The sequence below is a fragment of the Osmia lignaria genome, chromosome 11, assembly GCF_051020975.1.
Source record: "Osmia lignaria lignaria isolate PbOS001 chromosome 11, iyOsmLign1, whole genome shotgun sequence".
Classification (NCBI taxonomy): domain Eukaryota; kingdom Metazoa; phylum Arthropoda; class Insecta; order Hymenoptera; family Megachilidae; genus Osmia; species Osmia lignaria.
In genome coordinates, this window is record NC_135042.1 from 3,163,310 (window position 1) to 4,293,827 (window position 1,130,518).

General features: G+C 36.8%; 109 protein-coding genes, 7 long non-coding RNA genes and 3 other non-coding genes across 299 annotated transcripts in view; 58 read left to right on the top strand and 61 right to left on the bottom strand.

Moving 5' to 3' along the window:
• Positions 1-1,905: 1,905 nt before the first annotated feature.
• Positions 1,906-11,703, bottom strand: LOC117604074 (uncharacterized). 3 transcript variants are annotated; one of them, XM_076690978.1, is made up of 6 exons: positions 10,419-11,703; positions 10,204-10,322; positions 6,963-7,097; positions 6,577-6,860; positions 5,392-5,625; positions 1,906-5,317 (listed from the first exon to the last, which is right to left on the bottom strand). In XM_076690978.1, the coding sequence occupies exons 2-6, from the start codon at positions 10,274-10,276 to the stop codon at positions 4,847-4,849; spliced, it is 1,197 nt and encodes a 398-aa protein (XP_076547093.1). In that variant the 5' UTR covers positions 10,277-10,322; positions 10,419-11,703; the 3' UTR covers positions 1,906-4,846. The 3 variants fall into 3 exon arrangements, with proteins under 3 accessions (XP_076547093.1, XP_076547094.1, XP_034179660.1); XM_076690979.1 differs by having other exon boundaries at positions 10,409-11,703; XM_034323769.2 differs by lacking the exons at positions 10,204-10,322; positions 10,419-11,703 and having other exon boundaries at positions 6,928-10,175.
• LOC117604076 (adipose-secreted signaling protein) lies at positions 1,995-4,034 on the top strand. The gene is made up of 5 exons (XM_034323772.2): positions 1,995-2,137; positions 3,113-3,230; positions 3,373-3,510; positions 3,651-3,837; positions 3,895-4,034. The coding sequence occupies exons 1-5, from the start codon at positions 2,125-2,127 to the stop codon at positions 3,937-3,939; spliced, it is 501 nt and encodes a 166-aa protein (XP_034179663.1). The 5' UTR covers positions 1,995-2,124; the 3' UTR covers positions 3,940-4,034.
• Positions 11,704-12,161: 458 nt separating the features above from the next.
• LOC117604077 (uncharacterized) lies at positions 12,162-13,347 on the bottom strand. 2 transcript variants are annotated; one of them, XM_034323776.2, is made up of 3 exons: positions 12,938-13,347; positions 12,705-12,867; positions 12,162-12,581 (listed from the first exon to the last, which is right to left on the bottom strand). In XM_034323776.2, exons 1-3 carry the CDS (start codon positions 13,135-13,137, stop codon positions 12,570-12,572), a joined length of 375 nt encoding a protein of 124 aa, XP_034179667.1. In that variant the 5' UTR covers positions 13,138-13,347; the 3' UTR covers positions 12,162-12,569. The 2 variants fall into 2 exon arrangements, with proteins under 2 accessions (XP_034179667.1, XP_034179666.1); XM_034323775.2 differs by having other exon boundaries at positions 12,166-12,601; positions 12,938-13,344.
• LOC117604078 (uncharacterized) lies at positions 13,216-16,422 on the bottom strand. 2 transcript variants are annotated; one of them, XM_076690980.1, is made up of 5 exons: positions 16,314-16,422; positions 14,952-15,191; positions 14,496-14,677; positions 13,642-14,366; positions 13,216-13,500 (listed from the first exon to the last, which is right to left on the bottom strand). In XM_076690980.1, the coding sequence occupies exons 1-4, from the start codon at positions 16,420-16,422 to the stop codon at positions 14,157-14,159; spliced, it is 741 nt and encodes a 246-aa protein (XP_076547095.1). In that variant the 3' UTR covers positions 13,216-13,500; positions 13,642-14,156. The 2 variants fall into 2 exon arrangements, 1 of the variants encoding a protein (XP_076547095.1); XR_013063039.1 differs by lacking the exons at positions 13,216-13,500; positions 14,952-15,191; positions 16,314-16,422 and having other exon boundaries at positions 14,227-14,376; positions 14,496-14,628.
• Positions 14,777-14,849, bottom strand: TRNAM-CAU (transfer RNA methionine (anticodon CAU)). The gene has a single exon. It is a non-coding gene; the product is annotated as a tRNA-Met (tRNA).
• TRNAR-CCU (transfer RNA arginine (anticodon CCU)) lies at positions 15,414-15,486 on the top strand. Its single transcript has one exon. It is a non-coding gene; the product is annotated as a tRNA-Arg (tRNA).
• TRNAH-GUG (transfer RNA histidin (anticodon GUG)) lies at positions 16,033-16,104 on the bottom strand. The gene has a single exon. It is a non-coding gene; the product is annotated as a tRNA-His (tRNA).
• A 4,155-nt stretch (positions 16,423-20,577) lies between the features above and the next one.
• LOC117603836 (uncharacterized) lies at positions 20,578-24,177 on the top strand. Of its 6 annotated transcripts, none has more exons than XM_076690931.1 (4): positions 20,578-21,954; positions 22,038-22,214; positions 22,640-22,727; positions 23,247-24,177. In XM_076690931.1, the coding sequence occupies exons 1-3, from the start codon at positions 21,799-21,801 to the stop codon at positions 22,682-22,684; spliced, it is 378 nt and encodes a 125-aa protein (XP_076547046.1). In that variant the 5' UTR covers positions 20,578-21,798; the 3' UTR covers positions 22,685-22,727; positions 23,247-24,177. The 6 variants fall into 6 exon arrangements, with proteins under 6 accessions (XP_076547046.1, XP_076547045.1, XP_076547048.1 ...); XM_076690930.1 differs by having other exon boundaries at positions 20,580-21,954; positions 22,038-22,235; XM_076690928.1 differs by having other exon boundaries at positions 20,699-21,954; positions 22,038-22,235.
• A 1-nt stretch (position 24,178) lies between these two features.
• LOC117603837 (uncharacterized) lies at positions 24,179-25,011 on the bottom strand. Its single transcript, XM_034323347.2, has 3 exons — positions 24,749-25,011; positions 24,469-24,686; positions 24,179-24,315 (listed from the first exon to the last, which is right to left on the bottom strand). The coding sequence occupies exons 1-3, from the start codon at positions 24,814-24,816 to the stop codon at positions 24,185-24,187; spliced, it is 417 nt and encodes a 138-aa protein (XP_034179238.1). The 5' UTR covers positions 24,817-25,011; the 3' UTR covers positions 24,179-24,184.
• An 858-nt stretch (positions 25,012-25,869) lies between these two features.
• On the top strand, positions 25,870-30,231 carry LOC117603921 (cytoplasmic dynein 2 intermediate chain 1). Its single transcript, XM_034323525.2, has 15 exons — positions 25,870-26,027; positions 26,313-27,032; positions 27,092-27,211; positions 27,288-27,457; positions 27,602-27,752; positions 27,818-27,958; positions 28,015-28,461; positions 28,527-28,699; positions 28,776-28,992; positions 29,064-29,215; positions 29,290-29,435; positions 29,524-29,582; positions 29,655-29,809; positions 29,891-30,023; positions 30,090-30,231. The coding sequence occupies exons 1-15, from the start codon at positions 26,016-26,018 to the stop codon at positions 30,210-30,212; spliced, it is 2,919 nt and encodes a 972-aa protein (XP_034179416.1). The 5' UTR covers positions 25,870-26,015; the 3' UTR covers positions 30,213-30,231.
• Positions 29,655-38,662, bottom strand: Tsf3 (Transferrin 3). 2 transcript variants are annotated; one of them, XM_034323526.2, is made up of 16 exons: positions 38,108-38,662; positions 37,722-37,815; positions 37,085-37,193; positions 36,835-36,968; positions 36,622-36,749; positions 36,400-36,544; positions 36,162-36,319; positions 34,652-34,773; positions 34,429-34,574; positions 34,003-34,249; positions 33,785-33,933; positions 33,490-33,657; positions 33,314-33,412; positions 33,127-33,242; positions 32,528-32,683; positions 29,655-30,898 (listed from the first exon to the last, which is right to left on the bottom strand). In XM_034323526.2, exons 1-16 carry the CDS (start codon positions 38,123-38,125, stop codon positions 30,716-30,718), a joined length of 2,172 nt encoding a protein of 723 aa, XP_034179417.2. In that variant the 5' UTR covers positions 38,126-38,662; the 3' UTR covers positions 29,655-30,715. The 2 variants fall into 2 exon arrangements, with proteins under 2 accessions (XP_034179417.2, XP_034179418.2); XM_034323527.2 differs by having other exon boundaries at positions 38,235-38,660.
• Positions 30,954-32,446, top strand: LOC117603927 (isoaspartyl peptidase/L-asparaginase). The gene is made up of 4 exons (XM_076690982.1): positions 30,954-31,159; positions 31,240-31,468; positions 31,528-31,892; positions 31,964-32,446. The coding sequence occupies exons 1-4, from the start codon at positions 30,998-31,000 to the stop codon at positions 32,444-32,446; spliced, it is 1,239 nt and encodes a 412-aa protein (XP_076547097.1). The 5' UTR covers positions 30,954-30,997.
• A 2,350-nt stretch (positions 38,663-41,012) lies between the features above and the next one.
• On the bottom strand, positions 41,013-44,846 carry LOC143305856 (trophoblast glycoprotein-like). Of its 6 annotated transcripts, none has more exons than XM_076691083.1 (9): positions 44,677-44,846; positions 44,358-44,540; positions 43,928-44,275; positions 43,641-43,857; positions 42,739-42,886; positions 42,406-42,664; positions 41,982-42,295; positions 41,543-41,913; positions 41,013-41,474 (listed from the first exon to the last, which is right to left on the bottom strand). In XM_076691083.1, the coding sequence occupies exons 6-9, from the start codon at positions 42,655-42,657 to the stop codon at positions 41,233-41,235; spliced, it is 1,179 nt and encodes a 392-aa protein (XP_076547198.1). In that variant the 5' UTR covers positions 42,658-42,664; positions 42,739-42,886; positions 43,641-43,857; positions 43,928-44,275; positions 44,358-44,540; positions 44,677-44,846; the 3' UTR covers positions 41,013-41,232. The 6 variants fall into 6 exon arrangements, with proteins under 6 accessions (XP_076547198.1, XP_076547201.1, XP_076547200.1 ...); XM_076691086.1 differs by having other exon boundaries at positions 43,928-44,184; positions 44,358-44,583; XM_076691085.1 differs by having other exon boundaries at positions 43,928-44,268; positions 44,358-44,583.
• Positions 44,847-45,861: 1,015 nt separating this feature from the next.
• LOC117610473 (uncharacterized) lies at positions 45,862-53,577 on the top strand. 8 transcript variants are annotated; one of them, XR_013063075.1, is made up of 10 exons: positions 45,862-46,597; positions 48,747-49,045; positions 49,238-49,434; positions 49,488-50,312; positions 50,574-50,699; positions 50,933-51,225; positions 51,994-52,230; positions 52,545-52,744; positions 52,830-53,073; positions 53,200-53,577. It is a non-coding gene; the product is annotated as an uncharacterized LOC117610473 (long non-coding RNA). The 8 variants fall into 8 exon arrangements; XR_013063073.1 differs by having other exon boundaries at positions 45,864-46,597; positions 49,488-50,075; positions 50,205-50,312; positions 52,830-53,577; XR_013063074.1 differs by having other exon boundaries at positions 48,747-49,130; positions 52,830-53,577.
• On the bottom strand, positions 47,681-53,707 carry LOC117610468 (CD9 antigen). The gene is made up of 4 exons (XM_034337916.2): positions 53,572-53,707; positions 49,693-50,004; positions 49,153-49,425; positions 47,681-49,024 (listed from the first exon to the last, which is right to left on the bottom strand). Exons 1-4 carry the CDS (start codon positions 53,635-53,637, stop codon positions 48,872-48,874), a joined length of 804 nt encoding a protein of 267 aa, XP_034193807.2. The 5' UTR covers positions 53,638-53,707; the 3' UTR covers positions 47,681-48,871.
• An 868-nt stretch (positions 53,708-54,575) lies between these two features.
• Positions 54,576-55,997, bottom strand: mRpL21 (mitochondrial ribosomal protein L21). Its single transcript, XM_034337844.2, has 5 exons — positions 55,850-55,997; positions 55,655-55,771; positions 55,346-55,474; positions 54,890-55,210; positions 54,576-54,820 (listed from the first exon to the last, which is right to left on the bottom strand). Exons 2-5 carry the CDS (start codon positions 55,752-55,754, stop codon positions 54,720-54,722), a joined length of 651 nt encoding a protein of 216 aa, XP_034193735.2. The 5' UTR covers positions 55,755-55,771; positions 55,850-55,997; the 3' UTR covers positions 54,576-54,719.
• A 1,675-nt stretch (positions 55,998-57,672) lies between these two features.
• LOC117610366 (uncharacterized) lies at positions 57,673-62,121 on the bottom strand. 2 transcript variants are annotated; one of them, XM_034337646.2, is made up of 5 exons: positions 59,886-62,121; positions 59,202-59,404; positions 58,765-59,112; positions 58,054-58,134; positions 57,673-57,986 (listed from the first exon to the last, which is right to left on the bottom strand). In XM_034337646.2, the coding sequence occupies exons 1-5, from the start codon at positions 61,486-61,488 to the stop codon at positions 57,786-57,788; spliced, it is 2,436 nt and encodes an 811-aa protein (XP_034193537.2). In that variant the 5' UTR covers positions 61,489-62,121; the 3' UTR covers positions 57,673-57,785. The 2 variants fall into 2 exon arrangements, with proteins under 2 accessions (XP_034193537.2, XP_034193538.2); XM_034337647.2 differs by lacking the exon at positions 58,054-58,134.
• A 2,194-nt stretch (positions 62,122-64,315) lies between these two features.
• On the bottom strand, positions 64,316-70,819 carry LOC143305795 (uncharacterized). Of its 3 annotated transcripts, XM_076690795.1 has the most exons (9): positions 70,495-70,819; positions 70,177-70,398; positions 69,271-69,963; positions 68,950-69,204; positions 66,513-68,867; positions 66,274-66,416; positions 65,059-65,315; positions 64,887-64,976; positions 64,449-64,759 (listed from the first exon to the last, which is right to left on the bottom strand). In XM_076690795.1, exons 5-7 carry the CDS (start codon positions 66,786-66,788, stop codon positions 65,297-65,299), a joined length of 438 nt encoding a protein of 145 aa, XP_076546910.1. In that variant the 5' UTR covers positions 66,789-68,867; positions 68,950-69,204; positions 69,271-69,963; positions 70,177-70,398; positions 70,495-70,819; the 3' UTR covers positions 64,449-64,759; positions 64,887-64,976; positions 65,059-65,296. The 3 variants fall into 3 exon arrangements, with proteins under 3 accessions (XP_076546909.1, XP_076546910.1, XP_076546908.1); XM_076690794.1 differs by lacking the exons at positions 64,449-64,759; positions 64,887-64,976; positions 65,059-65,315 and adding an exon at positions 64,316-64,437 and having other exon boundaries at positions 66,218-66,416; XM_076690793.1 differs by lacking the exons at positions 64,449-64,759; positions 64,887-64,976; positions 65,059-65,315 and adding an exon at positions 65,332-66,148 and having other exon boundaries at positions 66,218-66,416.
• Positions 70,820-71,309: 490 nt separating this feature from the next.
• LOC117610478 (uncharacterized) lies at positions 71,310-77,569 on the top strand. 9 transcript variants are annotated; one of them, XM_076690942.1, is made up of 9 exons: positions 71,311-71,971; positions 72,197-72,284; positions 72,485-72,595; positions 72,889-73,086; positions 73,177-73,519; positions 73,601-73,693; positions 74,887-75,045; positions 75,133-75,436; positions 75,534-77,569. In XM_076690942.1, coding segments are annotated over exons 1-9 (1,611 nt in total). In that variant the 5' UTR covers positions 71,311-71,969; the 3' UTR covers positions 75,847-77,569. The 9 variants fall into 9 exon arrangements, with proteins under 9 accessions (XP_076547058.1, XP_076547059.1, XP_076547061.1 ...); XM_076690941.1 differs by having other exon boundaries at positions 72,116-72,284; positions 72,889-73,519; XM_034337939.2 differs by having other exon boundaries at positions 72,889-73,519.
• Positions 77,570-81,115: 3,546 nt separating this feature from the next.
• LOC117610490 (pickpocket protein 28) lies at positions 81,116-87,248 on the bottom strand. The gene is made up of 15 exons (XM_034337965.2): positions 87,132-87,248; positions 86,816-87,074; positions 86,632-86,747; positions 86,431-86,556; positions 86,154-86,357; positions 85,970-86,087; positions 85,449-85,597; positions 85,184-85,385; positions 84,811-85,081; positions 84,601-84,724; positions 84,414-84,539; positions 84,213-84,304; positions 83,149-83,770; positions 82,855-83,073; positions 81,116-82,756 (listed from the first exon to the last, which is right to left on the bottom strand). The coding sequence occupies exons 1-13, from the start codon at positions 87,149-87,151 to the stop codon at positions 83,589-83,591; spliced, it is 1,989 nt and encodes a 662-aa protein (XP_034193856.2). The 5' UTR covers positions 87,152-87,248; the 3' UTR covers positions 81,116-82,756; positions 82,855-83,073; positions 83,149-83,588.
• Positions 82,175-95,594, top strand: LOC117610476 (uncharacterized). 10 transcript variants are annotated; one of them, XM_034337923.2, is made up of 13 exons: positions 83,755-83,896; positions 83,995-84,174; positions 88,115-88,233; positions 88,305-88,444; positions 88,530-88,659; positions 88,792-88,929; positions 89,001-89,192; positions 89,260-90,549; positions 90,618-90,766; positions 91,061-91,650; positions 91,726-93,989; positions 94,133-94,216; positions 94,300-95,594. In XM_034337923.2, the coding sequence occupies exons 3-11, from the start codon at positions 88,117-88,119 to the stop codon at positions 93,120-93,122; spliced, it is 4,143 nt and encodes a 1,380-aa protein (XP_034193814.2). In that variant the 5' UTR covers positions 83,755-83,896; positions 83,995-84,174; positions 88,115-88,116; the 3' UTR covers positions 93,123-93,989; positions 94,133-94,216; positions 94,300-95,594. The 10 variants fall into 10 exon arrangements, with proteins under 10 accessions (XP_034193819.2, XP_034193814.2, XP_034193818.2 ...); XM_034337927.2 differs by having other exon boundaries at positions 83,995-84,064; XM_076690936.1 differs by lacking the exon at positions 83,755-83,896 and adding an exon at positions 84,444-84,537 and having other exon boundaries at positions 84,127-84,174.
• On the bottom strand, positions 94,549-98,663 carry LOC117610488 (uncharacterized). 4 transcript variants are annotated; one of them, XM_034337960.2, is made up of 5 exons: positions 98,534-98,639; positions 98,369-98,390; positions 97,124-97,161; positions 96,243-96,488; positions 94,549-94,805 (listed from the first exon to the last, which is right to left on the bottom strand). In XM_034337960.2, the coding sequence occupies exons 2-5, from the start codon at positions 98,379-98,381 to the stop codon at positions 94,689-94,691; spliced, it is 414 nt and encodes a 137-aa protein (XP_034193851.2). In that variant the 5' UTR covers positions 98,382-98,390; positions 98,534-98,639; the 3' UTR covers positions 94,549-94,688. The 4 variants fall into 4 exon arrangements, with proteins under 4 accessions (XP_034193851.2, XP_034193852.2, XP_034193853.2 ...); XM_034337963.2 differs by lacking the exon at positions 94,549-94,805 and adding an exon at positions 95,565-95,760; XM_034337961.2 differs by lacking the exon at positions 98,369-98,390 and having other exon boundaries at positions 98,534-98,663.
• Positions 96,485-98,629, top strand: LOC143305831 (uncharacterized). Its single transcript, XR_013063029.1, has 3 exons — positions 96,485-98,242; positions 98,302-98,418; positions 98,491-98,629. It is a non-coding gene; the product is annotated as an uncharacterized LOC143305831 (long non-coding RNA).
• A 371-nt stretch (positions 98,664-99,034) lies between the features above and the next one.
• Positions 99,035-102,345, bottom strand: LOC117610480 (X-ray repair cross-complementing protein 5). 3 transcript variants are annotated; one of them, XM_034337946.2, is made up of 15 exons: positions 102,226-102,314; positions 101,881-101,931; positions 101,717-101,796; positions 101,521-101,631; positions 101,248-101,462; positions 101,048-101,170; positions 100,899-100,974; positions 100,680-100,817; positions 100,455-100,608; positions 100,241-100,380; positions 100,021-100,164; positions 99,788-99,933; positions 99,487-99,726; positions 99,266-99,419; positions 99,035-99,189 (listed from the first exon to the last, which is right to left on the bottom strand). In XM_034337946.2, exons 3-15 carry the CDS (start codon positions 101,735-101,737, stop codon positions 99,175-99,177), a joined length of 1,677 nt encoding a protein of 558 aa, XP_034193837.2. In that variant the 5' UTR covers positions 101,738-101,796; positions 101,881-101,931; positions 102,226-102,314; the 3' UTR covers positions 99,035-99,174. The 3 variants fall into 3 exon arrangements, with proteins under 3 accessions (XP_034193837.2, XP_076547064.1, XP_034193838.2); XM_076690949.1 differs by lacking the exon at positions 102,226-102,314 and having other exon boundaries at positions 101,881-102,015; XM_034337947.2 differs by lacking the exons at positions 101,717-101,796; positions 101,881-101,931 and having other exon boundaries at positions 99,036-99,189; positions 102,226-102,345.
• Positions 102,269-104,433, top strand: Slbp (Stem-loop binding protein). The gene is made up of 4 exons (XM_076690955.1): positions 102,269-102,810; positions 102,879-103,057; positions 103,658-103,704; positions 104,295-104,433. Exons 1-2 carry the CDS (start codon positions 102,269-102,271, stop codon positions 103,015-103,017), a joined length of 681 nt encoding a protein of 226 aa, XP_076547070.1. The 3' UTR covers positions 103,018-103,057; positions 103,658-103,704; positions 104,295-104,433.
• On the bottom strand, positions 103,268-104,433 carry LOC117610483 (uncharacterized). Of its 2 annotated transcripts, XM_034337953.2 has the most exons (4): positions 104,288-104,433; positions 103,917-104,193; positions 103,652-103,847; positions 103,268-103,555 (listed from the first exon to the last, which is right to left on the bottom strand). In XM_034337953.2, the coding sequence occupies exons 1-4, from the start codon at positions 104,431-104,433 to the stop codon at positions 103,416-103,418; spliced, it is 759 nt and encodes a 252-aa protein (XP_034193844.1). In that variant the 3' UTR covers positions 103,268-103,415. The 2 variants fall into 2 exon arrangements, with proteins under 2 accessions (XP_034193844.1, XP_034193843.1); XM_034337952.2 differs by having other exon boundaries at positions 103,279-103,847.
• A 457-nt stretch (positions 104,434-104,890) lies between these two features.
• Positions 104,891-106,369, top strand: Pglym78 (phosphoglyceromutase 78). Its single transcript, XM_034337956.2, has 3 exons — positions 104,891-105,083; positions 105,362-105,859; positions 105,941-106,369. Exons 1-3 carry the CDS (start codon positions 104,984-104,986, stop codon positions 106,105-106,107), a joined length of 765 nt encoding a protein of 254 aa, XP_034193847.1. The 5' UTR covers positions 104,891-104,983; the 3' UTR covers positions 106,108-106,369.
• Positions 106,370-106,426: 57 nt separating this feature from the next.
• On the top strand, positions 106,427-107,867 carry LOC117610487 (ras-related protein Rab-24). The gene is made up of 4 exons (XM_034337959.2): positions 106,427-106,886; positions 107,186-107,274; positions 107,382-107,656; positions 107,729-107,867. The coding sequence occupies exons 1-4, from the start codon at positions 106,773-106,775 to the stop codon at positions 107,848-107,850; spliced, it is 600 nt and encodes a 199-aa protein (XP_034193850.1). The 5' UTR covers positions 106,427-106,772; the 3' UTR covers positions 107,851-107,867.
• Positions 107,868-108,083: 216 nt separating this feature from the next.
• LOC117610484 (mitochondrial S-adenosylmethionine carrier protein) lies at positions 108,084-109,717 on the bottom strand. Of its 2 annotated transcripts, none has more exons than XM_076690953.1 (6): positions 109,594-109,717; positions 109,357-109,513; positions 109,182-109,291; positions 108,827-109,067; positions 108,619-108,757; positions 108,084-108,219 (listed from the first exon to the last, which is right to left on the bottom strand). In XM_076690953.1, the coding sequence occupies exons 1-6, from the start codon at positions 109,660-109,662 to the stop codon at positions 108,084-108,086; spliced, it is 852 nt and encodes a 283-aa protein (XP_076547068.1). In that variant the 5' UTR covers positions 109,663-109,717. The 2 variants fall into 2 exon arrangements, with proteins under 2 accessions (XP_076547068.1, XP_076547069.1); XM_076690954.1 differs by lacking the exon at positions 108,084-108,219 and adding an exon at positions 108,405-108,542.
• A 556-nt stretch (positions 109,718-110,273) lies between these two features.
• On the top strand, positions 110,274-112,668 carry LOC117610481 (man(5)GlcNAc(2)-PP-dolichol translocation protein RFT1). Of its 2 annotated transcripts, XM_034337948.2 has the most exons (8): positions 110,274-110,415; positions 110,596-110,798; positions 110,873-111,059; positions 111,127-111,411; positions 111,469-111,600; positions 111,676-111,807; positions 111,879-112,379; positions 112,456-112,668. In XM_034337948.2, the coding sequence occupies exons 1-8, from the start codon at positions 110,356-110,358 to the stop codon at positions 112,612-112,614; spliced, it is 1,659 nt and encodes a 552-aa protein (XP_034193839.1). In that variant the 5' UTR covers positions 110,274-110,355; the 3' UTR covers positions 112,615-112,668. The 2 variants fall into 2 exon arrangements, with proteins under 2 accessions (XP_034193839.1, XP_076547065.1); XM_076690950.1 differs by lacking the exon at positions 111,469-111,600.
• A 144-nt stretch (positions 112,669-112,812) lies between these two features.
• On the bottom strand, positions 112,813-113,742 carry Lamtor5 (Late endosomal/lysosomal adaptor, MAPK and MTOR activator 5). The gene is made up of 4 exons (XM_034337964.2): positions 113,568-113,742; positions 113,293-113,354; positions 113,107-113,221; positions 112,813-112,952 (listed from the first exon to the last, which is right to left on the bottom strand). The coding sequence occupies exons 1-4, from the start codon at positions 113,600-113,602 to the stop codon at positions 112,889-112,891; spliced, it is 276 nt and encodes a 91-aa protein (XP_034193855.1). The 5' UTR covers positions 113,603-113,742; the 3' UTR covers positions 112,813-112,888.
• Positions 113,743-113,766: 24 nt separating this feature from the next.
• LOC117610477 (cytoplasmic aconitate hydratase) lies at positions 113,767-121,309 on the top strand. Of its 2 annotated transcripts, XM_034337933.2 has the most exons (15): positions 113,767-113,894; positions 113,980-114,081; positions 114,732-114,824; positions 114,894-115,060; positions 115,135-115,280; positions 115,352-115,745; positions 115,813-115,984; positions 116,050-116,267; positions 119,060-119,219; positions 119,288-119,508; positions 119,597-119,753; positions 119,833-120,068; positions 120,151-120,287; positions 120,354-120,668; positions 120,789-121,309. In XM_034337933.2, exons 2-15 carry the CDS (start codon positions 114,075-114,077, stop codon positions 121,039-121,041), a joined length of 2,676 nt encoding a protein of 891 aa, XP_034193824.1. In that variant the 5' UTR covers positions 113,767-113,894; positions 113,980-114,074; the 3' UTR covers positions 121,042-121,309. The 2 variants fall into 2 exon arrangements, with proteins under 2 accessions (XP_034193824.1, XP_034193823.1); XM_034337932.2 differs by lacking the exons at positions 113,767-113,894; positions 113,980-114,081 and adding an exon at positions 114,572-114,632.
• On the bottom strand, positions 121,216-124,779 carry LOC117610482 (major facilitator superfamily domain-containing protein 6). Of its 3 annotated transcripts, none has more exons than XM_076690952.1 (10): positions 124,312-124,779; positions 123,901-124,082; positions 123,792-123,827; positions 123,529-123,692; positions 123,131-123,461; positions 122,854-123,044; positions 122,657-122,793; positions 122,468-122,583; positions 122,132-122,377; positions 121,216-122,058 (listed from the first exon to the last, which is right to left on the bottom strand). In XM_076690952.1, the coding sequence occupies exons 2-10, from the start codon at positions 123,956-123,958 to the stop codon at positions 121,808-121,810; spliced, it is 1,530 nt and encodes a 509-aa protein (XP_076547067.1). In that variant the 5' UTR covers positions 123,959-124,082; positions 124,312-124,779; the 3' UTR covers positions 121,216-121,807. The 3 variants fall into 3 exon arrangements, with proteins under 3 accessions (XP_076547067.1, XP_076547066.1, XP_034193840.2); XM_076690951.1 differs by having other exon boundaries at positions 121,216-121,841; positions 121,912-122,058; positions 123,529-123,827; positions 124,312-124,775; XM_034337949.2 differs by having other exon boundaries at positions 123,529-123,827.
• Positions 124,780-127,879: 3,100 nt separating this feature from the next.
• Positions 127,880-132,298, top strand: Lop1 (long wavelength sensitive opsin 1). Of its 6 annotated transcripts, none has more exons than XM_034337730.2 (9): positions 127,880-128,421; positions 128,554-128,890; positions 128,975-129,222; positions 129,286-129,544; positions 129,621-129,787; positions 129,854-129,992; positions 130,187-131,844; positions 131,924-132,156; positions 132,253-132,298. In XM_034337730.2, the coding sequence occupies exons 2-6, from the start codon at positions 128,555-128,557 to the stop codon at positions 129,978-129,980; spliced, it is 1,137 nt and encodes a 378-aa protein (XP_034193621.1). In that variant the 5' UTR covers positions 127,880-128,421; position 128,554; the 3' UTR covers positions 129,981-129,992; positions 130,187-131,844; positions 131,924-132,156; positions 132,253-132,298. The 6 variants fall into 6 exon arrangements, with proteins under 6 accessions (XP_034193621.1, XP_034193622.1, XP_034193620.1 ...); XM_034337731.2 differs by having other exon boundaries at positions 129,854-129,988; XM_076690783.1 differs by having other exon boundaries at positions 127,881-128,421; positions 129,854-131,546; positions 131,601-131,844.
• Positions 130,494-132,909, bottom strand: Lop2 (long wavelength sensitive opsin 2). Of its 4 annotated transcripts, none has more exons than XM_034337724.2 (9): positions 132,769-132,909; positions 132,219-132,411; positions 131,904-132,142; positions 131,713-131,819; positions 131,528-131,634; positions 131,300-131,447; positions 131,119-131,229; positions 130,877-131,043; positions 130,494-130,805 (listed from the first exon to the last, which is right to left on the bottom strand). In XM_034337724.2, exons 2-9 carry the CDS (start codon positions 132,407-132,409, stop codon positions 130,688-130,690), a joined length of 1,188 nt encoding a protein of 395 aa, XP_034193615.1. In that variant the 5' UTR covers positions 132,410-132,411; positions 132,769-132,909; the 3' UTR covers positions 130,494-130,687. The 4 variants fall into 4 exon arrangements, with proteins under 4 accessions (XP_034193615.1, XP_076546897.1, XP_034193614.1 ...); XM_076690782.1 differs by having other exon boundaries at positions 132,219-132,467; positions 132,769-132,787; XM_034337723.2 differs by lacking the exon at positions 132,769-132,909 and adding an exon at positions 132,538-132,672 and having other exon boundaries at positions 132,219-132,467.
• On the bottom strand, positions 132,883-133,936 carry LOC117610403 (COMM domain-containing protein 2-like). Its single transcript, XM_034337740.2, has 5 exons — positions 133,706-133,936; positions 133,562-133,639; positions 133,419-133,501; positions 133,161-133,334; positions 132,883-133,089 (listed from the first exon to the last, which is right to left on the bottom strand). Exons 1-5 carry the CDS (start codon positions 133,770-133,772, stop codon positions 132,883-132,885), a joined length of 609 nt encoding a protein of 202 aa, XP_034193631.1. The 5' UTR covers positions 133,773-133,936.
• A 245-nt stretch (positions 133,937-134,181) lies between these two features.
• Pfdn6 (prefoldin 6) lies at positions 134,182-134,728 on the bottom strand. The gene is made up of 3 exons (XM_076690996.1): positions 134,665-134,728; positions 134,389-134,491; positions 134,182-134,311 (listed from the first exon to the last, which is right to left on the bottom strand). Exons 1-3 carry the CDS (start codon positions 134,726-134,728, stop codon positions 134,182-134,184), a joined length of 297 nt encoding a protein of 98 aa, XP_076547111.1.
• A 144-nt stretch (positions 134,729-134,872) lies between these two features.
• noi (splicing factor 3a subunit 3 noi) lies at positions 134,873-137,527 on the top strand. 3 transcript variants are annotated; one of them, XR_013062936.1, is made up of 5 exons: positions 134,873-135,195; positions 135,284-135,608; positions 135,679-135,902; positions 135,969-137,313; positions 137,393-137,527. XR_013062936.1 is itself a non-coding variant. In XM_076690771.1 (2 exons), exons 1-2 carry the CDS (start codon positions 135,690-135,692, stop codon positions 137,259-137,261), a joined length of 1,506 nt encoding a protein of 501 aa, XP_076546886.1. In that variant the 5' UTR covers positions 135,616-135,689; the 3' UTR covers positions 137,262-137,386. The 3 variants fall into 3 exon arrangements, 1 of the variants encoding a protein (XP_076546886.1); XR_013062937.1 differs by lacking the exon at positions 135,284-135,608; XM_076690771.1 differs by lacking the exons at positions 134,873-135,195; positions 135,284-135,608; positions 137,393-137,527 and having other exon boundaries at positions 135,616-135,902; positions 135,969-137,386.
• Positions 137,528-137,643: 116 nt separating this feature from the next.
• On the top strand, positions 137,644-139,348 carry LOC117610388 (uncharacterized). The gene is made up of 2 exons (XM_034337705.2): positions 137,644-139,256; positions 139,333-139,348. The coding sequence occupies exon 1, from the start codon at positions 137,653-137,655 to the stop codon at positions 139,201-139,203; it is 1,551 nt and encodes a 516-aa protein (XP_034193596.2). The 5' UTR covers positions 137,644-137,652; the 3' UTR covers positions 139,204-139,256; positions 139,333-139,348.
• Positions 139,250-142,184, bottom strand: LOC117610391 (free fatty acid receptor 4-like). Of its 6 annotated transcripts, none has more exons than XM_076690779.1 (7): positions 141,975-142,184; positions 141,684-141,753; positions 141,101-141,373; positions 140,815-141,054; positions 140,490-140,672; positions 140,227-140,424; positions 139,250-140,122 (listed from the first exon to the last, which is right to left on the bottom strand). In XM_076690779.1, exons 3-7 carry the CDS (start codon positions 141,203-141,205, stop codon positions 139,517-139,519), a joined length of 1,332 nt encoding a protein of 443 aa, XP_076546894.1. In that variant the 5' UTR covers positions 141,206-141,373; positions 141,684-141,753; positions 141,975-142,184; the 3' UTR covers positions 139,250-139,516. The 6 variants fall into 6 exon arrangements, with proteins under 6 accessions (XP_076546894.1, XP_076546891.1, XP_076546892.1 ...); XM_076690776.1 differs by having other exon boundaries at positions 141,587-141,753; XM_076690777.1 differs by having other exon boundaries at positions 141,899-142,184.
• A 469-nt stretch (positions 142,185-142,653) lies between these two features.
• Positions 142,654-150,612, bottom strand: uex (metal transporter uex). Of its 2 annotated transcripts, none has more exons than XM_034337684.2 (14): positions 150,131-150,612; positions 149,200-149,491; positions 148,958-149,107; positions 148,738-148,893; positions 148,469-148,657; positions 148,212-148,385; positions 147,546-147,717; positions 147,277-147,468; positions 147,065-147,211; positions 146,842-146,979; positions 146,470-146,742; positions 146,153-146,391; positions 145,908-146,063; positions 142,654-145,719 (listed from the first exon to the last, which is right to left on the bottom strand). In XM_034337684.2, the coding sequence occupies exons 1-14, from the start codon at positions 150,610-150,612 to the stop codon at positions 145,567-145,569; spliced, it is 2,913 nt and encodes a 970-aa protein (XP_034193575.1). In that variant the 3' UTR covers positions 142,654-145,566. The 2 variants fall into 2 exon arrangements, with proteins under 2 accessions (XP_034193575.1, XP_034193574.1); XM_034337683.2 differs by having other exon boundaries at positions 142,655-145,719; positions 145,824-146,063.
• An 8-nt stretch (positions 150,613-150,620) lies between these two features.
• On the top strand, positions 150,621-152,849 carry LOC117610397 (uncharacterized). Its single transcript, XM_034337732.2, has 7 exons — positions 150,621-150,738; positions 151,048-151,189; positions 151,310-151,497; positions 151,571-151,628; positions 151,699-152,161; positions 152,244-152,411; positions 152,498-152,849. Exons 2-7 carry the CDS (start codon positions 151,180-151,182, stop codon positions 152,637-152,639), a joined length of 1,029 nt encoding a protein of 342 aa, XP_034193623.2. The 5' UTR covers positions 150,621-150,738; positions 151,048-151,179; the 3' UTR covers positions 152,640-152,849.
• A 43-nt stretch (positions 152,850-152,892) lies between these two features.
• Positions 152,893-154,784, bottom strand: Smyd5 (SET and MYND domain containing, class 5). The gene is made up of 5 exons (XM_034337727.2): positions 154,624-154,784; positions 154,153-154,445; positions 153,772-154,087; positions 153,529-153,706; positions 152,893-153,450 (listed from the first exon to the last, which is right to left on the bottom strand). The coding sequence occupies exons 1-5, from the start codon at positions 154,666-154,668 to the stop codon at positions 153,125-153,127; spliced, it is 1,158 nt and encodes a 385-aa protein (XP_034193618.1). The 5' UTR covers positions 154,669-154,784; the 3' UTR covers positions 152,893-153,124.
• A 146-nt stretch (positions 154,785-154,930) lies between these two features.
• On the top strand, positions 154,931-161,988 carry hfp (Poly(U)-binding-splicing factor hfp). 7 transcript variants are annotated; one of them, XM_034337689.2, is made up of 12 exons: positions 154,941-155,093; positions 155,624-155,678; positions 155,993-156,172; positions 156,692-156,755; positions 157,649-157,714; positions 157,957-158,117; positions 159,351-159,409; positions 159,975-160,188; positions 160,517-161,003; positions 161,090-161,301; positions 161,382-161,775; positions 161,847-161,988. In XM_034337689.2, exons 6-12 carry the CDS (start codon positions 158,061-158,063, stop codon positions 161,954-161,956), a joined length of 1,533 nt encoding a protein of 510 aa, XP_034193580.1. In that variant the 5' UTR covers positions 154,941-155,093; positions 155,624-155,678; positions 155,993-156,172; positions 156,692-156,755; positions 157,649-157,714; positions 157,957-158,060; the 3' UTR covers positions 161,957-161,988. The 7 variants fall into 7 exon arrangements, with proteins under 7 accessions (XP_034193577.1, XP_034193576.1, XP_034193580.1 ...); XM_034337688.2 differs by having other exon boundaries at positions 156,692-157,714; XM_034337690.2 differs by lacking the exon at positions 156,692-156,755.
• Positions 161,989-162,570: 582 nt separating this feature from the next.
• LOC117610404 (NADH dehydrogenase [ubiquinone] 1 alpha subcomplex assembly factor 2) lies at positions 162,571-163,460 on the bottom strand. Of its 2 annotated transcripts, none has more exons than XM_034337742.2 (2): positions 163,345-163,460; positions 162,571-163,032 (listed from the first exon to the last, which is right to left on the bottom strand). In XM_034337742.2, exon 2 carries the CDS (start codon positions 163,023-163,025, stop codon positions 162,576-162,578), a length of 450 nt encoding a protein of 149 aa, XP_034193633.2. In that variant the 5' UTR covers positions 163,026-163,032; positions 163,345-163,460; the 3' UTR covers positions 162,571-162,575. The 2 variants fall into 2 exon arrangements, with proteins under 2 accessions (XP_034193633.2, XP_034193632.2); XM_034337741.2 differs by lacking the exon at positions 163,345-163,460 and adding an exon at positions 163,154-163,338.
• Positions 163,461-170,883: 7,423 nt separating this feature from the next.
• On the top strand, positions 170,884-179,945 carry Slik (Sterile20-like kinase). Of its 4 annotated transcripts, none has more exons than XM_034337676.2 (12): positions 170,884-171,147; positions 171,947-172,555; positions 172,629-172,793; positions 172,870-173,068; positions 173,150-173,280; positions 173,368-173,691; positions 174,902-174,986; positions 175,054-175,214; positions 175,285-175,799; positions 175,869-176,404; positions 176,473-178,694; positions 179,132-179,945. In XM_034337676.2, exons 2-12 carry the CDS (start codon positions 172,397-172,399, stop codon positions 179,420-179,422), a joined length of 4,788 nt encoding a protein of 1,595 aa, XP_034193567.2. In that variant the 5' UTR covers positions 170,884-171,147; positions 171,947-172,396; the 3' UTR covers positions 179,423-179,945. The 4 variants fall into 4 exon arrangements, with proteins under 4 accessions (XP_034193567.2, XP_034193569.2, XP_034193573.2 ...); XM_034337678.2 differs by lacking the exon at positions 179,132-179,945 and adding an exon at positions 178,963-179,064; XM_034337682.2 differs by having other exon boundaries at positions 170,885-171,147; positions 179,111-179,225.
• Positions 179,946-180,099: 154 nt separating this feature from the next.
• On the top strand, positions 180,100-184,295 carry LOC143305792 (uncharacterized). The gene is made up of 2 exons (XR_013062941.1): positions 180,100-180,705; positions 180,895-184,295. It is a non-coding gene; the product is annotated as an uncharacterized LOC143305792 (long non-coding RNA).
• Positions 184,296-184,438: 143 nt separating this feature from the next.
• Positions 184,439-187,499, top strand: LOC117610392 (uncharacterized). Its single transcript, XM_034337716.2, has 6 exons — positions 184,439-186,036; positions 186,151-186,292; positions 186,350-186,483; positions 186,567-186,770; positions 186,832-187,117; positions 187,200-187,499. Exons 1-6 carry the CDS (start codon positions 185,825-185,827, stop codon positions 187,497-187,499), a joined length of 1,278 nt encoding a protein of 425 aa, XP_034193607.2. The 5' UTR covers positions 184,439-185,824.
• A 100-nt stretch (positions 187,500-187,599) lies between these two features.
• Positions 187,600-188,774, bottom strand: LOC117610398 (trypsin-5). Its single transcript, XM_034337734.2, has 5 exons — positions 188,570-188,774; positions 188,380-188,468; positions 188,041-188,299; positions 187,813-187,965; positions 187,600-187,749 (listed from the first exon to the last, which is right to left on the bottom strand). The coding sequence occupies exons 1-5, from the start codon at positions 188,756-188,758 to the stop codon at positions 187,600-187,602; spliced, it is 840 nt and encodes a 279-aa protein (XP_034193625.1). The 5' UTR covers positions 188,759-188,774.
• A 728-nt stretch (positions 188,775-189,502) lies between these two features.
• On the top strand, positions 189,503-234,646 carry pHCl-1 (pH-sensitive chloride channel 1). Of its 15 annotated transcripts, none has more exons than XM_076690762.1 (15): positions 189,503-189,613; positions 205,090-205,268; positions 209,774-209,944; positions 210,897-210,985; positions 214,393-214,545; positions 216,393-216,457; positions 216,542-216,762; positions 217,353-217,435; positions 217,505-217,645; positions 220,900-220,992; positions 223,063-223,215; positions 224,103-224,317; positions 226,821-226,871; positions 230,250-230,366; positions 230,507-230,785. In XM_076690762.1, the coding sequence occupies exons 3-15, from the start codon at positions 209,784-209,786 to the stop codon at positions 230,636-230,638; spliced, it is 1,674 nt and encodes a 557-aa protein (XP_076546877.1). In that variant the 5' UTR covers positions 189,503-189,613; positions 205,090-205,268; positions 209,774-209,783; the 3' UTR covers positions 230,639-230,785. The 15 variants fall into 15 exon arrangements, with proteins under 15 accessions (XP_076546877.1, XP_076546879.1, XP_076546880.1 ...); XM_076690763.1 differs by lacking the exon at positions 189,503-189,613 and adding an exon at positions 196,621-197,226; XM_076690764.1 differs by lacking the exon at positions 226,821-226,871 and having other exon boundaries at positions 230,229-230,366.
• Positions 192,777-194,216, bottom strand: LOC117610400 (mite allergen Der f 3). Its single transcript, XM_034337736.2, has 2 exons — positions 194,062-194,216; positions 192,777-193,702 (listed from the first exon to the last, which is right to left on the bottom strand). Exons 1-2 carry the CDS (start codon positions 194,105-194,107, stop codon positions 192,951-192,953), a joined length of 798 nt encoding a protein of 265 aa, XP_034193627.2. The 5' UTR covers positions 194,108-194,216; the 3' UTR covers positions 192,777-192,950.
• On the bottom strand, positions 194,754-196,207 carry LOC117610401 (trypsin beta). The gene is made up of 2 exons (XM_034337737.2): positions 196,049-196,207; positions 194,754-195,728 (listed from the first exon to the last, which is right to left on the bottom strand). The coding sequence occupies exons 1-2, from the start codon at positions 196,092-196,094 to the stop codon at positions 194,992-194,994; spliced, it is 783 nt and encodes a 260-aa protein (XP_034193628.2). The 5' UTR covers positions 196,095-196,207; the 3' UTR covers positions 194,754-194,991.
• Positions 234,647-237,337: 2,691 nt separating the features above from the next.
• Positions 237,338-238,126, bottom strand: strat (RAB interacting factor STRAT). Its single transcript, XM_034337657.2, has 2 exons — positions 237,845-238,126; positions 237,338-237,600 (listed from the first exon to the last, which is right to left on the bottom strand). The coding sequence occupies exons 1-2, from the start codon at positions 237,968-237,970 to the stop codon at positions 237,367-237,369; spliced, it is 360 nt and encodes a 119-aa protein (XP_034193548.1). The 5' UTR covers positions 237,971-238,126; the 3' UTR covers positions 237,338-237,366.
• A 47-nt stretch (positions 238,127-238,173) lies between these two features.
• LOC117610373 (uncharacterized) lies at positions 238,174-239,022 on the top strand. Its single transcript, XR_004582891.2, has 2 exons — positions 238,174-238,329; positions 238,435-239,022. It is a non-coding gene; the product is annotated as an uncharacterized LOC117610373 (long non-coding RNA).
• Positions 238,737-239,468, bottom strand: LOC117610371 (uncharacterized). Its single transcript, XM_034337656.2, has 2 exons — positions 239,192-239,468; positions 238,737-239,083 (listed from the first exon to the last, which is right to left on the bottom strand). The coding sequence occupies exons 1-2, from the start codon at positions 239,466-239,468 to the stop codon at positions 238,737-238,739; spliced, it is 624 nt and encodes a 207-aa protein (XP_034193547.1).
• A 268-nt stretch (positions 239,469-239,736) lies between these two features.
• Orc1 (origin recognition complex subunit 1) lies at positions 239,737-242,693 on the bottom strand. The gene is made up of 5 exons (XM_034337655.2): positions 241,053-242,693; positions 240,705-240,978; positions 240,369-240,634; positions 239,996-240,279; positions 239,737-239,915 (listed from the first exon to the last, which is right to left on the bottom strand). The coding sequence occupies exons 1-5, from the start codon at positions 242,525-242,527 to the stop codon at positions 239,737-239,739; spliced, it is 2,478 nt and encodes an 825-aa protein (XP_034193546.2). The 5' UTR covers positions 242,528-242,693.
• Positions 242,694-243,489: 796 nt separating this feature from the next.
• LOC117610377 (splicing regulator RBM11) lies at positions 243,490-245,416 on the top strand. The gene is made up of 2 exons (XM_034337668.2): positions 243,490-243,672; positions 243,866-245,416. Exons 1-2 carry the CDS (start codon positions 243,589-243,591, stop codon positions 244,364-244,366), a joined length of 585 nt encoding a protein of 194 aa, XP_034193559.2. The 5' UTR covers positions 243,490-243,588; the 3' UTR covers positions 244,367-245,416.
• On the bottom strand, positions 243,860-247,265 carry LOC117610374 (glucose dehydrogenase [FAD, quinone]). Its single transcript, XM_034337659.2, has 11 exons — positions 246,978-247,265; positions 246,677-246,876; positions 246,507-246,618; positions 246,310-246,444; positions 246,138-246,253; positions 245,913-246,080; positions 245,677-245,830; positions 245,444-245,604; positions 245,177-245,354; positions 244,892-245,096; positions 243,860-244,824 (listed from the first exon to the last, which is right to left on the bottom strand). The coding sequence occupies exons 1-11, from the start codon at positions 247,126-247,128 to the stop codon at positions 244,632-244,634; spliced, it is 1,773 nt and encodes a 590-aa protein (XP_034193550.2). The 5' UTR covers positions 247,129-247,265; the 3' UTR covers positions 243,860-244,631.
• A 72-nt stretch (positions 247,266-247,337) lies between these two features.
• On the bottom strand, positions 247,338-250,500 carry grp (serine/threonine-protein kinase grp). 8 transcript variants are annotated; one of them, XM_034337665.2, is made up of 8 exons: positions 250,250-250,500; positions 250,022-250,151; positions 249,716-249,910; positions 249,312-249,632; positions 248,705-248,908; positions 247,987-248,222; positions 247,762-247,896; positions 247,338-247,687 (listed from the first exon to the last, which is right to left on the bottom strand). In XM_034337665.2, exons 2-8 carry the CDS (start codon positions 250,065-250,067, stop codon positions 247,469-247,471), a joined length of 1,356 nt encoding a protein of 451 aa, XP_034193556.1. In that variant the 5' UTR covers positions 250,068-250,151; positions 250,250-250,500; the 3' UTR covers positions 247,338-247,468. The 8 variants fall into 8 exon arrangements, with proteins under 8 accessions (XP_034193556.1, XP_034193557.1, XP_034193558.1 ...); XM_034337666.2 differs by having other exon boundaries at positions 250,022-250,177; XM_034337667.2 differs by having other exon boundaries at positions 250,410-250,499.
• A 1,772-nt stretch (positions 250,501-252,272) lies between these two features.
• On the top strand, positions 252,273-254,587 carry Fntb (Farnesyl transferase beta subunit). 2 transcript variants are annotated; one of them, XM_034337671.2, is made up of 7 exons: positions 252,273-252,425; positions 252,662-252,778; positions 252,867-252,986; positions 253,067-253,305; positions 253,383-253,683; positions 253,762-254,003; positions 254,067-254,587. In XM_034337671.2, the coding sequence occupies exons 1-7, from the start codon at positions 252,363-252,365 to the stop codon at positions 254,254-254,256; spliced, it is 1,272 nt and encodes a 423-aa protein (XP_034193562.1). In that variant the 5' UTR covers positions 252,273-252,362; the 3' UTR covers positions 254,257-254,587. The 2 variants fall into 2 exon arrangements, with proteins under 2 accessions (XP_034193562.1, XP_034193563.1); XM_034337672.2 differs by having other exon boundaries at positions 252,404-252,533.
• Positions 254,588-254,725: 138 nt separating this feature from the next.
• Positions 254,726-255,644, top strand: blp (mitochondrial import inner membrane translocase subunit Tim16). Of its 2 annotated transcripts, none has more exons than XM_034337673.2 (2): positions 254,726-254,847; positions 254,998-255,644. In XM_034337673.2, exon 2 carries the CDS (start codon positions 255,102-255,104, stop codon positions 255,492-255,494), a length of 393 nt encoding a protein of 130 aa, XP_034193564.1. In that variant the 5' UTR covers positions 254,726-254,847; positions 254,998-255,101; the 3' UTR covers positions 255,495-255,644. The 2 variants fall into 2 exon arrangements, with proteins under 2 accessions (XP_034193564.1, XP_034193565.1); XM_034337674.2 differs by lacking the exon at positions 254,726-254,847 and adding an exon at positions 254,893-254,936.
• A 44-nt stretch (positions 255,645-255,688) lies between these two features.
• Exd2 (Exonuclease 3'-5' domain-containing 2) lies at positions 255,689-258,923 on the bottom strand. Its single transcript, XM_034337669.2, has 7 exons — positions 258,114-258,923; positions 257,711-257,852; positions 257,340-257,639; positions 257,151-257,275; positions 256,657-257,066; positions 256,202-256,578; positions 255,689-256,122 (listed from the first exon to the last, which is right to left on the bottom strand). Exons 1-7 carry the CDS (start codon positions 258,344-258,346, stop codon positions 255,922-255,924), a joined length of 1,788 nt encoding a protein of 595 aa, XP_034193560.1. The 5' UTR covers positions 258,347-258,923; the 3' UTR covers positions 255,689-255,921.
• Positions 258,924-259,239: 316 nt separating this feature from the next.
• On the top strand, positions 259,240-262,131 carry Pi4KIIalpha (phosphatidylinositol 4-kinase II alpha). The gene is made up of 6 exons (XM_076690773.1): positions 259,240-260,031; positions 260,113-260,231; positions 260,351-260,843; positions 260,920-261,185; positions 261,271-261,410; positions 261,492-262,131. The coding sequence occupies exons 1-6, from the start codon at positions 259,740-259,742 to the stop codon at positions 261,583-261,585; spliced, it is 1,404 nt and encodes a 467-aa protein (XP_076546888.1). The 5' UTR covers positions 259,240-259,739; the 3' UTR covers positions 261,586-262,131.
• Positions 262,132-262,278: 147 nt separating this feature from the next.
• On the top strand, positions 262,279-267,790 carry LOC143305791 (uncharacterized). The gene is made up of 6 exons (XM_076690772.1): positions 262,279-262,647; positions 262,718-262,995; positions 263,072-263,392; positions 263,458-263,713; positions 263,780-264,051; positions 264,108-267,790. The coding sequence occupies exons 1-6, from the start codon at positions 262,570-262,572 to the stop codon at positions 264,388-264,390; spliced, it is 1,488 nt and encodes a 495-aa protein (XP_076546887.1). The 5' UTR covers positions 262,279-262,569; the 3' UTR covers positions 264,391-267,790.
• Positions 264,555-271,305, bottom strand: Stat92E (Signal transducer and transcription activator Stat92E). 3 transcript variants are annotated; one of them, XM_034337808.2, is made up of 8 exons: positions 271,170-271,305; positions 270,938-271,094; positions 270,511-270,854; positions 269,825-270,437; positions 269,062-269,734; positions 268,834-268,989; positions 268,512-268,746; positions 264,555-266,380 (listed from the first exon to the last, which is right to left on the bottom strand). In XM_034337808.2, the coding sequence occupies exons 1-8, from the start codon at positions 271,295-271,297 to the stop codon at positions 266,206-266,208; spliced, it is 2,481 nt and encodes an 826-aa protein (XP_034193699.1). In that variant the 5' UTR covers positions 271,298-271,305; the 3' UTR covers positions 264,555-266,205. The 3 variants fall into 3 exon arrangements, with proteins under 3 accessions (XP_034193699.1, XP_034193696.1, XP_034193700.1); XM_034337805.2 differs by having other exon boundaries at positions 270,511-270,857; XM_034337809.2 differs by lacking the exon at positions 264,555-266,380 and adding an exon at positions 267,080-267,252 and having other exon boundaries at positions 270,511-270,857.
• On the bottom strand, positions 271,187-275,368 carry rtet (major facilitator superfamily domain-containing protein rtet). Of its 2 annotated transcripts, XM_034337824.2 has the most exons (10): positions 275,121-275,368; positions 274,189-274,761; positions 273,843-274,105; positions 273,452-273,743; positions 273,158-273,378; positions 272,981-273,071; positions 272,742-272,879; positions 272,598-272,677; positions 272,134-272,242; positions 271,187-271,315 (listed from the first exon to the last, which is right to left on the bottom strand). In XM_034337824.2, exons 2-9 carry the CDS (start codon positions 274,409-274,411, stop codon positions 272,198-272,200), a joined length of 1,353 nt encoding a protein of 450 aa, XP_034193715.1. In that variant the 5' UTR covers positions 274,412-274,761; positions 275,121-275,368; the 3' UTR covers positions 271,187-271,315; positions 272,134-272,197. The 2 variants fall into 2 exon arrangements, with proteins under 2 accessions (XP_034193715.1, XP_076546889.1); XM_076690774.1 differs by lacking the exon at positions 275,121-275,368 and having other exon boundaries at positions 274,189-274,904.
• A 5,776-nt stretch (positions 275,369-281,144) lies between these two features.
• LOC117610431 (uncharacterized) lies at positions 281,145-285,865 on the bottom strand. Of its 8 annotated transcripts, XR_004582906.2 has the most exons (11): positions 285,751-285,865; positions 285,564-285,644; positions 285,297-285,480; positions 283,693-284,532; positions 283,289-283,624; positions 282,983-283,213; positions 282,657-282,907; positions 282,176-282,569; positions 281,773-281,954; positions 281,400-281,667; positions 281,145-281,327 (listed from the first exon to the last, which is right to left on the bottom strand). XR_004582906.2 is itself a non-coding variant. In XM_034337813.2 (10 exons), exons 5-10 carry the CDS (start codon positions 284,500-284,502, stop codon positions 281,682-281,684), a joined length of 2,295 nt encoding a protein of 764 aa, XP_034193704.2. In that variant the 5' UTR covers positions 284,503-284,532; positions 284,915-285,226; positions 285,297-285,480; positions 285,564-285,644; positions 285,751-285,865; the 3' UTR covers positions 281,669-281,681. The 8 variants fall into 8 exon arrangements, 7 of the variants coding, with proteins under 7 accessions (XP_034193704.2, XP_034193707.2, XP_034193702.2 ...); XM_034337813.2 differs by lacking the exons at positions 281,145-281,327; positions 281,400-281,667 and adding an exon at positions 284,915-285,226 and having other exon boundaries at positions 281,669-281,954; XM_034337816.2 differs by lacking the exons at positions 281,145-281,327; positions 281,400-281,667 and having other exon boundaries at positions 281,669-281,954; positions 282,323-282,569.
• A 94-nt stretch (positions 285,866-285,959) lies between these two features.
• Positions 285,960-289,447, top strand: LOC117610440 (uncharacterized). The gene is made up of 2 exons (XR_004582908.2): positions 285,960-286,463; positions 286,772-289,447. It is a non-coding gene; the product is annotated as an uncharacterized LOC117610440 (long non-coding RNA).
• A 421-nt stretch (positions 289,448-289,868) lies between these two features.
• Positions 289,869-304,564, bottom strand: Wnk (Wnk kinase). Of its 10 annotated transcripts, none has more exons than XM_034337794.2 (22): positions 304,472-304,535; positions 303,873-304,007; positions 302,557-303,099; positions 302,293-302,432; positions 300,933-301,194; positions 300,565-300,838; positions 299,369-300,480; positions 299,105-299,277; positions 298,650-299,028; positions 296,698-298,568; positions 296,403-296,631; positions 296,135-296,332; positions 295,762-295,836; positions 293,048-295,239; positions 292,512-292,953; positions 292,300-292,425; positions 291,864-292,235; positions 291,588-291,753; positions 291,404-291,489; positions 291,270-291,337; positions 291,030-291,202; positions 289,869-290,953 (listed from the first exon to the last, which is right to left on the bottom strand). In XM_034337794.2, the coding sequence occupies exons 3-22, from the start codon at positions 302,788-302,790 to the stop codon at positions 290,241-290,243; spliced, it is 9,285 nt and encodes a 3,094-aa protein (XP_034193685.2). In that variant the 5' UTR covers positions 302,791-303,099; positions 303,873-304,007; positions 304,472-304,535; the 3' UTR covers positions 289,869-290,240. The 10 variants fall into 10 exon arrangements, with proteins under 10 accessions (XP_034193685.2, XP_034193684.2, XP_034193686.2 ...); XM_034337793.2 differs by having other exon boundaries at positions 304,391-304,533; XM_034337795.2 differs by lacking the exon at positions 303,873-304,007 and having other exon boundaries at positions 304,472-304,564.
• Positions 304,565-304,791: 227 nt separating this feature from the next.
• On the top strand, positions 304,792-311,863 carry LOC117610432 (hippocampus abundant transcript 1 protein). Of its 3 annotated transcripts, none has more exons than XM_034337817.2 (7): positions 304,792-305,170; positions 308,308-308,709; positions 308,789-309,010; positions 309,201-309,484; positions 309,561-309,864; positions 309,945-310,101; positions 310,368-311,863. In XM_034337817.2, exons 1-7 carry the CDS (start codon positions 305,045-305,047, stop codon positions 310,472-310,474), a joined length of 1,602 nt encoding a protein of 533 aa, XP_034193708.1. In that variant the 5' UTR covers positions 304,792-305,044; the 3' UTR covers positions 310,475-311,863. The 3 variants fall into 3 exon arrangements, with proteins under 3 accessions (XP_034193708.1, XP_034193712.1, XP_034193714.1); XM_034337821.2 differs by lacking the exon at positions 304,792-305,170 and adding an exon at positions 307,985-308,120; XM_034337823.2 differs by lacking the exon at positions 304,792-305,170 and adding an exon at positions 307,985-308,120 and having other exon boundaries at positions 309,945-310,080.
• Positions 310,038-314,048, bottom strand: TBC1d7 (TBC1 domain family member 7). The gene is made up of 6 exons (XM_034337832.2): positions 313,906-314,048; positions 313,461-313,810; positions 313,099-313,383; positions 312,903-313,032; positions 312,548-312,821; positions 310,038-310,174 (listed from the first exon to the last, which is right to left on the bottom strand). The coding sequence occupies exons 1-5, from the start codon at positions 313,945-313,947 to the stop codon at positions 312,735-312,737; spliced, it is 894 nt and encodes a 297-aa protein (XP_034193723.1). The 5' UTR covers positions 313,948-314,048; the 3' UTR covers positions 310,038-310,174; positions 312,548-312,734.
• Positions 314,049-314,248: 200 nt separating this feature from the next.
• On the bottom strand, positions 314,249-315,242 carry Csl4 (exosome component 1 Csl4). Its single transcript, XM_034337837.2, has 5 exons — positions 315,104-315,242; positions 314,917-315,032; positions 314,587-314,835; positions 314,423-314,504; positions 314,249-314,368 (listed from the first exon to the last, which is right to left on the bottom strand). Exons 1-5 carry the CDS (start codon positions 315,132-315,134, stop codon positions 314,256-314,258), a joined length of 591 nt encoding a protein of 196 aa, XP_034193728.1. The 5' UTR covers positions 315,135-315,242; the 3' UTR covers positions 314,249-314,255.
• A 148-nt stretch (positions 315,243-315,390) lies between these two features.
• Positions 315,391-316,047, top strand: Sld5 (DNA replication complex GINS protein SLD5). Its single transcript, XM_034337834.2, has one exon. The coding sequence runs from the start codon at positions 315,391-315,393 to the stop codon at positions 316,045-316,047; it is 657 nt and encodes a 218-aa protein (XP_034193725.2).
• A 315-nt stretch (positions 316,048-316,362) lies between these two features.
• Positions 316,363-323,002, bottom strand: LOC117610429 (ATP-binding cassette sub-family C member 4). Of its 3 annotated transcripts, none has more exons than XM_034337804.2 (19): positions 322,861-323,002; positions 322,051-322,159; positions 321,873-321,983; positions 321,665-321,799; positions 321,401-321,605; positions 321,113-321,338; positions 320,884-321,040; positions 320,562-320,811; positions 320,297-320,488; positions 319,930-320,216; positions 319,675-319,858; positions 319,267-319,607; positions 318,988-319,192; positions 318,696-318,915; positions 318,398-318,628; positions 318,095-318,325; positions 317,713-318,014; positions 316,976-317,623; positions 316,363-316,893 (listed from the first exon to the last, which is right to left on the bottom strand). In XM_034337804.2, exons 2-19 carry the CDS (start codon positions 322,122-322,124, stop codon positions 316,810-316,812), a joined length of 4,083 nt encoding a protein of 1,360 aa, XP_034193695.2. In that variant the 5' UTR covers positions 322,125-322,159; positions 322,861-323,002; the 3' UTR covers positions 316,363-316,809. The 3 variants fall into 3 exon arrangements, with proteins under 3 accessions (XP_034193695.2, XP_076546869.1, XP_034193694.2); XM_076690754.1 differs by having other exon boundaries at positions 322,856-322,997; XM_034337803.2 differs by lacking the exon at positions 322,861-323,002 and having other exon boundaries at positions 322,051-322,561.
• On the top strand, positions 322,980-325,592 carry LOC117610434 (tubulin alpha chain). The gene is made up of 5 exons (XM_034337826.2): positions 322,980-323,121; positions 323,344-323,563; positions 324,014-324,315; positions 324,378-324,959; positions 325,353-325,592. The coding sequence occupies exons 1-5, from the start codon at positions 323,119-323,121 to the stop codon at positions 325,590-325,592; spliced, it is 1,347 nt and encodes a 448-aa protein (XP_034193717.1). The 5' UTR covers positions 322,980-323,118.
• Positions 325,593-325,778: 186 nt separating this feature from the next.
• NiPp1 (nuclear inhibitor of protein phosphatase 1) lies at positions 325,779-328,741 on the bottom strand. 3 transcript variants are annotated; one of them, XM_034337829.2, is made up of 7 exons: positions 328,645-328,741; positions 328,469-328,558; positions 327,711-327,771; positions 327,477-327,630; positions 327,181-327,401; positions 326,894-327,097; positions 325,779-326,813 (listed from the first exon to the last, which is right to left on the bottom strand). In XM_034337829.2, the coding sequence occupies exons 2-7, from the start codon at positions 328,495-328,497 to the stop codon at positions 326,451-326,453; spliced, it is 1,032 nt and encodes a 343-aa protein (XP_034193720.1). In that variant the 5' UTR covers positions 328,498-328,558; positions 328,645-328,741; the 3' UTR covers positions 325,779-326,450. The 3 variants fall into 3 exon arrangements, with proteins under 3 accessions (XP_034193720.1, XP_034193722.1, XP_034193719.1); XM_034337831.2 differs by lacking the exon at positions 328,645-328,741 and having other exon boundaries at positions 327,938-328,504; XM_034337828.2 differs by lacking the exon at positions 328,645-328,741 and having other exon boundaries at positions 325,894-326,813; positions 327,879-328,506.
• Positions 328,742-328,833: 92 nt separating this feature from the next.
• Positions 328,834-337,399, top strand: DCTN1-p150 (dynactin subunit 1). Of its 5 annotated transcripts, XM_034337750.2 has the most exons (13): positions 328,834-328,956; positions 329,054-329,320; positions 329,413-329,570; positions 329,682-329,714; positions 329,875-329,934; positions 330,325-330,469; positions 330,819-330,881; positions 331,767-331,904; positions 331,960-332,097; positions 332,184-332,423; positions 332,480-334,903; positions 334,976-335,116; positions 335,199-337,399. In XM_034337750.2, the coding sequence occupies exons 2-13, from the start codon at positions 329,153-329,155 to the stop codon at positions 335,412-335,414; spliced, it is 3,924 nt and encodes a 1,307-aa protein (XP_034193641.1). In that variant the 5' UTR covers positions 328,834-328,956; positions 329,054-329,152; the 3' UTR covers positions 335,415-337,399. The 5 variants fall into 5 exon arrangements, with proteins under 5 accessions (XP_034193641.1, XP_034193644.1, XP_034193642.1 ...); XM_034337753.2 differs by lacking the exons at positions 328,834-328,956; positions 330,819-330,881 and having other exon boundaries at positions 328,966-329,320; XM_034337751.2 differs by lacking the exons at positions 328,834-328,956; positions 329,875-329,934 and having other exon boundaries at positions 328,966-329,320.
• On the bottom strand, positions 337,218-342,158 carry LOC117610421 (Casein kinase Ialpha). 4 transcript variants are annotated; one of them, XR_013062940.1, is made up of 9 exons: positions 341,985-342,158; positions 341,747-341,866; positions 340,187-340,296; positions 339,855-340,077; positions 339,464-339,757; positions 339,085-339,373; positions 338,928-338,999; positions 337,972-338,057; positions 337,218-337,908 (listed from the first exon to the last, which is right to left on the bottom strand). XR_013062940.1 is itself a non-coding variant. In XM_034337784.2 (7 exons), the coding sequence occupies exons 1-7, from the start codon at positions 342,003-342,005 to the stop codon at positions 338,989-338,991; spliced, it is 1,068 nt and encodes a 355-aa protein (XP_034193675.1). In that variant the 5' UTR covers positions 342,006-342,158; the 3' UTR covers positions 338,162-338,988. The 4 variants fall into 4 exon arrangements, 1 of the variants encoding a protein (XP_034193675.1); XR_013062939.1 differs by having other exon boundaries at positions 337,218-338,057; XR_013062938.1 differs by lacking the exons at positions 337,218-337,908; positions 337,972-338,057 and adding an exon at positions 338,162-338,629.
• Positions 342,159-342,855: 697 nt separating this feature from the next.
• On the top strand, positions 342,856-346,545 carry MetRS-m (Methionyl-tRNA synthetase, mitochondrial). 5 transcript variants are annotated; one of them, XM_034337763.2, is made up of 8 exons: positions 342,856-342,953; positions 343,223-343,411; positions 344,429-344,590; positions 344,686-344,960; positions 345,045-345,276; positions 345,351-345,577; positions 345,665-345,899; positions 345,982-346,545. In XM_034337763.2, the coding sequence occupies exons 2-8, from the start codon at positions 343,252-343,254 to the stop codon at positions 346,536-346,538; spliced, it is 1,848 nt and encodes a 615-aa protein (XP_034193654.2). In that variant the 5' UTR covers positions 342,856-342,953; positions 343,223-343,251; the 3' UTR covers positions 346,539-346,545. The 5 variants fall into 5 exon arrangements, with proteins under 5 accessions (XP_034193654.2, XP_034193653.2, XP_034193655.2 ...); XM_034337762.2 differs by lacking the exon at positions 342,856-342,953 and adding an exon at positions 342,980-343,046; XM_034337764.2 differs by lacking the exon at positions 342,856-342,953 and adding an exon at positions 343,008-343,122.
• A 740-nt stretch (positions 346,546-347,285) lies between these two features.
• Positions 347,286-376,046, bottom strand: Dop1 (dopamine receptor, D1). Of its 2 annotated transcripts, none has more exons than XM_076690780.1 (7): positions 375,989-376,046; positions 349,398-349,467; positions 348,788-349,092; positions 348,565-348,711; positions 348,379-348,482; positions 348,000-348,282; positions 347,286-347,904 (listed from the first exon to the last, which is right to left on the bottom strand). In XM_076690780.1, the coding sequence occupies exons 1-7, from the start codon at positions 376,001-376,003 to the stop codon at positions 347,620-347,622; spliced, it is 1,209 nt and encodes a 402-aa protein (XP_076546895.1). In that variant the 5' UTR covers positions 376,004-376,046; the 3' UTR covers positions 347,286-347,619. The 2 variants fall into 2 exon arrangements, with proteins under 2 accessions (XP_076546895.1, XP_076546896.1); XM_076690781.1 differs by lacking the exon at positions 375,989-376,046 and adding an exon at positions 356,343-356,386.
• On the top strand, positions 347,756-404,733 carry LOC117610413 (uncharacterized). 3 transcript variants are annotated; one of them, XM_076690761.1, is made up of 6 exons: positions 347,756-347,896; positions 377,281-377,339; positions 396,955-397,499; positions 397,890-398,206; positions 399,505-399,819; positions 403,002-404,733. In XM_076690761.1, the coding sequence occupies exons 3-6, from the start codon at positions 397,007-397,009 to the stop codon at positions 403,464-403,466; spliced, it is 1,590 nt and encodes a 529-aa protein (XP_076546876.1). In that variant the 5' UTR covers positions 347,756-347,896; positions 377,281-377,339; positions 396,955-397,006; the 3' UTR covers positions 403,467-404,733. The 3 variants fall into 3 exon arrangements, with proteins under 3 accessions (XP_076546876.1, XP_076546874.1, XP_034193658.2); XM_076690759.1 differs by lacking the exon at positions 347,756-347,896 and adding an exon at positions 377,149-377,220; XM_034337767.2 differs by lacking the exons at positions 347,756-347,896; positions 377,281-377,339 and adding an exon at positions 395,452-396,756.
• A 712-nt stretch (positions 404,734-405,445) lies between these two features.
• LOC117610415 (uncharacterized) lies at positions 405,446-409,298 on the bottom strand. Its single transcript, XM_034337769.2, has 3 exons — positions 408,636-409,298; positions 408,029-408,086; positions 405,446-407,948 (listed from the first exon to the last, which is right to left on the bottom strand). Exons 1-3 carry the CDS (start codon positions 408,767-408,769, stop codon positions 406,665-406,667), a joined length of 1,476 nt encoding a protein of 491 aa, XP_034193660.2. The 5' UTR covers positions 408,770-409,298; the 3' UTR covers positions 405,446-406,664.
• Positions 409,299-409,402: 104 nt separating this feature from the next.
• Positions 409,403-413,616, top strand: LOC117610424 (vesicular integral-membrane protein VIP36). Its single transcript, XM_034337788.2, has 7 exons — positions 409,403-409,869; positions 410,121-410,236; positions 410,303-410,500; positions 410,586-410,748; positions 411,318-411,484; positions 411,563-411,626; positions 411,694-413,616. The coding sequence occupies exons 1-7, from the start codon at positions 409,755-409,757 to the stop codon at positions 411,843-411,845; spliced, it is 975 nt and encodes a 324-aa protein (XP_034193679.1). The 5' UTR covers positions 409,403-409,754; the 3' UTR covers positions 411,846-413,616.
• On the bottom strand, positions 413,581-417,286 carry wfs1 (wolframin ER transmembrane glycoprotein wfs1). Of its 4 annotated transcripts, none has more exons than XM_034337759.2 (7): positions 416,996-417,286; positions 416,774-416,904; positions 416,618-416,719; positions 416,333-416,549; positions 416,032-416,255; positions 414,755-415,959; positions 413,581-414,688 (listed from the first exon to the last, which is right to left on the bottom strand). In XM_034337759.2, exons 2-7 carry the CDS (start codon positions 416,778-416,780, stop codon positions 413,903-413,905), a joined length of 2,541 nt encoding a protein of 846 aa, XP_034193650.2. In that variant the 5' UTR covers positions 416,781-416,904; positions 416,996-417,286; the 3' UTR covers positions 413,581-413,902. The 4 variants fall into 4 exon arrangements, with proteins under 4 accessions (XP_034193650.2, XP_034193649.2, XP_034193648.2 ...); XM_034337758.2 differs by having other exon boundaries at positions 416,615-416,719; positions 416,996-417,285; XM_034337757.2 differs by lacking the exon at positions 416,774-416,904.
• A 210-nt stretch (positions 417,287-417,496) lies between these two features.
• On the bottom strand, positions 417,497-420,474 carry Mpcp1 (Mitochondrial phosphate carrier protein 1). The gene is made up of 5 exons (XM_034337786.2): positions 420,330-420,474; positions 419,086-419,246; positions 418,777-419,013; positions 418,167-418,463; positions 417,497-418,075 (listed from the first exon to the last, which is right to left on the bottom strand). Exons 1-5 carry the CDS (start codon positions 420,472-420,474, stop codon positions 417,848-417,850), a joined length of 1,068 nt encoding a protein of 355 aa, XP_034193677.1. The 3' UTR covers positions 417,497-417,847.
• Positions 420,475-420,852: 378 nt separating this feature from the next.
• On the top strand, positions 420,853-422,083 carry mRpS18C (mitochondrial ribosomal protein S18C). 2 transcript variants are annotated; one of them, XM_034337791.2, is made up of 4 exons: positions 420,853-420,989; positions 421,079-421,286; positions 421,361-421,448; positions 421,948-422,083. In XM_034337791.2, the coding sequence occupies exons 1-4, from the start codon at positions 420,855-420,857 to the stop codon at positions 421,949-421,951; spliced, it is 435 nt and encodes a 144-aa protein (XP_034193682.1). In that variant the 5' UTR covers positions 420,853-420,854; the 3' UTR covers positions 421,952-422,083. The 2 variants fall into 2 exon arrangements, with proteins under 2 accessions (XP_034193682.1, XP_034193681.1); XM_034337790.2 differs by lacking the exon at positions 421,948-422,083 and having other exon boundaries at positions 421,361-421,502.
• Positions 421,540-422,190, bottom strand: LOC117610425 (uncharacterized). Its single transcript, XM_034337789.2, has 3 exons — positions 422,056-422,190; positions 421,796-421,994; positions 421,540-421,728 (listed from the first exon to the last, which is right to left on the bottom strand). The coding sequence occupies exons 1-3, from the start codon at positions 422,187-422,189 to the stop codon at positions 421,540-421,542; spliced, it is 522 nt and encodes a 173-aa protein (XP_034193680.2). The 5' UTR covers position 422,190.
• On the top strand, positions 421,962-424,514 carry LOC117610419 (palmitoyltransferase ZDHHC16). 3 transcript variants are annotated; one of them, XM_034337780.2, is made up of 7 exons: positions 421,962-422,083; positions 422,935-423,010; positions 423,083-423,230; positions 423,334-423,643; positions 423,719-423,909; positions 423,985-424,295; positions 424,375-424,514. In XM_034337780.2, exons 2-7 carry the CDS (start codon positions 422,964-422,966, stop codon positions 424,463-424,465), a joined length of 1,098 nt encoding a protein of 365 aa, XP_034193671.1. In that variant the 5' UTR covers positions 421,962-422,083; positions 422,935-422,963; the 3' UTR covers positions 424,466-424,514. The 3 variants fall into 3 exon arrangements, with proteins under 3 accessions (XP_034193671.1, XP_034193670.1, XP_034193672.1); XM_034337779.2 differs by lacking the exon at positions 421,962-422,083 and adding an exon at positions 422,234-422,337; XM_034337781.2 differs by lacking the exons at positions 421,962-422,083; positions 422,935-423,010 and having other exon boundaries at positions 423,088-423,230; positions 423,327-423,643.
• A 356-nt stretch (positions 424,515-424,870) lies between these two features.
• On the bottom strand, positions 424,871-426,662 carry LOC117610417 (trypsin). Of its 2 annotated transcripts, XM_034337771.2 has the most exons (6): positions 426,523-426,662; positions 426,144-426,356; positions 425,952-426,047; positions 425,610-425,880; positions 425,275-425,522; positions 424,871-425,205 (listed from the first exon to the last, which is right to left on the bottom strand). In XM_034337771.2, the coding sequence occupies exons 1-6, from the start codon at positions 426,596-426,598 to the stop codon at positions 424,871-424,873; spliced, it is 1,239 nt and encodes a 412-aa protein (XP_034193662.2). In that variant the 5' UTR covers positions 426,599-426,662. The 2 variants fall into 2 exon arrangements, with proteins under 2 accessions (XP_034193662.2, XP_034193661.2); XM_034337770.2 differs by having other exon boundaries at positions 425,952-426,356.
• Positions 426,663-427,446: 784 nt separating this feature from the next.
• On the top strand, positions 427,447-429,711 carry LOC117610414 (spermine oxidase). The gene is made up of 8 exons (XM_034337768.2): positions 427,447-427,804; positions 427,896-428,148; positions 428,318-428,531; positions 428,608-428,844; positions 428,902-429,033; positions 429,088-429,290; positions 429,363-429,480; positions 429,553-429,711. The coding sequence occupies exons 1-8, from the start codon at positions 427,558-427,560 to the stop codon at positions 429,697-429,699; spliced, it is 1,551 nt and encodes a 516-aa protein (XP_034193659.2). The 5' UTR covers positions 427,447-427,557; the 3' UTR covers positions 429,700-429,711.
• An 83-nt stretch (positions 429,712-429,794) lies between these two features.
• On the bottom strand, positions 429,795-436,628 carry LOC117610410 (uncharacterized). Its single transcript, XM_034337755.2, has 12 exons — positions 436,200-436,628; positions 435,819-436,080; positions 433,650-433,863; positions 433,338-433,571; positions 433,106-433,237; positions 432,832-433,031; positions 432,639-432,762; positions 432,456-432,562; positions 431,488-431,666; positions 430,958-431,418; positions 430,135-430,884; positions 429,795-430,059 (listed from the first exon to the last, which is right to left on the bottom strand). Exons 1-12 carry the CDS (start codon positions 436,345-436,347, stop codon positions 429,931-429,933), a joined length of 2,940 nt encoding a protein of 979 aa, XP_034193646.2. The 5' UTR covers positions 436,348-436,628; the 3' UTR covers positions 429,795-429,930.
• Positions 434,000-435,824, top strand: LOC117610420 (uncharacterized). The gene is made up of 7 exons (XM_034337782.2): positions 434,000-434,254; positions 434,311-434,554; positions 434,632-434,827; positions 434,911-435,041; positions 435,122-435,304; positions 435,371-435,540; positions 435,619-435,824. Exons 1-7 carry the CDS (start codon positions 434,232-434,234, stop codon positions 435,749-435,751), a joined length of 1,080 nt encoding a protein of 359 aa, XP_034193673.1. The 5' UTR covers positions 434,000-434,231; the 3' UTR covers positions 435,752-435,824.
• Positions 436,629-438,626: 1,998 nt separating the features above from the next.
• On the bottom strand, positions 438,627-440,760 carry MagR (Iron-sulfur cluster assembly 1 homolog MagR). 2 transcript variants are annotated; one of them, XM_034337842.2, is made up of 4 exons: positions 440,632-440,760; positions 440,418-440,520; positions 439,852-439,905; positions 438,627-439,369 (listed from the first exon to the last, which is right to left on the bottom strand). In XM_034337842.2, exons 2-4 carry the CDS (start codon positions 440,499-440,501, stop codon positions 439,115-439,117), a joined length of 393 nt encoding a protein of 130 aa, XP_034193733.1. In that variant the 5' UTR covers positions 440,502-440,520; positions 440,632-440,760; the 3' UTR covers positions 438,627-439,114. The 2 variants fall into 2 exon arrangements, with proteins under 2 accessions (XP_034193733.1, XP_034193732.1); XM_034337841.2 differs by lacking the exon at positions 440,632-440,760 and having other exon boundaries at positions 438,628-439,369; positions 440,418-440,592.
• Positions 440,761-441,388: 628 nt separating this feature from the next.
• On the bottom strand, positions 441,389-443,995 carry eIF3d1 (eukaryotic translation initiation factor 3 subunit d1). Its single transcript, XM_034337591.2, has 4 exons — positions 443,905-443,995; positions 443,447-443,815; positions 443,323-443,368; positions 441,389-442,886 (listed from the first exon to the last, which is right to left on the bottom strand). Exons 2-4 carry the CDS (start codon positions 443,618-443,620, stop codon positions 441,418-441,420), a joined length of 1,689 nt encoding a protein of 562 aa, XP_034193482.1. The 5' UTR covers positions 443,621-443,815; positions 443,905-443,995; the 3' UTR covers positions 441,389-441,417.
• Positions 443,996-444,182: 187 nt separating this feature from the next.
• Positions 444,183-446,402, top strand: LOC117610340 (trans-1,2-dihydrobenzene-1,2-diol dehydrogenase). The gene is made up of 5 exons (XM_034337597.2): positions 444,183-444,339; positions 444,952-445,153; positions 445,239-445,530; positions 445,703-446,100; positions 446,212-446,402. The coding sequence occupies exons 2-5, from the start codon at positions 444,952-444,954 to the stop codon at positions 446,313-446,315; spliced, it is 996 nt and encodes a 331-aa protein (XP_034193488.2). The 5' UTR covers positions 444,183-444,339; the 3' UTR covers positions 446,316-446,402.
• Positions 446,403-446,681: 279 nt separating this feature from the next.
• ZnT63C (solute carrier family 30 member 1) lies at positions 446,682-454,529 on the bottom strand. 2 transcript variants are annotated; one of them, XM_034337596.2, is made up of 9 exons: positions 453,797-454,529; positions 453,071-453,261; positions 451,084-451,306; positions 450,755-451,016; positions 448,864-448,981; positions 448,554-448,769; positions 448,215-448,325; positions 448,047-448,149; positions 447,426-447,569 (listed from the first exon to the last, which is right to left on the bottom strand). In XM_034337596.2, the coding sequence occupies exons 2-9, from the start codon at positions 453,245-453,247 to the stop codon at positions 447,562-447,564; spliced, it is 1,218 nt and encodes a 405-aa protein (XP_034193487.1). In that variant the 5' UTR covers positions 453,248-453,261; positions 453,797-454,529; the 3' UTR covers positions 447,426-447,561. The 2 variants fall into 2 exon arrangements, with proteins under 2 accessions (XP_034193486.1, XP_034193487.1); XM_034337595.2 differs by lacking the exon at positions 448,047-448,149 and having other exon boundaries at positions 446,682-447,569; positions 453,797-454,527.
• A 1,354-nt stretch (positions 454,530-455,883) lies between these two features.
• On the top strand, positions 455,884-458,387 carry Vps45 (vacuolar protein sorting 45). Of its 2 annotated transcripts, XM_034337592.2 has the most exons (8): positions 455,885-456,120; positions 456,288-456,486; positions 456,556-456,705; positions 456,814-457,193; positions 457,264-457,536; positions 457,612-457,776; positions 457,855-458,084; positions 458,189-458,387. In XM_034337592.2, exons 1-8 carry the CDS (start codon positions 456,028-456,030, stop codon positions 458,385-458,387), a joined length of 1,689 nt encoding a protein of 562 aa, XP_034193483.1. In that variant the 5' UTR covers positions 455,885-456,027. The 2 variants fall into 2 exon arrangements, with proteins under 2 accessions (XP_034193484.1, XP_034193483.1); XM_034337593.2 differs by lacking the exon at positions 458,189-458,387 and having other exon boundaries at positions 455,884-456,120; positions 457,874-458,078.
• A 15-nt stretch (positions 458,388-458,402) lies between these two features.
• LOC117610341 (metaxin-1) lies at positions 458,403-464,013 on the bottom strand. 4 transcript variants are annotated; one of them, XR_013062950.1, is made up of 6 exons: positions 460,696-461,359; positions 460,248-460,498; positions 459,991-460,156; positions 459,354-459,731; positions 458,815-458,919; positions 458,403-458,658 (listed from the first exon to the last, which is right to left on the bottom strand). XR_013062950.1 is itself a non-coding variant. In XM_034337598.2 (5 exons), the coding sequence occupies exons 1-5, from the start codon at positions 460,771-460,773 to the stop codon at positions 458,596-458,598; spliced, it is 936 nt and encodes a 311-aa protein (XP_034193489.2). In that variant the 5' UTR covers positions 460,774-461,385; the 3' UTR covers positions 458,403-458,595. The 4 variants fall into 4 exon arrangements, 1 of the variants encoding a protein (XP_034193489.2); XR_013062949.1 differs by lacking the exons at positions 458,403-458,658; positions 458,815-458,919; positions 459,354-459,731; positions 459,991-460,156 and adding exons at positions 462,664-462,768; positions 462,857-463,091; positions 463,295-463,411; positions 463,497-464,013 and having other exon boundaries at positions 460,283-460,424; positions 460,696-462,587; XR_013062948.1 differs by lacking the exons at positions 458,403-458,658; positions 458,815-458,919; positions 459,354-459,731; positions 459,991-460,156 and adding exons at positions 462,664-462,768; positions 462,857-463,091; positions 463,295-463,411; positions 463,476-464,004 and having other exon boundaries at positions 460,283-460,424; positions 460,696-462,587.
• Positions 464,014-464,444: 431 nt separating this feature from the next.
• On the top strand, positions 464,445-468,778 carry LOC117610407 (vacuole membrane protein 1). Of its 5 annotated transcripts, none has more exons than XM_034337744.2 (6): positions 464,445-464,931; positions 465,527-465,809; positions 466,609-466,953; positions 467,054-467,563; positions 467,655-467,924; positions 467,995-468,778. In XM_034337744.2, exons 2-6 carry the CDS (start codon positions 465,588-465,590, stop codon positions 468,121-468,123), a joined length of 1,476 nt encoding a protein of 491 aa, XP_034193635.1. In that variant the 5' UTR covers positions 464,445-464,931; positions 465,527-465,587; the 3' UTR covers positions 468,124-468,778. The 5 variants fall into 5 exon arrangements, with proteins under 5 accessions (XP_034193635.1, XP_034193637.1, XP_034193636.1 ...); XM_034337746.2 differs by having other exon boundaries at positions 465,555-465,809; XM_034337745.2 differs by having other exon boundaries at positions 465,567-465,809.
• A 1,220-nt stretch (positions 468,779-469,998) lies between these two features.
• ND-23 (NADH dehydrogenase (ubiquinone) 23 kDa subunit) lies at positions 469,999-471,548 on the bottom strand. Its single transcript, XM_034337643.2, has 5 exons — positions 471,408-471,548; positions 471,268-471,332; positions 470,785-471,046; positions 470,395-470,587; positions 469,999-470,262 (listed from the first exon to the last, which is right to left on the bottom strand). The coding sequence occupies exons 2-5, from the start codon at positions 471,293-471,295 to the stop codon at positions 470,131-470,133; spliced, it is 615 nt and encodes a 204-aa protein (XP_034193534.1). The 5' UTR covers positions 471,296-471,332; positions 471,408-471,548; the 3' UTR covers positions 469,999-470,130.
• Positions 471,549-471,943: 395 nt separating this feature from the next.
• Bet5 (blocked early in transport 5) lies at positions 471,944-472,961 on the top strand. Its single transcript, XM_034337644.2, has 3 exons — positions 471,944-472,132; positions 472,320-472,529; positions 472,730-472,961. The coding sequence occupies exons 1-3, from the start codon at positions 472,034-472,036 to the stop codon at positions 472,856-472,858; spliced, it is 438 nt and encodes a 145-aa protein (XP_034193535.1). The 5' UTR covers positions 471,944-472,033; the 3' UTR covers positions 472,859-472,961.
• Positions 472,962-473,109: 148 nt separating this feature from the next.
• Positions 473,110-483,409, bottom strand: LOC117610362 (E3 ubiquitin-protein ligase RNF19A). Its single transcript, XM_034337636.2, has 13 exons — positions 483,236-483,409; positions 481,627-481,853; positions 481,414-481,556; positions 481,102-481,291; positions 480,718-481,029; positions 480,497-480,641; positions 480,277-480,413; positions 480,097-480,194; positions 476,087-476,285; positions 475,792-475,978; positions 475,567-475,732; positions 475,106-475,479; positions 473,110-474,960 (listed from the first exon to the last, which is right to left on the bottom strand). Exons 2-13 carry the CDS (start codon positions 481,787-481,789, stop codon positions 474,714-474,716), a joined length of 2,361 nt encoding a protein of 786 aa, XP_034193527.1. The 5' UTR covers positions 481,790-481,853; positions 483,236-483,409; the 3' UTR covers positions 473,110-474,713.
• On the top strand, positions 477,128-480,002 carry LOC117610363 (putative oxidoreductase dhs-27). Of its 2 annotated transcripts, none has more exons than XM_034337641.2 (3): positions 477,128-477,836; positions 477,979-478,194; positions 478,272-479,975. In XM_034337641.2, exons 1-3 carry the CDS (start codon positions 477,687-477,689, stop codon positions 479,220-479,222), a joined length of 1,317 nt encoding a protein of 438 aa, XP_034193532.2. In that variant the 5' UTR covers positions 477,128-477,686; the 3' UTR covers positions 479,223-479,975. The 2 variants fall into 2 exon arrangements, with proteins under 2 accessions (XP_034193532.2, XP_034193533.2); XM_034337642.2 differs by having other exon boundaries at positions 477,708-477,845; positions 478,272-480,002.
• A 2,415-nt stretch (positions 483,410-485,824) lies between the features above and the next one.
• On the bottom strand, positions 485,825-495,604 carry Fmr1 (synaptic functional regulator FMR1). 5 transcript variants are annotated; one of them, XM_034338116.2, is made up of 14 exons: positions 495,446-495,604; positions 494,998-495,050; positions 494,154-494,247; positions 493,753-493,916; positions 493,497-493,662; positions 493,271-493,341; positions 491,602-491,673; positions 489,692-489,839; positions 489,484-489,621; positions 489,250-489,393; positions 488,952-489,159; positions 486,863-487,075; positions 486,484-486,582; positions 485,825-486,349 (listed from the first exon to the last, which is right to left on the bottom strand). In XM_034338116.2, exons 1-14 carry the CDS (start codon positions 495,494-495,496, stop codon positions 486,162-486,164), a joined length of 1,809 nt encoding a protein of 602 aa, XP_034194007.2. In that variant the 5' UTR covers positions 495,497-495,604; the 3' UTR covers positions 485,825-486,161. The 5 variants fall into 5 exon arrangements, with proteins under 5 accessions (XP_034194007.2, XP_034194006.2, XP_034194008.2 ...); XM_034338115.2 differs by having other exon boundaries at positions 494,097-494,247; positions 495,446-495,592; XM_034338117.2 differs by lacking the exon at positions 491,602-491,673 and having other exon boundaries at positions 494,097-494,247; positions 495,446-495,601.
• A 97-nt stretch (positions 495,605-495,701) lies between these two features.
• LOC117610551 (WD repeat-containing protein 44) lies at positions 495,702-500,905 on the top strand. 3 transcript variants are annotated; one of them, XM_076690750.1, is made up of 7 exons: positions 495,702-495,978; positions 496,639-496,807; positions 496,886-497,270; positions 497,397-497,524; positions 497,625-497,771; positions 497,848-498,138; positions 498,218-500,905. In XM_076690750.1, exons 1-7 carry the CDS (start codon positions 495,911-495,913, stop codon positions 499,949-499,951), a joined length of 2,922 nt encoding a protein of 973 aa, XP_076546865.1. In that variant the 5' UTR covers positions 495,702-495,910; the 3' UTR covers positions 499,952-500,905. The 3 variants fall into 3 exon arrangements, with proteins under 3 accessions (XP_076546865.1, XP_076546864.1, XP_034194004.2); XM_076690749.1 differs by having other exon boundaries at positions 495,703-495,978; positions 496,886-497,524; XM_034338113.2 differs by having other exon boundaries at positions 495,703-495,978; positions 496,886-497,524; positions 497,625-497,762.
• A 1,751-nt stretch (positions 500,906-502,656) lies between these two features.
• Positions 502,657-512,606, top strand: dy (transmembrane protein dusky). Its single transcript, XM_034338122.2, has 3 exons — positions 502,657-503,529; positions 506,606-506,690; positions 509,543-512,606. Exons 2-3 carry the CDS (start codon positions 506,646-506,648, stop codon positions 511,244-511,246), a joined length of 1,749 nt encoding a protein of 582 aa, XP_034194013.2. The 5' UTR covers positions 502,657-503,529; positions 506,606-506,645; the 3' UTR covers positions 511,247-512,606.
• A 139-nt stretch (positions 512,607-512,745) lies between these two features.
• Positions 512,746-875,179, top strand: Sol1. 2 transcript variants are annotated; one of them, XM_076691075.1, is made up of 16 exons: positions 512,746-513,793; positions 513,865-514,216; positions 514,471-514,583; positions 561,733-561,938; positions 604,502-604,568; positions 625,863-626,043; positions 658,763-658,977; positions 691,554-691,710; positions 694,049-694,108; positions 700,166-700,377; positions 702,056-702,133; positions 836,404-836,590; positions 845,304-845,494; positions 861,717-861,924; positions 866,445-866,692; positions 871,546-875,179. In XM_076691075.1, exons 4-16 carry the CDS (start codon positions 561,936-561,938, stop codon positions 871,608-871,610), a joined length of 1,872 nt encoding a protein of 623 aa, XP_076547190.1. In that variant the 5' UTR covers positions 512,746-513,793; positions 513,865-514,216; positions 514,471-514,583; positions 561,733-561,935; the 3' UTR covers positions 871,611-875,179. The 2 variants fall into 2 exon arrangements, with proteins under 2 accessions (XP_076547190.1, XP_076547191.1); XM_076691076.1 differs by lacking the exon at positions 871,546-875,179 and adding an exon at positions 866,790-867,426 and having other exon boundaries at positions 512,746-514,216.
• m (zona pellucida domain-containing protein miniature) lies at positions 513,864-538,113 on the bottom strand. Of its 2 annotated transcripts, none has more exons than XM_076691077.1 (8): positions 538,095-538,113; positions 525,976-526,055; positions 519,412-519,656; positions 518,684-518,877; positions 518,088-518,210; positions 517,733-517,947; positions 517,060-517,443; positions 513,864-516,934 (listed from the first exon to the last, which is right to left on the bottom strand). In XM_076691077.1, the coding sequence occupies exons 2-8, from the start codon at positions 526,015-526,017 to the stop codon at positions 516,368-516,370; spliced, it is 1,770 nt and encodes a 589-aa protein (XP_076547192.1). In that variant the 5' UTR covers positions 526,018-526,055; positions 538,095-538,113; the 3' UTR covers positions 513,864-516,367. The 2 variants fall into 2 exon arrangements, with proteins under 2 accessions (XP_076547192.1, XP_034194012.1); XM_034338121.2 differs by lacking the exon at positions 538,095-538,113 and adding an exon at positions 537,318-538,059.
• LOC117610557 (uncharacterized) lies at positions 550,161-551,392 on the top strand. The gene is made up of 2 exons (XM_034338126.2): positions 550,161-550,378; positions 550,739-551,392. Exons 1-2 carry the CDS (start codon positions 550,289-550,291, stop codon positions 551,072-551,074), a joined length of 426 nt encoding a protein of 141 aa, XP_034194017.2. The 5' UTR covers positions 550,161-550,288; the 3' UTR covers positions 551,075-551,392.
• Positions 555,740-557,580, top strand: LOC117610556 (uncharacterized). Its single transcript, XM_034338125.2, has one exon. The coding sequence runs from the start codon at positions 555,770-555,772 to the stop codon at positions 557,105-557,107; it is 1,338 nt and encodes a 445-aa protein (XP_034194016.2). The 5' UTR covers positions 555,740-555,769; the 3' UTR covers positions 557,108-557,580.
• On the top strand, positions 764,065-817,904 carry LOC117604164 (uncharacterized). Of its 6 annotated transcripts, none has more exons than XR_013063070.1 (6): positions 805,273-809,261; positions 810,042-810,541; positions 815,884-816,163; positions 816,297-816,445; positions 816,609-816,731; positions 816,806-817,904. It is a non-coding gene; the product is annotated as an uncharacterized LOC117604164 (long non-coding RNA). The 6 variants fall into 6 exon arrangements; XR_013063069.1 differs by adding an exon at positions 814,838-814,923 and having other exon boundaries at positions 805,278-810,541; positions 816,806-817,897; XR_004581393.2 differs by lacking the exons at positions 805,273-809,261; positions 810,042-810,541 and adding an exon at positions 764,065-766,164 and having other exon boundaries at positions 816,806-817,894.
• Positions 823,321-825,152, bottom strand: LOC117604166 (uncharacterized). 2 transcript variants are annotated; one of them, XR_004581397.2, is made up of 3 exons: positions 824,792-825,152; positions 824,176-824,664; positions 823,321-824,109 (listed from the first exon to the last, which is right to left on the bottom strand). It is a non-coding gene; the product is annotated as an uncharacterized LOC117604166 (long non-coding RNA). The 2 variants fall into 2 exon arrangements; XR_013063040.1 differs by having other exon boundaries at positions 824,738-825,152.
• Positions 875,180-876,713: 1,534 nt separating the features above from the next.
• LOC117604191 (NADP-dependent malic enzyme) lies at positions 876,714-890,661 on the top strand. Of its 5 annotated transcripts, none has more exons than XR_013063082.1 (12): positions 876,714-877,183; positions 883,443-883,611; positions 883,773-883,931; positions 884,150-884,331; positions 884,959-885,268; positions 885,473-885,655; positions 885,786-886,011; positions 886,076-886,218; positions 886,308-886,602; positions 886,723-886,867; positions 887,685-887,779; positions 888,493-890,661. XR_013063082.1 is itself a non-coding variant. In XM_034324037.2 (11 exons), the coding sequence occupies exons 1-11, from the start codon at positions 877,158-877,160 to the stop codon at positions 888,524-888,526; spliced, it is 1,872 nt and encodes a 623-aa protein (XP_034179928.2). In that variant the 5' UTR covers positions 876,714-877,157; the 3' UTR covers positions 888,527-890,661. The 5 variants fall into 5 exon arrangements, 3 of the variants coding, with proteins under 3 accessions (XP_034179928.2, XP_034179929.2, XP_034179927.2); XR_004581398.2 differs by having other exon boundaries at positions 889,863-890,661; XM_034324037.2 differs by lacking the exon at positions 887,685-887,779.
• A 151-nt stretch (positions 890,662-890,812) lies between these two features.
• Positions 890,813-892,283, bottom strand: LOC117604192 (RWD domain-containing protein 1). 2 transcript variants are annotated; one of them, XM_034324040.2, is made up of 5 exons: positions 892,082-892,283; positions 891,910-891,984; positions 891,635-891,840; positions 891,382-891,568; positions 890,813-891,298 (listed from the first exon to the last, which is right to left on the bottom strand). In XM_034324040.2, the coding sequence occupies exons 1-5, from the start codon at positions 892,149-892,151 to the stop codon at positions 891,183-891,185; spliced, it is 654 nt and encodes a 217-aa protein (XP_034179931.1). In that variant the 5' UTR covers positions 892,152-892,283; the 3' UTR covers positions 890,813-891,182. The 2 variants fall into 2 exon arrangements, with proteins under 2 accessions (XP_034179931.1, XP_034179930.1); XM_034324039.2 differs by having other exon boundaries at positions 891,635-891,984; positions 892,082-892,282.
• A 343-nt stretch (positions 892,284-892,626) lies between these two features.
• Positions 892,627-925,311, top strand: Tusp (WD40 superfamily protein Tusp). Of its 2 annotated transcripts, none has more exons than XM_034324034.2 (16): positions 892,627-894,136; positions 904,972-905,139; positions 916,249-916,431; positions 917,564-917,671; positions 919,272-919,437; positions 920,514-920,782; positions 920,870-920,958; positions 921,018-921,182; positions 921,295-921,694; positions 921,878-922,055; positions 922,119-923,700; positions 923,763-923,876; positions 923,941-924,163; positions 924,256-924,435; positions 924,512-924,641; positions 924,728-925,311. In XM_034324034.2, the coding sequence occupies exons 1-15, from the start codon at positions 894,041-894,043 to the stop codon at positions 924,626-924,628; spliced, it is 4,038 nt and encodes a 1,345-aa protein (XP_034179925.2). In that variant the 5' UTR covers positions 892,627-894,040; the 3' UTR covers positions 924,629-924,641; positions 924,728-925,311. The 2 variants fall into 2 exon arrangements, with proteins under 2 accessions (XP_034179925.2, XP_034179926.2); XM_034324035.2 differs by having other exon boundaries at positions 892,628-894,136; positions 921,048-921,182.
• A 36,280-nt stretch (positions 925,312-961,591) lies between these two features.
• Positions 961,592-984,669, top strand: LOC117603719 (uncharacterized). The gene is made up of 5 exons (XM_034323132.2): positions 961,592-968,718; positions 972,649-972,887; positions 979,343-979,483; positions 979,593-979,730; positions 980,494-984,669. Exons 1-5 carry the CDS (start codon positions 968,376-968,378, stop codon positions 980,704-980,706), a joined length of 1,074 nt encoding a protein of 357 aa, XP_034179023.1. The 5' UTR covers positions 961,592-968,375; the 3' UTR covers positions 980,707-984,669.
• A 53,431-nt stretch (positions 984,670-1,038,100) lies between these two features.
• Positions 1,038,101-1,060,443, top strand: LOC117603779 (uncharacterized). Its single transcript, XM_034323252.2, has 4 exons — positions 1,038,101-1,038,564; positions 1,055,459-1,055,745; positions 1,056,214-1,056,474; positions 1,056,748-1,060,443. The coding sequence occupies exons 1-4, from the start codon at positions 1,038,513-1,038,515 to the stop codon at positions 1,057,177-1,057,179; spliced, it is 1,032 nt and encodes a 343-aa protein (XP_034179143.1). The 5' UTR covers positions 1,038,101-1,038,512; the 3' UTR covers positions 1,057,180-1,060,443.
• A 3,006-nt stretch (positions 1,060,444-1,063,449) lies between these two features.
• On the top strand, positions 1,063,450-1,065,667 carry LOC117603702 (uncharacterized). The gene is made up of 2 exons (XM_034323096.2): positions 1,063,450-1,063,850; positions 1,064,486-1,065,667. Exons 1-2 carry the CDS (start codon positions 1,063,503-1,063,505, stop codon positions 1,064,807-1,064,809), a joined length of 672 nt encoding a protein of 223 aa, XP_034178987.2. The 5' UTR covers positions 1,063,450-1,063,502; the 3' UTR covers positions 1,064,810-1,065,667.
• A 29,594-nt stretch (positions 1,065,668-1,095,261) lies between these two features.
• Positions 1,095,262-1,130,518, top strand: part of LOC117603717 (uncharacterized) — a 44,290-nt gene continuing 9,033 nt past the window's right edge. The window contains exons 1-2 of one of the 2 annotated variants that reach the window (XM_034323129.2): positions 1,095,262-1,095,573; positions 1,116,940-1,117,009. Coding sequence is in view for 1 of the 2 variants with exons in the window: in XM_034323128.2 (XP_034179019.1) it covers positions 1,095,483-1,095,573 (91 nt within the window). In the remaining variant the exon portion in view is untranslated. The remainder of the gene's footprint in view (positions 1,095,574-1,116,939; positions 1,117,010-1,130,518) is intronic. The other variant, XM_034323128.2, reaches the window with a different exon arrangement.

Sequence of the window (1,130,518 nt, forward strand, 5' to 3'; positions counted from 1 at the left end):
CAATAATTTGTTAAATAATTTACTCTTGATATATAATATTTTAAAAGCACAAAGTTATTGAAAAGAGAATTTTCTGGTAATTTTATTTTTGTTAGTTACACAAAGAATATCTCGTTACAAGCTGAAAATTTTAACGGTAACAAAAGGATTAAGTAATTTTTAATGCTTTAGTTTAATTTGTTTTAACACCGTGTATTAACAAAATATTATATAATAAATTGTCTGCTTTTATTTGAACGTTTCAGAGGTCACTGGATATCAAAGATGATTGAGAGCAGAATCGTACGGGACTTTTCGTTTTTATTCCCGGAACGGTTCGCCCAAATCAATCGATCAAATTTTTTTCTTCTCATCAATCATAAAAAAAGCAAAGCTCTAAGCGATTGAAGAAACAATATATCATTCGAAAGGTTAGTTTTTTCTCTTGATACTATTATACCAGAAATGATTTGTATTATTCTTTGTCGAATGATCCGAACTGGTATTAAATAATTCATGAGTAACTAACGTATCCAGTATTATTTTCTTGCGGCGAGCAAGTTATCGAATTTCAATATTGGATCGAGCCGATCGCGCGTGATTATTTGTGATCCTTTATTGTTCTCGAAGGTCATGGTGAAGTTTGTAACCGTATAGCTTTAGTCTGAACCTGACTGTGAAGAATCACCGCGACGATCTTGCGATGATCAGATGCGCGCTTTAATTAGCCTAACGTAAGGTGCACAAGTGTAAAACGCGGTTACGCAAGTAATTATTCGGTATAAACTTGCCTGTTGATTAAAGTTTATTATTTTGAGTCGACAATAATTCTAAATATTATATTATAAAATTAATTCTTAGAATTTTTAATCCTTTGATAACCATGCGGGTCAGCAGTGATCAGCGTTATGGATTTATCACATTTAATTTCAGAAAGTTACAAAGTAAATGACGAGACATTGGAATGTTAGATTAAAAAATTAATTCTTAATATTTTTATCACGGTAACGACTGAAGAATGTCACTAATAGCCCGATGATACAAATATATCTATTTGTACGGTGCGTTAAACTTGAATTAGAAACATTACGCTTATTGTTTTCTTCTTATTACCTAATACATAAGGAGAAAGTCTTATAATAAAATGTTTCTTCTATAAAAGAGACTTTGGCGTGAAAAATGAGGTGATAAGAAGTTCGAGAGATTTCTTGGGGGTCAGTTGCTGCTTAAATGATAACATAATAAACACGTATGCAAGTATCTCTGTTGGATTGAAAAAAAAAAGAGTGACAACTATTTACCTCGCACGTTTCCATTGCAGACGAGTGATAAATTATAAAATTGAATCTATATATACATCTGAAATGTGGCATTTAAAACGCTAATTAATTTACACTCCACCGATATAGCGTTAACAGTTTGTCGTGTTGAAAATTGATTCAAGAAAATCATCATTTGAAAATTCTAAGAAAACATTACGAATTAGCAAGTAATGATTGCAATTATTTCATTTCAAATACCGTTCGTGTTATTTCCGACGCTCCATTACTCGTTCGAAACTATGAAAACACTGAATAATCAATAATCAAGTGTGATTATGTCATGTGGTTAATTAAAATTGCAACTAGCGCTGCATTTTAAACACAATCTATACAAGAATATTTATCTGGAAAAGATTTATATGAAAATCGTTTCTTGAAACATTTCAATATTTCTTTTCATTGAATGCAATGTTTGTTCGTCATACAAATTTTGAAATTTCTGTAATTTATAGGAAACTGAAGCACTTCTATTTTGTTTATAAAAAAGATATTGATAATGTGCATCAAATAGTTCATTTATAAATCAGTATATCATGTGTGTTATCGTTAATATAATTTTGATTTTGCAATGTCGTGAGAAACATTTTTAATTATTTTTTATAGAATTTTCAACAATGAAATTTAAAAAAAAAGGATGTTACCATCGGTGGAAAATAGTGCTGCCACCTGTAGGGACACATGAAATTATTTGATGCGTTAACCAGATGTACCAAGTGACATGCATACACCTACACATGGAAGAGGACTTTAGTCGTTGAATTACAGAATATTAAATTAGTTGTGTGTAGTATGAGAGTACAACTGTCACACTGTCTTAGAAAACATGGGAGATAAAGGTAAAAGAATATAATTTGACGATAGAATCATTTCCATCTCAGCCTGTCACTTTTAACGTGATTAAAATTCATCGCTCTGTACTTTTTGAATTAGCAACTTATTATCGATGATTTATGAATGAGCATCGATAAATCCATCTGTACGATTAAAAGATCATTCTCGATTGTTCTTGTAATCGAAAATCATTCGCTTGAACACTTGATCCGATGCCGGTTCATGGTTAACGTATTAGGTTAGAATGCGCTCATAATTGGGTCATTTGAAAGCGCGCCATTTCGAATATGTCAACTATCGAATGACCTCTCATTGTTTATTCACTTCGAAGAATTCGATTTTTTAAAGTTTTCCCGCGTAAGCTTTGTGTACTATCAAGGTCGATACATGAAAGGTGTATCATAACCTTTTCGAAATTTACGACCTTGTTTAGTTATTAGCCGATATCTAATCAATGTTTAGAAACTCGTAATATTGTATAGATTGATACAATTATTCTAATGTTGAACATACATCAGTAAACATTAGAGATTATGTAACGAATAGAATACTAATTCGATGCAACCTTGTCTTTGAACATGTTTCCGTCCAGGTATAAACAGAAAACTTACGTGGTTACACTTGATCGATTTCTAAAACTCCCTGTAATCTTATCATGCTTAATCCATTAGTATCTAAAGTTACGTGTACATATTATCTGTCGATGCATTTTTTGGTCACTCATCTAATTAAATATAATACAATGTTGCATTAACATGTTACAACATCAAAACATTCAGCATTAATGTGTGTTATTGTAAATAAGTATGTTTACATCGCGTTACATTTAGATAAAAAGAGATCTCGGAAACGTCTGGGTATTTCGCGATATCAGTACTCCTAATCGTGAATTTACATAATATATACGAGATGCCCGATATAAATGTTTGTGTACTTCTTATTCTTTTCTTTTTTTTATTAATAATAAAAACTATGTTTAGAGCATCACGTACACTTTAGTGGGGGAAGCGGTCTCGGGAAAGACAACAATATTATGATACAACCACAACGACATGGACAAATAGATGCTCATCTTGGATTTTTACAACTTAATCACAGGTTCTTTGTTTTTCTTTTTATGTAACAAAATGTGTGTACAACCTCTTTGGAACACCTTGTAAATTAATTGCTAAGGAATTCAGTTAGTTCCATAAATAAAATGAATACATTATCATACCGATTTTGTTGTTTTTCTTTTCAGATACCACGTAGAATTCTCGATTCCTTGGAACCCATGTACACACAAAGGTGGACAGAATAATCCCCCAGCAATAACGACTGGACGTCATAATCCTAATAGTCATATCATTGATTTGAAACAGGAAAAAGATGGCCTAAAGTAAAACACATTGTTTTGCAAAAGCAGTTACATTTTTTTTTTTTTTTTTTATAAATCTATTAAAAATATTAAACACTATTTTCATAGTTTGTACAGTTGGTAAAATAAGAATCTCAAAAAGCTCTTTTTTTCTGTAACAGGTTAAAAATAGAGCTGCTAGCATATAAGGAAAAAATTTTAAAGCAGGAAGTGCAGGTAATGTGTTGCAAGGAAGGAACCCCGTTGCAGATTCAGTTGAACGCCCGCGTTTTAGGAAAAGACAAGGGTACACCGCTGCTGAGGAATGGAATACACAACGTTGGAGTGGACAAAGCAAACATGGATGAGGTCTCGGAGTAGATCTCGTTGATAACAATATTGTTACTGGAATGTTTCTTTTCACAGGTGAGGAGTGGAAAATCAAGAACGATTTCGGATAAAACACAATAGCAGGGAATAAACGCAAATCACGAGAACGTTCCTTATTTCGAACTTAAATCGTGCGATTAGCCGGATTTTTGCAATGATTCGTGATCGTTGCAGTCAATTAGCAATGATTCGTGATCGTTGTTTTTAGTTATAAGAGATCGTATGTGCACCTGTTAATAGAAATAATCTTAACTTAAATGCACGATGTAACTTTCGAAATATGCAATGTTCAGTAAAATGCTGCTTTCGGCCTGATTTCACAGGCCTACAAGACAACTGCAAGACTCCGTATCTTCTCTCGCGTCGACGATCTTACAACGACGAACTCGACGTGAGAATTTAAGTGTTCTTTTAATCAGCCTTCTTAAAGGATCACATCGAGATATGTAATTAACAAGTAATCGCTAAATACCGCATTTGCCTACTGTTTCTTCTTAAACGAGAACGTATCACGCAATGCCTATATCAAAGTCTATTACATCTTTGAGCGTCTATCATTAATCTATCTGTAATAACGAAATTGTATTTTATGATCGTTTTACATCGAGTATAAACTTCTCACGAGAAAGATATCATTAATCAAAAGTGAACTTTACGATTGACGACGCTGTTTTCTAATCCTTTGCTGAACTGACACAACCTATTAAAATAAATAACTTCAACAATGTAAAATGTCCTGCGTTTCTTCCATTATTAACAATAATCTCTCATTAAACCTTATCACGTGTATTTTTGTTCAAAATTAATTGATGATTGAGTTTGGTCAACTAATTTTGAACAAGCTTAAAATTTCATTACACGTTGTACTAATGATGCAAAGTCACAAACGTTGTACTTACATGTCTCTTAGCTATTAACATTATTCAATTTTTGCGTTCACAGTCAATACATTTGAAAACATCACACAAATACATAGAAGAAATGAGCGTCAGCAACGAAAACTCGACCGTTTCATGGGTATACCTGTCGGTCCGTCAACGAATTCGCAGATGTTGAAACCAAGTCTGGCCAAAGGATGACAATTGCTTTTAGGATTACCCCATTTACCCTTGAAAGTCATCCAGCTAGGTAAGATGCTGTTATCCTCTTTCAGCAGCAATTCCATCTTCTTCCATGTTGGCCATGCGGTTCCAAAACCACTCTCATCGTAAAGACGCGGTAATCTGACGAACTTATGCTTCCCTGGCGCTGTCCAAAGCCCGTGAGATCCTCTCGCACTGAACAGTATCGGATGAGAACCACCAGCAGTGAATACTCTTTCAGGGAATATAGGCTTCTGGAAGATGCCTTTTCTCGTTTCTTGACTCTCATATACGAAAGTACCGCTTCGTAGGTCGTATCGGTAGAACGCTCCCGCATCGTGAGCGGACACGTACATCGCTGAAGGGTAACTAGCATCCTAGATTTAAAAAATGATTCCATGTCAAATCAGTACAGAGGCAAAAACATAATAACGATTGACTGGGAATTTACCTTAAAGTAAAGGCTCATGTGTTCCCAATCGCCCACGTGGTTCCCGTACTCCTTCAGCATTCCAAAGCACATACCGCCCACAGTTGGTATCGGCCAACTACCAAAAAATCCGAGATCCAGAACGCAAACTGCCTTTCCCTCGCTAAACGGATAGAACATCCAATAGGTCACGTGAAAGTGTAGCTTCCGGGACCTGTTCCCTTTTTTCTTATTCATCTCAAAATCCCCAGCTTTCTGCAAACAGTTCCACCTTTCAAATACACCTGTTATCGGATCCAATGTATACAGGGTGTCCCGTAACTCCTGTAACTCCCTGAAATGGGGGGGGATTGCTGGGATGATTCTAAACATTTTCCTTTAACAAAATGTCGTTTGAAGCTTCGTTTTTGAATTATTAACAAAAAAACACTGGCCAATCAGAGCGCGCCTTTAGCGCGGGCCGAACCACGAGAGCGTTGGCTTTCAGCCGCGCTCGGTCGTGATCGTGAACAAACGCATTCATTATTCATGAATAACGAATGGCCCCACCAAAATTGAGAACTCAGGTTTGGTATATGACCTAAATTGACTACAAGAAACCGATTAAAGTTGGTTTCAGAGCTGGAGGTTAGGTTCCGTGTATGCGCAGTATGCGAATAGCATATGTTCAGTATCGAATAGCGCATGCTCAGTATCGAATAGAGCATGCTCAGTATCGAATAGCGAATACGTAGTCCCAAAATTGTACAAAAATTTCTTATCGATATCTCGAAAATTGTAAGACATCCAGCTCTGAAACGAATTTTAATCGGTTTCTGGTAAACAATTTAGGTTATATACCGAACCTGAGTTCTCAATTTTGGTGGGGACATTCGGAAACTTATCCTAACGAATAATTCCACATTGTTCTTAATTTAAGACGATATAACATTTATCGCACGCTTCGCTTGATACCGACGCTGTGCCAATGCGTTTGTTCACGACCACGACCAAGCGCGGCTGAAAGCCAACGCTCTCGTGGTTCGGTCCGCGCTAAAGGCGCGCTATGATTGGCCAGTGTTTTTCGTTAATAACTCAAAAACGAAGCTTCAAACGACATTTAAGTAACGGAAAATGTTGTTCAGAATCACCCGAAGCATCCCCCCCTTTTCGGGAGTTACAGGAGTTACCGGACACCCTGTATGAATTATAAAAGGTTGAACTTACCTCTGCACCAGCTTTAGTAGCACCGTTCCAAATTGTACCTGGTACATCATTGGTAAGGATCATTGACGATCCAAAATCTGGATCAGTCTGAAGCGCATTTCTTGATACTATCGATGTTTCATCTTTTTTTTTACGCAACTTTCTTTCATCTCTGATGGTTTTTAGATTGATCACATTTATGGTAGTGTCCGAAGCGGCGCAATTCTTGATCACAGCATAAACTGGCACCGTGCCCGCTGGCTTTTTGCCGTACAAGAACGAGGATCGGTTCCTCAGCAGTATCTCTGCCAACGTAAATTAACGGATGAATTTGGATCGATTGAAGAAACAACTTTGATCATTTTTTCCTACCCGTCTTTTCAAAGGGTATTCCGTTCATCATTTACCTACGTCGATTCTGGTGCGAAGGTAATCGTCGTCCGACTGCATGTTGTCGAGAAACTCGGGTACCCCAAGGGGTAGAAACAGCTCACCAGGTGCAAGCCATACCAGAGGTGCCCAGTCTCGTACCAACTCCTTTACTGCAATTAAATAAATTAAAATTACATTTGTATTACACCTACAGTAACTAGAAGGAGGGGTAACATAACGTAACAGTTAATCAGAAAAACTCTACGAGGAAGTAATTTGTAGACATCATTTTCTTCGCTAGTAACGACACGAAAAAGTTTCCAACTACGCCTAAAAGTAATTACAGACAGACTAATTACCAGGAATACATAAAGGGTAAAAACAAGCTAAAGTGAACTAGAGCGAGATTCGCTCTAGAGCCAACTCTTTTTCGGTCATTTCCGGTCAGACCGGAAAAAATTTTTCTTTCGGCCATTAACCCCTTAACGCACAGTTTCTTTGAAAAAAACCAATTTTTTTTTCATGTAAATACAATGCCGCTCGAATTATGTCGAATGTGCACAGTTTGGCCTGTTTAGCGCGCTCGAATTTACTCGAGCATACAAGTTAAGGGGTTAAACACAATGGCGTAAAAATTTTTTCGATAACTCTTACCGTTTGACCTGTACAAAGTGACAGAAAGTCTAAATGCTAAAGTCCCCTTATCAAGATTTTCAATCTATGTTACGGATTGGCTAATAAACGATCAGGCGAGAGTCGCAGGTGTTCAATATCCTCCCAATTCGAGTAATAGTAATTTCGCTGTGATAAGAGAAAACACGTTTATGGTGTCATTATAGGTGAATTAAACCTGATTCGACGAAGCTAGAAAGTTCAACGCGTACGAAGTCGAAAGGATTGATTCGCATGGAACTATTTAAGTAGCGAGATCTTGCGGAGGAGAAACGCGGACAACTATACTGCCCCTTGTGAACCATAGTCAATGATGCAAATAATGTTATCGAGAATAACATAATATGTTTATTAGAAAGCCAGCTAGATCCTCGTTTCTGCGTGTCTCGCGTGTTATTCAGGTAGAAAAAACGAAAACCCTAGGGGGTTTCTGCTTTCATTGCATCGTCGAGTAGGAAGGATTATCAGGTGTACAAGTGTGTGCGACATCCCACATACTCCCACACGCGGCTGCAACTCGAACCTGGTTTAAACAGTTACACCATGTGTACCAGGCGACCTATAAGTCAGCAAAGGACTCAAAACCTCGTTATGTACTCAATGATCCTCGCTACAATCTGTAAATTCGCTTGAAACTCCGTCTCAGAGAGATAAGGATAATATCACATTTACGTACACCGCAAAAGTATTCGTCCACCGTTCAAAACAAAATACCTCGTTTAAAATTGGACCAAATGACTTCAGGTTTCCCGAGAAGCTACACAAATTAATTTACTAAGATATGTGCCTTTGTCGTTTTAAAAAATTACAATTTGTTGCAATCGTGGAAAAAAATAGTGAAGGGTAATTTTTCAACTTTTTTATGCGAGCCTATAACGAAAATTTAAAATATCTCTTTGGTAGATTCAAAAAAGTTCTGTTTATGGTGAAAATTTCATCGATATCGGTCGATGCACTTAGAAGTTATAAGTAATTAAAAGTCGCGATTTTTGGAAATTTTCAACATACACATAATATACTTAAATTTACAAATGTCATATTTAAAATTTTCGTTACAGGTTCAGATAAAAAAGTTAAAAAATTGTCTTTTACTATTTACTCCCCGATTTCGGCAAACTTTAATTTTTTAAAACGACAAAGGCACATATCTTAGTAAATTAATTTGTATAGCTTCTCGAGAAACCTGAAGTCATTTGGTCCAATTTTAAACGAGGTATTCTGTTTTAAACGGTGGACGGTAGGGTGTGTTATACAATGATGATTAAATACCTTCTAAGATCTTGAACATGATAAAGCAATGATAGATAATTACAGAGGAAATTTTTCGACACAAAATTACAAGTTCCTGCATTAAATGTTTTAAACGTTGCAACCAGGAAAAGCTTTCACCGTTCTCCTCCGCGTGTATAATACATGGTCCAATATTGAAACCATAATTATTATGTACAACCGATACAACGTTACCGTGTTTGGTGTTACGGCACGTTTCCCATCATACTTCCGCAATTAAAGAACAGGCGCCCACAAACGGGAACGGGTTTCTGGTTAATGCTTTAACAGAGAAACGTTATTTTGTCGTCGAGTTAATTATCTCACCGTTTAGCTTTAGTCTGCTACGGAAATAATTAATTGCTAGCAATCATTCAGAGGTGAGAATAAATGTCTACTCTTAAAAGAAATTTTTTTTTTATCCAACGTAACTAGATGAAAAGATAAAGACACGCCAACGAGGTTCGTGCGAATTCATTCTGTAAGGAAGAAAGAAAAACGTCTGTAGATTAACTTGAAAGAAAATGTAGAAAAGCTAAAGGCAAAGAAGAAGAGCGACCAGGGGTGCTACTTGGTTAAACTAGAATTCGTTTAATTATCCTCTACACATGCGTGAAATACGAGCGAAATCGAAGATTAATGAAAACTTGTTTTGGCCTGCTTGACAATCGTGAAACCGGTCCAGAGAAATGGGACAATCGATTTTCAGCTTCGCAGCGATTCACGGTCGCGCGTGTCGTGTCTTTGCAAAATAGATCGGCTAATTTCAAAAGGAATACAAACGTTGTCTTACATTAAGACATTTGTGTTAACTATGCCGCAATGATTCATTGATGGCCATCGAATGAAATAATTTCACCGTTAATCCAATAGTTCTCGGCTTCGAGCGGTTACCATGACGATCGTGTCCCGATTCGAGACGCTATGGTGCTACTTTTACGATCTTGTCGTTGCCTTATAACGAATACCCCTCCGAATACAATTCATGATCGAAACAACCGTGGAATCCTTTATGCGCGCTAAAATTACAGCGATTCACTTGGAAGTACTGTAACCATGTAATTACGATTATCTGAATTACAGCATCAATGTGTACTCAAGGATATAGCAGCAGAACATGATTATTAAAGACTTATTTATTAATTTTATTAATTTTAATAAAATAGTACCAAGTTTAATCGTTTTTGCTTCAAGTTGTCGCATATTAATTGTTAGAAAGGAAGCAAAGAAGAAAATAGAATATTTCAAATGAATTTGAAATATTTATTGTTAGTAGTAAAAAAAAAATACCTATGCGGGAACCGTTATTAAGTTATCTGTGTTTCAGTCTCTTACCTCGTTCTTCCTCGATAGTTTCTGAAGTTGCGGTCATACAAATAATACACAAAATCATCAGCAAACACTGCATCGTATTCGGGTTGTTCGCACATTTTGACAATCGAGTGGCAGAAAGTCTGTGAAACTCAAAAATTTTTAAATGTCTGTCATTGTTGACACGTTTTATCCCACCACTTTTATATCCCTTATAAGTTGTCGCTACCGTTACTGACCGCTGGAGAACGCTGGAGAACACCAGAGAACTTTGAGGTTAACGATCAACAACACTGATCGTCCTGCTACCAGTTTGAGTGTTTCTCAGGTAACTGACCGATTCTTCGCATTTCCTCGTGCCGCTCACTGGACAAACATTACCTTCGCTTACAGCCATCGCGTATGGTGTTACGAGGATGCCAAAGAAAATTACGGACGTAACATATTAACCCTCGTATCAAATTGAAAGTTTCGACATGGTTGCGCGCTTTTTATTTGAAAATTATTATCTACGCGCGCATGCTCATTTCCTGCATACGTACTTCAAATGTTTGCGCGCTATTATTGTCAACAGAGTTTTTCAATCTTGCTGGTTTAAATTTAAGTATTTTAATTTACTTTAAAAACTTTTTAACCTTTATTGCACATCTGTTGATTAAAGAAAAAGTTTGTAATGCTTAGGTATTACACTTGACTTGATATTGAACAATACGAGAAGTAGAAAGCAATCACGATTTATGGTCACGGTTACGAAAGGGAGACAAAACAAGTGAACCGGAAACCACGCAAGCCATTTGCGATTAGTGAAATGGAAAGTGTACTACACGGGCAGATATATGGATTACATTGGTAAATACGTATATGTATATATATTGTATTTCTTATATTTTTATTTATGTATACAATCATTTTCTTTCCCTGCAATCATTAATTCGTTTCACACATTCTCTAACTGTTTTTCGTTTTTTAAACGTTAAACCTAAAACTTTACACTGTCAAGGTTAGAAGCACAAAGTGATAGAAATATTAATATTATTGAATTTCTAATAATACAGTAAAAGTGATTAATGGTCTTTAACTATTGTGTAATATATGGATGAGCTATGTCTATTAAAATACTTTAAATATAATTTCAATCACACGGTTTATTACTTAAAAGCATATTCTAATTTACACTTTTAAGAATGCGCTTTTTAATCTAGTGTTTATAAGCTATATCTCAGTATGTAACAATTTATTCATTTAAACATCATACTTTTCTCATTTTAATGGTGTTTATAATGACATTTGTTAACTTATACAGTAGGATAATTAACTAAACTTTTAGTTAAGATTTAAACAACATAATTTTTAGAAATTTCACTTTTTGTTAATAATTATAACAATAGGAATTGGAACCTTATTAAATAAAACAATTTATGAAGTATTTGAATGAGTCCTATAAATAATCTAAAGTACATATGAGTGGTATGAAATGTATCAATAGCTAAACTTATTTACAGAATGAAGTTACTACCAAACAATTAAATTGATGAATCAATACAAAACAACAAAAAAGAATGAAAGAACACTAAACTGAGAAATGTGTTTTAACTTTCATTTTTTCATGATTATTTTCAATTTAGTATATAAAAGAGAATGAAGTATTATTACTAATGAAATTTATATGTATATATCAACATTTTTTTTCACAGGGCTATAAATGTTATATTTCAATAGAAATGCTTCATATGATTTATATCAAAACCTTATGTGTATAAGAATATAACATTATTTAATGGATAATCTCCTAAGTAAAGTGCTTGTAGAATTACTTATATAATATTATTTGTAATATGCATTTCATAAAATGTTTATACTTTAAGTATACTTTTAAAGTAACTAACTCGCATGTTTTTGCTTTTGTACATACTTGTTATTTAAAATATTAAATAGTAATTTTAAACTATAGCATACAACATATTTGAAATTTCATAATTAAAAATATATCGCAGTAAATTTGCTAAATCACAGCATCTGGCATAACATGTATAACCCTGTAATATATACTATATTGAAAAGATAAGGCATGTAGTTTTATACAAATATGGTAGCTGTATAATAACTTTAGCGTTAATATAAGGGAGCACAAAATTCTTATGTTAAATATAGTACCCCTTTATAAGATAACACTTTCTTGCTTTGATTTGTCAGGTGTAAAAAATTATTTCGAAGTAGAATTCTTTGTCATAACAAATGGTTAAATAGTCCCTTTTGATTAGCAATATTGATAACAAAAAAATTTTGATGTGATGTTATCTTAGTTTCTAATGTACATTCTAAAACATTCAACGAATACAAAAATCTTGTACTAATCATTATTTATTCATTATTGAATTTGGCAGTCCTATTCAAATGGACATCTGCAATTGGGACATGATTTCTGTAACATTTAGATGAAATTTGATGCAATGCAAAATTATTAAATAGAATAATCGCAAAGAAAATCTGCCATTTTAAGAAACGACTTTGTTCATAGAATTTACCTGATTAGATCTAGACTTCCATTCTTCGATACACTTTTTATGAAAAGCATGACTACATGTTTTTAGTACAATTTTTCTGCCATTTGTTAATGGATTTAAACATATTGTACAATCGTCAAAATCCCTTAAGCCACTAGAAGCCCGTCTCCTCTCATGATAATCACTGAGAACAGAGGTACAGTATTTTTTATTTAATTATAAGACTTAATCACATTCATATTTGTAACACCTACTCTGAGTAAGAACTGTAGTTATTTTCGTAATGATCGTTTGATCCTCTGTACCTAGATCCAGTATTATATGGAGGGTGTGTTTGTTCTTGTTCATTATTTCCAAACATATAATATAAAAGTGTAGCTAAGGTAACTCCGATTAATACACATGCTATACCCGGATATGCCATTTTTTTATTATCGTTACTTGAAATATTCATAAAAAACTGCACAAATCTAATGAACGCAATTCAAGTATCCTCATTCGCACAATCTACAAGACTAGTCCATTGATATAGCTTCAGTTTTTGATAGCAGTATGAAAAGAATTCAAGAACATTCGTAAAATCCCCGTACTATAAACAACGAGAAAAATAAAAAACGTCAAGCACAGCTAAACGATAATCCTCCCTTCTTCCACTTCTAAATACATAAAACAAAATACGATATATGGATTCGAGCACAATAGTGCATGCTTTGAAACAGGTTAGCCAACACAAAATTCTTAGTTCGGTAGAGAAATTGAAATTATAGTGAATTGTAAATTTCTTCTAAACTCCAGCTCTGATTCCAGTAATTTAGAACTGTGAATATAAACATTTATGTCTGAATAAATATTTTTTAATTTATCTTAAATGATATTAAAATTTTATGAATTATGTAATCAAAAGCTAAGTTACTGACAAGATTTTTCCCTAATAATCTCAAAGTAAATAAAAACTTACCCTGTTATTTATTTACATATATAGTTGCATTAAACTCATTAGAGTATTACTTTGTTATGTAACTCGTAATCTAACTTATAGGTGCGATGTGGGTATTAATAAAGATTTAATAATCTAACGTCGTAGTTGAAATTTTTATTTTTACACCAACTCGTATATATAAGTATTCGCTTACCAAAAATATCTCTGTGACACCATCAAAGTGATCTACATATTAAATAATTGTTACATAACAATAAGGTCACATACTTATAATACATTAATTTTTTTATTCTTTAACAGTTATAAAATGATACGTTTATTGCTATTTACATTATAATCCTTGTTTACTTTATAAAATGAAAACGTAACACGTAATTTCTGATAAATTTATGAGAAAAGTAGAATAGAAAATCCTCAACATAACGAGATATAACACAAAATAAATGAATATTATGTTATAACATATTTTCTAACTTAATGTTTTTAGAATATCAAAAATATTGTTTACGACGATTGCTTGTTAATGCTTTGTTTTATATCTGGCAATCCAAAGTCGTTGCGGAATGTGGGGGTGATAATGTAACAGGTGTCATCGAGGAAATCGAACGGTCGATGGATTGTAACGGAGGCGCCTGTTGTTTAATCAACATGTGTCGAAGACATTGGGCTTCCTCCCGAAGAGTTATTACTTGTGCTCTCAAGATAGCGTTCTCATGTTCCAGCATAGTTGCTCGTAATGCAATCTGCAATATACTTTGATTCAAGTTAATATGAAGCACGTACATTGGTTTTCATTTATAACATAATCATTAATTTAAAATTACTACGTAGTATGAAATTCAATGAGCAATTATGGAGACAGTTTTACTCACGTGGTCTTCTCGAATTTTACGAGCGTCGCGGGATTTCTTCGCAGCTTGATTATTTCGTTTACGTCTTTCATAATATTTCTCGTCTTTCTGATCATCGGGAATTGGTTTCTTTTCACTTCTGGGTCGTTTATGAACACTGGCAATAGCGTTCGCGCCCAAAAAGTGATGTGCTACCGCGTTACCTGCTTTATCGACAAGCATTTAATTAATCTAAAACTTATATTAATGTAACGTAGAATGCAAAGTACTTTTGACTGGAGAGAAAAAATGCAAAAACAATTTGCCCCGGGTGAGGATCGAACTCACGACCTTAAGATTATGAGACTTACGCGCTGCCTACTGCGCTACCGGGACCGTTGGCAACTCGTTTTTTAAATAAATTCTTCATAGTAAATTGCAAAAATTGATATGTATTTTAATATTATAAATTAAAAAATGAATAAAAAATTAACTTACTTGTATTGGCATTCGTAAATGGTTGCGGTACGCTTATAGATTGCATTAAAGGTGGTACTGTTGTTAAGAATGGGGGTTGAATCAGAGAACCCGAAAGTGAGAATGTAGCTGATAAGGACGAGGGTGTCAATGGCGATAATGTTCGGCCGATTCCTGTATCCGATGTATTAGAATTTGCTAAAATTTCCGGATTTCCAAAACCATAATCCTTGGAATTATATGGTTCGTATCTGCATAAATCTATAAATTGAGTACAATTATTAGGACTTGCATAATTAAAATCAGTCAATTTTAACAAATATTGCATGATTTTTCAAATTTATAGTGTATTGTGAATATTATTATCTGCAGGTAATGATTCATTTGTATGTTATAGTTGATAATAATAAATAAATTAACAGTATATAATTGTATTATACGGTAGTAGAATCGAATCGATGTTAAACATCCTGTTTACCAACCGCCCCTGTGGCCTAATGGATAAGGCATCGGTCTCCTAAACCGGGGATTGTGGGTTCGAGTCCCACCAGGGGTAAAACAAAAATTCTTTTTTTATAGTTTTTTCTATCTAATGAAACTCCAAATAAAATAAAAAACGTTACATAAAATTATTGAAGATATCAAATCAAGTGAAAAAGAGAAAAGTGTCTAAATTCATTTTTAAGCAATATTTCATAATCTGCCTAAGGATAATAGTTTCAGTAATATTACCTGAATTCATGCATTCGATCAATCGTAAAGATATTAAACAAGCAACATTGCGTGCTTCATTAAATCCTTGTCTCGCTCAGTCTGTTTTACAACAGCTAATCCTTATATGCATACGATTATTATAATGAATGCTACGATCTTATAAATATCTTTGCATCACTGCTAATGATAGTGTAACAAGAAAAATATATGGTAAAAAAAAACTATATGATCTGTATATTCTTCACACCTACCAAAAAAAAGGAAAATAATCATAATATAAGAATAAACTAAAGAAGAAAAGGATATATAATAAATGTGATTAGAAATAAAATTAAAAATGAAAAGAAAAAAAGAAAACCTCCGCCGTGACAATGTGTCATGGGCACATTGCCGTGACCAGGATTCGAACCTGGGTTACTACGGCCACAACGTAGGGTCCTAACCACTAGACGATCACGGCTATCGAAGGAGTTGAGAATAAAGCGGAAAGTGACCAAAGTCGAACTTCACATCGACCAACTTGTTCATTTATCCATAACAATAAGTAATCCCACGAGTTTTTTCACCGAATCGCGCACAAAATTCATAGTTAAGAACCGACTAGAATGTTTAATAGCATTGAATAGTCTTAATGCTATCATAATTATCAAGTAAATTTATCCAAAGTACCCGAAGTAGGCGTGAAAAGGCTGTAGCTTCTTAAAAGATGCAATGCAGAAAACGCGCTGGACACTGTACTTCCGCTGCAAATAGCTCTTGCATGCGTGTGAGAGCTCATTCCTCCTAAACAAATTGCTCAAAACTTCAAAACACCGACGGAGTAATTCTTAAAGTACAGTCAAACCATCCTTCTTCCTTTCCAACGAAACAGCAGAGCCTGTCAAAGTTTTTGTTTAAATATCATCAGTCACCGAAATCCTCGTTTTCGTTATTTCTAAAAATGAATACAGACAAGTTTTACGATGCTTGTCTGTTCACCACAAATATTTTTACAGTTGCGACGACTCGTTTGATAATTCGACTATTCGATGCTGAACTTGTATGACGCGACTTCTTCTCGACCCTATTAACGTCTTGGGTCACGTGTTCTATTACCACATACCTTTCCACGGACAAATCCTCCAATTCGCCGTCGCAAGGGGTGGTTCCCGCCCTTCTGTACATGCGCACCGTTCAACGGAACGATTGTTCCGCCCCTGAATCGCAAAGGGTGAACAGGCGGCAAGGACTTTCAGTGGTCATGCAAGTCAAAAGCCAGGCTAACTGGCCAATCCCAGGTTGTCAAACTCTTACACACAACAATAAAATGAAGAAGAATAACATTAACGTCGAAAATCGTTAAAGTGGTATTCTTCATGAAATATATTGAAATTCATTGTTCCTCCTCTTCAAGAGTCTTAGAGCAAGCTAAAGAGCTTTTGTTCCCTATAAAAAGAAAAAACCAGTATAAGTTGATGGAGTATTTAATATTATAAATAATATCAAATTAATGAATAAAGTTCAATTTTGAAGCTTTAACTAATTAAATATGAAAGTTTTTACTTTGGTTTTTCTTTGATATCCTCATATCCATTCGCCATTTTCAAAAAGTACAATCTACCCTCAACTTTCAACAAAGTTTCCTTACACTTTGTGACTATCTGTACTTGTATATTACTTACACAAGAACATTTCCACACGGTACCAGGCCACTGGACGGCTACGTGTTTCTAATGTTTCTGGGACAATCAGCAGCTGACACTTTCATGTTACTTACGAATGTTTAATGCGTCAGTAATTATTATGAAGTAAATTAGACGACGACGGCCAACATCGAGGGGGTTGCAACATTGATGAGGTCGAAACGGGGCTTCAAATTGTTTCTACTCTTCCTCATCAATGTTACAACCCCCTTTATACGATCGCGTGGAAATTATTGGTCATAAGATCGATTGCTTTCTGTGCGAGTTAAGTGTTTCTTCAACTAAGTATGAAAAACATTACTCGAATATCATTCGAGCAAATAAAATATTCCAAATCTTTTATAATATATTGTTTACAAGTTCTAGTAAAGTTGTAACAGAGATCCTTGTCGTAGAATTGTAACTCCTCGGAAGAAGATTGCAGGTGTTACGACGATTTATGGGATAGCGTGTCCTTTTCGTAGACGAAAAAAGGGGACGAGCAATTTGAGTTATATTACCTGTTCAAATTTAACTCAGGGGCGCATTCTGGGTTAAATAACGCCATTTGTTATCGTAATATCTAATTTAGCGTTGAAGGGTGATGCGCTTGTACCATGTGGCCGTGATCTCACGAGGTCGTAGTACAGGTGTCTTAGGAACAACAGTCTGTTTCCGTAAGTTCGCCAGGTGTAAGTGCGATTAAGAAACAGAATGAATCATTTTTTCCTTCGATGTTAATTCTTCATTTTAGAACTTTAATTCATCTATCAACCAAAATCCTCTACTTTTCATTTTATACAGCTATGAAAGAGACCTATAATATTAAGTTTATTTGTATTCTGCATATGTCGTCTGTTAAATCAAAATGTTCTTCCAAAGAAGCAGAAATGATGAACGAGCCCCTTCTGGCATTACGAATGTTATCCTCGTCGCTTTGTCGGCCGCTCGTTATCATTATGTGGCTGGATTTGCGATAGCGAACGCCCTCCGCAATGGTTCTTCCTTGCTTGGTCTCTCTGCTCGTGCGAACCCAAACACCTGTCCGCGACCAACGAGTAACGTGACATCACGTCATGTGACCTCCTGAGCCCCGGACTCACCCCGAAACCCCTTCAACCCCATAACGATGCGCGACCTCAGGCTAATCTGCCTAATCGCTGTCCTGGAAACGACGGATTACACACTCGGCCGATATCTTCGTGCCGCCATCAATTTTCGCCTACTGTGTTCTTCATTTTTAAAGCCCATTAGAAATCTCGATGATCCACGACGCACAGTGGTCCAGATCGAAGAATTAACTGTTCGTTTGCTAAAAGATCAATTTCCTCATATCGATGTTTATCGAATGCATTTAGCTTTTCAAATGTCCGCCACTTTCGAAAATGACGACAATAATGAAATTTATTCGCATTAACTGGCACAGTAGAAAAGGCCACGTCTAATCAGACATATGATCAGTTCATTTTCAAATGAAAATTTTTAGAACGGTACCTTACATTATTAGTATAATACTGAAACTGTTTAAAGTTTGCCTTCTCTTTTCTTTTACTACTTATTCAGTTGTAAAAAATGTAAGGTGTCGGTCACCGGTGACCACCATGGCAGTCAACGTATTGATTGTGATTAGAACAAGTGTTTAAAGATCATCGTTCCATAAACATCATTTTTTACCGAAAAAATTTATCTTTGCTCTTATTGAAGCAAAGTGTATTTAATATTTCTGTTCATTTTTTTTTTATAAAGGAAGGATATTTGTTTATAATGAGAATGCACCTTGAATTAGGACTTTTTATTTATAATTTACCAAAAAAAAAAATAATACTCAATGAACTAAAGAGAATCGTCAATTTTCCATAATTGACGCTATCTTTTGAGCTCCAAATAGTATCGCATACTTTTCCCTATATAATCATGCCAAAATCACATCCCACTTCGTCTCATAACGAAAATTATTGTTGTTTAAAGCGTAGCCGTCGCCGGAATTGCCTGATGTGTTAAAATGGCTACTATAAAGTTCTACATTAGATAATTAATATTAAATAATAGACTTTTGCAATAATACATTATAACTGTTTATAACAATTATTTTTGCTTTTGTTTATAAATAATATTTTTCATCTAGCTACAATGTAAAATGATTAATTCTATTATTTAAAAGATTACAGATTATTCTGTTCATTTCAAGGTTTAAACAGTTTTCCAGTTCTGGACCACTGTGCGACACGTTTCTTCCTGCAAGAAAGTATAGAAGAAGAAGCAATGTAAAGGAATATTTGCTAATCGTTACATACCTGATACGGAACGAAAGAAGAGATGAGGTGATATACTAAGAAACTTTAATCGCATCTTCTCCAATGAGCACAGTCGGCGGAATCGCGTCCTCGTGACGACTTGATGAGATAACTTCGCTCGAGTTGTGAAACAACGGGCGTCACGAATCGTGACTTCGTGCGAGGGCAAAAGGAAACCGTGCCTCCTACGCGAAGAAGGTGAACGGGCACGGAGGATGAAATTAAGGGTCAGACACGCGACCCCCTCGCCATGATGTCGCTTACAGGTGTACAAGACGGTGCAGTGCGTGATCTTCCTTCGTGTTCATCACCTTCGTACACGGAGAACAGACGTTCCGTTTGCGAGCTACTGAAACAAATACTTGTTGAAACCTTGTCGGTTCACTTTACTTTCTTACACCTTTTTTATTATTAAAAAGGGTAATAACAAATTATTATTATTTTATTAAAGCACATGATCGAGAAAACGCACAGAACTCTGTTAAATTTAATATACCTACTTCCATTTTGAAAATGATGCGTGTCGCACGAAGTTCGGTACAAGAATGCCGAATTGTTGGTCAAAGATCTTTCTTTCTCAGCGACGCAACTTCTGAGAAAGGGCTGTCCGAGTGGCACCCCCAACGGGGGTAACAGGCGATATTTTCCAGACGCCCTAAGCAACGTATCTTCTTACCCTACATACCGTAAATAAGAGTAGTAGAATTCTAAGATCTATAACTTGACAAAATTCGAAACATTACAAACCCATTTCTGATCTTTCTGATCCTCTATTTGAAAATAAATTAATCAAGACGTTGCAAGTTCTAATGGGATGCATCGAAACGCTATTCTTCGGTAACCAGAACTTAATCATTTAGACTGTTTAGTCTTGTGTAGGGCATGAAAGTCATAAGCAGCCCTTCGGTTCCCAGGCTGTTGGCAAATTGTGGCTTACCGTGCCAGCACGGTTCTTATCCGCACTCGTCTAGGTAATTCTTGGCAGGCCAACTCGTTGTTGTTATCAGGCTCGAAACAACAACCCACACTTCCCGCGAAATTTCAAGGGAAAAGAACAGAAAACTAGGAACTCATCCGAGCTTGTTACCATTCTTCGTCCTCTATTTTTCTTCGCGTCGGTTCCGGAAAGTTTGAGAATCTATTGAATATATTTCCCTGAAAACTACGGTCTAAAGTGATTCAGAGATTGTGTAAATAATATAATGATTCTCCTCATGGAAGTACTATTTTATAAATTCATTATTTCAGTCTAATTAGCTACCTAATAATGGACTGTTTTCATTTGGAAACGATGTCCTCTATTCTTAGTTGATCAAAAATAATTCTCCCATTAATTCAATTTTATATGTTCTACTTCCTGTGAAATTATTCTTCAAACGAAATAAATGAAAAAGAATGCTGTAGAAAGTTATATTCCATCTGCAATGACGCAGAGAACATTTATTATCGCTTGAGAAGAGAAACTACGTGTAATTTTATTATATGGCATTATTGAAGCGACATTACAAACATCAAAGGCTGAATAATTCATAGCAATTTATAGAGAATGTTGCTGAATAGAAAAGAGCGTGTCGTTTCCGTGTAAGGACAGGCATCATCCAGTGATTGTTTCTTATTAATATTTTACACAGTACTCCCTCCAGCGATCAAACGCTCCTCCTATTTTTTCCTCTCCAAGTCCAACACACCGCCCCTTTACTGTACTGTTATTTAAATTGCAAATCGATACCGCCGCGTGGAAAACACAATTACAAAGGAAACTCATGTAACGCGAAAGCAAGATGGATCTGATAGGGACAATCCAGCCTTCCTGGTGGATTGATCAGCGAGCTTCTGTTTGATGCCAGCAAAACGATTAGAAATTAGACGATTCTGTTGAAACAGAAGCCATAGACCTAATCAGAGAAAATGTCATTTTTTTTCACAGAAAAAAACCACCTCTTTCTTCACTAATATTTATCAAAATTTTTCTTTTCCATTTCTTCAGTGAATCTATGTATAATAGTAGAATTAGTACTTGTATAAATAGGTCTATTGATTATATCAACTGAGCTGTGCAAATTACTGCAAATATATTATTATCATGTGTAGCTTTCTTCAGGTTGATTCCACATAATCTCCAAATTCACGCATTCAACAAAACTACAGGCTACTTCTCCTAAATTTCATTGTTTTCCTTATTCATCGTTGAAAGCAATTATGCAGAATTCGACGCATAGAAGATTATCAACGAAAGAGGCATACAAGATATTCGATGAAATTCTTGAGGAAGACAGGGAAGAAGACGAAGATGAAGACAGGTCAGAGGATTGTCCGGCAGATTGTGCGGAGGATGTTCTTCCTGTTGTCGAAAAAGTTGAGAACAGAAAATTCTGAGTCGCTGAGAATATTGAATAAAATTTATATTATTCATCTTAAAAAGATTCTGGTTCTTGCAGAAATTTTGCGAGTGTATTCGCATCGCTGAAAACTCGTCAAGATTTTCCTTGCGTGTCATGGAGGCGATGAGGTCGTTGCAGAACGACGAGGATGATTTCCTGCCGACCTCCTCGATCGACGATATCGTCGACTATATCCAGAAGAATTACCGCGACGACGGTGACCTTTACGCTCAGGTGCGAACCGCGCTGAAACAGGTCTGTTCCCAAGGGTTAGTTCTGCGTCAGGCGCAAATTGTGTCTCGCGTGAGACACGATCGCGTTTCAAGGCAAATGCAAACCGTTTATCTCGTTCGCAGACCGTGCATCTATCGACCAATTTCGTTTGCTGTTCAGACTGTTAATTGTAACGCTTCCTTTAGTCGAACTAGCTTGATGAAACATAAATTATAGTTTTAAGATTTACTCCAGAAAGAACTTAAGGGGCTATACCAGTGTGACCGCTCTAAAATTTGGTGATTTTCGAGAATTTTTTTTTTTAAGAAATATTACATCAAATGTTTTTAAACTTTAGGGATGTATTTAGTTACAAGTCGTATATCTATAATAATTTTTTGGTACAAAAATAATAAATAACAAGCGACTTATACGCTATCTTCCAGGGCTCCAAAAAAAAAAGTTGTTCCACTGCTGCAGTGATTGTCTGAGTGCTTAAAATGAAAAATGACAAAGACGCTGTTAAACTAGAAGGTATTCTCCGTACCATGAACTAGGATTTTTGAAAAATATTAAAATCTGACGAAATGGCGAAGTTTTGAAGAAAAGTTTGGAATTTAGCCTAAAAAAATCGTAGTTTTTTTAATGCCAAATTGACATTTTTCATCCAATCAAAAAAATCCTAGTTCATGGCATGGCAAAACATGTACTGAACACGCTGAAAAAGTTTCGAGTCGATGCAATAATTTGTATTCGAGTTAGAGCTACAGCAAATTTGAGAAATACCGTTTTGAGAAAAACGCGATCCATCGGCGGTAAGCGTGTTTGAGATTATAAAACTATTTGAGATTCGACCTTAAAATTTTAATATGATATTTTAGGGAGTATAGACTTTCAAAAGATGCAAGAAAAAAAAATCGATTTTTCAAAAGTGTTACACTGACATAGCCCCTTAAGGAAGTACACCCCATCTTGAATTTTCTTTTGTCCTTCTTGCGAGTCAATCAATTTGTCATATCAATTCATAATTATTTTCCTGGAATTTTATTACAGATTCGCTATGGAATTACTTGAAAATGAATATCATTTAATCGGACCAGACGCCGCTTCCATGAATCGAATTACATGTTCCAATAGTCCAAAAGATTGTTCCTTATCCTATACAAAATCCAAAATTCCAAAACCCCATAAGAAAGATAGGTCAAAGAATATTTGTATCTGTGAAACATCGCATGATGAAGAAACAGGACGAACTACGAGCAAGCGCCGAAGAGCCTCCAAAAGTGCAGCAGCTAGAGATTTGGAAAGAACAAGTTCAAAAAGAGAACGGAATAATCGTGAAGAAGATAAGTTAACCGAAGAATCAGCAGAGTGCACTTGCAGCTCAACTTTAACGGATGAAGATAACGTTTCCAAAATACAAGAAAATATGCAGCATGCGTTAGAAAAGAAAGATGAAAGACGACGAAAGTCGGTTCACAGGTCTCTGATGGGTACGCCGAGCATGAGACGAATTAATAATCAAACAATGGGAACTGGTGATACAAGAAAAGATAGAGCAGCAGAAATTGTGAAAGAAATGGATGAAGAGGATTTTGAAATAAATAATGCAAATGAGTCGCAAAATCAAATACGGTCCAAAAAGGCCATACAAACTGAAAAAGAGCTTGAAAGATGGATCGAGCGTTGTCGAAGAGAATGCGAGCGACGAAAAGATCGACGCCCTCAGAATAATTAAATTCCTCTATTAATTCCGTACTTTTCTTACAAGATATTTTAATTTAAATTACAGCTTTCTTCAATTTTGTAAATGCATGTATGCAACCTCCTTTCTCATTACGATATGAAAATTTTGATGTGCATAAATTCTTATAAATTTGTATAAAAATATATGTAATTTTATTATACATCGTTATTTTACACGTATCTCTTACTAAAATTACTGTACGATATTTTTCTGGTTTTATACTGTTTTTCCTTTAATTGTACTTTTACTCTTCGTGATTCAACATATTTGGAGAAATGCGCAAAAATTTTCCGGTTCGATCGGTTGGAATTAAATAACCAGAATCTATCGCGAATGACAGTGCCTTTCGTAGATACGACTTTACCTCGCTGTTTTCTAAAACATTAAACGTACGTAATATATAAAAATAATATTAATATTAATTGTAACATTAATATGCCTCGTAAGAATATCGTTAATGTAAATACATGGATTAAATTTGAAACGCAATGAACTCGTAATATAATTGATTCCATGTGAAAACTATACCTGCGCTTGTATATCTGCGAGGTGGATGAATGGTTTTCCTCCTCGCATTTCCTTTACGAAATTTACTGCATGCATTGTTACGCTGTTTTCGAACGCAATCTGTGTATGCAACTTTTCTTAAGTACTTGTATACCAAATCAGTAACCGTCGATTTTTGATCTTGTCTTCGGAGTAGATTTTGTTCAGGATTTGTATTATTTTTACCTCGAGCTGCTAAGCTATTTATCATGTACAATTAATAATGAGAATAAAAATGATTAATAGTCGCAATTCCATTTACCTTTCCTGTTTCTTCCTTTGGTCTACCTCTATGGGCTCAGGCCAATAACCTCTGTTTTTTGGTCTCATTCTGATTTTATTTTATTATATTTGAATAACCATTAAGAAGAATGGAAGAAGAAGGATTTGAAATACGGACACTCTCGTGTAATTAATAGCACTTATTAATTTTGTATTATTTCTATAAATTGAAATTTTTTTAAAGAAATAATATAAATGTACCAAATTATAAATTTGTGTTTAAAGTTTTTACCGGTAGACGATATTAAAAAAGCAGGCAATACATAGTTCTTTCAATAGCTACGAATAGCGCTGTTAGAGGAATGACCATAGACATATGTATATTAAGCGTCACGAGAGTCCATAACTAAGACGCGCAGGTTGGAAGATGGTGGGGGAACGCAGCGAGCTCTCCGCCAATCGTTTTCCACTTCGTCTGGGAGTATAGCCAATCAGAGCGACAATGCGCAGAAAAGAACGAAAATTGGTCTTTTCGCAGTTATGGACTCTCATGATATCAAGTATAGTAAGTATGGACCGAGCATCCATTGTATAAGCGGTGATGCATACGATGAGAGAGAGAAAATATGTAAGAGAAGTTTCTCTCTCTTTTCAATACCGGAGAAGTGGGGAGAGCCTGTGCAAGAGTTGCGCGAAATGGTTTAAATGCGCAGACGACGCTAATGTAGTATACAGGGTGTCTAATGACTACATCAACAATCGAAGAGGGATGATTGACAAGGTGATTCTAAACAACTTTTTCCTTTGCCAAAATGTTGATTAAGGCTTCGTTTTCGAGTTATTAACAAAAAATACTGGTCAATCAGAGCGCGCCTTTAGCGCGGGCCGAATCACGGGTATTGGGTTTGCTCTGCGTTCAAGCCGTGGTCGTGCTCTGATTGGCCAGTATTTTTTGTTAATAACTCGAAAACGAAGCCTTAATCAACGTTTTGGCAAAGGAAAATGTTGTTTAGAATCACCTTGTTAATCATCCCTCTTTGGTTGTTGACGTAGTCATTGGACACCCTGTATAATAGGGAAAATGACGAACCGGCGTGAGGAGATGAGGGGAAGTGCTCCCTACTTCTCCGAGATTGAAAAGAGAGAGAAACTCCTCTTACATCTTTTCTCTCTCTCATCGTATGTATCACCGCTTATACATACAATGGATGCTCAGTCTATACTGACCAATACTGACTATGTCTATCGGAATCAGAGTAGTTTACATCATGGCGGTCGTGTAGCTGTCAACACCTATTAGAAGAATAATGTTTCATAAGGTGATATTTTCTTATATTTGGAAACGAAATAAATTTAATGTTTTATTTTCTTGCACAGCGCATTTGAATACATACGATTACACTCATGTCATTCACACTTTCATGCGTAGTCATTATAGTTTCATGAACTTGACATTTCAACCTAAGGGTTTACATCAACAATCAACCTCGAATTTATTGACTTTCTTTAAACAGTACTAGCGAGACATGTACATGTAATAGTGTGTGTTATAATGATATAGATTTTTCAATTTTTAAGCATTAACTTGTTAATATTTCTTTCAGGGAGCAATTAAAAAGGTTTCAAGCACCAAAGATGTATCTCAATCTAATATCAAGTCTAAATCAAAAAATTCATCCTCTAATAAAGAACCAGAGGATTCTGAAAAGTTGGAATCAAGACGGATTAGAACATCTAAGAGCACTGAACAAAAGAGAGAGGATGACAGTCGCCCAAAATTATCACAATCGTCTAAAATCTCTTCAAAACAATCAGTTAGATCACCTCAAAGCAAATCTATCAGAGAAACTTCATCCTCTACACCTGTATTAAATATTAAGAGTTCTAAAACCTCTACGAGAAACATTTCATCTTCTAAAACATCAGATAACTCTATAAGGAGATCAAGTAGTAATAATGCACCAAAAAGCCACAAATCTAATGAAAAAATTCAAAATAGTTATTCAGAAAAAAGAGGAACGAGTACAATACATGTACCACAATCGGTGACAAGCAAACTTAATGCTAGACTGACTAACAAAAATACTAATCCAGTTCAAAAGAATGAAGTAAAAGTTAAATCAAAGTCAACTGCAGAAATACCTGAGACAAAAACAGAGCCTAGACAACGTAGACTATCCAGAACATTGAGCCCTAGTGAAATAAGAATGTTACATTCTGCTACAAAGAGATCAGACTCTACACAAAAAGTAGATCAAAGTAAAAATAATCAGTCAGAAACAAATCAAATAGATAGTGAATATGATTATGAAGATGATTTTGAGGTAAAATACCAAATTAAAAGATAAAATACAGTTGATAAATTTTTAAAATTTATTTGCAGGATTATGAATCTGATTTCCAAGAGTGTACCGATAGTGAAACATCTGAAGTAAGCGAGGAAACCAGCAACAGCCAGAATAATTTACCTGTAAATCCAATTGAACTACAAACAACAAAACAAGTATTAATATTTATTTAGCTCTAAAATAATGTTAAATGTAATAAGCCTTTTGTTTCGAATCATCATTTCATTACAGCGAAAAGTTGTGAATAGTGCTGAACATAAGGAGGAAGAACACATGCATGATTCTGGTCATTATGAACTTACAGAAGCTAGAAAAAGAGCAGCGAGAATAGAATCAATTGCAAATGATCCAAAGATATCTTCTCTCCTTGAGATAAGACATCCAATTAATAAAACATATAGGTTTGTTCTGAATAAAATCAGCTTCCAAAATAACTAAATTTTACTGTATAATTTGTATCTCTCCATTAAATGATTTAATAATTATTGTACTAGTAATTTATTTGAATTATAATTTAACGTATACATGTTTTTTTTTTAATACAGTGAAGATAGATTGTCGGAAAATAAATCGTTACCATCATCTACTGACGAAGGCTTTGAAGATAGTCGTTCTGGCGACTTTACAAAATCACCCGCGCTCTCACAAACTTCATTTATCGAGTTTCGTAAACCCAAAGAAAATCATAAAATGAAGGTAATAAATATAGATTAAAATAAATTCAATTTTGTATTATTACCATTAACTACTATTAATTTCAGAAATCGAAAAAAAGTTTAAGCAGAGGAGAAGAGCTATTAGAAATGATCAAATTAGATGTCATGGAGTGGTCTCTTTTAGAGTGTTCGCCTATACCGTATGAGGAATTCATTCGAAATTATGGAAAATTAAATACACAACAAGTATGTTGACTACATAATAGTATTCTTACTAAACAATTAATGTACCTGATTTATAGATATCTACACAAACCGGTGAAGATAATATCGATGTAGAAACACAAACGGAGAAGATTGTACTCGAAAATAAATGGACTCAATTTCCAATAACTTGTAGAAGTAATTTAAAAACCAAAGAAGATTTAGACTTGTTTAGAATGGATCAAATTGGAGTTGGAGATGACAGTGATGTTGAAACTGTGAACTCTATATCATCACCATCGTTTGATGTATTACGATTATGTGATTTTCTCAGTCGTGCAAGAAGAGTTGTATTATCTTTATTAGAAGAAAGACGATCCGGGGGTAATGTTTTTAAAAACGAAAAGCAAGTGCCTTTCAGCGACGGAGTTGTTAAACTTTCTATAGGTTCAATTACATTTTTGGCCGGCAGACCAGTAACAATAATTCATTATTCTGAGGTTTTAAATAAAATATTAATGACTATTCATTCAGCTGTTGAAGAGGTAAGAATTTATACGTTAAGAAATGAAATCTAAGCAACGAAAAATACATTATTTATTTTTAATAGGAAATTGAAACATCTAATATACAGGATTACATAACTGATTGTTGTATTGGATGTGTTTGGAATATTTCTGAACCATCCATGCCGATAAAATTATTTTATTCTACCTGTCCTATTACTGCGTGTTGTTTCCATTTGACCAATTACAATGTTGTATTTGCTGGACTCCAAGATGGGTATGTTATTTTATCATTTATTTTTAATTAATGCAAGTTATGTTTTAGTAAAACTATTGAATATTTTAAATAATAGATCAATAAGTCTTTGGGATTTGAAGGAAGATGAAATGTGGCATCACAAAGTGATAGATAAAGCAAATGAACGAAATTGGACGATACGAATGTCCACTTATACAACAACAAATACAGAAACAAATATTCATACGTCACAAATAGTTGCAATACGTATATTATCTAAGATCGAAGAAAAATCATTAGAACAGCGTAGTAATAAATTTGTACCAATACAGGTTTGTTAAAATTACTGTATGCGTAATTTAAAAATGTTTGATTAACATCCTTGTATTTTCTAAAATAACAGATATGTAGCTTAAATGAAAAAGGTTCTCTTATAATATGGAGCGTTTTGCATAGCATGGGAATAAATGTTGACGATTTAGGATTATCGTTTTGGGGTAGCGTAAGACTGGTTAAAAGTCAGGAAGTTCTTTTACAATTTGATAATCGAAAAAAGTAAATATCTTATAACAATCTATGTACCATGTGTAAAATATAGATTTCATTAAAAGTTTTGAACTATTTAAAAGGATCGATGCAGCTGCATTTATTGATATGCATGTGGATTGTGTTGATAGCAACAATCTTTATATTGCCACTAACAATAGCAATATTTTGCATGCTACTTGTGTTGGTAACAAAGCTAATCCTGCTGTATATGGAAACTTTGATAGTAGTAAGTTATAAACAATGAAAATCAAATTTAAGTAACGTATTATTAATTTATTATTATAATTTAATTTATATTAAATATAATATTTCAGATCCCTGTGGAAATGTAACTTGTATAGAGACATGTCCATTTGGACATTCTTTCTTTCTGGTAAAATTTTTTGCATTTTCTGTATTTTAAATTTCGTCTTACCTAAAATGATTTTTATTTTTTTCATTGTAGGTTGGTTGTGATGATGGGACAATTCGATTACATTCTTTAAATATTGAGAAACCAATTTTACAATTAAAGGACGAGGAGAATAAATATGAAATAAAGTCGATACAGTGGTCAAAATCGAAGCCATTCACAATTTTTGTATTGGACAATAATTCATGGTAAGGAAGACGAACAAAACAATGATTACCTTAAATAGTTTAAATACTTTTGTGATACAAATTTTTATATCAATGTTACAGTGTACATATGTGGGACTTGAGTAATAGCGATATACATCCAACGTACACAGTAAACATGCAAAACAGTGGATATATAAGCAGTATGCAATTATCATCCTGTAAAACAAAGCAAGACATGTCTCATCAGTATTTAGTACGTCGAATTTTTGTGTGTATCATAATTTATAAAAAGATAATGCATATAAACCAATGTTTTTAGGCCTTTGGAACGGAGTCCGGAAATGTAGAAATACATAAACTAAAAGCAAATGTTCATTATACTAAAAAAGAAGATTATTTAGAGGAATTAAATACTTTTCTACGATACGTTACGATTTTATAATAGAAAGAACATTGCTACTGAAATTTGCTCGAGGGATTTGAAGCTTTTTATACTTCCAGTGAACATAAACATGGATTTTTTGTGCCTTAAATTATATATTTAATTTAAAGGACAATCTTGTACAGCAGTGATGAACATGTGATATTGGTATTAATTTTGCATTTTTATTCACAGAGAGCTGAAGAAGAAATTTTAAACAGTGTGTGTATAAATTTAAAATAATTTTTAATTATTGCATTTGTTTGCAATTAGTAACAATCACCATTTGTACAAAAGTAGTGTTATTTACTATGCACATTCTTCACGATCATTCACAAAAATGAAGCCGTCCATAAATTATATACAAACGATCATTTTATAATATAACGAGACATTTAAACAATATACTATTAATAAAAATATTACTCTGAAACAAATTTTTATTAATCTAAGTATCACTTTATCCAAATATAGATATGTTAAGATCTCTATACATTTAGAAAATGAAAGAAGAATATTTATTCTTATTTATTCAGCACTATATTTAAAAATACAACAAAAACGAGGCTGTAAATCATATTGCAATAGAAATCTAAACTTTTCGCGCCATTGCAATGAGTTTGATTTGCAAGATCGTCAACAATATTGGTGTAACTTGGTACCCGTTGTATCTGATGAACCTCGATTTGTAAATGTTGCGTTTCTTCCTGTAAAAAAAAAAGAAACATTTGAATTTGTTTTTGATATTTCATGCTAATTCATACATGCAATAATTTTCTATAAAAATTTCTTGTTACACATATACAATGTGCGATTACTGCTCTTGGATCGATCAGATTTTAGCGCGGATCAATGCCGAGGCAAAGCCGGAGGAAAAGAAGCATCAAATTCATGTAGATCCTATTATAATAGTTCATGGAGGTGCAGGAAGAATACCACGAAAGAAACGGGAACGTATGCTTTTCGAGGTTACAGAAAACATTTTATTATTAACTGCTATTCTCTTTTGCGAAGATACTTGTAAACTCAATTTGATTTACGCTAATAGGTCAAAAATGCAGCGATAGAAGCGTACAGCGCCCTTATCAATGGTAAATCAGCAGTAGTGGCAGTAGAAAAAGCAATTTCGTACATGGAAAGTCGGTCATTGTTTAATTGTGCTAAAGGAGGTTCTTTAGATATTAATGATGAAGTTGTTACTGATGCTGCAATCATGACTGTAAATGATGCCGGTTGTGTGGGTGCTGTTCGTGACATAGAACATCCTATCTCCCTAGGTTCGTTTTAATTACTCGGCTGCTTAATAAAATTTCGTAAAATTAGATCTATTATATAGCAAGAAAAGTGTTAGAAAATACAGACCACGTGCTAATCGTTGAAAATGGAGCTCAGAAGTTTGCCTTGGATAACGGAATTCCAATTTTACCGCCGGGAACACTGAGCATGCGCGAATCCGTAACGTCATACAATTCGGGTGAATACAAGTCGTATGGGTCTTGCACAATATCCGACTGTCCAAATTATTTGAACCAAAAGGATTACGATAATAACGAATGGGAAGATAATGCCGAAGGAAAGAAAGAATGCGATTCAGACTGTATTTTGAAGCGATCCATGGAAGGAGAATCGTATCCTTATCACGTGTCTTCGTTTGATTCGGACGGCTTGTTCGACGAGCCAATACTTTTGGAGGTATGCTTTGTTTCTTTACTTTTTTAGCTATGAAAATAATGCGGTATGTTGCAAATGATGAATAAGAAAATTATTGATAGACTAGCGCAGTTGGGGTAGTTGCATTTGATCGAAAAAGACGACTCGCAAGCGGTACATCAACGGCGGGAGAACCTAGAAAGCCGATTGGTTCTATAAGTGCAACTGGCACGGTGATTGGCTGCGGCATTTACACGGATGAACATGGCTCCGTTTCCATTTCTGGCAACGATACAAATATCTATTGTTATGCTCCTGCACGAAAAATAATTCGATATTTATCTGAAGATGCTGAAATAAGTAACGCGGTGAACGTAGTGCTAGACAATTTTGAACAAGAAACGGGAGAGTCTAATATAGGTTGCATTGCGTTAAACGCAAAAGGCGATCCTTGCGTTTCTTTTAAATGCTTGCATTTTCCTTGGGCTTTTTGTCAGAAGGGTTTCGTTTATTACGGTTTAGCAGAAAATGAAAAGTTTTGGGAGAAAGTAGATGTGCTCGAACGACCTTTAGACTGCATGTGCAATTCCTCAGACGAAGATTAAATAGTTGTTAATATAATATATCTATAAATATTCTTATTTATTTATTGGTTTACGGATAGATAGAAATATACTTTCACATACCGGAAATATGATGCTATGATTCGTATCGTATATTCCATACATTGAAAACACAGGCGTTTGACCCTTGAAGCTGTTCCCGAAAAGTTTATCCATTTCCAACAGCATCGTGTAAATCTCTTCCCGTCGTAAGTCTGTTATATTTTCATGAGCTATCACCTGAAAACAATATATTATACAGGGTGTCCAAAACCACCCGTCCAGGGGTGTTAACTTCTCAGATAAGCATATTCGGCAAAAATGTTTGGGATAAAAGTTGCAGGGATTAATGGAGGACGTAAGTCCATGACCTTGTATTTGACCTTCGGATCCATTTTTAAGGTTATTTGGAGGTCAGTACGTGTTTCTTAAATGGGAACTCCTATTTTTGACTACGGATTCTGTAAATAACCTTAAAAATGGATCCGAAGATCAAATACAAGGTCATGGACTTACGTCTTCCATTGATCTCTGCAACTTTTATCCCAAACATTTTTGTCGAATATGCTTATCTGACAATGAGAAGTTAACATCCCTGGACAGGTGATTTCGGACACCCTGTATATTAAATTGAACGTCGTTTCTAGAATATTTTAATCGTGTCTTTGTTCCAGAGAAATTACCGCGCTCAATGGGGCCCATGCAAGTAAACACACTTCATCGGTATCCATTTCATTGAAGCATAGCGTTCGATAATCTTTTTTTCTCGCTTGATTGTTGCTATTTTGCGTTGAACTTCCTACGATTGTTACAATATCTCCAGTAAGTTAAAAATATTTCAAATGTCCTTGATATTTAAAATATATTTACCAGTCTTCCCTTCGATATTCTTCAGGTCGACAAAAGCCACATCTCCAAGACCGGACATCATACAGTAAAGAGCACTCAAATCGATTCCAGCTTTATTTGCTACAAATTAATTTGTTTATTTCGATCAATGTTTAAGTCACGTCTTCTCTCTTGCTAATCCAGACACGTGTACCTACTTTGTATAGGTTTAGGTAAAGAGTGAAAATTATCTGGCATTTGCTCGTTATTGTCGCTCAAACCAAGGATAGAGCTCTTTTCGAAAAATTTTCCAACCATGCTCGCATCCGAACAACCGGACTTCGAATCTGAGATATTCTTCAGAGCAGTCACGAAGGCGTTCCATCCTGTAAGGGAATCGTTCCAAAAAAAAACCCAGCTGTTTGTAAATTAATTCTGTATAAATATTTCTCATAAAATGTTCTAGCAGGATTTATACGTTTGCAGTTGGAGAAATTGTTTCTTTATCCTCACCGACATCTCTGTATCCCGTGAAGCATGCCTTAGCTCCCTTCAGGTCTTTCAAACTCTTGAACCATGAATCCTGTTTGACCACTGCCGCGATTCTGACAAACTGGTTATTCTTCTTGGGTGTTGCTTGTACGATCGTTTTAAGACCCATTCTGAAACAGCACTCTACACACTATAGAGAACGTCTATCTTCTATGAACTTACGAGTGATATTTGCTCACTTTCTGGCCTCGAATAGCTCTTCCGGCCTGGCGACAAATATATCCGCTCGCTGAGTCTTCAAAGCCTTCATGCACGATGCTCTCGTCGGCTCTTGGATGCAGGAAATTGCTGGTTCCACGCCGTAAACGATAGCAGCTTCTCTAAGCCATCGGCATTTTTTCTCTTCTAGGTTAGACGCTACGCACCATCGTACTCTTCTCGATGGATGGCACGTTGCATGGTTGTTGGCGCTCATGAATCGAGGAACTACGATTACACATCGTTGTTATGATTATTATAAAGTGCACTGAAAGCTTCATTATCGTCTGAATGATCAAACATTTTTAGATTAACGAAAAGAACTACTGTATGTAGGTTTGAAAAATTTTGTAAAATTACGAATGTTTTCTTTTGCTTCATTAACGTTGTAATTAATTGTTAATTACATCTGATTAGGAAGTCCTCCGGCGTTTCCAGAGTATCTGTGCTCACCGGCGTCGGATGATAGTCCTCTAATAAGTCGCGAAGTATCCAACCGTACTTCTCCGTCTCCAGGGAGCCCATCAACTTCTCAACCTTTTCCGCTATCTCTCTGGTAAAACGCAACAATCGCTTAAAAACCATACTGTTGATGGTACGAATTGTCCAGCTTATAACGTTTCTACTAACGATCTAGCAACAATCACTGGCCATGGTTTCGTTATCCACACACAGGGTTTGTCGAACTTTACCGGCCTCGTGGTACCATCGGGACAAAGGTAATTGTAATTTTCCTTGTTAATTCGTTCATCCTGTTTTCACATGTTGATTCGTTAGCTGATGGAAACCTCAGGATACTGTGTTGTTCAAAACAATTAGAGGCTCGTGTTTTTATGGATGTACTGGGTGAATCAGATAAAATATTACAAACTATTGCAGCTATCGACCTAATTCTTTTTTTTTAATTAAATGATACGAGATACATGATTGTGTGGCGTATAAAACTGTTTCTAAAATAGATTCGTCGTCTTCTTTAAATTGGAAGCTATACTAATTTCTTTTTATTTAAATAGCTTTTGGATAACATTTATATGAACCATTTTTTGATATTCCTAATGGTTAATGATTTATGGCAAAGGAAAATTAAAACAGACGTATTTTGCCTGAAAATTCATTTTATTAAATATTGAAGGTGACGACCATTTTCTTGTAAACGTGTATTTATTTCTTTCATAATGTTATGACGTACATCAGACAGTACTGTTGCATTTACCAATTGACAAGCATCGTGTATTCGAGTTTTCGAATACAAAATCAAACGCAAAATGCTTGTAAGTTAGTACCTGCAATAATGTTGTCCGATACACAATATTGTAAGAGTCATAGTATTGAAAAAAGAAGAAATAAATGTTAACAAGTAAATGATCGTCATTTGCAATCATCATCATATTATAACGCAGAAACATGTCCGTGAGTTACGCTGAGACGTTGTACGCATGCTCGAAAACAAGGCAGAAAAATATTATATGTGTATGTACTCTTACAATGATAGTACAGTAAAACCCTTATTAAGGGACACTTTTTAAGGGATACATAAAAACTAATTACGTCATCATTGTGGGTGCTTCGACTACTTTTACTTTGATTACTCTGTAAAAATTTACTGCGCATGTCTATCTCTTACGGTTTAGGACTGCGCAGGGGTTCAAGGTTTTCATGAGATTGTGGCACCCTCGTATTTAATAAAATGAATTTTAACACAAAATACGTCTGCTTCATTTTCCTTGGACGCCTCTGCGTATTCGTTACTCCATTATTCCCTTTGCCATAAATCGTTAACTGTTAGAAATATTAAAAAATGGTTCAATTTGATAAAAGCTATTTAAACAAAAAAAATAGTATAGCATTCCATTTAAGAAAGACGATGTCAGTTTGTTTTGACCTTATGGTAGCCACTTTAGAAAAATTTTTTATACACCACACGATCAAACACTTCGTACCATTTAATTTAAAAAAAAGAATTAGGTCGATAAGGTTTCGGTTTCGGAGATAATACTTTGTAACATTTTATCTGACTCATCCTGTAGAATAAATCAAATTCCAAGACAATTCAGGTGAACACGATGAATCTCTAATAAGAGTAAAATTATTTAAACAATCCTCTAATTATCTTGAACGGATCAGGATCTGATCTGCCTACCTTGAAATGTTCTAGAGTATCGTTTAATCTGACCCATGCTATGTCACCTGCGTTGTCGGTGAGACATAACAAGGCCCCCTCTCGACCGTGATATTTATCACTCGAATAACAGCCAACAGATTTGTCGCATGCGGCACAAAGATTCCTGTACTTTGATTCTACGAGTAAGAAGATCGTAGTAATTCTTCATAAACGAATGTAAGTTCACTTGGCTAGTTTTAACCATCGGTACACCTACTTAATTTGCTATCGAATACAGAGTCCGCGGACCAGGGACCAGCGATACACGCCGCGTCAAAGAAATCAGACAAGCCGGTCATTCTGTTCTCCATCAATGTCTTCTCTGGATCGCATTGTTTCAGTATTACCCACTTTTCGAAGTACTGTAATTAAGACAGGTATTCTTAATTTGTATGATATCTCTTTGAAAGAATAAAACGATTGATGTGAAGACATTAACCGTAGAGAAAGCATTGGTCCAATCGTCGGTGTTATCGAGTCCAGGATGGCAAAAGATTTTACTCTTAACGTCCCATATGTTATTCACGTCCTTGTGAACCAAAACTACCATCTCGTAACGCTGCTTTTCTACGACTGTAACAATAACGATGGAACATCAGATTCCCCAAATGTACGAACAATTTTGATGGTATTCGATTTACTTTGTAATTACCATCTGGGAATAATCTTAGCTCGTTCGTGACTAGAATATTGTATTCGTTGTACGCGGATGCCGCGACGAGATCTTCTGGTTCCAACACGGCAAAATCGGCATTGGCCATAGTCAATCGTCGCAGGCAATTGAATCTACGCAATTCGACATCGCGTTCAAACGATATGCATGGTGAACGAATGATGTTGATTAATGATTTTTTAAACGGATACGAGATTTTTCAATCTTCTTATGAATTTGTTATACTCGCCTATCGTTTCCTATAACACACTCTACCTGACTCCCTGAGGTTACCAATTGCGGGCATAGTCTACTGATCCTTTTTGACGTGTGAACGCTTTCAACCACGCACAGTTTCACTGAAATGTCATCTTTTTATTTACTTGAATAATTGCATTCAAATTACATACTCTTCACGATAAACATTTCTTCGCGTTTACAACGTTAACAAACTATTTTTTTTATTGTACAATATCAATCATAGTATCCGTTTGTCTAGTGAAAAACTGACTTTGGAGTCAAAGTTTAACCGCAGCAAATATCATAAATCTGATTATTTAATAAAGGCGTTAAAATAATTAACAATCATCTGATAAAAGCTTAATTTCAATAATTTATTTGAAATTATAAAATGATTGATATTGTACGGTTTTATTTGTGCATAATTATAAACCGGTTATTTTGAACAGTATGCAATACTAATTTCATACCACGGTTCCAATTTCAAGGTTACTGTCTATTCGGCAAACTCGTTATGAAAGTGAATGTACATATTTAACTTGTTACATTCGTATTTAATTTGCAAACGCACTGTTATTGGAAATCTTATGCCTCTTCAATTCTTTCTTTTTTAATAAATGGTAGATAATAATATCTCGTATACTTACAGTGTTCAGCGTTTACATGTTCATGGAAGAACGCATGAAGAAGTAATAGAACGAACAACCGAATATCCATTTTCGGTGTCTGACCAGCCAACATCTTAAGAGGAAAAATTGGTATGTCCTTAATCACTTTACTTTACTAGAGAACATACATGTACGATTGTTTTCTATCTTATACGAAATTATACAGAAAAATTACACTGTTCCAGTAATAACACTGTTCAATATGTGTTTCTCAAGAATTAAGGATGATGGAAAAAAACAGCTTACGGATTCGTATTCATTGCAGAAATTTATAAAAAACGTCTACTAAATATTACATCAATCTCTCACGCAAAATACATTCAAGAAATATTATCGGTTTAACAGTTTCAGTGATCAAGCGATACCTTGTTGACTAGAAGCATGACGATGTTAATGAAACACAAAACTTTTGCCTATACTTTATTAATTAGACGAACCGCAAGATGACATCACTGAAATAGTACATAGTTATCCGACGCTCGTCGGACGTACCTCTACGAAATGAAACACCGGGTTCTCTTCATACGTGACCAGTTCTTTGTTTCTCTGGATGTATAAACCTGACCACGTTTCACGCTCGAAATAAATAAAACGATGGCACAGAAGTAACGTAAGAGCGGAACCGAGATAACTAACAGTGTATTATGAAGAAAAGAAAAAATCGGGTGGTTCGGTTACATTGAACAAAAGCTTAACTCGATGACCACTGGAAACTCAACAGGCGATGATCAGAGAGAGTTTACCACATGATGCTCGAACACATGGAGAATTTCTTTGCATTCAACACGTATGCACACATGTAGTCGCACGAAGACTGGATTAAATCGTCGCTGGCTGTTGATGCGGCCAAAAGTCCAGTAGGGAACTGGAATTATTGAAGCTGGTGGGGGTTCTGCGTAATACACGCAACGGTACAGTAGATAATGTTAATGTTCCTCGATAGCTTCAGATTAATCCAAATGCTGAAGAACAACGATGATCATTAATTGTCAGACTTTCTTAGATAATTGAAAAAAGATTTTTAAAAAAGATATTTATTAAGCAAAGATTGCATTCGTAGCAATACATTTGATAAATTATGAAACTTGAAATGGTTTGTACAAAAAATTTACCTTCTATACACAAGTGAAGATTTTATTCAATCTTTCCGCGGATTTTCCCGATGAGTCTGCCACAGCACGGTAATACCCAGAATGTAAAATATAGGAATTCAAATATCGTCACGGATTTTAATATTACCATAGTCGTAGCTACAAGAAAGAGATTTTTATTTTAAAGCTTCTAATTTCATATAGAGTTCTATTTTAGGAACTCAATTGAGACATAATATGGGAATTGATATTGCACCGCATCTCCTATTAAAATTTCAAACTTTTCTTGCAATGACAATTTCTCTTGATATTGGCCTGCTCATAAAGGAACCTGAGTCACCCGACAATTGCTACTGAATTACTTTGTTAATGCTACAATTGTCAGAAACGACGATTGCGAGTGAATTATTGTCATCCATATGCAGCATAGTTTCAACCAGACACGTGTCCGTTCTATCATTTTCTATTATCGGTATTACTTTCTTGCATTGTATAAAAATTTTTTGAGAAATTCAAATCTTCCAATCTAATTCAGCTAAATACGTCTTACGAGGGGAACTACCCAAGTGTTACGCTCACTTATTAATGAAACTTTGCCACCTTGTAGAGCTCGTCGCCCTGAACACGCCTATACCCCCTTTTGGGGGCAGACGGCTAATTGTTTAAAAGATATTAACAATTAAAGTTAGTTACTACTTACATTGAGAAGCATGACAAACTAACACATATAAATGCTTAGCTCCGCGGTAAAACGCTTGACTCACAATCTAACTGACCACGGTTCAAGTCCATGGTTCCGAACTTTTTTTTTCTTTTTCTTTTTAATGATAATCTGTCTCTTTTTGAATAACTATTACAACTGTGCTATAATCATTGCATTTATTAATAGGTAATTAATTACATGTGCTGAAATTTTTATAGAATTTAAGTTATCTTTTCTATCCAATACGTACATTAACACCCTTACCGGATTGGGAATTTACACGCGTTTATTTGTTATTATTTGTTTTTACAAGTTCAATTTATTTAATTATATTTATTTAGTTACATTCATTTATACTACTGTGCAAATTTATAATTTATATTTACAACATTAGAAGAAGACGCAGAAGACATTAGTGAAGAATCCAAAACAATAGGACAGAAATTATATTCGTATTTTATGGAAATTAATTGTGTGTGTATAATAACAAATAAACGCTAGTAAATTTTGAATGCGGTAAGGGTGTTAATGTACGCATTGGATAGAAAAGATAACTTAAGGGGGTAGACACGGGTAATGCAGCGAGGTGACATTACCGGCAAAAACGGGCCTATTAATGGGTTTACGGGAATCGGTTATTTGTCCTTATATGAGAACACATAGGGCTGGGTAAGGGCTCATTCGAAAGAGGAAGGTCCAATGCAGGGCGGTCAACTCATGGTTTAACGAGATTATGTCCATATTTAATAATATCAGTGTCGAAAGTAGAAGAAAAAATCGACAAAATGCAGTTGCGAAATCGAAGCATTTTTAGGTCACTAAAAGAGTTTTGTGACTCAAACGGTGAGTTGACCGCCCTGCATTGAACCTTCCTCTTTCGAATGAGCCCTTATTCAGCTCAAGATCTTCTCGTATAAGGACAAATAACCGATTCCCGTAAACCCATTAATAGGCCCGTTTTTGCCGGTAATGTCACCTCGCTGCATTACCCGTGTCTACCCCCTTAAATTCTATAAAAATTTCAGCACATGTAATTAATTACCTATTAATAAATGCAATGATTATAGCACAGTTGTAATAGTTATTCAAAAAGAGACAAATTATCATTAAAAAGAAAAAGAAAAAAAAAGTTCGGAACCATGGACTTGAACCGTGGACAGTTAGATTGTGAGTCAAGCGTTTTACCGCGGAGCTAAGCATTTATATGTGTTAGTTTGTCATGCTTCTCAATGTAAGTAGTAACTAACTTTAATTGTTAATATCTTTTAAACAATTAGCCGTCAGCCCCCAAAAGGGGGTATAGGCGTGTTCAGGGCGACGAGCTCTACAAGGTGGCAAAGTTTCATTAATAAGTGAGCGTAACACTTGGGTAGTTCCCCTCGTTAATAAAACGATAAAAAGATATTTTAGTAATCAAATAATTAGATTGACGAATGAAGATTTATATTTCAGACAGTTATGTATTATCAAAATTACATATGCTCTATTTTTAATCACTAATTTAACAAATTTAACTTGTTAATGTTACAGCTAAACACTATGAAAACTATTACTTATTTTTTAATTTTCAAGTAATTATTAATTTTTTTGATTTCAGACTATAAATAATATTAAAAACAAACAAAATTATTTAAATACTAAAAGAATGGAACTTTTTTAACAGTTTAAGAACAGTCGACTATTTAAATGAAACTGATTATAACTCTTCGCGATTATCACCAGTCGCTATTGAAGTGTACCGCACCCTTTTGTTCACAGAATCCAATATAGGCTCGATTTTTTTCTGTAGTTTTGAACGTTGAAGGTATATCAAAGCGCATACAAGGCCTATCAACACTAATGAAAGAAAGAATAGTAAGGCGGTTGCGCTGCGTGAAGCTGATGAGAACAATTTTGGCGTGCAATTTTTTGTCTCGTGAAGTTCATGAGGTGTATCACCTGCAATAATAACGAAGATACTTATATAATTAATATTTCACAGAATAAGTAAAATAGAAGATTAATACCTTTATAACACTTCAAATTGTTTTTATTGCGAACAAATACTTTAGTCTTCTTCATCCATTTAATAAATGGATTGAGTTTACAGGAACAGTCTAACGGATTTCCGGTGAAGTCCACTACTATCTGTTGATTGTGCTTAACGATCGTGTCCATCGCGTGCAAATCACGTTCAAGAATTCTCTTAAATTTATTTCGTTGGAGATCCAAGAATCGAAGATTGCGGAGACATGAAATGTTAAAGTGCAGAGCTGTCAGTGCATTGTCACCTAAATAGAGATCCAAAAGATTTGGTAGATCACAGAAAACGTTGGAATCATGAAACTCTGATATTTCATTTTGCTCCAAATGTAATTTTATTAGTTGTGTTAAATTACTGCAACGAAAAGGTATGTTTAATATCATTTAAAGAATATAAGTTTTGTTGAATTATTAATGTAATACCTATTCACAAAAATATTATGTAACATAGCTGCAAGATTTGGTGGGTCATCCTCAAAAGCATCAGTTAAGTGGAGTTCCAAAAGGGATACAAAATTGGAGAACACTCTGGGATGGTTTTTTGCAGGATCTAAGGATAATTCATTAAAATCTAGAATCAGTCGTTCCACCCGTTGAACGTGGTGATACGCTTTTCCTCGAATTTCACGAATTTTGTTCCTGGACATATCGATTACTCTTAGATCAGGTAAACTATCCAGGGTGCCAAATACGTTCCATGGAAGTTCTTCAAGATAGTTTCCGGTAAAAATTAGCACCTGAAAGTAACGCGAGTCTGTTAAATTCTTTGTAAAACTTAATATTAAATTTATTGATACGTGGCATTTCATTTAGGAAGAGAATGAATTCTTTTAAACAATGAGTTTACTTGTGTTTCATTCGGTAAGTGTGCCAGTGGTTCAGTGTTAAGAAAATTCGAATTAGTGCAGTTAACAACATATTGATGATGGTGCTCGTAACATGTTCTCATACAGTAACAACGATTTTTAAAAAACGGTCCACATTCCAATCTGGCGCTCTCCAACGTTTCCAACGTGTGCCAGTTAGGATCGTCGCAATCATTAGACACGTCGGCGGTAGACGCACATATTAAAAGAAATATTACATAAAATTTCGTCATTGTCAATCTAAAATGGGAAATGATTTTTTTAGTATTAACAATATTGTGTTTTAATCAATTTTTGTGAAACATGAAACTTACATGTATGATCATCTGCCAAGGCAAGACGAGTCTGAAAATATCAGGCTGTAGACATTATATTCTCCTTAATCCTCATTGGAAAATTGTCCTTTCAAGATTCGAAATTATTCGTAGCCTTTTATCAGTTATATTCAATGTTCTTCCATATCTACAAAAAGGATTTAAATATTTTGAATTCAGTGCGAAACGTATTTTAAATTTAGATCAAGGCTTCCGATTGGTTGGAACATTTAAATAGTATTAATATGGCGTTTTGTTCGACCAGTGAAATGAACCTTTCACGAGCAAGCGTATAAAGATGAAGTTTTGAACAAACTTAAACAAATTTGTTACAAAAACTTTCAAAATATCATTCAAAAAGATACTATTTAATTCAAATTTCATGTAATAATAAAAAAGTTGTATGTGAACTATGCTTCTTGATTTTGGTTAGACTTCTTTGTTTTCAATTACCAACTATTTTATAAATCAGAATTATTATTATTATTACTTTTGAAATTACATTATTCAGGAATTTTTTTTAACAGATTGATTTATGTCGCATCGATGTTATAGAACCAAAGTAGGTCGACGAGTCATACTCGTAAAACGTCAAACTTGCTCACCCACGCAACAGGTGATATCAAGTACAAAATCTCTTCAATTTCGACAGAAACCTTCTGTTTCTGAACAGTAGATTATTATCAAACAATATTAATTGTAACAAAGAAAATACATATTTATTACAGATAATGGCATACTAATTACACATCCATGCTCAAGTATGATGTCATTCTTGACGATAAATTCTACCATTACATTGCGTTACGTTTCTGTGCAAATAGAAGAATTAATGATATTACTCAGGGACAGCGGTGACGTTCGAAGTATAAACAATTATTTACACAATCGCGAGTACTCACCACCCGAAGCAACGATTCTGATTCATTCAGATTTACTGACAAACTCGTGTAAGAATCTCTCTTATTTTCATTTCTTATTCGTTTCACTTTAATACGTGTAAGTATTTTAGCGATTCCCGTTAAATAACATTGAAAATATCAGTATTTTAGTAGCAAGTCCACTTGAATTTCACTAACGCAGCAGTCACAAAGTTTGCTGATCTAAATTAGAGACAACCTGTTGAAGAAAGACGGTAATGAATCACGAAATATTTGAAATATCAGGGCAAGTTGGAAAAGAGGACTACTCTCAGCAACACGACGGACAGTATTACACTTGGAGGCGCTCTGGACGTAGCAGCCGCACCTGTACTCCCTCCTTCCAACCCTTCCTACACTCTACACCTTTTCTCACTTTCTCCTTGTTACCCGTTGTCCCTCCTTTTTCCTCGGTCCGCCAGTGCTTTTCTCAGGTTCTTTTTTACTTTCTTTTTTTCTCTTCAGCGTGCATTCTTTTTTTAGAGCTACGAGAGAAGAATCCATCGGGGACACACGAGGTTTCGCCCTAATATAGGACATCAGAAATGCATCTTCAAGTTATTTTGATGAAATATTCAGTTACAGGAACGTGTGTGTATTAACCGAATACCTAAAACCTTGAACCTTGTCTTTATTTTGTACATCAATGCAAGTATATGTCATTTCCTATCTTTTTGTTATCTCCTTTTTTACACCTACTTGTGTTCTTGTCGTTCCAATTAAACGGTGTTTTTTCCTTCTTGTATCTACACAGCTTCGATGAATCTGCTAGCTGACTAGTATCGTTTACCTTGCATGTGTGCACGTGTTTCTCGAGACGTTCCAGTTCAAGGCGATTAAAATTTGAACGTGTGATGCAAGCCACGACGCTCAAAGTAACTACTTTAAAATACTTCGTATTATTAACCCTTCGTAGCATGATTTACTTAAATTTGATATAAAAAAAAAAAAATTAAATTTTATTACTGAAGTCTTACAATCAGTAACGATAAAAGAATCATATTAATCAAATGTTTACCTGCTTTGGAATGTAGACATGGTATAAATATTACTAAACAGTTTGTAGAAGTTTCTACGAGGAAATTGTCCTATTTACAATTTGTTTTTTCTTTCTTTCCTTTTTACAGAACCTTCGACACGGCCGACTAACTAAACTGTGCGATGTATACTGAACAGAAAGTATGTAAATGTTTGCCTACAATTTCAACGTGGAAGTAGGTAATTCTTAAAGATACGAGAACCCAAAGTGAAACGATTATGGCATAGTAATATCATTGAAAAAAAATTCATTTTAAATGAACAGAAGTGGTAAAGATGAAAGAATACCTCTAACAAGTATTAATAATCACGAAGCTATAATTTCCGAGACTTCGCGAAGTGTCCTTTGATTATGTATTTCCTTTTTCTAATGCTTCATCAAGGATGCAACATATTTCCATTAACAATATCGCTACAATATTGGTATTGGTTTAAAACATAGGTATCACTACAAAAAAAAAGGAGTTTTTAATCACGGTGATTAAAATAAAATTTGGAAATAAATTCTGAGACGCACAGCGCTTGTACATATATACCGTTCAAAACGTCCGTTTATCTTTGAATACATTACTCACTGGCGTTAGATTATGTTTGCGTTTAACAGAATGATAAGCAACAGAGAATTACTTTGTACTCGTATATAATCCACCGCCTTAATTTAAACAATTGATCAAAAGACTTTGTTAATCATAATCATTCATTCAGTAATTGTTTTGGACGGTACTTCGTACTTTTCTTTGTGTATTACAAGTACAAACGTTCTGAAAATAATACGTATATACATTAAAAAATATAATATTCAAGTTGTGGTGAACGCATAAGCAAATACCATGAATTCAAATGAATCCTACTGCTGTATTACAGCTACGCGGTATGAAATATTAAATCGCGTATTTATATGCGTTAATCCATTTCCTTCTTCGTTACCATTTCAATCTTGCATGACAACACTCGAATTAATTCTATCGTGCCATCTGTTGTTCAATTTTTTAATTATACCTTCAAATTCGTCTGCGATGACGTCAAGTAACAATGTGACTTTTAGCGCCATCTGGACAATATTTGAAATCTATGAAGAAACTTTCATTTTGTAATTTTTACTGTGTTCTTTGAGGTATGTTTAAAATTTTACAAATTAGATACTAAATACTTAATAAAATACTTTTAAAAAGGATGAAAGCAACTCAACAACAGTTCCATTAAGTGTATATTGAATTCTTTGAACATCTTTCATAACATTTACTTGCATATCATACATAAGTTTGCAAATGAACGCACACCTGAAAGTTGTGTATACATAGATTAAGATGTATCGTGTCTAGTTCCGTTTATTTATTCATAAAATATGGCAAAAAGTAATACCATTTATCCTTGCATAAATATTTGGAAGTACGCGGGGCAAAGTTACCATCTTGCAGACGAATTATTTTCAAATACGACATTAAAGTGAAATGCGTTTTTTGCATTTGAAAGAAACTGTATAGCGTGTAGAAGCATTTAAAAAAAGAATATACAATGAAATTATTAAGAATAAAAATATCTCGCTCAAAAATTAGTAAGAAAATATGTATATATTTTATGTAAGTGTATATAAATATATTAATATCAAAATTAAGAACATTGTACGACTGATGATATTTCATTCTTTTTGTAACATTAATATGCTTCATTGTAAATTTTGCAATATACTATCCATCTCTTCTTGCATATCTAACGCCTGTTTTTTTTTCCAGAGCGGAGTACACAAGTGTAATTTAAGATAATCAACGTACATACACAAAAAAGGAAAATGACGTTAGATGTGCAATGGTAACCACAATCATTAACTCTTCAAGATTGTCCTCAAATCCATTCTCGCTAAATAAGGTGCAATTAAATCTCACATTGCAGTATGTAAAACGGTAAGAGTAACAAAGTTTGTAAAATATATTTTTATACTTGGACAACATAGTAATCTCCTTCGACCCTTTGGGAACGTGTTCGACTTTACAATATACGTTTTATTATTCTTTGAAGTTTTACGTTAATTATTTTTATAAAGATCACGTTCACACGAGGTTCAATACAGAAGATAGTTTTAAAAATGTAGCTTACATAAACGTGTAATAATTGATAAAATAATTTTGCGCTTTACAAAACTACTTAACAATCGGAAATGATAGAACCTGTAATTTTATAGCAATCGGATTACTTACGTCGTTTCAATATCTTTCTGTTTATATCCGAATAAATGCTTCTATTTTTTATTAATTTTTTACACACATAACATCGGATATATATTAAATGTATAAAATAAGAAACAGTGAATTAATATTACAGCAAAGCAACACATTAATTAACACATTGTTTTTCATTGATGATTTATGTTAATAAGCTTTTCCTGTGATACCAAGTTTGTTAATCTATTTATATAATGTTAAGCAACGTGTTAATTCTAATAGAATATAAATTTGATAAATTAGGAATTCAATCTTTACAGACTAGACACTATGATGTTGATTTGAAACATATACATAAGAAACAAAAGAATTTAAATACTTTCGCGATTATTTTTGTACCATATTCATCAGCAGAATAATTATACGAAAAAATTGTTGTTTTTTTTTTAAATTTTAATCTATACTAAATCATTTGACGATGAACATTAGTTGAACAGTTAATAAATGTCTGATCTATTCACTATTATTATATATTGTAATCTATATTAAACATTCATCGTCAAATATATCGATCACTTTTTCAAGACATAACTATTCCAAAAGCAGCTTTTAATAGTAAAATACTTTTTTTAACATTTGAATTGTTGAACAATTGTTCATTTCTTCAAGGTACCATTTGTTCGATATATACACGCAGAAATTAATTGAACTCGAATGTTATTTTTTTATGAGAGGTACCTTGTTAGAAAAAATATTGAAAACAAGGGAATTTCTACAATAAGAAGTTTGTCTTATCAAATTAGTTGCTTCTGTTTAGCTATGTCCAAATTTTTTTTTTTTTTTTTTAAAGATAGCCACTTTCTTTTACTTTAAAGATAACATGGATAGACTATAATGCTACACGAAACAAAATCGCTTGGTAGCATTCTTAACATAATCTCATTTAGACGTCAATATTAATTATCAGATCAATCTTTTCAGATCATCTTCTATATTATAATATATATTATATATATTTATCTATATATACGTATGTTAAAACTGGTATATTGGCAACGACAGAACAGTTTTGGATATTATTTATCCAAAGGTTTGTACTCGTTAAAGCGACGCAAGAAAAAGAAGTCAAAAATTGTTATACGTTGGAAACACTTTGTGCATAAAATAGAATAGAAAAATGATCGTGTGGCAGTTTAGAGAGCAAAAAAGAAGATCAAATTGTATACAGTTCCTTGCATATACCAGTTGCAACAGAGAATTATCCACTCGATTCAAAATTTAATTAAATTCATTCCTCTTTTTCTCTCGCTTTCTCTCTCTCTCCCTCTCTCTCTCTCGCTTCTTCTTTAACACATTAACATTAGTTTGGTCTACTACTTTGGCCTAACAAAGAAAAAAAAAAAAAAATGTAAATCATATAGGTACTCTGTAAAACGTTAAATGCTCGTTCGTGTAAGTCTTTAGCATAGAAAAAGATGAAAAGAGCATTTGGCAGTAAGAAACTGGAACCGAATCTTTTTTACAATGTACCTTCCTCGATATGAAATTTTACAGATACTTAAAAAAGTATGAATATATGGGACAACGAATATTAAATCAGCATTAGTACTCTTTAAGATACTAATTCATAATGGATTTCCCTTATCCGTGTAAATTAATTGTCATGAACATATAAAATATACATATGGGTAAAAAAAATTCTGTCATTTGTGTCCCTGAGCAGAATAATAATACAATATCTAGAAATCTTGGACAACGTTACAGTATGCAATACTGAAAAACTGTATATCAGAACCTTATCAATGAAAGAGATTCAATTTGAACACTTGAATAGAGCTATCTTTGTTGCAATCTCTTAAATAAGTTTTCTTTTTTTTCATGCGAACTTTAGAGACAGACACAAGAAAAAACCTATATTCGGATTGGCACAGAGATCAAATACCAGTTAAAAAATTGTGACACAACGATATGTGGCATAAGGAAGGATTATACACCGATAGATAGAATTTATTCTATTCAAGCTTTGTATCTATCGGAGGAGCCAATCGCACAGCACAATACCAGGGAAAATATTAATCCAAGAAGTTCCAGGATACCTACGCCAGCTGCTACACCGATGACGATGTGTTTTTGGCTCTTCAGTGCATCCATCAGTTTGTCTATACAACCCTGAAGAAAAAGAAAAAAAATGTTGGTTCAATCTAGATCATACTTTCATGATACATAATTGGTAGATTAACACGATGATTCCATAGGTGAATCTTTTCTATAGGATGTATGTAGATTCAAAGATTTACCTCGCTATAAATTGCTGGATTAATGATACTGGCGACTTTAATATTGCGAGCTATTTTACAAACAGTGCTATCTTTCTCCTTGCAGCAAGATTCGGGCACCTTGTACATGGTATTCACATCGCCAGAAACAGTTAAGCTGACGGGAATCGATGGATCTTTGGTTGCATATTTACTACCCGTCCAATCAGCTGGACCAGTAGCTCCGCAACATCCGAGATCCGATTGAAATGCATCGACGGCCTCTGTTTGAGAGTCGTCCTCGCCATATTTATTCTGAAAAAGGTAGTAGTACACAGGTGTAACTTCTTGAAGATTACTACATACTAAATTTCAAGGTTACTACGATGCGACGCGAGTAAAAAGAATAGAGAAGGTGTTAACGAGTAACTAATTCAGGATGATGAATGAAGTAATTATAGGCGTCCGGTTCAGAGACGAATAGACTAATTATAGATGGTTGACATAGAATAGACGACGTCTCCGGTTAATTAGAAATTCCCTTTAACGTCGAGAGTGTTTAACTAGATTAATTGTCGATACCTTAACGGTATTTATCACGGAAGACTTGACCAGCTCCTCGAGGCTATCGCTATTCCTGTAAAGCCAAGCTCCAGCTGCGATTTGTGCAACGATAACCACCAGCAGGCAACTGAAGAAAACGACCAGCATACACTGGGATTCACGGAAGGCACCACAGCAGCCGAGAAATGCTACTATCAGCATCAGGATCCCAGCTGAGAGGAGGATATAGAGACCAGCGTTAAAGTTATGCTGTTCCTGAGTCAGGGACATCAGGAACGTTTGGTCTGTTAACATCCATACTGCTAGTACCACTCCTGCTAGACCCACAGCCTGAAAATTTAACGTTACTTTAACTTACAATTATACACTCAACATAGAGAGAATAAAGGAACGATTAGAAGGTATACACAAGTATTAGTATACAGCTTGCTATTGGTTTTTTCAGTGATACGTTAAGTATACAGTAGTTTTCTAAGAAACGATAGAGAGGTAGTACAGATAACGATAAGACTTTTTCCTCTGTATTTTAGGGTCAACCAGGGTCCTTTTTAGATAGGATACCGTTACTTGTATTGAAATGCTAGTCGCGTTCCAGCCAGAACGTACATAGTTTCTACATTCCTAGGTAAAAAATATTTGTAAGTAATGTTTATGGAATTTTATTTATTTATTTAGATTAAAATGTAGTTATGAATGGATGATTGTTGGTGTCAAGGAAATGTTGCCGATATAAACGATGCATTGTGCGGCGTGAATCGTCCTTTTCCTACTTTGTCGTAAAAATATACCTGACCTTTTTGGCCCTATTGAAACAGACAAAGCGTGGAACGAGTATGTTGGTTTATGGCTTATGCACCATTCACAATATGGATAAATAATGATGTATTCTTGTGAAACAGACGAACCAGGACAGGACGCGCCCCTTTTTCAACGGCCTGTCCACCAGATGTGTGCACATTCATGCAAACTGCACTTGGATTTTCCCATTCTCCTCTTTTCTATAGAAGCATTTCTTTTAAGAATAGGTACTCGCTCAAAAATAAATTCTTTTTAATTAAAAAAATAGATAGTAAATGAAATGTTACTATAAAATAAAGCTTCAATTTTTCTTTGTTTTTATACAACTTTTCTATAGAGAAGTTAATGATGGACTTTGAAAAATGTGTTAACGGAACTAGGCTAACTCCATTCCGGCCAAGTGCAGTATCTTTTTGTAAACCTGAAAACAACCCATTACTTATATGTTTCACCGTTGCAGTTGGACTGGTGTTTACACGAAGAACGATGGCTTCCAGGATTGAAGGTTCAGTGGGTTAAGCTAGCAGAACCACTCAATGTCTGAATCCCGATGGAGGCGTGCCTTTAAACAGAGGACTTCCTGTATTCTCAACGCGTCTCTCGTATAGTTCGACTTGTGAATGCTAATGTAAGAAGCAGATGCAACAACTCGGGAAGATCGGTTGAGTCAACCAGATTCTTCTCTAATGCAAGTCAGACGTGGACTGTATTTAATGGCATGATTACTTTCGCATTTCTCTATGATTTAATAAGGTAAAAGTACCGTTTACATTGCAAACTGATCGGTGAATTCGAATATGACTTCAGTACTAGTATATTAGCATATTACGCAAATCATAACTAGTTTAAACTCTTTCGTGTTAATACCATATTTTATATTTTAATTTAATTTTTATTTTTTGAATTATTCAACATAGTTATGATGAAATAAAATCAGCTTATGATTTGATAAATTTTAATATAGCTTTTAAACACGGTGATATTTACTTGAATAAAGCAATACCCACGTTTATTAAAGATTAACAGTTTAAACGACTAAGATTAAAGTTATGAAACGAGAAATTAGACGCTTGTTAACATCTGTACATTTCGTATCGTGCAAGTGTGCACAGGCATGTTACTGTTACCGGTGGTAATAGTCAGTATAAATACGTTCATCGTCAGTTTGATGTCAGATTCTGTTTCTGAACTATGATTTCACGTCTGAACGACGAAAATAAGCAGTTAGTTGAATCGATTCATCATTGATTTCATTGGAAATACAATGACGAATTTTATATTTTTGTTATTTAAATGAATAGCTACAAAATTATAATAATTATAAAATTTAAATTCTTAAATATTTTATTATATGTATATTTTTAACCCTTTAGCCGAAGAATGCGGGCTTATAGCTTTTCTCTGAAAGTATCCGACACTCTTGTATGTACCGTGCCAAATATGCCAAGTTCAACTCTATTGGTATTTATTTTTAAAAATAACGCTACAATCTGTTGGAACGACCGTATTTATTATTTTCAGATAATGATCAACATCCATCGATTTTCCAGCAAGTTTGTTAACGATGCAATACGTAACATGGATACAGTCGCAAGGGATAGAAAACTGGGCCGCAGTGTAGGATGCAAAAGCTCGTAGGAAGAACATATTCGTTCTCTGACTGGAAATCTATAATTAAACGCACTTATTCGCTGTTGAATATTTTCAAATTAAACGCGCAGCTGACATAAGCACTATTGTTAATCCGTTAGTAAAATGGTAATGTATTTAAAATAATCTAGTTGCCGTAGTTCCAACGCAAAGACAGAGCCGGCCCTGAGATTTCGGGGATCCGAGGCGAGCTCCGAAAAAGGGCCCCAATAAAATTTATAAAATTAACATTAAAGCTTGTATAACTAATTTAGATTAATATTCAAGTAAACATTATTATTCTTGCAATCTTACAATTAGACGCAAAATCGTGTTACGGGGCCCTAGTCTACCTAGGCCCAGGGTCGGCCCTGCGCAAAGAACAATTCTCAATTCATCCCTTCAATTGCTAATTTTTACAAATGTGAATTATTGAAATTTAGGGCAGATAGCAATTAATGCGTGATATACGCACTACCCAGATGCAATCGATTCAGCCGCCCTCTCGGATTACTACGCTTCGTACCGGAAGGCCATGGTGTTAATTAAGGAAAACATATTAACTATCGATATTTTTCCTGATCAAGCATTTGGATGAACGTTCATAGGAAAATATTTTAACTGATCATTAAGCCTGAACAAAGTTGGTAAACTTTATTTATTAAAATTGTAAGCGCTATTATTACATACTTATAAATTAAAAGTCTGGTGTAAATTTGAATTTCTAGATAATCTCGCGTAGAGACAAAGATTTTTGTAAGGAAAATGAATTTGAAAAAAAAAAAGATGCATACACCCAGATACAATCGATTCAGCTACGCTAGAATTACATGGACGCTGGATACTAAACAAAGTATCGAATTTAAAAAGAAAATCCCGAAACTTCGGGTCTTTGATCCTTATCACTTGATGTTTTATAAATCTGTTGAAAAATAAGTTTTGGACAAAAATGAAATGCATGAAGCGTGAAAGGTAATATAATAGTATAATTTATAGCATTTTTAAGTAAATTGGGTGTCGCTAGGGAAATGCAATTACAGAGTATATCGAGCGAGATTGATGCTGATACTAAAATTGTTTATTTCCTTTTGTTATCAGCCCCCTGTTCCTGAAGTGTCTTTTCGTTTTAGTATTATCATTTATTTTTATAATGCTATGTACTTTTACGTGCAGCATTAGTCAAATATTTGTATAATACTCAAATACATTATACGTATTTCTACTGATGTACGCTATACATGTATTGTATAAATAGTGCTCGAGTTTATTGAACCAAATTATGCTTATTTATTGCACGATTCGTATACATACTTAATATCGCATTTCCATTGTGAATAAAAATATCCTTTAATAATTAAACGAAGAGTAATAATATTATTGATTAATGGAACTTGGATAAATATAACGTCGATTGTATTTCGTTATTTGTTCATTTAATTATCTAGAATACTAAGAGAAGTATAAACTTACCCAAAATAGTAGGTTCACGCAAATTAATGCATATTTAGCGAATCCATAACATTCTGAAAGCACCATCTTTCGAATTTGTATATGACACAAAACACTTAGGGTACTACTTAGTAGTTTTATCGAAAGCACACGATTTGTTGAATGGGAATCGTTTACATTCGTTTGAACGCTAATACATGGACTAGCAGGATTTCTTTGATTGTTATATTATTAATTAATTGCGTAGTCGCATATTATCACGACAAAAACACCGACCCACTCCATGCAACGGTTTAGAAGCAACTGCCATGGGCTACGAACTATCGGCGTTACTTTTATCGCAAGTGCAAGGTATAAAGAACAAACTGGTACTCTCACTCTTAAACCAGTGACTAGAGATCCTACAAGACTGGACATGCTGTTGTTTTCAAGGGGTCCTTCAATTTCTGCCTCGAGTACGACTGCCATCTGCTCTATCCTAACGTAAAAATGTGAAACACTTCGTACAGCAACAGTCTAACGCACGTTGACGGTAACAGCAAATTGGTATATCACCGATGCCAAAAATAATTATAAAAATACATGGTATTTGAAAAGACACAATTTAACTCCCTCTGACTCTATTCTTTAATAATCAATCAACATTAGCACAAAATTAAAAGATTATTAAAATAATTGTTTGACATACATGCATTTTAAAAAGACCGCCATAAATTTTTTAGTTCGACCATGGCGCCACCTATACGAAAATGGCGGAAACTATTCATCGAATAGTATAGATGGCGCTACGGTCGAACTTGAAAATTTATGGCGGACCTTTTAAAATCCATGTATGTCAAACAATTATTTTAATAATCTTTTAATCTTGTGCTAATGTTGATTGATTTTTAAAAACTATAATCTCTATTTCTTTTACTTTTCTCACCGTTTTACTTCCAAATCTGTTTATGTTTTTTATTGTTATTGTATTTGAATGGTATAAAGTAACAGCTGATCAGTTTCAAGTTTCATTTAATTACAGTAACGAGTGTGTCTGTACAATTAGTAACAAAGTATATTTATACATACTTAATATTCACAAAGTACAACAAATAAAATTGTTTAAATTAACTGTTAATTTATTGAAAAGATATTGAATAAGTAGTACTTTACATTACTCTATTTATCATTTAATATATTCTGTCTAAGCCTTCAATTTCTTTCTTTTTATCAATATCTCCATTTATAGTTATCGAATTTATTCTTAACATTGTTCTGTGTATTCTGTAAACTGTAAAAAAAAAAAAAGTTAAACAAAAACATTTTAGTTATGTTATCTCGTAATATAATCGGTACCTACAGTTTATTCTACGATATTGTTTTCGTTTTTTAAATCTGAAACGGGTAATTGTGTGAGATAAAGTTTTCTGAATTACGGTCGCATCGACCGATACTAATTCTCTATTAAGAATAGGCCTTCCGATGAGTGTGAAGTCTTTGCCGCCGACAAGCATTACTTTTTCTAATGTTAATTTATCTCCTGGTTGTGGTGCCCACTGACCACTAATAGCTATAATATCGCTTTCTGTGATTTTAAATTGTAATCCACGTAAATATACAACCGCGAATAAGCGGCCAGTTGCTTTAGTACTTATCTGTTTGTTAATTTCATTTATTACAGCTAGAAATAAATAAAAAATGTTTATGTATAACAAAACATGAGTACATAGATTATATTAAATTAAAATAAAATAAAATTCAAACGAAAGTTAATTGATAATATGTTTAAAAATATATATCTGTTTTAGGTAATGACCAGATGCTTCTTCTTCTTTTTTCTCATCATGTTCAGGAATTTCTTCTTGATAGCTAGGTGGTTTTGGAAACCAAGGTAACCTGTATCTAGTACGGTAATCTGCTACTCTGATTTCCCATAACTTTGGTGCTGCAAAATATAATTTCTTTCTTAGGCACTTTATATGAAAATAAACGGTATAATATTTTGAAATCTTAATCTTTTTCCAGTTTATCTAATACGCTAATAAAATAAGGTGATATAACCTAAAACTGTATTTAAATGAAAGGACACAATTTCATTATTTTATAAAGTAAAAGTTGAATATACCTGGATAGTATTGTTTACACGTTGGAGCTGGAAGAATCCTTCGAATACAGGTATTTGTAGCAAAATTAAATAGTCTTGTAAAACCAGTCAGTGTCGCCATGATTTACAAAGTGAGGACTTTAAAAATGATGGCGATTTCAAAACATGAAAAATTAGTATAAGCTAATGATTAAGAAATACTGACTAGATACTTACAGAACCTATACGTGAAAGTTGTTGGGAGTATGTAGATTAAGAATTAATCATAAAAGTTCATAAATTGTTTGTCAAAAAGAAGTTATTAATGATTTTTTCGTATTTCGTTAGTTCCACCTTTTCGCTGCTAGATGATGTTACTAGTTATAGTCATTATCCCTTGTTATAAACTTATAAACAAAACGATGATCATTATGTTAACAATCAATAATGTTAAACGCGATTCATTATAATAACGTAATTATTTGATATAATTTTCAATAATAATGATTTTATGAGTGAAAAAATATTTATGTATCAACTGAAAGGTATTCATAAAAGTAATATTTATTAAAACATGCCATAGAAATGTTTCTTTGTATACAATTGTTTATTACGTGTAAGGGAGATATGGTTGGAACATAAATAGAAAGATCCTAATATCTTAAACATTTATTTGTAAATAAAGTTAATTAACAGTAAACTGTTACTATGTGATGTTGTAACGTGTAATAAAATTGCAAAGACAGTGTATAGGATACTAAGCGATCTGCCATACCTTGTTTTATCTCTTTTAATTCTTTTTAACGTAAGAAAGAAGAAGTATATTTCTGCCGCTTAAATAGCAACGATTATACGCCATAATATGTATCCTTTGCTCTGTTTCTATAATTGTAATTTAATCGCATTACAGGAATTTCTTATCGTACCTGATAAAATATAAGTAGCTAACACAGTTGATTCTTAAAAAGGCACAAGTTTCCTTCCTCTTCGTGTTACGAAAATTTATTTTAATCCTCCGGTTTTTCATGAACAACTGTTTTATCGATTGAGCTATCAAAGGTATTTGAAAAATTGTTTCTTTCTAAACGTAATACTTATAGTAAAAACAATTTTGCAAAGCCAAAAAAATTCGTAAACGAAAAACAATAATTATAAGAACGTTTGTTAATGCAGAATTTTTGATTCGTTTTCCTTGAATATAACCGGAGGATTGTTTAAACGATAAGATCACACATTTTTAGATAACATTCATATGTATAATATTAAGAAAAAAAAAAAAAAGAGGAAAAAAAGAAAATAACGACACGATAATCTATAAAATATATAAAGTACGAAGTTCAACGTGTTTATTGTCGATAGACATTATACTACGAAAAATAAATCGCAAGATTTTTATCTGGCCCAATAGTTTGGCGAGAGCAGCTGTAATATCGTGATACTTTCTTTCTTATTCCTCAGATATAAAGAAGTTTCTTTCAATTCTCGTAATTCGTTGAAAGATTTCATTTAAACAGCCTCTATGTCAGTGTTAGTTGATTGTACATATGTGATTTACAAAATAATAAACTTTTATCTTAAAACTTTTTGAATGATTAAATGAAATCATTGATCGTCAAGAAATTTAAAGCTTTCATCGTTTTAATATTCTAGCATTCGAAGCAAAACTAACGATCGAGCATTCATATTATAAATCCTTAGACTTTTCATGAAACGCAAATGATAACAATTAATTAAAGAAACGCAGCGAGCAGTCTCACTTATATGGTTTAACAATAAATTGACTTAAACATCGCTTTGCACTGACAAAAGATAATTTCTGTTTCAGGTGATGCTCCAAAGGTGGTTTCATACCAGACACGGGGGAATTCATCGGGTGCGATATCTGTGGCGACTACGGTGCAGCCAGCAGTGAAGAGGACCATAAAAATTCATAGCAGATGATTCCCACGTGTCCCCATGAGGAGCTTAGAAACTCGACGAACCGTTTACACACCAATTGGATATCTCAATTGAACGCGTTACATCCAATTGATCGGATGGAGCAGACGGTTGCAAAAAAAAAAAAAAAAGAAAAGGTTTGTCGAAATTCAAACGTAGATTCGCGATCTTCCACATTGATGCACGCTTTTGTTTTTTTCATAAATTTTCATAAATTTTCATAATCGAGGATCATCTACAAATCGACGTCCTCTTGTTTAGCCTTGGGTGCAATTTTCTCGTCGCTGTTGGATTCCTTCACGCTGGCGTGAATATCGGCGATCTCGACCGGTGGAGGCACTGTTGGATTCACCGATCCATCCTCCTCGGCGACGGCGAAACCGATCGTTGCACCGATCTTCTGACTAGCCTGCCTGAACGAGTCTGATAGCATCACCTGATAGGGAAGAGAAATATTTTCTATTAATTTCATTTTCTTTAAAAGATTTATTTATTATACATACCTGTACCACGTTGATGCACATGGACGTGAGAGCCAGGCCGAACACCAGGTATATTATCGAACACATCATGTATATGGGATGCTAAATCAATCAACCAATTAATCTGTTAATTTCTGCTCGTCATTCTGTCATCGGGCGGTTTTTGTAATGTCAGTAAGAAAACACGTGCAATTGTGCTGAAGTGAGACTTATGCAAAAAGCACGAATGAAAGAGTGTGTACACGGTGATTTTTTTTTTTTTTTTTAGTTTGTTGATGAACTTTTTGGATTTCAAAGCTTACCATCTGAACGCCACCGTGAAAAAAAGAAGCAAGAAAATAAGTTAATTACAGGTCGACAATGCTTGGGTGATTTTTTCAGAGAACATTCCATTTGGTTACAAAGCAAATCGCTAATTGCAAAGGAAAATCGAATATACTTCTGATTAATGAAGCTTTCTCTCATTCACTGATCTCTTTCGTGGAATTAACTTCACCCATACAATCATACAGTATGAGTTACTATAATTTTGCATTCTTAATGATTACTTGAAAGATGCTTAATTATAGTATCTCAAAATTATTTTTGCAACGAATCAATTTTTCGTTTTAACCCATTCGCATTAATCCGATCCACTTTCTGAAACGTCGAAACAATGCAAATGAGTTAGGAATGCCATGATGATTATGAAAGGATGATGCAAGTGCAAAGCAGGTTGCTAAGGATGGTCACCTTTGGCACGTAATCGCCGAAACCGATAGTGCTCATTGAGATGAAGACGAAGTAGAAGCTCTCGAAGAATCCCCATCCCTCCGACAGACAGAACACGGCGGCGCCTACGAATATGTAACCTAGGAGGATGAAGATGGCCACCGAGATCGGTAGATTGAATTCGTCGTCAATTGCGAACGCGGACATTGCTGGCGTTCCTGGTGTGTCAGGAACGTTTCCATCTAAATTCAGCACTGTCTGAGATTGCTGAGCTTGTTTCTGTATCTCCTCGATATCCTCTGGATTGATTTGAGAGGGTCTCTTGAACGTTGCTAGGTCGTATACTAATTGAACCCCTTTCATTACCTCCTGCCAGTCAGAACGTTCATTAACGAGAAGTAATGGAAGGAGAATATTAATTAAAAATAAAGGAGCAAAATTTGATGAGATTATCTTACTTGTACAGGTACAGTTCCACGAACTTTTCTGCAACTTCCGGTGTAATACAGCCTTCGAACGAACGCCCAGAGGAACTTGATACCGCGTGTGAAGAGTTTACCAAAATCGGCCAATATTATCAGAAACATCGGGATCCCGAAGATGGCGTAAACTATCGTAATTGCCCTTCCTGTGTTGGTACTTGGTGAAATGTGACCGTATCCTAAAATAACACAAGCGCAATTTCATTTATATTAAATCATTCTAATTATCATCATCGTTCGGTAGTAGCAAAGATTTTAGAAGGTTCATAGAATTCATTGTGTACGTCTATACATATTTCTATAGGACAAAAATAGCTGTAGGTCTAAGTTTATTCGACGGTTGTTTGCTAGTAAAATAGTCGCATTCGGTTCATGCAACTGTCACGTTTCGTTCCTACTTAAATTCATTTCCCTGAACGATTACAAATCATCGAGGATTAAAAGGGATTATGCAAATTCAAGATCCGTTTAGAAAATGAAGTTCCATGAAGTTAGGATGAAATTCAGCGTACAAAGCTTTCAGAATTTTCCTTGTCATGCGCAACCAATTTTGACACCGGTGCCACAGCATCGGTACTACATCCGCCAGTTAGAAAATCAATACGGAACTCGTGAAACGCTTTACGACAATCTTGTTTTATTCAACCCTGGACTCCTCACCGATAGTGGTGATCACGGTTAAACAATACACGACAGCGTTCAGGAAGCTCCAGCTCCTTTGACCGCTGTAGCTGTGCAAACCAGCTTCGTGGGCGGTGTGCAATTGTTCCTCGAACTCCATCAACTTCCGGCGAGCCATGCTCTTCCAATCGTCCTCCCTCATATTGTGACTGTAGTTCCACAAGCTGTCGAGGAAATCGCGTTTCACCCTCTTCACGCCGCACTTGTAGAAACTCTCGAAGGCCCCCTCGGTGAACCGGAAGACGAACGCGCCGAGGCCACAATAGATCATCACCAACAAAAGCTCCGCCATGCAACGATTGCGAAGTCCCTTCACCACCCGAACCTCTTTCGGATTTTGGGCTACGAAAGCCTTGAACTCGGAAACCACGTCCTTCATGGCTCTCAGAAAGTCCAGGAGAGTAACTTTTTCCGGTTCACCGAATTGCTTCGCCACGAATTTCATCTCCGATGAAATTTTCGGTTTTTCTTCAACTTTCTGCTCTTCAGCTTCTTTGTCTTCTTTCTTCTTCCGGAAGAAGGGTAGCCAGGAGAGCCAGGATTTCTTTTCAGATACTTTCGGCTTCTCTACGGGCACCTCCTCTTCCTCCTCGCTTTTACTGGGAATGCTGAATTTTCTTCGTCTGAGCGTCGTTTCCTCTCGAGCATCCTCGAAAATTTCATAGTTATCGGGATCGAGAATGCTGTGTTCTCTTTTCATGTATTCCCTTTGAGCTTTGGCGAAATCCTCAATGAGAGTGTCGTCGCTCAATGGAATTATCTGCTTCTTTATATCCGACGCGGATCTTCTGATGACCGGTTCGTCGGGCTTAGGAAAAGACTCGCTCTTTTTCATCTTCGGGTCTTCGTCGGTGTCGTCGGTTTGACTGTGCCGCGTAGAAGGTCTTCTTTCTCGGGGCTGATCCTCCGTCTCTTCGGCCTTCCGTTTACTCTTTTCCTTCTTTTCCCGCGGAGGTCGCTCGACGGTGTCTTTCTTCGCGTGTTCTTCACCAGTGATCCTTTTCGCAGATTTCTTTGCACGGTGTTTGCCGCCTTCCGGTGATTTCGTTCGCCTTGATTTCTCCATCTTCTCGTCCAGCTCGCTGGAGTCAGTCGACTGTCCTTGCCTTTCTATTCGTTCCCTTGACTTCTTCTTCAATCTCCTCTCCTTCCTCGGTTCCAAGGATGGTTCGTCGTCAGCATCGACTTCCTTCGATCTAGGTATGGCGTCCTGATACTTTTCATCTTTCTTAGACGTCTCTTCGTCTAATTTCGTCGCCGCTTCCTTCTTTGCCGACCTCGCAGCCTCGTCTTCAGCGTCGTTCTCGCGTGCCTCTTTCGAAGGAGAAACTTTTTCTTCCACGTTTATCCTCTTGTTAGACTTCTTCTCCTCCGCTTCAACTTCTGGTTTCAACTTCTTCTCTTTCTCCTGCTGCTCCATTTGTTCAGCCTCGTCGGCCATCTTCTCCATTCTGGCGCGTCTCGAGCCCTCCTCGTCGTCCGAGGTCTCTACCAGCTGGTTCCTCGACGATGGGTCTGGAGTCTTCTCCCGCCTACGGGCCGCGGCTTTCCGGCGCCTGTGCACCGCGTAGCTGTCCTCCATGACGGGGGTGGATCAGGATCGTGGAAGATGAAAAGAGTTAACGAGGGCGGATGGCGAACGAGAGGAACGCGGTGGAGAACGCCACGTTCGCGCGACTCTGAGATCGCGACTTTCCTGGCCCCGGTGCAGACAGACACCGGTACAGAAATAAAACGGAGGTTGCTCCCACCACAACCGCGGGCTTCCTCGACGCTACGAAACGGAAACCATCTGGTTTTGCCGCAGCGAATATCGAGCGAAGACGCCAGACACCGAATCGCGCGCGCAACCGACTAACAACGACGCCCGGCGCCGCGGTGACGGCCCTGCAGCTACTGCAGCCCGTTCAACGGCTCCGTTTGTACCTGCAATCGGTCCTTCTTTCTCTTTTTCGCTAGGGAGTAGCCCCTGTAGACGAGCAATCCGTACATTAGTTGAACAATTTTTTCATATTCTCAAATTAGTCGTCCTAGCAATTTCAACTATTTTTAATTGTCCGAATTTCAAGGATTCAATTTATACGAACCTTTGAATTTTTACCCGCTCTTGTTTCATACGTTTCTGGTGTACGTCAGGTAATTTATTTGCTTTTATTTCCACGCTACGATCCAGATATTATTTTTCACCTCTTCGTTTTTCCAACATCCGTCTGTTTTTATCTCGACGATTGAATTGCTATCGTTACATCCGTGTACTTCTTTCGTGAAAAGATCCAGGCCACGAGCTAACGAAAGAAGTTTCGTTTAATTGCATCTGGTGATCGATCTTGTCAAAGAAATTTCATACCGCGCGATTGCGAAGTTTGCAGGTTCACAATTGTACCGCAGCTGCATTAAACGACACCAGGATCGGCCATGTGCTCGCAATCACCTTCCGTGAGTTGAGATGCTTTCAGGCGTTCTTCAACATTTCTATTGTTCTTCTTATTATCGTTCAATTGTATCGAGTTCTATCGAACAATGACGATTCTGTTCTCAGTTGATTCGTTCAGTCGGTGTTTACATAATCCTGAAGCAACGTCTACAGCTTTATCGTAGGAGTTTTCTCGTTTCCGGAAGGGGGATTAAAGAAATATGCAGATCTCCGGGCGAGGGTAGTCGCCTCGACTCGCGGGGATTGTTAAGATATTTTCGTTTCGGTGGACAGAGAAGAGCTGGCAAATGGAAATGCGAGGGGTAACATTTTCTAAATCAACGAGTTTCAATTCAACGACCTAGCAATTTCCTTTTGTCTTTCCGCTGGATGTGACTGAATGCTGGCATGTTTCAATTGTCGATGTCTCTGCGTCAACAGATTCGGAGAATCAGCGTGGAAATGAAAATACAAAACAGAGTGAGAAAGAAAATTTATGAAAAATTTTATGAAAATGTAGAAGCTAACTTTAATCAGGAAAAATATATCTGTAATTTTATTCGTTAAATATTGTCAGAGAAGATAAAAGAAAGGGTGAATAATTTCATAGAAGACTCGCTACAAAAGAGAAGGAACTGTTCCACGAAACAACTCGATAATAAATGGTGACATTGGTATAAATACGAGCTGTTAAGTGGATTCCAAGATACGCGAAAATAAAGACGACACCGTGAAACATATTTTTCTGGACAACTACCAGACTGATCATCGTGAAACACCAACCAAAAATAAAATGTCCATTTGACTCGTCAGTCTTTGTGATCGAAACTAAACGAGCCATGACTAATTACATTTCGTTTTAGTTTTCTTACAGTGATTCATCGGGATATTCGATAATTCGAGCTTAATTTTTTCTCGAAAACGTGGAACCACCAATTTCTCTGTTATACTTCGAAGTACTATAAAAATTGAATAGCCTTGTACTCTTAATAAACAGCGGTTTCTTATTTCTTTCTCCAACAAATAAAAAACACTTTTAACTCCAGCAATTTTGTTGGATCCGGTAAGAGTATAGAATTTACGATCTCTCCGAAAGCATAGAATGATTTTCTCTTGGTTATCGATGATTTCGAAAACTAATTCTCCCCAGGAACATCACCCACGTCTACTTTTTCTATTACGTAACCCGAAGAAACTCGAAATAGTATGCGTGGGTATGTTTCGTCGCCATTGACGTTGCACGAGGATGTTCATGGGTCACCAAGGGTGTCTATCCCGGTTCCTCGTGGATTTAGATCTTCCGTTCGCACGTTCAGACGTGTACGCAACAATATTTTTCTCGGCAATTTTTAAGATAGAATCGATTAACTGGTCGGCGGAGAACAAACAAACCTCATCCCTCGAGAATGTGGATAAATAAATTGAAGGATCTTCCATCTGTTTGATTTGTACCTACCGTAAATCATGATCCAAGGCACCTTTCTTGTTATTTTGTTCAGAGAGAGAAAAAAAAGACTACTACTTGTGCTGTTTTTCGTGATTTAAAAACTACAGAGGGTGGTCACGATGTTCGATGACGTTAGTTGTTGTAAAAATAAAACGTACCTCGTTTTGATTCCTTGTTTCGATTAAACAAGGAATTGTATCGAAAAACACATTTTGTTAGAGAATGATAAACAATTGGACGAATTGGATCGGTACATTTTATACCTTGAATCTAGGCAAATATTGATCTACACTTGAATTGAATTTGCTTCATTTAACCAGTGAACATAGAGGGGTTGAATTTCATTCCGTCAAATTGATTAGATTTATATTTGAAAGAATCTATCAAAGTAATCACGTTTTATCACGTTTAGTACATTGAAACAATTATAACGTGCAATATTTTATGGCATGGACTTACCTATGGTGGTGTAAATGGTGCCACAGTAGAAAACAGCATTCCAAAAGGTCCACACTTTTTGACCACGATCCGATAGTCCACGTTTGTAGAACTCGTACAGGTGTTCCTCGTATTTCATCAATTCGTTTCTCGCCCGTCCATTCCAAAGCTCTGAATTCGATGCAAGTGTCTCGTCGTTCCATAGCTCCCTAATTATTGTCAGTGTCTCGTTTCTGTAAAAGATAATACAAATTATCATTAATATTACCCATCATGATTTCATATTATTTTCTTTTATTGCAACACTTTGAAAGGAAATGTTTCTTGATTTGAAAAGAAGATACGTGACAATTTTCTCAAATCCATGATTATCCGATAGATACCATTCCCTTGTCATTCTACCCCCTTTTCGCTCGTTAACGAGGAAAGACTAGATAGGAAAGCACTTTCTTTTGCGTGTCGGCTTCGTCCCTGATTCGCTGAATTGCCTTGAATGCCTTGAATTATTGGAAGGGACGGCGAAATCCTCTGATAAAGCCAACCAAGACCTTGATCCTTTGTAACCCCAGGATCAACATACGAGCGGTCAAATGTAGTTACCAGCTCTCTTTTGTTAATGAAAGAGGCTTCCTCGTTCATACATCTCTTAACAAATACTTGTTAATAATTAACAAAATCTCACTCTATAGAATTCCTTTTTATTCTTCATTTTTAATCCTTCGAATTCACTTGCCCTCCTTGCACTTTCAGCTCATTTCTTAGCGAATCGTTTCTATCAATTAACACTTGCATGATAATAGTAAGTAAAAGCTTAAAGGAAATTACGATTACTGTTGCTGGCTTGAAACACGCACTCTTTATCGGTTAGGTCAGGCAATTGGTAATTTTCATGCGAACAAAAGAAGCCAAATCGTGAATCCTAATGCGAAGCTGGCCTTCGTCTTAAGGTCAATCGATCTTGTTGAGAAGATTGCAGAAAAATCGATTCGCTCTCCTAAACCGCGAGGGATTGTTATGACCATGTGCGACTCGTACAGTAGTACGAGTCAAGGAAATCGTCGACATTTATCGTTCCCGATACAATTTCTCTACTTAATCCTCGATTCTGGATCTGAGGAGAAAAGAAAAGAAATACATAAAGTTAAATTTTCCAACTGAAACTTTCCACTTGTTATAAAATATCTATTTTATATTCGTATCCTTCGTGTTTGAAGGGTGAATATTGTGTCAATGTAAAAGATTATCGCGATGCTTTTAAATCTGCTCGCGTGTCAGAAAGCTTTGATATCAGATCAGAATTGAAACTATTTAAAAATTGAGACATGGAAACCGCAAGAAATAAACCAGACGTCATCAGTCTGCGTCTAAAATAATCGAAACGAAACTTTGTTCTCAGCAAATTGTTTTTTCTGTCATTCTTTAAAATTCCGAATAATTATTCGCAATTACAAGGATATTTTCCAACGTTTCGTATCCGTGTTAACGATGGTTCGATTGTCCCATATTTTCCTGCCATTTTCACCATTCGTATCGTCGCATATCTGCTTACGTTTCCAAGCTCGTTTTTCCTTGCAACGAAGGTTAAAGCATCAATGTATGAATTATTATGCTTGTCCTAGTAGAGAGGATAAACTAATAATTTGGCATCCAGCGAATGGTGATGGACTATTTCGAATACTTTCAGACAAGGAATAACAAATAGTGGCTGTAACTGCCGCTTTATGCTCGATATACGTCAAGCTAGTATCTAGTAGAGGAAAATAATGGGAAAACACATTCTGTCCGATATGCCTGCGATGGAAGGAACGATTTATCACTTTCGTTCCTGTGATTATTTCTCCAGAAACACTGGAAACTCGATGCTTGTTAAGTTCACTACTAAATAGCAAATGTTTCCCAAACTGATGATCTCACACAAGAAAAAGGGAGGCCAGAAAATTTCCTCTAAAATAAACACAACAATAAAAAGCATATCGATCATCGATCATTCATAATAATAGAATTTTAAATTACCAAATGTCTGATCTGAAAAACAATCTCCCGAGGTCTAATTCACTGAAGGCACCCACCTCTCTTTACGAATGTTGAAATGCATCAGGTCCTCGTGTGTGCCCTCGATCGTTACGAATATCATCGCACCCCCGATACTGTACAAAAGCACGACAACAAATAAGAAAATGTGCGTGAACCATCGTTTGCTCCAGGAACTGACCTGTGCAGAAATTCGTATACCGATCAGTGTTCGTTGTTCGCGACGAGGAATAAAAAAGAAAAGAAAAAAAAGTGATCACTCGAGATTTCAGCGGACCTTCTCGTAAAGCCAGAACGCGCTTTTCTCCCCGACGCTCAGTCCAGACTTGGTCCAATCCTTGATACCTTTGAATTGACTGAAAACGAACTCGCTGGCCCTGTTGGAGTATATCATTTGCGGCTGGCCGGAAACCGGCGTCATGGGGATAGGAGTCTGTCCGTAGGGTGTGGGTACGTAAGCCATACCCGTTTGCGGGTAATATTGTCCCGGTAGAGGAAGTTGAATCTTCGGCCTGGGTGGTGGCACTTTACGGGCACCCGGTGAGCTCGACATTTTTACAAAATTATCTTCTTCTTCTGCAACAGTCTATTTCACAGGATGTTCTGATACTTGAGATTCGTTAAAATTTAACGCACAAGTTATCACACTCTTTTTGGTTTTTTTGTGCCTCGTTTCGATTATGTTTCTTGATGTATCTTGATAGGATCGAATCTCGGTTCGAACAGGATAGCTTTGTCCCTTGAATGTGTTCCATTCGAGAACACATTTATATATAAATAGATGGATAGAAGACGAAGAGAGCCTCGGCGGGTGTTCAGGAAAATTTCACGAGGAATTTATCGCGGGAATCGGGACGCCAGGCAATCAGTCACGCTTCCACGGTGCCATAGAATCCAAGATGCTTTTGAATACCTCTTAATTTATCAAACCGCCATCCTGTGTCACATGACTCGAGAAACTCTGGTTACTAGATGATAATAAATGAAACCGCAAATTTCAATTGGTGTCGTAGAAAAATTTCGTCTGTATGAAACTCCTCCGGAATTGTAAATTGGAACGCATTCCTTATAAACATCTGTCTGCACCGATCACTTTAACATCCTACAGAATGAAAATGAATATTTTAACAAGTTTATGAATGAAAGAGAAAATAGAAGAGGTAAAAAGGCAAGGGATATTATCGTTCGTGGGTAGAAATAAAGTCACGAACACGTGCACCAGCGAATGGACCACCGGCAACAGCATTCATTGATCTTGACCGTGTCCGGTTTCTCGGTTTCGATCAGGATCTCGATGACTTCCGGCTTTTCGGACGTCTAAAATTAATATGGTGACACCTTGCCGGTCAGCAACCCCGGGTGCATCTTCAGCAATAAATAGATTGACTGTAGACGAATTTAGTCGGCAGCTAGTACAGTATTCTACCTCGTGTCTGAAGAATAATATCTTGTAAATATTTAAGAGGATAACGTTGAAGGATCCAAGAGAATTGTGCGTTTTAGAATCATCTTGACGATGAAAACAACCGACGATCTCCTCAAAAAATTGTGTATCTTCGACTTGCCGGCTTGTTACCCGTCGGTGAATAAATAAGCTTCTTTTTTTCACTTAACGATGCAAATCGACTCTCTGCACTCTGTCTCTCTCAAAGGAGAGTTTTTTTTTTTTTTTTTAAATCGATGCTGAATTTAAGTACTTGAAACACGGACTTTCGAGGGACCAATCGAGGATGAAATCTCGGATTCCTCTTCCCTTGGACTTCTTGCCAATTAAAGGCTCCAATCAAGCAGATGAATCGTTACTGTAGCAATCAGTCGCTAAATGAATTTTCATTTCACTCGAGTTGTTAGAATCTTCCAGCATCCAGGTTTCAAATATTCACAGGAATTTTACCCAGTATAATTAATTTCACACAGATTTGTATAGATTAATCGTGTGCCACGTTGGCTACCGATGAATCCTGCAATGTCCTCAAAAACTTTTCACCCTTTTTTTCCCTTAGTTTCTCGACTATCGAAGGAACCACGAGGCTCGTTCGTCATTTCATTCTAATCGTGAACACGATCGCGTCACTCGTCGCCTTTAATATCCTGGTGCGCGTCATTTGGATCAAGGATAACGTATCTTTAAAGTCAGCTGATCACCACTCGAAAGGATTGAGATAACGTTTGGAAACTTACGGGTCATCGGTACTTTCCTTTACAACGGAACAATTTATATTGTAATTTTTATTACTTCAACGTGATCGGCAACGTTTTACGCTTAGGTGAATCCTTTGTGTCCCATTGGATATTGATTTCTTCCTTTCTGTTTTATTTATCAGTCAGATATTGTTAAAAGTATATCGTTTGTGATTCAGTTGCTCCTTGTTTCCTTTTAATCAACTGCTTGTTAAGAGTCAGTGAGCTTTGAGGATCCCCTGGAAACTCGAATTTCAGTATTCACTGTTCACGTGCACTATTCGAATTATTATCTTAGCTTGAGAGGCAAGCCGGGAATATAGTGTCGTACGTACTTGTAGGATACCTCTGGCGGCGGCGTCGCGACGCCAACTGACTGAGCGAGACTACTGGTGCCGGGCGTCGTGGCGTTTTGAAACAGGCGCTACGATTTCCAGGGCCGTACTGGCCACTCCAAAATTCAACAAACTTTAATTATTCAATTATATGGTAAAAAAAAAAAATAAAATATCAGGAATACAACAAGTATTTACCTTAAAATTTGTTTATTTTGAGTTTTAAACGTATAGAATGGTTGGATCACTATAATGACCATTATAAATTAATCTTCTGTTCCTCTGTTTTTAAGTACGGTTCAGAGTGTTATGTTTTCCAGTGCTCTTGAAATATTTAATAACTGTTAATAACTTAAATTGTCCAGTTTCTCTTCTCTAATTACTTCTGAATCGTTTATTTTCCACAAGCATTACAAGTATTGCTGATTCAATAGCTGTAATAGATTCGATCTCCTGCTTTCAAAAACACATATCACTGTCTATTCCATTCCGAGTTCTCGGTGAAAAGGCTCTATTCACCTTTTCTTGTTCCAGAAACAAGGACTCCACTTTATCCGGAGGCAAAGTGTTTCACGCAGAGCGATCCCCCGAAGTGGGTCACCTACATCGATTATACGTATCCCGTAGAACATTTTAAAAACGCATAAAATGGGCCAGAATAAAAATAAAGATGATCTTTGAAGTTAAAGTGAAAACCATTTAGTGCGCTAGGAAAAAATTATGAAATGTATGTAAAGCCGTGTTCGTTTGGAAATTTGAGTGTCTAATTTTTATGAATGCACCATCGTGCATTTGTTGAATTAACTGTGTTCTACAGTTAACAAAGACACCAGGGTGATGATGGCAGTTTTACTGACACCATTCAGAAAGACGGCCCAGAAATTTCGCAATAGTATCCTGTGACATCGTCTGCAGACGCTTAGAACGCCTCCCACGCAGACTAACTTATTTAGAAAAGCGAAAAGATCATAGTCGTATCCGTTTGCCAACAAATACAGATTCACAGCCTCGTGCCGTGATCGATTCATGAGAAGAGACATTTTTCTTGAATTTTAAATGACACGCTTCGTTTTAGAACTTCGCCGCAGACTTGACCGGTACATTGTCCGCGGCAAAATGAAAGGGTTGTTCGTTGGGTCACACCGAGCCGTTTCAAAGGGACCAGCAAACCACAGCTACCATACAAAACGGTGACGCCGGTTATTTTTGGAACTGGAAAAAAATACATCGGAATAAAAATGCTGTTTCGTGAAAGCTTTTGAGAAGGGAAAAGAAAAATTTGTAGAATTCGAATAGGTTGTAACTGCAGATTTTGATAATTACTCCAGAAAAGCTGCGTATATTTTTACTGAAAAAATTAAGTTATTTTATTTGGTTCTTCAACGTTTATATTTTATATACTAAAAATTAAAAGTTATAGCATACCGCGATAATTCGAAAGGATTGTTAGAGGATTTGCTTTTTAAAATGGTGCCAAGTTTTACTCCATCTTTAGATACTTTCGAATTAAATCCAAAAAGTAATTATGTTTCAGCGTGCACGCACTGATACGAATATAATTACATAATTCATAGTTTTGCATGAAACTTTGTAATTCCTTATCCTTTTATCAAAGCTTGTCCTACTCGGTGTATTATCCTTAAAGAACTTTTTTTTAAGTTAATGCACAATAACGCACATTTTAATATTCAAATTTGTACTTCAAAGGTTATAGAATCTTCATTCTTTTTAATGCATACTTACATTTGCTTGTTCTAAAATTCATTTAAACTTTAAAATGAGATACGAATTGCTTATTTCTCACCATAAGGGTTTGCCAGGAAAAAATTGTGGTATCTAGATCGATGAGTAATGGAGTGTTGCCAGGATGAGTTATAATGATATTTTGAAAACGCTTGTTGATATAAATGTGTAATTTACGTTTCCGCGAATTGCTGAAAACTGGAAACCATTAACAGAAGTGATGAAGCTTATTTTAATTAAACCACAAGCATTTTACTTGCTAATACGGTAGTATTTTATGTACGATAAATAAGAACTTTGAATATCTCTAACAGTTTCAGAAATTCACTAGCACCATCTTACGGTAAATCGTTGAACTACTGAGTGCAAAGCTAGATTTCCACGTCAACCGCAACTTTTATAAATATGAATAAATTTTATACATTCTTATCAACAATATATACTCATTAAAATATATTATATTAAACGATACATTAATCCTTTTACTATACTCTTTGTTCTAACACGTAATATCGCCGCGAGGTATTTGATTTATTCTTTTTAACAAAGCCAAGAACCAACGATAACTTTGAATTGAAAAACTTGATTAAAAGGGCTGTAAATATTTTTATAAATTTTGTATAAAGAAATAATTTTTTTTTTTCTAAAGAAGGATTAATTATTGTTTCCAAGTTTCGACTGGAAAGAATGTATGAACCAATGAGAAACGTGGACGATAAGTCGTGGACCAATGAAAACGCGCAGTGTAACGGGTATTAGCGTCTGTGGAGCGCCACCAGGAGCTGACCTTGGCGGTACTTGCTGCATTCACGGAAGGCGCCCGAAAACGCTTCGGAAAAAGGCATCGGGGGCAGCGCGCGTTCGTGTCGCCCATTGTTATCCTCGTCGCGTGTAATGGCTACCGTAGAGTTTGTTGACGGTGCTCGGTCTGTTTCTTCGCGCATCGGCCTATCCTGAGCCACGATACACGACGACGTGGACGAACACGAGGGAAATAAAAGGGAGAAGTGCTGAACGCCGAGGTACCGCCAATTTTATGCAACCGAGAAACCCGCGCTTCGTATACCAGTCGCCGCAGCCGCCACCGCGCTTGGACGACATGATCTGCGCGGGTCAACGCTGCTCGTTGACAAGCGTGTAACTGAAAACTGATTTCGCGGCATCGACGAAAAGTAAGATCGCAGCGGCTTTGTGATTAGTGTTAATTTTAGCGGGATCTAAGATATTAAGAAGGTGCAACAAAGCACTAAATCGATCGCCATTGATTTTCTACCGCGACCACGGCCCAACCGACACGAGGAACTTGTTCTCGGATGTTGTATAGGACGAAATACTTAAATCAGTTATTAAGGTATCACGATCGTCAGGAATAGTGTGACCAGTTGCGCGGTATTCCGCGCCGGAATCATGGCAACTAAAAGATCATCCGTTTGGCACCCAGACATGTAACCCGCGGCGCCCGTGTAGACTATCACATGTGAGTATTTTAATGTCGTGGTTATACTTTGAATCTTAATTTCCTTTTCTTTTTTTTTCTTCTTTTTCATTTCTTCAGTAAGCTTACCCACTGTGTACAATACATTGAAATTATTCCTTTCTACTTTGGTGTGGTTTTGATCAGGGAGGGAGAATGCTTCACGCTTATCTAGATGTATCGGACTCGGTCGTATTTCTGTGTAACGAATGCCTACTGATTGTGCAGGGTCAAAGGCAACACATCAATGGCCCTAGAATCAAATGGCAACAACGTGGTGTGGTTGAACACAACCCGTCCTGATCAAATACAACAGGTACGCAACTTGTGCACCACAGCGATGTAAAGAAGGAACAAGTTATTTTTTCTTTTGGTATTCACTGGCTTTTTTTTTATGTTCAATGCGTACGGAGTGCTCAAAGCACGTTGCTTCTAACAAGGCATTACGGAATGTTGTTGTTTTCAAGCTCGAAAAGTACAATCTTGTAATATCTAACAGAATCTATTATTTAACAGAGCCAACCAATTGAGCAGCCAGTGAAGTGTTCCATGTTTACTCAAACCGAGCAAACCAATAGTTTTACTCAAACGGAGCAGAGCAATTCAAGCTACGGCGATCAGAGACAGGTTGTTATTTATAAAAATGCTGACAGAGATAGGTTCCTACATATGATGACAACTATACAAGAAATTATCCTAATGTAAATTTGAAATGTATTAAATCTCACAAATGAATGTTCATTAAATTACTTTTTACATTTTTTCTTTTTTTTTTTTTTTTTTTATATTGCTCTGCTATATTAAGCTGTAATTAAGAAATCATATGTCTTCATTTTTTTAATAATAATGTATTTACCTGTCTCTGTATAATGTATTTTAAATATAATAATATAATAAACGATCGTATAATAATTTTTTAGCAGCAAGCAGCCATGTTTGACCCGCAACAAATACAGCAGCAACAAGCTGCTCAGGGTCAACAATCACAGCAGCAGCAGTCTCAGCAAATGTATGTCACAACAGACAAGAAAGAGGACAAATCTCAGCAGCAATCAGCAACTGCAGAGTTCCCTTTCTATTACAATGTCAACATGCTCCAGAAGGTTCAAACAAACGCGGTGAGCACGATCGGTGCGATCACAACCGACGACAAGGGTTGTTATCGCTTTGATGTGCAACCTGTCGGTTATAACACATTATTGAATCAGATGAGTATTGCGGCTGCCACCAATGCGACCTTCAAATGTGACATTTGTGGTTTGGTCTTTGGGCACATGAGCTTGCTGAATCATCATAAACGGATTCATAATACAACACCTAGTAATCTTCAGCAACAACCGCAACAAGTTGTTGTACAAGCACCTACAACAGTTACTGTTGCAACAACTCCAGAAAGACCGTATACCTGTGATGTGTGTGGAGCATGCTTTGCATTACCAGGAGAATTGAAGAGCCATAAGACAAATATGCATCAGAAACCAAAGGTGCAAATTTGTGAAGATTGTGGTAGCGAGGACCCCTGTGAACATCATCCTACTAAAATTAAAAAGAGTATGTCCTATGAATTGATAATTAAAATGTTTTATAAATGATTGTTAATTTATCGTAACATTCGTAACTCTATTTTTAAAGCTATCAAACCCGGTCATCATCCTGTGAAACGAAGGGGTGTTACCAGTGTTACTAAATGTCATAAGTGTAATGGCACAGGAATCATTTTTATTGGTAAGTAGAGATTGTCATTGTCTTGCTGTCGGATTGAAGAAAAATGTTTACTTAAAAAGAAGTACAGCATTTTAAGCGTTGTTCGAAAGTAGAAAGAAAAACATTTTTCTTCTCAAATCATGATCATCTCTCCTCTACTTCTATCATTTCATTACTATCATGATCGTACATCGGGTGGTGTATGGTAGGTAAACACGACGAAAAACTAGATTCTGGAATCAGTTCCCTCGCAAAGTGTGGCGGCTGCAAGGCAACAGGCCGCATCATCATAGGAAGTAAGTCGGAAAAATTACAGCGAAAAGAGAATAAGGGATTTATATTTCATAATTCTCCATTGATCATTGGATCAAGTCAGTTTATTATTTCAGTGAATCTTTATATCTTCTTTAAGAATAAATTAAAAATCACTATACTATCACCATTCTCATAAAGAAGAATACTTATAATCGCCACCTTCTTTAAGTTTATTTCATCAGTTCCTATTAGGAAAATAAAATAAATATTTATTATAAATTCAATCAACTTCTTTAGTTATCGATCATATTTTTATTTGCATGCATTTATCGTAGGTAGACAGTAAAAAGAGAACATTTTTAATTAAGCATTTGTTTCATTTTTATTATTATTACAAACATTTTAAATTTTTTGCATCGATCCTATTTTCTTTTTGGTAGCATTGTTGATATCTAAATTTAAGAATCATTGCACGGAATGAAATCTCCCCTAAGGGACAGTTTTATAAATTTGATTCACTAACCTTTTAGCACTTTTGATACTCAAAAGTTATTTTAGATTTCATTTTATGTACTTAAGTCCTTCCTTATTTGGTGATATAGGTTTACAAGCTCGTGTAATAGTTTCAACATGACTATGTTATTCATATATATATATAATAACACAAATCATCAGATTCAAAATATTTTACATCTTATCTCATTTTTTACTTTCTACACTAACTTCCATAACCCGCATGTTCGAATTTCAACATGATATTGTATTTAAATTGGGAGCACAAGTTTCATAAACTATGTAGACTTCCTCTTTTGGTTATATCAGGAAAGGGAATACTTTCCAAACAACCATACATAATCCAGTGTCTCGTACTCTTCAAAATCACCTAAGAATATACATATATTTTTGTAGAACTGGCCCTTCGAGGAATACTAAGAATTCGGGTGTTTCTTTAATTCCAGGCGGTAAACAGAACAGTCAAAACCAGGCAGAAAAACCGTTTCATTGCAACGTCTGTGATGGAACATTCTCCAGATATTCGTCGCTTTGGTCCCACAAAAGACTTCATTCTGGAGACAAACCTTTCAAATGTGAAGTTTGTGGTTTAGCTTTTGCAAAAGGTAAATTATAAAAGAGAACAATATAAATCAAAAATATGATACATACTATGTACATGTACTTACAATGTTTACTTCCAATTTCTGTAGCTGCTTATCTAAAAAATCATGGACGGGTGCACACTGGTGAGAAGCCGTTTAAATGCGGTGTATGTGGTATGCAATTTTCGCAAAGTCCTCATTTAAAAAATCACGAGAGAATTCATTCTGGTGAACGTCCGTATCAGTGTGAAGTGTGTGAAAAAACATTTGCTAGACATTCAACCCTTTGGAATCATAGAAGAATTCACACCGGTGAAAAACCTTATAGATGTAATATATGTGGTTCGGCCTTTAATCAAGCTACACATCTGAAAAATCATGCGAAAGTCCATACTGGTGAAAAGCCGCACAGGTAGTGTAATTGATAGGATAAAATTTCAACGAAAACTTGTCGTTCGTTTAATCGAAATTTTTTCATTGATGTCATTATATTTTCTTGTTACTTTCAGATGTGATATATGCGAAATCGGATTTTCCGATCGTTTTGCATTAAAGCGTCATCGTGCAATCCACGAAAAGTACGGGCAAACGGCCCGGAATCAGAATGCAAATAATCCGAGTAACGCACAGCAAGCGAACGCGAGTAATCAACAACAGCAGCAACAGCAACAGCAGCAGCAGCAGCCCCAACAAGCACAGCAAGGCCAACAGGTTGTCGTGGTGAACACCACGACTCCTGTTACCGTCAGCCAAGGGCAAGGGCAAGCGGTAATGCTCGAAGAAGTCTACAAGTGTCAGGTGACCTTCCCAGAGCCTAAATGATTCAGCTAGAGAATACCTTTCAGGAGCTGGTAAAGGGGTTAATTTTTTAACCCTTTTAAGAGGAAAAAAGATACGCTAATTAACAATTGAGAATGCGATACACGTGCGTGGAAACGTTATAAATGTTGTTAAGAGAGACGTGGACAACATTTCAGCAAGAGACAAGATTCCAGAGTGATTGGGAGCACGCTTCCCGTGCAGATTCGGATTCTGTGGGAGGATATTTGGTGACAGTCGGATATAAACGCATTGAAATAATAATGAAATGAATATATCAAAATGGGGGAAAAAGATAACAGAGACTCGGCGATATTTTACGCGAGTGAGTAATTTTCATATTAAAAAGAAAAACGTGACTCGGAAGAGTACGGCTCGTAAAAAAATCGAAACGCTCTCCCGACCACGGTTAAGTAGTCATGAAAGGTCTTTTGTGAATGAATACGAAAACGATATGAAAGGATGGAAAAAGGAACTAATAATAACAAATCTACTTTATATTTTCTCACTCGAGATAAGCGCATTAACTAGAAATGTTTGACATCAGGTTGAATAACAATTTCGTTCGTTCCGACGGTATTGTAGTTACTTTCCAATTCATTTACAAAAATCGAATTGCAGATATTAGATTTTTTTTTTTTTTTTTTTTTTTGTTTCTTTTATCTTTTATTTACGTGGCTCGTCCGCCCCTCGCTCTACACGGAATTTAATAAAAAAAATTTATTGTAGTAAACGTATTATATCGAGGTTTCATGACTCATTGAACGATAATATGTGATAGCTTTGACTAAATCTTGGCTAGGCAGGAAGCGCGGTAACCTGATCGCTTTGCCTGATACTGGCAATTTGTGCGTGCTGTGCATATTTACCAGCTGCATGGAAAATGTTTTCAAGCGAAATCGATACGCGAACGGCAAATAATAATGTGCCTGAAGGAATATGAAAAGCATTCGTTTGAAAACGCCTGAACCTCGGCCCTTTCTAATAATTTAAGTAGAGAAAAAGTAAAGAAAAGAACACAATGACGAGACAGTAATGGAATGGAATATTGTTTTGATCTAGCGAATAATTAATTTGCCCGTCTCCTGTGTCCTTTTTATATTCATTGAAATTAATCATCGAATTTAATCAATGGGAGAGAAGAAAAACGAGAAAAATAAAAATACAGATCATTATAAATAAAAGAAACTATCATCTTTATACGCGCGTCTCTACGTTGAAACGGAAGTCGTGGTGCGGATATCGCAGATTTGAGCGAGCCCTCTTCCGTCCAGTCATTCGGGATCACAATAAAAAGAATTGCGTTTATTGCAATGACAACGACCACGATTAAAAGAAAAAAAAAAAAAAAAAAGAAAAAGAAAAAATGACGGCAGGAGTATATCGCCACGCGAGGAAGAATTTCTATCTCACTTGGAGCTGCAATAATAGTAGTGAATATCGACCGGCAGACTAATCTGTTTTATAATTTTAAGGCCGTGAACTATAATGGATATCAGTTACTAAAAAAAAAAAAAAAAATAGTTGCTAGTTTGTAAACGGCAAATAGCTGGCTAGATTATCTTATACGATATATACATATTAATTTTTATATCCCCACTTGTTAAGAGCGATGGCACCAACAACTTGTGTCGCTGTGGAACTCTTGAATTATAACAGTGAATCAAGAAACGATTCGATTTGTAATTAAATCAAGTAAAGAAAAAAAAAATAATAATAATAAAATCGACGATGCCACTGTATCCGACTGGTCGGTTAATTCGTGGTATCGACGATGATCAAGGATGCATTCGCGCCATTTGAAGAATGATATATATATAAAATAAAAATAAAAAAAGAAGCGCTGTTCCTCGGACATCTTCGTCGACTGTATCGTTTTCCGCGATTAAACTTTTTTTAATCTAAAATTATCCAGCAATTTCTGATTGCTTTTTCAATGAAACTTCATACACACACACACACACACACACACTTCATATACATACCCTCTCTCCCTGTTTTATTTTTCTATCTCGGATGAAATTTAATAATCTAAATCGCGAATTTATAGGATTGTTTTAATATTTTGTACAGCTTATTGTCTGCAAACTGTTTTTGTACCAGAGAAGGAGAAAAAGAAATAAACAACCGTGAAACAAGGGAGACAGGCAGAATGGCTCGATGATGTCCCGGATCATTATTTTATACAGTGTATAATTGCTGATCGATCGCGAAGTATTAAAGAAAAATAATAATAATGATTATTATTATTATTATTAATAATAATGCCATCGAAAAACGCGTGATCACAAAGTGATCGACCCTTTGCAGATTATTATTTGATCAGTTCTTCAAAGTCTCACTTTCTTTCTCTTCTTTTTTCATTGCAAGAAATCTGGGATTGGGGATTACTTTGTTTTTATCGCTACAACATGTAAAATAAAGATAATACTGTTACGTTTAATTTACTTTTAATATGGTCATAATACCTGCTACAGTATTTTTGATTAGATTAGAGACTTTTTCTTCGGTGTTATCCCCGATAATAATTAATCTTTCTTGTATTCATCGTTTCGAAATCAAAGGTTCAAAGTGTTTTGTAGTGAAAGAAAAATTGTTTTTTCTTTTTTTCCAAGACTGAGGTGCGGCGTAGATATATTATATTTGTTCTTAGAGCATCATCTCGTCTCAGCTTGCCAGTGCAATCATTCGAAACACTTGAATAATTACGTTGTTTTCATCAGCCCTTTATTTTTTATTTTTTATTTTTTAAATAGAGGAGAATTTTGTAAATATTAATTATACGACGTGTCCCCGAGATCGAAGAGGAGGGCTCTAATCGTAAGGTGTCTTTTTTTTTACGAAACGACTCACTTTTGTTCGATCAATGTGAACGAAAGCACGAAAACAGTTTTCCGAATCACGTATTGTTCAAATTTATACATAATGCACGCTGCTCAAAACAATAATGGTATCGTTAAGTTCAAACGACCTCGATAAAATATGCTGTACAATTTAAATACTCAGGAAAATTATTGTTAAGTAAAGATACAATTGGCTGGCTAAAGTATTCGAACGATATTACGTTTTATGCTTTAATTGTACACACGAATTATACATATAGAATAGGGTATGTATTTTACAAGGAATATGTGCTTATGTAAAATATGATAGACGCGAGTTAAATATTATTTAGATATTAAACAGCTTAGGAAATGAAATTTAAATTCTCAGGTAAGTGTAAACCTGTGTAAAATTTCCTTTCCAACGTTACAACGATGTTTAATTTAATTAATGTACCAAGCATGCTATTACTATGTAATTTACATACAGTTTTAATTTCTATGCTAATACCGTTCGAATACTTTGGCGAACCTGTGTATGGTACGCCGTTCGTTCGATATCTGAATTTTAATTCATTTTCCAGAATTGTTCAGACCTCGTTTAAAGAGCCCGTTAATTGTTTTGAGCGAAATTTTTCAATTAGATTGTGTGTATGAAAATCCCAATGAGCCCTTTCTTTTCGAGAGTGTAACTCGCTTTTATATAATTGTACCTACGTTAAGAGACCTACCGATCGTAGGTCGACGGGGATTGTAAGTACGAAGTCCTAGATAAATAAGTAATTTTAGGAATTTCGCGACGTTGAAATTGTCGAAGGAGATACGGGGCCGTTTCGCGATACAATTTTCTGAATTTTGTTATACCTGCAGTGCCATTTTTCTTTATTTCATTCTCTTTCAACACTTTGGCCTTTACATAAGTAGAATACGATTTGAAAAAAATTGCTCGTTCACCCTCTGGTAATTTTTTGAAAATAACAAAAAGCGTGTTGAGTTTTGTTACACGGTTACGTGGCTCCTTGCAATTTTCCCGCGTTCTTAGATGATATTCAGCGAACAAAAAACAAAAATTCGGAGCTTCCATTTTAATCAAAACGCCCGGAAGCGTCTTCTTCCTGAGGAGAATACCATCGAAATTGTATATATAACAAAGCTCTCGCAAATTCGCAAATCACATTTAAAAGAAAAAACGTATGAAATTTTTCTTTCGTCCACGAATGTTAAGGGTCGAGGTTTCAGGGTCAATTAACTCGACGCTCTTGTGTCGCCAATTAATAAGGATATCACTCGTCCTTAAAACGTTCGACCCTTTTTTTTCTTTTTCGAATAATTGACGGCTTAATGAATTTTGCCCGCGTCATTCGCCGGATGATTAATCCTTATCAGGATACGTCGATAAAACCCCTATTATTTCGAACGATTTATCCTCGCAACAGTATTTTATAACATTAAACGGCAAAACCGACCGATGCGACATTCAGATAAGGATTAATACGTTGACTGTGTCGAGCTAGAAACAGGATGGGTTAACATTAATTCAAATGATATTTAAAAGTTTTCATCGATTTTCTATCCTGATTACAGGAAACTCCCAATTTTTAGGTTTCGTTTATTCTTAAAAAATCAGCCAGACGACAGTCAACGTGTTTATCGATATACGTAAGACTTTGTATAAGCGTATTGTATAAGTCAAAACGTGTACAGACGAAGGATGATGAGGTTTTTTTTGTACAAAAGCTTTCTTCGTTAGACAGAAGGGAAAACGAATTTTCGTATCGTCTTGTTTGTCTATTATTTTAATTTCTTTTTGACAAACGATGCTCGTCGTCTAGCCAACAGAAAGGGAACTAAAGAAGACAGGAAGGAAACGTACGATTACGTGGATCATGTGTAAAAGTTTCTTCATTGAAAAGAGGAGGATGGATAAATAGAACAGAAATATGCAGTCCTATCGCGATATAGATTAATTTTTACATAACACCAAGTTGTATGGGCAATAAATGCTGATCATACGAATTTTTGATAATGATAATAAAAGAAACACGTTCCTATTAAATTATCTGTTCATTGTCGTATTGTTAAGTCTTTGATGCGGAGCGAGCGATTAGAAGAAAAAGAAAAAAAAAAAGGAGAGGATACATCTTTGAGATAGATCGGAATAGAGGAAGTGTCGATTTCTTATTTATCAAAGAGATGGTACATGAGATGAATCGAATGGCCTCTTTGTAAAATATAAGGAACATACATTCTACTTGAAGAAGAAAAAATTAGTAGAAATCAAGAAGATAGAAGAATTTAAAAAGAAAAATCTTGTAATTTTCTATCGCAACGACTGGAGAAGAAAATAAGGAAAGGAACATTGATAAAAACGCGTATAACGATGTGAGACTGTATATTTAATCTAATAATTTATTTTCAGGGTATCTATTGAAATATTTTTTCATTTGCCATTGTAAAGAGAGAGAGAGAGAGAGAGAAAAAAGAAGAAGAAAGGAAAAAGTTTTTGGAAATCTATGCACTTTCTAATATTCTACTAGTACGAATGTAAAGTTATACATACAAATGTGTACGATGAAGAAGAAGAAGAAGAAGAAGAAGAAGAAGAAGATAATCATTATTTTCGTTCTTTCACGGGAGAATTTTAACGATTTTTCGTCGGTATTCTCATCGTCGTTGTATCTGTGAGAATACCGAAATTGTTGTTCCAAGAATGTTGTAAATTTTAAACGATCTTGGTATTTTCATCGTTTGCCGTATGAGAATGCTGAAGATCGTTCTTCGGAAGATGTAGTTAAAAATGAAAATGAATTACTTTTATCATGTAACACGTGTTATATAGAAAAAAAAGCGAATTGTATTACGGGATGCGCTCTTTTAAAATTTAAGTTTCAATCTTCCGTTTTCCTTTGGCTTCGACTTTCGCGTGTTTTTTACTTGACCCGAGAATGTGGCAAATCGATGTTTTTTCTTTTTCTTTTTTCTTTGTGTTTGCAAAAGAAAGAAAAAAAGAAAAACGATGCAAATAGCGTTGGTGAAGCCACTGTGAAAGAACTTATGAAATGCGTGTATACAAAGACACCGTTTTGTATGAAGGGAAAAAAGATTGTCACTTTAGATTAGTCTGCTGTCAATATAACTAGAATTATAATTTTGAATGTAACATGTATCATATTAATTATTGCCTAGATAAGGAAATCGTACCGATTAAAAGTTAGCGCACGATTATATCAGACATTAGGTATAATAATAAATGATGTCCATGGGACATTTTCATTTTTGAAGATTCACGTGAATTTTATTTAGCGGGCATGCGTATCTAACAATATTAGTATGTCTAAACATCAATTATAACAATCAGTTCTTCCTCATTTTTCATTTTGTATATTTTATATTTTTATTCACTTTGATTTTCAAGAAATTTCCTATTTGTTGGACAACAAACAACAAACTTTAATTTGATAATCATAATTGTTTGATAAAATGAATAGAAAGTTTTAAATTTTATAAAAATTAAAGCTTGAAATTCGCGTGGAAGAAAATATTTTGAAAAATGGCGGATTCGTGGTGCGCATGCGCAACCGGTTCGATGAACGACGTGACCATAGTCGACAGTCTCGTGCTGCGCGTGAATTTAGTCACACGCGCACCGTCAAGGAATAAACATGGCGTTGTGGAAAATGTTGAAGTGTGTTTAGTGTTGAGTGCTTATAATTCCTTTATGTGACAATATTTTTCATTGCAACCGCCTCATAATATTCCCAAGAATGATACTGGGTTACGATTGAAATTTCATCAAAAATCTCACGCTGAAGGTAGGTCATTGAAAAAGATACATTTCTTTGTAATAAGTACCGTCGGTCATATTGTCATAAAATTGCTTTTTATGCTTTGAAAAGTGATAGCTAGTTTAAAAATAATAGTTTAATAAAGATTCCATACTCTCCTTTGATTAGGTTATTTAATTATCATACTATGATGACAGGTTGTAATTGTTTATAAGAGTGTCAATATTTTTTCGTGCGGCATGTAATTCTACGTTGCAACTCCATAAAAACTTTAAAAGCCATAAAGTTTAAATTATCTTTTAGATTCTAGAAACAGAAGAAAAACGAAAATAACTATTATGAAGATCAGAATTGTTGAATACTTTTTTACAACGGATAAATACAAATAATATATAGATATTTACGTTTGTTTTTGCTTAGTTCCCCTATACGTATAAATTATCTTCTTACCGACAGAAATAAGTTATTTTCTTAATAAGTATACTATGACAGATAATTAATTTTAACATATACAATAGGATCTCTGTTAATCGAGGTCGACCAATTAGGTAATCAAGACGCCAGAACAAATTAAATCCGTACATAATTATGATCTATGTGCGCTATTCTGTCATTGTATTAATCTTGAAATAAGAAAGCAACTTTCAATGCTTCAATAAAAAAAATAATCTTAAATATGTATTACATCTTTTACTCACATAACAAAGTATCATGTAACATAGTCGTTGTCATCTTTGTACAGTGTCTGACAAAAGTCAGTCAACTGCGCTTACATTAAAGCGTGCTCTATTAAATTTATCCTGTACTTACATCATAGAAGAAAATAATTGTCGTCAATATCATTTAGTATAATTAATCTATAAATTTAGCAATTACGTTTATTGAAATAAAATACTGTCAAATTATTCAGATAATTTCGATCAACTATTGTTACGTCCTGTACATGTTCGATACATCGAATAATCGAAAATCTTCGATAATCGAAACCCTCGAATTCCAGTAGCGATAAATTCAAATTTCTGCTGCGTCTTTATAAAATGTATTTTACATAGTTTACACTCGTAAAAAACAATGTATATTTTTAGTGTATTGTTTTATAGATCTAGTAAGCTGTATTTACCGTGTGGTTTATGATAAATCACTGTACAAAGGGGTACACAATATTTTGACCTGAATCCAAAGGATGTACCTGAAGGACATTATGAGTCTGTTTGTTCTTTTGTACACGGCACCATAGACGTAGTGTTGCGAAGTAAATGATCTCCACCAAGGATAGGAAGCTAAAGCCCATGAAGAGTCCCAACAAACCACCTGTGCTGGCTGTACACATTGAATTTTATAATTGAGACCGTTGCAATTTTTCAAATCGAGCTTTTAAGAATTTATTGTCATTTCGAAAAATTAAGTATTTCGCTCAAATTTCAATTAACTACCTTTGTTCTATAGGTAAAATATTTTTTGTTTTTTATTTCCTACTTTATTCTTGATTTATATGGCATTGTAGAGCACAATTAAAAATTAGTGTGCCTTTAATTTAATTCCAGGCATAGGAGAGATACTCCATAGCATAGACGCAAGATAATCAATATTAGGACACAGGATCTGTACGTACACGTATGTAGTGGAAGGATTAGAAGGAGGAACTTAGGAAAATTGCAAACAATGGAAAACCGTTTACTAAGCGCAAGAATTACCGTGGACAGTTAATTACCACTGGCACTTAAGTAATTAAATTAGAAGCAGAAATGTTGTATTTACGTACAGAGAAACTCCGTGAATCCAAACAGCTCGTTCTTCACGTATTTCGTAAACTGAGAGTCGACGAAGAACAAATGGACCACTGCCATGTTCTCCCTGTTAACAAAAAGATTTAATCGTCCAATTTAATTTAATTCCCGAAAGTTTTACTCTCAAGTAGTATTTCAAGATAATTATTTCTAATTTTTATATTCATTATATTTACGTAAAATATTCCCTGCCCTTCGTCACATAGTTATCCGAGATAGAGAACGAGGGCACCAATTTACTCTGCGAAATTTGGACGCTGTAGTTGATCTCAAAGCATCCTGGATAGCAATTACAACTAGGTCTGTAAAATGATATACACATCATCTACGTTCCTTACGAAACACATAATATAAACGACTCACGTTTCAGAAACGTTCAGAGAAGATATACCAATGTCATCGTCGTAAAGCTTCACTTCCATTGCTCGGCGGGCAATCGTCGCACAAGTCTCGTCCTTCTTTTCACAGATCGGTGTGTTCGAGGATTCTGAGAACGCACGAATTATAATCGTTAATTAGAGTCAGGAATTTATATTAATTATGGTTTCGAATTCTTTATGTGAAATTGTTTACTGGGCATGTAATATTGAACGCAGTGACAAATCTTCTGCGTGAAATTTGCCTCGCACTCGAGGACACAATTCCTCTGCGTGTACGTTCTATAATAGCGCAACTTTCTCTCGGATGTGAAGAAGCACTTCCTCTTCCTCTGAGGAACGGATATTATCGACTTGCTGGCGGTCGATATCCGAGGCGCCACGATTACCCTGGTCTCATCTCCCGGGGTCACTGAGAACGCAAATTCTGCAATCTTCGGTGTTTCGACTGGATTGTGCAACAGCAACTTGTACGAGAAATATTTTCATTTGATCATTGCACTATTAAGATTATTCGAATGATCTAGAGGCCAATTAGAGGAGATTTGGTTTGAAAAATATTAAGATACCTTGAAGCCAACACTGGCGGTAGACGAGCAATAATACTCCCCAACATCCGCATCAAGGACTAAAGTGAGACCGTAGAATTGTCCAGCACCGTAAGGTCTCCATGGTATGGAATCCGGGGCCACGTTCTCGTCGTAACCAGTTTCCGGACTCCAGTCGATGCTGTTAAACGGAAACGTGATGTTCAGATCGGACCAGTCTCGTCTGAAAGATGCATTGAAATTTATTAGACAATCCTAATTAATATCGTAAACTATATCTACTTACGGATTGTAAAACAAGTATTTCCTGTGTACCGAATTAAAATTGCAACATATTCCTTCGTCGGTCATCGTGGGATTAAAAATCTTTTCACAATCAGTTAGATTTCCATGCCATTTACATAGATGTAGCATCTCTGTACAGGATTGAGATACCTGTTGAAAATTACTCAATGAGAGCTTAAAAACACTCCTCGGTATTAATGTAGTAGAACGTCTGAAGAAATTCCACTACGTTCATTTAAACTTCGCTAGAACTTCCCAAGAGTTTCTAAAGTTAGTCCCTCAAAACCGCGACTTCTATGTAGTACCTAAACTACCAAAGTATCGGATTAAAATTATTTATCAAACAAATTATTAAAATAATATATGATTGAGAAAGCTTCTTTTTCTATTTTCAGATTCAACGGAGATACGTATAATACTTAGATGTTCTGTACACATATTCAGGATGGAAGATACATTTTCTTTAGAAGAGCATCGATACTCATCTAGCGAATTAGCTGAATTATCTTGCGACTTACTTACGTTAATCATAAAATGTAGCATATTGTTCCAATTGATTGCAGTCTCGTCAAGATTTAGACTCGTATTATGATCAAAATTGCATCTATCATCCAGCAAAATTTTCTTGCGTGCGTCGTTACTGCAATAAAAAAATTCATTATCGTTTTAGATTAGTTTTACGTCCAGGAGATTTTTATTCGTATACCCAGCGTTTATTCGAGCAGCCTCGCTCTTCTTTGCGTTGTTCATATTGCAAACAGTAACCGAAGGAAACGGAAACTCGCTTAGAGACACTGATTCAGGGCTTAGAGAGATGATAATGGGCGTTGAAACCCATTTTCTGTACAGAAACCAAATGTAATAAGCTGCGGTTAGGAATGCGAGAGAAAACGAAATTATCCAGAAGACTCTGTAAAGATATCAAAGGATGCAACGTGATAAGTTTTCTAGATATTATTTCAGAAAAATTACAATTCACTTACCTTTCGAGTATTGTTAAATTTGAGTCACCAATATAACGTAAACCATGAAGACTACTGTTTGTACAGTATTGCTTTATAGTGTTTTTAACATCCAAATGTTTCAAACGCAATTGATTTTCACCTTTACTAAATTAAGAAAACGACATTTAATTAATTGTCTAAGTATTTCTCAACAGAAAGTTAACTAATACTATATTTTACCTTGAATTTTTATCATCATCCTGGTCCAAATTTTGCGCTAGAGTACTTTCTTTTTTGAGCATCGACTTCTTATTGTATCTAGATCTCAACGTTGTATCTTTTGATCGGTACATAATCTTGTAAAAATTTATATTTACATTAGTATAACTCGTAGTTTAATGCAATAGCAGCGTTATTCGATTACCTTGAAGGGCGTTGGTCGTACTTTGAAATTTTCTCGTGACGCGTATCCTTCCAAAATTTGAGGCGGTTGATACGGATTTTGCAGATGCAAAGTGTTAATCGAATACGGCAGATTAGGATCGTGGCTTCTTAAATAATTCAACGTTGTCCTGTCGACGGTTTTGTAAGAGTTCTCGAGTTCGTTGTCGTCCTGCGTACTCGGATATTCTCGGTAATAAAGCTTAATCGGCATCGCATTCACTTCTTGAGTTGCCTGATTGCTATACGATCAATTTATTTCTTAAGCAACTTCGTTGTTGATTATAGAATAGCGTTACCTTCTTTTGAAAAGTTGCATCGGTGTCTCAAACGGCGCTCTCTTAATTTATAAGGTCTCCCCTTTTTTTCTCTACAAATTTCTCAAACTCAGAGCAGCCTCTTGAAGGCAACCGTTTAGTTTAATCAGGAAATATTTTCCTACAATTAAGAGTAATGAAAATTGTGTCAACTTATTATAATCGTATGACGATCCTTGCGAAGGATGTCAATCGACTTGAGGTCAACGATGGCGTAGGCGTCCTTTTAACTTCCTTACATGGCAACAGTTCTGTTTTCCTCGCCGAGTGTGCGTACGATGACGCAGAGAATTGTAAATTACTGTTTTATCGTTCCTTTCCGAAGGATATCTTTTGCACACTTTGACTGAGCACAGGGCGAGGAAAGCAAGCTTCCATTTGCTATATCGCGTCGACGTTTCTCCTTTTCATTCTTCTTCGAATGAATGAATTTGATGCAGAAATGTTTATATAAGTCGTTAATCAATTGTAACGCATTGGCTGGTATAGAAGGGTCAGCTGTATTCTTAATATTGAAATCATAATGTAGAGTGAGTTGTTAAAAATGAAATTGAAAGATTGCGTCTTTCTGACGGTTAAAAAGTGTTTGCTGAAATTACCTACATAATAGAGACTCTGTTGTCGAGAAACGTGTAAATGTTTGCACAAGGAACAAACTCATTATTAAGTACCATTTATTCATGTTATCGAGCAAACATTACCTCCGACATTTCGAGCTCGTGAAAGTTTCATAAGGCGCGTTAAAAACGCAGAATTAATCCTGATAAGATGCACTTGAAATTGCATCGACACTTGTCGTTAGATTGTAGGTCAGCATTGTTTATCTTCCATTAATAACGTTGTAAAAGATGACACTAGATTAACGAGCAGAATTTTTTGTTCAACATCGTGCAAATCTATCGTTGAACAGTTACAGCAATGCAATTCTTGATATTATAAAATTAATTCTTCTATTTTTATTATAGTCATGTCGAAGAAGAACAGAAAGAGAAAATCTGAGGATGAGAATCAATCGCCGATTGACTGGGAGGAGGAGAATATTTTTTCTGAGGAAATAAAAAATGAAATGAAATCTATGTGGGAGGTACATATTTTTATTGATATCAATTTTAATCCTTTCGATGCATATTTGTAATTATTTGTACAATTTCTCAGATTCCACAGATATTTCAGTTCCTTCATTTGGCTAAGGAAGCTCTGAATATACCTCATTTATCCATGTACGAAATGGAGCGTATGCTTTTAATTCCAAGAGCTTCGAAACAGCTGGCAAATATCATGACGTCCTTACTAAGGTATACTTAATTTAAAAAATAATTAAGCGATCAACCGGTTGAGCCGAAATCATATTTTATACTTTCCCAAAATCCTTGCTTTCAGTTCTCCAGTGACAAAAGCAAAATTAAGAAAAATACCACCCATGCCATACGAATTTTGGACAAATATTTTAGCTTACAAAATGAAAAGCTGGTTCAAAGTATACGAAGCGAAACACCAGGATGCAGTCAAAGTAAGCATCTAATTATATTGTTTTTTTAGACGTCGTTTAAAATGGTGCATCAAATTATGCAACGATTTTTTCACAAACTAAGTACATTATCAGTACTAAGCAGTGATAAAGAAAGTGATAAAAGATTTTTAGATTCTAGAAACCATCGGGGTTGAACCAGAATTCTGGAATGTTTTTCCGGATGCTCCTTTGCTGAATGGCAAGGATTTCGAGGAGTTGACTTTTAAACAGAAGGTGTGGCTTCTGAAAACAGTCTGTGATACAGTTATGGTACGACAGAATTTATTTGAGAACTTGCAACATATAAAGATATATGCTTACGTATAATATACACCTTTTAGCACTCTAGGAAAACTGTACAAGATGAAATAGCCAAACAACCATGGGAGAACCAGTTTGAAACAGTCCTAGGAACTGATCGTTACGGGGCAAGATATATTTATTTTCCAGAATTTCTAAAAAGCGATCTACGGATATACAGACATTCTCTTGATAATAAAATTTATTCGACAGTAAAGGTACCGGCGTCAGAAGTAAATCACTCACTCTACTCTCTTTGAATTTATATTTTCTTTCTAATTAATAATATTGTTATTTTAGCCTATCAAGTCAAAGCTGCATACAAATGGAGAAAACAAAGTATCGGATCAAAATGATTTAAAGAAACAAGGTAAACGGAGAAAAAGAAGGTCAAGATGGAGCAACGGTTTACCTCCAAAATTAAGAAAAAAAGGAAACAGGTGTGATGATAAACATATGAATGATTGCAAATGCAACAGTGACAGTGCAACGAGCTCTTTAATGAATGAAGATATAGATATGATTAGTATAAGCACATGTAGCAGTAGTAATAATAATAATAATGATATTAATCCAAACACTATAAATGTAAAAAGATCAAGAAGTTCATCGAAATGTTCGGAAATGAGTACGGAATCGGATAAAAGTTGTTGCACGAAATCGAGCGGCTACGATACGAATCGTTCGGTCGACAATCTTCATGAAAACAAATCGCCTGAAAGACCGTTTAAAGGTTTCCCGAATAGCAGTGATATTACTGATAAAAATTCTAATGTAGAAATAATTGATGGGATTATGAATAGTTTAAAGTCCGAACTGAGCGAGAAGAAAAATACTGAAGAATCTGATATTAGTTTAACGCATACCTCTGAAGACAAACTAGAATTAACATCGACGAAAGAGCAGTACTTAGATACATTGAATTTACACGTAAGCAAAAGTGCAGCTAACGATGAAACCATTGATAATTTATCCAGTATCTCGAAAACAGACGACGAAAAGTTGAACGAAATTATCAGTGCTGAAAGTTTGAAGTTAAACGAGAGTAGTGACATTAATGTTGTTAATAAAACGTGTCAGGTGTCGACGTCGAAATCTGACGATGAAAAATTAAATGAAACCAGAATTAATTACGATACAATTAAAGAGGATGCTAATCTTCCTGAAGAAAAGGAGGAAAATGAGATACCGAGGAGAGCAAATGGGCAATTTTCAAAAAGGCAGAAATTAAATAATTTAATAATTAACGATAAGGAAATGAGAAATTCTAAACGAACGAATAAAAGTAATAACGAAGTAGAATGTAACGATGATAAAGATCTTTCTTTAAGCGAATTAAGATGCCTGTTGCAAAAGGAAGCAATGGACGACGGGTATTATCTTGATGCAGAATGCAGGGTGGATTATAATAGTAGAAAGAACGGAAAGCCAGATGTGTGGAAACAAGAAGCGGAAGATTTTAACCACATGCTTTTAGAACTTGGCTCTTCGAAATTTGAGCTCGTAGCTGACAGTGTCAGTTCATTAAGAGATCTCCTTTCAACCTTTTCTCAGAAGTGTGATAATCCAATTACCGACGCCTCTACTGAAGTACGTACTATTCTTTCTTTTTGTTTTATTTCATTTCAAGCTACTATAACGTTCTGATATTCTTTTAGCAAGAATCTATTCCTCCCTGTGAAATACAGTTAATCAAAGAATTGACAGAGTTACTAACCACCGTAGAAAAAATGGAATCATCTTTACGCGAGTCAACGAGAAGAGCCAGAGGAAAACTTCAAAAGGAATTGACCAATTTTAAAGAAGGGTATATTCAGTTTTATTTACATTAAATGCATCGTTCATCCTATCGCCTCGAATTTAATTTGGGAATGATTGAAAATATTTGAAATAATTTGAAAAGAACGCAAACTCAGCTTACTTTTGAAACATTATTCAAACTGTTGTTCCCAGATTAAAAATCACTTTTACCTGAAACCTCTTGTAATTGCTACAATTAATATATATATATATATATAATTAATTAAGTGGAATTCAGCCACATTAATGTTGTTTTTTTGTCGTCGAGCGTATATAGCAGACAAATTGTTGTATGTTGTAGCAGTGCGGAGGATCAGGACTCATCTGGGGAGGGTGTCAACTCTAATTGGTGGGTTCTTGGATCACAGAGCTGTCCAATTTCCGGAGAGTCAACGTTACAAACGTTACCGCAGTTTACTGTATCCACAACTGGCTCTCAAAACCGAAACGAAGATCGTCAAGAGGATCGGCGCGTCAACGCCGTCGAGTGCGATACAAATATCGGTGAAAAATGTAAGAAACCTGAGGGTAAGACCGTGCAAGATGAAACGCAAGGAAGTCAGTCGGAAGGAAGCGAAGGCAACGCCCAGGAGAACTCAACAGAAATCAAGAAAGATCCAAAGGAAGACACAAGCCACGAAAGTGGAAGAGTGTTGCGTGCACGCGGCGTCTCCTCGTACACCTTTTATTCAGATGACGAGACTGAGGAGAACGAGTTGGAAGAATGGGCCGACCTTGAGGCCGTGTACGCGGCTCCCACTGCACAGACCGATTCATCCGCTTCTCACCTTGCTCCGAAAATCGGAAACACTGATGGTAGAACGAACGAGGAGGACTCAGACCAAGATTGGATTCTACCGAGCTCTCGCAAAAGGAGAAATAAACGTCCATGTAAGTACATCCAATAAATAATATCAGTAATATATATATATATTTAATACAAATGTATTTATTATTATTTTGCAGCTGCGAGTAAAAGATTAAAATCGTTCCAACACAAGTTACAAAGCATCAAAGTTGATGCACTCCAAAATGCAGCCGAATCAACGATAACTGCTTTAAATGGAAAAAACCAAAAACCTAAGCCGAAAATCAAAGAAATCCAAATACGTAAAACAAACGAGCCAGTCAGTTCAGAGAACGGTGATGCTACGGTAGAAAATGCCCCAGAGAATCATGATAACGCGATACAAAATGACAAACAAACAGTGCCTTCCATGGAAATCAACTGCAAAATTGAAAACGTTGAAAGTGTACACTCAGAGTTGGACATTAAGGATGAAGGTCCTATTTATGATTCTACGGGTCAGTACGAAAATAGCTACGCCACGAATTTCAATCCAAATTATGTCAACTATTATGTGATGCAACCGAATCCTGTGAACGTTGCTCCGCAGAATGCATACGGGCAACCGGGTCCGGTAGTTTCGAATATTATTTCACCGGTTCAGCAAAGTTATTATGTGCCAGGAGGACAAAATTATATCATTCATAATCCACAACCAAATTTCATACCTTCTCCACCGTTTCAGCCACAAGGGCCGCAAATGATGGCGCCTCAACAATTTATCAGCCAGCCTAGTTACGTACCTTACATGATAACACCTCAGTCTCACCCTGAATGTGTGCCTACAGAATCCCAAACCGTTGCTGCTCAGCAGACCCCTCAGAATCTTTCAATGTACATTCAATCTCCAATGCCAGCAGCTAAACCACCTCAAAACAGGTACCCCACGCCACGACAGCAAATTCCTCATCCCCATGGCGCGGTTATAAGAAGTAGTATGCCAATTAGAGGAAACTTCCCTCATAGAGCTAATAATGGGAGGCCAACGAAGAACGTCCAACAAGCACGTGGTGGTGCTCCTACAAGACTCCAGAGGCCAAGAAGACAGGCTGTGCCTTCGGAAAACACCGGCCAAAAGACTACTTCTTTGATCGTTCTCAGTGACAGCGACGATGAGATCGAGATGATTATTACTGAAAAGACTGGTGCTAGCGCTGAATCGGAGAGAACAAAAACGGCACCTCGTAAAAATTATTTACAATCCAAACAAAATATAACAGCTAAGTCAGAGGACACGGCGGTAACGACGACAACGGCGACAACGGCGACGACCACAACGACGACAAAAAGTACAATTTCTCCTCAAATTATTCAACGTATGAGCCAAGGAGGTATTTCTATAACACCAATTAAGTCTGCACCACCTGTTCAGAATTCGAATACACAGTTAGTAGTGGTCGTGAACGAAACTGGAAGCCATTATGCCTTAGCATTACCCAATGGAAGCAAGTTGATCCTTACTCCTGAGCAGGTGGCACAGATACGAGCTTCAAATGGTGGTAAACTAATCTTATAAAATTGCTAACTTATTTCTAACTTGTGGGAAACAATGAACTTTGATCTCTTCTTTGTCTATAGTGTATCTTCGTAGACAACGTATTCTGATGTTCCTACAATACAGCAGCAGAAGTACGATTCTTTTCCTTGCAAAAAATGTATTAATTTACACAGAAATTTTTAACGGAAGATGTTATTAATTTTATTTTAAATGTTTCTTTTTTCCCATGTTGCAGTGTTAGAAAATAATTAGAGTGATACTTGGGACCTGTGATGTCTATATCCATTTTTATATATTTTGTTATAGCAGAGCAATATTGGTGTCTTAAATTGTATGAAAATATCAAATATTATAATGAAATATTCATTTTTCTGAAGCATTAAGATGATTTTTATGGTGATAATCAGAAGTTCTAGGATTAATTCTCATTTACCAAAACATATTACCATATATTGCCAAATTATGTTATTTGTATTGTTTGCAGAATTGAGTGGAACATTTTTTCTTGTATAGTAACCAGCTTTGAACGAAGTCATAAATGCATATTATTATTAATTACATACAATTTTTAAGTTCAATAGAATAAGGTATGTAAATAATCCTTACAAATAAGATAATTTATAAAATGATCAATCATGAGCAGCAAGTTTTTGAAAAGCAATGGAAAAAAGTAAAAATATGACCCAAAATGAATTTATTTTTATTATATTAAAAATTGCAGTGATTTTGTTACAACGACAATTGTTCAGAAAATAAAGTTTTGTATCTTTGGTACATGGTAGAAAAATTGAGCAGCAAATTCATTGTGAAAAGACCTCGTTTTTATTCAAAACGTTAAGTTTTTATAATACATAAAAATACGTTCATCAAACAACCCCGAGAAAGGTAATTAATTGTATAAATTAAAACTTTAAGTAAGTTTATTAACTTTACTAAAAGTTTGTATTAATAAAACTGATCCCATACAATGCATATTAATATATTGCATAAATTTTACTGTAAATTGCATGAACTGTATTTTATTCTAGAAATTACATTTCCAAAAATTTTTTAACAGATGTCTGTAAACAGTATATTTAATAAATCCAGATGAAGGATAATACAATTTTCAGGTAAAAATGTTTATTTTATAATCAATAATTTACAAGCTTAAAGGATGTATTAACTTCCATATATTATTTTCTTCTCTTTACAGTACGTTACACATATGTTACAAATATATTACAAAAGTACACTAAAACAAAAAGCTTTGTACACTTCACAGTGAATAGGAACGTTAAATATTTTAATAACAATGAATGCGCGTTTCTTTCAATTATGAAAAAGAAATGAGACGTAGCAAAGTCTAAATTAGACTTAGATTTCAAAACATTGGAAAGTTACAGGAACTTGAATTATTTACCATCAACGTTGACAATAAATTACATAAATATGTTATTATGACAAAGCCAAATTATTATGGGAAATCAAACAGTTCAATCTTGGAATATCTTCGCTTACAGAAATGGATCAAGCAATTGCGGAAAATAATTTTAATAATGCTAAAGAAAATTAAAGAGAGCCACGAGTGAAAAATTCTTCTTATCAGTCAGTATCTTCGATCTGATTCCTGTTCTTGTACTTCTCCTTGTCAAAAGTTAAGAATTTTGACAGACGTGAACCATTATATGGTACTTCGCTTCCAGGTGGATGTAGTCGCATCTAAAACAGAAATATACATATAAATTCATATGAAAACAAAGAATAGAAATTGAACAAATCAGTAGTTAAATATACTTCACTTTTCTTGTTGGACAAACTTGAATAAAATATTACCTACTGCACGACACACATCTGATGATCTTCAGGTTCACCTCATGAACAAATTCTATTCTTAGAGGTAATTTTCTCCATAATTTGCAAGAATCACAATCAAAAGTAAAGAAGATACTTTTCAAATGAATACAGAGAGAATAAAGAAATTTTTTTCATAATTACTATTTATTTGTTCAGCTTGTAGCAATCTTTTAATCTTGCGCAAATAATAACTGATTCATCTGCTAAACGTGCATCGACGAAATCAAATAAATGCAAAGTTAGTGTGCAAACTGTTGTCAAAATATCAGCCATGGATATTAATGATCTTGCCCATAATCCGTTGTCTGTTAGTTTTATTAATATTGTTACAAAAAAAAAAGAATCTAATCTATAAATTTCGGCACCAAACCTGGAAACTACATAGCACCGGTAAATTTTGAATTACAAACTTGACGCTCAATCTCAAGTTAGAAAAAGTATAAACTCTATAAATATTCTAACACTGTTACAATCGTAGAGTCACTTATCTTTAAAACTATACAGTAGAATTCCATTTATTTAAACATTATTGAAGAGACTTCTACTGTGGCAGTTAACTTGTCAATAAATGGGATTTTACTGCTAAACGTATGTATGAATTGTCCAGTTAATTATCTAAACGTGTACAAAAAAAAAAAAAAAAACATTTGGTTTGTAATTATAGGACTGGTGGTTGCAAGCTTGAGCATTAGTGGAGGAGCCGGCATGATCATTGCAAAATTGCACGCGTGGCTCGGCCGTGCAGCAACAATTTTCTCATCTATTTCTTGGCGAAGTCATCCGTAGCTTTCACGTCCCCTTCCATATTTCTGAATCGCTTCTGTAAGAAAACAAAACCGACACCGCTCCGTTACACGTGATGAATAATGCTGTGTTACGATGATCGAATGATGCGTGCATAATCAATGGTAAAACTTTGGCTTAGCTTTATTTTTTGTCCTGTGCTCTGCGAGGTTCAATTAGACAACAGTAATACTCTATCCTGGAAATGGATTTGCATATCAATTATTTCAATTTAATTAAATTTAAATTCCTAAATATTTTAAATTTTAATAAAAAATTAAAAGATCCAATTAAACCTCGCATTATGTGTGAAAGTTTAATCGCGTTAACCGTGTAATGCATGTAACGCAGCTTAAGCGCATAAGCTCCCTTTCGATCGTTTGATTAAAATTCTTTTCTGATTCATTACGTATTGATGCCTGGCCACGCGTTTCACGTTATAAATCTTTTCCAAACGTAGATCGTTTTTCGCCATGAAATTTCGTTTATTCAGGCCTCGTGAGCTCACCGATGACTCACCATAATTCTATATTTCTCTTTACAGGCGTATTCGGTCTCGTCCACGTCGTTGTAGCAATCGCTTTTGTAATCGGGTGGTATCGGTTTGCCCTCGAATTGGCAAAGCCTGGACAACGATTTCGCATTAACGATCATTTTCTCGAAACCAGTCGGCTTCTGTTGAGGACAGTAGAATACATCCGGGGTGTTCTTGTCGAAGACAATGCTCTTTCGCATCAAGTCGCCAGCTTCCACCATCAGAAGTACCTGATGAAAGAAATTTCTTTGATTATTCAACGTTAATCATTTTATATTGAAAGAAATGCAAGTGTTTACTATATTTCTTCTCTTTTCTAGTAATCTATATGATGATTGTTAAGTTTCTTCAATAAGGTATTGAAGTATTTTCATCTGTTTCATTGAATAAGGAAAACGATTATGGCTGAGTATAATTCATATCAATCGTGCTTATTTAACGTAATTCATTCGTCGTTAAGTTTACTTTCCACTCGTGAAAGGATCAATATTCTTTGACCACCTGTTTTACGCAAGAAAGCGTACGCCGTTTGCGTGCGATTTCTTTCCTGGCCTCGCGTAAACAGACAAAAAAAATGCTAGTACATTTCTACAGAAGAGATTATTTTTTATTATTGATAGGTAGCTCTGTTGTTCATTCCAGTATCTAAAATTATGGATGCAAAATAAGCGAGAGTTCTATTATTGTCAAATTTCTCTCATTCAAACTCCATTATGTCTCCCAATTAATTCTACTTCAAGATTAAAGAATGAATCCACAGTTCATTATGCCAGCCAACGTTCCATTGCTAGAGGATCTCTTCCGGGTTCGTGAAACTTGGCAGGAAGTAGACAGAGGAAAGTGTGATCAAGTTTATTATGCTTACGGATAACATGGCCACCAGAGAACAAGCGTACACGGCTCCTGGAAAAATAAAATCCTATCAGTTTTACGTGAAAAACAGAGGTATCAATCTAAGCTTGCGTAAGATCGCTCGTGGACATGCTCCATTATTAAGTAAACGTAAACTGTGAAAAGTGGGCCGCTTGGAAAGGGAGTCAATGCCGTGCGAGAAACGGTAGACTTTTTTTTCTTTACAATATTCTCATCTTTTATTAAACTGAAGATGGAATTTAAATATCAAGCTTTCTGTAATATAAGGACATTTGATAACGTAGATTACCCATTCCATTTTTTATCTATAAACAATGGGTAACGCGTTAATTATGAAAGTAGTAATCTTAAACACCATTCAAGCGCGTCTTTTGCAAGGACGACGAGACCGGCTGCGGTTCCGCGTGGTGCATTTGATCAGTCTGATGCCCTTCTGACATTTCGTTGACAAGATACGACACTCGCGTGTCACGATACCGTTCTACCTATTATACTATTATTTTTTAATATAAATTGTCCTAGTATATCATTGAACTATAACGCTTGGTATCTAAAGATCTATCTAACAAGGAAATCAATGATCTAACATTGAATTGTATGTAAATAGAAAATAATTGCATTGTAATAGTTATACGTATAGTAGTTATGAATTAGCAACAGGTTTCTGCTATTTTTAAATTCTAAATTTATGCGAGACACGCTAATAAGGAAAACGGCTCGCTTAAAAACAGATGAATGAATGGAAAAAAAATAAAAACAATATTGTTATTTTAATTTGTAAAAGAGCTTCTGTTTCGCTCATCAAGATGTTCTTATTTCTTTTTCTAGGTCAATGTTTAACGAGGTATAAAAGCGCAAACGTTACGAAAGTGATCGCTGATTCACCAAAAATTTGAGGCATATTAATTCTAAACGAGAACTTGTGGTCGCAAACGACGCAAGCAGATACATTTCAACCTGACATTTTCGTGTCGACATTTGTCTGTGACATTTAAGGCTTCTGGGAATTCGTTCACCATAAATTTGTTGCTAACTCATTGCCACATCTATAATTTCTATTACCATTACATCCATTTTCTGATCAAGATTAAATTGTGGTCCTTACTAAAAAGTTAGTATCAAACAGAAGAATTATTTGACGTTAAATTTGTTAATTGCAATTTATTGCAGATATTCACTGCTGTTATTATGTCAGCAAAATAGCATCAGCGTAACGCCTAACGTTGCATGTATGTACTCGCGTGTCTCATCCCGCATACCTAAACGAAGACGCAAGGAATTACATGTGTGAGTTTCACCATTTTTTATAGCTAAAATAAGTCTCAATACGGTCATGTATCCCGGTGTTAAATAAAACAGCCAGATCCGAATGAATTATAACGTAAAACGAACTTGAACTTACCCATGCTGGTGAATGCGTTTTGCACGGGTAACAACGCCTGTTGATCCACGCGAGACGGCGTCTCTTGGTTGACTGAGATTGCAGGCGGCTTCTCGTACTCTCCTGAAAGAGTAAGTGCCGTTATGTTATACAGGATGTATCAAAAACGTTGGCCATAACAGTATCAACGTATTACAAAAAGAACAAAGAATCTGAAGAAAAAAAGAAGCATGCACATTTAACTTTCTCCTTTTGTAAAGTGAATTCAAGTCGCAATACTTGGTGGGAAGAAAAACCAGGTATTAGAAACATTTATGCCCTGTAGATCCTACAATTGTATTTTATAACACAACATATTTTTTTTGAAATATTCATTTGATCATCATTTGTAATTGTACAGCTAGAATTTTGGATAGTATGAAGATAAATTGGAGTGGGTGTTAGGTGGGCAGACGACCTCGTCCTTCCATATTCAGATTGGATAGTGTCATCAATTTATAGTGGGCTCCGAAGGACTTTCTTCTAATTAAAGTACAGAAGAAGTTTGTCGCTTTCTAACATTTTATTTTAAATGTTTTTCTGTACAAAAAGATATAACGCGTTTGGCGTATAACTTATATAAAATAATTTTCTTTTAACAGTAGAACAAAAACAGCAACAAACTATATATTGGCAGCCTATAAAAAATATGAGGTACGTTAAATAAATGCAATAAATATATACATATTTATTAATGCATGTGTACTACTATACCAATTCATCGAGATCAACGTCTGAGGTATCCATAAAGTTTTGCTTATATGAATCATCTTCGTCGTCAACTTTATCTTTCATTTTATCGGATAGTTTAAAATTAATGTCGTCGTTGTTTTCAGCATTATCTTCTTCATTTTCTTTTTTTTCGTCGCTGTAAAAAATATTGTTAGTACTTATTTTAATAGTTGCCATGTTTGAATTCTGTAAATAGTTCTTACTCTTTCTTTGGATCAACATCCTCCAACTGAAACAGTTCTGTAATTCTTTTTAAGTATTGTTTACTTTTTTCTTTTATTAATGGAACTTCCAAAATTTCTTTCAAATAATCCTCCACTGATGGCAATGGTTTATCTGGATTTAAGGCACGATGCGACAACGCGTGCCACCTATGCTGTATTGCAGGATTTGGTACACAGCCAGGCAAAAAATATTGGCTTCCATCTACTTCGTAACTGTCTCTGTTTAAAAAGTATATATAAATAAACCATTACAAGCCCAGTGAAGTACAAATGTACATACCCCATATCAGATAATGTAAGGGAATCTATTAAATTATCTACCGCTTCGTTCTGATCATCCGTCAATTGTTTAACTACGGACTTAATCGGTCGGGTCTCCATAACTCTGCGGTCTTCCGAATATGTTAATGCTATTTCTACCAAGCACTGCGCGTTAATAAATATAATCAATTTTACGTAATAGTACAAATTTATTAAAATAATTTAATTTAAAAATAAAAGATTTTAAAATACCCAGGGTTCATCCGGAACATCGGTACAGGGAAATAAGGCTACCATTTTAGGTGCCAAGTTATCTCTGTACACTTTTCTTGCGATAGCAACCGCGTTTGTTTTACGCATTGCTTGTACCAAAGAATAAAAGAGTTTTGTTACATCCTAAAAATAGAAATAAATTGAATACTTGTAAAAATAATTTATGATTTTTAAGTAAAAAGAAAATGAGAAACCATACTTTTCCTTTAGTGGAAGGTAAAATAACATGGGTACCCTTACTGTACAAATATTCTAAGTTAATATTATTTCTACTTGTAAAACTATGAATTTTATAACCTTTTGTTCCACTTTTGTAACGCATGGCCTCTTCTTGTTCCTCTATATTTATGAAGACATTTATACGTATAACCACTTCTATATAAGATTAATGATAATGATAAAATGCTACATACTTTCAACTGGAACAAAAATTTCGCCATATTTATATCCTGCTACAATTTCATCCTTTGTATATGTGGTTCTTTGTCTATCCACATATTCTGTTTTGGATACAACTTTTTCATCATTTTTAGCTCTCTTCCATGGTGGAAATTTACTTTCATCCACCTAACAAAAATTATAATTCTTAATAGAAATAATTATACGTGTAAACGTATTTCTGAAAAATTTTCCCTTACTTTGACAAAACTAACAATCGGTATTTTTATATCAATTAATTCTAAATCAAAATAACTCGGACTCGGTTTTTTCGATTCTTCTGTATAAAATCTCAAGGCAGATATAGCCATATCATATGTTAAATGTTGGCCGTTTATCTAAAATATATTTAACAATATTTAGTAAAATGTATTATAACTATTTATACATATAATGTGATATAATGATATGTATATTACCTTTTTATGAAGAAACTTAAGAAGTACTTCGCTAATTTTAAGAGATCTTTCATCTGTTTCCAATAAATCCTCTCCTCTAAAAAGATAAGACAAGATAGAACAAAAGATTAAAAAAGGATAAATTTACATGTAAAATTCATTTGTATTACATTGTAATTAATTCAATTGTAAAAAGTTGTTCTGCTATTTTATTTGCTTGAAACTGTGAAATAATATCTGATTCTTCATTAAAGTCAGACATTAATATTATTTTCTTTTTGGAAACATCATAGCTGAAACAAATTCCAGTTAACATTAATGTCCTAATATTTACTCATAGAGAATACATCCATCAAAGTTTAAAACCTACATATTTGCTTTCATGAATTCCACTGCAGCATAAAGTGCTTCCACCCAATTGGAACAATAATTTGTACATTCCAAATTTTCAAGTTTTTTTATCAAATCCCAATTTGGAACTTGAAAATCTGCAAATTCTTCTACATGTTCTATATCCAAAGAGTTTTTTGTATTGGAAGAACCCATTACTATTACTGCAACCTCGTCCTTTGGTCTCAAAAAAATCTAGAAAACAGTATATAATAAGAATCAGAAGTAATTAATATAACAATTAAATTTGTACCATTTTTTCAATCTTCTTTCTGGCAATACATTTTGCCTTGACCAATAGAGAAGGATCATTTGATTTTTTAATACTTGTCACTCCAATATTTATTAATAACAGTAATGATTCCTGAAAAAATTACATTAACAGTTTATTTGTGCTTCATTATCAAACAAAATATATACTTTGTTTAATATATAAAAAATAATATAACCTTTGCTACTCTTGGAGGCATTCTGAGTAATTATCATTAACGTATAAATATATATGTATATAGATATTTTAATAATGCTTCTATTAAAAAAATAAACCAAGAAAGTTAACAATAATACTAACTGTAAAATAAAAATAAATTAAATATAATAATTTGAATAATACTTGTAAACAGTATCACGCATTAGTCGGGTTACAATTTGAACATTCGTCTCTCTGTAATTTGAAATTATGAAGAGAGGGAACTTATTAAATAAGAGGCGCTAGATGAGCGTGAACATTTTGTAATATTCAATTTCATTAAAAGCGTTAAAAGAACTTTAAATAATAAAAGGTGAAAGAATTAATAGTGTGATATATGGGACAACATATATACAAGGCTTGCAGTTAAGTGTAATCTATTATACTTTAATATAAAGGTTGCTGCACTCATTTAGGTTATTTTTTTTTAGGTAAGACATTGCTTATTTATTGTTTTTTTTCTTCAGTTAAAATAAAGTTTATATATACCTATGTTAATTATTATCCATAGATTGTGTTCAATTAACATACAATGGAATTAGATATGAAAAGTTCATGGATAGAATTGACAGATGAAGATGATGCTCTTCTAAATGAAGCCATTTGTATGAGTTCAAATGAATTGAGTAAAATAGTAAACTCCGATAAGGAGACCAAAAATACTCAGGAGTCTTTAGATATAATAATACCTGAACCTAAAACCTATGTTAATAAAGATGAAAAGGATAAAGAAGATGTTACTTCAAATGTATGTGTAAATAACAGGTCTTACTGTAAAGAAATTGAAACAAAAAGTATAAATGGCATACAGTATGAAGATAATGTAAAGAATAAGTTAGAAGACTTAAATAATCTTCGTAAAAGACCTAGAGAAGGTGCTACAAATTATGAGGATGTAAAAGTTTTTCGTACCAGATACTATAGTGATTCAAGTTCTACCACTAATTCCTCAGATTGTGGTAAAAAACAAGTAGAATATGAAACTGATCCTAAAGTCTTAGCTCGTAGACAGAAAGAAATAGATTATGGGAAAAATACCATTGGATATGATAAATACATTCAGGCTGTGCCTAAGTAAGAATTTCATATATACTAAAATATCACTGGAAATATTGTATTGAAAACGATTATATTTATTTTAGAGAAAAACGTACTAAAGAGCATCCAAAAACACCACCAAAGTACATTAAATATAGTAGAAGAGGATGGGATGGCATGATGAGGTTGTGGAGGAAACAACTTCATCAGTGGGATCCTCCACAAGACAACAGTCCCAATTAGATGAAAGTTGTATGAATGTTATATTACAATGCACATGATGGTATTATGTTTTTTTATATTTATATAAAATTTCATTAGTATAACATAATGAAATGAACTGTAATACAAATTTTGGTACAATCTGATACATGGATAATTATGTGTATTTAAAAGGTTGAATTGCAATATGAGTTAAATGAAAATAAAACAAGTATAATTAATATATAAATACATTTAATCATAAGTACATATAATTGTGTATTATTAGATGTAATGTGTACAATTTAGATACTGAAAAATCAGAAAAACAGTATTATTTCCAAAATCTGTTTTTCTTTTTCTTTGTACTTTACATATTAAATTACATACATTAAATACATTGTTAGTTATTTACAAGAATGTATTATATAGAATGAAGGTCATTTGGCACAAAATTGAGTTTCTAACTGTTTTAAAATCATATCAAGTTTCTGATTTGTTCTTTGCTCCACTTCTTCAATCCTTTTCATTATTCTATTTTCCATATCACCAAATTTCTGATCAATATAAGTTGTAATGTCTGTAATATTTGATATAGTATTTTCAGTGATAGACTGTACTATTTCTTTTTCATTACTTTGTTCAATATTGTTGTTTGTTGATGAATCTGATATACTTTTAGTGGATGACTGAACAGCATTAGTGATATTGTTCCCTTCATTATTTAAGGTAAACTTAGTAAGAAAATTTTTTATTATTTCAGGATTAAATATTTCTGTAGAGAAGCTTTCAGGTTCATTAATAGGTTCTGTTAAGTATAATTTTATCCCATATATCCACAGAACTGAATTTTTGCTTTTTGTTTTTGTGAACTAAAATAGAAACCTTGAATGAATATCATTCTTACCATTTCAAAAATATATTATGTACAGTTAACATACCTTAATACTAGCTTCTGTAGAATAAGGGTTAATTGTTGCTTGTGCAAAATAAATAAAATTTTCTTCAAAGTCATCTATAAGTTCTGCAAATATTGTTTTTTCGTATTCTCCAAATTGTTTGAAAAATTCTAATACATAAGCCTCTGAAACTACAGCAATACGAGATATCCTCTGATTATTAATCAGTTTTATATCTAACATGCATGGTTCGTTATCCGACTGAATTGGTTGTAAAGATATACATGTATTTAAAGAAACTATATCTTCACAGTTGATCCTGTAAAAATGTAGACAATTTTTCACTGACTTAATATCGTTATTTTAATATATATATTTATGTTACATCATTAATATGTAAATGTTTTTATTACTTTATAGGTTCTTCACATAAAGGAGCCACAGTGAAGGCATCATGAAATTGTTTATTATTACTGATATGCCAGTTACACGAAATTTGTAGAAAATCCTTATTTAACAACAAAGAATTGTCATTTTGCCCATTGTTTGTAACTTCCATTGCATATAACAGATTCTTGTAATGAATCAATAAATACTATTTCATTCTTATCATTTTTACAAGGGTTATGTTCAGGTTAGTATACTTCAATGAAGCAAAAAACTTTTAAATCTAACAATTAATAGTCAATCTATAAAAATTGTATATATACAATCAGTAATAATTATTTACATCATTAAATACTAAATATTAACATTCGTTACATACATCTAACACGATGTATTGAAAACTAACCATTTACTACAATGGCGGGAAAAATTTGATTCAAGAATTGAACAAAATAATTTGAATATTGTTATCTATAAACGCATATCAATTGATTAATAGCATTCTTCAGAAAACAAATTTTCTTATTCTACAAAGCAAAAACATATTTAATTGATAATATAGTAAATTGATATCAAAATTTTGAACAAAAATGCTGATACGATTGAGTGATGTGACAGGGGGTGGGGGCTTTCAACTGAAACAGTTGTGCAAATATATTGAGCAGGGACTGCTTGCGAATCGCGTTTCCTGTTTACGTGCTGTTAATTTTTCTAATAGAAAAATGTCGAAATATTCGATTGTTATGGTTCGCCATGGAGAAAGTGAATGGAATAAATTAAACTTATTCTGTGGATGGTATGATGCCAATTTATCTGACAAAGGTAAGTCATTTTCAGAAAGTAAATCTCTAAATTAAAGCTTCAAGGACAAAAGGTCAAACAGTTTGAAATATTATTGTAAATAGTAATGTTTTTCCTTTTGAAAATTGTTTTGTGCACTTAAAATAATAAACATCGTTATGATGATATAATAATTTTTAAAATTATATATTAATTGAACTTGTTTTAACATTGATAGAAAATCCTAAGTGAATATATGATATATAATTTTAAATAATCTAGCAGTAATTGTATATTAATACATATATTTTTAATTGTAGGTAAAGCTGAAGCAGTTTCAGCAGGAAAATCAGTTAAAGAGGCAGGTTATACTTTTGATATAGCTCATACTTCAGTATTAACAAGAGCTCAAGAAACTTTAAAGGCAATTCTGAAAGAAATAGGCCAAGAAAACATTCCTATTTGTAAAACATGGCGTCTGAATGAACGTCATTATGGTGGTTTAACTGGAATGAACAAAGCTGAAACTGCTGCCAAATATGGTGAAGAACAAGTACAAATTTGGAGAAGATCATTCGATGTACCTCCTCCACCCATGGAACCAGACCACAAATATTATGATACAATAGTAAAAGATGCAAGATATGCCAATGAACCAAAACCAGAAGAATTCCCCAAATTTGAATCATTGAAATTGACTATTGAAAGGACATTACCTTACTGGAATAATACTATTATTCCACAATTAAAAGAAGGAAAGAAAATTATCATTGCTGCTCATGGAAACAGTTTACGTGGCATAGTAAAGCATATAGATCGTATGTTTTTATTTCCATACATAAATAACTTTTTTAAAACAGTTATGGTATTCATGATATCTCTTTTTTTTTTCTTTTTAGAACTGAGCAATGATCAAATCATGGGTTTAAATTTACCAACTGGTATTCCATTTGTCTATGAATTAGATGAAAACTTTAAACCTGTTGTGTCTATGAAATTTTTAGGTGATGAAGAAACTGTTAAAGCTGCAATGGCTGCAGTTGCTGCACAAGGAAAAGCTAAGTAATGTTAAAAAGAAAATTTATTATCAAATTTTTAACATTACATATGTATGAAAAATTGATTAGTTTCTTGTTTTATCATTAAAAGTTCAGTTTATTTATAAGAAAAAATTAACTAAAATGTAGTAATTATTCTTCAGTAATGTTTCAAGAAGTTTCAAACTTATATATATATATGTTGTAATTTATTCAAAGATATTTATTCGAGATTATGATAAGAGATATAAAATACAGGAATCCTGAAGCGAATAAAATAAAATTACTCTTCCTTGTGTATTATTAATATATAATTATCATTATTTATTTTGAATTGAAATTTAAAATTTTTAAATCTTTTACGTTTTATAATATAAAACTGAAAATGCGTCCTAACCATAATGAAACGATGAAATACGCCATCTATAATAAATCTTGGATGTCGCTTTCGTTACAAATAAGGAATGTTTGTTCTGGGAAAATTATGTTTTTTAAACAGATAATAATACTGAATCATTATTGATAAAAAGTCTATCCATATCCAGTTTGAAGTTTATATCATAAGAATATCAGTTACTGATTAGTTTCGAACATAAAACACGTAAATGATTATGTTAACCTAAATGTTGCAAGAGTAGTGTTTATTTTATAGCAATACTTCTAATACTTTAGAAGATTTAATAATAACTGAAGCATGAATCGCGTTGATTTGAAAGTAGTTTTACTGGGTAATGCGGCTGTAGGAAAAACAAGCCTCGTGGAACGTTACATAAACGAAAGATTTAATGAAAGTCTATCATATCAAAATGTAAGTATAATTGCTATAATAAAAAGAAATGTTCCGCGCACCAGTTTATTATATATATAGGTAGATTGATATCAAATTTCTAGAGTAACGTGAGAATCCAGACAACAATCTAATACCTTTTTTAAATTTTCCACAAATCAGATGAAGTTAACTTAGGGAATATACTAATTTAGGCCGTCTTGTTTCTCTTAGTCCGCGACATGGAAGGAATATTCTAAAATAGAGTTACTAAGATTTGCACTGAGAATCGTCTAAGAGGTGCATCGCAAAACAAATTAACTCAGTTCCACTTTCCTTAGACTATAGGAGCTGCATTTGCAGCGAAGCAAATGCAAGTCAATGGGAAAAGGCTTATCATGGGAATATGGGATACAGCTGGCAGTGAAAAGTGAGTAATTATCATGATTTTTATATTCCTATTAATGTCAATTTAAGCAATATCAAATAAGCTTAGAAAGATAAAGAATTCTTATTTAAATAATGTATTTTTTGTAGATATAATGCTATGATTAAATTATATTATCGTGGTGCAAAGGCAGCTGTTATATGTTATGATATTACAAAATCAAATACATTTCAAAAGGCAAAATTTTGGGTGAGAGAGCTTAGAGCTATGGAAGAAGGCTGTAAAGTGTACATTTGTGCTACAAAGAAGGATATCTTAGAGCATGGTGCAGTTCCATCTCCTGAGATAGATGTTGTTGAAACATACGCTGCAGGCATTCAATCCAAGTTTTTTATAACATCTAGTAAAACTGGAGAAAATGTTGGTAAGTGGGTGTATACATAATTAAACTTGTACCAGTATTATATTTGGAATATTTATGAATTTATTTTTTTAGCTGAATTGTTTAATGAAATTGCCCAAGACTTTGCATCTGACCCAGATAATTTACAAGAATTAGAAGAAACAATTGAGATAAGTAACAAGTCCAAAGGTACATATTGTTGTCAATCTTTCTAAAGTCAGTATTAAGAATTATCATAATTCTTTCACCTTTAATATATATCACATTACTTTGTGTAAGTAAATATTATGCGTGTAAATCAATGCACGGTATATCGCATCTTGACACATTAATATACATAACTTTAAGGGAATCGTTATTCCCTGCTGAAAGGATTATTTTTAAATACATTCATATTTTACATTCCTTTAATTTGTGCATGTCTCATCCATTTAAAAATTAATAAATATTAGCCTTTAAAAAGTGTAGTACGTATAATATTATTATTAATAATCAAAGTGTAAAATACAATTATTAAATGCTTCGTATGTATCTTGTGCCTTTCTTGAACGTGAGCAGTTTTATTGCAACATAAATAGTGAGATCTGTAATAAAAGATATCATAATGAATAGACTATTGTTTCAGTTGAAAAGTATTGAAAAGCTTATTGTATTAATAACATTAATGATTGATATGCAATGTGTCAAACAAAGTACTGATATTATTACCAAGGATGAAAATAATTACCTCTTGTAGTAAATTACAATTTACTAATGAACTTTGTATAATAATATTATATTAATCCTTTCTTAACACTATAAAGATAAATTTGAAATGCAACTTTCTCTAACTTTCTCGTAAACGCCGAAGAATATGAATCCGCTAAGAGTAAAACCACCCACTCTTGGTGTAAAACCAGCAAAAAGTCTAAAGGTATTTGTCAACAATTACTATTTATGTTTATAAAAATTGGTTACTGTGAAAAATATGATTCGTTTCATACCCTTTAATACCACATTCTCGATAAATCCTTCTTAACATTGTAAATATCTTTACTTCGTCTTTTCCTGCCGATGCGTTCGATAACATTATTCTAGTTTTCGCAACATCCAAAGGCGTTGTCACAATCGCGGATACAGCGACTATAAAAATCAGTGTTAGTGTAAGTAATTATATTAAATCATTTGTAACTTAACTAATAGTTTTTTTACCTGATAACGCTCCACACATGGCACCTTCCATAGGAGTGCATTCTCGTCCTACATGTTTTGTCCAACATAGTTTAAAATATTCCCAAAGTGGTAACTGAATCAGACCAACCGGTAAATCCCGAATTACTGTACTTCCATAGCCACGATACAAAGTTCTTAATGGTAATTTGTGCGGGTCTTCTAAAAGTGCTTGTTTCCTTTGTTTCACTACCTCAACCGGTACTCGGATAACACATGCAATCTGTTAGCAATATCTTAAAATTTTTAAGTGATAAAAAATTCTCCACCATATCTCTAAAAATAAAACTTTTCTTTAATAACATAAAGAGAAGAATGATAGTGAAAAGATTTTTACCGCTTCTCCTATTGCCGCAGCCGACATATGCATAATCGGGTAATATTGTTCGGGTATACGAGGTTGAAAGACTTCTTTTATCCCGTTGTATGTTATAAAAAACAAGGCAGCTGTAAATAATACATTTATTAGATAATGTTAATTTTTTTAAAAAAGAAGTATATTTAAAATTCACCGGAGGGAGCTGATCCTATCAGTACTGGGGCTAAACCTTGATATAGCCGTTTGAAACCACCGGATTGCACAAAACCATGCTGACTTTGTAATCGTGTTTTAAGAGTATCCAAAGGGAAAGATATGAGATCGCAAACAATTCCCGCGACGGAACCTGACTGTCATGGATTTAAAATTATTTTTTTATATATATAAAAATAGCATTCAAAGCTAATTATACATAAATTTTATTACTTACGACAAGCGACGTAATGATAATATTTTTCGCGCTTTCGCTCCGTTTAGAATTATTTGTTTCATTTAACATTTTTAATTAATACTGTGCTTCTTTACCGGATTAACATTGTTACAATTTGAAACACCTACAATAAATTAAATATATTATTTAATTAATAAATTGGAATGTTATTTTTAATCAAATTGTACATGCATACTTTGACAGATCGATGAAAATTCTTATCAGAGACAGAATTTATTTTAGAATTTGAATATTTTTGTACGAGTTAATGAAATAGTAACGAAAAATAAAAGGACACGTGTTCCTATTATGTAATGACATCACTTCACAAGAAAATCATTGTTTACTTTCTTTATAATTCCTAAATCTACTGTGGTTGTCTGCTACCGAAACCTAACCTAATCTTGTATATTTCGGACTTCTATTGTCATTTAAGGTTAGGAGAAGCTTTTGTTTTGAAAATAGTTTTCCACTAGTAAAAATAGATGAAAATCCATGACAGAAAATTACTAGATATGATATATATAGAGGGAATTGACGCAATTACGTCATGAAATCTCTGTTTCATGTAGTACAGAAGAATTCGTGGCTTTTTGCAATTGATATGTTTCGACAAGTTACGGACGTGAACGAAATTTCCAAAAAATGATTCATTCAATGTTTTAGGTACCGTTTAAGTGTATACATAACCTCGAATTTCATTGACATCTCTTTGGGCGGGAATCTCGAAAGATTTATGCTTTCGTTTAATTATCTAGAAAAATGTCACAGAATATTTTGAAAAGCAGCTTGGAAAATGCTTCCTTCAATATTGTATTTCAGGTATTTCATTAACGTAACAACTGTTTAAATTAACGCATCTTGTGGTAAAACATTTCAGTTTAAACATACTAAGAGACTTGTATTTGAAAATACAAATTAACTTATTTCTTTAAAATGTCAACATCTGTGAGGAGTTCAAACACATGACAAAGCTTTCAATTTCAATAACTTTTCTTTCAGATAATATGTAGAGCTGTTACTTTTGTTTTAAATGCTTTTGTTGTACGACATGTGGGTCAAGCAGTTTTAGGAGTTATAAATGTGAGACTGTTACTGTTGGAATCAATGATTTTGTTTCTATCTAGAGAACCATTCATGAAAGCATGTTTAACTAATACAGCAGAACATAATTGGGCTCAAGTTGTAAATTTATTATGGGTGACGTAAGTTTCTAAAATTAATTCATTACAAAATATATAAATATCTGCCATGTGTATTAATTTGAAATGTTTTTCAGGGTTCCTATTTGTGTTGCAATGTCTATGATGTTTGGATATATTTGGCTTTATCTTTTATCAACATCTGAAGCATTACCATCGTATTATACATTTGCTGTTTGGGCAGTTGCTTTATCTTGTATTATTGAACTATCATCTTTGATTGTTCAATTAGTTGCTAGTGCATTCTTATTTGTTAGATTGAAAGTAAGACTCTGATTGAAAAGTATTTAAACCAAGTTGAAAACATTCTCCTGACTGTTTCACTTTTTAGATTATACTTGACACCATTATGATTGCTATCCGCACATTGACATTTGTTCCACTGGTACTTTATAACCCAGAGAATGCATTACTTGCATTTGGTGTAGCTCAATTAGTTGCAGCAATATTTTGTACTACTAGTCACTATATGTACTTTCATTATTATATTAGAAAACTGAACAGTTGTAAATTAAAAAGGAGAATGTCATTGAAAGACTATGGCGACGAATATGTTGTGAAAGAATTTCCATTTGAAACAGTAATGGACTTCCTGCCAGGACAAATGGCAAATAAAGTATGTATAAAGATGCGTGTGTTATATATTGAAATATACATATAATTATGTTTTTAGGAATCCTATCTAGATAAAAAATTAACTATCCTTACATGGAGTTTCTTTAGACAAGGAATTCTAAAGCAAATATTAACTGAAGGAGAAAGGCTAATTATGACAGTAATGCCAGTATTAACATTTACTGAACAGGTGTTTAATTAATAACAAATATTTCATTCGGTATAAATTATATTTTTAATAAATCATGTTTTTATGTTTCTAAAGGGAACATATGAAATTGTGAATAATTTAGGTTCTCTAGCAGCAAGATTTATTTTCCGTCCAATAGAAGAAAGTGGGTACTTCTATTTTACCCAGATGATTAAACGAGATAAACCAATTAATGATCAAAATCCTGTAAGTGGTATATTAACAAATATTTTATGTATTAATTAACTACTAAAATTAACGAGAAATATATGTTTCAGATGAAAATTCAGGAAAGTGTAAATGTACTTACACATTTGTGTTCAGCTGTTATGTCCATTGGTTTAGTTGTTTTAGTATTTGGACAATCGTATTCAAGTACTCTGTTATGGTTATACGGTGGTGCAAAATTAACTTCGCATCTACCGGTACTTCTAATGCGAGCGCACTGCTTAGCTATTCTACTTTTGGGAATAAACGGAGTAACAGAATGTTATACCAATGCAACAGCTGATAGCGCAACTATAAACAAAAGCAATTTAATTATGATTTATCAATCGATTGCCTTTTTGGGCGCATCATATTTGTTCGCCATTTGGTTCGGGCCAGTTGGTTTTATTCTTGGAAATTGTGTAAACATGAGCTTGAGAATTTTACATTCTACTAGTTTTATCAATAAGAGATATAAAGATTCGATATACCACCCATTACGAGGATTAGTACCAAAGCCTATGTTTTCTGCTTCCCTTCTTATAGCAGCTCTAGTCACCAATATATCTCATGTAAACAAATATCTTTTCTATTTTTTAAATATATTATTAGAAAGTATGTTATAGCTTTACATATTTTATGTTTCAGAGTTACTTTTTCCCAGATGAAAAAATATTACACTTAGTTATTGGAGTAATAATGTTTATGATGGTGTTTATATCTTGGATATATGAACATCATGATCTAATCAGACTTGGTACAAATAAGTGGTATGAAAGGAGGAACAGAAATAAAAAGAGTGACTGACCTTAACTCTACTTATAATTGTTTATTTATATTTACATACAAATTATTTACAAAGGTGCTGCAATGCAGAATTCCTATAAATTATATCATATTTAATAATTATGTATTTTCTATACTGTTATAATTCAAATCAAGTACAAGTTTTCTCAATTTAATGTTATGTTAAAATTATTCAAAGTTTATATATATATATATAATTAACAAAATAACAGAAACTTAATTGAATTTAATTTAAATATAATCAATATTATTAATTTGAGCAACAGAAACTGTTTTATATAGAAACATCCTTGTAAATAGCACCTACTACTGGACCTTGACGTTGGATAAGGCATTTCCTATAAAATGATTAATACTACTTTTTGGTATTTATATTTTAATACAATCATTCGTTTGAAACTATGTTCAAATTCAATTAGTTAATAAACATCTTGGTTTATTAATAATAATTTCATATATTAGCAAGTACATAATATCAAATATAAAAATTACCTGCTCTCATTTTGAAGAGATATAATTGGAGCTGGTGATTTAGGTTCTAATTTTGCAACTTGATCTGCGATAGCTGCAATTATGCCTGCACTATCAGTGGATGCATTTCCCTTAGCTAAAAGTATTTTTTTATTATTTTATCATATTAATACTGTAAAATATGAAATCTAATTAAGAAAAGAATACCTCCTAAGCATAATCCTGCATGATCAGCCAAGATGCAACCAATAATACCTTCTGTACTATTTCTATTCAAAAAATATGAAATTTAAATAATATAAATAAGAATCGTTTGGTTGGTTGATTTTACAAGGTTAAATGCATATCCATTTTTTATTTTTTCATCATCAATATGCAAAATAAGTTAAACAGTAATTAAATATTCGCATTGTAAGTAATATAAACATTGATTTTTATACATACTCCTTTTATAAGAATAATTTTTCATATACTTAACTTACATATCATCTAATGTTTTTTCTAGATTTCTCTCCATCTTAGTGACAATGCACTTTTTAAAAACTGGATATTTAATGAAAATAATTTAATCCGACGTGATCTGACGTATCTGTCACCACATTAACACAACTTTGTTATATGTATATTCACAAGAAATGCATATAGTTTAGTCGCAACAGGTTTAATCGAATTCATTCGATGCATCGCATTCCTGGTCGATTATCGAATGCATAGAGTGGTTGCAGAAGAAATATTCACTGCTTTATTTATTTTAAAAAATTAAAGTTTATCAAACAAAACGATAAAAAGTATATTTATAAAATCAACAAGTAAGTTATATTTTTAGCAAATAGCATACAGTACACAGTGTACAAGTTTACATTATATAACTAAGTTGATAAATTTTCTTTACAGGTAAATTCGTTAATGTTTATTGATAAGATGACACCCTGTATAAATAATATCGCTTTGTAAGCGAATTGGACGACGTGACTGGTACAGTGACAATCATGGCTGGTAAGTGCGAAGATCTGATCCGCTTGTTCTTAATATTGTTAAGAAAAAAACTCAACTATAAAGAGATATAAATAATGTTTACGCTAATTTACTTATTTATCTTAGTCTCGTTACTCTGAAACAATCAAAAAATTATTTTGTTCATCAGAATTTCAATGTTTCATAACATTATCAATTTGAGAAATCACCGGAAAAAAGGACATCTTATAATCATATGTATATAATTACGTATTATTTCTGTATAATAGCATGTAGTATTATCAATAAAATGTCATTTCAATTTTTATATAAAAGTAAAATTAAAAATATTACAGGATATGGGGGTCATAACGTAATTATGACACCTGTTACATTTGACAAGTCAATTTAAATTTTGCTAATTTCACATAGAACAATATTATTACAATTAAATGTAGTATTATAAATATTTAAATAACATTATGATTTCAGTGTAACTGTTATTTGTATTCATTGAAAACAAAATTCTATATAAAGTTGATAAATAATGTTAAATAAATATATATTAAAAAGAATTTTCTCTGTGTTTCAAGGTATTACCCATAAAAATGTTAAATTCGTTTTCTAATATGGTAGTAGCCTAAAAAAGAGTAAGATACATGATGTAATATTTTATATTAAATCTGTTTTAGGAAATAACCCATACAATAATATATTGAAGCCCCTGAAAATTGGATCAAAAGAATACAAGTATTATGATATTTCCAGCTTTGAAAAAAAGTATGGTGAGTATCTATAAATTATATGTATGATTATGAAAAACAAATTATTACTAAAATTTATGATTTCTGTAGATAGGTTACCTTTCTCTGTTAGAGTGCTGCTAGAAAGCGCTGTCAGAAACTGTGACAACTTTCAAGTGAAACAAAGAGATGTAGAAAAAATTTTAGATTGGGAAGTTAACCAGGCTCTTGGAGATGGACCAGAAGTGGCTTTCAAACCAGCAAGAGTAATATTACAAGTATGTATTTCTAAAGAAACTGCCTATATAGATTCATCTTATTTTCAATTAATTTTTCTTTTTTTTTAAAATAGGATTTCACTGGAGTTCCAGCTGTGGTAGATTTTGCGGCGATGAGAGACGCCGTTAAAAGATTAGCGGCTGATCCAGATAAAATAAATCCTATATGTCCGTCGGATCTTGTTATCGATCATTCGATACAAGTTGACTTTATTAGAAGGTAAATCATTTCCCCTACCGTGATGCGAAGCAATCTTAAATGGTATCTAAATATCAAACGATTTGTTTTAGTACCGATGCACTGAAAAAAAATGAAGACCTTGAATTTGAGAGAAACAAGGAACGTTTTATGTTTCTTAAATGGGGAGCAAAGGCATTCGAAAATATGTTGATCGTACCCCCAGGGAGTGGGATAGTACATCAAGTGAATTTAGAATATCTCGCTAGAGTCGTGTTCGATAGAAATAGTTTACTTTATCCTGATAGCGTAGTTGGAACGGATTCTCACACGACCATGATTAATGGACTAGGTGTTCTTGGTTGGGGTGTCGGAGGAATCGAAGCTGAAGCTGTTATGTTAGGACAAGCGATATCGATGCTTGTACCAAAAGTAGTGGGATATAGATTAGAAGGAGTCTTGAATCAGTATGCTACTTCGACAGATCTTGTTCTTACTATCACAAAGGTGAAACATTTAATAATAAAATTGAATTTGTATAAAATTGTTACGCTATATTTTTCTATACTTGCAGAATCTTCGTCAAGTCGGAGTGGTCGGGAAGTTTGTAGAATTCTTTGGTCCCGGTGTATCTCAGTTGAGCATAGCTGATCGCGCCACGATATCTAATATGTGTCCAGAGTATGGTGCTACAGTTGGATTCTTTCCAGTTGATCAACAAAGTTTGACATACCTTAGACAAACAGGTAGATAATATTGACAAATTTTTAAACTTCCAATTGAATTCGCTTTATACAAAAATTTCTTATAGGAAGATCCGAAGAACATATTGAGAGAATTGAAAAATATCTGAGCGCTGTGCGTATGTTAAGAAACTACGACGATCAAAGTCAAGATCCAATCTTCTCCGAGATAGTAACCCTAGATTTAGCAACGGTGGTGTCCAGTGTCAGTGGTCCGAAAAGGCCTCACGATCGTGTTTCTGTGACGGATATGAAAACGGACTTCAAGAATTGCCTTACCAACAAGGTTACAGTTCATTTAAATTATCGTATTATTAACATAGAAAACTTCGTTTATGTGCTAATACATGTAGTATGGGAAATTTAGGATTAGTATGAAAATTAATATGAAAAGACGATGATTGGTCAGTATTCGTATGGGACAAACATAACCCAGTGACGATCAATCATTACCGTCAACCAGGATCACGTTCATCCCATGCCGTACTTCAAATTTCATCCGCTGGTGCTGTTCTTTGCGCGTTTTCAAGCGTGATTCTTCGGTAACGGTGAAGAAAGAAGAAAGAATCCCAGGTAACTACTGCTGTGATATGAATTTTTCACCAATGACACATCACAGCAACAGTTCCTCCGGACTCTTTCATCTAAAAATGATTTGCAAAATTTCTTTTACCTTATTTTTACCATTGAAGCATCCACGTGGCTATGTCTCGTACATTTTGCCTTGCTGATCTAGCTTTATGGTCTTTCGATTCACCATACAGTTAGATCACCAAAGAAAAATAAACGGGACTGTTTGATGATGTATTATAGTTAAGCGAGCACGTTTCTTCGTGTCGATAATCTCGTTATCGGGGACGAGTATTTCGATCTAGTCACGACTTTGTTGCAACGTTACACTAGACGAATACTTCGTCCCTAATAACAAGAATTGCACGAATAAAATTCACGCTGGATATTGTAGAGTAGAAACAAATGTTGGATGAATCCTACCCGGTGAGGTTTTTATTCCAACCACACCGGACGAGATTTCATCCAACAGCAGCTTCTGTTAATTACACTGGTTTGTAGACTGTTTCTGGAACCAACTTCTATTGACTGAACATATTTAATATTATAACTCTCAATATTAAAATATGGTAGAGGAAGCACTAGTTGATGTAGTTCGAGAAGACTAATTCACTGTTCGCACGCTAATTGTATACTGGTGACCTTCCGCGCTGGTCAAGCCACACTTATATATGTTTAGGATGTCCCCACCCCCTGAAAGAACAGTGCAGGCCATCTTCGACCCCGGTGAATGTTCCACGAATTTCCTATACCTTTCTCAACGTGTCAGGTAGATGAGGATTTTCTGCTATCCATTAATTATTTAGATCAGTTTTGTTAAAATTAATATTGATTAGATTTCTTTATAATTCATATGGATATTTACAGATATTCGTTTTGCAAGCTATTCGAATGATTAATTTTGAATCTTGCAATTTATTCTGAGCTCGAATATAAAATTCCAATTCAAAATAATTAGATTGTACAAATTAATTATTCTCTTCAGATCAAATAATGTATGAACAATGAATTAATGCATACTGTGTATTTTAGATAATTTAATTTTAATGGCGAATCGGCGTTTATGGCACAAATATTGGTTGAAATAGGTAACGATAAACGTGCGAACGTGATGATGAACCAACAATGAGCGGCCGTAATTTAAAAAACAAGGGACCGATCGATTTCTATTGAAAGATGTTCAACACTGGAATCGCGTTACTATGCTATCACAGCGAGGACATTTGCTGAAAACTCATCCACGTGAATCATAGAAAGCTGACTGTTCTTTTATGCCGTGAAATTCAACGCTCTTTTGTCATCGATTTTTCGGATCTACGATAATGGATCCAGCTTAAGAAACGCGTTTCATTTCTTTTTTTGAATTCTCTATTAAAAACGAAGAAATGAAGAAGATGTTCATTTAACAAGCGTGCAAAATGAATGTTTATAAATATTATAGTATCTATAGAAGTTTGAAGAAATATTTAACAAATGTAGTTTCTTCTAATGAGACTAATAACTATTAAAAGTTACTGTTAGAGAGTGGAATAATGAAAAATAACTTACCGATGATCGATCGATCTTGAATTTCCCGGAGAACACGAGCGACTGCCTTCGATGAGGCCACGAACGTCGTGCAACCTCGCTGAAATTGCTGATACAACATCCATTCATTTTGCAAAGCTCGCGCGTTTTATTGCATACCACTGCCTTACGTCGCTGTGCCTCGTATTGCAAACGATTGGTTTTGTACTCGCGTTCGCACGAATTGTTTCTGTAAAATTATTTTTACCATTACAATGTAACCGAATATTTGCAATGTTGCCGAATATTTCTCCTAATGTACCTTACGGTAAAGGTCATTTAGTCGAGAGGTATTGGCCCCCTTCATAATTCTACCAATTTCCTTTCGGATCAGAAGAATGGGGAAAATAACTGTTCGGCTGGCATAGAATTTGTGAAACGCGAGAAAAGCTCAAACAATGACGTCAACAACGTAATTGTTCTAAACTGATTCATATTCCTTGGCAGGGTTAAGGGTCCCCTAGGTAGCGATTTCGATACGTTTCCATTCCAGGAACTAATTACAGTGGCTACAATATGAGTTTATGGAATTTCCTTAGAATCTATTGTCCCATGCGACTAAAATGAGGAAAAGAAATTCTAAAGGATTGTAATAGATATTTGTATAAGAAAATGAGATATTAGTAAATTAAAGTAACTGTATTAACTGAATATTTCATTTTCAAATAAGCAGAGAATTGCTGGTTTATGCTTCTTCAGCAATATAAGTCGTCGGACAATGAATTCTAGAATTTGAAAGGTCATTTACATTCTTCAGGTCATCAAACTTTTATAACACTCTGAGTAAATGAATCCAAGTGTGGTTGTGTTGCATGAAAAAGAAATTCGTTTTAATTATTATCAAAATGCATCGTGTGTAAAAATATTTTACCAAATAATTACCATTGAATCTATTTTTAAATATTTTGGAAATATTACATATAGGCGGTGTTTTGTTTCCAGGTAGGATTTAAGGGATACGGCCTAAGCCCTGAAAAGGTGGACACTGTAGGTATGTTTGAATATGAAGGCAAGGATTATAAACTGAGGCACGGTTCGGTGGTCATCGCTGCAATTACTAGTTGTACTAACACTAGTAACCCTAGTGTCATGCTAGGAGCAGGTAAAGAATATAGCACCCGCTTTATTAAGAATCGTTTTCCTTGAAAACTTATGAAACATTTATTTTAGGTCTCCTTGCGAAAAAGGCAGTCGAAGCTGGCTTGAGTGTCGCGCCATATATCAAAACATCATTGTCACCCGGATCTGGTGTGGTAACTTATTATTTAAAAGAAAGCGGAGTGGTACCGTATCTAACAAAATTAGGCTTTGATATCGTTGGATATGGATGTATGACCTGTATCGGTAACAGCGGTCCTTTACCAGATAATATTGTTGAAACTATTGAAAAAGTAAATCTAACAGTTTGAATTTTTTTTTTTTTACTTATTCAAACATTAATTGAATTCATAATTTTTTATTATTATTATTTTTAATTAGAATGAGTTGATATGTTGCGGTGTACTATCTGGTAACCGAAATTTTGAAGGCAGAATTCATCCCAATACACGAGCTAATTACTTGGCCTCGCCGCTTTTGGTAATTGCTTATGCCATTGCCGGAACAGTGGATATAGATTTCGAAAAGGAACCACTTGGTAAATAGATACTCCACCCTTGAAAAGATTGACTTTAATGGGTCTACCTGGTACGATAAGCAATATTAAAATTACTCAGGTCGTCGAGCTGATGGCAGTCCGGTGTTTCTACAAGACATTTGGCCTACCAGAGCGGACATTCAAGCTGTAGAACAAAAGCACGTCATTCCAGCTATGTTCAAAGAAGTTTATAGTAAAATAGAGAAAGGTAGCAGTAGTTGGGCAAGTTTGGCAGCACCTGAAGGTAAATTATATCCATGGGACCCAAATTCTACGTACGTTAAAAGTCCACCGTACTTTGATAATTTGACTAAGGTAAATTGAATATTCTGTTAACAATATATTTTCTATAGAGATCATTTATTTTATTGATCCATAATTTTATTGATACACTTAGGAACTACCAACAATAAAACCGGTTAGTAAAGCACGCGTTCTCCTTTATCTTGGAGATTCTGTTACCACGGATCATATTAGTCCAGCTGGAAGCATTGCACGCAATTCTCCAGCAGCGCGTTATCTTGCGAGCCGAGGGTACGTTTAAAACCGCCTGGATTAATCGTATAAGCATTTCTTCTAATTATTTTCTTTTTCTTTTAGATTGACACCAAAACATTTTAACTCTTACGGATCACGCCGAGGTAACGATGCTGTAATGGCACGGGGTACATTCGCTAACATTCGTTTGCTTAACAAATTCATTGGAAAACCTGGACCACGTACTATTCACATTCCTACTAAAGAAGAGATGGATGTTTACGATGCGGCTGAAAAATATGGTAAAGATCAAACACCTTTAATTCTTCTTGTTGGTAAAGAATATGGATCAGGATCTTCGAGAGATTGGGCTGCGAAAGGACCGTATCTTCTTGGAATTCGAGCCGTTATAGCTGAATCTTACGAAAGAATACACAGGTGAATTTTACTTGTTAAAGAAATGATTATTATTAAAAATATTGTAAACGGTATTCAAGGAATTTGTACCATAAACGGTGTTCACCTTTCACAATATTTTATTGCTCGTCCTTTTTCCAGGTCAAATTTAGTAGGTATGGGTATAATTCCACTACAATATCTACCTGGACAAAATGCAGAGTCTTTAGGATTGACCGGTTATGAGTTATATGATATAGCAGTCCCCGAGAATTATCAGCCTGGTCAAAAAATTACCGTTACCACGGACGATGGAAAAAAGTTTGAAGTAATTTCACGATTCGACACCGAAGTAGATTTAACATACTTCAAAAATGGTGGCATTCTGAATTATATGATTAGAAGAATGCTTTGATAAGTTGCTATTATGTTAATGTCAAATGTTACTTAACGGAATACTTAATGTTGGAGTTTGGATTTCAAGCATATAATGTCTGATTACATCCATATCCTTTATAAATAAGTTAAAAGAAAGTTTACTGCAAGCCGCGAAGAAAAAGTAACAAAGATATTAAGTTGGACAAATATATTTATTTTTGTGTATTGCAAATGTTTGTCTTTAAAATGTTCGGAAAGGTGTCTTACACAGTTAAATAAAACTTCGGTTTTTTTTTTTTACTAAATAGTACGATTTAGTACGAAATAAATCGGGTTATAATTCTTAAATTTTATAATAATCGTTAAAAACATTTGTTAATATAATAAAGTGTTAACAATTATTACATTAGTGATGTCTTAAACTATAACTAATATTCCTAGTTATAAAATATCACAATCTATATGAATATACGGTACTACGAATGTTTTGTATAATCAATATAATAAGATTTAAAAAAAAACATTAACTTTACATTACACGTTTGTTTCATATTTTTCATCTTATTCGTGTTAGAAAAAATCTCGTATTTTATTTCATCAGTAGATCATTATAAAAATATAGATAGAGTGTTATGCATAACACTGTCCATTTAATATTACAATTATTTATATAACAATATATTTTGATTAATAATTTGTACCAATAGTAATCACTACAGTACTGGTAACAATATTTCCAATGGAAATAAATTGATTTGAATTATAATCAGCTATCCGCGGTAGCGCATTGTATTTGAGCTTCTTCAGGCGTCTTCCATTCTACGTTCTTTTTCGTATCTACACGTAATAAGCAAAACTTTTAATAACAGACATATTGAAGATAAAATGAAGACTGAGATGGTTATACCTGGTGTGGTATGCTTTAAATAAAGCAAGTACAAAATGAGGTATAAGAATGCAGTTATAACGGCAATCAATGAATATATCCGTAACGTTATTACTCCACCAAATTGCTTATATAAAATACCACTTATTAGACTACCAATTGCAAAACCTGAAACAGAATAAAACTTGAATATGAAAATTTATTATCCTTACGGCGCTTGATTAAAAATAAATTTTATTACCAAAACCATCATCCATCCCAGCTACTATTCCTTGAACGGTAGCTGATGTTCCAGGTGGTGCAACTTTACTTGCATACGCAACTATCGTTGTATAACAAAGTGCATAGGTAGGTCCTTGCATAAATAATTCAATTGGAATGACCCACCATGGAGTTGATACCAAAGAAATTAAACCAAATCGCAGAGCATAGCATACGAAACAAAATGTAAAAGTGTATCCAAATCCTAGTTTCTTTAAAATTTTACCTGTTTACAAACAAAAAAACGATTACATTGTTATTACAATTATATGAAAGTTTGTAAGTATGTAAAAAAAGGAGAAGATAAATGATATACCAGACATGGAAAAGAATATTACTTCGCCGCCTAATGTTTCTGCAGCAACTATTAAACCTTCTATTAATTTAATTTCCCCCATGTAACCAGTCGCCCTTGCAAGATCTTCTAAGTACCTAAGTACAAATAATATTACTTCTAAAATACAAATGTAATTATATTCTATTTTTTGAATGGTAATTACTTTACCAAAATAAAAAATATATTATGAAGCTGTCAAGAATTCCAGCAACAGTTGCAAAGATAAGAAATATAATGATAGGTTTTAATTTTAATAATTGAAAGACATCTTTCAATATATCTGCTGATCCTCCCATCATTGGTAACTGAAAATAATTAGATTATATAAATTTCTTGCTTTTTTCAAATGTCTATGAAATACTTACATCCAGTTTCTTGCAACAAAATATATCAATGAATGAAAATACAAACACAAGTAAAAACGCAGGTGTGTAAGTTTTTATAATTTCTCCGTTAGACCAATAGTCAACCGCATAACCAGCTAAGAAAGCGGAAATTCCAAAACCTATAGTTCCCCAAACACGTTGTCTACCGTATCCCATTTGGTTATCGTCACCTGTAATTTTATTATATTAATAAAGTATAAAGTTATTTTAAAAACTGTATCGAAAAAGAAAAAGAATTAGGAAAGGTATGAAATACCTAATATATCAAAACAAATTGCGTCGCTTATACAATTGCTTACATTGAAACCAATATTACCAAGAGACATTAAAAGGATAAACCCCCAAAAAGTTATGGACCCGTATAAACAATTATGTTCTTCAAAAGTACCACAGGTAATATCACAGTTAGAGTTTTCAGAACAATACGATGTCATATTGGCATCGATTATACACGTCGTATTTGAAGAAAAATCAATTTCTTTGTTGACTCCTTGAAATTGTACTGGCACAAAAAAATTTCTATCCATGCAAGTCCATTGGCACATGGCATTTTTTATTCCAGTACACAAACGTGGTCTTGAGATATCCTTAAATGAGTTTGCAATTACAGATTTTTATATTTCAAGCAGATATATATCTAAACTAAAAACTTACCTCTGGAGAACATTGAGGTATCGAAGTACAAGATATATTATTAAAATTGTGGTCTGGTAAAATTGGACTTGGAAGTACTGGTAAGAAACACATACAAATATAGCAACTACTTGTTGTTGCTAGTAATGCTATAAAAATTGTTTTCCTCCAAGCATGAAAACAATCTACAAGAAAGCCGAAAGCTGGTTTAGCAATTAGGAATACAATTGGTAAAATAGCTGTGATGCTACCCATGACCACTACAGAAATACCAAGTTGTTTACCATAAACTGGTAAAAATGGAAGAATTGGTCCCATTGCTGCAAGAAGAAATAATACAATGTATTAAGAGAAACTATATTAATAAATAAAACAATATTAAGTTTTACTTGCCTGCCATGAAGAAAAAATAATGTGCCTTTATAGGCAACTGTGTGTAATTTATTTTCATTTTTTGTTTACTCCGTAAAAGTTAATATTTTGGAAGAAAAATTTTAGTTCATTTTAAACAGTGATATTCAAGTTTAATTAAATGTTGTTTTCTTAAATCGCAATAGATAGTTACACATAATTAACTGTAATAAATTGACGCATATAAAGAGATACAAGATAGCATATTAAGTATTGTATACAAGGTAAGATAAGAAATACAAATATCCCAAGAGCAGAGATATCATATCAGTTTTATTAAATCCCAAAATGCTATTTCAAATTATAGGTAGAAAACATAATAGCAATTAACACTTACACTATCAAATAGTTAACATTTAAATGAATGAATTAAGTTTAAATAGAATTAATTACTTTAATGGGAGAAATTAAACTAATAGAGAAAGAATAGTGTAGCTGTTTAGTATCAGCTGTTCTTCCAGATTATTTTCCCTTCTTTGACAACTTTCATATTGTCACATCATAGTATGTATTTATAAGTAGATTATTATACATTTATACATGTATAGTTCTCCATGACGTAGTGGGACATTATTACGAAGCATTCATCTGGCGACACTTCTAATGCATATAAATTGCAAAATAGAATATTTTTTAGAACTAATAGACATGCCTTTGTTCTCTAGGGGTTATAATTCTAGAGGTGTACTTATATACATATTTATTACTTGGTACAGCAGAGTTATCCATTTTTGCGAATTTTTCGGTCAACACTAAAAAAAAATTAGCATAAATTCTGTGTTGTTTACAGCTTTATTAACTTATTAGGCAGTATTATATTTAATTTATAACTTTGTTATGACTAAAAACCGATGTATGTAATCATTTTTTAGGTATAGGCATATGTTATTATGGTAGTTTCTGAAACAGCTGCGCAATAAATATATATTTTAAAATACATACATCAATCATCTTTAGGTTTTTAAAGGGTTTATAAATGTTTGAAAATTATTAACATTCATTAATAATTTTGGCTTATTTTAAAAAGACCGCGATAAAGGGGTACCCTAGCGCCATCTCGCCGGAAACTGCTGAACCCATTCACCGACTAGTACATTCCTTACATCGCTTCATCCCTTACAACCCTACATTGTTTTCACCCCTACATTCCTCACATCGCTTCTTCCCTTACATCCCTACATTCGTTACATCCCTACGTTGTTTACATCCCTACATTCCTTACATCGGTTTATCCCTTATATCCCTACAGTCCTTACATATCTTCATCCCTGCATTCCTAACATCGCTTCATCCCTTATATCCTTACATTATTTGCATCCCTACATTCCTTTCATCCCTACATTCCTTACATCTCTGCATCCCTTATAATAAATATATTATAAAGACTGTTTCGAGTAAAGGTAAGTGAAGGTAAGTTAGTTCCCTTTTTCGCCGCCAGAGGGCGCTGATCCGGCGTCGAGATTTTAGTTCACATTTTTGCCGCCAGAGGGCCAAAAATGGTGCATGATTTAGTTCCTTTTTCCGAAACCAGATGGCGCTGATCGAACGTCGAGATTTTAGTTCACATTTTTGCCGCCAGAGGGCCAAAAATGGTGCCTGGTTTAGTCCCTATTTCCGAAACCAGATGGCGCTGATTCAACATCGAATTTTAGTTCGCATTTTTGCCGTTAGGGGGCGCTGTATTTTCGAAATTCTCGCGAAATTATAAGGAATGTAGGGATGAATAGAGTGACAGGATGAAAAGAGTGTAGGGATGATAAGATTGGAGGGATTTAAGGGATGACGGGATGTAAGGGATGGAGCACTGTAATGGAACGCGGGATGTAAAGGAATCTCCTAGGGGTCCGGGGCTGGAGCCCCGGTCTCCATAGCACGCGGCTCGAGGAGTGCCGGCATCGGGTGTGGCCCCCGATGTCGGCGGAGTTTGTCACCTGGCGGGGGGTCAAAGGGCCCTCACTACCGCCCTACTGCAGGCCACCGTGGTGGTTTTAGTGGGTAAAAATCCCACACTACCTCCGGCCCCTCCCCAGGGGGGCTGAAGGTGTCTTTCTGAAGATTTCCACCACGTTAAAATAAAAAAAAAAAAAAAAAAAATGGGCATTTCAGGGTTACAGGAATGTAAGGAATGCTGTGATGGAAGGAATGCTGCGATGGAAGGAATGATGCGATGGTAGGAATGCTGCGAAGGAAGGAATGCAGGGATGCAATAGCTACTGAGATGGCCTTGGCCTATAATGAGGGATAGAAGTATATAAATAACTGGAAAAGTAAAGGGACAGAAGAGGGATATAATCATAAATGTTATCCGCTTTGATGAGCTTATTTAATAAGCAAAAAAAAAATGAATGAAGTCAATTAAATAAACTCCGGAAAAAACTTATACTGGTTGTGCCCTCTTCATACGGTCCTGATATTATCCGGGGTGTCAGGGACCCCGAAGCACCAATGACGCTCTTTGCATACCGACATTATGGTATCTGGGGTTTCGGAGACCCCAGAGCACCGATGACTCTCTTTACATACCGACATTATGGTATCAGGGGTTTCAGAGACCCCAGAACCCAAGTGATACTCTACATACCGAGATTATAGCATCCGGGGTGTCGGAGACCCCAAAGTACCAATGACTCTGTTTGCATATCGACATTATGGTACCTGGGGTATCGGAGACCCCAAAGCACCAATGACTCTCTTTACATACCGAGATTAAGGTATCTGGGGTTTCGGAGACCCCAAAGCACCAATGACTCTCTTTGCATACCGACATTATGGTATCAGGGGTTTCAGTGACCCCAAAACACAAATAATACTCTACCTACCGAGATTATAGCATCGGGGGTTTCGGAGACCCCAAAGTACCAATGACTATGCATACCGACATTATGGTATCTGGGGTTTCAGGGACCCCGAGGTAAGTAGCGAAATATAAGAACGAAAAACGAACAAATCGTGAAACTCACTTGTTCGGGATAGTGATGGGTTTGAGCCAATCTAGCGAAATATAAGACCTAAAAACGAGCAAATCGTGAAACTCACTTGTTCACGATAGTGATGGGTACGACCGGATCTGTAGCGCATGCGCAGTACAGCTACTTTATATAAAACGAACTTGTAAATAATTAAGAAATAATTCACTCACAAACAATGAAAATGATATATTTGTAAATCACTAACGATTTCCAATCAATTACAGTTATCAATTATCACAAAATCTGTTTATTATAAAAAATTACAAAAAAGTTTCGGCTCACATGATGACTAAAATAAAATTGCTAATTACAAAAGAAATAATTTGCCATAAACGTTAAAAATAGACTCATAATCAATCACAAACGATTTACAAACGAAATACACTAAGAAAAATTAAAAATAATCATATTTTATTATTCCTTCTCACTAGCTTCATGTAGGTTAGTGATCCTCGGTTTCGGTAACTTACCGACTTACCGACTTCTGAAACTGGGATACCCTATCGCCATCTATCCGAAAACTGTGGAACTCATTTATCGACTAGTTTCCGCGGTTTGTTGATAGATGGCGCAAGGGTTTAAAATGAAACAAACCACCGCGCTTCAGCGCCAAGCGGTTAATTTAAATTCCATCTATTAATAAGTCAGTCAATAATAAATAAAAGGGATGGTGAGCCAAGGGCCACCAGAGAAATAAAATCATAAATTTCATCTTCCTTATGAGTTTATATAATAAACTAAGAAAATCAATAATGTAAATTAAATAAACTTAGAAAATAAATTAAGGGTATGTGTATGTTTGAAAGGTAGGATCTGCACCCCCTTTTCTTATAAGAAGAAAACACAAAACTCTATTCTGGAGTCTACCAAAGCTGAACAACAACATTACACACTATTATAATAAGCTCGTTACATCATGAAACCATATTAAAGTTTAAATCTAAATAAATATATCTATATCTATAAAAATCACGAATGCGTAAATATGGTCGTTTTAATATTTCTCCCTTTCGCGTGAACAAAGACATCGATGCGGGAAGAAAATTGATTAAAACGCATTGACAGTTTTTAAAAGGTATTCAAACGACTAACGTAAGAAAGATTGCAAAGATTCTATTACAAGTTTAAGATTGCTGTAGGAGAAGGGTATCAAAGGATAGGGTGATTCTTCGTGTTTTATTCTTATTTTAACTTTATAAGGTTTCTGTGTGCGGCACTAAAGAATACACCAAGGTATTCTTAAATCCTCGTTAACTTAATAAAGACCTTCTTAAGACTGTTTGTCGTCTTAGATCGCGATGACATATAGGAAGAAAAGCAGACGTAAGGGTACATATGGGAGAGCCGAGCGAAGTGGTCGATTCATATTTAAACGGAAGTCGGAGGAGTTTGGAACGAGCCGCATCCAACAGTGGACCTAACCAGCCTATTCCTAAATCCTATTCAATTTAAAGAATTCATCGTGGCCAATCGTAACTGAAACGCGCGCTTGGATTAGTTCGTTTTACCACGATTTTCTCCAAGTAGTCCGCAGGTGAGTCGCGAAGATAGTGTGTTGGTGTTTCGTTCGGTCCAAGTTAGAAAATGTGAAAGTTTGTTTGATCGATCATCCGATCGAATGACAGTGTCAACAGGGGTGTGCCGTTTTAACGTTTACAGATTTCAGAATGCCTCACGTTTCGGGGCCGATCTTCGAGGCCCATTCATGGGCGGGTGGCCAAGGTGGTAATCAGTTTGGTAACGTGACGGTGGTCGACAAGGTTCCACCGGATATGCTCCATCTGATCGACGCTCACTGGTACCAGTACCCACCCCTGAACCCGTTATGGCACGCGATTCTCGGCTTGGTGATCGGTATACTTGGTTTCATCTCCGTATCGGGAAACGGCATGGTCGTTTACATATTCCTTTCGACAAAAAGTCTTCGCACGCCGAGCAATCTATTCGTAATCAACCTTGCCATCAGCGACTTCCTAATGATGTTCTGCATGTCTCCGCCTATGGTGCGTCGAACTGTTAAACATTAGAAATTCTTCGATCTCCTAATTAACTAACAACGACGATCGGCATTCTCCTTTCCTCGATAGATAATCAATTGTTATTTCGAGACATGGGTATTCGGACCTCTTTTCTGTCAAATCTACGCGATGTTGGGCTCCTTGTTCGGATGTAGCTCCATATGGACAATGACAGCGATCGCGTTCGATAGGTACAACGTGATCGTCAAAGGGTTATCTGGTAGACCACTGACCATTAACGGAGCTCTCCTCCGTTTACTGGGCATATGGCTCTTCTCGTTAATATGGACCGTTGCTCCTGTGCTAGGCTGGAATCGGTAAATCATTTCATTTAAATAACTATTCGCGGATAAATATCAATAATCAATACGTTTTATTAGATACGTACCGGAAGGTAATATGACCGCCTGTGGCACCGATTACTTCACCAAGGATTTTAGCTCCATCTCTTACATAGTCATGTACAGCATATGGGTGTACCTCTTGCCCCTGTTTCTTATCATTTGGAGTTATTGGTTCATCATTCAGGCGGTCGCTACTCACGAGAAGAACATGCGTGAGCAAGCGAAAAAGATGAACGTCGCTTCTCTACGATCGTCGGAGAATCAAAACACCAGTGCCGAGTGTAAACTGGCAAAGGTACAAAGATATATGTATATCTCGATCTTCTGTTCTAACAAGCAATTCAACGACAAAACGTTTTAATGATTTTTAGGTCGCTCTTATGACCATCTCTTTATGGTTCATGGCATGGACACCATACTTGGTCATCAATTTCTCCGGATGTTTCGAACTCGTTAAGATCAGTCCGCTTTTCACCATCTGGGGGTCTCTGTTCGCCAAAGCCAATGCGGTTTACAATCCAATCGTATACGGAATCAGGTACGCGGATCGATTAACAGATTCTTAGAAAGTTTTTTCTTACGTTTAATTTTCATCCTTTTCCAGTCATCCGAAGTATCGAGCTGCATTGTTTGAGAAATTCCCTTCGTTGGCGTGCGCCAACCCGGCACCACCCGCAGACGCAACGTCGACAACCACCACCGTCGCGGACAGCGAAAAAGCAAACGCGTAAAACAGCTTGTCGGTACCTTTCGCTTTCAAAATTATTATCACGCATGGTCACATAATCGATTAAATACTTGATTAAATAAGAATAATGCAGACACGATTTGTATATATATACTAACATCGATTGTCGTGTTCAGAGATCTTCTTTTTATCGTTAACCCAGATAAGATCGATGAAAAATTGAAATAATAAAAATGAAAATGTGTTCAGAAATTAGAGACAACGCCGCCGCCTGACAAGCAGATCTAATTCAATGAAGAAGAAAATAAAATGCCTAAATACATATACGGAATTGCTGGATTACGCGGTATTAAATCAGCAAATATTCGAATCGCCTATGATTTAATGTATGATTCTCATTTCACCACAATGCGAGTCATTTAACATCAATTCATAGGTAAGATGATTTTGATTTTGTACATTTTATTGCGTAGCAATATACATGGTCACTTTGGTATAGCAGGTACATATGTACCAACAGCTCTGTGTTTACTAAGCATATTCTATTATTGTAAAATGTGATGGGAGCGTCGTATCTGTACCTTAATTTTATAAAAGCAAATAAATCATGCAAGTAACAGTGTGCTTGCTTTAATTATTATCGCCAGGCGAGCACATTTCCTTAAATAAAAATTCATACTTAAACGGAGGTTGATTTACCAAAGACCTTTGTATATATACAATTACACGTCCTTGAAGCATTTTACTGTTTTAAGATTTTCCATCTGTTTCCGCTTTTTCTCCTCCAGATGCAGCAGCCTGATCCTCGGTCGAACCACACACTAAAAACGGTAGCTTTTCCTTCAGCGCTGCTCTATATTTTGGGTGACTGTATACAATATCAATAAAAAATTAATTATTTCATTGATAATAATGTTCATTTACTTGTAGAATACGTACCTGATTCCATACACAATCGGATTATATATTGCATTCGCTTTTGCGAACAGAGAACCCCATATAGTAAATAAGGGTGTGATCAGAGAACGATTGAATATTCCGATATAATTGATTACAAGATATGGTGTCCAGGCCATAAACCACAATGATATTGTTGTTAATGCTACCTGATATAAACGAAATTTATTTTTATGATAATCAAAGTTTACGATGCATCATATTCTTTACTTATAATTGAATACCTTCGCTAATTTTGCTTCCGCACTACCGCCTTGATTTTCTCCGGATCGTAAAGAGGCGACATTCATTTTTTTAGCTTGTTCTCTCATTGCTTTCTCATGTGCAGCGACCGTCTATTTAACAGGTGTTTACTATGGTAAACAAGGTGTCAACATAATTAAATTCTTTCAATTAAATACTTACAGAAACAATGAAGTAATAACTATAAATAATAGTAAATAATGGAGTGTAATAAACGAACATAGAATAGATTAATATATAAGATTTAGATCCCCAATCCTCGGTAAGATAATCCGTACCACATGCTGTCATGTTACCTTCGGGAACATACCTAATTGATATGCGATGTGTTATTCATTAGCATAGCCAGCCACTTAAGAAACAATGTATCCTGATATTAAAAAACCTTACCTGTTCCATCCTACTAAAGGTAAAATAGTCCACAATAAACCAAATAACCAGATACCTAAAATTTGAAATATAGCTCTGTTAATAGTAAGCGGTGTTCCAGACATACCCTGAAAAGATTTTACGACATTATTTTCATTGGAAATATCAGTGATTATATCTATCTATAGATATACGCATAGACATACCTTCACTATAACATTATATCTATCTAAAGCAATAGCTGTCATTGTCCATATAGAAGCACACCCACATAATGAACCAATCATTGCATAAATATCACACATTAATGTTCCTGCATAAAAATGTTTATTTTACACGTGAGAATACTGTATATTATTTCACAATTATGAACAAATACACATTTATTGTTACTTACCAAGGACCCATGTTTCGTAGAAACAACAAATTACCATGGGAGGACACATGAAGCCCATCATTATAAAGTCTGAGAAAGCAAGATTTACTACAAGAAGGTTGCTCGGTGTTCTTAGCGAGGGTGTTATTAAAAAAATATAAACTACCACGCCATTTCCACACCATCCCATAATTCCTAATATGATCATAACTAGGCCTAAGACTTTATGCCATAATGGATTCAATGGAGGAAACCTGTACCTATATTTTAAAATGTAATAAAATAGGATTAATAAACCTATATATATGAAATAAAACATAAGATAATTATAATTACCAATATGTATCAATTAAATGTAACATTTCTTCAGGTACTTTGCTAACAACTGTTTGATTATTAAAACGCATCCATTGTCTTGCAAATTTTGGTCCTACAGTAGTTGTGATGATCGACAATTCTGAAGGATTAGCTTCATCGTAAAGAGAAATCGTCGCATTGAAAGTGTTCGTTGAAATTAATGTTTCCATATCTTTTAAAAAGTAAGAAAACACACTAATGCACGTATAATAAATTCATACACTTGACCTGGATGTTATCACAAGAAATTAGTTGAACAAAATTTTACAAAAAGAATTGAAATTTATATAACACTGACATAAGTTTGCATAGCACATTTCGTTTTTCTATTCAGCCGTTTGTATTTTATAACTGCAACTACAAATGCAGCATTCTCCTTTTATACGTCTTGTAAAGCCAGATCCAATAAAGTCATCCAATAAGATATTCAAATGAATGCATTTATATTACTTTTATCAGCATTAGTATATGACATGTGAAAAGTGCTGTCAGCTGGAATTTAGACTAATCTAATCAAAATGAAACTTACATACGCTTTTATATTCAAGTTTAGATAATTAATCTAATTTCAAATAATACACAATACATTCTTGAAATTGTGTATAATTTATTCCATTGAACATAAGTGTGTACATTGATGCTATCATTTTACTACTCTTGAAAGTCTACGAATGTGTTGACTACGACCCTCTTGAAGAGCCTCCTCCAACTCCTGTGTTATATGTAATAAATTAACAGGGTCAGTTTGAAGTAGTACATGGTCAATACTTTCATCTTTGTCTGGGTTTTTTATTGAAAAATCTAAAGTTATGAGAGGAGCAATCTGTTTTAACAGTGATCTTGATGCAATCTATAAAAAACATTTAAATGATAAAACAATAGAAACATAACAAATGATGGAATGATAAAATGATATAAAACCTGAACTTCAAATCTCCATTCCATATCATGGTACTCTGGTAACTTAAATCCGATATTTGTAAGTGTATCCAATATTTCATCTTTTTTAACATTATATAATTTGCTTAATATTATTTCTTGTTCTTCTGAAAAACCTAAAGATATTATGGAATCCCTAAAGTCCTCAGAACTTAGCTGCAAAAACAAATAAAATCATACATGTTATTTTATATATTGAACAACATAAATAAAAATCAATATAATTTATGTATGTACTACCTTATATTTACAGCTCTCTAGTAATAAATTAACAAGTCCTTCAACTGAATTCTTAATCATATTTATATCAACTTGAAGTTTTTCTGAGAAAAAATGAAATGTCAAACAATCTTTATGTTTCTATAAAACAAACATCTACTTACGAGCAGCTGCATTATACAATTTAAAATTTGGTCCTTTCTGCAGGTAATCTATGACCAATTTACAAAAGTCCTGCAAAACTAAAGAAAATAGATCAGTATTACTTTACAAGGAAATCAACGATAAAGGACGTAAAATATACCCACCTTGTGGTGTATGTTCTACAAGAAGCAATACATGTTTTTTATGATCCGGTTTTAACGGTAACAACATTATTTTTTATTAATAAAAAGAACGTTATAATTAATTGCTTTATATTTCATATGAAAATAAAAATTTCTCGATTCTGAAAGGCGGCATATGGACCACCATATTTATTTATAATCACGTAAACGCATTTATCGATGGAGTCTTGTTTTATCATAGTTTAGCATTACGTTGTTAGATAGCGCTGAGAATGTAAACGAATATAGCCTTATAATTAAAATTAGTATTTATTATCATTTAATATCAGTTTATAATTTACAATCGCTAAATTAAATAAAATCATAAAAACTTTGATCAGACTTTATTAATAAATATAATAAAACATGAGATTTAAAGATGTTCAAGGTTACATGATCTTTATTACAAAAGATTATAAAACCTTGTTATGTAGACCCTTTATATTTCATATGTGAAATTATGCCTTTGGTTCAGAAAGGGATGCTTTTAATTGAGCCTGTTGAAACATGTGTTGATATTTTTCTAATGTTTCACGATGCGTATCTTGTTTCTTATCTAAGGTAGTTATTAATTCTTTCACTTGTTTCCTAAATTTGCATAAACGAAAAGAATTATTAAATTATTGGATTTCTTATACTTTTGCTCTCCTTATTTAATAGCTTACAATTCAGAGGAAATATATTCCATCCGCTTTGCAACATTTTGCTTTGTTTCTTTTAAATCCTGTTTAACCAGAGCAGTTCCTACTAGTTTAAAAACATCATCTTCTGCTCTCATACAATCCAATTCTTTTTTAACTGCAATATTCTAATTTAACTGTGCATTCAACTGGTATCTTTGAATCCTTGCTTCGGAATAATCTGATACAAACAGAAAATTAATTATAATCACATAATATACTTTAAGGAACACATTGTATATGTAGAAATAAATAAAATACCTTCTTCAACTTGTTTATATTTGTCTACTTCCATTTTTAGATTCTTCTGAATTTCCTCTGTCATGTTTGTCTAAAAATGGAAATTATCAATGAAAAGTAAGTTACCTGATAGCAAAGTTGTACAATGTATAATATAATTTTTGGCTGGACTTCGTCTTGGGGGACCAAAAATTTCTGGATGAAAAGTATCAAATCTTATAGTTTTTGACCTGAAACATTCGAAAATGCAAGTTAAAAGTCCAGGAAACCAATAGTTTAAAAGATATGAGTACATGAAAATGTGTGTACTTGGCGTACTTTGACAGGTCAGTACGACGCCATTTGGTCCAATGAGTGGAGTCGCCGTCGGTAAAACAGAATTATATAAGTGGTGGCCTAAACCCGGTATACCTAAGGTTAAGTTTTTTTTTTTATAAACAATATCCCCTCGGATTTGATAGGAACTGAAGGTACTCACACCCAACAAATAGAGTCCAAACAAAGGATTGGATGCGGGGAAGAGTCAATGTGACATCGTACTGTCCTGTCAAAGTACGCCAAGTACACACATTTTTATATACTCGTATCTTTTAAACTATTGGTTTCCTGGACTTTTAACTTACATTTTCGGACTTTTCAGGTCAAAAACTACAAGAACACATATTTTGGACTCGTTAATTTTTGGTCCCCTAAGACGAAATTTAACCCCTTCTTTTATAAATTTCACTGTAACTAAACACCTATTACAGAGAAACAAAAAAGAACAGGAAATTTTAAGCTCACGTACTCCCCTTAATTAAATTTATACGTATTTCGTTAACCATATATATTCCAAACACTTCCAAACATTGACTAACATGATACAGTGACTGCAGAATAGAAATGTCTAAATATTCTTTTCTGCAACTACTACCAGGTGGCAATAGAGTCGATGCATAATATTTTTTGTTTGGAATTACATCTATGTATGTTAAATTATATCAATAACCTCTATATACATAGTTGACAAACAATTTGTGAATATTGTCTTTACAGAAATTAAATAAATGGAAACGATATTAGAACAGCAACGACGTTACCATGAAGAAAGGGAAAGGTTGATGGATGCAATGGTTAAGGAAATGCTTTATAAAAAGCCAGGGCACAGGGAAAATATAAATTCGGAACACAGGTTAAAAATGTTACTCGATCAGTATATGGACAGTACTTTACATTTACAGGATCTGTATGAAGATAAAGATGGACAAAGGAAAGAAGAGGTATACCAATAACTTTGTAATCTATTTATTATTTTGTAGTATACTTATAAAAACTATTTTGTCTAGGTACAAGCACTCTCCGGGCCAAATGAATTTTCAGAATTTTATTCTCGATTGAAATCCATAAAAGAATTTTATCGACGACATCCTAATGAGATAAGTATTCCAATGTCTGTGGAGTTTGAAGAATTAGCTAAAATGAGGGAAAATCCTACAGAAGAACTTTCAAATCTTGTTGAATTTACAGATGAAGAAGGTTATGGAAAATACCTTGATCTACACGAATGTTATGAGAAATATATTAATCTCAAGGGGATAGAGAAAATAGATTACATCACATATTTGTCAACTTTTGACCATTTATTTGATATCCCAAGGGAAAGAAAAAATGCTGAATATCAAAAATATGTTGAATCTCTATTAGAATACTTGACTGATTATTTGAGTAGAGTTAGACCTTTGCTTGATATAAATGGAGAATTAGAGGAAGCAAATAAAGAATTTGAAACACAGTGGGAAAATAGTACATTTCCAGGATGGCCAAAAGAAACTGGTAGTGCTTTAACACATGTTGGAGCTCATTTAGAACTTTCTGCTTTTTCTTCATGGGAAGAACTTGCATCCCTTGGTTTGGATAGATTAAAGTCAGCTTTAATGGCTTTAGGTTTAAAGTGTGGCGGTACACTCGAGGAAAGAGCACAAAGACTTTTTAGTACAAAAGGAGAAGCATCACTGGATCCAAATTTGTTGGCAAAAAATAATAGAAATAGGAAATCTGGAAAAGGAAGAAATTCTGAAAAGCAAAAAGAAATAGCTCGTTTCGAAGCTCAAGTGTACAGACTTGCAGAGTTGGTATCTTCCCAAAGGGTGGCTACAAAAGAAAATGTTCAAAGAAAGCAAGCCAGAACAGAAGGTGAGAGAGGAGATTCTGATGCAGAAGCTAGTGCTAGTGAATCAGAAGAAGAAGATGATAATGAAGTTCCTTACAACCCTAAAAATCTTCCTCTTGGTTGGGATGGTAAACCTATCCCATATTGGTTATATAAATTGCATGGTCTGAATATTAGTTATAATTGTGAAATTTGTGGAAATTTCACATACAAAGGACCCAAAGCTTTCCAAAGACATTTTGCTGAGTGGAGACACGCACATGGTATGCGTTGCCTTGGTATTCCGAATACTGCACACTTTGCTAATGTGACACAAATAGAAGATGCTTTAGCTTTGTGGGAAAAGTTAAAAGCTCAGAAACAAGCAGAACGTTGGCAACCAGAACAAGAAGAAGAATTTGAAGATTCTCTTGGAAATGTTGTTAATCGTAAAACATACGAGGACTTGAAGCGACAGGGCCTTTTATAAAATGCTCTAAAATTGGATAATTCTGTTAACATTACAGTTAATTAATTGATAGGTATCTTTTGTAATCTACAAAATGTTACTGATACTGTCATCTGTACTGAAATACAAATAATAATTAAAAATATTTGCAGAAACAATAAATATGGGTACAAATTTATATTTTAATAATAAACGTGGATCTTGGAAGGGTAGACTTTGCCCTGTAACCAACCCTTCACTGAAGTACCGACTGCCGTATAGTAAGTTATCTAGACTCACCTCGGGGTGCCTGAAACCCCTGCAATCATGTTTTCTGGAGAACAAAGGAATGTCCAGTTCTTCTGTATCTATAGTCAGTAGGTTGTGTTAATTTTTCTTAAACATTTGTATCATTTATGATTGTTTTTGAGACATGTATATTACAACGAATAATCACTTTATAGCAAAAAGCTTTAGGATTTTAACGTTTTATGGTGAAGAAACTTGTTTTTGTTGGAACAAAAATAAACTCGTAATATTTCCATATAAAACTAATGGTTCTGCTAGAATTTTGACGGCTCCAGCTTCAATAAAAACTATACAATGTTTTACTGGTCGAATCTTTCTGATTTGCGTTCCACAAGGTATTTACAAGCTTTCAAGAGATCTAGAATTTGCTGTTTTAAGTAAAAGTGCAATTGGAATGGGCACTGTATTTTATGAAGTACTGACACCAAGGAATAAATATCTTTACTTGGATGATAAACGAGAAATGAGAAATAAAATATTGTTTCAACTTTCTTCAGAGGAAAGTGATTCACGTAATTTATGTGTATATCTGTTAAATGTGGAAAATGCTGCAGAATCTTTTATAAAGACTTTAACGAATAACGATTTAAATGCACAGAGTTTATGCATCATTGCAGAGGAAAAGAAACTTTTTACATTAATGAATGAAACTGTCCAATTAATATACAACAGTGTTTATTCCATTAGAGACATAGTACCTATACAAAAAAATTCAAAAGTTGCAGGATTATTTCTTCTTACTAACACAGATGTTATTACTGTAATACATTCAGAAAATAACATGCTCATTTTTGAAAATGTTTGTTTAGGAACAAAGATAGAAGCTATTTGCATTGGTTTTAATCTATCATTCAAAGACACCTTATGGATAGTCTACTCAGATGAATCTAAACTATATTATGCAAACAAAGAATTGTCAACTGACAACATCAAACATATAAAAGTTCAAGATAAAAGTTTTAATTGTCTCCAATTCTATGATTCTAAGATAATTTTAGGTTTAACTACAAATAAACAGTTAATAGAGCTTTCAGTAGATTCTATAGAGAGAACACTATCATCAGAGAATAACAAGTTTATTAATCTTCATCCTGATATGTTAAAGGGTACAGAACTTATAATGGATAAAATTTATAAAGGAACTCAAGAATTGTGTAATTTGAATAAAACATTAATGATCGAAGAAGATAAATTAAAAAGAATAAACTTATATGCTCATAAACAAAGAATTCGAATTTATCCAAAAATGTTGGTACAAAGAATAGCTAATCGATTATTTTTATCCATAAATTTTCACGATACGCTACCACAAAATAGTTGGATCGTTCTTAATCTAAAATTAAATTGTCAGAATATGTTTTACACGAAAAAAGTAATAGATCAGGAAACCATAATCGATATTCACATACCCGAAGATGAAACACGAAATTTCTCGCAGATCACAGTAGATTTAATTGCCTTGAAGGATAAAAACTATCCTTGGTGTCTTGTAAGAGATTATCTGATCGACCACCGTTCCGAGAAGAACAAGAAAAAAAGAACGAGGTCGGATAAAATTGATTTTATAAATTCCCAAATTGCTGTGCTTCAAAATTTTATAAAACAAGGAAACGTTGATGTACAAAAATTATCCGAAATTAAAAAACGTCTAAGAAAAGAATTTAATGATATATAAAGTTTAATAGCAAGAGAATCGTGTAATTTAACTTTATAACTTGACCAATAAATGTAAGTATGCATAAGAATGAGAGTGTTGCTAAAATAATTTATATAAATGTTTGTTTTTTTATAAATTATTTTATAGTTGGCCAAATCGTATTAGAAACAAATTTTACTCCTATGAGATACATACATATGTATATACATATATAAAACTTTTGTACTTATTTCTTAATGTATTTTGTACTACTTAATTAGATAAATATCGATAAACTAATTCGGTAATTCTAAACAGTTTTGTCTACTTGTGTTTACCTAACAATTTTATATTACAGTTTTTCTGAATTAGGTACTTCAACGATGCTACCTATGCTACAACTAGAATTCTTTTGCAAACGTTTATTTGAACTTTTTAATTTATGAGGAGTCCTAATTTCCCCTGTTCGAGTCTGAAATATTTCTAACGATTTCGAACTCTTTTTGGGTGCCAGCTGTTCTACGCTTTTAGAATTGTTATCGATCTTGCGTTTCCACAGTTTCGCAAAATAGACTCGAAAATTTTCAGAGAAAACCCCGTAAAGAAGTGGGTTGACTATGGTATTCAATTGAGCAGCGGTGAGGGTCCAAACGAAATGATGAGATCTCAAGAAAAAATTGGTGTCTCCGTTGGGTCTCTTGCCGTCCATATAAATCAATAGCATTACGATAGTGATTGGAAGCCACATTATGAGTACGGCCACCACGTTCAGTAATAATATCCGCACCACTCGAAGATGTTTGTGCAATCGTATTTCTTCGTGCTGAGAAAGGCTACCAGTACGCCCTTTTCGACCCGTTATCGATGTACACGACTGTTTCCTTCCCGTCCAAGGTAATAAAGTTCCTACCACCGACAATTCGGAATCTCTTCTACCTGTTGCGCCGCTCTCCAACCCCTGAATATATATTTATCGCCTTTGTTTAAAAATAGGTGACCGTGATATCGAGACGTTTAATTATTACAGATAATGCGTAGAAATATTATAATAAAGTATCTTACTTGCGCAACACATGGAACAGCCCATCTGCTTCGCGAATCAAATATTTTTTTAAAGATACGTTGATAGTGATAAACCAGAAGAATCATAGGTAGAAAACAGGCCAAGATGATGATCGGTATAGTGTAGCATAATGAAACGTTCGCGATTTCGCTTCGTGGGAAAATTAAAGTGCATATCGTTGAACCATTCTTAAGATCCTACAAATTGGAACGTTTATTAAAGATAAGTTGTACGATCAATATCGCTGTACGATCGATGATACCTTTTGTTGAAACCAAAATACGATTGGTAAAAAAGCGACAACCGCGATTATCCAAGTGATAAGACTGGCGGTTAGAACCTTGACTTTTGTTAAGGCACTTCTGTATGGTGCTACTGCCAAGCATCGATGCCTGTCCATCGAGATGAACGTCAATGTCCATAGGAGGACGAAACCGCAGACAAACTATAAGAATATTGCGAAACAAATATTAGTATACATATCATACTATAACGTATTGATAGGAAGATTTTATTTATAAGTCCATCCTTTGTCGGTGATTACGGCTCTGATCCGTGAAGGAGCAAGGTTTATCGATACTATCTACCTGAGTATAAGGTAATAATCTGCATATCGTTTCTCCAAGACGCCAGGATTGTGTAAACCTAGTGTAAGCAATCGCTGGCACACCAAGACTGAACAAAAGATCTGCCGTGGCTAAGTTTACTAGGCACATGTTCGTGGGTGTTCGCAATTCCTTATAACCGATTATACATCCAGCCATTCCTAAGTTGCCGCCAACAGCCAAGACGAAGCTAATAGCCAATATCACCACCTGTGGATTGTCCTTCTAATTTACTGATATCCCTTAAAAGATTACAAATGAAATTTACCTCGACGGTGCTGATTCCTTTACGATTACCAAACTGGCTGTAATACGCGAAGTAATATCGTCCTCCCCATTCTTCGTCCTCTCCCCAAAGATACGATGAATTCATTTTTAAGTCTCTCGGCTATCGATTGAGTGGTAAATAAACTAGATTCATGTTTCAATCCGATTAATTACGGAATTTGCACCAAGTACTTAGTCTTCTGCCATTGCTATTACCACGCTCTGTACAATTCCTCTTCGTCTTGTTGTTGTCTCGAGGACGTAAAGAATGTCCCTGGAACAACGTTTCGCATTTTAAGTGGGTTTTATTGATGCTATCTGTATATGGTGTGTATCCGGTTGATAGAACTTATCGGATCCGTAACAAACGAATCACTTAATGCAATTTAACTGCCGAGCAGTTAGCTAGCGATCTATTAGAATTAACTACGATCAAAGTGTTGTGACGATCTATCGATATCGATTTAAGAGAAATTAATATACTTACGCGAAGAAAAAAAGTAATGGATACGTCTTCTTTATACAATCGTGTATTTTTACACGAGCTAGGAAAGAAGTTAATTACCAAAGGGAGTGGCTTTTACCTTTTAAACGAAGGACATTCTTGCTCGCTTCTTACGAGTACCTCGTCGTTTTAGAAGTAAAATTGTTTACCTAGAAAAAGAGTAACCACGTTAGTAACATCATTCATACCATTTTCCCGCGCAATGAACGTTGGAATAAGTAACGGTTTTTAACGGTTTCAAATTCAACCTATTGTCAGAGATCGATTCTAATCGTTTCAATAAAAAACACATACCTGTGAAATGATTCGTTAATTTCAATCGTCTTATTGAAACTTCAAAACACTTGTTAATTAAAAATATAAAGGATACCTGGTAAACTTTCAAACGTTTGAAATTTCTCTATTTGAAAAAAGATAATTAAGAGAAATGTCGAAGTGGAAAATACCCAATTTTGTTCATCAATATCCAGAGAAATTCTTATAACAGAAGTTTGGAAATAATAAATGCGACGCCTGCGAATGCTATCCACTAACTGCGCTGTGCACGTTACTGAACAAGTGTCATCCATCGGGAGTTGTGTATGTACCAGTACTTGTTTTCGTTATTGCGCATACCGTTCTGCGCAGCCAGTTCAAATACAAGTTATTAACCACTTGTTTTTACAAACTTCTGCAATATTTATATATATATATATACGCTGTAATTGTTAAAGGAGCTAATTTTGTATAAGCATTGTACCGGAATCAATTGTCAAAGAATTTTTTAATTGTATTAGTTGTGCAACGACCGCGAATTAATCGAACCATCGTGTTTACACGTTCACTACTTCGGTCTTTAAAATTTTGATTTCCTTCAGAAATCCTTTATGAATATGAATGGTAGATTCACGATATAAAATTATGCGAACCCTCTAAGGGGAAAGCTTTAACGATTGTAACGTATTATTTGCACGGAAGGGTGCATTTGGATGCAGCTTGTTCAACGTAAATTCGATTGTGCGAAAGCGCCAAAAGCAGATGAATTTAAACGTAAATAAATGAAAACTCTTACACGATGAAAACGAAGCTGTATTTTTATTTTGTGAATAGATTAATATAATATTGATAAATATTTGGCTTTGTTTTTCTCGAATATACATTTTTATCAACATACCTCGACTCTATTGTAGTACAATGTAGAATTAATATACAGTATTACTAAAGGTACGTGCAATAATTCCGTTGCCATATTGTACCAATACGGAATGAGTATCAACTTTCTATTATTTTGCGCTTTATTTGAAAAAATCTTTGATTTCGAATCACAATTTCGATTGGATTTACTATAAACGACATACTGATATAAGCAGTATACACTTATATTTAATTATAGGCACACTATTATATGACTGTAGTCATCTAAAAGATATAATGGCAATGCAAAAAAGAGTATCTCTTCACAGGTTCTGTCGGAGTTTCAGTATTGAATAAAAAATATAGTAATTTTCACCGTAAGGATAACATAAAATTGTTATAAATGTAAACACATTGTTAATATTATCTGTGACTCATACAAAAACTATAAATATAAATAAGTAGCAACAAGTATTTTACATTGTCGTTAACACAATGTAATAAGTACAGAGTAATGATGTTACGCGTAACGTTAGTTAAAAATTGTTATTAAAAAGATAAACAACAGAAATGATAAACCGTATATATATAAGAGTAATAAAATAAATGCTATAAATATACGATATACATCTATTATATGCGTCTACTTATTTTACTTTAAGGATAAACGTCATTTAAATATGTTAACATTAACTGCAACATAATATGTTAATATGAATATAATTTTTAAAGCTATATTAATATATTTCATATTTACGAAAACGCTTCACAAAACTGTCCAAAAACACGCAAACATGTACGTTTACATAAAATCGTTCAAACAATAAATATATATTTATATAAAAAATAAAATTTGAATGACTCTGTATAAGTTACGTTACTCTAAAGCTGATAATTCTTTGAAGAAGACAAACACGCGTACATGTTATTCTTATTAAATTTTCAAATAAGCAACATTCAACTTTTAACGTTATACCTCGAAGAAATTAACTAAAACAAGCACTGAAACAACACTTAGCAAGTACAAACAAATATGGCAGTTATTGTTTTCTTATTAAATTTTAATAGCAACAAACGGTAAGCCGTAGTGATTCAAAAGTACTATATGTCGATTTTACTAATCTTATACAATAAACTTGTTCTACTATTTTTTTTTTATTGTTCATTTTCTATGAAACACGGTAATTGATTGTTTTTCTCATTAAAAAATCCGACAATAGGTGTTTGTATATTATTTCGTTACATTAAGATTTAACAGCTTATTACATAATTATTATCTCCTCTTTGTTAAGGATACTTCGAAATTCAGGAAGATTTTTATCGATAGAACTATTTCGAACTTAGGATATGTACCGGCATTGATCGTCAGGTTGTATTGATAACTTATGGTTTTCTACAATGATGAACAAAATAACAACAACCATTAGAGATGTGAAAACACGCGTTAGGCTGGTATTAAAATATCGAACTTCTTGAAATTCACTATTCCGTCACAGGGATGATGGTACCGCCGTTGTATATTATCACTTGACATTCTTGTTCAAAATACTATTTTTTATGATACATACGCAATGAATATCACGCATCGCATGAAAATTGATGAGAAAGTGAATCCTTACGTTAGATTGAAAATACTTAAGTGGGTTGCAAGTTATTATAATAATATAAATGAATTCAAATCAAGTTATGTAATGAATCTAATATGAAAATAATAAATTGCATGCAGTATTAAAATACGTCTTGTTCGTAGATGATTAAACACAGTTTTATAATTTTTTTTTTTCTTTCTTTCTTTTAAGGCACTGAATAAAAACATAAACAATTATTGTAACTATGTACCGAAAATTTTCTTACCATTCATTATAAATGTGAACTATTTGTAACTTCTATTTACACTATTCACAATTAGGTAAGAAATACGATGCAACGAATACGGTATAACTGATGGAAAAAAGAGAATTATTTTTTAAAGACCCCTGCATTATTTTGAGAATATATTTAAATAATGTACTCGAACGTTTCCTTAGCAACACTTCCCTCAATTTGTACTCTCTTCTATTACACGTTAATATTTTCACGAGCAAGTACATTTTTAAATGAACCTTTCTAATTTTACAAAATCTAAATAAGGTACGTGTTATGTATTGTTTTGCATATAATATTTAAACTGCAACAAGTTTTACTCGATAATTTACCCTTCGAACCTTTTCAAAATTTACTTTGTTCTTTGTAATGTAAACTGAACGATATGAAAAATGTTAATATACGCTCGTCAAGAAATGTCATGTAAACGTGTATTTCATTGTGAAGAATGAAATACACATCACAAATGTTTCGTTCTAAATGAAAATGTACAGTAAAACGATATTTACAAGTGTTCAAGAAAAATTATTGAACAAACGTGTGCATTTTGTGGTAGATAGTAGAAAATGAATTTTTTTTTCTATTACGATGAGAATAGACTTTTCTTAGTTAAGCGTTCCGCTCTTTCGAGAAATAAAACATTTGTCACTTAAAAATAGGTTTGAACATCAGTTACGTATTGGACTATTTACGTAGACTGTAAGAATCGAATATATGAATGTCTGAAATTTTGGCAAACTTCCCTGAGCGTACTAACTTCACAGAACTAGGATATAGTGGATAGTCTTTGAGCCAACCATTTAGAACTTAAAATATTTAACATCAGCTATGGATTTGTTTTGCGATAAATATTTATGTAATTTGTTAAGTACCTAATGCCATCATAGCATTCTATGTCATAGAGGTTTTTCCTGCTCTTCGTTGTTTAATACCTGCATTGTCAACAACGTCGACGCGTTTAAACATCGTCGACCGATCTTCGAGCGTTAAGAGTCTTCTTGCTTAGGCAGGAGATTCGTTCTTTCTTCCTCTTCGATTAATTTCTTTGCTGATATGATTTTATTTGCTTCTTGGAGAGCAAGAATATCTGAATTTAACTCCAAGTTGGTTTGTCCTTGACTCGGACTCGTGATCATTGTCTAAAATACAAATATAAAATTATTTTTTCTTTTCTATTGCTACACACGTAGCATAGAAATGAAATATTAACAAAAACAAGAAGAAGAAGAATGGAAAAAACAACCTTCATTGGTGAATTTTTTAATTTGCCATTATGATCACTGAACGATGAAATAAATTTTGAATGTGTAACTGGACTAGCACTAACTGGAGCAGGTGAAGTTGGAGCAGTAGCACTATGAATGGGAGATTGTACGCCGTCTTTTTCCTTTTCTTTATCTTTTTTACTTTCCTTGTCCTTATCGATCGGTAATACTGGAGATTCTGGTACGCTGCGATCATCCTCGTCCAAAGAATGCAATAACTAAAAATTGAAGAATTATGAAAATAATGTTTTTACAGAAATTAAATAACATTTTCATAGACATATGCATTTCTTCCTCCGCAATTAACCTTTTCTATTTCGTCGTCAAATTGTTCTTGACTTCCAGGTATGGGATCTTTTTGGCTTCGTTCCAGAAGAGTTGCTCGTTTCGCAGCCAAATACAAAGATCTTTTAATTTTAACATAAAACACTTCGGTTACAGCTCGCACTGTATAATCAGGAACAAACGTGTATCTCAATATCGAATCCAAATTAACCGATTGTATGCTGCCTACTGTTTGAGGATTTGTATTGGTCGGTGATTCAGCTATAAAAATTGAATATATACATAAATCTGTAAACCTTGGTGGATAAACACGTAGATAAAAATAAATGGATCACCTACCGATTCCAACATTAACTGTGAGCGCCTGAGAACCAAAATACGTAAATGGTCCACTTTCGAACATCATATTTTCTTTGCCAACCGTAACTTCAACTCGACCTTCTAAGATCAAGACAAAATAATCGACTGCTTTTCCTTGTTGATAAATTACTGCTGACGGATCATTTCTTGCCTTTTCGCGCGACTTCACTTTGATATGATAAATAATGTCTTGTTTAAGTAAACGGCGTAAAATAGTTTCTGATATTGTATCGGGTTTAAATGCATCTACAGCTGTGGATCATACATTACACTCAGATACATTTTAAGAGCGTTAGAATAGGATTTTTATATAAATCTTATAGTTTCTTAAATCAAAACACTTCTTCCTACTTGTTGATAAGTACTGAAACATGGCCAATGTCAACTGCGGCGATATATGAATACGCTGATTTTCTTTCTTCTCTGCAAATACAGTAAAATCTTGTATTTTATGTCTAGCTTGTCTTCTACGTTTACTTTTATTATCCGCTGTAACAAAATTACATATTAATTGATTTTAAATTTGTTCGAAATATATACATAGTATGTTATATGGTATATTAAAGAGTCTTACTAAATACATCGGTTTCATCCATGATCTCAGCTTGAATCAATTCTTCTATAACATCCTCCAATGTGACTAATCCTATTACTTCATAAAATGGATCTCCTTCACCTTCATTATTTACTCTTTGCACAAATGCCATGTGACCTTTATGACCTGAAATGAACACATATAAATAAATAAAACTATTTGATTACTAATGTTAAATTTCAAATACTAACCTTCTTTAAATTGTTTAAACATAATATCTAATGTAACATCTTCGAAAATAAAGTTGCACGGATTTTGATAAAATTGGCACAAAGTTTTAAGTGGCATATTATCATCTGGATCAACGAAAGCAAGATCTTTAATATAAAGCATTGTTACGATGTTTGTCCTTGTACCTTCGTATACTGGTATACGCGAGAAACCTAACAATTAATAATGAGTATTACAGATTATAATAACGATTATTATAATAAAATAAAAAAATTATCATTTTAGCAACCTGATTTCATGATTTCCGACACTGTTTCAAAATCTAAAATGGCATCATAATTCAACATGTATACATCTTCAATTTTTGTCATTACATCTTTAACAGTTTTCTTCCGCAGTTCTAATGCTCCAGCAATAATATTCACTTCATCCTTTTCTAAATCATTATACCCTGTCGTCACCTATAAGTAATGACATTGACATAGTTACGATTTTACGATTTTATCAAATCTTTAATGATGTTATTAGATTACATAAGTAGAGCACGCAATAAAAGAATCGGAATATTAATTACATAAGTTACCCTTCCTTGCCTAACATGTATATATGTGAACACATGTGTCTTAAACACATTTTGATGATAAATTCCGCTTAAATTAGCTCAATATAAGCGTGTAAAGTTATCTTATTTAAGTTTCACAATGATAAGTAATCTAACATATATACTCTGTAGAATGTAAAAACTTCAAGCAAACGTCAGTAGATCTATATCTTACCTACACATAATTGAATTTGGATGTCAGTTTAATTATCTGCCCTATCCATGCTCATTCTGATAAGATCCATAACATTAAAAAGTTTAAAAAGGCGTTTGATAATGTATACTTCAAATTACAATTAAAGAAAACCATATTAAATATATAATATTATAATAATACCTATTTTTCTTTCTCACCTTTACAAGTTCTTTCAATCGTTCACGATTATATACATTGCCGATTTCTTCACCGAGAAGAACATCTAGAAGTTTGCTAATAGGATAACTCATCGGAAATGTTATTATCATGGTTAATTTTGTGATATAAATAGTCTTTGCTCCAATACACAATCCATGTCTGCTACAAATAGCCTAAAACATGTAGTATATTATGACTCATGCCTTTATTAGATTAACTTTTGTTAAATAAAATGCAGCCTTATAAATTTACATACTTGCGGTGAAATTTCGCCAAAAATTACAATAGACAAGGTGGAACATATAACAGCAACTAATCCAGAAGTTAGATCATCTAGCAAAATGGTAAAGATTGAATTTACCAAAACATTCGAAAATAAAATCGAACACAACAAATAATTCCCATGATTTCTCACTGGCTGTATTGTTCTTGCATACTGTTTTTCCTATGACACATTAATGATTATATAGTCTTGTTTCATTAAATGATAAAAAAATTAAACTAATTGAGTATAAATAGAAACACCTTTTCCGTTCCAGTATTACAAAGTATTTTTAATTCAGTTCTATCCATTGCCATTAATCCCAAATTCAAACCAGAAAACAAAGCAGAAAAGCTAAGACACAAGAGAATAATTACAATACTGAGCCAAAGTGGTAAGAATTTTTCATATGTATATATCTGTAAATAAATATGATTAAATAATTTTTTATTATACTTTATCTCTATAAAAATATCAACTTACAGTAGTCCATGATGCAGTACCCTGATGTTTAAAAAGCAAACGGTCAGAACTTTCTTTTCCATATATTGGTTGTTTTACACACACATAGAATGGTGAACCAAGCGGTAAAACAACATCAATAGTTGCAGTATGATTTTTTACATTTTTTACCTACAACAATCACACATTTAGCACAAAATATTTATGCATGTATAGAAATATTTATTCAAGCTGTAAAATAAAACATACAATTCAACACTTACTGGAAATTGACTGCTTCTAATTTTATCACAAATATCAGTTCTGTTTGCCGGTTCATCTGTGAATGCAACCAATGTATCTTCGGTAAAACCAAAGCCAAATAGTCGTATAACAGCCCTACTTCCAGCTAATATCTCAGGAATACCATCCTCTCTGTAGCTAGGATCCTTCTCTGAAGTCTCTATTCTTAATCCCTCAACAAATACATTTGTATGCATTTCATCAATTGATGGATCTTTGTATTCATCATCAAAATTATCTAATGCATTGGAACGACGTGTACGAAAATATTTTCTAAGAATAAAACATATAATTGGTATAAAATATAAATTAAATTGATATAGAAAACAATAAAATTAACAAACAACTCATAATTTCGGAATCATATTTAATGAAGTTATTTCCATAAGTTAATATTAACAAACTTGAAATAAAATTCAATTAAAAGGTCCTGTGTATTATGCATTTTATTCTCTAAAAATACATCATTTCATAAAATAATAAATGAACCTAAAAATTAATTATTCATTAAAATTCTTTTACAATTAAGTTCTCAAATATGAAAATAAAGTTTCTAAATACTTTAAACATATGTATTGACAACAAAAACATCAATATACAAATATTATCATATTGTTTATTTGAATTTAGTACATATTCTTGTATATGTGTATTTATATATATATATACATATATAAAAATTATCTCCACTTCAATATTTTGATACAACAATACAGATAATCAAACAAAGAAAGTTCTTCTGTAATATTACATTGTAGCAGAGAAATTATAAATGCACAACACGCATAATTGCAAAATCTTAAAATAAGTTCCTTGTCGTCGATAATATCGGTGTTTTAATACCATTTATAAAGAAAAAGAATCTTCTATTACGACGCTCAAAAAAAGCAAATTATCAGGTATCGAACTTACTCTGGTTGAACTGGGCGCTTAATAGTTAAATTGCTTCCAAGATTGGTCCATGTTTCGCCGAATCTGCTGATGGTTCTCAGACAGAAATAGATCGTGGTAACCTTAAAATTAGGAATTCGAATAAACTTATATATTGCACGACTGCCATTATGTGCGATCAAGATTGCGTCTAATCTGTTGTTTGGATCGCAATCGTCAGGTGTAGATGACCAGCGTAACGAAACGTTGCTCTCGAGGCCGGTACCAAGAATCTCTACAAGGAAACCTGGACCAGCGGACAGATACTCTCGTGCATGAGATTGCTTTGTAATTAAAGCATTCACTGATTTCACTTTCAGGCTATCAGATACTTTCACTTCTGTAAATGCATTACCGTTTACTAAGTTGGATATCGTAAAAACAAGTAACAAAAGGGCTGCCGGTGTGCTTGAATAAATAACATGTTGCGCCATCATGGAACAAATGCACTGTGACAACTTCATGCAGTGGTCAAGTAGTGCTGTATTTATAATCTCGCCTTCTTTAACTGCGTCTGCGTATTAAAATGGATACTGCATCCTTTCCGACATTCGTTTGACATGTTATCATTCCTTCAATAATGAGTATATGTATGACTCAAATTAAGATAAGCATTCATATATCATTAATTAATATCAGCAATTATCAGTATTACTAAAAACGTGAATTTTTCTTTATAATGTATTTTAATATTTTTATCAATATTAAGCATTTTACACTATATGTATATAAGTAAAAAAACATTTTGCTAATTATGATATGATTAATGAAAGAAAAATATATATTCAGATGATACTTTTCCTTTTTTTAAACATGCCCAATAGAAAGCAAGGATAACTTTTGTTATCTGAGTATCATTGATATACATAAATAATATTTAAAACGAACCGTTCTTTTAGGCGGGAATTTGTAAGCAGTTTATGCGCGTGTGCAATATACAGAAGTAACTTCAGTGGATATGTGAGAAACTTTTCAAAATTGTAGAGATGTTTTAAAATTATTCTATATTTTAATTTTGTTTGTTTTCCACAATGTCAACGTGTTAGTATTGTTTAATATGTTCAAATTTTTGACTATCATTTTTAATTTAAAGAGGTTATATTGAAATATTATGTATAAATATTCCAATTGTATTAAAGATATGTTTTTTAAATGTTTTAGCAACTTCTACATATATAGAACAACAAGTGACTAATGTCATTAAAAGATTTAAATTTGAAGAAATGGAATCATCTGTAATGCCAATTTTTCCAGAAATATCATGGACTAATGTAAAATCTCAGTTGGTCAAATGTCACAAAACATTTACATCAATTAATGTAGCACAAATTATTAAAAAGATTGTAACTGTAAGTTCTTTATAAAAATATATTTCAAGCATTTAAATTATATATGTGTTTATGGTTTATCTTCTTCTGATAGGAAATAAATCTACCGGAGAAAGCTTTGAAAGACCGTCTACTAACATTAAAATTAATTGGTAATATAAAGTATATTATTTCTTTAAATTTATTTATGTAAAGATTAATAATATAATTCATATGTTTTAGACATAAGTTGGCATAATAAACGATTAATGTGGTATGGTTACACATTCATTAATTCTAATAAATCTACAAATTATTTTATAAACAAAGATATTGCAGACAACATGCAAAATTATTTTGACTCTCTAAATTTAAAAATTGATGTAAGAGTGCATACGCACAGTGGTATCACATATGTAGCTTTGTTTACAAGTGGAAAGAATACAAGGAAACAAAAGTATGTTAGTGCTACATATCTTGCCTTGTTTATTGGTCAAAAGTATTTCTTTTCTACTAGAAGATACGTTTCATCAGATCTTTTAAATGCAGTAATAAGGTGTATGGGTTATATGGATTCTAAGAGACTTAAATTAACAGGAAGAGATCTTAGATCTTTGAGTAAATTATGTTGGAGGAAAATGGAAGGAGCCTTAAATTCTAATATTGATAACACTTTGGAATATAAAGATGCTGTTCCCAATATTAAGTAATACTTGTTTTTGCATTTTCAAATATTTCATGATTCAAGGATAATGTTTATCACACTATATGTTTTACATGTTCCTCAGAAAAACGGGTATAGATTTTACTCAACAAAAACAACGGAAAAAATACTCGGAAACGTGTTTTGGTGATAATCCTGCTACCCTAGAATTGCTTGTTATAAATGCACCAAGTACACCTGTGATTCACAAAGACATAATAAAAGAATTACCAAATGAAAATATACATGCAACGTGAGTGTTTTTTCTTTTTTTCGTAAGATTATAATATATTCTAATATTATATTATATAATAAAAGTTTTAATTTTATGTATTTCAGGTGGGAGTTCCGTAGTCATAATATTCCAGAGTGTTTAACAAAGTTAATAGAACGGCGTGTACTTGTTACACCTCTACCTTATTATATATCAAATCTTATGGTATTAGGAAAGAATGAAATAACGCTAGATTATAATAATTGACGATATTCGAATAACGCGTAATCTTAATATTTAGTAAAATACAAAGGTTGCTTATTATTTTAAGAACTTAGAATTTGTACATATCGTTAGGGCTTGCAAATGGTTTTCAACAATTACATGACGTGAAATATTACTGTATTTCTACTACTGTAGATTTAGTATAAAATAAAAATATAAAATTTAATTATTTCTTTTATCAAAATAGCAACCTTTATATTAAAAATGATTGTATGAAATAATAAATTGAACCGTGTTCATTTTAATCTAGTCTATATTGTATAAAATAGAATGTGGTGTTGTATTAATAATTTAATTAACAAGAAATGTTTTTATTACCATAGAATGGAAATTTTTTTATCTCTGCTAAGGAAGCATGTAAAAGATAAAGCTGTAAAAAAAATTGTAAAAAAAAGAATAAAACCACAAATTTTATATTTACGCATACAATTCATCTCTATATATGAACATTATGAAAATTTATATTTTCAACTGGACATATCATCGTCTATTTCATCTTCCGATGTCAAATCTGGATCATTCGCTTGCGATAAACACTTACTGCAAAGGCAAACAAATAAATATAAAGAACTTAAAGCTGCTTGTCTCGAATGTCTGCTTCTTTTTAAATCATATTCATCAAGGTAACTTATACATATTTCCTCTTCAGGATGAATATTACGTATTGCTTTTAAAACTAATACATTGTTTGAGTAAGGAAATTCTACAATTGCATTTGGTACACAACTGTGATTTACTGCAGACTGAAGAGTATAAAGACCAGAACCTTCATTATCTAAGAAAGAACCTACCACTGAAAAAGATAAATGAATTGTTAAACTGATAACATTTACATGATTTATTTTTTGTATCATAGTTCAGAAAAATGTACCTTCTTCCATATCATCGTAAATCCGATCTATTAATTTATCAACATAAATTCTTTCTTCTGTTGGTAACTCTAAAGCAGATACATTTTTAACCCAACGACTAAATGAACTAGTTCCAATTCCTTGACCATTTGTACCTACAAGAGCTAACAGACTTCTAAAGCCATCTGGTGTAAACCACTGTAAATTAAAATTTAAATAATCTATTTTATTATACATTTTTGAATTATATTTATGTCACATACATGCTCTGTCAATTCTGTATTTAAAGCTTTTTGCATCATCTGTCTGAGTACATCAATTTGACCAATAAACTTTTCCTCTAACAGTTTATGTGCAATTTCATGTGCATCATTAAATGTACGATGACAAAATTGTGAAAAAGTTGAAAGAATATCCTCTTTATTGTTGGCTTGATTAACAAGGGCTACCATTCTAGCTAATAACATTATTGTTGCAGATTCAGGTGGATAATGCATTTGTTTCCATGTTTCATTTAACTGTACAAGTGGATGAGACTCATCTTTTTCTTTTGAATGTAAGCATAATGTACTATGATACCTAAAAAATTTATTCCAGTAAGGTTTTAATTATTCTATTAATATTACAGCTTAATAATGAATTACCTTAAATAAGCTTCATTCTGACATTCGGTACTACAATATTTTGTACCACATTCAGAACATTCTGTAATCAAATCTTTTTTTGTTTCACAGCATTCAATATGGGGTAAAATAATTGTTGAATTCCCAGTCAATCTGCGTACATTTTCTTCAGCAGTTTCTAATGGTTTCAAACAATTGTCACAAGCTAAATATTTATACTCTAAATTCCATGAAAATTGACAGCAAACTAGAGGTTTCTCTTCCAAAATTATATCACCATCTTTAAATGAACGGAGGGCAAAAAGACCTTTACCCTGTAATAAATATACGTTTTATTGTCAGCAATAACTAATAGTAGATTAAATTTTCACAATACAGAATGTTATAAAGAATAGTTATATCTGTATTGATAATTAAGTGTAATTAAAACTGAGTTTATTTATTTATTTATTTTGATATAAAATAACCTTAAATCATACAGTTACAGTTTACCTTTTCATCGTTAATTAATCTAATCTGAAAGTCATTGGAATTCATTGTAATTTGAATCTTTAACAAAGATATCACATTAACAATATATCCTAACCTTCAAACATACGTTCCATAGTTATCATAATTAATACTAACATAGTCAAATCCGGATTGATGTTCAGGATTTCATACAAGGAAATGTTAGTATTATTTCAAAAAATATGTGATAAAATAATCAATATTTTTCCTTATATTTAAGAATAATGTATATATTTATTCTTTATTTAACTGGTGTATATTTTAATGTAAAGTTATTATTGACTTACAGAGTATACATATAATACTTCCGCAAAGGCAAGCTTCGTATTGCTTTGGATGTGGATTACTTTGTATGTACGAGTTAGTTGAAACTCGTTGAATAGGATACGTTTAAAAGAAATTGATCTTATTTTATTTGACTATAAAGAACAATGAACGGAGCGATGGCCATGGTAAGTTAACTTTTTCATTGCGCTTACATAAAATATTGAACCAGTATAACTAACAAATGATTTGGACCATGATGGCGGTTGCAGATGCTTTAACGTACTTACACGTTTAATATTCTTTAGAAATTCAATAAAGTTCATAATATTTATTTTCTATAATGTTTAATAAATTATTGATAGTAGGTTTAGTAGATACATTATAGTGTTACCATTGATTCAATCAATAGTTATGAAATTTTTTTTTCTGTTCAATTTTTAATGATATGCTTTGCTATTGTAAACTTGATAGATGAAATTATGATTATTTTGTTTATATATTTACTTTTAATTGTTTTCATGACTGTATTATTCCCCATGGTATGATAAGTGCAATAAAAACTCTATTAGAATTTATATTATCAATATTTTCATAACTATCTTTTATTGTAATAATTATGAAAAAATATTTGTAGATTTAAAACACCATAGAACTTTTTATTAATAACAGCTTACTATTATTATATAAAATTAAAAACTTTTTATTGTATTTTTAGGCACCAGCGACCCAAAATAACGTGGAACCTCCGAACAAGAAACCTAGAGTTGAAGGTACATTGCTAATATTGCCAAATAAGTGTATGCTCCTAATCACTAATAAACCGTACAATTAAGCGTACAACTGGAAAAGACGGTGAACACAGAAGCAACAGCAAGCATAATATATTTCTAAGCAAAGGAAATGATGAAGAAAAACATATATTATTTATTTAGGACAATCAGGTGCTAGCTTTCTATTAAAGTGCTGGCAAGCTATAAGTGTTGAGTGGTCTATTGCAGTTTCAGAATATATTTTGGTAGGCTAGGGTAATAGGTGATCGTTGGCCCTCGATAAAACTAATTTATGGTTGTCCTTCTGTTCTGAGATGTTACAGCGGAGAGACAGTACAGAATCTGTGGCCTACGACTGAGCTGTGATCATGAGCGTGCGCCAAACAAAGAAAGAGAACGCTACATTCGTTGAACAGAACAAATCAGAGTTTTGCAAACTCCTACTGACACAGCATCTATTGTCGAGTACCAAATACGATGCGTATTTTAGATAGGTCAGCATTTTAGGGTAGCCTTCTTTCTTCCTAATTGTAAGCCTCGTTCTGCATACAAAATACTTAATGAAAACAAACAATTTTTTACTTTTTCTCTTTACAAACTAATGTTCAATTTACAGAGTACTAATTTAAATATTTATTTTCCTTTAAATAACGTTTTTGATCTTGAATTAAATTCCAAAATGTAGTAGTGTACGATAGAAGAGGCTTATAAAGTAGGAGAAGCAATGGCGATGTATGTTATCACATTTATATGTATATTATAAATAGGTAAGATATTTTATTATTAAAGAAGAAGTACGCGTTGTAAGAAAGTTATTACAACAAGGTGTACAACTTGAGAAAAAAAGTAAATTCTTTCGACGATCAATTACGTTAGATTTCTTGTTAATTAGGATCGCCATTGCTATATAGTACACGCTAGGGTTAATTGCGTGGTAGGTTGGAGAAGGCAAACTGTAAGAAAGTGGCGCAGAAAATGCACTGAGAGTATTCTCCTTTGCTTTGTGCTTACAGATTTGTGCGTCGCCTCAATCTCGGATAGTTTGCGCACAACCGTCATTGCTCAGCCCAGAACACGGTTAGCCGTTAATCAAATGATTGAACAAAGCTAATATTGATTCGTGAAATTGCAAAAGTCATAAAAAAAGAAAAAGAAGCGTTTCAACGTGTTCTGATTTCTGTTTCAGAGACTAGCAGACCAAATTGGTTAAGATCATACGAAACCTAATCTAGTTATTGGTAGTCTGATTTTTTTGGGGGGCTGATAGTGTAAACAGTAACGAAATTTAAATGAAACGTATAGATGCAGTGGTTGCTTCTAAACATTGATATTATTTCTAAAAAAGGAAAAAGATTTGTCGTTATTTCTATATGAAAAAGGAAAAAGCGTGGAAAAAAAAAAGAAATTCATCTCTTACTGTACATATTTCATGTATTTATGTACAAATGTACACGTATAAATACGTGTATATATTACATTATGCTATAAAAATGTAATGTTACTGTTCTTGATTGTTTTAATTTCTTTGAACTTACAGTTTTGAGGATGGTTCTACCGTGGGAACTGCTGCACGACACCGTTCCTTTTTTTCATCTCTTTAAATCACTTTTTTTTTCACTTGTTCATACTAAGAATTCTGTAAAGACCCATGAAAGTTACTTTTACAAGAATTTTACAGTATATTTATATAGCAAATATTAAATAATTTGGTTAAAAATTAATCATGCGTACATTTCAAATGTTGTTTAATTTTAATAAACAGTAAGCATACAAATTAAGAAATCAAATCTGTATATCGTGTAAATTTAAAAGTTAACATTAGTATTTCCATCATCATAGAGAGTAAAAATCAAGTGTTGTCAAAGTAAATAATTCTTATACAAGCCCTGGGGAGTATATGTGATGGTGGAAATATTAAATACAATTATTTATTATGTCACACATTTATCTAATGCCGATTTTCTTCGTAGGAAGTGCATCAGAGTTCTTGCCAGGCCCTATATATGACCTTAATCAAATTGGACAAGTTGTTGCGGGTAAATCATGATATTTTATTTCATAGTTTAAACAATTAAGTACGTTAAATAATTCAATATTCATCTATGATGTATCAAATAATTGTGACAATTACAATTGTCACTTCAATTAAAGTTAGATTGAGAGTTGATAACAATTTAGTGGACAAATAGCTGATAAGATCTGATAAAGTATCATATTTTAAAATACGTTTGGATCTGTGAAAGGTATATTCCTACACACGTTATTCATCTTTTTACAGGACCTGGAGCCAAGTACCTTACACTACCTGGCATTCTAGGTGCAGGTCTTCCGAAAATTACATCTGAACAGCAAGATACAGTAAACAGAGCAAAGAAGTATGCAATGGAACAGAGCATCAAAATGGTTCTGATGAAGCAAACCCTTGCTCATCAACAACAGGTAACTTTTAAACATGATGCTAACAAACTTTACTCGCCTAACATATCTTCCATTGTACATTCGTAGATTACTGCACTGAACAGAAAGAAAATGAATATTAAATAATACTAAAGTATATTATGAATATTATATCAAATTATTTCTGCACTTTATTCATGGGCGAAAAAGTATGTAGATAGAATAAAACTTGAATGCAATTCAAGTTGTTCGAGTAATCATTAATCATTCCGTACGAATGCACAATGGATTTGATGTTTTATACACTCATAAAAATAGATGTTACAATTGTGGGGTTCTTTTTTTGTCTCAAAAGATATTATTTACTGAAAGATGAATTTGCGTATTGTTTCCTCTATTTAGCTCTTTGCCAGTAATATAAAAAAAAAGTGTACATATAGTGCTTTAAATTAATATTTGTCCTTATAATTTAGCTCGCCCCGCCGAGTAACGTTAAATTGTTTATATAAAACTGTTAACCTGTGTTCGTTGTAACGAGCGAGTAAAGTAAAGAAAGAAAAAAAAAAAATATATAACAGAAATCAGAAACGAACACTGGAACCTAACTCTGATCGGTTGATTTTTTCTCCCCGCAGAAGAATAAGTTGGTCCTGCGGCAGCAAGTTTTATTGCTAATGTGCAGGTTAGTGTCAACCAAGTCAAGACAGAAACGATACGAAACCGCCTTACGATCAAACACTCCTAAACGTTTCCCTGAGTTACTACTGTAAGAGAAGGTTAGATATCTTGAAATAGTAGTCGGCGGGAGCAGAGCTGTACCAGCGCGAAGGAGGACAAGTTTTTGTGCATGAATCTCTGGACGATTTGAGAAAAATAATCAGTATTATACTTCCGAGCTCGACTATTCTTTCTTTTCTTGTCGTAGAAAAATTTTTCTGAAAAATAATCATAAAGAGCACTGATGATTTGTACTTGGAATGCACTGTTAAAAATTTAAACCATTCAAATATTAATTTAATGTTGAAGCTTTTCATATCATTTTGAATAATATAATTAACTCGAATTTATTATATGTACATGCTGTTAGCTAATTTTAAATCCTAGTAGAATGTTATTCCTTAAACTATCAGATTGTTTAGAATAAAGTTTTTTAGAATAGTTGAGCAAAGAAGGTGGTATGGTAAAAGAGCTTGGGGGACTTTTGAAATGAACGAGACGTGGTTTATGTAAGGGGGAGGGATATCAATAGAAGGCCTATGGTCCTTTGTGTTACAGCAAATGGCTAGTCAACGGAATCAGGTGCAGAGACAGCAGGCTCTCGCCCTCATGTGCAGGTTTGTTTGTTCTTTGTCTTAGCCCTCCGAATTTTGTCTTCGGGATTCGCTCCATTTTAAGTAGAAAATGATTTTCAACTATCGTATCTTCTATTCATATACTTAAGTATTTTATTCGCAAATTTCAATTGGGTTTCATTAAATTTTAATTCTTTCAATTATGCAGTTAGTTGAAATTTAACATTTATTCTTTTCAAATGAATATTGTTAAGTAACATTTAAATTGCAAATATAGCAGCGTCTATTTTATATTGAATTCTTCCAGTTACCATTAAGTTAAAAGAAGGTTCTTACATGAAATTCAACACTATACAATCGTGTTAAGTGAGTAATTGAATTATTACTGTTTTTCTTCATTCTCGGCTATACGTCTGAATTGGAAGAAATCATTAAAATAATGAGAAAATTTTGTTTCTTTTTACAAGAGATATTATTAATTTTGTTTCTATTTAATGTTGATAGGATATAGTTACGAATATGTTATTGATAGATACGAATAATAAAGAAAGTCAGTTAAATATAATCAAGAGCGATTGTCAACTAAAATAATATTCCTATACGACAGGGTATATGTGGGCAGCATCAGTTTCGAATTAAAAGAGGATACAATCAGGCAAGCTTTCTTGCCGTTTGGTCCTATCAAGTCGATCAACATGTCCTGGGATCCTGTTACTCAGAAGCACAAAGGATTTGCATTCGTCGAATACGAGATACCTGAAGCAGCACAACTTGCTTTGGAACAAATGAATGGTGTCATGATTGGTGGACGTAACATCAAGGTAGCGGGACGTACCTATATAACGAATTTCCTGTCCCCCAGCAATCCTATCATCCCGCCGGAGGTCGGCAAATTTTTATTTTAGCCTTATCCAATACCAAAATCCCTTTTGATTGAATTGCATTGGATATCTATAATGCACTTCGATCAAAAAGTTCTAAAATTCTTTCCTATAATTCAATTAGTTTCTATTGCATACATTCTATTATCTATTATTTACAAACAAGAGAGATTTTGATTTGCTTTGTTGCTTTCTAACGATAACATTAATTTTTACTAGATTTGAAAATATTGTTTCTGAATTCTTGCGTCTTTTTCTTCTTCTTCAGGTTGTGGGGCGTCCGTCGAATATGCCCCAAGCTCAATCCGTAATAGACGAAATTACCGAAGAGAGCAAACACTATAATCGTATTTACATTGCGTCCATTCATCAGGATTTGACCGAAGACGATATTAAGTCTGTATTCGAAGCATTCGGTCCTATTACCTATTGCAAATTAGCACAAGGTAGCTCGCCTCATCGACATAAAGGTTACGGTTTTATCGAATATGAAACAATGCAAGCAGCTTTAGAGGCTATTGCATCAATGAATTTATTCGATTTGGGTGGTCAGTATTTACGTGTAGGCAGAGCTATTACTCCACCGAATGCTCTTATGGGTCCTCCAAGTGGAACCAGTATGATGCCTACAGCGGCAGCTGTTGCAGCTGCTGCTGCAACCGCAAAGATTCAAGCGATGGATGCGGTAGCTAGTAATGCAGTTGCTCTTGGTTTGACCAAACTTGGAGCAGCAGCTCCACCGATTTTGAATCAAGGTATAGAGGAGAAGTAATGCATACAATTCGCTTTTGTACATGGAGCTTCTAAAAGGTTTTTAATTGTGCTCATTTAATGTATGCAGCTTTGCCTGGCATAGTAAGACCTACAATCGCTCCTGCGACAATGATGGCACCGCCTACTATAGCAACGGTAGCACCGGTAATACCACCCCCTGGTATAGCTATACCACAGACTTTAACTCGACCGCCGGCAATAATTCAACCAATACCTGGACAACCAGTTGTTATACCGCCTCCAGCTGTTGTTGCACCCACCATTGTAGGAACTCCTGTTGTAAGTTTTTTTCTACCCTTCTGTAGTCTAGAAACTAAACTACGTTATCACTGTCTAAATGATTCGGGACATACTGATAGATACCAGTCACAACTACGACAAATTCCGATATAATGAGGCGAGCACAAGAGCAAGCAGCTCATCAGAAACAGCAAGAAGAATTGCAAAAGAAGTTGTTAGAAGAAACAGAACCACAAACGTTACAGCAACAAGAGAATATGTCGATTAAAGGACAAAGTGCACGTCATCTCGTGATGCAAAAACTAATGCGTAAAGTTGAATCCCGAGTTGTTATTTTACGAAATATGGTAGCTCCAGAAGATGTAGATGAAAGTTTACAGGAAGAAATTCAAGATGAATGTTCCAAATTTGGAGTTGTAGAAAGAGTTATTATTTATAACGAACGTCAATCTGAAGATGACGAAGATGCAGAAGTAATCGTAAAAATTTTTGTTGAATTCTCCCAAATGAGTGGTAAGTTTACAGTGGTTATTTTTTTCATTTAACATACTTGTTCATCTAACATTATTAAATAATCATTGCAGAGGCTGAACGTGCAAGGGATTCTTTAAATGGTCGTTACTTTGGTGGACGATTGGTGAAGGGAGAGTTATACGATCAAGCTTTATTTGACAATAGTGACTTTTCTGGTTGATCAAGAAATATTTGTAAGCTATTGAATTCCGCGATTTCTTTCATCCGAAAGAATTTATATTTACTATTGACTGATGTTTCATATGTCAGCACTTGAAATACTTCTTACGATAAACTTCAACAATTGTAATCTGTCTCCTCTTCAAAAACTAGTAGATGTTATAGATTTTAATTTTTGCTTATCTACACCTGCGTACCTTAAAAATCAGTAGACGGATCGAAGTTACTAAACCAGTACCTAGTAGAACGATATTTTTAAAAGCTATGATTTTATTAAAATAAAAATTTAAAAGAGATAGCATTATTAATAAATTATTAATAGTAATTCAAATATTAATTTTCTGAAGGAAGAGGATTTCCTGTTAAATATCGATACCTTATCAATGCTAAAAAGATTGATAGCATACAAAAGGACACACCCAAGTGTATATGCATAAAAGTGTAGGACATTAATAACTTGTTTTACATACAGGCTATACTTAATACAAACAATAAATACGTAAATTATATATCAACACAAGTATATGTTACAATAAAATTTGTACATATTTACTAAATATTTTATTAATTTTCAATGTTCTAAGATATAGTTAAGTGAAACTAAGTTGAACATATTTATATTATTTTGGATATTTTATTTTATAGTCTTGTCCTTCATTTTTATATTCTTCATACTGTGGGAACGATTCATATCCTTTCTTTTCTTTAGCAAGCAGACTTGGTACTTGTGATTTGGTACTGGAATATTTTGCTTCTATTTGTGCAGCATTTTGTTTCTTAGTCATTGCCAATTGATAATTCTGTATTACTTCTTCTTCGGTTGGGGGTTCTTTTCGACGATTCCTTAGCCATGCTTCCCATTCTGCAGGTATTTCCTGTTCATGATCTTCCTTATTAACAGGTACAAAATATCGAGATGGTCTTTTAGAGGAATCAGCTCTAGGTACTACTTCATAATACTTAGTACCATAAAAATCTTCACCCATTAAAGCAGGTTTTTTATTAGGTCTCAAAGATGCGTAAAAATTTTTCCAAATTAATTGAAACACACCCCGTTCCTTTCCAGACATTTTATAACTATTTAACAAATCGGATCGAAGTAATTAAACGATAGTCAAACTTGCATACGAAATGTGATTAATATTTGAATTTAACTTTGGTTAAGTGATAAAAAATAAAAAATGTTTGTGGTACTTACTTATTACGTTAAAATATGAATTATAAGCTAAGAAACGTGATTTATTTCGCTATGTTAGGGAGGACGAGTAACTTGTCTTAACCTCTAATGACATTTTAGTTGAATATATATGTATTAAGATCACGAGTATAACAGTTTCGTAAATACCATACGTATATATAATAGTATAAATATTTTATTGTTATACTAACAGCGAAGTGCGTGTTTTCACGAAGTTGTTCTAATTGAAGATTTATTCATTCAACGAGAGATCATACTTGATTGTGCATCTCTGCCAGGGTTGGGCTGGGTTGGGCACGTATTATACTATGTATGTATTATACATGGTATTCTACAGTATATTACGCTACTTAGTTTTATATGTATTATACTCCAAGTGGCGCCATCTCTTCTGTTATGTACTATAGATACCAAACAGACATAGTTATCCATAGATCTTTATTTACGATATTTATTATTAAAATCAGGGAGTTTCGCAGTTATATCTCACCCACTAGTTAAAATAAAGCCATGAAACGAAGTTTTAGCGGCAGGCCTCGCCATAAATGTTGGAAAAATGATAATTTTCTACCAATATAAGAGGAAGGGAAAACAATTGCGTATTGTTGTTTTTGCGAACATGGCTTCCAAGAACCAAGAAGGAGGTAATTAGTCATTTGTAATTAGTCAAAAATCATACAAGTTCCTTTTTCAAGAACTATAAAATTACTATAGTTATACGTTCTATATGGTAATATTGCAATCCCGAAAATACTTTTCTGAATTTAAACTATCGTTTCCCAATTAAAAAATATATAAATCTTTTTATTGTAGCTCTTAGCTTGATATCGCTTTCTAAAAGTTATCTTTAGAAAACGATATCAATTTCCAGGTCACACCACGTGGAGGTGGCTACGTTAGTGACCCGCCCTAAAATCATAAGAACGTGAAACCATTCAAAACAGATAACATAAAATAAAAATTTAAACAATACAATCTTGAAATAGAAAATAAAATTAACATCCTAATATCAGAAACAATTGAGAAAATAATAATAATTTAACAATAAAATGCTGTAACGGAAAACATAATTATTAGGATTAGATATACAATAACGTGAAACCATTCAAAACAGACAACATAAAATAAAAATTTAAACAATACAATCCTGAAATAGAAAATAGAATTAACATCCTAATATCAGAAATAATTGAGAAAATAACAATTCAACAATAAAATGCTGAAATAGAAAATATAATTACCATCCTAATATCAGAAACAATTGAGAAATTAACAATTCAACAATTAAATGCTGAAATGAAAAATATAATTAACATCCTAATATCAGAAACAATTGAGAAAATAACAATTCAATAATAAAATGCTGAAATAGAAAATATAATTAACATCATAATTTCAGTAAAAATTAAAAAATAATTCAACAATAAAATGCTGAAATAGAAAATATAATTAACATCATAATTTCGATTACAACTGAAATGAAAAATGCCGACAACAGAATAAATAGTTTTAAATAAATAGAAAATCAATAAGAAAAGAATAATTTATTTCAATAAAGCAATAAACGAAAAAGAAATAGGGGAAATAAAATCGCGAGTTGACCATTCAACGAGCTGGGTATTGAACTCGTAAAATGTCGAGTTCAATACGTCCTGGACGGTATTATTCATACCGTTCAAGGAAAAACATAAAAAATGAAAAAACAAATTAGCGAGCATAGTGACAGAATGACTGTCCATCCGAAGATGGAGAGCCATTAGTAGTTCCCCTCTTCTGGGCAAATTTTGCCGGGGCTCTTCAGCATATAGCCTCTTCTTTCTTCGGCAATAGCCTCACAAAAATCACTCGCGAAAATTTTACGTTTGCTCAGACATTTGTAAGAACGTAACACGTAAACGAGCAACGATCCCTTGAATCGCTACTCGCATACCTGCACAATTTTTGCAAATGTCCAAGCACAAAACACTTTTTAATTTCACTTCACTTCACTTCACTGCACTTTCACTTTAATACTTCATTTTTGTAATCGGGTCTAGTACCACGACTACGACTTACAAACTAATAAGGCTTGGCCTTGAAAAAATCAAGAGAGAATGCTAAATTAATTAATTAATCAACTAATTAATTTGCATTTTCATTTTTCCTCTCGATTTTTTAATTTCCAACCCCAGATACAAGCTTCTCACGTATTAAAGGAGAATACGAAGAGAAACATGAAAGCTTGCTCTGGCCCTGCCTACTTATAAACTAAACTCAATCACACCAGAAGTAAACTACCTGCCTGCCTATCGCTATATTTAAAAAAGGGCAAAAATCATTCTCACAAAAATTCACTCCACGGTTCTCATACAACCATCCGGGTGCAAAAATGCCTACACCTAGAGAGAACGTCCCGGGACGCCTCCGACACCCGAGTTCAATTCAACTTTCACACTCTAATAAAATCATACCTGTTTGCTGAAATCGACTGACAAATAATATTGAACATTATGCTAAAGTAATACATTTCATTTTCGTATTCTATTGAATTATCTAATGTAAAAATTTTTCAATTTATTCTTGATAAGTATTTTGTAATGTTATAGTAAGTTAAGATTGTTAATAAACGATACAAATCCCACATCCTAACCACACACACACATGTGGAACTTATATCGTGGTTCACTATTGGTTCACTACTTTTGTCAGTCGCCAAAATGTATTACACTTAAAACTAAACCTTGTCCACCGCCCTCCACCCACGCGAGTACATCTAAGTACCCGAATGAGCTTTGGGCATAAAAATGAACAAGGCCAAAGGTATTTTCACCTACCATTTTTCTTCATGTGTGCTGAAATGCCTAAGCTAAAACGTATGATTAGCAAAAACTAAAGATGATATTCTCACTTTATTAAAAGTAAGAATTTAGTTCCGATTTAGTATATGGGCTGGCCTCCCCCAGGGGGTTTTATTTTTAATAAAAGTGACTCGACTTTGCAAATATAAAGCTTGAAGAGGAAATACAGAAAAGCAAAATTGAGCAACTATGACACAAACATGGTGCACTGCTAATATCAGCTGGCAACGAAGGGTCTCACGCTCCCTAGACTTACACCGGACGCTACATACCACCCACCCCGCCTGGACGTCGTAACGCCAGGACAGGATGCACCCCTTCGCTAAGAGCGCTACCCGCCCGTCCAACACGTTGCATCCAACGGTGTCAGATTGACGGACGCCCATAGTATAGACAAAAGGATTACAGTTTAGAATATGGTAACATATTTTCATATGTTCCGTATTCTAAAGATGCGCCTGCAAAGGCCTAGTAATGCATGGGTTTATCTCCCATGAGATGGTGTTCACTGTCTTATGCCGCGGAATCCTTGTAACTAATTTGATTAAATAAATAAAATATTGGATTGAGTTTAAAAACCAAAAGGATTCCCACCAAATACTAGTCAGTGCATTGTCATATTTACTCTCGCGTTGGAAATTTTTCGCAACACTAATTAAAATAGAAAATCCTGATCTAAAAACATGACTAGTACATAAACATCTAACGGGCTAATATTTCACTATACTGATGAATGATGAGTGTGAATGATGAGTGTTTAGGGTGGAGAACCGTGAACATGACAGAATGAATTTGAAGTACGAAAGAAGAGCTTTCTACAATGCTTAAAGAGCAAATACTGAAAAGCAAAATAGAGCAACTATGACACAAAAATGGTGCACTTCTAATATCAGCTGGCAACGGAGGTTTTCGGGCCCCCTGGACTTACGCCCGACGCTACATACCACCCACCCCGCCTAGAACAGGGTGCACCCCTTCGCTAAGAGCGCTACCCGCCCGTCCAACACGTTGCATCCAACGTGTCAGATTGACGGACGTCCATAGTATAGACAAAAGGACTGCAGTTTATTAAATGGAACATATGGATGTGCGCCACATTCTAAACTGCGCCTTGAAAGGCCTAGTAATGCATGGGTATATCTCCCAGAGATGGTGTTCACGGTCTTATGCCGCGGAATCCTTGTAACTAATTTAATTAATTAAATAAGACATTGAGTTTAAAAACCAAAAGGATTCCCACCGAATACTAGTAAGTGCATTGTCATAGTTACTCTCGCGGTGGAATTTTTCGCAACACTAATTAAAATAGAAAATCCTGATCTAGCAACACGACTAAAGGGGAGCTTTAAATTATGCTTGAAGAGCAAATACTGAAAAGCAAAACTGAGAAAATATGACTCAAACATTCGTCCACTGCTAATATCAGCTGGCAACGGAGGTTCTTAGGCCCCCTGGACTTGCGCCCGACGCTACATACCACCCACCCCGCCTGTTTAAGGCTCTAGGCCCAGGCAGGGTGCACCCCTTCGCTAAGAGCGCTACCCACCCATCAAACACGTTGCATCCAACGTGTTCGAGTGGTGGACGCCAATAGTATAGGCAAAAGGACTTTAAGACAGTATAGCGTATGGGTTGCAACATACTTAAATGTTCCGTACTCTATTGCTGTGCCTGCAAAGGCCTAGTAATGCATGGTTTTATCTCCCATGAGGTGGTGTTCACGGTCTTATGCCGCGGAATCCTTGTAACTAATTTTATCAAATAAAAACCAAAAGGATTCCCACCGAATACTAGTCAGTGTATAGTCATATTTACTCTCGCGCCGGAAATTTTTCGCAACACTACTTAAACTTGAAAATTCTAACAGGGTAATATTTACCCTCGCGTTGAAAATTTTTCGCAACACTACTTTAACTTGAAAATCCTAATGGGGTAATATTTCACTACACAAGAGTATGCGGGTGGATAAATGATAATGTGATAGAGTTCGTGAGGCTGAAGTGTGAATGATGAATGTTTAGGGTCGAGAATTGTGAACGTGACAGAATGAATTTCAAATACGAAAGGGGAACTTTATACAATACTGACCCCCCTGGGGGCCAGCCCATATATTAAACTGATGCCAATTTCATGAGTAAAATCGGAAAAACGTTTCAATTTCAAGAGCGATTTCGTTATCAAAGTAAGTAGTTATAATAATTAATAGTATTCATGCTTATTACTTTGATATTGAAATCCGCTCATCGCGAAATAAATTCTTGTACATATAAAAAAGAATGTGTATTGTGAAGTCGGAGGGTCATCCGACTTCTCTACATTTTTAAACTCGAAATCTATATATGTAAATATGTACAAGAAAACCCTATCCTGAGCTAAGACATGAAATGCACAAAAAAGCAATTTGCACGATTATCATTGTATAAAATGATACAGTGATATTCGTGTGTCACTATGCTCGCTCAAAAAATAAAAATTACAACCAATTCCCGTGTCGCTACGGACCATTCGTCCTACGACGTGATGGGAATCGGAGGAACTTTAAAGCATGCGACTCACCGATCGTTGACTTGCACCACTGCACTTGCCACGCATCTTATTGTTAGATTGATCCATAGCTCGTCTGTTGGCTCGTCAAAGAAACGGTATCCCCACTGGCCAAAGCACTCATCTGAAAGCATAAAAATCACGATTCTTGAACGATATATATTTTCTCTCAATTTGTTGTAGTTAATATGCTAATACATAGGATAATTCAAAAATATGCATGCAAAACTATATGGGAATAACTACACCATAAAACACGGTAAAACACATGCAAATACATCCCAAAACATTCGAAGATCAAAACCATAGAACACTATAAAATATTTGCAAAATTATAGTAAAACACATAGGGTACCAATCCATAAAACCTACTAATAAATCCGTATAAATATGCTAAAACACAAAGGCTACTACTCCATAAAACCCGCTATTAAATCCGTATAAATATGCCCAAACACATAGGGTACCACTCCATAAAACCCACTAATAAATCCGTAAATATATGCCAAAGCACGAAGGAAACCACACCATAAAACACAATAAAGCACATGCAGGTACATGGGGTACCACACCACACAGCACACTAATGCACTTGTATAAAAATGTCAGAACACATGGGTGACCACACCATAAGTGGCATTAATATATCCGTATAAATATTCCAAAACATGGGAAACACTATAGGAAACACCATAGGCACACACAGTAACACTTGTGGTAACACTGATAAATCCATGCACGAATATCCATAGTGTCAACCCTTACCGGTATATGTTTGACAGCTCGACCCACATCCTTCGGCGGTCGCGATAAGACTGATTAGATTTGAACTCTCTACAGGTCGCGCGCGTACCGGCGCGCGGCGCGCGCAATCAAGCATGACGTTCCGCTTCACCGGTTCCGCAGATTTAACTATTTCTATCTGATATTTGTTAATATTTGTTTAATTATTATTTTATATTTTACAATTGTTTATTAATCAAATTATTGTTATATATATTTAAATTGTTTATTTCTTTACATTTCCGCGTGGGTATATTGCAAAATTTTGTTTAATTATTCTATTAAAAATTATTTAATTATTATTTTTAATTTTACAATTGTTTATTAATCAAACGAACGAACTGCGCCTTACAGAATGAACGAGAAATTAAATTTCTGGTCTGTTTTACCTTGTTGACGTCTTTCGCGAGTGAACAATCAACGAAATTACGTTTTCAAATTACTTTTACCTGGAGACTTGTACATCATCCCTTGGGTGCTCGTTTTATTCTATCCGACCCAAAGAATATCAGTCTGGTCCCTATTTGGACATACGATTCACAGAAATGTTTATATTACAAATAAATCAATGTAGGTGAGTCCGATCCGCCATTTTCTTGACCGTTGACAGACAGCAATTTCAATATTTTATAAGTTTTTTACGATTTGGATAATATAAGGACCAGACAAATATTCTTTAGAACCTCCTGAACACGTCCCTCAAATTTTTTTACATTAATGTTTAGAAATGAGGACGTAATTTGAAAACTCACGTCTAGGGATTTCTCTAGGGACTGTCGGTAAAGTTTTCGACGCTCGCCTGTAAAATGTGAAAAACCCTAGAAAACGCTCGGATGACCCAACCCTGATCTCGGCTTACTTCAGCAGGCCGAAGATCACTATGGTCTCTTTTAGTAATTTTTTGTATGTTATATTGGTGGTCTTGTACCAATAAGTTTAATAACTATATTTAAGTTTTCAATTATTGCTCTAATTTTGGTTTAAAAAAATCTTTTCCTTCGTTTAAAGTCGTTAACTAAAGCATTTACATTTAAAATACAAATTTTTATATAAAATCTAAAAAAGTACGCCATTACTATAACCTAATAATTAAAAATATTGTATTACATTTAAGAAACTTATGCTGTTACAAAACAGGTCTTTATTTTACGACAATGGTTAATAAGATTATATATTTAAAAGGTTTCTGCAGCAGCAACTGTATATATATATGTCATAAAATCAATTCTATAACTTAATTTAATAGATAGTTGACTTCTAATGAGCAATTTTTGATTTGACATTTCAAACTATGATATTGCATTTAGTTTCTACAATCTGATGATATACAATTTAAATCAGAAATTTAATTATTATGAAAATAAATTGTAAGGATGAATTACGATTAATTTTAATGCGTACTACGTAGAAATAGTTGATCTTTATATTACTGTCAATAATTTATAATATATTCTTTCTCATTACAGATATGGTATTTCAGAAAGTATTTTTTTTTATGCATTTATGATGCATTTATGAGTTAGATAGCTTCTTGTGTATAGAATATAGGCACACTTGCCGATTGATTACGTCACTTCCAGGCGTGGTACGGTACAATGTGTGATATACGTGTGTTACTGAAAATGGCCGTATACGTAGGAGTCCGTCTAGTTTACTAATTTCACAAAACTTTCTATGTTTCATCTAATACTCCAGAGTGATTGTTAAATTTTTGAAAAATACATACAGTTTGTGAAATTGTGTAAAAGAAACAGTTTAATGGATTGTCGGTGGTTATAAACCGAGACGAAGTGTGCCCATTTCGTTAACGGTGGATCATTAAAAGAGAAGGTAAGCAGAGAATGTGTCTACAGATTTTTTTTTGAAAATCATGTTTTTTAAAGAAAGAAGCTATACAAAGTTTTTATTTGAATGTTGATTTAATGACGCATTGGTATGATTACGTCGTATCGTTAAAAATAAAACACTGTTTTATGATTTATCGTATCTCGTCTCAAAAGAAACACATCGGCTTTGGCAGGCCACAGACTACATTGATGACTTCACGAAATGACTTTTATCGGTGGATTTGAAATATTTATCTACTTATCGTGTTCTTTATTATGATTTTTACGTTTAAATACATAGATAATTCTGGTTTGATTTTACTGTAATTAATTCTATCTTTGGTACAATTCCAATTCATAGAGGACGGGGAAAGTGTATTTACAAAACGATGGCGGACAGATACGGCTGTAGATTACTTGTCAAAATTATGTCAACCTCGTGATTCCCAAGTTTTGACATTTTCAACAAATTTTCTGTATTACAGTTTATCATACGAGAAATTCGTCCATATCATTTTGTTTAAAAAATTGCAGATTTTATTTGTTAGTGATATTTATTATTGAACTTATCTTTTTGTCATCTAATACTTTTATCCCAAGTCTTTTATCTCGAACTGATGTATTTTATTAAATGATAATGCTTAAACTGCCAGTATCATGCTGATGTAATATGTGTATATATGTATAATAATTACATTTCATTGTATTTAGTTTAATGTATATAGTACTACGTGTTATTTCCATGTTTTAAAATGTTCTAGATGATTTATTTCAATTTTTATTTATACTTTCTTTTATTTCAGCTTTGTTACAATAAGTGAAAATAGAAGACTATTAATAATGGGCTTTCTTATTTATGTGTACAGTACTATTTATTTAAACAATGTACCTATCAATTAGTGAGTATCAATTATAAATTATCAAGATGCGGGAGAGATTTGGTATAATCCCCTGGTGTCAAACGGGGATTTAAAGAAAATATTTTACTTGGAATATTTTCTATTGTATTAAAAAATACATTGAAATAATGGAAAATATACAAGATCATAGTTAAGAGAAAAGATGAATTTATGCATCTTATGATTGTTTTATATAACAATGAATTATTTGATTACTGCATGAGATTTATGTTTAAGTGCAGTATTAAAATAGATTTTTGTAGTTAATAATAAGTACTATAGAGTCTTATAACATAATGTAATAAAAGCATAGCTTTTATACACGCGAACGTATATCAAATAAGTATTACAAAAATGTCATTCTTATCAAATCTGAAGAAAGCGTTCCACTTTGGTGGTAACGATGCAAAGAAAAAGAAGTTGTATAATAATATTAAAATGGATTGTGACCCAGAGGAATTCTGGGAAATGATCGGTGAATTAGGAGATGGTGCATTTGGCAAAGTTTACAAGGTAAATGTTCAGTTCAGAAAATTCTTAACTGGTTAAAAGTAATTGCTTACTAAAAGAGCATTGTATTTTTCAGGCACAGCATAGGCAAACTCATCAACTTGCTGCTGCAAAAATGTGTGCATTAGAGGGAGAAGATGATCTTAGTGATTTTATGATTGAAATAGATATTTTATCAGAATGTAAACATCCAAATGTTGTTGAATTACATGAAGCATATTTTATTGAGGGCAAACTATGGGTATGTTTATCAACTGTACAATACTTATAAATTTAATAGGAAATGATATTAATTTAAAATTTTGATAAATTTGCAGATGTTAATAGAATATTGTGACGGCGGTGCTGTTGATTCCATAATGGTTGAATTACAAAAAGCTTTAACTGAACCACAAATAGCCTATATATGTCATCACATGACCAAAGGTCTTGCATTTTTACATAAATCTAAAGTTATTCACAGGGATTTAAAGGCAGGAAATGTTTTATTAACAATGGCTGGAGGAGTAAAATTAGGTAGTTTTCAATTTTAGAGTTTTAAAATATACTGTACTGTATGTGAAATGGAACGAAATTAATATGTTTTAAAATTTATAGCTGATTTTGGAGTGTCTGCAAAAAATAAACATACCTTACAAAAACATGATACATTTATTGGTACACCATATTGGATGGCCCCGGAAGTGGTATTGTGTGAAACATTTAGAGATAATCCATATGATTTTAAAGTGAGTAATATGTCTTTAAACAGTAAGCTTTACCCGTCGTTTCGTACAATTCACAAGCATAAAAATGTATGTTCCTTTTTTACATAGGTAGACATTTGGTCACTTGGTATAACCTTAATAGAATTTGCACAAATGGAACCACCAAATCATGAAATGTCACCGATGCGTGTACTCCTTAAAATACAGAAAAGTGATCCACCGAAACTTGATCAACCTGGTAGATGGAGCAAAGATTTTAATGACTTTATTGCCAAGGCTCTTATAAAGGATCCAACATCGCGACCTACGGCTGATGAATTGTTAAAACATCCATTCATAAATCGGAATTTGGATTCAAAACCGATTAGGGATTTGCTACTAGAGTACAAAGCCGATGTTGTCGAAGAGGAATTGGTTGATGAAGAAGCAGAGGTAGACTACTTGTTTCGATTAACTATAATAATTATTATAGTATTTGCCATACTATTTTCTTGGTTTTTTAATTTTCACCAATAAATAAGAAAGTACACTAACGAAGTGTATAAACATAAAATGTTGTATAAACGAATCATTTCAATTATGTACTTACTTGAAAGTTATTATAAGAATGTCAAAATGTTACGAGGGTTGCGCGCTTCGTTATAAATGTTTTTAATTCATAGCAATGTATAAAGCTTTAAAAACAGAGTTAACATGTATATACATTGTTACACGCTTTCGTTTTGATAGAAGGCTAAAAAGGCGAAAAAACACAGAGAACTGTATCAGCGGATTGGTAAGCTGCTTTTGAATGAAATATGTAAATTGAATTGTATAATTTATCGATCGTTTTTAAACAACTGATCATTGAAGAATATTTATTTGTATTCAGAAAATTGGTAATGCTTATGATAAAATACTTGTACAAATTCCATGAATTATTAACGTATTTCATCCCATTATCATGAAACACACAATTAGATATGTATTTATGCATGATAAATATGTATACAATCTTAAGAAGATCCGCATGTGACACTTTAAAACTATGCTTTCTTTTTTCATTTGCAAAATTAATACATTAAAATTGTTTCAACTTAAGAAAAATATATACTTCAATTATCTTATTTATTATTATAAGAAGAAAAAACAATATTCCTTGTTCTTCGATTATAATATTTAATCTAACGATATCCTAATAAATATGTTGTAATTTAAATAATTTGGCTGTGCATGCGGCTCTCCTGGGCCTCGCCAGCCCCATCATCCCTGCGTTTGTCAGGTCAGTAGCTTATGCAATAAGTGTTGTCTAATTTGATGGTATTTTTATTACTATAATTCTTTGCTATGTCTTTTTTTTATTTCTACACCTGCAATGCATAAGCTATTTTCAGCACATTGATACAATTATATTAACTTGTATCGATTCATGTAAATGTATTTTAGTTATTAATTTTATTCTCATCTTATTACTTTACGTCCACATCGAGTAATGTTATTCTTATTTCATACTATCCTAAGATTCGATAAACTACGTACATGTATCATATAAGTCATTAGGAAATTTCTTTTTTTTTTGTCTAAATCTGAATGTTGTAAATTACGGAATGAAACACGTATAAATTGTGTAGTTATACGAATAAAATATAAATAAACTTTTCAGGAGCAACGCACGTCTCAGCTTCCACTGGAGCTAGATCAACTCGGAGATGACTCTGCGTCTATGCGCAGTGACGCTGATGTTAAGAGTAGGTATTATAAATACCAGGATAATAATATTTGTACGTTTCCTTTATCGTTCTTTTTCTGTTTTAGTTTCTGAAAAAGAAAATCTTGTTGCATCATCTGTGTCTGGCAAAAAAGAAGAAAGCCATAAACGAGAAATTAATAGAGATGGTGAAAAAGATGACAGGAACAAGAAATTACGTAAAGCAGAATCTAAAGACAACATACCTATTTCTGTTGAAAAGAAACAAGTACTTAATCTGACTCGGTTACTCTTAATCAATGTAATGGATAGCTATAACATTGGTATTTCATTTTCAGGCACCGAAACCACCTAGTACAAATGAAACGAATGAACGTAGGGTATCTCGAGAAAAAGGTCCTGCGCCTCCTCCCCCGCTTCTGCGTCAGAACAGCAAAAGCGAAGACAAGGAAAATCATTTGAAAATTGTCGATAAGCAAAGCGATACGGATGCGTTAGACGAGTGCAAAATTATTGATAAACAACAGCGAGACAAAATTGAATTGTCGCCGAGCGACGAAACGATAGACAGGAGGGAAGAAACAAACGTAGAAACGTCTTCCGAAAAGCCAAACGTATTGGGTAGTTTAGAAAAGATAGCAACGGAGAATAATCAACGAGAAAAGAATAATTTAGATAACGCGAAGAAGATCGATGTTAGACAAAAGTCGGTCGATGACAAGGTAAATTCATCTTTGAAACCACATTTAATGATAGAAGAGAAGAGGAAATCCGCGCCAGTTAAATCCGAAGGGTCAGAAGATTGGATGAAACCGGTATTCAACAAACAATCCTCTTTAGAAGAGAACAACAGGTATTTATTTATCTATATTGATCTTACTATGAATATATTATACTAATTCAATTTACTAATTAATTTCAGAGCTGACAAGAAAACAGGAATCGACGAACGAGTCGATAAACAGGGTTCACCGGATGAGAATTACAAGAGTTTACAAGAGAAACGAAAATCCGTCGAGGATAAGTTGAATGCTGTTTTAGAGAAGCGATTTTCTATGGATGCTGAAATGCGGTTGGGTGTATCATCCATGGAAATGTTACCACATCGAGAAATTCCAAAGGCGACCTCATCTGAGAAGAATATTATTAAGGCTTGTTCCACGGAGAACGTTAAAATCGATTATGGAACGAGTAAAACGGAATCAGTCGTTAAAAGTCATAGCGAAGGGTCTTCTAGGTACGACTCGTTGGAAAATTTCTCGGATGAATCCGAGGGAAAACAAGAGAAGAAGAAATGGTTAAACAAAGAGCGCAATTACGAGAATACCTCGAACAACGAGAGTCCGAACAGCGAGAAGAAAGGTTCGTCGGTGAATGTATCGGTAATTACATCGACACCCATCAGAAGCAGAAGTACTTCGAGAAGAGGAAGCGGTGATAACGTAGTTGTCATAACCGGTAAGAGATCAATGCTACTTAGCCATTTTAAACCTTCGTGGTAATAAATAAAATAATAAAATTTTTAGGTAAATCCGACCAGGAGATACGTCCGAACACGTCAACCGTTCGGATCACAGCGGACAGTCCAGATTTATCAAACAGTTTGGCGAGTAACGTGAGTCAAGTGACGGTGGTAACGACCCATCCTCCGGTACTCGTCGACGCTGTATCCCCGGTGCCCCTTTCGTGCCGTCCATCTCCAACGTCGGAGGTGGTGATCGTTGCGAATGAATTGAACAAGACGCAGGTGAACGAAAGCTCAACCGACGACGACGGATTTCCTAGTCTGGATAGTTTAGAGTACACGCCTCAAGAGCAACCGATAATTCTAACCGACGTTTCTAAAAGAGTCGGCAAGAAATTGGACGAGTCCGAGGTTCTGATTGTGAGTCCGATCGTAGACGAATTACAGGATACTAGTCATGTTTCAGTCGTAACCGTTGGCGACGACAAGGAACAAGTGAAAGATTCGTCGGTACTTAATCCTGATCCTTTGCGAACGTCTTCCAGCCAGGTCGACGCGAACACGGTCGAAAGGACGAGCACGAAGAGCGACAGCGGTGATGAAATAACTAAAATGATAGTCGCTGGAACGACTGTCGAATCGGCGGACGGCGAGGAAATGGAGAGAAGTTCGAAGAAGATGAACGGTATGATAAAGAACGACAAGTCCTCTGTTGGTCGCGTCGACGAGAAGGGAATTAAAACGACTAAGCAGCAGAAACAGGAGATCGGTAAAGGATACAAGGAGAAACGAGTATCCCCGGATAGTTTCGAGGGATCAAGGTCTCAGAGCGAGTCTGGTTCTACGAGGTCGCACACGCCGAGCAAAAGTATAGATCGTTCGGACGCGGAGTCGATTTCCACGACGATCAGCCAGGACAGCAGAGAATCAAGCAAGGAAAATCACTTGAGTCAGAGTCAGTCGACGGAAGTGGAAGAGGAAGTGGTATTGCGACGAAAACCGGACTATAATCGGGACATACCGCGACAGACGAGAACGAGAGAGGAAACGGCTATGATGAATCTGAAGAAAAAGACAAGGAAACGAACGAGGAAGTTCGAGATCGACGGTGTGGTAGTTACCACGACCACGTCGAAGGTAATTTATGGCGACGACGAGAACGGCAAGGTGTACGACGATCAAATCTTCAGGAAGCAAGAGTTGAGAGAATTAAAGATGTTACAAAAGATGGAACAGAAACAATTCCAGGACCTGTCGCAGAAGGCACAGTTTAACAAGGATCAACAGGAGAAACGTTTCGAGCAAGAAAGGCAGCTTCTCGAACGAAACGCCGAAACGGACTTGGAAAGTCTTGCCCGGCAACAGAGACAGCAAATCGAACGAGCCGAGGCGCAACAAGAAGCTGACCTAAGGCTGGCCTCGAAAAAGATTCGTAGCGAGCAAGAGAGAGAATTGAAACAGTTTCGGGAAGGTTTGAAGCAGGAGTTGAGATTGCTGAAACAAGAGGTGGATTTGATGCCAAAAGACAAGAGGAAAAGCGCGTTTAAGATACGTAAAGAGAAACTCGAGGCGGAACACGAGGAAAGGGAGAAGCACTTTTTGGATAAGCTGAACGAGAGTCACGAATTATCGTTGCGAAGGCTGTCCGACAGTCATCGCGAAAAGATAGCTCTGATGGAAAGGCAATTCTTGCAGCAAAAGCAACAGCTGATGAGAGCCCGAGAGGCGGCGATTTGGGAGCAAGAGGAACGACATATCCACGAGAAGCAACAACTGTTGAAGAAGCAGCTGAAGGATATTTTCTTCTTGCAAAGACACCAAATGTTGATCCGTCACGAGAAGGAGTTAGAACAGATGAAGAGGATGAATCAACGGAAAGAGGAGGAGCTGATAAAACGACAGACGGTGGAGCGTAGAAATCTACCGAAAAGGATTCGTAACGAGATGAAGGCTCGCGAGATGATGTTCCGCGAGTCGATGAGGATCTCGATGTCGTCGGTGATAGCCCCGGATCCGGATGCCGAGAGGGAGAAATTGAAAAAATTCCAAGAGAACGAGAAAAAGCGATACAGGGCGGAACAACAGAGATTCGAATTGAAGCATTCGCGACAACTGGAGGAGGTAAGGGCTCAAAGCGATGCAACTATTAAAGAATTGGAACAATTGCAGAACGAGAAGCGAAAGATGCTGATGGAGCATGAAACGTCGAAGCTGAAGGAACTGGAAGAGGCGTACGGCAAAGAGCTTCGCGAATGGAAAGCACAACTGAAGCCCAGAAAGCAGGTGAATAGAATCTATTTTTACACCTTTTCTTTGCTTCTCTGCATTGCATCGGACGCAGTTTTTTTATTCCCCTTTTTCTTTGTTTCTTTTTTCTTACATATTCTCATTCTGTTTTAATCAATTTTTGGTTTTTTATTTTGTTTCTACACGATACACAGGGTATTAAGAAAATGATTTTTTTTTTTGTTAACACCCTGTACTCGAAGCAATGGAACGATTACTTTCTAATAGTTTCTAATATCTGGAGAACTTATCCTTTGCGTTATAGTTGACGATTATGTGTGCAGGTAACTGTTTCCTTAAAAATACCAATGACCAATGACCAGAGCGGATAGCGATACGAATCAATCGCGATTGTTAAGTTAAAAAAAAAAAAATGATAAGGGAAAAGACAGACAGAGTCATACTGAAATAAGATCTTAATGTACTTGTTATAGAAGTTAGAAGCTGAGCTGACGGGTGAAATGGAAGCATTGGAAGCTCGCTACCGCGACTATTTGCCTTCGCCTCTTAGTGGTCTCTCTCCTCCTATAGACTATTCTCACTTTAATTTCGATGGCTGGAAGAAGTCGCCGCGTTTGCCACGCTCCACTCCCACGTCCCCGTCTCCGTTCACCATTCCAAGGGTGTCATTGAGAGTCGCCAGTTCGGACACCAGTTCCGTAAATGGCGTCTTTCCACGAAGTCACTCAAAACCGGACCTAGTGCCATCTCCTTCTCGTAGATAGTCTATCCATTTTCAAACGTCTTAGATGTGTCTCCTATCATTCGAGTTTTTCCTCCCCTCCCCCTATTTTGTTTGTTTGTTCAGGCAAGCTTTGAAATGAAAAAAAAAAAGAGATAGAGCTCTTCTTCGTTAAGTAAGATTTATGATTATTTTTCTGTCACTTTCTTTTCTATTATTTTTTATTTCAAAGCTCTTCATGTTGAATTGTGTTTGATGGCATTCAAGCGTAACAAACCCGCTTTACTCACTGTTGCTTCTTCCTTATTTAGTCATATTGTATTCTTTAAATGCTCTGTATACATTGCATTACCATACATGTGTATACATACATAAATGTACACGTATATGCAAGTCTAATATATATATATATATATATTTTTTTTTTTTATGTAACCAAGGAGTATATAATATATTGTTTTGGGCTTACACGGAATAACATTTAAGACAGTAACAATATATTATAGGTAATTTGTTAATTTGTAACATTCTACTAAGGATAGTCGTAATTGTTTTTTTTTTTTTTTTTGGGAAAGAAGAATCTGGCAAGTATATGTATATGTGTATATAAAATATACGATCCGTAAAGGATATAGGAGCTTGTTGTTAGCTGTTGAATCGAGTGGTAGAGTTTCTGTAAACGTTTGAATACAGCATCGAAAATCGTCTGCAATGTTACAGTTACGATGTTGCAGGTTTATCCACGTCCACGTACATGTACGGAAGAGCGAACGTAAAGTTTCCATCGAGGATGGAAATAAAGAAGCCAAAGCAACATAGGATCCCGTCTAATTGACAATCGATTTGAGAAGTTTTTTCGTTGCTGTATAAATAACGCTATAACAAGACGGTTGGTACGCAAAGTATTATCGAATGATTGTACGTAATCCTAAGTTGCTTTCTGCCATCGTTGATGGCACTTTACGGTAGACTCTTTTTCTTTAATTAGTCACTTTTTGTTCGTTGTAATTTGTCGATAACAACACGTGTAATCGTCGCGTCCCGACAGCAACAGCTTCTACTTAAACGGTCAGATGAAACGATAACAGGGTGAATAGGAGGTGGTAATTGTTATGGGTATAGCGAAAACGTAATGGTAAATGCTTTGAACATATCAGGGGTTATTCTTGTATAAATGTTTCCAATTGTGTACGTTAGATCTCGTGTCGTTGATACCCTATACGTGTTCTTACATATATATCCCTATAAGATACCTAAGAAACACAGTTTGTCGGGAAAGAGATTCCACGACTGGATATCAGAACGATCTACTAGGTAATGAACCAGGTCAGTTGAACAAAAGGTCTGTTGATGCGAATAACGATAAATAAAAAAATAGAGCAGAAACGTTGAAAATTTTTCATTCTTTTGATTTGAGAATTCTTCAGCAAGAAACAACCATACGATATTGTCAGTATTGATCTCTACATAGGATGATGGATCATTTTCTGAAATGTTTTTCATTTTCCTTTGCAGAAGCTGGAAGAGCAGTTCGCTTTGCAATTAGAGGAACAAGAGGCGATATACGGGCCAAGCGCTATACCGTTGTGCTTGCCCGCAGATCTTCCTGATTTGACACACCACACGGCTGGCTCGACTCGCAGTTCACTTTCCTCGGTGAGCGAAGGATAATTTGTCTGTTGTTTCATTCGAAACTACAGACGTGTCAAGAGATGTCGAGGTAACTGAAAAACCGAGCTTCCATGGATGCGTACTACGAGTGTCGGAAAAGATTAAACTAGCAAATGGGACGTAATTGTTCGAAGATTGATAGAGCGTGTTTTCTTTAAAAGAGATTACAATGGAACGATCATCGAATAGAATTTCCGTCTACGATACAGTATAGTATACACTGTAGAATAATATAGATTGGAAAGTTAGAAAGTTGGTCTCGTTCATTTCGATGTACGGTATAAATAATACCAATAGGTGATTGTTCGACTCGCTTTCTCAAGAGATACATGTTTCGTACGATAAGTACGAATCGTTATATACAAATGTAATTAATTTCTGACGATATTTGTCGAAAATATACCTGGTACAATCTATAGAATCCGCCCGATGATCAGAATTCGAAATGATAAGTAGACCTCTTTTGTACATCTCTTCTACACGGATGTATCAAACTAGGAATCGAATCATCGTTAATTCGAGGATAATTCAACGTTCTATCGAGGATGATATGCACGCGGTGGTTTTATTTAGCATGTTCGTAGAACGCCATACAAGGATATTACAAAATCAGGAGTTTAAAGCTTACAAGTTAGGTAGTATTTGCTTGATCGAGCGAAAAATGTAACGAAGGTGTGATGGACCACCGATCCGTTCGTAGTCGTAGTTTGGTTCTGCTAATTAATGACTTGCTTGCTTTCATGCGACATGAAAACGAATAATTATTTTATCGTATTGCTAATTTTATATACACAAAGGCTATTTTACAATAGCATTTTATAACTCTTATTTTGCGACATACGTTCACTAAACACTTTTGCTCGGTAATCGCGAATAATACGTGGCTTGTAAGTTTAATAATTAGGCTGTTCAACGGGTCATGCTAAATTTTCACCGATAGATTGTTTTCTTTATCGAGATACGAATATATATATATATATATATTTTAGTAAATAAATGTTCAATACTATGAATCAAAGGTTTACGCCAAATATACATATATACAATGTATGGTTGTTTACCGCGTGTTCAGATACATGTAGAAATCGACGGCAATGTTACGTGCATTCGAAACGAACACGTGTGGCTAACGTAGATGTAAAGAACCAACCATATTTGTATAAAATTATAATCTTGTTCTCATTTTTCTTTTTTCTCACTGTTGTACATTAAAACTTTTGTATTCTTCTCTACTCTCGTCGATTTATCCGCCAGCGTGCTTATACGATACGATACGAACGAGGAGTTTTGTACATACATAGTACAGACATAGAGGAAATCAGAGCGAAGCGTTTCATATATTTTGAATATTCTACTGAATCGTACGAAAACAGAGCGTTAACCACGAGTCTTTGAAAGTAGCTTGTCCGGTTTCTTTTGAAACGAAGCTTCCAAACTCGAGGGAAATTTGACGTACCTTTTTATATTCAATTTTCGCTCGAGTTTTTTTTTTGCGATTGGGATACACTAGAGGAATATCGTAAATTGTATTCGATGAGAGAGAAAAGTGGACGTTTGCCAAAGCGTATGTAAATACATATGTGTATGTATACATACTTATACAGGGTTTTTCATAACATGTCTTTTCTTATTTAACATTCATTCTAATCCATGGCATATTAATGCCTTATCGAGGAGATGATTTGAACCGTTTCATTTATTAAAATAAACCCGAGAGATAGGGGTCTGTTAAAATATGTTCAACATGTTATGAAACATCTCGTATACACATATATTCTTGAAACGTTAGGATTTTGAGTATACATATAAGAGAAACGTAGGAGGCACGATGAAATGAAGAGTCTTAATACTGCCGTTTAATCGAAATCGCGTCAGACGCAACAATTGTTCAAAAGTATTCGTCGATTGTGCCCCCTTAGATCTGTTAGTAAAACGACGAAGAGAAGTATAGTTGACAGCCGAGTCGTGGGTGGTAGTAACGAAAAAAAAAGAAAAAAAAAAAAAAAATTCGAGCGTATAAATTTCGATGAAATTTTACATAGATTTAATGAATCGTAAAATTTTAGTATGCGCGAAATGTCGCCGAAGACAATTCTTCGCAATAGCCTTACTACTACAGTTTTAGCAAGTTGATCGCGTGCGTTACATATATTCGATCAAAGATATTTATACTACGACGAATAGAGCGTGAAGTGATGTAATATATAGTCGAAAGAAAGATACTTGTCGACGAGTCGAATCGATCGCATTACGATTGATTCGAGTAGTCAACGTGTTAGCATTATGTATTATTTCTTTCTTTCGTTGTCTATTGTTTTGCCCTCGAGTATACCCTCGAGCATTCTTAATCATTGTTCGTACAGTATTTAAACGCGAAACTGTTTCCCCTTTTCTTTTTTTCTTCTTTTCTTCTTTTTTTTTGTTATGATAGTATTCCATTTGTATCGATTGCAAGAATTTCGATTTTCGTCTGTACGTTTAACACTGAATCGTATCTCGACGCGTAGGCGCATACTTATATATATATATGTATATGAAAGATCAATAGACTGAGCGCGTATAAAAGTGGAGAATCGAGAAATGAGATTATATTGTTGATCTATTCGTTGGGATGAAATGTTTAAAGTTGATGATATTTGGATAAGAGGTTTTTATGATTTTGCTAAACTGGCATTCGTCAAATGAAATCTGATGATTTATCGAGATAGTCCTTTCGTTCGCTGTCGTTATCAGCAATTGTAGAAATACTTTGTCAGGTGTTTGTTAATATCTGTTTGAATTTCTCTTGATCAGAAATAATTCTGTTCTTTAACGTTGGTCGCTAGAAAAGGAAAGAAACCATAGAATCGACGTGTATCATAAAGCTATTCTTTTTCCTGTGGAAACAGGAAGCAAAGAAATTCTCGTTTATGATTTGTAGAAAGCGTTTTCCCCTTTTCGTACCTTAATATGCGTGTCCGATCGATGTTGCGCGACAATGTATTTGTTCGTCTTAGATCGAGTTTATTTTACATAGGTATATTTATATTACGAGTTAAGCGTTAAGTTGTTTATCGATAATCGCCTCCGTTAATGATCTTTAGAAAGAGAGAAGGACCGTTGTTTTTTACGATTGGAAGAAAAACTTGTGAAATCGAATGGGTGGGAAACGCGCGGTTGTTCGAAGCGGAATCCTGATCGCTTCCAATTTGTTAGGGAAACTTAATTAGAAAAGCGAACGTAAAAAAAAAAAAAAATAAATTAAATGATATAGTTGTTAATGATAATCCACGCGTTTCCAGAGTCGAGGATTCGAGCACATCAATTTTGTACATAATTCTATTGATAAACGAAAGGAATGAACCTGCGAACGTAGGTTCTGTATTATGAATTCTATTTTTTTTCGTCTTTTTAACGCTTCGAAAACGATGACAGACGCGAAACGAGGATACTCTTTGGAAGAATGGTCGATGATTTGTATTATTTTTGTTTGTTTGGAGAAGATACCGTTTTGTAAGAAAAGTGAAATTGATCGATTTTATAGAATACAGTCTTCTACCTAGAATTAACATTCGTGGAAATAGATGAAACATTAGCCGCAAGTATCGAGTTGTTTGCAATGAATTCCGTGCATTTTGTGTGGTGTGCAGTGCTCGCGGATGGCATTTACATACACTGTAATACCGAATGTTATCAAGAAAAAAGAAGAGAGATAATTTTTTATACCGTAACTCTCGCTTGGTTGGTACGATGTCGACTGAGTAACTATACATAGATATAGATACATGCCGCTGTAACATAGACTCTTTATAATTAATTGCTCAGTACTAGCTATAAAATAAATTCAATACCAATTTATTAATATAGTCCGTAAGGCTAATGTCACGATTATTTACATGGTAATGTTATCAAGAAATAATACAATAAATATTTTACTTCTACCATTGGAACAATTTATTTGCAAGGTTCCGATCGTTTGCGTTTGTGAATCGTAAAAATCTTATCAGTGATATGTAACACTTATCAAAACGTGTATATGTACAATAGCAAAGTTGCGACGCTATTGGGTGCGATAAGCTTGTGGTTCCTTATTTTTTCCGTTTTCAAACGAAATACATTTCTCCTTTGTCCTTTTTCATCTTCTTCAAATTCATTCATCTATTCTTGTCAAAGCATATAAAATGATAGGGAAGCAAAGGAAAGGTGTAGTTTTGTTAGAGTTATATCATCTGATAGTACTAAGAACATCGTTGTTTAAACTTGTTGTACAGTAAGTGACGAATAACTAACGAATAACGATTCGAGGAAAATTACCTCGTATTTTGATTCTAAAGTTAATACTCAAAGTTTTATTAATAATGTATAAACAAATTTCTCTTCTTTATTCATCAATGTAAATATAGTTTTTAAAAAATATTTCTATATTGCGCAGGTTAAAATCGAATCGTAACATATATGTAGAACGTAACAGTTTATATAATTGTATGTAATTTACTGTGCATAGAAACGTTTATTATTCGATGTCACAAGACTGACCTTTTATCATAACGTTTGTTATAATGTCAAAAGGTTTTTGTGTCAACTTATGAACACTTTGTAAATTGTATTTCCATCTTTGAACTTCGAAGTACGAGGTGCGTCATATGCGTCGAATGGATCGACCGATTGTTTATCGCTCGCTAATTTATTTTGACGCTTCATCGTTAAGCTTTTGATTGTAATCTTTTTACAGATACGTTTGCTTAGGAAGTCAATTTGTACGATTTTTTATGTATGTATAGGTTAAAACATACAAATGACAGAATCAAGGAGGAAAAGAAAAGTGTGCGTAGTGGGGGCCGGTGCAGCGGGTCTTTGCGCAGCTAAACACTTGGCGGAAAATTCAAATTTCGAGATAAAAGTTTACGAACAAACAAACGACGTTGGTGGTACATGGGTGTACAAAGAAGTAACCGGAGTCGATGAGAATGGTTTGCCTGTTCACTCGAGCATGTACCGGGATCTCAGGTTTTACTTTACACCACAATTCAATATTAAAAGATCGAAACAATGACAAATAAAATTGTTTCAAATTGCAGTACTTAAAATAATTACATGTTAGAATTTTTACTTTCATCGTAGAACTAATTTACCGGGGAAGATAATGAATTTTCCTGACTACGTAAAAATGAAGGCCGAGGAACCTTGTTGCGTGACACACCAAGAAGTTCGAAATTATTTACAAAATTACGCTGAACATTTTGGCTTGCTTAAACATATTCAGGTAAATTATTATGCCACGTTAAAATCTTTCGCTATTTGATCGAAAACAATTTTTTAGTTTGGTACAAAGGTAGAACATGTTCGTCTAAAAGTCTCATCCGAAGGTGAAGAAACGTGGGTTGTACGAGTGAGAACTATAAAAACGAACGAGAAGAAAGAGCTCGTATTTAACGCCATAATGATTTGTAACGGGTAGGTTTCAGTTCTCCTCTACTCCTGGTACATATAATCGACGAGGAATAAAAATCTTCTGTTTACCTTTGTACATAAACCAGACACTACTTCGATCCTTACATACCACCGATACCAGGCATCGACACTTTCCCAGGAACGATAATACACAGTCATTCGTACAGGAAACCAGAAGATTTTTCCGGGAAGACTGTCTTAATTTTAGGTGCAGGTGCCTCTGGGACCGATATTGGAATCGACTTGGCTAAACACATAGTCCGGGTCTATCTCAGTCACAATAACGAAAGGTATCATAGAAGTGGTGTCTAAATAAGAAATAAAAATATTTTCATTTTTAATATTACGTAGGTTGACAAGCGTTTTGCCATCGAACGTAATTCAAGTGATGGGTGTGGAAAGAATAGAAGGAGAAAAAATTTACTTAAAGGATCAAAGTTTCGTCACAGCGGATGCGTTTATGTTTTGTACCGGATATCGATACAATTTTCCATTCTTGGATGAAAGTTGTGGCATAAAAGTGGAGGACAATTACGTGACTCCTCTGTATAAACATTTAATTAATATCGATCATACGACGATGTGTATAGTTGGAATACCGACTATTGTTATTCCATTTCCCATGTTTCACGCGCAAGTAACGATTACTATATTTACTATGAGTATATTTGTACAAGTAGAGGACCATAACATTGTTTAATGGAATATCGATCCCTCAGGTGCAATACTTCCTCGCGGTGTTAGAAAACAGGGCAAGTTTACCGGCAAGATCGATCATGTTGGAAGACTCGAAGTTAAAAGAGCAGAAAAAAAGTCACGCGCATAGGTTGATGGATAAACAATGGGAATACAACGATTCGTTGGCCGATTCCGGTGGATTCGATCGTTTGCCAAAGTTTTATAAAATCGGATATAAAATGTGGTCAGTTCAGAGGAAAGTTAATTTGTTGAACTACAAGAAGGCTAGATTCGTGATATCCGAAGATGGAGAAACTGTTGAATTTGAAGTAGCAAATTAAAGCGTAAAGGTAGTTTTAAAACTGAATTTTTAAAAATGAAATAAAATTGCCAATTTTATTGGGTACATTGAAGATATTAAAACGACGCGTTGCAGATCAATTAAGAGTTGGTAATTTTATTTTTAATCCAATCTACCAGATGCCTGACGTCTGTATAGACACCAGGTGAGTGTGATAGACCGCATTCAGCACCCCATGATGTTATACCGATCACGGTAAAATTGTTAACTAACGGGCCACCCGAGTCACCCTATAGGAATAAATAGCAAATAATATGTAATAACAAGAAATTAGAATTTGCTCGTGGACTTACCTTACAGGCATCTTTCCCTCCTTGCTTAAATCCGTAACACACTTGATACGACGTTACCTCGAATCTGTTCTCGTACTCTTTTACACAGTCATCCCAACTTACTTTTGGTACCATAACGTATTGAAGATGTTCGGACAGTAGCGGATTCTCGTTCTAAAATTTTATAATTTTCAAAAATTCTAGATTTTATATTTGATCGTTTAAAAGGATAACTTTTTGCGATCTTACTATAAAGTAGCCCCAACCAGAAATTAAACCCCATTTGGTGTCGAAAAGTTCAGGATTCTCTGGTAGTCTTATCGGTTGTGTATTATTGTTAAATTCAAATGGTGGATTTACTTTGAACACCGCAATGTCGTACTTGTTAGTGCTCTCGTCGTATTTTTCGTGATAAGAAAGTAACGTTACGTTGTGGACCACCCCCTCAATGTCGTAATAGTTGGATCCAGAACGAGTGCTTACCGATAGGCTAGGGTCGTTGATGATTCTGTAACAATGAAATAAAGATTAAAAAAAAAAATGAAATTCGCGCTGATAAAAAAAAAAAAAAAAAATATTGTTGCTTACGGAATAACGCAATGAGCAGCCGTTAGTCCCCATTCTTTATCGATAATAGCAGCGCCGCATGCGTGATTATCGTTAATCATTAACGACAACTGTTGCGAATAATTTTTTTTATTACATGCTATTAAACTTGTCTTGTATTATCTTGTTACAGCGAGTTTTGAAAATTCAAATAACAAAGATCGATACTTGCCATGTACGGTACTTCTGTAATATCGATAGGTGCTCCATCGACGATTCGATCTACCGAAGACTGTCCTAGTCCACCCGTTCCCACTGAACATAGTCGGAAGCAACGTTTAAAAAAAAGTCGTTTGAAGAAGAAGATATACTCACGTCGTAGCAACAAAAGAAGAATGCCACAGTAGGGTAAGTTATCCATAGTGAAAGTGCCTCTACTCGCGAATGTTAGTTTTCGTAAAGTGAAGTTTAAGTACCGATTGCGTAATTTATGCTTGCTGTTATCGATGAATCGAATGGTTCGAAAGTAATTATTCGAAAGTAACTATACAATAATTATACCATTTGCGCACGTTTCGTATCGTTATCGTCACTGTGCGCGATGGAACTACATTATTGTCGGTTTGACAAACTCGAAACGTAATTGTTCGTAAACTTGACATTTCGATAAAGATTTACGTACGATCACGTGAGCATGTCGAAACGTGTACTTATGTGAATTTGCGAGCAACAGAGGGAAGGATAATTCGAAAGTTAGCTATAATTCGTGCGATAAAGTTGAACGACCTCTCGAGAGGCAAAGGAACCGGGCATGGGTAACTGCAGAGCTTTAAAAAGCATGATTTTAGCCAATCACTTTACGAAACAATAGCTGGCATCAGTTCAGACCGAAGTGATCCGTTGGTTCGTTGGTCCGTCAGTTCGGCGGTCCAGCGGACCGCGATCCGGTGGTCCGCCGTCTAGCGAGCTGATTGGTCGAGGGGTGACGGAGCAGTAGCGTCGCGCCGAAACAACCCTCAGTCTGAAACTTACCGCGTTCGGGTGTGTGTCTTCTCTCTGTTCTCGTGTCCTTGCGTGATTACATATTTACCGCATACGTCTTTTCTCGTGGTGTTTCGTCTTCTCGTTCTCATCAGTTATCTCTGTCGTGTACCTCGCAGTGCAGATTCCACTTGGACTGAAGGCTAAAGGCCGGAGAAATTTGTGGACCAGCCAACGGAACCAGAAGCGAGCTAGAATCTAAAGCGGTAACACGTTACCAGAGTGCATCGTTTCGGTGAGTCTTTTGATCATTTGCCAAAAACATTCGCAAATGACATAACGCGAGTATACGAAACACTTGTGCTCGACAACGGTCGCTTTTGTCTCAATGGCTGCTGCAAAATTTTGCATCTTGACGTTTGCAAGAAACTACGTTGCGATTTTTACGAAATTTCGGGCTCGTTTTGACAGTGGAACGTTTCTCGTTTCACGCTTTTCGAATAAACACGCGATCTTCGAGCACAAATGTTTTTTTACGAAGTAGCAAGTTGATTCGACGGTATAGAAAATCGATCGTCGAACGAAAAATCGTCACTTTTTATGTCATCTAGTTACCTAGCGTCATTGACTTCGAGCTCGATCGATCAATTATCGACGTGAAAGATTTTCAAGGAGCTTTTGTCGGTGCTAGGGAAATTTCTAATTCAAACCTATTGGTAACCATTCGTATACCCGAATTACCTTAGAACCTTAAACAACGCGATAAGCAAAAGGCATTATCGACTCGTTGCTCGAATTAAATAGGTGCAATTATAATACGATTTTTTCTCTATTTAGAATATCCTCTTACCTACTCTCACGCGAAAACATTTGTCACGAATTAACCGGTTCACCAGCTGGTGAATCGAGCGATGGTAGCGACGGTGGTGGTGTTGGGATATATAATAACGAGAACGTTTCTTCCGCTCGGATAAGCGAAACGATGAAGCGATCGTACCGTACTCGAATCTACTCGAATCGCTTCGAAAATATTCCGAGTATTCCTGGCTACGCTTCACTATTTTTCCACGCGATTTATTGTCACAGCGCAAATTGACTAACCCCTGTGTCTTTTAATTAATCAACTAAATTAACTTTTATCCGCGGCCTTTGAATATAGAGAGTCGAACAAATGGGAAGGAAGAGTAAATAAAATCGGAACGAAGGACGGACAACACACTGTTTATTTGCATATTTTTCATAAGTTATTCGTTCCAGGAGACGCTCGATCCGGCACGCTTCGCTTTCTTCATATTATTATTAAGCACGTACGCGGTTAATTACATTTTCAAAGACGAGCCTTTCAGCGAATCGTTGATGTTTCTGCCTGCATGCATATTCATTTATGCAACGCGACGTGTATTATAACGTGCTTGTCATCAGCATAATTCAGAAGCGATCCGCTTTCAGGCTACTGAAATTATTGATTAATCGCATTGATCGATGCAAATCGGGATGATCGTTTCTAGTACCCATTTGTACGAAACTATTATTTTACTTAAACGTGGTCGAGTCGAGATGACATAGAATAAAAAGATGAGATTGTCGCGAGGGGGATGAAGGCAGGAGGGTAATAGAAATAATATTTCGAGTAGACAAGTCCGGATAGGGGTGGGAGGTACGGGTTGCCAGCAGTCGAGGTCAAAAGTTCACGCGTTCTCCTAGTGACCATAACGTTTGCGATTCTCGCATTGCCGAAAGAAAGGTAGGTTAAACAAGACCCGTGTTTCGTTTCTTGCACTTTCGAAACGGCAAAAACCTTGCCACTTTCCGGTTAATACCAGGTTTACCCTTAATTAAACCACGAAAGAAGAAAAACGAATTCAATCAAACCAAGGTATGAAACTTTTACACTGGTACGGAAGAAAGGCAATTTACGAGATTGCACCCTGTACAGGACGCCATAGAGTCTCCGTATCAGAAATATCCCTTAGCGAGCTCCTTTTTATCTTTTTTTTTTTTTTAAATGTCACGCTGTCGTATCGACTTTATAAATATCAGGTCGACCGGTCTATAAATATTGAGAGTCTTCTATAAATATCGATTGAAACCGTGTACGCGAGAATTTATTATGTTCAACGACCGATAGGGTTACTGAAATTTCTCTTAAGAAAGTACTTTCTTTTCACGAATTTTGTTGAAAAAGAGGGGGAAGAGATAGAGGGTCATTTTTACGCTCTCGTTCTTGACGATTTAAGACCGCCGAGGAATTCGTCGATCGAGGTAAACAAATCGCTTCCTCGCAGGATAATCGCACGAGTGACCTCGATCGGATCGTCCTCGTTTACTCGATTCGATCGTTAGTTCCTCGCTGGCCAAATAGACAATCTAAGAATAATTTATCGACTGGTCCTTGTTCGGACGTGCGGCTGTTTGCCTTCCTTTCTTTTCTATCGTTCGTCGAACTTTGAGCGATCGATCATTGGAATAGAAAATAGGAGGAGAACGCTTCGGTGATTTTATAATTTATCGATGAAATAGAAAATGTTAAGAGAGCCTGGGTATAAACGGGTTAACGTACGTGTCGCTCTTGGGAATTTTCTCAATGTCTGATTGCTAGTTTCTTCAGGGGGGTTGCTACTTGCTGGCCAGAGTCCAACGGGTGGGGGTGTGCATATAAAACGGTACGACAGCGAACGATGCACTTGGGTACACGGAGGATCGGAAGAATATCGCAAATTCGATGACTCTTGATGCTTTTGGCAAACTGTTCCGATCTCCGGAAGTTTTATTTCTCGAAGGTGCAAGCTTTTCTTTTCTATCCATTTACGATCAACGTTAATCAGGCTGGTTAGGTGTATCGAGCACAGTCGCATTTAAATTGCCGCGATACGCGAGCGCTTACGACAAATAGGGTGTGGGAAAATGGTTTTTGGCAAGCGTTCCGTTTTGTCCGCGCGAATCAGTGCCATAAAGCCGAACCGTGTCTCGAGCTTTTAACCCACATAAAAGTAGAACTCGTTTCTCTCGCTACGAACAATGTGGCTTTCTTAACGCTTAAACGACCGCCAGTCGCGGCTCTATTGATACTCGTTTCTACTTCAACCGAAAGTGCAAAACACGCGTCACCTGCATTCGAGAGAACAAAGACGAGAAGGAAAAAAGAAAAAATGTAAATTGGTAACGGTTCGTTTGTTTGGCAGAGCGAAGTCGAATTTTGGCAGAGTCGTTTGATGCGGTAGTGTAAATCAACAGTTAATTGCGCGGCCTCGTAACGTCTACCCTTGTCCGTCCAGTCGAACGACATTTATAAATTGTATTCGCAAGTTTTCCCCTACGATTCTATAGGATCCCGTATAAGATATGCGACACACATTATCGCGACGATACACCGAGTGTAATTCGTTAATGAAAGCTGCACTTTACGACTCGGAGCGGGTAGAATAGGGTTAGCCGAGATTGAATCCAGGAGAAGAGAGTTACTTTCAATTTTAGATTCTGCGAAAATTATTATTACAGAATGCTGCATTTATTACAATTATTTCGATTAAGCTGTATTGAAAATTATATTAAAAATAAAGAAAGGATTAAAGTTAGAGAAACAGGGTCGTGATAAATGGTAATAGAGTCAGTAGAATAGGAGGGAGCAGGGTTTACAGTTTAACTCCGGTCTTGGCTGTGATCCAATCGCTGTAAGCGGCAACCTCGGTGTGAACACCGGGATATCCTCGTCTGGCACAACCGTAGCCCCAGGACACGAGTCCAGCGAGACGTCCACCGATGGTCAATGGACCGCCAGAGTCACCTTGGCAAGCGTCTTTGCCACCTTCGGGAACGGCAGCGCAAATCTGTCCGGTGGGAAGACCACCGTACGATTTGTAGGCGGTGTCGCAGGAACTCTTGGAGACGATCGGCACGGTGACGGTTTGAAGGACGTCGGTGGTGCTGGAACCCTCTCTGATCGCGCCCCATCCGGTGATGATCGCTTGCACTCCCGCCATTGCTTCCTCTCCTTGTTTGAATAGCTTGACGGGCTGGCGAGTCTTGTCAAGTTTGAAGGGAGTGCTCACTCGCAACACGGCCACGTCGTTCTCCGGTACTCCGTGCCAGTTGGTCACGTGATTCTCGTGAATGATCACTTCCGCGACTTTGTGAACACTGCCACCGGACGATTTGGTGGTGGTACCGGCCCTCACGGTCACCCAATCGGCCGGATAAGCGGCCATGCAATGGGCGGCGGTGACGACCCACTGCTCGGAGATGATGCTACCACCGCAGAAGCCGAAACCGGAACTTTGAAGGGACACCTGATGAGGCACCTGTTCGATTTTCACGTCCGTACCACCGATTATCTGTCCGCTCGGTGTCAACGGATTCAGGGGGATGATTTCGTGCAACGGGTTCGCTGTTGGAAATAATAATTTATTTATTTGAGAGGCTGAAGACGCACCTTAAGTGCATACTCGAAGCTTTTTAATCTGGAATAATAATTCTCGCGAGGAATCGCGACTCTAGGGATAAATTATGATCGATGGGGGTAGCGTAAAACGAAGCGAGAAATACTCTCGACGCGGTGGGAAACGGTAAATATCTCCCTGTGGAGCATCAACTATATTGGCTGTGAAACGCAAACTTTTATCCGATATTTCTGAATGGTATTCCCGATGAAATAATGTTTCACGTTTTAGTCACGATTCTCTGGTACGTTCGAATTAAACGATCGGCAGGAAAATATTGGAAAATTTTAAGAGGAAATTTTGTTACCTGACGCGATCGCCACCAAGGCGAGTAGACACAGTTGTTGAAACATGTTGGTTGGTTCGACTTCTTACGGTTTGTGTCTTTTCCAAAATTTCGTCCCGTATTTATACGGATATTTTATGCGGAACGTATTTCGGCGCGTAGATAAGAGCAAAGCTCCTCGAATTAAAGTAAGATTAATAAAAATTTTTAAGACGTTAATGCGCGTTTCACCGAAATCAATCAAAATCAATCAAAATTCAATCTCGATTAGTAATAATCTCTTTGTATCATCTGCCACAATGAAGACAGGCTTTGTGAAATAAATCAGCCAATTTAAGGATTTGCATTTTCTTTCGTGACATCTACGTCCTGCAGTCAAGATTGTACGTTTCATTTTTCAAAATTCGTCGCATTCGAAATTTGATGAAATATTTTCGGTAGTGTTCAAGTAACGTTGGACGCGTTACAATTGTCATTTTCAAGGGCTTGATTGTGTACTGACGATAGGTAAACACTTTTCAGAAACCGTTTCTAAACGTATAGCGATAATAAAGAAACGAAGGCCGTGATATCTTGATAACATTGATTATATCGCGTTACGCGTACCTACTCTTGGTTGATCTTGTGCAATTATTATACAGATAGACAATAGGGCTTTCAAACGATTTCCTAGAGGATCTGGTTTACGATTGCATTATTATAAACAGACGAAATTGATGAAAACAAGGAGCGACGATCATTTATTCGTACAACAATTATTTATATACAATCCACGTTGCATTTTTTATCATATAAAAATTTATGTCAAAGTTTTATCGCAAATTCGTTTTAACCTTCGGCAAAGTAACTCGACGAATCGATACGGTGGTGAAGAATAGAATTGAACTTAAAATCGCTAATGATTTTCGTGTATCGATTAGACGAGCATTCCAAGTATCTTTGATCAATTAATTAAACTCCAGCGTTTTTACGGACCCATTGACGATAGTAAGAGACGTCGGTGTAGACACCTGGGAATTTGGGGGTGCCGCATCCCATACCCCATGAAACGATTCCCACGAGATTTCCACCGAGGAAGAGTGGGCCACCGGAATCACCCTGGCAGGAGTCTTTGCCTCCAGCCGCGAGTCCCGCGCAGATTTGTCCTTCAGGTACTCCACCGTAGCTTCTGTAATTATTCTCGCATTCCCTTTTCTCGACCATAGGAACGGTCACTTTGTGCAGTACCGTCGGTGTTCCCGAATTTGTATTTCCCCATCCGGTGATCAACGCGTTTTTACCGTTCAGACTCGCGGAATTTCCTTGGAATAGCGCGGCTGCCTTACGATTGTTGTCGAAACTGAAGGAACCTTGTATACGGAGAAGAGCGATGTCGTTGATTGGGATACCGTTTCTGCTAGTTCTGTAGCTTTCGTGCTTGATCACTTGCTGTACTTTGTGCACAGATCCACCGGAATTGACGTTAGTCGAGCCGGAACGGATGGTTAACGAGTTAACTGGATAAGCGGTACAATGGGCAGCTGTTATTACCCAGGAACTCGCGATTATGGAACCTCCGCAAAAATGGCGACCGTTCATTTGTAAGCTGACTTGATAGGGAGCTTCGGAGATGGATGCTGTTTGTCCACCAACGATACGACCGTCCATCCTCAGATCGACCTTCTGCAAGGTCTGATCCACGGGAATTCCTAGGGAAAAGTATATTCTTATTGAAGTTCATGTTGTTAGTTACATAGCAGGAAGAGAACAGTAGAAGTAAAATAGAGGGAAAATTAGAGATCTCTTCCTGGTGACTTGGATAATGTCGGGAGTATTACCGACGAACTACCCTTCGAGTAATTCGACTTGGAAACTTTGCCCATTCGGAAGCTCCTTTCTATTTTATCCGTGTTTGTTAATTGGAGCAAGAATTATTTAACACCTTATCGACCGGAAGTTCGTTAACAGAAATTATACGAAGAAATAAAAAAAAAAAAAGAGGGAAGGGTTATTATATTTAATAACTTACCGGCCACTACGGCAACGAGAGCCAGGATCGCTACGTACTTCTCCATATTGTGCGAAAGTTTATTTCACTTGTGATACGAGAAGTACTTGTCGAACGGTATTTATAGTGAAAACGGGTAGCGCTAGTGAGACCGTGTATCACGTAATCTTGTAATTAATCTGAAATCTTTTCCTTGAATCGTTCGAGCAGTTTATCATCAGATTTTTTTTTTTTTCGACCGATATTAAGCACGCTGCAAGAGGAGGTCAAGAGACGCGTAGCTAAACTATTATCGAGGGCTTTTAATCTAGTTTTCAAGAGGGTTATCGATCAATCGACCGATCGGCCCGTTCAATTATTACGCACGTGTCACGGAACCTCTTCGAACGCGTCACCCCGGTTCTTCCCCTCGCTTCATTTTTCGAATCTCGATTTGGGTTTTTTGTTTTTTTTTTTTTCAATTAACTTTTCAACTAGCAAAATCTGTCGATCGATCTGAAGATTCGTCCATTTATCGTGCGAATCAAATTAATTGCTTCTCGTTTATTATTTTGCTTAAGATAATGATTACAAACATTTATGATGGACGTTTCCTCTTTTCAAATGGAGATTAAGATCCGTTTAAGGTCGCGACGATTTTGATTCGACGTTGAAACGTTAAACCTCGTTCCTGCATGCCAACTTTTTTTATCGTCGTTACTGACCCACATTGATAAAAATAAAACAATATACAGTTTAGCCGAAACGAACGGGCGAAACGCGACGGGAGTCAATAGTCGCGGTTTAACGACGCGTTACATTCCGCGCTGTTTCAACGAACAAAGGACTCTGTTTTTTAATAACTTTACCGACAGATCGGTGCGCTCGATGTTGCTTAATTAACAATTAATGGAAGGGCGAAGGAAATATCGTTGTCCAGAACTAGGGGTGGATCCCAGAGGAAGCGATCCTCGGGATAATAAGAAACAAAGACTAGATTTCTTATTCCGTTTTTCTCTGCAAGATTCATAGAATACGAATGATATATTGTGCCAAAATTGAGGAAAATAAGTCGAAACTGGAGGATTCTTTTCGAAAAGTGTGCTTGGATTCGCAATGTTCTTTCTACGAAAATACTTTGACGAATAAAGAAGATTCATCGTAAGAAATGGTAGACGCGATAAAGTGACGTTGGGGTGAGGTATCGGGGCGGAATAAAGGTAAGAAGCGTTGTTCAGGGGGGTTTTAGAGTAATCCCGCGAAGTGGTAAGACACGAAGCGGAGAAATGGTCGATGGAATAAATGCGGTGACGCGTTAAACAGAGGATTCAAAGATTCTATGAGCTGGAAAATATCGAGATTTAGCGAATCGTGAGCATCGTTGAGGATCGCGTGTCGTCGAGCGAACGACACGCGGAATCACCGGGGCTTCCTAAGCTGAGAATTAAAGTAGCACCCTTATAGGAAGGTTTGTCGGTTGCAGCTTTCGTTATTATTTCCGGTATTAGCGCCTCGTATCATTTTCTCTTTCCTTTACATCTTATTTTCTAGGAATATTCTGTTTCTCGTTGACGTTTCGAAATTTTTCACGAAAGAAATTACGTTAGGCAGATGAGCCGAGAGACTGCTCCAGAATATTAAACCAAAGCATCGCACCTTTTCTCTGTACTTTGTTCCATCGTTTCATCTTCCGTTCTTTATTCCACCTGCAGCCGTTCCCTTCGGGTTAATTATTCGAAATGTTTGCGAAAACAAAGGATAAAGATAGGATCGGGGAGAGTTTTGAATTTACAGGACGGGTGTTTGACACATTAGCTGAAAGTTAGGCGAGCGGCACCGTTGCTGGTCAATTATTCGTACCGGTAATTTTGGAATTGTCGTATCTGACGGTCCCTCGAAATTAGTTGAACGATCTCGGAAACTACACCGGCGATTTCCCGAAGGGCTTGCGACATCCACCGGCTTGCTGTCGGAAAATTGCATCCTCCTGTTACTTTCAAAGGTCCTCTGTAAGTTTCGTTAAATTTAATCCTGGTTCGAGATTAGAGAGCGTTTTTTCTATCGACTTTGAAACAGTTACTGTGTGAAAAGCGAAGGCACGAGAGCAAATATTTGAATTAATCTCGAGCGATACTGTTGTCTCTTGCTCGTCGTAAAACCGTGAGTCGGTTCGTCGACTGTTCAGGATTATGTGTACACGGGATGCTTTGAAGCAGGCAATTCAGTTAAAGATAAACCGGCTGTCTTTCGTTGGAAAAATATTTTCTTTCGCTCGAGCCGACCTCTTCGACGTATTCGCGTTTCATGAATGACGAGCAGCGTACAATTAGAGAAAAACTAAATCTTTCGTTTCTCGAATGATATGATAAAAGGAACGGAGGTTTTACCGGGATTAACGGGAAAGTTTGTATCGGTTTCGAAGCTTGCTCGTTTAAAAGTTGTACAAGCAACAATCAGCCGGAGGGATGCGAAGCGCGGATTTTCACCGCGGGGAAAGTTTTATCGAAAGCTGTCAACCCGACTGGCGGAGACGAGGCTGGCTACCTAAAACAGAGCAGTCGCATTCCGTTTCCGTTTCCGCCCGTCAAACAGCGAAAATTCCTTAACGAAACATGGAAAACGGAATCTTCGAGGTTTTTCATATCGAATTTACAACCCGATACTCTTGTAAACGACGATAAGGCGACTGCGGGAATGAAAAAGTGAGAAAAGGAAGGGAAGTAGGCGAAAGTCGAACAGGGTGTTACGGTCCGACCTCGGTTGACCCGAAACGGAAGCTATGGGGTGAAATGGAGGGGGTTGATCCTCTGTCTGCGGTGTGACGTCAGAGGAAAAGCAGAGGGTGGGAGAGGGTGGCTTCCTTGCCGTATAACGGCATCGACGACTGACCGACCCCATTTACCATCGCTTTTAGTTGCCGCTTTGACCCGTCGGTATTAGCGTAATTCGCGAAAGGGATGCAGACGCGAGCACCTACTCGAAACTTGCTACAATCGGAATCCAAAGTTTCAAAATCTACCCCGTTTCAAGCTGGTAATTTGAAATCGGCGAAGAAGCGTAAAAATTCAGACGCAAAGTCTTCCGTTTAATTACCGATGTCGTTAGGCGTAACTGTGCCAAGTCTTATTGGGATCGACTGGGCTCTCTGTGTTGTCGAGTTATTTCGGGAATGTACGAAGGACAGTCTGGTAGACAACGAAAATACTGTTGTCGGGGTGAAGGCCGACAAAGGTGATTTAATACGCGCTCGGATCATTAGTAATAATCGCAAGGTGCACACCTATGCGAGTGAAAAAATGTCCGGAGAGGAAGTAGGTTGGTCGGAGGCGGGACGGTTGGTTATCGACGCTAATTATCGTCTCGCTAGAGAAATTGATATCGTTGGCGAGCGAAGATTTATCAAGATTTGCAATTTTTATTTCTCGCTCGAGGAGAAACCCGCGTCACGACGGACGGATAATATTGCTCGCCGATTCGAGAATATTCGGGAACGGATATTTTAATCGTGGGATGCAGTTCGAATTATAGTCGCGTTAATCGATAACCGATGCAAATGCGGAGCAACGCCTTTGGGATTACCTTCTGTTCGCATAACGCAATATCGATGACACTGTCACCGTTAACGGACAAAGCCGGTTGAACGACAAATAAAAGTTTGCTTATCAAATATCCTTTTGACATTTTGATCCGCTAACAATGGAAACTGTTAATCGCCTGTTAACTTAATTACACCTTGTGTAATTATCTTCTAAAAATGTCTAAAAACAAAAATGTACATACTGATTACTTTGTAGATCGTGGAAATTTGATGAACGGTTTATCGATATCGAGATGAGTGCTCTCGAGTATTCAATCGGGAAGTCGATCAAAAATGTTTAGCGATAAGTCGGTATCGTCGTGATTAACCTCATCGTATCACACCTTAGACTAGTATAAGAATTCATTTTTTCCTTTCCTTCGTTTCTTATAGGATAGTACAAGTGGAAAAGTTAGAAAAGGAGAACTTTTTTTACATCCTTGCTAATTTACTCGTAAATATTCCGAATTAAAGCGAGAATATAATTGGCACTTGAACGTGAAAGACGTTAGTCGTTGTCGAGAAGATGAAACTTCCGTGCTTCGTTCGCACAATGTTTCCACCCTTAAAACCAGACTGCACAATACACATATATACAATATATAGCTGTATATGTAATTGTCCTACTTTACAGAAACATGGTTTACGGGAGGAGATAAAAACGGGCCACAGAAGCACCACGTACGACAATTATGAGCATAATGGAACCGTCCTGTCTTTCCAGTCCCGTTTCGCCTGGTCTGCTTTTATCGAATCGGTCGTATTTTAAAGGATCCCGGATAAAATGGGAAACTAAGCCTTTTCACGATTCGGTCGTTAACCCTTTTTCTTTCCGTTCAACCCTCCACACGAATTACACCAAATTTCTGTGCTAGCTGCGCAATTTATTATTATTACACTGAAAGTCGCACCGATTTTTTTCTCTTCCTACAAATTAAACGATTAAATCGCAAGGCGTTGAAACTTCTTTTACCAGTTAGTCTGACTGGTACCGGATGATACTACCGTGTCACGGTCGCGCTTTATATCCGAACCTTTGTTCCATAAAATGGCTGAAAGAGGGAAGCATTCTCCTTCGCGTAAGTTTATTCATTAACGCGTTCATTATCGGAGCGAAAATTGTTCGGCTTATCGTTTTAACGCGATTGTCAGATCGAATATTTATAAAGGGTAATGAAAGTCGTGGAGCAGAGGTTACACGAAGGGAAAGCAGGTGATGCTCGAGGCAGAAGAATATCTTAGAATCTCGACGTCTCTCCGTTGTAATGTCGATTCAGAGGATCGAGTGGCCACTTGGCTAAAGATCGAACTTCCTCTCCATCGAATATATCCGGAAGAACGAGCTTCAAACGCGACACCGATATCCAACCAACTATAAATTATGATAAATTCTGTCGCGTAGCTCTTTGACGGCTGACGCTGTGAAATTTATAAAAAGGAAAATAATATTCCAGCAAGTAATCATTGTTATATCGTATCGTGTGATTTATCAACTTAATCGTTTCCTTTGCGATTTCCAGTAAATTGGATTCGTGGTATCTTTTTAAACGATAAACGAATCTCTTCTAGCGATATCAGAAGAGCGGATGTAACTGGTGTATTTATATGTCCTCTTGAGTCGTGTTCGATAGTCCAACGGATAATTATTGGGACAGGTGATTAGGCTGAAATATTGGCTCGTCACGAACGTCGCAGTCGTAGAAATTATCGATCAATCACGCGAATCGTTTTAATGCGACGCAATTAATCGGATTCCAAAAAGACTGGATCAGTATCGAACGTAAGATGATATCAGGGAAATACGGTAGATGTTCAATCTGATAACAGGTGCAAATGTACACAAGCAGAGAGTGCTTGATTCGAGGTAAAATAAATATTACCCGCGAATTATGCTTTGCGTGAATAGTTGAACGCTTGAATATTTTATTCGCCAATTTATCGCAAAGTATCTGAACGGTGGACTTGTTGAAGAAACAAAAGTTACAGAGTAGGTCTGCGAAGACCTAATTTAAAAAAGCTAGAATAGAAAATGGATAAATGGTCAAGGTATTACTTTCAATTAGCCGATATTACCTTTATTTATCCTATTTATCCACGAATAGGAGGAAAGATAAACGCGTGGTATGTTTTTCACCCAGATGATCCACTTTCACCTGAACTAGGCAGAAATCATTGATCATTCGTTATCGCGACGTGTCTGGAAATTACGCTCGATTCTGTTAGTTGTTCGTTGGTAATCGTGTCGCGTACGATGCATTTTTCAACGAGCTTCGATCACACCTGAACGAACCGAAGAAATGTCTAACGCTTTTCTTTCTCAACGTCCTTAGGGGAGAATATAAACTTGATAGAGGTAAGTCGGGCAAATGGTAGGATCGCGTACAATTTTATTGACACGTTCTAAAATTATCCCAACCCATGGAATAGTTTCCGCGACAAAGGATTACCGCGAGACAAAGGGAAAGGGAGTCGGGAAAGGGAAACGCGTACGATACGTTAAGTAGGTCTCGCTGAATGCAGCAACGATTCAGGTAGCCTCGGACAGGTGCGAGCTCTCTCACGAAAGTTACTTTTTCCATCCTAGTTCCATCATTGTCGTAGATCGTGATTTTTCGTTTCGCGTATTACGAATTACCTTAGCCCGGATTATTTTCGACACGCCTCTTATCATTGTCTCCGGATCGTAAGCGTTCGTTAGGTGTCCGATGTATGAACGATGGATCACCGGCCGAATGATAAAATAGATTAAGCCAGTACGTCCGCAGACGGACGACGACGACCTTAATTGCGAGATTTCAGAGACGCACTAAACTTCCGTCGAGTTTGTTTGCACCGAGAATTTATTCTGCCAGCGAACCTCGCTGTTGTCGGAAAAGTGACTAGCTTTGCGTTGAAAACCGGTGTTTTTCCTAATTTGTATTTTTCTGAATTATTCAAATCTCAAGGTTCAGTTAAATTACTAGGGATGTGCGGGTACCCGATTCGGACGAGCTCCCGCGGGCAATAAGCATGTGGAAAATTTTTATTACGTGGAAAAATAATGTAACAAATTCATTTGAATATGAACTTTATTCCATTGCCACCTGTATGTTCATTTAATACAAAATAAACGAGTTGAAGAAGTTCCTACCATTTTTCGCGTACGACTATGCGGCACCGTTAAAGGGTAATCGTTCAAGGATAAACTTTCTTTTATGAAAGGAATTTTTGCGGGCTTCTTCCGCATTTTCAGGACCCGTTGGTAGGTGGAACATAACGGGATGGTTCCCAGGATGGATGGAAGAATAATATTTTCAAACTCTATTTCCCGGGGCTGCGAAAACTCGTCGCGCTGCATTATCCTAGCTTAGGTGCAACGGGAAAGGAATTGTGTGCGTGTCGTCGGGTTTTGCATGCCGTCGTTCGCGGGAAACGGTGCCAAGGTATAAAACTGTCGCATCGATGCGTGCCACTTGGTATTACCAGCGATTTCTCTATCCTAATTAGAATCAACTTCGAATTTTCCTTCGTCTAAACCTGGACGAATGCTTTTTCATAGCATTATTCTAGTTATTAGAGAAAACAGGACGCCTACGCAAAAATAGCATGTTGGATCGATAGCCGGCTAGCTGACGGATGTTGCCCGTTGACGGTTCCCCTTCCGACTGCATAATTTCATCGATCCTAGCCGGATGTATCGCTACTCGTAACAGTTTCGCGTATCCTCGAAAAGGAATTTCCATCATTTTTAAAACACTTCTATCGCGTTTATCGATCTTTCTTAATAATTGACGATGGTAAGAATGGTTAACGAGCTTAATTGATTCGTTCCAAAGTCTTGTGGAAAGTTTAAGCGAGCTATAGGTGATAATTATTCCAATTTCCATGGCGGCGAACCGTAGAAGAAGGAGAAAATGTATGTTTATGGTTATTAAGCTATAGCTAGGGCAGTTTTCTCGGAAATACGTGTAAATACACGTAGCTCTACTCCTGACACGTTAACCTTATTCCCTAGCATTCTCCAGTCGAACCGATTTCATATTTTTAAAAGTACTCGAGCTTACGATTACACGCTGCTACGAATAGACTTGATAACGTCTTCTCTTCGGGGGAACAGAGACGTCGAAGCGACGAGTTAATCTTCGATATCTTTGGTGATTCGTGTGTTATCGTCTGTTGGTGCAGGCGAAATTCTTAGCAAGGAACGTTCTCCAGCATAGATCGAGTACAGAGTCGATTCGTTTTACCGATATCAGCGCGTATGGTCCCGATACACGCGACGTTTCCTACTTGAACACGTTAAGCCGACATTAATGCGCCACGCTGTTCCGTGACTCTCTCTCTCTGGTTCAATGTTTAATATTCACGTGCTGGTGACACGACGTCCACGCGAACGCCACGATGCGTTTCACGCGTCCACTCTTTCAAATTAGCCTTACAAATTATTCCTTCGATCGTAGATCGAATTTCCCTACCGTCGACAAATTTATTCGAAGAATAATCAAATGCACGAACGAGAGATCTCACGGATTACGCTCGTCCTTTGATCGATCGCGTTCCATACCGCGTCCCATTTGTTCGCGTATCCGTGAAATTTGTTAAAAAATTCAACAGGAATCGTTGTTGATTGAAAATTGACGGCGTCGCGAGCGAAGGAAAAACCGATGGAAAAATACTCGACGTTACAAAACCAGATTTATTCCAAGAATCGTCGAGAGTCCGGCGTCGTTTCCGACATCGATCGTGCTCATAAAATTCCACGAAAACTCGAACGTTTCCGATAAAGTTTGCCGCGATCGGTCTTGCGGAGCAACTGTCCGGAATAATGAAAGAACTTTGGAAATTTTTACCTCGATTTTCACGAAGAAAGTTGACGGTACTTCAACGGCCACCGAAAAACGTCCTACTTCCGTTTGACGAGCTTTTCCCGGTAAACAAAGACAATGGTTCTTAGAGAGAGAGGCTACTCGACCGAGTAATTATTCGAGGAATTAGAGAAAAAATTGAGATACTTGTTTTGCAAATAGAATTTCGTTGAAAATTTAGCGTCGTTGAACGAGATCGAGTAACGTTCGGCTAATTATTCGAAGACTCATAACAGACGGCTAACTAGCGTGGTTTAGCAGAGAGTGTGCACGAATCGGGTCACGGGGCCAAGGTTGTACGTTGGTTGTTACGTTCCTGCCAACACCCCAGTGTCGGTGCTTGCTTGGTCAGCGTCGATTCCGAGAAAGCTGGCGCGACTTGGCGTCGCGTCGAGTCGCGTCGCGATGCACCCTCATTCAACCAGCTATTTGCATGAAAAATTTCTACCCGAAGGAATCGGAAGTACGATACCGGACTTCCTCTTCGAATTCCTCCCACTTTTATTACCGTTTGTCCGATCGAACGATTAAAGAGACGAGAATCGAAACCGAGTTATTCGTAAGAAATATTTCTATTCAGGAAAAATTGAAAATGACGATTGTAATAGGGTGTTACGTTGGAGAACAGTTGGAAATCTTAGGATGTATGTATATTCTTCTAGATGGATGTTGGTACCAGACGTTTCTGAGAACGATATGAAGCAGTGAAGAAACGGTCTGCTCGCGGAAGCAACCGGGAAGAAGGAAGATGAGAGTCCGCGAAAGTTGAAGTAAAAAGCTGCACAACGAACAGCAACAGCCTGCCTCGTCCATTGCGACCAGCCACACATCTCACGTTAAGGTGAGTCCATTAAAATTTTCTTTCCTTTACTTACTTTTTATTACCGGCTAAAGGGGAGATATTTTTTTCAATTTTCGCCGGGAGATTGAATAGCCGACGACGGTAAAAGACGATGTGTATGTATCCACGTAAGATTTCACTGGGAATTTGTCTATGTAACAAGCGGGACGCTAAGGTATTCCTAACTCGTGCCGCTGTTTCGTTTTAAATTTAAATTCAAATTTACCTCGGCACGAACGTGATCGCGAGATACGAGTAAACTTCATCCGTGCGGCTACAAGAAAATAACGAGCAGCGAAGGAAGAAAGGTAAAAGAAAGAAGAAAAGATGAAAGTTTCACCGCGAACGAAGAAGTGAAATCGTCTAAGAAACGTATCCGTCAAATACGTGACTCGAAACGTTCGCATTGATTGCCTCGTACGTTCTTCAGAGTTTACGAAAGGGTTCCCATCGGGTTCATTAATCTTCTTTCGCTCTAGTTAGAAGACTTTCCCAGTTTCGAGAATTAATGAAATTGAATTAATAGGGTTTATAGTCGTGCCGCAAACGACACGATGTTAAGAATTTAATTCTTTCGTTTAACGTCTCAGGGAATAACGGTATTCCTCGAATTTTGCTCGGAGGAAGCTTAACGATCGATTCGATCGAAACGACTTTCACCGATCCGACTTGAGCACGGAATCGGCCATTTTGCGATAACATCACGCAAAGGTGAAGGTGCTGAATTAACTAGCTAGGTTAAGGACGAGATTTTAGCCGCAGTGTCGGATCGCAAGCTACACAACCGGTGTCGCGTCGAATCGTTTTGTTTTTTAATACGATTGTCCGTGATTCTCCGATTGATTCACTAGCTCGTGTTATGAAAAGGTTGTTCAATCGAGCAGCTCAACTTTCGAACTTATTGGAAAATTTTGTCGTCGAGTTTGCGAAAAGAGTCAGGAAGCGATAGAAAAGAAATAGGATTTCAAACTTCTTTGCCGCTCACGTCTCCGGACGAATCGAATAAGGAAAAATGCATTTCTGGAATGACCGTCAAAGGAAAATGAAAAGTATGCGCGAGAAAGGGTTAATCGTGGCGTGGCACGAGTCGCGTTTGTTCGAAGGAGAGAATCACGCAATCCCGAGGACGCGAACAAGGGACAAGGTTGTAGCGAGACTAATTAAGAATCGCGAAATCGTGCGGTGAACGCTATTAAACCCGTTCGAAAAAAAACAATAAAAAAATAAATAAAAAGACACCCTCTGAAATCTCCATTAAAAACAGATATCCAACCTCGTTAATTTGCGAGAGGTTAATAATGAATTCAAAGAGCTTTCATGGTTCGTTCAACATCAAAGGGCGCCGCTCCCTGTTCTCCCGAAACAGCATGATTTTCATGGATAACCTTGTCGAAGAGCACAACTTCGAGCTTCGGTTTATTCTATAGGGATCATTTTCTCAACTTGCGTAACATTTCATAGCCATCGTACGGATGAAATATCGTCGAGAGCGGATCGATGTAGCTGAATCTAGATTTATGTAAGTACGTAAAGAGGGGTGGGTAGGAGGAACGTTACGTGGATGGGCATTAAAATTCATTATATCAATTTGCGATGGTTTCTTGAAAACACGAAACGAGAAGGGTAAAGGTATTTTTAAATCTGCCTTGTCGTTGTTTACGGCGCAGTTCTCGTTAGCCGAAGCAAAGAAAGGAGAGTAGTAGCTCCTTAATTATAGGAATCGAAGCGAAAGCTTTCGTTGAAAATTGCGTTGCACTGGAAATGTTACGCGTTACAAATCGGGCGACGAGTGGAGAGGGTGCGGGTCACGATGGCGTCTCGGTGTCTGGTGTTCTAGATACCGTATCTCGTTAATTTCCCAAGCAACTAGCATCCTTCTCCGCTCGAATCCTTTCGTCTTGGAATCTTTACGATTTCGAACGAGGCGACGCGAGGGTTCGCGTTTTAATCGGTAAACATCGGGCGAGGGTGAAAAGCCGATCGGAAGGAAGATAGAGGCGAGTGCAATCAGGGGGTGGGGGAGCAAAATGACGAGTTTGGTCGCGTGGTCAGGTAAAGAGAAGGGTGGCGGATTATCGAAGGTATCCTGGCGCTAGGGAAGAAAGGGCTGTCGAGAAGAGAAGGAGGAGTGGGTGGAAAGGAGTCGCGGACTGAGAATGGGCCGGGCTAAGCCACGTGACATACTCTATAGCGTTTCGTGCCGCAACGCCCCGTATTGATCGAACGAACATCAGCTGTACGGTTGGTAGCGTTTACTCGTACCTAGCCGACCTGTCTGACTAGTACCGGCCACGACCACTTTTACCAGATACTCCTCGCTGCTTACGGCTTGCGCCCCATCGAAATGGGATTTCTATCCTCGACGAATTCGGCCACCCCTAATTATCGTTCCTCCATACGTTCATAATTTCCCTGTCGCAAACTTATCGAAGATTTCCCTTTATAGTGGGATAAGTAATTAACAAGCTGCGTTGTGTATATCAAAGCCAAAGAGTATCGTTCTCGGTAGCGATACAGGGTCGTTCTTAAGTGGATTCGCTACACCTGTAACCTGATTGTCGCGAGCCTTTTCAGATTCATATTACCGGGTAAGCTAGCGGGACGATCAACCGTCGAGGATTAACTCGATTTCCTCGAGTTAACGAAGGAAATTGAAAATAGCGCGGCCTCGCTTAATCTCGTCGATTTCAGGGAAAATACTCCGGGATCCTTTCCCGGGAACGATCGAAAACCGATAGGAATTTAATTGAATTCAACAACGAAAAAGATAAAACGAAGAAGATTCCGAGTAGCATTGAAAGGCATTAAGATTCGCGTTTTAAAAAGAAGAGAAACCGTTTGGTACGCAGTCGGTCGACTGATGGAAACACGCAACTGGTTGATCCCCGATGAGTTTAGCTGGCGCGAGTAGTAGGCCACCGCAAACACGTGCCACTTGTGGAAATGCCCGGGGCAAACTTCGAGAGGCCGATCGTGTCTTTTGCGCGAGAAAACGGGGCTAGGGTACGCCGCGTTAAATACTTCCGACGCGTTACTCGAACTCTTTAGCTACCCCTCGAGCTACGTTATCTTCCGAACCGACACTCCTTATCCTTATTTCCTTTCCTCTGTCGTCGTTAATGATGCAAAGAATCAAGAGATCCTTATCCGTTTCTCGTTCGTCTGTACTACTTTTTCCCTGGTGACTCGTTTTACCTGCCCTTTAGCGAGCCAATTAAGTCTATTCTTCGATTCGGTGTCTAGGGAAGCCAGTTGGCTGCAGCCCCATCAGGGTAATCGTTTAATTTTCCAGCTCTTATGCGCGATAACTCTACGATGCAATTGCAGGGACGGAAATTTTGCAACAATTTCGATTAACCGTGCCAAGCAGAAATTAGTTCGTACCGTTAGCGTTGGAAATGCGATAGGATCTTGTAATAGGTACAGTATTTATCCGAATAAACGACGATAGGGAGATTAATCGTAAGGTTGATACGGGTTCGGGTCTAAACGTTGATTCGTACACAGTCTTTATTGGATTAGAAGCCGCAGAGCTGGAAGAAACCAATTGGCAATTTGACGCGGGAAAAGGCTACTTTCCGTTTTCCCCGATCCTTTAAAATCTCATTACTGCGGCCTGATAGGATTTGTGTAAATAAAATTAAGAACATTAAGGTCGCCTGTCAAAATCTTCCTAAGATTTGGATACTTCGAATTTTCAGACGTTTAAACGAGCCGAAACAACCTAGCGGAGTTTTCGTCTTTTCATCTTTTGTCGTAGTTCGTTAACCGAAAGCTCGAGTTTCGAGTAGTCGAGGGAATTTTCAATGGGGCGACCAAAAAAAAGAGTCTGCAAGGTGGAGGGTCGAGGGTTAAAAAGAGGGAGAAGAGGGAAAACGGTGCTTGACGCGTTCGCGAAGATACTCGGAACACTGGTGCACAACAACGTGCTCGAAAAGCGCTAGTGCACGAAGAGAAAACGAGCCGAGACTCGGAGTCGAGTCGACTTGCCGTCACGGTCAAGTTAGACACGAACGCTTTGATAACGTCTCCTCTCGTCGGCGACGTTGACGTTGACGTCGTTAAGCACGCTAACGTCGCGTCCGTTGGCAAGGTTTACGTTGCACTATTTTTCTTCGACAAGATCGAAATACTTGTTCTCGAAAAACAAAAAGAAACCCGAAGGGAATACTCTTTTATACGGAAACGGAGGAAAAGCTCGTCAGTCATGGTCATGTTACTTTATTTTGCGATTCTGAAGATTATCCGAGACAATGGTGGTCGTTTAAGCTTTGAAATTTCCGCTCTCTTATTCACAGTCTCGACCTCGATTTGTCGGTTTCCTGTAAAAAGGTTCATCCGGCCGGGTCGATGTGCCCCGTGGGTCGGATACGTACGAATCGAGCGAAAGTTCGTAGATCGAAAGTGCAGCCACAGGTCTTCCTCTTTTCCTATTTGCCTATAATCTAACAGCTGGTAAATATTACACGAAACGAATAAATTTGTAAATCTGCTTTCTGTTTCAGATGACATAGAATGGGTTGGGTGGCGCTAGGGCGGTGTGCGGGTGGTGGCGGCCGCCTCTCGTCCGTCCTCTCGCTGTCTCTCACCTCCCTCGCAAGCTCCCTCATCTTCACCATCCTCTGTATCCTCACACTTGCCCTCACTCTTGTCACTCTTGTGCGCGCCGAGGACATGTACGTATTACGATAATTACAATTTTCAAGTATCCTTTTCTCTCAACTTTTCGAATTCCATCGCGAACCGTGCTTTTTCTTACTTCTATAAAAAAAAAACAGAATGAGTTTTTCGTTAAGTCGAGAAATTGAGAGAAACGCGAGATAATTAGCGTAGAAGACTTTGTTGCTTGCGATAGGATCGAGAGAGCGACATTAGTCCCGATAGAGTAGATCTGATAAACCTACTCGATTCGTAATTCGAGCAACGAGCAAGAGGTATCTTTTATGCATGTAATAGCGAATAATCGCCACTAATGTCGCCTCGTTTTACCTTTCGAAGGCTCTTTACCTACTCGTTCTACATTTAATACCAGGCAAAGTTGCCTGGTTCGTAATCGGGACGCCGGTCGAAGGAATGGAGTTTACTCGTTCGCGAACTCGATTTACCGGCCATAAAGTTGTCGTCGACGGGATCGTGAAACGATGTAGAACGGCGACGAGCCGTTGGAAGCGATGAGATATTAATATATGCGCAACCGGCACGTAGCTGCGATCCGCGCTTCGTTTATCCGAAGAAATTTATAGCGATCGCCAACCACCACCGCGATAATTCGAGGATCAGGATATCGGGCTTTCGATCGGCGTCCCGATCGTTCGATTGCATCGTACACGTTTTAGTCCACGTAGACGAGTTTGAGAATCTTAGCGATCGTGATCTAGCCACGATCGATGTTCGATACGGAATAATTCAGTGAGGCTCCAAGGTAGAAGCTGTTAGTCTAGTGGAAAAGAATACCCGAATGTTGGACAACTCGAGGGTCGGTGTTTCGAGAAAAGACCTTCGAGGTGTCTGCAGGCAAAATCGAAGATAAACGAAACGAAGAAAAATTAGAATAAGATATCGAACCGAACGATGGAGAGTGAAGAAGATGGTGGTCCGGTGGGCTAGCTACAATACGTTGTGTTGCAGCTTCGAGGAGGGCAAGTCGGACAAGGAGATCCTGGACAACCTGCTGCTGTCGACGCGTTACGACAAGCGGCTTCTGCCCCCGGTCCAAGGTACACTGAGGCCCCCGCCCCACACCCGTCAAGACGACTACACCCCCGACCACCACGACCACTACCACCACCACCACCTCGTACCCAATCACTCCGATCATCCAGAGCACCTCGTACACCACCGGCACCGCAACCACGATACAGCACCACACAACCACAGCTCACTGCTCACCCCTCGTCTAAAGGGTACTCTAATATAGAAATCCACCTGATCACGTTGAAACGGCACAAGAACAAGTACACAAGAGCGAGTGGATGGTTAAACCTCTATAGATGGAACGAATTGGATGACTGTGCGAAATGAAAAGAATTGTCTTGTCACGCGTCTGGAGAAAGAGCCAGAATATTATTCGCTTTCGAACTTTCGATCTCGTCGAAGCTTCTTTGCGGGTGAAAAGTTAGAGGGACGAATGTGACCGGATACGAGAGACGGATCGGATGGAAATAAGGTGGAGAAAGAATGAATGAGAATGGAAGGGAGGGAGAGAGAGAGTTGCTGGCCGAACCGGGAGAGCCGTCTGACCAATGTCGATCCTCTATCACTAGCTTCGGGGCTGCCGGTGCCAACAGCTGTTTACCTCGACGTCGCTCGCTTGGAAATTCAATTCGAGCCGGTAATAAATTTGCAGGCCGTCCTCTAGGTTAGTCGGAATTCTTCTCGAGATTGAAATCGCCACGACGAGACTTCCTGGCATTTCACCCTCTTCTTAATGCCTTTTCAAATTTGAACACGCGCCAATCAGTGAATACGCGTTTAATTACGACTTCTTTTAATCATTTTTCTCACCATCGATCATTCCCCTTCTTTTTCTTCTTTTTTTTTTTTTTTAGAACAAACTTAGAACGAACGTGACTAATTTCAATTCGAGCTAACGAGCTTTCTAATTACCCAGAGTATTCGTCTCTCCGCTGTTCGTACAATTGTACGCGTAAATTGAAGCGTTTTACGAGAAAAATAAAGCTCTCGTCTGGGCTGTCGTCTAGTGGCTGGTGACGTCACGAAAATGTTTTGCGTCAGGCTTTGTATAAATTCGCGATACGAATCGATACTAGGTGGGCCAGATTTATTCGAATGTAAATTTACGCCGATTAATCGTCGATCTAATAATCAACGCGACGTGTCTGTATCGTCCCGTTCCAATACCGTGGTAAGAAAGTGAAAATTTTCGAAAGAAAGCCAGGCGATTTCTTACGTTCACGCGTATATCCGAACGAATAATATAGTTAGCAAGCAGGTCGGCGAGTAAATTTGAATTTGTCGTAAAGGTAAAGGTTCGGTGGAGAGGAAAATTTGCGATTAACATCGAGTTTCGCTTATCCTTTTCCCAGTCGATTCGTTCTCGTAACTGGAATATTTATAGGTAGGTTAGAAGCGGGTCGAGGACAGGATTTTCTTTTTCTATCCGAGACCTGACGCGGATGGATGGAATCGTGTGACACGAGAAGCATGGTAAAAAATCGTGTCGCGATTCTAATTTTATTTATTCCACAGGATAAACCCGTTGCGTACAAAGTGTATACCGTTCGAGGAAACCTGTATAACAGGTGAAAACGTTTAACAAAAATATTCCGTCTCGAATTATTTCCTTGTGATTTATCATCGGCCATCCTCGTTCTCGAGAAAGATAACTCGAAAGATACGAAGCTAGTAGTATAAGAGAGGGGAGAAAAAGGCGTTTCGTCTTGGGATCGTCTGTCATACCGCAATTCGGAACTGTCATCTCTCCGAAACTCTCTCTTCCCTCTACTAAACGCCTAGTAGTTTGCAGCTATCGCTCTTAGAAAACGCGTCCGTCTCGTTTACCTTTCGAGCGCTCTTCGTCCTTCCAATAATGATCAACTCTTTTGCTAAAAATCGCGGTTGAATATCGATCGTTATCCAGGTATTATCCGGTATCCATTAGAGTTTGAGAGTCGAAGATATCGAAAGATTCGTTCGACCGAAAGCGTTACAAGATTTCCATCTTGATAAATAAAGATCTCGAAAGCGTCGAGTCGCGTGACGATGTTTCGCTTATCTTCTTCCAACAATCGATTCGATTTTGTATAAGAGAAACCTTGTAGATATACGCGAGGTACGTAAAGAAACGTCCGTGCCGAATCGATCGCGACAGCTTCGGGTTTAAAATAATAACGACGGATTTCTCTCGGTAGCGGATGCTTCTAATCGACACGTGTAACGCGTTTCAGCTGCCTTTTGCAATTTCCCCTCGTCTCCCTTATTCCTCAATTTCCGTTTTCCTCGATGGCTATAAAAAGAATCATATCGTTTCACCTATTTCCAGCCATTTGTCGGTGTAGAGAAACGATTTCTGTGCGGATTAAGTGCAAACTGGCCTGCCGTTTGAAAGAAGAGAAAGAAGGTTTCTCTTTGTCTGAGAAAGGGGAAAGAAGGAGAAAGTCGCGTAAACACCCTCGAGCAGAGCAGGCGGTGTCGTTTGCCGGAGCAGCGAGCTCGAGATGAAAAGGGAACGGTGGCGAGGCTTGAAAATCGAGGAAGAAAAGCGTGTATCGTTTCAAACGCGTCTCTTTGTTCTGTCGGGAAACATTTTCTCGATGGTCGAGGAGACAATTACTCTTCCCCTCGTTTCTTTACAATTAACGGGACGTAGAAAGGTGTCTTGGATGCATCCGCGGAAGGAAGTTAACGAGTTTACGAGAGAGATCGAAGGATGAAATAGCGCTAAGGGAACGAGACGGCAAGTCGAACTGCATGAAAAGTGCATTATTCAGGGTTCATCAGGGCGAGTGTAGGTCGGTTCATTTTACGCCAGGCCTCCGACAATCTTGACCATTTTTCGTTTATTTATTTGATCGAACTAACGCGGATCGCGGCTTCCGTTTTCTTTTTTTTCGCGAAGACAAATAGGGGAGGAAAAGAGGATGAGACGTGGGCAAGAGAGTTGTTGGCTGTCACAGAAATTCACAGAATATTCACACACAGCGAGACTCTAACGAAAAACGTACAACCACCACTTTCCCGTTTGCCATTCTCTATGATTCTACGCTGTTCGATCGGATAACGAGTTGCTTGTAAAACGGCATTCGACCGGGGTCGCAACGGATGGCCAGAAGTTGAAAGCGCAGAACGATAAGTACTTGGAAAGAATTAAACGTGTATGTCAAGTGTCGGAATGTCTCTCTGAACAAACGTGCTCGTAGTAGTTGTTTTCTTTCACGTAGATTCTTTTTTTCCATACCGTCAAAGTGACAGGCATTGCCAATGAGAGGAATAAAAGAAAAAAAAGATATTCCTAGTTGGTGATTCGGGTTTAAAGAGTAAGAAGAAATATCCCGACAGTAGGTTTATCCCTACCCTCGGGAGAATCGAACAGCCCGGTGAACTTTAGATTGATAGAAGGAGAAGAAATGGACGAGACGTGGGCAAGGGTTGTTGGGTGTTACAGATGCGGATTTCTGCTGCGGAATGCGATGGCCTGGTGACGCGACCGGCCTGTCGAACCGGTCGTCGACCTCCTCTAACGACCCCAAGAACCAGTACAAGAACCAGAACAATAACCACTACACGTCGCACCGACACCTTCGCACCCACCTTCGCGGTCCGTCCTTCTGCTTTTACTTCTCTCGTAACCTCGTCTAGAAAAATAATTAAGCCTATTACGAACTTCATCCGACCCAACCCATTCAGTTACCCGAATAATCGTCTTGCTTCCGTCTATCCGTCTTACCCCTTTCGTGCTATGTGTTTCGTGTTTCGTGTTTCGTGTTTCCTTGGTCGTTACCCTTTCTTGTTTTGCTCGTTTGCCCTCCTACATAGCTCTCTTGGTCGATCATTTATCGATTTTCAATCTCTTTATTTCCTTTGTTTTTTCATTGCGAATCAAAAGGGCAGGCTGAAAAGTTTTCTTCCTACCTTAATTTTAATTAAATAACCGAGAAGAAATAACGTTTCAGCTCGCCCTCGCGATATACAGCGAAATAGCGTGAAGAATAACAGTCTGTTTTGAGAAGAACCCAATTGAAAAAAAAAAGCGATGTAACACGTTGTTCGAAAACTGCTGTTGAGCCGCAGAAATTGAATTCTGAATGGGTTGCTCGTCGAATTTTTTCACGAGGGTTTCTAGGTCGATCGAAAGTGTACGCGTTTCTTCTCCCTCGCTAAACAAGTTTGCGTGCACGCCAGAATGGAAGCAAAAGAAAACACAACTGCTTTTGAAAACTCTACTCTTTGTTCCCTGTTTATCAAAGAAACAGAGAGAGAAAAAAACGATCGAGTTTATACGATTCGTACAAGGTTCGACCTAAACCTTCGATTAACTGGAACGTGTGCAATTACACATACACACACGCACGCATAACAGCGCGTGCCTAATTGTCTGTTCCTCGTCGGATCTTGATAGAACGTCGATTTCCCTGTTTAGAGTATTTAACATTCTTTCCCGGTCGACTCGTCGTTCGTGTTCGATAAACGCTCGTTTATCCTCATACGTCGTTCGATAACGCGTATCGATTCTTTCTTTTCTATTCTTTTTTTTTTTTCGACGATCCAAAACTCGAGAAACTGTACTAAGAAAAAGCCGAGGAAAGGCGTTTCTCTATCTTGAATCTACGATTTCTGGATGTCATTTTCCCATCCATGTCCCATTGCCCGTCCGTTCTCTACACTACAGCGTACCAGACACTCGTTTCTTGTGTCTTTTTTACGTAGTCGAATGCGTTGGCAAGTGGATCGGTGGTTGGGACTCGTTAACCAGTCGACACGCGAACCAACAGCTGCAGCTTAACTCGTTGATTAATCGGGGAAATGTCATGGGGTTTACTGATGAGCCACGTTACGAATTCAATTTAATTAATTAACTAGGAAACGAAGAAACATCGCGAGGACGACTAAAATTATACTAACGCGAATTAATGCTTAACCCTCGCACAGCTCGCAACTGACACGCTAATTTTATATTCTTTATACGATTATCCCAAGTCGATAGAAGGCTCTCGAGTCCTAACTTTCAGCCACGAGTATCACACTAAATACGGAATACGAAATACAAAATTTAGTCGCATGTGCATAGCATGGCTCTTCTAACGACGCTTTCGCAATAACGGCAACTGCTTGTGCAGACGTAGAAGAGAAAGAAAAGGTTTCTCCACGTTTCCGTAGGTTCTTACCGTTCTCGCAAAGCTGATCTTACGATCCACAACGAAATCATCGATTTCGCTCGTAAAGGTCGGCTCCGATCGGTTCGAATAAACGGGAGAGTCACGCTAATTCGAATTACACCTCGTTAAAAATACACCAGTCGAATTAAACGATTTCTGCTTCGAAAATGATTGCTTCGAATCGAAATCTAATTTACTTTGAAACCTTCGAATTAGCGTATTCTCTTGGCGATCGTATCGAAGAAATTTCCGATCGAACGTAACGTTTCAATCGGTCACTGTGTTTCAGGAACCTTGACGGTAAACGTGAGCGTGCTGTTGCTGAGTTTGGCTTCTCCGGACGAGTCCAGTTTGGTAATTATTATTTTCCTTTTTAATAATTAATATAATAAAAGCGTCGAAGCAGTTCTCGATTCTCGTATACTTTACCATCGACAGAAATACGAGGTGGAGTTCTTGTTGCAACAACAGTGGTACGATCCGCGATTGCGGTACAGCAACCGATCGCAATACGAATTCTTGAATGCGATTCATCACTACGACGATATCTGGTTGCCGGACACGTACTTCATAATGCACGGGGACTTTAAGGATCCGCTCATACCTGTACATTTCGCCCTACGGATATACCGCAACGGCACCGTCAACTACCTTATGCGGTACTTTATTTATTCATTTCCTCGTTGCTCCATTAACCCTCGGCCGGTCTTTGCCGGATTTCAATGAATTTCAATGAATTTCAATGAATTTCAATGAATTTCAATGAATATCAATAAACGGTGATTCCTGACATAAACGGCCTCTGCAGAGGCGTTACTAATTAAACAAAAACTTTGGAGTAATAGCCTCGTTCATTAAGGGACGGATGCTGTAATAAATTCATAAGGTGAACCGAGCGAAGGAAAAGTTTCGACAAGTTTATTAAGCTCGTTCGAGGGTTAAATAGTCAGTCATATTAGAATTCTATCTCGCGTATCGAGTTCATTCCAACCTCGTCGTTATTCGACGGCTTCTACTTGTATACAAACTCTGCTCTTGCGGCTAATTAAACGTTTAATTGGTAGTCAATAAACCGTAACATTAGCCGCTGAATACGCGTACCTACACGAAATCGGAACATTTGAATTAATGGTTTCCATAATCGAGCTTCCTATAGAAGGGTATCGACGCAGTTAACGGAAGCCACGATTAAACGTAAACGCGAGATTTCGTAGGATAACATTAACGAAAGGGTGAAACTGTGTTTTAGGCGTCACCTCATCCTATCCTGCCAGGGTAGACTCAATATCTTCCCCTTCGATGACCCATTGTGTTCATTCGCGATCGAGAGCAGTAAGTGATCGGATAAATCGTAACGTTATATGCTGTTATTTTTCAATTAACTTCAATTTCTTTTTCCAGTATCGTACGAACAAACGGCGATCACGTACGTGTGGAAGAACGACGAGGGTACTTTGCGAAAAAGTCCAAGCCTGACATCGCTGAACGCGTACCTAATTAAAAACCAGACAATCACCTGCCCGATCAAAGTAAGCTGGCGAGGTGAGTTACCGAACAAATAATGGTTTATTACTCGACGAGATAGAAAGACTGGAGGGAACGTGTAAAAAGTTTAATTGAAACTCCGGTGTTTCTTTTATTACGCGTGGATTCGAATATTGTACGCAGAGTGCAGCGATTAACGCGTGAAACGTCGTAAATTTGCCACATTTCTGTTCGTTGTCAGTTCTCTTTTACGATTCTTACTTGCATCCTTAAAATGACACGCTTCTGTACTGTCGCAATGCACCGAACACGGCAATTTTCTTAGTTCACCAGAAGGATATTTTTAGTATCGCTTGAAAGATAAAAAGCAAGTCGATAAGTTGGAACGCGAGACTCGTCTGTACCGAAGCGATCGATCGTCGCGTCGATTTAGATTTTTCATTCGAACACGGTATCTGCCCAGGTAGCTTAACCTTTTCACTCTCCATAGTTTCGTTTATCGATACGAAATCGTGGCAAGCAAATACCTGTATAGGAGATGAAAAGCGAAATGGTAATCTAGCTGGGTCGGTATCGAATAAAGGAAGCAGCGGTTGCAATACCTGTTAGCAGATCGATGCACCTGAGGCGCTGCATCCCTTGAACCTTTGCTCCATTCCTGGAAAAAAACCCCCGCCATCGTTTCTATGGACGACAGGAACGGATCAATAAATCCGACCGGCACCACCGAAAAAGAATTCCTAATTTCGTTCACGCCTTGCCCACATCCTGCTTCCTCCGCTCTATTAACTATCGATCATTTCCGATCACCTACCCATCGCCTTTGTCCAGCGAAGCTCGCTTCCACGCGCACACTCAAACACCTTCCGATTCTCGAGATAAAGCCGACTCTAAACTTCCGAAACAATTAACGATTCCTTTGTCACCTCCTTTTCTCCTCCTGAAGAAGCAAAGCGTGTCTTTTGTCGCCTTGTTGCCAACTTTCTTCTTTTCCATTCTCCTTGTTGCATCTGTTTGTCGCGATCAGCAGGGAACTGCTCCAGGTAAGTACGGAAAATGCATGCGGTAAATGTATGTATGCTCGCATCAGGATGCTTCACCTTTTTCTGCACCGCATTTCAACTTTATGCCAGCGCGATGGAACGTTCCCTTACAAAAATGGGAACGCGTCTAACGCGTGTCTCTGCACTTTAGGGCTCGCAAGAATCTGAAAGAGAGTGAAGAATGTCGAAATTCGAGAAACCGTTCCCGATCAAAGGTTCGAAATTACGCGCGATCCTCGAAAGTACGATGATATTGAAAATTTAGAAAGAGAAACGATAGCCGAATGAAAGTTGAAACAGCGTTTCACGTGGCCACGAATACATTGGCAATCCCTTGCCATTTTTTATCGCTATAAAATTTCATTGCTTCGCGGCCTAACGCGTTGACTGCCACGCTGAATTTGCCAAAAAATCCTTCCACGATACGAATCTCATTTCCGATAATTGGATAAATAACGAACGAGACGCCGCGGCGGTCAAAGTGTTAACAATCGCATGCGTGCGCGTATGTTTGAGAGTGTTTGCAGGTGTCAGATGGTTTGGGCAAAAGTTTGTAACCCGTTTGAACGATCGTGGGAAACGTTTAAGGGAGAAACGTTTAAGGATTCTGCATGCGACGTAGCGAAACTGTAACGAGAACCTTCGTTTATGTTTCCACCTTTGTTACTTAATAGTTGGCGTAGATACGTTTTGTACTTACACATATGCCTTTCTCTCTCTCTTTACGCGTGTATATACATATATATACATCCTTGTACAATTTACACCTGCAGAGGGTGTCTGAACGAAACATGTGCACCGGGGGTAAACTGAAAATATCCAAAACTCCTTGGTTCCTTAATTGACCTATCGTTATAGAACTTGTTGATAACAATTTTTATTTTTTACCACGATAAATTTACACTTCTCACGGTGTACACGTTTGCCGAGACAACTTGTATTTATATGTATATATCTAGATGATACATAGCTCCTCTAGAAAGTGCATATTGGCAACCTTGGTTCCTGTCTCGCTTTTTAACCGAGCCCGCCGTGGTTTGCTTTTGGGGTGAGGTTCTTAAACTCTTTCTAACGACCCATCGTGTTCCCTGTGGCTGTTCCACGGTTTCGTCGCGGATCGTCCAACGATCTCTCATGAAAGAAAATATTCGAGAACACGAAACTCACGTAAATCATTTTTTATTTATCGATATACATTCCTGATTGCGATTCTCTTATGTTTCGCAAACAATTCGATGCCTAACAGTTGTATTTAACGATTCAAATGTCTCATTTCAGCTGATTGTTTCGTAACCATTTACCTTGGTCGCTTATAAGCTCTTTAAACAGCTTACGCAGCCAATGAGAAGCTTGAACGCGTTTCTTTTCTTTTCTTTTCTTTTCTTTTCTTTTCTTTTCTTTTCCTTTTTTTCATTCCCTTCGAAAACGTGATCGCAGCAGCTTGTTTCGAGTGAAACACACGAACGCATTCGCCTCTTTTCTCTTCCAGAGAAAAACCGTTTTCAGAGCCAAGCCAGATGAATAAGGATAAAAGAGAGACTTCGTTTCAGGTCGCTGAGCGGTTTCCTTCTCTCGGTTTCCTCGAACAAGCTTTATATTCAACCGTTTAAACACCGACAGTCTATCGGCTACGACAATCGATAGCCGCGTATTTCTCTTTACCCCGAACAGATTAACCATGGCGGTATGCGGGTAATGCTTGGTCTAGTTAGCCCAACGATTGAAATTTCCTCTTATGCCCGGTCAGTTGTCACGCGAGGTTCGTATAAAACGACAGATTAACGCGAGACGTTTCATTGAAAATTTCCTCGATGAAATCAAGAGAAAAAGAATACACGAAGTTAAACCAGAGGACGGATAGATCATGTCGAGCAAAGAATATAACACGTTTCCGAGCTGAACAATCGCGAAATGTTTTACCCTTTCCTATCGATTCGCGCAAACTTTCTTTCGACCAAAACTTGTTATTCTTGTTATACTTTTCTACAGCTTGAACGATCGTCTATTTTAACTCGTTCTACGATATACGAAGAATAGAAATTTATTCGATTTCGCGGTAAATTGAAATTCCCACTGGGTGTAGAATAATCGCGATCGAGATTTATCCGTCCCGTCGACAGGACGATACGATACGAAACGAAACGAAAGACAAAGACAAAGGCGGAAAGAGAGCAAATTAAATAAGAATAATTAAAAACAAACAAAACAAAAAATGGTTAAAAAATGGAAAGAAGAGAGGAAGGAAGATCGTGGGCTGTTCTGTTGCAGCTGACGGACAGATCATGGTCGACTACGAGGACGAGTTCGATGAATTTGGGGACTCAAAGTGCTCGCTGTGCCAGCGCAGGTTTGAGGAGCAAGGTAAAATCCTCCCCTACGACGCGGACAGTATTCCTAAACGAAACAAAACGAAACGAAACGAAACGAAACGAAACGAAAACACGTGGAAAAAGGTTTAGACGAGCCATTAAAAAAAGGGAGGGAGAGACAGGACCAAGCTTACCAACTCGTGAGACAGGCTTAGATATTCCGAGTGGTTGCTTCCCAAATCGTCCTCTCCCTTGAACAAATTTTCCATTGATCCACGAAAACGTTTAGTTAATCCTTTTGCTGCAGTTTCTCGACATTTAGCTAAATTAGCTAAATTAGCTAAATTCCTCGAAATTTTTTCATTTCTTTTTATAGCTAGTTACGTATTCGATCGAGTTTAGTTTACGTTAGGCGATGCAGCAAAAGGGTTCGCGAATAAGAGTGTAGAAAAATTGAAGATGGTAGAGAAATTTGGGAAACAACGTTCCAAGTAGTCACGGTACTTTTACCCTTTGTACTCGTCATGGAGCGTCGTCTCATGGTCGAGGAAAGAAATTCTCCCTGAATAAAACGAGGCCCGCGCGGTTTCCGTCGAACCACGAGACGTCGCGACGTTTTTCGAGTACACGTTAAAAAACGGTATAAAACGGTAAAGAATGATAAAGAAGACTACGTCCGAGCAACGCGACCGGGAATCCTAACACGGATGAGAAAACTCGAAAAGGCTCGCAAAGTGGAAAACAGTAGCGTAGATGATCGGTGCAGAGGGTTGAAGGACCATCCTAACGATTAAAACTCTGTCAAGTGATTAAAAATTTCAGCCTGGATACTTCGAACTGCTTTTCTAGAACAAGTTGCTTTTGTTCGGTTAAATGTAAGGGAAAAGGGATTGTTAATCGCTTGACAGAACGTGTTTAGCGTGTCGTAGAATGTTACAAGACATTAGTATCTTTTCAGTGTATCATCATAGACTCAGAAAAATATTGAAACTCGTAATTATTCGTGTAAAACAGTATTCGTCGATGCATGTATGCTGTATTCGAGAGAGAATTGCTGTGAGAGAATTGCTGTATTCGAATCGCAACCAAATTAATCGTGGACCTACTTCGTTCGTCGAGTGCTTTTAACAAAATGCTTTGCAAATCGAGTACGCGTTATTTAATTTACATCCCGTTTGTGAAATTATTGCATTGTATACTTTGTGTATTTTCCAATATTTTTTTGAGTCCCAAGTAAATCGTAATTAGCCTTCTCAACCCACGCATTAATCCCAAAATTCGAATACTATTTACTGAACGTGGTTCGGATCCAGACAAACGTTTGTTTCAATCATTTAGCCTGCGCTTCGCTTCTGCTTCATTATATTCCCCGTTGTTGATCTCTTCCTTTTTTTTTACTATTTTTGTATCTCTTTCATTTCGAACGCAACAGATGAAACAAATTCAATCGTCGAGATTGATTATCTATTGCACGCGTAACCCTTCTGTTCTTCTCTCTCTCTCTCCAAGTTTCCTCATTCTCAATAAGGCGAGCAAATACTTTCTCCTCCAGAAAATCAAAGAACTTTTGCCCGATTCGGGGAGAAAAGTTTTCTAAAGGTAATCTGCTTCCTCTAAACGCAAAATTTCCTTTCCCTAAAACTATCAAATTCTTAGACGTTCACGCGTTAGTATCCAGCTCGGCTTGAAACCGCTTTCGCGAATGTGAAGCTTCATTGCGGAAAGTTGGCGACACGACTGTGCCCTGTTCTTCCTTTTCTACGTCGTTTATTTTTATTCATTTATTTTTTTTTTTATTATTATTACTTTTATCCGTCATGAAAGCTAACTGTCCAAAGAAGAGCCACGAATGAGTTAGGAATTAAACAGGACTTTAAGGGATAGAATTAAAACAGAGCGAAGATTCCTTTCGAAAGACGAAACTCGACGATTAAAATGAAAGAAAGTAAAGGAATCTCGGAAAATATAGTTAAACGATTTATAAAACGTCTGCAATGAATTTGCCGATTGATTCGTTGCAATAATAAGTGATTGCTAACCGCTTCTTTAATCCCGTCGCTCGCTATTTCCGTAAAAGGCAGAGACGCGATGATAACGATATACCGATTCTAACACACGATAGGTAACTACAGCTGCCTGAAGGTGGATCTGATTTTCACACGAGATCGTGCCTTCTATTTCACGACGGTCTTCATCCCGGGAATTATTCTGGTGACCAGCTCTTTCATTACATTCTGGCTCGAATGGAACGCAGTGCCAGCGCGAGTAATGATCGGTAAGCTTAATTTTTTTTCAACTCACCATATTAAGCTTCTTCTTCTAACAACGTCGTACATTTAGAATTTATTACCAACGTAAAGAGATATCAATTACCACCCTAAACACCTGGTCCCTACCTCCTCGCCTATCAAGTTGTTGCCAACGAGATAACCGAGTATAGATCCACATAGATCTTCGCATCGATCTGTTACAATTATAGGGGAGGCTAACATGCCGAGACACGAATTAACGTATAAATAATTTGGTAAATCTTACGAGGGGAACTACCCAAGTGTTACGCTCACTTATTAATGAAACTTTGCCACCTTGTAGAGCTCGTCGTCCTGAACACGCCTATACCCCATTTTGGGAACAGACGGCTAATTGTTTAAAAGATATTAACAATTAAAGCTAGTGACTGCTTATATTGAGAAGTATAAGAAACTAATTGTAAGACAAACGCTTGACTCGCAATCTAACTGTCCAGGGTTCAATTCCCATAGTTCCCAATTTTTTTTTTTTTCTTTTTTTTTTAATGATAATTTGTCTTTTTTTGAATAACTATTACAACTGTGCTATAATAATTGCATTTATTAATAATTAATTACAAAATGTTATTCCTCTGCGAGTATAACGGGGCAATTAAGAAAACATGTTTTTTTTTCCCCAAGAAATCTGGAAACAATTTGAAAACTTTTTCTCCGTGCATTGTTCCTTAACTTTTAAGAGGACCAGTCCCAAGAGGAAAGGAATAATTTCGCGACAAACTGGTTGGAGTAGTAAGGTTGAAGATGCATAAAACATCGCGTAAGACGTAAGAGCAATCTCGTTGCTTGGCATCGCGTCGCTTCGAAGGAAAACACGAGATCGAACCGAGATAAAGTGGAAACGATATGTTTTCAGGTGTGACAACGATGCTCAACTTTTTCACCACGTCGAACGGTTTCCGGTCGACGCTGCCGGTCGTGTCGAACCTAACTGCCATGAACGTGTGGGACGGCGTGTGCATGTGCTTCATTTACGCCAGCCTGCTAGAGTTTGTCTGCGTGAATTACGTGGGTCGGAAACGGCCGATGCACAACGTCGTCTATCGTCCTGGAGAGAATCCTGTCACCCAGGTACTTTTGCTCACCCTCCTTCGCCATATATCCACACCACCTGCATATTTTTATTCTCTCCGACACTTGTACGTTTTTCGTATTTTCTTTCTTCCACTTTATACCGTTCATTTTTTTATCCATCAATTTCTTTCGAATTTCTGTTTTTTATTTTTCATTTTTCTTCTTGCGTTTTACGAGTGTAACAGTCGTCAAAATTTCTTTCGATATTTTCCTTAACGTTTCTTTGTTCGGTTTGATTCTATGTCTTTATTGTTTTTTTTTTTTCTTTCTGTTATTGCCTGTTTCCCCCACTGTCTTTAATTCATGTTCTTCTTACTTTCGTCGTCGCGCTCTTTAACAAACCAACACCTTTTCTTTCTACTATTTCGATCCGTTTGAAAATTCTTCGCGCCAAGAGAATTTCGCGAACTTTTACTCGCTGATCGTATATTAAATGAAATGTGGATTTCTGGAGAAGTACTTACTCTTGCAATCGAATTATTTTTTTTTTAACGAATGCAGGAGTAGATTCTCCTGAGACGAATGCCAACACTTTATTCGTGAATTACGAAATTCTTTATACGTTTGCCCCTATAATTTTCCACGAGCAAAGTGTTGAAATGAAACGTGCAAAGGATCAACGAAAATAAAACACTTTTCCTTATTTTCTTCTTGGCGGACAATGACATTACGTACACTCACAATACAAAATCGACCACAGCACCTTTCATTAAGCCCACACAGTAAACACCAAGTTTGTTCTTTGAGAATGATCGAGCGAAGCGTTGGTTCGTGCAAAAATTGCTGTTGTTCGTTTCGATGCGTGTCACAGAGGTAAGCTGACTGAAAAAACGCGTCAACTAAATCGTTTTCCTCGAAAGCGGTATCCGCGAAATAGAAGAATACTTCTCACTCCCTATTTCTCGAGATTTCCGTTCAGATATCTTTACACACCTCATTTCTCTGTATATCCTCGAATGCGTGGAATACGCGATCGACGCAGATGCAACGAACGATTCAGGTAATCCTCGATTCTTACGTCAACTGCCAAAAGTATCGGGCCATTCTTTAAGCGTCCGATGAATTTTCCAAAATCACATTCGAAAAAAAAAGAAGCATCATTAAATAATGGTCCCGTTACCATTTGGCCGGTGGTGTAGATCGAAATCTCGCGTAGTCATGCGAAGCACGCGAAATTTTCGAATACGAAAGAAAAGATAAAAGAAATTGTTCAATATAATTGGCTCGATTGATGTTTGTGTTTGTGTGTTGGGTGGGCTTATCGACGATAAATCGAAGTTGTAGAGGGGTGGTATCGGGTGGTGGTAGTTGAGTTCGAGTAATCGCTGAAACGATTCCTCAATATTCGCGTATTCGCATCGTGCACGTGTGAACTCGTTGGCGTGAACATTGCACAGACACGGTATGGTTTGTTACTTAACAATCGCTGCATTTCTCGATACTACGCCTATGTCTATATAGTTTCTTTTTGATTGTGTCTCTATCTTTCCCGAAAGAACTCACGATTTTTATCCCTTTCCAATTTCGATCAACACGATAACGACGAGACTCGTGCGACAATTACCAACGTTCTCGGTTTAAACTACCATTATCATTCGATATTACTATAAAAAGGTATACAAAAATTTGATGAAAAATTCGAATATCCTTCTGTTCCGAGAATGTTCGGTACTCTCGTCGATTTCGATCGAGGCTGCAGTATTTGCATGTCTCCAGCAGTTTCACGCTCTTTGCCCCCCTTTTCTTATTCTCTGTAATAATCTTCTCTATTTTCTCTTTTTTATCCTTACATTTTGTCACCCGAAACAACGATATAGTTTTTTCTTTCTCGGATATCGACGCACCATCTGGTATCCGATACCTTTTGTCGTATATACACTGATTCTTCCCTAATTATTCTTCCTCCGCCGCGTATCGTTGCGTTACGATCGTCACGCGGAAAAAAATATTAAAAAAGAACCTTTAAATCTCTTAGTACGAAGAATCTGAAGAATATTTCAAAGACTACGTTTCGCGCTCGTAACGCATACGCGAAGAAATTTGCATCCTTGTTTGTTTACGGTTTCGTCGGGATCGCGATGAATACCTACCGAGGGCCACGTTGCTGAATTCACCCACCGATATTATTATTACATTACCCTTCGCGTTCATTGCGTGAAATATTCTCTCGAGAGCCGAAGGAGCGAAGTTACTGCAACCGAGGAAAATTCTCTCGATCGAATTAACGAATGTTCGCGGCGCGAAAGGAAACGGCGAAGAAAGTAATTCACGGTTTAACCAAGGTACTAATTGTAAGTAATTGGTTCGCGCGAAGAAGGAATTATTAGAACACGGGTAAAATGGCCAGAAAGAAAGGAAAAATCTGTTCTCGATGTGAAAGAAATAAAAATAATGAGGGAAAAGACAAACACGTTGTTACACACACACGATTAGTAAGAATTTGGTTGGTGTGGAAATGTTGGTGAGTAAGTCTCTTTGTTTGGTGTCTGTGATGTTGCAGCGGCTCCCAGCGGTGCTCAGCAGGATAGGGATAATATTGGCCAGCCCCTTGGTAAGACCCCCCATAGCATTAGGGCGCGGTCACGACTTGGCGCGTTTTATCATGCAGAATTTCGATTTTCAAATTTCCATCTCGCCTCGCGATTCCATTCGTTTATCGCGCGACATTTTTTTATTCTGAGGCAAGAGGAATTTCCCGGGGATCCAACCCTTGCTTCCTACAATACGTTCTCTCATTTTTTCGTTCTGCTTCCGATCGGGATAACTTATAGCGATTCCAAGAAATCCATGGTGTGCACGTGCAAGGTCTTAACCGCGTCCTGACGAACCACACTGATCCACAGGGATCCACGTATACCTATACACACACACTCGTACAACATTTACCATACGTACACACTTGTTCTCTTGCTTTCTCGTTCGACAGAACGGAATACCCTTTATCTTTCTCTGATCCAACTCATTTTTTAGCCGTCTTGTTTATCGAGAATGAGTCGAGCGGAAATGTTAAACGATTCCAATTGCCGGATTTAATCCTCGAATGGTGAAAATCCTGACACGTTTATCGGGTTCACACTCGGCTTTTTATACGAAAAACATTTAAAGTCTCTGTAAATTGAATTATGGAAATAAGGAATTATTTATTATTATTATTATTAAGAAGGAAAAACATTAGAAGGAACATTCCTCTCGACTCTTATCGTATCCTTCCCCGCCTGTGCTCGTGCCAAATTTTTCTACCTCTCGTCACCTTTCACCTGTCTCTTCTTTCTCTTTCTCTTTATCTCCCGCGCCTCTCTACCTTTAATCTTATTCTTCCGAATGAAACGCATGATCAAGTGCATGCACGTGCGAATGATGCAACCGCATAAAAAGATTCGATTGAAACTCGACGATGACGAATTTTGCGAGCAATTCATGGAAAAGCATTCGAAGGTAGAAGTAAAGAATAGCTTGATCGTGCTCTCGTTTCCATCGTTTGCGAAACGAGAAGGCGCTGGTACGTGAAAAAAAAAAAGAAAAAAAATTTTCATTTTGAATCGATGACGGAGAAGTTTGAACGCATGCGATGCATGAACGATGTGGTTAATTATTATTTAGCACGCGCATGAAGCACGTTGAACAATGTTTTTGCTCGATCACGCTGTACCTTGTTGCCTCGACAACAATTTCCACAAATCTTTTCTTCCCGTCTCGCTAAAGCACGGGAATCGCGTTCAGATCAGCGGTTACTCTCCTCCAAGCGAGTAAAAGCTCTTTGTTCTCCGTCAGTCATTAGATTCCGCGTTAGACGCGTACTTCCGACGATAATTAAACGCTTCTGAACGTTCAGCTTCTTGTATCGTATATCGAGGCTTACGAGTTACGTTTTTCTTTTATTCCTCTGTGTGCGTATTTTCTGTTGCTTGATCGCTGATACGGGCTCGTCGCGACGACAAAAGCGATTACTCGAGTCGGACAATTAGCTGAAACTGTCGCTTGCAAATTGAAGGAATAGATTCTACGATATCGCCTCTGTAGAAATGGCAAAATTTCAAAGGCAATAGAGCAGAATTTCCTTGGCAAAAAGGCTTTGCTTCGCCTTTGATTTGCGAGCGGCGCTTTTCTTTTTCGATTCGATCGTTTTTTTCGTCAAACAAGCAACTAACGAACAAAACATTATACGAATTGAACGAACCAATCACGGGTTATCGGATTTATCCTCTATCTCACAAGATTTCATTTAGAGTTCATTCGAACCCTTCGATGATCATAAACTTTCGCATATACTTTCAAAAAACAATATCATTATGATAGTTTATAAATTCATATTATTCTTAACACAAGTGAAAGCGAAACGAGCATAACAATTAGTACAATCATTAATTACACGTAGCAAGAAACGTTGAAAATAATAACGCGCGGCGACGAGTCATCTCATTTGTGCAATTTCAATTATTCAACGTTTAATTACCTCTGTTTCCTTTTCAATCGTGATTCGAACGTATCGAACCATATCAGCCGTATACATATATACCGTTCGTTTCTTTTTCTTTTTTTATATCTAATATATATATATATATAATGCATTGGTTGTGATATTAACGATCGCTTTTTGCCATTAAACTTACCCCGACTGAAGCTTGACACGTAGCATAAGCTTGAAATTGAAAGGAAAGAATATCTTTCTTAAAAGGGATTCGCTTTGACGTTCGCCCAGTTTAATGGAACGTCGCTTGAAAAGAAAATGCATGGAAATGGAAAGAAACAGACGGTTGGAAAATCTGAATAAAAGTTCATTTCTACGAAGAAATTGATATTACAGTCTAGTTGTTCGCTGGGTTAAACTCGAAGTGAAAAACATTAATTAAAAAGGAAAAGCAATAGAGTCTCTTAAACTGCGCGGAAAGTCTGAAAGGAAATTCTTGGTCGAAAGACGTTCAGGATTCATTGTGTGCGAAGAACATGCGATTCGAGGAAATATTTCGTCGCAACTATAACTTATAGAGATGTACAGTTGTTACAAAAGTATACGTGACGTTCGCATCGGAATCGTGACGTTTAAGTACCTATTCTGTCGTTTATTTAACAAGTTTAAATCGGTCCGAATTCGATGCGCAACAGTGTAAAACGTAGATGTTAACGGCATGTAAATTCGTAAGTTATACGCAGAGGCACGATATAATGTTGATCCATATACATACGACGTGTGTGTCGTTAAGAGAAACAACGATTCGCTTTTCGATCAAAAGCCTGGTGATTTTGCGATTTCTCCCTAAAATCAACCTCGGTGATACTCGTTAGTTTAATACATAGCGAAGCGGTTGAGATTAATTCGAAAGAATTTCCTAAAATTCAAGCCCGTCGAACGAATATCACCGACGATTAAGATAATTTCGAGGAAGAACGGTGGCCGATGTGTCTGTGCGCGAACTTCCGGAATATCTCACGCCTGTACGTGCAAGCTTGTCCGCCTCGATCAAAAGCCTTCATCACGCTTAACTTACTTTACGCTTGTCATCTCGAACGATCAATTATTATCGTTTAAAAGTGAAACGAAAAGCCATCTCCGTTAAAACCCATCCAACGAAGTATCCCATGAAAACAATAAGAACCGAACGAGAAACCGTGAGAATAAGAAATCAATGATCTCCTTTATTAATTTCAAAGAATTCGATTCGATTTCCTCATTTTATATCCATTCCTCTTTCGTTTCTGTCGTTCGGATATAATCGACCTTTGATATATCGGTCACCGAATTATACATAACATAACATTATAATAAATATAATGTAAGAGACAAGATAAAGTGAATAGAAGGAAAAGGAGGAGAATGGTGAGGTCGAGTAGAGAAGAAGGGAGAAATTGGTCGAAGGATGGATCGTTGTTCGCACGAAAGATCGTAAGAATATAAGTTTCTTCTACGGAGACCCTGTCGCAGGGTAAAAAGAAGCGAGAGGGTGGTCCACCAACCGGAGCTACGACAGGACCGAACGAGATCGTCACCTGTACCAACTGTGGACCCAACCCTTGCACCCACACCACCACCAACGGATGCACCGCCGAGGTATGTTAATTAAACTCTTCCTGGATTCCAAATCCCAACGATCGATAAACCTCTATCCTACCCTCCTCCCCCTTATCTCGTAGACGCTCCTCGTTGTCAGAAAATGTGAAATAACAGAGCAGACGACTTCTTTCTTCCAGTTGAGAAAAAAGGAACCACCGCATCCGATAAGAGTAGCAAAGACGATCGACGTGATAGCGAGAATTACCTTTCCGGTCGCCTATTTCATGTTCCTCACCTTTTTCTTCATCCACTACAAAGGCAGCTCGTAGATCGAAACCGGCAAACGATCCCGTCTGTTCTTTGCGCGATTACATGGTTCCCGAATTCGAAGGTTGGAATCAGGAATATCCAGGGAATAAAGGAAATCTTTATCGTGCGGTTGGAGAAGGAACTGAACCGGTGATTCGAAATTTACAAAGTGTGTCTGTCGAACTTTTTCCACGTATGAAAAAAAAAAAAAATTGAGAAAATTGAGAAACGATATGGAAATCGAAGGGAAGTGGTTAAAGAAAAGGGCAGATTCTTTGGCTTCGATGAAAGAAGGGAGTAAATTAAGGACTCGGTGGATTCGCTTCTTCTTCGTCATTTCTCACATGTGATAATTCTTGAAAAAGCACCGTTTGTCCGAAGGGAGCAAAGGGACGCGCAAACAGGATACGGGCACGTTCGTTCCTTTACCGTTTTTTTTTTTTTTTTTTTTTTTCTTCTAACGAATTAATCACGTCGCTGATTCGAGGATGCTTCTAAGAAAAAAAAAAATTATGCTAGCTGAACAAATCAAATTTATCTACTTAAGAAACGTTACCACTTGTAATCTCAACTATACAAGTTAGAGAAGGTCGATATACAAGTGTCGTCCATGAAATCGCTAACTCGTGATTCCGCCTTCTACTTAACGATCGACCTTTTATTTCCGTGTCTTGCCGATTTACAGTGTAATCGAGGCAAAATCAACGTGATCGCAACTTATGTATAACTCTATATTCGTAGACCTTTGAAAGAACGAAATAAAGACGTTCGCTTTCAACCGAGGGAGCAGGGCTGCAAAAGCATACAATTCCGCTGTACAAAATGAAACAAATATAAATATATGCGTATACATATGTACGTATATCTCGACGTATATACATAATGTGTATACGCATATAAATTTGGTTAATCAATCGTCGTTTCATCGAAGCTTTTCGGTAGACATTTCTCGTTACGCGTACAATCAGAATCGAAAGTAAACCCATAAGCTTGGTAAATTCAGAATTATACTCGCTTTCGACTCTAACTTGTACGTAAGACAATTACGTACATGCGCGCTATCGTTCAAAGATCTTAGGAGAACCGTCAACTTTGAAAGTACGAGAACTAATTTCACTAGAAAATGATAAAAATATCCTAAGACTTTCGAACGGCAGCAACGTGTATCCTTTTCGATCGTTCGAGATAGCTTTCGCGTTGATAGTTGAAAAAAAAAAGGCAAAAACAAAGAAAACAATTTCTAATCTACCTGTAACGATCGATTGCCAGAAACGGAAGCAAAGGCAAAGGAAAAGGAACTTCTCGCTAGATCAGACGCGAATACTAGACGTGTAGGAAACAAGGAAACTCGATCGAATCGGATCAGATCTAAATTAACGAGGAGACGGAAAGCACAGGGGGAACTTCAAACGTATTACGGGTAAAGCTTGCGATTTAGATCTAACAAAGTGCCCATAACTCGATGGAGGAACGTAGAAATATCAAAATGTCAGGTAATAGAGAAGACGATTTCATTGAAACTTTGAAAGTAAAACAGGCAGAAAACAATCGAGAACTGATATATTCGACGTTTCTCCAAATAGTCCGCGTACCTTTAGCAATCTCGTATCGCTACGATACTCTCTCGACACTATCGTTATTATCATCGTTGTCATCGTTATTGATCGCCACTATTACCAATCATTACGTTCTCCTCATTGTTACTGTTATTCTTATCGATTATTTATTATCATTATGATTTCTATTACTGTTACTATCGTCATTGTTATCGCTACGAGAGAATGAGAGAAAGAATGAGAGAGAGAGTAATTATTATTATCACTATTACTAAATACCGCTGCTATCGTACTACTATGTCGTTATTGCTATTCGTAAGCATTCATTCTTATTGTGAATTATCGGTGGGATTACAGGAGAAAAAGTGGCCGAAAAACACCAAAGAAAAAGAAAGTTAAAACACGATAAAACGATTTTTATCGATCGAGCCACTTAACTCTTCAGCAATATTTAATCGCAGACCAAAATGTTACACAGTTCGATCGCGTTTTACGACAATTACGTAACTCGATCGTCGGAGTAAACGTTCTCTTCGAGCAAAACGATCGAGAGGATAATGAAGTTTTACGATTTCACCAAGCTCAAAGTTTAAACTCGCACGAGAACGAAAGAGTACGATATGTCTTAAATTGTCTAGAGTAATCAGAAATCGAATTTTCTAATAATTATGCCCGTTGCAGTCGCGGTAATAAAACGTTGTCGATGGAAAAAGAATCGTTATCGACATCCTTGACGATCGTCGTGAAATTTACAGCGTCACTGCGTACGATATAATCATATTATACCCGCTATCTTTATTACGATTATTAATTAGGATCGTAGATGATAATCGTACGATCATCGAGAATAAGCTTCTCCTGTTATGGCGCCGAGTTATCTCTTCGTGAATAACGCATAATCGACACAACGAATATTGCCGTAGAGCCAAGCATCGTCTACATTCTACAGGAAAGAAAAAGAGACAAAAACGTCTTCATCGAAGACCGGAAGTCGATGATAAAGGGAACGAACGTTCCATCTACCTACATACTAATATGCCATATTTTATACGCGTCACCGGCCGCGAATGAACAAACAGTCGTTTAGTTGATAGGGTGCGTTGATAAATAAATTAATTAACGTTTAAATACGCCACGGACCAAGACACACGTAATCCTAAATCTTTAGCGTGATGTAATTAGTTGCACTTGCGCGGTGATACTCTTACGCGAACGCGTCTTCGATTCGCTCTTCGTTTTACTTTTCGTTAAAATGTGTGTTAGATTTTGTAAAGGAAAAATATACAAATTTTACTATACCGTTTTATCAAATATCTGTATATTTTTCGCTTTTATGATCATTGACATTCCTAGTAGAAAGACAAAGGACTAGCGCGTCGAACGGCACGAGTAGTAATAGTCGTAATTAATGCGGCACACGATGCAGATCGCTGGCGCATTGACCACGATCACTTAATTTCTCGCTTCAAGCTAATTGCTCTTGAAACGTTTGACTTCTCCTTGCTTTTCTTAATTGCTGTTGTTAATTGTTATTAATAATTAATTATATTAAGTTTGAAACACCGATCACCGGTGACACCCATACTAGTCATGCTGTCATACTAGTCAACGTGTTAAGAATATTAATTATTTCTTTTTTATGGTCGAATCGCGAAACGAAGGGTGAATCAAACGTCACACGGGCTTGATCGTCGATTTTTTTAACGATTCAGCAATTTCAATCGCAAACATCGGAGCTTAAACAGCTTTTTACCAACGCGTTTCTATTGTAGTCTGTCGCTTAACGCATGATTGAAAAAGAATTTGACGCGTTCGCAGGTGTAAACAATTAACACCTTTATCGATGGTGCCGAAGTTCAAAGATTGCCGAAGGAAAATAACGATGCAATTAAGAGAAAAATGAACGACATTTTCAAAGGCACAGAGGGTTCGATTCGAAAATCGTACAGTCCAAAAACACGTTCTCATTTTTTGTACTTTGCATCGAAAATTCTCTTAGGCTGATCATCGTTGAAGAGCAATCGGTTACAGCTGGCTTTTCGCACTGATCGAATTAAATTCACGCGAATTTGCACGGTTTTCCATGTAAATTATACGTATAAGCATCGCGCTCGATGTAAAACACAGTGTCTTTCAATCTATCGTTCCGTTCGAAAGAAACTCAAGGAACCAAAGATACGTTTCTCGTTCGAATTAAAACGTTACTGTTCGTTTTTGATAAAACTCGCGTTGATATTTGTCGATTTAAATTAGCTTATTCCTATCTTCCGAGAGCGCATCGTGCAACACCTGTTCCGTTGAACGCGACGAATTTCATTACGCTTATTCTTTCTCGTCTGAAAGGAAAGGAAACGAGGGGAACCTAGAACCATTCAGAGTGCCATTAAAGCAACAATTTAGAATTGTACGAAGGGTAGCCGAAAAGTGCGTCTCTGAATCGTCTCGATATCTTGAAAAAAAAAAAAAAAGAAATATTCGTATTTGCCTCTCTAAGTGGCAAATAGCCAATCTCGGCGTTTTCTTCTAAACGACAGAACACAGATCTCCCAGTGAGCGCCGCTTAGAAAAATAATATTGTATTCCCTCGCGAAATATCGCGAGTTATGAATAAATAAAAAGTAACCGAGCTCCTGCCACTATGTAGCCGAGAGGATCGTTCAGACGAATGATTTCGTAGGAAAGGGGATGCGTAAGATCGCGTGTATGTTAAAGTAACGTCCGAAATCTATTATCGCTATTTCTTACCGCTAGCCAATAATCGTGAAATTGTAATTTTAACAACTTGTCAAAATAGACAACTACTTTTAGCGACGACGATTAGCGGCAATGACTTTCGGATCTATACGATAACATAAACGTCTATAAATACGTATACATATACATATATATATATATATATATATATATTTGTCCGATTCTCTAGTCTATCCGATTCTATTCTTATTTTTGTACCTTTTCACTGCGTCTACCAGAGGCACGGGTAGAAAGCACAGATTCTGCTAATTACGCGAACATATTAATATACATGTACATACTGATACACGAAATACATATATAAATATGTACAGGGTGTTTGACAACAGGTTGGCAAAATTTTAAGGGGTGATTCTAGGGATCAAAATAAGATGAAAATCATGAATAACGAAATAGCGTTTGCGGCTTTGTTTTCCAGTAATTAATGTTTAAAAATTCGAGTAAAAAGCGCCTGAAAACTGCAATCCGCCCAGCACCGATGACTGTACCGGCCCCTGCTGACCTGACGTTCAATCGTCGGTGCTGGGCGGGTTGCAGGTTTCAGGCGCTTTCGTTATTCTTGGTTTTCGTCTTATTTTGATCCCTAGAATCATCCCTTAAAATTATGCCCACCTGTTGTCGAACACCCCATATATGGTGCCGATTAATTCGCTTGTTGCAACGGCTAAGTTTGCGAACTGCGTTTGACGATGCGCGAAAGCGATGAATATGGAAATGACGACGGTATTCGGGATCGAAGAAACGAGGGAAGACCGTATTTAGACGAGCCTTAATAAACGCTATTGTATTCGATTTTGAAGAAAAGAAAAATACAAGATTCTCTTAGTATAGTGTAAGTAGATATTGCGCCGTTGATCAAATATTCACCGTTCTACTATTTACCGACACGTTATCATTTTTATTGCAATCTCTACTTCTGTCCTGCTGGCTCTGTCGTTGTATCGTTGATTCTTTTGTTCGTCGCAATTCTATCCATCTTAACCCGAAATTTCTATCGTTGTTATCGGGGTGCAATCGTTGCGATCATCGTCTTTGTCGCATCATTCCAATGATTAACACGTCGACTGTGTCACAGTAGAAACAGTCGGTCACTGATCAGACACTCGAAATTGCTAGAGTAATTTTATCGTTAATGATATTTGAAAAGTTCATTATTAAAGTAAATTGTATCGGTGTATCCCCACAACAGTCGACGCGTTAAAGTTTTACACCGTTACAGTCGTTGCTCGCAAACGCATATTACATTTCGTTCGATTCGAACGTTTGGTAATAATCTGACAAAGGCTCGACGAAACTTAGCAAGTTTCATGAGTTAACAAATATGAAGTGAGAGAAAAAGAAAACTGTGATGTTATTGAAATCGTGGCACACCGTTCGAAACGAACGCGCGATTATTTTTGCAATATTTCAAATAAATTGAGACCGCGTAGAAGAAATATTTGATGATTAATTGTAATTGAGATTTTTGGAAACGCTTTGCAAATGCATACGTATACATGTGTGCATATATATATAGGGTGTTTGGCTAGGGGTACCACCCCCGATTTTGAATTTTATTAATGAAAAACGTCGAATAATAAGGGCGCGCATAGTACAGGCGCAGCCAAGGTAGTGTTTTTCATTAATAATTTAAAAACTAAGCCTTAACGAGGATTTTGGCAAAGGAAAAAGTTGTTTAGAATCACCCCGGCTACCACCTACTCCAAGGATCTCCACCCCTAGCTGAGCATCCTGTATATTTGTATGAATTGCAAATTTTGCTCTTCAACGATTAAGTAATTCGAATAATGCAACAAAGTAACCGAAGAAATAAAATATCGATTAAACACAGTGCCATAGAAATTACTCTGGTCTCAAAGAAAAAGTATCGCATCTGTTAAAGAACTAATTTAATCTACAATGAGGCTTTAATGAAAATGATTGTTTCTTATTAATATTCTCTCAAATACATCGAAGATGCGAAATTCAAATGTCGATATCATTTAAATAAAAAAAAAGCATTGATTTATATCCATGTACAAATACACGTATAAGTATGTACACTTAGATATTATCCACGCGTTGAACACGTCACATAAAGTAATTATGCACAGTGCATAAACGTTTTCGCGACCAATCAGTCGCGACGTAAACATGAAATACATTATGATAAAGTTGATTCACAGGAATGTATACGTATTAAGTACATTGATCAACCATTTCTAATCGTAAGCGTAATTTATTAATTATTATATCGTAACGACGATTGATTATCTGATTTATCGGCTGTGTTTGTAACGTACGTGATTAAATATTAAATTATCAACTTAAACAGCAATGTGCATTCTACCTCTGAACTCCTCAAGATCTTTTTCTGTCTCTGTTAATGTGACATCTTAGGGGAAAAGAAAAGTCAAGCCATGGTTCATATAAAATTAAAAAATAACTTTATTTATAAATCATTCGTGCTTAACTCTACTTAATGCAATGTATGACTTCTTAGTAGATAGATCATGCCATCCAACAGGACCTCTTTCACAATCTGCACATGCTAAATATTTTATGTTGTCTACCGTATGAGACACTCCAATATTTTCAAATGTGTACATATCTTCCACCAACCAATAATCTGTTATCAATTCCTGCTGATCAGCTTCACCTTCTCCTTTACGGTGTATATACGGTAGATTAAACTAAAATATTATGCACTTTAGTTTACTTACATTCTACTTCTTTAATGATGTACTTTGAGCTTTATTCTAATAATTACAAAGAAATTTAGTTAATAAAGAATCACAAAATAAACAACTTTTAAGGTTAAGTTTGATATCGATTGTAAACGTTAATTTATATCTGTTATTCAAACTACTGTACTATGCGTAAAGATAATTTGCCCAATACTTGTATATATTCTTCATTATGAATTTAATAAATTACCTCAATATTTACTAGTCGGGCCGCACCAGCGTTCAGCATCTTTGACGGACAAAACGTACAATGTACTTTATGCTTATTCTTTTCATTTTGATCCTTCAAAGAATTAACATCATTTTTCGCTGACATGTTTTTAAATGATGAATACAGTAATCACAGTTATTAGCATTAATAATATTGACACTTAAATTCAAAGTATTCAACCGGATTAGAAACTCTTTCGACCATCAATATTATTTGATGTTAGCGTTAGCAGTGACGTCAGATAGTTAGTCGGAAAGTTGTTGCGTAGTTCCGCCATTTTTGTATAGATGGCGCTGAGATCGAATTTGATTCGCTTGGCGCTGAAGCTGAGCGCGTCAGTCTATCTTCGGACGTCGGAGAGGTAGGTCGTTGTGCTTTCGATTCTCGGCGGGGCGTCATCTATACACAAACGGTTCAAACTACGCAGCGACTTAGTATCTTTTTTATCCGACTTCAAGAAGGAGGTATGTATATTTTTTTTTAAAGTTTATTAAACAATTACTTTAATAATCTTTCTGTCTTGTGCTGATTTTAATTAATTTCTGAAACGTAGAAACGTTTCTTTTTAGTTATGAGTACGAGGTATGGTTAGAAGAAGAAGTGGTAAAACAGGGACGACCGTCGAGAACAAAGCATATGCACTCTTCGTACCTGCAGTCAGTGATGATAGTTCGACAATCGAATAACAGTAGTGCGATTACCGAAGACAACTTCAAAACGGAATTTAAAATTATATTTTTCGAAACACAACATTATTTTACAAAATATTTATTTATTTATTTCATTGTTTCCATTGAAAACTTAACTTGATCGATACAATATTTTCTCCGGTGTATTTTTTACAAATATTTATAGTGATCATTAATGGAAATTATTTCCTATAAACTGCGATACAATCATTCGTTCGTTCTAAGTATTTATAACTTATTAACTTCCAGCCGTATTCGTTAAATTTTTGATCGAAAGGCATCGGATCTGTCCATCGATTTTCACCATCTTTGGGTCCAATAATAAAAACGAGATTTCCTTTATAATTCTCAATATAATTCCAAAATGCTGGGCCGTTGTTGAAATAACAAAAAAGGAGAGCGTAATTGTTTGGTAGAGAAATTTTTGTATCGCTTTCATGAACGAAAATCATATTTTCTAAAAATAAAGGTGGAGAGTATTTGCTACGCCACCACGAATGATCTAGCTCTATGCCAATTACATCGAAACCTTGAACAAAGAATTAAGTACTAAAACGGGAACGACTAACAAAAACTTATAAATGGAACTTTTACGTAATGTGACACGTGTATAAATATTTAAATATTAAAAACTTACCGGAATACTTTTGAAACAACCATTCGAACAATCCACATCCGCATCCTATACTTATTAATCCAACTAAATTGTATTCATCAATTACTTCTTTAATCCAATGTAAATCGTTGGTAGTGGGTAATACCCAAAACAATCTGCTTTTGTCTAATTCACTTAAAGTGCAATCTAAATTAACAATATCCTGCCACTTTTGTTCTTTGTAAAACATAAGAATTTCTTTCTCAACATCTTCGTTAAGATGTTGGACGTGTACCATTTTAGATGTGTAATTGCACATTGTTTAATAATACACAGTAAAATTTTCATGCGAGATCTTTAAGTTACGAAATTCACCAATATATATTGATAATAATGTCGATATTACTAAAGCGCATTTATAAATAAGCTTGTATATTAATAAATTAAAAAATGTATCGTTTCATTACACGATTTCATCAATTAGTAAACACTATATGTTATACGATTCACTGATGTAAATTACAATCTAATATAAAAATATCATTGTAAAAATTATCTAGCATACTTAAGACACTGCTTAGACCACACTAGTCGCACACCAAATGTGAATTTAGTTCGTGTAGCGCATAGTGAACATCGTCTACGGAGACATTCAACAAAAGTTTTTGGTATATATCGTTTTTTGAGTGTTCGCATATTAATAATCTACTAGCGCCCAATCTCGCGCAAACAGCGAGCGTTTCTGTCACAGTAGGTACTTCTATGCCTAAAACAGAAATAATTAATATAATTGCGATAACATTACATTTTTATTTTTATTTTTTTTAATGAAACGAATAAGCGAACCATCAAAAGAACACAACGATTCAAGCTGATAATATGCATCCTTAAAATATACTTCCTCTACGGAAGTCCGTGTAACTTCAGCTGATACTGCTTGTAAAAATATCTGCTCTATTTTCGAACAATGTTTAATAGCTTGAACTTTAGCTGATGCGATCATTTCAGATACAGCCTCGGTTACATCTTGAAGAGAAATAGTTTCGGCATTTCGTGATTCTGCGATTTCCATAGCACGACGACATATATCTAGAGCTCGTCTAGCATCTCCGGATACAGCAGAAACTTTTCTAAAATAAAACATTTGTTCATGTAAAATTGTTATAAACCATAATGACCTGCGTTTAATAAAAATCTTAAAATATAATTGTTACAGTACCGTGCAACGAGTTGTACAGCTTCGCTTCGAAAACCGTTAAAATCTTTAAGCCTGGACATCACTATTTCTTGTAACTGCTTGTAATTGTATGGTTGAAATGTTAATCGCGTTAGGCCTAAACGAGATGTAACACGTCCCATTAAAACTCTCTCAGGTAAATCCATAGTATTAGCTATAGTAATAACAACTAATTGTGCTGTTGCCTTTGTTGGCCAATCTAGTAAATTGTATATAACATCCTGTCGTTTTGTACACAAAAAATCGAGCTACAATAATGCAACAGTATTAGTAATAAGTAATAAGAGTAAATACATCAAAGATGTAAACCAATCATACTTCATCTACAAGAAGTAATGTCATCTTGGAATTGGTCCTATGAAATCTTTTATCAAGTATGTGATATGCTTGCTCCCAAGTAACTATTTTACCATCCAACTGTTTTAAAATTTGTACATAGGCCTGTCTTGGCTCTGTCAGTTTCATACCATTGATTGCAATGTAATTAAAATCATCTAACTGGCCTTTACTGTTCAATTTCTGCAAACATCTCACAGCTTCATTTACAGTTGCAGTTTTACCTGTCCCTGGTACTCCGCTTATATATATGCATCTGTAAATATTTTCAATGTATTAGATGCATTTAACAAGTGTATGTGTACTTTTTTTTTTCTTCTTTCAACATACCCCCCACTTTTATCTTCCAATTTTCCTCTGAGAAATGTAAAAATATTATTGAACTCCTCTTCCCTACAAGGCAACGACTTAGGTATAGAACAAACATGTAATCTAGATCTAGCTTCTTGCAACGGTGTGGTTGGCTTTGATAAAAAGCCACTTCTTTTCCGCATTGATGGTGTTAAATTACTATATTTTATTGAACGCGATTTTGGAGTACTCAAATGAGTTTCTTCTAAACGAGATTCTATACTTATTTGTACATTATTTTGGTTCTGTGGTGTTAGAATATTTTTTTTTACTGACAAAACTTTGTTATATCTAGGTGTATTAGCAAACCATTCAGTAGACACCTCTTCAGTAACCATTCTCTTTTTCTTATTTGTACTAGTTGGAGTTTTAACTGCTGATGAAATTTTAATACGTTTGTACATATCAGCTAAATGTTCTTCTTCACTGTTATCTTTATTATTGTTAATATATTGAATGTTTTTCTGTTTACTCTCAGAAATCATTCTCTTTTGGTTATTTGCCTTAACAGGAGTAGGAGTATTACATATTGGTATTGATAAATCTGATTTTTCTGTGTTCTCCTTTCTTTCTGGAGAATAATTGGACATACTTTTTATATTTTTTTTAGAAATATTAGGTTTTGTTATTGACTTCACTTTTACTATTTTCACATCTTTTGGATTGCTATCATATTCGTTATCTTTTATAGAAGAAATGTGATGCCGTTTATTGTTCCTTGTATTTGAATTTAATGATTCATCTTTTGAATTATGACTATCAGAAGCAATACCTGACTCTTTATTTTCCTTTAATCTTAATACTTTTTTCCCTGTTTCCATGTTTGATATAATAGAATTAACAAGTAATTTATCTTCATTATAATTAATGGTTTTTCTTCTTCTCAAAGATGGGGAAGATCTTACCACAGGTAATATATCACATTGATAAGCAGAAAATCTGGATGGTGGCCTTCTATTTCTAGTACCTCTGGATACTTCAGTTTCATTTTGTTTCACTTTTAATTTATTCTTATCATTTATATCAACTTCTTCATCAGAATCATCTTTATTCTCATTGTAAGATTCTGTAACTTTTAACTCTAAGCGACTTATCTTCTTTTGTTTTAAAAACTTGTCATAAGATTTACTTGTTGTAAGCTTCTCACATTCAGAATCTGTATCAATTTTATACAAACTTTGTTCTGTAGATCGTCTTAACTTAAGTTTAATTGAAACATCTTCATTCTTTAAAGTATCGCATTTTGGTAAAACATGCTTAGCAGGACTCAACAGGCTCGCACCTTCTTTATTTAAAGTTACTTTTAACATATTTTTTTTTACCGTGTTTTGTACTTCGATATTTTTCTTCTTAGGTAAATTATTTACTATTGTATTTATAGGTTCCTCTTCATCTGAATTTGATAATAGATCTATTATCTGATAGTCAGAACACTGATTTAATTTTGAAGCCATTATAAGTTTAACTTTAATGTTTTAAATTTTTCAAAATCTCCAAAACTTATATTATATTAATAATAAATTTAATACACTCCTATCGGAATATATCAAAGTAATACATCATTAATTATTATAAATTTATAGATACTTATTTGGTGTAAATTGGTGAAATAAATCATTTTTTGTTAGTAACACACATTTGTTTTAATTAAAAAGAAAGGTGTTTTATAAAATATTTTATTGATAATATATGTACATACATATATGTTACCGCCAAATGTTTTTTCTTAAAATACAACCATAAGTAATCTATTCATCTGAATTGCCTCGTTAATTAACTGTTGTGTCCTCTTCATATGGACCTGATTTTATCTTCATCTGGGGTGTCAGGGACCCCGCTGCGCCAATGACTCCCTCTGCATATCGACATTGTCCGGGGTATCAAGGACCCCGATGCAACAGTGGCGCTCTATGCACACTGACATGACATTTTGGGGTTTCAGGGAGCCCGGAGCACCGGTGATTCTCTCTGCACACTGACACATCATCTGGGGTGTCTGGGACCCCAATGACACTTTACCAATATAACATCATGGGGTGTCTAGGACCCCGAAGTACGGGTAATACTTTATGCATACCGATATATCATCCTGGGGTATCTAAGACCCCGAAACATAGGTAATACTCTTTACATACCGGCATGATATTCTCTGGGGTTTCAGGGACCCCGAAGCACCAGTGATTCTATCTGCATACCGACATACCATCCTGGGGTGTCTAGGACCCCGAAGCGCAGGTAATACTTTATGTATACTAATATTAAGGTACCGGGGTGTCAGGGACCCCGGTGCATCGGTGGCGCTCTCTGCATACCGACATGATATTTTGGGGTTTCAGAGACCCCGAAGCGACTATCGTCCTGGGGTGTCTAGGACCCCGAAAGCCAGGGCCCTTCGAGAACAACGACATGTCCACTCTTCTTGGTTTGTAGTCATTGACATCCGTTTCAATGTTTTGAGTAAATTAATTTCATAAATATTGCATACAATATTTGCTTTCCATTTTATTTTATTATCATGGATGAAGATATTCGTACAGTTTGGTGTGGAAATTTAAGTGAGAAAGTAACAGAAGAAATTCTGTATGAATTATTTTTGCAGGTTCGTATATTATGGATATACATAACCACAATCTGAATAAACATTTTGCAGACATTTAAATTGAATTGTTGTGTTTAATAATAAATAATGCATATATTTATGTTGTACATTACATTTAAGTTATCAATGTTTGCAAAATTTGTTTTCAAAATTAATATATTTTTGTACAATAATGTTTTTTACAATGTTATAGGGTGGTCCCGTACAAAGAGTTTCTATTCCTAAAGATCGTGATGGCAGGCAAAGATCTTATGGATTTATAACTTATAAACATATTGATTCTGTATCGTATGCTTTAAATCTATTTGATGGAACAGTACTATTCAATCGTCCCCTTAGTATGAGCACCAGGAAAAATGCAGAATTACCGCTTATTAATAATACACCAGATAATTTTATGAATATTAATCATTTGCTTCAGTTAGGCCAACAAATGGTGTTAGGAAATACTATGTATCAGATACAATCAGACTCATTTCAAACAAACATGTCATCAAACACAGTTTTACATACGAAAAAAATAGACACTTATAAAGATGATAGAATGTCGCGACGCGCACATCCATATCATAGAAAACAAACTCAAAATGATAGCCGCTATACAGATCATAGGTCTAAAAGTAATTATAGTAATCACAGATCAAATGACTATTCTAGACGTGATTATAAACGCAATAGGCGTGATTATCGTTAATATTTTTCGAATACAGAAACGAATAAGGAATATAATAATTTCTATTGTTATAAATGTTTAAATTAATGTGCATTTGTGCAACTTCAATGATTTAAATTTACAAAGTTCTATTTAAAAGATAATATTTGTACAACTTTATATTTTATACTACCCTGATAAATTTGTAATTAATTTATAAAAGGAATCTATTTTATTTTATAATTCGTGTACAAAAATAGCAATAAATTAAAGTTAATTAAATTACATCTTTCTTCCATATATTATGTTAGTCTTTAATTATGTGGTAATAGTCACGAGGTTTATAACATTTTTTGTTGTCTATTTCAATTTTTGTGTTCTGTTTAATTATACGCGCTGCTTTTTCGGCAAGCATTATAACTGCGGCATTAATATTACCACTTGGTAAAACTGGAAGTATAGATGCATCGACTATGTACAAATCTTTTGTATTATAAACTCTACAAAAAGTACTTTTTATATTATTTATAAAAAAACATAATTATATATTTAAAACTGCTTAATTACCTATACATTTGATCGACAACGTCGCCCATACGACATGTACCGGCAGGATGATACGAAGTTAAAGTTAAATGTTGTATATAACATTCCCAATATTTTGTACTATCAAATGTTTCATTTTCACAACCAGGAAAATGTTTTTCATAAATAGATGCACCAATACTTTTCATGGCATCTGTTCCAACAAGGTTTTTTACAAATTGTAATCCTATAAAGTTTAATGCGTGTATAATTTCATCATAAATATATGATAATTCATATAATTGTATAAAACTTCGGTAATATTACCAGCCATGAGAATTGCAATGTCATCTTTATTTGATAAATATTTTGGATCAATTAAAGGTGGATCTAAAGGATCGTTACTATTTAATTTAATTTCTCCTTTACTTTTCGGATGTAATAAGACGGGAGCCATGGTTATTGTATTCTTGTTTGAAATAGGTGCAAAATATTCATTATAAACCTATAAAACAATACATATAAAACTAGTGTTCAAATATATTAATAGATGTTCTTTCAAATTTATATCATTAATAATTTGTTAGTATACACCTTATCAGAAATTCCCATAGACTTCCTTAAAACAATACCATTATCCTTTGACAATCCCATTGGCATTACCATTATCTGCAAATCTGGTGCACTTAAATTACCTTTCTGAAAAGAACTATGAAATGTTCCTAAAACTTCAACTCCAGTAAATGTCCAAGGACCTAAATTATATAAAACATGATTACTTATTTAAATGAACTGTAAGTTTTTTTTATTTTAAAAAGAAAATTTACCCTTTCCATACAAAAAATAATTTATTGCTGATATAGGATTCAAAGCATTAAACATGTTAAAACCTATGCTTTTATTCAGCATAATTAAATCAATTCCAGTAAGTATATGGTCCACTAAATATTGACCAACTGGTAAATCATTAATAACATTTATCTGAAATATGTAAATTATTACATTGTTATAAAGAATATCAAATGTAAATATTAAAAATCAATATTAGGAAAACAAAATGTACTTTTAAATTTTGCAAATGATCTTTTGGACCAATACCAGATAACATTAATATTTTTGGAGTACCAATTGCACCGGCACTAAGAATAACACCATGTTTTGCAAATATTTTAAATGTCTTATTTGATCTAATAAATTGTACTCCCATTGCTCTATTTGACTCCATTAATACCTTTAAAGAAACCGTGGTTATATAAACAAGTAACATTCCTACAGATTTTAAACATACCTTTTCAACATGAGCATAAGTTCTAATAAACAATTTATCTCTAAAATTTTCATACAGTAATTTGTCTGTGCTCCATCTTTTTCCATTTCTTATGAATAACTGTGGTTTCATGAAACCTAAATCAATAGCATATCAAGTTATAATATTTTTTTATGTGTAATATAATAATTACCATTTTTTAAATCATTATTGATATTGCCAATGTCCTGATTCAATTCTTTTAATCCCTCTAAAATTACATTAGCAAGATCAGTATTCCATTGTAAATCACTTATATGCATTGGTCCACCATTTTCTACAGTAGGTTCTATAATAATTTCCAACTTATAATATCAATTAAAATAGAAGGTAATAAATTTTGAATATTACCAATAAAATCTGGAAACCATTCATTGTAATCTGAAGGATGACCTCTTACATAAAGCATATAATTTAACTGACTTGTTCCACCAAGAAGTTTACCCATTGGCCATTTACTTTTCTACAAATAAATTTTCAATGACAAATCTAATTAAACAATATTTATAGTTGATAATTACATTATTCTTTAAACTTTTGCAAGCATTATCTTGAGGTACAGTAGTGTACTTCCAATCATAAGGAGTATTCTGTATTAGAGGGGCTAAAAGTGGAATATCCATAAAGGGTGGTGCAAATCCTCCAGCCTCAAGTAATAATACTTTGTATCCATATTTTGCTAGCTTTGCAGATAAAGTTGCACCTGCACTACCAGCTCCAACTGTATACAGTTATTAGTTTTTACAAAGTATCTTTGTAAGACTATACTTGTTAAACATAAAAATTTTATTACAGAATATAAAAAATATATGGCGAACTTACCGACAATGTAATCATAAATTTCAAAGTCATTAATATCGTTATAAAACCAATTCTTATAATTATCGAAGAAGTATACGAAATTAAGATAACTAGAAAACATAAATACCATTAAACTGGTAAATGTAAATGTGATAAATTGTAGGAATATCATTTGGATAACAATCCAAAATTGAGGTTAAATTGTGGTTAATGTATTTAAATATAATACACAGCATTTCATCGACTATCTTTTAGAATGAAAAACGTGATTATTTTACGAGAACTTTTGTAAAATATTCAACTATAATGTATAGGAACTAATAAAATTCATAAATGCGTATGTTGGTGGCATAAAATCACTTTATTATTAATAAAAATCTGACAATATGTACTTAGTAATTTCACTAACATTGATAAAATTTTACAATCATGTATAAAAAAATAAAGTATAAAAATGATTTTTTTAAAAGAATATAAAATATTTATTTAAAATTTAATTGTATACATCATTATTAGGGTATGCATTCTGTTGCAACAGCAATAGGCCATGTAACAGGACCCTTTAATATAATATCTTCTAACAATGATTTAATTTTGACAAATCTCCGCTTAAATTCAATACCACAGCCTTTAGACAATCGGAAATCAACTAATATTTTTCCATCCATTTCAACAATATTTGCTTTAAAAACCAAAGGCATTTTTCTTCTATCCATAGTTGATATGGTAATCTACAAAGATAATTACAGTTTGATATTTATTAACAAAAGCTAATATCACCATAAACAATTATTTTACAACTTACTGTGCCAAAATTATTAACACGACAGGTATAACTTTCATTCTTTAGGCAATTTAATAATCTTTTTACAGTCGCTTCTAACTCCGTTTTAACAAAAAATCTTGTCATGCGCCGTACCAGTCGTTGGAAAGTATTTTGCTGAAAATATAAAATTAAATTATGAATAGTGTGACAAATTATGCATTAACTTAATCATAAGCTAGTAATTGCGTAAAAACATTTACTAACCTGGCTTGCTTGTGTAAATTTAGTTTGTACTTGGGTGCATAATAACAGATCCTCAATATGGGCAGGTTGTGAAAATGAAAATCCTTGCCGTTCATCCAAATTAATTTGTACAGCATTAGCATTTTCTGTCGTAGGTAATTCAGGTTGCGATAAACCAAACCTTGTTAAGTTTTCATCTTCTAACACCTGTCTTGAATCAGTCTCATCGGGTCGAATATATCCTTCTATAGTTCCCGCTGTGATGAAAAGAGTATTTAAAATATTATTAAAAAATTGAAACATTTTACATTTATTTGTAATTAGAAAATTCATTTTCACATTAACTAAAATTTTTAATACTTTAGCTGCATATGCCAGTGCTCTTTGCTTTGGTAATCTAGCTTTATGATCCTTAATTAAAATCATAGAGCTGTATTACCAAAGTAAAGGCAAAAGCTTTGATTATAACTTTCACCAACTTCTAATTTTTCAATTTAATATGTAATAATCGAAAATAAAAGTGTAGTTTGTACCATACTTAAAAGTACCTCAAAAACTTGTTGCTTTCAATATCCACTCAGTTAGATACCAAGCTGCTTTGAGTAATTTAATGTACGTACTCAGAGTCACTCAGTACCTGACTAAGTAAATACTTCTTTAATTTTATCTGGAATTTTATTAAAATTGCTATTATATTTGAAAATACTAAAACTTTTCGTGTGCATAAAATAAGACATACCTCTCTGGAATTTCTTGATGAACCATCTATGTTGTTTAATATCCTTTATGGTACATCTGGCTGATGGTGAGTGTATAAGAATATTTTTAATCAGAGACAATGAAGAATTGTCCAACTTTTTCCATGGTGTAAGAGACATGTATTTTCCATCTCTCCATGCCATATATTCTGGACACTCTGCCAAGGACTGATCCCAAGGCAGTTCTACAGTTTAGACATGGACCAGTTAAAAACTAAGAAATGTAAGTTATGGATTAGACCTAAACCATCTGACTAAAGATCACAATAATCTATATTTTACAATTATGTTTGAAAAGTTAGATGATATAAACTTGCTTTTTAATTTTTCGATTAAAACTGCTTCAATTTATCATTAAAATAAAAGTTACACGTGTGAAATAGTTTTACAATTTTCATAATCTTCGGTATCCGAAAGTTGTTCTTGTTCGAGGCTTTAACGTGAGCTTTGCTAACGATGCAGTTGGCTTCATTATTCTAGACTTCATTCTAGAAGAAAATGTCTTACACCTGAAAGTCTCGAACAAGTACATACAAAATAAATTATATCTTTTAACGATATGTGCGTATCTCTTTAAAAATTGATTACCTCCAGCCAGCAAAGCTACAAGAATTATACCACAAGACCATATATCAGCAGGTTCAGCATGATAAGGATGTAGTAATACTTCTGGAGCTACATAAGGCAATGTTCCACATCTTTTTTCCAAACAACGTTCTTTGCCTCGGAAACGATATATTGTAGCCAAACCAAAATCTGAGACTTTTAAATTATCATTTTCATCTAACAGTAAGTTCTCTGGCTTTAAATCTCTGTGTGCAATACCCTTACTATGAAGATATTCTACTGCAGATATTAATTGTTTGAAATACTTTTGTGCTTCCCAAACTGGCATACCAACATCTGGTTCTATTTTGAACATTAAATTTAATTTTATTAATCATACAATAATTTCTAAACCTTTATTTGAAATATCAGTAACTTTGTCTTACCAATCCTATCAAAAAGTTCTCCTCCTGAAGCATATTCTAAAAAAATATATTCCATACTGGGTTCACTACGTTTCCCAAAATACTGTATGATATTGGGATTAGATAGTGTACGATGAATAGTAGTTTCTTTTTTAACTGTTTGTCGGGCATCTGGATGTTTTGCTAAATCTATCATTTTCATGGCAACAGCTTCACCTGAAGATTTATTTATAACTAGTTTTACTCTGAAAAATTTTTACAAAAATTTTTAATATTTATACATATTGTTGTTAATTAATTGCATAAATTAAATATGTTCAAACGTACTCGCCATAAGCACCTTCTCCCAAAGTGTGCCCAAATATCCAGCCATCTACAAATTCCGTCATTTTTCCTGAGCATGCCTTTTTTGTCCGACGATGGAAAAGATTCTTGTTCCTTGATCAACGTTCTCTACCTACAAATGATTAAGCGTAATCGCCTCTTCTATGAACAGAAAAGCTATTAAATTAATTACTACTAACAGCAACAATTTTATTTAAGAAAAGTTCTTACAGTTGAGCCATTTTTCACAAAAACGATCGGCCTCCCAAAGCACGTGGTTTTAATCACATCGACGAAGCATCGTGCTTTTGATAGTACCGAACGTAAAACAACGATAAGTTACATTTAGAAGGATATATTCGCACGACTGATAAGGTTTTTGGTCAATTACGTTTACATAAATGCTGTAGTTAATCCTTTAGCGGTAAAAAAAGCGGTTACAAGTCCAGGTACTTCTTTCTCGAAATTGCAAAAACTGCTTGAATGGGAAGAATTATGAAACAACATGATAGACATACAACTCTAAAGGTAAAACCACATAGTCTAGATATAAACATTACAAATTTCTCATTGGTCGAATCACATTGATGGTGATACTTGAAAATCCCTATTTCTCAAAGTACAGGTTCGGCGTCCCTCTAGGGCACATGATGGTCTAAGCCAGCGAAGGGGAAACTGATTCCATCCACTTATTTGCGGCGGCGAAGGGAAACGCCATGGCTGATCGACACCGCTGTCAACCGCAGAGCAAAGTGAAACCCCCCTCAGTCTTACAGCGACCACCAAGGAGTGCGGATCTACCTGTTAAATATACATACACCTTTATTTTATCTTCTGCATGTATTTAATTTACTATATTTATCTTCTTAACTCCTTCAATAAACTTATTAAGAGGATGAACGTGTTCTTTTATTACACTTGTGTGCCTTGCCTATTTAATTCCTTTATTCATTATTTTACCCGTATTTGTGGGCCTCGCAGGGAACACCCACCCTAGTCATTTACTATTTTATCCCTCTTCATGGGTCACGGCTCACCCTTCCCAGTTATATCATATTTTCTTGTCTTTGAGGCCCTCCCTTACATCTCTGCAACCCTTTTTACATCCCCTACATCTCTGCAACCCTTTATACATCCCTTACATCTCTGCAACCCTTTTTACATCCCCTACATCTCTGCAACCCTTTATACATCCCTTACATCTCTGCAACCCATTATACATCCCTTACATCTCTGCAACCCTTTATACATCCCTTACATCTCTGCAACCGTTTATACATCCCTTACATACCTGCACTTTTTACATCCCAGCAACCCTTATCTCCCTGCATCCCTTAGATGTCCTTGCATCTCTTACACCTCTCTATTCCTTACATCCTTGAACTCTGTATATCTATTCAACCCTGACATACTTGCAATGCAAAAAGGAACTAAATTTTGCATAAATTTTGGCCCTCTGGCGGCAAAAATGTGAACTAAAATTTCGATGTCCGATCAGCGCCACCTGATTTCGGAAAAAGGAACTAAACCATGCACCATTTTTGGCCCTCTGGCGGCAAAAATGTGAACTAAAATCTCGACGTCCGTTCAGCGCCATCTGGTTTTGGAAAAAGGAACTAAACCCGGTATCATTTTTGGCCCTCTGGCGGCAAAAATGTGAACTAAAATCTCGACGTCCGATCAGCGCCATCTGGTTTTGGAAAAAGGAACTAAACCAGGTACCATTTTTGGCCCTCTGGCGGCAAAAATGTGAACTAAAATCTCAACGCCGGATCAGCGCCCTCTGGCGGCGAAAAAAGGAACTAACTTGCCTTTACTTACCTTTACTTACCTTAACTCGAAACAGTCTTTATAATATATTTATTATAAGGGATGCAGAGATGTAAGGAATGTAGGGATGAAAGGAATGTAGGGATAAAACGAATGTAGGGATAAAAGGAATGTAGGGATGAAAGGAATGTAGGGATGGAAAGAATGTATGGATAAAAAGAATGTAGGGAGATGTAAGGGTTGCAGAGATGTAAGGGGTGCAGAGATGTGAGGGATGCAGAGATGTTAGGGACGCAGAGATATAAGGGTTGCAGAGATATAAGGGTTGCAGAGATGTAAGGGATGCAGAGATGTAAGGGTTGCAGAGATAAAGGGATGCAGAGATGTAAAGGTTGCAGAGATAAAGGGATGCAGAGATATAAGGGATGCAGAGATGTAAGGGATGCAGAGATATAAGGTAGAGCCCCGTGAAACCATGAAGAGAGATAAAATAATAAATGACTTGCGATAGAGGAGGGATTGCCAACTGGGGTTGTCTGGAACCCCAAAGTGTTGAACACTCGTGAACTAAGCCATGTATAGTCTTTTTGCATGTATAGTCACTGCTACTAATAAGAAGGCTCCTCATAACCTTAAAGTAATTATTATATATTCACTGTGAAAGTGATATGATTATAGTAACACTATGAAATTTAATTTAAAATATAAACTTGCGTCATGAAATGGAATTTTACCGCATAAAGAGGTGACAAAAGAAACAGTTTCTTTTGTCGTTTTCTCACTTAAAATCTCGCGTAGTAAATTCGTATTTTTTGAGCGCAGTTTAAATTTATTTATTTCAGTTGCTAATATAACAAACCGTATGTTCAATAGATTATGTGGAATTCAATGTATAATGAACTTGATGAATCACGCATTAGAAGTTACGCCGAAATACTAGAACAAAAGCAGGATGACGAAAACCACCCAACTGCAACTTCTCTCAAACAGGTAGGCTATTTATGTTTATAAAAACAAGTAACCTGTATAGTTTTGTTGTTTGATTCTTTCTTACTATTTCCAAATATTTTGTTTACAGAATCGAGTGGAAAATGATGTACTTAAATTGTATAAGTTAAATAATGAGCCAATTTTGACAAGACAAAAGCACATTGGGCTATTAAAAAAATCTCTGACCCATCTTAATGAAGCATATGAGGTGCAATTGTAACTTATTCAATTTTATCAGATTTATGTCTTTGTTTTTTATACTATGTGCATATATTATTTGCTTTTCAGTGTTTAGATTGCAGTAGACCATGGTTATGTTATTGGATTTTACATTCTCTTCAAATTTTGGGAGAACGTTTAGATCATGATGAATCTTCAAAAATTATTGGCTTCTTAGCCAAGTGTCAATCAACAGAAGGAGGTTTTGGAGGAGGTCCAGGACAACATCCTCATTTGGCTCCTACATATGCAGCCATAAATGCATTATGCATCATTGGTACCCCTTCAGCTTACCAAGTAATTGACAGGTATATTTAATAGCAATAAGAAGTTTAAACAATGTTACAGTTTCAAGATTATTAATAGTAATGTTTATTGATTTTAGAAAGGGACTTAAACGATTTTTATCATCTTTACGTGGAGAAGATGGTTCTTTTAGCATGCACGCGGATGGAGAAGTAGACATAAGGGGAGTATATTGTGCACTTGCTGTAGCAAAATTAATAAATGTATATACTCCTGAAATATTCAAAGGAACTGAAAATTGGATAGCTAAGTGTCAGACTTGGGAAGGTGGTTTTGGGGGTTGTCCTGGTATGGAAGCCCATGGAGGATACGCATTCTGTGCATTAGCAGCACTTGTACTTCTTGGAAAAACTCACTTCTGTTCTTTAAAATCATTATTGGTACATTTTATATTATATATTTATTAACGTGTGTTATAAAAGTTTATATTCATATATGTCTATTTATATTACTTTCAGAGATGGATAGTGAATAAACAAATGCGTCTAGAAGGTGGATTTCAAGGACGTACTAATAAATTAGTGGATGGTTGCTATTCATTTTGGCAGGGTGGAGCTTTCCCACTAATTCATGCAATTTTAGCAAAAGAAGAAAAAACATTTAATTCTGATTATTGGTTATTCAATCAAGAGGCCTTACAAGAGTATTTATTAATTTGCTGTCAACATCCCCATGGAGGTCTTTTGGATAAACCTGAAAAGTATGTAATATTATATTATAGTTAAATACTAATAATTTCATAAATTTTGTTTATTTATTTCAGAATTCGAGATATATATCATACTTGTTATGCGCTTAGTGGATTGTCAGTTGCACAAAACTCTCCAAGGCAAGTGATCATTGGATCGCCTAATTTAAATTTAGTGGAAATAATTCATCCTGTTTACAATCTAGTGCTTTCTTCTGCAGTCAATGCATTAAAATACTTTAATACACTACCGATACCTGACTGAGTCTATATTTGATGTTCAGAGTGCATTGATAAAATGAATGTTTTTACTTTAATTTAAGAGAAAGTTTAGAAACAGATTCTATCTCACCTAATATTAAAGTTGACCAACAGAGTGTAAATAAAGTTATTTATTAACGAAATTAAGAATAATTATAAACTGTTATATCAATAACTTTTTGAATAGAATATTAATGAATATTTATAAGAAGATTTTATGACCTTTAACACTTTTCGTCCAAGGAAAACTTTTTAGATCTGTATTTATACATGCATTGTATGAATATATTACATTTATTCTTTCTAACCTAACATATTCTTAAGGACACATAAATATTATGTATAAAAGAAACTCAATCAAATGCCATACAAAATAAACGCAATTGTAAAAATATATGATACTCAATTAACAATGTATAAATTATAATTGAATACCTATGCTGGTCCATTTTTTATAAATCATAATTTTATATACTTGCATTACTTTTACAAAATTATGAATAAGTATACGTAATGTCTTTAAATTCTTAATAAATATACTCATCATATTGCGTAAAGGTTTGAAACAGCATTTGTCAATGTTTTTTTTATCAAGGTAAGTATAATACATAATAAAATATAGTTGTAAGATGTAAGCACGTTCGGAAATGGTGCAACATTAGGTTCGAAACGCGTGAGAAGCAGGTTATATAAAAAGACCTTCGTAAAATTTAAGATCAGTAGTGTCATTATTTAAATGTTACAGAAAACGAAACCTACTCAAAGAAGTGTCTTTTAAAAATTAAAACAAAAAGAAAGTGTCTTGAAAACTGTTTTATTACAACTATTTTCAACTTGAACAAAAAGGTTATGGCGAAACACTTGGTACAAATAATTGTAATGGGTACACAAGTTGTTGTTAAAGCGTTTGCACGGGCACTACGACAAGAAATTGCTGCTAGTCAGGCGGCTGCACGTAAAACAGGTGGTGGATCACGAGGTACTCAACATGTAGCAGCCAATTATAAAACTGGAATTTCTTTAGAAGAAGCACTACAAATTTTGAATGTTGAAAAAGTGGAGCAATTAGATGCTATTGAACGGAACTATAAATACCTTATGGAAGTTAATGACAGGTCTAAAGGTGGTTCTTTTTATATTCAATCAAAAATTGTACGTGCTAAAGAACGTATAGATGAAGAATTAAAAAATATAAAAGTTCCTCCTCCAAAAACAGATACCACGCAAGAAGTTTCCAAATAACTTTAATAAATTTTTATATAGGCTTAATTTAATTATATTTCCAAACCCTGTAAATATGCATCTAATGACATATTTTCATCATAAATGAATAGTATGAAATATACCATCAACAAGATTATCAGAACTGTATTTTGTTTTGTTATTGGTTAAAATAATGAAATAAAAGAAAACATTTTATTTGAGATACACAGTTTACCAGTCTTTGCCTTTTTACAAATTACAGTATTTCCAAACAATTTCACAAATGAAAACAGAGGTCTTATGCGTGTGTTTACATTGTGTTTATATATGTATATATGTATAGAAATATATATATATATACATGTGTATTGTATGAATATCAATATATGCATTAAGGGATATAACAGTCTTTCAATACAAGTACTCGCTCTTATACGAGTCCTTTTAGGTACATAATACTTAAAATTCAGTATGCCAAACCAGCTACCTTTACATCTTCCGGTTCAATTCTATTTTGTGACTGACGAATAGTCAATCTCTCGTGATTGTGACGTACAGACCACAAGTTTGGCAAATATTTTGGTTTCATAGTCAAAAGAAAATGTTCTCTCCACATGCGTTCCAATTCTACTAATCCCCCTTCCTTTCTTTGAAAATACTGAACCACCTAAAAGACAAATTTATAAGTATGTTTAAAATTGTTTCATAAAATATCTCATTTTTGCTACTTATTTACTAAAAAGTACCTTTAAACCATGAGGTTGACATTTAAACTGATCATGACTAGACACTGACATCATAGCATTTTTCAACTCTCTACTCAAAGCATCGAGAAGAGCAGGTGTTATTTGTTGTTGACTTGTACATTTCAAAATATAATGTTCTAGTTCTTGACGCCTTATATCCGGTAAAGTCGTGCTTTCTTTTAAAGCCTTAACAGCCGAATGCATTTTTCTCCAATTATTTACATTCTTATTATGTGTATGTGTTAATGGGCCAGCTAAAGGAGCATCACACATATCTGCAAGTTTTTTTCTCAATTGCAGGTCATTACAATTACTCGTTTCATGACACGATGGACACAATAATAATATATCGTGCGATTGATGAGCTTTCATCACCACTAGAAAATATGTATATATCTATAATTTTATCAATGTTGTGTTATGTAGCGAAAATACATTTTTAATTTACAACTCACCAGGGAAGTATTTACGGTATTCTCGTGGAACAACATTTTTTCTAATGAATTTCTCTGAAGTACCGCACACTACACATTGATTAAGCTTAACTTGCGTATAATATTGTCCAACCTCACCCAAAGCACGTCCAGAGGGTTCAAAGTTTAACCTCACGGTAAAGGGTACTGTTTCAATTACATTCCCTAATCCTTTAGTAACATACCATTCTGCCTTTTTACGATCGCAGGTACACAATATATCTCCATCTGGTGCTTGTAAATAGCAGTTGTGATATAATGGTTTATTTCTAATAGGTATATTACTTGTATGTGTAGCATTGTTTGTTTTTAAATAATTGCTATCTTTGTGAACATTGCTACATTTCGTATTTTTGTAATTACTGTTTGTGTGCGTGTGTTGAGCCTTGAACCTTAAAGAATAAAATTATTTTTTATGTCTCAAATAATAACTATAAAAAGCCAAGTAACTTTTAATTTAGAAAATAACTTATTACCTTGTATCAATTACACCACTAGGTAAACAATGAAACTGCATATTTACATTTTTGTTACATACATGTTTTATATAATTCACAAAGTTTTGCCATAAAGAATACTTTTTCTTTATCCTTTGCACGATCTATAAAGCAACAATATAAATGTTATTATTTTAATAACAACAATATAAATGTATTTTCTCTTACCTGGTCATAAATAAGAACAGACGCAATTGCATCACAAGCAGCATATGCTACTTGTTCGTCAGTGAGGGTGCCAGCATTCCAATTGCCGCACCTTACTTCTATCAATTTATCCATTTCCAAACCCAAGTATTCTAAACTCATTGCAGCTAAACTCTTTGGACATGGTAAATTTACACGATCTGCCAATGTCCTCAAATCAAGTGTACCGCAAACTTTACACCCATAATCTGTTATTATTTTTTGTCCATCTTCATATGAAGCAACTCCAACTTTGAGGATATGTTTACTAGCTAATAATTCCTGAAAAATATTCAGTTTTAGATTTACATTATTATTCCTATAAATTATACTATTTATGAAAAGTTACATACCTTTAATTTATATGGAATATATCCAATTTTACCAATGCGGAAAAGACCACATACTCCATTAAAGGTAGCAAGTTGGAGGAGACAAACAGGTCCTTCATTGGCCCATTCACAATCAAAACCCAATACACCATTAGATAAGTTGCTTTGAAATAAAAAATATTTATTTTGTAAAGAGTGTTAAAAAGAATGTTCTTTTTCACATTTTGTTATTTTAGAAAATTACAAAACAAAAAAGATGATACAAATAAAGACAAAAAAACATAAACACAGTTGATACATAAGTTCAAAGTATTTATATAGACAGACACAGAACATAGAAAAAATGTAAATATAGCAGCACTATGTATTTGATACACACAATATACAGAACATATAAGGCACAGAACAGTAAGATATAACGTACCAGCGAATACGTTGAATGGCGTAATCACATTTTTCTGGAGTATCTGCCAAAATGATTTTGTCTAATGTAATCTTGAGTTCTTGTTTCTTATCGCTTTTTCCATAACTCTTGTTTTTTATACTTTGACAAAGGTGTTTAACACTTTGAAATACATTTTTGCGGTACTTAGAAGCTAAGAGTACAAGGCCAACAGTTACACATACAAAAAACATGTTGCTCTTTACAGAATGCATTAATTGCAAAGTTGAATTTTGAGTTTTGAGAGAATTAGATTAAAAATTTCTTATGTACAATTTATTTCCTTCTTTTACGTATATATATAATATGTTTTTATCATATATATATATAAATATTTACAGCAATACTTGAATGTATTAAATAAATAAATAAATAAATAAGTCAGTTTAATTTATCGTTATGTTGAAATAGAAGAGCTATAAATTATTTGATCGTGACAAACTAGTTGATAGATGAAGAGTAATAAAGGTAAGAAGTTCCAAAAAAAGTACGTTTCGATTATTAAATCATGAAAAATACGTAAATAATTGTGCGAAAGGTACATCACGAAATTAATTATGAACAATAAATTGATAACCGAACAAGGTTCAAGAAAACCCGTAACTAATATTTGTAGCTAAGAAACGTCCGACGTATGCCGGTACGGGTATCACGCACGACTGCGATATGTTTATGAATGCTATAGAGGCTATATCTAACGTTATTCTTAAAATTTTTCATATTCATTAAATGTTTGAAATGATCGTTATGCTAATTGGTTAAATTAACTTGACATTCCTATGCTAAATATATTGGATTTATAATTTTACAAATTATTTTTTACTTTTTTTTAATATACATATCAATAATAAATCAAATTTTCTAAATATACCATCGTGTATCGCAAACAATTTTTGAAGTTCCAAAATGTATATATCATTTTAATATCGACATATTTTCCGACTAATTTTTGAAACATGTAATTATATATTTTATAAATAATTTTGACATAAATTAATTAAAATATTTTCTCTTATTGTATACAAAAAATAATATTCACGAAATTATATGTTAACTTCATACAAGTAGTTGCATTTTTTAGATATAGTTTGAAATGCACACCATTAGATAAACATGAGTATACATTTTAATGAAAGAATCTGTAAGAATAATATCAGCATATAAAAAATACACAATATATATGTATGTACGAAAATGCAGTTTTGGAATAAATGGAAAAATACAATTTATATATATAAGCATATGAAACAGCATAGCAGAAATTAAGTATGGCGTTAATCCTATCAGCTGATATCGTCTGCTGGAATGACGAATCGTAGTTCTATCAAGTGGTTAAATAGTGCTCCAAAATACTGTAAATATATTCCATTATTCCATGATTGTTCTAATGAATTAATAATAGTAAGATAAATAACAAAGTTGTTCTAATGACGCAATGATTATATCGGAGTTAGTAATGGTGAAAATACTTGCAAGACACGAATTCGATCGTATGCGTCATTGACAGGTGCGATAGGAATATGGGGAAATAGAATAATTTTCACGAACGATCTTTTTTACGGCCAAGTGGTAAAGGAATTTACCAATTAAGTAGCAGATTCGTTTGTGATGAGTGACTCCGAACAACGGCAATTACACGTGCCTTATCGAGAATATCATAGTCAGAACAATACTAATACTTCTGCTTTGGTAGAAACTGATGCATTGGTTGATCTCTCAACTACGTCTAATAATTGTTTACCAGTAAACAACGAGTGTTCAGAATTGATACCAGACGTCGAGTTTGTTCCCAACCTAAGCAACGAACAAACTACAGCCATTGATTCCCCTGGAACTGACCGGGAGAGCCAGCCTCTCCTTGGTCGACTAGAGCTTGATGTTACCTTTAATCGTTTTCCTGGTATGTTACAAATTTCTATGTTGTTTCTTCTTCTAATATGTACTTGCATCAATTATTTATTATCTGTTTATTACTTTCTAGATGATCCACAATTTTCTGAATTAGTATGGCAGGCTGAATGCGCAATAGATATTGGAATCTCTCCTGAAAGAATATATCAAGGTTCTAGCGGCAGTTATTTTGTAAAAAATCTTCAAGGGGTAAGGTATAACTCTGTTATTTTATTTAAAAATCAATGTATTTGAATTGTGATATAATAATGATAATGATGATGATGATGATGATGATGATTATAGTAACCTAGTATTTTATTTTATAGAAAATAATAGGCGTTTTTAAACCAAAAGATGAAGAACCATATGGAAGGTTGAATCCAAAGTGGACAAAATGGATGCACAAGCTTTGCTGCCCTTGTTGTTTTGGGCGAAGTTGTTTAATCCCAAATCAAGGATATCTCAGCGAAGCTGGTGCAAGTTTAGTTGACCGAAAATTAGGTCTGGGTATTGTTCCAAACACTAGAGTAGTCAAGCTGGTCAGTAAAACATTCAACTACCCACGATTAGACCGTCAAAAAGCCCGTATGAAGCAAGCCATTATGGACCAGTTCCCTACCGTGGGTTCCCATTTCAATCGTATCGGTTTGCCACCAAAAGTTGGTTCTTTTCAAGTGTTTGTAGACGCTTACAAAGATGCTGATTATTGGTTAAGACGATGGGAAAGCGAACCATTATCGCCGCCGCTTAGTAGGGAATTTCAACTTCAATTCGAACGTTTAGTCATTCTGGACTATATAATTAGAAATACGGACAGAGGTAATTAATCCATCGAATCTCATCGAATGTTATATGAAATTGAAGTTGGTAAAAAGTATTGATATCTTATTTAAAGGTAACGATAACTGGCTAATCAAATACGATAGTGGTGTGGGAAAAAATCGACAAGAAGAAGGTGAAGTAAAGATTGCCGCTATCGACAATGGTTTGGCCTTCCCTTTCAAACACCCTGACTCCTGGCGAGCTTATCCTTATCACTGGGCATGGTTAAGTCAAGCGAAGCAACCGTTTAGCGAATTAACGCGAGAGCTTGTATTGCCACAGCTTTCGGATCAGAATTTTGTGCAAGATCTTTGCGACGACTTGTATCAGTTATTTAAAGTAAGTTACATAAACTGACGATTAACGAATCGCTATTAATACTTTGCAATTATAATTTGAAAATAAAGAGAATTAATTTTTATAGCAAGACAAAGGTTTCGATCGACATCTCTTCGATAAACAAATGAGTGTAATGCGTGGTCAGATCTTAAACTTGCAACAAGCTTTGAAGGATGCTAAAAGTCCTGTACAATTGGTTCAGATGCCTGCTGTGATCGTTGAAAAGTATTTATTTCGCATATATATTATTACGAAACACATACATATATAATATGCAATATGAAAATCAATCTATTATGCTTACAGGGCCAAAGGAAACGGAGCACCAAGACTATTTTCATTTTCTGATACGTTTACGCAGCGCTTCCAGAATAAAAGTCCTTTCTTCTCTTGGTGTTAAAGAAATTGTTGAGTGCTTGAAACGGCATTAGCCCTGTGTGTTGACTGAAAAAGAACTATTCGGTGCATCACAAGTATCATCTTATTATTTCTTTTGTCTCTCTTTTAACTATATTACACATCGCTACCTCTTTTTGAATTAGTAAGTTTCTAATTTACAGCCTGTAGGTATACCGACAGTTACATTTAATTTTTCTTATATCTAAAAGAACATTTCCTTTTAATTTCAATATAAATATCGATCATAGTATATGATTATACTGTATACAGTAAATATATGTAATATTAAACGAATATTTTTCGATATGCTTCGTGTGGAAAAGTGAGAATAGCGACGAATGAATGTAGATAATAGCGTTTTATAATTATACCTATAACAATATCCCTTTAACAAAAGAGCGAGCAATCGCATAATCGCATTGTATGTTTTCTAAGTCTTCCAACGTTTCGTGTTGATACGTGTTAATTAATAGAACACATCGATCTACATGTTTTCATTGGACGCTGTCGAATCTTAAAAACGAAAGGAAAAGAAAAAAAAGAAAAAGCGAACTGTGATCTAGTAGCGAAAAAACGTATTCTTATTGTTTAAAATAAACACTCTACGCAATCTACGTGATATTATATTTTTAATCGACAAAGTATGAGAAAATAAATTAGAGGCAAAGATAAAAATTTCTCTAATAATTTTTATGAAATTTCAATTAACGAATCTCGTTCATCGATTTCATTATTGAATTTGTTTGTTTCTTTTTATAACTATATCGATTCGAGTCTAACTTCGAAGCACACGTGTCATTAAATTTTACGTTTTATTCAGATCGCAACATGTAACAGAAACGTTACCACTTATTGTTACGATTTTTATTCTTTTGTATCGTTGTATTTTATATTGCGAAACTTTTGAATTTGGCATTATTGACTGAGAACGTGTGTCTGTATCGTTTATTTAGGCGACGATGATGATAAATATAATATCAGCAACATGGAATTAGTAGAAACCTGTACGCAAAGAAAGCAACCTTTGTATCGAAAACCATTAGGGTGTCCGTGTAACGTTAAAGTAACGTTAATTCATATATTTTAATCCGACGATTATCGAATGATTTCTGTCAATAATCTCTGGTATTTAGTGTACAAGCAGATATGTACAGCCGGCACGAGCAAAATCATTCGCACCTGTGCGAACGTATAATCCTCCTTCGAAGTTGCTCGATACTAAAACCACCTATCACCTGTCGTTCTTGAACGTGGATCAAGCGGAATTGCGTTGCAATAGATCACGTCCAATTCGACCGGTTCCCGCTCTAACAAAATTCGAGGGTAAATTTGCTGGAGAGACGACGAATAAGTTGAGCTACAAACCCACCGGACATGTCCCTAAAGCGAAACCGATCCTGCCTAGGCAAAGGTAAAGTTACGATCGATTTTACCTTTCGGAAGGACAAGAAAATCTAAAAGGACCATTGCTTCCTTCTCGCGTTTAGATCGATGATCGGATCGGGTCCCATGGACTCTGTGACCACCGTTCGACACGATTACTCTCGGAAACACGTGGAGAAGCCGGAGATCATACTACCCTGCGGGAATATCCGTTTGAGTACCGGCAAATTGGAGGGGTATACAACCGCGAAATTGTCATACGGTGATCCAGGGCCCACGGAGCCGACGATTAATTTTAAACCGGCAAGAATATATTGCCCTCCGAGCGAACCGATACTTCACGATACTACACAGAAATTAAGTTACCAGCCAGTTTGTATCGAGGAGAAAGAAATATATCCATGGAAGCAGAAACCGGCCTACAAGTACGCTTATGTACCACGGATTAAAATTCATCTCTACCGAGACGTTTTAACGAGAAATTATAAAGCCCTCCAGATATTGCGATGTGCGCAAAAACGACGTACTCCGAGAGCTACCTGAAGAACGAGGATGCATGCACGGAGAAACCTATCCGACCTTCTGCCACTGCTTACGTACTTCCTCAAGGTGGACAGTTTGAAGGAAAGACCATTTACAAAGAGAGCTATTTGGAATCGGATAGCACGGAACGTGTGCAACCGTTTATTCCATCTGGGAGTATTTCAAAAGCCGATGGAAAAATATCAGGGGACACGACGAGCAAAGTACGTGATACCCTTGCGTTTTTATAATTTTGTTTGATGGCTTTTCGAATTAATTTTGTTTTTTAGCTGAGTTATCAGCCGATTCAGAGCGAGAAACGTGCTCCGATACTACCAAGGCAGAGAAACATGATAGGAGACGGTCCGATGCAGTGTCAGACCACTAATCGTTGCGATTTTAACGCAAAAACAACGATGCGACCGGATCTCGTACTTCCATGTAATAATCTTCGAAGCGCCGACGCACCGATGGACGACAAAACGACGGCGAAATTATCATTCATGAAACCAGAACCGATCGAATTTGCTCGAAGCTTCAAACCCGTTGCTCAATACATCAGGTTCGTCTCGACGACGATAATCGTTCGACGTATTTGTTTATTGGATTTTTCTTTAGATCGCAAGATAAAATCGAGAACGAGACGGTGAGCAAATTGTCGTATCAATCGTGGACACCGATCCGGAAAGAAGAAATGCCTTGGGCGTCTAAAGGGAAATATCAACCACCCACGAATCGCATGTGCACGGATACGATTTATCAAGCTAGCTATCCAGCGCCGGGATATTACGAGGAAACCTGTATACCGGAAGAATGCGATTGCTTAGATACGAAGGACGCGTGTCCTTTGGCTGAACAATTAAACCCTACTGCGAAAGCTGAAATCGATTGCAGGGTTTAAATTATACAGAAAAATTTTGATCGTATCGAATTAATCTTCTTACCATGAATATTAAAAAATTCGATTAATAGCTATTTTTATTCGGTAAGTCGATATACGAACAAAATTTTATTTTACACTTACATATTAATTACTGTGTACAGGATGAATAAGAATAACGTATATCCTTTACAAACAGTAAAATTGTTTTCGATAATAAAATAAACTCTAATCTTTGATAAAAGATCAATAGACAATATTATAACGTACACTTTTCAAAAGTTCAGCTTATTACATACGTACATACACGCACACATGCATACGTACGTATAGATATAATATGTTTATATATACACATGTACGATATATCTATAAACATATACAAATTATATATATATATGTATACTCACGTATATATAATATATATATATGTATTTATACTATTATATTATATTAAAAGAATAATAAAGATAACGATGTGTTTCATTCTAACCTGGATACAGCTTAGCATACTTTACGTATGGGCAACAATTGATAAAGTTTCAATGATGTATAAAGTAAAGGGGAGGGAACGAATAATTATCTATTTTTAAATTGACCAATGAAACTTTCTACTGCTTAGAGTTAAGAAATACAGTGAGAAAGTTTTTCCAGTTGAAATATTGTGAAAATCTATTATATGTACATACATCGTTGAACGTATCGAAAACACGAAGCCGAAGAAAATGTTGACTTTTGATTTTCTAAAAGCTCTTTGAATGAATGTAACGTTTACAAATCATTGGAGATACAAAGAAAATCTCTACGAAAAAAATACATATAAATTTGAATAAGAATTTTCAAAAAATATCATCACCGTATCGATTCGAAGATCTTAAGGCACATAGTTTAGGTCACACGAATCGCTACTCTTAGCGTTGCACAAACCCTGTTACTCTTCTATTCGCTACTCTCGCCATCGTTTAAATTAAAATCTTTGTCCCGTGTAACTTCATCGCTATTTACAATGACTGTACGTAAATGATTGTCTGTACGTTTATCATCATACCGATTCTATTGTCAACGGACATTAATATCATTCGTTACTCTATTATCTCGCATATTTTCTTTCAAACAACCGATAACGTTTCAGTAATAGAGTATCCATCAGGTTACCGTCTAAAGAACAAATACATATTTCAATTAAAAGAAGAACATACGCACGCATACACACTCGTGAACGAAGATCGTTGAACGTTAACATCTGTAAAAATGATTTCAATTATTTTGTACAAAACAGAGTTTTTTTGATAGCGCACCACTCGACGCTATAAGAAATGAATTAGCTTGTTCATCTAAGTATGCCATGTGCTTTCTTTCATACCATGAAACATTTAATATCTATAACATTTCGATTTCAACAAGAAATACTACTCGACTTGAAAACAGAAGAAAGAATTAATTTTAAGCACTTCGTAAGGCGATGCTTAAACGTTACACGTACCCGTATAAAATATGCAACTGAACAACATTAATACATAAACAAGCGATTTTAAAATTCGATGGTTCGTAAAAGGTACTAGGACAACGTTTGTTCGTTTCTAGATATATTGCACTTATACGATAGAATGAAAGGGTATGCCGCGCTTTGTCAGAAGGACAACGGGTTAACCCCTAAAGTGATTTAGGTAAAACTATAACATCGGAGACGACGATATATCATTTGTTATATATCCCTCCCCTATTTAAAAACAACAATTTCAAATACGGTACGATTTAAAATGTAGATGAAAGTGATGTTAAAATACGTTTAATCGACACGTAGGTACAAGAGAAATATAGTCGCGCCTGACATACCTATTGTGGCTTAGCACTGTACGATTGAATGAACTCGGAGAAGCTAAAGCCATTAAAGTGGTCCAAGTTGAGATTTTCGTCGATCGAGGGCAGCTCACCGTGACCCATCAGCTCCACATAGTCCATGTCCGGATTTGTTCGCCCAACGCTTGACTGGCCAAGGCCCGGAGCGTAGCTACCACAGATCAAAACACAACCCCAATCACTGGCATAGTAATGGACAAAAGTCTCGAATGAAATCCAAACAAATTAAATATGATATCGTTGATCGATTTTATTTTTCTTTAACTCTTCCCTCTCTCATTTCTTTCTCCTTTGCTTTACATATTTGTCTTTCATTGTTTCTGAAACATCTAGATCTCTGTACTTCTCTCATCGTCTAGACATCTATCATGGTTTCGACGAAACGTGTGACCGATCAGCCGGATTAGCCGGTACAACACGGCAAGGGATGTACGAACAACCACAAAGAATTACCCAACCCAATCGAAAATTTATCGGTCACTCGACATTATCATCCTTCCCACCCGAAATAACACAGGTGATATTATATCGTGTATCGTACGGGGGATGTAACGACTTGTACCCCCGAAAACGATTCAATTGCCACCGTCTCGTAACAAAACCTTTAGAGTATAAGCTCGGGATTGCCAGTTGTTGAAGAACTATGTAATTATAATGCATCGTGATTGGAGCTGCGTTTTTATATTCAGCAGTAGCATTTAAGCATTTAATATTCCGTTGTTGTGGTTGTACCGGCTTGCTCCAGGCCTTTGCCTTCCGTTTCTCGGAATCTCGTATTAAGCAGTACCTTGCGCATGCGCAAATACTTATTACGATTCAGCTTATTCAATTATTGATATCTTACTTTTCCTTTTTTTTAAAAAAATTTTTTTTTTATTTTTTTTCATATGAACTCATGTGTAAAAAAGTATGCGCAGGTACGCACACAGGTGTATAAATATACATATACAATATTACGAGTGAAGCAAGAGCTTTTGATACTCAGATATATTTTTTAATGCCATGGATAAGCCGTTTCTCTCTCTAAAAAAAAAAGACATAGAAAATTTGGCAGTCTGAGAAGATAGTACAAACTATTATTTCTTAACAAACCTCAGGATCGTTACCCGGTATTCGTGTTACAAACTATATGGTTGTCAATTATAACAGAAACAAGAGAAAAAGGAAAGGCAAAGATCGAATAAACTACCAACGGTTAAAAACTGTTGCTCCTTGCATCCAAAAATCCTCCATTTATCTACTTGATCCGCTGGACGGATTTCATTATAATTTGCTTTATAAGCGATTCTTAATAAAATTTAACATATTATCCAGCTACGCTATGCTATAGCACCACATGATCAAATGCATACAATATACATTTATCAACTTTCACTAAGAACATCATTATCGTTATCATCTTCTCTGCATTTAATTAATATAAAAGATTTTCATGCGGAGGACTTTGGACATTTAATGATGGTATTATGAAATATATCGCGTTTCTTTAACAATGCCACTTGATACATACTAAACGTGTACTTATCGGTAAAAAAAAAAAAAACGAAAAAAAAAAAACAAATTATAATATCCAAAACAGAGTGCTGGGTGACACAGAGACTAATCCAAATGAAATTAAACATAAAAAGAAAAGAAACAAAAACTGTGAAAGACTAGTTACTTGATAAGTATCGTATACTTAATAAAGTATACGCAAGAATAATATTATGTATATTTTCCCCGTTACTCGATTTTACGAAAATTGTCTTCAGACACCCAGTATTCTCCAACATGTATGATCTTCTTAATTACAAGCACAAATACAACTTAACATTACTGATACTTTCATTTCACCATACAGTAGTATAAAAACTTCAAAATTCCGTAAGAAAAGTTTACAAAATACAGAACTACAATATCATTGCAAACTATAATATTTGCTAAACGTTCGCAAAAGCAGAACATAAAAAACAATACTGACATTATGTGCACAGATCAGATGTAAAAGACATGCAAAGCACTTTATTCAATGTGGGAATGTTTTTCATTTTTTCTTTTTACGAAAATTTAAATATCCATATATTATCGATACGACAGCATCGATACAGTCACCGGAATTATGATATATGTAGTTTGAAACATTCAGACTCAATTTTTATTAAGTATACTTTTTCAATATTTAAATGCATCATATATAAAAAAGTGAAAAGAATCTTTGCATGTCTTGTATCAAATAACTATGGCAGCCTATTTTATTAAGAGTAAAAGAGAAATGATTGATACTTTAGATCCAGGGAACTGACCTGGAAGCCACTGATGGAGTGTCGCGCGTTACGGACGGATCAGGACTGTGCGCTTGAAACATAGTTGATGGGGTTGCAGGATAACTACCACCCGGACCACTTTGACCACTACTCCCTACCCCAACAACAGAAGAATGCGATGGTGTTTGACCACCAACACCCGGTCCACCCCAACCAGGTACGTGCGTTACTAACAAAGGTTTTACATATCCATTTGTCGACGTAGATTGATTTTCTACGACAAAATGCATTGTACATAATTTAAACCTCGAGGCATCATCGAAAAACGAGCAAACATAAAGTATGAAAATAAAATATTTACCTGTGAATGGTGTATAATATTTTGAAAACGCTTGATCTTTCGACAAATCCGGGTAGAGGTAAAGTAAATGTTGCAAATCGGATACACGATCCGCTAAACTGCGAATCGCAAAATCTTTACTTGTGAACGGTTGTAACATGAACACTTCCGTTTGATCTGAAAAATATTTAATATCACAAATAATTGAGCATCGTTAAAAGGAAGTGAAAAAGGCAGTTTTAAAATTACCTCCAACCCAAGCGATGGTAACACCACCGAGTTCAGAGTCTGAGAATCGCATTAGGAAAGTTCCTGACGCACAATTAGCTAACATTTCTTCAGCTTGTTTCTTTCTTACGAATCCCAATATGTAACCATCGATCCAAGGACCTCTTAAATGTTCCCTGGTTAATTTCATAACAGCATAAAACCATTCCCAAAATGTAAAATTCCTTTCGGGTAATGGTTCTTTACAAAATTGTGCCCAACTTAAAAGTAAACTAGAATAATCTTGTCCATTCGCAGCTCCGCCACGAAATGCCTTTTCCGCAAGGAACCGTAGATTATCTTCTGTTAACGAACGACCGGTAGCTGATCTGAATTTCACGTTTAATGCCTCGGCTACTTGACCCCATGGAACTTTATCGGGTACTGCGAATGGTACTCTTCCCGGTTCGGCAAACGCGTTATCCCACGTGACCGTAGCCCATGCATGTGGTTCTTGATTTCCATGTACGATTACTACAACTGGTAAGCTTAATGTCCAAACCTGAAATACTAATTCACCTCCTCCAACGCTAAACTGCGATTGAAAAAGAAGGGAGAATTTCTCATCCATAACAGACTCTGTTCCCTTTTTCTCCGCCCTTTTTATTTTCTTTAACTGCATGTTACGAAAGCTCACAGAAAGTTGTCTTGTTGCCTAAAATATGAAATCATAATTTTTTTAGTAATATTGTAAAATATGATTTCTCAACTATTATATATTACGATTTATTTTCGTCTTTCTTACTTGATGATACTCCATTGTTCCTGTGTTATTTAAAATTTCACCGCTAGCTTCACCATTTTTCGCCATTTTATCGCTCTTCAATAAAGCATTCGCTTGAGCTTCGCTAATAATGCTCACTTTTACTTGCGGAGGGGTCATGTGAACATTCAATTTTCCACCTACAAGTAGACGTACCGTACTCGTAAAACGAGTGTTAGTCTTCATCACTTGCGGTGGTTGTTTTTCTATAATAAACGTGCTTGTAACTAATGAACTGAGAAGCTGAGTAATCTGTGAATTTAATGTAGGAAGAATATCTTGCATGCCGGGTGGTTCCAATGCAAACTTTTGTTTTAAACGCTCGGCTTCTTTAATTTGCTGACGATTCAGCCATATTAATTCTGCTAGACTTTCACACCATTCTTGAATAGAATCTAAATTACTATTGAACGGTGCACCATTTCCTGCCAACTGCTGGTCTCTTTTCCATCTAATAAGTTCATCATCTAAGACTCTAGATTGTAGACTATTTAATCTGGTAATAGTGTCCTTTAGTTTATCGGCTAACGTCAGACGTAATTGCATCAAACCGGCCACTTTATGGTTCAATAATTGTTCCTGTTGTTCCTTTTGTCTATAGTAATTTGTTAGTTTTACATTATTTGAACTAAATTATTGAATGAATTTCGTATTATATATAGGCTTACCTTCTGATTTTTTTCTCCAAATCTAAATTTGGTTGGTTCTGTGGCTGTGTTGCAAGATGCTGGAGATGTGCATTTAATTTTGTACATTCATGATAGCTAATTGCAAATGCTTCTTGCTCTTGCTCCATTTTTCTTAAATCTTCCCCAGTTTCTTGTGTTCTGCGCCGTAAAGATTCAACATGTTGTGCTATTTCAGCAACCGCGTCGCTAATCAGTCCTACTTTTCCTCCTGCCATTGTCATTAAAGCACCACCTAAGTTTTCCAATTGAGCTACCAGTTTCATTTCTGTGCCTAGACAATGTCTAATTATTCTAAATAATGCTGCTGGATTGTGAGAATATCTCTGCTACATTAAAGGGAAAATAGATAATTAAAAATAAACAATGTATTTTAATTTACTCATTGGCGCTTAATTATAGAACTTACACGAAAACTTTTAGCAACTTCCATCAACTTAATTTTTGTCAAAAACATGTCATCTGTATTTAATGAAGCTGCTTTTGTTTCTAATTCTTGTATTAAAGATCTAACAAGATTAGCAATGTATTGTTCATATTGTGGATTATCAGGTTCTATGTCGGTCCTATAATTATAAATATTACTGAATTATGATACTAGCAAATAAAACATTAATAAATATCTAGATACAATAGCTTACCACATCTTTTCTTCTATCCAAGAAGACAAAAAATGCCGAACCTCAATAGGAAAGTGTTCTCCATATACTGAACGTACTTGCTGCAATGCATCTTGTGGCAACTGCTGTGCTTTGGCCCACAAAGACATTGTGATTTCTGTTGAACCCTAAATAAAGTTCTTTAATCAGTAACACTATTATTATAAATAAATTAGTTTTAAACATTTTTATTGAAAACATCAACAATTCTTAAACTCGTTAATATTTACTATAATCATAAACCAACAATCTGTTGCAACTCTGCTCGTTATCTTTATATTTAATACATACATATGTGAAAACATTCATTCTACATTATTATCGATAATTGGAAAAAACGCATACATACAAGATTTCTTAATTACAAAAAAAACAAAAGAAATACTTAATAAAATCAGTACAAAGCATGCATGGACACGTACTTCTGAAACCTAAACAAACGATGCAGAAATTATGGTTATCTATTACTACTTACAATTATTGGAAAAATCTAGGTAAATTCAGAAAATAACTGTATCGGTGATTCAATTCTTGAATCGAATTTAATACGAGGAACATGACATTGAGGTTTAGAAATAACAGAACGTGACGTATCGCAATAACGCGTAAATAGATAGATAAGCGGGAGGGGCAAAAGAAAAAGATGTTCTCTTGCAAGAATTGGTTGTGCTCACCTGCTGCTAGTCCGAAGACAAAAGCAACTAGGACTAGTGACGTAAAATTCTGTTACTTGTTCTTTCAGTTTGACTCAATTTGATCAGGATGTAACCTTTGAACCGATCAAACAAACTCTACCGCGCAATAATCGTAAACGTAATGATTATGGGGACCGGTCGCACGCGCGGGTCTCATCAATAACTTTCCCCCTTTCGCGTAACTCCCATCAACGCGGACAACGATGGAGTTGATGGAGTTCCGCGAACAAGGAATTCCGAGAATTTCTTACCGTAAATGGCGCGATTCCTAGGGGAGAGGGTACGTCACGTGACCAAGCACCAACCAGGCTTGTATCAGTTTACGATTTTCTCAGGAACGTAGCAAGTCGAAAGACGTACCTTACCATACATACAGGAAAATATTAAAATTTATTTCTTACATAACATTTGTTATTTTTCTCAGATGTTTATATAAATTATTTGTTATAATATACTTGGTAAAACTGTCTAAGTATTCATTTGTAATACAGTAAAAAACATTCATTTATGTATATGTACATATTACTTTAAATATTTCTTTGAAATAGAAATAGAAAAATAAGTTTGCATGTAAAACATAATACAATAAATATATAAAAATACTTTCTCAAATACTTATAAGGTACATCAAAAATCTTGTTAAGAATCTAAAAATACTTCTGAAATATAAATTTGTAAATACTTATACAAATACTGTTATTCAAAGTAATTTTACCCTTTGAAGAATAATAGGTGGAAATATAAGAAATACAGCGCCAGTAAGATATGTAGCTTTACTACCAATACACCAAAAAGCTGAAATAAAAATACTTATCTTGATACAGTAATTTAATGAAACAATGATATACTTTGTTCTTACCTATAGAAGCTACAATAGGTCCACAAGCCCGAGCCAATGCTCCCAAAGATCGAAAAACACCAGTTATTGTACCCTTTTGATTATCAGGTCCAATACGTGTCACAAGTGTCATCATACAAGTGACAACCATGGCAGTTGCTGCAAGAGAAACAAACAGAGAGATGGAAATGTTAAACACTTTTTACTTTCATAAATTACACATATTTTATAAATACATGTTTATATTATTGTGCACTCACAAATTGCAAAGAGAAGTAATCCAATAGATAATGTTAATACATCAGTGGCCAAACCTACACAAATAAATGCTGGAACTGTTAACCATAAGCCCTGAAATATGCAATTTCATATTATTTCATAAAATAAAAAGTCAACATAGATATGAATATTTGTACTCCATATTAAAAAATATTTACCAATTCTGCAGCAGACTTTGTTTTATTGGATGGAATTGTTCGTACCCAACTTCCTTGCAAAATTGCCATAACTAATCCAATTCCCAGAAACATCCATCCTTGTTGCATGCTTGTAAATTCAAACAAATAATGAGTTAAGAAAGTTAAGGTAAATTCCAAGCCACTATAGATGAATAAATACACGAAGTATGCACAACCCAATGTTTTTAAGTTCTTTTTGTCTGAAATTATTTATTATGTATATTCATAATTTCTTCACACTCTTCATTAGTTAGCAATTTAAAGAAATTTCACCTTGTAAATTTAGACCAGATACTCCATTAAATTGAAATAAATCTATAGGATTGACATAAATAGTAATTCCAGATACACCAGATATTAGACTTTTTGCTCTATGTTCCAATGGTAAAGATTCTCTTAAATTACAAAGAACAAAACATAAATCACTTATTGCTAAAAAAAGAGCAAATATAGCAGGTATTATATACCAAGCTCCTTCTCTGTTATTACTTGAAATCCATGCAAAAAATGCCCCTATCATAGGACCCACAACAAAACCTATAGAAAAAGCTATACCAACAAGTGCCTAAAAATTAAAAAAAAAAAATTTTATCACTTGGACTATGATTTATATTTTTACTTTTAATTATATTTATTTTTATACTTAATTTATATTCTAATTTACCATTGCTTTTCCCCTTGTTTTTGGTGATGTAACATCACTGATAATAGCCATTGATAAACTAATATTTCCTTTACTAATACCGCCAACAAATCTGGCTAAAACAAATATAGTAAAGTTACATGAAAGTGCCCATAATAAATAAGACATTGTTATGCCTATTAAACAAAACATCATCAATGGTTTTCTTCCATATATATCTGATAATGCTCCTACAATTGGTGAACCCAAAAATTGTAGAAACGAATACATAGATCCAAGAAAACCTACAAATTAAATTGTAATTTATTTCAATATGTGATATATGAATATTTTAATCAAAATCAAAAAAATAAACAAAAATATTAACCTCCATAAAGTACTGTGTTGACCTTATCAGGTGCATCAAAAAATTTTCTTGTACTTTGTATGTAACGCAAGATTTTAAAGTACATACTCTCATCACTTTCTATTTCCTTATAATAATCTAATAAAGCTGGTAGAAGTGGTAGTATCATAGTAAATGCCAAAAGATCCAAAATTAAAGAAATAAACACTACCTGAATGGTATTGTCTTTTATCTTGGCCATCATTAATTCTTGTTTATTAAAAAAAACGATTGAATATAGAGATATCAAACCTTTAAAAAATATTTTAGATTAAAATATAAAATATGGTCCTCTAAATGGACCATTTAATCTCAATTAATTGCATAGTTAATATTTCAAATATCTTTCACTTTGGTACTTTGCACAAATAAATTAACAATAATTCTTTTGGAAATAGAAGCAGCTTAAACGAAATACTTTCTACTTGTGCCATCGTAAGCAATTTGGAGGAATAGGTCTTAAAAGTGAAAGGGGTATGGTCGGAGGCGCCTACGGCCTACTTTTTTCTGCATACGTGTGTGTAATCCATTTTGGTCATTTCTTACCGACTATTCCTACAATCAATAAGAAAGAAATCTATTTTATTACCGGTACAATATGTTTTGTTACATACGTTATATATATTCTTTATCATTCAAAACAGATTGCGTACAACGTATTATAAATACCTACTACATTTTTCTTTTCATCTTCTTACAAAATATAAAATCTTTTTTTAAAAAAGGGGGTTGTACATATTTGTAATTTGTGACGCGATTACAGAATTTTTTTATAATATTTTAATATTGAAGTGATAAGTTAATAGCAATTGATTACAAATCGTAACATTAATATAAACATTCATTAAATCATGTTTAATCGTTACATTGTTTCCATTTGTCAGTGAAGCGAAAAATAGCACAAACAGGCGCACCTAGAAACATTATGTATGTTCAACTTCCGGTTGTTGCACACGATATGAAGTATTTGTATACATGAGACACGAACACATTTAAATTCGATCATGGATCCATTTCCTCAACGCGAACAAAGATCTTTTGAAACCCGTCCCAAAGTGTAACGTCGTTTAGAACGGCTGTTTGCCAGTATATAATCTGTAAATATATTATATATATATTTTTGTCTATTACAACAGATCGCACAGTAAGAAAATGTTCTCTATCATGTAAAGATTATATTAATGCCAAACTAAGTTATTTAAATAAATGAAAATTCTAGGAAAATCTATTCTAAGATTTTTTGTCTTTCTATTATTATCGATTACTAATATACATTGCTTTGTAGACGTAAAATTTTACGTACAAACAGCTTCAATCTACGCATAGAACAGGTGGTCTGAAAAGCAGCAGTGGTTAAAATTTAAGCAAGGGATTCAACGCTTACCATCTGGGCCTTACAGTGTGAAACACGCGCGGCACGTTGATGCCATTCTTGCGTGTGTTGATGCACTTCAAGACTTTTCTTATTTCGATAAGATAACGAAAACAATGTGATAGAGAAAAGCTGAATCCTTTTGCGGATTCGGTTACGCTATACCGAATGGTATCGAATTATACATTCGAAGACGCAATTAAGTAAAATAATGACCTGTATTTAATTAGGTGCCAGTAATGCAACAACTAACGATTTTATTGTTTCATTAGGGTATTATAAAATTTAAAAGTGTGATCGTACGGATATTAAGTTTATACCAGTATTTTGTTCACTTTTATAAGATATAAAAATAGAAATTTTTGAACAAGTCTACATGAAGCGGCGATTGCTATCGCGTTAGTTCGTTTCAACGAGAGCAGGTATGCAAAGGGACAAAGGGCCTGAACTTACAATCCCGTGAGGGTGTTCATAAGAATGAACAAGAGAGGAAAAGGGAAGAAAATGAATGCGAAACAAGGCTGACAGATGGAGAAATCCCTCGGTAGGTAAACTGGAGAATTTTCTGGGAAGCACAGCCATCGTAAAGTATGGTGAAAATTTTCTGAACAATGAGAACAAAGAAAATTTGACCGGCTGGCAAGCTGCACCGTATACCGCTACGTGTATACCACCGTAGAAAAGCCCGCTGCCATCGTAAGCCCTCTATAGGTATTATGAACTAGGTGTACGAGGTTTTCGAAATCAGACAACCATCGTATATGCCATAAACACAAGTAGACCCTCTCTCTCACGGATTATAAATCCTCGCTGTGAACGGTATTAAAGGGAAGAAGATGACGGTCCGTCAACCCCCGATACAACGAGAGGACACGTTTGCTAGAAGGTACATTGAAAACGGGATTCGAATGCTGCGATGTCGCAGTTCGAGGGGTGAGAAAAAAGAAACCAACGAACGAACGGACGAAATGAAGGAAGGACAGAGGTAGAACGAGAGAAGGAAAGGCACGAGGGAGAGAGGAGCGAATGTTCGGACAAAAATAAGGAAGGAAATGAAAAAGGAAAGGACTGGCGAAAAAAGGATGGAATAACATGATGGAAATAAGGAGAACAGGAGGAGTACCGTATGCGTTCGACCCGCGTACATCTATATAGAGTGTATAGTATGTACCCAACGTAGGAATAAGGATATGTAAGCGCGCGTGCCCGCGCAACCGACAGCAGATGCGCTCGCAGCGGCAGCTGTCCTCCTACAAGTGGTTCTCAATCACTCCCTCTTTACAATTTCCTTTCTTCTTTTGCATATGCGTGTCAGATTCAATGAAAAAGTAGAATTAAAGTAACGTCTTGTTTGATAAGTCACGATGACTCGAGGATGTTTATTTTCCACACACTATATGGTAGAAATAATACTAAATTTAACTTGTAGCTATTCAGCTATGAGACGTGTGAAGAGTTGCAACGAATCTGTTCGAAAACATTAACTACCCTACCTGAAACAACGTTATTCGTAAAGAATAATAAGCCCCGATGATGTTTGCGAAAGAATTACGCGATTAAAGAAACGGTTGATTGAATGTTTTTGAGAACGGTGCACGCAGCAAATGATCTGTTTCTCTTAAAAATAACCCTTTCGAGTACGCGTCGAATAAGAAACTTTGAAACGATATTTTCAAAATGATCGTAAAAAGTGTCACTGCATTAATTGTAATAGCTTTACCATTGTAAGATTGGACTGACCCTTTTTTCTCCCATGGGATAGCTACCTGACAAAGAGATGGGAGAACAAGAAGAGCGGTATATGTCACATACCTTGACAGGCGGAGCAAAATTCAGGACAGCTGATACAATTTTGGCGGGCTTTACTGGTGGATTTACACCGCGAAGCGCTGCACGGCAAAGGACGAAGAAAGAGCGTAAGATGGAAGGAAAGAACCGGGTACTTCGATGAAAAGAAGAGATGAGCAGAGAGAAAGGGAGGGAATAATAGAGGGGATGAGGGAAAAGTAGAAAGAGAGAGAGAAAGGTGCAGAGAGCGGGGAGGAAGTTGAAAGAATCGAAGGTAGAAGTTGACAGAGAAAGATAGAAAAAAGGATGAAAAGGAAAAAGAGGGAGATTTCAAAGTTGGTTGTTGCTGGTGTTCCTGCTTCGTTGCTGTTAAATAAGAATAAGCCCCCACCATTGGCCCTAAGGGGTACCTATATAGCCGGGGGCTTTCATGTTCTTGGGACCGAAAAGGAATAAAGAGAGGAGACACCTGGTCACGGGCAGCAGTTTGTCCAGAACTCTCTGCGAGAGAAGTTGGCCGTGTATTTCACACTTCCCTTCAGACCGGACGGATACATCCTTCTTGAAGTACGAAACAAACAGTTTCTCAAGTTTGTTATTGTCGTCGTCGTTATCGTCGTCGCAGTCGTCGCTAACGTCGTCATCGTTGGCTGTTACATCGTAAAACACGCTGTGACATACACGGTATTCTATCGAGAGTGTTGTGTGCAGTGAGGAAAAAAATTCAAATCGTTCGATTCACACGATTTTTCAAACACTTGCATCGCGCTTTTCAAGAAGTGAAAAACGGGCCGAGACAAGCGAGAGAAGATGAAACGAGATAACACGAGACGCAACGAAAGAAGAAGAGAGAGGGAAGAATCGAGAGACGCGGGATATTGGCAACCGGCGAAAGACGTCATTCGTTTTGATTTGGGGTTAGGGTGTGCACCGGTAACGTGCTCTCGTCGAAACGTGTCCGCGTGCGCGATAGTTTTGTGACGATCAACGAAACCGTTGTATAAAGTTTATCATACCGCGTAATTTGTTTTTTCCTTTGACACTGTGTTCATAAACATTGAGAAGAAGAATACAATCTGTCGAAAATCCTAGTTACCAAACCGTTTGATCGAATGTGCGTCGTAGATGCATACGTGAGGCTTAATTAAGGAAATTTATACAAACATTGACATTTTATCGAAAGCAATTTTAACGCTTCGTTGTTTTATAAGTGTTTCGCATAATTACGTAATCTGTAATTTTAAATTGTAACAATTATACGTTCACGTAAAATTCATCTACGAAATTGGATTCGAACTCGTGTAAAATACAATACTAGCACACGACCGTTTGTAATTTGATCAAAATCTTATTGCATTTTTGATTATAGAATACCGTCAAATTGTTGTATATACACTACGTAACGTCATTTGTATACTTAATTCAAACGATAATTTGTATAAGTATAAGGAAACTGTGTTCTCTGATTTGGAAATTGACTATCCGAAGACCAAATTAGAAAGATCGTGTACGAAATTGCATATTTACAGTATTGTAAAATAGGTACACCACGTGTTATGATATTAATTCATTTCTTATCACTGGCATGTTTTAACCTAACGTAAGAGAATTTAGCGATTTGCATCGAAGATAGGCCGAGATTTGTGACAATGTTTCGTGTTGATACGATTTTTCAATATTGCACTTGTCCCGGCCTATCGGAATGCATTATACCTCGTCGAGGAAGACAGAAAACAAATGGCAGAAGAAAAACAAAGGACGAACGAGGAAGCAACGTTATTCGACTTAATTTGACCAAATTTATCGAAAGATACCGGCAGGTTGGGATGTGGGCATTATTTGTCGTAAGGTTAGATCAAATTGCACTCGTCCCGGCCTGCTGGATCCGTTCGATTTTTCAACTGCTTGGTTTTTATATCGATTAATAACATTGCCTAAAACTATCGGTTATTAAGATGTAAATTGTATGTTTTGAACATATCCGTTTTCAGTAAAACAAATCAATGTAAAGGTGGAACAATAAAGTACATTTTTATAACCAAACCTGTCGTATTTTGACTATGACTATCCTAAATCTACTTAATTTCGTAGTTATCGGAAGATCTATATCTATAGAATTTCAAGCTACTTTTCTTTAACAGACTATAAAATAATGTGTCGATACTTCAAGTTAATACCCTACAACTAAAGATTGATAGACATTTAACAAACTCTAGAAAATCTGCATTATAAAAACGGTTCAATTATCTTTTCTAAGAAGTTCTATATATTATACAAACAGCGTTCATATATGTCGATAACACGTACTCGATCGATTCGAGAAATGAGACAAAGGGACAGATATTTAAAAAAAAGAAGTAAAAACTTTCTTCTTTCACCAGGTTTTTTTTTCATTACAAAATCCGTTAGACTAGCAACGATATTTTATATTTGAATTTCCACATCAGTGATTGCTTAAAAATAACCTCTATACTTTGTACAGTTTTGAAAAAAAAAATATATATAAAATACGAGGGTACGTATTGCCACTCGGAATTGTAAAGAAATAAAAGGAAAAAAGGGAAATTGTCGAAAGAAAAACACGGTGAAAAAAGAATCGAGGGTTACGTTACGTACGATCGAATAAGAAAATACAACAAAAGTAGTTGGGTTCGAGTTCCTTTTCGTTGGCTGGTGAAATACGAATTTTGTTTTCCATTCATATTCTTCAAGTAGAAGACGTGGTGCAAGCATCCCCTTTTAAGAGTCCCACGGTTGAAATAAAACACCTGGCTTCTTCCCTACGTACGCACTATATAGAATACCTACGTGTATGTATACACAAACACATCGCAACACGTTTAGGCGCACGCTTATTCTCACGGCATGAGGACTGCTTCTCTTCGCGGACTGGTTTTGGCTTCCTTATAAACTTTATTCAATTCTTTGTAATATGCCAAAGGGTACACTTCATGTATGAGCGCATATATGTGTACATGTATATGCATCTACCATTCATATGCTAAACAATAAATGCGTCGAAAGAAATAAATCTTTATCTTGTAGATACGGTTGTGCAGCTGCCATATATGTACATTTATTACGTTATACAAGTTTGATGAAAAAAATGACAAAACCATAAAGAATGATACGTCGAACTATTTATCAAGTGGGAAGAGATTCAAAATCTCTTCTTTAGTGAGAAACACTGTATTTATTGCGATACCGATGTTATAATTAATTAGAAATTGCAGCCTCCTTTGTTACCCTTTGTGTTTCAATTTTATTCGTATAATATATGGGTGCTGCTACTCTAATGATAAAACTAATTCACTTAATTACATTTATTTTCAAATAAACTAACACTTTGAAACAATTTTCTATTTTGAATTGTCTGATTCCCTTACATTTTATGTTAAAATCTTTTGAAATACTGAAACGAACATATTCCTTTCGAAATGTTTAGCAAGAAATATTTGATAAATAAAGAAGTAAAACTTATTTATTTCGTGTATAATTATAGCAATTATAGTTCCTTTAATAAAGACTGATACTGGATATTATTAGATAACATATCTAATAAAATTCGTTTACAATATTTTGAAAATATGTAACTTAACTTTGCTAGTATTCAGTTACAAATTCGCAAAATTATATAAATCATAGATAAAGATATCACAGTATCAATTGTATTATCAATATTTCGCACAGTAAAGAAAAAAATAGTTAAAGCCTGTAAGTAGGCAACCAAGCAGATGCACAGGTATAAAGGTATAATACTTGTTCATACAGCACCGAGCATGGTAAGCTTTCCTAGGGAAAATGGCGACGATCCTGCATTCCCACCTCTCCTCGTAGGCGATCCGGCGAAGAATGAAGGTGGTGGGGAGACGCAGCGATGCCTGCGCAGAGTGGGATTTCTGGCGCATGCGCATTAGAAAGCTCTAGGGGCGCCTGAATGACGGTGTACACACCTACATTTCTAAAATATGTATATATTGAACATTATTAATAAAAGTTATATCTACAGAAAATGAAGTGTATTTATACATACATATACCATTTGAACCATATACAAAATGGATCTCCTCATAAGCAGACTTCTGATTTGTTTATGAACATATGTAAATACATAAACATTTTAAATACTACAATGTTAATATACTTATTAAATTAATTACGTAATTATTTATAACAGAGAAATGATACGGAAATATCACTATGTTACGTATAGCACATATTATACTTCTGTTTTCCTTTGTTTTATTTTGAAAAATTCATAGTTTCAATGCGATCTTTGTTCCTGACAGTTAGGTGATTACCTAAAAAATAAAATTCAAGCTGTTTCGTCGTTATTCCCACTAAGTATACGCGCGCTATGATAACCGCGTTTTGTAGCATATCCTCCTGACTGTTGTGTTTCGTACATTTTTCGATTTTCTAAATAACGCCGATAGTTATTTTCACGTTTTCTTCTTTGTTCTTCCGCTTGTTGCCTCAGTTTTTCCGGGTTCATATGTGTTGTTACCATGTGCCTTGTTAATGAGCTCATGAATTTATACGTGATACCGCACACGTCGCAAGAGAGTATCTCCTCGTTTGCTCCTTGCTGAAATAAAAAGATAAAAGAACATCCCATTAACATGAAGTTGTTATGTCAAGTAAGAACATTAAAGTAACATACAAACTTGTCACTTAATTGTTCTTAGTTTATGGAGTAAGTACAAATTGCAGAAAATATGAGAAACGGCAATAAGTATATGCAACATTTTTTTTCTCTTACAAGACCCGGACAATTTAAACAACTAAGATCGTATTGATCATACGTACTTGTTGATGTACCATCATATGTCTCTGCAAATTGTTCAATCTGTTGAACTCTCGACCACAAACCTCACAGTCAAATTTCTTATCAGGATCATGATACTTTTTATGTAGATTGAGATCAGTTGCATGTAAGAATGACTTATGACATACATCGCACGTGTGGGTCCGCTGATCACCAGCCAAATGTGACTGCTCGTGTTTCACCAAACTAGCTTTTTCGACGAACCGACGACCACAGTAAATGCACGGAAGAGGTCGGGATTGCGAGTTATGAAGGGTTAAGTGACGACGTAGAGCAGTGGACGTTGGAAAGTTTTTGTGACACTCGAGGCACTGAAATGGTCGGTCACCAGTATGAGTTTTTCTGTGACGAGCTAGAGAATTTTGATCTGGATACCTAAAACAAATACACAGGGACCAATTATTAGATGTAGAAATTACTTCGATGCCTTTCTTATTTAACCAAAGATTCATTTAAGAATACCTTTTAGGACATAAATCACAAGGGAAATTTCTGGTTGTAATATCTTCTTCACGGGCATGTTTTAGTCTGTTATGTCGAAGTAACTGGAAAGATGTTTTAAAACTTTTATTACAAATATCACATTTCAAGTTATCTGTTGTTGGTATAATGACTTGGGTTCTTTTTTGTCCGTGTTCATCTTCAGATATTATCAAGGAGATGGTCACTGTGTTATCTTCATTGTCAATATCAGCAGCTGACAGTACTGAATTCTAAGACATAGAAAAAATAACAGAGTAAAAAAATTTGATCATGATAAACTTTCTTTTTTGAACGATTGAAAATACCTGTTTATTATTATGAAATTTGAGTTCATTATCTGGCACGGAAAATGATTCCTCTTCAACCTGTCTGCTATTCTGCTGAGATTTCATTTGTGATTCCCTAGCATCATGATCATCGTTACTCTCTGCGATAGCATAATGTCCGTCTTCGGTTAAATATACTGGTTGTAAAGCTCCGCTATCATCTTTGAAATATAATTGACCATCTTCATCCTCGTGTAAAAATATTTGATCCTAAAACACAAAGTAGATGAAAATTTATATTATGTAGTAAATTAACGACTTAGTTTAAAGATTTTTTAGAGGTACCTGAGAATTTTCATTTTCATTTTCATTTTCATTTTCATTATCATTTTCATTTTCGTTTTCATTTTCATTTTCATTTTCATTTTCATTTTCATTTTCATTTTCATTTTCGATTTCATTTTCGTTTTCATTTTCAATTTCATTTTCTTTTTCTTGATTTTGATTGCTGTCAGAATTACCTGCTTCCCACACCTGTTCTTCATTTTCTATTGTTGCAGCATCATAAGAGTACTGCTCATTCTCATCTACAGCCTGTGCTACGTATAATGTTTCTATATTTTCTCCTTCATAGTAAATTGTTCCTCCAACTGGTATAGAACTTTCGTCGAGTTGCTCCATCTAAAAATGAGAACTTGAATTTTTGCAGACAGTAACAATGATTATTAAGATAATTGAACTGTACAAACCTTAATGTATTGAGCATCCGAAAGTTTATCTGTTTGCAATGTCTTCACAGAACTATGCTTTTTAGTGCCAAGAACAGTGTACAATAAATTATTTTCCACATTTTTTACTATTTCATGACTCGCATTATTATCAACATTTTCAATATTATTCATGTTACATTTATAATCTTGATTCGATTTAGATTTTTCCGTTTTATCCAGAGATCCTATATTATCATTACTTTCTGTTTTATTCATTTGTAAAGGGAAACTAATTACTTGATTATTTGTACATTTTTTATCCTCGCTTTTCTGTCTTTGTACGGATTCCGTGCAATGATTCAGTATGTCAGAATTTTGCTCAAACTCTCCTTCTTCTTCCATATCTTCGTCTTGCCAGTCTTCGTCCACATCGTACGTTATAACTTGTTTTTTATTATTTTTACATAATTGATCTTTCTTCTCCTTTTCTTTCTCCGAGTTCGTTTTAAATCCCGAACTATTTTCATCAAAAGCATAAACTTTTATCTCAGAATCTTTATCAAACTCTTCATTTCCCAGTATTTCTATACCTTTGTCATGTTCATCATCTTGTACATCTGTATTTTCATCATCAACCACAATGTCATCAGTTTGCATAGGTTCTTCTTTATCCTCTTCTATTTCTTCTATTATTTCTATAATTTCTTCTATTTCTGTTTCCATAGAATCTTCGGTAGTTTCTGATTGCAATATAACATTTTCTTGGGTAACTGCTTGCTTCAATACTTCCATCACATCTTTGTCATTATTAATATCTATTGTATCCAAGATTTCATGCGACAATTCCATAGTAGTTTTGTCCTATTTAATTATCGTTGTCTACAATATATTTAAAAAATTTTACTTTTTATACTTATATAAATTATACTAAGTGCAAGATATTATTACTTTATTTCTTACAATTTCACAATTTTATTCGTATAAATATATATCTTCTATATTTAATTATACTACAAACTTTAAAAGGCATTACAATTATTAAGATATAGCATAATTATCACATATATTTTAATAGCTAGAATGTACCATTATAAGGAGTATATTAACTTTATATTGCTATAAATCATTTTTTACTCATTTTTTCTTTACATATACAGACAGTTTTCTAAGTAATTTATACATAAACAAGACTAATATAAAAATATACACACATTTCTATTTTGTTAATAGAAAATAATGAAATACATTATAGAAAATATACCTGTTCTTAAGAAATATCTGCTTTTAAATTGATTTATGTGGACATTTAAAGTTTCCATGTTATGTATGTGTATTACGTACATATATGCATATTTATTATAGACACAGAATTCTTTAATATGCCACAGCAACATTAAAAGAAAGGTTTACGAATTAAGAATATTATTTGAAACATCAGAACAGGCATTAGCGTTTTATACATGACAAGAAATACGCGGTTCACCAGTCGGTACGAAAATGTCTTGCATTTATCAACGGACAGCAAAATGGCTACAAAACGGCAACGATTATCTCCTTGAAAAGGTACAACTCGCTATATGTTAAAATAAAGAAATATTCAATTGAGAAACGAACAAATATGTACACAGTTTTCTACACTGTACCTGTGTTAAATAGTTGAATTGTATAAGTAGCGATGGAAAAAATTGTTTTTGCTCGGTCGATACGCGCCAATACAATATTTTCCTCTCTATACCCCAGTAAGCAAGTGACGCCACCTTAACATTGCAAATGTTGCATCGGAAAATAGGTTAGGTTCACTGCATTCGTAAATAGTCCAACCTAAACCTTTTAAGAATGTATGTTTTTGATTGGTTAAAACATATATCAAAATTAATGACTAAATTTAACAAAAATATAAAAGGTTTTACCTATTTTTACAATCTAACTTTGCTTTGACATCTATCAGCAAGCACAAGTTGGTTTTACTTTTCAGGAAGCGTCTTCGCGTTCTGAAATTAGACATATTAGATACTTGGAGAGAAACGAAAATAGTTTGTACAAGTAATAAGCTTTATAGAAAATATTAAAATATTTAATTGTATTTCAAATTTTTACTTCCTGCTTATATATAGTGCGATTTTTCAATTTAACAATTATTCATTGTTCGTATCGATTGTATCTCGATTATTTTGAGTATCGAATGAAATATCGAATAAATGTAATTGCGCGTATTTCGTATATATATATATGTATGCATACCGCAGTTCACCAGAGCCCATAACTGCGACGCGCAAGTTGGAAGATGGTGGGGGAACGCAGCGAGCTCTCTGCTAATCGCTTTCAACTTCGTTTGGGAGTATCGCCAATCAGGGCGAAGATGCGCATTGGAGAAGCGCAAAGAACGAAAACTGGTCTTTTCGCAGTTATGGACTGTTATGGACTTATGGACTCTGGTGAACTGCGGTATATGTGTATGTACTGATAAAAATGCAATGATGACCATTTCTTTGTAGTGAATTATGTTTGATAACTGTGAAAACATGTGAATATTTATTTATAAAACGTGTATATTCATTCAAACACATTGTTCAACCGAATCAGTCTTCCTATTATAACAAAATGTGGATGTATTTTCTGTTAACCATTTTTATAACGTTCGATTTTGTAATGGCATCGCCTGGCTTTGATTTTGGGGATACTTTAGCATTAATTATTGGATTGATTATTGGAATCATTGGATTTTTCGCTTGCATGGGTGCATATGCCCGGAATCGAAATCGTTTGGAACCACTGTCATAATAGTATATAACTTAGGAATTCAACTGAGAGTAAGTATATTGCCAAGTATATACTTATTATTTTACTTCAGGAGTAATGATTTGATAATTTGATGTTTGTCTTAATACATAATTTCAAAAACGCAAACAGTATATGTTGATAATGATCTAAACCTTTGCAGACTAATAATAAATAAACCTTATGATAATATTTTATGACATTAGTTGTGTAGTCATAATTTCCTATTTAAAATTTAATAATTTGACTATCACAGTAATTTTTATATTTTAAACAGTAAATTATTTTGTTCAAATTGTTTCATATAGTTTGTTAGTAACTTGTTTCATTTAAATTGCAGGCTATTGGATACATAAAAAGTTACAGAAGAAAATGCCTCAAATCAATTTACATATTTTGAATATTACATATTTATCAAAGAGGTTTAAAATATTTTAATAATAACAGTAACATTTATAATTATGAACTATATTTCTGATGAAAATATATTAAACTATTTTTATACATTGTTTCACTAATGTAATGAATATATTGCATACATTTAAATAAAGATAATAATAAAATATAAATATCAGTTTAGATAATCATGTATTAAAATGAATAATATAAAACAATTTGATGTACTTAAAAATAAACACAAAATATAAATGGTTATAAGATATAATATATGCTGTATCATATTAAAAGATTACATATTGTTGTCTATATAATATATTCATAAATTTTCATAAATGTACAATGCATTAAATAACATCAGAAGCTGTATCTTGCAGTTGGTTTCTTAATTACAGAACAAAAAATAATATTATCTTGAATATGATCATTTAAGTCATTTCAAGTTACAATTAAATTTATATTAACACAGTTTCAACGTGTCTCTGTCCATTATAATTTCTACACAAAAAAGCATTTGAATTGAAATTTCATGTTAATTTGATATTGTTGAATGCTGATGCATATCTAATCAGTCTTTATAAAATCTTTATAGAGTTCCACGCAACATAGTTTACAGAAACCTTAAAGCATGTATGAACTTATACACTATTTAGTACAGGATAGCTCTTTGATTATTCTTGTCTGAATATTTTCATATTTTTTTTTTCATGTTTTATTACAAGCAAAATAATTAATCACTAATACATGATATTGAAGAACTTAAGTTAATTTCTTTATAACAGTTATATGTATTCTTTTCTTTTTTTAACTATTTTTGCATGCTTTAATGAGTGAGTCTAATTTCTATATAATTTTTCCAGTAATCTGTAGATAAATTTAAAAATTCTGTTTCCTGAGACAAGATTTTGTTTTTTGTGTTTAAACATGAAAAACAAGACATTGAATATTTCATCAAAGAATTCATTAGATAATGTAATTTCATAACGTGATTAACATGTTTTTTTACAATTGCATTTTTAAAATTTCAAAATAGCGTACTTATACATACAATGTATATAAATCAACAAATTGTATGCATACATACACATGTACTGTATGTATATTTATGCATGTATGTATAATGTTCAATTAAATAAATTAAACAATTAATAAATTAGTTCATAAAATTCTGATCCATCAATATGTACTAAGATTTGCTGTGTGAATTTTTCAATGTAGCAAAATATCTCTTGTCTTTTTTTGTCATATTTTCTGAAAAATATATTATAATACCTAAGTTTGAATATACTAAGTTCAATTCCATCAAGTTAGGTGCCATATTGGTAGAAAAGAATTATGATGAATTTCATATTGTGTTTTTTTTTTTTTCATATGAAGTAGCATAGTTTGGTATTCTTTGGTAAAACAACAAGAATGTTTTACAAAAATTACTCTGATTATACCATTGATATAATACTAGATATAGTTAAAATCACATTATAATTAATTGGAAGGAAATAGTCGGTTGCGATATTATTAATGAAATAAATATTTCTTCCTATTGTCTCTTTCATTCGTTTTATCACATATTCAATAAATAAAGCCTGCAAAACTTAAAAAGTCAATATTTATCAAATTATATATATATATATATCATTGCTGCATTAAACGCATTTTATTTAGAAAAATTTAAAATATCCAGTTTTTCTTTTAATAATAAATAGATATAGAAATTGCATTCTCATTGAAAGCCAATCCACCAAACGGTAAATGAATAATATATACATTAAGTATTACACGTTATATGGATTCTTTGAGTATTATCTAATTAATAAATTTATTTAAAAGTAACTTTATAAGAGTAACTGCAATGTATTTCCATAAGAAATACGTACAATTATCTATTGAAATGTTTCGTTCAACAGTCACATGAATTTATTATCAGGTGGATCAACTGGACTCGAGGACTGGTGATCATATTTATTTGATATTATGAAAAGAATAAAGGAACTTAATAGTATAAGTAAAATGTGCATGAAAGAACTCAGCAAAATTGATCAAAATTAATGTAATTGTAATCAATATACTAATCATTGGAAGTTGTAAAAGTAATTCATATTAAATTTTAATATAGTATTCATAATTGTAATACTGACAATAATAAATCCATGTCAGAAGCAGTAATAACTCGCAACATTAAAAGCGGCGTAAACTGCAATCATTTGAACGAAATAAAGATAACATTATAATCATCAGAAAACATTAGTAATATTCTTAGTCATATGAACAAGCTATTCTTAACTATATTGCAATATGCAATACATGATAGCACAGATAAAAATTTAAAATATATATATCCTGGGACATAATCTATGCATTAAATTATATATCTTGACATTGTTAAAACAAATATCAATTTAATATGTCTATGCCATGTTACTATTGAGCTTTCTTTTTTCTTTCTTAAATTTTCAATATTTAATTATTGGAAATTAAAGTACTAAATAATAAAATTCTTAAAAACGATTGTGCAAAGAAAATATACCAATTTGTATGAAATAAATTTCGACAAATCAAACGTACAATAAAAATATTGGAAAAAAGATTCTAAAAAAAAAAAAGAAAAAGATATAATAGTTGATATAATATTAGATAAGATACATGGGACTGCTAACTAGTAACACATGACTTCAGTTTTTTTTAATTGAAGTAGGTAAAATCGCTAGAAATACATTAAAGCATAACAGTGACTATATTAATCATATTTTTTTTCTTTGCCTGACTCCTGCAATCACATACATGCACACATAAACATACATTCTCTCTTCAAAAGTATTCAGTATACATTAACAGTTATACATATACATCGAGCAGAATGGCTTTGTATGCCATTTCATTCGTAAGACTAGCTGAGGCCTGTACTAATGTGAACTGTGCTGCTAATAAATTGAGAGCAGAGAAAGTCTTTTTCAAGAAGCATTTTCACTAATGAAGAAATATATCTACTGTGTAAGGTAATAAGCACAGTACATGTAAAGGCCTCTATCCTCAATTTCAATATCTTATTTCTTTTTTTTTTTCCTCTTGTCCAGAAACATATGATTTATTCAAAATATTCTCCTTGTTCGAATCAAGTTCTTTTTGCTGCGAGGCACATATCAAACATTAGTAATCATGCTCACGCGTAGACAGCGATAATATTTTAGCAATATGGATGTTACAATATCAAATACATCTTAAATACTTTCATTTGCGCCTCCCCGCATTAACGTATCCACGAGGATCAATGTAGCAATACATGTTAGCAAAAAATTATATCAGAATAATTGTAACGAATGATCTTGTACTAGCTGATAAGAACAACAAGTTAAATAAACAACATATTACGGAAATGAATAAATCGAAATATAGACTATAATTTGCTAAATATTACGTTATTGATCGGTATGGGAAAGAGGAGCTGTTGAATTATCGTTATTCGCCTGTAAAGGTTCTGCTGGCGGTGTGCCATCGTGAGAACTTCCTATATGAGGAGTAGCCGGTGTAACTGGTTGAGACTGAGATTGAGACTGAGACTGAGACTGTGTTTGAGATTGCGACTGAGATGCTCCAGGTGGAGCATATATTAGTCTATAACCAGCTGGTAAAAAGAATCCTCCATGCGGTGTACAGCTAAAAGTTTGAAAGTTTGGTAATGTTTGATTTTCATGATATTGGATATAACCTCCGCTTCCTGTTGAGCTTGATATTGGTATAGATGTGACCAACGATCCTGTCGAAGATACTGAGATATTTGTCCCATCCGATAACACAGGCGCGAATTGATACTGGGCCGAATTAATAATTGTTGGGTTATGCGTTGGATCAAGAGATTCTGCTACTTCACTTGTGTAACTACCAGACTGTTGAGAGGACACACTTTGCATAGTTTCAGAAGGCACTACTGGAATTGGAATAACATAAGCATGTGGTATTCCAGCTGTTGCCTGTTGCGGTTGTAGCTGCAATGGAGTTTGTTTCAATTTCTGCATGGCTAATCTTAACGTTTCATCTGTATCCGGATAATTACTTGGGGCTTTCTGTAATGGAGTTTGAGGCGTTGTATTAAACATTAAATAGTCTTCTGCACTTGGAAGTCTAGTTTGCCCTGTATAAAAGAGAGCTATGTTAATAAAAGAGACTATGTATATGTAAAAGACAATGTAGAATTATGTAGAATTAACCTGATATACTAGTTGTAACGGTATGATAAAGCATAGGATGATGTTGATGATGGTGTTGATGAAGTGCACTTGCTTGCTGCTGTTGTTGAATCAATAGCTGCAATTGATGCTGTTGAAAACGTTCCAGTTCTTCTCTATGCCGCCTTTGCAGTGTTTCCAGTTCCATAGTTTGTCTACGTGAACATAAAGTTAGTTAATTTTCTGAAATTTTATCAAATTATTGCAAGGATCTAAACCTACTTTTTTATAAGCAACTGATATTCTTCACTCGGTGTTAGTGTCCAAAATCTTTCGTCCTTCTCCAATTGCTGCAGGTCAATCGATGGTTTAATTAAGACGTTTTTAATACCTAGTTTTATACATCAAATACTTACTTCCATAATAGGGACGTTCATAGGCTGAGTCATTTGTGTGGGTGGAAGAGAACCCTCGCGACTATGGATTACCTGTACCGGTGCACCTATAATTAAAAAGTATTCAGTATTAAATGTATGGAATGTATAGTTGCGCTTGAAATATATTTCCACTATTTTGAACTATCTAAATTATATTTCTTACCCTGTGTGTCATCTGTATGATAAATCTTTGGATCTTCCAATTGATTTTTAGGTATCTCGGTATGCTGTGGTTGTTGATTCGACGTAGCAGCGCTAATGGGAGGACCTGCGACCTTGGAAACCACAAATCTTGATATTTTTCTAACGGGTTGTATAGTATTACCCTTCTACCAAAATAAAATAATTACTATTCAAAGAATACCCTGTTGTACAGTACTGAGCCACCATGCTCGATACTGTACATACTAAAACCTAATAGCATAAATGTTGAAATTACCTCTGAAACATTTTCTTGAGATTCTGTTTGCACCGGAGTGTTCGTGTCAGAGCGTGATGTAATAACACTGGGAGTAACAGTGGCAACAGGCACAGCAGTCAGAGGTGGAACAGTAGTTAATAAACTCTGAGTAGTTTGCAAAGGTGGTTGAATGGGGCCAACAGCAGAAACAGGTGGCGTTAGAGGCTGCGGAGAGGCTGTTGGGAGAATTGAACCTCTGTGATGAATCTTGGCTAATTCTTGTTCCAGTTCCTGGAGACGAGATCCGGGCCTCTGCGTTCGAACTTTTATACTCTCTTTACTGGGACTCATGGTTTCTGAACCTGCAGGGGCTCCTCCTGGCGTTGGACTATCCAGAGAGCAATCTACATGCTAAATATATAAAATAATTTTTTTTTTAAGTACACGTTACATATTTTATTAATTTGAAACTTACAGTTTGAGAAAATGCAAGTTGATGAATAGAGCCGTCTGGAGCTAACACAGAAGTTTCATTTGTTGGAACATTTGAATCAGCCAAAGAAGCTGAAGACTGTATTGTAGTCTGAGGTGACAGAGGCCCCTATAAAGAATTATTTACATCAGTTACATTTAGGAAGAGACGTTTAATTTTGTAATTGATATAATATTTCTTAAGAGATAACTCACAATGCCATGTGCAGTTGAAATTGGCATACCAATATTAACAAGTTTCTGTTGTAAAGAATGCATATACGCATCACATCCTCCAATCGTTTGATGATTATGAGGAGTAGCTGGATAACTTATAGGTGGTGTGCCTACGTTGAGTGCTTCGGACGGCTGACTTGTTAATTGCACAAGTTTCTGATGAAGGTCTGCTATCGTCTGTGGACCTGTTCCACTTGAGACACTTATTCCAGTGCTTCCATCAGAAACTTTATCCAAAGAATTCTGTTGACTAAGTTTCCTATGCTGTTGCTGCTGCTGCTGTTGTTGTTGGTGATGGTGTAACATTTGATGCTGTGCGAACAATGCAGAATCCACAGACTCAACGATGGTATGTTCTGGTGTTATATCATGACTGGAATTTTCAGTCTCCGATAACAGATGACATTCAGCAGCGATATGCCTAACATTTGAATTTTAAAAAAAGAAAGAAAAAAAAAAATTAAAACTTATACAATCTGGTAAATAATGAAATTCTTCATTTAAAATATACATACCCAGGTAAACTGGTTACTTCCTGAACTTCTGCTTCCGATACTTTCCCTGAAACTTGGTGATCCGAAAGTTTTAAATGAAACTGAGATTGATCAGATGGCACGGATCCTTCTATATTTTGCGTATCTTGTATAATATGTTGCACAGGTGCAGTTTGTTGCAACTGTGGTTGAACCTGTTGAACGTGCCTGATCGGTACACCCTGCTGTACGATATTCTGATTCGTAGACGCGATCCACTTTCCTTGAGAAGGCAACGCGTGAACTGGCATTGCTTGAAAACTTTGCTGCGTCATTTGCAATTGAGGATCTATTTGTGGGGTGGTATTTAATTGCATCGGCTGTTGTAATGGTATTTGAGTTTGATGAGGTTGTTGACCAATTTGGAAGGATTGCGGGATTCCTTGCTGTATTATATTAGCTTGGTAATTATGCGACAACTGAGATGATTGCATTTGTACCTGGCTAGCTTCAGGTTGAATAGGTTGAAAATACTGTTCAGATTGAAATGTGGGTTTATAATCGAGTACCGTGGCTCCTGTTACGTTAACAGGTTGATTCGGTTGCTCGTGATTAGTTAAACAATGCGGTGTCGCGGACTTTGACTTTGGATTTGAAAGTATATTTGCTAAATTCTGCGCCAAGTCTGGTAGCGTCGATGATACTTCTTTCGTTTTCAGGATAACCTTTGGAGGACCTTCTGTACCAACAACTTGGTGAACAGGAACGGATATGTTTGTTGGCGCGTTCACTACATTTTGAGGAATTTGTTGAAGCTGTTGAACTGGTTCCAGAACGGTCTGCGATAAAGGCGCGTTATCTTGTTGAGGAATATGTTGTACATGTTGCACTTGAGGCATTGATAAATTAGGTACAGCCATTGGTTGTTTCTTATCATCGGTGATACTAGCTGTCTCCGAAATCTGTGAATCCGTAGATATATTTGACGTTGTGGAAATATTCGAAATCCTGCGATTTCTTTCATCTATAATTGCTGTTGGCTGCAATTGAGCAATTGGTCCGGAAAGCATAACATACTGTTGATGCTGATGTTGCTGCGGCATTTGTTGAGGGTGGAACTGTTGAAGAGGTCGCTGAGCTTGCATTTGTCCCTGATGTTGGGGCTCCTGTTGAATATGCGTTTGTGTTAGGTTTTGTTGCCCAGTCATTTGTTGTTGCTGCAGTAAAACGTTGCATTGCATAGACTGATACTGTGCTTGTATATTAACGCCGTTCAAAGAATTCTGAGTCTGTAAATCTTTTTGTGATATAGGTACGTTCTGAGGTACCGATTGCATTTGCTGAGGAAGTTGATGGATCGATCCTTGCACAGTTATATTGTGTTGACTAGACTGTACAGCGTTAACATTCTGCTGCATTTGCGGAATCGTTTGCCCTTGTATGCTGTTTTGAAGACCTAATTGTATCGGTTGAACATTATCCATTTGTTCCACGACATTGTGAACGTTTGCTTCAGTGGTAGATTTTTCAGGAACTGCTGTAGTTTGTATTTCTACAACATTCGTTTCTGACTCATCGTGCTTTGCTTGCACTCCTTCAGTTGCATTAAGCTGTGACGATGAACTTGATTGTGTTGTTATAACATTAGATTTATCTGTATTCTCTCCGCTATTAGATTCTTCCTCTTCATTTGCAGCGACTTTTTGTTCAACCACAGGACTGACTAAGAAACGAGAAATTTTTCGCGTTGGAGCTGGTGCAGTCAACGTAGCCACTTCTGCAGCTGAGGAATCAGCATGCATTTCTTTATTAGCTTCCTTTTCTTGAAGATCAAGCGTATCTTGAACCGTAGGTTCTGCTGATTTTTCACTTGCTTGGTTCCCAGATGAACTATTTATTTGATTTTGAGTATATGCGTTTGTTTTAGAAGTATCGTCTTTAGATGCATTATGTACTTCTAAAACTGTCTCTCCAGATGTTACAGACATAATGCTCTCTTGAGTCGGATCATTTGGATCACCGGATAAATTAGTCGGTGTTAATGTATCCGTATTTTGAGTGGAAGTTGAAGATCGTCTGGATGCATCGGCTGATGTATTCTCAGTAGTTGTCTGAGTATCAGGTGTTTGGACACTCTGCTGTTTTTCCATAGAGGTGTTATTCGTTATATGAGAAATAATTTGATCAATTGGCAATAATTTCGTTGGTGTAGATGTGTTGGAAGTTTCGTCTCTCTGCAAACATGTAACACATAATTATTTACATGTAAACATTAGCTTTTAGCACAAAATAACTGGAAGGCACATAAATAAAACGAAACTATGTTAAAAACCAAATGATTATTACAAAGTATACTTGTATTAAAGTACAATAAGTAACACGTTTGAAGGAAAAATGCAAGCAACTATATTCTTAACGACAAACATTAAAACTGTAACAAAGTATATTTGACATGTTGACCACATTTGGGTAATGCCTAAAAATTTTCACAGGAATTCTATCGTTTACCTAATTAGATATATTCATATTAGGTACTTGAATTCCTTTACTTCCTTTAAACGTTATGTTATGAATTATCTATGGGATGAATGAACAAAAACAAAGGAAATGTCGTCATATGATATTGCTGCGCCTTAAAAGATACACAAATGTCCGAACACAATGTATTGCAAAATCAAAAAAGGATGCACAAACGTCCACGACTGATGAAATGTAGGATGTTAGGAAAAGGGTAGAGCGGGGGACGATGAACTCACCGAACGGTGTCTACGATGGACTTTGTACGACGATCGGTGGCTGCTTTGACGAGTTAGCGAGCCATGTCTCACCTGCTGCGTCCAAAACGATACACACCAATTATACCTTCGATGTACACCCTTGTCTTTTTAATTGGATCATGAGATATAATATATATATATATATATGTATTTTTTTAGTACACATTTTTAGAAAATATACTTCAAAAACTAAACCAGTCCTGTAGTATGTATTATGGACTTTTGTGTATCAGATTCTTAAGTAGCAATAAATAATACTTGTGACGATATTTTTTAGTTAAAAAATTATGATTAAAATATTCTTTAAGATTATTTTTATGTTCCTATACTTACAAAATGAAGTAATTATTACCTTAGCTGTATCAAGACTGTGGTCACGTTCCCTGGGTCTACGGCTTGTAACTGGACTACCACCAGCACTTTGATCAGGTGGTCCATGTGCTACTAAAGGTAAAGAACGACTGGGATCTAAACGTAATTGTTTAACAATATCTTCTATCAGTTCTACGAATGTTTCGCACTGAGACTGTGGTAATAAATTTTCAGCAACCTGAATGAAAAATAAAAGAATTAAATTTCGCGTTTCGTACATTGGGAAGTATTATTAATTAAATGCTTACCAGATTGTTAGCAATATCGGTAGGTACCATGTCATCTCTATCAAATTTAAACGTTACAGTTTTTTGTTTACTAGTATCTAACTGACACTCGACAGTCATCGATTGTCCTTCATTACTGCTTACAGATAAAACTGTTAGCTTAATGCCAGGTTTCTTGCGTTTTGTACCAGATCTTTTCACTCTAGATCTTTCAGATGCAGCTGCGTTCTCTGCACTCTCTTGAGTTACTCTAAAAGAATACATTGCATTAGGAAAAAAGAAAAGTTTGGATTGATATGAAGCACCAGAAATTTACCCTTCACTCGATGCTGGTGCTTGTGATGTAACATTCGCATTAGTCAGATTGGACACGTTTCCTTGATCTTGAATATTAGGAGGTACATCGGTTGGCAAAGATTGTATAGAATCCATTGTGTCTTGCTTAGACAAAGATGACCTCTCTGTAGTGGAACTCTGTTCCGTATTTGAAATAAAGTGTTGTTGATGCTGTGATGCGGAAACGTTCATTCCAGAGGATATAGGTACAGAAGTGGACACGTTTGAACTTTGTGAATATTGCATTTGAACTAAAACGTTTTGTTGAGGTTGCCCATTTGAAAGAAGCGTAGATACATTTTGCACATTTTGCACATTTGGAATTGTGGAAGATATTGCATTCTGCATATGAGTTGCCGATGATGTACTCTGAATATTTATGCTGGATGGCATGGAAACTGGGACCTGTCCCGTTTGTTGCTGTATATAAGTCTGCGATGTGCCAGGTGCAGTCGCGTGAGAATACATTTGAGTTGTTGGTTGACTAGACGATAAAATTTCCACGTGGCCAGAAGAATTAGAACTGGTGTACGAATGATATATCTGCTGAGATATATTCTGCTGATACATGGGTTGTGTACTGTATCCAGGAGTTCCTGTGGTACTTTGCTGATAATATTGTTGATTCTGAACTGATGAGGAGCCTACCGAATGCTGATGTACTTGTTGTACATGCTGCATTTGAGGTTGAGAATATTGCACTTGCTGAGGCTGTTGCATTTGTTGATGTAGGTGTTGTTGCTGAGATAAAATTTGTATCTGAGGTTGCATTTGTTGTTGCATTTGATGACTCATTTGTTGTGACACGTTCATCTGATTCAATTGTATGTATTGCTGCTGTTGATGTAGCTGCTGCTGCATTTGTTGAGTTACTTGAGGAAACTGTGGCTGAGTCTGAACAGTCTGAGGAGTAGAACATTGGGAAGATGTAGCAGTTAAATTCTGTGATACGTGCTGGGTAAATTGCTGCTGCTGCGGTTGTTGTTGCTGATATTGTTGCTGGAGTTGCTGTTGATATTGTTGTTGCTGATACTGAACTTGCTGTTGGGACACTTGCGGTACCTGCTGCATTTGCTGCGCTTGCTGAGGTTGAACAACGGATGTTTGCTGTTGCATCAACGGTTGTTGTTGAACTAACTGAACTTGTTGTGGTTGTAAATTATGCTGTTGAGATTGTTGCGCAGCAGACTGTATTTGCTGCTGCTGTTGCTGCTGAAGAGGTATTTGGTTTTGTTGTAACTGCATTTGTACTTGGCCTTGAATTTGAATGCCCATATTTGGTTGCATCTGCTGCTGCTGTTGTTGCATCTGCTGTTGCTGTTGTTGTTGCAGCTGCATCTGCTGAAGCAGTAATTGTTGCTGCAATAAATTTTCATTGGCTGCATTAGTTGTGTCCGCTTCTCTGTCTAAACGTTCCTTTTCTTCTTTGGCTTTACGTTCTTCTCTTTCGCGTAACAAGGTAGTAATTTGTGATTTCAACATTTTTGCTACAGCCTTTACATCTTCTTCAAGTATCAGGCTAGATTTAGCCATCTCCGAAGCTACCTCTTCCGCGTTATCAGTTTGAATGTCAAAGTCAAATTGTATCGCCTCGTTCTCTTTATGTTTATTGGTACGTTTCTTCGGATCTAACACTCTCAGTCTAAATTCAACACGAGATAATTCCGCATCAGCGACCGCTGAATCTCGCGAGACCATTTCTAACTTTAATCCAACATCATCGGCAAAAAATTCATGGTTTAACAAATCTTTAACTAAAGGTCGTTCTTCTTTCTTTAAACGAATACACATCTCAATAATCTCACGTACTTCCGGATTTTCCACTTTGTCATAACTTTGTGGTTTTACACCCTGTACAATTATTAAGAGGATAAGATTAAATAAATGAAATTTAAAGAAGTTTGTATAGTGTTAAATATAATATTAATTTACCGATACTACGCGTTTATATATTTGCGCTGGACCAGTACATTCCGAGTATGGATATTCACTAGTAGCCATCTCAAGCATACACATTCCAAATGCATAAACGTCAACAGATTCGTCATAGTGTTCTTCATACATTTCAGGTGCCATAAATTCTGGTGTTCCGATAACACTTTTTGCGAAACTTCGATTTTTAAGAGTTGCCAGACCTAAGTCACCAATTTTCACACTGCCAGTTGTACCAGTAATAAAAATATTGTCACACTTCAGATCACGGTGAATGATTGGCGGTGATCTTGAATGGAGGAAACTAAGGCCTTTCAAAATTTGTCTGCACCAAGATTTTACTACTTTTGGATTAATTTTTTTAAAGCGTCTTAGATACCTACATAAAATAATATATATATTGAATAGTAATAATGATAGTTTGTAAAGGTATTTTAATAAAATTAAAAACTCACGTTTTCAATGTTCCTGAAGTCATAAGTTCAGTGACTAGCACAATGTATTTTCTACGCGTAAGTGTAACTTCCCAATAATCGTAAAATCTAACAATGTTTGGATGCTGCAAGCCTTTCAACATTTCCGCTTCTTCTCGAAACCGTAATCTTTCTGTTTTGTTTAATTTTTTCTCCTGAAAAGAGTATAAATAATTACAAAAAAAAAAAAAAAATGATTCAACAATTTTAAGGTCCAATACAAATAGTGAATTCTATTTTTCTAACCTGTAACTCGCACCAAGCAACAGCTACACCTGTTTGAGTATCTAAACCTCTATATACAGTCTTAAAGCTGCCTCTACCAATTTCTTCTTCAAATTTTAGGAATCTACCGTCCGGTGATATACCGATAGCCTTCTCTTCGTCATCGTCATCTTCGATATTCTGAACTTTAACTTTCATCAATAAATTTTGAACTTCTTCCATAGCCATCGTTTTCTGTGTTAATTTCTCATCCGCTTTAAAATTTTCATCAAGCAACGGACCGATAAAACCTTCGACCGTTTCTTCTTGCGCAACCACTTCTTTCTGATCCTTAACCATTTTAGTTTCCTCCTCCGCGTTTGTATCTTTAACATCCTCCATTTCTGTGTCTAACGGCGGTACTTTTCCTAATTTACTCAGAGATTCGTGAAGTGCTTGTGCAGCAACAATATCACTGATACTGGTGCCATTGTCATCTTCGTCGTATATCGTCATTTCTTCTTCCACCTCCCTTTGAGTATCCATATCTTTACCCTCGGTGTCTATTATCTCTTCCGATACTTTCGAAGTGACAAATCTTGAACTTTTCACCAATTCCTCGCTTTGTCCCATATCCTCCTTTTTATCATCGGTCACATCTTTAATTAAATTATCATTTTCAGTAACTTCCGCTGACTTAAATTCTTCGTTGGATATTTTCCGTTTTGTTTTTCTGTTACTTTTACTAGAAGCTGCTGAAGTGGACGTATCTGTGGACGTACTTGAATCCGCGCATTTCTCCATATTTGTATCCTTTAAATTTTGTTCAATCTTTTCTGTAACATACTTGCTTTTAGATCTTGAGTTTCTGCTTTCACTATTGTTGCATTTTGTACTTATGGAAGAATTAGAGGATACTTTTTGTTTCGTTTGACTAATTATCTCTTCTTCGATACTATTCGCTGATACTTTTTTCGTAACGTTCGAAATTTTAGAAAATTCTTTTTGTTCATTACAATCTAATTTTTTATCTGATACAGCCGGTGTCGATTCAGCACCTTCTTCGCTAATATTGCATTCCACGCTTGTCTCATCATCGTCAGATTTTTTTGATTTCAATCGACCAATTGGTGTCGATGGTGTTGAATTTGATCCTATAAATATCCAGATAAAATTTTGTAATAGAATCATGAAACTTTTACAGAGTATTAAAAATTATACATATACGATATATCTACCTGGCGCGTTAAAAACATTTTCTGTTGCTGTAATAGCTTCTTCTGCATCGCTGAAGCTCCGGTCATTTTCATGTTCTATAGATGGCGAATTAGGATTCCGAGAAGAGGATTTTTCAGAAATACGCAATGCAGATAAGACTTTCTTTTTAGAAGAAGGTGAATTATTCGCAACTCCGTTACTAGTTATAGATAATGTATCTATATTGTGATCAGTTTTTTGTACCCTCGCTTGTTTCTTGCAGATAGTTGTAGAAGAACGATTTATATTTGATGTCTAAGAGATACATAATTACAGTTTTACTTATTGAAACGTTAACAATTTGTATTTTTATTTAAATATTATTTTTTCTTTTGCCTTTCAAATATACCTTTCGATCTCCACAACTATGAGCACTAGTACCAGGCTGCGAAACAACGGACAATTTCCTTTGACGTTTATGATTATGTGTGTGATTATGAATCCTTTGAGTAGTTACAACCGAACAAGGGCCTCCACTTTCTTGAGAGGCTAAATGGCCCACTGCCAAACTGATCCCACCCTGGTTATTACTACCTCCACTGGCCACCAGCTTCGGACATAAACTTGACAGGCTACTGCCACCTGAAGAACGTTGCCTATTTGTCTCATACCTAAAACATTATATAAGCACTACATAATTTTTATATTATACATATACTTTCTTCTCGTTAAATGTAACGTAATTAGATTACCTAGGTAATTTCATATAACATGTAAAATTATATTTATCAAAAATAAAAAATAACAGAATCAAATTCAGTACTGATTTTCTTAACACGATAGAATGACTGAAATTAAGGAATCGGTTTTGCCATTTTACCAATACTAAAATATGCACATGCACATGTGTTTTGTATTTAAATACGTTTCCTTGGTAGTTCAGCCTCATCAGTACTAAATGTACATGACAAAAGATTATGTTGTATCGTATAACGTTAAAATTTTATGAATGATATTTTGAAGTACTACTGAATTTTAAAGGAAGATGAGATAAATAATGTATAGTTGAAAAAAACAAATTAAAATGTATGACAGTGGTACAGTTTTTCAAAACATGAATGCTAAATAAATAATTCTATCAATGAAGTATTATCCCTTCTTTAATACTGATCGGATAATTTTATGCTGCAATATAACGGTGAGATAAATCGTGTAATTACTAACCTTTGAATACCTACAAAATTTCATACTTGAAGCTCTGGTCAGTAATTCTGAAAATACATTTGGATTTATACTCTTGCTTCTCAAGTGAAACTCTTCAACTTCATACAGTAGAAATTTCTTTATTAGTAAGATTTATAATTCTATAGTACTTCAGTGATCAAACGATTTTAACATGTTATATCTTATAATTAACATCTACAGAAACGTGTACATATACAGTACAGATGAGAGATATATAAAATATGGATGTGCATGTGTAATTCTATTTGAATTAAAATGTCACTCTGAGAAACATGTTATTAGTAAAGTTTAAATATTTATGTATTTTTAAAAATACCTATTATTTTAAGAAAATGATCTTTCAAGAGGTGGAATCGGTAAATAGTATAATATTAAGTTACAATCAAAATACATTCCAAATTAATATATGTATATTGAACACATATTTAAATAAAAAGCAAATGAATTATAGCAAAAAAATTAAATGATAGAAGGTAAAAAATGACAATGTAAGAAGCATGATTTTGATACAGACATCATTATACCTGTCCTGCCTGCTGTGGCCAGATGAGAGGAGTCCACGCACTGTATTGCCTATAGCTGCTCTCTTTTTAACTTCTTTTTCCCGTTCTTTGTACCCACCAGATCCAGTGCTTGTTTGATCCTGGCGAGTGTTTCTATCTCCCTATAATTAATGCATTACTAATAACTAAATGTACATACTATAAAACACATTACAAATATAGATGAAGTTAAAAATACATTAGAAAAATAGTAATTTAAAATATATATGTATATCATAAGTTTACCTTAATGTTTAAAAATTTTATATTTAAATTAGTACTGGTATTTGTTGGAACTGGACTTAAATCACACCTTACTCTTCTGTGTGATTTTTCAACAATTGGTGGATCTTCGTCTAACTCCAATGGATTTCCAATTGGAAAGGAATTACTCTGTGTTAATAAAATATTCTCTGTATTTTGTTTCTGACTGTTGCCAACCGAACTCACTGATTTATTTTCATTGCAACATCTCGGCATTGCACGTAAGCAACTTATAAAAGAGTTCACTTTATAAAATTCTTTTTAAGTGTATCCTATAGATTTTATTTTTCACTTTGATTTGTTTATTAATTTCGTGTGATCATTTAATGTCATATTATTCATCAAGAAACTGATACATAGTATTTTTTCTTTTGCAATTATATTTGTTCTTCAAACTATAAAATACTGAATATATTTATAGCACACAGAGTATAAGATTCTTATGTTCATCACAGATTTTTGCTTTGTTTCATATATATATACTCTGCTATTTCAAATTCTCAGTACCAAAGAAGTTAAATGATTCTGAAATCAGAAAACACATTCAAATCAAACGTCATGCAGAAAATTCCTCTGTATGTACATGGTGCAAAAATTGTTTTAATAGTTTGTTCAACATTATACTTTACAAATTATAAAATACCTAAACATTATGAATTATATTCTTATTTAAATAAAAAAAAAAAGTAAGATGTGTTTATTTCACATAAAATTATACAAATTTTTTATTTTATTATAAATATTAACAAACATTTTTTCTGAATACCTGTAGAATAATAAATTTGTGGCTAAAATTCATACATCTTTTTTTAAATATATTTATTATTATATACCATATGTTAAATGTGTAAATAATTACGAACTATCATAAGAAATGCACATCAAAAATTAATTTCCAAGGATAAATAATAAAATAGAAGATGAATAAAAGTACTGAGAATGAAATAAAATTTGATTAGCCAATTATGAATTAATTCATTTTTCACAAAGCGAGAATCGTACGTGAATAATTTTTATAGCATTATTTAATTCCTGTTTTGTAAATGTCTTATATATTGTACAGATTGTGTAAATTTAGTAACATCAATAGTATAATGTTGATCATGTCGACTGCCAATAAATGTTGAAGGCGACCGATCACAGAATTAGTGCTTTAGATATACTCAACATTATACACAGAAATATTGGGTTTTGTCAATAAAATGAAAAAAATAATTTGACGATTTATCTAACAAAAGAATCGCTCGATCGGCAATATTCGGACAAAGGAAATGAAATACAAAAGGAAAAAAATTTACTTCGTTAATATCGCAGTATGTTGTCAAGCATCGTGGAACAGTCACTTGAAAAATGTTGACAGTATATAGCAAGTAGCAGGTCTTACGTATATACTGTGATATACGTATCTCACGGACACACCGTTGCACTGCATGCTGTACACAGGAACGACTGCGTATTACGGGGTGAAGAGGAAGTACCACACACGTATACCGCAAATCAAATAAATGCACACATTCGTACGCGCGCATATAGTCAGGCACCAAGATAATGTGACATCTATCCCAAAAATATCGCGTCAGTGTATATTTTACAGCATGTCCAACGTTAAAAGGTTACCAAAACTATCAATAAATTCAAATCTTTTCATTCTTTACGAACGTCACCGGCTTATCCATGATTTTTGACTGATAAAATAGATTGGGAAGGACCCGCAAGTAGTTGTCATGCGGAGATGCGTGAACAACAATACCTACTTAGTGTCGCACTTTCGTGCGATAATGTAAGGTATCTGTTCGGTTATCAATAGTTTCATTACCTCCGATATAGACCCGGTCATATTAGCTTCGCGATGCACTGACAAACAGCACTCGTAATTCCGTAGTCAGCCGGTACTCACATTTGTGTTGCAGAAAATCGCCCGACTACACCCAAATAACCACCATTTTTTTTCACTGAATAAGGCGCACTCTTGTGGTGCTATGTGTTAACAATGATCAAGTTGTGAATTAATGCTGCATTCACATGAAGCGCGATATTTATCATTAGATGGTTCATTGAAAATCATTTTTTAATGATTTTATAGTTTCAAGTTATAAAAGATATGTATTAAAATCTATTTTCAATTCATTATTTTGTATATACATAAATATATATATTTGTATATGCAATTTTAGCTTACACGCCTACATACATAGAAACGCATTGAAAAGTTTCTCTGTTATCATTGCTTGGTGGCATTTGGATCGCATTTGGTTCTTTGATGCAATACACTTTCAAATCTATATTCTCTGTAAAACATATTGTACTTACTTGATAGTCTGTAATAGGCTACGGACATGGATAAGTGTGCATTGTAGCATTATGTAGATACGATCAGAAAAACAATCTAAAGTTAATAGTGTTCTTTGTGTTTACATAACGATATCACAGAAAAATGACTCGTACAGTGTCATCGAATTTTTAGGAATTAATGAAACTGAAAAAGCGGAAGAGTCTGTGCGCGCAGTGCGTGAATATGCCCGCCAAGGTCTCAAAGAAGGTCGTGGGCATGATCGTACGAAGCCGAAAATTCATTATTAAGGATGGTGTCATTACGGTACTAAAACACATTCAGTTTAATATCTATTAGATTTTTAAGTTACCTCTTGATCCTTTTATATATACGCGTTTTCTCTAATTTCATATATTGAACGTAAGTATGAATTTTCGTTCGGAGCATGATAAGTCTAATGACGTTATTTTCTATTTATCTTGTATGTAGTAATGCGGTATTAATCAGTCAAAATGCAAACCTTTCCATATTACATACATGCAATACCTATTTCTTTCACTTACCTTTGAGATCATTTATAAACAATGGAAACATGTGTGAGTTTTAGCGTGATTACATTGTAATAATAGCATTGACACATGGCTGAATCTTTGTTCATTTTCATACAACATGTATTAGTACTATTTATTTTTATGTAGACAATTGTATTGTACAAATAAAATATTTTCCATGGAATATTTTCGATCTTCTGATAGTACAACCAATTAACTTCGTATACTTTCATTTCAACTTTGTATTTCTTGTGATTCTTTAAGTTACAGATACAAGATGCTCATTGTAACAAATTATGTTAACATTTAAGCATAATTCATATTAAATTTGTACCTATGTATTCCTAATACTTTATAATTAATTTAATATTTAGATCTGCAACCAGCTTCTTTAGTTTCATTTTGTTTCTGAAAGCAATTGATAATGCGTTTAAGCATAAAATATAAAATAGCTGATATTTAGAAAAATTAAAATAGAGAATGTTGGCTTTCAATTATATCAGTTTCATTTGTTTTTTGTAATTAATTCAAAGCATGTTAGAAGCATATATTACTCTACATATAGAAAAGGAATATAAATTAAAACTAAAGAGTTAAAAATATATCTTTGAAAACGATATAATAACATAAAACTTGATTGAAATTGAAAATCAACTTAAACTTGTGCATATTTCAATTACAAATATATGAAAAATATTAATACTATAAGTATAATAACAATTATTAGATTAATAACGAGCTTTAAAATATTGAAAGCATTCAACTGAACTTTGTCATTATGATTATCTCTTATCTGGAAAAATATGAGCTGTACACGTGTAAGAATACATACATATATTTTTTTACCTCGTTCATCAAAATGTTTCGGACTTTATTGGCATAACATATTGGCATATTAGTACTTTTTTATTACAGTAATATTGTATATGTGTATAGATCCTTCGAATAATACCGTACTTGCGCATATTGATCAGATGCCAACAACGTGTAGTTGATAAGAAACAAGCATTCTGATTACCGAATGAATAATGAAGCATAAATTTGATATTTCTCAGTGTGTCAGAATCATTACGTTAAAATGAATCATTATAGACAAACAATGAACAAAATGATTTATGTTGTTACTAGGTTTTTTTAGGTTAGATTCCTATCAAAGTTATGATGAAACAACTATAGTTTATATGGAAAAAGTGGGAGGGGGGGTTTGGTGTTAGAGTTGCAATGCAGTGATTCGGATTTTCGTTTAAAAATTTCTTGTAATTCTGGCGAATAGGACGAAAGTATGGATTTTAAAATTGATAAAAGTGACGAATAAATATGTGCTTTTTGAAAATTATAACAAACAGGTGTTGACAATAAGTTATGACAGCGAGAAATGTAAAAAACGAGACAAATCACTCCACCCGATATCATTTTTGCTACCGATCGCATCACTTTTTTAATATAACGCCTTGACGCACGAATTTTACAAAGAATTTAAAAAACCATTTCTTGTGATCGTATACAAGACACACATGACATTACGCTAAAATAATATTTTTTATAAAATTCTGCTGCTCGAATCTCTTCATAAAATTACTGGCAAAGACAACAAGTAGAATAATGTTCGACAGGAGTGTAACGATTATCGTTGAGAAAGGAAAATTATTGAATGAGAAGTATTCAAATGACACTACATAAAAGAAGAAAACGAATTCTTCAAGTTTTTTAAGCCTGAAATTGTTGATAATGTAGTGATTTGTAAACACAAGGTGTCTTTGAAAGTTACAAGAATTACAGTATGTAATGAAGACTTTAGACTGTTCTAAAAGTCTATATACATGACAGAAAAGTATATTTTTAAGATGATCATGTCTACATATTTTGTTTGGTAGTAATGATTATAGCGCAAACTCTTTTGTACTTATATTGCTGAGAAATGTAAAAAGGAAGACATAGAAGGCAGCTGTATTTTGTTTCAATGAGAAAAGAGATGCGAAAAAAAGTAATTACGATAAGAAAAATTTGTAAAGTTATTCAAATATAATGGTACTTACATAGTGACATGGTACCATATTTGCTAAATAAGTTAGTCAATTTTTCTATAGTGCTGAATATTTTTTGTATTCACAAATTGTATTTCACAAACTTTATCTAATATCCGATATTTTGATAAAGCACAAATGACAAAGGATTAATATTACAGCAATAAAAAGGAAGCTTGTTGCAATTACTAATTCAGTTATATGTATGTAGTTGAAAATATTATACTCTATACAAATTATATTTCATTAGACAAATTGATATGCAAGATACAATGAGAAATAGACACAGATGTAAAGCTTAAATATATTGAGAGAACATATTTATCAAAAGCAAAAGAGACAGAGCTTTTGAAATTGGAGTTACTACATAAATATAATTAATAAAGTACAGTAATGTAACAAATAACTATTAATGAAGATTAGATTGAACATTTGAAAATGTGCAATTGACATAATGCTAAGTCAAGGTTATTCGTTACAGTATTATATGGATCTGAACAACTGATAAATTGATAGAATCATAAATATGGAAAGAAATATATATAGTAGCACTTCTTAGGGGTCATGCCCCCTGGGGCAACAGGGGGAGCAGAGGGCCTGGGCCCTTCCTGTTCTGAAATTCACAACAGCCAAGAACATGCTATTGCTAAACTCACACCTCCTCTTACATTTGCTCAGCAATGCTACAGGCATCTTAAGGTCAGCTGTCACAATTTGCAAAGCGCTTATAGTTATTGATAAATTGAGAAAATGTTATAGTACATAAAATTATCTTCCTTTGTTTCATATTTGTTGGGTTTAACAGATAGATATCATGGCTGCTTATGAAATGTATTAGCAGTTCAAATTGGATAAATTTATATGATTCTTTGTTTTTCTTTTACAGAGTTCCGGTATCGGCGAGGCAAGTGTGTACCATGCTCTGGTTGTAATATTTTTGGAATTTTTTGCATGGGGTTTATTAACCATGCCTGTTATCTCTGTATTAAATATTACATTTCCAAATCATACGTTCCTGATGAATGGTTTGATAATGGGTATTAAAGGAATCTTGTCGTTTCTTTCCGCACCATTGATCGGTGCTTTGTCTGATGTGTGGGGTCGAAAATTCTTTCTCCTTATCACTGTAGCCTTCACATGTGCGCCAATTCCTTTAATGAGCATTAACACATGGTGGTTCTTTGCGATGATCTCCATCAGTGGTGTATTTGCTTGCACATTTTCAGTGGTGTTTGCATATGTTGCCGATGTTACCGAAGAACATCAAAGATCTGCAGCATATGGTATGGTAAGTATATTATCATTAGATGTATGGAAACAAGATATTGAAGGAAGAGTATTTAATTCTGAAATATTTATTTTGTCAGGTTTCAGCAACTTTTGCTGCAAGTATGGTAATAAGTCCAGCATTAGGAGATTACATCATGAAATTGTATGGAGAAAATCTTGTAGTTGCATTAGCGTCTGCTATTGCGGTGCTGGATGTGTTTTTTATATTAGTGGCTGTACCTGAAAGTTTGCCTGAAAAAGCTCGTCCACCAGCACCTATATCTTGGGAACAGGCAGATCCTTTTGCTTATCTTGGGAAGGTAACCAAATTTGTTATGTTACATATAAAGAGAATGTATTTGAAATCCATCCAAATTAGCTGGTTTATCTCTTAAAATAGATAGACTCATTGATTATCAGAATTCTTGTGTTCTATTTTAAAACTGTGGCAGAAAATTCACTTTTATATAAAATATGTAAACGTTAATTATAGAATATTAAATGTTTTAGGTTGGCAAAGATCATACTATCTTAATGTTGTGTATTACTGTGTTCCTGAGCTATCTTCCTGAAGCAGGACAGTATAGTTGTATATTTGTCTATTTGACTAAAGTTATGGGATTTACTGCTTTGATGGTAGCAATTTTTATTGCTGTAGTAGGAATTTTAAGTGTTGGAGCTCAAAGTGTTTTGGGTCCTTTGATACGGACACTTGGCAGTAAACATACTATAATGTTAGGTCTCTTATTTGAAATGTTACAACTTATGTGGTTTGGCTTCGGTTCGCAAACGTGGTAATGTTATTATTTCTTTTCTGATCCAAAGAAATAACAAATTATATCTTATTAAATTATTATTTATAATTTCAAGGATGATGTGGGCAGCTGGAGTGCTTGCTTCTGTGTCAAGTATTACATATCCTGCAATATCTGCATTCATATCCATGCATTCTGATGCTGATAAGCAGGGCTTGGTGCAAGGCATGGTAACTGGAATGCGTGGATTATGCAATGGTCTTGGACCAGCTATGTTTGGAGTAATATTTTATCTCTTTCGTGTTGATCTCAACGATAATTCACCTTCCCTTCCCGCAAAGCCATCTCCTTTAGATGAAAATAATAAAACAGGAACTGCCACGCAACATCTTGACATCATGCCACAAATAGTTACCCAGGTAAGTTGAATTATAAGATAAATATTTTTGAAATAAAAAATTTGTATATAAATGTATGTGAGATGTACTTTTTTTTTTAGCTTGTACCAGGACCACCATTTGTGTTTGGTGCATTACTTGTGATATGTGCATTACTAGTAGCTGCATTTATACCAGAATCAAACACAATGCCAACAGGTCCATTGCATCATCCAACCACCTCCCGGAGGCCCTCCGGTAAATACGCATATCAGAAATGTACGTTAAAGGTTGCTAGTTATATTAAAATTCAGATGTATTTTCGGTGGTGGGTTTTATTTTAATCTATTACCTGAAACAGAATTACTGCATGTAAATTTCTTAAGAAATAATCATTTTAATTATTTATATAAAATACATCTATGTTTTATATAACATATATATAATTTAATTAAAATTTAATTATTATATGTTACACACATATGCTAAGCACGCACACACGTACTCACGCATACGCTTTATATTAAATGTAACTACAATTTAAGGTTTATCCTTGGATGTACATTATGAAGGAGACAAATTGGGAAGTGGAAAAGGAAAAATAGGACCGTTATCACCTCTAGTCGATAATTGCAACTCTGCTGCTCTATAGCTATTATGAAAAATTAAGACAAGCCACAGTAAATAAAGAGGGTCACGTATCCTTACCCAGTGATGAAACTCTATAGTTAAAAGAAACGGTTACTATCAAGTGCACATTTACAAGGACATTAAGTGAACTGTCTATACTGTAGTATATTATGTCTTTAAGTCAATATTTGAAGTTGATCTAGGATTATCAATTTAGTTTAATATCTAGATTATGAGACACGTTTTTACGAACAGTGCTTGTTCCTTGATATTTCGGTTGAACTATAATTATTGAATTTAATTTGTTTAGAGTGTTTTGTTATATAAAGAAATGAAATTCTTAAAAATTATCTTGTACTGAATCAAGCACTGGATATTTTAAATTATTTATCAGTGACTCCTGGTTTGTGTAGCTTGCCAGTAATGTAAAAGAGTGAAACGAATGAAAGTTATAACCAGTATTTTTACTAGACTTATTACAAACGAACTAATGAATTCTTTTTCTTTTATCATGTATGTCACCTATCGCTTAGTAGAATCGCGCAAAAGCACTTGTTATTTTGACCACTCATATCTTAGAACTTTAAATTAGGATATTTTCTATGATATTTTTGTGAATTGTCTCTTACGAAAAAAAAATTTTATTTATTTGTCAATATATTTTGTTTCATTTTTCATGCATTCCTTTGTTTTAAATATACCTTTAAATTAGAGAGAAGAATACAAAAGAAGAGTGTAATAATTGCAAAAGAATGAACAAAGACGTTGTAAATGAACTTTGCATAACTAGAATAGAAAATAAGTTTCCATTGATATATAATACTTAGTAAGAATTAGCTGTTGTTTGTAAAGTACATTAACTATTTTCCTTTTTTTTTTTTTTTTTTTTTTTGCATAAAATATTTATTTTAATAATTAGATGTCAACGGAATGAATGCAATGGCCTTACTCAGAAAGAACACAATTTATATGAAATTATTCTTTGCCATTTAAAGGCAGTGGTAAATTCTGACCCAGAATGTTATCAATATTATTGATTGAACGCTTATACCGTGTCCTCCCCACAAATGTTAAAATGTGCATGTTATAAATTGGAGTCATTGATGTTAAGAAGATACAACAATAGTGTAGTGTGTTCGTGCATTTTACTTGTATTTTGAAAGAGTTAGCGCCCGCAGAACTGTATGTGCATTGCCATAGCCTAATGACTATTTGAATTTGAAATCTGCTAAATTGTTTGGGAATCAGTTCTGTTAGAATCACTGCACATTGCTAACAATTATTTTACACAAGTATATACAATCATTTTTTGTCAACGTACATGAAATTATTATCGTCATTTGTTACGAAATAATTAAGAGACAAAAGAGGATGCTCAAATCCAATTTTAAAAAAAAAGAAAACCAAAGAATGAATAGTAGCAGAAATTCTATTCAAAAGTTGTAATATTAGGAAGTAATAGAAACCCATGAAACATGGTGCAATGCGTGAGCAAGAAATAAAAATTTTGTATGATCTCACATTTTCTCCAAGAATCTTAATATTTTTTTAAATTACAAGAAATGTATATAAATCACTGCATATTGTTTCATTTATAAAGACTAAAAAAGTTTGTAATCTATTATTACTATTCCATTGTTTGGAATTACTCTGATATAATAAGTGCTATGCATATCGAAATTTAATATTATTTTCATATTATCGTTAAGGTAAATTGTGGAATGAAATTCCGCTACAATTGCACAATGTAGAAGTATATAACAGGATTATTTTATTACGATAAATAATGCAATATGAATCTTCGGAGATCTATTGTTTATATCAGATTTCTTGGAGAATACTGATGTAAATTATAACGATTTTATGTTTCCTGCTTGATTTGAGAAAACTTGCTCTTATACATTAAAGTACATCAACACTGTTGTAATATATTATTGCAAAGAAAGAAAACAACTGAAAAATCACAATATTAAAAATAAAGTCCAGTTTAAGACTTAACATAAAGTAAGTAATTGTATATGTACAATGTATGAAAGATACATTAATAAATAATTATTTTTAAAATACAAGTTATGTTTTAAAAATGGATCCTTACCTTTTATAAAAAATTATATCTGGTAACACAACCACAAAATTCATTAAAATATAAAAATTTTTATGAATTTTCAACATCTATTTGAAGATCTTTTATTTAAATTGTGTTTAATAATTTAATTACAGATTATAGCACAGTGGTTACAATCAGAATTGTTTCCTGCTAAGTATGGTAATTTTTAAACAATCTATGAAATTGTTGTTAATGTTGAACCACTTTGTTGCCAAGATTCAATTGCTTTGTTGACAATTACTTCTGAAGTTTCTTCTGTTATCTAGAATACAAATATTTATACAAAATTGATTGCTTAATTCGTTTCGCAAGTACAACCAAATATAAATAGATATTTTCGTACATTAGAAATAGTATTTAGGATACCATCTATGTTCTCACATCTCAATAAAAGTCGTCTTAAAGTTGTGAGAGTTACTACAGTGACAAAGATTAAAATTCTATATGCTCCCACAGCTATTTTATCCCAAATTCTAGAAGTAAATGCATAAATAATACATAATCATTTCATTTCTTTGTATTCAGATTAATACACGTACTTTGCTATAGAACCATCAGATATTGTTCCTGCAAAACATGAACAAAACCAAAGATCATATGGAATATTATGAAGTGCTTCAATTTTGACAAGATGTTTGTACAGTTCTGGATCTTCTCTTTCCAACAATGTACAAGTACATTCTTGTAATCTGCTCACTTCCTTCTGAAATTTTTGTACTTGATCTAAGAGTCCACATAATATCCAATATGTGTCTACAAGCTTTTCCTCTGGAGAATCAATGTCAACAATGTGCCATAAAGTTTCAGCCATTCTACACATAGCTCTAAAATGAATATCACAGTTGAAAAATACAATGATCCAATAAATTATATTACATAGGATTTTGAAATAAAGTGAGACCTATGTAAAGGCATTTCTAATTGAGTATTTAAATCAAGCTTTGCTCTCCTAGTACGCAATAACCACATAGTTAGAAACATTAAATAAGGTTTTGTGCAATCATCCAAAATCTTGGTAACTTTTAATGCCTTCTGCAGGTCCTGAAATTCAGCTTTTCTTTGATTCATTATAAATTTATGACTGTCTACATAAACTGGTATCACATCCAGTAATATTTTCCATAGAAAATTTCTATATATAACAGGGACAGTAAATCGTAAGCAAAATTGTTTCAGTTTTGCTTTATCAAAAGGACGTTCTTTAAGTAGTATTTCCAAAGATTTTTTCTCTTCGACACTACGAAATCCCACCTGTTAAATCATATAATTATTCAGTGTTATTCATAAAATTCGTTTTTTGGTTATGTTACATACATTAAAATAAATTTGGATCTAAAAATATTTACCTTTTCGTAATAAGATGAACGAAAATTACGTTCATCGGTCATTTTTAATTGCCAAACGTTTTAAACTTATGGTGTAATTATTTGAAACTGTTTTATCATATTCGGGTTGAGAATTACTGGCGAGCGGTTAATCATAAGATGCTTTCATGTCTTTTCCTTGAATCTGAGAAAATTAATATTCTAATAAAAAATAACACCTTTTAATAATGTTATATATAATGTATGAATGCATTAAAAAACATTTATTACATATTCAATAAAATAGATATTTCGTTCTTACTTATTATTCTAAATTATAAAATATTTTTTATATAATTTTATTTTATGATAAGTATATATATACATAGTAATTATCGTTCTCCAGCGACGTGTTCTGGAATAATTTTTGCTACTTTCCTAAATTCCTTACGTAACGTTTTAGGACACTGCATTTGTGTCCAGCTTATAGGTATCATGGCTACACCTGTAAAATAATAGTTATTAGCACTGGAAACAAATTATAATGTAAATTACTGACCTTCTTCACTGTGTGCTATAACTACACCTAATTCATTTTCTGCTGTACTTAATTGATAAGTATGTGCTTCTGTCATTGGCATCTATCAGCTCTGTATTGGAAATTATATCTTACACAAGATAATATGTTTGTACCAAAATAGACAGAAAATTATGAAAGGATACAACTCTTGCAAGAATAATATCCCCAGGTCTGAAAGACTTGTACATTTGAATATTGCTCTTATCTAATGCACGTACATCTTCTTTTCTTAGAATCCCTCTGTAAGGTCTTGTCAATACAATATCACCTATGCATTTTATACTACATTTACAAAATCTCTGATTAACAACTGTAACCATAGCAGTTACAATGTCACCTGGAGCAGGAACAGTGCTCTGTTCTGTTATTCCATGAACTTCTATAGTCCTAGTCTGAAATATAACATTAGTTATATAACTAATTGTTCTATAATAATATTTTTAATAATCTTAGTTTGTAATATATTTTCATACATTTTCCTCTTGTATTAGTTTAACTATGCCTGCAAGTTTAGAGTAAATATAACCTTGTTGTTCATATGTCCCAGAGCCAGCTATGTTAACCTTATCAGAGACACATAATCTTTGACCTAATGAAAGAGAAGAAATAAAGCTTATTTTTGACTTTAATGTCAAGTTATTTCATTCATAATAAATTTACCTGGTACACAAACAATAATATCTTCTCCCATCTTCCCTAATCTATTTTAATTGGAAACTGGAATTAAAATATCTCAATGATTTCAATACACTGAAATTTACTGATTAAATAAATTTGAATGATTCTATATTAGAAGTACATTTATCGACACAGAAAATTAAACATAACATTTTTAAATTTTTATCACGTTTATCAGATGAGTACGTTTTGGCGCTAACCGTTGTGCTCCTCTCCATTTATTATTACCGGCCATATTTGCCTTATTTTTGGCTACGGTGGTGTGAAATATGGAAAGTGAGTCAAAATCGATGACAAATACCGAGGACGACGAATTCGAAGAAAAAGAATTTACCGCTCAAGGTGTTTTATTGGCGATAGAAAAAGCCTGGTTGAATGAGAAATTTGCACCTGAGATTTTACCTCATCAGTCTGAGTTAGTTGACTGTATGTTGCAACAAATCACCCACATGGAGGAAAACATGAAGAGGTTAGAGAAAGGGGACCTAAGATTAATGATTCACATGATGGAGTTAGACAGGATTAGATTTTTGGTATCTAGCTACCTTAGGACACGATTAGAAAAAATTGAAAAATATGTTATTCACATACTTTCCCAAGAAGCTGATAGATCTTTGGAAGATTGTTATCTAACTTCTGCGGAGCTTCAGTTTGCAAAAGACTATCTTGCAAGCATTGAAACACTTTTTAAAGCCACTGCTTTGAATCACATGCCTGGAAATTTTCAAGGATTTGAAAAGGAGCAATTAATTGTGAAACCTAATATGCATGCATACATATTTTTACAGGCTAATGATAGAATTAATGGAGTTGTACTACCTGGATCATTAGATGAAGAAATAAATTTTGAACCAGGTTCTGCACACATTGTACCATATAAAGCTGTTGCAGATTTAGTTAAAAGTGGAGCTGTTCAATTAATATGATTTTTTGCATATATTAATATTTCACAAGGAATATTTTTATAACAGAAATCAAACAAACTCACATTTTTTATAAAAACAGTGGTCAATAAAGTTTGTTAAATGAAATATATAAGACTGATACTTTTCTAGGAGATATTTATATAAAATTAGATTATTAAAAATAAATTATAATAGAAGTTTAGGAAGATTTTTAAGTACTATTATTAAAAAAGAAGCTAAATAATCATATATTACATTTATACAATATTTAATATAATAATCTTTTTGAACATTGTACAATATTGTTTATAAAATCATGTGTGTTGGAACATTAAAGCAGAATATACAAAATATGTTTTGTGATACACAATGTTCAAAGAATATCAAAATATTACTATATAAGGTACAATAATCTTTAACATTTGATTCTTTGCAAATGGACTAATGTTGACATAAAAAAAATATTTCATGCTATTTATATTACTGTCACTATGTCATGTTGTATAATAAATCTATATTGATTTAATAGGAACAATGTTGGTAAGTGTCAAAGTTACATGAGATCTAAGCTCATATGTTAAGATTTTCAAAAAACATTATAAAATTAAGTATCTGATTTTACAATGATTCTACCTACATTCTAAAGATTATTTTAAAGTATGTAATTACAAACATACGTGTACACTGCCTTTTAAAATAATTAAATAAGTACATAAAAAAGTACGAACGTTGCATGATTTTCTAATATTCTACAAACCTTTATAAGCATATATTTATGCTCCTTTAATCATCTTTAAAAATCGTATTACCATTGATGGTTGGTGACGGTAATTGCGGTTCTGTATTGTTGGAAACGTTATTGTAAGCCTAAAACATAATAACGATTTGTGAAATTACAATGAATTTTTTGCAAGCATAGCAATCACGAGTAAAAGAAAATTGAATATACCTCTTTTGCAATATTTTTAAGCTGTTCAGACATTGTTCTTCCAGTTTCTTTGACCATGCTGGTGAAATGACCTGATTCATTTTTAAGTAAAATATATGGATGATCAAATTCAACTGCTTGTCCATGATCCATAACTAATACTGTGTCGCTATCCATTATCGTGTTCAATCTATGTGCTATAGTTAATACTGTGCAATTCTTGAACTTTTGCCGTATAGTCCTTTGTATTAAAGCATCTGTCGATGGATCTACGTTAGCCGTAGCCTCATCGAGGAGAAGAATTTTATTATTTCTTAAAATTGCACGTGCTAGACAAATCAATTGTCTTTGTCCTACACTGAAGTTAACTCCTCCTTGGTCAACGAAATAATCCAGGGAGGAAATTGATGACTTTAGTTCTACATCATCGAGCGCAGCCCAAATAGTAGCATCATCGAAATTATGAAATGGATCGAGATTATCTCGAAGTGTCGCTGAAAATAAAATAGGTTCTTGCGGGATAATAGAGATTTTCTTTCGCAATTCATGAAGACCTATTTCTTTTGTATCCAAATTATCTATGTAAATAGAACCCTCCAGTTTCGCTAAACGAAACAAAGCTGATATTAAAGAGGTCTTACCAGCACCGGTACGACCAACTATTCCTATCTAAAAAAAAAAAAAAAAAAAAAAAAACATTTGTCAATTAATATCAGCATTTGACATGTTTATTATGCGAAGAAGTAATGAAAAATTACCTTTTCACTCGGTTTTATAACAAAACATAAGTCTTTGAGAACCGGGGGCATTGAATCTTCGTAACGTAAATACACATGATCAAAAATAATTCCTCCATCAAAAGGCCACTGTGCGGACGGTTTCTTGTTTGGTTCATTTTCAAATGGTCCCTCTTTTTCGAGTTGTGTAAATTGTAAAATTCGTTCTACGCTAGTCATTTGTGCAATTGTTTCAGCGGTTTGACGCATTCCATGTTGAAGCATTCCACATAGAATTAACACTTGTGATAAGGCTAGACCCACGTTTCCGGCGAATGTATTTTCTAAAGATATTCATATATACATATGTATATCAATTATACAAAGTGATTCATGCTACTGACGTTATCAGATAATAAATTACCATTGTCAAATATGATGAAGCTATACGTAATGAAAGCAATAAAACAAATAGAGACCATATCTAATGCAAATCCAAAAGCAACACCTGTTACTAGAGTTAAATAATAGGCACTAGTATGAAGATCTTGATGGACATCGAACTCTTTAGAAACCATGTCTTGCGCACCAGCAGAACGAATTGTCGTCAGCCCCAGTAACGAGGAGCTTACATGAGAAAATACAGGACTTTTTGCTAAAAATTTAAAGAATTGTTAACGACGTTGCGTCAAAAGTATACTGACTTAATAAATTATAAAAATCGTACTAGTTCCTTCATAACGTTTCATAGATTGTGCAGTTTTAAGGTAAACGTTTCGTATCTGCCAATATAAGAAACCCATAACAAGCATTGGAAACAGCGTCCACCAATTGATAATTAAAACTTGAGCTAAAATTCCGACCATTACGGCAAATATTTGAATAGACTCTATCATTGTTCTCGGTAATATTTCATCTACAGCTCCAACATCCTTAGAAAAACGATTTAAAATACGACCTGAAATTTAATATTATTATGAGATTTATGGGTAATTGTTAATGTATATTTTTTATTTGATTCTTACCAGACGGGTGTGTGTCAAAAAATAACATTGGTGCTTTAAGTAAGCACGAAAACATGAGATTATGAAGATTCTTACTGGCATTCATACACAGTTTATAAAATACGAGGTTTCTTATGGAAGTAAACAATATGCTTGCAAAGATAAAACCTCCGTAAATCCATAAAGCAGTTTCATAATCGAGATAAGTCGTATCAGTGGAAATCGCATTAATAGTCCACACCTAAAAGACATAAAAACAGTCATAATAACCATTATTTTCTAAATTTAAAACAAGTGAAATAAAATTACGAACACTATCGTTAAAACTTTTATTTTCCGAAGCTATTAATAATTCTGAGTCTGCACTATTAAAAACATTCATATCAAATGGTAACGTTTCGTTCATTGGTTCAGTTGTATTGTCTGTAAAGGCAAGTGGAGCTGTAAGATTATCTTTAAATATTTGCATTGTATGATTATCATGTTCATTTTTTACGCGCATCTCCTCTTGTTTTGTCCTGATAACAAAACAGACATGTTAGAATATGCACGATTTATATTAAAAGTAAGCAATAATAATAGATCTACCAACCAATAAGCAACCCAATAATCGCAACCACTACTTCCTATCTGTCCCACAATTAAAGTTAATAAGAAGAACAAAATCATGGTTACAGAACCTCCAGCTCTAAAATATTTCCAGTAAAGTGACTTAGAAAGGTTCCCTTTAGCCATTAATTCTTCTGTTTCTTCTGGTTCTGCTTCTTCGTCATCTCTATCGTTACCGGAAGTAAGGGATACATCAGCTGTGCTATTTCCTATGACTTCTACGGCTTCAGAATCTCCTTTACTTTCTTCCACTGAAAGTGCATGTAAGAAATCTATGCGTTTCGCTTGAAGTTCTACAAACGTTCCTTGAAATTCAATTTTACCCTAAAATAAAAATCGTATCAGCATTAGCAATAATAATACAATTGAAATTTCAATTGCAATTACTTACGTTGTTTAACATAATAATATAATCGCAATTTCTTAGATGTTGTATTTGATGAGTTACTAGGATTCTTGTTTTATCTCGAAGATAACTTTTAATACACTCGTTAAACAACTGTTTACCTACGTGTGTATCAACCGCGGATAATGGATCGTCTAATAAATATATATCTGCATTTCTGTACACAGCCCTGTTACAACGATTATCCATGTAATTTTGAGTACATCGATGTAAAATTAATTTCATTTTATTAGAATTTACCTAGCCAAATTTATTCTTGCGCGTTGCCCGCCGCTAAGCGATGCGCCTCTATCTCCGACCAAAGTTTTATCGCCATAATTAAATTGTTGAAAATCTTTAGTCAGAGCACACACTCTAACGATATTGTTATACTTTTCTTTATCGTAAGGTTGTCCGAAAAGTATATTATTTCGCACCGTACCTGCGAATAACCATGCTTCTTGACTAGCATAAGATACGCTACCATTTACCCGTATTTCTCCATAAGATTGTTGTAACTCTCTTAAAATTAATTGAAGGAAGGAACTCTGAAATATGCATGCATAAAAAATGGATAGATTTGATATAATTAATTATAGAGATATAATTCCTCAAGGAATGTAGATACCTTTCCTGCACCAACTAAACCAACAATAGCATAAAGCTTTCCAGCTTCTATTTGAACATTAACGTCATGTAATGTATTTACAATTGCACTGTCGGTCCAAGATGCTGTAATATTTTTCATTATAATACTGCCATTTCCATCGGTTTGGTGAGAATTAATTACATTATTGTTTTCTTTCAATGAGAGGAATTTCTGAGAAAAAAACAATACCGACGTGAACAATATGAAGGAGATTAAATTAAATAATAATAATTATATACCTCACCTCCAGCCTCTTAATAGATACAGAAGCCTCTGCAGCAGCTGATACAGCCATGGGATATAATATAGCCATAGTAAGTTGAAGAATATTAAAGTACTGTGCCATTGAAAACACTTTATCAGCGGATATAGTATTTCCGAGAAGTACGTATGCCATAATTGTAAAATATAATGTTGTTCGTTCGGTGAACACAAAAGTGGCTAAAGTAAAACCTCGTAAGTACGATGTAAGTGTGAGAACGTCTACTTCGCGGCTGAAACATAATTAAGCATTCAAATATACTTAACAGTGTACGATCCGTTAATCATGAAACGTAGAAACGAACCTTCTAACAAGACTAACAAGCTTTTCAAACGGTTCTTCCCAAGTATACATTTTAATAACTTGGATTCCTGCAATAATTTCCGACATTATACGTACTCTTTCGTCGGTTCTTAGCGCAATTTTTAATCGCAATTTTGATATCCATTTACCCATATATCCTGCAATAAAATCAAGTTACTTAACACCATTTTTTACCTATTAAAATTTCTTGATAGAGAATAATGTGGTACCTTGAAGAGGTATAGTTTGAATGCTTATAAGGAAAACACCAGCAAATGCAGCAACTCCAACATTTTTCCAAATCATAAAGGCAATCAGAGCTCCTTGAATTGGTAAAATCCAAATGAAATGCAATGATATAAATAATTGTTCAAACCTTCCCACATCATTTGATAATAGATTTATAATCTGTCCTGGAGTAGTAACATTGGTGGATGATTTTGATAGACGTAATATCTAAAATAAACAGGTATAATAATAGATAAATTAAAAAATGTACATAAGATAATTTACATTACCTTTCTATACATTAGAGAGGAACATGCTACTCTCACTCTCATTCCAACTTCCATTAAACCTAAATTTGAATGATGAGTAATGAAAGCTATACATAAAGTCATAAGTACAACAGCTGAAGCATAAATGTATGCTTCAGTGGCAGTAGATACAGATCTGGGATCAAAATGCCAAATTAATAACCCTAACACGTATGGTTGTAGAACCCTGTAACATTAAGATAGCATTATTTATTATTGTCCAACACATATGAAAGAAACTCTTACCTCAACACAATTGCTACAAAGCACTGCCATCCTCCATAATAAGCAAAGGACCATGTAAATGTTTTTCGTAAAGCAGTAAAAAACCTGGGCTTTCTATAATCTTCTTCAGCTGCTTTAATCTCTTTGAACCAGTTCCTAAGTGTAATGAAAATACAAATAAATTTCTATTGATATTAATCTTACGTACATAAGATTATTTCATACTTACCTCTCAAGTTTATCTCCGAGAAGTTGGCTAACATCATTTGGCATAACATTATATATATCTTTAAGTTCAAGATCATGGTCCCTTCCATACCAGAACAGAGGTTTCAACCACCTTAAAATGTTCGAATAAAAGGATTATTGACTGAAATGTATAATCGCAAATGATATTAAAAACTTACCAAAATATTAATTTGCTAAAAAAATTTGCTGACAATTGTGGATTAGGATTATCATACTTCTTACTAGCATCCATGATTGATTCTTTTACACACACTACGGGCACTCGTGCTAGAGTAAATCATACCGTTTGAAAAATTCGAACAATTCACGAGTCACGCTGAAGCATCGATTTCATGCTAGTAAAAAAATAACTCTTCGTGTCATCATCAAAGAGGTACGAGCAACAACTCGAACACTCCCGACAAACCGATAGAGTTTTCCTGTTTCAAGACTGTTATCATAAAATGTACCATGAAATGATCTAATAGCACGTGCGAGAACACGCGCATGATCAATTGGACGCGTCTACATAAGGCCCTAGAGATCTCAATGTATTGGACGTTACTCCTCTAAAGATACTCGGTGTTAAAATGTCAAGGTCATTGACATTTGTCGAACGTTAACGGTCCACTTTACTATCTATTTTTAAGCAGTGTTGGAACATGTTCACATACTAATTAACTACATCCAAAGTGAAATAAAGTGGAACATAACAATTTCCGATTCACACATTATTCCTGGTACAATGAATTGAATTATAATTCAATGGATTGAACATTGAACAGCAAACACTATACTAGATTTTATTTTTATACATTTATGTATAAAAAAAAGACTATAAATGTACTTGAAAAAGTATTGCAATGAAATTAAACCGATTGAAAGAGATGAGCATAAGGAAAGAGATAAAAATTAAAATCGATAAATGCTATCGCTGATATAAAATGTGTAAATTAGATAAGTAAAATAAATAACAGAAATTACACAACTGCAAGTAAGTATACTGCTAAATAAAATTCGATTTGAATTTCATTTTTTTTCCTTCTTCTCTCGTTTTTTTACTATGCGTTTTCGTTGTCCAGACAACTGAAATAAATTGTCAGTTTTTCTTCGAGGTAGCGGATGGCCGACTTCCAAAATTTCTTGTAAATTAATCAATATCCTTTTTTAAATTCTTTTTCGGTCCCACGATTCAAGAAAATCTGAAATAATATTTCAAGAAAACGTACCGTTAAAAAATTATCAAAATGGTATGATATATTTACTGATATTTATAATTTTTTTCCCGTACAATTCTTCTCCTCTGGAGAACCTTTAACGCTCGATACAACAGTCGCGAAATAAGATTATTTTAAAGTTACGTCGCAAAACATAAAATCTTCTTTACGGCGAAAACATGTCGTAATCGTCGTAATTACGTCTTTACCTTGAAGATATCGAAATGTTTATTAACGAAAATTGTTTTAATACAGCGCGAGTGTATATCAATGCACGTAGGCCAAGCAGGCGTTCAAATGGGCAACGCGTGTTGGGAATTGTATTGCCTCGAACATGGAATCCAACCGGATGGAACGATGCCGTCAGACAAAGTGTCCGGCACAAACGATTGTTTCAACACATTTTTCAACGAGACTAGTTCTGGAAAGATGGTACCGCGTGCAGTGATGGTTGATCTTGAACCTACAGTAGTTGGTTAGTTTAACTCTGCCACCGCTAAAATACTCATAGAATGAATCGTTCGTCCACGTGACGTTAACGTGTACGCAATCAATCAGAAATTAAAAGATTCTCGTTCAAGGACCTAACGTTAGTGATAGTAAGATTAAAATGTATCTAGACTAAGTCTAAGTATTTTTTAATATGATTTACTGATAAACAAATATGTCAATCATCGTTTAAAAGAGGCAGGAATGAAATTTTCGACGAGTCATTGTCCCTACCACTCTTCTGGTATCCCCTAAAGATGGTAATACCTGTCTCGTTTGCGTTCTACTTGCTCTTTATTCTTATCCACCAAAGCCAGAAAGTAAATTACTCGAGAGATAATATGAAAGCGAACGAGGTAGGTGTTACCATTCTTGTGGAATGTTAATTCTTAATTACTCTGTAACGCTTAAGATAATAAGAAATACTCTGTTGCAGATGAAGTAAGAATCGGTTGTTACAAGAAACTGTATCACCCGGAGCAATTAATTACCGGGAAGGAGGATGCTGCCAACAATTACGCTCGGGGTCATTATTCCATCGGTAGGGAAGTGATAGACTCCGTGATGGATAGAGTTCGGAGGCTGACGGATCAGTGCACCGGCCTTCAAGGTTTCTTCGTGTTCCATTCGTTCGGTGGTGGTACCGGCTCGGGATTTACTTCGTTGCTCATGCAGAAACTTTCAGACGACTATGGAAAGAAAAGCAAATTAGAATTTGCCGTGTACCCAGCCCCCCAAGTATGAACCTACCGAACTTAAGGAATCCGATTGTTTTAAACGAAAGTAATCCAACCATTTAGGTATCTACCGCTGTCGTTGAACCTTATAACGCAATCCTTACGACTCACACCACTATCGGTCATTCGGATTGCGCGTTCATGGTAGACAACGAGGCGATTTATGATATATGTAGACGAAAACTCGGAATCGAACGGCCCTCGTACGCTAATTTAAATCGTCTGATCAGTCAAGTGGTGTCCTCGATAACAGCGTCTCTGAGATTCGATGGGGCCTTGAACGTGGACTTGACCGAATTTCAAACGAACTTGGTACCATATCCTAGAATACATTTCCCTCTAGCCACATACGCCCCAGTGGTATCCGCTGATAAGGCTTTCCACGAGGGCATGTCCGTTGCCGAAATAACATCCGAATGCTTCGAGGCATCGAATCAGATGGTGAAATGCGATCCACGGGAAGGGAAATATATGGCATGTTGTTTATTGTATCGCGGTGATGTCGTGCCTAAAGATGTAAACGCAGCGATAGCCGCGATGAAGAGGAAAAGTTGCATACGTTTCGTTGATTGGTGTCCGACTGGTTTCAAAGTCGGCATCAATTACCAGCCGCCTACCGTTGTTCCTGGTGGAGACCTTGCAAAGGTATATATTTTATTACGTAAATACGTCGTTACCGTAGACGGTAATTAAAGAGTACAACGTTTCTTACGCTTTATCTTGTATGTGTAAGTTGTGTAGTATCGGGAAGGCTGATGCGTGTATCTCTTTTCCAAATGCAAGGATATCAAAGACTTCAGAGTTATCTTCGATTCCTTTAAAAATTGTATGCCACTTCTTTTATCTGTAATGCCGTCTAATTGATATTACAGTAGGTGACGAAGTAATTAAGTAATTGAACTATGATATGAAGTAAACATTTTGGAGTACCTCTTATGTAAAATTATTTCATCACAGCTTGTGACATAGAATGACTATGAAGAAAGATGAACAATGTTGCTGTTCGAAGCTTTGTTAAATATTTTTAAAATTTTTTAGGTGAAACGAGCGGTGTCAATGTTGTCTAATACTACGGCCATCGAGGAAGCATGGGCAAAATTGAATAACAAGTTTGATCTCATGTTCCATAAACGAGCATTCGTTCACTGGTATGTTGGAGAAGGTATGGAGGAAGGTGAATTTGCTGAGGCACGTGATGATCTCGCTGCATTGGAGAGGGATTACGAAGAAGTTGCGCTCGAATCATCAACCACACCAGATGCTTCGTTGGAATATTAAAAGAAATATGTACGATTCTTTTAAATACAGTTGGCACATTTTGGCTACCTGGAATGAAAAAACAATTTTTGTATAATATACCCCTTATGTTTTTGTAATTTGTTATATTTATTTTTTATTAAAAGTATATTTGTTTGATAACATTGTTGTCTTTTTACAAAATAAACCAAAAAAAAAAAATGTGTACCTTTGAATCTGCTGTTTTTACTTGTTATAGAGTACTAAAAGTAAAAGACTTATTAAGAATTTCAAATCTTTTAAACTTAACTAATATTCAGATTTATAATTATTGCACAGAGTGCAGACGCAACCACTATTTGATGCTTCTGTAAACCGCTCACACAAAAATGTTACGTTTATGATTATACTTAAAATTAACTTAGCAATAATATTCTTGACTCCACTTGACTCTCGTAAAATAAAATAAAATATACGATAAAATGATTTAAGTATTATATCACAAAGAAGCTCTCGTAGTATCACTCCGACTTACATTTTTCTTAATATTAAAGTAAAATAAATTCTGTTTATTCGTGCTTATTTATCTTACAGTAAATCTCTAATTACAATTTCATTCCTTACGAAAAAAAGTTACGTACGAAATGTTGATTAAATCTAACTTAATATTTTAACCGATTCATCAAAGATGGAACGGAAATGAATTTGATAAGATAAATTTACAATCTGAGCTACAACTGTACAATGATGTTCAACATAAATTCGATACGATTACTTAATGATAACTAAAAGTATTTTTTGAAATCTTTCACGGCTAATTTATGCATGAATTCTTACGTAACTTAATTATTAAAATTCGAATAGTAAAACTATTTGACAAAAATATGTTTCCTAATGTTATTATACCAAAAGCGTTGGTATGGGCTTTTTTCCAGGCCAAGCCTCTTTGGCATATTTTTTCTTTTTCGGTTCCATAGTTCGTGTTTCCGTAGGTCCTGGTATTTCTGGTACGTGTGGTACTTCCACTGGTATTTGATTAGGTGTCATCTCCACCTCAGGTGCTGGATTTGGTAACGCGATACCAAGTCGAGAGGATAACGAAGACAAAGCACTGGAAAATGGATTAAGAGATAACGACGATGGGGTAAACTGTTCTGGTGGTAAATCTTGATATAGTTGGGGTGCCGTTGCTGTAGGTTGAACGTGTTTCAGAGGATTGTGATCTTCTGTTAAAGATATTAAGCCTCCTTCCATACGCATTCTCTAAAATATGAATCATTAAATGTATTAAAAAGTAAAAGGTTAATAATTTCACAAACTATATTAACAGCAATGATTCCTACTTTGCTGGGTACTACAGTCGTTTGTACAAGATTACGAAATCTGCCGACCGATGGATCGACATCTTCCGGGTTAATTACTTCTTCGTCATCGTTGAAAGTAATTCCCTTTTTCTTTCGTTTTCTCGTTGGTTTATGAATTTCATCGTCCGTTATACCTAGCATAGATATGCGCCTATTATGTGCAGTATTAAACTCTGTTAAGTTCTGTAAATTACACATAACTATTATTATTTACTTATCATGAACTAGGAAGAAAATGGTATAAAATTCAATTATTAAATATGTACATCAAGTTCTGTTTCTGTTTCAGGTAAGCCCAATAAACCACCAGCATCTATATCTTCTGACAATTTTTCTAATTCCTCAATAATGGGTCTTGTACCAGTTTGAGGTCTTTCTCTGATAATGTAATATCGAGTAGAAGCTCCAAAATGAAATGTACTATCAATAGGTAACTGTGTAGGTTTATGTGGTTCCAAGCGTAGATTACCAATAAAAGTTCCATGTGCTGAAAAATTGATAATGTTTATCATTTGTTTTAGTTATTTATTGTTATTTACAAGTATTATTACATGATACTTACTGCTACCCAAATCAACAAGAAATGCTCGATTTAGGTGCTTGTGGTATACAAGAGCAGCATGAACACGAGAGCAAGATGCATGGTCTATACAAAAGTCATTTAATTGTTGATTACGACCAAATAAATAACATTTCTTTTCATCAACCATTAATTTCTAAAAAAATAGTGTTTCTTATATGCCTATTCAATAAATATGATGATTCAATTACTAAATGTATTAAAAGGTTGTTGTACCTGAATTAATTTATCATTTTTCAATACATCTAAATGTAATCCAACTGGTGGCTTTCCAGCCCTGAAAAAAACATAACCTATAGAATCTGTGCTTGATACCTTCAATGTTTACAAACATTATTTTTAATCAGATGCTTATCATATTCAACAAAGGTTTTATAAATTTACCAATTAGGTACTTCATAATGATTAGCCATCTTCACTTTGTTACAAATTTATTTCCTTACTCAACTAAGTGGATGAAAAATATATCCCATGTCAGCAGTACCAAAATATCATGTTAACTCAATATTGAAAATCTTTTATAACAATTCTTTATAGAAGTTATTATTTCCATTTTATCCATTGATCAATATTTATCGAATCAACGGTACTAGTAACAGGCATATATCCATGTTTTCGCGCAAAGTTGTTTTGAGTTGTTTTGTAAAAAATTTAAAAATTAAGTATTATTTTGATGACATATACATTGTGTATCTAATATTAATTATATTTTAAAGGCGGTGACTATAAATTCTAAACAACGTAATTCAATTGTACATAGGAATTGTATATATGCTTCCTTAAATACTAATAGGTGAATTTAATCGCAGCTTCGAGGCTCTCTTATTGGATAGAACAAACAATAAGATCAATTTTCCAGCGATTGTATGTATGTTTTTTACAATCAGCTAAAGCACTAAGAAACCTTAGCTTATATTTAACTGTCACACTATTTAAATTATCATAAACATCTTCAAAAAACAGTGAATCCTCACAGTAACCTAGCCGACACAGTGCATCGCATATAGAGCAGCTATAGTGTGTTCATCTTTTGGACTTTCTCTTTTGACGCCCAATTGTTAAGACTGAAAATATGGAATTATGTAATGATAGTCACTAAAAAATCAATAAAGTACTAGTCTTTTAGGAGAAAACATTATTTTTTGTATACCTGGAAAAGTAATAAAAGCTTAGAAATTATTATACTTTTTGAAATATGAAATAAGAGCACTATTAGTATAGTGACCAATCGAACTTACTGTATACCGCAGTTCACCAGAGTCCATAACTGCGAAAAGACCAGTTTTCGTTCTTTGCGCTTCTCCAGTGCGCATCTTCGCCCTGATTGGCGATACTTCCAAACGAAGTGGAAAGCGATTAGCGGAGAGCTCGCTGCGTTCCCCCACCATCTTCCAACCTGCGCGTCGCAGTTATGGACTCTGGTGAACTGCGGTATATATAGTTATATAGTACCACTGACAAGGTATGAATTTCTATGCCTATACATATACCTCATCTGTGACAGTACTGTAAATGTATGCTATTATTGTAATTTAATTCTTATTGAATTGGGTTCTTAGGTTCCTTGCGCCCAAAGATTGTCTCTAAATTTGTTTATGAGACACGAACTGATGGATGTGCTTGTAAAAAATTACGTGTAGTAATTTATTACGGCCGAAATGTCGTACAAAATTGGGCAACGTGTCGAAGTTCCTGGCAAGGACTGTCAAGGAGTAATTGCTTATATTGGTCATCCTAGTTTTGCATCAGGAAAATGGATTGGAGTAATACTTGATGAACCAAAAGGAAAAAACAATGGCACTATTAAAGGTCAATCTTATTTCAAGGTGGGCTGTGTACTTGTACTTGTATAGTAATGCATATGCAAATTGCAAAACAGAGATTTAACAGCAATTTAATGTCATCTTTTACAATACAGTGTGCTGAAAATCATGGGATGTTTGTACGACAATCCCAGCTTATTTTATTGGATGAAGCAGGTAATAGAACAGAACCTGCTAGTCCATCATCAGCAGGTAGTAGTGCTACAACACCAGATGAAACCAGTGCAGCACGTGCCAGAAGCCGGTTGAATAGGTATATTTTATATTTCTACCATGTTGAATGATTTCATTACATTAATATTGTTTGTTCTATCTATTAACATGATTTGTGTGATTAATTATACTGTCATAAATTCCATGCTAGCATCAGTACACGTCGAAGGAACGAACCTACTGCGTAAGTTTCTGTTCTAATTCATTAATCAAAGCTTATAATTTTCAAATCAAAATGCTCATCCATATTGTAAAATTTTTCATATAAGCACTAATAAAATAATTGGTATTATGGGGAAAGTATAATTAATAGATTCTTAAAATTCATATGCTGGTCATAAAAGAGTACGGAGAAAAACATCTCCTGCCCATGTTACCCGGCAGCAATCTGACAAGCTATCTGGGTAAGAATCTGTGCAAGTTGATTGTTGAGAGATGTCTCTGAGTATTTTTCCTAAATGCTTTTGTGTAACTTTATATAGCAAAGTAAGCTTGTAATTGTATTGCAATTTTGATAACACATAAAATGTTGCAAATATATAAATAATATAAAGGAATATACAAATGAATATAATAATAAAGAGCTTCAGTTATACACGTTATAATGCCAGAGTATGATTTTTACACTTTTATATTGTAACTTATTAATGCACCTGTGGCTTTTGAAAATATGTATATTTTATGTGCAAAAACATGTAAGTTTAATGGAATCAGTATGATGTATATTCTTAGCTGTGATTTTATCATTACCGAAATTATTGTTACAAAAATGTTATTAAAATTATTCTTTACAGCTCGCGATTATCCTTGGCTGGTAGTAGAACGCTTTTAAGCGCGCCAAGTACCGAAAGTTTATCGGGATCGCAACATGAACGTAAAGATACAGGAGAGTCACTCATACCAGCCCCAACTTCAACTAAACGAGCTTCATTTATCGAGGTATTGCCTTTTTGTTTTAAATATGATTATATTATTTTCACATTATCAATTGCAATAAGTTGTTTTATTCATTATTTATATATGTGAACACAATAAATGGATTATTCTGAGGATTCAACAAGTAAACTACATGTAACAGACAGTTATTGATTTTATATTAAAGTCTTTGGACTACTTAAAGTAATTTATATGATTGTTCCTATGACTCGATAATAGAACGAAAAATAATGAGAGATTCTTGCAAATGTTTGACAGAACAATGAGATAATAAGTTCTTAAATATGAGTACATGCTAGACGGTTCCGTTGGCACAGAATGATTCATATGGGAATGCACGTACGTGTTTCAGAAGTCCCCTAGCACGAGCTCGCCTCCCGGCAAAAAGCCAAAGGCCCAAGATGATCACAATAATGTAATTAATACTCATTAATTGTAATATCTCAATTTTTCTCATCTGACCTTAAACTTTCTCATAATAGTTGTTTGTTGATCATAAGCATTGTAACACATGACTTCATAATAACTAGCATCATTGCACTTTGATGGGTTTACCTCTTCTTAATGGATTATGGAATTAATTTATCCTCTATCATGTTCACTGTTGTGTTAAACATCTGCTTTGTTAATTCAGTTCTGTGATGCTTTAGGATAGTTTAAAACTTTTAAGAGGAAAATATGTTAAAATGTAGTTATTTATTTAACAATTAGATACCGAGTTCCTCTTAAGGTTTTCTTACCGAGGTGATAATAACAGTTTTTTCCTTTCATGAAAAATCTCCTAACAGCATTATGGTACAAAGGTATATTACTACTCGAACCTTCTCTTTTTGTTTTTTAGTTTTTTTTTTTACTAAAAAATAGATATCCCTGACATAAATGCAATTATAAATATAAATATAACACTATAAATCAATAGGATACGATAGATGACTTAGCTGACACTGTCTACTATAAAATCATATAACACAATTCAGATCATTGATTGAATTCCCTACACTTATTAGAACTAATAGAATAATTGGTGTAGCTTGTTGGTGTCTTTTTATCACAATTAATCTCATTAATCACTTTAAAATAGAACTAATTCTACTAAATGTACATAAAACAACATTCCTCTGAAATATGTTTCGTATAGGAAATTTGGGGTGTTTTTTTCATTACCGCAGATGCGAAATTATATTCTTCTTTAAGGATCTAAGACAATTTCTAAGCAAACAAATATACAGAGTGCGATAATAAAAGAAACACCCGATTTCTATTGCACTGTGGTGTCATTTATTGTTTGTTTGCAATTTAGACAGGTTTTGTAGAAACTCTGAAACCCCAGTTTGTACCTGGCCAAGTCATGGCAGGATCTGCAGCAGCTGCAAATCTGGTAGAAGAAAAACTGTCGCATTTGCAACTTCAACAAGAAAATGAGAATTTGAAATCTCAGGTAAATCATAGAAAACATTTTCTTTTTTCTCCAAGTTACATGTACCATCCTACAGGTTCGTGACCTTACCGAGAAAGTAGAAACTTTACGAGTGAAGAGAATGCAAGATAAAGAAAGGATGAAAGACTTTGAGAAAACAAAACTTCAACTTGAACAGCTTCTTGAATTTAAAACGAAAGTTATGGAGAACCAAGTAATGAAAATTTAATTTTAAAGACCTTTTATAATACGCGAAGTGACATATATTGTTTATTAATTTTCATATTCTATTGATGTAAGGCTAGTCTTCAAAGGGAACTTCAACGAGCACGTCAAGAAACAAGAGATGCACACGTAGCTCGAGAACAATTCCAAGAAGAAATGGCAGATCTCGCGGAAACAGTAGAAATGGCAACATTAGACAAAGAAATGGCCGAAGAAAAGGCTGAAACGTTGCAGATCGAACTGGAACAATTGAGGGAAAAGTTAGAAGAACAGACATTGGATTTAGAAATATTGCGCACGGAAATATCGGAAAGGGTAATGAATTTTAATTTCTATTATGGTATATTTATTAATATAGATAATTATTACAGTCCGCGGGAGGTGGTTCTACTACTGGTGTTTCGAGCTATGAAATAAAACAATTAGAACAGCAAAACAATCGATTACGAGAAACTCTCGTTAGAATGCGAGATCTTTCGGCGCATGAAAAGCACGAATTTCAGAAACTTCAAAAGGATTTGGATCAGAAAAAATCAGAGATATTAGAATTAGGTCGTACGAAGGAAAAATTGTCTGCGAGAGTAGAAGAAATGGAACATCAAATTGCAGACCTACAAGAACAAGTTGATGCTGCATTAGGTGCTGAAGAAATGGTCGAAGTGCTTGGTGAAAAGAAGATGGCATTAGAGGAAAAAGTTGCGGAGTTGGAGGAAGCTGTATCAGATTTGGAAGCTCTACAAGACATGTCCGATCAACTTGCCGAATCATCGAAAGAATTAGAGCTAGAATTGCGGGAAGAACTAGACCTGGCACTTGGAGCAGCGCGTGACGCTTATCGTCATCGAGACGCAGCTTTAGAAACGTTAGCGGATCGAGAACTGACGATTACAAAATTCCGGGAGCTTACACATCAACTACAAGAGCAATGCTTGCAATTACAACAACGCGTACAATCAACAGAAACCTCTAAATTAGGAGGAGGAGGAGGCGCAGAGCAACAATTGGCAGAAATTTTAGACTTCCAGAAAACTTTCGCCGAAACACGTGCACAAACGAAAGCTGTTGATCTTGAATTACGTCGTTTAGAAGCCGAAGAAGCCCGGAATCATGTCAAGTATTTGTTATCCTTTATGCCTCCTGCATTCTTAGGACGCGGCGGAGACCACGATGCTATACTGACTCTTCTACTTATACCAAGAATGATACAAAAGACGGAAATACTTATATCGCAAGTGCGAGATAAATATAGGTCTATAGATAAAATTGATAGAACAGCAGTCGTGAAGGGTCACGCAGTAGCACAGTACACGTTCAGAGCTCGTTTGTGCTCGTACATGTACGCGTTACAAACGTTCCTAGGTTGCTTCGATTCTGCTCTAAATGTTTGCACTACTGAAATGTTACTTAAAGCTGGAGCAGCTTATCCAGAAATGGCTGCCCAAGAAAAGGCATTGGATGCTTTGATAGATTTAGCTAAAAGGGATCAGTTGGATGAAAATCTACCAATGGATGCTATTGAGAAGTGTTGCGGATACTTCTGTACTATGTTCTCTGTCCTATTTGGAGAAACTATCAGTCAAGCCCGGTTAGTGGTAAACGGCACTAGAATGTTGGACAGTTCTTGCGATGCTGTCACGACTGATGCTGCTGCAATTAAAATCTTAATTCAAGGAGACGGCGGTGATTTAGGTCTGCTTTGTCAACATGCAGAAACTACGTGCGAGGTGATTCAACAGCACTTAAGATCAGCCAGGAGAAGGGTACTGACGGATCATAGCGCTGCGTTCCATGCTGCGGAATCGAATTTAGGATTGGATAATGACTGCACCGAACAAATGTTCACGTGTTACCAACATGCGGTTAAAATGATGAAGACGCTGCAGTCATTGTTGAAGAGTGCGGTACAAGCAATTATCACGAATGGGGACTTGGAGACAGGGCTCAGTACGGAAAAATTAAAAGAAATGGCTTCGATATCGTGTGAGAAAGTATACGATACCGAGGATGTCGGGCCCGTGGCTACGATTAAAGGAAGTCTTACAATTATCCAACAATTAGCAGCGAACTTGGCACAAAAGATGGCCGAATACGAAAACGAGCTGGCTATAAGCGGTCAATTATCGCTACAGTTAGAGCAGAATGCAGAAAATGAAAGCATACAACCGGTTAAAATAAGGGCTCAAGCAGCGAAGAAAGAAGCGGAAGAAACTAAGATACTCAGTAGAAAATTAGAAGCTAGAGATAGCGATATACGGGAAGCAAGGATAGCTCTTAGAGAAAAGCAAGAGGAATTATGCGAGATGATTTTAAGGAAAGATGTCGTAGAGAAAAAGCTTGCAACACAACAACACGAACATGAATTAAATGTGGAGAAGTTGAAGAGAAAACTGGAAGAAGCTCAGAATCAATTAAAACGAAAGGAAAAAGAATTCGAAGAGACGATGGATCATCTTCAAACCGATATCGATAGTTTGGAAACCGAGAGAGGTCAATTAAAGGAGAAATTAAAATCTATTGGAAAGAAAACGATGATGTCTCTGCCTGTAGGAGACAACGTAACAGGAAGTGTAACAGCAGGATCAGGAATTCAATCATTGGATAATAAATTCTTAATGCAAGAAATAAACTCTCTCAGGGAAGCATTACTCAGTGAAACTCAACAGAAGAAGAAATTAATGTCTGATACATTGCGTGAAAAGTTGGAAAGTTTAGATCCTATTGCACCTCCAGCAAAATCAGGATCAACTAATGCAAAGATATTAGAATTGAAGAAGAAAACTAACGATCTTACTAAGGTAAATCGTGAAATTTCGGAAGTTATTATATCACTTTTATAAACATTTCACCAAGATATTTTTATTTTTCAGGATATCAAGCAAGCTATGACATTCCCTACGGTTCCTGATCTAAGGCGTAAGAAGATATTAGAAAAAACAATGCCGTTACATCATCTGTTGCAACGTCAAATAATTATGAGAGAATTAAAAGACCGAGCTGATCAGTTGGTTGTAAGTAATTGATTCCTGAAAAAAAAAGAGCACATATAAGTTAATCTGTCATTGAAAATTAACAATCTTTTAATTCTTGCAGGATGAAGTTCGCGAGGAGATTGTAAAGAGAACGGCAGGAGGAAAGGCTGAAGCGAACTTTGCAGTATTTCCAAACCGTGAAATGGCAGCAGCGATGCAAGAAAATCAATTATTTGCTGCGGAAGTGGTGATTCCCCATAAGGGTTCAGAACAAGTTTTGACTGTTAACGTAGGTACTCAGGAACTTAGAAAAATTCATACTTTACTATGCTATTAAGTTTGCTAGTTGTTGTCTAGTAGCACGTATCTGATGTGGCAGAATATGCTACCACACAACTGCTAACAATTACAATGTGGTTGTAAGATATTAATTCGTAGTTTGCTTTATATTAAATTCATACATGAGATGTGATAGCCGATGATGTTCTGTTGCAACTTATGTACAATTAATCTATTTTATATATGAAAAGAGAATAATTAAGTTTTTATATCCGACGAAAGGAGCAGATTAAATCTAGTGATAATATATCTTTTTTGAGTGTGCGATTTTATTTATTTGATCGGCTATAGCACGATGACCGGTGCATCGTAGCTGGTAGTCTGTATCATTTTGTTCTTTTATAAACTCAAATATATCATTACTATTAACAATTTGAACAATCAAGTTCTGCGCCTCTATGACTTCTGTATAATATCTTTTATGAATTATCAAATATATGACTTAAAAATATTTACATAAATATCCTTTACATTATCCCATGTGTCAAGAATATCGCAACACAGTTACTGGGAGCAAGTATATCGTCCATTTTGAACAATATGTTACTACCATTCTGGATAACTATAATAATTGTGTATTGCCATAAAAATTGACACTTAATGAAATGGAAACTATAATACAATGTTTCAATTTTTATTTATAGCAATAAAAGAAGCAGTAAACCGTTGATATATCCTTCATTATTTATGAAGTAACGTATGCCTTAATTACTGTCATAATTTTATTATACATACACACACATAAAATGTTATCTGTATACAATGTGGTCTCGTATCAGTCAACATGATATTTATACTATCTGTCTTTTAAACAGAACAAAAAAAAAAAAGAGATTATTTCAAGCAAAAAATCATTGATCTCTAACAAAAAATTAATTATCACAATACAATGCTATTTTCATTTTCTTTTATAAAAGATTAAGGTCAGCTTGTATTTTTTGAACAGTATTATATATTTTTATTATCATATTATAACAGTACATGGAAAGATGAATTTAATGATATAACAACATAATGCGTATCATTACAGTTATTCGATTTCAAATTAGTTCCAACACACGATGATCCACGAATCGGTATTGTTGATACGTGAAAAAGTAGTGAAATGTTAACGTGAATAAATGTGAATGTATGAAGAAACATATAAGGTGAAGTATGTTTATTTGACATCATTTGTATTAACTATAATTACGAAACCTATTATAAAACTACTTTAGTATTTACATTATCGAAAGATTTCAAAATTTCTCCAACTTATGGAACATTATCAGCTTTTAAGCAAATAATTGTTTATAATTTTATACTTTGTTATTTTTGTTTACTAGTTGCCTCGTACGGAGATCAATGGATAGGTAATATATGATCCATACAACTGACTAGCTCGTACAATAAATTTTAATCTGTTAGATTTTTATTTCTGATGATATTTACAGCCAGTAGTTTGTGACATACCAATTAATTGTATCTTTTCAAGAACGCATAATACGAGCGTGCAGAAGCATACAGAGCGATATAATTATTTGAAGTTTTTAAAATTCCTCTTTTTATGTACCACAGGAACAAAAATGTAAGCTGATACTAATTATTATAAAAGAAAGTGCTCGAAATTCATTCGAAATAATTAATTTTTTGTCAAGATCCAATGAACATCTGTTTGCTAAACTAACAAAATTATCACCAATATCATAGCGATTGATACGAGGATCACTCTGTATATACACATATACATATCAGATAGCAGTAAGTGCATATATCATTAATTATTCATTAACTTACTCGTTCATTCATTCTCACTGCATGGTAATACACACTTTTACTCGTTAATTTTGTTTTTAGTTTCCCTCATTTGTAATAATAATAACAATAATAATAAAAATAATAATAATAATTAACCATACCATTCATTCAAGGAGATTTACCGGTTGCATCTCTTTTTTTTTGTTCTTCGTCAAACAAATTGTCCTTTGAAAATATAATAGTACATATATAAGATCCAGTCGTATTATCCTTGTATTATGGATCACATTAAGGCTGACCGGATATTTTCTTTAGAATGTTTCCACAACATGATATAATTAATAACGATCAATTATACATTATTTTGGAAGTAGTGCTTGGAACATGGACGTGAATATTGGCGCTACTAGTATGGTCAGTGTGAAATGAAAATTTTCAATGACAGAAACGAGCCTTTGAAAACTCCTTTCTAATTGCTGCATGTAACGTGACTTCGCGTATATAACACGACTCATTATACACAATCAACAATCGACTGATCGATCGATTAAGAATTTCTAAGTCACGTATTGTAAACTTAATATCAAAGCAATAGCACGAGGAATACCGCTGCACAGTCTCTGCCATTAAAACTACACGGAAGAAATCCTTTGGCTGAATTTGGTTACAGAATTATTTTTCATGCGCTTCGTGTATTATTCTTTTCTTCTTCTCTTAATTATCTTATTCACATGAGAACTAAGTCTGTAATCCATCTTCAATATAAAAAGTCTGTTTAATGTTGATCTTGTTTATTGTAATCGACTAAACATACTCACAGAAAGAAAGAGAGTTAGCAACGAAGCTCATCAGGACAAATGGATATTCTCAGTAATTTGCTCGTTTCTCGACTGATACGGTGTACCTAAAAATTAAACTGCTGCCTTAATGATAATATTACTTGTCAGTATTTGCATCGTCGATACTGCCACTTATTCGTATGTACGCATGTATGTATCTATGTGTACGTTATGTATATATATATATATATTTATATAAAAAAAAGAAAAAAAAAATGTTATTATCAGAGTCAATACTATCAAAGAAGAACCTTTGATAATATTAACACAGGAGTTTATGCAAGAAAAATAACATTTCTCTCAAGTTGCACACACGTTATATTTATACTATATTGTATACTGAGAATAAAACAAAAATTGGGAAGCAACAAACTGTATTTATATCTCAGTACACTTATATTTTCTTCATGCTCTCATATAATCATTCGCTCATTCTCACACGTTTGTTTCTATTTGTAGAATAGATATAAAATTTTGTATGTTGTATTTAATCATCTACCCCGAATATTTAAGAATAGTCAAAATGTTCTCTCTTTCTTTCTATGAAAGATATTATGTCGGTTTTTTTTTTCTCGATTAAATCACACATTACACCGTTATGTGCATTCTCTTACAAACGTCTTCGGGGCATCAAAACCTTTATTTCAATTAGTATCAACGGTGAATTAAATAGGTAATAACAAAATAAGAACAAGCCACCTTCGGCTGATCTCACTTGGATTTTAAGCCCAAAGAGGTGGATCAACCAAAACTCTAAGCACTAAGAATACATCGAAATTCTCACTGGTCAGTGAATTCATAAACGTGTATTTGTGTGGCCTTTATGTCCTTTATCGTGTACGATACGTTTGTAATCGTATAATTCCTCCTTTCTGTGAACTTAGAGGATTGATTGATTTAACTCTTTGACATGGCATTCATACAAAGTTGAGTACCTGATCTTGGACACTTTTGCAACTGCAAATAGGATTGATGCAACGACGAATGGTTGTAGTTTTAACGTGCTCCTAAAACAAAGAACACGTTATATGTTAGAGAAATGAAAGGCAATACGCGTATATAATGCGCTTTAACATATATATGATATAACACCTGATTGAGCGTTGGCCTGAGCTGGCGGTTGACCTTGGGTCTGTCCTTGTCCCTGAGCACCTTGAGTGGCTTGACTTGGACCGGCTGCAGTTGCTCCAGCATTAACATTACTACCCCCTACTACTACTTTTTGTTTTAACATTGTCCAATCAAATGTGTAATCATACTGATGATTTAATGTACGAAAAAGTATACGGAAAAGTTGACGAAGATACATGTAATCTGGACTCTCTTCGAAACGTAAACCTCTCGTATAATTTAAATACATCGCGAATTCAGCAGGAAATCCCTAAAAGATGTAAAGAGATGTAAACAATTTCCAGTATTATATATCTTATATCTAATGACAAATGTTATTATTTACGAACAGAAAACACACCTTACATAAAACTTCTACGGGCGTGGACATCTTTTTCTCACTTATTTTTTCATATTTCTGCTTTTTGGTAGCAGCTTTAAGCCCTTGCCAAGGCAAAGATCCTCGATTGAAATACATAAGCACGTAACCAAGTGACTCCATATCATCGCGACGACTCTGTTCTATTCCAAGGTGAGCATTAATCGAAGCATACCTTGCTGTGCCTGTTAAATTTTTATCTTCTCGGTACATTATGTGTAGTCTTGTACGACTATCTCTATATTTTTTTGCTAATCCAAAATCAATAATAAACAGCTGAAATTTTATAAATCATCAACATCATTTTATAATGAAAATGCATACGTAAAGTAGAGGAATAAGTATACTTTCAAACTGCAAAAGTACATAATACCTTATTACAATGACGACCGATACCCATTAGAAAATTATCTGGTTTGATATCTCTATGAATAAAATGTTTGCAATGAACATATTCGATCCTGCCAATCATTTGGTCTGCCAACATTAAGACGGTTTTAATTGTAAACCTTCTCGAGCAGAAAGTGAAAAGATCTTCAAGAGATGGACCAAGAAGGTCCATAACAAGTACATTATAGTCTCTTTCTTGTCCATACCTATATTGAGTAAAAAAACAGCATTTATTTGTGAAATTTATGTTTCTTATTTAAATTGCATTAAGCATAAGTTCTGTGAACTAAAAAAAATATCAAAAGTAATAATTACCAACGTATGTGAGGTATTCCTATACCACCGTGTAGAATTTTATATAACTTGGATTCATATAATAGTTGTGGATGCCGAGCACGCATAGGCTCCATTTTAACAGCAACTTCCTAAAATATCATGATATATATGCTTTAATTTATTGAAATTTTCTAAGTATTTATATGCTGTACATTATTTTATCTACAGAGAACATTTGCATGTAATGTAAAATATTGGATAAATTTAGTTCTATTTACTTATAGACTGTATAAACTTAATTTTTATCTAATTTAAAAATACTATGACATTACAAAAGCAGATGTACAGGTATTATTTACATTTATTATTTCTTAAGCACACAAATATGTATTACTGTACATAAAATATATAAAACTTTATCCAGAATGTACATTATGAAGCTTTAGGTGTTGTACAGAAATTTGCATATACATAACTTACCTATGTATGCACTTTATTTTGTATAAAAGTAATGATATATATATATACATGGATTTATAAAATATAGATATAAGTGAAGTTTAATGTTGTTCTTTATTAAGTATTATAAAAATATTAAATGCTATTGTATATACTAAAGATGATATGCGTTTAATATATTTTAAAATATATCATAGAACTCTGGATCATTGATCGCTGGCCTTAATGGACTGTGGATCATGGGCTTCAGCTTGTCCTATATGTATATAGGTGCAAATGCGTATATGTATGCATACATAAAGTGGTATATCAAATATTATCCTTTTATGATACATTAATGTTGGAAATAATAATTATTATTTTAATAATTCAATTCATGCTGCTTTATTCTATAAAGTAAATGTTGGATATGGAAAGGAATCACGATACAGTAATATGAATTATAAAAGAAAGTAAAATAAAAGTAACATGTGAAATAAAAAACTAAGTATTTTACAAACTCACATATCAATAAATAAACGATTTGTTATGTAAACAATGAGATAATAAAAATAAATTTTATAAATTTAACAAAAATAACATTTAAACATAATTTTGTTTGTAACAAAAAAAAGGGTACTTCAATTGTGCAGAAAAGTGTCACACTATATTAAAATCCATTTAAAACCTGTTGAAAATGTTTTATCACGCATATTATAAATACATATTTGAATTAAAGACAGTAGTCTACGAGCGATGATTATCTCATGTAAACAATATGTGCATCAATATTCAATGTTACATATAGAGGTTAATCATTGCAGAAGTTGGATAAACATTCATATTTTGATGAAATTGCACGTACAATTTTTGTAGATAATCAATTGATACAACGATGAAGTAAATGTAATTTTAGTAAAATAAGAAGTTTGTGTCTTGCAAATTTTTCAAGAAAAACAATGTGTATCTCACGTAACCAATAACGATATCATAGAAAACATATTTTGCCCGAAGATTAATAACGGTAGCATAAAAAACATTTTCCACGATTCACGTCACACGGATTACTTGTTAAAACGGTAAGAAAGAATAAAAAGAAGTGAGGAACTCGAGAAGGAAGATATGCTGGCAGGTCGTCTCACATGAAACGGTACTCCTTACCTCGCCATTAGCGATGTTGATACCGAGGTAAATGTCGCCAAAGGATCCAGAGCCAATCTTCCTCATCAGCCTGTATTTGCCACCCACGACAAAATCATTCTTTGCTACTGACATCGCCAACTGCAACGACATATTACTCTTGGCTTCCCTATTTCTGTCCTTCCTCCGCTAGAACCGACGACGGACTCTGCGACTGGCTCACGTCGGAATCAAACCTGATTTAAAGTACTAAGCGTACCCGGTAGGACTCATACGCCATGTACTGGCAAACCCGACGATGTTGAGTCTTTTCGAAGCCGTATCGATGGAGGATTCTCTTCTGTAAAATCTGTTCAGGAAACCGTAGCCAAAAGTCACTCTCTAGTGGCACAACAAAACCCCACTAACACGCCGACATTTTCCCTTTCGCTAGAAGCACGAGAGCAACTGACGTTGCGGAAACGATGCGTCACGGCGAGCGGCGTTCAAGTCAGAGTCCTTATCAATGGATCACCGTTGATTAACCGTAATATATTTTTCATCAAATTACGTGTAAATCTTTTATTTGATTAACAAGAAAAATTTCATTACGTTGCAGTGTGGGTTTAGCATTGCTACGAAATTTAATTGTTTGAAGTGACTCGCTTGAATTCGCGGTACTAGATTTTCTTCAGGGCCGTATTAATCTCATTACGGTTCTTCGACTAAACGATGTTTTTGAAAGTGATGTCTGAATAAAGAGATGCGATATTAAAATATTATTTCACTGGTTGATTGTTATTTGAAAGTTAAATACAAGCAAGCATTAAGGGAGTAACCAATCACTTTTAACGTTGCCATCAAATTTTATGTGATGGTTACAAAGTAGGCTAACGAATATAACAATTTGAAATATTATAATTTCTTTTCTCATTTAGTAGTAAAAATACTTTCTATAACATTAACTATTAATGAATAAAACTAATTGCAAAATTTAATTTGCAAAAAAGTAAAATAGTAATACAAAAATTGAAAGATTCAAGTATATGTAAGAATATTTACAGTTGTTACAAATAATGAATATAATTTCTATTTTCAATATATAATAACGCATTTTTAAGAACAATATAGGTCAAAACTATTATTATTTTTTAAATGATTTATACTTTACCTAAAGTCTATATACACCGCTGATATACCGGAACCTTGTGCTACTTATTAGGAACTGCTATGAAGTTATAAAAAACCTGTAAAAATTAAAAAACAATTAGTATTAATATCTACACCTTTATGAATAATACAAAAAATATATGTGTACCTATATATGATATTTCAAAATGTTGTAAATGTTTTTAGCGACATCTAATTGTAAATTTTATGGAGGAAGAAGTTGAATGTTTTTTTATATATTTTTTATTGTAATTGATGTTAAATTAAATTGTTAACAATCAATGGCATTTCTTTCTCACAAAGCAGTACGATTGTTTTCGCCAGCGTCTATAATAAATGTTGTTATAGGTACAAAAAGTCTTGAAAAGAAACTTATCATGACAAGTTGCTCGAGATTAGAGAAAGCTTTGGAAAAGCTTCAAAAAAATCCTTATTTCGACAAATATGCTGAAAAAATAGCGAAATATCAAGAAACAAAGCCAGAAGAATTCTTGGAACGTGTTGAAAATCAAGAAAAGAAGCTGCAAGAGAAAAAAGGTATGATAACCTATACAACTTATACAAATAGTTTATTATTAGTAATATACTGAATGAAAGTCTACTTGATTTTGAAATCTTCATCTTATATGTTATTATTCCAAGAACTAATATCATATTAGAACAGCATCAACTTTTATTTTGAGTAGTTGATTGTAAGTATCATTGGCTAATTTCATTTTTTATGTATGTATCATTCAATTGAAGAAAAACAAGAAGCAGAGCGTAAATTTTATCAGAGCCAAGCAAAACCACAGTTGGAACATGACAAACAACCTCAACAACCTCGATTAAATGATATAATGAAGGTGGATATGATTCAGGATAAAACTAAGGATGAAATCATAAATATTTGGAAAAATTATCATGAAAATAAAGATTACATATGTGGCATATTAACAGTAGATCAATTTGATAAAATGTTTAAACATGGAAAGCAATATTCTACATTTTTGTTACCATTACCTAGGAAAGAAGGATATGAGTTTATTGTCAGTCAATTTTATGGATTAGAGGTTCATATGACACCGCTCTTATGGTATCAGGCTCATAAAGAAAATGCCCCAGAATGTTTAACTATGGTTCATTACACAGAATTCAAAGATAGTAAAGGCATCATTCTTATGAGAGGCGAATATGACTCAAAAACTATTAATGTACAAGAAGCACAATGTTTAGCGAATGAATTACAATTATATTATTGCACAGAAAATCCTAAGAGATTGCAATTATTGGAAACCTTTACTAACAAACCAGATGCGTTTAAACACATGGATTTAATAGCACAGTTAGAAATATTAGATTTGAATACTAAGTGAATATTTATGTGTGAAATTCATTGTAATTATATATTTCACTTGATATTATTGATATTGTATATAATACAACCAAAATAAAATATAAAAATATGAAAGTTTGAGTTATTTATTTAAAATTAACAACTCAAATAATGCAGTTTCATATTTTATGCTTCTGTAGTATTTAAGTAATTTTAATGTATATACATTTGAATTCTAGTTCCAATTCATGCACCAAAAGGTCGTATTAAGTCTTTGTGGATATTGCCATTTTTGAGAAGAGGAGCACAATCGTCGTGGATTCATGTTAAGAAAAATAATTTTTCCCATCATGCAAATAAAAAATTGTATATTACTACTCCTATATTTTATGTCAACGGCGGTATGTAGTCGTGATTATAAAGAAAGTTAACTCCTGAATGGAAATACACGTCTCGACAGTATTTATAAAAATATATTAACTTGTCTTTTTTTCAGCACCTCATATTGGACACCTTTACAGTGCAGTTCTAGCAGATACTGTAGCTAGATTCAATTCTATGTTAGGACATTCCGTGTACCTGTGCACAGGTACAGATGAACATGGCACAAAAGTTCAAAAAGCTGCAGGGGCAGCGAATTTACCTACTATTGAATACTGTAATCAAATTTCACGCCAGTTTCTAGAAATGTGTGATATGTTTCAAGTAAAATATTCAGATTTTATTAGAACAACTGAGAAGCGACATGAAAAAGCAGTTCATCATTTTTGGGTTGTTAAATTGATCAGCTATTAATCCGTTTCGTGTTAGTTGTCAGCTTGTAAAGAAACTAATGAAAAAACTGTAATTTTTTAGAATTGTTTAGAAAAAAATGGACATATCTATTTAGGAAAATATGCTGGATGGTACAACGAAACGGAAGAAGCATTTGTCCCGGATAAGGAAGTAGTGAAAGAGGATTCTACAACTAACAATACTACAGAAGCGCGTACAGAATCTGGAGATACTGTAGAATGGATGGAAGAGGATTCTTATAAATTTCGGCTTACTTCCTTCAAAGATGACTTAATATATTGGTTGAAAAATGGTATACTTACAATGTCGCTATTCAATGAATTCGAATCGAAAAAGAAATTATTACTTATTTGATACTGGATTTAGAAAACGTAGTACAACCGGCAGTACATCGCAACGTGTTAAATTCTTATCTCGATGATCTGCAAGATTTAAGTATTTCCAGGCCTATCAAAAGAGTGCCCTGGGCGATTCCTACTCCTGCTGATAAATCGCAAACGATATACGTATGGTTTGATGCATTAGTAAACTATTTAACTTCGGTAGGATATCCAGACGATTCGTTTAAAGAATCTTGGCCTCCAACTATCCAGGTAAATATCTTTAACTTATATTAATATGAAACATAGTTTATATGATCATAACATATTTAGTCGGTATCTAAATTTTTGTAAACGTAGATAATAGGGAAAGATATACTAAAATTTCATGGCATTTATTGGCCAGCATTTCTAATGGCTGCTGGTCTTGAACCACCGAAACAGCTTTTGTGTCATGGACATTGGACTGTTGATAAATATAAAATGTCCAAATCTAAAGGAAACGTGATCTCACCTTTCGCAGTTGCAAATGATGTTACATACGACGGTTTAAGATATTTTCTTATGAGACAAGGGGTAGTAGATACAAATTCGAGTAAGACAAATGAGACATTTAACGTTACGTTAAAAAGATTGATTTTTATTTTCGTCTATGGTAATTCATTTATCTCTTCCAGATTATAATTCCTTAAAAGTTCCAGAATTAATAAACGCTGATCTTGCCGATACGTTTGGTAACTTGGTTAACCGATGTTTCGGTAAATCTATCAATCCAAAAGGGATAATACCAGACCCAGTCGAATGCATAAATATCCTCAAGTCTGACATAGCTCTTAAAAACATAAAAGCTTTAGAAGAAGTAAGCGAGAAAACTGGGAAATTTTATCAAGTGTATCATGTACATCACGTAATAGAGAGTACTATGGAAGTGTTGCATCTTGCTAATCAAATGTTAAATCATCACAAACCATGGGTCTTAAATAAGTCTAAGGACCTTAACTCGGCCAAAGAACAAGAAGCTGTGATAGCTTTAGCTTTAGAAAGTGTACGAGTGGCTGCTTTAATATTATATCCAATTATACCAAACTTAGCTTCCAATCTACTTGATTTTCTTCAAATTCCTATAGAGAATCGTACTTGGGAAGATACAAAACCGTTGAATTTGAGAAGTTCTCTGAACGGAGAGAAACACGTGTCAAGAGATGTATTGTTTTTTAAGAAAATAAAGATTTGAAGAATGTACCGAGTGTGTGAATTTTTAATGCTAAGCAAGGGAGGATTGTATATCATAGTATTATTAGGTACAGGATAATAAGGACATAGTAAATTATTCAAAATTTAATACTCGCGTGGAAGTCTTACGCTAATATATTTACAGAAAACGGTCATTCAAATATATCGTTAGTATACATCAACATCGTACACGTGTTATTCCGACAAAAGAGATTCATTTTCTTCCTCCTATTTCTCTGTCGTCGGAATACAATGTACTTTGCATCGTAGATATAGATGTATGGAAGAAGCTCAACGAGCATCGGTTGATCCTCGTTTCGCGAGGATTTTCTTCGTTTGGATATACGACGCAGATTCGAGTTAGATTCGACGGGTTGCACGACGAGTTTTGCGACACGTTAGCACCTAAACGAAAAATCGCTTAAAATGCAAAGGTAGGTGGATCACGTCTTGGTGTCCCGTCAAATAGAAAAATAAATAAATGATTATGTACAAGATGGAAAATGAATTTGTGCGGGTTCCACCGCGACCCTAATACTAATAAGCTACGATTCGACAGACGTTACTATTAGTGCTTCGTATAATATTCACTTTTACATCGTAGATTGCGCTATCAACACGATTTCAATAATTACAATTGCTTTACGAGAACGTATTCTAAGTACTATACTCAAATCTTTCTACACACGAATTTCTTCTTTTTTGCTTTTCAAATTGATATTTTTTCCTGTTCGATTTTTAGATTACCTTCTTTTTTTTTTTTTTGTTTTATCATAGATCGATTATGTCTCAGGGATATGTCTCGAACTACCTTCCGGTGATTGTCTTTACGTTAATTTTCTTTTCTCTTCTGTTTCCCTTCGAAACCAACGACTGGAAAGACCAAGTGTCGTTCGATTTTACTCACGATTTTATTTATATTTTAAAGCGACTGATAAAGGGTGAATAATCGCGATAGAAAATCGTGAACCGTAGTTGATCGCGTGATTTCAAAAAATACGATTGGCGCGCCACTACGTATCGGCGCGCAAGTAGCGTTCGATAGGAAGATCGATATATCCGAGGGGTAGACTCGGATCGATTTATATCGCGCTGACTATAGTATCGCGGTGTCTTTGCGCCATTATTCCAACTTGACAACTGTCCGCGCTTGATCTCGGGCTAATATTACATTCGATCATAGACCCGTTTCGTTTTTGTACGACTACAGAACGGAATTCACCACATTCGCTGGTCGACGGTTGATTTCCCCGACTACGTGCACCCCTCGTCAGGATTCTCTTGAACGCTTCCCGGAACTCTGTGTTGAAGATGCTGTAGATGATCGGGTTGAAGGCCGAGTTGCTGTAGCCGAGCCAAGTGAGTACCTGTTACAGGATAATTAACTTTTTCTCATACATTTCTGTCCGCGATCACCGTCGTCGATTACGCTAAAAGATATAAATTGAAACGAAGCTCGTACTTGGAATGCTCGAACTGATATGCAGGTTTTGCAATATGCGGCGACGATATTTACGCAGAAAAAGGGTACCCAGCATATTAAGAAAACACCCATAATGACGCCAACTGTAATGGCGGCTTTGTGATCGGACACGTGATAGGGACTAGTCGGCTTCGTTTTCGTTTGCGGTTTCGGCGGCTTGTTGCGTGTACTCTTCGCGCGAAAACTCTTGGCCATCGAGGTATCTGGCAGTTTCGTTACTGCACGGATGCTTTTCACGTGTTTCTGTGCGTAGCAGTAGAGCCTGAAATCGCGATCACAGCCAGCTAAGATAATAACGTTATCGAGAATCTGTACAATATCGTTGATCTACGTATCGGTGAACCTGCCACGAACGTACCTGCAATAAATCCCTAGCATTACGATGCAGGGCACGTAAAAAGATATGGAAGAAGAGACTACCGCGTAGGTGGGTGTAAGGTCTAAGGCGCACGTAGGGTGTTCCTGAAAGATAAGACGATTGAAATAGATAGATGTCGAATTATATAATCTGAGGTTAGGTTGATCAAAGACTTTCGGTTCGTACCTCTTTACCGTCGTCATAGATTACGGGTTCGTCTGCACGGTGAAGGCCTAGGCTGATCGGTACGAAGGATATGAGTCCAGCGAGCAACCAGACGATAGCTATCCCAGCTACCGCGACTCTTCTCGTTACCCAACGACCGTATCTGTAGTAACGGAAGTAAAGAAAGTTGCTTTATACATATCTAGCCTGTATAGGTTAGGTAAAATTTGTAAACTTGCCTGAGAGGATCCTTGATGTGAATGTAACGATCGAGGGAGATTGCGCAAAGGTTCAGAATGGAGGCAGTGCTGCACATAACGTCGAATGCGATCCATGTGTCGCAGAATCGCGGACCAAATACCCAATAGCCGAGTAGATCGTTCACACCGGCGAACGTCATAACCAGACAACCGACGAATAGATCGGCGATCGCGAGGGAGGCCAGGAAGAGGTTTCCTATCCTCCGTAACCCGCGGTCCGTGTAAATCGCCACGCAGACCAGAATGTTCCCCGCGACGGATAAAAATATCAAGATCAGGAAGAGAAATCCTGAAAGAACCAGGGCCGAACCAGGCTGGACTAGCGAACGATCGATAGGCTTTATTTCGAACTTTATCGACGCTCACCCCTCGAAGAGCGTTCTTCTGCATTCAAATATCTAAATCCTCCGCTACGAGTATTTTTTACCACGTTTATACAAAAATTTGATAAAACGAGAAGGAGGGGGATAAAGGATGAAAATAGGAAGAGGATCGAACGTGTTTGGATAAAAGTTTTTGCAACGGAGGCTGCTCTCCCAGAGGGTTGTCTTCGAGGGGCGAGTCGCGATCGATCAAATGGGAAGTTTAGCGAACCAACTAGAAGCACCGACAACAGCGAGAAAGCGTCTTCAGGCAGATCTTCTTCCCCGTCTGTCAGGTTATTCTGTGAACAGAACAAAAGGAATCTCGTTAGTTCTATAGCCTTTCGAACGAATCGATATATTCATAGTTGGTATTGACAAAAATGATAATAGGTAGATGCTCGATTAACCTTTCAAATAAATTAATAAAGAATTTTCCGTCGCTCCATTTTCCTTCTTACGCGTTCTTTTTCTTGGAAAGCGTCGCAGCGTAAAGTCTATCGCTCGTCTAAAAATGTACCACGGGTTTCTGACTGAAGAACGGGGCATACTGTAACGCGCACGTACATTACGCGGATACTTCTATTTTCTGCCGATATTTTCCCGATATTTCACGGCAAAAGCCGTAGATACACCGGGAATACTCTCGAGATTCGTATTCACGGAGAATCGATACTACAGACGGACGAAAATGACGTTGGGTTTACAGGCTCTTTACTTCTGCCTGAACGCGTTGTCTGTCAAGCCGTTCTATCCCATCTCGAAGACACGTAAAAATATCGAGATGAAGGGTGGCTGGATAAAACCTTCGGATAGCTACTCGAACCTATATCTTTCTTACAACTTGCCTTTTTAACGGTAAACAAACGAAACAAGAAATTATGTTGTTTCAACTTGCAACGAGTACGCTTGCTAGGAAAAGGGTTAACGAGAAAGAAATTCCGACAACACCTGTTATTTCCCTTCCGTCACATTCGAGTTTCATACTTTTAACCGTCAGTCGATCTCTTTCCTTTTCTCCAAACTTTCTGTCTATAAATTGACGTCATTTAATATCGATTCGCTGATCGATAAAGGATGGCAAATGTTCTTCGACGTGATTTGACGATGACAAGTTCAAATCCACTTGTCCTTCCACTTCGCTTTCAAGGTGATCGTATATTTTCTCGACTGTCCGGTTGGAAAGAAAAAAGGAAAAGCTTGCCACTCGGTTGGCGGTGCATTGATTTTCCGAACGTAGTAGAACGCATGCATATGCAGAAGGAAAGATTTTTATTACCCTTGTCGGAGACTATTCTTGCATTCTTTCTAAATAATTATTTAATTAAGGGCTCGGGGATTAATCCGTTCAGAGGTCGATAAATTTCTGCGATTATTTTTCTCGCGATTCTGTTCTTCTGCCGGCTGTTTCTCGTCGTTTAACGGTAGAAAAAAAACCACTGGAGAATTTATGTTTCGCGGGAATTTACGATTCAAATATGTAAATGTATCAAAACTATCTGCGGTAGGTATCGAGCATTGAAATTCCACGCTCGTACAATTCTCTCCTTCAGTATGCTACCGCAAGAAAGATCCCGTCCCGTGATAAAAAAAGAGGAAAAGAATAAAAAATGAGTCACAGATGTCTCATAAATAACAATTTTATCACTTTTGGGATTATTTCTCTTTCGACGACGAAGTAAGACGACGATGTAACGCCATCGGAACGATACGTGACTTTTCTTGACGAACAACCGTACTCTGGTAGAAGAAAAACGGAATGAAAGAATCGAATAAGAGGTATTTGTAGCCGGCCGAGAAAAGAAAGGTTTCAAAGTTAAACTGAAAGAAATGTTCGACAGAGGGAATCGGGAGCATTCGAGATTTACGATTCGCCTTTCCCTTGTCCCTAGGGTCTAATTGCTCTTCCGCTTGAATTTCCAAGATCCAAGATCCAAGTTGCCCTACGATGATCACGAACCTTGCTTCCTCGGACTTCCGATCGATTCGGTAAAATATCTCGATCATCCAACAATTCTCTTCCATCAACGATTTGTTTCACGAAATTAATTAACATCAATTCTCCCGATAGATTTGAACGAACGAGTTTGTTAATTGTTACGAGAATATACGTTCCGTGTATATTTCACGGTATCACTTGTTATAATCGCCAATTAACTCTGTTCCCTTATCGTCGTAAACAGAACGAATTTGCGTAAGCTAAAACTCGTTAAGCAGCTGTAGAAATCGCGTAACGTAGGATTTACTCGTTTGCTGGGAAAATGTACGATTTATTATAATATCGTAACAATGCATAAAGTCCTTGGTCCTTTTTCTTTCTCCGTTAATTTGTTCTTTCTTCTCCGAGCCTTCGATGAATCCTGGAGCCAACTTTTCGAACTTGCCGAAAGTTCAGAAGGACTTATAAGTTTCCTCGATGGCGACCATTAACGATATACCGTACATATACCTATATATTTAACGGACCGGGTTAAATACTCTGTTCGTTTGAGTTATTCGGAAAGTTCCTCGTTTTTGATCGAGAAAACAAGAGGCAATTAATACGGATGATTATTAAGGAAAAATCGGAGAGGAGAGATTGGATTTCGGTCGTCTAGTCGAGAACCACGGGCATATAGGCAGCTGAAAGTTTCGCGAGTTGGAAATTACGAGCACCCCGAGCGATAATCGCACCTGTTGGCCCCGAAGCTTGGCTGAGAATCAATTTCCAGAAGTTCTTGTCGGCGTACTCGTGCGAAAAGGGAAGGGACTCGCCGATATCTCGTTAACCCGAACCGATTTCACGGATTAAACGGCTGGGATCATTTTCCGCTAAATGGAAAATGCGATCAGACGCCCTTTCGATTCGACTTTGTCCGGATTTTCTCGATAAACGGTTCTTGCTTCGAACATTATCACGATTTTTCATCGGAATCCTTGGTCGGAAATTGTCGAAACGGGTACCGTCTGTTTCCTGAAAAAATCCCGACGGGTTTCGATTGATGAGCCGCTTGAAAATTTCTCGCTGACAAGCGTTATTGTGTTTTTTTCCGAAAGCTTGCAGCGAAAAAGGGAAATCAAGAGAACGAACGAACGAACGTGACGCGATACGGGTGTGACGCGTGTTTGTTCGCAGAAAATTCGTGAAAACTGCGAATAGCAAACCGTGGACTTGGAGAGTTTTTATTCTCGATCCGATTTGCGGAAACGATGCTTTCAATTAACGAGCTTTCGTTCCGATGGAATACATATTTTCAGCATTCCCTCATTTTCCACGTAAGCCGCGTTTCCCGTTATTTCAATTAATCGCGTCTCGTAATTGAATCCTCAACATCCGTTGTTCCGTTCGTTGGTACAGGTAAATCGTTCGATTAATTTGTTTAAAATTCGACGATGATTCGGATGTTGCAACGTAATTAAACGGATCTCGTTTAAAAAGAAAAAAAAACTTTCGTTCTGTTTAATTATCTTCCTCGATAACTTTCGTATCGTTGTAATTCGTTGAACAAGCGAGGACGTAATAAAATTCCGGACTTTTGGATGAAATTACTTACCCGCTTAACTCGATGTCGGGATAAAAATGCTTTGCGCTGGTAAATTTTCCCGATAACGTTACAGAAAGACGATTGTTTCGAAACAAAGTACATCGTCTTGTAATATTTGCAAAAAAACGTGCTAATAGCTTGTTCGTTCGATCGAAGCGATTTAATTGACGACACTTGGGTTCCGTAAATTTCGTAAGCGGTGTTTCGTATCTCGATCGAACGTACTGCTGATAAGGCGTGTAACATGGTAAGCAAGCTGTTCAGAGTGTATTGGCTGCGGTGGTGGCGGGAGTTGGTTAGCTAGGTAGGCTATCCTCTACTCCTCTCGAGTAGACGTTGTGTTCCTTGATAGTAGATATTTTGGTAGTAACTAGGAACGGTTTGGTCGCCTATTACACTCGATAACGTGGAATCTGTTCGGTGAATTCAAGAGATTCGAGGGTGTAAGGGCGCATGTCCGGGCTAATTAGAGCATTAACGGGCTCGTTTGTCACCGCTATGGCAGAGGTAGTGTAACAAGCGATTCTGCTGCTCGTTAAACACCCATCGTCCTAAGGCAGTTCGCCTTTTCCCTTTTTCTCCCAAGGTTTCTTTTCGTTCGTCTCGTTACACTTAACGTTCCGTCTTCGAAAGCAAAGGACGAATCCGCGATGACAATAAAGTGATACGGCGAATATAAAAGGCTTCGACGAGTCGATAATAAAGCTGTCGGCTGTTAAGCGCGTGCCTCGATGTCTCGTTGCTCTTAATCTCGTAATACCGGGATTAACCGTAAATTTATCGTTATTATACTATTACGTTCTTGTTATCGGCACTCTGAAATTGATTTCCGACGGAATTGGAACGTTATTTCAGCCACGCTCGAAAGACGAACGGTAGACCGGGTTTTAATTTTAATTCTCTTTCAACTGTTATTAATACGTTGGCTGGGTTTTATTAAAAAATAATCCAAAATATCCCAGCAATTCGTGGTTATCGTGCAATTTCGAACGTTTATACGATTTCCCTATTTTTCATTAGTTATTTTTCCAAGAGATAAGAGATCGGACCTTATCGAGGATTTCATTCGTATTCCGCGTCAACATCGATTCCGGTCAAATATCCATTAACCGATGCCGGCTGTTTGCGTTGATGTAAATTATATTTGTGTTCCCTCTATGTAAAGGGAATTTTAATGTAAACGATTTTATTTCCATTGTTTCCAATGATAATTTTGCGTGGGGTTTTAATTGAATTTCAAACATTTCGCCCGTAACGTTAATTAATTGATGCGAAAGAAAGTCAAGTATTATCAGAAGGGAGAATTAATTTTAATGAAATTACACGCGCGGAAGAGTGTCTATATTTCGCAACGAGCTTTCGATCGGTGTCTAATAAATTTAAGAGGAACGGATTTCTAGCCGAAAATAGTGAAAATAAATTAGTATGAGAAGCTAGGGTAGATGGAGGTCACCGAGAGCAGGGCATTGGTCGATATGCCAACGTCTCCTACCTGCAGGTGCACCTGAGGTCATACCCCGGCTAGCATAACCTGCGTTCAACGTTTAACATTGCGTGTACAGATTCTTTCTTTTTTTCCCTTTTCCCTATTCTCTTAGAAACGAAAAATGAGTGTTTCGGATTTCTTTCGAAGCAACTCGCTTATTTGCTGTTACAGTTTGTCACGGTTCCCATAACGAACGGAAAAGTTTTTTCTCGACAAGAACGTCTTCAGCATCCCCTTATCGGAGTCGTTTCCATCCTGCGCGAAAAATGTAATTTTCCGTTTCATCCTCGGGGCAAGCCACTCGTTTGCCATTCAAAACCGAGTCTTTCTTATCTGCCCGATAACTTCAAAGTCTTCGTCGAGACTTCTTTTGAATAGACACTCTTAATGACACCGTGATTCGATCATCCACTAACTTTACCGCACGTTCGCATTCGAATACCGCGGAATGAAATTTTTGTATTTGGAATTCGCTGGAATTCGCGAGAACGCATCTTATTCTTTAGAAAATGAGTCAACAGGTAGATTGGAGCGATTCTCAGTGGTAGTATTCCCGAGATAAGCCGAATCTATAAATTATTGCCGAGGCAAACAGTTTTCGGTGAAACGTAAGACAGTCGAGGGAAATTCGAACGATAGATAGAGAAATTTACGCGTCTGTCAGGGTTGCTCGGTTTCATTGGGAAAATTGAGGAGCATTGTCAAGTAAATTCGTGGCACATGCCGGGTAGTTTATTGCCAGTTTCCTTGGTGTTGTAACGAGAAAGCAATTTCCGTCGGCAGGTCTTCCGACTGAAATCCGTTCTCTTCGCTTCCGGTTGCTGAATCGAGGGAAGAGGCAGATGTTATACGGGGAAAAGCTGGAATTTCCACGATGACGATTGTTAATTTCGTTCGTTGAACATGACGAGGGAAGGTTGTGCTTGGATCTCGACGACACGACGCTGCTTATATTTGTCGGAAATGTAATTTTACCACTGACACGGACTAACTGGATTTCATTAATATTCTATTGTTCGGTTTCCCTCGAGTAACAGATGAATCAAGTCGACAGAGACGAGGGATAATTTTATAAATGTTACACCTACGCGAACGAACGCCGAACGCCGGTAGATTAGTCGTTAAGCTTGAAAAATAGTAAAAAGATGCGGCAACAATTTGCATCGATTTACTTGGTGCACTTTTAATCCAATCGGAGGTCGGTGAAGGAAGAAAGTAAATTTTGTCGCGCGACGGCTGATGGAACGAATTTGTAACTTAAAGAAGATCGGGGAAAACGAAGTTTTTGCAGTATACTAGCGTGCTACAATCCTCTTACGCTTCTCCATCCTCTCTCCGACTTTGCATGAATATTCCCGGTGCAATTTTTCCACGTACGCGCCAGGTTTAATCGAATCAAAGTAACTCCGCGGAAAAATTAAGTATATTTTTCAGGATTAAACGTGAACTTTATGCGAGTAATACAAAGTTAAACAAAATTCTGAATACGAAAGATATTTTTACCATCGCGAATTTAGTTCACCAATCTAATACGGATCCAGCAGAATTTGCGGTATCCGTTGCAATCTAGTTATAGAAGTACTTTAGAAAATGAATCGCCGAACAGCTACAGAATACGTAGAAAAGATCAATCAATCAGGGGTAGGTTTAATAATTTCTTTCATTTTTTCACCCTGTATAGAGATTATTAAACATTAAATCGAATAGGGCGCAAGCAGGCTCGCACCCTTTTCGAGCGTGCAACGTTGAAAAGTTCTTTTAATTAAGATCTCGGCGACGTTGAAACGAGTGATAATTAAAATTCTTTAATTAACGCGCGCAAGTGGATCGGGTGGATTGGTTCTCAGCTGGGAGACGCGGTGTCGCGTCGAGTCGGTTGTTTCTGATAATCGTCGAAAGTTTATTTTTAAATGGCGATACGAAGGCGAAGGAAAATGCGTTATAACCGGTGGGAAAATGGGAGGCAAAGAAGCGGCAAGGTTTCGAACGGAGAAACTTTCGCAACGATCGATGCGCCCGCTGAACAATTAATATTATTACTCGCGGAAAAAGCTTCCGATCAAAGTTCTATCGAACTCTCATTACATCGAGACGGTTCGGTGAAAATTGAATTGCTCGGTCAGCGGGTACGAACGATTACTATTTCTCTAAAACATAATCTTCTTACCGTGTACAGTGTGCTTTGGTTACCCTCGTTGTATTAACGATTTGAAAATTTCACCAAAATATGCATCGTACAACAAACGTTTCGTTTCTATGATATACATACACTGGTTTAACAGTTTGATTGCTATTAAGCCAGTTGTTATAGCATGTTGGTACGTCATTTGCAGACAATAATTTCTCTACAACTAGAATCCACGATAACAAGGTAACCGCGAAAGCTAACGAACAGTGTGCAAACACCTTAAAATTAGCTGTTCATTCATCAGGAGAAGAACACACTCTTTCTCGTCCGATCGCCGCTAATTAACTCGTACGCGTGTTTTCTAAGAAAATTCTAATTTTTCAAGCTTACGGCAGAGGTGAAGTTAAAGCGGGGATAAATCGTAAATTCTAATCAGCCAGAGAGAGAGTAAATTCCCGTTAATCCGTTCACTGAATTCTCTGTCAAAACGAAATCGGATTACCAACAACTTTGTTTGCAGCTTCGTCGAATCGCTTCGACGTTCCTCGCGCAAGGGGATACCGAATCAAACTAATTTTCAAGTATCTCATTTACGCTTGATCGAACGTACATTGCAAAAACAACGGAAAGCTTAAAAGCGTGAATCTACTAGGTTTCTTGTTAATAGAAAGTCCCTGTGTCTTTTGATGAATTGACAATGTTCCAAAGTGGGCAAGAATATAGTGCACTTGCGGAAAGCCCATTGAAACTTCGATATTTCGGCCCTGTTTGCTCGACTCTTCATTTATTCAAGCATTATACCCTTCGAGCAATGGCAAAGTCTGCAGTGCGCGTTTAGATATTAATGAACTCCGCTTTGAGTCCTCGTGTCATCGTACTAAGCGTCGTCTATAAAAACTTGCCGAAATTAATTTCGTTTCGAGGAAGATATGACATTTAAGAATTGGAACGAAGTGGAAATTTTATTTTAGCACGAACAACCTTTCCCTCTGGATATAGGATTCTTTCAATTAGTAATCCTTTCGTAGTTGAATCTGAACGGATCGTTGAGGGGTTATTCGAAAATCAAACGAACGTTGATAACAGCTCGCAAAGGGATGCTCTCGAATTAATTAGTGTATTCCAGGTGTCTAACTGACAGGAGCACTTGAACATCCTACGAGGATGGTGCATACGCGAACGTCATAGTGCAACGTGGCAGGGTGCATCGAATGTCTGGTGCATTAATCCGTCGCGGCAAGTAACATGCCGTATAATCGGGCTATTGTAAGTGTGAATTTGTGCAAACGGACTGCTCCGCCAGTAGCGGAATTTCAGGGTTGCACGTATAACGATAAGTTCTGATTTTATTATTATTTTCCTCAGTTGGTCAATTGAAAAGTTAAATAAACTCGGATTGTTCCTGAAATATTGTGTAATTCGGTGTATCGCGAAACATTTTAGAGGGAACGGGTATTGAAAATTTGGCCAAGTGTATTCGGATTAGTATATCGAGCAATGCCAGGCATTGACCGAAGCAGTGGCCACAGATAGATAAAGCATCGTATGCATCGCGTATCCATTATGCATGCATCGCGACCAAACACAGATAGCTACGCGTTGTTGCATTTGCCAATTCTCCGAGAGTTAAAACAACCCTCGAGTCGATCGAGTGAATTATTTCTCGATGCACTCGACGGAACTGTTGCCTTCTATATTTTCCTCCCGTTTAAATATTCATCCCTCGATCACGCAACAACCATTACTTTCGTTAGAGGATATAGCAAATAAAGGAAAATGGAAAGTTTGCAAATAAATCGTACGTTATTGCGTTACTTCGAAGCGATTCGTAGGCGTACGCTTTTTCGGGGCTAGAGTACGGAATTTATATTAGAATTTCGTGGATGTTCCGTCGGTTTGGAATGCGGCTTCTCGAAATTTACAAGTAATTCCAAGACTATTATCGTTACGGAGTAATTGCGCCAGCAAAGTTGCATTATACACGCAGCTACACGAATGCTTCCGGAATATGAAAATGATCGGAGTCGACAACGTTTGGACAATGGACTTTCTAATTAAAACTTTGTTCTAATACAACTGCCTCTGGCGAAAACCCGTGCAACCCAAAGATGAAACGTTACTTTACACCGATCGTTTTCAATTCGCTTCAACTATGCTTGTATTAATTACTCTCAGCATCAAAGTAAATTTACACACGAGTTTTATGAAATTTTCTACAATAAACTCCGTCGGTTCTCGTTTGGTTTCGTTCAAACATTGTGCGAATTCATTGAATATTAGATCCCATAAGTTGCTGCCATTTTTCATATCGATGTTCCGAGTGAAATATTGAACCTATCTTTGGATATCGTTTCTCTTGGTTTTTTTTCTTCAAATATGTCGCGATGGGAAGATGCTTTCGCGTAGATTGAATAGAAAGCAAGGTGTGCATAGCTTTTAAGCTTTCCATCCGATGGTGTAAGAGTATAGATGGTGGTTGCAGCGACGTCGTTACAACAACCATCGTCGCCTATTTTCGGTTTTTCCAGTCCCTTGCTTCAGCCTGAATTCCCGATATTTTTATCGAAGCCGTTCGCCATGCTTAAAATCGATACACCGATAATGCACGGACACTTGCAAATATACATACAATCGAACTGGTGGGGTGCCTTGTTTCCCTGCCTCTTATTTTCCATTCACGCTCAATTTCTATCTTTTCCACTTTTCCACGGTAACGATTCTTCGAAACGTACAGTTCACTTATTTTACTCGCGAGTATGCGCCGCTGTTCAAATACCTTTATGTACAAAGCTCCGTATGTACCGAACAGTATCGTGTAAATGGAGTTTATTAAAAAGTAAAAAAGAATTCTTGCCGAGTTGGAAGCTGATGTTTTCTCTGTGCAGGTTACAGAGAAAATAGCCCGCAACGGAATACTGTCTCTGTTTCATTATTCGCAAGCAAAATAAGCTTTTTGTACTTTCCAAAACTTGAAGCTTGTAATTTTCCGCGTGTTTCCTATTTAAAGGGAATTCATTCGTCCATCCGTTCTTTCTGGCTCTCTTCCCGTAATTAATATAATTATCATCACCGCGGTATAAATTGTTTTATGTACAGGGAATTATTTAACCTTCGATGGTCAATTATCGGAGCGGTCTGTTTGTCAGGTTTGCAAACTATAATCTTCGAATATCCTGCGGCTGTGTTGAAACGTTCGTCGGTTTCGATGGTATAATGAATGAAATTAAATAGACGAGGCGGTTTACCCGACGATTATGGTCTCTTCTGTAGGAAAACTCTCGTGGTCTGTGATTTATACGATTACAGAGCTACGGGTTAGCGATAAATTCAATTCTTGGTTTGACACTATTCAGATTCGAATTGGTAATGGTGGAAAAACAAGTCCGAGTTAATTAATAAGTCCTCGATCGAACTTCGCAGATATCGAACCACCCTTTTTCCAATTAGTCTGTCGAAGAAAGCTACGGAGCGAGGGTTTCCATTTTCGTTAGAACGTGACGACGTCTGTCGGACTAGGGTTACTATATAAATTCAATCTAACCAAGGAAAGTTAGGAGGACGAAGTACGAAACAGAATAAGCCGCGGCAGTTGCGGTTCAACTTCTCCTATGCATCGCCAGGATATCGAGCTTGGAAAATTGATGTTGAAAGTTGTCGAGGAAATCTTAGAATTAGTTTTAACAGAGAATATGGGAGAAATTTCGTGCGTGTTGTCTTCTTGGCCCGAATGTATCTGGGAACGCAATCGACGGTGTTAATTACGTTGCCAAGATCGATCGTCTTGCGTTCTGATTACAAGTAGACGTGACGGAGGGAGGCTCGCAATGGCGTCGTTTTCGAAATCCAATGGTCCGATAACCAGGCAAATAGCCTGTAATAAGATTGAAACGCGTGATATTTCGCGATAGATACCGTCGTTAAATTTTACGAATGTATAATGTCTGATGAGAATGTTGGGGTTTAATAATGAGAAAATTTATGGGAGTATAGAGACGGGGCGAAATAATGGATCGGGTAACGAATTTCATCAAACATTGGAAGCTTTTCTTCTCGAAGCCGCAATGATTGATCGACGAGACGCGGTATCGAGTGTTATTAGGAATAATAGAAGAACAGGTGAAAGAGGGAATAGGCGGATGAAAAACGGTGACGAGGTCGTAGATAATTTCTCGGCTGGAAGGTATGCTTATCTTTATTCATGCACGTGTTTGTCCCATTGGGGTAGGATGGTACGCGCGAACTTGTCGCACCAGAGGGTACTAGAGCTCCCATATCCATTTCCAATCGAGCCAGAACGCAATTCCCCTCCACGGGCCGTAATAATGGAATTTCGGATGTCGATAAAACCTTTCTGACAGTTAATTACAATATTGTTTACCACTTTGTGTCTTCAACGCACTGGTAGCTCTATATAATATCTCCGTTTCGCTTTCATTTCTTCTTTTTTCTTTTATTCGTTGGATTTTAAAGTTGCTAAGGGTAGGGTGTCGACTTTGTGTCAGGACCGAGAGAAACAGCTTGAATCACGAATTGCCATGATCCAGAATCTCTGGGAGCTCCGTGGGCGTTGTTTTACCTAACTTTTGCGCGATAAGATGATAATAAAAAAAAAAGGGAAGAGAGAGCTTTGTTCGAGGAACGAACGAGTTCAAGCGCGACTTTGCAGCAACGAGCATCCCTCGGGAACAATATTCTGATCTCCAAAAATCACCGCGCTTACCCATGGAATTCATTTCGATTTCGTGGCTTTTCGACAGGGTAATCCGATTCCGAGCGATTTCGATAAAGCTATCGATCGATTTTTATGAAAAATGGGAGAGCAGAATGGTAATACTAAAATCGAGTTTCCAATTGTACGGGTGAATGTATATAAAAAAAGGGGGGATGAAAAGTAAATCGAAAGGGATGCCGTAAAACGAAATCTGCTTTCGAATCTATTTCATCCATTTGTCTGTACATTCGTTCCACGTATTATAGATTATCCATATTAATTGGTTACAGAACGAGCGGGTAATCAAATATATCCGCCGATCGAAACGATTCCATTTCCTACGAATGTAAAAGTTAACCATACGTGCGTCGATTAATCTTCGATCGATTATTCGTTCGGATAAACCGTGTATAATCCAATTCCTACGGTGTATTTCGGTTTAACGAGGTTCCAATCGAATCGCAGTTTTATCACGATTTCCACGAGCATCGTTTCCGACTGCTTATCGCAGCACGGATGCAAAACGGAAAGAACAGTAGATACCGTACAGAGACATTTATTATTATCCTGAACTGCAGAATAACCAGTTCACTGTTATATTTGCATTCTCGGTCAAGTACTCGCTCGTCGAACGACTTTGTTAACGAATTAAAACAGTAGTATTGTAGCTATTCAAACGAGACTTAAAAGCAATTTGCTCTTCAATTCAGAAGAAATTCTGCTATACAGGACCGAATGGAAAAGTAATTTCCTTTCGAAAAAAACCGCATCGCAATTTCTTCCTCTGCAAACGAGTCTATAAAAATCTTCATCAAACGAGATGCACCGAATGTTTAAAGTTTACATTCGCTTCGTAAAGCGAGTGAAAGATAGATTAATTCGTCCGACTGGTAGATTTAGCAGTATACAAATACCAAGCAATTATTATTTGCTCTACCTTCTACGCGCAAAGTAGACTCGAAAATATCGCAATTGCAGAGCGGATATTTAAACGTCTCATTAAAAACGGACGAACGGGATCGCAAGCTTCGCTTTTATATTTTGAAAGTGGACCGATTCGAAAGTAGGACGGAATAGAAATAGCTGAGCGGTATAATAAGGGCAAGGCGGAATGTTGCGAATTGCAAATTGCGTTTGATAAAAAGCAGAATCCGGGTAAAGTTTCAGCGAACAATGAGAGAAGAGGAGCGCGGTATAAAATTGTCTGGGCGAATCGGATGGTGGTCGTGAAGGGTCGAATAAATAAACGAGCCCCGAAAGGCTAAGTTTTAAAGTTCGGTAGAAAATTAGATTTCCTCTGGTCGTTGTTTATTCGGCAAAACCGCGTACCACCGGTGACGTTGAAAATAAACAAAGGGACATTGTTCCGCGTATTCACAGGAACGCGGCAATTCTTTTTTAATAGACGGAAATAACGCAAAAATAGACAATACTGGCGTGAAATATATATATATAAAAAAAAAAAAGGAGAGATGATTTTTATTGGCAGAGAATGAACTGCGAGAGAACGATTGTTCGTTTCGATAAAAGGTGCGAACGAAGCGTTTATTATTTGTTCGGCCTTTTGGAGAGCGATGCCAATCGACGCGTTAATTAAAAATTTTGTCATTGTAATGGTCGGAACGTTTTCGATCGGATGATCCGGTTAAGCTCGGTTTGTAAAATCTCTCCGGACGCGGTGATCCTTGAAACATTACCGGTGAACGTCTTCGATGAAGCGATTTAATCGAGAGTTTACCAAGTTCGATTTATATTTAATGATAGGATACAGAGCGTTCTTTCGTCTCGAGTATGTTGTACACGTACACGTCGAACAATGAATAATGGATGTCGATAGAGGGTAAGGAAAGAATGATAGACAAAAGCGGGCGAATGCATGCGATTTTTCGCGGTGGAAAGCCATGAAAGATAGCGATTCCAGGGGGATCAGGAATTTCATTTGGTGAAATAACGAAAAAAATAAAAACAAAGGAAGAAAGGCGACGATGGTGAAAGAGAAATGTACGGTCGGAATTGTCGTAAATAAAATTGAAAATGAAAAGAAGAAATTTATTCGGCAACAGTAGGAGAATTTTCGGTCTGCGAATTATCGTGGCTCGTAAATCAAACGGGACCGACCGAACACGGGTTCGTGACTGCTTCTAAACCTGGTAACGTCGAAAAATTCTCGATAATCGATGTCGAACGGTGGCTGTTTATATTCCTGGCCGGAATAAAATTCATTTTCCAGCACGATTTCGTGCAGCTGCCACGGAATTGTACGACGGGCCGGGGCCGGAACGATAGATTCGCGCGTTTCGATTGCAGAAAGTAATGAAGTGGCTGTCCTGCTCGTTCGAACCACCCCGACGATACGTCATTTACGGTAGAGAAGGTCAACGAGCTGGAAAATTAGCTGAGAAAACTGAATGGGGGATAGAAAATGCACGGATCTCGTCTTTCCAACGTTCGCCTTTCTTTCTTCTTTCACCTTTAGATCCGAACAAATTTATTCTACTTCGAGGAGATGATAGAGAGGGTTAGTGGAAAAATATTCTGTAAGAATAGAAAGTTTTCGCGACTACGTTTAATGAGACAATTTACCGCGAAACGATCAGTTTCTCGTTAACGAGACTTTAATTAGATCTCCACCGCGTTTACGTCGTTGTTTCTGTTTATTCGGAAATTTTAATTTCATTTTAATTAGCAAAAACAGGCGTTGTGTCACTAGCGAATTCTCGTTTATATTCTCGTTGCAACGCAGCAGCTTGTTGCGAGATTATTAACAAGCCTGTTCGTGATTTTTTTCCAATTAAGCGTTTTAATTATAAGCTACCACGATGCGACGCGACATTGCGACATTGCGTTTTTTCGCTCACCCTTTTCTTTTTCTTCTTCGTTCTTCTTTTTTTTTTTTCCTTTGTAAATCTCGTCGCGGTGTTTGGGGGTTGGAAAAAAAACAGGGCAGGTAATAAATCGTGCACGAAGACATTTCGTAACGCAAAACAAAACGGGAGGACACGAATCTCGAGCATTTATCATGTCGAAGGTCTGGTTGCGGTGACTGATATTAATTTTCTTCTCTGTTCGTGGCAAGAATGCGAAATTACGGTTCGCCGTACACACCGAGACCCTACCACTTACACCGTGGTCCTTTTCCTACCGTGTACTAAAACTTTCGACGGCTTTTAGTAATTTTTAATAGTCCTCCTTAAGAGCTTCCTTTCATAATGGAAAGCTTTGGAACTTGGCAGAAACTCCTTTATATCTCTGAGCCTCTTTCCTTAAGTAAGGAAAAATCTGTTGATATACCTACGTTAATATAGATTATTTGTTTGTTTTATAATTTGTTGATTTAAAATCGCGTCTTCTTCTGTTCGGCGATGACAGTAAAACGATATTCGAAAGCCAAGAGTGCTCCGCCAGTGGAAATCGAGTGGAAATTTCGTGAGATCAATTCGAAAGGCAAATTTCGAACATCTATTCGATTCCGTTGTTCTCCGTTCGTGTAAAGCGATTCACCGCGTAAGCATTTTCAGCGGGAAGATGATTTCCTTGGAGAGAATCTCCCGAATGAAGAATCAAGTATCGACACGTTTCATCGATGCCTCTGAAGAAACGAGATAACTTAAAGATTACACGAAAGATTCAGGTTGCTTCTTGATTATCACGAAAATTCAGGGAGCAATCTCGAGCAAGTTAGCAGCCGGATGACTCCAGTTTCAGATAATATTTTAACTATCTCCTAAAGCCGTAACTTTCCAACGTTTGTCTTAATCATAAAAGATAACATCCTATGGTATTATCTCCGACGATGGCCGATATTCTAAGCTTTATCCACGGAATTTTACGCTCGCTTCAGTATTCGTTGTCGGTGCGATACTGATTTCGCGTCAGTTTATTAGTCTTCCACCGTTCCTATAAACGATTATCTTTTAAAGGAACAATTTATCTTGGCTAGAATTTCCCGTCGAATATCGTAACAAGTATATCACGGTACAACGTTCCTTCTAATCAAATTAAATCCCTCTTAATTAATATATTCGATCGAAGAAATTCCAGGGGGATGATTTTTCAGAAGCCATAAAAATCTTTGCTAGTACACCCCGAAGTATTACCGAATTGAATTTATAAAGGAAGCCGATATTGCAACACGCGTAAAATGGAATTTTAAAACAGGTGTGCTGCAAGCCTTAAAACACTTTCTACTTTAAAATTGGGTGGAAGGGTGAGATAAGCTTATTGCATATTACTAAAAGGCTCGTACGGGCCGCAGACGCGAGTTTCATTTTTTTTTTTTTTTTCAACTTTATCCCACGTGAACACTTTGGAAACTTCAAACAACACGTAGACCCTAATGGTCGAACTTTTAACGAATAAAAGGATTATTCGCGGTAAGAAAATTTTACGGAATAAATTGAATTTTAGCCGATGGATCGTGTTTGTATCGCGTTTACCATTATACGAAAGGGTACGGTGTGATACGGTTTGGTAAATCGTAACGGTGCTCGGGCTGTTTATCTTTGATGATGTAATTAATGGACGTGGAGAAAAGAGAGGCGGCCGTGGACTAGGATAAATTATGTTAACGCGCGTTTCATCGCAATATTTCGCGGGACCACACGTGCAATTTGCATTCCGATCTAATTACCATTCGATTTGCGAGAGAGCACAGCTTTCCGTGATGTCATCTCCACCCCGGTGCCATAACGACCACGAAATATGGCTCTTCCCTGTTTCAACTCGTAAAGTTTGAACCGAGCGATTTTCAAGCTTGCTCCATCGACCGACCACTACGTAATTTCAATCGACAAAACGATTCTGATGAGAGATGGAAAGAACATTAGAAAAAGGAATGCCCCTGTGCCGTTTCCCTCGAATTTTCAGCTTCTTCCATGCTTGTTATTGTTTTGATCAGACGATTTGTCCGAGTATCTAGACGACACTCGAAGGAAATACGATTGGAACCTGTCGAAGGTAGCCGTGTATCTATCGAGATTTATAGAGGATAGTTGGAGATAAGGAGAGAAAAGTGCTATCGTGCAAACGGTGACGACTCGACCCCATAAATCTGTTTCATAATACCAGAATTTGTAAGGTCGTTTAATAGAAGTAAATAAATTGGGCCGTACATGTTTCTTGATTTATGGAGGAAAACTTGAGAATATGGAAATGATAGTAACTCCACGTGTTGAACTCGAAGGGTTATTTAATAGAAATAAATAAATAACACCACTGGGACGTGATAATGGTGGTGGTCGTGTAACTTTCTCGATTTATAGGGTAAAGTTTGAATTAAAGAAACAAGGACGGTTCGATGGAAATGGTAGCTTAGCTAGGATGCTACAATTCCGGCAGATAATCTCGTTAATGGAGTCTGCGAGTAGAATTCATAAGGTCCTTTAAATTGAACACGTTTATCGGACGCGAAACGTCTATTCCTTCTTTCGATATAGATTTGTCGATAGAATAATTACCTTCGCTTCAGAAACTATGAAACTTTCGTTCCATTAATCTTTTCGAAGGGAAACGACTCGAATAAACGTAGCGATTCACCGTTTATTTACAAGCCAGATTCGTTTTAATTCAAATTTCACGACTGACGCCTGAGGAATAAGCTTTGTTTTCAACACTTCTTGCACCGAGTATTTCCGCTACGTTGATCGAATTCGTTATCAGTCGCGTCTCGTTTATTTCTCAGCGTAACGTTTTAATTACAAACCGTTTCCACGGGTAACTCAGCTTCTCCTGTTTTTCAAATATTAATATATTCTTCCACCGAATATCGCAATCACCACCGCTTCTGGCTTATCTCGGATGCAAAAGTCAACCTTCGTCCGCTGTGCACGTTGAAAAACTTTGCAATTATTTTTACCCTCCTCCGGGCAAGTTGTATACAGTTGACTGGCGAGAAAAATAAGGTTGTAATAGATATCCTGGAGGATTCTTTTCTTTATCTCGAGATGGAAGCTCGGGGTTATTAGAAGGAGAATCGTTAGGGTGAAAAAAAAAGGGAGAAGTTCACTTGTCCTCCGACAAAGGGAACGACACAGGCCGCTTATTACGGATTCGGTTGACGGTTGATCGAATTAAGTTTTAAAGCGAGTTAATAGGCATGCAAAGAGGGCGTAGGTGAGAAGAAAGTCCAAGGGAAATTTCCACGGTACAGAGACTCGTTAGCTGCCGTTCGGTCAGTCCATCGACGAGCTACTATGTAGAATTAAGGGCCCTACTGAATTAACCAACTCGCTTACTGTTCTTTCCACCCATTTTACCAGCAACACCACGATTCGACAGAATTTCACGAGTAATTGAATAACTGAAGGAGAATGCTGCGGGGCAGAAATCGGAACAATGAATATCCTCGTTCGCAAGCTTTTCCGAACGTTTTATATTCCTATATAAACATTCTCGATGTTTGTTCGCTGGAACTGGCTAACAAATCACCATCTTTGCCTTAAACTCGCGGTTCTCTGCTTTATTCCAAAATTCTAAACCCTTTCACGATAGACACACGGTGTGTAGATGACTTTAATAGCGAAACAGGAGCTTGAAAGACGAATGAAACAAGTAGAGGTCAAGAGTTCGCGGTTGAACATTGTCTCTGTTGCTTAAGTTGGATCGTCTTCGTGGACTCGTCTTATTTGCACAGAGCTAATTACGCTACGAATCGTCGGAAAGTTTTGTCAAAGTACCGCAACGTCGCTGAGAGCTTAATATAATTTAATCAAATTAAACGACTCTTTTGCCGTTTAATGCAGTTCCAGGCTTTCAGGTTCAAATTACACCTAGAAAAATAAAGGAAATATCCGAAAAGTTTTCTAATATCATTAACGGGAAACTCCTGTCTTTCGAATAAATATTAAAACCTCGATACCAAGTTCTCGTCGGATTTGCGAAATTGCGGAAGAGGATGTTTTTCAGACGGGGAAAAAGTACGTAAACGTGTTTTACGAGAGTACTCGGTCATCTAAGGATCATTAATTAACCGATGCCCGGTAGGTGGATGGTAGAAAAGAAGAGGAGCTGATAATTCGTGACGGTGATACAACGTTGAAGCTGTAATATCGGCTTACGAGGAGAGCGGACGTTCGATCCGGAACGTTGGTGATTACCCTGCGATTGATAGGCAAATAATTAGCCCAACGAGGACATTTCGATAACAATCCATCTGCGTCAGCCGCCGTTAGTTTCCGTGTTGCCTGTCCGGTTACAGGCGTTCATCAATCCTCTTCCTAACAATCACCAAGTTTCATGAATTCCTACAAGTAATCGTTCGTTTTTATCCTCTAAAAAAAGTACTCGAAACGACAAACTTTAAACGTAACGTCGGAGATAAAGTTTCGATAGATGCTAAATTCTCGATTCCGTGAGTCGCCTAGCCAAACCGCACCGTTTAATTTTCACCCAACTTTGCGTCGTTTAATTAAACGACGAGCAATTGAACGTACGGCAAGGTCAGAGGTCCTTTGTTTCATGGCTTAACGGTAATGTGGTTTTGCATATAAATCATTTTATTCTCCGCGGTCCCGTCGTTAAAACAAAGCCGCGCATCAGATTTGTTACGCGGCAGCGATCAATTAAAGAATTTCTTTTCTCTCGAAATTCGTGTGTTTTTTCTTCCCCTGATCTTTTCTTTTTTTAATATCGCGTGTATAATTCTTAATGGATCGTTCGATTCACCTTTGAATTGTTAATTTGTTCATTTGGAGAGCACAAGTGTATCACCCGCAAATTGATGCAGATATATGACATGGGAATGGACTAGTCGAGTATCGTGGCCATTGTTAACAGGGCGACTGCCATAGGGGGTAGCCGTTGACAAGCACCTCTAATTTTGTACAACCGGATAGCATTAGCGTTTCGTTAATAATGCAGAAAGCAATTTGCAACGAGAGGAAAGGAGCCTTCGAATTGCCGTTTCACGAGAGCGGGAGTTAACTTTCGATGAATACGATTTAGTACACGCGAACGTGGAGGAAAAATCGAGCTAACGACACGGTTTCTACGGCTGGAAAAATTGTTCCAACGAAACGGAACAAATTTCCGTGGTGGATAGGTGCTAGAAATGAAGGAACAGCCAGGTAGCCGCGTATGTAGTTGGCCGATGGACGAGAAAGGAGAGAAAAAAAAATGGATAATGAAAGAGTTCCGGTCTACCCGACCGTCGTAATTAAATCCCGTTTATCCTGATTGCGATCTGACGAGAAGAAGAGGCGAGGAAAAAAGTGAACGGCGACGAATCATCGGGAAATTCGTCAGCTGATTCGTAAACGATTCGATTCGCGTGCTACGCTGTTATCGGTGGAAATTCTCGTCGCGACGATCGGTTGAAAAGTAGAATGCACTCGAGCGAGTGAACGTCAACTCCTATTTACGGACTGATTGAATCCTGATTTCGCGATATCGATAAAAATCCCGATAAACGGCTTACTCCTCCTCCTAGGATAAATCATTCAGAACATTTTCTACCTCAACACCGAAAGTTACTTAATTAACCGTTCTAATTTAAAGCTGTAATACGTTTGCATCCTGTCATTTGAGAACTTAATGAACGTCTGGATCGATGACCGTCGCGTCGTGGGGGTTAAATTCTTAACACGTTGATTGCCACAGTGAAAATAACCCTGAGTGGTCAGACTTGGTGTAATTAATAGCTCTATAAAACCTGCTTAATTACACGTTACTTTGATTACTCTCGTGTCATTAAACGCGTTAATAGCATCGCTGTTATTCTTATAAGAACTCGAGAAAAATAGCTGGAATGGAAGTCGGAATTTTTGCATCCGTAGTCGGTTACCTTACCCATTACCCTTCTGTCACTCCACCGACATCTCTATTCCCAGGATTCCTTTTATCCCTCGAACGGTGGCACGCTGAGATAGCGACAATTCAATTTTCATTTTACATTCTTTTTCATTTCGATCGGAGAATCAGTGGATCCGCTATTACGATACTGACCTGAGGGGGTCCGATTTAAGTCCCTTATGCTGGGTAATTAACGCGTTAACAAGACTCGGCATTCGGCCGGTTCGTTTTAAAAGGATATCAACCCTGATTCAATGGAGATCTAGGTGTGTAACGTTGCAAGGGGCGCAAATTACTCCGATTCAGAGCGCTCTGACCTCTCACCCCCATTGCAAAGTACACGGATCACGTAGAGGTCGTTAAAGGTACATAAAAGCCTAAGAAAAAGGGGAGAACGAGATTACGAGTTCAATTGGAGTTTCACGAGAGAACAGTAAAGAGAGGAAGGAAAAAAGAGCCGGGAATAGAGGATATTGTAGCGGTGAAATACGAAATTCCCGACGAACCCTGGTAAATTTCTGCTTTTGTCGACGATAAATTACACGTTTCCTTTTGTCGCTTAATCGAATGAAAAATGAAAGACATTCGTAGCGATGGCAGCATCAATATTTCAACCGATCGGAACACAAGGGACACCGTTTCGTTCTGTATCTCGATATTTTTGTTACACAACGAAAGAAAGAGCAGACGGGTAGCAAATATCGGTTCGATGCTCGAAAAACGACCGATAAGAAACGTAGATAGTAATTCGTGTCTGTATTTTCCATTGTTCGTCAGATATTTGGACTTTTTATCGATATTTCAATAACAGCCTGCGTTATGTATTCGCTCCAATCACCGCCAATGTTTCGTTGATAATACGAAGTAACACGTTCGATAATTAAAACGAAAAATTGAACAACGAGCGAACGGTAATAAAATAAAAATCACGGGAAAATTTTATACGATATAAAAACAGCCGATTCTGTGAAATATTTACTCGGTGCTGCGAATTGGAATCTCTTCTTTTCAACGGGGGTGTCGGTGAAAATGGATACTGGAAGAGAGCTAGTAAGGAAATTGTTGGACGTGTAATCATCTTTGGATGGGTAAACAGAGCGGTAAAAAGATTGTCGATCGGTGAACGACACAAAGGCAAACAAAGAGGATTTGCCGAGGGTTCTCGATTGACAGAGCTCTCAATGGTATCACCGATCGAGGTGTACGATCCCGAGCAACATAACGGCTTGCACTTGGTATTAGAGTAGAGAGAACCAGTGTGTAACCAGCGAGCTTTAGTTGGTAGCTTGAATGGCTAGCTCGCGTTAGGTCCTTTTCACACCGATCGAAGGTCTATCGATTTAACCCCGACTGCGTGGAATTCGAGAAATCTAGCGGTCGTGAAAATTAGACCGAGATTCGGCCGTAATTTCAATCGAAAATTACATCCTCGAAACAATTATCCCGACGACTAAGCTTTTCTCTATGCAGCACGAATTTCCTCGTCCATTATCTATGTTTCTAATTATCACCGACGTCTGCTACAATGGATAACATTGATAATTAATGTTATCGACGATATCGAAGATGAACAGTGGAAATGGCAAGTGAAATTTTAGAATCGTCTGATGGATAAAATGAATATTGTTGAACCGTTTGAAGCAGATACATTCGATATCGAAACGATAATGAACGGTGGAAAGACGCGATCAATTGCAACGTTTATTCGTCGATTTGTTATAACAAATTCATCGAATGGCTGCGAGCAACGAGGCGTGAGTCAAACGAACTGTTTACCGATGCAGCATCGCAATAATTAAGTTCGTTATTATTTTTATTGCACCGTAGTATTTTGAAATTCATGACTACCAATCGCTCGCTGAAATTACTCTGCTATTTTCGTTGCGAAATATCGAGATTAGAATTTGATTAAATTACCTTCGATCGAAGCGTATTAATTAGGATTAATTGTTGCGATAATTACATTGAAATTGCCAGTTTTTGTTTTCCTCGCTCGAAAATTCTATTTTTCTTCCAATTAATCCTGAATTTTCGAGGAATCTTTCCCCGGCCACAAAATATTGATACGTTTCACACGGATAAAGCAAAGTATCGAAAATGTTCGCTCGAGCGGAACTGTAATCGAATAGGAAATTTCAATCAAATAGAAGCAGAAACGTGACACGTCGAGCGAAGCGGAGCATGATATTCGTTCATAGCGGCAAATAGATGAAAGTATGGAGACAAATAGAGGAACACTGGAATAGGTGCTCTTGATTTAGGTGAAAACGGAAGGGAGGCTAGAATCTTGATGCAAACCTAACTCAAACCTAACCCAGATTTAACCTAGATTTAACCCAAACACCGAGAGATCTCGGAGAAGTGTAGGGCGAGGAAAGGTGAACGAGAAGGAGAGTAAGAAAGAGGGTTAGGGGAGAGAAAAAGAAAGGGAACGTGAAAATGGAAAGACGTAGACAGAGAAAAGTTGTAACACACAGAGAAACGTGGAATACAGATCCGATCATTGGGAATCAGCGAAATACAGAGACACCACTTTACTTTTATCTTTCTTTCCGCAGGTCAGGAAGAAAACAATACGCTCGCTTCTTGAAAATTCAATTCAATTCATTTCCTATTCTATTTTAGATCGAAAGCTTTGTAAGAAAGAACCTTTTCTGCTTTTACCAGAAATATTTACGAGTATTATAAGAACTATGTAATTGATAGAAAAGCGCAACAGGCCTTCGAATCCTCTAACCGGAAGTAGTTTGCGTGCAATCACTGCCCAGACGGATAATCTATCAGATTACACGAGACAAGTGGAATTAACGGGTAGTTCTCGAAATGGCGATCGTCTCGAATCTCCTTCGCGGAGAAGAAACAACCCTATTAACAAACTTCTCCGCGATTATCATTCCTGCTTCTTGTTTCTCCACGGATCCTATCGAAGGGTACGAAGAAACTAATCACGTTTCTGACGTCGACGAGTTTCGTAAAAAATATCGAACAGCTGTTTTGTAATTACAAAGAGATCGTTTCGCACCCGTTCGGATATAGGGGATCGGGTCAGGGGTGTACGAACCCTTCGAAGGATTCGGCTTTAAGACACAGCAGTTTGCCCGGCTAGTTTTATCACCTTTTCGATTCTCCTCGAAATTGTTTCGATCGGCGTTACGAACGTACACACTCGTGGTTGAAATTCCAAGTTCGAGGTTATCAGTATCCAGCTCGACTTTCAGAAATTAAATCTTATGGACCGTGATCAATGATAGAGAATAAAGGTTTGCTTCGATTGAATTCGATGGAATTCGATACGTGGCGTTCAAGAGGGAAGAAATTTCTTTTTTATTCAAACTTTCGAGGAAAGTCGACGTTTCGAGTGGACTGCATCGTGTCTAGATTTTCGTTTCGATCGATCTAGGATTTTCTTTCTCGATTCAATTTTCGATTCGACCTTCTCTTTACGAGGACCGGATCAAATCGGATCCATCGGAACGATCCTTTTTTTAAATCGACCAACCGTTTCCCTCGGCAATGCCATTCGGCTTTCGTGAATATCGTTCCTCGCGATTCTTCTTTCGACAATATCTCGATAGGTATTAAAGTCAGCGTATCCTAAAAATCTTTTTCTATTTCTGAAGAACCGAAAGGATTCCAGTTTTAAACCCTCCCACTGGATAATCGTGTGTATTTTCAGCAAATAAAAATGAACCATCGATGTCGTATTCGTTCGACTTCACTGAAATACGTGACCATTTTTAGAACACTCTTACATTGACCATCGGTGCAATGTAGATATATCGATTTTCGGATTGTTCGGTTCAATTTCCAGCAAGCAAGGGTGTTACAATAATCGTTGCACCCTCGAAAATATTTCCATTCTAAAGAAGCGGAATTTCTTTCTGTATCTTATATCCTTTCCAACGCTTCCTCGAAATCGAATCGTTCCGCTATCGAATCCGATTTGAATCAAGCGGCTCAATCTTGACGAGCAATTTCTGTGTCTCGTATTTTTCTCTGTTCCTTCTCGATCGAAAAGTACCGGCAATAACGATGTCGTTAACCCCGTGAAAATCGCATTGATGCAATTGAATTCTTCTCTTTATCGAGCAATAGCTGCTTGAATTGTTTCGAAGAATAGGAATGCTCGTAATATTGTGAAACCTCCTGACTGCGGATATAAAAAGCTGGAAAATGGACGAGAATACCGCGTTCGTACGTTGCTAAGACATTCATAAAGTATTTCGATCGAATCGTAGCGAAAAATTCCTGCTGTTCGAAGCACGGAAGAAATTGAATTCTTTGTGATTTTTCACCACCCTCCGAGTGTTTCGAACTTTTTTTGTACGTTAAACAATCGGTGTTTTTCGAGGGGTGACTTCCCTCTCGATTTACTTTTTCTTCAGATGAAATCAATCAGAAGGTGGATCGAACAGATTGATCGACGCCACAGATTTTAGGATTTCAATCGATTATTCTTGATCGTCTCTGGTATTTAGGGGAAGAATCGACGAGTTTGACGCGTTTCCGAGGATCGGAATGTTTCAAGTTCCAGGGAAACTGTTTGAGCGAGGAAAAATTCAAGGCCTCTGCCCATCGGTCCCGTGGAAAGCAAACGGCTTGGAAACGTAAACGATGCACGGACGATTAAATTTCCTCGAGAACAGCTTCGGAGCACAAAGTCACAAACTTTTTACTTCTTCTCGCGATGTTGACGGGTTAGCGTGTCGTTCTATGTTCGAAGGATAATTTTTCGAAATTTCTTCACCGTCACTGCCGTGTCTTCCATAACACTTTCGTCGTTTCGCCGGGAAATCGAGTTCCCGCCGCAGAGAAGACATTCATTTTCCGAGCACGCTCTTTCTTCTCCTTCCTCGTCTTATTTTTCACCCGTCGCACACGTTGCTCGGGAGGGTGCATTTAATACGTCAAGCTGATAAACAATGGATAGAACATAGCTTACGCGATTACGATCGTTCGCGAAGGAAATTAGCGCAATTAAGACGATAACGATCGAAACGTTTCGGGACCTGTTGCAACCGCGCAATCAATGTTCGCAGACTGCAAACATTTGGAGATTGATAAAGAGAGGTAGAGGGAAAAGCTTAATTAATAATCTCCAAAGAACTGAACCCTCTAAATCGTTCGGAGAAGAGGCTGAGACGAATTCGACGAAGGCAGGTATAGAGAGATCGAAGAAAAACTGTAATCGACCTTTTAAATCGTCGGTGATGAACGAATTTGAAGAAGACACCTATCACGGGTCCGAAGAAAAAGATAATCGACGAGCCATTGAATTCGAAAAAGACGAGGATAATTGAAAATCTCCACGGTATACGCGTATCCAGGTAGCTCGACGAACTGAAATAGAAGGAGAAAAAGGCTGGATATCCCGAGTTGCTTAAAAATGTGAATTTTTCACCGGCGGTGATCAGTCACGGTCGATCGCGCGGAAAAGGTTCATTCACGATCGACGGGGCTATCAATGTTACGCGGGCAAACAAAGCGTCGGTCGTAAGTGGATCGAGAAACAAAGTTTGTTTGCACGGTGTAAAATCACTTTACGCTTGCCACCGTTGTAGAAGCCAATAGGGTGGCGGTTTGTCACAACATTCTCTCCTCTCGGCAAAGAGAGATCGAACGATGGTCGTTGGAAAAGTTCAATCGAAAGAGTAGAAAAACACTATAAAACAATAACAACTTGTCGTCGTCTCGGTATCCTCTCAAACCTAGACTTTCTCTTCTTATTCTTCTTGTTTACAACAGTTCTTGTCTTCTTATCACTTTCTCGATCGGCAACCACTCTCGATTCGTCTCGCGAAACTAGCTTCCCATTCCGACGGACGTTCCACGATCACTTCCGATATTCCATGGATAGAGCGCGAAACAACGTGGACGAGAAACACAGATACAGACAGAAAGGCGAAAATGAAAATAAAAATAAAAATGAAAAAGGACGTGATCATGCTCGAAGATATCCGTGCTAGTGTTTTCGTGTAGTTGAAGTAGCCGGACACGAATCGTTCTCATGCACGACAGGATTCCGAGGCGCACAATTGTTTTTCAAATATCGTTTCGTGTGTGTTCATGTATGTGCGTGTATACATACATATATTGAGTGGTATATATATGTATAGTCACGAATTTCGGCGGTCCGGTTCGTAGCGGAGAGAGCGTGCTGATGTTTCTAGGTAAGTTCGTGGCTCACCTGGGGTAGAATCATGACGTGCGGCAGCTGGCGCGCCTCGCCGCGCACTGACTCTTCCGCACCCCGAGCACAGCCTCCTTTCACCCTCTCCTACATCCCCTCCAACCCTCCAGTCTCTCTTTCTCCAACGTACAGCATCCACCACCATCACCGCCACCCTCTTTATCCACCTGATTCCTACCCTCTGTAACGTTAGTCCTGTTACCTCGACGAAAAAGCAAGGAAATCGGACAACCACGGACTCGACAACGAGACCCGCTGCTGTTCTTGCTCGCTTTTCCTATACTTCGTCGTGTTTCAGACGATACTGTTCGGTTATTTATGCGAAGCAGCAGGTGCTCGTTACTTTTGATCCTACCCTCGACTAACGCTAATGAGAATTTTTGCATTTTCTCTTCGCGACGCGACTGGTTGCTTGAAAACCAACGAGAAGAATGTATGGAGAGATTCAATTACGAATCGAGCTCGCGATGGATCGATTTCTTAGCTCGTTGTTATTCTAAAAATTCTTACTTCTATTTAACTTGGTCTGAATTTTTTACGATACGGTAAAAAATTGTCTTCTTCGAGACAAGAAGTAAGGATCAAAGCGTAATCACGACAGTTTTTCACGAGGCGTTTGATCAATTTTTTTGTCTTCCACCCTTGTAACAGCGACAGGGTATATCGAGGAGTAAATTGTCTCGTAATCGCGTCACCTTTAATCACCGTTCGTGAATGATTCGATCGGTGATATTACACGATACACGCGTACGAGCTTCGTTAACTGCCTTCGCTTAATTATGTTCCCCCTCCCTTATAGGCGCGACGTACCTTCGAGGCGAGAACAAATATTTCCACTGTCGACTAAATAATTGCGAAATAATGCGGCGATAATGAATTAACGAATTAGTGATTTCGAACGGAAGCAGAGAAAATCAACGACAGAGCACGGTCTCTGTAATTCTCGACCACGTAAATTATTCTGAATAACAATAACGCGTCGACGATCGAGAAACTAGAAAAACTAGTACGCGAGAACGAAGAGTATCGTTATTTACTTGAACCGCGAAGCGAGCCTCTGATATGTAAACACCCTTGGCGCGACTTACAATACAGCCGCTTCGAGCCTGCTTTGTTTTCGAAATTCAGTTGTGTATCGCGTTCCGAAATGATAACACCGTCGCGTCCCGTCGCTCTAATTCATCATTGTTTCTCGCTCGTTTTTTACCGCGCGATGGAAAAGTGCTACGGTGATTAATTTGTTCATCCAGTTCAGTCGGCGGAATTTTTAACGAAAATCTACTTTCCAGAAGGAGAAGGCGGAGGCAACGTGTCTGGAAAGAAGAAGAAGTAATTCCCTCTGCGAATGGTGAGTTCGTTTATTCTTGATGTATTAACTTCTTAGCTAATAGACGTTTTTATGGACCAACACTGGCGAGCAAAAGCTTAGTATTTTTAAGACATATTTTCACCGACGACTGTGTAATTATTTTATGATAGAAGTTCTTAGTTTAATTTATTAAATTTCACGCTAGCGAACGTGTTAATGAATGGAAGAAAAAGAGGCTGGGGTGATTTCTTTTTATCCACGATAAATCTGTATCTCCCCATCCGAATCACCCTAGCCCTCTCTTCTCGTCGAGTGACAAATAAATATGGAAACGTACTCTTTTTTTTTGTCTTTCTACGTATATCGACACGTATATGCTCTTAGAAAAACGAGACGGTCGTTCGGTCGACAGATTCGTTCGCTAATACAGAGGGGAAAGAGAGATTCTCCTGAGAACATAATTTCGGAGACATCGATTTCTTCTTCGTATATATTTGCCTGAAACTATCGGTAAAACGATTTCGGGTGTTGCCTCCTTAAAATCGGCGCGTTTAAAAAAGGGTGAGCGACGAAATCGAGAGGGTGGATGAACGAGTTTAGAATTTTTTTTACACGAGAAAGCAACGATGGTTGTATTTTTATTTCGCGATCGAAGCTCGAGAGGAGAGATTGAAAATAAGGATAAGGATTGATAGGAGCGATTTGTAATAGGGGTGAGTTTAATGACGCGCAGAGTTCTTTACGTTTAATTGAACGATCGATCGGGGTAGTGAATCGAGATTAAGATATCGTTCGCAACGAATCCTCGCGACAGTGTGACTAAGCGACCCTCGACGGACCCGATGTTTCACCGAAGTTTTATCGAGCGAAAATTTCAACGTTCCGCTCGAGGTTAAAATAATTTTTTATTCGATTCGAATGGATGGGAACAAAAAATGGAATAAATATCTTTTATTTGGCGAACGTTAATGCACGGTCAGCCGGAGAAAATAAGGTTGGTCTTGGAAAATTTTAGTGGAATATAAATTTCCTTGGCTGAAAATGGAAAATTGAAACGCTTTGATATACCGGGAACGATATTATTTCATTTCGTCGATTTAATGTACGTCGCGTGAAAGTACATTCTTTGAGAATTTTAATAAAATTCTTGTTCTTTCGTGTACGGGAAACATCATCAACGGAGTCGCGCGAATTACGATGATCGAATTAAAGGGAAGCATTTTCATTGAAATACTTGGAGCCGGTAAACGCGATATTGCCGGGTGGAGAGGTCGAACTAGGGTGGGCCTAAAGGACACACGCGTAAAATGAGAAATTTCGTTCCGACCCTCTTCTCGTCGTTTCATCAATTTTTCGAAAACACAACTTTCATCGTATAATCCTTCGAATGAATTTAACCGATAAAAATTGCAGCTGCTTCGTTAAAAGGGTTTGCGCATCGTTCCGAATGATACTTGGGTGTACGTTACCGGGACGAGTATTTCTTTCATCCTTTAATCCAGGCTGCATTTTATTCCTGTCACGTAAACCAGTGGAAAGCGAAAGAATTAATAGCCCTGGATAAGTAAACAAATGCGGTACTGCAGAATATTCTCTCCGTGATAAATTAATTTCATCGATTCGATTCGTTTTACTTTTTCTTTCATTTATTTAACTCGACCTCTATTTACTCGATGTTCTTCTGGCTAGCATTTTTTTTTTTTTCAACTTTAACGATTATTGCTTTACCTCTTTTACTGGCAAAAAAGTTCCCTTTATTGCAGCTTTGATGCTTTTATTAAACCCGTAGAAATCTTTAGTTGATAAATACTGAAAGGGATTCTAACCCGTTTACAGATACGCTACTTTCGATGGTAAAAGTCTTTCAGCGAGTCGGTCGATTAGAAAAAGGGTGTCGTTTTTAAATGAAGTCTACCCTTTCGCGGATACGAGAAAGAGAATCATAGAAGGGTGAGAGAGAAATGCGTTGAACCTGTTGCACCTCTCGAAAAGAAGCGGAGCACCCCTGACGCGAAGTCGATGCACAATTCCCGACCATTCTTTCCCCTTTGTATTCTTCGAGACAGTCAGAATTCAACAGAAAATTTGTCTTTTCGCATTGTCACGGTAGATCTACTTTCTGGCTCGATCTTCTGGTAATTCCGTCGGAATGAAACGTGGACGCGTTGTCTTCTGATAAATTGCACGTTATTCGTAAAGAATAGCTAAGAGAGAGAGAAACAGAGTTAACCCATTTAAGACAGTGCAGCTTTTATTATAAGATGAGTCCCGAGAGTAGGAATTCTTCTTCTAGTTATATATCACCTTATTCTACTGATTACATAAAGCACGGACCATTTGACAGGCTCGTTTTTCATTATAAATTCAAATTAATAGTGTTTTTAGCTATTTTTTCATCTTTGCCGTACCATTGTTGTTCCTTCTCGAAATTTTAATCCTGACAAGGTGGAAAGGTAATTCTCGACCGTACCTTGCGTGAAATTTCACTTTACTGAAATTCAATCGATCTAAAAGCGCATCGGGACTGGTGAAGCTTGATAAAATTCCAATTGTAGCACTCGGAGCATCCGCGAGATTTCAAGCCGACTTCTTACATACTTTTTGATTTCGACTTTTTTTCTTATTCTTCCCCGGGAAATTACTTTTCTACTTCCGAGTACGAATCCTTTTTCTCTCGTTATCCGATAACGTTTCAAGAAAGTTGCTTCGCGCGTTTCTATTTTTTTGTAATCTTCGATTTGCAGGATGAAACTCGTTCGATAAGGTTTGAAAATTCTATCCGAAAGAAACAGTCGACGTTAGGGGGTTAAAGTTTCTATTGAAATTCCGCTCGGAGCCTCTTTCCGAACGATGTAATTTCGCGAAATTACACTGGACGATAAGCGATCGGGAGAGCGAGTGTTTTTCCATCAAGAGGAGAAAATATGTCGACCGTGTGTGCAGATAATCAGTTTATCCCGGCATGCTTGCCCTATTTCGCATATTATGACCGACTGTATGCTCGACAGGGAGCCTCTTATCTGCCAGCCCGTCAACCCGCGACTAATTCAACCCCTCAGTCTGCTGGCTTACCTTATCTCCCTCTAATCCAGTCCGCCTCCTAAAATTCGATGAAAAGTAAACGGCATTACTTTCCTTCCATTTTATTTCTGACTCGAAGGAAAAAAAATGGCAGGCGAAAGGAAAGGGCAAATAGTAAGTTTAAAGTGCGCGACGAAGAAACAGAGGGTGATGAATTGTTAGATAAACACACCTTTCAAAGGTTCTTCTATTAATGGAAATGTCAAGACTGTTGTTTTTCGCATCGTTTCCTGGAATTTCCTGCGATTTCGAGAAGAAACGATCGATTTCTAACTCTCTTTCAAATACATTTCTACGCAACTTATTGTTAGAATCGTTTGGAAAGTAAGAACCCCTTAGGTCACGCAGGAATTTATCGTTACTACCCTTAAACGGCACTTAGTTTTCGAAAACAAGCGAGCCTAGAAGCCTCCCAGCTACAAGGGTGTAATTCTTTGCCACTACAAATTACCAGATTCATTTCTCCTCCTCTGGGGGGCCGTTTCGACTCTCGTAAGAAGATAGCATCGCTTCGTGGAAAGTATGGCGGTTCGCTTATAATTCGCAAACCCTTCGAGAACAAATAAAAACTCCCACGCGATATCCTTAATGCTTTTATTTTACTTTCTCCTCGAGATCTAAATCGTTCGATGGTAATCGTCGAACCTTTAACGATCGATATAGGCGTTATTTTCGGTCAACGAATCGTTCGTACGTCGTTCGCGAATTTCCATAGCGACAAGCGAAAAATCGATCAGGTTTATTTTTGTAATCAGATAAATAACTTTGTAAACGAAATGTTATTTCGAGGTTCGATAGCTTTAGCTCGAATTGCCATCGTAACCCGGAAGCGAAGGAAGAAAGAGAGGGAATCGAATAATTACGTTTCGAGCAAAGATCTTTCCATGGTCTGACTGCATACGGAGCCCCTCTACTCCCAGTAGTATTTCCAGACAGTCTGATAGTCAGCCGAGCGTAACTCATTGTCAGAGAGAGAACAGACGTTCGTGTAATTTGCCGCCTCTCTACTTTGACGATTTTAATTGACGAATGGTGTTTATTACACGCAACAAGACTGAAACTTCCGCGAACACGCCACCGAGAAACTTACCTTCGGTTTACTCGAGTTGAAATCAGTGCTGTTTCGAAACTGTAAATAATAATAAACAAGAAACATCAGTAAAACGGTTATTGTCGCGTTTGTCAGCAGCTGATAAACGATGTTTAACCCGTTCTCGTCCCATAGCTACCTTCATTTCGACAGGCTATTCAATTTTCCGTCGAACGTGGCAGGGTCGATAGTCGATACTACAATGAGATTATGCGATGAAATTAACTGTCAGACTGGATATTTCTTGAACGTTATTCGAGGCCCGTCGATTCGCGAAGCGTAATAATCCTGTCGCCTGCGTTCGATGTTGTTATATTCCGAATCATTATCAACGGTGTGCGCGTTTAACGTCGCGTTGTAGAGTTTCTTTTCTAAACCAATCGCGATTTAACTTGCTTTTATTTGTTCCGCGAGATTCGTCGGATAATCGAGGCTAGGATTCAGCGTAAATTGTTCGTGGAATAACAGAGGAGAAAAGGGGATGCGAAAAGGAGAAAATTCGAACGGTTTCTCGCGGGAAATCATTTCGTTGCTTGACGACGTGCGAATAGCTCGTTTCACGTTAAATCGACCAGCATCGAACGTTGTTCGTGGATTATTCTGAAAAATCATTGTTTCACCGATTCGCAAGGAGAAGGGTGAAAAATTGCTACCCTCGTCGTTAATATATAACTGGTATCGCTTAATTAAACTCTTTTGAAAAACGATAAAATTTCGGCCCCGTTAATTTCCCTACCCTTTTCAACCATTCTTCGCACCCTCTCGACGATAGCCTGCTGGGAAGCATTTCTGAACTCCTCTAACCCCTTCGCTCTGATACACCCAGCTCCTCGCTGAATCACTTTCCACCGCGTACTTGGAATTTTATCGGCGTTCCACCTCCCTTAGCCAGCGTTTTCCCTGAAGCACCGTCCATCAGCTACGAAAACTTTATTTCTTTTCTTCGTTAAATTAGAACAAATGAAATGAAACAAAGTTTCAACATTTTCTTTATTATCATAAACCATTTAGCCCGTCGCGTCGCTTCGTCTATAGATCGAGGCCTGTTCATTAACCTATAATTACTATGTCAATCAATTTCTCATCCAGGAATTATCGATCGAAACGCGACGAATTTCGGATAAGCGATCGGTACCTAATAAAATTGAGAACAAGATTTCAACCTTAGAGGTAAATGAAATGATTTTATGTATACGACATTCGTGATTTTCGAGTACAAAGATCGCGTGGGACGTCTCGATTAATCGTTGATTAAGATATGGGTATTTATAACGCGGTTAATGGGGCTTAAAGGTAAATTAAAACTGACCCTCTGAAAATCTGACGATCGAGAACGGATTCCGAGGGTTGAATAAACGAGAGACTGTAGGATGATAGGATTATCGAGCACAGAGAGCGGTATGCATGACGAGCAGCGTTTTAATCTGACGTCGATTAGTAGCACAGTCCGCTGGGGATTATGGTCTGGGTTAGGCAGATTCAACGATTACATCGTACAACAACGTAACCAGCCGCGCAATGTTACGTATCCACTCGTGGCTAAAGCTGGCTACTTGCTTTGCCCTGGGTCCCATTGCTAATTGCGTTCATCGCTGCCTGCTACACGATTACCACCGCTAGAATTATCAGCGATACACGTTGCCGATAAAACGAGCCTCCTCTATCCTCTTCCGATCTTCACCTTTTCCCCGACAGACCGATTATTAAACGGAAGCATAATCTCCTACTCGTGATTGATCAATGAGAAAATTGTTTATTCTTGATCTCGATAGGAGATACACGGTTTCGTTGCTGCTTAAATTGAAACTTTTCCTCCCGATTAATTCCCGATGCGACAATATAATTACAGTTAATTATCCGGAATGTCCACCGTTGATTATTTAACGAGAAAACGACGAAGCAGCTCGGAGGTAAGATTGCGCACACTTGATCGAGGATGTAATTACGCGAAGCGGAAGATCTATCTTTATAACGCGATCGATCGTGTGGTTAACCGTTCTGGGTATCGTTTGCCCCGTTAGATCGATAATCGAGAATGGAATGGAGAAGAGGAAGGTTTCGGTGCAGCCGATACGTTGCCTCTGAACGAGTTTGCACTTCGGTGCATCAGTATCGTAGGAATCGATGGAAAATAGAAGGGAAAAAGGTCTGGGAATCAAGGATCCTTTCCTAGGTTAAGAGGAATTTGTGAAAAACAGAAGTTAGGACCCTGGCGTTTATACCTGGCTATATTGCTCCCTTATTATTGGATTTAGAGGTCGCGATCCCACGCATCCTCCGGCTTTCTTATCGGGCATGGGAGTTCCAATCCCACGGTATTACCCTTGTAAATGGCACCGGTCGATGTCCAGCCGGTGCCATATACAAAGAAACTTGTTACTTGTCCACGACTCGCAAAGATATTACCATCTTTATAGAATTCTTGAGAAGCAGCGACGACTTCCCGGTTGAAAAAGCAATACTGCAATGTCATAGGAGATAGGCGAGTTTGAAATATTCAGCAATAGTCTGGCTAGAAAGTTCACTAGAAACCAGGTGCTTGATAATGCAACACTTTCACCTGGAAATATTACCTCGTATCTTTCAGACGACGTTTAACTGTTGCATCCATGAAATAGCTTTGCCAGTGCGCTTCTTCTAAATATTAATTGGATCGTCAAATATTTAGTTGGACACAGTACTGCTCAATTTTGCGACAGTTTCGAACTGAATATCGGGATAATATACGGAGTAAGGGAGTCGTATGGAAATGCGAGCATAAATTCTCGTTGAGAATCGACGAAAATATATTCCTCTCGGACGATTTTTAGCAGCGTGTTTCGATGTTGGATTACGACCTGACATCCGAAACGGGAGAGCAGGTGTGGTTCTCTTTTTTCTCATGCTTTACCGCGAAAGATAAAGGAAAATTACAAATGCTCTCTCCGGTTTTTTGAATGATACACGGCGGAAAATAGAACTGGTTGCACGACGCGAAAATGATTCGTAATCAGCCGTGAGAGAAACGTTCTCGAAGATGGCCCCTCTCGTTTGTCAGACGACGGGAAATGAATGCTTTAACTGAAATTAAATGCTTGGACAGAGGGTCGTGAACGACGTTCCTTTCAAAGCGTCGCTGCTCGCGATACAGGAAAATGGAAAATATAAATAGAACGATACTCGCCAAAGGTTGATGAAAAATCACGAACGTAGTAAAATTATCCAACGAAACACTGATTACTGATTCGATTACACTTGATTGCGACCTAACCGTACAATACGCGCGTCTACCATGCAGGTATCATGAATGAAAATTTGGAAAAAGAACGAACAGAACTGTTCGTCCGTCCTTTATTCGTCGTCGTTATTGCGTCCAATCACTGGTTTGTTTCACTCTTCTGCTCTTTTGTGCGTGCTTTTTTTGTTTAATTCTGTCGAATCCATTCCCACTCTTGAAGCAAACGTTAAATAAAGGGCGTCGAGTTGGCAATTTAAAAGTTTCAAAAGTTCGTAACTTTGCCGAAGGGATTGGTAATGATTGTAGTTATTCGCTCAGTGTAAGTGAAAGCAAGTCGTTTCTTTATAAAGAGTTCTTTCTTATATTCGAAATTAAATTAATGACGACACGGTTGAGTTAGGTGAAACACTCTGTACGTAGATGTTCGTTAAGAAATTTTTCACTCAGTTTACTCCAAATTCCAAAGACTTATTTTCGATGCGGAAAATGCGTTTTCCCTCACGGTTTTGTATCACGAGCATAACGTTATTCCGCTTTGTTCTACGGTAAATCCTTTGAAAGAGAATGCGAACGAGCTGCGAAGAAATTCATTTGGAATATCATTTTCCTCTACTCTTTCCTCTTATTACTTATCGATCGTGAAATAACTTCAATGAATCGAACGCGTTGTATCCTTTTTTCCATAGATTCTATTATTATCCACAGACGTTTTCATTATCTTTCATCTGCAGACGAAAGTAAAAAGAATTGTAAAAAGAATTAATTAAAATTTTCATGCTTTGTACTGTCTTCGTTAGAATAAAGTTATTAATTTATATTTAAATTTTTGTAGGTAAACATTTTGTAGGATGGAAATGAAATTGCACGAAATTATTTTCTGATATTTTAGTTTCTTAAAACAAACATCGCATCGCGTGCTATTGGTATTCCGTGTGCGAATCCTTCAAACTGCGTCGGTGAAATTGAAATAGAAAATAAATTGAAAGGTTTACCAAATATTTGGTAGAGAGGAGCAACGCTTTTAATACCACTGCCAGGAATTTCGATAAAACCGATAATCGTAGTTTTATTTAGTCGCGCTTGAATCGTACTTGACGCATTAATACATCGACGAATCGGATATTGTTAGAAAAATATCTGTTCGTTGATCGCAGAGGATGAAATAACGAGGTTAAAATAGAGGGTGCGCGATGGCAATCCGATTGGCAAAAAGTTTCAAGTCTACATCGGATCCGTAAAGCAATTTTCTTCTGGTCGACCTGTCGGAATCGAATCACCGTTGAAAACAACGGCGAATTTTGATAGGTCCATTTTTATGGTAATCAGGATAGATTTTTTTTTTTTTTTGATTTTTTACCGGGTCAGTTGTTCCGCTCCCTGGGGAGAAGCTCGTTTACATTGGATCCGAAAATGTACCATGCTCGTTTGTAAAATTATCATCGTTTCGAAACGGTTTAAAGTTTATTTGAAAGTGGAATTGAATCGAACACTCTTTGCAATTCGAATCTCGTTGATACACTTTCGTCCTTCACGCCTATCGTTGGAATCGAGTGAAAAACGTCGACGATTGTTGAACGATTCCCTGTTTTCGTGTTTCGCAAACAATCGCGTGATTAGCAGTCGCTTAAACAAATTACGCTCGGTCGCGAGGATCGACGAGCGTTAGAATTAGAATTTCTAAAACATTTTCTGAAGCCAGCGAAGCGAGAAATTGCTTGGTGCCACGACGATTCGTTATATGTATATCCAATGTTTATGATATTTACTTTCTGGTGGTACGCGTGGCACAGTTGGAAATTAACTTGTCGTCGATTCCGTCGACTCGTCGAGCTTTCAAAGGTTCCATAAATATTTGCGCGACTCGTCTGGATGGGACTTTTCGCGGTTTAACGGAGCGAAGGGAATCGTCTGGAGGTTCTTTACCTTTCGACATCAAACATCCTTGAAAATTGTAAATTTTCATATTTCCTCGTATCCTCCTCTCCGTTTCGATCGAACGTCTTTGAATTCGGCAAAGATTCTGCTAACTTTACCGATAACTCGAGAACGGAAATAAAAGATGATTAAAGTAGGTACCGACCGGTCGTAACTTCCAATTACGATTAATACAGCGTGATATAAAAGGTAATAAACGCGTACACCGAGTAATTAAGCCGCGGCTAAAGGTGAATCCGGTAGAGTTATGGAAAATTCGCTTCTTCTTTAGTGGCTAATTCCAACTTTTTTCTACCGTGCTGTTCGAGTTCTCCTCTCGCCTTTATCGATCACCCTAAAGAACCACGAAAAAAAACACGAAGAAAGTACTCGAATTTACGATTCTTTAGACGAGTTAAATTTTAATAAGCGATGTAAACCTTGAGGAATCGTAAATTGCATAATAATTGGAGCGTAGCTCGGCTATTAAACGACTGATAGGGATTTTTTAACTCAAAAACTAGTCAACTAATCAATTTTTAATTATCAATTATCAATCAATCGCTTCGCTCCAATATGTCAGCCTAGCTCGCTCCAACTATGTCGATTGTCTGTAAGATGAAAAAATTGAAACGGCTTTATTCTAACAAACAGTGTAAAAGAATATTTTCAATATTTCAAGCTCGCTACTATTCACGATCGGTAACCTGAAACCTCCTTCGAGCTACCTATAGGACAGCTGACATTGAGATACTATAACTGAACGCGTTATAAAAGAGAGCAGAAACGTTATTGGATGTCAGTTCAGCGACTCGTGCGAAAAAAGAACGATTTTGCTTTACACTCGCGTTACCGATAACCCAAGCAAACACACTAAACCGACCAGTCGCTTCCTGTTGATCGATGGTCTTGGACGACTCGTCGCTCTTACCCACCGACGTCCATTTCACCCTTCGCTTACAAATTTCTTCAAAGGTGAGACACGACACTTTACATCATCGAAATGAATCGTGGAAGAAAAGCTATCGAGACCTTCGAAACACTTGTTGAAATCTTCGAGTCAGTTCCATTGTTACAATTTAACGAATTCTTTTCGTTAAATTTGTCAACCTAGAAGGAGATATTATTTGTCAAAAAAAAAAAAAATAAAAAAACATTGCCGGTAGATTGTCTGTTGCGAGGGTAGAAGAGATCGGTGGTTGAACGCGACTCTTCCCCTAGGTCTGGTTTTAAAGCTGCAGAAATAGGTTGCGCCAGGGCAGGAGGGCTGGTAGGCAGGCAGGGGCTTATGTGTCGTGGACGAGGCCTTGGTGATCGATAGGGTCTAACCCACCACCACCAACCACCACCACCACTACTAGCAACGCCATTCCTCCACCATAGCCCCACGTACACGCTCCGCTGTTTACCAACACTTTTCTCGCGACATAATAGGATACAGGTAAATAGAGGGAGGGGAGGGAAGGGGTCGAGCATCCCTGTCGTGGATGCAACGAGAGAGGCTTTCTTCGTGTTTACCCGGCACCAACTCGTTAAACAATTTCTAGTCGCCTGCATCCGCGACTACCACGATCCGTGCCTTTTATAGATGCAGATGCATGCGTGTCACCTTGCGACATATGCAATGGGCTTCAAGAAGATTTGCATATTAAGATCGCCGCCACCATCCAACAGGCTTTTCGTTATTAGTCAGCTTTTACAGGTTAATTCCCTTTCGATCCGAATTTTGATAGCGTCTGCGTACGCTCGTCAAAATTACGTACCTTCGGCCTGGAAAAAATCTCAGCCTCTTCTTGTATGTTTATTTTACGAGGCTTCGAAATCGCTTCTTTCGTTTATCGAGTAAAATCTCTTACTTCTCCTGTTATTTCGTCCAAGTAGTCTACCCAAAGTACGAAATAAATTTTTTACCAGTACCAGCCTTGCGATACCACCTCCTGCACGATGGGTCGAGCGTTCTCCAGCGACGCGTACAGGTATTCCTGACGTAACGAAATCGGTCGGGCGTACAGGCTTGCAAGTGAATCGTGTTTATTTTAACGCGACAACAATAGCTCGGCTCCTTTTTTTATGGCACGTCGCTTTCCAAGCTCTGACACCTTATCTTTATCGATCGGCAACAAAACGAACTAACCTACCCTTACCGAGTTACTTTCCTTTCAAATTTCACCAATCAAGGAATCGGTGTAATCGTAGCTAGAGAAAGGTTTCTTAGAATTTAAATAGAAATCAAAGACCCGCTAGAGATGTAAGAATAATCGAAGATTGCTATTTGCCGGACACGACAGCTATCGTTAGAGTATCCCGAGAGTGCATGGAAAATTTAGATTGCATCGCGTCCGGCAATTTTTCACGCGGCTCGCATACGATCACGATTTTTCCCCCCGGTCGAAGCGAAGAGAATTCGTTCCATTCACCGCGTCGAGGAGCATGCGTGGGATCGGGTGGAGAGGAAAGCCGATCCATCGAAGATTTAGCCGGTGTTGGCGTTCAAGCGGCGCGTGGCTAACCTCGTTCTGAATCAAGTTGTTCGGTCGCCGAGCACGACCAATCGAGAACGTTTGCGGTCGGTGAATGACTGGTTGGAACGGTGTGCTTGTCAAAGCATACACCCGATATACGAGGCTACACATGGCCGCCCCGTCGCTTGTGTCCGAGGGACGAGCTCGCCTTCCCTTACCTTCCGTACAGGTCGACCCATAACCCGCAAAAATTCCTCCACCCCGCAACCCCTTCGGCATCGACGTCGCTTGCCGACCCATTAATCTGTCGTTATCGTTGTTCGAACTGCGAGAACAAGCAAAACACGACACCACGGGCTTCCCTGGTATCTCGATCGAGTGTCGTCCCTTGAAATTTCTTCGGATACCAACTACAAGGCTCGGGTGTCCCCCGCTGACATTGGCGAATAACCGATAAGCGTACGGAGAATACCGATTGATACCAAATGTGATCGGGAAAAAGTGGAGGAAAGGAGAGAAGCGATTTGTAAGGCACCCTGTATAAAGGTACAGAAGGATGGAATCGCGTGTGTACGAGGAAAGAGAGGGTGTAGAAGGAAGAAGGAGGGATGGAGAGGAGAGGCCTCGTTGACTAGAGACTGCTAGGGTGTGACGGATTTCACGGGACGACGAGCTAACGAAAAACTAGTCGGCTGTGAGGTGAGAGGGCAGAGACTACCGCTGCTCCTTTGCACCCTTCGCCCCCTTTTTACCACCCCCTCTAGCCGTGCTTCAGTCGCTTTTAACACGGCATTCCAAGCGACGGCAACCGCGAGCTAGACACTTCGGCTAACCTCCCGATAAACGTATCGATCAGCTAATAGCTCTTGAAACGCGGCAACCGCATCGCGACAGTTATCCGCCAACAACCATCTTTGTCCACCAATTTTTTACCCCCGAAAAGCGAATCGATTAAAGTCCGTTTCTTTAATTTTATATTGGCAAGATTGTCACGTAATGGGTGAACGTTCGTTCGTAAAACCGAAAGGATTAAGCAAGAGGAAAGAAAGGTTGAGGGGTTTTAACAGAGAGAAAAGACAACGACGGTACGGGACAAGCGTTTCAAGCAAGTTCGTTAGATACACCCGATGAGAGGCTCGTTAAATTCTCTTTGCTTCTTTTCTCGCTCTTTTCCCCTAACGAGCATCCTCATTGCCGAAGTGTAAAAGGAGGCAACGATCCTCGCGAAACGCCGCCGCTTCTCGTTATAACGAAACAGTTTACGTGACTGCCACGGCGGATAATTAAAAAGAAATCCCATCGAATTCTTCCATCTTTCAACCACTTCGTTTTTCAATCCCCTTCGTATCGAACGTTTCTCCCCATTCAGCCATCAGCGGGGGTGGAATTGCACGGAAAGAGCTTGCCGGAGGAATTTTTTTTCAACCTAACCGTTTAACCGGTGCGTTGTCGACCGGTTACAATTACCTTCGACTCTTTCAGTTTTCCATTTACAATAAAATGAAAACAGGAGTACGCGGTTGGAGTTCTGGTTGAATAAATGTTTCGCGTCCGCTTTGCAACCACGTTATTTCGTTGACGTTTCCCGAGGAATAATTCTGTTTCGTTTACCTTAAACGCAGCATGTTTCTATTCAACGTTGGAATAAACAAATTACATAACCGTACCGTTTCCGTTTCAATGGTAAGGTTTCCAACCCTCTCGTTTCCTTTGTCTCTTTCGTCTCGCGGTAACTCGCTTTTCTCGCTAGTTTTTTTTCTCCTGGCCGATCTTTGAAGGTTGCCGTTGGAAGATGGCGAAACAGCTCGTCTCGACTCGAGCTCGAAGGTAAGCTGAAATTAAGAGAGGTTTCGGTCTCTTCGACCCAAGAGATTCCATTAATCCGATCGTTCCACCCCCTCGTTGCCTCCTTTCTCTCTGTGTAACGACTAGTTTACAGGAACTGCTGTTCGTTTTTCAATGAAAAAAAACACCCCTTTCTCTTAACGTCTTTCTGTTCTTCTTACACCCTCGTTGCCACTCGACAGTGTTTTGCTTCACCCCTTAAGCATCGCCGCCACTTTATATCTCGCCGAGTCTTTCGTTTTTCCATTTTCCTTTTTTACAGTTTCCAGCTGATCGAACTCGCGAGAAACAGTCTACGAAAGCTCCTTAAATTTTCTTGTTCTGGAATTTTATTACCTTCGTAATCCTTTTCGAACTTTCATAATTTCCCAATCGTTCGAGCGAAGACGTTGAAATTTCGCAAACGAGATAACGCGAAACCGGCTTCGTTTACGAGATCAGATTTATCCTAGAGACGAGACGAATCGTCTGGGAATGTTCGTTGAAAAGCGTCGTTATGTTTATCGGTAGAATCGTTTCTACTCTTTCAAAAGCACCCTCGCTACCCTGCCGAAAGCTCGGAACCGTAGGTTCGGATGAAGGGCTAATGATTGCAGGGCAAACAGATTAAAGGCGAAAGGATAGAGGAGGCGGTGGTAATTTCGCGAAGATAAGCGCTAGGTTGAACGAAAGGTTCGCTGTATACAAACACGGCCACTAATGACGTTGGGAAACTTAAAGGAGGGGGAAATAAAGGGTGGAGGGCAAAGTTTGAAGACAGTCGAGACGAAAGATAAAGACCGAATGAATATTCCGTCGAGCCTTACGGCTTTGCCACTCGACCAAACGAAACTGATTGTGAGGGAAAAAAGGAAAATTTCCCTTCCATCTCTGTCAGGACTAACTTCATTCGTCGAAGCCGCGGGTAAAAGAAGGTTTTCAAATCTGTCGTGCGTTTATTTCGTAAACACATCAGAATTTTTATTGCCAACTTCGCGAGGAACGTTCAGAGAAACTTGCCAAACTTTCGGCGCTTCCAAGATTTAGGAGGAGTAATTCGATTTCGCGAACCCCTGCCTCTGAGTAATATTCCAAACGTCCTCAGACACCCCCTGGCAGCAGAATTTTTTCCTCTATCTCCGTCTGTGAATTATCGACTTGGGTCGCGGGGAAAGGTGAATCAGAAAAGTTTCGTAGACGCGAGAAACTGCCGGCACTTAGAACTTGCCTTCTGGAGCACGTTTTATGAATTTTTCGCGAATCCAACCGGATTCGAAAGCTGCCAGATACAGTAAAACCTGGATAATTGCAACCAAGATTGGGACCCAGTGGTTGCATTTATCCAAGCGAGGTGTCGAATCTCGGGTTACACGCGACGACCAGTCAAACGTGAACGTAGAAAGGGACAGACAGTGGAGGAAAGAGAGAGGTTTGATGATGAAAGGAAAGAGCCGAAAGGTATCGGTGTGACTAATACTAATTCAACTATAAAACTTTTTTATTTTTGACTTTTTTTTATTGAAACTTTTACTAACGCATTGGTGAAATTTTTCTGATTAAAATGGTACCAAACACGATATAGTTTCAATTATAATTACTTGCTAAAATTGATATTAAAGGTTGGCGAAAAGCAACAGAGATCGAAATCAAAACCAGTCGCGGTGTCGGCTCTGGTTTCAAAGGTTTCATTTATCCAGGCAAGGTGGCGATTCTGGGCATTTAATGTTGCATTTATCCAAGCGAGGTGTTGATTCTGCGTCCGTACACATGTTTTGTATTCAGCCGACATCATTTATATTCAGTCGTGGTGTCAATTCTATGTTGTTTATTCTATTACTATTGTTTATAAATATAATTCAAATTATATCATGTTTGGTGTCTTTTTAATCAGAAAAATCTCACAAATGCGTTAGTAAAAGTTTCATTAAGAAAAAGTTAAAAATAAAAAAGTTTTATCGTTCAATTAGTATTAGTCACACCGATATTACGGTCGGATCATATTACACGGTTTTCTCGTCTAGGGGAATCCCCCCAAGTGGAGGGGATAGCGATGTTGCACTTATCCAAGCATTCTTTCGTTGCATTTATCCAGGTTTTACTGTAATCGAAACGATCTTGTTCGCGGTTTCCTACGCTTCGTTAACCATCGAATAACCCGGATAACGTATAAAGAACATTAGCGACGTTTAAATATGCTTTTACGAAACAATACTCGTTTAATTAGAGAAAGAGAATTGGAAGATTAATGCGAGGAGCAAGAATTATAGCCAACTGTAAACTGGTATCAGGAATAATTTAGAACAAGTTGGAAGATGATTCGAGAAATGATTTATATCCAGACCGAAAGGAAGCTTCTAAGTTTCGAACGCAATCTCGTTACGTGATCGCTTTTAAAGCGACTTTCGCGGAGACGTCCCGTGGGATCTATAAAACATCGATGAAGAGAAAGGCTTTTTGAAACACGAAACGACGGGTCCTCGGGTTCAATTTATACTGGGATTTCAAAAAAAAAAAATTTCGATCTGAAAAGAAGTGAAAAATATTTTAATTAATCAAACGGATAATAGCGCGTCGATGTAAGAAAGTTCCTTTAGATTCTCAGCTTTCCCAGAGTCTCGCTTCCGTCGACTCGCTTCCAACACAATCGTACTCGACGAGAAAATTAATTTTCGACCGATTCGTAAAGGCGAACCCATTTCGAATCCCTTGATTTATCGCGTTAGACGCGACGAGCAAAGACGTTCCCTCTAATCGCTAACTAATTAAGCTATTAATCACGAGACATTTACGTCGCAGTCAACGTTTGCATTTCCATTTAATGCTTACAATCGAAACAACGAATGTTTCATCGTACGTAGGTGTAATATATAATCCTTTCGTATAGATGAAGTAATTAACAAATTATCCGTCTATCACGTATTCATCGAATTCGCGTTCAATTAACGATTTAATATTTTACCGTTCCATTAGGAGAAATCGGTGTTGTTTATTATAGAACATTACCAGGTATAACTATATCGGTTTAGAGTTCCGTTTTCCAGGATATTCGAAATTTCTCTGACGTTTGACGCAACGGAAGCGTCAGGTGTCGATAGAAATAAAGATGATTGCACGAGGATGAAAGTTGCAGCGGAAGAGATGGCTAGAGAGATGAAAGCCGACCAGGAAATACATAAAAATAACTGAAAATCCTTCGCAACTTTGTACCTAAGGAGATTGTGCGGATTTTCACGAACCACCCTGTCTACACGCTACTCCGAACAACTTACACTAATCTTATTACGCTCGTTAACGTTACAGTTGCACGTGCTAGAAGATAATGCCTGCCAAGGGTACGTATTCGTATCTGTACACGCGTAACTTTTAATTGGCTCTCGTGCAAGACTTAAACATTCTGCTCTGCAAGTTGAACCGTCAAAGTAGCTTTCGATTCCCTTTGCCGGGATTAATCTACAATTTTTACAATTTGTATATTTCCTTTGGAACGACCTGTAGATTGATCGTTTTTCCTCTGGAGCACGTGTATCATTGGATGCGATGGTAGCGAGACTCGGTATGCAGGACAGTAGGTCGTCATCCTCGTCTCCGGTTCCTCTTCGCCTTCATTTTTTCTTTCTCCTTCGTCCCCTTCTTCCTCACCTCTCGTTTAACGCGAAATTGCATCGATTTAATGGACGTCGATCCGTACAATCAAGGCTCGTTTAATAAACTAAACCATCTTTCGAGAAAATCATTCGACGCGTTCTAATCTTAAGAAACACGATTCTTCTTATTTTGTAATTATATCCCCCGAAGACTTTGTACCTTGTACAGGGCTCCTTTTATCCGCTGTTTCTTCGTTTATTATCCTTGTCTCTTGTAAGAAGATTTCCTTTTGCCGGTGCAGTCGCAGTGTCGGATCACGTTAGCCTCGTTTTCCCGGCCGTTCATTATTTTCATTTCCCGAGCTCCTGGTACCTTATGGTGCTCGTCATCCTTCCCTTATCTCGTGTCCTGCTTCTTTATTCTCCTTCCCTAAAGAATTCCTTATCGAAACGGTGAATCTTCAGCGAAAGACTAAAAGATCTGTTAAAAATTACGAGCATCCAATATTTCAAAGGATTTTTATATCTCTGACTTTCATAAATCTATCTTTCCCAATTTTCCCGAAGCAACTGCAGGAAAGGTAGAAAATCCAAGTGTACTAGGTACAGTGAGAAAGAAACAGAGATTGGCTATGTACTGGTGGCTTGAGAAAAGAGAAGCCATCGTCAAGGGGGGCATGAATCTCACGCGTTTCCCTCTGTGTTCCACCTCCATCGTGGTAGAGGAGCAGCTTCCGAGAGACTAGCAAGGATTTCGTTGTCCGTTCGTCTGGCAGACATGACGGATCAGCCGGCTTTCACGGCCGAAAATTCGCTCGTTTCCCCGGGATCCTCGTTCGCGACATTTTCCACCGACTCCAGTGTGTGACTACTACAAGTGTCACTCTTGCTCTTGCAAGTCCACTTACTAAAAGTTTCGATCAGTGAGGAAAAACTTGGTCATCGAATTAATCTCGAGTTCGCTCCGGTTCCATTGTGATCGTAATTGAAATCGCAGAAAGTTTCGCGTCGATTTAATCGAGTAAACTGTTACGTTTTGTGCACCCTCGTAAAGTGTCGATGTATTTACAAAACGGCTCACCGCGGTCCGTATAATAAATTATATTTGTCGATGGATATTTCGCTCGATAGATTTGCGGAGTGTCTGTTCGGTAAGCAACGGTGCAGAAATTGAACGATATTCTTCTGGAAGAAAAATTCTGTACGACTCTGATTTACATCTGATTCTCCCACGGACTTCCGTTTGAAATAGTTTCGCACGGTCTAAGAGCGCGTTACAGCAACGCCAAGAATTCTCTTCTTGCTGTTTATTTTAAATCCTGCTTTTACTTTAAAACCAGCCTTCAGACGTTTCCCGATAAAAGATTCACGGCAGAAGATATCGGGATTAGAATACGCGAGCAGGTTGTTCAACGATAATTCGGTATAGATGATACGCGAAGGTGGCGAACGAGAAAGGTTTCGTTGGTAGAAGGTTTTTGCCTAAATTATTTCGTACGGGTTTAAGGATAAGTGGGCCGGTCGAGCCGCGGGCTATAGGCCAGCCCGAATTTCGTACCGGCAGATCATCGACCGTTAGAGGAAACCGTGAAAGAGAGAAAGAGGGAAGGATCGAGATTGTGAGAAAAGAAAGCAGAGACCGACCGGTGGACTGGTCTCCTCGTTGAAATGAGTCACTCGTTCCTTTCTCAATGAATAGTCGCTGTTTAACCAGTGCGAAAGTGGCAGAACGTGATTACGCTCTTCGCTAATTCTTTTCTAAGAAGATTAGAAAAGAAATTAATCTTTCGTTCGCCGCGTCATCGATATCCTCGATATCTTGGGACGGTAAAGGATCTGCAATCTGAGAGATTGGCAAAAACCCGAAGGAAAGAAGAAAGGTCCCTTTGGTCCAAATTAACGAAAGAAACGTAGAAGACGAGTCGGGCATAGGAAACGATAAAACAGGGTGAGGTCAGGGCCGAAGACGAAGCAAGACCAGCGTCGAAGAAAAGGTCGATCAGAAAACGCGAATGAATTGAACAATTTTCCTGGAATTAAGACTGCCAGTGGAGGTGAAACGTGAAAGGGAAAAAAAAGGGTAGAGATAGTTGGTAGTAGAGAAGAGCAAGATGAGCAGACGAACCGTGCCACCGGCTGGACTAAACTCCTGCGAGAGGATCAGACCGGAACGACCCAGGAATCCCATTCAGAGACTCGTATGGGGTCCAGGTTCTCAATTTCAAGTCAGTCCAATCGGTCTACCCGAGGACGAAGGTTCGAACCCTAGAATGGCTCTGAGAAGGTACGAGAACCTTGCCAGAAATCCCGGCTAATCATTCGTAATCAACCCATTAATTACCCACTGTGCGATTAACGTGTTTCGATACCACCGATTAATCAAATTTCATTATAGATAAGGAAAGGAAAATAATTCGTGAAATTATCAGGGCAAATTTGATTTAATGTTACTTCATTTAACATAAGGTTTTTTTGTTCACAGATTGCTGAGACTGTACGAAGGAAGACAGTACCGAGAGGCAGCCAGTTTTCTCATGAAGCTACCCCAGTACACCCTGAAGGCGACCCTACCGGATATTCCGGTGGACCTGTTGATCGAAACCCTCCCGCACAGTTTGTCTCTTTTAGAGGCTCTCTATTCGAGGCTGGTCGAGTTGAACGTGAACGATGCAAAGATTTTGAGAGTGGAACAAGTACTCTGGAGGGTGGTGCATCTGATTTCGACCAGCCAGGACCACTTCCGTTTGAGGATCTGGAGCAAACTGCTGGTGTCCCTGGCCAGATTGGCACCGAACGCGAGAAATACCCTGGTCACGCGAAAAAGATCTTTGGAAAGAGCTGTCGAGGGTTTGGGTAAACACGGGCTGGTACCTTCTTGCCAAGTGAACAATCCGGAGAACGGTACCGGGTCGAATTTGCTTCCTCTTCCGGTCGCGATGAAAGAGGAGCTCGAGAACAGAATCGAAGCATACAAATTGGCAGTGCACAAAGTCGAGAGCTTTGGGAAACACGCCAGAACTCACAAAGGTAATGGCTAACGTATTCAGAATTTTCTTTCGCCCATATTTCCAATTTGTTCGAATAAATGAAATTCACATGGCAATCCAACGATTTAAGGACAGTACTCAACCGAGTGTAATTTCCACTTTCCAACTAATTGACGAATAATTGTCGTTGGTTTGGAATTTATCGAGATTCGTGATTAATTTGATATTCGAATCGTAGAATAATTTAATATCACGCTTCGTCGATTCGATGACGAAGTTTCGATCAGAAACACGTGACAATTTTCTAGAACTAGTGAAATCATAGATTCGTTTATTACCGCGTTCATGTTCACACGGAATAAGTGAAATCATAGGATTTCTCGAATAAATATCGCGCGGTCGAAGGAAAGTAATGGTCGTACGTTTCCAGCTGATCAAGGTGTACAAGCTGCCTCGCACCAGAGGCAACTTTCGCTAAAGTACAGCGAGATTCAGCAGAGGCTGATCGATAATCAGAGTCTACTGAACACGTTGGAGAAAGCTGGTGACCCGAGCGGCTTAGAAAGCTTGCTATCCGAGCTGAAACGAAGGGTCGAACAGGACAAGGAGGCGCTCAGACAATGGACGGCCTTGAGGAAATCCACGCTAGCTGGAAACACGAAAAATCCACCGTTGGCTGCCAGCCTCTTACAATTCTCCAGGGGTTGCGAGCTGGCTCTGCAATTGATGGATCAAGATAATCTACAGGTAGATTAAACTTTCGTTTCTTACCGATTTTTTAATCTTCGTGAAATATTTCAAAAAGAACACTCTCGCCTCTGTAATATCTTTATTACGATGTTTAACGTAAAAACGTAACAGATGTAGTTACATATTTGGCTGGTACGTGAAACAGTTGCAAAGTAACTGATAGCATCCCCATGAGACGGTGGCTCAGCAGCTTGATGAACGAAACTGGATTCGTAAGCGCAAACTCTCCACGTTCACGTGATATCCCTTAAGGACCCCTTCGTGATCTTATATTACGCGAGTTTGCCTGCAGCGACCGTCCTTGTTGCTAATGTAATACGTGTTCACCTAGCCGCAGAAAAAATTCCTCTTACCGATTAAAAGTTAACTACCCACCACAGGGGATAATCAATCCTTTTCAAAATTGAAACAACCTCGAATTATCTAAAGTCATGTAAATTAATGTAATCCCTCGAAAATACAGGGCGTGAAATTTCCGGAAAGATCGCTGCCGACAGCAACATCCGAGTCTTTGTAAACCATTAATTCGAGCGATTTAATGGAACGCTTCGACCAATTCCCATTAACACGGTCGCCTGCAGGTATTCCAGTTGTTCAATTCAATTTTAATACACAAGTTACGAGCTATCATAATAACGCTCGATTCGGATCTCTCGCGCGATTAATTAACGCCCGGCCGCAACTGAAATGTTTGCTTTAAGCATTTCGTTAAACCGATGAACGTAACGAGACGTTTCCACGCCGGACGGGAAATTTTTCCGTATTTCAAGAGAATCGAACGGCGATGGGAAAACGCGGATGGTTATTTGAAATTCCTCTAGTTTTTAACGCTTCGAAAGAACGTTCGACTCGGTTCGAAGTTCCCTTCAAATTGGATTTGCGATAACAGGAAGAAGGTTCCGAAGATTCCGTGCAGTTTCGTTCCATCGAATTCAATAGTCGTCGAGATGATTCTTAAGAAAAGTATGAATCCGCCGTTCATCGCGAGACTCGTGCGAAAGATTTTTCTCGTTTCCCGTGAAAACGTATCGCGATTCTATGGAGAAAAAAAGAAAAAAAGAACCAGGTCATCGATATAATTATTAATTAAAAACGTGGCTGAACGAGTTCGTGGTAAAGGCGAATTCGAGGGGCTTATCGCGAATCGAATAATTATTCCGATTCTCCTGGGAACACTGCTTTCACTCGGCTATTCGTCGATCCCCTCGGAAATCGAGCATCGTCTTAGCTTCGCGAAAGGACGTTGAATTTTCCTATTTCGAAATGTCCAGCGTGTTTGAAATATTTTCGCGTAGGTATTCCATCTGGCCGAGAATCTGGCGGACGATTACGAAGAGGAATCCAGCAGCAGTGCCGGCTATCATACGGATGAGAGTTGCAGTCCAACGCCGGAACCGGTGGTCAGGAAGGGTAGCTGCGAGATTCACAGGTTCGAGGAGAATTTTTCGAATGCGACTTGCTGCGAGGAGGCGAGCACGAAACGACTGGTCGAAAGATACGCTGCGCTGTACGGGCAAGCGCATTTGCATACCTTGGATGCCTTGGACGCTTTGGAGCCATTGAAAGACGCCCCCGACTTGAAAGCCAAGATTCTCTATTCAGTGGTCGTGGTAAGTGGCACTTTATGTAAAGTAGGAGTAATCGTACCGACCTCCCGTCACCCTTAATGCGCTTGCATCCTAGTTCAGGCACCGAATTGACCGACGGACTTCCGTCTACCTAACTCCACCCACTTCTCTATTAACCTTTTCGAATACTTCTCGTCGCGTTAAATATTTGCAATTATTCCGCAGCACGCGTTGCACGAAACTGGAAACAGTAAACTCGACGACGAAACTTTATTAGTGGAAGTTGCGCCGGTAACTTTACGACTCCCCGTTGTCGCGATTCGCGACGTTAATCAATTCCATATGCAGTTACGTTTATGACGATTATTTTACGACATTCACAGCGACAACGTAAACCGTGGAATTTCTTTTAACCACTTTTATCGACAACATTTCTCCCTGGATAAAAGAACTTTAAACTTTGTTCCCGTGAAATGTTTTTAACTTTTCTTCTTTCTCTTCACGTGTCGGTGGAAACTCGACACGCGTTATCGTGCGACAGCTCGACGCTTTATCGTCGAAAATCTTGCCCTCACGGGACTAACGATAGCAACAATAGGAACTCTCGAGTTGGCGAAGAAAAATGAATCGTCGCTCGCGATTCTTATCGCGCTCTTTTCAAGCAGTTTCATTAGTTTCTTCTCCGGTCGATTTCTAATCATTTTCTTGCTATTGTATTCAATTAAAATTGTACAAACGGTCGAAACACGCGAGGTCTTTTCCAAACTGTGTAGGGGTTGGAAAATATTCAGGTATCTTCACGCTCCAATTGAAACCATCATTTTCCCTTCCCTTTGGCTTGAAAAATCAAAGTACCGTTTCGTTACAAATGGACAAACAAAAAAGAACAAACCAACCTTTCATTCAATTGTTTCTGCGTGCAGGCTGTCAATCATCGCGATTCATCGTGCTTTTCGGTTCATCTCCGATCGAGGGGTTGTTTCTTTTTCCGTCAATTTTATCGCGCGTTGCTTTTTTCCCATTCACTCGAAGGTTTTGTTTAAATGGTCCTTTGTTATCTGGAAACCCTTATCGTTATGTCGCGGCTCGTTACGTCGTATGAAAGAGACAGAATTGTCGAGCTTTCGAAACGTGAAATTCATTTGCCTCGATGAAACTCTGGTAATCGAGCAACTGCACGCAAGCTTGAAAAATCTACGACAGAACTGGCGGAACTTTCACGAGAATCAGAGAGCGTTAATTAGCCAGCCATTGAAATAACGAATTAGCAACATTTCATTTAACAAACTTTTTTATTATCAGTAGTTTTACCACTGCGTATGAAACGAGATCTCTCCCATGGATAAAAATACGAGGGTAATTAAAGTAGCGAGTTGGTGTAATAAGAAAAATGTATTTCAATTAAAACATTCTCAAGTGAAATTATACATCGTGGGTCCCTCTATTAAAGATAGTAACTTACATTCTATCGGAGACTTAGATTTCGAAATAGGAGATAGACGAATCGATAACGAAACAATAGGATCATTGGAGCGCGAGGGGGTTAACTAAAACGAAGTTGAGTTAGAGGAGAGAATTCATAGGGGTGGTGAGAAGTGTTTGAGGAGGAGGAAAGAGGGAAAGAGTCGGTGTCTAATGGGAAAGACACACACTAGAGCGTGCGAGTGAACGTGAATGAATACTTATCCGGCACTTGCGCCGTTGCGGTATTCCAGCTCCGAAAGAGCTTGTAAAGAGAACTCCATTTTCAACAGCCAAGGTTCCTATTTCGCGCTACGATTTAAGTCGTTCAACGTGTTTAACCGCGAAAACCAAACGCGTAAACTTTGAACAGTCAAATACCAATCCTCTCAATTTCAACCCTGTCTTCACCCCCCGTCCGCCTTAAGAAGATTAACAAAGCAAAGTTAGGATTGAATAGTATTCTGATAATTTATTTAACGCGTGAGGTAGAACGGATGAATTTGGAGTGGCATCGAAAAGGGTGCGAGAACACGATACGAAGATTATTTTTGCCACCACCACCATCACCACGCACCTGTCTCTCGTCCGATCGATCGACCATTAACGTCAAAGCCGGTCGCGAGAGGGGTGCCGAGGGTTCGCTGAGACGAGGGTAGCGGGAAGAGGGTGGGTAAGGGTGCACTTTTGCGATCGAGTGTACAGCCGCCAAGTGGCAGAGGCGCTAGTCCGTCAGCCTAGGGCTATTACTTTGCATGCATACAGAGCTACCTTGCCGTACACCTATACACGCGCGCAATAGCCAGGAAATCGATGAACTAAAATAAATACCGACGACGAAAGCCATTCTATACATCTCTTTGTCTGTCGTCCGGTTGCCTCTTGTTCCTCGTTGCTTTTCACCGCCGGAACAATCAAATCTTTTGTCTTGGTCGTCACCTTTTTTTTTTTCCCTCCGTTTACCATTCTCTATCACCCCCGCAAAATCCGCTCCCGGAACAACGAAGCTTACACCTCGAAGAATAACGACACGCGATCGGTTTTACGGTCGCTTTGGCGAGCTGGCAAAAAGACGAGTTGGCGCCGATCGAACGAACGAACAGAGCGTGAAACATGATTCTCCATACGCGCGTGAACTTTTCGACTCGTAACGGTGTCGCGGCGTACAACAGTTAGGAGGAAAACGCGTTGGGAAAGAATTGTGTTCCCGCGATCTTCCAAGTCCCCTCGATCAGATCTTGTGCCGAGTATTTAATTGAAATGGAACGGGCAAACATCCAAGGAGAGCGAGCTTCTTCTTCGCCGATCTTTCGACCTTCTCCTGTCGCGATAATTGAGCTATAAGCTCGTTAAAATGTTTCACTGACAAAGGGTTTTCGTGAAAACGACGCACCATTTTCCTCGACTCTTTTCTCTGGTACGTCGTCAATTTTCTCGGTCGGCATTGTAAATTTTCAAAGTTCCAACGAACGCTTTTTACCCTCTCTACGTTTCGCTGGAAGCTGGAAAATCCGTATGGAACGATGTCGTAAAGAGCACGCGTCGAGGTGAAATCCATTTACCGCGGTGAATAAATCATAGGATTGTCAGTGCGGATCCTGCGTAAATTACTCCTCCCACGAAAAAAAGAAGAACGAAGAAGGTGAACTTTTTCCTTGAAAAATAAAAGCCAATCCTGCCTCCAATCCATGAAAGCTTTCGAGTTGAATTTTTAATCGTTTCTCGATTTCATAGGATTCGATGATTTTGACATTGATTCGCAGCTCTCGTGGCGATTGGCTGGCACGATCCAGACGTCTAGATACCTGGAGGTGGTGAAAATTTTAAACGGTAGCAGCACCGCGAACGCGCGGACGACACCGGATCTGGAGGAATGCGTGAAGAGGCAGCTAGCGACTTCCGGCGCGGAAACCGGTTGCCGGGAGGTCGCGGAACAGGTGGTGAACCAGCTGGAAAGGACGTTGTACGACTTTCCGTGTCTACGGGGATCCTCGGAGGTGAAGAAGTACGCGATCGGTTGCTCCAGTTTGGCGTGGGCTTGTTTGGCACGCGCCACGCCGTTGGTCCTCGATGTGGCCCACAGCGTGGAATTCAGACGTGAAGTGCACGTGAGACATCACGCCTCGCCGGATCCCAACGGTACCAGGATCAAGGCGGTCTTATGGCCTGGTCTCAGAGAAGACTGCCAGGGACCTTGCCTTCACAAGGCTGTCGTTTTGACTATTTGACGTTTTCAGGGCTCGATCAATTATTCAGAGGCGATATCCTCTGGCAAAGTGTCGCGAACTCTATTCCTGATCGCGACACTTTGTCAAACAGGTAAATTTTCTATAGGAATCGACAGGTGCTTTTTCATCTAATTTAGCTCTCCATCGAGTTCACTATTGAATCAAGCAAAGTATTCTGATTTAGATTTTAATTATCTAAAATATCTCGTCCTATAATTTTTAAGTTGAATCAAGTGTTTATCGTAAGATTCGCCTCGATTATCCTTGTATCGAATAACCGATCGTAAATACACGCTATTTAAGGTAATAAAACCCTCTGAAATTTCATCGGCTCGTTAAATGTGCCAGGTGTAATGCGCGATAAAATTCGCGAAAAATAGAGCGATCTTTTCCAAGTTAGACGTAAATCGATGAAACGTGCGAGATTTCGAGTAACGTAAGAATTATCTACGAACTGAAACGGTGCGGAGGCAAAGTTGAGGTATAGGAACAAAGTAAGAGAAACCGTAGAGATTGTATTATATATGCAGTCTACGCCATTGGCTGCTCCAATTTCCACGCGTGCCTCGTCGCAGTCTTGAATTTCCCAAGGGAAACCGGAATTACATTTACACTCGGCCTTATGTAACAGAAACGCGTCGTGTCGCGTCGAGTCGCGCTCTTTACTGTTCCGAGATACGGCTTTAACTTCAACGGAGCAATGAGATTTTTTAATACCGTGTAGGGAAGCTAAGCTCGTCCCGGAAGGAATCCAAGCTGTCTTCAGATTCGCGATGTAAATCGAGATAAACAAAATACCCTGTCATGAAAGTCTGTTCGAACGACCTCCTTGGAAAGTGGAAGTCGTACGATAATTAGCTCTAATGCAACCCCATATTTTTTCCCTCGAAATTTTATGTTAGAAGTAACGAAAGCTCTTTGGAAACTTTTCGTTCAACCAGATATTTCCGTAAAGGAAGTCGTAACAACAGCAACGAAACTCGTGCAACTTTATGTCCGACGTGTGTAGCCATAGATGGCCCGGAAGTATCGGTGTTCCAGGACGATAGCGACGAAAACGATGAAACTCCTCCTCGGTCGACCTGTCCAAATTCATGACACGTACCTCCAAGTACTTTCCTCTTTTCTAATACTAGAACCCGAGAAATACTGTCACCCTCGTTACCGTACGATGAGGACCGTCGTTTCTCTTTTCGCAAGAGTAACGAAACCTTTCGGTTGAACTGTTGTTTTAGGAAAAGAAATGTTCAGTTTCTTTGGATTTCAAAGGATTTATTATAAATCTTTTTCTATATACATAATTCATACATCGTTTCAACTGTCTCTCTCTCTCTCTCTCCGCTTGACACAGCAAGTACAAAAGTACACGAGAGGGTAACGTTTAACTTGGATGATGAATCCTAATCGAGCAGAAACGTCCTGGGAGAGATTAAAACGCAGCTTGGTAAAAATAAACAGTGAATCGAGTAGAACAACGCGAGGGTGAAATCACTCGACAGATTCGTGTCTCTTCGACTCTGTCGAGCTTTCTATTGTATGTACATCTAGCTTAATAAATACACTTTGATTTTTCTCCCTTACGATAGACGTCGAGTGCGACTAATTTGGCAATCGTACGGGATTTCTTTCGAAATCGCGTCGAACCGTCTACCGTGAAACCTGTGTATCAACTCTAAATTCTTAATTTTAATTCGAGTTTCAAAAGTAAAAGAAAAACGTTTGGTATAATGAGCTCTGAACATTGAATTTTATCGGTAGACCGCGTTTAGTCGTTCAATGTTACAAACTGTTAGATACACATGGTGTCCCGTATCACTTTGAAAACTACTTCAAAAATAGAAGTCTTTTACCTCCGTTTACCTTCGCGATAAACCTGTTTTTCTAGAGTGAACGTTCAATTAACTTAAACCTATTAAGAAACATATTTCATTGAGATACAAGGTAGTCGTGTTGAACACCTGCGAAGGTGAACAGATACATTACATACTTTACGCAGGTAAGTAGATACAGAGATCGCCAGGAAACAGACTTACTTATACAAATGAAAAACGAGGACAAACTATGATACGTGTTTCTATGAACGGTTCACGAAGCACTACCAAGTAGTTCGTGTTACGGGACACCGTAGATAATACAAGCTACTTCGTAACGATTTACCCTACATAAATACTGTTACGAACAGTGTGAATACCTCTTTCCAGGTCATCGCCGCTAAGAAACGTATTGTCAGTCCTTAAAAAACACCTACAGACATCTCTGTAGAATCAGATTGATAAAGAGGTAAATGTTTCAACTACCAAAAATGCAAACGTGTTCACAGTAATTGTTGTGTATAATTTAACAATATACAAGAGTTACTTCTCCGACGGTATTAAATGCTTTTCAACATAAAAGATGTGTTGGCAAACAATCGCATAGGGTAAACATCATCTTTACAATACCCTCGTAGTTCTGATTTGTCTAAGTATACTGAAACATAAATTTATAATCTACTGTAAAAAATATGCTAAAGGACTAAGGTTTACGTTGCGTCAGCAAGAAAATAACATAGGTACCTTATAAATATCAGAAGTATTCCTCCTTGCAACGTATTCCAGACAAATGCAAACGATATAAATTAAAAAGTAAAAGTAATTTGTTCTCGAACTCGGTAATTTGAACTGATTACTAGAATATTTGAAAAGCATAGCCCGTCGAGTGAACGATCAAACGGCTAAGCATAAACTCTAGCGAGTGATTGAATGAAACGTGTACCTTATCGATTAAACAAAGTGGTTTCTATCGTCGTTACGCTCTCTCTATAATTACATTTCGTATAAAATAAACTCAATCGCTACTGACAACTATCAGATACAGTGTATAATATTCTAGGCATAGTCAAGAGTTTAAAAACTTTGAACGATCAAGAGTACAATGCTTATTTTCGTGAGCCTCTGTGTAGTATGAAATTGCACGGTATGTGTCGTATAAGAATAGAAATGTGTTGAAAAATGTTACAAATGCCGTTGATACGTTCCCGAAAATCCAACGAAACAGAGACCCGCATTAACGAATACCAACCAGTAGTTTAAAATGAACGCTTTTTACTTGGGTTTTCGTTCGTTGGAGCGCGTGATATCACACGAACGGTTTTCCTCGTGTGCAAAAATATATAAGAACTCTGTTTTGTAGATGAAAATCGTGTGATTCGATAGTGATTTACATGATGGCGCACCACTTCTTCGTAGCCTCGTTGGCTTGCTTAGACTCTTGCTCGTTTCCCAGATTCAGTTTTCCAGACTGGAACTTAAGCTCCGAAACTGGAGTAGATACTTGTATTGGCCTGCGTAAGCCTTTCAGAAGGTCGATAGAAGTATGCAGTAAACTTTGCTCGCTTTCTGTTCTCTGTTTTTTCATGGTATTCCAATCTTCGGTATCGTGTTTACGTTTTCTTTCAGTCGGGCTACCGTTAGTCGTGGACAGGACATCTGATAAGCCAGTGCTGTAACGTAGAATCTTAAAATCCGACGTATCATCCGTTGGCATGGACGCGGTGGACGTGTTAACAAACAGTGAATCATTAGGGGAGTATCTGTGCTCTCGCATCGTAACGAAACGCATTCTGTTCAAGGAACGTCTACCAGAAATGCTTCTCAGTGTTTTTCCAAAAGACTCCTTCGACGGCTGACTCGGAGAACTGTGCTCGATGGTACTCGTATCAAATAATTTTGAGTTCTCCTTTAAGCAATCGTTTAGTTTAATTTGTACATCCTTCAGCATTATCGAAGGATCGTACGAAACGAACGAAGTATCCTTGGTGAGATCCTTGGTGGTATCCTTAGTTGTATCCTTAACGATTTTCTCCCTCTTCTCTTTCTCAGGATCATTTTGAGACGCGATTTCAGATACCTCGGATACTTCCGATGTCGTTGATTCTAAAACCGAATAACTCTCTGTGTCTGTTTGAGATTCGCTCTGCAAGTCTTCTTTATCAATCGCATCGTTCTTCGATGGTGGAGAACATTCTTCTGTGTGCTCGTCTTTAACATCTTTATCGTTTGGCTTGTCTTCCTGTACTTTTAAAGTATCCTCGACCTCGAGGCTCAATTTTAAATCGCTCTCATCGGCATCCTCGACTTCTTTACTTTTGTCTACATTGTTTGCGTTAACGCATACCGTCTGCTCTTTTTCAACGATAGTTTCCTTATCCGTCGAGTCTTCTTCTTTTTCCTTAGAAACAGGCTCTTGTTCCTTTGAAGGAGCATGATCAATACACTCTTTGGCAGATTCTTGATTATCCACAGAATCCTCTTTCTTCTCGTTTTCCGTTTCTATGGTTGGATTAAGCTTTGCCTCTGTTTCCTCTGATTCTGGTTGCATGGTTTTTGGGACCTTCAATTCCACGCTTTTACCAGGAACAGTTAGTTTCTTTTCTTTGGATGGGCCAGGCAGTTTGCTTTTCTGTTTTGTAGACTGATTCTCCTCAGATTTTGATGCTACACTCTACAACAGATATGTTATTTCAAATACTGTGCAAGTACAGGGAATTGATAAAAAATACTTTTAAAAATTATCAAACTTACTTTGAAGTTTTTTCTTTGTCCAGGAGGTATTTTTTTCTGTACAGTACTCAATTTAGATCTGAAACGAAAATATTCAAATGCTCAAAATCCTTGGAAGAATATCATGAAAATGTTTATACCTAATTTCCACAGAGTAAGAGATACCGGAGGTGATGAGAGGTACTAATTTAAAAATAAATCCTTGACAAAGCAGCTAAACCAAAGTTTCTCATCTGTGTATATGTTTTTAATTTATATACCGACTATTGTTTGCCCATCCGTATTAAATTACTCCTTCCAGAAAATCTTGTTAATGCTCGAAGAAAATATTGCGGCAGAATGAAAAGCGTTCACGATCTGTACAGAATGAACTTCGAAAAATATCAGTGGTTATCTTGCACCAAAATTGAATGACATTTGCCCCGCTTTATCCTCGAGTATTTAAAAGAAAAAAAGTTCTACGCGATGGAAGACAGATATCTGACCGCAACGCGACGTATAAAAGACTAACCGGGAGATTAGTCGCGGCGAATTTAGGTGAAGTCGACTGAAGAAAAAACGAATGATAAACTGTAGAGAGAAACTGTGGATAAACTTGCTCTTCATTGGGCTGATTGGTTTTACAAACCTGTTCGAAATCTCGGATTCGCGCTGTCTCTTGGGCAAGCTAGTTTCAGAAGAATCGGTCGTTGCCTTGACTCTCCAATTGTTCAAATTCCTCTCATCGCCCCCAGGGGCCGCCTTCTTTGGCGTCTTACCCATAGTGTCTTTAGCGTATGTGTATACGTTCTGCCTATTAACTCGTTTAATCTTTCCACGCCCTTTTTCTTAGCTGTATTCGCCCCCACGTAAACGCAACAAGCCCCCGCCGTTTAGTTACGGAAGAACGAGTAATTTATCTGTACCTTGCTTCCTCTTTTACCTACAGATATACGTATTCGATCGTTCTCTTCTTCTTTTTTTCTATTTCTCTATTTCCTTCTCTTCAGCCATTCGCATTCCGTGTCCGATAACTAAACACCAACTGCCAAGAATGTAACTGTATAGAAAGCAAATCGTATACGAATCTCATAGGACGCCATGTAATGTGCCGCTTGATTTCGAGATGGTAAACGCACGTTTCGAGATTAGTTCAAACACTCGACAACTCCTGCAAACTTATCGCTACTTCCAAAATGACTAATTCTGTATTGAACTTTATAATTGGATACAGATTTTTACGTAACTGGTTCGATAAACATATTCATTCACCAAAAAAAAATGTCAACGCCGTACGCCAGCGTAGTTACACACTTACTATCTGTGCTTTTATTCTTCCGGTAGTATGTAACATAGTCAGTACTAACGGTAAATTCCGTTGACAATATGACAAAGAAAACTAAAATGCATCGAGGCGCTGCAGTCGCTGTTGCGTTGTTTTATAAAACCGTGTAATTCAATATTACACTGATTTTTAGCGTTATTGTTTAAACATAACTGATAAATATGCATGCAACTTTATAATATTCTGTATAACATATTTGTGCATTCAAAAGACAAATTCTTGTCGCTTGTCGCGAATTTAAAGGGATATTTTGATGCTTTCTGTTGGCTAAATTCCCTTGGTAACTTAATTCAGAATTTCAGGGGCAATATGACGATAGTGTCGGCAGTAATTTTTATGAATTACGCGTTGTAATCGTCTTCGGATGAAATTTTAAATTTGATGTTTAAAGTGATATTGTAGTAGACACATGAAATATTTAAAATGAATGTGATATCGTGTTGGATATTGATTGCAAGTGTTCTCGAATTAGTGACAGCAGAATGGAATACAAAAGATTATATGAAACGAGAACATTCTTTAATCAGACCGTATCAAGGTTTGTAAATTTCGTATGATTTTACGGAAGTTACATTTGATAATTCTGGAATGTTATAACTTATAAATTCTTCTAGTCAAACTAAATCAATGTACATTAGCTTTCAAAAGAAAAATGCTTGAAAATAATGTAAATTTAAGGTTAATTTGATTTAAAATGCAAGTTTTTGTTACGTTTAGTTATAATTCAACAATACATTATAACAGGATTCAAATATTTTACATACATTCTGTGAATACTTTTATGCTTAGGGTCTGCAATGACGATACCTTATTGGGATTTCATGGGTAGTACAATGATAACAAATAACTATATAAGATTAACGCCAGATCTACAAAGTAAACAGGGTGCCATATGGAATACTGTTGTAAGTTTTAGCTTGATGTAATTCAGTTTAGATCCAATTGAAGCATAATTCCACTTATTTGTTTAGCCATGTTATGTAAGAAATTGGGAGCTTCAAGTTCACTTTAAAGTCCATGGAAAAGGAAGGGACTTATTTGGCGATGGTTTTGTTATTTGGTATGCAAAAGAGAGAATGAAATCTGGTCCTGTATTTGGAAATCAGGATTACTTCCAAGGATTAGCTATAATTTTAGATACCTACAGTAATCACAATGGTCCTCACAATGTATGCATCAAACAGTTTATTATAAACTATAATTATGTTAGAAGATAGAAATAACAAAGTGTGACAATTTGTTTGGGTCTTATAGCATCAACATCCTTATATTTCTGCTATGGTCAATAATGGTTCTTTGCATTATGATCATGACCGTGATGGAACACATACACAACTTGCAGGTTGTGAAGCAAACTTTAGAAATTTAGAACATGATACACATATAGCTGTACGATATGAAAGAGATACATTGACTGGTAAGTCTGTACAAATATAATACGTGTGTTTAAAGCATGGAAAAGATGTTGTTATACAATTGTATGTAATGCTGTTGTACATGGAGTTAAAGTATTTAAATACTAAATATTGTTACAAGTGAGTTTTGGCTCGTTCAAGTTTAATAATTGTTGTTTCAAGATAAGTATCAAATTCATGTAATTAATATAATAAGCAAATAATGTCGCTCATAGCTATGCTTTCTATATATTATATTATTTTATGTGGTATTGTACAAATCAACATTACAGTAAGGTCTTACCCTGAGGCCTCCTGGCTTACATCATGGAGTGCTTCCACTTCAACAAGTGGTATTTTTCCACCTCTTCATTATGTATCATGTTCAGTTTTGTTCATTTCACATTCCATTAAAAAATTTTATCTGCTTAAGTGCTCTCTGTTTAAGAGTTCTATTTCAAATAGTACATAGTTTTTGCTTTGTTATCATTTAAACAGAGCATGGAGTAGGACAATACTATACAAGTAGATAGGCATAACATTATACAAGTCTTTTGGTAGACAGATTCTTAACAGATTATTTTTAATACAGTTTCCACAGACTTTGCAAATAAGGCTGCATGGAAAGAGTGTTTCTCTGTAAAAGACATAAAGCTACCCACTGGTTATTTTTTCGGAATTTCCGCAACAACAGGAGATTTATCCGATAATCACGATGTATTATCGATTCGTTTATTTCAGTTAGACTTGCCAGATGATGTATGTACTATTACTTACTGTTTTATATTTTTTAATATTTAGCGCTAGTTAAAATAGTATTTGCTTTTTTTCTTTTAGCCAAAAGATCAGGAAGATAGGTCGAAGATTTTACCGTCAGCTACGTATTTTGATGCTCCTAGAGGTAAAGTATAACAAACAGTAATAGATTCGCTCGTTTATTGAAACAATTTTATGTTTTTTTTTTACAGAACATATTGATGATCCAAAGCAATCTGCCTTAAGCAAAATAATGTTTTTCCTCTTAATGCTTGTATGCGCACTTGCGTTAATCGCATGTGTTGTAATAGGAATTATGTGGTATCAAAAGCATCAGGAAAATAGTAGGAAACGTTTTTACTAAATACAGGTATTCTATAAACTGTTTTGCTTTTGAATTTCTCGTTTATATCGGGTGTTCTTTCTATAAAAAATAAGGTGTAATTATAGTGTTCATAAGACTGTTTCTTTGAATATTGATATATAATATTAATATGGCAATCATTGTCTCAACTCATGAGAAAATGATATTGAAGAAGTATTTTCTAAGACAAACAAATACATATATCAGCAGATAATGATACGATTATTAGTATAAATTGTTGTGGTAGTCGTATAATACGTCGAATTATGCCATTTGCTGCTCTGGTCCTAATAATGTTTATCAAGCATAGTACAGAGTTCCTTTACCAAAGTTTCCGTGTTCTTAAGTTGCTGCAACGGATTCTATAAAAATAAGTTAAATTATTTCCATAAAGAATAGAAAAGGATTGTTAGTATGTTTCTAACATTTGCAATAGGTAAATTATGTAACTGAAACATTAATTATACATTCACGCTGGGGTTTAAAATTTATGTGCAAATCACTTTACAACGAGGATGGTGGTAATAATTATGATAGAGGAATAAGTTATTTATACGAATTCTAAAATTTAAACCATTTTAGTGAAACATCACACGCGGGTTAAATATTTAATTTAACAAACGTATTCGGTAGAAACGATAAATAATTTCTGACTTTAACTTATCTTTATATCTGTGGATTTGGTATGATAGAAAAGACTTTATTGATGTAGGTTTTATATTTGTACATAAACGAACTGAACATTACTAATATGAAATAGTTGTAGAGTGTTTTCGTACTGTACAACTCTTTTTTATACAAAATATAAAGGGAACCAAACTCTTGAAATAAATAATTGTTAAGAAACGTAATGTTATTATTTATGAAAATCATGTATGTCAGTTGTTGCCAAATATAAAAATAAATATGTATTGAATTGTGTAAGAAAAAAAAAAATAATTGTCTTCGAAAAAACATAAACAACATTCATTGTAACTTCATAAGATTTTCAACAATGCACTTTAGGGTAACAATATTTTTACTTTCTAAAATATACATTTATTTGAACAGAAAACATCAAGGCACATCTATAGTTGTCTTTTGTTTTTGCTATAATTTTTACTATTGTCCCGATATGATGTATAAAGTGACTGTCATTGTTACTTTAGACAGTTATGACTCCTTTAATTGTTTATGTTTTTAAACGTCTAGACACTTAACATCGATTTAACAATAATCTTCGACTCCTACACGACATACATGTACATAATATACCTTTACTACTACTTGGAATACATATAATATTCGCATACCATTTACACGAGTAAAGATATTTCAACGTTTTAGAGGTATAGTACCAGATTCTAAGAAACTAAACATTAATAATCGTAGGTACGCACATCACATTCGTTGTACATACATTACTCTTAAACGTTAATCGAACTAGTTATTTTGATGTGAATGATGTTTCTCATTAAAATCTCGTAATACAAAAACCGTTTAGTGTTTTACTATTGAGTTAAAATGAAATCGAAAAAGTTCCAACTCTTTCGACTTTTTGAAAACGTAATAGAAAAATATTAAGCGCATATATCTCTATTACTGGCAGTAACACTTACGAAAATATATCGATCTTAAAATATACATATATGAGTGTACTCTTTGACGTAGGTATTTCACGAGTTTTTAATGAAATTCTAATGCCTGAGGTGATGGTAACATCAAAATGTAGTTTTTTTATAGACAGATCTAGATGAATAGATAAAAAAAAAAAAAAAAAGAAACAACTAAATGCCTTCTCATTGCAGAAAATACTGATATCTAAAATCTACAAAACTGTTCATTCATTCTTTCTTCTTGGCATACTTTGTTCTAATTTTGTTTCTTGTTACATTAATTCTCTTTTTTTATAAATTCTTATTGGTATCTTTCAATAAGTACATTTGAAAAAGTTTAGAAAACCTTGAAACAAGAATCAAGATTATTATCGAGTTTTATCTCGTTGGAAATGAGTTTATCATAATGGATACAAAATAACGCTGCGATAGAGCACACTTCGTGGATCTAGTAGAACATGATTATTTGAACATCACGATAGGATTGAACAGAAAATTTAAAACAGTTTTTACGCCTAAATAAAGATCACTTAACGTCGAACTGAACGTTATATGATAATTATAGCGTTTCTGAGATTTTAAATGGGTAGAATGACAAGCGAGGCAACCAATTTCCTCTAATCCAATGTGAGGTTCTGAACCACCAAGTAAAGACTCTTCTTCTAAGCCACTGTTTAACAGTGTACCAGAAAACCAAATCTTATCGCCTGGATATATGTTCAAACTAAAATTGGTAAAAGAATGATCCGCTATGAGGAGAATCTCCGCATTGTTGCCCCACATACCGCTTTTCATTTTCACCGTAATTTCAAATTCATACCGATTCCACGCGGGGAAATGACATTTATTTTTCCGTTTCTGAATCCGCGCAAACTGTTTACAATTTTCCTGTCGTACATGATCGCTCGATTCGCAAGAGTTTAAATACGGCTCGCCGTACATACAACTGACTGTGTTTCTAACGTTCTCAGGTAGTTTATCAAATATCACTGCAATATTATTTTTTATCGATTTTAATTTAATATTCGTTACGTAACCTTCCCATGAGATAAATATTCCTTCTAAATCCGCACACTGAATTTGCACCTGGGCCTTGGATGATAATTCTTCCCATGCAGGTTGATGACAATGGTTCTGATACTGTTCCCATGAAAGGGTAGAAATAACTTCATAGGCATCAGATTCTTGTTTATACTCCATTATCAATGGCCAGGATAAAAACATACCAGCGCCGACACCCATGAATAACTGCAACATTCGTGTGATAATTACGATTTTATTAAATCAGTTTTTAAAGCAATTGTATTTAAATACCTGGACAACAGTGATGATCCAATTGAATTTTGGAGCTCGAGTTTTCTTTACATACCACGAGGCAAGAAATGGCATTCCTCCCAATAAAGCGGTCACAGCTATCCTCATTGCTAAATCGCTTTCCGATAAATACTTGGCAGCAGCAACAATTGGTAAAATAACAGACGCCAAACCAGCGAGTGGCAAAAAGAGAACCATACCGACTAAAGCGAGAGCACCTCTAATTAAGCCATACCATGTTGCACCTTGAGAACTAAATATCGCTATTTGCCACCAACTTAAACTAACGCAATGAGGTATTAACGTTTGATAAGTTCCTCGCCAATTATCCCTAGCAGCCATTTTTGCAAACACCGCTGGAATTAAAAGATAGAACACGGCACGAAAATTTAAACAAAATTCAATACCATTACCGACGACGTAAGAAGCAAACGTTGGTACTCTTATGTCTAAGAATCTCCAGCCCTGTGCGACTACGATATCGGTTTCGTATGGATATTTTGCAAGAACATGAACACCGAAACTAAACAGAGCTAAAAGATCTGGAACCTTAGATGAATCTTTCCACACGAAATTCAACAGCGTCACTAACGTTAACGCGACCGCTATGATGGTAAATTCTGACTGTGGTGTCCACTGATGCGCTATGATGGGATAGGTCATTAAATTTAAAAGTAAAGCAAGGAAGAAATGACCATAGGGTTTCAGATTATTGCAACAAAATTGGTATTCTGCTTCTTCAGGATTTAAATTACCACCGGAGTAACTGAGAAACAAACCAGACCAAACGCGGAAATTATTAAATTCGCGTTTTCGTTGTAACATTTGAAAAGTAGCGATAACCATCACTACGAAAGATAAATAGTATAGAGCCATTGGTATAAAAAGTATGAGGCTTTCTGTGCCAAACAACGAATATAGTAAAAGTAACAACAATATATGTACATTCGATGTAAAAAGAATTTTTTTAATCGACATTCCTCTTTGACCTAACGTTTCTATCAACCAAATATAAAGACGTTTTAGAGATGCAAAAGGATGCATAAGAGGCCTTTGTAGTAACGGTATAGTATCTAATACCATTTGAGATGAGTCTACCATACACAGAGCATGTGAAACAATTGGAAGCATACCGCGAGCATAACTAGCAGCAGCAGAAACCAGAGCTGCTTCTGTGAGTTTCTCTCCTCTGTGATCCATCCAATCTATAAATTCGAAATATAAATCGATATTTTTAAACTCAAAAAAAGAGAGAGAAATTATATATAATCTCTTACCATGGACATCATTTTCTTTTTCTTCATCTTTTTTAGGTACTGAACCTTCAGGAAGACCATTTTTGGGAAACTTATCATTTAGAGAGTCGTTCAGATCCTTTTGTGAGTTACTGTGCAAGATATTATGGGAACCAGAATAACTTGCATTAGATGAATTTGATCCTAAATCCCTCATACGTCTTTGTAGCTGCTCTGTTGTGATAAAATCTTCACCATTTGAAAGACTATGCAATACCAAAGTAACTACAGATAAGCATATACCAGTATTATTTCATTAATTTATTATTTTAATTTTTTATACCTAGTAAACATTTCTCTGGCTGCTCTTCTGGCTAGTTTTTCATCTTGAGTCATATCCAGGCAATTTTTTACATCATAATAATTATGTTCTGTAATACCACGACCAGTAGCTAAGCATTTTCTAAGAATGTCTGTTGCTTCCAAGTTTCCTTGTTCTGAAGCTTTTGTTAGCCAATATACACCTAATTTTGCATTTTCTTCTTTATCAACATCTAGGTCTAAGCATATACAATTAATTTATGTAAACCTTTATGAATGCTTAGATGGAAATGAAAACTATTACCACATCTTTCTTCCAAAAGTTGTTTAGCTAAAACTACTTGAGATTCAGGACAGCCATCTTCAGCCAGCTGAGACCGTAATCTTCTAAGAGAACCTCGTGGTCCATCTAAAATTAGGTAATTATTGAAATGGCAATGGCCAAAATTATATCATTAATCACTTTTCATTTCCTTCAGGTGCTTAGCGTTTTCATAAAACAGCAAAACAATTGATATTTTTCGTGATTCGTAATATTCTTCTAGCAATCGTACATATTACTTGTCATCAATTACAAAATTGTGATTATTCTACCTAAATGTATAGGTAACAATATGAATAGTAAAATAAATTAAAACTGTAAATCATTACAACAAATAAGGTAGTAAGTAAAACTTTATATTACCGTGTAGTGTCCATTGTTTTCTGCCAGATCTACCAGACAATGGAACAATACCAGCCATTACTTTAAGAAATTGTAAGAACAATTACTACGTCAATTCAACTTCGCGTATTAGTTTGATTACACGATTGAATTATTTCCCATTAAAAATTTCTACTTCAACACACATTCAACATTATGTGACGGTACGACCATTAAAAAAAATAGCATTAAAGCATGGTTCAGAAGCGCATGCGTCCTTAAGTAAAGGTTAGGTTTTTAAGAAAATGTCAAATTTTCAAATTTCTCAAATGTATAGTACCCGCCATGAAAGACTACTGTACATCTAGCGAACACAGTAGGGGAAAAATTGATTTGTTGTTTATTTTATTATTCATATTAAGATGTTGAGAATGTCTATATTTCGCTTTTTAAAAATAATTACAAGATGAAAAGAATGTTTGAACAAAGTATGATGAAAATGAAAGTTGTAGGCAGGTAATAAGAAAGAAATACAATTATAAATTGAGTAACCACAGATCATTTATTTATGGTGATCACTCTATTTACAAAGTAACAGTTTGGTTACAGCAGGTAACTTACTGTCACTAATTAAATTTTTCTTTAAATGTGCTACCCCTTTTGTAATCACAGAATTGGTAGCAAATTACTATAATTCATGTATGTAGCACATAGTGACGTCTAATCCTGGGGCAGTGAGAACTTGCACTGATCTCTGTATTACAGAATAAATACTCAAATTGTATGGCAAAACATTGTTCGACAATGTACTGTAAAGAATTAATTTATCTATGCCTTTCTCTCTAACTGTAATCGTTTCACAATTTAATTAAAAATACTTTTGGTGCTTGATAATTAAGCTAATCCATATTTCTTCTTCAGGGATTCCGGCATTTCTGGTGGTGGTGGACGGGGCATACGAAGCCATACTTTAACAGCATCATAAATGAACCACTGCGCTCCCGTTAATGTACCAATCATAACGATTCGAGGACCAAGACCCTTCCATACCCCAGTCATACCAAGCTTTTTCAGAACATCTATAGCTGATGCTCCTCTTTCTTGATTCAATTTTGATACAACCTGAAGCAACATAAAATGCATAACGATTAATAAATGGGGACAGAAATAGAAATGTTTAATGTTAAATAGAAATAGGAGAAAATATACTCACAGAATCAGCAGGATGAGACACAATCGCACAAAATACACCGGCAATATATCCTGCGGCAAAGGTGACAACCAACTGTTCACCTTTTGTACATTCTTGTCTTGGTTTAGGAACTACGTACTTATACAAAAGTTCAAGTGTACGTTCGAAGCAAGCGAACTTCATCATTGTGTATGGAATTTGACGAAGCCACAAAGGTACCAGCCCTCTGTAAAAGCAACCAAGGCCTTCGTCACCGTACATCTTTGGAAAAGCTTGTCTCAAATTATTCGCGTATCCTGGCATAGTTTGAATCCTGACCTGTACAAATAAAATACGTATTTCGTGCATGAAAATTTACACGATTTAACATAGACAGCACAGTATTTAAATCAATAACTATTTAAACAAACTTACAATATGTATAATATTGGACAGGACGAGGCAAAGATGAGGATCAATGCAGAGGAACAAAAGAACAATTCTATCTTGTTTTTGGTGTAGGGGTCACAGGAATGCACAGATAATACAAATGTAGTATCCGTTAATTTTTTCAAGTTATAATAGGGATAGTATTGATTTAACTATTTTTGTTTCTCAAAAAAATACATATGTAGAAATAATAGATAATTACTTTAGCAGCTTCAAGAGGAGCTAGACCAATATCGGCGAAAAATTCGGCGGATGCAGAAGAAATTAGATACAAAGTTGTTCTATATTCGTACGACATCTCTTCTCCGATAAGAGCCGAATAATATACTTTGAAAACTTCATAAAGGCCAAACTTGAACATTCCTTGAATGGAATAACCAAAGAATGTTGGAGCCCAACCTTTTACTAAACCGCGAGCTCCATCTTCAGCCAAAGTCACCTATAAAATAATTAAATTTAAAGTATTTATTCTATGTTTGGATGTTATATTAAAACCAAATTTGTTACTTACTCGAAAACCATTGAAGACTGATTTGTACTTTGCAGGATCTACTTGGATTCGACATTTTACTAAGTCCAAGGGAGTTACCATGGTATGTGTAATACCACATGATAAAATACCTCCCAAACCACATAACATGAAATAATGATTGGATCCAAATTCACAGCTGTCTGTATTAAAAAAAGAAAACATTCATTACTACAAGTAATATGTAAGTCATTAAAATTATCATTCATATAATTAGGATTATTTCTTTAAGGCAGGCCAGGTTCTTTAGAAATTTTGAAATGTTTAAATTATAGAATCTTAAAATTGAAGAATAGTGAGGGGGGCTACTGGTCCATAGTTGAGGAGGGGGTAGATCCACCTTGGCTCCTACCTGCTTACGCCAATACATGCTATCAACGTAGTTAATATGATAATTTTATTATGTTAAAATAACGCTTATTTAACTGTTCAAACGAAGTATATACTATTGATCAGCTGTTCGAAAGCGCGTGCGGAATTTAACTCTGGCAAAATTTCAAAATTCGCATCAACGATCTTACTACCTTGGTACGAGCCAATAATAAACTTTTCAAGTACACCAAGATATCTTTAATTGTCTCGGTCGCGGCCATCGTAACATTTTTATTCGAATGTCAACCAAGGCTATGAGGATGATATCTGCACGCGCATTTTCGACAAAATGGCTGCTCCTTATGCAATCTTCCGTGTTATACAAAGAATATAACTGAAGATTACAGATTTATCTTTGCATTACTTCATAATATTTTACAGAACAAATTGATTTATTCAGTAAAGTATACGGATGACTTTAAAGGACACGCCTAAAAATAGATAAAACAATATATACAAATGTATAATGCCACTCGCCCATGTGGTTATATTTATTAGTTACATAATTTACCAATTTTCAAACCATAGAAGTTATATTATAATAATAAGCCTGCTAATCAAGAAATAATGAATGCCACGAGTTTCCAAATTTACTAATTAATTTAAAGTTAAAGATTTATAAATCATTTTATGGGAACTTGAACTTCAAATTATATATAATTATCAGTATTTAAATGATGTAATAATGTTCGTAGGATGAAACTTTCTTTAATTTAAGATTTATCTCTGTCATATACATAGATGTCAATAAAAAATTGTTTTATAGGAATGATCAACGTAAAAAATAGTTTGACATGGAAATTATAAATGAATAGTAATTGACTGATTTTGATGGAAAAAATAATCTTACTGACCACCTGATTGGACCGAGGCAGCGGCAATGTGACGATTTTTAACGAGTGCTTGAGTAAGGTCGTACTGTCCCTGCTGACATTTAGCTGTCATGTACGGCGTTCCAAACGGATTCATTTTGGCTACTTCCAACGTTGAGGGCCACATCTTGTTTCTATCACTTCACCTGTACACACCACCCAATCAATGATAATTTCTATGTAATAATTATATTAGCCTAAAGTATTTAGCTAGTAAAACCTTGAAAAGCACGACTCTCGCCTCCGCCTCGTGGAAAAAGAGTGGCCGAGGATCCTGTAACAGAATCCGTTTAGTGACATAAACCATTGATTATTGTTTTGTAGAAAGAAAATTGACTTTTTACACGGATCACTTTGCCATCTAGTGTGCCATACAAGAATTCATATATTATGTTATGTCCTGTTTCTATTAAAGTCGTGTGATCTCTCGAATGTCCATTCTATTTTGAATATATTTCTTATGACTTTGTTATGTTATAATTTTTGTAAAGATTTTCAGTGTACGATATGATTTCTGCACTTATTACTACGCAAACTTTAAAAAACGTAACGAACAGAATTCCTACATTTCTGTTTCGTAACAAGAGCAGCCAAGCACGTGTTTTACCTGAAGAATCGACGGAATCATTAGATCCAGATTTGGTAACACTATTATAATAAATATTAACACGCCAATGGTATTATAACATTCAAATTATTTTAATTAAAAACCACTTTATTGTATTTTACAGCCAACTCTTTCTGAAAGTCCGTATAAGAAGGAAAAAACATTATGTATTTTATGTAAACATAACATAGAACCAGATTATAAAAATGTGCGTTTACTGTCTCAGTTCCAAAGTCGTCATACAGGTAGGATTTATGGGAAACATATAACTGGATTATGCGAACACAAACAAAAAAGGGTGGAACAAGAAATAATAAAAGCACAACATGCTGGTAATAATCTTTATATCTTTTTATTAAGCTTAAAATATTTAATATACAACATTTTATTATATTTCTTATTGTAGGTTTAATGGGTTATATGACAAAGGATGTTAAATTTATAGATGATCCAAAATTATTTAATCCAAATTTCCCATTCAGAAAACATAGATGGTAATTGCAACTTACTGGCATTTTGCATATAATTAAAAATGTATAATAATAAATAAATAGTACTTTTAATCAGTTTTATGGTTAAAAGTTTTTAATAAAATGTATCATCATCAATGGAAAAATGAACTTTATCAGGATTTATATTTAATGAAGACAAGATTTCAGAGATGGTCACTGACTGTCCACTTTTTTCTTGTAAATCATTCTGATAGTCTTTTAGAGCAATTTGGCAACAGTTTGTCCATTTTTGAATAGCAACTTCTAAATCTTCAGCTTTGTTCTTTAATTATAAATACAATATTTAAATACCAATAATTATAAGTTCTATATATAATATGTTATTTTACCTTTTTTTTGTATGACAATATTCTTTTCAAATTATTGATAGATTCTTGTTTCTCCTGCACTTTTTTTCTCAATGATTCCAAATCCTCACGATATAATACTTTGTTTTCTTCAATATCTATATGGTTTTCTTTAGTTACACATAATTTTTTAGGTGAAGGTGTGTTAGTAAAAAGCAGTTTTTTCGATGCAGAAGATTTTCTATTATGGAAGAAAAATATCAACATAAATTCGGAGAAGTGTAACATTGATCTTTACTTACACTGGTATTCTACAAGTGTTTAAGTCTGGTGTGTTATTATTATCTTTAATACTGTTACTTTGAGGAGTGTTACTGAATGGAGAACGAAATGGTTTATTTACACCTTCACTATTTCTAAATGGTTTCAAACTCATATTTCTGAAAATAATACACAAACAATTTACTCTTCCTCTGCCCCATCTGTTCTTAAACGTCGGTAACTACTCGACAACTTATTGACCGATTTTCCAAAACTAAGAGAACCAGTGGCGCAGTGGTCGAATCTGGGATTAATTTTTATGGGTAATAAAATTTTACAATTAAATTGTATTTCATATTTTCATTTGTAAACTAATTGTAAAATGTAAAAAGAAAGTACATTTTATCGAAGATGTACATATGTATGTATACCGCAGTTCAGCAGAGTCCATAACTGCGAAAAGACCAGTTTTCGTTCTTTGCGCTTCTCCAGTGCGCATCTTCGCCCTGATTGGCGATACTTCCAAACGAAGTGAAAAGCGATTAGCGGAGAGCTCGCTGCGTTCCCCCACCATCTTCCAACCTGCGCGTCGCAGTTATGGACTCTGGTGAACTGCGGTATACATAGTGTTGGCCTAGTAAGTGCTTGTACACATTGGTATATAATATAGTTTGTTTGTTCTATTTAAAGTTCGATTAAAGTAATTGTTACAAACATTCAATATAAATTAACAAGCATAAGGAGATGTATGGAATTAATGTTTTGTAAAGAAATGTCTAGTTAATGAAGGAAGTGTAAATATTCAGTGCGATGTCGTACAGTATACCGCCTAACAGTTATCCATTCAATAACTGCAATAGTTAAATTTGTAATTATAATTTTATTTTTAAGTCTATTTGAATTGAAATTGTAATTTATAGTAGAAGGTGAAATTTACTTATAAATAATAATGGTACGAATAAAGTGGTCATTGACCAATGCTCCAAACATTCTTAGGTAAGCTGCTGGGCAAAGAAACAACTGTTTAATATTTGAATGCATTATGGTAACACATTTTTTCATTTTTAGGCTTAATTTGAAACAGAAATGGTGGAATTTTCAAATTATTATAAAATCATTATTTTATAATGATTTTTTGAATTGGAGCTATATATGTGATATACTTTTGGAACCAATGTTTTGGTTTGTAGAAAACTTTACTGCTTGTCTAGGGCCGGTAATTACTTTAGTTACATTGTCTGCAATTTATATAATTACATATTCTTATTAGAAAATTTTATATTGTTCACAATGTATTTACTAAGCTTGACAGTTCATAGGTATTTGTGGTGATGGTGAGCCTTTTAACTGCAAGTATCGTGTACATTGCATATTACATTGGTCTACCATATTGGTGGGAAAAGAGTCCATTTATGACAATAATCCTTCTACTGGTTGGAAACTGGTTGCTGATAAATGTATGCTTCCATTATTATATGGGTGTAAATGTTCCAGCTGGTTATCCACCTCAAGGTAGTCTTATTCCAGAGGCTGTGAGTATTTGTAAGAAGTGTATTAAACCAAAACCACCCAGAACACATCATTGTTCTGTGTGTAACAGATGTATCCTGAAGATGGATCATCACTGTCGTATCCTTTTGGATAATGTATTAAATGATAAATATATTAATAAAATATTTATGTATTTTCTGAACAAAGATATAGCATGGTTAAATAATTGTGTTGGCCATTACAATCATAGACACTTTTTTCAATACATGGCATTTACAGTAGTTGGTATTTTATTCATAATGCTGTTTGGCGTTGAAATAGCATATCAAGAATTTTTCCCAGCACAAGAACCAGAATTAGATGGCCATCCAGTGCGTATTAATAATTCCGAAATAATTCCTGTGGTTAGTATTATAAATTCAGTTGATTTTAACATAAATTTTGACATAGACTCGCTACACTTGGTACCTTTATTTTAGACCGAATCGTTAGATCATTTAAGTGAAGAAGAATTAGCTGAAATAGCTAAACAAGCTGCAGATACAAATACTAAAGAATGGAAACGAAGACTTATAGTTTTTGCAGCATTAATTTGTGTTGCTACTTTTGCGGCATTAGGTGCTTTGACATGTTGGCACGCGGGTCTTATCACTAGAGGAGAAACAAGTATAGAGGCGCGTATAAACAGCACTGAAACGCAAAAGTATAAAGCACTTGGTAAAATATATCAAAATCCATATAACTTCGGACCAAGACAAAACTGGAAACTATTTTTAGGTGTTACTGGCAGGTAATTAAATATTTACATATTATTAATGGGAATCTTTTAATATTGTAAAATTAACATAGTATCATCATTCTTTTTATAGAAGTTGGTGGCATGTATTTTTTCCATCAAATCATGGTCCATATGGAGACGGTCTTACATGGAAAACTATTCACGATACAAAAATATCTTGAGTATAATTCTAACGCCTAGAAACGGCAATATCAGCATTATTTTTTACAGTCATGGTGAAATCACTCTTACAGATTTAAAAATCTTCTAGTCAGACTATATCACTACAACAATACAATATTACATCCAATTCACGTTTTGCATAGTTCGAATAACTTAATATCAATGTAAAAATCACATCAAGTTTTCAAATTTACAATATCACTTAATTATACTAAACATGTATATACACGTCACAACAGCTATATCAGCGTCTAAAAAGGTATGTCACGTTCAACTTACATTGTTAAGTAACATTATTAAATATTTTGAACTTTCCATGTTTACATCAGTCGAATCAATCACTGGAAAAATAAAGTTTTTTATCTTTGCAAAGCGAGGTGTACATTGATATTATACAGTTAAAGTTACGTCCATACGATGTCCTCGATCCAGTTAAGATAATGGGAGACCCTTGTATACACTCCAGGTGTATCAACAACCGCGCAACCTTGCCCAAAGCTGGTGATACCTAATACTTGAAACAGGCAGAAATTTTGAGGATGAATTATTTGTAATGGGCCTCCAGAATCTCCTTGACAAGTGTCTTTGGTCCAACCATCACGACGATCTCCTGCACAGATCATACTTGGTGTAATCCCATATGGTACTGCTATTGACTGATTATGTCTTATTGCACAGGCTATGTTATCAACAATATCAAGAAGAGCCTTTTGCAGTGTGTCACTTTGCTCCTCTCCACCTGCAAATATTTGAAGTTTACAATGTAAAAATATCCTAAGCGGAATTTAATCATATTTTTTAGCCTTACCAAATTCAGTTACACCCCAGCCACTGACCCATGCTTGAGGAGGTACAGTATCATATTGTTGATATAAACAGGCAGGTCTTATTTCTTTACTAAATGTAACATTGGTATTTAATTTTATAAGAGCAATATCGGCATACATTGCAGGAGGTCTATAACTTGGGTGACGCATTATCTTGTTAATTGTGGTTGTAATACCATGTTTATCATCTTTCAAATTGTGAAATCCAACACGAACATCTGTTGGACTTCTGCTTAAACAAAATGGACATATATCATTCTTAAATTAGATATATTTTTTAGAGATCTACAGTAATAAGTAAAATGTAAGATAATACTTTGGTCCATAAGTGCAGTGTGCTGCAGTAAGTATCCATTCTGGAGCAATAAGAGTACCACCACAAGAGAAACTAAATGTTCCTTCTGTGGTTCTTGTACCTAGAGCAACCATGTGAGGAAATTCACCGCGAGAAGCGTCAACACCTCCAACAACAAGTCGATTTGCGTTCATACATTTCTTGTTACTTATTTTGATCACTTCTGCATTAGAACCCACCAAAGTCAATATTTCTGTTGTACTTAAAAATTGTCTTCCATATTCTTCGCATTCTAATGCATCAAAAATTATGAATACTTAATGTTGAAAATTATTGATGATTTTTTTACTTGAAGGTACTTACTGATCTCTGACTTTGTTCTGATATCTGTATATGAATTTGTTTCACTTGGAATCTCATCCACTAATAACTTATCTTTTGGTATAACTGTATTAACATCTGAATTATTTAAAGGAATTGCATTAATAGAATAATTTACACTAGATCCACCTTGTAAGAAAGGATTATTGATATAAATAGCAATATTGATACTACTAGTTTCAGTTGCCTTAGATGACTTGTTGTTTGCAAATTTGTTTTCTTGACTGACATTGTTAGGCAATGATAACTTTGGTTGTAAAATATTTGACAAGAAAGGATTCCTTTGATAATCTGGTGGTTCAGTTGTGTTGTCCTCTTGAAGGAATGGATTGTTTTCAATATTGTCACTTAATTTCGGCGGATTAACTTTTTTCTTCTTTGAATTTCCTAAAAATACATTTAATTATATTTACTGCTATCAGAACAAAGAAACATTTAAGACATTATACCACCACTTTAATTTACAATCGACAATATTTAAAAGAATAAGTTTTCACAATATTATGTCAACATTAAGTAACGTATATGAATTTTAAAATAACATATAATTAACCTGAATTTTTCGCGGGTAACGCCAAAGTTATGTTAAGTAATATAAATATTGTAAGAAGAGTAACTCGAAATGCCATTACTATAACTCAGCACTCCACGTTGCCCCACCGGGCAATAATTTTTCTGCCCAAGTTCAAGGGTAACAGCAAGTATACAACAGTCAGATGGTGGGAACAAGTATACACAGTGGGGATTTAAGTTATTCAATTATTCGCTGAATAAATTAGTTGAACAGGAATCGAATAAGTAGTATCCCCACTCTGAAATTCTTGGAATTTCCACCCTTGCTTTGCTCTCACGAAACGGAGGAGGGTGCCCTCTCATTATTTCCTCTGTATACGTAACCAGTCCAAATGATCTTTCGCTGCTCGATGATTAAAATACTGAATATAAAAAGAGAAAGATCATTTGCGTCAGAAGTAGGATATTTAATAGTAAAAATGTATGCTTTCATAACGTGTCAAGTTCTCATCTTTTGACGGTCGTTTAACGATGATTACAGAGATGAATTCAGCGATTCCATTTGTTTATCCACTGGTCGATAAACATTTGACACATTACAAAAATCCAAATCAATGTTTCATTATCGAACAGGGTTTTTCCGGACAATTATGTATTATTATTTTTCGCGTATTTACTTTGATATGCGTTTTTCTCTTAATTTATTAAGCTTGAACAATGATACTTTCCGGTAGTGAACAATGTATTAGCAACAAACTTGTTTATTTTTAAATATAAAAATATTTCTTAGAAAAACCAGTTCCAAGCTATAAGGGATGATCGTGTTCAAGCAAACGAAAGGACACAAATTTGAATAAATACGTATTATCCTTTCGAAAGTCGATAGGGCAAAACGTATTAGCTCATGAAGTTACATAATTAACTAACGCAATTAATTATCTTGCACTCTGAGCGATTATGTTACTGCCAATCGCGCGCTCCGGATATTACAAATTGCCATACAAACATCAGTATGTAAAATGTATATATAAGGGTCATTGGATAAAACTAGGTATCCAATCTGTCAATTGATAAAATGCTCGCGTTCAGAGTTCAGTTGGTCTCGTTCAAGATGCTCTATCGCGGGATTTTCCTGTTTTACTTGATCACCGAGACCATTGCGAGCTGTGCCGCACCGGAGAGTTATACAAGGATCGTAATTGTTGGTAGCGGAGCTTCTGGTATCGCAGCAGCCACCAAATTAATGTTAAACGGTTTTCATAATGTTCAAATCTTAGAAGCTGAAAACAGGATCGGTGGTCGTGTGAATACAGTCAAATTCGGTGAGTCCGTCTAAATTTGACGCTGTATCGTTATCTGAAAACCGTTCGAATCTGCTACGTCGATTGATAAATTCGCTTTTTGCATTTTCAGATGATTACTTGGTCGATTTGGGGGCGCAATGGATCCACGGAGAAAAGGGAAACGTCGTGTACGAAATCGTAGCTAATATGAATCTGACCGATCATTCGGATCCGTACAAAGAAGAAGTATTCACATCCTCGGGTGAATTAGTTGATTCTACAATGATGAAGAACCTTACAGATATTTACATTGAACTTGTAGACGACATAATAAATGTAACGGTCGCTTGCCAACGTTCTGTCGGCGAGTGTTTCGAAGCCAAGTACGAATTTTCATGCTACTCGTACCATTTTCTCGTGATTTAAAGAAATGTATCATAATCGTGTGATTTTAACGCCCCCCTTTTCAAATTATAATCATCTGAACAATTACTATCTTATCCTGAGTTCAGATTCAAAATCGTACATCCCAATGAAACGAATATGTTTCAGGTTGAAAGAACATTTCGCGGTATTTCCGGAATTAAATGAAACGATGCAGGAACAATTATTATGGAGTTTCAATATGATGCAGACGAGTTTTGATCCCGCCGACTCGTGGTACGATATTGCGGCGCAAGCATACGGGGAATATCAAATCTGCGATGGGGACCAGACAATAAATTGGAAAGAACGAGGATACAGTACAATTTTGGATATACTGATGGTTTGCATAGATCGTTGTTCAATGTTTCTCTTTTTAGTCTTCCAATACGTTCAGTTACATAAATGTTTTTCTGTAGCAAAAAATACCAGACCCGGTTAACGAATTACCGGTGATGAATAAAACTGTCTTGAACGCAGAGGTGACAAAAATTGATTACTCGGGCGAAGATGGTACCGCGAAGATAACGACACACGATGGAAGAGAATTCATAGCCGATCATGTTATCGTCACGGTTTCCTTGGGGGTACTTAAAGAGCAGCATGAAACCCTATTCAATCCTCCATTACCAGAATACAAAGTTAACAGTATCAAGGTAATATATTTCGTTTTATCTTTATTTTATTTTATTATATAATTCTGTTTTACCTAGGGTTTGGGGTACGGATACGCTTGTAAAATATTCTTAGCGTTTAATGACACTTGGTTCAATCCTGAGAACATGAAAAATGGCGGTTACAGATTGATATGGAGTAAAGAAGAGAGGGAGGAACTTGACAGGGATGTAAGTAATTTGAAAATTGGATAGTGAATATGATAATGGTCAATGGTTTTGTAGCCTAAAAGAAGGTGGATGGCTTACGCGTTGGGATTTTGGGTCGTGGAACACAAGCCTCGCTTACTCTACGTGTGGGTTTCCGGAAAGGGCGGGCGTTTGATGGATAACGTCACAGACGATGAAGTATACGATCAATGCGTAGAATTGTTAAACAAATTTTTGTCAAAGCATTTTAACGTTAGTAAACCGATAGGGATGATAAGGTAATAATCTCTCTATTATTAGCACACGCTTCTTTCCATTGTCATTCCATTATTCCATTTTATTGTCTGTAGGAGTAAATGGTATGAAAAACATTTTCGCGGGACTTATAGTTACCGTAGCTTGGAAACGGTAAGAACGAATTCGAGTGCTAAACAATTGTCTGAACCAATCTTAAAAATGGAAAAACCGGTAAGCTACCTAACAAGACTTTTTCTGACGATTAAAATTGAAAATATCTTCCATATTTTTTATCATTTTCAGTTGATTTTATTCGGTGGGGAAGCTACCAACAATCATCAATTTTCCACGGTGCATGGTGCAGTTGCTACCGGGTGGAGAGAAGCCGAAAGACTGATAGATTTCTATAAAAAACAATTGCCCGAATGTGACGATGTCCATTTTGGATGAAAACTACTATAAATGAAAATTACTATAAAAAAGAAAAAATAGATTTTCAGGTTTCAGTCATCTGTATTTACAGATCTAGTAAACACATTATGTAATTATTAAATGTAAGAATTTTTCCTTTATTTCCATTCGATTAAAGATGTGCGTGTGTACTTGTATATATACATATGTACAGGAAATGTGTGTAAATACATACATACTTGGAAATTATTTTTATACACATTATAGTAATCAGCTGTTTGTAATATAATGACCAAGGAACATTTGTGCTTGCTTTACTCCAGTGTCGTAAGCACCGTGCGTCGTGGAATAAAAGTTCTCGTGAGTTGCTTCACCAGCAAACATGATGATGGGTACATCCTGGAATGAAAAGACAATTTCATATTTTAGGTACATACACCTTTATGTTTTATAATTGTTTTTTTTTGTTTTTACCTTACTACAATTTTCCTGCATTACTTTACCCCAAACAGGTTGTGACAGAATGTTTGGTGTTATCCCATTGTCATCACATTTTGTTGTTATATGACTGTAACTACCTCGGATATATTTGTTTGCATTCCATTGAGTTCTAAAACACCTTTTGACTGGAAATATATTATCGAGTTTTAGGTAATGCTTGAGCAAATTTTCGCAGTCAGTCGCAACTTGTTGTTCGCTTAAAGTTTCAACGATATAAGCTCCTCGTCCACCGATCCAACCGAGGAGAACACCTTCGTGGTCTGGTAGAACGTCGAAACCTGTAAGATCTCGGGTCCATGCAGCCAATGTTTCGTTAGAAGAAACTAATTTACTTTCTTTCCAAAGTAATTGAAATCCTTTTGTACCAGGTTTCCACCAAGGAACACCAAAGTCGAGAAAGATTTTGTTAATTAGGCCAAATCCAAGATTTTCGATTCCCTGACTGAACTGTATTGGCAGAGGTGGATTGAACATGTTTTTCTGGTTCTCCTTCAAATAACCGAGAGAACAAGTAACTATCACACAATCTGCGAGGATCCGAGTATTATCAGAAAGAGTTAATACAAGTGGAGGGTCAAAATCATTATCAACCACTGGTTGCCACTCAATCGATTCCACGGAAGTATTCAGAAGTAAGTTTTTCCCATTTAAGCCATTAGCGATAAGTTTTGTTAATGAGCCGTACCCGCTTTTGAATGAAAGATGTTCTGGTCCTCCAACAAACTATAAACCACGCATATATATCAAGTGTATAATGTATATCGAGCACGATAGATGATAATTGACTTGTATTCACCTTAAATTTTCCCCAGTATTCAGTAGACAATTCGTCTAATGTAAAACAGGAATTGTCTATTGTAAGGAATCTGACATTCCAATCAAAAATTTCCTTTTTTATATTCTTTATTCTCAGTGAATCGTTTTGTTCGTCTAAGTACTTGGCGAGAGAATTTCTTAAAACTCTACCAATATTTTCGTTGCCAGCTTCGACGGTTTTGTTCTCATAATTTTCACACTCTTCCAAAGTTGTGCGAACAAAGTCATCTATCTCCGTTACCAAAGCATCATCTACTTTGCAACCATTGTTGCGAATAAAAATTCCTTCACCATCTCTGCACTGGATGCTCGAAAGTAAATCATGTTGATAACAGAGCTGCGCTAATTGACTTTGATCACCATGTAAAAATTGCGCCCCGCTTTCTATCCAACTTTTACTCCACGGTATTGATTGAATTCGACCGCCAATTTCATTTTGAGCTTAAATACAGTTGTTTGCTGTAGAATATTTTTATTTCACAATATAATTTACATTTGAATTTCGTTTACCTTCGATCAATAAGTAGTCTTTGAAATTTGCATTTTCTAATGTTCTTGCAGCTGCCAATCCTGCAATACCTGCACCTATCACTACAAGTTTCGTTCTCGCTGTTACTTGCTTCAAAGTATTCAGCATCCTTCCCATTTTATCGAAGTTGCTTATCACTTGATTTAACCAACCACGCGTTCTACGTGATTTGAATTGTGATTCTTCATTAAAATTGTCTGTCTTATAGATTTACAATTAATTTTCAATATGTATTATACATATTACCAATTATATAAGTACAGGTAACAGTTGACAAATGCGACCAGATAGTAACAGAATATTTCGTTCAGTTAATGATACGTTTTTTATTAGTTGCAAGTAAAGGGAGATGTGACTGTCAATGCAGCAAGATTAAACATGCATGCATTTTAATTATATATATTTGTTATCAAATATGGGAATACATATTTTAAGTTCCCTTCACCGAGAGGATAAAATACTAAGAATAAGCAGTAGTGTGTTACAAATGACCACTTAAACCTATTACTGTTTATACGGAAAGGTATAAACAATTATATAAAGGGTATGTCTTCTTTGACTTTTATGATGTAAAGCATCAGATAAGTCTATAATTTACCGTGATCCCTTATGAAGAAACATGTGGCTCTGGTTAGAGCTGAGAGTTTAACCGCCTAAGAAAAAGCATGCTAATCAATACAAATGGAACACATCATTCAGTATAAACATGATTCTATATCAACTCACTCTTATGTTGCCCTTAATAAAAAAAAAAAAGAAAAAAAAATTGATAAATAATTGATATAAATCGGGGCGATCGAAGCGTTATCAGAAGAGCTTTGTTAAGCTCGAGAATCATTACTTGTAAATAAAAATCCATTATCACAGCTAGAATGAGTGATCAGGAAGTCTGTACTACTGTATATCAGAACTACCTTATTTCAAATAAGCAATAATTAATGGAATGTACCTGTAGAAATCCACTATTCTATCCGCTTCTCTAAACCCCGTTTCGACTGCTCCGTGCACGGTCGAATAATAATGATCGTGTGTTGCTTCGCCAGCAAAAAGAAGTATCTAATAAACAAATTAAAATACTGAAAAATTCAGTATACATTATTTCTTTAACAGATTAATTAATAGAAACACATACAGGTTTACCATCAGCGGTACTAAGAGGTTCAGCTAAATCTTTTGTTTCCACGTTTAGTTTTTCGGTTGTTACGCTTCTAAAGCTGTAACATCCACGGAAATGTTCATTTGCATGCCATGATGATCTATAATATGAACAATATAAATAATGTTAATGCAGGAACATTAATAAGTAACGTGTTATAAATTATTACCTGAGCATCTGATCGAATTTCGGAATGTCATATGCTTTACTTAAAAACATTTCTAATAATAAGTATAATCCATCAGACACATCCTTATCAGAAAGTGATTCCATGTGTTTTGCATATTTGCCAGCAATCCAAGCACATAATACTCGTGGTTGGTAGTCTACAGAAATAAATGCAAAAACATCGCATAGCCACTCATATTCCTAAACCATACATAATTCATTTAATGTACTTTACAGATGAGAGTATTAACATATAAAAAGTAATATAATCATACTTGTCCATGAGATAGAATGAATTCTTCTTTATCTTCCTTGGACCATATTAAGCTAAAACCAACGCATTCTTCTTGCCACCATCTGTATGGAAATTCTAAGAAAACTTTATTCACAGCTCCAAAGGCCAAACCCTAAACAACATGTTATAATTATATTTTATATTAAATGCTCAATGCCTTAAAACATATAAAAACTTCAACATTACCAATTAATGTTAGAGTTTTACCGTGCCTTTATTGCATGTTGCTTATTGTCAGGCAAAATTGGTGTAAACATTGCTGTATGCTTTTCTTTCAAGACTCCAAGAGATGCGGTAAATATAACATGAGATGCTGTATATTTAGAGCCATCTTTGGTCTTCACAATTATATTATTGTGTGAAGTATAATCAATATTAGAAACATTTTTATTAAATTCTATGTTTTCCATTATGGATATCATCTTTTTTGAATTTGAAATCTTTTGCTTAAAAGAGAGAAAATAAATAATATATCCCATAAACTATAAAATGTTATAGGTGATACTTATATAAAATATACATACAGATAATAAATCAAACAGTGTTTTATAACCATGATGTTTCCAATTGAGTACATGATCTCCTTCGCAAGTCCAATATTTTGTAATCTCCTTTGCAGAAACATCAAACCAGGAATCACTACATTGGATTGAATTATCAAACTTGTGCATCCAGTCCAGCAATTGTTCTGCTCTATCACGAGTAGTAAATGGATTTTCTTCAAAGATTTTATAAAATCTGTAATTTCGTAAATATGTAATCGAATTTTCAATCCGCAGATTTTGAATCTTAGCGGTAAAATGAAATGATGATGATGATGGTGTGAATCATCAACCTTGCAGAGGATAGTGGTAGGGATGCTATAGTATATTTGTTATAACTGCACTGAAAAGTTAAATAGAAAATCGTATGCATAGATACAAGCGCAAAAAGTGTTAAAATTTTGTTGTCTTTATTCGAAATAAGATTAATATCATGTTTTCTCGACATTGTTATATTAAAAAACGAAATTATACATACATAAAAACATTTTTTTAATATTGTTGAGATCGAAAATGATCTATATGTTGTTAAAGGAAACATTGCATTAAATCTCTATATACAATATGCATAATATGTTTGCCAAAAGGTATCACCTTTTTATTATTAATTGTATTAACAATATCATCAAATACTTAATTTTAGGAATATTGATCCTGAATTAGAAAAATTGAGGGAGGAAGTTGATGGTCCACCAAATTTAGATACTGTGTTATTAAACATTCAAAGAGTCACAGCACGAATTCATGCTTCTTATTTATTTGAAAACATTGGAAGACCTACATTGCAGCAATTGTGTTTATTGTTAAGCTCTACTGCTACAGGGAAAGCATATAGCGGATGGCAAGAATTTGCATCCCACATGGGACTAACAATGGAACAAATACGTGTATGCGTATAACAAATATGTAAAATATCCATTAATTATATAATATTATTATTTTCATACATCTCTATTTTTCATAGTGTATAGATTATGATTTCAAAGGCTTGCAAGATCCAACTTATTATGTATTATTAACTTATGTGCAACATGCTGAAGCAACTGTTGATAGAATTTTCTCTGCTTTGGAAAAAATGGATCGTTTTGATATAATTAATCTAATAAAGGACAATATTTCTGGTCTAATTGATGCAGTTCCACAAAATAATGTAACTAATGGTACTTAAATATTCATTGCAAGGAACTAACAGCACTAATAATACTAACAATATTTTCAATGTAATGGTTTTATGCCTGTACAGAATCTACTATTGCAAAAACAAAAACTATTCCAAGAGCACCATTAGTTTTAACTCCAATAGGAACTATACAAAATATACACAGAAAGGAAAGTGTTGACTCTGAACATATGATACAAGATAATGTACAAAAGGTATCTTCAAATATCTATTATAAATATGTTTAAAACTTGATTATAGCAAAAAGATTAACCTTTCTTATATATTTTAATAGAGCAAACAAAAATTCGGCTGCATAGTTATGTTAACATTTGCTGATGATGGTTTAGCAATTGCACAGTACATAGCAAAGATATTTAGATCCGAAAAACCTAGGATTGGAGTAGTTATGCTTCAAGAACAAGAAGATTATGTATACAGTAGAGCAGAAGAGTTTGTAGATGATTGTTTTAAACAGGTACAATAATATTGTTTACTTTGAAATACAAAATTAATTCTTTTGTTAACTGTTTTTCATTTTTAGGTTAACTTTATTGTACCAATATTAACACAGGGATACATGGAAAGAATAAAGAATCCTAGAAAAGTGTACATTGAAGATCAAAATAAATTGGATGCTAAGTATATAAAATATATATACTCATTATTAAGATACGAGTACGTGAATAATCAGTGTGTCAATTATCGTGTAAGGTATGTATATATCTTAATAAATTACTATTTCTATATTTTAATGAAAATGTTTAAACACCAAAATGTTTCTCTAATCAGATGCATAGTTCCTGATAAAGAAGTTTATACAGTTGCAAATGCAAACTTGCATCCAACTTTACAAGCATGGTTTAGACAAAGTGATATTGATGCATTTACTAAACATATTCTACTAAGAAAATGTGCAAGATAAATATTCATCATACAAATAAATATGATAAGAAGAACAGTGTTACATTTTATATGTATTATATACTTACTGACATATGAAATACTCTCCATAAGATTCTGTATCATTTATAGCATCTGTTATGTTTTCAGAAATATCATAATATATTTTTACTGTTTCTGTAGCTTCTTTTTTTGGAAGTATTTCACCTTTAGCAGTAACAAATACATGCCCACCAAAATCATTAAAACATTTAGATGAATCCAATAATTTGTGTGGAGAGGCTATATCAAAGACAACATTCCCTCGTTCACCATGAACCCATTGTGCTCCTAATTCTACAACATTATCAGCTGAAAACAAATATAATATAACTAGTCTTATGAAAAATTTTACATTATATTCTTATTGTGTACAAAAAAATATGTTGATAAATAAAAGAATTTTTAACATGAATGTGAGTGTTGCTTACAAAACTCTACCGTGTGTATTCTCCCACCAATTCGACTTTCTGCTTCTAGAATTGTAACATTTTCAAAACCGCTCTCTATTAATCTACTTGCTGCAGCAGTTCCTGCAGCTCCAGCTCCAATAATTATTATTTTTGGTCCGTTAAGCATTATTTTATTTCAACACGTTTTAAAGTAAGAGATTAATAACTTGTATAAAATCGTAAAGTTCTTATACAGACACAATATATCATTTAATAACTAATATTTCTCATCAAAAAGAAATACTGAACTTTAAACAAACGATCTAATAACTATACTAAAATCATTTCGCAACGTAGCAATTGTTCAGGCTATCAAATCAGAGGATTTATTATGTATGGTGCAGTATGGTGGTCCATTTATTCATTTTTAGGTCTTATATTTCGCTACTTGCTTAGGGGTCCCCGACACCCCGGTGGCGTAATATCGGTATGCAGCAACACCGGTACCTCGGGGTCTCAGATACCCCGAATGCCGTAGTGTCGGTAAGCAAAGAGTGTCGTCGGTGCTACGGGGTCCCTGACACCCCGGATGCCAAAATGTCGGTATGCAAACCGTGCCACCAGTGCTTCGGGGTTCCTGAAACCCCAAGATGATATCATGTCGGTATGTAGAGATAGTCATTGGTGCTCCGGGGTCCTTGGCACCCCGTATGCTATATTATTGGTATACAAAGATAGTCACCGGCGTTTCGGGGTCCTTAATACCCCACTATGATGTCAAGTCGGTACGCAAAGGACGTCGTCGGCACACAGGGGTCCTTAACACCCCAGGGTAATATCAGGTCCGTATGAGGAGGGCACAACCAGTTTAATTTTTTTCCAGAGTTTATTTAATTTACTTCATTTATTTGTTTTTGCTTATTAAATAAGCTCATCGATTGGGAATAACATATATGATTGTATTCGTCTTCTGGGTCTCAGCCGAGGACCCCATTTATTTTACTTTTTCCAGTTATTTATATAATTTTATCCCTCATTATAGGCCACGGCCATCTCAGAATCCCTTACGTACTTGCATTCCTTCCACCCCAGCATTCCTTACGTTCCTGCAACCCTTAAGTACCATTTTTTTTTTTTTTTTTTTTTTTAACGTGGTGGAAATCTTCAGAAAGACACCTTCAGCCCCCCTGGGGAGGGGGCCCCAGGGCCCCATCCCCGGACCCCACAGGATTCCTTTACATCCCTCGTTCCATTACATCTCTGCATCCCTTATATCCCTCCATTCTTTTCATCCCTACATTCTTTTCATCCCTACATTCTTTTCATCCATACATTCTTTTCATCCCTACATTCCTTTCATCCCTACATTCCCTACATCTCTGCATCCCTTACATCCCTGCATTCTTTTCATTCCTACATTCTTTTCATCCCCACATTCCTTAAATCTCTGCATCCCTCATAATAAATATATTGTAAAGACTGCTTCGAGTAAAGGTAAGTGAAGGTAAGTAAAGGAATTTCGCGAAAATTTCGAAAAAGCAGCGCCCCCTGGCGGGAAGAATGCGAACTAAAATTTCGATGTCGAATCAGCGCCATCTGGTTTCAGAAAAAGGAACTAAATCATGCACCATTTTTGGCCCTCTGGCGGCAAAAATGTGAACTAAAATTTCGATGTCGGATCAGCGCCATCTGGTTTCGGAAAAAGGAACTAAATCATGCACCATTTTTGGCCCTCTGGCGGCAAAAATGTGAACTAAAATTTCGATGTCGGATCAGCGCCATCTGGTTTTGGAAAAAGGAACTAAATCAGGCACCATTTTTGGCCCTCTGGTGGCAAAAATGTGAACTAAAATTTCGACGTCGGATCAGCGCCATCTGGTGGCCGAAAAAGGAACTAAATCGTGCAAAAATTTTAATTTAAAATTATTTGTCACGAGACTTTACTTACCTTTACTTACCTTTACTTACCTTTACTCGAACCAGTGGCCATAAGTATATTATTTATAATATATTTATTATAAGCGTTGAAAGGATACAAGAGGTGCAGGGAGAATTCAGGTGTGGAAGGGGTACAGAAATATAAAGGGTACAGAGATGTAAGGGATGTCGAGGTATAAGGAATGCCGGCATATACGAGATGCAGGAATGTAAGGAAAGTAGAGAATGTAAAGGATTTTTTTTTTTAATGTGGGGAAATGTTGCATAAGATCCCCCACTTTACTTTGAATTTTTAACAAAAATTTGATGCTTGATCGATACTGTGGTACTATCATTTCCTATATTAAAAGGAAGGATGATAGAGAAACAACTGTAATAATAAAAATATCTTTTATTATATTAAATAATACATGTTCATAATTGATTACAATGAATATTACATTCACACTAACTAATAATAAAATCAATATAGAGTAATTACACTATGTATAATATACAGTTATGCACAGTTATAATTTATATACAATGTAAGTTACTTAAACTTACGAATTTAACATATTTTTGTTAATTGAGGAAAGTATCAAGAATCATTCGAATAAAAAACTTCAAATAATGTAATATTTATTTTATATTTCAAATTGTACTTTAAAAATTTGGTAATTGCTTAACAACTTGCAGAAAAAATGAAACAAATTCAGTGATATTACATATTAAATAATTTTAATAAAGAAGAAAAATAAAATATGTTTTCAGGACAATTTTACGTATATTACAACACCCGGTCATATTTGCATGTCTTAAATAAGGATCCTACTTAGTTCAGCCTCTTTTTGCCATGATGTACACATTATATTAATCAGGGTCATCATCTAAATTGAAAATGTCAGTAACGAATATTGAACGAGATCATACCAAAGTTAACAAAACATCCCATGAAGTCACTATTTCGTGGAATTGCTATTCATTCATTTTGTCATAATTATCTATTTTAACTACAATATCTACAATTGAATTGACTAAACGGAGAAACTTTCTCCACATCCACAAGTTCCTTTAATATTTGGGTTGTTGAAAATAAATTCAGAACTTAATTTATTTTCTACATAGTCCATTTCAGTACCTAAAAGAGACAACTGTGCCTTTTTGTCGATTATAATACGAACACCATCTTGAACAACTTCCTCGTCAAGCTTAGATTTGTCTGTGGCATAATCAAGAGTGTAACTAAGCCCATTACATCCTCGTTGTTTCACACTTACTTTTAGTCCGATCTGAAACACGAATTATTATTTCTATTCAATATCTGATTTCAACAATTATTTATAACCTTGAGTAGTTTCGTAAGCAGTATTCTTATAATTATACTATAATGATTTCACATTTTCAATTGACAAAATGCCAAACATTATTATAATGAAAAAATGATATATGTAAATAGTTCCATCAAAAAAATTCTAGATAACCTTGGATTTACTAGCAAAGAAAATTATTTTCTACATTGTACAGTTTCAAACATAGTACAATATTTAATGATATTGATATTAAAAATAACTTAGAAAAAAAGTGCATGGTCATTCTTCCTGAGCACCTCTATGGGGTCAGTGGGTGGAAGCCCATAAACTCAAGAAGGTCTATGGAGAGGAAGGGGTCATTGCCATTTTCATTGGGGAAGCTTTATAATATTTATTTCATATCACAAGATCCTACTTAAATATCAAAAGATGTTGAGACTAAATGTATTACATTCACTCACATATTTGCTTTTATCTTTCAGCAACTCCTTAATTTTTTTCACTGCATTTGGTGTCTGTAACAAAATGATCATAAAGCATAAATTATTAATGTAACTGTGCTATTAATTAAATATAATACAAATATTGTTTGAAAACTAGCAAGAAATTATTCTGATATTTTTCTCTAACATATAATTTGTAGTTTTAATCAACAAGTACATTAAGTTTTTCTACATACTACCTTTTATAGATTTCATTTATATTGTATATAGATCTGCATGTTTTAAGACAAATGATCAAATTCTATTATTGAATTAATATATAGCTAAACTTGACTAAAAATATTACACAGTAACTCACAAGGTGATAAGACCAATTATATTTTTTATAATTAATCCTAAATTATAAATATTTGTCTAAATTATGATAAAATTTATAGATACCTCTCTAAATATTAATATAAATTGAAACCTAACCTTAATTTGTTTAATTCGCAAATGTTACTTGTCTGTGTCGTAAAATTACCCAACATTATACAACAATAATTTAGAGCTATCAGATCTACATTAATCAATCATCCACTCACTAAAGTAAGAGCGGCTCTTGTAGCGAGTATTTTTCTGCCTTTAATAGCACGCACTGTTGCTGTTGCAATCACAGAAGAAGCCATATTAAATCCAGTAAAAATACTGCAAACAAATCAAAATGCATTGATAAAAGTTATTCTTGAAGTCTCTAATTCTTTAAGAAAATATACTTGATGTAACAATTACTGTCTCGATAATATGTCTTGCACTTACCGCTAGAGGACTATGCTGCTCTGCTTAATTAACATATGCTGTTCTATTTTATTAGTTAATATTTTTAGACATTTAGACTTATTTTAGACTTAGAGTTCAATATATTTTTTAAATACCTTTTAACATTTTTCATTCTCCAGTTCGTTTCACAAGAGTATCATCCGTGCTTCGGGGTGCCTAATACTCCAAAATAATATTTTGTCGGTGCACAGAGAGAGTCGCCGGGGTCCCTGGCACCCCAAGATATCACGTCTGTATGTAGAGAGTGTCACCGATGCATTGGGGTTCCTGCAACCCCGGATGCCATAATGTCGATATGCAGAGTATTACCGGTGCTTTGGGGTCTCTAACACCCCAAGCCGTCGACCATTGCGCCATCTATATAACAGCGGCGCAAACTATTCGTTAACTTACCGACTGTCGAAAGTTCAGTCGATAAGTCGGTAATTTATTGAGTAGTTTCCGCCGCTCTTGTATAGATGGCGCAGTGGTCGAACTTTAAAACTAATTCTAGGCGGTCTTTTCAAAATATAAGTTTGTCAAATAATTATTCTAATAATGTTTAGGGTCTTGTTATACATATAAATAGCAAAGATGATTTTCTTACATTAAAATACATAAGAATATGACTTGAGTTATGCATAACTTAGGATTTTTTAACAAGATGGAAAGCTAAATTAAAATTTGTTTTATTGTTTTTCTTTTTCTTGGTATAGTACATGTTTATAATATTAATCAATGACTCTTAAGACAATGATCCAAAAAAGTTATAGAAAGCTTAAGATGTTAACTCTGGAAAGCATCATTCACAGGTTCATCATCATCCTCATCTTCTTCTCCTTCACTCTCAAATGTGTTATCCGGAATATCATATAATCTTATCATTGGCTTATTTGGATCTTTCATAATTAAATATTTTCCATCTTTTTGTTTCATGCAAATATCAATAATACATCTTAAAATACCCCAAGCATTATCCATATTAAGATTGATCTGTGTTGCAAACTCATTTGGCTTATATTGTTGAGTACCAAGAATTACATGTTTACTAGAATCTCTGACCATTGCTCTGGATACATATCCAAATTTCAATTGATCCGAACCCGCCAGCAGTGCCTGAACAGTCCACTTTGCTAATTTGCATGCATTGTTACGAAGCTCGTTAGCTAATACCGCACCACGCTGAGTATCTAACTTCTGTCTCCATTCAACGCCATTGGCCAATTTCGAATCCCATTCGTTCAAAGCCTTGATTGTTAAGAATTGAGTTTCGTTATTCGGACCTTGCATAACAGCATCATGCTCGCATCTTGCAACAAGCACAATTCCATTATTTAAATCCCATTTTCTATATCGGTATGCAACGCTAGCAACGTCACTTTCCTCTTCTTCGGAAATGAACGGATTACCCTCCTCAAATTTGTGTCTGGGTTCATTCGATTTTAATACTTGCTGAGAAAAGTTATGATTAATGAATGTAGCTTCCAAAGCTAAGTTTCTAGGAGAATTCAGAGAATTTCCATCATCTTGAGGAGGCTCGACACTGGTTTCGTTCACGGTTAACAAATCAAATTCAGTATTATCCCGTTTATCAAAGAACAATTTATCTCCAATTTTTTCAATTACGATGTCCCAAGAATAGTTGCTACGAGTGCAACACATTATTGTTGCCAAGATAGCATCCGTAGCATAAACGTTTCCTTCGGTTTTGGAAAGTTTACGAATAATCGGGTCGTCAGTAGTAGTAACGGTATGGAAAATTCTATCAACTCTTTGCAATGGCTTCTCGTTTTTGACATTAACTCTGTCATAAGTTTTATCGTAATATTCGAGAGAACCACAGCATAAGATATCTTCTCCATCTTTTACACCAGGTAAAGATAGTTTCGCTAAACGTGGGAAATCCATTTCTTCGATAGTGACCCAATCTGGTCTTACAGTAACAGATGCATCGCGAATTTTAATCGGTGGTTGATTTTTATGATTACGCAAGCCCTGTTGTCTACCCCAGCGTTTCGTCTGGCCTTTACGATCTCTTTCACGGAGCTTGAATTTACCAAGTTGTTGCATTTGGCTCAACGCACCGCGCTGGTTACCACGACCGCGTAAGTTTCTCTGATTATGGCGGAAACGACCACCACGTTGATAAGGTGGTTTCTGTACGCGGGTTGTATCAACCAAATGGAAGGTTGTTTCATCTTCATCATGGAAGTATGCATACTGGCTGCCTGAACCAAACTGCGACGTGTACTTATCTAAATAAAAAAAAATTTCATTGTTAATATTTTAAAAAGTAAGTAAAGATTGTCATCTGACATATGTTGAAGCAAAGTAAATGGTCTGAAATAACTAAAGTATAAAATATGAATAATAAGTTTTAACAGTTACACTTATATTTATATATTATATTATAAAATCTTAATAATTAAAACAATACATATTATATCATTTTATTAATTTGATGTGCAAGAAATGTATGAATGAAATTGTAATTAGTAACTCATCAATTATTGATTTCTTTGTAACTTTATTATACTATGAAAAATATATAAAATCGGAGAACAAATTTCATTGTATTTATAATTAGTACCTTAAAGCTAACAATTTAAAAAATAATTGTTAATATGACAAAGTTACAAACCTTCTATTAGAAACATAGGTGTAGGTTACACAAGGATAAAAAATACTTACTAGGAAATTTCTTATCCTGGAACGCTGGTGTAGTCCAATCAGATATCTACAGCAGAAAATATTAGAAAAGAATGTGAGAAACGTTTATAATACGAATAAAAACTAGCAAAAATAAGTGACAAACCTTTCCTAGCCTGTCGCCTTTGGAAAATGGTTGGTAAGGTATATCCTTAAATTGATCAGGTAACTCACAAGGACCCCATCCATCAGGATTATGTTGAATTGCGGGTGCTTGAAAATGAGCTACCTCTTCTTCTTTTTGAGCAGTTTCCTCCGTAGCACTTACGTCGTCCCTCATGCTTACAGCTTTTAGTACGAAAGATGCGACGAAATCGACGAAATGGTTCCGTTGGACGGAAGAACCGGTGGCGCCATATTGATAGAAAATCAGACAGGTTGTGTAAGCATGCGCAAATGAATTTATGTTTCTGCAGCAGTCGATAAATTGTTGTCTAGCTTTCGCTGGTTCCCGTCAAGTGGCGCTAGTGTTCCCCTAAAAAAAATATCGATCGATAAGTTATTGAGTAGTTTGAGCCGGTTTTATACAGATGGCGCTGCAATCGCGCGAGAGAGAGTACAAACCTCCTCCCTCTTTGACGTCCGAAGATAGACTGATGCGCTCCAGCGCGATGCGGTTAATTTATACTGTTTACTTCCCTCTTTAAACTTCAATAATTTTTCGATCTTGTGCTGATTTTTAACTCTGATTTCTAAAAAATAGGGTCAAAATTAAAAATGTCCCGTCTTTTTGTATTTGCAATCACTGCTGTATAGAAAGGCATAAGATACATATCTTTAATGATAGGAAATTCAATAAACGTAATATTCTGTAACAATCTGTATACCAGTTCTTATAATGATATAGTAGCTCTTATAACTTATAATTTATGACTTTATCCTGTATAAAAGGTTATTTGAATGTCAGATTAGTAGATCGGCTTGTTACTGTGTAGTGTTGTTTGTACATACTTCTTACAGTACTTGGGAACAATTGTTACAGACTATTTATTTTAAGTTGTAAGTTGGCACAATTTATTTTTAAGTATTCGAGAATTAATATTCTACGAATAAAACATGTAATATGGTAATAATAACATTTTTTAACAGAATAATATAATGTGATATAATACGTATAATATTACAATAAGAGTAATACAATAATAATACAGTAAAGTTTTAATGTGTCTTATAAACTTTTGAAATGGTATTCTATATTGTTGAATATTTTAAAAAAATATATTAAATAATAAACATTGTAATGTTATAAAAATACTGTTGCCGAACATTCCATATTTGTTAACGAAAGATAAAACAGGACGGTTTTTGTAGGGGTAGGGTTCTTGCGGACCGGAAATAGTGTTTATATTCTGAAATTTGAAACTTTGACTCATCCATCCAGAGCATATTTTTATAATAATTATAACTTTTAAATTAATGGAACTCTGGAAATTTTTCGTCTTAATCTTCTTGAACATTTTTTAGAGAAATTTTCTCTTATCTTACTGATAATTTTCTCGTAATATCTTTCCTTAGATAATATAATTCTTTTGCTGATAACCCTTTGCTGTTCAGTTACAAGTTGAAGAATTTATACATACAAGTTGTTTGAATTAATTTATCTTATTTTAGATGGCTCTTCGTTGGGGTGTAGCAGGTGCTGGAAAAATATCCCATGACTTTGTTACAGCTTTGGGAATATTGCCAGCATCCGAACATGTGGTTGTTGCAATAGCAGCACGAGACCTATCAAGGGCACAAAAATTTGCTAGCTTGCACAAAATTAAAAAGGCATACGATAATTATGCGAAGGTAGCCGAGGATAAAGAAGTTGGTACGTATTAAATAGGATATGTTATTTTCTCTACAAGAGTATTACATAATATGTATACATATTTGGCATTTATTAATTTCAACAGATATTGTATACATCGGAACGTTGAATCCTCAACATTTTGAGATTGCAAAATTGATGTTGAATCATGGAAAACACGTTCTCTGTGAGAAACCTTTGACTATGAATTTGAAACAAACAACCGAGTTAATTAAATTCGCAAGGAGCAAAAAATTGTTCCTTATGGAAGCTATCTGGAGTAGATGCTTCCCCACATATGAAGCTATAAAGAAGGAGATTGATTCGGGAAGCATTGGAGATATTCATCAAGTTATCGTATCTTTCGGATTTAAACTGTCAGACGTTGAAAGAGTTAAGTACGTACACATTTTTATACGTTATTTATTTTGCTCTAGAAAAAATTATTAAGGTACTTGGGTCGAAAATTCATCGGTTTAAAAGATATCTTAGGGAGAGACAAGGGAAGACTCGTACGATATATTTTAAACTACTCCTTAAAATACCTCCACTTTCCTTTTATTTGTTTAGCGCAAAAAGTCTAGGTGGTGGTACTGTATTAGACTTGGGTGTATATGGAATACAACTCGCCTGTTTGGTGTTTAACCACGATGTTCCGCATAATGTTCGAGCTGCTGGCACGTTAAATGAAGAAGGAGTTGATCAATCTGTATCTGCGACCTTCGTGTATAGTGGAAATCGCACTGCAACTATCGTTACGCATTCCTTAATTAATTTACCTAATGAAGCTTATATTCTTGGTACAAAGGGAATGATAAAGGTACCACAGTTTTGGTGCCCTGGAACTGTAGAACTACCGAGCGGCACTGTCCATGCTCCACTTCCGGTAGCAGCACATCCATTTAATTTTATCAACAGTGCTGGATTGAGATTCGAAGCTGAGGAAGCTCGTAACTGCATTTTAAAAGGTATTGCATTCTGTGGACAAATATGATAATAATTACAGTATTTAGTTGACTCTACTCAATATTAAAGGAAAGCTTTAGAATATCTATTATTAACTTACATTTTTATTTCAGGTTTAATTGAAAGTCCCAAAGTACCTCATGATGCTTCTTTATTGATTGCAAAATTAGAAGATGAGATCCGACGAGAAGTTGGAGTTGTTTATCCTGAAGATTAAAAAATAATATAAAAAGGAATCCTATTAAAACTGAAATATTACTAATATTCCAATAATAAGTACATGTACATTTTTATTGAAAATAAATTTTACAATAAAAATAAATAAAGGGTGCATATTTCATTTTGTCTTAACAATACCTTATTCCTAATTATAAAAATTAATCAATATTTAAACAAAACAATATTTTTTGTAGCTATTATTTTGTTTAAATAAAATAATTGGTATCTGTGTCATTAGAAGAACATGCGATGGATTAATATATGGAATATTTGTTTCATAAATGAAAACCATTAGATCAAGTCTTATGACCGAAAATATTTTTTTAACTTTTATTTCGAATAATTAAATTCAATAAATATATCCGTATGCAATTTCACAACTATAAATTTTTCAATAAGTATATACATATTATAGCTTTACAATTATACATAGCATAATATATGCATAATACAATGCAAGTTTCGCTATTTAATTCTGTACATCTTAGAAAATGTAATAATTCTTATTTTACAGACTGAACTGTTATTAAATACAATAAAAATCATCACTCTTACACATAATAATTTCCTTACAATAACTAATATTAAAAATACAATTTCAGTTGATTATTAAACTTTAATGCTAACGTTTTCTTCTCTTTCACGTATTCCTTCCTACTCTTGTAACTTATAAATATGTATACTTACCTGCCTTACGTGAAAAACAATAAAAAATCTAAGCAAACAAATATAGTTTGGTCATATAATTGAAAATAACATCAATATAAATACCGATGTATCAGGTATAAAAAGTTTGTGAAATTCTAATATTAGAATGGTGCATAAATAATTTCAATCGTTAATCAAAAAGTCTGCAGACCCTATAAAAGTAAAATTATTTATGCACTCCCCTAATATAATTACAAATTTGAGTAAAGCCAATAAAAGACCTACTCGTGTCTTCGGCAGCAACGAAGCACATGGTGTGTATATTGGTTTATTGAATTTTTTTATAACATTGTAACGCGCCGCAGATTTTTATTACAGAGGTAGGTATTGATAATACGACGATAACTTAAACAACTGGTGTATTGACATGAGAATGTGGAAGTTGGACGGAGTGATGCGAAGTAGGCAGTGACAATAAATGTCCGCGTTCCATTTCATTTACTTCTTGCTGTTCTGTTCCTCCTATTGAACCAGTTGAACGTGCAAGGCTATTGCGTTGTCTGCACATGTATGGTGTTTCTCCTGGGGAAGGAGTTTCACGACCCTATTCAAAAGTTTATATAATATCAATTCTTGTCAGATAAAAATATGAGCGACACCTATATTCGGAATTAAAATTCAATTAAAATACATGTATTATATTACCAATAATAACATGGAATACAGAAAAAAGAGAAATTATTTTTATTTGGTTATTTGGTGAAAGGAATTATATTCTATGGGGCTGAGGTCTTTTAGGCAAAATGAGAGAGTAGAGCTGGAATTAAAATATATCAAGTGAGGCCAATGATTAATACAGTTAATATATAATGTAAGACAAAGATTGCTTTTTACAATGGGGTATAATAATATCAATTATATAATAATTATTATTATTGCAAAGTGAAAGTGGAACGAATCTTGATATTTCATTAGTGTTTCAAAGGAATAATGTTTCATTTATAATTTCACATAAACAATGATTGTTTAATTTATGTGAAAATTGAAGTATAATTCTTAAACGGCAATTAGTAAAAATTACCTATAACTGTATTTGAATCTGATTTAATAGCTTCTAAGCATCGTCCAAGACATTTTGATTTAGAGGAGGCAGAACAGGGATTTGTATCTCTCTTCGAGTTAGACTAGAAGCGACGGAATAGAATTTAAATCATAGCAAATTATACCTACTAACACATAGAACACATACCTGTTTAGAAGGACCACAACATGTTGCATGATTACAAGGCTTATCAGTCTTCGGACAGTCTAATACACAATCTTCTGTTGGTGTTTCCTTAATTTCACTATTAGACTGGTACTATAATGTTATTAATAAGATATAATTATTGATCATTTCAACAGAATAAATACTTATTCGCGTGTGATAGTACAATGTCTTGTGTTATAATTTAATTCTCTAATGATTATTTTCTAACTTTTATTTATTATCATTCAGAGTTAAAAAAAAAATAATAATTTGTTAGATGATTTAACGTCGCAAGTCTTATAACTGTTTATATCAATGTTTATAAGACTATATACTCACATCAATAAATTCTGGCTGTATGGTAGTAGAGTGTATGCCCTCATTGTGGAAAAATTCTTTAACTTGCTCTGCAATCTTCATATACTCTGATAGATTTCTACATCTTATGTGCGCTGAAGCAATGATACGATCACCAGCTAATTGCCATACATGAAACTCATGCACAGCTAATACACCATCAACATTTTCTAACAGTCTTTGTTGAATAGCATCAACCTAAAGAAAGACAAAAAAGGATTATCTCCAGAATCGTCAGCCTCTACTTAATTACGTCAATGGATGTAATATTATTAAAGGTGAACAAAATTACCTGAATATGAGTTGGTACAGTTTGTAATAAGATCAATGCAGATTCTTGTAAGAGCGGCCACACTGATCGTAAAATGAGAATCACCAATAAAAGTGAAAGAGCTGGGTCGATATAAAATCTGTAAAACAAATTAATATTATAAAATTAAATGAGATAATATTATTGATTGAACATTTTATTGCAATATAAAATGTTTTGGTGTTAGGAGAACCGTGGGAGAACCTGAGAGAGCCTAGGAAGAGCCAGGGAATATCAGGAGATTCAAGAAAGCTACTGTGAACCTAGGTAGATCTACGTTCTGCGAAACGAATATCTACCCTCTTAAATATACGAATTTTATAATTACAGAAATTCACGCTGGACTTGGAAAAATCGCCCCGCGCTAAATGTATTCACGAGACATAAATCACAATCACAGTGCCATACGGTGGATATAAAATGATTTATTCAATTTAATAAAAATGAATTAATGTAAATAAGGAGCAAATCTACATATAAAAATTGCACTGAAATGATAAAGTTATTATAAGCAAAATAGTAAAACACAAACAATATATTTATGATTAATTAGCTTCATTTATATTAAAAATAATCTAAAACTAGCATGTATATATCTAGAAGATATAAATAAACATTTCGCAAACCGTAATAAAAAATGAATGCACTTACTTCCACATGTATGCTTTTCGCATTCGGTTTTTCTCTTGAGACGGCTATTGACGAGCCTGTAAAGAGGTTTGTGCATTTAGGCCTATTTTCATTCTCAAATGAATTCTTTTCAAATTTTATACAATAATTAAGTTTCAGATTAAGTATATCTTAATCTAATTTCGCGAACCACCCTTAGAAGAAATAGTAATCGAGTAAAAAATAATCTTGCATGCAAAAACACATCAAATATTTTTACTTAAAATAATCAAGTTTGAAAGATCTTCATTCAAGTATGTTACTTAAGAAATAAAGAAAGGATTCGAAGCGTAAATCTACAATTTTAAGAAAGTTTTGTTTAATAATAAAATGACTTTAACCCGTATATAACAATGAAAACATCTGAAATGTGCAAGCTAAATAAAAAAGAAAAATGTTAAACAATTCAAACATAGAATATAACGAACAACATTTAGATACATGCGAAGTTATGCTTTGCTTGTATATAATATATTGCTCTTTACATTTTTTTTCGTTTTGAAATTTCGAGTAATACGTACAAAATACGTATTTCTTTTAAGAAGTATTAAATAACTATTAAAATTAAAGTAAAATTATTCTGATCAAAAATTGATATATTTACTGCAAGATTCTCTAATATTATAATATTAGAAAAAGCCATTTGAGCCCTCAAAAATAGGCCGAAATGCATAAACTTTCTCTTTCTTACATCGGACAAAAGTCTTCGATAAAAATTTATTGAAATTAAATCGCCGATTATTTGCTTGAATAACTTTTTATAGCTCTGTGAATATTAAAATTAATAATGAATATTTTAAACAGAGTAGAAGAAAAATATACAAAAATTGTATACTTCGATGAGAAGTGTACATCTCCCAAATCGTTCTTCTCATATTTTGTACTTAAAAAATCATTCTACACCCTTTTGCAATTTATAATAAAATATATAAAACTCCATAAGAAACCTTTGTTAGATGTTGCAAAACAAAATATGTATATAATATTTGTTGAACATCCAATTATGGTTTGGTAATAAATTAACCGAGTTTTCGTTAGTAAAAATATTTCGCCTTATAATAGAAACGCACGAAGAAGTAGTATGTACAAAAATTCTCAAAAGTAGCAGATAAATATTGTTTTCCACAATATTTTAAATCTTTGTAAAATATTAAACAATGTGTAAAATTATATGTTACTTAATTTTATATAAAAAATTAGTTACCTGTATTCCCATTTCGTCAGCCAAACAATTAATGCAGATACTATTACAATAACAGATCCTAGGGCATCAGAGAGTACATGAAGAAATACGCCACGCATATTCATCTGACTTGCATCATGTGAATGACCATGTGTCCTTTTCACTTGAGGCGTTGATGGCCTGTAAGCTTCATCATTTTCATTGTCATCTGTCCCAACTAAAGTACTCAGTCTATTATGACTTCGAGATATACCATGTGAATGGCTATGAGCATTTCCGTGTTCTATAAGAAAAAATTGGTTCAATACAAACTGATAAACGCTTTCTCTTTAAGCTTACCATAAGCTTACCATGAAATAAACATAACCCAATGATATTCACTAACAAACCAAGTGCTCCAACTGCCACTAATAATTTAGCTTCATGTATTTCTTCTACTTCAATAAATCTTTTACATGCCTCCACAGTAATACTGAAACACAATGCGACTAAAAATACAGCATTTACCAATGCCCCTAAAACTTCAGCTCTGGCCCAGCCAAACGTATTCTTAGACCATTTCTTTGGTGACATCTGAAAAAATAAAATAAAGTTATTAGAATAATATTTTTAAAATACTCTTACAAGTATTAACAGAGAGAAAAAAAAGGTACCGCAAAAAGGTAAAACCTTTTTATATTTCATTGATTACATTATAATTCTGGTGTATTTATAAACAAGTGAAAACGTAAAAATTAAATTATCGTCATATCTTACGGAATTAACATAGATTTTCCCCTTTTTATTGATATTTTACGAGAGATAAAAAAGGGATAGAGAAACAAAGAAGAAACTATGGGTTTTGTATCCGGTTTAGAAAACGATAGCAGAACAATGTCCCGATAAAACTAATTATCAGACTTGTACTGATAATGAATTAAAAGATAATTTTTCGAAGCCTAAATATAATTGATCGACTCTTGCAGACTATGATATCAAGAGAAGGAAAAGATTAGAATAATTGATCGACTCTTGGAGACTATGATATCAAGAGAAAGAAAAGATTAGAATAATAATCGGAATTATTTGATCTGATAACACAAATGATATGATAGAGCAGTGAACAATAATTTTCTTATATCATACTCACTGATAAGAATATGATTGCCGAAAAGTAGCTTATCTTATGTTGTGTATACTTTAAAATATACGGGCTATTTCAAAAGAGATGTACTCATTCTGAAGGAATTTCAAGAATTTATCTTAACTCGCTTTCCAAAACGTTCAGAAAGTAATTAGTAAAAGAAAACTCACTTTAAGCGCATTAACGCTACTGTGGCCCATACCACAAATTAGATATACTTCGTATATAAGACATGTGAATCAAATGCATCAGCTCATAAAAGGATATTAAAACATTCTTCTGAAGCAATATCACCTATACAGCAATAACTGAAGCAATCCTTTGTCACACGATAATTCCTTTAAAGCTTTATAAATACCCTTTACCAACACTATTATAAATATAGCCCGTTCAAAATTAATTAACCAATCAAGATGGCTATTGAGAAACACATTTCGTTATACAGGATGTCTCATACAACTGGGCAAAGATAAAATTCTAAAGTGGTGAAAGATAGAAAAGAAATTAAATGATGTCGAACGGAGTGCATTCGCTGACTCCGGAAGTGAAGACGCGCTAAAGATTTCAAAGTCAATTTCCTTTTTTTAAATGAAATGGTATATATTTTTTAATGCTAATCAATGCATCTTATTATTCTTTATAAAAAGCATTAAGGTACTTTAATCGAAAATACAATAGTTCAAAAGATATCTTAGGGAGAGACAGGGAAAGACTCGAGGTCTCTCCCTAGGATAATTTTTTAATCTTTGAATTTTTTACCCAAGTCCCTTAATACTTTTTTGTACAGAATTGAAATACGCTTCGATTGACGTATCGTGAGATACAAAATTCCAATAAAATTTTTTAAAGATTTCGAAATATCTTTATTTTTTTTTTTATGGAGTTTGGTACTTTGCTACATATCAATCGAAGCGTATTTTAATTCTCTACAAAAAATTATTAAGGTGCTTGGGTCGAAAATTCATTAGTTTAAACAATATAATTAATTTTAAATTAATTTTTTTTATATTTTACTGTTAATAATCGGAAAGATATTTATTTAATAAATATCTTGTAAGTATATGATTGCATCTATTGTGCGTATTAAAGCTAAGATAAATAAACATCTTGATACACCAGCCAATGTAATCAATGAACATTATCACTTTAGTTAAATGCTATAGTACATCATTCTAAACACTTCAAGAAACTGATATTAATTAAAAAGTACTTACCTTTACGGAAAGAAATGCAACAACTAAAGCTGCTACATCAGATAGCATATGAAAACTATCAGCTATTAAAGCCATAGAGTTAGTCACATAGCCCACTACTATTTCTACCAAGAAAAATAGAGCAGTGAGCCATAACATCGTTAAAAGGCGGCACTTCTTTCCGGTGTAACGACCCATAGTGTTTTTTGTACCTAAAAGTACAGCAATGTATCAGAATAAGTGGACACTATAAAAAAAAAGGCTTATATTTTGTAACAGTTATTTGAAAATACAAATATTTACAATAAATAAAATCAAATCTTAGTAATGATACTTTATCTATTGTACCATAATATACCTTATCTATTGTACCATAAAGTCTAAAATGAAAGACTTTATTAATCTGATTTTTAGTAATTATAAATAGTTACTACATATTACAAATTATATTACTTGAAGACAATTCCACATCAAATACAAATAGAAAAATAAAATTTTATTAAATTCTGAGCATGAGTCATTTGTATATTTAATAATAAAATACGTTTCTATTGCTTTTAGACAATAAAACGTAAAAGGTAATATAGTTGTGATGCACAATTCTATGAACATAAATAAATTTAATAATAAAGAAATGTAAAATAATAACTGAAAATATAAATACAAAGTTATGAATTGTATAAAGGTTATTTGCTTTATGTTTGTATAGTTTATTGAATAATTATGAACATAATAACATATACTTACGTGTATAATAAAGTATTAAAATTCTTGAAACAATGTATCAAAACTGCATCAAGTAACACCGATATAAACTATTTATGGACATGTTACACAGTATTGATGTATATCCACAATTACAAAGACATATTACACTAGTAATGAAAGACATTGGATTCTTTCTGAATGTTTCGAGACATATCCATTTTAATTCATTCCTGACAAAACCACGTGGGAAAATAAAATACACTTGATCCTCACACTTAATTCCACAGTTCGATAGAAATCTTACACAGCATTACGTTACAATTACCATTGACAAAGTAACGACATAGATAGATGACCAAACTCCATCATACTTTTTTTTAAGTACCAACAGTTCTTCTAATAATACATTGTTCTGAAGTTGACTAGCAGAATGCACCTTTTTTCCTCTTTTAAATGGATCTTATCTATAATAACTGTTACTTACATATTTTGTCATTTAAAAAATTGTTTTAAAATACATATTTTTATAAGAAATCATGTTTAAAATTTATTTACACATCGGCATACTTTTTCTTATAAATCTAATAAAATAAATGAATATTCCCGTACATATGTATCACTCTTTTTACTCACGTCTCGATGACTTAAAATAATAGTGTTTATTAATTTTTCAACAATTGTTAAATTAATTTTAACAATAATAATCAACATTCAAAACAAAGGATTATTCTGATTCACTTATTGTTTGAAGAGTGATTTATGATTCACCGACCATTGATTATATATTTATTTGTATGTATACCGTAGTTCACCAGAGTCCATAACTGCCACTAACTGCGAAAAGACCAGTTTTCGTTCTTTGCGCTTCTCCAGTACGCATCTTCGCCCTGATTGGCGATACTCCCAAACGAAGTGGAAAGCGATTAGCAGAGAGCTCGCTGCGTTCCCCCACCATCTTCCAACATGCGCGTCGCAGTTATGGACTCTGGTGAACTGCGGTATACAGTCAACCCTCCTATAACGCGGTACTCTCAGAACGCGGTTTCCATATAACGCGGAGCTGAAAATGCGACAGCCCTCCTATAACGCGGTACTCTCAGAACGCAGTTTCCATATAACGCGAAGCTGAAAATGCGACAGCCCTCCTATAACACGATACTCTTACAGCGCGGTTTCCGTCAACAGCATCACAGTTCAGTGTTATAAACTGTGTTTATGAACTTTTGAAGTTTACTTATATGCATTGTTCATTGTGATTAGAAAAATTACACTAATTACATTTGCATTCTTCTAATTTTGGATTGCTTAGCTCCCTATAGAGAGGTTTTAGTGGAGTTAGAAAAAAAAGCTACAATCGAAAACCAATATGAAGATGCGCCAAGTGAGGAAGACATTTTGCCTATTAAAAGAAGACGAGTTAGGCGACTCATATTATCTGACAGCGAGGATGAGTGTTGAAAGATTAAATTTTACAAAAGTCTTTCTTGTTTTTGTTGGAAAACAGTTTTTCAGTTTAGTTTTGGTATCATTTCTTTATATAAACTCTTCAATTCAATAAAAATAATTTATAATTTATCTTGTCCTTATTGGTCTCCATATAACGCGGTACGAATAATGTGATTTGTACTAATTCTGCGTTTCTTATAGCGCGGTTTCCATACAACGCGGTAGACGGTTTCCATAGAACGCGCTACGAATTAGCCTGGTTTGTACGGTTAAATCCGAGTTTCTTATAGCGCGGTTTCCATATAACGCGGTACGCACTCACCGCGTTATAGGAGGGTTGACTGTACATACATATGTCATTTGTTCAATAATGAGATGCTTTTTTTTATTATTTTCAGATTATAGAAAATTTGTTGTCCTAATATTTTCAATAACTTTAAAATTATTTAAAATCATTCTTTTGTATAAGTTTACATAGCTTTTGAACTGTGAAATTTTAAGTATTGTTACACTATTGAATAAATATTTGAAAAAATTATAAGTATGGAAAAAATATGTAATCAACCAATCAAAGCACTTCATTTCTTCCCTGTAGTTTCCTATTTACTATGCTTACCAAATTCTCAAAATTTAATTTCTAAAAATTCTGGTAACAGTGTATATGTAGTTCACCAACTACATTTATGATGATTTGTGAACCGTGTTTATGTACATGGTTTGACGTTTAAATTTTATAAAGCATTATTAATTAAATGTATAAACAATATGAGGTTTATAATATATAATTAATAAATATAAGGAATTCGCAAGATTACATTTCCAAAATGAATTTGACAGTTGCTTTGAAGTTTTATATTACACGAATGACAGAAGAAAGTGGACCTGGTATGAAGGTTCTTTTGATGGATAAACAAACGGTAAACTGGTTTCTGTTTAAACAGTTAATTATATATAATATTTGTTAATATTAAAGTGACTAAATGTTTGTATATATTGTTACAATGAAACTATATGAAACAACAAAAAGAGTTGAGTTCCTACCCTATCTCTTGATATTTATATTTTGTAATTGATATAATTGCAGACAAGTATAGTAAGTTTATTATACAGTCAATCAGAAATATTTATGAAGGAAGTTTATCTGTTTGAGAGAATTGATGCAAATACACGTAATGAGGGTTTAAAGCATTTAAAGTGTATAGTTTTCATAAGACCAACAAAAGAAAATATTGAGTATCTTTGCAATGAACTACGATGTCCTAAATATGGCACCTATTATATTTGTGAGTGTTGCTAATGAATCCTTATTTTTGGTTTTTTTTTTGCTCATATTGCAATGTATTCTTTTTTAGATTTCAGTAATATTATTGCAAAGGCTGATGTTAAACTTCTGGCTGAAAGTGATGAGCAAGAAGTTGTGAGAGAAGTCCATGAATACTATGCAGATTATTTAGCTATCAGTCCTCATTTATTTTCACTTGGAATAACTGGATGCTCACAAGGTAATAAATTTTCTATAATTAAAACTGTTATTTCTAAAACTGTACTATTAAATTTGAAATAAAAATTATAATTATTTAATTTTTTTTCTTTTTCATTTTTTCATGAAGGTTTATTATGGAACCCAGTGCATTTGCACAGAACCGTTTTAGGCATAATTTCTGTCCTATTATCAATTAAAAGATGTCCCTACATACGATACCAGTGCAGCTCTGAAATGGCAAAAAGATTAGCGGAAAAAATACGTGAAGTATTGAGTAAGGAATCAAGTTCATTTGAATTCAGACAAGATTCTAGTCCGATTTTACTGATACTTGACAGAAGAGATGATCCTGTTACTCCTCTATTGAATCAGTGGACTTATCAAGCAATGGTACACGAATTGTTAACTATCAACAATAATCGTGTTAATTTGTCGCACGTTAAAGGTATTTCAAAGGAATTAAAAGAAGTTGTTCTCAGTGCAGAACATGACGAGTTTTATACAAATGTAAGAATATACTGCATTTCATTAATAATCGTGCATAATATTATTAAACTAAAGCGAATGATTTTAACAGAATTTATATCTTAATTTTGGTGAAATCGGACAAACGATAAAAGAACTGATGGATGAATTTCAAAAGAAGGCTAAAAAACATCAAAAAGTCGAAAGCATAGCCGATATGAAAACTTTTGTTGAAACTTATCCATTGTTTAAAAAGCTTTCGGGAACTGTATCAAAACATGTAACCGTAGTTGGAGAACTTTCTTCTCTTGTGGAAAAACATAATTTATTACGAGTATCGGAATTGGAACAAGAGCTTAGTTGTCGGAGTGATCATTCCATGCAGGTATAATTAATTTTGCATGCTCTGTTATTTGTTGCTTATAACAACCATCAATATTTTCTATTGATTTTATGACAGCTGCAACAGATAAAAGAACTTATTAATAATCAACAAATCCGGGAAATCGATTGCGTACGATTGGTAATGCTTTACGCACTCCACTACGAGAAACATGCGAATAATGATATCAGTGGTCTATTAAATTTATTGAAAAATAAAGGGATTTCCGAAAAGTACATTAAGGTACGTTAAAATTAATGTAATTTTAATTGAAAATTTAATAAATATTTTGTAATTAATTACTTCGAAATAAAACTTCAGCTTGTGTATAACATATTAGAATATAGTGGAATCAATGCAAGACAAAGTAATTTATTCGATCGTGAATCAGTAGCTAAAATTACCAAAAAATTATTCAAAGGATTAAATGGGGTAGACAATATATACACCCAACACTCACCTTTGTTAAATGAAACACTTGAAGATTTAATCAAAGGAAGATTAAGCTTACAAACATTTCCGTATCTTGGAAATACAATGGTATCGAAAAGGTAAATTTTATACTGTTGCAGAAAATCTGGAGAAAAGAATGTAGTGTTCGTGTAAACATAATATTAAGATAAAAATACTTACTAATAATAGCTATCTATAACAGGCCACAGGATATCATTGTTTTCATGATCGGGGGAACTACCTACGAAGAAAGTTTAAATGTTTATAATTTAAATAAACAAAATCCAGGGATAAAGATTATATTAGGTGGTACCACTATTCATAATTCCCAAAGTTTCTTCGAGGAAATTCAACAAGCAACAACAGGTATCCTATCGAAATACAAAAATAATAACAAATAGAACATTAAATGTACATATTTTTGATCAACATATTTATTTATACAATTTTATGATCATAATTAATTATTACGTAATAATATTCTTTGATAATAATTACAATTTACTGATAAAATCAAAGAAAAATTGTAGAAACAAAAAATAAAAGTTATATTAATGTTATACTTAAAACTTGTCTTTTTAATGAACTGGTTTTATATCTCCCGAATTCTTATTCATCCTCAACTGTACCCTCTGCACGTATTTCCGTTATTTCATTCCTCTTTACCGATACCTTCAAAACACAAATAACTTTTTCAATGTTAATACACGTATAAATATTATTTAATTATAACTAAAATATTATTATACATAAATATTTGCTGGAGAGAATATCTCAGCTTTCATTATTAATTACTGTTTATTGAAATGCTATCTTATTTTTACGTACATGTAATTTCTTCTTATTTTAAATAGAAGACCATAAATGCAGGAAAAACTCAGAACTCATTAACTAATTATATTTCTTAAAACGAATTCTCGCCAGCTTCCATTTCTAAAAACATTTACATACATAACAAACAATATCATTTATTTCCAATGTTTTCGATCTTGGATGCCTACACATTCTTCGCATAAATTTCAAATACGAAATACGTACTATTAACATTTTAAAAATGGACAAATGAAATCTTTTAATAACTATTCATTATTTATTATTTACAATTATTAGTTAATAAAACTGAACAAATGGAAACATGTATGGAATATATGTATATTTATAATGCACACTATTTGAAAAGAAATTAATTACATAAACATTATTGAAGTAAACTTAGGGTGAACTTTTGAAAGCCAATAAGTACATATCACACTACCAAGCTTGAAAATATTAAACATATCTTTAATCATAATGTAACACATGGTTCTAAACAATTATTGAATTTTTATTATCTAAACTATCAATTTCTTTGTATGAAAAAAATTTACCTTTAAAATTCCAGTTGAAAGTACATAAGTTGTCATCACTACAACAGTAAAAAGTCCAGCAAGGATTTGATTTCTTCTTTTATGAGGGTAATCATTATTTGAACTAGTTTTCATATTTTGAGCATTTTCTTTGGCTTTATATTCTTGACATTCACTGCTGAAACATCTTTCCGATATACGCGTTATGAACGTTACTAAATTTTTGCAGTTCTTTAAATGATTTTGTAAAGCTGGATTAGGTAAAGGAACTTTAAGTAATGGTGCCAAATAAGAATATACAATGGCATCTAGTATGGTAGGTTCTGAACCAAAAAAATAGTTTGAATCTCCAAGACTTGCAGACAATATTGCTAAACATTTTTGGGCTTCAGAATATACCTGTTATGTATGTTTAATATTATTGTAATTTCTCTTATATATGTAATATATTTTAATATTTGAATGATTATTAAATTCTTAATATAATATGCTATACTTAATTTTGTATGGTATGTTAATATTATATACCTCACTCAATACTGATAAATATCAATTCAATTTTATGAAAGATACAGATATTGTATTTAGATTATACAGATTATATAGATATTATATTAATAATCTATATAATCAATATAAAATTGTTGTACATCATTACCTTATTTTCTATAACAGCCATGTCATCTTCTCTGGGATACAAGGTTTCAAACATAGCACGTGCTTCTTGTTCAAATTTTGATGGATAATAAAAATTAAATGGGAAAGGTATTGCTTTACAGTACCATGGTCTTATTAATTCATTTACATTTCTTTCATCCACCCACCTAAAGATATAAATGTTATAAGTATTTACAAGATACATTATTTATATTTCATCCTATAAATTTTCACATTACTAATAGAATCAGTACATACCAAATGAACTGTAATGCTGGATATAATTTTTGTTGCAACATTGTATCATAAGCTACTATTCTTGCACATTCTTTTCTCTTTAATGTGAATTCTTTGTTGTAATGATTTTCTCTAAGATAGTCTATTATATCTTTAACCTTATCTAATGTGATGTTATTACTTTTGAATACAGGTAATCTGCCATTGGGAGTTTTGAATACATTACTAGACTTATTTACTTTTAAAGCTATATTATTAAATTTAGCATAAACCTAGAAGAAATGAGCGAACATCATGTAATAATATATTCTAGGAATTATAGAATATACAAGTAATATAATTTCTTTTATAAATTAGAAAGATCCATATAAATATAGAAAAAAAATATATAATAATTAATAGTTTACAATAAATATTCTATAAATGAGAATATTAAGTTTACATCATAACCTGTATTCAAAGTACATACCAAAACCTGCAAACACTCTCGGTCTATTGATGGTAAACCCCAATCACCTTTCCATATATTTAATTCAGATTGCTCCATTTTATCATAAATTTAAACAAATGATGACTTATTCATAAATTAGATATTAATTCCACGTGCTACTTCTTACTGTGTAGTAAACAAACAGATTTTTTTTATCACCGTTCAACCGGATATTGGACTTTTATAGATACTTTTAATATATAATACAATAATTGAATTAAACTGGAAAAGCATACTTTGGCGTTATTAAATAGTCAATTGTTCAATTAATGATGAAAATACAATATACATTCTTTTATTCATTTGTTTTAAGAAATACTAAAAATTATTTTTTATTTATAGCCAACCTCAAATAACTAATTTAAAACACTATGCATTAAACTGCACAAAATATTACAAAAAATTAATTTTCTGATAAAAAATTCAACACAAAATATCTCAGAAACAAAATAAATATAGATATACCACAGTTCACCAAAGTCCATAACTGCGACGCGCAGGTTGGAAGGTGGTGGGGGAACGCAGCGAGCTCTCTGCTAATCGCTTTCCACTTCGTTTGGGAGTATCGCCAATCAGGGCGAAGATGCGTACTGGAGATGCGCGAAGAACGAAAACTGGACTTTTCGCAGTTATGAACTCTGGTGAACTGCGGTATAAATGATTGCATGAAAGTACTCATGTATCGTGCTATTTGAATTGAGCATGGTAGCACAGCCTTCCCTAGAGAAAATAGTGATGTTCTGGGTTTCAGCCCTGGCCCTTCCGTGGAATTCCCCGGTTTCCAAGTTCTCAGTTCCCGCTTTTCTCTGTTAGTTTCCAATCCCCAGGACTCCCGCCCATGAAGATTTGTATACTTTTATGGGAATTAATAAATCATCACAGCTTACTATTCTTAATACTGTTTATCATAAACCGAATGATGTACAGAAATTAATGACTGTCATTCTGTGCAAAGAGCTTGATCTCATCATAGAGTACCTACTTATACATTTTTTAAGATATTCACTATGAAAAATTTGCTTATCCAGATATATTAATAATCATGTATTACATTTCAAACGTAATACCTAAAAACGTATGAAAAAAAAAATTATATACCACTAAAACTTACTAATATTTTGTCTACTGTATGTACATACATACAAAATCATAAGTTAATATACATATACATATATTTAATATATATATACAGTCATACTTTATTATTTATTCCTTTCATAAATTTCATTATCAATTATGTAATAAATAACTGAACCGTCAATAAAATTTGTTAAGAAGTTAAAGCTTCAATCCTACATTATAAAATTATGCGTATTTTTTTCTTAACTTGGGTTTGCCTAACTTTTTATAACGTGCTTGATTCATACGAGACATTAACGTGTATATAAGAGGTAAACAAAATATTAGTAAATATATCTTTAAAAATGATGGAAAATGAAATGCAAAGTTCCAAGCATTTGGTAAAGATATAGTAAATTTCTGTGTTTCTTCAAAATATGGAATATTTCTCAGTATTATGATACCTTCACAAAGAAAACCCAATGGATATAATGGCATCCAAATTGTATATCTCAACCATGTTAAAAGTGGAAGTTCTATTTTTAATAATTGAGTAATGTAATATGGATATCTAAATATTTCCACTGTACTCCAAACAAGTAAAAGATAAGAAACAACTGGTTTTGTTTGCATTCGTGGTTCAGCTTCGATCATACAAAATAAAATAAATGCTCTGCCTCCAACTTGTACAAATGACATAAGTGTACTACTTTTAGTATACCCAAATAACGAATGCATAACTTCTAGAAATTGTAGAAGTTGTATAAATTTCATTGCATTCCCAACAGCTGCATATGTTTCTTTCACACAAGCTAAAATAAAAAAATTTTATAATTATATTACATTGATTATTATTTAAACTTTCATTTAACTGATATATTTGCCAACCTGGTCCATCTCTTGAATATATTATTCCCATTACAGTATGGATATACGAAAAACCAACAAACTGACACAGATTGTAAATGATTAAATACGCCAACTTGAAATTTTCTAAATAATAAATAATAACAAATTAATATCGCGATTTAAAGCGTGATTAAAACATTGATCATAATATGTATTTTATGATATAGTATACCTTTTCTATAACCAAATTCTTCTTTATGGAGTTTATCATACATCCCAGGGTAATCATTACAGATATCTCGTTTTTCATCTTCATTATCCTCTAAATCTTCACTTGTCCATTTATCAAAATCAATTTTCAACCACGATGGCTTTTGTGGTTGACTAGTTAATCTAGGCCACCATGCAGGGGATCTCTTTTTTAATGTAAAATCAATCTGCCGATTTATTACTTTAAAATTACTTTCCTGCAATATTTTATACAAAAATTTGCCATTTAAATACATAACACAGTCCTGATTTTAATAATGAGTAAATTCACTACTCTATTTATAATTGTTATTATATTTGTACTTAATCAGTTAAGTCTTACAAATTTTATATTAAAACAACAGAAATTTTGTAATTACAATTACAGAAATTACATTTATATTAATAACAATAACATTACCTCTGAGTCAATGGATGAATGTAAGTCGAGATTAAATCCATACTTATTAAGTCCTCGAGCACCTTGCCCATAAGCAATAACTCTTAATGTTTTTTCATCCAAATCGACATTAACATCCTACAAAATATAACTACTGTAGATCTATGAGTAATAAAATATACATGTATTACAAATTACATACCTTAACATCAGTTAAATCTACCTTTAATGTTACTTGATTTTCTGTTTGAGCCCAATGTACAAACGGAGTTAACATATTTGCCATGGTTTTATTTTATATTTTTGAAAATATTGGGCTTTGCTATGTTCCTTTTACATACAATTAGTTAATATTTTACAAATTTGGCTCTAACTTATGCCAATGTAAAACTCTTAAATCTCTTTTTTAATAATATGCGCCATAATTATTAATAATTATATATAAATTTATCGATAGTGTAAGGTATTAATAACAAATTGTTTTTTATCAACTAACAAGTTATCAACTGGCCGGGACCAGTGACTACTTGTCTCCGTATGGCTCTGTAGTCACTGCCGGGACTGTCGCAGTTCACCTGAGTTCACCAGAGTCCATAACTGCGACGCGCAGGTTGGAAGATGGTGGGGGAACGCAGCGAGCTCTCTGCTAATCGCTTTCCACTTCGTTTGGGAGTATCGCCAATCAGGGCGAAGATGCGTACTGGAGATGCGCGAAGAACGAAAACTGGACTTTTCGTAGTTATGGACTCTGGTGAACTGCGGTATAGATATATATTTCACTCATTCGTGACTAACTTCATATGACACATATATTTACTTATATATATCATATGTACATACAAAACACAAACATTTTCTTAAATATTTTGAGTTAAAACAATAAATATTTGTTAAAAGTTTTTATGATTTATCTAAAATTACATAATTCAAAATTAAATGTCTTTGTTGTTTTATATACTATCTGTTTAAAACTTTTTATTAGCATCTATCAGTAGAAAAACAATCATTTTTGCCAGAGCATGTACATACTATAAAGTTTATTAAAATAAAGCAATGATTTAAAGTGAAAAGAAAACATGATAATTACTTTAAGATAACTAATATTTAAAGTGTATGGGTAAATTATTAATAATTAATAATTATTATAAAACAACACTGATTGGTCAATGTTGCTGATACCAAAAGCAGTTCAATACATACATCAGTGACTGTTACATACATACAAACTATATATAGTATATAAAGCATATAAAGCATATCATATTCGATACGATAAGGTTATAATCATGTATAGGGAAATTTATTCTAACTGATTTTAACTGAAGGAAGCGATATATATTTTTACTATCTAAAGAGACTAATGATTAGGCATTTTTATACACGTTGACTTGCGCGTACTCATACTTGTTAGATAGTATATATAGGAAGTGCTGTGGGTCAGACACATGAATGTAATACATGTGATACTGTCGAGTTGACAGTTTAATTAATTAAATAAAAAACGTTAACTATCTTTAGTGCACATGCTAGCGATCGATCGTTTGAAATATTGTAAAGTAATTTATTTTTTGTTCAAACGCATGTTTTATAATGATTTGAAAAAACATAATTTTTTATTGATTCAACGTTTAGTCACGCTCATATTTTAAGGTTAAAAGGTAATTCAATTATATTTTATATCAAGTTGTATCATATTGTAACTATATTTAAATTCCAATAACATACCTTTAATATTGTATAATGAAGATACATTCCATTTAATGTGTTTTATATACATTTCTTTCAATAAACTAAATATAAAATAATTTTTTTGTATATTTAAATACATTCATGTGACTTAGTTTCACGTGCAATTAGATAACATAAGGTTGAAGAATGGTAAATGACATATTTATGTTATATTTTACCATTACCTATGTCTTCACATGAAAAGTAAAGTTATATAAAAATTCATATTATTGAAAAAATGGTAAAATAATTACACATATTGAACATAAATACATACACATATACATATATCAATAATGTTACATCAATAGTAATTTTTATACCGATTTCTTTACTTAATTTCTTCTTAGTACAATATTGGTATGTTTTATTTGAAATACATAAAGTAGTATACATTTTAATAAATACTATGATATTATAAGAAGAAAACAGAAACAAAGAGTTTTATTAACATTAATATTAACAAATTTTTCATAGTAAATATATAAAATAAGAAATTATTAGAATGTTTTTATTTTTCTGTAGTCATAACAGTATTAGTAATAGTAATTAGTTGCTGGTGCAGATTGGCTAATGCAGCTTGACAATGGTGCGAAGAAAAGTAGATCGAAAAACAAGCAATGCTTCTAATATGGGTATTACCAATAATGTAAAGAATTTTGATGGCAATTTTATTTACACGGATAGCAGAAGCACAATGAGTGCTACTACAGTGGTACCAGTTTCACAACTTAAACATAAACAATTTAAAGGCTTATTAAAAGAACATCTGCCCATTTCAGGAAAAAGGACAAACATGGTATATGATGTACCTATTCTGCAGATATTTTGTGTTACTTTTTATTACATAAATTTAAATCATACTTAATTGCATGTAGAGTTATTGCTGCATAATTTATTAATTTAATGTTAATAATATTAATTTTGTTTTTAGTAAATTAACAAAAGCATAATATAATAATTTTGTTTATTAATACACATATATATCATAAACACAAAGCTAATAATCATCTTTTTAAAAAACTATTTTATACTGCAAATTGTAGTCACATTAATAAATAAATAAATAAATAACTTTGCACTTATTTTTTTTATAAACTAGGAATGAAAGTACAGCATGAAAATATTACAATATGTTTTTGATATTATGTAATATTACTACTAATAAATTAGATTTTTAAATATTATTAATACAGATGAAATATGTACTAGTCTTCATTTTTAATTGTATAAGAACATATATGTATACTTTTATACTTGCAATCTTTTTAGTTTTGAGCAAATTTTTTTATAGAATTGTACATTGCACGTGAAACTTGTAGTCAGTATCACAAAATGCTAAATATTTATACAATATATTCTTAATAACATTGATTGTAATTTTATGTTATTTATATTTAGTTACCATTTTTCATTTTTAACATTGCTTTATTATTGTTTTTCAATTTCATTGATAAGAAACAATAGTTAGAAGTATATGTTTTTCAACAATTGATGCTAATAAAAAAGAATAAAAAATTGATTTATTAAAGCTATGCAATTCTTATATTACTTACTTTACAATATAACTAATTTGGTATACTAAAATTGCTTTAATTTATGTGCAGAATAGTGAACTAGGAAATATCATGTTGGAAAATACCACTGCCATTCGACGTGTAAAGGATTCAGCTCCTGTTAATGGTGCTCAACAAAATATTGAACAGAAAAAGTTATCTGCACCATTTTCAGAAGAGCCAAATAATTTAAATAATGAATCTCATATAGATTCAGAAAGTTTAACATTATGGCAGCATCCAATTACTACACTAAACTACTTTTTCCGAGAACTTTTTAGTAATGTATTCAGCTTAGGAAGAAAAGCATTACATCACAGAAGAATAGTATGGAGTATAGTATCAATAACTGTATTGATTCTGATATTAAACAGAATTTCTGGTCCACATCAACAGGTACATTTTGATATGCATTTGGAATATATTAGAGTATATCGTTTTGCTTGTTTGATGTAAAAGCCAGTTTTTATATGAAATAATACTTTCTTATTTTCAGGTTTTAAGAGCATGGGAGACAAAAATAATTTGGTGGCTGTATTGGATAGGTTTAGGTGTTCTTTCTAGTGTAGGTCTTGGTACAGGCTTACACACTTTTGTACTTTATCTAGGACCACATATAGCAGCTGTTACTATGGCTGCATATGAATGTGGTGCTCTTAACTTTCCTGAACCACCATATCCTGATCAAATAATATGTCCAACAACAATTGATCCAATGTGGACTGCAGGAATATTAAATATTATGAGAAAAGTACGTATAGAAGCTATGCTTTGGGGTGCTGGTACTGCACTTGGTGAATTACCACCATATTTTATGGCGAGAGCTGCTCGAACTAGCAGGCACAATAATAGAGATGAAAAGTTTGATCAGGAAGATTTAAAAGAATTAGAAGCTTTAGAGGCTTTAGAAAATGGCGAAAATGTATCGCTACTAATACGTATAAAACTGACTATGAAGCATTTTGTACAGAAAGCAGGTTTTTGGGGAATTCTTGCTTGTGCTTCAGTAAGTGAAAATTATTCCTTAAAATGCTAATTAATAAAGACATATATATCGAACGAAGAAATATAATTTTAACACAAGAAACTATTTCTAGATTCCTAATCCATTGTTTGATCTTGCTGGTTTAACATGTGGTCATTATTTAATTCCTTTTTGGACATTCTTCGGTGCTACACTCATAGGAAAAGCTATTATAAAAATGCATATTCAGCAACTTGCAGTGATTATAGCTTTCAATGAAGAACTTCTAGATAAATTTATCAAATTATTAGCAATTGTACCATACGTTGGTTCAAAGTTTCAGGAACCATTGAAAAAATATCTTATTGAACAGAAAAAGAAGTTACATGATAAAACATCAATGGTATGGTTTTCTTAATTGATATTCATCATGTTGTATGTAATATGTATGTTAATATCTATTTTATTTTCAGGATGGAACAACAACAATTTCATGGTTGTTTGATAAATTTGTAATGTTAATGGTATGTTACTTTTTGGTAACAATTATCCATGCATTAGCAAGAAATTATCACCGTAAACGAACCAAACGTACGGATTAAATATCAGTATATACAGCAAATGTAATGTAAATGTAAAATTCATTATAAAACAACGTACAGATGAAAATTGCTATTACAGCGCAATATAATTAAGGTATCTTGAATAATAATGTGGTCGATTTTTGAGGTGCACAATACTACTTTTGCAATATGAATAAATCGTAAATACTGAAGTAAGAAAAAAATTTAATTTTTATTTTAAATTCTAATTTTCTAGAATGCTTCAGAAACATTGGAATTATCTTCATATTTATAGATATGTATGTATATAAATATGTACATACATATATTAGGGAAGATTTATATGCATTGTGTAACATAATACGAGCATTTTACTTTTTCGTAATATTATTAAAGATATTACAATTTATAACTTCAGAATTGTTTATAGAATTTGTATTGTTAATAGCATCGATAATTTTGCTTAGAGTACAGTTTAAAAGACACAAATTTGCGTGCTTTTTATAAAAAAAATCATACGGATAATTATTTTAGGTATCCGTGATAGTTATGAAATACATACTTGTCAGCACTTTATGTGAATGAAATGAAAAAAAAAAAAGTTTCTATAACTTGGTATATGAAGAATATACATTATTTTTAAGTATTGATTAAAGTTTGTTTTTGTTTCTTCGTATCGTTTTCCTACTTTTTATACTCAAGAGTATAAAAAGTTGATTGCTTTGTAACTAGTTTCTTCAATATAAAATCAGGGATGTATATAATCAATTGTACGGTATTGTTAACTTTGAGACTTTTTTAGGGAACAAAATTAAAATGTTCGTTTGCATATATAAGAACATATTATGTAGCATCCTGGGCCGGATCCTTACTTTTGAATCGTTTTTTGTACGATTTAAAATTTGTTTATTATTTAACAATTATAGTATGTGTGATTAAATAATTTATTCTATTATTAAAAGACAGATACAACAAGTATTAAAATTTGATAACCTTAAGATATTAACATAAAGTAATTTTTTAATATTTCATAACACGTGGATTCGCCCCTGGTAATATCTGAATGAAAAGTAAAGTCATTTTTCATGATTTCATATAAATTATGAAGTTTTATGATAGATGAATATCAAAGTTGTTTATATGCAATCATCGTTTTTAACTGTACACCTTCATTGTTCACAAATATTTCTATCCTTCGTTGTAAAGCATTTATTGAATGGACATTGTTAGTTGTAATTTACACATTTTTGAAAATAGGAAATTAAATATGAATTAAAAATATATTCGTACATTTACATTCAAGTCTTTTTATTACTCTAATATTGATCCAAGAAAACATTCCTGATATTCACTTAATCAATATTTATCGTTTTTTTAAATTGCAGCCCAACATAATCTCCATGTTGCACATCATTTTATTTATTAATTTTTAATGTTGATCATAAAAATGGTTTTTCAAGATCTGAATGAAATGTAAAAATATAAATATTTATTTTAAGTTACTACGTATTTCCTTTAATATTAATATGATAAAGAGAAACAAATTTAGAATTGTGTATAATTACAACTTTGTAGACAAGCTATTCAATTATTTTAGATGCAAAAACGATATTTCTGCAAATGATGAGCGTATAAATATTAAATCATGTAATAATGTACGAAATATGTAGTTTTATTATTAATACAAGAAGTAAGAATTATATGGAAACATGAAAAATTACGATATTTTATAATGTATTACTGATATTTCCATATTTTCAATATATTAATAATTTATGTAAAATTTTTTCTTGATTCAAAGAAGATACTGAAGAATAATAAAAAATTAATTCAAATTGAATAGTTATTTTAATTTTAAATAACTTTCTTACCCTTTTTATATATTTGATAATTAGACCACGTTTATTACTTTCTGAAATAATATTAAAAAAGAGAATACAGTAATACCATTGATATATTTTACTTATTAACACGATAAATCGTAAATTTTAAATAGTTTCAATCATTTATTCTACATTTAATTTATAACTACATTTCGTAATTTATTTAACGGTACAAATGATCAGCATGAATATTGCTAGCAATTTCCGATTCCCATTTATCTCCATTGTTCAAAAGTTTTTCTTTATTATATAACATTTCTTCGTGTGTTTCTGTCGAGAACTCAAAGTTCGGACCCTAAATTGACATATATATATATATATAGTATTTTGGTATGTACATTAGTAAATATTAAGTAGCACATATATCAATGAAGCTATAAAAATGATTTGCACTTATAGATGGCAATATTACTATATAGTTTATTACCTCCACGATTGCATCCACTGGGCAAGCTTCTTGACAGAAACCACAATATATACATTTTGACATATCTATGTCATATCTTGTTGTACGACGCGATCCATCAGCTCTCTCTTCTGCTTCAATAGTGATTGCTTGTGCTGGACAAATTGCTTCACATAATTTACATGCAATACACCTTTCTTCTCCTGAAGGATATCTATCATAAATTAATCCTATGCTTACTTAATTCATTTACATTATATACATTTTATAATGTTATAATTCAGACAATACATTCTATAAACCTTAAAAATGTCATTAAACTTTGTTATTTCAAATACATTATATAAAAATATATCTCTGCATAATTTCATTACATTTCACTGTATGGAATACTTGTTCATATACTAATACCTTCTTAATGCATGTTCTCCTCTAAATCGTGGACTTAAAGGGCCCTTTTCAAAAGGGTAATTTATTGTTGCAGGTTCTCTAAACAATTGAGATAATGCAACTCCTAGTCCACGAATAATTTCTAAGAAAAATACTTTTTGAACTGTGTTATCACGAATATCATCCCATGTAGCTTCCTTTTGATCTCCATAAATATTATAATATTTACTTCGAGTCAAAGGTACGTTTAAAATCTTTGGAAGATCTTGAAACAGTTTTGCACCTGCAAAAATTATATTGCAATGAAACAGAATGAAATAATACATTACATAGGATATTCATTTAATCTGTCGTTACTAATTAAAATCGATAAATTAACTTTGTAGGTTATAATATACTTTTTGATGTGACAGGAATTGCGTATAAGAAATAAAATCACTCACTTCAATAATTTAAAAGACAAGAAACTTGTTATAAAATGAAAGTAATTGTTATTAAATATACCTGGCTGGATAACTTTAAGAGATGTCATCTTGGAATTTTAAGAATAAATCTAATGTAACCACTTTCTGCAATACATATAGTTTATATGTAATACATGCCGAAATCACGTGCAAACTAACAATAACTTGTTGGATACGTACTATAAAAAGTATTTTAACTTCTGACTCGTGTCAGTAGAAAGCGTAAAATATAATCTTACATAAGCCAGTGTCTATACCGTAGGTCACCAGAGTCCATAACAGTCCATAACACTGCGACGCGCAGGTTGGAAGATGGTGGGGGAACGCAGCGAGCTCTCGCTAATCGCTTTCCACTTCGTTTGAGAGTATCGCCAATCAGGGCGAAGATGCGTACTGGAGATGCGCGAAGAACGAAAACTGGTCTTTTCGCAGTTATGGACTCTGGTGAACTGCGGTATACAAATATGTACAAAAAGACTGTAACAGAGCACAGTGGTATGACAGTTATGCTTGTTTTACTAGTCCCTCTTCAACCACATCTCGCACTCACAATTGAAAAGACACAATTTTGACTACTCAACAATTTATTAATTTATTTATTAAAAACTGAGGAAGTTACCTACTTACTGGCTTATCATACGGTAGGCGGTAAATTGTCGAATAGTTTCCGCCGTTTTTGTAAAGATGGGGCTATGGGGGAAGTAGAGAGTATAACATCCTACCTTTTCGACGTCCGAAGACGTGAAGTATGAAGTCGAGCGAATGAGGCAGATGTGAATGAAGCAGAACGAAAACAATAACAGAGTATGACAATTCACAATTTGTACATATTTTCCAAAAATGGAACATTATTATATTATGCTGAGTGGAATAGGTTAAATAAATCTGGAATAACAAAAGAGGAGGTAATTGTTAGCGCAGTAGACAGTTATTCCTTTGAAATGATGTATCATTTTTAACCTCCGTTGCCGTTTAATATTTTGTATATGATCTTATTAAAATAAACTGATATTACATTAAACTTAATTCATTATTATATACCTTCTATAAATAAATACATACTGTTGTCAAATAAAATTGTATACATTTTAGGAAGCGAAGTTAATGTACGGAATGTTGTTTTCCATTAAATCATTCGTAAGTAAAATATCACCGTTGGATCCAAAAGAAGGATTTTTATATTATAAAACTAGCAAATACACATTGCATTATTTTGAAACTCCTTCAGGATTAAAATTTGTGTTAAACACTGATAATGCTACACATAATGCTAGAGAATTGTTGCAACAATTATATAAAGAAGTAAGTAAATGAATTTTAAACATTTCATTTATTTTATTAATCAATATTTGAATAAAAAGATCTTCAATAAACTTCGAAAAATTGTAAAGATATAAATTGAATACAATTCTTATAAAATTATTTAATAATTATTCTTACTTTATACGATTTTATAAAATGATTGTGCATAAAGCTATTTAAGTAATAATTTTCTTTTACAGGTTTACTTGGAGTATGTAGTAAAAAATCCGCTCTGCCAATTAAATGAACCAATTCAAAGTGAATTGTTTAAATTAAAAGTTGATGAATTATTTAAAAAATCTCCCTTATTTTTAAGCAGATCAATATAACTTAATACTATGTTGAAAAAATGTGTAATATATTTAAATACATGCACGATTTATAAAGCTATTTACGTTATAACTTTCTAAGTTTAATTCCATGATGCATCCATTATCAAATACTTACCACATAAAAGTATTCTTAGAATTTAAAGAAATATACAACTTATATTACATTCTGTTATATTTACGAATTTACATCCATTATAAAATAAAGAATATTTTTAAATGATACACTTTTGTTGTACAATAAACTGTGAAGTTCATACAAAATGTACAGATACTACAAAACAAATTTGGGATAACATTAAATACTGCAAAAGTATGTTATCATTTATTGTGAAGTCATATACGTTATCTACGTCATTAACATATTGAAATTGCACTGTTCTTTGTATCAACGAAATGTACCTTTTTAAAATTTATATATTTAAATGATTAGTCAAAATACATAAAAATATTGGTAAAAATTGCCTATCCTTAAAAATCTGACTATGTTAAATTTGCATTTTTTAAACCTTGTACCACGTACTAATTATCCTAGGCACATTTTCAGAATATGCCTTACTTAGCTAGAACATTTATTATTGTTTATAATATAAAGTTCCTTTCTTTCTTTTTTTGTTTTTACACATATAAGCTTTTCAATAAAGTTTTTCTCATTCGGACGTATGACATCAGCTTCTCGAAGTATATAGCGAAGTTATTACTTACAAAGAATTAAACATATATATGTTAAGATCATAATTTTACAAAATATGTACATGGATGTAAGTTTTTATGAACTTAACCAGAAACGTCGTGAAACATAAAATTGTTAACACCTTTTAATTATAGCAAGTTTCATTGTGACCGTTAGTGAATCATGCGTAAGATTACGTAGTAAAAGTGAATATACGGGCAAGAAAAATAAATGAAAGCTTTCAACATGCATAACGAAGCACCTGAAATTATTTTATATAAATCACTGGGAATAAGAATAAATAAATATATTATTAAAAGGTAGTGAACTATCGTACCTTCTTTTATAATAACGTTAAATTCTTCTAAAACATTTTAACATTCAGTATCAAGGCATGTTCGTTGCCTTTAGCGACGTGTATCGTACTACGTATATGTATCTCCGTACATTGAGGGACAACACTTAAAAAACATGTTCATTTACAAAGATTCTTATGATGCTTGTACATACATTTGGAAATATGATTGACGAATTGACAAGTGTATCATGCATAGAAAATGATAATAGTTATTTGATCTAAAATGCAACCTTATAAAGCGTTTATGAAGTTATGTATAATTCTTTTAAATGTTTTTCATAATTACCCTATCTTTTTATGGCGTGAAAATGTCAGCTTTCCGTGAAACTTGGCCTATTCGTTAAATTGAAAAACTCTAAATAAAGTCAATACTTTACATTTATAAACATTGCGTTTTATAATACGAGAACGTAACTCTTGCGTATAACAATGTACATCATTGCTCAACGAAACCATTGGCACGAAATTAAAATTGTTCGCATTCAACTGATTGCGACTTTTTGTTTTATAGCAAATTTGAGGCCCTTAAGTATATGTATATAAATATATACACGTATGAACATTACATATTTATACACACGCGCCTGGAATATGAATATACATACTATTTACTTTAACGTACTTCGCTTCGCAAAGTATCTCTATTACCCTCATAGTATGTTTATACATGGTGCATATAAATACCAGTAAGTTCAGCGTTTTGCACGCACGCGGTGTACACTTAAATACATATATACACACATATGTAAATACGCATTTACATGTCTCGTATTTAAAGGACGCATGTATATTATTACATAAATACTCAGTCTTTCTTTATTTTTTTAAGAGCTTGGATCTTCATCTGCATTAATAGTGCTGCATCCGTCATTAGAAGGAGTTAAGAAACGAGCGTTATTACTCTGTGTCCCGGCGGGAAACGGTTCTTCTATTACCGATAATCGCTTTTCGCGATCGGTAGATACCGTAGAACTATGGAAAAAAACGTTTCTCAAAGTGGCAACGTTTACCCGTTCCCGTGACACGTTATCGTCCGTTGATGAGTCAACCTTCAACTCACCGTTAGGATTTCTGTAACAGTAAATCGGTGTTAGATTAAGATACCATAATCATGATATATCATGCAACCTACTATCTTATCGCCTTGGCGTGGGATTCGATCAATTCAACAGTTAATCACGCGAAAGGCACTTAATTCAACTAAATCTTTTCATACTTCGGAGCCTTTGGAACTTCCATTTCTTGTTCCGTTTCCTTGTTGCGCTTACGTCTTCCGGTACTCCGATTATTCGTCCCACACGTGTTGACAACCCCCTCCTGATCAGCTTCGATGAAACTAACATGATCATCGAATCTTACGCGTTCAGAACCTCCGTCTTCACCACAGACAGTCCAATTACTTGAATCGCTGCATTGACGGTCTAACGTCGGCTTGCGTCGAGCTCGTTTTGCTAAACCAGGCGCCACCTCTTCGAGCGAGCTCAAAGACGTAGCTTGTCCCGCCGAGTCCATGTGACCACCACCGGCAACAGAGCTTGTACCCTGTTCCCCTTCTGTACTTCTTCCGCCACTGATCGAACTACCGTCCATCTAAACACGCGACGTTTAATCAATTTAATCTCTGAAAGATCTCAACATGATTATTTGTACCTTACAAAATGATATTCAATAAAATACCTTGAAATTAAGAACAGAGCCTGCCAAAGCTCTCGTCGAAGCTGCGCCATCGTCCAAAGCAATAGACGCGTTTACAGACTTTTCTGATAAACTGGTCGCAGCAGATGCAGTTTCGCTGCACAAGCTGAATCGTTGGGTGGACGTCACATCCGCTTGCACTTCCAGCCTGTTTTCATTTATTATACTTTATATTTAAGTATAGACGGTAGATTTATTATACTTTACCTCCGACCTCCCGGAAGGACAATACTTCCCGCGATACTGGTACCAGCAAGGGCTACATTACTAGCGCTCTCGCGATCATTCTCCCCACCTAATTTTTCCAACTGACTTCCGCTACCCAACGAAAGCGAAGCCTCTCCTATCGAAGGATTACCACCACGGTGGCTCGCAACGTCTATCGATGCTGCGTCTACAATACGGATTACGCTTTTAATTACATTTAAATATTATTCCTACGTGACCTGTGCACGCGAGGCACAGTTCTTCTTTCATGAACATTTGAAAGAATCTATCTTACCTCCGCCGATGCGCGCCCCCAATGAGCCCATTAATTCGTTCTCGTCGTCGAAATCAACTCGCACCTCGGTGCCGTTTGTGGAAACACCGCAACCTCCGTTTCGACAAAGGGAAACGGGGACCACCCCGTACACGTAAAACAATAGGATGGGTACACCGATACCCACGGCTAATCCTGCTAATATCGGCGATACCAGAATCTGTAACGATAAAAAGGCAAATTATGGAATTATCTTTTTTCTCTCTTTCATAATTGCTAAATAAACATAATTGATGTGGTAACGAGAGGCGAAAATCTGACATTATAATCCCAAAACTTTCAACCTTCGTTGATCCATTGTTGCGTAGCTGTACAGTGGCGGAACTTTCCGAGTGCATACCGCACAAATTACGATCGCGTATATTCCATCGTCAAGTACCCTCTTCCCAGAGGAAAAAAGCCGAGTAATTAATGGAACGTTTCGGACATTGCGACACGCGGTAATATGAAAACCGTACAATTTACGAAGGTAGCAGAGAATGTACTTCGATTTTAATTGCAGTCACGCCTTGCGTTTAGACGAGTTTCATTTACAAATGAATATCAGGAACGGTTGTATGAACATATCAGAAATGCATTGACAGAAAAATCAATCGGACATGAAATTCATGTAACGTGATAGAAAATAGGAAATAAGGCAAAATAAGTAGCCGATCGATCTTCGTTCGGAAAAAAGAGTACATCTGAGCTTATCGAACGAGGAATCATGAAAATAATCGGTACACGGTCAAATAAGTTTTTTATTATAAAAAAACGAAGGTCGGGGGAAGGTTGAAAGGCAGTCGAAGGGGAGGTAAAAATACGTGGTAGCCGATGGTGTGACGATGATCCGATGGAGAGATTACTGACGCATGGCGATCTGTTTTCTAGATTTCCATCGAGCGTGGAAAGGAGTGTGGGGCAGCGGAACAGGAGGCAGAGAAAGTGCACGACGGGCAGGCAGAAGGTGCGGGAGGTGAGGAAGGAAGGATATTGATCGGCGGTAGGAGTGCGCGCATGGGAGATCCTCTTTGTCCCACCCTGCGGCCTGCATCCACCTAGGTGGCTGACGATGGAACGTGCATCGTGTCAGTCGGTACTTTAACATCCACACCGAGCTACCACGAAGAGGGGTCGGATCGCGAAGTCGGTTGGTGCTCTGCGCCAAGGGTGTGTCGTGTCGCGGAGGACTGAAGGTCCGATGAGAGGACGCCGTACAACGCCGGCCCGAACGTACGAGGACCGGTCGGCGTAACGACAGGAAGCGTAGAAGGGACACGCGACGAATCCATTCATTACTGGGTGACTCGACGATAGCCAAGCCTCGACTACGTATATGTGCGCTCGTACGTGGACGCACGAATAGGCGGGTTTCTGCCTGTTATCGTTCACGGGAGCGTACATGTGGCTTTATTGGCATTGATTGGGGGCAGTAGACACGCACGACACACGTCAGAGCCACGACATTATTATTTTTCTCTTCCTCTCTATCTCTCTATCTCGTTTTATTTCCCCCCTTTTCCCTTGATCGACGACGACGACGACAACGACGACGACGACGGCAACATCATCGCCGGGAACCATGGCGAATTGGGATTGGGAAGACACCGACTGGGACTGGGAAGACACGGAAGATTGTTCCTGCGAAGAGGAGCAGAAGCAGATTATCTCGGAACCGGAGATTGACAAGGAGTGGCTAGGAGGTATCCTAAGGGAGTTTCACAAAGAACCGGTTAGTTAGGTAGAAACTATGAATTATTTTTGCACGGCATCTCTATTTAATCCAGGCTAAAGTAAAACGCTTTGCTAACACGATACGAGTACGGCACAATTTCGAGGATGTAGCTTGAAAATTAACCCCGTCATGTATACAGGTCACTATAACCGAGTGTAACGTAAGCCCAGGCTGTATGAGTAACGAAAGTGCGCTTAGCGCAATTATTCGTGTTAAAGTCAAGTACACGTTGAACGACTCGAACTCGACGCAAGATCTGTCCTTAATCGTGAAAGAACTACCGAAGGATGCGTTCAGTCGTTTCTTCGTTATCGAAGGACAATTCGATCTGCGAGAGATTAAATTTTACACACGGGTAAGAGATCAAAAGAATTTGATGCTTCGTACTACGGATCGATAAATGGGTAATTATGATTTTATCTGTTTCGATAGGTGATGCCCGATTTGAAGGAGTTTCAAAAGAAACAATTAGCAGATAAAGGGGATACGAACGAGGAGATCGTTCTATCGGTTCCGGTGTGTTATCACGCGCATTATACACCAGCGGAGGAGACGGATGACAGTCCCACCACGCCCGATTCAATTTTGGTATTGCACGATCTCCGTGATTCCGCTTTCCGTAACATCAAATTTCGAGAAGGGCTGACGTACGATCAGACTAAGGTCGCGTTAGATGCCATAGCGCGTATACACGCGCATTCTTTAGCGATGAAGGTGATAGAGGAACAGCATCTCTCGGAGCGTTACCCATTCCTCTTCCAAACAGCGAAGGCAACGGATTCGTACCAACAACTGGTAGAACGTGGTCTCCCGCAGCTAGCAAAGTTCTTGAAAAGTACACCGGGTCTGGAAGCGATACTCGAGGCTTTACTCGTCCTACGACCTAAAACTAAACACATAATATCCGCGCTGCTAGCACCGGAAGGACCGTTGGCACTCATCACGCACACAGACTTCTGGTGTAACAATTTACTATTCAAGGAAGGAGACAATGGTCTCGAGTGCTGTATACTAGACTGGCAAATGGTCACCTACAGTAGACCAACCAATGACATAGCGCTATTATTAGTCAGTTCTTTGCCAACGGAATTACGTCGAAAACACACGGATACCTTCCTCGAAATCTACTGGGACGCGTTAACCAGCACGTGTTCCCGTCTCGGTGTCGACATACCCAAGGATTTGGGGTACACGAGAGAAGAGTTGAACAAGGATTACAGGCGTTCGCAACTCCTAGCGCTTTTACTTTGCATCGGGTCGGTTGACGTTGCTTTGGGCGATCCCGAGACCGAGCAACGTTTAATCGACGTACTGAAAGATCTTCACAATGAAGGTGTACTTACAGACGAGACTGTGATTGCCACCAGCGAAAATAACCCTTAGTCGACGTTATTACCGCCCATGATAGTGCTACAGCGAATTAATATTTCTACGCGAGATGCAAATCGAAGAGACTAAGTTGTGGGACTGATTGATCGCTCTGTCAGCCATAAGCTTGCGATCAACGTATGATCTCATCTCGAGGAAAAGGCTTGTGTCGATGATAATGTAATTGCGGGTAGTTAAAGAAATCCAAGTCACATTGAAATTATCCTTAACATGAAAGAAATAGAGTTGATGGATTAGATCGTTTTGTTTGAGAACATTTCAACGTTAAACCGTGTTTGCCACGTACACTTATACAGACACACATACACGGAAACACGCGTACACGTATATTTTAAAGTTTAAGGAAAACGGAATATTAATAAACATTGTACGGAATTTTAAAATTAAACATGACTCAAAATGCAAAAGAACTATTAATAGCACGTTCAGCCAAATAAATTAGATCTTAAATGATATTGTTCTTCTGAACCAATTAAATGTAACACTTAGTTGGTTGAAATTTCTTTCTCCGACTACATTTCTTCCCGCAATTATTGTAACGGCTATAAGATCGACATTCCGTTATCGCTGATTTACGTATGCAATAATTATATTATTCTCTTTCTTTGTACAAACTATATAAATAAAATATACTTTGATGTTGTCATGAACTTGCAGAAATGCTTATGCGTTCAAACCTAACGATAATTCCTAATATCCCGAAAAAATATTTTAATTTTTTTAGCCCGGATGGTGTATTATTATGATTAATAATATGCTTTATCTAATTGTGTTACATTTGATAAAAAGCTACAATATAGCAATAAAAATTACGAAAGCAAAACTGAATTAAAATTCTAGAAATATTAAGCATTATATGTTTACTTACGGATGCAGTTACTCCCCCTACAACGAAGGCATTCCTCTTGTGCTTGTTGGCTTTTTCATACCTTGTATATAATTCTTTTCCTACCCACACTGGTATGCCTGTAAAAAATACAAAGATTAAAAAATATAACGAAAATAACTGCAAGACCTTATATATTGATGCTATTTATCCTTTACAAACCTATAATCATAGCAGGTACAGCTATACCAGCAGCAAGACCAATTCCAACAGGAGCTCCAACTAAAGTTCCAAGTTGCCAAAGTATCTTCTTTTTCCTAGACCACGGCTTTTTACCCCAAAACGTGCAACCAGAAGGGCTGTATATAAAATAAATCATAAAACAAAAAGTTATGCAAACAGTATAATCTGATACAAAACATCGAATAAAAGATAATGATACCTTAAATAGTGAAGATCAGTGATTTCTTTCATGCACAACCAGCAAAATTCAGCACCACAAACAGAACAATTCATATGATTGCAACTACCATCGTCCATTTTAACTATTAGAACCTGACAGCTTGGACATGGTTTGATGTCATCTCCTAAAAGTACACGTGTGAAATCCATATGTAATTTTTTTTTCTCCAGAACTATTCGATACGAACGAGAGATACATACTGTGTTGTGAATCACTTTGACTAAAACTGAGAGAAGAACTACGTTCATAGTACTGAGTACGTTGTGCTCTAGCAGCATCACACGTTTGATTCGGATGCCATCGTGCTTTACAATGATAACAAAAATAAAAATCACATCCTGGCCGCTCGCAACGTAATTTTGGACACGAAGCGCAACCGCTAGCGATAACTGCAAAACTACAATCCGGTGCAGGACACCATCTGGCATCAGGTTCTACAGCGAGAACCCTTCGTACCATAAAATCTTCATACTTTTCCAATTGCGTTTGGTCGTTTAAAATCATTCGAATGTCTGCGTAAAAAGAAATTTCAATAATTAATATGACATCGGAATTAACAATAGCTTTTTATTCAAAACACACACCATTTGGATGCAACGGCTCTGAGCATTCAGGACAAGCTATATTAACTCTAGATTCAGAAATTTCAACTTTAAGATATTGTTGAAAGCAATCATAACAACTGCGGTGATGGCAAGATTGAACCACAGGAAAGAATTCCACTGGTAATTCGGCCAGACATAAAGGGCACTCCATTAAACCATTCTCATTGCTCTGAAATAACATGCAATTCATTATACTTGTGTTACATTTAATTATCAATTCATGGACATGGTATTTAATATGAATCAAATATTCCCCAAAAGTTTTACCACCCTGATATATTTTATAAATACCTTTCCGGCAGAAGAAAGTACAGAGCCTTTGCTGGAAGCACGTTGTAGATCTATGTTCTGAAATTGAAAATGGCTCGAACCATTACTTACTCTGGCTTCACCTTTTTCAACATCCGTATTCCGGCCGCCAGCTGGTTCTTTTGCTAAAAACAAACAATAAATGTTGAGAAAACGAATGATTTTTTAATTACTTATATTCATTACTTCGATTACTTTTTGCATTCCTATTGCTGGAACTAGGGGTCCTTACGATTCGGCGACCGATAAGCGGGCTCGAATATAATAATCGGCGTAAAGAAAATCTTGGTAATATTCTTCGTGGTCGAGGAGCTGCACCGCTGCAGCCTCCTGAATTGCTATCGTTTTCTTTGAACATCTTCAGAGGTATTACGGATCACTACAGTTTCATTCTTTTCCTCGCAGAATTAAGATGAATTGATCTGTATTAAATAATGTGAAAAAAGTTAAATAAATAAACATCTTGAGGAAATTTTATTCACGATGCTTTAGGGCATACATATTGATATTTTCTGACCCATTGTTATATGTATATTGGTCAGAGATTATATGATAAATAAACTGACTGCAGTGTTTGATATTAAATAAAAAATCTGCATTACAATATAAACGTATCTATGATTTACAAGCGATTATATTTTACGTCATTGAGACACGTGTATAGCGTTACATGTAATTATATCGATCGTGTTAAATACAAAGTACAGGTTAATACAGCTGCGATTTTTTTAACTAAGTTTCAACAACATATAAATAATTTAAATAAATTTCCAATAATATAGATTTTCTTGGATCTCGCTATATGAAATTTCTTGGCATATGCATAACCACTTTTTAAAAGGTTACTTGGGCTTACCGATTTATCAATTCTATAAAAATACGAACACTTTTTCGCTCAAATTCATATCATATTCAATTTTTCTATATACGCACATTTTCTACTTTCACTAAAAAGGAATTATGCAGTCCATCAAGAGAGTTGTCATCAATTATGTACGATTTCTCCGCGTTCATGAGACGCATAAGTAATCAGTGTTTCGAAATCTTTAATGTGTAACATAAAAAACATATAAACATATGTATGTAACATAAGAAAATTTATGTCTCTCAGTAATAATGAATAAAATAACACACAAGTACAGAGTTACATTTATTTTCTACATAACCAAGTCTAAATGCATGATATGCTCGATTCGTAATAGCTTCTTAATGGATAACGTGTTATTTATAATAGCATAAAAAATCCATCAATATTAAACACTGATTATAAATAATAAATATAAAATTCAATTTATAAGATTATTATAAAATGTATAAAAACTTATTTAATGCATGCCTTTATATTAATATACTTCATATTTGATAATTCATTGATGGTGCAAACAGCAAGATTTTAGTCCATCCAGCGTGACGCAGATTAAAAAAAGAAGAATACGTGAACTAAACACATTTTTCCAAGTACTTACATGTTCAATCATAGTGATTAAAATCGTAAATTTAGTAAGGTATAGAAAATAATCGCCATTTGTAATGGATTTAAACATATATATATATATATGCATGCATATAGATGCATCGTACAAAATATGTGTGCAATATATACGTTTTATTAAAATCAATTATTCATTTATTCATAATCCCTACAAATATCAATTCTATATGCAGTTATATTAAAAATACAAAATGAACATTTGAATTGAATGCTGAGAAACCTTACATATAGATGACTAGCATTAATGTAGGTGTGTTAGAAGTCCGTAAGCAAACATCAAGCAAAGACTATCCAAACGATGCGTAAACGTACCTCGTTCCTATTAATTAGTACTTTCAAACTTATCACAACTTTAGTTATTAATAATATATTCACTATTACGGTCACTAATTATATTATTGATAAGTTTCACTTATTTTGTTGGTTAAGGATGTTCACTTGACACAACAGCTGACGGCTTCCGACTAGACTTGCCATTGCCATGGCTATATTTTAGATGAGGAACACAATGATTCAAATGCATAGTGCATTCAGCGCCTCCTATACGAAAATATGCAATATAATTCAATTCATATTATACCGCAGTTCACCAGAGTCCATAACTGCGACGCGCAGGTTGGAAGATGGTGGGGGAACGCAGCGAGCTCTCTGCTAATCGCTTTCCACTTCGTTTGGGAGTATCGCCAATCAGAGCGAAGATGCGCACTGGAGAAGCGCAAAGAACGAAAACTGGTCTTTTCGCAGTTATGGACTCTGGTGAACTGCGGTATAAAAAGAAATTAAAATACAATTATTCAATATAAAAAAATACGTTCCTCTCGAATTAATAATCCGTAACATTATTTTTATTCAGACCTTCGAAACGTTATTTAATAATCTACTACTTTGCGGTAAAGTAATTTAATGGGTAGATTTATACAATTAAAAATCCTGTGAAAAATTATGAAACGCGTTTAATCTTTAAACATACTTTACAAATATTATTTAAACTTATAGTAAGAGTTTATAATAAAATAAAAGATTATAGTAACAAGCACGGTAAATCGATTTTTGATTTTTAAACAATACTTTATGGATTTATTATTTTCCTTTGTTGCATCTGAAAAGTGCAATGTATGTTAACTTTAGAAAAGTTTTCACAATCACCATAAAAGTGATTCTTATGCAATATATGCGGAAACAGAATGTTTTAATTTTCAAGTATTGCACAAAGTTAAGTTCGAATGTTGTCTTATATGAAAATACAAACATGTAAAGTAATAAAGTAATGGCAAAATGTACTTGTGCAAATTTTTAAATTTGAATTGCTATGGAATTAATATTATCCTTAATATTATTTAATAATTTTAAGTAAAATTGTTAAGATAATTATTAAATTTTAATCTAATTGTAAGTATCGTTACTACCTTGAAAACTCTACAAAAGAAGTTAAAGAATTGTGAAAACTTTTAACAAGATACGACATAAGGAACTTGAGGATTAGGGACAAAGGTTTTATTTTAAAACGACTGTTAAGATTAGAAAATGATTATCAATGTTTTGAAAAAATTGTGGTTCATCATACTAATGACCGCTCTATGTACAGAAATGTTTTATTCTTAAATTATGCACAAATTGCAATCAATACAAATGTATCTGAAACAAGCAAGTTGGGGGATATCTCAGTTTTTTGGCTGCCATGTGAATATTCAGATAAAATGGCAGCTATTTTGTTAGGTGTCAATGTGTTGCATCAATCGCCATGCGTTTTTGCAAAATCCATAAGACACGTCCGATTAGTTGTTGTCATATCCGGAAGAAGAGGCAACTGTTTTAAATTGACAGATAATTTTTCATTTTCACTGATAATCAATTTAAAACAGCTAGCCGTATCTATTTTATAGCTTAGTATAGTAAAGCTAGTTTATTTTTTTTCAGACATCCACATTTCGACTAAGTAGTATTATAGTAATAAAGGTATGCGCTAAGTCTGCACTTCAGCTAGATATCATAAAACATGTATCATTCCTTCTCTGGCACATCATACATTGGTATTACTAAGTATACGTTTACTTTCTTTTTAAATCATGCGAAACAATGCAAAAACGAATGTCATATCAAATTCTAATATTTGATATAGTATGCTTAGACTGTAATAAAAAACAAAAAAGACTAAATTACGTGAAAAGTGAACCCGGAAATAAAAACCGACGTCTTGTGCACATCCATTTGTGTTCTTTCATAATCAAGTAAGTTATTTTAGCATTCATCATGGTATTATTAATCAACACTCAGCATTGAAACATAAAAATCTAGTGTCGTTAAATAACTACGAATAATTGTAAACCAAAAAAAAAAAAAAAACTCAATCTTGTGAAGTAAATAGAAGGAACATCATTGGGAACGCCTTTTAACCAAGATTTCATGCAGCTGCCGCCTACCATTGTTATGTTTAACAATGGAAATCCATTTTTTTTTGTCTTGCATCACGTTACGTTTCATCCTAGTTTTGCCGCGAAAATAAATATATCAAATATATTCACTCATTTTTTTTTCTAACATTAATATAAAAATAACACAAAACACGTACGTTTTCTTAACGTACATCAATGTCGTAAAATCGTAACAAACGCGTCAACAATTTCTTGCTGCAAACACTGCATTATTAAAAAAATTAAAAATAACATTGATATTGATTACATCCTGTAATTCCGTACGCATTGTGTTATTTTTTCATAAATGTAGCGACATATCTAGGAGAAAGATGTTCGAATTGATAATTGACGTACGAGCCACGAATATCCAGCCTATTATTGGATCATTTCACGAATGATTAAGAGGTACTTTATAGTACATCCGAATTACTGTCACACAAGTTGGGAGCTCGGTATAAAAATGAGGCACAGTTTCACAATCAGGGGATTCTTTTTTTTTTCTTTTTACCAGATGCTTCTACTATCTCCCAATGAATGTATCCATATATCAAACATGACAGCATAATTACTATCATTAAACTAAACCATGCATGGATATTAATATGTGTCCTTAAATGTGTTTAAGGAGAATGACGATTTCTTAAACAACTGTCGTATTCTTATCGGTAGCAAACAGTCTTAACAACGAGCGTAGACTAATCATGTCGCGTTCCATAATCGTGTAGTCCTTGCGTAGGTATGCGTCATGTTATGTGCCGGGTGTTAATAGCTCTCATCAGGTGTAGTGTTATATGTAAGTAGCAGCTGTCGACCATACAGGTTATTTAGCCACTGGTACCATTAACCAGAGCTTCCTTAGGCTTATTGCTCTGTTGCATACGGGTATGACGAGGCCGTGGTTCTCTTTGGCCTTTAGGCCCTTGGGAACTGTTGTTAGTAGTAGAAACGTCATTTGCTGGTGTTCCTTCCTTACTAATTACAGTTGACTGGTCTCCTGGGCCGGCATTACTGCCTAAACCAAAGCATAGATTAACTTTGAGCGTTTCTATGTAAATCTTTTTTTCAGAATTAATTATACTTAAACATTAGATTTTTACAAAACCGATCGTCCTAAAGCGCTATTGCTGACCTGTTTTATGTAGTTACCTTTTTGATTACTTGTTGGTGTAACGCTACGTTGTCGAGACCGTCGAATCCGTCTTCGCCTTATACCTTTAGGTCCTCCCTCCACACTTGATACAGACTCTATGCATATACAAACCATTGTGACCATCTTTTCATATTACATTATAAAGCATGACTGATAGTTACATGATAATCAGTTTTAAGCTACACTGCATTCATTAGTGAGGTGCGTTAGTAATTATCATTGATATTGTTAGTGTTAGATGGTCACAAGTGTTTGCTTCACAATCCATGCCAATCTCAAAGCTCTTACTTTTTTTTTTTTTACTATTCTATCGTCTTTAGGACAAAACGGTAGTGCTGTTATGAAGTATTATTTAAGAAAATAAAATATTACTACCTCTATCAATGCTTGAAACATCTTGGCTATCGAGAACGGTGTCTTCGTCATCGGTGGTTCGGCGACGTTCGTCTCTACGATCTCTACGTTGAGTTGGAGGACGACCTTGTCTACCACCCATGTACCCTGAATTGCCTGCACCTTGATGACCACCTCTTGGAGGTAAATCTCTTACTCGATCTTCACTTCCATCTAAGGTGTCTCGGCGTAACCCTGTAAAATAAACAATATTTATAACAAATACAAAATTAAAACAATTATAACACCAAGAACAGAAAACATCTTAATGATTGTTGCAAAACAAACGTAACGATGAAAGATTGGTATCCTTACTTGCAGTTGATGATGATCAATGTAGCATCTAACACACTAGCAATGATGCTTTCCATTATAACAATTAAGGGTATTAATTAGGAGTGAAGAGGCATCTTTGGAAATTAGTTAACTAATGTTTTAATTTCTTCTTCTAAAGAAGTTAAATAATTCATATTTGTAGAAACTCATATGAATCGAAATAGTAAGATACTAACACGTAACATTAAAATACGCAATGCAATTTTATTAAATTAACTGTTATAACCTAACACTTTATTTAATTAAGAACCAGATTAACGTGAAATATTTTACAAGACAAATTTTATTACAAAACGTATATAAGTACATTTTTAATAAAAATAATAACATAATTATTTCTTAATTTCTTATTTATCAACTTGCAACCAACTTGTATTGTGAAGACAATAGCTAATTTTGTTAGTATTTAAAAGGCAATTAAATCTAATTACATTCAGTTAAATGAAAACTTCAAACTTGTTATTCAAGTATGCATCATAAATTTATCGCGGAATGTTTGTTATTTTGTAAAAAATAATTATTCTTAAGATATAAGATGTGATTAGACAATTCGCACAAAACAAAATATATTGTATTTATTATTTTAATAACAAATCAGATGTATCTCACACCATGAATTATTTAGCTACTACATGCATTTCCATTGAACACATGCATGCAAATGCATATGGTTGCACAGTTATTTTCTATTACGTTATAATTTCGTATTAAATGTAATAACGTGTATACAAATGCGAATTGTTAATGTATCTATAGATATTAGAACGATATCAAATAACTACGACAGAAACACAATAAATTACGAATAACGATGTACAGATAAAAAACTAAATAGCTGAAACGGTTTCTTAACGAATGTAGTTTCAAATTTATATAATCAAACAGTGAAAATAAATTAACTATAAAAAAATATTGACAAAGGCCAAATCTGATTTCAACAAATTAAATTATTCTGATTTTAACATAACTAAAATTCATGAATAAATTAATATATTAAAAAAAAATATATACTTTATTTGTAAATTTTTTTATCAATATATTCTTGTTTGTATTGATACACTTACAAATGTTCAAACTTGCAATGTCTTGAAAATGCTAACGAAATTCATGAATATATTATTTAAAGAGTATTTGAAAAAATGGATTACAGTAAAAACTCGTTTATCCGAATGCAACCGACTGAAGAAAGATGCTTTATTGGAAATACTTACTACCTTTAAAAACAAAAAGAGTGTTCTTTAAGGTAACATTCTTCCATGTAGAGTTAATTAAAAGTAATTTATTATATCACTCAACTGTTAGGTGTAAAAAAGTATTTAAATACATACAATCTCTCTATAGGTTATTGAAAGTACACAATTTATTAAGTAATAAAAACCGAATAAAGGATATATTACACAAAGTAACACATTCTACAAAAAAATGTGCATTTTATTTGAGCGATGTATAGATTAGGAAGATGATAATCGGAGTATTAGATAATCCAGATTTCCGTTTAATCAGTTCAAACGTCGCTTGATCAAATTCGAATAAATGAGTTTCTACTATAAACCTTGTATTATAATCCTAGCACTGAATTAACTTCAACAACTCATCAAATGTTACTTTGGGACCTGACGCCCTTTGTTTTTAAAATCTCTGGATTCTCTACTGTCTCTGTTGTTGGGTCCACCGCTTCTGCCATTACGTTTTTGTATGTTCTCTACATTGTTGATATAGTCAGTAATAGTATTACCGGCATTGTGTCTGGTGGGTGCCCTACCCCTGCCACGTCCACGAGATTGACCACCACGACCTCCACGACCTCCACCACCTTCCTCTGGGCCTGTAATCATTCCTCGTCTTGTTGGAGGAAAGTTAGGCATTGGTCCTGTTGTTGAGCCGTGCATGCTTCTTAGTTGTTGGTCAATTTCTAATTTCTCTTGCCGTAACTGTTCTACTTCCTTTAAAAAATAAAAATAATTTAAAAAATTGATGTTAAAGTATACAATATAAATATTACAGTACGTGTATTTTTAAAAATTTTATTATACCCTTAGGTGTGCCAAATGATACTCTAATAACATTTTGGCACTAGCAATACTTTCAACAGTGCCAACAAACACAAAGGGCACCTGACCCTCTTCTCTAGGGATCGTTGGTTGAGGTTCGTTGTCTCCTTCTATTTTTACTCGTACCTAAAATTTGTAAGATCCAAGTAATATAATAAATAAAACTAAAGTTAACATGTAAATCATTAAAATATTAAATGATATAAATATACTTACCACACCACTTTTATCAACTATTTCCTGTATTACACGACCATTTTTTCCAATAACTTTGCCTACCAAAACACGAGGTACTTGTATAGATTCTTCACTATATTCAAGCATAGAGCGAGCCTTTTTAACAGCCTCATGTGTCTGTAATCAAACAATTACGTGTTATTTAATACATTAATAGAAGTTAATCAAAGATAGTGTGTATCTTTACCTCTCCATATATTTTAAAGGTGCACGAATTTTCTTCTAATTCTATATTCGTAATTCCATCGACTTTCCTAGCCTGCTGAATGTTTGCGCCGTGAGCACCAATTGCTAAACCCATCAAGTCTTCCCGAACATTAAATTCATCTGTGTATCTAAAAAATATTGTTCCATCTTAATTTTTTTATTTTTTAAGGAGATAAAATTCACGTTTCTGCTGAAATAATGCAAGATTTATGATAAATGATTATACATTATTATTATATCAAGTCATAATGATGGAATGTTACAATCTTATTATTTATTTGACTATTCACCTAATACTAACAATATTATACCACAAACAGAATTCTTTATTGTGTATGAACACTTTTCATATATCCTAATAATACAAAACAGTAAATCTTTTTTATTTTTATTAACATAAAATTTAGATCTTGGTCAGTATAACATGCAATATCACTTTATATTACAGTATGATTGTAAAGAACATAACATACTGATGAAATTTAAACTCTTGTCAGTGGCTTGCATTTTGGCAGATAAAAGTAATAAGAGAAAAAATGTTTTATGAGGTAATGTGAAATGCATATAACACATATTACAAATTATAACAAAAAATTACATATACAAGCAAACTTTTAAGCTTAATTTAAAACTAAGGGCATTTCTAAATCGCGTTTTATTGACCTCATTGACAAATTTCGTATTAAATGAAAATTTAAATTTAATTCAATTTTGATGTGCAATGCATATTTTAATTTGTAATAACATACAATACACAGTTATGCACACTCGTACAAACTATTGCTGCAAATATATAAAGTTTGATACAGTAATAAAAAACTATAGTAAATATACATACAGTTTACATAAAAAAATAAGCTAATGTCGAACATATTATAGAAAAAACATGTAAGATTTAAAACAGTTAAAAGACAATAAAATCACTGTATAAAACATGCAAGTATATTGTTATCAGGACAATAGAATAATTATCGAAAATTGTTCGGTACCATATTACAATTTAGATTGTTATAAATTAAAAAAAAAAACAATTAATGAAAATTGTCCTTTCTAATAATTTATATCTTTATGTAAATTTTATTTAACATCCTAAATTATACTAACAGGAGCAATTAAAAAATTATGAAATTTCTAATACCTATAATGATTACTACAAAATACAAAATGGTATTAAAAGATAATTCTAAATTTACATATAAAAATTTATATAAAATGTATTGTAATATAATCACACACTTGTTCTTTTATAATTATTGATTGAATAAAGTATAAATAGTTTAGATATTTCTATCAAGGTATAAAATTGAAAATAAGTAATATGAAAAACATTAAAAACATTTTATAATAACCTGAAGGAAACCGTGTATGTACTATTTAAATTTATTAATGAATCTCGTTGAAACTTTGTAAATAAATTATGTACATTTAAGACATATGAGACAGAGCCACCAGTTATTTAATTTTGTATGCAAGGCACTTAATATATCAGTGTTTCTCAAACATTGGCAGGCTGGAATATAATAATCTTTTATATGGGATAAATCAATAAACTTAAAAATCTACTCAAACACATCAATGTATAAAAGAGAAAAGAAAAAAAGAAAAAAAAATAAGGAAACAAAAATGATCACAGCTACACGTTTATGTTTGTTCACTATTTTATCAATCATGTAAAATTATACTACAAAACACATAATAAATAGAAAAGAATAAATAATAAATTTTGTATGTCAGTGTATTTAAAGCATTTGAGTTTCAGTGAATAATCTACATAACGCCGAAGCATGCACATTTATAGTGTAGTTTCGTTTTTGATTTGGGAAATGCAGCTGTGTAATTTGTCATACAATAAGCTAAACTTAAGTCTATACCACGCTGCTGTGATCTCACCTTGAATTTGTTTTCACTCCTGCCTCAAAGTCTGAGACACGCTGATATATAAAGTTTGAAGATCTAAATTTGCTGAAATGAGAAAGAAACTCTGGTGTAACTCAGTGGAAATTCATGTACAAGATCACCCTATCCTGTGTCCCTGCCATTCTGTCTGTTTGCTCCTTGCAAATGAATTTATAAACCTTTATTTTGAATCCACTTCCCAAAATATTTATATGAAATTTACAGTAATTCTTTTGTCCGTAAAAAAAATTAATTATTATTTAGCGTGTTATTGTAAAAAAAAAAAAGAAAAACAAAAAATGCTGTAACATTGTATGTTTTTTAATACATGTATTATATTAATTCATTTATAATCTGAAAATAAAACATAATATTGTTCAAAACATAACTTTCGCCTTTTCCTATGTTAAATGTTTCTTATAAACATACCTGTACAAAAATGAATTAGTGTCCAGCATTATCATTAGTAAATTTATCCCCAATTTCTACTAAACTACTAAGATTTAATAGTTGTTATTATCTACATAATAGAAATTATACAAACCCGTTAACGGAACGTTCGGAAAAGTGTGTATGTTAATCTAAAACTATACTTATATTAAAAGTAAGTTATTGAATTCGAAAACATAATGTAATAACTTTAAACAGATTTTAAATCTAAGCAATTGCATGTATAAGTGGCTGAAACAAAATGACACTGTTTATTGCAGAAACACGTAAAGCATCTAAAACTACAAAGAGATATGTGAATTTTTATGATTATTAATGTACAAGCACTTTGCTTAATAAATTATATTTCAAACCAATTTAAGTAATTATGTGAAGAATAATTAAACGTTTTTATATAAGAATAATTTACTTCAATAATGTTTTCGAAAATGTATTTAAATTTGGAAATACATGTACATTCAACCTTTACTTTATGGTATGAGAATTGAATTGCTAACAGAAACAATTATAACATTGACTCCACTGAAGACTCCTATACCTAATGCAATCATTTTCACGCTTTTGAGAAGTTTAAGAATATATTTTCCCCGATACACAGCTGTTGTTATAAATAAAAAACAATAAATAAAATGAATTTCAATATTTCTTATTAAAAAAAAAAAAAAAAAAAAAAAAATAATATTATTAAGTGAGTGAAATTAGTCATTATTTATAGCTGATGATCACATTCAGCAAATATAATAGAACATGTAGCATATTTCTATAATTAATATTGTCAAATAAACAAAAGAATATGTCAGTAAAAAGTGACATTCACTAAAGACAGATGAAGAAATACATGTGCAAATGTATTACTATGTATGCACATCGTGCTTTTGTGATTGGCAAAAGTATGAGATGATATCTGACACACAAAGTTGTGTATGTATTTCAAAATTGCTATATGTAAAATTGATTAAATATTGTATATACAATCACAACTGTAACATGTGGAAATGAAAACATTTGTAGTGTGACTACATGACATTCATGAAAATTATATGATGTTGAAGCAAACATATTAATTACTGATTGGAAATCTTGTGAATTTTTTCTGCCAGTAAATGCAAACCACAGACAGGATGGTAACCAGGACAGTGTATGGATAGGGGCAGGTATTAAGTATCACAAGATTTTTTGTTAATTGCAACACCAAATCTAATAGTTTACTCACCCCCCAATTGTTTGAAGTTTAGTGGATTCAAGTTGACGCGCCGCTTCTTCCGTTCTTTTCAAAAGCAACACCTGTAACACACAGCAAATATTGTACATTATGTAATGGTAGATAATGTATTTATATTTGTAACATATTTGGATAAAAACAATTGTTGATAATTTTATATCATTACACAATATTACAAAAAATAGATAAATTAATTAAAATCAGTTTAATAATTCACCTTTTGCGATAAGTTTCTAAAGTGCATTTCTTGGAGCATGCTACTGTGACGATGTAAATTTTCGTGACGGGAGATGGCCAGCAATACTCCTCGTTCAGGCACATATCGGCACACTGCCGCCCCTATCGCTTTTTGAAATTCCTTATGTGCATTTTCCATTTTGGCACTATAAACATTAAATAACGCAATGAAATATACATATCCCTAAGATTTTTTAATTTGTTTAAATAAATTACTTTAAATCTTAGATGCATACAATTCTCTTAGATCTTCAGGTACTTCAATTTCGATCTTGTAAAACGTATTTTTATCAATAGGGGGATTTGGATTTTTTGCCCTTAGTCGCTCACTAGCTACAATTTCAGTATAAGCACACTCCCACCCAGAATATTCAACTACTTGAAAACCTCCTTTACTCATCTGAAACAATAGTTTTAGTATTTAAACATTTATACATAAAGTTAATTAAAATTTATTATTTAAATGCAAAATTTAAGCTACAATAAAAAATTGTATAAATAGCAAATTTAATAAAGATTACACATCTTTCTTTATTTTTATAAAAAAAATATCAGGAAACATTAACTGCTATAATCTAACCTTAATGACCGCTTTCCACCATCCCCATGCTTCATGCTCATTGGACCTAGAAAATACCTCAATCTCCTGGTTCTCCTGAAACTCAGATTTTGGACCATCTTTTGGAGGTAGACGTACTTGAGCAAATGGAAATTTTGATTCTGGTTGCCAACTAAAAAGAAAATACATTTTTGTTATTACATTATATGCATATAATTATTTTGCACAATATTATAACACCTCCCATATAAAACTACAATGTAAACATTATGATCAATTCTGCTCTAGTATATAAAGACATGTTAATGCATATATGTAAATCTGAACATATTAAAGTTGTAAGTTCTGCTATAGTAAATGTATATATTGTTACTCTTACTACCTCTCTGGAGTAAAGTAGCTTTTATTGAATTGTATTTATACATTGTATTATATTCTATTTAAACTTGTGATACATAATCAAGATATAAAGGAAAAAAGGAAAGATAATCTTTTCATAATTTTTTGTGTACATTGACTTCTATCGATATCATTGCCTACAAAGATTTAAATAAACTTATTTTAGTTAATAAAGCAAAATAACTTGTAAAATCAAGTGCTTCAGACATCGAAGATTCTTCATAACATTTACAAACGTTTTAAAAAATTTTATTGTTAATACACAAAAATAAAGTAATACATATTAACAAAAGTATGAAAACCCTAAGAGCTAAACATTGACGCTAAACAATAAACATAACAAGTTTATATTTTTGTTATTTGTTGTTTAAACTATGAAAAATATTAGTTTCCATATAGCTGATAAAAATAGTAAAATTCCTGTGCGCGAGAGATTACACTGTTTTACCAGAGTGCATCAAAGGTATACCTTCAGATGTAACAGTATCTAAATTGCTTTCAAAAGATGAGAAAAGAAACTTACTCATTTTCGAAAGTTACCAGAACCTCGTCTTCAAAGACATCGGTGACAAAGGCCTGAAAAAAATGAAACGTAAAGCGTGTAAAGTCACTCGTTCAGGGATCAAAAGTGTAGCGAGTGGCGTAAGACATTCAGACATAATATCATGATGCTTTCGAGATAGCCGCAAGAGCGATGTTTCTATAATTTCGACATTAGGTAAATACGTTTTCGTAGAAAGGGAAAACGTTGATAGGAATCGCAACATCAAAAGCTAACGAAAATCACGCCCTGTCAAACGAGACATGGCGTCGGAGGAAGCCGCGTTACCTCGCGAACATTTGAGAGCCGCGCTTTCGCGAAGTACGGGCGTCTGTTTTGTGAGATTAGAACCGCGCCACGGGCCGTGAGTTGGTCTATCCACGGCCTCAATCTTCCGCCCTGTTTTTTGTATACTTTCCACAGAACGAACCTTATAATATGCTCCGTTTTCGCCGCATACTTCGACTGTGAGATCCTCCATCTTGCTTTTGTGTGACGGCTCGCCTCCTTTGCAGCAGGCATGCTGGCGAGCGGGCAGCTGCACGAGTTCGAGGCTGCAAATTCGTTCGAGGTTCACCAATCGCACAACTCTTTTCCATGACGCAGCCTCTTTATTGGAGGGACTCATGCAGTGTTACCACTATTGCATCACTAATTTACAACTGAAAGAACTAGAATAATTGAAATACGCCACCAGAGTACATTCAGCACCAGCACGGAGCTGTGGCACTTGTGTAACCGCTATTACAAGTCAAATCATGACTTCGTGCCGCTTACCATCATGTAGCCGCTTCTACCTGACCCTAGTGTTCGCGATTTTGCGAAACGCGTGACGTGCCTTGACAGTACCGATGCGGACAAGAGTATTATCACCAATTATTCAGTGCAGACGACAATGTCTGGAAGTAGCGATTCCGAAGAATTTTTCGATGCGGAGGATGATACTTTCCACCGCAGTACACGGTAATTTCACCAATTCTCGCTCTGTCATTCGATTGAGACAAAAAATTTAAATACGATTTTTCTACATATTTCATACGTTTAATGCAAAATATCATTTTTATATAAATTCCATAACTATTTAGATGTCTTTTTTAAATAATAATTAGTAATAATAATAATAAAACTTAGTCAAGGATTTTCATAATTTTGAACCTGCTGAACTTAAGTTTCGCTCAAGTTTTAGGTATGCACAGTAGTTTAGTCCAGATCATCTTCTTCTGTATGGTCTTTTTGTCATATCATATTCCTTGCCAATTATCTTTGGTTAGGTCCGAATTTGAGCACTTACATCAGTCATTCACGCGATGGTAGGCAACTATTTCAGGGCCGGCGTTTGCAATTCTTCTAAGGTTCTAATTATCAGCATTGTAGAACGAAAATTGAAAAACAACTTTGTTATTATATAATTATAAGATTTTCGACCGTGTAATAATAAATCATTCGTTTTTATTTAAACGAGTTAATTTCTAATAAGCTTTTATATAATTATAAACATAAATTTGTTATATATTTTTATGTACTATTTAAAAATAAGGATGTAACAAAACCTCTGTAAAATTAAATAAAATTTACTTTATATTTGCATTATAAAAATTGTTTTCCCTTGTGATTTCTTTTTAGAAAAAGTAAACAACGCGATTCCATCAGCATTGAAATACAAACTAAGGATAGATCAGATGTTTGCAAAAAATCAGATGATGATGTTTTTGTGGAACCTGCTCAACCAAAACCAATTGTAGAACCAAAGGAACATGTAACCATAGAATGTACACTTAGTAAAGATAAACCTGTAAGTATTTATCAGAATTGAACTACCTGATACTTGATACTGTGAAAGGTATTTAATGAAGAATGTTAATTGTTTCAGGATGAAGATGGAAAAGAAACAAGTACAGATAAAATTGTGGGAAGAAGGAGATTTCGTGAACTTAGACAACGCATGCAAACAGAGGATGATGATATTCCAATTAATAGTTCTCCTCCGGATAGCCAGACATCATCCATTGAGGGTGTATATCCTACTCCTTCAAAGACAACGCATCCATTTAGAATCATAGAGCATGATACTCTTAGTTTACAAAGTATGACATCTTTAGGACGAGTGGGTCGAATTTTAGCTGGAGCTGGGGACAGTGCTTCTGCTATAATTCCACCGAACGTAACTCAGTGCCCCCCTTCGGCTACCCTTACCCGCGAAAGCCAGATGTCCTCGATTGCTAGTATCCCCAGCAAAGATGAGGACACAGCATCGGGTAAGGTGTCCCAGTCCTCGAGCATCTTTACGTTATCAGGGGATATCCTTCAAGAGGAATCCTCTGTTAACAGTAGGTCCAGTCATTCTTCTCACTCACAAAATGATAAGACTGTTATGCTTCAAGAACCTGATGTCATCGCTAGTACAAAAAATAATGGAAAATCAAATGAAGATATTACCGTGGCTGGAATACCTGTTGCACCGCCTAGACGTAAAAAAAAATCAAAAGCGCAAACGCCTACCGATCTTGCTGTACGATATTTATTATTTAATTATGATATAAAAGATATTTTTTTTAATGATCCAAAAATAATCACGAATAAAATGAATAAATATTATTTTACAATTTTAGCCTAATGCACCAGAAACAGCATTACCCGCTTCGCCGTTACCAAGCCCGGCAAGTACTATTGAATCTATCACCAGAGAATTTGAACATTCTCTTGACATTCGGTCTGCAACAAAGGGGCAATATGTTGTTAAACCACAAGTTCGTCTCGTAATATACTTGTATAAATATAATTTACTACATCAAGAAATATGTGTAAATATTTACTATCGTGGTATCTTTGTAGGATGAAGATAAATCAAAAGCTGAAGGCCCATCAACTGAAGAGTTAGAAAGGCTAGAAAGAATGAAAGCTGAGTTAATGAGTATAAAATCAAGTGACAAATCTAGCAGCCCGCTAGGATCCATGTCTAGTAACAGTATCGGCCGTTATTCCTTAGGACCTCACAAACTTTCGGGCTTAAGTCCCCAAGGTTCGAAAGAAAGACGAAAATCAGCTGGCGACCAGGATATGGTCAAACAGTTAAATATGTTTGTGAGAACAAGAACAGATTCCGGAAAGCGTCTAACGGACATGGTACAGTAGTAATTAAATAATCGAATACATTTGAAATATCCGCATGTTACTAACGATGGTACGTTAATTATCTTTTCAGGAAATCTTGGAGCAAGTCACTGTTCTAAATTTAGATACTGGAGAGAGAGTGCCATTAAGTATAGCGGAAGATAAATTGCCGCAGTGTATTAATCCTCTGTCACTTCATATTATGAGACTTACTTCGGAATACATAAGTAATTCTAGTTTGGAGAAAGAAAAGGAAAGTGACGAGGAAAGTGTTGATAGCAAAATGTCTAGTATACCGCCGGATGAAGATGTATCTGTCGGGAGGGTTCGAAAGAAAACCCAAAAATTGAAACGATTCTTGGGTTCCACTGTGAAGAAAACAATGGACAAAGCGAAATCTATCGCGCAAGAAGTATCTCATGCGAGACATAAGGAAGATGTTATGGATATAGTAGACGAAGTATATCCTGGCGAACAACAGTACATCAAACTAAAAGCGTCCAATAGTCACAAAGGACCGTACGAGTTTAGTTGTTTGCAGCATGTCCAGGATCTGAGCGGCGAGCACGTTGGTCCTGTTTGGTGCATGAAATTCTCAGTTTGTGGACGATTACTCGCCACAGCGGGGCAAGATCGAGTTTTAAGAATCTGGGTATTGCGAGATGCTTTCACGTATTTCCAAGATATGCGAACTAAATACAACGCTGAGAAAGTTAGTCCAACACCTTCCCAAGAATCTTTGGTCTCTCAACAGTCTATGGAAGATCCAAACGTCGTGGCTAGTGCCTTCAGCGAAATAGAAGGAACTAAAAGCCCATTCATGCCAAAGCCGTTCTGCACTTACACGGGGCATACCTCGGATTTACTCGATGTTTCATGGTCTAAAAATTATTTCGTTCTATCGTCGTCGATGGATAAAACCGTGCGACTTTGGCACATATCACGTAAAGAATGCTTATGCTGTTTCCAACACATCGATTTCGTTACGGCGATAGTGTTTCATCCTCGCGATGATCGTTACTTTCTTTCTGGATCATTGGACGGGAAACTACGTTTGTGGAACATACCGGACAAGAAAGTAGCTGTATGGAACGAAGTCGATGGACAAACTAAACTGATAACCGCAGCGAATTTCTGTCAGAATGGAAAATTCGCCGTAGTTGGTTCGTACGATGGCCGATGCATATTTTATAACACGGATCAGTTGAAGTATCACACGCAAATACACGTTCGATCGACCAGAGGGAAGAATTCGACCGGAAGGAAAATTAGTGGTATAGAACCTATGCCGGGGGAGGATAAAATTCTAGTTACTTCAAACGACAGCCGTATTCGCTTGTATGATTTACGAGATTTAAATTTATCATGCAAATACAAAGGTTACGTCAACGTCAGCAGTCAAATAAAGGCAAGCTTTAGTCCTGACGGACAGTATATAGTTAGCGGTTCGGAAAATCAGTGCATTTATATCTGGAAAACTCATCACGATTACTCGAAATTCTCAAGCGTACGCAGAGATAGGAATGATTTTTGGGAGGGTATCAAGGCGCATAACGCAGTTGTTACATGCGCGGTGTTTGCACCAAATCCAGATAGTATTATTAAACAAATTGAAGAAAGAGAGCAGTGGGAAAGTAAAGAAGACGCGAAAAATTTAGGTGGTTCAACCGTGGACGTACCTCCCGTTGATCCTGTCGTTGAACAGCGCACTAAAGGCTGTGGTGGACACGTTCTTGTAAGTGCTGATTTTAATGGCTGTATAAAGGTTTTTCTAAACAAAACGAAACCTAAGCATAGTTCCCTACCAGCATCTGCTCTCGCGTAACATGATACTACATTGATTTGTGCACTATTGCTAATGATATGAAATTAATAAGAACACCAATATATATTTTACCTCAGCGAGTTACGTAGCTCTCACTGTACGCTATTTTTTAAGATAAACGCGGCTGTACTAAATCTTTCTGAAAACAGAATATTTTGAGATGCATGCCAAAAAAGGCTTACTTCACGATAAGAAAGCTTCAAAGATATAGTTAGTGATACCTAAAGTACCCAGAAATTGAATGCTCAGATAATGTATCGGTTTTCCTTTAATTTTATTGATTATCATTATTATTAATAACAAGCACTAAAACGGTTCCCTTTCATTGTAAATTAAACAAACATTTTACATTGATATTATTATAATTTCTACTAAAGCTTTAAGTAAGTCATATAAAATACATAGTTTTATAAGATCTTGTATTTTTAACACTTTTTTAAATTCGACATTATATTTTTATTGATTTTTCCTTATTTGTATTATATATTTTTCGGTGCTGGTCCACTGGGATCATATATAGTTTATACATGCAAACTTTGCCAAAATTATGTTAACAAATATACAGTCAACGTGGAATTGTTCGTTTCGATTAATTTATAAACAAAACAAAACAAAAAAAACCCAAAAAAAAGGAAAGAGCACCTTGGTGAAGAAACAAAGTATAAAGGACAAGCATGCAAGCGATGGCCGTATAGAGTAACAATTTCAAATGAATTGTATGGGTAAAATCATTGAATTAATACCTTGGTGATTCGTCGTTAAACAAATGTTGGATAACACCTACAAAGTTTAATGAAAATCAAAGTGGATTTTCAAATCCTAATGGTTTCTAAAATAATGTTCTAGAACTTTACCGTGATAAGATAGCGTAATACATCGAAGACAATATATATTATATATATAAATATTTAAAAAGAACAAAAAAAAAAAAAAAACAAAGAAACAAGATAAAAAGATGGTTAGAAGTTGAAACGCATCATCGTTAAGTTTTTCTACGAACGCAGTTCATATTTTAGAAATTAATTCCGAAAGTTTATGCATCAGAAACAAGATTATGATTCAACAGATATATTAATACACGTATCATGATTTAACATTTGCGCTCCTGTATAAAGCGCACTGTAACAATTTAACTAACAAGGGATGATTCCGAAAGCGGAGATTCAAAAAATTATGAAGCTTTATGAATATGTTTGCTGCTCTCGTTTTCAGTCGAAGGGGATGAAAATCGTCTGTAAAACTTGGCCAGTTTTAAATGTAATTTTCAAAACAAGCAAAGTTTTAAAAACGATTTACACCCCCTTAGTTTCATAACTTTGTTGAATTTCCGGATTCGGGATCATCCCTTGTGAGATAACGCGAGCGCAAGGTACACGTTGCTTCTTTATCATAAACATTATTACGTAGAAGATTATTATTAACGCTCACACAACTCGCTACGTTCAATGTTCGACAGTATCTCCTGTCGTGGTTGATTTTGATCTGATTTGAAGGTGTTATACGAAAATACCTGTTTCGCAATGTGTCAATTATAGCTGCAGAGAATATATATGTATACCCTTGTACACGAGACAACGGTTCAGTGTTGTTCGAAACTCTGCATTTTACGATTCTCTATGTATGTATTTGATAAATTATGTCTTGGAAGATGATGCGCTATTCGGTCGCGTGTTGAAGTACGACGATCGTAGACGCGAACACCTTTTATGGCCGGTACGTTACAACGGTCGTAATGTCGCGAAAACGATCGTCACGATATATGTATTTTATTTATATCGTGAAATTCAATGTAAATACGCAGAAAAAGAAGAAAATGTAGGTATTTTGTGTAAATGCAATTGTAAATATATATTATTGGAGCGATAGCGTAAATCGCTTATTAACGACATTGTCATTCCGACAGCGGCGTGCACAAAACTATTGTTTGTGATCTCGTAGTAATCAGTAATCATGTAATATATTTAATGTATTAATAGTATATTCATGTATGAAACATGTGTCTGTTTTTTAAGTTGCCGTCACACAGCAATATACATAAAGTTTACATCAATCATTAGAAACGTGTTTCCTGTGTATTTCAAACCCTCGTACGTTATGACGAATCAAATTAATTGCATTCAAGATTTTCTATCCGATAGAAAACGATCGAAACTCGGTTCATTGTTATTGGTATTATTCAGAAAACGTGCGTCTCTGGCCATATATACAGAGGAGAAACCGAATAATGATGGCTGCTAATAAGATTCCATCCATTGTTGCACACAAAAGCACGAGTACCGGCTGGTACTCACCTATAGGTCAGCAATGTGTGTACGGTCAGTCGGTCGGTCGGTCGGTCGGTCGGTCGGTTGACTGTCGGCTGATTCACCCATTTACTGCATCCATACGTCTGGCTGCATGTATGCACATTTACCATTGCACTGGAAGTCGCACGCTCTCTCCAAAATCACAGACAATAATAATATTACAGTAGACTCTCGTTATATTGCCGCGGCGAGGGTAAAAATTTGTTAAGCTTTCAAACTTTAATTAACTAATCATTTACCATAATGCTATGCGGCCCGACTATTCGGGTCGATACATACGATGCACATCCATTGCCACGAGTAATTAGAATGAAAGTGCATTACACGGCTAAATGGAGACGTAAAGTTTATTGTACAACTTCGAGGTTTCCGATCTTCCTGCTAATCGAAGCCGGTTTCCGGAGATAGGATTCGAGAAGAATTACCACCATGGTACTTGATATTCCAAACCCTACTTCCCTGATGTATAAAGTTATCAATTGATTTCAGTAGCATCTAATAGACGAGGGTGGCAGGCAGACGTAAAGACTTTAAGGACGCGCGTCTCGACGGGCGTCGCGTCGTACGTCTGGCGACAAGTTGCACGCATACAAGCGAGAAGAGGGACAACGATAAGGACAAGAACGACGAATAGGAGCACGACCGCGACCACGTCCACAAGAATCGTGGTCGTGGTCGTAGTCGTCAGGAGTGTGGCTGGTACGAGAAGAGATATCCTCCGGTTCGTGAGGGACCTATATAACTGTACCGTGTGTCTGGGTCAGGGGGCGGGCCGCCACGTTTATAGTATACTCTCTATATCGGACAGGTGTACCCCATTCCGAGTCCACGAGTTCTCGCGTGCACCATCGAGCCCCAGCCAGGCCGGCAACGCGTCTTTCTAGCTGCCGCGAACAGATATCGTGGCTGATCGCTGTAAACACGAGCAGATCAGTCCAGTCGCACGGCCAGCCTCCGACGACACTTAACGAGTCGTTCGGAAGAGCATCAGTCGGCCGCAAGCGGTTTCCAAACGTCTCTTCGGTCCTACCTCTTCGCGCGTTCATCGCCGGTTTCGTCCCCGTTTCCGCCACTGAAATCGGTCGAGATCAACTGACTGTGCTTTAGAGAGCCTCCGACCGCGCGGGTACGCGGAGATTTCTCGGCACATGGTGCTTCAATCAGTGAGGTGCGTCCATCGAATTCTCCTTCTGTTCATTGTTGCACATTTCTGACACGGAATCCGGGACCAACCACGCTGTTTCTTCACGTCCGCTTCCTAATTGAATACACGTAAGATACAGATATATATATATATTTTTTCAATTTCATCCTGTGTTTCATTGAAGCTATAGTAAGAGGACGAGGAGATTTATAGTCGGTTGTTGAATCATTAGGAAGCGATGTAACTCGATGGGTATTCGATGCACGTTGCAACACGAGAACTTTCAATTAGATTTAAATCGACGCTATGTCGTTCTACGATCAGATAAGCGATCGAACACGGTATTCTCCGGATGTATTTATCATACGATGCCACCGATTATCGAGTAATTATCGTGTGTCTCGGTTATAATCCAATTATCGTCGCATCATTGATTAAGCTATTATTTACAGCGAGGCCATCGTCGTTTCAGTTGCTCTAACGCGTCGGTAATAACAGGAGCTGTGAGTCCTGGAGAAAATTGTACGAGGTGCCGTAGGGTATGCACCGCATTAGAGTCAACCACGTGGTCGAACGCTTTCATTCTATCGAATGTGAGCAACAGCTGTCGGCTCTGATGCTGGCTCGATGCTATTCTTGCGATGTTAGTATGGAAATCATCGACATCTGTGTGCGCATCTTACCATTTTATTTTCTTTATCTCTTTCTACCACTTAACGTTTTTTCCCTCATTCAAACGGAACTCGTGCGAGCGATGACGTTAGATCTTGATTTAGAAATCACGTTGCTGTTCGAATGCAACATTGAAGGCAAATGGGGGGTAGAGGTCGTCGATCTATACTTGTATCACGTCGAGATTATCTATTTGATTTTCTCTATCGTTATTACGGAAAGGTACAACGGGGTTGACCGTGGTCGAGCAACTAGATCGTGAATGACGATAGTCGTAAATTCCAGTGCATAGTAAACGAGAAAAGTGGATTGGTGGCCGGTAATAACGGTATGCGATATTCATTCACTATGTGCCATCGATTGCCAGTTATCTCTACGATCGATCAGCAATGCGACACCTTTACAACGAAAGTGCATCGAGTTGCCATCAAGTTGTCAGTTTATTTCGTTACGCTCGATTACCATACGCTCGTTATATTACAGATAGAGTAATGTAGATCGTCCATTTATCATCCGTTTCTTAGTCTTACTATCATTGATTACTAACGAGTTTATTCCCACCTTGGAACGAACAAATTTCGCATGTCTTAGACGTTCAGTTCGTTAAGACGACAACAAGAAGCGCCGGATTACCAGGGGCCCTCTTCTAAGCCTTCCATTTAACTTAACCCTCGGACGGTGGTCCCTATTTAACTTCAGATTTATAAGTTTGGCTCACGATTCACCCTGGGAATAAATTTCAATTTTTCAACCAAATAGGGGGCCTCTAAAGTTTTAGTAGCCAGGGTCCTCCAAATACCTTAATTCGGTCGAAACGACAAGTAGTCTTTTTTACTTACTTGACCTTCATATTTTGGTTATTCTTAAAAGAAAAAAGGAAGAAGGGGTATTCAACGTTCGAAACCCCGTTACGCATTTCAATAGTAGAAGAGTTCAACGTGCAAACTTAAAAATGTTAGCCTTCGTTGATTTGTAAGTGTGCCGATCAAAAGGAAAGGGGAACGAGAAGATATTTCGACTGCTTTCTATATGGGTCACTATTAGGTACGCACTCATTATGCGAATGCCTGACTTCGGAATTACCACACCGGTGGAACCGTTATATGTATTTGGCACCATGCCACATCTTCGGCGTGCCCGATTCATGGTTAGCATGGAACAACGGACGTGTAAACAGCCGGCGGTGATTTTTATTCAACCACGGTCCCGTCAGTGAAAGAAAGAACAGGTGTCGCGGTCTATCGTGGCACGAATCGCTAAGTGGAATAATAACTAATGTATGCTGGTACCTAATAAAACGAGTGCTCGTAACATCATTGTTCTAACGGAATTCGACATAGATCCACCGATGCTGGATCGTAATTAACCATCTATGCGTTCAATGCACACAATTTCACAAGGGAACGTATTAATTACGCTACAATGTACGAATCTTTGCGTTGTGATCGCGTTACACTTTCGATCTGGAACAATAACAGAACAGATTTTATCGGTACAATTTCTTCGAAGAATAGGATTAAACATGGTCGAGTTGATTCGCGTGGTGTATAGAGAGGGATTCGAAAAAGGTGTTGTTCATGGCTTTTCAGAAATTCCCAATACCCTGCCATCCGCGAATCCCAAATCGGTCATTTTTCGCACGTATCGTCTATGGTCCGACCTGGAATTGAACGAAAATCTATCGTCAGGGACGGTTTTAGCATTGGGTCCGCGTAAGTGGATTCGGTACGAACGTTGAAGGCCGATAGGTGAAAACCTACTTGCCTACATTCGTACACCGTCGTCTGTGCATCTCGAATTCACCGCACAAATCTCATGGTTCGAGTCATCTAGTATATCGTGAGTTGTTTTTTTTTTGTTTTTTTTTCGAAAAAACACGTACCATTAAGTGGTCACAGGAAACATTTACCGGGCTAAGTGATCGTCTGAGGAGGTAGACTGAAATTTCTCGAATACGTGCAACGCATGCACATCACCGTTATTTGAGTATCGTTTCCATCGTGACGATCTACGTAATCTTCTTTTCGATATTTTTTAAACCATCACGATCACAATAGTGAAATTGCTTTTCATTCTTTGAAATGAAATCTCATTCTATATTTTTCTCAATTATTTTTTGGTGCATAATTTGTTTCTTTGCATTATGGGACAGAATGTATAAAAGCATCGATGATTTTCCGAAACGCGTCAACGATTTCGGGTGGATTCGGTTCGTACGTATAGTTGTCGATCGTATGGCAGTCTGGTGTCATGAGTACAACGAGGTAACGGAGCGAAAACCCGGACATTCGGCAGGAATTTGGGACAGGTGGCCTAGTGGTCGCACGAGGCGAGCGTCTCTGATAATTGGCGATTAAACACGAGCGAGGCGTCCAATGATGGACCGGTTCGTTCGTTCAATATTCAACATTTTCTACTAACAATTACTTACACCATTCCATTAGTACACTTATTTAGAATGATTAGAGTTTCTATTCTTCTTCTTCTAAGTAATTGGAGATAGTTTTTTAAGAAAAGAAATTATTTTTTCAGCTGTGCATTTACAATACTCCACCGTGGACACTAACACGGTATGCGGTGGCGAATCTTCATTTTAGCCAGTCTCCTATTGAAGGGGGTAAGTAACTACAGTTCTAATATTTGTTAATAATTTTTCAAGAAATCAGATTGAATTATTTTGTGATAAAAAATGATGATTATAATAAAGGGATAATTAGGATAAAAGTAGGTCACCTTTGAAACGAATTTTTGCAGTGAACCTTGCTAATAATATCTTTCGCATCCGCGATAAAAATTCCGCTAATTTCTCTCCGGTTAGAAGTGCATCGTTTAAAACACTCAGAGCATCATTCGCGCTAATGACTTTATCGTTTACTGCAACGCATCAAATACGTTAATGGTCTCGGCAAGCAGCGCAAGTAATTTCCTGTAGTCCCGAAAATGTGGTCTTCGATGTCGTTTCACGCTCTCGAACATCGCGTTCCTTGCCCGAAACAATTCAGCCTTCAATAAACGGTACTGAACGAGAAAGAAGAACGAGAAGAGGGAGAAAAAAAAAGAAAAATGTATGCGGAGCATCGAATTGGTGGTCGAAAAAACGGTGCGGAGGCATGGAAAAAGCACGCGGCAAACGTTACAAAGGGGGTAGGTCGATGTGTCTGCGTGGGTAATTACTACATTATAACCCAGATATCGCGTTGGGTACATAGCCAGCAATGCCGTTACCCAGTGCTCTGACCCAGAGCTAAGGGCGACTCGCAGGCCCGCTCGATGTCTTGAAATGGTGCGCTGCGTTCCGATCCGGCTCATCCACGTCTACTACAAAGTAACGTTTTACCGTCGTCGGGGCCTTCACCACGAATCGCTGTTACAAGATTGCGCGCAAAAATCGCACACGAAACGACCGGTTCCGTGATCTTACCTTCCCACCCTGCATTCTTGGGGACCGACACGATTTCAATTCGTTCCTTACCTGTTCCTTTTTTTCTTTTCTTTTTATCCTTTTCCTTCCTTCACCCGTTGCTCGAGCAGCGTTCATTCTTCGGGATCGGTGGAACATTTTAAATATTTTTCTGTCACCGATCGAAATTAATGATACCGCCCGTCTGTTATTATCGCGGTCGTTAGAACGCAAACGGCGATTCGGCGAAAAGGGAAATTTAATTTTACACGCGACACGCCGAATCTGCTACGGTTCTCTCATTTCTTTTTAAATAGAGCTCAGCATGTAAATTAGACTCTATTAATTATCAACGGACGCTTAATAAGTTGTACAGCATGCTGAGTTGCGAAGTATCATGGCAATTATTCACGTTTACCGGCTGGAAAGAACGTTTTGCCTCTGTTCTGGAATCGCGTTCGCAAAGTGGCACGTTAAAATGTTGCAGACATAATGAATGGCTCCCTCGTTCGTACCTACTTCTGCCGTACAACTTTCTATTTTGTTACCTGGTACGATGTAGATGTACATCGTGCATAATATTTCACGATCGCGTTCGAAGAAAGGTTGCTCCTTTTCGATGATAAATCAATGAAATATAATACGTAATGTGTAAGGGATACTTTTGATCTATTATCTTTCTGTATTCACCTATAAAAGTATATCACGGCTAGCCATGAAAGATTACAGCAGGTAACATGGGTCGAAGAGTAATGGTCCCTGCACGGGGTCGTTCGAGTGAATGAACCGCAGTAGGAATGAATGAAATACCTTCTAAGATGTAGAAGAAATTCCTCGAGATACTGGGTCACTCGTAGATGTTTACGTAGATAATTTCATTTTCTTTTCATGCGTAGTAAAAAATTCGTGTCAAAAAATTATTCAAAGCTTAATCCTCGAAAGGAGTTAATTTTCAAAAGGGACACAATTTGAAGTAAAAAATGAAATGAAAATTGGGCTTCTCTAGATGGTCCGTCGTCGGAGGGTTAAGATTCAAAGGGAATTAAAACCGTTTCGTCTGAAGGACGGTCATCGTCTTTTCCGATCGACTACGTACCGCTGTCATCGAAATCCATCACGGGTTCGTTCACAGGTGACCCAGTAAGCTTTCGTCGAATTATGGGACGAGCTGGCTGGAAAGCCACGAGGAGATAAACAGATGTCGGAATCGTTGGAGGGCAGAGACGGAAAACCGAACGTGTATCCGAAGCGCCTGTGCTGGCCGATTGACCTGCGGCTAAAGACACGGGTGGTCCGTTATGCCCCAGGGTCAGGAGTGACGCAATCAGCGACTACACTGGTGAACAGGCTGAGATGCTCCTATTCCGTCGTTTGGTTGCCCCTCCGAACCCGTCATTCGACGAACAGTCAGAACGGGTTTGTTGATCGGACGGTCTGTTGTCTCCCGTATTGGCCAGGAGGAATGCGCACGACCGGAGATAGCTCTTTGAGCGGATCTTCGGTCTGTGACAAGAGGCCAACGGATGAAAAATGCATCCGTTTTTGCACGAATCAACAGACTTTTACCTGTCCAGTGTCTGTCGGTCAAACTTGTCATTTCGTGACATCCATTTCAGTATTATAATCATTTATTACCCAGTGAAAACTGAGATTCAACTGGAGAAAATAAGTTGAAAATGGTATCAGGATTCTTGACGCTATTCTGTAGATGTAGACGTTTTACCTGTTTCGTTAGCACAGGTTAGCAAGGCTCGGTTAATCCTTTCGTCAAGATCGTGCGGAGTCAACTCACCGGGGTCGTTACACGATAATTCAGGTGAATACGTATGCACGGTTATACGCTGATTGCACCGGTGCGCTGGTGCGGTGATCTCGTCCGGGATAAAAGCGGTCCGTTCTTAAAGAACTTGCACGTCTGCAAATTATGTGGCCCGACAGCGTCAATCTACTTTCACGCTTTCTCATCGTTTATCCCTTTCCCCTTGATGGATGTTCTACAAAATATTTCACTACCTACTTTGCATGGGAACACGGGTACTGAACGATGCGGTTCGTTTTTATGTTCGCAGCTGGCTCGAGCCGAGGATGTGGAGGTAGTCGAGGCGATTCCAGGCGAGGATAACCGGAACGACAATTCAGCGTTGAATCGGCAAGACAACGACATAAACAGTTCCGATCAGTTGGCGTTAGAATCGTTAGGGGAGAAGGACGCAGGTGGTAATCATTACAAACCGGGAGGGCTGCGAGGGCATCCACTTCCGCTTCCACCGAGTCGAGGTGGTCTGGGTATGGCACATCCAAGACCGCATCACAACGTCGCTTATCACGGTCCGCCGCCTCCTTTGCCTCCTTCGAAGACGCCGTCGGAAGCGATTGACAAGATCTACACGACGGGGGGTGGTATTAGCACAGCGGTAGGCGCGGAACCCTGGCCGGCACCCACGCCGGACATGCCGAAGATCATCTCTCTAGACGTGAAGTGCGAGAAGAATCTGATGAAAGTTTATCTCGGCTTCGACAAACCGTTCTACGGTATAGTCTTCAGCAAGGGCCATTATAGCAACGTAAATTGCGTGCACTTGCCGGCGGGTTTAGGACGTACGTCGGTCAACTTCGAGATTAGCATACACGCATGTGGCACAGCCGGGAACACGGAAAATGGTTTATACGGGTACGGTGCCGAGTCCGGGTCGGGCACGTACTTCGAGAACATTATCGTGGTGCAGTACGATCCGCAAGTTCAAGAAGTTTGGGACCAAGCGCGTAAACTTCGGTGTACGTGGCACGATTTGTACGAGAAATCTGTCACCTTCCGTCCGTTCCCCGTCGACATGTTGGACGTGGTGCGAGCTGATTTCGCCGGCGACAACGTCGGCTGCTGGATGCAAATACAGGTCGGTAAAGGTCCATGGGCGTCGGAGGTATCAGGGCTGGTTAAGATCGGTCAAACGATGACGATGGTACTCGCGATAAAGGACGACGACTCGAAGTTCGATATGCTCGTGAGAAACTGCATGGCTCACGATGGGAAACGAGCCCCGATACAATTGGTAGATCAGAGAGGTTGCATTACCAGGCCTAAGCTGATGTCACGATTCACCAAGATCAAAAACTTCGGCGCCTCGGCTTCGGTGCTTTCCTACGCTCATTTCCAGGCATTCAAATTCCCCGACTCGATGGAAGTACACTTTCAATGCACCATACAGATATGCCGATACCAATGCCCCGAACAATGCTCCGAATCCCCTTTGCTGTTGGAATCGCAGGGTCTTCTGGAGAATCATCATCATCCACCGTCTAATGGACATCCCGATTCCAGCTACGGTCTTCCGCCTCCTGTTCCACTTCCCTTGGAAGCTTATTTGCAGGCGGCAGCTGGACGACCCAGGGACGAGAGGCGAAGAAAATCCCGAGAAATAGTACCGGCACCGCAAAAGGCGGTCGGAGTGAATCGAATAATACGGGTGGTATCCACCGGTGACCTAACGTTTTCCATCCACGATTCGAACAATGAGGAAGCTAATGGACCGACGATGGTGTTTCCCGTACGTAACGAGAATACCGCGAACGCGGCTATGATTTGCATGACTACCCCAGGTTTTGCCGTTACTCTCATAGTACTTCTTGCCGTGTTACTTTCCTCCTGTATACTTTCCACCTACCTCTGTCTACGTCTAAGACCATTCTCAGGAAAAGCTAAGAAGGCTACGACGTATTACAATGGAGAACAAAACGCTTCAAAAAAGTCGACTAGGACGTGTTTTTACTCGTAGGTACAAAACGGTCGCGGCAGTTTAGCAAACGGTACGCTGTCGATCGATGCAACTTTTTCTCTTTTTCCATCGCGCGAAGAATCATCGAATCATACGGGTCGTACATTTCCTGTACGACGCCGTTCCACTGCTTTCCTAGCGTTTAATTATCTGAAAAGGAAAAAAAAATATATATATATATATATATTACGTATCATCGCGAACGTGTAGCATGTTCGTTCATTAGATCGAAAGTTAGACAGGCATTAACCCACTTTGTTATGGAGAGTTGCTCAATGAAACGTTACCAGATTCTCGATACTTGTACAGTATACATTCTGGTGACTTAGCTGTTATATTTATTTGTTCGATCGATCGAGACCGTTGGCAGACGATTTTTTAAGTTTTATTCATTGGATGTCGCAGAAACCGGTCCTCTTGGTCGCGCCATTCCAGGTAATCGTAGAGGCTACAGAATGTCGTAAGCACGATTCTGTATATTACCACGTACCAGACCGAGTATCCGTTCGTAATAAATCAAATAAAAAATAGGATACTCTCTGCTACGTGTATCGTGTACGATCGAGAATGATCGAACAGTACGGATTCGTGCTTCTTCGCAATAACGAAACTTACGCTCAAGCCCTGACAGGCGTTTCCGTGTATAGACATCAAAAGAAATTTAGTCAAAGATAATCAAACACTTTGCGCTCGCGACTCCCTTGTTACATTTATTTTCGGGACCATGGTACTTGGGTATTTTTATTTCCAATCGTTAACCGTTGCGCGTGTAACTCGGTTACGATTAAGGCTGAAATACTGCGAGAGAATAGTCTACGCATTAAGCAAAAACTATCGTTTTCTTGTTCTTTTAATATTGTTGACGATATTATTGTTTTAATATTATTTATTTGTATGCGTAATTTAATGTTCCAAATTTGTTCGGCTTTATACGCTGTATCTTGTGAACTTGTAACCAGCTGGTGATTATCAGGAAATGATTAAAAATATTAGCTCGATTTTATTCATTTTTCATTCGAATTAATAGGAATTTCACTTCAGTGAAGTGATTTTTTTGTAAGGTGTGTTGCCATGTGTAAGTAAGGAAAAATAATATTCATTTTTCTATAACGTTAGATTAGTAATTAACCCTTGGACGACGGACAATGGATAGAGCCCCAATTTTCATTTAATTTTGTACTTCATATTATTTTCATTTTTTAAATTTTACACTGTTTCTTCAAAAATTAAACATTTACAATTCAGTCACAATTGGTCCAGACTCCGCTGTTCAAAAGAGTTAATAAGTGTATCTGAAGGTACATAGCTAAAAAAAAAATTATCTATTTAATAAAAAAAAAAAAAAAAAAAAAAAATACAAGATATCAAGATCAAATGTATAAAGCAATAGTCAGTAGCTTGTAATAGCACACGAAAGCTAATAATATAATATTTAATTGTAACTTAAGCACGTAGTTATAAAAATGTTTATAAATTATTTCTCGTTGATGAGACAATGTATTTCTTATGGAATTATTAGTGTTTCAACTTTTTTTTTTGTATATGAATAAATCTATCATTATATTTACCACGTTTTTTACATGGATATTCTCAATTTTATCGACTAGCAAAAGTATTTCAATCAAATATGTGACAAATGTTTTGTACTTTGGAGAATAAAAAAGTAGGAAGAAAGAAATCGTTGATTTTTGTGGAAATTGATCAAAGGTCCTGTAAATACATTTATTGGCATTACCACTGATTTGTGTTAAATAAAAACAACCTCTCGATTAACAATCGATTTAACTCTCTCTTTGTTCCTTTCCTTTGAAGCAGCATTTATTCAATTTCACGCATCGTTGAGCGCGTGATTAATGATTGCTATTCATAATTAGATAATCCTTCTTGCCTCTAAGCATACGACATTATTTCCTTTTTTCTTTACACGTGTATACATATATTTATAATCTATAAAGTAATCTATCGCGTTACAATTGTTCTGGCATTTCGCAAAACGTTTGGATAAATGAGTAAATAAAAGAGTATTTATCCAAACACCGCATCATTAATTAATCTGTTCATAAGGAGGGGAAGAAACATATGCAATTTCTTGTTTTTATTATAACCACGCAATAGGCAAATAAAAATGAAAAAAATTACGAAAAAGCCTCACGTTATTGTAGCTTTCGCACTTTTGTATTTCCATTCATACGAATGCAATGAAATAGAAAAGTTTATTATATTCTCCAAATATACGCTCCTTAATTATATTTATAATTACGTATACGTGGTGTTTCAGGATCGACGAGTACAGAATCCCGTCCAGAGTATTAAACGTCTTCCTGGACGTTTAAAGTGCGTTAAAGATTCTTAAGTAAGTCTTAAATCTAGCTGTTTAATTCAAAAAATCCCGCTCAAGCCGCTTGATTTTCAACCGCATCGATCAATCGATTATCATTCGATCTCTAACCAGTAGTTGACACTAATGACGGAGAGTGACCGGAAGAGCGAAAACAGAAGAAGCTGAGTATGGTACATAATCTTCGAGGCAAAGATTGATTTATTTTGGTTCGTAAATAAAACATTAATTAATTACTCTTTCTTTATTTATAATTATATGTAATAACTATTGTCGACAGGTGTCAACGAAAGGTTAAATAGATCAAAGTGTTCGGTCTTATCCTAACCTAACGATATACATATTTGAAAACGATAGAGATTTGAGCTTGACAGTAGCATCTTTAAGTTTCCTCAAAAATATTATATATACGATATTTCTATTCTTAAAAAGCTGTTACATTCAGCCTCTTTAAGGCTACTTTTAGAGATGCTGTTTGTCAAATATTTTCATTTGGCGTCGATAGTTAGCGCGATCGTCGCTAACGTGCATCTCGATACGGAACGATAATCGAACGCGGCAAATCATTATCGAATTGTCGCGTGGTGGTGCATCTAGCGTCCCTTCGAAGTCACCTATTTCTTCAGAAAAATGTAAGTATTATGCGATTTTATCATACTTAATGTATCAATAAACGTAATATAAACTTGCGTTCGTATGTATAAGCTATCGGTTATCTTGATTTATTCGCGGGATGAGTCAATTTCGCGTTTCGTGTAGCGCTTCGTAAAAGCGTCATTGCGCCGGTTTCAACGTGTCGTTTAAATACGCGATAAAGCCGGGTATTATGTTTCACTTAGCGTCAAGACTGTTTTAAAGTAAAATAATATAGTAAATTATTTTACAGTTTGTGACATAATGGGTTAACATGGATCATCATTGCTTCCTCATTTATCATCGAGATGTTGGAAGCTGACTCGTTGCACATGGAACTTCGGGAGCTCAAAATGGCGGTTAAGGGTGAGTCACGTTTACGATACACGCTCTGTACGAATTACTAATTTCACGATTTTTTGTACGTCAAACATTGACGAGTACTTAAAAATCTACTTTATACATTTTAATTGTATATTTTAACTACTTTCGACTGATTTTAACTATAAACTATAAAAATAGAAAAAAAAGATATAAAAAGATTCTTACTTAGTGTACATTTTGAGCAAAAATGAAATATTTTAACGTCATGTTAAAATGACTGAAAATTTAGAGTAATATTGAATTTCTGCAATTAAAGAAATCATTTTTATTTTATCTGGAAAAGATATTTATTGTTATTTGTTTAATAATAAATATCCTGATTTTTAAGAAACGTTTTGAGTAAAAATTTATGGAATACATACAGATTATAAAATTTCATACGTTTAATTAGTAATTCCTATATCGACGTATTATTAATTTTTCTTATATTTTATGTTGCTTGATTTTATTTTTGTTATAACTCCGCACGTAAGTACACTCGTTAGCAGCACCTCTAGTTAACTCAATATTAAATACAGATGTGAATATATGAAACACGTTATTACGATTTACGTAGAGAATAAAAAAGAATCTCATAAATCGCGACAGTTCGTATTCTACAGACTCGTAGAAAAATATCAATACGTTTCTTCTCGTTGTTTAATTATCTAAAGAAAAAGATACGTATCAAAAGCAGCGCCTCCTCCCCCATTATTTGTCTTTGACTCGATCAATCTAATATCGATCAAAGTTTCCTAACAATATCATTCGCAACGTTATAAAAAAATAGATATTTTTACAATATCCACAGTGTATTACACCGTTCCGTTGAATATCTCTCTTCTTTTTCGAATTCATCCTAGAACGAATAATTATCGTGATTATGCTCCTTACTTACCCAATACCAACAATTGCCTCTCAAAGATAAAAAGAAAAACAAATAATAATTACAATGTTTTCGTGTACGAAATTCATTGATAGAAAAAAAAAACCGTCTTTATCGGGAATCTACTGAAAAGTTCGTCTCACAAAGGGAGATAGTATCTCCCAATTGAGTCTAGGCAGAGGTGGATCCAGAGGGGTAGAGACGGGACGTTTTTTATACCTCTATTTTAATAAAATAAATTATTTAGTCATATGTACTGTAATTACTTTGCTTTTAGTAATGCATAAATAATTCATTGATTACTTAGACTACTATTAGTTAAAAATATATTTTTATATATTTCATCCCCTCCAAGCAAGGCATCTAGATCCGCCTCTGAGTTTGAATAAATTATAACTCAATGATTTCTCTATTGAATTATAATTTACCTGGAGAGTGAATTGAGGGTGTTGAAAGTGGACTGGTCTGTTAGGAAGCAATAGATGTTAAACAGTATTGCAATTTCTCTAATTTCAAGTGGTAGGGGAGATAGAAAAGTTATGCTTTAAGATAGGGTGACTGAAAAATTTGGTAATAATAAGAAAGAAAAAAAATAAAAGATTCACTGTAGGACAATACATTTAACATCTATCTTTTCTCAGTTCAGCACCACTTTTACTTTTTCCAAAATTAACACTCCAAGTAAGCTACATCTTAAGTTTCTCCCCTAAAAGAAGTCGTCTGTCGACGGTAAAGACGAACGTGTCGCGTAATTAACGTGACATAATTCGTCAACGAAATATTGTCGCGCGTGATTGAACGCATTTAAAATACTTTGTACAGCGTATTATTGCACATTGTCTTTCGTGGTCAGACACAGAGTCGCGTGCCACTATCGGAGCGTAAAAGTCCAGGAATCGCGTCAACCTCTCTCGACCGCGGGACTGGTGGCGACTGGATTCGTTTGTTTTTGTTGAATTTGTTCAGGATGAGCTGGTCTTGCTGTGCAACGTACGCGGAGTAAACCGTATGGTAGCCAACCGTTGGTCGAGTGCACTGCTCTATTGTTCTTTCTGCTGTCGGCAGCCTCGCGTTGCGCTTGCAGCCGATGCAGCATCGCGCCTGCGACAAGAGCGGAAATGACCGCGGAAAGCGCCACCACGATGAACAACGCGCTGAAACCGGGCATTGGCAGGCAGATACCATAAACCACTTCCTCCCGTATTCTACCTTGGAAAACGGTTACCGCTTCCGCGTGAGTGTCCGGGCTAAAGGCTAGATCAGCCTCGGAGATCACCTCGTACAAACCGCTAACACCGACGTCCGCGCTACGGATTTTCCTATCGGACACTACGACCGATCTTTTTCGTCGACCGTTCGGAGACGAGAGAGGTGTTACCGGTATCGCGGCACTGTCCCCCTCGAGGTTCCGTGGTCCGTGCGGGAATTGATCTTGGTCGACCTCGTATCGCGTCACTCTCGGTGGTTCCTGAAAGCAAAGGGTCGGAATTTAGCACTGGGAAAACAATAGGCGCGAAAGCTTTTTAAGGGAAGTGGTCGATTTCTAGGGTTCTAGGGTACATAGTAAATATAAATAAATAAATTTATATTTACTAAGAACGGTCTCGAAAGATCGCCATCCTCCTGTTGAGCTTCCTCGTTCGGTGTCTCGACTACTGGCGCCGGTAGCCGGTTACTCGTCTGCGCTTGAGCCTTGGGAACTGACTTCTCGACCCCCAAGAAATGACCTCCTATCGAGGTCATCTCATCACCATCTTGAATGATATCATCGTACTGGGAAGCGTCAGCTTGATCAGGTCCTCCCACGTTTTCGTTATTCTTGTCGGCGCTGTTGTTGTCGTCGTTGTTGTGAATTATGGGCGGTGCTGTGGTCTGCGGGTACTGCGGTCGTATCTGATCCTTTCGCTCTTGAATGTAGTGGCCGACAGATCCACTGAGTTGACAGTGATCCAAACACCCGTGACGACAGATCTCAACCTTGACATTGATCGAAACTACTATTACTCGTGTACCGCCTCCTCCTCGTTCTTCTCTTTTGTCTCTTAAAACCACGCGGTTAATTTGCATAACGAACCATTAAATCGTCATTGTTCGCCAAATGAAAGTTTATTAAAACGTCCTCGCCGATGTTTGACGGCAAATATTTGCTCCTCGGCTTCGCGAAACACCTCTCGAAGTTAACGCGGGATAATGTTTCTCGCTGTCGGTAATCGTGTTCCCGATCGTGACTCGTTTCACGCGTAGTATATTACCCAACATCATTTACCTTGCACTTGATGTGCACGCTCAACGCGTCCGGGAACTTGAACGCGTGGAAGAAGGCGTAAGTGATGACTGTTGCCCGGTCGTCGGAGCCTCGCGCCTTCAGGAATCGGCTGATCATCTTCGGCCTGAGGACGCATCCGAACTCGTCGCTCAATTGTATCGTGTGCCCTCCGCCGTCCGATGCCACGCATGATTTCACGCGCATGTCGAATTCTCCTATATTAATATTAATTAGAAGAGAAATTACAATAACATTTACTTCGACCCTCGAAAGTTTCGATTTCTTTGCTGTTTATTTTATCTGTGAAATTTCGACGAGGGAACTCGTTAATTTCCCAAAGATCGTTGTTAATTACCTCGGTAATCGTTTATGGCGACGACCAGTGTGAGGGTGGATCCGAGTGGTACTATCCCGGAAACCGGAGGTGCCCACGGTCCCTTGCCGTGTTGAATTTCCATCCAACAGTCCACGTTGTCGCCTGAAATATCGATAGAACATCGGGTTGGTATTAGTGCTCGGTTTCGAAAGGTCTCTCTCTCTCCCTCTAAGCGTACTAAACGTGCCAGGTGCGATTTATACTTGTTGCATAAAGTGAAATTAAGTGGTGCGGCTGCGGTTCCACCTGTGGTCAACCGCGGCTACACGAGTTACCGTGCGCGGTTCGATCATTTACCTCGTATTAAACTCTTTGTACACACGTACACACGATAAGAGAGGGAAGTGAAAAGAGAATCATCGTTTCGTTTATCCGCTACGTGTACGTGGACTCGCGTCCGGTTAAATGTGACTGACGTAAATCCCTTGAAGTCGGTAAATTGAATTTCAAGTAACTTGATATCTATCCTATTTATCGGTGTCGTCGCGTTTCCGTGAAAGGATTGTATAATTTATTTAGTCAAGTTACGTTCACGTTTACAAAGTAATGTGCACACTCGATAACACTATATGTACCTCGGAAGTCTAACTGTATAACGTCCAGATCCGCGATCACCATTGGCGGTTTCGAGGCAGTCTTTTCGTAATCGTTGAACCATTCGCATCGTAATCGTTTCGCCTCGTCCCAGACCTCTAGTAAATCCTTGTCGTACTGCACGACAACGGTATTCTCGTAGAATTGTCCATGCATGTCCGGTTTGGTGCCGCATCTGTGATCAAACGAACAAAATCTCCTCCTAGTGTCACTTAATAAGTTCATTACATTCTCTTTTAAATTCTTTCCCTTAAAAATTCTTCTTCTTTTCGGTCACAATTGACCCAGGCTCTACTGCTCAAGGGTTATATTTTTATTTCTAAAATACTTTAGCTATTTTCTGAAAAGAAATGATTCTCAAGACTTTACAAATAAGCTAGGTTCATTCTCATAAATATTTTAAAATCGCATCGAGTCTCGTAGAGATAAAATGAATCGAGATCAATTAAGTACCTGTCGAATAACTCCTAGTTAAGCTTGTTTGATTATCCAATTACTCGTTGATCGTGGTTGAAAAACGATGAGTTCCATTCAAAGTCATAACTTAGCAATTCTCCACGCGATAAATTGTGGAGCGTAATCGATTGCGTGCATTAACGTTTCCACACGCTTTAAATCCTCCGATCGAGCCCGACGGTGCTTCCTCGTAAAGATCATTTCACGGATAGACACGGTCCGATGAACGGCCCCGAAATCTCACGGTTCTTACCTCGCGTAGGCTATCCGAAATGAGAAGAAGGTTTGCCCGGTAGACGGTGGAACGTAGACGCATCGCGGATCAGCGTGTTGACCCTTGGACGAGACTATCCCTTCAAAGGGTTGGGAAAACGAGAGATGCACGTCCATGTGATCCTTTCCGCACATCACTTCGAGAGATTGTATGGCTGGCATTCCCTCTGGCCTCTCCAGTGGCCAAATATCGCCGTTGCTACCGACGCTCTTAAAGCCAACCACCTGCACACATTAAAAAGAAGAAATAAGGTTGAGGAACGGTACCGAAATCCGAGCTTTGATTTATTTCATCAAAAAACATCTCCAAATCGTATCTCCACTTTTTGTCAAATATTATGACATGGACAAATTACATTCCTTCATTTTTATATCAGAAATAATGGCAAACGATGACAGAATTTTTTCACGTTAACGAAGGGTCCGACTTTGTTGCCTTTTTTTTCTACATTTTTCCACCTTGAACTCGACGACCCCTCTTCCTTTCTCACTGATGTTGTAAGTACTGAGAACTCGCTACCATGGGACTAAATACCGTAAAACGTACCTCCTATGAATATCGTTCAACCGAGTATCTCGAAGTTACGCGTGTAAATCAAAGAGTTAACGGTGTCCGGGCCATTGTGTCCGGGATTTATTACTAGTTTAGCGAGACCTTTACGATTCGCGTCTGTATCTGAAGATTTCATTAACTTGTCGTCTAGGAAATTACAAAAGCTAGTGAACAGGCTACCATAATCATCACGGCGAACCATTACTAGAAGGGGTTTTTGCCTTTCCTCGCGCAAAACATTGATCGCATCAATCATTTCCAAAGTGGACCTTCTGTTCAAGTTACTTTTGTCTATAGGTTAATTTATCTTGGCCTTTCGCCTGCCATTATCTCAATTTATTACAAGTTAAAATGCTATAAAGTTTGTTAGAGACGTTAAATAAAAAATTCAGCTGGTTCGAGTTTGATTTCGTTATAATGAAAGTTTACCTGTTTAAGTTATAGCAATTCTAATTCTTATAAATCTATAAACTTGCGTGGAATTGTAGACGATCGCAAACTGTAGAATTTCACGATATAACACCTTCGTGTTAAACGAATTTGATTGAATAGCAGGATAGCAAGGCTTGCGGTATAGTTACCTAGATATACATATACCTAACCGTTATAAAATTTTAACGTTAGTGACGCTCTGATAATCAATCAAGTAATATCGTCGATTTTTATCCTAAATTAGAAGAATTTTACAGACATACTATATTCTGTTTTTCATTAGCAAGTTCAGATAAACATGTTGTCATACAACTGTTCGTAACACTTCAGATAAGCTCACCGCTTCATACGTATAATTATGCGGAACAAATCTAACGCTAATTGAGAAAATTACTTGATAGTAATTCAGGTTCAATTATTTTAGATTGTGTGAATCCAAGCAAACTCACAATACAGTACTTAAGTTGTTAATTACTGTGCTGAATATTTCACAACTAAAGAGTGTTTTAATTGATTAAAATTTGCAGTAGATCAAGAAATTAGAAGAAAAAAAAATTGCAGAAATTTTTCAGGTCCGAATTAAGGATAGATCTAACGGGGGTTGCAGTTTTGGATTGAATAAGTTTAACATTAAATGCTATGTAAAATTTATAGTATAGGCATTAATTAAACCATCAGTTTTTGGCGGGTGCCAAATTACTTTTGCATACTACAAGCGAATTACCGTGGGACGTTTTATGTTGCACGAAACAGATATTCAACGACTGGTTATAAAAACGATTCATCGTTCATTACACGTACCGTTCAATGCACGGGAGACACCCATGGGTCGTGAATCGTGAAGTTACGATCGTGTGTACACCTACTACACAAGCCGCCACCTCCGCGCAGATCATTCCACGCGATGAATCGTAATAAACAAGCAATGTACACGCGGTGTAAGGTGCGGGCTACGAGCCGGTAAAAAAAGTACCAACGTTTGAGATCTCAGTTACGAACGAAAATGCAAATCGCGCAACACGATATCGACGATCGTAAGACGTCTTTCCGCAACGTGTTACCCGAACGTGTTTCTCAACGGCCAGCGTTATACCGCGTTATCGGTGATTTCGCATTTCGCGTATCTTTATTTTCAATTTCAACCCGTGATTATACCATTAGCCGTGTCGTAAATAACTATTGCACCTGCGGTATTCTTCTTCGATCGGAAATTTCACGCGATGAACAGACATTTCCCACGCGCGTGGAATCACCTGGCGGATCTATTAGATTGCTTTCACGGTGTATTAAACGCGTTTGAAATAGTGTAACGATTTATGAATTTTTTTGTTCACATGCGAGAAACAAGGTGTCTCGATTCACCACGACCGTGAAATATCTTAGAATTGTACCGGAGCAGATCCTGGGAGATTAGGCGGGTTAGTTATGTGCTTTTCTAGAAAATCGACCTCTCCGTTCCCGGTGCATTCTTTCGTTACGTGTTTGGCTGTATTAGCTGGACGAGCGAGCGGAACCGAGTCGAAGAAGATCCGCGACACGTACGGCACACGTAAGTGAGCATCGTTGAAGGAAAGGTGTTCCCCGCGTGTATACACCGATGCTCGCGCAATGCTGTAACGGGAGAGGCGTCTTTACCGCTGCATTAACGGTCGACGTTTTTCGCGCAAGTGAAAACAAGTTTCTGCGCTCTTACAATCGCACTGTTAAATGACAACGTTTCATTAGAAATGATTACGCACCTGGCGTACGCGGGCCACGCGTTTGTGTGCGTCTACGAGCATGCTCGTTTTTGTTTCACCCATCGTCTCTTGCCGAGCCACCCCGTTCACGGTCGATGATCGAGAATCGACGAGTCGATAGATATAGACAGTGCCTTTTCATATTCTTTACAGCGATGTTGTTCAAATAACCTATCAATCTTGCACGCTACAGTATAATTTAGGCAACGTTCTTGAGACTACTTTTGTATAAAAATGAAGTTTTTCAAATTTTAACGTGAATAGCTTACTTTCATCTTTCGACTCATTATTCCAATGCACGATTTAAGTAGATATTACTGCATCGTTAACGTAATTGCTTTTATATTACCATTAAAGTTCTTAATTGCTCATATTTAATTGCCATAAATATTACCACTCCATTTTGTCTTGAAGATATTACCTTGTTACGGGACCGGTTCGAACTTGTACTTAATTATACGTATCGTAATTAGATAATGAAACATTCGAATAACAGAATGTTCAGGTAGTATTCAGATAACGAGGAGCATTATTGTAATATTGTAGAGTCAATTAAGGGAGAATATATTTTTTCAAATGGTTATTAGCGTACTCTGTATGAATCAGTTGTTACTTTTAAACAACATCCCTGAATAATATCTCGTACATTGATCGCGAGGGTACAGGGAATACGAAACGCAATAAAAGTTCTCGTTTAACATCGTTTCCCATGAAACGAGCTCGTATCTGGGCAAAACGAAATCGGTACAGTGGAAATTCTGAAAGTCACGCGACAATCGCGGCTTTTTCTCGGCTATGTATCAAAGAAAGACAGTACGCTCGTGCTCCCGAACGTGAAACGAATGGCAAGAACGATATTTATATTACACTTTGCAAGCGGATGCAATTCGCTGTGTATAGCCTTTACGATTGCACGGCAGTTCGTTACAGCTGCTAGTGTATCAGTATTCTGAGTTATTCGAACGCAAGGCATGCCGATAGTTGAGTTTCCCATCGCGGCTCCTCTGGCGTTCGAATACTAATGCTCGAGTCTCTCTTTGTAACCGATTGTACTCCTCGTGACACGCGGAAACAGCTTCCTCTGCATTCGTTTATGCACTTGTCTAGGCCCGAGACAAGCAACTCACGTTCTCTTAAATAGACACCAATAAAGACTTTGATTTTCTTTTTCAAAAATTTAAAATAGCTTCAGGATTTGTTGGGAAAATTCGTTGAAACCTGTGAAGTTGAAAATTCTGTTGAAGAAATTTTGAAAGATGATATGGGATCCAAGTGGGCACAATAATCTTTCCTTCCTCAGGTTGTTGAATAGATAATTTCTAAGATGTCTAACTTCAGTACTCATTTTGTCGCTAATGGATGTAATTGCATAAAAATGCAATTACTGTCAGCAGAGATAATGTATCTCTTGTCCGAACCGTTATAGGCGGTCTTGCAGTTCTGTAGAATTATAATCATTTCGGTTGATGTAATATTAGTAGAACAGTAGAACAGAGTTGTTCTCAGCGTAGTTCTTACCGGATATCGGGAAAATAAAAAATAGAATACTTGTTTGTTCAACGAGAAACGAAGATTGTTTGTTTAACGGTATAAGAAAACTAACAAGTCTAAGATGTTCTTCTATGAGGATTCAATGCCCATTTGTTAATATTTACAACCGCAATCATTGGTGTAACAAAAATTTCATTCAAGGTGGGTCAGGTCTTTTGGAAATATAGAAATTTAGGAATTGGAGTTTTGTAATTTTTTAAATAATACTTTTCAGTTGTACAACTTCCCAGTTGTTCTGATATTAATAATAAATTCGTTCTGGTAATAATTAGAGTAATTCAATTATTCCATTAGCAAGCAAAGTTAAACTCTAATTCGATTTACTCCAATTTAAACTGCTCAAGCTTCCGCAAAATATTTGAATATTTCATATCCTTCGGGTTTGTTGATCTAAATTTTATTCAATTACTGTTTCCGGGTAGTTGATCGATTCGCCTTCGGCCCGTCTCAATTACTCCGTTTTACGTACGGAATTAGTCATGAAAATCTATTCGATGCGTTGTAAATGAAAAGGAACAGGAAGGAAATCGTTCGTTCTGACGTATCTTGGGAGGTATAGAGAAATGCGGCGGGTACGTGTACCGTGTATGTATACGGAAGCGCATAAATTTGCAAGGTGCAAGCACGCGAGAGGAGGACGCGTTTCCTGCGCGAAACCGCAATAAGAGGTCTCACTCGACAGAGGCAATAACGTCGTGGGGGCAATAGGTTGTGCAGGGGTCCTGAATAACTTTCAGAGGAAGCAGGTGCCGAGGGAATAAGAGGAAAAGAAGGTCGTAAGACACGCGTAACGGTACGTAGAGTAGGCACGGAATATCCGCTTGCAAGCTGTCGCGTCTCCCGCTGCGTCATCGCATTGTCATCGAACTATGACGAATTTTTCATTAGCAGTTATTTCGAAACACCGAGCCACCTCTTACACCTTTCTTTCACAGACTTTCTATCATTTCTTCCTTCTCCTTCTCTTATCATTAACTCTCGTATGGTAGAAACATATATATTTTTTTTTCATTTTATCAACCTCTATTCCCTTCCTCTCGATGGTCTCTCGTTTTGGAAACGGTATCTCTGCTTCCGAGAGTTTGGCTGGTAAGCCCGTTAGCCTTTAATTAAGGGATCTATGAGTATCGCGACGTCAGCAAACATACTCGAAATTATAGGCCATTATCGGAATTGCTGGCCCGTAGTTCAGCGTGTTCTAGGGCTTAATTGGCCGACAAAAGGAACGGATAACAGATAACAGAGACGGAACGTACGAAGAATCGTGTGAATAGTTGACCGGTTCAATGGGCGCAGCTTTATTGCATAGGTATTTCAAGTATGCATACGTGAACGTTGTTTAATAGTATCCGCAACTCGTTTTTCACGTTTCCTGTGTAATAATTTTTTGGTTGCATGAAAATTTGCGAACACGCTTCTGGTTCTAAATAATTGACATAAAAGAGATCGTACAAGTTTCATTGAGAAAAAAAAGATAAATAGAAAAAGTGCAGTTGCACTTTTTCATGCACCATTACACTTAAGAGAAGAAGCAGTACATAAAACTTGTTTAGAAGGTAAACTGATCAACTTCATAAAAATATGATGATACTGGAAACATCATTTTTTAAAATTTATTATACCTGGAAGTTTTCAATAAACAAATGTCATGTAGTGAATCGTATAAGATACGGGTTTAGTATTCAAGTTCCCATTCTATTTCCATTATTCATCCAAGCGAGCTCCAACAATCATTTACACATTATGCGAGAAAGTAGCATACCTTCGTCTGAACGTCATTCAATTGCCTTCTTTCTTATTGTTTGAAACCTACAGGAAGCTCAATCACCATCACCCGACCCGGTTACCATACTTATTTATCGGTATCATCAATGAAACTTCTAAATGAACGTTTTCCATATGCAGGCCTTGCACAAGACCGAAACCGTTAGGCCAATATTGAATTACACTTTTCCATGTGGGTTTGCACGTACCGGTATCGTTATTTGCCCGCGTTATGGGAGTACATTCGCGATCAAATCAGACTGCTCCAGGGAAAATGGTAGTGTCTCCTGTGGGCGGCCCCAAGGAGCTTTATATTATTTATTTCCTAAGTCCTTTAATTTAATTTTTTAAGTTTGGGCTTCGATTAACCCAGACTTCGCTGTTCAAGTATTACTGTAAAAATGAAGATTTTAAAAATTTCTGCTCCTCCTATATCGCAATTAGAGAAACCTGATTTGATCGGAGGTGTACTATGCGCGTACATGGTAATTGCTGTATCACTCACCATATAGATCAGCATACGTAGCAACCTCCACACCCCTGGCATCCTGGAGGTCCCAGCCTCTCACGATGAGATACGCTTCCCTGAAAAGACAAACGCGTGTCATTAGAAACTGGGTTTCTAAGTGTCGGGCGTAAAAGGAATTCTTCGCAGCCGGATCTATTTTAATTTATCCGACCACCATGGTCTAGCGAGCAAATTAACTGAACACCGTCCGCGCCAGGTCGCGGTTCGAATCCCAAGGAGGTCTCGGCGCAAAATTGATTTGCCGAGAGAAATCATGGTTATGGGGTTTCGAGTGTACGCGTGCTCGATCCGTTCTGTAGAATCAGGATACGCGACGTTCCTCCAATCTAGATACACAGGCGTTGATTAACTCATTAAGGAACAGATTTTTTTCTTTATCTCCGATACAGATAATTAATTAAAGTAAAATTAAAGTTTGGACAAAATATAGAATCTCTTGGTATTGAATTAAGAATGCTTAGTAAGTTAATAGCAAAATATTCATTAATCAATTTTCATTGGAATTTTTCCAATCGTACCACCGGGTTACATGACACATTGTGTATTAATGACCGCGTGAGAACGTGCACATACATCTTCCGCAGTCAAAGGGTTAAAGTACCTTCAATATAGACATTAAAGAAGTATTGAATCCGGTAGATGACGAATGAGATAAACGACTGCCGCTTAACGACTTTCATTTATTTTCATACCGGTATTTCTATCCTCCATTAGTATTGACCCAGCCGATGATTAGCGTTCGATTAGTTACACCGATGTGTTGCACAGATAGTTCCGCGTTGTCTTCGTTTGACAGAAAGAAAAAGAAGGAATGGAAAAAATACTTAACAACCGAAAGGGAGGTGGTTATAGCCAACACGATTTGTAGTTCGTGTCCGACCTACTTATTTACCAAGCACACTTTGTTGCTTCGAATGTAGTCGAATCGAAGTTGCTAATTAATCGATAAGGTTACCGGTTCGGTTAGTTTCTTCTTTTCCACGTTTCATCCCCTTAACATCGTTTTAATCGCGCATAGTAAATTCTAGGATCAACGGTAAAAAATTCGATACGGTATCATATTCGTAATTAGTAAGTTGAAATCAATAATACCGTATCCTTTTGATAACCAAGCAACGCGACCGGTATTTTTACTTTGATAGCAACAATATCTCGTCCGATGAACCTCGTCGTCATCGTTCGAGTGCAAACGATGGAACGGGAGAAGATGATAATTACGATAGCACGATCGTTCGGATTTGTCGATACACGTAAAATGTAAAAGAAACGACGCGATTCAATCGGTATCGACGAATACCGATCGATTCGAAGTTTCAATTTCACACTTGGAAAAATCAAAGGGGAATTAAAGCGATACAGGTATACGGAATTACCGGAGGAAATAAAATGTACGCGAAATAAAAATAAAATTAATGATCATCGTGTCCTGAGACTGAAACCTGTTCTCCGTGACCATTCATAAAACTCGACGACTGTGGTCCGCTTCGTTGTAACGCGTCTCACCGGTTGCTTCAACCGATTTCGACATTGACGAAATATTCGGCGGCGAACATCAATCGTCGAATGTCTAATGGACAAACCTGTCTATGATATTTGTTATTAGCTTCATCATTGTCTCAGGTACACCAGAAATTGGAGTATTTGAAATTACGGATAGTCGAATAAATTTGGGTCATTACTCGACCCAACCCGATCGGAGACAAATGAACAGAGATCTTCTAATAATTAGTTAGATTCTCTGATAGGAGTGTTCGAAAGGATTTATTTCTTCGTCTCCATTTCAGCTTAACTCTATCAGTTTTTTATCGAACTCGATTACTAATCGTCAAATCCCCACCCTGTCCATTTTTTACCACCCTTTCGTTGCCTTTCGGGACGTGCTTGCCGCGTATTGGATCATCCTTTTTGCGGGATCTCGTTCTAACAAGGACGATGTTTTTACCGAAGTGTCTGGGAACCGAAGGAGCCTCGTTCTTCTGGATCTACGATCCACCAATTCAGACGAGCTGACCGCGATTCGAGTTCCTTCACTTTTTCTCCTGTCCTCGTCGTCAACTTTTAATACGATCCGTTACTCTTCTACGTACAATACCGAGCTCCATTCTTTTCTACTAGATTCCCTGGTTACAGTTTCAATAGCGATTCGAAAGATAAAAAAGCCACGGCTTTTCAAGTAACGAATACTCTTTGAACGCGAAGCAAAATCGTGATCGCATCGTCAGGAGCGATTCTCCTACCGTCGAATCGCTGCTCTTTCATTTAGCAGAGATTGGAAGCGAGGAAAAAGGGTATTGTGTTGATACTAAAACGTATTTAGGTTCGAGCATCACGATGTCAATTGTAAAGAGGTTCCTACCGTGGGATAGACGAAACTAAAGAATCGTCCGACTGTTCGAGCGCGATCGTGTACAGTCGAGGCACGATACCGATACATCGTAGGTACGTACGTTAATTAAAATTGAGTTTACTACTATGTTACTGTACGCATAAGTGGCACGTCACGGATTAGCGGTGATCTACGTGTGCGGTTTGCGTACTGACGACCGGTTAGCACGAGCGCTCTATCGCCTGTTGTATTTAATTAAGCCTGTTACGACGCCTACGGAGGGAAACGCCTCTTCCCTTGCCTTTGCGATCTGGATTCACGTTAACGAATACCAAACGATTACCGCTGATTGGTTAATGACTTCGTCCGGTAAAAGAACCATCCTACCCGTGTTTATCCTTCCGGAACGATCGATGAGGATAAACCGACGATAGCCACTAAAACACCGTAAAATTACGCTAGTCGGAATCGGATTAAGCTTCTGGCAAAAACCTGATCACGTTTCGCGTTATTTAGTCTCTTTGCGGTACGTGTTTTTCTTAGCCATACTCTTTGACGAATCTCTGAAATACACACAGTTTCGATTCGACTATCTTCTTGTCGAATTTTTTGTTAATTCGATATTCTGGAAGGTAAATATTGAGCTGTTCGGATTTGACGGTGGAATCAAGAAGAATTTTGGTAAATCGCGTGGGAATTTGGTTGATTCTCACTTAGAATTCGTTGTGAGAAGAAAGAAATAACGTATGTTAGTAGTTCTACCGGTTAACGTTTCCACGAAATTCTGAAATGAAACGTTTTAAGCATTCGCGATCACAAAGATACGAGCGGGATCGCGAGTACGCTTCGAGGAAAATGTTTTTTACTTATAAATTTTAATGGGGCTACCTGTGCGAACAGGAAATGTTAATTAACTAATTATAACGAAGACATAAAAGTAGCCTGGCCTATATACATACATACATATTCCCCTTAGCCTAGATTCGGTAATGTGTTAGTCGACTGAGAATGAACCGCAGAATTGATTGACACGCAGCGTTATCCTTTAGGCTGCATTAATTGGAACGCCTATTAAGTAACTCATGCATGCAAAACTTTTACACCACTGTTGCTGCCATCAGCGTCACTATGATCGCCCCCTGTCGCCGATCTCTAACCACCGTTGCTATCATTATCCTTAGCACTGTTATTACTCTGGTAACTAGCATTCTCGTGTTTATCGCTTACTATACAAGGTGTACCATAATATACGAGCATAGCTCCACTAGTAGATTCAGTAGATATAGTCATGGAAGCCAAACTTTGCTTCTTTTAGACTATTATTTAAAAATTTTTATATTATTAATGCTGAATTCAGCATTAAATTAATGTCCACAAAGTATGGTACAGCCTGTAGAATAAAATCAGCCTCTTTCGTGCTCCTGACTACGTGACACGGGAAAATCGAGCCTCTCGTGACTGCTGATCGATCGTTTGTTGATTTAAACTAACGATCGAGATCCCAATCATCCACCGATTCTTCTTCGAACACGTACAGTTTCTTCTCCTGAATTTCCCACGTACGTTCGTTCTTACGATTATTGCTCTCGACGCGATGAAAAATCACGGATACCGATGATGCCACGCGGGAAGAGACACAGAAAGATATCCTCGGAATGTATCGTTGTTGAAATACCTTGAAGGGCAATTCGAATCGTGCCATCTTCGTAACGGTGTCCCATGCTTGCCACTTCTGCGACTCGCGATAGGTCCCACGCTAATCATTTCCTCGTGGCATCCTTTCATGAGATCCTTGCTGCGTGCTTTTCTCAGACGGTTCTCCGTTTCATTGGTTCGACGAAACCGGACGCGTGGCGTCCCCTGGTAATTCCTTTTCCCGAGTAAATCGCGCCGCAAATCTCTTGATCGTGTTAGTTACGACTTCAGATAACTTCGTTTCTGTTCTACCCGTTTATTTTGTTATACGGTACAACCTTGTAAAATGATTTGCTTCGGATGCTTCAACGGAAGTGTGCAAAGAATAATCAATGGCAGATGTGATAAATAATTAGAGACATTTAAAATGACAGTCGATTCATGTAATGGTAATGATAATTGATTGTCTATGAAGTTACTAATGGCACAGGATAAGAAAGATAGGATTTCTGTGTATTTACCGCCTCATCCTTTAACCAATGCTGTATGATCTACGTAAGCATTTTATCATATTTTCACTTTTCATTAAATATTAGATTATGTTCTCTGAAAACGAATGAAAATAGTATAACAGAAGGAACGAGGAAGAAAATGATAAAAAAGTGATATAGCTCAAGCATTTTAGAGACATTGATGCAATTACTAAATTAGATCTTTTAACGTGACGCTTGATAATTAATTACCTATCATTAGATTCGCGAGAGGAAATTTTTCAATTTTTGAAATGAATAAAAATAATTCCATACAAAACAATGGATCGTTTATTAATAGTAGGTGCATTCTAAAAGTGAAAATCGTTGTTAATCGGTTTCACTATTGATACAGGCTTTTGATCGATGACTGTAAATCAAGATTTACAGACTCTATGGTATTTTCTACGCGTACACCGGAAATTTCTTAGGGTCTGGTAAAATATTCAAGGAATGCGCTAGGAACATATGTATGTATGTCGGTTGGGTTTGGAAGAATTCGTAGATCCTTGGTAGCAGTTGTCGTTAATTCTCACGTTTCTCTGTAATTTGTAAGTGTCACCAAAGTGAACGGTAACTTATTCCGAAACCATCAGGAGCCCTCGAATCAGGTAAAAAGCGAAATAGATACGTGTCTTCTGATCATCACGTGTTAACGACTATCGAACTTGTTTGACGACAAAAAAATTCGCTTAGATTCGACGATAAGTGGCAATCAATTATAATCACCTTGCAATGTAAATATCGTTTTTTTGAAACGACGAGTTCTCTATTCGAGCAGCAATTAGTCAAATGAAAAATGTGAGAATTATTCGCTCGAAGGTTTTCTTAATGGACACCTAAATCGAGTGTCCTCCTAAACGCATTTTTTAAATTTTTCTTGAACGGTATTTCGAAAAGAAGACTGATAAAACCCTCATTGATTTTGTAATAAATTTATACCAACGATTCTCAACAATGTACAGTATATTATTTAGGAACACGTTTCAAATGATATCTAAATTAGACAGCTTCGCTAAGAAAGGAATTTAATATATTTATTAAGAAACAAATAGTTTGGAATATAATTGGCTGAATATATCAAAATAGAATACCCTGTGTAAAGTCTCAAGATTAATCACCCGATCTTAACATCACTGTCATTAATATCTCGGTGATCTCAATCAATCAGCTAGCAAAGAAGGATATTTGAAAAGGTGATAGATAGGCAATTAATCCTGTGGAAGGAACCGGAATCATCTGAAATAATGCTTTTACCATTGGTGACCTTCGTGTTCGGCCGCGAACTGTTGCCTCCGTATCCGGTGCAGGAGAATTTATCGCTTGGCAAATCGACGAGGATACAGTGAGTACGATCGGAGAGATTCGTAGGACTCGTAACCGAGCGCGTAATTGACTTTACGATCCATTCACCGCGATCGAGATCGGTTATATTAACATTAACGGTTAATGCGATCCAGAGAATGGTCTTCGCGATGACGAACAATTATAGTAATTTTAATTTTTGCCGAGGGTCCTCGTTATCTACACCGCTTATCAAAAATAATACAGGTGTTGATGAGTTACCAAAATTTTATGTTTTCCAATTTGCAATTGTGAATCAGAACGCAATTAAAGGGTTAACATTTTTGGAACCCCTCCTCGGATAGTAGTCGCGATTGGGTTCCAAGTTCGCGACCACTAAGCGAGCATTACTGTATCGTATACGGTATGTCTTGGACTGTATGGTAACCGTGTATTAAGCCTGCTACTACAACTCATCTCGTGCATTAGACCGTGTGAATGCACAACACAGTTTATGCAAATGAAGTCATACACGCGGTCAGATAAGAGTATCATCAATGAAAAGTCTGACAATGTTTGTCGACGTGCCGGATGAATAATAACAAGTAGATTGTACCAGATTGTAACGATGATTAGAATTGACATGTTTTTCTAAAAAATTATTAATAAAAGAAGTTTGCTTTTTCTTCCGAGGATCATACCGCATTGGAAAAACTGTATTATCATAGTAGTTTCTACATAATTATATATTTTGACACGTCTGAAGTGCGTTAAGTATCCACAATCTAACGATAATTAACAGGTTGTGTGTCGGTAAGCCGTGACTATCTCGAACCCGTCACCGTGCTGTTCCGTCAGCTGTCGACGAGAATTACGAAGCGTTCCCTTATTAATCGGTGGAAATCAATTTGATCCACGTCGATATCGTCGACACGTGTACAACGGAAGTAGGTTCATTGTAGCGAGGCATGGATTTACGATTACGGTTGTATGATAATGCAGGTAATGTAGGCTACGTGTCTCGTGTAAAGGATGGAAAGCGTGTGCGCATCTGGGACGCGTTAATGTGATAAGCATAAAACGATCGCAGGCTGCGCGTTACACGCGTGCTTTTAGTACGTTACGATTTTCCACGTTGCAATCTAATCGTGTTTCCTTCCTCTTTCCACCTGACAAACACGGATAGAGCTCGACAGGCCTGTGGTGTCCATTCAATCGTCTATTGAAATAGAGGATAGAGGCACGGTCCAAGGAATTCTAAGAGCGGCTCGCCGTGTCGAGTCCCCAATCGTTCACCGCAAAACCAACAGCTGTCGCGAACCATCATTATCCTCGTTCAACCTGACTACGGAAACCAACAGCAACCATGAAACTGGGTTAACGTTACGACGTTGCTCCATTTTTGCGACAGCTTATTAGGAAACCGAAAAAATTCTGTCCGAATTAGATTCGATTTCACAGCGTTTCGCATTGAATAGAGTTCAAAGTTGAGAATTTTCTTTCATTGCGGTGCAAACGTTTTTGAATGGAGTAGCAAAGGGTCCAAGACGGTTCGGCGTTTGAAATTGTTTAAGCGTGTCAAATGAAGATGATACCGCGTCGGATAATAGATAATGGTTGGAATCTATGGCGACACCGGTTTTCATGTACGGGAACCCGTGCGTTAGCTGGAATCGCTGTAAACGATAGGTGGAATCGCACGCACTCGCGTAACCCTGCTCCGATTAAGCTACCGACCACTATTTGCAACGCTCGATGCGTAAAGAATTATAGGCTGTGCAACCAGCCTCGTTCTCGGGCCAGAATGCGATAACGCTCGCGATATATGCGCCATGGCTCGCGGAAATCGGTGACCGCTGATCGGTATCGTTGTTTTCACCCTCTACCCTCGATGCTGCGCGAAAATTCGAAAACCGTGAAATCTGTGAGAACCACACCATGCGGTTTCGATGATTTAACATCGTTGGATTAGTTGCAGTTTTTTTTTTTTTCGGACGATATAATCCAGAGATTTCTACTTTGTTTCTGATGATATTGCTCACGCGATTTATGTTGCGGAAGTACATTTTTTTAGAAAGTGTGAAAGATTTCTATGTAATAGGGCTTCCATTATCGGAACAGCTGGATGACTAGGATGTTTGGATAATTGGTGTTTACATTTAGGAAAGTATGCCGGAGCATGACTCTTCGCTATTTCATGTTCCGTAGTTCGCACGAGGATAGTTCCGGTAATGAAACCTCGATAGTAGGTTTAGTTAAGTATTGACACAATTTCGTTTTGATAATTCTTCAGTTCGAAGATCGCTACTTTTCTGTTTTCGTGAATGGATGTCTATTATAAAGATGTTAAAGGCACGATTTTTGTCAATTAAAAGTTTTTGCCGGCAAAAGTTTCGCCCATCTTACGACCGTCTGATTTGCATATACGACCATGTCAGACACAACTTGTAAATTCGAATGACAGACATTAGTATTCGTAACAGAGCGGTTTGTTCCGCGCGCCGAAATTCATGAACCACGAGCATGTATAGGGTGTACACTTCCACTGAAAAGTGATGATGTCCCGCCTTCTCGCCCTTTCCCATAGGCATCCACGAGGTCTGTGGCCCCTCATTGTGTAATAGTTTATATGGGAAAATTTGAATTTATATATACTTCACTATTCGTACTCTACTAAAAAATCAACAGGGGATGATAAAAATTGAATTGATATTCAGTTTTTATTATAGCTGATGAAGCATTTTGGAAATTAACTTGAAAAGCAAGGTGAGGTAGAAGCAACGTTTATACGACCTTTTATTATTTACGTGAGCTGAATCTACCAGTGAATTTATGCCCATACATTATGGTAAACCCTGTATAGGTATAACAGTGGGCCCGTAACACTGTTTCGCGCTACGCAACCGGTCGTTATTCCTTGCCGCACGTACACGCCTCGACAAATAGGCAAAGTCGCAGTATGCTAATATTAATTCAGCGAGAAATTACATTGGCAAACGAATGCAAAGTTATGTCGGGCGTGATCCCAGATGCCGCGACAGGGAGGTTGAATGTCCCCGTAACAACGGGCACGGATTAGTGCTCGGTACTAACGTAATCGTATGCCTGGTGAATATTTCATGAAGCGCGGAAAAAAGAGATGACACCTGTTCGAAAAACCGTTAGCGTACTCCTTTTGACCGCCAACGACGGGGCGGTGATGGCAAACGGACGTTCGGCGACTTATTTCGATGCAAATTTTCAAGAGAATGCCCGCCGCGAGTAAGTTTCAGGAAGCAGTTTACGCGCGCCTCGTCGCGAGTCTCGTACACTCGCAACTTAATAAACTCGCATCCTCTAAGTAGAAAGATAGATCAAGATTCGCCTAATCAATTTAACCCTTCTGATGATAGAAGTCTGGATTAAAAAAAAATATTCCATCTTCACAAAATTGATGGTACAGGTGATAACCAATTTAGATAAATTCGTTAAGTTCATATATTGGAAAAATAGGTAATTTCAAAAGAGAAATTCTCCATGGTCCATCGTTCGAGGGTTGAGCTTCTAATCCCAACGTTCATCAATTTCGCATGATTTACGATTTTAAGGAAAATCACAGGTTAATGAACCTAACGATATTCTAAATCTGGACACGATTATCAAGCAAGGTCTTTTTTCTTATTACAACCACTTTTTTTTTTACGACCAGTCTAATACAACTCGTTTCGGACCGGCTATTTTCGCGGTCACGATTAGAAATTGAACTTTACGACGGTGAATAACACTCCGAAGGCCGAACGAATAATGTTCGCAACATTGATGGTTTCAATAAAGAGTATCGATTTCTTCCCTAGGATAAATGCATGCATTAGGCAACGTTGATTAAACTGGATACTTAAATTAAGTTAATGGTACCATATTTCTGATACGACCAAGGGTAAGAAAGATTTCGTGTAATCAGGTAACAAGATAGGTAATCTATAAGGTAGTAAAGCAAGTCATGTTATTAACCGGTTGTGGTTAATAAATCCATTACACGAGGTCATTAACAGCAGCACCGTCGACGTCAAAATAGTATTTTTAATAAATACTAACTTTAGGATTTTTTAATAAAAAAAAAAAAATCTCGCGAGTATTAAAAATTAATGATAATATGAAAGAGTAGTAGCGGTTGGGTAAATCCTGGGAAGCTCAATGACGTTCTCGAGCGAGAACACGTGCCATGGTCTCGAAACCCTTTCTCCGGAGGTATAGTAATCAATGGTACGAAGTTGCGTAGACTCGGTATCGTTCATTCACCCAAACGATCCGTAAGGTACGCAATGTCTTTCGAGTCAACGTCCTACCGACACGGTTTCACGAGACAACGCGACTACCGAGCTATTATGCGATCCTGCAAAGCAGACCGACTAGGGAGATCGATTCACGTTCGATCCATGGACCGGCTTCGAATATACGCGTATGCATAAGTAAAAGAACCCTATACACCTGCCTACACCTGCGCGCTGCTCGAGGATTCGTTTCGTCGAGTCATCGATTTCGTAGCATCGCAGGTTAACCACTTGAAAAGGATTTATATTCAAAATTATCCTAGTAGATCTACTAAACGTATGAAGAAAAATTGCAATATCGAGTCATGATTGGGCCAACATCCACGCACTTGCGCGTAGTCGATTATGTCATGCGTTGTGGAAGGGTTAATGATGGATGACCGTAATCAACCCTTAACAACGAAAGGGTCGACTGCCAGTCTATCCAAGTATAGGTTCTATAGCGCGTTCTATAGCGCTCTAACTAACGTCTCGTCATGGAATTGACCGAGATCATCGTCGACGACAGAGGCAGGAACGGTTACGCGTTCGTCCGGACCGCTAACCGGAATGCGCGCGCGCTAACTCTTCAGCGTCTCTCGAGGCTTGGTGCTCCGCGAAGCAGTTGGGTGCTCGAGACTCGGCTTCGACGAAGAATGAGAGAAAGAGAGACGAACGGGAAAGGAAGGAGGAGACACAGAGAGAGAGAAAGAGAGATAAAGAGAGAGAGAGAGAAGAGTGTGGGACAGACATCCGCGGGAATGGAGCCTGCTGTGCTCGCGATTGAAGAAGATGGCAAATGAGCGAGAGCAAGAGGCCACACCGCGGAGTGAGAAAGATGGACAGCCTGGAAGCACGTGGAGATTCGAGGCACATTGCGCCCAGACCAGCGGCACGAAAATTTGGTGAGGCCTCCTTGCTTGCGGACCGACCACATTCCCTCCCCACCCGATTTCCTCGTACGAGAACCTTATCCGCCTGGCTGTTTCGTCCTGGTCCGTTCTATCCGCGTGCGAGTTTACATCGACAGCCGGATCATCGGGGGCCTGGTTTGCATTAACTGTCGCAGCAGCGCGGTTCGGCTTGAATGGGAAGCCCGTTAAGCGAAAACGAACGGCCCGCGAAGGGAGTTTTTCATTTTCTTTTTTCAACTTTCACGATTACGAGACACCGTGAACGTTGGACAGCGGTTACGTTGACATTTCGCGAGAGAGAAATAATGAATAGCACCGTTTGCGCATGAATAAGGCTCACCTAGCGATCGCGGAGTGCGTGCGGAGTCGCCACGTGTTAGCTGCAGCTTAGCGGCTCCTCGTGCCGCATCCCGGCAGCCGCTTTATCTCCTTATCCACCCTCCTTTCGTTCTCGTCGCGCGTTTAAACCCTTAGGTAGATGGCTCGTTACCTCCTGGTCACCTCTTCACGCGTTCGCACCGATCGCTGGATCCTCCGTTTAATCCACCGAACGATCGACGGGGTCGAGTTCCCTCGACGTTCAACGAGATCCGTCACTCAACACAATTCACCCGATACCGTGTACTCTCTGTCGGCGTTTACGTTCGCGCGATCGCGATCATCGCTCTCGGACTGGCACACCGCAAATTGAGGCGACCGATTCGATCGGTAACTGTGATTACTCGCGCGGCTCGTTCGATCGAATGGGATCACCGACAGTCAATGAGAGACCGGATTTTATCGCGCGATTATGCCCTGATACAAAGTTGTTTTCCTCGGGATAAGAATATACGTGCGTGTAGAGGGACAAACTCCCGTTCGGTCGTAGCCGATGCGAGTGAGCATCGATAACGGCAGTGGTAGCAATAACGGCACCAACAACGACAAATAGCGTATCCGTCAAAATGTTCCCCGACGTACACGTTCGTCGATTTGTCCTCTCCTCTACCTCTGGCTCTTTCTCTTTCTTTCTTTCTTTCTCTATCTGTCCACTACGAAAGAATGCGTAACCACACTGGTTTACGGTTCCGTTCGCGACGAAGATGTTCTGCGGACTGATAACCTGCCGTCTACTTACCTCCGGCGAGCGCCCCTAACGCGCCGAACTCCCTGGCACGACAGGTGCTCCGAAGGAGGAGTGGGAATAAGAGGATGGTCTCGCGGAGGGGACAGGGATAACCTACTCGTCGTAGCAGCAGCAGCAGCAGCAGCAGCAGCAGCAACAGCAGCAACAGCAGCAGCAGCAACGACGTCGGCGGCGGCGGCGGTGGTGGCTGTTGCCGATGTGTATACGCATCGCGAGACAGAGACGGAGGGTACGGGAGAAAGAGAGTTACGATCACGTTGGAACGAGAGATGGAAGAGGAAGGAGGATTGGGAAAGAGAAGGAGACGGAGAGAGGTGGAGGAAGACGGCGGCAGGCCGTGCAACCAGCACCGAGCAGACCGAAGAGAAGAGGGCAACGACACCGCATCGCGGGTCGGTGGGCTTCGACACATTTACCGAAAACTACATCGTCACCACCGTCACCGTCACCGCCACCGATGCCGCCGTTCGGATTCTCCGAATCTCTCGATAATTGATCGATCGATCGATCGATCGATCGATCGACACCCGACTAACCACTACCATACGATAACTGGAATTTCCACGTACCCCCTTTCGACAAACCATTATTCCTCTAATAGGGCGAAACTTTAGAATTAGGGAACGTTAGGGTCGTCGAAAGGTGTCGCTGAGAATCATTGGTCGTCGTGGTCGCAATCGAGTTACCCCTTGCGGAGCTTATCGTATTCTGGCTGCATTCGTGCGAGCGTGTGGAAGCATTTCTTCAGTAGTAACATGGAACGAGTTAGGAATTAGGGTATCTGGGATTATCGTTATTTAGAGAGACGTCGGGTGGTCATTCTCGATCGTTGGCCTCTTCGGGGCCCGGCCATTTCGTAGCCGGCCCGCGTTTTCCGTCTCCCACCCTCCTCATCTTTGCCGCTATCGCGCCACCTCATCCTTCTCATCCTCTTCCTCTTCTTTCTCCTCTTCCTCTTCTCCCGTACTCTTATACGTACGTGCTTCACCCTTTTTCTTTCTTTCCTTCGTGCCTTTCCTCTTTCTTCGACTAGGGCAGCTCCGGGAACACCGATATCTCGAGAACGATCTGCGATCTGGCCCTTTCCTTCGCTGCCATCCACGATCGACAAGTCGCGATGACTATTTGCGAGGGCATCTCGACTTTGCCATCCGTCGAGATTCCTCGAATCGTCATCCTCAACATCCATTACTCACTCGCTATTTTACTATCTCTACCACCTCGATTTTATCCTTTACTCGCGCTAGACAGAAAGGGTTGCGTCACCAACTCTCATCTTTCCTTCCATATTTCTTCCACCCGATATTCCTCTTATCGATATCCATCACAGGCTCTAGCTCATCCTTTTTCCTACCTCCAATTGTGTCGTACCTTATATTCCGGGCTTGTTCGACATCCGAATGACGTTCCCCATCGATCATTCTCTCCTTCCTTGATATCCGCGTAGCTCGACCGACCGTTAATCGTGACACATTCCCCGATATATAGAAATCCATGGGAAATAAATATTCGGATTAATTCGAATTATTAATTCCGCGACGATGGGTAAATATTCATGAATAAGCGTGTTCGGTTTGATGTACACCCTTCGGCTGGTACGACGCTCTCGCGTAGCCGATGGCCGAGTATCGGCAACGTACGACGAAAAAACAAACATTTTCCGTTTTCAAGATCGCGCTAAAAACCTGGTGCAGTCTCTCTAGCGCGCGTTCTGAGAAGGATCGGGGTCGCGGGACCGTCGCGTCGCGTCGGCAGAGGCAAGCGTTCCTGTACGCGAGAAGATGCGACGCGAGGCGGGACGGAGCGGAACGCGATGGGCGATCCGATCCGATCCGATCCAAGGCGAGGCCAGGCGAGACAAGACCAGACGAAGATCGACCAAGGCGTCGTCGTTGTGCGCTTAACAGCCCTAAAAGGCAGTTCTTCCCTCTTAGCTACCTAGTCACCGTTGTCTCCACGAGCACCATGCCTACGGCGAGGTGTCCCGAACCAATCCTCGCTTTCCATCTCAACATCGACGCCTCGAATTGTTTCGAGTAATTATTCTAGAAACAAGGAACGTTTTGTCTGAACAGAAAGCGGAAGTTAAATTGAATTGTTGAGAAGACAATATCCAATTCAATTTATGTTTCCTACCGAATGGAAATTTAGCATAGGATTAACTGGACCATCCAATAGCCCCTCTGGCTATCTTTGAAAATTATTTCGTGCACTCGAATATCTTCCAAACGAAAACAAGACGGTTGACACGGTCCGGGATTATCCTTCAATTTTCCGAAAAGTTCTCACGACATTGTTGAACGAACAGCGGATCGATCCCGCTGGTTTGATCCTAAGGATCGGTCGGTAGCGGGCAGACAGAGCACGTTTGCTCGCACGTGAGCCGCATTTTCGGCTGAGGCGTCGTGTAACAGGGCCACAGACGCCGCTGGCCATTGTCTTGTTCCCTTGTACCGATGAATCCTCTTCGATCGCAAGACGAATATCAATGAATCGGTGAAAAAAGAAGGTGATCGCACGATTCGATCGTTATCGTTCGTACGGTGTCAAGACGCGTACGCTAATGACTTCTCGGTAACGAAGCACTTCCTTGCAAATTGCTTCGCGTGATTAGGCTTGTCCGCTTCACAGAAGCGTCCGGCTCCATTAGAATCGTTCGATCCGCTCGAGACGCGCGGCATGATCGTGTTACAGGCCGATCGTTGCCAACGCGGACCCATCCAGACGTCTTCAGGCATTTCAAACTCGCGCGGTCAACTAGCGACCGGAATTTCTTTCGTCTTTTTTACGACACGCAAGAAACGTACAGTAAGCTATTGTTCGAGCTTCACTTCGCTCAGGACACGTTACGGGAAGTCGGTGACGTTTCTTGCCAGCTACACTGACGCGTAAGTTCCCTTATTCGAGGACGATCTGAATGTCCGGGGGAGACGGGACGCGTGCATTCTTTACCCATATGATTTGTCGTGCATTGTATCAAGGGAAGACAAAAGATTGAAAAATCTTTCATCTATCTATCATCTTCCACCCAATTGCTCGATAATAGCATACTGTTTTTAAAAATCAAATTTAAGTCACCCTTGGGTGCCCGCCGCCCTGGGCGGTAAGCTAATCTCGTCCTCCTTCACAGTGGGTACTGATTATTAGGAAATAACAAATTAATAATAACAAATTAGCCTTTTTTGCGACTCATGCGTCGACAATTCGCTTCTCCTTACAAAAAAAGGAGGTTGTTCATCGTTGAAGTAAACAAATTATGTAGCATAACGGACGTCATTCTGGAGATCCTTAGAAAAGATTAGGATCAAGAACGTTTTGTTCTCAAAGTATGATTCCATGAATTACGCACGGGTTCAATGGCATCAGAAACAGTAACACCGATCTTATGTGGTGTATAGTAATTACATAGGTGTTCATTCAGAGGATCGGCCAGGTTTCGCAATGATTCAGAGGCAAATGTAGGATACATTCCAGGAGATACGAAACCATTACACAGTGATCGTGAACGGTGACTCATTCATCTGTGTGATAAAAGTCATAGGTAGTACAGGATCCCCGAAATTGCCGCCGCAGGCGTTTTCAACAAAAGCGTATCCAATATTGCAGAAAAAATTGCACGAGCTTTCTGTTACGTCAGTCGAGAGTCGATCAAATTGATCGCTCGAAATCGTTTTGTGTATTACACCATACTCCAATAGAAATCCTTTCAATTCTCTAGTTAAGCTCTTACCCTTTGCTTTCCGAGTTCCATATCACATTTAAACGCAATTGATATTGCTAATAAATGAAAGTTCATGTTATTTTCATTTTCGAAATTTGACAGTGTTCCTTTAAAAATTATTCTCGCAATATATGGATGTATAGATATTAACTTTAGGTTAATATCCTTGTATACGTTTCATAAATTTTGGTCCCGGTTTACCCGGACTCCGGTGTTCAAGGGTTAAGATTTATGATTATGTATCGAAAGCAACCCTACTCGTAAGTTCCAACAAAGTTACAAGAACTTTACTGCTATCCAATTTACTGTTCCATAAATTAGGTGTATCGAATGTAGATTTATCGGTTGCAGAAATAGACAAGGGTGTAGTTATCGTGTTTCTCGTTGGGTCACCAGATATCCTTTCCAGTTCTACTTGGTTCACCACTTGGTGGCAGTAAACTTCGATCAAGATTCAAGAACGTTTCTGGCCGAGACCTCGCGGTAACTTACGGCTACGTGTTCCCCATGGAGTCGGATACTTGGTTTCCAGGTCAAAAGTTTGAAAGTGGTGCACACGTCGCGGATGCAGACTAACGTCGAGTTCACGATGATCGAGACACGAGACTCGAGGTTCGTCGAGACGTTCGAGAAGTGTCATGGACGAGGACGACGTGTCTGCATGCGAGTTGCATTCGAGATAGTTACGGTGTGAGCTAGTTTCTAAGCGGATCGAAGGAAACCGCGCTATGTGCGCTACCGACGATTTAGCACGCCGGAACTCGATGCTTATTGGCGCGGATCAAAGAGTTTTCTAGATGAACGCCGAGCGGAAAAAAGGAACGACGGGGCTTACTTTCGCACGATTTCCCCTTGGGGACCAAGGACGATCGATGTCAAGGTCGTAGACTGGCGAATCTTGAACCAAGTGGAAGAAGACACCCATCGGCGCAACGAATAAGGCAATCGCGAGATGCTCACCGGAATAAATTCTCCATGTGTCGTACATGGAGCGATGGGGCCACGGTGACGTGCTTTTACGCTAATTCATCGAGAAACACTTTTCAGTTCACGCTCGCGATTCTTATTTTCACTTTCCACAGTTTCTCTCCCTTTGTATCCACCGTGCACAGCAACCAATTAATTATTTATCATTATTTTCTATAATCTTATTCACCGGTTAAACTTCGTTGAAGTGTCCGTACAAAAGGTATCAGCCGAAAGGTGGGATTTAATTCGGATCACGTGGTCGCATTCCAGAAAATCTCATTCGAAAAATTCCACGCATCCGGCGTGTACCGCAAACCGTTTCGCAAGGAAATAAATTCAACGCGTGTGACCCGTACGCTTTGAGGATAACCGATTTTTACCCGATTCATTTTATTGCCTGGCCATCGTTTCGTGTGCACGATTTTACTTAACACTTGCCATTAGTTACCGGCCGTAATCCTTTCCATCGCGCTAATCTAGAATTCAACGATCTCTACGCAACGGTGATCGCGCCACCGAAATCAGGAATCAGGAACAACCGGATGTAGAAGTGTTTTATACGTGTCGTGCGCTTGCCAGCCGTGTATGTGGAACGAAGTGCAGTAAATCGGGCGCATTGCCATGGAATATAACGTGACCCCGGCCTTTGGTCCGCCTTCAAATTCGTATCCACCTTCCGACTTTCCATATGTCATCCGCGTTCTTTCGTTTTCTCGTTATTCATGCAGAGATTACGGCAAATCGATGGAAAATTATTGGGGATGTGCAGATACCTGAAAATTGGGGTCGGGATCGGGTCGGCTTCTGAATTGAGTTTCGAGTCTCGAATCGAGTTTCGGTTCTAAAATTACGGATACCCGAATAAATTTATGTGTTGGAAGAATTTTCCAGGTCTCGCCCGATTCGACCCGAGGCTCGAATTTTTCGGTACACCCTAGAAACTATCATCCCCCTCTAGGACACCGATTTATCGACAGTTTACAATGCGATTTTCAAACATTTCTAGCAGAAAAAGTCATTGTCTGTTTTAAGCGCAGTCTCCATTAACACGATACGCTTCCTTTTAAAACGTTCTTCTAGATTCGCTGAATTACTCTTGACCCACTCTCTGGTACATAGTAATGGCTGGTTAATTTACGATTATATCGGGGAGCAGGATACTCGAGTTTTAGTTTTCTTCAGGTTAAAGCAGATTAAGAAGATGAAGTCTGAAGAAATGGTCAGGGTACTAATATCTTTATGAAGTAGATCGTCGCCAGGTATGCCAGGCGAGGTCTTTAAAATCTCATATAGAGCTGTACATACTAATACAAGCTATAATTAGTGGTATTAGTGTATATAGATTTATATAGCAATCATAATCATAACTATTCTTCCTCCGCTACTTTTTATGACGACATATGACTATCCTGATATTTATTTTCTTGTCTGATTCGTTACAAGCTGCTACGTAGATCCTAGATATGGATTGACTTTTTCTCAGTTAGCCGGACAGATAGATACAAGATCCTAGTTTAAGTAGCTGCATTGTTGGTTCTCGAAGGCTGGAAACATCGATTCCAGCAAAGAATCCACTAGCTCCCCTAGTGGTTCACGTGTACGGTAGAAGAAAAATCTTAACTGCGCTCCTTGCATTTCTCTACCGGGTTCCACGTATTTCCGTTTATCTCTTACTGCCGTTAAGCAGCTACTACTAGTCGGAAGAAATGGTTTCGTTGGTCGGACAACCGGTGTTGAATAGAAGCGCGTGCCACGATCATGTCGAAGATTAACAGTCCTTCTTGGACTGTTAAGAGATCGGTATTTCGAATTGGATGGGTAGCTGTTTATCCTTCACAGGATCGTACAGACAGAACGGCGATTGTCCATAAAGCATAAAGGTGAATTAGCCGTTTAGAAGCGAAGCGACGGGTTGTTATTGAAATGCGCGAGAATGGATGAGAAAAGAGGGAAGAAAAGGATGAATTGGCGGCTGGCAAACGCGTGGTCGTCCGAGTGGTAGCCTATTATTTGTGTAGCTCGCGAGTTAGCTTCGTCCATTACTTCGTATTAACAGAGTGGTCTGTTTCTTTCCTTGCCTTCCCTTTTTACATCTTCTTTTTCTTATTCTTCATCGTCTTCATCGCGACGCGTCGCGTCGTTTTCTTCATCGTGTAACCGAGGCTGCACGCGAAGACTTGTCCCACGTTGCAAAAAATACTCTGTCGAATTCGCTCGAGATTCATCATGCTGCTACGACTCAAACACGCAATTTCGACATTATGACCCAGCGAAAAAAAGCACGGTTTCGGTACTTTTTTCACGATGCACGCGACTTGAAGAGCCGCAGAAAGAGCGACCCTCGTAAACGCGTAACGTGATTGACTTTATAGAGGTTGTAGCTGTTCCAAACGTACCGTGCAACTTCCAACCGACATTTAACGTTTCTTCTACTCTTTAATGAGATGGGTTATACGGACCCCGTGCAGCCTTTTATTTCGACAATTTTCGAGACCAGGCTAATTTCTAGTTACCAGGCCAGCAGCATATTTACGTTGTAATGTGTCGCGAATCGTTTTATTACTGTAATTACATTCCTCTTTGATATTAGTAATTTCCAGTACTTTTCATGTTATTTCTTTGATGGGATAATCGGCTTAATATCCGACTGTTTCTGTTTTTTACATTGAATACAATTTTCATAGAAAATGACCGGATCGATTTATTGCAACCTTAAACTATTTCCATTTATTAATACGTAGGTACACGTTATTTCATTGGTATATTCGATTATAAGATAGATGCGATGGGTATAGAAATTTATTACGCGGCTTAAAGTCGCTGTAGGGAAATCATTTCGTGATAATTGAATGTAAATCTTGTACGCTTAGAGTAGCATAAATCATTTTCCAATTTGTTTCGAATAAAACGCCAAGTTTCATTTTATGAACATTTCAAATTAAAATTGGTAAAAATCTCTTCAAATCGGCTCCTTTAGAGCGTCATCAATCTCTGCGTTTTTATATCCCATAACGAGACGTCTAACAGCATCAAATATTTATTTTACACGTTGACGGATCGTAATGATTCCAAAAAGTGGGACAAAAAGTTAGAATTTTGTAATCATTCGTTAAAGTTGTAAAGGAAATCAAGTGGATATATTTTATTTCATTCGGGTAGGCTAACTTTCGAGCCTCCTGTAAACAACCAAGAGAATTCATATGATAATCCATTTATCAACGAACACGTGTCATCGCGACGGGATTATCTAAGAGCAAAACACCTGCCTGCACCAGCAGGTATTTATTCGCCGACGTGTGCAAACAAAATACATACGTCCGGGAGGATCTACGCCCATACTTCAACACCTTATTCGCTCGCATAGAATCCCGTGTGTATCGATATCACGAAGCACAATCGGTTCCCTCTCGATGCGATCATAAAACATATCGATGCTTAATCCTGTCGGAGAGGGTGTCAGTTTGACAATGCGAGCAGCGTGTGCCGCCTATGTAAGCTAGTAAACCGTGGGTGCGTGTGTGGCGGACGTCCACGTGGGTTTGGTCGCGATTTCCGAGATTTCCGCATTGACTCGTTCAATTTCTAGATGGTGGACTAGTCGCGTGTACGTAGAGACTCCCATCGCGATATCTCGATTACCGGGAACGAGTTTAGATCCGCGATAGCGGCGCGCTAATTATACGTTGATTGGCGTACGCACGCGGCTGATCCACCGACCCGTCGACAGAACCACGCGCCTCCTGTCTCCGTTGCAATCTTCGCGCGACCATAGCTAGCTATGCTTATTTACCAAGTAGTTGAATAGCGTGACAGCAAGTAAGACGGATGTTAGGCATGACATCGCACGTGCTCGTACAACGCTATCCTCTTGAACCCGCCGTAGGCGTACTGGTATCCGCGTCACGGACGTGCCATTAATTAGGTACACCGGGCATCGGAAAGGCCTTTAACGGTATACAAGAGGCACACGTCGCCATTAACGCGAACGCCCTGACGAACACCCGACGTAGTTCCTCCGCGTCGTCGTCGTCGTCGTCGTTGATCACTCGTTACCAGGAGATACCTAGAAGACTATGGGATCGCCTTGCGAGAGGTCACGCCTCGACACACGTGGGAAAAAAAAAAGGACAAACTGGCCGTCTCGGTAAATATAGGCGCAGCCGTAGCCGCGGCAAAAATCCTCGGACGGGGCATGTTCCGAATAACAGTAAAAGAGCGGTTTATTTGCATTTCGCTTGTAAAAGTGGCGTCTCAACTCTTCTATACGTTATAACTGAATTGACCATTTTCTGCTTCCTTTGGACACATTCAGTCGTAACACTCCGTTGCCATTCACAAAAATAGATTCCCGTATGCATATCGATAGGATTAAATTGTTGATTCGATGATATAAAAGTGTCGTAAATCCTTAAGCAGCGGAGGTGGGGTCAATGGTGACTCAAACATATGTATAATATATTGGAAGAATAATTTTTGAAGGAGCAGTGTGAAATTTAGAGAATGAAATTCAAAATTGAATTAAAATTACTTGATTTAATTAGCAGTATTAAGAGAGTCTTCTCTAATCTGATGAAGAAAGAAGCAACTTTGAAACAGTGAACCCTGTCACTGTCATTGAATTCCTCGAATTATCGTATTTCCTTTAAGCGATCAATCGAGCATCGAGCTCGATCCGTTTGACGATCGTAAATCGTTCGTGCTATCGTTTCGTGGATCGGTAGGTACGTGGCCGGTGATGTGGCTCGTAGGTAAAGGTGGTCGAGAGCAGGGAAAGGGAAAGAGAGAAATTCCTCGTAAAGACAGCGGTTAAAATTATAAGCATTTAACGACTGTGAGAAGACGGCGTAGAATGTCGATGCGTCCGAGGTCTTTGAAAGTACGAATCGGGAGATAAAAGAGCCGGAGTGAGCCGGAAAGAAACGGAGGGCAAAGCAGGGGACCAAGGTAAAGCTGCATTTCTTGCTTAGAGTAGCAGCATACAGGAGCCACGCTGCTTCTTGGAGCTCGATCGGATCGGTTCTCCTTCCTACTCGCGCGATGCTCGCACCTGCCAACTAACTAGTCGAACCTGATTAAACTCTGCCCTGTGTGTCGTATGACATACCTCCTGTACCCCCCTTGCCTTAACCTTCACCACCTCCACCTACCACTTCCCGTTACCCCCTTCCTTTTCACCTTTCAGTGATGCCCTCTTTTCCTCTCTTACCTCGCTATTCGTTCTATGTATCATCCTTTTTCCTTCTCTCTCTTTCACTGTCTATCACCTCTCATCTCTCTTACCTTTATCGTCTTCCTTCTCCATCGTGTCTCCCCCTTTCTCTCTTTCCCTCACGATCTCCCTTTTTCTCTCAACATGGACCGTTTCGAGCGTTCAGTAAAGGCGGGAGAAGAGTTACAGGATCACCGATACCATATCCGACCTGCTCGCGATCTTCTCGCCGACTTACGGGATACCTTCGACGTTCGCCAAACGCTACTCTTCCCGATTCGTTACTCCTTCGCGAGATTCCTCGATCGAGATTAGCTAGCTACCCCTTTCCTATGGAATTGCAAAGGACCGCGTTCCACTTCCTTCCATGCCATTCCTGCTCGCCACTTTTACGCTCGTTCGTCTAACTCGATCATCGATCGAAACGATTCGCGGATCATTCCACACCATCGGCAACTTATGCTTGTTTACTCGGTCAGGATTGAATGAAAGCAGGATCCAATTCTCTGTTGAAAAGAACGTGTTTTCGTCTCCTACACGTTTTATTCGAACGCTATGCGTGTCCGTTTGAAAAAATAGGATCGGGTATTTTTGTTGTACGAAGATTGGATATAATTGCAGCGTCAGCGGAAGGGAAATGGAATAGAAATAACAGGAACGGTTGCAGAAATCAGCGGGTCCCTCGGTAAACGTTAAAACGTGACTCTTGCCTGGTTGGGTCAGAAATTCTGCCAATCCTCGACGTCCGTTTCGGCTAATTCGATTAGACGATTAACCGCGTACCGCGTTCGGTTCAGTTTGATTAGAGTCGTCCGAGACCCGATGTATGTCGTAACGAACTCGTCGACGCGGCGCACGATGTATAAATGAAAATTACGCAAATGCGTCGACGGGATTCATCGAAACTTTCCATGCTAATTTCTAAGCCATCTCAGCTCGAATGTTGATCTACCGGCAATTCCTTTCATAAACAGCAATTACCTAAATTTATGGTGTAATTATTTTAATTACACCATTCTGGATTTATTTTTCCGAGCATTGTAGGTTCGTAAACTGTGGAATCCTTTTCCTTGGACACTCTCATTGTTGCTCGCAGATGCTGCTGCAGGCGACATTTTACTCGGAAATGAGAGAGAATGAAAAAGTTCCCTCACGAGAGTACTTCTGCCCTTTTGCTGTAACAGTGTCGAATGCATACAACAGAGTTCTCGATGAACCGTGGGACTCGGTCACAGTTAGGACATTGTTGCTGCGCCTTGCGCATCAATGCAACGAAGGAAAAAAAGAAATGCATTCGTTCCGTGAAAAAACATTAACATACGTACTCCTAATGTATTCAATTCTACTTTGCACAGAATGCGTTTGAAACATGCTGCTCAAGTTCCTGCATTAACGTGCATAAGTAATTTATGCCAATGTATGTAATTATTACGCTTTACGTGGAAATAGAATTATGAAAACTTCCTTTTCTTTCTTACCTCGAGGTTCTCCAAGTTCTTTTATTTCTATGTTAAACAGAAGAATTTTTGAAACGAACAGAATAGTATTATTCGAACGCTTTTTCTTGTAATTGAACGTTTCTTTTCTTTAACGTTTATCAAATACTCGAAAGTATAACAGAACAAATATACAAGGGAGAAAAGAGTAAAAGGTAACGAGATAATCGAGAAAAGCGGTGATCGAGTTAGCGAAAGTTGACCGAACGCTCAAACTGGAAGAGAAAACTGCCAGCCGGCTTATCGGTCCCTCTCGAATCTAATTAATTAAGTGCCGTTCTTAATTAATTTAATTTCGATCACACTGTTCGTCCTGAAAATTAGTGGGAATTATACAAGCAGCGCCGCATCGCATAAAATCGTTGAACTAATCATTTACCTGAGGAGAACTTGTTGCGCATTTCGTAAGATGGCGCATCCTGGCACTTATTAAACAAACATTAATAAACAAAAGCTCATTTTCAAACTGGCTGGAATACCTTATAATTATCTAGATACAATACTACATCGAATTTCTGTTGCCTTTGTTTTGCATAATCCAAATAATTTATTATATTATAATTTGAAAATTTTTTATTTCTTAAGTAGAATACCATATATTTTCTTTTTATATAAATCGATTTCTGTAAAAATTTCTAAATATTCTTTTGTTTCCTTGAACTCGACACCTTCAGTTTATTCAATGTTTGCTTCGAAAGTGTGCTCCTCGTGACCTAACTCCCGGAAATTCACTGTTAATCCCTTTCTGTCGTAAATCAGTGGTAATGATAAAGATAAGAAAGATAAGAGAATGTATGAACAACCGGAGTTCGTTACACCATGGGTTCAAATGCGGGCGACGGAAGAGTGCATGGTGAAAGAGGCAAAACAGTATCCCATGGTAAGAGGACCCTCCAAACGAATATGAGTGACTTAATAATTAATGTCGAGCAACGTGCTCGTTGAACGTTTCATTCCGGAAGTGGTTCGTTCACAGTTTAACCGAGATAATCTCGTACGAGCTACGGGGAAACAATTTTCCGCCCTTCTAACGTAGAAATCTATGATTCAAGATGAAATTTTCCTCCTTTTTCCACTTCATACTGTTACTTCGTTAGCGATAAAATAATTACCATTTTAAAGAACATTACCGGAAATGAAGAAAATGAAACATTTGCGAAACCTCGTCATACTTTTATGAACATATATTTTGCAATCAGCCCGTTTAGCGAAGGTATTCGGTTACAGAATTGATTTTCAGTTGGAACCATTCGCTTCTCGCCACTCGATTTCGTACTTCAACAATAACAAAGAAGACAGTACAAGATCGGCGTACGAACGTCTTCACAGTGGCGTTTTCGATCCTAGTAAAGCAAGATGCGATCGTACTAAGCCCAGCCTTTACTGGTTGGAGATCTCGAAAGAGAACAAAGGTCACAAGGTCCCAATGACTACTAATCTCTGGTACGGTCGACCGAACAGGGTCCAAGTCGATTTCCCCGAGAAGAAATTCAATCGATCGAACAAAATGCGAGAGTTCTACAGCCGGAAATTCCGTCTAATCGATGAGGACGAACGGAAAGTCGTGGTCTGCTAGGCAAGTTTCCCCTGGCTTCTTGCTAACGATCGATCGCAAGCTTTCTTTCTTCTACTGAATCAAGTAATCCAGGAAAAGGGAGCGAAGGAAAAGTTACCGTTAGTGGGTCCATTCGATAAAATCCGACCCCCAGGACGTTCCTTAAAATTAAACCCTTGTTATACGATCATTAACACATCTCACATAAAATTTGCCATTATTCCCAAATGTTCGAAATTTTTCTCAATAAAAATTATTATTTGAAAATAAATTCCATACACCAGCAGTCGGATAATTCATTTGCCGTAATAGCTCAAAGTACAAATATTAATTATCATATTTCACACATCATCGACGACAATGAATGCAAACAACGAGGGGTATACGATTCCCGGTTTAATTTGCGCGATGCATCAGTTTGATTAAAAAATTACTCGGTCTGTGGTGCGGTGTTTGCGTAAAGAAGTTAATTCATCCGGGAAACGAGGCCGTCGATGGCTCGACTTTTTTCGTTTTCACGTGAAACTACTCGCAGTTGACACAGTGTTTGGGTAAACCGGGCCAGCCGATCGTTCTCGTCCATGTTGCTGGATAGATCGAGTAAATACCAGCCAGCTCATGCACGGAATAACTTTTCACCCCCCAGTATCCTTTCTGTTAAGACGATTTTCTATCCAGTTTACGATATGTCCACCGAGGGACCTTATTTTTAAGCGATACCTCTGAAAATCAATTTAAAAGCAATCTGCTGTTATACTACCTTTATTTCATTTAATTAATTGTTGGAAAATTTTGCCGTTGCTAATTGTTGAACCAGAAAATTATTTCCATTTTATCAAAATTATTATTTCTCTCTCGTACGATCTTATTTCCGCTATCAGACGTTGCAAAAGCGTCAGAAAAACAGTGTGAAATATTTTCCTGAACTGTACGAGCGATATCATCTCGCATCTTCAAAGATACTCCCACCGTTGACCGTATTCCCTGGAATTTCTGTCCCTGTCGCTGTATCCAGCCAGTGAACGGTGGTTGATACTGGGATTGCTACTTCCGAATACGAGGGTGGAAACACCATGAAAAGGGGCGCCTATACACACGGTTGCATGCACGGTATATATTTCCGCATCACGCTGCAGTAAGTTGCCTTCGAGTCTCGGTGCAAGGCATCGAAACTCAAAGCCCGTGCAGAAAGTATCGATACGAATCTCGGGGACTTTACGTAACCAGGAAACACACATACCACCGTCAAAGGGTGTTCAATACACTTACCGTTGAATTCATCGATTGATGGTCACGGTTTCCATTGTTGGTCACCCTTCGATATTGTGTCTTGCCTTGGCTATTTACGTTCCTCGAATCGTCTGTCACATCCTGCTCACCCTTGGGATTTTAATTGCAATTAAGCGCCTTTGATTCAATTTTGAATAAAACTAGAAAATAAATTTCCAATTAGGTATTTTCTATTTTTGAATAAAAATGGATATTTGGGAAGGAAGGATATCATTAAAAAATGTGTTTCAAAACTAGAATTTGAAAAAAAAAGATTGACCGACCAAATAGTAGAAGTTTTCTCATTTTTTTTCTGTCCTACACAAGAAAGGGTTAAAGCGACAGGAAGACAAAAAGCTGTCCGCTAATCACCGAAGAATTTGTGTAAATTTATGCGCATAAATGCATCCACCGGTATTCGTCTTGCTGAAACAAGACTTTCCTATTGTCCACGGTTAATCGTCCGTGGTCACGGTCCTTGCCAACACCCACGCTGAAAATTGTCTGCTTGTTTCCGACTCATTAATTAAAAGTTTAATTAGAGCTACGTCGATTAATCAGAATTCTGTTTCGGCCCCACTTGTCGACGCGAAAGAAAAAGGAGAAACGATCTTCCGGTAACTGGGCAGTCGCGATTCAGCCTGTTGCTGGTAGGTGACAAAACCGGCAATTAAAAGTCCCTATAATGACAGTCGAATGAAACCGAGACGTAATGAAGTTTATCGCTCGCGGAAAGAAATCATACGTTGATTCTAATTTCTGCGAATGAATTATCCCCTATGACTCTTACGTCGCTGTAATTGTCCTTTGGATGTTCCGCAAAATGAGTTGTTTCCCCTCACGTTTCGCGTGCAAAATTTTGATGACTTTCCAATTGTATCGGGATGTTTTATGACTTAATCTATCGTTCGTGTTCGAAAGCTGTTTTCAGATTTTACGACCACTCAAACTTTCCCGAGTATATATAATCCGTGATAATTGAACAGGACGAATTAATTCGTTATTGGATTTAAAGATGCACGGATTTTTGTTTTTAATTATCTCGTTAAATTATAATTTAACCGAGATCATTCAATTTTTATTACGCTATCAGAAAGGAATCTTGTTCACCAAATGGTATACGACCATAAAACGAAGCGAACCATTTTATAGTCGACAACGCTTAAAAATCACCTCTTTAATTCTGATTCTAAATAAAACGTACTCGATCGCGTCGACTAATTACGATTTAATCGGCGCGTTCATTTGAACAAGGCTGGATTATTTTTTTTTTTTTTTTCACGAGTAACGAGTAGTCTGATTAAAATCTCTGCTCGGTGGAAATTACCGTCGAACGTTGCGGTGAAAACTCGATCAGCAATAATTACGACAGCGTGTACATACATCGAGCAATATTATAGCTACGGAACAGCGGTTAATGGAATTATACACCTCTGCTAGCGTAAAGTAACGAAGCCGAAAGGGGTATCTAGAGTGTGACCTCATTAATACGCAGCTACCCTTCTCCTTTCGAAGAAGTTAGAGACGCCTTCTTGGGCGAACGCAAATAAATTTCAACGGCTACCAGAGCTTCGACGAAGTTTCTTTGAAATTGTTTTATAGCACCCCATGGGCTTTAATGTTTTCCCCTTCTACCCGGGATTACGCGTTCGTCGTGTTCACTCCGCTTCATGGTTCCTCGTTCTTGAACTCTCGCTGTTACACGCAACTTCCGCTTCTGTTTGAAATTCAAACGATCGATCATTGATAAATTGGATTTTATTGGAGAGAAGAAGAAATCCATTAGGTTTGATGGCTCGAAATGACAAAACTTTCGACAGCTGTAACTGTGTATCACAAGGTTTTATTATATCGTCAAATCGAAAAAAATCAAATTTTACTAAAATTTCTTGTTCTATTTCAATCAACTCTATCGCAATCTTTCATATCGATCCGTTATATGTTATTGAGTTTGTTCTATTTTTTGTGTATCCTTTTGAAAAGAAACCAGTCACAAATATGCTTTCCTATAGTAACGAATGAAGTACGATACGGAGGGAAATTGTTTTGCGAATATTGCATTTTAATAACTTCGAGTGCTTTCATTTGGTGCTAAATTAAATTTCCTTCGATATTTCAAATAAAAATAGAACGATGATTGACGTTGAAATATTGCTGTGTTATTTAATTGGATCGTTTGTTTGAAAGAAATGCATTTTATTTTGAGGTTTCGTGCTTTCGAACGGATCGTTGAATATCTCCTTAAAATTGTCTTTCTTTCAAGATTTTTATAGCACGGCTTAAACATTCTAATTCTTAATATTATTAAATAGAAAATTAATTTTTGATACCTTGATATTTTTTTACATCGTCTAGGTTGAATACTTTCGTGTCGCAAATACCCTCACTTTTATTAAATCGCAATGTTTCACGTATTGTTTTTTGCGACTCTCATGCTCATACGTATGTATACTCCGAGCATATCCAACATTAATCCCTTAAGGATAGACGTTCCCAAAAGAAATCAGTCGCTGTAACTTTTTGCCTAGTCAGACTTTCTAAAGCAAACATCTGGCTTTAAGTTAATCCTTATCTGTTTCAGTATTCACGTTGAAACACGTGTAATTTTAAATTTAGCTACAAGTGCATGATGTTAACGTAATACCGTCATTTATCTGAAAGAAGGAAATATTAACGATTCATGCAGATGTATTTACTATATTTTTCTCAGCATCTCGTTTCTTCAAAGCGTTTTATACTCTTTCAATATTTACCCAAGTCATCTTCAAAATTGATTTACAAGTCTCCTCGTACTGCACTATCAATTGACTGTGTTAAATAACTTGAATGGGAGCTTAATGTTATTATATCAGGCTTTTCATTATTAGGTTATCAATGTTACTAATTTATATAACATCGTGTTATCTGTAGGAAAAATTTCAAGGAAACGAAACGTTTTCCACAAAAACGAAAGAATCGACGTTTAAAAATGAGCTTCGATCGAAACGATTGTATAATTTTCGACGGTGAAAGTTTTTGTTACACACCGTTGGCATTTTTCTCCAATCAATCTATCGGGGTGTTCGTCACCGAATTTTCTACCGTCGCTATCGTAGTCTCGTTTTTTTTTTTTCCCCCCCCACGAAACGACATAAATCACATAGAGTTCGTTTTCTCGTCGCATTTAGAAGGTATACCAGACAGATTTACGGGATGTATAAATTACTACAACCGGGATGTTTGTCGAAGCGATTCTCTATCGGATCGTTTACCCGCGTCGCGCATCCTCGATCCGTCATTCGTTCGGTACCACCGCATTTGTCGAAGAATCATTTTTCTAAGAGTTCTTTTGAAACGCATCTAAATGCTTATTTACAACCCGTCATCGGATGGGAGCACGCGCACGAGATCAGGCCGGGTATATAAATTCGACGATTCAACGAGACTAATGCAGCGCTCGTTTTCAACATGACGACGATCATCGCCGATCCGGCTTGCCGTTTCAACGACTCCTCCTCCAAGTCGTCGATCTGCTCTGTCGATGATAAACCGAGCGTGCTGCTCCTCGATTCCGACATCAATAAGATCGTCGAGCGGAAACTTCGCTCGACTAACTTCCGCGTTTTGCACTGGAGTTTGGATAGCCTCGGGGAGACGAATGGCTTTCTGGGCCAGTACTACACCCTTTCGGTAACCGTGAAGATCGACGATAAATCGAGGCATTTGAAATTCTTCGCGAAAACACCGCCGCCCACCGACAGTCCTCAATACGATTTCCTCGTCAACTCGAACACGTTCAATAAGGAGATAGCTGTCTACAGCGATATCGTGTCGAAGATCGGGATGGGTAACGGACCGAAATGGGCGCCTGATTATTATCTCGGCAAGAGCAACGCCATAATCGTGCTGGAGGATGCGAAACAAGAGGGATACGTAACACCGGACAAATTCTTGTTGTTCGACGTTGATCACTGCGTTTCGGTGATAACGACCCTCTCGACCTTCCACTCGAGGTTCCTGATCCACGACGAGAAGCTTCGCCGTACCACCGGACAGACGATCACGGATCTTTATGGAAACTGGCTGGAGGAGGTAGCTTTCGTCGAGGAGGAACTGGCCGCGAGGAAATATCTCTGCTCCTGTATCAAAGGTGCATGCACGATGGTAGATTACGCGGATAGATTCAACGACGAAGAGAGGAGCCTGATGAAGGATTGGATTACGAAGACCGTTCGAAGCCTGCCGATATTGCTGCAATCGTCTAAGAAATTCAGAAACGTCGTATGCCATCGCGACATATGGGCGAATAATATGATGTTTAAAAGAGATTCGAACGGTAAGCCGATCGGTTGTTACTTGATAGACTTTCAATTTCTACGGCACAGTCCGCCCGCGCTCGATTTCATTTTGTGCCTTTATCTGACCACCGATCGAGCCACCAGACGTCGGCACTTTGATCGATTCATCGACGTTTATTGCGATACCATGAAGAACGAATTGGCTTCCGAAGGTCTCGACATGGAGGAGTGTTTACCTCGCGAACAGTTCATCGAGTGTTGCGGGGAAATAAGGAATATCGCGTTGGCGTATTCGATCGCCAACATGCAAGTAATGTTACTGACGAAACAAGCGGTCGAGAAGTATTTCGTTAATAATACCGAACTTTTGGAACACGTGGTGTACGGTGAACAACGATCAGAACTGGTCATTAACGAATGCCGTACTCTGAAGGCTTATAAAGATCGTATCGTGGATATGTTGGAGGACATCAAAGACCACCTGGTTAACAAAGCGACCAAGTGTTAGGTGCAAGAACAAGGAACTGGGGTTGTGAATGGTACTTGGAGTGTCGTCGTTTGTACCTGCATTACGATCTGTGATAAAGGGACTTTGGAATGGAGCCAGCAAGGAAGGCTGTCCTTATTTCTGGATTTGCGGACGTGTCGCAAAGTCCTCGCTGAATCGTGCCAGAGTTCGTTGAAAAGGCTACCAGGAGCAAGGTCAATCAATGCATCAGACGACTTTTTGCACGGATATCGTCTGAAATATCGTGGACCATTTAATCGGACGGTTCTGTTAAGCTGGCTTTACAGGCTCATGCAATTTGAACAAACTGCCTGGTGCAGTTGAATTTCGACAAATAGATCGTTCCGTTTGAATAGAATTTTGTAGTTTTAAACCCAGCTATTATCTAAGGATTCTTTTCTCTTTTTTGATGTCGGGCGGGATCCCGAAATTACGGGTACTCGCACCCCCTATTTAGATGCATAATGATAATGATAAGCATAGTTTTTATTTTACAAATGATAGCGAGATAGTGTTGTGTTTTGTAATAGAAATAAATAAAAAAATAACCAGCAGTTTTTTAGTAATATTTATACTGTCGTCACGGGAATATAAATATTCCCATAGTCTGTTCGACCGATAAGCGGATATTCAGAACGTTTAAACGTAATTATTTCATTCAGGGGATTTTATGCGGCCACACGCGTACGCTGCCAGCTTTGTTAAACGTAGAATCGTTAAGAAAGCTAATTTTCCGCTTAAAACCATTGTGTGATACGGCGCTTTGCCGGCTTAAACGTCGCCATCGTTCTCCGTTAGGTGAATTTTGTGTCGTGAAAGGGAAAAAGGATTATGGCTCGTAATAAACTTTGCAGAAACCCTACAAAAGACGGAAAGATAGAGCCGTCTAATATTTAAACTTACTTTCCGTCCGTGATCTTAAATTATCTCCTGTTTCTATATTACAATAGTTCGATGTGACTTTAATCTTTTATCTTATCTTATTAGATCTCATAACTTTTGGTTGGAAAAGCTTTCAAAACAGTTCATTTAATAGAATACTTTTAAAACTGAACGTTTTATAGAAAGAAAAAAATCATTTTGACCTACTTTTATATTATGCAAGTACTGAACCATTGCATCATTTTATGAGGAAATGAGTCTTTTATGGCTCGGTAATAAGCTTGATGTATAGTCAAGCAAAATTTATTCTCAGTCAAAGAGAATGGTGTATGTATGATAGAACAGAAAAGAATTTGAGCGTCTGTGGTTTCGAGGGGCAATAAATTTTGAAAAGTATCGTTAGAGACGTGAAAGAATAGCGGTGGAAATAAAAGGAAGAGATATTCAATTTGGTGAATAAGAGAATACGTCATCCGTGAACAGACAATGTGAGATCGCGTTCGTCTTGATAACAAGATAGAAATTGAATGAATTCGATTGGGAAATTTTAAATTGCCTCGTGCTTTCGATAACGGAATTGTCGGAGAATCAATTGAATAACAAAGCTTTCGATAACGAATCGAAAAACTGTGTTAACACACGAACGGCGGACCATGGAGAGAGCCTCAATTTTATTTTAATTTCGTATACGTTATGTTATTTTCATTATCTAAATTTCACATTGTTTCTTTAAGAATTATTTTAAGGTGAAAAAATTTATATGCCTTCAAAAAATATATTAATTAATTTGAAATATTAAATTATCCATCGATAATAAAATCGATGGGGTTGAATTTCTTATCAATTCTTTATCTTTAACTGCACTTGAATAATTCACCCGTTAGATTGTTTCCAAAATATAAAATATCAAGTTGCACGAAAAAATTGCCCTTCTATAAAGGGAACAAGTCATCGAGTTTTTTTTGTAGAAATTTTTCAATTCGAACAATCGTGTATTGTTCGTACGATGAAACGAGAGAATGTGGCTGCTCGTATTTTAAGGTCAACAAAAATGTATTCTGGTTACACCGCTGTTCGATTAAACCTAATTAGCAGTTCGTTAGTTATGTCGGAACAAGTGCTTGTACATTGTACCGCTGTAACAAGCTGTTCATTGTAGAAAATGTTCATTCAAATGTAAACTTTGTAGAAATCTACTCTACTAATAATGAAAGTTTCAACGAAAATATTATCTGATATTCAGACTATATTTTAAAGTACTAAAATTAAGAGAATAATAATAATTATTATTAAATAATTATTCCTTTGCATCGATTCAATCAGTTGCATCTTGAACAAGTGTGTCCTTACATTTTTATTACCATTCAGTTTGCTACGTAGACAGTTTTTATTGATTTTCATATTTTTATTATTTCCTTTACGTAATATTTCACAATATCAATGTTTGCTATTTTATCTACAATCTACGGTATTAAGAACCTTACAATAGCCTTGTTGGTATAACTGTGTTTACGTAGAGGATGTAAACATCACGAAGGATTTCTTGTAAACTAGTTTTTCCTACATTCCTAGGATTGCTTTCAAACGATACAAAGTAAGGTACACAAACGCGCTTCAATGTTCATATACAATGAATATTACACATTATTTCGTTCAATATAACTACAATACACGGATGAATATAACGTGAAGGAAATAATTCAGTGCCTCGACGATATGTTAAAATATAAAGCATCATGTCTGGAAAACCACGATGGCTGAATATTAAAATGAGCAACTGCAAATAAATTACGAAACTGACGTAAATACGATGAATTATTATACACGTAGCGAGAGTTATGTTGCACTCACTGCGTGTACCTGTTCCTGAAATATTCAACAGTTTAAACACAAAAAAGTTGAATACGGTTCATATCAGATTAATATCTACGGAATATTATATTTTAACATATCTCATAAACTTTAATGCATATTTATAATCATATAGCATCCCCTCGATTAATACATACATTTGCGATCAAATCAGGTTTCCTCAGGGAGAATGGTGCTTTTCGCTCTCCCCCTTAGGCATCCTTAGGGAAAATGACAAAAGGTGTCCCATATATATGATAAATTTTGTAATACAGTAAACTCTCGTTATATTGCCGGTGACGGGGCTGTAGATTGGAAAATTTGTCAAGTTTCCAAGCTTTCATTTGGAGGGGAAATAGAAACATATCATTTTCATATACTACGATGATGGAAGGGTGGCATTGGTGTACTTTAAGATTTATAACGAGAGTCTACTGTATTCAATAATTAAAAATTATTCGTCTGATAACGGAAAGTTCATTGTTTCTTTTTGCTTTATAAGCAAGAGGGAATAATACATTATTCCCAACTCGGATTTATGATCCTAAAGCAACAGTGTCTTGACAAAAGTCAAAGTTACCAGGTAGAATAATGTATCCCATTGTATCGCAACAATTAGTACACAAAGCGGAATTAGTTCTCGCCATGGTAGGATTATCCTGCGGGTTATACGATTCCAAGCGATCGCGGGAAAATTACCATTGCATCGAGAACGGTACCGTGCTAGGCTTGTTAATCACGAAAGCTTGTTGTTTCTCGTGTGCTCATTATACTTCGTAGACCGCGATGCCTTCCATTGAACGAAATAAAATTATCATCGATCAGCCAATAGCATTACGATTCCATTATCGGCATCTGTGCTCACCCCCGATCTGACTAACCTCCCTCGTTGCCGAGAGCTTGTATTTAACCGTAATCCTACGATTATTCTACTTTGTGATTATCGACGTTGTCTGTGAAGATGTTTCCTAATTATCTGATCTCGTCTGCTTAAAAATTAATCCCATTTGTTTCGGAATATTATAGATTAGATGTTGGGTGTACCAAATGAATTCGTATCATATTATCAATATTAATGAGTCTTAAAAATTCTAATATCAATAAGTCCACAACTCTCAATTTACAAAATATTGGAAACAATAATATTACAATAATTAATATTTATATTAGCATTATTATTATTATTAATAAGTTTGCAGCCCTCAGGGGATAGCAAACATATTAATATTAATATCATTAAAATTATGAATGATCACATCATTATTATTATGAATATAAATAAGCCCTAATAGCTCTAATACAAGTCTGAAATGTAAGGGGGTGTATTCTGAAAATATTTAATTACCCAAACAATTATTTAATTAGGCAATTATTGTTAATGAAATGAAAGGAAACGTTCGACAGGTAGGTTTACGAAATCGTGGCGATAGACTGGCACGGTGCGTCGATTGCACGAAATCTCGTGTCTCGTGGCGCGACGACGAAAGGCGCAGGCGTCCGACGTCAGGTGGCGGCAAGCGGACTCCGATTTCCTTTTAGTGTCGCGTCAACTGCCGCTGGAGAGTCGTGTGCACCCTGTTGGCTCCAAACAACCCCGATCACTCGCGTGGCTCCTGTCACGATTGTGCTGTCTCGGGACCACTAATCATCGCGAATGCGCTTCGAATTCTCGCGCTCCTAACACCCATTCTAATCAACCTTTAACCGTAACAGCAAATTAACAGTCTGAAACTAAAAGAATAGTGTCATTTTGTGTTTACTCATACAAGTGACAAGTGTGTTCGTTTTTTCTATTCGTGTGTTTTTCTAACGCTTCGTGTTCTAACGAGTGTACGCGTGTGTGCTGATTTATACGATCAAATATAATAAAGCATCGTGTTTAATATCCATAGCTGTTCAGACATCGTGGAGGTAGCACCTTGAGGGAATTTCATTGATGCAACGAGCGAGAGGGCAATTTGAGGAAGTGCGTCGATTATGAATTGGTGCAAAGTGCAGGCTGTTGTACACTCAGCGGAGACGTCAGCCGGTTGGAAAGAAGGGATGATCGTAGGAGAAGGCGCCGAAGCATGAGGGACGTCGCATCTTTAACGTAATGGTGAGTACTGAATATACTTTTCTATCTATTCGTCGATGCTTTTCGTTAGAATGCCCTTCGAATTGGCTTTTACAAGGGCGAACAAAAGAAATTTTGAAATAGATTTTGTACTATTCTTATAATATTTTTTTAAATGTGAAAATATTATTTATATACTTTTTGATTTTTAAAATTCATTAGTTTTGTAAAAATATAATTCTATTTTGAAAAATTATAATGCGTTTTCGTATCGCTTACCTTTTAAACTTTCTTTTGTTCGCCTCCGTAAATCTTTCACGAAAAGTGGTGCTTCAACCTACTATACCATACTGTTCTCGTCCCTTTCGTGAACGAGATGCGTTATATATGGATAAAAAAAATTGCGGTACATTTTTGCCCTCTACACATATCACGGGCTCTGTGGAACGCATGTGATTCTACAATCGTACGCGGTAGTGGTTTCTAAATTGTCCTCTACCTCTACGTTGCTTGTAAAACGTATAAAATATTGACGTTAAAAAGGAAAAAAAATAGTCAAATCAACGTGCGGAGGCTGGTTTCCATGTTACAGTTATTTTTTGTTTCGGTTTTTATTGTAGTTCGACGCCTCTGTGTTTGTGTTTCACCGACATTTGGCCTTTTCCGTATATTTTGAAAACTTGGTGTTGATTTCCGATAAATGAAATTCATTTTCTCTCCGATTCAATTTATGATTAATTTCGTTTAAAATTTTACCGGTCTTTTCGGCACACCTTACATTATTGCAGTTACTTTATTTAAGAATGCAATTTATAATTTATTTGGGTAATAACAAAATACAAAAGCTTCTTGTTCTCGTTGGAGCTTTACAGCTTTCGCGGAAACGTTGCTTTTCTTTGAAAGCTTTACTTTGTTAATTTCGCGAAAGATACAAAGGAATAAGGGCAGAAATCAGCCATTAGCGGCACGTGTCGAGGCGTGTAATTTACATAGCCGAGTAGTAAGGTCAGACACAATGGCGTCCGCGATTTTAGACTCTATATTATCCCACTTTACGTCGTTGCGCATCGATAACACCGACAGCCGAGTAATCTGGATTGATCGTGCCAACTGTTTAATCGCTTTATCCTAACTGCACAATGGAAGAATGATGCTCGGAAATTCGCCACGGTTGCTCCAGCAATTAGCTTAAATATCGCTTACATTGACGTTAATCGATGTATGTATTGCTGATTCGAAAGCAATTACGCGCGTGTATTAGCCCATCTCTAAGCAACCACGTTGTTGTTCGAAAATGGTTCGTACCAAACAAATCGTTCCGCTATTAATCGGCAGAACAACATGATACGCAAATTGAATATTCGATCAGCCACTTGAAACTATCAATTCCAGTGCAATTTAATAGCTGGAATATCATTTTAAGCTGAACTTTACTTCGGGGCACACGAAATTATTCGCATTTGACGAGGAGATTTATCGATTATTTTTCAAATATAAAAAGAAAAATCAATAATCGTCTGCGGCCCAAAGTAAAGTTCCACTAATATCCCATTTAAAGTCCCATCATATTTTACAAAAGCAATATTTTTATCTAAAAATATTGAGCTGCAAATTCGTCTTAATATGAAATAATATTACAATTTCACAGAGGAAATTAATTTATTATACTATTTCTGAATCGCTCAGTATAGAAACATTTGAAGGCCCACCGCTTCAGGATCTCTCGCTTACCGCGGCTAACCCATCATAAATCTCTGGTAATTTTTCCCCGGAGGTGTTGCGATACTCATGATTTTGACGATACTCGTAAGCGTTCGTGATAAAGTTTTCGCGCGGCGAACAGGCGTCCGCAATTAAAGACGGTCAAACCGATGATTAACTGCGACCGAGTGGAGAACTAATTAGAAAGTTGATCGATTTTTCACCGTTCCCTATCCGTGTCCTTCGTCGAAGATTTATCTTCGTCCGGTGGTCGTTGGGTCGTGGTGAAAAATGATTTCTAAAACGTCGAATAACGCCTTTTACCAAGGGATTGCATACGGTCGCGACTTTCAATTCAAAAAGTTCCTTCTCACCGAGAAGGAAGGACATCAGGGGTCTCCAGATATTTTTTCACGGGCAATGATTTATTCGTCGCTAGTTTGAACCATCCGTACGTGACAAGAGTTACCATTCACGAGGACTAGCACTCGCGATGGAGTGCATTTACAAGCGTGCCCCACTCGTAGCAGGAAGTTCTTCGATCGTCTCCACCCCCGCCTTGGAAATTGATTTCCCGTGTCGGTACGGCCATTTTTGTACGCGTTTCATTATCTCCACGTTCGCTATCGGTATTCTTCATTAAATGCAAATACAAACGACGAATGCTTTTGTAACGAATCCAATGGAAAAACGTGATGTTTTCCTGTGTTTTGCCTAGCCGAGTTTCCCTCCCGACCCCGTTCATCGTTGAGCGAATTTCCTAGTCGCTTTTCTGCCTACGTTGCAGCTTTGCTGTTATAAACATGCAGACGGGCAAAATGTTACATAATGCGATCGAATTGGCTCAGGTTATCGAGGCTATACTGTATATAGTGATCAGAGAGGCTCGTTGGCGATCATTTCCATGTAGGAATTGGATTAAACGTTTCGGCAAGAGGGAAAATAAAAGGGCTCGGTAAATTGTTACCATCGATGGAAAGTAGTTGTCATTTTTTGGCAACCGTGATGAATTGTTGATACAGTGAAAGTACAAATGGTAACGCGTTTACTGAAAATGGCCATTTAGTTTTGCAATTTTACATTTCCATTTGTTCCATTGGTATATTATTACTATAATATTTAATCGTCGAACAATTTTCCCTGCTTGTCAAACGAATCTGTGTCGGTTCACTTTGAATATCTCGTATGAATTAGGTACATTGGTAGTTGAACACGTTGAAGATAAACGGTGTTTGTGAACTAATAGCGTCACGGTGCGCCTTTGGTAGGTGATCGTTACCGGACTCGCAGCTGGGCCCACGATATATTGGCTCAATCTCGTTGCTTCTGTTTTATAATAATATTTTAATTAGAGTGGCGAGGTATCGGCTGTTTAATTCGCGGTCAGACCAGGAAATTCCGTTTTCGATACTTTATGAAATTAATTGCCACCCCTATTTTACGAATTTTCGTTGCATTTCATTTCATTCTCTTTCGTCGTTTCGTATAGCGAAAAGTAGATTTATCATTTCAGGTTTATGAAAAATAATTGCAATGTCGTTAAATAGAATTTTATTTTTGACACGTATTGTATATTCTTTGAATGTATACAAGTCGGAACGGAGAGAAATTTTTGCACGAAAATCTGTGAGATTCGAGGTCGGGAAGTATTGTGAAAATTTATAGATGGATCAGCATCGGCGAACACGTATATCAAATACGTGTCAATGCGTCGCAGCGCGATTCGATTCGGTATGCATGCCTCAAAACGCTTGTAACCGCGTGCATTTACGATGATCGCACGTGCTGCAACACGGAACTACCGGCAGCAGGGGTGTACGTTTTCTTGGCAATCCAAAAGGCTGGTGCAGCCGAGAAGAAGTCATAAACCCTCTCGCTGGTCGACGCTGTACTTCTGCGCTCGGCTTCAAACGCTCGATAAATAAAGCTACCACACTGGCGTAAATTTCGGTTCAAGCTTGAGTTATACGGGCGCAACGAGTGTATCGTGAGATGTTAAAAGTCAGCCAGTAAAACGTTTCGCGATGAAGAATCAACTGTCTGTAAAGACGTTGAACCCTGACGTTGTGCGATACTCCGTTAATACATTTGGATCGGCTATTTCTGTATAGTCTAATTAATTATTTTAATGGAACCTCCTAAATATAATTCCGACATTAGACGTTGTTTAGGTATAACAAGACGCATCAAATTCTACGTAGCTCGGGGTCGTTAAAGTATTAGCAGAGACAGAGGCAAAGTTTGAACGTGACTGGCAATTAATGCTTCCAATTAGGTCATAATACGTCCACGTCAATTTCCTTTAGTGTAGGCAAGAACAGTGTCCAAACGAGTGACCGAAGTTATGTTGTTTGACAGTGTCGCCAAGGGATTCGATACTTTGAGAATGTGTTAGAACCGTCTTGCATGCGAAGATGGGTCGCGCAATTACGTTCATAAGTCTGTGTGTGGCAATATCGGGAAACTACGAAAACCATGCTCGTCATGCTTCATGTATCGATCTCACTGTCCAAGTTGCAAATTAACCCGGTGATGCTATAATTTAGAGGCTTGTTCCTTTTAAAGCGTTATTGCTTATTAAAAATAGATACTGATGCAGATCCTCCTTTTGATATCGTGTGTTAATTAAGCCAATGTAACAGAATTTTCAATAATTCATTGATTCGCTTATTGGTTCCATTGTGTGTTTTTTTTTTAAATAACAATTATTGAGAAAATTTTATTGAAATGATAAAATGTAAATTCTGGTTCATTTATTTTTATGCATGTGTTTTACTGGTTCAAACGTTATTTTATAAATTGCATCTCCAGTGGTGATTATTCTACGAATGAAAATGACAGAAAAATACAGTAGGTACATGTACACCTGACTGTGATTGCATAATTGATATGTTAATTAAAAACAAAAATATTCCAAATATATAACAGAAATCATGTATACAGCTTTGAAATCATTTTATCATCAGAGCTTCAGTTCGCCTATAAACGTAGAGAATTTTAAAAAGGAACGAACAGCCTCGAGCGAATGGAAGAGGACTTAACTGGATCACAGTGGAAAAGGACGGAGGAAAGGAAATTAAAACCTTCCCTTTGACCCGTCCTAATCCACGGCACAGATAGTCCAACGGGTTCAATAAAGCTTCCGTGATTTCCGGCGGTTACTTAGACATTATAACTCCGCCAATAGTCAGCCGTGGAACGTGTTATTTGCAAAATGGCCAGTCGATAAAAGTGAACCGCGTTGAAAGGGAGAGAACACGGGGCGGAGGCGCGAGTATCCGTTCAGTTGGGGCCAGAAAGAAAATAAAAAAAAAAGCGTTTCATCGTCTCGATAGTCACGATATTTACTGCTACTGAATGGAACGAGCAATTTATTCGAACCGATCAATAATGGTTCTTAAATTTCTGCAGTTACCATACTTTTTTTGGTTATTATTACACATAGGGGATGACACTTGAATTTCGATAGAAATCCAACACTCGTATCATTAAGAACTCTGTCATTTATATCTAATTAGAAATTAATTCATAGGGAAAATGACGATATTGGGGAGGCAGGAATTTTCAAAATCCTTATTTTCAATGCCTTACTCGCTCTTCATCGATGCCAAGTGTTAAACAGTTGTTTTCGTTTTTCCGTCCGAGTTTTCGCTGCGACGATAGTGCTCGTTTCTTCTGCACTCGCGAAAAAATTCCTTTGATTGTCGAACTTAAGTTGGTAGCTGGTAGAACACGGGGAGTTAAAGCTACCAGGTGTATGTACGTTTCTTTAACGACAAAGCGTTGTGTTTTACGAAGCTTCGCGACGGCGAACGTGCTCGTGAGTTTTCTGCAACGAGGTCTGGGAAAATTACGAGAAAATCGGACCGTTTTGTTTATACTGCCGAACTCGGACACTGTTACGAATTCACGAATATAAAGGAGCGGTTCTTTATTGTCCGTCATTGTTACAGTGACTGTGAGGTAGCGGTACGATCTCTTCGCTATGTGTTGCGAGTTTTTAGAAGATCGTTGAAAATTTCATGGAATCATAAAAGATTTCTGGAAAATCTGGCCATTACTGGCAAGAATAGCCTGTCTGTTATGGGTTTACTTTATGTCTTTGCGACGTATATTCCGTGTAATATTTGGGCTTTAGCTGGAGGGTCGCAAATAATCGCTTGAATTTAGCCGAATAAGAGCTTAGCATAATCTTTCAAACGACGATAATCCTGAAATAATGGGATTGCTATTAATTCCGTGAAATTTTGATGTTGATATACTACTAGTGGAAGAGCAAAATTCAGCAGAATTTTAAAGAGATTGTTTATTAATTATTAGGGAGAAACTTTCGGGATCCCAGCCGAATTCGACCCAAGGTTCGAGTACCCGAATTTTCTGCACACTTTATTGAAGTTTTGTTATTAGATGGCTGGTGTAAATGACATCTCTGGTTTTGTCACACACAGAGAAAAATGAAAGAAGACGATATCGATGGCACGGGTTTCTCTGAAACTCCAGTTTATCCTTTTTTTTTGTAATATCTCTCGTTGCTTTGGCTCTTCAAAGTTAGAGACGTCTTCCAATACAATCTCTTACTCGCGCAGCTTCTTCGTCTAATGAAAATTGAACGAAACTGGAAAGAATAGAAGTTGTAAGAAGTAGTATCCAATCACGTTGGCAGGCAATTTAAAATTGAAAAAGTTAGCGTTCTGTGTTTTCTTTTAAATTTTTGTTTCTTTATGAAACAACAAAAATATATCCAGTTCTATTATTTCAACAAATTACGCGTGTAACAAAGTGTAGAAATTTACAACTAAACTAGGTTTCAACAATAAATAACCCGTTATGCAGTGACAAAGCTTGCTACCTATGTAGATCTTAACCAGTTTCGGGTAGAATTGCATGAAAACGCTGGCGTTTACGTAAACGAGAGAAAACGTGGGTATAAAAGGGTCGAAAGTGGTCACGAATAATTCGCGGGGTAATAAATATTTCCAAAAGCGTAAAAATGGAATAACACCAGGCAGAAACTGCCGCGAAGTTTATTTTCCACGTTATTTCGACTTCCGTGTTTGTAAAGAATCGCGACTGCTTCGCGAGGAAACTTTCGTTCGTTTCAAGTGAATTTAGGTAGATGCTTGTCGAGGAAAGGGAAAAAGGAAGCATGCAAATGTCAGTGAGGAAATGTCAAAGGTGAGATGGAGAACTAGAGTACCTTTTTTCCTTTGGGAATTACGCATTTGTCGATGCAATTAATAATTTCCTGTAATGGCCTTTCTTTTTATAAGAAGCTTGTACTTTTATTTTCATCTCTTTTCATTTCAATTATTCCTTAATACAATCAGGTGCAATGAATTATTATATTTCAATTAAAGGGTAGTGTATAAATTTTTTCAAATCCATATCAATTTTTATCACTTTCGTATCCTTCGCTCAATATTTATAACCAAGCTGGAACGTTTCCACAATGCAAAGATGCGCAACGTTCCTCGAGTAAAACGAAATTTTCACGCGAATCCAATAGCCTGTGTGTACATATTGATACCTTTCCTTTGCGTGCTGTTAACTTAGCTCAAAGGGAGATACGAACGACACGTTAGACATGGCGCATAAGCCGAGATATATACGCGTACCCGTACGCAGACAGAACTAGATTTGCCCGGTCACGTTACGAAGGTGTGAAATTTCCTTGCACTATGTCACCGGTGTCAAGACCAAGCACGTACGAAGCATGCCCATGAAACCATCGTCGAGTAATGGTAGCCTCTCAGGAGGAGGACACGGTATACACAATTTTCCGTCTAGTTATAGCAACGATAGATGACAGAAAAGAGAAGGGTAGAAGGGAAGACACTTAAAGGTTCGAATCTCTTTATCCATTCTACCACGATGCTAATTCCATTCGAAATAACTTAACAGTACGGTTCACCGAACGTGCTAATATAACTGTAAGAGGTGTGCACTTAATTGCCGCGACGATTAACCCTTTGAATGGAAAGATTGAAACGCTTGTTAAGCTGGTACATTGTTAATTATCGCGATCGACAACCATATCCCCATACCGTTATTAATTTTTCTACTTGATAAAGAATTAATAATTACTGTAAAGTGATAATCACTTCATTCAGTCACAACTCACATAATTGATGATTACTAAAACTAATCTTTCCTTCAAGATTTTATATATCAAAAGTTATTATCGAGGAACTAATTACTCTTGAGATGACTTATTAAAAAAGTGGATAGAAATAAATGAGAAAGGTGCATCGGTTTTTGCTACCCCATAACAGAACGTTTAACACGTGGAAAGAATTATTGATCCTGACGAGTGCGAAGAAAAGTCGGATATGGCACAATTAAATTTCTCCTCGTTAGACACGAACTTTTCGCGAAAACTTTCGCAACATCGTGCATTATTTTCGACCTTTTCGAAAGAAAAAAAGAAAAAGAAAAAGAAGGATAGCCTGCAGTCATGGCTTTTCCCTCGTCATCGCCTGAAGGCTCTAATAAAGGATCTAACAGGGAAAGAATTTTCGTGCTGATAGAAAATTCACGGATCCAGCGAGGGAAGATTTATGCGCCGCGATTCTTTCACGATGTTCCGGTTCTTCTCAAGGAGTGCGCTCGCTCGTTTGGAAACCATTGATCCAGAGCAATGTCGTTGTAATTTATTGTCATGGGTGCATGGATCACGGTAATTAATATACCTTCCCGAGGAAAACATCGCGATAGCTCTTGTCTACGATGGGAAATTCAAGATCCACCGGAACTGTAAGAAAAGGAAACGTTTTATAGGAAATCGATTGAGAGCATGTTCGATTTTCGTGCAAATTCAAGTTATAAATTTCTAATAATATTGAAGATAGAAATAATAATTTATCGATTGTCTGTACGAATATTGGTTGCTTATATCAAACTTACAACGTTCAAAAATTCGCCATTTGATATCGCCATATCCTAAACGGTATTATCTGTTCGAACCATCTCAAATGCTTTCTAACAGCACACTTTATATTTCAATACAAAATCCACATAAATTTAAGGATATTGAAAATCGATCAAGCGTAGACTGCTACCATTTGGCATGCAGACCTCTCATACATTTTCTTCCAACGAAAAATCATTTATGGTCGGCTATAATTCAATATCAACGGTTGGGTTGGTCGATGAGCAACCAGAAAGCAGGCGAAAAAAAAAAGGAAAAATGTCGATGAATCGATGCATCGTGTCACGGAATATTCAACGTGGAAACGTAAGGGAAGAAGTGGTTAGAGGAGAGCTTTGAATGACATAGTAGACGCCAGATTCTCGAACGTATAGAAAGGGTATCGTGCGCCGAACTCGAGATAGATCGATTGTGGCCAGCACTTTTGCCTGGACCGTTCTGATCATAAATCATCCCCGATATGTCTGTATCGATAGATATAGAGAGACTGGCCTTGAATACTTTGGAATCGTTTGACGGTAATATCGACGACGAACCCAGAGGAGCAGAGCAAGAAGCAACAAAGATGCTGCTTTCGAGTCTTGGCAAGTGGACCGGGTTATTCTGCACCCGTCACGACGACCGATCGTTTATACTAAAGTTTGTTCTTAATGGATCAGCTTGGTTAGATCCATTATGCAAATGACGTGAAAGATATAGGAGTTGGAGCTTCCGGTTATCTTCCAAAATGATTGTTCTTTGATTCAAAATTCCACAGATTACTTTAACGAGGCTCCCTTCTGATTTTCCCACCCTGTTACAATTTCACCAGTCGATTAATATTCTTGGCAGGAATTGGAAACAATCAAGAGCGTTTCTATCATTTTGATATGCAGATTTTCAGATTGGAAGTTAGGACAAACTTGGACGTTAGGAATTCAGTTTAATCTTGAAAATATTTCTTCACACGGTCCACCGTTTAGATAAAATCTGTAAAAGTTTTCGTTTAAGTTAATAGTTGGTCCCGATTGCTTTCCATGGTAGGAAGATATTACGACCACGAGGAGCAGGCAAATTATCAAACTGAACTCGATTGTACGGGGTCCGGCAAAATCGTGCATCCTGGACCAGTGGTCATAATAAATCAACCGTTTTTGCAGGACAATGTATTTGGCGTTGGGCTCAAGCCACAAATCCCACTAACACCACCCACTTGGCATCCTGCCATTTTTGGCTGGACTGTGTATTTCATCGATGACAAAATATGTGACGTTATTGCTGCCACTTTTTCCAGATACGAATAGGCTGTTCTTTTTCCATCGAAACTTTTGTAAACCGGCTCGTTACCTTTCAAACAACGATCAATGTATTTCACTTTTTTTTCTCGTAAATCAGTTCGGTTTTCATTCCTTTAGACATTTTTATGGAACGAAAGTATCATTCTATTCTATGGTTTTATTTTGTAACGAAATTTAATTGTTGTTTGTTTTATTTAATTCTTTCTTGGTTTATTCTTTCTCAGGAGATAATTTTATCTTGAAATTTTATGCGGATGAAAATTAATTTTCTGATGGTTTAGCGCTTCTTCTTCGAGAACTCGGAACACTCCGGATAATCGATCAATACTTTCCCAGCACGATGATAAAACTTTCACGAAAGTTTGTTGCTCGAGATAGACTCGTAAACCTGTTTGCTCGGAAGTTGTAAACGGAAATTATAGTTTTTAACAATACACATAATTTCGATCGTAAATATAGCAAGGATCTTTCGTTGTAGATACAAATTGAAACGAAAAGGGAATGTTGGAATAAGCGAAGTGAAAATCGTTACACGTGTAACGTGCTTGATGGGGACAGTGATTAGCCGGCATGAATGTTTACAAGGTAGCCGGAGGCTTTTTATATCGTTGCGTGAGCTTTTGCATCGTCTATTTTCCACGGAAAACGCGTTCACACCCAGACGAGGATCTGTTGGTACGCGAGCATGCGGCTAGCTAAACAACATGTTTACAGGCAACTGACATCGCTGACCTCATCCTAGCATGTTAGCCCTGATTGGGGAGCGTTGCTCCGGTCGTGCTACAATGTTCCTGACGATTGACTGCGTTGATAATTGCTTTTTGTGCCGTTACATCGAGATCGAAATGAAATTAAATAGAAAATGATGATCATTCGAAAACGCTCTTAGACGGATTATCGTGAAAATTTTGCACAGAGAAATCGGATAATTGTAGTTCCCTTTTGATGTCGATTCGTCGGCGAACGAGTTTCTCGTTCGAGCTTCGAGGATTTTCGGGGTTGGTTCCGTAGCTCGCAGGAATCCCACACGGTGAAAGTCGAAAAGTTCATCGCGGCTTAGCGAAGAGCGTGGCTTTGTCGATGCTTCCTCTAAATTAAATCGTCCTCGTTCGTTTTATTATCGGCAAGCATTAACCCTCTAACGGTTCGAACAAAAAGTGTTTACCATGACCGGGCAATAAGCGTAGCCGGGAACGGCCACAGGCGAAATTATTTTAATTGCCTCAATTAAGAGGAAATTTATTTCAGGGGCGACGAAAGGCCGAGAAAAATCCCGTGTAACGATCGACGTTTATGCCCGGCACGTTCTATTGGTCGTTACTGTAATTACAGCCGCGAAAAGCGTGGCCGGTACCGGTACGAACAAAAGGACGAATTAATTTTTATGGACGTTTGTTCGTTTCGCGAGCGTGTCTCGATGCGAGGACCTTGAAAGAATTTTTCACAATCGTCAAAATTATTTCTGAATTTTCACCCTGAATTTTTATTTTTAAATACTCCTAAGCAAATATTTTATTTCAACATTGTCAGGCTGTTGCGATGGTTGTTTACAAAATGTACACCGTTGTCTTCGTTTATTTAAGCCCGGTATCATGAACAACGGTGCTAGCATTATCAGATAGAGGCGCAGCTGGTTCAGCGTGTTAAAATAAAGCAGCTTCGTCGTTTAGTCAGTCGTACTTTCCTTCGGGTCGTGCTCTTCCAATAATCATAATGGACACCGTGGTAGTCCGCGTGCCGACAAAGCTCGTTCTGACGTTTGCTTTTATTACGAATGCACTCGCCTACGCTACGACTACGTTTACACGCTCCTTTTTGTTCCATTATTTCGTCGACGGCTCTTGACCCCGGCCGTCCCTGTTTGCAGGGAAAATTTATTTGCAATCGGGGAAATTCGTGCGGGCGAAACGACCAGCGAAAGGAAAGAAAAGAAACGTAAGTTGCTCGTTAAAAAAACATTGATCGACGGCGATCAATAATGGATAGCCGTTTTATATTAAAAATATTAATGTAAAAATATTTATTTAACTTTGAAACAACAAGCACTATTCAGGTACCAGTTTTGGATTGGGTTGTTGAGGAAAATTTGAGTACTTAATTACCGGTGACATTCATAGTAATATGTAATTGACGTTGAGAGCACGATAATAGTGCGATGGAAAACTTTCGTGCCATCGTATTGCAGGTAAAAAAGTTTTCCCATACGTAGCTATATCGACGTGTATCGAGCTTTTCCAACCTCGAGCAACACTATCGATATGGCGTGAACGTTTATTAACATCGAAGTGCTTTCACCGAATATGAGCATCGAGTAATCCATAGGGATAAGGCGGGCAAAAGTGCAATCCGTTTCCTATTTTTGTCCGAACTTCCAACTGCGATGACGTTAAAAGCTTTATCAGCCTGTTGTAACAGCCGGTTATTTTCTATGAAAAACATTAATAAAAGGTGCATGTATGTTACGTAGTCATTTTTGTTAGGTTTTAAATTTTAAATTGATATGCCATGAATGATGTTTTACGGTACTTTTATGTCATCGTTTTGATATTGATTCTGAGAGTCGCGCTCGCGATACGAAGTATTTACTACTAGACACTGCGTCTGTGTATATCTGATATACGCGAATGAAATCGATTCCAGCAGGATTCAGGAGCAGTCGTGGTCATTCTCCCTTTTGTATATCATATTTTATTGTGCACCCATCGAGCTGCCAGGATATATTCTTCGCGAATCAATAGCCGAGCTTCGTTTCAGCCGTTTATCCTTCTTCCAGAGAAAGATAAACCAGTCAAACCCTTTTAAAATCAAACCTGGTCAACGAGGAAACAGATTATTAGATGTATTTCAATACACCGTCCACTGAAAGTCTATCAATATACGTTCTGATACCAGTAGCTATTGATTGAAAATTAATTAACGAGCTTTCGGTCGTTAATTACTTGTTTTATCGCTTGAAGCACAGTATTGATATTTGACGAAGCTATTTTTAAATATGTTACAATGAGAATGTTAAACTTTAACATTAAATTTTGCATACACTTGGTATTGTACACTCTAGGAAGTGTTAATTATGTATTAACCCTTTCGCTACAAGGGTGACTATAGTCACTCGCCATGGAATAATTATTGGGTACCACGGAGGATTATGGTCGCCCAACGTAAAGCATTTACATTTTAAAATAGCAGACACACGATGGAAACTTTCATATTAAAATTAGAAACAAAAACACTTCTTGGCAAAGGTGACAATAGCGAAAGGGTTAACGTTAAAAAATGATATATTTCAAATTATCTAAGTTTAGAAATGTGATGTAGTGAATAAAAAAGAAAAGAATTCTTTAGCCAAAGTTTGAAGTATACCACAGGACATACTTTAAGCTGTTGTTAAAGAATTTGTAAGTCGATTACTGCATAGCATCTCTCAAGTGAAAGCAACCAGTTTGAAAACTTGTTGCTTCAAATTCTCATAATACATGTACGTTCATCGAATAAATATCAAAATTTTATTAACTTTCAAAGTTTAATATATTCAGTGTACTTTGTGTATATACATTCTACAACTCGTTGAACGTGAAATGGTAAACGGAAAACGTCGTTTTCCAATAATAAACAGATTCATGGGCGTAACGATGGGACGAAGGAATCCACGGGAAATGCCAGAAGGCGTCGATAAGGACGCTTGTTGCATCGCAGCACAGATTTCGTGCCAGATTTTGTCGTGGCCCTTTATTTCAACGTTTCCCTCGGTTAAATTGAATTTTCTCCATTGAATCCGCGCGTAAACAAGTAAATAAGTCAGCCGCAAATCGACCGCTGCGGGAACGCAAACCTTCGTTGATGTTCCAACAACGTTTCGTTGATCAAACGTTGGCCGGATTCGTTGTAACACTTTCACTATCGAAGACATGGTACATTCGCAATTGAAATGTAGTGTAAAAAGTTGAAATATCACTAGAAACATTGTTAGATAAATTACAGCACTTATAAAAAAGTGCTAAAAATATATACAGCTTTTAAGTTCCCAATTTAAAATGTAAAATTGGGTATTAATTTTAAAGAGCACAGATTAAATATCGATAAAAGAATTCTTCTTTTTCCTTCAGTTCTAAAATAGCCCATTTTTCATTATCTTTTACGCATCACCCAGATGCGAATGACACGGCAATCAAAGTGTTAAAGAGTTCTCTTCTATGGAGTATCTCTTGAGCTGATTCGAACGAAAAGGGTGGAATGAAGTTTGCCGAGGGATGACAGCAATGAAGGACCGAAATTTTTCATTCGACGATATCGGTTGCCTCTTCTTTCTTCGGGCCGGCTAAAAGATAAGGCTATCGGGGTTCACGGTGGAACAGAACGATTTGAACGATCCGAAAAGGGCGGAACGCATCGAGTTTTCGCTCCAATTAAAGTTTTTTCCCTCGTCCCTTTTTCATTTCGCGCGAACGGCGCTACCTTTTCGTTCGATTCGGCCCAAAAAAGATTCCTGTAATTTATGACAGCCGAGTGGAAAAGCTTTTCGAGCGAGCCAAGCCGTCGAAACGGGTTTACCTTGCTTTAGCCTGGAATTATCGATGAACGTTTCTCTCGCGATACAATGCTTTGCTAGAGATATATTTTCCGAATAACGGACGCTGGAAATACAGTTGTCTATTGTGTTTTCCATGCTTCAAAAGCGGCATTTCTGTATAATATCGAGCAATCAGAATTTCTCTGTTCCAGATATCACCCTCTAGACACTAGAGTCTAGAGTGAAGGTTATTTAATTAGCAGAATTGATTAGCAGTCCCGATATTTATAAGCAGTGTTATATCTAATTGTCAGTTCTGAGTTGAGATTAATCAAGAACCTTTTGTCGCGTCTTATCTTGGGTAAAATGAACGGTAATGGTAAAGGTGGTCGGATCTCGGTGAAGCGAGCTAGCGTAAACTGATTCGAGTCGATAATAAAATCGCCCGATTTCGTCGACGAAGTTCGAACGTTCTCTGTTGGCCGAGTTCTGGCAAGTTCGATTTCAATGCGGGCTAGTGACTCGGTTGGGTTGCAAGGTTCCTGGTGTGCTGGTCTTCTCCGAGACACAATGTTTCCCACAGAAATACAAGAGCGAGAGAACGATAGAGAAGGCCAAGGCGTTTCCTCTTGGCGAACTCGAACAAGCAAGCCTGTATTTCCTTCTTTTGGTCTGTATAGCTGTAGCGGCTCGTCAGTCTACTGTCTAAAAACTTGCCGAAGAGAAATTCAGCGAAACACGCGGGGTTTCCCTTTTAGAAGAGCGTCCCCGTATACACGGTAGCCCGATCTATGTTGAAGAGCGCAACATAGGTGTCCGTTTCTTTCGTTCTACTCGGTACCGGTTTGACTGGGTTACGAGATGCGACGATCCCGAGACTTAATTGACCCGGGATTACATTTACAACTCACGGACGCTTTGGTTGGTCGACTTCGATCATGGAAAACCCTTTTACGGTTCAATATCGTTTTATTGGTCTATGATAAATTTTCATGGGACATTCGAATTTTGAGAATAGCTATTCTAATGGGAATCAGATGATAGTTTCTGGTGAGGATTTTGATTATTACAAATTCATCTATAATAATAAAAGTTTTGTACACTTCAATTAAAAGGAAATCTATCTTGTATTGTATTTTTTGCTGGTGGGTAAATGTGTTAATACTTTATTTGTAAATACATGGTATATTTTCTGTTTTGTGATTTATTTAACTTGGGTCTTTTGGGAAATATTTATTTCTACATTTGTTACACGTACCCACTAAAAATGACCAAAATTATTCAATTAATTGTTTGAATCAGAAATGCAACAATACAACACGACGATTTAATTAACGTAGCCATAATTGTAATTTTGATACGTGAAATATGTTCGTTTTTGTCCCGGGCGTATTTACTCAGTCGTTCGTTTCGATCATCGATAATGGGACAGAGGTGCACACGCTCACGGTACGGTTATTATCCAGTTCGGTAAACGTAAAATCCTAATTATTTCGCAAATTGTAAGTTAGCAACGTGCCGTATGGCCGTGTACGTGTACCCTCCTCTCCCCCTGTAACGAAGTTATAATATGGAATATACGAGACAAAATTAACCTGGAAATCGTATAATTAACATCGGCTACTAGCTGCGGTTAATGTCACTCCTAATGGGATGTAATTTACAATATAATGACACGTGTTTCGCGACCGCGAGGCTCGCTTGAAAATTCGATCAGGATCCCTACGAATTTCCAACGAACATGCAACATTTCCCTTCGCGTACCTGTCAGTACTAATTAATTATACAAGACGTTTCATAATATGCGCCAGTCATTTTCATGGTGGACGAGAATATTTAATATGTTGAGTAAAAACGGTAATATATGTTAATTCGTAATTCAACGGCTATAAAAATATGAAAAATTGCAAACAACACGGTGTTTACTACTGTTGTAAATGCGAATCGTGTCGACGAGAATCATTCTGCATAATTAATGAAATAATTTTTCCTCCCTTTTAATTGTGAACGTTCCCTCTTTCGATGCATAACCATTTCATAATTGATTCGCCCGCAGCAATGCCAGCAGCATTCAATATTTTAATTGACTTTAAATGTCACTTTACGAAGCGTTCCGTTCACGATGCTGAACAAAGCAGTTTGAATATCTTTCCATGGAACAACGCGTAAAAGTTGCTTTAGAAGCTATTTCATTACGCTTTTCATACTTTGACTGAAAATATTGTGGAATCACGTTATTACGAATGTTCGTAATTTTCAATGGATAGGATTCAATATTTGCCAGCTTTCATATTCGATGGAACGAAGGTAATCTAGAATACACGTAATAATTGTTCTGTGTTCTGCTAAAATCATTAATCTCATTACATTATTCATGATGCTTATTATTCGATTGAATTGTTCTGTAAATTGATCGCACAAGGTTGGAAGGTTGTTTGAAAATTTCACGTCTTTTTGATGTTAGAACATTTTGCTTCTTAGTTTTGGTCACGGAACACGTTGACACGGTTTGGTTTATTTAAATCTAGGGCATCCAGTATGCACGAGGTAATCTAGCGTTTCTGTTATTCGACACGAATGCATACTCGCTGTTAAATGGCCTTTGATTTAGCTAGAATAATGGAACGTGGACGTGTATAGAAATACTTAATGTCAATTGATCAATCCTGTATCAATTGTAGCCACATTAATATACCGCTTGATGCGTGGCTCGACATTAACGATACCCGATGGAAATTTGACAAAATTGGTACAATCGTAAACACGATTTTACGAAATTCCATTGCCATGCGTAAACGTTCGAAATTTTATTGAATATAACAGTTGTTTAACACGTTAAATGACATAGTTAAATTGGACGTGTGCGGTACGGTACATCATTATTGTAATTATTCAAAATATGATTTCATATGCCAATTAAACCTTCCACCTGTTACCTTACAAAATTAATAATACATACAATTATTACTAGGGGTGCGCGGGTACTCGAGAATTCGGCTTGAAATCGGGTCGAAAATTTGAACCGAGTCAATTCCTAATTTAAGGGGTTGTATTGAAAAATTGCGCTGATTCACGTACAAACATAGCGAGTAACGGATAATTCATTTATTTAAGAGGAAGATCCTCGAAGTAGAAGGAATTCGTTTTGCTACGTGATCAGATAGCGGAAACGGTCTGAGCAAAATACGTGGAATCGTAGAAACGATCGTTCGCGAACGCGAAAGTACGAGTTATCACGTATTCCGATCTTCTAATTCGTATTTGAACGAGACAATATAAAGCCATGGAAGAGCGTTAAAGCTGAGACGTGATTCGTTTTATTGGACGATCTACAGATATTGGTACTATCATCTGCTTAATATTCCATGGCAAAGATAAAATATCCCTTTAAGCATAGTAAATCCTTCATTGGCAATACTCTTACAGATGGTCGCCTTTTATTTTCTCTAAATGTTTCTTTATTTCGATACTCGATATTTTTAACTGTTAAAATGTTTAATTACATATTTACCGAAATATTAACCGGAGATCAGTGAACTATAATTGTTACCTTTTATTTCTCTCTTTATACATATTGATTCAGCTCACACCCTAGCTGCGAAGATGTCTGAGAGACACTTAAATGTTGACTGTTTGCACAACTCCGCTTGTGTAAATTCGAAGTAGGTAGAATTGACTCGGCAACCGGGGAACAAAGATTGACTAACAATAAGACTACGTTTTATTCAGGTTGAAAAGATCGATGGTCCTTTACACACAAACTTCATCCTTGTATACTCTTTGCATTACCATTGATAAATTACAATTATGAATTTTCATAATTGAACTTTCACAATGGGAATCAATTAAATTTTCCTTGAAAATATCTTAATACACGATTGAATGATCGTTATTTAAAGAAGATGCTGTAGTTATTTTTTCTTGAAAGGAAGCGAGCTTAATTTCTGAAATCAAAATTGATTTGCAATATTAGTTTGAGTACATGATAGTTAATTTATCGATGATTAGTATTTCGGATAGAGTTGTTTCACAGTTTAAGGATATCTGATCGTTAATATAAAAAGAAGATCCGTAAAATCCGCACGGAATTCAGCGTAGCTCTGGTATCCAACGTCGTAACGAAAGGATCGTCGCTGTTTTACAAATAGCGCTTATATTTCACACGGTTAGATCACATTTTCGTTTTCGTGGATTCAACGCACGTTCGTCTGCCACTTAGCTTAGTTGGTGTATATCGTCGCGTGAAAACTATTCCTGGCTAACCGTGTCTACCTATCTCAACCAGGATTCTCTATGATAAATTTTTTCCCTTCTCACGGCACTGTCGTCGCGCAAAGAAGCTTAGATGATCAGCAGAAAAACCAACGGGTAGTCTGAACATGGTGCAAATCCTGTAAAACCATTTGAAAATCCTTCATGACGGAATGTGGTAGAAATTAACTAGTGATGTCAAATTTTCATTTCGTACACGTCGAAAATTAATACTTAACTAGCAATTGTAAAAAATTAAAAAAAAATGTATTAATTCTGGTGGAATATTTTAGGACTTTTCTAATTTCCAAAACTCATAATTAGATTATTAGGGTATTTATTTTCATTTATTACATTTCAATGATGCATGTAGTCATTAATGGTGTTACATATTAATATATGTTTGGAAAAAATTGTTAAATTTTCAATCGCGTGCCTAGTCTGGTGTAAGTGCATAGAGCTCGTATGGGACTATTGAACAGCAGTGGATCGCATGAATCGAACACATATACGGAATTACTGTTATAAGTGGATCCAGCCATAAACATTCGCTCAGTTCACGGTGCAATTTATCGAGCCGTGGTGCAACGTAGCGAAATCGTTAATCGCCACGACTCCTGACCGTATGAATTTTCAACTAACAATACCTTGCTAATATCCGGTCGTCTCTGTGTATGCGCGAATCCCCGAAAATCGTAAAACGTCTCTCGCCTATCTGTGAACGTAATCGGATGAGCAGTAAAGGTGTTGTTACCGATTATTGATACGATATCGATAACTTGTTGATACTTGATATATCGTTGATTACACATTTAATAAAATCTACGATTCTTGTAATAATTGTGTTTGAATACTGCTTAATATTCAATGTAAAATGGCGAATTTTCATAATCATTCATTTAACACACAACGAAGGCAATTCGCAATTAATTTTCATTTATGAAAATCATGATTGAGTATATCAGCCAATAAACTCCCCCACATTGTGAAGAGCAGTTTAATCCTGCCGCTATGAAAACGTTCATTCAGGCTGTATTCGATTACTATAGCGTTTATAATATAAAATATTATTACGCATTGTTCGTTTTATTGCTGAATCCAATAAAAACGAGCTAGACATAGCAAAAATTGTGAAAACTTTCAGGATGATCCGATAGGAAAAAAAATTTAGGAGCGAATAAATCGATCAAAGGTTAAGCTTTGGACGTAGGCTGATTGGATAACAATAGGTTAACAGGATCGTTGAGCTTCGACAAACCTATTTACCCGTTCGATTCGCTCGCAATCCGTTTGATATAGTCAACTCCGTTATAGAGTTGCGCTAAGCTATCCTAAGCGGGCCACGTATACCATACTTGCGGACACGAACCTCGACTTACCACAATGAATCTTTGCTTAGGAAACTGTGCCTCCTGTTTCCGGTATACTGATAAACCTAATCAATTTCGAATATCGATAGTTGCGTTTTAAAGTGGTCGATATTGTTCGGGAATAATATAGATATTGTTCGGGAAATTGGTATGCTTTAATTCAATTAGAAATCAATCATTAATAACGAGGAGCAGATTAGTTGGCTCTCGATCGATGAAAACTAATATTGAAAATTCTATTAAGGTGTGTTGAAGAAAAGTTTGGCCAAGATTCGCTGTAGAAAGTTATCGAAAATCTTGAAAGTAACACACAATTCATCAATTTAAAGTTTCTACCATGAATAGTTTCCAAGATATTTTATCAAGTAAGTCTTCATATTAAAGATTGTTTTCGTTTGTTTAATACCAACGTTGATAGATAAAAATATTAAGATGAACTCTGATAAATTTTTACATTTTCATTAAAGATATTTTAAATTTAAGTTTTCTGTATCGTACAGTCTTGAGCATAGTAAGTTTTCCTAAGGAAAGTGGTAATATAGGGGAAATAAAAATTCTCAAAATCTTTTCGAGGAAGGAGGAGCGGGAACTCGAAAAGTCGAATAAGTGGAGGCTCACCGTTCGGTACTGTACACAGCTAACTTAATTTCCCTTCTAATAACATCGAAGCTTTTCTTTTCAATTTGCAATAATCATAAAGAGAATGATTCGCCAGCGTGAACCCCTCCAATTTCTCAACCGCTACATCATCAAATTCTCTTCGAGTTTTCCCCATACCATCCATAAAATCGTGTCTTATCATAGCCTGGAAAAAAAGATTTCGACACTTTCAATTCAACTGAAATTCTTCAATCGCGTTCAACCACTTTTAAACGTCTCTTTCGTGCTTCTTTTTTCCCTTAAGTTTCATCTGCAATCGATCCAATCGGAGCGAAACGAAAATCGATCGTATTATAAATTGCAAAGGGGGACAGAAAAGCTCCCTCGGGATTACTCGGCCATTGTGTTTCTAATTCAAAAAGTGGAAAGTGTTAAAAGATCGTCGAAGGCGTATCGAAATGGTAAACGTTCCTACGTCCATCCAAGGATTCGAATAAATTCAAGAGTGAAAAGATCCGCCGGCACGACTGAAAATAATATCCTTCGTGTCACTTCTTTATCGAAAGAAAAGAGGCAGTCGTTCAGCTTTCCCTCGTCTATTTGTCTGGGTAACGCGCGACTCGATCTGCCATCGTTCTTTCACGTCCGAGCAAGATTATCACGTATACTTTATCGCGCCACCGGACGTAGACAAACCGTGCGAATAAATAGCCGTATACATCTACATAAGGCCATTTTATCCCAATGTTCTCGCCTGTTCTTGGTTTCCCACCTTCTTGGTATTTATACGTCCTTCCTGCTGTTCCCTGGAATTAATATGTATTTCCAGGATTTTTCTTTCAGCCCCCAAGTTGCGCGTTTTGTTTCCTCCTCGTGGAGGATAAATCAGAGAAATTTTCCGCTGAGTTTTATTCTTTTTCTATGTAGTTTTCTATTGTTTCATATGAGAGAGAGAGAGAGAGAGAGAGGTTTAATTGATAGGGGGATATGAAATATTCAAGTTGAGGGTACCAGTATTTTTTCGGAAATTTAAAGGGATTACGTTTCAGCAGTGCATCACGAAATCTCGGTAGGGAAAACGGCAAAAATTTTCCATAAATAACGCGGCGAATGTAACGTTATCAGATTCGTGTGACACGGACACAATGCTGGTGCATTCCCATTGGACGCAACACTCAACCATGTTTCAATATTCCACGAGTATATCTCACTATTTAGAGAAACGTTCGCACCGATTGAGATTTAAAAATGCAATCGCCGTTTCTATGGCGTTATTTTGTTCAATCTACAGCCATCACAATATTTTTTTTTATCTCCAGCAAAGAAACTTTCAATTTTATTGAAACTCTAATTTACAGCATTACACGTAATGCGTTCGTTTTTAAATAAAAAATAATCATTTCATTATGTAAAAAGCTGGAAGTTTGCAAAGATGTTGAAATTGATATTTAAGTAGAATGTTTTCTAGTAGATATGTTTCGAGGATTCTGTAGGGAGACGTTTCCACGGTTGAATTAATAAAATCGAGCATATTTCTCTTTTGTAAACTTGTTCGTAAAATGAGCTCTCTTGTTGCGCATTGCAAATGAAATTTTAAACCGTTCTATTCTTTACGTGGAAAAATGAATTGGTCGCTCAAGACTACTCGTAAACTCTGAACGACGTCACCGGTGACCCTTTTTTTGCAATCCCGCTATTTCAACAGTTTCCCAATGCATTTGAGACACAGATTGTGTGCATGCTGCTTTTTTGTTCTTGTTTAAAATGGGTCACACTAGACACTGAATGGAAAGACAAAAAACAGAGAAACAAAACAGTTCTAGTAAATTGCGTAACGGTATTTTGTTCTGAATGGGCTGGAAGAGCAATTTTCAAGGCATTCGTGAAAATGAACAATTTTTGGAAAATCATATTATTTTATTTTTAAATCAATTTTATTATCAGTATCGTCAAAATTAAGACCTGGCGAATTGCCATTTTCCCTACAGAAACCTGATTTCGATATTTTCCAATCAATTTTTTTTTGAGTCCAATAGATAGGAGCAAATCGCGTGACTCGATCCTCGTATTTCATTATAATACATACATAAACAAACTTGTTCATACAACGATAGCATGTGTGGCCAACGTGGCCGGCAGACACATTGTGTTTCCCCTATTATTCACTAAATCTAATGCGTTTGCAAATACCACGGTGCACACCGTACGCCCATTCCGTTTATCAGCGACACGTACGCGATAATTCGATTATTATTATACGACGATAAAAGTACACCGATGGTATCGTTCTCATTAACGAGTCCAACGATCGAAGACTCCCATCGAAAATTGATGGTACCACGTTGACCACACTCCAAGGATTAATTGCACACCGGTGTCGTTTTCCTATCGACCTGGCTCGTCGATAAGTCATCCGATACGTTCGTTTTTCGCTGATCGGATCGTTCATCATGGAAATAGCGGTTTTCTTACCGAATCGTCGAACGATTCGCGATCTCTTCTTCAAGTTCGAGCTCGAACGAAGAAAGATGAAAAAGGTTCGACAGGAAATGTTTTGTTAGAATAATGCTTCCGTAGAAGAGCTTTCGAATTTGGAAGGTTTATTCAAGAAAAATAATAGATATTCTTCAAAATTTTATCGTGAATCATTATAAAAATATCAGAGGTTTTCGATAGGAAAAATTAGCGAAAATCTACTATCAAAGATTGAATTAATTTCAACTTACCTTCCTCGAGTTTTCATGGCTTTTCCGACTGAATTCGATCGAAATAAGAAAGGCTGGAAACTTTAATTGTTGGCTGGCTAGGAACGAGAAAAGAAACAGAGCTTGACCGTTCTCTGAACTCTGAGTAAGTACTTAAATTGCTTTAGTTCGCGTTGGAGCGTTACATCAATTGATTACAAGTCAACGGATCGGTGTTTTTTAGGAAAATACGTTAAGCTAACATTGAAATTTTATTCTGTCTAAAATAAAAAACGTAGCTCTTGTTCTATATTTCTATGATATTAGATTGAAGTATTAATTAATGAACATGTAACTGTTAATTACTTGTTTCGAATTTATTCTAAATTTTCGGTCAGTTTATTTCGGATGGCATTAGTTGTGCGGCAAAGTAATTGACGTTTGAAAACTAAATCCATTTAAATGGTTAATTTAATTATTGATCCCGGAGATTAGTGCGCTATAAATTGGGAGCGATAACTCGAACGTAGATAATTCAATTCCATTTATAATTCTATTATATTTTTATTTCCCTTTTGAATTATATAAATTCCTCAAAAGTACAAAATTGGGATCGTTTTGGATCGATGCAAATCGAGCGTATATGTTAATTCGACAAGAAATATTGTGAAATAAGTTGTAGCCGAAAATGGGAAAACAATACCTTGCAAATTACTTTTTCAATGTCTACCGCGATCCCAAGAGCGGCGTGGGTGAAAGAGTTAAATCGGTAAATTGGATGAGGGAATGGAACTGCCGGATTTTTCACTGGAATCAACTGCATTCACCACGACATTTGCATTTCGTGTTTGTATTTCAATTTTTGTTGCTTGACTCGAGTGTCTGGTTGAACGTAATTTCAATGTATACGAAAAGAATGAACTCTCGTGTTAGATCCTGTTAATGATTTGAAAATTAGTCCTTTTATGTGATACTAAATTTTTTTTTTGAAAGATGGACTTAGATATAAAATTAATAGGCTCGATTCCCTCCCGTCCTCTGCGTGTAATGAGCTTTCTTATCGATCACGTCACTTTCAATTTACACGAGGCTAATAATAATATTCGCCGCACTGGACCTTTCGCCGACGTAATTAAGTAGATAGTGCAAGCGAGATTATGCGAATCGCTTGGAACCTATAAAATCCTAATGTTCCATTTCCAATCGATCCCGCGGTATTCACGCGCACAATCTCCTCTCGTTTTCCATTTATTTCATTGGATACATTTTATACTACGATGGAATAACAAAATGGGGTAACGAAACTGTGAGAGGAATGTGATATTAAAGCATGGAAAGTCTGACATGGTTTGATGACATAAAAGTGTCAAGAAATAGCATTTATGGTACATTAATAAATTGATTTACACCTTAAGAATCTACAGTTTTTTTATATTAATTTTGATTCTATTGATACTTGTTATACACTGATTCATTGAACCGATTACAAGATACATAAAAAAGATTTTTTCTCCTAAATTTTACTCTTACCATGATGGATGAAGTGAGTTGTTATTTGGGTTGGAATAAGTGACCTTTTAGCCGCTATTTACTGGGGATGTTACACCCTTCTCTGACCCTGGTTCATAAATTCAGATAATCACCTTCCATAAATTTAGATGAACATTAATCTTAGGTAGTTTATAGCAGAAGCATCTGACAGTAAATTTTACTTACAATTACTAACAGAAGATAATTTTATATAAGCAAGTTCAATATAATGAACTGAATAAATATTATATGAGTGTATAAAATTTCAAAATTCCAATACTTCGCCATCTACGACTTCTTAAATTTTATTGGATTTTTAGTAGAATTGAATTTAAATATTTTAAACATTTTAATTTCAAAGTGACCAATTTTTCAATTATAATTAGTATCTGATAAAATGGATACACGATAGTAGCTGTTAAAGTGTTAAAACTGATTTCATTTTTTAAGAAATAAACGTATTTACCCTTTGGTCAGCACGACATAAATCAAGTTTTATCGAAGCGTCGCATTTACCATGACAAAACTACATTTGACATCGCAATGTGAATTATTAGCGATGGTACATGAATAACCGAGTGTATGAATATTAAAACACATATGATGGTGTACCACGGTTGTGCCGTAATTAATGACAGAGACACGTATGAATCATTATCTCGCTGCAGATAAAAAATGGCTCAGTTTTGCTAGCCATGCCGAATGTTATCTGCGTTGCTCGTTATAAACAAACACATGATGTAACTAAGGGGAAATTTGAATTGGTAAATTGTATTCTGAAAATGGAATTTTTCTTATTGAAATTACTTCTTTTTCCTAAAGATTAATTTCTTTGTATAGAACACCCTGTGTAACTTGGAATTAATGAAAATTGAAGGAAAATCCTTCATCCACTTTGCAAGTGGCACAATGGTGCATCGCTTAAGACGATCCAGGGGTTTTGAATACATTCGTATGATTCTCGTTGAATTCAGTCTTGGCCACGAAAAGAAGATTGCCGAGTGAACGAGGGCCGGGGCGAGGTCAAGTCACCTCGTTATCGAGCTCTTAAAATTTTCAGGATGAACGGAGGGTGCAAGCCCAAGGAGTACTGGCAGTCGTTAACGCTATCCTGAAAATTTCAGACCTATCATCAGTCCTCGTCAGCTGACTTGGCCTAGCCGCAATACTTTGCGAAAATCTAGGCCAATGTTTTGCCAAGGACTGTCATCGATCGACCAAAGTACATTGAGTCAACTAAAACGGCATGTTTATTTTTTCTGACTGCTTCAAGTGGTATTTAAAGCAGAAATTCTGCTGATATTCGTTGGTAATTTTTTGAAATTTAATCTCCAAGATTTTTCTCATCGTCAATGTTTTATTTAACAATAGAATAGTTAAACATCTTCTATATAAAAAAAAGGTATCTAATCGCGTTTACGTAGTGATAGAAATTCGTTAAATCGATTTGTCCCCTTTCGTTGTTATGACCAGCAACGCAACAAGAAATTATTGTCGAAACTCGTATTAATGTTACGTCGGAAGTTGGTCTCGGTGTCTGTTGGCCGAATTTCCACACATCTAACGAAGTTTCGTTCTCTCGTTAACAGGAACGTACGCGTAACATTTTAATGGATCGCACGACGAGGAAGCGACGCGACGTCCTTTAATAAATATCGTTCACGAAACCGCGTCTACTACCGTCAGACCTAAATAAACAAGAGCGAAATTTAACACGTAGCCCGTTGCTACGAAATTATTTCGCGCGATGAGTGATTTAGAAACGTCATTGATTAATTCACCCCATAATTATAACGAATTAACAATTCATTATTAATTCTATATGGTTATACGTAATTTTATATATGTTGCGGATCAAAGATTTCTTGCGCTCTTGTTGATTGAATATTTGCTGAAATTCATTAATTAATACTAATGAGAGCCGGGTAGAAAGTAGGATGCTCGTTCGGCAAAAGCATCCGACGAATACGTCTAATAGTCAGCGAGTGATCCAATAACCGTGAAGTTCTCGCTGCACTCTGTGGAATTAGAAAGCGTCAGGGAACACCCATGGATAAGCACAAGAGTGCTGCTACCCGTTAAAGGGTAGCCGATGCAACTGATGCAGCCCCCAGAGGATAACGAAGGTGAGGATTTGGCTGGCTCTCTGTGTACGCTCGATGGTCGATAACAGTATTTAATACTAACTTCTATGGTCCGTTCATCGTGTACAGCGTGAAGCGAGAATGAGATTAGTGAAAATCGTATTCTCTTATTGAATGCGAATATACAATATTCGGCACAGTAGGCTTTCCTAAGCGAAATAACGTTAGAGGGGAAACTGAAATTCTCGAAACCTTCATTATGATGATATTAATATTAAAAGTAATTTCAAAATAAAATAACATAAATAATTGAGATAATTAAATTTTATATATCGATCATTAGCTTAAATAGTGAAATGAAAAATCGAACGGCAGCTGATGCTTAATCCCCAGACAGAAAATGGAGAACGTTTGATCGTTTAATCGGCTAGATTCGCGTGGCATTATCGATCCAGGTAAAACATACGTGATTGAGGGATATCTCGATTCGAAACACTTGGGAATTACTTTGCACCGGATGTAACGAGAGCAACGTACTACCGGTCCGGCAACTTGTACCAGATCAGTTGAAACTTTGGAGCCCGTGTTTACACTAGTTGGAAAGTCTCGGGGGTAATTTACAGTTTCGCATGCTGACGAATTAAAAATAAATTTAAAAAGTGAATAAACGTTTTGTAACAATATTTAATTCTCCTTTTATAACTTTTGTAACTACATAAATGCAGCGAATACAACGTAAAATTTTCTTTTTCTTTTTTATTATTAAAAAAGAAGAGAAAGGAGTAGAACCACATAATCTCAACAACGTAATGATCGTCTTGTCGAGTGAATAGAAACGCGAAACCAGTGGAAAAATCGATCTCTTTTCTTTTTATACTGCATTTGCTTTCTGCCAAACGGAGGCTCATTAGCTCTTTGCCAAACAACGCGTTCGCTTTCGTTTCTCCTTCTCGTTTTTCACTTCTTCCTTGCCTTCTTCCTGTACGCCTTACTGCCTCGGTGTCGAGTATGTTTTATTTCATGGAAGAGATCAGCATTGTTACGGAAGTGCTTCACCTTTCGTTCTTTCCTCCCTTCGTTGCGTTTCAGACAGATTCCTCTTCGTATTCTTCTCCTTTTTTTCTTCTTCTTTCTCTACCTTCTGTTGCGTTATCTTTCCCCCCTTTTTTTTTTACTTCCGTTTCATTTGTATCCGAATGTTCACGGTCTCTGTCGGATTTCAAGTTTCTCGAAGACGCGTCTGAATAATAGCAGAACGGCTTTCTTCGAATGAAATCCTTAAAAACATAGAGAGGAAATCCGAATCGTCCTGTTTGCTTGCACGTTGACTACACTCGCTCGAGGATTCAAATGTGTATTTAAACGAGAAAGTTGTGCAAATATTGAAATATTAAATAGCGAGGAAAAGTAAAATTATGGAATCAGGTAAAATACCCTGTTTATCCGACGAGAGAGGAATACGCGATGCAAAATTTTACATGTTTACGAATAACGAATAATAGATAAAGACAACTCTAAGTATCCTTGATCCTTTTTTCGAATGAAAAATTTAATAAAACAACTCTGGAATAGAAAAGTGAAAAAGGGCAGATTTTCTTTCATAAAATTTCTAATTATTTTTGTCTTCCTTTTTTCATCGCGGTACAGGATTATAAATTATTGTAATGAAAAAGCAAGATATCTCTTGATATCGTGCACAGATCTTCATTATGAACGTTAACCGGCACGTGAGGGTGCATTCATTATCAGTTTTGCAATGAATTCGCGCATTCTTTCACCGACTCCTTTCCATGAAGAGGAAACTTGGCAAAGTCCTCACCTCGGGCGAAAAGAAGCGGAAGTTTTACCTGCGGACACGATTTTCCGGTTTCCAGTTCGCTCTGTCTTCGTTCCTCGACTCGATAGAGTGGTTCAGTTCTTCATTAAAGTTTCCAAAGGCCGCTTTTGTAGTTTTCAACCATCAGACCGGCGAAACTCTTCTCTTCTTGCCGCGTTTCTTCCCCGTGATCTCGATCGACGTAGAAACGACGAAATAAAACATTTCCACCATGAAGTTTTCCAATCGGTATTTAAAATATTATATTGGTAGTTCCTTATCCCTGTATAGGTAATTATTGATTAAAATTAGGAGTGTACAGGTACTCGATTAAATATTAATTTTCGATCAAAGTATGTAAATACTGTTACAGTAATATCTTTGAAAATTGTTCAATTCCTCTGCAATTAGATTTATGTAATTTTCGAATAAAATGCGCTTAAACGTTGGGAATTTAATTGCTAACATAATACAATGATAATTACCTTCGCTAATTACGCTTACGTTTGTTACAAATGCACCTTGCATCAGTTCGTTGCATCCTGCAATTTTCTCGTCCGGTATTTAATTGAAAACATATTAGCAAACGAACGCAGTCCACGTCTCGTATCGGATCGATCTTTCCATTCTTTTCATTCAACGAAAGAATTCTTGCGCTCAGAAGAGATGACTCTGAGAATCGCGTTACGTGATAGGGTTTAAAACATCGACGAGGTTCTATCGAGCGAACACGTTGAATTCTCATGCATTGGTCAAAAGGATGAGCAGGTAGATAGAATCGAACGAGCTTGGTAATTCGTTCTATTCTCAAGAGTATGTAAACCGAACGACCGTCAGAAAATTGCATTCCTATCCATATACTCGTCTCTTCTATCAGCGTCGAACGAAATACGGCGATAATTAATAATTTACAAGATTTACGGTGCAAGAATACAGCGGAAATGACGGTGCATCCGTGCACAACGAGCGTCAAAGTACGGTTTCGCGTTCGTTTGCCCGTAACGCAATATCCACCGACGAATGCAATATGTATGACTGTAGAGCAGGTTCAAGTGCGACTCAATTTCGCCATGTCATTTTACAGAGAACGTCGCAATTCATATTTCAATTTCTATCACCCGCGACGCAACGCGGATCCGCTCTTTTAAACGACCTTTCATTCGTTGAATAACTTTCAAGATTGTTTATCGTGCACTTGAAAATGATAAACAATTCTCCGGGAAATTGCTGTGAAATAATTCCAGGGAACTCGAATGTTTCACGGCAATGAATAAACGATCACTGCGAACCATAATTCCATTTCTCTGGAATTAATTCGGATGTTAATCCTTGGGTGGTGGATTATGGAAAGAGTTTTTGTATTTCATATCATTTGTATTTTTAAATATTCTTGTATATGTTTTCCAAGTTTGGGTCACGATCGACCCAGGTTCGCCAAGTTAAAACGAAACACGAATAATACCTTCTCCTCCAGAAATGCTCGTCGGATGAATAACTCGGGACGCGTATCTCGGAGGACAAAACCAAACGCGATGCAGACGCAGCTTAATTATCAGAGGAACCGAGATTGTAATTATTAGAGTTAGTCGGGAAGCACGTAGGTGCAGAATCAACGAGGAGATGCTCGTCCACGTGCACCGTATGAATAACTATGCTCAGGAATAAGCAGATAATGCTGTACCGATGCTTCCTCGTACGCCAGTCACCGATTTTGACGTATGATTGATCGTGACCGGGTTCGTTGCGCGATTAATGCGAAATAATTAGCGGTTTAAGCAGAATTAATGGCTGGGTATGTCCACGTGAAAACGGCAGTGATTCCTCGGAATAGAAGGCACCCTCGTAATGTGTTGCCGCCACGTTATGGTTAACCATATTCAATGCGTCCTACCATTGTACGCCGAACGGGGATAATTTCATCACGTTCGTCCGTTAGGTCGCGAATCAGCCTCACCCTCGCACAAAGGTGGTAACGAGTCGTTTGTAATCCCGCTAATTTCTTATCGTTTGCGGCCGTTCCCCTTTGTACGCGCCTAATCGTATTTCCATTGGAACTTGGAACAATGAGGTATTAATCAGTTGGCCACGCTTGCCGTTCACCTCGCCGGGGCTTAATTTGTCCGAGTTATTTGGCCGGCTAGGGTGTTTCGTCTATGCTCCTGTTTCCTACCAGGAGACGATCAAGGGTTTCATTTGATCCTTTTGCAGCCACCTTAGCAACTAACCAAACTACAAACGATTAATTAATTAATATTTCACCGAAGTGCAAATTTGTGCATTTTATTTCAAATTTCGACGTATCGTATATTGAATATGTTAAACGTTGAACGCGATAAATATCAAAACAGTTCCTCCGTCAGCGTGTTTTGGGATACGGTAAATAAGCGTGCATAATTACCGCTTACCGTTAGGAATCCGGAAATAGTTGTTCATTTGCATGTGGAATAATGTTTCAATGAGAGAGCGGTATCGCGAACTTCTCCGAGCGTGTTATTCAAATTGAACAATAACACAAAGGAACGAGAGTAACTGATAAACCTTACACCCTTGCCATGTTTGAATACGTTAACTTTATACCGTTTACTCTTGTAGTAGAGTGATAGTAGCCAACTGTGCGTGGAAATCTATTAACACTTTGACGGCTGGTATCACGTGTTCCTGTTATTATGGATTTAATTGGACGAGAAGGGAATTTCATTCGTAACGCAAACACGAAAGCACATCATTAGCAGTTTGAATTGCCACGTCATTCATTTTTGGGTAACAATAATTGAAACAACAGGTTTGGTTCACGTTTACCTGTTTCTTTACGAATATTTCTACGTGGTTGATTTACTCTCGGGATTCAATTAGAGTTCAAACGATCTTTGCACCAGTGGAGATAACGAAACGGAAACCAACAGAGGTTTTTCTTTTATGGAAGGTCTATGTAGGAAGTTTCGAAAGTTTCCGGTTTCGTCTTAAACCCACTTCAACGAGCGGGCTAAATTCATCAAAAGTCTTGTCGTATATTTATCTTCTTTCATTATACATGCACTCGAGTACTTAAAATTACTATCGAAGCAACGTGATCAGTTAATTGAAGCACAGAAAGTCTACGTTTAAAAATAAATATTTTTGAATCATAGCATGTTGCAATCAGCCAGAAGGAAATAAAGAAACGATTCGATGGTGGTTCGGATTTTTGCCCTCTCATTCGACTGGACAACAGAATAGGGGGCCAGAAATGTCCTCGACGACGAAGCTAGCAATCGAGAGCAAAAAGCAGCCAAGCTGCGTGCCGCGGCCATTTCGGACAATTACCGGTACGCCCATTCATCATTCGGAAAGGATAAAAGTCCGTGAACCATCGATAAACCGCGTATCATCGAATACGTTGCGGATTTAGGCGAGTGTATTGTGGGCACATGCCATTGTCTAAGTGCCTCTGATTTCAGAAATTATCGCTAGAGATTTCTATTACCTACTAATTAAATATCTAAGCTTTATCGTAAAGTAAATTTTAGATAGGCGAATATAGAAACTAGGGGTAGATGGGTATCGATGAAAATACAGAATTGGATTTGTTTTCGGGAAATTCTGTAATTCAACGACAAACGTTCCCAAAATTAATGGTTTTCTTCGACTAAATCTGTGGTGTACGTTTTCCAAAGGTAGTTTTTCGTCATCCATCTTATCGGTGAGTTTTTCAAGCATCCGCAACTGTTTCTCGAAGGAAAATCGTTGCGGAAGTACGACGTCTGACCTAGTATCCGCCGCAGAAACTGGAAAAGCAAAAGCAAGTGAACTCCCCGCGAATGTTTTCAGGATCAATCCGTTTCTGTGTATGACTCGGCGAGCAGTCCGCATCCGACCGTTTTCCGCCTCTTTCTTCGGCATCCTTTCCTTTCAGATCCGATACTTCCCAACTTTCCCTGGGAGATGTATAATATTACTTCCGCAGGCAAGTCTGGCCGATCTTTGTACCGATGTATTCTTCTTTGATCAAGTCGACCGAGAGACGTCTACACCCTTTTCTATTTCCCTTTCGATTCGCCTCCGCATTTTCTCGATTGGTCAGCTGATTTTTCAAAGTCGTCTGTACGTGTACTTGAAAATGAAACCGAATTCTTCCGGATTGTATCACAAATCTCATCTTTTTATTTTACAAGTAATTCAAGTTATTAATTTGGAATTAATAATTTATTTATCAAACGAATGGTCTTAGTTTGGCAAACACCCTCCAAAAAGTATTACAATATAAATAAAAGGATCGAATAATTTTTGATGGTGAATACTTGCAGATTCATGAATAATCTGATCGAAAAAAGCAATTTGTTATCGAAACAATGCTATCGGGTCACGGTAACCAGCAGTGTGTTTGTAATCGAACAGTAAGAATAACATTTTACGAGTTTTCCAAGCATGACAATGCTGTTATGCATACACAGCTGTGTACACGATTTGCATTAGCGTCGAATATCGACTGGTCCCATGAAGTACGAATCGATTACACATAAAATACTGGGCAACGTGTATCGGCGTAGGTCGTTAAATATTTGCGTTCTGTTATGCCTCATTCAAAGCACACTGAAATCGTGTAAACGAATCACCGGACGAGCATAGCACGTTTCTGAAACAATACGTGATTTTCATTGTCGAGATTCAACTTCAGCGTTGAAAAGAAAGATTCTAAATTGATATTTCAAAATTGATTTCAACCATGAAATAATAATTATAGAACGTTACCTTCGTTTGCATCAAACGAAATATTTGCACCTTCCAATTAAAATAATTGCAAAATAATTTAGCAAACTGAATCAATTAAAAATTGTTTCAATACTTTTTGTTTACTTTTAATGATACGAAATTCTAATTTTGAAAATATTGCACCGTAACATGCAGATTTTCCAGATTTATCTGAAATTTTTAAGTACTTGGTCAGTTAATTTAAAACTGGCACGATGCACCGTGTTGCATCTCATTTCTTAGCTGCATATGAAAAAGTGATCTTTTTGTTTGCTTTCGGTGAAACCACTCTCGTCGACTCTTGGATAGTACAAACACTATTGATTGTCGCGTGCACACTTATACACGCGATGCTTTCCAGAAAGCAATCTCACAGAATATCGTCCTTTCTCGCATAGATCCTGTCGGTGCAGTGAAACTTTTCTCCACGCATATGCACCTTCGACAATACTTGTCGCTGTTCTTGCCTCCGTCTTTGATTTACCGATCCTTCCACGGCACAGAGTTCACGATCCTGTGACCTGTGTCGGGAACACAGGGTAAATGGAACACGTTTACCGTGGATAGAATTTTCGGTTTTTGTCCCCGGGTTTCGTAAAGCGGCGTAATCTATCACAGCTTCTTGCCCACGGTTGTTACATCGGTCGACTTTAACTAAAACACTGAGTTTCCTGCGTGTTTGCTGTACTTTTCGATATCGATTGCTTCCCGCTCGCTTTTTCTAACGAAGTCTTGTAGACGAAGTTTCCTTCGCTTCCCTCGAATCATTAGGTACACTGATTTTCGTGTAACGAGTTTGGCAATGTAGTGACGTGGGATATTTTAGAGTTCTAATGGTGAATTATACTGAGAAATATTTTAGAATTTTAAACCTTATTTTACCAATTCGATCAGGTTGATTTAAAAAAAAAATAATGAACATTGAAAATTTCGTGAGAGACTGTATTTAACTAAATCTAAGTCTCGAAAGAAAACCAATTAATTAAAGGGGATGACTTTGATCGAAGACGATGCGTGCTTTGACAAAATATCGGAATTTCGTTCGATTGCGGTTTTCACGAATGCCTGCAATTCTCCGCTAACGAATGTGGCGCAATTTCAACAATTTCACCAAAGAAAATACTCGAAAATTATGATAGAACAATGCTCTCTGTTGATTCAAATACTTATCATGTCAAAGTAACAGGATCCTTTCTGTTTGCCTGAATATTCATTTTCTTCTTATACCAAACAGCGTTCGCTTTTTTAATAATTCACGAATCAAATTGCCGTGTAAGGGACGCATTCAGCGAAAAATTGTACTCTCTAAAGAATGTATAAATATGAAAATGATGTGCACGGAATTGCAAAGTTGGAGCTGCGGAAAGTTTCTTCCTCGCTAGCGAGTAAGTTTTCGTGGTTGTTTAAAATTCTAATTGTTTGTTTTTCAAACGCGACGCGACGGGACGGTGCAAGTTTCTCCACGCTCGACGACGCGACGATAAAAATACAAGTACAGAAGTTTAACGGTTGTAGGAACGAAAAATTACAGGGAGGAAAAGGAAATTATTTTATTATAACTTATCTTATTTCGCTATTTCTTCGATGAAAAATTTCTCACACAAAAGAAGGGTATGGACAGGGTTTTATATGTTCCGTGTGACAGTAAAAAACGGTTTTTTGCTGATTCACCGTCTCTATGGGTATCATGATTTTGGATTCGAGTAAATCACCGCGGAAACGCGCGGCACGGAGCGGAAAGCGTGAAACTTGGTCCTTTCCGCGCGAACAGGTCGCAGGATGACTGTCGCGAAACGAGCACGTTCGAGGACGACGGGGGTGGAATTCCAGTGGTATCCGAACAAGAAATTCAGAAGGTGAAGCGTCACGGAACAGCAGACACGGTTACGTGCTCGCGGATATCAGCCACGACCACACGGAAACCGACTGAAATAGTAGACGAGTAAAAGGACGGAACTAACGAGTATTTCTTTTTGCTTCTCACTGTTGGATACAATCGGTCATGTATCACTGTCTGCTCGTAAACTCTTCAAGAACGGAGGAAATCTTCTATGAAAGAACTTTCTTTTAACCCTTATGACTTCATCGAATTACAAGGATTGATCGTTGTTTACAATTTGCTCTTCAAGGGATAATAATGTCGGCAAATTTATTTAATTATTTTTTTCGTAGAAGATGGGAAATAAGGGTGGGCGGGTACCCAAAGATTCAGGTCTTTTAATAAACGGTTAAAAGGTAGCACAATGTAGAAAACAAGTATAAAATTGCTGTTTTTCTTGTTATAAGTGTACACGTTTTACCAACTTATCCCGTTGTACTCTCTGGCCTCTAATAACCAGCATAATTTCACGAAATTTGGTCGACCGTACTCGACAACAAGATTACGACCTTCCTGATGAATAGCCGTGGAAAATGTAATCCGAGTCGCCGGCTGACCAGCGTTTTTAATTAATAAAGCATGCCTGGAATAACCGAGCTATTTTTTTCTCATGCTTTTATGCGGAAACTCACGCGTCGTCGCTACTATAACATTCTGCGTCATCTTATACGCCTTTAATCTGTCTTTAGCTCGTTACTTACGCGTGCTTTAATCACCCTGTTAATGTCCCATTTAAAGCGTATATCAAGAACAATTTAAACTTTTTATAGAAATTCGAGTACCATAGACATATCAAAGGGTTAAAAATAAAATATTAGATGCCCTTGGAAACTTCAAAAAAATCAGCGAATAAGGGACACGTTCCATTGTATCCCTTATTTCGTTCCGTTACTCAAGAGTTTCTCGCGTACGAAACATTTCTTTTCCACGGGAGGGTTAGTTGAAAAGAACGATAAAGCCACGTCGTAACCGAGAACAGTATCGCCTAAATACGTAGGACAGAAAGTTTTTCCGTTGGTCCAAGCTGGTCTCAGCTGTTAGGAGGTAGGATGGTAGGAGGATTAATATCAGACGCCAGCTTCTTTGCTTCGAGAGGCGGGTTGAAGCGATCCGGTTACTGGCTCGCGGCCACTTTCGAAGAAAACGCGATATAATATTTCCTACGGGCTGACACACCCCGTCATTTTCTACTGCCTTCGTACAAAGGGGGGTGGGCGAAGGAAAACCATTCGGGACGAAGAGGGATGCGGTGAAAAAGGTTGCACGAGCCTACGTATACGACGACGTTCTGTGTACAGAACAGGATGTCACCAGCGCGAGTACTTGTCCGTGATCTGACGCGCAGACAATGTACCGCCGAAAATATTTCTTCCTGCTCGGTATAGGATGTCGCTTACCAGTTATACGCGCGCTTGAAACTCATCCTGAAAGCTTCCCTCGTGCTCTTTGCTCCGTGAAAGTATTGTTTTCGCGTCGCTTTCCAAGCGTTTTCTTTCGAAACTTCCGGATGGAAAGGTTGTCGGGGTACATCTTCGATGTCGCGCAAGATTTTCTCGGATTTTAGTTTCGAAGAAAGGCTTCGGAATTTTGGGTAATCTTATCGAATAGCTAAAGTGCACGTTTGAGAGATGGCGTAGAAATAAAAATTATTAAGTCACTTATATTTTTAATTTTTTTTTTATGATCCTGGAATTTAATGCTTTCATAAAAATTCAATTTTTTATAATTTATCCAAAAATAAGTCAGGCCATTCAAGTTGAAATGAAAAATGTATCAATCGTCGATCTGGCGTGCAATCCGTGCTAATCTCATACATCAAATCTATCGGAAAAAGCAACATGAGATGCAGGATGTCAATACCAAAACGTTGCTAATTGAAGTAGAGAATAATGAAATATTGCTCCGGTAAATTTTGTTGAAGTAATAAAATGATTAAATAGCTTCTTTGAGCTTTGTACAGTAACGATATTAATGTATCTCTTGCGATCAAATATTTTTCTAGTTGAAATATTAACATGGTTTATATAAATCAGGTGAAATTTTTATCTTTATGTCAAAGGTACAGCCTTAAACAATGGTGTTTCTTCTGTAATGAATATTTATGAACATCACCCAGCTGTTTAACATCTCGTTGTCAAGTTTCGTGGCAAACAATGTACGCCTTTCGAAAGTAAATGCTTCGAGATGGGTCTGGTTAACCCATAAAGCCTCGAACCATTTTTCTTTTGATAACTTTCATGCCTTTCGTTCGGAGCAGTCTTTGTTATTCATGACCATGGTGAAAATACGATTTTCTGAACGATATTCTCTCAACAAGACTATTTTAAGTTTAGAATAAACTTGAAAAGCTATATCCCTTGAATCATTGAAAACTATAGGGTTTCTTTTTTATTTTTCATCATATCTAAACGTTATCAGAAGATAACATTTCTTTCATTTTTGAGATGGTACGATTTTATAAAATAATAACACCTTTAGTGTCATTTATAATTACGTAACCCTCTTTACGTCGTATGCATGGTAGAAATAAATTTAAGTTGAATATTTATACGACGCGACGTGTGCTCGTGTATCTCGTGTGTAAGTTGTTAGTCATTTATTTATACCATCGTCATACATATTTATAGTCTCTTTGTCGACGTTATTACATTTTATTACATACACTCGCGATTAAATGAGGCTCTTCTAAGAAAAAATTTAATTTTGACGATATTAATATTAAAAGTAATTTAAAAAAGAAATAATGTAATTATGTTAAATATTATAAAATTCAAAAATATTTCTTTTCTATCGAACTTATGATATATTATCTAACAATCGTTTTTCTAATTATTTCAATTAGCAAAATTTCCACAATTTTTAAATTGGTAATTGTATATTTAGAATAGTTTATTATTAAGATTTGCAAATCAACTTGCAGTATAGTTGTCGAAAGAAAAAGGGTTGGAAATGCGAGAATATTTCACCCCTTAAATCTCACTTTAAATTCATTGTGCCCGCGTTTCGAGCGTGTAGGCGCAAACGTAGCGTTGAATTTATGTGACATACGAAACGCGTCGTATTCTCGTGACATTTTGACGATCTCCTTTTAAAACTGCAACGCCATTGTTGATCACTGTTTACGAAAGAGGTACTCTTTGCTACGTTGCTACGACGACTGGCTTTTATTCGTAATGGAATACGTGACGGCAGCAACGCGATGTAAAATTTCGAGAAAAAGGAGAAAAACGTTCATTCAAATCTATCTCTTGTCAGGGTTGGCATGGAGGGCTCGTAAAAACGCTTCTCGACATAAGGATGTTGAAAATATTCAACTAATGACATAAGTTATACTCTGGAATTAGGTTTATGCAGTTTTGTGCATCGGTGCATTGGTGCAAAATGCAGTTGCACTTCTTTTTTTTCTGGTAACTCATAGAAATGCTTTCAAAGACGCCTCTGTCCATTTCGAAATGATCCTAAAATGCTTATTCTCCAAATCAATCCTTCAGATTGACTCGGAAATTGTCTGGAAACGCAAAAGGATCCCGTTACCAGTATATTTATCGGTGTCGTTAATTCTCGTTCGTTCGATTCCGTTAACGAACGAGGAACACAAACTGGCCTCGAAAATAAGCCCGAAAGAACGGAAGAGCCTGTCGACTTACGTATCTGTAGGCCCTCGACGGGTCTCGGACTCTTCATCAAACCGTCGAGGAGGAGAAAGAAGAAGAAGAAGAAGAAGAAGAAGAAGAAGAAGAAGAAGAAGAAAAAAAGGAAGGAAATAAAGGTCTGGGAATATAGTTGATCGCGGGGTCTTTTCAGCAATGTCAGCAGTCGCCGGTGGTTTGCAGGCTGAGCGAAACGGGGTCACCGATCGCATTGTACTGCTTTAGCGAGTGGAGGACCGAGCCACTTCGCAACAATTCATGCACTTTTGACCTTTGCCGCGCGTTCTCTTCGCGAGAGTGCAACTGGAACGGCCTACTTCTTGCATGGACCCGAGCCGGCGCTAATACAATTTCCAGTCAGTGTCGAGGGCAAATATCACTGCGACGCATGTACATTACCGCTCAAAAGTCATTTCGACCCTTGTCGTATTAACAAACCTTTAGAACTTTATCGACTCGATAAATTTTTCTTGATTTTTCTATCATTTGCCGGGCTCTCGAAGAGGTTTGGTACCTCAAACCAGAGATGCTAGTAGAAGAGATACATAATTCAATTATTCATTCTATACGTATAGCTTGAAAATTGCATAAATAACACATCTGTCTTTACTTTTGTCCATTCAGTTAATAAATTCTAATCAGAACGTTTAATTGCGATGGTCGAATGATGGATGCGAAAAACGTTGGGAAACTATTGTCACAAGTGTATTCTGCTTTCAGTGTATTTCGCGAACGTTCTTTCATTCGATCTGACAATTGTAGCCACGTGAAATTTCGTTATACCGCGAATGATTTATTTCCACAGTTTCGATGTATCTCTACGGCCGGTTGTTTGAAAAACGGTCATTGTTGAACAGGGGAGAGCTCGTGCGGCCTTTTGTTTTCGCCGTTGAATAATTACCGCGGAACCACTTTAAGAATTTCAATTAAATTTTTGCAAGAAACTCGCGGTACGAAACTGTTTCGTTGCGGGCTCGTCTGTTGGCAAGCCGGAATTCATTCTTGCGTGTTACGTTAAATATTTTCTTCGCCGGAAAAATCTCGCTTTGGATGATGAGTTTTGAATGAAACGTAAGGGAGGTGACGAGTGACGCGGAAAATATTAAATCCGTCAGTTTTCATTATCAAATATTTTAATCGCTCCCGGATATATGTGGGTACTTCAATCAGTTTTTTGCAGAAAATAGTTTTGCTACAAAATGCATGCTTAAAATCTCGTTCTACGGTTTGAAAAATGTAGTATTCAGAATTTAATTTCAACTTTAAATTGGAATTTCATTTCAGAAGGAAATGAAACGCATTGACTGCTGTTAGTAATCTGCTAGTGAAATTACTTTAACGCAATGCTAGCTTCAATCTAACATAAATTTAATATTCATAGAATTTTATTGAATCTAATACAATTATTTCGATTAGAGATTCATTCTGTTGTAAGATTGAAAGAAAAACGAAGAAAAGATTACAGTGTCGAGGCAAGTATTTATATGTTTCTACTTCTGCCATTTGACTCAGTCGTCAATAAAAATACTAAAAATATCACTGTTTTAAGTGTTTGCGCAATAGGTGTATCCAAGATCGATTTCAAAGAGGGCTTTATTGTTCAGCAATATCAACAGTTCCTTTTGCTCCAAGTGGAACGACTGTCTATAGGTCAAATCTCACGAATGCTCGATGTTTCGACGTCGATTCTGTTCGTTCTTCCATTCACTTTTAATCCAAACACCTTCTTGATTGGAAGTCTAATTAACAGACCTTTTGATACTAGGGATTATCGAGTATTGACAAAGTGCAGAGTTTCATTTTAATCCTTGCATATTAAAATCTTGTAACTATGTGCAATTTTCCTTTGGTTGTAAATGACATAATATTAAAATTAAAATGGAGGTGTGAACTCCACTGGAGACTTAAAATTGAAAAATTTGATAAGTGTTTTAATAATATTCTAAGCGGTAATGTAAAGTTTTGAAATTGAAAATTGCCGATTGCAGTGTAGAATTTTATTTGCAAGCTAGTAGATCAAAGAAAATTTATTTGAAGTCCCTATTGAAAGTCTCTGGCTTTCTTTTCAATAGTTCGGTACGTTTCACTTTTGTCTGTCTAGCACAGTCTCATACTAGCACGATCGTATCAAAGAAAGGTCTATAAAGGAGCATATTCAATCGAGCACAAGGAGTATAGCAATTTGGATCACGGTATTTCCTTGTAATAGGAAGAAATGTACATTTCGAATATCCCATAGACGGATACCCGTTTTTCTTTCCCGTCTTAAGTGGATTTAACCACGCGATATCGCTCGACGTACGAAACCAATCGATGGTGCAATTTTAATGAAGCTCCGTCATTTGCTTAATTCATATTTACGACGAGCTATTTGCACGGATTAAAGTCTTGTTTCATTCGTTTCCGAGAGACGTTTTTAAGATAGATCGAGGCGGATTCGTTAGCCGAGGATCGTGAATAATTCGAGATTTAACGTCGCTGGAAAATGGTTAGATTTAAGTTTCTACGAGGAAAGTTTAACGAATATCGATGCGGTTCTTAACGAGGATAACGCGTTTTAGAGACTAAGATAAAGTAGCGAAAGTGTATTTAAATATATTCAACGTACATATAAAGTCGAACGACGGTACTAATTACAATTTGAATGGGTCGACTAAGGAATCGTAATATGTAAGGTGTTCTTAGATTTTATTTTCTGGTGTCTCCAATTTAACAATAATTTATTCAAAGTACACTCTTGGCGAATTAAAAATTCCATACTACACCATAAATTAAAACCGTGAAATCTAGATCATAAAATTTTGCATACGCCAGAATTTACACGGGTATATTTTATACTTTAATGAAAATATGCTTTGCTCATTGAATGAAAAATCACGGTACATAAAATTTAAAATAAATTTAATAATTCAGTGAATTTCACCATGAATTAAAACTGTGAAAGGAGTATTCGAAAATTTTGCATATCTTATCGCCATAGAATCTAACGTTTCGCACGTGTCTAATGGTACATCGGGGACCGGTCGGTTCTCGAGTGTGAATTTAAAATTCCACGCGTTCACGGGACGAATCAATTTGACAAATCGGCCGTCCCGCTCGTTTTCCATTCCGTGAAGTAAAGTATCCCGGGCGTGGCTGTTTTCCACGCGATCCTCGGCCCAGGTATTTCGCAACGAAAATGTTTGGCCTGTGGAAAATTCATCGCACGGCTACCCCTATACACACAAATCGTTCGTGCGTGCACACGCGACCACGTGGAACCATTGCTGGAGAGTTCATTTGCCGGCGGAGGAATGGATACGTCGTGGATCGGGTCGCACACGTGCTCGCAACCGTATCTGTGCTGATATTTATGCACGCGCGCGATCGTTGCTTCCTCGTGCGGAATGATCCCGCTGCGCTTCATTCTTCGAGCTGACTCGGTTTCTCTCCTGTAATTAGTGGTTCCACGGTTTCCCGTGGATCCCGACTGTCGGCCTGTTTTCATTCCAGATTTTCATCAATGTTGTAATCACATTAGAAGACGCCACAGTCGCATCCGTGGAATAGCAATTAGACGAGAGAACAGTGAATGAAAAATACTTGTGATTTTTGTTTCAGATGCAGAGAGCGGTGCTACTGCTCTGTTGGCTGCCGCTCCTCAACCACTGCCACGCCGTAAATCCAGGTAAGGGAAAGAAAGTTTTACTGGTTATTAGATTTCTCTCTTCATTTTTAATCTTCTATTAGTCATTGTAATAGTCGTTGACTCTTTAGACGAGTTTCAATTGAAAATTCTTTAAAATAATATGAAATACAAAATTTTATTAAAATATGGTACTCTTTCCATGGTCCGTCGTTCGAGGGTTGAAAATATCAATGAAGTTATATACATGTGCGGAAACATTACCACTAAAGTCCTTAACAGTGTTGCAGAATGCCCGATCGTAAATTTTCCTTCCAGTTATCAGGGAATGGGTTACACATCGAATCATTAAAGTAACAAACGGCAAAATATTTTCTGGTTCATGAAACGCATTCTACATCGGCGAACCAATACACGTTCGAGAAAGTATTATCGTCAATAAACTCGGTTAAATTGCAACAGAATCGTACCCCAGAATCGATTCCGTCTACCCCCGTTTTTCCGGTTATCGTGTAGCCGATCGTAAGTTGCATTTTCGTAGGGTATCGAGTTTAACTTACAGCCGGAAGTAGACCGTTTGAACGCGTCAGTATCCAAGCAACATTCCGGACAAAAACACTAACCTCGTCGTTGAATATAGTAGCCGTGTTGATAGTCGGTTTTATTCGAAGTCACGAATCGCAGGTGGACACACGAGACCCACCGGTTTCTCCTAGCCTGTGTCGCGACACTTATTTACCCCGTATCGGAAGCGTGTTACATGCTTTAGCTACCGTTCTACACGACTTCCGTTCGGGTCGCTCGAGCCACGATGCTGATACGACTTGAAGAATGATCGAACAGGTGTGTGTTACCCTCGTGTACCGGACTTGTTTCTTCTTCGCACGTGATCGTTGTTGCTTTGCTGCTACGACAAGGGAAAAACTAGCTTCTCTAATCATTCTTACATCGTCGAGATTATTGTCGCGTTTATTGTACGAATGATGGAGCAAGATTAGGGTTATCGCGGTTATGAAACATTTTGAATTGCTTGTTCGTGAGGAACCTTCGGGAGGAGATTCTTATAAGTAGGGTACGGATATTAATATGCTTGTAGCACACCATTAGGCTTTCCTGATCAGTTAATTGTAACGCCAGTAGCTCAGTTTCCACTCGAAGCAAAAATAAAAGCTTCAATCTTTAAGTTCATAATAATTTGATTTCGTCAGAAATAACATTTTGAAGGTTTTTCTCGGTTTGTAGGCCGCAGGCTCGACACGAGTGTAGCAGTTAACGTTATCAATAATAGCAAAGTATATCTTTGATCACACTGCAGAGTATAATTAAGAATCGCGATATGTACTACATAAATTACTCCTTTTAGCGCTTTAAATTGCCGTGCATGCATGCAAATTTCACAGTAGTCGTACCAGGGATTCGTAATTGATTGTTATTATCACCAAGTTACTGTAATCTGGTATTTCGTTTGTGTATTTCTTCAGGAAGTCGAAGAAAGTTTATTGTTATTACGTTTCCTTACAACCGGTAATTCGCGAACAAGAATCCTCGTTTCTTTCCACGAAACATTGTAACGATCGCATAATATGAGTTATTATTACTCGTTGGAAACGATTATGTGTACTTTATACGAGGCTCTGCGATACACGTGTAGCGATTTTGGAGAATTTTAAACTACTTGCATTGTAATTAAGCTGTTACGAGGTTTACCAGCTACATTATTTCTCCCCGAAGGTGGTAATATAGAAAAGCTATTTCGTTTTATGTCTATTATTTAAACATTTTCTGATAGTTTCGTATTTCTTATTATTAATTTCATAAAGTTTGAGTAATCGTTAAAGAAAAATTGAAAATAGCGTTCAGAAATTAATTTGCGGGGGGTGTAAGTTGGTGGATTTATCGATAGAAATATTCGCAACAATCGCGTGCAAAAAGTCATACATTTCATCCGGATTTTCTCGTTAATGATATTCGCGAGATTATTCGTGAATTATTGGATTATCTGCCTATCTTAATTAGCCCCTGTATAATTGCTTTACGCAGAAATGCCGCGGGCTTCATCTAAATTAATGTTATGCTAAACACTGTCTCGCATAAATGGGATGCGTCCATCCGCGATTATTTTTGTAATAATCATTAGTAATTTATCCGATCTTCGCGTCTGCGATTGCTATTTCATTTGGAATCAATAAACTCTGGTTAAACGTACCTTTTACAAAAAGTTCAAAGGCCTCTAATCTGTGCCTACATAAAAAAAGTAATAAATCCCTTTTCCATTTTCCGTTTTTATTCCAAAATTTTTTTTAGAGATTATTTAGTTCTTCCAAATAAAAAATACCTACCCCCTTAATTAACGTTTCTATTTTTCTATAGCAAGCAGCTGCTAAAATAGCACTGTACCTATTATTTAAGACAGTCAGGTTGAAGGATTTAGGTTTCTCTACATATTTCATTGAAAACCCGGCAGTACTTCGATTTTCATCCCAACCACACTAAACAATTCATATTCGAAGCGTTCACTGCGCAAACCGTAACCCTTTCCTCCGGCAAACAACCGGCTGAATTTCCATGGATGTTAATCGTTCGTTATCCACCGGCGGGTCACAGTTGTAGTAACGTTTACGCAGAACAAAAATTACGATTTTAATTAAAGTCCATCCAGCACCGCTGAAATGGCTTCACGCGAGAGATAGCGTATCAGGGCTTATTTAGCGCGGTAGCCGTTCTAATTAAATGCCGTTGCTTCACGAGCTTCCAAAGGCTATCGTAAGGTCCTAATCCTAAATCTAAGCTTTAGAAACCTCGTAATTTCTTGACCATTCCAGAGCAATGGCATCCTAAAGGGTAATTTCTGGCAGAAAAAGAATTAACTCATACAACTTTATTTGATAATTAGAAAATTTGCAAAAATAATTTTTTAGGAGAAATTCATCCTCTCTGGATTCACCCATTTCCTCCACCACCCTTTTTCCTCCTATTCGCATCACGCATCCGGTTAACAATTTTTCCCTGCGTTTTTCTGCTCGACGTGTAAGCAAACAGGAAAAATATTTTGTTGGTTTTATCGTGGACCGTGGAATCGACGATGTCACTTTCGATTTTTCGATGGGTCTGTTTGGTAACGGCATTTGTAATTCGATGTTCGCGGGGAAATGGTCACTGTCGATGGGCTCGAAACCAAATGAAACCATGTTCTGTTTTTCAGGGTGGTTTTTTCCTCGAGTGTGATTGATGCAGGGCGTTTGGACGTTGATGTTGATTAAGTTTGAGCGATTTACAAGTTCTGTTCTGGACTGTGATTTTTATTCACGGACATTGTTCTGCATACTATTTGTACTGCAGAAGGTGGCTATTTTGCAATAATTCACGGTTTAAATAATTTCTTTCGTTTCTTTTATTTTATTCAATTTATAGAATTTCTACAATCTAAGGCTTAATTCTTAGCTTCTAGACAAGTTTTCCATACCTACTCTATTTTAACTTTATCGAGCAGAGAATTGTCGGTGCATAGAGAAACCTGCAATTTGCAATTCAAACAATTTCACGGTGCGTATCGTGACGATTTCGTTAGAAGCAGCTTCGAATGTAGCTTTTTCTAGTTTCGTTTTTCCCGGATCATTCTGTAGAAACCTTGTGCAGCAGACTTTTTGCAATGCATTTTAATGTCACCGTAATTCGTTGATTACATTATTTTTATAATTACATTCTATGCTTAATATTTTGACGAACATTAAACATTAATTTCGAAATTGTAATTAGTATCTTGAAATTAATGATAGGGTGAAGATTGTAGCATTAAATTTATATTTAGGCGACTGTAGCCTTTGTTTCGAGAAACTTATAGATTCGATAAATTAATAAAACATGAAGTTTCGTACTTCAAAGTTAATTTGTAGTGCCTCCCAAGTGGAACACTGACTTTTAATTCAGAAAACTGGTGTCCCAAAGGTCTTGCACCCTTATCGCCGTTTCCTCTGAAGCCAGGAAACAAAGGAGCAGGTGCTGTCCTTAATCCAACGGTGAACGGGATTTAGAAATGCGCTGAAATTTCCTCCGAGTTTGGAACTCCCATTGTCTTCTAGCATCAGTTAAAAATCCGACTGAAATTAAAAATATTCCCAATCCAAATTTTCGGAACCCGCTGATACCTAATCACGAACACAGTAATTTTTCAAATTTTTTAACGAGACGAAACTGCTCGATCTGTCGATACTTCTTCGAAAATGATTCCTTTTAGTAACATTTTGCACGAACGTTTCTCGGTTCCTCTAATTGATTTAAACCGTGCCTTAACTATACTTAGCCGGCTGACCCGGCCCTTATCGATCCAATCAAGTGGAAACTGGAAAGCCAGGAGGTGAAATCCAATTCGACCGATTGGCAATACCGCGGTTTCATTGTGGCCCAGAGACGCGATTGTTTGACGAGCTCACTTTGTTACCTATGCTGCGCAAAAGTTTGTCAGGGTTTCCTCTGGCTTGGCCGACAATTTCAGCGCCGCTGTTAAACTTATTCCTGCTGATCACCGTCACTCTGAATACCCTGTTGCGGACAGGGTGAATCCTTAATAGAAAGAGGAAAATGCGTGGTCTCCCCTCGACTGTATTATTCATATCGTGAAATAGGTTTTCATAGAACGAATCTATCCTAGAAAATAGAAAGGTGATCTTTATAACACATCACTTTGAATATTTTTCTGTTCGATTATTATTTATCAGAATTTTATTTTACCAGTAATTCTATTTTAGCCTTCGTTAATTATATTTATTTTTAGTTTAATGAATTAGCTATTAGGAAATATAATTTTCTATGTTCATATAGTTTTTCTCTGTTTTATTTTATTTATTCCGGGCATTATAACAGGGATTTCATTGGTTCGATTGAAAGCAAAAGAGAATTTCTTATGATGGAAGAGAGAACGACCGTCGACTTAGTGTCTCGAACTCTGTAAGCGCCTTTAAATAAAGAAAAGGATCAACGCCGATTTCTCCTTTATCTCTGGAATCCTCTCGATACCATGCTGAGGATTTTCTCGTGGAACTTAGCTGTCTTATAAACACGAGCAACAGCAAAGTTTAGTTGTTTTTAGGCGGCTTGTTGTCCGGATTTAAAACGTGGAAAAGATAGATCCTGAGTAGATTGAAAGTCGTATTTGAAAAAATAATTTTCGCCCCGGAAAGAAATCCTAACCCGTGCCCAATCTAATTTAATTGTTCATTTAATTTTAATAAACGTTTACTTATATTCCATTTTATTCTTGTCTGATCTCGCCAAGAATAATTCCGCTGATTTTTTCACCGACATTGCCATAAACGAGTGCCTTTTACCGTTTGCTTAAAATCTCGGAACCTTTATTGCATCTAATACTTGCTCGCAAAGAAAGTATAATACTGATTGTTTCGGAACATTACTTTCAAGTAAAACGGCTCCGGTTATTGCATCGTTTCTACAGAATAGAATCTCCTTCCTTTTACGTTGTTTAAAATACTATTCAAATACCGTCGAAATATTGATTCTGTTTCATTGGTTATTCGAATCTTGTGCACACTTGCCGAACCATGTGCACGGCTTGTTCTATTACTGCAAAGTAAACTCGATATTCATGAACACGATGAATTTCGATGATCAAATTTCTGTCAAAGTTAATGTTACTGTTGTTCCAAGTTCATGACGCGCTATGTATCACTAGATAGTTTACAATGTCCCTTCGACACTTTGTGTTGTAAATTTAGTCGATGTGCTAATAGTAGTGCTTACGTTATAATCTGAAATTTCCGGAATTCAGTTACAAACCATCCATGGGAAAGAGTAGGATCCCGAAAGGCTGTCAAGCACATTTTAATTAGGTTCCAGTAATTTCGGTACCTGAATATTAACTCAGGACCCGGGTAAAAAAAAGTAGTTCCCAAATTTCAAATAAAATAAAGTCAAAGTGCTTTGAAACTATACTCAACGAATACTCGTACTACAGATCTGAAGTTCATCTTCAAAATTCTCGTCTGCCATAAAGCATCCATATCACTTTGAATCTAGAAGAATTACTTTCTCGTCCTATCAATCAAAATACAGATTAAAATCTAAAGATGGTCAAGATCTGACGCTCGAGCCGTGAACAAACACGGTCGATTCTCGAAGAGCAAGCATAAACATCGCTGTTTACCGTCCAGCTCACGTCTACTTTCATAAATATGAACACAGCCTTGCATTTATATCAGAAGCCAGCCACGTTCGCGTGATTCATCGGTATATTCGTTCGTAATTTCTCCTTTCTGTCGGAATAATGTCGGTCGAGAGAGGCACGTGCAATGAGAACGGCGGGCAATAAGGTGTACGCGTTTTGACGTGGAAAAAGGGTTGAGACGGGCCGAAAGACGAGGCACATATGTACAAGCGACGACTAGTCCCCCGGCGAAGTAATAACCCGAGAGATTCGGGCATACCAGATTTATCGTGGCAACACACAGCAGTGACGTGACAGGAACGGCAACGAGGCCCAACGACAGCTGCTGCACGAAGGCCCGATCCGAGCACCGTTCTCCGGATCCTCGCATATATTTCACCGTAACTTGCTACCGGATGCGTAGTTACAGCGAAAGAAAGAGGAACGGATGGCAGGAAATCCAGCTAGAGATAAAATGGTACGAACTCGGCTGCCTTACGGACGAGTCTTGATAGCAGCCCCGATCCTTTCGTTGGATCCTCAACGAACAAAGACATGATTTGTTTCGAGATCGTGGGCAACTTTGACCACGTACATTTGTGGAAGGAGAAGATACGTAAAGATTGGGAATAATTTTTAATCTTCGGACGGCGGACCATAAAGAGAGTCTCGGGTTTAATTCAATTTTATATTACATATTAGTTTGGCTCACGATTCAAGGGTTGATAAATATTTTTTTATAAATTGCAAGTGCAATTAAATCATCAGAAATAAATTATACAAGTATTCATGGTTTGAGAAAATGTCACTTTCTGTCGTATAATAGTAGGATGACAAATCAGGGTGGTAATACGTGTGTATGTAAGTAGGTCATGAAATGATTGCAACCCGAAAATACTGTCGAGCGGGTTAGACGCAGCGGTGACGATAAAATCGATAAATTCACACCGCGGTCGGGTAACGTCTATTCCCGATGAAGAGGTGTCCGCGACGAGGTGAAATAGTCGACGTGCGACAAATCGAGTGGTCACCATAAAAATCCGTCGACCGAAAATGAAAAAAAAAAAAAAGGAAGGAAATTTCGCACGCCTCGGTTTCGAGCGATACCACCTCGCCGCAAGGGTGAATTCAATTTCAGGGATCACCGCCGCTAAATTGATTGATTTTCGTTATAAATCAGTTTGGGAAAAAGGATAATTAATTCGTTTTATGTTAGGTGAATTTTGAAATTTATAGCAAATTGTGGTTTTTAATATTTAATCAGAAACTATTGTTCATTTAAAAAATTCTTTTTATTTTATTAACTAGATAGTAAAAAAAGTTATGAAGTATTTAATAAAAAAGTTTATTTTAGTTCATTGCCTGACTATATGAACTCGTTGACTGACGCAGTAGTAAAGTCCATACATAGTCAGACATCCTTTAATATAAGAGTTCCTCGCTTTATTTCTCAACTTATTGTTCAATCTGTTATTTCATCAAATCTTTTTATTCTACACTGAGAAGTATTTATTAAAAAATTTATTTTTAATAAACATTTTTAACAAAATGTTGAAAAAAATATGAAGTTCAATTTGAACGAGAGAGTTATCAAAATACGATAGTTGTCACTTGCGTTACATTATCTCGCATACATTTCCATTATCATTTTGTAGTTGACCTACTTTATTTGCTACCTGAACAGTGTCGAAGTATCACGAACTAATATCTGTCATTTATCTTGATCTCGACATTTGTACCGGGTATAATGCTTCCTATAGAGGCGTCGCGGAACTTTAATTATTCTAGCGGAAATTTTGTCACGATCGCGTTCGGTTTTGGGTTGCACAGCCAGGAAATTAAGCTTTCCTAATGGTATGATACTTCTTTACACATTTCCATTAAATTTCGAAAAGCGAAACCATTCGCGAGTGATTAAAAACTCGAGCGATATATTCGATTAACAAACCATTAAACATAATTAATTATTACCACTTGATCGTTTGATATTTCATACATTTCATCGTACGGAACACGCTGACACCGATAAGCCGTGTAACGAAAGTTGAGAGAGAGAGAGAGAATTTAAGCTCGATGCATCTTGTATTATCGATCTTTCTCTTGAGAATTAACACTTGCTGTTATTTATGACAGTGTTTCCATCACGAAAAGTTTCATTACGTTGATTTCATTTAAACTGAAAAGTTTCGTAGAAATTAATTTTCTTCTTTTATTTTTTGCCCGATGTATCAACAGGATTTTTATCATTTTTATAATAAAGGTCGCGAAATTTTCTGAAAATTGATGTCAGCTACTCGATCAATCATTCTGCAAAATTCTTTCCATAAAATTAATAAGATAGCAATTTCATAAATTGCTTCGAAGATAATTTCTTCCTGTTACATTTAAGAAGAAGTCCTTCCAAGATGAAATATAATCTCCTGTTCTTATCCACGAAGAAGTCGGCGAAGAATTAAATATTAATTTTTAATTGGTTCCACCGGCATAGAAGTTCGGTCAACGAAAGTCCTGTCGTTACGCAATTAAAAAGTTCGCATCGTTGAACGATTTCATTTCAGAAAACTTTGAAAAATAATTTCAATCGCAAAAGACGGGAAATAAAAATCTTCTCTATCTAATGGAAACCTTTAATACCAGTTTTACTTTGAATCTTTTATGATTTTCAATCGGACTTGACGGGAGCAATTGACGGGATAATCGTGACACGAAAATTTTCCTATGAATTTGTAAAGATTCATCTGAAAACGGTTCTTTTTTTCGCGTGAGAACTCGTATCAAGTATGATGGCAATAGGAAGTATGTGTGGGTGGTTTGTGTGTGCACGATTACGTGTACGTTTCTTCTCAGCTCTTTCGGGTAGCTGCAGTTTCATAAATAACATATTTGTAACCACGTGAAAAGGTCAAAGGTACTGAAAGTAGAGGATAAAAGTAGCGAGTGGTATCGCCATATTCCACCCGGTTGAGACGGAAAAGAAATGTAATTTATTTTCACGGCCTTTAAGGCGATGTTGGTTTCGGGCACAAGGCATGAGATTTCAAAAGCTTGTAGTTACAATAACCTCGAAAAGATCTCGGGTATTAATGTACTCCTTTCATGGTGACGAATACCGTGTGTACAAGAACGATTGTCGCGTGGGCGGGAGTAATTTTGAAAGGGTGAAAAACGTTCTTGCTTTAAGATTCATTGCAATTAATTGTCAAGAATTTATTATAGCGTTATCGTATATAATATTGAACGACTGATTACAAAAATAAATTTTAGTAAATATTTTTCTTTTTATTATTACATTATATTCTCAATATCCAGCCAAGTTATCTATAAATAACGATACCATAGATTCCATTCTTGCAAGTTCTCTGAAGTGTCCATTGCAAGGAAAACTTAACTTTTCTCTTTGCTCGTTAATGTCGCGTGAAGTTACCCCTCTAATAGTTGTCTGAAATGAAATTGAAGGAAACGAACGAGAAGGAGGAAACTAAAAATTGAACGTTATAACAATAACGAGTTGAATGTGCCTATTTTCTAGATTACCGATTCTCAATTTTTTCATAAATTAAAATTCAAGAATTTCAATACCATCAAGGAAAAGTTTAGAAAATTCCTACTGTCTTTGTATCGCCAGATCAAAGATCAAAAATATTTGAAATCAAGAAAAAGGAAAGTTATACGTAACAGTTGGAATTATCGCAAGTTTGTAATTGCATTCGTCGTTGGAGCATGCATTCCGCTTCGAAACAACGCCAGCTCGACAATCACCTCTTGCTTGCAAACTATTTCGCGCAATCTTCTCGAGCGTTTTCAATTGATCCTCTAACGAGACTGTTCCTCAAAGGAAGAGTCGCAGCCGATGATAAAATGAAAAGGTGTGGCATGGATTTTAATGAGAAAATCGACCGGATTCTCTAATAATAGTTGAACGCATCGGATGCTCGTTAACAGAAGAGGTCGTGGCTGAATTACGAGCAATCGGTTGGCTATCTCTTCGATTCGTCAGGACAATGTGCTTGTTCGATAGGATCAAGCATCGTGTGAGCGAAATCGGTCAATACGAGGCCCTTTGCACGTCTATCAGCCACTCGACGGGAACACGTCAGTCAACTGAATCGCCATCGCTTCGAGTAACTGTCCGTCGTCACCGTTTCCTATGCTATGCCTGCCTTTACAGAGCCCCCCTTCTAGATCCCTGTAGATCAAACATTGCTCAGGCTAAAATGATCGACTGCCAAATCCTGTCCTACTTGATTGTCGTAGTCAAAGAACGCTTGCAGGACACGCTGATCGAAACGGTTAGGGAGAAGGATAAAGAGTCCTTTGACGGATTCAAATGAAATTAAATTTTCTCACTTCCATTTTCTAATTTTAACACTTAACGAAAGGTAGAAGAAAGAACCATGTCCGTTATGTGTTTATTTCAATTTACTAAGGAACATATATCATTGCTAGAAATGTTTTGCCTACAATATGGATTTCGCGTTAAAAGGACAATATCAATGTCGATAAAGGATCGGTTAACGTTCGATCAAAAGATTTATTGACAAGAAACCTAATTCGTAACGAGTGGTCACAATACGATGCTTATCAACCGGTACGTCCCGATGTTTAATCAATACGAAACGAGTTTTCGAGTGCGTTCGGTCGGTCAGAGAACAGCGAGCTGAAAAATTTCACGCAATTTTCCACGAAATAATTCCCATTGTTACTGAAAACGAAATACTTGGTCCGTCCGGTAGACGTAGGGTCGCGGCACGTTAATTACAAATAACTGTACGCGAAATGAAACGAAATGAAGAGAGGCAAAGAGGGTACCCGATGTTTTCCTGTTAATTATCGTAATAAAGGCTTTTATCGTTGTCGGCCCGTAATTACAGATCGTTTCATCCTTTATCAAAACTCATTCCGTAACAGATGCTTTTGTCTTTAACATTGTTGCAGTTTATTTTGATACGAAAGTTGAAGCACGATAAATGTTCATGTTCATCGGAAATGAAACAAGAATGCACGCGGAGGTTCGTGTAATAATTTGTAATCTTTGTAAAAGAAAACGTTTTAATTTGGTACATTCAATGAAATCCATGTCAATATTTTATGATAGCTGAAGATCTTTATTGTTATTTCCTGTTATTTGCTAAAAATCCAGCTTCACAAACTTGCTGGGTAGTTAACCCAGGATTCAAGCATCTGGTAACGAACTTAATGAAACACGTGTTTGGATCCAAGCCAAACCGTCGACCGGTCACACGCAGCGCCGTTTAAGCTTCTTTGAAGCACGCGACAAGCAGGCTCGTACGAGGCTTCAAAGGCGAACAGTGTATTCACCGTCCAGTGTAACGCGAATTCTAATTCACGGTGGCTGAAAAAGGCAGCTAGACTGGCGTCAACGATTAACCAAGCGGACCGCAGGCAACAAACGTTTCTGTCCGCGATTCGTTCGCGATTTATAAACCCGTCGCGGAACGTGCAAACATTCACGGTTGCGTGAAAAAATTCGCGCGACTACGAGTGTCGTACGACGCGACGTTTTGTTTGGCCCGTTGCCAAAACACCGTTCTAATGAATTCACTTGCTCTTCGTGTAACTGCTCATACATGAAACGCTGTTTGATCTTCTTTGAGTACCGACACCGTGCAACAAACAGGCGTCTATGAAGTTTCAAAAGATGAACAACGCGTTCGGCTACTAATAAGGGTTACATTCACTGTACTTGGAAAGATGATTTGAATATGCGTAAAAATTAATTAAATCGCCGAAATATAACGTCAAAGCTATATATAAAATGAAAACAACCATGAAAATTTGCAGGATCCTAAGAAATCTGTAGTGTCTGACTTTCTATAGACCTCTACTACTTGCAGACCGCTTGTACCACTTCCCTACGCATTATCCTCGTCCCTCGGTAATTGTTTACTATTTTTTTTTTACTAATCATCATTTTTTGTTCTTCTGACACTTAACTATAATATAGACGAGTTGAAAAAACCTTTTTTTCTGTATAGGTACTAGAAAACTATTTTCAATTGTCAAAAATGAAACATTGTATCTCTATATTTTCTGACTTTTGGTTCTTTACAAATTTTTATAAAAAGGCAATAGAAATCTTCAGCTTTTATAAAAAAAAAAATTGGTACTACAAATTGTAACAACAATATCTTCGGTGTTCAACAATCATTCGGAAATCTAGTTAGAGCCCTTTGCATTTCTGGCTGTTCGTTCGAGTTAGAACACTGCAGGCAATACAGCCGGAGAGTCGATCCATCATATTGGTCAATCTATCGCGAAATGGTCCCGGTGAGTTCGTTTTATCGCGCGACCCATCCAATCCATCGAACCTATCCATGAAAGAGAAGAGCAACGCTCGCAGACGACCACTCGGCAGCAAGAGAAGTCGCAATTGCGCGCTGTGCTGGTTGATTCTATTTATTCGTGGACGGTGCAACCCGGTATAATTGATACATAGCCGACCAGCGAACAGCTGACCAAGCGGCTGCTTCAGGATGCTGGCAAAAGGTAGAAAAATATTGTTAGAGCAGCGATAATACGGCAGTGTATCACCGACCTGACGTGCCGGCCGATTTATCCTCCACGAACGTCTGCGACACGTTTCTCCCTATCGAGAGAATATTCTTTTTTTATAAGTTTTGCTTGTTAACCGTTGAACAGCGGTGAATGGGTCAATCGTGACCTAGATTTATGGAGCACAATGGTGCACCGAGTAAAATTGAGGCAAATTAAATTTCGTAAATGAAAATGAAAAGGAATTTACTTGGGATTTTTTCTCCCATTTTATATGCATCGTACTCGAATGATATCGAGTTCTACCGAAGCATGAAAGCAAGGAAATCGAAACAAATATTTCTTGGGTGGAAGTTTCTTTCGTCTCACGAAATTATTCCATTCGTCACCGATTTCCAAAGGAAAGTTGCTGACATTCACGCGTCGGGTAATGGATGAAGAATAATGCTCGAGTCTATATCACCTCGTTCCGATATCTTCGACTACATTAAGCTGGCAAAGTTGCACCGAAGAACGTTTCAACCCTTTTCTGGAACCTTAAGAGGTTCAGCTATCTGTAGAAACATCTTTGTAATATCCCCTTTCGTTTGCATTTAAATCGAAATCAAAACATTCTTCCCTTTTTAGAGAATTATGTTTGTTAGTCAATACTTGAACAACAATTGCTACAAAACAGGCATTCTCAACTTTTTCATTTTGTCACAAAAGAATAATACGAATTATTACCTTTTCATTTCATAATTAGGATACCAAAAATTCATTGTTTGATTCAATGCTTTAATTTGGAGTTATTAAGCAAATTTTCCTTTTGTCTCAATTTTTTAATTATTCCCCCGAAGCAGATAAATTTAACGTTAATTAAATCTTACGATTGTACTTGAACTTTTCGTAACAATAATTTCCCTCGTTTGCTGAATTTCGTATTCAATTTGCTTCGAACTTACTTCACGGTGCATACAGGTATGCAACAGAGAAATGGACGTTGCATTCGCCCTTAATTTGGCAAACCAACCCGCGACCCCATAATTTCACTCCGAAATCTGGCGTTCTCGTGGGTTTGTGAAACGTCAATAGCTATTGGAAAGCTGAAACTCTAAGTCTTCCAAGTTCTAATTAGAACTGGGAATTTCCCATCTATCTAGATGCATGTTGCTCTTATTACAGCAAGATCTCTACGGAATTTCGCATTTTTTTCGTATGCCCCTTATATATTTGGGAATAACGAAACAGTATAGAAAAATATATTGTCGCAGTTAAAAAAGAAGTTGAGAAGCTGTCAAAGATATCCCGTGCTTACCGTAAAGTAAAAGCTATTCGCGAGTTTTGACGTGGAATTTCAGTTCGATCGTAAACGGACTTTTGCAATATCGCTCGGTCGGGTTTTCGAGCGGCGAAACGATACGTTTCACGCGTGAACGAACAATCTAACCGCGATGCACGCGTACATCCGTGGATTTTCACGGTAAACGCCGGGATAATAGTCGAATTGTACACTTTGCCCATTATGATCTGGCTGGGAGCAGACTAAAGCCGAGTATTTATGTAATGCGGCCGTGTCGCAGTAATGCATGCATTGCACGTCCGTCGACACCGAGGTTACGGAGCGTGTTAATTAGTGCTCGCTCGTTACGCGTCATAAATTAATATTTCAATTACGATCTCGCTAATGTCGTATACCTTGGGATACGCTCGCGTATTCCGTCTCGCAACGCTTGATCAACACTTTGCTCGACGAGTGTTGCATTCAAAAATGCATCCAACCCTGGCACGGCGGACCATGGAGAGAGCCCACAATTTCAGTTTAATCTTGTATTTCATTTCCTGAATGTTACACTGTCCCTTAAAAATATGATACATTTAACTTCAGGTTAATATCCTTGCATTTTATCTATTTTGTGTTTTGTAGTTCGTTAACGTGCTGTTGCAGTTAGTTATAAAATGAATGGAAGTAAATTTTGAAAAAAAAACTGCTTCGCACTTATTTAAATGAAACGCCCACGTGGCTTGATCGGTTGAAACCGTATGCCACGCACGATTTTCGTGTTTTATTTAAACGCGCCCTTCACGTTTTGCAATTCAGATACGTTTAACATTTGCATCGTGACGCGGAGAGGGGCAAAAAAGGGGTCAGAAAAACGGTAAAATACGGGGACTCGGGTGGGCGCGTAACTTTCGCTGGACGGCGAGGACCGATCGCGCGAAACGGAAGCGTCGCGGTCGCAGTGTCATTTCGGATTCATGAATAAATACCTACCGGCGCTGGGCACGAGTGTGAAAAAACAGACGAAGAACGCACACATGATGGAGAAATGTTTGTGAGCGTGCTCGTACAGTCAAAATCCCAGCCAATGGAAGATAAAACAATAGTATCGGTCGTATAAATTCTTGCCACCGTGTTTGCGGACGGTTTGACCACCTGCTCCTAGATTGATGCCCCCTGCACGTTGCAAAATCTATCAAACGAATGCCCTCGCCTCGTTTTACGGATCAGATCGCGAAGGAACGTTTAGACACTTGTAAATTCGTCCCTTGGAAGGTGTCGTTTAAGTGTAAGATTGTAAAACTTTTATTTGTCGGATTGGTTGCAAAATGATCCACGTTACATTTTTATGACTTGGGAGATCACGTCAACCCTCGGACGGGGGACCACGAAGAGAGTCTCGATTTTAATTTAATTCCGTGTTTCATATCATTTTCATTTTCTAAATTTTATACATTGCACATTTCTTGAGGATTTTCTAAGCCACGGTGTTGACTAACCGAATCACGATGAGACCGGTCACACTATTGTCCTATAGACATGTACGTAAAGAACGAAATGGAGTCTCGAAAATTCGCCAAAGCACGACGAGAGTTTCGAACAGAAGAGAACCGAGCCGAACGACCGATCCGTATCGTGCAATTACAGTGAATGCAGTTTCACTGTTGACTCGAACCCGATCCCCTATTATTTGCCGGCCGGACACGGAGAAATTAATTCGTTGTTAAATACTGCTTACATTGTTATTGACTCTGTAATTGATCGATCGGATTTTCGGTATCGCGGCAGCTCGTCTCTGTTAAATGAAGTAGAGAGGTATGGAAATAATTACCGGCGTTGTCACGGTTATTTGCGCGGGAACGTACATATTTTTGTTAATGAACGACCGTAACGACGCGAAGAATGTTAATTGCGTTTCCCTGTAACGAGCGGTGTTGCGCTGATTTCAGATGAGGATGTTAACGAACGAAAAAATGTACAACGATATAGGTATTTTTAAAAACGAATTTTTGTATCGTTTCAAGATGAGATCAGATTGAAATTGAAAAATTTCCCATGGTACAATGAATCGTAAGAGCGATCGCGATACGTAAGAAGAGAAACCGTGATACACAGTTCTTCAGGGTTATCGATCGAGGCCAGCTGGCACGACTATTCCTTTGAGAACCGATGCCACGAAGTAGACGAAGCTAAGTGGGCGCGAGATAAATTGAGAATAATACCTCCCTTATTCCGTGCACCTTCTTGCCACGTGCCGTTTTTACGAGATCGGCCTTTTCGCCTCGACCCTTCGACACCGTCGTCCTCGTAACATCTGCTGCTGCCGATTATTCTTGGACATTTTTCACCGGTTCGCGTCGCCTCGAGAATTACCAAAGAAAATTCACGCGCCACCGCCTCTTCCTATCGCGGTCCACCTTGCATAGTAATGGGCTTCACTCTCGGCCCCCGCTACCTTTCCTGACGTTTACCTTTAATTAACTTTTCTATGGATTACCAGCGCGATCCTCTCGTTTCACTCGCCTCGATCACTTTCCTTTAATTCGAGCCAAAGCGTTTTAACTGATCGAGTCTCACGATCTCTTCGTTGTCTCTTCGATCGTTCCATTATTACTCGACTGTCGGAGTAGTTTCTTAACTGTTGCTGGAGCTTAGAGAGGAAACCGAGCTGTTGTGCACTTTGAACGGAAGTTACTTTGCTCGAGAGGATCGGTGAGTGAATCCTGCAAGCGAAAGGAAATACTTTGGACGAGTACTCTTGGATTTAATTGCGGATACTGGGACGTTGGGACGGGGTGGTTTCATCATGTTTCTTAATAAATTTTTCAAAGTCTTCCATATGTCGGATACTCGCACACCCCTGTTAGATATTCATAAGTATCGGTGAAACGTGAGCGTTAAAGGGTTAAACTGGAAGGGTGGAAAACTCTAATAATTATTCGCCAAAGTTTTCTCCAATTAAGTGCAAAGGGGTTAATTCTCTTGCAAACGTTTCCCCAGTATATCTATTTCGGCATTAAACCGAGTGTTTCGAGCATTCAACTTAGCTGGGTAAAGCGTCCATGAATCACCGGGCCGGAAAAGGGCGAAGGAAACGGACAATAGCATCGCACGAGGATCTGGCCGGTGAACGCGATAAAAAGGCCAAAAACTGCGCATAAAAATCTCCCCGAAATTTATGATATCGCTGCGCCGGTTCAATTGTTTTCGCAAAGTGCACACCGGCCGCGAGATACTTCCGTTACGGATTCGCTCAGAGCGCATCTATTTCGGCGCTTGAAATGGAAAGAGAGAAAGAGAGATTGGCGAGGAAAAAAGGGAGAAAACGGGGAAAAAATACGGGGAGACCGGTTGTTTGTTTCGTAAACAATGGCGTTTCGTTCTTAATCGCGATCGTTATTCACGATCTCCGAGAAAAGAAGAGAGGCTAGCTTTAAAGAGTAATTATTTTATTCACCGGGAAACATTTTATATGGTTCGCAATACTCTCTCCTAGACCAGTTATTTTCGGGAAGACTTCTTAAGTAGTTATTAGTGGACAAGAAAATGCTCGTGAATTTGAGTGCTTTAAATTTATATAGAACGATACTTCTATGTCATGAATTTTTGCTAGACTCGTGACAATATCATTGATCTATATTCGTCAAGTGAGTTATGGTCGGGGATGTGTATCGGATTGGCACAGTACCGTGTCAGCGATCCGTGAATCACCTGCAAGGGTTCTCGAACCGCGAAAGAGATCGCGATCTTGTAGAGATACAAACGATGGGCACCAGCTGCGGGCGTCTTAATGCGCCGGCTTGGCTCGTAAATAACTTTGCCTCGATGTTGCGAGAGGAAAAGAGCGAGAATGCTACGAAAGAGCGAAGCAGACGGCGTGGCAAAGTGCAGGAAAAAGACAACCTCGAAGTTGGATAACGTCTTGCGGAGAATTAATATCCCGCTTTATTGTGCCAACCGAGGAGTCAGCAGCCGTTTATTGGAAACGCGTTTCCGCCAAGATTGGTGGCGAAACTCTTTTGTCGAGCACACCATCGCCGTGTCTATATTTGTACGAATAATTAAGAAATTTTTAGATTATATACACAGACTAGTTTGGCTACACTTTGCTTGTTCTACCAGCGTGTTTGAAATGTAGATTCGCGGTTGTAACTTTAAATTGCACGTTGTTTCTGTGTATTTGCATAAATTCCAGCTTTTGTAGGAGCAACAAAGTGTATCGTTGCAGGTGTTATTAATCAAGCTGAAGTTCAATCTTGAAGGATTATGTTTTTTTACTGCTTTAAGTAATTTACTGCTCTAAAAGTCTGATAACCTCGGGCCTTAGAAATCTTAATCCGTTCTTAGATATAATTACACAGCATTAAACTTTGCATCCTAGAGAAGATATTGAACGCGCAAAGTGCATTGTGCGATATTTCCTAGAAAGGAGCACGCTATTTTTTATCGACACCGATTATAAATAGGAGGCGTGAAAAGATATTCGAGTCAGCGGGGTCGAACGTGACCGAACAATGATCTTTTCAAGAGATTTCACGGCAACTTGCTAACAAAATTGAATAACCAAGTGTACCAACTCTTTCCTGCCACGTTGAAACTTTACGTATCTATCATCCAATTATGTTCATACAATGTCCGTACATTGTTGTTCAATCTTTCAATAAATTAGGAAGAAACACCATTCTATACGTCGCGATTAACCCAGCTCCCTCATTGAAGGGTTAAAATATTTAAAAAATTATAATAATTTATAGATATTGATTGCGAAAGGGGTTAGGTCGAAGAGGTTTTTGTTTAGAAAATTCATTTCATTTGATTCAACAATAATGGACTTTTTTTTTTTCATTTTTCAATCGATCAATGATCAATCGTGTTAGCTCCCCCATAAATCGCTACGTTTGGATTAGTCTAGCTTTGGAATGGATCATGCTTGCAGGAATAATCAACGGAACCGGTGCTTTCCACCGGCTAACACGAACTAATCGGTAGGAAGCTCTGTGATATTGTTGCGGATAAATTATTGCACCCGTATCGACGAGTTCTCGTAATGACCCACATTTCGTGGATCGTTCGAGCGACCTTCCATCTGGCTTGCCTAGCGAACCCTCGATAACGCTGGACCATGAACCTTGATAGGGTTTTTTTTTCGTTTATCCGATAACGACCTCCTATGGACTGCAATAAAAGTCGATAAGTCGAGAAAGAAATATCGCCGGTCTCGCTAATGTCGCGGAATAGGCTCAGGGAGTAGATACACTGACTGAGAACTTTGCTCCTCGATGATCGACGAGCTATTACGTCGAATACACTGACGATAAGTGAAAAATCAGTTAATACATTGACTGATATAATGAAAATGATAATAAGATTTTAAGAATACGAATCATTTTTATTAAATTTAAGTTTTCAATTTTCCATCTTTCAATTTTCGAGTACCTACTTACTTCTAATCATTTTTTAAATTATTATATAATTTTTTTTCTTAATTATTTTATAACAGTATCTTTGCTATTTATAATTAGCGACGCATTCATGGAATTTTTGTATTGTACAGAATTTACCATTTCTAAAAACTTAGAATAGTTTATGGAATGGGTCATAATGGACCTAGAACTTGCTGGGTTAAGAGAATAAACGGAGTGAACTTTATCGAGGGTTAGGGGTGATTTTCCCGGGAATTATTAGAAATGACGGTAAATTTTTTTCTTCCAATTGAGTTTAGGGTGGTCATTTTATGTACTATGTGGAGTGCCTTTATTATGGTTCATAAGTTCTTTAGTATTTGGGGTGGAAACCTACTTTATTAACAAGCTGATTCTATCTTTAATTAAATAATTATGAAATAGAAAAAGAAAGAAAATTCTATATAATTAAATAATCATATATTCAATCATTTTCAACGCAGATTCAATAACATAGAGAATACCAATTTTCTCATTTTATATGATTCAGAGATGGAACTTATAGTGACAATTTTACAAGCGTTATAATACAAATCACCCTCGGTATAAAAGTTCATATTACCAGTACTCTTTTTTATTTTGAAGCAAAATGATATTTCATATAGGAAGGAATTCATATTATATCCCGTGCACCTTCACGCTTTTTGCCACATACACATTTGTATTCCTGTGAAAAATGGAGTTCACAGATTGTCTGTTGAGGTTTGACGGACGAAGCACTTTCTACTTTTATGAAAGAAACTTTTTTTATTTAGTTTTTGTATTTCCCTCGTGACTATATTAAAATTTTCTTCCAGAATTTATGCATTAAAAATCTTTAGTTCGAATAATAAATAATAAAGCATTGTTATTTAAATTTTCTTATGTTTTTTTAATAGAAATATTATCTTTGAAACTTTTGTTTATTTTTTTTTTCTGAGATAGATCATTAACCGTAAAAATAATCAACGACTTTGTTGGTAAAAGTTTCACCGACAAGTTACGAGTCTCTTGCGGTACGTTCATTCACGGAAAAATCAAACTTTAATTTGATTCTTCGAGACTGACGCAGGGTAGACGTTATAGGGCGAGGAATGGGTGGGTGGATGGGTGGCGAGATCGATGGGAAAGGTGACGAGTTCATTTTGGAAATAAGAAAAGTTTCGTCGGACGTTACTTTGGGACGCTGTCAGATGGTGGATTTCATTACCGTGGAATCTTGATGTCTTTTCGTTCGGATCGCCACATCCGTTCGTGTGCTTCACGATATTAGAAGATCCTTCGTAATTTCCATTTTATTGCCAACCGTCGAATTCAATATTATGTACTAGAATCCCACTGACAAGCTTCTCAATACCACCGGTTGTTGACTGCAAAGCAATTTAATAATTCATTGACAAAATTTCATGAACAGCTGGAGATTAAAAATTGTACGCTCTCAATATTTTCATCCACAATAGGTCTTTTAGAACTTGATTCATCTTTAACAGCTTCTCGTCCTCCTAAAAAGATCTTACGTCATCGTAAAGCTTATGCTTCGCCATAAGCCTTTTTCAACTTTTTATAGTTTCCGAAAGTATTTCCATTAAATTTTACATAAAATAAAGAATAGTGAATCCTTACTCGCTATGTCCACGCTATAGCGGGATTGACGATTCCGAAATCGCCCGATCTTGGCCGATCGCAGCCGAGTGATCGGTACGAGGGGAGGAGTGGGGACGGTTGCACGAGGAGAAGAAGACAAGATGGCGTCGTGGTTGACAGGCACGAGGAAATCGTTTATTAAAAATTCGTTTAAATTTTAATGTGAGTGATTTAAAAACCTAATCCAAGTGTCTCTCTCGTGCATGGCGTATACGTGCATGATTTTTGTTGATTGTGTGAGTGTACGCATACAGGTCATGGCACAAGAAGTCTGTGCCCTTAAAGTGATACTAATGAAAGAATTTGTGTTTCTGTTTCAGGTTGCTCTTGCGTCGTCTACAGCAGCTCGGACAGACCTCAAGGTGGCACATTTACAACCCCTTATTATCCCAAAAGATATCCCTCGAACATTGATTGCCTGCTTTATACGTTCATCGGCCAACCCGACGAAATCGTAAAGTTGACGTTTCATCACTTCAACATTCGACGTGTTCGACCCGAGTGAGTACCCCATTCAAAAGTTTTATTTTTATTTAAAGTATCTCAAATTTTCCTCCATCGTAATATTTGTTCATCGATGGATCTTTCCTGTGGACGAGGTACTACTCGATAATATGAGGTAATTAAATTATCATGGTATAGGTTTAGGTTAGGTTAAACAGGAATTAAGAATGTTTTGAACAGAATTGAATAATGCATGAAATTTAATTAGCATTACGATGTATGATAAATACCTCAATCTAAATAATGAAATATAATATGCAGGATTTAAATAATGAATTAATTTTATGTAACGTGGAATAATAATTTTTGATTGAGTTTAATATAATTACATTTATTCATAAATAATTTTTATTAATATCAATTTTTTATTTATCTTAAATTATTTGGTACCATGATAAATTATTATACCTCTTATTCTCTCTGTAAATACGTCTATTCGTGTTTTACTTTTACCGTAATAATTTTCTCGAATAAATATTAGAGATGTTCTTTAATTAATTAATATTTTAATTTCAATTAAATTAATTAACGTTCAAAGTTCGTTAGTCTTCTGAAAAGGTTCCCCCGAAGCTGCTATCGCAGGTACAAATTACCTTAAATTTATACTGCAGTCCGACTTGTCTCGCACAAAAGGGGAGATAGCAGGTCGAATGAAATTTTACAGGGTGTTCATTGTGTTGATCACCCTGATATTTTATTATTGTTTCTGATCATTTGAGAAGATAATATTTCAAATCAGACCTTAATAAATTTCGGTTGAGTAATGAAGCAATTAAACGCAAATTAATACAATACGAAATTCGGATAATGAAATGACAAAGAGATGTACAGGATTGATACACGCAATCAAACCCATATGTCAAAAATTTTAGATTGTTTATTCATATTATTAAATCTCTTTGAAACCGGTGTAAGTGATTTGAAAATAAATTATTTTACAAATGATCAGAGATTTACTTTGGCTTAGGATAACTTCAGCCTCAATAGCCTTAAAATGTAATATCAATTACCAATTCATAGCACGTGGACGTGAATATCTTCCAAATTTTAAATTCATAGCATATTATGGTAGGATATCACCGGTAGAAAGTTTAATATCATTTTACAGGTTTCGTGTCTGAAACGTTGACTGATATTCTTAAGGGAAACATCGCTCCGTTTCACTTTTTGTCTCGTGCCATCACGAAAATGGCATCTCAGAAGCGCGACTGTTCCCGACAATCCGAAAAGCGACGTTTCCCTTTTGACATTTAAGTTATTCCAATTAGAAATTAGTTAACATAATGCTCCTAATGAAGATCGCACGAACGAAAACAGGCTATTAAAGTGGCTCTCTATTAGAGCAGGGTATTAACTTCGTGACGGCGGCTCTCGCGGATTTAGCGAGGAGAAGGAAGTTTCATTTATTAAAACAGATGCAAGATTCCGTTTGAGATACGCTGAATCCGCTTTAGAAACTAACACAATGCTCGATGGGCTACGTGTTTCGCACTTTATCGGGTATCGTGCACGAAAAGGAGCTTAAAATGGGCGAACCCTGTAATTCTCTCCTTTGTCCGATTTTTAGAAAAGAAAGGAAACCTTAGAAATTCTTCTTTTTCTTACCTACGTTAGAAATGATGTAAAAAAAGTCTTGGTTCGAATTGAATTTTGTCACGTGAACGAGTGACACGTTTTTCCTTTTTTCCCCCTCGAGTCGACGTATGTAGCCGGATGGCTTTTTCGCATTTTTCTATGAAGCACTTAGAAATTCGTCGGGTAACGACCGTTTCGCGGAATTGAATTCCAAATGCGATTCGTCCCTCGACGAAGACGAGCACCGCGCGCTGACTTATGGCGGTTTTTCTTCGGGCCGCGAGCAGGAGACGAGGAAACGAAGGGAACCTGGCTAGCCAATTTGTAGCTCTGCTACCTGCTCGTGCACACGTGCAAATCCACCCTGACAAAACGTTCCCCTTCGACCCGTAATAAGGATTCTACGTTGACAAGCTTTAAAGGGGATTTCTGTCTCGGGGATGAAGTCGACTCTTACACTCGAAACCCCCGTGGATTTGTTTCTTGTGGCAGACGTGGAATCTATGGGGTTCCGGCATCTTTAAGTTGAAACTTACATTCTGGTTTGAATGTCTAAAATCTTAATCATTTTTTACTTTAATATCTTTTCCTGGAAAAGTAATGTTGTTTTGAACCATTATACCCCATAATAAATTCAGGGTTTCTACGTTGAGATTGAAATTAGGAAATTTTTTAATAGTTTTGACTGAAAATTACATATTCAGTATCTTCTGATATGAAGTACTTGACGTATTGGAATCATTTTCTGATGGAATTAATTCTGTTGAAGACATGTAATTCTGTTTGTGGTTTCACGTTATTCATGGAATACCTCATTATTCACCACTTCAGTTGAAACAATTGTACGATATTAATTTAGTACGCCACATTTAACTGAATATCGTTGTGACAGCAGACTATGTCAAATTTACAACCACTTGAAATTTCTTCGAATAATTTATTATAAACTTGTATTTTTTGTAGTTAAGCAAGCATCAATTCATATTTTCCGCTCTGCTATTTATATCTCGGTGATTTTAGAAGTTTTTAGAGTTTGAAAGAAGGTAGGCAAGCAGTTGCCAAACAACGTGGTCATTTTGTTTGATTTAATCGTGGTAGGATCCTCAAAGAGCTAGTTTTTGAAACCGTGTTTACTTAGGAGTTGTGCCCTGGTTATCAGAAATAATATTCGCTTTCAGAAGTTTATCCACGCATATTTTCATCCCCTCGAAGAATATTCCAAAACCTAATTAAAAAATCTGAAATTTTTTTCTCTTTATCAAATTCTAATAAAATAATAATCACTGTACAAATTTTTCTCCCTAAAATAGCTTCAGGTAGTATTTTAATTTGTTTTTCACTTTTTACCTCCACGTTAAAATATAAATTTGAATTTCAATTTGACGAAGATTTAATTAAAACTAAATTCAGCTTGTTCAGAGATTTAGCCAATTTTCAGTTTAATCAAGTGATACGAGCTTTTGTAACATGACCAATTGCAACTAATTTGTACAGATACAAAACTTAGACCTCGGTAATGTGTTCAGTCCCTGGTGCATATCCATTTAGCAATTCTGCTGAAACTTCGCCGATTAGCTCGGCCAGACTCGCAATAACTAATTTCCTGGCTACGATTCGTAATAGTTTCCCCGTTATGAATTTGAACACTCATCGAAAGAAACAAGATTGAATCGATATTCGTACGGTTATTGATTAGAGTCTGGTTATGTCATTTGCTTTCGTAATCCTGTATTATCATCAAAATCACTTGAAACTGGTGATGAGGATAAGGTACTTACATCGATTCGGAAAATGTAGCACGCATTACAAACCGAAGCTCGATTGGGCATGCTTGGCTCCTGTTACGTCCCAGGGGAAGATGGATCAACGGATAAGAGGCATTCCGTCTTACCAAGCACCGTGTTCCCCTGATAGCCGCCCTCCCAATCACAGCCAGCTCGATTGCAAACGTATGCTGAATGCAATGAGACAACTGCATCCTCCTACTGCAGTTACAATGCCGTTCAACGTTGCGACATGCGCTACAAATATAGCATGATCGTGGTAAAGTTGCCTCTAAGAACTTCCTTGAATACTCTTACAAAAGCTTGACGAAATAACGAATACACTAAGGAATTTTAAAGTCTTTTCTGATCAGTACAATTAATTAATGTTAATTAAATTTTATGTCACACGATTTTTCAAAAACAATCATTCCGATTGTTTCCCAACTTTTCGAAAGTCATCTCCATAGTGAAATTCACCTTTTACACTCTCTCACGTTCTCGTCTCTCGGTAGGGGAATTCAATGCAAACATTATTTCGATATGGAAATCTGCTTGCACGTAGCAGAGAGAAAATTCCCGGTCTGCCGGCATTTCGAATGCATATCACGATGTTTGCTGGTTGGTTTAGAACGGCTAAGTGGAGGAAGGGTCAGCGATGTGACGCGGACCAGGGAGAGAGTCGGTTAGGCGTTCAGGAAGAAGGAAGTTATGAGACGAAAACTAGGAAGATTCCGTTGAATGCGGTGGCGGTTTCCGTGGACGGGACCGGCCCTTGCAGATTTTATTTTCTGCTTCGAATGCCGCTGTCCCTCCGAGCGGAATATGAATCTCTCTTTTGTGAAGTTGTGGTCTCGCTCTATTTTTCTTCTCCCTTTCCGCGCCCCCCATCTCCTTTCTACCTATCTTTCTCGTCTGAAAATGTAATAACGTCGCTACGTCGATTGTTCGACCGGCACAATAGAAGGCAGATAATTAACAAGGCAGAGGGAAGAAACGGCGAAAGGTATTAACCCTTTCGTTGGGGGAGATTCCGATGTTAAGCTCGAGTTATGGGCAGTAAATTCGATGAATATTCTTTGATGGATTACGCGAAAATTGTTCGTTATCGAAGGAAGAAGCGGAAATTATCATCTAATTCTACCTTTTTCATTTTAATACTTTATCGTAGAACGCATAAAATATTATAATGAAACACTAAGGCAAATAATAATTATTATTTCTAATAGTTTGCATGTTTCGAGATCTACAGCAATGTTACAAAATTAAAAAAATTCTTTACCTTGCAATTATTACAATCAGACATCTAAAACATGTCACTGACAAGGAAAGGGTTAACGATTCGCGTGACGCGACGAGTAAATGAGTTTTAATCACGATTGAACGATCGATTCGCTAACCGGATGACCAGCGTCGCCCTTTTCGAGTTTCGGCCTCGTGATTACGTATGCAAATATGCGCCGGAATTTCTGCTGACGGGCATTATGCGTCGAAGTACGACGCGGCCGTGTCTGCCGTAGGGAACTTCCGACACGACGAGACTGTCGGAAGCATGGGCAAACAATTGGGTAATACGCGACGCTTGCGAGCAGAACGCAAGACGCGAACGGAGGGTAGGTCGCGCGGAAATTTCTATGGTCGAGGCAAGTTCAAGCATGCAATTGTTCGTGAACGAATAATTCTAGGATAATGTACTATCATTTAGAAATCTTTTTGAAAGATTTTTTTTAATTATGCGCTGTTGTGTAAATTGTTCTATATAGTGAATTGCATAAGTATTTTAAGAAAATTAATTGCTCCAAGTACGAATTATATTAAGTTTCACATTTTTGATAAAAAATATTGAAAGTTAATTTTGGAAAAATACCATGCTCTTGATATACTTGAACTTGCCTTTTTAACATTTTTTCCCAGTACACTTTGTTTTCCGGAATATTCATTTGCTACGATTTATGCATTTTAATTTCGTTGTCCATGGGGAGGAAACAGAAAAAGAGAAACAGCTAATTGCATACTTGTTGACTGTTTTAGTTGTGGAGTAAAATTTATCTGGTAACATCTTTGACACCTGTTGATTTTGCACGTAATTTGTTGGCGTGTTTAAGGTAAAGAAATCAGGTTCTTCTATTAGCTTTTACCCGAAGTTATACAATACTTTGCACATTAAAATTGATGTTCGTTAAATATTTTATACTTGGAATTATTTTCATGGAATAATATTTAACTATTTGGCATCAAAGTAGCTAAACTATTAACTAGTGTATTCAGAGACGAAGGGGTGAATTTTATTACTGATAATTCAAAAAAAAAAAGTCATCGATAAGGTATTAATAAATACAAAAACCAAGGCTCAATTTTATACCCTTATCGAAGGAAGTAGAGAGTCAACGAAATGATAATTCTTAATGGAATTTTTTCGTGTACGGGATGGAATCCTCGTATTATTCGACGTGGTGGACCTATGCCAAGCACGTGCCTCGTCCTCAGGGTACTCTGGTTCCTAGGAAGGATTCTATTTACAAATCCTATAGCAGCAGTGGCCATAAATCGTTTCTGCTGCTAAGGACCGTCCAGCCGCTTCGTATCCGATATTAAGCTGGCCATGAGAGGTTGGTCCTATTAATATGGTGTGCCGAGGTACGGCGATCGTTTACACAGCGATACGCGCTATATATATTCGAAAGCTGAGAAAATCCCTCGGAGAAGAGAGGAAACTTCGCGTTTAGATCCCGTCGCGTCAATATTAAGCCGCCCCTAGTACGAGTTATATGCATGGCGAAGGTGTCGTACCAAGTTTCCCCTCGAGCAAAAGTCCTTCGTTTGTCTGCGATTCTAATTATCGGTTGATATCGTTAACCCTTTCGTTACTAACTCGATTCGCCAACCGATCAATCTCAAAGACTATGGAAGACCATGTAAAATTAAACAAAACATTTTTAATACTATACGGTGTTCCGTGTAAGTTTTGTCAAGAAATTTCGAAACTTTTCATGAATCTTTATGGAAAATTGCATCAGGAAAAAGTTAAATTACATTTGAGTCTATATAACTTCCATAGCCCCGAGGTTCGTGAAATCTTAATTCTAAATAAAACAATAAAATTGTTTCAAATATTTTTTTTTATTACAATAAATCATGAATACATAGTATAACAATGAGACGGATATCTTTGTAATCCGGTGAAAGCTTAAAATATCAATTATTCGTCGTTATTGGATCCGTTTCCATTAAAAGCATACATTAGTCTATAGAATAGATGAAAGCTTAACGCGTCGATAAAACGAAGATACCTTGTTGCCGAGCGATGTAAACGCCTTTAATCCGTCGATCGTTCGAACGAGTACTTGAAATGGCTGGATGTATAACGAATCGAGGAAATAGAGGGGCCCGTTGTCGATGTTTTTTCCATTCCCGTGACTAAGACGAATCGTCGATGGTTCACTCCGATATCGGGCGAACGGAATTTCGATAGCGTACCTAGTACCTACGTTATTCCCGTGCATTTCAGTCGAAACGTGTTCTCAGCTTAAACGAAAAACACCGTCGACACGGTGTCGTTGCTAAAGTGAGATCGATTGGACATCCAGCGAGACCGGTAATCGCCTCGTGGACCGTACTTCTTAATCGCGATAATCATCGTTAAAACGAGCTATCATAGACGCTTGATGAGATCTCATTGGGAGCAGAATACCGGTAGCTTTTAATGAAACCATCGGTTACTGATAACAGAATCGACCGACCATATGTTCGTCACGCACGATGGTTCACTTTCTAGTGACACATGACGATCTGGACGTGTATCGATGCGTATTGGTTTTGCCGTTATTCAGCCGATTCTGCTGCGTTTGCTATCCGACGAACTTGCTCTGTATCGTATGACAGAGCTTTAATTTATTATCTTCCGAACGAGCCATTTGATAGGTAATTGATTTGATGAGGAGATATTGTAGTGTATCGAGTGAATGCTTGATGGAAAGATATAATCATTTTTGTATAAAATAGTTGGATACTTCTAAAGACGGTATAGAATTAAGAAAATGGAAGCGATCGCGTCGCCCCGGTTCATTTCGACTTGGTATGTAGTAATTTGGACGCGTAGCGTCGCGACGAGACCAGTTTCGTCCGTTGCGTTACAGCGTATGGAATAGGCAACATCAGAAGGATAGGAAACCTCGAGTTTGTGGCAAGGACAGTAGTGCGGAACGTTGTAGCATCGGCTTTCACGGTGGCCGGGTTGGATGCCGGTGCTGGCACGGAATTATACTTGTCTGCTGTGTAATTGCCAAGATTAATTATGTGCAAGATGAAATTCCTGGGCGGCAGAGTGTGACAATCTGTGGCGATACGTTGGCCGAAAGCCGAACGAAATAAAAATGAAAGTATCTCCGTAAATACTTCAGAAAATGAAAATAAAATAAAATTCGGACCCTCTCCGTGGTCCGTCGTCCTAGGGTTAATATCATTTTCGCCAGTGATAAGTAAAAACAAAAGAAAGAAATATAAAGTCAGGTTACAAATTGAAAAGATCAGAGAATTATAGATTATTTCTTAATAATGATGAATATTCGAAGGAAAGACGCCGCTAATAAAAAGGAATTCCGAACGAAAAGTTTTGTCCTCCGGTCCAGCTGCGGGGCTGCAGCTCTGTTCGTGGGAATCTCATAATTCTCCGGGATTGTCCTGGAAATTGCTCACGCTCGATGTTTACAAACGAGCAATTTGACGGTGCTCCGTGAACTGAACGAAAACACTATTATCGTTTCCAGGCTGACGTCCCTCTTCGTACAGGCTTTTCATCCTTTTCTGTTAATGCGACTCGCCGTTTCCGGCGACAGTCTCGTTGCACGGTTTGTAAATCTCGTAAATTTACATAAGTTCCCGAAGAAAGTATCGTTCCCGGGACCCGTCCGGGCATTGTCCCCCTTTTCCCTGGAGAAATGACCGAGTCGAAGGGATCGCTAGTCGTAGGGTGAAGAATGGCGGTCGATAGTCGAAGTCCAGTCGATCGTATCCTCAATTAACATAAATACAACAACGTTAACTTCATGAAATATTCAATGCGACGGGGGTTGAGGTGGAGGTCGACGGGACAAACTTTCGTTCGGGGGATGAATGGCGCTACTAATGTCGGAAAAAGAGGCGACGGGGCTCCTTCATTGATTTTGCAACGACGGTGCACGCCATTAATGGTAATGGGAGCATGGAAATGGATATGAGATCTCGATGGTAGTCGAAGGAACGGTCCTCGGGAACAGGGATACGTTCGATAAGTTGAAAAATTGCTTTGGCACCGTTATCAAAACCTTGCTAACGTAACACAATGATTTCTGGTGATTTACACCTTTGAAATGATGTTGAAGAGTGCAGTTTATTTTATTCATGGGGGAAATTAGTTTCCTAAATTAATTTAAAAAATCTGCTCTTTTAAAATTATTCTCCCAATATGTGAAACATATCATTTTCTATGAATATTAATTGAGTTAATCAATTTCATTTCCGAACGATTCATATTTTTATCTGAAATTTCAGTTCGTTCAAATCACATCCGTGAATTTCCGCTATTATTCAGTCTAACTATTTTAGCGTTTGAATAACGAACGAGTTTCCACATTCTCTAGCAAGCGGGCAATTCGTCGAATGAGATTTTCCCTTGAAATTTCGTTTTCCTTCGATCACCAGGGAGAATCCAAGCTTTCCACAACGTCACGTCGTGATTGTTGTTTACCCAACGAGAACAAAAGACGGATTTTCGTTATTCCGTTCACGCGACGCTTCTAATTTCCGCGGGCGAAGTCATATCCACTCGTTCTCTCCGATTCCATCAACCACTCGTCACGAAGTCGACGTCGACCTCGGGGTTGTTGCAATGCGAGTAATGATTAACCATCTGCTGTCCCGTTCGCGGAAAAGGCAGCTACGAAAACTGGAATTAACCGAGCATCATCCCACTGATTGTTCCTCTTCCTCACCCATCATCTTTTTTTTTCCTTTTATTTACCACTTCTCGCTTGAATAATTCAAGAGATCTCACCCCCGTGGACGCGTTCTCTTCCTGTCCACGCGTGCCTTCCGCATTCCGCATTCTGCATTCCCTCCATGCTTCTCTTTCCGTTCTTTACTTGGGTTTTACTTGGATTTACACTCCATTTCATTCCTTTCTTACTTTTTCTATTTTTTTTTCGGACGCAGCGGGATGGCCATGGTTATGAATGAAAAAGTAGGTACAATAAATATTGATTTGCAGTTTTCTGCAAAAAAGGGAGCAGGTGTACAATAACGAGTAAAAGGGGCTTTCCTCGGGAAATAGGAATTTTCAAAATTTTAATTTTCACGATATTAAGATGGAAAGGAAGTGTTCGGGGTGAGGGTGGAACACTCAAGACTAGGTGACGAAAGAGAGGCAGATGTAATGCGTCATTTTCGTGACAGAGTGTTCGCGAACGACTTGTTTCGTGAACAACTTGGCGAGAAAATAAGTTTCGTGTTCTTGTTGGGTGCTTTAGCTTCTAACGCTGATGACGCACTCACGTCGATGCTGGAAATAAGAAGTTTTCCTCGAGCGATCTTCTGACGTGCGACTTTTACGAGCCTCTCACGTTTTACCTTATTTTATATTCCGTAATTCGATTTCCTTCGTGTGTCACGTGTACAATAATAGCGGTGTTAAAATTGGAGGATCGGTAGCTGGGAACCGTGTAGACTTCATAGAAAGAAATGTATTTATAATTCCTCCTTGGCTGTAGATGGAAATCGAAATTGAATTCTCTTTTTGTGGGGTGCAATCTAAAGCAGTGATAAAGTGGAGCAAGTAAATTCAATTTTTTAACAATAAAATAATGAAAGCTGTCAAAGTGATAGATGGCAATTTTTTTTTATTTTGAAGAAAATAATTTATGAGCTTTAAAATTGATCAAATTATTAATCATAGTTTTTTAAAATAATCAAACCCTTGTAATTAATACTTTTTGTATAAGTTTTAATGAAAATTTACATTCAGAGAATTGAAGGAAGAATCATTATAATAATGCAACTCGTGAAAGCTTTTCAAAGTTGAAATTCACACGTGATTTCACTATCAAAACTATGAAAACATGAGTCTTAAAATGGAAGTAAGTTAAATTGCCTGTCGAGATCGGGTCGTTTAATAGCCTGAATCATTGCCTGGGTGAATCAAGTACGATGTTTGATGAACAACTACGATACGTCGTCTTCTGTAGGAACATTATTACGAGGCAGATAGCAGCTTTTAGTGCTCGTAACGATCTAAGTGCAGGTGAAGTTACTTTCGACTCGCTAACCCAGACGTCTCGTCTCTTTCCCCGCCGTTAAAAAACACAGTCGCTCGTGTAATCGTGAAAAATCAGTCACGCGATTCGGCTATTTGTTCGTCGGGTTAACAGCGATCGATCCCGTTTAATTCAGAAATTTCTGGGACGTTCTACCCTTCTTAACGATCCGGCTTGATGAAAACAAAATGCTCGTAAGTGAGAAACGTCAACCATCAATTTGTTGATTCAAGCGATTTGAAACTGATAATTTCAGTATGATAAATTACAATTTTAAGAAGTCGGGAGGGTCGGCCGAGACCCCGAAAGTTTGACATTAAATGGAATCTTTTAAACTCTTAAAATTTCTAAAAATTCTTGCAAGCAATGCCATGTTTTCAATACTCTCAAAATGAGTGTAATAGATAAGATTTCTTTCCCAATACCGCTATTTGTCTATTTCTTTACATACATAATTCTTAGCTGAGAGGTATAAATGGGGTAATTTTACACTCCACGCGGTCCCACGAAGGTTAAATAAAATTGAAAAAAGACTTGGAGTAAAATTGATAATAAGCGAGAAACAAAGGAGTATTTTACGGTAGCAGATGTTCTACAAAAGGGAAATTTATTTTCCCCGTAAGAAAGAAGAAATGGACTTTTTTGCGGCTAAAAATTGTAATACGATTCTCAACGGCTGCTGTCTAAAGGACCGCTGGATCTGAAACGGTGAATTTAATTAGACAATGAAACCTGAGCTAAACGTGGAAAGAAGCAAGCGAAAGATACGAGGGAAAGGAAGCGTTGAATGAGAACAAAAGGAACGGAAGTGGAGGAGCTATGATGAAAAAGGGTGGAAAAAGCGGAAAAAAGGGTGGAACGAAGAGAGGTGAATAAAAAGCAGAGGTGAAATATTTGTAAAAACCTCTTTAAGCCTTCTACCTTTTTTTTTTTTAAATCCTACAACTATGCAAATTTGAAATAATTTAATAACAAAGAAAGAAACTTGAAACAGCGATAAATAAAAGCTCGATACTTGAATGCATGTATACGGTGACCCAGTTTACTTTATAAATAGATCTGTTGGAGAAAATACATTGAATTAAAAAGAAGAAGTGTGGAAATATCGGTTTAACAGAATTTCGAGGAGAATATTGGAATTATGACGAAACACTTGTGAATATGAAAGCGTCAGCGATATTTCAAGAACACGTTTCTTTTTAATGAAACTTATTTTCTATCGAAAACCGAAACGATACAATACACAATCGTCCACGATTCTGTTCAAATATTTCAGAATGAAATATACAATGTTTTTCCAGTTCGAACAAATTTTTCGATTTCAAACAAACATTTTGTTTAAGCTTTCAAATCAACGTATGCAGTGTGCATTTAAACTTCCCGGAACCATTTTTGTCTGTGTTAACAAAAGTTTTGCAAAAAATACGTAAATATAATGGCGAGGTCTTCACATTGTAGCATACTGTGCAGAATTTATTTGACCGTTGTAAGAATGTTTTATTTAAAAATGTTCAAACTTTTGCTTTTATGTAGCTGACCATTGTGGTAAATCAAGGATTTTAGTTTCATTTTTACTCGTCATTTCAATGAGAATTCGTTTTTAAATTACAGCAGAATTAAAAAGTGTAATTAGAAAATCATCAGTTACTGTGTTTAAGTAAAAGTAATATTAATTAAACATTTGTCAACACCCTAAAATTTTAAAGAAAGAGAAATGAGATAACAGAATGAAAGCTTAAATATGAAAATTAATTATCTTTACCCTTAGTAATTAAAGCTTCAGTGTGTCTGACATATATGTCCATTTCAACTGCGACAGTGAACGTGTGAAATCAATGCAGCCACGAAGTGTTTCAATTACAGAAAAATTCTCAACCGTGAATTAACTGAAACAATACGGAACGACCGAGAAGCTCGCCAATAGCTTGATAATCAGTCGTCCGTGGAAGTTTCTTTCTAATTAATTTTTAAATGAAAGTGATCCGAACGCAAACGAGAAAGAGTGAGAGGGTTGAATTCAGGAACGAATAAGAGGATAGAAGATCCTTCGCTCTAGGAAACTTTCTGCAACTGGCTGCGAGTGGCAAGATATTATTCAACTGGCAGAAACCTTTATTAACTTCCAAATTAACCCTTGTATCGAAAATTATTCTTGGAAGAGAATGACGGAGCTTCTTGTAGCTACGTATTATAGGAGGTTGATGAACCAGACGGAAGTTTACGATCCATATTTCTCATGTCTTTCAGCTTCAGGGAAATAAACTCGAAGATAGTCCTCTGTACTCCAGTATAATTTCTGTAAAACTGAATTCAATGTGCACTTTTGAAGTATTGAGAATATGTGTTAATTGTGAATTGAATTAATTTTCGAGGTCCTCTCCATGGCACGTCTGAGTTAGCACGACAATAATTCCTAAAATAGCACTCTGTAAATGTGCGTATTGAAACTAAAACCAGCACTCAAATTTAAACAGCAGAGGACTGTATTTGATGTAATTACAGGAAGACAAGTGACAAGGAATTCCGAGAGCATGCACAATGGGTGAAAGGTCGACAGGAAGTGGATAAATAGAACGATTTGCACTAAACTTTAAGTTTCCTTCGTTCCTGCGAAACAGAAGTCTCTAATTATCACGATGTAGCTCGAGTTTCGCATCTCGTTCCGGTTCTTACGAGAAATTTCGCACGGTTCCTCGGTAATCCAAAGTTCTCTTAGTCTTTCCTCTGTTCCTTTAATGGTATACATTCAACCCCATTGATTCAGCCGTGAAAACAATTTTATTGTCACTCTTCTTATTCATCGAAGATGAATATCGAAAATAAAAGTTCCTACTTCTTTCATTTTATTACTTTCTACATTGTTTGAGATTTTAGTATGTCTTAAAATTTATTGAATTCCCTAAAAATATTCAAAGATACAAAGCAATTAATGAATTAATGAATACATTGACTGCCACAGTAGAAATATTCGTATATAGTCAGACACATCGATGACGAACGTGTTAAATTTATTCTAAAAGTGAGTAATTAGAAAAGTGATAATTTCCCATCAATGTCCTCGCGTTTCTTCATCTATCTCCTCGTGACTGGATCGTTTCTTTTGTTTTCGCGTTTGCCGTTGGACGATTGAAAAGCTGGAAAGGAATCGATTGTCAGCTTTAACGACGACATTATTTTAAGCTCCGTTTGCTTTCAGCGAGCATAGAAATAGAAGAAAAATTCATTAGCGTTTCTTCGATGGTAATTCACCTTGTTCCCACCTCTCGTTCCGTTCCTCTTTATTTTCCAAGGCCCAGCGAATCGAATATTCGACTACGAAATCTTCGCCCTCTTATTTACCGCTCGAGTAACAAGTTTCAGCCGCAATCGTATCCCCCCAATTCCCTCCTCTGCCACTGTTTTGCTGCTCTAAATTCACAAGTTTCACGACAATGTTCACTTCTCGTTTTGCTCTTTTTTCCTTTCTACCTCTCTATCGTGACAGAGGAATATTTCGCGGCGTGAATTAAAAAATCGAACGAAAGAGTTAGAGAACTTATTCTCGGTATTTCGATGGAGAACAAGTCGAACAATTTCGGTCTTTGATGTCTTCTTCGGTGAAACGACAAAGGGTTTCCGTTCCCTTTAATTTACCGTCACGCCGTCAGGATTTTGTTCGTACCACTGTTCCTCCGTTTCTTATTCTTCTTCGTTTTTTCCCATTCGACTGTCTGCCGTTGCCCGACCATGTTATTTCTTGCTACTCTTTTTCGGGTCGAATCTCTCCTACCCCATGGGAAAGAAACAAGTGACCCATTCTTTACTCGAGTAACAAGTACGGCGACCGGGACCACTGACGAACCGAAAGTTCGATGGAATACGCTGAGAAGAAAAGTGGTGTCGATTTTGCTAATGCGCCACCCGAGCGTGAAATTATCTGTGATTTTTCTTTCATTAATATTTCAAGTCTACATATTTTCAAAATTTCAATTACCCTCTTAATAAAAAGGAATGTAAAATGATAAAATCGATAGTATTAAGAATCCTCGCTCGGTTTGACACATAACCATGAGCTTATCACTCTGTACATCCCATCGATGACGTCTGGTTGAAACTTCTTCATCCGGTGATCGATCGCTCCGTTCACGATTGAACCTAGCAAAAAAAGAACAGCATTCTCGATCGTTTCTATTTACTTGAGTCCGACACAGGACGAGGCGGAAATCGTGATCCCTTTTTACCAACTGCCACTTCCATTACGCGCGTGGAAGTAATCGAGCCAGGGATAAGAAGTCCAAGTCCGATTTTTTCGCTTCTCGGACAAGAAGCATGGTAGCATGGAGGAAGCCGGAAGACGAGGATGGTACGGATCGATAGAAGCGTTCGAAAGTACAATGGCGAGAGGAACAAGCGACAGCTATCGCGTTAGATTGTTCAGCAACCATTAGACCGGCCGTAGAAACATTCCGTCTGTTGAGTATAAGAGGGAAATCGGTGTCTGCCGTCTGTGTGAACCTGAACCAGGGTACAAGAACAGATTGAACCGAGTTTCTATAGCCGTTTAAAGCTGTGGAAGTTCTTACCGACAGTGAAAGGCATAATTATCCTGTAATTATTGCAGCGGATCTCGACGTTTCACGCATTCGAACGCTCGAAGGTGGCGAGTCGAGTAAATGGAATAATAGTTTGCCTCTGGATAGCGAAGGAAGATGACTCTCGTTTCCTGTTAATTTCGTCTAATTGCCGGTTTCGATATTGTGCCAAGTATTATGCAAACGATCGTTTCGTGAGAATATTTTCTTGCTCGTTTCGTAAATACCGTCTCTCTTTTCGCTCCGTCTTTCCGTTTTCGGATTACCGCGAACAACGATACCGTGCTTGTTCCTTTCGAGAGAGGATCAAAGTATTCTATCTCTTTCGAAGGAGTCTTCAAAGGCAGCTGGAAATGATGGTGTAAGGTAGACATTTACTTTGTTTAAAGGTTCGTTTCACGAGAGAACGTAAACAATTGAATGGGAGTAGTTTGCTTGGATGCTAAAATACAATTGAGCTTACTTTTATTTTTATTGCTATGTTTTTTTTTTTCCTATTTGAGACTAGCGAGTTGTGTATTTTCTTTAATGAAATTTCAAGTATCTGGAAAAATAAATAAATTAAATTCTTCAACTGGAAGGTCGAGGAAAGTGCTATTTTAGAATTTATGGAATTTATTTAATGCTCGGACCACCGAGAGAATCTCAATTTTAATTTAATTTTCTATTTCGTATTATTTTCATTTTTTAAATTTTACGCAGTTCCTTTAAAATTCAGACTTGGTTGTTCAAGAGTTAACAATTTATTTTTCTCGTTTCATCCGAATAATAATAATTTTCATTTACTCTACTAATTAATACTGAAAGTTGCGAGTTGTTTTGAAGTTACGCGAATACTTGAACGTAAAGTTGTAAATATGAAATTGATTTTCTTCCGACTTCGTCTCGAGGTTCATCAATCATTTAAAGTACACTTTCGTTAAGAAAAATAAATGTCGAAGTAGCAGTAAAGTTTTGTTTAAAAAATTGCAATACTTCAGTTAGGAAAAGAGGTTTCGACAGTCCTCCATCGTCTGGAAAGCTTTCAGAAAAGAGCATTTTACATTCCTTAGCACGCGTTTCAGCGAGCACGAAAGCACGTTAAAAGCTTCCTCTCTCTCCGTGTACAGTGACGAGCAGAAAATTCTTATCGAAGATCTTTCAGCGTTGCGAATAGAATTTTTTGGATCGAAATTCAGCCGCCGGCAGGATAAGGACGACGATTTTTCCGCTCGGCGATAGAAATAGTTGGCCTCGAATCAGACCATCCAAGGAAGCAGGCAATTTTCCTTCCACTCGAAGACAATCATTCGAACGGGGCTAGGTTTAGACTCGATACATTGTAGGAAAAAAAAGGGGGTCACGAGCCCAAGGGGATGATAATGCCCACGATATATCGAATCACAACGGTCCTCGAGAATCGACGTTTAATAAAGCCATACGAGACGCTCCAGATTTTCCTCGCGTCTAAAGCAGAAGACTCTACTTACTTTCCTCGCGAAAGTGCTTTTCAATCTCTTACCGAAAGTAGTTTAATGCGATCATCGTGTAACGCGACGACGATAACACTTCTAAGAGAAAAATCGATGCAAGTCATTCTAATTTTCAGCCAAGATACTTTCCACCTTTATTTCGATTTCTTTACTTTATGTGAAATTTTTACATATTTCTGATACCTATTTAAAATTCAATCATTAGAGAAAGATTAAATTTAATCAAAAGTCTGGAAAATATTGATGGAATAAATTTTCAACCATGCTGTCCTATTGACATGCGTGAAAGTTCCACGCGTGTTACTTATTTACAGGAAAGCGTGATTCATGGCTCTCCCGCGAGTGCAAGTTAATTTAAAAGAATTCCTCTTCGCGAGATTGCATGAAACCACGAGTAAAGTTCCCCGATGCATTTCAAATGAACTTCTAACATATCCCATGCTGGATAGCTCGAATCGCATAAGGGATTCGCTTCTTAAAAAGAGCATATATTTTCCTGAACGTTTGAAAATTTTCATCGTAAATTGGTTCAAAGGGTTTTGTCTAAATTAATTTTGTGTCAGCTTTAAACAGCCTTAGAAACGGAATTTCATAATTGATCCTATGCGTTCGCTGTTTGATCTCTGCTACAAATAAGGTTTCCGTTAATTATATTCGCGACAGTGTTTTGGAATTTCCTTTGAGATCGGAATCTATACTATGACAGCTTAATCGATAATACGAGAGGCAAATTGCTTTGTGCGATCTACCAAATCAACGTCTGTGAAATTCTTTGACATTCCCTGTTTCTCTTCTTCGATTTTTCCAGGATTAATTTATTCACCACTTTCTCGTGCGAAGTTTCATGCAAAAGGGTTCAAACGTTTCCGGAGAACTCCTTTGTGGAGCTGAAACCCGGTAGAATTATTTGCTGTTTACTTTTTCGTGTTTTTCCGGTCAACAGTGTACTCTAATTGAAATCTCTGTGAGTTTTAGACGATTAGAAATTTGATATTCAAGCTTGAAATTGCAAATTTTTAATTGAATTATACCAACTTTTGGAGAAATCCTAGTTTCTCATAATGTTTTAAGAAAATTGTTATATTCTCAACGAAAGTTACTATCCTATAAAATGTTGAATGAATGTTTTAAAGCAATCGAAAGTATAATTCATCCAATCAGCATCGACATTTTTAATGGTTCACAGAGAGAATTTTCGAGCAATATTTCATGGTGTTGGTTGCTGAAACATAACATAAGGTTACGGTCGACTTACTCTTCGTGGAAACAGCTTTACGATCCAGTAGGAGTTTACAGAAGCATAGAAAGAGAAAGAAGGATGCAGGAGCTTCCGGTGGCGCGACCGCATTATTTACGCGCACGAAACAAGTCCAATAAACGTTAGAGACGTTGGAAAAAAAGAATTTTCTCGTCCATCCCGCGCATTGCAAAGCAACGACACTTTTTATTTATCGCCGCAGTTTCGACGACGGCGACGGCGTTTTCAACTTTCCACCCCCTTTTTTCCCTCAACAAAACGTCGCTTCGAATTCTCTGACAGCAATGTTTCCAACTGGGAATCGATGACGTTTTCCGAAATTGGTAGTTAACGTGGCACGACAATTCTTAACAATATCCTGAGAAAAGTTGATTTAGAATAAATTTTAATTTTCGAATCAAATTTTTCTGATTAGGCATTTATCGATATTTAAATTACCAAAAAATGTCTAATTATTTGTCCAATATTAATTAACTGCTTCTCTAGAATCATCATAATTTTCATTCTTGGGTATAATGGTGTATCCAGTGTGCAAACTGTTTAATATTCATAGACTGCAATTCCATCGAAGAGTTTGCATTATTTACACAGCCACGTTGTGTATCGCGATATTTGGTGTATCGAATGGTCGGGTATCAAGTTGTCGGTGTAACAAAGGAAAGGGAAGTGCTTTTGCAGGATCGTAAACTGAACGAGAACATTCAAAGAGGGGGCAATCCGATTAATACGGACGAATCAAATTAATACGAACGGGGGTAGCAAGAATTTCGTGGCGGTGAACGGATAAAATGTTTATAGTTTTCTGGGTAAAGCGAGCTGAGGGGAAAATATAAAGCCGTGGAAAAAGCCGAACGCGGGAAAAATACTCGCAGCCTCGACGCTTCGTACTTCCACTTTCCAACGATTTTATTTCATCTATATCCGACTGGCTGCTTCCGATATTCCGCGTCTTGCATAATTTCGTTATACAAACGGAAGCAATCATAATATTTCTAGTATTGATCGTTCGGCCCATGGAAACGAGATAGCTTACACAGTCTGAGATCTTGGTAATTGGTCCTCGATTATTCAGATACATTCTTTCGAGTGTTCGTTGCACTGTAATAATGGTAAGAGTCTGATTTGAATACGGAATCTCTTTTGAAAGAAAGACATTTGCAATGAGCTAGAAAATTTTGTTCCTTATTAATTGATCGATAACAAGATCAAAGTTTTTCATTTACATTAAACGTTGCTTATCTGTATACTCGCTCTCAAATCAGACTTTATATATATATTTCAAAGTTATGTAATTCATCGAACAATTCAGAACGATGAGAAATCGTATATAACAGTTCAGAATAGAGGGAAGAAGTAATCAAATGCTTCCTAGAAATTATCACCGAAGTTAGTTGCCTGTTCCTACTGTTAGCTGTTCCCAGGGCCTGTTAAATTCACGCGCATACTGAAACTGAGGTATTAGATTTAGATACGAGTATTCGGAGTTCCATGTACGCATTCGTAAAACTTGATAACAGGAAATGTACACTTAGATAAAATCTAAAGAAATGATTTATGAAGAATTAAAAAAGATCATCATTTAATGTTTGAATAATAAATGTCAAATTTTAAGTCAGATTTTAAAATAAAAGAGATAAAAGAGATTACATTAAAAAATGTAAGGGGCATTCAAGGTATTATAACCAAGCATTCCCGAGTATTATTCATTGGAAGGATCGCTTAAGACGTTATACCTTGACGCTGCTTTTCTCGAGGATATTGAAAGGGTTCGCGATTTCGTAACTCCGACATCATATGGGTGAAATGAAAAGTGCGATGAAAGTATTAAAGGATATCTTCTATGTGGCTAGACTAGACGATGGCACGTTAACGTGAAAGAAAGGACACGCCGAACTTTTAAGCTGAAATACGACGACGTTGACCTTTAACTACACGATCCTCGACAAAGCTTCTCGTTAAAATCCCTCGAGGATGTCTTTCAGTTAGCTTCTGTGAATTTTAGAAGAGAATCTTAACGATATTCGTAATTATAGTTGCTATATTGAACTCTTTTCTCTTCTTTTTTATCGCTTGTCTTTTAATTATCAGAGCAACGCGTTTTAATTTAAACTAAGTTATACAGCCACATTATAAAAATTTCAAAATGTATCTTTAAATATATCTCATAATTATAAATCAGTGTTAAAAATATTTCATTTGAAAATTATTTAGTAGAAAATGTAATTAATAATTAATTGATCCTATATTTTTGCATACTCATTGTGGCTGTAATTCATCATCATATTTATAACTTTCTTTATAGCGTATTGAAGCTAAAGCGAACGTCTTACGATGCAAGATAAATGAGCCCATCTACCGGCAACAAATTTCCCTGATATAGCGCATTAATTCGTTAACGAGTGTGCAAGCAGAACACTTTATTGCTCTAATTTGTTCGGCGGGAAATAATGCATTTTAATCCTCCATTAAACGCGGGTGTTCTGTCAAATGCACGACAAATCGTTTGTTACGAATCTGCTGCTTTAATTCCCCATGCCCACGGTTATTTCAGGTCGGCTGAAAAAAAAATTAACCGTGCAGAAAATCTGTTTTCCGGCGTTAAGCGAATTTTTCAAAGTTACATAATTATTTATAAAACAAAGCGATATTTTTGCTCTCCTCTCTATACCGCGACTGCATATTTATTCGAAATTAAATGAAAAAATATATTGATTAAATTCCGTGGAATTTGCAGAGTTTTTCTGAAAAATAGGGTTGTGTATTTTCTTTCAAGCCTTTCCATAAAATGACGTTGGTCTTTTATCGTCCGTTTATCGGAGAAAAATTGCACGTAAATTCACTGAGAACTTTCCACGACCTTTACGGCGGATGTGTCTCGTAACCAGCGTGAAATGTTTGCTAACGAATGAAAATGAAATTAGCCAAGATCGCTCGTGAACGAAGATTGAATTTTTTATGAGGGAAAATTAAGTTCGTCGCTAAACGTGGCTATTTGGCAGGGAATTGCGTACGTTTTTCCTATTAACCGTTTACACTTTGAGAAATGGGATCTTCTTTTCGGTAGACGATCGAGTGAATTATCGTAGCGAAGGGAAATTAGCGAAATCGTTATTCGTCGAGAGTGTTTGCTCGATGAATATCTACGATTTCTGGCGACGATGGTACAAATCTTCTGTCACCAAGGTAGTCCCTTAGTGGTGTTTGCCGAGGACTTGGCCGGTCGACTGTATGAAACGGGATTTCCAGGGATTTCAACAAATTCTTACTCTGAATTCACTTTAACGATGAATTAGAACATTATAAACTGAATTTATTATTTTTGCACAGATTGTTGAGTTTTTCATTTATATATGAACAGATTCTGTGCAATTATCCGTTATTTATAAAAAAAAATATTAACATTATTTTTCAAGTTTTAGATGTCTGTCCATTTGTACTTTTCTGTTTTTATAAAATTGTTTGGGTACCCGTAATTTCAGAACCCGAACAAATTTATGTGTTAGACAAATTTTTGGGCTCCTGTCCGTACCCAAAAGATTTCCGACCCAAATTTTCCGGATCCCGCACATCCCCATAACGTAGGAATTTAATTATTCTAGTATCTTTTTTTAAAAAAAGTATATACCAATTCCCAGGAAAACAAGAGATTTTTTTGGGAACTGAGATACAGGCAATTTTAATCGGCACTGTCTGCCGGAAGCGTTTGATCAGGGATGATCCGGATATTCCGTCTGGAAAACTTACCCGCTCGGGGTGGGAAAAAGGCAGCCGATCGAATTAAATCGTGACGAAAGACAAGAGAAGACGAGTCTCCCATCGCGTCCATACATACATGCATGACTTTACAGAGGACGATCCTCTCGAGTCTTTTTACGTTTTATCCGGAAGTCAAAGCGGTGTTTCGACCCAGCTGTGTCCTCGGTTGCTCATTATCCGGTGTAGGTGTAACGGAGAGTCCTTTTGCATGAACACGAGCAACCCCTTGGCTCATTGTCCTGGTTCGCGCTAGTGGATGCGAGTAAAATTTCGCGGAACGAATTCCGCGCGACGTTACAACGGAGAAAGCGGAAACTCGTCTACGATCCTCTCTGAATTATTGGTCGAGATGGTCGCTCTCCATTGTCAGATTCTGTTCCCAACGGAGGGACGGTCCTCCTCGAAGAAAGATCGTTTCGTTCCCAATGGACGTAACGAGACCGAGCTCAAAATTACCTGAATATTTTTGTCGATTGATTCGGCTACGGTTCTCCAGAGTAGCTGGGGAGATATTCTTTTCCGCTACTTCCGGCTCCGTGTTCGTTCCTCTTAGGGGAACGATTTTTTACCAGATACGAGTATTCGCTTTGTTTCTGGATTGCTTGCATTTTGTTACACTTTTCTGCTTATGGTTCTAATTTTTATAAAATATTTGTCAGTGGGATAAAAATAATTCTTATAGTAAAATTTTAACAAAAACTGTCTGGTCATATTAAAATAAATGTGGGTTAATCTTTAGTCGAATAGCAGTAAAAGGTCTCTTTATTTTCGTCCAGAAATTTTTCAGCTCAAAATTATGAAAAATGTGTGAGCTTTAATTAAAAAAAATTTGTTTTCTTAATGCAACTAGATATGTTCCTATTTTTGTTGAATATCGCAGTTGATGTTAAGAGCAGAATGAATTGTTTATTTCGACGCAAATAGCAATAAAATCCTCTTGTCGTTTCCACGAATAATTCTATTCAAAGGAATTATATTTTAAATTCAAATTTGGTCAGCAAACAAATGCTGTTGTAAACGGATTGAATCTGTAATTCAAAAACTAGAACACAAACGTTATGGTTCGAACACAGATTTTCATTGTAATTAATTGTATTACTGAAAAGTTCGTTTATGATTTCGCTTTCACGAAACACGCATGAAAAGGTAATTCATTTTATTCTTGGAAATAGAATTGCATGGACTCTTCAAAATACAATTTTTTCCAAAATAATTACCTTTTGACCGAAAAAGAAAATGTGTATATTAAAATAATTTAAGAAATTTTAAGTACATTTTAAATTGTTTAATTGCTCGTTATTCGGTTATTAAATAAGAATGAAAGTTCATCATCAGCTCTAATAAAATACCCAACTTCCTTCTACAATTATCTCTATTAACGTTTATTAAAAGTTTTATAGTACCTAGATATTATAGCAAAACACGGTTGAACAAAGTCGACGCGAAGAAAGTAATCCGTTTAACACACTGCACCACGGAAGAAATCTTTATGAGGGAAAACTTTCCACTAAGCATTTTTATTATAGAAGATTGCGAACTTTTTGCTCCTCGTTGGTCGATTCTACGCCAGTAAAATTATCTTCATTACTCGTAGTCAAGGCAGATAGTGTTTCTGCGTTGCTTGAAGGTTCATTAACTAATAAGGGAACTTTGATAACCGGAAAAGTCGGAATCTTTCTTCGAAAACTTTCCTAGATTATTCAGTCTTCATTATGAGTATCAGGAAACTTTTATTTCTTATCTATTTCTATAACAGTTTCGATTAATTAATTTCTTTTCTCCAATCGAACGTCTACTCTTCCGTTTCATTTCACTGTAATCATCTCGAGTTTCAAAATTATTCTAATTATTAGGTAGTCAGTTTGTGAAGAATTTTTCGCAGTCATGGGCGTATCAAATACGTATTACACGTGATGTTGTTGTTACAATTATAAGCGATCGGTAGTGATCGAAGAGGAGTATCTTTCACGGTACACAAGCGCTGTTTGCTTTAATAGCGATGGATGGTTCGAGATTCGCCGATAATACCCTTGTACACCACTCGAGCGGAGAATTTCGCGGGCTCTCGAGTTACGACGGCAAGTCACGACATTTTCGTGCCAGCGAATGGTTCGCCCACGATGCATACAAGCAATGGAAGAGAATGTACGCAACTTGGAGCACGTACCGAACAGCCAGCTACGATTACGCGCACGCCAAGTTCGTTATCAGTATTCGCTTGTACGCGTCGGCTGCGGTGATTAGCGCGGAAAGTTCCGTCGGACGAGCGTTTCGTTCGCCGGTGAACAGAGATTCCCGCGATCGTGTTTTAACCAAAAGTTGCCTCCCTCCCTCTCTATTGTCTATCGATTAGCGCCGGTTTATCGAATCGAGTCGCCGTAAAATTTTCGGCTTTTACATCCGCTCGGCCGCTCTTCCCCTTTCGCGTGACTGAATTTAAAGCCGTTCACCGAGAAATTCGCGTGATGGAAATAATTACGCGGGTTGAGGTTTCATTATTACTGAATCGAAATTGAGTTACTTAACCAACTAGACGGTGTTTGCCGTAACCGGAAGTTCACGCGGGAGACTTGAAACGTTACACCTAGGGGTCTTTTATATTCATGAATTATCATTTTCTTTCTTTTTCCTTAAATCAATATTTTAATATTAAATATATACAGCATGGGCTACGCAACTGTTTCGTAAATGCACTAATAACTGATGCGGAGAACTACCCAAGTTATTCAAAATAGAATATAGAATTTTAGTTTGGAATTATATAGAATTTTAGTTATTCAAAAAGAGACAAATTATCATTTAAAAAAAAAAAATAAAAAAAAAAATGGGAACCAAGGATTTGAACCGAGGACCTTTAGATTGCGACTCATGTGTTTAACAACGGAGCGGATCCATGACTCGCAATCTGAAGGGCATCGGTTCGAATCCTTGGTTTCCAACATTTTTTTTTTTTTTTTTTTTTTTTTTTTTTTTATGATAATTTTTATGTAATAGTTATTGAGAAAGAGACAAATTATCATTAAAAAAAAAAAAGTGAGTGTAACACTTGGGTAGTTCCCCTTGTGAGTTATAACCTGAATTTATATACTTTCGATAAATATAAACAGAAAAAAGAATGTCTTATAATAATAATTCATTTTTCCGAGCTATTCAGTTTTCCATAACTACTAGTAGATGAATAAAAGATCTTGAGCGTCAAATTTGTCATAAAGTTTTCACGTTTCTCTCGCATTGCAAGCAATTTTCTCGCAGCAATGTTTTGTTTCTCCTAGATTTCTTAAAAGCTTTCCCTTGCTTGTTTTATTTGCACGCTGTTGCAAAGTGTTTGCCAGTCGCACTGTTACGTGTGTGCTAGGTTTTTAATCGATGTTCGGATGCTCCTCTGTCTTCTCGCAACACACATAAGATTGACTAATCTCATTTCTTTCAAGAATAAATTCAACTACTTCAATTCTTGTATGAAACTTCCAATTACATATTGATTTCATTTTAATTAATATAATAATTATCTGTATCTTGAAACTGTAAGTCTATCCTAATTGTTCAACTAGCTAGTCTAAGTGCTCTGGATGTTGATGGACTATCCGATACCTGATTGCTTCTAAGATTAACTAATTTAAACAGGAAGCCTAACTGCTTCCATACTGTTTGATGTATTGCCGATCACAGACAGCTGACAGCCAAACTTTCTGATCGATTTTACGCTCCATCAATCATTATGAATAAATTAACTCATATCTCCTAATTAGTAACACATTACATCGTGAAAAACAAACTGTTGCATTATAAAATAGAATTCAAACTATTCGCAACTAATTATCAGTTTCGACCGACTGTCGGATCTGCTTGCTGGTGGGGAATCGGTAAGCTGGAAGCTTCATTGTTTTCATCGGGTCACCGGTGTCCATCGAGTGCGATCCACGATGGCTTAACCGAGGCGAGGCCTAGCGTTTTCAACGCCTCGCAATTGTAATCGCAGCGACGCGACAATGGAGATTTAGGAATGCGAGCTCAGCCAAACAATAGAGCTTTATGAGAACCTAAATCCACCAGAATGGACGCGGTTCGCGGGGCGCGTGTTGCGATCGATATTTTAAGGTGGCATGGTCGACCTTGCGCCTGCAAAACGTCTTTTCGTTTTATAGTTTGCCAACAACCGCCTCGTAACGATAAATTTGCGGCTCGTCGAAACTGTTGGCTCCACTTTTCCACATGGCGAAAGTGGAAGAGGTTTATCAGGGTTCATGGAAATCGTTTGGAATATCTTTTTTTAACCTTCTCATCTTGCTTCTATGTTAATTTTCAATCAAATGATTTTTCACAATCCGTGGGGCAATTATGGTTGCGCCACTGCCTCTATCCACAAGTTTACAGACATTCCTGAGTTGGTTGTTTTTGAAACTATTCAAGGTACGTCTGGCAATCAGATTAAAAACGACTAAGCGATTTCCACGGCAGGAAGCGCGTGTCATATAATTGCCGTATACCATTAAATTTCACTTTGCTAGGCAGATCACTTTTTAAAGAGGCAACTCCGGAGACGTCGCGACGCGACGCGTATAAACTGACACAGAGGGAGGGCTGAACAGGAGCGAGTTTCTCAGTCAGCTTCGTACGCTTCCGCACACAGTGGCCTTTTAATGAAAAGCACGTATTACGGTGTTAAAGTAGCGCCGGCAGACGTCTTTTACGAGCCATTCGGTCTCCGTTTGCACCGCCTGCCATCATTTCCTAACTGAGATGCAAAGAGCATCGAACAGCGATTCTCCGCCCTTCCTTTCATTCACTGCCCTCGAAGCTAGCGTTTTCACTGGACATCGGTCCATGAACGTTCGATGCTTGAATACCAGGAATATTCCATGCAGGGCATTTTGATGTAGAGCGAGAATACTAGGTGTGGTTGGTAAATAATGACATTCAGCTTGTGGGGATGAGATTAGTCACTCAGATCCGAATTAAGTGGAGAGATATTGGTGTTAGACAAATAGAAACAGCACTTGACAGTTCTCAAACGTTGGTTTATTAGTTTCCTAAGTAAGAGTGAACGTAGATGAAGGAATATACCTGTCTGTCTTACTAGAATCGTCAAAGTTGATTTGATTCAATCTTTTCTACGGAGAAATGGTTGGTTCGATGAACATATCATTTTGAAGTTGAAGAAAACGACAACCGAAACAGCTTTCCTATTCAGATTTAACTTCATGTGACTTCTTTCTGTTCCTCGAAGTGGAATTTACTCTCAAGGGAGCACGTCTCAACTCACTTACCGAAGTGAAGAAGAGAACGACCAAGTTTCTGAAACAACCGACAGAAGATCAGCTGCAGAGCACTGCTTTGATCAGTGAAAGAGCAGAATGCATCAGATAAAATGCAGATTTCTTCGTTGCAGTTAAATTGCAATATCAATTTTCTTATCAGTCCTCGATTTCTTTTATTGTATATGTAATTTAAGTTTCGTTTAAAAAAAAATTTATAGTATACCAATCAGTATAGGTAAATGGGTTGCAAAATTGATTTCTAATTACTGTTCATTTTTAATGCTCGTCAATGTCGTTTATATAGAGATAATAGATATTGTTCAAACGATAAAAATAAGTGGTAGGGTACTTTTCTGTAGGAGTAACCCGTCAGATCGTTTTTCTTGACTCCCCTTAACACTACCCTTCAGATATTTCTCAAGATTCCCCAGTGTTATCGGCAAGCAGGCTTTGTTCTTTCTAACGTAGCATGAACATTGCGGAAATTACGAACTGGACCTAGACGTGGAAATGACGTTTCGAAAGATCGACAGTTTCGTGGAAATGAGATCACGTTACTTGGGGCTAGGCGCGTTAAGAAAAAGGGGATGAAACGTGTTATAAGGGCGGAGAAAGTTTGCGATAAACATTATAAATCTAAAAATCTCATTAAATAAAAGTTTTCAGTTTACGATTTTTTAATTAAAATTACAAGCGGTAGAAAAATAATACACAATCAATGACCACCGAAAAAGAAATCTAATTATTTTGTTAAATTAATTATAAGTGTAGATATGGTACATGGTTTCTTTTAAATCGAGAGAAACCATGGATCGATGCAACAGTTGCAGGAGAATGTCGAAACGTGGCAGTAAAGTAACGGTGTCCCGGTAGTTTCATCGTTTCCGCGATATTTTAGCACGATTTTCCTTACCGGAAAATTTGACCGGCTCCAGGACGTTAAACGATTTTCGATTCGACGCTGGTGTGGGAGCAGACACGTCCAGGTCTCGTCTAGCTATATAAATTTCTAACGTAATATTCGAGAAACATTCTTCACACTCGTAGATCCCCGAGGGTTAGACGTCTGGCGTCAAGCCAATCAGAGTAGGACTCTTCGTGAAGTTTTGCACGCTATCCCGTGATTTCGTGCCAACGATCCTACCGGCCTCTTAGGAAGAAGAACTTTTTGAATTGTGGCACGTTAATCAGTTCCCATTTTTTTTGCGCACTGCGACGTGCTACACTTACCTCGTTTCGTTCTATTTTTCTGCCCCTCCTCGCCATCCCCATTCCACGCTGATTCGTCAAACGTTTATTGTCAGCTGTACACTATCGAACAGACTAGGCTTCCCTAGGGAAGAAGGATAACAGGTGAAGCAGAAATTTTTTAAACTTCTTATTTTGACGATACTAATATTAAAAGTAATTTAAAAAGCAAATAAATGTTGCAAATCGATGAATCGTGATTTGTTGTTCGCAACGCGTTCGAAAATGAATATATTCAATTTCTTAATGAATTATATTTTGTTCTGTAACAAGGAATCACCGTGTGATCATCTTATTTCTGAGAATCCTGAGACCTCAGGGTGCACTATTCAAATGCAATGCCACGAAAAGGTGACAACCTCGTTCTTTGTTGGTAATAAATTGTGGCAGGAAATTCTTGTTCTCTCGTGACTAGCAGAAGAGCACGCGGCATGGAACAAAGCGACACGTGAAGGTTTGAGGGGTGGTCGGTGAAAGGGCTGTTTTCATCGTTCGATATGAATCGCTTTGTGTGTAAATTCAGCAGAGTGACTGCAACCGTTTGACGATCGGTTGTGTGAATGTCGACACGTTCTTTGACGACATTCTCATGTCACTGAGCACTGTAGATGCTTTTCGAGAATTTCATTCACCAACGGTTTTTGATGTTCAATGACTTGTCTCGTCGAATTTATTCCCCTTTGTTAATACTTCATACTCACTTATTTTTGTTTTTGACCACAGTTTTCCACTGGATGACTGCAAATTCTCGATTAAGTGCATGCAGAAGTTTTAAATTGTTCTTTTTCTTTTCAACTAATAAATTTTCCCCTTTGCATTTTTGAGGGATTTTTGTCAGAATCGAAATATTGAAATTTATGCAGTTATGAATATTGATGTGCCTTTTATAGCTGAGATATAAGACTCTCACGCAGTCATAGGAAATTCAGGAAGCAATGATTTTCAATTATCAATTGCAAGTTCACACGGTCGTGAAGCGAATAGATTGGAGAATCGTTAGGCTTCAAATATTCAACATTTCAGTCCCTAAATTGGAATGGTCCTTCAAACCAGTTCGAAGCGTTACAACGTGCGAAATTCGTGGAAGGATCGTTGCTGATGGCAGCATCCTGTACAATGTATTTAACAAGCGTATGCTTCGATTGCTCTTCATATCGTTGACATCAATTTACCTGGACACGTCAAAGAGTAAACTAATATTTGATGACATTCCTCGTTGAATCAGTTCCTCTAAATTGAAAACGGTGTTATTACCATTGGCATTATGCAAGGATTTCATTCATTTTTAAGGTCATTTCCTTTATTAATATTTATTCAATTCATTATTTTTATTCTATTTCCTGGAGAATATATAAAAATTTGAAAATGATAAAATTAATATTTAATGATATTTCTAATTAGGTTTGAATAATTAATTTTCAAATACTATCTAATTAAAACAAAACTGTTTGAAAAAGTATTCCCAACAATCTGTACTTGAAATACACTTGCCACTGATCGTAATTACATTCGAACTTGCCAATAACTAATATGAATCCGTAATTAGAAACCTAATCATGCGGAACAAAGACAAATTCGATTGAACCGAAAGGCAAATCGTGTCCCACGCGAAATTTCGTCGTGTATTTGAACCTCCAGAGGTTTCCCAACGTTCCAGCTTCAGGTACACGGTTGTCCCAGGGGATATGTAATTTCACGCGTCCAATAGCCTGCATCTTCACGTCTATATCGCCGTTAAATCCGTCTGCAAAGGGCAGCCTGGAATGCCCCACAGCAACGAGATACTGTCATATCCGTGCCACCTCCTCCATCTCGACCTTTAACACTTGACACGTAAGAAACTATATAGAGTTGGACGATTTCTCTTGCTTCGGGTAACAATGTCAGATGTTAACTGACACGAAGCAGGAACCCTTTCAAGGTATGTGGACTGGACGAGGATCCCGCGCTTTGCCGGAAATACGTTTGGGAAATTAAGGAGCCAGGTTAATATTGTGTCCCTGGATCCTGCTCTCTGTAAGCGTCAGGCTTTTACACGTTTCATATCCCTCCTATCCACCTTTCTCTAGCTGTGCTTAATGAAGTATCGTGTTAAATTGTGTACCATCCATCATCATTCGTATATTTTATTATAGGAAGAGATTTAGAAAGAGATGATTAATTTTGATTCTATATATGTAGAGAAAAATTGACACCTTTTGTAGGCGAAGCAAAAATAATTATTATAAATTGGTGAAAAGGAAGAAATATCGAAGACAAGTTTGAACGCACACTTACGACAAATGGAATATTATGAGAGGTGCACTGCTAATTAATTAGAAACCATCCGAACGCTCGTGATGAATAGGTTGCGTAACGGGATCATTAAAGCCTCAGCAAATTCCGTGCAGAGTTGGTGCGGTGTGTAATTAGCTTGTCCGCGGATACGGTTCGTGGTAAATAATTTTCCAACGACGATTCGTTGATTACAGCTTGACACGTTCTGCGTGCTTCAACTTTAAAACGTTTCCGCGGGATTCGTGTTGCTCGCGAGGGCAAGCAATGTACATAATTTGCTAATCAAGCATATTAGTAAGTAAGTCTGGCTAACGAACGCTAGGCAGACAATTCGCACGTTAGCAGCCACAAATGAGCCAGGAAACTGTTTTTGCGAATATCACCGGCCCTCGTAAGCTTCCCGGCTCAGTTATAATCCGTGCTAATTTTCGGCATTGTACTCGCTTTAAGTCACGGGATCGGAAATGCTCCCTAAGCACGTGAACTCCGGTAATCTGTGTACAGTTGAACTTGGGAACACCTGTTCCATTTCACTGCCGCCACTAATTATTCAATTAGCCATTCCACGAGTATCGCGGGCATAGAATCGGATACACCTCCTATGTGTATCAATGCTGTTCAATTTAATCCATTCGAGTGGTACAATAGTTTGTAAACTATGGACTATGATTGAAAAACAATTTTTTCAATTCTTTTAAAGTACAGCAGATTCTTTCCAGTACGGAAAGTTATTAATTACTCTTCGTTTTTATTTCATATATAAATCACATCCCTTAAGCATTTCAAGATTTCCCTGCTCCCACGGAACAAGGTATCATCTCGGCTTTGATCTTTATCCGTGCAACCGGGTCTCCGTTATTTTGTCTGTTCAATGTATTCGCACAGTTTTCCGTTTGTTCAAAGAGTTTTACCGGTGCTCGGTATTTCACGATAAATTTTACATTCATCCTGGATCTACGCATTTACATTTCATATTTATATTCCTTTATCGTATTCGAAAATACAGGGAAAATATATGGGGATCATTTCGTGTGGCATTTAAAACGAACAAAACCTCCTTCCGTCGAAGTGTATAAATTTTCCATATGAATTTATGTGTCTCTTCCACTCTCTTTTTTATTGGAATTTGACGATCCAACGTGGATTGTAATCACGTTTTGTTCATTTATGCTTCACATTTTTATCTCTTTGTGCTATATTTTTACCATATTGTACTCTTGATAATTATTATTTTTCATATACAGTAGAGGAATAATATTTAGTAGTTGAATATATGATTATGGGTAATTGTAAAATGCAATAGTATATAAAGTATTTATGGCATTTGAAGAATACTATATTTTTTAAAATTTTATAATAATTTATTTTTAACATATTAAATATTTAATATATTCAAATGTATGTGTTATTCAAAGAGAAGGAGGCTTGTTTGAAAAGTTGCCTAGGAATTTTCGGAAATTAAGGTAGAACAATTAGGTGAGTAAAGCACTGTCAACCAGGTCCAGGCAAACATGTCTGTCCAAGGATCTGAGTTTGTGATGTTGCATGGCATTAAACTAACTTCTGATGTTCTGAGCCCTTTGTTCAGTCTCCTGCTCTTAACTGCATCTCAGAGTGTCGTGTTAGTTTCCGTCGAGTTTCTAAGGTATTGCTTACAAACAAACTTGCAGATTTTCCATCGATTATGCAGTTTAAGAGTAAACTGTTAATCCGGATGAGTCAGTAAAAATGATGAAATTTATTCTTACTTTTGAAAAGAGATACAAATTTAGCAATTTCAATAGGAAGATTTATGCATACGGATATTATCAAAGCGAGAAGTCAATTCAACGGGTAATAACGAATTTAATTTTAGCGAACTGTATTTGATTTAACGAGGATTTTGAGGCGTGGCAGGTTTCATTGGCATTCAACAGGTTTAATTATTTGTTTGCATTAGTTAGGTGAATGAGATAAATTGTCTGATGCGGATGAAACGAAACGAACATAAATTTATTTTTATTAGAAAATATCCGTATCAAATTTATTGATTAAATATTTCATATCTCGTTATTTTAACATCGTTTCATTTGCACATCTTCAAACATAGATATAATGCATTATACTTATCTGACATTTTTAGAAATATTTTTAAATCTACCCCCTTTGAAATATCTATTCATATACATGGCTTTTCTGAAAATTTGTATTCCCTTTCCTACATAGAATATCCGCGAAGACCACTCACGATGTTTCTGTGATTTATGTTCCAGCTGTGTGGGTGGTGACTTTGTAAAAGTGTTTCTACATTTGGAGACCACCGGTGTTTCCGAGTATACCCCTTGGTCCGGTGTGCTTTGCGGGGATCTGCGTGACATCCCGCAGGTTCTCTACAGTTCAAGATCTACGCTTATTTTGGAGTTCCACACACAGGGACCCCCGTCTAATGCGACCGGCTTTTTCGGGAATTTTCACTTCATCAACAGACGTGAGTAATTGATTTCATTGCATGATTCCTACGATCTTATTTCTGCCCAAAAAGGGCACTAGATTTTTTAAATTTTAATTTATTATTGATCGTTATTGAATAGATAATTATCTGTAGTTATAAAAAAAAAAACGAAAAATTCATTAGCCAAATGGCAACAAACATGAATAGCTAAATAGCAATCGGAAAATCTCGACAGAATTGAGAAGCTGGTTCACTCGACATAGCTTGTCGAGGAACTTCAGATTTCGTTCTACGAAACTCTTTCAAGTGGGTTCACCCTTTATCGCGGTCTAACTCGATCAGAAAATATTTCCAAAGTTACCCAGAAATGGTTGAAAATATTTTAGCTTGAAAAGGATGCTAATTAAAGGGTTGATGCAGTACCCAAACGACTCTGTGACGGTCGAGTTTGAAGGGGATTGATCGTGTGAATCGAGCGTCAGAATCGTGTTTTAGCAAACAACCTAATGATTGATGAACGTGTACTACGATTGGTGGTTGGCACGGTAGAGAAGAATGGCTCTTGAACTAAGGGATTGATTAATTCGTTGACAGTTGTTGTACAAAAGATGTCTTTTTGCGCGAACTGACGTCGGATTAAGTGGATACTTTTGTGTTGTGCTTGACAAGACCATGGTGTACTATTTGTTTTCTAGAGAAAGAAAATGTTGAGATAAATTATTGCTCTTTTCCCTGAGATTTTCTGTCTTTCAAACGCTACAATAAACATACAGTCGTATGCAAAAGTTTACGCTGCATAACATAGTCATTTTTATTAAAATAAATAATATCATTTTTATTTTTCACATTTTTGTTTGTAAATACATTTCTTTTAATAATAAATCATGTAGAATGATTGCAATCACATTGAACGTTTCACTCGTATCTATTTTTTCATTTTACGCTTCACTTTCAAATATGTTGATGTCCGCAAATATTTGCTAATTTGACGTGTATGAATGCGAAAAATACGAGAACAAATGTACACCGTGTGTAGCAGGATGATGAACGGCTTTTTGTTTTCCTCGGTTTTGTCTCTGGAGAAAAAAACTTTTATTTCCAGGGAAACTCAATATTAATAACAGCTCGTTTGTTCTCAACATTTTTGCTTTTGCTCTAAAAACCATCCTGATCTGAACAGGAGATAAAATATAATCTATACGGTCGGGAAATTATTTGATCCACTATTTTAATGATTTCGATCCTGGCACGTTTTATTTTGACGTTAATTGCCTTTCGAAGAATGACAGAATTAACTGATTAAAGCTGCTAGATGAAAAGGCTGTTAATTAAACAGAGTGTCGCGAAATTACGGCAAATTATACGTTTAAAGCCGTCTCGTTCTCGTCGTTTGTTTGAAAACGCATGAATGGACGCGTTCATTCGTAGTTGTTCTCTTTCAGGGATATTCTCCCATTTAATATGCTTTGACGACAATGTTCTATGGTTACAATATCAATGTATAACAATAGGTCAGAACGATCTATGTGACAATTGTTTGTTCTCTATTAGATTAGCAGCCAATTTCGTCAGCTGTGTATGAATAGTGTTTGCTTTAATTGAAAGTAGTTATTTACTGAATTTCAACCCGTTCACCCTCGAACGGTGGACCATGGAGAAAGCCCCGATTCGAATTCAATTTTCAAAGTTAATTCATTTTAATAGCCAAAATTGTGATGCATGCTAGATAATCCAAATAATCAAAAATATAAATTTTAGGATTTAAAAATTTATATTAACAAAAAATTCTGTAAAGTCTTTTTATATACGATTATTTCTCATACTGTCTGGATACAGTTGGTGTTTCTGGGTTGAACAAAACAGCCATCACGTTTCTTATTTACAGCAGCTAGTGGAGTCGTAAATTTCCGGAAATTTTGCTCGTAGATTTGCAAGTGACGGAAGAAGGGGGTTTAAACAGCAAATATTGTATAGGCTTGGTGAAACCGTGGTTCGTTAGTAAACGTTTCACGAATACGACTAGCTGACGCGCCCTTTAAACATGCTGGCCCGCGAATTTTTTATTTCGCTCACGTTGTATACCGGCTTACGTGTGTTACATATAACAGTGGCATAATTCTTCCTAGCTGGAGAAGACTTCCCTCTGCAATTTTGAAACATACAATTGCTTCTTTTTTATTTTCCACGCGCTTGCCACTGTGTTGCCTGTTTTTCGGCAGTGCCACGGGAAGAGACTTAGCCGTTGCGCATCTCAAAAACTGGTAAACTTTGTATAAGGATCTGCATATGCTACGTATGAACTAATCCTTGTGCACCGTTTATCATTTGTAGCAACGCGTTAAATATCTCGAAACATTTAATAAATATTAACATAAATTTTGGATATCTGATATCACTGGAAATAAATTATTTTCGAATAATTTGGAAAATTTGTATCAAATATAAAATCGTGTCAGAATTTTTATGTCTCATCGAATTCCCCGTTTGATATAGAAAACCCAATTCCATACATTTTAAAGAGAAGCAATCTACCTAACCACCCATTTCTTAGCACCCTCTATGTTTTCCTATGGTCCAAGTGACGGCCCCTTTCAACCCTCGATACACGGTCGACTCGAAGCAGATTTCGGCGTAAGGTTAATCCGAGGTGGTCGAAATCCGTCGAGAAGCCGGCCAACCATAATGGAAGCTGATAACCAAAGAGATTAGTTAGACAGAGATTAGACGACAGATAGCAAAATCGGTGTTCGGCAGCTGGCTTACCGTGAACCGTGTTATCGAAGCAGCCTAACATACGTTTGCCAGAAAGCAGACGGTTGATCCCTCGACCGGCCAGATCGATATTCAATTTTCATCGGTTCGATCGTAACCGCGACACCGTTTCGTTCCTTCGTTGATTACATCCATGCCGGGATGATATTTCATCGGTGTGATTCGCGATCGAATAAAGAGGCCGACAGAAGAAAAATGCAACGGTTCTCTGTGTTCTAATGCGTGCCAAGCGTCACGATTCCATTTCGTTCGATCCATCATCCGACGTCAACGTACCACCATCGCGACAAGAAGAAAAGAAAAAAAAAATACAAAACAAAAAAAACGGCGCGGTTGGTACGGTTGAAAAATCTACCACTTTTCCTTTTTTTTCCTACCGAGTGCTCGGTTTTCGTTTTCGCGTTTGATCCCCGCGGAGTCACTCGGTGTCTGAACTCAACTCGCTGGAAAATTTGCCGTAGATTATGCACGTCCATTAAACGGTAAACAGAGGGCCGACCATATGCCGGGACGAAGAGCTCGCTGATTAACCATGTATAATTAAAATGTAATTTCTCCCTCGTAAACGAGAGAGTTTTAATCAAACGGGGCTCGAACCGAAGAACTAACATTGAGGTACAGGAAGAGACGATCGTCGATAGGGGCTATCATCATTTTGGTCATTTTTTAATTTTAATTTCTAATTTGGTTGAAGTGTGAATATTTGAATACTTAACACCTTAAATGAAATACGAATTCTGAGACAGAGTTGAGCATTAATTTCTTCCTGTAATCAAAGTAACTTTGATTTCCGGAAAATTGCAATATATACATAAATAAACAACGTTACACAATATACGTGGAAATAGACGAGATGGAAGGTTACATCGACGCGAGCTAATTTATTTACCACGCTAGCAAGCTCACGGCCCCAATTTCCCCGAAATTCGGCAATTAACGGGAAAATTGCGATAGCGGTTCCTTGGTGGTAGTCCAAGATGAAAATATCGCTCGCAGCATCCTTAAACGAGGATCCTTATTATTTCTCGATAATTTCATTGTGGAACATGGCCACATAAATCTCATCGGAAAAATTAATAAAATAATAGAATAGGTAATAAAAATGACAAAACTGAATTTTTTGCAATCTTCAGCTGATAATTTTAGAATTTTTAGGGTTTCTAATAAAATATTCTTTATTGCTTCTTAATAAATAATTAAACACTCCTGTTTTGAAAACAGCTTATAGTTACTGCATTCCATAAACTGGCTCGTAAAGTTATCGTTCGACGAACAATAACGTGCATGGGAAAATGGTATTTCGTCGAACAACATGGAGGGTAAGTTTTGACGAAGAGACTCCGGGTCGTTGAAACTCTTCGATGATCACGCTTTAACGAGTCGTAAAACACTCTAACCGTCGTAAATTTTCGCTTCGAATGGTCACGGTCTGTCGTACGGAAGTCAGCGAGTTACGATTAAAATTCTAACGAGAAGGCCCTTGCTAGCCAGCTTATCGCCTATTGATAAAACGAGCCACGTTACGATGCTCAAGATAAAGAGGAAATATGGTACAAGTACGGAAAGTCCCGGGGCTGTTTGCACCGGTATTGATTAAAGTGGGGTAATTCAGACTAGCGGACTATTTTCAACTTTCTCTACTGCCGGCACCGTACTAATTACTCGACGAGCGTCCGAGCTATCGGTGGAGATTCGATTTCCCTCCGTTATCAGGATCCATTCGAAGTCTTTCGGCAATTTGGAGCCACTTGATAAATAGACGCATCGTATAACGGCGCTGTTATGGAAGCTATTGTTAACTTTAAAAAGACTAAAGCAATGGTTTTCGAAAAAGTCAGAAACCATGAGCTCTTAAACAAATAAAAACAATGCTAAGCTATTACATTGTACGTACAGGAACACCAATTACAGAAGAAACGAACAGAGTCTACTATTACACATTCTTTTCTACGGGAACACAAGATAATGTTTCATTAAAATTTCTTCCTCTTTGAATTAACAAAATTGCACGTGAAACGATTCACAGTGGAAGGTAGAGAATATTTCTTTCCACACAGGCTGGAATTATTTTCCCACAAACTCGAGTGAAATACACGAAAACAAAGCGCACACATTCATTACGAATTTTAATTATCGTTAGAAGCAAGATTCGTTTCTGGTAACTCTTTCTTCTAATATACTTCTCCTTTGTACAATTATCTTTAAAATTTCTTCGAATTGTTTATAAAACAAAAAAGCGTCCAGATACGAAAACTGGTCGCCGTTTTGTGCAATCTTTTCCGTTTACGTATTCCGCGATCCCTGGGAGACATCCGATACAGGGAAGTACTTAAACTGGGAAAGTTTTTCACGAGTTAAGGTGAATCTTCTTTCCTCGAAGTACCGAGTGACTGAACGAAACTTTACCTCGACACGTCCGTCTGCTTCACGGCCTCGTAAACAACTTGCCCAGTCGTTAGGAGTTTCCCTCGCGAATATCCCCGGCGACGTGGAAAGTTAATGAAACTTAAAGGAAATTTCTAGCCGGCCATCGTTGCATGGAAACGCACCGCGACGTTTCTAAATACCGTTAATTCAACAGTTAATTTGTTTTTTAAGGGACAACCAGGACAACTCGTTGCGACTGCAACTGACGTTTGTCCGACCGGCTTTTAAATCCTTGGAACGTTTTGTTCCTGGCAGATATTCTTTCTGCGCTCTCGTGTCGCGTCGTCGGCTTAAATATATCGCCGGCTCGTTGGCTGACTTCGCCGTTGCTCTTTAGACGGTGGCGAATCGAATAGACTGTTAAGTGAAACGTACCGGAAATGTTTCTTGCCAGACCGTTTCAATTGCGTTGATAAAAAAGCGGCCACCCTTTTCGTTCTAACAAAGAGAAGGCTTTAATTATTTAAAATCGACGCTAATAAAAAATGTACACTTTCTTCTTTTTCTTCTTCTTTCGAATTCGAAGTAAAATTTGATCTCGTATCCTGCAAAATTTTTATTCCCCAAACATTAAACTGGCATCTCGCTGGTAAAAGCTTCCATTGTTCTATACGTACATAGAGAATGGGATGCAGGATCTATGCACGAGCTAATAAGGGTAGTTTCTATGCGTGGCCGACGTTTCAATCCAGTCGAGCTACTTATCAAGATCCCGAAAGAATCGCGGGTAGAAAGTTTGCTCGTTTAAATCGGCCGTTAACCGTAATGAGATTACTGGCTTTAGGTATCAAAAAGTCTCTTTTTCGATGGTAAAGCCAACGATGATACCGGGTCGGATCTTTGGTTACTTCGGGATTAATTGAGCGACCAGTTAGTTAGCCGGAGTTAAATGGAACTCGGTGAAACGTCGTTCGTCGTTCGCGTAAACTTCGAACAAATCTCTTTCCGACGACGTTACCCCGATTCTTTTGAAGGTATCTTCTAAGGGACAAAAGTAATGGCCCGTGAAACCGTCTCGAATCTAGTGTCTTGTTCGTGACAGTGCAGTTATGAGATTGCGGTTGCGTAAAATGAAGTTGCGAGACGGTTCGAATCACGACAGGAAACGCTAGACAACCTCGGTTTTGCTGAAGGTATAATATTAAAGGGAAGGAGAATACGTGACTGGTTTCTTCTATTGTGTTGCTGTTTCCTCTCGCAATTGTACCACTTTGCTGCTGGTAAACAGTACGATCTTTTCGTAACTAGTTATCCCGGCTCTGGGTACAAGTTGAAAGTCGCAGAAACGAAGAAAGTTTCCTCTTTCAGAATTATCCCTGGATAATTTTGTTTACCCTTGGATTGCAAATTGCTGGTATACACGAGTTAATAATTTTGTAGGGTTAAGTTTAATTAAGAGGGATGTGAGTTGAGTATTTAGTTTGGTTATATCATTATTTCCTGAATATTCAATATATGTATTTCATTTTTTAATCGCCTGGAATACGAGAATTAAAATACTTTCGCGAGCAACTGTAGCTGTAATTGAATTGAAACGATAATTGAAAAACCCACGTGTTGATTATTCGTGAGCCAACCGATACGTTCATACTACATCCCCATTTTTGTCCCAGATATGATCTCATATCATAATCAGATTTTAATCAAGCTTGGCCCACGCGTCTGGAACGTTATAGAGTAGATGATAAAAGTTCATTAGTTAACGATCACGGCAATCAAGCGTGTAAACAGCTGTACAATGGTTTTCGTGATGGTCTGTTATTTCACGTAATTTTAAAATCAAATTGAACAGCTTCGATCCTTAATTAAAACGCTGTAATTTGTGGATCGCGTTGATCAGATGAACACGTAACAACATTTGGAGACAATTAGCTTAATTTGTGCGGAAACTGGTAAATTGTTAATAAATTTGAAGCTTTATCGGTTGATCAATTTAGGAAATTCGATGTCGTCCTGATCAAAAAGAATAAACAATGATGTTTGTTTGTTAAATATAAAGAGCTTTTGGAATGAGCAAATAATTCAAATGGTATTAAATCATTTTGTAATATGCCAAATTTGAAGAGGGGTTTTCATCCCTTAGAAATGAATTTCGACAAGTAACAGAAATTAGATTATTGAAATAAGGAGGTCAGAAGAAGAATCAAGGAGATATAATTCATTCTTTTGATCGATTGAGTGACCCCAGAAATTCTTGTCTAAGAGGATATAAGATGTGTCCACAGAAGGGATGACAGGAGAATAAACGGTAAAATCCAAGAACTGCTGAATCCAATGTCCATAAATCTTGGTGTGGCCGTGAATTCTGATGATTGAAATATTGCTTGCTAGAGAAAGTGTCCGGATTTGTCACGACACACGCGAGGAAGTGAATTTTCCTTGGAGATATTTGAGAAATATTACGTCCAAAGGGAGAACGTGGTCAGTGTGCAGTTATGACAAATTTTGTAGAAATACGAGTCGAAAAGTGTACCTACTTGAAATTTTAGATTATGTAAGTAAAAAATAAATGTTGAGTAACTGTTGAAATAAATACAGTAAAATAGAGGATTAAATAGAGAAATAGGTGTATTAGACATTTGAGAAATCTAACAAGAATAAACTGGACCACGTCGAGTAGAACATATTTCGAAGACTCAGCCATACGTCCTTTTCGCTGAAAATGGCTTTCGTAATGGGATTAACGTACGAAAAGAAAAGGAACGGGAAGAAGAAGATTAAGCTACGAGATTAACCCATAAGAACATAAGTAATGTGAAAAGATTTTCTGCGGTTTTTCGAGGAAGCAAGAGCAGCACATATAAATCCTCCTGCTTTCGTTTGTATTTACCCACCTGTCTTCGAGATTTCAACCGAGATACTCTTTATTTGCAGTGATAATTTATGCATAATATGTTACAATTTAAACTATTCATCTTTATTAACTAAATGAATTTCCATAGTAAATTTCCTATAACATTTGATGAATTTGATAGATTATAAATTCCATGTATAAAACATTAAATTCTCTTCGCTTCAAAGCCGAAGGGGAACGTTTACATCTTTTTCGAAGCTTCCGTCGAAGCAATAAAATCATCTCATAATTGAAAACAATGCATGCAACAGCATACTTGCACCCTTTAAAAATTGCTAATAAAAAGAGAAATCAATTTCCTTTCTCTTTTTATATTCTGCACATTATACGAGTTCAAACGAGCGTAATTATAAATTGAAACCTTTTTGTTTTAGCTGATTAAAAATTTCAAGAATTTAACAAAAATTAAAACATTTTATTATTTCACTGTTTGGCCCATAATGGATTAAAAATCCTTGGCTCCATTAATAAGGGGAGCAGAGAAAATCATCCTGTTCATTTAATCGCCTTTTCAAATCTCGACCGGTTCAGTTTGTAATCGTTATCAGCCGCTCGGTTGCGCACAATTATCCTCCGAAACGTACGTACTTATGCACACATGTTTATAGAGGGTTCCTTGGAACACACACGCAGTAGGTGGCCACACAGATGGTGTGTGGCACGAGTAGCAGCCTGCTGGCGCAAAGTGACTACGTGTCCCGCGTACAAAGTCCATTAAAATCTATCCAACCGTGGGTGTAGCACGAAATTCAAGAAGAGTGCACGTTCTTCGTGCCACAGACTTTCCTTATCGGGTTCGAAGCGATAGCCGCACCAACGACGCCTTTTGTCGATCAAAAACGAAACGTCTGGCTAGAAACTCCGGCGCTAAGACGCACCGGTTTTAGTCGCAAAGCCGTCATATTTAGTGTGGGTGAAATGGGTGCAGAAATGGGGTCGTTAACAGAGACCGATCGACGGATCCACTGAATTTCGTTGCATTCGCGCGTTAATTTTAAACGCGTGCGATTGACACAACCTCGTGATTAATCGCGGTCATTGAGCGACGCGAACGCGCCAGGGACAACTTGACGAGCGACGCTTATTTGTGGAAATTGATAATTCATTTCGTTTCGACGGCAGCTAGTGCGATGAAAAGTGGTGTGTTTTGATGTGCAATATTTTGCGGCGTTCATTAGCACTATACCTTGTTACTATAACTTAGAAATTAATTTTTAATATAAGAACTTAGATCACAAATTACTTGATTAATTTTGTAATTAGGAATTTGAACTATTTCGGAAATTAATTTAACGATTGATCAACTTGATATCCTGCAGTATAATAGATCCAAATTCAATTAGACTCGGCACTTCTTGTTTCATTGAAATTCGTCTCTCATTCAAGGATCCGTCCGATTCCCGAACAAGTTAAATAAATAGCCTTCAGTCAGACGTAGGTCGGCTGTTATGCAACGGAATTAATGTTCTATCTTTCGTCTTACGAAGAGCATTGTTGAAAACCCTATCAAACGTACGTTGTTGAAAGCGCGAGTCACTTAATTATCGCCGGGCCGAATGGAGGAAAGCAGTACTAGAATTTCAACGTACACCCGTAGTCTCTTGCAATTACTTGCAGGCTTAGGAATGATGATAAACTGACGGAGATTCGGGGTTCGTGTACTGTTAGCAGGTGAACCTCAGTTATAAATGAGCGAATGGAATTTCGCGATGCTGCCTCTTGTTGTTGCTGATACACAGACCCCTCGTTATTTTGCCTCGCGATAATATTCAATTTCTCCAGATTTAATGATGAAAAATACTTCTGCCTTGAGCAGAAAATCCAGAAATATTTTTATACCAATAGAAATTTCATTTGATTCACTTTTATGCCAATAAACGTTTCATTAAGAATAGGGAAAATTATATTAGTATCAAAGTATTAGGAATCTTCGGGTATCCTCGTACCTCTACAAATTGCACAAACGTAATTTAATGAACTAATGTTAATGAATAATCAAATGGGATGTAAGAATTAAATTTAGTTAAATTAGTTTTGAAATTAGATTTTAATGAAATATCATCCCGTTTACACATAAATTACACGATGATAGTAATTTGACGCATCTCACCGATTCGGTAACGAAATTCCCCTAATTTATTTATTATTTGTTAACATATATCACTTTACCGTTCAAAGGGTTAGTTTCCAAAGCAGGCGACACCAATTTTGATACAAATGAGATCCTATGTCACAAAGCAGTCATGTGTGTTCTGATAAAATCCACGCTAGCAATTTGTTTTAGCACGCTAACGATAGCTGCAAACCTTTTATTTCTTCATACCAGCAGCTAGAAATTGGTTTTCATTAATTATGATTTAAATTGACTGAATTTATTTAGTTTTTTATCTCCAGACGTAGGAATACCGTCTCTTGTTTCATGAAAAAGAAAAGAAAAGTAAAAAATGTATTTAGAAAGGCTGAAAAGGGGATTGAAATTTAAATCCGGATATAATTAGCGCTAAATTTTTGCGCAGTCGAGTGCTTACGTGCTCGACAGTGCGTTTTGAAGGATTGTGGTAGCAGCTTTACTTCTATCTCCAAGCTGAATCCGTCGGTATTTTGCGGTTTTAAAAAAATGAACTTCGCCTGTATGCAATCTTTCAAAGCCTTTAAATAATTCCACGTTTTAATTCGTCCATTTGCATTCAGAACGAAGGAAGAACGAAAAGAGCATTTATTAAAAGGAAGTTAAACTGAATGTATGAATATTTCGAAAAGTTGTCAAACATAGATAAAATACGCTTCACGATACATACACTTTTTATAATTAATATTAAAATCACGGTTTAACGCATTTTTCTATCGAACGATTGAAAAAGTAATTATTTTGTATAATCAAAAGGAACGATACTGGTCGGATTTCTCGATTATTAATAGTTTTGATTGTTCGTGTCTAGAAGAGACGTGTAGACAAGGAGAACAAGGACAATTTACGTGTCTATTCGCAATAAAAAGCTAAACGCGCTACTATTCGTTTGGCTGCCGGCTCGTTTTTGTTAGCAACAGAAGCACCGACGATCTGTAGATCACCAATTTGCCTGGTACCGGAAAGGATTTAAAACGGTTTTCACGTCAGTCGGTCGAAAATTCAATTATTATTTTTCAATCCCGACAATCTGTTCCTCCCACGCGATGCACACACTCGAATCACTGGCTCGTCTGTGTGCACGCGAAGAATATGCACTCGCACGACCGCACTTCATTTCGACGCCAATTTGCATGTGCACAAGATGCCCCCTTCGCTTCATTTCGACATTCAACTAATTTCCAAGATTATTTCGTCCTTGCACATTTTTTTTTCATATTCCAGAAGAATATTTCCATTCAGTTCTGTACCTTTTTTGTATCAGTTTTGATATAAAAAAATTTAATTGAAAATGGAGCTCTCTTCATAGTTCGCCGTCTGAGGGTTAAAGAAGTAACAATGTTTTGTGTTAAAAAATATTTTCAGAAGACTCTAGATATTCTGTTAGGAAGCTTTCATACTAAAAATTCCATTATAACAATGAAGAATTTTTAAACAAGATTTATTTTTGCAATAATCATAAAGGAAATATTTAAATGAATTCTATAGATCAAAATGAAAAAGGTATTTCCTAACTTTCGTTGCCAAATAGAACTATCTCGTTGATTCATAACAGTAACTCGATTTCAATTTCTATGAGTAAACACTTTGTACGAACAACAAAATCTACAAAGAGAGAGAGGGGTTTATTGAAAATGCCGAAAGAGTGAGGCAAAAAAAACTGTCTGTATCTTTTGATGTTTTCTCTGGTGGAGAAACGGCTAAACGGAAAGCACCACAGTAAAAACGAACCGCAATTCATCATCGGAACGAGAAAAAGCAGAGAGAAATGAAGAACCGATAGCGATGAGAATGCTGATTTCCAGCTATCGTGCAGTGGCTTTTCATCTTTTGCCACAACGTGTGTCATTTCATCGCAAATACGTGTTTTGCAAGCGAGACGAGCGAAATTCAATTCTGTTTGATACACGATTTCTTCCTATCAGGCGAATCTTACAAATTCTCCTAAATTACTGTTTTGCATACCTATATTCAGGTTTTTCCTTTTTTTTACTTTCTCTATAATTATTTAACTTAACACTTTTGCTGTTAAAAATCACTTTATTCGGTATTACAAAAATATATTTGACAAATGTATCAAATGGAAAATTTGATAAAAGAAAATAGAATAAATTTAATAAACTAGAATTTCAGTTTTTGATAAATCCTATTAAAAAGTAGATAAATTCAATTCTCGCTACTATGATTTCATTTTTATATATTTTACCAATGGAAAAACCTGGCCAACTGTACATTTTTTTTATTCGTTTTCATTCAGATGCGCGTGAAAACAGTTTCTCTTCAAATTAGTTTGTAATTTCATTAATTATGAACAGGGGTGCGGTAGAATCAGGCTGTGAATTCGTTTGAAATAGGAAATTTGGATGCGGATGTTATTTGCAAAGAAGGTGCGAATGGTGGTTATAAAAAATCCATGTAGATTTCGTATGCATAGGGAATGTTTTAGTAATACCCAGCAAATTTCATGATAGGAGGAATTTGTATAAATGTATTCATGATATATGAATTACCTCAGTTTTGGTGTATTTTATATAAAAAAGAAAGATGCTTTGAAATTTCTCTTTGCTGTGATATCCTAAATAAATTAATTGCTTTTGCTAATACCTTAAGTTTAATAGATTCTAATATTTTCTATATTCTTTTTTATTCATTATGTACCATAATTCTCTGTTCTATGTTTTAAAAGCATCTTTTAATCTACATTTTTTTTTTAAACAACGAACTGTTAGTAAAGAAATGGGTCGGAATGTTTATAAGTTTGTAGTACGAATAGTTTCTTAACTTTCAATTATCGACATAAGGAAATTCTGTACATAATCCTTGCTAGTTCTCTACAGAAGCATTACTCTCTGGAAAAATTCTGCTGGCGACACAAATCTCTCGCAGTTTCTTTCGAAAGTGCAGAATAAGAGCAAAACAAAAAGAAACTCGAGAGATAAAATTTCTACCACGAGTTACCTACCTAGAACAACTGCTGCGGAATATACATTCTGCGGTAGTTGAACTTCCAGTTTCATACCTATTTAACAAAACTGTTCAAGATTATTATCATTGAAAAGCTAGTAGCAATGTAAGCTGTATGCAAAATTAATTTCAACTGTTTTATGAATTTCCATTTTTCAATCTCATTAAAAAGAAAGTTTTTGATGGTTGTCATAGATCACCACTAACTCAGAACACGTTTACTTTATAGTCTTAAAATTATTAGATTAATATAAATTTGTCGAGTAGTGTAAGTGCAACCTAAACCTACTTGCATGCTCTTGAAGGATTTAATTTAATAAAATCCTGTCATAGCTACACCAATCTAGGATACCGGCTTCCTTTACTGCTAATATATAACTGTATATATTTCCTGTGTATAATATATTTACATAGATATTAGCTGTTTCCCTTCAAGATATTAGATTACAAGATAGGTGTCTTGTTGAACCCAAAATATGACTATAATTTATGAACCTCAAACCACGTGTTTATTAAACTTATTAAATAAATTTTAAAAGATCAAAGGAAAATTATATGAATAGCACAAAAGATACGTTTGCAATCAAGAACTCAACAAGTTCTTTATAAAGACTCGTCGTTCTACTCAAATTGAGTCAAAGAAAATTTAATGAACGCGTGAAACTGAAGGTACCTTTTGAAATGATAGAAAATTGAATTGAAAGTAGAACTGGTAGCTGATGTTCAAAAAGAAGTTAATCAAGATCATTTTTACTCAAATTGAAGAAAAATAAGAAAGGAAGCAGCCTAATATATCATCATACCATGAAATAAAAAGCTAATAACGCTTTTCAAAGTTTCATCGATACGAACAATACGGACTACGAGGCGAGGTGTAAATTTATCAAACTCCCCAGCCAACACTTTTGGCAGCCGTGAAAGTTTCTCGACGACGTGCTTCGTTCATGGAATACTCTCTTTCTCTCCGTTTTCTTAGAAAAGAGAAGCTGAAGGAAGCACGGGGAGGGAGAGACACGCGTTCAGATAAAAAGGCGCGAAACAGTGAAAGGGGCAAAAGGGTGTCGAAAAAATGAAAAAATATCACGAGCCACACGACGGTAAAGAATTTTTCGTGGAACGAGCCATGGTGCAGTGGATATATCAAAGAATTTCACTTGCTTGAAAGCCATGTTACAAACGACGCTGCTGCGAAACGACCTCAAAGTGAACGATAAAATGAAAAAGGCGAAGATGTTGCTGAAGAAAAGTACATTCCCATTAGAGTCGAGTAGTAATTACTTTCTGATTATATCTGTAATTAATCTGTAACCTATGCGGGAGGGTGAGACATCGCCATTTTTCCTGGAGAAGCCTACTATGTTTATCTTCTAAGTATTTCCCCAAGCTAATCTGTGACGATTCTACGCGCTTGTATCCGTCTCTGATCGAGATCCAAGTCGCGTTCAAATCGTGCACCCACAGTTTTCCTTTTTTTATCGATACAGAAAATCAAAGGAGCCTCCTCTGTCGCTGACGAAAGGGACGGAGTAGATGTAATAATCGAATTCCAGGAAATCAGATCACTTACGAAAATAGAGACAGTCGCGAAAGGTTCGATGCTTGAAAGGGAGTTCTACCGATCGATCGAGTACCCTTACAGCAAGATGGATTCTATTTCGGTTTGCTGCTCCACTTATGCGAATACGTTGCCTAGAGAGGGGAGTGAAATAAGCAATGAGTCTTTTGTTGGATCACCAGGGAATCATTTTAAAGTTTGCCACTCGTTAATCGGCTAACTGAAGCTGAACCCTCGTATTAATCCCATGGGAAATTCTGTCGAATGAAAGGACAGAGATACCGGAGGATGAGTTTTATGTGTAAACGACCTTTCGATGGAAAACTGCAAAAGTTCGTTAGAATTCAGGACACTTTGAACTTTCGTCTATCCTAGACACATCTTGCTCGAAAGAAATTCATTTTTATGCTGCAAGAATTTTTTGTCGTTGATTTTGGAAATTCTTTGAATTTCAATTGGGCGAATTTTTGAAAGTTTATCGAAGATTTTCTAATCAAATAATTTATGAAGGATATTCTGAATACTACTTTAAGGGAAACCTTTTCCCTTTGTATCTAAGGCTTCCAAAGTGAAACTTCGGAGAACGAAGATACGTTATCGATACCTGAAGTTCGATACATTCTCAATATTCATTAGAGAATGTATACACTGTAATGAGAATGACATTCGAACTTGCATAGAAGTTCGTGAAATCAGAATCGATTTCTGATATTGATACAGAGGAACGTTTGATTCATAGGGGGTTAAAGAATAGGTTCAAGATTAATCGAAAAGACAAATAAAATCGAATTATCTATCTTCATAAATCTTGAGCACTCGTCGACACACAGGGTTGGTGTATAAATTTTCGAAGAAGAGTCGAGGCTACGAAATGTTCCCACCGAGGACAATAGATACTGGTGGAAGTAGTAGAACAAGTATCTAGCTCGGCGTAATCGATACTCGCAATGAAGGGTCGAAGCACGCGGTTAAAGTGCTCGCCGCATTTTATCAACTGTTTCTGCCGTTGTATCGATCCTTGATATCCACTCGAAGCTCCGTTTCCGTTCAAGCCGAGTGATAGAATTGATTTTACCGATAACCGTGCACACCAGACGCGCACAAGCGAAAACCTTATACACGCTTTTGTATCGCTCCGAGGTTCGAGCGTCGTGAAATTTGTTGCAAGGGACGTTCTCAAACATCGATATCAAGTGTAAATATAATATTTTTTTAGACTTATTGGGTGGAACCTTGAAATTCAATGTTTTAAAGGAGTCATGTTGAAGATTTTCATTCACAATTTCTTATTTTCGATATGTAAGAAGGTACACTCGAAAGAAGACAAAGAAGAAATAACTGCAAATGGAAGAAACTTCTTATTAGATTATTATTACCATTTGCAAATGGATTGCTTATGTATTACTTAGATTATGAAGTTTCAAGGGAAGGATTTTCATTTTCGAGAAGATAATTGAATTGCTCTGTGCAGAAACTATGTAACTACTTTACTGTCGATATTACTGTTCGTAATGAATTTCATTTGTGTATAAATGCTTCTTCTGCCGTCTACTTGTAAATCGTAAAATCAAGTTAAAATTAATTACGCTGTCTTCCAAAGCTCTGTTCTTCAAAGGGGCTGTTTGAATCATTTTTAATATCTACTCCTGAATTCTTTTGTTTCTTTAAATATAAAATTCTAATTACTTAGAATTTTGGGGTACCCAACATTCGGTAGGGGTTTACATTATTCGGGTCGGTTCGGAAATTATTTTAATCGACTTGGGATTTGCAAAATTTAATTTCTACCCGGTCCGACCCGATATTTTCAGCTTTTCGTGCACCCTTGGTTATCAAAACATTGCACCAACGTTGTTTTCGCTATTCTCACCTGTCATCCATCCATTTCGCGTATCTAATGCGCATAATTCCCTCCGAATCACACACGAGGTGGCCGATGCAAAGTCTCTAGCCGGACCCAGGTGGCCAACGAGCGATTTCCAGCCTCGGCTCGTTGAAGATACTTTGCGAAGCATTATCGTTCGCGCACCGCCAGATGCGCCATATTAATTAGTAATTATATCGGGACCGTGTCATTGGCAGCGTTTACGTGACTCGAATGAAATGGTCGTACACCGAGTATTACAACGTTCCATCGTTTCGGTATTTACTCCATGATCGGCAGCGTGCGAAACGACAGTCGTTCGCGTACACCCACGCGTGCATACATACGTTTCTGTCGATATGTGTCTGAAACAACGTTTAGCGTCAACAAAGTGTCGATTCCTAAATCGGCCGTACGTGTTCGTACCAGGGTAAAAATATTGAAAGCTCGCTCGTTATCCCTTGCTGGTCCGCGTTCGAAAACGATCGTTCAAGATTGAAATAGAGACGATTCTGAACACACCAGTCGCTTTGTTTACTTTGGCAGAACGAAATGAAAGATTAGTCTTTGATCCATGATAGATTGACCATTGATCCAACGATTTTTTATTAAAATTGAAATATACAGGGATATAGATTGTTTTCGAATAGAAAGTTATAGCGATAGAGCAGAGTATGATGTTGATAACGCAGTTGGTTGCACTTGGATATCTCAATTAGTTCCGGGGATATATGGCTTTAAAGTATAGGACTTAATGGTGATTATGAATGGTGATTAAAACTCTCGGAATTATCGTGACCTAGTTTTTTTTCCTGGAAATGCGTACGATATATGTGGTAACAGGAAAAGAAAACACCCTGATTCGACACGCGTCACTGACCACTGCACTTGAGGGTTGGTTAATGAAAAGGTGTGAGTGGACCTATAAATTTATTCTATAAGCTATAATTTTATCATAGATTACGTTTCGTATTTATATTTAAATATATCTGAAATATAATTAAAATTTTTATAAGCAGTTTTACTGGAAATTTACAGAGTTGGAGCAGACGATGCAAGCCTCCTTGATGTTTTTTGTAAATGTCAATATTGCTTGATTTCGTGGCTTGATTTTATCGATCCACTTAATTCTCTCGTGAATCTAATTTATTTGATGTACACAGTTAATGTACTGAAAGCGTGCTCCAGCTTCAATTTACAAATTAATTTTTATTTTGTAGAGCACAGTTCTCGTAATGAAACTGTGGAAACCTCGGTGGTAATTTAGTTTAGAATGCAATCTGCATCGAGTATTCATCTAAAATGATTAATTTAATTTATAGTTAGATTACATTAACTGCTTCAATTACTATGCAGACGCTCCATCGTTATTTTGATTCGGTTAAAAATGCAGCATGAACTGTTATTCATCGACACATTTCAGTATTCTGGTCAGCAAGCAGATTTCGTTGCCAGTCGAAACGCGTTATTTTTCGACTCATTTGCAAAAATGCGACGCTCAGGTTGAACAAAATTTTCCGTGTTTGCGAACTCCCTCTCTTTCTCGCATTTCCATATTTTTCACGTATCTCTGGCTACCTGAACATAAAGAACGATAACATTATTCGTTACGGTGCGCCATAAACTTTAGCCAATATTCGGAGTACAATAATTAATTCGATTCACGATTCAACGTATGCGAAAGGATATAAACGTGTCGGGACACTTTCGACGAACTGAATAATGCCGATCGCCGGGCAGGACCGCATGTTTAACCGGTTTTAAACAATGCAAATTACAATTTCATCGCTTCACTCGTTCACATTATTCACCGTAAAAGCAAGAGCGTTGTTATTCCATTATCAAGTTTTATCCATTATCAAGTGTAATTACCCTTGCATCTCTTCCTTGCGTTTCGACACGATCGTTAATAAACAATCAGCCATCAAGAGAAAATAGCACGGTCCATAGTGTTTTAGATCAAAGAATTTGGTAACAACTATTAAACTATTGAACTTTTCCAAGTTTAACTTAGTTAACATCCTTGTACATATTTTGTAAATTTCGGTCTCTATTGACCGAGACTTCAATATTAAAGAGTTAAAATTGAATAAAAATTGCAATTGAGAGGAATACTTAAAATTGGATATCTTTTCATAAAATAATGCTGGGGTAAAGGTTCGTAGGGTGTTTCGTTAATATTGGATTGAAACTATAGAACATGGTTTCTGTTGAATAATAATGAACGTTTTTAAATAAAAATTGAAAATTTCACGGCGGAGTGATTCGAATGGCTGTTACCAATATTGCCGGATCGATTTTATTATGGCTTAATTGAAAATCGTGTGAATGTTGTATCACGCAGAAGCGAAGCAATCAATTGCGGCGCGGAAACAAAAACTAAACAGCTATATAATATTTTTCCTCTTTCTTCATGATTGCAATTAGTATTTTAATGTTAGCTACCTTTATTATTTACAATAAATATATAAAGTACATTTAGAAATAATTCAGAAAAATTTTACAAAGTGAAAAGTCTGACATAATTTCATGACATAAAAGTATGACGAAATATCACTCATGCTATATTAATTTCAAGCTTGAAGCTTCCTGAAAATTACTGTATAAACCTTTCGTTAATATCTTTAGCACGAAATTACTAATTACGGATTGCAACGGACAATGAATCAAAGTAATGGTTTGTAATTTACTTGGATGTTACACGAAGAAAATATTATACAGAATGGCTCGTCCTCCTAGTTATGCTACCTTGTGATATCCGCTTGAAGGATGGCTGAGAAAGGTACAGTCGTTTACGGAATGACAGTCATAAATAAATAACAATATCACGAGGCACGACTGGTTGAACGAGTAAGGAAGAGAAATAGATCGATCTCGGTGGGTCGTAACGGGTGATAATGTATTCGCCGCTTGTAATGCATTCAAATTCAACGAAGGACGAGCTGCTTGATCCCCTCTTTCATAGGTTCGAGGAGCAACCGATCGACATCCACGACCCCTCGTCCGCCGTGAATTTCCAACAGCCACGAATAAGTAGGTACGAAGTCAAGAGACCGCGAGACACTTATTTTCGCACCCGACTCGGACCGTAAAATCCGAATAAACCCCGCCATTAAACGACGATTTTTCTTCTCTTTTATCGTGGTTGCCATCAATGAGCCCACTTACCATTCTTTCCCACTGATTCTCACTCCTCCGTTGCTTCAATTTTTTTTTTTTCACTCCAAACTTTCCACGTTGTTTTTCTTTCTTCTTGACATTCACAGAGTTTAGGCGTTTAAGGGTGACATTTTTCTCTTGGGAATAGGCTCGATAAAGACTTTGAATAATTGATCTGCTAAGAATTGGTAAAGTTAAATTGAAATGTTTCTTTTTATATTATAAATAGTCAAATTTTGCAATAATGTGATAGGAAATAGAAATTCTTTATAAATCAGCGTTCACTTCGCTGTGCACCCTAAGCAATTTATCCTAACGAAGGAATAAGATAGTGTACTGCCTGGAACCAGATACTTTTTTCCTAAGACTGCTAAGTCAAGCTTCCTACGTAAGTAAGAAAAATCTCCTCGTTCATCAGCTTCGTACCCGAACCCTGAAGACCTCGAGTTTCTTCAGAATTCTCTTCACCCACGTTCGCCGATTCGTAAACGACTTGGGAATCAATGGGTCTTTGTCGACCGCATGGTTTCCGTTTGAGTTCAACCCTGTAGTTCATCCTTTGAGTTTTCACTAGCTTGCTTTTCCTTTTTTCTCACCTTATTGGGAATTTTCACGGCTATTAGAAACGTTTAACAGTAGAGGAACCGAGTAATTTTATAAAAAAGCTTAAAAAATTAATTTAGAATTAATTTCCAAATGGATACAATAAAATGAAAAATAGTTAGAGGAAAATTGATTACGAAGAGTATAATTTTAATAACATTTGTAATTAGTCAGAAATCATACAAGTTCCTTTCCTCATTTAAAGATTACTATAGTTGCAATTTTTATACAGTAATATTGCAATCCGAAAAATAATTTTATCAACTTAAACACTTTTCACCGCACCTCGAAGTCGGTTGTATTTTTTGTTAAAAATTATTTTATTCCCAGTTGTTTATCATGCGATTTTTCACCCTATTAATATTTCTTTTTGAAGAAACTTTTTCCTCGGAGCTTCAGAAATCGCGGAGCTTTTTTAAACTTCTCGCTGTTGCATCCATCAGGACGAAACGTAGCGCGTAAGTCGTAATGAAAATGAAAAGGAAAAGTAATGGAAAGAATAATAACGAAGAAGCGTAAAAGCGATCCTATCTACAAAGGTGTATGCAAAGTTTTCTTCAATCAAAACACAGACATACCTAAGGTATTTTTATTTTAAGATGTTTTCATTATTTCGGGAAATTAATTTATATCGTTAAGTAAATACAGCAGGTGGTACTTTTTAACAGGAACACGTTGCTTCACTTGGCTAGAAACACCTGCTGATAACATCTCGATTTTTATAAGAATACATTACCGCGACAAGCATACAGTCGTTCCGCAGCAAAGCTTACGTTTTACTGATAAGGTACACGCCATCTTGGTAGTCGACTATACTATTCGAGGGAAGAAAAATGTTTGCGAGAACTGGGTCAAATTTGTGTGCTCCTGGTGGAACCGGTGAATTAAAAAGCACTTGATGTAGTTTATGCTCTTAGCTGCTACCATTTACAGTTTCTACAAGTCTTTGCTTTGTGATCGAAAATTTAATCGTACAATATTCTAACTAGAAATTTGAGAAATATTTAAAATTAAAGATAAATTAGAAAAATGAATAAGCGAAGGATGGAAAAAAAATTTTTTATTTTGACAAAAGTTAACAGAAATTTTGGTAAAGACACTTTAGTTATGAATAATCATATTTGAAAAATAACAAATAAGTAGTGCTACAATATCATAAGTCATGCAACAATTTTAACTCCATCTTTCATCAAAATCACAAAATGTACCCAGTCTAAAGAAACCTGACATAAAGTGAATTCCTCTCTCGTGTGTCAGAAGTGGTTGGTCTCATTATAAAAAAAGAAACATTTCACACAGCAATTGCAAGCAATACCGCTCGTCTTGTTAGGGTAGAGGAATGAAACGTCAGAAGGAGGGTTGGTGTGCGAGGCTCGAGCGGAACGTTTGAAATTTATTTAGCGAGCTTGTCGGGACGGTCAACATAAATTCCAGATAATTACGAAGCGCTTTGTACGTAGCTGGAACCGCTTAAAAGTGCGCGGCTTTACCTGAGCTCGCGTCTAGAACTTACAACTTGTTAGTCGAAGCAGCCGGTAGACCCGCTGTCTCCGCGAGTGACTTTGGAACCACGGCACAATTATAAAATGGAAGTTGAAAGTTTCCACGAGACAAAGGCCGCTGCTGGAAAAACACAGTACACCGCGAAATTAATTTCTCCGGTTAACGCACCACTTTTATACGTCGCGAGGGTGAATCTCGAGCTTAACACGTTCACTGCCACGCTATTAAAACAGTTTTATTAGGAATTATTTTTTATTTGTCGAAAGTGCTTCAAAGGGCCGAAAATTTGTTCAAAAGGAATTTCTTCGAGTATCCGTTATTTTGAGTGAATTATTCCACTAATTAGCTAAATTAGAGAATTCCTAGTATTAGGGGGTGAATCCGATTATTGAATTATCAGATCCAATGTGTTAAATGAAATACGATCAACCATAAGGAATCTGAGAAATAGCAGAAATTAAGGGAAAAAATGAAGGAAAGAAAAGTGATTCCTGGGTCTGAAAAGACCCACTATCTGTCGTGGGAGTGTTAAATGGGCTTCGCGCGAGCTACCCCTTACACAAAGCCACGTTTTCCGGTCTGGTTAACAGTGGACACAAAGCGAGGCCAGCCTGTTCATCCTTTTCTTCACCACCTTCGTTTGCCTTTTCTCTTTTTCTTTATTTCAACGTTACTCCGCGGAAGAACGTCTTCAGACAGTTCCGGCGGAATTGCCAGATTTTTTTTCTCCTTCTTGGTGAATTATCATAGAAGAAGAGAGAAAATGGTGCTGAAAGCTTTTTGTCCGGGGAAATTAGATGTCTTGTAGACGATCAAGTTGACGATCATGGGTGTCGGTTTTGATAATCGTAGATCTTTATAATATTTTAATAGTTAACAAAACAGTAAATTTAATTTCACTACGTTTGTTATATAAAACACCAATAACTTCGTACATTGAAAAATAAACTCCTGTATTTCATTTCATCATTTTTAATTCATGATAACAATATTTACTTTCCATCGATCCGTCCATTCTCGATATTACACGGCTACCCTTCACGTACTCCATCTTCGAATCAAAAGAATTAAGAAGCTGGTTATTTTTCTATTTAAAGCAAACAAACTCGTCGCCTTAGTCTGCTCCTAAAGTCGGTAATAACTGTGGCTTTATTTCTACCAGGGAAACAATGAGAATAAATGATGCTCGAAATGAAAGGAAAAAATTCACCTCGGTGGACAGAGTCGTTGGAATTAGTATTCATGAACGGCTTTTAACCACCTACGTATTTACGTTTCGCGAAAGCATTGTTGAAACCAAAGTCTACACAGCCTAGACAAATGAATTCGTTGGAAAATGGGAAATTGTTGATACTTCCTTGGTTTCTTGATGATTCCAAATTACACCTCGCTGTGCTCCTGTAATCGTCCTACGTGACTAGATAGATGTTCCTCCTTGCTGATTACAAGCAGCACGATTCCTTTCGTTCCACTTTTGCTTCGTTTGAAAATTACAGAATACATGTGGGCTATTTCTTCGTCACTCTTTCATTACTTGTTCTGCGTTACACACGAATTGAGTGTAGTGGAAACGTGCAACTTCATTGTTGAAGAAGTTGATGAGTATGAGATTTTTTGAAATATCCTTTTGAGACAGGAAGAATTTATTTTCATGATACACTCGTGATGAAATCAGGATTCTTCAGGGAAAATGGCAATACCCTCTTCCTGTAGGTTTTCTTGAACTCTGACCACCCTAATAATTAAAAATCATATTATTTCGTTTCTATATCACTTTTAATAATAATATCGTCAAAATTAGGATTGTTAAAATTTCTGCTTCCCCTATATCGCAATTTTCCTTAGGGAAGCCTGATCTGATAACGAGTGTACGTGCTTCTTTTTAAAATCAGAGGCATTAAGGGTATTTTCAAAATAAACACAGGTGTTTTCTTTCTCAAATATAGCAAACATCTAAAACATTGAAATAGTAAGAAACTTCAAATATTTATCTTCAATTTCACTCTTCCTCGATATACAATTAAAATATATTTCGCAGAATGAATAAAAGCGGAGATGTAGCTTACGTTTCGATAAGAAAAGTTTCCAGCCTTACGACGTGTCAAAGAAGGCACAAAGTGTTTGTACAGAGGTAAAAGTCGGTATTCAGGGTGTATACAATGTCAGTGCAAATAACACGGTACTCTTGAAGGGTTATCGTAAGTTACAGACAATTTTCTCCCGTGTTGCGATCACTTTTCCTATCGCAACTTGGAATAAGTGCAGCAGCTAGAAAACGAGCGGAACAGACACCGCTGGAATGAGATAGCAAGCGTGATAAGAGCGGCAGAAAATAGAGGTAGAAAGAGAGAATGCGAGAGAACTGGCAAGGAATAACACATGAGAAGAACGGTCACGGTGTTGCGACAGAATTGTCTGTAATTTATAACAATCGTTCTGAATACCATATAAGTACTGCAAGATTTTCCTAAGCTGTAATTTCCTTCTGCTCTCGCGACCATCTAATTAGATTCTTGATTACTGTCCGCTAGCTAACTTTCCGCAGAATCACTTTCACCAATACTAATTACGCGTTTTCAGCGCACCATTTTTCACACCGTTTTTCTCTCTATAGTTTGTTTCCCTTTTGTCCGGTACAGATTGTGTAATTAAATTACGTTCGAATACGTAGCGACAAAAGGGCTCCGGTGGTTGCAAAGCGAGATTTCCACGTCACAAAAGAATCGAGATAATAAAACGTATTTAGAACGTTCCGATGGAGTTTGGTACGCTTTCTTTGAACTAGTGGAAATAGAGGGGGCAAGGAAAAATTGCGACGCTTTTTCTTCTCTCGAAATGAGAAGAAAAAAAATTCCTCCCGCCACGTTCGTTGGGAAATCTGGGTCAAGTGAAAGCGTTTGCTTTTAGTCTCGATAATGGAGAAGCATAAAAGGGCGAAACCTTTTGTCGCCATAGGCATTGATAGAACTCGAACGAGGAAATATTTCTTTTTTTCGATCATCTTCGGAATCTATGGAACGAATCAAGTGTATACAAGATGGTTGATTATTGATTTATAATTAAAATCAAGGTATATTACTTTTCTGCATATGAAAATTAAATAATTTATTGCATGCTTGAAAAAATTTTTCTTCGTACTATCATTTAAGACTATACTACCAATCTTCATACTCGCCACTTTATTCATATTTATTTTATATCTAAAAAGTGCATAACTTGCAATGCCCACGTTCAATTATTTGCAAGTCATAGCACTTCCACTCATCACGATCAAAAGTTTTTGTAACAAAGTTTGATCACGATCAGATTGATATATTATCGATATAAAATTAGCTACAACGAGTATATAATTACAATCTCCGATGCAAAAACGTTGAAGCTCCACGAAAAACCCTCCTGATGAACCATTAATTCTCCATCAGGCTTCCGATCGATAATGCATTTGATCAGAATCACGATCGCCATCCAAGAATAAAATAAAATCGAGTATCGTAAAAAACAGATACATCTAAAGGCTCGTCCGAAATAAAATTCCCATTTCTCTTGTCAGAAAGTAAGTCGGATTCTTGAAAAATTGATCCTCTTTCGAATCGATGGAAAGGATCAAGGCATCTTTGATTTCTGGATAATTTGATCGTCAAGTTTTTCACAAAAGTAAAGAACACTGAAAGGTGAACCACGTCGAACATTATACGTAACGACGAAGAAATTTCCAGTTGAAGGGGCAACAGGGTAAATTTAATTTTCGTATCATCGCAGGACCAGTTCGGTTACAGAAAAAGTAATTTCTCTCCGCCCTTCGTGGCTATGAAGCAGTTTCGAATCGCTTCCAGCGACGCAATTTTCGTCGTGAATTCTTTTACGCGAAACTTTTCAGGTAAAATCTGGAATCGTTTGCAAGACTAAGAAATAACGTGTCGAGTTCATATGAAGAATTACTGGTGATTAATGAGCAGCTTGAGATGCATTGATGAAATATAAAATATTTAAGAGAAAGAGCTCGTAAAATATTTTTATTCTTTAGTAACGTATTGACAAGAATTGGATTGTTATGGTACAGAATCGTTATATAAGAAGATTGCGGTCGTAACGACAAGTAGAAAGGAAGAAGGATACGTTGTTATGCTCGCACCAGCTGGGATAACACGTTTGTACCTTGCAAAGCCGTCTTTACCTCTGGTAGCGGAATAAAGTTATAGCAGGGATAAGGCTCTTTGCATTATGCAGCGAGGGTCTTTCTTATAGAGCCGCTTTATTAGCCTAATAAAATAAGATTACTTAGTCTCGGTTTATAAGAATTGTCGGCTTTATGACGTCGAGCTGTGTAAAAAAGGAAGGAAAGGGGGCACAACTACTCTGTTGCCGGGTCACCTTTGCCGCTGGTCACTAAGCGGGCAAGTGTTTTAATTAATCCCTTATCTCGCGATACCTTGTCACCTTGGGTCAACCCTTTTATAAAGCGTAACAAAAATTCACGTCCCTTGTGATACTTCAGCTAAGCGAAATATTGTCATTTCACGTGAAAGAAATTGCAATTTATAATATTAAAGAGAAGGTATTCTTCATAAGTGCCTATATTACCTGGAAATGATATTTAATATTTAAGCCTTTGAATCCAAGTGCATAATAAAAGTGCATTTTTGAACGAATACCGTGCATCAGCTAAGTGTGCAATGTCTGGTGGCGAGAAAGGAAAGACGATCCACGTTTTCGGGTATTTTGGAAGCGTGTACAGTTACGTAGAATCTGTTGAAACTTTCCAAAGAGCCAAGAGCATTGTTCGAGCAGGCAAAGAAGGGAATTGGAACGACGAGAGTTTCGTCGTGGAAGATAAAACGTTCGTTCGCGCGGCATTACTCGCGAGGAACATTTAAATGTCCCTTTTTCTATTCTCGTTAGGAGGGACAAAGCGTTTAAGACCGTGAAAAGGGTGCTCCACGTGGATCTTCTCCAAACGGTCCACCATATTAAGAGGGTTTTCATAGAAAGTACACGCAATGAATGTTTCATATTTTCGCAATGCAGTCGGACAACATAAGCGGAAATGTATCCTTCATCCCCCGATTGAAGATGCGTGCGCCATGTAGAAAGGAAGTTAAGTCGGCTTTTGCAAATTGAGATGAATTTATTTGTGACGAAGAAAAATTGTTATATTAGATTTCTGTTTAATTAATTGAGACGTTTCATAAAAATAAATCATCTTTCAACGCGTGGGAAATCGGATTCATCTAGTGTGATATCCGCAATACGGTGCAAAAGTTTGATAGTTCGTCGGCATGAAGCGTCGGGAATCGTAAAGCAACGTCGATGAGGGCGTCGCAACGCGTCAGGAATTTGGCAAGAAATCGTAAGAAGACGTCGCGCGAAAAGCGTGACACCAAGAGGCGCGCGGTCTCGTCTTCGTAATAACGCCATGGTTTCCCTCTGCTTTCCGCGTGCCGACACGACGCGGGCCAAGCCGTTAAAACAAACGCGAAGATTATGCAAAAATGCGACACGTTGCCGCTCAAGATCGTGGAACAGTTCAGCACGTATGTACCGGAGAGGACAGACGCGTTTCAAACTTGATTCCATCGTGAAGTTTCTTAACTTCTCCACGGCTTACGATCCCGGTGAGAGCTCTATCTCCTTCTGTTTTTCTTTTACTCTCCTCTTCGTAATCCTCCTCCTTTATCTACTTCATTTGCGGTGCTATTCCATTGCTCCTTTATTTTCTGTACCTCGTTTACTCTACCTGCTGTTTTTCTATTATTTTCTGCTTAAATGTAACAAATTTTAAAATTTTAGGATTAATTTTATACATTTTTCAATGATTTAGCAACGAACTTCGATTTTTGAAAAATGATGGATTTAATTGCTAACAATTTATCGATCCATTTATCTACTTTCTCGCGATCTTGATACCTAGTTCACTCTTATTTTCTTCAAGAATGTCCAAGAGTGTGACGTGAAATTTTATGCATCGACAGACCAGGGTAAGCGACACCTCAGGCATTGCGGCGACCTGTAAAATATGCAGATGAGATCTGTCGGTCTCCCTAGAACGTTGCCGCCTGAATTTAATGTACTGTATAATACCTGCGTATCGTGAAACGTATTACGAGCGTGCGATTTCGCGACAACGAGATTTTATTCCCGGCCCCGCTGTGTTCCTTTTCAGATCGGGAGTTTTTCCCCGGCAATTTTATTCCTCGGAAGCAGTTTAAATTGAACGGTGAAAAAGAACGGGGGAGCGAGGTAAACACGCGTCGAGGAACGAAATATACGCATAACAATTTCGAAAAGCACGGTTCGTAACTGTTACGAAGATCATCGACGAACGGAACTTCCATTAAACTTCTGCCCCTGTTTTACATTACGATTTCCGATGCACACACGCTAAACTCCATTTCAGTGTTTCCCAGAATTGTATACCTTAACTTAACAATAGTTGAATTTTCATGCTTTCAAAAGGTTAAAATCAAAATATATTTTAGTACAGCGATTCTCACCTAGAGGTACATGTACCACTTATGAATCGCTCGTTTAATATAAAAGAATTCTTTTTTTTTTTAATTTGATATGATTCATGCTCTATTTACTCTTCCATTCGTTTAAAAGATAGTTGAAATTGAATCATTTATAATGGAATATTCAGTTAACGGAGTTTAGTTTGATATTTCAGCTAACGAAAGGAAACACTTTTTAAAGTTCTTTCGATGGTAGAAATTTGCAAGCTCGGATATTCTTGTCGATTTTCAATGTTCGGCATCACGTTCGGTGTTCACTTTGTCGTCGCAGTTTTCGATAGTCTCTTTTCGACTCGTGAAATAGAAAAGTTGGTAATGTACGAGGAACAGAAATTTTCGTCGAGTGGAGTTTTCACGTCGCATCGCGTGACCTGGTCAACGTTTATGATTTCCAAGCGTGTTTCATCCTCTGATACTGCAGCAAATTCCATGCTCTGCACAATGAGGTATAGATACCGATACAATAAACATCAGAGATTCTCTAAACGTTTTATACGCGCAATAATATTTATAGGAATTGTATTGGATCGTATGATATTAAATAAGAAATATCAATTTGAAGATATATTTTAATAAAAATGACTGCATTTGGTTTATCAAAGGCATAATCAATGATCATAAAGAAACTCTTGTACATTTTGACATCTGCAAAAGAATTTCGTTTGCGAAGCTTCAGTTCGACAAGTTTCCATCAGATCAAAAGGGTAGAGAAACTTCGACACGCATACATAGGTCGGCACTCGACTGAAATTGGTTGAAACCATTGATGGAGACGTGAAAAGGTCGAACGAAAAATTATGAATTAGAAAACAGCTGGTCAGTAGAAACTGGCGTGTGGATGTTGGCAAACTAACTGTACGAGCAGTACTTTGCAGGGTACAGTTTCCCAAATGGTTGCTCACAGGCTCCATCACAACGAGTTAACCAGAAATTCCGAGGGTGAAGAGGGCATCAAAACTCGGAAGGTTGGGTGGGCGATAACTGAAATTTTCATCGGTTGAAAATTTCACGGTTGTCGGGCCACGGCTTGTGTAGTTGTCAGAAAAAGCATCTACCAGTGCTGGTACCCAAAATAAGTGATATTAACAAATGGCAACTCTATCTGACCGTGTTTGCGAAATGAAACTAGTATCTTCTCGCTGCTTCCGAATTGTTTCATAGTTGTGTTATGAAACTACGTTAATTAAGTCAACTCACGATATTTAAAAAAAAAATAATTAAAAAATTTTTGTTTCTTTTTATTATTTATGATTTTAGGGGGTAGTAGGAAATGTTAACTCTTTCGCTTTGAAAAGTACCTCCGTAATTTTCTAATTTTTTTTTAGAAACGATTAAAATGATTAGAAGTTTAAATTTTTTAACTATTCGCCTAACAATTTTAATGAAGTAACATTATATCAATTCGATGAAAATCATTTTGATACTTTTGAACGATATTGTACGTACGTAGCATCTGTACGTGAATATGGAGGATGTTAGTCCCTAGCCACAGTTGGATTTACACATATTCCAAAGTTGACTTGGCGCTTAGGCGTGCGGAACACACTTTTCTTGCAATCTGCAACGTGTGCCACCGAATGCTCGACCACATCAAGCGTTCTACACACGTACCAGCCTCGCATGAAGCGCACGATGTTCATCGTGTCGTACATACATCCGAGGGATTAAAAGGAAGAGGGAAAAGAGGAACGGAGAATTTAATTGCTAGAGGGCATTAACTCGTAACTAAGCTCCTTTCCGTGTATCTTTTGCTTAAAGTAACGAAACGCGAGCAATCAGATGACGAATTAAATTGATTTTCTGTTGTCATCATTTTCAGTTAATAAAGTTAAAATTAAAGTGAAAAAAATTCTGAAGACCAAAGTATTGATCACCATTTAGAACCCCATTAAATTTCTTTTGATTCTAATTATTTTATTACGATACTCGCGTATACAGTGAAAATCTCTTTCTTCGTGTTAGCAACTACACACTAATCACTTGAAACACGCAGAATTTTATACGTTTCCATATCTAAAGCGTCCAGCCAACCTACCGTTTGAATAGCTTCCACCATGCAAGGCGAAATTTTATTCTTTCTTTATAACTATACGCCCACTCGTTTCTTTCGTGATTCTACTGCCACACGGAAAGGAGTTTCCAAGGTTTCCACTGTTTTTTCCGACCTTGACTTCCAAGTCCCTGTTGGGTAAGCGCATTTTTATAGCGCCGGATGCTCGCCTGTAAAAGATAGCCTTTGCCACATACACACACACGGTGTCCTGTTACAAAGTTAATGCGACTAGAAATTTGCTAGCATGGCAAGTGCAGAGAACAAAGGTTTCTTTCGGATTAACCATTGAATTTATTCAATGTTTCCTTTCGAGTTTAAAAAGAATCGGAGACACTGACCAAATAGTAGATAATTACCATTTAGCGTAATGAAAAACACGAGGAAAGAGACACACCGCGAACAGAAGATAATCAACATTGAAACAGCCACCGAACCTTTGCTACAGATAATGACACCATTGTCATCAACAGAGGAGAGTTCTGTAGAACAGGAATTAATTGAGGGCAAAAAGTAGTACCTTAAATTACTTTTTTGCTTAATTTGCATGCAAATGGAAACTTTTGTCGCGGCACTGGAACGGTTCCTCTCTGTTGGTTCATTGAAAAACGTGTCTCTCACGTTTCAGTAAAATTTTGTCCCGCAAAAATTCAATATATAAGTAAAACTTTTTCACTAGAATTACATAAATCCTGATCACTTTCGAGCGAGAAATCAATTAGGCGTAGTTGTAATTAGAAGATCAATGGATTTATTGATTCGAATTGTCCATGGTATCCGGGACAATCACCGTGTAAGATCAGCAATTTTCGTTAATCTGAATTACGCAGGGGAATAATTAGATCAGATTCGCATTGGCACGAGTGCAGATCAGCTGATTAGATTCTGTCGGGTATTTAGGTGTTGACGTGTCATTATGTTACAGCCTGATTACGTCAGTCAGCTGTTCCTAAAGCAGATAATCGCCATTTGTCAAGATAAGTAGCTGCGGTTCGTCATGTGGCGGCGAACACGGCCACAAACATCTTGCCACCCCTTTCCTTATCGTCTGACGGCAGTTCAGTTCGTCGAGTAACTTGCCGAGAGAAAATCATGAAAATACTTTCACTCTTAGGAAAAATATTTTATTGAACACTACGAATAATGTATATTAGAAATATTAAAGTAATTTGAATAAATCTAATTAAGGAAGGGTGGTTCGTGGGAATTCGAAAAGCTTGGCTCGCGATGTTCCGCTTGAAATGAGTTTGAAGCGTTGCCGCGCGGAGTTTCAGGGATTCCGAAATTTCTAATGCACCTGGAAAATATCCGGCAAGTTCCGTCGGGCTGAGGAAACTTTCAAGCACTGGTACATTTCGTTGCGATGTATTACCACGGGGAAATATTCGGATATTTGGAGATAAGTTAATGCCCGACTATGGAAAACTGTAATGAAATTATTCAGTATTAATCGGTAGGCGAGTTTCATTGTTTCCAGTCAAACTATCGTAACTTGGCCGTTTGGTGTTCCAGCTGAAACCACAAACTTTTCTATGGCATTTTATAACGTTAAATGTGTGTTCTATTGAGCGGAATATAAATTGAATTTATATTAAATTTATTTTAAATAAAAGAAAAATATTTGGATTTTTACGTTGAAAATTTCTTTGTTACAAGATAAAAAATTTAAATGGGTAGTTCAAAAAAGCTCCGCGTGGCGGCGCTTCCTGGATCGATCCGTTTATCGATCGGGAGTTTCCTCTCTCAAGCAACTCGCTAGTTCCGGGTCTTCTCGCTCGTTTGCGCGCCAAAACTTCACGGACGCCATTACGGTTTTGTCAAGTGACAGTAGTTCGGACGCGTTTATCACAAATTTTTCAAAATTTAACCTCGGGCATCTCGAGTGAAGCAAAATCATAGTGTAGTGATCACAATGTAGCACTCTGATCTTGTCCACGTGTAGGCGACAAGATTAGCACTGAGCATAGCTCATTATACCAGTTTAGTTCAAGGAGCACGTGCGTCATTCATCTGACAGCTCATTTTCACACATTCAGGTAACAAAGAATGGTACATATTGACTCGAATTGAAATACACATCAATTTTCGAAAAGTGACTTTGTTAATTTGCTACCAAGCGCAGTCCCCCGAGATTTCCATCAATCTCGAACACGAATAAATTGTGAAAATGTGATGATTAATGTAAATGTATTCGCATCTAACCGTGTCATCCCTTCTGTTTCAGGATTATTCGAGACAGACGGCGTGCTCATTCCTGGCACGATGTGTGACCTCGAGTTTGTCAGTTCACAGTCAAAACGGCAATACGGACGTTTCTACTCGCCACGGTACCCGTCCTCCTACCCAAAGAACATCCGGTGCTCGTACCTCTTCCGGGCAAGGTAACTATGCTGACCTACTATCAAACTCGCAAACTGATCCCGACATAATCCATATATAATGCATCTCGAGACCAATCTCAAGTCCCCCTATATATCTAACGTTCTCGCGGATTTAACGGCTCCAATCCGTAATCTGGATGCAGGTTAATTAACACCTGATCCATGTACCCTTCGTCCACTGTGATCAACATTTTCTGGGTTAATCAATTTACATTCGTTATTGATAAACAGTATCTATTATATAACAGAAGTAAGGGAAATATTTGAAATTATTTTCAAAAGAGGCTGGATAATTTTATTCTACAGTAGTATAATTGTTTTTGATCAGATCATACAGAACTCATAATCACTCTCTTAGTGATCAGTATGAATAATTTTTCTATTTAAAATATATTCAGTAATTTTAGATAAATAACAAAGGAATTGAGCATTTCACAGTAGTATATCACCATTATTAGTCAGGCCATATATAATTCTCAGTTGCCATTTATTATTTTTCGGTGAAACGATTCTTAAATGAAATAGTAGCTTCATAAGACCATCAATTAACTTAGATTTAAAAATCTGAAGAAGAATTAAATAGCTATTCCTCTTGTACATAATCATATTACACTTAGTAACGTTCTGCTCTTGTCACCAGAAATGTTTCGGTTTCCCTACTGGCGTAACTTTCTTCATTTCTCATCTCCACTCTTTATTACACTGTCTGTCGAAACTTTATGCCGGTTGTGTCGAGCATTTTCGGTATAATCGCATAAAGTAGCAGCCAGGGTGAAAAAGAGATATATTGTTCGCTGAGGGAGGATGAAGGAAGCGTCGGTATCCTTGAGACCGGATCTTCGAAATAACTACTTGAGAAAGGAATTTAATAGACGACACTTGTCCGGCATGTGGTTGCGAAAAAGAAATGAAAAAAAAATGGAACTCTAAGTTATTAATGTACTCTTGGAGTTTTTTAATAACAACTACACGTTCCATTTCAACGATAATTTAATAAAATAAATTTCAATAAATGGCGATGTTGGTGTTTTGAAGATTTCAGATGTTTTTAATCTAGTTCAATTACAGTTACATAATTTAAGATGTTCTGATTGAATAATCAATTTTAATTAGAAACGTCGAAAGGCATTCCTGGTAGAAAACGAGTTGTCTTTGTAACAGAAAACAAATCCTTCTTCTGCTTTCAGTGGAAGTGATAATTACATTTATTTTCTAAGTGCATGCTCTCCTTTTTTATTTTTCGCGCACTTTGTGATCGGCCAGAATTTCCAATGAGTCAAATGTCATCGTGACATTTGTACTTACTGATCATTTTTCGAAGACGTTCGTTTGATTAATCGCGTCACGTTCCTCTGAAACGTTTGCTCCGATCGCAGACAGAAATCGCTTGAAATCACAGTCGGATTCAGTAATTTCGGTATGTCGTTTGTAGGCAGTGAATTTAACCGCGGTGTCGAGCCAGTATGCAGATATGATTTCCGTAGTATTGTGGCTTCCGCTTAATTGCAGTAATTGTATCAAAGTAGCGTTTGCAGTTTGCTATGCCTAACAGTCGTGTCAGGGTAACAGCGCACCGTGCATAACTATAAACCTGACGGATGCGCTGCTACACGCGTGCACAATCCGCTCCTACGGATTTATGAATGTCGTTACATCAAAGCTGCAAATTGCCCTCTGATACTCGCCCTGTCGATAATCGACGAGTCTGTTGCTCTTGATAGAATCTTTGATCGCGAACATTGATAAATGTCAAAAGAATAAGGTGAAACTAGAAATAAGAGAAGGGTTATGACTGGCGAAAAATATTGAGATAATATTGAGGATTAAGTGATTGAAAAATAATAAATGGCAAATGTTTGTGCTCTGTTATTTCACTCGTGTGTAAAATCGTTTTTCAATCTTCATATAATATTTGATTTTTTAATGAATCCGTATATACAGTACCAAGTAATTTATTCTAAATTAAAATATTCCATACGAGTTTGCTGGTATTGAAGTTAAAATCGATTCCCTCTCGTCAACATCCGTCTCCTCTTTGTGAAAAATAAATGAACGAGAATATTGACGATACGTCGACCCAGAACTTGTAATATCTCTGCATTTACAGCGGAAATGTTTGAATATTGTATTTGTGCATATACTTGCGGATATCAACGGATATTTTATACACTCTATCAAGTACTTCTTCCTACTTTCCAACAACATCTGTGTAAAGTTAATCTAAACAGATCTCATTTGAGATAGTAATTTCTCCTTTCTGCAGTTTTCCATTTGCATATCCAATAATAGAGCAAAAACTTTAAAAACAGTCGCTTGACAAGTGTGTATCTTGTTTCAGATTAAAGGAGAGGATTCGTTTATTTTTCGAGGAGATTTCTCTACAAAAAGGAGACCTAAGGTGAGTTTTTACTTTTTAATCTTCTAGTATATTACTTCAATTATTTTTCTCTGCAACGAAGATTCATACTGCAATATTTTCCATATTAAATACAAATACTTAAATTTTTTACAACGTCGCTTTCAAACTAATATTTGCGTTTTCGCACAGTTATTTTATTAAACAAAACAAAAGAATAAAATAAAATAAAAAAAACGAGGAATATATTTTTTACTCCAACAATACACGTTGCTTCGGATGCTATTACGAACAGCTGTATCAGTAATAATATTACAAAATTGAAAAAAAGAGAATAAGCCGTTTTGTCATTCGAATTACAGCCAGTCAATAAGTTAAAAATCACGTTTTCGTTCGACGAGCCAAAGGCCATTAGGTAGCCAAGCGAGGTGGAGCTTTAAAATTCAGTGGCTTATAAATGATTTACAAATTTTTTCTCCTGGAGTCTCGTCCCGAAGCCGATAGATTCGTGAAAGCAATTTCGCAGCCGAGGGGAAAGTTCGTCGCATATTCCGTATAGAAATCGAGTTTCGTGAGTTCTCTCTTTTTTTAAATAGAAAGAGGAAAAGAGATTGTAGAGAGGATCAAAGATCGTGAATTCGTAGGATACGATTCGACTTGTCGCGACACGGTAAAGGAGCCATCATTAAACGAAAACTACGCTGGAGAATCGTCGATTTATGAGCGGCGAAGCTTAGAAATCCGCGTCGCGTCGTGTCGCGTCAAAAAGCACGCTTCACAAAATACACCGGCATCCGTGAGATTCGTGAAATTTTCTTCCGTCTTGTCGCCGTGCAAAGCTCGTTAAATTCCTTGGCTCAATAAACACTACGGTCATCCGGCCTCAAAATGAAAACGCAAACGGGCGTTGAAAACTTTCGTGTGCGCTTGTTTGCTTACACTTTCATATAGAAAAGAAAAAAGAACCAGTTTATCGAAAATGAATGTACAATTTATCTGTACACTCGCGAATAAAATTGATTCAACAAAAAAATACTTATTTAGTACTATTAACGTTTTATATATACAACAATTATTCCATGTGTCATACTGATATTTCAAGTCAAAGTGATCACCCCCGTTCCCGATATTTCGTTTACCGGACCATTTTATATCTCTTTACTATCGGCTCGTTGAGATCCCATTAAAGTTTAAACAAACGATCGAACGGACAGAATAAAAAATATTAATCCTAGGAAATTTATCGTATACGTAAATCTCTATTGCGTGTTTAATCCAGCTAAAGCCTCGATTCACGTCCTGTGCTCTGTTCGCGGTTTGACGTACCATCGAACTACGTCCAACGAGCACAATGTTGGCCCGGAAAACTTTTAAATAGAAAAGTTTCGTCTCGCCATTCGCGATCTTGCTACTCGTTATCGTGCCTCGTTAGCTCGTAAACGTTAATAACCGACAGGCGTCGTAATTCACAATTAGCGTAATAGAAGCACGACTGACGTACCCGCGGCCTTCACCCTTTTTATCATTTATCAGATACTCGAGGAAAATGGTGCGTATGAAAGCTTTATGAACGGCATGCGCGGGCTTTCATAATTAAACTGTCGTAAAGGAAACTATGGTTGTATTGTTTCTGCACTTTGATGTTTATTTTAAGACTAAAGAAAATACCGGTGGATTTTAGATTTTTGTTATTTCAAGTTATACACGAAAAAGGGTAAAGGCATGAATTTCAGTTAATTAATACGTAAACTGATTATCCTTGGACAAATGTTTGCTAATCGGTAATGAACTCGTCGACGTTGGTGTCATCGTCGGTGCTGGAAGTTTGATATAAGACCAGCTAAAACTGACTCTGGCAGCTGGCGAACAACCGTGAGAGAAGTCCTCTGAGGGTAGAAATGGTCCGGTATTCTTCCCTGTCTCTCCACCCCCTTCATTTGCTTGAACAGATCCGTTTCCTTGCTCCTCGCCGTCTCTTAGTATGTCTAACCAGATTCCTTCACACCTGTAATCTGCTTAGTATACTGACTGGAATAACTAATTTCAATTCAATTAGCAATCCTTTGTTAAGTTTAAAGAAAAATATTTAAAATTGCAAATGTCAGAAATTCCGAAAACATACCATCGTTAAAGTATTAATTAAATAATTGATGATGACCATTACCAAAAATTTAATTTAGTTAAATAATTACAAATAATATGACGACGTGGCGTTTAACAATGTTAGCTCGTGAATCAAAGATAGATCTTATGATTCTTCAAACTTTATGATCGCCAATACGTCAAACGCTTAATGCTTTCGATATTACGGGTATAAATCTGTCACGAGGTAATACTGAAGGCTCTGCTATGGTCCTTTCAAACAGGTTATCATGAATTCCATCCTTTTTTAAGCTTGCTTTACTGGACAGCGTCATAAAATCTGTTGGTGCAGGATTTTTAATGCACGATAAGCCCACGGGAACATAACGTGTTCCACGTCCATTCAGTTACATGATTAATAGTTTTTTTATTAGTTCATTGTAAATAATGAAATTGTATCACAATTTTCCTCTCACAATTATTTTGATTTTAACGTTGAAATTAATTTTCATTGTACCCAAACATAAAATATTCGATAATCTATAATTATCTTTTCCTTGAAAAATTAAGAGAAGTATTAAAGGCGTCCGAATTAGGTATGGTCCTTTAATCATCAAACGTTATTAACCCTACCACAATGGGAGGTTGAAGTGGCGGGGAACGTAGCTTTACGCGAGTTCTCCTTTTTTTTTTCGAATCCTACAGTATCTGCTACACCTGACCCCTAAATCCTTTGAGCGTAGCACGGACCATGATTCTACTTAACCCACATAAAGTTCCTCTCTGCTCGAAGACTTAGAACTGAGAATGGTGATGGTGAGGTCGAGCTGGGAAAGGAGAGGTGCTCGGAGACTTACAGCTGCACCGTGCAGGAGTTAATCCTTGATAAATCCACAAACTCCGTCCTAATTCAGTATTGGGCTTCCTTAATTTCATTCCGCCATTCAACCCTTCCCGATCTTTCGAATTCAAAGTGGTCGACCCGCGCTTTCATAAGATACGAGTCATAATAAAAAAGAAATAAGGGTAGTTACCATTCATTAAACCTGCAGGTAAAGACACAGTTCGGATTTAATTCGTGCTCTTGTCATTGGAAAATTCTAAATATAATAATTCAAATATTAATTGATGCAGCTAAATTAAAATTCTAGGCTTTAAGTAGAATATATAAATCATTGGTCAGACCGCATAGAATATCTGGAAGGAAACATTTTTGCAACCAAAATATAATAAATTTTTGCTTAAAATTATTATTACAGAATTTTCTAAGTTCTTAATCACGTTGTAAAAGTGCTTTACGAGTGTTCTGCACTTTCGTTTTGCTTATATCGGCGGATAGTCTGATTTATGACCGATTCAAACTGTAGCTACGAAACACTGCAATTACTGCAAACGTGATAATTTGTGACTCTCAAATATTAGTTCGCCAGCGAGGTGCATATTTTTTCCGTGTTTCGTATTTGCTTTAATATTCCATCGTTACGACCTCGCCGACGAGGGATAGTTGATTTCGGGCCAGGTTCTCTGTTTCCGTTGAATCGATTTAACTTCATTCCGCTACTGTTGAAACAAAAGTACTATTTGTCTTCGCGTTGTTTGCATTTTTCAATCAGCGCATGAATCAACTTTGTTCCTCTTTCACGATTAAATAACGGATAATTTTATTTCCTATATTTCTATATCTTGGCTTCACAAGTTGATCAAGTGAATTTCTATTAATAAAACATAGAACTTAATTTACTCTAACGTGAAATTTGTAATCTATTTTTAAACTCTAAAAGATTGAATCATTTTACAAATTTTATCAATATCTCTTTCGACGATTAACCTCGAGGTGCTCATCCATCCGTGAACGTTTTAAATTCCTGAATGTGCTCTGTAAACTAGACAGATGAGGGCAAGAAGCCTGGAGGAATGATTAATTCAAGGGCCAGTAGAACGATCCTCTTCCAGGGCAAAACAAAACGAACTGGAGGAACAGAAGTCGACTGATCCTATTAATTAATCCCGTGCCTCGATAACGCTTACCACGATGGTCGTGGTAAAATTCGTTAAGAGCTAGCAAGACCGCTGAGAAATGCCTCGATATATCAGGGTTAAGCCACGCTGTCAGACGCACTCAGATATTATTCTGAATGGAGTTGATGGATACCAACAGACTCCTCTCTGTCAGCCACTCGATACACCTATTCCCGAACACTTGTGGCAACTCGTAGCAACTTAGTGTACAATGTACACCGACGATGCTTCGGCTTCCCTAGTTGCATGAAGATGACGGTAGCCGTTGCTGAATTTGCAAGGATGCATTTAACCGTAAAACGGACTTGAGTAATAGATAATATTTACGTCTTTTATTTGATTGCTGATAGGAGCTACTATTCAATATTATATTTATAATTTTTCTACTTCAGCTGATATTTCACATGGTAGCATAATTACTCATCAAATAATTTTGTTATTGGTACAAGCAAGAGTGTTAATGTTTAATTTTCTTTGTGGCCCATTTTATTTAACGATTCGCTTTCTTTAAAATTTTTAATAACGAGCAATGTAGGGGAACTTGCTTGGTGTCCTTGACTTACTTCCAGGGAAGCTTTTTAATGAAGTCTTATCGTGGGTACATATATAGGACAGAAGAAAGTGGGATTGTAGAAGTGAACCAGGGTACCATCACGCCTGACCTAGGCTTTGATCTACTTAAAAAGAAAATATACAGTTGAACAGTCGAAAAATGAAAACAGATAAAGAACTTAAGAATTTCAATAATCTTGAAAAATCTCACATTTGTCCGAAATATCAATACATTTGTGCAATTTAAGAAAAGCTTTAGACACGATTCGCAACCGAGGTAGTCACAGTTATTTCTCAAGGTCTGCCTCTTGAACGAAGGCGAGATAAAGTTCTCTTCGAGTGACTCGTCTCGTTGCAAGATCTTGCACCAAAAAAAGGAAAAAAAAAAGGGGAAGAAACGATGCACCAGGTGGAACAGGGAATGGGGTTGCGGGGGTGTGGGAAGAAGTAGAGGTGGGAGTCGAGGTCGACGTCGAGTGAGTAGCCGAGAAGAGGAGTTAAAGGTGAAACTGCAAAGACACTACAGTGACAAAGCTAACGTCGGTGAAAACAACGAATGAAGTAGGCCAGCGAAGGAAATACCGACGGAGAAAGAAAGAAAGATATATGGGAACGATGTTCCATCAATAAGTCCGTGATTCTCTTTATAGGTGTAGTCGAACTACTCTGCCCAATCGAACGGAAGAGAATTACACCTCGCTGTAACGGGGGTCGACTTCAGCCAACGGGGAATCGGTGATCCGATCGATTTAAGAAGCTTGATCGATGATGACCAGGGGATAACGATATTACCTGAACGGATCAACCAATTACCATGGCAGAGATTAAAGAGTCTCTTCATCTTTCGTACGAGTGCAAAATTAGAACACGTGGATACATCTCGTATTGAAATTGAAGAATGATTAATAGTGTTCATCGATTAGACACCAATCAGATGTACTTTCATGATGGCACTCGGGGTTGAAGTAGTTTTGATTGAATATTGAATATTGGATTCTAATTTGTGAAACAGGAAATGAATATAACTACCTGAATAATATTTCATATTTTCAAACTAGGGTGTAAGGCTGTTCTTTGAAATTATTTTAAGGAAAATCTAAGTTAAATTAAAAATTTTTATTGGTATGTGGTTCTGAAATACTCGGGAAATAACTGGTACCCAGGAATGGGGGGATTCTACAGGGGGAATGAACGTCACTATTTTTTTAAAAATGTCCTTAATTGACGAAATTATTATCTACCCAACTACTTGATTTGAAATAATAATCTCATCTAAGAAATCTAAGCAATCGTGATAATCAATTTGATATAACGATTCAGTGGAAACTTAAGTGATCTACATGGCGCTGCCATTCGGAAGAATTCTCGATTTCCGGTTCATTGATTCGCGACATAGTATGACATATTGATAATTTATCATCGTTAACGAATGGTGTCTTGTTACAGTTGCCTGAATAGAGCGGATTTAATCAGGGTACACGACGGGAGGGATTCAGGAGCAGCCACAATAGCTGTGCTCTGCAACCAAGGAGCGGAAGTGGAAGTACTCAGCACAGGGTCAGACCTGTACGTCGAGTTCGTCGCTAATTCCGAGTGGCCAGGCCAAGGCTTCAAGGCGATGTTTCAATTTCAACCATTGGACGATGCGCCGCATCCTGGTGAGTAACGAATCACACTGTCCACCGTTCGGCATTATGAAAACCCAATGACCTTCCACTCTCCACTTCCCATCTACCAATTTCATTTCCATTTCCGGTGTCTCTCTTCGTTGCTTTGCTTGAATAGCAAAGTGATCTTGAGTTGACTAAGGTAACCGAGCTTCATAGAAATTATACGAGATGCTTCAGGAGAACGTCTTCGGTCCTTGAACGTCTGGACGTTTCTTCTTCGCGATCGTCTGTCTTTCGAATGTCAATTTCCGTAATTCGATAGATCGCCGTTCCGTTCGTGCTGACTTCCTTAACGTATAAACTAGGTACGACGTTTTTAACGAAAGCTTTGCAGCTTTGCAAATTGGAATCTTTCTGAGATTAAAAACGCATGATGATATTATAAAATTATTTTTTCGTTGAGTCTTATAAATTAGAGATCTTTTATAATTGAACTGCTCTTTCGACTATACAAAAATTTTACCTAAAGTTCATATTTTCTTTCCAAATGACGTCGCTACTTAGTTTAAAAAATTCCAAATTGAAAATATTGAGAGCGCTTTTTTCTGCGCTTTTCAAATTCATACCACTGCGCACCCCGGAAACGGCCCTACCAACGCCAACCATCGACTAAACGCTGAACCATGACCAAAACTGAACCGTCGGTATTTCAGTGACTGAGTCTGTTTGGTATCTTTCTCGGAGAGTTCTCAGCTGATGTATTATCGACTAGACTCTGTGGGTATTTTCCCTGCAGAGCTCCATCCTACTTCCTGTGGCGGTCTTTTTGAAATTGAAGGCCCGGAATTGCGCCACCATCGGCAAGATGGCACAAGTAGTGCTGTTTTCAAGGCGTGCAATGATATGGAATTGAAAAATATAATAACAGCTTAGAAAATTCATTCTATTACGGTATTAATTAATGACGATAACCCAATGATATGAACTCTTGAAGTTTTTTAACTTTAAATTACTCTGCAATTACTTCTTCAATAGTGCACCTTAATCACGAGTGCATTTTACAAACTGCACACGATGATAGACGTGAAAGCGGCTCGAAACAGAGCTTGCCAGAAGCTTTTCATCTTTCTGTCAGTTCCGTTTGTAAAATAGGAGGCAAAGCACCTCCGACACGCCGTAAAACGTGAGCTTTCAACATGGAGCTCGATTTTCTCGTTTTTCCATCTAAAGCTTACCATCCTTCTCAATATAATTCCATGAAACTTCATTCTTATCATATCGTAGCAACCGGGTCTCGAAAGCTTCCATCTGGTAACGGGTTATCGCCGCAACTGTCCTCCTATTTGCATAAGTTCGTTATTACAGGTGTGATAAGATCGGGTATCCGTTGTAGGTTCGACCTCCTTACTCGTTACCGGCATGTTAATCATGGTCAAATTAATTAACGACCCGGTTCACGGGATCCGCGTCAGTTTCCTCGGATTCAATTACCAGGGGCGACATTGAAGTTTCATCGGCGAAACGAATCGAGTAGCTCGCGTGTCCGTGGACGAAATACGCGAGGCGTAAGGATCGTTCTACCGCGATCCGCTATTTATGAGGCAATAAATCATGAATAGGGACCCTTTGCGAACGTAGATTGGCCATGTTCCATTCGCTCACGAGACTCCCAACTGTAATTAACGGCACTGTATATTCCGAGGATAATTACAATAACGTATTTCAGAGCTGGACAAGGTCGTCCCTGGGGCTGTTACCGGTAACCCTAAGTACTCGGTCATCGGGCCGGCTGTCAGCGCTACGAGTAAGTACATCATTCCTATATGTCGTAGATTTATTATCACTCTCAATCAATAATTTTACCACCGTCGCCCCCTTCGATTATCCTTTCGTGGACGAGTATATTCACTTGGTAAGTGACTCCCTGCCTCGCGGATAATCCAAAGGATTAATAGAGACAGGGGAACCAAGACGGATGGTTAAGTAAGAAATAGCGAATGGTATCGATTCGATACCGAACGTTTCACCTCGACCAAGAGGAGCACGAATGTTTTCTATTTCATTGAAACGACACGTGAACGACAAGCTGCTTTAAAGCAGAGCATACCGATAGAGTTTCGAACAGAAACGGTTTTAGAAATTGATCTGTAGAAGTAGTTGAGTGATTAGTTTAGAGAAACTTATAGATCTAAATCACTTAGAAAGTAAAATCACTTTCTTTAATACCATTTTTGAATAATAATTAAAATTTAGTTATATTTTTTGTAAATTTCACTCATGAAAGAAATAGTCTATTTTTTTTTCTGTTTTCTTTTTTAATTAGTGGATTTAACGAGTCCTTTAATTTTCATTACCATTATTTTTAAAGATTAATAACGACCTATCAATATGAATAGATCTGAGTATTCCGTTCTCTTAACAAGAGAAATTTCGAATCGGAAGGATATTCCAGACCATCTAACTTCGTAACACGCATTTCTCTCTGTGATAACTGATTTGCTACTGAACTGCTTTCTCTATCCAACTGGAGTAGTAATCGCTACTACTACCTTGTTGCAACTTTCAACATGAAATGCAAACAACGGAGAGAGCTATTCTATGTTTAAACGTTGTAGCAAGAAAGCGCTGTATTTCTAAAAAAAAGAAAGATCTCCTAGCTAGCTTCCATTTACACAATTCAGAAATTAATTAATGATTGAATGTTTGATTAGTTTGATTATTCCCATCATTATAACAACCGCAAGGAATAATTAATGATCATTAAGGGAAAATTAATTATTAGGTATCATATTAACAGATGTTAATGAATTCATTCAGTAGGTATTATATTAACACATATTAATGGGTCAATTTAAGGGGTTTAATATTAATGCTCTTGTACAACCTAATTAATTGTAAATGTTAAATTTCATTTGCTAAAACAATTTTATAGGACCGAGTAGTACTACTATTTCTATTATTAAAATTATTTCGACATGTTGAACAAAGCACTTGGTAACATGATTTTGCTCGTACTTCTTCAGATAGTACTTCACTGAACAAGTCATATAAACTTCGGGAGCAACGTGTACTTTTCTTGTCATCAGCTACATATAAGCTGTTGGCCAAAAGCTCGGACGAGCTGGAACTTTATATCCTTTTTATGGAAATAAGTTTCTTAGCTTATGAGCGGCAGCAATGAACTAAATTATTTGCTCTACAAGCACGAGGCGATGTAATGATCCTCTTACACGAGTTCTTAGTTTTCACGACATTGAAACGATTTTTTCCTTCGGAATTTTTTTCATACAAACGTTATAAATAGGGTCAATAATATTCTTTGCTATTCGTACAATAATGTTGATAATCGCAATGGTATTCGAAACGCGTTGTGCTCCAGTTGACTTAACCGAATAGAAGTATTTCGTAAAAGCTAGAATCGCACTCTTTGCCTCTTTTCTAACCCTCTTCACGGTACATTTAGGTTCAACCGTAAAACAAGGCACGTGATGTGTCTGCATCCTCTTATACGTGGTATCTCCTTTCGTACATTTTACACCGCTGAATAAGTGCTGTAAATTATCCATGCACCAGTGCATCGAGTGCATAGGGTACGCGACGACCAATGAATTTTGTGTCTCGATGCAACTGTGAAAGAATTCTCGTACACAAAGGGTGAAGGCCGACAATGAAAAATAATAATTGCTCGACGATGTACGTCGTGGTTCGACGTTGTTTGAATTTTTCCACTTTGTTTGAACTGTCAGGGAATTTTGTGACGCAGCGAAGCGCCGGGCTCCGCTTTCGAAATATTTTATAATTTCAGAGGGCGAGATCGAATGAAATCTGTGAAAGGGGAGGGAAACGGGTCGAGGCCTTGAATTTTCGTTCGATACCGAACGATCATTTTGAAAGGAGCCTGTTCGAAAGTATTATAAAATTGGAAATGGAAGGACGAAAAATTTTTGAAAAGATTTAGTTTTTCTCTGTTTTTTCTTTTTTTTCATCTTTGTCGGTGAAAACGTTTCATTTGATCGGTTTTAGTTGTGTACCGCTGCACGCTCCTCCGAAATAACAGGGCGTTATGTTTCGTAAAATGAAAGGAAATTATTTAATCTTTCAATCTTTTCTAGCTAAATGATTGGAAAAATTTTTTAGTGTTACTGAAATTATGTTAGTTATATAAAGTAAATTTTCAATATTTTATGAAATTTATATTTCCGTATGCTGTAATTTATTTTTAAAGAAATATCGTTTTCCATTTGTCGCATACACCATTCGACTGATTTTTTATCCACACATTTTAAATTTTCTTTTTTGACGATAATTTTGAAAATTCAACGCGATAAATAATTAACGAAATTTCAGTCACGAATGTCGTGTCGTATTTTAAACATTCTACGAACGGAGTCAGATATGTGGAAAAATGGGTCAACTCGAAATTTGAATACGTGAAAGTTGTTTGGAAAAGGGAGGAACGTTTTTAACATTTGAAAATCACGTTACCGCCTGTGCTTCAGGGAATTTTGAAAATTTTCACTTTAACATTCGTTTCTGATTAAAGATTTAATAAAAATGATCCATTCAGTGATAGATGGAAAACTCCTAAATTTATCTTTTATATTTTTACTATTAAACCTTCAAAAATTAAAAAATTAATTGATGTGTTAACAGGTTAAACATAATCATTATCACAGTGTGAAAATACTTTTATTTTGAAATACGAAAACTAGACTTTGAGTTGCACGCATTCTTTCAACGATCTTCTAACCAGACCACCGTCGATAAAGTAATTACCAGCAAAATTAATTGCACCGATAAATAGACGGGGAAACTTGTTCTATCGATGGAACGGAAAACTTTTCCAATTTTCCCACAACTCGTTGTAAAACGATCGGAGAATCGCGGTCGAGAAGGCGGAAAGCGACGAAATATCGTGTACATTTCTGGGATCGGTTTACGGTTGCTTGTATATAATTATTTTGTTACGGTGGCGTGTACTGAAACGCATAAACAACAAATAATGGCTCTGGTCACCAGAGATACTATGTTGAAAACGTATACAGGATTTTGATCATTTCCATAAAAATTACTATGTTAAAAATCAAATTTACAATTTGAAGGGAGAAATATATAAAGTAGATATTCGTGAAAATATACAGGAGCATGATCCCTGTTTGACGTCGTTAAATAAAATACAGAAAAATAAATATAAATATAAAAATTTCACAGAAGATGGAATCGAACAGTTTTAGCTTTCTAAAAACTGATTTCACCCTTCAATTACATTCGAATTCCTCTTAAACGTCAATTCGTCTCTCTCTCTCTCAAAAAAAAACAGAACTATTACAACAAACAGACTGTGCTTTTTGAAACACGATACGCTCTCAGCCGATGCCATTTAATTTTCACTCCGCGAAGCTACTCTTTCATTCGGCTACAAGAAAACAAGCTGTTCCAGGTAACAGTAGCTGCTGTTTCATCCCCCTTCAACGTTGAACAAAATAAATACCCTGCCATCCCGTCCAGTCGCTCGGGATAAATAAATCCCGTCGTCAAACTCTTTGAAAGCTTGTTTTAAGGGACGGTCGAGAAGGGCGGGAGAGAAAGGGAGAGAAAAAAGGGGGCGAAAAGTTCCACGTTGAATTTTAACCTGAAAGCGTTTGCCGGACAAGTGTCTGTAATAGGCTCCTTGTACCACTTTTTTACCCGCCGCTGCCGCTTTAGTACCCACTTTATCACGGTGTGGTCGTTTCGTTTCAAGTGGATTATTCTGCATCCGACGCATTGCCCCAGGTGGGCACGGTTTATAGTCGAGGTTATTACGATCAAACCTCATTGTACTGCATGTTGACGGTACCATACTCGACCAGTATTTGTACAGCGTGGCCAATTATAATCCATCTATTCAATAATATATCTTCAACTATTTGTTTTTTAAAGAATATTCCAAACACAGCTTTGTTTCAAGAGTGATATTTTGTATTAACTCTAGGGAAAGAGACCCAATCATATGATATTCTTTATCCCATGTCTGACTTATCGTTGACCTATACTACTTACTGGAGCTTCATACCGTTGTTCCTCCCTTAAACAGGGACTGATTTGACTTCCCTAAATATAAATAGACTTTGAATGCAAGTCTTGTGTATATCTTCGACAACATCACCAAAAAATAGTGCGAAAATTCATTATTATTAATTAATAAATAGACGAAGAAAAAGAATTTGTACTTTACAAAACACCCATAAAAGCGAAAGCTTATAAATGTGAAAAAGGAACGAATACACAGCTATCAGATTTCTTTCACGATATTCAAAGTTTATCGAACGTGACAGGATGGAAATTGCTCGAAGACCCGGCGTGCATCGCAAACACATTTAGTTTGATGTCCCTTAACAAGCACAAGAAACTGTTCAAGAAACACACACCGATTAATTCCGTTCCACAGTAAACTTGCATGGAAGTGTATATCAGATAGACAAACTTTTTATCAACTTCAGAGACGGGGACTGTCTCGATGTAAAGTCGGGCGTAAAATAAGCGAAAACAAAGTTACATGACTGAGAAAGTTAGCATGTTGCGAAGACAACGGTACACGTAAGGGTCTTCATGGTCCGTCGAAGAAAATCATTTTACTTTTCTACACGTCCATGTCTTGGTCCAAAAATTTGTAGAATAGAAAAATTATTTGAGCTTCGAATAGATTGCTAATGTTGATTACAACTTGATAAATGTACATTTCAATTTACATGGAGGATCAGGAAACTCGAAATTGTGGATGAAAACATGAAAACGAATTCAAAACACGCTAGCTCACGCATCCCAACGACCAATCACGAAAATTTCGGATTGATCACGCGACCCGGCAATCACCTTTCTTTGTATGCGAGCGTAACGGCCAGCCGAATTCCCGAAATTCGGGAACGTAGAAAGGAATGGCTGCGATGCAGCGAATCTGAGCGATTCCCAATAACATGGACGAAACAGGAGCAAAGAAACGAACGCTAAATGACGATCGAATCGACGTGTTAACGTTACTTTTTGCAACTCGATCGAACAATTCTCGACTTCGTATCCGATCGGATGGAGTTCCTCCTAAGTGTATAAAAAAATTATGATCACGATTTCCAGAGACGATTCTCCGTGTCCAACCGTAAATTAAGACTTAAAAATTGAAGATTAAAAATAGTTATCTCTATACGAAGGACAAGTAACATATTCCTTCGGAATAACGTGTGAGGATTTTGCAGAATTTGATGGTTTTCAGTTACGAGATGGCCTTATGTCTGGAAGGCTATAAAACCATAAGAGAACAGACGATAAAGGAGCCTTATCCGCAAGGAACACTGATGTTACTGTCCTAAGGAGGATACTGCGGAAGTGAAATGGCAGTTCCACGCGTGTTTAATCTTCTGCTTTGCAACGTTTAACTGTTACCACTGTCTGTTTACCTTACAACCCTACGGTTTCCAGGTACATCTGTACTGACCTGGTTAATTTACCGACATCAGTGTTCTTAGTGGAATGTTACCTGATTTAATTTTACACGAAGTAAAGAGTCTTATAATAGCAAAAAAGTACATTTAATTAATTTACAATCAAGTTTCTCTGTAAACGTCCATCCATCAAGTCGTAGAGAATCGTCAGGAGTTATCATTGAAAGTTCGATTCGAAAGATCTCTCGGCTGATTCTGTTATCGATTTCCTTGGCATACTCGACAAACGTGAGATCACGATACTGGAAGTGGCTGCTGTCCCGAAGAAACGTACAAGATCCATCTCTCGCGTGCTTTTCAAGGATTGACGTTGAAAGAGTCGCGATTTACGCGTAGCCTTTTTCTTCGTTTCGATGGTAGAAACGAAGGGATGGGAAGCCGGTGACCCCTTGGAAGCCGTGGAAATCTAATAGACCGCAAAGCGAGGATGAGATATTGGCCTCGGGATCGGGATCGATCGATGACTACGGTAGCTAACGGTACTTACACGACGGCGCATCGCGAGTTTCGTATCAGAGGGCGAGTTTTCATCTTCTACTGTTCCCGTTACTCGCTTGTATCCATCAGGACGATTAAATTAGTAAGCTCGACCTGCCGGCCTTTTCTCGATTGATCGATTAACTGTACCGACGTTTGAATGCTCCTCGACCGAGGAGGGTTGCGAGAGGGATGAAAAAAAAAATATATATATATCTGGCGACGCTTGATTCCTACGAAGCGGAAAGTGGTCTCGCTGGAAAAGTTTCGCGTTTTTTCTACGTTTTCCAAGGGACGTTCAACTTCGGAGACTAATAACGTTAAAGCTCTAAGTTCTGACCTTAATTTATACAGGGTTTAACTTCGTCACCTGCGGCGTTGCTCTTACTTTTTGAATCGAAGGAAAGTTGTTTCTTGCTTGAATTCGATTTATCATGAATATTACCTTTCTTTTGGCGTATTCTTGTTTGATGACTTTTTGATGGGCGTTTTGTGTTAGCTTGTATCGTATCAAATAATTGATTTGGAAAAATGGAAGGTTTGGCATAGTTTGATGATATAAAAGTACCATAAATTGCCATTTAAACTATTTCAATTTTAAGTTATTTTTATGGCGGTGATCCATTAATAAAAACATCAATAGAAAGAGTAAGTAGAAAGAGAAGAATAAAAAATTTATCGCTCGGTTTTTCACGTATTAATTCTTTTTAAAGCACCAACTGTTTTAAATGGAATAAAAATGTTTCCCGGCACATCGACGTGGAAAATAATAAAACTTGCGAAAACGGGGCTACACTTCAAAGGAATTATACCTTGAGATTAGGTGTTTTAAAACACTTATCGCTGGGAAACGAGAATTTTTTTTTAAACTCCCTCGGGTACATTGTTCCAAGTGGCTGAAATAATGTAATTAGTTGAACTTCCAGCTGTGGAATCCTTTCTGGAAATAAATCTGCTTTTCCCGTTTAATACTCTGGTTTGTTGCTGTTTAAAGATACGCGTAATAAAACCGTTTTAACCTCCTCGTGAAAAGAGTGAAAACAATGGTAAATTCGTGGTTTAAACGGAAATTTTTATAATTTTACGCGTTTAAAACACTTTCAATAGAATTCAAAATAAAATAAAAGTTTATTAAAAACTTCCAAAATAACTTTTTCTCTCTGATTTTAACTCGTGTCAACGATTTGAAGATAACGTTCTTCAAATATCTACTAAAAAGTATTTAAAAATAGTTTTTATTTTCTCACATTATTAAAATAGAGAAAATATGGTCAGATACCACTGATCCCTAAATTTACTCTGACGAGGATACAGACAATTTAATTTATCTGTGAAAACCAATCGTATATAAATTGCGATACGATATGACGTATCGATTTATAGTAACAGAAATAACATATCTATGAAACAATTTGATGCTAGTTGGGGATTTAAATTTGAATTTATATTGAAGTACAAGTTGGAAAGGTTATTATCGCCTGCATGTCAACTAAAATCATGAATCTTGTTAACAAAAATGACAGGGCCAATCTATTATCACAATCTCGATTATTAATACATTAATGTTATTCAAAGCATATAATCAATTAATTAGACTATTTTTTTAAATATCATTTTTCCAATATATGTAAGTTTTTTATTCAAAAATTCGAGTTCCCAATTTTACTGGAAGCATTAGAGTCACGATTGACCCAATCAACCAATGAATTATGACACCAGATTCGTATACCGATCAAACATCTCACACAACAGCAATTAATCAACCATCCCCCTCTAATCGCCAATCATTTATCAATAAATACCAAATACTCAACCATTTACATAAAACCGTGACGTCGATGAAGCTAATAATCCGTATGCAACTCGTGCTCAATAACCGTGCAAAAATTCGAGCATAATTTTCTCCAGAGAAAGTCAATGATCCAAACAGACTTAGAAAGTCAAAAATCCACGAAGGATGTACATCCGAATTGACCCACAGAATATAAAGTATTCGTCCAAGCAGTGAAAATAAAATATGAGGGAAAGAAATTGGCGAAAGCGGAATCACGGAAGAGCACGCGAAAGAGGATTAAGTTTTAAGACTGTGGAAAACAACTAGTCCGTGGAAAGTAATCGAACAGATAAGTTCGAAAGGTGGACGTCGCATGGGTATAATGTGGCGACACGATATCCCAGAAGAAATAAGCGAAGCGGGAAATGGGGATGGGTAAGAGCTTGAGAGACTGCTGTAGTATTCCGTCGACTCACAGTGAAAATTTTGGTTACTTGTTTGTCAACGCACTACGAATCGTCTGCGGTTTTCCAGCATGATTTCCTTCCATGCCCAATGGAGGAACCTAATCTAATCACATATACCGCTTCTTCGATTTTTTTATTGCACCCAGCATGAAATGAAATCTTTCCTTCTCATTAGAGAACGATAGAAAGAAGGTTGTAAACATTCCATAGCGAAATTGAACCAATGATATCAGACACATCTCCAGCTGTTTCCCATTGCGTTCCTTCCCTGATTTCTCTAAGAGTCAAGGGTCAAAAGGTGAGCGTGTTCCGTGGTACCGCTTTATGCATGATGGGTCAAGCACGTGCAGCTGTATCTGCAATCCGTTATGCAGGCGCACGCTTTCCCCAGGCCCATGAAAATCTTATGACGTCGGGGAGGTCCGGTCCTTGCAACCGCTCGCGTAAACTTCAATGAAAATGAGATGGTAGGCTGGTTCGTATGACCACGACGAACTACCTGGCAGCGACGAATCAGTAAACGGAAGCGGAGAAATTAGACGCCCGGAGCTAGTTTCCTTACTGCTTCCACCTTGTTTTACCTTAGCACACGTGTTTATGTGTATGCGTATGTACAAATGATAGAGAATGCTTGAGGCGATTTTATCGATCAGACTTCGATTTGAATTATTCCTAATGGTTGGTGCTTGGAATAATAATAAAGAGGAACGGAACGGGAGTTGATCGATTTGTAAGCTATTCATTATGCGTACGGTTATCGATCCTCACTGTGTACGTTTTCGTTCTACGCGATTTTAAACAGATTTGATTACGATGCTCCCAATAAATCAAACGGATGCACGGACGCATTGGAAACGTTCGAAGTGATACATTGCAACGAACGGGATGGCACTCTTACAGGAAGACGGGAATATTTGAGTTCCGGCGTTATATTTCACTTGAATGGCGAACACGCGATCTTTTCGCGACGCCAGCTACCAGGAGAAAGAATTGATGGATGAGAAGATTAATTAACCGGAGCTCCCGATTTCTCGGCTGACAAAGTGCGCCAAGGTTTTTTTTCCTCCTCTCTGGCATTGTAAACGAGGCTGGTTAACGATATGGACATTTGGAATTTTTATTTAATGAAATCACACTTTTCGCCTTTTTATTTCTATTCCAATAGATCTTTTAATAATAGCAATAAAATATTTCTCTTAAATTCTAAGGTATAAAATTTATGAAAAGATTGAGAAGTTGATTTAGATCAGTTAGGACCAATATTTTTTAAATGGAAACGTTTTACAGAGAAATTCTCTCCGCTGAATAAATTAGCATAAACTAGACGGTAACTCGTAACAATTTTCTGTAATCTTGTTTAAATCTTACAATTAGTTTCTCTAAACGTACCATTAAACGTTCATCTGTTAACTTGCGCATCACATCAAATACTTTCGAGTAACGTCGCTTTGCAACAATTAAAATCTCTTCAGCCTTGTATCCTTAATTAAATTTCGTCCCGTTTGAAAACACAGCGTTTCGCCTGGTAATTCAATTAAAACGAAACAAAATTACAGTTCCTCTTTGAAAACTGGCTTGCTTGTTGCGAGCCTGCCGGCTCATTCTTTAACCATATCCATCTTCATTTTAACCGGGCTACTTCACAAATAGTTTTCTCAACATCAGAAAATTAGCCGAAGCTTCCGTTCATGGCTTCCGGTGCAACAAGCCTCGAAGAAAGTGCGAAGAAAAAGTTGGATCGATCCGAGCCACCCCATTTTCTCGTAAACATCGAATAAGAGTTGAAAGCTCGTCAAGGGGATGCATCGGATGCGAAAGTAGAAAAAAATGGGGGAAGGAAGAAGAAAGGAAGGGAGCTCGACTTCATCGACGTCCTCGTTCAGTGAAATCATTCATAAAATATGATTGGACACTTTCAGAAGAGACGTGACCGTGTAAATTAACTTGAACGAAAATGGCGATCGATAAACGAGCATCAAAAGCCCTCGAGAACGTATCGTCGTTTTTCGCGAATACGAAACCGGGTTAATAGCCACTAAAAGGCACCTTTATTTTGCATGTAACGTGTTATTATATTAACGAGACGTAATGACAACGGTCCACGGTGCATTATATAACTTTCTAATTAACTTGCAATGGCAATAGGAACGGGTATTGATGTAAATACCTCTTTTTGCAATAATAATTGACTCTGTTAATACCTCTTAAACGGCATTAAAATAATACTATTTGCGAAAGCTGGAAAGTGGAAAGTTTAATTTAAAAAGTAGAACCTGTAATTATAACGTATCTGACTACAGAGGGTCCTTTCGACAGCGAACGTATTAATGAGTTCACAGAAGGGACACAGCCCTTTGTTTTGATAAAGTGTTGGTGAGGATTTGCATGGAAGGACAAGAGTCTCGTAAAAGCTGCTTACAACGGCGATCTTTCTTTTTTTAAACAGGCAAGGTTTTTAAATCTTTCGTCGATCTAAACGTAGCCACTTTCTATTTAAAGATTTATCGACGAGCGAAGGACAGTTTGATTATTTTATTTTCCAACGGATTGACGTAATCAATGGTTCTTATAAAATAATAAGCGTACTGGCGGATTTGGATTGGGGACGTCGTTAAAGCGATTTCCAGGTGTCTGGAGTTCGCGGAAAGGACGTAGACCAACGGAAATAGAAATTAATGAAAGCCGGATCAGGAAACGGGTAGGAAGGATATTACGTGTTGAGGATATGGACTTTCCAATTACAATCGCATCCGAGCAGCTATCACCCTCGTGGGGTGTGCAATCGCTGTCTGTTTCTATTCACCCACATACGTGTCCCTCTGCACCCCATGGTGTTCCATATCCATACACTGTCATTCAAAATTAATTGTTAACATATTTTTTCTCAATCTCTATTATAGAGATTTCAAAAAATGTATGGGTCGAAAATATTTGTTTTCTCTTCTCTTTCTCTGTGCAAAATGACGTCTTTCTTGAATTTATCCTAAATATTTTTCTACACCTGTTGGTATGAAATTCTGACAGCTATCTTATGACTTTTGAACGACAGTGTACATGGGTACACGACAACCAGGACAAAAGTACACTATATTTGTTGTACAGGTAGAGAAAAGCAAGCCCATCGCGGTTCCTATTTTCCGTCTGCTACACCGCAACTTCGAGTCAGTCGACCACAAAATGTATCATCTCCTAGTTTGTACTCCCAGGTTAAATTAGATTTTATTGGTACTGTTATCCATTCTACGTTATCCCGGAAAGTACTTCCGGCCGAAGCAATCACGGCCTCCGACCGCCCACCCTGCCACCCCGACAAAATTCGAATCTATTCCGACGATGCGCCGGATGCGGTCGATCGGTACCAGAGCACGTATCCGACCAGCTAATCATTCCTTTTTCCGGTCGAGCGGAAAAGAGAAAAAAAAAAAAGAGTCACTCGTCTGTTCATCCTCTTCCAATCGCCGGCACCCTTAAGGAAACGACGGTAACGTGGTTAAATAAGACGAGTTTACATTTCCTCGAGTGCAGTATTTCGATTTTAAATCCTTTGGCTACACTCGTCTCTGCAGGAAATTGCACTCCTACGTTTTTTCTATTTTTTTTTTTTTTTTTTTTTTTAAATCGTCGAACTCAACATCCACGCGTAAGTGTGAAACGGCGAACGGTTCGGAAAAATAATAAATATCGGGCGAGTATAAAAAAAAAGAAAGTTACGATAACATAAACGAGAGAAAAGTAACGGCGAGGCAGCTTCGGGATCTTAAACTTCTTGAAATAACTGCAGCTCCCCTGGTTAATGCGCAGCTATGTTTTTCCGAGCGGCCAAAGAAAATAAAGCGACGGAGATTGCGAGAACCGGCGCGGAACAGCTTATTCCTGCCGCTAACTTTGCCCTCCCGATACTATGGCGCGACGTAGACAAACTGTCGCAACTTCCGCGAAATTGTCGAGTTCCAGCTACCTATCATACTTCAAACTTCGAACGCCGCGCGAAATCGGCCTCGTCGCTTTTGCTGCCGCCACGCGTGTTCCACCGTACCACTACGCTTCGCTCGATCGTCTTTCTTTCCGCGCGTTTACTATCGGCCTTACGTCATCGCTGGCAAAACCGGCAAGTTCAACGACACCGTTATGCATCGCTTGGCAATCTTTCAGAAAGTAAACCGAACGACGCCACGGTTAACCCTGACGAACGTACTACTTGCTACCTACGCGACGATCACGTAGGGTTATGAAATTACGTGTAACGAGGGTGAATAGGGTTTCTGTGAAATTGCGGGAAAAGTACTTGGGTAATTTTTAATTTTTATGAAAATTTTCGGACGTCTAATCGTAAGAGACGTCAATCACAATTTAAATTAGAGAATTTAAATTTCTAAATGAAGTTCGAGGCTCCGAAGTAACCTACGAAGGGAACGTAAAATTGTCTGAGGATCCTGCTCGAACGAAAGCTCTTTCGCGATAAATCACCGAAGCAACCGAGTCACAGGCGCCCATAGATGCTCATTATTAACTCGCTACTTACCGGGTCCCGAGGTAACTTGGTCTTCTTAATTGAGGCGCGAGATAGGACATAATTTTCCAAGCGGGGATCAACTTTCTCGCCGTCGTGGCGCAACTTCTTATCGGTGGCCATCGGATTCGCGACTATGCCAGAAAAGAAAAGCCGCCGGGCTACCGAGACCCGTCCCGAATCCGTTCTGTTCCGGCGGAAACGGTGCTACGAGTGCAACTAATGATAATTGCTCTGGCCATGCAGCGATAGCTTTTATTTCGCCTGTCCGCGGTGGAAGTCGTTACAAAAACGGCTAACGTTCAACCGACTATTCGTTGGACGGACATTACGTGGCGATAATTCCTGGATACAAATGTCTCTAACAAATGTATACCGCCGTTGCATATCACGATTACCGGTTCAGACTTTTCTACGCAGATTAAGTTTCTTTGGAAAGAAATCGGATCGATAGAAAAGAATTTTCAATTTCTTAATGAGGGGTCTATTTACCCTGCTCTTCTCCCCTTTTTAGTTGAGCCACTATCATGCTTGCATGATTTAATTTTTAAAAAAATTATATTTGTGGGTATCAGCAAATTTGAATCCACGCTTCTTTAACATAAGGTCATCCCCGAATCTGGGAACATTTACGCTGAAACTTCGCGACACGGCCATCTTCTCATGGTATTACGTGGTACGCAAAATAGGAGAAACTTCGCGTCACGTCTTGACGCTAAGTCTAATACCTAGATTAAGTAGCTACGAACTTGGCGTAGACTAATGGCTGCAACACGAGATGGACGGTTCCATGCTTTATCAGCAGCTAGAGGGACGTTTGGATACCCATTCACCTCCTCTATCTCGATCCACATTTTCAAATTAAAGATTAATAATTCCGCATATATACGAGTATACGTGGCGTTAATTAAGCTTCAAAGTTTATTCGTTTCATCATACTTGAATTTTAAAGCCTGCTCATCTGTACAGAGTTCCACTTAAAACTTAGACAGCTGTGTATTTTCTAGAGTACTTTAACTTTTATTTGAATTATTTTTCAATATCAGCAACAGTTTTCTAAATCTACCCTACATGTATTTCGAGCCGTGTTTTAATTAAAATTCAGTATTTTAATTCGTACACCTTTGCTACATCCACCGTCTACAGGAAATGCTCACTATAAATCGTGAACATTTCATCCGTCCACACGCGACGGAAGGATCTCGAGGTGGAAACGGAAGGAATCTCTTTAAAGGGTCTCAGCCCGGTTGAAAGATTAATGGAAGCTCCTTTGATTGTCCAGCGGGTCGGAGCTTAACGCTGGCCGCGTCGAAGCGTGTCGTTCGCCCACGTGGAGCTATCCCGTCATCAAATAGTCAGGGGCTGAAGCAATATTTAAAGAGAGCGACGTCTCGGGTGTTAGCCGAAATATAAACTTGGCGTTCGCATTAGAATTTACCCGTTGAAATATCTTCTACGACTGTTCGCTTCGTCGCGGTCTCGCGTTCGTTTTGCGTCGCGACGCGTGGCGACGATTTTAATCGCGGCCCGTCATCGACACAATAGAGCCCTGGCAAAAAAAGACCGGACACGGTAGCGAACGAAACGCGCGTAGGAAAATTCGCGACGAGATGTCAGCAAAGCTTCGATCGAAAGGCTCGTTTGTCTTCGTTACTCGCTCACGAGTTCGTAGGGACAGCTCCGTTTCGCGAGGGCAAATGTAGCCGTTCCTTCCGCGTGACTTCGCGGAAAATTTCCCAATTTCGTGAACGCGTGCTCGTGACGGGGGTGGAAAGAGAGGTCTCGTTTCTGGATCCGTGAAACGACCAGTTCGTATAAATAATTGATGCGGCAGCACCGTTCGACTAATTGAGCCGCGTGTTCGTTGCATAACGCCTCGCCGAGCTGAAACAACCTATCAAAGTGGAGGGCCTCGCGTTGGAACAATTTCGGAGAAATTTCATAAGCGTCAGATCGTTCTATCGGTGAGAGAAAAAATAAGATGATGGAAGTTTTAATTTTTATTTTATTATGAAATTGCAGGGATGCGCGGTTACCCGAATTCAGACTAAATAATTTATTTCAAATGTTTTAATTTAATTCAAATGTTTTGTAAATTTCAGTTGCGACTGACCCAGTCTCAGTTGTTGAAGGGTTAAATACCTTATCTATATGAGACATCAGAAAATTTCACTGAAGGGACGTTTGAAAATATTATAGAACGCTGCAAACATTAATATGGCGAAACTGTGCGGAGCTCCTTATTCAAAATTTCAAAGCAATCGCGAGGCAAGCAAGCGATAAAGAAAGAGCAAAGAGCGAGCCTTTGGCACGGTAAATGAGGAGTCATAACTCGCCCAGTCAAGCGACACGTCGCGTCGTCGTGACCCACAACCCCTCTATCCCTCTCCACCCCCATTCAACGTATCCGAAAACTTGCCACGGTTGTAGCCGGCCGCGATATATCCTTCTTTCTCTTCCTCCAGCGGGCTCATTCCCGCGCAGCCTCAGTGCATTTACAACCGCCGAGCGAATACATACATCACATCGGGTTCCCGATGTACTCATCGGCCCGTACTCACCCTCGTGTGGCGGCGAGCAGGCAAGAAGGAGGCCACAAGCAACCCCCTGGATGCCGTAGTAGTCGGAGATCCGTGCAGAAAATTTATAAGTCTACCCCGAAGCCCGACTTTCTCAGGCCTTTTCACACCCGCCAAACTTTTCCTCTTATCCGTGCCGCGCACCCGCGCACCCTCTCGCCACCCTCCCTCTAGCACGGTCGCCGGGAAACTTTATAATTTTATCGGCGGCGAGTTTCATCGCGCAATATCCATTACCGTTAATTTGGCCCCGTTTAATCGCCAACCCAGACCATACGAACTAAGTGGATATCGCGGCTAAACATCCTACTCCCCTTGATATCCCTTGGTCAAGAAGCTATCCGAGAGGACTTTCTTGGCTCCGGTGTATCGAGTACTAGCCGGCACGCCGTTTTAAACCGGAACTGTTCCACGTCGAGACGGTTTCTTGGGAAATTGCGGTGGAATTATAACGCTTCGCGTGGTCGAGCCGGGGCGTTTCTAGTTCTCGGCTTTCTGCAAGCACATACTCGAAGCTAATTTAAGAGAAGCGGTAAAAGTCGGACGGAGAACGGTCGACATGGAACACCGAACCTACCCGCCGCGGCGCACCGGGGATTAGAGAGTGCGTGGCATCGTTGAAGAGCTTGAACGCGAGTTACGAAATGAAATTTTCGACGGGAATTCACGAACGAACGACCCAAGTATGTTCGACTATCTTTTTGCTAGGATGATTATCTGGATCTTCAACGCGAGTTCAAGTTAGACACGAGCTGGAAATCTTGTACGATTCAAAGGGCGAAACTATTGGACATGGAAATCGTAATCAAACGATGTTAGGTATTTTATGATTCTAGAACCAGCAGTATTGAATTTTTCAATATTGTGCGACATATTTCGGTCCAAAGTGTTTTAAAATTGAAACAGTCGTGAACAAAGAGAATCTGAAATTCTTTTAAAAGAACACTGCAAATCCTTCAGCTTAATGAAAAACGAAAAGGGAAAAGTATCGGTCGATTTTTAAAGAATAGGCTGGAACTAAGATATTTTTTAACGCTCTCTTCTCCATCTTTGCCACCGATACTCTCTTTTTCCTAAGTATGATGGTGATCGAAACGTGCAAAATAGATAGACCCGTAGAAACCAGTGTAAAAAGAGTAGACGCGGAGATGGAAGAAAATGATGAATGTGAAGGAAGAGAAAGAAGGCACTCCACTTTCGAACGGTACACAAAGGGACGAAGAACTTTGCTCTACGGATCTTGGAACGGTGATTGTATTTTCTGGAAGCATGAACTTTGAGAAAGTGTTCGAGAAAAATCGTCGTTCGATGGGTTGAAGAGAAATCTTCCCTCGTTACGTCTATTTGCTTGCCCTTTCAACATTTCGCTTATTAATTCTTGTGTAAACAATTGATTATCCGTCGAATAGTTAAAATATGATTTTAAAATGTGATTTTATTGAAATGTCTTATTTGAGATTAATTTAAGGAAGGTTTAATCGAAACGCACTATGGATTCTTTTATTTGCAAGGGGTCGAAAAGCATCGTGATCAATTGGATCGTATTAGTACTCGGTAACACCTGCGTACAATATCATTTTTCTCCTTCATACCGGGAATTATGAGCGTTTTCCTTGAATTAACTGTCGTGATCAGGTGCGAAGAACTGCAAGGATGTTGGAAAATCTCACGAGATAAACGTTAGAGTGCTTTTTTTTCCAGTATTCATATATCAAAAGTTGAAAGTAGGCTGAGTAAATAATACTACTAAATAATAATAGTAAATTAAATTCTTATGTATAGAATATACAAGCGAAGAAACAAAATACACCGTGTATGTAGATATTTCATGCGAAACCGTAGAATCTGTACATGGATTATATCTCGAGAGCGTTCCTAATTAAGCATCTCGCAAATACCTATCGATTGAAACATGCTACAACAATAGATGAAGTCTGGAAACATTTGACCTTTCACGAGAGATCCTTTTATCTAGATCCTTTGTTAAAACGAACCAAGCAAGATTATCCTACTACAAATTAATTGTGATCGATAATCAGAAGACTCTTTAAAAATCGATCGATATTAAGGATAGACTCATATCTGAATTTAATAGCAGTTAATTAACTTTCTTAAACTTACTTCCCCAAAGTTATTATCCATCGTGATACTCAATTTCTATTTTAAAATTCAAATTTACCAACAATTAAGATTTTCAAACTATCAACGATATTAATATTGTATCTTAAAACTCCAATCTTGCGGGATGATTCTAAATTAATTAAAACGCGTTCCATCAATATTCGACGAGTTTCCTACGTTTTGAAAAATTTTTTAAATTAATAAATCGTGTTTATATTCCATAAATTCAGCGTTTTTCGAATGCTTTTAATTTTTATATTCGGACGGTGAAATTTTCCAAAGAATGCCGCGGCACGTTTCGAAACAGTTCTCTCGCAAGCGGCCACGGCTCGTCTATTATTTACTCGATCTACTTTCAGCGCTTGAGAACATCCGCCTGACGAACCTAAACTTGCGGCAAAAAAACGCGTCTGCCACTCAGCCTGTATCTGGCGAGAATTAGAACAAGCCTGGCCAAGGATGAAGGTTGTGGGTCAAATGTAAGGATGTTTATTTCGGTCAAGAGGAGGGAATTAGTTTCTTTAATATTGACATTCTAAATATGCCCAGCTCGAGGATACGCTTGATGGAATACGTTATACTCAGAGTTTTGCAAATATCATTTTATTAATGCATGAAAACACGTTCATTGTTACAGGGAAAGAGGTCGTGAAAAGTGCGACATATAAAATCTGACACAATTTAAAATAACACTTATGGCAAATTAATTTGAGACTTCAAATTTATTGAAAATAATTACATAACTGTTTTATGAACATTCTTAATAGAAAATACTTGGTTCGTTGTTGGAATAAACAAAGAATTTCTTTTTTTTAAATAATTTTTCTGTTATGTTTTCTTTTAGGATAAAATCGTGAAAATTATACTTCCGATTTACCTCGTTCCCCTGATTTTCCAGCACCCCTTTTCGATGAGCTTGATTAAATTCCATACAAATTCTCTTCTTACGCATTTAAGCGGCTTAAAACGTAAATGCCGCCGTTGGAAATTACTATCCGCGTTCCGGTAACTGCCATGGAATTTCGCGTTCTCGATACTCGTCCTCCAATCTCCTCGGGAAGGTAGCTTCCGTGTGTTGATTAGTAATGTAACACGCTGAATAGACTGAAATTTCAATTGATGCTGTGTCCACATAAGTGAACCATACAGCAATATTAGATATGAAACGTCACTCGGCTCTGCTTGCTTTCGTTCTAAGATCACGTTCAATTTATTCAATTATAGACACTTCAAATCTTTTACTATGATTCATGAAGGTAGTATTGCAAATAATTTATGCATCTTAATTTAAAATTTTGAGTACTTGATTTGATCGTGAGTGCACCTTTGATAAATCTCCCAGGTATAAACTGTTTTATTAAGAAATTATCGAATATTAAATTCCAATTTCCACTCAGTTAAACCCAAATGCCGCACAGGGGCGTGCATATAATATTTATTAACACATTGTGAGGTTTGTAGACCATCGATGACCCATGACGTTTATTATTATTAGATCGTTGCATAACAAATGACAGTTTCTGAAACAGATAATTATAGATAATTTGAAGCTTAAAATTGCATAATAAGTGAATCGATCAATTTACAATCATCAGTCTAATTTGCAAATTGTACATTCCATTAATATTATACAATTTCGAAGTTGCTATTTTAAAAACCATAAGGTGAAAATATTAAGTGAACATTACTTTTGTTAATAAAGGCATTTAATTGTCTTGGCGCTCGTTAATACCGTTCTAAGTATTCTCCTCGGCAGGAAGAAAGATACATTTTACCAGAATTTAAGTTGCATCGTACTGGTTTCAAGCATAACCGCACAGCGACCATAGTAATTTCTTCTCGTACATGAGTCAGACTACGCGATACATTTTAATATCTTTCATATTACTCACTGTATACCTCGTTTCGTAACTTGTTGTCGCTGCATGCAACACGTAAGTGCTATGAATCACGCAATAACTTTTAATTTTTTCCTTGTTTTATGCGAGCTTACCTTTCGCCGCATTCCTTCGCCAGAAGAAAGGAACAACTTTTCAAATAAAGAACAGGCGAGAATATGCGGATAAATCGAGAAGTTTTGCAGACGTTATCGCGACTTTGGTCGAGTTGTAAATCCACCGCACAACGATGCTTACATTGCACTTTTTTCTTGCAAACTAAGGAAATGTAACTGATTAGTTCCAACTTCCATTTTCACCGGTGTAAGTTTCTGCAAAATTCATAAAATAATTTAGATTCCTAGCAATTTTATTTCAAAGTCTCAGTACGCAGCTGATGTGAAATGTCGACTTTATTCAATTTTAAGCATCAAATTAATGTATCATAAGTGTTGATTAATGATACTTTCCTATCATCAAATTGCTACTTCGTATATAACAACCTACTGATCCAATATCAAAGCACTACCCGTTTCGAGTACCCTCATCGTTGATTCGTCACGATATCAATTACCCGAACGGTTGGCTACGTCGAGTGGCGTTCGATTCGATAGGAATTGTCCTGGCACGTGGGATAGATAATCGTGTTTACGATTCGCGTTCAATTTGCTTCTCAAAGAGGCGTAGAAACGAGACATTCCCCGAGTCACAGCCCTCCCTTTAAGTCGTGTCCCTCGACGTCTGAGGCGTTTTACGAAGTTAATTTCGCAATGTAATTAGAAGCCTTTCAGGCTGCAGCATCCAGCCTTAACTTCAAGTAGACAAAGCTTGTGTGTTATACGGCCAGCCGTGTGCCATGGACGTGTGTGCCCACCGGCACATCGGGTAACCGCATTCGGAGACGACACGCTTAATCTTTCCTTCATGCCTCTGATGTTTCTTTCGTTTTATTTTACTTTACCCCTTGAAATTACGACTTCCTTCTGGCCTTCGGTTAACCTGTTAATTGGGGAATAAACTTTTCTTCAATTCGTTTCACAATGGGAACTTTTTTCTTCATCAAAAATATCGTCATGCCCATTGAAGTAGTAATTTGGGTATGTCGAAATATCGTCATACCCAGTTAACAGGTTAACTGCTTAACACAAAGATTGCCAATGTTCTCGCCTTTCTTAAATGGACCCTTAACCTTGCAACTGTTATGTAGCTTTATAAGATCAGATTAAGCGAAGCGGGTGACTAAATGGCGTGGAAAACAACTGAACTCTGTCGTACCAAAAATCCTCCGTCGTTAAAACGTCTTCAACAGTATGCCCTTTTTTTTTATAACACCCCCAAGTTAGAGGACTTTCCCTTAAGGAGGAGAAACGCGCTGACAGAACGTTGGTCTGTTTCAAATTTTCTAACAGCTTCAGTTATTAAGTTACAATTTTAAGTTTCTTCATTTACGGTTGAAATGTCCGCCGCGTATTATGAAATATCTCGTACGCGTCGCTAGCAAGCGAAAGGGTTAAAGCTTGTCGATTTCCGCCGCGTCGAACGGAATTGGATGGCGGTGGAAAAAAAAAATCGCGCCCCGCCGTTTGGCTCGGCTCTGTTAAATGGAAAAAAGCTCTCCGGGAATTGCAGGTTGTATTTTCTTTTTTTCCCAACAACAGGCAGCCTCGTTACTGTCCACGCGCCGGCACGTCGCGCGTTCCAGTTTGATCACGATTCGTCTCGGACGGTTCCGTCATACGTGCCCTGTACCCGGAATTTTCAGGATAAACGTAATCGAAAATTATTTGCACGTTAACGCGCATTTCGCTCGCGACTGATTCCGTGGAAAATAGTTGCCGGTACTACGCCACGTCGTTAGCGCGACGATAAGCGTCGTCACCGAAACGTGGCGTCGATCTACGCGCCTAGTCATTACATTGCATTAAACGGTACTTAGCTTGTACCTTGTACAGAGTCACCTTGCAAAATGATCGCGTGACATTTCCTTGGTAACGAAAAGATTTATTTTTTATCATTTTTAATGATATCTGAACACAGTACAGAAAGTAATTAGTGTCGAAAAGTTGATGGGTTTTCAATAGGCAAAGTGTTAAGCGTAACAATTTGAAGTTTACAAAAGATTTAAGAGTACCTAAAACGAGACGTTAATCGTGTTGGTATTCGAAGTGGCCATTCCTTTCCTGCACTTAAGACACCACTTTACCTTCCATTCGCCGACAAAATGGACCCTGGGGTAACGGTGAAACACATAAACGCATATTACAACGAGCCTATTTACTCATCTGCCTATCTACCACCTTGCTCGCGGCCCGACCTATCTACCTATCTACCTGCTTTCCTTGTTACCCATTATTACGAACGTCTCCTCTTCCTCTTTACCGGGATCGTTACGCCCGCAGCACGGTGCCCGCATCACAATTTCAATCCTCTTTCCTTGATCTTCCTCTTTTTCTTACCTTCCAGTTTCTCGTCGTACTTCTAACCTCAATCTTCAGCTTCCTTTGACTCTCCCACCAGCTTCTGTCTCCGTCTTTTCTTCGGTTCAACCCTTATCCTCCTCCTCTCCCTCGTCCTCTTTTCTTTTCGTTCAACCGTCAGGATCCTTGCTCCCCCTCCTTCTCTATCTCAATCTCTCTAACCGTTTTCTCGTTCTCGTTCTTTCTTACGGTAAGATCCCTACAAGCCCCATTCACTAGCCGAACTTTTACTTCCGTTTTATTTTCTACGCTTAAAGAATATTTTCCGCGATAAAGAGATCGGGTTATGGCGCACAAAGGCAGGAGCTTTCATTCTGTTTGTTCCGGGGGCGCCGGAAGAGACCGCAACGTGAGCTGTATATGTATCCCTTCCTTCTTCCCTCTTTTTTTTTCCTTCCTCGTTTTCCACCCCCTCACCACTTTATTCCTTACCGTGCTTCTTACAGCGAAAGCTCGTCGAGTCTGTCTCTCTTTCCGCACCGATCGTTTTCCCTTCTTAACGCGCTTTTCTTCCTCCAGCTTTTTCCAACCCTTTCCCGTCGACTACGACTTGCGGCTTTCTGGACGTTTAATGAAACCTTTCGGCAGCAGTCAGACAGATAGTTTTTCTCTATTAATTAGAGAACTTGAGATAAGTTGTTCCGTGGTTGGTTATATGAGTCGTGATGTAAGGAAGAGCAAGGCGCTCTTTGTTTTTTTTTTTTCGCCCTTTCTTTTCCTCATCGCGATTGTTCCTCGTGGACCCTGTAATTAGAAATTAAAATTAAAATTTCTAATTGCCAGAGGAAATCGATAACGCGACCAGCTGCGTTCCCTCCAGGCTGGATAAGATTCCTCGTGACGATGATATTAACTCGGAACTTTTGCATTATTTTACTCGCTCGATCGTTACCCCCCTTTTCTGCTTGCAATTTATTACACATGAATTTCATCTTTTTGCATAGTATCGATTTTCACTTGCAATTTATCACATGTGATTTGCATTTTTTTGTAGGGCACAAAGTTCAGCTCTTGTTACAATTTGAATTTAATTTGATTTCGAATGGAACGAAGACCTTTCATACGAAATAAAATTTCTTTATTATAGTATTTTCTAAAGCTTGTTAAATCTTGTTCTATTATAAAAGCTTGTTCTATTCTTTTAAATTTGCATTTTCTCTTGGTATTAATATGGTATAGAATTTTTTATTTAAAATTGATGTTGAAATCTCAAAGAACGCGATCACAATTCTCGTGTTGCTCAGCAATTTGCCATCAGAAATCTCGTTTCACGTAAAATAGCTTTGTCGAAGCACTTTGCAGCAGAACGGAGAGAATTCTCTCTTTGACGGCCCAATGAAAACAGACGGATCGAGCGTTGCTCGAGTTACATCGGCCCGTTTGAAATGCATTCGATGAATCTCGACGCGGAACAGGTAGGAAAGTTGGCGCAATCGACCGGTCGTACGGTCGAACTGGCGGCATTATTCATATTCCTAATTATCGAGGTCGGGGCTGAATTATGAGCGAAATGATTGCGATAACGAAACGAGGAACCGTTCGAAAATCCGAAATGAGATGGGTATCTGTTCATTCGTCGTGCAAACTCTTACATTAGGGACAGTTAAAGAAAGAGAGACGGAACGAATCAAATCGGATTTTCTTTCCAATTGGGAGCGTCCGAGGAATCAGCCTGCCTCTCAGTCCGACGGCCAGCCTCGTCCTCCGCTTCTTGCAGTAAAAAGATCACCGAGAAAAACGAGCAAGGATCGTAGAACGAACTGATAATGATATGCGGTCGATTCGAAGGCCGACGATGCCCTGGAAAAAGTTTCTCGTCATTCGGACGACTATTCAAATTATTCCCGCTCAACCATGGGGGGAGAAAAGTTTTGCGGCTGCTGGTTGCCGTTGCGGTATTCCTTCTATCAGATCCGATCAAATATAAACTAGACTTTTTTAGTAGTAGTTGAACGTACGTGTAAACGCACTTTGACACAGTTTGATACAGTGGTTAGGAGATGTATTTAGACTTGTATACCGATCTTCTTTTTTTATCATTTTTACCCTGATGAGTTTAGAATTCTCTCAAAATCTAACATAATCGAATAATTAAAAAAAGAAAGGAGAAAATAAATTAGAAATTTTAGAAATTCAAAAATTTCCGAATCACGATAGCTAGTGTAATTGTTACTTCTAATTAGGAGTTTAACTAGCCTGACGAAAGTACTTAGTCGTTCGCATTAGACAGTGAAGAGGGGCTGTCCGTGGCTGTCCATAAGAAGATTATTAAGTTTCCGGTGATTCGGAAAGTTGACCTTCGTTCGTCGTTACGAAGACGAAGAGACGCGTTCGGGGACAAAGTCGATGGAAAGTTTTCTTTCGTTGGAGGAGAAAACGTGCATTAATCTTTTCACGCGACTTGGAATATTAACGACGATGTCTTTTAATGGAAGAAGTCGGAGTTTCTGCCTCTCAGACCAAGTTCGGTCGGAGAATTGAAACCGACGAGCTGTACTGATCTTTATTTAATGAGCTGAACAAGCCGCTTCGCGATTGTGCGTTACTCGATCTCTTTGTAAATGACCACCACTACTCACGGTTATTAATGTCCCGTGATTTAATACAACAAAAGATATTAAACGTTTTCTTGCTGTTTGGATCTTTTCACGGAAATGTTTTACAGAGAAACCTTGTTCGTTAGTTGTCAAAATTGAGTCTTGAAGTTTCAGAGATCTTAGGCTGTAGACAAAAGTACAAAACAAAATATGTTCTGAAAAAAATCTCTAAAGTTGCCTTCGTTCTCGTTCTGAATAGAAAATAGGAAAATTAAATTAGAGAGTTAAGCATTAACCGTGGTGGAGGCACAAAATTCACGGTCTCAAGATTCATTAAAACGAAACAGCCCCTTTGTTTGAACGTGATATTGCTGTTGTCATATTTATCGAGCTTTCGAGGCCAACGAGCTATAAGATTGAATTGCAAGTTTTCTGGTAACCACTTTAATTCACTGTCGGCTTAGTAGCAACCCGTGGGCCTGGATGGTTCCTTCCAATTTCTTGCTGCACCAACATTTCCCTGATGTAATTTGAGGCTGCACTGTTGCGGGTATGCGAGAACCCCGAGAGCCCTTCAGTTGCTTATTAATTATTTCACCGTTTCCTTGGTTCCCTCCGATCATCCTGCCCCCCTCTTCCAATTTTAACCCCCCTCAACGACTCTAGCTACGATTTACCGATGTTGGCCTCGCTTTACACCTGAGCGCACCGGCCATATTTTATTCTTCTCTTTAATGCTTGTTTATCCCTGACCTATTTCTGCCCTTATGGAATAACGTAGCACCATGTCGATAATGTCCCACTTCCTGAAGGAGAAATCGCTTTCGAAAACATTTGTAAATTTAACGAGGCGTATTATACTACCCCTCGATACAGCTGAACCATCGAACCTTCTAAAATCGTTTGAAATTAAGAATTATTTTATATTTTCAAAAAGGGACGAAATAATTGAGGCAACGAATTTAAGAGAGATATACAAGTTTCTCAAGGTAGATGCACATAAAACGTAAATAATCCAGTCAGCGAATCTTATTTATCGCAACCATGGGATTTATATGAGTTCCTGCGTTTCAGCAAAGGAATAAAATTCAAAGTTTCATTAAAGATACTTGCCGGATAAACAACCGAAAAGGTATATCAAACCACTTCGTCTTTCATTTCTGTCCTGTTTCTCGATCGCGAGATTCGCAACTTTCCATGTTTCTCTGTGCTCGTTGAAATTCAGTGTAAATAAGTAAATTCGAGGAAGAGAAAAGTGTGGAAATGATTTGACAGTGAAAACTTAAGCGGAAACGGAAAGGGAAACGGTTGTCCGATGCGATGACTACGATGGGAGAGGGGTGCACGTTAATTCTTTCGCAACGTCTCGTTTAATGGAACGCATATCGTAACTGGCATCGGGACGCGCAACAATAATGCATGGACGGCGTAATCAATCATTTTTTGGCCCGTGACACGGCCATTTCCCCGCCGCTATCAATCGTGACGGATTCGACGCGGCGTGTACGTGACCGGCCGATTCGCAGAGCTAATCGAATTTATTTTACAGTCTGTTTGAAAACGCCGGAACGAAGCGCCGACCGGCTGCCGAATCGTCAACCCGTGCACGTTATACTCAGTGTATCGACAAAAAATTTTCTGCTTATTATTTTTTTTTCTCCAATCAGTTGTATTATAATAGATATTAAACTCATGGAGATCTTCATCAGGGATACAAAATTTAACACATCTGTTTAGAGTAATTATTTAATTTTCTCGTAGAATCGCCCTGTACCTTTGTACCACCAGTTACGAGCCATATTTTTATAATAAATCATTTAAGAGTGTACCAAATAAAGTGTACGAATGGTCATCTTATTCAGAGTCACCCAGTATCGTGGCAATCATGCATATCGAGTCCCAGATCGCGAATATCGATTACGGAGGTGGAATCGGTGGTGCATCGTAGCCGGTGACCGGTGCCACGGTCCGTTTAACGCATCAGAAGCAAATTATAACGAGTGAACGGTCACGAGTGGCCTCCACGTTAAGGGTTGCCGGTTTAAGGTTCCCGATTAATGCGATTTCAATTACGATCGAGCAATTGCGTTATGCCTCGCGGTTCACTCGCGAACACGCTTAATGACGCTCTGTACCCCTTTTCGGCCCAGTCCTTCTTCCATTTCGGCCCAAATTATTGGCATTACACTTTGCTCGGACGAGCAGCGTGCCTTCTCGGCCGTGCCGGAGGGCAAATCAGGTTCCGTAGTTGCATTCACAGACACGACGAGTTACAATGAAACGTAGAGTTCGCCAGTTTCGCTTCAAACGCGAAAAGCAAACTGAATTCGCTTGCTGCTAATGGCCTTTTACGGTAGTCTGATCCAAAAGTAATGAGAACGTTTTCTTTGGAACTCGGATTGGTAATCCTCGCAGAAAAGGACGAGCCGACTATTATGATCTGTGCAGCTTATTAACCCTTTCACAGCGGCGCGCTCTAAAAAGAATCCATTAACATTATTCGGGTATAACATTTGTGTAATTAGAATTTTCTATTTTTTTTCATGTTTCCTATCTCTTTGGAGAAAATTTAAATACGATAATATCTCATCGCTTTTCCTCTCTGTTGGTTATGCGCACGGTTAGGTATTTCAACGCGAACGCTGTGTGATCGTTCGAAACAGAAAATGGGAAAAAAAGGTGAAGGCTTTCAAAGGGACGAGGCATTCTCTTTCTGTCGTTTACGATATACTGCAAGTTCTCGAAACCGTCGAATATATATATATATATATATATATATCGACGAACGAAATTGAAGATCTCCCGGAGATACCCCTTGGATCCTCCGATTGCTCTGGAAACTTCTGCAAATTTCAGCGTTTATTCTCTGGAAAAATTGATGGGCCGCGAGGTCGGAATAAATTGCACGTTGTAACTTTAGAAACGTACACCAACAACGTGGATTAACGAAAGGATCCCGTTTTGCCTGAACGTTCCAGGGAACCGGGATACCTTTTTCGACAGAAACACACCTGGTGATAATAGAAGATGTAGGCATAATTTAAAAAATGAATAACTAAAGCTTCAATGTGACTTATCATAGACGCGAGATAATGTGATGAGAGATTTCTCACGTATTTAAAATGGAATGGAAATTCGTCGCTGTTTCGGCGATCCTTTCATCAGAGGATTAAAAGTCCTCCAATCCCGTTTAATTAACGAAAAATATATTTTAAATGTTGCCCCGGTATTTTCAATCTCGCGATTCAACTGATAGATTCGAAAGTCGCAATCAGTGCAAATGCATTCTATCTACGTCGCTTCATAATTATACCGGTTGAACGGATTCTCTAGCATTTTACTCTTTTTCATGCTTCGCTTATGCTCGATTGATAAGCTCGCTGGAACAAACAGAAGTGTCCTAGATTCGTCGAAAACGATTTGATAGTCGATAAATCTCATCTCTCGTCTACCGTAAACGTAATACCGTTCGATTCGATTGTTCCACGAAAGTTAAAACGTGACTTGGTCGATCGTATTCACTTTACTATAGGTACTGATAATTTTCAGAGTAAGTACACTTCATATTTCGAGATTCATGGATTAGTACCTGGCAAGCCGGTGTCATAAACATGTTACCGATGCCACGATGGGCCATGTATTAAAGACGAGCACGTATTTCCACGTATGTACGTTTAACGTTTCATATTCAGAAAGCCGGTCACATAGATGGTCGATCTCGATTTATGGTCGATCCGAGCATTCGTGGAACGTTGGATTTATCGTGGTTCATGCTCAGACCCAATGCTTCCCTAGACCAATACGTCTTTGATCTCGGGGAATATCTATGAAAAGATGGATTAAACCATGACGTCACTTCGTATGTTTCGATTTCCTGAATCGTTTTACCCCGAATAATTTAAGTATATTAAAATAAGGGGATCTTTCTCTTTCAATTTTTAATTCCTGTACTAATTAATAACTAAAAGTTATTATTTTCTTTCTAAATCACTTTTAATATTAATATTGTCCAAATTGAGATTTTAAGAATTCCTGCTTCCTTAATAAATTGCTAGCAATAGATAAAATTTTAAGTGGGGTTAATTGATTAGTATTCCATTTTTTTTTTAACGTGGAAATTTTCTCAATTTTATGTACATATCTAACAAAAAGATTTGATGTAGACGTGTTCGGTAACGTTGGACTGTCTCGAAGAAGGTATTCCGTGGGCTGAGGGTAAGAATCGTTTCCTCTTTCTGGATGGTTTCACTGGGTCATATCTCGACCGAGGCAGTTCTCTCTCGAAATCCAGAAAAATTCCGTGCCTTTCGTCAAAGAAGGGAACGAGCGTGTACACACGGACCAGAAAGAAAGACCGACGAGCCTTGCTTGCCCTCGTCCACGGGGAAATTGCGCGAACGATAAATCTCGTCGTCGATCGTGAACAGACAGAGAGAAAGCACGACGAGCAGCCGTGGAACGAGCGTAAAATGCATTCAGCGATTCGCAAACAAATGTCGTGACGAAGAATTTTGCTATACCGTGAAAACGAGGATCTGCGAACGATACTTGTTATACCACGACGCTTTAATTCTGAAGGAAACGTAAATTCCATTTCAAGAATAACACAAATGTTATTTAAATAATACACCGAACATCCGTTTAGTGAAATAAAAATGCAATATTTTGAAATTTTTAATAAAGGCAAAAAATTGCAGATGGAAAATCTAAATACATTTTCCAAGCTATGACAGGAAGTTATAAGACATTAAAGAAGTTAATGTTCTTGTAAAGAAACGTGAACGAACTTATTATTCGAGGTAATAGTTTTTGTTCTTATAATCCCGTTGTACTAAGAAAGTTCGCAGAGGTCGACGAAAACGGAAGGTAAACGTGATCGAGGATGATTTACGCGGACGATTAACGAGGGAAAATTTTCGAAACGCGTGTACGGGGGAGGATCACAATGAACAAAATTATGGGGCTGGTGAACGGGACCTGGCTCGCCCTTACGGACATTTCAATAACTCGGAATCCAATATCCCAACTGCAAGGAACGAAGAAAAAAGCCTCGTAACGGACTTATTCGGATTCTTCGCCAAGGAATAATCAGCGAAGAATTTTCCACGTTTCTTGGTCGAACTGCTCGTTCCTCGTGATTATTTCTTTTAAATATTTCAATCTTTCGGAATTCGATATTTCAGTTATAGAATCGTGAGCTTATTCCTTTCTTTCTATTTCTGCTTTGACACTCCATTCTCATCGAGGAAAGAGAAAGTAAATCGATTTCTTAGCTAGAACGAAATTGATTAAGATCTATTATTAAGATTTCATTGATAATGACGTAAACGAGTTGATTCATTTGCACTGAGTCTTTTCATAAATAATTTTGACCCACTAAATAGTGGGTAAATGAGTAAACGCCTACTTGATAAATAATAATTCATCTTATGCCCAGAACACCACATCAAGAATACCCAAACCCCCAAACAATTAATTTTCTAGAATCTCCGCAATCCACGCCTCTCAATCTCGACATCCTTTCCCCATGAACCCAGAAAGACCCGTTTTCCCCCAAGCCGAGAAAGACAGTGAACAGAAATCGTTTCGACTATTCATCCTGCTCTTAAGAACGTCAAAGTCGTCGGGGAGGGTCCTTTTTCAACGTGATCCTCAAGTTCGAGCCGAGGGATGGTGGCCTTAAACCGGAACAGGCGACGTCGGTCGCCGGTGTATCTCGGTCAAGCCGCAGAAATCTGAAATTATCGAGGGTAGATTGGTAAGAAGAGGAGGGGATTGTAGGGGCGGGTGTTGCGGCCGAGGTAAGACAGGGGCGGCGGTCTGGATCGTAGAGGTGGTGAGAAAAAGACAGGAACTGAGAGCTGACTGAGAGGGTGAGGCTGAGACTGAGTGCAACCGTGGGAACGGACGGGGGTGAAGAAGGGTGGTATTTGGTTCGGTGGTGTCGAAGGGGAACAAGGGGCGTGCGTGCATTATGGGGAAAGGTTGGAGGGCGCAGTCTCGGCTCGCGCGCCGGGCATTCGCGTTCGCGGGCCGCGTGTTCGTTGCTCAGTTTCGGTCCAGGTGCAACTGCACGCGCTTCCTCGTGCTTCCGGCTTCAATCGCGTGAAAACAGAGTTCCGTCACCGACAGGGATTACCAGTTTGTTTATTTCGGTTCCTTTTTTTTTTTTGTAACGAAGAGGAAACCATACGTAGATCGTGGATCGAAGATCGCGTTTGGTTGCTTTCTCTTTGAGAAGAATCTCTTTCTGGTCCGCGCACGCGATGGGATACGATTAACGAGGATCCAGGGAAGATCAATGCTGGTGCATTAACGAATTAGTTGACGCGTGTTGCGCGTCTTTTCTTCTGAAATCTGCCTCTCCTTTGAGAGCGTATTCGCGCGCGGAAGTAATTGCGCGTCGGCTCTGATTCGACGGTCGCGCGATCGTTTGAGGACCAGTCTCGTTAAAACTTCTGTACACGACGCACGCGTCGTCTCGGTGATCAGCGGCGACTCGCGATTTCGGCTCGTCACGATTCGCGCTCGTTCGTGAACACGGACGAAGGAAAGGCACACGATAATTAACCGGTCCAATTAACCCGACCGTTTACGCGAAGTGGCGAGAAATTAATTGTTCAAAGAACCGTCGGGGTCAGTGACGTATTTACCGGGCGTTCCTTGAAAGAATTCCTTGTGTCGTTCTCACGTTTCTACCGGTTCATCCTGAAGTGGAATAAATAAAAAGAGCGTTCATAAAACGTATGTTAGTGTCTCTTCGAGTGTGTTCTTCGTCGCGAATCGTCTTGGTGTACATCCTCGGGAATTTCGCGAAACGAGAATCGTAAAATACAATTAAGCCGCGAATGGCCGTTAGGTAAAATCTGTGACCATTTGTTTGGCATTGGCCAGAATATTTACGTTCGATGCTCGCCTGTCTATTTCTTCCTTCCTCTCTCTACGCCGATGGACTCTCGCGTATTATTTGTGTACAGGGATTAAACGCTCGCGTTCTGTTTACATTCGCGTCAAAATTTCGAGCGTCCTACTGCGAACATTAGTATCAAACGATCCGTGCCACGGTTCGCGTCGAGAGAGGAGTGAAAATAAAACGCGGCCGAACGGGAGACAATAAAAAGGCGAGCATCCAGTAGGATTAATCAGGGAATATAGTGAACACGATACAGCTAAAGTGATGACGATGTTGCTGTTCACGGTTTGGTGGATGGTCTACGCATCCCCTGTGATTCTTGCTGTGCAACGGGCAAAGGAGCTGGGCGATGGAAAAGGTAGGATCATATACATACGTATTATCTATGCGTCTATTCATCCTGTTAGATATTTTTTACCGGAAAGGAACATCGAGTATACGACGTGTTTAATTTAAACAAAAGTCTGCTGGGTATAAAGGGTAAGGGGGGTTGACGATTACGGAATGAGAAGCAGCAGACGATAACCGGGCAAGAAAGACAATTGGAGTAGCACAATAAGAATACCATCCCCGGGAAGGGTGTAATAGCGTCTCTGTCCTGCGCGATATACCCCATAAACCCCCGTAAAGGAGAAGGTAACTACGTTCAATGACGCAAGATTTGCACTTTATTAAAAGACTGCGCCGCGAATGGGACGTTCAAGAGTCGAATTAAAGTGTCCGGACCCAAACGGTATTCTCGTGTTATTTTAACCCGGACCCACCGGTTACGTTAGCTGTCCCGTCGTTTCGCTCTTTTAAGTCGATTAAAATGAAAATAACCGTCGTCACGATCGGCAGCTAACGCCTACCCTCTTTGGTAAATGGCTATCCGTTTACCTTCTCACGGAAAGGAATTAATCTGGATTCTTCTCTCTCTCTCTCTTTCCTTTCTTTTTCTTTTTTATTATTTGCCTTTTTCTCTCGCTCGCTTTCTACTGTTGGCAATTTGAAACGAACTACCAATTAAAACCGTTCCGATCGATTCACGGTTCAATCGTTCCGGGATGGGAACAGGTAGATTTAAGCTCGATCCCTTTTGCGTCTGTTGCTCTTTTGAACTCTTTTCACCCTCTTCTCTTCGACCCCTATCCTTCTCGTGTCGCTGACTTCGATACAGGTATCGACTGATTCGCGTTGAAAGACGATCGGCCGTTTATCGAGCGTAAAATTTGGATTTGCCTGGCAACTGTAACGGTTGCTCGAGTTTACGAGGTTTGCCAAGCATTTCCGGAAATTCTCGTGCACGCCTCCTCCTCGGTCAGGGTATTTTCGGTCATGGCAGAATTTAATTGTCCGATAAAAAGGAGCAATCGCGAAACTTTGTCCCTTTATTTCTGAACGTTTCGGCCCAATTTTCGACCGTGTGCGTGCATTACCTCGCCATCAGACATTTTACCCCTTTACTACCCTTTCACTTTGTGTAACGCGATGCTTTCCGTTTCGTTTCCTCCTGTTTCCTGTTTCAATACGATTAGTTTGAAAACAGTGTAATTTAATTTTTTATTTTACATTATTTTTATTTCTTAAATTTTACATGGTTCCTTTAAATATTAAATGAAACCTTTTCTTTGTAAGGGTTAATGCCTTCTGATTTTTAAGCTCAGCAGCGAATCAAAATTCCACAGACCCAATAACAGAGTGAAAAGAAGTTTCGAGGTACGAATGTAATATTTAGAGAATAAGAATTGAAGAGGTGCGTGCGTACGTCAGGTGGGTCAAGTGGTGTACGTATGTATGTGAAAGTAAATAAGAGGCAGTACAGGAATGGTAAGAAAGAGAGATAGAGAGAGTTTGGAAATAGAACGACGGTCTACAGAAAAGTAGTTTAAAACGAGAGTTTAGCAAGCGTATTTTTAAACGACCATTTCTATCTGTTTTGCTTGTATCTATTTATTCGACTTATTTAAAGTATACGTTTTCGAAGTTGACTAAACTTCTTTGACCATTCTGAATCGAGAATCGTTTTACGTAAAAGGCATTCTAAATCCCTTTCAAAACTACTAAATAATCACGAGAACGTTAAATATACAACGTTCCGCATTTTCCTTGCAAACATTCTTCAAGATTACCAGTTTCTCATCAAAGTAAACTGTACGTTCATTTGAAGAAGATTAAAGAAACATTGACCGAAAATAAAGACAAACACGAAAAAAGAAGTTCGTCCAGCCAACTTGTAATTCACTGTCTTATCGAAAGAATCAAATTTTCTGAACTTCACAAACGAGTCCCCTATTTGAAAACTTCACAGAAATTTTTCCCTCTGCGTTTTCAAATCGTCGCACAATTCAAATAAAAAGTTCTTTCATTTCTGTAGAAATGAGAAGTTATTAAAACCAATCGTACCTTTCTCAAAGCGTTAAAATTTGAAGTATAGAAACTGTTTTATACAAAAGACCATTACTTGAAATTGAAACAAAGAACTGGGCATTCTAAGTTTTATTTCAGAAAGAAAAATATATAAGTACTTTTTACTTGGTTCGAAACAACGGCCAGAAATTGAACACAAAATATTTGTTTATTGTGTTTTCAAAACTTTCCAACACCTCCGAGCATTTCGTAGTAAGGGTATTAAGAAAGTTAGCCCAACTCTCTTCGTTTCATCGCGAATACTTTACGCGGCTCAGAACTTTTCAATATCAACCCCTTTAATTTATATATATCTTTTCAAAAAAGCTCTACCACAAAACTTGGCCAAAGTTATTTATCTTTTTATTTGGAAATTCTAAGTAATAAATATGTTATTCGAAATAACTTTCATACAACACTGAATAGAATTGGACCTCGAGCAATCTAACGACAAGATTGAATCAGAAAGGCACAAGAATGAAGTTGGGCGACAACGTAGTAATTCACCCCCGGTCTTCTATCTCCGGCGGAGTTTTTTTTTTTTTTTTATTTCGAACAAAAAGGAGCAATTTAGTTGACTGTGCGTGTGCTCGTTCGTTCAACTGGCACGCGGTACACGAATAGTTTTGCGTCACGCTACCGTTGTCCTATTGTCGCGCTTTATTTCACGCTGGGTTTACAAAGAATCGCTTCGACGCCGCGCCCTGATGAGCGCGATACGTCTTTTATCTCCTTTTTTGCGACCAGCACAGCATTACTTGATAAGGCGTTACCATTTTTATCCTATTCGTGATTCGTTCAGAGAAAATTAGGAAATTCTTGTTTGTCTTTGAATTAGGGATGGATGCGTGATTACAAATTTTTTGTTCTATTCGAATCGGGTAATCATAGGGTCGAATGTAACATTTTTTAGTTAAATTATCAGTTGAGAAAAACGTGAATTCGCGTGTATATTCCATTTGTTAGTTAGCGACGCAAACTTTAATTAGTAACTGTATTAATTTCCAAAACCACGAATTTGCTAATTGCTTATACGAGTCGACAACACGGTTCACTTTGGAAGTTTCTATTAATTAAAATTTATTAAGTTAATGTTATATTAAATTTCCAGCTGTCTCCTTTTAGAAGTGTTCTGATTAGTTTTTCAAAGTCAACGTGGCTCTTTTATAAATAACCCGGCGGTTTTGTATTGCAAATATTAATGAAATATTTTTTCGTTGCGAAAAAATATGTCACGGATTATATAAAGCTGGTCAACATGGAAAACTTTTGTACTTTACATTATATGTGTACGGTTTTTCTTTGCTAGTCACTTCGTCAACGCGTGGACCAAAAGTCGCATTACGGTTGGCCAGCAGCTCGTTGCTTCGCGCTCGTAAATTTAACGAAATGGCATCCCGTTGTCGGGCATTTTTGAGCAACGACTGCTGAAGCACGATTCCGTGGTCGCAAGAAGGCGCAAGAACAAGGGAAGCAAGGGGTGGCTTTCTTGCGATCGTCTTCGCTGTTTGATTTATCACGACGATTTTTGAATCACCCTGCGAACAGCTGCGGTGCTTTATTTCACAGGGAAATGCGGTCACATTAAACAGTCAGCATTTGATTTATTTAATCATATGCACAATCATAGCTTACAAATGAATACTTTTTATAGGAACAAAAAGAAGAATTAGACTATTCAAACTTGAAACTACAATTAAGAAAATATGAAATTTTTTAATTAAATTCCCAGATCTATATTTCTTTCAATTATTCAATTATAGTATCACTCATGACGTCAGCGCAGTGCGTATTGCAATTTCAAGTTAAATAAAATAATTAGAACAAATACAATATAGATTTTTATGAAATCGTTTGTGATTCATATCAGAAAACCAATTTAGCGGTAAACCACAACAGAGGCATCGAGGTGTTGTTCAAATGGTGCGAATGTTTCCGCATTGAAGCAATAATATCCGGTTCGTTGCGGGCTGAAAGTTTACCCGTAACACTCGAGCATCCACGAAACGACCAAGTATCGAATTATTCGAGTACTCGTAACCCTAACAGTTATCGACCGCATCGAACTTCGGTATCCACGTTATTTATACACAACCCTCTTGTGCCTCGTTATTACCGATGCAATCGTTTAATTAATAATTTGTTAGGTTGTTCGAAGCGTCGCGATGTAAAAGTGATCAGCAACAAGGTTTAAAAAGGGTAGGAGGGTAGACGAGGGTTGGTAGCCGGAACGGTTCGTTAAGCAGCTTGCGATTTTGGGTTAATTAGCGATTATGGAAATACGATCGCACTTAATTGGGACGCGGCTCTGGTCGTTATAAAATAACGTGAACAGGTCGCTGGAATATTCTTCCAGCAGCTGGAAGCGCGTGTGACCAAACACCATTACTAATTACGGCACAGGAGCTACCAGTAAATTGCCTCCATTAGGTGCATAGTTCGCGGCGCATACTTGCTTCGGCTTAGCGTTGCAACAGCTGCGACCATCCCGCCTCTACGTATATACATATTATGCACATATACACTGGAACGAGAAAGTATTTGTCTATTCTAAGGGTTCCTACCAAAACGAAAAGGCGCATATTTTAATTAAAGACTTAAGATAGTTTATTTATTTCAAAATGATTTGCTAGTGCAGTTGCATTTTCTTTTATTCTCAATAATTCTTTTGAATTTCAATTATTTACAGTAGAAAATTTAATATCGTAAAAATTAGAATTTTGAGAATTCCAGCTTGCTCTATGATTTTCCCTAGGGAAACCTCATTTAATCGCGAGTGTACGTGCATCGCTTTCGGTAAACAAGCATTCCCATAAAAATAGGGTAGCAAATTAATTCGTGTAGCATTAACTGGCCAGGAAGCATCGACGTTCTCTGGTCATTCTATCTGGAAACTAGTTCAACGCGAATATCGCCGAAACGTCCAAAGGAGTATACTGTTTACCGGTTATTTGTCGGGGATTTTACGGTTTCTTGACAGCGGAATACCGGTTCCGGTGCTATTCTGACCCGACCAAATCACCCTCCCATCCCTGTCCGCGTTCCCTCGAAAGATAATCCAAAGTTTCTTGTCGTGAACGCGGAAAGTTGTTCGCCGGTCCAAGGGGCTAATGGTTTTTCGGGTCGAGTCACGTTTCGCGCGTGCAATCCACGCACGAGATTCTGGAAATAGAGAAAAATGTCGGGAACGGGGTAAAGTGTCGTTTGTACACAGAGATTCTCTGCGCACACACGCGATCGATGCAATCACAGTCTGTTGGTATTGCCAGCGAAGCAAAACGAGAGGACGCTCGATGCACACTCTCGGACCGTAATTTCTTCTTTTTTTTTTTCGGCAATTCGTTTCGTCTCTCGCGTCTAATCGGCCGTACACCTGAACGTTGCACGGCCGTGGCTATAACTTTTAATTTAACGACCTTTTCCACTCAGATAATTGCCATTTAAATTAAGGCTGCAACGAGGAAACTACGTTCGACGACAGATCGATACAGAGGAACAGGGCGGAGAAGGTAAAGCGACATAGCCGGAAGCGTGTACCAACGTCCCGTGGCCCTCGTGCCTGGTCCTAAGCTGACTTAAGCTCACTTAAGGTCGCGTCGTTTCTTCGCGAGATGAAATTGGAACGCGTGCTTGCCCGTGCAAATTAAATACACCGTGAATGACGTTTACGTAGCTGCCAGCTACGCGCTTCCACTGCTACACTTTCTCCCCCTCTCTCTCTCTTCCTCTGCTGTCTCGAAATGCATTTGTCGCGGCCTACCAATCCAGGATGATTAACTTCCGTGCTTTGTCGCTTTGTATTTGGGTACCGGGAGGCTGCTCCACGATTCCTCGGCCTCGATCCTTCGTCCAATTTAATTAAAACGTTGCCCCGTGTTTGTACAACCCTCTGGCCGCGGTTTTATGAAACGTATTACGCGTACACGTCAGGCATTTCGATTTGTCCCCGTTCACGCTTGTACAGTGTATCTTTACCTCGTAGTCAGCAGTTCTGCAAGTCAGAAAATTATAGCCTAGCTGGTAAATTGATCGTGATAATTTTCCACGGAGGATCGTGAGATTGAGCTTAATTAAAGAATAATTAGTTAAAAGGGGAAACCGGTTCTTTGTACACGTCAGTTAGCAGCTTTTAGAAGGCGGACTTTGAACGTATTGTTAATGACTGGAATAGATAAGCTCGGATAATTTTTGATTTTTTTTGTTTTACTAAGCGAACGTTAAATTACGTAGCAAGATTCATTTTCTCGCTTAATTTGGTCATTGAATTTTCTTTATTAAGATATCAAGCCCTTCTGTGCTATTGACACCTAGGAGATGACCGAGAAATTAATTTCATCAACCATCACAGTGAAAGGGTTGAATTAATTATAAATCATGATCGGATTCTTTTAATTATTTGAACGGATTTATTTGTTAGAAATAAAACAGTATCGATCAACTATTAGAAGAGTATGGTTTTCACTTGTTAAAAAAGGTTACGTATAAAAAGGATATGTATTGCACCGGTTCAGTAGTAAGTGTCAATATCATTCGCGACACATATTGGAGAAATTCAGTAGTAAATAATAAGTGTCAATATCAGCTTCATTGAACTAAAGGATTCTTGTCAGCCTGATCGATACCTTATATTGCCAGCGATATAAACAAATTAATTTGTTAAAACATCATTTTTATTAAAAGGGTGAGAAACAACTTGTTTTTCCTCTATTCGTTAATCTAATCAATTTACGTTTAATTAACTCTCCGCTACGATTGTTATTTGATTTTAATCGTCCAAATAAAACGAACATTTAAATTTAATTTAATTTACCTCCGGCTACCGAATCACCGAGCTTTATCGATAACAATCATTAATCCCCATTACTGACAGCTGTTCTTTCTACTACACACTCGGCGTACAAACGTCCATCAACTATATCTCCACCAAACGGTAGTCGATAGCTGTCGATACCAATTAATCGTTAGCGAAGTCCAAGAAAGACGTCGTTAATTAGTCCAAGTCTAATTTCACTGTCTCGGTTAAATTTAATTTTTGCGTTAATAAAATTAATAACAATTTTTCGGATACACTCGTAGAGTTCTTATGGTTGCTTTCGAACGCGGTGATACTTTTTTTTTCTTGTATGGAAGAATTTCGCAACGGAGGAAAAGCGTCGTGAAAACGTGTCACCGGTAACGTTCGAGTACAGCTTCAACCGCGAGACGAGAGTTTTTATCGAAAAACGCGAGTTACCGGTTTCCTTTTCATCTACCTCAAGGAATACGCGAAGAAGAAGCGGTACTCGGGACCTCAATGCGTCCTTTATGCGTTGCCTTCATCCCGAGACACGTCCGTGAGTTTCACAGCGGGATGGATATCCTTCGACAGTGAGAAGTCCTAGTAGCCTCAATTTTGTGATACAATACTACTCAAAAATCTTCAGCATACTGTCAAGAAAATTGAAGACGCGATATGAAAATTTGTAAAAAAAATTTATATCTGTGGGTGAAATACTTCTTAAAATTGAGGGTGAAAAATTCTTGTCCACAAAATATAATAATACAAATATTGTTTTTTATAATAATTATAGAATTGTATAAGATTGCAAATTTTTGAGCAATATTGTACATGCGTGTGACACCTTCGGAGACCCGCTACCGTCGCAATAAAGTCATTCTCGCGCGAGGAAAACGCGACACGACGACTTTCCTTCGATTTTCGAGATGAAATTATTTCTACGTTCCTCAGAAAACGTCGTTGGTTCTCAAAGTTCTTCCCTTCTCTCGCGATCGTTCTTCCCCAGTAATCGTCGTGAAACGTTGGTGGGAAATATTGGCGGATTATATCCGTTTCGAAACATTTCAATCGTACCAGGGATGAAACACAGCCGGCTCGTGTAAAATCAATTCGATTTTCGATCATCGTTCGTGTTCGATGAGTATCGAATTAGTGTTTCGTTTCGCTCGACACGGTAACCAGATTTCAGCGTAAATCTTGCCTAGATCGTTGTTTTATCAACCCAGTGTCAAATATACCTTTTATTTACTTTATTTATTTATAAATAGATGATAGATAATAGATAATGGCACCTTTAGCAAAAAGACAATTAATACAATTATTATGTAACAATACCGAGGTACTGGTTACTCACTTATCGTGTTAATTATAACACAACACGAATTCTGCAAGTCCAAACACCCTCATTAACTTCTCAAAACCGGTGGAACAACGTGCGTTTGCATATTTCGTTGTTACTAAATAATTTCGGTTTGTATTGACCTACGTAATATCGAGTTAACAGTTAGTTTACAGTTCAGGCGTGGCAAAATTTTAGTTCTAATTACAATTTGCACGATCAAGCTTCATTAACAGCAAGCTATGTAGCTGTAACATTATAATTTCCCTGATTTTTACTAAAAATACGAAATGAAATATATTATTAATGTTTACAGTAGTAATCAAGAGAAAATTCAATTTTGATGAAAATCAGCTAGCAATTCGAAACTTTTGACATGTACTGTACGCTATATACGTAAGCTATATGTAGGAATATAATGAGAGAACATGTACAGGTGAACGGGCAGGACGAGATAGTCGAAATGGGCTCTGGTTGTATAGGGGTCACAGAGGCTCATAGTAGCGTAAGCACGCGTATGCCCCTGCTCCGTTTTCACCCCCGTGACCTCCCCTATACGGTTACTCGTTGAACACCCGACCCTGTACTCTCTGCTAACTGCCGTGCTATCGTCACATTCCATTCTGTTTGCGGATATCTCGCGTGGCTCCGATTGTATCCTCCCACTTGGTGTGCGAACGTTAAGTGTGCATTTCTGAAATCTCCAGCTGTAACGATACTCACCTGGCGATCGACTGAAAATACTATTTTAATAATAACGTTTAACCCCTTTTTACATAGAATTATCAGAAGAAAAAACACCCTTGTCGTTTAGAAATTTTATTATATACAATATAAACCTTAGCACTTGAAATAATTTTCATTTCTCGAGGAGGCATTAATCATTTTGAGATTTCTAATCTTCGAAACATTGTATTAGGAGTAATTACACAAACAATATCGGAATAATCTCGTCTAATTCATGGCACGATTTTGATTAAAGTGATATTATAGTTTTGCTCGTTAGTGTACGTAAGGAGAATCACGAGAGCACGTCGCTGGAGCTTTCGGACGATTCAGTTGGCACGCGTGAATAACGTTGATAAGCATCCGGTCTATGAGCCTAGCTCTCTTCCCTTTATCTCTGTGTCACGGTAGCTCTCCTGTTTCTATGGACAGGCTCTGTGTGTTTTGCTTTGGTAACACCTTCTCCGGCGAGCTCTGTTTCTTCAGCAGAGATATCTGAAAGCGTAGCCGGAGGGTGGAAAAAATCAATTAGCTGTAATCGCGGTAGACTCAGTCCCCGAGCGTTATTTGTTTAATAGCGAGCAAGTTCAGAAGGGTTGCTTTTCGTATTTTTCTTTTATTTTCTTTCTATGCGAGCAAAGATCCTCGTTTGCCCGACAGCGTTCGTTAAAGTTTACGGACGGTTGAGAAAACTTGTTTTTGAATATCGTCCGACAGAAAGGGGTTGAGGAGTGTGATTAACGTAGGGTGGAACGGGTGTTCCATGGGGGTAGGATAAAAGTGTTCGTCGTCTTACTGCAGCTTGATTCTAGAAGCCGTTTCATCTGTCAATTAAGGGGCGATTTAGCGCAGCGAGCAATTGGCAGAGTTCGAGGCGTTCTCCCTTGACCCTTCGCGCCCCTCTGATTCGGGATATAATTGAGATTTAATTCGAGGACAGGCTGAAGGTGACAAGGGGATTAGATTACTGAAAAGTTTGACAGGAATACCAATTTGCGAACGTTTCAAGGATTTGATAGATATCGTAAACATTTCCCTTTCCACATTCTCATTGTTACTGTTTATTTTATATTTCGAAGAAGTTTTATTTAATATTTATTAACATGGTGAACGGAAGGCTTAGAACGGGGCCCTCTGGAAAATGGGCCCTGCACTGCAGCCCTCTTAGACCTCTCCTTAATCCGACATTGGGGTTAATTACTCTTCAAGTTTTCTAATGAGAAGAATCAGAAAATTATGCAACTTTCTGTGCAAGTAAAGTAGCTCATTAGCAACGTAAAATAATTTTTTGCGGTAGAGGGTGAAGCCACCCTTTGAGAAGTTTAAAATTTTCTTGAAAATTATTAAATCTTTGTTAGAACTAGTTCCTTATATGTGAAATGTCATTAGAATCAGTGTAATTAAACTACTTGTCGGTGATGAGTTGGAGGTAATAATGTTTCATTTGCTGCCAGTGAAATCTCTATTGTCTTAACTTGTGCAAGTTATCTCATAGGGTGATGACACACCTTAACTGTAACATGCCCCTAAGCTTATGTGTTAATGCAACTGAAGTAACATTAGATACTGAGACTTGTAAATCCCTCTTAATCCATGGTATTATCAAGCGCCAAAGAAGACGATAAGTTGCTTGTTCGTGACGTGTATGATCTTTACACTTGCATAGATTCGAAGTTACAGAAAATAAAATCATTGCCATAATTGAATCTAATTATAAATGATTATTTATGCATATCAAACACATTGAGAATTATTTCTTGACTTTTTGGGTATCCGCATAATAATTATATTGAAAATAAAATTTATTCAGCCTATAATTAATTAAATTAACATGAAAATTTCCTCGGTTAGAAATTTATGAGAAATGAAATGAATTCGTTCCAAAGCTCAACATTCTTACCATTTATGGTATTATTTTATGAACCACAAATTAAAGCAAATTACCTATAAAATTCTACTTTCATTGAAATCGTGATTACAAAGGTTATACGAGTTTCCATTTAACTGTACATTTTACTAATTCCAACTTTATATTACTATCGTCCATAGAATTATAGGGGCTCACAAGTTTTACATTCCCGTGATCAAAATTCATAATTATTTCAATCAGATAAATTGGTTATCGATGCTCCAACGTATCCTACACCCACTAAGTCACCGGTACAACCTGAATATTTCATTCGTTAATGCATATCACACGTTCATAACCTTCCACAAATTTCTCGCGTTTTGCACTTGCGCGATCTTATCAGCTTATCTGATCGCACCTGTTCCATGGTGGTTACTCGAGACCCATGGAAGAAAAAGCACAACGCACGTAGCCTCGTATCAATCACCCTCGAGTACGTTTCAACATTATCGTCGTGGCGGTATATTATTCTAACGCTGTTCGATCGCGAAATCACGAAAGGTAGCTAGGAAAGAACACAAGCGACATTAGTTTCCCTTTTGTCAGCACGAAAGAGAGAAAAAGTTACCACCCCTCCAAGAGTTTCAGCCCCTTCAACTTCGAAATTGATATCCCGCCAAAGAACTGTTTGATACGGGTAAAATGAATTCAGCCGCGAAACGGGCATAATAAACAGCTATTCCAGACGGGAATACGGGGGAGCTTCCTGTTTGATCCTTCGAACACAGGCTCGCTTTTTCGTGAAAGAACAGTAAGGATCCTCGAACGATAATCCTCGGCTTCGAAGCAGTAGAGTCGCCTCGATTGGATGGAAATTTCGAGTTCCGCGTCGCGATGGCGGATTTCTGCTGACAAAGTTGAAGTACATTTCACCTTTGACCGGCTGGCTCTGGTCAGTTAGAACCCCATCGAGTCAGCTTTCCACCGACGAAGGTCTGACGTTTTTGCCTGCTGCTACCTTAACGCGATGTTCCTCTTTCTTCTTCAAGTCGGTCAGTATTACTTTATACCCGGTTCGAGGATGCAAGCGGAAATTGTAAGGATTCGATTCGAGAAAGGAAAGAAGAAAAATGGTAAGGGTACCCGAAAATAGGACTCGGGTCCGATCCGTCTTGATATCGGAATTTTCCAGCGTTCCCACGCCTCTAAATTTAATTAGAAAACGAGAAAAATAGGAAAATTTTTAATTAATAGTACTAATGACATTAATAAACAAGAAATCAAGGTAATTAATCCGCAAAGAACAACATAATGCACTTGAAAGGGACATTTATGTCCCACCGCGGAAAACGAAACGATTATTTAACAAAGCAGCTCGTACCGCATAAATTACCGGAAGTTCAGATACCGTGGCCATTGTTTCAGTCTCTACTCGATGAAGGTTCGCCTGCAGCTTTTAATTCACCCAGTGACCGATGGATTAATCGTTAATTAGATCAGTTATCGTTAATTGCCAACGTTTGCCGACCAATCAGTCTAATTGAACCATTTCCCTCTACCCTTTTTAAATCAGTTAGGCTTTCATTGTTGATCTTTCGTGTGTATCAAACGGCGTTTCGTTTACAGCGAGGATGCTTTTTCGTTTCGTTGTTGCAATTCAACCGTGGGATCCGTTTAAAACCGATACACAAAAGAACAACATCCCTGTAAATTTTATTCCTTCGGTTATTGTACGTAGCGGCCCCATTTTATAGGCCACGCTACACGCGTGTCATAGGTGAATATTTAACCAAGTTTACGCGATATTGATTTTACAAAACGATGCGTGACTCTGGAAACTGTTATCGTATCCGCGGTTAGAAGATAACAGAGGCTGTAGCTACTGTGAACGATAGATTTAGATACAGTGGAGTATTTTTCTACCTCACAATTGATTTCAAAAAACTGCACTCTAATCAATTTTATACTGCGTTTGAATTTATGAAAAGTTTATTCTTTTTCGAAGTTGCATGAATTATACATTTTTGATAAATTAATTGAAGAGTTTCAAAATAATATTGGTTGAAATTTAATAGAAAGGTTAAGTATTACTCAACGTGTAATGTGTCGAATATTTGTTTACACGATATTGACGTTCATTTGTACAGTATAATTATGTTATTTTAATGGGATACTGGTGTTCTAAATTTGACGTGAAAATACCATTATTAAATTAAAAGGACCACTTTCCGTGAACACCCAAGTCAAAACTAATACAGGAAACAAGACATCATTATGGAAACCAGACTGTAAATACAAAAAGTCATGATTACCTACTAATAAACACTGCATACTGCAATCAATCGAATGAACGGTATCTCGGCCGCTATAGAAACGCAATGAGCAGCATCCTGATTAGAACTACTCATCATTTGACTTGTAGTTGTAACGTCGTGTTGTTTGCACGAATTACAGCTAGCAACAGCCGACCTGTGTACCCGATAGCAATCTCGACGTGCATATGTAGGTGCACGTGCCGTTACTATTAGAGTTCTATTACGATATTTGATCAACGCCACCGGAAAGATCCGTCAAACCGTTCTCGGGTGTATCCGGCCTCGTTTCGGCTTTGCCCTCTCACGAGATGCGCGTGTCCGTGGTTACAGACGTCGGCTTCGATTAGCTTCGAAACGTCTGCCTTCGAGAATTCATGGTAATTTATGCTAATTTATTCGGCTTTTAATCACGATCGAATTTTACCAGTTCGAATGTATACTTTATTCTTGACGCAAGAAGCCTCGCTATTACAACACAATTTTTCCTAATTTCTCAATTTCCCATTTCCCTAATTTCCCTATCATGCATTTTCCAATTTAACAATTTCTCGATTTCTCAATCTCCCAATTCTACATTTTCTTCATTTCCCAACTTTCTAATTTTACAACTTAACCCACAATTTTTTGTGCGTTATAAATATAAATTTTAAATTAGGAAATTTAAAGAAAAGAACTTCTACGAGTAGCATATATTTTAGCGTTGATTTATAAGGTTAATGAATCTAGTAACGCTATTTCCTGCAGTTTCCTTCAACTACATTCAAAAAGGAAGAAGAGTGTGGAAAGAGTGTATAACTAGAGGCTCGTAATTTTCATAATTTGATGAAATTAACGACGCGGGAACGTTTCGCCAAAAGTTTTCTTGCCGGTGATTTAACGAGAATTTTGAAGGATCCGTGTTACGACAGTAATTACTCGATCTCTCGGCTCTTTGGCGTGTATGATCTCTTGGTGAGTAGCTGCGAAACTGCAGCTGCGGTTAGGGTGCTATTGAGACGCCTGGTGAACAGCATGTGCGCGCCGTTCGTGGCGTCCTCCATTCGACGGTAAAGCTTTGCACGCGATAAAGCGTACGCTTCGAACTAATTCTGACATGGCTGGCAAGTGGCTTGTTCGTTTATTCGGAACGCGATCGATTTTCCCGCAACCAGCCGCCGGATGTCCGGCTCGGACGCAATAACAGCGAAACAATTATTCGACGACAATATTTGCTTTCCTTTGCCATTCTGTACGGATGTGAACTTTGACTCGAGAGGCGTGGGTGTCAGAGGAGCAGCTCGATACACGGTTATTAGAATCTGCTTGTTTATCGTGCCATTCTCGTAAGATCCAGTTACAGAACACTGGTTAGACTATGGAGATTAGGAGAAAGCCCCTTTAACCCTAAAAATTTATTTAATCCTCATTCGTACTTTATGTAAACACTTATCAAATATTTATAACATCAAAATCATTTTTCTTTTAATTTAGCTTAAAGGGAGTTGGTCAAAAAATCATTATTTCTATAATTTGCCTATTATTTCTGTTGAAAAGTGCTCCACGGATGCTATAGGTGTTCTATAGCCATAAACGTAGGAATCGTTTGCCAATACGAAGGTTCTAATTATATTTCACGTTGAATAGAGACGGCACGCTACGAATTCCCGGCGCAATAATACCAAATCCGCAATTGCACTCGCGCCCGTTACAACCCATTAGGATGGTTTGATGAATAGCGCATTGCGAAGGACTATCAGGGCCTACGTGTTGTCTGTATTTCTCCGTTACCGCTTTGCACACCGTCGAATCCGCTAGCCTGAATAGATCATAGAAACGCGTGAAACCTTGAGGGAAACCGGATAGAGAGAAGAGGCAGGATGCAAAACCGCAATAACACGCGTGCACGTGTCTGTGATTCGGTTTGATTTACCTCCGCGAATCCGCGAAACTTTCCGCCATTAGTTCTGATATACCTCTTTGTGTTTCGCCCCTCGAGCCTTGCACCATCGATTAACCCAATAGAAATTTTCGTGTGTAAATAATAAAAATAATTAATTAGTCGCTCAATGTGTTTCTATTCTAAATTTTTTCAATTTAAAACAGATAGTAAATGAAACATTTTTTGATAAAAATTATTTTGAATAACTATAGGTATAATAGGAAATATTTTTGAGACAATATATAAAATATGATATTCAAAGAGGAAATCATACAATCATACGTGGGAAAAATTTAACATTCTGCTTTTTGTTGCAACTAATATTTGTACGTATCAATAGAAACCAATTAAAAGGTACGCGTATTGATTCTATCTCTCCAATCGTTTATTCCAGCGATAAAATTTTCCATAAAAAATTGATTTTATTGTTTGAATTCGTTTGAAATCCTGACATTTTCCTGTTGGTCTGAAAGCTTAATTCTTTCAGCTTTTAGAGCGTGCATGATATTTTAATACCAGCTTTTGATTTTTATCCTGTTGATACCTTTTTATTGTTATAGTGTAACAAGAAACTGTTTTAAATATTTATATTTTCAAATTTCTAATTTTTAATTATATTAGGGTACCCGCCCACCCTTAATACATACTTAACACATTTGCTCCATTTTGAATGATAGAATGCACTGTACATAGTGCGCCATCCTACATCTAATTGAAAGCATAAAAACACTTAATCCTTCTATTCGTTCAACCAAAGGATGCAATTTGCAGTGAACATTTCAAGCCGTGGCTTTTGAAAAAAAAAAAAAAAAAAAAAAAACCAAGTAGAGTTCTCGTACAGAAGGTGCGCGAGTAATCCAGATTCCGATCGTCGAATCTGTCCGTTGAAAAGTCCGGTAATCGAAGCGTGAATCGTCGTGGTAACCATTAAGAGCTATTAGAACGCTGATGAACGGATCAGAAGGAGGTGCAATAGCGTTAGAGTTGCTGTTTCTATTCAAGTACAAGCTCTCCTCGTGTACGGAGTGCAGCCCGGGGGCTTGTAATTTGCGCGGTAGTGCATAGAACAAAGAGAAAAGGGACGAATAGGATAGAGGGAGCCCGAACCGATCCATGCTCTTAGGAAAGCAAGGCATTTCCAGAGCAATAGCCGCCACGAATGTCCGAGGAAAATACGATTTCGTTCGAACCGCGTCGCTTTCAAGTTGGGACAAGGAGAACGGACGAATCTCCCTTGGTCCCTTTTCCATTTCCTTCTTGACCGAATCGAACACCCTTTTCCGGTGCAACGGGTCTACCTTAGTTGCTCGCTCTGCGGCCCTGTAACGTCTCAAATTGAAGTAAGTGTACGAACTGTACGGTACGCGACGTTATCCCTGCACTAGCTCGGTCCATTCCCAAGCCAGTTTCGTTCCAGCCAAGTAATTTCCAACTTCATGCCAGCATGTGTACGTATTTGGCTTGTTTCTGTTCCTTGCCCAGGCTGTGGAACACTACATTATCCTTCAAAAGTTCTGAGAAATTTTGTAAAGTTGAATGAAAATCAGGAGAATCACTTTGAATTGCTTCGAATGTTTTCGGGGTCACCCTTTGTACGGTCGTTGTGCAAAAGGGGTGCTGTGGCTTCTATGAAATTTTACGTTCAATAATAAATTTCAAATCCCCCTGATTATTTATTTCGAATAAAATATTTTCGATGATCTCAATTTTCACCATCTGAATATCTTGATTGATTTTGAATTTTTTCTATTCAGTATGTGTTGAACACCTTGCATAGGTATTTTACAATCTACTTAAAAATCGATAGCTTTCTTAAACGCAAGTGTTGCAAAAGTTTCGAGCGGTACTGTAAATGCACGTGACAGGGTGGGCACGTGCAGCAGCAACGCGTACGTGTTTCCTGCTAGGAGAAACCGAGACAAGGGGTTAAACGACGATCGAAGGTGCGCCAAGGGAAGCCGAGCCAGTGCTCATGGCTTTCCTTCGTCGGCTAACCCCGAGGTGGCCGCTGATTTATCGCTGCCTGAATTTATATCGCAATTAAACGCGAGCTGCGGTGAATTTTACGCCGGTGATATCGATGCCGCGGTCGCCAATGGCCTCTGTCAAAAACTTTTGGTCGAGTAAAAGGTATCCCGTGTCGGAACTGACCCCGAAATATCGCTGCTATTCTTTCGTCCCACTGACGAGGCACCTTTGTTACTCCTCCTCCTCTCCTTCCTCCGAGAGCTGACCCTCGCCGAAATCATATCCATAAATCGAGCGGTCCTCGTTCGTTACGTCCAGAGGAAAAATAAATTCCATTCCTGGAGACACCGGGAACGTCCTGGCGGATACTCGAAAGTAAAAGGGTTCTTCGTTACGCTGGAAGTAGCCGGAACTGGCGGCGAAAAGGGTGGGCCCAGAAGGATGGCTGCTGGAACTAGTCAGCTCTAGGACGAATGAAATGAGCGGGAGGAAAGTGCAAACGCTTCCGGCGGAAAAGACGTTATTCGAAGGAGCACCCTGAAAACGTATTTCCTTCTATACAATATGGAATTGTTTTATGACGAATGACATTGTCAAAGGGGTGTCTTCATTAATTTGAAAAGAAAAATAAGAACACTACACGAGGATTTAAATTACTTTGGATTTCCATAGTGTTTTGGTCGTCTTGCCTTTTTTCAGTAAATTCTAGTTTAAAGAATTTCTAAATAAGCCGATATGAGAAAAGTTTTATTCGAAACGATACAGTGTCGTCGTTTTTACGTAGCCGTAAATAGGAGGCCATCAAATTCGACGTCGGCTCTTCTACCCGAGAATCTGTGAAATTGGATTGTGAAATTTTTAAAGGAAATAAAACTTTTTCCCTATCGGTTTAAAAGAAGGCTCGGAGACCGTTCCGAAACTGTTCCTGGCGAGGTTCAAGCAGTCACGAACTTAGTCGTTAGAAAAGGTAGCAAGAAATATCGTGACTCGTAAAATAAAAAGGATTTACGGCTATCGTTTCATCTCTCAGTTCGTCGAAGAAGTTTTTGACACTGTGATTGCTTCGCGTTTGTCACGCTGAGCACCCTTCTAATTCTTTCTGACGATTCCATCGGAAACTTTGTCTCAAAGCCACGAATAAAAGACGTGTCTCTGAAGAAATGATAAACCGGAATGGTCGGGCTAAACGCGTCTAATTAATTGACATAGAAGATAAAAGCAAAGGGAAAAGTTTTACGACGACCAGGAAAGTGGACCTCGATGAGATTTCACTTGGTGAAAAAAAGAGAGGAAAGTAACAAGTTCCTCGAGATTCTATGTGAACAACTATCGTTTGGGTCGTCAGTGTTTGTACGTGCACGGTATGTTGTGGAATTGTATCTTTAAATTTAATCAGTTGATAGATTTCGTGAAGGGAATGGAAAGACTTGCAGCCCTACATAGATACACTTTTGATAATGTTATAAAGGGTTAATTCATAAAATTTCATGTTTTTAAAAACCACAAACTAAAAGTCAAACCAAGAAATGGTTTATCTAGAATGAAGCACTCTATATGAATTTTTCTCTCGGCATAGGGAATTTACGTTTCGAATAACTTGGAAGAAACTGAACAAATTCAAACAACGTGCTAGGGTTTTCTTCTCTTCTGGTGTTTTCACGGAGTGCACACACGACTCGTGACGATTGTTCGCAGAAACTTTTGAAAACGAACCAAGTCGCGAACAGTGTGCGGTTCGTTTCGATGTTTATTCTCGCGTCTGCAGCCGGAAGTGCTGAGACGCCTAGAGCGTTCGATTTTGCCGGCTAACTAAAATCACTCGTACGAAGAATAAGTCGTCCTCGATGGCGAAGATTTTTAACTCGGCTATGGTTCCCTTTTGTGCAACAAGAAGAAAAGTTCGCGTTTCCCTCGCTAACGCCTCGAGACTGATGAAACTTCTAATCCTCTTGACATCCCGAACGATGAAACACTTTGCTCGACGAGCTCGCAACCGGAAACGGAGATGGGAATTCGAGCGAGTTAAGTCGCCTACTGTCTGTGATCATTGGTTGGTTGGGTACAAGACGATGGCAGGCTTGATACGCGGTAACTCGTTGGAAAAAGATATATTTTCTTCATTATCTAATTACTCGTCTGAAAAGAAAATCAATTTAGGTTCCTATTCAGAAATTGTGGGACAGTGATTAAGATAAGTCTATATCTTTTATACAAAATCATTCGAAAAGGTGTTTTCCAAGACCTTTTAGTGTGTAAAAATTCTAGACTCTGGTGCTCGCAGTTGTAAATTATGAGGAAAGTGCATGTAAAAATTCTCACTCCACTGTGTTGAAAGTTTCCTGGTATGATACACACTCCATCCTACTTTAAATATGAATAATTAAAAAGGAAAGAACAGTGATCTCCTCTGAAAAAATTCATGCTCTCCGGAATCATTTAGCTACGAATTCGAAACCTTCTAATTTGTTAATTTCATAGAATCTTGAATAAGATGAATTATGCATATGTTCTCGCTTCTTAATTAATCATGACTAATATTTATAAAAAGTTAAAAAGCACTTTTTGAAAGGAATTTTTAAATCACTGAAATCAAAATATATTGAAAATTATAAAAATAACTAGACTTTCAATTATTGGTGACAATATCATATTAAATTTTAATTGCAATTTTTGCATGCACTTTCTTTTGACGTTAATTTAAATCGTCACTATTTTCTTCCAAATATTATTTGCATTTTTCCACCGCAATCATTTGGAAACATTAAACGACGTTTAATAATCAATTTTCCGGCCATTAACAGGGGTATATTTTTCCATAATATTCGTGGCTTCGAGCGATACCCATTAACACGTGTTATCGCTTTGTCGATGCAATTTGTAATTACACTAACCGCACGCGCTACACCTTGCTCCCGTGTTTCTAAAGGCAGCGTTATAGCGCGGCTAATACGATTTATGAAGCATGATAAGAGGCCCGCGGTCTTCTCTCGTACGAGCCTCTTTTTCCCCCAGGAAAATCTCGGACAGCCCGGTGTCGCGATAATTAAATATTCCAGGGGAAAAGCAGCCAGTCTATTTTTGTTGTGTATGCATGTAGGTTAAAAAAATAAAAAGACAAAGAGAGAAAAAAAATAATGACAAGGAAAAAATACTCTGGTATAATTTCCGCGTTGAACACAACCGCTTCGTTCGCGTGGCAAATAATGCGAGGGGATGTTTGCTATAAATCTACGTCACTTAGTTGCTGCGTCGACGATGCCGGACTATTCTGCTCTTTATCATAACACGAAAAAATATCTACTTCCATCGAAATTGTAAGAAATTTTAAAAAAAGCATTGATTTTCATTGGCGTTCGTAAACGAGGGTAAGGAAACGTGCACTTGACACTTGGTCCTTGTGTTATCGTTACCTTGCATGCTGGTAACATCCTATCGTCGTTAACTGATTGCTTTAATTACCGGGGCATTCCCTGCTAAGAGTCCAATTTAGTCGTCTGGCAAAGTTTGCGGGGGCGGAATTGTGGAACGCGTGGAAGCCCGGGTGTAAAGTATGCTAAGCAAGTGGTGATAATTTCAGTGTGATTGCCATTATCAGTTCGATACGTGATTTCACCGCTTGCTAAAATATGTATCGAAAGAATAGATTACCTTGAACGCGATAAATTTCAATGAAATTGAATTAAGAACTACCGAACACGTGAAGTGTATACGTATAATATCTTCGGCTCACTGGAGGTGCAACGCCTTAGACACAAGCCCAATGCAACGGGTTAAACGTAATTACATAGGACAACATTGTAGGCGACTTGTTTTCACCCCGTTAATTAATTACTCACACGGCACTGTGACTTCCTTGTATGCGGCGTGTTGATTAGTACAGTTACGTGCATAGATGGCTTTTCTCGGTGAAAACTATAGAGGAGAAATGCAGTTCAGTATTCAGGTGAATCTCTGCTCAGATAATTCATTACTCGTGTGATTTGTGAGATAGTATTGAAAGCTTGAAAATAATTTTATAATTTATTTTACCTGTACCAGTACAGTATACATTTTAATATTTCTCCAAATTCTGCTAGAAAATAAAAAGAAAGTTTATTGGGTCTGAAGGGCGTGGCAAAAGTCGAAGAAAGGGTTAAAATAGCCGCAAACATTTATCTGGTCGACAGTGATTTCCGGCACGACTTTAAACGATCTCGCACCTATTCTCGTGTCGTTGCTCGGGCTTTTTCACGCGGTTGTAAAAACGCTATCGCGAATGTTTTCAGGCAATTAATCACGCGCAAAATAGATGCTGATTACGAGGGCGACGCGCCGTCGCTTAATTAGCTTCGACCCCTGGCGAACCGGACGACTTCGTTCGGTAGCTGGAAAAAGAAACGGGAAGCTAGAAGATAGATCGAAAAAAAGATAGGAAAAAAGGATATCCTGAATCCTTTCAACGTGTTACTTGGTCCTGTCGCGTGGCATCTAATGATCGTTGCGACATCAGGGATGTAATTACCAGGGTCGTCGTGTACAGTAGATATGGAGCAGAGTAGGCTTCCCTAAGGAAAATGGTGTTATAGGGGTAGCAGAAATGTTTAAAACCTTAATTTTCATATTAATATTTAAAGTGATTTAGTAAAAGAAATAACGAACGTAACTACCGAAGTAACCAAAGTGTACCATTAATCGTTGATCATACTTACTTTACACAAAAACTTTATAACCATTATAGAAACGAGGAGCTTATTATCCCCGAAGGAACGGGAAGCAGGTCACGGCAATCTTTCCTGATATAAAAATAATCCCAGAAACGATGTGATCTATTCATCGTTTTATATTCACCGAGGTACACTTTATAATTATAGCAGTCACCATAACGTCACGCGCTCCGCTATGGCCTCTGAATTTCAAACGACCGCTCAAAGAAGATCACCACTCGATTTTATTTAAATTCTATCCCCGACGAGAATCATATTAACCCTTCGCGGTCGGCAATATACGAACAGTTCATTTTTAACGTCAAAAAATCATCATATTTATTCGGTGAAAATAAATTCCCTCACTTTCATAAAAGGTAATTAAACTGGCCGTGATAAAATATACTACATTGTGTTTTATTATTAACGAATCGTTGAACTCACTTTCAACTGCAGAGGATTGAATATATATTAACAATACTATTCATTAATCTAAATATACTCTAAATCTTTATATCTTTTAAATTTCAAATTATTCAAATTTATATATTTTGCTAAATCAAGATTGCTTATTTGAGGTGATTAATATGGTTCACTTTGGAAGTTCATATTTTCCGATCGAACTTTGTCAAAGCAATACAGTATTTATGTATTCATTAGCTATACATTCTCTAAATATTGTATTAAATTACTGGCAGCTATTGTGGTTACATATCCTGATTAAAATCCATAAAGGAACAATACTCGAAATTCATTCGGCTCTATTGTTTGCTTTGATGTATTACTACCTATTTTGCATTAAAAATATTAATCAAACGTTTATGTAGTTACGTTAATTAAATCGGTGACTTAAAGAACGGTATAGTTTAAAAATTACATTTCTAAATATTTAATTAATTTTAATTTTCTAAATTTTGATAATCGTACAGTATCGATTATCTCCCCTTTCGGTACTTCTCAATTACATATGAAATTTCTTAATATTCAATAATTAAAAATTATATTATTTTCTTTTTTAAATATTGTCAAAATTAGGGTTTTGAAAATTCCTGCTTTCCCTATATCCTAGAGAAGGCTACTTTGCTCCAGACTGTACATGTTGAATTATAAGCGGTGGTACAATACTTTTCTGTTATGAAATTCTGTCAGATAATTTGATTAATACATAACAGTTTAATATTTCATCCTGCGGGTGGTTGGCGGATAAACGAGGCAAGCGGGTAATACAATAATTAATCATTGAAAATAAGTAGACGACACGACGTCGAGCAGTATCGACGATTCAGCAGAATCGCGATGGTGCCATGCGGTTGCTAATAATGCAAGTAGCTGGCAGAAGACGAGCCTCCACCCCTTCGAGGCGAGGCGTCTCGACGCTGCTCGACGCCAGCGACGCAGAAGAACAACGGGTTTGCAGCTGGGAGAGTTGCTTCGTTATCTTCTTATTAATGGTGATGAAGTTGCACGGCCGAATTATACCGAGGCTCGTAAAAACCGTTCAAATTCCGTGGGGACCCGAAACTTACTATGTTACTTTGGTAAATGAAAAAGTAACCCGCCTTTCGAAGAAGAAAAGCGACGAGTTTTAATCGATGCTTTAATAAGAATAGCTTCACAACAATTACCTTGGGAGAAAAAATTATATTTTGGTCCTTGTGTAATTATATCGCAGATCTTCGAATTCAATTTGAGTTAATTTTTTTATTTCAATTTTGAAGATTTAATAATTTTACAAATATTAATAACATTGCAATAGTAATTTTCAAAAATAGAATTTTTCTAATGATTGCTGATAATCATTTAATTTTCATGAAATTTAACTTCTGTTAGGTACATTTTTAGGTAAACTCAAACACTGAATCTAACTCTATCGAAATATCTAGCAAAGGATGAACTTATCGCTTGAATAATTGCGAAGAGATAAGACTTACACTCTGAAGTCTCACACAGCATCAACTTGTGTAAGCTCCTTGAATACTGGAACTCTTGAACTCGAAGTTTCTTGCTTCTATGGTTTGAAAGTTTGCGAAGTTCAAAAGCTGAGGAGTTTAAATTTGCGTGAATTAAAAGTAACACACTTTTTCATTTGTTTCCTGAAACTAGCAGCTTTTTGAAAACAAATTCCAACATAGACTGTGAAGTTTAATAAAAGATTGTTAGGTAATTATAGTTAATTTCAAATCTAGTTAAGACAAATTATTTCAATCAGTTCGCAGATAACTCGGAAAACATGTACAAAGTAAAGTGAGGCTTAATTATCCTGGTCATTCGGTGGGGATCTATTTTAATAAATGTAGATTGCCTAAAGGTACATTTCGCACCCCATAAACGATTATCGTTAAGCGCCTGTAGGCGCTGTTCGTAAACGGCAAAGCTTCTCGTCAGACGCTTATAAACGCTGTTCGTAGTCAAAGGGTTATTATACTCCATACCCATGTACAATGTCAATTTCATATTGAATTCACGTGGATATAAATCATTTTATTCATTTCGGAAGATAAACATTGTTTTTCGATAACAAAGGGAATACATGTCTTAGATTCTGTTGTTAAGATTATTTAAATAAATAATAAAAATTTATTTTCAAATTAACGATAGCATAGATTTCTTGGAGTCTATGATTTTTGCAATTGTACCCGCAGTGGAAAATTATTCTCCTAATGACTATGGTCTTAAGAACCAGCGTTATCTATCATTATTAATGGGAATGCAAGATGTCATTCGAAGGTGTAATTCGCAAAAGCATCGATAAGATCAGGCGAATGTGCAAACAAACGGTGTGCCATTTGTCATCGTGTAATTCGATTCGTCGGTCGGTCGGTGAGGTCCTTGTAGGCTGCAACCTCGTTGCACGCCCGGATGGAACTTAATGCGGTACGTCACACTATGCAAATACGGGATGCTCCCGGGGATAACGCAGGCAAGAAATTGCGTTTGACGCGCCTATATCAGCCGGTACTTAAGGGGGTACATGCAGCTCTATATGGCTGCGCTTGACGCGCCTATATCAGTCGCCGTTCAAAGCTGAATATACATGTACATCCACCTGTACGTTTGTGTGCAGAGACGTGTATTCACAACTGGTAGAACGACGGAAACACGAGGGTATTTCTAATGCAACGAGGCTTCGAAACCGCCTTACGTAAGCGTTGTAAGTGCAATCGAGGAAAGTGTTTCAATGAGTGTGAGCTATTTAGTGAGAATCGTGGCTCTTTTTATTACATTTCAATGGTGCACGAATGGTTAATTACTGATTATATGACGTCTTTGATTAATGTGATCAGTGTTACCAGTGACCAGCATTGCAAATTTAATTTAAAAAATGGAACGATTATAGTTTGAATAATTTCAGTTATAGAGTACCGTGTCTCTGAATAATTTCCAAAGAAAAAGAACTGTTCGATTTTAGGCTGAAAAGATTTCCATCTCCTTATTAGCAAAATTATTCATTTCCGTAAATTTGTTACGTGTGCTATCAAAATGGAAACCGTCATAAATTTGTCTGATATGAAAACAGAAAGTACGCGTGAAAGATAACCGCTGATAGTTTTGGCGGTCATAAAAAAGGATTCAGCAAATTTTGCCGAGTTTTACGACCAATAAAGAAGAAAGGGATCGATGATAGCTAGGATTGATAGCATAAAGGACTCACTCGAATGGAATTCATATGATAGCCATTTGTCCAAATACTGGGATTTCCTCTTTTTCCTTTAATACATATTATATCGTTCATTATCTGATATTGATTACATTTTTCAATTTATTTTATTTGGCAAAAATTTTATTCTTGGACAATTTATTGAATTATAATTATTCATTGAATTATGAATTTCAAATGGTTCCCACATCGAATTCTGGTGGTTTCAAGTATTACTTGATCAAAAATTCTTCATTAAACAACCTAGTTAACTCTCGTTTGCATTACACAGTTACCTATTTACAATATATATATCTATCTATCTACCTCTATGTATTTTAAAATAATTTCACCATTACGATCTATAAATCACCCAGCGTACACGATATTAAAAGGAATTTCAATTAATATCCCTATAAAAGTATACCTCACTAGAATTCATTAAACTACTGCTTATTAATTATTCATACCCATAAATTACCATCAAATTATCGGTAGTCTCGATTGAAAAACGTGACAATTATTTTTTTCCTTTTCAACACAATTGTGAATTCTAAAAATCGTCTACAGATCTACAGATCCTATTGTTTAATTCTGTAAATTCTGTTTTCCAAATGTTCTGAAGGTATTATTGGGAAACTCTATACATATAGTATATCTTCGATTTCATGGTAACAGAATGAAAACGAATCGACGTGAATCATGGAATACTGTGAAATGGAGTTTGCAGAATACATAATCAACGAGATAGTATTTGAGATATCAAGAGCTGCCTGTAAACAGTCAAATGAAACCACCTACATTGGCTCAGTTTGTCAAACAGATTGCTGAAATGCAGAGATAGTTATGACCTGAACACTATGTACCATTATCACCCCGGAGACCGACATTTAGTCGTGACATGTTGCGCATTTAATGCTGTATTGTTTTCGAAGGATGGTAATATAATACCAAAAGTAGTCTAACACGAAAAAATAAGAATTCTGAAATTTGTCATTTAATGGTTTTATTCGAAATGGTATAAAGATATCACTTTTAAAAATGATGCACAGCAACTGTTGCTTCCAGCAAAAGCTTCCTAGGTATAATGTACGTTTCCCAGAATTTTTCCCAACGAAACCATATTACCTGCAAGTGCAACGTGTTTGCTATTCCATGTTGCATATGCAGAGCAGAGTCTAAAAGGGAAGGAGTTATGAAAATCCGAGACTTTGTAACGCATCTGACCTCTTCCTGTTGCATTTAGATCTCCATACTAAAACGTAGCAAGATTTTCTGAAGGATTTAATCTGACCAACTTTAAGAGCCCTGTTGGTATCAAAATAGGCGGACCAGTTTATTAGACGAGAAAGGGATGTCTGTACTTCGTAGACAATGAAATCGGTGAATAAATATTTCGGACTATGGACGTGTATCGTTGCTCATTTCAGCATCGTTCTGCACACCCGAGGGAAATCTTGCGGTACCATAATTCTTACGAACGTAAACTAGAACCGACAGGGTGAAATAATACACTGCCGCGTTGTTAGAGGTAGAGGCTCCTTCTGAAAATCTTGGCCAACGACTGCATAACATAAATCCTTCGACGGTTCACCGATTAAACGAGACTCGACGATTTCAATTTACATTTTTCTATGCTCGCTGACTTAGCTCCGACCGGGTTGTTCTCGTACAATTTCTTCAAATTCAGGTCGTGGATGAAAAATGTTGAAAAATAAGGTTATTATTTAAGTTCAACGAAGAGCTTGAAAATTATGATTTCGAAGGGTGGTAGCTTAGAAAATATTCAATTTTTAATATTCATAAAAATCGAGAATAATTTTGGAAGTTTGGGAGTTTCATGTTCAGTTGAAAAATAAACATAAATCATAGTAGGGGCTGAACAATGCGATCGAAGGGTTAAATTTACAAGAAAGGTGTATGTAACGTGGAGAAATTTCTCTTTACTACTGTTATTCCGTTTGACTCCAAGAATTCTACGACCAAGGTTTCGAAATTATAGTAGCTGACACGCGAGTAGTTTGGAAGGGACGGTCTTAAAAGAAAGAGAACTGCTGAGCTCACGAAAACGTGGCTCCTAAAGGGTTCTGGTTACAGGACGTCATTCGTTGTCACCGAGACTTCTCATTCGAGTAGAATGTAATTATAAAGAATTAGGAAAAATGGTACTTCCCGAGGAAAATAATGGCTCACATAATGCAGCATGCTATCCTCGGAACGCTTGAATTATCGTCAGGTTACGTTTCGTGTTGCTGCGTTCGAGCAACGACTTCGCGAAACGACTTCGATCACGCTGATCTGCATTTCGTGCGAGAACCAACGTATTGCGTGATTTATCCGTAAGTTAACTCTGTGTTTATGAAACTTTTTTTTGGCGGGAATCAAGTGAAAAGTACTCGTAAAATAAAAGGCACAGTGTATAATCTTATGGCGTGCAGCGTACTGCTGATGACAAGTTGTAAATTCGTCTGACACGAATCGCATGATACTCATTTTGAAAGATAGATTAGTCCGTTGGGTAGCTAAGTAAGAAATAATGATATCATTTATCACAAATTTGAATATCTGAGAGAGAGAAAAAAAAAAAAGAAAAATTCGAAGTAATATTATTTCTAGAAAGATAGACTTTGTACAGTGTTGAAGAAAGTAGGTTTTCCTAGGAAAAATAGCGATATATGAGAAGTAGAAATTTTCAAAATCCTAATTTTGACGGTATATTAATATTAAAAGTGATTCAGAAGAGAATAATTTTTTCTCTTTCCAGTCAGGGTTAATTTGAAAAAATCTTCCACATGGAAATTATTTATGATTGATTGTGCTCCATTATAAAATCATTTGTTACGGTTGAAATCAACAAAAATGACCATAATGGCTTTTTAAAAGCAAAGGAAATAAATAAGTGCTTGAATTATTGTTCACTAGAAAAGCATGGTTTAATCAAAACGAATAAAAAAGACTTAACAAGCATACACGCAAAAGTCATTAATTTCAGAATTGCAAGATATTTTGAAATTGTTGAATTAAAGCGAAAACAGCTAAAACTGAAATAGACACATTATGAAGAGGTAGATGAATATAAAAGTAACAGCAATATTTTAACATGCGTTGACCTATGAACTGTTCTCTCGGAAAGTACAGATACGATACCGAATGAAAAGCTGGTATTGTTGGACAAGAAAAATGATACCTATGCGATTGCAAATGATATTCAGAAGCAGCCGTATCTTTTAGATATGACCGACGCAGATATTTTCTACGTTATAATATCCGCACATATATCGTATGAATTTCATATACGAAAGAAATATGTATACTCTACAAATAAAAATTTACTACTTCAAATTCCTAATATAATTTTCGCGCCATTTAAAATTTCTCATTCTTCATTTATTTATTCTATAACAAAATCTAGTAGCATAATTTTCAAAACAATTGATCTTTACCTAAACAAAAAATTTGTCAATAAAAATGATATATGGCTGCAATATTGGAAAGCTACAATGTTCGAAAACAATTCTCAATACACTAGAGCGTTTAAAACCAACGACAATGTAATAACAAGAGAAAAAGAAAAGCAAACAGTTCTCCACCCCCGAAGCTCGATCCTTCACAAACGAACGGTTGTTTACGAAAATTTATTCCCGCGTTTCCATGGCCATTGTCTGTCTCTCAAAGTTCACCGGTGCGTTTTTGAGGTAGCCTGTAAACGGGGGACGGGGGCGACCGGATCAGGTCTGGGCGGTCGTAAAACTAGCGTAATTAATTTATAACCATCAGCACGCGTTGCCACGAACATAAATCTCCCGTGATAAATGTTCTAGGTGGAATCAAATACCGCGTCCTCGACCGCGAGTTACACGTCTGTCCCAAAGTCATGCTAACGTTCGCTTCCGAATACAGGGGGTCGAAAGAGGTTGAGTAGTTTCTAGCTGAGTACCTGTATCTTGGATACCTATACCATGAAACGATCTGCCATCCGTCTTGTCTCTCGTGAATAAGAATGGATGGTATGTAGGAATATTTAAGGGTTCTATATCCTGCACCCTGTGACACACGGGGTTCATGGCTCATCATTTCTTCGAAGGGTCGAGGGAAGAAAAATTTTTGTATTCTTTTTTTCAGACTTTTTATAACAGAATGATCTGGTTATTTTTAGACTTTTATATCAATCGATCGTATGTTTTTCTTAGAGTACAGTGAAATCTTTATTGCTGGGAAAAATAGGAAGACAAAAGTATATTGGATAATAGAAGTTCGAATAATGGAATTTTCAAATGATACATAAAATCTTGAGGATCGTATATTATTTTTCTCTTATCAGTAATGGTTGCTTTCCCTAAGAGATATTTTTATGAATAATGGGAATAATGTATATATATTGTGAAGAAACTTTTATTGGTTCAAATTTTTTTTTTCAAAACTTGGGTGCTTTCCTTTCCTATTTTATAATTTTTATCCGATTATATCCGATACCACCCATATTTCGTTTCACCCTAATGTACACATATCTGTACCGTGAAATGTGTTTTTAAGTACTGGGAAAACTTTTATCGCACAACTAAGAGTTCGCACTTGAGTCGCGAATGGTGAGGGAAGATTGATTGTTTTTCGCAAGGTGATGAATCTAAGTTGACCCGGTTATGTCGGTGTCAGTGTGCGTCAGTGTGTAGAGGGGATAGTTGACGTGGTCCTTATGCTGACCGTAATCCGGCTTATCGAGTAAACCCGCGTACACCTGTAATCGTTCGGCGCGTCAGGATTAAATGTAATCCTTTTATGCCGCGATACAAGGACCGTCCACCCGCCAGAGATCGTTACGGTGTAGTTTTCTAGCCGTAAATGGAAAAAATCATTCTTACGTTCCTTTTATTCGCCATCAGTGTTTTCTATCATTTTGTTATTTAACTTTTTATTTTATTCCTATCTTTTATATGATTTTCTAGATTCTATTTGGAAGATACAGAACATATCCTATCTTATATATTTGATCTATGTATATTCTATACATAGAACTGAATGCTTGAATTTCGTGCAATAAGCTTGGAGATGAATTTATAAGCCAAGGCTTGTGTAGTGTAGGAAAATTTGTGTGTTAGTGTAATGCACTGTTGAATCGTTAAAGCATCTACATCAGAAGCGGATTAATCCGCTGATGAGGGCTAGCTTAACGTAGGGATACATGTTAATTCCTAGGCATTCCAGGAATAGTATTTTAACAGTAATGAATCTTCATTCCATAGAAGATACGATCTCTGTGATTCTACATTCCTTTCTGTAATTAATAGGAGCTTTGATGGGTATACAGTATTTCAATTAAGGATTAGAGATTATCTTTTAAAACGATTAATTTGTTAAATTAATCGGTGATTATTCAGGCGAACAGTGCGTTAACCCTTATTGGAATTCTCAAAGTGTTCCATGAAAAAGTAGGATTTGAGAAGAAAAAAATTGATCAGGGAACGAAAGAGGTTCGGAAACCGATCGGTATGCTGATTTCCACGCGTTTCCGGCCGCTTGTTTCGGCCAGATTATCCAGATTACATCGCGATTAACTATCCTGCCAGTGTATAGCTAACGCGCCATCAATCTACCCTATCCTCGTCTGACTGCGCTGGAATTTAATTTAGATTCGCGGCATCGATTCGAAGATTTTTTCTCAAACGTAACTCCCGCGTTTATTTCTCTCGTCCACGGTTTTCCCTCTGCCGTTGCTTTATCCCAAAAGGCAGATAGATAAACGAGCGAAGAGGCTGGCAATCGTGGGGTTGAAAGGACAGTCATTCGCTAATGTCGGCCACAGACGCGCGTCTACCTTGATATTCCTCGAGGTTTCTTCGTTGACAAACATCTGAAGATACCGGGACAAGTCTTAGCTCGCAGCCAACAATGTGTCGTCGACGTCCACGTCGCAGAATAATTTGCGAAATTATCGTGGCACGCTTTTTCCACGGACGAAAACTCCAACCCCGGTCGACCGAGTTTCAAGCCCCCAACGGAATAGCACCCCGTGACTTCGCCCCGAGAGGGGTGGCGACGATTGTGCTCGTACATTAACGCCAGGAGATGCCGCGTGTTAGGTCGTTAATAATTCTACCGGCCACCCCCTTCATACCGCGCAAGCCTCCAGTATTTATCCGACACCAGGTCGTAACGGGCCTCGGATTGTTACCTCCCTGTGGTCGGGATCATAGTGTTTCTGGCCGACCACTATGCGAAGAATTTGCGTTTTAGCCGCTTTAGAAATTGTTGCTGTTCCTTGATAATACACGAAGAGGATGATAAGGTGTTGCAATGGAGGGTAGAGATTGGATGAGACTGATAATTTAAAAAAATCTGAACAAGTGAAAATGGTTGGAAAATTTATTCAAAAAATATATTAAAATTTTGCTTTCATACGCAGATTTTATTTTATAGAACGTTGAATTAACTTGATACGTTGAAACGAGCGTAACCCTTTAATCCTTTACGGTAAAAGTTCGTTGAATTTATTCGACAGACTTTTCTGTAAAAGATGGTATATTAATATTAATGTTTGCCGTTTTTCGCATTTTTCATATTTGTCATTCCGTGTGAACGCTCTACCTCTGTTAATCAATTCTGTTTAAGTTTCTGCAGTTAACTTTCACGTACAGACAGATTAAGTTATTTTAAAGACAGAATTGATTGCATGTTTCTCAACTTCGTTGCTTTGATACTCGAAACTTTTACGGTTTATCATACTTGATAACTCGAGATTATTAAAAGATGAAAAATTGAAAGAAACCAAATATATATTATAATGGTTTAATTTGCAATACTTGGAATATCATTTTATTTTAAATGAGGTTTCGCTAGAAAAAATGGTGATATAGGGAAAGCAGGCATTCTGAAAGTGCTAATTAAAATTCTCTCGCGTAAACGTCAAGTGGTGGGGAGAGCCACAGACTTGTATACATATACGGGGCCTGCTCCCCTCTATCGTCAGTCACCCCGCGACCGCGTAAGAGGAGAGGTGGATGCTCCGGAAAGGTGCAACGTGATTTGATCGTAAGTGTACATCTCTGCAGAAGGAAACATTAAATCCGATTTATTAACCTCTGAAGTAAAGCTGGAATAATGCATTACTATCAAAGGTCTTCGATTTCCCGTTTCCTACGCTATTTCTCTTGTGACCAACATTTCGACTGTACAGAAAGAATCGAAGGTATCGTGAAGGAAAAAGACGTAATAGAGTCTCACTTGGCCCGATTGCCTCGGAAACGAACGAATCCCGATGGTAAAAGAGCATCGTGGAAAGATAACGTAGAGAAGCGTAATCCCATGGAGCTCTGCCTTCTCTCGTCTCTCATTTTACGGTTAAAACACGAGAGTCCTGATTTCGTCTTTGAAGGTGAAATTAGGGGTGTCTTTGTACTTCCCTGCACGTACCGAACAAGTACAAAAAAAAAAAAAGAACGTTCGACACAGAGCCTGCAATTGACATTACACCAGAAAAATAACGGCTCGTTAGAGTAGACGCTTTTGACCCATTAAAAATCTTTGAAATTTCGATAGCAATTTGATTATTATTATTTTAGATAGCAAGAGTAATATAAAAATTAAATTTTTTGTTTCTTTTATTGTCAGTATATTAAATTCGTGGTAAATTTCGCCTCACGCGTGTCACTTGATTTCCCTGTTTATCATTGATCGAACACAAGGAAACGTGGAAACGTTCGTTTTCAAAATGCGAAGGCGATTACTCGAAATTTGCACGCTCTTTCTGAATAGGTAATCAGAATTCTATTCAACCGGCGTGCTGATTAATGACTTTATCGAATCTCTATCGACCGATACACGAGGCCATTGTTCCCCCTGTTCGCCGACAATAAACGAGGAGAATGATCGAAAAAGGATCGACGACGATTTGAATCAACCATCGGGACAATAAGAATTGGGGTCACGTGCAATTGAGTATCACGCTTTGAGTTGAAAGCTTGCGAAAGTTATTGTCGGTCAGTTCTGAAAGCAACTCGAGGTGGACGTTCAACTGGCACGACTTTCAATTAAATAAAAAAAAATAGAGATCCTCCTTTGTTCCAGTCGAAGCGCTCTTTTTTTAATTAAATTATCTGACCGTGTTCAAACGAGAAGAATGTACTTGCGAATGGGACAAAAGGAAATCAGGGGGCAAAAAATGATTTTTGTTGCGAACGTCGAGACCACCTCGAGTGCTGGACTGTCAAAATTAAAAAGTTTTTTCATTTCACTGTCGGCATCGATGTTCGAGGAAACTTTGTCCTTCCGGAAATGCGACATTCGCGCTTCGCAACCACTGTGTTCATTGTATAAGCAAAATGCAATTTCAGTTACCTCGATTTGGTTTGGAAAAAAAGTTATTGACCCGTTCTGATATTCGATAAAGTTATCGGAAGTGTGTAATTTTGAAGAAATTTTCATTTTTTTGTTTATGATCTATGTCACGTTGAAAATCTTGTTAAAATATAAATCCTTTCGCGTTTTTTAATTATCATTATTATGTGCTTGTGTTTCGCGTTTAAACATTGTTCTATTTTTTCCGCCCGTTACTATGGTACACGTTCTTTTTTTACAGGCAACGGGTTTAAAAATACGCGTTAAATACACGCTGCTGTTCGTGATTTTGTATAACTTAATATTACGTTGAAACCTCTAAGTAACAATGAAAAATACACAAATTTTTGACGTTAATATCTGTGAATATTAATGTATACTGTGCTACCTAATGAACTGAAGGGGAATAAACATAAATAATGAAAGAAAGAACAATTCATATGATTTTTATTAAAAAGGAAAATAAATAAAATAGGGAACATGATAAAAAAAAAAGTTGTTAGTCGATGGTGGTCAAATAACCGTATTATTCATTATTACACTGCTTCTTCGCTAACAATCAATAATTACTTATTAATGTAATTAGAGTTTACTGAAGTTTCAAGCGAAGACTAATTTATTTAATATAGTTTGGAGTTGTCGTCGCCAGTCGGAATCAAATACTCCAGAAATTAGCTTATTGTTGTACTCTGATATTGAATTCACTCATTTTTATTTCATAAGAATAGAAGGAAATTTTAAGTAGTTCATTTTAAGCTGTTCTTGAAATTTATTCTTTCAATTTCGATGCTGATCGAGCACTGTAGGTTTCCCTAGGGAAATGATGTTAGAGGAAAAGCAGGAATTCTCAAAACCTTAATTTTGGCGGTATCTAGTTCTCTGACCCCCAGGGGTGACTATCTTATTTCACTTGTCTGACCACCCAGTGTGTCTGAGCTATTCTACTTGTCCGGCCACCCACCTCTGTCGATGGGGGGTTAACTCTGATTTCCATCTCTGAATCTGTGAACTTAGCCGCGTGTAGTAGTATCTGTGGGTCTGGCTGTACGAATACAGTAGAACACAAGGCACGCATAATTAGCGGGTGGAAGGCGGAAACGTGACCGAGGGTAGCGCGGAATATGGTCGAAGAAGTATATACGATTGAAGCGGGTCGCGTGGCATGTTTGCATGAAAATTGAATTGCCATTGCTGCAACCAGTGCCGCGTTTCTCTCTTCTTTGTTGATATTCAATTCTGGGCGTCGCGAGGCAAGTGAAGGAAGGTCAGAACGCCGCGGCGCCAACGGCCAAAGGAAATTAATCAAGCGACTCTGTATGCCGGCCGCGCAGCGCACCTGAACTGAAATTGAAATGCTCAAGAGGAGGCGGTGACCCGCGTGAATATCACTAGGGTTATCTGAGCTACATTGCCAGCCGAGAAGTGGCAAGACCTCGGTTTAACTTATATCGAACCGATCGAGAACGTACGGCTGGCAATTCGGTTGCTGCATAAGTCCGATTGCCTTTCGAATACGTGGATTACGCGAAAATTAATCAAACTTGCAAGAAACCTTCGCATAATCATTTAGGAGAGTAATCTAAGAATTTTGCAATGTCCAAAGATTCAAGGATTAATGAAAAGTTTTTGTGACAGATATTTGAAAACAGTTTGAAAAATTAAATCTTTAATTTTAGATGATTGCACAAAATTATAATTATGTATTTAAAAAATGAATCACTATTTTAGAGGCAAATCGAGAGAAGCGATCAAACATTTCTCCACAAATAGATGCAAACGTTCAAATTGAAATTTCTGTCTGATTTAGCGGAAGTCAGGTCGGTTAACATGTGCAGCGTGAATCAGATTCAACGCAAGCTGCAAGAAACCATAATAATTTCCCTCCGACGATCAATCAGCGCGAAACGTTTTCATCTCATTCCAGCTCGGCGTCGAACTTGAATTAGTCCCGTTAATTTCCTCGTATAACCTCCATCGTTCGTTCAAAAATCGACGGCATAAATCGCGAGATAAAGGGTCTAGCCGTATAAGCATAGTGAATCGGCCCCAGTAACAATTTCGGTTGATATTGATATCACATATTGCTTTTTGCCTAAACAACAATTGTGTGCAATTTCAACCCCCTACCCCCTCTGATAAGGGAGATATGAGGGTAAAACCCAAAACCTTTACCATTTTTTTTCTCGGAAACTATTTAAGATATTTGATCACGTTAAAGTGCAAATAGTAGGTATTCATTAGTTGTATATCATATTTTTTTTTCAAAATTTTTATTCGATGATTAAGGGTTGAAAATTAATAAATAAATCTTTGAAAATGATTTTTATAAACAATCCCTTGGATGACACCCACCGAAAAAATTAAGAATAATCCTTTACTATTTAACTATTATCTGTAAAAATTTCAAGAGTGTCGGATTGGTACATCATAGTTAAAAATAAATAAAACCAATGCAACGCCCTTTCATAAGGCAAAGCCGGCCTGAACGTTAGAGGCGCTCAACCTAACCGACCTACAGGGGAATACGTAGCGCCGACCAGCCACGTTTCTCGTACCAGAAACAGCTCTCAGAAAAGTATGAGCTCTTCTTTCCCTAAACTGTGTGTTAATTAACAGTCATTTATTTAAATAATATATTAACAATTTAAATTTTTTAATTAAGTTTTCTGGTCTTAATTTTTAACGTCCGTGTTTTCACGGTGTTTCTCGTTTTAAGTATGTGGGAGCCCTAAAAAGAGCTGATTATGTTGTACGTTACAAATGGCACCCTTATATAAATGCAACTAAGGTGTTCCTCGTTTTAAGTATGTGGGAGCCCTGAAAAGGGCTGATTATTAAGCCCTAAAAAGAGCTGATTGTGTTATGTATTGTCAGGTTGAAGTATATGATTTGAAACAGAAAACACAAAAACTTTTTTTAAAAAAACACGCTTGTAAATAAATTTTAATCTTCGTCGCTATTTTCATCAATAACTGGAATAATGTTAGTTTTGTCAAATAAGTGAGTTAAAATTTCGGACGGTTTAACTATTCTGGATTTATAACGCGCATGGGATAAATAATAAATGATCGCGACGACGTGGGAGCAACAACCTACCGTTCTGTTACCATTCGGACAATCGCATGCATATTGGTTTATACCCGCGTAACTATTTACGTTTGATTTGTATTCTATGTAACAATTGTAAGTTTTACCGTTTATATGTCGCGACCGAACTTTCATTTTTATAATGTTATTGTTTTGTTGTAAATATTGTACATTTAACGCGTCATGTTCGTCCAATAATTCCGCAAGATAACGTTTTTACCGCGAGATTTTAAAGTTTGCAAATTCTATCCAATTAACGACTCCTCTATATTCGGCAACAAGAGGGAACAAGACAGTGGACACTAAAATCATGGACTCAGGATCGTACGCTTTACCCTTTATGATGCGTCTATTTACACGCCAATTTAGGCTCCGTGATTGCGTAAAAAAGTATCAGGGCATATAAACCGCATTGGAAAATACACCATTTGTACCATAAAACGCGCTTAACTCTTTTCTGGACACCCATATACTTAAAACGAAGGTCACCTTAATTGCAGCCATTTCCAGGTAGTACTGGTACGCTATAATATAATTAACCCTTTTCAGGGCGACCATATACTTAAAACGAGGAAAATCTTAGTTACAACTATTCACAGGTACCAGCTACAATTTAATTAAAAGTAATACGTACGTGAAAAGGTAAAGACGGAAATAGTTATAGAAGTCTATGTTCTTTACAGCGTTGAATAGAATGATATTGCATTTATAACTGTGATACCTTCTTTGACTATTAAAAGGACAACTAATGGCATCTAACACAGTGCCATTGTTCAAGACATGATATAAATCTGTGATTTAGGGCTCCCACATACTTAAAACGAGAAAGACTGTGAAAACACGGACGTTAAAAGTTAGGACCAGAAAACTTAATTAAAAAATTTAAATTGTTAATATATTATTTAAATAAATGACTGTTAATTAACACACAGTTTAGGGAAAGAAGAGCTCATACTTTTCTGAGAACTGTTTCTGGTACGAGAAACGTGGCGGGTCGGCGCTACGTATTCCCCTGTAGGTCGGTTAGGTTGAGCGCCTCTAACGTTCAGGCCGGCTTTGCCTTATGAAAGGGCGTTGCATTGGTTTTATTTATTTTTAACTATGATGTACCAATCCGACACTCTTGAAATTTTTACAGATAATAGTTAAATAGTAACGGATTATTCTGAATTTTTTCGGTGGGTGTCATCCAAGGGATTGTTTATAAAAATCATTTTCAAAGATTTATTTATTAATTTTCAACCCTTAATCATCGAATAAAAATTTTGAAAAAAAAATATGATATACAGCTAATGAATACCTACTATTTGCACTTTAATGTGATCAAATATCTTAAATAGTTTCTGAGAAAAAAAATGGTAAAGGTTTTGGGTTTTACCCTCATATCTCCCTTATCAGAGAGGGTAGGGGGTTGAAATTGCACACAATTGTTGTTTAGGCAAAAAGCATTATGTAATATAAATATCAACCGAAATTGTTACTGGGGCCGATTCACTATGCTTATACGGCTAGACCCTTTACAATTAAGTTATATTTAACAAAGTTCGACATTTAAATGTACATGAAACAGAGGGACGATATCGATCGTCATTAGTCTGCTGAAAAACAAATTGCGAAGGAGGCACGTCGAGGAAAAGAAGAATGCAGGAAGGAAATGAATATCGAGCAGAGAAATCTGCTCGTTTGGCACGTTCTGAAGCACGATGCCATTCTCGAAACGAAGATTCGATGTACAGACGCCATGATGTTCGGCAATGTTTAGAAATCCACGCCAAGTCGATGTCACGATGCTATCGGTTGGTGTAAACGTTGAATATAAACATCCGCAGAACGTAGCATTGATCCATGCTTCTATATATCGATCTAAAGAATTTCAAATTTAATCTAGAAGAAGAAATTTTACGATTTTTTCAATCGCCTCTGTGAAACAACCATGGATCTATAATTGAATGCAAGTTATGGAAAAAAAAGCATCGAAATTTAATTTAACTTTCATTCAGCAAACAAACGATATTTTCTTTAATCATTAAATTGAACGTTTGTTGATAAAGAATAAAAAAATGACTGATAACGCTAAAACAGAATGGCTCGCAACACTCAATAGCCGCATCGTTTGAATCAGACGTTTCATTTTATTAACAAACCCAGTAAATTTATAAAAGGTAACCGCAGAGATAAAAGCTTTCCCCTGGCAGAGAGCAAACAACAGAAAGTTCACGGCATTTAATTAATTTTCAACCAGTTGTCGCTTATATTGTTCCTTTTGTCGTCCTTTCGTCTACTCTAAATTCGATTCTTTCTCTAAAAGGGCAAGGTTCGCTTACAACCGAGCCGATATTTGCAATTAACGATCACTAACGAAGAAAATATATGTATATCGGTATATTCTCTCACTATTGGATATATAAATTTCAGTCAAAAATCTATATTACTTCTGCCACACACGGGACACGTATGCGAATCAATGGGTCGTAGCGACACGATTCCGCCTCTGACCATCGGATAAATTCGAGTGAAAAATACAGAGTGACGTCGTAAACGGTTACGACGCTTCCTGGAGAAAAATACCTGTGTTACCCTAACTTCTTTCGCCATGAATTTCTATGTTGGAACGAGAGGAACAGAGATTTCTTCATGGCTGAATGTCGATTCGAAGTGATCGTAAACTGAGCCTGATCCATTGTCAGGCTCGTTATTTCTACCTCATTAGACGGAGTCCAGGATGATCCTGTGATACACGGATTGAACGTTCCTTTCTGACTACCATCCAGATGAATTCTTTTTAAATCCAATAGGAACATTTTTTAAAGTTTATCGAAACCCCGAATTTTTGGGTATCAGCAATTCTTCAAATGATGCCTTTTGACAGTAAACAAACGATTAGTTCGTTACATGTCCCGATTACACCATTAAAGTCGAAATGTCTTTGCTAGAAAAGTCATTAAAGCGGAAGGAGTTAAGCAGCGTATATCTCGCTAGGAGCTGAAACTCGAGGCTTTTCAGCGTCGCTCGCAATCAAGCAACTTCTGTTTGCCGACTAAGCGGAAGCGTTTCCCAACGAAATTCAACCTAAATGTTCACCTTACACCTTTTCAATGCCTGTTTAACGCGCTTCTGTCAATCGAGGGGTGCCCTTGCAACATAATTTTCCCCGACGAAAAATACAGGATCACGTTTTTACTTTCTGCATCGTCACGTCACTTCAAAGGATCGTTTTCATGCGACCAACCTCTTGAAAGCGACGCTCACCCATCGATCGCCAACACCGACACACTATCCTTAAGTGTACTCTCACCACGGAACCTCTTTGAGGGTTACGTAAAAACTAGGCGGAAGTACGATTATTCGCCGTCAAGCGTATTGCGGTTCCTCCTCGTTTTCTCGTTTTTCCTTTTTTTTCTTTTTTTTTTTTTTTTTTGTTAGAGGGGTCAAAGCACAGTTTGTAGAACTCCGCGACTGTAAACTTTCACTATCAGGAAGTTTATATTGCTAACTACCAACGATTACTTTTTTCTCTACGTAGGTTAATTTTAATTGGTTTTATTTAGTAGCTTCAACTTTTCTTATTACGGAAAATGACCAAACTCTATAATACTCGATAATTTAAATAATACATGGCGAATTAATATTAAAATTAATTTAGAAAGAATTCATATAATTTTAAACAATTTTTTTGATTACAAAATTAACATGTATATTGAAAGTGCATTTTAGAAATCCTGGGTTTGTCATATTTGAAAGTCTGTCGATAAAATTCATTTCAGTAGATGGTTCAAAGAAATTGTATATTTTTTTTTATTGATAGCCAAAGATTTACGTTTCATCGAACGTAAGGCACCAGGCTGAAAGGGGGTTGGAAATTTTTGAGACGAGAGCGGAAAATATGCGGAGGAATGCATCTTCCTTAGAGAGATTTTTGCTTGCCGTATGCACGATTTCCGGCGGGAGATTTTCAACTCTCTGTATCCTTGACCGAACTTCCTTTTCGTTACCGAGAGGATCTCTGCGCTAAGAGGTTCGCAATTTTTCCTCTCCCCGGAAGAGAATGCGCGATGGTTGGGAAGTAAAATATTCCGCGATTACGCTTACATCTTATCCCGTGGTGATAAAAATAGCCTGATAAGTGTCTCGTTTGAAAAGATTTAATTATGCAAAAGGAAGCCGTAAATCCTGCTTAATGGTCCGCTTTTAATGCGAATATTTCGAGGATGGTTGATCGTCTTGCAGGTCCTTCTTATTTGTAAATTCGAATCGCTTTCTTCCAAGATTTATCTCATTTTCATCACTTTTATGCTAGCACTTTGTGCTTTCAATTAAAAACGTGACTAATCTTCTATTCACAATCATCCCCTTCCTAGTTACACAATCAATTACTGAGCCTTTGTATTAAATTACAATTTCTCAGAATTCTCCATTTCCAATTTTTAGTCAAAATAATTTCTTGATTTCTCCAGTATAAAATTTCGATATCTTGAACGGGGGATCATGGAGAGAAACGCTCGTGTTTCATTTATCGAAATTTTCGAATGGAAAATCTCGGTAGGAATCAGCAGACAGTTGTTTCTAGAAACGTGAATGCGTTCAGACGCATGGAAATCGATGCGGAGGGGTAGGATCAAGAAAGTCATCTTAGAATGAGAACTCGGTTCATCTCGCAGGGGACGGAATGGGATGCCGGGCGTAAGAGAAACCGCCGGACAAGACAAAGGCTTCTCACTGGACAAAGTGGATGTTCTCTGGCGATAGGTCGCAACAGTGGAAAAGGTGGGGCACAGGTAAAGCCGACCAATATTTCCCGAGAGAACGTGGTAGAGCCGAGTACTTGCATTAGGTAGTAGACGTTGTAGATTGAAACCTGCTAGGCGTCGTCTGGTATAACGTTAGCTAGTTACGCGGATCAACATTAACGTTAACGTGGCGAACCTGGCTAGGAATGAAGCTGGGACCACGGAATCTCGCTTCGACGAGCTTCTACTAAACGCTGAATTCTTAATGCGAAAATAATGCTGGATTTCTGACGGTCCGCGCCGCGACGCCGTTGTTTCGTTCCACTGGATGAATGAAACATTAATCGGCTGGGAACCGTGTGCATGTAGCAGAAACTTTACGGAAAGTCGAGCGTACTGCGGTGCTATAGTTCGTTTAGTTTAAGAGAGGATTTACGATCGGATATCATTTTTGATTGATTAAATTTTTAATTAAAATTCGGAGAGTGAGAGCATTTGATTTTATCATATAATAAACTTGTTTTTTTTGATTGATAATTTGTTTAATTAAAATTGAGAAAATTTAATAATTTTGCAAAGAAATTCAAATATTATAATTTTACAAAATTATTATATTTAGACCTCGTCATAATTGGGCTAAGTTTGAACTAAATCGGTATGCCCATTAGAATGAGATACATAGCTAATTCTCTATAGCGCTGTGTAACAGTTAAGTGATATAGGCGCAGAAATAGTCAGACCAATAGTAGTTGAGCGTTTACTACGAGAATACATGGATGTAGGCCTAGCTCGACGACCGTAATTCATTTTTCCTTGTTGGCTGAGTGCCAAGAACCTTAGTAGTAAATTCATAAATCTGTTTTCCTTCTGAACCTCGTAGAAATATCTCTGCGTTACACGAAGATACGTGTACACTCGCGATCAAATCAGGCTTCCCCAGGAAAAATGGTGATGCCCCGGGTTCCCGCCTTTCCCCGGGCTCCCATTTTTCTAGGTCGGCATCCCCAGAGAAAATGACGATGCAAGTGAGAGTCCCATATAAATGCATAAAATTAATCCTTACTAGAACTAGAACGAAAAATTTAATTATCTCTACAGTATAGAAGAATTTATAGTTTATAGTATTATATAGAGAACTGGAGTTTAGATTAGACAGTCAATTTTCAGTTAGTTCTCGTGCAATAACAGCATCTACGAAAGCAATTCGGTTTCCGTCAATCAGCTTTTAGGTAGTCTACGATCTGGATCAGTAAACTCCTGAAGCAATCAGACTTCAAAGAGTCTTTAGTCAGCTTAAATCAATAAACTAGTGAGCAATCTGGTCCAATTTATACAGATCGTTAATTACGTTAACACGAAAATACTAAAATCTATAAAATGATATATATTCAATTAAACAAATTACTTGAAAAAATCTTTCAACATAAATAACTCCTTCTCCACAATGAAAGTGTTATTCGATTACAATTGATAATTCCGTATTGAAAATTTATAAAATTTCTAACAAATTATGAATTCTATTTAAAGGAGATTATACGAATAGTTTTTAACTATTATAGATTTCGCAGTAGGTATTTGATTTTTGAAAAATGAATAATAATCATTGATGCACGAACACGAATCAGTGATACGAGAAAATGTTTATACGTTCATTACATAGAAATATTTCGAAATAGAGTACAGTTCGTACAGAGTCGACCTTTTCCGAGTAAATTTTAATATTTTTTATCGCTTGTCTGTTTGATATCGCGTCACGTAAAAAAAAAATGTTTTTACATTTTGCATACACGCAATGAAAGCTTTCTAAGTAATTAAATAAAACAGCATCCAGTTGATGTTTGGTATTATATTGAAAAAATATTTTTCTGTATACTCTGCTACGTATTTAAATATCTATTATTTATATTCTTATTGAATACAAATAATAAATTCGCTGTTTTTCAGTGAAACGACAACTGAACTATATGAAAAGAGCGATTTCCTAGGAAATTAAGAAACAGAAATAAGTATTGTGTCTCTAGCGTGTAGATTCGTGGCAATTCTTTCTATTGTCAACAATAAACTCACAGCAATGTGTAATTTTTAACAAAAGCGCTTACATCGGAGTAGAATGTGTTTTTTTATGCACTTCAAGCTCCTTTCAAGTTGCGCACAAAAGGCAGAGAGCATTTCTGTGAAAGTTTCAAGCCAGTTGAGGCAACGAAAACAGTCGAGGAAAACACGACAGGTATATATCTTGAACAAATTCCGGAAGAAGCGAAATTGCAAGATTTCTAAGTCGAGAAATTCGTGAAGAGTCCTGATTTTCGGTCCTCCAACTGGCTATCAAATTTTTTAGGGTCCTCTTGGTTGATCAGTTTAGTTGAAAAATTGAAATTTGTTCTATCGAAATCTTATTTCTTCCCCTATTTTTGAAAAGCATGCATTTGCATGAACATTCGCAGTCTACTTTTCTTGCGTTGAATTCAGTCCGAAGGTAGCCGGTCTTTATCGTTTCTTCCATCGTGCATAAACATTCGAAGACATAAAAGGTTTCAACAAAAGGGATTCGGTAACTCCTGAAACAGCCAGCGGCTTGTTATAACCGTAAAAAGAGGTCTGCCAGCTTCCGATCTGCCATTTATTCCGGGTATAAAATTCGAGTTTTATTAAATTGAAAGCTATGGGGTGTGGCGACGATGGCTTTTCCCTTCAGCTTTACGGCATACACGAGCGTGTGTAGCGATATTACCGAGCTGCCCGATGCGAATGTCGGTTTTCCATTAACACGCCGCTTTCTGCTATCCACAGCCTGCCAGAAACTCGATTTTATCGGCGTAAAACGCTCTGTATTTGTATTCCACGGACAGTAAAGCGTACGCGGAACGGTTGTATTAACGATTACGCTTGTTCATTGTGGCTGAACGTCGGATTCGCTGGACAAAACACTGCTCCGGGGGGTGGATCCCACTCGACGCGATGAAATCGCCGAGAAGATTTTGATATTGCGAGCAAAGCAAAAAGATAATTCCTCGTTTTTTTTCCTCTCTATGCATCAACAAAGGTATTGTGTTTCGATTGATTAAAATGCAACTTTTGAAGGAAAAAGTAGCATATGCACAGTAAAGTTGTTTTAGGTATTTTTTTCTATTTATTGAGAATTTTTCTTTTAAATTAGATTAGATACAGTAGGTAAAAGAATTAATTGGTTATTGGGAAGAATTACCTCAGTTAATTATTAAAAATCATTCATCGGTAATTAATCATTAGATTCTTTCTTCCTCTACAGAAAATGGTTAAAAAGAGAAATTCATTCCATCTGAAAGCGTCAGTCAACGATTTCGACAGACTAATTACGGTAAAACCGTATTTCAGTCGTTTCCCAAATGTTCAATTAAGATTTAAAGTTGTTATAAACGTTGCAATTGGAAACTGTGTAAATAAGCAGATTGTGCACACGATATCCAGTATTTTTCGCTATTACCCAATGGAAACATTTTACAAAGTGATTGGAATTTCTGTGAAATGTTTGCCTGGTCCCGATCAACCTATACAAAATCGTTTTGGTTCGACGAACAACTTTTTCGATGGATTATTTGTTTTCATCTCGATGAAGTACAAATTTGCGTGATACCATACTACCGGTTACATTCCGGAATTATGTGCTTAGCTCTTATATACAGACAATTCGCTATGCAATGATTATTTTTGAAATTCATTTGCGGTTTCCAATCGCATGGACCACGGTCGCATCACTGTTTCATAAACCATAGGGTAAACCGTTTTTCTGATCGTTATTCATTAGCGGCTGGCCTGTTTCTACCACGATCGTTCGTAGGAAATTTAAACGTTGGTCAAAACGAACCGCTGCAATCGTATTTCGATCAGAGGCCATTCGACACGCCGCGCCGGTATCGGAGACATGCTAGGGTTGACCACGAATTTTTGGTTGCGCCGGTGGTAAGGGAGGATGGAAACGAATCCGCGGGCGCGAATCCAAACGGTAGATCTATGGTAACAACGTGAAAAAGCGCCAATAAACCGCGTCGGTTCTTCAAACTTTCAGGACACGAGGGTGAATTATTATAGCGTGTGTATGGGAAATTATGCAACCATTTTCTTCATCGATCTTCTTCCCTGTCATCGATAGCCATTTATTGAAAATACGGGGTTGTAACGCGGTTCGAAAGCTCCTGGCGAGTCTCTCCTCAATACGTGTCACTTTTATTATCAATACAATTTTTTTGAAATAATTGATCGATCGCTGATTTTGTTCTGACTTTGTGTTATTGTACAATAGTGTTCGCTGTCAACTTTGTTTGAAGATACTTTGTGATAAAACATAACTTATGGTGTCATTTTAAAGATCATAGTTGGTCAGAAAATAAATTTTAATTTTTTATCTTGATAGTAAAGTTTCGAAATTATGCAATATTATAAATCGACGATTTACAAGATAAATATGAAAACATTATTTTTAATTACAGTAAACTGAGTGGGCTTAACTCTGTAAGCTATATTCATAACTCTCACTTTAATACCTACTTCTCCTGAACAACGCGGTGTTTGTCAGCTACGGTATGCTGAGGTAACTGAGACAAAGTGAAGGATGTTCCCTAAGCTCCGGGGCTTAACTCGGACGACACTGCACCCAAGTATATAACTCATCCTTTGAATGACGTGAATGGAAATCTTACATGTTCTTAGAAACCGGCTTCTTAGCTTGGGATGTCCACAAGATACTCTTTAGACGATGTTCAACTTGCCAAAAATTCCAAAATATCTATTCTAGTTCTAGAACTCTAAATTTAACTATTGTAGGGGGGTTGACGAGACAAGGCAATTTAATGAAATATAGGCATAGTATAGAAAAAAATTATGTTGAGTAAAGTTTTGGAAGGTGATGTTGAAGATATCGAGGGCGTCATTTATCAGTAGATAGCATCATGTGTGGTGGGTTTCTCAATGAAGAAAAGTCGGGTCGCGGCTCTCCATAAAATACGACAATACCCTGAGAAGCATTAACGTGATCTGTGTAAGCCACGTGAAGCTGGATACAACCTTCACCCCTCGTACCACCCTTCTTCTCCTTCCTGCGTGTACCATCGGGACATAAATAATGCAGAACATTCCCAGAGCCTCCAGTTCACGTAGAACCAATACGTTCCTCCTATGGAACTGTAAACTGGCTAGGTTAGAATCTGCTCGAAGAAACGCGACGTCGAAGATGGTCCATGCGTTTGTTTCCCTCTGTCCCTGATCGAATATAAACCTTGGCCCTCGGTCAGTCAGCGTGCGGTTTATTGCGTTACCAAAATGGCCCAGGTTATTCAAGTTTCATGCGAATCGGGCAACTGGCACAACAAGAATTGAACGAGACGGTGGTGATGTTATATTTGTTTCCAGAGAGTTGAATGATGTTGGGGGTTGTTTGAAGATTTCATTTTTATTGACTTTATAGCGTTATCCATTTTTGAATAGAGAAATTAGAAATTTAAATTTGAAAGGGTAATATCTAATCCTGGCATTCTTAAGGGTTAATTATTAATATGAAACAATATTCATTCTTCTTTATTACATTAAGATTGATGAATTTAACAGAGTGTACAGAAACTTTTTCTGTAGTAATTATATTAAGTAATTAGACAGCAACCTAAGTAATGAGTTTCTTATTTAGAAGACTGAAGTAAATGATGCATTGAGGCAGGAAGAATAATTTATCAATTAGTAGTAATGATTCTTTACCACCACAGATAAATTAATGTCTTCTACAATTGGAAACCGTCATTCCATCATTTGATTTGTGAAGATTATTATTTGATCTATATTTTTGAGTAGAGAGCATTATCGATATTTGTCTAATTTCATGCTTCCATTGTACAGAAAGATAAAATATTGAAAATTCAATAACACGAGTGTAACATGATTTATGGTATCGTCAGATTTGTTTAAGGAAAAAATGCTCGTCACGTGAAAAACAATTTTGCGAATACTTTTACACACGTTGTAGGAGGGAAAACTTCTTAAACCCGTGATATGTGTGCTTCTTATCGGAAAAATGTATGGATTATGAGCCACTCGAGAGTCACGTAATGTCCTGCTATCTAAATCTGTAAGATCATGTGACTTGCCAAATTTATAGCGCGGTACAAAGGGAATTTCAATTTTATTACTGCCCGAATTGATACTCCGAAATTTTCAACCACAATTCAGTTCACGTTCACAACTTTCGGTTTTATGGGATTTTTTATTCCATACGACTGAAAAATAAGAAAAAATTAATAAAAATCATTTACAGTTAAGGGCATGAAAATTTTGTAAATATCCTGAAACGTTGTTCAGATAATTTCGACAAGAATTAGGTTGAGGTTCGTATGGTAGTAGCAAATTGTAGGTAATCTAATCACACTGTGTCTCCACCTCTACCTCAGCTTAATGAGATAGAGCCTCGTTGATTTGGTAATCGGAGTGTTGCTGACTAGTTGTAACGTAACTGAGGAACCCTTGTTGGTTTTCTCTTAGTTAACACTACTGTTCAAATTTAAACCGTGATATATCTAAACAAAAGCATTAGTATTCTTGGTGATTAAATAAATAACTCACAATAAAATTTTGCAAGGGAAGAGTTTCATACATTGGAAACACATAATTTAAAATTTATATGATCAAAGTAAAATGAAATTTATTTTATCGTTATCTCAGTAGTCCACCTTCCAAAGATAGTTTACTCTTTAAAGGCAGCGAAAATTCATTGGATTTATTTTGATCGTTCTCATCCTGATTTTTCAACGTTTTAAATTAATGAAACAGAGACACCTTGTTTGTGTTATTTGCGTTGCTATTCTCATGGGTACTGAATGAGAATGACGAGAAAATGGAGAGAACAGAACTGGCGAGCGAATACTCGGGAGTATTAAAATAACGAATGTGTTGGAAAAAGGTGAAAAAAAAAAAGGAATGCATGCATAATGGAGGGAATATATTTTAAGATATACGATACAAAAGCTTTATTAACAGTATAAACTTTATTTCAACGATAATACAAGCATTTAAATAAATTTGATATTTCATTGAAAGTAACAAAACACAAGGAAACACAAACGGAAGGCTTGTGATATCGAAAGACAAGTTTGAACAAACCCGAACGCTCGTTATCGCTGGTTGATACGCCTAACTTTGTCGAGCCAATAAACAACGAATGCCGATGCGGGTAGTAACGATCGTCTGGTCATGTCGAACTTTGCGGTTCAAGATCGTGGAACGTTAGTTAGAGTCGAGCATCGGCGAAGTTCAAGGTGGATCGTTTATCTAGTTAACGTGCGTGTCTCTACATTCATCGTGTTACTGTGAAAATAGTCATAAATCACATTTTACTAACAATTTATTAATTAATTATTGATACAGAAATCTCCTAAAGTATTCCATAAAAATTTTAAGATAACAGTTTAAAAAATAAAAATAGCTATGATGAAGCATTGCAAATAGAATTTGATGAACAAATGTCGCGAATTTTTTTTTTGCCGAGATTTTTGTATCAAAAGGGTTAATCTTGAAAGTAGGACATATAAGTGGAGCTTTGGATGTGTCATCGTCTGAAAAGTGACACGTGGCCTGGATCGATCTATCTCTTAGAGCAGTTACTTGTCCCCTTGGGCATTCGATCACCGGTTTAAGTCGATAAGTGCAATTCGATTTACCGCATTGCCAGCGACGTAATGCATACTTTATACTCGGTTTCTCTTCCTTTCAATTTCCTTCCACTCGAAGCCGAAGACCACGGCCCGTCGACAACGAACCTTCGTCCCATTGTAATGGGATCACCATCTTTCCCTCCTCGTCTTCCTCTTCGTCTTCGTCCGAGAAATCAATTACCAACGCCGGAACCAATTTCGAGATATTCTAGTAATCACGTTTCTGCTTGATGCCTTTTTCACAGCCGTTACCTTTCTTGCAACCAATGTAGAACGTTTATACCATTGATTTCTTTTCTCATTCTCATCGGGTTCTTTGGATTCTTTTTCAACTAGGTCAGAACTGTTAGCATTAAACTCGATTCATTCTCATCTATAGTAAGAAATCGAATGATTTTATGGAAATATTCGTCGTTTTATTGAAATCAATACTCATCGTCCAATTCTAAATTAAATGCAATATTTTAAAATGCAAAATTGTATCAAAATTGGAACTCTCTTCATGGTCCGTCGTCCAAGAGTTAATTGCCGTTTTAATACCTTTCTATAAAAATACTTCCAAGAAGTATTTCATACATCAAATTTCTTATTTAATCCTAACGTTTCTCATCAAAGTTTAAATAGTTCCCAGAAAATGTAATAAACTCTGTCAGCTCTTCTCAAGCATAAGAAACTTCATATCACGAGAAATGGTTGGATGTATCATTTATGTAACGTGACCTCTCTCAACTTATATCATCATAGAACGTAAAATATTTTGAAAAATAGCACTCACACCTCGTCATATATTCAATGAGGTTATCTAACCGTAACTCGGAGACAATTACGGTCGGGAAACGAGGCGTGAAACTTCGTCAACGCGAAGATAATCAAACTTTATACGCGTTCCGTGATTGTTTCGTACGTTATTAGTGGCGTGGGCTGTTATTTTATTATTGATAACGCGGCGGCGGAAACAGAGTGACAATGCGAGTTCATCATCTCTTGAGAGAACCTTGGGGAACGTGCAAAGTGAAGTAGTTTGTGAAATATGAAACATCCACTGCAGTGAAACCGTTCCTGCAGCTTATGAAACGTGCAAGAAACTAGACTGGAAATTTAGGAATTCTAACGACAGGTATATAATGTATAATAAATCATATAATTAAATCATGAAATATTTTATTATAATTATAAATATTTTTACAATATTTGAATTTCGAAACCAAGGTTTAGGTAGCATACAAAAAAGTTTCCAAAAATTTGGATAATTGCAATACTTTTCAAACTTAATTAACATCTTCTACTCAATTTTTCATCTCAAATCTTATAGCTAAAAAAGAACATAGGATTTTATTCGTAAATTACGAGCATAATATAGATTAATAGTGTTCTGGGATAATAAAATATGTTCAATTTCAATTCCGACGAATTACAGCGATTCGTGGGACGTTACCGGAAGCTAGGCAGATTACGTAGCTTGAATCTATCCGTGAAATTTTCGACCGTTCTTCGTCCGCAACAGGTTCCTTCTTTCTTCTTCGGTTCGCGAGAATGAATCCCAGGGAAGCGAATAAATCACTGCCGGATGACCACGAATAAGGTAAAACTTTCAAGGGGAACAATGGTTCTTTTCGCAATCGCATTTTCACGGCCCTTCTCAAACTGCTGATGTTTCACGAATCAGCGTCGAAACTCGTAGTGGTACTTCCAAGGAAAATCGCAATCTTCCACGAAAAGGATTTTCTGTTATAAATGCTCCTATAGGAACGTTTCCTAAGCGAATGGTCAATCATACATACCTAAGAGACGATTGTCTCGGTGTCTCATGCATTAGAGACGTGGCTGTTCGTTCTGCTTGCTTCTTGCTGGCATAGTACTATCCATTTCAAGTAAGTGAACAGCGAAAGTCTCGTTTGTTATTCTATTAAACCCTTGCTGTTAAGTGACGTCCCTGGCACGTCATATGTTTGCCAATGCATTGAACGATGCACCAGACATCGTGGAATTTGAATAGTTAATTAGCAAGTTCCAGTTACCATTGGTTTGAGTCTTAAGCCATGGTTCATGGAATTATAAAAATATTCACCAACAAATTTTTGTACTCTTTTCCTTTTGAAAATTAATATTGATAAATTCTGGTACAAAGTTATAGATGTAAAATAGAATTAATTCAACAGTTTCCAAACCACTTCAAATAAAATGTTGATTAAAGCAAATAATATTCTATGATTAACAGCTCTACTGTTCAAAGCTTTCAAGTGTAAGCTGCGTTCTAGTACATTCACCAATATTTCAGCTAACCTAATCTGGAAACTAAAGACGTACTAATACTGTGTTATAATGGATAGCTTATTCCTGAAAGCCTTAAATAGTATTAACTGTTGCGAATCGGCCCACGAGAGCCTCACGATTCTGAACTTAAATTTATACACCCGTATACCAAATAATCCAAAAATAAATTAAAATTAAAATGTTATTATAAAATACATTTCGTGGTGCTATAAAAAGATTTTATATAATAATCATATACAAGTTAGAGAATGAAAATAATATAAAATCAAATTAAAAATGCAAAATCTATTATTTTGTTCATTTATCTGTTTACGTTACTAATTTCATCGTTAATGACATTCTTCGATTGTCTCGTGAGAAACGATTTTTCTAGCCTGCATTTAGAAACGAACAAAGATAAAGAGGATGAGGTCTCCTTTCAGTAGCAGCTAATTCGCGAACGAGGCTAATTGAAGCACGCTCGAATCTCCTAGAATATTAAGGGAAACAGTGATTTGCCTCTTCCCGTTTCCGCTCGGCTGACTCGAAGACTCGCGTATAAACGTCACGCAAATTGTTCCTTTATGTACCGGGGTCGCGAGCTACCCCGGTTTCAGTATCTCCAGCGTCGTGGTCCCGTTTGTTTCCAAGCATCAACGGAAATTTTGCACGAACCTCCGTGAACGTAAACAATGAATCCCGTCCCGTTCGTTCCGTCGAATAACCTCGTTACCAATGGGAGCGCATAAAGATCGTGTCCACGGTAACAGAGAGGAAGCGATACAACCCTCTCGAAACTCCTCGAAAACGTTTCCTCGATGTATTTACCTGGTCGAGTGAGCGACGGTTAATTATATTACTCTTTGAAACTGCAACCGACGCTCTTTAGAAACATCGAACTTGCCAGGATCGACGAATTATACCTACTTCGTTGAGTTCCGTATTGTGTTGTATTTCCCTGTTGGAGTAGTATCTTTGAATGTTGCATCCTTCGGAAAACCGCCGGACCGTCGAAGAAGATCATCAGCTTACCGGTGAAAAAGGAGTTTCCAGAAGTTTTCCACTCTATGTATGGGTGTTCTGGGAGAAAGGTTGTGTACGTTTGTAGTGGTCTGTGTACCGTGAACGAGGGAGAACAAACTCCGAGGACCGTGTAACCTGACGGAAAATGTTTCGACACGTTGGAAATGAAAATACGCTCGGACGTAATTGGAAAAGTAAGTTGGAAAAGGGGAAAACGGAGGTTCGAAGCAGACCCGCTACGACTGACTGAGTCTTTCTTGCTGAAATTGATATCGATCGTTATCGGTGAATGTTTTCGTACACGTTATTCCGTAGTTCTGATTGGATCATTTATTTGTTTAAGCGTCTACGAGGTAAGAATTTTTCTTAATTTCAGTATTACTGAAATAAATATACAACAGCATTTCTATGTAATTCCTAGAGGCTGTTTTAAAAAACTCTTCTTCAGATATCCGTGAAACAATCTTGCTTCGATTGACAAAGAATCTTAACTAGCCCGAAATTGAACATAACAGCTGCAAATTTATCAATAAAACAATATCCACGTCATTTTTATCCGTAGCCAGGGTTATTTCCATAAAGTTTCATTCATTCCGTTCCAATTCTATAATATTAATTAGCAATTGCTCCGTTTGATCGTCGAGTTGAATCGTGATTTTTAGCGAAGACTAGATCGAAAAGGAAACTTGGTTATACACGAACGAGCAGGGAAATCGTTCCTACTTATCCCGAACAATTTCCAGAAGAGACCGCTTGAAAACGAACTCGAAACTACTCCGGTGGGGGGGAATCGATTCTGTCCACGAATCTTATTATACCTCACTTTTAATTCCACTTCAATGGGAAACTTGTTGAACGTTGGCGTGACAGTGCACACAATGTTTCCAGCTAGCACGATTCGCAAAACGCTATCACAGACTGCATTCGAACAGTGTTAGAAGGAAATCACCGAAGCGAGGAATTACTTTTCCTTCTGCTATTTCGTAACGAACGATAAACATTGTGTTCGTGAATGAAATCTTCCAGTAATTTACATTTATCGTTCATTAAAATTAATTTCAAATTGTAACTCATATTTGCTGGATATCTGAAATGTCAGCTTACAGTCTGAATCAACCTTTACGCGAGTAAAAATTACTCGAAGGGGGATGACGAACCGTGTGTCCAACTAGGATGCACCATGTACGCCATTCTTTTCAGCTGTCCGAGTAATTATAACGAATTGTCGTCCCTGGCAGCTGTGCCGAATTTTAGTTACCGGGGACCGTGCTGTTCGTAAACTGTCGCATTCCCAGTGTGTACACCGGTATCATTGGATTAAAATACGATATAACTCGATTACGTTTTCATAGAGTAGAGAATCATCGAGTCGTGCTTACGGCACGCGATTCTCATTTCAACGCTGATATAATCTACTTACAATTAGAGCAATCAGAAACGAAATCGTGTGCAAGTACGTTTAACGAAGCATGTAATCACAGGGTATCGGTGATTAGTGATAATCGTGAAACGGAGCGTCGATTGATAATTCGTTGTTTCGTTCGTGAATTTGCTATCCCCCGGGATTCATCGATCCTGTTTTCGATGAAAAAGTGTAACGATGAAAATTGATGTTTAAGCAGTTAATCGAGTGGTATGATCACGTTCTAATTAGTAGTCAATTCTCTGTAATAAATAGAATTGGTATTTGGAATTGTTATTTTTATGTCATCAAATCATGTTAGACTTTATGTGTTTTAACATTCATTATTTTATGTGCAACAAAACGAGCATTTAATTACTTTAATAGGATTCTAAGTAATAAAATTGAGTTTTAATTAATTCTCTTGCCTCTTTACATTGAAAATCCGATAGACTAATTACTCGAATAATACGAAGAACAATGCGTCAACTGGGAAGCAAAATTATATTATTCCTTTTTAACAGTGAATCGGCCGCTGACGAACAACTTATAATTCGAACAATGTGTTTTTATTTCCAATACGTTCACTACAAAGCCGTGATTTATGAAACGCATCGAAACGCGTTTAGTTCAGTTTATTTGCAAATGGTTCGCATCAATAAGCTCATCTCCGTGATCAACCTTTTCGGTGCATCAATATTCCACGTCGCTGAAAATTTCACTTTATTGAGATGCTTATAAACGTGCCGCAACATTTTAATTAACAATCGAATATTGTTGATGCACCGGTCACGTACGAAATTTATATCAACGAGAATTTTACATTTTTCATGGTGTACTTTCAATCAGTCCAATTTGAAGGATATTGCAGAGGGACAATAAATGAAACATTTTGCAAGTGTCTTCTTTTCATATATTATAATAAAAAGGACCTCGTTTGAGAGCAAGTAATAATTTTACATTTCCTGCAGAAATGATATGAAAACGAATATTTTAAATAGGTAGAATTATGCAGAGACAAATATTAGAATTGTGATTGCCAGAACTTATGGCACAATTAACAAACGTAGAATTTTTATGTAATGATTCATAATGAGCACCACACTAGGGGGAACAACATATTTTTGATAGGTCTAATATTTAGGGGTAGAAATACATATTAACATGTGCTAATTAGGGGTGTGGGTACTGCAGTGTCGACTCTCGAATTGAATTTTGTGTCCTGCGTTGAGTTCGGCTTCGAAAATGACTCGTAAATTGTTTTTCTGTTGCATTATACTTTCTGGTTTGAAATTTTTCAAATTCGCGAATCTGACAAACGCAGAGGGTAGGTGTCGCGCTTGAAAAATTTCGCTGCAGGTCGGCTCGTTTGCGACCGCGACACGGTAACGGGTACCTACGATCGTCTATTATGCAGCAGTCCGTATGCATTATTTAGAGCACACCTGGAGAGGCAGAAACTGCAAACGCCTCTCTGCCGTCTCAATTTAATGGCCGTCGGAGTACAGCATCCCCAACCTTTCGACGCGGCGTTAAAGCGGACCTAGGAGTAGTTTGCTCGTAGTGGCCGGCCAAGGTACGCTCCCTAAATTAGATATCATATTCATCGTAGCGTTTGTAAGCGTCACCGTAACGTAACCTAATAGCACGCGGCCGAATTCATTATTCCACCTCGGCCTCGGGGAGGAAACGATTGCGACGGGAAGGCCGAGGATGGACACGCGGACGGCGAAAAGAGAGATGAAAACGGGTCGAGGATTATGAAGATGGAAGGCGTGGGAGGTGCACGTCCACCACGCTAATGCCTTATTCGAGACTAAATCCTGGCCGAGGTGAATCTTTGTCCTTTTTTCCATTCTCTACCGAAAATGTTAATCCAACGGGAATCTGGCTGCTTTCCAATGACTGGGAACCCGGCGACTGGGACACGTTAAAGTGTCAGCCGTGATCTTAAATCTTAAATGCTGAATAATTTTGCGATTATATTGATTGATCGTGAGCTGATTTCTATTAATGCCCGTAGGAAGTATAATAGCAATTAGTTTCCATCTTATGAAACTTTAGAGAAGTTATTAGGAAAATTAATTCTTTTTTTTTTTTTTTTCATATTTCAAGACTGTGAAATATTATATCATATTTCAAAATCGTGGTACAGTTGCAAGTGTGGATACAGGGATGGGTTGGGTCGCACAGAAAGAGCTTTGGATTGGATGAAAGGGAAATATTGCTCCAAGGCAATTTTTTTGCTGTTCAAAGAAAGAATAGTTTCCTCGAATGTATAATAATTTAAGTTTTTCATATCACGTGAGGTATGCGATAAAGTATGAATGTAGGTTATAGAATAATTCTAAAGGAAGAATGTTATTCAGAAACTTTTTTTTCTTTTTCGTTGAAAGTATACTTTTTAACCTAGCTGCCATGAAATTTCCTGCATTGCACACCCAATTTTCTTCCAATTGTGTGAAAATGTTTTATAATATAACGTGTCATCTTTTTGATATCTCAATTATATAATTTTTTGAAATGTTTGAAGTTAATTATCTTCTTCAAAAATTATACAAAATTAAATGTTTTCTAATTTCGGGTTTATATTGACCCAGACTCCGCTATTCAAAGATTAATTTGTAGAGAAACATTGCTTAGCCATTTCATCTGAAAACAATAGGTAAGGTGCTAAGAAAGCTTGTTACTCGGAAATGGTCTCGTTAGGTGGAAAGGTTTCCGGTCTGAATCTAACACGTTTGGTTAAACCGAGTGTTTCCATTCGCTTTTTTTCCCCCTTTTCTTTCTTTCTTTCTCTGTTCTCACCGCCATGGAGAACCGGTGAAATTTCGTTGAACGAAGCCGCATAAATGCGACTGTAAGTAATAGGAAGTTTAATTATTCCAAAGAGACGAGATGGTTTGACCGAAACACCTGGAGAAACGATAGTCCTGGCAACGTTATTAAATTTTTAATACCGGATCGCCCGGGAAAATAAAGGTGGTCGGTTTATTCGATTGCGTTTGGAACTGAATAATTTAGACCCGGCGAAGCACACGACTCACGTATTTTATGGAAAGTAATGTTGGTTCGAGGCTGGATAACTGATTCTTCCTTTGCAAAATTCAGGATACCACTGTTTGGTATTCTTATCGGTTACACTTTGATCAAATTGGACGTCAAACTTATCTTCATTCAGTTGGTCAGCGAATGGATAGTGTAGTATCAAAATCATTCTACAATTTAGTTATTGCAAATCGATTTCCATTTTAATTTGATACGTTCGAAATTTATTTGGAGCATTTTCGAAATAATCTTACATTTTCTGATTACTGGTCAATCCTTTTTTACAACAGCACACATTTGAAAATGAATTCCTTTCGTACGTAATCCAAGAATCTCATTAGCCAGTGAAACACATGAATTCGCGACTAATGCGAAAGATCCAAAGGTTCCCGTGAAAGCAGTAATTCAAACTTATCCGACGATCAGATAACGCTCCGGAAACACGTACCTTTCAACTTGGGCGACGTAAGAACCGGTGCCATTCCGGATGGGATGGATACAAATTTACCCAGCATCCCACGAATCACTGACAAGGATCTAAACACGCTTTTGTGCGAAACGATGTTTGCGGACTCGTCAACGATAGATACACTTGAATACCTTAGTCATATAAGAACACCAGCTTCATCGTTATCTCTCCGAGTCTTGATATAATAATTGCTATGAAGATATCTCAGATCATAACAGTTTTGGCATTAGATTGAAATCATCAGTGCACAGTATTCATCCTATGCATTCATCAAGTTTTGTGATAACGCGAATTTTATGTTCTGGATCATTTACACGAGTTAATTAAATTCGCGAATTAAATACAGCTACTAATATTAGAATCAAATGGAATAAGTTGTCATTCGATTGTCAGCGAAACACAAGGTCGAACGCAGTTACAGGTGGTTTGGAAATTGAAACTAAGACGGTAGAAGCAACAACGAGCATCCATGAAAGCAAACCATCAAGGTTTACCAGGTAGAATACTCTTGAGCTTGAATATTCCGTGTTGAGCGTCGACTTTGTTGCACGGTAGCCTCATAATGCGATGCTATCGGACCTTCTATTAGGCTGACACGATGCACAGTAGACCGAGTTCTCGTCCCGATTATCCTGCGAGGACAAAGTGCATGCATTCGAGCGTGTCGCCGATTCGATAATCGACAATCACCGGGCTGTGTGGCAACACGCCTGCTCAGCAAGCAGATTTCAACGAATTTCATGCACCAGGCGTGTGAAATCAAATTCATTACTGTTGAAGGTCATCGTTGATCTATGTATACAGAGTGGATTATCATATGTGGGCATAATATTAGTGATTAATTTGGGACATTACTGACGACTCGACGCTGACGGCTTGACACTGACGACGCGATGCTGATGACTCGACGGCTGACACCTCAACGCTGAGTAGTCGATGCTGACAAATTACTGCTGAGAAGTCGACGTTGACGACTGAACGCTGACAAGTGAACGCTGGTAATTCGACACTTTATTCAGAAATTCAGAATTGTTTTTAATCAATTAGAGGAATCTTAGCATCAAAGCAAACACGATCGCTAACAAATTTGACATAGCGTTTCGACGAGCCGCATGAATTTTTGCCTATCGATATTTCCATCGTTTCCGCCGTGGAATCCATTGGTGGCGCAGAATGCACGGCATTCGAAGGGAAACAATTCTCAATAACCTCAAAATCAAATTCGAGCTCGAATCTACAGATTTTCGTTATCCGTGCGTTCACTGTGAGAGAATTCGACCGCTAAATCAAATCGATTCGACGAAAATCCATGTACGACCCTCGTAAATTCCTATTGTGGTCTACTTTTGACGCCAGAGAGCGTCTGATGATTTATTATCACATCCCATTCAATTTTTGGATATTTTGAGAATTTTCGTAATATCAGAAAAGACCTGATCACCTTTTATCATTAAGTAGGCGTCAGTTAACGGTGATTCTGATTGTTTTATTTAATCGTTATTGCGGGACACCGATGAATTTTCAATATTTTTGTCCTCTGTAATATATTCTGGCTGGCAGGAGAAAATTCTGATCGCTCTTTCAAATCGAATTCGTGTCCGTGGTTTTTGATTGCAGTTATTATCCATTGGCCGTGCGATTTCGATAGTTAAACAGCATCCTATCAACGATTTTGACGGCTTCGATAAACCATGCCTCTGTTTGTTTGTTTGTTCGATAAAATGCTTTATTATCGGAAATTTATCATGTTGGAAAACGCTTAACGTGTCGCGTAATATTTTGTCAAAAATTTTGCGTGAGTAGATTTCCAATATTTTAAGCGATCATTTATTTATTGATATTTAACGCTGTTTCGAATATTTTTACGTCAACCTTCTGTTTTAATCATTTTGTTGTAATACCATTTGATCTTTTTTATTTATTATTTTTTTTTAACACAAAAATGATGGGTTCCAATTTTCTACTATTAAATTACAAAATGTATTCTGGTGATTTTTGATCCAGCACTGATTATTCTAGTGTGAAAGATTACTGATTCCATTCTATGAATACAACACATAGATGCACGAACGTAATATAGATAAAATCGATTAAAAGTATCGTTAAAGAAACATGGTACGTACTTTATTGAAAGATCGAGTTTGATGTTGAAATGGAACTGCATCAGGCAAGCACAGCATTAAGTTTCGGTAAACTTGCAAACGTATTATACAGGGACTAAAGATGCGCCACTTAGATTACTGCAAGGTAATGCTTAAATTCGAGTAGTTTCTCGGGGGCGTATCGTTCGAAAGCATTTGTGCAATTTATCACGAGCTTTTGAGACCTACCCGCTTAAAAGCGTAATAAACTATGCTTCTAACTTGATCCTTTGACGCGTTTATCGTTCATCGACCCACATGTTGGCCGGCAAAGCTTTCACTTGGAAATTCGCGATTCACCTCTGGATTGAAATAATTTTAACTGAGAACTTCATTTTCAGGATTTACTCATCAAACTTTTCAACTTTTTTCTCTGGCATGGAAACTATTTTCAAACAAATTTAGTTTTATTGGATAAGGTTTATGTTTCAACTGTTTATTTCAAATTATAATAAAATAGGAACATTTGCCCTATGGGAGCCTATCATTTCCATAATTATTGTAATTAAATTTCTCTTCCCATTTAACTATTAGCAAATTGGTCAAATTTTATATGCAAATTAAACAAGTTCCAATAGAAACTTTTCTGACCGACATGCGATCGCTGTTTAAGAATTCAGCGATATATCCGAATCCTTCTCGAGGAAATATATTAATATACGTTTGAAAATAAATCTTGCAAAGTTTACTGATCCATAAATCCTCGGAAGTCCTCTTCTCACCGATCCCCGCGAACTTTCGCGGTTCTGGTTTCCGCTATTTTCGCCTAGAAACTGGTTACACAGTGATCGATCCGCGTGTACCGGGAAAATTTTTCCGGTGCAAGGAGAAGCAGTGTTGTAGCGTATGCGAAAGCTCGCATAAATGTCAAAACAGGTTGTCGGGGATGGTATTTTCGCGCTAGCTACCACTGATTGACGAAACACTGACAGAGTATTACCGTGACGGTGCGCGCAAGCTTCGTTTCATAATAAATATTCAAAGCGGACAATGTTGACGGTACTTTTTGAAAACGCTCTATTATTGCAGCAAGCCGATTGCAATCTCCACGGACCATTTGTGCGGACGCTCGCGTCGCTACGGCTATTGTTGTTCCTATGCAATTTCCCAGTTCTGTGCATTTTTAACGATGACCAATATGGGCATTCTCGATTACAGACCACCAGGCTTTTCCGACAGAAAATACGTTGTTTCGCGGTGACACGCGTACTTATGACCCACCATCGCTGTTAATTCCTCGTCGATTTTAATTAGAATCATTCCGATGCGTTTAATGCATGCACGATTCGCGCCAGTTAATTGAATTAATTATCCTTCCGAGCTTCAATCGCGGCTGATGGGGACAGGTGATAGCCCCTGGTAAAAACGTCTCTCCCTCGTTTGTTTCCCAATGCTTCCCTCCTTTTTTTTTCAATTTCTATCCACATTTCACTCGTCTGTCCCGACCCCCGTGTCGATTTATAAATTATTTTATTCACACGTCGTTCGAAAAACGACGGAACCATTACCTGCCACCAGCCCGTCAGACGTGTTTATGTAACTTTAGGATCCGCGGGGCCGAATAACGACCGACGTAGCTAGTTAGGCCGTAATTCTATAACGTCGGCATGCACGAAAAATCACGATAACGAGCCGCGTTTTCGGCGGTGCGGACCATCGACAGGTATAAGTGAAAAATGATCGTAGCAGGCTCGAACGATCGTTGGAAATCGATTGCTTCGATAACGAGGGTGTCGCGTTGCATGGCAATCCGTGTTAGCATTATGCACTTTTTCCAGTTGCGATTTTTATGCGACGATACGGTGTAAAAATACGTCAAATCGCGTCAACGATGCGTGCAATTCTATTTTTTCCTTCTTCCCTTTTTTATAACGTTAATAAATCCAGAGAAATGTTTCTTAGGGCGTATTATCCCACACTTTTGGCGGTATATACATCTCCTGAAAAAATCCAATTCAACATGAATTAACATCGTTTCTTGGGAAGGTATTAATCTACGTTGTTGAACGCAATCGTGGTGGTTGCTGGTCGAAATCTTAGCCGAGAATCGACAATGAAATTCCATCCGGACGCTTAGCCCTTTCTTTTCCTCGGGGACGTACGAAAATTAGGAACATCTGTGACAAAGAAAACGGATATTCGAGGGAATGGAAAGTAGCCAAGTCCGTCGTAGGAACGACAGCCGGAAGATGCGAGAAATTCGGTGCCAGTGGCGGAGAGGAAGCGAGGTGCACACAGCTCGTGCACTTTTGCTCGTGCATTCATAAAGCTGGGTCATTGCCGAGCTGTCGAGTCGGCCTTTCTTGTTTCTGCCGAGCTGCGTCGAGATAAGTAGCAGCGAGCTTTGTTTGTTCAAGCTTCTCCTTTCTTCTACTTCTTCTTCTTCTTCTTTTACCGCCACTTCTCTCTCTTTTTCTTCTCTTCTTTTTCTTTATGCGAGAGCGACGCTAGCTGTCCGTGCGAGAAGGGTCTGCCCTCTTGAGTAACAAGACACGGTCGTTACGGTGCATTAATTATTAATACGGACTTCTGGCATTTAATATCCACTTTGGCTTGCTTTTCTTTCGGCTTCTGCTATCGTCGTATTTATCTTGAACGCCTCGCAAATAGCCCTTTCTACCACGCGCCAGATAACGCCGGTAAATTTAATGACCATCGTAAATCACAATGGTTGAATTAACAATCGTTATCATTCTTCTCTTAGTTGTTGGATGGTACACCATTTTAAATTACTTTTTCCATTTTCAGCAGTCTTATAAAATTGGTCTTCAATATTTTAGACCGAAAGGGGTGTGTAGGAGGGTTTGAATAGAAAAGTTTTTGGACTTCTGAATTTAACCCTTCGACAGTCTAATAAAATTAAAAATTGTCATCTTTTAAAATCAAATTTTAAAGATATTCCATTTTTCTTATCACTTCTGTATTCGACGTTTTACGTAGGTGGAATTTGAATAGGTGAATAGAGATTGTTGTCGAGTAAAAATAAAACTTCTAGCATCTTTCAGTTCTTAGTACAAGATAAAGAAAAAAGCCACTATAATAGGGTTTTGTCCTGAGAAATTCTGAACAGTTTTGAGTACCTCCTCGTTTACACAGTCATAATAAAGAAAAGCGAGTGTACGCGTCTTAAATTCCGAGTTTTATGAGTTTCCCTCAAACTTTCTCCTCTCAATCGATTAAATCCATCAGTACCCAGATCTAAATTCCATTGAGTACTTTACAAGAGTACTTACGATAAAACTTCTTACAACGTCAATAATGGAAATATGAAGTAACGTTTCTTTTCAAGAAAAATTCCATCTGATTGGTTATAGACCCGCGAAGAGATTAGGGTTTTTTTTAGAAAAAAGAAAAATGATAGAGGGGAAACAGAAATGAGTTGTACAAAGCAAATTTTAAAAAGAATAATTATTTATTTATTTTTGAACCATTATTTCTTTCACTTCATTTTTCTGACCAATGTCAAATTTTGCAGATCACAATTTTCAAATGTTATTTTTTTTCACGAATCCTTATTATTTGCTTGCTACAATTCATAAGATCTTTTCTTGAAGGTTCAGAAAAGTCCAACGATGTCGTAGTAGAGAGCAGTAGTTCTATCATTGTTCTTGAGATTACTGCGGTTTTTTGCAACCTCTAGATAGACTTTGGCGTGGAATTGTTCGATCACTCGTCCCACTCGTAAAACTTATCGATAATGCAAACGGCTTCCACGGGGTGTCTTGGGAAATCGGCTTAACGAATCTCGGTAAAAGACTGCTTTCGAACATCGTCATAACGAATCTGTCCGTGTGTTGAGGATGCTTTCTTCCTGATACTCCGGAGGGACGTACTTTGGTACTCGCTATTGATAACTTCTCGATTCAAAACACAAGTTACGTGATAAGATGTGATTTATCTTATTATTAAATATTCGAGTAACTGCCGTTTGAAATTTATTGAAGATACACCATTCAGAAATAATTGTAATGAAAATACAAAAATTAGATATACCTGCAGTTTCATAAAAATAGTGCAATTGCATTTCTAAATAAAGAAATATATCACCCTTTCTATAATCCGTCGAGCGAGACGAGTCAGGATATGTTTACAAATTCGCGCGCTCGACGCAGGGTCGGAGCTCAGTTGTTACCGGTTCTTCAAACGTATCGGTCGAGGTTTGTGTACTGCGAGTCGGGCCTGCTTCGAGCACGTGAATTCCTATGCATTTACTGTCTCGTCTTGTTTGGTGGAGTATGTATAATTTTAATTTTAATTTTAATTCCCAGCTATTTTCAATGGCGATCGTACAAATATTATGTCACACAATATTAATTAATAACTTGATAATTAATCAAAACAGTCTGTCCGTAGCTGTACGTAGAAAAACACTCCTCTCATAAAATAATATTAATCACGATTTATTTACCCACTGATTTCACTTCCGAATTGTTTAATTTTCCTCTTTGTCGTCGTAGCTCGATCACGTTGGATAATTAGCAGCGTAATATTAACGCATTAACGTCCCGAATGAATTTTCCACTGGTGGTTGTGTCATCAAAACGTCCCACGATAAATTGTGCGGCGCCCGAAATACTCGAATGCGAACACGAAATCGTCGATATTCGTCGGTAGATTCGTTGCGAGGGAATTAACTCGATTTCCCATTAATGTAGAATTCCAACACGTAGCGGCATGAAAATTTCAAAAGCCCCGACGAGTTCTGTTCTCGGCGTAATCCTTTATGGCTTGTCCCCTTAAACTTTATGCACCGTTTTCTCTCTGTCTCTCTGTGTTTCTCGACGGCGGAAACGTAAGCAGACGCATTTAAATTAACGATAATTTCAGTCACAGGTTTGCAAATTGGTCCCAGCCAATTCTACGCTGCTCATTTTATTCGCCTTTTCATTTCGACACGTTTTAAACGCGTTGATAGCCAACGACAACATTATCATGACGTTCAATGGTACAAGAGTATTAACGCGATCCTGTCACTTTAATTGATGTCATTAATAATTCCGAGATATCTCAGACACGACGAGGTATTACCACGTTGGAAGTTAATGAAGCGTCCATCGAAGTGTTCATTAAGGGAATTTCACGATCAAATCGTGGTGAGAAAGATTTATTGAAGTCTTTACAACATTTATAATTGTAATTCTTTTGTATTTTCAAACTTGAAAAATACAATATCAATTTTAACGAGCGTTCCGAAGATAATAGTTTTTACAGTTGAACGTTGGGAAGAAAATTTATAGAACGTCTGGTTTCTCCTTTGTGCGGAATGCACCGCAACGGTGTAGAATGGCGATGGAATCGCGAGGTTGGTCCAAGTATTTTGCTTCTCGTTACACTAAATAAGGTCCCGTTTTTGCGAAAAAGCTATGGGTTAACATAAGAAACTGTGGCTATGGTACGGTATGGTCGTTCCAGGGTGAAAGGTAGCAAACGAGCGTAATTAGACACCCCTTCTCGGTGGCCTGATCGATCGTTTTACCTCTCCTGTTCTCTCGCCGGTTGTTGCTCCACTTCTTCTCATCCCTGATGCCTCGTCCGCACGCTTCCTATCCGTCTCTTTCAGCCGCGATCTATCCGGTTGCATTATACGAGTCAGATGGACCGGGGAAAAACATTGTCCGAGCGCTAATGACGAAGGCATCCGTCCGGCAACAGAACCCTTCCGTTTTCCTCTCTTATTTCTCTTCACCCTTTGCTATCGTCGGCTTTTCTTTCGTTCACGGTCCTAGCTCTACACTCCCAATTAACCGGCCGTTTCTTGACCCGCAACCTTAGCGTGATTGTCGTTAAGGGATCCTTTCAAATGAAATTTAACCCTTCTTTTTATATATTTCTATACAGTTTCATGTAAGAAATTGAAAGCTTTAGATGTTAATCGATCCTAGGTTCGGATACCTGCACACTCCTAAAATTTTTAAAGCTCAATATGTTTCTATTTTGTAATATAAAATGTAATGTCATGGGAATTTCTGATTTAAGATATTTTGTGTCATAGTATTAAAATAAGTGAATTTTCTGTCACCTGAAATTCCTCAGCATTCAATTGTCACAATGCCAACAATGGCTCACCTTTCATTGAGCTATACTACTGTGATTTGGAGAGACCGCAATAGTAGCCAATGATAGATGTATGTGAATAATGGTTGAGGGGTAATTAGCGTGCTTAATTGCCTTTGGGAAACAGTGATAGTTCTGTTGAGTTAGGCGGAAGTTTGAAGTTGTTGGAAAGACTGTCTCTGAGAACTGTGTCAGGACAAAGGACAACGCTTTCTCGACTACCCTCTTGGAAAATGTTATACGATGATCAATTATTTATATATATTTGTATTTTTTTCCAATTCTCAAAGGATCATTTACTTAAAAGAAATATTGAAATCAAATATTTTCTAAAATTTTGATAGTTTAGTTCTTAATAATTCAGTATTATTTTCCAGAGAAATAGAGGTTTCCCTGCATGCTAGATTCAATCTTAACAATACATGCATTAACCTTCGATTCAGATTCTTGGTAGAATATTATGCTAGCATAAACGACTTGTTACACCGTCTCGTATCTCCGTGGGCGTTCAAGGAAATGAGAATATTTAGGAAAGAGTCGTCGTGCCGGCAAAGATTTCAGCTACGATCGAACATTTTCTCGGAAGATACGGTGAAGCAGATGAGGGAAACGATTGCTTTTATTGTACTCCTTATCTTACTCTATTTACCAAGCGTCTGGTATCCTTCCAGATAATTTTTTGCACGGGCACGAATCGTTTGTCCCGGGCAGAAGTAATGGGATCGGCGTTCGCTTGATTTCTGTAAGCTGGGAACTCTGCAATCAGCCGTCGATGAATAAAACGAGATGAACAAGAAAACTGATATAATGGAGGAGCAGAAGGGAAACGAATTGAACAAAGAAATTAGTTTCTTTCGTTCGAGGAGCAGAAAACCGATAGAAAACGCTTCGTATAAATATTTTCTTCTACCCCGATCCATTCATTAATTAGTGCTCTGTCTCGTGGAACAGATGATGACACTTCTATTTAAAAATTTTTTTCAATTCTATACTTATCGTTCACACTGTTATACGTTTAATTAATTTGCATTAGATTTAAATAAATATTTTATATATTAATTTTATATAATAATAAAAATAGATTTCTGAAATCAGATAGAATGAAAAATATAAAATATTATTTTTTTAAAATATACTATAAATCGTAAAGGGATGGTTATTGATTTCCATCATCTGGTTTGAAATCTCAGGTTTTCCTTTTACCAAGCTTCGACTTAGAAACTCCATCTAAAAATAACGTTTCAAAGTATCTCCATTATAGAACCGCTCTAAATTTCCTTTTCACTTCTGGTACATTACACGTTCCATTAAACTATCACCATCAAACTTCACGAGGAACCAGCGGATGATGATCCGTCCCTTGTCAAAGGATCGTCGACGATCAGAGTCATTGGTCAAACGGCTAATTGATGTAAAATATTCCGTCAGTTAGGCGAAACTACCCGATGGCAACAGCTTGCCCAGATTACAGTGTAATCACCCGTTAGATATTATTAGAGATCGAATATGATAGGGTATAAAAGTCAATTTGAAGTTTATAGAGTAAATTACCCTTGATGCATTTAATATTAATGGAGAGATTTTAGAAGGTGGGCGTTTAATGATAGCTATAATTTAAGTAGGTTATGTACAAATTTTAGATGAAATTCTGCTAAACTTTGAAAGCTAACTTTTTATCATTTTCGAAAGCGAAGATTGAAGTTGTAGTAAACTAAAATTACTTGAAACTTCCAAACACGTAAAGCTTTCTTAGCGAAAAGATAAGTACTTTCTTTGTACCGCCATTCTTTCCTAATGAAGCCTACTCTGTTAAAATTTCTCTCTCTGTTAAAATTTCTAAGTATACTAATGAAATATCCAACACGAAAGAAAATTTATTTCTGACCCAATCTAGAAGAAACCTTGATCTTCTATGGAACAAAAGATAATGTAGATCTGGTTGTGGTGTTAGACCCTAAGAAAAAGGATGAAAAGTTTACGTCTTGACGAGTTCACGCGAGCATGGACGAGCGAATAGCTATGGGTGCTTTTGGCGAGTGGCCAGCTTGAGTATCTCTCGTGTGTTTGGCAGGATTTGTCTCGACCACTCTGTCCGTTTCTCTTCTCTTCGTTCTTCGTTCTTCTTTGTTTGATTCTGGCCGCTTGACACTGTGTTTCATAGGCCTTTCCCGTCTCTTTCAGATACTCGACGCGTCTGGGTACGTATGTTTGGTTACGAGAAATACTCTCCTGCATCTTCAAGTCGAATGTTTGATGGCGTTCTTCTGTTTAAACATGCACCTCCGGCGAGTAGACCAGTGTCTTCGGTTCTGTACATACAGTCTTGTTCAAGTTCCAATGCAACTGATCGAATTATAAATACGTAAGAGAGATATATCAGATTTTCTGAGATTTTATTTAAAATTAAATTTTTGCAATTTATAAAGATTATGAAAGCTTTCAAATCACTTTTGGATCCTAGAATTGACAAAAATTGTAAAGTAAATTGTTTTTTTATTATAGAAGCTAATTACAAAAATATGTACATGGAATATCTTCCCGTCGAAACATTGGTTATTTTAAGTAATGCAAATTGGTTTCATAATGATTCTGCCATGTATCCATAAATTGCAAAGATACTTAAATTTTCTCGTTTAAATCGGATTTAATCTGTGTGTATTCATGGACTTTCGGTGCGGTGTCGTAATGAATAATGGTCTCAATTTCATTAACATTGTTTCAGAGTTTCTGCAATATTTAGTGCTAACATTAATTGAATTTGCTGTTCAATATTGCTGTAGTATAATTTATAACGTCCCAGACTAAAGAATAAATACGTGGAAATTAAAATTATAATTTATATTTACAGATATTGAAATCAACTTAATTAAAGACATTTCAAAGGAAAAAATTTTTACAAGTTGTCTGTATAGGAAAATATTTTTGAAAGATATCAGAAAATTAAGTAATCATTTACTTAAATCAATGAAGAATATTATGAATCGCATACAATCATATTGTACGATGAAAGCTGGTTTATTTGTGGGATGCATGTTCAACTAGAGCGATAAATAACGAAATATGTCAACCATATATTGTGTAAGAATGCCATAAATCAACCTCACATACATTCTCGATTTAAAGTGATGTACATACCAGTTCAGATACATTTTTCATAAGCTGTCTTATATTTAAATCAATTCATACACGTACAATATGAATGGTATGAGAACATTTCAAAATCAGATCATTCATATTGAATTCAATTTTCACATTTCCAATATAGAATTCTAGAATTATTTACGTTAATCATAAATATTCTCCTTTAAAATATGGAATGATTTTCATCGTGGAAAAGTTTATTTCAAATAGTATAAGGTATTATACAAAATCACTTGTATCAATCTATTTCTCTAGGAACCATTCTATCGTTAGATTATAAACTAGCTTCAGCTTTATAATCATTTAGTTACAAATGTACCGTTGTAGGTGTTTCGAACCACGAACCCTAACAATAGATCGAGTTTCCAAATACTCATCAATCTGAGCAGTAACCGTATCGAATACAGTTTAATTTCAGTGATTAAACGACAATCGATGCTTTCTATGGGGAAACAAGAATAGGATTACGTAAATGCCATGAGCAATTTATCACGTAACATCACTAACCCGTCAGTAGAATAAATCAATGTTTATCAGACCCCAATTTACAAATATAAACGTGTTCCTTATGGATCCTAAGGTACTCCATTAGCGTGTAAAATTGTTGGTACGTTCATAGTTGATTTCGATCGAAAATAATTTTTTATAATTTTAAATGTCAAAATGCCACAAAATTGGAAAGGTTTTTTTTTATATTCAAGCAACTCTATAACGAAAATCCTGTTTCATTTTTCTTGTTCATCGATTTCATCTTGCATAGTTCGCTGCACACTATTTTATCCAAACCTCTTAGCGAGCGGATTAGTTCGTTTCTTGGGTTATTAAATTCGACGATGCTGAATTTACCGGCACCACGATCTCTCGCGTAAGATATCCGCTCGTAAAGCGATCGTGCAATAAATTACCGTGTAATGTTTCCGCGCCGTGCTGTTTTAAGAAAGTTCTGCCAAGTCGGCGCAATAGAAAAACACCATAAATTCATATCGATTTCAAGGGACATCCTCATTGATTGCACAAACGACGACAGTGCTCGAGGATGACCATGTCGTCGTCGAAATCACTGAAGACTAAATTTTTTACACACTCCTAACTTATAAAAAATAAGAAAAAATTAGGTTTGAAAATTTTATCCATGTTTATTGTAAAATTATTAATTTTTAAATAATAATTAGTATCTAATATAGTAGATATATGAATACTTAACAGCAATTGTCAAAGTAGCACGTTAACCGCGTATCATGTCTGGCGTCTGATTTATTATTGACCTGTATCACTTATTCCTAGCTGATTCGTCGCTCGAATGACAGACGTTCATCATATCTATGAAACCTTCATGTACCCATTTTTATCAATCCTTAAGCTTCAGTGTGATATGCCATGTCAAATGGCATATGTGATATTTTTATATCATAAAATTGTGTCAAATTAGTTGATAGTTCTAGCATCAAAATTTAGTAAAACGGAAACTACTTATATGTTGAATTGGAGGGAGGTGTTAAATGACCAACTCGTACCATAGTAAAACCCAACGTCTTAAATGAGGGCTCATAAAAAATAACCAAAGTTTCTCTTGGTAACGTAAGCTCTGTTATAATATATTCCACGAACGTCCCCTATCTCACAGCCTCGTCGATCGCCGAAAAATCCCTGGCTATAATGCACCGCGTTCTCTGCATCCGCGAAATGACAGATTTTCATATCACGCGGCCGGATTCACAACGAACCCCATCGCGTTTTTATTTTTTTATTTTTACCTCCCTTCTGCCGCGTGCCGGGCGATTTTTTTCTCCTCTACCATCGTTGTTTTCGCTCAAGCTTCCGTAGTAATTCAATTTGTCACGCAGACGGAAGTTTTGATAACATCCTTCCGCTTGATTTGTACGTTTCATAGAGGGATGAACGATAGAACAAAAAGAGGGATAAAAAAAAAGAAAGAAAAATTCTCTGACCGAGGATGCAACACAATGCCCAGTGGTGCCCTATCGATTTTTGTCGTGGCCTGCTTTATGTCATCGTTACTCTTTCTTCTTTCCCTTTTTCTTTTTTTTTTTTTCGGCACCGGTAATTGAACTGCAACCCTGATTTTAACGAACTTCCGCGAGGGCATTATTCCAGGTTAAAATAATATCCAGGACGAACAGTAAAGTGCTTGGTATTTTTGTAAAGTAGATTATTCAGCTTTTTAGGATGAGTGCGAGTATCCGAGTCTCGGGTCCGATCGGGTGAAATCGGGTCGGGCCACCCTTTACCATGTTACCACCTTTCGTTTGTATTTCTCTTCCCTTTTTAGGTGTAAAATAGTGTGTACCGAACACGGTTTCTCGTAGCTCTTGAAAATTACGGTGTTGGAGGGGATCGGTTAACAGCGAATCGAATGAAAATGGAAATGAAATCGAGGTTTCGTTCGACGAAATTTGTTTGAAATCCAGTTCGAATCGAACAAGTTTTTGACTATTTCTCGTGAACACAGTGCAATATCGTGTCGTAATTAATTTATTCGGATGATGACGTTGAAGCTTAACAAATAGTGAAACGTAATCCTTTCTGTTTCAGTACTTTTTATAAATGGTAGAAAATAACGATTGTAATTTTATTTCAAGTAATTTCTGTCAATTTTTAATAAAAGTAAAAATATTAATTCTCAAATTTTTAGTGGGTTATTTATCTGAATTGTTAAAATTTAAATTTCGATTTTTCATTAAACGTAGAATTAAAAGTATTTTGTAGTCTACCCTTAAAATTCATATTCCAACTTTTGTTTTTTATTACATATCGTGGTATTATAAAAACATACTCGTATTTTATTAATACGTTATCCTTGCCAATTAAACTTCTGTTTTTATTCCTGATGTTTACAATGCTTCTGATTTATAACTTGCAATTCGTCTACAATCATTGAATATTTGAGGAACGGTAAATGGAGTTTTTCGAGAAAACAAAGAATTTGCATTTGTCTATTTGTTCACGTGGAATGCATACATCATCTCGATTCGTAACAACAAATCACGCTTGCCGGCAGAGAAATCTAAATAAATACGCACGAAATGAATGACCATAAAAGAAAATATATCGTAAGAAAAATAATTTAAAAACCGCAAATAAAAAATACATTAATTAAAGGCCATAAAACTATCGAAGGAGTACAAATGAAATATGGTACCACTAATACTAATATTTCTGGCGTGCAACGAAGACAGAAGAGACGGTAATTGGATGTCGTTTCCGTCAACCTAAAGAACACTATCCCAGCGGAAGAGGCTGGAAGAATCCCTAAGGGAAAGCTTCTCTGGTCGCTGCTTATAGACGGTGATTTGTTGATCGATGTGGTTGGCAGGCGTGGTGCAATGCGGTTATCCTGTCTTTTCTCAACCCTCGCTTCCGGCCTTCCTCTTTTCCCTGCTGGTCCTTACCTCTATCATTCCCCTTCCTAGAATTAGATGGAAAAACAACCGGACCATCCGTATCATTAACCGTCACGGCTTTAGCGTAATTAAACTACTACAGTGATGTCCAAAGTTCGATGGTGTTATGGTCAGGTTTAGCGATTGAACCTGACCGGGTTGGAACAAAGCATGGGTAATTCTACCTGTATCGATTGGAAACCTCGTCAAGCGTGAAATGTATAATCTTCGTCGTCGATAAAGACCTCCTTCGGTTCGATGGAAATTCCTGGATATCGATCGTGATCCAATAGATGCTGATCAACGTAGGAATTACTGATGAATAGTGTTTTTATCCACGAATTTTATTCGAGAGATAATTCCAAAATTATTGTTTTAACTATGTATGGGAAATCCAAGAAGAATAAGCCATATTTCTTATTGAAATATTTCTTGATGAAAACGTTTCACGAATTTGTCTTCAATTTCGTAGCTTAACTCGTTACTCGAAGGTTCGCCATTCGTTCACGCTTCTCCTCTTTACCCCTGTTAATCAATGAAAGCTTAACTTCTCCCAGGAGTCGGAAGTCGAATTCGTTCCCTGTCTCGTTTATTGTACGTAATGCGTCTTCGCGAGCTATTGGCTGGAAAAGGAGCGTTGTTAACGTTACTCACTATTATTGTTAACCGAATTCGACGCGGAACGGTACAAACTACGCTATGTGTATCCATCTGGAGAGGAAAGCATTTCGTTCGAAAGCGTTGTCGCGATCGAATTTACCGCGTTTTCTCGTTCCCTGTTGCTTTCACGTGCGAGGAGGCTGTCTCGCCACAATGAGCACGCGAATATAATAGATCGACTTCAAGATGAGACGACGTCAGGAACGAGGCGGAATCTCGAGCAGTGCGACAGGAATTTCTATACATCCGGTTGGCAGCCGTCTCTCCAGCAGGATTGTAATTTCAACATTCGCTCCCTTAACCTCCTCCTTTATCCTTCCCTCCAACCAACGATTCACTTTTCATTCTTTCCCTATCTTACTACCCCTTATTGGGAGGATTTTATGCAACGAAATCATCTTTGCCCTTTATTGTTACCCTTATCGTTACCACCTCGTTCTTCCTCAACGTCTGTCTGTAACGTTATCAGCAACCATTTCTACCATTGTCACGAAACTTTTCCAGATTTCCACCCTGAGTTTTCACCCTCTCTCTCTCTCTCTCTCTCTCTGGTTATAATACACGTATATCTTGACGAAAGATTAACAGTCGTTTCATTTCTGTTTTTACGAAACTTCCCTTGAAACCAGATTGTCGCCCTTTCGTCTTTCGAGGGTACTCGAAACACGCCCTTTGTCAGGGAGAATTATGACAGCTTTCAACATTCGTGCCGGAATTAATGCGGAAGTTTCGTACGGTGGAGTATCGATACTTGGTCGTAGGATGTTGGCAAAGTTTCCACGTAATTCCAGGTAATGCGAGCTGCATCTTATGCTTCGTGGAATATTTTAAGCACTTATATTGTGCACCTTGTACTCGTGTTGAGAACGTGGATTACGATGATGGCTTGTCTGCTGCATCAGAATTTCTGAATGAAACGCTGCAGGAAGGTGGAGAATAATTAAGAAAAGGGTTACTTAGGAAATAATTGTTTCGAATTTAATTTTTCACTGATTAGGTTATTCTATTCAAGAAAATTCAGATACTGGATCAGAACATAAACTATTCATTATCCCTCTTATATTTGCATTATTATTTAATTGCCTGATAAAAATTGTTGAATGCATGTATTACGGTTTGAATACGTTCAGCAAGGGTTTAGTAAAAAGGGAACATCTGAATAAGCTTTTGGAAAATGCTTTTTTATCTTCAAAGCTCTCCATTGTATGGAACTAGAAAACATGATCCCCAAAGTGGAGATAAGTGTGCAAGGAGAACTCTGATGTTGCTCCGGTTAAATGAGGTCGTACGCCACAAAAATGGCTTCTTCGAAATTTTATGAAAATTACAGTAATGTATCTGATTCGTTGTGTGCTATTTACAGAAAATTATGTTTGCGTGCAACATTTAAATAGATATAACGTTTTTACAGATGATTCCATCATAATATTCTTAATTTAAATATTAAAAAGATTAATAAAATTTATTTAGCTGTTTCATGAGTAGCTAAATCAAAATTATTTTTGGTATTTTTATATTTTCTAACTGATGCGCTTAATGAGTTCATTCTTAGTTTTCCCATGGTAAAAACGTTTCACCCCCATTACAATTCGATTCACCCTATGATCTATGAAACACTCTATCTCTCCGCAACTTTCTCCATAGCTTCCGGTATTTCGATACGTCGCAAACCTTTCAATCGTAAACGGTGGATGGTGAAGCGTAAAACAACGATGGCGTATAGTGGACCGGGTCTCAGCTCATACGTGTTCTGAATATTTTACGAGCCCCATGTTCTCCCACGAAAATCCGAATAGAGAGAACAGAAAGAAATGGTCCCCGGGAATCAAGGGTATAGGGTCGTTTCTCGACGAGCCAGGTTGGTGCTTGTTGTTGGAAAAAGCGAGCTACTATGGATTTGGGGGAGGGTTGTTCAAATTGAAAACGAACCGTGGGTCAATCTCTTTGTCAATTCGTTCGAACCATTCGAAGGGTGCGTGTGTATAATGGAATTTGCGAAAGAAAGTTACAGGAAAGTGGTTGTAGCTCGTTCGGACGACGGATTCAAACTTTTTACCAGGGATCGTCTTTCGTACTGGAATAAGTAATAGGGGGAAAAAAAAAAAAATGTAACGGACGATGATGCGAGGCCGTGAATAACCGATGCCCTGAAAGAGCCACGTGTGCCAAAGCACCGTCTTAAAAGACGCGTTTACGAGCCATAGAGGATAACCGTTGGAGCGTGCGAGAATCCGGATCAATTGGCCTTCTACGTTGGTCCATTCAGACGCCTCGAACGACGCCGCGACGCCGTTGCGAAAGAACGGACAATCACGTGGAATGAACTGTGAACTCTGAGAACTCCTTTTCTTCATCTTCGTCACTATGCGTTGCCTCTCGCGTCAACGCTGCACTTGGATATTACTGATGTCTGATTTATCGTTGACCAATACTACTTGTTCATAGAATGCTTGACGTTTAAGCACGATAATTGGTATCAAGTTTAATCCTATTGATGAACTATTTATATAGGCATTTTCTTCAACTCTTTACCTTTAAATTGATGTATCATAAGTGATATTTTGTGACACTTGTATGTCATAAAATTATGTCAGATATCCCCCTGTGGCTGGGGGGTTTAGAATACAGCCACGGTATCCCCTGCCTGTCGTAAGAGGCGACTAAAAGGGGTCGCAAGAGAAAGACAGGAAAGAAGAATAAAAAGTAGGGAAATAATGTAAGGAAAGAAAATGTAACGAGCAAAGCGAAAATGTAACATTTTATTTTATACTCCGTGGTTTTCAATTTGGTACAGTTTCAAATGTCTTATTGATTGTTTATTTATATTAATGTCAATGGATGAAGTGGTATAATCCAGTCGGACAGATATCATGAATACCATTTAGGGAAACTGATAGGGTACATAGGATAATTTCAATATTGATTATCAAATTAACCCAGTATCAGTCAATATCAATTCGAATTCGATATTGTGTGGAATATAATTCTAACATAGAAATAGGATCAAATAACGATTATATGGACAACTGAGGAGATCTATTTTATATTACTAAATCAATAAAAAAATAGAGATTAGCTCTTTTAACAATGCAGGAATGAATTAAATTAAAATATTATTTTTTTAAAAAGTATTTATTTGTCATACAAAATTTTATACATTTATTTTCAAATAAAATACTTCTAAGTCTCGCAATCATTTTCAATGATTCTCAATTAAATAGCTAATAATTATCTTTTGATATTAATTATGATCTCATTTATTTCTAAAGAGCTTGTTGAATTTGACCATTCTGATTAGTGCAACATTTGAAATTCACTCGCGATCAAATAAGTTTGTCAACAACAGTATTATACAAATGAATCGCAAGCAACGCAAATGAAGCGTTTGCTTGAATTTCTAGTTCAAAACTTGTACGGTTTCATTCAGAACATGGAAAACAGTCGTGAAATTCCGGTCACGCTGGGGAAAATTAATCGTTCCCTTTAATGTCCCCAGACGTTAACATTCGACAAAGGAAAAACATGGCGTATCGTTTTCGAATAACAATGCAAACATATATCTGAACACACGAGGAAACAGGGCACATGGTTTCCTGAAATTGGCGACATTTAACCTTAGATCGTGTCGTCTAAACACTTCAAGTACATAGCTTGACGCAGCGGGGCGAATCACTTATGCGCATGCTTTCAAGGCAGTATGTTGCATTTCCCTGGTAGAGAGCGTAATCCCGGTCGTTCGACTCGCACGATCGCGCAATTCGTTCTCAAGGAATGCGTTGTGCACCCAGTCTGACTGACTGTGTGGGTGTTGGAGCGTTGGGGGTGCAACGTCGTCTTTATCACCGGCGTAAATTCGATGCGCTCACGGCTGATTTCAATTCTGCTCCCTCCAAAGATATATGCGTCTCGGTTCAGTGATGTTCGACTGGACGATAGATTTGACGTGAATAATTACGATGAGGTATAGGCCTGAAATTGAATCCAAGTATATTTCAAGTAAGTTTGAAATTTTTATTAAAAAAGGCACCACGTTATATTTTTCTGGTTGCTGGTACGTTTTGCTTTGAAGTATGCGAGCAATTTAACAAATCTTGAGTAATTTAACATCACGGGAACTTCAGTTAATATTGGTCAGATTAGTATGAAACTCGATGCGAAACATCCAAACTCGATCCGAGTATTACCATTTCACTCCCCAGCTTGCTGTTCCAGCAAGTCGATATTTAGCGTTCAGGGATAATTCTAGAACTCTGATAACTTTGATATGCTTTCATCTGACCAAAATTTAAAAAAGTATAAAGTATTTTTGAGTATGCAAATTATAATTAATTCAAATTCAACCGTACTAGAAATACCAGAGAAATTTGTGATGTTTAAGTTATTATAAGTTGTATAATATTATAGATCAAGGGGTTAATTTAACTTTTCCTTAATTTCTCATTATTTTTATCAACGTTTAATCTATGGACAGATTAATTATCTTAATACACTTGATTCGAATAATACCGTGGCCTATTTTGTAAAGTGACTTTGCAAGATGGTTAAACTGTTAGCTGAACGGTGTACATTTATTTTTTTGAAGGAACATAAATACTGTAGTAATGAATTACTTCCTTATCAAACGAGCTTTTAAATTACATAACCGAGGCACGTTATAACATTGTAAATATGTACTTCTCGCGTAATTATCCTTCGAAGATGAGCAACTTATACATAAGATTGAAATAAGGAGCATCATTTATACCGAAATGAAATATAAATCTCTTTTAAGTCGTACGTACGCTCAAAGGTACATTTACATTCATTTTTCACTAAGAAATTTGTAAGATGATCTTTTCATAACTAATTAAAGACATCTCTGTTCTGTGTAATACATAATCTACTTAAATCTCTTTGATATCGTATCAAGTTCTTTTCACTTCTTGCATTCTAAAATAAGGGTGCTTAACCTTTTAAAATAAAATCGTCCATTGTATTTAAAATAGCAATTTCAATTCTCAATTGGAAAATGGCTTTTTCTAAATTACTTTCAATATTAATATCTTCAAAATTAAGAGTTCTGAGGAATTCCTTCTTACCCTATATCACCATTGTTCCACTTATTCAACTTTCTCTAATTAGATTAAAACTAATTAGAAATTTCATTATTCAACGCTAAACGTAGATACCAAAATACTTTGAAATTTTTTTCAAGATGTGATTTTGCAATCAAAAATATTGAATTGAAATTGTTGCTCCCTCCATGGTCCGCCGTCAGAGGGTTAAACAAATTGTATATCCTCGATTGATTCCACGAATGTATTGTAACATTATACAGTATAGCATCGACTGAACTTGTGGATGGGTGCATTAGAATGGCTGAAAGTCGGTCATTGATAGGAGCCCGGTAACTTCGTAATATGCCATGGCATGAAACGAGACTTCTCCAGAACGGATCCATTTCGCGCGGTAACAGCTAAAGTCATCGCATCGGTTCGATACACCGGTATCGGTGCACTTTTTCGCGCGACATAACTCTTTTAAATTCTCTTCCGGCCCGGGAAACTTTGGGAAATTCGTGTCACGGCTCGGTGAGGCTGCGGCCGTATTGTACGCCTGCTTGGAACTACTTCTATTGCCTTGTTACTTTTTAAAAATAACATTCAACTCGGTAGTTCTTTCTTTTATCGTCAGAGAACGGTTGTTGTACGTTTGCCCCCATCTCGTCGTACACGAAGGTGTACGTTGTACCATTTTTAATGGACAACCCAACGAACTGACAAGAATAAGAAATACTTTAATGTTTCTTTACCTTCGTTTATCTTTGACAAAGTAATTCAACATTTTTGGGGTACGTTCATTACTATGGAGCAGGTCATCAGTGAAAAAGGAGTCTCTTTCACTACATTCATTATAATACGTTGCATTTGTAGTGTTAAAATTGTCTCGTTTTTATTCTATTTTCAATTACCCTTCTTTTAAATTATTTGTTGCCAAAAATAATTCGTGAATTTTGAGTTATTAATTGTGTTTCAAGTAGTGATTCTAAACTTTTGGCCAATAGTGTGAATTTTTATCACTTATACGGAGAACTACCCAAGTGTTACACTCACTTATTAATAAAACTTTGCCAGCTTGTAGAGCTCGTCGAGCTGAACACGCCTATACCCCCTTTTAGGGGCAGACGGCTAATTGTTTAAAAGATATTAACAATTACAGTTAGTTACTCCTTACATTCTAAAGTATGACAAACTCACGCATACAACTCTCAATCTAGAGATCCACGGTTCAAATCCTTGGTGCCCAACATTTTTTTCTTTTTATTAATGATAATTTGTCTCTTTTTGAATAACTATTACATAAAAATTATCATAAAAAAAAAAAAAAAAAAATTGGGAACCAAGGATTTGAACCGAAGACCTTTAGATTGCGAGTCATGGATCCACTCCGTGGTTAAACACATGACTCGCAATCTAAAGGTCCTCGGTTCAAATCCTTGGTTCCCAATTTTTTTTTTTTTTTTTTTATGATAATTTTTATGTAATAGTTATTCAAAAAGAGACAAATTATCATTAATAAAAAGAAAAAAATGTTGGGCACCAAGGATTTGAACCGTGGATCTCTAGATTGAGAGTTGTATGCGTGAGTTTGTCATACTTTAGAATGTAAGGAGTAACTAACTGTAATTGTTAATATCTTTTAAACAATTAGCCGTCTGGCCCCAAACACTCTACCTCTCCGCAACTTCCTCCATAGCTTCCGGTATTTCGATACGTCGCAAAAGGGGGTATAGGCGTGTTCAGTTCGACGAGCTCTACAAGCTGGCAAAATTTCATTAATAAGTGAGTGTAATTCTTGGGTAGTTCCCCTTGTTAAACGATAATCGAACAGCCCTTGGAAAATTTTTCACCCTTATAAGATCTCAATTAACCGAGCCGTGTGACCCAAGTCGAAAGTGTTGCCAACTCTCGTGCCACGTGAATTCCCAAAGGAACGAGCGGCACGTTACACAACTAAGCGTTGAAAGCAGCGAAGCAATCGAGTTCTTACGAAAGGTAAGGATCGCGAAAGCTCTTCAGTTTCGGAAAGTTCGGTGTAGAGGTGAACATGCCCTTGCAGTTCCCGCGGTACACCGGAAGATACCGAAGGAGGGGAACGCAAGGATTCGTGGGATCTGACCTGACCGCTTATCGAACGTGGTTAGCGGTAACAGCCACTCTCGGTTTATCCCTTAGGACACCGTACGTCGTCGAAGACTACCCGACTTTGCCAACGTATTGTACCTTTGTGCCAGTAAAATGCTCTTGTCTCCCTCTTTCCTTTGATTCTCTCTCTTCTTGCGTTTTCAAATGTCCACCCTCTTCCAGGAATATCGATAGGATCTCAATCGATGGACAAAGAATATCTTAACTCGAATAGAACTTTCCAAATGTATTATATTTTTGAAAAGGGGAAGAAATATTTAATTCAGTCCGACCCGACTTGATTCGAAGCTCAGGTTCCCGCACACCCCTAATTTTAACTAATAAATAAAGGGTATTTCAAGTGAAATAGTATTTTCCAAATATAAAAAAGTGATCAAAGTGTTAATTAATCTGTATGAATATTCCTTAATTCTCCAATTTTCCAAATTTCCTCCAAAGCATAACAAGATAACTACCAAATAAATTATTCATCAAGTCTCATCAATCTCCTATTATTCCCTCCATACACACATGACGAACAGTTTTTACTAGAAAGGCCGTTGATTGGCCACCTCCGGCGTGGAACGTTGTTATCATTGGACGTGGAGTGTTGTGCGTGTGTAAACCAATGAACGCAGAGGGAAATGTGGAGAATCTGCACACAGAGCCGTACGTCACGACACGAGACGTCGCCCTGGACAAATGGGATTCGTGCCGTGCCATTGACTGCGCCCGACGTACGGACAGATTAGCGTTAATGTGTTTTGTTACCCTCCGAACTCGGTTTCAAGCCCGTACCAACTAGGTATGTGTGTGGATCCACGTGAATTTTCGCCGCTGGACGAAGTCGAGACATCGTCCGTGAAATTAGTCGGGCAAAGATCCCGTGACCTTCGAACTTGCTTCGAGGAGGATTCGTTCCGAAAGAAGAGTATCCGGTGCAAGAAGAGAAAGGCTTATCCGTTATCCGAGGGTATCGCGAGAGGTACACGTGTTTCCACGCGAGGAAAACAACTCCCGAAGGATCGTTAAGTTTAATTGCAGCCGATATTGCAAGCACGACATTTCTATTCTCACTGGCTATCGGCGAAACCGGGATTACCTTGGGTTATCGTATTTGCTGTTTCAGGATTTTTGCGCAGCGACCTCTTGTGAAATTGAAAGGATAAACCAGGGATTTAATGGACTCTCGATGAATCGATGGGAAGAAAATTTGTTCGTATTGAATCTTTCTCTAGTAGGAAATGATTCTTTCATAATTTTGATATTTCTTAGATTCTGATCAATTGATATGATAGATAGATTCGCTTCAAATTGAAAACTGATAACATACTTATTCCTCAATGTATATTTTCCTTGATTAATTAATTACGATTATTCTTATATTATGTATTTCTAAAAACTTCATATCTGAATATTGAACTCGATTTTAATTGAATACAGAATGTTGCGTTTGAACTTCGCTTGTAATTTCAAATCGAGTATTATTACAAACTAATTTTCGTTTGACGTTCGATTCAGATGAAAGTTTATTAAGCCGGATGAAATAGTCCGATTGATGAAAGGTTGCTAGAATTATTGATGGTATTGTTGACGGAGTTCCGATTGGTATGTTATCGATTATTGCTCTACTAGATAACCCATCAATAAAATAAAAAGTAAATACGATATATTATATAAAGAAAGATAAGAAACAAAATTAATTATAAATCGACTTGACATACATCTCCCGTGAAATCTTCCCCTTCATTTTATTTCAAGCAAGTCTCCAAACTAAAATTATCATTTCCCCTTCTACAAAGAGTAATCCAAATTCTCGTCGCAGTCACGAGCGCTCAGTTTAAAATCACTGCCAGATGAATGAAAATTGCAAATTAGCGTGTTAGTGTAACCCTTAGGTAAATCTCATGTGCTGTTTCTTCTATTTCTTTTCGTTCTTAATACACGAATAATTTTTGGAGGCTTGTTTCTACACTTAATCCGCTTTCCGTTGGCTAGGATGTCCCTGTTGGGGCTCATAATGAGCCAGGTTTCACAACAAGGAAACAGGGTGCAGGTATGCGAGCAAAGACATCCAGTGAATTTCTGCTTGAAACTCGCAAATTAACTCACAGTAGAATCAGCCGACGAGCCCGTTCTTTTATTTGTGACATACACAATTTTCCTTCCTTTCAGGAATCTACCATCCACCATGTTTCAACCTCTCTTTTTGCCTGCACGCTTCCTTGCCAACCAACCACCAGCCATTTCGAACCCCTTGAGAATCGTGTAACGAGCCAGAGTGTACGGGAACGAGATAATATAAGCCACGCACGAGCACGGTATATACACCGACGAATTCTTGGCTGAAATTTACAAAGGACCGACGACCGAGAATTAATCTCGCACGAACCGGAAACTAGGCAAGGCTCGCTCCTTCGCTTTTTGTCCCCTGATGTAATACTTTCCCTCGCCCGTAAGTTCAATTTTCTATTTATCATTGTGAGCTTTCCTTCGATCCTCACGAATCACGTTTACCTACTTCCTTTCCATTATGTATTTAATATCCATTTTTGTATTTTTTATTTTTTTAATCCTTTCATTTTTAGAACAATACCAATCCTCTAAAAGTACTTTGCAGTAATATCATGGAAACTTCAAAAAATCCTTTAAGGAGATCTATGAATCTTGTTGGAAACTTTTGTATCTTGTTAAAGAACAATTTCAATGCGATCTCAAAATATAAATCATAAGTTTGGTGAGTAATAATTTTTTATTTTTTATTTCAAGACTATTGTAATTTACACTTTTTATTTTTTTCATCTTTTATTAGTAATATGGAGATATTGCATATCTTTTATTAAACAATAACAGGTCATTCAGTTCTGAATAAAAATATAATAAATCTTTCTTTTTATTAGATTCTACAAAGCAAAAGGATAACATTATTTTACATCTTTAAGTTCATTTAACAATAGTTCGAGTATTAATCAAGGAAATGTTGATTTAATTGATGGAAGAAGGAAGCTTAGAGAAGAGAAAAGGTAAAATGGAATTTTTTGAGCAATTTTAATTTCCTGAGTCGACTGTAATCGATAAATTTTCCGGTTCCTTCCAGGTAAAGGGTATCTTTAGAAACTTTTCACGATCGTCGTTCGAGCTTGCAATATTCCGTATTATGCTGTCACCATAAGGGAAAAGCTTGAGAAATTTTTTACTACGTTTACTGGAAATTTCTTCGTAATTTTTCTAACGTAAATTGAAATCTGTAACTCCTGTTTGCTTATGTTACACCGTGCTGAAGATTTAAGAAACTTTCTTCAGAATAAACTGCGAATTGTGCACTGAAGTGTCCTATAATGTCAGCTCGTTCGAAATATTGAAATTCCTATAGACTTTGTAAACGGACGTGTCTCCAACTAAAGAGAATCTATTAAGGTGTATCCCATGACAATATCGTGCACCGTTTTAGTATTCATGGCACTTCACGTTCCATTCAGACTTTCTCAAACATCAGGAAGTTTGCTTTCCAAAATCAAGAGTGTCCTCGGTAAGAAGCGCGCTGCAACGAAGAATCTAGGAATTTTGTAAAATGTTTGAAGAGAAGGATATTTACGCTTCGACCAGAGACAGATTCGACTAAACAAGCTGGAACATCCATTAAGTTAAAGAAACAGTGAACAGAATTTTTAAAAATATTTATAATAATGTGTTTTTAACAGAGCAACAACAAGCTTTTCCAGTTTCTAGTATTCAGTGTCGATGTATTGTACTTAATGTTAGTACCTAAAGCTCAAAATAGTCCCTAACAAATATTATAACTGACCCAAAATAAGTAAATTCATAACCAAGATTCTAAAAATCAAAATTAGCAGTAATTTTTTAATTTTAAGTTACAAACACAGTGTAATTGCGCCCCACAAGTCAAAATAATCGAGCCTGATCTACCAGTCCCTCTTCTTTTATAATTTAGTCAAAACCAGTATGTACAAGACCGAAAAATTATTAATATAATTGTAAGACAAACTTGTATTCACTTCATGCATGTTAATGTTAGTAAATAAATCATTTTGAAAAAGCAACTTTATTATTTTATCCCTCGTTATGAGCCAAAGTTCAACCTTTCCAGTTATTAATTATTTTATCCCTCTTTATTATTTTATCCTTTTTAAACTTTAGAGAGAATTGCCGGGGTCTCTGACACCCCAAGATGATATTTTGTCGTTGCGCATCGTTGCCGGGGTTCCTGATACCCCAAAATGATATTTTCGCGTTGCGCGGAAAGTCCCCGGGGTTCCTGATACCCCAAGATGATATTTTCGCGTCGCGCAAATGGTCGCCGGGGTTCCTGATACCCCAAGATGATATTTTCGCGTCGCGCAAACGGTCGCCGGGGTTCCTGGTACCCCAAGATGATATTTTCGCGTCGCGCAAATGGTCGCAGGGGTTCCTGATACCCCAAGATGATATTTTCGCGTCGCGCAAACGGTCGCCGGGGTTCCTAATACCCCAAGATGATATTTTCGCGTTTTGCAGAGTCGCCGGGGTTCCTGATACCCCAAATTGATATCTTGTTGCGCAGAGAGAGTCGCCGATGTTCTGGGGTCCCTGACACCCCGGATGCCACAATATTGATATGCAGGGTATTACCTGTGCATTGGGGTCCCTAACACCCCACACCATATACGTACATATAGCGCAATTTAACACGCGTTGTATCTATCTTTTCAAATTGTTTACGTAACTTATTCCTAGTTATTTATTATTTTATTTCTTTTTACGACCCTCGCATGTACCACCTCCTTGTACCTGTATTCGCGTATACTTATATATGTACCAGTATTCCTTACATCCCCGCAACTTTTACATCTCTGCATCCCTAACATCCCTGCCTTCCTTATATCATTGCATCCCTTACATCTCTGCATTACTTTCATTATTTTATTCCACTTTATGAGCCTCGCAGAAACCACCTCCTTATACATCCCTGTATCTGTTAGGACCCTGCATCCTTTCCATCCCTGTATCTCCTACGTCTCTGCTTCCTTTACATCCCTGTATCTCTTTGGGTGGATACTATTATCATCCCTACATACTTTTCATCCCTACATACTTTTCTTCCCTACATTCCTTTCTTCCCTACATTCTTTTCATCCCTACATTCCTTTCATCTCTACATTCCTTTCGTCCCTACATTTCTTTCTTCCCTACATTCCTTTCTTCCCTACATTCCTTTCTTCCCTACATTCTTTTCATCCCTACATACTTTTCATCCCTACATACTTTTCATCCCTACATTCCTTTCTTCCCTACATTCTTTTCATCCCTACATTCCTTTCATCTCTACATTCCTTTCGTCCCTACATTTCTTTCTTCCCTACATTCCTTTCTTCCCTACATTCTTTTCATCCCTACATTCCTTTCTTCCGTACATTCTTTTCATCCCTACATTCCTTACATCTCTGCATCCCTTATAATAAATATATTATAAAGACTGCTTCGAGTAAAGGTAAGTAAAGGTAAGTTAGTTAGCAAAAATTTCGAAAAAACAGCGCCCCCTAGCGGCAAAAATGTGAACTAAAATCTCGATGTTCGATCAGCGCCATCTGGTTTCGGAAAAAGGAACTAAACCATACACCATTTTTGGCCCTCTAGCGGCAAAAATGTGAACTAAAATCTCGATGTTCGATCAGCGCCATCTGGTTTCGGAAAAAGGAACTAAACCGTGCACAATTTTTGGCCCTCTAGCGGCAAAAATGTGAACTAAAATCTCGATGTTCGATCAGCGCCATCTGGTTTCGGAAAAAGGAACTAAACCATGCACAATTTTTGGCCCTCTAGCGGCAAAAATGTGAACTAAAATCTCGATGTTTGATCAGCGCCATCTGGTTTTGGAAAAAGGAACTAAATCATACACAATTTTTGGCCCTCTGGTGGCAAAAATGTGAACTAAAATTTCGAGGTCCGGTCAGCGCCATCTGGTGGCGGAAAAAGGAACTAAATTTATTAAAAAATGGACATTATTAAATATTTATTAAGGTACATTAGAGATGCAGGGATGTAAGGGATGTAAGTGATGTAAGGGATGCAGGGATGTAAGGGATGTAAAGGATGCAGGGATGTAAGGGATGTAAGTGATGTAAGGGATGTAAGTGGTGTAAGGGATGTAAGTGATGTAAGGGATGCAGGGATGTAACGGATGCAGTGATATAAAAAATGCAGGGATGTAATGAAGATAGAGATGTAAGAGATGCAGAGATTTAAGGGATATAGGGATGTAAAGTATGTAGGGATGTGAGGGATGTAGGGATGTAACGGATACAGTGATATAAAGAATGCAGGGATGTAAGGAAGATAGAGATGTAAGAGATGCAGAGATTTAAGGGATATAGGGATGTAAAGTATGTAGGGATGGGAGGGAAGTAGGGATTTAAAGAAAGCAAGGATGTAAGGGATTACATTTTTTTTTTTTTTTTTTTTAACGTGGGGAAATCTTGCATAAGACCCCCCACCGTCCCCTGGGGGAGGGCGGCAGGGGAGTGTCAGATTCCTACTGACTAAAACCCCACGGCGACCTGTACTGGCGCTAAAGAAGGGCTCCACCACTTTATATGTGTTACTCCGGAGCCCTCCAGGCCTGGCACACTGATGCCCATCTCGAGGAAGGTCTAAACTTAGACTTCCCCCTAGTACCTACCCTGTGACCGACACCGAGGGGTCGCACTCGGTGTCGGCCTTTTATTGGGCCGCATGCAACGATGTCTGGAGCCCCCACTCCAAACACCCACGACCCTAACGGACCCGCCGAATTTGGGGGTGCACATGCTTTTGTTGCTGAGATAAGGCAGCGCTGAGCTCCAGACACTGACTGATCATGATTAATCAAAGTTTTCAAGCAATAAATGCAAGACCCCTTGAAAAGAAAGGCATGTTCACCCTTGTTGGAAATATAATCACTGGCTTACGATATTATTGGCTGGCTGTAACGTTCGTGCGACGAATCGATTTCTTGATTACGCGGTGCACCGTGTCTGATAGCGAGTCACTAGGCGGCCGTTCGGTGCAATAAATTAACAATAAATTAACAACGCTGGCGTTAGGCGAACTTACCTTTCCAACGGCAAGCTATGTAATACCCCCTATTGAGCATGCAGTCATATTTATGTTTATACAACGGCCGCATCGATACGCGTTATTGCTTCGCGTATTAGGGAATATTTATGGGGCGACCTAAAGTGGCGTTACCGTAGGGTGTACACCGTCTAATGGTTCCCAGGGAAAATAATAAACCGCGCCATCTTCCACGTCCTTAATTTACCCCTTTTGCGTCGCGATACTTTATAATCTATGTATCATAAGTGTTTCAATTAACTGTCAAATAAAAATAATACTTAATGGAATTTTCAACGACCTATGTTAAATTTTTGGTAACATAAAAATTTTTGTAATTCTCAAATCAATTTATTATACTATAAAAATTAGTGACCTTAGTAAATTTCGCGCAACAGTCTATAAAGCGATGAGAAAATTACCCCTCTGTTGTGGAACGTACGTTGATAATTAAAGTTTAAGGGAAGATGCGACGTCGTCGGTCTGGCTTTTCGCGACATTTAAAAAAAAGAAAGGAACAAAAAATATATAGCAAGCCTTTTAGAGGTGTGCTGCAGTTACGCGACCCCCGCCCTGTATTTATACCGCATTCACTCACCGTGCTGGCATTAAGATAATGGAAAAGTAATTATGGTACCGAGGGGTTAAAAATGGTTCACCGTTGCTCGTTGCATGTTTTCAGACCTTGGACTTTTCTCGTTCGTTACAATTCCTGTCCAAAAGCCAGCATCTCTATATGTTTTTTAATGATGGTTTTGGATTAATTTTGGACAGTGCAAATTATATTAATTATTTGTGATAGAGCAAGTCTTTTTTTAATAGAGAATCATCATCATTCAGATAAAATGATCTATTTTACAACTGTACGTTCGAAAAAAAAAAAAAAAAAACGGATAAATCCTCAAAGCTATCGGATACGCGAGATCCTTTTTTTCCATTTCGTTAAAAATAAACGTAAAGCAAAGCCAGATCCAGGCAAAAAATGGACATGCAATATCCTGCAAAAAGAAATACATTTTTGACGTGTTTGAACAGCGACGATAGAGCTGTGCCGGAAACGAAGAAAATATTAATTTTACCAGAAAATATAAAATCTTTGAAAGCAGACGTATAGAAATACAATTTCAACCTAAATTTACTTACGCAAAACGAGTGATGTTTTTTTAGTTCGGAACATTCTTTATTCAATCACAAAATGGGAATGGGATAAATTTTGAAAGAGTTAAACCTTACCTGAATATGCAAATTAAATAAAATTTGAATTTCCAAAAATAAATATTAATTAAAAATTTTCAAAGTTTGTAAGAGTTTCAAGATTTTCAATAGTTAGTAAAGTAATCTGAAACTAGAATATACTTAAATTACTTGAAAACTCGCGACAGCTCACCACTAATTACTGTGCCTATATTAAAAAGTAAGTTTCTAAATACATACAGATAAGAAGATTCCTTAAGCAATTAGAAATTAAAATACTGACGCTGAATTTAACTTCTTTCTTTACTTCCTTAGAGAACCTCTCAAAACTTTGCCCATAATTTCACTCGATTGAATTCTGTACAACCATTAACACGTTTTTACCACGAACAATACAATCTCCCAAGCGAAGCTGAAACAAACCTAATTACCAGTTTCTTCGCCACTCCAGGCATCCATCGAGTCTTTGAGCGGCGTGTTGCCATGATAAACGAGCTGGTTCATCCGATGGTCAAGGCAAACATTGGCCAGATTCCACGGATGCTCTGGTTACCCGCAAAATTTCGCGTTTCGATCGAAGCGCGAAGGAGAACACGTTAATCATCGGTATCCTTGTCTGAAGACGGCCGAGACGAGATTGAAACGATGAGGTGAAGTGAAATGGTGGAAAAAGTTTGCGGGAACAAAATGGGTAGACCCTGAAACGTCACACTACCGGTTAAATTCCAGAAGAGCGATCGGCTGTCACGATTACCGATCGTTCGGTGTTGCAGCTGAACGAGCAACTGAAGAAAAGAAAATAAGAGCATCGTCGGAAAGCGCAGTGAGGAATGGATCTGTCGTTTCGAGGCGAACTCGAGGCCCGTTCTTCGTGGTCCTTTGCTCTTCGTGTGCTTCGCATGAAAATGAAGCACTTCTCGATGCAAACCGGATTTTCGCTCTTTTCCATCGCAAAATCTCTTGACTTCCATTTTGATCGCTAGCAAGGAAACGCTTTAATTGGCGAACGAGGAATTTATTCAGATCGTTGAGCTTTTTTATTACACTTGGATTATTCAATTCACATATAAAGTGTTGTAGAATGTTGTTTCTCTTCAAAGGAAAATGGAAAGGATAAGGTTTATTTTAAAAACTTTCTTTAAATTTTCTAAGTATAGCTTACATTTTTTCTCTCGGCAACGGAATAATTATTGTATTACTTAAAATACTAACAATGGGATGAAATGGGACTTTTATGAAAGTTTGGACAGATAAGATAGATTCAGTGAACTCGAGTGAAAATTGTTTGCTTAAGCAGGAACGGTAATCCATTTTCATTAGCTGTCACGATTAAAGTAAATTTATGTGGCTGGTATTCGGTGTAGTGTGGAAAATGTTTGTGGTAAATATTGGAAAATTGATTGATAAGACTTCGATATCGTGTACAATTTTTGTGTACCGTGTAATTGATTCCTTAAACCTTTCCATTTACCAGATACATAAATAGAAATAGACATTATGGTATACTCTAGAATGAATTAATTTAATTCATCGTCTATTTGAAATTAATAATATAATTTTTACGGAAATATTAAAAATATTAATTAAAATTCAGTAAATACTTACTTACTTAATAATTTTTGAATTTCTTGACAGTAAAATTCAAGTAATTCTGTAAGAAAATAATTCCTTAATAGTAAGTTAATTGACAATTTAATAATTGTTTAATATTTCTTAAAAAACGGAGCAGAAAATTGAACGTCTATTGGTGTTTTCCGTGACAAAAGGGTTAATAATTTCGAGCATCACTCTTGTTTAGCAAAAACATAGGGGGTGAAGCATTGTGCAACGGAGCAGAGGGTGGTCGTTGCACGCTCGGGAGGACAATGAGCCGGTCGAGTGGCACGGTCCATTCATTTCGAGATCTTTATCGTCGCTAATCGGTCCCTTGATAGACGAGCCTCTCCCCTATCCTGACGGACTTCCGAGATGATGGATGTCCCAGCTTCGGAAACTCGTCAGAGGTCAGCGCACCGTCCGTAAGAGGACAACGAGCGCGTAACATGGAGTTATCGATTCGATGCAAGCACGTAAAGGAGGAGAACACGTCGTTTGAATGTTTCCTACACGTTCTCCTAGCTAGAATGTGCGAAACCAAGGACTGCTTTGATCTTTTAAGTGGCACACAGCACTAAAGTAACTTACCCCTTGACAATTTTCTTCGGTGACACGTTATAATGATGCCCTTCTTCTTGCACCTTCCATTTAGACCCCCCTGAATGCTTTAATTAGAATTATTATACGAGAATTTGAAACTAGGTTAATAAGTTGGATCAATATATTCATTATCATAAGAGACACTGATAATCATCAATAATAAATTTAATATACTATAATTGAATTATTAAGAAAAAAGAAGTCTAAAATACATATATAAACTCGATCGTTTTCGACGCATTGCACCTCTGAAACAGAGTTTGGGAATTACTTACCGGATCCAACTTCCCCGTCGATCTATCTCTATCTGAATTACCTTATTCCAATCATTAGTTCTCCTATAAAATCGCTTTCTATACAATAACCTATAAAAAGTTTTCCACTTCTATTTGGAAGATCAATTCACCGGTTCATTTGCATTATCCGTGCTATTTTCTGCACAATCCCCCGTGTAAGACCAGCAATTTCCGTTAATCTCTGTAACAACAGTGAATTATAATACATTGCACAAAGTCCCACGATGTGGTGCTGTGTCAAAGCAAGCTCTTACGGTAAAGCGCTAGCTAAAAGGGTTAAATATTTCATTTTGTTTAACGCATCATACCGCAGCACGTCGTTGGAACTTGTCAACCGGTACACAAAGCCTGGATACTTTTTTATTTTTCTTCTCCGGTTCTTCCTGCTTCTGCCCCCCTTTCTGTTCGTTTCCTATCCAATCGGGAGGACCGTTCGCTCGACGAGCTCATCAGCTAATGGAAATGCGATCGAACGATGAAAACGATATCAATCAAAATATTTATTCCTGGTAGGAAAGTTGAGGAACGGGTTTGGTGGCAAAACAAAAATCGAGGAAAACAGGAGTAAATTTGAGTGAGAGGAATAAGGAAACGAAGTAACGACACTTCGCCAGCGACGACAGGAAGAAAAGTTATTAGCTCCCTTTGTACCTATACACAATCACAATAGCGAATCATGATCCAAGTTTAAAAAATTTAAAGAAAAATTAGCTACTCAAATTTTATAATGAAAAATTTTCATATATTAGAAAAATAATAATTTAAAGTTTCAAAAATGGCCAACAAAATATTGAACAATCATTTGAGTCTGATTCCAGCAAGTATCCAAATACTTGTGGATGTTAACATAAGTTGGTCATGACTTTGCATAACGAAAAATAATAATTTAATCGTCGACAATGATCAAGCTATTGAAAGAACGGAAGATGAAACGTAGCTCGCAGGAAGAGGAACGCGAAATCACTAACAGAGTACTTGGGAAGCGAGTGAAGTTACACGAGCGTGGTGCGTTGAAAGGCAACGATGAAGAACCAGAAGCCGATAAATCAGCCGGTCTAGTCAGAATTAGTTACCGTTCCATTTTGCCACGACGTTAAGTAACTTCCCTTCCTTCCTCACTTTCCGTCGTCGACCCATCCCTTGCTCCCTCTCGATTTCCTCGGCCTCCTCGTTTCAGCCTTTATCTACCCTATTCGCGGCTCGTCTGCGAGCTCACTTCGTTTCCTCCCCCTTTTCTTCGCGGCATCCGGATCCGCGCGACTTCGCTTTCTGAGACAAAACCACCGCAACCATCACGGTTCGCCAGTTTTCCAGAATTCCAAGCCAGACACCAGCCTCGGTTTCCGGTGTGGCGTCACCCTCCCCCGTTTGTTCTATCGATCTCCCCCTCCTCTGGCCTCTTCGTGCCACGTTAGGGGTATCGTCTTACCCCCCGTCGACGATCGTCAACGACTGGAAATGCACGATTTCACCGACGTCGAGTTCTCTGACTGATAAAGGACCACCTGCGATTCGTTTCGACTGATACGGAGAACTATCCAACTACACTCACTTATTAATGAAACTTTGCCAGCTTGTAGAGCTCGTCGAGCTGAACACGCCTATTACAGCTGTGCTATAATCATTGCACTTATTAATAATTAATTACATACACTGCAATTTTTATAGAATTTAAGTTATTCAAAATAGAATACAGAATTTTAGTTTAGAATTATATAGAATTTTAGTTATTCAAAAAGAGACAAATTATCATTAAAAAAAAAAATAAATAAAATAAAAAAAATTAAAATGGGAACCAAGGATTTGAACCGAAGACCATTAGATTGCGAGTCATGTGTTTAACCACGGAGCGGATCCATGACTCGCAATCTGAAGGTCCTCGGTTCAAATCCTTGGTTCCCAAAATTTTTTTTTTTTTCTTATGATAATTTTTATGTAATAGTTATTCAAAAAGAGACAAATTATCATTAAAAAAAAAAAAAATGTTGGGAACCAAGGATTTGAACTGTGGATCTCTAGATTGCGAGTTGTATATGTGAGTTTGCCATCAGTTATTATCAATATTTGCAACGAATAACAATTCAAGTATTTTCAATTTTTTCAATCCCAGGATGGAAAAAAGTTACTTATAAGTTTAATAAAAAGTAACAAAACGAAGTTCCTCGAGCTTTATAGTGCACTTAAATACGTAATTTTATTTCGAAGATTATAAAACTTTGTCTGAAAGCTTATCTTGTATCTTCGTAGTTGAATATCATAAGATCGAAAGAGTGAAACTTTGAAGATAGTTTTATCTCCATCGATAAGGCGATACTTTCTTTTTCACCTTTATCTTCCTAAAAACTTTTACACAAGCGATAGTTCATTAAACTCAATTATAATCGTACGTACTGTTATAAGTTATGAGTTATCAATTTTAATTTAATTTTACCAAAATTATCATTAGTATCTACCATTACTTGAGAACTGTTGATGTAAAATAACAAGTTGAAAGCTTGGAATTTAATTGAAAGTTAAGCTTTCCATTTGCAATCTTTCATAAATAACAAATTTTACTGTTATATAAAAATGTTGCAGTTGCCAGTTGTCAAGAAAATTTAATGATGACAAAAATTAATTAGCTATTTTGCTTTGCTTTACTCTATTTGTAAAGAGAAAAAGAAACAGACTTCGTATAAAATTCTTTTAAAAGGGTATTCACTCGAGAAGCTCATAAATTCAGAATTTAATTGTACGAGAATCTTACTGACGCGTGCAGTACAGTGCGAAAGGAGAGTCGCTCTTGCTCGATGTTTAAAGCAGCATTTTAAAAAATAAATGCACATTGGCTCGTATTCAGAACGCGTTGTTAAGGATGTAAGTGTTCTTTTAACTCGAGCTTTTAATGCCACGATGTTCACAACGAGTAAGTTCTAGCATTCTGTTATTCGTGGTGTCGTTGGTAAGTCCTTTTGCTAACTAAGTAAGAAAAGAATATTATGCTTTAAAGAACCTTGATGATATAAAATTTTCCTCTTCCTTAGCACAATGTTAAAACAGTTCGCATTATGTATCAAAGAATATTTAAAAGAGTTAATACCATTAACGTTTATTTCTTTGATTTATTATATCGAGAAGTTCATTAAAAAATAAACGTAACAATTAAACATGTAAAAATATCAGTTGGTTATTGAATAAAAAATAATTAACAGAATTGCAGTTTACTCGTTTAAACGAAAGCAAATACGATTATAAAATGTCCATAAAATTAAGACAAATAAATGCAAACATTTATTAATTATTCTCGATTTAATTACTTCACTCGATATTTATTTAATTTATTATGCGTCTGTAATTGTTTGTTTTCTTCAGTTGCATTATTTTATTTGATATTCAATATAAAAATTGATCTCATTTTCATAACGATGGTTAACATTGTTTGCAATTTCTATAAAATGTATAGAGAAAAGAGGCATTAACATGATATTGTGAAGAGTTATATTAGAGAGTATGGCGTGGAAAATAATATTGGAAATCCATTTTGTACAATGTTTTTTCGCTTTATTTTAAATTACCCTCAAGTTATAGATTTTATATTGAAAATATATTGAATGCAAATATCAATTTTTAGTAAAGTATTAACATGAAAATTGAAAGAGATTTTCTTTCAAGATAAACGTATTATAAGCTACTTTAAGAATATACCGGACATGAGTTTACAAGTTCAAAGAAGAGACATGTTATTAAGAATACAATCGAAACATGTTTGTCCACAGCCAGTCCCATAACGAGGATCCAGATTTAAATTCAAAATGAAAATATACCATTAAACGTGCCATCAACCTCTACTTCTTCAAAGGTTGCCAGGTACATTTAAAAAGAAGGAAGCGAACACAAAAAGCATGTACCATACTACGATCTCCTAACGAGATTAAAACTAACTTTGAAAGGAGAACGCGTCATTAAACGTGCCATCAATTTACTCCCGCAATAAACTTGAAGTATATGTAGAGAAAGAAGAAAAAAGAATTGGAAAAGAAAAAAAGAAAATGGGACATTGCACTCTTGCAACGAGATTAAACTCTCGTTTCTTTCCTTTTTTAATTAGAGAGTGTAATAATGACACTCTTGTTTGTTAATAACACATAAAATTATGTAGAAATTTCTAAAACAAAATTGTAACCACCCTCCATGGTCTTTGCTTAAACAATTATCCTTCACCCGTCCATTTGTTGTTCCATATTTTCTCCTTTATACGATTATGCTTTTCATGGTGATACTGTTTGTTCACACGAGCAAAGGAGAAAGCGAGAGAGAGGGTTAGAGAACATTCTGAAGTGCACTTACCAACGTTTATGAAATGAGATACCATTACATGGAGAGTTCAGTGGTTAATCGGTTTAAGTCAAGAGACCGTAAAATGGGGATTCGTGAGGTACAATGAAACAAGCCTGGCACAAGCTTCATCACTGTGTTATATCGGAAATTGCGTAGTACCTTAAACTATGAGATAAAGCAGCGGACATATTGGACAAGGGTGAAATTGCTGAATCCCTTGTTGGATTTTCAGTAACTGACTGATCGGACCCTATTGTTAGAAATAAGGAAAATGGCCGGAATAAATTTAATCACTTTGTACAAATTAAAGTTAAAATCACAGCATATTTCACAAAATACTCCCTTATCGATTCAAGCAATCTTTTTTGAAACGTTACATTTGATACTGAAATGATTTGTAACTATGCAATGTTACACAATGCTGAAATAACATCTGTCAGGAAATGATCACTTGCTGCTAATTGGACAGTAAAAATTGCTGACGTTAAAAAAGTATGGAAATTGGATAAAGCAAAGAGGAAATGATGCGAAAAAGTTCAATTTAATTTTCTGTTACCGACAATGTACGCTTTGTAAGATAAAATAATTACATTTGCCACGTGTAAAAGCCCTCTGACCTTTCATGCATGAATCGCATATACAATACACTTAATTACCAAAAAGGGTTCCCTTTTTTCAACATCAATTAACGACTGAATGATAAAATTTTATTTGACTTTTCAACAGGACCAGGAAATCTATCACTGTGAATTTTCGGAAATTATTCTAGCTAACATTGTTGTTTAAAATAACATCCAAAATAACGCCCTAAATTAATCTCATCCCCTTTAATATCCCCCTGTACAATATTCTATTTTACAAGCACCGCAAACTTTCATTTATCGAATTCCCTGTGAAATAAAGAACATCGATAAAACCACGTTGATAAATATTCCTTGGGTGACAGAAACGAGCGTAGATTTCCTCGCTGAAAGCTCGCCGGCGAACGGTCGGAAAAAGCTCGTCCCCCGCCCTGTTACAGGACAGGACAGCGAAAATTTTCGGCTCGTATTTCTGTAGCTTTCACGGTTGACGAAAGAGCGGCGTTGGGTTGAAATGTTCCCGTGTGAATAATGCAGAAATCCGCAAGAAAATATGAAGGTACATTACAGGATAACGGAACAGGATATTCGGTCGGATATATCCAACCCGGTGGATTTTGCTGAGCGGTACGCCTGGACATCGAGACGATACGAGCTTCGACGACAGTTGCTGAAATCTATGGAGTTACCATAGGGAAGACTTACAGGCAAGACGGCGCGGCGTCCCAAATTAATTTTCCCAAAGTTACACCCCTGTCTGTCGGTTCCTCTACCACCCTTTCCAACGAATTATTAATACCGGTGGAACCGGCGCCTGCTGACTCTCGGTTTGTCCTCGGCTAAATGCGATGTTCAATTGGGAAATCCGCAATTGCGGTTTATGATACATTTTCACGTAACAGTAAATCATCACTTTTATTAACATAACAGGAAATTTAATGACTTTGATAATCGTTTCATGAATTTTATAAGTGGACTGACATTCCCCACTGAATTATTCTATAGAAAATATTCTATAGAAGAAAATTAAACAGTTGAAAATTATACATTTAACTTTAGGCTGATACCAGGTTTTGTAAATTTGGGTCGCAACTGACCCATGTTATTTCCGCTGTTCAACGGTTAAGCGAATTGTCCCTTTCTTACCCTACTTTGTGCGATAACCTCCGAACATGATGGCCAAACGAACAGATTGCCTGTATATCGGCTACTGCTAGTGAAACGAACGCAAAACTATTCCGACACCGATGACGCGTTTCATTCTGGTCGCGTGTTGCGTGGACGTGCAATTACCCGTTGAACAAGAGTTTTCGAAATTACACGACCGAGTCCACTTGACATAACGGAATTCAAACTTCCTTTTTAACGTGCCAAGTGAACGAACCGGTTTACGAACAGAAAACCCGAGGGTGTAGGAGGACGAAGAAGGGGAGGGTCGTGAGAGAACGATGTACACCAGTCCTCGGTTGTTGGAGAGTTTTGCAGCGGAACTGACTGTAAACTGACTTTCGCGATGGTGTTTAAATTAAAACGGGAACGAGAGGCGTGATTGAATTTCGGGAAACAAGGGACCTTGCGTGAACGGTCGTATGAAAATGTTTTGCCGGACCGAGATTCGATTACCGACACGGGGAAACGTGAAATTAATTTCGATCGGTGATCCCTTGCGTTTTAAGAACATCGGAGGGAACGGTGGTGGAACGTGGAAAGAAATGAATGGAGAGATTGAAAAAATAATGGACGTTTAAGTCTCAAAGGGTTGCATTCCATTTTTCACTTATAACTGAATTTTAATTATGAAATTAAAAATAGACTTTTCAATTCTGTAATTTATTTCTCTATTTTCGAAAATTTTTCCTTCTCGAAATTATTATAATTCGAATATCAATTGTTATTCCCTCACCTTGTGTATTACACTAACTCTCTAGTGATCCGGAAAGGATAGTTCCGAAAACAGAGAACTCGATTTTCATCTAAACGTCCAATAATCTATCCCCACACGATATTAAACGTCTCTTTGTCCTCAGCTGAAATTCCCTATCCTGATCGGCTAGCAGGGAATACGTTAGGCTAACCGGGCATACTGCTCGAAGTAGACGCATCGATCGTCATAAGTGAATTCGTCCGTCGGATATAACCAGAGAGACGTACTTGGAATACTTGGTGGCTCTAAGAATTTTGAGAGGACGTCTCATGAATGCAAATTAAAACGTTTACCCGTTCTCCCGTGGCACGGATCTTTCCTCCTTACCGTTACTTCATTCGTCTTATATACAGGGTGTTCTAACAACTTTCATTACCCAAATTATTTCCATTGTTTCCAGATGTAAATCATTAAGTATTGTATCTCATTATTTTCTAATATAATTTGACCTAACACAGAAATTAAAATGTTAGAATGATCAAAATGATTAGAACACCGTGTATATAAATAAGGTTAGGGTATTAATAAACACTTAAATAATGAATATGAGGTAAAAAGTCCCTTTGCTGAATATTCTTTTATCTTTGAATTTACTCGACCCGCATGTTTTCTCGTTTTGGACGAACGTCGAAAGGGAATGAAAAAATCACGGATCACACGATTACTCCACTGCCAAATGTACGATTATTTTAATTAGGAGCCACTCGTCGTTGCTCGACGGTTCCTTGCGTTCTTATTTTTTTTTCGCCTTGAAATATAAACCCGGCTCATTAATTTCCCTAGGCAGACTTGTATTGTACCGTTTTAACGAACTGCTCGACAGCAGGAAAGCTCGTGTTTGTTGACCACTGTGGTCGCATTGCCCGTTTTTCGCTTACATAATCCCCCATTTCCGTGGAAATTGGCCGCTAACGAAGCGAAACGGCACCGTAATCGCCAGCCAAGTCCGCCAGCGTACTAACCTAGTTATCGAAGAATTTACGAACCGAAGTAAAAATATCCCTGTTTATTTCCTAACTTGTTTTCCAAGAAAGAAAATGCTTGGCTCGAGACAAGGAACCAGAGTGACGTTGAATAAGGTCCATTTTAGGGACCATTTTTCAACCTTTGAAGCCCGGAGTTTGCTTTAAGAATTTTATACACTGGGAAATAATATTTAAAGGAGAGGTGTAAAATTTAAAAAAATAACATAAAGTAAAAGCAGAGGAGAAATGCTATTTTTATAAAACGCAAGTTTATGAAATTAAATTAAACTTCTGTCTCTTTCTATGGTCCGCCGTTCGAGGGTTAATTTAAAATATTTTTACAGTGAATATTGGTTTTAACAAGTTATCACTTGGAACGTGATAATTCTAACTTGTGAAGTGAACTAAAAATTTCTATTCACAGAATGATTGATTTATTCCAAGTGAAAAATTCTTAAAGCGTAACATTGTTATTCAAAGTGTCAGAAATGTAGGGTCTCTACAAAGGATAAAACATCAGTGGCAATCACTGTAAAGAGAAACAGACGCGAAATACGAGCGATATTTTCGATATGCTAATAATCTCGATACCTGGCTATGGTGATAGCACTGTGATCCAAAACACTCGTGCAACATTCATGAGAACCATCCTACGTATCACTTCACCTTTTCAGTTTTCCGTGTAGTAAATCCTTGTCATATCGTATCTCCCGGCTTTCAAGCATTAAAGAACCTACCTTGCGACCGTTTCTTTAAAAGTGTGATTTTTCTTGCGCTGATTTACGAACGCGTACCTTATGCCACGAGAAGGCATTAATACAGAACTCTAAAACAGATATATGGAGGGGACAAATTGAGAGGAGTAACGATATGAAGGATCGGATCTTATGGAAAAATATGTATCAGCATAATGTAGTGCGAATACATTAAATGCAAAAGAGGAACAGATGTGATGCTAATTACCTTAATGTTATCTTTTGAAAGGTTTCGATTGAAATGCAGATTTGCCAGTGGAAGATTGGAGATTTTGATAAATCCGGTAAATAGAATTATTCAAACGTGTAAAATTTCGGATACTAAGGTATATTTCTGCCCGTTACACACGTTTCAATTAAGAGAAAAGCTTTTATATGCTGCTTTGATTTTATAACATTGATTACCAGATAGGAGAATAAACAAAAAATTGCTGAAAGCTGCTTTTTTAATAAAAACTGTGAAGCTGAATCATATTGTTTAATATTCTATAAAGAAACATGAGAAAATTACCAAAATATTTGTTGGAATAATACAAATAGAATTTTTAGAAAAATATAATTTTTAAATAATACCTACAAATATGATTGAACAGCGGAGCCTGGGTCAATTGTGACCCAAACATAATTTAAACTGAAATGTAAAATTTAGAAAACGAAAATGATATAAAATACAGAATTAAATTAAAATTAGGGCTCTCTTCATGGTCTAAGGATTGATAATATGTGCAAAAAATTAATATATTAATTTTTCATAAAAATGAAATATGCATTCTAAAAACGTCGTGCAATATAATCTAACACAATTCCCCGTGAACTTCAACAGCTCATAAAATAGAGCCGCCTACAACGTCACAGTTCAGTCTCATTCTACGCAGGCTACATCCTGTATGTACTTATCCTCGTGTACATTCTTGTACGAACGTACATATGTACATACATATATGCGAATGTAGCTGAGAAAATATATTTTCACCATGACTCGTAAATTTCGTGCGGATAAACAGACGACTGTTTACAGGGTCGTGAGCTCGACAACGCGGTACAAATGTGAAATTCCTAGCTGCCTCGTTCCCGAATCATCTTCATCGCGAGTTTCAGCTTTCGAGCTAGTGTAAGCAAAAGAAAATTGTTTCACGTGAGAATCGACAACGAAACCGAAACAATCCCCCGCCTCCGCCCCTTTTCTGCAGTTATTTACCCGAGTGTGCTGACAGACGGATCGTTTCAACCCCGTCGAACGTTGCTTCTAATTAATTGATATGGCGTTAATTATCGGATACAAAGAGTATTAATTTATTGTTCGTCTGGTTCATTGGACTGTTTGCGTAATTAGTTGGCTGCCACGCGACGCGTGAAAGCCATGCTGCGAATAATCAAGCAGCAGAGTGCAAGTACGAGCTTGTTACCGACATGCTACGGAAAATTTTCACTCCGTATTTAACCCTTTCACTTGGAAAATCATTCAATCAATTTATGTATCATAATTACCTAATTTAATAAATGAACGTAACTCAAATATTAAATATTACAATTCTAAAGAATAACAATGATTCTATATTAATTAAGTTTAAGATTTAATGAAAATCGTTTAATTATGACATTATAGATATTAAGTGAATATTCATGAAATAATTACATAATGATACATTCGAGACCAAATCAGTCATTCTTAGAAAAAATAGTAATATGCTGTACTCACCCTCTTCACTCCCTCCCTTAAGCTTCCCGACCCCCTCTCCCCCCGTAGATCATGGTGTTTCCAAAATGCCGCGATTCTTCCCCTTCCCCCATAGACGGTCGCGCGGTGACTGACGCTGGAGGGGAGAAGGCCCCGTATACACCTAAGTCTGAGACCCCCCCACCACTTGCGCGAAAATGTCTGCGCGGGAGAATTTCAATTAGCCTTTACTTTGCTATTTGTACTTTTCAGTCATATACTAAATTTTATAATATTTAATAATTAAATATTATATTTTTTTCTTTTCTAAATTATTTTTAATATTAATATTGTAAAAATTAAGAGTTTAAAAATTCTGCTTCCCGTATATCGCTATTTTTCCGAAGGAACAATGATCACGCATGTACACGGTACCCATGCGAACACGAGAATCATAGGATGATGTCGGTACGCGAAAGATATTAGTGCTTAGATTATCACAGCACGTAAACACAACCGATAGGATTATGCCATTTTGAGATCGATACAGACATGTCAATTTCGGATTCATTTGAATTGGATTTACCTCCAGATTCATGGTCGGACAGTCAGTCATCGGCTGCATCTCCTGGTTACCGTAATTATCTCTGCTAGAATCTCAATCAGGGATTCTCTGAGGATTACAAATGCGATGCACTTGTGACATATCTAATCGCTTGAAATATACATATACATGTATGTGTGTAGAAAATTGAAACATAACGTTTTCGATATAGAAAATGTATGAAATACATCAAATGCACTTGCATGTATATTATAAAATTTAATAATAAAAATTTCTTATTTAATTGTACGTATAATTTATTATTCCTAATTCAAAATGCAAAATTGTGACCTGATTCAAAGAAATGTATGAATGATGTGCATTTTAACAATACGTGAGGCCAAAGCATACGTACCTCTTAAACGTCAAATAAATTTCTCTTAAACATTATCTTCCGCTACATTAATAATTTATAAAACACCTTAAGCTACGGTGTTAGGTGCGTCATGCATGATTCATCCACGAGGAAAGCTTCTTCGCGAGGTTCCCTCTACAAAGGGTGCTTCGTCTAGGGTGAGATTAAAACGCGGCCAGGCTAATGATCCAAGAAAGCGAGAATTAAAATGAGAACCGAGAGAAAGGAAAATTAAAAGAGAAAAAAAAGAGCGCAATGATATTCTACGATTGTCTTCATCCGTTTTACTTCGAATAGCTGTCTCCCAAGTATCATGAGATTTTTTTATTAACCCTGCTATTCATATTCCGCGAAAAAGAGAAGACTCTTTTATTCATAATAAAAAGAAGAATAACCTTTTGTAGCAAAGAATAGTATAAACAAAAGAAAATTGAAATAGAAAAATAGTTTTGGGTTTAGAAAATGAAAATAAAAATATTTAAAATTAAATAATTATGTTTGAACAACCTACTGATTGAATGTTTAAAGAATTATTTGAAAGGATGATCAAGTGAAAAATGAGGAATCTGAACAATTCATCTCTGTCTCAATAAACGTTAACTTTCTAATGGAAACGAGCTTCACCGTAGTTCAATTAACCACTTTTCTCGCCGTCCTTTAATTAATTATCCTTGTTAATTTCCTATTTTTCTATTTCTTTCTTTACTATCAGTCACTCGTGTTTATTGTTCGCTTTCAATTTTATTATCTCTTTTCTTGCAGCGTCACTATGCGACATGGTCTTCAACAGTGACTCGACGAAAACGGGAGTAGTCACGTCGCCAGGATATCCGAATCCTTATCCACCGAGGACACACTGTACATACGATTTCCAAGGACGAGGCAAAGAACGGGTCCAAGTGGTGTTTCAGGATTTGAACTTGTACCATTCCCCAGACGGGACGAACGAGTAAGTTTCAGAAGATTTATCAAATATTTTCATAAGAGAAATTAATAAAAATATCGCTATACATTTTATACTAATTTTTTGAAAATTAAAACAAAAATTTAACGCATCGTTAAATAAATAGGATGCATGGATTATACATAGTGAAATCTCTCCAAAAAAAAAGTCTCTCTAAAATCTCTTTTCCAACTTCAACACACTGTTCACCCTTAAGAGGACTCACCCCGTTGTGCAAACACTCATAACCACCACTTGCCTCTACCGACGTTCGTATTTCTAAAATCTTCACCTTTCAAACATCGTACGTTTCACTTCCATGCTGTCTCCGGAGAGAAATCATTTCTCCTGCTTATAATGTAAAAGGACACGGTAAAACCAACGAAACGAAATGAAAATTGATTGTAGAGAATAGAGCAAAGTGCGCTTCTGTGAGAAAAATGGCGATATAGAGGAAGTAGAAATTCTCAAAATCTTATTTTCACGATATTAATATTAAAAATGATTTAGAAAAAGATAATATATAATTAAAAAATATGAAAGCCTACTATGCTCGATACTGTACCTATCTAAAAAAAACTATAGTAATATTAAAATTTCTGTAAAATAAAAAATTATTTAGAATTTGAAAATAATTTTACATCTTCTTCTCATTTTCACAGTCACTAAATAATTTAATTCAATCATTGCCTCATTGATACCGGCTGATTAAAAGAATCCTGACAACGATTGATTAATTAGAAGATATGAAGGGCGACGAACGCCTCAATGCTCGATAAAGTAGCTCAATTCACTTTTAATGGTACATTCTTCAATCACCAGTGGCAAATTTTAATTGATTGAATGAATGGAAAAGAGATTGAGAGTATAAAACACACGAACTTTTAAAGCTGAAAAGAAATATTCATCGATGCACATTGTATCGTCAAAGTTCGATATCTTATTGAAAACAATATTAGAGTATTAAATAGAATAAATAAAAGACTTATTAAATATGAAGTTTATTCCTGAAACTGCAATCTTGTAGCTAACAGCAAATATTTCGTTCTATCAATAAATATTTCACATTCTTTAATGAAATGAATCGATGAAGTACATCATTAAAAGCGTTAAATGATAAAAAAGAAACTGGGGATTTATGTGATATAAAGTTCCTTGGGAACTGAAAAAGTTGCTTGCAATTGTTACACGAGTTCTATTCTGAAACTCAATAATTTTCATCGAACGAAGCCTCAAAAAGAAGCTTCAATAAAGCGATGGAAACAAAGCTGGGTCGAGTAACGATACCCGGAAAGTTAATGAAACTCTACCTTAAAATAAAATGTACAGAATTAATGAAATGAACACTCGTTTCGCATTGCTTGGAGCGAGTTAAACTGAAATAAAGTTGCGAAGTTCAATCAATAAAAACAACGTAAGCTTCTGTTTACTTTCTCAACAAATAGTTTTCCAATATTCTCTGTGTAGGTTTAGTTCGAAAAAAAAAAGGAAATATTGCAGCAATCTTTGCTTTTGGGCCAGTTTTCATCCTTTTCAAAATTAAGCACCGTTCAAATATAAACCGTGAATGAACGTGTAAAAAATTTGCTCTTTATTGAATCTTTTTGTCGTAAAGTTGACAAATTCATTTTGTAATAATATCATGGTTCATTTTCAAGCGGAGTGGTCGGGTCACAGAGGAAAAGTACAATTCATTTTGTCGCATATAATGTATGTAATACAATCTCTTTCGTGGCTCTCATTAGTAGTACGTGCTTACATTAAATGAATGAAAACGTTTCAGCAGTGTAAAAAACTGTTTAAAGTGTGGGAAAAGGGAAAAAAGTTCAACTGGTTATTCTAGAGATAATAACTCGTTTTCGTGATAATTCTGCTCTGTTATTAACTGTTTTAACGATAAAAAAATTAATTTTATTTCTGATTTATTGTACTTGGATATTATTTAACTTTCACCAATGTGGAACATTATTCATAATAAATTAAAGTACTACATATTCATCATTACCTTTGTTTTTAAAGGAGGCTTCAGTTTATTCAAAAAAGATATAGAAATATTTATTGAAATATTATACTATTAATATTTGCCATTGTGTTTTAAGCAAATACAAATTTCTTCATAATAAAAATAGTATAATTAGCAGAATAAATTGCAATAAAAGATAAGTATATTATGAAAGAAAAATACAGGAAGATGTAATCACAGTAGCATCTGTTCAACCCTTATCTCCAATCTTTTTCTTTTTACTATTACACCTATACAAAGTCTCATGCATTCAAATTGCCTTTCTATGTACCCCTTCCTATTTATGATATCCTAGAATTCACCATTTTTTCCACATTTACAGTGCACACGATATTCGAGCACACAAGCTGATCAAAGTAGATGTAATTTATGCAATTCAAAGGGAGATGATTCTACATCTAAAAAGCAAATTATGGAATATTGTAGAATAATTTTGTTTGCAAAGGAAATTTAATTTCTGGGAAAAGAAGTAGGTAAGACTGATATTTTCAGATGCTAATCCAAAATGTGGTCTACAAAAATTCAAAAGAATTACGAACAATCACCATCGATGTTGTTGAAAGTTAGTTTATGGAGATAATAGGAAAGAGATCCTTGGGCGATCTGTGCGTGAACTATTCTTGAATGTGCAATCAAAAGACAGTGTAGAATTTGGCAACCACGATCCTGAGAGTTCTACTTCGCGTGCTTTCGAATACAATTTGCACGGAGTGCATCGAGTGGTGTACCCGAATTCCGCTATTAGTCTGCCGATTGATCGACCGGTTCGTTGCCGTTGTCCGACGACGAGAATCGGACGTTTCCGATCGGAATGCTGCTTGTCCTTGTGAAAAGCACGGGAACGGACAGTTGTGATCAATTTCACGTGTTCACGTGTGCACTGTCTCTGAACCGATTATTTGTATAGGGTGCACAAGGATTTTGTCGCGACATCCCCATTGGTGTAACTAGAATTTTTTTCGGAATGGATCAGGTCCTATGCTTTTACTAAAAGTGTCTACTTCCTAATCGCAATATTCTGGATTTTAAAATCATAATAAATGATTTAAAAATTAATGAATACATTCTATGTATGCAGAATTGGAATGCTGGTTGTTTAATGTTTAATCCTGTTCACAACGAGGATGGGTAACGAGAAATAATCGTGAAATAATGAAATTGTGGAAAAATTGAGCGGTCGAATGTATTTTCGCGATTTTAGAGGGATGCAAATCGCACATGGGAATATCTCTGTTCGTTCGTTTTCGTTCACCGGTATACATAGTTTGACGCAGGTTTTAATCGCACGGAAATTTCAGCGGAACGTAATTAAAGAATGTAAATAGACAGTGCACACCGATTCGATGTTGATACGGTTGTTTTAACGATAAATCTCGGCTTTCCATTACACATTTCATTTAATGTTGCCGGGCGATGAAAAGATACGGATTCATTATTTCGTTTCTGTGGATTTTGAAATCAAGATCCGATTTCTGGATTAAAATGGTAATGCGAGATATAAAGCTACTTTTTACTTTTCAACGAAAATTAATTTTTCATTGGAAAATTGATTATCATTAAATTTTGGAACCCGAATTCTAACACTTTGATGGCCACGCATTTTTATATTTCTTCAAGACGTATTACTTTAAAATTTTTCTAAGGGCCTTGTCAAATGTTCAAGGTTTTCAAAGGGTAGCATAAATCAAGATACTCGGTCTAACCACGGTATTTGGAGAATCTCTCTATAATGCAACGCTTTCCTGACAACATAGCAATTGCGATTGGTCATCTCCTCGTTCATTTTCCACGTGCCTGGCCTTAAACGCTGTTTAATTGCCGCTGGCACGTTTCATCGTGCGGTTGCTCGAGTAATGTTTCTCTGGACACGTAATTGTTCCTGCTACGTTTCCGCAAAATCGAGATAATCATGCGTAACAACATCGTCCCCGTGAAACTAGTACTGTTTGATAAATAACAAAAATGAACCCATGGTTCATAACATCGAAATTTAGAAGTTTTAATGAAATTTAGTTAATGCCTATTTTATTTATTTAGGGTTTTGAAATAGATTTATTCCAAAAATGTCAAACTCATTGAAAATCTTGTATTAAATTGAATCATTCGAACTGGATGCAGAAAATCAGCAAGAACTGCACGCGATCAATTGAATTTGACTTGGAATAGGAAATGCAATTCTTTAGGATTTGGGAAATGGTAGCGCGGATAAAATGGGGCAGAGTTGAAGAAACTTTGATCGAGAATGCAAAAGTCAGGATGATTTTGATACAGGATTCGTGGAATAAAAATGAACGATACACTATCTCCTAGCAAGACAATTTTGCAGAAAAGAAGAATTTCACTGAATCTAAATAAGACGAATACTAATGTCAGCAGACGAATTGTTCGAGGAAGTAGAGTAGAATGAAATAGAAGATTCATACGTGATGATTCCTCATTTACACGATGAATTTATGGAGCTAAATCTCTCCCTCTAAAAGCTTTCCATTCAATAGTAACTTCCTCAAAAGTCACGTGCAACGTCAAGTCAGTTCAAAATTTGAACTATCTCCTTAAAGGTGACAGTTAACGAAGTCTAGCTGGATCTACGACAATAGTTAGTTAAGTCGAGGATATTAGATTAAATCTGGGTTCATATACAGTAAGGAGAAGAAAATTAGATAATTCATTTCATACTAACGTATGGAAGTTTCCATTTCTATCTCCTAGGAAATCTGTTGAAGTAAATTTTCCTTGATTCAAAATTATCTGGTACTCGCCCACCCTTAATTAGCTCCATCAATTTTAATAAATCACTTTTAAATTTTCAATTAATTTTTTTTCTAGAAAACCACCCCGTGACTAATTATATCATTATCCCAATTTCACTCTCTGTAACACTCATTTATTACCTGTGAATTTGAGATACACTAGAAAAATTTTGATTTAAAGAAAATAACTAAAAAAGCTACTTCAAGTGCTGTGTTGCTTTACACGGTTGCTCTATACTCTATGCACACAGCACGCGTAGCGAAAACGCATTCAAATGCAGCAGGAGATTTCAGTGAATAGTTACGTGGGGAGGCCGCGACCGACATCTGATTTTCCTGGCCAGTTTCCTTCCAATCACCCGAGTGGATTGGTCGAAATTTTCCTCGAGCGTCACACACGTAACATCCGTGCACTCAACCGGTATTCATTCCAGGCACATAGACACGGTTATTCGCGAACATAACGTTACACGAGCGAACAGGCAATAATATTCTTTATGTCGATTCGTTCGTGCGATTGGTTGCTCGAAAATTGTACGTTCGTTCGTTAACGGGTGACCGCAAAGTGTCAGATTATGGGAACGAATAACCCAGAAAATAATTCGACACCGACGTGAAAATATATATTTAACGAAAATTGTCTAGAAAATATTTTGTTTTCAAGCAACATAGAGAATCATTTATTGATAGAATTTGAATGTTTTAAACGAAGGCTGACCGTAATGCACGTCTTAAGAAGTTTATATTACAAAAAGTATAAGCATTTCCATTCGCTAATGCACAGTGCAGGAAGTTCATCTCGAAAATCAAATAACCCCATCGTCCCAGTTTCAACCTTTCCGAAAGTTTCCAAACTTCTACCCGGTCGCTTCTCTCTGCAATTTTTAACGGGGCCTGAAAAAAAGTCTCCATTAATTTTAAAACAAAGTTCCTAGCCTGGGCCCTCTGAGCGGAACATCCAGCATCAAGAGCGCAATATTTCTGGCGTCGAAAAAACCGACGACCGGAGAGATGCTGGGAAAACGAGATACAAGAAGAGAGAAGATAATGAGGGAAAGAAATGAAGAACAATGAGAAGTATAAAACGGTCAGGAATTTTTAACACTTTGATGTCGTGTACTTGTTAATGCATCGACTTTTACATTATTTGCATTTATTATATCTGGACGAATTATATTTGGAAAAGTGGTGATTTCGTAATGGGACATGTTCAAGATTTAATTATTAATGATACGATAATATGATAGAAATGTAAAATGATAAAGGTAGTAAATTCTGTAAAATGTGCAGCCATCGAAGTGTTAAAAAATGCAAATCAAAGGCAACTGAAGAATGTCAGAAGTGCCTTCCTGTTATCGCCGGAAGTTAGCATCGCGGATGGGTGTTGAATATAAAATTGAAGAAGGCCAGCGTGTCGAATGGAAAATGCATCTTGATTTCTGTGTTTCTAACGGGAAGTGAAATCAGCAGCGAATGGAAATAGACGATGGTCCCTTAGGTGTGCCACCTTTTGTCGACGAGATGAAAAGTTTTCCCATTGAATATGTTACACGCCATGCGAGAAACGATTCGACTAGACGGAAAGAAACAGACGTGTCGAGGGTCGAACCTTCGCAAGAGACCAGTAACTTTTTTTACTTTTCTTTTTTATGCGACGTGGTTCCCTGGTCCAAGACTTTTGCATAAGAATGCACTGATGAAAGCCTTTATCGAAAAAAATAAAATATTCCTATTTTTTAAAATAGCACTAAGAATATTTAAACAATTCATACACTTTTCTCTCCAATCGATACAACCCCTTAAGAACTTTTTTAGTTTTCAATCGACAGGAAGAAATAAATAAAAAAAGAGAAAAGGCGCGATCATCTGTGGAATTATTTGAATTTAACGTCGTTAATTAATGCACCCCTGATGCTCATTACGCGCATACAAATCGCGTCGTTGAGAAGGGTAGAAAGCTGTGAATAATTTCTACTACGCGATATATATCTTTGAATGCACTCGTTCTAACGACATGATAAATTCCCCGTCCCTAAAGGAACTTATACATCTTTTGTATCGTCGTTTTTGCCCGGGAACCCGGCATTGCGCAACATTCGTACTTATTATAGTCGGTTCAACGATCCCGGTGGCGAGAGAAAATATTAGTGGTTCCTCGGGATACGACTGAAACATTTCTGCCTTCCTGTTTCGTTGCGATCACTAGACCGTTTTACTTTAACGAACTCATCGTTCGGTGAGTTAACATTAATATTGACCCCCCTCCTTTGTTAGCAGAATTCTCATCTCGATCGATAAACCAATTGCTGATTATGCACCAATTTGTATTATTATCTATTCACGTCGGAATCGGAGAAAATTTGAAATTGGTTCAAAGAAATATTAAAAATTGAAATATATACTCGAAAGCATTATGTATTTAATAATTATTTCGTTCAATGTCTATATTATAGGATAATTTAATTATTAAATTAGGTTTGGCTTCTTCATTCTCAAATTGAAACTAAATAACAAATGAATCATTGACAGGTTTGATATATACCAGTGTTAAAGGTTAAAAAAGATTGAAGTACACTTCAAAGAGTTTGCAAAGCAAGGCGACAACGTGTCAAGAGTGTCAAATGTTCTACGTTAAAAGACATCTAACTAGAAAAGCTTGTGAACACTTTGACGATCACACGTTTCATAGACTTTACAACTCTTTTATTTTCACGACCCTTCTCCCATTTAAACGATACTACTGATAGGAATAATGGGAAAACTAATAAAGTATATAATTGAGAATATGAATAATAAATAGATATCAATTCAAATTTTTCGACCAACACTCGATCTTTTAAAGCGACCTCCGTGTTCTGCTCGTCTATTTTCGCGAATGTATACGGCTGGCACAGAACCGAACTCGGCATTGCGAATGCATATGAAAAAGATCGATCGAACAACGCGAACGTTCTGTTTCGGCAACGTATCGAAAAGCAATTTGTATCCAGACCTCTGTTGGAGTACTTTAAAATATTGCTGCTGTTTACACTTGTTCTGACGCGATGGCGAGGGTATTTCTCGTGGAAATCAGGAGTTCACGACACGCACGAAACGCGAAAAAGATCGAACTTTATCAATTAAAGCTGCCACGCTCGTTTCTATCTGGAACTTCGTGCAATAGGTCGAGTTTTATACGATACGAGGAAAGTACCAAACAAAATTAAAGAAAACTTTTATTTCTAATGGAAAATAACTGTTTAATGTTTCTCTTGTATTACTGATTAATGTTCATTAAATGGAATTTAAAATAAAAACTTTTAGTATAAAGTATTTTCTAAGGGAATGGTGAGGGTTCAGAAACATGGATGTGGAAAATCGTGTTCTGGAAAATCGCTAGAAATAAAAGGATATAAAACAGACACCTTTTCCTAGATCACTATTGTAACTTGCAGACGTGCAATTCAGGTTAGTTGCACATGTTCCTAATTTTAGGAAAGCGGTACCCAGAAGTGCTAAAACCCATTACCGATCCGATATACTCGAATCCTGTGTATCAAAGCCACGACTTTGTACCTCTGCTAGAACCTAATTAAAATTTGGAATTCTATTAATTGATGCTAATGAAAGTAAAGTCAATCAATCCGTGTAATTAGAAGCTTCAGAAATACACACGTGAATAATAAATGCATTGACAATAATTAGGAATTTTAATTTTAATTCGGGTAGTATGTAAAAAATTTTGTTATTAAAATACCCAATAGAAATACCAAATTCCCACAGTTATATTTTTCAATTAACCCAGCCAGAAAGTGAAACGTTTCGCTTATGGAACGAACGCGAGTTACTTTGCGTTTAAAAGAATTTTTCTCCTGTGCGACCCTCGAGTTCAGCGAAGCGAAATGCGACAAGAACATCGTTGACACTTCTGAAACATATATTTTTTTTTTTTTTAATATAATTTCAGGTGCGAAGGCGTGGATTCGTTAGTGGCGTACGTGCACATAGATAGGAAAAAAGAGAAAATAGATGCTTTCTGCGGCGAGAAACCGTCACGGCCTATCATGAGTAACGGACCACGGCTTTCCTTGGAATTTCACGGCAGCACGTCGTCCCGCCACTCCAGAGGTTTCAAGGCGGTGTACTCTTTCACAGAAAGTGAGTAGAACGATCTTCTTTCTCTTAAATTCAACGTCTTTTTTGTTAAATGTTACGAAACATGTAACCTCAATTATATTTACTACGACAGCTGTTTCGTGTCCGAAACTTCATGCTCTTATGTAGCGAAGTGGTTCATGTAGAGAATCGAAGTATTTTTTAAGAATACTCTTTACTAATGATAAAATGCTAGTCAGTAAATCAGAAGAAATGATTTTGATAAAGAATTAACAATTCGTTTAATCGCAAGAATTGCTTCGTATTGCGGTACCTCTGTCTGTCAGAAATTTTAATTGAGTCGTGTAATTACGTTTTACATCCAGCTAGAAAATCGTAGAATTTAATGTTTGCATTTTGTGCAACAGATTTCGTTCAATAATGAGTTTCTGGGTAAATATATACATATAATTTGATGTAATTATACAAGTCATAATGGTTGTATAAAGTAATGAAAAATATTTTAATGATCGTTGGATAATTAACACAGGAATCCAATTCAGAAACTCATATAAATTTCTATCTACATTCCTATCTTCATCAGATAAACTGATGAATATTTTTTCTATTTATTCTAATAATTTCTAATGGGAGGTTCAGGTCCATTTAGACCTGCAGCCAGTTGCTCTAATGCTCTGCACGTTCTTTCAACTCTCATCTCTTCTCGTTCGCTATCTTTCGTCTAGTAAATTTTGCTATTGTCAGTAGCATAAATCGGTTCGATGGTGGCCCGGGTAAAGATACACGATACGCATCATTGGGAATAAGTTATTGGCATAGGACGTGTTCGAGACGTAACATCGGAACATGACGTACGATCTTCTATACGCGTTCTACGACTGCCTCGTACAGAGTCCGGCCCTTTCTACGGTGCGCCTATGTCCCGTCAAAATTTCAATTTCCGTTGAGCATTCTATCGTGATAGCAATGTGTCTCTCTTCGTGCGGCCGTTTATCATCCGCAGCCGAGCTTCAGATTGCACGGTACACGCCGGAATGCCCAGGCTGCAGAACAAATGGATCGCGAAGTGTGTTTGTCTTTCGCCCGGTGAAAGATTCACCATCCTCCGCGTTCCACCGAACTTGAAATTCGTTCTTTCCAACAACGCAGCTTTCATCCACGTATTTGAATATACGACCAAATGATCGAAGAAACTATTAACTTGTCCCATAAATAACACAGATACTTCAGGCTCTCAATCAAATATTTTCTAATTTAAATTTGGTCACTTCATAAATTGCCATCGAAAATAGTAACACTACCACCGTGTAAAAATGGCACAGGGAGAAAGAGAGATAGGCTAGAAAGTGGATGCTATTTTGATATTCAAAGTTTCCACAGATAACATTCATAATATAAGGAAAGAAGGGGAGCTCGACAAATCTCCAGTGTTAATTCTTTGAGAAATGTCGTCATGTTCCAGATAAGAAATTCGAAATAAAAGTTTCATTGCTTGTTAAGAAGATAAAATCTTTCTCTTCCTGTCCAGAGGGAAGTTTGACTTAAATTAAGAGTAAGTGAGCTCACTAAAATTCTTGTTGCAAAAAGTATACTACCTGTCTAAAAGTGTACTCTAATTTTCTTGAATAAAACACCACATAAATTTCTGCATCGTTATACGTTTCATTTCAACTGTTTTAACAAATGGAATTTATTCCTAATTTTATCAAATTTAGTTTCGATAGAATAGGCAAAATTTATCTAAAGTGTACCTACAGTGAAGCGCAGTATTATTATATATAATTCCCATCGAAATCGAAGCCTCTACCCCAATCAATGCTGGTAATATTTCATTTGCTCATCCGCAAAACCTCAAATAGGTCATTGCATCGAATAATTACGATCGTTTAATTGTACGGATTCCAGCAATATTCGACGTTCTTTTCAGCTATCAAAGGAAGATCGAAAGTTAGCCCTTCGATCGGGACCTAATCAAAAAGGCAGACCGATTCTGTGTTAATTTTATAACAGATAAGTTTGCCACGTTAGCTCTAACGCGAGCTCTGTCTGTCGCTTGTGTAAGTGGTGTATTGTTCGTGCAAGTTCCGTGAAGTAGACGCGAGGCTGCTATTATCGCGTAATTGAAACGCGAACAAACGGATTTCTAGCCATTCAGAAGGACAGAAAGAGAATCTCGCGGTGCCGAAGTTCTTCGTTCGAACAGAGTCAACCAGACTCCTAGGAAGCTAGGAGAAACGAAGCACGGCTAACGATAAAAAGTTTCGCTTTAATTGCTATGGTAGGATATCCTCTCCAGGAAACTTCAAAGCTGGATATCGTCTGTGAAAAAGCCGTACGCGCTCGACCCGTTCATAACCGAGGTATTTCGAGGTATTTCCAAGACACCGCCCCCGTTCGTCCCTCAAATCAAGAGCCATTAAGTTTCTTCGTCTTCGAGTATCCGATGAGTAAACTTTTCCCCTGGCAATTGCGTGCTCTGACAAACTGATTACACAAGGAGATGATTAATTTTGAACTTTCACAAAAACAGAACACTTCCAGGCATATCAACATTGAATATTACACATTTCGATATTAAAATATTTTAATATGCCTCCACCCAAAATTCGATAAAATTCCTAACCCGAATTTTTAGGTACCCGCACACCTCTAATTTCAATTTATTTAATTGGAAAAGGATATCTTATAGGAGCACAAGAATGTACGAAGAATACTAAGAATTCCCTGAAATCTCGTATTTCGCTTCTCCCAAATATTAGGACCAGCTGGCGAAGATGCTTTCACGTATGTAGATAGATATATAGTGATACATCAACTTCACCAGTTATACCGGAAATATTACATCGGAAGTGTGGCGAAGTTTGGAAGCGAAATACGTCAGGTTACATTAAAATGTTACCGCGGATATGGGCGCAAGTTTTGAGCATTTGACACGGCTGTACGACACCCCGGCACATCTATGGAAATTGTAGAAGGTGTCTCATAATATTTGGAATTTTAAACATTCATATGAAAATATCTACATATGTCTTGTTTAATCTTATTCACGAAAAATGGAGATTTAGATAAATATTCATTTCCTATTTATTAATCTGGAAATTTTTGATAAAATTAATGAAAAATTTTTAAATTCCTATAACCATCCTACATGCACTTAGAGGTTTTCCTCATTCGTGCACCCCATGGATCAATATGTTTACGAGTATCGGTAAGAGCAGCATTGTTTTCGAAGCGGTTGGCATACTTATCGAGGTTCGTAAACCCGTTAGAGCGTATAGCCGAGGAGTTGGCGGAAAAACGTCTGAAAGAATATGCCGTCGTCCTGCATCCACTTTCTCTCCCCACTATCGACTGCTATCTAACTCAACCGATCGAAGTATGAAAGTTTCGCGTCGATTTCGCCCGACATCGGTCGCCAACGTCCTCGTTGTCCTCCTCGTCCTGCCGGTCGTTTGCTCGTCCCTGTTCAGGGATTCAACGGGTGTGAAGCCTGCATACCGACGACTTCGCTCGCCCCCAACCCCGCTGTTCATCCCCTTTGAAAATGACTCATTCCTGTCCCGACACGACGACGTCCGCGTCGACAGGAATGCGGAATATATCGTCGATCAGATAGGTGAAATGGAGTTTCCCGTTGACGAGAACAGGGAAACGCGCCACGACTTCTGCGACTCTGACCTCGTCACAGAGGATTATACGACGCGATTTGCGTTTGCAAGCGGGTTTTCGGGAAAGGAACGTTATTTGGCTAGAAAGGGAGACGCTGGTGGCTCCTTTCATACGCTTGGAAAGCAGCTCCGATCGAATGATAATAAATGTCTGCGCGACGTTATACACCGGCGATGGTAAAAATCAGTCAAGAGGGGGAAGAAGGTTTATTTACGCGTCGACGAGTAACTTGACACGGCGTAAAGATTTCCACCAATCGCAAGATTATTATTAAAAAATTTATATCGCAAAAAAAATAATCATTCAATACCTTTCTTAACGTTCCTTTTACTTGGAGAAGAAAAAGGGTTCTGTCGTTCGAATTGTTGAACCGGAATAGGAACCCGCATCTCTCGTCTACCCGAAGACAGCTTTAATCAATTAAGTTATCCAACCAACCGACAGAATCCTTTCTTTTGCCGAATCGTCGTAATCGAAACGATTGTCGCTAATTTTAATCCAAATTAACGGCCGACTATTTCGGCCTGTGTTCATAAAATCACATGGTCCGCCGGCGAATTAATTAACTCCCAATTATCGGGATATACGAACCGCTTTCGACGCTAACAATGAGAAGTATCTATTCGCAGTTTCAAATATTCGCGTCACAAGGGAGCACAGCAGCGTGCTATTGAAGCTTTCTAAAGCGGTAATTGAAATCATAACTGTACGTTCAAAGGTGTATACAGTGTGAGTTATCTAGGAATATAAATTGAAATATCTTCAAAATTGTCTATTGTATCATAAAATTTCGATAGTGTTAAGGGAAACTTAATTTGACCTAATTAGTTTTTTAAATGGAATTATACGTAGTTCAATACACCAATAGATTCATTTTTCCATTTCCTATTAAAAAGTATTGAGCTACTTGTACCAAAAAATGATTAGTTTAGGAGATATTTCAATTTCAGTATTTCTAAGTAGTATAGGTCAATCGAATATCAGACATACACACTGTAAATCATCCAACGATCAGTATATTGTAATTACAAGCAACTAGGCAATTTTAAATGGACTGAAAGATCGATGATAAAATACCTGAAGACTTATATTGAAAAAAAGATGGCCACTTCAACCAACGGGCATACATTATGGAACAGCCTGTACATAATAATCATTTAAAGAGGAAACGGTTCGAATGGTCGTTTCGCAATTTCGCGCGAATTATTCCGCGCGAGTAACGAAACGAACTGGCGGAATCGTTATCGTTGATTACAATTGCAAAGTCGGAAAGCAGGCAAGCAAAGAGGTAAAAGGAAGGAAGGGCGGAAGGAAGGAAGGAAGGAAGGAAGGAAACGAAGGGCATCTCTGTGCAGGAACTCGGTTACACACACTGCCAAACGAACGGTAGCTTCGAATCTTTTGTAATGTAGATCACGGGACGATTTTACGACAGTTATACTCCTCGAAAGTGTGACAAACAGCCCGCACCTACCCGCATGGATGCGAAGAACTAGAGACTGGTCGAAGGCTGCCGCCACCTACAGTCGAAACTCAGACGGTTTGGCCAGCCTGGCTGAAGGAACATAAATTGCCAGCTGGTATATACTTGAACGTTCTTCGACCGCCTGGTATTATAAAAGTTCCAGCGAAACTTTATCAATTTAACGGATTCGCCACGTGTATCAAGGAAAAATGCCTTAGCTCCGTTGACTTTCCTCGATTACTCTTTAACGTGAGTGCTTGCTCACGTACGCGTTGATTCCAAGACGTGTCGGGGAAGCTTGAAAAAGACCGGGTCGTTAAGGGTAAGGGAGAACGAGCCTCGCTAATTTCAACGATTATGCAAATTGCTGTTTTCACAGCCACCCTTGTTTCACTTGGCCATCAACGCGCTCTCCTGTTTTCTGTAAAAATCTTGTCACCCTTCAGCTGTACTCTTACTCTTAACAATGTTATTGGTTCGTTTACATCGTGTAATTACTTCGGAAATATAATAAATTATTCTTTCTAAGAAGTAGAAATTCTCAAAATCTTCATTTTGATAATATTAATATTAAAAATGGGACTTTCTACCATACATCGTCATTTTTCTAGGGATGACCTCCGGGGAGGGGAGGGCCCAGTCTAAGACACCCTATATATATGTACACTAACACTCATTTACCATCATAAAAAAATTAATTCTAGACATTACAAAAGAACACGTATTTTACAGAAGCTACGTTCCAAGTACCCCACGTACATTCATAAAGCGTTGTAATAAATTTAAAATTGTTCTCCATAGTTACACCATAAATTCTGTCCTCGAAAGAAGGCTCTTGATAAAAGAATAACCTTCAGACATTACGTGAGAGCACATATTTTAGAATAAAGAGCCAGGTTCTAAGGTATCCACGTATATATTCGGTAAGATATTTCGATCTCCAATAACCAGGAGGCTTCCGTTTCACGGTGAAGAACACAAATAATCGTAGCCTCCTGACACAAGGACACCTTTTGTCTGCAGATTTCACAAGCCCCCGTGAAATATCCCGTCCAAAAGTCTTTGGAATGTCAAAAGGAAGCAAGGTGGCGCGGCAAGAAAGGGACGTGTTCACAGAAACGGGCGATGCAATAACGTAAAAATGGCACGTGATGCTTTTCAGGGTGGTTACGATAAATATTTCAAAGGCAAGAAAAGGAGACGTCATTGTTCGTCGTCGACGTCGACGTCGTCGTCGTCTGCCGTCTCGATAGCAACAGAAGCCTGCTGTTCTGTGTTGGACGAAAACTTGTCGCTATTACGGAACTATGAATTTCGGCAAGGCGGGCCGATATTCCCTGGGCTGAAAGGAATTTTCAGTGGTGATCTTAAAAAATTGACGCAACCAACTCGTCCCAGCCAGGTTTTATCGGTACGACGGGCTACTAAACGTACGATTTTATTGACCTGTTCGTGCTGCAAATACTAGACGATTTGCCCTGACTCTGTACAAATCTCGATGGCGAAGCCAACACGCGGAAACTATAAACAGACTTCCTGTTGTACCGCGTAAATTGTTCGTGGAAAAAGCCCCGCCTGCGGGTTTCAAACTGTGAATAACACGATCGGTTTTGATACTGTTTCAACATCCGTGATAGACTGTGTTTGCTCGAAATAGGATAATTCCGAACGTAGTGATACGCCCAAGATTTGATCAGAGGGAACATTTTTGTAGTAGTTTTGCCTTCGAAAATCTATAATACAATCAATGTATTACTTTTGCAATTTAATAAAATAATTGATTATGAATCTTCTGTAGTTAATTAATAAATCCCCTACACAACACTAAATTTTACTTTAATTTTCCTAAATTACCATTTGATAATTCTTTGAAAAAATTTTATGAAAACTTTTTCAAAATTCAATAATATATAATAGCAATAAAAAAAGGAATTAAAAGAAAAATTACAATTTTATTGTAGCTAAAAACTATTTTTCCTTTGATGGAACCGAACGAAAGTGTGATAACTGAATATTAAAAAAAAACATTTCATCGTTAAAGAATTATTTGACAGTGTTTGAAAAACTATGATAAACGTATCTATATTTTTCTGTTAACAACATAAAGGTATTTCGTATGAAAGAATAAAATGCTTTGCAGGAGGTGATTCAACCTCGCATGAACTGTTTTTACACGCCATACAAAAGCTGGTTTTTCGATAAATTGAAGTACATTCCACCTTTTTACATGCAGATTTCGATTTACATGCTGTTGCAAACTGTTACGTTATATCACAGAGAATGCAATTTAGAAACGAAATTAGTCGAGAATTAAAATTTTTACAAATTTCAAAGAAGATCCAAATTTTGTGTCTGAACATGGACGAATTTCGACTTTTGAAGATGATCGAAAGCCATAGAGAAATTCTAGTTCAGAGATGGAAACGGAAATGTAAAAATACGGATAAAAAGTTTTTTACTGGACTCCTAAATTTTATACAGGTATTGCAAAAGGTTGCAAAAGTTTTAAGCTTACGAAAACAAACCCATAATCATTTGAATTCTGAAGTTTTTATGGATTTATGCTTTCTCCAGTAAAAGACTATACATACTACCATTTGTTAGCTGCACTAGTGCAGTTTTATAAAACTGGATAAAAGGAATAATATATGTACCTTGGATCCTTAATAATTTTACTATATCTAGGATGATAAAAATATCAATAAAAGCAATGAAATTGATGCAATATGTATTCGAGAAAAAATAGAACTCTCTTTAATATGTTCTCCTTTGAAAAGAGCAATCATAATAACATGTAAGTTACGTAAAGAAAGAACATTGGAAGACTATTTCCTGATAAAAGGAAATGAGGATTTTGCTGTTGAATATTTCCCTCTTGAAAGAAGAAATACTGTAACAAGATAAAAAACATAATATAACATGGAAGCCTGGAAAATAAAATATTTACGTTTTCATAAAAGAAACCTTACTATCTCATCTTGATTTCACGTTTACCATCCTACGATATTTATTTACTCGTTTCCACGAGGATCATACACTGCCCTCTAAAAGTATGGGATCATCATGTTCAAACTTACATCTTATGACAGAAATTGTATATTAGAAATATTAAAAATAAATTCACTTTACAACATCCCCAAAAAATGCTCCCATACTATTACCCAGGAGTGTATATCGTTGTTCCTTCGCCGGCTAAATGTTTCATAACAGAAAGCCTCAAAATGAAAAAATAACCAACGGGGAGAATCCTCGAGTTACCGGGTGAAACGAGAGAAAAAAATAAATAGCAAAAAGCGTTCTGTGGTTCCATAGTATCCGGACGTTGGAACAGCATCGAAACCAAGTTATTTTCTTCCGGTTACATAACCAGTGACGATAGCACCGTTTTTTTTTTCTGATTCCGGAAATGCACGACGTTGCGGCATCAAAGCTGAAAGTTTGTTAGCATGGCTAAGAGTGGTCACAGTGCCAGCTGTTGGGGGAACCGTGGCTGTGGCGTGCAAACAACCCCCCTGTAATTTCCGTAAAAATGCACAAAGCGTCGGCAAACGTGGGGAATCCTCGTTACTTTAAACCACCACTCGTTCTCGTGCGAAGGTAATCGAGGCCGTTGTTTATTGCTCGCGAAACGAGCGAAAAAAATGACAGTGACAATGTAAACGGAATCATTTGGAAATGAAAAGAACCGGAGGGAAAAGAGGTGAAAGCATCGTCGCATTTTCGAAGCCATGCAACGTTACGAGACCCTAATTTAGAATCAGAACTCGATACGTGGACACGCGGGCGTTTCAGTGAAATCGAGCGAAAAACGTGGAGGAATAAAGCGTCGTCGCGACACCGTGCAATTCGTGGCTCCTCGTTCTTGAACATTTTATATTCATACTACCGTTCGTCGCGTCGGTTCGATGATTTGTGCTTAGGGTGAAGTTGCTTCGAGTATCGTGCGCATAGGTAATGCGATGAAATACGGGGACAAAGTGGCGCAGGCTATGAATGTGCATCGATGAGAAAAGTAGGGGTTGATGAGGGTTTGTTGAGTTTATTAGCTCTTGGTTATTGATTGAAATTAAAAAGTTGAAATATTAGATTTTTATTGATACGTAGGCAGTATATTATTTCTGTTAATGAAATATTAAAATAAAGCAAAAGAAAAAAAAATGTTCCTGTCAATTGTTTGATTATATTGAATTTATGATTATTTTTATGGCAATGTGTTAACAGCAGTAATTATGGTGGAACTTTAAACAATTTTTCTTAATTCTTTCCATCTTTATTTTACTAGGTCGTATCTTTTTAATTAATCTTTATAATTACTTTCTGCTGCAGTTATAAAGCGTGTTATACCACAAGAGCATAAAGCATAGTTTGCGAATGTGAATTGCATCTATATTGTTTCGCAATACAGATTCGAGGATCTATGAAACAGATATCACCAACAATGCGTAAACAAGATTTAAAGAGCTAATAAAGATATTAAACTAATAAAAGTCATATCGATTTGTTCAACGCGTATCTATCTTAATAAAACGATAGGTAAACTAGTTTAAACTCGTACGTTTCATAATAATCCCAGCGCATATATGTACGAATTTAACGTGACTTGCTACTGTAACCAGCATACTGAAAATATTGTATTGTTACTGTTGAACAAATCGTAGAATTTTATTAGGTATTTCGAAACAAGGATAAATTGGGTTATATCGCTTCGTTTTTGGAAAATAGGCAAGTTATGCAGATATTATTTCTATCTTCTTTAAGGACCTCCAATAGCTAATTAAATTTGCAATCATAAATCTGAATCACTTTGTAGAATTACAATATATAATAGAAGATGTATACTCGTTTGCAAAGGTATAGAATAAATTTATCGATGTCTCTGCAAGTTCAGACAGTCTCAAATTAATTACGACTATGTTGCCATTGAAAGCGAGCCCTTCCAATCTGCATCCAAGCTTCTTTCACGTCGTTCTCGAGTTCCTTCTTCTTTTGAATATTTTATTTATTAGCGGTTCTTTCACTGCCAACCTTCGCCGTACGAACACGTTTCTCGAGGTTTTTTCGGTGACCGAGTATCGTTTCAAATTTCGATCTGGCATCCAGCTAACTAACAAAATAAGTAGCTTCTTCGTTTTCATTATGACCACTCTTCAATTGAACGAGGTGTATCATTAAGGCGAAATTTGGCAGCTAACTAATAGATTCTTGTATATGAAATGGTGGATCTCGAAATATAGAAATTCTTAGATAATTTCGTGACATCAAAATATTGCAAAATAACACTTGTGAATGTAAACGTTTCATGAATATTCCTAACAGAAATTACCTTATCCTCGCGCTGTGTCACGCGCGCGACGCGATGGAAGGAATTAGTGGTATTTTCGGCTCGCGAGTTCAAGAGATTGAAATTATTACCAGGCGGATAAACCTGTTGTCAAGATAATTAGGATCGTTATTGTTTGGTGGATGGCAGCATGCTTCAAACGTGATCCACGTACTTTATTATCTCGCACGGATTATTAGGTTGTTTTTCAGCGTCTGATCGTGTAACGATGTATAAATAAAGACGACCAAGGGAAATCCTTTGAAAGGGTCAGCGAGCATGTGGCGAATAAATATTGATCTACAGACAGGTAGAAAGCAATACTGTGTTATTCGTAACGGGGATTTAAAAGCGGATTGAAATGAATTTACGAAGCTCGTATACGTAGGTGTCTCGCTTTAATCCATCCACGGATATTGAAGTTATCAGCAGTATAAATTGTTACCGAGACGGAGGTTTACGACCCTAAGATTATGGTATACGTGATTCTCCTGAAGATAAAGATTTCCAATATCGTCGTTCGAATTATTTTTTAGAGCGCAATAGAGAGCAGCAGAATAACCTGAACTGTTGACACTGCTTTTTAATTTAAAAAAAAAAACAAAAAACATCGAACTGTTAAGTTAACTTTGAATTTATTAAAAAAGAGAAACATATTTGCAAAATGTTCATTATTCCTAAATATTGTTAATAATTTAACATAAAATTTGTATCGCTAATAGCGGAAAAATCGTGGTAGCTTTAGGGGTGAATATTCTGTATAGGGGCGAAAAAGAGGGTAGAGAGTGAATCGTATATCGAAACGAGAATGCATCACGCGTGTATTCGGAGCTCTTCTATTTGGTTCACCGCAAATGAATATCCGATTGCTTCAATATAGAATTCGCCGTTGTACGTGTACCTGTTATCCGGCGATACCTTTAATCGTGCGTTATCTTCAGCGAGCTATCGACAAACGCCATAAAATCGCTCGTGATTCTGTCACGAACGTCAATTTGAAATCTCGGAAGCTGGACGATCCTCATCGGCTACCATGCGATATTGCAATCTAATGCGAATGTTCAATCGCGATCAACATCGGATTCCAACATTTATCTGCTTGAATTTGCTGCCAGATACTTGATAAAGGCTCAGCAATATCCACATTCCAAACAGCGATTTATTAAAATCTTTGTAAAAAATAATGCAGAAATTTTGAATTTCAAACTAAAATTATTGCATACAACCCAAAAACATTCTCGACCTGAACATCCCTTCGGAATTTATTTCAAATACAAGATTAATTTTTTTCTAAACAGTGTTCAATTGGTTGGAAATGAATAAGAATTCTGTGAAATCGTGATTGTCAAGCTACAAATTTCAAGAGCCTGACCCAAGTAGAATTTCAGTCTTCCGATTCGAGCGGTGTTCGAGACGTTAAACGTGAAAGTTTCACAGGGTCGAACGAAATGGGCGGACTTTTGAAAAGTTGAACGTTTAATATCGTCGATTTCGCGCGATACAACACTCGCTCGCACACGTTCGTAGGGATGCACGTGCGCACCGGAAACTCGGCCATCCTCGGGAATCAAGGAAGTCGATTCAGTAGTCGAGAGTAGGGAAACTCGTGAAATCCGAGTCTTTGGAAGTCGTAAAGCGTTCTGTGTACCGTTTGCTCTCGCAAGCGAGTACACAGGGTGAAAACAAACCTTTAATTAATAGTAATGAGTAACAGAAGATATAAAGAATTAAATGAATTAATTAAATTTCTATTTTATCGATCAAATCATTGAAATCAGACAGGCAATGAAGAATCATTATTACTAATATTTTATCTTACAAAAAAGAAAATTTCGCTCTAAATTAAATTCCCCAAAGGACCAAGGCACAATGATATTCAATAGAGCTGGCAAGCTGCGAAATTTTCATAACTATGTTGATTTGAAATCCCAAAGAAAATGCTCCATTTTAAGTTTATTCAACCTTATTTGGAATTTAATATATTTCATTTTACACATGGTGCAAATCCAACTTTTTCACGAAAAAAAGATTCGTCAGAGGATGAATAGATGAAACTCATCCGTTGCTTCCGTTGAAATTAACCGAAAAAAGCGGAGATGGAATAAAGGATGATATTGAATATTTCAGAATCAACGGACATATTCTGTTTACCGATAAAAATGATAAAGTAATAACGTTTCGATAACACGTGCGCGAACGTTCTAGTTTTTCTATTTATTTTCGAAATTCTACAATGACCCGGATCCGAATCACGGAACAACGATACCATCGAACGAATATTTTTCTCCCTGAAGTATAAACGAACGAAATTGAGAAAGAGACGAATATCGGTCGATGTGTGTGCGTTCGTGAGAAAAAGATATACCAGGGTCGTTGTTTTCGTGGGTACATGGACCCGCGTCTGGAGAAACGGATGTACGTATAAAACAATGAGTTTATGTGTGCGCATCCAGCGGCGGATTTGACTCGTATGCCCACATTACACCGGATGTTAGATGCTCGAAATGGTTCCTGCGCTGCACGAGACACAGGAAATCTCTGTAGGAGCTGTTACAATCGTAAAAATCTCCTAGCTCTCCTTTGTTAAACGCTGCAAACCTTCGGGCTACGTTGAATCGTAAACTGTTATGAGATGAAATTTTTGTTATAAACGAAAACTCGATGAAGCGTGACTCGTTTAGCGATGTGCGATGTAAATTTTTTGGAGTACTCATAATTTTGAGTATCCACACACAGTCATTTGTCATTTGAAATGTAGAATTGCTAGTTGATGTATAACAGAAAGTTTAAAAATTGCACAAATTGCAATTGTATTCAGTTCCTTTGTGTTTCAAAAATGTAATTTATACAAGTTCAGGAAAAAGTCAGTTTAATAATACTGTAGCAAAATTGAAAGCGTGGTGGATGAAACTACCGTCAGTATTTTGCAGAAGCAGTTATATAGTAAACGAGAGGTAAATTGCCGATGCAAATTAATGTTGAGAAAAGTTTCAGATTGCTGTTTGGAAAGAATGGCTTAGAAACTTCGGTGTTTCAGCTTTGCAGAGAATACCAGGACTTATAACATCATTCTGTGAACTTTCTTATGCGTTTCAGGTGCCGATAAACAGTATGAGATTTTTGTTGAGATGAAAGGGACATAACTAAAGTAGGCCGATTGAATTAATAATTTTAATTGAAATGATATAGCAGCAGAATTATTGCGTGACTCAAAATTCATTATTTTACATGAAGACAGATTAGATTAGATTTTTTTTAAAGAAATAAAAAATTGGTCTTGCTGTGAAATAGGAGAGTTAAATTGTTTCATTGAAGCACAATATACGAGTACATACAAAATAAGTGTTTCAAGGTACATTTATTTCAACTCAGACCAGTTGGCTGGAATCGTCTAAGATACTTTATCATGCAGTCACTTTCTTTTCTTTCTTTTCAAAGAAAATGCTACATAGAAGAGATCCAAGTACTCTCTAGAGAAATAATTTGAAGAAAACCTGTTCTGTAACATTTTAGAAAATAACATTATAAAACAACTTTTCGCCTGTCACTCTATTTACAGTATGTAAATATTTTTGACAAATTCATTTGTTTCCGTATTTCGAAGTCTAAAAATATCCTAAATTCGTTTTTACAGGTCGTTGCCTCCACTTGATTCACAGCCAGGTTGTATTATATATTTTCCAACCGATTAGAAAGACCCAGTCCCTAAAACCAGTCACCCAAGACACTAAAACCGTCGGACCATTAGCCTAAATTCCAGCAGAGTTACGTGTTGCACACGATGCCACAACCGTACGGAAGCTCTTCACGACCTTTCGACCATCTCAGACCTCTCTTTTTTTTTTTCCTATCGCATTCATCGTCCTGTAAAGAAGTTCAATTTCCGGCCGAATAAAGGTTCCGAGTGACGTTTATGGAACGAAACTACTTCGCTGGAAACGTTCGAAACACTTTATCAAAATAAAAAGTCATCGTCTTGCGAACGCGTTCACCATGCACTGGATATGAACGAAGTGCATCGGTCGTATAACAAACGTGGCTAACTAAGCGCAAAAGTGCACGGCGTTTGCTAAAGCTTATTACCTGATGTTTACAACCGCGAAGAAACTTGCTCGCCGGGCATAACGACCAAAGCTCAACTTTAGGAACTCGAGAACTCGAAAGTTCGTAGGCAAGTTGGTCCTTGGTGCCGGCGAACGATTTCAAACGAGCCCTGACGAGCAGAGATCCTATAATTAACCCGTTTTCTCTAGAAGAATGATCTAGAAGTTTCCTTTCAAATTTTTCATTCAATTCTCGTTTTTATTTCTTTTGATCGCAAAATAGATAATATAACTCCCTGGAAAGATTTTATACCGCCAGTTTGACAGACGTCTGTTAAAAAATTCTATCTGAATGGATTACGAAGGAAAACGAGGGTCACTGTTTATCACGAAATATTAAATTGTACAGTATGATTTACATGGTGTAATATTGACACAGAGATGGTTGCTTGTTCGCATTCAGATACAGGGGCCGATATCATTCGGCCAAATGTATGTATGTATATTCATCGGCAAATTGAAGCAGTCGCTCTCTCGCATTCGGTTTTCGAACATCTAGTTAATAATACGTAAGCCATTACGCTCCCTGTTGTTTATTAATAACCATCGTGTTACGATATAGCAATTATGACGATGATGCTTTATACTTCGACGCGTGGCTGTTCATTAGTGAACGTCAATATTTATTAAGCGCACCAGGTGAATAGGTATATGGTACGGGCAATCGCAAACATCACGAGGTGATCCCCCACGAGTATTTGTACCCCCACAATTAGTAACTGAATGTAAATGATATTTTTTTGGAAAAAATGTTAAGAGATATTGATTAACAGAAGTATGTATACATTTAAAATTTATTATTACGCTATATTTCTGCGGCAAATATGCTACGTTAAAGAATGGTCCAGAATTGGGAGAGCAATTATTTAAATTTAATTAGAAATTTAAAAAAAATTCCGAATCCTATTTCTTTTCGTAAGCTTAGAAAATGAAAATGAAATTTAAATTCTCAATGTGTTCAATGTGTATCAGAAATAGAATAATAGGTTCACTTCATCTTCGAGTACTTTTTCATAATATGTACGTTTTTCATTGCAACTCGGCCATTATCTTCCCATTGAACTTTCCCGTTCATCGTACTCTAACAATTTATTGACCAACCTGAAGAACACTCATCATCGCCATACTCACACTCTTGGTCGATCCACTCGATCACTCGTACCAAGAAGAATCTTTATTTACCAAGGATTTCAGCGCACTCTTTCAGCGTCGAAAATCTCTTTAGCTCTTCCATCTGTTACTAATCGGAATCAAAATACTTTAATACGAAATGAAACAGCCCGAGAGTTCCCTCGGGCTACAGTTGAAACACTTTTCCCTTCTTTCTTCTTCTCTTTTCCTCCAACAATTACTATTTCACATCTAAAGCACTGTTTGAGCTAGTTTTCATTAGAAGAAAGAGGTCAGAAAAGAAAAGTCGAACAAAGGTGATTGCACGACCGATTCAAAGTCGTAAAAAACTTTCTTTTCCCCGCGATTAAATACCTGAAACACGGTCACGATTTAATTAACGGGCACCGTCATATTTGCAAGCTGAAACGTTGCTGGGATGTACAGTACTGAGAATAATAGTCTTCTGTGAGGAGAAAGAAGAGTTTTTACTCGTTTACTTAATAGACTCTGCCGGATTATTTTCTACACACCCGACGTTTATTCTCAGATACACGAAGGGTGTTAACGTGGCCATTGTACTTTACCGTGTTACAGACTTCGGCATAACGACGGGCCGACAAGAGGCGCAATATCCCTGTGCCTTTGTTTACAACAGCAACGAAACACGAAATGGTACATTCGCGTCACCAAATTATCCAGGATTGTATCCACGAAACACGGAATGTCATTATTTCTTCAATGGTCAACTCAACGAGAGAGTGCATCTTCATTTTCATTTCTTCGATGTGGAGGGAGTGATGCCGTAAGTATTAATATTTTATTTCTATTCCAAAAGGTTGAAATTTATTGAGAAATAAAGTAGAAATTATATTGCATACAAACATCATTTAAGGGTTGGAATTCTTATAATGAATTATTATGTACTGAAAAATAGTAAAGAAAAGTAACTATATCAGAACAGCATTATTAATAAAAATAACCTGAGTTTTCTTATTGTAAAAATAAATAAAAAATGAAAGTTCAATCATGCTTGAAAAATATCTATCGGAGTATGTAACCTACATGACTGGCTTCGTTTTACAAGACATGGTACAAAGATAGTTACCCCTGTTATTTACCTTCGAGCAACCCCATAACCTTTCCAGATATACACGCAAGGGGTAGTGCAGCGTGTACACGCTTTTGTTTCCTTTCGATTTACCTCCGTATATATATCAAAAAAAGAAGCAAAGAGCGATACATAAAATCAAGGAGGAACAATAAAAATCATCCAGAGGATAGGCGAACGGAAGTGGAAGGGGAAGAGGAGTATCAACCGGGAGAGATAAACTGACTAGACCGTCGTGACTGGAATTCTATGTATCGATCCTGCTCGACTTCCTTCTCGTCACTCAACCGGACGAGGTGAGACAAAGTGAGCATCCTTAGCCAACTAGAAGTCTACTGGAAGCAAATCGATACCAGTTCGATTGGCTCTCCTGATGTAGTTCGACGTTCCACTAAATCAAACTGCGTCAAACAAAGTTTCCAACCTGCTTACTGGAGACGAAAGCAGTACGTCCAAACGAGGATCCTGTAACCGATAACGCAAAAGTCCATCAGAGTGTGGAGTATTTGCGTCGAGGTAGCCAATTAGCAGGTACAGCTGATTGATCTACGCTAATTAATCCTTGAAACAGCAAAAAAGCTGGGTACATGTATATCTAGCTCATCGTACGATATCAGAAGCAGCAAAGATGCTATGGACTGTTTCAAATAAATATAGAAATTAGGGTATACGATGGGACATAATTAAGTACCTTGCAGTAGAAAAATTAATTAGAGGACCCTCGAAGATTTGACAGCTCCAAATCTCAGAAATCTTAATCTGGAGTGAAATCTTGAGTGAAAACTGATCCGGTGTTGATTAAACTAGGAGGAAATAAGAAGAGGAAGTTGACCACGTGATAACCTAATTGGATCGTATGAAAGCAGCATCGATAAGCAAGCTACCGTTTCGTTCATTACCGGTAGCCTCTAATTAGTCGTGTTTCGCCGATTCCTGTCGAACTTTTCAACAATAACCCGTCGAGAAAGAGCGAAGTAGGTCTCGTGACTTGATCGATTCTCTTGCTCCTCACTCTAGCCCAGAAAATGTGGCCTGAATTTAATAATTCGAGGTCGGCCGATATCGAGTGAATCCCGCAAGATGCACTTGCATCTGTTATTACAACCGGGGTCCAGTTCTCTGTACCCGCGAGTCGGATTTTTTCCCCGAATTTCTCCTTCCTTCCTCCCTTCTTTCCTCTTCTCTCCCCTTCCGTCGAAAAGATTGCTCGTAAATATCGTCGGTTCGAACGAGAGTTCAATTAGACGAAGTGCAGCAAGATCCGAACGGGATATAGAGCCGGCTACGAGGGAAAAAGATACATTCGTACTCGTAAATCCGGGCTCGAGTAAACAGTTCGAAATGTATGTTCGGATACGTGAGAACCGAACGATGATCTGTCACGGGAATTGCCACTTATGTCATCGGTGGAAGGAGCGGTTTGCGATATATTATCGGCATGGAAACTCTCGCGATAATAGCATCATCGTTCACGTATCAATACTTCTTACCGACGCGATATATTATTTACAACGGCGAATGAATTCTGCCAAGGACCAACGTAAATCCTCCTTATCAGTACCATTCATTCGTCGAATCCTTTGATTTCCTGTACTTTTAATTAAAGAACGCGGTATCGTGGTGCTTTATAAGCTCTTGTAATACCAGGTTGGTGCAAAGGGCTTTTTGAAAAAGGTTTATGAATTTTATTATAGTGTACTGATATTTTGAAGGAAGAAGAAGACAAAATTTAACCCATATTTTTCCATCAATCATTCTGAATTGTATAATAATTATTTGAAATATTTAAAACATCAATCTGGATTTCGATATGTACATACATGACGAACCTTTTGCATGAACCTGAATATTTCTGTTGTTTCCGCGACGGCAATTACCAAACCAGTCGTTCGTGACGTTTCCTCGACCAGTTTGCACGTAGCCATTAAAATGTGGAACTGCAACTGCGTCCTTGTCACCCACATCGTATAGTAGGGTGCCGTTTAGGGTGACGAGTTGTAAATTCGTCGGACACGTACCGCACGATTTTCACCGGTACAAATTAATGTACCTGAGCCGAATTGAAATGCAAGAGTTTCCACAATATTGCAATCGCGTACAATATACAGGGTAATCCATGCAATCAGACCAAAGCATAATTTTTTAATTATAGAAAATAGCAAAAGAAATTAGAATATTCTTACGTACTTTTCGTAAGACTTGATCACAAATGACCCAGCATTCGTTATTCGACGGGTAAAATAATGTGCACGGTGAAGCGGAAATAAAGCGTTATTTCTGACGGGTCACATTTCCCTGAACTTTAATCACGGCTTACGTAATCTTACAACGAAACGGGAGAGAAATATTTATGAAGCAAGCACAGAACGGACCGGAAAATCCGTGAACAGAGAATAACCGATGGTTATTCCGACTGTAAAGTCGGGGCCTGCAGGGCCGGCTCGCACATGTATATCGAAATTATGCGGGGAAAGAGCCAAGATTGAATTACTTATGGAATTGCCGGTCCCCGGCTACGAAAGCAATTTACGAGCACGTGCTATACCATCGAGAAAAATCATTCGAATCTCTTCGATATTCTTCGCGAAAGGTGAATATTTCAAGAAACCACTATCCCCCAACGACGTTTCATACTTCCCTATGCGTATCAATTTATCGGTGATTGTGTAATGTATGACTATGCCGAAAATATAAATTCTCTGGACACACAACTACACACACGACGAACTTGGTAACGCTTCTGAATAATACATTCGCGATTGTGTTTCATACGTAATTGAAGTGCACGTTACCAGGTTACGAAAAGACTTGTCGGTTCTTGTTGAAATAGGTATAAACTTTTATGAGCTTTCTAAATATGTGTTTCGTCGTAGAGTAACGTCAAAGAAACGTGCCTCTTGGTGAGGTATAGACAGTAAGTGTTAATAGTCCGCATTATCGTGTGCTATACTACTTGATCTTTCTACTGCCTGACTCCGAGTTACGCGAAGGATAATTTTATTGAAATTATGATAAGTTATGATAAATTATGAACTTCCATTGGTATTATATTTGTGTATAGTGAGAGTGTGTGTGCAATTTTATACATCTTATTGTTAGACATCGATATACCTGACCTGGCCGATTCTTCGATATAATATCGAATGCAATAGCTCGGTATATACGCTATGTTTACTATCCAATCTATACAAAATCGCCTATACACACCAAGTTTTAAGAGGATCAGATATTTTGTAGGTCAGCGGTTTTCAAACAAAAGGATAATACAGGAATTTTACAAGATGCTTGTAAAGTACTAAAATTTTCGATGCAAGCAAAAAATATTAATATTATTAATGGTGAAGATAATATTTTACTTTATAATTCTGTGATAGTTATTTGATATTATAAAAATTTCTTGAGATATTTCATTTGAGGGTGTTTAGATGTTACTGAAAGCTAAGCCAAAGAGGAAAACGGAAGAGATCCATAAAGAACGGTGTTTTGAAGAAGATTTTTGAAAATAGTTTCTTGGCAAAGGTTGCAGAGTGAAGAAAATGAATAAGTGGGTCACACATGAGTTGAGCGATTCTCAGAAGCTTAAAAACGTAAATTACTACTGGCTTGGGGCTGTAAAGAGCCAAACAGAATTGCTTTAAAGAAAAAACTATACAAACGTTAAAATTATCGTTTGGATTAAAATCTTGTTTGAATCTCTTCTGTGACGCATAAAGTATTACACACATGTTCAATCCTCAAAATAAATAACCTACCTTTGTTTTTATATTTTTAAACAACTCCTAATAAATCCATCAAATCCTGAAATATATGATATTGTGACTGGTTGAAAAATTGCAGTAAAAAAGAAAAACCATGTACCTTCTACAAATTGAAAGTATGGAATCAAAGATTTGTACAGTACTTCCGACGTGTATTAATCAAACCTATAAATAACAACTCGACAGTTTTCCAAGGGAATAAATCACTGTTTCTTTGAAGTTGCATTTTCTGTCCCAAAAGATTAAAATCATTTTACGTTTTTCAAATGGGACTTTTTCTGTTTTTCAGAATTTCAATTTGAACTTGAAACGTAGTTAGCAGGTTTTGCAAGTTTCATGGAAAAATTATATACAATATTTCAAAACCTAGAAAGTCTGACATGATTTCGTGAAACGTTGCATTGATGTGACAATTATTAATAATCGATGATAACATAGATATTATTGATTGTGCAGGTGCGACTCGATATCCGCGAGCGACTTCGTCGAATTTTCGAACTACATGTCCAGGGACCGGAAGTACTCGAGGCACTGTGGCCAGCAGGCGGAGTTTGACGTGGACAGTGACAGAAAGTTCTTTCGCGTAACCTTTAAGAGCAACGACAGATACGATGCGACAGGATTTAACGCTAGCTACGTGTTCGTGGACGAGGAAGGAAATTATACAACAAAGCCACCGACGAGCAACGCGTCAACGTTAAAAGGTAAAAACGTAACATGCCCCCCTTTTTTTCTTTTCGACCTTCCACAGCGACCAACTTCCTTCCTCCCCCTTCTCGAATTTTTTACGTTTTGTTCCAGACAATGGCAGCCTTTTTTACCTCCCTTCGGATTAATTTCCGTACGACAACAGAGAAACTGTAAAATGGAATTTCTAAAACAGTAACGTAATCCCGTAGTCCTGATTGTACAAAAGGAAATTTAAATGCGTCTGCTTTCAAGCATGCAAGACCACGCGATGTTTCTTTGTCTAATATAACGCGTGATTACGATACACTGTACCATGACAGATTTTCCACAATGAGGAACGTTAACCTACTTCCGGGTAGAATTTTCAATCAATGCTTCTGCTTTAGTGAATATTTTTTGCCATGTTTAATTATCTTCGAAGAGGATGTATTAAAATAATTGTTGACTGTTCATTGAATAATTTTTAGGTCAATCATTTTATCGAGATCGCAAGAAGAGTTATTTTTACAGCGTTTAATTAAATTGACCATTAGAATAATTGAAACCTGATTGAAAAGGTGTGACGAGCTTTTGCACTACCGTGAAGTATTTAAAAAATATTAATACATATAATGGACTATAACGATTTAATATAATTGGTTAAAAAATATAAAACTAATGAATACTATTCGGTTAGTAAAAAATAAATGGTTTCATTCGATCGCTAAATGGTAAAAGTTTAATATCGGTCGGAATTAGTTTCATTAATTTTATGAAATTATGAATACTGTTATGGGTTTAATAATTTTTATCATAACACGCTGTATTGAATAAAATTTTTAATAATATTCAATTTGTACCTTCCACAAATTTTCCTATTATTTTATCTAATCCCTACAGCAAGAACTTTGATTAAAAAATAAATAACTAAGTAAATTTTCAACATTTTTTAAAAATCACATGTAAAGAAATTGTACAGAAAATTTGAAAAACATTCTTGTTCGATAATTCCTAAAGATGGAATCGCTTTCGCCTAAATAATGCTAGGACTCAGGAGAGAGCAAGTTTACAGCCATGGAGAAATGTGGTTTGCAATGCAAACACATCGTTACGAAACGCGCGACGTGCTCGTTTAATATTCTGGACTACTACGCGAAGGAGGTCGTTGGGAAATCGTAAAAATTCAACGAAATTTTTTTCATAGGGGGCGAAAGAGAAAAGAGAGGGTTGCGCGAAACGAAGGGCAGCTTTAAAAAGTCAAGCCTCTCATCGAGTTCGAGCTGGTCGCCGGTTTATCGGCCAATCCCATGAATAATAGACAGTTTACATCCGAAACAGCGGAAGCTCACGTCGGTGTAAAAAAGATTATACACGATTTATAAGAGGATTTGCGATAGGCGAGTGAGAGCATCCTCTGGCCTGCAGCTATTGATAGAGGAAATCGAATTTTTGTGTACCTTTTACCATTATTAAATCACACGGAAGACGGACTCTCGTTTACTTTAATCGTACGTAAATCGAACCGAATGAAAAGCTACGCGTAGGACAGAAAACGGATAATCGAGCACGACACATGGCTGCTGGAAAATTCTTTTGATTTTTAACCCATTCGCTATCGCAGTAAAAATCATCAAATCTAACACAAAATAATTATTTCAACACCTATCGAAATGAGCTTGAAATTTGGGGCCTGTTGCAAAATATTGAATATATTTAATAACAAATGAATAAATGTAGTGTCGGCAATTACTACCGATATACCAACATACAGGTAAGATTTCATACAAAATAACATCTGAATATCAATGGGACAAAGGTTGTCGGTTCAGATAACGTTTTGTATTTTGAGCACGTATTCCATGTGCACTGTGAGATTCTTATTTTAAAAAGTTTTCTTTACGAACGACACAAAAGGGCTGTCTTCTTTCGTTTCCATGATATTACGTGTACACTGTGTACATGTGTTCAATAAAGAGAAAAAGAAAGGAGAGCAGAAAACGTACTAGTTCCTTGTTCCCTCTAAATCCAGATGCAATGTAAAGTACGGAATACAGACCAATCCTAAAGACAGGAATCAAGTTTCACGAATATAAAAGGGAAGCTGAACAAAACTTCCTGAAACCCTTAGGATGATATACTTTAAATTGTTCAAGCATCATTTCCTGTTTCCCTTCTATTTTGTTGCAAACATCTTGATAAAAATGAAATTGACACTAGAACTATCAAATCAGCCAAAATAACTGGCTTCAAGTTTCTTATTTTAAATTATAATACATAAAATATTTTTGCAAATCAAAACATATAATGAAATGCAAGTTCATTTGCATCAATTCTTGACAATTATCCTGTCCATTGTTCATTTATATCAATTTTCATCAAACTTCAACGAGCAGTTTCGAAGTTTAATTTCTCAAGTTTGGAAGTTGATTCGTAAAAGTTTAATCTTATTTCCTATTTACGAGACTAACGACGTCTCAGAGGTTGATCAATCGAATTAATTTCGTGACAAGGATAGTATAGCAGCTAACGTTTCACACCGGTATAGTTTGGAATGTCAACTTTGTCAGCGAGAATAGAACGACACAACGCAGCGTGTTCCGAGCGAAATCAATTAAGTTGGCTCACTTCGCTTCGTCCTGTCGAATTGAATCGTGAAGAGAAACCGTTGTTCGTTCGTTTTCCCTGTCGAATGTAACACAGACGACCACCTATTGCATTGCATTTTTTCCCCACTTTCCTGACTATTATTGAACATTTCACAGTTACCTCGTATTCAATTTTCCATCACAATTTAACTCTTCTACAGTTTCATTCTAATTGTCAGACACTTTTTAATCTACCATAGATATCTACCACCCTGTATCCACGTTTCTCACTCAACCCTTGATTATCGACAAAAAGTAAACACGTCATCGATAGAGAAAGGGTTAAAAGATAAAATTAGAAACCCGAGTTCTCTCAAGGCGATAAATCTGATCAGTACCTACTCCTTTTCCCTCGATGTTTTCTCCCAGCCGGGAATAACAGGTTCAATAAAATAAGAATGGTCAGAAGAGGTTCGCGAAAAGAAATTGGAAACTAAATTACAAGGAAAATTGCATGGGTTTAGTGAAAGCGAGGGCTTCGCTACAACAAACGAAACGATACGATTTCATCCGCGTCGATCCGAGCAATTTGGTCAATCATGAAAGTAATTAATACCTTGGGTTCGATAACCTCGAGCAAACTCTGACTGAAAATAAAATAGATTGTAAAAGAGAAACACGAAAACAATTGAAGAGTTTTGTAGAATACATATATGATTTTTTTTTTTCAAATATTCAGGTTTGATTTTGTTTTAATTATATAATCACGATATTGATTTGACGGTGCATTGAGGACTGCACAATGCACCCAGATGGCTCGATCCTCTTGATTACATCATTGCTCTCTAATATTTACCACGACTACGCGATCGTACAAGATTGCATAACGTTCCGATTCATTATGAAACAGAAAAGGTCGTCGCCCGTTTCGTGCTGTAGCTTCTTTTTTTTTTTTTCTTTCTTTATTGGACTACCTTCGAGTGCAATTACTTTTCAGAGTATACGTTCGGCATTCTGCAGGATCTTTCCCGATGTCTCTATTACAACGGAACGAAAATCCCTGTAGCTCGTTTGCGATGCAGATCGACGCGAGAAACGCTCCCCATCTCGTAAAAGTGCATCGTTTTATTCCTTGCTACCAGAATATACAGAGGCGCGCTAAAGTATACGAACAACGCTATGTTCGACGATTAAAATAAATGGAAATTCTTCAATATGGTAAACATCTTCGCAGTATATTGCAAATTATATAGTGTGGTTAATATTCAAAGATGTAAGGTGTAAATATGATCGGAACTGAACTGTGATAGGCAAATAGCAAAGTTCAAATATTTTAAAGTTGATTACTTTTAATCCTTGAAAGAGTGATGCTACCAATTCCACGTATCCTGAGTCCACGTATCCTAATCCTCCACGATTGGAGGATTAAAAAATAAATTTTACATCAACATAAAAAGTCAAAATATATATAAAGTAAAAATCTAATACAAACATACTTTCGTTCAGTTGGTTTCAAGTTTTGTTCATGTCATAAACATACTGTTGTTTAAATAATTTTAATTATATCAATTTCCGAGCACTTCCATCCAATTCGAAACGAAGAGAACCGAGGAAATGGTCGTTTGAATGAAGAGAATGATTAATTGTGCACCAAGTATTTAATTGATAAACACGAAAACTGGTAAAATTAATTACCTCTTGTTTGATAGGTATACGAAAGCGATAGGTACAATTATTAATGAATTCTTCGATATGGCTGTTGATTACTTAGTTTCTTTCTGTCGAACAAATAATGAACTTTCGAACGTAATATTTCACGAAGTGAATTTTTAAAAATTTCATTTACCCCTTTCGTAGTAGTTTTCGGGGGGAACGTTCGTGTTAAACGACCGCTGTTGTTTGAAGTGCAGCTAAAATTTGCAATAATAAAATATTTCTTGTAATTACGAAAACCGTGAACGTTCGAGCGGAACTTTTAATGATCGAGAATTTTAATTGAAAGACGGATTGGAACAAAAATCAATTTACAATGTGTCTAAAATTATTAAAGTATTCAATCCCATTTTATTCTACATTTTTACTAAAAAAATATGAAATACAAAAATGGTAAATTTAAAAAAAATTACTTTCTAGGTAAAGCTATCTCTTCACCCTCTTAATTACAGAAGGTTAATAAGATTTAGTGTTTTGAATAAAGAAATTCCACAATTGAACCTTTATCTGTTTCTTTGGATTCTGCCTACATTGTGAATCTTTATAAAGGATCTCGTTAGAAGTTTGATTTTGTTGTTTTTTTGTTAAAGGTACAACGTTGCTGGTCATGTTGCTGTTCATAAGACCCCTACTCTTTGGCCGAGTTTTGCTTTAATCACGATCAGTAACTACTTGTACGAGTCTTGGCTCAATTTACAACGAACTGTAACTTCGAGGACAGGAGCCATCCACGATCCTCCATTATTCGACGTACCAAGGAAAGTGGCTATATCATTTGCGTCAATGAAATTGCCAAAGGGATACCAAAGTCGATCTCCCTGATGACACGTCATGATTCATTTATTGAATCCTTATCACCGCACGACGATCGTTCTCCATCATTTTACTACGAGCATCGAAACGGAGAGAAGTATTGGCAATAAAGAAGGATTCGAAGGAAAATGTAAAAGCTCGAGAAGCTATGAAATTTTGAGAGTGTGTATGCGAGGTATATATTTCAATAAACGAAGCATCGTTTCAAATTGAACCAAATCGAAAAAATTAATTTTAATTGTCTATTTTTGCAAAGATAATCTTGCTTAATTTAAATAATGATCCATGTACCTACATCGTTAATTATTTAACTTACACTTCGAAAATTACAAGTTTCTTAACTTATTTAAGTGTAATAAAATAATGATGCAAATATGAGAGCCAGTTCACTGAGTTTGGAACTTTATAATCTTCGACGTTGCAAAATTACAGTAATTAATTAATGATGAACCTTGAAGAAATTTCAACCACCAAAGACTTATGTGTCATTGATCAACCTGCCTTATGAATATTCAGAAAAATTCCATTACCCTTTGAATTCGCAAGTTCAAGATCGTTCCCTGTTGATATACTTGAATCGAACGAACGAGACCGAAAGAGACGATATTATGAGAGTTGTACAAGTAAATGGTATAAATCTATAATTTGTTGTAGCGTGACGTACCCAAAAAGTGCTGAATTGTTAATGTTTTCCTCCTCGTATGGAAGCGAGTCTATTATAAAATCGCTCTAAACTATCTGTCCGAAGAATTTAATCGAAAGTCATACGTATAGTGAGCAGCGAAAGAGAGACGAAAAAATTCGCCTTCCTAAAATACACTACGAGCATATTTATTATTACATCCTCTATACGACTGTGATGTTTCCATTCCTTCTTAGTTCATTAGGGAACGAATACAAGTCTGATTATACGTGAGAGATTAGAGGTGTTGATGAAAACGTTTCAATTACATACGGAGAAATTGAACGGATCAAGAAAAGGATTTATAATTTACCCTTTCTCATTGTCAGAGTTTCGGAGAGACAGCAATAATTTTAACAATCGATCGAGACGGTTACAGCAGAATTTTACTACCAGGAAAAACAGTTTGAAATAATTTTCTGAGATCGAACATTGAAATATTATGCAAGAAAAAATTAAATCGATACCAAAGGTACTATTTTCATTTCTTAATTATACATTTTATTCGTCATTTTTGGATCCCAAAATTTCCCAATTTTCACATCTCCGTTCTCCTTAAACCAACCTCGTTTAAACCACCATGGAACGACACTTAAACAATAGTTAACTTCGTCTAGGAACGGAATCGCGACCGAGAATAAGGTTGAAGTGGTTAGCGAAACATGCAAGCAGCAGGTTAACGAAAAGAAAACAAACTAACAAGTTGCAGCGGAAAGATCGACAAGGGTAAAACGTGATACACAAAATTTCTCTGTTCAAACTTCACCCGGGTGGAAGATGTAATCGATAAAGATAAATGTTTAACGATCGTTGTAAGGGGACCCGACGGAGAGAAACGTATTGGCATACCGCCTCTCAGCCGGGCAGAAAGTCATTAACGTCAAAGTTAACGATAGTTCCATGAAACTTTATCGTACAAAGGTACTTCACTTTCACGGAAAATTATTTCAAACTATAAACCGTTAAACTATATAAGCCAAGCCCACCTTCCCGAGGTTATGGCGGCATAACCAGGCAACAAGGGTAGAATGTCATTTCTACCATTAAATCGATCAATGTATCAATCGATTAAATACGCCACGTACACAATGCATCGTATGAACGAACAAAAATGCATTAATCATTGAATTACAAAAAAAAAAAAGAAAGAAGAAGAAGAATAGGATCGTTGTGAAAAGAAATCATCGACATGAATTAATGAAACGATTGAACTCTCTACGAATTCAATATCAAGTCTATGTATCATTGGATACATAAGGAATTAGGTAGCAATACTATCATTGTGTATGTTAGACTACTGTGAATATTTTTTAATAGGTTTATAATGCGTTGACTACTTCTCCCGAGTTTCTAGTTGATTTATATATAAAAAAGCGAACAAGAAAGAAAAAAAAATGATAATTATGAAATGCGAGTATGACTGTGCATTATTGATTGAGCGTCTCTGGTTGAGCGTGAGGAAAGTAAATAAGAAAGAAAGGAGACATTGTACAATGTAATTAATGAAAGAACGATTTGTCGCTTACGTTCGTTGTTGTTTGTATGTTTCTCTGTGGAAGAAACGATGAAACGCTATTAGAAAGTTGCGAACACACCTGAATCAGCGCTATGAAATGCTTCAATGTAACTAACCACGTTGTAAATACTTGTTACATTTAATCTGTTTCGAGCTGCTGCCCCGCTGTTTTACCCCCCCCCCCCCTCACTGTATTCAGTGAAAATGATTAATTATAGGCACGATGCTTTCCAATTAAGTCGTCTATCAATTTAGCCGTTTCGTTGCGCACTCTGTACCGTCTCTGTATTCATTTAGACCGATAAACGTACGAATTCCTGGTCGAAAGGAAACTCGTATTAGAACGTTACGCGTTTATAAAAAATGAAACTGTAGGACGAGATAATTTCTGTAAGAGGGATTATTAATTTTGCACGTAATGGAAATGCGCAGAATTGTGTTTGCGACGATTAGCACAATTTGTATGCATTAACGCGTTGATTGCCACCGGGGTCATAGGTCGCATGCAGCACGAATCTAATTTAATTGAAATAATTGCAAAATAATTTTAAAAAATTATAGTATATCAATTTCGTGAGGTACGTAGTGGAAAATTTAAATTAAAAAATAAAATAATTACAATTACAGTAGACTCTCGTTACATTGCCACAGAAGGAGGCAATGATGGAACGTCAATTGCTCACGTGGCGATATAACAAGAGTCTACTGAAGTACTATACGGCAATTTTCACTGTGGCAATCAAAGTGTTGAAGGAGGATCTCTATGTGTACATGAACGACTTAACTAGTTGAATAGTTATGAAAAAGAAAGGAAAAAAAAAACTTCAACCTCTTAACGATATACGAACTCGACGAGCGCTCCGTGATTAGGCAGGAAGTTCAGGGGCGGCCTAGCAGCAAGTTCCTGAGTCCGACTAAACAAAAGAAGAAATAAAGAGAAACTTTTATCCTTACACGCCGCATGTTACTGGGGACCTGCGAGTTATCAAAGTTGCGCCTGGGGCGCTCCAAACTTTGTCCTGCGGTTAAAACTGTTCAAAAGCATCGTAGTCATGCTCCGGACAAAGCGCGATCATTGATCGGAGCATCGACTATGGTATCCGCTAATGGCGGATGTATTTTCTTATTCTGTTTTGAGGCTCTTGCCGGAACATCTCACGCATAAGTTACTGAACTGTAATGCAATCATCGTTACTGTCCTAATAAACCTTAACATATGAATCTGTACGAGAACGCGTAATGAATTTTCTTCGCCATCACCATGATACGATTTCGTCATAATTCTAGTTCCATTAGATGATTTTTTCACATTTACCCTCTCCTCAATTCCCCATCCTCAATTAATCTTACAGAAAATTATACATCCAATTATTATTTCAAAAATAAATCCTCATAAATCCCAATTTTTTAACCAAGGGGACACTCGAAGGTTCGTTACCTCGGAGCCCCAAAAATCGTAATCCGATCCCGCCTCTATTATTCAACCTACGAGCATCTAAAATCTGGAAACTGCGGATACAAATATCGTATTCGGGAAAGTTCAGAAGGATACTTTGGCTGGCCATCACGTCGATCGTTTATATCGAAAATGCCGACCTGGTAGAATATTGAACGGACGAAAACTTCCACAACCGTTCAGCACGTACAAGTACTTTGTAAATTTACCAGGAAAACCTGTTCATCAATTTCACCTTCTGCATTCTCCCTTTCTCGCTTCCTGGCCTTTTTAACCGAAAACAAGCTACGATACCGAGAAGATGGTTTAAATTCCATCCTAACTACACGGGATCGTTAAGTAAGGAAAGATCTTCCACTTCAACTCTAAGTAGCCATGAAATTCTTTTGCACCACGTAAACGTCTGAACAGAATTGGTTGAGATAACTGTCTGCTAGCAATTAGAACGAGATAAGTGGCTCCTAAGTGCTCGCACCACGATAAAACATCATTGTATTTGAACGAAATTATTATCCTAAGAAAACGTGAGTCTTTTTTCTGAAAAACACTTTTCGAACCTGGAGTGGATAATTTGAGAAGAAATTAGCACGGTTCTTAATGGTGCTATGTTTCAATATCTTGTTTAGCTTCTCCTCAAGTTTTACAACAGTTTTATTAATGGAAATTATATTAGGAAGTTCAATCTTTTTAAAATAGAACACTTCAAATGATTAACATTATATCTGTAAATTGTCCGTACTTTTAAATTTAAAAATAGGTGACAAAATTATACCTTCATTAGCATAATTTCTTCTAAAATATACATAAAGATTAAACTTTGGAAAAAAACGCATTATTTTTTTTCCTGATTAGATGAAATATTAAAATACGAATGATTAATTAACAGGTATGAAAAAGGTACAATTTTGCTCATAGACACGTGGCGGCACATCACGGTGAAAGGTTGTACCTTATCATTTTCTCATTAGGCATAAAGGTGTTATCTTCACTCGAAACTATCAAATTAACACCTGAATAAAATATTAAATTTCAATTCCAATTTTCATGAAACAAGATGCAAACCAGGCAAAAAGATAAGTAAAAATTTCATTCCTGATAAGAAATTAAAAAAATAAAAAAAATAAAAGATCCAGGAAGTGCAAACACAATCTGGCTTGGCATGTCGATTCGTTTCATCGAGTCACCTTCTTTGTTTATACATTCCGTAGATAATTTCAGAGAAAATTGATAAAAGACTGGTTAGGTCATGCCGGACGCCCCGCATCGCGACGCTTCGTTCCGATACGCTGATATCAAGGAAACGATCATATATATAGGACGTCGGTCGGAAGTGTTCGGCTATTCTCGCGGCGGGCTTGTCCGGCCACAGCGTCCCAACGTATTCATTCACTCACACTCGATCGGTGAGACGGTTCGCGTCTCTCTATATACGGGAGCGTAGCGTAGAGGTTGGTTGGCAAGGAAGAAAAGTACGGGATCGACGTGCATTACACACCGATATGAGTTGCATCGTGTAGAAGCGCAGTGGTGCGTATGCGTGACCGGGTGCATGGACGAACTTGAGTTCGAAAGGGAAAAGAGAGAAGGTGTGCGAGAGTAGTAGACAGAGCGGCGGCGGCGAGCGCGGGCAAACGATTCGGCATTGGTGCTCAGGTACGGTTTAGCCGAAAACGCGCAGTCGCGCGTTGTTCCTGTCGGGTGGGAGGTGATCAGCTGTGAACACGCGAGCAGCGAGATGTTCGTCCTGCAGAGATCTATATTGTGAGTACCTGAATTATTTTTTCACCGAAACCGTCGGCTCGAGTATACACGATTAAAGGTATCGCCTGTCTTTGCTGCACCGGTGCACGATCGTGGCACGCACGTGCGCGCCAATTCAGACCGCGGAGAGGAGCGGAAAAAGCCAGTGGGAATACGCGAGAAGGGCCGTTGTAAGCTAGCTTCTGCCGCAATGCAGTGCTGAAAATAGGAACGCGCTGGGAATCAGCCGATCGATACGAGGCCACGTTACCGTGCTCTCTGTGGGACAGTGCCAAACGGAATCGTATCGTCTTCACGTCCAGATTCATTCGAAAATCTCCTTTTCCCAACCTGTCTTCTCACCGGCTACGAGAACCTCGAATTTCTACCCGGTACCGAGAAAACAACGTCAGGACCGTACCGTTTCATCCCCTCCATTTCTCGTCCTGTCTCGTCTCGTTTTGTCCTGTACCTGTCTCGGAGCACGTCGAATCACGGATGAATCAACGCCTGTCAAAAAATTCCTGGATAAAAGAGGTCCGTCCTTGATGGAACTTTCCACCCCTTTTGACCTGCTTTCAAACGTTTTTTCGTTATTCGCGAGCCCTTTGGCACATCTGTCGCTCTAACGAGGTTTTTCATCGATCGTCCCTCGCGAAGCTATGTTACAATGTACATCCAGTGAATCAGAAAAATACTACCACGCCCTTATTCAAAATTGAAATATTATTATTGCATTTAATAGTGTAATATAGCTATTTGAATAAAATTATTGCAAGAAAAGAAATTAAAGTGCGACAATATATCGTTGGTCCACTGTATATCCTGGAATCAGTATTTCACCAACTATATCCCACTGTTCTCAACACATGCACTGTTGGTGTTCTATTTTTGCGGGCTGTCTGTGCCAAACGTTTTCCGGGAATTCTTGAAATTAAGGTAATATTCGGTTCATTGATCAAACGTTGGGTTGAACGATCTCAAATATCATATATCTACTGACGTTCTAATTTATTTGCTGTATTTTAAAAAAATTTTATATTAAAAAATGAAAGTCATTTTTTTATATTCTAATTCAGAGGTACCAATGTAGACAGAGCGAAAGAGATACCGTTTTCGTTCTATTTACCTTCGTTCCAAAACAGTTGAGGATACCGTTATTACGATAGCAATAGCGTACAGTTTACATAACTTCGCAAATACATTTTTGCTTATACATTCGGCAATTATTAGTTCTCTGTGCATGCAATCTGATTCGAATCTTTTTGATGCATGATTTACCATACGCAATGTACAGTGGTGCTCAAAAGTTTGGAGCATATTATAATATATTCCATAACCCCTGAACAAAGCACGTGTAAGAATATTAATCTAAAATTAAGTGTAAAATTTAGAAAATTAAGATAATATGAAATACAAAATTAAATTTAAATTGCGGCTCTCTCCATGGTTCGCCGTCCGGAGGAATGTTCCCTCTTCAAATCCGAATTTGGATCATAAATTGAATAAATCCTTTTACAATGCAAAAATTTTTAAAAACACAATCGCAATATTTCTATTAAAATTACAGCATATGTGTATCAAAAAATTTATTTTGTCCATGAAGCAAAGGCTGCTCCAAAGTTTTGAGAAACCCTATATGCAATCATGCAACCGTAGAGTGCATGAGTGTACACAGTGTAAAAGAGATGCTAAACGGTAACGGATATTGTAGAGAACGAGAACCGACAGAATTGTCTGTGTTAAACACAACCAGAATCACTATGGTATTTTTTACCTAGTCCCAGAGCAATTTCAAGTTCCATCAGTGGAACAGCATTCTTTGGCTTTTTCTCTATTATCGTTGAATTTCTAGAAAAAGTGTGTTGTACATTCGAGGTGGCGACCTTTAAATAATTCAGGGTTACAAGAGATTGGGAGCACTTTAAATAGACTGGTGTAAGCTTAAAAGATATTTATAAATATAAAGTAATAAACTAAATGATTGAATGTTTTATTCAAATTAGGGTTGAGAATTTATTCTAAAAATAATTTTTTTCTATTACTTATATGAAATTTGAAATTCGTTTTGGAATATTTGAATCTGTGGTTGCATTTGAAGGCAGTAGCATAATGAACGTTCTTACGCTGATTCTAAGGAACAATTTTCCTTTTCTGTGTCACCATTCGTCAATGGAAATCTTTGGAAATTATGATATATGTACGTCATAGCTTGTGTCACTTCATACCAAGGAAGTTATATTGGTACTTTACGTAATACGTTAAATCGACTAACTTACATAATGCATACTTATTGAAGTATAGTTTTTATGGTTCAGGACGATGGACAGGAGTATTGTAAAGTCCCCTTTCAAAATAAGCTCAATATAAATAAACATTTTACTCCTTGTTACTTTTAAAAGAAAAGTTTAAAATTATTTATCTTTGGACACCCCTATTACTCCAATACATAAAGTATTTTAGAAAGACAAGATCTGAAATTTTCTAATGAAAATTAGATTATTTTCAGACATTTTTCATTATATTTGAAGAATTTCATTTTTATCACTTGGCGGTTTCAAACTTTTGGCTGCTATTGTATATTAACAATTGTACAGCAAACATACAGTCACTCATAAAAGTATTCTAAAATAAGATGTGAATTTTGGGAATCTATAATTAGGACGACGCGTTTTAAATTTCTTTCTTCAGAGTAACGCGAAAATCACGAAAGAGTTTGAAAAATTAATATCTTCTTTAAATTTAATTTTTTCATTGTTTTTCTTTTCAGAGTTTTTAAAGTTCATCTTGAAGATTTATTGTGGAAGATTACACGATTTTGCAACGAACCAAAATTATAGAATTTTATTTTGAACATCATCAATGATCTTCTTCAAGAACTCAACTTTGTGAGGCTGAAAAATGGCGATCACTTACGAGACATAATTTTCCATACTTCAAACGAATCTCCATGAATTATATTTTATTGTTTTGAATAGAAAAATATTAAAATTTTTAACCCTATTATTTTAAACCCTTTCGTGACTTACACCGCTATAGAGTTAACGTGTTTTCATTTTATTGTAGCAGTTAAGGGTTAAAAATTTGTTCTTTTTATTAAAACTTACGAATTCCATTTGCTTCCGTTTGGAAAGTGTATATAACGTCATTACTGTCACGTAGTTCAATTGGTGATGAGGAAACCGTAATGACCACGATTACCGTATGATGGAGGGCGACGCTGGTTCCATGCATAAGAAAGAAAGTAGCTCCATTTTGATCGGAACAAAAATTTCACAAAATTAGCTAACTTGAATTTGAACAAAAATTATCATTCATTATATTTTATTTTATTTTTATGAAAATAACTAAGTTACGATTGTAATTTTTATGAAAACTGTTTAATGACATTAAAATAAACAGAAAGACTTGATTATATTTTAATTTGCACAAATGTTAATAGTTAGAAAATAATACAAAATTTTTTTCAAAACTAAGTGATTTGGAATAGCACATTTTTCAGAGTTGTTTATTTAAATTTGGCTGCATGCCACCGAAACAATAATAGATTACCCCGTTCTCCTTTCAGAAGTGCAATATCATTATTGTATTTAGAATATGGCTTGGTAATATGCATTCTTTCCTCGTTATGCACGCGACACGAAATTTATCTGTAATAAAATTTTTTTAACTCTTTTCCTTCATGCTATAACTTAGATTTTAAATCATCAAGCGAGATCAATTGTGATAACGCGTTTCGTTCCGTGGTTTAGTTGTAACCAGATCAAACCGATAAGCATCTGTTACAGGATGTTCAGTTATTATCTCTGACTCACGGTTAATCGAGAAATCTTAATGGACTCATGTACTTTGTGATAAATACATTGTATTTTGATCTGATTCTTTTAAGAAATCATCATTCAAAGAAAAGATGCAGTTTAAAAAGAATCGTGTTTCAACCTATGATTTACAATAGACTATGGTCAGACTATGGAATCATATGTACTTAATGTAATCTACTCATTTTATGAAAATAAATGCGTTTTTATATGAAATCTTTTCATTTATTTTTCAACGTAACTGTATTAGAACATTAGAAAAGAGTTAGATTTTATTTATTTGGAAAAATTCTTCAAACTAAATCAATACTCAAAAGGTTGGAATATTAAATTATTATAAGTGGTTCAACATTGCAAACGTAGTTATTGAACACCCTGTATAACCCACGATACTGAACACATTATCAAATAACAAGGTATCGCGTTATCGACGTGCTATTCGACCTTTAGTTGCAATACCTTCAGCTCATCTTCGATCGATACACTCTCCACCCTGTGGTATTTTCAGTGTCCTAATGCTTTGATGTGCATAACTTGCTTTGCATGTTACCAACTTCCATTTAATTATTACCTTAACAGGTGTACGAAAATACTATACCTATACCTGTATCGGCATCCAAGTGGCTCAATTGAGTAATCGCAATTTCATCAATCGTCGAGTCAAAGAAACGATTTACGATCGCTCAAAAGAAGCATCAAGCCAAAGAGGCTGCCAGCATCGCTACTTGTTGATTTACTACTCCCAGTCTAGGCCATCGAAAATATTTTGGCAACTTAATTCGTCCACGTTCGGTCGATTTCATTGGCGTATATAAAAACGGCGTGTCTTTGATCACAAGTGTTCGACGCGGAAAAGGATCGCGCAGAGATTCGCACGGATGAATTATAAACGATAAGTCGGTATCACGGATGACGTTAATCGGTATTTCAACGACACGATACTGACCTGTTCTCACGCGTGTCATTTCGTTAAACGAAATTAAAATGAGTCATTCGGTTGAATGCACTAATTGGCAAACGTCGCTGCAAAGGGTCCATAAACTAACGTTTTTAAGTGTTAAATGCAATTTGGTTAAAAACTAGAACGTGACCAGTGTTCCCAGTATAATGAGTTAATAAATTAGAGTGAAATGACATTTTTATTGACATGCACCTTTTTTCAGATAGGTACTTTTTATACGGGGAAGTCTTCCGTTTACTGTGCACTTCGTGTGTAACCCTTTTTTACGAAGTGCATTCATATGCACTTTCGAAAATTCTGGAAACCAAATTTAAACTCTCATTATTTCATTAATCCTTAGTGATAAAAAATATAGATGTTACTTTTTATATAATACTTTTCATTATGTACAATTAAAAAAGGCAAAAATTAAAAGCTCTACCACCCCTTTCTTTTTTAACTCTTTACTATGATACTAATCTAACCTTGCATTTTTATTGCAATTCTGTCTTACTTTTATGCATTTTTGTTTATGAGACATTATTGCTCAACTGTAGATTAAAAAGTTATTAATTAAACTGATTTTGAAATTTATACCAGACAGCTGTGTATTAAAAGATTACCGTCCTTGCATGTTGGAAAAGTATACTTATAAATCAAAAGATAAGAAGTTTTATTGTGTAAATTCGAAGAAAAGGTACATAAGTGGATTATTTTTTTTATCAGTCTCATAAACAGAAAATGTAGAAATAAAATTGAATTTTTATTCTCTGTATAGCTTTATAGGAAATGTGAGATTGAGACAGCTATTTTGTTAAGATATCAATCAGTCTCAATAAATTATGATAGCAGATAAATAAAATTTCTCCGTAATCCCAGTGGTTAATCGCTTGAAATTCAAATTCAAATTAATACCATTTGCGTGCGGCGAAGCAAGGCAATTTTCCATTTACAAATATGATTTATGATAATTAGACTGCTGATGTTTATGCACTCAAAGCATGTCAAAATATGTCAAATGTACAATCATTTAATAATTGTGTTGGATTAATCGATAACATATCAATAATTTCTCTTTTCCTTTTTTTCCGATATCAAGCAATAGAGCTTAAAACCTTAAGAATTTTAAACTATTAAGACGCTGAGTTAAAAATAAATATAAAATATATTCTATTTTACTATCTCAGATCGTACTATATCGTATCATTTTCAAGTGATTAATAATCCATCTAATTATCAGTTTTGATAGATTTGTCGATACGATGGAATTGGAGAATTTAATAGGTAGTATTGAAATTTATAAAATATTATAACTATAATAAAATATGCAACTAATTCTTCGTATAATTTTATCGATAAAAATTGTACATTATAGTATAGACCACTATTTGAAATTCACTGAAGACAAAATAAAATTATATTCAGTGGCCAGTTTCTGTAGGACGTAAACATCTGCAGTCTAATGCTAATAACTCAAAATGGATAGACAAAATGATGACAAATATTCATAACGACGTACTAGATCGTCCAGCAGCAGGAATTGTGCAGGATTATGGGCACGATTACTGCCACCCACGCATCCTGCAGCAAAGGATGTTCAACAGAGGGACATTCACGAGGTATCCGGAGATGTGATACCTATCAATATGGTGAAAGGTATCGGTCATCTGAGGGATCCTCGACTTAACAAGGTATGTAATAATTGAAACTCTTAAATCTTTGAATATATACAATAAAAATCTGTCTATAAATCCTTCCAGGTCCTGTATACAAAACTATCGAATCATCTTTTAAATTATTGATCTAGTTAAATGATTTATTTATAGAAAATGAAATGTTTATTTTAATACAGGGTTTAGCATTTACTCTGGAAGAAAGAATATCCTTGGGTATACACGGTCTACAGCCCCCGAGATTTAAAACTCAGGAAGAACAGCTGGCTCTGTGCAAGGCTTCAGTAATGAAATATACCGAGGATTTAAATCGATATCTCTATCTAGTGGAATTGCAGGTAAATTGAAAAGAATGTAAATAGCATGTGAGCAGAACCATGTCTAGAATTTCTCAGATCTTACTTAGGCATACAAATAAAAACCGAGACCCTATTTATATATATTTTTAAATTAAATTTAAAAATCCAAGCTAGCGGATTTATACATTTCATGGGGAACCCTTCTATATCTATAAATATAAATAAATTGTTATCTATAAAATATTGATTTACCACAGGAAAGAAACGAAAGATTATTTTTCCGTCTGCTGAGCGAGAACATCGAACAAATGATGCCTATCGTTTACACACCTACAGTTGGATTAGCTTGTCAAAAGTTTGGTGTTATTTATCGTAGACCTCGTGGACTATTCATCACCATATATGATAAAGGACACATCTACGAAATCTTAAACAATTGGTTCGTATTTAAAGAATTTAAATGAAATGATCTTTACAACAACTATAATTTTAAATGGGTAAATTTACCCGCAAACAAGGAGTTAATAAAATCATGAATTCTGATCGTTCGTACTAAGTGGAACACATTTGCTGACACGTGTATCCTCACCTTATCGTGTGTTCAGAATTCAACGCTGAACGTGCAATGATAGAATACTAAAGATAAACCGTACTCAACTTTCTGCATGCATAAGTAGCTTGTTCGCAAAACAGAACGCATTTTAATCCTGTAGATACGAGTAAGAGTACAGGATGGGCTGAAAATCACAAAAGTGTTGAAAAACTAATTCTTGTTTTATGTATGAAAAATATTGTTTGTGAATGTCTCCCATTTACCAAGAACCTTCGATAAATTTTGAAAATAAAAAATAAATCAAATTAAACATTCGTTAGCTGTTTAAACCCAATCGTGATTTCTCATCCACTCTGTACAAATGTTCATAAGAGTTGCCTGATAACAGTCGAAATTAACACGCTGCAATCGCAGATAACTTATCGAATCTCTGAAATTGAATTAAAAAGCTTTCAAACGTATCAACATACGTCGAAGGTGACTTACAAAATTAAATGTTGTTCTTGATATTAGGCCCGAGCAAGCGGTTCGCGCGATTTGCGTAACAGATGGAGAGAGGATTCTAGGTCTCGGCGATCTGGGTGCTTGCGGAATGGGAATTCCCGTAGGGAAATTGGCTCTTTATACAGCTCTGGCTGGTATTAAACCGCATCAATGCCTACCAATCACCATCGACGTGGGCACTAATAACGAACAGCTTCGAGATGATCCTCATTATATCGGTCTTAACAAGCCCAGGAGTCAGGGCGTCGAATACGATGAATTGATCGATGAATTTATGGCAGCTTGCGTGAAGAAATATGGTCAAAATGTTCTCATTCAAGTACGCTTACAAAAGAGGCTTATTACTTTTCCTAACCCATCTGACCCGACCTTCTACACGGCCAATTTATTATTTCTCAATATTGAAATTTTGTAATAATAAATCAAAGTTCATATCAAATTTACATTAATGTGTCAGGTTAAAAGGGTTAAACAATATTATTCCTTTAGAATAGACATTTGACACCTATGCCAATTCTTGTAGTTCGAAGACTTTGGTAACCACAATGCCTTCCGTTTTCTGGACAAATACCGGGACAAGTATTGCACGTTTAACGATGACATACAAGGTACCGCGGCTGTTGCGGTCGCCGGAATTTTAGCTTCCAAGAGAGTCACGAAGAAAAAAATGTCCGACAATAAATTTGTCTTCTTGGGTGCTGGTGAGGTTAGCGATATTTTTTACCTCTTTTATTTTACAGCGAGCAAAATGAATCGAATATGATTTTACCTGTCATAAATTATAAATTGTACCTTTATAATTATAGCTCTGCTCAACTTATTTTATATTTCAACAGGCTGCCATTGGAATAGCTGACCTTTGCGTGAAAGCAATGGAAGCAGACGGATGCACGCAACAGGGGGCTCGTGATAATATTTGGATGATGGACATCGATGGATTATTGGTTAAAAATCGACCCGAGGGTAATCTGGAGGGTCATAAGATCTGGTACGCGAAAGAGCATAAAGTGATGAAGTCTTTACTAGAGGTCGTGAAGGAAGTAAAGCCGACGGTATTGATTGGTGCGTAACCATTTTATTTCTCGTTATTCATCGATTTTTGTCTAAAGTAGAAATATCGAAACAGGCGCGTCGGCGGCCGCGGGAGCATTCACTCCTGAAGTATTGAAAGAAATGGCGAAGAACAATGAAAGGCCACTGATTTTTGCGTTGAGCAATCCGACTAGCAAAGCAGAATGCACGGCGCAGCAAGCTTACGATCACACTAATGTACGAGGATAATAAACAATGAATCTGTGTGAAGTGTCTTAAAAAATCACTGATCAATGGATTGCTAATCAATTTCTGCAAATTTGTAGGGAAAATGCATTTTCTCATCAGGATCTCCGTTTGGAGAGGTCAAGCACAATGGAAAAATCTATAAACCCGGACAAGGAAATAACGCTTACATATTTCCTGGAATTGCATTAGGTGTAATCGCAACTGGGTGTCATCATATTACTGAGGATCTTTTCCTTATCTCGGCTGAAACTGTGGCTAATCATGTGAAAGATGAAGATCTTGAGATGGGTAGTCTTTATCCACCTTTAAGTACCATTCGTGAATGTTCCATCGACATTGCTATTCGAATTGCTAACTACGCGTATGCGAAAAGTAAGTTGACAAATTTCAAACTTAATTTCTAAACGAAATAGGAAAGACTCATTCTCGGTTCTCTACTTCTCAACGTGAAAAATAATGATACCATTTTCTAAATATTGCTCCATTCTTCAGTTGGATTAGCCAGCGAATATCCAGAGCCAAAAGACAAATTGCAGTTTATTAAGAGTAAAATGTACGATGCCAACTATGACAGCCCACTGCCAAATCTTTACGACTGGCCCGGAGATTATGCCAAGCCACGTATTTTGCCGGAGAAGTAAGTATTCATTTTCAAAACAAAAAAGAGACTACAATTTTATACGACCCGTAAAGGGTTAACCAGCTAATCACGGAAGCACATTAGGTAGAATAATTATTAGTATTAATTTATAGAATCGTAGAAGTGATACACGTAGATTGATAGGAAATAGCGGTAGCGAGTAGAATGTGTTTAGAATAATAGATAAGAAAGATAATGAATCGAAAATTAGTCAATTTTCAGGTACACCAACAGAATAATTCTAATTCTAATGACACTAACATGCACGCAGCTTTTTAACATTATTCTTGCAATTTTATTGCAATAATATCTATCATTATTTTCTGCTTGATTAATGAATATTATGAAAAGCAGTAGTCGTTTGATAAAAATCGGGGACAGTGGTGGAATTATTTTTTTCCTTTCTTTTTGGTAGTTGCAATGCAATTAATCATAAATGTTGAGTACACTAAAGCCGGTAGTTTGCATTAGTGATGTTTTTCTGCGAAAAAAAAAATCATTTTTTTAAAATACGTATATTTAGGTGATTGTATTGCGAAAGTGAAATTCAAAACTTAGATTACATTTTTATGAACAAAGTTCACCAGTGTTTAGATATTATTATTTACGCCCGATTAAATTTTCAATCAATTTCATGATAAATTATTTTCGAGGCACAACCACCTTAACTTTTTTTCTTCGCAGATTGAAATCACTCGTTAACTGCTTGTTAGCTTAAGTATTTATTAGCAATGGTATACTTTGATCAGCAACTGGTTGCTCGTCACTGACTGACTTCGGTGCAGGCCGCTGAAGCTTAATTAATTTTTTTCAGAGACACTGTAGAAATCCGTCACAATTTAAAAGGTCTGTAGCGGATTTCATCCAGCCGGATATACAGAGGCTATCATTATTAACATTATCGATAAAGTAAATAAAAAAAACAATATATAGAAAAAAATATATCGCTGTGTCCTGAATTGAAACTATAAAAAAAAAGAAACATCGGTGCAGTTGCAAAACGTACAGTTTCTTTTTAACTGTAAGGAAATTGTTACCCTTAATTGCCAGTGCTTTTAACGATGTAACTTGCACGAAGCGTTAAAGCACTAAAACAGAGAAAAGTATAAAAATGATAACGATGAGACATAGTGCTATTGTTACAGTATCGAATGTCGCAGTAAGCTAACATTGCAGTATTTTAATGTCCTCCTCCATCCCGAATGCAGTATTAGGAAAATGCTAGTTTTTATCGTTCAAGATCGTGATAAGTATTAACCATTGAAAGTATTTAAAGAAAGTTTTGTGGAATTGTTGTTTCGATAATACTAATTGTGTTGTAGAAAGAGCGAAACGAAGGGATTCAAATTGTCTCTTCGTATGAAATATATTTATGATTTTACATTTTATTGACACGCATACACGTGACGATTGAATGAAAACCAAGCGTTTGTACTACGGTGATATTTTGCGATCGTGGAAAAATAAATAGAACAATTTCACGAATATATATATATAAAAAAAAAAGAAAATAGTACCCCATGTAAATGGACAAATTTCGTTCTTTCATTCATTTAGAATTTTCCATAACATAATTGTTTTCTAGAAATAATTACAAAGAAATTTCCCCTTCTATGTTTAAGGTCATCCGAAAGTTACTCTAAAGATGATCTCTAAAAGAACCGAACAGGAGTCCGAAATTCCTCCCTGAAAGATAATCCTTCCACTACCAAATCGATCCAAAGATGAATGCGGTGCACGCTTTAGCGCTATCATGTTTTTAATTTGCCATCTTTTATGTTCGTACAGGCTACTGCCAATGAATTTTTCTTTTTTTTTCTCAAAGAAGCTAAATAAAACTTATAAACAGATTTTTTTCTTAACATTAGGTCGGGTTAACCAACTGTCACTTAAGAATTGTAATAAAAAATGCAACAAACAAGATAAATGGTTTTTTGTCGTCCACGGAAGTGATAATCGGTACCATCTTTAATGTATCTTGCGTTTGCTCAATAGAATCGCGCGTGTTTACGGGTAAAAAAGATATAAAGGTTCAAAGATCGAACACACTATTTTCGAATTCAATTTTTAAACGTAAATTGTAAATTGTACTTAGTATCTTGTTTGAAAGATACCATGGGATCACGAAGTATTTGTTCCTAAATCGATGATCTTCTTACTTTCGATCATCGTCGATGAATCAAATACAATACGATTTATTTTTCTCTATATGTATAAAGTATTCTAGCTTTGTCATGGTATATAGAATACGACAAAATTCTTGGTACAAATGAGAAATTAATTGAAATTTTCATTTCTATTTTAAATAAATTTATGTATTTTCTTATTTCTATTATCCATAATTTCAAGTAGCTAATACGAATATTTCTAATTGGGTAAATAGATGAATTCCTAATAATATAAATAATGCATTATTAACTTCATTTGTAAAAATGGATACAAATAGATGTCCATCTAATGCTAATTAGAGACTGAAGGTAAGTATCTACATAATCGATAAAATTTCAAAGCTACTATCCCTGAAAATGTACCTCTAAATTAAATTTGAATATTTTTACTATTACTCTCTCGTTTCTCCCATCAGTTTTGTCGACTTCTATATACGCTTTCGGGTCTTCTCGCATGCTATATAATATAAATAATTCCTGGGGAATCTTACAGAAATGGTGTATACGTGCATAAACATTTGTTTGTTACGTGTCGTGTGTATATGTAATTAATTATTAATTAGCCAAAATACCGGCTAACGAAGCCGGGCTATACTGTGTGTAAGAACTTTGCTGTCGAATTTGTTTATCTTTAGACTAAATTATAGCAACAAATTCATCCAAGCGACTAAAACTCGCTCTGATATTGAACATCAAACAAGTCTATGTTCTTATAATTATGCTTGGAATTAAATAAAGGAATAGTTGCTTGGTTGAACGAAAAATAAAAAAAAAAAAAATGCTAGCAGTGTGATGTTATACTAATCGTGTTCTTCTCCCAACAGATTATGACGTGTTGGCGAGTCTAACGACGAGACGACTATTCTGACGTATTCATAGTCGTTTCACGTTAATTCTGTCAGGTTTGAGACTAAGCACGGCATGAACAGTGGTCAAATTCATAATCCATTTGAAAAAGAAAATTGTTGCGAAAATGTGAGGAATTCAACGTTTTCCATCGAACTTTATCTTTTATTTTTTTCTTTCTTTCTTTTGCGTATCGATACTTTGTACTTAATTTATTATTAACTTAACGTCTCCTGACTATTCACTAATTTTCTAGCCGGAATTTCGTTGACTGTATCTCGGATATTTATTTTATTTATTACTGGTATGTTGCTTTAAGCTGAACGATCAACACTAATAATTCATGGTACGTGAACTGTATCGCTTTAGTCGCTTGTAACAATGAATTAGTGAATAGTTGCTTCTAGTAATTATGTCGCATGTGTATCGATATCGACGACAGATTCATCGAGTTGTACATTTTAAGTTTCGTATTAACGCATCAACACAAGTATTATTTTCCATGAGCATCGAGTTAAACGTGTTGGACTACGCAAAGAATTATTTCAAATATTTTTTGTCAGGAAGAGATGTCTTTTTATCCAGTTAAGTATCTACTATGTAAGGCCGTACAAGTTGTCGCACCGATTTCATAACTGTATCGATAAGCACCAGGAACAGCAGAAAGACGACAATTGTAACAGAAGAAAAAAAAGAAATAACCGTATTTTTTGTACCGTATTGTAATTGCCACTTTTACGTTAAGTAAATGTATGAAAACGAGAATTCTGTCTGAAGGTTCCTATATGTTACGTGAAATAGAAACATTAATGAACAATATTGATTATACCGTTACTGCCTCATTATAACTGTAACGAAGCATCTAATCGAATAGAAATTTAAATTGTCTATGTATTCATAATAAACCGTGATTTTATCGCGAATATAAGAGCGAGAAAAGGAAATTACTAATCGTTCGTTCATTAGGATTTGTTACTATGTCATTATATACTAAGGCTATGAATAAACGTTAAACTATGATCGTTAGTGCGCCTATTTATTTCTATTTCAATACGATGTAGTCTTAGTCCGGGAAAAAATTATCGTTTATGTTTTCAGTTTGTTAAACAAAATTTTATGAAAATGATCCAACTATGTACATGCTTACAAAAATTAATTTTCTTATTAAATATTTATCCATCACCCTTGTATGCGTTTAATTGATTAACAAATATCAACATACTTCGATTGTGATGTAAAATGCAAACAGCACAGTTGACTGTGCAAAGTAGTTGCACAGGATATGCAAGTATATTTATTTAGGCACTAGCGTCAGAAACGTTTGGTTCATAATCAGGATCATCCTCGTCGTCGTCGCCCTCCAAATCTAGATCATCCAGATTTTGAAACAAACTTTCATCTATCTTAACGGAATCTAAGAATTAGAAAGTCAATGATATTACATTTCTGTGTATACCTTGCTGTAAATTAAATAAATTAGGTATTCTAAAACAATACCATCATCTAAGAATTTAAGATCAGACTGATCCAATGTTTTATCAGTCATAAACAGTTCCCTCCCTGTTAATTTCTTTCCTTCCCGCTCGGCCATTTCCCTTCGTTTCGTATATCCCATTTCTTCATCAAATTTCTCTTTCCAGCTTAAAAATGTTTCTACGGTAACTCTTGTTCCTTCAAACTTTTTCTGTAACGGTATAAATGATATTAGTCTCATTTAATTGCAGATTCCTCAAGATCAAGTATATTGTACCCTTTCTGCTTCTTCTAGTTCTTTAAGTTTCTTTGCTGCACTCTCTTCCCTATTTAATTTAATTTTATCCCATTGTACATTAAGCCACTCTTGAGCAGCGCTAACTAGGGTAAATACCATAACCATTCCTAGGTTTTCATTCATTTGTTCTGTTAAATGTTCCTTTAACTTCTCATCATCACCCTCCTCAAAATTCTCTTGATCTTCTATGGATATAAGAAGAGGTTCATCTGGGTACTTTGGAGTGTAAGTGAATTCTAAGCAACAACTAATACCATTCCCAGACTCAGCTTCATACTCTTCAGTTTTAATTGGGATAGCAAATATGTAAAACGGTTCTGTAGCTAAAACTGTAAGAAACTTCAGTTTTCAAGAATCTCAAACTTAAAACTGCAAAGGATTTACAATGAAAACAAGTTTGCAGGTTAAAATATAACGCTTTCATACTTTCCAATTCTCCACAGTAAATTGATTCCAATGCTTCAATCTCATTACGTTGCTCGTCTTTATAATCCATGACGATTAGAATAAAACCGATTCGTTAAGAGATTCTTGTGTTAGGTATACAACTGAATAATTATAAGAAAGCACAAGAAATCATGGTACGACAATAACATCAACGGCGAAGAGCGATGTGCCGCAAACAAGAGTTATACCGAATGGAATATGCACCAATATACACTGGGTGTCTCATTTTAAACGAGATAATATTAAATTATTTTAAACTATATTATTTGAAGTAATATTTGAGTAAAACTTATTCTGTTTCGAGCACAAGTATAGAAAATAAACTTGTATACCGATGATTTCAAGGAAGAGACCTTAATTACACAATTTTATTTGAAAAATTTTTTTTTGAATTTTATACTCTTCTTGGTGTCAATCGAAGCGTATTTTAATTCTCTACAAATAGTATTAAGGTACTTAGGTAAAAAATTCATTAGTTCAAAAGATATCCTAGGGAGAGACCTCGAGGCTCTCCCTGTCTCTCCCTAAGATATCTTTTGAATCGATGAATTATCGACCCCAGTGCCTTAATACTTTTTTGTAGACAATAATATAGTGCAACAAATTACGTTTAGAAAAATATATAGTTCCATTTTCAAATCTTTGGAACTCCTCCACTTCCGGCACTAATAAATATATCACACGATGCTCCATTCAACACCATTCAATTTTCCCTGTGCACGTGTATGTCTGATACAAAATTGATTATGCAATCATCATTTCTGTACAAATTCTTTTCATGTACCTGAAGGTAACATAATTAAAGGTATGCACACATAAAAAGCGAACATCCTAAGATCACAATTTGCATAATCACGTAGAAGATAAACTATAATTTGTAATTTTAATTAAAGTATCCTAACAGCTCGATACTATCGTTGTATCAAACATACATTCCCTTCGCCCTGTTTTCTTTTAATCAGTCAGAAACGCTAATTGCTTCGAGCAACGCGAACCTCTTGCATCAGGTAAGAACAGGAAAATCTAAGAGCAACAGAATACGCGGGCAAAGCGGAAAGAAGCCTGCAGCTTTAATTCCATTACATCAGCAACAAGGTTCTCGACATTGATTCGAAAGTTGCAAAAAGCAAGCGTAAAGGGCCAAGGAGCGAAGGTATGGCGAGCAGGAGGGTCGGTGCGCGAAGCTGGTAGCGCGAAAAAGCTTTTTGCAGCGGATTTAACACGGACAGAGGCCGTCAGGTGGCCAAGAAAGCAGGCAAGCGCGGAGCGCAATCAATACGCTCGCAGAACGCGGCGGTGCCTCGTGCGCGGCAGCTCCGGCTGAGCTTTCAGTCGGACGTAAGCTCGCGTCGAAAAAGCTCAGAAAAGTGTGCTCGCTCGTTCTTTCCGCCGCGTCGCACCGGATCGTCGCGAGGCCACAGGGTGGTGGACTTGTAGTAGGCGGTAAAATGGCGACCGCGATACGAAACAAATGACTTTGATCGAAGAAACAACGCGAAAGCTTCATTGTGATCAACTCTGAACACTTACGGAGACTGTATTTCTATGAAGAGGTTCACTGGCGAGCTCGACTCGCTGCTTGAAAAAGCGCCGTCCAAAACTACTAAGGACTATAGGAAAAACTAGCCGCGGCTAATATTCGCGTATACACAGTTCTCGCAGGTGTACGAATCGGCGCGATGATCGAATCAATGATAAAAAGCTCCGGGCAGAGTTTACTCGCGTGTCTGCACGAGGACGCGTGAAGGATTTAGGCCGGAATTCCGATTATATCGACCGTGGATCCTTTTCGCTACGAACACCGATATAACGGACTAATGGTATTAAAAGGTCGCGTGTGGTGGTCGATTCTTAGCTGAGTGACGATTGCTTGGGTCGGTACCGGCTTCGATGACCTGACGAACCTTACAACGGCTACGCGGATCCAGTTACGCGATCATGCATTTGCACTTCGAGAAGAATAACAATGCCAAGTGCGACTGCAACATCCTGTCGCTTAGCTGGATGGGCAAGGTGCCGGACGAGTCGCCGGAGGTACGTGACTTATTCTTTTGTCAGACCGTCGATGAGGTCTCTTGATTAGGCGGATATTAATCATAAACACCGCTATGAAACTTTTTAATTGACATTTTGCCAGGATAGAAAATCTAAACTGGTTAGCAAAATACTTAAAACATGAAATGGATAAGCACTACTGCTTTACAATTTAATTATAGATTATGGGTGACCTTCCTTTCAATTACATTTTTCTTTTAATTACACACAGCATACCTAACTTTTGTTATTTCAAAGCTTTAGTAATTGCTTTTCATCAGAAAGCCTATTATTAGCGTTCCGGTAAGTAAAGTGTTAACACTGTGTATACACTATCGCTCAGAAATATTTGATTACATGTACTAACATCCATAGATATTTGACACTTATAGAACTTGAGATGAATTTAAAACAAATTATCAAATTTTTGTGCAAATTAATTTCTATTGAAAATATAATAATTGTCTAAAGAAATACTGTAAAATTTTGAAAAGGAATTTAAAATTAATTTCTAATTCTAAAAACTTCATTGAGTATAAATCCCAAGCAAATACTAGCTATTTGATCTATTGCCATTGTTCTCATATGAGAACACACAATTTTTTAGTTAGATAAACGCAGAGAATTCAAGAAACGTATCGAATTCTCTGGTTACATTCGATGCAGCAGAACCGTAGTGTCTAGGATTTCGATGACACATATAACCATGAAAAACGACACTTTTTAGCTTATTTAACGTCCCACTTTCGCGTTGTTGAAATAAGTGACGACAGACACGAGGATCTAAAAATTCATGTGAAAATAGCTGAAACAAGCTTGATTTACTGCTAACGTAAGCTTATCACCTTGTTCGGGGATTATTGGTTCGATACAGTAACATACACTCGTGTTCAAAACCGATACACTTAGTTATTTTCAAAAATCATTAATTACCCAAATTATTCAAATGATATAGTCCCATTAATACATATAATTAATGGTATACACATTAGTTTAAAAAGTCATAAAAAAAAATTATGAAAATTTTACGAATATCCGAAAACTAATTTCAAAGTATACTATACATCTTTTCTCGAAAAGTTAATAATCAGCAATGTTAAAGGGAAAGAACCGAATAAACAAAATATGCACTTCAAATGTTTTCTGTGAAAACTTGGCACCTGGCAAGCTGTTTTTATGCGACTTTCCATTCAAACCAGGCGCACCGAACTGAACACGGTATAAAGTTTGATAAATGAGAGGAAATTGTTTATTTCCCAGATTTTCGTGAGGTTGGAATTTATTCAGCATTATAGTTTGAATGCACGATATAACAAAACAAATATGTTCTCTTTTCAATGTTCAAAAATTTGAAAGCAACAAAACTACTACTAGCAAACACGTTAAGAATTCTCTGCGAAGTATAAGAGCAAACATAAAATGGTAAAAGTCATAGATTCCATGAAAATGTGCGGTCGTCAATGCTAAGAGGTTCATGAAAACGCGCGAGCGAGTAGAATGTTTGAACGGGAGCTAAGAAGATCGCGTAAGCGTTGAATCAATTTGCCATGTTCCCTGCGAACCGGTTAAACTGTCATTTTCCCGTGACTGGCATCGAACATGGCGTGAAATTAACACTTGAATGCGTTCATCCGGCAATCAATACAGTTTGGTGTAGACAGGCAAATTGCCGCGTGCCGGTTCGTTATCAACGCGCTATATTTTTCGCACGAGTTTCCTTAGGAAAGTTTCTCAACGCATTCGACTACCTTCTTTACAAGAACATAAGCAGGAGAAAGGTGCAACTTTTCTCATTTCACGATGCACCACTTCAATTATTTCTAAAATTATAACAGCTGGAAAAATATTTTTTTAATTAGAGGTACCTTGTATAAAGTAGGTTATTATGTAATCATAAAATATTTTCTATTGTTGGAGACGTTTACCTATACTACATACTTAAAAAAAAAAATTAATAATTTGTAATATATTTCAAAGTTTCGATAAGACGCCAAATGTCGCGATGATCATTGACTCATACTACTGATTTAATGTAACTGCTAGGGGTGCCCGAATAAATTATATAACTAAATGAAAAAAAGGTTAAGAAAAATTTGTAGGGGCATTAATAGGTAGGAAATAGGAAGCTTCAAATTGAAAAATGAAGTGATTGTATTACGAGTAATTGCAACTGTAGCGTGTCTTACTAAATATGGATATTTCCACTGTGACGGTCAACACGTCAACGCAGTAGAAATAACTACATGTAGCGCGACGCAGTAATTTCTCTCGCTCTTTCATTCTACTATTTGCGTAATTATGGCCTGTACTATTTTTAAGATATGTAATATTTTAATTATAAAGTATTGGAAAATGAATATAAAGTTAAAATTCCCCAATTCCCCGGAGAAAGCCCCAATTTCTTGTTCAATTTTAATTGCCCTTTTAAAAAATAAAAAATTTTTTAAAATATCATCTAACAGGCCTACGTGCAAACGATTCATTTCTACAATTACTTGAAAAAGAAAGCTAAGAGTAGGAAACTTTAAGCAATTTTCTACGTCGACCTGTTTAAAATGATAAAACCGCGTACGAAACAAGCCACAGAAGATCTTCATAAAACAACGTACCTTGCGTTGAACAAGGCAAACTCTTCTATTTTTATCCAGTAGCGTACGGCTGTAAGAAATCAATTTCCAAGGCACGGAGGAAGAAGCTTCTCGGTTTTAATGCATTTACTACAGCCGGCAAAGGGAATCTCGACGGTAAAAGAGAAACGCACTAAGACATCGAGCACCAGTGTCGCCAGGGGATTAATTATTGAAGTTGCTTCGCTACATCGAGGCGTAAACCCCTGGCGAATACCTGGTGCACGCAATATTTCAAAACGAACAAGAAGAAGAAGAAGAAGAAGTCGAACGACTGTCTGCTTCTCCTCCTCTGTTCCTCTTTCAATTTTACGAGCGTTAAAGCGGTCGTTGGCGAATGAGACTTGGTCGTCCCGCGATTCAGGGGTTAATAATACCGGGGAGAATTTCGGGACCACATCAAACGGGGGTTGGAGAGATTGGAATCCGTCAGGGTGAAGCGGATGCTGGATGCTGGAGGCGGCTTAGCTCGAGCAGAAATTCGAAGGGGTGACACGAGGTGTACGTGCGTGCAGCCAATTCGATGCTGAAGATGAAGTTCGTGCTCGGTGTCTCGAGTAGATGTCCTCAGGACCGACGAATACCAGTCTTTCCTCCCCTTCGCTTTGTTGCTTCGAACGCAAGAACGCTTTGAAATGACAGTCAAACGGTTATCCCGCTTCAATTGGAGAGGAGAGATTACTTGCTTTCGAAATGATTCACTCGGATCTAGCATTTTTCTCGATTCTTTTTCCCATAGACAAGGCACTATGTATGCCATCAATTTATGCTCGTTCGAGTATTTTATTTAACGGTGTTTCGAGACACCGAGCACAAAACAGGCGTCTAAAAGCTGGCAAAAATAACCTTAAGGTCGATTTTGTTCGATGTACGTCGATCTAGGTCAGGAAGTAGTTAAACGCGGGAAACGTGGACGGGTCGTCGATCGAATCCCGTAGAAAGGCCGTCTGTCGAGTGTCCAAATCGACTCTATCGTCCGTTCGTAACCCAATTATTTTTCCAGTAATAGAGGGACAGGATTCGGGCGCGATCCTTTCTGATCGTCTCACGAAAACGGCTCCAGGGGCTCGTTAATCAACGATTAGCTACGGAAAGGGAACGACCAGCGGGAGGATTCGTCGATCGGGGAACACAGGAAGCGTAATTAATTCTGATCGATTGCGTCCCGTGGCGCATCGAACTTTGCCGATCGAGTTAATCCTGCTTAAGCATGGACGCGTTTAACTTAAAGCTTGCCTCGATTGTTCGTTCAACGACCGTACGAATATTCTGCGCCCATGCACCTCATTAGACCGGAAGTTAGGTGTTCGCACCTTTGTTCGAAAGAGAAATTTTTTCATAGAGCCTTCAGACCTTCGTCGTTTTAAAGACACAATTTGAAGAATAGTGCATTTTCAAATTACAGAGAATTTCAAAATTTGAAAATGTAAAATGGTATTAGAAAGATTGTATCAGTAATTATGAGAATTAGTATGATCCATTAGAATTATTAATAAAAACGTTAGGTAAATTAAATGCTGTTCGATTTCCTGGAGGTAATTTAATTACCTTAAAATGTTGTATCTACAACTTCGTTCTACAACTTCTATCTTATACCTCTGCGGATAACTTTTCCAAGGATGCGGTTCTCACTTTACTCGTGCAATTGAATCTGACTTTTCCTCGAAACTTTAACTTTTAGCAAAAATTCTTGGAAACATATTACTACCCGAAGAATATTGGAAAGACTATCAAAGGTTTGGTTTTGAGTAAAATCTCACTCTTAAGCTGCAGCAATCTTATTGTCGAGAGGAAAATGTCAGAAGTACTCTTTGTTATAAGAAATTTCAATTTTTCAACTTTCTTTCATGTACAGTATTGAGCATAATAGGCTTTCCCAGGAAAGCTTATATAAAAATTATATTATTTTTATTTCTAAATCACTTCTAATAATAATATTGTAAAAATTAATATTTTTAGAATTCCCACCTCGCCTATATCGCCATTTTTTCTAAGACAACCTATTTTCCTCGATACTGTACACTTGAAATTACAACTAAACCTATGCAACATCGAATAATATATTTTCTTTCTACGAAAATATTTCATGGCGACTCGGTAAGCACCATAGATATTCCTTCGAACGTTATCCAGACAGCTTTTATTAACTCACCAGTGAACCCGTTATTCACTCCTCTGATTAATAGGATCTGTGTCCCGAAATCTGCACTAGGCTGGCACGAATAGCGTGACAAAATATGGCCACGAGTTTTAAACACGTCTAAGCTGGTGAGTTTAGGTATCGCACGGACGAACGAACGCGACTTTCCACATCGAATGATGTATACTCGAGTTCCACGTACTTGTCGTGGATTGCGCTTGAATCGATACTCTCATTATCGAGGACCGTTTTACCTTCGGTGCGAGCACTGTTCGCGGTTTAATCGAATACCATTGCCTGAAAGGTAGTTTTCCATGTGCTTCTGTGTCATCGCTAACAGAAGAACGAAACGAATGTTTCTATGGAATTTTTCAATCATTTCTAATACTTATTGTTCCCATTTAGGATTGTGCAGTTACCCAAATTTTCGATTGCCCCTGTTACCATTACAAAATCGAAAAATTATTGAAGCGATAGATTCCGAATGAAAATCATTCGATCATCTTCTTTCCTTTGAATTTCGCAGTTACTTCGTCACTTGGCGAATAATACTTTTCAACGCGCGAATCAATTGATTCGAGTTAAGTCGATTCCTCGTTCCAGCCTGTTGAATAATTTAACTTCGATACTTAGGAAGGTCGAAGAATTTTCAACGAGAAAAGCTCGAAAGGAAACGGAGGATGAAGAAAGTATACGGAAGGAGAAAAAAAATTCACCGGAGAACCGGATGTCATTTAAATAAGAAATCTGATCCATCCCGTTTGCTCGTCGACGGAAAGAAAAACCAAAAAGTCGCGAATCCTTCTACCTTCTACCTATTCTTGCACTTAACCGAACACGAAAGGTAGAACTATCGAGTCGTTCTTAACGCTATCGAAAGTTTGGCGATCCGATTCCTTTCGAGGATCCATCAAGACAAACGGCTCTATTGTTCTCCGGGTTAAGCCATCGCGGCTCTTTGTTCCTCTAGGTAGCTACTCTCTGTGCTTCCCGTTTTATAGTTACAATCTTATGCGAGCGATTTTACACGCTCAACAAGGCGAGATTGTTAGCGGGGAATTGCAAAGAAATTGCGGAACAGTTGGCTACTTTTCTTTTGTCAAGTTGCTTCTCTTTTGGGAGATAAAAGCTAACCCTTCCGTAATTATTTCGTCTCTCTCCTTTTTATGTTTCTTTTTTCTTGCATTTAAATGATACAATGAATGTGGATAACGTTTAAATGAGAATTGCTTTTTTATTTTTCTGGGGAGAAGGTGGAACTACCTATTCATGGAACTGTTTTTAATTGCTGTTTTGTTCTTGTTTCTCCAGGCTGTTGAGAGTGTGAATATTTTAGCTTGTATAAATGTTACCTGGGCAAAATGATATTGTGTAATTCTTAAGAATTGCAATTACTAAACGTTATTTTGAAGTACGAACCGGAATTATATTTTTACTTAATTTACAAAATTTTAATTATTGCTTCTCATCTTGTTTTATTAATTGTACCTCGAAAATTTGGGATATCAATTATCTTTGCCAGAATGAACAACCGTGTTCACAAAATATTTAATAACTAACGAATAGATCGTAAATGAAATGATGAACAGGATTATGAGAGCAATAGAATCGAGCAAGATTGCTTCGTTAATTTTATCGGGAATAAAACTGTAATAGGTTTCCTGTTGGCTGTGCTGCGGCGATGATGAACACTTTAACGAGAAGAAAGCCCGCGACAAGTATTAAGTTTCCCGAGAAAATGAATACCCAAGCATTCGATTACTTCTCCGGTACAAGTTTCCATTGAAATGGATTATATTTAGCATCAAATTATTTACGAGTATACCACAGTTATTGTGCAATCATGGATTCTATAAAATAATGAATTTTTATTTAAAATGTTGCATATTATAATAAATTTCAAATCTTTTTTTTTTAAATCTCTGATTGGTAAAAGAATCTATGAACCTTTGTCGTCCATTAGAAAGCAACATTAAAAATAAAAGATCCTCATTATTCCTCGGACAGATGACTCTCCCCGAACTGTCAGGAACTTAATTGACTTCGACAATTCTAGTGCAAGCCTCGTAATGTTCACCCAGCCGAGCAATAAGCAGTCAATTATTCAGGGAACGTAATTACCGCGTCGATAATTATTAAACTCTAATAACGTTCTAGCACAGCACTTTCCACGTTAGTTCCTCTCCTTAACTATCTTGGCTACGAATAAAACGATATCCTCCATTTCCCAGAAGCACCCTCGGATCAGGTTGTACAGTTTCACCAAGTTCAGTGACACTTTTCTACCTACGCAGGAAACTCGTCGATCTACAACGAACTGGCAGCCATATCGGATATTCGATATCCTTTTAATGGACAGGATAAACTGCAACCGCGTAAATCGTCACGTTGGTTTGCAGAATATCCTGTTACGTGGAACCAGACGTATTCATATGTATATATTTCCTTTTTTCATGTAAAAAGATGGTGCGCTATTATTTTCTTTGAGATAAATTGAGCTTTGCAGTTGGTTTATGGTCCTCTATCTTGGACGAGAAAAGGTATGAATAAATTCAATTTTAAAATGCAAACACAGGAAAACGTACTTGTACGTCTCTGCCACAATCAATAAAATTTGTTTTATCTAGACGTTAAAATGAATGAGTAATTATATTTTTCAGTGTTTTAATCAAGATAATACCGCGTTAAATAAAAATGAAACTAAGGATAATGATATACAAAGCGTAAGACGAGAAGATTTTAAGGTATTAATTTTTCCTGTGTATTAAAGTACATCAAAGTATAACAGTCTTCTTTAACCAGATATTTTAATTAAAAACACTCTTATACTTTAATCCGATATTTCATAAAGAAAAATTTATAGCTATCTTTCCTAAATCTCCCCATAAAAAAGCTTCTAATGTTTTATGTTATTCAAAGCACATGTACATCAATTTAAAAATACGAACACGTTTTGGAACACATTTTTGACATTTGTGAAAATCATCAGTATTTTATCGCGACACCAGTGAACTATATACATTAGAGGCTTTCCATCTAATAACATGTAAAAGGGTAAAAAAAGTTTCTTTGTTCGTGTCACGCGATCTCCGCGTCGAAAGCGTACAGTTAATTGCCGAGTCAACTTATTGTTCTCGAGTAAGAGTCAATATATACGAAGTAGACAGAATAAATTGGGGTTGAAGGGTGCAATCAATCGGTGGGAAGGATGCCAGCCATTAAAGATGCAGCTCAAGTGGAAGGAAACATTGTTTAACGTTCCTCGAATATTTCGCAATATTTTACGACTGAATATACTGGGTCAGAAGAGACCCATTATTGACGTCAGAAAATTAACTATTCTGTAAGGTAATAATTGAAATTAATGAAACGAATTTTTGTAGATTACATCTTTGAATTTTCTCCCCTACAAATTTCGTTGTATGTATCTCCTAAAAATACCCCCCCATAATTAACGTCCACCGTAACATCGAACAATCTATTGTTCCCGTACTTTAATGTACATTGAAAAATGAAATCCTTCACCCTAGTCTCGACTCGAGGAACAAAGGTCCGTGTAAAAAAAGATGCGTCGCTTCCGTAAAAACGGGTGTTTACATCGTCCCTGTTATAAGGGAAACGAGGCATCGAGTTAATTCGCCAGCCTGTCGCTTCCTTTTTGTGCGATTGAAAAGAAGGCTGGACCTTTTGTATCCGTCGTCAGGAAGGAAAAGTTCGAGCGGTTGGTAGACGAACGAAGGGATCGGATAGCTGGCTGGAAATCCGCCTCGAGCTTGCTGCTTATTTTTCTAAGGGTTCCCGTTGGCTCGAGTAATTACGCCTACATATGTATGACAGGTCTGAGGGTGAAACCCTTGTAACATTGAAGCCCCCGCCGCCACCTGACGCAGCCACGCTTTAAGTGGAAACGTTACGTGCCGACGAATAAGTGTTATCAACCATCGTGTTTCGATAGGCCTTGCTGGCCATTACAAACGATAAAGAAAAGTAGAGATTGAAAAATATTGCTAGTTACCGAACTATCAATAATTGAGCAGTTGAAATGGTAGACGATGTAACCACCCTTGTTCATAAGTTGTTGAACACTTAATATGTAGTTTCAGCTTTAGGTGAAACTCATAAATCCATCAACACGGAATTAAGACTCTTTTTAAGTAATTAACAGCCATAATTAAAATAACCGTATACGACACAGTATAATAAAAATTTAATTTTTCAATTTAACATGGTAAATGTGTTAATAATAAACTACTCTGAATTAGTACGGAAATTCACTTTTTCCTATCATTAAAACTCGTTTCACAATTGTATATATATAATAATTAATTGCACTGATTCGTGCATGAAATAATTATCTGAAGATCCAATTTATTCCCATTGTCAGAAGGAAATTATTTTCAACATCATTAGTTATCCTTTTAGAGCTGATTTTAACGAACATACTTCTATAATACTATACATATACAATTTCTTAAATTTATTAGCTTAATATAGGACAAGAGGCAACTGAATAAAAACGCATAGAAAATAATGAGAACAGGTATTCAAATTATGAATTCAAGGTGAAATTGCTGCTTACCGTAGAAGTACAATCAAACATCGTTTATTAAGCTCGTTTTATTGAAAGTGTCCTTATTTCACCCATACTTTTAATGCGCGATAAAAGTAGGTATATATTTTTACACACGTATTGTACTTTACAATACTAAAGCCTTGACAATTCAGCGTGTTGACAATAAATATATGGCCTCGTAATAGATGTGCCTTTCTATGCATTAATTCTTAATATGTCCTTATCAGGAAAATGAAAGGTTAATGAAAAATGAATGTGCAAACGAGTTCAAGCTTATGTTTGAATTGAGTAGTGAATAATGCATAAAACAGTTGATTACACGTAATATTGTTTTCATCTACGAAAAATCTACAAAGGGTTCCAGTGAAATTTATTAACATTTCACATGATAATGTCATATTCAAATTTTAATTTCTATTAATTTCATTAAATTTTCATGATTTATTCTACTTATAAAATTTATAATAAATTGTCGTAACAATTTTTGTATACAGACAATTTAATAGTGGCTATATCAGAGGTGCTTAAAATTCGTAACCCGGCTACATGTCACTCGTAGCACTTCACAACCCTAACTCCGATGGGTGTGAAAATCAATGCGTGAAGTGTTCTCTTTGTATGCTTCATATGTGTGCATGTGGTTTGCACAAGTGTGTGGATCATACGTGGGGTTGAATCGAAATAAAAATTCCTTTTCGTTCAAGCTCAAATGTTTTTAAATCAAATTTTACCACAACGATGAAATATGAAATTATTATTCGTTGAATAATAATGCCTGATCCGAGGCACGTATGTCCAGCAGAATATATTGAAAGGAAGAGAATGAAAACGTAAAACAGTCTGGAAAACCGCAAGCTTATGGTTCTTTTTATGAAGCTGTCTTTATGCAAATTGGACTTTTACACACTTATGACGTTCACAGTGATACGAGCGCACTGAGTATATTTTGTTCGGCTCTACTGGTTCATTTACAAAAACGTACGAAATTTTAATTAAATGTAACATTACTCTGCTTTTCTGGCGCGTGAAAAGGCTCGTCGGTGCATTTCTCGTATGGGATTTGACTTTCAAATTCTTATTAAAGCATGCGTTATGCATTCAAAACTGAAACGAAACGTGTACCGAGATATTCGCTAAATTCTCACGTTTAAAATAATACGTGTCGTCTGTATGGGAGCTTTGAATAAAAATTTTCATAACGAGCTTGAATCATTATTGCGCAAAATATTTCAATAGCTATTGTTGTCTTGCATTATAAGAATGACCTAAAATTTTCAAAACAATAATTTTAATAAATTCTTACTAAAACCGAGAGTGTCAATGATTAGTGGTTAAGGCCAGGAAACCCGGAAATTCGGGAAGCCTACGAGAAAGGGAGGGAGAAGAGCGAAATATCGCCATTTTCCCTAGAGAAGTCTACCATGCACGGAACTGTACCAAAGCTTTCACGAGACACGTTAACGGTGATAAAGATCGTTTCTCTCTTATTTAACAGGACGAGGGATGGAAACTAGACCGTACAAATTACTACCAGGAAGGATGGTTGGCCACCGGTAACGCTCGGGGGTTGGTAGGGGTGACTTTTACCACGTCCCATTGCCGGACAAGGGCCACGGAACTTCCGCTCAGAGCAAATTACAACCTCCGTGGACATCGTAGCGAGGTAAGTTTTATTTCTTCTTTACTTTTACACGCGTCCTCCCTTTTATTTCTTCAATCGTTCTTTTCAAACCACCGCACCACCTAATATAGCCCCGACGTTTGTAATCTCCGGTATTTCAGTGATCTCCGTGAAAACGATGGCAGCTCTTGAAACGTTGATTCGATAACTTTTCTAGTCAAGGCTACGAGTTCTTTGATCCATTAATCAAACTTACTACTGTGTAGGTTCGTAACTAATTTCACGAACTTTCAATCAATCATCGTACCAAAATATACTTCATTAATGATTCATGAAGATCTTTAACCCCATCTAGTTGAAAGAACTATGAACTTTTGTAATATTCTAACACAGACAAATATGGCGAAATAATAATTCTACTGCTAAAAATTCTGCTCAAATGCAAATGTAATTATTGCAGCAAAATGAAATGAAAATTACAATATACGGGCGACAAGTGGAGGCACGAAAATTGGAAGCATATTGAGTCTCGAAAATCACAAAAGCAGAATAGTCTTCGAACAATGTTGAAACGAAGCATGAATGGAGAGACTAGTGGCCAGTTCTCTATTATTCTGACCGTTGCCCGTGTATTTTGCTCTTAATCGTTCTCTACACCTCGATGATCCTCCAAGAAAGGATCCACTGTACGTATAAGTGAACTCGCTGAATGAAACTGCAACTTAATATACCTTCCACCAAGTGTGCATCGCACAATTCCGATTATTTCACAGACGGCCGGAACAAAGACGAACGAAATGAAATGCGGTGAGACGAGTCAGCAGCAGAATTTCGAGTTTACGGTTTAACCCTCTACTTTGCGGGACGTGTTATAAATTTTCTGTTTGCTTGTAGTCGCTCGTCTCTGTCCGAGATCATTTATTTAATCCTATCTGTTCTATATTTTAAAATTATGTTACAATGTTAGTGTCCCACTCGAGTAATTAAACTGTTAAATTTTAAAATGCCCTAACTCTCAACCCTCGGACGGCGGACCATGGAGAGAGCCATGATTTGAAATTAATTTAATTTTTCATTTCACATTTTCATTTTCTAAATTTTACACTGTTCTTAGGAATACGACCTAATTTATCGGCAAAGTAGGAAAAATTTTCCAAGCACGTCCAAAATACCCCCCGAGTTTTATCGGTGGCTCGCATCCATCCAATTTCTTTCTCGATTTAACGCGGCCGCGTCATGTAATGGGTTGCTATGGACTGGGTTCTGTCAGATAGGGTGTATACGCGAGCACAATGTTCTCTGGATGTGTTCGATAGCTTCTCGCAGGCTTCATTCCACGCTGCCGCAAAATGGGTTCTCGATTGAAAATAGCTGTACAGTCGTATCAAGACCGTACCTGTCAATGTACCACACCGACGCTACTTGTTAGTTGTGAAGGGTCAACGGTGTACCGTAAAATTAGGACCTTGGGGACTGCAAGATAGTGTGTGTATTATGTAAAAATTAGAAATTTGGAAATTAGAAAAATCTTCATAATAAATCTACCCGAACTTAATTATTATAAATGAAATTTCAGTTTCATAAGGAAATGCAAAAGAAATCAGTACATTGAAAATAAATCTGTCATTTATAGGATGCTTTAATCTGAAGAAAAATCTATTTTTCGTGGTTGACCGGTTAAAAAAGTGGTTTAAAAGAGTAAAAACCGTGCGACGAAGATGAAGATGCGTTTTTCTTTCGCATGGAATATCTCGATAACGGCGAAGGATGTAAAAAGAAACCGAAGTATATCTAACATCAGTTTTTGAGCGCTATAAGATGCCATCAAAAGTTTATTTTAAATATAAAATTCCCTCGTAAGCACAAGCATCGTCGTATGGTAAAGTCTTTTAGATGTTGCTTTTATGCAACTTTGTGGAGGAAAAGCTTCCATAACAAATGTTCTTTCTCGTCGAATTCAATCACTGTTATTTTCAATGTAATAAACTTGTTTAAGATTCACTAATTTTTGAACTGTGTTATGAAAATTTTCCAAATTTTTAAATTATATTCCAGGAATTTTTCCAATTTTGGAATAGTGGTAAAGTTTCCCCAATTTTAAATTAGTAGTCCAGGAATTACCCCAATTTTCGAATCCTGTTACAGTAGTTTCCCTAATTCCCAAATCGTATTAGTATCTTCTAAGCAATGTTGTTTTTCCCTGTTCGAATTTCCACGAAAACGAAGCGTGCATTCCGGCAAGAATTAACCCTAAGATCGCGTCAAAGAGAGTTTATTTCATACATTTTCGTGTAAGTTTTCATCGAGCGTAAACCGGGTGCAAGCAACGCCGGATCCTTTGTCGAGGGTCTCAATCGATATTAAGCCGTGGGCTGTTTTAACGAACCGCAACTGTTCCGACTCGGTGTCGTGCAACTCTATGAAATATTTCGCAAAAGATTCATAGCACCGGAGCACATATGCAAACTTTACGTCGGCCAGATTTCGGAATATTAATATTGCCGGTCTCAAATCGCTGGATTTCCACTTTCCACCTTCATTTCCCCTCCTTTTACACATTATTACTTCATATTTCGCCTTCCGCTTTATCATCCGCCTCGAAAAGTCTTTTACCCTCTTCAACAGAGTGTCCCATTATGAAATGTTAGCAACCTGGCTATCAATTTTATATAAATAATTCTAAAAGGAAGAAGCTTCTACAAAATCCCTAGAGAGTTTGTGTTTTCGGTTGAAATGGGTGTTTCCATCTGGAGGGGTTGCTTTTGGGTATTTTTAGACTTGACAATTAATGGACCATAGGACTTTAATTAATTATTTTTAATAAAAATTTCAACCCTTTAGTTCGATTATTTGGAAATATAAATTCAGAAAAGTTTGTTAGAAAGTTTTATAACTGCACATTTGTTCACGTAATTACACGTTCGGTGGTGTAATTTTCTTACAATTTAATTGATTCTACCAGCACATCAAAAGTTGTCTTAACATTAGTTGGTGCTTTCACAGGCGAAGCACTTTGCATTTCAGAGTTACCTGACGATGCTTCGAATAAGGTTGTAGAATTCGTGTTGCTGTTAATTAAATCCAGATCAAGCTACGAAACAGCGTGTAGTATCAAAATGCGTGTTCGTGAACGAGTTGCGTGTTCAATTATCGACTTTGAAACATCCATGATCGTTTTCCTTCTTTGGGAACCCCTCAGGGAAAGTAGAACGTGAGATAATTTCGAAATACCAGTGACCAGAGAATTCAATTTAACAAGAAAATTTCAAATATAATTTCCTTTCGATAATTATCCTTTGTATAGAACGCGTGATAATTAAATTAACACGTTTGATCTTACGTGGGTTACCATTGACCCAGAAGGGACTTTACATGAACAGGAATATTATTTAACGCAATAAAGATAAAGAGAGACAAACTGAGAGAAATTTCGAGTAGTCACCATCGCGATATAATTGAATTTTCTAATATAACATTTTGACCTGAGCTTACTTAACTTCGGTCGTAAACTTGAAACTTCGTATAGCGTTGAAAGTTTGGAAACTTTGAAATTGTCAAGTATAATAATTCTATTCGAATAGGAGTGTCAAGAACATCAGGGATTTTATCTATCTTTAATTTAACACGAATAAATGTTATAATCAAGATCGAAATTCACAATATTCTAATAATTGAAAATTTTGAAAGAAAAAAAAAAATATTTCATAGTCCATGATTTTGAGCAACATACCACGTGTAAGTTGAATCAATATTAAGTTGAGGATACTTCTAAAATGTACTCATTATTACTTAAGAAGGATTTATTTGCGCGTTTTCTTTTCTTTTTCCGTGAATCATGACAAAGGACTAGAACGTGTCTTTTGCGTTCACTTCGGTCCACATTTCAGAGTTTAAGGGTAGCCGACATGGTATCGATCTGGCACGCAGTGCTGTTTTAAGACAGTGGCTCTCAACCCTATCTTCAAAGGTATTCCAATTTCAAGCGCTTTCGATTCAAGTGGCTTCCTTCATTGTTCTTGTTCACTGGGGGGTGGCTCTGTGTATATCATTTACGTTATTTTCCCTTTTCATCGCGAACAGTTGATTCGACAGTTGCAAATTGGACACTTATGCACACATTCTTAACCCTTATCTACCACTGATGTCAATTTAACAGTAAATATCTTGCAATATTGTTTCAGAAATATTTGATGAATATTTTGGTAATTTTGCATTCATGAATAGAATGCAAGAACTGTTTTAACTAATTTTTTATTAACTGCAATTATAAGAATAATATTAAAAAATTTTCATCTTTTCAAATTCCCCAAACAATAAACTAAGTTTGCATTTCTCGAGAATGGAATTATCAAAATTGTCTCGCAATCAACCTCTGTCTTATCTCTGAACCTTAATGACGTCTAGATGGTAACATCTTTGAATCATTGATAACTCATTATCGACAGCTCGTATGTGTCTCAAAGACGTGATGCATAGGATCGAGACATCCATCATTATTCTAGAACAGCGACGTTGGATTCCATCAAGGTGTCACTGATTATAATGCATGTTCTGTGACTTGTCAGTGAACGAATGCTAAGCCAATTCTAGGACGCATTATAATTCTCATAAATTTCTAAGTAGTAACGTGATTATTGCAACGAGAATACCAGGAATTGATCGTCGGTGAATGAAATTTTAACAATCGGTTCCAATGAAAGTAATCACGATCAAAATCATATCATTCCGCGAACGTTTTCACGTGCAAGCAGACTTTCACAGGTGTAAGCTCGTATTTTCAGTTATTTCTGTTCTAGGCCGTACCATTCGAACGTTTGCGAATCGATATCACGATTATACATGCTAGTTGTGCCGTGGATGATTAGGCTAATCGAGCAATCTTCGTGTTTTCTCACTGTTAATTTTTTCGCTGGTCTGATCCATGAAATGGTACTTTTGATTTTTGCAGATCCACACCCTTAATGATATTGCATACGAATTTCTTTACTAATTTTAATTATAATTCCCAGTGCGTTTCGAATTTACGATAATTGTGCTTTAAAATGAGAAGCACGTGTAATTTAATAGAAAATGCTTCCCCATTGGAGATCCTACTGTGCAATAAATTAGAACATTCCTCCAGAGTGCAGTTAGTTTTCAGTAAAGAGATATTACATTTGAATTGAATTATTATTTCCATTTGCTTAATGTGTTTCGTTTCTAAAGCGATTATTTTTCATGAAATATAATTAAAAATTCGAGAAATTTATTTTCAGAAGGAGGAAAGAATTCCTACAAAAAGAGCAAAGCTATAATTTCTAATAAATCTTCGGAATCAATTTTCTCGATTCCCTATCAGAACCATGTTGCAGTAGTTTCGCGAACAAATTCAATTACAACTCGATGTTTAATGGTGGTAATAACGAACGACTTTAGCAAAGAAACTTTCAACATTTACCCTGTACCTTCTTTTTAATTCGTTCTAATTAGTCTTTTCATCATGCTCGGTCATGCATTTTTCAATAGCCAAGAACGCTCGCCTTCGTAGGTACACCGTGACTGTATGTAAGACGAATCGATAGTCTTTTCGTAGGTCGTCAAGCTGAAAATTCAAGTATTATCAGTAGGACGGTTTACGTTGGAATGCCAAGAGTTTGGCCCAGTTTATAGCCCGAGAAAATAGTAGTTCCCCTGAGGGAGTGACAGCAAATAGAATAAAAGGCTTCCGTGTAGAAACAGTGCACCTTTTCGAAACCAATTGCTATGCTTTACTGCTAATGCCACTGTATCGAGCACTTCAACATCGGTGCCAGAAGACAATTTCAATTGCAATTTATTTAAATCCACTGACGGATCAATAAATGTAATTAGAAATCTAATACAATTTAATTGATTACAAATATATTTAACAAAAATTGTAAGCTCAACATACATGACGTTTTTTGATTGAATTTATCTTCCGGCTTTCTGCAATATTCCTTTAATATTCCACGTAGCCATGTCTCTTTACTCTGAAGGTTTTAGTTCACGGCATAGACACGCGTGTTTACAACATCAATCCCGAAGGAGTACCATTTAATCCTATACAAGGAGCTTTCGGTATCTCGTTCGCTGTTGTTCGTGTCGAATCGAAAACAGAATAGCTAATGATATTGCGATTCAGATTAGTTCGTGTAATAGCCGGATAACGAATAAAAAACTAAGCACATGAATATTGCAAAACCGAGAGAGAATTTAGAGAACAAGAGATATTCAAACATTTCTCTAAAATCACAGAATAAAATATAATTCAACCTCTTCATAAAAGGAATAATTCAATTACCTATTTAAAATCATCCCTTTATTTCAGTTAACAATGAAGCAAACTACAAAAATGTATCTCCATTCATCGATTGCAAGCTTGAAGAGCTAAAAATACATTAAATCTATTTTTCAGTATCATAAAGCGATCCGAAACAAAAAAATATCATTTTCCCTTTAACAAAGTAATAATCCATTGTAGCATTGATTCACGGTAAAACTCGAAATAAAAATAGTACCATCCAATTCCGCGTAAAACAACCAGACGCGTTATTTATACCACTCCGAGAGGTCGTCGATTTGTTTGTAAAACCAAAAGAGAAAAAAGGTGTTAAGGTAATAAGGCCAGTGGCATAGGTCGAATGAAATCTCAAGCAGGAGAACTTGACTGGTGGCAAGGTTAAGTCCGGGCCGAAAGGAGATGTAAATGTCGAAACAGGATATATCCACGCAACGTAGGAAATCGAGCCAAAAAGGGCAGGGGGATCGCTTCTTCCAGATACGTGGCGCATACTCTCACCTTGACACTGAAAAACCTCACCCCCGCTGTGTGCGGGAAAAGGAACGACATTGATTTAACGAAACGAGCTCGCAGAGAAACATTACGCCACTTCTGCCGCAGCTTTTACTGCAATGCATATTAGTCGTTCGATGTGTCGCGAGGCAGACACCTTGAGAGAGAGAAAAAAAAACGAGGGTGGAAAAAGAAAAGTCGAGTCGCGTGAGCGGCGGTGGAAGAAAACTCGTGTTTTATCAGGCAAAGAACTTGGCCGGAGTTCGTTAATTGACGATACGACCGGAGCGTCTAGTTAACTAATTCTGAAGGGGGGGAAAAAGCACGAAGAAGTGGCGGCAATTACACGGTCGGAAGACGAAAAAAAAAAGCGTGGCAAAGAAAAAGAAACGAGATGCAGAGATAACTGCTCTCCGAGTGTGCTCAAAGGATTATGCAACTGGGATCTAAGCAAAATCCCCCTGGTATTTCTGTATGGCGTGGAAAGTGTGAAACGCCGGGGTACACCGTGAAAATTAAACTGAAATATTTACGTTGCGCGAATATTATGCGAAATATATGTTAGGCAACAGAATTTCAGAGATTCTGCGTAATTACCGTACTACCGGCTAATTGCGCCTATTATAGTCCAATCTAAAGGGGTGCGATATGGAAATGAAGGAGGAAAAAATTGTATAAAAAATATATCCAGTGAACGTTGGATTTTAATTTTAAATAAATCCCGAATCAATTATGAAACAAAAGAATTTCGTATATTAAAACGAAAATATTAAACAAAATTTTAATTATAACTATTTTATATAAAATTAAAAAAAAAAAAAAAGAAAAAGGAACATGTACTATTGCGAGCTTACACGATAGTTACATCTACGAAGAAAGCTCTTTCACCGGGTTCCTCGGAGAGCTTTCTCCATTAAAAATGTTTTACCTCACCCTCGCTGAAAATGTAACTTCGCGTCGAATAATCTGCTTTCAACATTGTGTCTCGTTGAACGACACATATGTGTGTGTGTCTTTGACAAAAGAAATGGAGACACGAGAAGAAAGGAGGAACGAAAGAAAGGTAGCAGAGGACGACGACCGGAAGCGTACGAACAAAGGGCAGACGAAGCTTCCGTGTCTGGTATTTTTCACGTCCACCTGCTCGATAAAAAAATCTACACGTCGATGGATAAAATACCCTGATGTTTGTGCACAATGTCGGGAGTAACAGAAAATGAAAGCCGATAATTGTGGGCTTCGATCAATGTTGGATCAATGGAAGAAGCAAATAACGATCGCTGGACTCTTCACCGTAGTCCATTATCTGTGAACTAGCTTTTACGTGCATAACGACCGATCGCCATTCCCGAAGGCAGAAAAGTCGAGACCTATAGATAATGAACGACAAATAGTTACCCGAGAGGATGTTACCAACTAGAAATCGACATTGCAGATTAATTACTTTCTACATGGTTGCCCAATCGATCTCTGACCATCTGTTCTGATACAAAGACAAAGGGAGGAGGGTTAGAAACTTGGGTAATTGTTGCGAAAAAGCAAGGAACAGAATCACGAACGTAATACGAGTGTTAAGAAGATATTTCAATCGTTCTGTACACACGATGGTATATTGGATCGTAACTATCGTGCGTTAACGTAAAGGAGCAAAAAAGGTTGAGAGGGTTATTGATGGTTCGGTGGAACGCTTTTCACGGTACGGAAATTTTCCATCAGCTCACGTTTTAGTACTCCGTAAGCTTGCCTCCCTTTGTAAGTAGGTACCCCTGATGATAAATCATGTTATTACACAGCTCCAAGACTTTTCTTGGATTCGCGAGATTCGGGAGCTACTGTATGGATGTCTCGTGTGACGAATTTCTTCGTCGACATTGTAAATTGAATATGACTGAATGGATAAAAGAAAATAGAAGAACTTTGAAACACTTGGTGTATTTCCCTTTCTCTATAAACATTATTCGTTAAAATTTTATTGCACATTAAATTTATTTGTGATTACTACTATATCATTATTTAAACCTCCATTTCCCACATACTTTTAAGCCCCTATAAAAGCCTCCATTACCCTGTTATTAAACTCTGAAGTAATACATATAACTTCATTATGTGGAGTTCATTAAATTAGCAAGTTTGTAAAAAATGTTCGCATTCGAGTTGTTATCAGACTCACTGGGGATAACAATATTTTCAACTTAAGTAACTTTCTCTAACGCGAATATGATTTTAATCTTGATTTAGATGACAGGTAAAAGGGATGGTTGTCATGGAAGTATGTAAATTGTTCAAAGTAAAACGATGATACAAAGGTGATCAAATGATAAATGTATCGTATTCAAAAGGAAAACAGAATATCGAGTATTTTAATAACGTGATATATTGATTGTGAATATATTTTCTCATTCTGTTGAAACGAAAGCATTACGAATGGAATTAAAATCGGATAAATGAAATCAATTAAAAAAAGTTAATTTTTTCAAAAATTGCTTCGTATAAAGTTTCAGAATCCCAATTCCTATATTCGAAACTTTTCATTCAAATCACGAACAATTCATTTTTATTCGGATAGGACATCAGTAACATTGGTGTAGCTCATAAAACGAATACCTATTCCACTATCGAACACGATATTCCATCGTCCGCTGATTTATCAGCAGAAGTCATTTCCCTTTGCATGAGCATGAACAGTCAAAGTTCGGTGTAACGATCGTGGTCATAATAAAAATCTGATCAATGGCGGGGATGAAAAGTATGTTATATAAATCGTGAGAACATGACTGGCCAAGAAAGTCGAGCCACGATGTGGATAGAGTAAAGGCTCTGATCGATAAGAAGCTATGGTCGACTGGAATACTCTCGTGACAGCGAAACCGTGCAGAATGCGAGATTGTGGGAAACGTCTGGAGCAACCGATATACAATTCGAAGACGTCGTGAATTCCTTCTTCGAGGAAACATCGTTCTCCTTTCGAGATTTATACGAATATCTATCCCTGGGGCGCTGTTATATTACGCGAAATTCCACGTACACCTTTTGCTAAATTAAATAACTCGCTCGAATAACGAGTGATATCTATGTTTGCTCGTCGAATTAGCCGAACAGGCAACTGAGTTTTGCTTCGTGCTCCTCTGATGACTCAGTTAATTATTTGGGATAGTTTGGAGGAAAAGGGCGGTGCAGAGTTTCTATGAGTTTACTCTTAATATATAGTATACTAAAGAGACTTTGAGAATTCCTGCTTCCATTTGATCGCAAGTATACAAAAATTCAAACACTTTTCACCAGATATCGTTATGTATTTTTATCGGAAACGAGACAGGATTGTGGAAGTTCCTGGTCACATAAGGCAACTTTTAAAGCTCGATTCAGAACGGATTTTATGTTATCCGATCGACTAGTAGAACTTCGAAGGCTGATAGAAGTTAAAGTTGACAAAACGATCGATAAAAGGTTCTAACACTGTATGTGAAAATAAATCAAATTGAATCTATAATTCCTATTTACAATTGAATGAATTAGAAATAGTCTTCTAAATATAAAAGATCAAATGTGATGAGGAATTGTTAGGAATTAGAAAAAAAAAGAAGTCTGGTAAACCAAGGTAGTGGAAAAATGAAAAACGAGGCGACTGCGAGTTCAAATCTTTTAGCAGCATGTAAAGACTTGGTTCTTCGTCTTTGATCTTACCAGTGTAATATACTTCCTCAATGAAAAGATGAGCAGACGAATGAATAGAAGAAACAAAAGAAAACCTCGGTTCATGAGAATCCAGGAAGATCAAAAAGATCATTAGGCTGTGGGTTAAATTATTATGACGAAAAGATACTTAATCACTTCATGGTTCCATTATGAAAACTTGAAAATTGGAGATTTTCCAAATTCAAAAGTTTAGAAATTTAGAAATTTTCAAGATTCTAAATTATATAAATTTATCATTAAAAAAAAAACTAAGTACTTAAATTTCTAACTACCTTAATTATTCCCGATTAACAAGCTTCATTACTTTCATCAGAATTTAAAAACTTTTACTTCCGAACTGTACTTAACTCTCATATATTGTATTAGAGACTTTACCTAACGAATATTAAAAGAAGATTTTCTATATAGCCTCGTTTCAGCTCAAGTACTGCACGGTGTCTGAAGCTTGTCGCTTAAGGCAAATTACGCTATGAATAACGAACTATGCTGGCCGAGACCTTGATGCTTTCATCGTAAACTGACCCAGAACTTTGCTCAGATTAAATATTTTCCTCAATCTGAGAATAGAACTTTCATTACCCTACCACCTCAGAAACACAAAAATATAAAGAAGAATCTCTTTGTGCTGTTCGGTAAATAATAAAATGAATACCCTGTTGCAGGTGATACTCGTGAAATGGAACGAGCCTTACCAGAAGCTGGCCTCTTGTGACAGTTCCGGTGTCATCTTCGTTTGGATCAAGTATGAGGGAAGATGGAGCATAGAATTAATCAACGACAGAAATATTCCAGTCACGCATTTTTCTTGGTCCCATGATGGTCGTATGGCTCTCATATGTTACAGGGTAATTTTATTCACTTATCTCTTTTTAAGACAATTCAGCTAAGGATGACAGAATAGCTCATTTCTGGGTCTAAGAAGACCCATAAGGTTCAAGAATTCTAATATTCTAAAATTCTAAGGGACTCAGCCCACCATAGAAAAAAATCCTATTTCCACGAATAAGTCAGGTCGCAAACATTAAAATTTTCTTTATTCCACTATTGAAGTGATAATTTCACAAACTGATTGACGTAAAATGTTAATCCTCTCTCGCGCCAACAAAAGGAAAGAAAACGAACGGAACTGATCAATTCACTTGATATTTGGATCGAGTCCAATCCGTAGCGTTAGTTCCGCTCCTGGTGGTACTCAGACCACCATATTATACTCCTCTACTTTTAAATCGACGATTGAAAATCTAACTGCAACGCCGTGATTCGCGGAGATTGAACGGGTTGGCTGAATGCTAACACCGAGAAAAATGCGAGATTTTTATGATAAATCTGCGACAAGGAGGCAAGCCGTGGATGGTAAAATTGAGTCGATGAAATGGCGCGGACGCGACAGGAAATAAGCATTGAATTTCGAAGCGAGGACAGTTGAATGACAATACGTTCGGTCGAGTGTATGTAAAGTGAAATGATTATTCCACGGGGAATGCAAACGCGTGGAAACTCCAAGTAGAACTCAAATAAAGCGCGAATTGTATGCACACCGTACGTGTGCGGTTCGAATTAAAAGTAGAGTATGCTGAAATATCGATAAGCTGGATAAATGTTGCAATTTCAGTTTTGTCAGCTGTATTTTGATGTTAAGTCAATAACAAAACCTACAGTGTATTGTAATTGCATACAAATATTGAAGGAATACAAATTATGATAACATGCAATATCTATGTTTCGTTCAACAAATATACTTTGAATTTAATGAAAAGTGATATTTTTTACCTTCTAAGGCAAATTTTTTAATTACATACTGGATTTTATTTCATGATAAATTGGGGTATTATTTTTACTAAAATGAAAATTTTAATGTTCTATTCTAACGATCTTTCCTTCGAAAATGAGTTACCGAAAAGTTAAAAAATTTTTTTCAAGATTTCTATGGCACGAAACTTGTTAAAAATATAAATTAATAAATATTTATTTTTTTAGGACGGTTTTGTACTAGTCGGCAGTGTAGCTGGTCAAAGGTATTGGTCATCGATGTTGAACGACAAAGCTACCATTACGTGTGGAATTTGGACACCGGACGACCAGCAGGTAAAGCATAAAATTGATTACAATATTACATTATATTCAGTCAATTCATCGTTGAATATAAAGAAAACTTTTCGTTACTTTCAAAAAACGTTACTACAAACATTGACTGCGCGAGCCAGAAAAAATGAATTAATTATTTTCATTCCGAATGCAAATTGCTTTTAATACTTCAGTCACTTCTTTTACATTTATTTGAATTCAATTTTTAGAAATGTCGTGTGTATCAATTTATATGCCACATTTATTCGCGTCAAAAGGGTGAATATTTATTGAAATAAATATATGTGAATACTCGATATTTCGAAATTTAACGAATAAATATCCACGAACGCTTTCATTGCAATTGAACGTTTTAATATATTAATACAAAGCGATGATTGCAAAGTTATACAACCACAGTTTTGTATCATATGAATTTTGTATAAGAATATTTAAATCATTGAACAGCGTTCGAATTTTCATTATATTCGTGGGAAACCAGATACAAATATCTACTATTTTATTCCATAAATATAATATCATGGAGTATTTTTAATAAAAGTCGATTGGTTGATTGGAAATTATTTAAAAATTATTTCTGATAAAATAGAAGACTGGATTAAGATTTTCCAAAAATACAGAATGCACTTTGTGTATTCTTGTGCACTTCCAGGTTAATAAATCAGTTTTGGAAGTGAAACTGTACTACGAGAGCCACGGTAGCTTTAGTCTTAATACCTCCTAATTAATCCACTGCACAATAAAGCACACCCTTATTAGTAAAGACATATATTACCCCGAGTAGCCCTCATTTACTGCTAGGTCCTTAAATACATTATATACGATACGTGAAAGACAATACGTCGATGTCTGTTTGGAATCTTGAAGCACTTGGGTTATTATAGCATAGTGTTACGCTCCATCATAGTTGTCAGAGGTCCATTATGTGGCAAAAACTTTCTTAACGTCGATAAAAGGTTCGTTATATCGATATTGTCAATTAAAACGATACATAATAGCCCTGAGTGCTTTGTTAAAGTGAAAACGATAAAAGAAAAACGTACCAATGATGGATAATAAAATTTAGTCTTAAGATATTTAATCTTCAGCCTTGCAATTAATCCATTGCAAAATTTAACTGAAGAGAAAATATCCATTTTTAATTTTTCAAGTGGAACATCGCGAATCCCAATTTCGTTGTAGAATTTAATTAACAAAAAAAAAGATTGAACTCTGGAATTCATTCATCTAAGCTTAATTTTAAAACAATTTTAATTCCAACATTGATTGGATTCATTACGGAATTTAGATATATGCAGAATATCGAATTGTATTATCAATTCATCGGGTAATTGGATTTTAAACCTGCACTAATATTCTGTAATCTATTCACCATGAAGTCCAGTTTCAAAACAGTTTTAACTTCATTAACAATATTCTAGCTACAAGCAGAGGTGTAATTTATGACGTGGACATGATTTCTTTAATATCTTGAAGGTTTTCTAAATTCGCAACCGAAAGAAAATTCCCAACCCCAATTTTCGGATACCGCGCACCCTTGGTTATTAGACATATCTATTCTCCTTTTTTTAAATATATTGTCCATATTGGATTTCAACAGGTATATTTCGGGACAACGGCTGGACAATTAATAGTAATGGATGTCCATGGGGCCATGGTGTCTGAAGTGCAGTTAGCAGCTGGTGTCACATCAATGGCCTGGAGCGCGGAAAAGTTTACGATGGAAGAAGGGGATGACGATTTAACGAACGACAGATCTCACCGAGGTAATAATATGTCACACGATATTTTTATAAAACGATTTGAAATGACATCCGAATGATTTTACGAGCTAGCTATTAAATTTAGAATTCTGAAATGTTTTTATGTTCGATCGCAATGAACTAACATTTCTAATAAATAGGACGCAGAAACATAATATACATATGCATAATTATGCAGTAATATTCGCAATATATATAAACCATACAACCAGTTCCCATGTCGCTTAGGACTTTTGTCCTACGACATATGCAATGGGAACGAGAGGAACCCTAAACATGCGACTCACCGTTTGTTGACTGTCACTACTGCACTAACATCGTAGAGGCGACCCATGATTGACAATCGTCCCCAGCACCATGGTCTCGTTACTGCCTCCATCCCACAAGTCATCAGAGCACTGTCATCCTCGCTGAAGAGTCATTGAAAATCAAAATCATAATAATTTACAAATGTCTTCCATTTTTCGATCACAATTATTAACATAATAATATCCACATCCACATTTGTATACACATACACGAACATATGAGAGAACACACTAGACACACCCGCTATCACACGCGATAACAAACCAAGTAACTGGGTAATGAATGAAACGATATGCCGATTCGTACCGGTACGAGATCCTCGGGTGAGTGCGACCTGCTTCACGGTCGTTGCGAGACTGAGGCCAATGTTGCCCCCCTCAAGTTCAAGGGATAATAACAGACGCGTTCGGTTATCTATTGTTGACGTCTCGCAATGACCGTTTTTCAACCACATTCGAAATTCCTCTATACTCTATACGATATTATTTCATTATAGCTTATAATTTTTGAAATAAATATTTTATAATGCTTAATTAGGTAACGCTTATATTGCAAATCTTATTTAATTATTACGCTTCTATACATCTGTGAATTTTTATAATTTTTCTTATTTGAAACATTAAATAATTACAGATACACGAAGAAATTTATATATTAAATAAATTATTGGAATTCCGATTAAACTCGAAACGAATAGTTAAAAATTCAACTTCATCAAATCAATCTAAACTCTCTAAAATTATAAAGAAATAAAAATCATATACTTACAGACGACCGGAATTACGTGCTAGCGGTTTGCCTAGCAGACGGTAACATCGTGATGCTTCGTTCCTTCGATGACGTTTCTCCTATCACCATCCGTACAAACCTGAAGGCACCTCTACACGCAGAATGGAGCAATTCTAGAAAACTCCTAGCAATCGCTGGAACGAAAGAAACAGATGGTTCTCAGGGTACCCCACACGAGTACACGAACCTGTTAAAATTTTACTCGGTCACCGGTAGTCTTGTGTATACTACGGCGATACCGTACACGCAAGTTCGTACTTTTTCTCTTTACCCAGTGGAAGCTTATCTGCTTGAATGATTGCGATCGTAAAGCGTGTTATTTTCTTACCCTTATTAGTGTCCGGTATCGGCGCTCACGTGGGGTCACAACGACAGGAGACTTTTTGTGGCGACCGGTGCTCGCGTTCACGCCGCATGGGTGTCGAGGTAATTAAGCCTCCTTATTTCATCGTTTCTTTTTTCTACTAACTGTGCTCATACTAAAGCGTTTGGTGCACGATCCACGCGTTCCGCAGACGAGTAGGTTCGCTGCAATTGTTGTCTCGTTTAGCGGTGAGGGCAGCCCTGACCAGAGAGTCCAGTGTCCAACAACTTCCGCTTCCGCCGAGATTGAGGGCATCTGTGGCCGCACTTTTTGCTAGCACGATAAGGTGGGATGAAATTTTTTCAGCGAAAATTAAAATGTTACAAATCAGGGAAAGACATTAAGAATTTAAATTAGAAATTAAGTATAATAGACAAATAAGCATATCGTGGTTACAGATGTTCGGTACCGGAGCCCAGAGAGCTAAGACGTTTCGTATCTCGTCCACCTCCAGGAGGAGGAAGACTCCATTGCACCATGCTCAGACACGCAGTAGAACCTGTACCGTGTTACACGCTATACTTGGAGTATCTGGGTGGACTGGTGCCTCTGCTGAAAGGAAGAAGAACTAGCAAAATTAGGCCAGAATTCGTGATATTCGATCCACAGAGTCAGGACACCCTCCAAGTGGTCGAGGATACGTCACAGTGTCCATCATTTAGTGACGGATCTGACACGGAAAGGGACACAGCTGATCTGTGCGGATCCCCCAGGAATAAGAGGAAGAACAGAAGAAAAAAGGAGGACAAGTCGAACGAAGAGTCGGATGATCTCACCTATGTAGCCACGTTACCTGAGGTAAGGAATTTCTACAACAGTATCCCAAATAAAAATTTCCTGAGTATAATTCAACGGCACTCGTTGCACTTCGAGTCGCCTTAAGTCGCGTGATGTGACGAAATTTAACGAGCCCTTTGAGTCTCAGGGAATTGCAAAGCCATTCGCGTGACCGCCAGTGTCGCAAGACGTATCTGTTTGTAGCACGCGAGGTTGGTCGAAGTGACGTCCAATATCTGGGGCACGAAATTCAAGTTTCACGGGTTGGCGGATTCGGTGCCGGCCAACTTGGGTCAGGTTACTTATCGAACGTCGCTGTTGCACCTGCAGCCACGACAAATGACTCTGGTGATGACGGAGCTGCGAGACGACGTTCCAGCGGGTAGGTTTTTCGATCGAACCAAGAGGAATCTCATTCAATCAAATTCGTTTAAAATTCTAACAGGTCCAGATCCAACTTTCAACCCTAATCTGTTTTCCGAGGACGAAGAAGAATCCTTCCAGGAGCTGCAAGCCTCCTCCAGAAGCACCTCCGAGGCGCAGCCTCCTCCAATCGCGCCTATGACCCCTCGCAACGCGCGACTCAACGCTAATCGTCCAAAATCACAAATCTCTAACCAATTTATGGCGAGTGAACCTTTACCAGCTACTCTGTCCAGGGTGGAGAACTACGAGAACGAGCTGCCCTACGTAGACCTGCAAGAGATGGGTAATCTCTACGAGAACTTGAGAACCGCACCCCCTAACACTTATCGGACACCACCGAGACACAATCCACCAAGGTGTTGCGATGTTCCAGCATTGCAGTCGCCTAAGAACGCGGTCGCACCCACGCAGACCATAATCGCGACCTCGAATACCGGAACTGATTACTCGAATAACATCCAAAGAATGAAAACTGCTCTGACAGACCAGCAGCCTGGTCTGGTCACCAAGAAAGAGCTGGAGAATAACAAATTCAATCAGATCTCCCAAGAAGATAAAACTATCCTGAACAGTTGCCCGTCGACTATCATACCCACTTCCATGCATAATGGACAAGCCTGCAGTACGGAAGCGTCCAGCAGTCATGGTTGCTCTCAAGAGTCTATAGCGAATGGTTTGAACAGCAACAGCTGTTCTCAGCAAACGATATTCATGAACGGTCTTCACATGGCATGTTCGAGTAATCTGAACAATGGTAAAGGTCACAATGGTTCTTCTAGTATCGGTCAATCGTTAGCCACAAATTCGAATACTCAATATGGACAGAGCAATGGTCCTTTCAACAAGAATGGTATACACCTGGGTAGCAATCATTCTCCGGCTTGTTCTTATCAATTCCCTGAGAATATCGACCAGTGTATCGGTCAATCCTGTCCTCACTGCAGTTTAAAACTAAAGGACACGAAATCCCATGAATTGTGTGGGAAGATGAGTGCCAGTGGTTCCACAACTGCCAGAGTGGACGAGATGCGTTTCATCGACGAAGAGGCTCGAAGTGAGGTGGAAACGTTTGAAAATTCACGAGGAGTTCACAGAACACCTACTGTCGTCAGCATCGGACCACTTTGGCTGAACGATTCCATAGTTAGAAGTTGCAGTGTTGGTTATCTGGACATGGTGGATGCCCAGTTGGTCCCCTGCGACGTGGCTTTGAAAATGCTGAGGAAAGAGGCGCCTAATAAGAGGCTAGTGTTGGTGTCGAGGAAGACCAAGAGGAGGAAAAAGAACAAGGCTCAACAAGAGATCGTCCAACAGAGTTCCAAGTCCCCGAGGCTACGAAACTGTGGCAAATCCAAGAGTTTGGACTCCAGTGATATATTCCCGGTTAACGAACAGATTGCTTTGCCACCCAAGTTACCCGAACACGTGGAGGAAGCGACAGGGACTGTCAATCTAGAGACGGTTGAAGACAAGAGTAACGAATCGTTAAATGATCCAGATGCGATCGAAGGACCCAGCGATTGTACCCAAAATGTTATCAGTAACGTGATTAATCCTGATGTTAAACCCAGTCGACTGAAAGGTTGCAACTCACCTGCTAGGTAAGTCGATTAACCTTGTTATTTAATTACGAGATTTTAACTTTGGAATTTGATTATTTCAGAGGTTCTAGTCCAAGTGGATCATTAGCATCATCATTGGATGGTCTCGCAGCTCGTCTCCGTGATTTTGATGAAAGTCACTCTTTACCTCCGCCATCGCCTCGTCCATCGGCCAGGTACGTATCGATTAACGAATTCATTTTCAGAAAGAGACGAATCGATTAATAGTATTTTCTCCAGACTGCCTAGGAGTTCTCCTAGCAGTCCAGCACCTTCCAAGAAGGGAAAAAGACCTGCATCAGCTTCGCCAATTAGGAGGAGACTTCTATCGAGTCCTTTGCTAAGTAGAAAAACGCGGAAGAGTCGAGGCGAAAGCTCGGACGAGGAAGGACTCCTACAAGATGATTCATCAACGAATTATAGGAACCTCGAAACGTTTCAGAAAGCGCAGTTGCGACAAAAGGTTGGTGAAAACATTTTGTTGATAAATCTGGAAAATTAATTTTTCCAAAAAACGAAGCCTTGGGTGAAAAAATTCAAATTTCTAATGTATAGTTGAAGCAAAAAGGGGGAGGATCATCGAGTCACAAGTCAGAGTCAGTGAGACGAGAACTTGTGATGCACAATAAGGCACCTATGTGGAACGAGTCTAGCCAGGTGTATCAACTTGATTTCGGTGGCAGGGTAACTCAAGAAAGCGCGAAGAATTTCCAGATCGAATTTAAAGGCCGACAGGTAGACGAGTATTCCTAATAGCACAGCGTTCTACATCTACACGCGATGAATATCGTATATCTATTTCAATGATTAGGTCATGCAATTCGGGAGGATAGATGGGAACGCCTACACGTTAGACTTCCAATATCCTTTCAGCGCTTTGCAAGCATTTGCCGTTGCCTTGGCCAACGTTACGCAACGCCTCAAGTAATCGTTAGTCGCCGGTAATATTTTGCAAAACAATTTATCAAATGTTGGCGATCAACGTTTCTAATTTCTTTGTTTCTTAAATCATGCAATAAATTTTCAGATTTGTGCGAAATTCGGAACGCAACTACCAGGAAAGATACTGTATATTAAATTAAAGTATTCGTCCAGAAAAGAAGACAAAAAAAAAAAAGAAACTGAAGAAGAAAAACTAAACATAGCAAGCCATAGGGAAAAAGCTGAAGCTGTAACGATACGCTACGCATCTAGAATACTAAAGAACGAAAGACACGTTTAAATACAGCTTTCAAGCATGTAATAGAGCCGCATGTCTTTCGATTATTAAAAACTAGTGACGAGCTAGAGTAAATCTTTAAGGTAAACGAGCGTTATACACCAGCCGTCTCCGCGACGTAACAGAGATTTTCCCGCCCAAAATCTCGAAGCTGAGAAAAACACATGGCCTTCCGTTGTAGCGCGAAAAAGAAGAGCAAAAGAAATACTCTCGTATCTATAACGCCTTCGAAGCTATTGAACGTGATTTTGAACGCGTCGAATCGCTGAATTTTAGCGAGAGAATGAAAAAGAAAAAAAAATCTAACAAACACACAAAGAGATTCTGTGTCACGAGGAACCATGGTGGAAAGGAAAATACTAAAAAAAAAAAAAAAAAGATTTTGTTAAAAATGCTTCTTCGTCGTACCGTCCAACAAATGTATTTCGTTTATCCCAACTTCGAGCGCTCATTTTTGTATAGTTTATGCGACACGTTGGAGTCTAGTAATGCTGTTGAAAGTTCACCTCGTTCATTTTTGCGGTCCGCCGGGTGTATTCGAATTTTATATACAATATAATTATTATTGACGGACTCGAATCACCGCGCGAGCCTTTCATGTTGTTCGATTAAATGTTTCTTATGGCGTATTATAAGAGAAAATGGAGAAAAACACAAAAAAATAAAGAAGTTAACGCTAAATGATGTAACGTTTTGCGTCCGGGGCCTGTGTTCGTCCTCGTCGAAACAGAACAGACGAAAAAAAAGGAAAAATTAGGCAAACAGAAAAACGAAGCGAGACAGATACAACGGAAATATTCTCGTCTGTATTGCCAATGTGTGCACGCATAAAAAAAAAACTAACTGTCGTCCGTACTTAATCCACGATCGTTATATTTCTATTCGCCTAATTATAAGTAACATGAAAGGGAAAAGGAGAGGAGAAGTGAATGTCGATTTCAGGCCTAGGGGAGACGCTCAGAATTTTGGATGAGCTGACAATTTTGAGAAAAAGACGCCTGGAACGATCACGAATGAAGGCAAGCTGGAAATTTTGTTACGTATAATGTGGGTCAGAGATGTCTAACTGTTGCCCGAGCGAACATCCCCCATCGAGCGACACCTTTTGTTTCTTTTGCGAAGTCTGCTCTTTAGAAGGGGAATATTTGCTCGTGCGCAGTATATGAACATCTCTGGTGTAGGTGTACACTGGTATGCAATGTAAACTTCCCTTGATTATGAGAAAGGAAAATTCCATCATACCCCTCTTGGGAGAAAAGAAAATTGGGGCTAAAGAAAATTAAGTGACAGATACATTTTCTTAAATTTTGTTTTAATCGAAGGAAGTATCGTTGCAAGGAAGTGTACACATGAGGTATAACTAATAAAGAATGAAGTTGAGCTTCTGGAAATCAATTTGCATTGCAATTGAATGCTTCACATTTGAGGAAAAAATAAATTTTGCAAAATCAAAGTTTGAGCTTGAAATTCTTCCGTTTACAAAGTAGATTTTTCCATAAAAATTGAATTGTAGTATCAGTCTGATTATTTATTAGCTATACCTCCTACACGCATCACAATATCTAATTTCGAAACCGTGCTAACGCTTGTCGAAAGACACGTAAGAGAAATGGCTCTACATATGTATACACATATTTGGTTTCTTCTGAAAAAGCTTCGCGCCTCTTATACCGGTTGTAATCGTATTTTTTGCAGAAATATACACGAGCCACGATATGGGGTGAGTAAATCGCGAATATTTATATCGTTCTTTTTTCGACAACGTTTACAGAGTTTACCGATCAGACCGCCCCATGTTCGCGAGTTAGCGATAAGTATACAGCTAATGACAGTATATAAAAATGCTGAACGGTATGGTTTGTTTGGTTTCTAGACAAGATTGTATGTTGAAATTATTTAACGATCACCAGTAGACAATTTGCACTGAAAAATACAAACCGCAAACTCATAGGACGAATAAGAGAAGGTGTCCATTTTGAGATTAGCAACGACCATTTGGAAAATTTAATTACAAGTGGTTTGATATATATTAAAAGAGATTATGTGTACTTATAGGCAATTATATTATATTATATTATATCCAATCATTTTAATTTTTAAAAATCTTTCAACATATGAAACATTTATGTATAATCCCTTATTATCCTTCGAAGTGTCTCTTCAAATATCACTATGAGTTTGTGAGTTTATCGAAAGAAAATTTTCTACGACATTATTGCGGAATTATCTTCATTTACGAGAACCCAAGAATCATTCTACAAAAAGAAGAGAACATGCGAACGAATGTAAAAAAGAAATGAATTATGAAGTCTAGAGACAATGAATCACGTTACGATGAAAGTTCCACGATGGTAAACTTTTCATACTTGCACGAACTTTTGATATGGAAAAAACAGCATCAATGTGACCCACTTATTTTTAATATATCGTATATACATGTATGTACAGGTTGTCTCAAGAAATATGTATACTATAAAAACTGAAAATTCTTTATACCAAAGAGAAGTAAAATATCCTGATATATTTTACAATTTACATTCTTATTTTTCAGATTCGAATTCTTGACTAATTTTTCAACAAAGCACTTCCATATATTAAAACAAATATTATCTAAAAGTAGTCTAAAATTTAAATTGTCATTGTTTCAAAAGTTAATTAGTACCCTGAGGTTTAAATAGAGTATGCCCCCAAAATAGTACATTAAGTTTTTTTTTAAATAAAGTCTTCTCTAACATGAAAAATTGTCAGTTTTCACAGTGTACATTTTTTTTGAGACAGCCTGTATACATCTTAATGCATCTCCGCCGAACAAGACGGACTTGAGTCACGCAATAGGCAACGTCTACGTCAAAGACGGTCCAGTTTAGTATATAACTCCTCTTAGAGTTATATAATATCTCTATTAACATTAACACGTTTGCTGTCGCTCACTCAAACAATGCTAAATGTCCGATCACGCGATATCGCGTGATCTATTGCCAACGTTCGAACGTGGTGGCACACAGCGACCGGTACGCTTCCGAGTCTAACAGCAAACGCGTTAAACTGATACCTGTGATTATCAACGGTAATTTGCTTTCTTTGGCGATGAATAGAGTGCCTAGGACGTGTAATGTAAACCGATTTGCAATACACGAATTTGCTAATCAGGAATTTTAATTAATTGTACAGCAATTGTTAATTGAACGTATGATAAGTTCGTGTAAGGATTTGTAATAGATAGTACGCGCCTGAATCGTGACTGAGTTCCAAAATGTTCGGCCTAGCTCAAGAGTCAGACCATACATGTTCGTTAACCCATAGGTGGTAGTATATTTGTTCTTATTTTTCGTTTAATATATTTGATTTACATATTTAACGAGCGTAAACGTTTGAGAATAATGCTTAATACGAAAACGCTGTGTCACGTGTGAAACCTTGCGACTGAGTATACCGTATGTAAAGGACACGATTTACATAGTGTGCAAATAGTATCAGTATTGTTTTCTCTCCTACAATGAGATTGTTGATTTTGTGGTCTTAGCGCTGAATGATCATTCTGTATATGCGTAATGCAATTTTGTTACCGAGTACAATTGATGATTATCAGATATTTGTAAATAAAGAATGAAATTCTACACGGCCAATACTATTCTTATTCCTCTCTATTAACGCACCGCTAAGATGAACGCCATTGCAATTTAGAATAATCGAGTGCTTTTCTAATGGCATCTTTGCACGTGAAAGGAATTTTTGTATAATTGCTGATTTCTCGCTTACCTCTTGTTGAATTTTGCTTCAAACACTTCCACCGAATCACTGTATAGTGGGAATGATAATGTGCATCAAATCACCACGTTAAAACACGTTTTTCATTTAAAAAACTGATAAAGAAGAAGAATACGTTAACAATCGCGTAATGTCGTTCGCCACTTTGAAACCACTACTGCAGCGCCGCGTAACAGTGAAGCGGTGAACTAAATTCAAAATTCTTAATCGACTATAGATTCAACAAAACTGGAGATGTCTTTGCAGAGGCAGAGATTTTTAATTTATGCCTCAAAAATAAGTGTCATCAGCTGTATAAAAAGTGTCATCCTAGTATAAAAATGTGAAATGCATATGTTCCCTCGTTTCAGAAAATTGATCGGTAAGTCGTTGACTAGTTTGAGGCGTCTCTGTATAGATGGCGATAGGACCGAATTAAAAAAATTTTTAATTTATGGCGGGTTTTTTTAAATACAAGTTTACCAAACAATTATTTTGATTGATTTCTAAAACATAAAGTCAGAATTGTGTCTTTAGTTGTGAGTGCAAGGTGTGGTAGAAGAAGTACTGGTAAAACAGTTCACATACTTCAGCATGTGACCAGAAAATGGTAAGAGATATCACGAGTCCTTAAAAACATAAAACAAAAGGAAAAAAAATCGGATGCTAAGTCTATTCTACACCTTATCTGTGGTCCCATAATTGAAAAAAAAAAAAGAAAAACTATTTTTTGTTTCATTAGTTTTATCATTTACTACCAGATAGCGATGGAAGTACTCTTTTTTCAAAATCCTCATTTGCATAAAATTAAAGCACATCATATAATGTTTCAAACTTATAAAATTAAATTTTTTCCAATAAAACGATTCCTATTAATACTTTTTCAAAATATTTAGGAAGCACGTTCCACACGAATTAAAGATAACATAAATCGCTACATTTTAAATCTTGAAGATCCGAAAAATCTTAAAAATTATGTTGGTTGAATAAAACTGAAATACACTACAAAACTTTTCCAAAGACAATTTGTAAAAAATATGAAGTACCCATAATAGAGAAAGCGTACCTGATTTCCTAGTACTTCATGGTCCAAAAAATAAAATAAAGAATAAAATCTCAACCAAGAACAAAATGGCGACAGTAGAAATGTTACCTTCCTCAGGGTGCGTGTATTCAAGAATGGCCGCATTCGAAGGTGGTGTTCTTTCCACGGCTAACTGTACCGTCGGCCCGTGGCCGTTTGACGGAAGGCGGTGAATTCCAGATAGTAACTGTCCCCGGTGAAATCATCTCGCAGCTTCTCCAAGGAAGGCGTTTAATACCCTTTTAGCTAGCGACGCGTCCGTTCGCCAAGTATCGTGCGAACAGGCAAGAAAGACAGCACAGCTCGGCGCGGCGTGTAGAGGACAGTTAGCCCGGTCGCTTGCAACAACCGGCGTGGCATGGCGGTTCTACCGGCTCCTACTAAGAAATTTATATGGCGGTCTACCGGCAATTGCACAACCACCCCATCGTACGTTCGTTTATCGGATGCTGCGCTAATTGGACCACCGACCAATGCCAATGGACTCGCCGTGATTACACCTGCCGGATACGCACTACTGTCCACCAAGGATTTCGTCCTTCCAAACCACTCGCCAGAAATGCCGTTCTTTTCGACGCTTTTTGCTGTAATCCCGGTGCTCGCTGTAATTCGACAGGCTTCTTTAAGCGGGTGGGCCGCGAAAAATTTCCTCATCCGGGAATTTATGACTGGATTCGTCCGGAGGACGTGGAACGTACGCTGCTTGACTTATTGCGAGGATACTAACAATAAGTGATGTTTCCTAATATCATGTAAAGCTTTCCAAATAGAAATGTTTCAGGTTCCAAGAATAGACTTTTTAAAAATCTTAATTTTCATCTATTAACCCTTGAAAAGCAGAGTGTGGTATCAATCGAGACTTGAAAGGGATATTAGATTAAAGGAGAAATTTTGTTAGGCTCGAAAGTAGGTAGAAGCAAAGCGACAATAACGAGCAGAAAATTATTGTGCGACAAAATCAATGTCCGGTTCTATATAGAGACACGAGCTGACCAGGTGAAAGATTGTACAGATGTTAGAAGGGAGTAAATGGGCGTCCTGAGGGGCGGCTGTTGTAAAATATATTTAGGGGTCATCCCGCCCAGTTGTAAAGCCGGGACCAGGTACAATGGTCCGTGATGCTTTTTTTCACGGTACTTCACGGTCCACAATGACGGAACTGTGGCTTTGAAGGTGTGCCAAGATTCTGATGTTCCTTTAGGCCAGGCGAAACTACCTCTGTTTCTTTCGTTACGCTTGATTTATTGCCGAACGTGTTAAATAGTTCGATTTAACGGACATTCGTTTCGGAAAAAGCGAAGAAATTAAATTAAGAGACCAAAGGAAACTTTGCATCTTTGGACTTGTTTTTATAAAAATTTAGCGGTATCTTTGAAGCTGAAGAGAGAAATAATTGGACCTTCTTCTTAGCCAGCAGCTGATACTTTAAGATCCAGGTGATCGAGGGAAAAGATCAATAGAGACACGTGTCCCATGGTGAGTATCCAAAAACTCATCTCTTATAGAGACGACAATTTTCAGCTATTCGAATCTTCCACCTTTAGATTTTCTGCAGCTGGAACAAGATTATAAACCTGAAGAAAATTGCTATTGTTGGTCGTATAACACAATTCGTGAATGGTGGCACTGATGACTTCCTTGATTTTCTAAAAGTCGATAGAATCGCCGATGTTATCCAAATTCGATGATTTCTAAGCAAACGCGTTGCTTCTAATAATTAAATAAGAAAAAATTGGATCCATGTAGCGTTGAAAAATGATTGAAAGACAAGTTGAAATTCAGTGCGGTAGAATCGCGACAAAAGGAATTCCGATGCACGTGGTTACACAGCTCTAGGCGGCATCGAATAGAAAAGAAGCGGGCATCAAAAAGCTGAGAGACTCGCATTGTAAATTAATGCCGGGGTTCTTTAACTAAATTAATTGCGCCAATGGTAATTACACTTAGAACGCGCCGTTCTTCGCATCCTGCTTTTAAACGATGCTCTGGGTCTCTAGACTCTGGTCACTTCTTCTACGAGCATTTTCTTTGCCCTTCTCTCTTTCGCGTTCTTCCATCTTATTCTGTCGCGATGTCTACCAGTCCTCTTGCACAAGCCGAGGAGGACCGTGTGCCAACCTGTTCAACGATAGTCACAGTCTCCATTGACTGTCCGTACAAGCGTGAAACACGTGTTCGCACACGTACAAATATAATTAGCTGGACATTTTTGCGTTTACCAAGGCGATACAATGTTCGTTCGCCTCTTTTCACTTGGCGGCACGCATACCACGATTGTATTTGCCGTTGCTGGTGTGCGCTGTTCAACAGAATCAAAACGTGTTTTTATTTGCCGTACGGTTTCCGTAGTCCTTAATGCGATCAACACTCGATACGTCATAATTCTTTCTCAGAATGGAAAACGTTAAGTTGAATTTCAAATTTGTTAATTACACAACAGGCTTTCACGCAATTATACTTTTTTTCACGTACGCTATTCTTGGGTGAGCTATGATAGTTTTGCCACTGTTCGAATCCTCGACTTCCGGGATGCCTTATCAAAAATCTGGACTTGGAAAATTTAAATCATGGCTCGCTGTTCGAGAATTGAGCTATAGGCCTGTATTTCTTTCCATATAAATATCGATGATATTTGTTACGAATCAGATGTCGAATGACGTGTTGAAAGCAAGAAACGACAGAGTATAACAGGTCCAGCCACGATGAAAAATCTTTCAACCGGACGGTGGACGAAGGTAAATGGTCGAGACGAAGTGAGTTTCTCAAGTTGTGCTCTGGAAATATTGGAACAGAAAGGGCCGGCATGGGAGACAGCAACAAAATGAAAGAGAGAAAGGAAGGGAGAATGAACAGGTCAACGGGTAGATAGGAATACAGTGAAAGAAAGAAGGAAAGAAAGGGATAAAGAAGGAGGAGGAGGAAAGAGAACTGACAATGAGAAAGAAAAGACGATGGTGGTTGGCGGAGGAGGGAAGAGGAGGACCGTTTGTCGGACATACCTTGGGGCCACCCTGGCGTCTAATTGCGTGTAATGCACTCTCGACTTGCCAGGCCTCGAGTTGCCGCCAGAGGAGATCCAAGGGAAAAACTCGGGTCGCGCAACGGCAAAACCATGGCGATCGCGAGGACGCGGTGCTATGTCCGGCACGCTCGGACCCACACGACGAAGATGACCGGGACACAGGGTGATGTTCGACGAGGACGTTCGCCAGGACATCGATCTCCAACCGCAGAGGAAACGTCCTGTCTTTTCCGCTTTGGCCCGCGTCCTTGGCCCCACGGAATGTCACCACTACCTTCTGATTGATAAAATGAAGACGTGTTCTTCGCCAGCTTCGAACCATACGGCAGTATCGGCCATAGCCATACAATTTATGAGATCCCTCTAAATGGTTATGTTTCGTGCCGTGTATAACATATTTAACTTTAGACTAATATCCTTGTATATGTTTCGTAAGTTTAAGTCTCGATTGGCCCAATCCGCTATTCGAGGGTTAATTGATAAATTACATATTCCTATTTGATAGCAATGCGACGTTCTTTAAAATGATATTCTGGAGATTCTTTCAAAGAACCGATGGGAACTGATTCAGTCAAGTTGGAGAACAACGACGACGATCATTTAGCGTATCCTAAGATCTGTCGGTGTAAGCTTTTTTTGTCACGGCAGCTTATTATAAGAATAATGATTTATATCTCGTCTGTCGGGGTGTTCTCCTCTATCGAGCCGAGGAACTTGACTGCAGGGGCGAAATAAAGATGGATTCAAGAGGGTGGGCGGGGGGATCGAGACGAAGCAAGGGAGACCGATCGAGGGGTTAATAACGGTCGCGTGTTGTAATACCTACCATTATCCACAAACCAACTGCCTAACAAGCTACCTGCTAATAATACACAACAGCGCAGCAGCACACACGATCACGTGCGTGATCTTTTTCCTTGATTCTTCTCAAATTTTTATCACTGAGATACACCTAATCACCGGTACCGATAGTTCAATTCGATCAATCAAAATATCTTGGTGAGAACTGTGATGATTAAGTTAAAAATTGATGGTTAATGCAATTTACGGAAAATGAAAGAAACAATGTATGTTTGAAATTAATTTTACAAATAAATAAAAAATTTGAAAATAGAATAACTGGTTGGATAGTTTTTTGAATACAGAAAATGGAAAAACATCGATTGAAGGATTCTTTAATTAAGCTATTCCTTGAATTAACGTTAATTACGGAGGTCGAAGATAAAGCAACCACGTTGTATTGACGCAGGAAAGCGAGGTTGGCGGCAATAGTACGCACAAAAGGTATTCGACAAAAGTCAATTAGCGACGAAACAATTATATCCGGTCGAATGGTTCGCTACTGATCGCCCTTCCGTTGCAGAACTTGCCATCACCTGTCATTGGCCAACGATCTGAGAGCAAGGGAATCAGCCAAATAAAGAGAACGAAGAAGCTGATGAAGGAGCAGCTTTCACGAGTCGCGAAATGACAGGGCGCAACTATGATCACTAACTTCCAACCAGATGTTTTTCATAGCTTGCTAATTCTTTTCTTTGTTCCTCTTCGAATGGACTGATTTCTTCACGCGCTATTTAGTACGGCTACGACAATGTGCTCACTGAACTGTGGATATTTATGCAAATTTTTCTAAAGAACAAATAACGAAATACAAATAGAAATTTGTTTCATTATTGAACCATATTATAAAATAGTTAAAAAATAAATAAATTTGTCAAATTTTCATTATATTAGATCGTATCGAATTACAAACAGAAATTTCTTGAGTAAATGTAATTAAAACAAAGCAGAAATATATAATAGCTTTGCTAAAGAGTCCATTGGATGTTCTTTCTTCGTCTCCCTTTAACAATAGCTTTTACATACTTCGCACATTAGCAGGTTTCACCTCCTACATAAGGTTCCATGCGATTCGAGATCGGCGAACGCTGCCACACCCTTTCGTGCCGCTTCCGCCCTTCGTTGAGAGAAGTTAGCAGTAAATTGTAGCCTCCCTTGCCTTTTCTTTCCAGTAATTGGCAAGCGATACACTGGGCGTTTTTCTTGGTCCGACCCCGATCCGTAATTGCATCCGACAGGCGAACAGATCCGCGCTGTGCACACGCATAGATAGAGGCGAACCATTCTTCCCATAAAATGATCGAAAAACTTGCAATTCTACCTAAGTACGTCTCTTATCATTGTCCCATGAACTTATCAATCCATTCATCGAGAAACTTCTTTACGTAATAATTGAATAAGATTTTGTTTCTTTTCTGAGGCAATTATTGGGTTAATTGACATTAGAATAATAATTTTTGCATTTGAAGTAATTGAAAAAATAATATTGTAATTCTGGTAATTTTAACCGAGTATTGATTAGCACCCTGACATTTTACATTTTGCGTGCTTATCTTTGCTATCAGTTCCACTATTGTATTGATCGGTTAAACGGTTTATGTGCTCTGCGATACAAGCATCTGATTATTTCTCCTAATAATACTTCTAAATTACCTTAGAATATCAGTAACAGTTTTTTCTTCAAAATACGAAACACGAAATCTTGGTGATAATCGTGTTGTGATAAACTTTTACAACTTTTTGCTATTACTGTTGATTCGCATCTCATGTTTAGTAAAATGGTATAATTAATGAACGGAAAAAGAATGATGGTCAAGGATGCAAATGTCCTAATGCTTCCATAAAAAATAGGTGAGAAATATCGTTCGACCAAATCACTGGCATACAGATCATACGTTTCGAGGACGTTGAAGAGGAATGAAAAGAAGAAGACACGAGCAAATGGAGACGGATAGGTAATCGAAAATGCGATGCGAGTGCGACGCCGACGCGGAGGTCTTTGTCGGCAAGCCTGCACGAGCAAATGCAAAAGGTATGAATGCAACTGAAACGGCACGAGCCGGCACGAAAGGCGTACGGTAGAGAGCGACGTCTGCTGACGCAGTCCGGGACTTCCTCTTTGGTCAGACTTCCTGTCGGAAACGATCGTCGCAATTCGCGCCTACTGACCGCCCACTTCATCATTTAATTCATAAATAAACCAGTCATATTTTTGGAAAAATCAAAAGGTTTCCTACTTAGATTCCACCATTCGTCTTATACTGTTAGGTCTTTAAGTAGAATCAATAATTAATCACAGATTTATTAATTAATTTTCAGTCAACAACAAGTGGTATTGAAAAGCCTATTAATGAGATTCCCTTAAACGAAGTGTGAAATATTTCAAGAAAACCCAAAAGTATCTTATTTTTCTTACAAAGGATGTGCAAAAATAACGGTGTTAATAATGTTATCACCTCTTATTAGTCAGGATACTTGTGAATGACGTCTCATATGATTCATTCATGATACGCTGATTACAGCGCATCAGTTTGAATAATCAAATTGACTGACATACAATTAAGAATGAATGAAATCAGGTTACCAGAATTTTTAGATTTGCTGTTTTAATAATTGATTTCAAGGCTTTAAGCAAAGCCACGTATGAAACAAATCTTATTCCACAACTTTGTCTAATTTTTCATATAGTTGTATGGTGTCTTATGTATTTTCAGAATTTTTTATTTTTCATCGGAATTTGATATTCGTGTAATTCAACGTTAATACGGAAATCACCGTAGGTGGTCGAAGTTACGGAGGTATGGGGCCTGTTTCACGATGCCGAAAATCGCGACATCTTCGACACCGCATCGACATCCGGAGGAAGAAGCTTCGGTTGCGCATATTAATTATCCTACTTATCGATGCTAATTAATTCTTCTAATTAACTAGGCGACGCGACGCAGAAACACGCCGTTAGCGCCTTTCGTTGATATATGTGTAACGTGGTACATAGAAAACTTTTACATACTCTTTGCGTCACATTTCCCTCTGATGTCACACTCTTTCGCCAAAATTGTTGATTATGTAAATCAATCGGATCGTTTTGGTAATCATTTTATATTCGTATCTATTAGTCATCCTATAAACAATGAACAGAAACCAAGAAAAAACTTGCTACTTAGTGAGTGGTACCAATAATTAGAAGAAATTAGAGAAGAAAATAGTTAATGAAAATTTGATCAATAAATCAAGTGGTACTTAAACAAAATAATAGTTCCAGAAAACCATTCGTACGACTAGAGTGATATTAAGAGTTTCAAATGAAAAATGGTACAAATTTCTTTGTCAAATTAAGAATAATTAAGAATTTCACAAATTAACAAGATCTAAAGAGGTCTAAAATTTTAATCTAGCATCATAAACATGAGACATAGAGAAAGAAGAGCAGGACACTTTTATCCTTCCGACAAGTATTTCCAATAGCATTCATGCGTGCAAAAGAAAGGAAAGAAAAAACCAGGAAATCCGGTGTACTGTTGTCTTGTCGAAGAACAAGATTTTTGCGTCGGCGTTCGGTGTTGTTTGAAACGACAAATTACCCATCTTGTAATACAAGCTTCACTCCACCTTAAAGATTTCCGAAGCAAAAGAGGGCAGATCCATCCCTTCCAACGTTCCGTGGATTCTTGCTGGACAGATTTGGTGGGAGAGATGGTGGATCGAGTGGGAAACCAAGTGGAGCCCATCGGAGGGGAAGTGGATTGACTTAAAAGAGAGAGATTCTTGCACAAGTACCGGCAATGCAACCGGCAAGAACCTCCCGCAAAAGGATTTACGACATTACTTTCGTTCTTTCCCTAAAGATTTTGTCCAGACCGATTTATAAGATTGCGATATTAAACGTGGTACCAAAATGGCGGTCACATAAAGACGTTCCATTCAGAGTTATCCTAGAAATTTCTTAGAAAATTTGATGCTATCCTAATGAATGAGAGTAGATGATTCAAAAAATAGATTGATTCCATGAAATGATGGTCGATTGGATATTCAGATATTTGGAAAGTTAAACATTATCGAGGTTGAGACAAACTACCGTCTTACATATAGTATACCTCCAGTGTAGGTCCTACAGGGTCGATGCCCTGCGAAGGCCGCTAACGACGCCTAATCTTTTCCAAGAAGTTGTCACAACTCGCCGCTCTTCTGGTATCGAGCCACGTTCAGGATCAACTTAAGCTTCCCGATATACTGTACTTGAAGACAACAACTACTTTTAAGTGCATTCATTTCTTAATTTCATTTGCCGATCATTCACCATGATTTAATCAAAGAATTGAAAATGAAGAATAATGACTGTTAGAACGAAAGAAAGTAATAATTAACACATGTTTAAAGTGGCTCTTTCCATTGTCCGCTCTCCGAGGGTTAATACTAGAATAACCAGCATTGAGAGTCAATCTAGTTTTAGAGTAGAAAATCTTGATTTCATCAAGTTTTTTGTAAGGACATCTTTGTTTCATTAAAACAGTTGAACATTTTCCTCTTGTATAGAGTATAATTGTTCTTTAATACTGGAACAACCGGCATTGTCCGTATACCTTGTTTTAGAGTAGACAATGTTGACTTTATGAAGTTTTCTCCTGAGGAGAAAGTTTAAAAACATTGATCTTCACCTCTTTGCATCAGTTAAATTTGACGTTTATACAAAGTTTTATAAAAATTATAAGAATACTTCTGATTCGATTCTATTTTAATCCAGACTAGGTATCCAATTAATTTTTCCATGTAGGATAACAAGCATCAACTCCAATTTATTTTCTATCCGCCTACTTTCTCTGTTTTTTGTTAGCTGTAAAACGATCTATCATCATCCTCTGATATATTAAGAATGGCTACCTGTTGAATATTTCCAGTAGCTTCGGCAAGGGGAACGATCTTAGAAAGGGATGATTGTCGCAGGGAAAATTCAAGGAGGTGCATGACCAGGAGAGAAAATACTATAATTAAAATTCTATCCTCGCTAAAACGAAGAAATAAAAAATTTGTTAATTTTTTTATCCTTTTCACGATTTTTGGCTCATCCTACACGACTAAAATTATCTAAAATGAATTGAAATTCCAGTGTCCATTTAAAGAAATATGAGATAGGATTAGGGCAATAACGAATCTGCCTTGCTCAGCATCCTGGTCCAGGTGCTGATCCCTTGGAGGCTGCTAGGGCGTGGCTTCAGGAAATCTGAGTTCTGCCATTGGTTCGTACCTGTTAAACCATTCACTGACGCAATTGCTCTTTCTACTACACCGACATTGTAAGCTTATCGCATCGCTTTGCATTACTCGTGCAATGGAAATATGAATTTTAACAATACTAATAATAACACGTAATTTTTATTTGAAACAGTATTAGTTTTCTATAACTCGGATTTTCTATTTTAAGAAAATTTCTACCCTAAAAACAGTGTACGATTTTTACAAACCCACTTGGAAATATAAAAATAAGGAAGCAATTAATAATTAAAGTCCTTCAAATATTTCATTAGTTAGATAATATTTAAAATTCCTACAGTATTTTTGCAAATGCTCATTCATCATACTGCACATCATGCTGCATCTTCTTGTAGTACGAGTACAAGCATGAATTGCAAATCAATACATTCATGCAGCTTTCTTTCAATGGACATTTGAATTTTAAAAGAGATTCGTTCCAAGTAACTACTACGAGAACGAAGTCGTGGAAAGTATAAGCTGCTTCTTCGTAAAGTGTCATCAATTCCAGCAAATCATGAAAATTCATACGGATCCCTTCCAGGGAGCAAGCGACAAGACAAGACTGTAGTTTTTCCACGAACCAACCCAACTGAAAGAACTTGTACTCAAACCTGCTTTTCAATGAATAGAATAACATTTTAAAATATACGTATGAATTTTAATAAATTAATCAATGAAACATATTAACATTTTAGTCTTTTCGTAAAAATTCATATAGCACCGAAATTAAATTAAATTATCGTGGTGATAATTATGAATGTTAAAAGTATGAATAAGTTATTAATGAATACTTTTTTATACTTTGTTCCTTGCATAAAAAGTTGTATGCGCGTAACTACAATATATTACATTTCATTTCTATTCTAAAAAACTGCAAAAAAAAATGGTAAATGGTAAACGTTATGCAGTGATGAAAAAAAATTCTATCAATGTATGCATATTTACATATTGTGAATAGAGTAAATGTGAATTGACGTGATTATCGCGTGATACGATTGCGTAAAATGATTACGATAGATTCCATTGTAAGAAAAAGAAGAGCAATTTGAATACCTTAAATTTTATTTAAAATTAGTGCCACACGAAATAGAAACATTGTTGCTTAATTATTTAAATAAAATTAAAAAATGTAAATTTTGCTGCTCAAAAATTGGCCATTCTGAGTTATTCTTGTATCAAGAATCAAACTGAAGTAGAAAAATAAGCAACACACTTTTCGTTCCGTGCTTTTCTAATTTTAAATAAACCATTCCAAAGCACTCGATACCCCTGGTCGTTCTTTTCACTCACGAATTCTCAAACATCTACAAGTTTCTATGAATAGATAGACGCGCCTTGTACGTAATCATTTAATTTTAGATCTACTCTTAACTAACGGGAAGTAAGAAAATATATAAGTAAATGTAGATAAGATTTGTATTATATTTCGATTCATAGTTTTGGCATAATAATTTTAGAAAAAAAAAATATTCCGTTGTTTATTTATTCATATTAACTCTTTTGCACCCACTAAAATGAAAGAATAGTAATACCTTTTTTAATGATTTATTCATAGTATTTATTAATGTTTCAAGTAGTTTTCTTTTTAAAATTCATCATAGACAGAGCTTTCTTTCATAAATGTTTTTAGCGAAGATAATAAAAGCACCAGAAGGAACGATCCTTACGTAAGTCTTGAGTTTACTCCAATTTCTAATTAATACAGAAATAACTTAATTAGTTCGTTATCGATGATTTGTGCAACAACATGGATTTTACGACAAATGCCCTTTGTAAAAATAGTTATTAGTTAACGTATTATTGAAAGAAATAAATCAGTTTCAGGTCAAGAAAGTAGGTCTGAAAAAATCATTATATAATTAAGAAAAAAGGCCATTATAAAATTCCTGAAACAATTAAACCCGACAAAATCATTTTTTCCCCCAATTTTTCATCCACGTCACAATCAATTAATATTATTATTTATTCTAAAATGTATTAGATTTCTATTGGCTTCATTAAGTAATATATGAAATTTCAAAATCCTGTTAATTAGCCATCATTAAAAATGAATGAGTAATGGTTAACGCATTGATCGCCACAGTGAATGCAGATATGTGCAGTCAGACACGCTAACGTATCAGTTATTACGGATACGATTGATTAATTTTTTTACATTATCGATTTCCTAGTAATACCAATCAAAGTTTGTTTCTTCATTTTTTTATTAATTTATTTCGATTATACGAAACTTTAATCGCCAATCATTGATTCCATGGTAATTAAAGTGTTGATTATTTCTTTTTTAATTATCAGATAAATAATTGTGTGCAAAATTCAAATAAGATATTATTTTCTTAAAATTATATACTAATTAGAATAACTTTCAATCATAAAAGGAGTGGGTAATTTTCTTACCACACGACATTAATGGAGCAGAAATGATGTAAGAATCTACTAAGATCGTAAGAGGTCGGACTAATTTCTTTCATGCAAATAAAGATCGACAAGAGAGAAAGAGAGCGCAGACCTTAACTCCCCACTCTCACGCGATTCTGAATACGGTCGAAGCTGCTTATACACTGTTGCTCAAAAGTTTGGAGTAGTTTTTAGCCTGGAATTGGAATAAAAAAATTATATTTTGTCATTTGATTTCGGCCAACTATTTAAGTGTTTCAGTTCAACCACTCCGGTAGGAATAGAGTCCTAGGATATTGAGTACCCTGGCTGGTTGAACATAAATAAAATAATTTATTTCAATAATTTTGTAAATATTTCAGTTCCCTAAAACAAATGATTATTTTTAATTCAGATTAAGCGTCGTTCAATTACCATAGAAAAATAATATTTCGAGTGAAATGTCACTTAAGGAAAATGTGTTTTGTGTGCCAAACTTTTGAGCGACCATGTATGTGTCTACGTAACAACGCGGAGGAGGCACCTACGTGTACTGTATACGTTGGTACCAATACCGACACCAAGTTAAACCGATATGCACACTACCGCCTTGTTCTCCGCGAACTCTCGCGACGCCAGTTCGTTTCTAGCATCGTTCACAACTCGAGCACGCGTGTAAACCTTTCCCAAACTTTTCCCCATTTTTCTTACGTCGGAGTGTCGTTTGTCCAGTGTACAGTGTCGTCTTCTTGGCACCGGCCTCACCACCATTGGGCTTACACAAGTGATAGCAAAGACGGGACCAAACGGAGAGACGCAGTGACCATCCATTTAACCGGCTCACTGTCTTGTTCGTGCTCTTGTGGCACCGTTATACCGTCCTTGAAAAGATACCTGTCTCCCAAGAAACATCTAGAGGCGGCAGTATATGCGACGATCGTCAGATTCCATTCAGTTCGATCTTATAGATCCTAGGATTTCGATCCGGCAATCTATCCAGAGAAAACCGTCTGTTCACTTCGCGAGAAACTGGTATGTTCTGTTTTATTTTTATTATATTGTTAGGATTAAATTAATCGTGATAATTGAATGCCTATAATCAAAAGTTGAGAGAGAAAGAATTAAAAATTTTTCATATAATTGAAAATGTTAGGTGTGGAATAATATTATCTCACTGTCTGGTAGTTAATAGGTTAAGTGTTGATTCAACAATTCTCAAATCATTTCTGTCACGTACAAACGATAACTCTCTCGTTTATCAAATGATAACGATAAAGGCATTTCCAACGTAGTAAACGTCGGTAGATTGTTTTCCAACCGGAAGCTGTACAAGTATCTACTTTTCCCGCACGTGGTCGAGCAACGTGGTCGAGAAGCCGGTTCGTGTCGGATAAATATTCAATGTGTATATTATATCGACAAAAATTTGTTGTTTGTTGCATCAAATTTTCAAATATCACCATTCGATTGTTCCTACAGCTGCGTAATCATTATCGCTACGCGAACAGTGCGAGGGTGTTATGTAAGAGAAAGTCCTTGACAGTCAGCCGCAAATAACTTCAACTTCCTTCTTCGATCGCACCACGATGTGTTGCAAAATCACACTAATCTGAATCGAATAGGGTTAACTTCGACCGGGTAAACTGTACTAACTATAGGAAAGAAATTATTGATCGTACAATGAGACCATTCGCGTAATTCCTCCACGCATGGCATGAAAAATAGCGGATTCGCGCTGATATGCTAAGAGCGTGGGTGTACATACATGGGATGAAACTGTGTCAAAGTAGTTTTCCATATTAATTAGAAAATTATGCCGCACGACGCATTTCAAATTTATCAAAGGGGGTGAGAAAATATTCAAATCTAAAATAGCAATTAATTTGTATACTTAATGTAGTTATGAATATTAATAAGTAAACATTTTTCGAGTGAACAATGCTATTTTGCTATTTATCCTAAAAAGGTCTACCGTGTTCGTATGTAACAAGTGTCAGGTATAAACTGGCGACTATAGTCATCTTTATTATTAGTACACGGTAATCATTGAATGGTGGGTGATTATAGTCACCTATAGTAACGAAAACATTAACCATTATTTTATGTATCATCCTTCAAAATATTCCATTCAATCGAAATGATTGTATACTGTAAGAGTTAGAATATGTCTTATAAATAAATTAGGTATAAATTATGTGATAAAAGATTTTGATAAAATGCACTAATTAAAGCTAAAGTACTGGTTTTTTCTCTGATATTCTTAGATCGCTTTGCTATATAACACGTTACGGATTGATCTATGTACTTAGATACATGTGTACTTATATACGTAATTGCAGTAAATACAACGTAGTTTTGAAAACTGCGAAGTTACCTTCCTTTTTATAGACTATACTCTATTGATCCGTGTGCAGAACGTAAGAAAACACTAAAAAAGTGGTGTGGTACAGAAAAAGAAAGACATAAGAAGCAATTGCAGAGCAGTTTCCAACGTAATAAAACGATTATCATCATATTATTAGTATCATTCTGTATTTATACAATAAATCTATTACCAGGAAATTTTCCTCGCGTACACATATAAAACATAGAAAATAGAAAATTTATAAGAAACCCCCTGGAAAATTGAACTCGAGACAGTAGCCCCCCTTAGAAGATCTCCTTTTAATTCAAACTGAAATTGTGTGAATGGTTTCACGTTAAATATCTTTAGACAGAATTATATGTTGCAATGAAATTTGTTAATTTAATTATTATTGTGCTTCATTATTTATGTTATAATTGAATTGTTCTTTTGGTAGCATTTAGTCTATGTTTTAGATTGAACACTCTTTTTTTTTAAATATCAACCGATGGAACTCTATATATAATTGCATAAAGTTCTTAATTAGTTGATGTTAATTACGATACTTTAAATGATTTCGTATTTTTTCCACCGTCGATAGAGAAGAATCAGTCAATCGGTAAAGAAGTTCACTATACTGTAAATCACATTCACTATCATTTATGCTAATTTGCCTACCTTCTGACATAGTATTTGAGTCACTATTTCTGCGTAGGCGTACAACCGGGTTAATCATTTCTTCAGCAGATGTCTCCATCGCATCCGATTAAGTTTTCAAATTCTTATTAATCACTTAATTAGCTTTTAATTAATTAAATAATACAAACTAATTGAATCAATTATGAATGTAAGTTGACATAATTAAAAATTAACTTTCCCTATATTAGAATAGCAACGTTTGAAGCTTGTGAATTTGTGAATGCTTGAAATTTAAATTAAAAATTAAATTGAATCCTTTCATTATTAGATATATTAATATTAGAGGGATGAATATATATTTATTTTCAAATTGAAAATAAATTTTAAAAAATGAAATTGAATTTTTAATTAAATTAAATTTTCACAATAAAAATTGCCATGTCTAATACACACTACATGATAATGTATATCATTAACCCTTTTTGGTACTACAAAGGCATATGTGCATTTCGCGAAAGACATCTGTGTAACTTACAGACGCATATGTATATTTTGCAAATGAAATGTGGAAATATTTTCAAGTGGATTTTTAAATTGATTTCATTACATTAGAATTGAAAGATTACATCATGTATTCATTCCTGCATCGCTTTACGTTGCGTCGCGTCATTGATCAGTAGCTTGCACTTGGCGCGGAAAGACTGTCTGGTCACGACGGTCTATACTACTTGGCAAAGTCTGGCCATACAAAGCGTGCAGTAGGTGTCTTAAGATGAATCCGTATCTCCAAAATATCGATACAATTACTATTTTTTTATCGAATAAAAATATCAAGAAGATATGTAATTAATTTAAAAGAAAGAATACCCAGCACTTTAATTGTCAAAATAATTTGAAACACTCGTTTCACTTGAACAATAAGAACACTAGTTCTGAAGAATACCAAGGTAACAAGATAACAGTGTCCCGAAAAATACTGAACGTTTCGCGATGAAATTCAAGCGAGCATTTATATTTCGTTCACGAAGATGTAATGTGAGAAATAAAACAGGACATTATAGAAACTAACCGTCTTGTCCTGTCGCATAAACTGGGGCGACAAGTTTCGTTCACACGACACTCACAACCTCTTGTCGAGTTCATCATGGAATTAACAATACCTAAACTGTCGTTCTAGTGTAATTCTATAATTTATTTTTTACCATATGTGTAAATTTCAATGGTGGACAATGAAAAAATAAAACAAAATAAAATAAAATTTGGTAGTTACAACAGGAATTTGATATGTTATCTCAAAGTTACATAAGTACAAGAATGAACAATTTACATAAATCACAAAGTGGTAGAAACAAGTTCTTGCAATGAGAAAAAAAGTTTCTACCTATTTGTAAAGGAAACTATTCACAATTTTGAAAAGAAAATTCTTAGAATTTGCATAATTAATTTAATTGATATACGGTATTATTTTTAATGGTTTTTGTTTCGTTTCCGTAGAAACAAAACAGAACCCAGTTATTAATAATTTGATCAGGTAAGAAGGCTATTCACGTGGTATACAGCTTATTTTCTTGGTTCAAGGTCCATCTGAAACACGTTTTACTGTTTTGTAACCTTGTGTAGTGCAATAAAAAAATGTAACTTCTTTGTGAATTTTCAATGTGAACGAACAGATGAATTTCCCCTACCTGAATGATAACAAAAACGAATGCTGAAAGAATTTCTGCGATATGCGCGTTTGTAAAGCATGATTCATTTAATTATTTTAACTCAGATGATAGGAGAAACTTTAACTTCAACTACAGGAAAAGAAAAGGTGAAACAGGAATTGTTATATTTTTACCTTTGAAACAGAAAATTTTAATTTTATTTGAAAACAAGAATTGGAAGTTAGTCAAAAGCAATAAACTGATTAAACGTAAAACGTGCAGAATTCAGTGGTGTTTAATATTTTGTTTAAAAGAAGTATATAATGTGTGATTCAGCAAATAATATCGCTTAATAAAATCGTGGAACGTATACACTGTATGCAGTAAAGTATTTGCACAGATATAAAATTTTTGAACAAATTTTGTCTAATTGTAAGCATGAACTTGCAATTTTTACGATTTTCTTCCGCTGATTTATTTGGTGATTCATTCTTCGTGATAGTGATTCAGTCGTATGTGAACATGAGTTATACCAGTTTTATCTTCACTTAATTTAAGAAGATTATTATTGCATATCGTTGCGTCAATGCTCGTAACAATAAGCTATATATGATAATTGTCTATGACAATTACTGTGCTATCTATTCTAATAGACTGATCTTGTACCAAAACATTGTATACATACAAAATAATTCATATTTTGTTTCCATAAGTTTTAGTGCAAATATAATCATAGCATTATGTAAGTTCAAACAAGAATTTTGTCAAATTATAAGATACACACGCTATTTGTGTGTTTTAAGTATTAGCTTCAATGCTCAAATCATTAGACCGGGTTTACACCTTTTTATCACTTAGAAGTTTGCTCCAACAACGCGAGACATATTGTTTGTATCTTGTTTCACGTGTTAACGTCAATTTTCGTTATTTCAGATCTCCTTTAGAGTTTCGCGATTATTTTTTTCCATCGTTCCATTCATGTATCATTTATTGGTCCAATATAACATTAATTGTGGAAGTATTTTATGATAGAGATTGCTGTAGCCAAAGGGTTAAAATAAAGATAGAGCTTTATCTTGGGAACCCAAGGGGTAATTAAAGAGAACTTAAGGACAGCCTAAGAAGAACTTAGGGTGGTTCCAAAGAAAAACTAGGGAAAGCCCAAGCAAAACTTACTTAGGGAAACTTACAGAGAACTTAGGGGTGGCCTATGAAGAACCTAGGGAGATCCCAAAAAGAATCTTGCCAAAATTCAAGGAGAATCTAGGAGATTCTAATCCATATACATTCAAAATATAACGAAATGAAATTTGATAAAAATCCCCGAAGTCCTTTTTCATATGTACCATGTGTACATACGAGTACCGTAGTGCCCTCGTGCTAACGTAACGAATCAAGCGACCGACACTCATGGTCAGGAGGCCAAGGTCAGCGGTCTTTGCCGCTGTCAGATGGAAAGACAGAGGCAATGGAAGTTAGACAGACAGAGTAAGATACAGCAGGATGACACACAAGTGTGGACACGCGTCGGCGTGTGCACACATGCGTCAGGCATGGCGGGTGGGTGTGTAACGTGTACGAGGTACATACTCGGTTAATCGACACACACACCCACAATCACGGCCTTAAACTTTTCGTACGTACGATCCCTCCGTTGTGTCACTGACCACATGTGGGGCGCCGCACTCGCCTGCGCCAGCTGCTTCTCTCCGCTCGTGTCGCGAGTGAATAATGCTGTCTAACAAATTTAATTTTTTTTTTTTTTTTTTTTAATTAACATATGAAATGTCTGGTTTTTTAACGGCAACTTTGTCCGGGACGCATAAAGACGCGTTGAAACGTCCAATCTGTGTAAATCCATGACGGTCATGGACACAGCCGATACGATGGTCATTCGGCAAGCTATTTACGATGCTTTCATTAAAATTAAGTGTCTCAATTTTTAAACGAGATTTCTATAATATATTGAATCAACTAATGATGTTCATTCTGTACATTTGGGTGTAATGTAGACTCTATTACTTGAAGTTTCAGTATGTTTGATTTAATAATGATTGAATTTATAAACAGTCAGGCCATTGAGATGATCTCAAACTTATAGATTGGAGTGTTTTTAATGCGAGTGTTTTTCTACGTCAAAGACGGATAAAACATTCCATTCCAGTATGAGGAAGCATAATTACGTAAATGCGTGAATAACTCATCAGAAGTGTTGGTATTCTTCCATATACGTATGTGACTGTCTCCAAGGAAAACTTTCATAAATAGTGCACATATAGATGCACAATATCCATTCAAAAGATACGTCAAATTGTATGAAATCTAAGTATTTTTGTTAAGGGTTAAATGCTCGACTACTTTAATTAAAAAATTTTTTCTATTAAATTGATAGATTGATATAAGAAACAATCAATTACCTAATTAAAATTGTTAATTACAAATAGATAGTGACATATCGTGAGCTTTTACTATGAAATTTCTAAAACCAAGAAATCCATTACTTTCATCTTGACAAACTTGCTCCAACGTGCGAATTTGGAAATCAATGATTCATATTGGCCTTATTACATTGCACTTTCACTCGAGTCGCAACTGTCTCCACTTTCTCATTGAAAAGTATGTTGCAGTGATTCTTTCAGTTTCACAGTGACGCCATGGCATTTTTCCTTAGATCAATCCCACCTTTTCCCCTAAACGTGTCGAAAATCCGGAAAATCTATTAACGTCAATAACGTTACATTTCCATTCGACGATCGTAACAGTACTTCCGGAAACGCATACTTGAAATTCAGCCTCGATTTCAAGGAAATTGGTGGGATTTCCAAGAAAACCATTCCTATATTTTCCTTTTGTAAATTACGATTAGTAACACGCATTTGTAATTTTTTCCTTTACAAAAAGAAGCTTTTAACACATCTTCATTATTTCAACAATTACTTGTATCTTCTTATTTGTCATTAAAATGCTATAGCATTAGCAAACAGGACTGGGCAGGTAATTTTGCAAGAAACAAAATTAACCTAATGCTTTGTCATGGTTACACTGTCGTTCTCATATACGAACAACGTAACAATGTTTGAATACTAAATCCTATCGCGATCAATTCGATCTTCCCGGTGCTGGTAAGAGGAGGATCTATAAGAAAAATTGATCGGCCCTCAAGCTAACGGTTGGAATTACCGGCATGTTTCGTTGTGCAACATACTTGACGTCACTCGGTCGTTACACTTGCTCGGGACTCTGATTCATCGTACACCTTATGCTGTTGCCCGACCTAACAATAAGTATAATCTCTGGTACTCATTTCCTTCGTTGTAAAAATATCACCGAGGACAATTCCGGTATCGAAAATTACTATTTAATATTAAAATTTTGTAATATTCAAAAAATGATTGCATAAAAGATATGATTAGACTATTAAATTAACAAGCACGATGTTTTCATAAATAGAAATAATAGTGCATTTCCACGATAAGGAAAAAACACGGGTATAGCCGACAAAATCTGCGTCGTGGCAATCATCAAAGCGCATAATTTATCATTAACGTAACGACGCTTACGTTACACGGTTCGCGATTCTTGCATGGCAATCTACACTCGAGAAAATGCTTTTTAATTCACGAAACGAGATATAAATTGATTATAACCGAGCAATGCAGCGTAAAAGTTAGCGGTTCATTTCGAAAAAAAAAAGCAGGTCAGTACCGCGAGATAACATGAGCTACGTCAGGAACTCGGTTAACGTAATAATGCATCCGACATATTATTCAACTCTCGTGCGTACGCGCGCGAGCGCGCAAGGTCAGGGGATTTACCGCGTTAAACGCTCGGTTACGCTTCAGATCAATGGAACTTCCATTATGGAAGATTCTTATTGCACCTGTACCTTTGCACAACGCTGGAAAGTTGTATGCCTGCAACCGAGGAAATGTACACCCCAAATGTATGACATAGTGGAAGAATATTGTCATACCTTAAACATAACTTTATGTCTTAACAATGGAACAACTGAATCCATCAAAGTGATGGATTTTAGATTTATTACTACTAGACTGTGGATATTTTTTTTTCTTTTTTTTTTTTTTTTTAGGTAATTTAAATTCCTCTTTTCATTTAGAATTGTAATGTAGAATTGTAATTCCTTGATGGTAATTGTAAAAAAAAGGATCACTAATCGAAATTGAACTCGGTATTCGTTTACACGATTAGCGGATATAGTTAAGAAAACGACTGATAATGATATTCTACTGATCACGCTCTGTTTGTTGAACTGTTGTACACTTTTAGCATTCACAGAATGTTCTTCCCCAGTTGAACGATTGTTTGCATAGTGATACCTCAAACAACTCTATAACGTATACCGTAATTCTTCCCAGTAGTTCCTTTTCTATACTCGTAGCAAGTGTTCGTTAACTGTGTACCTATAATTTTTACACACATATATACAAATGATTAGCACATTGTTATAAATCATTCATTGAAAATGCGTTACTCTGTTGCAAGTTTATTATCAGTCGTTAAGATCAATCGACAATTTATTTTCAAATTAAAATTCATATATTGTGTATACGTAGATACATTGAAGTATTTTATTCTCGTAATGTAAAATGTTATTCCTAATTTCATTATTTTGATGGATAATTTATGTTAACGGAAATGGCATACGTTCATCGTTTGATGAATAAAAGGTGCACCCGAAACAGGTCAAAACCTGCACGAACCTGCGTAAGAATGAACAAGGATCCAAAGCCGGTACCTACTTCAAGGTAAGTAGGTCGATCGAATAGTGAGAGTGTTCTCTTCGTGAGTCGAACGTGCAACTTCAAACTTCAACCTCTAGGCTAATGTCTTGAAATAACGTCATTTGTCAATATAGAATCACGTTAATTACTATTTCTTTGAATTCTTTAAAAAGGAAATGATAAAAATAGTGCTTTGTGCTAAACCTCAGGATATCTATTAATAAAATTATGAATTTAAAAAAAAATCATCTATCCCTGTTTAATAAATAATTACGATTGATTAAAACAAACAGATGCCCATTTTATCATTGTACGAAGATAGTATAATGCAGCTGATAAATGGGTAATCGTTTCATTCAAGAGAATCACATGCGGTACGTACAGTTTAAAGAGGAAGATGATCTGGTTACTGAGAAACTCTCTGGCTGGTTTCTCGGAGCTCAGCAATGACTCAGTAATAGCGTGGGGGTTTACCTATAGTCTTCTTCGGACCGTGAAACTATATTAGCCACGAGAACTTGTTCGTCAACAATTATAAGCTGTTTTCACACTTATCCGATTGAAAACAATCACAGATACTAATAAATGAACCTTGATAATTTAAACTTTGATATCAGTAGATCGATTGATTTATTTAAAGAAGAATGACGATTTATACCAAATAAAAATCTGAAGAGAATCAGAATAATATTTGACACAATTTCAATTCAAATTTCTATACAAATTGGTTTTATATACCTAATTGTAAAAAAAAATATGAATTGTAAATTAGACACTTTTCATCAAAGTATAAAACCAGAAAATATTCTTTGTTCCCTGGAAGCTATCACTTGGTAGCTCTCAGGGAATCAAAAACAAGTCATAAACGAATATCTACAAATCGTTTAGAAATATCGAACGATCCTTTTAACATCTCGTTTTCACTCTGTTATCCTTTCCTCTTTTCCCCTGGTCAAAAAACAAAACTTATTTCTTGGAAGGCTAATTTCGTTTCTTGAAAGATACATTTACATATTGCAAACGTCTTCGGGTATAGCATGGCTAAGCTCACGTTCGCGACAGATTTTATGGTCGGACAAAAACACAAAAAAAAAAATGATACAAGTATGCTAATTCGCCACGCGAACCAGTAATATTGAAGTCAAGATCGTCAAGCGTCACTGACCGGTTCGAAACGGTCCTGTAACGAGCCAGCACGTTAGAACAACGATAATTCTCGTTGATACGGAACGACGAGTGTGAGAATTTTCTACGATCTCGTTTGAACATTGTCCCCGTGGTAAATACTTCTATTTTCGTGCAAGGGAAATATTATACAGTAGACTCTCGTTATATTGCCGCCAACAGGGGTGTAGGGGTGGAAGCTTCTAAGCTTTCATTTGAAAGGGAGAGGAAAATTTTAATTACAGATATTATTAGCTTGCTCAAACCCCACTGTACGTCATAGACAATATTAGACACAGGACAAAATCCTTGTAATTTTTTTTTTAAACTTCACCTTCGATCGTGGTGACTGTTCACCCAGAAATTATTGCAACTTCATATAGGATTATGTTGTAATGTTTTAATGACGAGATTCGACCTCGATCGAGAATTGAAGGTGTTTCCTCGAAAGCGAATATCAGACAGACATTGAATGCCTTGAATGGAGCTTCTAAAACAATAAAGTTAAAAATATTTTATTTATATTTAAATAACGTAGATTATAAAATACTTTTATGATTATAAAAATATATAAATTCATATGATAGTTCAATCAAATTAATAAAAAACGTACAATTAATAATAAAAATAATATTTTATTATTGCCAAATAGTACCCCGCCCTCTTGTACATTACACCAGCAAATTAGTGAACGAATCGAGAGTCTGTTGCATAAGGCCAGAAAAATTAACGAAAGAAAATTGTCCAGAACACGAAACGTTCATAACGGGATCTGATCTTGCGCAATATCCTTAAAATGAGAGGCAATCGTGACTAAACATGTACCGAAAGGTGGTCCAACACGTGAACATTCCAGATGACCGCGGAATTCTTTCTGAACGATTCAGAGAATACTAACAGCATCCCCTGTATACGAATAGCGAATCATTCCATTTTTGATTTTCGAAATTCTTTCCTCTCCATGGATGATCGATAGCCATCTACTCAAACAAATGGTTCGTTCTTACCAGGAATCTTATTGACGTACATAACAGATCCTTGGAAACATCACCAACAGTAAACTCAGAGTATTGGGTGGGTATTTTTTCGATGAAACAGGAACTAAATGTCACGTAATGTTTCTTGGGATGGCAATTATGAAATGAACCCTTTTGCTATGGTATCCTTAGGATTAACATAACAAAGCGATAGAAAATTTTTCCAATTAGTAATTTAGTTAAGGAAACAAAATTAACATAAATATTTTTATTCTTATCAAAAATTTTGGATATCAGGAAAAATGCTTATCATGAAAAATGCAATATTTCCTGAACTGATCAAAATGGTCTAATCTTCTGAAAGCACCTAGGTGCAAGAATTCATGGTGTACTTCTTCAATCATTTCTCGATGATTAAGCAATAACGGGATTGAATGATATATAAGAATAAACTAAAACTTGAAGAATGACGTATTCCTAAAATTCAGCGGTCGCTTATTCAGAAGGATGCGACCTCGAAGTCATAACCGTCTACGGTGTACGGAATTCAGCCTACTCTCGATGAGAATGAGGTCAGAAAAGAGTTTCTTCCGCGAGTAGGTTCGTCGATTCCGCAAGACCTTCGGTTTCCGCGTCCGAGACATTGCTCCGAGATGAATGGAGCATTCCTGGAATTGATTCGTGATGATTCAACGACTGGCTACTCACGAACCCGTTGACAACGTCTTTCCTTCATAAACTAGCCCCAAAAAATTTCATCATCGCACGTATCCTTAATGAAACATCGAAGACACGCGTAAGGGAGCAGCGCCACCAGGCCGGAAATGCCAATGACTTTATTCGACCGCCAGCTCCGGTATCTTTTTATTTTAATTATTTTAAGAACAACCTTTCGTATATGTGCTGGACCATTGACGTAACGAGATGGAGGTCAGATAGGCCTGTCTCCCCTAAAAATGTGGAATGGGCCCCTCATTTTAAGATTCTAAGATTTTAAAATTCCAAAATTTTTAAATCCTAAAATTCTAAGCTGTCCAATTTTATTTCAGTCAAATTTTGTCAATTGATGACACTTTCATTCCAAACTTTTTTTATAAAGCTCCGAACAACCTGTGCATATCTTACTTTTTAGATAATTAAAATACTGATGTCATTGTTTTCTCTATGAATGAATGAATACTCCAATACTGAATGACAGAGTGTCCATAGAATAATCGCATCGGGTTTACTTTGAGTTATTGCGAGAAGTAACTAACAGATAGTCGTCGGTAAGATGATATTCAATGTGTAAGAATATTATAACACACCGATATCGACCTCTCCATTCAATGGCTTCCCGTTACACTTCAATATACCGTCACTAAGAATGTGATAAGTGATACTAATATATTACAATGTTGCTGAATTTTGCAACAATGATGTGTAATGGAATAATGTGTTTTATAAACCCTGCCAATGATATTAAAACAGAAATCTATAATAAACCAATTTCCAATTTACACCTGATACCGAGTATTGATAAGGAATATATTAAATATCATAGAAATCCTAATTCGTCGAATTTTAAATGACGCCTAATGGAAAATAATCGATCGGTCCTATCGATCGGTCGATGTTGCATCGCCGATTGGATCGATACAGCTAGCGGAGCTGAATGAGCGTAGTCATGAATGAATGCAGGATACTCGAGGCACGTGTGCGACGAGGCGACGGTAGCGCAATCGCAGAGGGCCTGTTGGCAATCTTATCGAAAGAAACACTGGTTGATCGAACGGATGGAGGAACAAAGGGAGGATAGAAAGTATACGTATAAAAAGATAGGAGCGAAAGAGAGAAAGAACCGTGGGGTGATCTCGAAGAGAATGTATGGCACGATGCCACACCGTGGATTGGCGCACAGGTGCACCCTGTGTGACAGGGTAACACGATATCGTGCGATCTTTCGACCTCGAGTGGAGATCCGCCATTACGACCCTGAAGGGCGCAGCTAACGTACCCGATGATTCATCCGGAGGAAATGATCTGCTATGCTATACAGACGCTACGGGACTAACAAGTGTAGAAAAGTTAAGGTGGAATGTAACCATTTCATTTCTTGACCCACATTGTCTTTAAAAAAATTACAAAAATTCGAGAAGTAATTGTAAGGAATTTGAAATTTGTAAAATTATTTTTAATAAATCATTTTGGTGAAATGTGTTGGACAAATGAAAATATTGTGAACCCTATCAAAATTAGGAATTCTTTATTTTTTCAAAGATAATAAAAAATTGTCAATTTTGAGAATAGATTGTAATATGGATTAATAACTTTCCCTTGAAGCACGTTTGATATAATTGAATCACGCACAAAATAAGGAAAGTGTAAACGCAGCGTTTAAGGTTTCTTCATTCCTAATCAATTTGTCACCGGTGCAGAATTTGTTTACATTCTATCTCAATGTTAAAAATAATCGACATATTCATTGTTTCAAGATCGTTCCTTTATCTCAATGTTAAAAATAATCAACCGCGTTCATTTTTTTTTTTTTTTTATTTTGTTTCTCTTACCTATGAGATTGTTGCGGTTCGAACGTGAACGCATTTTAAAAGTATACAAATGTTTGCGATAAAGAAAAGTCGTTACATTTTCACACGTTAATCTCCGAACAAGTATACAATCGAACACGAGATTGAATGCCAAAGCGGAGTCTCCGAGAAGAGCTCTTGTTCCCAGTATGCATCGTCATGAAAACGATACACGATTTACAAATGCCAGTCGCACGGTTGTCCCAGCTGGTGCATAAGCTGCCTACGCTCTGCTGAAATCCAGGGTGATTACGAGGAATTGAGCGCAACAGGTGCCCTGTCTCAGAATCTTTCATAATCTTATCTTTGATACCTTAGTTCCTAACACCAATGGTGTTTCCTTTTGTTTCGTCCCATAGACTGTTGGATTCCAACACGAAATCATTTGGACCAGAAGGAAACACCTAAGGCTTCTGATTGAAAAAAATATTGATTATACTTGACCCAATTCTTGTGATTTTGAAATGATACAAACAGGTAGGCAAATATGTAACAATTGAACGTGACAAATCTGAATTGCTGAGTTCAACAGTTAAATGAGTATGGTTCGAAACATGCGATTAAGAAACAATACCTGCGGAATTGTTAGCGATACCCGAAGGATGACTACTTTTTTTTTCTTGTTCGCCAAGCATCCATTACGGCGACAGTAAATCTGACTCGCGGAGGAACTGTAAAACCGCAGGATAAACGTAGGGATATTCCGGGATAACAAATTTGGTAGACCGCAATTATTATATACATATAATTTAAAAATGTCTGGAAACTTTTCAACAGAATGCGAAGTAAATTAATTGTCAATAAATTTAGGTACTTCCTAGTTACTTTAACACGTATTATTAATTTTTTTTCAGAATAGAAATCAATGAAATTTTTTGTTTTTTATTGCAGAATCAACTTACTCTTTTGGTGGAGGATCAATTAAGGATAAGGTAAGTGAGAGCATACGCAGAAGATGCAAAATAAGATAATCCTATGGAATATTTTAAAACATTCACCTTCATTCATTGGGAATACCGTTCACCACAAACCGCACTATATTTTTAATACTTATTTAATATATAATACGTAAATGTCATCCACGCAGTAACGTAATAACAAAAATTAGTGGAATACGAAATGACGTAGCTTTTATGACGTTAGATAATAAATTCACGTAGGCGCAGTTTGTCATCATAGTAAAATTTTACACCTACGCGGTTCTTAAAATCAAAAGCATTGCATTCACCCACTTAACACCTTGGACTAATAGATAAACGGCTTGGAAACTCCAAGTGATGACTTTATTTTAGTCATCAGACCGTTAGTAACTTCGTTAACAGTCTATTAACGAACCATCATTAGCCATATGGAATTGGAGTTACTATTTCCTTTCACGAGTACATGATAAGAAATTATTATTTGATAGATAATTGTATAAAAAAAATTAAATCTATTATTCTCTTTTTTAATATTATCTTTAGAAATTATTACTTTAGAGAAATTTATTTTCTGATACATCTAACTTCGAAAAATGAATATTTAAAAATTGATTCATCGCAAAGTATCGAATAAAAGTCTGTCGTTTACGCAGTAACCTTCGATACACGGATATAGATAAGTACAAACGTTCGATAAAATTGATTTACGAGATCAATTAAATCAATTATTACTGCTCAGCTTCGGAAGACAAACTACTATTTCACTGTGACACCATTGGAAATTCCTGATGAAGTATTTTTTGTAATACAATGCACTTCTAATAAGATTATCAGTGATAAAAATCATTTCTACCAAGTAATTGGTGAGCGATTTCAAATATTCTAGAATCGCTAGTAGGAGTTTCCGTGTGTGTCATTGCGCTTTTGCGGTTTCTAGTTCGCGATTTTTTTTTTTGCACAAGTCATTCATCGATTACCATAAATGAGACTCATGATCTATTATCGTATATTCTAATAAGAAGCCATAAATTATTCACTTAGGAAATCTTTCTGAAATGTTTAGGATTTAAATGCCACTGAAATAAATGTTAATTAAAATTCTGGAGGTGTAATGAAGGAATGCATTAGTTATTCTGATTAGAAATTTAGCACATTCCATAATCCTATAAAATAGTGATATCTTAATATTTATTTAAATTTATAATTAATATTCTTCACAAAATATCAAGCACAAAACGATAAAAGAATACTATTGACAGATGGTAATCATCTTTCGAGCTCTAGATTTTCTGAATCATGATCGCGAGTGAAGGTATGCTTGCGCAAAACGAAGCAACACCGATTTCCCGTTGATTTATCCAGGCATACCAGGTGGATGATCAGTTGAAAAGGGTGCGGTAGGTAGATCGCGATCGATCGAACACGAAGATCGTTGTTTGGTGACAGAACTATTGGTTAATTATACGAGCCAAGCCCGCGGGATGACTTAACATTAGTCGATCGTCTTGCAAACGCTTTCCCTGCTTGCTCTTCTCTTCTTACGGCCTCGTAATCACGCGCTAAAAATAATAGCAGACAGCAGGCACGACCAGACGAGCCGAAGGCGAGAGTGTGAATCAAACCTCGGGAGGAAGTAGCGGCTGTTCTTTAACGCGTTACTCATTTACGATTCAACGACTACGCCTGACCGACGAGACGGGTGCATCTTTTATCTTACTGCCCGAAACTCTACTTGAGACTCGTAAAAATAACCCTACTTCGAATGGTTCATTTAGCTGAATGAGCGCTGGAGTTTAGAAGCAGACTCTAGACTCGAAGAGGCAGGCTCTGATCGTCAATATTGAAATAGCGAAGCACGGATTGTCTTTTTTACCTTCTCGGGATTATTTTATATTTGAAGAGGCAAATATCTGTTATTCGAGAACTATCTACTTAATAAGGGATGTAACATCACAGAATTCAAAGGGTTAATACTTAAGAGCGCGGACCTCAAAGAGGAGACAAATTTAAATTTAATTTTCTAAATTTTATAGTATTCCTCTAAATATTATTTTTCAAATATATAAAATTCTTTTATTTAAAAATTCTAAGGGTTAAAATCACAATATGAAGTCCGATCTCTTAAGTCATGACGTGTCATTAATTAATGTAATCAAGTTCTGATATGAAAACGTATCTTAAGTGAAAGGAGCATTGAACAAATAGTAAATTGATATCGACGCTAGGTGGATCATAAGAGAGGTGGTATTCGAATAGATCGTATCAGCTGATCGATCGATCAGTTCGTTGTCTAAGGAAATGAAGAAGCGACAGTGCGTGTCAGAGTGTGTGATCGTGGAAACGATATTCACGGTCGGATAACGTATGTCGGGTGAAATGCTCGAACGTGATCGCGACGCGAATGTTCCATGGCGTGGGGCTCGTCACCTGAGGATCTACGCTGCTACGTACAGAGGAATGCCACCTGTGAGTCTCATAAAACGGTGACGATTCTTTGTAACAATGGGCCTTGTACAGCTCTCGTGCGATTAACTTTCGAATAAGATGAACACATGGTGGAAACATCGATGCTGAAAGGTTTTGCGGCTGATACCAGACTCGGCAAATTTATGAATCGATGGAATCTTAGGTGTGTTTACTTTCATTTTGTCAACTGTTCAGGTGGTTGTATCGCATGCTTAATTTATTATGAAATTGCTTAAAAATTTAACCGAATGTGTATAATAATAATATTTATACAATAATGAAATTTGAAAATGGCAGAAGTAAACAATTTTTAATTATAACGCACGAACACTATCTTTTTTTTATAAAATTAAAGGGTTATAGAAAGATATCAAATGAGTTATTTTATATTGTTGGGATTTTTCACTTACTTTATTATATCTATCATTCACCAAAATTTGGAATTTAACTTTCGTGATACAACCACCTTAATAACTTCTGAATGGAATTGATAATGGAATTCTTTCTTCTTTTCCTTTTCGCTTATTTTCATATATCCTTATTTGGGTAGCAGCGCTAGTGTTACGACACACTATGTGTCACAGAATCAGTCATACTTCCCTAGTTGCCAAATACAAACGATAGGCATTCTTATCAATGAGAAAATAATGGTATTAACCAAGCTTTGGATTGATATAAAGATTATAACAAAATTATAATTTAGTGTAACGAAAATAGGAATTTGAGTGAACTATCACAAAATTGATACCATGGAAGTATTCGTATTCTATACGTGAAATCAAAATATTTACGAATCAAGTCTGTCTTTGATTTCAGTCTCGTCCCATATAGTACACATTACGATAGATCATAGATCATAGACAATCTTTTCATAGAGGACAATAACGACACACCAAATTTAATAAAATTCTATAAGATTATAACCAAAAAATATTAACATAGCAACAGTACGATTCTACTCACTCTATGAACTGTCACTGCTACTCTTTTGTTTACCTTCTTCTTTCTCATCGTCGTATTTTCATTGATATTGGTGCGCGAACCAGTCTCTGTAAATTTATTATCATTCTAAACTCCTCCTAGGTGTATTGAATCCACTAAAAGAAAGAAAAAAATTATCAATCATTTTGAATTAATTTTTGAAGCGTTATTATGACGCGCAGTAATCTGAATGGCAAGTAATTCCTTGGTACGACGGAAAAAACATTTGTCGACACGAATACAGTCAATAAATGAACGTTGATTTCACGGCCCAGAAGATTCACGGCTCGATCACGATTCTCTCGATGCTGACCTCCCCTTTTTATATCGGTAAGCGTTTTCATTTATTTCTAAAGCCTAAAGATATTCACTTGGATGCAATTAATTTTAATAGTTTCAAACAATTCGAAAACTTTGTATAAAGGCGACAATTGGCCTAACTAGAATTAAGGAATATTATTTCTAACAAAGAACCAGCTATTTTATTTGAAATTAACGAATGATAATCGATCATTAAGAAAATTAATAAAACGTGCCTTAAATTGATATAACATAAGTGTTATTTCATATATTTTTAACTTTTATCTATTTGCATTCTTAGAGCAATTATGTTTTTATATGATAATTAATTAGAAGAATGAAATAATTAGGGTATGTCAAATCCACCTGACTAATTAAGCGTTAAAATATAAAGGATGGATTAAAATGGGTTAAATCGGTGAATTGAAGATTTCCGTCGAGTTCGTTGGACCCTGAGAATATCCTGATGGCAGATTTTGTAACCGGTGATCGGTATTTCGCGCTCGCGATTACGCGACCGAATTCGAGGCGGGTATCGTCGCGGTTCGACAGAAAAACGAGCTTTCAAACTGGCCCAAGTGGAAAAGGCGGGAGCAGATTTTTCGAAAGAGGCAATTATCGATTCGTGTGGTCCCACGATCGCGACCGTAGCAAGAAGCGGATAGAGACATCGGCCACATTCCACGGGTACGAAAGGCACGCCGAGAACCCAATAGGGACCTCCAACTTTTCTCTCTTCCTTTATCTCGCTCTTTCTGTGACCGTCTTGCTGTCCGTTTTGCCCTTTCTGTTTAACATTTCGACCGCACAAGGACCACCCAGAACCATTCTCATTGCCTGGCGCAATATTCAATACACCCCACGTATATCAAACACGCGAAAGAAAGAAATGGAAAATTATTGCAAAAGGATCCGGATATCCTGTGATTTCTGCCAATTTTTCAGACATTCGTCAATAGATGTCTTACCTTGTTAATAAAAAAATTTATCGCAGTAATTGATTCGATCGGACCTAGAACGAACCTACTCCAGTGGTCTACACTTATTACACTTCTGACTGACATAGCTCGTAATTGTGAGACTTCCTATTTATATACCTTATCATTAGGTAACAGTTCAATATCCTCTAGAATTGTGTCTATTGTTTGTTTGCACCAGTTATCTCAAACTCGTACATAAAATTCTTACTTTTCGCAATTTTTAAGAATATCTCGTTTCATGATCATTTGAGGAGTCAAATCATCTTAAAATAACACTTATGATATATCAATTTGAAGCTTAAAATTTGATGAAAATAACTACATATGTACATACACATGAAATGAAAATGCAATTAGAAATTCTGAGTAAATTTCTATTGTATCGAACTATGACCTGATTTTTGCTCGTTTCTGGAAATCCTTTTAATAGGAGGAAACTAAGTCATGGTTAAGGATTTATTTAACCCGTTTTCAATTTCCTAGAGAACAATATAGGCTAAGCTCTTCGAATTTCTTCCACTTCTCCATTATTACATTGCAAACTGCATGTCCTAATTACACTTAGGAATTATTGCACCTTGTTTCGAAAAGGCAGATTAAGTTGAATTCTCTTTAACTAATCCTTTCACACAGAAAATCCGATTACGTGTAAATGGGATAGGGTTTAAATGGAATTTTAACAGATTGGTTGTAAAATCCTCCCAAACGTTTATAGATGTTGCAAATCTTCATCTTTGCTTTGCAAATGCGTGGAATTCCCAAGATTAATATAAGGAAAAGTACAACAAAGAGTGCTGCTTATTAAATTACATTACATTCATTAAAACATCTCGCGGATGTGTCTGCAGTTACAATTAATTTCTAAAAGAATTATCAAAAAATTTTGTCTAGAAGCATCCAAATAAATAATAAATGAACTATTGTTGGTTAATTTTCATTATAGCTCATTCTAAAGTAATTTTTTGAACTGTTTATATTTCTGCAAATTTGTCTGAAGAATTTAAAAACAAGAATACGTAAACTTGAGAAGTGCATCAACGTTAAGGCACTGACGTTCATTAGGCAAAAAGTCATTTACTATATTTAGAGGAGCTATTTGACGTCACAAGATTCACGATTGTTTTCCTTTTCCGCATCGTTTTTTAAATTTACCGTGGAATAATGCTATAAGTTGATGTAATACCTACTCGGCTTGATAGTCGAGTATTAACTTTTAATTTGCATTTCGAAGTGATTATTGGTTACAGTATGCATAATTAATATACTCTTCCGCTCAAAAGTCACAAGGCACTTACTTATTGAAATTTCATAAACATTAAAAAAAAAAAGGATTATCCTTTTCTCTCTGTCCTACGACTTCGAGCGGTAGATGTGTATTGATGACACCCTGACTGGTATAAAATTCAGCTAATTTGTATAACAAGTAGACACCATAAGCGGACATTAAAAAGTCGGCAAAATGCATTCGTCACTCAGTAATTTTCAGAAAACTATTGTATTTCCCGCGAAACACTAATCACGTTGACTCATTTAATAAAGCAACTGGCGCCAGTGTGATGTTTCCTTTTTTTGTTTTTCGTGCTTGTTTTTTTTTATTTTTGGATCACAAAGATGCATACATTTTCTGGGTAACATCGACTGGTTAAGTCACCACTTAACCCTATCATGGCGTGTTTGAACCGGAAGTGAAATCTTGCATGCAAATAATCAACGAACTGACGCACGCCACTAATTTCTCGCAGCTGCGATGACAGATTTGTAAAATAACGTTTACGTGGTTACTAATTTTAGTTTAGTCATATTTGCAATGTAAGCCGAGTCAAATTTCTCTCATAATTTTGATTGAACGATTATGAAGATGATTCGAAAATTGCAGCAATACTTTGAGAAGAAAACTATATTTTTTAGAGACAAGTGGTAAATTACAAAATAATTTTGGTAGGGAGATTAAATCGTGTAAATGAAAAGATTAAATTAGTTTTGTAAAGATAGTTTCATTTAAGTGAAACTTCTAATGAACGAAAGGTGAAAGTCAATCGGATTAGGCAAGTATTAACTACCGAATATTTGCCTTATTTGCCTCTGGTTTTAAATCTCATTTACACAAAACGGATAATTCTTAATCGGATTAATTCTTAGGTGCATGCAGTAGGTGCTTTTCTGTCACAAGTTGGTGATGATTAGACTATTAATTGTATATTAAAATTTTAATCCTTAAAATATTTAGACTAAAGTCAATTGTATAAATATTTTAGTCCAAATATTTTACAATCCAGAAAACAAAAATAATACACATAAATGTATAGTCATCGTCGATTAGAAAATTCATTGTGAGAATCATACATTTCAGGGAATAAAATTCTGAATTTCTAATGATCGGCGCCGTTTATAGCCGTACCGTTTTAGAATCTTATTAACATCTTCATCGTTTAATTAATAAACAAGCACGGGCTTTGCGAGTGACACACTCTGCGAGGAGCAGCATTTTAATTTAACCAGTTACCATACGTGACCGTCCTCACGAGTTTTTTTTTTCCACTAGATACACTCGATTATCTGTGTCTACTACACAGAGGCGAAATTTCACATCTTCTAATGCAATTTTTAACGATAACGTAGGAACATGTACGATTACTTTGAATCATTTGAAAGAAACGTACAACTTGAGTGATTAGTGCAAACACTATATCGTAGAATTAATTAGGTAGCTGGTTATTAATGACGCTGATGTAGAATTTTGAATTTTGTTAGTAGCATAGAGAATTAATTTCAGGATTAAAATTTAATTAATTCACTTGCTTATTCTTACTTGAAATTCTTACTTGTAAAGGAATTTAAAATACTGTATCAATCTGTATCTGGATCAATCTGAATCATTGAAAGGCAGACTAAAATGTCAAGGTTTCTCTACAAGAGATAGTGAACGTTGAAATTCGTAACAAACGTGCGAGAACGCACGCGACAGGTGGACAGAGTTTCTAGGAGGTACATATATCACCGATAGTTCGAATCGGCACGCGTACTTCCCCAACCGGCGATGACCCGCATAATCCCATAAGAAGTTGAGTAACAGTAGAATGAATTCGGTCGTGCGACGTTTAACTTTGATGAAGACACTGAACCACTGCTTCTTAGCCATCCCCTGCTAGTCCTTACCCCTTTTATGACTCTCAGAGGTAGTTACCGGCCTTCTAATCTGACGGATTAACTTTCTGATGCACGGAGGGTGCAATAACAGCTTATTAAATTTAATCGGATGAAACATCGTATCAATTGACGGATTCTTGCTTTTCGTGCAATTAACGTTAAACAAATTTGTAACACTATGGTTCTTAATCGGATTAAATCTTCGGTGCATGCAAAAGTACTTCTTCCATTATAAGCTACTGATGATTAGGTTACTATTTGTATACGAAAGGGGTGCAAATATTAGTGCCCAATATATGGTGTACCGTAAGGGATGCTTTCAAATATAATTAAGTATACAAAAGTTGGTATAATTTACCACTTAATCCTGCGTCAATCTTGACCGAACTCTAGCAAACGTAGAACAATATTAATTAACTGAAGTAGAAGTACAGTTGGGACACTTGGGGATTTCTCTCTTAGTCAGATGCAACAATTCAAGGAAAAGCAATTAACAACAAATGAAATGTTATTTTTGTCATTTTCACTTCACCGGCTGATACTATTCGCATCATGAATAACGTCATACGAGATCCTTATCTCTGTTGTTATATAACATTCCTGCGTATCTTGATACACGTATTACGTGTCCCCGCGATTTCTCGGACGTTTCTGTTGCACTTGACCCCGAAAATGAAGCGTGACGTAGAGCGGCGTGAACGCGTGTGCCATCGTAGGCGCGAAATTCTTTCGCAAGTATCGACGAGACAGGCGTAATCATTGTGAAAATTGCTACGTCATTCTGTTAACCAGTTTGTACCGTAAGAGACCGATAGCAGCGAAAGTAGAAGGATGAGACGGAACAGGTGGGTCGACCCTGTTTCGAAACCTTCTGACGTCTACTTTCGAGGATCGATCCTATTTTAACCCGTGATATCTTTCACACTACTTTTCATCTCCGTGTGATGTCACGGACGATTCAACCGTGACATCAAAATCTACAAACCGTTAGCCTGATCGTAACACGATTTTCAAGGTTGATGTAATAGAAATCGCTTACTTATCGTTAGTCATAGAGTAGGGCTAAAATTTAACACCGTAAGAATGAGACATACATTTCTGTTCTAGCTGATTGTTTTTTATTTTAAATAGGGATAAAGATAAGTTTGAATGAAATTTGAATACGACGATGGGAGCATTGGTCTTGGACCAATTTAGAGAATTCAGACTTATTCAGAAAAATGCCAATTTCTTCATATTATTATAATTAACGGAAGTACGGAAAGTGGACAAAATGATTATCCCCCTTGTGTAAATGAAAATAAACGATATAAATACAACTTCGATGCGTGGTATGATATTGATTGTGTACAGTATCGCACGAAACAATGCAATTAACTCGAATCAATTTCCTGTTAATGAGAAAATGACATCTTGGCGGTGCTAGGATATATTCCGGGAAAAAGCGTATCAGAGAAATATCGTCCGTTTATTCATAGAAGTACCGTCATTTCTTTTTAATGAAGAATCTTCAACTTCCTTCGAACTAACAAGGGTTTTTCGCTGAGTAACAAAATACGTAGCGGAAATCAGTCTAAGGAACAGTCGTCAATAATTAAAAGGCGAGGAGAAAAAATACGGAGTCAGGGTAGCAAATAGAAATCATTCATCAATCGTAAAAATTTGTCTACTGAAAAAGTCTTGGACGACGAATCATCATCGTAGATCCTAGTAATTGTCATCTTTCATCGAGCATTCGTTTGTTATCGTCCCAATCTCGTCTGCAATTAATAGACGCCTGTTGCACGATCATCGAGACCTCACAATTATTACTATTATCGTCATCTTCTCTATTATTAACGTTGTTATGTCTGCGGAAACGTCTGTGTGTAACGCGCACACACGCTGGACGTTCTGACGTCGACGAGTCGTCTCTTTAATTGCACGTTCGAGAGACGAACACCGTCCCACGAATGCGTTGCATACAAAAATGTTGTTTTCTGAACGGCATATCTCGGATTTCGGTACGAACGGTGTCGCGCCTTTGTCGACAACGATAATTAACAGAATCGCGCGTACGACAGCGCTAATGACGCAAACCCTGCTCACCTGTACCGGGATGCCCCCACGGAAACGGCCCGCTCTCGGTCTGCCAGTCATTTATAAAAACACATTAATACAATGTTGATTCTCACGAGAGCAAACGAACCGGCTAACGATGCGTCTTTCGTTGCGAGCGCGGAAAAACAACTCGCGTGCCGACGAAGGAACGTTCGAGCAGCTGCGAGTACTGAGGCATCCTCTGCCTGACATACCGAAGAATCTGAAGCACGGCACGTGAATTCATGTCAGATAGTTCTTAAAAGATGAATATTAATAATAAAAGCGTGAAATGGCAACATCCGAATCCAACAACTGAAGGAAGAACGAAAGGAAAGATGATAAGGATTGAAATTTTGACATGACAACCCGATTTCGTGCAAAGGAAAAATTCAATTTCTGTACTGGAATCTTACGAAAAAATGGAAAAATATCTTCGTCCAGAAATTTGCAAGGACACAGCGTCCATCCATCCATCATCATCATCGCTTCAACGAAGACAAAGTTGATTTTCAATGATCTGTGTGACAGATGGTATCGCGGTGTGCACCTGCGAGAGTGGAAGGTTGTCGGAACGTGCCGGTATAGGCATTGAGACTTCCACCGCGAAGTCTCCGGGATCGGCTCGTTTAGATGCCCGGCATCTACTACGCGACGTGGAGTGGGGATAGAACCGATGGGTGGGGGTAAAGTGGTCGCTGACGGGGAGTTATGAATGAGTCGCGGAGTCCTGACCCACGAGTGTCGCATGGAGGGGGGCCAGCGCGAAGTAGGAGCGAAGAAGGGGATGTCTACCGTCGACAGGAGGTGGCAGAGTGGCGGAGGCGGAGGAGAAGGAAGAGAGAATAATAGAAGAGAAGCAAAGATCGTAACGAGAGGAAGGAGAGATTGAGAAAGAACGAGAAAGCGAGCGAGCGAGCGAGTGAACCAGCCAGCCGGCTGGTTGATGAAGGAAGGGTGACGATTGAGTGGGGATACTTAGGTTTGACCGAAAGCGGGGTGTGGGCCACGTGCTTCGATGCCTTTACAATCGTATATAGGCACCGGTCGACCGAGTGCCCACTACCATACACTGTGATAGTCATACACTCGGTCGGGCAGGAGATAAAGGAGGAAAAGGAACTCTTGTCGAAGAAGGAAGAAGAAGTCGGCGAGTGAGGAAAAGAAAGGAAGTGAGGAAAGAAGAAGAAGAAGAAGAAGAAGAAGAAGAAGAAGAAGAAGAAGAAGAACGGTAAAGAGAATACACAATAGATAGAGAGGGAACGGGGCAAGAGAAACGACCTACCGACAAGCAAGGCAGACGGACAGAAGTCCACCTTCCACTTCCATTCCCTTACGTAGGTTCACTCCTACTATAACGACGAACGAACAAGCCTGCCTATAGCTGGCTTCTCCTTCTCTGTTTCTATACCTACCTACCTACCTTCCTCTGCGCCATGGTTAACTCGGACAGAGCCGAGAGGTGATACACTCGATACACTCAGCCGGACGAGGGCAACGAATACCTCAGTCACCTCCTGACATTCGGTATGGTACGACCTTACCCCACTGGCGCGCGACTAACAAGGTGCCGCCAACACAAGGGCTGAGAATATCGAAAAGGGTCCGCAGACGTTGCCGGCGAAAGGGATATATACCACGAGACGAACAGAGACACGCAACTCGGCCAACGGTATAGAGAAAAGGACATTTGAGAGAAAAAAAAAAAGAAACCGAGGACCACCCTTACAATTATCGGTGTAATCAGACTGATTCTTTTTTTTTCCTTTCCACGCGTAACTCTCCCCCGCCACATTCTTAAGCATCTACCTCCCCCTCCCTGAGACGGCATTCGTGTCACCCTCTTCTCCCCCCTCGTATAAGAATCAGTGCGTCGCGTGTGTCAGGACCAGTGCGAAACGGATTGTGATTCGGTGCGGACAGTTTTTCACCTATAGTAATTGCCCGTGCCCTCGCGGACACACCGGGCTGCCCGCGCGTCCTCCGATACACCGAGCGTCGCTCGTCACAGTGCGTTTTATCGACGAATCAGAGGGGTCAGGGTATCGGCAAGCCGTAACAGTAGCGGCGCGATACATTGGCGCTGGTACACGCGGAGGATAGGATACGTCTCGCTTGCTCCTTGACTGCCACGCGCCACCGCGAGTGTCCGCGTGCCACCAGAGTGATCAAGTGCTATGCGATTATGACAGTTGCCGAGGATACCGCGATCGCTCACGATCGGCAAATGACAATGGAGGCGATTCTGAGCCGTGACCAAAGGACCACTTCTCACCGAGTTCTCGATCATCGTATCACCCAAAACGGACCGACCAAGACGTCCCCCAGCGGTCTGACAACATCGACGAAATGGTGCAACAGCCGGGAGACGAATGCCCGATACGCGAGAGTAATCAGCCCGAGATTGCAAAGAAACGATCGCGATCAAAGACACTTATCGTGTGATTCGTACCTCGTACCTGCCTTCTACGACGATCGAGGGATGCGCTCGAGACACACTCCATCTGTCACTACGACCACGTGGCTCAGTAAGTCTACCAGAACTCTAGAACGCGTCGATGGTCGAGTGCCAACGACAGCCCCGGCAAAACTAGCGCCTTTTTAACCATCTTGATCTTTTCTTTCCATTCGAAAAAATAAAAGTGCAAAATAAAGAATTTCACAATTATGAGTTTCTAGAAAATTTTTAAAAAATCGAGGATAATTATATAATTATTATAGAACCTATCTCTCATTACACTTTAGATTATTTTGTCTTGACTAAATGTTTGTTGTCAGCATAAAAATTGCATCCTCCTTCCGGCTGCAACGGCTTCTCTGAATTGATACGGTCAGATACGTTTCTGTGTCATTGTCTCGATTGATTTATTCCCCTACGAATCAAATTTATACACATCGTTCGGTTACAGTCAGCGTGTAACGAGTTACAGTTAATGGAAAAACGTGCCTCGTTGCATAGGTGTCATTCATTATCGCTTTACGCATCTCCGTTCGATGTGCAATGCGCGTCCTATGCATCTGACGCTGACTCACGTAAAACCAATGCTTTCTTACGTAACGATCGTCCAGCATCTTTCCTCTATTCTATTTTCTTCTCTACGAACCTCTTACTTTTCTATCGTCGCGTCGAAATTTCACCCTTCGCGCGATTCGTTCACCCCGTCTCACCTGTTGCATCGAGGCTGCGCCTGGTCGACCAGCGCTCCTATCGTCACGAAGCTTACCGTTCGGAACTTTGCAAAATCCGAAGATAAATCACGCGTTTTGCTGAAATTCGAACGTAAGCGGGAGTCTGGCAAACGTGATCGCGCAATGTATCTTCTTTTTTTAGTTTCGTCTATCCATTGTCCCTGGTGGCATTCTCTGTCAATGTTTGACGTCACTTTTGAACAAGTCGATGAACGCGTTAGTCATCCTTCTTGTAACGGTCGTTCTTATCGATTCCTCTTCGTCCGGTTCGAAAGTGATCCGTTCGCGTGCAACCTCCTCTTCATCGATCAATTACGAATCGCGAGAGAATTTGCCACGAAATCGACGAAAAATGTGACACGGACGCGCCCACCTGTTGAACGTTCCTGATTGAATTTTCACGGGTCGTCTTGACTTCCGTGTATTAAAAATTCGAGTGGGTCGAAGCGTCTGCAGCTGGAGGTTCGTTCGGTGGAAGATGATGTAAAGAATAGACGGAGAACGGGTTAGAATAAACAGTAGAAGACGGTCGACACGTACCGCGACCTACCGCAACGCGCACGGATCCGGGCATGGGCATGATCTGGATGATAAGGGGGTGGCGGGACGGGCGTAATGGGGTATAATTGTCGCGAGTAATGCGAGGACAGTGCGTCATTACCGCATTTTTCAACATCTTCTTGCAGGCGAGCAGAGATGCTCCTTGCACCGGCTTAGCGCGACTTAACTTTTTTCCAAGCGGTCGCGGGTTCTCTGGAATTTCGTTGGAACGCCGGAGCCGTGGCATCGTCGTTGAGGTAGGTCCTAGAGTGTACCGTCGACACCGTCCAGGGGGGCTAAAGTACGTACAAAAGACGCGAGTGTCGACCGTTAGATGACCGGCTACCAAAAAGCGCGGTAATCGGCCGTCGTTGCGCGGGAAAACGTCATCCGGTTAAGTTCGGTCTCATCGATGGTTTAATTTTTCATCTTCCTTAAAACCCCCGGAAAAGATAAAAAATAAAAAAGATTTAATTCGAAGATAATCGCGGTAGAATTGTTAGTCGAAGCAAATGCGATGATGCGTTCCAGGTGGCAAGGTTGCAACGTCGCGATCCACAGGTGGTTCTTTCCATTTCTTACGGCTTAAGAATGCGAACTTGCTCGAAAGAGGCACTCATCGTCGCAATTCCCTTCCCGGACAAATTTGGACGGTCGCGGAGTGGACACATCGGTATAGTAATTAACTTTCAGCGGCAGAAAAATGTGGCACAATTAAAGAAACAGGAGAAAGTACACGATGCGTACGCGTACGACAAGAAAGGAAATATAATCGTACATGTTAAGATCATTTACCTGGGATCGGTGGCAACTTCTGGTACGATAAAAATACTTGCTGCATTATTGAATAGGTACTTGTTTCCAAGCGTGTACGCTTCTTTCGCGCACTTGCTAACGGATAATCCGTTTCTAATTGCGCGTTTTCCGTTTTAATCGTCGTTCCACTGAATCGTCCGTTTTCTTCCCATTCCACAAACGCTGAAACCGGCTGCAAGCACGAAAACCTCTCGGTTTGTTGTTTCTTCTAAACGGAGCGGGGCGAAATTTTATCGAGGATCATGCCGGAGTGTCGATCGTCGAGCTCACGTGGCCGATGCAAGTGCGTGCAAGCCAATTCACGTGACCATCGTCGAAACTTGCCGCAGTGTGACCTATCTATATTCTCGGCCGAATTCCATTATAATCTGCTCGATTAAAGCTGAGACTCGTGCCTTCTAATTTATCGTCGTACGCTTCTGGCCGTCGAATACCAAGAATGAACTCATCGGAGGCTCGAGAACCGACAGCTTGAAACAATTATCATAGTCTGTCTGGCCAACTATTGCCCTATGATCTGTGCGCAGAACCGTTGTCTTCTTGCGTTTTCTCACCTTGACCCCTCCCACGTGGGCACGATTGGCCCGCGGGGGAGGAGGCGCAGAATCGCATGGATGCACGCGACCAGACACGGTTTTTCACGGGGAGCAAACTTCCCTGCGGCAAATTACTCTCTCGCCGAGACGCGAAACGCACTTAAGAGCCGCTCATTAATATGCGTTAAGTGTCCGAGGTGTCTCCCTGTCCTCCCCCCTCGTTCTCTCCTTTTCGCTGTATCTCTCTCTCTCTTTCTTTGTCCGTTTATTTTTCTCCTTGCGACTCGGGAACGCGTCCGTCGTGCACGTTGCATCACGCGTAGCTGCACATTGAAATTAAATTCGTAAGCGCCCCTGCGATCGAACAACATACCTACATTCGCTGGTCCCTGATGCGACCGTTAGATCCACGTTCTTTATCATTTCTTTCGGGAATCTCTTTAGAAACGGCTCAGATTCTGTTTAATTAGACTTCTAATCGATAACTAGATGATCTGAACACGATAGATTGTGTTTGTTAACGTTGGAACAGGTGGTTTGATCAGCTGCTTAAGGCTTCGCTGGCTGCGTCTCTTTATGGTCCGCCACGAGCATTCGCGAAACAACGCGGTTTAGATGAACCCTCGCATTACAAATCCATCATAAGGTGTTCATTGGAACATTGAAGACGGCCGGTAATATCCTGGAGGGAGGGACGAGGGTATTTAAACGGAGAAAAGGGAACTCCGGTACGCGGTTGGCCGCGGTTGTTATACATCGTCCGAATGCGTACGCGACTGCCGATGGTTTGTCGTCGCATCGGTGGTGCACGTGATTCCAGGCCCCTCATCAAGGCTCGTAACTCGTGAAATAATGCGACGACGAATTCGCGTGGATGTAATTCGACGAGCAGTGATCCCGAAACTGCCGGATGATCATAAGACGGCCTCGATCGGAATCCTACCATTTAGGCTCTCACTATCGGCGAAGGGTGAACCAACGGCGCGGGGGGGATGTACGACGGGATGGTAGAAACAACAAGCCGGAAGCTGCGGAATAATTTCTCTCGAGGGCATCCACTCTGAAACCTCTCACGTCAAATCCCTTATTGCTACAATTATTCTTATCGCCGACAATTCATTTAATTGCGTATCGAAACGTTCGGTTTGTCGACAATGGAAGTAAGAATCGAAGAATTTAAATTTTATTACAATTTTACTTGATCTCCTTCAAATCTTTCCTTATAGGATTGTTACGCACTTTAGTTAGTTCAAATCTAAATGAGGAAAGATCGTCGACATTAATGATGCAGTTGAATAAAACTTGAAATTTATTCAGAAACCTAAGCTGTCAACGGATCGTGACTTTAATTATTTATAGGATTATTTTGATTTTCAGGGTTAGGTAGTCTTTTGGTGACTCTGCTCGTGGTCTCAGTGCACGGTGCTCCGACGATGACCCTCGAAGACAGACGACTGAGCTTACCCCCGAAGTGGGTGAACCCATGTGGCCTCGCTGCCGAAGATTTTAACGGTGATTTGGATGTGGTGCAGCTTACAGATTCGCAGCTTTTATCGCAAGTTGTTGTTCAAGCGAGAACAGCCCTGATGCACGCACAGCTTTTTCGTGATGATTACGTGAGTACCTTTTTACAATGATATCATTTTGCTGTTCTTCTTTAGGTTTCGTTGCGTTGTCCTTCCTTTCCAGATAGAGTCAATTAAATTGCTGGTAGTTATTTTGAAATATGGTGTTTCAAAAGAATCTCTTCTTGCAATTAGAAAGTAATTGGAAAAATTAGAAGAATTAGTCTCTTATTTTGCTCATTGTCAGTGGAACGTTGCCTCATTTGTGACACATTTTTTTTCTTTGAAATTTGAAAATGTTTCGTCAATCAGACATAAAGATTAAGTTCATCAATGGTTCAATAATTACCGACGTGACTTCTGATGGGGGTCGGACGGGGAAGGGGGGCATCAAGCGGAAGGCAGTTATGGCAGTACTTCCGGTCGTACGGACGTTGATCGTAGAGTCACACACAGACCTTCGAAACAGATCTTACGAATCGTTTTTCGTACGATATAGTCCCGCTTCATTTTCACCTGTCAAAATCTTACTTTCATCGTTTCGAAAATTTTCTTTATAATCTGAGGTGCTACCTGTTTCTCTAAGGCATAATGAAAATGACCTGTATTGATACTTAAAACTGAAATTAAAATGAAATCTTAAATTGAATAAAATTTGAAATATTTGATATTTTTAATAAAAAATGAGAAAACATATTATATAGACACAGAGTAGCCTGTTCGAGTAAATTAAAAGGGAAACAAACGTGGTTGCAACGTTTCGATCCAAACAAGCTCAAAAAAAGGGCAAAATTTGTTGAACAGTATTATTTGCAACTTAAAATATCTCTTTATGTAATGGCTGGACTTTAATGTTTGAATATTATCGTCGATTGGAGAGCGGCCGCGATAAGATTATCCCCGTTTCTTTTATTGCGAGCAATACCTAAGTACATGTATCTTTTATTGCTGGTAAATACAGAGTATCCTTCCAATCATTGGAAATCAAATTCCTCGGTACCGCGTGTGTGATATTTTGGCAATCTAGCAGCATAAAATTATTGCACCAAAAGAATAATATTTATGATCCATATGAAAATATCCAGGAGTCGTGAAATTACATCTTCACTTTAATGCTTTCAAAATTGGTTTGGAAAATACAGGAAGTTTGAAGGTTTCATCAATTTTTATGATAATTGCTTTCACAAAAAATTTGTATCTCCATAATTGTTGAACATACGTGCCTCGATTTCTTTTTTCAATCAATTTTTCTGTTTTATTCATTAATTCATTTTTATAGCACTAAATGTTAAAAGTTTATTTTACTTCATTTGGAATGAAAAATTTTTACCATAAAAATTCTTTGCTTTTGCATTTAATTATCACGCCAAGATTTCTATTAAATTAATTAATCCAGTGTAGTAATCCTTAGTAGCTGAAGAGTTAAAGAGACGTGCAGGAACCAAAGGAAAATCCTTCGTTCTCCCTTTAAACATTCCCTACTGACATAGTTCACACAGCAGCAGGTAGCTCGCTCCGTTACATTTCTTTTTTCCTGAATATCATCAAATGTGTAAGCGATCTCGAGTGGGAGGGGGTGAAGGAAAAAAAAAAAGGAAAAGAAAATAGATCCGTGCGACCGTGCACGAAGATCCTTCGTTTCGAAAGAATCTTCCCAGCCGATCGTGCCTTATTATCTCTAACCAAGGACAATAAATCACGGTCCGGGTTCGGCCTCTCTCGTTGCTCAAGGTTCCTCTTCTGAAACGATCCGAAAAAAGAGACGTGGAAACCGCAACTACGGATCGAAGCTACGGTTACACACGCGAAACTTTACTCTGCTTAATTTTCTTTCTTTTTAGGATAGATTAAGCTCGTCCCTCCTCCCCCTAGTTATGCATCGTGCACACGTGTCGACACGATTCCGGGTCTCCAGTTAACTGAACGTCCTTACGTGCCCGCCAAATTCTTGGATCTCGTCAGGCTCATCCTTGACGATCGTTCCACGTGCTTCCTGTTTCTTTATACACTTCGGGACGCGTTCGGGATCCTTGTATGCAACCTGCAGTTTAAATTACACTGCGTCTTAGACCACGTTTCTTTCTATTCTTCCTTAACCCTAGAAGGATCAAGCAGGGAGCTCGTTGGGTCTACCAATTAGAAAATATATTATCTTTTCATTTATGCTTCAAGATTAGTAGAAATCTGATTTAGTGATGTTTGCAATGATGAACCAACTAATTTAAAACCTATAATTAGCAAATATCTGATTTCCAATTCTATTAATTTTTTAAAGAAACACTTCATTTAGTTACTTTTGCAACATCTTGTGCCATTAGGAACCTGTATGCCGTCATCTTTCGAGAAACTCGTTTAAAAATCGAAGTCGGACAATTGGTATCCTTGCTTTGTAAAGGAATTAACATTCATTGCGTGCGACCGTAAAGGGTATTTGTGTGTTCCTTTGTGCGTATAGGGCCCGTTCCGCCCTGTGGTCCCACCAAAGTCGTTGTGGAAACGTTACATCACTGTTCGACGATACTCGATACCGATGTTTTCTAAGTCAGCGCATAATCCGATATCGCTAGCAGCCTTTCTTCCTCTGCCTTTCTCTTTCTTTTCCTCTGGTTTCTCGAAACGCATCATTTTGCTTCATTCGGGAAGGAAAAGCAAGTTTCGCGATGGTCAACGGTGTTCCAACGAGGAGAATCCAATGGGACGTCCCTGATGTTGATAGCGACTGTTGGCGACGCACTGTCTGGTGGTCCAGTGACGTCACTTTCCTGGTCTCGTTATCGTTTCAACGTCGGCAAACATTGTGTAGAGGAAAGGCAGATTAGCCAAAGGATACCGAGAAGCAAGGAAGTTTCGTGAGACCGATTTTGCTCCCGCGTGCACGTGGCCTGGCTTCGTGATACTATTTCGATCCGCGAATCCTTTTGTTTGTTTGTCACTTGTTACTGCTACTCACTCTTTGATTGGATTAACTCCCTCACATGGAATGTTAGGTCTCTTTGACCCAGTATTAAATTTTGTATACGATTATGGTAACATTGTTGCGAGGTCTCTATTTACATCAGCATCAACAGCCGGTACTTAAAATTTTTATTATTCTGCTCATTACACTCTTCAGATTTAATTGTCTGAATATAAAAAATTCAATCTTTTATCCTGAGAAAAATGTAGCAATCTATTATTTGTACAGATTCCACTGCAAAAGTAAATTTCTACAAATTGCAGAAGGGTGTAAATCATTGAGGGTAGGTGGAATTGGGATTGAAGTTAGAAAAATATGTCAGTATTGAATGAAACGGTACGAATCGCTGTTCAGTGAACAGAGTAGCAGAAAAATACGTGTCGTAGTGCGTACTGAATGTATCCAGGCGAGTAAATGCATTGGCGGGTTGTATATCCGGTCTGCGCTTTAGTATGCAGGCGGAGTACCGGTGCGGTGTATAGATGCCCTATCCTTGGCGGGGAGGGGCAGCTTCCGATTCTGATTTATTGGAATCCTCCGCTTCCGATATTTTACCCGATTCCTTCACGTACCGACGCGCATATACGCGACTCGTAGACGTCGGACTTCCTATCCATCGACAACTGAATATCGTATATGTAATCGCATATACATTGGTCATGACACTTTACAAGGACGTGTCACACAATTTTCTATTCCTGCTACTATATCCAATTTTAATATCTGAAATCTAAAATCCAAAACAAAGACACTATGTGCCGGATACGAGTCGCAACAAAAACGTATAAACAGTCTAGCATGATTTGATGACATAAAAGTATTGGGATATATCACTTATGGCATATCAATTTAAAGATTAAGCTTTGAGGAATATTATTATATACGCGCGCCTTTCATTATGATTCTTAATACAAAATGATTAGTTGTCAAATACAATGAACATCAAAGCAGTAGATGGGATATTGTTAACAGTCTGACACAATTTCATGACAGAAAATTATTACAAAATAGCACTTGTGATGCATCAATTTAAAGTTTAGAGTCTGATAAAAATGACTGTATAAACGTTTCAGCAAGATTTTTGATACAAATGAATTGATCATCTGTCAGAATCGACTATTATTGATTTGACGAAAAATTCGAATTGAAATTCGATTTTCGTCGACAAGAAACGATTTCCTTTGTGTCTCGCGAGCCATTCGATCGTTTCGAGGCCGTCACACCGAAATTTTATCACTTCTAATAAGCGGCGGAAGGGTGAAGCCGCGCTAGAAGAAAGACTGAGAGACTAATTGATTTTGACGGGTCCTCGGTAGTACCGCAGAGACCATACCTACTCTCTTGCCAGCCTACTTCCTGTCAGTTTTCAGCCACGGTTTTACGATTATTCCGTGCCCCGGTGTGGCCGACGAGACTTTTACGAGGCACAAAAGACCCGCGTCTCAGATTTGCTCGCCGCCAGTGGTTGTTAGCGACAATTCCTTTCATTCTTCGCTTTTTCTTTTTACCCTGTTCTTATTTATCCGTTCTTTCGCTAAAAACGTTCCTCGTGATTGCCTTGGAACGAAGCAACAGTAACAGAGATATACCCCACGCATTTCACCCGACCCATTCGTTTCGAAATCGATAATACACCACCTTTCCTAGACAGGAACAAAATGTACAGGGTGTACCATTTGCAATTATCTTTTCAACTATTCAAATTCACTCCATTTTAAAAGGGTCAATAATGATAATAATAGTTTGTGATGCAACCAATGACCGTTCTGTTTTGGAAGGTTTTTATAGCTCCATGGTGGGTTTCGTAACCCATCAAAGGATCGATTACCGATCAAAGAGTGCGGTTAGCTTTGGTTACACTGAAATCTGGTTATATATGCTCGGGATTCATCCCTCTCCAGTGTTTAACCCTTTTGTTGTGGTATCTATTGTGTAATAATCGGATATCAATCGTTAACAATTGATCAAATTAATGTGTTATTATATTATATTATATTAAAGTTTTAATATTTAATGTTTCCTGACAGTCGGGTGATTCTCAGGAATGCTGTTTGTTTGTCAACGTATTATCGCAGTTTGCAGGTCGTAAGAATAGTATCACGCGATGATTATTTCCATTCCTGGGTCAGATAAGGGTCCGGATAACTTTGTTATCTTAGCGCGGCCCAGCTGGTCCGAGGCGCGAGGTCGAAGACACGTTCAGTGATAGTTCTGCTCGTTTGACGTACTTAATTAATGAATGAAAGGGTTAAGAAAAGTTCCTCTCTCTCCCTCTATAACTATACAAAACGTGCACTCATTTGAGTCACACAATTCTCTTTTCAAAGAATTTCCTTTGAAACGAACCTGCAACTAAATTGCATCGCTGTTATCAAATGAGCACACGCTTGAAACGATGTCTCTAACGTTTCAACGCGTGCCAACGTTGACCTTCCATTAAATCCATTTGGAATAATGCGCTCGGTAGTGAAAATTTCGTGGAACGTGGCCTCCGATGGACCATCCCGAAGCGGTGACACGAACCGAGAGGGTTTCACCCTTCGTTCCCTCCATGTGACAATGATTCATAGCGTTTAGAGTTTTCGCTTCTGAATTTAACAAGGAGCATCGATCAGTTAAGCTAAGCAAGCGTCTGGCTTGGCGCCTCGGTTTCCAAGTAATTTCTGGGTAAAAGGTCTAGCTTTCGCAAGTTGACCCACCTCTCGGGTATTCCCAAAAAGTCAGCAACGTAGCCGAAGTCTGCTATTTCGTATAGGATAGCCTGGGTGACTATGCTTACTCATCCGTCCACGTTCCCATCGTACCAGGAATCAGGGATATCGGGAGTGCTGCTGTTGGTGCTCGTTTAATCGGTGACTAAACCCGCTAACCTGTTATTGAACCATACTGCTCCCATAATGAAAGAGCCGTGCACAAAATTTTTGCATATGTATGAACGATTGGTGATGAATACCGTGCCCGGTGTATCAGGATAAAGACGTTTAGTGTTTCATGGCCGATCATTGGTACCCTTGGTGTGCTGATACTGGTAATTTACGCGTAACGTGAGACCCAGCTTGATGAAATTATTCTTTCTTCGTTAAGAACTTTGATACCTTCTTGTACTCGTTTTTCATTTTTATTATCCTGACGATTATGTGGGCAAAAACTGGTTAACAAGCTGTATACTGGATTTAGTACCATTTTTCGAGTAATATTAACCTTTTGCTGTTGTATATTACTCTTAACCACTATATCGAGGATACAGCGTATATTTTTGGCCTTTGAAGTTTCCCTTTTAACGCAAAATAGATATTTAGTTTCTTGATCAAAAATTTATAACTACATCAGAAGAATATGCTTGCCTTGGGCCTTAAGCGAATACAAATGTAAAAGGTTAAATTTTGCATATTTTCTTTAGCAACTTTATATGTGGCAATAATGCAATTTTTGTGGTGTGTTCATATCGAAGGAAGGAGAACGATGAAACTGAATGCTTCTACAATTTTTTCTTTCACTCATATCAGATTAATTGCATATTTACAATATGCATTTGATTTTATAATTCTAGGCCAAACGAACCTTCAATATCGACTTCGCCGATCTGCATTCGACATTTAAGGATAATCGTTACGACTGGCTTCCTGGACTGAACGAAATTCCCAAGCAATTAGGAGAAATGCTGGATCAAGAGTACCTCGATAGATTAGAGGTATGTATGCAATATGATTTGTCTAGATAATATTTTTTCAAAATTCAATCTATACAAAGATTGTCCTAAGGATATTATTTTTATGAAAAATTGTTTCTTCTTTTCACAGCTCGACACAGCCCTTATTGATGCGTACGAATACATGCAAAAGTATGCAGTCGGCTTGGAGCAAATAGTTTGGGACCAAGAGGATCTTCAGCTTGAGTTTCGCAATCAGTTCGAGCAAACGGAATATAAACTGCGAACGGTGAGTAACAGATTTTTGTCTCCGTAAATAGTAGTACAAATTACAATGTTTCTTTTGTTTCCTTCGTTAAAAAAAAAAAAAAAATATTGCACCACTTTCACAATAGTACTGCCTAACCGAGTATAATTAGCCTGAATCACGTTACGATCCATTGTCGCAAACGAAAGAAAAAAAAAAGTACTTTGCTCATTTTACGAGTTTTACGCAAAACCTTCGAAAGTAATTGTAGACTTTATAGTCGTAAAATTGAAAAAAAAGTAACTTTATGAGTTTATCGTTCATTGGAATCCACTAGTTTAAATCGTTCTTTTGTCATGCCGATTTCTGTTCGATTTCTCTGATTTCTCGATATTTTTTTTGTAAAGAAAATATTGTGTTTCAACATTTTTTCATCTTTCTGAGATCGAAATTTTTTTCGTTAACGATGACGTATGTATTATTAAGTTTGCTGACTTCATTAAGTTTTAACCTACTGACCACCGACGCGACGCCTAAGCGTCCTAATACACACTATTAGATATTATGTATATTTTTTGAGGCTATCACGCACCTTATGTAAATTTGGGGTTCAACCGATCCAGGTACCACCATTCAAGGGTTGTGACCTGCAACCTTGCCACCTGCGACTGTGGTCTGCAGTGGGTCAATTCATGTATCCCCATTTCCTTCTCAACCAAAGGGTGCAAAAACCCTTCACCAAACATCCACTTAATTTTCTACAATCACCACAGTCCAATAACCCCCGAAAAATATTCTTTTGCAGGTTCTCTGCGAGCTGCAGGTAGCGTTAGTGGAACGTCAGTTATCGTCGCGTCCCGACGTGACCCGTGACATCATGTCGCCCGAATTTCGTGCGATATCATCATCGGAAACGTTTCGAAATTTACGCGACTGGTTAATCTTCCGGGACTACATGAACGGCCTCGAGTATGTGGTGCAAGTGTTCGAGCATCTACGCCGAAATTTGCAGTCCTGAGGATGGCAAGGCGGAAGCCGAAGAAGGGCTACCAGACGACGACTCGCGCATCTCCGGAAACCGGAACCGCGTACCAATCTGAATGGCGAGGTGTCGTCATGAGATTGGAGGTGCGGAAAGACGGTAAAAGCGAGCTTAGGCTTGCTCTGTCAAGCAGGCCCAGAAGCTTTCGATATCCGTCCCGGTTTCTTCGAGATGCGTTTCACCACGAGGATTATCCGTCATGGGTGCTGTCAGCAATGGACAAAGCTGTTTCGCCTATCGATATTCCTCCATCGTCTGGTCGCAAATCCAGTTCACTTCCATGACTTTCAGACAGAATCGATTGATTTCCGTCGATGACTATGTGCTGGGAACCAGAGTCGTGCAATCATCAGCCCGGATTGGCTTTCGCCGCCCTTTACTTCACGATCGTGCAGACGCGTTCGTTTTTGTCCGTATCCAAAGTGTCGTTATTAAAGTGTTAAGATGGGTAGTAAGTGACAGACCACGAAGAGATCAGTCAGTTCCGAATGACATACTCGAAGGAAAAATTGTTTCGATATCGACTTCTTTCGCGTCGACCGGTATAGCTGTTTACGCCCTATCCATTTTAGATTTCTTTTACCTTGTAGCATTTTTATCATTCAATCGTATCTAGTTTTTTTTAGAATATTTTAACAGTGAACTTGTAGTGTTTTTTTTTTTTTTTACTCGTGTGAACAAATTTGGGTAGTCGAAAATGATAAAACAGTCATGCCGATAAAACGTTTCAAACGCATTTCGATTGAGGAGTGTTTGATGGGGTTTGAAGGCGTTTGAAACGGGACGCGAAACGAAGTACGGAGGGAATATAGGATTCGGAAGGGAATCCGTTTAAACGAGCTTGTGCACCGCAGCGGTATTATATCCTAAGTACACAAGAAAATACACAGTATTCGCGCTTTAACTTAAAAGTAAGAGAAAATGAAGAAAAGAGAAATCGTACGCGTGGTTATCACGCGAGCAACGTTATCACGAAATGATGACGTCCGTTGAAACGTCGTAAACGAGCCATCCACGTTCCACTCTTAATCCTACATGATAATTTATTTGACTAACTGTAATATTATTATTATTATTATATTCATATTTATTCAGATTATTTATTTTATTTTTATAAAGATTTTACATTGTCCGATTAACTGTATTTAAAGTGTCTAGTTGAGCTTAAAAATTATCTAGAGCATAAGAGAAACAGAAGAGGATATATTATTAATATTATTATTATTAATGTTATCAGTAGAATTTTAATGGTATCGTAGGGGAAGAAGAAGGAAACGCATTGACGCTGCTGCTGCTATTTCCCTTCGCTTGACCGTACCTCTTCAAGGTATGAAGATAATGTAAAGATAAGAGTACCATCAAACCCCTCCCCCCGTTACTTCTGTATCTTATTTATTTTCTTTTCTTTTTTATGTAATCACACGAAACCGATTTTATCTCGACATTTGTTCGAACGAGTGGTCTTTTTAGAGGAATCTTTTTTTCCTTCTTTTTTCTTTTTGTTTTGATACTCACACGAAATTGTGGCAGGCTCAACGAAACTCACCCCTCAATGGCACGAAAGTATTATTTCATTTTTATTTAATCACTCGTGATATTTTTACGTTTTTTTATTTTTTTAGCATTTTATTTTTATTAACACTTTGACGTCCCTTGTCAAGGATGAACTTTTTACCTCACTTTTATTTATTTTATTATATAACAATTACAATTTGGAAATTGGTAATTTTTATTAAAAATTTTTTGACTCCACAGGCTAATATATTTTCTTGTAGTTAAAAAAATTACAAGAGCCATTGATTCCGTAAAATATACAACCGTCAAAGTGTTAAAAAACCAATAATATTTTTACCATTTTGAGATGTAAATTTTCGCGCCAGAAAAAGGGTGGGTCACGCTTTGCCTTGCACAACAGTATTTGCTCGAAGATGATCGACCTTGCAGACTTGTATCGTACTTAATAATTTTTCCTGCTGAAACTAATTCTTGTTCATTTTATTGGCGGCCTATAAGCTTACCTTAAAATAGTCCTTTTTTTTTACAAGCGTCTAACATTTTCAATGTCATATCATCGTGTCTGTGATATGCATCGTCGAACATCTCTCAAGTAAAATGCTTGTCATGCCCGAATCGAAATACCTGATTCTTGTGCCGAGGAAAGAGGAAAGGTCGAGAAATGAGCAAGAAAGAAAGAGAAAAAGAATGAACGTGTGCATGTGTGTGTGTAAATGCGAGAAGAAAGGCCGATCTGTGTGGCAATGTCGATCTCGTAAATCGATCTCGAATGCGCATTTCATTTTATCACATTATTTTATATATTTTTTATTTAATAGACCGTCGTTTGTTTCATTTTTTTTAAGCATCAATCATCTCTTTTTTTTTAGTAAGAAAGACTGCCATTTTAGTTCGGTTTCATTTAACCCTTTCGATAGCAATAATAATTTCTTTGGCAATTAATAAGAAACATTATTCAAAATTTTATTCCTGAAAATTAAAGCGAAGGGTCATTAAAATTGATAGGTTGGCAATTAGATCCGCGATTTTTGCATTCTCTTTCCTGTAGAATTATTTGTTAAAATTGAATAAATAATAATTTTCAATTAGGATAAGCATCATTTGGATCAATGATATTTTGCTACATTATTTGGTGATTTTTAATTCCTTGCAGTGGGGTGGAAAAAGTTGAGGATTTAGTTGTTAATCTACTAAGGAGCAGTATTAAAAATAAGTTAATTTTAATAATAATCTGAAATCAAAAATTCTTCCATGCTCTGAGAAATAAAAAATCGAATTCTCATTTATCCGGAAAGTGATGGAAAAATTATAAGAAATGCGGCTAAGCGTAAGAATATGGTTATGATTATAACTAATTTAGTCATCTATCTGTGAAATAATTATTTAGAAAGCTTGTTAATAAATTGATGATAAATAGTAATAGAAACTGTGAAAATTCATTCTAATAGTAAACTTTGTATTTTTTTAAATTCACTATAATTATAAGTATCTCTTTCTCTCTCCACTTACCAAAAACGTGAGTTCTAAATATAACAACCAAGTCATAATTACGATCATTCTTGCATGTAAGATCTTATCATTTTCCAATCACTCTCAGATTAATAAGCATACGAATTTTTATTTCTGTGCCAAATTACTCAGTGAAAGAATCTTTAATTTTAGATAATTACCAAAAGTTATCTATATTTAACACTGTCTATCTCAAAACATTAACGACGGTCACTGATGACTGAAACCACGAATTTAATACACCTAATCAAATAATTAAAAATGGAAAATTTTAAATAGTACTAATATTGTACTATTTAAATAAAGTAGCAAGTGAAATGGCTAAATAGAAATAATAGGGTGCCTTGCTACATATGGCCATTTTCACTATGGCGATTAGCCTATTAAGTAACGAAAGGGTTAAAAATCGAAAAAGTGTTAACGAGCCATAAATGAATATACTCATTAGGAAAGACTTGAATGTTCCACTCGTAAGCAGCAGCGCAAGTTCGAACGTCTATCAGCTAAAGACAATCCTACCGATTGCAGATAAGGATTTTGTCCTTTTCTTTTCAAATAGAATTTTTTTTATCAATCTGTCAAAATTTGTATTCGTATCTGAATCAGTGTGTAATTCTTGTGTAAAGATACATGGAACGTGCCAGGTAGAAATTAATAATCTTTCTGAAAATATATTGAAGGGAAAATGAAGATAACTAGGCACGTTCTATGAGATTGATGCAGGCAATATACAACAAATTTCGTGTAGATTAATTACGATTGCTTGGTGTATGTTGTACATAAACAGATTTGATGATATAGAAGCTACAAAGTATAATTATGTATGTGAATATGTAACCCTCTTGGGGGACACACGAACCCCCAAAATGCCCGCTCCGTTGTATCATATTAAACCAAAGACAGTTCTACATGGTATATCTTGCGTTTTCATTTGATTTTAATCACACCTTTCTTATCCATCTACCTTCCCATCAAAACTGTATCCATATGGAAGATTGAGGAACTTCGTGATCCATTTTCTTCCAGACCATTGAAACGATTTCAATGATAAAAAATGACGGTATGCGGCAGATGATTAGTTGCTAATTTTTCTGCCGGTGTAAGTTAGCCTGGTCGTTTCCCATGATCAATGGCCGGGTCGTCGTGTCTTGGTTGCTGTCTACATTTTCGATGTTTGAGAGGAAACGCGTAAGTACATGATCATCGTCCCGGCCACGGCTCTGTCCCAAGCCGCCGTGTTTGCCCATGCTGTTAGCTCGTTGTCACCGGCTCTTCCCAACTTATATACCTTCTCATAAGGATTTTCACTTCACTCGTGCTGACGTTTGTTTGACGATCCCTGCCCCGGTCTTCCCTTCTGTGTCCTCGCCCAGCTGGTTTCCTCAGCGCCGCAAAGGTGTCAATGTTTTGCCTATCTATTAAGATCGTTAGCCCTTCTTCCTGCATACAACCCCGTGTCTTTCCTTTCCACGACAATCTTCCCTATCACGATTCCATTACAATTATTTCATTTTTCAATTCTTGCTACTAAATAATAGTAGAAGCATAAATTCTTTAGAAAATATCTATAAATTTTAAATCCAGAAAATGAGGTACACCGTGGGGTAATGGTAGCACTATTATTTTCTATACAAGGATCTATAAATCCAACTTGACTTGCCACGATCAGCCCCGACTTTCATCCCCTGAAATATTTCTGCGTACCGTTATACAAGGATCATCGGGGAAGTGGACAAGTATTTAAGGCTGGTTAACAAGGCAGAAGCGAACAGTGGAATCCGAAAGGATGCCGGCGCATGCATACCGGTTGGACCGAACACAGACAGGGACAGAGAAGTGCTCGGAAAAGGATGATGCGCTCGGCGATGTCTTCACCGATGATGCAGGTAGGGATCGACGATCGGATCTCATGCGGCGAGGTATGAATGAGTCGTGAGAAGAGGGCAAAAAAATCGGTCGGTACCATGAATGGCTGGGAAAACTGCGACGTTCCAGCCGGTGAACGGTTACCGTCCTTCTCTCGACCATTCTTACCTTTCCACCGCGTCTCTTTCGTTTTTCGGCCGATGACGGCGAAGTGCCGACGATCCTTTTGCACTTCGTTCCGAGCCGAGAGAGTCCTGGGAGCGTCCGGGAATCGTCTAGCCTCTGTTGCCGCGGGCCAAATACTTCGGCTCCTTTCAGCTCGAAAAAAATAGGAGGCCTCGTTGTAATTAGGACAGTGCGCCCGCATGGCCTGTTGCTCGGAGTCTCTGCCACCACCTCACCATTCTCCTTCATCACCCGCTATCTCGCTTACTTCTCTCCTACTCCATCTTTACTCTACCGTGCTACCTTACTCTCTCGTCCTTGAATACCCGAAGGCATCCTGCCGCTACATTCTTAGCGACCCTCGAGACAACTTTCAATAACGTTGAGACAAAAGAGCCTTCCAAAGTTGAGTGGTCCACGGTGGCGGAATGCCGTGGTATACCCTTGTACAACACCCGCCAGCTATGGGGTTGATGCCAGATTACCGAACCTCCCGTGTACGTGCCAGGATCGGGTGGTCGGTCCAGTGTAAAATGGATCTCATTCATTAATCGACCAGTGGAATGTTAAATGTAAACACTGGTGAAATATTTATAGAGATTTTGGAAAAATTGGAAAATTGAAGACTGAAAGTTTAACTCTTTCGGTATGATCATCTCTGCTGGAAAACTTTCGTGTTAAGGACCAATTCTAATCAACGTCCCTTTTAAACACTCGTGTCACCCCCAGGCTTGCTACCTTGTTAGTGTCTCCTGCTACTTGATCGCCCTAGGTACACCATCGTACCAATTAAAGGTTAAGGGAAAATGTAGAAAGATCTTTATATAATCTTACTTTGTGCGAAGATACGAGTCAACTTAAAGAGGAACTCTACAAAAACAAACCATGATGTACGGTCGTTCTTACCTAGTGTTGATTGAAGGGCGGTTCCGTGCTAATAGTTTCCATCCCTTGTCCTATTACCACAGACACCACGCCTTCGAATGACCGACTGGCTAATTGGAGATACACGATTCTCCTTAGCACTGATTAAGCAAAGAACGCCCTTGTGTTTCTTTATTATTCAGGGTAAATAAGCTCGTTTCCTACACGATTATTTCTATTTCATTCATCAAGTAATTACAATTCAAAAATTAGAGGCGCCAATAGAGAGCTAAGGGTTAAAATTATAGACCATCAAAGTGTCAATATTAATTTCTCCCAAAAAACTTTTCAAATACTTTGTATAAAAAAACATCGTTCCAAACACTTTCTTATAAGTGAAGCCAAAATGCCCTTCCCTTATGGCGACCCTAATCCTTCCAACACCTCCAAAGCTAATAATCACGTATCAATTAAATTTGGAAGCTTATTACCGGCAAATCTCTTTCAATTTTTCGACAATGAATCGAGATACAAAGAGGAGGACGCGATTTCTCTCGGTCGACGTCGAGATGGTTTCAGAGAAAAGAGGTGCCGTTCGTGGGAACCGTGAGACCGCTTCCGAGAAGCATGAACACCGCGTAGACATCGAGAGGAAGAAGAGAAAAAAAAAAGAGAAAAAGGAAAAGGTGGATGGAAGATTGGAAGGTGGACGGGACGACGTTGGGTATTATGGAAATTCGGTTTCTTTCGCAACATTCGCGTTGCCATGGTGTTTGCTCGAATGGCGATCGTTCTCCACGGTGGTAGGTTTCGAGCACGATTTTTGGCCAGCTGTTCGAAACCGACGAGATGCATTTTGTCGCGAGATAACGCTTCGAGGACGATTCGGGCACGTGGGTGGGACGGTCGATAACCGGTGAAACACACGAACACTTTTAACGACTAATTGCCGTAGATAGGAGAGCTTGAGAAGCTGGGTGTGGAACTGGTATATATGTTGTACTATATCGTCGATCGTCCTCGCGAAATGTATGGGAACCAGAGTCATCTGACCGATGCATGCGTCATCATCGTTGTATCCATGTGGATTTCCATAACGATCTTGATCTTTGTATACTGAATATAAAATAGTGATCACTACGGATGACGAATGTCACATTAATCTATAATACAAAAGGGAAATATATGTTTCTTATATCTAGATATGATTTAAATTTAAAGTTAGTTACTGAGTAAATTATCTTGACACTATTTGCAACGAGGAAAATAAATATCTTTTTATAAAAATCAACCTATCTTAATTGCACCCTATTTTGTACAAATAAATCTTGAAAATAGATATTTGTATTAATACGATACCATGACACCATTTAGATGGTATTATTAAGAAAGTGATCAGTAAGTTACAATTTATTAATAATAGTTTATAAAAACTACAGTTACATGATCATTTTCGTAGAAATCAGTGTATGAACTGGTTTCGGTAGAACAATTTTCCACTCATTGATAAAGTATTTTTAGAGAGCTCGTTAATACGTTTCCTCCGATCGTCGTTACTGTTGTGCTAATGACAAGAGAACAGAAAATACTTTCTCGTTCAATTTCCGGTTCTTTTGTACAATAGAACTTCTAATTATCCGAACTAATTAGGGGAAACGTGTAGACGGATAAAATCAAATTTTTGATATTGATAAAACGTACATATATAATCGATATCAATAACTTATAAAACATTTCTTAGAAGAAAAATTAAAACTGTTGAAAATTTCATTGACAAATTGCCCATTACGCCTACCCCTTTAGATATCGGAACAAACTCATTCTCCAATAATTGGTTCTCGCCTATCTTTCCAAATCAATCATCTTCCAAACCTCCTGATTGCCAGATTAACCGTGTACAATTACTCGAGGATATCTCCAACCATCGTAACAAGGACCACTCGATAGAAGACAAAAAGAAAAAAATGAAGAAAGAAAATAGGATGAATCGTGGCTAAGGAAACCATTACGGATCGTTACAGATCTTTCAAGCCCTTATGGGAAATAATCGCGGGTATGGTGGCGGTGACGGAGGTTTAAGAAGGTATCCCGAAGAGGGAACGACGAGGTCGCGACATCGTGACCACGGCCAGCCACTGATTTACATATTGTCCACCAGCATCGCGGCTCTTTGTTTTGGAATGCCTGCCGAGAGCGAGGAGAGGTGGCTTCCATCTTCGTTTTTCACGGCCAGCTCTCTCCTTTTTCTCTTAGCTACGTTCGTAATAGCGTCCAGATCCCCAACGCCATTGCTATCCACCGAACCACCAACGTCGATCTACCCGAGAACTGAAAGGAGAAGGCGTCGGGGTAATGCATTCTCATTTTTCGAACGGCGACACCCTTCCTGTCCTTCCGACCGGTATATAAGTATGTATACGAAACAAGGCCGACGATCGGCCGATTAGAAAATTCTTCTCGTCGCGAGCCGTTGATTCTCAACGATAAAAATGATGCAAGAATTGATTTTCTCTTTTTCCCTCTACGTGAACGGTATGAGAAAATGAACGCGGCTGCGGAGTCATTGGTGACTGGTAATCGAGTAATTTAAGTTAGCTTCGAATAATTTATAAAAGAATTTGAAGACGGCAACAATTGCAAATTCCATTTACAGAAATAAATAACTGTTTAACGCCACCTTTTGAATTTTATTTATTGTGAATAGCGTTAAAAAGTAAACCATGACACGAGTACCATTTTGATAATTTACAATGCGTTATGGAATCAATAGGGATTTGTTACTTTCGCCATTCGTTAAGAAATGACCATTGAAGTCTATTCAATGAAAATAAAGGTCAGTCTAAAGGAAGGCGAGTGGCGCGCTATTCTTCCGGTGAAAAGGGAAGAATTGGAGAACCGTGAAGCATCGATTACGGAACCACCGGCCAACCCCGCGCCAGGTGGGTGCGTTCAAGACGCCCGGTGGTAAGAAGAACTGTAAAACCGATCCTTCGCGGCAGATTAAGGTGTCGCAAAAGCAAATAAGCAAACTGCAACGTGCTGAGAATAATGAAACGGTAGGTTAAGGGTTTCTTTGCTCCGACTTTACCTTGGACTCCATTGCAGGTATAACTGTGTTGCATTTGTCCGTCACTTTGCACCCTAAATCAAAGGACCTTGGCCGATTTAGTTTCTCGATTTTCCTGACAATGCTTGGACACGAGGCGCCGTTTTCCCTTTCCGAATAGGGCACCGAACAATGATTCTGTACTTAAGGGGTGGTTTATTTTATATTTATGTAAGATAGCTAAATTTCTTCAAGTATTTCTGATAAATACCAAAATACTTATGTGTATTATATAAGCAAGTCAGATAATAATTCCTCTAGACATAGTAATCATTTAGAAATTATAAACTGATTCAACATGGGAAGACCATTCTCCTTTAGAAAGACGAACCGGCGGAAATGCTTCTCATAGTTCGATTTCGACCCCCGCCGGCAAAAACTCCGGAGTCCATAATTTAAGGTCTACTTTCTCAAGACCAACATCTTTCAAGGCACGTACGTACGATCGATGAGTAACAGTAGGAATGTCCATCGTTTCTGCTCGAACACGGTGAAAATGCGGTGACGTATGAAGGCGAGAAGAGCGAGGGGGCGGGTGGCAAAACGTGAGAGGTTAAAAAGAAACGAGAATGTGATGAAGATCTTTAGGAAAGGCTTGCCAAACCGCAAAACCTGCCGTGAATCGAGCATTTCTGAATCGATGTTGTCCAGGTCCGTTCCGACCGCCGCGCCGCGCCTTTCCTCTTCATCGTCCCACTTGTTGCCGACCGCAGCCGGGCACGAGGCTCATGCTGATGCCTTGTTAACATCCGCGAAACGACCATCAAGAATCCCAAAGAGCATGCCGCATTAGAACCGGCTGGTTCTAAAGGGAAGCTCCTTCAGGTGACTGGCTTCCATGTAGATTTGTCAGACGCAATAATACCGCCTATCGTATTCTACCTACTTCGCTCGAACGACTATTAACCCTATCGCTATTAACGTCGACAATACGCGTCATTCGCCAAACGATCTGTGGATGCTGAACAGGATTATAGTCGCTTCAGATATAAAAACTTCTGCATACTTAATCCTGTGGTTTTATATTCAACTATACATTTTAAAATGTAGCAAGTAGCAAAAAGTTGATGAGCCCTTTAGGGGATCTAGGATAAAAATTAGATTGATTAGAAGCACAAGAATTTGTGTACGATATTGCTGAAAGGGTTAAGTTCAAAGGCAAATGCGGAACCCTGAAGAAAATTATTCGTGGTTATCCATTTGTGGTATTTGGTTTGGGGTAAGGTGGTGAAACAGGCGCAAAATATGCAGAGTCGAGGTGAGGAGAGGTCTGATCGGCGGGATGAAACGGGATCACCCGCACGTGGGAAAGTGCGAGGTTTGACCGTGTGGGGTCTTGGTCCTGTTCTATCCTGTCCCGTTTCGTACCCTCTCTCGTTCGTCCTGCCCCACCATTTCGCCCGGTCTTTGCTTCCAGAACAGAGCTGTCCCCGGCAATGCGGAATCGTATTTCTTTGGCCAGTGTTGGCCGAGGTATAAGCTGGTCGGTAGGTAGCCCTACAGTCTTCATAACAACGTCTGGATGAACAGCGTGAAACCGCGCCGCCCTGCCATTTTATCTCGCATGAACGAACATGTCCAGCATGAAAGAGCCTCGGTAAAATGCATTCAACGCCACTTTATCCGAGCAATTAATGGCCGAATTCGAAATTAATTATTATTTCAAGAATTATCCATTTTTTTGTGGCTACTTTTATTCTCTTGGTTCCTTCCAAAATACGTTTGTTATAACGCTTGTAGAAATATCTTTATTAATGTAAGCATATTTGTATTCAGGTATCTCCGATTACCAGAAGGTTGCTTTGGGATCGCAGACCCGGACCACCGGCGGTTCACGCAGAAGGATTGCTTTAATTTTTCCGACACTCGTGTCAAATACATCACGAAATGGACGATAATATGTTAGAGGTCCTGGTAGCCTGTACCTTCTTTCCCACACACTGTTTCTAGAACTGGGAATTAGTTATTGCTCAAGGATTAGAGTGACTATTAGATTACCTAAGGAGAAAACCATACTTTCTTATCCTTCGTTTCTTTTTTCTTTCAACGAAAAGTGAAAATTCTTCAAATTAGGAATTGAGGGGTGTTATTTCATTCTTGAAAATGGGTCATAATTTTACTGGCTTTCGGTTACGCTTTTTCTGAAAATGCTCAAACTAATAAGTCCACATCCATGGTCAATGTCAATAGACACTACTAATTTCAAGTAATTAATAGCTTTTAATGTTCGTTTCTCTGTGAAAAAAGCACAGATTGGAATAGAAATGGAAGCACCGATTGCATATTTCCCATAGCAAAGGATACTTTATGTATCGAACGCGACATCGATTGCAGTGGTTGGGTGGCGAGAGAATCTCGTTTCTCGTTAGTCCCGTGAGAGGGTCGGGTGCTATCGTGTTGGTTAAAAAGACGTTCAAAGATCCGAAGGTGACGATATTGAACGTGAGTCGCCAACGGCGATGCTGATGACCTGCACGAACACATTCGCCAACTAGACCAAGCATAACTTGCTGTCACTATTAACACTCCTACGAAAATATAAAGAAATTACCTACACATTCTCTTAAAATTATCTGAATTATGTCTTAGATAGACCTATAGAAAATTAATTTATTCTTGAAAAAAAAAAAAAAAATGTTATGAAGAACCATTGGTGACTCTAATTTAATCATTGAAAAAATATTATATTAATTTTCTAAAGTATCAAATCTATTCAATATTGATAAAATCCAAAAGCATCGATAAGAATTATTTTTCCCATCCCCCATCTACGATTCTTCGCTTCCTTTGATGAACGTAAGTCCTGTTCATTCACAATACCCCTAACTAACAGATTTCTATCGTCCTGCCGAAAAAGGTTGGATACGATTATGGTTGAAAAAAGAAGAAGAATCCCGAGTTAACCAACACGATCGACCGCGTGTTCGTTTCCCGAGGGGGTGGTTCGGTGTTCACCGACGTTTACGTGGACACCTACATGGACGGATCGGTGAAAAGAAAGACAGTATGTTGACAGAAGAAAAAAAAAGAGAGAGAGAGAGAGAGAGAAGCAGAGAGTCGAGCACGACAAGCTGGCGCCACTTTAGGGACCCATCCAAGTCCTTTCTCTCCTCGTTCATCCTCTTGTCCTGGCCTGTTCTCTTTTTCACGCGCCTCTCACCCTCGTAGCTAGAGGGCCGGCAATCCCTTTCGGATTTGCCAACATTCCTTCACACGCTAAATGCGCAACAATAGGCTTGTTTGGGCTATGATTTAGGGGCTGCTTCGACGCTTCGTCCATCGAGCATGGTCATCCCCCTCCTCGGCTATCATCTATCTTCGATTCACTGGGAAACTGAAGCATCTCCTTTTGTCAGTTGCTTTTCTTTCCGCCGTACGCCCTCTTTATCTCCGATCTTTGTGTCGGTCTGTTTCTGATTCCGGATACTTTATTGCTACCATTCTCTCAGATACAGTGAACATTCGTTTTGGTAAAAGAAGATATTTGAAAATAGATGATAATGATGCGATTGAACACTGTTTTCACATGGTTTGTTCAAGGAAGTTTTCGACAAGTGTAACGGCGTGAAAATACTGGAGCTACTTGAATAGCGGCATCAAGTGGCGTCACGGTCCGCCCTCTCGGTTTCACGCTCTTCAAAGTTCGCCGATCTGCGAACATAATCTGCGAGCAAATCGGGATTTCACGGGCCGGCTGCTGCGGACGCTTCTCAACAGATCCACCGAGGGTTCCTCACCATCTCTGATCCTACCGACACGTTAGAAACAATATACACTTTCGGCCGGTGCCTGTGTTAGCGCCAAAATAATTTAAATATTTTCAACAAAGAAATTTCATCAATTCTTAACTGGTGAGAAGGTTTTTGAGGAGCAATGAAATGTCTGTTTAATTTTCTTTTTAAGAAGAAAATGTTGTAGCGAAAGGGTTAATAAAGGAAACGTGAAATGATTGGTAAAGAAAGTCTGACAATCAGTGAGGAGCGTGCTGCACTGTTCTGGTGTCGTGAGCATGGAACTTGCGATTCCGCTAGCAAGCAGATCGTATGCCGAGGCACGTTTGGGCCACATAGGCCGTGGAAAAGAACCCTGAAGGGTTCTCTACACAACGTAGCAGGCCACGATGCAATAATTGTGCGACGTTGGCGACAATGCGCCAGCAAATTGTATGCACGGCTCTGGTACATTGTTTGCGACCAAGCGTTTGAGACGGTTCAGCCACGTTCGAGAATCACCACATGGACGCGAGAATTTTGCTCGACAAGTCTTCACAGAGAGGAAGTTTAGACTTTTCGCATGTTTATTCCTGTATTATTTTATTTGAATTACTAATTTCAATTTTAATTTTAATTTCGTATAAGTAGAATCTACTTTGTCCCCCAATCTCAATGTAGAATACTTAAAATAATGAAATTAATAAAAGCGCAGGAAGGTGTTAAATCAATTAAACAGAAACGTACACCATTGTCGCATTTTTCACTTTTCAGGTAAAGAAAAGGTGGTGATTGTTTACCTTGTTACCTTTCCCAAAAGAAAAATGTGACAAGAGACCGTGCGATTAAGCAGGTCCCGGAACGAATGGCATTCAAAACAAGCAAAAATGTCCAGGTGATTAAAGGATCCTGATGCGCGGTGTTCGACCTGGGTCCCGTGGTTCGGAGAGAAAGGGGGAAAAAAGTCAGTACATCAAAATCGCATCTGGCGAAGGCGAAGGCGGATTGTGGGCCTGCATTGTGCAGAAGTGTGCATTGTAGCCGACGGCTCAAAGTTAAGTGCCGCCAAAGGAAAGCAGTGGGCGAGGTGAAAAAGAAGGAAAAACGAGAGGAAGGTGAATTTGGGAGTTGTGTGCATTCTCGGGGAACCCGCAGGACGATCGGTGGATCACTCGAGTACACTTCCTGGGCTTCCATTGTCGTTTCAACGCCATTCATTGGCGTGCCACTGGACCCCACACGGCGATACCGTCGGCAAGAGGAACCCAGGTTCCTCCTTCGAAAACACGTATACCTACCTGGGATAAGGAGCGACGCGAAACGCGTGAAAGCAAATGGCCCTCGCCAGCTCTCCTTTCCTCTATTCACGAGAAACGAATGTCAGATATGTACCATGGAATCTGGTAATTAGTGGCATCTGGCAATTAGCCCGTAGTCCAAGTGGTCGTAAACGAGAACACCTCGGTGGGCGATGGAAAATCTGGATGCTGCTTGCAGCATCACTTTGGTTACGTCTATGACCACCTGAGGATTCGCCACCGCGACCAGGTACCACGAGTGGGCGGACTCCTGCGCGCATGTTCTCCAGTACGCACGCTCTGACCCTGCATGGGTGCTGGAATATTAGGATAGGGGCGAAGGGGAAGCCAGCCGGGCTGAGAGTAGGAGAGCATAAACACAACGGACAGACAATTTGGCAGGATTAATAAGGTACAAGGAACGGAGTCCTTTCGAAGGATACATCAGTTAGCTGGCCGATCCCTGATTCACGACCGTGTGTTGGACTTCGTAAAGCCATCAAAGCTGGCAAATATTTGGTCTGAAGAAGAAGGACGAAGAGAGAAGGGTGGAGGTGAGAAAGAGAGAACGGAGGAGCGTTGGCGGGGCCTGAAACTCAGCATAGGCACGAGACCCCCTTAATGAAATTACAGGGAGGGCGCTGCCGGCCAATTAGCGTGAGAATGTCGAGCGGTGGTAGAGTTTAAAAGGGTGTTGGACAGAGGATGCTGTTTCGTAAGGTAAGACAAGGATACTGTGTGCCTGGACAGAGAAACATCGATCTTAGGAAGCTATCTTCGTCGTTTCGTCAGGACCTACCTGAGTAGCCCGAGGGACTCATCGTCGGGACCAAACACGACGGTTTTCGGATCCCGAGAGTGCCTTATTCCTACGGTGTTGTATGTGGCTATTGAGTTGTCGGGCCCGCGGGGGACACATACCGAAACCTCGTGAAACACGATCGGACACGGATGCACACGAGCACGCAAACAAACAGAGCTATTCTTCTACAGGCAAAGGGGAGCCACACCGGTATCCGATTGATCTCCTTCTCTACCTTTCCCCACCCTCTGCCCTCTTTTCATTCTATTTCTCTTTCCGCCCTCTCTAAGTGGACACCGTGATAATTTAACTCTCGATTTCTTTCCGCTACGTGCCACGATCTCTTTGGATTTGTTACGGAGTATTGTATCAATTTATAGCGAGGTTTGAGTGAAACTCTCTTGCCCTCTGGGCAAGATCCACTTTACTGTCTTTATTTGCTGAACAAATTTCTCCCCTTCTTTTTTTGTTGCCAATACAATTTTCATCAGTTAGGCACTTTCAAATAATAATTCTTTTTTATATATACTATATATCACTATATGATTTTATCAATTATAATTTGTAGCTGTATTGGAAATTATTGCGTTAATTAGTAAAATTAGATATAAGATTTGGAAAACACCCAGCCTAAATTCACCATCTCAATTAAAAGTTTCATCATTTTTAGTGACCAGGAAAGGAGTATCAAGGGAAAAGAAGAAACACGATGACGGAGCGGTATGCATAGGGAGTCTGATAACTCGGAAGGAGCGTCAAAAGTAGTTAACCCCCCCCGAGTAAGAATGGGCCACGTTCCATCGCGGTCCAAACGATATCGAGCCTCGTAATCTCGATCTGGTTTAAACCTCCGAAAGAAGAAAAAAAAAATGTCACGGTCTCTTAGCCGGTGGGATAGTCTAAGGGCGGGACGTGAAGCTATGTCGTTGTCTCGTAAGCGAAGTGTCGTGCCACTTTCCCACCCTTCATCTTGGGAGCCGTGCTCACCGAAACGAGCATAAATGCGTTTACTGCGACAAAAGCTAAACCATTCTGACTCCCACCTTGGTGTTCGCCTTTCTCGCGCTTTAGTTCGGTTCTCTCCTAAAAGCGGCCACTTTGACTAGTTTCGCCTCGTCTATCTGATCGTCCGAGAGAAGAGAAAGAAGAGGAGGAAGAAAAAAAAAAAAAAAAGAAACCGGTAAAATCACGATGTTGTCAGGCTTAGAAGGCGGCTACCCACAAAGCTCCAAGGTGGCCCTTTAGCTAGGTGAGGTGGAGGTGAGGGAGTCCGAGGCCCGCGCCATGGGGGTCTGCCCAAAGCTAATAGAGAAATCACCCTGGTGCTGATACTTCCCACTATTGGTAACGCCGTTTGCTCGAGCTGTACCAATGAGAGAGGCCTACCTCCTACGAGCCTCGTAAATCCACGGCTTATACGGTTCACGTCGTAACCGAAGGTGGTCCCTTCAATCGTGTCCCTTTCCCACCTTACCGGCACCCAACAATCGACGGCCACTTTTCAATCGTCCTGATGCTCGATCGCTATAGAAAATCGATCGTTTGTCAGATCTAACACGCAGAATAATCGATGTTGTGATTCGACGCTTTCGGATCATTTATTATCGGATAATTAGGCGTGATTCATTCCCCCCGACGCTGAGCTGTCCTGATGGATAATTAATTAATGCTAGATCCTGATAAAATAATTATATGATTACATTCATCTAATGTCAATATTTATTTACTATTTTTTTTTTCTTTTCTACGGATATTAACGTTTTTATATTTATAACAGTGAAAAACAAGCGTTCGAAATCTTAGGTTTCCTTTCGACGATCGCTGAGCGAGCCTTTCACATTTTAACGAGCAGTCGATTCGAAACGAAGGATAAGTCACACATACGAGCGTGAGAGCTTAACATATCGTGAGGTTGATGGCGGCTGAGAGCCGTGAAAAATTAAGGGCGTGCGACAACGTGATTTGTGGCCGCAAGCAAACTACAAGAACGAACGTTTGTTGGTGCCGCCACGCACTGTGTTCCCTTTTACACTCAACTGAACGCCTAACATAATCTAACCCTAGTAACAGGGACACTATGCGAGCTTTTAATATCCTGTCAAACACTTGACACGTGCGTTTCAATTTAACACCTTTGTAACTTCTAATAATTAAAAGTCTGCAAAATAATGATTTACAAGCACTAATAAAAATATGTGTAATTCTATTTAAAAAAAATAACGTTGGTTCACGAAATCTGCACGTATCCTTTCAAAAACTGGCTGGCGAAAATGAGGAGCAACGTGGGAAAGGAAAGTAACAAATGTCTCAGAGACCACGATCGTGGTCTGACGAATGAATGAAAGATACGAGCTACGGCTACCAGGGCCATGTTCATTGAGCTCGTTCTATTTTTGAAGGGGTTGAGGAAGAGAAGAACGAAGAGGAATCATCAGCAAGATACAGCAGCAACGGCAGCAGGATAAGACGGTTGGAAGAGGGAAAAATAGCTTGAGAAGAAGAGTAAAACTCGAAGAAGGTGGCTGGGGTCCATTCGGACGTTAGTGTTTCTGGTGTCGCGTTACCGTGGCCTCCACAAAGGATCGCGCAGGATTCTTATCTCGGTATCGCCTAACTTGTTAACATACCTAACCTGCCTGAGGAGCTCACGGGAGGATACAGCCCCGCCACTTCGGGACAACTCAATTTCACCACTCTCCGTCTGACCAAACGAAACGAAAGCCTCCGCATTCTCATGCCTCCTCTCCTTTTTTTTTTCTTTTTTTTTTTTACCCTATCCTGCCGTCTCCTTTCCGCTGGTTATTCCCTTTTTTTAGTGGTGCCGAGTTAAGATAACGACCTTGTACGCATTTGGACGCTTATGGTTCGTTTATATCGACCGAAGCGAAGAGAGCTAGATCGGCCATCTGCTAATGCATCGCACGCAAAAGACGAATGAAGAAGGTCCCCGAGACATGAATATTTATCTCGACCGATTGGAGAAGCACTTTTGCCAAAGGAAAGGTGCCGTGGCTAAATACCGACTCTTTGGCCCGCACCAAAGTCCCGTATTATTCCAAAGAGACTTCGATGCTCCTTCGATCGTTTACCTCTTTTTATCGACGTACAGAGATGGGACTGACTTCAATCTGTACTACGCAAATTACTCATCAATCAATCTATCCATGTACTAATTTAATAAATAAATATATTCATACAATAATTTGCTCTAAAATACAGAGAAGAAGATACATAAGTTTTTTTCTGATAAAAGTGTGGAGGACTGATCAAATGTCAAACGGAGGCACCGCGCGGCACGTATGCAAACGAAAAAGGTATATCCAGGATGCGTAGGACGAAAACGTAAAGAGAAGGCAGACCAAGACTGATAACGTTCACGAGGAATAAAGCTCGAGCGAGTTTACGCTCGTTAAAATGTCGCCGTTGGACAGGACGAGTAAGTCATCCTCGGTTTATGCTAATCTTGCCGCCGGCTAGTCCCCTCGTGGTCAATAAATTCTGGAAAAATATGCCCCAATTACCGAAATGACTCATCAAGTAATTGCGCATAAAACAAACCGCCCCGCGGGAGATAACCAGCGAGCGATAACGGGGTTGCCTTCGCATTCGGAGCACACACGGGGCCAAATAAGAACGTAGATAAGGCATACTTTCCCAAGGAGCTCGGAACGATCGACCAGATTTACTGTAACCGTGTCGGAATTTGGGCAAACCTTCACTCTGGTAGCATATGCCTTCATTGCTTGTTATGAGGTAATGGGATACGGCTTTCGGGATCCGAAATATTGAATACTTAATGAATTAATTAACCCTTTACGTGAATGATAGAATTTTGATTGCAGGTATGATGAGCTGAGTATAGGAATGTTCCATCTACAATATTAACAAATTCTTTTCAAATTTTTGTAGAAATAAGTGAACGTGATATTAACTTCAAATATTTAATTGTAAGTCAGTCTTAAAAAAAAAGGAATCTCACAGTCTCCATAATATCCTTTCCCTTCCAACATCCTTGCAGAAACGGTTGCACACTGAGGGGTTGCAATTTAAACTTGATAAAATTATGAACTAAATGTATATATTTAATTAAATTAAAAAACCTTCAACATATTGATTGTAAATACAAATATAAAATATAATGAAATAAATAAAAATAAAATTTCTTATATGGTGCGTTGCAAAAGGATAATAATTAAATTTAAGTTCAATGAACTGTTCGATTAACAAATTATTCATTTTTTTGCAGGATTTTGATTTTGATATTAAAATTGATATTGAATATTTTCTGTTCTTTTTAAACAAATTTTTGCAGATTTCAAAATTGCAGCCTTCAGGAAAGAGTCTCCACCGTGTCGATTGGCGAAACTATTTCAATACTTAATCGGTATCAAAGGTTCCTACGTTAACGTCTTCAATTCAAAAACATTGCATTTTCTTTTTAATAAAAAATAGAAATTTTATTATAAATTACTCATTTACCATTAATCAAATTCATCATATGAATTTTTGCAGAATAATTTCTTCAGAATTTAATTTATAAGTACAATATGTTCTGGAGAACTGAATTAATGAGAAATACCAAGCAACAGGATTCACCGTGTCAACCTGCGATACGTATAAGTTAGATAATACGATAACACAATAAATTCAACCGAACGTATGATCCTATTTATCCTATTTAATAGTTTTGAGATACGGACAGATTTTCTCAACATAGACTTCTGCAAAATTAAATGATTCGCGAGTAGAAAATACGATTGACGAGTTTCACTTGACCATAGGCTTCGAAAGCCTCGACGATTTCAAATCAAACAAAGTGGACCCCGAGAGTTTTGCATAATGAGACGGGTCACTTTCGTCGAGACCTCGTGTAAGCTTAGCGTGTAGACACTCGGAAGAATGAACGCATAAATGGTGATTTTACCATTTTACGAATTCTTATTATCGATTATATTTTTAATATCGAAGAAGTTGATGTTTGCAAGTGATTAGGTTCAATTCTTTTGAAAAGCGATACAACTATCCCTATCTTTTATTTATAGAAAACAATTATTCAAATGGAAATTATCAAATGAAATCGATCAAATAGGACAAACACGGTTTGAATTCCTTTTCATGATTTTTACTGCTCTCAGGCCGCATTTCGTTCGAGATAGTGTGAGTTTGCGGTCGCCGGTTGATCTGGTGATTAAAAAAGACGGCCAAAGGAGGGAGAGAGGATTCTACAAATCATAAAATATGAAATATATCGTCGGAAGGCCAGTGTGCCAAGAATTCATTTAACGCTAGGGACCAAGAAAGGGGGGCGAAGAAGGAATTTCTATTCGATGCAAAGGGGTTGGTGTTGAAGAAGGTAAAGAATAGAAGCGACGAGTGTCCATCGTGAGTGAAAAAGGATCACCTACTAGTCGTTTATTGGTCATAAAAATCGCGCTTTGAACGATCATCGACCGAGCTATGGGATGAGAGAATACGATAATTTTTAGTTAATTAAACTTATTAACACTTTGGATGCTTTAGAAGTCATCGATCACTAATAGTGAAGATTATTTACATTTAAATAATTAAGGAGCAAGTGAGAAGGTTTGATTAGACAATTTTGATTCTACTCAGAAGACCTACTTCTACTGCTTCACTCAAAATTATCAGATCGTTGCAAATACCCTGCGACAATGTACGAGATGCGGGGGATTAACGCGAGGTGCTCGATAAGAAAAGAGGAACAAAGGGATTGCTCCCGTCCAATTACATGACGTTCCTTTAATTATGCAGCACCGGTGGACCGGGCACGGACAGTTCGTAGGAGGTAACCAACGGCTTTAATTTGGGTCTGAGGAGTTTCGCTAGAGCCCGCTGCCCGGGGCGCCATACGTGGGAATATAACCTGGGTCCACGGATGGATCAGTATGGGTGGCCGTCTACGCCACGGTTTCTCTGTGTCCTTGGTCCTTTAAGCCCAAGATAGTCGTCCGGTTCTGTCTTCTTTTGCGGTTGCTCTCCCGCGGAACCGAGCCCGAGCCTCTCCTCCGTGTATAAACGAGAGCTCGGCAAGCTTGACCACGTCGCGCCGGAATTACCTTTAACTTGCCGCTTTCTAATCAGCCTGTTTTTACCGGTTAACGAATTTTACCCTTGCATCCTAACCAGATCGGCCACTACGATCAGCCGGCAAGACCAACGACGCGATTAGACAATTACGAATTAATTGACCTTAGAAATATTATATGTGCTAATTTTTCAATTACTTTAATTTTCAATTGTTCTAATGATATATGCATATCATCTCCAAACAGTACATTTCATTCGCAACAATGATAATCCTAGAGTCAAGGGGTAAACTGTATATTAGCAGTAGCGCCAACTACGATATCTCAATGACAATGAAAGGAGCTTACCATTGTGCAAGCTGGAGATGCTGTGTAGAGCAAATCGAGGCGGTAGGGCACTCTAAATTCGAAGAGGAAGCGAGAAAGATAGTGCTTCGTAAACAGAGATCAGGACGGAATCAGCAACTCATTGAACCGGTCGAGATGTCAAAACCGTCGAAAATGCCAACGTACGATCGTACGTTCCTCGCGGTCGACAATATGCGCGTAATGCTAATCCACCTTCATTGCTCTATGCGGGGTAGTTAAAAGAAACGGCTGGCCGTCGAAAATGCCGCTTAATGCGCCGCCAGGACATGGCCGGTTTGTCGTAACACGCACTAAACCAACATCAAGTCGAAGACTATTGTCAGCCTTGTTCTCCGTTCCTCTCGAATCGTTTGTGTTGAAGGAATTTTAATGGTAGCCAATACAAAGTGTCGTCTCGGCAACAACGTCGATCATCGTTTGATCGCGACGAGGTTCATGGTCGAAAATCGTGGTCTGATAAATTGTTAGGCTGATCAAGTTGATCCTTTGAATGCCTCCTGCCTGAATCGCGTCCTTTCATCAAACGAAACGATATAGCCTGATCTTAAATTGCAGTTTCGCCAGGATAATGGCATAAGAGGACGATCCGGTGATTGTAAGCCAAAAAAACTAGGCCGCTGACACGAAATGCCATCTTAAGCCGCTGTCTTATATGAGTATACGAGTCTATCCTTCAATTAAATTAATATTGCATTTATTGCAATTGAAACATATTCAAGTTTCTAATTATCTACTTTGAAAATTATTTCAAGTTACAAATTTTTATAATAAATTGAGTCTAATTAGTGATGGATATTAGATATTTTCTGCTGTAAATTTTTCAAATTATGCAATTGTATTTTAAAAGTTTTCAAATTTTCAAGATTTTCAAGTTTTTTAATACTTCTAGAATTTTAATAAAATTTTCAATGATTAGAAACTTTGTATTAGAAATGATTTGAAGTGATTGTTAATTCATCAATAGCAGTACGCGGATACGAGGGTCACACGCACGGACTGCATCCTCCGGAGGGTAGTGTGGTCTGCATTCCACTAAAGGGATACGCGAATTTGAATATCGGTCGATCAGTGGAGCCGTCCGACGATCTTCCTCGAGAGAGTGCTACCCATTCACCAACCTATGACCCTTTTTGTTCATTCGTGCGATCCATTTTAAAAGGACAACCTGGACCGTCTGATGATATTTTCGGGTAGTTTATTACGTAAAGCCGGATGCTTTGGTCGTTTTGAATACTAACGCGGGCGGGAATTTTAACATTGGAACAACCAAACCTGTCAGAATGATGAATTTAACTTTCCTTGTTTTTTTTGTAAAGTTAATTTGATATTTGATCTCGTTAATCTGATTTCATTCATTAACAACAATTACAATATAATTGACAGTAATAGCTTACATTAGTGAAACGAATGATCAGAATACAATTTAAAGTATACGATTTTACTATCAATTAAAGTATTAAATTACCACAAATTTCTCGTTAACGTTTAATTATGATAATGATTTCTGATGGAGAGATTGGACGTGGTTGACGACGCATATGATTGTATCGTATTTTACGACGAAACATCGTATCTACTCTAGATTCAAAGTGTGTGAAAACTATATGACAAGTTAATAACCTTCTGACGATCAGATAAGTCGGTGTTTTATCGTATTTCACTGTCGGAGACCTGTTTCCCTCCTACGCTATTTCCTTATGCCGAACGACAAAGCGAATCCGGCTTTACATATTTTAATGAGAAACTGCACGAGATACAGATTCGACTCTTTTTTACTTTTCCTCGTAAATACCAATGACTGAGAATGATTATTTTTAATATTTCCTGCTGTTTCGAAATATTTAAGGACGTCGAGCAATTCAAATTTAATTAGAGTCTATAAATGCTTATTTTTAAGAAAAACTTAAATTTTCTTTTCCTTCTTATTACCCGATATTATGGGCGATATTATGGTTTGAAAGTTTATAAACCGGAAATCGAACATTTTAGACGCAAGTATTTTCCGATTTCAGTGGAACGGGAAAATATTCAAAGCACGAAGGGAGAAAATTGAAAAGGTGGTGCGTGTCATGGATAATTACAATTAACGCGTATCGCTGGAAAGAATCTCGAGTGCGGTCTATCTCAGAGTATCAAACGAATGATAGAGGGGGTTTCGTGAAAGCAATGGAGGCTGAGACAGTTGGATACCAACATTGTCCGCCGGCATCCTAAGATCTACGCCACCAAGGTGTTTACGCGGTTTCTGAGAAGAGCACTTGCTTTTTGTTCACGACCTGTTCCTTCGTTCCTCGGCCGCGATGTCCTCGGATCGAAGACCGTTTCCTCTTGCCTACCTACCGCCTTTACTTCCCTGGCGGTCGCTTAATGACTATCCAGTGACAAATAAACCCGAGCAGCTCGACTGGTCAGCTCCAGATGTTCGCCCTCAACACCGAAGCGTTGTTTTGCTTGTTGAGATAATTGTCTATCAGGGAAACCTAACTCCGCTTCGAATGCACCGCTAATCGCGTCTTTGACTGCTCGCAATTACGATCGCCTTGAACGAGACCTAAGGAAAATACAGTCTTGCGAAATACAGTTTTGCGAAATATATACGTTTGGCTCATATTTTCAAAATAATACTACTGATAAGGGTAGACTGCTATAACACCCATATCAACCTATATTGTCAACGTGTCAATAATAAATATCGGTGAATTGTCGTTGTGGAACTCTGCGAAGCAAAGGATCTAAACCGCATCGAGTATGTTCTGAAAGCCACCGGTATGCGGACATGAAAGATTAGACGATGATTCCGCATTCGTACGCGTGCGCTTCGAACATAAGGATTCTGATTCGAGGCAACAGGTCGTTGGGAACGTTTCATAGGGCGCGGCTATGGAACTGCGAAGGGTGAGAAAAATGAAGGGTAATGAGTATTAGAATGAACAAAATGGGTTCTTGAAATGTCATAGTACATATTTGGTGAAGGATGATTTGGTCCTTTTTAATTTTATTTGTCAGTGACTAAGCAGTACCACTTCACAAATTAATAATTAATTAAAAATTGAAAGGGGTACCCATTAATTCCAATTTTTTCTTAATTGCAACACACCTAATTTTCATTATTCCAATATTTCCTTTATGCATAGATCTTCACAATAACGTGGTTGAGGAATTTTAGTTTTTGTTTTAGGCCTATACAATTATGTAAATAACCGACTATTATTTTTTATGACTTTCCAAATAACATCATGTTGAAAAGGGTCAAATATGGGCCGAAACGTCGGTTAATAAATATAATTATATTTACCTGATGTGGCCAAAATTACCTACACTTTAATTACACGTATTCGAGAAAAAAGGGTAAAGGAGTATGTTCGTGTATTAATTGAAACAAGTTCACCAACTTATCATACGGCTCCTCATTTTTCATTTTCTGAAGGATTTAGGATATTAAGTATGCATCGTTAGAAGGGAGGAATTAACGAACGGTTAGCCGAATTACTAAATTGTGCACCATTAATCGAAGGAAGAGATGCACGAAGAAAGAAAGGGGGGAAAAAAGCGACAGTGAAGGAGAAGCAAAGAGAAAGGTAGTTGAAAGAGCTGTAAAGGTCCTCCTCTGGCCTACCCACATTCAACGGATACGCTACTATAACCTGCATGACGTCACTACCGTGACTGCATTCACCCATCCCACATTCTTTGTCCCTCTGCTCTCGTTTAGAGCGTCCTCTTCAGTGATTATCAATATAAAAATGCAGGCTGAATTTTTGAACGATAAATCTGGGGGAAGAGAAAAGTGATGAGCCGTGTGCCGTTTGGAATACCAATCAGCTGGTCCGACTAGATGTTTGCTCCCGATCTGCATAAAGATCGAGGAGCACCGAAAATTATACCGAAATGCATCGGTTAGAAGTTTCGGGATCCATCGTTACATTGAAGCTAGGAGATTGGATCCCGTCGTGACCATAGGATCACCTTTAAATTTTCTACTTTTAACACTTTACTTATCACGAGCCTATCGATAAGTTCTTCCACCCTTCACTATCAGCTAAAATTAATTCAATGTGTATCTCTCGAATAATTTTCGCTTGAAATAAACCGAGCTCTCTAAAATTCACACGCAGATCTCTATTGCTTTCACAATGGCTAATAAATTCTGGGAGTTGAATTATCACTCTTTGTAACCTGTTAAGATATCTATCGGTTTCCTATGTTACCGTTTTATCTAAAGTCCATTAAGTTAGGAAATAACGAGTTGGATGCGTTTGAAAGCTAATAAACTTCGGGCACGCAATTTAATATCATAATCGGGTTATTCTTGTTTTACACTTTCTTTCACTTTACAATGTTTCGTAACATTTGAACAATCATGACCGGCTGATCGATTTGCTTTTACTCCTACAATTCTCAGACTAACCGATACGAAATGTCTTGATTGTAATCGCAATACGGAATTTGTACGTGACCTTTGCAATGCACCGTTTCCTCTGTACCATGTACTTGTCCATTATTTGTTCGATGATATGCAAATTTCTGTACTGCTTACACTAGATTTCGCTTAGGGTAATGGAAATAATTGAATAAACGATTTTCATGAAAGGTTATTATAGATATTTGCTTCGAAACCAGAGAGACTATTTTTAAAATGAAAATCATTATTTTTCATTACCTTCTACTATCCTAAAAAAACTACCCCCTTTTATTTTACAAAAACTCCTTCAGATGGAAGCGCTACCAAGGGCTCCCCTATTCTCTTTTGCAGTCAGATTTATGTGCAACGACCGATTAGGCTGTTCGTTGATAAGGGTGCAAACAAGAAGGGTAGGAGGAACCTAGAAGACGGTAAACCGAGCCGATAAGGTATGCAGGTGTCTCGATGCTGATCCACGAGAAGCTTGACGCCATATGAGTAAGGTGGTAACGTTCTTGGAGCGACAGTTTATCTGACCGATGACATAATCGTGTCACGTCTGAACTATACCACCTGCACGATCGTTATCGCGATTAATGCATGCGTAGCAAAAGCCGACTCTTTCCAAGTGGTAACCGTGCTGAGAAAAATAGGTGTAAGGAATTTAACGCCGAAGGTTCAGTTCCCATTGCGTCTCACGTTTGTTTTTGCGACCAAATGAACCTTGTCATCTTTGTTTTCATAACATTTCTATATTTACAGCACATTTCCATCTCCTTATCACTGATACGAATCAAATTTTTATTTATCTTGATTTTAATTGAATTAAATTTCAATTAAGAAATAAATAAAAATGAAATTCCTAAACAGTTCTTGCATTATCGAGCGATATTATAACGCAAAAGTGTAATACAGATTGTGCAACAATCGTTGCAACACCTTAATCATACACATGAAAAAGCAATTAGCTCTTCTTTTTTCTCTTATCAGGTAATATCCGTTCTTTTGGTTTGAAAGAAATATAACTCTGTTCCGTTGTTGAGTCGAAAGACAGATTAAAAGATATTACGAAAATTCGACTCATACCATATTGCCAAATGGCCAATCCTATTGGCTGCAATTAATTTTTGTAATTAATACCGTTTATTTGCGACCCAATGCCAATCGTTTTGTAAACACGCTTCGCAACCAGATCTCTGTTTTTGTAGATAATGACGGAGCGAAAAAGCGTTATATCTGATCTTGTCGCAATTACCACCCAGATGATTCATAACACGCGGTTGTTCACGCCTTCCCGACGACTCCATCAATTTCCGGTCTGCATCTATTCTGTACGCAAAGATATAGTTGTTGCTATTGATAATCAATAACCTACCAATATCTTATTGATATTTAATGATATTAAGATAATATCGTTAAAATTCCTTAAAATTTTCTTATCTTTTAAGCATTTGTAATTAAACAGCCAAATTAAATAATATTAAACAAAAGGCTTCTGAATACTCGAAAAACGATTCATACAAAGGAACTGTGTAAAATTTTGTAAATAAGAAACAAAGGAAGTGTTCAAGGTGCACTTGAACAGAGTTGTATTGCTTTTTATCTAATTCGATAAATTTATTGAATTGAAATTTATATGTTCAGAGATTATTTAAATGGAGTAATAAATTGAATGAACATACAAGAAGTGTTTTAACTCGACTCCTTTTGGGATGTAAATTTTAAACATTATTCCAAGTACTTTATCGTGCGCAGTTTGTTACAAAAGTGTGTTGCTTGCAATTTACATACAGACAAAATTGAAATAAAGAAGCATATCTTATTACATGCCTTGTCCCTTATTGGTATTGCTTCAAACGTGTCGAGGAATAATTTAATTCTGTCGGGGTGTGTTTTGCAATATGCTCAAAGATTCTTGTACAACATTCAACAACAAAAATATACATATATGAGATTTCATTGAAAAGTGAAAAAAGATGTAATGACTGTGCATGATGTGCAATATACTTAATAAACAGAGAAAAACTGGAATTCAATATAATATTATATAAAATTCAATTAAAATTTAATTTTATATCAAATTGAGAATTAATTTAATATAAAATTAAGAATTTAATATAGGAAGTAATTAAAATTTAAATCAAAATATAACAAAATCGAACATCAAATTTTGCTTTTAATTACCTTAGCCCAAGTATTTTTTTTTTTTGTCAAATTTCATGCTAACTTCCAAATAGAAGAATCCTCGGAGCCAATAAAAATGATTGATTGTTTCCTTCAAAATAAACATGTTAAAAGGACCTGTCGTATTAATATTCATTAAACCAGTCGCAGCTAGCGGCCCGAAAAGCGACTAGAAGTCACTCTTAATGGCATCGTGAGAACGTTGGCTACAGAATATTAACATCTAGTATTAGTTTATCGACCGGGTAGTTTCGGGAACCAGTAAATTCGTACGGGTCCGAGCGTCAGCTGATTCATCGCGCGTCTCTTTTGACGGGTGGAGACCACCGAGTCGAGGATTCCAGGTGAATCACTGACATTCAATACACCCGATTAATCGTGTTACGATCAGCCGCGTAGGTATCAAAGCCTTTGGGGTATTCTCTCGGTTAGATCAGTTCTAATTTTACGAGTTATCGCTTTTAGCTTCGGGACACGAAAACGTGCAAGAGCTCATTCCGAACCGTCAACTCGTTAACCGGCTGACACCTCGAACTATATATCGGTGAATTAGCCCCCGCTTAAGTAGTTATTACTATGTCTCAATTCAGAAGTCATTGGCTGACCGCGGGGCAATTAAATTAGCATTGGCTACCTCGATGCGTCGTAACTTTCATTCAACCGGGCTCGCACGCTCGTCAACTCGTTCATTTTTATACCTGTCCGATGGAAAATCTCGTGCGCTAAGCTACCGTACTTGATTTGCATTAAATCGGCCAATTAAAATGGCGGAATCAGGTTAGGTACCGTTTATCGAAGAAATCGTTGATATTGTTCCTTAACCGTGGGAAATAGCAATGGCTGTGTTAAATAATCAGGAACAATCAAATTGAAGAAAGATAATTATGCTTTTTTGGTAATTAAACTGCAATACCTACTTTGGGATAAGTTACTCATTAACGTGAACTATCAAATTGAAAATGGAAGAAGCAAGAAATTTAAATGATTTTATTGCAAAATAGGACACATAAGACAACAAACCTGGCAAATGCAACGAACAGGTCGTGCGAATTAGATTAATAAACATGTATTATTATCAAATGAATTTCTATTGCTCCCATTATCGAAAGACCTAATGGAGATAGAGTATTCAAAGCTCGCCGAAGCGTGCGTGGTCGTAGGTGAGACTAACCGACGTAGGAAAGCAGGATTCAGTGTACACCTCTGTTTACAAGGACTGACGTCATTTGCCTAGGGCGACACGTGTTGCCATCCTGTCTGGCTGCGTCGTACCACTACTCGTGATCCTTGATAACGAAAAAAACACAGCAATCCTTTCAGGTGTGCGCTCACATATAGGTGTGCACTTTGGATAGGAACACCTTATGAGCTAAAAATGGTCAACCGTATGTACTACATAGCCCCTGTAATGAATTTCTCATAAATTTTAAATGTCTAATAAGCAAACACATAATAATAGTAAATTGATTTGCAAGAAATGGTACAAAACTGACCCAAATGGAACAAACGCTTGTGTTTCTTTCGTATAATCGCAGGAAGGCATTGTTACGCGTGTTTCGAGCATACCGTTGTTTACTACAAACCTGGTAAACGTGAAGAAAGAGAACACCGTTTAATTACTTTCCGCATATTAGGATACGCTGGCACGGATAATTCGCGTTGGGCAAAAAAAAAAGTACCAACCAGAACGAAAATGGAAACCAGTGGACGGGTAGCGGTAATATCTTTTGCCCTGCTTTGCCCCACGAACCGTTCGATTATTACTGCGTGAAATGAGCCCCGAGTGAAACCAAGAAACTTTTCTTGTGCGTTTGTGTTTATTGCTCACGGAGCAGGAACCGAAACGATCGTCTTACTTATCCTTGTCGATTAACGATCCGTTGCACGTTGTAAACAGTTCTGCTTCAAGCTGAATCACAAGAATCAGAACTGTATTTATGACATCAGAGAGAAGAGATTATCTGCAGAATTATAAATTGGTTTTGCTTAATTATGATATGCGGTCGTTGATGTGATGCAGTACTTTCTATGTTACGTGTGCAGAATAAACTCCAGTGAACTCTTATTCATATTGAATTTTTCGAAGAATAAAATTCAATCGTTTTTATTTTCAAATATTCAAATATCGAATATGAATTTCATATTTAAATTAATTTTAATACCATTGATTTATACTTTTCAGTTTAACACATAATTGACAATATATTTAATATTTTTCATAATATACGTTTGAAACGAAGGATAAAATTCTGAATTGATTTCTTACGCTTTTAGTTGCACTGGGTGCAAAAGGTATTATTCATGAGTCAGTGATTTCGATGTGTAGGATGCAGTGAGACACGCGCGAAAGGACAGCGACATAGACTACCAAGATCGAGACATTCTATAAATGATTCATGAGTAGAAAATGCATTCTTGCTAATTTAATTGCTGATATTGAATAAGAAAAATGAAGCAGCGACAGTGATGTATGGGAAACAAGACGATAACAATGAAAGGTATTATAAATGAATTTCAACACCAATTCCATTTAAATGGTGCGATTTAAAATTAATACCGAAATAGCTACTGTCGCGTATAATTTGCTTATTCATTTATATTCGATGAATGAAAATTAATTTATCTGGTTATTTATTACGAAATTCATTCAATTTATTTTACCATTGAGTTTCTAATACCTACTACCTACATTTTTAGTTAACAAAACACCTTTAGACGTTAAAAAGAAAAATCATTTTTCGCATAGTATGAATTCTCCGCCTACGAACGGTGTCACTCCTTTGGGTTCGTCCCTCGAACCGTGAAACCAGGTTGTAAGGTACACGTAAGATGCAGTTATCGCGAGCTCGCCCTGAGCATTACCGTCGCGAATTTCGAGCGTAACAACGTATCCGTGCTGCCGCGATATAATTCTCGAAGCATCATGGTACCCCGGTGTGCGTCCTCACGTCCCCGTAATTGCTCGTTCCGGGGGCGTCACGATATACATAGGTGTCAGGGTGTCGTGCATCTGTGCCCGTTGCACATTCGGTGCACCGTGCTAGCAGGAAGAGAAAAAGGAGCTTTCATTTGTCGTGGAAGTGTTAATGGCCTGACGTAAAACTCCACGACGACAATGCGGAGCGAAGCGAAGCTACACACGTGTGGGCGACCGAGATATGGGCCAGTCTGCCGCCCAAGACCGCCCTTATACCGCTATTGCTCCTCTTAATAACAACGTACGATTGCCTTCCTTCTTACTAGATACCCGTTTGCCGGATTATTTCGCCATTAGGTCACCAGTTACATGAATTAATTCGTATCGTTCTATCTTCTACACTTGTTAAGATAGTTAGGGAAAACCTATTTAAATAAAATAAAATTATCTGATCCTTAACAACATCTATTCCACGTCTTTGGTACCAATGAATTTCTTGAAGAAGAAAGGCCAATCCTCCCGCTTACTCTTACTTTCTTCTCCCACCCGAAAAGCCAAGAAGGAGAAGAATGCGACGGTGCAACACAGGGTACGTTGGCGATTTCCACCAGGCGACGATAGATCTATGTCCGCCCTCGGCTTTAATACCGTCCATGGACCGGGTTACTTCTGTCGTTTTGGCAACAGTCCTCTTGGACGTTCACTTCAATCGTAATCGGTACTCGTCATTTCTCTCCGTGGGAGTACTCGCATCAACGATTGACGTCTTCATAATGCCCTTGTACCGGCAAAGTTGGTCCTATCCCGATGCCGCGAACAATTCACTCGTATCGAGGAAAGAGACAAAACTTTTTCCGGATGCTACGACCACGTGGGGGCTAGTAGGCCATGTGATTCACCGGTTGAAGCTGTGCAGTCCTGATGCGCGTACGCGTATGGCGAACATAAACTTCCGATTGATCGTAAACCTGAAGGTAAGCACGCGTTTTGACATACGGCAGGGCATAATTCACCGGGATGCGAACGAACTCTCGCTGACGAACGTACAGGATCATCTTGCAGCTACACAAGATTATCTCCTCTCATTTTATATGTATTATATCGAGTAAATAATTTACTTCAATTGATACTTTTTCTTCTTTTCTTTCAAATAATGAAATTTATGATTCCTAAATAAATAATCAATTAGGGATGATTTATGCTAAAAACTGGATCAAGATCCAAACGATGACATAATAGCATAGAGTCAATAAATGTGAACTAGGACCAATTGAGAAATCTCTGTAGAACCCTGACACCCGGCAGGGGCTCTTTTCCCTTTTCTTTCAGAACATTTCTTTGCGTGAGGGACAAAGATTACACCTTATGTCACGCACACCATGGAATACCTAGTCGTCTATATTCATACGACTCATAAACGAGGACGTCTTCTAAAACGTTCTCGATGTTCACGATCTCAAGTTACAGGGGACCTGTCTCGGCATTCTTCTGTACGCTATATATTTTTTTTTTAAGAATAAGCATCTTACAGATGATTTGGTTGTATAATGATCTCACGTATGTATACACAAAGAACAGGAGTCGCTGTCCAGTACCACAAACGGACGATACGATCTGAGTATTACTGTGAGAGACTTGTCTATATGCTTGTAAGTCCTGGATGGTATAAAAAGGACGAATCGAGAATTTGAGATGATGTAATCGCTCGAAAATTGCCCGAAAATTCATTTAAATAATAAATTAAAATAGACTTTCAGTGGAGAATCATTAAAGCAAAAATATCGGTAGAATGAAATATGTCAGAACAATATCAATATATTAGATACTTTATACGATAACGTACAGCATCAACTGATCTTTGCTGTAACATTATCGCGACGGTATTATCTCGTATAAACGATGCCATTAAGAATTTTTGTCACAAATGAAAGGTTATTGATCGGTATCATTCACATCTCACGTCGTACGTATCACATTACGTTTGCAAAGTTGCATTCGACATTTGATCTGCTTTACACAACGATTTCTTTCATGTAATTTATTATGTATACACTGCTGTGTAAATTTCTAGTAGAACAGTAACTGGTTTGAAAATTTAAGGGTTGTCGATATTAGAGATCCCCGAGGTGAAATAGTGTCGTTGACAACACCGTCAGTGAAATGTTTGTTAGTAATTGCAAGATAACCCTGCGATGACAAGTTGAGCTGGAAAAAAGAATCGCTCGAGGATCTCCTTTGCGCCTATTGAATCGCGTGGTGAATCTGCACTCAACACGTTCATTGTGTCCACGTCCGACACTAAACACGATGATAATACAATATGTGCAATTGTTTTGACGATAAAAAATAAAAATGGTGTGAAAAATAATATCAATAATACTAATGAATTATGTGTATTTAATGAACACATAATTGTTTTTATAAATATTTCGTGTATTTCACAGTCATTTCGAAAGAGTTTTAAAACTAGACCAGTTCTATAATTAGTCCGATCTCTGCCTTAGATATCTTATTGAGGGGAATAGAAACCAATTAGGGGCTAACGCCATACGAACAAGAAAAGACGATTTTATAAAATATATAGTTTCATCAGAGGGACTGCTAATGGTGGGAAATAATTAGTATCGGTTTCGGATATTGCGAATAAAAAAGAGCAACGTAGCTGTCCATACCAATGAGAAAGGTGATGTTGCAACAACAGTCTAATAGAATCCCCCGGGACCTAAATTCACCTGTTACCAAACACGAAACTCGTACTACACTGATTTTCTGAGAATTTGTTGCAACTTTGGTATTTGTTCTCAATAGTATACTCGCGTTGTTGCAAAGTATAATGTTGGTTAGAAATAGATTAATACGAGTGCAATTTCAAAATCTGATCTCCTAACTGAGACACCCTGTATATTACTTTCTCTGAATTCAAATTGGAAGCAAAAAGAAATTGAAAAAAAAAAAAAAACACCTAACACATATCTATTGAAACAGCATGCGATGGCGATGAGTATTTCGCTTGTGAGTAGGACCTTAAGGAGTCCTCCGGTAGCGTGGGCGTGCAGACAGAGATGCACTAGTGGGGCGAAGATGAGAACGTGTACGGTGAACCGACGTTCACCAACAACGGGTTCGCGAAACCGTCGCGCGGATGAGTTCGGGCCCGAGAAACGAAACACCTGAGCTTTTCGTTCTACCTCTATATCCGAGCCCTTCTTCCTCTTTGCTCTTACACCGCCACCGCCTTCTTCTCCTTCTTCTTCACTCGAGCCTCTTTCCCCTCGCTTCGTCCTGATTCTTTGGAAACCGAACGCGCATGAGGACTGCACTGGCCGAGGAAGGATGGCTTGCACTAACTCACCCACGTGGGACGCGCATTTCCGAACTCTCTCGTCATCGACCCTTTTAGCTCGAGCCGCCTTCCATATCGTGCAGCACCTACGAACAAGGTCGTACCTACCACCGAGGATCGATTGGATCCTGGAGGATGCCACCTGGTCTGCCGGCCAAAGTCCGATCAAGGTCCTATCGTTAAAAGGAAAATGCGTCATCCGGTATTGCATTGAAAAAAAAGTCTCAGACTGTTCCTGGTTATTGGATAGTTTTCTACTCAACGGGGGAATGACTCTGCGGTGGGTTTTTAACCTTTGGATGGCGGAGTCACTGCTGATACAATAGATGATTTAGAGATTTATTCTCATAAATTGTTTAGATTGGTTTAAATTCTCTTTGCTCCATTTCGAAATCTTCATTCCTTAGACCCGATTTTTATAACGACACGTGTTTTAAGGCACATTTTCCTAACCCACTAAACGCATTAATACGTTTTACGAAGAGGTCCCTATTCCTTTTTCTCGAATAAAGGTAAGAAAGGAAGAAAGGGTTACGAGGACAGGCTAGATTTATTCCCACTTAAGATGTAGTCGCAATGTTCAAGGGGCTCGTAACAACATGAAATAGGACTGGCTTCGTCTACCTGCCAGCACGAGATTGCTTGTTGACCAAAACTGGACAATAAAACGAGTCTATTAAAACGATGTTCGAGCATACGTAAGATTATCGCGGCAACACTAAACGATCCTAATCGTTTGTCGTTTTAATCCTCCTGTATCCTTCGTTTACCCGGAAGAAGACCTCGGGGAATCGGGAAAATTAAGCAAGATGCCTTTAGCGTTCACTGTGAGCACTGTTGTCTGACCGACATCCGGTTCCTCCTGACAGGTGTGAAAGTAAAACGGGAACTGGTGAAGAACAAGTATATTCATATATAGAAAGACCGGAAGGATAAAAAAATATTTTGGGAGGTAATTATTGTATTTTTGAAAAGAAATTAGGCTACGAAGATTAAGGTAATCAAGGTGACATATTTTGAAATCTCTAATTATTATAATGACAAAAGGAAATTTACACGTTTACGTATCTAAAATGTCGAAGCAATGCTGATTTTGTATAATTTAGAATCATGTCGGCCGTCTATCATCGATTTAATTCCTGCTACGAGATACCGTCGCGTGCTGTCTCTGAACTCTTTGGACTCCCGTGCCGGCGGCTATCTCCAGTCAGCCTCCATTCCTTGTGAACTCGCACGAGGAAAAGGAAGAAGCTGGCAAGACGGATAGACCTTGTCCTATCGCGTACAATGTTCGAGGAAAACAAATGGTACCGGGGGCCGCCTACGTTCCCTTTGGCGCTCAACGAATTATTCCCTCCGTCTTTCCGTTCTACGCCGTTGCACGCATTAATGATATTTCGCCATCTCCGCGCTCGTTACGGTATCGATAACCCTCTGCGATTGGTCGTCCGACCAAGAATGTTTCATGAATGTTAAAACTAATCGCAAACGAACGGGATCTTTGAACTTTCAAACGATGGATACTTCGGGATCGACATAACTGGTGAACACGGGGTCATTTTTATCTTCCAGTTCCAAAGTTCTAAAATTCTAAAACTCTAAAAACTTATGCGATCCTGGTTCACTCCAGAAGAATGTCCTAATTATGCATAACGCGTGATTATTTGGTTGACGAATTAACCACATTTCAGAACTGGAAGAAAATGTCACAGGTAGGCGACAGCAAAAGCCATGACTTTTACTGTCACGTGAAAATGTACCTTAAGCTGCAAAGATGGAGAAAGTTGCATGTATTAAGACACACGATGAAGTATCAATCTATATGACAATCGTGACTCCGTTCGGGTATACGTAAGTGCATATATGAAAGCGTGGGACGTGGACAACTTCATGTTCAATCATAAATAATGTGACTCTCGCCGATGATTATTCTACGATGAGGCGTAATGGCGAGGGGAAAGAAATTAGAAAGATGATTCGTGTCAAGAAGAGACTTTTTAGTAGATTCATTGGAATATTAATAGACGCTGAACTAATGCGTACATTCTGCTTGATCCCCTCGATCCATCGCTGAATGACCCCATGATAACTAACAATAACAGTAGAATTTCTAATCATTAATTCGTCATTACTAAAAATAAATTAAATTTTAGTGCACCAGAAGACAAGGTATTTATAAATCTTTGTAATTAATTGTGCTACCTGTAGGATGATGTCATGTGTTTTAACATTCAGTATAAATCGTAGACAACAGTTAAGCGTCTGTTGTAACGCGACACAGCCATGTGTATCGCGATGTTATTATTCACTGTACAGCCGTTAATCCTAACTCATAAAGAAGCTACTCTCCTTCAAATTGAAAGGCCAGAAAATAAAGCTCAATGAGTTAACGTTGGTAATAAATGTCTTGAATGGTGTAATCGATGAACTATGAGAAAGATGTTGCGAAGGTACTTAGGCATAACGTATTCAGGTCGTGGAAATTTAATATTAATTTTCCTCCTGCATATACGGTGTATCGAAAGAAAATCATTGCCACCTCCAGTCTGGAACGATATTTTCATTTCTATTTCAAAAGGAATTCATCCAAGTCTGATCCTAACGTTACAACATCGAGCCCTAAGGATTATTTATTCAGTTGAAACAATTTTGTTATTACGCCTCAATGTATAATCCATCGAGAATCATTCGCGACACTGTTACGATAAGGTCTCGAGAGGCATGGTGTGCAATGAAGAGCAACGTCGATGCTTATTAAATTTGCATACCGCAATTTATAGCACGAACCTTGAGCATTCACGTTCGATCACGATAGTATTGTCCCATCCGGGAAAAAAATCCGGAATTCATTCCGTTGTTGTACAGGGTGCACTCGATGAGAACAGGTTGACCGAAGAGTCGTAGCAAAAGAGAAAAGAAAAAAAAAATGAAGAAGAAGAAGAAGAAGAAGAAGAAGAAGAAGAAGAAGAAGAAGAAGAAAGTTGGTGGTTCTTTTAGCAGCGCACCGGGGGCGCATTATTCGTGGTTCCCCATGCCCATGGTTCGCGGTGAGTGTGCGACAATAATTTCAAGGCGGTCTCCTCGTAAATCTAGCCGACAAACTGGTACCACACCTCCACCAACAGCGAATTTCTCTTATGGGCAAAAACTAACGAGATTGGCAACCAATAAGCGATCACACGGGCGTTACCAGCTTGTCTAGCGTGCACGTGAATGCACGCGTCGTGACACGCTCGAATAGACACGTACCATTCCTTCGACACGTACATTACCTGTACGTACAAGCTGCTTTTTGCACCTATTTACATATACAGGGTGTCATGTAACAACTGCTGCTGTTGAAATCCAACATGGCAGACTTTCTTCGAGAAAATGCCACTTAGGAGAAGGAGGGCCATCATTTGCGTGGGAACGTTCACACGAGAAAATGGTAAAAGTATATTACTGAAGAGCCATTTTTACCCCACGAATGTATTAAGGTGGGATAATTTACAAATTGTATGGAATCAGAGAAAAATTTTTAGTTGGAGATAATAAGTACACTCATTGGTGTTGAAAGGGTTAAAATAAATGGATGAATGTCAGCATATCAATCAAGAGTATTTCACAAATCACCGCCAAATGATTGATTATCTCAACGAAAAGCTTCATTAAAGTATGTCGCATTGGCACAAGAAGGATTCCAAGGCTAGTCGGAATTTATCTCGGTTGTAAATGAAATAAGATACTTCATATGTAACGTTCCACGAGCACAAAAATAACGATCTTACTTTCTTAATTGCACCTGCTCTACCCGACAGTCTGTACGGCTATGTAATTCAACTGATTACCGTCCACGACGATTAAACATAGTATGTTTTTATTTTTGCCAATGCGTATCGTAAATTACTCGTACACACAAGCAATTATATATTGCAACCAAGTCTCAACGTATCCTTTACTAGGTCTCCATTACGAGGACGCGATTTTTTAATTATACCATCGGCTCGCTGGTTGCCAAGCAAATTGGCTCTAGCGATGGGGAATAAAAAAAATAAACATGTACCATTGCTTTTTACTTCCGATCGACTTCTCGCTGATAGACATAATTACATCGTATCGACAGCAGGCGTGACTGACCCGTGCAACGCTTTGTGATTTACAGTTGCGCTGCTTGAATTAAATGCAATTAAGTCGCGGTAAATTACCAGCGGAGTCCCCGAGAAACCGAGCGAGATAAATCAGCGTCGCGTTAGTTTGTCTTCGCGTGTAATCGCGAGCGAAGAAGAGTAGCCGCCGGTGACGACGCCAAGTTGAAGAAGAGGAAACCGAAGATACAGGAGGAATCGTTCGCCGACCATTTTCCCTCCGGCTGCATTTACAATGAGCATGAATCTGCCCTGTTACCTCGAGGATCTTCGAAGCAGACATCAGGGCAATCTTTCAGAATACCGAAAATTACACGAAAATTACACAAATACTGAGAATTGTTTAAAATCTATAACAATTTATATTTAATAAAATTTCTATTGGTCATCGAAAGCATAGAAATAGAAAAGTTAAGGCATCGTAGAGAGACCGAAATTTTAGCCTCCCCTCAGTTAAGTATTCCAAAAGAATTAGGCTTAAGACAAGATGTCACGTTTCAAATCATTTTTTATTTGGATCACAACGTATCGCGTCATCGCCTCGATGTAGAAATTGCCCTGATGCCGTTGCTGTTCTAGAATGTGAACACTTTGTCGGAGAGGGTGTGTACGCGCGTGCTCTAACTGCTCTTACCACCGCCAGATAACAGGTACTTTACGGCACTGGCTCGTTAATTATAAGGAGAGCGAACCTATATTTAGGTATCGTTTACAGAATCTTAAGGGATCCATTTTTCTTTTAGCTGATTCTGCGTTGCTTCGAAAGGAATCTGGAAGAGTTACTAATTACCTGGCACGTTTGATATTTGCTTCTTAATGTTAATGAGTGTTTTGTTAAAATTTAAATTAATTTGCTCGTTTACAAAACTTCCTATATTAAAATAGAATACTTAATTTTCAGCAGTACGTTTCATTGTAAACTGGTGAAATAAAATAATGCTGTAGTTAAATTATCAATGTGTGTGTTAATAGCAACAAATGGAGTATATTTTACTACTATCGAACTCCTGATACCATCAAACGCATAAAATATGTGATTTGTATTACCTGATTATAATACTTTGATCGCTCACTGTGTATAACTGTACCTATGCACAATAAGAATGGCTGATAATCAATTATCAAGCGTATAATGGACTAGGAAGTATAAACGTATATAGACATATATTTTACGATGTTACCGGCTTTTGTTCGCCGGCTTACTTCTAAACACCCACACGCTAAATGGAGGAACACAAGTGGTTGGTAGAATTTCAATAAACGGGCAAGCATCGACGTTGTCTTGCAATTGTATAACCCTGAATCAGATAAAATCCAGAAAATACGAAGGTGGGAAGTTTCTTTCGATAGCTGATAGAAATTTAAATTACCCTATAGAGATCGTGGAATTAATAAACGCCGCCATTTAGATGGAACAGGTAGGACAACGAAATGGTTGGATCCTTTGTTGAAGAGGAAATAAATTTTCTTAACACAAAGAGGATGTGATATAATTTTCTTATATCTTTATCTTACAAGCTTCCGATAATTCGATATCACTATGTATAAAAAAGGAAGAAATTTTAATTGCACCACTTGAATGATAGGAAAAAAGTTATCAAAGTTTAAAATTTTGTAATTTTGTCAAAATTTATCCAAAACTGTTGCAACAAGAAATAAATTAATTTTTAAATCTTCTATTTTTTTAATCTTGGAAAAATTAAAAGTACAGATAATTGAAACTTTTTTACCATTACGAATCTCGAGACCAGAGGTACCGTAATGTACATTTTGATTAATGATATTTCATTTCTTTCATGCGAACAAGTTCTTATAAAATATGCAAGTATGTTATATGACAGAACAATAAATTGCCAGCGATTATCCATATGTGAAATATGCTATACAGTTTCTGCACTTGGTTAACAAATGCGTTGACATCGATTATCTGACAAACGAGGGTCGTGGCAAGATTGATTGCAAACAAATGAGAACCGAGGTGGAAACATGTAATGCAAATAGTAGTTTGTTATCACTTGAACACAATTCTGTTGATACATTTAATTACAAGATTTATTAGTAAATTTTAAATTTTGCAATCTTAAGACAAAATACTTTTAAACCCACTCAAATATTTTATGTATTCAAAAATAAAATTACTGCATTTGCATTAAAAATTGTACTTCTCTTATTACTACAGCAGTTGATAACGTTTAATGCAAAATTAATAGAGTGATATTTGTAACTACTTCACATTACACATTAACATCTTATTTCAGCAAAATGTTTTTTAAATGAAAATACGTAATTATGCAATTATGTATTAAACGGATGGTAATTCCTTCTTCGGGTTACGCTTTCATTGATTTATCTCAATTTAAACATTAACACGTTCATAAATCTCGGGGAAATCCTTTGCTAGAATCCTTAAATTGTTGCATAAGAGAAGATTTCTATCTCCTTTGTATTCCGTGAGATTTCTGGTTTCTTTCTTACAGTGCTATTCTACTTGAGAATGAGTAATTGTTTTTAAGTTAACAAAAGATACACGATTTGTATCTTCAAATGATTGTTGTAAATATTTACAACTTGTAATTCTGTACTATGATTGATTTATATTAAAATCTTAACAAGCAATTTAACCCTTTAATAGAGAGATTTAACCCGCGAAGTAATTCTTCAAGACACGTTCAAAAGTTGCATTAGAATGCTAAGAGAGCAAATTTTCATTTTTTTTTTTTTTTTTCTCGAAACATTTATGATACTGTTATATAAACAACTCGTTAATCAACATGTAATATTAACCAATTGCACCATATAAGGTGAAGTAAGAATAACGGGACTATTGAAGACGAGTCTTTGTTTCCCTGGTGGTTTATTTAAATATACATTAATATTTAATACTTGGTGTGTTTAAGTGGGAGTTGCTTTCGTCGAGAAGCGACCAGTCCTATGTAATTACTGACGGTCCACACCTACGAAACAGCACGAGAACCAAATGCCCAAAAGCAAAAATATTAGGTTCACGATATTCTTTTACAAAATCATTTAGACAAATTTAACCGAATAATAATTATTCTTCTGTAAATGAATGAGCAAAAGAACCCTCTGCGGATGAATGACTATAGCGCATTGAAAATAAATCAAAGAAAAAGATCATTTGAGATTATTAAAATGTAATAACTAGTATCGAGCAGCATAATGCGTTATCTTCGTATCATCAACATTCTTGGCCGTAGTCATTACCGTGAGTGTTGTGTATCCGGTGGCCGTAATATTTGTACCAATAAGCGATGAGTAAGAGAACGAACAGAAATCCCCGCGAAAATGACGTATCATTACGCGTATTTGCGTTCGCACGGATGCTGTTCGCAAAGGATCGGGATAAAAAAGAAACGGGAACGGAGAAGAAAGAGAGCCGAACGGCAAAATATCGGATTTTTCGCGATTTTCTCACGCAGATAATTTTGACGATTAGCGCAAAAAACCGGGTCCAATGGGAAGGGAACAGCGTGGGCACGATAAAACGAAAGACAGAAATAGTTATGCCGTGCCGTATAATTTGCAGGGCCGCAACCATCATGTATCATTTGCTGGAATTATAAATTCATTATTTCACCATTATTATTGAAAACGTCGATGATTGGTTTGCTCTGTGCCGAAGTTCCATCAGAATTTGCAGAAACGTACGTTTCTTCAAAAGAAAAGAGTTTTGCTATTGGGTCATGTTTGATTCAGTGCTATTATACGTGGTGCTACGTAAACTAATATCCTATGAATATTTTTTAAATATTTTGTTTTACATAATTTTCAATAGTTTTATATACCATTGAAATTATACTAATAATCTAAAATAACAAATTGAAGCATTATATTCAAACAATCAATTTGAATATCTAATATAATATATTCTTTTGTCTGCAAAATCATTAAAGACGCAAATACGAGTTCAGCTTTCAATTGATTAAGTACAAGGCGTGAATACCAATAAATCAAATTGGAATCCACTAGCGATCAATCAAGATCACTGGGGAATGTAATTCTAATTCTGTGTAGACACGAGTAGCTCGATTATTTCGTCGCGCGTACAAGAGTAGTTTGCTATCGTGTTCTTCGATAAATCCACCTTACTGACCGAGGTATCAATCAGTATTGGTAAAGCATCTTACTGAAGCGCTTTGGACATGTTATTGTTGTTTTGTAATCAAATTTGCTAATACGTTCCATTAAAAATTATACAATTTTCTAACATAAAAGAAAAAATTTTTTCTAATAGTATCCCATGGTATCAATGATAGCGATAATATTATATACCATCAACAGTGTTTCACACAGAAATGCATTGTTATTTTAAATTACCCACTTTAACACACTCGAGGAAACACATTCAGAGAGTGCTTTTATTTTTTATTTTTTATTTCAAAGGTACTATTTCACCTAGGACTGGCTTTAAGGTCGTGAAGGCTCGCAAGGTAGACTGCACGCGTGAAGATACCTAAACGGTGCGTCCCAACCAGTCTGTCGTGGCCGTCGCGACGTGAATTAATTCGTTTCCCGGTGAGAATACGCGCACGCGTTCGTCGATGCATTATTTCACTCGTAAATGTTGTTAAGCGTGCGTTTTACGAATACGTGGTGGCGGGAAACGTTACGTGGTTGGCTTTACGAGTAAGCCACAGCATCGAAACACGACCGTTTAGCACTAAAACAATCAAAGTTTTTAGTACAAGCTGCAATAACATTTTCCTAGAGAAAATAGCAATATAAGGGAAAGAGTCCCATCATTTATAGGGAGATTTATTCATTATTTTAATAATCTTATTTAAAACGTTCGTCACTTTCCCTAGGTATTGTATGCCAAATCTGTAGAGCGGTGGTCACAGTTTCGGGCATTCGAGTGCACGGAATTAGATACAGTACGTTTCTTGCTGTCTATCTTATCACCGTAGAAATCCAGTCGTGTGAAAATAACGTTCTTTGTGTACATTCACGTTTTACTGATTTCACGTTTAGTCACTCATGCGTGAATTTCGTTTGCACTATGTACTATCTGTCTGTGACCGTATAAGGGAAGTTGGGGTAGACTAATGAAATTGTATAAAAATATTTTATAAACGTTTCAGGATGACTAAAGGAAATATTTTTCGATGCAAGAGAATAAGGAACCCGAGCCTCCTCCGCTTATTCAATCTATCCGACTCATTGCTATAATTCATGTAGGACAGGCGGGCTAAACCTAACGAATTTGAATATAAAACTTACGACTGTCTACGACCGAAATCTGCATTCATATTGCCCGCAGCAGCGTCGCGATCTTTCTTCGTGAAAGAGAAAGTATCACTGTGACAATAAAATTGTTGTTTGAAGATTTACACAGAGAATCCATTCTACATTGCCATAATAATTTTTCTTCAATTCAAATGAAAAAAAAAAATGTCTAATATATATATCTTATCAACAGTTATCATCAAAAGATTAATTTTTGAAGTCATGGTGATTATGCAATTTTATAAGTTATATGTGATATCATAAAAACAGATAGTAATTCCCTAAACTGACCATAAGGCGGGAAAATACACATTGAAATGTAAAATAGCAATTAACCGCGATTTAATCTAAAGATCAAGATTAAACGAGTAATCATCTCAACTCATCATTCAACTCTACTACGTAACTCTTTAGTCATTGGAAAATTTTAGTTACGTGTGCTTAACGGGAATAGTTCAGATACCATCGACTAGTTTATTCTAAAAGAAGAAAAAAAAGAAGTCGGAAGTGGTGAATGGAAAAAACTGTATCTTGACATCTTGTTTCCGGTCGATGTTCCTCCAATTATGGCAATGTACACTGGACATAGGCGGAATCTCTTCCCGGAAGATCCGATTCAGTCGCGAACAAATATTTAAACACGGTCTTGCAACGTCGTCGCGACGTCATCGTGACGTCGTTGTGAGAATTAATGGTGACGTAAGGACGTCTCATTGAGCGGAGAACCGTTGAATCGCGCAGAAGTATAGTAGAAGCCCGATAATTTGGCAATGCTCAGTACAGTGAAATTCTGATAATTTGGCATACCTATTACTTCATCGATGCCAGATTATTGAAATATATCTATAACGAGGAAAACAAATTATTATTATACAATTAGTGCCACTTTTATACGACCACGATAAGAGAGATAAAAGATGAATAAAAACGCATCGTGTAAAGATTAATCATTTATCCGTGTTTGCAAAGCGTTTCATTCTGTTCGTATAATATTCAACCATTATCCTTCATTGTATCATCAAGATTAGGGTTGACTTATGAAACCTATCCATTTGGTCAGGCACTTTGTTGGTGAAGTATATTTTTGACCAGCCACGCCGTTCGTTATGCGAATCAATATTCGTAGATAATCTGTTATCGAGATGCAACCAGTCGGAAGATCGATGTTACAGGAAAGCATGTCAGAAGAAGAAGAAGCTGAACTGTTGGCTAATGGATGTGTCGCCTTGTTATTAATTGCATCCACCGGCGACCTAATTCACCCACGTAATCGGTGTCCCGGCCAAGTTTTGACTGGTAGCGTAGATAATTACGGGTACAGATCGCTTAATACGTGCCATTAGGCATCGTGAAAGTTGAAAGATACCAATGGCATTCGATGCAATCAGGAAGTACGAAGAGGAGACTTGAAACACTCGAATGGACCACCGAAGTTACACAGATAGCGGTCTTTTTACAACAAGAGTTAAATTGATAGTTTGCCTTATTGAAACGTACAAAGGAAATTTATCAAATGGATAAACATTGCTACCAAAAAAAAATTAATCATGAATCTGAAGTTTTCATTATGTATTTAATTAGATTATTAGAAAAATATGCAAACATAAAAATATATTTTATCCAAGTGAAATTGTACCATGTACTTTTGTTTAAATTGCAAATTTCTTATGAAAATATTAGTTGAAAATACCATGTAAACATTTAAGCCCATAAATTTTAGGGTGTCATATAATTTTGTCCAGCAGTATATAAAGGGTCAAATTCATACTTTCACGGTTATAATACCGAGGTAGTTGAAACAGACGTTAGGATGCATGTGTGGCATACATATTCGAACCGCGGGTTTCTTTTATGCACCACCATTCTGCACTCTCGCAATGCTTTAACCTCCCACTCGATGTCGAACAATTCCTGCCACGAAAAGAAAGGTTGAATTCATGAATGGAAACGCTCGTGGTGGACGTTACACGTCTGATCTCATGGTGCGAGACACCGCCCGCGTACGAAAGTTCGCGGAAGAGAAAGTCCTCGATGATGATGACATCATTGGCTACCATGGTCATGGTCTCCGAAGAATCTGGATCGAGATTTCTTTATAAAAGTTCGATCGATACTTTCCACGAATCGTATAACGGTGTAACGACTACGTAAATCACGTACACCCTCAATACTAAGAACAATCTTGAAAAAAAAAAACCCACTGGATGACGTTCTAAACAATGCTTTTTAGAATTCCCGATGGTAAGTCGTGTATTAATAGATCACTCTGTGACGTTATTGAACCATAAAAGCTTTTTTTAGAAATATATCTATCCCATTGGAAAAAAGAAACATTTCTTTCAAATTTTCAAATTAATTTTGACAAATTTCATTTTTTGAATGCATGCTAAAATTATAAATAATAAAATTTTGTATTTTTTCATATTGTTGTAATTGCAAAAATAATATAAATGTTGTTCTCTAATTTTATTGAAGATTTTCCTCAGTTAATTACTGATGGCTTAAGTAGCCATCAATTAGATTCCAACCCAACTGATTAATGTACAAGTTATTTAACTTGACACTCGCCCTCGTAACTTCTCGTCCACGCAGATTTCCTGTTTCAAACATCATCACTTCCTTCGATCGATTTTGTAACTGAAGCTACCGACGAAGAGCTTCCTAATTATGGCTGATACTTACGACGTCTAATGAATGATTACCTCGACAACGAACGTAGGTAACACGTATACACATATGTGCCAACCTACCCTACTCCTCCGCACGAACCTACTGGTCTGCCATTTCGAACTTCAACGACTCGCTTTCTTCGTCTAGCGATGCACGAGTGTCTTTGAACAATGAAACACCAGAAAAGTAAATGACATCACTGGGTACGGAGTCATACCATTTATGGGATCCAAGTTGGGAGTTTCAATTGTACCCACGTCGACCACGTGGTGGTTGTCACAAATCAGAAATTATATATAAAAGAAGCTGCATATCGTAGACTGCTCGGATTTACAGGGTCATAAATGTAACCATTCTAACCATCACTTTTCATGTTTATGAAATGTTGGGGAACTATCATAGAACGAGTGAAATTGAAGATATCTAGGATTTTCACTCCTGAGAAAGTCATACTTTAGAATTCACCTTTAAAATTTGAAGGCTGAATTATATAGAAAATTTAAAATATATTTTTTTCATTTTATATTACCTAGTCAACATTAATTGTTTAATATTTTCATCAATTTTCCAAATCTGTCAAATTTATCATTATCATAGACTCTTAAAAGTGTCAGTTGGGTGTTAAACTAAATATGGATAATAAAAACGTGTGTTATGCGATGGAAACGATTGACAGGAAGGGGGAAATTGTATATGCGAATGTAAACAGCTGATTGGCGAACGCTGTACGCGGTTGATCCGCTAAAAAATCAGAACGGATCTAGAAGTCACAGTTATGGCGGCTCGGTAATCCATGGTTCTGCTCCCCTCATTAGGGAACTGGACGTAGAAGGTAATTGATACTTTCATAACCTGGCAGCATTCCCACCTGCGAATACCTGAGTTTTTGTTACGGCCTCGTTAGAGGTGACAATAAGTAGTTCCCCGTTTCCAGGTAGGTATCTGTCTACCTGACGGTTCACCTGCTGTGTAACATCGCTAGTTAAAAGACCCTGCTATTTCCACCCCAAAATTATTACAAGGACATTACGATTAAATACTGAATTCGATGAAAAAGTGGATTATTCATCGATACATGTTCACCGTTTACTAGCCTATTGGTCAAAATTATTTTCCAGTGAATGTAATTAATCATTTTATAATAAAAGTCTTAATTGTGTATCTGTGTAAAATAATAAAAAAAATAGTACCAGTACACTCCTTTACCATCTTCAAAATGCATATTAAACGTTATTACAACCATATTCTTGCGGTAGAATGTTTACTCGCTGAAAGGTGTAAAATTCTCGTTCCGATGAACATGTACCGTGGACAATTAATGACAGGTAAAGACGAGGCATTTCAACATGGACATCAATAACCGCCGATAACATACAAGCGACTCGATGATTGAGCCTTCTTATCCAAGGTTTAAATCTCTGAATAAGAAACAAAGCCCGACGTATCAGGGATACAGTTACGCTACGTATTGGCTGCACTCGAGACTGCCAACGACAGCCTCTCCCGCATTCAGTCGAATGATTCCTATCTAATTATGTAAGTCATCGTTACCTACGTATGTACATTATCGTTCGGTCTTGTCAATACAGATTCTATAACTGAATTTCTTGCAAAAGACGACACTAACCCTGGAACGGAGCATAGGGGTGCAAAACAGATCACCAGTGTGACCCCTTTCCACCCCCACTACATTCAATGTAGTAATATTATGATAACTCCATTTTCCAGCAGATTTATCATTTTTGCAATTTTACATTTCTTTCAAGTGTTAAAATTATGAATATGACTTGTATACTTGTATCCACTTTCAGCCCCCTTTTTATACAACTATTAAGGTTCTGCAGTACAAAAACTATTTCTACACTTCTGTGAGATAAATAATTTCAGTACAAATAATCATTTCTATTTAAAGTACCGTTCCATTTAATTGCATATAATCTTTCACTTTTCCCTTCACGTCGAGGCAAGGAAAATCCAGAAATACAACCGCGGCAGGACTAGATCAGGGTACGGTACGTAATAGATTCCACGAACGGACATGGTTGGTGATACCTTGCGAAAATGCGTGTGTACATCCCGCACGGTTTACGTGCCGTATAGATTGTCAGGTTGACATCGTCCGGTAGCTAGACTGATTGACAGGGGCTGAACCAATTACGCGGAATATTATCCCACCGACGATTTCCACTCCCCTGCAATCACTGTGATTAGTGTTTCGCCGACGCTCGTGTATAGGCATCTCGTAACCACAGCTAATTTGTAAACTCTCTCAGGTATTATACAGAGTGTTCGAAAAAGTTTGTTAACCCTCATCCATATTCAGATATGAATTTTATCTATCGAATTTAAAATTAGACATAATTTTCATTTAAAATGTAAATAACAATTGGAACTATGTATAAGAATTAATCCACTATTTCTCATCCATCCAAGGACCAAACTAAAAACAACTAGCAGAGAACCATGAATGGACAAAGAGCCGAGGCCGAGTACTTTTTACTCGTTACGCGTGTACATCGAACGCCAGGCATTCTTTTATAAAGACGTTCCCGGTTTCTCGCGGAATTCTTCCCTGACAGAGTGGCGCAGGACGTTTCCTGGAAGATGGATCCGCACCTGTCGAGAAATACCCGACGATGCCAGCGGCGTGTTTGCATCTTACCGCCGCGTTCCATCGACCATCGCGTTGCTGTTGGTCCCCCGTCCATGGCGAGCACCGTATCCCCTGGGAATCCGCGGAAATGACAGACGCCCCTCGCAGTCGGATTTGCCTAAGGCGTGTGGAACTTTCTTCCAGATATTAATAAGTTATAGCAGGTCGATCCGATGTGTTCTTTATTTTTCTTAGAAGGTAGAGGGCTGAAACGGGTGAACAATGGCCGAATTCGCCGCGGGATACCCGAACCCGAAGATAGACTTTGACAACGCGATCGCCAGTGTCCCGCATTATGCGTCGTGAGCGCAGATCAGATAAGGGATGCGTTTGAGAAACCGACCGACCCGACTTCTTCGTGTTCCAGGTTCGCACGTATTTTTCTCTGTTTCTTCTCACCGCCTTGAAAGGCCTCGCGACACCGTACTCGTCAAAACATCCCCGTCGAGATTAACCATGGGTACAGAAGGATAAAAGAATTTCCAGATTCTAACGGAATTTCCACGACCCAATGGATCGGAAGAAAAAAAAAAAAAAAAAGGGATCCAGGGTTAAGTTGTTCCTATTGTTTTGTCACATTCGCTTTCTTCGTGTTTATGCTTCCGAGAAATTTGGCGTTCGTGCGAGTCTCACGCCTTTCTCCGAAGGATGCACGCGAGGATGTTGCGCGGACGACGCGGAGTGTTGCTATCGTAAATCAGCGAGAACGAGAAAGTTGTCGAGGATGAATTAACGGATACGGGTTAACGCGTTGACTACCATGGAGGGCGTAGCCGCCATCGCAAATTAAATATAATCGAGTAATTAACACCTTGATGGACGTCACTTTGATATTTAACTTTTTATGTCTGTATCTTTCTCTACCTCCTTTCTATTTATTCTACTGGACATTAATTTAATTTTGTGATATATATTATAGAATTTGTCAATAATCTACTTTTTAAATAAAACTGCGTATCAAACAGCAAAAGTCATAGATTCCGCAAAACGTGCGCCCGTCAAAGTGTTAGGGATATCCATGAGTCGGACCTCAGCACGCGCGAAACTCGTTTAGATAATTCGACGTGTTTAATTAAGGCAGTAAGGAAGGTTGTATATTAGTTGCGATGGTATTGGTGTACCGAATGATTTAATTAACTTTCCAACCGGTCCCGATTCGGCCGGATTACCAGCGGGAGACTTTGCGACCGAAAGTCCTTGACCAACGGGTATCCAGAGACGGTCTGGACCCGCGACGACAAGAAACAACGATGTTACCAATAATTTTTCGACCATTCGGTCGGGTACCAGCCGAGTCGAGAAGACAACGGGAATATCGACGATTTCACATTGCTGAGAGATTTTATTCTTCCCGCGGCAACACGCAAAGTTCAGTGACGCTTGCATCACCGGATCCGCCTCGAAGTGCAACGGTTAATGTCTCCTTGCTCTGATTTTTGAGCGTAAATAACTACTTGTTGCTCGGCTAGAACCATTTCAAATGGCAGTGGTAAAATATTCTCCGGGCGTAGGAATGTATGTGATTTATCGCGGTAGGAGTAATAATTATTATTGCGTACCTACATGTAATAACGCTGGACGATAGCTACACGTGTATATACATATGTACGTGATTCATTGGGTATTAATTTACTGTTAACACGATACATTCGCATAATCGAATGTATTTATCATTTTTTTATATAATAAGGTGGGTGTGTACAATTCTGTCGGTGTTTTACTATTCGCCAGCCATAAGAAATTCATAAATCAAAAATTAGAATCGCTAAGTAACGTTGCTATTGAATTTATAGAGGCAATAATCTTTGGTTTATAATGTTTCAATCGAAACTTACAACATGCTAGTACATGATGAATATTTTTATTAAATAAGTTATTAAGTTGTTAATAAATTTTATTATCTGTATCAACTTGGTAGGTGTTTCAATGACATTTTTAGAAAAATTGTAGGAGAACGTGTGAAACATTGACACGTTTCGATGATAGAAGAATTTTTTTTAATAATAATGTAATTGATAGGAGTTATCGTGGTAGGAGAATTTACTAAAACGACCGGATGATTCATTGAAGATTAGAAAACGGAAGAAAGTTCTTGCTATTTTAAACGCCTTTACGAGTGATGATATGACTTTGATAAGATGACAGTAAAAATGATGTAAGTTAAGGTGTCTTCGCGATAATGGTCAAAAAATAACGTGATTTAAAATTGAAAAATTGATCTAGCATAAGATAAATTAATATAATCTTTCAACACAATTCTTTTCCACAAAACTAATTTCCGTTTCACATATACATTTCAAATTACCACTTGATCAATTTCAGCAGCTTCTCAATCATGTTCCCTTGACAGTCATTACTTAATTGCTGCTAATTAAAATGTATTTCTAATTAGGTGGAACTACGTGGAAAGTAAAAGCTAAAGAATTCGGAGGTGTTGACGTAAACGTAGGTACCGGTAAAACGAAAGTGTTCATTGATATTTCGCGTGTTGGATGACATTAATCCACGCAATCGACACAGCGTCATGAAATTACCAAGAAAATACCGGCCTCAAGACATAATCGTATTAAACGACGTGCAAGTCACCGCAAGTGAATCTTATTGACCGATACCCGAAGACGCCTACTTTGTGCTAACATCTACAGGGTGATCTGGGTATTTCCCCAGGCATGAAAGGATAGGAATATTATATTCCGGGTAAATATAAAAAAATATGCAACACACTGTAAACGTTTTCATAGAAGGTAAGCAATTCTTGTACACCGGAAATAGCTAATAATGGATTTTCCACTCCAGCATACGGAAGTTCGAATTTATTATCTTGTGCTATTTATAATTCAGATCTAGTATTGTTCTCTTTTGATTTCTTTTTCGAAAAATTCCATTCAAACGTTCAATTAATTACAAAATTTTTAAAATTCAAGCTTCAAACTGAAAGATGTTAGATCTGATGATTATAGGAGGCAAAAATTAGCTTACGTTCAATTAAACTATTACAACTATCATTTGTCTTAACCCTTGGAAGATAGTTTAAATTTAATTTAATTTTCTAAATTTCACACCCCTTCTTTGCATATTATTTTCCAGTGTACGATAACCTTCTTTGGCTATAAAGTTAAACTGTCTAGCTTAGTTAGAAATGACGTTAGGATGGATCACGATTGACCGATTCAGCCCTTCGAGGGTTAAACCCATCCGATACCAAACATACATGAAACTTCTGAAAAATGAACGTTCCCCGAAAACGATGCCTGGTATCAACTTCTCTTCGATACTCTCGATTTATTTTCTCACGCTGAATCATCACCCTCCCACTACGTGTCGCGTGGACACCCTGTATAGTACTCTGTCGCTATGCAGTGTTCATTCATAGTTCCACTGTGCTGTCTAGCCATTCATTAATACGATACGGCGAGAGTGTCCTTACGGAGCGTGCGCTGATCACCGGCTCTCAATCGTTCGAGTGACCCCCTTCGAGTTCGCGCCTCGCTTCTATATCCGTGTGTGGGTGTGTATGTGTGTGTGCGATACGTCCTACGGAACTCGTGAAATCGACTACGTGAACCTACTCCTCGTCGGCAAGGTGAATTAACATCGACCAACGAAGAATGCGTATAGGTGAGAATGACTCACGATCAACAATTCAATTTCATATCTAACGTTCTTAGGAAGGTTAGATTAATAACCACTCGTGGATCCGTTTAAAATAACCCGATGTTAAGCGTAAAAATCGATCGGCTTTGTTACACGGTACAGAAAACACCCTATTTTTCAATATCCACACCCTAACGACACTCGCTGTTTCAACGAAGATATTCAATACGGTGATTGTAGGTGTCTCGAGTTTTATTAGCGATTAAAGATGACATTTCACTTTGAGGTATGTTAGTTGCATCGATTTTAGTATACACGGCTATCTTTATTTTATCGAGGATATAAATTCTCCGCTCGCGTTATGTCGTGGGTTTAATTTATATTGTAATGGTCAACAGGTGTAGAAATGGGATCAAGTTCAATATGAATTCACTGTATTGTATCACTTCTAATATTATGATTATTATGTCTAATTTTGATTGATTGCAGTCAAAATTTCTATTGATTGTAATAAGTATCAGGTCGGAAGGGTTAAAACTGACATTCCCTTTTTTCTCTGCGCATATATTCATTTATGAACGGGTTGAAGCTGTCAGATGCAATATTGTACATACTTGAAACTGATTTCTAACCATGAGATGATATCGAAGAAATCGAGACGTTTTTCCCCTCGAAGGGTAGTCGATTTTGATCTCGATGGTTAACGGAACAAATGGATTTCAAGCTTCTCCTTGGCAAACTTTATCCGTAGCTAATCGCTCGTGCCACGGTTCCTTGTGGTGGGCACGGAACGAACGCCATTCACGTTGCCCGGGCAAAAGCCGCTGTCTTTTATCGTTCTTTTATCCGCGACTCGATTCTCGAAAGCGAGTGAAAGAAGTGGCGCTTCCTCTACGCTTTTTCCTCGACAAACGTGGAATGCAATGGTCGAGTAATCGTTCTTCGACTGCAACTATTCCAGTGATTTCGCGAAAGAAGAATCGTAGCCAGGTTTCATTCTTTTTTACCTCCCTTACACGTTTCTGATTCTTTTAATTTTATTACTGCTTAAAGCACGGTTCAATTTGGCCATTTGGACAAGATGGCTATTATTTTTAATTAATTAAAATTCAATTTTTCTAAATGAATTTCTAAGGCGCCTATAAGCGCCAATTGATAGTACTGATAGGATTAATTACATCGAGTCTTTCTATTATATGAGAGATGAAAAAATTACCTAACGTTGCAAGAAATAAATTCCTCGATGAACAAACAGATGATGGATGCTTATCAAAGATGAATCATCAATAGCGCTTGTACAACCCCAATCGCTACTTGTATCAAGCTTATCTTGGAAGAAGTAAATGTGTGCTATGACATGATACTGAAACAATTCGTGATTAGAAACTGACCTATGGGTCTCATTGAAAATTAGAAAATATCAAGTCCTGAAGCGATTTAGCAAAGATGTAGAATGTTTTTCTTTGCAACGTTTAACACATGTATAAAGTTGAACCGTTCTGGTGACGGTAACAGAATTTTCTTCGGTTCCGTCGCTTTCGCGTTTTTCTCAAAGCTGACGAAAGAATGGTTGCAAGAGAAGAAGAAGAAGAAAAAAAAGAAACCGTGTCCGAAGCAAAGCGAGAAATAAGTCGTGCAACGGTGCTACGTATTTCCGTTCTAATGACTAGCAAAAACTTGACACCTGCATCGACACTAGTGTCGGAAACAGCTCAGATCGTGCCGAGAAATCGACCGATTTCAGGAGTTAGCCTTGCGTAACGAGAATTTTCCATCTTTTCTATCCGAGATACGCCAATTGTTTTGAAAAGAGGCTGCGCCTTTGCCAGACGTTGCATAACAAATGTAACGAGTATAAATGCGATAAAACTGCCGGGAAACCCCTGCTATATATTCTTGAACACCGTTGATTACTATCAGTGAAACTAGTCAGACAATGTCATTGCAACTTGACTGAACAGAACACACACGAATAATATAAGAAGCATGAGAAGCATGTTGCTATTAATATGTGTAGAAATACAAACAGGTATAATATTTTTACTCTGTTGCATTTGTGTTTATAAGCATGACTGGGCAAAATAATGTATCAAGGTTATTAACCCTTTCGGTCCAAAGAGTATGAATTCAATGGATATTTTAAAACGGCAATTTATGGCAAATAATTAACTAAATTGATTTATAAGTGTATCATATCTAATAAAATTAGATAATCTCATTTTCGTTAAAATAAATCATGATCCAAGGATATAATACAGATACTCCTTTCAGTGCAGAATATGACAGGATGTTGTTCCTAGGAGAAATACTCACTGAGCACCAACAATAATGCATACGTTACTATAAAGGAGGATTTTGCGCAACGTTAACGAGACGATTCACGTCCCGAATGACTGGCTTATTTCGAAAAGGTCTTCCGCGACACGCCGTTAGGCTCGACTACCGGTTAATTAACGACGTGACACCATAATTGGCCCGGTAATTCGATCCGCTCGTAGATGGATCCTGGTGCGAGTGCTTCGCGTGTCCCGGGGCCCACGGGTTAAAACGGACCCGCGCACATCGTTAAATTAAAATCCCGAGACGAGCTGCGGCATAACCCATCGCCGCGGTTGCTCCGCGCTGGCCCATCTCGGCGGTGTCTTCTAATTTGCAACGCATAATATTTGAATAATTTGCACGCGCTAATGGGACCCTGGCCATGGATCCTCCACTCGGATGCATACAGAAACACCTTGGAAACTTCATCTTTTCATTTCTTTTTTTCTGCTTTCTCTTTCAAAGTAATACGAACGGTTTACTTGAAATCATGATAAGCAATATCGTGCCGGTTATCAAGCACGTATGACGAATCCGCTTGCAAGCACTTGATCAAAGCGTGCGACGCGACCGCATCTAATCGCGAACATAATATCTTATCAGTGACGTATACCTACGACGGCGTTTTCGACGCCCGCCGGTTCAACATAATGAAGAATTTTCGAATGCGCCACGTTCCTTATCTACCTGGCATTGTTATTGTTTGCAAACTTTTGCACTCTATCGTGGAAAAAATTTACGCGTTTGATCGATTTTATTTTATTAAAGATGCTGACGCATCGTCCCTGTGACTTTTACGCTCGTTTTTCTACGTTTTAACGACAGACAGATCACATGATGAAACCGCGTATGAAATTTTAGATATATATGTAGATATTTAGATAGATAGAACGTTTGTCTCTTTTTTGCTTGAGATGGAGAAAAGGGGGAGATTAGATATTTCGTTTGATGCAACTGTACGAGGTAATAGAGAAGGGGATTATAGTTATTTTCACGAGATTTATCGATCAATGCTCGATCGAATCGCGTGTTAAATTCAATGATGAGTCAGATCTGACTAATGATTATGAAACCTGTAATTGCTGTGAACCAATTCTTCGAATTTTTGTGCTCATCAATGAATTTTTGCGACTTATCGAACGTTTAACATTTTTCATTGATCAATGAATAATTTAATCAAAATACCTATGCGTGTCTTCAATTTTTATTTTTATAATCTGCAATTCTACAACTTTGCAAAATGGTATTTATATTTCTTAGCTTGAAAAACTTTTAATTTTAGTCCAAAATTAAAGTTCATAGAAAGATAATACAGAACGGGCAAAAGTGCTAACAGAAAAGTAACAAGTTGATGAAACTAAAAGAAAAATGATGTATAACGACCTACAAGTTTCACAAGATTTGATGTCACTTGGTATAAAATTGTATCACTGCGTCAGTATCAAAGTCTGATTTCATCAAATGTACAAATAATCAACAGACGTTTAATCCCCTCACGCGGCATGAATTTCAGTTATTTGAACCTGTTCTATTTAGCGACATCAAAAATAGTTTAATTTACAGCCATATGTGGGAAATTATTATAATTAATTGCACATTATAGATTTGTAAAAAAAATTCAATTTCTGTTAAATTTGTTAAAATTGAGAAAAATGCCATAGATTTACTTATCTAGCACCAATATACTTTATAAGGTAAGACTATGCTGGAATTTATTACCGGATGCTCATATCTTTCCAGCTACAGGAAATGGGTATATTTTTTAAGCATACCGTAGATACTTTAAATTATCAATTGGTTACTGATCATAAGATATAATTGAATTTGATTATTTTTGCTTTGGAACAGCTTGATGAGACGAATGAATGTGGTCAAATAAAAATATGATTACTGAAAGCGTACATTAACCCTTTCACTATGACCGTCTGAAATAAGACTTTATTTCCAGTCAAATACCCCCATCATAGTTATATCTTCCTCTTGATTATAATTTTTAAATTTGCATTTCATATCTCTTATATCAAAATGTAAATACTTTACATCGAATGACTACAATAATCGCTCGTAATATCAGTGCTTATCTGTTGGTGATTAAATATAAAGCAAATTATTAGAGATGAATATAACACTTCGTCACGAACGTGAATATTCACCTGGTGAATAAAATGAGTAAAATTGAGCTAATATTAACACAGGTGGTACGGATCTGTCAAACCATCCGTCTTCCGAGGATCAACCCAACATTAAATAATAAACATGCACACAAAAATCCAATAACTCAAGCAAACCACTTCTCAATCAAAAAGAAAAATGACAAATATCCTAATAACTATGGACAGCGGTATATGTAGATTATAGTATAGAAGCATGTTCAAAGGGTTAAGAGGTACGCGTAATGAAATCATCGTGGTTACCGAGCGGGGGTCCGAAGCTACGTGTGTCTCTATCCCCCACGCAAAGCGGAGGTAAAAGAATCGGCGAGGGTGGCGTAGCCGCAGGTGGGAGAGCCAGGGAGAGCCTCTCGAGGTAGCCCGGAGGAGCAAGAACGAGAGCGAGAGGAAGGAGGTTGGGTGTCGTAGGAGGCGGTGGCAGGAGGGAAGGAGGTGGTACCGTGTGGCGAGCGTGCGAGAGCGAGAGGACGAGGTGAGTAGTGAGTCCGTGAAGCGGAGTGAGTAACAGGGAGTCGCAACCGAGGACCCACTCAGTCACCACGAGATCGGCAAGCCGAATGGTCAACCGCGCCGGTTCTCCCGTTCGGTATAGTCTGCGCACAACTCGAAGGGATCAAAACAAGGACACGTTGTCGATCGGCGTGCCAGTTCGCGGATGCGTTTCGTCGACACAACCCGAGGGATCAGGGAATCCGAACGCGCGATGTGGAGATTTTTAGTGCGCTGTTATGTCACTTTGACATCGATCTGACGTGATTTCTCATCGATCGTATCGTCTCGACGAGCCTGATATCAACTTCGAGAACTGACTTTGCCCGGAGGGAAGGATCGCGGACGGACCGGAAGTGTGTGAGTGGATGCGAGCTAGAAGTGGAAGACTCTCCTGCAGGAGGACGAGGAAGAGATGATCGAGCTGCTGGTGGCCGGAGCGTTCGCCCTCGCCACACTAAGGCGGTGTGTGTACATTGCTAAATTCTACCCACTTTCTCTCTAGCTTTTATCATTTCTTACGCTATTTCGACAAAGAAACTCATCTTTTCTTTCGAACCGAATCGTGACAGGAGCAAAGGTCGCTCACCGCGAAAATGCTCGATCAAAAGCTTTGACGGACGTCGCGTCGTTTTTATCGATCACACGATGTTAAAACATGGATTTGCTAGTGTCTCTGGTTCGTTTCGATTGAAAAAAGAAAAAAATGCTCGTTTATTTCTACCTAGGAGTCACTTGCAGGAAAGAACTAACGACAAGGTGTATCTAGCGAGTTTTGCCGTAATGTACATAATGATGCAGTGACACGTGAGGATTCCTCGCTCTGTCTCGGCTACTTTGCTTCTTTTTTTTTTTTTTTTTTTCATTTATTCTACAAACCCTGGTAAAAAGGGTCTTTAAATGCGTATAGAATGCAGTGGTACTTCAATTGTCTGCTATATTCAGAAATAAGAAAATTCCGTTAGTAATTGCCGCTCTTTTTCTTTTCTGTTACGTTCTGTTTCGCCATAAACGTTCAGGTATTTTGTTATTTTATGATTATTTTGAAACTGTCAGATTGTTTTACGGACAATGTATAAATTTGCAACGCAGAAGATAACGATTACTTTTTAACTGATGAATATCTGACAGCAATATTTATGCGATTATTTCACTCTCAATTTTCTAGTTTTTCTCGTCATTTACCATTTCAATTTTCTTCAATCGTTAATAGTTTTTCTCTCGACTCTTCGCGCGTAAGACAGCCTTTGGATCTGATCGGCGAGGACGACTAGACTTCTTAGATCATAATTATACGATAATCGCGTTGACTAAATGCAACCGTTGATTGTTGAATTAATTTATTATGGCCTTAAGATTTTGCACGTCGCGTCGTAAAGCATATCCTCTTTTCCGATCAAGAAAGAATATAAACTTATTACCTTCGACAAAAACGATTCGTTATTTATTACACCGGTTCAAATTTTGATAGAAAGTAACATTTATCGTAATCGAAAGTTGCAAATCATCGATCGATTTTCAATTGGACCAGATTAGTCATTTCTTCTGGCAGCATATCACGGTATAATCGTTATCTATTACGTGAATCAAATGTAGAATTGAATCATAACACTGTGCCTAGGGGTCACCTGTTCCAAAATTATTAACTACGTAATGTTAAGATAATTGTAATCAAAGATTTCGGCACAACTGATGAGATAAAGATGGAATCAAATGTAATATGAATTCAAAATACAATTTTCACTTGATAGGATTTGAATATTATTCTTAATAGGCGGTGTTTCAATTAAATCCCAATTTTTCTAATTATCAACGAATTTCCAAGTTAAGCTAAAAAATTAATGAGGTTATTCTTTTCCTGTAGAAAAATAATTCACATGATTGCTGATGTAATTATTCATTAATCTTACGTTTCTCTTTCACTTTTCGATTCATTTCGTGTTTTCTTTTATTTGAAATCTGAAATTTGTGCAATTGCGTGTTGCTCTCTGTATAAGACAAAAGAGATAATAAATATTACTTTTAATCATAATACCAATGAACGTAAGCGATATTTTTTCAATGATAAGGCGATACGTATATACATTTTTGTGCATAGATAACCGAGAAATGTATTGTCCCGATGCGGTTTCAAATGACAGCACTTCTGCTCGAGTGAATCCCATTAATACCTCATCGATCATTAATAGACGATTATGGGAGAAAATTAGTAAACGTATGACTAAGCGTAAAACCTAATCAACGCACGAGCATGATTTCTCGCGTGTTTATTTGGCTTCGGAACTGATGCTCAGGAAGAAAGATATCGTCCTTTCTAACTTCGATATTTCTTTCATCTCCTCGTCATCGTATCGCGCTCTTTCAAGAAACGTGACACGAGTCACGAAGAGAAAATCGTATGGAGAGAAAACATAGTATCGAGTGTTTTTTCATTATCTATATAAAAATAATTAAAAATTAGCTGTTTGATTTCTGGAGCGTTTAATTTAAACTTTCGGTACCTCTCAGTTATACTAAATAAAAGGAACCATGGTATTTTCTAATCAAAAATCTTTCTTGAAGCACGTCTTGAGAAGGGCAGAAAGATAAAGCGCTTGCGAAATTTAAGATGCCATATCATTTTACTAAAATTTTGATTTGGACTTGTTTGAAACGCAAAGGACCAGTTTCTCGAGGCACGTTTCTCTCTCTAGTTAATTTATGTTTTCCAACTCGATTTATATGTCGGATTGAATTCCTAACTCTACAATAATTATACGATTGGTTCTATTCAAGCACCATGGCTAATATACAACCGTGTAATTAGAAAATTCTTTTACTTTTGAAATGAAATGTTCAAGTAGTTTCTAATATTGTTTTCTCTCAGCTGCAATCGTATAAAAATTTTATTATCAACAGGAAAAATGATGCTTTTATTATTATCTTACATTTGAAGCACCGATTACCGATAACACTCTCTTCCTTCACATCAATGTGTTAATGATTAACATCTTAGGATGTCTACTCTATTGCTCATTCTAATTAGTCTCGATGTGTTTCGTTTGTTTTATCCCTCCCATGGTGTTGACATGATTAGTAGATGAAAATGAAAATACATTGTACCCTGTTCGTATGATTGTATTCAAAAAGATGGACCTATCACATTAACCAATCCTTTCTCTAGCCAACTTCTCACCTCGACACCGTACATTAAAATGTCCTCAACTTTCTTTTCTTTCGCGTTTCGTAATTATCTCGTGGTGCCTCGCCCTCTCGGGCCGCTATTCAAACAATAAATCCTCTCCAACAGTGTCGTGGAGCAGAATGAAATGACACCTGGGTTCGCCTTGTGTCATGGCGCAAATGAGATTTCTTCCATTACGAGGATAGGGTATCAGGAGAAGTTTGGTCCCAAAATTAATATTTTAAATTCTATTATAAATTGTTGGGATGTAGCTATTTTCCTTAACCCTCGGACGACGAACCATGGAGAGAGCCCTCCCTTAAAACATGGCCCAATACTCTTGGATTCGAAAAATGAAATTTTCTTACAATTTTGAGTTGTGCCCAGAATTTTGGAATAAGGTACCAGTATATGGCTGTGGCAACCTGTAGCCGCCTCGTGTGTTCCTGCTAGGATGAACAGGCAGGCTCAGGGGTCTCTGATAGAGGCGTGCGCCGTGTTGATCCGGGACACACACGGACTGTTTACACGGGGTACCATCGCGGACCCTTTTTTTCCTCTTATTTCTCTTGTCGTGTTAGCTCCGAGTCGAGTCACAACACTAGTAAAGTTACAAAAGCCAAAGGCAAACAGATCCGGGGACGGGCCTTAACCGGTTTATCAAACACTCGTGCGGCCCGGAGGTGGTCTCGTACGTTGCTGAAAAGTGACGAAGACGAGGAGATGCGGCGAACGGAAACGACGACGTCGACGTCGTCCTCTTCCTGGACGACGCATGCGTGATGTGTACGTTTTCGCGACCAGCCGGGGAGAGGAAGTTCACTGCTCTTGATGGCACACCAGACGAAACTGATCGTTCCCAGGGAGGTGGAGTGAAGCGGACGAAGGAGGAGTCAAACAGTGCCGAGGCAAACCTTCTTTTCTTTTGTCAGGTAGAACTGGAGCCGCCGTAAAACGATGTACCAACCCTTTGGCTGGCTACTTTATTCGTTTTATATTCCAATGGCTGATATACCCAATCAGGGCCAAATTAGTTTTGCATAGTTACCATTCAAGTATCATCATTTTAGTACGTTTCTGTGTATGAAGGTTCTGCTTGTTTGTATAGGATCATTTTTACAATTGTTCTTTTCTAGGAGCGACATGCGTATAGTCGCAGCCACCACTTAGTAGTATAGTTTTAAATTCGGTCAGCCACAAAAGTACACCAAATCCAATCTGACATTTTTCTGTATGTTAAAATGATTTATTAATATTATTGATCATATGTCATCGTTTTTTTGTTATTTTTTATTATTCAAAATGCAGCGACATTAATTGATACTCATTTTTCATGTTTTAAAATAACCTTATCTTCATCGTGTAGGGGTTAATTCTGGTAATCCAGTTTCATTTTGAAAACAATTACGATACTCTTAGAGGTAATATCGAAAAAATTATCGTTGGTAAAACAACAGAATTTCTTAAATTTCCGTCGGATATAAACGTAATTATCTCGATCGCATTTTTCATTTTTGCACTCCGCGAAAAAGTGGTAGCGAAAATTCCCAAGTCAGGGGCGAAAGTAACAAAGCAATTTCACCAACTGAAATTATACGCTGCATTCCAATCATCGAAATAGGGTCGCAAGAGAAAATCTTTCGAAATTGCACCAAACGTAATTTGTCCTTGCATCGACCCCCTTCACTCGTACAGAAAATTACGTGAAATGACCAAAAACTCTGGATGATCATAAAAATCGTACAGGCACGGTACCGAGAAAATATAAAGAACGTTTTGATTTGGAGGATTTAATAACCATTGATGATGAATCGTGAAATATATTTTGTTAATATCCTTTTCTAAGTCGCTTTTATGATAATCGTAAAAAATATGAGCACCCAAAAGTGACTCGAACACGCATTTGGATGCGGTTTCGGGTTCATCAAGGTTCACCGGACATATTATATGGGACGGACGGGCATTCCACCGTGAAATGAAAATATTATGCCAGTCCCTCGACTGTTGAGCGACACTGGATACGTGGGTCATTATGACCACCTCTTTGTAGTTTTTCTTGCAAAACTACTTATCGTAACAGAAAGAAAAATAAGAGAATGACGTTACTTGAAGAAGTTTGATAATCAGTTTTTATCGAGTCTAAATTTGACCCTCTATACACTGAAAATTTAAGTTACGAAGGGTTGAATTTAAATTGTAGTTTTCCGAGTGGCCCATCGTCCAAAGGGTTGAACATCGAAATGAAGCAATTTACCAAACCGTGTGACGACTTTATACGTGAAATTATAACAGACAAGACGTTAAGATGCTTAACACGTATCGGATCGTAATCGAGGTTCTCGTTCTTCGTTACACGTGATTCTTTATTCAAGAAAAAACTTAGCTAGACGCATATACGTCGTTGGTATAGCCAGACAGACGTCAGTCTTACTCTTTCGCCTCTGTCCTTCTCGCTTGAACATCGACTTTTTCGTTACTTCACATATAAAATTACTCAAGACGTGAGAGGCTGAACGTGGTAGGCGGTGGTTGACGTACACATCCAGTTGACAAGATATACGCAGGCGTAACGTACACATGTCGACAGTATGTCATCGGTGCGTCGATTTTGTCCACTTCTCCGGGTTACTTTTTCTCACAATTTGTTAATCGTGTGCTCACTTCAGTGGATGGTGAAACGACTGCAACTTGCCTTTGTACCTTCTCACAGGATAAAATGAGTAAAGCTGGGTTCACATTCATGGGGCTCAGAGTGAGTCTGGCCTCCCCCAAAATATAGAGCAATTCCCTTTTCATAAGAAATCATTGGAATGATTAAAAAAAAAAATATTTGTCAATGCAAAACTATTAGTAAATCTAGGAAAAGATTTAAAACATATGCAAAAATTTTTGTTGAATCAATCCCTGGTGATTCATTCCTTACTGAGTTTTTTAATACTTCATACCTTAATTAACATATCTATAAATACACAGTAATTTTGACAGATACTTGAGTTCAATATTTGAATTATTGCAAAATGATGCATACCTAGAAGTAAAATTAAAAATATTCCTTGTAAAATTCTTACAAAATTGGAGAAAGAAAAAAAAATTATTTATTCCATAGAATTTTTAAGATTGCATTAACATACTTCATTGTGCAACACAAATTTTTATTACTAGTGTGAACCCAGCTTAAGAGACAGATCGCGAGGAAACCGGGCTCGAGTATAAATTCAGTTCCTTGAGTTCTTGTCTGGTTTTCTGACGGGTTCGCTTGTCTGACTACCGACTATCGGCCACTACCGTCTCGATCTCCTTCTGTCTCGTCAGATACGCTGACCATGTTGAAACGAAGCAGATCTCGAGTCATTGTTTCAAGATTTATAGCGGAATCGATAAAATCAATTTGTCCGTTCGCTTATCAACGCCCGTTGCGTGTTTGTAATCTCTTGTATTTCGCAAAACTGCGGAATTGTGTCTCTGTTAGCAATATCTGTCGAGTCTCTAGAAATTTATTTTTAACGTAAATTATGTTGCGTCGATGGTAAAATTATTAGAAAAATAAAATAGGTATATGTTTCTACTTATCGCCATCAGAATGCAGCTAGCAATAATTTAAAATGAAATCTTCTAGGGAACATATCATCAATATTTTCAAAAACACCTATCATCTATCCCTATAATTGAACAAATCTACCAATGTTGAAAGTTTCAACAAAATCAATGACGAGGAAGTTTTACCCCTTCCTTATAAGTAAATTAAGCATAACTTTGTTATCATCGTGATCCACGTGTTTAGCAAAGCATAACCTTCGAATGTTCGTATCTAGTACTCCACACGGAGATACTGCAAAAGGATGAAATGGTGGCCGAGCGTATAATTAGTCGTAGCCGAGTTTGACGGTACCGACGACGATAGCCCGGGGTGTGTTGATTCTCAGGTCGGTCCAATTACGAAACGTGCAATAAAGCAATTGGTCGTACGACCATCGGAAGACAAGTTCCCATCTACGATCTCTCGCCACCTGACGCCATCCATCGTGCCGGCTGATTGCTATTCTCAACCTTCGGGCCTGTGCGCGCACAATGAGCGATGCGTTCATTCATGTCGAAGAGTACAGGGCTGCGGTGTTGCCCGAAGAATGGAGCGCATTCTATAATATATAGAGAAGCGAGGATACACGGTGATCTGATCCATAAGAAAGGCCGGGAGGAACTTGGTACATGGGCCGTGTCCTCGCGCGAGAATACCAGCCGCGAGTTGGCCGATCCGTATGCGATTCGCACGTGACCCGTTTACCATTCTCACGAGAAAAAATGTCCACGCTTCGGCGAGTAGGGCAATTAATGAAGCGTGCAAGAGTAAGAGAGATCGTAACGCGAACAAATTCTTTTCCATGCAACAATTGCTTTTTTACTTCACCCTCCAATGATCCATTTAGGCTCATTCTGAAGGGTTTCTATCAAATAGTTATTTTCTTCAACTTATGAATCTTTAAAAAATACTATTATTGTTATTATATGACTGAAGAGGTAAATGCATTTATGCACAGTAAACATAACTACAATAATTATTGTAATTTATAGATACGCATAAAATTACCAACGCTGTTATTATTTTTTTCTACTACAAATCAATAATATAGCAGAGTGAGTCATTACAATATTGAAATTAGCGTAATTCAGCGGAAAGCATGATTCAGTTGCAAGGGACAAATTGTTTTTCAACTGGCTTTACAATTAGTAACATTCAGACAAGTTCAGAATATACGATCTCTTTTATGGCGCAGTTGCAATAACGTCCTATCAAATGGCTACTTGCAAATTAAAGTAAATTGACTGATATTATCGAGTTAATAAATCCGGTTTATCTCGTATAGGTGAAAATTCAATCTCGAGATCAGGTTCGTGCACGGGTGGATTGCATTAACTAATTATCGAGATAAATATCTGGGAGTAGAACGTTCGAATTCGACAAATCCCATAGATAGTGTAATGAACCACCATCCAGTCTATAAAAAGACACTTGCATTTCTAATAATTCACGGTCTTTTGCGTTTAAAAATTATCAATGAAATTCCAGTTTTTATTACTCCAAAGCTATGAAATTCTAAAATGGTCAGGTTGCAGCCATCAGAAATTTTTTCTCTCAATTATTCAATTATATTAAATTTATGATGGTTACGGGTGACCCCCACGGCATCCAACATGATAACAGCATCTTTTTATATGACAAGCAAGAACGTGAATCGATCGTCCAATCTTCGTTTGAAAAAGAAAGAAAAAAGAATGATAGAAAACAATGGGTACGCATCCGAAGGCTGTTGAACGTGGTTATCGTGGGTGGAGCGAACGGGTATGTGCCTGACCACCGACAACTTTGATTCAGTGCGATTGTTGCAAAGTCGGTTCAATGATCGGCACGACCACCGTTGCTCTTTCTTCTGTAACGAGGCACGCACGCACGAATCACACCAACAGTTTTGCCGCAGACACGCCGTCGGACCAGTCACGTTTACACGCTTGCTACCACGTGCTTGTGACTTGATCGCATTTCAATTTCTACGTGCATACAGGGTGTCGTGTGACAACCGGAAACACTAAGATTCTGTATGGAAAATTGAGAAGAAATCGTAGAATGATATTTTTTTATAGATGACTGTTTTTGAGAAAATTAATATGAAAATGATAAAAATTCTATCTGGATACCTATTTTCTATAAAAATATGAATTTGCATAATATTCACATAAATATCAGATTATGCGATAGAAAATTTGCTACATTTCATAAATAAGGCCAAATAAAATGAATTTCTGAAATAAGTCCGAAATATCATAGGACACCCTGTATATACCGTGGGTTTCAAGGGGATCCGGGCTAGCGTGCTTTACGTCCGCCGACTATTGCGGAGGATTTACATTATTGTCAGGGTCTGAAGAGTTAATCTCGATTGACGCGTCCCTTTGCACTTTGAAGTCGAATAAGAGTTTTAGAAGCAGAGATTTACTAGTGTACTGACCCGCATACTAGAGTTATTGTTGTGGTATTGATATGGTCCACATATTAAAATTGAGGTTCTTCCCTAATAACTTATTGTCAAGTGAATAGTTTAGAAATAGCATAGGTGATAATCGAGTTCGTTCATTTAAAAAGAAAATTAAAGTCTTTCACCGATGTCTCGTATTTTAATCATCGGTCCAGAAGGGCCGGGTAAGCATTAAAAGCAATGACGCGATGACACCTCGTGACACAGTCGGCCGAGTTTATGACCCGGAGGTCGAGGTCGTTATCGACTCGCCGCGTTCGACAATGCGTGAAAATCATAAAGATTCTGAAGAGACGTCGAGACGTGGTACGTGTACCAAGTTCCATCTGAAAGCCCCGCTGACATCTCTGTATATGCCCGTTGCTCCACGTCCTCGTAAAGGGTTCGATTTTATGCCGTCTTAAGATGGAGGGACCGCCTGCTATTAGTCACACAAAAGTCTCCTGCTTTCTTTAATGTGACGTCCGTCGCACGATTTTACGGTTTACAAGCCGAGAATTTTGCTTAATCAGATAACACTGTTGCATTTATTCGCGGTAATGGTACATTCATTTGCATTTTTCTTTCTTTTTCGATCAATTTACATGATTGAATTTTATCGCCAAATGATCTGGTTAATAATTTCTTCATTATTATTTCTTCTTCCAATTTGGATCCTGCGATACGTGGGTTAAAGTTAACACCCAGTAGGTTGAAACAAGTTAATCTGCTGACAAATTATTTATGTACTACCAACTGAATAATGTAAGATAAAATATATTAATTGACAAATTCTTCTGAAATTCATAAACTGATATAGCAGAGGCTGAGAAATGGAGAACGCAGGATCCCTGTGGAAACACATTTTTAATTGCCAGATATTTTCCTCCTGATTAGATTAAGCATTGCTTGTTCTCGAATGTTTCGCGACGAGATACAATCCTTCGACATTGGTGTGAATGAAAGTTTACGACGTCGGTCGTAAAGACGCGTCGTGGAATCGAACGGACGACAAACAGCAAATTACCCTCAGTCACAACTAAACGAAACGACTAGCGTCCATTGTGCGTCATTCCTGCGTCTCTAATGGCCGTACGGAAGTTTGACCTCCATGAATAATGTCCGTTTTCTTCTTGTTAGAAGAATATTTATTTAACAAATTGCAAATGTGAAGAAATAAGTAACTCATATCTAAGCGATGCTTGAACTTCCACAGGAATACATCACCCATATTATTAGAAATTATTTTAATTATCTGAGTAATATGTATCTAAAATCAAAAATATTCTTCAGTGAAGATTTGAACCCTTGAACAGCGGAGTCTGGGTCATTCTCCTTGGTCCGCCGTTCAAGGGTTCATAGCTTCTATGTGAAAATCATGAGTTAAGAGACCACACCATCTTGTATTCATTAAACAAATAAGAAATCCTCAAAGTGATGACTTAAACTCCCCTTAATTTTGCATATCTCATATCTGATTTGGAATAAAATCCCCAGCATTGACGTCAAAACATGATCAAATTGACGTAGAATGATCCACACACAAAACAGAAATACACAAATGACGTTATCCCGCAAAATTTGCATTCAGGAAGAACTTTGCTCCATAATCAACTATTCATGGGTTAATATAAAATGACCGAAGCTGAGAGATTAGGTCATTTGTGCTCACGTTAGAATGAAGGAGTAGCAACAAATCCGTGTCGAAATGCAATGTTAAACTCTTACGAATGTCCCCCACCGTTGCATGCATATCCAGCTGCAAACGTGCAAGGACAAAATTGTCTAAGCGTGAATGAACACGGGCGTAGAAAATATTTACCTCTGCGTCTTTCTCTTGGAATGTTCCAAGAAAGAGCAGCCAGTCGTCGTGGAGAACTAGACTGACAAGAATGCGCGCAATGAATAATGCATATTATTGGTCATTAATCACAATGTTCCTTTTATTCTGCTTTATCCCGCCGAACGCAGTAATTTCACAATCGTTTTGCATAATACACTTTTCCCGACGATTCATCCGTTGTTAAATATTCATAACGATCTTTCTCCTTTTTTTTTCGTGCCAAAGCGTGGAAAACAATTAATTTTCTTTTCGTTTCATGGTCCATGGTATGTACTTGTTTGACAATATAAGAAGAACTTTCTACTCGTATATTCCAAGTATAAATTTGAAAAATGAAAATGTTAACAAATTGAAACTCTGATGGTACCATCCTGTGCAGAATGCAAACGTACAAAGTACACCCAAAGAAATACATTCTTCGGATAATAGAATGGGAGTTCCGATAATCGACTCTTCGATGTACATCGATCTGGCGAAACGCCACGGACCCGCGCAATCTTATTACAATGGGAAAAAGAAAATGGGAGACGATTGGTTGCGCAATGGTGGTTCGAAAAAAAAAAAAAAAAAAGAAAGGAGGCGAAGAGAAACAGACAGAGAGAAGGAAAGAAAGAGCGTGGATAGCATCGACCGCGATTCATGCACATAGAATCGGCCTCCACGAACGCTCTTCTTACGCACGTGTGCACGGCCTATCGCGGCGATTCGAGATAATGTAATCGACGATGACATTGAACGCCGTAGTAGCCGATCGCATGCATTCCAGCGCTCTGAGCTTCTTCCCTCTCGCCACGATGCGGTCGTGGAACGTCGTTCCCGATCAACTCTTGCACCGATGCCAACGGTAGGCTGTCACCTCTGGATATAAACGATGGATGACGTCAGTATGACATCAGTGATCCATATCACCGTAATACCGTAAAGTACCTTTGCTGTGTCTACACGATCGTTCCGCGGTGTTGGTGAACCGGTGACGACGGCGCGGCGTGTAGCAGGTAGCCGAGGAACAGACACGAAAACACCGCGTTGATGATCAAAGAGGACGAAGGATAGGGCGAAGAGAAAGAGGGTGAAAAAGAGGTGATAAGACGGTTGCTGCATTCCTGCCAGATGCTGGCACATTTGTTACGACGAACATCTTTGTTTTCATTAACCTTCTTGCCTTGTAATATCGTGTTACACTCCTGACGCGATGTACGATTCAAATGTGACATAGCTCGTATTTTTAATGGGGTTGAATTTCAACGATTATTCTAATTATAATTTGCACTGTCAAGAATCTTCTTCGATAGAGAACTGCTGAAAGGGTTAAAGGGATAATGAATTTAATTGTAGCATCCTCGTATGCATGTAGGTTTGGGTCACGATTGATTCGTATGGCATCGACTGTTTGACAGCTGACATTGCTATACTTAACACTATTTCGTCTAATACTGGTTGAAACTTCCGGGTGTAAGCCCTGTCTAATAGAATGACAGTTTTATGTGTTAAGTGCGACAGATTAATCCGTGAATGCTTAGAGACTCGTTGCAGCAGTGAATAGTTAGCTCTGACTGATGCAATTGCTGAAGAAATCTTAAGACGAGGGGTTAACTCCTTGAAGAATACTGGTACATGTCGCATATTTAATTTCTCTTTGATTCAAACAGAAGCTTTCTATGAGCTTTCTAGAATTTTATTTTCATTTGCCACTTTATGGATGCAGAAACAGACCCTCAATTCATGACCTTTTTTTCGTCCATCGTATCTGTCATATCCTTTGACTTCTTCGAGGTCTTTAGGGTGGCTTCATCCACGACTGATCTATTCCTAATTTATGTTAGGAGCTGAAGTAAAAGATCGAGGTGAACCCTGGAGAACTTGAAATCCCTTAGCAGTTTATGGGTTGGGTCGTGTTCAGACAGTGAATATCCAACGCGCTGATCCCGCCAGACAAAATGCAAATTTTTCGTGTGCCCCGCTAATCTGTCTGGCGCATCCGTGACGTCAGGTCCCATTGGCGGAGACACTGATCACCATAGAGGTGTTGACCTGGTTTTACTTCTTGTTCAGCTAATTGAAAGAAATTGAACGATTCATCGGTTACTTTAAAATAAAGCCCCGTAGACTTTGTATCGTCGGAGCGGAACAATACGAGAAATATCGGGTTTCGATGGTAAAGCTTTAATACGCGTTATCGTATCGCTTTCAGATTGCACGCGAGGAAAAAGCTCGACGCCTCTGCAAACTATTCTAAACGACCCTCCGCGTGCGTATCGTATTAAATGTTGCGTGCCGTGCATAACCTGCCTCTCTCTATGGTGCCCACCGTGTATTCGCGCATTGTACGCGATATTCTTGTCGTCGGCGCGGATGAGGATGGTACACCTTCGGTGTACAAACACGATTTCTGCGCACACGCAGGCTCACGCGGTGGACGATCAGTGTTGAGGTACGAGGAGGAGGTGTAGAAAGAGATGCAGACACGCGTTCCACTTACCATTTTGAATGACATTGCAGCAAGGAAATTTATTCATACGCTTACTGACTTGGTCATTTAATAACATCACCATTCGGTCAAACATTATGGGATTATTATTTTACTGTTAACTGTGACTCATATGTACTATTTTTAATACTGTCAACGTCATGGAAGTAATATCGTCAATATTATTTAATAAAAAATTATTTATTGATGCAATGTTATTTTTTAGTATTTAGGGGAGGGTCGTCTATTTATTTCCCAATAAGTGGCCCAAAAGTTGAACCCCCAAATTTGTTCGAAAATTCTGTAAAGAATTCATGGAACAATTACTCTAGTCCATATATCCTTCACAGTCAAATGACGAAAAAAATGCATTATTTTATGGACTCTTATGGGTCAATCCGCTCCCACACTCTTGTTCCGCAATGATATCGTGTTCTTTCTTCCAAGACGATTCGTTTGTTTTCTTCGTCGAATAGTATTCTCGTTCTTCGCTGTTCGAGTCGGTCCAAAGAGGCGAAGGTGGAGGCTAATCACCACGCAATCACCGCTCCCGGTGCGGCCAACTCCGACCCGTTCTCAGAAAGCAGCAACCGCCTTTTGCCGCCTCGAGGCACAACACCACCTCGGTATCGGTGTAACAAAACCAACAATCTTCATTCTCAGCTCCGCGGAAAAAACGAAGAAACGATCCTCTCCTTACCCTGACCGTCGTTCCCCTTCGCCGCCCCTTTTCTCCAAATCACCGGAGGGTCGATCGATCGGATGCCCGACTACCGTCGTCCAGGGAATCCATCGCGAGAATGACGGCGATTCAGCTTTGAGAAAACCGATCGACAGACCACGAACGTGCGCATTAAACGGCCAAGTGAGCAATCTTCCGAAACACGACATTGGCCGGAATGCAGATCATTGGGAGAAGGGACGATGCCCGTATAGCGCCGTTATTATAACCCGTGATGATTACCATCGGAAATTTGCTTCTGATTTTCATATATCCTACTGATCAGACGGTCATTAAAGAGATCGTTAAGATTCTCCTTGATCATTGTAACACATCGAACATTCGCTATCCTTGCAACGGTTAATTTACAAGTATTTAAATTTACAAATTGAGTGGCAACTTTGCCTAAGAATTATTTGAAATTCTTGAATTTATCTTACTGCTACTATTGGAAGTCTGTGGTTTTCGATGAAATTCGCAGTTTCGGACTTTCTTTTTAATTTTAATTAAAATCCTAACTCTGTTATGAAATTTGAATAGATGAAGAATTTCAGCTACCCCTGTATAGCCATTTTTCTTTGGGAAGCCTACTCTGGTAATAGAATTATAGGGTAGTCTAAAGACAAATTAATACAATTGGAAAACAATAATCGTTAGAAGCGTACACAAGATGGGGTGCACCTAAAGCCAAGACTACCTTCACCCACGCAATGTGTACATCTTCGAACGGTATAAGTCGGCCTGGAAGCTGCGGTGGAAAACGATTGCAGAAGAAGAAGAGGAGGCGTGAATTTACGATAAGATACATGCGATTGGCTCCCTTCGGTCTCGCGGCAGCGTACTAATCGAATCGTGACTTATTGTCAAGCGAACAGTTGTAAAGTTCATACTCAAAATACGAGCAGGGGTCACGTTCGTTAGAACTTTATGATACGCGTTTTCAATGCTAGCGCGATTCTACTGAAAAGATCCGAGCTAACAGCAATTTTCAACGCTTTCAACAATTGACAACATTGAACACCGTCGATTTGCGCCGGTGAACCGATCACTTATTGTCCTTCTGGCAGTTCAAATCGGCCGTGTTGAAAGTTGACTAGCTCGTATAGTTTGTTTTCGATTAGCAACGCGTGCTTTGCGATTCGAGTTTGCAAGTGAAATATCGATGTTAATACGATATCTAACATCAGCCGGTTCTGCAATCGGCTTTTCTCTATTCACATGCAATGCGAGCGTTAACGGTTAACCGAATCGAAACTTGGATCTTATCACAAGACCATCCTTAGGAATCAGAATTTTTTGCTCTTTATACTGATTACATAAATAGATAAAACTTTGATATTTTCAGAAGAAAATTAAATAATTTTTAGACATTCGGCTCTAGGATTCCCATTTATTATTGGTATTAAATCTCCTATAAATTCTTTAAGAGAATGTCCACTCTTTCCCCATTAAAATTCATTGAATTTTAACACAGATAGATATTGCTTTATGAGAATGTTATGCTTCAAGAATCTTTAAACCTTTTCCTATGCGTTTGCTAATTCTAGTTTATTACACGTAGATTCTTATCGCAACTTCGACACTATCGTAAATAAAATTTTCAATTTTTCCGATTATATAAGCTTGTCAGTGTAACAGGCTTTAAATACCTATATACAATCATAAAAACTAAAATATACATTTTAGATCATTATTGCTCTAATATCAGGGACCACTGATGACACACCATGTGCGTCATTGACTCTTTGAAAAAATTGAATTTGAAAGTCTTTCGAAATATTTATAAATAAATTTGTTTATGGTAGAGAAAATGACAATTACTGTATCATATACCATACCGTATAAGAATTTGGCGTCGAGAACGTTGGGTACGTGTACCGACAAAGAGCTCGAGGACCACCACGAGGGTAATTAACGCGCGTTAATTGCCTGTGCGCGTGTGTACAACCATCAGAAGTGGCGATGCATGTGTTCGGAGCCGAGCTGTCACGGCGATTCGATACGATCGTTCGTGCAATTCGCACGTCAGTCACGCGTGAACGAACACACGTCTTGGCACACGGGGCCAGCGAGAGCACACGTGTGCCATTCTATGTCGCGCATCTTATTGTTAGGGTATGTTTTCATATGACGGTAAATCGTGACATTTAATGTTATGATACAAAACATAACTCTTGTTGCGTTGTCGTGACATTGGATTTTGTGTCATAACTTCAGCTTTAGTGTCACGACGTCAGATCAATCATGCTTCACTGTGGTGGCATGGAATATCATCATTTTTATCATTATAAAATTTTTTTTTTTATTTGTTTCAATATTCTTGAATCCATCAAAATTATATTCTCATTGAATTTCTGATTTCGGCTGAAAAAATTACAAAATTCAGACTTGCTTGATTCTTGGCTGTTTGACTCTGACAATGAAACGAAAATTGTTAGCGTGTTACAATATAGTAAATAAATCAGTTTTAATCGGCACTCAGCTTTACGTTTACACGAAATTCAACGATAATGAAGCTCGGGTGAAATTTATTAACCGACGGGGGTCAGAGCTCGTAAAAAAGTACATACGAAAGATCTGCACGCCTTCGGGGTGAGTTCGTTCAAAGTATGGAATCGCGAAGGAAGTCGTAAGCTGGGACGCTTAATTGCGCAATAAATCCTGATTCTCCGATTTGCAACCCATTTCCTACTGCGGGGGCGACGATTGGTCGCTGTTAAATTGGCGCGTAGGTGCAATGGTAGGTACCTACGTATCCATGTAGGTACACCGACTGTGAAAGTCGGAAGAGCCTCGATTCTCCCTTTTCTTCTCTTTCTCTTTTCACAATCTCTTTATCACACCCTTGAATGTGAAACTGCACATCTTTTATTTAATCTACCTATTTAACATCTTCCTAAATTCCTTATACAGCTGATGGATACTTTTGATTATTCAAATTTACACAAAATTCGTCGTGTTTCAAAATAAAATAATTAATAGATTATTTGAAAAATTATTTGTGTAATCTAGGATGAACATAAAGTGGTGACGCTTTAATTTTAGGGGTAGTTATCCATGCTAAAAAATTTGCTCAAAATTTAATCAAAAAAGATAGTTGATTAAATTTCTATACAGGTAGCTACTATTCTGACGTCGAGTATTTTAATTGCATTATAGATTCGGTGGCACAGACGATTACCTGGATGAGCCTCGCATTCTTCCTGAGTTCGGGCCTGAATACGGTTTCAGGTGCACCTGCATTCGGCCTTCGCACCGCCGTATCAAACACAAATACCATGGACCGTTGGTTGCAACCGTGTGGCAATCCAGTGGCGATGCAGTTCAAGAGGATGCCACAGAGGCACAGCGTGCACAGGACCCTGAAGAGGGTGCGCACCCAGCTACGAGTAGCTCAGAATCACTTTAGAATGCATCTGAAGGATGTGCACGATATATACTCGAAGGTAAAGCATATATAACGTGGTTCGACCTGACCGCGATTCGTAATTAATCGGTGAACCGTGCCGGGGTAAAAGAGAGTGGGCGGCTGTTTCAAAGAGGCTCGCACGTGCGCGCCAAGCAACGTTGCTAGTGCTAAAGTCCTACTTTCTGTTCTGTCTGTAATTTGCATTGATTACGATGTGACACGATAGTCGTATTTCTTTTTTTAACACCTCGAATACCGCGGGGACCAGTTACCACCGGAAGCACATTAAAATAATTCAATAATTTGCAAGAAATCGAAGAAAATTTTAAGTATATTCATTTCTAAGGTGTCAAGTGGAAAATTAAAATTAGAAAATTAAAATAAAAAATGTATTTTTAGAATTTCTCCATAAGGGAAGATTTTGAAGAAATAAAATACCAAAATAATAGCGAGGAATATATGGATAATATTAAAAGAAAACAATGTTCTCATGTTTCATTCGCAGGTGTACAAAGTGCTGAAGGGGCAGTACAGAATGCCCTGGCTCCCCGAGAAGGAGCTCGAGTGGTATTCCAGGGAGGTTTGGTGTCTCGAAAAGGGAAAGAAAGCTGACCGTGCGCTTCCGCATCTTCACGATTCGCTCCAAAGGTTCGCCATCACGTTCCATCATCTCAGAGCTTTCCGTCTGAAATCTAACATTAACGTTGATCTCACGATGAACAGGAGAAACGAGATCATTAATCAAATGCACAATGAGATTCTTAGGGTACGGAACATTTAATACCATACGTCAACACGATATCTGCTATTTTTATCATGTGTAGTAATAAATTCTTCCTGACTGACTTCATATTTTATTTTGTAATGTCGATATTGTATTTTCAAAATTAGGATTGTGAGAACTTATCATACGAAGTTTCATCATAAAACACTCTGCCATCAATATATTAATAATAATTAATTATTGAAATTCTCATTACAATTTTATGATTGCCAGTGACAGGAAATAAAAATGTCAATGTTGCATTTATCGTTACAGGTTCTCTGCGAGGTGGAGACAGCCATTTTGAACCTGGGCCTGCAAGTGCCAACAGCACACACGGCCAAAATTGTCACGGAAAGTTCAAACTGGGCAAAGGAGGGCGACTTGACCCTGATGTTGATTCAGGATTGGGGCGTTATCAGATTGTATCAGACGTTCCTGAAGGCCTGGACCGAAGCGTTTCGCAACGCAACCGCGCCAGGACCGGGCACATGTGACCCGAACAGGCCACGTCCAGCAGCGAAGAACATTAACAAAGGATCCGGGCCAAAGGGTAAGAGGATATCGAAGATTAAGAAACAAAACAAGCCAATTAGGAAGCAACCAGTGGCCGGTGGCCAGAAAAGTTCCTTGCCTCAGGGACCACGAAAGGGTATTCCGAGGAACAGACTGTTGAGAAATAAACAAAAGAAACTCGTAAAAGTGTGATGAAATTAATCTTACAAAGGCTTCTTACGATTTTCATCAGATCTATCAATTATTTTGAAGGGAGGGTTAACAGGCAAATGCTACTTTGCGACAAGGAACTCTCTATTATTATGACTGGATCGCCTTTAGCGAACTACATTTTACTATTTCTTGCAATTATTAATTTATAAAGCATTTTTAACGCATATTTAAGGAACGTATCTATGTTTTTTTTTTTTTTTTTTTTTTTTTTATTTTATTTAGACGATTTGAGATTCGTTCGGTTATACCAGGTCTGGGCAGTTCTTTTTGGGCTCTAGATTGCCTAAGAGCAAAGTGTTGGACAGTGTTAGAGATATTAAGGGCATCAAATTGCTCAGGCCTATTTTATATAGTATTTTCTTTTATAATCCTTTTTATTTATGTTTTTAATATTAATTTATTATTTAAAAATGATACGCCTGTGGATCTTCCCTAGGAAAAGATTTTTCCATTATTTGAACGATCGTTGACGTATACATTCTTTTATTTTATTTATTTCATTATTACGATTATAGATGCTTAGTATTTTGCAATCTTGCCAGTTTGTTCCGATGAGATAGTTAGAATTAGAAAAGAACGACAATCGTATTAATTTCGACAACTGGTGCGTTTTGATATAGTTATTGAAAAATCAAGTTGTATACTAGAGACCAGTATTAAGAAGTGTACTTCAGAAACAGTATTATGTTTAATAACATACTTAATAAATAGAATAGCGACAACACTAATAAGATAATTGATTCTTTGTACGAGGTGATGAAATGATTAGAATAGGAAATCAGAATCTTTGCATTCGACGCAATCGATACTTGATTAACACGTTGAATGGCGCCCTATAATTACGATTATTTAAAACACAATCGTTTCATTTTTCAATTTGAATGTGACTTAAACATTTTTTTCTCTCAGTTATTCGATTGTATTGAATTTATGGCACCGGTTACCGATGGCCTCCACCGCATTCAACATGTTAATCGTGAAAAATAAAACACAATACGACGAAGGCTTGAGATGGTATCGAAGATTTCGTAACGTGCGAACAGTCATCGATTTAATCGCCAAGAAAAGAGAAGGAACAAATGGACGATGGGTTCGTCAAACTTATTTATTGTAGCTTTAACGTAAACAGGCGAAAAGTCGTTAATGTCGTTTAGCTGTGATATCTCGAGCGTACGCGGACATACAGAGTTCCTACGTTTTTAATTATAAATAGACATATTATATTAGAATTGTAAGTGGCGTGTATTAACGCGTACAACACGTATTTAGTTATGTATAAAATCGTTAATCCTCTTTTCTATTTTTCTTTTCCGTCAGTCCGTAGAATCTCGCGTCTCGTCACGTACATGACAGTTTTTATCTATTAATTTTCTTCTCATTCGTTTACAAATGTATGCGAACAATTGTAGAGCATTTTGTACGAAATATTTTTCGTTACAGTAGACTATTGATAACTTGTTGGTCAAAGTAAGTACTTACATGTAGAGGGTAATAGCGGATAGTTATCAAGTCTACTACATCTCAGTTCTGTATTAATTAAGGAACCCTATTCGATGAACGCCAAATTATAGGAGTTTGTGATTATTTTTTACAGAAAGATTTTTTTCAGAAAAATTACAATGTAAATTTAATTAAAATTTTTTAAATTACAAAAATCTTTCGTTAAAATATAGAATGTTTAATTTTAGTCAAAACATTTTTTATATATTTGGTAGATCTGGATCTCAATATTTGTTTAAAAAATTATGAATTTATTTTTAAAAAGTTTTTAAAGGGTTCCTTTAAATTTAGATGAAATTGACAAAGTAATTTTGCTGTAGTTTTTCAATAGATTGAAACAACAGACGGGAGAAATATTATCAAAATACTAATAAAAAGACTGCGGATGTTTATTGCAAAAATTAATTATATGATACATATAAGAAAATAAAATAAATTCTTTAGAACGTGTAAAATATGTAAAATCTTAGAATTAAGGCGATAGTTTGAAACACTTGAAGAGTGAAGATATTTTATAAGTACATACTTATATGTACATAAACATTCGCAGTCTTGTAATGACATAAAGGAGGAAATAAACTTTAATTAAGGAGGCATTCCCATTTGGAAGGGCCATTTTTAGGCAATTCTTAGAAATGGAAATTAATCGACCAAGATTCGATAGTTGATACTATTAATCTTAATTGGATAATTAATTTTTATGAAACAGAGTCATTCGGGCAGATTACTTAGTTTCTTGAACAAAATTTTCAATATGATGATTTTCAATAGATTCCGTAAAATATAAGGTCATCAAAGTGTCAAAATTGAACAAATAAAAATTTACAATTTTTTCATTACTCTGTAATAAAATTCAAGCGAATTTAATTGCTAATGTAATATGATATAATTGTTTTTTTAAGAACCTCTTCTCTAGTGTACGGATATTTAGGATATTTCATAACGAAGGGACCATTACGATTCGTAAGAATGATTCGCGTACGCAGTGAACTTTGATGAACACAACGCAACTTCGCGATAATGAGAGTACAAGGTGTCACAATAATGTTTCGAGTATGTCACTTAAAAATTAAACAAATGTGTAAACCGTGAAGTCATCGATTTAAAAATAACTTATCTGATCATATGTATTTTTGTCGATACTCATTTTCTGGTATCTGTTTTGGTATCGATCTTTCTATCTTTGGCATTATCAGAAAAAAGATTATTTAAAAAATTTATTCGAGAAAAACTAGTTCATTAATTAATTTAATTTTTATGTTATTTAAAACTCAAACAGCTTGTTCGATGACTAAATCAATTGATAGTGTTCTGAAAACTTTATTATCACATCTTGTACATTAAGATTGTTACATAAATAAATTCATTAATAATAACGAATTTATGGATCATTAAAATTCCTAAAAATTTCTATGTAAATGGCATAAGTCAATTAACGTACACATGAACTTATTTATGTAACAACCTTGTAATTTGTTTAAATAAAGACAATCTATGCTTTGTATCGGAATCTGTACTTAGTTTATAAAACACTGTACTGTAATGTTAGATATTTTTGTACTTGATATTCACACACGACGTGATACTGGAACGTTTTTTTTTTATACACGTGCACATAGATCGTAAGGATTCCATTTTGCATTTTATATCAAGTATACGTAGTAGGTATATTTATTCTGGCGTACACATAGGCGTACATAATGTTACGATTTATTTATTATATCACGTTACCATTGCATATATTATTTATTGTCATTTCTGTACTTATGTAATCGTCTCGAATAAATTCGATGTTTTTTTTTTGTATTGAATGAATTGTTTTTTGTTTGCCGCCTGATTTTGTCAACATCCCTTTTGAATGTTTATTGTTGCTTGCAATATTTTGTGTTTATGTGCAATAACAGAGTTTAATAAATTGTAACAGGAATTTATAAACTGTTCGAGTATATTCGCTACGGGTCTCGATTGCTATCGACAGACTGTTGTAGCAAGATAATAACGTATCGGCTTTGGTAAACTTGTGCTGGTGCATAAAGTGCAATTTAACGACAAAAATTCAATGAAAATTTAAGAAATAATTAATCAATTTATGTTTAGCAATTTTTGATAATAAGTTTTTTTGATAATATTAGAATTGTTTAAATAATATTAATTTTCACTAAATAATTGCAATTATTGCAGTTTAATGATATTCACAACAAAATATTTATTTAATTTTGAACAATTAGAGGGCCAAAAGTTTATGATAATCTTGTTAATTTTAAATTTTATTTTTCTATACTGAATTATGATTATTGCACATTTGTATGTAACTTTCTCTTTCGTGGAATTTTTTTTTTCATTTATAGACTTCAATTATTTTGGCTATTGGTTCTTTAAGAAATTTATTGATTTAGTTTGTCCCTGTTTGATGTTTAAATTTCTGACTGTAAAATAAGATTGTTGGCCCTTCAGTGTCCTTTATCGACTCAAAAGATACCCTGAACAACTGGTTGCAGTATCAGGAGTGCATGAAGGGTTGTAAGGTTGCAATCGATATTCATTGCCCTTGATATCTAGATACGTATATGTATATCTTTTGATTAATACATGTTTTGATTAATCTAACATCAAATAACATAAATGAATTGAAATGGACCAATCAAGATATACATGTAGAACATCTAAATCTGGACCTGTAATTTTAGATAAATTCAAAAGTTTGCAAATTAACGATTCCTATTCTTAATAATTAATATTACGATATCTCTAAAAACAAAGGTCAATGTGTTAATTTTATCAATATTACAGGTCTATAAATGAAAAGGAATTTTAACCACATCCATTACTACGTATTGACCACCAACGATACAACATAAAATTGACGAGCAAATTAAACGATTGTTTGTTTCTTTAGGACTGCAGTTTGCGCGACTATACGCGGAATAACACATGGCTAATTTGGTCGCGTCTTAATCGGGCGTGAGAAGATCTAATCTTAGTTCAGTGAATCCAACGTCTGCCTAATTGTAGTATCACCATGTATGGCACACGTCTGACATATTACGTCGGATCAGCGTCGACGTAGGATGAGTACGTTACGTCGATTTCATTCACGATTTTTTGCAACTTCGTTCGGTGTACCAGTTCCAGCACCGACGCAAAACTATTGACCTACTGACGTCAATTTTTCGAACCGTCTGCTTTCGTTGCAAATGCAAGCTTCGTTTCACGAAATTACTGCTATACATACTTTGAGTTTCAGTTTACTTTGTACTCAAAGAAATGTGCTTTTTAAACTCCTGCTTTATACAGATGATGTTTCAAGTTGGAGTTGAAATCATTTTGCTATATTTAATCTTTTTTCAAATTAATTTTCTTGGCAGATTTCTCTGAAATACATTTCAAAAAAAAGAAAAAGGATTATACTAAATTTCTCCTGATCTTTTTTAGCAATTAATGCAAGCTCTTTCTTTCCTCTTCTAAAATCATTTTGCTGTCGATATTTAATTTTTAATTACGCGAAAGAAATAAATGAAAGACCTAGTAATTACCTGGTAATTACCTTAGAGAAGCAATGAAAAATTGTATTAATAATTTACCGATATTACTATTGAACTTATCTAGCAGTTTATGTCATCCATTCATAGCATAGTTCCGGTTAGTCTGTGAGAGCGCGGTTTTTACCAGTTTGAGACTCGGCTTTCCCATTTGAATCACAATGCAAACATAGCGGTGTTTGCGTCTACATCGCGCGGAAGCCGTTCGAGCTGACTTCTGACGGAACTCGGAACCGTATCTACTTCCGATATGCTTGTAAATGCTGCAAATGCACGATGACACAGGTATCGTTGGTGTTTCGAAGAAAATTGAAACGTCTATAAACTCGAGAATTCGCGAAACCTGTGATGTCTAACCGATAGGGATTATTCGTGTTTAAGTGAACACGTCAGACAGATAAATTTGGACACGAATATAGTTAACCTGTTGCTGAAAACATTCCGCAAAATTAGACAATTTATTGTTCTATTTATGCAACATTATGGTCTCGACTCGTCAACACTATTTCTATCTTCTAGTGTGTGTTACAACCTCCCTACAGAAGGAAATGAAGAATCCCACTGCTTATTTATTAATTGCATCAAGGTATTACATGTCGAATTTTATAAAATAGAAGCATGAAGCTTGAATTAAATTGAAGCTTCATCTGCGATAAATCGGTTATGTTTTAATACAAAATGTCCTGGCTTTTTGGAAAAATTTGGAATCAATCGCTTCACTTGCCATCAGATGAAATAGTTATCGAGCTTGTTGACATTTTGAGTTCATCGTAGGAAGTCATTCAAAAATCCACTTTTCACGATGATAAATTCACGATGACGTGAAAGCGATTACAGGTCTCTTAACTCTCCACGATATGACACACCTAATCGGTGGCATCATCGTATCGATTACGGAATTGCGAATAGAATGACGTATACTGAAATTGGCGCCACCACTTTGAAACGCTACAATTCGGGATGCCATTGTCCTATGACGACCATTGTTCTGAACCAGCCGAACCGTGGGATGTATTTTCGAAAAGATTTGCTTCGAGGAAGAAGGCAGACCCGGCCGCGACTACACGGGACTCTTCGAGTAGGCCAAGAACTTGGACAAAACATAAGCCGCTACCCCACCGTTCGAACGTGCGTGCGTACGCTGGATTGTTTACACAATCCCATATATAAGCTGGAAGCACGAGAGTTTGACAATCTCAGTTCACGATTTCACGCCAATCGTTAACATCGTCTTTGCCAGTGCGACCGAAAGAATTTAGAAAAATGTTCGTAACACGTGGTTACCTGTTGATTACCATACTGGCATTCGCATCAAGCGCCCCTAGAAGAGGACGCAGATCGACGGTACCGAGCTGGCACTTACCGTGCGGCGTGTCGTTGGACACGGAACTGCCTTCGATCTCGAACCTCGACGAAGAGATTGGAGCAAGTGTAGAGAGCCTCCGGCTTCAGCATCGGTTAGCGATGGACGATTACTTGAACCGGGACTACGAGTACCTTTACGAAAGGGTACGGATCGGCGTCCACGAGCACCAATACATCCCCAACTGGGTACCCGGCGAGAAGGACATCAGCATCGTCAGGAGACTCAACAAAGCCAAACCGCAAATGGTGAGTCCTTCTTTTCTATTCATCGACTAATTTAACGGATCGAAAAGTTCCGCGAAGACACGAGAGGCGCGAGATGATTCTCCTTTGCTATGTTAATTTGCTGGTCGTTAATTGCCCGTTGCATTCGAGGAGGCGTCGCGTCGGCCCGAATGCACCGGGCTGCACCGTAACAGGTGAGCCGCGGCCGGCGCGAATTTTCAGCGACGAATCAATTGACCGTTGGATGTTGCAATTAATTAACGTAACGTTAAATAACAAATTTTAATGAGACGGTAATTATTATAAAGTAGCAGGCGAGCAGAAGTGTGCACGGCTGTTCGGGGTTTGCGCGCGCAACGGGAACCCCGCCGCATGCCGCTTATGCTCGCCGGATCGCGCGACTGCGTAATCGCCGCTTGTCTTCTGCCGCGATGCGTGCAAGCTGATAACGCATCCCTGATAATGCTTCGGCTACTCTATGACGTTCGCTTTATCTGTCCCCGGTGCTTTTTCATTCATTTTGGACCGGCGCGCTGCGCGGAACGCGCGGACTCGCTGCTCCTGGACGCGACCTCCCCTCTCTTGCTCGAACCTAATTTACATCGAGTTCAATTTCTAGACAGAGATACTTAAATGAGACTGCTTTTCTGTTACAGATCGCTAACAATTTCCCGAAATTGCACATGGACCTCCAGAAATTCGCAGTTGCCTTCGAAGAACTGATAGAAGACGAAACGAACCCAAAGGTCTACGAAGCTCTCGAAGCTACACAATCCTATCTGATGATGATGCTTTGCGAAGTGGAAAGCAACATCGTTGCCCTTCCATTTCTTCGTGTTCCATCTCGAGTGGAAAGAAGCATCATGAGCAGGACCGAAAGACACCCCGTTGACGATACTAGAAGATTGGTTCGTGACTGGGGCGTGCTTCTCAAGTACAGAAATTATCTCCACGCTTGGAGGCATGTTTTTAATTTCTAAATAATCCTGTGCAACGAAACGACACTCGGAAGGTGATAACGCGTGACAGCATCGACGAAAATGACGCTGATTGACTTGAACCCTGCAGTGGTCACGCGGATGACATCAGTCGCTGGTATTTCTTACATGGCGACGAATAGTTTTCGACTAATTTAGTGTTCCTTACGTGACAGTGTGCCTGAGGCGCGCAATTTTTTCATTTTCAAAAGTGATGATTATTATCCACATGACCACTGCAAAGTTAACCCTTGTTTGGAGCACGGAGGCCACAGGGACCCCTGATTACTTTCAACTAAGAATCCTCAATCATTTTATCAAATTTCTAAATTCTCTAATGTAGATTAGTTTCCACTTAAGAGGGCTAAATTCAAGGGTTAAATGAATAATTGACTTAGCACCTACTAATCACCGAGTGAAAAACGATAAGGTGTTATAATATATGCGATCAAAGGAATAACGTCGTCGGTGATAATCTTCTGAGATAATCAGATCATTGCGAAACGCACTCAGATAATATCTCATAACTTAATTTATTTATTCATTTATTTATGATCATCGAATAGTAGAGTTAGTATTTATTATTTATTTATGATGTTTTAGAGATAAGATTATTTATTTTAAACGATAATTATTTATTGAAATCGACGGTACCTTCTCAGCTGCCTTGTTTCAAAGGCGATTTATAACGTAAGATTCTGCAACGCAGTTTGTGATAATCTATCGCTTAAGGAAAATGATCGTATCGTTACTGACAAGCGATCACTACTAGCGAATAGATATTTATGAAAGACAATAATTGTAATGTAATTACATTTGTATTGTTCAGTATTATCGGATAAGTGTTTCTATTGCAGGTATTAATTGATGTATTTATATACACCATATTTAATAACTTATTGTCAAATTTTATAACACGTTTCGTAATAAAAAAGTATAATTTACCATAAATTTACCATATTCCGATCATTTAAACAGAAGAACATAATCTTGACCTTATTTCAAAATGGGGTCAATAATTTTGAACCAGCGTATTCATTCCGACGCTTAAAAATCACAAATTCATTCGCAACACTAATTTCTTTAATTATATAATACAAAAGCGTACGCGTGAAGACTACTGCATTATGCGCAACACTAAGCTGAAAAAAAGAAAAAAAGAAAAAACGCGAACTGTAACGCAACACTACTCAAATCTACCGAATTTTGTAAAACGCAACACTAATCTAAAAAAGGGGTACAGCCAATCCAAGGCTATATTACGGCAGCTAGTCCATAGCTGCCATACGGACCATGGCAACTCCACTGGATCATTTTTGGGCATTTCATCGTATATCGCAACTCTAATCCAAACCGCGAATATTCATTATCGCAACACTAATTAGCAGGGAACAATATAAACTAATGCAAAGCAATCGCGTATTCATAAGTCGCAACACTGGGGAACAATCACGCTAATGTCATCCGCAACGCTATCTTTAACAGACATGCAATTAAAATGCAAAAAAGGGGATTCTCAAACCGTGAATTTTTTATTCGCAACACTAAAGCAATCAACATTAAAAAGCAAACTCTAAAAAATTTCAAACAATCAGCATTACAAAACAAAACTGTCAAAAATCATAAAGCAACCAACATTGAACAGTTAAATTCTATTTTAAAGCAATGCAAGAAAGAAACGCGATGTTTAAAATTCGCAACACTAAATGAAAATCGCGATAATCATGCATACGTAACATTAAATTGAACCGTGATAAATATTCATTCACAACACTAAATTGAACCGTGGTCAATATTCGCAACACTAAATTGAAAACGCGATTTGCCCAAAATCATGGGGGTCACGGGCCCCCTCCTCTCCTGAAATTACAAAACTACAACTACAGGCAAGCACAGTGACAAAGTAGTAACGATAATGATTTCCCATCCTTTTTTGCAAAAGGATGCAAAATCATTAGTAGTTCCCCTCTTGAAAGACAGTTTGTCGGGGCGCTTCGGCATATAGCCTTGCTTTCTTCGGGCGGTCCACCCAACTGAAACTTATATCTAAAACTCGAGACTTTATATTCCAGGTACAGGTTGATCACACGAAATCGCGCCAACCCGACCAAGAGACTGTGACAACCTGTCCCGGCCCTACCTACTTACGATCTATCACACACACCAGAAGGTATACTACCTACCTACCTAACCCTATATTTAAAAAATGGCAAAGTCACATTCTCACAAAAATTCATTCCACGATTCTCATACACTCCACCCGGGCGCAAGACCCTACACTAGGGAGAACGTCCCGGGACGCCTCCGTCACCCGAGTTTCATCTCACATCACACTCTAAGGTACGTACCATTTTTCACTGAAATCGTCTGGCATGGATAGCAATCATTGCGTATAATGATAATTACAAGATTTAATTAACTACTTTGATATAGAATATTTCATAACAATGGTAATAATCATGGTAATAGTAATGGTAATAATACTATTTGGTTTGTACGTTCATTGTACATCTTATTGAATAAAATATTATTTCAAATTAAAAGTTAAATGAAAAAGTTATTAAACCGACGCAATCCCACAGCCTAAAAACACACACACCATATGTGGAAATTACGTCGTGCACGATATACTAACACAATGCCAGCCGCTTATTAATTATTATTCTTATGAACTAGGTCATCGTGCCCATTGCCTCTACCCATCCAAGTAGCACCTGGGCACGTGAATGGGCTTTGGCAATAAACACGGAATGGGTTAAACCTGAAAATCCTGATCTACAAACATGATTAGTACATAAACATCTAACGGGCTAATATTTCACTATTTTAATAATAAAAGTGACTCGACTTTGTAAATGTAAAGCTTTAAGAACAAATACTGAAAAGCAAAATAGAGCAACTATGACGCAAACATGGTGCACTGCTAATATCAGCTGGCAACGAAGGGTCTCACGCCCCCTAGACTTACGCCAGACGCTACATACCATCCACCCCGCCTGGACGTCGTAACGCCAGGACAGAGTGCAGCCCTTCGCTAAGAGCGCTACCCGCCCGTCCAACACGTTGCATCCAACGGTGTCAGATTTGCGGACGCCCATAGTATAGACAAAAGGACTACAGTTTAGAATATGGTAACATATTTTCATATGTTCCGTATTCTAAAGCTGCGCCTGCAAAGGCCTAGTAATGCATGGGTATATCTCCCAGAGATGGTGTTCACGGTCTTATGCCGCGGAATCCTTGTAACTACTTTGATTAATTAAATAATACATGGAATTGAGATTAAAAACCAAAAGGATTCCCACCGAATACTAGTCAGTGCATCGTCATATTTACTCTCGCGTCGCAAATTTAATAAAGGCAAAACTCTAATAAAAAGGAATTTAATGTTAAAATTGAATTTGATATTTTATTAAAAACAAAATGACTAATTAAAAATTCTTTACAATAAAAAAAGAATATATTGTGAAAATTAATAAAAAATTGAAACATCCTCGGGCGACTCCCTCCTCAGAGCAAAATTTCAAGAATACGAAAAAGATGTTCAAGTAGATCACTCTGACTTGGAAATTTACCCGTCGCGAATTGTCTTCTTGCACATAAACTATTCAATGTTTCACTACATAGAAACTTTATATAGAAGTTGATATAGAAACTTTATTACTTGTAAAAAATTCTCAAACTATATTTGAATTTACAATCTACAAAATGTGATTAAATTTATGTAAAAGTATCATTAATATGTATATCCAGTATACATATTACATAATATTATCAATATTATGTCGATTTAAATCGTATTTGACTTCTTCATGATAGAAAAACTGAATAAAATTATTTCAGTATTAAAATATTTCATATTCCAAGTTTCATTATGAAATTGTAACATTTAAAAGCATTCATATATTTCATAAATAAGTATTGGAATATGTGGAATAGAAATGACATCTAAACACGAAGTGCAAGAAGACCTAGCCTGAACTACATAAAATTAAACACAATAAAAATGGTACTACTCATGAGTACAATCATACCCATGGTCACTGTGCAAGCTAACAACATATACAACCAGTAACCCGTGTCGCTTCGGACCATTCGTCCTACGACATGATTGGGCACTGGAGGAACCATAAAACATGCGACTCACCGTTCGCAGATATACTCTTCTTCCAACAGTCAGGTAGGAGGATGCTCAACAACCAGGTAGAAGGCTGCACAACTACTAGGTAGCAGGTTGGCTTATAGGAGGACGGAAGTCGTGAAGGAAATCATCGGCGCAGTCATGAGGGTGTTCAGGAACTCGGCAAAATTCAGAAATACATCTGTAACAGAACAAAAAAAAATTATGGTTAATTATGAAATTTATCAACCTTTATTCTTATAAGATTATAGATGAATTTAAATTTTATAAAATATTAGCAATTAAAAAGAACTCTCAATTATGAAGTGTTCAAAGTGTAAATTATTATATTTCAATTAAAATGAATTAAATAAGTTAAGATCAATTAAAAAAAAAAATTAAAATTAATAATAAAGATATGAAATACTAATAAATACTCAATAAAACAAAAGTAATAAAAAATGTTAATAATTGAATAGAATAAATTAAAACAATAAATTCTTACCAAATTCTATTTCAAACTCATATAAAGGGTCATGGCGTCCTTCCAATATGCATCAAATATCTGTAACAAAAACGAAATACGAATTGATGTATATAAAATGTAGTCAACAATAATAAAGTTATCATTAATAAACGATCGAACTATAATTTATGCAAAATATTTTAATAGATACAATGCTCACCTACTAAGTACTTATGCGGAAGGGTGCTCTCACCAAGGTCGTATCCTCCCAAAGACTGGTCGGCACGTAGGCATTGTTCTGTATATTTCACTATCGGCCGATACCTAACCAAGTACACCAACAGGTCTAAACAGAAATAATATTACGATGCTCAAGAAAGAACGTTATTAAATTAAAAACATCAAATTGTGTGAAAGAGTACAAAAAACATTCAATTTAGGAACTTGACGATATATAAATTAGAAAATAATTCAGTTTCTGCTGTTCTACTCTTGTTGCGTATTAGCGACAAGAGCAAAAATTTTCAACTCACGTTTTTTTGAAGAAAACGCCGAATTAATGTCAAATATCAACAATCTAGGCTTCTCTTCGATGTTTCTCTCTGTTTTTTGTACTTTTAACACCCGATCGGCAATTTAATTTAATATTTGAAGATAATTTAATCTTACCTGTTGCAGACACGTGAACAACGGACGAAACTTCGAAGAGGACTGATGCACTCCACGAGTAACGATGAATCTGATTGGTCTAAATAGGTGGACGCCATAATGGATGCCAGGTGGACGACCAATCACAAGCATTGGTAGAAACTTCAAACTGCTTTGTAACTTTAACATTAAAAAAACGGAAAGATTCGTTGAAAATTATCAACGCCATATTGAAATGAAGTCAAAATTATTTTTTTCACTTTAAAGCACCGAAATATGAAAAAAGATAGAAAAATGCATAAGAGATTAATGGTATTTAATAAATTATCACAGTAAAAGCAGAATAAATGAGAAATATGGTATTTTAATTCGTATCTGTATCGACAAAATAGGGTATAAATTTTCAGCTTACGCATTTCTGAAGACAATATGAAAATGATGTCAGAAGTCATGACTCCGGTCTTCTTTTCAACTTTTTCTTTTGTTTCTTGTATTTTTGATACCTAATACACAATTTAATCACATAAGTACACGAGCTGCGATTGATTGCATTGTCGAGCATACTAACCGAATGAACTGCGTCCTACAGAAAATACGGGGAACTAAATTTGTGGTCTGTTGGTAAAACAGAAAGGTAAACGTCAAAAAGATAATTTTAACATCTTTGGCGATTAAAAAACGAATGAAATCGTAGTTCTCAAATTTCATCATGCGTTGATAGTAGACAAATAAGTATTTTATTAGGTTAAGTTAATTAGCATAGACTATGATTAAAACATACAACTATATCATATATATTCGGTGCGGCCGAATAACATGTACAAGCCGGCGCGAGGAGGTTCCTTATGAAAAAATAGGACCAAAGTATGGAATACAATTTTTTCATTTTAGGCTTAGTTCTCGAGAAAATCGAGTTTGAAAATTCTATTCGTACGTGTGCTGTTACGGCTAATAAGAAGTTACGGTTCGTCGAGCAACGTATAACGTTTATCGTTTTTTTAAACAATGTCTACAAAGCATTTAATAGCTACCGAGTTCAAGAAATGATCCACGGAAGACTTTTAACGAACAGATCTTTGTTCACAAACACGTTACGTGTTATACGTTACTTGACGAACCGTAACCTAATCGTAACAGCGTTCGTACGAATAGGATTTTCAAACTCCATTTTCTGGAAAACTAAGGCTTAAATGAACAAATTTTATTCCATATTTTGTTCTTATTTTTTCATAAGGAACCACCTCGTACATGTTATTCCGCTTGTACATGTTATTCGACCACACCCTGTATATACATACATTTCTATGTATACTATTTGTGATTTCTTGTTAGAATCCTTTATCTAATTTATCTAATCAGCGATAGTAAAAACTCTATCAGTAAAAATTGCAACAAGTAGTAGTACTTTTTATATTTCTATTGGTACTACTGACAGTTGACAACATCTGATGACATATTAAACTGACACATTTTTATAATCAAGTGTTTTGTTATTTTTATTATATATTTTTGAAAGCATCTTACGGCTAAAATGGGATAAATATTCATGTGTATTTTAAAGTTTACACGAATCAATAGCAGTAAATCTTTGTCAATGTAACTGAAAATTAATATATACTTAAGTCCTAACCTAAACTTTTCACTGGATTAATCTTTTAACCATTAAAGTCTCTTTCTGATTATGCTTCCAACGTAGAAATAGACCGTATCATTCCACAACAAAGGAATTCAAGTTTTGTCAAACTAATATACGAAATTCCTATCATATAACTTCCTATTATTATTTCAACTGACAGTATGATACGTTTCCTTTATTCTCATTGTCAGATATCGTTCTGGTGTAGAGATGATTAGAATGGCAGACATGTATGTACACGAAAAAAAATGGTCTTGAATATGCATACTTTTTGTAGCATGCATACTATATACTACATACAGACATAAATTGCAATATTTTATAACATTTTGAGGATTTGAATAATATAAGGACCAGAGCGCCATTCCTTAGGGCCTCCTGAATATGTCCCAGAATTTTTTTTGCTTTCTATTTAGTAATGACGTAATTTGTGTTCTCGTTTCTAGGGATTTTTCTAGGGACTGTCGGTAAAGTTTTCGACGCTCGCATCACCTTAATATTAAAGTTTCGAAGTAATTTGAAGTTTCTACCAATGCCTGTGATTGATTATTTCATTATGGTGTCCTCCCATTTCGATCAATCAGATTAATCGTTGAAGGGCTAATTACGCGGTGTGTGGTGGAGTTCATTCGTTTATATGCTGGACAAGCCAATCATTCGCAGGTCGTGTACTTATTTGATTAAATTCTGTATTAGGTATCAAAAATACAAGAAACAGAAGAAAAAGTTGAAGAGAAGACTGGAGACATGACTTCTGACATCATTTTCATATTGCCTTCAGAAATGCGTAAGCAGAACATTTATAACCTATTTTCTCGATACAGATACGAATTAAAATACCATATTTCTCATTTATTCTGCTTTTACTGTGATAATTTATTAAATACCATTAATCTCTTATGCATTTTTCTATCTTTTTTCATATTTCGGTGCTTTAAAGTGAAAAAAATAATTTTGACTTCATTTCAATATGGCGTTGATAATTTTCAACGAATCTTTCCGTTTTTTTAATGTTAAAGTTACAAAGCAGTTTGAAGTTTCTACCAATGCTTGTGATTGGTCGTCCACCTGGCATCCATTATGGCGTCCACCTATTTAGACCAATCAGATTCATCGTTACTCGTGGAGTGCATCAGTCCTCTTCGAAGTTTCGTCCGTTGTTCACGTGTCTGCAACAGGTAAGATTAAATTATCTTCAAATATTAAATTAAATTGCCGATCGGGTGTTAAAAGTACAAAAAACAGAGAGAAACATCGAAGAGAAGCCTAGATTGTTGATATTTGACATTAATTCGGCGTTTTCTTCAAAAAAACGTGAGTTGAAAATTTTTGCTCTTGTCGCTAATACGCAACAAGAGTAGAACAGCAGAAACTGAATTATTTTCTAATTTATATATCGTCAAGTTCCTAAATTGAATGTTTTTTGTACTCTTTCACACAATTTGATGTTTTTAATTTAATAACGTTCTTTCTTGAGCATCGTAATATTATTTCTGTTTAGACCTGTTGGTGTACTTGGTTAGGTATCGGCCGATAGTGAAATATACAGAACAATGCCTACGTGCCGACCAGTCTTTGGGAGGATACGACCTTGGTGAGAGCACCCTTCCGCATAAGTACTTAGTAGGTGAGCATTGTATCTATTAAAATATTTTGCATAAATTATAGTTCGATCGTTTATTAATGATAACTTTATTATTGTTGACTACATTTTATATACATCAATTCGTATTTCGTTTTTGTTACAGATATTTGATGCATATTGGAAGGACGCCATGACCCTTTATATGAGTTTGAAATAGAATTTGGTAAGAATTTATTGTTTTAATTTATTCTATTCAATTATTAACATTTTTTATTACTTTTGTTTTATTGAGTATTTATTAGTATTTCATATCTTTATTATTAATTTTAATTTTTTTTTTTAATTGATCTTAACTTATTTAATTCATTTTAATTGAAATATAATAATTTACACTTTGAACACTTCATAATTGAGAGTTCTTTTTAATTGCTAATATTTTATAAAATTTAGATTCATCTATAATCTTATAAGAATAAAGGTTGATAAATTTCATAATTAACCATAATTTTTTTTTGTTCTGTTACAGATGTATTTCTGAATTTTGCCGAGTTCCTGAACACCCTCATGACTGCGCCGATGATTTCCTTCACGACTTCCGTCCTCCTATAAGCCAACCTGCTACCTAGTAGTTGTGCAGCCTTCTACCTGGTTGTTGAGCATCCTCCTACCTGACTGTTGGAAGAAGAGTATATCTGCGAACGGTGAGTCGCATGTTTTATGGTTCCTCCAGTGCCCAATCATGTCGTAGGACGAATGGTCCGAAGCGACACGGGTTACTGGTTGTATATGTAGTTAGCTTGCACAGTGACCATGGGTATGATTGTACTCATGAGTAGTACCATTTTTATTGTGTTTAATTTTATGTAGTTCAGGCTAGGTCTTCTTGCACTTCGTGTTTAGATGTCATTTCTATTCCACATATTCCAATACTTATTTATGAAATATATGAATGCTTTTAAATGTTACAATTTCATAATGAAACTTGGAATATGAAATATTTTAATACTGAAATAATTTTATTCAGTTTTTCTATCATGAAGAAGTCAAATACGATTTAAATCGACATAATATTGATAATATTATGTAATATGTATACTGGATATACATATTAATGATACTTTTACATAAATTTAATCACATTTTGTAGATTGTAAATTCAAATATAGTTTGAGAATTTTTTACAAGTAATAAAGTTTCTATATCAACTTCTATATAAAGTTTCTATGTAGTGAAACATTGAATAGTTTATGTGCAAGAAGACAATTCGCGACGGGTAAATTTCCAAGTCAGAGTGATCTACTTGAACATCTTTTTCGTATTCTTGAAATTTTGCTCTGAGGAGGGAGTCGCCCGAGGATGTTTCAATTTTTTATTAATTTTCACAATATATTCTTTTTTTATTGTAAAGAATTTTTAATTAGTCATTTTGCTTTTAATAAAATATCAAATTCAATTTTAACATTAAATTCCTTTTTATTAGAGTTTTGCCTTTATTAAATTTGCGACGCGAGAGTAAATATGACGATGCACTGACTAGTATTCGGTGGGAATCCTTTTGGTTTTTAATCTCAATTCCATGTATTATTTAATTAATCAAAGTAGTTACAAGGATTCCGCGGCATAAGACCGTGAACACCATCTCTGGGAGATATACCCATGCATTACTAGGCCTTTGCAGGCGCAGCTTTAGAATACGGAACATATGAAAATATGTTACCATATTCTAAACTGTAGTCCTTTTGTCTATACTATGGGCGTCCGCAAATCTGACACCGTTGGATGCAACGTGTTGGACGGGCGGGTAGCGCTCTTAGCGAAGGGGTGCACTCTGTCCTGGCGTTACGACGTCCAGGCGGGGTGGGTGGTATGTAGCGTCTGGCGTAAGTCTAGGGGGCGTGAGACCCTTCGTTGCCAGCTGATATTAGCAGTGCACCATGTTTGCGTCATAGTTGCTCTATTTTGCTTTTCAGTATTTGTTCTTAAAGCTTTACATTTACAAAGTCGAGTCACTTTTATTATTAAAATAGTGAAATATTAGCCCGTTAGATGTTTATGTACTAATCATGTTTGTAGATCAGGATTTTCAGGTTTAACCCATTCCGTGTTTATTGCCAAAGCCCATTCACGTGCCCAGGTGCTACTTGGATGGGTAGAGGCAATGGGCATGATGACCTAGTTCATAAGAATAATAATTAATAAGCGGCTGGCATTGTGTTAGTATATCGTGCACGACGTAATTTCCACATATGGTGTGTGTGTTTTTAGGCTGTGGGATTGCGTCGGTTTAATAACTTTTTCATTTAACTTTTAATTTGAAATAATATTTTATTTAATAAGATGTACAATGAACGTACAAACCAAATAGTATTATTACCATTACTATTACCATGATTATTACCATTGTTATGAAATATTCTATATCAAAGTAGTTAATTAAATCTTGTAATTATCATTATACGCAATGATTGCTATCCATGCCAGACGATTTCAGTGAAAAATGGTACGTACCTTAGAGTGTGATGTGAGATGAAACTCGGGTGACGGAGGCGTCCCGGGACGTTCTCCCTAGTGTAGGGTCTTGCGCCCGGGTGGAGTGTATGAGAATCGTGGAATGAATTTTTGTGAGAATGTGACTTTGCCATTTTTTAAATATAGGGTTAGGTAGGTAGGTAGTATACCTTCTGGTGTGTGTGATAGACCATAAGTAGGTAGGGCCGGGACAGGTTGTCACAGTCTCTTGGTCGGGTTGGCGCGATTTCGTGTGATCAACCTGTACCTGGAATATAAAGTCTCGAGTTTTAGATATAAGTTTCAGGTGGGTGGACCGCCCGAAGAAAGAAAAGGCTATATGCCGAAGCGCCCCGACAAACTGTCTTTCAAGAGGGGAACTACTAATGATTTTGCATCCTTTTGCAAAAAAGGATGGGAAATCATTATCGTTACTACTTTGTCACTGTGCTTGCCTGTAGTTGTAGTTTTGTAATTTCAGGAGAAGAGGGGGCCCGTGACCCCCATGATTTTGGGCAAATCGCGTTTTCAATTTAGTGTTGCGAATATTGACCACGGTTCAATTTAGTGTTGCGAATGAATATTTATCACGGTTCAATTTAATGTTGCGTATGCATGATTATCGCGATTTTCATTTAGTGTTGCGAATTTTAAACATCGCGTTTCTTTCTTGCATTGCTTTAAAATAGAATTTAACTGTTCAATGTTGGTTGCTTTATGATTTTTGACAGTTTTGTTTTGTAATGCTGATTGTTTGAAATTTTTTAGAGTTTGTTTTTTAATGTTGATTGCTTTAGTGTTGCGAATAAAAAATTCACGGTTTGAGAATCCCCTTTTTTTACATTTTAATTGCATGTCTGATAAAGATAGCGTTGCGAATGACATTAGCGCGATTGTTTCCCAGTGTTGCGACTTATAAATACGCGATTGCTTTGCATTAGTTTATAGAGTTCCCTGCTAATTAGTGTTGCGGTAATGAATATTCGCGTTTTGCATTAGAGTTGCGATATATGATGAAATGCCCAAAAACGATCCAGTGGAGTTGCCATGGTCCATAAGACAGCTATGAACCAGCTGCTGAGGTACAGCCTTGGATTGGCTGTACCCCTTTTTTAGATTAGTGTTGCGTTTTACAAAATTCGGTAGATTTGAGTAGTGTTGCGTTACAGTTCGCGTTGTTTCTTTTTTTCTTTATTTCTTTTTTTCAGCTTAGTGTTGCGCATAATGGAGCAGCCTTCACGCGTTCGCTTCTGTATTATATAATTAAAGAAATTAGTGTTGTGAATGAATTCGCGATTGTTATTAAATTTTTCACTTTTTTGCATTTATTAAATTAGTGTTGCGTGTAATTTCGGTTTGTTTTATAGGGTTTGTTTAGGGATTGCTCTTATATTGTAGTTAAAAACTGTAGTTAAAAAAAACCAGCATAAATTAAAATTTGTTAAAATTTGGCCTCTGCACCATCTGTATAGAAACGGCTCAAACTACTCAGCACCTTACCAATCGATTTTCCGAAAGAGGGGAATACTATTTCCCTCTGTCAGGAGAAAGCTGAAACTAACCGGGTATTTGCCGACTGCTTGATGGATGATCGATAAGTTGGTAAATGATCGATAAGCAGTTTCCGCTGTTTTCTTATAGGCGGTGCTAGTGTTCACCTGTTTCAGAAAATCGATCGCTAATGCGTTGAGTAGTTAGAGCCGTGTTTGTATAGATGGTACAGAGATAAAAAAAAAATGTTTAATTTTTGACGCTCTTTTTAAAGTGCAAGTTTACTAAGTAATTAATTTAATAATTTCACGGTCTTTCAATAAACTTACATAGATTCGATAGGCAGACCATCTAATTTTATTTTTAAATTTTTAAATTACAATTTTATTTATTTTAATTCTATTAATTATATTTGCATTCGTTAATGTAATAAGTGCCACAAAAGTCTACGTTTCCCAACAATTATTCTCCTAACTGACAAAATATTTTTTCAAAGAGGGAAAATAAATAAATTCCTGTAAATATTCAGACGGCAGGTTCTGAACATCAAACGCCATCGAATTGACCCATGACATTAAGGAAACCAATTATACGTACATCTGATAAGAAATTCGAATGAAATATCTTTCAGTAAATGCTCGGCAGACGCTTTGAGATTTCAAAATAGGAAACGTGAGGCACCTAGTTACAGTTCACGATAAAACATAACGGGACCCTCTAGAGGTTTCATTAACGAAGTGCATACCATTCAAAGATCGAAATCCGGACGTTCCTAAAGAGGACTAGGGATGCTGAGGTGTAGAAGTCTCGATTTCGCAGGATCACGAAGCCTGTGCTCGTTCGTGCCAATCGCTGGCATTCAAATGCCAGTGGCATTCAAATGTCTTCTTTGTTCTCCAGTTTCCACGATCAGGTTTATACTTTAGCAAATAGCCGTATCATCTCGTAGATTAGTCGTTACCTCTGCGTACAGTAGAGTCTCAATTATAGGAGCTAATGTGGACCAAGCCTATCTTGGATAATTACAAACAGAGGTAATGCGAAGAAAGATTTATAGCTGTTCCATTCCAGAGCTAGATTTCTCTTTAAAATTCGTCGGACTTTTTGTGAAAGACAAAATGATAACGCTCTTTGTCACAAAATTTCAAATTTAAAAATAATAATAGTTGCTTAGGGTTGGGTCAAAATTGCAGAATGAATGATTCAGGTTCTTGAAGCCACATTCTTAAACATCCTTCATAACTGACGTATGGACAGGTGCATCGTCATGCAGCAACAGCACACCCACAGATAATTTGCCTCCTCTATTTTCTTTAATGTCATGCCTCAATTTGTATATGAATGTTGCATGGTATCTTAAGCTAACAATGGTGTCACATTCCTTGGAATTAATTCAAAGGATACTTATTAGAGACTCTAAGTAGGATTCTTTTGAAGTTATATCCTGGTTTTTCATCAGCATTGCAGTTAACTTCTTCAGGGGTTTGAATATCCATTTATTATCAATTCAATAGCAGATGAGGAAGCTCACTGAAATGCTGGCGATATGTTAGTAACGTCAGTCTTAATTCAGGATTCATTTTATATCTATTCATTAGGTAAAGAAATAGCGTGTATATAGGAAAAATTTTCATTAATTATAGTACTCCGTATTTTCTTTATTTTCTTCACAAAACTATTGATATCAGAAATATTGCGAATACAGTTGTTGCGACTAGTCATTCCCAACACGAATTCGCTGACAGTCAGCAGTCATACTAGTCATTATCTAAGACGATGATTTATACGAAGGCAGCGTGAGAAAAAGGAACAGCTCAATGAAAAAAGCAGTCGTGCCGGAACCTCGTCCTTCTGATTCATCGATTGATGAGAATGAAATTCATTTCCATTATAATGTATGAACGGAGTTGAACAAAGCGTGAAGGTTGATTCGTTGATTACCTTGCTAATTAACAAGTAATAACTGCAGCGTAAGAAGGAACTTATGTAAATATATGTTGATGCTACTAATGGTTTCGATGATTGTTAACAATCTGAAACGACCATGACCCTATTAGATGCATCCTAAGTTGCTAGAATGAAATGATTGTTGTTTGCAATTTATTGCTTCTTGTCGACTATTAACATCGATTTTAAAACTCTCATCTTCAAATCATGAAAATGTTTTGGTAGATTATTCGCAATAATTTGAAGATTTCATTATTATTATCATGTTTTAAAGAATGATACCTCAGTATTCCTGAATCTCGCAATAATTCCAACGTTCTCGCTATACTAAACTGCCGGAAGGTTTTTACCTTCACTTAACATGAATCACTCGTGTGGAATCATAGCCGTACCTTCATCACCACCTGTACAAATGGAGGGTCGCAGTGAGTTCCTATAAATTCTTGTTATTAAGTGAAATTAGTATTATTTTCAGAAATTCTAGACATAGAACTCAGGAGTACATGATTCGAAAAATTTTACAAAGAAAAATATTTATTTCGGGGACTCCATATAGAAGAATTTCAATTTTATTGATATCCATTTTGAAAAAAGGTAGAAAGCATTATCTATTCTGAAGAATTCTATATATAGGAGAAGCTACTCATTTTGAGGAATGCTTTACCCAAGAATATACTCTTTGATTGCCTTTTTATAAAGATATTCTAGCACATCAACGTTAATAATTACGACTATGAAAAACAGCGTGGAAAATTATCGACATTAGAAACGTATTATGATAGGAGTAGAGGCAGACGCGATTGTAATCCGACTTTAAAAACCTGAATAATTGCATTCGACCACAGCATCGTTCACAATTAACAGGAATCCAGAACCGCTGAAAAACATTATTTACGCGGTCGTTGAAAAGCCTTGTTAGAGAGACCAGTGGTTCGTTCATAGCTTCGTTTAATCGTACATTCTTCAAGTACGTTCACGTGAAACCTCTTCTTTTTCACGTTCATGCCCGGTGTCGTTATACGCGTTAGGGGCACGGAAATATCTCGAGATGTCGATGCAATCTCGATGATATCCCTTCCTGGTTACGAACACGAGAAAGTCGATCCTTAAGCGCTTTTATGAATGTTGAAAGAGGATGACGGCCAATCACCAGTGACGCGATTCGTCATACACTCGGTTACACAAGATCGTAATCGAGATATATTTCTTACTTTACAGAAATAGTAGCATTCGAATGATATCATAAATATTTTTGGTGTGCCTCTTTAATTTTTTGAAGAAAAATATTCTCTAGGATCAGAAAGGGTTAAACACTCTACGATGGGATATTTTGGGGGTTGCTTTAATTAGTATGGATTTGGTGACTCTTGTAATTATATTAGAAAAGTCATCTGACATGCACTCTTAAGGGATGTAAAGAAATTATTGACACAGTATATACGTTCCTGTGTTACAATTAGTATGGTAGTTGCACAATTTGTCGTTTCATTTGGTCGCATAAATCTTCCAACCAGGCTTCTAAACCAGTAAATTCATTCAAATTACTCTCGCCGCATGTATACGCTTTCATTTAATATTCAACGCGTCAGGCAGATGATCGTAATTAAATTACACAGGTGATCAATTACAAACACGTGGAGCAACTGAAAGTATTCGTAACTCGGAGCAAGTACAAATAAGCATCGTAATTTGTCCGCGAAAAGACAGGATAGTTTCTATGCAATCCTGTGACGTGGGGTGCAGGCAAATGTTGAAATTTCATGAAACACGATAAATCACTGTTTCTTACTTTATATTCCCGATTATTATGCTAACATCAACGTGCAACCGGTACTTATAATTACCTGTAATTATTTGATAAAAAAAAAAAATATTTAGTATCGTGTAATGAGTCACGCGCAGTAATCTATAATTATGACTGTAAACAGGAACAACGATTTATGGCAATGAACTGAAATTTTGCATTCGTGGCATGTATGCATAATGAAAACTATTCAAATCGAATTTTTTTGAATATTTTGAATTAATTCCAGATACGTACTTCCTGTATAATTGAACTAATATTATCAGAGAAATTTTACGGATCATAAGTTATTAATAGTAATATATACTCTTGCATAACAGTAACAAGGTTATTAACAAAATAGATCAAATTCTACAAGTAAATCAGTTAATCTTTGAATAGTAAAGTCTGGGTCAATCGAGATTTAAAATTTATTTTTTCTTTTTATTTTAATTTAAAATTTTGTTCACAAATTTGGATTATTTATTTGTACATCATATATCTACCGTGTGGAAAGAAAAAGGACCGGTGAAACTAGGGGTCTGAGCATCGAATAATACTTATGTCACTATACTATTTCGCAACACGTTGTTTTCGAGCCGTAAGTAAGAAAAATGTGCTGCTACCGTCGCGACGGCTCTGGAATCCAGAAATCGAGAAAACGGAGCCGGTAGCAGAGTGCTCGTTTCTGTAACCCGTGGGGTCAGGAATCTCAATAAAAATCACCTCGAGAGTTTCTCCTAATTATAATTATCGCCGATTAATGGCTAGCTTGATAAACGACACAATTTGAGTAACATTATCATTGGTAAAATCGTGTGATTGACAAGAGACCCTACTTGGAATAGAAAATTAAATTTGTGAACATAATTATTCCTTATTAGAGCTTCTGTTTTATTATTTACATAGTTCTTTTATCTGAAACAGTAACAGAAATCATTTACTTATTGAATTCTTTTTTTTCTTGTTTTACTTAGCAAGCCATTGTTAAGACAAATCCTTTACTATTATTGTTTCTACGAATCGATTCGTTCTGTTACTACTGCAATTTCTAAAGGTTTCGCGGTTAAACCACAAACCGGGTAACCTGACTGACCGTAATTTGCTTGTTGGATGATCGAAAGTTTAGCTCACGATACGCAACAAAAGTCAGCGTAAGATTTTGTTTTTCACTGTTTCGCAATGGAACGTAATACAGAATCAAAGGCAAAGTATTAAAGCATGAAACGATCGAATTCTGTTGTATCCATAAGTCGAGGGAGCGCCAGGTGAAAAGGTTTTCTCTCCTAAATGCCGGCACAATCATGCGATCGATGTTCGATATTGTGTTAGGATTTGCACAACAACGGTGCTATCCTCCTTCAATTCTTTAAATAATCTTCATTGTTTTCTCACATCAATTTATATTGTATACAAAATGCATTTACCACCGATGAACTTTTAATAACATGAAAGGTTTGCTACATTTTTACACAGGGTGACAGGAAAATAAATTATATTTCTTTAGCTATGGCTTATATCATCGAATCACTCTGTATAAATATTCTTACGAAATTTATATTTTTAAATTACAAATATAAATAGGGTAACGAAGTAGCAATGAAACGGGTATATCAGATGATTCTAATAAACATATTTCTTACCTATAATCATTTCTTCATTAAGTGCACAAAAAGTTGCTGTTCTAGAAACTTTAATTTAACCATCGATTAAAATCACGTTTAGATTTGAATAATATCTCGAATAATAATTTACCTTTCACACGAATACTTTATTCAAAAGCACGACCAGCAAAACAAATCGACATATAATTTAATGTTTGTACGAATCGGAGAACTCGTTACATCTTCGATTCGATTTGTACGGACGTCACGTATTTCCTATTTGTCATTTCCAGAACGCCAAGCATCATTTTCTTTTCTTTTTTTATTACTCCGACGATTTATTATATTACAAGTATAAAAAGAGCTTCATAGTTGCACGAATGTTTTATCATTGACAGGCGATTCACGTATGATCATTACGAGCAATCCTTCATTACGGACGAGTCATTGACTTATTATCTCGTTAATCGACCAATCATCGGCAAATGCTGTGACCATATAGTATTGTTTGTTGATGTTATTAGATCAGCTGTCAGGGACACATTTGTTTCATGCTCAATAATAAATCATCAACTTTTTACTTTTTTAAATTGTTTGAAAGTATCATTTTATTTTCGATGCATTGTAAATATGATTCGATATTTGTATAAGACAAAGGTTAAACCACTTTCGCCTGTATACAAACAAACACTTTCTTCTAATCTAATAGGAGCAATACTTGATCTTCTATAGTGATGTATGAGGCAAGAGTGACTAGGATATATAGGATGTTCTAGTAATGGTGATATAACCGAAAGGATATAAATATCTTTTATATCCTATAAATATTTTTCTATAAATAATTTGTATTTATATTTATACGAGTATTCTTTAGAAAAATGAAGCCTCATAAATTCAAAATAATTTCTTACTTTTGATAAGAATCAATCTTGCTACGGTTGTATCACAATTCCTGGAACATCCAGTATATCGTAATTCTGCACGTGACTACGTTCGTGCAGTTTAACCTGGCACGAGGTAATAAGCAAAGGTTGCTCGAAGCATCTGTTGACCCCGTAGCGATCAGAATCGCATACCAATAAATGTGGCTGCATCGCGTTCAGGGTTTCAGGCCTACCTCCGTGAAGGCAAAAGAAAAGAAGAGGGAACGGCCTGGCATTTGGGACGACGATCGTCAAGAATGCAAGGACATCAGTTGGATAGTATCAACCTCCGTACATCCTCTTTTCTCCATGTCGTTATTATAATAAAGGTATTGATAGGGCCATACAAGGATCTGCCGGATTTATATGTAGATTTTCCAAGAAATAACACACGATATAATTTAACTATATCACTTAGGTATAGGTATCTTGAATCTTCATCAAAATTTGTTAAGCTTCCGATTTTTTTCGAGCCCGCCCGAGCCGGTAATATCGGGTACCCGCACATCCTTAGTACACACGCATCCGTCGAAAACTATTCCGCGAATGTCCTCCCCAATGGCGATGACAGGTGACGTTTTTCAGATACGCTGAACGCTACGTTTTCTTACACGATACCAGGTGCTTAACGTCGACTATGAACCGTCTCCGAGCTTATGGTACAAATAACGTGTTGCTGTTATTCCATAAACGGTAGACTGCACCGCTTCGCGCCGAAAGAGAAACTAGGAAGCAAGTGGAGCGTTTGCACAACGCGTGACGAGTCAACGTTACTGATGCTCATCGTTATTTATTCGCAATAACGTTGTTAATTATGCGAGTGTAACGTGAGCTAGAATGTACAGGTATCTGCATTCGTGTAAAGTAATGAATTGACGCTAATTTCTTCTTAATTTGCTTGCTGATTTGATGTTGACTGATTTAATTAATTAATCAAATTTCAGAATTATTCGCTCTTATTCATCTAATTATTGTCAACTTGGCGTGAATAATTTGAAAATAAAAATTGTGGTAATTTGAAGATGTGCTAAGGATTTTTATGTTCATTAGATGTGTTGTTAATTACACAAGCAATTTGCTAACTATTTTCACCAATTTTTTGCACTGACAGGATACCGTATAAACTTAATTATCAAATGTACTATATTAGAGTTGACATTTTAATTACGACGTTGGTTCTAAACTTATTGAAATCATTAGTAGTAAATGTTATGGCTTGAAGAAGACATTAGCAGTATGGTAATTTCATTTGATGGTTAATTAGGTTTTAATTATGTATACTTCTTCATAAATTCATCAACTTAGGAAGGAAGGAATAATTGTTCAGACGTATTTAATCATTATCTTGGAAATATTTGAAAAAAATCAGATCTAGTATTAGGATGACGAAAGTTCGATACAAATATCTGAATCTTTCACGAAGGCTCATTGAAGATACTTCTTGATCCCAGTCACGTGAATACCATCATACAAGTTGTTAGACAGGAAAATCTGGGTGCTTATACTCTGGACTGCGGTAAATCGTTGGTATGAGGGTCAATTGATATGCTACAATGTCAGTAGTAACATGTTGCTTTCATCGCATTTTTCATCAACCTAGTCTCGTGTTATCCTTCAATACTTCTTCAAAGATCGAGGCCATTTCGTCTCATTAGATTTACATGGACGTTGGAATGTATCTTGATATCGAATATTATTTTCATAATTCTTTAGTGAAAGATGCATTCTAGGAAATGTCTTCGAGTGAAAGTTTCTGTTGATTTATTTGCAAATGTGTGATTATTGGATTATTCTCTCAGATTTCTGTCAAACAGTCAAAAAAATATGTTGAATATTAATCAAAAGTATGTAAATGGACGTATGATAGAAAATAAAATTTATAAATAATTATGTAATCAGAGAATTGGACAAAGTTTGATTTTATAATAATATTAATATTTTAAAAGTAGTTGCGTGATTGCAAGTTTGTTTGTAATGTAAAATCCTCAAAATTTTGAATGGACCTGTTGTATAGCTATCGAGAAAAATATTCACAATTCCTAATCAGAAATATATTATGCAAATCAGATAGAAAGATTGACATATTCCTTTAAAGGATCTGTCTACACATATCCGGTGTTATTGTCGAATAAAAGAAAGTTATATTTTATCTTGTTGGGTATACTACATTCGATGACCTGCTGGATGATCGTTTTCTGTAGTGGAAAGCAATGATTGGTTAGTGAAAGCAATATATTTGTGTATTTTACACCACATAACGGTCATGTGAAAACTAGTTGGGAAAGTTCGCAGTTAGAAATCGATTTTGCTTCAGTACAAAACAAAGTACTTATGTACCAGTAAACACAATCATTGAATCCAAAATTTTCTCATTGAAAAATTATCCTTAATTGAGATTTAAAAAGAAATATTTGAGTTTGCATTAGAAAATATAGTACAATACACTTTTATAGTTCGCATTGAATAAATAATTCATAACCTCAGTAACTTCTGAAAATAGCAGATAAATGTCATCGATTTACATATCTAGAAAAGGTCGCTTTTATTATTTCATAAGTGGAATAGAATCTCATGATGGCTTAATGGGCTCTTAATAGCATTAGTTCACCGATTGACACGCGATAGTGTCTGATCTATCGTGAATTGGCGATGTGAAATGATAGGAAAATGTACATAAAGTGCCATTTTGACAAGTACTCACATGAAAGATTATGTTGATAGATAGATAATGAATATATCATTTACTATTGTTGTACTAGAATAGCACTTTAGTAAAATCAAAGTTTGATATAAAAATACTCACAACTGTATTACAATTTTAATATTGCTATTAAAATTGTTTGATATAGATCCACTTGATCATTGACTACACGTGGTAGTTGATCCTATTTCACCGCGTTAGAGACCGTTTATATAACGGAAGTGTAACTAAAGAGTTAAGTAACTTACACTGAATGCATAACGTGTATGAAGAAGCAATCAAAAGGCTTTTGATATGTTTGCGTGGTGTAATATTCCGTTCACTTTTATTACTTCTGTTTTGGCTTCTGTCAAAGCAGAAGCGTCAATGAATGGACTTTCATTAAAACGAAAGAAAGTTGAAAGAAACTTTCTAGCTCTTCATCATTTACACCTTCCATCGAACATCGATTAACATACCAAAGTCATGATTCCTTTTTTTAAAATTTGGGTCTGGTTTTAAAATGAGATGCATATTTATCTTTAACCGATACCTTATACAAAAGGTAGCGTTTTATGCAAATTTCGAAATAAATAATTTTCCTCCTATTTGCTCAAATGTAAATTTGATATAAATTTTGCAACAAAATTATAGGTGTTTCTTTCACAAAATACTTACATCGAATAAATGAAAAATTTGCATCTTCGAATTTGCGAATTCGAGTTTATTAAAAATTACTTCATTGGTACTGAACATAAACGTGTCTAAAATTGCGGAAAATAATGTTGTTTAGATAAATTGAGCAAGGAGGAAGATCTCGAACATTGCAATTCACGTTTACTATCTTTGTTCCAGATCTTCAATAGCCCGATTCTTAGAGTCACGAAAAGCAGAGTAAAAGCGAGTTCGTACGAGTTAGGGAATGTTGCAATGACAGTATCGTCTTCTGATTTTGCATAAACCTCTTACGAGAATTTCATTTTCTTTCCTGTTCGCTTTCTAGTACGAGTTGTATAGTATTAATCATTATTTCCTAGATTAAACTAATTATTAACAATAATTGTAGATAACAGTGAAGTATACTTTTGTTTCAACTTTACAAAAGTAATTCCATTTTAAAGAATATTGCAATACTTTTTGAGTCTCGTATAAGTGGACTTATCGTAACACTCTATATGCAGAAATTTCAAAATATTTTTTTTTAGCACAGATATGTTTTACAATGTATAGTAATGTAGGTTATAAAGCATGTTGGTGAAACTGCAGCAAGATTCAACGTAGTGAAATGAGTAATAAAGTTCAGTTTCACCAGTATAGTTTCGTCATAGTTTCTCATAATATTACCGTCATTACTCTAACAAAGTTGAATAGGTAACTCGAAGCTATTTAGTTAATTGTTAGCCTGGTAAACGATGCCTTATTTTCTATTTCGTTACGCGAATTCGTAATAGCCGTACAAGTGTTAAAAAAACAAGGTATCTTTTAATTTACCCACGCTACTTACCAGGTTATTTTAAATTGCTACCTGTTTTCCTTATTTTCCAAGTTAACTATACTTGCATCATAGTTTACTAAGAACTTTATGGTGAAATTTTCGAATTCTTTTTCTATGGTATTCTGCAAATTCATTGCTAAAATTTTAATGAATAATTCATTCATTATTTATTCTGACCTGAAAATATGTAACAACAGTAAGACTGTTGGTGATATCAATCCCCATTCATTCCACAATGATTTATGGATGGGGTGTATACATCTCGTTAGTGGATAAAGGGTTAAATGGTGTTTTTAAAAATTTAACAGAAATATCTTTCAAGTTGTACAACAACCCATACGTTTACGCAGCACCTTGCGGTACAATAACAAGGGGTCTAATAAAAGCGAAGGACGTCGATTATGTACAGTAGTAAAACATTGAACGTTCTTAACCAGCTTCGTTACGACTCCACGCAGCAGGATCAAGTTTTTTCTCAACTTGATATCTTAGCCATCGCTGTTGGAACGACTTCAAAGTTCGCCTGACCCATGGAACACAATTTTCATAGAATAAAAATTCGACGGAGAAACGAGAATGCCGTATTCATCGTGCATAGCGGCGACTTGAATCGTTCTCCGCGCAACGTATCAAAATTCATTAGTGCGTTACGGTGACCGTTTCTCCCCTTCGGGAGAATGAAATCTGGACCTGCATCACACCGGAGGATTAATAGGCGAAGTAATGATCAATCGCGGTAGATCGAACACGTGGAATGTCAGTCTTTGAGAGCGGCTGAAATAAGCCGGTGGTAATATCGATCACAGATCAATCTGTGAGAGACAGCAGCACGCAGAAATTGCGCTTTACAATCGCGCACCGCAATGAGCCCCTTACGATTTGCCATTTTTTTTTTTTAACTCTTGTCTGACAAGGTGTTGACAGGATCCATATGTGGTCTCCATAAGTAGGGAGACCAGGTTTAGAACAATTTTTAACACCTAACTGATATGGCAGAGTCTTGGAGCATCTTGTATCACAAGCAACAGGTGTCAGTAAGAAACGAATATCGGGAATGTGAAAATTCAGAAAAATATGAAACTTTGATTAAAATGTATGCTTTTTTTTATTGCTCATTTTTAATCTACGAAGTTGAAAAACACCTTTACGAAATATAACATTATATTTTTTGAAAAAGGAAAAGGCTTTAAAATATTGTACTAGAATGTAAGGTAAGGGTTAATCTGACAACGATCTGGAATCTCCTTTTATGGTCATGGTTGAGAACGCATGTTACAAATTTCGAAAGAACGTGATCATTTTTTAGAATCTTATTTTATCTGTTAACGAGCAAACTCCTGTGAGTTTTCTCAAGTAATCCGTATTAATTGGCGATCATGCTTACATTCAGATTGAGAGTAGCTGGTTAAATGAGGATCTGAAATCTAAATCTACAAATATTATTCGCTTGTCGCCCAATATAAGTGCCTAGAGGGACCCAATTAATTTCGATGATCATAAACTCTCTAATTATAGAATCAATTCCATTCAAATCAATTTTCATTCTTTCTAATTTTTATTACAAAGACAATTCGAAATTTAAAAATATGAATGAATCAAACCAATGTATTAAAATAGAATGAAACAATTTACTGCAAATCAAAAGAAAAATTTATATCATATACTTTTTTGCCTAAACGAATGATAGAAATCATGGAAATTAAATGAGATTTCACATATCAGATTATTGATATATCTATATTTTCCTAAGCTGTGCTATCGTTTTAACGATCAGATGCTAAAAGCTGATATGTTACAACTGAGTATATCACGTTTTACCATCTGACTACAGATTTAATCCCTGTCCATTTATGTATTAATACCTCATCTGAAAGAACTCATTGAAGTCATATCAATCTGACTTATATTCACATATCCATACAAGGTGATATTTACACCTCATTCAGAACTTCTACACTTTCGCAATTATAACATGAGAAATTACAGAAGATAGCACAGGCGTGTTACATGGAACACTGATGAAGCTTTCACGATGAAATTCATATCTCGCACATAATGATACGGTGTCGAGGAATGCCGTTTAATCGCCAATTGGTAATCGGTTGACATTAGTGTCTTGTTATCCGCCTACACTCAAGGCGTCTGTCTATTGCCACGTAGCAGTTTATTGTTGCCACTACAAAAGGGATAATTGCGTTCGATCCTGGCTCTCAACAGAAACTGGCTTAATAGACACTCTGAAACGTGAGATTCCCGTGTTCGATGCAAGAACTGCCGATTAAGGAAGATTTAAAGCTTACGCTGAATAACGAGCTACTTTTTCAAGAACGGAACGAAAACGATTTCTTCTTTTTATTTGGATACTCTTTACAATTCTATTAAGCGATTCGTATAGGTTCGATTGAGCAACATTAGTTGGTATGTGGCCACATAAAACCCTTCTGTTAATAATAAAATCTGGGTAACAGTGTTGTAAATGTGAAAGTACCAGCTAGTATTATGGTTATAGGATTATCAGTTGCTTGTGATTTTATGGAGTTATGTTAATTTTGTTAAACTTGTGAACGTTAGAAATCCTCAGTAGCCTTGTTCAAAAAATAAAAAAAAAATATTGAAATATATGAAAGGGTGGAAAGATACCTTCTTCTGTTTTTCAAAACGACATACATAAAGGATGTTAATAAATAAAATCCTGAGTAATATTTGAAAAATATTTTTCCAACAAGTGAAAGCAATATGTCTGTTTGCTGGCATAATAAAATAATGTTCCATATCATTGACAATTTGCAAAGGAAATGATTCCCATTTGAAAAATACCTTAATGAAGTATTCATAGTCAAACGCAGCCGGGTGTGCCTAACTTATTTATATTATACGAGTAAAATGAAAAGGAACAAAAAACGTAAGTCATTCGTAACGGTGTAAATTTGATTGAGTACCAGAAGACATTTACACGTACTTTCCGGGAGGTAAATGTAGCATTAAGAGAGAGAGAGAGAGAGAGAGAAAGAGAAAGAGAGAAAAAAAAAGTCACAGCTTAATTTCCGTGAACTTTTACGTTTAGATGATTATCTTAAGAGGACGAAATACTTTCAAGTGTTTTATTTATTGTGCATAAAAGGCATACACAGAGAGAGATTTTATGCTACGATGCAGAATGTGCTTTGTCAGTTTTTGCTAGGTAAAAAGTTATGAAAGTTGAAAGCGACTCGAAACATTTTACGCATTCATGGTACTTTTTGTGTCACATACGTGGGTAATTGAAAACTTACACAGTCGAATAGTGGATGCTGGGTCAATCGCGATACAGAGCTATGAAATGTATACCCGAATGATTCGAATTAAATTTTAATGCATATTGACGTATTAAAAATATAATATCTAATGAAACTGAAAAATAAGGGTTGAAGATAAGAAAAAAATTTTTTTTACAATATTTACATATTTTCTTGGGTGAATCGACGCTCGAACACAATGTAAATAGTCATTGAACTTCATGAGGTTTAGTCTTTTTTTTTTAAACAAAATTCTGAAGATGACCTATTTTTATAGTAATTTAATACTTTCGTTGTGGGTTTTAAGATAAATTACCGATGTAATCTCATTTCTGTCGCCTATAAATGACGTTGATACAGTTTTGAGTAGCGCCGGTGTTATTATAAGTGACAAATTGATCGTGTGCTGTTAACGAGACTGCTTGTTAGAACGCGCCAAAAGTAGATATAATATTTTTCCAAAATACTTAGATTAGTGTAAATCAGGCCACGCGATGTCGTAACAACCGGCTGCTGTTTCGAAGAGAATCACAACTTAATTATATCGACCATTCGGCTTCGCTATGCATTTTCTTGCGTAACTTTAGACATTCTGCGATTTATAATTCGAGATCTGGAAAGTGTCAGCGAAGATTTAGAGGGAAGTAAAGGTAAAGTGGTCTATAATAGCGTTGGAAACAATTTAAGTGGATCTTCTCATCAAATCGGTAAAGAAATAGATGGGTTTTCTTTTATTTTAGAAAACATGTAGTAAAAGAAAATATTTTAAAAATATTTTACTTTCTAAAATTGACGAGGGTTAAATTACTAGTTCGAGAATTTTTGCTCCAATAAAATTTATAAAACTATATATTCCGAATAAATTTCAATAAATTATTATAGGTGTTTACGCGATGCATTTTATTACAAAATTATTTTCATTTTCGGAACAGGGCATTAATGTAAAATTAATTGTGCTATGAGATATGGGTGGCGATTTTTCAAGTAAGAAAAAAATATTACACAAGTGTATATAATATAAATTCGTTCGAGATCTGTGCAATAAAAAGCATGAGATATAAGCGGGAGGAAACTAACTTTCGTTTTATTCCCGTACAGATTTTCACACTAATTAAGATCATGGTCAAGTACTTGGACACCCATGAGAGAGAGTATAATTCAAAAGAATATTATTCTAGAGCAGCAACGAAGCAAGGATCAGCGATTTCGTAATTTCCCTTGGTGCTAATTATTGAAGACGTACCTCACTCAAGATTCGTGTTATGATATCAAACCAAATTCACACCGGTACGTGAATTTCCACGGAATTACTAACACAAATATAAAAGAAGGTTGATGGAAAGTGCACCAAATATGTCATTATTCGTGCTTTGATTAATTAAAGTTTTATTAAACTCGGTTATTCCTCCTACTTCCATTGAACAAAATTGCATGAGCCTCCCCAGGAGAGGAGGCCACACCACTTAAAATCAATTGATATTTCTTTAAATATCAATAATTTTGCTGGTATATCATAAAATGTAATTTTGAGTGAGATGTATTACCAATCCTAATCTACACCGTTGATCGGTAGTGTATCTGTCGATGCTCGTTAAGAATGCTAAGTTAATTTTCCATGTATTCATCGATTGAATTGACGTAATTATTTGATTGAGATATTTCCGACATACACATTTGAACATTTGTAAACGTGCAAACGAGGGGAATGTATGTACATAACGTATGTAGATAAAGTCTCATCGCATATTTAACGATCACGGCTATTCACACGTTGATGAAAGATATTAGAACGAGCTCTAGGCCAGTCACGTAGGAATCGCAAAGCAGCTCCATTTGTCTCTCATTTGCATGAAAAAACTATCCGTTCGTTGCTTGAGAACAGCTTAAGCACGATCATGTATCGCTTAGAAACTCATGAAAAAAGGAGAGAAAACGATCGTGACACATACAGTCGATGACAAAATTACGTGGATCAATAGCAGAGATCAATGACATTCAGAATAAATTAACAAAATACTGTGATGATCAAATGTAAGCTTCGAATATTCTATCTCATATTATTAGTATAATAGCAAGGTTACGAGTGTGCAATTTATCCATACCCGGCGCCACTTGGAGGGTGGTGGCTGCTGGGGGGTGGATATTTATATAACGCTATCGCACCCTTTACCATCGCCGGTGAAAGCGTAAGCTTGGGAACGGCAGAGCGGGTTGTAAACCCCACAAGGCTCATTAAAACAATCACCATCACTCAAGATGGAAATTAAATAGCAAACGGTTAACAGCAAATGAATTCTAAAGATTCGATTCCAGAAGTGAACGTCTGTTCGTGGCGCGCATCAATGGAAGTTCAATTAATCTTCATTGACACGATCGGATGCCGTTGCATCAGCGATTATCACACCAATTCAGTTGTCATGATGCAGCACCCACTTATACTGCTTCGGATTCTTCGTTCTCACATTAATTTTCTCCTGTTTTTGTTACGGTAAACGGGTCGTGTTTCGTTTCGAATAGCATTACAATTAATCTGGTAAAAGAAAACGAACGGAAATAATTTCAATCTTGCATAAGACAAATAAAAGGACAACGTGAAGTACGTATATGCAATTCAATACCTGCTACGTATTCATTTAATTAGAAATTTAATCCAAGCCTATTAGAGAATGAATTGGCTATCTTATACAAATTATTAAGTGATATTTTATTTGTATTATTTTTAAATATACGGCACTGTATGTACACATGACGTTGATACACGATCACGAGAGTGACCCAAGAACGGTCGGTATTATGAGTTAGACTGGAGCACTCTGTATCCGCGGGTTAGGCAATATAAAAGCGTACAACACTCGGGAGGATGGTCGGGGCTTTCGAAATACACGAACGAATTATGTTCAACAAGCAAGGATAATAATCTCGGGCGCAATAATGTTTCATCTTGCGAACGACCGACAAGGTGCAACGGACAATGATTCAAACGGCGTCAAAATTGTTCTTCGGTGCAATGTTGAATGCACATCCAGTGCGAATAAAAGTAAAAAGCAACGGAAGTTGTGAGCCTTGAAAGAAAAAATAACACGTTCAATTTTCTTTTTTGTTGAAAAAAGTGACTTACTAAAGTGACTTGAATGCATTGCAAATTATTCTCCAACAAATGATAAATCCAGTGGCCAAACTCGATTACCAAATTTCTCTTTATGAGGGCAAAAAAAGGAATTTTACACGCATGTATTGTCATCTATAATCAAACATGCAAGGACATCTTTTATGCCGAAAATGCCCCAAGCTAAATGGAAACCAGATACATGTCTGAAATACCAACTTTGTTCTAATAAAAGTACCAAGAACAATATAATCAGAAATAAATGTACGGGATGTTCTTTATAATTTAGAATTTTTCGCAACAATAAATTCAAAATGTAGAATAAAATTAATTAAAATAATGATAGAAACATTTTAATCAGGTTCCAAGTGTCCAAATATTTATGGGCGACAGTGAACGCGTACAAAATGGTACAAAATACCTTAGAGGTACAGAGAAACGGTAATATCGAAGATCAATTTCCCGTTTGAACAGATAATTTTACCTCTTGTCCTAACTAGCATAGACGATTGAGCTAACGATACCAGGAAAGTAAACGTGAAACGTTAAATCAAAGCTTAAATCTCATAGATTCAACCACAGTTCACGTCCACCGAGCTTAACAATCGATCAGTATAACTGAGGTATTGCGATTGTTAGTACCAAGTGAGCAATGATAAGTCGCGTACCAAGCAGTGTATTAAACTGGTATAACTTGTTAAGCGAACGAAACGCTATTGAACTGTCAGACGCTTCGTTTGCATACTTTCTGGAGTTTTGCTTCCAGTAAGCTGGCTAGTATCTTATCAACTAATCGACGGTTTGCTACCAATAGGAATGTTCAATTAGAATATGCATAGGTACACTGAATTAAAAGTATGTCTTTTTCAAAGAAAATATGTTTCTTTAACACATTAAATTTAATTTTTTATTTAATAATAGACTCAACTACAAAATGAAAATTATGTATTTATAATTATCTGAAATGAGAGAATTTTTGATTGGAAATTTTTTTCTTTCCATAAATTCTACTTTAATGTTATCAAACTGTTTTAGCTAAACTATTTTGGTACCGAACCCTTCAATTAGATTATTATATCTGACGACGATTCGTGGTCGCATAGTGCACTCCTGTAACGTATGAAAGAGCCGCGTAGAATCTCCCCTTCCCAGAAGAAGTGCTTCCCTGCGCACGTATAAAACCGGTGAAAGCGCCAACCGGCCCTCCAGACCATCGCATAGTACGACACCGGCAGGAGCTCTGCCGACAATCATTAGGTTAACAATTAACGATCTGTCACAGTAAATCGGTAGTTTTGATCACAACATCGAACCATTCGGTTACGTGTCATTAGTTTTCGATCGTGTTTCTTATTGTTAGTATTTTATCCTGCCATTTGTGTTTAGAGTAGCTTTAATCAAGAGTGACAATGAAGATGACAGTTGCCAAAATTCTGATCGTCGTGACTTTAATTGGAACGCAGGTGTTGGGATATCCTCCGCAAGGAAGACTCATGCCAGGTGAATAAAATGAACTTTCGAATATTTCTTTTATTTATTATTTTAATATTCAATCGATATGATACAATATTTATAATTGCAGTTATAGTTTACAATTATTATACCATTATTTTGCATCAGCAAATTTGGATCAGTTGCATAAATAATCGAAAGGCAAATCCGGTTAAGTTTACCGTCTCTAATCGTCGCAATTAACTCACCGAGAGCGTCAATCTTCGCCACCTTACTTTCTTTCTTCCTCCATCCCTTTCATCTCTTTCTTCCCGCGTTTGCCTTTATTCCAGATAATTACAGGCAGCCCTACCCTGTTTCCATTCTTCGTTGATCTTTCGCTCTCATGAAAGTAGAACACTTCCTTCTACAGATGCTAATCATGATAATCTCACAGTGCACCGTCTCTTCTGTACGTGACAGCATTAAAAATTCTTGCAATACGAATTTTTTCACAGACTTCACCTTCCAGTTTTGCCCTTAGTCGCTCTAATTTTTCTATCGAACCTTGAACTTTTGCAAATTGAATTGATTTGTTCAGCAACTTGATACAAATGAAGCAGAAAATTTATATCACTGTCCTAAGTGCTTTGTATTTACTTTATATTAGATGTGTGGCATTGATTTTATTATTCTTCAACTTATGCATAAAATACTGCCACAAAGTGTTTTTAAAAAATCACGAAGGTGACTATGAGTTTTTTCAAATGTTAGTACTCTAGTTCTTCATGATGACTTTTTCGATTCTATCTCTTCAATTTATCAAGATGAAAGTATGTGTTGCAAAACTAAAGGTCATATGCTTTCATTTGACACTTCATTTGTTGAAATAAGAGGCGTGGTTTAGAAGGAGGTTTCAGAAGAGAATTTAATATCGAGGATTAATGGTACAGTTCGATACGAACAGTCAATCAAAGTACTATTAAAAATAGTTTGGCACGCTGCAATTATAATTATTCATGATACGATTGTTTCATTTTTCAATTTCAACTTTCTACTTAATACCATGTGAAATTAATCCTTCTTCTGCATATGGAATCTAAAATGAAAATCCAAGAAAATATAGAGATTCTATGGAAGATGGATTGGGTGCACTCTATAAACGGAATGACATATTTTATTGAACATTCTCATCATTAATCGTGTCAGATTTCAATGGAGACTTATGGGTTAGTAGTAAAGCCTGAATCCTGGTAACTTGAGTTTAATTGGCCCAGTTACCATGAAACGAAGGTTAAAATTCCTTATCGGGATGTTTAGTTCATTACTCTGCGACGTGTAACTGTTTATCAATGCGTACATTGATCTTCTCATATTGTACACGGTGGTATAAAGAAGGTTGAAGCAATTATTTAAACATACAATAAAATTCTACAAACAAAAATTCTTCCATTACTTTATTGCAATTGTATTTTGAAGTAATTGCTTAGCAGGTCATCACAAAAGAATTTATACACATAACTCCATATCAAAATTTTTTTTTTATTCGATAATTGATTTATACAATTTTGTCACTTATCGGTAATTGGCTGTTTTATGAAAAATAGAACAACTGGTGTTAGGTGTTCCGTATTTCATTTTTATTTTCTTTTTAATTATAGTTTGCGATTTAATTAACCATTTCTGTTCTTAATTCAAAAATTGTAAAAAATGTCACTTGCATCCTGGAAAAAGAGATGCATTTGCATTAAGCAAAAGGTTCTGAAGTTTGCACCTTTTATTCAGTAGACTTCCGACTTACGTGTTGAAGTCTATTTTTCATTTATCAAGAATCTTATCTAGCTACCGATAACATTCGCGTGCTCAGCAGAATGCTGGCTAAGAAATCACGACTACGTAATTCAAGGAAGTTGTGCACTCTCCGTGAACGAGTTCCGTTGTTTGTTTCGCGATGTATCTCAGTCTGAGGGAATTTTTGCTTGGAAAAGTTGGATACAGGAGCAAGGGCGATGATCATTACGTGTGCACTGGGTGTTCGTACTAACGATGTACAATTTTATTCTCGATTCGTTGTAGTAGTTTAAGGATCGACGGTTTTCTTTAACACCGTGTACAGGACGTAAAAGCTGAGTGACTGGCATCGATGGAGAAACTAGCGATGATGTGGGGCAACGAAGGATAATAATATCCCCCGTAGACAGGCTAAAGTCGGGATCACGTGCGGTATGTGATTCCACGTGCTTTTGCACGTGCTAACTGCAGCCGATCAACACGGGAAAGAGAACAACTACGGGGAAAGAGAGTCACGCTTGTACGCCTTTTCCTCGTACGGGTTAATACCATCGAAGGAAAAGTGTGACCGAGTCACGTGCAACCGTCAGACACTCGACTGGATTCACGCGACCGGCTGTCCTGTCAATTAACTCAGGCGTCGTCTTCGCGATTCTTGCACACGGTTCGTTTGCAAGGCCACCTTCAAACTAGTTTCACCTGGAAGGTCAAAGCCTCGTGTTTCAAAGAAAATCATTTGAATTCGAATATTTTTCATTCTTATCTTACTAACCGGACAGAGATGTCCCATTATTTTGTCGCCTGAATGGCGTATTCTATCCTCGTGTTGCGTTATTTTGAAATATATTAGTAGTAGAATATATTATTGGGATATTTGTGAATTTTATACTAAAAGGAAACGAGGAATCTCTTCATCTCTTCAGGGACATCTCGTCAGGGGTTATTATCCTAGGGCAAGTATTAGAGGACGAAAACTGACTTTCCATATCTAATGATGATATCATAAAAATTTATAAATAGGTATACAATAATGCAAACATGATCACAATATGATCATAATATTAATGCACTTGATACTTTAAATCTGCCTTATATCGAGCGGAACATTCGCGGAAATTGTTTTTTACCGCTTCTGCTATGTAATCTAATCGAGGCGTGTGTAGCTTGTACGTCAATCCGGTAAATTACTAGCGAAATCAAGGTACGTAATTAATGCGCGGAAGTGAAGTTACAGTATGCGAACCTTCAACGCTCTAGATATGCAAATTTGCTACTACTATCATTTTACTTAAGACAGCTACATATTGCCAAGGTTATGGGTACGGTAAAGCACGGTGTAACATTGATTATTAATTTACAGGCTAGATTGGTAATTCATTACCTTTGTCGGAAACTAGCAGTATCTGCACCTAATTACCCACCTACTTTTTTTTTTCTAATAATCATTAATACTTGAAATAAACGAATGAACGTTCGTAAATTGTTCTTCCTAGTAGAAATTTCGTGGTTCGAACACGATTCTGTTTACCCAAGGGATTTTTCGAATGCGTGCCAATAGTTGATCAATTTTTATTGGCCAGTGTGTTGATTTAAACATCAACTTTCTACGATAGAGAGAATGTTATTAGTTTCGACGTGACTAGCAGATTTTACAGGGAAACGAACGCTGGTTAGGTTTTATTGTAACAGACAAGAAAGGGCCCCCAAAGGACCACGGGTATCGAATTCATTCTAGCAATTAACATCGTCAAGTAGTCGTTATTAAATTTTTTACGACAGATTTATCGTGGCTTTACATCAGGGACTAAACGCAGGTTCGTTTCGCTAATTTACCAATATATTTTTTTTTTTACCTTTCCACAGGTACACGCGAATTCTTTCTTTTACCGATCATTAGATTGTGATCGGTCCGTTAGCCGCGAGGTAACTCTGTTTTCTTCTTTCTTCCCATTTTTCCGTTGTGAAACGAGTCTGAAGAAGTTATTATTCTCAATTCCATGATAAAAAGGAGGTATATCGCGGAATTTTTATTTCCTTGATTGGATTGCATTATTTCAAACGATGTTCGAGGTTAATTAAGGAAATATTGATGAATTTTTCTTGTTGTCTCACGTGAAAGTAAGAAAAGGAATATAAATTTTGTTGAAATGTTATGAAAGAATTGTCTATGGTTAACAAATTAAGGCCTATAATTAAATTTCATCGAAACAATTCAGTAGCCTTTATTGTTCTTTTTTTCTTCACGCTTATCGAGCGATGAGACTTCAGATAGACCTGATTTTCTTTAAGCCATAAAGGCGTTAGTGATACCGTGCCTGCTTTATGCAGAATTCACGTGCAAGAGAGCGTGGTAGCCGGTGCACTGTCCGATGCACGTGACGCGAGACTCATTGCATCGGGCACGGTCACGTGCACCGGCTAAGCGGATTCCGACTTCGCGAAGCAAGGCAATATACAGATTTACCGGCGCGTTCCTCGTGTACCATGAAATATACATGAATCATACGAGACACATGTCTTGTGCCGTTTTCGTACAAACCGAGCAGGTAGTTTTGTCTGAAATTATTGGAATCTGATCGAGGGAAAGTTTTAGAGGAATTTACTGGCCGTCTGCGTATAAAACCATATATAGTGTCATCAGTGTGCTAAAACTAATTAACACTTTGACTGGCGTCAGCCATATCTGGATAATGCCTAAAATTTATGAGGAATCTGTTACTTGTTTTATGGGGCATGATATTATTTATTTACTTACGTGTTTCATTGACTTCTTATGTAAAATAGTTATTTATGAAGAGTATGTAACACGTTTTAAATGCTATTTTAATTGCATTTATTTAAAAATTTCAAAATCATTTTGTATGCTTAAATCATAATTTGTTGTGACTTAAGATAGCAATTTAAGGTTGCATGGTAGGAGAGGCTCGCATTAAGGGATAGTAAGATAATTGCAACCACATTGAATGAAATTTTTTGAACAAGATTTGCCAATGACTATAAAGGAAGAAAAGCAGATTTGTCCTGTATGGCAGGAGAAACACATTAAGGAATAATAGGATAATTACAACAATTTCGTTGCAATTATCATTTTTGTGCTTTTTACCATTAGATAACTGATTCAATGAAATTTTTTGTGACAAGATTAGCCGGTGGTTTTGAAGAAGGAAAAGTAGATTCGTATCGTATGTTACGACGGACACACATTAAGATAATTGCAACTATTCTGGTTCCATTATTATTTTTCTGCTCTTATCAAGAATGTTATAAAACTATCTTTATGGAGCATATTGGAAAATCTGCTTACGTCAATCATGCAAGATAAGCATGATAATTAATTTAGTCAGATAAATAGTATGAAAAGTAATTAATCAAATAATGAAAATAATTAATCTGATTATCTATTTTCGAGATAGAAAAGCGCATGTGTTGCTATCTAGTTAGTATAAAGCAAGAATTGCCGTATCATGCATAAATCAAGTCCGGATCTATAGCAAACAATCACTAGGATATTAAAGCTGTTTCCTTTATGCAATGAAAATAAATATGCCAACAACATACAGTATGTGGAATTCAAGCACGTTTTACCCGAGAATGTGCATATTTTTTACAGACCGGTCATTTATCTGTATTACCAGTGACTAATATTATCAGGCTGAACAGTTTTCTAGGTCAGCCTTACTGAAAGTCTAATAACCAATTACGTTTATTGACCATTTATACGAAACGTTCATCGTAATGATCGCAATAATCTGACAGAGAAATGTATGGAACAAAACTCAGTCGACATTCGATATTTAAAGAATTGTAATATTACATGTTACCTTTTTTTCCAAAATTTTACCCTAACGATCATTACCCCATTCTTTGTTTTCTCTTCAGGGTTAGGATCTATCTTGATTAGGTACGTTTTGCTTCTCTCAGTAAGCACTATAATTCCCCAATATTCTTAAATTCTTCTTTAATATCACCTTGTATATTGGAATGTGGTTCAGTTTCGTTGCCTTGAATTTAATCAGAATTGATTTATAAGGAGCACAGAGAGTGACACCTGTGATTAAAAAGAACAGGGTTCACGTTCCGGTTTCTTATATCGAGCAATTATCTAAAATGTGTATATAAACCGTGTCATTGCAATCTTGGTGATTATTGGGAACCCAGTTTGGTGTTACAATTATCTCAGACATGATAATAGCAAAGCAATAAATAACAGGATAATGTTTCTCTAATTTCTTTTTCTTACAATGTTTATTTGTAAGGAAGACATAATTTAATACTTGATTTAATTTCCAATATTTCATAATGAATCCACATTTCTCCAATTACTTCTGTATCGATTTATCATCCCTTACGGGTCGAGCCTAGAGTCATTCAAAACATAAGGAAGTAATGTCGCAATCTTTCCTTATCAGAATAAAAATTCATTAGTCCAACCTAATGACTGTTCTTAAACATTCCGCATTTCTTTGATAGGGACAAGAACTTAAAGCATCTATTGGAAAACACTGTCGGTGCGTGGTCAAAGATCAGATTTTCACATGGTCATTGAGTATAGTCCATAGAAATTCAATAGACTGAGTAAAAGTAAGTTTCTTGAAAGGAATTCGAGTTGTATAAGGGCAAAATTCATTCTTTCAGCGAGCACATGAATTTTGTATCCGCGTGAACAGCTATGTGGGTGAAACCGTGAAGTTTCGTAACGTTTTACAACTATCAAATGCTAAGTAAAATAGAAACGAGAGGACGCAGATGGACGTCGATCGACGACGAGTTTCGTTTTCCATTCTAAGAGGCGAGAATGCGCGACCAGCTGGTATAGAAAAAAAAAAAGACACTGTCGTAATATAGGTTTTACAACGATTCCCTTCAAGTGAAATTGAGAGATTACGTGCATCTCCTTGTTCGTCCTTGCACGCTTAAATGATTATGGTGTTCACTAACTTCCTGCATTTTGCCTGATGTCCATTAGCAACGGAAAAAGGTTAAAACTCGTAATTCGAAACTTTCCATAGAAAAATGGAAAGCAAGTTAGCGTTTCATTTACCTTTTACTGTTACTCAGAGCAGGAAGATGCTGTCTCTTCGTGACATAATTCGTTACATTGTAAATGAAAGTCTGTCGACCTGCTGGAAAAGAATTTTAATAGCTTTATTTCCCTTTTCCTTAATTTTACCTAATTTACATATTGCAGATTAAATTAATTAAATGAATAATTAAATGAAAAAAATCTTTATTTCAAATTCTCAAAAGTCACCATTCAATTTTTTTCTCTATTTGTAACTAATTTCCAGTTACAAAACATTGTGATGGGACCTGAATCATATACAAAATTAATTTGGCCTTGGTGGAAGACCGGATACATCGACTGATGATTAATAAGATTAACGTCAGGATAGGATATTCATTGAACTCACTGAAAATCAAAGCGTTCATTCAAACGATTATTTTTCTTTTATGATCATTTGTCAACTTGGCGTCTGCTATTGTTCCGTTATTTCGAAGCGTATCTGGTGTTAAACCTTCAACACCATTCAGAGCTGCTTTGAAACGGGTTGTATCGTAGTCAACAAGTCCTGACTCCGGGTCGAACGATCGCCACTCGTGCATGTCGAGCTTCTATATTCCAGTCATCCTTGAACGTAAAGATGCAGTCATGCTTAGCTTGGTAGGCGAACAAAGATGGAGAGACAGTGAGCAATCCCATGGGTATTTGAAAAATTCACTCCCACACTCTCCGTTATCTTTGTCGCCGATTGTTTTATTTCATCGTGTGTCGTTGTACGTACGGTAGGATTGCGACAACTTCACCTTTTAACGAATGCTCCGTCGGCACTATTATACCGTTTTTCTTTAATTAAGACGTTGAATAACGCGGGGGTCATTAGTGATCGGCATTGCGAATTAGATATACCAATAACGTAGGGTAATTCAAATTGCAATGGAATCGAATGAAATTAAAATGATCGGTATCTCTCCTTGGTCCGCCATCCAAGGATCAACAAGGGGAGATGAGTTTTTATCAAATTTGCGGGATATTGGGACAGTGAGAGGGTGAAAGAAACGGTGAGAGGTGATAAATATACAGACCACCATATGGGTGATCATAGAAAAAGTTCTACGTGTCGTTGACTGAAACGATCCCATATATTTGTGACAGACTATGAATTCGTGTATCGTGGTATGCTGACTGCTCGTACTTAATAACCTTTCACTCTCTGAGGTGAATATGAGTGGTTTTTGTACGAAGCACGCCATAAACATCAATCGGCTTTAACACGTTCGCTGTAGTTTGTACGTATACTCTATCGCTTAGGTTATTCATTAAATTTCTAACAAACTGAAGAAAAATTGTATTAGGTTGGTAAGAAATAAATGGCCGATTTAAGGACGTCTGACTTGGCCGTGTTTCTATGACAGGGGTTGTTTATCAGTGGACTGGGGATACCTGTGTAAATAGAGAATAAATTATTTTTACACGAGGCATTTTTAATTCATTACATAATCAGTATCATTATCGCTGATATGTTGAATATTGTAATAATTTAAAGAAAATAATAGGGAAATGAAGATTTAAAAATGCCTGTACCAAGTAGGTTAATGACCAAGTGAATGAATGTTCTTAATTATTATTCCAGTATTTGATTGTAGTTCTAGGTTCTATAAGAAATTATACTAACGTATTTACGCCTCTATGTGCAAATGCGATTGTTCAGGCTGCTTTTAACAGACGAACACTAAAGAAAAGTGAGGATAGAAATCTTAGAATTCATTTATACGGGTCGGTCGTGATTAAAGGATAAGATCTATGGCGGTGTTTCTAAGGTGGGTACAATGACTGGAACTGTTCTATCATGCTCTTCGTCACGAGACGAAGCGGCGGCAGATATGCATGTACAGAGTGTATCATAATATGTGGTCATGACTTTATCCAAAGATTATACATACATTCACAAATACAAGAGATCGCTAAGAAAAGACAAGCATTCCAAGCAACGTAGTTGATAAATAATCAACAGTGACAAACAGGGTCAGAATGAAAGGAACGATCTGAAAGCAAGGTATAGGCTAATCGTGGGTGCAATGGTATCCGGTAGTGATATGTTTAATAGCAATATATGGGAGCGTACTTATTTTCTGCGGTTTCACACCACCGCGTGTCACTGTTGGAATAATTTTCTCGCCGCGCAAGATCAAGGGAATCTGGTTTCTTACCCAGTAAAATGTAGTTGCAAGTGTATTCGTGTCTATCTAGACGAGTTGCAGCATTTGCATGAAACCACGATTTCTAAGTACAGGATGTATCATCATACGTGGAACGTAACTTCAATTTAATAATTTTTTTAACGAATTTAGTTTACTGTTCAATTGGTTCAATTGGTACTGTTCAGTTTAACGATGCATTCAAGTGCAGGTTCATTACCCGTTAAATTACTCACAATCCGCGACGTTTAATTTGTTTAAGTGAACGGCGATTATGACAAATTGCAACGAATGTCTGTCGTGCGTGTATTTATTTTACTGAATAATCGTTGCAATTTTTTTTTTTTTTCCACAAAAGATATTGTTCCACTGGTGTGGCAATACGTACGAAGATACAAATGAACTGTCGACACGATGATTTAGAATGCATTACGGAGTAGCAGTAAACGCACGGCTGAGCAATTACGATCATGGACTGAAATGTGGATGGTGCACCGTTACAAAATTTTCACTGCTATTCAACTCACAATGAGATCGCATGAATTATCGTCCTGTTGTTGAACGTTTAACTCTTGATTTAAAAGATTCTCTAGCTGGTGCAATTGTTACCTTTCCAATTTCAGACATTGTTGTATATTAAACGGACGATTTCGAAACGTTGAAAGTCTTACACGATTTGATGACATAAAACTATCTCAAAATTGCACTTATGCATATTAATTGAAATGAAATAAGTTTTTAGAAACATTTCTGTTTGATATTAAATTGCAATTGCAATAAAATCGTTCATCTGATATGATTGGTTCGCGCATGAGTTCATAGGACATGGTTACGAGCTCTAACATGAAAATTTATCGATTCCTCATCGCTATTATTTACCAAACTTATGGTCAATTACAAGTTCTCCTTTCAAGATTCAGTTTCACACGCCATATGGAGCTTGATTAATCGTAAATTCGAGCGTAATCGTGAAAGCGGGTAGGAAAGATTTTTATTCTGAAAACCGGAAAGTCAACGAAGGATAAGGGAAAGAGTAGGCTGAAAAGAAGGATTTGATAGGTTTGCGCGAGAACATTGGGGGTTGTAGAGTTGCTATTTTACGATACAGAGATTACTCTCTGAGATATAGACATTTTTCTGCAACTGATACAACGTTATCAGAAAATTTGTGTTAAAAATTAAAAAGGAAAGCAGTGGTAAACATGGATTAGGTAATCTTGTTTTCGAGTTACAGCTTTCAGTTTTAATTAGTTAGTTAGTTAATTCCCTGTTATCGTGAAACAAGTATAGTGTATCTATGCATAAAATATTCAAACATCTGATAAGGGGGTTACCAAGTGATAGAATGACAGCAATATTTATTTAAAAAATAAATTCTAATTTTTGTTTCTTTGAAACTGCATTTGTTTCCTTAAATAATTTTCTAGACAAATGGTTTAATTGGTTCAGTTTTCTTCCTAATTCGCATTCAACTTTCAATGCAACTGGTTCATAACGATCGCGAATCCTTTTAGTTCATCGGAGATGCCCTTTTCTCGCGACTGAGTATTCAGTTCTTCACCTTCTCTAATTTGCAAATCGACCTTCGAAATCTTCGTGCAACAATCGTGATACAGGGAAAAAGAAGGTTCAAGCGATTGTACATAGTTGGTACGACATCGTTGACAGCGTTAGGTCCGGCTTACACATGGTTTAGAATGCGATTATCCTTATTTCTGAGATGCTTCTAATTGGCTCGGAGGGTAATAACGACCAGACCGGTAACGATCTATCCTCACGTGAGGAGATGGAAACATTAAGGTGTGCATTCGCTGGTGAACAATCCACGAACACTATCTGCAAACAATGCTCATTAGACGTTCTTGAATATGCGATCGTGTCATGAGTAGTACTAAAGGTGAATGATTGATATTTTACTCATACTAATGAGACTGATGTAGAGGCACTTTTACACTGGAATTTCCAATTAACAATTGTTAAGAACAAAATAAAATAGAAGGTAATAATAAAGTCAATTATGCAGATGTGATTCATATATTATTTGCGAATTGTTTTCGTTCACCAGTGAAGACTCGCCTTTATAAGATTGCCGATCAAGGTGCAACGCGCGATGCATTTCATGCACCCAGGATGGCACGGCCTCAGGACTCCGAGAGCGTGGTGAACTTTAACACGTTGCAGTCCTTGAATCCTCGAGACTCGGATGCAGCGCGACTGCAGGGAATCGTGCAATATGATTCTCGTGACTTGATCGGCAGACCGTTGGAAAAAGTTTAACACGGTGTTGCTGTCTCTTTTTCTCAATAGTTTGTGAAACTCGCCTCGACGAAGTGTCTTCGAGATTCCACGTGATTTCTTTGATTATACAGGCGAAAAGTAGGTAATTACGTAATGACACAATCTGAATCAATTAAATTTCTCGTTCTAAGTATCGTACAAAGATAAGGTGTTTTCAAAAATTTAAGTGTGTAATAACTGTGACTGATTTTAATCTGATCTAATGTGTAATAATTATAGAGGTACAAATAACAATTGCACGTTATTTATTGATCATATTCAGATAGATATGCATACGCATGCTGGGTCACGAGACTTACGTAGGTCTTTGAAAAGTGCCTTGCACTTTTGCACGATAGACCTTGAGTCGAGCCCCTGGAATGCACTTCACCGGGCATTGTTCGCAGCTCGTGCTAAACACCGATACAAATATTCAAATCTACACATTTTCTTTTAGTTCTTGATTGTAAATAGCTATTTTCATAACTGTCAATTAACAGCTTTGTGTTGACAAAACGTGCAACTAATTGTTTGTAAAAATAACAGAATACTAATTTACTTTTTGCATTACTTTTACATAAAATCTAAATAATAAAAATGAGAAAGATAAAGTTAAAAATAAGTATTTAATGTCAGTTGCAATTATCATTACCTACTGAAATATTGAGTTTTTCTATAAATAAATTTTCTACTTTCACTGTAATTTTCCAAAGTTTGTTCAGCTTTCTTGGTTTTTCGTAGAATCATTTATTTTTTGATTCGACGTTGCTTACTCCTTTTTCATTCTTATGATCAGAAAGTGAACGCAAAAACGTTTATGCTCAAAGAATGCTCCGTTCTGGTTCAGTTAGACTGAAATCCAATGCCTCGCCAGCCAAGCGTACTTTCCTTCAATCTAAATTCTAAACTAACAAACAACATTTAGTAGCGTTACTATATAATTATATTCTTGGAAATTGATTAATTCGTACATGGTAACAGATAAAACTATTGTTAAAAACTTGTTGCACAAATATTACTGTTAAACTGAAAAAGTATCCTATGACTCATGGACAGGAGTGTACACAACACTCAAATCAATAACTAAAATCTACTTGTCACCATTCTATAACCGAGTAATTGATTTCCACGTTTCGAAATCAATCACGAATTATCGTAATATCAAATGAAATTTATTAATCCGCCGAATGAAAGTAACGATACGGTAACACCATAGGGTGCCATTTATACGATACGCCTGCTATCTCGTCCAATGGCTCGTGTTCGCCTTATGTTTTATACCGGTTTCACCTGTTTCATACAATTCTTCGACTACCAAAACAAGCTCAATAATCGTGGATGCCTGTTCAAACACCTGAAACGTGATGCGATTCCACAGAATTCGCTGGTCACGTTTGATGTCACTGAGCTCAGGTTTTTTGATTTAGCAACACACCGAGCCAGCTGCTTTTTATTCGTGAAACGCGTGCCCCATTATTTCGAAAGCAGTTGCAGTTTTCTGTGCCGATAGAACGATGCAACTTTTTCATTCTATGAGCATTCTTACAGACCCACTGTTTAGCTGGCTTCTAATAAACTTCATTGAGAAAATTTTATTATGACAGATCAGGCAAATTTTTTAATTAGAGCGCAGTTATATTAATTTTTCATTATTTTTTTATGAAATATTAATAATTTTAAGTTGCAGAGTTTGATAATTCTATCGTAACATCAGCACGATTAACTGTTTTGTTATTTGCTGCCTCAGGCCCGAAGTCATTGTAGTCTTTTGACAGAGCAAGAAGCATTCTTAGTATTATCCTACGCGGAATAGCTTCACGAATCTCGTAAAACCGATTATGTTTCGTAGTTTCGCTTAAGCGCGTCCTAAGCCTGGCATTTCATAAGCTCAACCACAGTTTGGCCAACGATCGAATTTCACCTCCATTTCTTGCCCATGGTTCTCCAAACTGTGTGTTTTAAATGAGTCATTCGTGTCTACTGGAATTTTTATTAATAATGAAACATGCATTCTGTATTCGCCATGCAATTAAAAAAATAGTAATTTTTACAATATAAGGAAAAATAAAATTTAAATAATTATTAATTATTATACTATGACAAAAATTACAGTTGCAAGTTGCAAAGTTCCAAAGTTTATGAGTATTTTTTATAAGGTCCTAGATAAATAATTGCACATTTATAGAAACGTATCTTGTAAAAAGATTTTCTTTGGTAGAAAGATCTAAAAGAGGTCAATTTCCATCATTGTTCTTTACAGAAACGCCTAAGTGGATCGACACGTGACTGATCAGACACGTGCCTCAAGTTGAGTGAAGGGTTCGAACGACAGGAAAGTCAATGATAATCATTCGTTATTTAATGTAATTTACGCGGTCGAATTCCATGACTAAGCTGCGCGTACCGTTCGTTATCGATTTCGATTGTCCGTGTAATTAGGTAGCCATGACGCACGGCTCGAAATAATTACACTCGAAAAACCGTAAGCAACGCACCTGATTTAAAAACGATCGTATCGGTATGGCTATTTACATGAACAGCCGCGCACTTCGTATCACTTTGTTACTTGACGAATAACGCACACGATCGGCGTTTAAAGTGCAATTTTAAGAAGGTCGTCGATACGATCTTCGATCGACACATGATAAATCAGCATGCAAGCGACAGGTTAAATAACCCCGTTGAATTCACTGAGTCATTCGACTTCCTAGTTTATAAATTCACCTTCAGGCAGGATACCTTTTGCATGGGACTAAATTCTAAAATTTATATTTTAGAACAAATTCAACATAATTTAACGTGTACCATATCTTTATTTCATTTAAAATTATATCCCTGTCGTTAACGTCAAAAATGATCTATTTATGTTGGAATAAACCAATAATGAAATTTTAAAGTTCACACTCATACATTTTTGTATATCATAAATGCATAATTATCAGCAATCTACCGAACACAAGCGGGAGAAATTTCATATAAGTTTCGATTAAGATGTAATTTTCTCACGCAACTTGCCTTGTAATTCCTTCACGCGTGCAATCTGCGCGGTCTAATAAGATCCTTCTAATAAGATTGTCGACAATGTTCGCGTTTCAGCGAAATAGGTACATGAGCGTACCTATCTTTATATCCAGAATGTCCAACGTCGATACGGCTCCCATATTGTCCGTGTCGTTTATCTATGTACGCCGATTAACCATTTTTTTCCTCTACCCTCTTATGAAATGGGGTAAGAAAATATATCGTTCCGTTTCAATAAAGCCAGTTCGGATTTGTCTCGCGTGTATAGCGCTTTTCACTTTGCACGATCGGTTGACGCGATTACTCCTCGGGCAACGTTTAATTCGACTACGATTTCGTTACCGGCAATATTTTATCCTTCGACGACGTATCTACGGGTTCATTCGAATCTGGATCAATGATCATTTTCTTTGGTCACTTGTGCTTCTATGAGATTTACATTCGCTTGTTCAAACTATCGCCTAAATTTTGTTTTGGAGATTACTTTTTTAATTAAAATAACGCAAAAATGATGAATATTCAGTTCATAGTAAAAAATTTAATTATAATGATTTTTGGTGAAATCTTTGGGAGTGCCTCTGATTAGTGTGCAGTGCCCAAATTACTACATACATATTACCCCCCCGTGATTTATAACTTCTGAACACGATTTGATCATTCACGATTAATCCTGAACTGTCAGATAACTTGAAGAACAGATAGCGAACACTTTCACGATTCCTGTGAAGAAAAGTCCTCTCGACCTCTGTGGACGCACATATAATGCTTCCAGATTCGTTAAATCAACTTTATTGTGCAACGAGGCACGTAACGGGAGGATTTTTCTTTTAACGAGCCAGTCGAAATCGGTTCGCGCAACCTCAGTCGCGTATACTGCCGTTTTTATGCTAACAGCCAAGATCGTTCTCACAATGTTCTATCATGTCATGCATTACCGCACATTCCTAACGAATGCTTCGTATGCTAAAGCTAATCTTTTGCTGATACAGAATACTTTATATTATTGCTAAACAAATTTTTCTACAATGATGCTTACATAATGGATTCTTAAACGTTGCACTATTTGCTTTGGCTCTATTATTCGGTGTAATAAAATTAAACCGCTAAAGTAACGAATAATTTGCTCAATTTTATGGGTAATTGTGAAATTTTAAAACTAGTGTGGTTTTTCAACAATCTGGGTTAACGGCACACTATGCATATCAATGCCTATCTAATTTCTAACACCTTATCATTCTTTACTTTGGTTATACCTTTTACCTCTAATTAAATCATTAAACATTCTTGCGATAGCTGGTGTGTTATATATTCACGGTTGTTAAATCTCTGGCCAAATTCCTTGAAATGGCAGTCACAGAGACAAAAGTCATAAGAAAATTTCTGTTGACTATGAAAAGTGTTAGGTTTGAAAAATGAAAAAATATTGCTGTTTATAAATCATATAAACACGTCACTAGCGATAATAACGCAAAGCATGTCCGATCTTGCAACATAAACAATTCTCATTTCTCATATCTGACGTTAATCCATTTTAATCCATTATCGGGAATAAAATTGGTTCTATAGAATCGCAAAGTTTTGCGGCGATCACATTGAGTAATGGATATTGTATGAAATAGAGGGCAATTAAAGGCTGGAAAAGAAACCCGGTCGAAGCGAAAGAGAAAAGTCTGTTGGAAAGCACGCGATGCGAATTACGCGAAGAATTCTTAATCCCCTTTGTCGCGATCGCGGAAACCAGATGGCTCGAGGATAAGATCCGATCTGCTTGTTCATTAACAACAATCTGTTACAGAGCCTCGATGAAAGAATTTAATTCGTTCACCTCCAACAGAGTTTATCTGTTTGTTGGAAATGTTTGACTGTCTGTACACAGATTTCAAAAAATTCTATAGGCGAAGTGTTGCGAAATAGTAGCTAAATTTTTTAATTGATTAAAGAATAGAGACGGTCTGAAGGAAATGATAAAATTTCATTTCTATCGGATGTTAAAATTCTTAAGGAAAAGGAAAAATCTTTATTGGTAGCATAAAATTGACACGGTAGGTTGTAAGCGAAATTGAACGATAATAATTCACGAAAATTTATCACGGTTGAACAATTTTGTCTAGGATTCAGACGATTACAGCAACTCCTCGAAATATTTACCATTCTAAAGCAGTTGGTGTTGGGCAAGAACGAGCCTGCGCTTTCCATTTCATATCGTCTTCGTGATTTAATTTCACGAGTGGAAGGTTCTCATTTTCAACCATCGAGATGCACTGTCTTTCGTTTGTATGCGCTGAAACGTTAATTAAACGTGGCATCATTCGTAAGTAATCAAATGCATCTTAGTAACACTTGCAAAAATCTAGACAATATGCTTATTATCATCATTTTGATGCACGAAATCCTTCCTGCTGAGAGTATGGTTTCGTAAAGTTGGCTTTCTATGGCATAAAATACAAGTCAGTGGTATGATTTTAATACCGATACTGACCTGTTGCCTATTTTCGATAATAATGATAATTCGTAGTTAACTTGAGAATGAAAACCACTGAGAGATTCTCGATTGCATAGGATCCCCTTCGGTGGATGTACAACGCGTGAACAATTACTAGAATACGAAAGACAATGTCCTGCGCAAACACGAATGCATTCGCAAACGGTGCACTCGGGTTCCCTACCGGGCAAGCGAGAATAAAAGTTTTCTACTTGACTGAATGAGTATGTGCCAATGACTCGTAGGATAATTACTTCAATTATCTGGATAACGAAAGACCGCAGACCCAAATCGAGCAGAGTTTCACTTTGATTTCGAACACCCGATTAAACAAATCCAACCTATTTCCATGCTATTATTCGCACGCTTGCTCAATCGTTCTTTAATCTACGATTAACACTCTTCCTGTTTTCCTAATTAAAAACAGGTGCACTACAGTTGCTTCTGCCTTAGATCAAGCTGACATACTAACTAACTTCAAGAAAAAATCTCTTACATTATTTAATATTTAATTTATTTAAACGAGTTATGTCTTAAAAGACATCTAAGCATAAAGCAATCTGGCACGATACATCGTGTTGCATTAAATAACGTCGGCGTTTAATAACAGACTCGGCTACCTGTAACCCCTTTGTAATGTCAGCGTTATTACAACATTCCTAGCTGCTAGCACAAAATTATTATCGATAGCCAACAATGGTCGATGCAATTAGAAGTGAACACAGGTTAGCTGGCAAACTAGAATCATACCATTTGCGATCGGATTGTTAATCTTGGACCATGTAACCTGACGGAAGTTTTCGTTGGATATAAACCATAGTGTTCGTAGAAAAGTCATTGCAACCGAGAGATAATCAAGGAAACGGAAGAGTGATAATCGATCTGGTCCACTGAGCGTAAACCGTTTTTGGAAGTACTTCTTTGATCACCTGTTACGGTTGACATTTTCTGTGTTTTCATGATTTTAGTTCGATTTTTGCTTGTTAAAAGAGACAAAAATCGAAATCGGTTTTCATCACGACATAAGCGTCGAAGAAGATTCCTCCAAGCGCTTTGATCTCTCAATCGTGATCGCGTTTTCTCGCCGACTGATTGACAACTGTATAATTAGCGGCTTGGAAGCTCGCGTTACACGTTACGTGTAACGACGCGTAATGAAACAGCTCGTTCATCTTCGCGGATTTAACGATCGCAGTGTTCTCGAATTTGAAGACACGTTTCTCGTACGAACCACTTGTCACGTTCATAAATGTCAAAGCGACTATTTCCTTTAATTCAGAAATTCAGAAATGATTCAAAGTTTCGATTCGAAGGTCTCGCAGTCTCCTTGTTAGAACAATATAAAAACCGTGGAATGTTCAAGGAAAATGAGTATTGTGATAGTGTGTAAGGTAAGAAAGTCGGGAAAGGAACTTTAGGAAAGGAATTTCAACGAGACTGGAGAAATTAAAGCAACAGTACAACCATCACAGTTTTATGTAAGATATTTTCAATTTTTTTTCAATTCTACACCATTGACGTTAATCAGATGCAAATATTTCATTTTTTATACCGTTTTAATAAGCTCAGAAGAAGTATTCGGTAACTTTCTCCGTGGTTTCTACTCGTGAAAAACGATTCATGGTTCGTAAAGTGATAGTGTATCCAATGGGTAATCGATTTGTTCGTTCGATACGATTAATCGAACTCGAGTGTACTTAAAATTAATTTATTTAAACGAACGGTAAGAAGAATTATTTATCCTACTATTTAACTCGGCTTTCTCTAATAAGTTGCAGTTTTAAAGATAATACAAGACTGATTAATTATTTTTGAATTTATCACTGATAATTAATTCAATTTACTATGTTTCTGCTCTAATTAACTCCAGTTTATGGTACAAATTAAATTATGCGAACGAGTTCCGGTCATTTGTGAGGATTAATATATTTAGAAGCGTTATTACCGCGTAACTCTTCCTTTCTAATAATCTTCTGTTGAAATCGATGGAACGTTGTATCATCCTGGGGGTCGTTCGGTGCATTTCTAAACGGATGAATGTCGTCATGTGAGGAAACAATCGGAAAATCTTAGTGTTTAATCGCGTTGCGATTCTGCGAAGGGGGGAACAGACGTGCGAAATTTCGTAATTTCGAGGCAATTGCGAAAGCTACGGAAGGCTACCGCAAAATTATTCCGCGCGGCAATATTAATCTCCGTCGAATATATATTTTCAAGGATTTGCACAACCTTGCGTTTTATGGTTAGCAATTAGTCCCTGTTGTAGACTTGTAGTCTGTAACACAACAATCGATTAAGGGTAATTAATGAATTCCTCCCCATTTTCGAAGAAAATCAAGATTTCAATTTGAAAATGATTCAGGAAGCGGTCGTTGATAATATAATCGCGTGAAAGTTAGCACGCAATTTCTTAATTCCAAAATAAATATAATTTCCAATGATAAGATTGCGTCAGATCTCGTGTCATTTATTTCCAGTTGATAGCATAATTACGATACGTCGAGGATCCAAGTCGACATATGCTCGCGTCCAATTAATATCAATCTCAAGCAAATCGCATTCGAGTCAACCGTAATTAAAACCGCATCATCTTAAACTACCCTCAGAAACACGCTTGAATTATCTCACTGATGATTCAATACATTACGAAATGTTCTAGATCGTTTAATACGCGTTGAAAACTAGTATTTAATGCGATAAGATGCCACTGAAGAAACGTGCAGAAAATTCAACCAGAACTGATTTGTAGCATTTTACAATCTTATTTACTCTCTCTATTCGTTTATAAAAAGATGAACGATATAATTGGATGATCAGTGTATTTAAGGAAGCGTACAGAAGTAGTGATTAATTTCAATTAAAATTTATAATCATACAAATCATTTCTTAGATAGAAGTAGATACTACAAAATTTTTTATTTAGTATTTGTTTCTAAAGCTTTTTACCTGCTTTAAAAAGGAGTAATAGAAAGAGGGAGGAGAATGCAACGGTGCATCAATAAAGAAATGCTCGCGTTCGAATAGCTCCGCACGTTTCCGTGGAAAATCCAGTTCTTCGAATACTTTCTACTAATAACTATTCCGTTCTCATCGTGTAACAGGTATACCTAACTAGCGATGTTTACTCGTTGATCAGCGAATCGCTGTCGGATACAGGTTGAATCACTATTGTTCTAAGCGACAACCATGACCCACCGCGCGCGCAAGATGAAATCTTTTTTCGCGGATCGCTATCGATGCCTGTTCAACAGAAGGTCGCCATTTCATAATTAACATTGTTGGATGTCGTTAAATGTATCTAAGTGTATCTATAGTATCAAAACAGGTTTCAGTACCATCGTTGGCACACAGGTTATTCAGTTCCTCAAGGAAATAAAAGAGGAAAATGACGCGATGCAATGCAGTTTTATGACTCTATTCAGTTTTATTCTCGTTTAACTGCTGATTATGGCTCTGCTGATTCTAAACTATAATACGATCGTCATTTTACCTTTGTGGGAACGAACTTTAACTACCATTTGAAGAATTTCTAATTAAATGACAATTATAAGTACTATAATTGGAGATGTGAAAAGGATATTAATCTTGTACTTTTATAATATATGTTAAGTCTACTGTACGGAGAACAATTAAATGGAGGAAAGTAGATCCTGTGATGCAATTAATGTACTCCTTGACTTTATTCTGTTGCTTAGTTGTGGATGGATGATCGCTACTCTTTGATGTGCTTGCCTGTTTTCAAAGCAACTGCCTTCTACACGATTATTGCATTAACGTTGCTTAGAATACATGCTGAGTTGAACTCGTGGGTGGCCCCGTTACTGTAAATAATTGGTTAGCAACTAAACAAACCCTCGTCTTATTCCTGATTGCAGGAATGTTTCGCAAGACAGCAAGTGCCTCATTGTTTCGGAACAAGTAACCTTTAATAATACAACGAATGCTGGCATCCTAAATTTATGTTTAATTCAAGTTTTTCGCTTTTTTCATTTTTTTTTTTTTTCAAAAAATAACCCAATCTTACGTTTAAATTTTTATTATTCGTCAATTTAAAAATTGAATTTCTTTACATTATTCCGTGAAACACGCTATTCTGCACTGTCGCATAGTGCACTACGACAAGTTCCTTTCGTGACACAGAAGATCGTCGTCTATTGCGACGGTGGTGCATACAATTCTTCAAGGTGCCGTGAGCCACGAAGCTGATCGGTCGATTCTGCATGTCCCGCGGTAACGTTTCGCTTCGATATTGCTACTTGTATATGCAAATCGCGACAGACTGGTTGGCCTGACAAAAAATCTTGCCCGGTGAAACGAGGCACAGTAACGTGCAGGATGTAATAGAGCCACCTGTCTGTCTACGTTTGGCCCGGAAAATAGGCACGAGTATCGCGGCGACAGCCACTCGCGTGGTTTATGAGAACAGTTTAGAAGGAATCGGGTCGAAATAACCGTCGGGCTTCTAACTGGCTGTCTAAGGTAACATTCCATCGTTATTAGCTCCTTTGATTAACCAATGTAGCCTTTTGCGTTAGTGGAAGTTAGTTTTTTTGAGCATCGTTCGAAGTTTGGAAAAGAATTAGGTCACCTACTAGTTCCCATAAATTCGTCAATGATACCCTGTTTTTCCTATAACTTATCTAACCACATTTCGTTGTCCGTTGCAGGTAAGGGTACACTGTTTTCTCGTAATTTTGGATGGGATTTTCTGATTGCATGGAGGTACTGGTTGAAGAGGTAGGATGTCTCCTTTAATTTACATTATTTCTTATACTTTTATCAATAATTAGCTTGGTGAACATAGGAGTATCTTGGTGAAAAAGTATATCGAATTGTGATGCACCGATGCACCGATGCACAAAACTGCATAAAATTTCAGAATATGCATTACGCGATACCATTTACATAATTTCGTTCTACATTTCCTTTCCATTATTAATTTGATTATTTTCTATTATTAATTGTTTTGGTGGTACAACTAGATCCAGTTACATAGGGTACTTTGTATGTATAATGTCAAGAAACAAAAAATTTCTCTGCTCCTAAACGAATGATAGTTATCATTTTCAAACAGCTACCGTGAAGAAGTTTACAATCTTATCCTTGTGTTGGTAGATTATAAATTACACGGCACTTCGTTGCTGTCGCGTTCGTTCCCGAAGCACGACTACCGTGCCGAAACGAGAATAACCGCGGCTCATTTCGAGACATACTTATGGATATATATAAACGATCTTTCATGCTCGTTACAAGTTTGATCGACAGCGATAATGCGCTTTAACGCGTGCTTCTGTAGGATTCTTTTAACATTGTTAGAACAATGATACCCTGGGATCCGTGTGTGTTCAATAGACATTAGGTTTTGCAATATCCTTCAGGTGCTTCTTACGAGTACGTTTTTCTTCATTGAATAGAAATATAAGCAAGCAAGAGGTTGACAAATTCAAAGAAGGATAGAGTTCAACAATTTGATCGTTAAAGTATAAATCCTTTATTTGTGGTCAAGGAATTATAAAGTGCATGTTGCAACGTGAAACGTAATCGGTGCTCAAGTTAGAAAGTGCTCCTTCAGATGCATTCGAATGAACCTTAACGCAATTGCAAAGCAAGTCGCACCATTAACATCGAAATTGTTGAAAAACGTGTCGTGAATGTAGAGGGTATTATCCGTGTAATAGCATCGAAAATTGGAAGTCTTTTCATAAAGTATCTTAACATACAAATTATTACACTAAAGTCGTTGCATAGGTATTAAATGGATGATTCGAGACATCAAAAGAGTCTGACACGATTTCATAAAATAGCACTTACTGAGAATAAGTGTTAATTTACAGTATTTTGATGAGAAATATTCTACATTTCTCACTTAGAAAATTTAATTTTCATTTTATATTAATTTCTTTTGCTAGCGGGTTCCTTAAATTTCCTTACTTGAAATAATTGGTGGTAAATAAGGATACATAAGTTAGCTTTCGTATTTTATACTTTTTTGTCTATCAAAAGTAATTTTCTTGGTCGAAGTAGAATCCTTCCACATCGTATATGGTGGTTGCACGTGAACGGCGGGAAACTTCCTAATAAAATGTCTTCCTTAACGAGTTTTTTGTCAAATGATTCCTAATTAAATACCTGCAATACTTTCGCACCGTGCGTCCCGATAGTGTTCCTTTCGCTTTTCCGGTTTTCCCTGTGGAGGTTCGTGTTTGATCGTAAAAGGAGAAGCAACGTGGCCAATGAAGCGTTTTCTTATAAATGGACGTTCACGAACATCCTTATTACAAAATTTCATTAATTAATCGTTAATTCGAAGAATAATTCAATAACGTATCATAGATGCATAGACATCCGCAGTTCGCTAATCGTTCATTTAAATACCAGAAATTCTCAGCATTTCGATGTCTGTTTCCTTTTTCCGCCTCTTTCCCTAATTGTGCATAAGTACCTTCGACAAACGCAACATCTGGTAATTGTCACTAAGTAAGTGCAATTTCGAGTGGCAGCCGAATGCCAGGCTAACGAGCTCAACATGTGCCAATCGTGGGTGCGCTCGTGCGACATTCATTCGATCCACGTTTCACCGGTTTCACGGTTTTGCAAAATCCCTCGCAACATCCACGAAATCGTTCTCAAGTTAGTAGATGTTCACCTTTTGTCTTTAGCAATTGTGTGAAATTTTGATGCAAATAATATTTGAATTATTCTGACAATTATTCAGAAGGATTTACTTACTGTTAATTAAGATTTTTCTGAATTCCTTTATAATATAGAGATTATAGATTAGATTAGGGTTATTGTTTCATAAGAATTTTACAAAGTGTACTGTTTCTCAAAAAATGGTATTTCAAGAAACGGCACATTAAGAATTATTATGATGCCTTCTGTTTCAGTTTAATAAAAAATTCAATTTTCAAACAATTTTGAAAAAAGAAACGTGCTCAATCTCTCTCGGAATTACACTTAAGAGAAGTACTCGGATTTGTGCAATTCCTGAAATGTAAATAGACATTTGGAACGGTAGGAAATGCGTTTAAGAGCCGGTTGCGAGGAGATCGAGGGAAAGAAAAAGGAACTTGTAAAGAGAGGTAGGAAGGAATTACGGATGCCGAGGTTTCTACGGATGCCGGGTAAATCTAGTTCCTCATATCTCGCACCTTTTAAGAGATCCGACCCGAGTGAAGTAACGTCGCGGTTGGTGTCTCTTTCGTCGACCTCCTTGCACGGCTCATGTCAGGATCAGATGCACGTTCCCCAGCACGATCGGCCAGTTCGATCGGCCGACGAAAATGGCAGGTGAGACATTCTCCCGCTGGTCAACTCACGTAAATAAGGACGCGTTATTTGTTAACGGTTACTTTGTCAGGTATCGCTAGCCTTTTCCATCGTGGCATCGAAAGAACAACCGACACGTAGAAATCGTCGGACCTATCAAAAATTAAAAAAATAAATTATCCAGAACTTTAATATCGAAGAGTAGCAGAGCGAATGTTGTAAGAATGCAGAAAAGTTTTGATAGCTTTTGATCGATGGAAGCGTTTGCAATCGGTTGAAATCCAATTAGGGTCGCACTTACAATAGCAGAATCAATTTTACGATCGTTGTTGCGTTGAAGCGTAATAATGAGGAATCACGATCGAACCGTACCATAATTTAGATTAATTTCCTATTAGACTTTGCTCTATTGTGTTCCTTTGCTTCGCACATCCGTTGTGCATGATTAACATTGCAAAACCGATTTAGCGAAATAAAAGAGTAAACGTAATCGCTGGTTAAGCGTTGAGTTAACGTGAAATTAATTGATTATTTAGATGTCGAAAGCCTGTTTAAAAACTGTTACTTTCATTGTAACTAATCTTTCGACACAAAAGGAAATAAAGCAGGAAATAGTACAAAGAAAAACCTTGATACTTACATTGTTACTTAGTCATTGTATGGAACGCGATTTCTGGTCAATTATGTTCTTGTTCTTTAAAAAAGTCATTGTTTTTCTTGATTTATATTATATTTTTCTTTGTAATTATGTCCAATTAGGAGATGCTTCGAAACTTTTTAAAATTACAATACACTGCAAAGGGTTACACGAAGATTGTATAGAAAACGTATACAAGAATATTAACCTAAAGTTAAAGCACGTAGGTTACGTTACTTGTGAGAAAAGTAAAACGTAACACAAGAATTGAAGTTTACCATTACCTTTTCACAGACTTGCTTCCCGCACAGCTTTCTCTCATTACAATAGAATCTTTAGGTTCTTTATGTCTTCTTAATTTCAAAACAAATTGGCGCTTGCTACACCTATTGATCGTTTGCATTTTCTTGGTAACATTTTCTTGTTTCAATTCTCGGAACATATTTTTAATGATTATTCGAAAAGTCTGAAATACTTCCAATTTTATGACTTTCGCAATGATTTACATCAGTCGTTATTGATTGCTCTTCTAACGTTTCATAAACACCAAAGTTTATTTCTTAAGGTCTAAAAAGATCTTAACCAGTATCCTAACACTTTCGAAGTGTAGTGTATCTTGAATTCCGATCGTAATTGTAATAATCCCAGCGATACTGTATCAATGATATTCAAAGTCATCGGTGCACGATTAACAGGTTTGCGACCCTCACCGATCGGCACGCAGCAATTTATCCAACAGAATGACCGATGAATATTCATACACGCGCATTCATCCATCCCGCTCGATCGTAGATCATTACGAATGGAAGTCAAGGGACGAAAGGAGGCTGGGCATGATGAATCCATACCACTGACACGTACTCGCTCTCGGTTCCTCAATTACCAGTCACGGGCGATTTGGATGAACTCGAAGAGAACCGCAAACACGAGAACGAACCGACCACTTTCTCCGTGGCTACGAGCCGAATCGTTTTTTCACTCTTACAGGTCGAGGGATTATTCATTCGCGTGCTTATTCAGAGGCGAACGGAAGATCATTGAAGGAGAACCACTCGTGCGGACGTGCTGCTCGATAGCAGTCGATGATGTCAGTGCCAAGATCGATCGAATAGCAAGCAACTCTGGTCAAGAACTGCTATACATAGTCTATTCCAAAAGTTCAAGGATTCGTGGTATTAATAATTAAAAATAGGAAAAGGAATTCAGAAATTGTAGGGTTGATAGTGTTGGCTAGATAAAGGAATTAGGGTTGAACTTTACTTTGGGACAGACAAAATTATATTCTGATACTATTGGGTGCTTCAGACGTTCGAGGTCTCTCATTTATCGTATCGTGTCGTGAAAGTAATTCGAATATTTTATTGACGTCGTAAATAAGGAAGGTGGTGGTCTGTGAACGGTATCGGTCGTCCAACTGACCGCAGTACCGATCACCTTGACCATGAAAGATGCACGGACAACTCTTCAGGCCGTGGATCCTCAGGAATTCGTTACGTCGTAACCAATGTCAGCTTTGCTGACCGTCCATTCGTTTCTTGTAAAGGCCACTGATCTGCGATTTCTTGAGTCACTTGGAAAAAGGCAAAGTTCAATATTATCTTCCTCAAGATCGTATGTTGAATTTGGAAATAAATTCGATTCCACATTTTTTTTCCGCAGTAAAAATATTTTCTAATGAAACTATTAATAAATACTAATTAGACGTTTCAGCCTATATATCTCTATTGTCGTTCAAAGTGTTACGCGTGGATTTCTTACCCTGTGTTTCAAAGGATTGTATTAGCAATCAGTAGGAATGGAATCGTAGGAAAAGAAGCAAACCGTGGGTAATAAAAATATCGGTACAATAAGCCGGAACGAGGAAAATTCACGGTTCATAGGTGACGGATATATCTTTTAAAACGATCGCTGAGAGACCCGGAAAGATGTGCTAATAAGCAGTGATTAAAATCGGCTTCGTTATTTGTTGTCCTCTCTGGAAGAAAGGCTCTTTCACGCTACCAATGTATAATTGGGAACGAAATACGCATACAAGTGGATACGCACCTACACAATGATACAAAGGAAAGTGTTCACCGCGATCGGTCTCTTTCACGAGGTAATCAGATCATTTTTCGTTCACTTTCACCAGATCTTTTCTGGGACATTCTTTTAAGTAAGATGCAAACGTATCATCGTGTGAGTGCCACCACTGATTCAGGTTCTCTTTGCTTGTAAAATTGATAATTTCTTCGAATCCTAAATCTCTTCAGTCTATCTAAAATAATCCCAATAGAAGATAAAAACAGTTTTACAGCAAATAAAATATGTTCTCGCCTAATAAAATAAATAATCTTCTAATTCTATCACCTAGCTGTCGATACCATTTTATTTAAACGAGGCATTACTTTTAAGCACTATAATCCTAAACGTCGATAACGATTTTAATACACACTTTCTTCAATACGTTCGGATTTTAAACATTACATGTAAGATAAAATCTAATACACGACTTTACGCGATTATACAACTGATTTATGAGCACACTTGCTTGCTTTGTTAAAAAAATATTTAGCTACTTGTAAGATAATCGATACCTGGTACTTAACGCATTCTAGAGTGTGACGTGTACTAGGTGTACTTCAAATTGCTTTGTGAAATTGCTTTGAACACTAATTACCTGATCTTATCGATATTTGGAGAATACAGTAAAGGTTCTAAGCTACTTAAAATCATTTTTGTAAATTTTTGATCAATTCAATTCGACGATTTTTACTATCGTTTGTCAGAATCTTGATAGTTGATGACACCTGATTACGATAGTTGGAAACGATCACCAACTTTCTATTTCGCTCAGTGATATCTTACATAGCAAATGCTGTGAAAGTGCATTAATTTGTGCACTGTTAGAAGCGCAGTGCATACCAACGATTAAAATTTGGAATTACAGTAGAAAAGAAAGAGTACTTATTTTAGTTACTTATTTATTAGTTACTTATTTTAGCTTACGAATTTAAAGGTACTAAATTTGAAATTTTTAAATGAACTGAAATACCTTCGAATTTCAATACATATAATTAACGAGGTTCTAGTATTGATATTTCATCAGAATTTCATTTTATAATTGCATAGAAATCTTTAAAAATATAAAAATTCTAAAATAAATTATTTGACCCATATTTCTCTTACATGGGGAGTCTCTTATATAAGGGGAATAAATGAATCATTTAATGAGTTGTTATACAAGTTCCAGACCTAGCTTTTCAAAGATTATAATTACAGAGAGAAAATGTATTAAAACAAAATAGTTATTCTATAAATATTGTTATAAAATATTTTTTTATTTATACATACTACCTACGTAAAATATTATTTTCCTTGAATCTTACAATTAGACAAATTATGTATTCAGTAAAATGGGTTTTGTCTGGGTAAAAAATGATGTAGTAGATATGACTGAGCGAGGGTTAAAGCACCCACTTTCAAAGGTACCTCCTTGTCCTTGGTAACATTTCTTCAAGGTAGATGCAATAATTTCTTTCGTTCTGTAATACATAACAATTTAAACGACTTGCTGGCACGAAAATGCATGCATTCCCCTTTTTCTTGGTGACTCGATAATTTAGAGTAGAAGATACGATCTCTGTACGACCATGTAAACATTAACACCACGAGAAATCTTTGCCGGATGCAGCGTTTTACGCCTCGGTTTTACAATAAAATGCACTCAACTTGCATCAAGGACATGGTTCACGTACAATTGGAAAATACGCGTTGCTTTTTTAGACTTTATTAACCTTTGAAGAAGGGTTGAAAAATTATAAAATTACATAGTATTATTTGTTTTGTTATATTTCGGTATTTTTATATCTGAATTTCTTCCATGATTCAGTGGTGATTGCTTCTCCCTTTTTCCCATTCAACGTATGGGTCCAAAATGACCGACTATCAACTGGGCGAGGCTTAATATTAGTCTATTTCCTTGCACGTCGATCCAAGGCAATCGACCAATTTATTGTTCGCTCAGAATTGATCACAGTGCCGAGCAGACAAAGCCGATTCTTGCAATGCTTCTGGTATGCAACGTTGAAGAATTTCAAGAGTATTAAAGTTTCGTGCACTCACCATGTGCCTCTTATTGCACGATATATATGCAAATTCACAGAAAACCGGTTGCAATTTACGGCTCGCCGCTGTTGTCATTATTTAAGGAATCAAGTAGTAACAAAGGTTTCTGTCTTTCAGAGTCGCTGTTTCCTCATTTCCATGGTGAAACAATTTTTCACCTCTCTTTAAGACTCGTTACGGTTTTGTATTATTCGAACAGGGAGTGTCCAACTTTAGGTAACTGATAATTTAAAAAACAGTAGGTTGTATTGTGTCAACTGACTGATTTCGAAACATAGAAAGTCTGACATAATTTGGTGAGATAAAAGTATCGCGTAATTTTAATTAAATTATGTTAACTTGGAGCTCAATTTTTAGACTATCCCTAGGATTCTTCAATCTTGAGGTTCTCCTTAAATTTTCCCAAAACCAAAATCAAGTGATAGAACATTCTTCACCTTGCACCTTCACCCAAGTGTACAACAAAATATGCAAGAAATTTTCTTGATGCTCACCCATGTCGCAGTATACCTATAGACTAAAAGATAATCATTTAACTGAACGGTAACGTGTTCGCAAAGATCACGCGTGACTCGTGAGCCTTGGCACGCGTGTTTTATGCGTGATCCTATGTGCAAGGATCGATGAAACGCTCACGCACTCGAATGCGCTCGGGCATTCTTCGACGCCCACCTATCAGGTAGCCACAATACGCCACCTACGCCAATCATTCAACTCGAATGGATAACGTTGTTTGTCAGTTACACCCACTTGTTGACACGGAGGAACGTGTCGCATTTCTTTTCGATGCTCGCGCAGTCGCGTTTTAATGAGATACTCGATTGACGTGTAACGTTTCGTACAGGAAAAAACTAAATGTAAGGCATAAATTATTTTACCTTATGACAGCAGATGATGAAGCAATGCACGTTGCAACAGAGTGGTTGTTTCGTGTTGCACTGTTGCGTTTGAACGATTAAAATCTGTAGCAGGCTGAACATTTACAACTTAAGACAGCGGATGTTCTTTGCAAATGATCAATAAAATTAACATAATTAATACAAACTTTTAAAGACTGTAACATGAAAGACCTCTGGGGACTGACCAGATATAGACACAAATTAGTGCATAAATTGTGGTTTTATAATTGAAAATATATTCAATAATATTAAAGAAAAAATTCCAGTCAGTAGTGAAGGGGATAACGAGTTGACCATTGAACTTCTATTCAGGAAACCAGTATCCGCCCTCAGGTCGTCGGCTCCTACGGTCGAGGCTCAAGTCGGATACAGGTTGTTACAATAAAGCCGGCAGGCATGACAAATAACTAGATCGTTTCGCTACCGTTAAACACGTGCGTTGCATTAATCGCAAATAATTATTCGAGAAACATCGGACACCCGAGGTGCCCGACAGATTGGAAAGAAATCTGATGAACATTGTGCTCGTGAACGAGATGTGTCTGTTACTCTTTTCATCCACTGTTGTAAAACAGGACACGTGCTTGTTATAAATCAGAATTGCGCGTTGACAAGTCATAAATAAATCGATGTAGCATTGTTGGTCGTTTATTTTGTATCAATATGGAAATGAGTGTCATAAATAAGAACGGTATTTCATATCATGCGGTGATATCGAAAAAAGAAGCCGACAGAGTTGACGTTGAACAGTGTTTCAATTTTATTTCTTTTAACTCGGCTACTAACAAGGGGAATGCATGGTCATTCAATTATCGATCAGCCTTAAAATTTGCATTACAATAGGAGATTTTTTTAATTAATAATTTTGCAAAAATAGAATAAAAAATTGCGTTCAATGATTCTGGGATATTCTAGAAAAAGAATAATAAAAATTTTTAATTAACTAATGTAATCTTGGCAAAATATCCTACATCGTTCTATTTTCTGACACTCAGCAGTCTTGCATATAATTACAGTTCAAGCGAGGATCAGCGTGAGAAAAATCAATACATACACAAGAGTAATTGGTTTCCAGAGAATGTTAATGATCAAAACGTCCTTGCACGGATGATCGTGACGCTCTAGATCCTCGCTGCACCTATACAGGAACAGAACGGTAACAAGGATGCTATTTCCTTGATGCTAAATACCAGTTTTTCATTTTTCATTTCGGATTACCATCGGCATCTGTCGGATCAAAGCTTAGCCAAGCTACTCGAGTATAACAGATGATCTAAAATGATGAATAATGAAGTAGTGAAGTGAATTACTATTTGCCGTGTTCTTCGAGCTCATTACTAGAGTTAACTCATCCTATTGCTTCTTTTTATCGATTAATCGTTCTTATTTAATGTCCATTACAAATTTTCAACATATCTACTGCAATCAAATTATATACTGCTCCCTTAGTTCAAACATTCTAAATAAAAATAAAAATTAGCTGAAGTATTTAGAAGAAAGAGGATGTTCGTTATCGAACTCGATACGTCCGTCATAACCCGGTCGTCCGTAACCAGGAAGCCAATCTCGTGACGACGGGGAGAGAAAGTCATACGAACATCATGACTCTTGTAGGATTCTACTGTTCTCCAAGGAAATTATACCGATCGTGTGTACTTGCGGCGATGCTTTGTATCGAACCGATCTTTACGAGCGCCAACCAGTCTCTGTTCGGTGATAAATTGCGGTAGTCTACGGGTACCTGATCTGAAATCCATCGTCCATAGAATAAATTTAGCGTTAATGGTAGTTAACCGATACGAGTCAATGGAAAAGGAACTGATGCCTTTTCACTTTTATAAGTGGTGTTACATATTTTTATATTTGAAATTGCCAGAGGCTGGTCCGGAAGAGTTGCTTGAATGGAGGGGTGAAATAGACATTGGAAAACACGTGTCAGACCCTTGGGGTTAATTTTTTGCACTATATTTCAGCTAGGACTATACCTATATTGTTGAATTCTTCTTTTAGTATAATTAATTTTTTTTTTTTGTTTTTAAGATTTCATTTTACTACCCTCCGAAAATTGAAATTTTGTTTTTTCAAACATTTTTTGAATAACATTTTTTGTTACTTTAATTTTATGACATGAATTGATAAGCCATAAAAATGAAAGGGGTGTTAGAAATACTTTGTGTGCCATTATTACACCTGGAAAATTAATTTAATGAAGCAATTTACATGCATATTATCAACTTATAGACCAGATTTTACATTAATGTGTATTTTACGAGAAAGCTTATTAAACAGCAATTTCTTCAAACATTTGACAGTTTAAATCACCAATATCCGACACTTTCGTTGCTTATATAACGATTGATAAAAATGAAATGTACTTAGTTCTGGTCTAGTTATCTAATATTTAATTAACTCCATAATGATGCACATTAACAGGTAATACCGACAAAGATTGTTATCAAAATCGATGATAATCGTTTAAAAAGGTGTTTCCTTTGATAGGATGATAGTTGACGATCATGTTCCTTCGTAAATTTTCAGTAAAGTATGGAAAGGCGATTAGTAACTCGTCTAACGAGGTGTTTGCTTTTTAATTAAAGAGAAAGTGTCGTCGGATTCTCGTATTTCACAATTTTCTTATAAAAAACACGAAACAACCGTGTGTTTCCCTGGCAGAGTGTCTATTCTAAGTCAATCTTTTCGATGGGGTCATTAGGTAACGAACGAGATCGCACGAATCATCCACGTTTTTCTTCGTCCTGGATAATTCTTCGTAATTACTGTTCCATTATACAAATGATGATCCACCTGGAAATATTATTACGGAGATCTGTGTTGATGTACAATTATCTGTAATACATATTCTTGAAGATTACACGCCTATTAGATGTTACGCTATTGCATAAGTTATAAGTATTAAATATAAAATCTCTTGTTTCGTTGCGTAACATCAATTTGTATTGTAAATACCATTAGAATAATTAGAAGCAGAATTTATTTACAAAATACTGAATAGGTTGAACTTTAACAAGAGTATTCATTTCTAAATATATTAAATACACATTTCACTTATCTTTTAAATGAAATTTTAAAAAATCATTATTTATAAATGTCGGAAATGTTAATTAAAATACCCAGCATATTAACTATAAACCAAGACCTAAATGTTTCTTATTAGACACTCTGTTTCCTCAATTTGGTAGCCAATTTATTTACATACTTGCAAATCAATTCGTGTATCCGGCAAATCTTGATCGCAAATTTTGCCGGTCGTTTATTCAACATATCGGTCGAGATCCACTTTCCATGTAAGGATACGGAAGTCGGGTGCATCCGATCTTAGATAACTATAGCGATGTTACCCCTTGAAGAATTATGAGGGTACGAGCTTCGATGTAATCTGTTCGATTTATCAGATCGGAGATACAAACATACCGAGAAAGCCGGTAGGCAGGTAATTAGAAAGTGTGACGTACATATTCTTTTTTCGGACTACAAGAACATGATATTATTTACATACAAGGAATTTTAACTTAATACAATTAAAAATTAAAGTATTTAATTATTAGGCTGAATAATTATTAAAAAGATTTTTAATATTTTAAATAAATTTATAAAATTTCGCATTAATGACTTCTTATTACACTTGTAATCAAATTAAAAATATTCTGCATATTTTGGTACATTTAAGTAAAAAACAGTTTTACATTCACCAGTAACAAGGATGATTAATCCCAAGTAACTTTCTCTACTAAATAAACAATTTCTTTAATCATACCCTACGACTATTAGTTACAGTTGTCAATTTCGCGAAACCATTATTTTTCTAATGTGGTCGAATTAACCCGAATCAAAGGCGGTGTTTCCGATAGTTTTTGCTATTTAATTGGCAACGGTTTCGCGACAAGAGAGATACTTCGTTCGCCTTTAACGCTATATTTTCCGCCTCTCCGGGTATCGTTAATAACGCCGTAGGATCGTTTCCCAGTTATTTCCGGATGAAAGCAACGAATAACAGAGAGAAGAAGTGGCGAGTGAAAGAGGCGAAGTACGATCGGCTGGATTTTTCCCTTCGAGAGAAAGTTCTTGATTGGACCTGTGCGCACGCCGTGATGAATTAAACGAAAGTTTAAGTCGTCACGATCCCTAGGAGACGATCGCTACCTCATGTAACATACTGGAGATGCCTCCAGCTGACAGGGACGCGTGTCAGGGTAAAATTATAGTGACTATACACTTACGGTGTTGGCCGAAATTATAAGACATCCTGGAAATGACTGAAAAAATTTTTTCCTTAAGGTTTCAATTGTAAAATTTCTATTCCTTTATTTTATAATTTTTAGAAATAATATTACACAAACAAAAAGTTTATGGTGCCAATACCGGGGAGGATAGATTAGTGCTTTCTTGTATTTTTGTCCTACTAAAATTTAATCAAATATCTGATTGGTTTGGTTCATAAAGTATCACATTGCTCGAAGAGATAGCCCTGATACCCGTCCCTGTATTATAGCAGGCCGGATGCTTTCACTCTCGACAGATATTTTCGACGGACGAGAGACTTCTTTCTCCCTCTTCGCAGCACTCACCTTCGCCTTTCCTTTGGAATAGTATCTTCGTAAAACATCCTTTTCAATACGATTCCTCGATGAAGGTGTGGCCGCAAACTCCCACGTTCCTTGCCAAGTGATTCCCATGATACCGTGCTTGGCCTGTTAATGTTGCGCATCGGTAAACCTTCTCTTTTTTTATTGTTGGCTCTTGATATTGTTAAATCTCATCCATTTTAAAAGTAACCCTGCGATTAAAATAGAAAAAGTATAAAATAATATGTATGCCTCCCTGTTAATTTAGGGAAAGAAGATTATACTGTATTAAATTTGTAATGTCAGTCCTCAATGTCCATCACGGCATTTAATATGTTAATTAATTTTGCGATAAGAATATCTCTGTCCGGTTATATTAAACGGTCAATTAGATCCCCTTCGCCGTTCACCATCTGATAAGGTATTACCAAGATATCATTTAAGAAGGTCTCTCAAATAGGTATCTCGTTACATCGCTGTGTAATGGCAAACACGATTACTCTTTCAGGGAATTTTTTCCAAAAGAATTGAAAGTAGGAAGCGCGATGAACTATGATTTCAATCGTTCAGACACAAAATTTCCTCTCGTTTCGCGGTGGGCACGTAATATATCTGAACGGTCCTTTCTCATTGCGACCCGCAGGGCGAGAAAAAAAGGAACGGTAGAGGTTTGTACTTCGAACGATGGTAATCACTTCCTCGTCGGTCGTAAGAATCCGGTCTGATTTGCGATTTGATTATGTCGTACGTT

What these genes read in the sequence shown, in the direction of transcription:
- LOC117604076 (XM_034323772.2), top strand. An exon ending in TTTTTACAACTTAATCACAG is followed by an intron (nt 3,231 to 3,372) that starts GTTCTTTGTTTT and finishes TTTTCTTTTCAG; the next exon opens with ATACCACGTAGAATTCTCGA. An exon ending in ACAAAGCAAACATGGATGAG is followed by an intron (nt 3,838 to 3,894) that starts GTCTCGGAGTAG and finishes TTCTTTTCACAG; the next exon opens with GTGAGGAGTGGAAAATCAAG.
- LOC117604074 (XM_076690978.1), bottom strand. Translation starts at nt 10,276, where the DNA reads ATGCAGTGTTTGCTGATGATTTTGTGTATTATTTGTATGACCGCAACT. An exon ending in AACTATCGAGGAAGAACGAG is followed by an intron (nt 7,098 to 10,203) that starts GTAAGAGACTGA and finishes ATTTAATTGCAG; the next exon opens with TAAAGGAGTTGGTACGAGAC. An exon ending in CTACTAAAGCTGGTGCAGAG is followed by an intron (nt 5,626 to 6,576) that starts GTAAGTTCAACC and finishes AACTGTTTGCAG; the next exon opens with AAAGCTGGGGATTTTGAGAT.
- LOC117604077 (XM_034323775.2), bottom strand. Translation starts at nt 13,137, where the DNA reads ATGAATATTTCAAGTAACGATAATAAAAAAATGGCATATCCGGGTATA. An exon ending in AACTACAGTTCTTACTCAGA is followed by an intron (nt 12,868 to 12,937) that starts GTAGGTGTTACA and finishes CTCTGTTCTCAG; the next exon opens with TGATTATCATGAGAGGAGAC. An exon ending in GGAAGTCTAGATCTAATCAG is followed by an intron (nt 12,602 to 12,704) that starts GTAAATTCTATG and finishes TAAATGTTACAG; the next exon opens with AAATCATGTCCCAATTGCAG.
- LOC117604078 (XM_076690980.1), bottom strand. Translation starts at nt 16,422, where the DNA reads ATGAGCTCTCACACGCATGCAAGAGCTATTTGCAGCGGAAGTACAGTG. An exon ending in CCTTTTCACGCCTACTTCGG is followed by an intron (nt 15,192 to 16,313) that starts GTACTTTGGATA and finishes CTCAATTTATAG; the next exon opens with ATTTATGCAGATACGAACCA. An exon ending in ATTTACGAATGCCAATACAA is followed by an intron (nt 14,678 to 14,951) that starts GTAAGTTAATTT and finishes TCGATAAAGCAG; the next exon opens with GTAACGCGGTAGCACATCAC.
- LOC117603836 (XM_076690928.1), top strand. Translation starts at nt 23,254, where the DNA reads ATGGAATTACTTGAAAATGAATATCATTTAATCGGACCAGACGCCGCT.
- LOC117603837 (XM_034323347.2), bottom strand. Translation starts at nt 24,816, where the DNA reads ATGAGACCAAAAAACAGAGGTTATTGGCCTGAGCCCATAGAGGTAGAC. An exon ending in CAAAGGAAGAAACAGGAAAG is followed by an intron (nt 24,687 to 24,748) that starts GTAAATGGAATT and finishes CATGATAAATAG; the next exon opens with CTTAGCAGCTCGAGGTAAAA. An exon ending in TCGCAGATATACAAGCGCAG is followed by an intron (nt 24,316 to 24,468) that starts GTATAGTTTTCA and finishes TTAATGTTTTAG; the next exon opens with AAAACAGCGAGGTAAAGTCG.
- LOC117603921 (XM_034323525.2), top strand. An exon ending in CCAATTAATAAAACATATAG is followed by an intron (nt 27,458 to 27,601) that starts GTTTGTTCTGAA and finishes TTTTTAATACAG; the next exon opens with TGAAGATAGATTGTCGGAAA. An exon ending in AAGAAAATCATAAAATGAAG is followed by an intron (nt 27,753 to 27,817) that starts GTAATAAATATA and finishes TATTAATTTCAG; the next exon opens with AAATCGAAAAAAAGTTTAAG.
- LOC117603927 (XM_076690982.1), top strand. Translation starts at nt 30,998, where the DNA reads ATGTGCGATTACTGCTCTTGGATCGATCAGATTTTAGCGCGGATCAAT. An exon ending in GGGAACGTATGCTTTTCGAG is followed by an intron (nt 31,160 to 31,239) that starts GTTACAGAAAAC and finishes TTACGCTAATAG; the next exon opens with GTCAAAAATGCAGCGATAGA. An exon ending in AGAACATCCTATCTCCCTAG is followed by an intron (nt 31,469 to 31,527) that starts GTTCGTTTTAAT and finishes TCTATTATATAG; the next exon opens with CAAGAAAAGTGTTAGAAAAT.
- Tsf3 (XM_034323526.2), bottom strand. An exon ending in ACATGTAAACGCTGAACACT is followed by an intron (nt 37,194 to 37,721) that starts GTAAGTATACGA and finishes ATGACATTTCAG; the next exon opens with TGAAACTGTGCGTGGTTGAA. An exon ending in GCTAAGATTATTCCCAGATG is followed by an intron (nt 36,750 to 36,834) that starts GTAATTACAAAG and finishes TTACAGTCGTAG; the next exon opens with AAAAGCAGCGTTACGAGATG.
- LOC143305856 (XM_076691083.1), bottom strand. Translation starts at nt 42,657, where the DNA reads ATGACGAAATTTTATGTAATATTTCTTTTAATATGTGCGTCTACCGCC. An exon ending in ACTTACCGAATGAAACACAA is followed by an intron (nt 42,296 to 42,405) that starts GTAAACTCATTG and finishes CGTTACTTTCAG; the next exon opens with GTGCTAATTTTTACCGGAAA. An exon ending in CAATTTGAAGTGTTATAAAG is followed by an intron (nt 41,475 to 41,542) that starts GTATTAATCTTC and finishes TTATTATTGCAG; the next exon opens with GTGATACACCTCATGAACTT.
- LOC117610468 (XM_034337916.2), bottom strand. Translation starts at nt 53,637, where the DNA reads ATGGTGCTTTCAGAATGTTATGGATTCGCTAAATATGCATTAATTTGC. An exon ending in CCGTGATAAATACCGTTAAG is followed by an intron (nt 49,426 to 49,692) that starts GTATCGACAATT and finishes TACCTTTTTCAG; the next exon opens with AATAAATATGGCGAGGACGA. An exon ending in ATCCAGCAATTTATAGCGAG is followed by an intron (nt 49,025 to 49,152) that starts GTAAATCTTTGA and finishes CTTTTTCTTCAG; the next exon opens with GGTTGTATAGACAAACTGAT.
- mRpL21 (XM_034337844.2), bottom strand. Translation starts at nt 55,754, where the DNA reads ATGGCGACACTGACTGGTTTTACAAGACTATTTAATTTTGCTACAAAT. An exon ending in GTGTAAACAATACTATCCAG is followed by an intron (nt 55,475 to 55,654) that starts GTATATTCAACT and finishes TATATTTTGCAG; the next exon opens with CACCAAAGTTATGGGAAATC. An exon ending in ACAATATCGTAGAATAAACT is followed by an intron (nt 54,821 to 54,889) that starts GTAGGTACCGAT and finishes TTTTTTTTACAG; the next exon opens with TTTACAGAATACACAGAACA.
- LOC117610366 (XM_034337646.2), bottom strand. Translation starts at nt 61,488, where the DNA reads ATGGAGGACAGCTACGCGGTGCACAGGCGCCGGAAAGCCGCGGCCCGT. An exon ending in AACCGTGATCACCACTATCG is followed by an intron (nt 59,405 to 59,885) that starts GTGAGGAGTCCA and finishes GTGTTATTTTAG; the next exon opens with GATACGGTCACATTTCACCA. An exon ending in TGTGCATCAACGTGGTACAG is followed by an intron (nt 57,987 to 58,053) that starts GTATGTATAATA and finishes CTTCCCTATCAG; the next exon opens with GTGATGCTATCAGACTCGTT.
- LOC143305795 (XM_076690794.1), bottom strand. Translation starts at nt 66,788, where the DNA reads ATGTCGAGCTCACCGGGTGCCCGTAAAGTGCCACCACCCAGGCCGAAG. An exon ending in CGTTCTGGCTTTACGAGAAG is followed by an intron (nt 66,417 to 66,512) that starts GTCCGCTGAAAT and finishes ATTTCTGCACAG; the next exon opens with GTCAGTTCCTGGAGCAAACG.
- LOC117610478 (XM_034337939.2), top strand. An exon ending in CACAGGAATCATTTTTATTG is followed by an intron (nt 73,694 to 74,886) that starts GTAAGTAGAGAT and finishes CTTTAATTCCAG; the next exon opens with GCGGTAAACAGAACAGTCAA. An exon ending in TGGTTTAGCTTTTGCAAAAG is followed by an intron (nt 75,046 to 75,132) that starts GTAAATTATAAA and finishes CAATTTCTGTAG; the next exon opens with CTGCTTATCTAAAAAATCAT.
- LOC117610490 (XM_034337965.2), bottom strand. Translation starts at nt 87,151, where the DNA reads ATGCAACTTTTCAAAAGAAG. An exon ending in GCTGCTCGAATAAACGCTGG is followed by an intron (nt 86,088 to 86,153) that starts GTATACGAATAA and finishes TTTTTATTGCAG; the next exon opens with TAACGACGCACGCAAGAAAA. An exon ending in CCGCCAGTGTTGGCTTCAAG is followed by an intron (nt 85,082 to 85,183) that starts GTATCTTAATAT and finishes TTCTCGTACAAG; the next exon opens with TTGCTGTTGCACAATCCAGT.
- LOC117610476 (XM_034337928.2), top strand. Translation starts at nt 88,117, where the DNA reads ATGTCGAAGAAGAACAGAAAGAGAAAATCTGAGGATGAGAATCAATCG. An exon ending in TTACCGACGCCTCTACTGAA is followed by an intron (nt 90,550 to 90,617) that starts GTACGTACTATT and finishes ATATTCTTTTAG; the next exon opens with CAAGAATCTATTCCTCCCTG. An exon ending in TTGACCAATTTTAAAGAAGG is followed by an intron (nt 90,767 to 91,060) that starts GTATATTCAGTT and finishes TGTATGTTGTAG; the next exon opens with CAGTGCGGAGGATCAGGACT.
- LOC117610488 (XM_034337960.2), bottom strand. An exon ending in CTCTGGTGGCCATGTTATCC is followed by an intron (nt 96,489 to 97,123) that starts GTAAGCATAATA and finishes TTCTTTCATCAG; the next exon opens with GTACTTCTGATGGTGGAAGC. An exon ending in AAGAGAAATATAGAATTATG is followed by an intron (nt 94,806 to 96,242) that starts GTGAGTCATCGG and finishes TTTCTGTTTTAG; the next exon opens with ATGCGACTACATCCACCTGG.
- LOC117610480 (XM_034337946.2), bottom strand. Translation starts at nt 101,737, where the DNA reads ATGCCTCCAAGAGTAGCAAAG. An exon ending in CGATTGTTAGTTTTGTCAAA is followed by an intron (nt 100,609 to 100,679) that starts GTAAGGGAAAAT and finishes AATTTTTGTTAG; the next exon opens with GTGGATGAAAGTAAATTTCC. An exon ending in AATTTTTGTTCCAGTTGAAA is followed by an intron (nt 100,381 to 100,454) that starts GTATGTAGCATT and finishes TCATAAATATAG; the next exon opens with AGGAACAAGAAGAGGCCATG.
- Slbp (XM_076690955.1), top strand. Translation starts at nt 102,269, where the DNA reads ATGGAATTAGATATGAAAAGTTCATGGATAGAATTGACAGATGAAGAT. An exon ending in TACATTCAGGCTGTGCCTAA is followed by an intron (nt 102,811 to 102,878) that starts GTAAGAATTTCA and finishes TATTTATTTTAG; the next exon opens with AGAAAAACGTACTAAAGAGC.
- LOC117610483 (XM_034337952.2), bottom strand. Translation starts at nt 104,433, where the DNA reads ATGGAAGTTACAAACAATGGGCAAAATGACAATTCTTTGTTGTTAAAT. An exon ending in TTATGTGAAGAACCTATAAA is followed by an intron (nt 104,194 to 104,287) that starts GTAATAAAAACA and finishes ACATTTTTACAG; the next exon opens with GATCAACTGTGAAGATATAG. An exon ending in CTACAGAAGCTAGTATTAAG is followed by an intron (nt 103,848 to 103,916) that starts GTATGTTAACTG and finishes TTTCTATTTTAG; the next exon opens with TTCACAAAAACAAAAAGCAA.
- Pglym78 (XM_034337956.2), top strand. Translation starts at nt 104,984, where the DNA reads ATGTCGAAATATTCGATTGTTATGGTTCGCCATGGAGAAAGTGAATGG. An exon ending in TGCCAATTTATCTGACAAAG is followed by an intron (nt 105,084 to 105,361) that starts GTAAGTCATTTT and finishes TTTTAATTGTAG; the next exon opens with GTAAAGCTGAAGCAGTTTCA. An exon ending in CATAGTAAAGCATATAGATC is followed by an intron (nt 105,860 to 105,940) that starts GTATGTTTTTAT and finishes TTTTCTTTTTAG; the next exon opens with AACTGAGCAATGATCAAATC.
- LOC117610487 (XM_034337959.2), top strand. Translation starts at nt 106,773, where the DNA reads ATGAATCGCGTTGATTTGAAAGTAGTTTTACTGGGTAATGCGGCTGTA. An exon ending in GATACAGCTGGCAGTGAAAA is followed by an intron (nt 107,275 to 107,381) that starts GTGAGTAATTAT and finishes TATTTTTTGTAG; the next exon opens with ATATAATGCTATGATTAAAT. An exon ending in TAAAACTGGAGAAAATGTTG is followed by an intron (nt 107,657 to 107,728) that starts GTAAGTGGGTGT and finishes TTATTTTTTTAG; the next exon opens with CTGAATTGTTTAATGAAATT.
- LOC117610484 (XM_076690953.1), bottom strand. Translation starts at nt 109,662, where the DNA reads ATGTTAAATGAAACAAATAATTCTAAACGGAGCGAAAGCGCGAAAAAT. An exon ending in CATGTGTGGAGCGTTATCAG is followed by an intron (nt 108,758 to 108,826) that starts GTAAAAAAACTA and finishes TGATTTTTATAG; the next exon opens with TCGCTGTATCCGCGATTGTG. An exon ending in CGAGAATGTGGTATTAAAGG is followed by an intron (nt 108,220 to 108,618) that starts GTATGAAACGAA and finishes CTTTTATTACAG; the next exon opens with ATCTCACTATTTATGTTGCA.
- LOC117610481 (XM_034337948.2), top strand. Translation starts at nt 110,356, where the DNA reads ATGTCACAGAATATTTTGAAAAGCAGCTTGGAAAATGCTTCCTTCAAT. An exon ending in GTAAATTTATTATGGGTGAC is followed by an intron (nt 110,799 to 110,872) that starts GTAAGTTTCTAA and finishes AATGTTTTTCAG; the next exon opens with GGTTCCTATTTGTGTTGCAA. An exon ending in CAATTAATGATCAAAATCCT is followed by an intron (nt 111,808 to 111,878) that starts GTAAGTGGTATA and finishes TATATGTTTCAG; the next exon opens with ATGAAAATTCAGGAAAGTGT.
- Lamtor5 (XM_034337964.2), bottom strand. Translation starts at nt 113,602, where the DNA reads ATGGAGAGAAATCTAGAAAAAACATTAGATGATAT. An exon ending in GAAAAAACATTAGATGATAT is followed by an intron (nt 113,355 to 113,567) that starts GTAAGTTAAGTA and finishes TTTTTTGAATAG; the next exon opens with AAATAGTACAGAAGGTATTA. An exon ending in TCTCTTCAAAATGAGAGCAG is followed by an intron (nt 112,953 to 113,106) that starts GTAATTTTTATA and finishes ATCATTTTATAG; the next exon opens with GAAATGCCTTATCCAACGTC.
- LOC117610477 (XM_034337932.2), top strand. Translation starts at nt 114,587, where the DNA reads ATGTTAAATAAATATATATTAAAAAGAATTTTCTCTGTGTTTCAAG. An exon ending in CAGCAAGAGTAATATTACAA is followed by an intron (nt 115,061 to 115,134) that starts GTATGTATTTCT and finishes TTTTTAAAATAG; the next exon opens with GATTTCACTGGAGTTCCAGC. An exon ending in GACATACCTTAGACAAACAG is followed by an intron (nt 115,985 to 116,049) that starts GTAGATAATATT and finishes AATTTCTTATAG; the next exon opens with GAAGATCCGAAGAACATATT.
- LOC117610482 (XM_034337949.2), bottom strand. Translation starts at nt 123,958, where the DNA reads ATGAAAATAAATTACACACAGTTGCCTATAAAGGCACATTATTTTTTC. An exon ending in TACCTCAATGTTCTCCAGAG is followed by an intron (nt 123,462 to 123,528) that starts GTAAGTTTTTAG and finishes AACTCATTTAAG; the next exon opens with GATATCTCAAGACCACGTTT. An exon ending in AATTTGTTTTGATATATTAG is followed by an intron (nt 123,045 to 123,130) that starts GTATTTCATACC and finishes ATAAAATTACAG; the next exon opens with GTGACGATAACCAAATGGGA.
- Lop1 (XM_034337729.2), top strand. Translation starts at nt 128,555, where the DNA reads ATGCCTCACGTTTCGGGGCCGATCTTCGAGGCCCATTCATGGGCGGGT. An exon ending in CCGAGTGTAAACTGGCAAAG is followed by an intron (nt 129,545 to 129,620) that starts GTACAAAGATAT and finishes AATGATTTTTAG; the next exon opens with GTCGCTCTTATGACCATCTC. An exon ending in CCAATCGTATACGGAATCAG is followed by an intron (nt 129,788 to 129,853) that starts GTACGCGGATCG and finishes ATCCTTTTCCAG; the next exon opens with TCATCCGAAGTATCGAGCTG.
- Lop2 (XM_034337724.2), bottom strand. Translation starts at nt 132,409, where the DNA reads ATGGAAACATTAATTTCAACGAACACTTTCAATGCGACGATTTCTCTT. An exon ending in GATATAATGTTATAGTGAAG is followed by an intron (nt 131,635 to 131,712) that starts GTATGTCTATGC and finishes AAATCTTTTCAG; the next exon opens with GGTATGTCTGGAACACCGCT. An exon ending in CCTTTAGTAGGATGGAACAG is followed by an intron (nt 131,448 to 131,527) that starts GTAAGGTTTTTT and finishes CATATCAATTAG; the next exon opens with GTATGTTCCCGAAGGTAACA.
- LOC117610403 (XM_034337740.2), bottom strand. Translation starts at nt 133,772, where the DNA reads ATGTTGTTACCGTTAAAACCGGATCATAAAAAACATGTATTGCTTCTT. An exon ending in ATTGTATAATGCAGCTGCTC is followed by an intron (nt 133,502 to 133,561) that starts GTAAGTAGATGT and finishes ATTTTTTCTCAG; the next exon opens with AAAAACTTCAAGTTGATATA. An exon ending in TAGAGAGCTGTAAATATAAG is followed by an intron (nt 133,335 to 133,418) that starts GTAGTACATACA and finishes TTGTTTTTGCAG; the next exon opens with CTAAGTTCTGAGGACTTTAG.
- Pfdn6 (XM_076690996.1), bottom strand. Translation starts at nt 134,728, where the DNA reads ATGACAGAGGAAATTCAGAAGAATCTAAAAATGGAAGTAGACAAATAT. An exon ending in ATATAAACAAGTTGAAGAAG is followed by an intron (nt 134,492 to 134,664) that starts GTATTTTATTTA and finishes GTATGAGAGCAG; the next exon opens with AAGATGATGTTTTTAAACTA. An exon ending in GAATATATTTCCTCTGAATT is followed by an intron (nt 134,312 to 134,388) that starts GTAAGCTATTAA and finishes ATGCAAATTTAG; the next exon opens with GAAACAAGTGAAAGAATTAA.
- noi (XM_076690771.1), top strand. Translation starts at nt 135,690, where the DNA reads ATGGAAACGATATTAGAACAGCAACGACGTTACCATGAAGAAAGGGAA. An exon ending in ATGGACAAAGGAAAGAAGAG is followed by an intron (nt 135,903 to 135,968) that starts GTATACCAATAA and finishes TATTTTGTCTAG; the next exon opens with GTACAAGCACTCTCCGGGCC.
- LOC117610388 (XM_034337705.2), top strand. Translation starts at nt 137,653, where the DNA reads ATGTATATTACAACGAATAATCACTTTATAGCAAAAAGCTTTAGGATT.
- LOC117610391 (XM_076690779.1), bottom strand. Translation starts at nt 141,205, where the DNA reads ATGAATTCATCGTATCTTTGGGGAGAGGACGAAGAATGGGGAGGACGA. An exon ending in AAGGAATCAGCACCGTCGAG is followed by an intron (nt 141,055 to 141,100) that starts GTAAATTTCATT and finishes GTAAATTAGAAG; the next exon opens with GACAATCCACAGGTGGTGAT. An exon ending in GATTATTACCTTATACTCAG is followed by an intron (nt 140,673 to 140,814) that starts GTAGATAGTATC and finishes ATATTCTTATAG; the next exon opens with TTTGTCTGCGGTTTCGTCCT.
- uex (XM_034337683.2), bottom strand. Translation starts at nt 150,612, where the DNA reads ATGAAGTTGTCACAGTGCATTTGTTCCATGATGGCGCAACATGTTATT. An exon ending in AAGCGCCCAGTTCAACCAGA is followed by an intron (nt 149,492 to 150,130) that starts GTAAGTTCGATA and finishes TTTTATTCTTAG; the next exon opens with AAAATATTTTCGTACACGTC. An exon ending in GTAATACTGGAACGGAAAAG is followed by an intron (nt 148,658 to 148,737) that starts GTGTTTCTATTT and finishes AATGTGTCATAG; the next exon opens with GAAAAACAGTATGCAAGAAC.
- LOC117610397 (XM_034337732.2), top strand. An exon ending in ACTAACATTAAAATTAATTG is followed by an intron (nt 151,629 to 151,698) that starts GTAATATAAAGT and finishes CATATGTTTTAG; the next exon opens with ACATAAGTTGGCATAATAAA. An exon ending in GATGCTGTTCCCAATATTAA is followed by an intron (nt 152,162 to 152,243) that starts GTAATACTTGTT and finishes CATGTTCCTCAG; the next exon opens with AAAAACGGGTATAGATTTTA.
- Smyd5 (XM_034337727.2), bottom strand. Translation starts at nt 154,668, where the DNA reads ATGAATTCCAATGACTTTCAGATTAGATTAATTAACGATGAAAAG. An exon ending in CAGAATGAAGCTTATTTAAG is followed by an intron (nt 154,088 to 154,152) that starts GTAATTCATTAT and finishes TAAATTTTTTAG; the next exon opens with GTATCATAGTACATTATGCT. An exon ending in TTACGATGATATGGAAGAAG is followed by an intron (nt 153,451 to 153,528) that starts GTACATTTTTCT and finishes TATCTTTTTCAG; the next exon opens with TGGTAGGTTCTTTCTTAGAT.
- hfp (XM_034337685.2), top strand. Translation starts at nt 155,073, where the DNA reads ATGAACGGAGCGATGGCCATG. An exon ending in TGAACGGAGCGATGGCCATG is followed by an intron (nt 155,094 to 155,623) that starts GTAAGTTAACTT and finishes TTGTATTTTTAG; the next exon opens with GCACCAGCGACCCAAAATAA. An exon ending in GCTCTCGCCCTCATGTGCAG is followed by an intron (nt 159,410 to 159,974) that starts GTTTGTTTGTTC and finishes CCTATACGACAG; the next exon opens with GGTATATGTGGGCAGCATCA.
- LOC117610404 (XM_034337742.2), bottom strand. Translation starts at nt 163,025, where the DNA reads ATGTCTGGAAAGGAACGGGGTGTGTTTCAATTAATTTGGAAAAATTTT.
- Slik (XM_034337676.2), top strand. Translation starts at nt 172,397, where the DNA reads ATGTCATTCTTATCAAATCTGAAGAAAGCGTTCCACTTTGGTGGTAAC. An exon ending in ATAATCCATATGATTTTAAA is followed by an intron (nt 173,281 to 173,367) that starts GTGAGTAATATG and finishes TTTTTTACATAG; the next exon opens with GTAGACATTTGGTCACTTGG. An exon ending in CAGTGACGCTGATGTTAAGA is followed by an intron (nt 174,987 to 175,053) that starts GTAGGTATTATA and finishes TTTCTGTTTTAG; the next exon opens with TTTCTGAAAAAGAAAATCTT.
- LOC117610392 (XM_034337716.2), top strand. Translation starts at nt 185,825, where the DNA reads ATGACAGAATCAAGGAGGAAAAGAAAAGTGTGCGTAGTGGGGGCCGGT. An exon ending in AGCATGTACCGGGATCTCAG is followed by an intron (nt 186,037 to 186,150) that starts GTTTTACTTTAC and finishes CTTTCATCGTAG; the next exon opens with AACTAATTTACCGGGGAAGA. An exon ending in GCTTGCTTAAACATATTCAG is followed by an intron (nt 186,293 to 186,349) that starts GTAAATTATTAT and finishes ACAATTTTTTAG; the next exon opens with TTTGGTACAAAGGTAGAACA.
- LOC117610398 (XM_034337734.2), bottom strand. Translation starts at nt 188,758, where the DNA reads ATGGATAACTTACCCTACTGTGGCATTCTTCTTTTGTTGCTACGACGT. An exon ending in GCTGCTCATTGCGTTATTCC is followed by an intron (nt 188,300 to 188,379) that starts GTAAGCAACAAT and finishes TCATTGTTACAG; the next exon opens with AATCATCAACGACCCTAGCC. An exon ending in CTGGTTGGGGCTACTTTATA is followed by an intron (nt 187,966 to 188,040) that starts GTAAGATCGCAA and finishes ATAAAATTTTAG; the next exon opens with AACGAGAATCCGCTACTGTC.
- LOC117610400 (XM_034337736.2), bottom strand. Translation starts at nt 194,107, where the DNA reads ATGTTTCAACAACTGTGTCTACTCGCCTTGGTGGCGATCGCGTCAG. An exon ending in CTTGGTGGCGATCGCGTCAG is followed by an intron (nt 193,703 to 194,061) that starts GTAACAAAATTT and finishes TATTTCCAACAG; the next exon opens with CGAACCCGTTGCACGAAATC.
- LOC117610401 (XM_034337737.2), bottom strand. Translation starts at nt 196,094, where the DNA reads ATGGAGAAGTACGTAGCGATCCTGGCTCTCGTTGCCGTAGTGGCCG. An exon ending in TCTCGTTGCCGTAGTGGCCG is followed by an intron (nt 195,729 to 196,048) that starts GTAAGTTATTAA and finishes ACTTTTCCCTAG; the next exon opens with GAATTCCCGTGGATCAGACC.
- pHCl-1 (XM_076690762.1), top strand. Translation starts at nt 209,784, where the DNA reads ATGGGTTGGGTGGCGCTAGGGCGGTGTGCGGGTGGTGGCGGCCGCCTC. An exon ending in CTTGTGCGCGCCGAGGACAT is followed by an intron (nt 209,945 to 210,896) that starts GTACGTATTACG and finishes GTTGTGTTGCAG; the next exon opens with CTTCGAGGAGGGCAAGTCGG. An exon ending in TTCATTCGCGATCGAGAGCA is followed by an intron (nt 217,436 to 217,504) that starts GTAAGTGATCGG and finishes TTCTTTTTCCAG; the next exon opens with TATCGTACGAACAAACGGCG.
- strat (XM_034337657.2), bottom strand. Translation starts at nt 237,970, where the DNA reads ATGTCAGCGAAAAATGATGTTAATTCTTTGAAGGATCAAAATGAAAAG. An exon ending in CCCGACTAGTAAATATTGAG is followed by an intron (nt 237,601 to 237,844) that starts GTAATTTATTAA and finishes ATAATATTTTAG; the next exon opens with TTTAATCTACCGTATATACA.
- LOC117610371 (XM_034337656.2), bottom strand. Translation starts at nt 239,468, where the DNA reads ATGTGCAATTACACATCTAAAATGGTACACGTCCAACATCTTAACGAA. An exon ending in GTTGTTTCAAAAGTATTCCG is followed by an intron (nt 239,084 to 239,191) that starts GTAAGTTTTTAA and finishes TCTTTGTTCAAG; the next exon opens with GTTTCGATGTAATTGGCATA.
- Orc1 (XM_034337655.2), bottom strand. Translation starts at nt 242,527, where the DNA reads ATGGCTTCAAAATTAAATCAGTGTTCTGACTATCAGATAATAGATCTA. An exon ending in TTGGAAGATAAAAGTGGGGG is followed by an intron (nt 240,979 to 241,052) that starts GTATGTTGAAAG and finishes AAATATTTACAG; the next exon opens with ATGCATATATATAAGCGGAG. An exon ending in GCTGTACAACTCGTTGCACG is followed by an intron (nt 240,280 to 240,368) that starts GTACTGTAACAA and finishes GTTTTATTTTAG; the next exon opens with AAAAGTTTCTGCTGTATCCG.
- LOC117610377 (XM_034337668.2), top strand. Translation starts at nt 243,589, where the DNA reads ATGGATGAAGATATTCGTACAGTTTGGTGTGGAAATTTAAGTGAGAAA. An exon ending in TGTATGAATTATTTTTGCAG is followed by an intron (nt 243,673 to 243,865) that starts GTTCGTATATTA and finishes ACAATGTTATAG; the next exon opens with GGTGGTCCCGTACAAAGAGT.
- LOC117610374 (XM_034337659.2), bottom strand. Translation starts at nt 247,128, where the DNA reads ATGATATTCCTACAATTTATCACATTTACATTTACCAGTTTAATGGTA. An exon ending in AATTTATGATTACATTGTCG is followed by an intron (nt 246,877 to 246,977) that starts GTAAGTTCGCCA and finishes AACTGTATACAG; the next exon opens with TTGGAGCTGGTAGTGCAGGT. An exon ending in CAATAATGATTTAAAAAATG is followed by an intron (nt 246,254 to 246,309) that starts GTAATTATTATA and finishes CTATTGATTTAG; the next exon opens with GTTTCATGAAACCACAGTTA.
- grp (XM_034337663.2), bottom strand. Translation starts at nt 250,083, where the DNA reads ATGACGGAATTTGTAGATGGCTGGATATTTGGGCACACTTTGGGAGAA. An exon ending in CATCAAGAAATTCCAGAGAG is followed by an intron (nt 248,223 to 248,704) that starts GTATGTCTTATT and finishes TTTTCATCACAG; the next exon opens with CGGGAACTATAGAAGGATAT. An exon ending in GTGTTAATAATTTTGGCACA is followed by an intron (nt 247,688 to 247,761) that starts GTAAGTTGTAAA and finishes TTATCTTTGTAG; the next exon opens with ATTACCATATCAACTATGGA.
- Fntb (XM_034337671.2), top strand. Translation starts at nt 252,363, where the DNA reads ATGTATAGTCTTTTTGCATGTATAGTCACTGCTACTAATAAGAAGGCT. An exon ending in GTTCTTTAAAATCATTATTG is followed by an intron (nt 253,684 to 253,761) that starts GTACATTTTATA and finishes TATTACTTTCAG; the next exon opens with AGATGGATAGTGAATAAACA. An exon ending in CTTTTGGATAAACCTGAAAA is followed by an intron (nt 254,004 to 254,066) that starts GTATGTAATATT and finishes TATTTATTTCAG; the next exon opens with AATTCGAGATATATATCATA.
- blp (XM_034337673.2), top strand. Translation starts at nt 255,102, where the DNA reads ATGGCGAAACACTTGGTACAAATAATTGTAATGGGTACACAAGTTGTT.
- Exd2 (XM_034337669.2), bottom strand. Translation starts at nt 258,346, where the DNA reads ATGCATTCTGTAAAGAGCAACATGTTTTTTGTATGTGTAACTGTTGGC. An exon ending in GCCATTCAACGTATTCGCTG is followed by an intron (nt 257,853 to 258,113) that starts GTACGTTATATC and finishes TTTATTTCAAAG; the next exon opens with CAACTTATCTAATGGTGTAT. An exon ending in CTGTTCTTATTTATGACCAG is followed by an intron (nt 257,276 to 257,339) that starts GTAAGAGAAAAT and finishes GTTGCTTTATAG; the next exon opens with ATCGTGCAAAGGATAAAGAA.
- Pi4KIIalpha (XM_076690773.1), top strand. Translation starts at nt 259,740, where the DNA reads ATGAGTGACTCCGAACAACGGCAATTACACGTGCCTTATCGAGAATAT. An exon ending in TACCTTTAATCGTTTTCCTG is followed by an intron (nt 260,032 to 260,112) that starts GTATGTTACAAA and finishes ATTACTTTCTAG; the next exon opens with ATGATCCACAATTTTCTGAA. An exon ending in AATTAGAAATACGGACAGAG is followed by an intron (nt 260,844 to 260,919) that starts GTAATTAATCCA and finishes TCTTATTTAAAG; the next exon opens with GTAACGATAACTGGCTAATC.
- LOC143305791 (XM_076690772.1), top strand. Translation starts at nt 262,570, where the DNA reads ATGGAATTAGTAGAAACCTGTACGCAAAGAAAGCAACCTTTGTATCGA. An exon ending in GGTGTCCGTGTAACGTTAAA is followed by an intron (nt 262,648 to 262,717) that starts GTAACGTTAATT and finishes TCTGGTATTTAG; the next exon opens with TGTACAAGCAGATATGTACA. An exon ending in CCCGTTGCTCAATACATCAG is followed by an intron (nt 264,052 to 264,107) that starts GTTCGTCTCGAC and finishes ATTTTTCTTTAG; the next exon opens with ATCGCAAGATAAAATCGAGA.
- Stat92E (XM_034337805.2), bottom strand. Translation starts at nt 271,297, where the DNA reads ATGTCTTTGTGGGCCAAAGCACAGCAGTTGCCACAAGATGCATTGCAG. An exon ending in GAACAATGGAGTATCATCAA is followed by an intron (nt 269,735 to 269,824) that starts GTAAGAAAGACG and finishes TTCATATTTTAG; the next exon opens with GCAACAAGACAACTTTCTGT. An exon ending in ACTCCATCAGTGGCTTCCAG is followed by an intron (nt 266,381 to 268,511) that starts GTCAGTTCCCTG and finishes GATCTGTGGTAG; the next exon opens with CTACGCTCCGGGCCTTGGCC.
- rtet (XM_034337824.2), bottom strand. Translation starts at nt 274,411, where the DNA reads ATGATGGCCAAGATAAAAGACAATACCATTCAGGTAGTGTTTATTTCT. An exon ending in ATTACTTCTCTTTGCAATTT is followed by an intron (nt 272,880 to 272,980) that starts GTGAGTGCACAA and finishes TTTCTCTTGCAG; the next exon opens with CAACTGCCATGGTTGTCACT. An exon ending in CACCTATTATTCTTCAAAGG is followed by an intron (nt 272,243 to 272,597) that starts GTAAAATTACTT and finishes ATGTATGGTAAG; the next exon opens with GTACGTCTTTCGACTTGCTA.
- LOC117610431 (XM_034337811.2), bottom strand. Translation starts at nt 284,502, where the DNA reads ATGGAATTGTCGCATGAAATCTTGGATACAATAGATATTAATAATGAC. An exon ending in ATGAAAATGAAAATTCTCAG is followed by an intron (nt 283,214 to 283,288) that starts GTACCTCTAAAA and finishes TTTGTGTTTTAG; the next exon opens with GATCAAATATTTTTACACGA. An exon ending in AATTTCATAATAATAAACAG is followed by an intron (nt 282,908 to 282,982) that starts GTATTTTCAATC and finishes TCTATGTCTTAG; the next exon opens with AATTCAGTACTGTCAGCTGC.
- Wnk (XM_034337795.2), bottom strand. Translation starts at nt 302,790, where the DNA reads ATGCCGAGATGTTGCAATGAAAATAAATCAGTGAGTTCGGTTGGCAAC. An exon ending in ACAGTCTTGATACAGCTAAG is followed by an intron (nt 295,837 to 296,134) that starts GTAATAATTACT and finishes TTTTGGACGCAG; the next exon opens with CAGGTGAGACATGGCTCGCT. An exon ending in TTTCAACTGCACATGGCATT is followed by an intron (nt 292,426 to 292,511) that starts GTGAGTTATCTC and finishes AATTCTTTATAG; the next exon opens with GGGCCTCTGTCACCTCAGAC.
- LOC117610432 (XM_034337821.2), top strand. Translation starts at nt 307,986, where the DNA reads ATGCCCCCTGGGGCAACAGGGGGAGCAGAGGGCCTGGGCCCTTCCTGT. An exon ending in GATCTGCAGCATATGGTATG is followed by an intron (nt 308,710 to 308,788) that starts GTAAGTATATTA and finishes TTATTTTGTCAG; the next exon opens with GTTTCAGCAACTTTTGCTGC. An exon ending in GGCTTCGGTTCGCAAACGTG is followed by an intron (nt 309,485 to 309,560) that starts GTAATGTTATTA and finishes TATAATTTCAAG; the next exon opens with GATGATGTGGGCAGCTGGAG.
- TBC1d7 (XM_034337832.2), bottom strand. Translation starts at nt 313,947, where the DNA reads ATGACCGATGAACGTAATTTTCGTTCATCTTATTACGAAAAG. An exon ending in TCTGATGGTTCTATAGCAAA is followed by an intron (nt 313,033 to 313,098) that starts GTACGTGTATTA and finishes ATTTACTTCTAG; the next exon opens with AATTTGGGATAAAATAGCTG. An exon ending in TCCTAAATACTATTTCTAAT is followed by an intron (nt 312,822 to 312,902) that starts GTACGAAAATAT and finishes TTTGTATTCTAG; the next exon opens with ATAACAGAAGAAACTTCAGA.
- Csl4 (XM_034337837.2), bottom strand. Translation starts at nt 315,134, where the DNA reads ATGGGAGAAGATATTATTGTTTGTGTACCAG. An exon ending in TATTATTGTTTGTGTACCAG is followed by an intron (nt 315,033 to 315,103) that starts GTAAATTTATTA and finishes CTCTTTCATTAG; the next exon opens with GTCAAAGATTATGTGTCTCT. An exon ending in AACTAATACAAGAGGAAAAT is followed by an intron (nt 314,836 to 314,916) that starts GTATGAAAATAT and finishes GTTATATTTCAG; the next exon opens with ACTAGGACTATAGAAGTTCA.
- Sld5 (XM_034337834.2), top strand. Translation starts at nt 315,391, where the DNA reads ATGGAAAGTGAGTCAAAATCGATGACAAATACCGAGGACGACGAATTC.
- LOC117610429 (XM_034337804.2), bottom strand. Translation starts at nt 322,124, where the DNA reads ATGGATGCTAGTAAGAAGTATGATAATCCTAATCCACAATTGTCAGCA. An exon ending in GCAAGAATAAATTTGGCTAG is followed by an intron (nt 319,859 to 319,929) that starts GTAAATTCTAAT and finishes TCGTTGTAACAG; the next exon opens with GGCTGTGTACAGAAATGCAG. An exon ending in ATATTATTATGTTAAACAAC is followed by an intron (nt 319,608 to 319,674) that starts GTAAGTAATTGC and finishes TTTTTATTTTAG; the next exon opens with GGTAAAATTGAATTTCAAGG.
- LOC117610434 (XM_034337826.2), top strand. An exon ending in TCTTGAACCTACAGTAGTTG is followed by an intron (nt 323,564 to 324,013) that starts GTTAGTTTAACT and finishes ACTCTGTTGCAG; the next exon opens with ATGAAGTAAGAATCGGTTGT. An exon ending in CCGTGTACCCAGCCCCCCAA is followed by an intron (nt 324,316 to 324,377) that starts GTATGAACCTAC and finishes CCAACCATTTAG; the next exon opens with GTATCTACCGCTGTCGTTGA.
- NiPp1 (XM_034337829.2), bottom strand. Translation starts at nt 328,497, where the DNA reads ATGCGATGCACTGTGTCGGCTAGGTTACT. An exon ending in TCTTGTTGATTTGGGTAGCA is followed by an intron (nt 327,402 to 327,476) that starts GTAAGTATCATG and finishes TCAATTTTTCAG; the next exon opens with CACATGGAACTTTTATTGGT. An exon ending in CGACTGTAGTACCCAGCAAA is followed by an intron (nt 326,814 to 326,893) that starts GTAGGAATCATT and finishes TTCATATTTTAG; the next exon opens with AGAATGCGTATGGAAGGAGG.
- DCTN1-p150 (XM_034337750.2), top strand. Translation starts at nt 329,153, where the DNA reads ATGTCGTACAAAATTGGGCAACGTGTCGAAGTTCCTGGCAAGGACTGT. An exon ending in AACGAGCTTCATTTATCGAG is followed by an intron (nt 330,470 to 330,818) that starts GTATTGCCTTTT and finishes TACGTGTTTCAG; the next exon opens with AAGTCCCCTAGCACGAGCTC. An exon ending in CGAAAGTTATGGAGAACCAA is followed by an intron (nt 332,098 to 332,183) that starts GTAATGAAAATT and finishes TATTGATGTAAG; the next exon opens with GCTAGTCTTCAAAGGGAACT.
- LOC117610421 (XM_034337784.2), bottom strand. Translation starts at nt 342,005, where the DNA reads ATGGCGTATGAGTCCTACCGG. An exon ending in TCGGTCGTCATTGTAATAAG is followed by an intron (nt 339,758 to 339,854) that starts GTATTATGTACT and finishes ATAAAATTTCAG; the next exon opens with CTGTTTATTATTGATTTTGG. An exon ending in CCGTAGAAGTTTTATGTAAG is followed by an intron (nt 339,374 to 339,463) that starts GTGTGTTTTCTG and finishes TACATCTTTTAG; the next exon opens with GGATTTCCTGCTGAATTCGC.
- MetRS-m (XM_034337760.2), top strand. Translation starts at nt 343,156, where the DNA reads ATGGCATTTCTTTCTCACAAAGCAGTACGATTGTTTTCGCCAGCGTCT. An exon ending in TATATTTTATGTCAACGGCG is followed by an intron (nt 344,591 to 344,685) that starts GTATGTAGTCGT and finishes TCTTTTTTTCAG; the next exon opens with CACCTCATATTGGACACCTT. An exon ending in AAGCAGTTCATCATTTTTGG is followed by an intron (nt 344,961 to 345,044) that starts GTTGTTAAATTG and finishes GTAATTTTTTAG; the next exon opens with AATTGTTTAGAAAAAAATGG.
- Dop1 (XM_076690780.1), bottom strand. An exon ending in TCTATGACGACGGTAAAGAG is followed by an intron (nt 348,483 to 348,564) that starts GTACGAACCGAA and finishes CTTATCTTTCAG; the next exon opens with GAACACCCTACGTGCGCCTT. An exon ending in TATCAGTTCGAGCATTCCAA is followed by an intron (nt 347,905 to 347,999) that starts GTACGAGCTTCG and finishes ATCCTGTAACAG; the next exon opens with GTACTCACTTGGCTCGGCTA.
- LOC117610413 (XM_034337767.2), top strand. Translation starts at nt 396,584, where the DNA reads ATGAGCAGACGAACCGTGCCACCGGCTGGACTAAACTCCTGCGAGAGG. An exon ending in CCTAGAATGGCTCTGAGAAG is followed by an intron (nt 396,757 to 396,954) that starts GTACGAGAACCT and finishes TTTTGTTCACAG; the next exon opens with ATTGCTGAGACTGTACGAAG. An exon ending in ACACGCCAGAACTCACAAAG is followed by an intron (nt 397,500 to 397,889) that starts GTAATGGCTAAC and finishes GTACGTTTCCAG; the next exon opens with CTGATCAAGGTGTACAAGCT.
- LOC117610415 (XM_034337769.2), bottom strand. Translation starts at nt 408,769, where the DNA reads ATGGGTAAGACGCCAAAGAAGGCGGCCCCTGGGGGCGATGAGAGGAAT. An exon ending in GAATCCGAGATTTCGAACAG is followed by an intron (nt 408,087 to 408,635) that starts GTTTGTAAAACC and finishes TTTTCGTTTCAG; the next exon opens with ATCTAAATTGAGTACTGTAC. An exon ending in GACAAAGAAAAAACTTCAAA is followed by an intron (nt 407,949 to 408,028) that starts GTAAGTTTGATA and finishes TATCTGTTGTAG; the next exon opens with AGTGTAGCATCAAAATCTGA.
- LOC117610424 (XM_034337788.2), top strand. Translation starts at nt 409,755, where the DNA reads ATGAATGTGATATCGTGTTGGATATTGATTGCAAGTGTTCTCGAATTA. An exon ending in ATCACAATGGTCCTCACAAT is followed by an intron (nt 410,501 to 410,585) that starts GTATGCATCAAA and finishes TGGGTCTTATAG; the next exon opens with CATCAACATCCTTATATTTC. An exon ending in AGTTAGACTTGCCAGATGAT is followed by an intron (nt 411,485 to 411,562) that starts GTATGTACTATT and finishes TTTTTCTTTTAG; the next exon opens with CCAAAAGATCAGGAAGATAG.
- wfs1 (XM_034337756.2), bottom strand. Translation starts at nt 417,053, where the DNA reads ATGGCTGGTATTGTTCCATTGTCTGGTAGATCTGGCAGAAAACAATGG. An exon ending in GCCAGAGAAATGTTTACTAG is followed by an intron (nt 416,256 to 416,332) that starts GTATAAAAAATT and finishes GGTATTGCATAG; the next exon opens with TCTTTCAAATGGTGAAGATT. An exon ending in GGATCATCACTGTTGTCCAG is followed by an intron (nt 414,689 to 414,754) that starts GTATTTAAATAC and finishes CGAATGTTGCAG; the next exon opens with TTATTCATGGGTGTCGGCGC.
- Mpcp1 (XM_034337786.2), bottom strand. Translation starts at nt 420,474, where the DNA reads ATGTGGCCCTCAACGTTGGAAGTAGCCAAAATGAATCCGTTTGGAACG. An exon ending in TGCCTCGGTCCAATCAGGTG is followed by an intron (nt 419,247 to 420,329) that starts GTCAGTAAGATT and finishes TTTTTAATACAG; the next exon opens with ACAGCTGTGAATTTGGATCC. An exon ending in CTCCTCTTGAAGCTGCTAAA is followed by an intron (nt 418,464 to 418,776) that starts GTAATTATCTAT and finishes TTATTTGTACAG; the next exon opens with GTCAGGATTCAAACTATGCC.
- mRpS18C (XM_034337791.2), top strand. Translation starts at nt 420,855, where the DNA reads ATGATTTCTGCACTTATTACTACGCAAACTTTAAAAAACGTAACGAAC. An exon ending in AATCATTAGATCCAGATTTG is followed by an intron (nt 420,990 to 421,078) that starts GTAACACTATTA and finishes TGTATTTTACAG; the next exon opens with CCAACTCTTTCTGAAAGTCC. An exon ending in AATAAAAGCACAACATGCTG is followed by an intron (nt 421,287 to 421,360) that starts GTAATAATCTTT and finishes TTCTTATTGTAG; the next exon opens with GTTTAATGGGTTATATGACA.
- LOC117610425 (XM_034337789.2), bottom strand. Translation starts at nt 422,189, where the DNA reads ATGAGTTTGAAACCATTTAGAAATAGTGAAGGTGTAAATAAACCATTT. An exon ending in AACACTTGTAGAATACCAGT is followed by an intron (nt 421,995 to 422,055) that starts GTAAGTAAAGAT and finishes CTTCCATAATAG; the next exon opens with AAAATCTTCTGCATCGAAAA. An exon ending in TATTGTCATACAAAAAAAAG is followed by an intron (nt 421,729 to 421,795) that starts GTAAAATAACAT and finishes TTATAATTAAAG; the next exon opens with AACAAAGCTGAAGATTTAGA.
- LOC117610419 (XM_034337780.2), top strand. Translation starts at nt 422,964, where the DNA reads ATGGTACGAATAAAGTGGTCATTGACCAATGCTCCAAACATTCTTAG. An exon ending in TTACTGCTTGTCTAGGGCCG is followed by an intron (nt 423,231 to 423,333) that starts GTAATTACTTTA and finishes GACAGTTCATAG; the next exon opens with GTATTTGTGGTGATGGTGAG. An exon ending in GAAGATGGATCATCACTGTC is followed by an intron (nt 423,644 to 423,718) that starts GTATCCTTTTGG and finishes ACAAAGATATAG; the next exon opens with CATGGTTAAATAATTGTGTT.
- LOC117610417 (XM_034337770.2), bottom strand. Translation starts at nt 426,598, where the DNA reads ATGGCATTTCGAGTTACTCTTCTTACAATATTTATATTACTTAACATA. An exon ending in CAGAACAAAGTCAGAGATCA is followed by an intron (nt 425,881 to 425,951) that starts GTAAGTACCTTC and finishes TTGATGCATTAG; the next exon opens with AATGCGAAGAATATGGAAGA. An exon ending in CTGGGGTGTAACTGAATTTG is followed by an intron (nt 425,206 to 425,274) that starts GTAAGGCTAAAA and finishes AAATATTTGCAG; the next exon opens with GTGGAGAGGAGCAAAGTGAC.
- LOC117610414 (XM_034337768.2), top strand. Translation starts at nt 427,558, where the DNA reads ATGCTCGCGTTCAGAGTTCAGTTGGTCTCGTTCAAGATGCTCTATCGC. An exon ending in GGGAGGAACTTGACAGGGAT is followed by an intron (nt 429,034 to 429,087) that starts GTAAGTAATTTG and finishes ATGGTTTTGTAG; the next exon opens with CCTAAAAGAAGGTGGATGGC. An exon ending in TCTTAAAAATGGAAAAACCG is followed by an intron (nt 429,481 to 429,552) that starts GTAAGCTACCTA and finishes TATCATTTTCAG; the next exon opens with TTGATTTTATTCGGTGGGGA.
- LOC117610420 (XM_034337782.2), top strand. Translation starts at nt 434,232, where the DNA reads ATGCATAATATGTTTGCCAAAAG. An exon ending in CATAATATGTTTGCCAAAAG is followed by an intron (nt 434,255 to 434,310) that starts GTATCACCTTTT and finishes ACTTAATTTTAG; the next exon opens with GAATATTGATCCTGAATTAG. An exon ending in TACAAGATAATGTACAAAAG is followed by an intron (nt 435,042 to 435,121) that starts GTATCTTCAAAT and finishes ATATTTTAATAG; the next exon opens with AGCAAACAAAAATTCGGCTG.
- LOC117610410 (XM_034337755.2), bottom strand. Translation starts at nt 436,347, where the DNA reads ATGCTTAACGGACCAAAAATAATAATTATTGGAGCTGGAGCTGCAGGA. An exon ending in CACTGTTTGATTTATTATCT is followed by an intron (nt 433,572 to 433,649) that starts GTATGTATATTT and finishes CTCTCTTTTAAG; the next exon opens with CAAAAGATTTCAAATTCAAA. An exon ending in AAATTCGATCAGATGCTCAG is followed by an intron (nt 432,763 to 432,831) that starts GTAATAATTTAT and finishes TTCATATTATAG; the next exon opens with ATCATCATGGCATGCAAATG.
- MagR (XM_034337842.2), bottom strand. Translation starts at nt 440,501, where the DNA reads ATGGCTTCTTCTGTGATTGCAACAGCAACAGTGCGTGCTATTAAAGGC. An exon ending in CAAGAGCCGCTCTTACTTTA is followed by an intron (nt 439,906 to 440,417) that starts GTGAGTGGATGA and finishes ATTTTGTTACAG; the next exon opens with ACACCAAATGCAGTGAAAAA. An exon ending in TGAAAGATAAAAGCAAATAT is followed by an intron (nt 439,370 to 439,851) that starts GTGAGTGAATGT and finishes TTCGTGTTTCAG; the next exon opens with ATCGGACTAAAAGTAAGTGT.
- eIF3d1 (XM_034337591.2), bottom strand. Translation starts at nt 443,620, where the DNA reads ATGAGGGACGACGTAAGTGCTACGGAGGAAACTGCTCAAAAAGAAGAA. An exon ending in AAGGCGACAGGCTAGGAAAG is followed by an intron (nt 443,369 to 443,446) that starts GTTTGTCACTTA and finishes TTTCTGCTGTAG; the next exon opens with ATATCTGATTGGACTACACC. An exon ending in CCAGGATAAGAAATTTCCTA is followed by an intron (nt 442,887 to 443,322) that starts GTAAGTATTTTT and finishes TTTTTTATTTAG; the next exon opens with ATAAGTACACGTCGCAGTTT.
- LOC117610340 (XM_034337597.2), top strand. Translation starts at nt 444,952, where the DNA reads ATGGCTCTTCGTTGGGGTGTAGCAGGTGCTGGAAAAATATCCCATGAC. An exon ending in TCAGACGTTGAAAGAGTTAA is followed by an intron (nt 445,531 to 445,702) that starts GTACGTACACAT and finishes TTATTTGTTTAG; the next exon opens with CGCAAAAAGTCTAGGTGGTG. An exon ending in TCGTAACTGCATTTTAAAAG is followed by an intron (nt 446,101 to 446,211) that starts GTATTGCATTCT and finishes TTTTTATTTCAG; the next exon opens with GTTTAATTGAAAGTCCCAAA.
- ZnT63C (XM_034337595.2), bottom strand. Translation starts at nt 453,247, where the DNA reads ATGGGTCGTTACACCGGAAAGAAGTGCCGCCTTTTAACGATGTTATGG. An exon ending in CTGTACCAACTCATATTCAG is followed by an intron (nt 448,770 to 448,863) that starts GTAATTTTGTTC and finishes GTCTTTCTTTAG; the next exon opens with GTTGATGCTATTCAACAAAG. An exon ending in TACAGCCAGAATTTATTGAT is followed by an intron (nt 448,326 to 448,553) that starts GTGAGTATATAG and finishes ATAACATTATAG; the next exon opens with TACCAGTCTAATAGTGAAAT.
- Vps45 (XM_034337592.2), top strand. Translation starts at nt 456,028, where the DNA reads ATGAATTTGACAGTTGCTTTGAAGTTTTATATTACACGAATGACAGAA. An exon ending in AATAACTGGATGCTCACAAG is followed by an intron (nt 456,706 to 456,813) that starts GTAATAAATTTT and finishes TTTTTCATGAAG; the next exon opens with GTTTATTATGGAACCCAGTG. An exon ending in GGAGTGATCATTCCATGCAG is followed by an intron (nt 457,537 to 457,611) that starts GTATAATTAATT and finishes ATTTTATGACAG; the next exon opens with CTGCAACAGATAAAAGAACT.
- LOC117610341 (XM_034337598.2), bottom strand. Translation starts at nt 460,773, where the DNA reads ATGGAGCAATCTGAATTAAATATATGGAAAGGTGATTGGGGTTTACCA. An exon ending in CCAGCATTACAGTTCATTTG is followed by an intron (nt 460,157 to 460,247) that starts GTATGTACTGAT and finishes TTATATCTTTAG; the next exon opens with GTGGGTGGATGAAAGAAATG. An exon ending in TTTCAACTGGAATTTTAAAG is followed by an intron (nt 458,659 to 459,353) that starts GTAAATTTTTTT and finishes TGTGTTTTGAAG; the next exon opens with GTATCGGTAAAGAGGAATGA.
- LOC117610407 (XM_034337744.2), top strand. Translation starts at nt 465,588, where the DNA reads ATGGTGCGAAGAAAAGTAGATCGAAAAACAAGCAATGCTTCTAATATG. An exon ending in TTTCTGGTCCACATCAACAG is followed by an intron (nt 466,954 to 467,053) that starts GTACATTTTGAT and finishes TCTTATTTTCAG; the next exon opens with GTTTTAAGAGCATGGGAGAC. An exon ending in GAATTCTTGCTTGTGCTTCA is followed by an intron (nt 467,564 to 467,654) that starts GTAAGTGAAAAT and finishes AACTATTTCTAG; the next exon opens with ATTCCTAATCCATTGTTTGA.
- ND-23 (XM_034337643.2), bottom strand. Translation starts at nt 471,295, where the DNA reads ATGACATCTCTTAAAGTTATCCAGCCAG. An exon ending in TCTTAAAGTTATCCAGCCAG is followed by an intron (nt 471,047 to 471,267) that starts GTATATTTAATA and finishes TAATTTTTGCAG; the next exon opens with GTGCAAAACTGTTTCAAGAT. An exon ending in CAGTGGATGCAATCGTGGAG is followed by an intron (nt 470,263 to 470,394) that starts GTAATAAACTAT and finishes ATGTCAATTTAG; the next exon opens with GGTCCGAACTTTGAGTTCTC.
- Bet5 (XM_034337644.2), top strand. Translation starts at nt 472,034, where the DNA reads ATGACAATTCACAATTTGTACATATTTTCCAAAAATGGAACATTATTA. An exon ending in CTGGAATAACAAAAGAGGAG is followed by an intron (nt 472,133 to 472,319) that starts GTAATTGTTAGC and finishes TATACATTTTAG; the next exon opens with GAAGCGAAGTTAATGTACGG. An exon ending in TGCAACAATTATATAAAGAA is followed by an intron (nt 472,530 to 472,729) that starts GTAAGTAAATGA and finishes TTTCTTTTACAG; the next exon opens with GTTTACTTGGAGTATGTAGT.
- LOC117610363 (XM_034337641.2), top strand. Translation starts at nt 477,687, where the DNA reads ATGGCGAATTGGGATTGGGAAGACACCGACTGGGACTGGGAAGACACG. An exon ending in GGGAGTTTCACAAAGAACCG is followed by an intron (nt 477,837 to 477,978) that starts GTTAGTTAGGTA and finishes TCATGTATACAG; the next exon opens with GTCACTATAACCGAGTGTAA. An exon ending in AGATTAAATTTTACACACGG is followed by an intron (nt 478,195 to 478,271) that starts GTAAGAGATCAA and finishes CTGTTTCGATAG; the next exon opens with GTGATGCCCGATTTGAAGGA.
- LOC117610362 (XM_034337636.2), bottom strand. Translation starts at nt 481,789, where the DNA reads ATGTTCAAAGAAAACGATAGCAATTCAGGAGGCTGCAGCGGTGCAGCT. An exon ending in TACTTTCTTCTGCCGGAAAG is followed by an intron (nt 481,292 to 481,413) that starts GTATTTATAAAA and finishes ATGTTATTTCAG; the next exon opens with AGCAATGAGAATGGTTTAAT. An exon ending in GGGGGCGCGCATCGGCGGAG is followed by an intron (nt 475,979 to 476,086) that starts GTAAGATAGATT and finishes TCCGTATTGTAG; the next exon opens with ACGCAGCATCGATAGACGTT.
- Fmr1 (XM_034338115.2), bottom strand. Translation starts at nt 495,496, where the DNA reads ATGGAGGATCTCACAGTCGAAGTATGCGGCGAAAACGGAGCATATTAT. An exon ending in CTGGTAACTTTCGAAAATGA is followed by an intron (nt 494,248 to 494,997) that starts GTAAGTTTCTTT and finishes TTTTCTTTTTAG; the next exon opens with TTGGCAACCAGAATCAAAAT. An exon ending in ACCCACCAGACACAATGCCG is followed by an intron (nt 487,076 to 488,951) that starts GTAATACTATTA and finishes TTTATTTTACAG; the next exon opens with GGTTACGCCGAGACACCTTA.
- LOC117610551 (XM_076690749.1), top strand. Translation starts at nt 495,911, where the DNA reads ATGTCTGGAAGTAGCGATTCCGAAGAATTTTTCGATGCGGAGGATGAT. An exon ending in ACTTTCCACCGCAGTACACG is followed by an intron (nt 495,979 to 496,638) that starts GTAATTTCACCA and finishes ATTTCTTTTTAG; the next exon opens with AAAAAGTAAACAACGCGATT. An exon ending in CACTTAGTAAAGATAAACCT is followed by an intron (nt 496,808 to 496,885) that starts GTAAGTATTTAT and finishes TAATTGTTTCAG; the next exon opens with GATGAAGATGGAAAAGAAAC.
- dy (XM_034338122.2), top strand. Translation starts at nt 506,646, where the DNA reads ATGCGGTGGCGAATCTTCATTTTAGCCAGTCTCCTATTGAAGGGG. An exon ending in CCAGTCTCCTATTGAAGGGG is followed by an intron (nt 506,691 to 509,542) that starts GTAAGTAACTAC and finishes TTATGTTCGCAG; the next exon opens with CTGGCTCGAGCCGAGGATGT.
- m (XM_076691077.1), bottom strand. Translation starts at nt 526,017, where the DNA reads ATGCCAGGGGTGTGGAGGTTGCTACGTATGCTGATCTATATG. An exon ending in TACGTATGCTGATCTATATG is followed by an intron (nt 519,657 to 525,975) that starts GTGAGTGATACA and finishes TAATGTGTGCAG; the next exon opens with GTGGTTGGCTTTAAGAGCGT. An exon ending in ATCTTTCGAGACCGTTCTTA is followed by an intron (nt 516,935 to 517,059) that starts GTAAATATAAAT and finishes CTTTGCTTTCAG; the next exon opens with GAACCACCGAGAGTGACGCG.
- LOC117610557 (XM_034338126.2), top strand. Translation starts at nt 550,289, where the DNA reads ATGTATGAACAACCGGAGTTCGTTACACCATGGGTTCAAATGCGGGCG. An exon ending in AGGCAAAACAGTATCCCATG is followed by an intron (nt 550,379 to 550,738) that starts GTAAGAGGACCC and finishes ATTGATTTTCAG; the next exon opens with TTGGAACCATTCGCTTCTCG.
- LOC117610556 (XM_034338125.2), top strand. Translation starts at nt 555,770, where the DNA reads ATGACGACGATCATCGCCGATCCGGCTTGCCGTTTCAACGACTCCTCC.
- Sol1 (XM_076691075.1), top strand. An exon ending in ATTCGACGTGTTCGACCCGA is followed by an intron (nt 626,044 to 658,762) that starts GTGAGTACCCCA and finishes TTTATGTTCCAG; the next exon opens with CTGTGTGGGTGGTGACTTTG. An exon ending in TTTTCACTTCATCAACAGAC is followed by an intron (nt 658,978 to 691,553) that starts GTGAGTAATTGA and finishes CTTCTGTTTCAG; the next exon opens with GATTATTCGAGACAGACGGC.
- LOC117604191 (XM_034324036.2), top strand. Translation starts at nt 877,158, where the DNA reads ATGTTCGTCCTGCAGAGATCTATATT. An exon ending in GTCCTGCAGAGATCTATATT is followed by an intron (nt 877,184 to 883,442) that starts GTGAGTACCTGA and finishes ACGACGTACTAG; the next exon opens with ATCGTCCAGCAGCAGGAATT. An exon ending in AAAGCCGACGGTATTGATTG is followed by an intron (nt 886,012 to 886,075) that starts GTGCGTAACCAT and finishes ATATCGAAACAG; the next exon opens with GCGCGTCGGCGGCCGCGGGA.
- LOC117604192 (XM_034324039.2), bottom strand. Translation starts at nt 892,151, where the DNA reads ATGGATTATAAAGACGAGCAACGTAATGAGATTGAAGCATTGGAATCA. An exon ending in TTACTGTGGAGAATTGGAAA is followed by an intron (nt 891,985 to 892,081) that starts GTATGAAAGCGT and finishes AGTTTCTTACAG; the next exon opens with TTTTAGCTACAGAACCGTTT. An exon ending in AACTAGAAGAAGCAGAAAGG is followed by an intron (nt 891,569 to 891,634) that starts GTACAATATACT and finishes ATACCGTTACAG; the next exon opens with AAAAAGTTTGAAGGAACAAG.
- Tusp (XM_034324034.2), top strand. Translation starts at nt 894,041, where the DNA reads ATGCATTTGCACTTCGAGAAGAATAACAATGCCAAGTGCGACTGCAAC. An exon ending in TGCCGGACGAGTCGCCGGAG is followed by an intron (nt 894,137 to 904,971) that starts GTACGTGACTTA and finishes CTTATTTAACAG; the next exon opens with GACGAGGGATGGAAACTAGA. An exon ending in GAACGACAGATCTCACCGAG is followed by an intron (nt 919,438 to 920,513) that starts GTAATAATATGT and finishes ATATACTTACAG; the next exon opens with ACGACCGGAATTACGTGCTA.
- LOC117603719 (XM_034323132.2), top strand. Translation starts at nt 968,376, where the DNA reads ATGACAGTTGCCGAGGATACCGCGATCGCTCACGATCGGCAAATGACA. An exon ending in AGCTTTTTCGTGATGATTAC is followed by an intron (nt 972,888 to 979,342) that starts GTGAGTACCTTT and finishes TTATAATTCTAG; the next exon opens with GCCAAACGAACCTTCAATAT. An exon ending in CGGAATATAAACTGCGAACG is followed by an intron (nt 979,731 to 980,493) that starts GTGAGTAACAGA and finishes ATTCTTTTGCAG; the next exon opens with GTTCTCTGCGAGCTGCAGGT.
- LOC117603779 (XM_034323252.2), top strand. Translation starts at nt 1,038,513, where the DNA reads ATGATCGAGCTGCTGGTGGCCGGAGCGTTCGCCCTCGCCACACTAAGG. An exon ending in CCTCGCCACACTAAGGCGGT is followed by an intron (nt 1,038,565 to 1,055,458) that starts GTGTGTACATTG and finishes ATTGCATTATAG; the next exon opens with ATTCGGTGGCACAGACGATT. An exon ending in TGCACAATGAGATTCTTAGG is followed by an intron (nt 1,056,475 to 1,056,747) that starts GTACGGAACATT and finishes TTATCGTTACAG; the next exon opens with GTTCTCTGCGAGGTGGAGAC.
- LOC117603702 (XM_034323096.2), top strand. Translation starts at nt 1,063,503, where the DNA reads ATGTTCGTAACACGTGGTTACCTGTTGATTACCATACTGGCATTCGCA. An exon ending in ACAAAGCCAAACCGCAAATG is followed by an intron (nt 1,063,851 to 1,064,485) that starts GTGAGTCCTTCT and finishes TTTCTGTTACAG; the next exon opens with ATCGCTAACAATTTCCCGAA.